We start from the raw sequence: 1,008,722 nt of genomic DNA on the forward strand, positions 1-1,008,722 counted from the left end.
CTAAGCACCACTTCTCCTTCATTTCCTGAATGTATTGTGTGGGGTCTCATCTATTTTCCGCCTCATAATTTCACTCATGTCTGATGTACATCACTCTTAATGCCTCCCACATATTCGCCCTACGGTTATTAAACAGCAATCCGTCATGATGGTTACCATTTGCTGTTACTCCTGCATATCCTGCTCTCCTCCAAAGATCATCTGCCTGCTCTCCCAAGATTGAAGCAAATAAACCTTTCATGTCACTTACAGCTTAAGTAATCCCTGCAGTTATTTTTTGTAATGCATGAATCCTCTCACCTGCATCTGCTGTGAGGGACAGTAATTTATTTGTTAAATGATCCTTATCCATCTGGGGCCAGGGACATAATGAGCTACTCCCATACCTTTTTGTAACAAGGGAAACTGCGTACACTTCTTTCTCCATGCAGATATGTTCTATGATAAATCTACCAAGGTTGTCACTACTTGACTGGGGGAAAATCTTCCCTCATGTGGCCAGGGAAAAGCAGAGGTTACCTGACTCTGACCCTGGTGTTGGCGGAGTAGACTCGCTAGGTCAAAACAGATATTTTATCTCTGGAAAACATTCACCTGCCCGCACCCCATTCCTGTATGGCATAGTTTAGTTTAGGGGAAGAACCTCCAGTCATGACTAATTACAAACCATAGTTACATTCTCCTTTACCTGATAACACTGTTAACCCTTATTAAAGTAGAAAGTGGGTTGGAGGAAATCCTACCGATCCCTAACTCTAGAAGGGGTTTCCTGCCTTCCTGCCTCCACAAAACGAAGGAACGTCGGTATCAAAACAAAATTAGTACTCTGTCCTGTGTCCAAAAGCCTAAGGTGACCATCACACACTAAACTTAAAATAACGTGAAGTGGGGGATATCTTTTAGCTGAACACCTGCAGCTTCTTTCCAAAGTTCCAAATATAAAGTGTAAAAAAAAACTAATAACGTTGCATCAGAAAAGGGGGCCTTCCCTTCCCCCGGACTTCTCTTTGATTTTTCAATGTCACATTAATATACTACTCAAGTTCAAGGGAGGCGACTCTTCCCTTGAGTTTCCTCCAGTGTACACAATTGATCAAAATCTGAATGGCTATGATGCTTCCCTTCAAGGTTTCCACAATTCACAGGCTCAAGGGGTGTTTCTCTGAGCTTATTTCCCAAAATCCACAATGACAGGGGAGAGGGGGGAGACTCTCTTCCCCTAGTGTCCACACATTTGGGGTATTGTTTTTCTTTTCTGAAGATCATAAATCTTGCAACAGTTTTGATTGGTTGCAGGTCCGAGACTTGCCTGTTTGCCTGGTGTACTCTCCTGCCAGGTCTTTCTTATTCTGTTACTCAGGTGTGGGTCCCAGACAAGCTGTATGCCTGGTTTACTCTCCTGGCAGGGCTTTCTCATCTCATTACTTGGGTGCAGGTCTCAAGACTCGTTGTGTGCCTGGTTTAGCCTCCTGCAAGGGCTTTCATATCTCATTGTTTGGGTGTTGGTCACAGACTCACTGTATGCTTGGTTTACTCTCCCGCCGGGGCTTCCTTATTTGTGTGCAAGTCCTGGACTCACATTTCTCATCAACAATCACCTTCTTCTTTATACAGTTCTAAGATCCTTTAACTGTACTTTTCAGGTATTGGGTCAGCAACACTTTTTCAGTAATCTCAATCTCTTTGCTCACTTTTCCCGCCATCTCAGCTCCCTTGTTTGGGTTTACCAGGTCTTTAAACGGTATGTGGCATTTGCGTCCCTCGTGTCTCACCGTTCTCACTGCTGCTTGCTTGTCAGCTGGGAGAGCGTCCCATTGGCACTATGATTCCCGCATTGCCTCCTTCCTTGCTTGATAGCTCATTCTGTACATAGCACAAGCGCGTCGAACCTGGCACTGCCCGACTTCCCTGGATGACACTTCCAGCAGCTTCTCCGCTCCACACTGCAGCCTGCTCTCCTCCAGTGTCCCAACCGACATCAGGAGAAGTGAGCCTCCCCTTCTCTCCAGGTGTGGTCCATTTAAACATCCCAGAACCTGTTAACCTTTTCAAACAACTAGATTGTAGCGTCTGTTTTCCGCTTCTAGTGATCTTCATTACTCCAGTCCTCTTCCTCATCTCAGTGTTATTAGGTAAAGGGGAATGTAAGTATGGTTGGTAATTAGTCATGAATGGAGGTTCTGCTCCTACACTACAATATGCCATATAGGAATGGGGTGGGAGGAGCAGGTGAGTGTCTACAAATGGTAAAATATCTGTTTGGACCTAGCAAGTCTAGTCCGGCTCCCAAAGGGTTGTCTTCCCTCATGTGGTCCTCCCACAGCTAGCCACCCCTAGTGCCAGGGTCAGGTAGCTTCTGCCTTTCACTGCCCACATGAGGGAAGATTTCCCCCGGTGACAACCTTGCTAGATTCTTCCCAGCTCCCTACTCTTTTTCCATTTACCAGGGCCATGCGGCCTGATAACCGACAAAGTCTGTCTCTATATAATGATTCTCTCCTCGCATTTACTGTGGGTGGTGGGAACGGGGGTCTCCTCGTCCATTTCACCTTCCTCAGGATCATCACATTTTTCTTCCCATTCATTTTCTTCATCCCCATGTACTGAACCATAGGCAAAGCTGATAGGCCGTCCCACACTCTGGATATCCTCCATCCGCTCTGTTTGTTGGCCTACTCAGTCTGGTATACATGGGGAATCCCCCAACCCCTCTGTGCGTTTGTTGCTTCCGATAATCTAGCTTGGGGATCATCGACAGCTATGCTGTCTATTTTAGACCTAATTTCTCCTACTTTCCATTTATCTGGCGCTAACTCTGTTGCTTGTCCATCACTCCTTCTTATTCTATCTCTATCTAGCTTTTCTTGCGGCTCGCGCAATTGCGCTTCTAGTCTTTGCCGTGCCTCGCTCTGTTACTGTCTTCCTTAATCTGTCCTGTCACTCTGTCCTTGTCTCCGTCAGGGGGTTGTAATAAATCAGAAGTAAGAGTCGGACACAGGGGCATTATGATGATTGCTATAGACTTTAATTAAAAGAAAAGAAGGGTTGGAAGAAGACCAATCACGCCCTATCGCTACAAGGAGTTTCCCTGCCTCAAAGAAACTAAAGGATGTCAGTGTCAAAATGTCCAAAAATAAAGTGTGCTACATCCTGTGTCCAAAATCCTAACCTGCCCTTGCACGCTAAAAATCAAAATAAGGTGCAAAGGGATTTAGGGCCCGATTCATCGAATTAAATTGCGCGGAAAAAGGGGTGCTTGCATGCAAAACGCGCACAATCGCCCGTTCGCCGATTCATGGAACACAATGCGCAGGGCTTACCCGAGACTTGCGGTGAATCCCTGCGGGTGTCATGATGCCTACCCCCGGAGCATCAGGCCAGGCCCAGCACCCCCGGAAGCAGGCATCATGCCCTTGGGTAAAAGCCCAGCGGCCCCTTATAGGGACTCTTTGGACTCAGTCCTGGCGCCTTTGGCGCCAGGCTCATGTTGGACATCAGTCCTGGCGCCATAGGCGCCAGGCTCATAAAGGGAGGTGTTTTGTGCACTTACCTGATGCAGACCATGCTGCACGCTTCAGGCCTCCCTGAGACCTGAAAGGGACTATTTTTTCATAGGGACTATTTTTTCACTCGGGCGTGGCCAGGGAAGGATACATACCTAGTTGGGGAAGGATACATACCTGGGACTTCTTTGGAGGCTATTTAAGCCACGCCCAGACAGCAGCTCATGCTTCGCGTTGTTCTGCTTCCTGCAGCTTAACGCTCACCGTGTCTGCTCCTGCTCCTGGACTACAGCCAAGCCCGTCTTGAACCTGGAAGACCTGCAAGGAAGGAAGAGAAGAGAAAGGTGAAAACCAAGGATTATTTCAAGCTTCTTACCTGCATCCGGAATCTTCTCGCCAGCATCCCTGAAGGAAGACTTCAATTTAAAAGCGTTGCGTTGCTCGCTGCAGCGCCACGCTTCACTCACCTGTCCTGTCCTCGAGACATCTCCCGGTTCCATCGCGGCTGTCAGCATCGGACGCCACATCTCTGCACCTAGAGGAGAGAGGAAGAAACAAAAGGTGAGCAGAAGGACACACAGAAGGAAAGCCTGATTAACAGCCATAATACTTACCGGCTTTTCTTCCACATTTCGGGTCGGCGCCGCCCCGTTGGCAGGTACCGTACCCCGGCCCCTATGGGGAAAGGACTAGAGACATTTCAGAGGAATGATAAGGACATCTAGAGGGATCGCCCTCATTACTACTCACCTCGGCAGGTTAACCCCTCAACGCATCGCCTTCATTCTGCACCTGAAATAAAGGACAGATCACAGGTGAGAAAGACAGCATAAAGGGGGCCTCACTTGAACTTTGAACTTTCATACTTACGGCGCATCGCTCAGGAAAGTCAAGTGGATTTTGCCAGCGCCATTCTGAAAACCAGTGAAGTAACTGGACGAATGCGCGCCCCTGCACCAGAAGCAGGATGGAGAGTTCAACCTTCCAAACCATAAGGTGAGCTTAAACCGGGTTTGGAGGAATAGAGAGGAACGGAGGGGGGAAGGGGGGAGCTAGCACACCATTCTGCAGACTGTTAATCCCCTTTCTCATCTGCAGAAGGATATTCCTACGGGCCAAGGAAGCACGATTTGGAGGTCCTGTCCAATCAGTGTTCCGGGTCCTGCGCATCACGCTAGAAGAGGCCGCAGTAATCTAGACTAGATCAGCGCCCCCGTGGGAACCAGGTGGGCGTTACAGAACGCAAAGCCTCCCTACAAATTCCCACCCAGGCGCTATGGAAACTTCTGAGACTGACCAACTGGCCCAACTACTGGGGGAATTACGGGCCGAGGTACAAGCCGCTCGTCAAGAGACTAATGCCCTCAGAAGAGAAGTGATTGTAACAAGGGAAAGGACTGATGACCTGGCTAAACAGCTTTTGCAAGGTCAAGCTGGACAAACTCCTTTACCCGGTTCCGGGGGGAACCCCACTCCTGTGGTTTCCAGTAACCCTGTGCTGATTAATCTACCTGCAAACATGCCGCTGGCCCCACCCGAATGCTTTGCTGGGGACCCCAAACGATTCGCCGTATTCATGAATCAGTGTCGTTTTCACTTCCTATGCAGACCCGGGGCCTTCCCTAATGATCAGACAAAGGTAGCCTTTGTGTTGTCATATCTCAGCGGCTGAGCTGCCGATTGGTCAGTCCCACTGGTAACTCAAGATGACCCGATTCTTCGTGATTTTCAAGGATTTCAAACAAGCATGGAAAGGTTATTTGCTCGACATTCCCAGGGACAGGCTCTGGATGACGAACCTCTATCTCTGCGACAGGGCAATCAAGACCTTCTATCCTACATTGCAACCTTCAATAGACTAATTGTGGAAACTGGTTGGCCAGAGTATAAAAGAATCACGTTATTCTATCGAGGTCTACGCGGAGAACTTAAAGATGTCCTGGCACAAGTTGTAAATCCGCCCCAAGAATGCACTGAATATATAGACTTAGTGGTCCAGTTGGATCACAGGCTGCAAAACAGAAAAGCAGATCGGTCCAAGTTTGAAACCCGGGTGAGGGCCAAAACCCACGCTAACCCCAAGGGGGCTGATGCCTCGGAGCCTATACAAATCGGAGGAGTTAAAGGACCCCTAACTCAAATAGAACGGGAAAGAAGACGACAGATGCAATTATGCCTTTATTGTGGGTCCTCAGGACACTTTCTACGAGATTGCCCGGTTAAGCCGCCCAAGAAGGTGGTAGGAGCCGCTGATAAAATCCATGGAAACTCTGTATCGGGAAACGACCACGCCCGGCAAGCGTAGGGGTCCACTTGCCGAGCTTGAAAACTAACTCTCAGACCTCGCATTTCATTGTGCCAATGGTCCTCATAGATCCAGAACAGCCAAAACGGTTGCATGCTATAAAGGCATACATCGATAGCGGGGCTATAGGAAACTATGTGGATCGAGAATTGGTCTCTAGGATAAACCTCCCTCTGCGTCCTAAAACCAGCAAAGATGTCATCACCACTGTAGATGGAACTGAAATTGCCTCTGGACCGGTAACACATTCCACAGCTGAGGTGACACTTGTAGGTCCGGATGGCCATCGGGAGGCAGTTGTGTTTGATGTGATCAAGGCTCCACAGTTTCAGCTTATTCTCGGAGTCCCTTGGTTAGAGACACATAATCCTCGAATTGATTGGCGAGCGAAGAGAATAACCTTCCAGGATTGTGCACAAACCTGCTACCCAGAAAATCCAAAGATTAATCTAGCATCAGTAACCTCTGTCCCTGTGCAACTACCTCCAGAGTACCAAGACTTTCAGGACGTCTTCCAAAAGGAACAGGCCAACACGTTACCTCCCCACAGATCGTACGATTGCCAAATCGATCTGGTGCCCGGTGCACAACCCACTTGTAGCAGGATTTATGCCCTTACTGAACCTGAGAATCTGCATTTGAGACAATATTTAGATCAATACCTCGCCAATGGTTTCATTCGCCCGTCAAAGTCCCCGGCATCTTCAGCTTTGTTCTTCGTGCCTAAAAAAGAGGGAGACCTTAGGACTTGTATCGATTAACGTGCATTGAACCAGATAACTGTTAAAAATTGTTACCCTCTGCCTCGGATCGCTGAACTCCTTGACCAGGTGAAGGACGCTTGCGTATACACCAAGTTAGATCTCCGGGGGGCTTATCATCTGGTACGAGTAAAAGAAGGCGACGAATGGAAAACGGCCTTCCGTACAAAATATGGACTATTCGAATACCAGGTGATGCCTTTCGGGTTGTGCAACGCACCTGCTGCCTTCCAATTCTTCATGAATGATGTCCTTCGGGAACTCATCAATGTCTGTGTTATCGTGTATATCGATGACATTCTTGTGTACTCCTCTTCGGAATCTGATCACAGAAAACATGTCAGGGCCGTCCTAGAGAAACTGCGCCAGCACAAACTGTTTGCCAAGCTGGAAAAATGTGTTTTCCATACCACCGAGGTTGAGTTTCTCGGATTCATCCTGACACCTAAAGGGGTCCGAATGGATTCACGGAAAGTGGATGCCATCCTCAAATGGCCATCACCTAGTTCAGTGAAAGGTGTCCAAAGCATTCTTGGTTTTGCCAACTTTTATAGCAGGTTTATCCCGGAGTTTTCAGAAGCAGGATGGAGAGTTCAACCTTCCAAACCATAAGGTGAGCTTAAACCGGGTTTGGAGGAATAGAGAGGAACAGAGGGGGTAAGGGGGGAGCTAGCACACCATTCTGCAGACTGTTAATCCCCTCTCTCATCTGCAGAAGGATATTCCTACGAGCCAAGGAAGCACGATTTGGAGGTCCTGTCCAATCGGTGTTCCGGGTCCTGCGCATCACGCTAGAAGAGGCCGCAGTAATCCAGACTAGATCAGCGCCCAAGTGGGAACCAGGTGGGCGTTACAGCGGGTCCAACACGTCACTGCGACACCACAAATTCCTTGTGCGAGACCCCCAGTGAAGGTGCATACCATCTTGCGCAGTCACCTACAAAGGGGACGGAACACGTGTAATGGGGAACAACAAGCGTAAATGTGGGTGTTACGTGGGAAGTACTACAGCAAAATACTTGCAACGCCCACACGCGCCCTAACAACGCGTATTCATGGAATCGAACAGGGCTCAATGGCGCATAAAAAAAGATGCCCAAATCTGGAAATACGTCCGCCACGCGAAACCAGGCGTAAGCATCACCACGCACTAAAAACAATGCATAAAAAGGCACGCGAAAAACCAGCGCGCGTATACAGCTACGATGAATGTACCATTTTTCGCAGCCGTGATCTAGAGACACCGCAGGAGGAGGAGGATAGCCAGTGCATTCATTTTTTTTTACCCAGGACCAGCCTTTTTGGGATTCCCAATGACCAGGTCTATGGCAAGCATAGGTTTCCACCTCATATCATATTAGACCCGGTCACCGAGTGTGAAGATGACCTCACATCACCCACCCTGTGCTCCCAAGCACTGAGCCCCTTGGAAAAGGTGCTCAATGTACTGCATTTTTTGGCCACTGGGTCGTTTCAGAGGACAACGCCATAGTCGCGGCATTTCTCAGCCCACGCAGTCACGCTGCCTACACCAGGTGTTGGTAATCATGAATGCACGCCCCTCAGTCCGCAGGCACATATACATGCCCAAAACGCCCGCAGAAAGGCAGGCCATGGTCCAGGACTTTTACGGGGTGGCGCACTTCCCTAAAGTGCTTGGGGCCATCGATTGCACCCATGTGGTCCTACGTCCACCTAGGGCTACAGAGCACATCTATCGCAATCACAAGCACTAGCATTCCATCAACGTGCAGGTTGTAGGTGAGGCCAAGGGAATCATTACCTCTGTATATGCAAACTATCCAGGGTCCATCATGATAGTTTCATATTCAGAATGTCACCCCTACACCAAACCCTGGAAGCTGGGAGGCATGGCAACACATGGCTCATTGGTGAGTACAAATGGCCCTGCAAATGCATGCATGTCTCACACAGACAGAACCACACCAATGACAACCCATGACACCTCCACAGGGGACAGTACCTACCCTCTGAGCGCTTACATGATGACGCCGATACGGAACCCCACCACACCACCCCAGGTAAGATACAACGCAGCCCATATTGCAACTAGGGCCATAGTGGAGTGCACATTCGGAGTGCTAAAGTCACGCTTCCACTCCTTTGAGCACTCTGGTGGTGAGCTACTATATGCACCACCAGTAGTGTGGAGGATCATTGTGGCAGCATGTGTCCTGCACAACGTTGAAACATGGCGTGGCATACCGGTGGACATGGTGGTGCCCCCACATCCCCAACCACATGCACAGTGGCTGCGCATGGGATGGGAAAGGGTATATTGCGAGGCTGCCCGTACCCAGCTTGTGGCACAATATTTCACCTAAAATCCAACCCCTGCGGAGTGCACTCAACACTAGCACATTCCAGGTGACAATCGATGATGACAAAGGGACAGTCATCTGTCCTAACCTTACCACCCTGAGAATGTGTCCTTGGAAGTGCCACATTGTGTACATCCCTTAGAACTTTAAATAACTCAATCTGGTGTGCACAAAAGGAACACATGGAAGATGGAGTATGCCACTAACACCATGCCAAAGTACACATCTAAATGCCAGTATGACACCTAAACCCTCCCACACTGCATGTCACCTGGTTGACACACCATGCCATGGCATGCAATGTCAAAACTGAGAAATAAATGGCCAACACATAACACTACTGTCACATAACGATCAACGTAACAAGTTCAGAAATAACTCACTCTCACACATCAAAACAACGATGTACACATGAACATCAATTGGCCAGTACAACATACCAGAAAGACATGACCCAAGAGTGATCCTTTCTGACAGTGACCAATCGTAATAGCACAAGTGCCACAATGTGTCCTAACCTGCATATGGCATCCTTCTATTTTTTGTGTGGCTCTGCTAACTAAAGGGGGCAGGGAAGTGCATACAGCCGGAAGGCAAACAATAATGGAGATAGTCAAGCTAATACATGAAGATGGAACATGAACAAACGATTGATCTCAATGTCCAAACAAAAAGGGATTCTAACCATGCACTGGACAAACAATCATGATTCCCACTAGGGGTGTATAAACAGGATTGACTTGAGACTGCCCACAGATATAATGGAAGCCCAATGCCTCTGTGTAAGTTACTTTTACACGCTGCACTCCTTGCATGCCCATGGAAAAAGGAAGCAGGAGTGGCATATGTGTCTGGACCCTAAGGCACAAACAAGGAGGGTACCAACACGAGACAAGCCTGCATGAGTCCAGCTGCAATCTACAGTTGCCCTTGGCTGCATAGACAAAAAACAAGTAAACAAAAATCAAGAATGCTCATGGTGGACGGGGGGTGGGGCACCCAGGAGGGCGGAGGTGCATGGTGCACGTCAACACCCACATGTGTGGCTGTTGAGAAGAAAATAAAAACTCCATGGTTTAATGGGCCACACAGCTAGCATGGATCTGGAGACCTGTCGCTGCGGTCACCACCCTCTGGTGTACCATCAGAATGTGGTAGTGGTAAGGGAGGATCATCACACATAGCCCTGGCCTGGTCCTCAATGGCAGTGGCCATGCAGGACTGAGATGATTGCATCTGCAACATGATGGCTCGGAGGTCCCGATGCAACACCTCACGGGATGCACGGAGTTCCTCTGTGATGGCATGAGTCAACTGTTGCATCTGCTGTTCAGACAGTCTACTGCTGGCTGCCTCGAGTGCAGACAGTGTAATTCTGAGTGACCCATACTCTAACCTCAGGGCTTCCCTGTTGGTCTGACCCTCTGCAGCCATGGTTGCACGCAGAGCCCTTAGTTCTGCCCTTCGGCTCCTGTTTCTGGCCACCATGTTCAGCATTTGAATGTGTGCTTGACTCTTGCTGGCAAATTGACATTGAGTGGACTCTGATGTGATGGCTCCATGCCCTGCCTCAGGACTGTCAGGTGATGTGTGTGAATGGCATGTGTATGTCCCACCATGCATGTGAGGGGCATGCACAATTTGTAGGTGCTGACAGTGCCTTTTCCAAGGATGTGGTTGACTGTTGTGAAGGACAGTTATGTATGTGCTTGTGTGTTCATTGCACGATCCAGTGTGTTGTGGAGGGTGATGATGTTTGTGGCCTTTGTCAGTGTAATTCATGTGCATATGTTTTGTGCCATACACACAAATGTACAGTACCCTGATGTATCTTTTTTCTATGTCTCCCTATACACAGCGATGTCGGAAGAAGCGGGTGGCAAAGGTGCTGTGGAGCAAGGCAGCAGGGATGCCTCCACCAGGCACAGACGCAAGGCCCAGTCGCGCTCTCAGGCAATTTCATCTTCGGGGAGCAAGGAGACTGGTGCCGTGTCAGAGACAACGGCCGCAGCTGCTGAGGGGAGGTTCAAGAGGGCGAAGGCGGTCGTGGACTCCTCGGCAGTGGAAGGGACAGGTGAGGTCGCACAGGGGAAATCCAATATGGAAGACAGTGGGGATGCATCCAGGTTGGCGGGGGAGGCCGCATCAGCCCAGTCCATGGGGGTGGAGGGGGTGATGAGGTGGGTGTGACTGGTGCAGTCCAGTCTCCGGGGCAGGAGGCAGTGCAGGTCACTGTGGAGGTGCCTGTGCCTAATCCTGCCCCTGGGACTGCAACTGCGCCAGTATGTACCTGCGAGCATGCCCCAGGCCAGACCTATCCACATGTGGCGGATGTTTGCACACAAACAGAAACACCAATACCTGCGAATCTCGCCATTCGGGACAGGATGGAACCATTGCTAGCCGGTATCATGATGCGTACAGGCACTATTTCTGATGATGTGCAGGCTTCCAATCGGGGGCTTGCAGATCATCACAATGAGGTCTTGCGTCTCGTGAACTGGCTAGCACATTTCCTGGTCTCGAATTGGGTGTGTGGGCTGGCCACTTCTGCAACACCCCCCTCGTCTTCCTCCTCTGTGTGCCAGTCCTCCTCCCTGCTGCCTTCCAGCCCAGATACCACCAGGGCCCCCTGCGTACCTGTCCTAACCCCGGAGGCCAGTCTAATGTAGATCACATCCCCGCAGAGTCAGGAGTCGAGGTTGGATCATCCGAGGTGGTCACCACGCAGATCCAGCCGGCGACAGGAGCTGTGGTCAATGGAGGGAGAGCAGGCACCAAGGAACAGGGCATGTACACGACAGCCCCTGGGGTTGTCATCATCCTGGAGCCTGTCCTTAAGGAGCAGACACCGGGCTATTTGGCAGCAGCAGGCTCGGAGTAGGAGGCAACAGTACTCGGGGCATGGCATCTCAGGGAGGCAGGTATCGGTCCATAAGGTAGGAGGCAAACTTGGACCTTACCCAAAGGATGTCTTAAAGGATGTCTTCTGTGTTGGAGCGTTTTGGGCAGCAGATCGGGGCAGAGTGGCAGCGGGCACGGGAGGCAAGACTCACCATAGCCAGGGTGTAGATTTCACTGCATTGGGCGAGAGGCGGGCTGAGGTCCCAGAGGAGACTTGCAGTCTTGCAGAGGAGACTTGCAGGGAGTGGGAGACAAGCATGTTGGAGTCCCTGCAAGCCCTCGAGGTGAGAGCTGAGGCCCACCTAGGGGTATTGGACGCAGTGTTCGATGCTGCCCTGGCCGAGACATTGATGGAGCATGGTGAGTGGAAGGACTAGCCCGCTGCCATTGTATATAGTTCTTTAGGTATAACTTTCCTTTTCATTGTATACTTTTTTTGGAGTGTTTGGACTGTGCTCCGCTTTTTGTACATTTTGTGGAGTTTTATTTCCTGGTTTTGTGTGCATTTGGGCCATTGGACCTCTTTCATTTGTACATAGTTCTCATTTTTTTCCCTACTTTTGTGTTCTCCATGGTGGAATGTTTTTTTTCATTTGGATTTGCTTTCTGGAAATCATTTATGGACATGGACTTTATTTTTGACTTTTCAATCTTTTGTTTACGTACACTGGATTTTCATTTGGACATTCTTACATTTGATTTCTTTGTTTATGCACCTTTTTATTCTTTTTTAGAATATGTATGACGTGAATACTAATTTTAAATATATTTCATTTATTTTTGCTCCAAGTGATGTTTGATGTTTTTTTTCTCCAAGTTTGACGCTTCCTTACTCAGTTATGTGTCCCTGCTAAGGACCATTGTTGGTGATGTGTGGGCACACTTGCATGCATGTGTCATGTTTGACATCCATTTGCATGGGGAATATTCTGGTTTACATTACCAGTGGATGGGTATCGAGGTGGAGTTGGAGTGTGCACGGTGTAGTGTCATTTGATTTCACATATGCAGAATCAATGTGTATTATTCCTCACTGTGTTTGGGAGGGTGGTGGGTGGCGTGAGTGATGGGAGTGTAAAATGTTAGCAATTTGGGCCCAGGATTTGCTTGATGCAATGTAACCCACATGTCCTGCCCTTCACCAGCATGTTTTTGTGCTTATTTCATTGACTCTCGTGTAGTTGGCTATCTTGCTTTACAATACCTTTTTTAGATTGGTATCGTTTTGCACATGGACAGGACTATGCTGCAGTATTGGACAGGGCAGGGTATGATTGGCATGTACTCAATCATGACTTAAGTCTTCCTCTGTGTTTGTGCTTTTGGTACTCCTCTGCCCTGATGAAGTCCTGCGTGAATATGCTGTGGTCAGCTGGCTACCCCCTGAACTTGGCAATATGTCCCCTCGCACGCCACTTGCACACCTGCACTGGCTCCCAGTGATGCCCAATCTTTAGGCTGTTTTTATGTATGCCAACAGACGCCTACCAACAATTTGCACCTCCTGACTGCACTTAGGCTTGGAATTGACACTTGCTCGGCAGGTTTTCTTTGTTGTCTTTTTGGGTGTATTTCTTATGATGTTCTTCACATGTGCTGAACTGGCACCTCCGCAACCACATTTTATAAATCACCACTTCCCATGGACTGGCACTGTCACAATGTCACCTGCCCTAACATGTTTCTTGCATCTGTCTTCACTCTCTCCCCCCTCTCGGGACTCTTTGGCCCTTTGGACACTTGTGTACATGTACATTCCGAATTACATGTCATTTGATTGTATGTCATGTCCTTCACCCATGGGAGGGTCCCTCGTGTGTTTATGATGTTTTCTGTTCAGGTTATGTGTGCTCATTGAGGCTCATGCCGTGACACGCCAGGACAATGTCTCTTCATGTGACACAAATCGAGGGTGCTTTGCATTCTGTCACTGTGTGATTATTTGTACGTATGGATTGTTGACATTACTTTGTAATGTGTATGTTGAGATATGGTGGCAGTCAGCAATTGCTTATGATCAGCTGGGACACTGAAGCTTGTAGGCCAGGTGTATGTTCTTTTTGGGTGTTTGCAGAATATTTAATGGACAGGAGGCTACGGGTGGTGTCACAACACAGCAAGCAAGTTCCTGAACACGCCATCGTTGGAGTGAACGTGTCTCACTATGTCAGCATCCAGCATGCAGGTGATGTCCAGTCTGGAGGTGTCTGCCTGCAGGTTGCTGTCACAGGTGATGGGGGCTGGGGTGTCATAGGTGTTGTGGGCAGCCTGCAGGCTGGGGTGATGGGGGCTCCCATATAGTGAGGACTGCCTGCGGGCTCGGGTGATGGGGGCCCCATGTAGTGGAGGCTGCCTGCAGGCTGATGGGTCCCATGTAGTGGGGGCTGCCTGTAGGCTGGGGTGATGAGGGTTTGGGGGTCCCATGTAGTGGGCTGCCTGCAGGCCTTGGTGATGGGGCTGGGGGTCCCATGTAGTGCGGGCTGCCTGCAGGCTGGGGTTATGGGGGCGTCCTATGTAGTGGGGGCTACCTGCGGGCTCGGGTGATAGGGGCTGCGGTGCCACAGGTGTTGTGGGCTGCCTGCAGGTTGGGGTGATGGGGGCTGGGGTGTCAGTTGTGGGCTGCCTGCAGGCTGGGTGATGGGAGCTTGGGGGATCCCATGTAGTGGGGTATGCCTGCAGGTTGGGGTGATGGGGGCTAGGGGTCCCATGTAGTGGGGACTGCCTGCAGGCTCGGGTGATGGGGGGGTCCCATATAGTGGGGACTGCCTGCGGGCTTGAGTGATGGGGGCTGGGGTGTCACAAGTGTTGTAGGCTGCCTGCAGACCGGGGTGATCCCATGTAGTGGGGGATGCCTGGGGGCTCGGGTGATGGGCGCTGGGGGTCCCATGTAGTGGGGGCTGCCTGCAGGCTGAGGTGATGGGGGCTGGGGTGTGGGTGTTCCATCAGGAGGGGTCCGCTTCCTGTGGATTTGGGCAGGTATCGCGTGTTGTTTTAGAGCGAATAGGGTGCAGATGTAGTTTCCATGCGATTTGTCTGGGGTGCGGATGGAAACTCAGCGCGTAGCCCGTCCGCATCCCAGCCAAACCGCATGGAAACTCAGCGCGTAGCCCGTCTGCACCCCTGCCAAATTGCATGGAAACTCAGCATGTAGCCCTTCTGCACCCCAGGCAAATGGCGTGGAAACTCAGCACGTAGCCCGTCGGCAGCCCGGCCAAATCACGTGGAAACTCAGCGCGTACCCCGTCCGCACCGAGTTTTTACACGATTTAGCAAGGGGGGGGGGGCTGTATGCTGGTCATGGGATGGTGCGGGGGCTAACGCCGTGTTTGGCATTTTACTTGCTTTTTTTCCGCGTGGGGACATGTTGGAGGCGTTACTGGCGCTGCTTGATGTTCCTTGCGCCACAGCTAGTGATGCCTTGGATAATCCATGAATATGTGTGCCGCGCAATTGTTTCTTTGCGCCACAGCTTGCACACGCTCATACTCGGCGCTTGCACCTTTTCTGCACTGGATTCTATTAATCGGGCCCATAGTATTTCGACTGGTCATCTGTGGCTTTTTCCAATGTTCCAACACAAAGTTCCAAAAGGTGCAAAAATAAAAAATGTTTTTGATTAATGACGGACCCCCCCAATCTCAGGTTGGAGGGGCAGTCCCCTTCTGCCGAGTTCCTAAGCTTCCTTTAAGTTAACACTCACAATTCAAGGGAGCTATTTCTCTCCCCCTGCGAAGTTCCACAAACACAGTTCTCTTTCTCAGAATATGCAATTTTCCAGTCAAGGTGGTATGGCTCCCTTCCTCTGGATTTCACACACTCAAGGGGTTCTCTATCTCTCCTTGATTCTTACAAACTCATCAACTTTCCACTCCAGGGGGTATTCCTCCCTTCTCTGGGACTTCACCAATTCCAGAGGTTATCATTCATGCTTCTTGTACTTAATTCGTATTTGGGTGGGGGTCTCAGACTTGCATTCACATTGCCTGGTAAACTCTCCTGCCAAGGTTTTCACAATGCTGGCTTTATATTCAGGTTGCCTGCTATGCTCTCCTGCCAAGGCTTTCACCATGTTCACTTTATTATTTGGTGCAGGTCTCAGATTTGCAACATGTTGCCTGGCATACTCTCCTGCCAGGGCTTCCTCCATACGGGACCGTTTGACTAATTCAGCCAATGGATCTTTGACCCCTTTCATCTGTTTCACTCCGTAACAGGACTGAATGCCTCTCAGAGGTGTCAAGGTGTACGAGTAGCATATGCCTGCATCCAGGTTAAGATGGATGGGGCTTGGAGAACTTACCTGAAATTCGCAGTAGGGAAGAAAGTATTGACTTTGTGGAGAAGCGTGAGTTGGCACTAGCCTGTTGGGCCACCTTGGCAATGCATACCTCTCAGTTCACACGCTTTTGATGGGTGGCATCCGCTATTGGAATTAGTACTCTCACTCGCCAAGGTCCTTACATGTCTGCTCACTTCAATGGCTTATCACCCATCCAAAAATGAAATTGCCTGTTTTCTCCTGCCGAGGGGACTAAAAAGGGTGAGAGGTATGGCAACGTGTGCTTTGAATAAGTGGCAGGTATAAGCAGTGACCGCTACACGTCACTACCAATAAAGAGCTGTACCAGTGCAGTAATAAGAGACTCACAATTAAGGCGATATCAAACAAAATAATAACATCTTTTGCCCAGTTATTTAGTGAACTGAGCTATGACCACAGAAGAGCAGCAGAACTCGTCTATTGTAACGACTAAGGCTGGCAGAAGGTGAGCAGGGGCCCATTTCAAAGGTCTGTGCGGGGCCCCTCTTGCCAAGACATGGTATCAATCATGCCCGAATGGTTTGCATGCAGGGCCGGCTGAAGATCTGTTAGGGCTGTTGAGGGCCATTTCAACAAGATGTTTGGGCTCACCTTGCCTTAAAAGGTGCTAAAAACAGTCAGTAAAAAAGAAAGTAGTTAGGCAGCTAATTGGCAGGGAGCTGAAACACCAAATGTCCACTGAACAAATCTGTTTATCAGCATGGTGCTAATGACAGGGAGTCTCGAGTAAAAGGGCATGGAGGTGATATAAATGTTGCTATATTCTTTGAGAGGTAAGCGACTGCATAATGACGTCAGTAAAAGCAGCCCATAACGTGCACACCCTGCACGATTAATGACAAAATTACATTACTATGTTTCAGTGTCATGGGACTGTCAACATGGGGCAGCTCCTCTCGGCCCCCAGAACATTTCAATTGAAAAGTTGGAAATTCCCCCAAGGTGTCCCTGGCAACGAAAGCGCTAAAGAGCATACCTCTAACGTTTTCCCATTAAATTGATATCTAGTTATGTTGTTGGTTTGGATTATCAGACTTGTGGGCCTGCACTTAACACTTGACGAGGAAAACTACACTTTCCAGAATGCAAAGAATAAAACCAGGGAAGAAGAAGCCTTCACGCCAACCAACTCACCTAAACTCTGGAATGACCTCCCCAACTCACTCAGAGCAGAACCATCTGTACTCCTTTCGCAAATCCCTCAAAACCACTCTATTCAACTAACATCCTCCCTCCTTCACCTACACTTGCTGCATATGTCTGATACGAAATGTGTCTTGTAATGAAAATTGCTTTGTAACCATCTTCTTTCCACTGTAACCAGATTATGGGGGTAATTCATGGATTATTTGGGCCGAAAAAAACGGGATTTGTGCGCCATTCAGCCCGCAAATCCCCATTTGTTAAACAGGGATTTGCGGGTAGAATGGCACACAAATCCCGTTTTTGTTCGGCGCAAATAATCCATGAATTACCCCCTATGTCTTTATGTAACGGCGCCATGATGCCCCTGGGTTGACGTTCGCTTTAAATAACTTCGAATAAATAAATAAATAAAAGGTGTGGACAAATAACACACGGAAAGGGTAAACGTGACCGCTCTCTTCAAGTCCATTTTCCTCCCTCAGCATCTCGCTTGTACTTTCCTACGTGTTAGCGCTTGTGTCATTCCTATTTTGTTGGTATAACGGCCCTTCGCTACGCTGCATAACCCGCCTACCTACCCGGCTGCGTGCGGGGAAGAGGCGGTGGCCGTAGCAGCAGCAGCCGGCAGGGGGGAAACGAAACTGAAAGCGGCGGCCAAGAGTGGGAGGAGGAGACGGGGAGGGGCGCTAGGCTGGGCCGTGGACTTTGCCTCCCCTCCTTCCCTCTGACCTGACAAATCCTTCCTGGGCCTAGCGCGCGGACTGCATCCACGGGCGCGCGTAACCCCCGTGTCCGGCGACGTTGCGACGTTGCGGCCTCACTGAGTGGCGGCTTCGCCCATCCATCCGCACAGCCATGCTTCGAGTCGGGGAGGACGAAGTGCAGGTACACAGCCCGAACACAGCAGCGAGGGAGGGAGGGAGGCAGGGAGGGCGAGGGATGCCTGGCAATAGAACAGCTGCTGCTGTCATCACATAAGCTCTGCATTCAAGAAAATCGTGGGGGCCCTGGCCTTTATTTTTTGGGTACGACTTCAGACAGTTATGCCTGGAGGGGTGACAGGCAGAGGTTGGGAATCCTGTAAACAAACAACTTGCCCTGGAGGCTTGAGACAGTTTTATTCCCCATTTAAAAGTACGTTTGAAAACGTAACTTTTTTTTAACTTATAATGATAAAATATGTAGTGCAAGTAAAAAGAATCCAGTAGCTAGAGACATGATTTTTGTTATTTTATTTTACATTTCTTGTTTTATCAAGTATGTTTTATGACGACAAGAGAATGGCGAGTTATTAAGAAAAAGTATATGTTCATACCTGCCAACATTCTGTGACCAAAAAGATGTAAGATTTTTTAAGTAAGTTTCAAAAATAATAATTCCCATAACGATGACCTCACAGGGAAATACAAAACCTACATTGTTGGCACCATTCGAAAGTACACGACCCATCAAACAGCACAAAATGGAAAGATGGTGAAATTTAAAAAATGTATAATTCTGAATGGTAACTTACAACCACATTCAATTACCTAACTTCACAGAAGGTAATCGCACAGAGTTGGTAGGAAACATTTGCCACTGCTCTGTAGCGGCAGCCCAGGCAGAACATATTTATTGCAAGTTGAACACTAAATGACATGGTGACTGATACTCCCTTCAGTGTGATACGCAGATGCTGTGTGACGGTGTTACACTCTGCCACATGCCTTCACCGGTGGTTCATCTAAGGGTTGTCTCGGCAGACTAATTAATGTGATACATGCTTTGTCCTGGAGTCTGCCTTAAATGACTTGCCACTATAAAAGCAGTAAGATCTGTCACTGAAATCTGTAGGTGGTAGGACTGCTTAAAACGCAGTAGCTAACTGCCTAAATCTGTAGGGTTGGCAAGTATGTATGTTCTTCTGCCTTAATTCCCTTCTCCCTCCTGGAATATTCCTCTCTCGAAAGCATCCACACTGTCAAATATGTTTTTTCTGCTACAAGTTTTCCCATATGATTGTTCGAAGACTTTAACATTGATATCTCGGGACAGAATAGTCTCGGCACATTTTTGATGAATTTGTTTACAGTGACTAGGGGTAATGCAACATTTGAGCTGCTATTTTGAAATGTTTAATAAATGTGGAAGTTAATTGGCTCCTTAGGGTTTTATTTATTTATTGAACATTTGTATGGCGCATGTACAGCATAAAGTGTTTGCAGGCGCCAGTGATTCCCTTTGAATATTTGATTGGACAGTCTGCAATTGGTTGTTTTGATATAAATCCTTCATTGAGATTTTTCATCATGAACGCAATTAGTTCATTAAATGTACTGCGCATTACCTAGTTTCAACAAGTAGGTAAATATGCAATAACAAATATCTGGAATAGTGGCAACGTATCTTCATACCTTTTTTTTAGACAGCACTTTCCAACTAAGTATTATGGTATTTATTGAGCGTGGACCTTGCTTCGAGAAGCAACGCAGTGCTTTACAGAGGTATACAACAATAAAGATGCATAACGGAGCACTTTTCAGAGTTAACAACAGAACAGATTAGATGGGTAGGATACAGCGAAGCACAGAGCAGTGATACAGCTGTACAGGGTGAAGGGGAGCAAAGGAGCTGTCGGTGTCTATTGAGGTGCAGTGGTGTCCTGATGGCTTCGGGTGAGACTCTTCGAAGAGGTGGGGCTTGTGTTTTTCTGAATTGTAGGAGCGTGGGGGTATGATATATTTATAGCGCGCCTATACACATTTGTTTCAAGGCAAAACATGTGAGTCTGATGCTGACGGGGAGGAGGTTCCATAGTCTTGGGGTGTAGGCAGAGAAGGCTTGGTTTCTGTTCCTTTCCTTTTTGCAGTGATGGATTTCAAGTCTATGTGTGTTCTGGCTTCTGGTGGTGCGCTGCCAGCTGGAGATTCTTTTTTTTTTCTGCGAGATAGCTGCGTGACTTGAAGGCGTTTGCCTTATAGGTAATGCAGCAATCCTTGAGTGTGATATGTGCGAGCCAACGAAGGTTGAAAAGGGCCGGGGTGATGCAGTCAGATCTTTGTAGACCATGGATTAGGCGTGCAGCCGCATGTAGGGCACTTCTCAGGGGCACAAGGGAGGACGACTGCAGGCCTTTGGGGAGGGCATTGCCCCCATCCAGGTGGGATAGGACCAGTGCTTTAACAGTGGATCTAAAGTGTCCGGAGAGAGTAAGGGCTTTACTTTCCGCAGTAGGGAGAGCTGATACCGTAAAAGAATTTCATTTAGATACGTTTTTGCATGACATTGATGTTATCTGCTATAATCACTTGTGGCACAGGTTACTTCGTGGTTTCGAGTTCACACTAACAATTGCTGTGATCCGAACCATCAATAAAATCTTCGCACATACCATACAGGTTTAGAAGGTCAACAAGCAACACATATTAGTATGGAGGTAATTTTTAATTATTCATTGTACATGCTTTTCATATCTACAGTATGGAGTTTTTCATTGAATGCTGTTTTTATGTGTTTTATATATTTGTAATAGGTAAACGCTTTATTATAAAATAACAAATCTGGACATTTGAAATACAAAATATTACTAGGTCTAGAGTTGTGCGAGGAGCTATGTAAGAGTATATTGGAGAGAAAGGGAGACTGTTGGAGAGGAATTGGTAACGAGGGGGGTCCTAGATAGAGTTCTGTTGGGAAAGTTGTGGTTATACTCAGCTAAGATGCCTTGTGGTGTATTGAGATGCTGATGGGGCTTGGGTAACCGCATGTTATGGATTTTGTAGGGGCCGTTTTTTCTAAAAGACATGGTACACATGCTTTTGGAGGAATCATAGGCATTCATGATCCTTTGAAAACTTAATTGAATCGATGCACTTCCGCGATCTCAATGTCACTTGTCGTAGTAAGATCGTTGTCTCTGTTCCCCCTTCCTTGCCTTGTCGCGCCTTGAAACACTTGTGGATAGGCGCATTACAAATGCCATATCATATCATGAGTGAATGCCACAAACTTCACATTGCCTCTTCCTCGGCCCAGTACTTACTTATGAGATAGAAACCTTCCCATTTTCGGTTTCTCCTTTTCAATATTCTGTCACTTATTCACGTGGGCCTTCTGCCAGGTCCCAGCTTTACATCCTGCAGCAGATGATGCGTCTTCCAAACCCTTTAGTTCCATCCTCCCAACAATCTTTAAGTCACAATTGCTGAGGTGACCAGCCCGGGGGGGGGGGGGGGGAAGGGGAAGTGGATAAAATAAAAAAGGACAGGTCCCTGCTGCTTGCCGTCTGACTGCTGAACCTCACGCCTTCTAGAAACCAGCAAATGAACACATCTTGTGGTTACAATATATTAACTAGCCACTCTAAAATAGTCTGTATCTCCTTCCCTTAATTACCTGCAATTCCCTCCACCAAAGCTTGGAGTTAATTTTAGAGCTGTGTTGAATTTTCTGACTCCAATATATTTTGTCTAGCACTCTGCATTTAGTTGATTCTGATGAATAAAGTTTCCCAGCTGGAGCTGTCTGTCTTGACTTCAAACTGAACCTTCTCTCTGCTCTGATTGTTGTTTTTCTTTTCTTTGGTACCTTTTGCCCTGATTTTGGCTTCTGACACTATTGATGTTGCAGAAATGCAGATGCTTTTTCATCTTACTTTAAAAGTTGTCCTTTTTATTTCTCCTTAGATTCAACTAATATTTCTGAATAAATGAGTGCACTTGTCTCCATGCTGTATGCTGCCATGAACGTTTTTAAACATTTACATAGAATGTGCGGCTTATTGACTCAGTTCGGATTGCTGTCTTTACTATTTTAGAAGCTATTTATACAACTTATGGCTGAGCGCAAGATCTCGGGAACCGCTACTACGCTATCGCCGTGATGTACGGCTTGGATCGCCTCATCAATGACTGCACACTTTACTGGAATACTGTTCCGCCTCCTTCGTTCTTCACACAGCTGCCATGAAAAGATGCATTCTTCCAGCCCACAGCTGGGTCAAAGGAGCCGCGCAGTACCCTGCAAGATCTTGGCCTTCTGTTACGCTCAAGTAACGTGCGCGTGCTATTCGAGGTCCCTTACTGAAGCCGCGCTGCGTTAACTTTCTACAATTATGAGTGAAGATGAGTGAAGATGTTTATTTTTGATTAACACACGTACCGCTACTGCAGCACTAACTATACAGTATTGGCAGCCTTCTTCCATAAACCTATTAAAGTTATATAGAAACCAAATACATCTTTAAATTATTTTCACATGAGTTTCTTAAAATGTTAGTGCTCTACTTGTTTTGGAACTTATCTGAGTTTGGTACTTCTTGGCTGTAACTGGCTGTCGCACTCCAAATTTTCCTTGAACATCTTATTACTGATTTTAATTTAATAAAATTCTGGAGCTCTGGATGCTGTGACCTTCCTTGAGTTGGACAGGAACGAAAGGCAGTTTAGAATCTTCTCAAATATTCCAAACTACCTCACAATGTTCTCTGAACCAATCATTGCTGCTCAACAATTTCACCATCTTTAATTGGGACAATTCCTGAATCCTGACAAGGTACTGTTAAAGAAAGTACTCTAGTCCCTAGATACCCACACTAGCCAAAAGCCTTAGAATCAAGCCCTTTCTTGGGCAACACGCACCTCTTCCATACCCTGAGCTTCCTTATAGCAGGGGTACTTATTGGGAACCTGTCACAGAATCCCCTTTTCTGTTTCTCCTTTTCAATATTCTCGCCTTGAGAATATAATACTCCCCTTCTGCCATCAATCACTGTTATTCAAATTTAATTTCTTACTTCAAGGCAATGACTCTGGTGTGCTACTCTCCCCCACAGCCCTAAAAGATCATCTCACTGCTGGGCTTGGAGGGGCAACGATGAGGGTCTTCCAACTCGTACTCTCTGCAGCTGGGCTAGCAGTAGGAATATGGGATGAGGAGATCTCCCGGGGCTCCTGCTGTCCAAGGGCTTTGGTTGAGTAGAAAAATAAACCTGCTGCCAGTCACACCATGTGCTGGTACTGCAGTTTGGAGAGGTCAGCAGGCCCGAGATAGTAGTTGAGGAAGGCTCCCACTTGGTGAGGAGCCTTGGTGGAAAGATAATGAGAACATGGTGCCATTCCCTTGTACCAGCGATACAGCCAGGTGAGTGGCATTATCTTGTACCAGCGCTGCAGCCAGGTGAGATCACCTTGCCCAGGTTGGAGAACTATCTGGTTGGAATGAAAATGACTGGAATTGAGAGGGTGGAGCAGAGCACCGGGAGGCCTTCTGTGATGTGGATGAAACATGAGCATGTGACATTGATCGTTATGGAAGATGCACAGGTTTTATGCACAATCATAAGCATTCTTGGCAGTGTCCGTTTCAGAAGCTGTCAAGAGCAGTGAGAATAGCGTGTCCATCCCTACAAATAAGGGGTGTATTGCCAACTTTTTCTCCCTAAAAATGCGCAAATACTTCCCAAAAATTAAAATAGGGTTTACAAATACTGACACGTAGAAAGAACCTTGTGCCCCTGCCTTCACCCACACAGCTCCATAGATATGTTTTGACATGTAGTGACCTTACCACCACTGGAAGAATCTACTATTCTTACTGACTGGTCGGAAGAAGTAAACCTATATCTTTTTATTTTTTATTTATTTATATATTTTTTTCATTTAACGTGCATGAATATAACTAAATGCAAAGAAATAATTATGAACAAACATTTTTCCTTTTTCCAATTAAAACATTTTTACTCTCTCATAAAACACTCCCTTTGGGAATTGGACTTACATTTTTACTCACTGAAAAATAGGAAGTAAAATACTCCCACTTCAAAATCTTATCTGGAGCACTGAGCGTGTCTATGATCTCTAAGGAGAAGAGGAGGCTCCTTGAAGTTGATAGGACCTCCTTCAGCTCCACCTGGGGAAGGCAGCACAAGATGAAAACAAGGGACAAGATAAGACAAAGGTAGAGATATTTAGGAAATCCTGAAGGGAGGAGGAAAGGAAAAGAAGTCTAGAAGTTATCATACTCCTCATTCTTCTTCCACTTCCTCGTCCTTAACATCATCGAGGGATACAGATGGGGAAGAAGAAAATCCAAAGGAAAAATATTTGAATAAAGAGGCAGAGGCCCGTCGTGTATGGTTGTAGGTTTATGAATATATGGGTTTTCAGGAAGTAGAGCCAGCGATGGAGGATTGCTTTAAGAGGAGACCGAGAAAGCAACCTCCTAGACAGTCTAAACATAGTCTGAAGTCGGGTCTACTCCTACAGCCGGAGACCAAAGAGAAGGTGCTGAAGGAATGGAAGGACTCAGAAATGATCAGCAGTTCCAAGATGTATGTGTAAATTGTACCTGAAAGGGAAGCAAATAATCTGCCCAGTCTGTTTACATTGCCACTATCCTGCAAGCCCTGTCAGAAGATTGATGGCCCTAGAGGAGTATGGGATAGCGTGGACAACAAGATCGACGCTAGCCTGAAGAGGGTCACTACACAGGCTCACATTTGGCGTTAAGCGCATCCATATATGCCTCCTATATGGAAGAAACTGCAATGTGGTAGTAAATATGCCGGCCAAGGCCATTGGACCAAGGTGCAGATTATGCCCCTTTTATTCATGACATAAGTGGTCAGATTGAATTCATGACTGATCTGGCATATGATGGGGTTAAATCGGCAGCCATGGCGATGGGGGCAGCCCTTGCTAGATGATGAATGGTTCATATGAGAGACTAGCATACTGAATCACATCGGATGGCCACTGCCATGAAGATCCCATTAGAGAGGCAAATGCTCTTTGGAAGGTCCTTAGACAACAAGTTCATAAGGCTGACAAACATGCAGGGAAAATGTTCTTCAATCCAGGCAGAAGTCGCAGGCAAAAGGCCCAAAGAAATTATCGTAGAGCTCTGCCGCTGAGCCAACGATTTTGGAAGACCTGTGGCAAAAGGAAGCGATATAGACCCAAAGGAAATCATGGAAAACTCTTTCCCCGTATGGGGCGCAGATGTCCTCACACTAGACCATGTGGGCAAGACTCAAAGCTTTTGTAAAATGCCAGAAAGTCCTGTCATTCGGTGCCTGGTTGAAAAAGTTGGTGAAATGGGGGTAAATAATAGCACTTTCCTCCACACCAACCCCATCAGATTCAATCTTTACCCAAGGGTGTGGCCAAGAGAGAGCAGCAATGAAGAAGACCATTCAGAAGATACTGAGAATAAAAGTGATCTGGAGGATTCACAGGTGGAGGGAGGGAACTAGATTCTACTCTATTGTGTTTCTCGTTCCGATGCCATCCGGGAAGTTCACATTAGTCATGGACCTGAAACATTTGAGCCTACATGTGACTAATTAAAGATTCCAAATGGAGAGCTAACAGAAGGTGATCCCGATGAGGACTTTTTGGCATTGCTGAACTTGAAAGATGCTTATTATCATGTGTTTTGAGAGCTCAACAAAAATTCTCAGAGGTTCGTAGTGGGCAGCAAACAATATCAATTCATGTCTGTGTTGGGCTCAAGACTGCACCAGGGGTGTTCACAAAGGTCTTGATGTCTTGGGTCCAGTGATGGCATTGCTACATACAGGGGCAAGCAATTCAGAAATCCCATATCTGAACAATTGGCTCTGGGAGGAACTTGTATAAGTGAGTTCCACATGCAGGATGCTGGAGGGGCTGGGATTCATCTTGAACAGGGAGAAGTCACACATGTGCTCATCACAAGAAACAACGTTTAAAGAGTATTGTTTCTGGACAGCCAACTAAAATGTGCTATTTCCAGTGGAAAGGGTGTGTAGGCTGAGGAACTTTATGAAGCCATTGATGGGGAGGTGGTTGGCAATGTTCTTTTCTTGCAGATTCAGGGACACGTGTGTTTCTAGTGTCATGAGCCCAGTTACACATGAGGCTCCTGCTGTTTCACCTGCACATGCACTGGGTTGAAGAATCTCGGGACTTTGAGTAGTGAATCTCGATTCCAAAAGAGGTAAAGCTTCAGTTACAATGGTGCTGTAGATCAAGAATTTGCTGAAGGGTTTCCTTTAAGACTGAATTGGCAGATTATAACTACTGACACCAGCAAACCAGGTTGGATTCTTCTCACATATCGAGAGAAATAGGAAGTGACGGAGATTGAAAGTTCTTCCAATTGGAGACAGCTGGTGGCATTACGATGTACAATACCTTGGAATATATCATGAGTGTACTCTGTACAGGGAACTGGAGAAGTTAGCAAAAACATTTCTTTGCTTGTCTGAATAGGTAGGTGAAAGTATGTTTATTAATTTTTTGTTATTTTTTTTTTCATATAAAACCTACGGTAATTACGATAAATCCTATAAAAAATGTCTATGCTGCTGATGAATATTGTCCTTGCCCTGATTCTGTGTGCATGCAAGCTAGATAGAATGCCTGGTGGAATGCTGAAGTGTAGAATGTGATTGTGTGAGGGCCCTGAATGTTCTATGGATGTCGGCTGGTAGCTGAGAGTCTGTGAGCGTGGAAGCCGGTGGATGTTTCCTATTTCTTCCTTATAACTGAGCTGCCTTGTAATCTTGTTAACTTGGACTTCATGAAATAAGTACACCTTGCACATATGGTGTCTGTGTCTTCCTCACCAAGGATGTATCTTTTTGGCAGGTCACAGACCAGAGTTCATATCCATGCTCAATTCTTTTTCTAACAAGATCTGCTAGGCAAGTTGGTAAAGCATAAACTTGATCTGTATCCCCCAATGCGTGTAATGGGTCTGCGTACAACGGGTGGTAGGGATGTATGCAGCGAGGTAGTGACTGGCAACCTCGAAGCAATTGGGACAGCATGGGTCTTGTGAGAACCGAGACTACCTTCTGGTGGAGGGTTTCGGTTTATAGTGAATATGTCGAATTAAAAAATGTTTAAATAAAAAAATCTCAAAAACATTTTTTTTTCAAATGTCTTTTTTTTTGTCATTTATTTTTTTAATGGGGGGTTCCCCCCCAGCACCCAAAAATAACATACAAATTAAAAAAACACATGCTATTATTTTATCGACATTTTTTTTTCGACATTATAACGGGCTACTGAGGGTTTCCATTGGAACCAGGACGTTTTTGAATGTCTTGGCAATGGCAGCACTCTCCATTTTGATGACTGCGTCCTAGGGTCTCATGGGTGTCAATGTAACGCATCCGTGCAAAAGTCTTATGCCAAAAACATATATTTCCACAAACCAAGGATCTTTGTGAAATATTTTTTTTGTTCCTTTGAGATGTATGTGTGACCTTGCAGCATGCGAATAAAACCATTAAAACAATATACTTTATTGGCATTTCCATGAGCATAACCGAGACAAAGCTACACAGGCGCATTGTAAATCTCCTATGTCAGTCCCTTCCAATGCTTAACAATTAACTGGCCTAATACATATGTTTCAAATGAAACCCAACACCACCCATTCCATGCCCAATTTGAACCATACTCCACTTTTGATCACATATGGTTCACTATCAATTTTCTTTATGCAAACAATTATCCAATTCTAGTAGAGGTATGATTCCTCCTGTTATCATCACTTGGCGTCTTCCTCCCCCTCTAATCCTTGTTCCCCTTATATGCTTCCGTAACCTTATTGTATATATGCCAACAAAAGTCTGCCTTAATTGACCTGTGGCCCCCATGGAGTGCCAACGTTATTCGTTCCATCACATATATATATTCCGGGCTACATTAGCCCACTCCCTCTTTCCTGACAGCTGAACTCCCTTCCAGTGTGTTGCCAGGCACGCCCTTCCTGCCAGGAGAAGGCTATGTGTCAACCCTGCAGCACCCGAATATATTCCCCCCCCCCCTCTGTGAACCCCATCAAGGACTCTGATCCAGCTCAAGACTTCATCCTAGTAGGACTGGACCTCAGAGCATCCCGACCACATATGCCAATAGTCGGCTCTCGATCCACATTCATGGCAGCACATCGGACTCACATCCTGATACATCCTTGATAACTTAACTGGATCATATTTCCATTTATGTAATAGCTTTACTGCATGTAGTTTATATTGGCAGGAAACCGAGGTTTTAAAGGCCCCCCTGCAAATCCTTAGCCACGTTTGCGGGTGAAATTCCAACCCCATGTCCGTTTCCCATTTCATCCTCAACGCATCCACCATCCCCTTGCCTGTGTCCACCAACGCCTTATACATCACCCGATCAATCCCTTAGACTACGTAAGTGTGTCCAGTAGTTTCTTGAAGGGGGTGAGCTCTCTGTATCTTGCTTTTCCATGCCTCCTTTGTACCTATCCCCAGGGCCGCCTCAAGTTCCAATACCGTAATGAATCCCCCTCCCTTCCTCATCTGTCCAATGCTTTCCAGGTCTGCCTCATACCATGCCTGGAATCTGGAGGGATCCGGGAATGCGTCCCGAACACCTGGCACCCGCAGATGCCCCAATGGTGAGGGCCACTATGTCACACCGGACATCTCTCTGCCCTGTCTCCATATAGTGCCCAAGAGTGGGTGCTCACGTATCCATCCTACTCAGTAACTTTGCCCTGTGCACCCATATCCACTCTCCCTCCATTGCAGGTCGTAGATAATGATTGTCAAGTCCCACCCATTGTAGGTCCTCACAGATGTGGGATCAATACTCTCAACTGAGTGGCCTTGTAATATAGATGTGTATCCACATCCTTGTCCTTACCTCTGTCCAGGGGAAACAGTACTGATTTGCCCCTATTAATTTGAAAGCCTGCCAATTACCCATACTCCTCAATCAACTCCACCACTGTGGGGACTGATGTCAATGGATATACCAGATGGAGCAGCATGTAATTCGCATACAGCCCTACCTTATACCAATTCTCACCAACCCTCATCCATTCAATTCTACTGTCATCCATTAACCTGTTGGCCAGTGGCTCTAACAAGAGTGCAAATAGTCTAGGAGAGCGGGAACCCTTGTCTTGTCCCTATTTCCAGATGAAACTAACGTGAGTATCCCCTGTTTACTGCCACACATGCCCTGGGGGAAGAGTAGAGTGCCATGATCCCCCTTATGAGGCCCTTACTTGCACAAAACTTAATTAGCTCTGCCTCAAAGAAGTCCCATTCCAACCTGTCAAAGGCCTTCTCAGCATCTACAGAGAGCAGCGTGGGGTCAACCTCCATGTCCTGTACCTCATTAATCAGGTGCAGTGTCTTCCTCATGGTAACGGCCCCCTGCTGCCCTCTCACAAATCTCACTTGATCCGAATAGGCAAGTCTCTACAAATATCCCTCCAGCCTAGCGGCTATTACTCTGGCGTAAATTTTAGCATCAATATTTAATAGATAAATCGGACGGTGAGAAGCACACCCTTGGGGGTCTCTGCCTTCCTTTTTGGTATCACCATGATTAAAGCCAGTGTAAAACAGTCTGATGCTTTCCCTGTTGTCAAAATGTCTTTTAACACTATAGGAAGGGGAGAAAGGACTTGTAGAATCCTGTTGGGAAGTCGTCCTCTGTCCTCCCCCGGGTCCTTACCTAGCTTCAACTGCACAATAGCCAACCTGATTTCATCCCCAGTGATTGGAGCTCCCAGGCTTTCCGATTCAATTTTCGTAAGCAGGGGGAGGTTGGAATCTGCTAGATATTCCCCGATTTACTCCATGCCCGCTGTCCCTTCACTCCTATACCGGTCCTCAGAACAGTGCAAATGCCTCCTGGATCCCGTCAGCCGAACCCATCGAGGTCCCTCCACCTCCGCCACCGACCTCTCCGCTCGCTGACCACATAGCCCAGCCGCCAATAACCTTGTTCCCTTTCTCATAAAACCTATGCTTCAAAAATTGTAGGCTGCGGACTATCTTCCCTTCCTCAAGGATTCTCAGTTCTTCCCTCACACCGCTCGCCTCTTGGATGAGGTCCTCTACCGTTCGTGAACAGCAGTACCCGCTTTTCCAAGACCCCTATTTTGTCTCTCAGTCCTCTTTTGATAAGGATGCGTTCACTCTTCCTGCGAGCCCCCTCTCTGATCAATATCCCATATGTGACCTTTGCGGCATCCCACAAAATGTCCCTACGCACCTCCCCCATAAAGATTCTGTGATGCTCTTCCCTGAAACATGGGTCCTCCCACAGAAACTCCTTGCACCTCCACAACAACTCCATTCAACAGAACCATTTGTCCGGACAGTTGGGACCTTCATGCAGACACAAATAGGCGCCTTCACCGGTAAGAACGCATTAACATCCTTAACAATGCATATTAATATCACCATTTTTTAGACTAAAATCTCATTTTTCAGATTCTCCGGTGTGGATTGTTTCAACTCAACCTCGCGGCCGTCAACTGTCCATATACTTAATTACTTTGTCAGCCATTTTGCCTTTTTCATAAATGTCCTAACTCCTCCCTTCCTTCTTTGAGCTCAAACTAATCTTTGGTGTTCTATAGACAGCCCACCACCGTCTTGATTTAGGACCTTAATACAGCTTCCAATCTGAAAACGGACACAATGTCAGAATCCAAGGTAGAACTCGGCTTGTACCCGTAGTATAGCCGTCGAGTTCTTTCTACCAACGTAACCCTCACAAGGTAAAATTACAGAGGGATCAATTAGTCAAAAGATTAGGAACACCACACGCAGACCAAGCACTGCAGAGGGAAAAAAGGGATGATTACTTGAAAAAGCCAGGCAATAATTCAAGGTAACAAATGGTAGCGCAAGACCGTAATACTAACCAGAGATCTGACTCTTAACAGATCGGAGTCTTCTCAAACTTGATGGTTAGACCGAGGTGTGATCTACAATACATAGGAAACCAAATGAGCCAAGAAAGACTGAGGAGCCAAAGAATGGAATCAAAAGGAACAATACTCTTCAGGGTTGGGAAATCTCTTGCATTCATATGACGCCCAGTGTATCCTATCCCTAACCCGACGGCACGAGGATGCCTGGACGAATGAAGGCAGTCTCTAGTCCAGAAACTATCCCGCCGGCACGAGGACGCCCAACGGCCTCAGGGTGGATTATGGACAGTCTCAAGTTCAACGCTCTCCGGTAATACACTGGGTGTAGCAGACTTTCCAACAGACAGGAGTGATGGTATGATGATCCCGGTGGTACACAAGTAATATTCCAAATCCATACGCCGAAGAGCTAAGGCAAGTTGACACAGCTTTTCTAGTACGATGATAGACAAATCCACAAGTAGATGAGGAGTCCGGAGGAAAGCTGGTTCGGTACACTGGTAAGCAAGCCGAGTTGAATTAGCAGGCAAGAGAGGAGTCCGGAAGCAAGCTGGTTTGGTACATGGGTAAGCGAGCAGAGTTGAATTGGCAGGCAAATGGACAATCCGAGTCACAAGGGATAGACACAAGGTGAGGAAACGGGAGCAAGAAGGTATCAAAAGAAGCAAAATGAGACAACGTAAAGGGTGATTCATTCAGAATCAGAAACTGCCAGGTGAGCAACCCGGAAGTCTAAATAGGTTGCCATGGAACCCACATCCCCTCCTTCATGATTACTCTGCGTATGGAAAGCATAATGGCTGCCACAGCCGCCATGGCAACGTGTGTCCACTGGTCCTAGGTAACTGTTTACAGCAGAAACATAATGAGACATCAGGCAAGCGCCGATTTAACAGATTTTTATTCATTTTGCCGTGTCTAATGCCGTGTATTCCTGGTTTGACTGATAAGGAGCCAGTTAGCATAGGAGGAATCCTGACCCACTACGCCATAGCTACAGTACCTGGAAAAGAACATTTTGAAGGTCAGCATTTACCGTTTTTTGACACTAATAGACCCGTTTAGAAGGGTTAATCAAACCATAACAAGTTCTATACAAATTCTCCTAAATATTGGCCACATAGGCCAAGCAACCAATTCTAATTCTGATTAGTAGTACTCCTAGCATATATGGTAGTGTGTTCCTCAGACAGGTAAGAAACATTACACAATTAGCATAAGGTCCACCAGCTAGACCACAACAGAGACACCAGGAATGCTAATTATTAATAGACCATTGGTCTACAGATGAATTTTCCCAGTTCAGACAGACAATTAGTTTAGAGTTGATTCTTTGCTAACATCCTGTATAGAAGGGTTTTGTTCATGTTTTTGTTTAACTTTTTCATGTTTCAGGCAAAATATGGCATCTGATGTAAATTGCAAATATTATTTACTTTGTTTAAATATTGTTTTAAATTTTGTTCAAACTTAACTTGCATGATGTTCATGAGATTAATCAAATTTATTTTCTGACTTTCTTTGTAGAATTATATTGAAAATACTTGTCCCTGATGAAGAGTTAAACTCGAAACACGTTGGGCTATCTGCACAATAAATTATGATACTTTATATACTACTTAATGGTTATTGGAATTACTACTGTTTTCAATTTTATCTTTTCTAACACACTTGAAGTGTATAAAATTGCATTGGGATGTTAACAAGCCAAGAAGTGGATCTGACCTCGTGCTTTGTGTTCTCCAAAGTGTTTGGCTATCATTCCAAGCAATGGAAAGTGTGCAGGGGATGGGAGTTACATAGTTGGGAACTTCATTTGTTTGGTACTCCCCCCTTGAGTCAGCCATACCCTAGTCTTGTTTCCCACCTCTTTAACCACCAGGGAGTTGACCCTCACCATTGCACCTGACCAGAACGGAAGTGTGTGTTTATCATTGTCAGATCAAGATTTACCAAAACCCCCATGACTCTCGAGAAACCCTCACCCCTGCTCCCTCCCCCTACTCGTTTTAGGCCCCAGCCCCCTCAGTTACCTCTAGTAGAAGAATGCCGAACCACCAGACAGGCCTGACACCCAGGCCCCAGCTCATGACCCCTCAATCCAGAATGCCCGCACTCAACTAGCAATCCAAAAGAACAGCTGCTTACAAACCCAGTAATCCCCCAAAAATGTAGCTGTAATGTAAAATCCTTGAACCTGGTCCCCCAGATTCTGCCTCCCCCCTCCAACACCAGCCCTTTGACCCATCAAACCCTTCAAACAACTGTGGCCTGTATCTTTCCACACAGCCCATACGGCGTTCAGGGCATACCAGTCGGGGGGAGGGGGGGGGTCGGGGGTATTCAGCTTCGGAAATGTCCTTGATCCGGCAACCCACTTATCTGAGGCCCTTGATACACTATTGTCCGTCCGCACTACCTCCACCTTGTGAGCCAGAGGCCCATGTGTCTCCCTCCAGCAGCTCCCCAATCGTTTTGTTTATCTTATCCTCCATAACAAGTCTATACTTCAGGCCATCCAGTTCAAAGGAAATCGAGAACGGGAATCCCCACCTGTACTGAACTCCTTTCCCATGCAGCCATTTCGTCAGGGGAAGACGAATTCTTCTTTTCATGAGGGTCAGGGAAGACTGGTCCTGAAAAACGGTGATACTAGCGGCACCCATCCTCACTGGCCCTTTTAGCTGTTGCCCTTTATAGGATTTTAAGTTTATCCGGATAATTGTGAAAACGGACCAGGACTGACCTCTGACCCCTCCCCGAACCCCCGGCTCCGTGAACTCACACAATTTTCATCCCGTCAATAGGGTCATCGTCAAAGAGGAGCTTAGTAATGTTGTGTATAATCCTTCTATCCTATTCACCTTCCTCCTCCGGTATCCCGAAGAAGCGTAGGTTATTTCTCTGTTCACAATCCTCGAAATCGTGCATCTTCAAGACCATTTCCGCTTCTCTACACTCTATTTCGCCCAGCCTTACATCCATTTGGGTCTCCAGAGTATCCAAGGAGGATTGGTTACGCTCAACTGCCTGGAGTCTCTCCTCCATCTTATCCATTCCCACATTAATCTTATCCACCTTGCCTCCAATGTCTGCCCTCATACTTCTGATTTTGTCAAGAAGGGATGCCACATCTGCCTTGGTTGCCATCGATTCTTCTCCCCTGGTCTCCATCTTCTGCGATTCGGGTCGTGCCATAGCATCCAGTCTGCGTGGGTACGCAAATTGGATCATCTTTGATTTTGCCTCCATTAACCCTTGGTCCTGGTTGGGGTCTCTGATGCGTACAACCCCTTCCTCCTACCTTCCACCAGCGAGTGCAGTATGTGCGGGCCCTCTTCTGTCCGCAGTATTCCCCCTCACTGGGAGATTGTCAGCCTATGTATCATCCAAGGTGAGTGTTTCTCACTGTCACTTGATAAGTGTCGCAGTTGTTACGGTCCATGTCCCGGGGACAAGGCAGGCCCAACCCTCATTCAGGGGTCCACACCCCTCCCACCGACCCCTCAGTTGCTAAGACGCAGCTTGGGACACCTCCGTCCCACTATGGCTCTGCAACCTACCCACGTGGTGCTCTGTTGACCAATCACACTGTCTTCACACCCTGATCACTGCAGTAGCAAGATCCTTCCGGGCCCCACCTCCAGGGACCCGGGCCCACACCTCCTCAGGTATGCCTCTTATGGGCCCACTTGGAGATCACCTACCGGCCCCCTAGTGCAGCCTTAACACAGCACACTGGGAGGCGGGCACACGCCCCTTTATTGGGGGCCCACACCTTTGGGATGCTTATCCTGTGCGGTTGTTCTTTGGCGTCCTTCCCAGGCCCCAGTGAGCATCCAAGCCTTGCCACCCACACCATGGGCAGCCTGAAATGCCCAATTTAAATCCTGTGCTCCTGTACCAAGCCGAAGGAATGTCAGTTGTGCCGTGGGTCTCCGGGGCCCTGATGAGCCTTGTGCTTCCTCTCCCACCCCCGATCCAGTTGTTCTCTGAACAGACACTGCAAGAGTGCAAGGTCCTATTTATGAACAAAAGGGGTGCCTGGTCAATCTCTGGTCCTCCAGGTTAAATACTATAGGAATAAGCAACCATGGACCAGTAGAATAGGGAATGGCACATCTCTATACATTTATCTTTTTAAATATATCAATAAATGTTACTCATTGAATTCAAATTACTTTTATTTTTCATACTCAGATAAAAAACATCAAATCTTAAAATATGTATCAAAACAATGTATTCAAAGTTCAACTCGCACACATTCAATCCTACCATTCAATATCACTTTCTTAAAAGACATAAAAATCAAGCCTATCTCTTTAGACCACTTGGTCAACAATATATATTTTTGCGCTGTGAACTGTCCTCCACCAGATTTTCCGATGGTTCTATCTGTGTATAATCAATTACACAGATATATCTGTCTACACGTGTTTCGGTTGTCTATTAGGACTTCAACACATTCGTCCACTTGTTAACGCAACCTTCGTCAGGACCACAATGGGGAATTTCATCATTCCCATTTAAACGAATAGACCGCCTAAAAGATACAACAAGCATAAATACTCTAAAAGTTTATTTGGCGCCATTCCCACTTATTTATCCATTACTACAAATGTAAATGAGCATGATTCTAACAAGTAATCATTGAATCAGCATTTCTAAATGTTATCTCCTTACATTCCAGAAATGTTGACATTTGGATCAATCCTATTGACACCCTGGTGTGGGAGTCGGACCCTCTAACCCCACCCCCAAGGATGCGAAAAAACACAGTCGGCCTTTTTGATTAGCTTGAAAAATTATGAGTTAACTAAATACTTACTCAAAAACGTAAAAAATTTCTGTTGTCAATTTCCAATACTTGGGACGTGTTGTTAAATCGTTGAGGGGGGGGGGGATCTTCAATCCCCAGTTACTTTTCTGTAATAACTTAATAGATCTTCTGGTGCGTCAGATTCTAGTTGGTATACTATAGTGAAGGGAATCTATAATTATGGTACCATAAAATGGACATTAAGAACTCATACAATCTGTCGGACTAAGAATGTGATCTACATAATTAAGTGTCCATGTGATTTATTGTATGTGGGTAAGACAACGAGAGAGGTAGGGGGAACATCACACTTGTACTCGTAATAAAGTGGTAGACAAACCTCAGTAAACTACTTTACACAATATCAACATAAGGATATTGATTTAAAGTGGTTCGTTCTGCAAAGCGTAAAGCCGCATAAAAGAGGTAATGACATGGTGGTGGCTCTACATAAAATTGAACAAAGTTGGGTCTATCGCTTAGATACAGTGTAACACAGACTCAACATTTCTGAGGAGTGGAATGCCCTCATAACCCACTGAATAATCTGGATAATTCCCGGGATACTATATGCTTCACTGTCGATAGCACATAGATGTGGCAAAACCCTGTAGCGGGGTGCCGGTTGAAAGACAAATAATTTTAAGGATTGAGGTTATTGGACCCTGGAAGGCCAAGAACTGACCAAATGATAAATGAATAAAATGTAATTGAGAGGGCGATGATGTAAAATCATCTTTTGATGAAGTAGCACTATTGTGCTGGTTTTAATGGTAATATTACAAGAGATGCCTGTGAGAGTACAACAAGATCCTAGATGAGAATCCAATTTGAGAGAGTATGGAACTACATTCTGGGCTAGTTAGCCTTGTAGTAGGCTCAGGTTACATGATAAGTCTTTTCTGAGATACCAGTTTTTCACATTTTCATATGAAGAAAGGCGATGAACTGTAATTTTTGCACCGAAATGGTTAAGTGCAGCGATAGTTTAATGCGAGAAAGAGGACTCATTCGCCTACATTTTATAGAAAGTAACCGTTCAGCTCTGTAGTGCAATTTATACATTTATATATTCATAATGCATTGAAAGGATATCGAATTGCCGTTTTATAAATGTCAAGGGAGTGAATGAGAAAGGAACAAACACCAGTCCACTTTCTAGCTCTATGCATTTTTTTGTATAAATTAGGCGCGCTAGGATAGGTTGTGACCAATCCCTATGCGACGGCGGCAGAGTGAATTGTTACCAAGAAGAGGCAGAAGTTAAGAATACGGTCTCGATGGTATTTGAGGTAAGTACATTATATACAAACTGCACGTTAGACGGACGAAAATGGTAGAATACTCCATAATGATAGCATCTGATGCAAAGAGTGATGCAATAGTTGTAGAGAGGTTCGATTAACCATGACGGATGGTGAGGGAGATAGGGGGGTGAGGGGTCCCTAACGTAGCACTGTAGATAATGATCACCTAACCAAGCTACGTAATGCGTAAGGGATACCTGCTAAAAGATTTAGTTTGCTGTAGTGCTAATGTAATGTGGAGAACGTGAGATTATATGAACATTGAGAATGTATAGATAACACGAATGATAACACTAGAAAAGGGCAGTACAAGGCGAGGTTTTTCTGAAAGTCGAGTGTCGATGTGAGTGTTCGAGCTGATGACATCCTATGGTATGTTACTACAGGGAGACCATAGACGCCCAGCTACATTGGAGAAACGTTTGGGAAACTATATCTAAAACTTAGAATACGTGCCAATGAGGATTGATACGGATGTAAGTATTCGGTTGTTCGTATCTTTACTATTACCATCTGGTTTGCTGGGATATTATAATAATATAGATTTCCTTCACTATAGGATACTAACTAGAATCTGATGCACCAGAAGATCTATTCAGTTTTACTTTTTTGAGGAAGTAATTTGTTAACTCATAATTGTTCAAGCTAATTAAAAAGGCTGACTTTGTTTTTTCGCATCATTGGGGGTGGGGTTAGAGCAGGCTTGTCCAACCTTTTTGAATGTGGGGCCGAAGCATTAACTTTTTGTCACCCGGTGGGCCGGCGAGCCAAAAGTCAACACCCTTAACCAAAGCAGTATATTCAAAATCGATGGTGTGTGACCTTTGACACAATAGCATCACAGGCAGTGATAGCCATGCAGTCCCAAAGATAGCTTTGGGTGTCAGGGGCAGTGGTCAAAGGTTAGTTTCGTGTGATTTCTTCCACCAGTGTGTGTTGATATTTTTCTGAAACAGTAGGGGCAACCGAGCATAGCGAGGGAGCTATAATGATCTAGGGAGGGTTTGGGGGGCTCCCCCCAAGATTTTATTTCCAAATATGGGGCTGAAATGGTGCATTTTACAGCAGGAAAACTGGCCAAAAAGCAATAAGTTTACAATCCGTTCTAAAGGGGAACATGTACATTCCAGGTCACCAACAGCAGACAAGAACATTGTAGAACACAAAACATTTTAATGATCAATGTGTCCACAGTGTTGTAAAACAGCACTGTCACTGATGTAACACATTGGCATGCTGGTTGTGCCCAAAATATGCCCCTGTAGCAACATGTCTATGCTGGTTGTTCCCAATTTATGCAGCATTGTCCTGTACAAAGCATGATTGATGCTGCCTGAGCATACCATGGCACTGGTGATTAGGTACTTCACTATGCAGATAATAGTTTTCACCAGTGTTGCCAAGTAAATCTTCTGTATCTATGTTGACCATGTCCCCTACTTTTGCCTTTGGCCCCCTCTGTGCCCCTCCTAAATGTGATTCCTGATGACACCACTAGATTGACCAACTATGGGGGTTCATGAGGAGCAGGGGGCACAATTAGTGAGCTGCAACTAGATCCATTGCAGCCTGTATGTCTGCTACCATAGGTGATTGGTCCAGGGGGCACCAGAAGCAGCAACAGTCCTCCGCCATGGCCCAGAAATAAAATTACTCAGGTCCACGGACCCGACAAACATTGAACACATTTCATACAAGAATGGATCACCATATGTTTCATTAATATCTGTGTGTATAGATCCCTATTGTCAAATTACTATGAGTGGCAGCAGACGTCCAAGGCCAAATGATAATATGTTATATTATAGCACTTTCACTAAAGCTCTTTTTTATAGAACAAATATGCATACAATATCACCCAACCTGTGTTGGTACTCATTTATCAACCTAAGAAGGATGAAAGGCTGAGATGGCCTTGCGGGGATTCGAACATGCAGATCACACACACATCGCAGCAGTGAGTGCTCAACCCACTGAGCTATCACTGAGCTATAGTAAAATGAGCAATTATTCTGTAGTGTAGTGGATATCATTAAAGTGGTAACTGAGATTTAACAGCAGACCAGTTTAGTTCATCTGCAGGTCTGGTGCAAAGTTGGCAAAGTCTAAAAATGCACCGGGCCTGTAACTGCAGAGGCTGTAACTCTGACATGGCCTGTTTTTTTTATTTATTTGTTCATTGTTTGTCAGGTCCGTGGACCCGATTAATTTATTTATTTCCACAATGTTGGTCGAGCCTAACATTGCAGAAATAAATAAATTAATCAGGTGCACGGACCCGACAAACATCAAACAAATGAATAAATAAACCAGGCAAGGGGGCACCAGATGCAGTAACAGACCCCCCCCCCCCCCGCCATGGCCCAGAATTCGGGTTTACAGACCCGACAAACATTCATAAAAAAAAAAAATGCACCGGGCCTGTAACTGCCTCTGGTGCCCCCTTGCAGGGGGCACCAGAGGCAGTAACAGTGCTCCGCCACGCACGGCCCATTTATTTGTTCAATCTTTGTCGGGTCCGTGGACCCGATTAATTTATTTATATCCGCAATGTTGGTCTTGCCCAACATTGCATAAATAAATAAATTAATCAGGTCCACGGACCCGACAAACATCGAACAAATAAATAAATAAATCAGGCCGTGGCCTGTTACTGCCTCAGATGCCCCCTGCAAGGGGGCACCAGAGGCAGTAACAGTCCCCTGCCAAGGCCCAGAATTCGGGTCTACGGACCCGACAAACATGCATTAAAAAAAAATGCACCGGGCCTGTAACTGCCTCTGGTGTCCCCTTTCAGGGGGCACCAGAGGCAGTAACAGTGCTCTGCCATGCACGGTCCTGTTTATTTATTTATTTGTTCGATGTTTGTCTGGTCCACGGACCCGACGAACATCGAACAAATAAATAAATAAACCAGGCCGTGGCCTGCAAATAAATTTAAAAAAAGAAAAACTTACCAGGCCTCGGTCACAGGCGTGATGCTGGGGGGCTGGGCTGGTGATTCACACGAAGCTGACTGGAACAGGAGTGTGAAGGTGGTGCGCTCGCCGTATCTTGCATGGCAACAGTATTTCCATTGGCTGTTTCTCAGCCAATGGAAATCACAACCCATGCAGCTTGTTCTTTTGGATTTCCTTTGTCTGTCTGTTCGGCCTCGCGGGCCACATGAAATGGCTCGGAGGGCCGCATTGTGGCCCGCGGGCCGTATGTTGGACAACCTTGGGTTAGAGGGTCCAACTCTCACACCAGGGTGTGACTAGGATTGATCCAAATATCAACATTTCTGGAATGTAAGTAGATAACATTTAGAAATGGTGATTCAATGATTACTTGTTAGAATCAAGCTCATTTACATTTATAGTAATGGATAAATAAGTGGGAATGGCGCCAAACAAACTTTTATGGTATTTATGCTTGTTGTTGTATCTTTTAGGTGGTGTAACTCACCCTACTCGTTTAAATGGGAATGATGGAATTCCCCATTGTGGTCCTGACGAAGGTTCTGTTAACAAGTGGACGAATGTGTTGAAGTCCTAATGGACAACCGAAACACGTGTAGACAGATATATCTGTGTGATTGATTATACACAGATGGAACTATCGGAAAATCTGGTGGAGGACAGTTCACAGTGCAAAAATATATATTGTTGACCAAGTGGTATAAAGAGATAGGTGTGATCTGTATGTCTTTTAAGAAAGTGATATTGAATGGTAGGATTGAATGTGTGTGAGTTGAATTTTGAATAAATTGTTTTGATATATGTTTTAAGATTTGATGTTTTTTATCTGAGTATGAAAAATAAAAGTAATTTGAATTCAATGAGTGAAATTTATTGATATATTTAAAAAGATAAATGTATAGAGATGTGCCATTCCCTATTCTACTGATCCATGGTTGCTTGTTCCTAGAGTGAAAGGTCCTACAGCTGCTGCTGTGCCTGTCTACAGCAGCCCTCTCGCCGGACGTGGCAGTGTGGACGTGGCTGGGGAGTGTGGGTCCGGAGCCTAGGGCTCCCTGGCACTGTGCGCAGGGCGAGCCTGCAGGGAGATCTCCCCTGGATGTGGTTTGCTCAAGTCCCGCCCGGGATGTGCGGTGCCTGAGTTTCCGTGAGGTGGAGCCGGATTCTGTAGCCCGCATAATGCCTGGGCAGAGTTATGAGACCTATAATGACGAAGCCTTGAGAAAAAAGCTTTTAAACAATTCGCCTGCAGGCGATACAGAAACTCCAGACCGGGAAAATCCAACCAATTGCCAACAGACTCTGGTGACGACGACCATCGAAATCCACTCTGCGACGGCTGGGGTGGACTTGAAAACCTCTCAAAGTTGCAGCCCGATAGCCCCTGTTCAATCACCATCCTTGGAAGAATGTTCGTACACTACAATTGAGGATTCAGATAGTGACATTGTGGACATTATGCCGAGAGGCAAAGTACCAGACGCCGCCCTACTAAAGGTGGTAAACAACTGTAAAACGTCTCACAAAGTTGGCACAAAGCACAGACACCTCCAAACGGGTCCGGATCCTCGACAGCCTCCAGCCAGAAAACACCCGGAACCCTCGCCTGATGCTCAAAAACAAAAGACCATATAGAAGGACAGTAAAGGACTCTCGACCAATCCTCTTAAATTGGGTGGGCATACAAATAAATGGAGTTGCGATCTCTCACGAGAAAACATGTAAAGATCTGAAGTCATCCCGAAAAGCCACGTTGCAGTCAACCTCAGGCGAGATTACTCATTTCTTCCCCACAAAAAAAGGACAGTTTTGGCAAACGTAAAAGATGAAATATCAGATACCAACCTTTTGGAAGGAACCCTGGAAGAGACAGAGCTTCTAAAGGGTGCTCTGAGCCAGCCCCAACAAGCACTTAATAGCTCCCTAAACACACCCAATGCCTTAACGGACAACTTTTTCCAGAAGAGATGGCATGTGGGGACTACCCACCCCCCTCCAAAAAATCAATCATACTGAACCCAACCAAGGGTTGGGCTTCGACACCAAACGCCTTGCCAAGTCTTAAGATACTTACAAGACCAGTCTCTTTAAAAGAACAAATGAGTTGCCTTCAACCTCCATTGTGGAATAAAGTAATCTAAAGTCGAACGCAGGGTTGAGCCACTTGGAGGATACAGCAAATCCTATTGAATCCCCAGCAAACATAAACAATGCTCCCGAACAGGACTTTTTGAACGAAGCTCATCCTGACCTTCCCTTGTCTGGCGGACCACCAGCAAATCACAAGCCTGTTACCATAACGACGAATCGAGAATCCCAAACTACCTATTCTGTCTCTGAAGGCCCAAGAGGTAAATCAAGAACAAGTGAGATCCCGGGAGAGGCAGGAACAGAAACACCAATTCGAAAAAAGGACCTTTTATTTTCTATCATGTCTACCTTAACAGTAGCTTTGGCCCCATTTACAAAGCTATATGAAGCCTCAAACGATACCCTGAAGGACCACCTTACCATTGTTGCATACACCCAAACCAGACTTAACAATGGGAAGGATACATAACAGCAAAGGAAGCACCTAAGCCAACACTAATGGTGTCCAATACTCAAACGCAAACTAACAATACCCCACAAATGGAAACGGTGGAAACGCAAACATATCAACCAACCCTGGAAGTCTTTTCCTTCACAGCATCGGATCCTGGGTGGGTCCTGGCCAAAACGTCAACTACGCCACTGCATCCTCTTCCACCCATTGCTTCTGTGAAAACGAAACTGAAAATACAAGAAAACACCCAACTGGCCAAAAAACAGATAAAGAGTACAACCAAAGATCCCCCTCCGATGAAACGCCAACAGAACTTAGTTCTGAAACGAAATCTTCAACCGAAACCTCTGTTGACCAAACAAGTAATAAATGGCTGTACCATACAAGAGTCCGACCTTCGTATTGATAAAGATCCTGAGGCCCCAAACAATACGAAAACCAAAGAGCCCAATCAAATCTTACGTTTGAAAAGGCTGAAAGGAGAACGACCAAACTCAAGATGGAAATCAAAAGTACAGACAAACGCACAGCAAAGAGATTCAACCTCGCCTCAAAGATCTTGCAGTTACAACAGGCTGGATGACCGAGACTCCGCTCGAATACAGAAAAGAAAGAGATTGTTGAGTTCAGCAAGAAGTACGAAAACTCGTTCTTTTGCACTAGAACGAGTTCTGAAGGATGGAGACTACATAATTTTAAACCGCAAAACCACCTTAAACCTCCTTCACCATGTCCGGTCTCTGCTGAAACTCTCCTCGATGGACACTGCCATCGTAGAATTTATGGACGCTAAAGCCATAGATCGAGATATAGAATCTTCAAAGATAAAGAAACTACTCAGAGAAGCAAGTAAAAACGTACGTAAGCTAGGATACGACCTGACAGAACTTAATCCCTCTTGCACGAACACTTACAGATCACCATTGAGATCGGCAAGAAGTGATGCTCAAGGGACACAGAGGTTCTCTGAACGTGCGGAAAGCACCCGCGTGCAACATATCGATCCTCAAAGGAGGCGTACCTACATGAACAGATATCGTTCCACATCTGGATCCCGGGCGCCGAGAATCTTGCCCCACTCTAGTACCAATACTCCATCGAACAGGAAAGATCGCAGCTGCATCAGGAAGTGTTCCGGTAAAAGGGAACCCAAACCCCTAATTAGGATAGACAAGCGAACACTGACTAACAACCTCAAAAAGGCGGCTAACCCACAGGCCTCTACTAAAACAGACTGGGAGAAATAATTTGAGAAAAAGCGTGTACCACCAGGTCCTCAGAAAAACTGGCTGATTGCCATCTACCAAGACCAACCAAAAAAAAATAAAAGATCCTTGAAATACATCATTCAAGGCATAAAAGTACCAAAGAGGAGGACTTGAAATGCTGGTCCTGGCTCCCGGCAGCACTGACGGCTAGCAGTATAACCTATCTATAAACCAATATTTCTGGCTCACTCAAACCAACGACCTAAGTGGAAAAAAACATCTTAACCTTGGGTCTTGGAATACAAGAGGATTGTCTCACCTGACAAACATCTCGGGCATAAACCCAGGTGTATTTCATATTCTGTGTCTACAAGAGACATGGATGTTGAAGAAACCATCCAGGGATGGCTGTGAACTTGCATTCTCGCCAGCAATAAAAGGTCCACTCGGTAGACCAAGAGCAGGCCGCAACATCGCTATTAGGACTGGGGGTACTCTCAACTTAGGAAAAACATTAATGAGAGGTCCACACATTCTTGCTAGCCTCATCTCCTGGAAACCGAGAGATCCATCCAAAACCAAGCCTAACGGAAAAATCTATTTGGTGATAAACATTTACTGTAATCCCAAAGCCTTTCCAGTGGATTACTTCATCAAAAAGATCGAAACCCTACTTGATGCCTCTAATTATGACTGTCTAATAGATCACATCATCATATGTGGGGACTTAAATGCGACGATAGATCCTCTAGGTCTTGGCCCAGAACAAACGGCAGACCAAAGGGATAAACCTAAGAGGTCACACACCTACTCTGACCCAGAACCGGTAGCTAGAGGGAAACAATGGACTTTAAGCATGGATGCCTGGGATATCCACAACCTCCTTTGGTTAAAAAACCTGAACAAATAAGCCATACCAACATGGGAACTTGCTGGAAGACAAGCTACCCTTGATCACATTTATACCTCCAGAAACCTACTGGCAAGATTAACTTCTTTTTAAGTTATCCGTACGTCGAACAGTAATCACAACCTTGTGAAGGCCCAATGGGAAACAGACCAATTAGAACCGCCCATTCCACGCTTACAAATGGAATCGAAACTGGAGACCAACAAAAGTGGAACTAGGCTTAAACTAAAAGACTCTGCAGTCGTAAACATCACAAGGCGATATTTGGTGGCCACAGAAAAGACAAATTAAACAGGGAATTGTCACCAACGGATTATTGTCCTTTGCTGTTTCCATATTAGTGTCCGGTTACAAGAAACAAAATAACTATGACTCACCATCACACGAACAACCCAACTCCGAAGTTGAACGCCAGGAAATGAGGCAAACTATTCGAAACCCCAGAAAGTATCCCTCCAAAGCCACAAAGGAAGAAGCTAAGAAAGCTTTAGAAAATTACAAACATTGGCTCAAAGAGCACAAAAGGGCTTTATACCAACACAACTCTGAAGCAATGCTCAGAATATGGAGTGGGAAGCAGGCCAAAGCATTTGGTCTTTAATTTCATTGGATGGAAGAACGACCGAAGAAAACCTATTAAATAATGTTAGCAAGCAAGATTGGATCTCGCATTTCACAAAACATTTTGACAGACCGCAGTCAGATCAGTTTGAGCTAGATATCAACCATGGAAAATGGGACACAGAGCTTGATAAAACAACCATCATGGGCAAAATTAACACGCTAAAAACATCTGGAGCCCCTGGACCAGACGGGCTCTCGAACGTAGACCTGAAGGCCAACTCCGATGCCTGGTCAACCTTGATTGTTAAAATCTTCAAAACCTGTGTCGAGTCAAATTCATTACCTAGAGCGTGGAAAACTGCCAACATTGTCCCGATCTACAAAAAAAGCCGACAAAGGCAATCCAAGCAACTATCGTCTGATCGCCTTGTTGGACTGCATTGGCAAACATTTTGGAGCCTATAAAATGCAAAACATGGATACTATCTCCGGATGGACACCATCATTTCCAGGCTTCACAGAAAACCTTGGAACATCAGTTAACATAATGATGCTCAGCATTTTAAAATCTAAAGCGCTAGAAGGCTCTCCATGTCTAATACTGGCATTCATCGACCTCTCTCAAGCTTTTGATAAAGTGAATAGAGGAAAACTTTGGGCTAAACTCCAACTGGGGCTGTCCAACATCAATGCTAGCTCCAATCAAAGAGCTCCACACAAATACTTCTATGAGGGTATGGCTTAACAAAGCGGGTCACCTCTCTCACAACATACATACACATAGAGGAGTCACACAAGGTTGTCCCCTGGCGCCCGCGCTTTACAATTCCTACAGAGGAGATGTTCAATCTGCTGAGAGAAAAATCAGAACTTTTTCCGCCATCTGTGGGCAACGAAAAGATACCTAGATTGTTATACACGGATGATATCCTCTTAATCGACCAGACTGCAATGGGCCTCAAACGAAAACTTGATAACCTGTTGGTCTACCACTCATCAAACGACCTAGAGATTAACACAAGCGATACCAAGGTGATGATTCTTGAGAAGGTGTCTTTAAAAAAAAAAAAGAAGAAAATTCCACAAGAGAAACCAATGCAGGAAACTATCCGCCACAAAACCAAAAACCTAATTATCCAAACGCAGTTGATGGACAAAAAGTTCACCCGCTTTTCCCTCCAGGCTTCCCTGATTTTCTACAAAACAAAAGTAGTTCCAGCAATAGTTTATGGAGCCGAAGACATGCCGGCCATACCCTCAGAACTTTGGAACAAACTAGAGGGAATGTTTTTTGGAGGAAAATACTTTGTTTGCCGACCTCAACTCCTATGGCATCTATTAGGAGAGAACTAGGTTTAACATCATTGACAGCAACTGTAGACTTAAATGGTCTAATGCTGTTCAGGAAAATCTGCTCATCCAATCAGAACATTTACGAGATAATACAGAAGGAAATGAACAAAGGAGACAACAAAATGTTGACTTCATGGGCTCATAAAAACCTACTCCTCGAGGAAATTGGAAGCTCAAAGGAAGAGAGAGGTACCCAGCGAAAACAACAAACAAAACTCACACAGAGTGGTGCAAAACAATAGAGTTGGCTGGAAGAAATAAGCTAACCACACATCTTCCCACAACTGCTCAGAAACTGAATCAGCCTGTGAACTACTTAGTAAAATTCCCGAGCAAGAGAATACGCTCAATCTTCATGAGAGCCCGTTTGAATGTCTTGAAGACTAAAGAATTTCAAGCAATTGGAGACAAATCAAAATCCAACAAATGCGGATATTGTGAGGAATCTAATTCAGTCGAAACACTAAAACACCTACTCCTTAGCTGCAAGGGTCTGTCGGTTAATAGAAGAACATTCCTCGCCCACCTCTTCACACACTATTGCAGCCTGGACGAGGAATATTGGTGGACGTACCTGATGAACAGCGAAAACATTAAACCGGTGATCGCTGTGGGAAACTTCTTAGAGAGCCTTGACCAGGACAACAAAATGGCTGTAGATAGTGTTCGGGGGTATTCAACAGTCAAGAAACAAGGAACTTGTATCAGGAAAGACTTAGTACATTATGAAACGCAAGACTTTGTAAACGATCGAAGAAGATCAAAGATGAAATTAATAGATGAATCAATCAAAACACTATTCAAGGCTTGCATAACTTGTAAAAACTAGTAGAATAGTTGAACCAAGTATTAAAACATTTTTTTTTTAAATATTATCTTCCCTTTCACGTCAGTGCTTAAACATGTTTTGAGAGAGTGAACAAAGAAAGTTAAAAAGAAGCACTCTGTTCGTTTTCATTGCAATATATTAAAGCCTGAAACGTCTGCATTAGTTAAGAAAGATTTAGGATTTCGATGAAGGAAAAAACAGCGTATGCACGTTCGCCCTCCCGCAGTGTGAATCCGGAAATAATTTTCTGCATTTATTTTGGCCCATGCATATTAGTTTAGTGATTTCTCTTTCTGTGCTGTTTTCTATTTATTGTATAGGTAAGACTATTCATATGGATATGCACACATGCCCAAGGTATTTCACAGCCTTGTACATGTATCTCTGTCTTTAGAGAGGACTGGTCAAAGTTTATGATGAAAAACACACGCGTTACCCGCTTCTAAACTGACTATTCCTCGCCCTGCTGCAGCACAGTGCACTCTGACTTATTTTAACATCATTACATTGTGTAAATGTCCATGAACCATGCCAGTACACCTCAGAAAAGCGCCGCACAGGAGTGAGTACTAAAACTCTTTGTACGGCATTTTATGTTCTATTTCTGTTTCTTAGTGGGGTGTTCCTTAATTGTGCTCTTTCATGCAGAGAAACGTTTCACTCATTTGCCTCAATGATTCTTCTACTCTCAAACACTTGTTTAGAAGAACTTAAAAGTGCTGTTTTTGTTTATTTTATGTGTATGGATACCAGGAGGCTCCTGTAACACAGATCATTATAACATAGTTAGCCATTATTGGGGTAGAATTCAATTTTTGGGGTTCTTGCTACCTGCTTCTGCGTCCTCTAACATTTTATTTTATGACGAGTGGAGCTTCAGTCTTGCAACCGTTTTCTAAAGTGCTGTTTTTATTAGGCCACATGGTTACTAGGACAGGGTTGATGTTTTTTTTTTAATAAAAAAAAAACTGTTTTTATTTAATTTTACAAGTAATACAGAAAAATAACCCTCTCCCACACACCAAGGAACCCCCCCCTGCCCCCCACCCCTCTTCCTCACAGCGGGATCACAAGTTTCACTTTAATCTAAGTTCCCAAGTCTGGATTGCCAATACAATAAACTATTTACAAAATGTGAAATTCTCTACTTGTGAGGGCACTATTGTTATAATAGTTTTTTTTATAATGCGCTTAATACCAGCGTGTGGTTTCTAAGCACGGGATCTGGGTTCCAACCTGTATTGTGCAGCGTTCTTTCGTTCAAAGCAAACGTGTTGCCCCTGAGCTATCCTTCCTCCCCAATTGTATCAGGTCAATTAGGAAAGTTTAACTCTTTCCCCCCCCCCCCGGCCCTTTTTGAATGTCTTTATAATCTCCCTGTATGTTATCAGTTACCCATTTCATGGTTCCTTTTGTTTCCACTTGTGGTCTGTATCTAACCAGGTGGCTATAAGAAGCATGTCTGTGGTTCCTTTTGTTTCCACTTGTGGTCTGTATCTAACCAGGTGGCTATAAGAAGCATCATAAATGCTTTCCTATGTAGTTTCGAAGATAACGTGTTGGTGCTGGGCAGTCCCATCATACATGCACCCAATTCCCTCTCTTCGCACAGCCCCTCCAACAAAGTGATGATGGGTTAGGATAAATGTTATGTAATGCTTCTGGGGTATAATGCCATTACATCATGATTTTTGTACCATGCTGCCCTTAATTGTATCGAGCGGATTGGTTTTGACACATTACACCATACGTATTCCATCAGTATCTTTTCCTCTAGTGACTGTTCCCATTTCTTCATGTGCGGCCACTGTGGTGTAAGGGTGAAAACCCTGAGGATCTGGTGGGTAAGGCCCTGACCTCGACGTGTTGAAAATTGAAGGACGCGCAAAACTAATCACAGCGATGAGTTCAAAGAAAGGGAGACCCCGGTTTTTGATAGGTGTGATTGTGGAAAGCTACAGTGTTGCACGCAAAGCTGCAGGTTGAAGGATCAAGAGATTGAATTTAAAGCTTGAATGTATTTAGTTAGCGAGAGATCCGAGGAGAAACAAGTAACGGAGCGGTGCTGTGTGCCTAGGTATATTGTTAAATGCTTTTTGGAAGATAACAGAACAGCTCATGATGAAAGCGAAATGTGTTGAAAACCATTGAAGGAAAGGGCACGAGGGAAAGGGAGCGTGCAGAGCGACCAAAAGGCTAAAGTGAAAGTGAACAGATATTTTTGTGAAACTAGGAACAGTGTGACAGTGGGCCCATTCTAATGGACTATAAGCTTTTGTGAAATACGGAACTGAGTGACCAAGGGCTCATTCAGCAAAATGAAGTGCAAGAGGCACGGACATTAAAAAGTAAACACTATTGTCATAGTGGTCTTGCATGGGGGTGATAATTATGTGTGGCTGCAAATGTCTCTGACAGATGAACATTATGAAAGTGAAGTACAAAGGTTGGGGAAGGGAGTTATGTGAAGCGGAGCTGTTTAGCTGGAAAGTGTTTCAGCCACGTATATGAAGACCGGCAAGGGCAGCCTGGGAAAGTAATCCAGAAGGAACTTTGTGAGGGAAGCCCAGAAGAATCCACTGAAGAGAACTGTGATGCATGTTGAACTGACATTGAAATAGGCGAGGGAAGCCTAACCAATTAATGGGAAATCTTTGAACTGTGCATACTATCCACCTTGAAGGAACTTTGTCAGATCCCCAGTGAACTGAACTTGTGGAAAGTAGTGGTGAGCTACTTTCATTGCCATTATGACATTGTTTTAACACACTTTTTATTTTCATCCATTTTCCCACACTTAGTTATGGTGAAGCGTGAAGGTAAGTATAGGTTTCTGATACAAGACTGTTTTCTTTGTTTGACTGACTTGGACAATTTTATTTTACTTTGATGGTCGAGATTACTCGGACGGAGTCCGCTCTCTAGTGGCCCGCCTCTTTTACCATAGGGTTCAAAAGCCAGTGTATAAGTTGTTAGCAACACAGTCTTTCTCCCTCCTGTATCCCAAAGGTAAGTTTACATTCCTCAAACATTTTAATTTCTGGACCCATCATCGTATCCTTTAACTTTAGGCATCCCACCCTTCTCCACAGACAAAATGCTCCTTGTTCCATTCCTGGAGGAAAGTGGGGGTTCCTAAATAAGGGGATACAAGGAAAAGGGTTTGTCACGAGTAACCCATGTGTCCCAAACCTCTATGCATTGGGAAAGTACACCACTGAGTTTGGCATTCAGGGGACACTCTGCCCTACCTGACAAAGTATACCCGGTAGAGACGTCTTCCCCACCACCCTCCCCATCTTCACCCATAATGTGGTTTTATCCCCTGACGGCCATTCCATAATCACCCGCAACTGTGCTGCTTTATAGGGTTTCCTAAAGTTTGGGAAGCCCATGCCTACTTTGTTACTGGTAGCCATTAATGTTTTGATTGCTATACGAGGCGTCTTATTTTGGAGATGAACGTTGTTCTTATCTTTATGTAGTGACGTAAAAAAGGACTGTGGAAGTGGAATGGAGAGAGCCTAAAAATCTTATAACACTCTAGGAAAAACTATCATCTTTATTGCAGCTATTTGTTCCAACCAGGAAACAGTGACAGGGTTCCATTTCAGATGGTCATCTTTGACTGTTTTAATAGATGCAGGAAGTTGGCCTCGAACAGCTGACTGAGGGTGCTAGTAATATCTAACCCCTCAAAGCACTTTTGAACTGGGAACTCTGTTGGATCGTGGTGATTGTATTTTGTCCAATGAGAGACCAATAATTTAAATTTGTGCAGACTTACTTTCAACTCTGCTAATTCGCCAAATATTCCCAATTGCTTTGTTGGTGCATCCAGGGAAGTCTCTGTGACGGTTAAGACAACCAAAATATTGTCTGCTAAAGCAATAATTTTATGCATCTCGACTCCAAAAGGAATCCATTTTAATGGCACTAGAGATCTGTATTCTAGGTAATAGAGGTTCCAAGAAAATGACAAAGTGTAAGGGGGCAGTGGACGTCTGTTTGGTGCCATGCGTTAGAGGTATTTGCCTCTATTGGTGACCATTAATCGACAGTCTTATTAAGGGAGAGCTATAATGGCGAAAGGTGATACGGCCACCCAATGCACAATGTAGAAAGGGTCAATTCTAACGCCAACTCTGAACTTGATAAGCAAGAGTGGAGGTGGCAAGCCCTGTCTTTGCGCGAGTCGATTGACTCGCTCAAACAGCTAGGAAAACCACTCTAGCTCTGAGCGTGCTCTAAATTTTGTAAGTTGGAACTCGAGGAGTAGTTTTAACCTCCTACATAATGAGGATTTTATGTGTTTTTTGGTACAGTTTGATTTTATTTTATTACAAGAAACATGCTCTAGAACAGAATTGTGTTGGGATGGCTATTTGATGATTTCTAACTGTGCATATGGTGGCAATAAAGGTCGCCCCAAAGGGGGCCTTACTATAGCCGCCAAAATAACAAATGATCTGGTAAAAACGGGGGAATGGCGATGTCTTCATCACTTTCTCGTGGTTTCCTTCCAGCTCGGGGCTCATCAAGATTGTATAGCCCTTCTTATTGTCAATGTGTATTGGAACCCAAATGAACTCTCGGATCAGGAACTCGCCAATGAGTTAACTAAATTGGGATCTATCATTGAATTGTGGTTGGATAACAACAAAGGTGGCCAGATTGTGATTGCAGGAGACCTCAATGCCGATTGCTATACTGAACGTCTGATGGGTGACATCACCTTAGCCAATGGTAGTGATTTGGGTAAAACAGGGGGTAACCCCAAGACGAGGGGTAGAATGTGGACTCATTTTGCGCAACTATGGGCTCTTGATCTATTGCACAATGACCATTTTACATGGAAAGCCCGAGGTCTCACCTCTATCATTGATTATATTTTTCTGTCTACTGATTGATCTATTTGTATGCGCAAATTTGAGATCAAAGAAACTAGCTGTAGCGACCATTGCTTCTTGATGTTCAAAACAAATGTCAATGTACGAAGTACAAAGGTTTATATGTACAAATATGATCTGACCTCCAGTGTACAAGGAAACAGAATAAAATGGACACATGGTTAGAATGTCAAGTTCACCTCTACTATGGTGACCGACTACAATACCATGACCCCTTGTCAACGAGCAGATTGTTATTTTGCTATGAAATTTACTGCATACATCCATTCCACTACTAACAAAATAGAAAAACAAATGGGCAAAAAACTGGAATTAAAACAACGTTATAATCATAGTACTGATGGCACTGTCCATGAACGTAGATGTGCCTATAGTAAAGAATTAAGACATCTTTATTAATCAAGTCTTTCCCAACTAGATATTACGTTTAAAAAAAAAGGAAATCAAACAAAGCTACAAAAACTGGCTGATCCACCACAAAGGTCAACACTCACAAATGGATGGTGAAGCTATTCTACGTGCTTTGAAAGGTTCCAACTGCTCCAACTTTTGGTCTTTAATCAATGAAGTGGAGAGACCTCAATAGATGTCCAATATGAATACCATTGATGAAGATATATGGCTAGGTCATTTTGCTAATCTGTTCACTCTTAACACGAGTGCTGCTCCTTTGGAGATAGAATGGAGTTTGAATTGGGATCTAGAATACTCTAAAGAGGACATTGTGAACCTTATTGTTAAATCCAAGAATTCGGGTGCACCTGGTCCCAACAACCTTTCTAACAAATTGCTTAAGCTTGATCCATCCAATTGGGCCGACATTTTGTTCTTGCTGTTTGAAAATGTTCTTTTATGTAAATACATTCCTTTATCTTGGAGGGTGTCTATTGTAATTCCTGTATTTAAAAAGGGCTCTCGGTTAGATCCGTCAAGTTATAGACCTATTGCAATTGCGGATCCAGAATCCAAAATCTTTGCCTCTCTGGTTTTACGTGATTTGGAAAAATGGATTACTGACAAGCACATTCTTGACGTAAAACAGATAGGCTTCAAAAAAACTGTCGGTACCGACTGCGGAGGCCTAATACTAAAATCTCTAACTTCCAGATCTATAAAGGGGGGCAACCCATCCACTTTTGTGGCATCTATGGATCTTAGCTCTGCCTTTTGATCTTGTTGACAGGAAAATACTATGGCTATTACTTAAAGATCTTAATATACCTATTAATTTGCTTCAAATTATCATGGCTCTTTATTCAGATACTAGGATAAGAGTGCTACTAAATTCAGAAGGTCTTCTCTCCAAAGAACTTGTCATTCCCAATGGCCTTAGACAAGGTTGCATGTTTTTTAAACTTTGCTTATTTTAAATCAAGGCAGGATGACAATTACAAACATTATAAGCAGTGATTATTTAGGCATGTTGATCCCCAGTCCTTTATCCCCCCCTGAGTTTCCTCCCTCCCTCCTTCCTTTGGTCCCTCTGTCCCTTAGGCATTGTAGGCGGAATCTTCCCTCCTGGGCTGTCCAGTTTGCGCCTCAGCGTCTATGTATCTTCCTCAGAGATCTCTTGATTTTTCAAGATCCAGCGGGCCCTGGTAGGTTTATAGGTCAGGGCGGGGAAGCGCTGGTCGAATTCCAGCACTGGGGCCCAGATATTCTGGAAACAAAGGAGAGTTCCCGCTTGTGCTGCCGTCACTTTCTCCGCTACTAGAATGTCCCAGAGTTTGGTCCACCATTGGGCTATGTGTGGGCCTTCCGGGGTTTTCCAAGCTCGGGCCACCACCGTTTTCCCTGCTAGTAGGCAGTGGGTTAGTAGTTTAGCTCTGGTCCCAGAGCACGGGTAGGTCCCGGGGATTGGAGCTCCCAGCAAAACCGGTTCTGGTTCCAGGGGAATCGTTGTTCCGGTAATTTGTGTGATGGACCCCAGGCATGCTTTCCAGAATTGTTGGACCTTTGGGCAAGCCCACCACATGTGGAAGAAGGAGCCTGGGTGGCCGCATCTTCTCCAGCAAGAATGATCCACCTGGGGGTTCATATGGTGAAGTCTGAGGGGCGGGTAGTACCACCGCAGCGTGATCTTGTACGCACATTCCCTATTGGTAATGCAGGTGGACGAGGTGTGTGTTCTGGTCCATATGTCCACCCAGGTTTGATCCTCTATCGGGTGACCCAGGTCGTCCGCCTCCCATTGGGCCATGCAGCAGGTTTTTGTGGTCAGGAAGTCACTTAGGAAGCGCCTGTATAGGGTGGATACTCTGCCGCGGGTTGGAAGGTCTCCCAGAGTGAGTTCTAGGGCAGTAGGAGGGCGTGTCGCTGCTTGCAGAGTTTGGGGATGTGAGCACCAGTGGCGTAATTGTCATGATGCCTACCTCTAAGGAGCCAGGCCGGGCCCAGCAACCCCAGAGGCAGACATCATTTTCCCCAGGGAAGTCTCAGCGGGCCCAAGTCGGGGCCCTTTGGACTCATTCCTGGCGCCTTAGGCGCCAGGCTCATAGAAGAGGATATGTGTTTAAGTGCTTGGGTGCACACTTACCTGATGCAGACCTTGCTGCTTCATCCAGGCCCTCTTGAGGCCTGAATGGGACTACTTAACCTGTAGGACTACTTCACCACCCGGGTGTGGTCGGGGAAGGATACATACCTGATTGGTGGAAGGATACATACCAGGAACTTCTTCCAAGGCTATTTAAACCCCACCCGAACAGCCACACATGCTTCGTGTTGTTCTGCACCTAGCAGCTGGACGCTCACCGTGTCAGCTCCTGCATCCTGACTTCAGCCACGCCTGCCAGCACCCTGGAACACCTGCAAGGGGAGAAAGGAAGATAATAGGAGAAGAAAAACCCTTACCTGCTAAATCTGCATCCCGGAGTCATTTCTCCAACGGCCCTGAAAAGGAAGACATCATTTTAAAGGCGTCTCGTTTCGATCGCTGCAGCGCTGCATTTTACTCACCTTTGCAAGGCGCTTCCATCTTCAGCACCGATCTTCCGGATTCAGCTACGCCCCGGCGCCTAGAGGAAAAAAGGCAAGAACAAAGGTGAGAGGGAGAAAAGGAATAAGGAAAGCTCAGTTTCCTTTTAAGTCTTACCTGTTGGATTATTCCCACTGCATTTCGGGTCCTGCCGCTTCCTGGCATCTCCGGACCCCGGCCCCTATGGGGAAAAAAGACAAAGACATTGAATGAGCGAATGCAAAGACATTACCTGAGCGCTCATCCAGAACTGTTTCACTTCGGGTCGGCGCCATATCTCCGGCACTCCGAACCCCGGCCCCTAAGGGGAAAAAGACATAAGCATTAGCGCTTGCTGCAATTAGACAACGAACATTATTATTAAGCTTGAACTTTTGAACAGAACTTTTACAGCGCCTTACCTGAACAGTCAAGCTTACCTGAACTCCCATCAATCCTCAATCCAGTGAAGTAACTGGGTTTCAACGCGCCCCTGCATCAGAAGCAGGATGGAGAGCTCATCCTTCCAAACCCTAAGGTGAGGCTTCACGGGGAATCGTGGAGGAGGTATCGTGGAGGGTTGGAAGGGAGTGGGAGGCTTGAGCATTGTTCCACAGTTGGTAATCCTCCCTTTTCACACACAGGAGGGTATCCAACGAGCCAGGGAAGCCAGAACAGAGGGGCCCTTCCTGTCCATCTTCAGAGTTCTGCGCCTTCGACGCCGCGCCTCCGTGGGAACCAGGTGAGCGTTACAGTAATTGAATGTAGGTGAATCTATCCCTTTCCTGGAGTTGGAATTTCTCCTTGCATTGGGCGAATGTGAGAGGCCTCCCCCCCCCATATACAGCTGGTCTATGGTCTCCAGCCCGCCTTTAATCCAGTTACGAAAGTTGTGAAGATTCGTTCCCGGTGCGAACGTTGGATTATGGAAGACCGGGGAGCGTGGGCTCAGTCCTCTTGGCACTCCCTTTCGTTTTAGTGCCCAGTCCCAGGAGCCAAGGGTGTGTTTGGTTGATAGCAGGAGATCTCCCCATTGGGTCCTGAGGGGTGGCGGGATGTGTGGTAGAAATCGTAAGGGTAGGGGCACTCGTGATTGTTCCAGCTCTACCCAGCTAGGGCGGTTTGACGTATTTTGCCATGCCTGGACCTGAGCCAATTGGGCTGCCACTCTGTAGGCCTGCAGGTCTGGGACCCCCAATCCTCCCAATTTGGAACTCCCCAGCATAGTTCTGAGAGGGATTCTCGCTTTCTTACCTTTCCAGATAAAGTTCAACATTTTTCTCTGGATCCCTCGAAGAGTTGGTGTGGGGATCGCTACTGGCAGGGAAGCACAGGCGTATAGGAATCTCAGGAGGAGGTTAATCTTGCATGCAGTGATGCGCCCGAGCAGTGAGATCTCTTGGGTCTCCCAGCGCTTCAAGTCGCCTTCCAGTTCTTTAAAGAGTCGGGGGAAATTGGCTTTGTATGTGTCTCTTGGGTCAGCCGGGATGTGGACCCCTAGATAGGGGATGGCTCTCTTTTCCCATGTTATCGGGCATATCTTAGTCCGTGGTTCTCGTTCCGTTGGGGTGAGGCCGATACCCTGGGTGGATGATTTATTGAAGTTTATGGTGAGGCCCGAGACTTCGCCATAGCTGGCAATTTCTCGTATCGCGTGTTTTAGAGATGAGTGGGCCTCCGAGATCGTGAGCAGAATGTCATCTGCGTATAGGGCGATTTTGTGATGCGTGGGGCCACTTTGTATGCCCTTGATTTGGTCATTTCGCCTGATCTTTTGTGCAAAGGGTTCCATGGTCAGTGCAAAGAGCAAGGGTGACAGTGGACAGCCTTGCCGGGTTCCGCATGATAAGGGGATTGGAGCCGAGCTGTGTCCGTTGATTCTCAGGCTAGTTTTAGGGCTATTATAGTTGGCTAGAACCATTGTTTGGAAAGCTGACCCGAAGCCGTGTGTCTCATGAATGTCCAATCCACCCTATCAAATGCCTTAGCTGCGTCGAGAGCCACTAGGACTAGTTTTTGGGAGTTCCGGGAGGCAAGATCCACCAGGTTCAGGGTTCTCCGGATGTTGTCACCTGCTGTCCGGTGTAGGATGAAACCTGCCTGGTCTGGGTGAATGATCTTCGGCAAGATGCGATTTAAGCGGGTTGCTAGAATTTTTGAGTATATGTTCGCATCGATGTTTAAAAGTGCGATCGGTCTGTAGGACGTTATGCTTCTTGGATCTTTTCCAGGTTTGGGCAGGAGGATGGTGGTTGAATCTTGCATCGATGGGGTCACCGCTCCCGTTTCCCTGAAGGAGTTGAATAGGGTAACCAGGTGGGGGGTCAGTTGTGCTCTGAATAATTTGTAAAACCTGGTTGAAAAGCCATCTGGGCCGGGTCCTGTGTTTTAAGTGATTTGATGGCTTCCTCAACTTCCTCCCCTGTAATGAGTTCCTCCAGTTCATCTCTCGTTGTGTCGGAGAGACGGGGCACTGCTGCCTGCTGCAGGTATTCCTTCTGTTGTGGTAAGTTTCGTGGGGTTGCCTTCATGTTTTGGGTCAGATAATCTATTGCGAGGCGTTGCTTTTCGGGCTCTGAGTATAGTATGACCCCGTTGGAATCACGCAGGCCCGTGATCGCATTGACGCGTCTCTGCTTGGCTAGCTTGGCCACCAGGAACTTGTTCGCCTTGTTACCCTTCGCGTAGTATGACTGTTTGGCCTTCGCCATTAGTTGGGCGGTTTGTTCCGCATAGTGGGCTTCCAGTTTTTTCCTTGCCGTACGAATGATCCATTGCGTTTTGGGGGACCAGCCTTTCTCCTTGTGGAGTGCCTCGGCCTCTCTTAGTTCGTTCTCTAGAGCCGTCCGGGTCTGACGCCTGTCCCGGTGGTAGGCCGCACCTTGGGCTATCGGGGAGCCCATGATTACTGCCTTCATGGCGTCCCAGCTGTTCGCTAACGAGGTGTCCGAGGCTGGATTTTCGTTAAAGAAATTTCTTATTCCTGTTGCAATCTTGTCTCTGGTGGCCATGTCGTTAAGGATCGGGTCATACAACATCCATTTACGTGGGTTATTGAGGTTAGGGTTCTGAACCCGGAGTTCCAAGAGCACTGGGGCGTGGTCGGATATCGCTCTTGTGCCGATGGAGACTTCTTTGACTGAGGGGAACGTTTGCGGGGAGATCAGGAACAGGTTGATCCTTGAAAAGGTGCGATGGACGAAGGAGTAAAAAGAAAAATCTTTTTCGTCAGGGTGGAACACCCGCCATGAGTCTATTATCTCCAGGGTCCTGAAGAGTCGGAGGAGGCTAAGTGCTTGGGCGAAGTCGCTTGGAGTCGGGGGTGTGACCGGTTTTGGTGGGGTCGGGAACCCCATTGAAGTCCCCACCGACTAGTGTTTGGCCCTCCACAAAGCTAGCGAGAGATGTGCCCAAGGAGTCATAGAAGTGTGATTGTCCAGTGTTAGGGGCGTACACCGAGATGAGAGTATATAGGTCTCCCATTAGGAGGCATTTGACCGCTGTAAATCGGCCTTCTGGGCAGATTTTCGTTTCCAGAATCTGTGGGTTCAAGTTTTTCCTGAAGAGGATCGCCGTACCTCCTTTTTTGTTTGTGCCAGAGGCGAAGAATTGGAGCGGGAATAACCGGGAACGAAGCCGGGTCACATCTGCCGGCAGCAAGTGAGTCTCTTGGAGCATGGCTATCGCTGCGTCTTCGTCCCGGAGTTTCAGTAGAATTTGCCTTTCGCTTGTTAGGGGAGTTCAGGCCATTAACATTCAGGGAGAGGACCCGAAGCGTCTGGAGGTCCGCTGAAGAATCACTCTCCTTTCCTTGGGTTAGGGGGGGTCGTGGGGCGGTGATTCAACTGCCATGTCTGTTAGGGAATCTCTTGATATTATCCTGCACTTGAGGTTTTAACGCGGAACCCCAACGGGGGGCCGCAACTTTAACTGGAGGGTAGACCGACATTGTAAGTACGGGCGTACCCTCGGCCAACAGGGCCAACTGTCCCATCACGTATTGTGTACTGTGGGTTTCCAAGGAACAAAGGTTGGAAAGTATCCTTGGAGTGGGTATGAACCATGGGTATGGCCCGCCGCCACCGCCTTCAAGGTTCCTTAGTTCGAAACAAAGGTGGCGGGTTCTACTTTAGGTAGGGGCATCTGCGTCCAGGCTAAATTGCTGACAGAACCTGGGACCGTGGAAGCGTCCTCGTTCATCTCTTTCTGTTGCTCCGCTGGGTTGACGACCATGACGTGCGTTTGGGCTTTGGGGAGGGAGGCGGTCCAGAGTCTTTGGTCCTCAACGGGTTTGGCGTGGAAGGATCTCGGGGCGAGGCTGGATGTAAGATTTTCTCCGCGTCTTCCAAGTGGCTGATTCGGCGTAGGGTGCCATTATATGTAAACTGGAGCGCTGTCGGAAACAGCCACCTGTAACGGATCTGTTGCTCCTGAAGGAACACTGCCAGAGGCCGGAGTGCCCTTCTTTTCTGGAGAGTAAGTGGTGAGAGGTCCTGGTATATTTGAAGTGGGGTGCTCTGAAAAGTGATCTCTTCACCTTGGCGACTGATCGCTGATATTGCCTCTTTGGTTGTGAAGAAGTGGACCCTGGTGATAACATCTGGGGGGGGGTCCGAATCTGTCCCACGGCGCGGGCGGAGTCTGTGGGTCCGGTCCAGCAGGAGCTGGGATTTGTCCAGATCCGGGAGTAGGGCCTCGAAGAAGCTTCCCACGTAATCCGCTAACTTGTTGTCGGGGATAGAGGATGGGACGCGCCGAATGCGGAGGTTATTGCGACGTGCCCTATTTTCAAGGTCTTCATGTTTGAACTCCAGGATCTCACATTTGTGGTGCAGGGAATCGATGGATCTTTGCATCTCCCCCAGCGTGGTAGTGTGGTCCTGAGAATGGTCCTCGATTTCTCCGAGCCTCTGTTCGATTTCTGTGACCCTTTGGTCCGTCTTATCAACTTTAGCGGTGAGTTCCGAGAGGCAGGCGCGAAACTCCGATTTAATATCCGCCATGAAGGCTATCGGGTCTCCTTTGGTAGCGAGGGCGCCCCTGTCTTCTTGTGGCTTCTGTGGGGTCAGTTTAGGAGGATCTTGTTTCTTGGGTTTTTCCGGTGCAGTAAACATGGCGGCGATATCTGTGCCCTTGCTCACCTTCGTTTGCACGTATCGGGCGGTCTTGACTGAAAGAGTAGTAGCGGGGCCTAGGGCGGTGGGAGACTGCACTCTGGGTGTGTATATCGCTCTCGACCCCCTCTCTGGTCCAGATCTGGGCGAGTGGGCAGGGGCGCCCCAGGAAGCGTTGGTGTGGGGGGGGTCTCCGTCGGGAACGGTGCAGGATGGCCGATTGTTACATGGGGGGGGTATGTCGCTGCGATGAGGCCCACAGGCTCGAGGCCTCTCTGGATGAAAGCAGTTTGTCCGCTGCTTCCCCGCCCCTCCTCAGGTCTCCACCGGTGGTCCCTCGCTGGTGGAGGTTCCAGGTCCCTCTATGAACCTCCCGTGTGCGGTTCTGTGGTGATGTCGGCTGTCGCTGAGCGGAGGTCCCGACTCGTTCCGCGTAGCGGGGGGAGGGGTGGAAGCCCGCTCTCCCAGTCCCTCGGAGTGTGCGCCGGGTACTCAGGCCCCAGCCGCCGAGGATGCACACAGGTGTGTTCCGGGCCGCCTTGGTATGAATCGGATGGTTCTGTGCTAGAGTCCGCTCCCCCTCTCCAACTCCCCGGCGCTCTGGTGCCCCGCTACCACCAGGTGCGGAGTGTGCTGCTGGGTTCCGGCTTGGCGGCCATCTTGGTTTCTTCGGTCGGAGACGGGGGAGAAGTTCGGCCGCTGAATTCTGGTAGAACGCCTCCTCGGTCGAAGGCTATGTTTGGCCAGGTTGTGCCATGTCGGTTCCGGTCGCCGTAGATGGCATTGGCGACACGGAAACCTGCTTAGAACCGCCGGGAATTGGCGGCGGGCATCCCACGGGCGGCCTCAGAGGAGCGACCACATCGATGGCGCTCCAAGCCACGCCTCCGCCCCTACAATTTTTAATCTTTATGTGAGTGGTGCCAATAAGGCTTTGAATAATAAGGGTTTGATCAGTCCCAAACTGAATGGCATCTGTTTATCTTGGTTGGCGTATGCAGATGACTTCATCCTTATGGACAACACTAAGGTCGGCTTTCAGCGATTGCTCAAGGCTTTGAGAAGTTCATTTGTGACCTACGATTAAAAATCAATCCTTCCAAGACGGTCATTGTATGCTTTGGTAGACATAATAAGAAGGAAAACTCTTTCTACTGGCTTTGTGGCAATAAAACCAGCAAGGCCCAATCTGCTTTCAGGTATTTGAGCTTCCACTTCTCTGGGACAGGGTCTAATACTCTAATTAAAAATCAACTGAAACTAAAAGCTGAGATTGTGATTAGACAAATGCGTGCGATTGATACAAAATTTGGGAAGTTTTCAGCGACTCCAATGAGGGAGTTCTACATCAGTAAAGCCATACCCCGTTTTACCTATGGCCTGGAACTGTTTTCTGACGATCTACACACATACTTGACTTATATAGAAGGTAATATTTGGAGGTCCGTACTCCTTTTTTTTTTTCTGCCTAAATGTTTGCCATTTGAACTAATTAAATATGAATTTGGACTTACTTTTGCCACTATTGTTGCATGGAAACGTATGTACCTGTGGCGTAAATGCAACAAGGCGGCAGAGGACTCTTTGTATGTAAGTGCGGCTAGGGACCTTGTCGACCCTTTTTTCAACTTGCTACATGAAGAGACATTGCAAAATCTAGTTAGGATTGGTATGTCCGTAGTTTCACTTTGCAATAAACCCAAGAAAGTCAAAACCAGTCTCCTTGGCTTTGACTGGCAAGAAACCAAAAGAAACATTTCTGAAACAAAATTATACAAACACGCAAGCTCCGTTTGGAAATGGCTTCCGGCTATGGAAAGCTACCTTTAAGAAATACCCTAGCAAACAAATGCGGAACGATTACATGCGTTTTCGTTTTAATGTAATTCAAACCAATAGAATTAAATGCATCAGAAACTGCACTACAGGGGATTGGAAATGGTGTTGTTTCTGTAAAAAGGAAGGAGGCGTAGAAACTCTACAACATATTCTGTTGGTGTGTCCTGGGCTTTTACCTTATAGGATAAGTTATTTTGCTCAATTTGTTCCTTCCACCTATGAGGTAAACGGAGAATTTATATGGCACAGAATGTTACATGATAATTCAACAATAATGAACATTCGTGTCACTTCATTTCTAAGAAATGTTTGCGACTTATGTTAGTGTGGCGAAAGAGCACTCCTCTATTTCGAAATTGGTTTGAAATTGTTCTAGGGCTGTTTCTAAGTAAATGAAAGAGGTTTTATGTTAGGTTCTAAAAGTTACTGTGATTTTTTTTTTTTTTTCTTGTTTGAACTGTGCCAAGATCTCTGTTGTTACACTTTTGTCTATTCAGCTATCTTATTGATTCTTTACCTATTATGCCCACTATGTATATGTATTTTATGCAAAACAATTAATCCGTTTGACTATCTGATTTTTATTTTGTAAACTTATCTTACTCTGAAACCGATTCAATTGTGTTTTAAATTCACTTGAGATTGTTTTTTTTCGCTATCATATTGTTTTGTGCTTTTCATTTCATTTATTCATGTATATTTGCTGTTGAATTTTTTTCTTGTATCTTTTTGTAAAGGTTTGTTATAAACCAAAAAAAATAAAATAAAAAAAATAAAATAATTCACCAGAACCATGTTAAAGAATCTGGTACCAAATACCATAAATTGTAATGTACGGGATAAGAATACCCATTCAATTTATTCAAACGCTTTTTCGGCATTGAGGCATAGTAAGACAGTCTGTGTGATAGAGGTTTTTTCTATGAGGTGACACACCCTATGTATATTGTCAAAGTGCCGGTCTTGAATTAATAAGTACTGGTCCGGGGCAATCAGTTTCAAAAGGAGGGGGTCATTGTTTCGAGTTTTGCATCTAATGCCGAGTCTGCAAGACCCACAATTTGTCAAATCCTTCCTGGGTTTTGAGAAGATCACTACTTTAGCCGCCTCTTATTGATGGTGTGACTCTCCCCGCGCTTTTGAATGAGTTGAATCATTTAGTCAGCCAAGGGAATAGTCTAGTTTTATATTTCTCATAAAACAGAGCACGCAAGCCATCCAGTCTGGGGGATTTATTGAGCAGAAAAGAATTTATTGCTGCTTTACTTCCTCCACAGATCTTTCTGCTTCTTATTCTTCCTGTTCTGATAATGTTAACTTTGGCAGGGATATACTATTAAGGTAATCAATCTGTGCATGAGTCAGTCGAACCGTTGAATTGTATAAGGATGTGTAATAATTAGAAAAAGTGTTCACGATGGCTTCAGTGCCCATTACTGTATCTCCACACTCGGTAGTGATTTTAAGTATTATTTGGGTCACAGTTATCTCAGCTGCCTAGGGAGGAGATGATCTGCCTTATTGGTACTAATATATCTTTGTTTAGCATAAAATATTATTATGGTATTTGTTGAGCGCGTACTTGGCTTCTAGAAGCAACAGAGCTGACATAAATCATTGAAGTTTCTGCTGTATGTTTGCGAATCATATCTAATTGCCCTTGAACTTGCTTAACCATGTTCCCCTTCAACTGTACTTCCAGATCCTTTTCTTTTGCACCATATTGTTTATCCCATTGGTATTTGGCTTCAATTTAACTCTCCTCTGATGACCACCTTAAAGGCATTCCATAAAGTATCCTAACAAACCTCTGGAGGGTCATTCTCCGTCCAATATGCATCAACCTTTTCTCCAATATCTTTCCCAATCACCAGGTCTTTCATAATCTCCCCAGGAAATCTCAATTTCCAAAGGCTATTCCCCCTGCTAAGTAACGCTATGGTAACCGTAAGTGGTGCATGATTTGATAAAGAAATGGACCCAAAGTCTATTGTTCTTACCCTCTCCTTCACAGTGGCAGGAACCTAGATGTAGTTGTGACAGGTCATAAATGAGAGACGGACCCAATGTAGTTGTGTTTCCAACATCAGACATCTTTAATAAAAGAAAAGGGTTGGATAAGGGCCTCTCTGTCCCTATCATAAAGAAAGTTTCCCTGCACTGGAAACTAAAACTAAAGAAGAGTCTGTGTCTTGTCAGAAAAATTATATAAACTGTCCTTGTATCCAAAACATATCTGACCCTCCCATTAAAATGAATAACTACGGGGGGCGCTGTTGCGCACAAGATGAGATGCACCTTGACGAGTGAGCTCCTGCGACATCCCAGGCCATTGTCATTATAACTTGGTAATTAAGCCCCGGTTTTGCTCAAGCTTGCGTAGACATGTGTATGAAACACCAGGGGATACGCAGAGAAAGTTTGGTGCAATTTTGTGAAGGTACAGCGGAGAAACGTCGAGGGGTCTGAGTGTCCCATCGTGGCACACTGAAGAGACCAAGGCGGCGCCAGCGAGGAACATTGCCGACGAAGGAGCAGGAGACATCCGGCAGGGAGGAGCCCACGGCTGTGACCGCAGGCGGACTACATTGCAGGTACACTCGGCTGTCTGGGGCCGGTGAGTAGTACCTACATACATAGACCCTCATTGCCTGCCTGTACTGCCATGGGCCCCACCGCGCGTTCACTGCCTGTTATACGGCAGTTAACGGTTTTGAACAGTGCATCCACTCCAACACGACCGGGGCCAGGAAAGAGATGTAAATTACACGCCCAGCTCGCCCTCCAGACGGACAATCTCCGATTGGGGACACTGATTGAGGTGCAGGGGTGCACGCTGGGGGACAATGTGAATGGACCGTGAAGGAGACTGAGACCTCTTTTCGCAGGCCCGGCATACCCCTGCTGCAGGACAAGGCACAGGAATCATTATGCTAGGACCACACATTTGCAGCCTGAATACTACACTCGGGAAGAACAATTTAGAAGCAGAGCAGAGAAACAAAACGCTAGCGGAGCAACGCATGCAGCCTCCCTCCAGCCGAGGCAATCTACAGTGCCCTGATAGGTAACGTACGAGTGAGGCACAAGCACATGGGCCGCTGACCCCTGTCCCTTGGTGGTGAACACTGCAACAAGCGAGGGGTTTGACTATAGCCCGCGTTTTCTCTCTGGCCACAGCAAAGAGAACTTCGATACATATGTGCAGAGCGGGGACAGAGGGAACTTGCACTGTGCCAACATGGGTGTTTTTTAGTTACATCCATAGGGCAGATTACATACACGTTCACTTTGTGTGATCACCCGTGGAGAGGGAACGTGCTCGCAGAGTAATTTGAACAGGAGGACGGCACATATTGTGTACTCGACACTCAGAGGCATACACCAGACACACGTAATGGCTTCCCAGCGTATAGTTCAATAAGCAGGCTACAGAAAGGTGCACCCGCATCGTCGGAGGAGGCGCAGCAGGATACAGTTTACATGCACCGATCAGATCAAACTAAGGCGTAGACTGGCCATCACATCGGCAAATGCCCTTGTTGCGGTGTTCTCCAGACGCACTGAGCGGATCGCCCCTTTGCACCTCAATAACTTGTCAAGCGTTAGGTGTCTCGTGAACTACTCGCAGCCCACAACAGCCTCCATACTAGTCTACGCAACCCACATCGAATACCTGAAGGTTACTGGACGATGCCAAAAGTACTATGCCCTAAGAAAGGCAAGGGGACCATAGACAAGTTGACCACGCAGGCGAGGAAAGTACCTACTGAGGTCATGGCCACCGACAGGCACTGCAAGAGGAACCGGCCACGTCAGCAACGACCATGGACCCGCAGGCGGTCTTCACGGCAATGCAACAGGGGTTCTCAGCCCTCAACTACAAGCTCGATGGGATCACGGCGAATGTGGCAACCATTAAAATCCAGCTGGAGAAGGCTACTGGTTGTATAACGGAGGCTGAAACCTGTATAAGCACTACAGAAGATGCACTGGAATCCCTACGGAACACGGTTACAGACATGACAAAGGATCTTGGGACGGTCAAACTGAAATGTGAAGACTTGGAAGCTAGATCACAGCGTAATAATATATGCATCATCTGAGTCCCGGAGGAGGCCCTCAAGGGCCCCATGGAGATTGCCGTTGAAACACTCTTAAGAGATCTGCTGGGAGATCCAGGTTGGTCACCTATGTTTATCATGGAGCAGCACGTAGAACAATGGCGCCCCGCCCTAAACCTGGGGCATATCCCAGACCCATCATACTTTGCATAATGAACTACAGGGACAAGGATCTGGTGCTGAGGGCGGCCCGAGACAAACAAGAACTATGCTGGGAGGCCAACACTATTCGTATATTCCCAGACTATACACTGGCGGTGCAACAGGAAAGACGCTCCTTCACTGGTGTCAAGAAATTACTACGAGAACGACATGTCCCCTACGTGATGCTTTACCCTGCAAGGCTAAGATTGCAACATAACAACAAAGCTTATTTTTTTCACGTTCCCAGAGGAGGCAATGAGTTTCATCGAAACCAACAACCCTCTCCAGGCACAGCAGCCGAAACTAGACGTCGACACTGAGACGGGAACTATTAAGAGATATGAGAGCACCACGACAAGTGATACCGAAAAGTTATGGACATGTTTAAATTCTGATTGCATTTATGTTTGTAGTTTCTTAAACTAAGTGAGTTTTGATTCAATGATGTGGAAATAGTGGTGTTTCAACATTTCAGAATGTGTTATAGAAATGGGAAGCTATGAGATAATCAGTGGCGCATAGGCTACCTGGGCCGGGAAGTCGCAGCAGACACCTCCAGTTGCGAACGCATGGTAGAAGAAATAGAAGGGGAGGGGGAGGTGAAGGGAACATAGGTGAAGTTCGGGGAACTATGAGTTGGGAGGGAGAAGGGGAGGGAAGAGGGGGGATTAAAAGCTCAAAAACCACAGGTATCAACACGACAGGGGGAGAAGAATGCTCTTTTATGCAGATACGTTGCACACAGCATGAAACATTTACATGAATATAGCTAGAGGGGACAAGGATATTATCTCGTTATTAAGCTGGAATGTCTGAGGCCTAGGGTTGCCCATTAAGAGAAGGAAAATTATGGGCTATATAAACAGACTGGGCCCCAAGATTGTACTCCTCCAAGAAACGCATTTAGTGGACCACCAGGCTGAGAAGTTGGCTCCCAACTGGGGATCAAAACAATATTAGGTCATATTCTAGCCGGTCCAGAGGCGTGATGATATTGATACATAGATCCGTCCCATTTACTCACTTGGACTCGGAGACCGATCAGGAGGGACGGTATGTCCTAGTACACGGCAACCTTAAGGAGGGGGAAGTTCTACTCTTGAATATATATGGCCCTAACATAGATGACCCCGGCTTCTACAATGCATTATTTAATATACTGGCCAAACACCCCACAGCACACTTGGTATGCAGCAGGGACATCAACACCGTCCTCGACATGCATTTAGAACACGCATCAGATCAGCCCAGAGCTATGACGAATGCTGCCCAAATGATACTTACCCATATGTCGGAGCTTCACCTCCGAGATATCTGGCGCACAATGCGCGGCACAGAAAGGGCATATACCTGTTACTCTTCAGTACACAATATGCACTCTAGGATAGATGTATGGTTACTATCTCATGATGTCATCAAATGCGTCACTGATACACAGATACACCCGAGGACGTACTCGGACCATTCTCCAATACAGATATAGATACAGGTTCCAGAGCTGAAAATCCACAGACCACCGTGGGGGTTTAAAGCGGCAGCACTGGCGGATCACGTCTACAAGTCCACTTTAGCCCACCACATATGGAGTATTTTGTGCATAATGAGGGCTCGGTGTAAAGTGAAGCCATACTCGGGCAAGCCTTCAAAGTTTGCATAAGAGGCACTGCGATGTCCACGGAATTTGGGGTACTGAAGGATATTCGCAGAGAACTCCAGTGATGTGAAAGGGGCATTGCTGGCATGCACGAAAGGTATACACATGACCCCTCCCCCCAATTGGAATTGGAAATTAAGACACAGAAGAGTTTAAGAAGGCAGTAGATCGAGAGATCCAGTATTTTGATAGACCCGCAAACGCGAGACGGTATGGGGAGCAGGAACGTCCTGGTAAACTCTTGGTGCGAATAGTGAGGGGCAAGCGCGGGAACACTACCATACCGTGCATAGCACGCGCAGATGGAGTGGTGACAACTGATCAGGCAGAGATGGAGAATACATTTTATGATTTTTACAGGCACCTGTACCCCCAGATCTAGCCAAAATACCGACTACGCTCTTGTCGGCAACCACTAGGGAAGCCCTTGAGGCCCCGATCACTGTGGCCGAGATAGCGGTGGCTATAAAAACACTACCGGCAAAGCTCCAGGCTCGGATGGCTTGGGCGCTGAGTTCTACAAGGAGTTTACCAATCTCCTTGCGCCCAGGCTACACACAGTCTGGTCGGAGGCCCTGGTCGAAGGGGAACTGCCAAACACCACAAGGGAGGCCATAATCACTTTACTGCATAAACAAGGGAAACCACCTGAAGAATGCGGTTCCTATAGATTACTCTCACCTATAAACACTGATGCAAAGATCTGCGCCAAAATACTTGCATCCCGGTTGACCCCACTCATGCCATTTATGGTGCACGAAGACCAAGCAGCCTTTGTTAGGCAGATCCACAGCGATGAATATACGATGCTGCCATAATGTGCTGGCAGCTGTACCGAAGGAACTGCAAGGGGTAGCTCTTTCATTGGACATGTAAAAGGCTTTCAATATGGTTTACTGGCCCTTTTTATTTAGAGTCCTGCAAATTTATGGGTTTGGCGGAAACTTTATGAAATGGATCAGGATACTGTACATGCGTCCCCATGCGAGTATGTATTAACGGCTCACTTTCGGAAATGCTGGTGCTGTTGGGCGGCACACGCCATGGTTGCCCCTTGGTCACCCCTTCTCTTTGCACTTGTAATAGAACCCTTAGCGGATCTACTTGGGGCCAAATATGGGAGATTGTGACTACTAATAGAGGGGTGGGCGGAGATCATCACACTTTATGCTGATCACCTATTGCTATATGTGAGGAACCCGGAGCACAATCTTGGTAGAATACTTGCGGCTGTCATAACCTTTGGGCCTGAAACTGAATGCAGCAAAATCTGAGATGTTTCCCCTTACAGAAGCAACAACCCAACTGTGATGCTGGAAATGCATCGGAGTGACAGGGCCTCTGTATCCTTGTCCTTTACTGCTTTTTATCGTGTGTTCTGTCGCGTTTCCCGCGCAGGAGTTCATGTGGGACTCCTGGCGATGCAGCTCTTTCTTTTGGTTCGGTGAACGGACCCGTGGGATACCCTTATGGCACCCATGGGTGGGGGTGCAACCCTGTGCCCCTAGTGTATGTTTTTGGGCACCTGTGGGTGGCCCACAGAGCAGGGTATGGGCTGGTGGCAGCTCCATGCTGAATTTGACAGGTGCGCGGAGTATCCTCCATTTTAGGATACCCCGGCCCTGCCATTGGGATCAGTTGATCCCTGATGGAAAACAAGATGGCCCCAGTGGCCTCTTGCTTTCTATTAACCATTACCTTGTTTTCCCAAAGTCCTGGGAAGCCCTGACTCTGTCCCTTCCCCCTGACTGGCTGTTGGATGGAAGTGCCATATATGGTGTTGTTGTGAAGGCCCAGTCAGACTAGCTGGAGCCTTCCCGGTGATGTATGTTGTGGGTACCTCCTGTGGGTGGGACCTGGGTGAATAGAGTGCGTGACGAATATGCATTCTGTGTTGTGGGTGTCTAGTATCTGGTGTTTGACACAATGACTGAGACGTCCCTGCCCGAAACCGGTATGAATGCAGCTTGGAGTGTTGAATGGCTCGGTACTTGTCCCAATACACATAACTTGTTGTGAGTGTCTGGAGCGAATGGCCTGAATATCTCGTGTGCCTGATTGTCTGCCTGCCTGCATGAATGCCCGTAGTCGTGATTGGATGCTTGAGTGTGACCCAGCGGAATGAATGGGAGATCAACTGTATATCTGGGGACCTCTCACTGCTAGGAATCGTGTTCAGAAGCTGAAGTCCACTACGACGAGTAACTGGATTAACTGACTCTTGACCTTGAAGCCCTGCTGGACGAGAAGAATTGCTGTTGCTCTCCTTCGCAATCTGTAAGCTGCTGTGCCTCTAAGGACTGACCCAGAGAGGACCTGGTAAGGCGCCCTCTTCCCGAGCTACGAGGGACCATCGTGCACAGCTGATCTTTGCCAACGCTCCCTGATAGACAGACCTACGACAGGCTGCCGACCCGATACGGGGGCTGCTGCGGAACTCCAAGGAGAAGCACTCGGACTGTTGTCCGCCACTGTCGACGACCGCCGCCGCCGACCGGAGCCGCCGTGCTCCCGTTTGCCTAAGAACTTCCATTGATCATCGGATGCTCTTGTCTGCATCGTCACCTGCTTGTCTCCCGCTGGAGAAAGCCCGACCGTCGACGCGCCGAGGAGCATCCACTGGTGGGTTTCCCGCCACCTACAGACCACAGAGACGCCGACGACTCGACGCCCTTGCTGGGCCCCAGTTCTTCATCATCTCTTTGCGGTCCAGAACTATTGTCACTGAGGTGCCCCGCAGGCCTCTTCCTTGCTGGACGCCCACGCTCTGTCGTCGACGAGCACCGCTAGGAACGAAGCTGTCACCTCCCTGCCATAGTTCACGCTGTTCACCGCCGGACGTTCGACGACCCGTGACTCCCGCCTTAAAAGGAGGGCACTCAAGAAGGGCCGTCGATTCCCTGACGCCGAACGCCAAGTACCCCGCCACCTCTCGACGATCGGTGGCTCCCGCCTGAAAGGGAGGCACTCAAGAAGGATCGGTCGGTGCATCGTCGGAGTACTCTACTCCACCAGGTACATTGGGGGGGGTAAAACCTTAATAGGAAGAAGTAAGACTATCGGACAATATATGGACTGGGCTTGTGCTATATATCTTTATTTACAGGTTGCCCAGGCGGTGGGGATCTCCACACAGAACTGTGCCTAGCGGTAGGGGTCAGCATTCTGCCTATTGTTTCAACCATCTTACGTTCCTTCCTATCTTTATTGCTTATTGCTGGTTTACTCGTTATTGATCTGTGTGACATTTTAACCGTACAGTTGATGCACTTTAATGAGATTTGATAACATTAGTGGTACCACTGTAGACGTGTATATATTTATCATTAATGATTTCCAAGTACAAAGTGCGTTATTGTGATTGTGTACATACCTTTGAATATTATATAAAGACTGTGTTTTCAGTAATGCAGTGTGTGGACATTCCTTTGTGGGGGTTCGGGGACTACACTGTTCTTAAGAACCAGCCCGCATCACTTCCTGAGAAGCTAGGCCTTGATTGCTCGTCTATTGCTACCTTATAGAGAATCTTGGCTGGGGTCCGCTGTGCCTCCCCTCTACCATATAGAGAGCGGAAGTACAGACACCCCCTACCGGTCTTTACACAACACGACGAACTTCCACGGGCTCCAATGGAGCTCCATACACATCAAAATACCTGATAAAAAATATATCATGTGGGAAGACATCAACAAAAATAATAGGTGATACACTGTGACCAAAGATGTATTCCAATGGGAAGCTAATCTATGGAAGACATTTCCCTCGGAACCGGCAATGCACCCCGGATTGGGATATATGTTCACAGCTAGCAGGGGTAAGGTCACAGCTTCGACACTTTACAAATGCATGCTGGCAACTACAACACCGGTGAGTCATAGAGCCAAGGAGAAGTGGGAAATCGACCTGGGGCATTACTGAAAACCAGTGGGTTCAAATATGCAATCTTACAAAACAGATCTCATGTAACGTGCGCTGCGATACATTACAACATTCTTCACAGGATACATTACACACCGGCCAAACTGAAACGTATCTTCCCGACAGCAGATGGCCTGTGCCCTCGATGTGGGAGCGAGGAGGCTGATACCCTCCATACGTTTTGGTCATGTGTGCACTTGAGGGGGTATTGCGCAGATATATGTGGAGTGATGGGCGCGATGGTAGACCATTCTATTGATTGGACCCCTACTCTCAGCCTATTGGGGGCCATGGGTAGGATGAATCCAATGTGGCGCAAGTTACTTAACATTGGATTGCTAGTGGCCAAGAGGGCCATATTGCTAAAATGGAAAAGCAAGGCCCCACCCAACAGGAATGACTGGTATAAGGACATGATCTGGGCAAATGATAATGAAGAATTATATGTAAGCATAATGCTTCCTACAATGCGCCTCAAGAACATCTGGGACAGTAGGGAAAAAGTGTCTCGGGCGTATGTTCAACCAAAATGTTGATAGGTAAAACAAATAAAGAAATCCAACAAAAATGTTTTCTCCAAAAGAGAAGCCTTGGGATACCAGAGGGTAGTTCTCTTCCCCTGGATTATTTCAGGAAGGATGGCGAAAATGTCTTTTCCCAAATAATATTTCCTGAAGGAGGGCAAGATAGTCTCTTCCAAGTAACAGTCACTCAAGGCTAGGAAAAGTGTTTCTTTTACACAACTGTTATTTCAACAATGTTAAAATGTCTCTTTTACACAACTGCCTCAAAGATGACTTCCTGGCATACTCCCCTACCTTCATGTATGCTTCAGTAATTTCCTCAGATCCCTTGGTGTACTCCCTTCCCAGGTATATTTTTTTTCCCCAAAGGCTCACTGCCCGGTCTATCCCATTTATCAGGTCTTCTTTAAATGTTCTCTTTCCTTGTATAGCACAGTTGTACTCTTGTACTGCCTATACTTTATTGACTCTGGATCCTTTCTGGAATCTTGTCTTTCAGCTTCTTCATTAACAAATCACATTTGCTCCATCTTTCACCATATTGACATTTCAGGCATGAGGAATTGTGCAAATTCAATCTTTCATGAGGCATGAGGAATTGTGCAAATTCAATCTTTCTCATTTACTTTTATCGATCTTCTAAATGCTCTTCAATTGTCCTTGTGTTTGTCGGTACGCCCCGTGGGTCCCACTATCTCTGGGCCAACTCACTGGTATCTCATAGTGTTTTGGACCTCCTGCATGACGCCGTGGCAAAGTCTCATTGCGGAAATGGTATCCCTCGCTTGGCAGTCCCCCTTTCAGCTCTTCCCACTGTTCTAGTATTCACTCGCTGGTAAAGGGGCTGCTTTTCAGTTCGACCATGTCCTGCACAGTTTCTGCTTTGCTGCCTTTCCCCTCACAGATTTTCCTTGGAGCCTGCCACGCTCCTCTGGGACACTCGCCACTCTTGTGCGAATTGCTGTTAAGCAGCAGCTTGGGAGCACCTGCCTGCTTCAGCACCTTCAAGTCTAGCTACATCATCTGTAAGGGAGTCGACCTCAAGTCACCCAGCTACCTTGCAGAGAAACTCGGCATCTTCCTGCGGCCATGGCACCACCAGAAGCCAGGACATGTGCAGACTTGAAATCCGCTGCTGCAAAAAGGAAAGGACCAGAAAACAAGCTTTCTCTGCCTACGCCTGATGATTATGGAACCTTTTCCCTATCAGAATTGCGCCCACGCTCCTCTAGACCCACCTCTTCAAGGATTCTCTCTGCCTCAACACCTAGGCCATTGCATCGCCCTACCTGACACCTGCCTTGCTTCTCCCCGCCAACCCGTACAGCTGTACCCCTCCACTGAGCCCCTCTGTTTCCCACCGCCCGCTGTATGTGTTCTGTCGTTACCTCTGAAAATTGCTCCGTTCTGCATCTCTACTGTTGTATACTACTGTAAAGCGCTCCCTTGCTTCTCGAAGCTAGGTCAGCACTCCATAAACACCATAATAACACTATAAGCTCCCTTGCATCTGCCTTCACCTGCGCTTCTGCCTCTTGATTCGCCCAAGCTACTTATCTGCTCTCCACCTTCTGACTGCCAACGAAAACCATCTTAAAATGTTGCAAGGTGAATCAGCTCGCGGGACAACTAGTCCATACGTTTTGCTTTAGGTTTCTTTCATCCCACATTAACTTCTACGCCCTTTTGCTCATCTCAGTACCTGGGGCACCATGGATTTGGAGTCCACAGGATTAACAGGACTTCTAATGAGATTTTGAGATTTTTACTTGGTACAAAATCATCTGGGATCGCAGATGTGTTTTGTGTGTTATGCACATATTAGATATGAATGGCATTTAGTCTAGAATGGTTGTCAAAGGTTTGAATTGTGTAACTGGAGGGATTTGTAAAGTGACCACATACCATCAGGAATTTAGGAATTATAAGGTCCTCCTAAATTATAAAGAAAGAATACCACGTTTCCCCTGATGAGTCACCACATCCCCCCAACAGCCATCTCCTCCCTTGTGATCCTGCCTCATAAAACCACCCCCGGGGTCAGGATCAGGTTGACCCTGCCATCCCCTTGACACATTGGAGGAGAGCTTAGGCTGGGGATCAGTGATGATGCCACAAGATTCATCACATAGTCTATTCGAGACATAGACCTATGAACATTTGAATTAAATCCACTTTCTCACCCTTTGATCCCTCTCCAGGTGTTCTTACTGTGCAGAGCCATGAAATCAAATTTCTGTTGCAAGCTGGCCGAGGTGCCAAGCATACAACACTGTTCTCCGCCTGTGTTATCTACTTGTGGAACCCACACCATATTAAAGTCTCCTGCTAACACAATTTCTCACTTAGCAAAGATCTCTAATTGCGACAGGACACCCCACCTCGTTAAGAAATCTTCCTGGCCCGTATTCGGCGCATATACTGAGACCAAGGTGAATGGAGGATGTTCTGTTTGAATATTAACCATTAAATAGCAGTCTTCCGTATCAGTTAATGTTTTTAGGAGCTGAGTATTAGGAACAGAGCATTTCATGTATTTTTAATGGCTGTGAGGATGCCTACTTTTGTGTCTGACACATTGGCTAGGATTTTCTGAGACTAGGATCCCCTCCTTATCAGATGTGTGTGTGTGTGTGTGTGTGTGTATATATATATATATATATATATATATATATATATATATATATATATATATATGACGCGGTATCGTCCATGTAGTTATGGTTAAGTTGGTGTTTCCATAGGAAGAACTTCTTTTGGGTGGCTTATAACTTCGCTCCCTCTGGACGAATCCTCACCAAACTTTGCAAAAAAAGTATATGGCCCACTCTGAATTATTTTGCAAAGTTTGGAGAGGTTTGGTCCAGGGGGGGGCAAAGTTATAGGTGGGGTCCCAAAACGTTTGTTTTTTCCCATAGACATAATGGGGAAAAAACTTTGCGCACGCCTACAGCCCAAACCGCTGGACGGATTTACACCAAATTTGCGGCAGGAGCGGGGCTTGGTCCCGAAAGCGTGCTTTTGCAAATTTGGTGTAAATCCGTCCAGTAGTTTTTTTTAAAATGACCAAAATGTAAGGCAAAAAATTAGTGATATCTCCGTTCACTCCGCGGACAGACTTCCCGGTTCGCTCCGCGGATAGTGCCCTGATTGGCCGAGCGGCTTGCGTGATGTCCGCGGACATGCGCTGTGTTCGCTGATTGGACGGCGTGGTGCATGAAGCGCGTCAGATTTTCTATGGCGCCCGCCATCTTGCATTCGCCGCGGACAGCACGGTGAAACTTGGATTAAAAATTGTATTTAGTGGAGTGTGTTGGTGTGTAAGTGTGTTTGGGGAGGGTGGGGGAGTATGAGAGAGGTTCAATTTTCTGTTTTTTTTTTATGTGCTAGACACTTTTGTTGTGTTCGATTTGTCTGCGGACAACACGGCTGTTCTGAAATTTTCTATATAAACTAAATGGTGGGGTGTTCTGAGTACGGAGTATGTGTCCGTTTTGTTCGCAAGCAAGCTAAAATTGAGCTAAGAACACTCGCGGTGTCCTTAAATGTTCGTACATAAACAAAATGGGGGTGTCCTGAGGACGTTGTCCGTATTGTACTCTGGCAAGTTGAATGTGTTATAAGAACACTCGCGGTGTCCTGAAATGCTCTGATTACTTACGATAATCTTCATTACTCCTAGTCCTACTCTTCCTCGTCACAGTACTGACGACCCTCTTCATCCTCCCTGCGGGGAAGGTCCCATGCTCCGGCTTGGTAATATGAAACTGAGTGATGTGGATGTGGGGGAGGAGTTATAGGAATTTAAAGAAATAGAAGAAGGTCCTGTGTGGGAGGCAGGGGCCTCATGAAGTAAGTACTGGGACGAGGAAGAGTGGACGTGGAGGTAATGTTTGCAATTAAACAAAATGGGGGTGGTCTGAGAACGCTGTTCGTATTGTCCGTTGTCAGGTTGAAAGTGTTCTAAGAACCCTCCTTATGTCCGTTGACATTACAATTTCCTATGGGCCTTAACCGACTTTTTGTCCACTAAACAAACGATAAATCAGGCTGCTGTGCGCTGACATTATGTGATAATCCTATCACTTGCCCCATCGACCAGGCTGACCTGCTTTTGCGACACTAAATCATATCTCCCGCCCTTAAGCCTGACATTATCAAAGCATTCATATTCCCCGTCTCTCTCCGTGACGTTACAAGGTGTTTAGCCAAACGCGCCCAGTCATCTTCAGTCCTACGCGACTTTACACAGAACCCGGAAAACAACACAGATCATCTCGCAACACAGCGCGCCACAATTCGGAATATGAAACTGTGATATAAAAGCAAACGGCAAGATTGTACATTTCGTAAAGTACTTTTATTTGACATCAATGTACATTTCGTAAAGTACTTTTATTTGACATCAAATGTTTAGCGAATATTCAGCGATTTTCATTTGTCTTTGCTGTCGATCCGCAAAAGTTCATCTTGAGTCACGCGCTGTTCCTTTGCGGTACACAGGGTGTTGGTTTATGATAAAAGAAGCACTATGGTCGCACTGGTAATCGGAAGGCTGTTCCAACAACGAGGCATTAGACCACCATAACGGTTGGTATGTTGCTTCTAGCCGCTAGTACCGCTTAAGGGCATATTGGTCCTTGGCGATTGTCCCATAAAATGGTGAGGGTCATGAAGTTGTTTAGAAGTAGCTTCACCTGGCAGTTATAAAATCCGTCGGCCGGGGTCTACTAATCGTGGCATTGACAGTAGGGAAGGATGTACCTGTTTTAAAAACATAAATTAGTCTCACGAGCTGATCTTCTTTAAAAATATTCGTTTTATTTATTAGGGAGTGAAACTATTTACTAGCAAGGATAGTGCAACGGAGTATGTTAACTTATTCCCACTAACCCACCCTCTCGCCTCTGCCTTTTTCAGAGCCGTCTGAGCGCCAGGGGACCACTTCCGCGGTGATAGTGCGCGGTACAAAACAATATGTCACATTGAACGAACAAGTACAATTTAACCGGGCTTTAACGCCACGCTATTGTTATTATATTCCGGTATAAAATAATCTAAAGGGTTACTTACATTATATTGGCATTTTCCATTGTCTACGCGTAATGCAGTCCCCAAATACGACTCCGTCTGTGCCAACGATCTTTCTCATAGTACTATAATATCATCTCTTACGTTTTTGCAGCCCTCCTTCAAAAGAAGTCTTTTGGCACGATCCCTGTCTGTCAAGGTCAAAAAACAATAGAACCTTATAGTGCGAGTCGTGGGCCACTCCGGCCCACGAGCAAAAAATGGAAGCAGCTGACCTTCACTGTAACAAGCATAAATTCTTACTTTGCAACATTCTGTGTAAAGCCATCCCTGAGAAATTGCTTTTTACACTCCATCTTTGTATATTTTCTGCATGCTAATGAAAAAAGTTTGTTAAAGGGAGTTTATGGTTAACTTGCGCTACTAAAAACCTATGAAATTCAGTAAAAAAACTTTGTTAAAGGGACGTTATGGTTCCAAGTAAAACCGAAAAACCCCTGAAATTCGCCAGTTATGGTAAGCTAAGCCACCATAACTCGCGCCACCACCGTGCACTGCTAAGCCTAACACCCAGGACATCAAAGATGACATCACAAATGTCATTGATGACATCACTGATGACCTCACATGTCTGACTCCCCCTTTTTTCCTTTCCTGACATATCTAGGTCACATGATTTTCTTCAGTAACAGTCAGGAACTAAAAATTGTAAATTACTATATTCGTAGTGAATTTCTACATGGGTTTCATTTAAGTGCAATATATCCACATTTTCACGTTTCGAAATTACTTCCAATTTCTTCGTCGTGATAGGGGAGTTTAACCCCAGACATAATATGTGATACACTTGAACTACCCACCCCCTCCCCAACTAAAACAAACCTTAACTCTGCACCCCCGCCCGCACTGACAAAACCTCCCTAACCTCTCGGATCGGGTCAGTTATTAGCGATTCTGGAGACATCCAGTCCCCAGCAATGGCCCTTTTCCTTCTCGGAGAAAGTGAAGCTCATGGGTGATCTATTACCCTCCAATATAATCCCAGATGGCAAGTGACAGAATATATCGGTCCATGATGACCTTCGTAGGGTCTTGTTCTTTCTAAACGTCCTTCAACATGATCCAAAACCTCCATCAGTTTGCAGGGCCACTGAAATACAGCTTCTCCCCCAAAAAGAGGGCAACTCCGGTGTCGACCTCCGTTAGTTTACCTCTGCGTGAGACATGGCTCCATTCCTATCCTCTTCTGTTCTTCGCTAAAGGTCGACGATCAGGGTTTGGAGCATCCTCCCTCCCCCTCGATCTGTAAAAGGGATGGTCCTTCGTCCACAGTCGTGATATGTGTCTGCCTGTTTCCCCACGTGAATAGTATCCCAAAACGGAAATGTCCATTTGTACCTAATGTTCTTCTGAGATAAAAAATGTTGTTACAGGGCCCATTTCCTCTGTTTTATTAGAGTTGATTGTGCAAGATCTTGAAACGGGAGGACCTCCGTTCCATTGATGGTAATATGGCCTACCTTTCTGGCAACACGTAGAATAGTTTCCTTTGTCCATAAGATGTGAGAGCCGCTAAAATGTCTCTAGGTCTTGCTCCCGACTCCTTTCTCAACGGAATCCGATCAATTCCAATTTCTATGCCAGGCAGCTCTGTAAACAGTTCACCAAAATGTTGGATTGTTTTAAGGTCTTTGTCTAGAACCGATTAAGGGAGCCCTCGAAGACGGAAATTCGATCTGCGAGAACTATTCTCTATGGCTTTGCAATGTCCAAATTGTGAGCCATACGTGACACTTGCTCCAACACTATTTCTGTCTTTCTAGAGTCCTCTACGACCTCCTGTAGCGCCCTTCCGGTGGTATGAATGCGTATGAATGCACTTCTTGAGTTTTCCTAATACGCCTTTCAACTCTGTTGTTGATTGTTTAATCTCCTCCTTTAACTCCTCGAACTGGTTATGGAAATAGGCAGTGATTTTTCTCCTGAAACTCTTGTAGACCTAGAATCAGATCATCCTTCGTCATCGTCCAAGCAACAAGTTGGTGGTAGATCTTTCTTCGGCTCAGGCCTCCCTCTGGAACAGCCTCCCGGCCTCCTTGAAACTTGAGGAGAACCATCTCCGGTTCCGGAAGCACCTCAAGACCTTCCTCTTTGCTTCTGCCTTCTCTTCCTCTTCACTGCTGATTTTCTGTATGATACTGCACTGGTCACCTGGCTACCCTCTAATTTTGGACCCAGGTCCCTGCCCGCCCAGTTGCACACCCGCACTGCCTCCTGGCAACCCTTGCACTTGGGTCTGTATCTGTAACCCTACAGTTCCCCTATCTGCACATTTGGACACCCGCTGTCTGCACTTACCCTTGCACTTGCCACCTGTTGGCCACACGTCTTGTTATTCTTTTGATCCCATGTACAGCACTGGCCCCCTCCCTTTCCCCAGGCACTTTTCCTCTTCCCCCTTCTCCTGCATTTGCGCAATCTCAATGTCACTTGGCCTAGTAAGAACATTGTGTCGGTCCTCCCTCTGTTCCCACTTCCTTGCCTCGTCACGCCTTGAAACAGTTGTGTATAGGCGCGTTACAAATGCCATATTATATTGTCATGATGGTGTTTGGGGAGAATCCACAGCTCTTGTGTGCCGCTGGTCTTCCTCTTGATCTTGACTCCTTTCTCAAACAACGTGGCAATTCCCCTTCACCTATTGATCTTGTCAGTTTTGGTCATTCGCCTATTGGCCTCTTTTGATTTAGGCCGCAACATCAGCCAGGATTCAAGGGGGTGTTTAATCTCAGCAAAGTTGCAGGAGCACGCCAGTAAACCAAAATGTCCTGCTTTTAAAAAGAGATGGCTTCCCTCAATTCCCAGGGTTAGGTGAGAAGAAGTACCCCTGATCCTTCATCATAGTGGAGCCACTGGAGGAATCGATTTAAGCTACTGTCTGAGAAATCCTCACTTGCTAGTAAGGCTAGGATATCATCAGATGTGTACAAGGGGGCTATCCTGGTCCACCAGCGGCGCTCCTCACTATTGTAGGCCCCCTTTGGCATTGCATTCTATGTCTCAGGGACATGACTCATATACTGTGTACAGATGGGCCACTAGCACACCCATTCACCCTCTGCGGGTAATCACTGACCTTGTGGAGGGTTCCGCCACGATTTGAGATGTCCTGAGGGTGGCCGGGAGGGCACCTCCATTCTACTTTTATTGGCGCTGACAGCTTCCAGGAGCCACGATCGGCCAGCACTTGATTGCCAGGGTCCTCCTCAGCCCGCCAGCCGCACACCCATCAGAGCTCCCAGCCCATGCAAGTGCTGCCAGCACAGTCTTTTCAGGGCGGAGATGGGGACGTAAAGAAAGAACACACGCTCTCGCCTCTCCGCTTCAGCTCGGTGGAGCCGCTGCTCATCACCCACTCCCCTGGCCACTGTCGACAAAGAAATCCATCTCAATCTCACCGTCCTACTCCCCCTCGTATACGGCGTCCACATCGCTGCCTCACCTGGGATGGAACAGGCACCACAGCAGATGCAGATTAGCTCCCTGCGGAGGCTCTGGTAAACCGACCCACTACATTGTATGCAGCACTGCTTGTAACTATCTTATGGGCTTAGTAAACAAGGCCTCGCCGGAGGAGTGCAGACCTTGCGTCTGCTCACACCTGGCCGCTATCTTGGAATCCCGGGTTGCTTTTTAAGCACCCCATTTTAGTTTCTCAAAGATGGGTTTCCGCTCTATCAATGTGTTTGCTCCTACAGGCCAGTTGGCACCAGTTAGGGCCTTGATGGAGGACTGCATGTCTTTACTACAGTGAGCTACTGGCCAGCAGATGTTTCAAAAATGCCGACCAGTCTTTAGATCCTGAGCCTCTCTTTGGGATCTGATGTTGGCTCTATAGCGATGGTATTCAAACTGTAGGGTGCATGGGCTCATTCCTGGGGGTCGGTGAGACACAGGACCCAGCCTGAAATGAAGAAAAAAAATTAGAAAAAGAGATTTTTTTAAAAATAAAACGGAGGAAAGAAAAGGCTGACGTGGGATGGGACATGCATGTTTGTACATATCCCATTTTACCATGGGCCCCGTCACACATGCTCAAGTGAAACGGCCAGGCTTAGGGTCAGTGGGAGTGGCTGACCCAGGTAACCTGGAAGCACGCTCTCTATTTGAATTCAGTTGCATGAATGAAACGGGACCGGGATTATATGAAGTAAGGAGGGGGGCCCTGGGGTTGTTTGTGGAAATGGTGAGGGGCCCTAGGGTTATTTATGGAGTGTTGGGGGAGCCCTGGGGTTGTTTACTGAGTAGGTGGGGGCACCTGGGGTTATTTTTGGGGCAGGTGGTTGCAGCCCTGGGATTGTTTTTGGAGCGGGTGGGGAAGCCCTATGGTTGTTTTTGGAGAGGGTCGGGGCCCTGGCATTATGCAGAGGGTGGGTTGGGGGAGCCCAGGGACTATGCAGGGAGTGGGTAGGGGGAGCCTGGGCAGGGGTGGCTTGTCAATAATGGGCAAGGGGGCATTGACCCAGTGGACCCCTCACCCATTATGGAGTTCTGAGGAGCCAGCCAAGTGAAATACTGAGTGCTCCCACAGCTGCTTTTTACAGCTGAGGGAGCACCCCTGGGCTGGCTGAACTGTTTCCCTTTGACAGTTTAGTTCGCCAGCCCCACATGGCTAATGAGCCATGCAAGTCTGGGGGCTTTTTGCTTTTCCAGCCTTACATAGCTTATTGTAAATGCTGGCCCCAGGAACTGCATGTCTGTATGTGCGAGGGGGAGCTCCTGCGCCTCCTCGCACATACAGACAGAGCAGGGTGGAGCGGGGCATTTCAGCTCCCATGCTCAGGCTCTTGCTTCCTGTTTATGATGCAGAAGCTGGTGCACCTGGGGAGGAAACTTCAGGACCGAGACAGAAGGTAAGGTCATTTATTTTGTATTTAAATATGTGTATAGATGTGTGCATGCTTTTCTTATGAGGGAGTGTATGATGATGGGTGCTTGTGTGACTGATGGAGTGCTTGCTGTGTCAATGCTGTGTGTATGTGTGTTGGTCTGTGGAGCTGATTTTGGCGAGTGGTGGGTGGTAGTGGGGAGGAGGGTTGAACATCAAGGCATTTTAAAAATGCCTTTGTTGCACAATCCCCCTACCAAACCTGTGAAAATCGGCTCTACTTCTGAGGCACTGTGGACCCCAGGGGACAGGGATGGTAGTTTTTTTTACTGGACATCTATCATAATTGTCCAGTAAAAAATACCATGCCTGCTTCCTGGGCCCCCTCGCACCAATTGAAAACTATTTGGCTTTTTACCCATTTTTCTTTTTTTAAAGTATGCTCTAAATACAACATCCTTGATTGGTTCTGGCTCCCTCGCTACGCTCGGTCCCTATGGCATATTTTATCTGGGGGAAATATTTATATCCCTCCGCTTAAAAAAATTCACCAACTCAGATTGGCCCCAGGACTGTGCTCGGAGCGGGGTGGTGAGAAGCCCAGGAACTGTGTGAGCGCAGGATGGGAAGAGCCCAGGGACTATACTGGGTGTATGGTGCGGTCACGGCACACAATAGTTCATAACCATTTGAACTTGGTGTCCATTTGCCATTTTTTTTCAGGGGCCTGCCCTGTCCACATTTTGCTCCGGGTGGGGGCCATGCTAAATAAGTTTGACGACCACTGCTCTATATTGTATGCTGTGGCCCAAGTTTGAGTACCTGCAAGAAATAACTTTGAAATGACTGTCTGGAAAGGTATACTTCCTAGTGACCATATCTCCAGGAAGAGTGCTTTAAGAAATAGTAAACGGTACGCCTGGATACGGTTGGTGTTTCAACCCTGAAACTTAGTTTCCGATGTCTTTCATTTGAAGCAGGAAGTGGTTTTGCCTTGTTTGTGCACTGAAACTGCAGGTAAGCTTGGTTTCCGTAAATCCCCCTGCTTTTTGTTTGTGACTTTTTGTCCCTTCGACCAGGGAGCTAAGGCCTTGGTGTATGACCTGAGTTGATGGTCCTGTGTGGCCATGTAGGGCTTATCTGGTAGCAATGTTAGACCTCTCGGGTATTGTTCAGGTTTGGTCTACTAGAGGTGTAGGAGCCCTTTAAATGTCCTTTATAAAAAATGCTTTGAGTGACATTTATAAGTCGTCATCTGGGAATCTCAATGTGCCTCCTGTGGTTTATTTATATTTTCGGCGATGGTGGATTGCGTGAACATTCATTTTACGAACCATAAAGCAGGTTATTCATAATTGCTGTCAATGGGCACTGTTGTTGGGTGCACTGCATACACATGTCCAAACTCATTATATTGTCCACGAATATATAGTAAGTAGTTGTTTAAAAAAAAATGAATTCTTTTTCTAGAAGTGTGATACCATTTTAATAAACTTTAAGCACTAATTACACTATCACAATTATGTAATCTATAATAGATAACGAAATTCTTGTAATACTAAAATAATTCCATTAGTATAAGTTCCACAATTACATTATATAAGTGTAATTCCATGAAAACTATCATCTGCACCACATATTGTTGTGTTAATGAATTTCTTCTATGGAAATCCAAAATGTTAGCACTTCTACAGTAAATGGAAAAACTATGCCCACTGAAACGGCATAACCAAAACTCGTGTTCATTGGAGCTCATGTTCTATAATAGCGTGACCTGAGTAGAAGGCGTAAAAAGCATCGAGTAAGGCTTTAACGCCTTCCATTCACGCAATGCCACATAGTCACTCATTTGTATGGCGGCGAGGAGGGGTGGACTAGCGTTTCTGCCATCTTCCTTCCTCTTCGCCATATAAATACTCCAGTATTTGCGCTGGCATGGGTTTTTTCACGGCAGCGCAAATGCTGGAGATCCCTATGGAGTCTACCTGCTTTATGGACTTGCATAAAGCAGGCAGACCCTATAGAGATCCAATGTATATGCAGTCTGCTAGACTGGAATGATATGCAGTCTGCTAGACTGGAATGTCGGGCAATGCGTCAGATTTATAGTTGAACAGAGCCTGACGTGTTTGCACGTCAGGCAGCATTTATTTGTAATTGTGAACAATGTTTATCATATGTGCATGGTAGGCAGTGTTCACAATGAAAATTAAACGCTGTCCGAGGTGGGCATGTTGAGAAACGCCTAATTGTAATTGTGAGCGCTGCTTGCCATGCGGCACTGCCTGCATGTCAGGCAGCTTTTCCTCACTGTGCACAGCAGAGTACAAAAGTGCATGGCAAAAAGATGGAAAAAGAGGCATACAGGTGTGCACGCTGCTTTTTTCCCTGAACGCTTGCACTCTGCTGTGGAGCCGCCTACGTGTATGGCAACACTCGACTCCCCCACTGGCAAATAACACTTTTAAGCAACATGTGCTCCAATGTGTTTTTGATATGCACACCTTTTGCCCAAAACAATTCTATACTGTCGGTGATAAGAAGCCTCGCTGTTTCGGTTTTTCATGCTATACTTTACAATATCGACAATTTCGTTCAAGAGGACCAATTCCGTGCCTCGGAACCAGGATGGTAATAAATTAATATGGAATAAGTATTTTCAACGCAAAATTGTTGGACATTTGGTAATATAAATTTGGGGTTTTAAAAATGTACGTGTAGCAGAAATCTACTCTTAATGACTCTTCATTTTCTCAACCTACTTTAGGTTGTTTTCATAATCCCATTTCCTAGTCTTTGCGCCTACTTGTTGTTTGATAAATTAAAAACTAAGATACATTAAGTATAGTGTATATCTAACACTTAGATTTCTTATTTGTGTTTTTGAGTTATACCAATTGCTGGTGATGGAATTACCATATATTTTACAGATAGCGACCCTTAATGTGAATGAAATGGCACGAGATATTTCATTAACTGTTAATTATATTTGCATACAGACAGTTTCCTTACAGTCCTATAGATGTAATTCTCTTGGGATGTCCATGCATTGGCAACTGAGCATGTTGTTCGCAGTGTGACAGATCCAGAGAATTTGTTTGTTCTCCCCAAGGGGTAGCCACCCAGTTTGGGACTAGGTATTTGAGCCGGCTACGCAAAACATTCTTAAGGGGACATGACAAGCAGGATCTTACTGGGGGTGACCCCCCACGTAGGGAACAAGGTACTCCCAATCCGAGATACTTCCAGACCTCCCTGTTATGCTGACTCTCAAATGTTTGTAAGATATATGGCAGCTGCACCGTGTCCTATTGTGCAGGGCCCTTTTTGGGGGATTGGTTTGGTTTCTGACTCTAGGTCTGTCGACACCCCCTGCCTGAAATTCAGGTCCAATAGTGTTTGCTCTCTTGTTCCAGGAAGGAACGGAAAAGGCTTGTGGCCCATGTTGAAGGGGAAGCACTGACCAGTCGCTGTAGTCCAGCTGTCAGCGTCTGAGCGCAGAGGAGGGTGCATTGGAAGCATGGTGGGTGAAGAGCCTGTGCAACGTTGCCGAAGGCAGAGAGCCTAGAGTCGCTTGACCACAGCTGCAACCAAACTCTGCCAGAGCGGCCTGCTGGCATCGAGCAAACCAAACGCAGAAGTCCTGATGGCATTCAAGAAGAGTCGGAGGAGGGGGACCAAACGCACATCACTACCTCAGCAATATATGTATGTGGCTAGAGAGAGGATGCAGGAGGAGGTCAGAGAGGCATGAGGAAAACCTGCAAGGGGCTAGGAGTAAGAATGGACCACAAGGGTCTAAGAGGGAGAACGGCCCATGAGGAGCCGGAAGTGAGAATCTCCGGCGAGGGGCTGAGATTGAGAATCAAACACAAAGCATATCGAACCAAGGGATAAAGTACAGAGAAGAAGCCTAGTAGGGGCTTATATTGAAAATAGCGCACAAGGGGCTGAAAGAACGTACCTCCCAATGGAAGAAAACATAACAACCAGTGGCTTGGAAGGCCAAATAGCTCTGCTATGGGCTAAGAAAAATAAGGACTTTATGACAGTGGACCAGACTGAACTAAAGCTCTAATGGGGGTATCGGATGTGGGTACCCCTCGAGTTCAAACCAATGTTGATTGGAAAGGAACTTTTTGACCTGTTGAGACAAATTGCATGGGGGTTCCTAGTAACCGTCTGAAGGAGGAAGAAAATACTGAAAGGATCCTCCTTTGGACATTTCCATCACGCTAGGGCCCAAATGAGAGAGTGGTGATCAAAACACAGAAGTGGGTGGGGGTCGGAAACCAGCCACCCAAAGCCAGACTATAGTGAAGACAACTTACTCAGAGGCAGTTATATTGTTTAGTTTTAGTGGTAGTGCTAGCATAGGATAAATTAGGTATTGGACGAGGACAGCATTTATGTGAGACATCCTGACGAGCACCCATTTGTTATTTTGTTTAAAGCTCAGAAACTTTCATTGTAGAAATAGGGTTTAGTTGAGGTTTTCTTTTCTATAATAAACATCCTTGAAACACGCCTTCTTGACTGTCTCCTATGTCGGACTTACCACAACAGTCATACTTGCACCAAAACCCAGCTCCAATTCTGATTGGAGAACACAACTTTGCCTCTGGGTGACCCTTGGACTTCCAATGGAGTGGCTGATGTCACAGGTCTCACCTCCACATTTTGAGGCTGTCTGAGCCCATATGTATGGTTCAATGTTGCAAACGTTTTAATGTTTAGTTTAGTGGTGTGAATAAAAGAAATATAGTGATTCAAGCATAGATCTTTCTTGTCACAGACCTATTTATTTGTCAAATATGAAGCTCTGCAGTCATTTATTATTTTTCCAAAATTCTTTCTTTTATGCAAAGTATCCAGGAACACTCATTACTCCTGTTTGCTTTCCCTCTTCCCGTTTCTGAGAGAGGGTATTTTGAAAGAGTCCTATAGGAGTGTGTACTAGACTTCCCATCTTCGAATAATAATAACCTATCGAAGAATAATGTATATGGGGTGGTGCTCTGACTTCCTTTGGATGGTCCATATAGGACTAATATGTACCTAGGCCTGTGTTCCAGAGTACTCGTAACTGGGCTGCCTTATAATGGAGTCAGAAGTCTGGGAATCCAAAACCCCCACAGTCTCTAGGTAGCTTCAAGGTGGTCATTCTTACTCATGATTTCTTCTTATGCCAGACAAATTGAGACACCATGGAATTAAGGACATTAAAAAATGCCTTCAGCAACTTTCCGCGGATTGCCGCAAAGAGGTACAGTAGTTGCGGGAGCACATTCATTTTTACGGAGGTTGTTGTACCGTACCTGGAAAGTGTTAGGGGGGCCCACCAAGCCAGATCTGTTTTGATCACTGCCAGCATTGGTGTCAAATTAACACGTATTAGCGCCTGCTACTAGGCACACAGATTCCCAAGTAAGTAATTGCCTCAGTCTCTACACTAATGTCTCTGACTGATTTCCGCCAATGGTAATTTTAAAAAGCATTGCTCTAGATTGTGTCACGTTTACCTTTAGCCCGGAGAACGAGCCAAAATCGTCTATTTGGGTCAACAGTGCTGGGAGCGACGGTGGATCTTCACTAGATAAGCAAGGATGTCGTCTGCAAATGTGGACAGTTTAATGGTCACCTACCCACATTGGATTCCTGGGATCTCCGGATTTTCCTTTATTGCGACTGCCAATGGTTTCCTTGTCGGCGCATATAGGAGGGGGAGAAGGGGCAATATTGTCTCCTACACCTAAAGAGGCGAAACTAGGTGGAGAGCAACTTGTTGACCTGTACTCTGGCCATGGTGGCTCTGTTCATCGATGAGACACACCAGCAAAACTTGTGGCCAAACACGATCTTCTGAAGTACCTTACCTATACAGACCCATTTGATTCTATCAAAGGCCTTCTCCGAGTCGATCGACACCAAGCATGCATCTAGTTTCTGCTTTTGTGGGTGGTGAATTAGATTCTTTCACACATTGTCTGACCCCTGCCTGCCCTTGCTAAACCCAACCTTATCGCCAGGTATCAGTGACGGCATTGCCCGATCCAACCTATTACACAGAAGTTTAGCAAAAATGTTTTCATCACTGTTAAGCAAGGAAATCGGGCGGTATGACTACCATTGGGCCAGTTTCTTTCCTGCTTTGGGAATCTAAACGATAATGGCTCCGAACAAGGAGTCCGGTAAAATCCCTCCTTCGAGGATTGATTTGAACATTTTTACCATGAATAGCTCTAGTGTCGATCGGAAAAGCTTATAGTCGAGCAAAGTGCGGAACCCTTCGGTGCTCCTGTACCTGGTGATTCTCTTCCCGTTGACCCTGGCTCTTCACTCGACATTGGGACCGGTGGTGGCCAATCATGAGAAGAGAACCACTTGGCATGGTTAGCCAGGTTGGCGGCACTAAAGGGGCTACGGAACCTTTAGCTCAGTTGGAACACCCGTGGTCACTCCATTTGTTTGAGGAGGGAGGTCTCATGGATCTAATCGACCAATATTCTATGGCTGCCCTACAGGATACTTGGCTGACGGAACCTCTTGGCTGGCATTTTATTCACAAATTGGCCACTCAAGGACCGCTTGGCCGTCCCAGGGGAGGTTTGCTCCTGGGTGCCAAAAACCTTTTGGGGCTTACAGAAATTCAGATGGGTTCCCCGAACATTCTGATGGCTGTGATCGATGCTCCACTCGGAAGTATTAGCGGCCAAGTGGCTATCATCAATATTTATGATCCTCCATATAGACTGCCTCAGTCCTTGGTGCTGTCTGGGATTAAGACCTTGAACGATCATTAATCCTCCTCCCCGGGTATCATTTGTGGGGACTTTAACTCACGGATTCCGTCCTCCCAGTTTTTGGTCGATGCTGGGGGAGACCCCATGACCTCACTTTTGAATGACAATCTTTTGGCCCTCCATTGCAAACAGAGCATGGAATGGACATCTTTATTATATTTTCAGGATTTCTCCATGATTAATGGAGCTTTTCCATCAGGCTATCCTCCGAGGTTCACACGCTTTGGTCGAAAATCTACTAGCATCTTGGACTATGGGTTTTTGCTATCCGACTGTTGGACATGGGCATTTATCCTCGCTTAGAGAGTGACATTTGCCTCTCGCGCTGACTACTATCCTGACTGTGCACCATGCTTCCCCAGTCAATTTTGGAGCCCTCGTTATTAACTCTACCCTAAATCGTATCCCCTGGACTGAGTATCGGATGGACACGGCCTCTGAATATCTGCAACTTGGATTACTTCATTTTGTTGAGCGCTGGGGAAGTGGTGCTAGTCCCAGACGAATATCCGTGTATGGTATTGATATCGGATCCCTCTGCGTGTTCACTATCCTTGAATAAATCAAAGCGCACGTATTGTTTGTGGATCAAATTCCACTGGTAAACTTCCGAAATGCACCCGTTGGGGGAATTTGGTCCATTTGGCCTCTTCCAATATCCCACGTGAATTTTGGAAAGCTATCGATGAGAATCATTCTGCGCGCAGCCTCCTTGGGGTTCCTGCCAATGCATGGGTTGAGCACATCAAGAACACCTTGGCAGGAGGAGTGGCAAGTGCTGCCGCCTCTTGTGTCCCTTTGGGTAGATGGCATTATTGCTTCACCCACAATATTTATAATATCATTCTGGGCAGCAAGTCTTCTAGGGCCGCGGGCCTGACGGCATCTGTAGTACGACCATTAAGAAAAATGCCGATAACGGGGCGGTTGCTTTAGACTGTCTCTTTCGATGGATTGGTGAAGCACAAGTTATTCCATCTTCCTGGTCTGATGGCATCATTGTGCCTGTTTGGAAGAAGGTGGCATGTGATAATCTGGGTAACTACCACCTCCTTGCAATTCTTGATGCATCCTCCAAAATCTTCACCCGTATGGTTCTTGATGAAGTTTGGGCTTGGGCGGTGACGGCTAATCTTATCAAGCCCAAACAAACCAGATTTCAAAAAGGACTTTGCACTATGACTAATTCCCTTGCCCTCCAAACCGTTAACTAACAGACCTGGCTAACCAGAAAGTGTACAGTTTGTGCAGCGTTTATTGATTATAGTGCAGCGTTCGGCTTGGTCAGTTGCGCCAAACTGTGGCGCAAACTCTCAGCTTGGAACATCCCAGCAGGTTTATTGGCTATATTTATACACCTCCATAGTGATACTCGGGTCAAAGTTCGGTTGGACCGACTGGGCAATACCGCTCCCTGGATCCCTACGCTACGTGGACTCATGCAGGGATGTAGATTGGCTCCTCTTTTGTTCAACATATATCTCGCTGATATGGGAGCACCTCTGGTGAATCCCGTCTCGATACCCCCCCATTCTAGGTGACCTTCCCCTTTAAATGGATGGGGTTTCCGATGATATTATTTTGTTGGATTTAACCCCTTTTGGCCTCCAGACTGCCTTGGAGGCTTCGAAGTGTTACTCTGATGCCTTGGAATTGATGATCAACATCTCCAAAACAAAGATTATGGTATTCCATCCTCTTGGTGAGAAGAAGATCACCATACCTTGGCACTTGGAGGAGGAAAAACTTGATTGTCCAAAAGTACACGTATCTGGGTGTCCTCTTTGATGGAGGCCGACATGGTAGTCGTCGCCTAGATAACGCCAGCCTACGATGTGGCCAAGCTTTTGGGGCCCTGTTAAAAATGGCCCGGTTGGGTGGAGGTTACTCCTTAGGGAAATTGGTCAAATTATGTTTGAAAAAGATTAGCCCTAGGCTAAAGTACGGTGCTGTAGACTGGCAGCCTGGCAACATGGCGGTGTGTCCATACTGGAATCCTTTTTAGTTAAAAGGTTGCTCCGGCCGGCTTCCTACTCTGTCTCCCGTCCAGACCATCTTTTTTGAATTTGGGATTTTCTCTTGCATGGCAAGACTGCAGTTGTCCTCCCTGAATTTTCTTTGGCAGCTTGCCAATGCTGAGGCTGATACTTTAAACTTCGCTATTTATTGAGCCGGCTGCTACAATATCCACTAAATGAAGCGTAGTGCCATACAAAGTTTGGTCACGGTTGGGAATTAATGGTTGGCTCAAGTCCTGGGCGTTAGGTTCAGTTGCCCATTTCCCCAGTTCAAATCCGCCATTTTCGTGTGCAATATTTGGTGCAACTGGCTTCCTTGTCAAATGGTGGTCTAGTCTTCGAATAGATTTCCGCCAATCCTGGGTCCCTAATTGCATCAACCAATTTGTTGGTAACCCCTCGGTCTGGGACTACCTTAAACTCAAAACAAATTCTTTTAAGAGTTTTGAAATCACGGGCACTGGTTAAACATCCCCAGACCTGCCAGGATGTGCCGCCCTAGCGTTGGTTCAGCATTTGCAAATCTTTCTGTGGGATTAGGAGAGCGGCATGTGTGGCCGCGTGTATACTTTTTGACCCTATTGCTGAGGATATTTGGGCTTTATTCATGGGGGTGGGAGGGCCATGAGCCTTGTATTTTTTTCTTCACCCTCCTTTGGAGGAAGATAGCTGGTATGTTGGATAGCTAGCAGTAATCTGTGGGGAAGGTGCTCTGTTTCTCTTTGCCCATGGTTGGGGTTGGGCTGGGGTATTAGTACCGCAATGCATTATTGGGACAGGTGCTGTGAATTTCAACCAATGTATTTTGTCTAATTGTGTTTGCGGTTGTCCAACCATTGTTTCTTTTAATTGTTGTCAGTGCCTAAAGCTGTTGCAATACATGGCTATATGACACAGTAATATTTTTTAAAAAAAGAATAGCTTATAAAAGTGCACAGTGAAGCTGGGAGGGGGGATTACTCGCCTGCAATTGTTCTATTGTATGAATCACTTTGGGGTCGGTTATCGGGGGCCTCCAGAGCGATGGACTGTTCTTGAATAATACCTGGGATGGGCAGAGAATCCAAAAATAAATCCACATGAGATCCATCGCCAGGATATTTTGTTGCATATAGTCGGTCGTAGAAGTTACAGAACTCTTCCACTATCCGTTCGTCATTATAAACCGCTTGCCGGTGCTCAGGCCGTATGGACTCAACCCTTCTAGCTCGCTCCTGTTCCCTCAGTTTCCAGGCTAGGAACCTATCGGCTTTCTCCCCCTTTTTCGTAGTATTTCTGTTTTAAGGAACATCAGTTTTCTCTCCGACTGGTGGAGAAACAGTTCCCTCAGTTGGGCTGTATGCCCTCTAAGGCGCACAGACTCATCTGGTGTTAGGGTCCTCCCTGCCCTCCCCCCTGGCTGCAGGAACTTAATATTACCCCTCAGATCTGCCTCCCGCTTATTCAGATCCCTCTTATTCTGTGCCCCTATTCTCATTAGTTCACCTCTGATAGTTGACTTAGAAGTGTACCACACACTCAGGATCCCCACCTCCCCATTGTCATTAATCTGGAAAAATTCCTTAATGCTTATTAGAATCCCCTGAGTCACCACCTTATCCTTTAGGAGGAGGTCCGTACATATCCACTTTTCGAATGGATTGTATCCTCCCATGTATTCCTTATCTTTGATATTTCCTAATATCCAGCTTGCTGCTTCGGAAATGTTTTTTTTTTTTTAAGTAGAGGGCGCTGTTGCATCAATGCCTGGTCGAGTCGCTGTCCCTCGGAGGCCTTCGTCTTACGTCATCACGGGTATAAGTAGCTTGCGCAGCGCTCGTTGCTCAGTTCTGTTTTTCTGCGCTTCACAGCTATGGTAACCTAACGCTTGGTTCCGTGTGATACTTCGATTTTTCGATTGTTTTTTTTTTGTTTTTTTTGGAGAAATTTGGCTTCCTCCTCTGCTCAGTCTACTCCTCGGTCCGGATTTAAAAAGTGCCGGGACAATGGTGCTAAAATGGCTGTGACGGACCCGCACAAGATCTGCCTGTGGTGTCTAGGGTCAGAACATCCGTGTTCTCAGTGTGATGAATGCATGTCGATGATGGCCAAGGCCTTAAGAGAGCGCAAAGGGAAGTTGGAGAGAAGTCAGCCTGCAAAAATCTATTACCCCCTCCAAACGTAATCTCTTTACGAGTCGAGGCCTTAATCTCCTCATCATAAAAAACATAAACGCTCCCGTTCACAAATTGGGTCGCATCATTCCTCGTCTTCGAGGCATGGCAAAAAGAGGCGCCCTAGAACGCCGCCCACTTACTCATCCAGTTCATCCGTTTGTCCCTCAAAACATAGTCATCGACACCGAAAGAAACCCATACGGCAAGCCCGAAAAAGTGTGTAATCGACGCCAGAATCAAAGGAAAAGCCATCAACGCCACGAGTGTCGACCTAAACGCTGTATATTCCAATTCCTTTGTCGAAGACCTCAACGTTTTATGTCAAAGACAACTTCGTGCAAACCTTCCAACATCAACTATTTCGACACTTTCCATCTTCAAGCGCACTGCAGAGAAACCCTCCTATTTTAAGATTCCTCTAGTTATTCAATTCTTAAAAGGATTAACTAATGTTTATCCTCCGACTCCCTTTCATGTCCCATTATGGGATCTCCATTTGGTTTTAAACTTTCTAATGGGTGCTCCTTTTGAGCCTCTTCATTCTTGTACGTTAAGACTTCTTAGCTTGAAACAGTTTTCCTAGTGGCTATAACATCTGCCCGAAGGGTGAGTAAGCTACTGGCTTTATCCTGCAATCCTCCTCATACTGTTTTTCATAAAGAAAGAGTGGTATTAAAGGTGAAGCCTAACTTTCTCCCCAAGGGTGTTTCTGAATTTCACATCACTTAGAAAATAACTTTGCCATTCTTTTATCCTTCCCGCCACCCAGGGAAATAGGAAGAAGGCTTTCACAGACTCGACCCTAGGCGTGCACTGAGTTTTTACATTACCAGATTGGCAAAATTGAGACGGGATGATCAGTTGTTTGTTGGATATACAGGTCATACATTGGGTCTAGCCATCACCAAACAAACCATCTCTGGATGGATTATTTTAACAATTTCAGAATGTTACAGACTGCACAGTAAAGACCCCCCAGAACATCTAAGGACTCACTCGGCCAGGGGTGTCGCAACTTCGTCTGCTTTGCAGAGGGGAGTTCCAATAAAAGATATTTGTGCAGGTGCCACATGGTCGTATGCACACACTTTTACAAAATACTACAGTCTGGATTCCTCCACTAGCCAAGATTCTGTTTTTGGAAAAGGAGTACTGCACTCTGTGCATACTTGATCACTTGAATTTTACTCCCTCCTCCAAATTATGTAACTGCTTTGGGAGTTTATCAAAGATAAGGAATACATGGGAGGACACAATCCTTACTTCTACATGATGATGTTTTTTTCAACTGGATGTTCCTCCCACATATTCCTTATCACCCTTCCCATCCTACCCCGCAGTAAAGCTTAGCTTGTGGTTACAGTCTGCGCTCTCTCAAGGGGAGTTACCGTCTAACTCAAAGTGCTTCGCTCTTCAAAACGGAACTGAGCAACGGGCGCTGCATGATCTACTTATAACTGTGATGACATTGATGTCGAGACGGAGGCCTCCAAGGGACATTGACTCGACCAGGCATCGACGCACAGGGCCCTCTACTGAAGAAAAAATTCCAAGGCAGGAATATTAGGAAATATCGAAGATAAAGAAAACCTGGGAGGAACATCCAGTCGAAAGAACGTTACCATGGGTAAGTAACTTGTTGTGTGTCTTCCCTTGTCAGTTCCCATTCACTACTATGACTAGATTGTAATCTGACTATGGTATGGGCTCCGTCTTAGAAACAGTAACCTGCCCTTTGAGCCCCCTTTCCAGTAGTATATAAAAGATTCTTGAATAAGGGTCATGGACTTTGGAATAGTATGTATATATGGCGGAACTGCCCCCAGTGCACAAGTCAACTACCCCCAGTTCTTCTTTGATTTGTAGGAAGCACTGAGATTGGGTCACCCAAAAACGGGAGGGGATTGAGTGATTCCTTCTCCTGCGGTCTGTTTCCGGGGCCAGGACCATGTTAAAATTTCTCCCCAGTATCAGGTGGCCCTCTACAAAAAGCTGAAGCTTACCCTTCCATAGATCCCAAAACGTGGTCTGGCCTTCGTTTGTCAGTAGATGGACCCACAGTCAACCTGCAGACCCTTACCTTCTCCTTCAAAAAGAGAAAGCGCCTCTCTGGTTCCCTGAGCTCCCCTTCCACCTTCATACCAATTTTGCTAGCAGTTATAATCGCTACCCCCCCTCCCTTTTCTTGGTTGTGTCCGATGCCCTGTATACCATACCTATAGACCTCGCTTTCAATGCCGGTTCTGTCCCTTTAATGAAGTGGGTTACCTGAATAAACAACATATCAAACTTACAGTAAGGGACCTTTTGAAAGGGGAGATGAAGCGTTGCACATTAAGGGATCCCACCCCACGGGCAAATGGTATCTCAATCATTTGGTCCCTTCCAGAGCATCTTACGCTTCCCACCTATATTCCCTTCCATTATTCGCTTACCACCGGTTATTTGGGTCACCCATGTTTCCTGGCACATGGGTGAACATAATGTCACAAGACCGGACTGCCAGACTTCGTCTGCCCTCTCTCTGCATTCCACTCCGAGCTCCCTCCTGAACCCCCCCTCCGCCGCAACAGTACTGAAATTCTTCCACCTCCCCCTACCCTGCACCTACTCCACCTTTCCCGAATCCTCCAATTAGAAATTCCAACCAAAAACCGAAAGTCTGTCCCCTGAATACCCCATGTTACCCCCCCAACCTCACCTCCCCCCAACATTCCCTCCCTTATTCGTCCTACTATCTAATAACTTTTAACAGCTCGAAAAACGGGAGCCTCCCCAACTTCGTCAAGACCACGAAGAAGTCCCCCCTCCCCCTAGTTGTCAACCAAGAAACAGTAATGCAAAACCCTCTGCTTTCCGATCCACTCCTTCAGGAACCCGTAGAGGAAGGGGTGTTCAGTTTTTTATATTTTTGGGCTCCGGAAACCCTTTGCCTGTCTCGACGAAGGACTCTCCCCTCTTCTTCCCGTCTCCCTTTTCTGCCTCATCCATGGGTCCAGTCAGTGGTCTAAATTCCTCCTCGGTCAGTAACCCCTGTGACTCTACAGATGTCTTTTTCTGTAACCAACTTGTATTTAGATACTTCCAGTTTGAAGGATATTGAAAATGGGAACCCCCATCTGTATCTCACGCCCCCCCTAGGAGTTGAGCCAGCTGGTCAGTGGGCCACACTGACATCTCCTGGAGTAAATGTAGAGAGGTCCTGAAACACTTCTCCTGACCTTGTCCAGCACCTTAGATTTTTCAGCATAATAATGAAATCTGGCCAGGACAGAGCAGGGGCCGCGGGTTCCTCCTCCCGCAAGGCGGGCCCGGTCAATGGTGGGAACTGTGGTATTGTCCTCGTTGAAGATCCTTGATTCACCTCGTTAATCGCTCTGATGATATCCCCTTCTGTTTCCCCATCTATCTCCGGGAAGCCAAAAAACCTCAGGTTGTTGCGCCTCTCTCGATTTTTCAAAGTCATCAATTTTTAGAGTGATTTCCTCTTCTCCCCTCTCAAGTTGCGACACTTGCATGGCCATCTGGGTTCCAAGATATCCACTGGGGATTGGTTGGCCTACAGCCTTTCAAGTCTACTGTCCATCGCTTCCACATTTTTGTCAAGGCCATCTATCCCCCTACCAATGTCATTTCGGATGCCCCTAATCTCCTCCATTAAAGCTGCAATGTCACATTTTGTCACCATACCGGGTTGTGTTGGTGTCACTGCCTTGGACATGTATTTCTGAAGTGCGGCCTTCCAACTCATGTGTTTGGGTGGGACCCCCTTCATAGCCTCTAAAATTACTGTACTTGTTTTGGACTAGCTGTGATCACAGGGACAGCGCTCCCCTCCTCCTGCTGAACTCTTCCAACTGCCCCGACCTCGAGCTGTTAGTAAGACGCTCACACGGCAGAGGGGGGGGGCACCGGGCCTTTGGGAGCCCACCCCACAAGGATCCAGGTGTCCTGAGAGATGGATTGCTTTGTCCTTTACAGATTCAGTTCCTCCAGGGCCTGCAACCCCTGATCGCCTTAGCCTGCTCACTCCCCAGGTAGTTAGAGGGTGCTGGTAGTGGCACAGAGCGCGGTGAAGGCTCCAGCTCTACTTGATCCAGGTGGTGTTTGTAAAGGCCCTGGAATCTAAGGGAGATATACTGGTCCCACTGTCTTCTCTGCTCTGGACGCGGCACGGTATTGTGTCCCAAACCCGTGTCTCACTGCTTTCAAATGACTCTGGCTACTCTTGTGTTATGAGGGGGTGTTGAGGGTAGCCTTGGTGCTCCTAGCCCGTTTCCATGGCTCAACGCACCTTTTTATGAGGCCCACTGCAGGGCCTTGCTTCCGGATCACCTGCTTGTCAGGTGCTGCCTCCTTCCCCTCTCTGGTGTGCTGCCTCTTGTCTCCTGTGAACCTCTCTGCAGGGCTCCGATGTGCGGGAGGCGGACCGCTATGAGGCCCAGCACCTCATCTCCTCTTGCTAGCTCGGCAGCTGCATCAGAGTTGCAGCTCTCTGTTCCCTCCCTCTCAGGAGTATCCCGGTCTCCTTCTCACGGGCCTCGGTTTCCAGTTGGGGCCCTCCCTCCGCAGGCGTCACCCCCGGACTCAGATCAGAACCTCTGGGCTTCTCCTCTCCCTGCATTGGGGTTCCGGGTCTGGGGGAAGCAGTGTTTTCGTTTCTTCCTGCTCTCTTCCACTTCTGACTTGGAGCCCAGGCCGGGTCTGAAACTCTGGTGCTGTCCGAGCAGAGAGGCTCCTCTCTGATCTTCGGCACTGGCAGGTCGATTGTCCCCGTTTTTTCTCTTGTTGCCCCCTGGGGCCTTAGGGGTCGAGGGTGGGTCTCCTCCTACTTTGTGATGGCGATTTTAGAGCTGTTCAGGACCCTAAAACTCGCTGTGTGAAGGGAGCTGCATAGAAAAAGCTAGTGCATCCCTGCGCCCCCTGGGGACTGACCTACATCCCTATTTTAAAGTCTAAAGAGCCCTCTCGCTAGTGACACCCTTTCAGGGGCCAACAACCCTCTACATCAGAGAGTATCTCTACCCCTGTTCCCACAGGTTTTCCAAGCTCCACCCAATGGACCCCTGCAAAAATTTGCCAAAATAATGCGAAGAATGTCATGCTATGTTGACTTCTTTGATTGTCACCCTGATAAACTGTCCAACCTCCAAGAGCCCTCACAATGGGAGGTAGCTGATGACCAACCGTCTGACAAAAGACCACTACTAGACACTGCCCAGCGAAGTATTTCTCAGGACATGTCCCAAGTCCTCTAATACATCGAGACTTAAGGCTGTCAAGATTGTGGTTCAATAGCAGACCAAGAGGACCTATATGCCACAGACGAGTATTATGATGACAATGACCTCTACATCATACAATCTCCGGACCATCATGACCAACCTGCGGCTGACTCTCTTGTGGATAATCAGCTGCAGTATAATGAGCTCTTCCTAAATGCTTAACATTTCAAGATCGATACCCAATAAGCACAAGTGGACAAATATTTTTAGAGGACTTCCTTGGGGATAACAGGTCAGCAGCACAGTTGATACCACTCCTGCAGTCCATCCAGAGGCGCATTCAGCCTTCTCTACTTACCCCATCCTTATGAGAGCAGCTAACCCCCAAATTGAAAAGATGTTCAGGCCAACCCCTTCCGACCCATTATACATCATGGGTCAATTAAAGCCTGACTCTCTCGTCGTAACTACCACAAGAAAAAATGCGGGTTTGCCCTTAGCCCCTGCAGAAGCCTCTCCTGACAAGTAGAGCAAAAAGATGCATACATTGGGCAGGAAAGTAGATTCCTCGGCTGCATACCAAGTAAGAATAGCTAATAACACCACGCTCTCAGCATGTTAAAACTGCTATAAATGGGACAAGATCATACAACAAATTTGCTTACGCTTTCCCACCAACACCACTCACCATGCACCAGGAACAAGCTACTCTAATCCTAGTTGCTCTTATGTGGGCAACATGCTATCCCAGCACAGTGGGTCAACATTCCACCCACACCCTCAATCTATGAAGTTGGCGGGCTGACTCCTAAGGTCATAGAGTTTGGACACTTAAAATGACCTCAAAGTTCACCTAGCAGCTCTGTCCACGTACACCACCTCACAAAACAAGGTGTCCTGGTGAAAGGTCCATGTTGCTAAGGCTTATATGGAAGGAGTAAAAAGCCTTTACCCCCCACCTCCTCCATTTCCAACACTCCTCCAGGTTGAGATCTTAATGTTGTAATCTCAAAGCTCATGGGTCCGCCCTTCGAGCTTATGCACAAATCCATCAAATACCTTGTAGGTATTTGATACTAGTAGTCATCACTTCAATAAGACGGGTTAGTCAGAAAAACACAAAACAAAACTGCTAAGAAAAACAGATCAACTGTTTGTCTTCATAACCTGGCAAGGAAGGTAATAACGTTTCAAAGAACGCCATCTCCAGATGGATAATGAAATGCGTACAGCTCTGCTATTACCCATCAAAGAAAACCCTGCCTTTCACACCAAGAGCTCACTCTATCAGAGCTACTTTGACATTTATTGCAAATGTCCCTCTAGACGCCATTTGCAAAGCAGCTACATGGAGTTCCATGCATACCTTTTACTCAGCATTACTGAATTGACACTATGAGAAACCAGATGTTGTCTCACCCACTAGTCCCCGGGGATTTGTCATCCAGGTGGACAGGACACGGCCATTGCTTTTGGATCCTGTTCTCAGGGGTGGACCAGTGCGAAAGGATCATCTGGCTGAGGGGGTCTTATGGGATGTCAGTGGGACACCGGATGGTGAGAAGCGGCATCCCCTTCCTTGTAACACCTTTATCCCATGCTACCAGGTAGGATATTTAGGAACCCCCCCGCCCTTCACAACACAAACACTTTCTCACGGACGACCCGCTATGAGAGAAAACACCCAAGCAGTATACCTGACGTGTCCCGATACAATGGTCCGGCCATTACTGACCATCACACACACCTTGGGGTCAGTCACTTCTCCAAGCAACGAGTTAGGGGTAGATCCTCCCCTCTGGTACAGCCTCCTTGCCTCTCTGAAACCATCTTCTGTTCCGGAAGCACCTCAAGACCTTCCTTTTTGCTTCTGCCTTCGTTCTTCCTCGACCCTGCTAATCTGTCTGCTTTGGCACCGGGTACCTGGGTGTACCCTCTTTTGGGCCTAGATCCCTGCCCTCCCAGCCACACACCCGCACTGCCTCCTGGCAACCCCTGCACGTGGGTCTGTATCTGCAATCCTATAGTTGTAACGCTCACCTGATTCCCACGGAGGCGCGGGTCTTGGCAGGAAGGTGTCTGTAACACGAAACGTGATGTGCAGGATTCGGTTGGCTTCTGGGGTCGACCCTCTCCGCACTGAGTGTCGAACTCGAAGGGTGAGGTTTCTGCAGGTGAAATAATATGGGGATTAAAAGTCTGGGTTGCTGAATGTCCCTATCTCTCTCCTCCCAGCTTGACCGTTGAACCCCCCTCCCAGGTCAACGTGCTCACCTTAGATAGGTGAATGCTGGGCTCTCCATCTGCGTCTAGTGCAGGGTGCCGTTGCCAGTTCCTTCACTGGTGAAACGTGGGCCTCTTGACTTCAGAGGATGGGTACCGTCGTTGACTGCACGACCGGTAAGTTTATGGACACCTTTAGTCTTTATAGTCTTTTATGCATGGCACTGAAGCGCCTGGAGTTGCGTAAGTATGGCAGCGCTCTTACTGTCTCTTTCTTTGTCTTTGCAGGAGACGATGCAGAATGAAGAAATCCGGAATTCGCCACGTGCCGGTAAGTGTGACACTGCTGTTGTCTTTGCAGGTGAAGATGCGGCGTGAAGAATCCGGAATGCACTGCGTGCCAGTAAGTAGAATAATGCTGTTTATCTTTGCAGGTGCAGATGCAGCGTGAAGAATCCGGAGTGCACAGCGTGCCAGCAAGTATAATAATACTGTTTATCTTTGCCGGCGGAGGTGCAGCGTTAGACACGGCCGCTGCCGATGGATCAGGTAAGCAAGCACTGCATGTGAAAGTTCGTTCTGCTAACCTGTTGTTTCTGGTCTTTTGCAGGTGCTGGTGTTGCTCAGGTACAGGAATGGTAAGTATAATTCTTGCAGGTTCAGGATCCCAAGAAGAAATGCTGGAACAGACTCGGTGAGCGTTCTGCTGCAGATGCAGAATAACGCGAAGCACGTTTCATCAATCGGGTGTGGTTTAAATAGCCTTGGAGTGATGAGGCGTCTCCTTCCACGGCCCCGCCTAAGTAAGAAAAGAGTTCCTGCTTCCAGAAGAGTTCCAGTGCTGTATCCAGGGAGTGGGGCTGCCCCACCCAGGTAAGAAAGTAGTCCCAGTTCACAGAGGACTTCTAAGAGTCTGGCAAGTAAGCAGCATGGTCTGCCGCAGGTAAGTCCACCCAAGCACCTTCACACCAATGATGAGCCCGGCGCTTCCAGTGCCGGGACCGATGCTTCTGATGAGCCTGGTGCCACCGGCGCCAGGACAAGGTCCAAAAGGTCCCTGTGGGGACCGGCTGGTGCCTAGGATCAGGGTTAGGGGCCTGCTTCCAAGGACGTTGGGCTGGTCCTGGCTCCTTGGAAGCAGTGATCATGACATAGTCCCCGTCCAGCACTTACCAGACACCTGTTGTCTACACCTTATTCTCGCACTTACCACCTGCTGGCCGCACTACCTGTTGGTCTATCGCATGTTCAGCACTTTTCACCCCCGCCCCTCTGCTCCTCGCACTTACCCCCTTCCCTCTCCCCTGTACTTGCATGTTCTCAATGTCACTGTGTCTAGTAAGATCGTTGTTTTGTCCTCCCTTGTTTCCCCTCCCTTTCCTAGTCGTGCTCTGAAACACTTTTATATGGGAATGATACAAATAAAATATCATATCATACCCGACTTCCTTTACACTTCTCCATACAGCTAAAAGGCAGATCACGAGAGCACACTCCGAGTGAGGCAGAGTACATTGGGAAACAACAGTTTTGAGAAAGCCGCTGAGCAAGGGAAATTCCATTGACATTTTCGACACAGAACTGTAACTTTCCAGCGCCATCTAGAATGGAAAGCGTAAGACCAGGAAACCAGGCTGAAGAATCCTGCATTGTGTGTCGGAGATACCCAGAGCCCTCCTGCATCAATAATTAAGATGGGGAGAAACACCAGCTGCTGTGGTACCGCCCTTGGCTCCAAGAACAAAGCAGTTTCAGTGAAGTCAACACAGTCGGGGAGTTTGGGAGACCAATACAAGACTGGTCTGTGTTGAAGCCAAGGTTGCAAGCAGCAACATTGTATGGCTAGCATTAGAACGAACATTGATGAAACACGTGTGATAAGAGGCGCAAGTGAAGTTGAACTGCTCATGAGTGATTGAACTTTAAAGCAAGCTACAATACCTCAGACAGAGTGGGCTGGCACCGTGTGGGCGCTTAACCGAAGGTCTCTATAAGTTATCCAGCTGGGAAGTGACAAAAGTAGATACATTTGGTCCGAACCCAACGGAGGACAACCGATTTGAAAGAGAACGAATAAATGTGAATCGAAGTGGTCCTGCAACGGGTCAAACAAAATCCTGCGCACAGTCGAAAGTCTTTGAACAGTACTTGAATTTCGTTCACGTTCGGCAGAGACAGACCAATCGAATGTTTTGTGTTAGGGAGTCTGAGGCCTGCGGAGGGAGTCTCGGGGTGAATAATAAAAAAAAAAGGAACTTTAATGTTTTGTCGTGTTGCATCATGCCCTCTGAAATAAGAGCCTTTGAATGGCAAAGAGACTTTGGCACAGAAGGCCGCAATGTTGAAGTTTTGAACTGCATCCTCGTGCTAGAGAAGCCAGAGAGTATTTGTATTAGTATTTAGAACTAAGGATTGGCAGTAGGTTAATTAATATCGGCCCTTTTATTTTGACAGACTCTACCCGGATTGCATTAATATTATTTGATGGCCGTAACCTTGCTCCCATCTTTAGATATAGGATTAGATGGGAATTTTTCAAACCCAATCAAAGTTCAATAAACACCCTTAAACTGTGATCACTTGTCTCTGTCTTACTGTTTGATGCCATGAATTTGAAGGACACAGAGTGTGTAACCACTGCCTTCCCTGAGATCATCAAGAGACCTGTTGGGCATCCTGAACATTGTTTAGGCCGAAGACCCTAAAGGAACGTCGCACTAAGCAATGGGTGGCACACGCTATGATGGCCGAGTCGTATCCGGAGAGCCAGGGCAGCGACGGCTCCAGTTCGGAGCCCAAAGACATTACAAGGGAACCGTACGGCTACCTCGCTTCAGTCACTAGCCCCAAAAGGCAGTTGTGACGTGCTGCTATGGGGAAAGCCTCTGGCGGTAAGGAAGCATACGCACGCACAACCCCAGGTCGCTCTTTCACAGAGTCATTAAAAGAAGGCTGCACACCGCGTAAGCTGCTAGACTGCCGTTTATCCACAACTGCGCTTAGCGCAAGGCAATAAAGATTGACGGGCGTCAATAGGCATGCGTAAAAGTCCCATTGATGGACATTTCAAAGGCGTTGAAACATATGTTGATACAGAAAAACACCATAAGACACATATTCACTAGTCTCACACTGTTTGAGCCCCTGACAAGATGCCACAGTATGAAGAGGCTCATTCCCCTTTGTCTGTGCCTTTCTCGAAAAAGATGCATGAGGCGACCCTGAGACTATTGTGTTCCCTTTACCCGAAACACCTAGAACATGGACTTGGACAAAACACTTTGAGACTATGGACAAAGTTTCTTCTTTTGTAGATTTTAGCAATAAATTCCCCAATCGACAATGACTTTAGATTTAGAGATGGCTCAACCCTTTTAAACAGGCCAGCCCTTGGCTAAATCGTCAAGACGTCTTCCATTACTCACTCATACAGTCCTGGATGTATCCCATGACTCCTTTCAAGGAGATGAACAGGCAGATCAGGATGTGTGTTATGTGGACCAGGATGATCCTAGTCGGGACCCAGACAAGTTTTATCAAGATGACCCAAAGGTGACCATTGACACTTCAGATGACCTTACACCTGAAAGTGGTCACACCTCTCCTATTGACAACCAATTGTTGTACATTGATTTACTCAAAAGGACAGCCAACCATTTCAATATCCCCACCGAAGAGTCTGTATTAAACAGCAATGACTTTGTAGAACAACCAACATGAAAAAGCCATTGGCCAGGCCATTCCTTACTTGCAATCCAAACAGAAAATAATTGCTCCTACGCCCCCAGAGTGGAAAAAATCAGACAATCTCCATCTGACCCTCTATACATTAAAGGACATGTAAAATCTGACTCCCTGGTAGTCGCCACCACCAGAATGAGAGCTAGTGTCCACTCTCAACTTCAGAAGACCCACTAATAAGGCATGCAAGCACATAAATAGCTTGGGCAAACCTATAACTATCTCTGGGGTCTACAACACTAGAATTGCAAACAATACAACACTACTTAAGTTACAATAATACACAATGGGACAAGGTACTTAAAAGTCTTGAATCGATGCACAAACCTGCAAGGTCACACCTTATCAAACTGTTATCAGAGGGAAGGAAGATGGCCCAAAACATACTTTAAAAAAGGTTTAGACTCTGCTGACACTTCTGGGAGAGTTATTGCTGAAGGGGAAGCTACTTAAACCATATTCATAGCGCCGCCGGATGGGTTTAAACCCGAAACGTAAAAATCACTTATCACCATGCTGATTGAAGATTCAGTCCGGTTTGGAAAGGCGATTGACGATCAACTGGAGACAACAAAAAAGGAGCACAAAATGTAAAGACTTTAGGACGACTCACAAATAAACCTTATGGCCAAAGGGACACCTTCAACACACTGCACACTTTTCACAGTCAAGGCTTTCAAAGATCCAATCAGGATTTGGAACAGTTGCCTCTTCTTTCCACAATTTCAAATGCAATCATCCTCCTATTAGTCTAACCAACAGAGAGGGTTTTGCAGAGGCAAAGGCTGCGGCAGAGTCAGTCTCTAGAGGCTCAGCTGCCCCCGCCAACAAATGATGCATGCATCCCCAGTAGGGGGTTGCATATCAATCGCCCAGGAATGGGAGGGTATAACGTTAGATCGCTGGGTGCTCACGACCATGGCAAAAGGATATTCAATGTAATTCCTCGACAACACCACACTACCATCCTCCTCGTAAAAGGAGGTCTACAGAACATTTCCTTATTCTAGAGGAGGACATTTTAACTTTACTGGAAAATGGACCAATAGAGCTAGTTTCACTTCTAGAGGAAAATCGAGGTATTTATTCAGTGTACTTCCTTGTTTGAAAGAAAGATCTGACAATGCACCCAGTTCTAGACCTGCACCCTGCAAACACTTATGGAACGTGTTGAAACAAGGGGTTTAGATGGCAACATTGGACATGAAAGATGCATACTTCTATCAACGAGAAAAAAATCAAGACTAGTTCCCAGCCAAGTAAAACAGTTTCTAGGGGCACTTATTCGAACAAACGTCGGGTTGGTCTTCCCCCTCCAACAGGGTACAAAACATGCGGTTGCAAAGCCCCTTAATACATAGCCGGTCGTTGGGTAACTGCGAAAGGGAACACGCCTTCTAGGAATGATAGCTCCTTGCATTTACCTAGTGCATTAAGCCCGATTGCGCATACGCCATATGCAACAGTGGCTAGCGAAACAATGGTTACAAACAAGCGGTCTGATGGATGATCTAGTGGTCGTTTCACAACCTCTCGTTCTATCGGTGGTTCAAAGAGAACCTTTTAAAGGGGAAACCTTTCAGAACACCAGCTATTGAAGCCACTCTGACTACAGACTCCTTGTTAACAGTGTGGGGAGCACACTTTCTCCCTGATACTGCGCATGCAGTGTGTACACAGGCTTTAACAAAAACAACTAACCTTCTCAAACTGCTAGCAGTCTTGAAACACTTCAAGCCTTCACACCACAGCTAGTACAGCCATGTTCTACATAAACAAACAAGAGTGGGGCACATTCTCCAGGGCTGTCCAGACTTGCCCAGAACATGACTGTGGGCACTAACCACAACCTCTTTCTCCTAGCGCAACATGTTCCAGGGACACTCCATTCTCTGGCAGATGTACAAAGCAGAAGTGCGATGCTGCCCGCAAACATGAGTGTGCTACTCCACGTCTTTGCAAGATCCAAAGGGAACGCTCTGTTAAGGAATTGTTTCAGATATATTTGCATACGCTCACCCCCTCGCCCATAAAAGAACCATGATCGCTACAGAATGCTCCACAAGCTCACAAGCTACACCAGGCACAAGTGACACTGATTCTAATAGTTCCAATGTGGGCACATGATACGTGGTTGTCCTCCCTCAACACTACTGTGCCCATTCAACTGGTCACAGAACCAAAAGACAACACTTCACTCATGCCCTCAGACACTGAATTGAGTAGCCTGCCTCCTGAAGCCATAGAATGTGGTCATTTAAATCGAGACCAAAGTTGCATGAACATTCTAAAAGAAGCATGTAAGCCAAACACAAGACATTATTATTTCAACAAATGGAAACATTGTGTTTGTGTTATATTGCAAAGCTCATACAATCGATCCAATTGAATGTTCACCTTCACATATAGTACACAATCTACTATATCTTTTAGACACTGGCTTAGTATTCAATTCATTGCGAGTACACCTGGCTGCTCTCTCAGAACACACCCCATCACATAGTAAAGTTTCATGATGGAAAGTGCCTGTGGTTAAAGCATTCATGGAGGGTGTTAAAAAATGATACCCTCCAATTTCTAATCCAACTCCTGGCTAGGACTTACATATTGTACTTAAAAAATTCATTGGGGCCCCCTTCGAGCCAATGCACAAAGCCAGTCTTAACATCTCACTTATAAGACGGCTTTCCTTGTTGCTATCATATCTATAAGAAGAGTTGGTGAGCTACAAGCACTGTCATTTCAAGATCCCTTTATTATTATTCACAAAGACAACGTGGTGGTTTGCGCACACCCTTGTTTGTCTCCAAAATGCATCTCAAACTTCCATGTGAATCAGTCAATAGAACCTCCAGCTTGAACTTCCTGCTTTCATTCCACACCCCACAAACGCTCCAGGAAAAAGCCATTATACCCTAGATGTAAGACGAGCTGTCATGTATTACCTATAAAAGACTAAAAGTATCTGCGATTTCTGAATGGATCGTCAACTGAATACAACTTTGTTATTATCTTGCTAAGAGAATATTGTCATTCAAGCCGAGGGCACACTCCACTCGAGACACAGGGGCATCTCTAGCTTTCATAGAAAATGTGCCTTTAGATGCCATTTGCAAAGCTGCTACTTGGCGTTCAGTTCACACTTTAACTCAACATTACTGTTTAGACACACATTCTAAAGGTGATGCACAGGTGGGCCAAGCGGTGTTAAAACAACTGTTTAGCTGCGCTACCTTCAAATAACCCACATCCTTCTCCAAATACTGATCACTAATCTGTGCAAAGCATGTGATTCTAAGCAGATCCACAAGCCTCAGAAGGCATACATCACTTACCGTAATCATATTTCTGATGCTTGTATCTGCTTGGGTTAACATGCACCCTCCCTTCCTCCCCTCTTGGAGTTAAAGGTTCTTGAGTAAATCAGAGATGGTTTTCACACCAGGCCAACGCTTTTGGATCCTGACCCTGGGGGTGGAGAAGCGATGGAGGATCACCTGGCTGGAGAGTTCTTGTGGATAGGGAAGAGGGTACCCACAGGCGAGACATAGTATTCCCCCTTTCCCTTATGAGAACCAACCAAACTCTCACCTGGGTTTTATGGGCTATAATACAACAACTCTCCTTAGTTTCCCCTCATTCAACCGACTACAGTACTGGGACGAGGAAGAGGAGACTAGGAGTAGTGAACACCAGTAAGTCAGTTTACCACTCTAGTGCTGAGATGGAGAAGATGCCTGCAGAGTACCGTAAAGGACAGGCATGTCCGAGGTTCTGCTATAATTGCAGTCAGGCAATGCCAATTGGGAACTCGCACCTGCAACAAGTCAAGTGGTTGCAGGTGTATAAGAAGGGAAGAAACCAGTAGCAAAGAGAGCAGCAGGGAGTCCTGTCTGAGAGGAGGCAGCCGTGGTGAGTCCTGCAGGGAAGCTAGTACGCAGTCAGACGATCCTAAGGAACTGTGGAGCCCAGGAGCAGGCGGGCCGAAAGAAAGCCTCATGTTTGGGAGCCTGTGTGATTGGAGATGGGCAGCCAGAGCTGTGTGAGAAGAAAAGGAGAGCGAGCAGCCGCCAGCATCCACGGAAGTGAAGTAGAGCTGCCGGCAAGGACAGAAGAGCATCAGAAATCCGAGAGGGGTTTGTGGTTAAAGGAAAGCCAGCGGGCAGAGCCGAAGCCGAATAGCACCGCTGCCCAGAGGGGACAGCAAAAACCAGTGAGTGAAGGGAGCAAGTCACTCTAACTGGGGCACATTGGGGCTGTGGTGAGAGCAAGGTGGATGCCGAACTAACAAACCAGCATGTTATTATGGAAATGAACCCAAAGCTGTGGGTTGGGTAAAAATTGAGCGGCAAAGCAAAAGAGTACAAATATTAAATGCCGAACTGAATGAAACCTTAATGGGCAAAGTTACGACCAAGATGACAAATGATTGTAAAGTGCAAGTATTGCCTATTTGAAACCAAAGTAAGAGACAAAGCGAGCAAGAGTAGAAGATTACGAGATAGCATGGCTGCAAGGTGGTAAGAGTAAAAATCACCACAAAGTGAACTTTGTGTGAATATAGTGTGGAAGGCCAAGGACTGGCCCGAGATATGTGACGCATTGTGGCAAAGCCAAGAGGCTGACAAGGAGAAGCCAAGTGAGTGTGAACATTCACACAGGCAGATACAGATGTTCCTGTGTGGGCCAAGAGCTTAGGGTTCCCGGTTGCGTGACCTGTAATGGGTGGACCATGTGGTCTGACAACTGCGCCAAGACCAGGGAATACTCAAGTGTGAAAGCCAGATTTTGTTGAAGCAAACCAAGAAGAAGTAAATTAATTGAATTGTTAAGACTATCGAGAAATGTTTCGCTCACCTGGTCTCTGCGGAGGCATTGGGGCACGGTTGCAGCCCTCCCGGGGGTGAGGTCGCTCGGGTCCGACTTTGCCCTCTGCGTTTATGTGCTGACTGGTGGTAATAGGAGATGCTGCTCGGGACTGTGCCTGCGTGGAGAATAGGGGGTGTGAGTATGCCAGCTTGTGCGCCTGAGCCCTTTCCAGACCCCTTCTCCCAAACCGTGGTATGCGCTGTCCCTGGAACGCTCACCTGTTAATTAGTTTTGGCGAGCACTCCATCCTGCTGCTTCTGGCAGGGGCACTTGTATGATCTGGACCGAGTTCTTTCACTGGTCCCTTGCACGTGGTAGTCCAGTCCTGCTGCGACTAAGCCACTACACTTCAGGTAATGTTCCTGTTTGCCTTTGTCTTTCCCCGTCTGTTTTTGTTGTATTGTAAAGTTAGTTGTGGTGATGGCCCGGCAGAAGCTGTGGAACTCGAGGCAGCAGCCGGAGGGAACGAGGAACGAAGCAGCATCGGTACAGTAGCTGGTAAGTTTTTAAATAGGGGGCGCGCAGGGTTCAAATGCGGCGCGGCCCTAGGACGGATGTTCTAACCTTTCCTTTCTTCTTCTTCACAGGGTCCGAGTTCGTGGATGCGGAGTGCGGTGCTGCGGTGTCAGGATCAAGATCACTGAATGTCAGGAGATGAGTCTGCAGATGAAGCGATGAAGCACTGGTTTCCTGTGGGTGAGTATGCAGGAGAACGCCTGGTTTCAAAGGTAAGTAAACTGGTTCAAGCGGTGGTGAGCGTCACATTGCATGTGAGTGCACAGTAACGCGAAGCACCAGCCTTAAGGATGGAGCGGCTTATATAGCTGAGCTTCTGAAGCCAAGCCCACCAGGTTCAGCCTGCCTGCCAAACCTGATGAGTACAGTACTGCAAACTGTAATTTCACTGCAGTCATTTTGCTTATTTCTTTTTTTCCCCCTTAAAGTGGCAGATTTACCTTCAGCATGACACTGGAGAAAAATCCTTCACTTTAAGGTCAAACCTATAGTTCGGCGGTGCAGGAAAAACAATGGCAATTCCATTACCTCTCAAAAAATGGTGATAGCGGAATTTCCACATGATTTCTCCTACCCTACCAAACTTGCAGGAAGGCCTGTATTACTCAAATATGCTACCCGAACTGTACAACCTACCCAGATCTCCCACACTTGTACCTACCGACAACAGGCTGATTGGCTGTCCATGCAGAAACACTCTTTTCAAATTGCTTCTTTTAGTCTACAGCTATCGGTCGCCTTGCTCTTCAGTATCGGTCTGCGTGTAACTCGGTGTACTCGCCCTCTCGTTCCCTCTGCTCCTCCTCTGCACTCAACCTCACTGTTCCATACCCTCCCTGTGATTCCTCTCACTTCTGATCTTTCTCCCTACTTGCCCTGTTCCACTGGAGCCCAGTGCCCATAACAATGAAAGTCAGGTCAACTGTGTATCTCTTCAAAGCTCAGCTTAAACTTCACTTACTTGCTAAAGAGGGAGAACCCCCTCCCCCCTACCTGACCACCTCACTGCCTCCAGTAATTTTGTATATTTACATTTTAAATGGTACTCCTCTTAAGTTTGAAGTGCTTGCCCTCTGAGATTAATGTTACCTTTTGTAAAACTCCTGTTTTATATATTTCTGAGGCTTGTGGATCTGCTTAGAGCAGATGCTAGGCATAGGCCTAAATCTATGGTAGTGGTATTACATTATTTGTTTTCAAAACTGAAAAAGGGACATTGACAGGGCGTGCCAGTAATAATATCGCTAGTGTGACGTCCACTGTACTCGTGGTCCTTCAGATTTAGTTTTTCGCTGGAAGGTTTCACACTGAGTGTGTAACCTGAGCCTCCCTAGGGATCACTGTGAGAAACAAACTGTTTCGGCCAAAAACTCTAAAGGACCGGCAAACTAAATGCTGGGCCCACCACGCCATGCATGCCGAGGCTGCCATGGTTGTTGAGGGAGCCTCCAGCGATGTCGGCGTCCAAGTGATGCAGAGGGCGATTGGAACCCGATGGAGCCACTGACTCCAACAGGCTGGACGGCAGTCCTGCTATGGAAACGACACCCCGCGTTCGGGCTCTTCCACTGTGCGCCACAGAAAACCATACGCGGTGTCGAAGGGAAGGTGTGAAAAATCCCTGTATTCTGGGCCATCGCGTTCGCGATTACTACACAATAGGCCCCCAAAACAGACCGCAATGTCAGTTTCCCTCCCCACAAGTAAATGAGGAAAAGCCCTCGGGTGCCCGCGAACATACGTCGAAAGACGCGCTGACGGTTACCGCAAAAAATTCAAAAATTAGGAACTCATTAAAAACAAGTCTCTGACACCCTCCTCAAGGCAGAGCTGTCAAAAAACACCAAATCCTCGACACCTCTAGCCTCAAAATCACAGGCTTCAAAGCATAGGGAATACTGTGCTCCTAAGGACACCCTTTCAAAGGCAATACAACACAAGCAGTCCCCTGCTCCAGAGCCTTTGCCTGCACCTGCTCCCATAGTGTTACCAACCTCCTAATGGACCCCAGAACAGTTTGATAGGGTTATGAAAAGAATGTCTAATTTTGTTGATTTTCTGGATCAACCCCCAGAACAACTTACCAACCTCCAGGGGCCCTCTGAAGGCATAGCAGCTAGCAAGCAACCCGACGGCAAAAAAGCCTGCCTGGACCCAACTCAACCTAGTACATCTACCTATCAAACCATTTCTGATGGCCTATACTACGACGACCCGCAAGGTTCCCAAGAACCTGACTCATTAGCGGACCAAGAAGACCAAGGGGACATGGAGGATGCAGATCAATACTTTTGATGATGATGTATACATCATCCTATCGCCATACCAACCAAACCAGTGGCTGATTTGCCTGTAGACAACCAACTGCAGTATAACAATCTTCTTCTAAAAGCTGCAGAACATTTTAAAATCGATACCCAGGAGGCTCAAGTCGATAGACTTTGTAGAGGACATCCTTGGAGATAAGACATATGTAGCACAGTTCATCCCACTGCTCCTGTCCAAAGGCAGATTCAGTCTTCTCGGCTTACCCCCAATCTGACAAGGGCAGTCCATCTATGCATTGAGAAAATGTTTAGGCCAGCCCCATCAGAAACATTGTAAATTAGGGGGCAACTAAAGCCCGCCTCTCTAGTAGTTACCACCAAAAGGAAGAGAGTAGGCAAGGCACACCTTTTAGCCTCTGCACAAAACCCCTTCTGAGAAGGAGAGCAACAAGATTTACACCTTAGGCAGGAAATTGGCTTCCTCAGCCGCCTACCAGGTGAGGATAGCCAACAACACTACACTAATGTCCAGTTATAAGTGCCACAAGTGGGACGAAAACATAAAGCAAATAGACTCGGCCCCAGAACCCCTAAAGACACAGTTTTTGTAAACAATTGCTGAAGGGATACAAGTGCAAGCTGCATCCTTAAGAATAATTTAGATGCAGCAGACAATGCGGGAATGGGTCACATGGCTAGGTCAATCGGGTTTCAAGTTGGAGACCCAAGCCACCCTTTTGAACATGCCCATCGAGAACAACGCATTATTAGTTGGTAAAACGGTTGAGGACTCACTGAAAAGTGCTAAGGAGGAATATGACACCCTAAGATCCCTGGGTCAATTCCCAAACAAACCATGTGTGCAGTGAGGAGGTTCTAATACATGCCGGTTTAGAGGACAGAACAGCCACCGTCCCTCCAACTACAACCAGGGACATAGTTTATCCTGGGGTTCCTCACAGAGGCAGTCCTCCCAACAACATTTTCAAAGGGGCCGCAGAAGGTCCAGAAGTAGAGGCAGATCCTCCTCCTCAAGAGGGGGCTCCACCCTTCCTGAGCAATGACTACCCGCTACTGTTCCCCTCTCATGCCTCCACAGTAGGCGGTTGTATTTCTCATTTTACCAACAAATGGGAGGGGATCACGTCAGACAAGTGGCAGGGGGCTATTGCATAGAGCTAATACAAACACCAGCAAACTACCCGCCAAGACAGACCAACTGTGTAGAAAGAACAGCACATTCTGCTAGAAGTCAAAGCACTGTTGCTAAAGGATTCCATAGAAATCGTCCCGGCAAACCAGAAAAACAAGGATATCTATTTAATGTACTTGCCTGTGCTAAAGAAAGACCTAAAAATGCGCTCTGTCCCGTACCTGCGCCCTGCGAACACCTATGTCAAGCCACAAAATTCTGCATGACAACGCTACAAGAAGTAATGCCACTGCTAAAACAGGGGGACTACATGGCAACCTTAGACATGAAAGATGCGTACTTTCATATTTTAATGTTTCCAGCACACACAAGATTCTTGCGCTTCAAAATGGCGAATCAACACTGCCAATTCAAGGTGCTACCCTTCGGCATAGCCTCAGCTCCAAAGGCATTCACCAAGGTACTAGCGGTGGTGGTAGCGCACCTACGCAGTGAATCAATCCCCATGTACCCTTATCTGGAAGACTGGCTGATAAAGGGGGAATCGCCTCAAATTTGCAACCAAAATACCCAAAGAACAATCAATCTGCTGTTCCAATTTGGATTCTCAATCAACGAGAAAAAAGTCTTGTTGCAAGCAAAACCAAAAAGTTCTTATGAGCCATCATAAAGATGGAAGAGGGCCTAGTTTTCCCATCAAATGAAATGGTGTAAAACATACGCTTTGCTCATCTGCCTCCACATCCCTCTGTGTCAGTCGCTTCTCCAAGCAACAAGTTGATGGTAGATCTCTTTCTTCGGCTGGGGCCTCCCTCTGGAACCGCCTCCCTGTCTCTCTGAAAATTGAGAACCATCTACGGTTCCAGAAGCACCAAGTCCTTCCTCTTTGCTTCTGCTTTCTCTCCTCTTCTCCCCAGCTGAACTCCTGGTTGAAACTGCACTGGTCACCTGGCTACCCTCTGTTCTCGGGCCGAGGTCCCCTCCCCGCCAGTTGCACACCTGCACTGCCCCCCCTGGCAAACCTTTCCACTCTGGGGCTGTTTCTGTATCTCTACAGCCCCCTACCAGCACTCGACACCTGATGTCTGCACGTAGCTTTGCACCTGCTACCAGCTGGCCACGCTTCTTATTTGTTTTGTTTTTATTTATTTACTGTTTATCCTATGTAGTACCCCTCCCTCTTCACCCTCGCACTTTTCCCCTCCGTCCCCTGCACTTGCACCATCTCAATGTCACCTGGCCTAGTAAGATAGTTTTCTCTGTCTTCCCTCTGTTCCCCTCCCTTGCCTCGTCGCCCCTTGAAACACTTGTGTATAGGCGCGTTATAAATGCCATATCATATCATATATCCTACTGCTGCAAATACCTCAGTATCTAGCCAGTCACCAAATAACCGTACGCAAAGCAATGCGCTTGCTCTGGGTGATGGCTTCATGCATTTACCGGGTTCTGCATGCACGGTTGTGCAAATGCCGAATGCAAGACTGGTTAGTGAAAAATTGGTCTCAGGCAAGCTGTCAGTGGGACTATTGTTACAACAGACGCATCACCCACCGGGTAGGGAGCCCATTACCTTCACCACACCGTGCATGGCTTGTGGCCGCAGATTACGGCCCAAAATTGCATAAACCTTTTTGGAACTGCTAGCAGTGTGCAAAGACCTACAAGCTTTTCAAGTGCATCTAGTAGGTCAAACAGTACAATCCTGACAGACTGCATCACTGCTATGTTTTATATAAACAAGCAGGGAGGCACACACTCTCCAAGTCTGTCCAGGCTAGCCCCAAAACTGTGGAAGTGGGCCCTCGAGCGGAACATGTTCCTAGTGTCACCACACGTTCCAGGGGAACTCGATTCTCTAGCAGACTCACTAATGTAAGGAACACATGATGGCAACAGTAAAGACAGACACAAGTAATCACAGTTCAAGGGTGTTTATTAAACTGTATAAATGGGTGAGAATAACGCCTAAATCTAAGATGGGAGCAAGCTACGACCAGCAAATAAGTCAGTCCTAGTGGCGTCTTGTCAAACAAAAAGGGCCTATACTAAAAAAAAGATTGCCATTCCTTACTGCTAAGTTACAAAATAGTGTGGGATAATGTTCACCAGAAAAGAAAGAAGTATTAACCAAATTATAAGCCAGGATGGTATACCTGGGACTCCCTTCCCCATGGGACAAGGCGGGACTCCTGAGCACAGCACACACCTGGGCTTCTCCAGTACGAGGTTACAGTTCTTTCCAGCGATATCAGGAATTTCAGTGGCCAAGTATCTTTCATACAAAGTTTCTTGCCTCTGGGGGTCTGATTAGTCAACAATAACAAAACAAAAGTTCTGTGATATTTTACTTTGGTGATGACTCTTCACACCTGGATCCCGGTCACACGGGCTCCGATCCTGTTTTAATGTTAGCCTTCCTTCGTCGGGTTTGCCAGAAGCCTAAACACACAATGCCCAGACTTCGCATCCAAGTTCTCCCAACCCAGATCCAAGGGGAACGCCCTGTGGATGAGCTGTTAAGAAAAATTGCTTACTCTCTAAAACCTGCCCTCCCCCTCCTCCCCCCCCTCCCAACACCGCTCCTGAGCAGGATAGTGACCAAAATGAACCAGGAACAAGTGACGCTAATCCTGGTTGCTCCTTTGTGGGCAAGACTACCTTGTTTTCCGCATCTGCGCAAATTGGAGATGTGCAATCCAATCCAACTCCTGAGCCTCTACAACATGCTCACCCAACACAGGGGGACAACGTTACACCCACATCCTCAATCTATGAACTTGGCAGCTTGGCTCCTGAAGCCATAGAATGTGTTCATTTAAAACTACCTCAAAGCTGTATGGAAATGCTCGAGGAAGCACGTAAACCAAACACCAGGCACTAATACTTTAACAAATGGAAAAGATTTGTAATATGGTGCCAGTCAAAAGATGTACCCTATCGAATGTACTCCATCACATGTTCTTCATGACATGCTCCACTTACCAGACTCTGGCCTAGTATTCAACTCCATCAAAGTTCACCTAGGGTCTCTCTCCGCGTACACTGCTTCTCTAAGCAAAGTTTCCTGGTGGAAAGTCCATGTCATTAAGGCATTCATGGAAGGAGTAAAAAAGCATTACCCCCCCATTTCAAACCTACCTCCAGGTTGGGATCTAAATGTGGTACTCACAAAGCTCATAGTTCCGTTGAGCCTATGCACAAATCCAGCCTTAAACACCTAACATATAAAACTGCTTTTCCGGTGGCCATCACCTCCATAAGAAGAGTCGGTGAACTACAAGCTTTGTCAGTGCAAGACCCTTTCTTTGTTATCCACAAAGTTGGTACTGAGAACACTCCCCAAATTGTCACGTAAGTTCATATCCAAGTTTCATGTCAACCAGTAATTTGAGCTACCCCCTTCTTTCAAAACTCTTCAAACTCAGCTGAGAAAAACCTCCGTACACTAGATGTAAGGAGGGCGTTCCTTACTATGTAAATAAGACAAAACTGCTACAAAAAACAGGCCAACTGTTAGTCTCCATAGCACCTGGCAGCAAAGGTTATCACGTTTAAAAAAAAAAACGCCATCACCAGATGGATAGTGAAATGCATACAGCTCTGCTAATCATTATCAAACAAAACTCTGCCTTTCACACCAGGAGCGCACTCTACTAGGGGTACAAGAGATACTTTGGCCGTTATTGCAAAAGTCCTGCTGGGCGCCGTTTGCAAAGCAGCTACATGGAGTTCTATGCAGACTTTTACTCAGCACTACTGCATTGACGCACATTCTAAAGCAGATTCACTGGTGGGCCAAGCTGTGCTAAAACATCTATTTGCCGCTGTACCTTCTCACTATCCACCACCTTCTCCAGACACTGCTTGTTAATCTATGCATAGCATGTGATCTAAGCAGATCCACGAGCCTCAGAAGGGATACATTACTCACTGTGATCATATTTCTGATGCTTATATCTTCTTAGATTCACATGCACCCATTCTTCTCCCCTTTGGAGTAGAAGGTGCATAGATGTTTTCTGGCTCTATCTACTTGTATCTGCTTTTTCTGATGCTTGTTAAACTGCTTAGAATCACATGCTGTGCATATAATCCAACATCCAGTGGTAACCGCGTAGTGTTGCATCTTCTTTCGGGGGCCAAAAGGGGACATCGGCATAGGTGTGTCTGTAACACTATCTCTATCCTGATGTGTAGTGTACCCAAAATCCCTCAGGCGCCGAGGTCCCTCAGATTGTTTTTTCCTCCCAGATAACAGGTCGCCTCAATGAAGAGCGCTTCATCAGAAACATTGATTCGCCGAAGACTGCAGGAATTTTCGACGGTGGTGGACCTCGACGCCTAAGATCCGGCAGCAGAGTCATCCACGTGGCCGGGCCCTCTGGCCGGCCTACACAGTAGGGAGAGTGGGGTTGGGATGGTCATATCTTTCGCTATGTCTCTCCTCTGTTCCCCTCTTTACCCTCTAGGTCTGGTCATCATTTTCATTACCTTTTGCTATGGAAAGGACACCATTTAGGCTTTGCCCCTCTTGCAGGGTCAGATACCCGTGGTAGGACGAGCACGATAAGTGCTATAATTGTCTACCCCTTGACCACGCCGAAGCGCGGTGCGTGGCCTGTAGACTCATTCGACCTAAAACACTTAAGAAGTGCTGTGTTAAACGGTCGGCCGCCTGCGGCATGTTGCGGGCTGGATCTTCTTCCCCCCCCACCGCCACACCTGCTGAAAGTGACGGGGGCACTAGTGATGACCAAGTATCCGTATCGGATGCCATAGACCTTACGACGGACACTTCTAGGTCTATCACGCCCGTGCCCAACCCCTCCAGGCCTGACGCGAGTCACGCTACAGGGACAACACCCAGCGACGGGGGCGTACAAAAAACCCACACCAAGCACACAACCCCATCCCCAGTTTTGATGGTTCCGCCGAAATGGGTGAAAGCACCAACAGGTCCGCCGAAGATTTCGACGGAATCCTTTGATCTTGAAGATCAACAGCCTTCCCTGCATCCGCAGCAGCGTCATGCGACAGGGCCTTCGAAAAATAAGTGCGCTACCTCAAAATGACATCTGGCCGGCGAAACGCGCTCAGCTGCCGTTCAGACGCCCCATAAGGCCCCGGTAGGACAAAAGTCTACCGCTAGGCCTTCAAGCCTCTCGGTAGGTGAAAAACCTACCGCTAGGCCTCCTATTAAATCGGTAGGCGAAAAATCTACCGCTAGGCCTCCTAGTCATACGGCACGCCCCGATTCACTGGTCATCGCCGAAAGCATCGCGAGGATTACTTTGGCAGTGGGGCTGATGCCTAGAGAGTCGACGAAACCCAAGGAGCGTGCCGCGGACACGTCTAAAGATGCGCCACAGCACCCCGATGCTCACGAAGACAGTCATGAGCCTTTCTCTAGCGCTATTAGCAACAAACTTTGGCACCAAAGGTAAGAAAATTAAGATTTTCCACCTTTTGCCTATTCTGGTTCGTCTAATTGGACCAGGGAAAAATGTGAAGGGTGCATGGACTGCTTGGAAAGGATTGTCTCGCTTTCAGAGCACCCTGCCCCCAAGAGACCTCGGAAGGACACTCTCTCTGTGTCAACTTTAAGATTTCCTGGAAATTTAGAATCTTCTCAGGAACTGTTCACTTCTATCCACCCTGAAGATAAAATTCAGATGGACACATATATCAAGACATCTATGATGAGGTAGAAGATAGTACCTTCCTACAGGACTACATTGCAGATGACCAGGCATATGCCACAGACAACTGGGAGGACACTCATCAGGTTGAGTCGGAGCCATGGGCGCTCCCTACTCACGATCAGGACACAGATGTCCTATGTTTGGACTCCCCTCCTTTCACCCCCTCCCGCCAGGCTTCACCAGTAGACGATCAGATGGCTTTTAATGCCATCTTAAGGAAGGCTGCCGATCATTTTCAGATCGCCACCCAAGAGTCCATACCTGAACAAGATTTCATGGAGGACATTCTTAAAGAAGAAAACCCCTCAGTGAAGCCATTCCTCTCCTAAATTCCATTAAAAGGAAATTGGCTCCTTCTCTGATCAAACCAGCCCAAACCAGGGCAGTAAATCCCAGGATGGAGAAATTATTTTGGATATCGCCTACTGACCGTCAATATATTAAAAGCCACGCCACCCCGATTCCCTTCTTACCACCACCCGAAAACGGGCAGGAGTACCCCTTGCTACGGGAGAGGCACCTCCCGATAAGGAGTTGAAAAGAGTGTATCCCTTGGGTAAACGTATTACCACGGCAGCTGCTTTTACTACACGCATAGCAAACACTATGTTGCTTGCCAGTTATGCCGATGCACAATGGAACGTATACAAGAAGGTCTCCAGGAGGTACCTGAACCTGCAAAAACCAAATTACTCGCCATCGTGGCTGAGGGCAGGCATGTCAACCAAAATGTGTTAAACACTTTGGATAACGCAGAGGCTGCAGGAAGATCCCTAGCTCAGGGCACACCACTTAAGCTCGAGACCCAAGCAGCTCTTATTAAAAAACCTATCAAGAAGTCAAATCCCTTTGGTAAAGCAGTTGACGATGCTCTGGAGACTGCCAAAGTCCCTGCAGCAGATCACACTAAACCCACCCCCCAGAGGGGGAGCGGTTCCTGCCGGTCCTTTCGAGGCCAATCCCGTACAGCCCAGAACATGTACAACACGGGTAACAACTGGAACTCAGGACAAGCATCCAGCACCCCCGCCAACTATCCACCTAGGGGTTAGAGGCACGGGAAAGGCAGAGGCCCCAACTCCAGGGGAGCCACAGCCTTTGGTCAGAAATGACCTACGGATCCAGGTCCCCTCACATGTCACCCTGGTCGGGAGGCGCTTAACATCTTTCCTTTCGGCATGGGAGGGGATTACATCAGATCAGTGGGTTATAAAAACGGTCGCCCATGGGTACTGCGTGGAATTCGCCCGACCAACACAGTTCAGACCGCCCAAGACAAGACGCCTGACTCCAGACCATTTGCGAATCCTGAAAAAAGAGGTGGAAGCACTGCTGGAAAAGGACGCCATATAAGCTGTCCCTATTCTTCAAATAAACAAGGTTATCTATTCAGTGTACTTCCTTGTACCCTAGAAGGACCTCACCATGCGCCCTGTACTAGACTTGCGCCCAGCAAACAAGTTTGTCAAACCTTAAGTTTCGTATGGTAACTCTGCAGGAAGTAATCCCACTGTTGAAACAGTTGGATTACATGGCAACATTGGACATGAAAGATGCATACTTTCATATTTCAATGTTGCCAGCGCACAGAAAATATCTACACTATCAATTCAAAGTACTCCCCTTTGGCATTGCCTCAGCGCCAAGGGTGTTTACGAAAGTCCTGGCAGTGGTAGCAGTACACCTGCGCAGACTATCCGTCCCTGTCTACCCTTACCTCGACGACTGGCTCATAACAGGGGACTCTTACGAGACATATTTACGAAATACTCAGAAGACTATAGACCTCCTATTCAGCCTAGGATTCTCCATCATCGAGAAGAAATCCAGCTTACACCCCAGTCAAGCCAAGCAGTTCCTAGGGGCTCTGATTCAGACGAAGGAGGGTCTCGTCTTACCCTCTCTTTTGCTATAGGAGAGGACCAGAAGAGTATTCGAGAGTAGACTTTCACAGAGCGAGCAGGGAGGATACTCTGGTGATGGCTACTAGGGTTGCTGGCGTACAGCACTGTTATCTTCAAGAAATACGGAGGAGCTACCTGAGACTTTTTTGATGCAGATTTTAACAATGCACCTAAAAAAGAAATGGAAAGGAGAGTGAGACAGAGCTTCAGGACTACCATGTTAGAGACTCATGGGACTTTTGTTTCCTCTTTCTCTTTGTTTATACATGTTTTATTTTCACTGTTTATAGCTATGTAAAAATAAAAATTTAAAAGGGGAAGTTCGAGACTTGAAATGCTGTTGGAAGCAGTAATAAGTAAAAGCATAATGCTCACCTCCATGTCTTTAATAGAATCGAGACTACCTGCGATCTGCGCTTGGGCAATCTTCATTGTCTTTTTTTATTAATTGAACTTTACACCAAACCCATATGTTCTCTTAAGTCTTAGACGTAATGCCCAGCCTCGTTTCCAGGTTAGTTTAGTTAGACCTTTGTATGAAAAACTCCTGCTGGTCCACCAGTTTAGTGTTCTAGAATTATCGGTGTCATTGGCTGCAGCCGATAACGATCCTCCACTTGTAGGACCGTGGCTCCCTAGAAGAAGGTAATTCTGTTCAGCAGTCGGCCCATCATAGCATGCTGGTTGCTACTGTCAGAGTTCATTTGTTAAACCTTAGTTGTAGTGCCTCAATAATAATTTCCTCTTAGGGTGTGAATCCAGCACAGAACAGTGTATTAGTACTACTTTTACTCCATAAATACTCGATTGGATAAACATGTGGTATAGATATGTGTGCAACAACAAATTGGAAAAAATAGACAAACAGGAACCTATCCCCTGCGTTCATCCACTAAGCTCCAAGGATGTTTTGGAATCATTGAGAGCAGCAGAGCATTGCTACAGCCAGGAACTCTAAATGTTCTAACTGCTTGATCTGCAAAGTAACCTTGTTACAAAATCCTTCTTTCCATGATTTGCATGAATTACTAGTTGCAAAGAAGTATTTTTTTTTAAATAATTTTTATTTTATATACCACAACAACTTGCACACATTACATAGCAAAATACATCATGTCACGTTACAATTCACGTATTCCCTTTTTCCTGCCCCAAAACCCCCCAGCCCTGCCCTGGCCTACCTGAAATCACATAATTCACCCTTCTACTGTTCACCTATCACTCTGACGACTGTTCCCTCCTGTACCGGGCTGGGTTCCGATACTCTGGCCTCCACCGTGGAATTGGTCAAATACTTAATTATTTTTTTTTCTTTTTTACTTTTATTTATTGGCAGAGGTTTACAGCAAACCCTTACATCAGAGCAATGACAAAATGAATAACAGAGCTCAGTCATCTCATTTGCATGGCGTGCAATATACAAGATAAGGCATTACACTCACAAAGGGGAGGACCATTAGCTATATCACACTGCAGTCCTTCAGGCTACATACATTAGGCCCTGGGTGAAGACATCTCTAACGCTTTTTCAGCTTGGTTGATCAAGTAACTGTTAAACGCAGACCATATATTTTTGGGGCGTGAATGGTTCGGGAGCATATTAATATATTCCTTGTCACATGTCTGAGTCCAGGTAAGTGCATTCAACCATTTCTGTAGGGTTGGAGGAGATGAGCTCTTCGAGCTTTGAAGTATGCACTTCTTGGCCACCATGCAACTAATATTTAAAAACCTAGCCATCCTCCTGGTGTCATCAGTGTTCCACAATCCAAATAGAATCCCCAGCGGCCTAGGCTCAAACCACGGTCCCAACGATATCTGTAAGACCCCCCAGAATCCCGCCCCAGAAGCCACCCAGTGCACGACAAGACCAAAACATGTGTAGGTGGTCAGCTCACTCCATTCGACAGCGGGCACAGGTATGTACACTGTTTCGGGTACATTTTCAAGTCTACGGGGGGTGTAATACAGCCTGTTCAGCAATTTATATTGTATACATCTAAAGCAAAAGTTAAGTGATACCCTGTTCGTGTGTGTGCATATTTTCTTCCACATCTCTTCGGTGATCTCAAAGCCTAGTTCTTCTGCCCACCCACCCTGAGCCTTGGGGGACTAGTCTGGGGCTTTCGCCAGAAGCATTTTATATAAGGAAGTGACCACCCTGCGAGCACTGCTCAAATTGGCTATATAAGCAACCTCCGGAGTGGCAGGAGGTTCCCTTGGAAAGGAGGGCCATCTGGCACGAAAGGCAGCCCGGAGCCTGTAGTACTGCAGCATCTCCGATGCAGACCCGGAATGGCTCTGTTTTCCACGTTTCCGGGATAATGAACTCTCTGTCTGGGAAGAAATCGGTGAGGGCTTGGTACCCTAGAGCCTCCCAGTGATGAGCTAGGAGCCTATCATGCATGGGTTCGAGTCCGGGGGAACCTCCACATAGGGAGCCACTTGTAATAGGGGCTGGAATATGACAATGAGCTCAGCAGTCTGCTCAACGTCCACAGTGTAGTCGCTATGCGATTGGATGGAGAGCCTGGTTTATAATCGGGACAGAACACCTAAGGTCATTGTATTGACCGCGGCCGCCGCAAGGGTTTCCAGCTTTACATGGGGTTGGCTGAGTGGACTCGAATACCAGTATGTGGTATATTGGGCCTGTGCCGCTGCCCAGTATAGCATAAAATTAGGAGCAGTGAACCCTCCTCTCTCATATGAGAGCGCCATGTCTGGCCATTTCTTCTGACCCGTACCGGCATGCCACAAGAATTGTACACACAGCCCATGTAACCTATCAAAATACTTCATTCCTGGCCATATAGGCACATACCCAAAGACGTATAGCAATTTATGAACCAGGATCATCTTAACTAGAGAGAGCTTTCCAGCCAGTGATGGTGGAAGAGAGCGCCACCTTGTCAACTTAGCCTCAACCTGTTCGCTCTTGCCATGTAAATTCCGGCCAGTAGGGTCGACCCTGATAGGGTCACTTAGACCCCTAGATATCTGATTCCCCCCGGCGACCAACGCAGTGGAAATTCCGATATGGGTTGTTGGGTAGAGGCAGTGAGCGGGAATATCTCTGATTTGGAGTAATTGATTGTGAAGCCCGAGAAGGTGCCTATGCGCGTGGCATTTTGCAAGATGGGGTCTAGGTGGGTGGTAGTGTTTCTGATGTACAATAACACATCGTCAGCATATAAGGATATTATTTCGGGGGTGTCTTTTAAGCGTATTCCTCTTTGAACATGACGTGCTCTAATGTAATCTGCCATCGGCTCGATAACCAACTCAAAAATAATTGGGGAGAATGGGCAACCTTGCCGGGTACCCCGAGAGAGTGTAAACGCTGTGGATACTAGAGAGTTGTCCAGGACCCTTGCTATGGGAGCTGCATATAACAATTTGATATATCCAGTCATGTTTGGACCAATCCCCATCACCTCCAAAACCAGCCACATGTACTGCCACGAGACCATATCAAAAGCCTTTTGGGCATCTAACGTTACTGCCACAGCGTCCGCTTCCCGGTCAATTCTAGCCATAATGTTAAAAAGCCGCCGGATATTGTGGGAGGTAGATCTTCCTGGCACAAAGCCTCCCTGGTCCTCGTGGACCAGATGTGTCATGATCGGGAGAAAGCGGTTTGCGATTACTTTTGCAAAAATGTTTGTGTCGATGTTCATAAGAGAGAGGGTCCTGTACGAGCCACATTCATCACCTGGTTTGTCGGGTTTAAGTAAAACCGTTATGACAGTCTCACGCAGGGTAGGGGGGAAGGACCGAGTTCCGGAGCGATTCCGTCCAGACCTCCAACAGCTTAGCGGCAAGTATTGCCACATGTTCCTGATAGAATTCGGGAGTGAGCCCGTCCAGCCCTGGAGCCTTACCCTTTGGAAGGTCTGTGATGGCCTGAACAATCTCTTCCAACAGGATTGGGGCATCCAGTTGGTCCCTGGTTGCGTGGGAAATATATGTCATAGGTATCTGGCCCAGGAGGTCTCGTATGTGTGGTTCACCGTGTTCCTGAGGTGACGCATATAGTTAGCGTAGAACTTGACAAAGACCTCAAGTATCCGCTGTTCCGACCATTGTGGAACACCCTGCGTAAACTTGACGCACTCAACTTGGCTCTGCCCCCATTCTCCTCTGACCAGTCTAGCTAACGTCCTCCCCAGCCTCTCACCCTCTCCGTACTTCCGCGCCGCCTGTTGGTGACTGAAATAAAGGATCTCCCGCATGGCATGAGACTGAAAGATCCCTAGTTCTTCCCTAACCTGTGCAAGTTAGGCCGGGTCGGCTGCTGTTGCACAATCCAGCTCCAGCACACGTAACTTGGATTCTGAGCAGGCCAGGTCGTTTCTGATTACCTTCAACACTCCCGCCTCCCTAGAAATGGACATTCCCCTGATATATACTTTAAAGACTTCCCATCTGACCCCCACTGTCGTGGCAGATAGTGTTACATTCAAAGAAGGTTTCAATATCAGCTAGGATGTCAGCCTTAAACACTATATCAAGGAGGGTAGCAGAGTTAAAGCGCCATGAGCTGCAAATAGGCTGAGGCGGGTTCAATTCCAAGGATAGGGTGATCAGGACATGGTCGGAGAATGTACGAGTGAGTATATGAGCCCCCTTGACCATGCCTAACAGTTCACCTGCTACTAAAAAGAGATCGATCTTGGAGGAGCTGTCATGCACCGATGAATAGTATGTATATTCTCGTAGCTGAGAATTTAGGACCCTCCAATCATCACGAATACCAAGAGTAGTACAGTGTACCTGTAACCTACGTGCCACACAGATAGAACCCTAGGAGCAGTGCCCGTTCTATCCATTCCAGTGTGAAGAATTATATTCATGTTTCCCCCCTCCCCCCCCCAGATGATGTGGACCCCAACATAGCCCAATAATATAGTTGCGACTGTATCATAGAATTCTGGCGCGTCTATATTGGGACCAGATGTATTTAATATAAGATACTCCCTGCGTGCCATAATGCAATGCAAGATGACATATCTTCCCTACGGGTCAATGTAGCTTTTCTTGAGTATGAAAGTAATTGAACCAGTGTTGGCACGCCTCGGGCCTGAGTGGAGTATAAGGTGTAGAATCTATTTGGCCCCCAGGAGGGTGCGATCCCCATAGTTAGACTGGTCTGGGCATGTGTTTCCTGAAGCATGAGTACTTAAGTCCCGAGTCTCTGGGCATACGCTGTGAACTTGCTTGCTTTGGTGAAATTACTCAGTCCTCGAACATTCCGTGACATTATGTTTATAGCCCTTCTACCACACTAGGGTACATCCTATCAAATTTAGCCCTGCGTAAGCTTGTCAACGTCAATATTGCCACTCTGGTGCCCCTTTGCAATGTGTAACACTGTTCCACCCCTTTTAACATTAACACCCCCAACTAATCCTCCCGCCTCCCTCACCACCCTCTCCCAGTTGGCAGTGTCCCCCCCCTCCAAACCCCCCTCGTACCGGCATCAGTGGTCCTAACCCAACTCGGTCCAACTGTACCGGAGGCCCAACCGGGGCTTGCACACAATAAACCCTCAAACTCAACCATTGCAGCTGCATTGGGGTGCGCTGCTGCTGTGAAACCAACTTAATAGGAGTTATAATGTGCCGCAACCGGTACATGTATTGGGGGGTTTGTGCCTCACCACTAGTGTTTGCTTTCCAGAAAACAATTGAACAGAGAGGTATGGTGGCGTCCAAACTGGCACCCAGTCCAACACAACAGTAGGGGAGCCATATCAGCCAGCAGTACAATGTGACATGACCTGATGAACTTAAGGGGCCCTTCTACTGTACTCTGCTCTCCGAGGACACGTCGACCCACCACATGAAAGTAAATCGTACTATCTAGCTAAAGGATACCAATTACCAAAAGTCAGGTAGACCAGCAGCAGTTCAGCCATGGTTCAGTCATCGTCCACGAGGTCCTTCGGCCGGATTGTTGAGCGTTATCTGTGCCTCTATAAACTTCACTGCCTCATCAGGGACTGTAAAAAAGTATAGTTTCGCCCTGAAGGTGAACTTTAGTCGTGCCGGGAACAGCATTGCATAGGCGATGTTCTGTTCCCTTAACATCTTTTTTACTTCAAGGAACTGGTGCCTCTCCTGCTGTACTCCTACAGAGAAGTTGGGGAAGATCCTGATGATTTGGGAGCCAGGGCGCAGTTCCCCTTTTCACGGGACAGACGAAGAATGAGATCCCTATCTCTATAGCTCAGGATTGCAGCAATCACAGGCCTGGGGAAAGTCACCGGGCCTGCGACGCGGAGATAGGGCGCAGTGAGCCTGCTCAACAGTAAAGAAGGGGGACGGTTCAGGATTGTCCAATAGTGTTTTAATCAGGTTTTGAACTGCCAGCTCCACAAGGCCCTTAAGAGCATTTTCGGGGACACCTATAATTCGTATATTGTTCCTGCGGGACCTGGACTCTAAATCGTCGCAGTTCGCTTTAACGGACTTCATGTCACGGGTGAGTGTGCTGACTCTGTCCTGGAGGGTATGTAATCCATCCTTGTTGGCCCCAATTCTGGACTCCGCTTCGGTGATCCTATCGCCAGTTTGATCTAGTCAATATTTAAGTGATGCGACATTAGCGTTGAAATCGTCTAGTTTCTCGTGAAAGGAAGCGAAGTTCCTGGCCATGGATTCCATCATCGCTGTGAGGTCAGCAGCTGGATCATCTGAGGGTGGGACAGGTTCTTCCTGGTCGGCTGATGAGTGGCCTGGCCTAGGCGCTAACTTGGCGAATGTATCCATCCTCAACTCTCGTGCTACGGACATAAGTGGAAGAGGATCTCTGTCTGGTGCCGTGCACAGAAGATTAACCCTCTGCGGATTACGGCCCCTCAAGTACTGCCGTACCTACTGTCGCTGGCCAAAGCTGGACTGGCTCACGCCTCCATCAAAATACATCTGGCTGCCATCTCCCGATATACCAGGACTATGGGACGGGCATCCTTGTGGTCTCATCGCCTGGTGAAGGAATTTATGATGGGACTATTCCGATCGTTCCCGCCGGTGAAGGCTGCTGCCCCGGCGTGGGAGCTTAATGTGGTGCTGACCAGGCTCATGGGGTCCCCATTTGAGCCTATGCATTCGGCACCTTTGAAGTTCTTGTCATGGAAGACAGCGTTCCTCGTGGCCATCACCTCCGCACGACGAGTGGGAGAGATCCAGGCCCTATCTTGCTAGCCTCCATACTTGACTTTTCATGACACGAGGGTGGTGCTGAGGCCGCACCCCTCCTTCATGCCCAAGGTGCCGTCGGACTTCCACCTCAATGAGCCCTTGGTGTTACCAGTTTTCTTCCCGCCGCCTTCGACGCTGGCCGAGAGGACTTTGCACTTGCTGGATGTAGCTAGAGCGCTGAAGTTCTACGTGGAGCGCACAAAGAGTTTTTGGAAGATGTCACAGCTGTTGGTGAACTTTGGGTCTGTGAATCAAGGGAAGGCTCTCTCGAAGACTTCCATTTCCAGATGACTCTCCGGCTGCATCATGCACTGTCACCCGTTGGCAAACCGACCGCTGCCCGGCCGTCCGAGAGCCCATTCGACCAGAGCGATTGCTGCTACCACGGCGTTCCTGTCTGGTGTGCCCCTGCTAGACACCTCAGGGCTGCTACGTGGAGGTCGACGCACACCTTCACAAGATTCTACTGCGTCGATCGGGACTCCAGGGAGGAGTCCAGGGTCGGCTAAGCAGAGCTCCGCAACCTGTTTGCCTAAGGTGAGCCTGGTGAGGAGGTAAGAATTGCTTAATGTTGAGGTTTGGATGTAATGCTTAATGTTGAGCCTTTGCCACCTCCCGTGGTTGTGCATGTGTGTACTGCTATGTATTCTTTTATTCATGAGCATGTGAATCCATGCCAGACCCCATGCTGGAGAAGGAACAAGTTACTTACCTGTAACTGTTGTTCTCCAGCCTGGGTCTGGCATGGATTCACATGCAAACCCACCCGCCTGCCCCTCTGCGGCTCTTCACTTGGTCATACTGCCACTTTGCGTGCTACCAAATCTGAGGATGGCTGCCAGAGGCGGGGCTTAGGGAGAGGGCAGTCATTGGCTGGGGGCAGTATGACCCAAAGATCAGTGATTGGTTACTACTAAGAAAGACAGATCAGAAACGAAACTGATACTGATTTTTTTCTTTACTGAGGATTCCCAGCCTGACGACAGGGAATATTCATGAGCATGTGAATCCATGCCAGACCCATGCTGGACAACAACAGTTACAGGTAAGTAACTTGTCCTTACGCAGACTAGCGGTGTGCAAACCCATCAAACTGCCGTGCTGGTACAATTTACTGTCCCAGCACCAAGGCCAGACAGTGCATCCTCATCCCAACCAAATTAACCTGGCAGCATGGCTCCTGAGGTCATAGTGTTTGGACATCTCAATTTACCTCAGAGATGTATGGACATCGTTAGAGATTCTAGGAAGCCAAACACTAGGCACTGCTACTTTGACAAATGGAAAAGATTTGTTATCTGGTGCCAGAATAAGCAAATCAACCCAGTTGATTGCACTCCTTCCTCTATAGTCACCTACATGCTCCACCTGCTGGACGCAGGGTTGGTATTTAATTCACTGAAGGTACACCTGGCAGCTCTGTCAGCATACACCACCTTGCATAACAAAGTATTGTGGTGGAAAGTACCAGTGGTTAAAGCCTTCATGGAAGGAGTAAAGAGACTTCACCCTCCCAATTTCTAACCCACCACCAGGATGGGACCTTAAAGTGGTGCTTGCTAAACTCATGGGCCCTCCCTTCGAGCCCATGCATAAGAGCAGTCTCAAACACCTGACATATAAAACTGCCTTCTTGGTAGCCATTACGTCTATAAGAAGGGTAAGTGAAATTCAAGCTCTGTCAGTGCAGGATCCTTTCTTTACACTATTAAGAAGTAAAAATTAGCAAGGTCATGGGTTACCTGGCTGAACAACGAAGGGTAAACACATTCCTATGGGGGTTACACCTTTGGCAAGTGTGTACACGTGGCTGTCAATGAATTCTGACAATAATGTGTCAGGACAATTTTGAGTACTGCAGTCAGATATTTAATAAAGCCGCAGTTTACGTGTTTGTATATACACTTAACTAGGAGTCACACAAGATACGACAAAATTTACACATTTTACACCGCTTACGTTTTGAAGGTGTTCAACACTTCCTGAAGCCATCACCCGCCTTTTGATCACCGTGAGCACTGTGTATTCGGACACATGTCCATTTTATTAAGTCATGCACAGACCTACCCCCAATACATGGGACACACAGGTGATGCTTCCTTACTTCACGTTATATCCGCAACCCATTATCCGTGGCCTTGGGTGACCTGCATGCATTACCAGTCCTCACGTGCACCATGGCGCGCACTCATACTCCCAGGCCCGCCTTCCTGAGCCCCTTGTGTCTATTTTTCCGCAGCCCTCCATGCTTGTGGTTGACCTAGCATATTCTCTACGCCATCCTGTTCCACCCAATTACGTGCGGAAACGGGCCTTTTTAAGGTAAGCCTTGCATTTACCTTCTCTAACACTCAGTTGCTCCCTAACTCCGCATGGCTTAATACAGTCCCCTTGTCCCTCCTACTTCCACAGGAATGGCCAATTATAGGACCTCGAAAATCCTCCAGTGTATTCTTGACACTGCCACTCCCTGAGCCACTGCGCTCCCAAGTTCCGGTAAGCTCCGGTGCATTATGTACTCAAACCTCTACCTGTGCTAGATATTTACGAATGTGCCCACTCCTAAAACACTCTCGTCTGTTTACTCCAACAGACCTCAGAAGATACTTCCCCCTATGGAATATCTCGTCCTGATGAAGGCCACACCATCAGAGCTTATCCTAGCTCACCTTCTGGCCGAAACACTGTTGTGTTGACTGTTATATTACTTGTGTTGTCATTGTTCAACCCTACATTGTTTTGATGCAAATGTGCCAACTATTACATGCTATCACCTCACTAAGTCCACTGGTCTCCTTCCCAAGGACCCCTCAGTGGACGTGTAAGCACCGGAAAGACGCTACAAATATTTGACATTTGTTACTTACAATATGGTCACTATACCTGAAAAATGTGTACATTTTGTCGTATCTTGTGTGACTCCTAGTTAAGTGTATATACAAACACGTAAACCGCAGCTTTATTAACCCTTTAAGTGCCATGGGTATTTCTCCCCAGTGCCGGGGCCTTTTTTGGTGATTTCGGTATGTGGCCATTCAATGGTTTGTAACTTTTTTGTTGCATGAGATATCTCGGCCAAATTTGGCTCCTTTTTTTTCCCCACGTGTAGGCAGTCATAACGCCACTCAGGAATCCTAGGCTGCTGTAGGGGGGTGAGAGAAAATAACCAAAAATAGGGAACATTTGGGGTTTTTTCAAAAAATGCCAATAAAATGATGTACAAAGAAGCCTGTTGTTTTGCCCTTGTAAGAGCTAGGAACAAATGGTTTGCTGTGCTGAGATCCCCAATTTCCTGGCTTTCAAGAACAGTTTGAGTGGAAACGGAAACAAAATATTTTGATGTGGTTATCAACTGTTTTGTGAGAGGTAGGCGATTTTGGCCATTTTTGCCAATTGGATATGCATGGACGGAATGAGAGAAAAGGGTAGGAAAGCCGAATTAGAGGACAGAAAGGCATATATTTCTGAAAAGTAGACAAAATTCCAAGTTTAGCAAGGGGTGATTTTTTTAAAAAACCTTTTAAAAATGTTTTTGGTTTGTCTTTCAAACCTTTCATTTCATTTACTTATTTTGAATCGCTTTATTTCGCCTTCTTTTCCACGTGGTTTACATAGACCTTTCTGATTTGAAGGTTCTTTTCTTCTTTTGTCGTTTCTTAGCCCATCTGCGACTGTTCCATGATGTTGTTCCAGAATGAGACCACAGCATAAATCAGTTTTTTTCCGTTTCGCACTAGGATTGAAGCCCATCTGTCTTCGGGTCTCCGTTTTGCTTGGTTCTGCATAAACCATCCTACAGAAAGATTTCTTTTCTCACTTAGAGCTGGGCAGATCATTATTATGTGGTGTAGAGTCTCTATTGTAGCGTCCTCTCCGCAGAATCTGCAGAATTTCTCTTGTTCTGTTATTATATTCCATGCCGCCAAAATTTCTCGTGTGTGTAAGGTGTTCATTCTCATCCTCATAAAGGTGTGTCTTTTCCTTGATGGGAAGTATTTTAAATATTCCGGTAATTTATTGATTGGTCTGATATCTGTTGTGCTCAAGATATCCATAGCGAATTTGGACCTAGCCTCATTTGTCTTTATCCAGTCATTTTCTATCAATCTTCTTTTTGCTCTCTGTGGTCTGTTTATGAGCTGGTCTCTGGATATTCCTTCGTCTTCGCATTTAGCTTTGATGCATTTTTTCCACATTTCCAAAGGTTGAGTTGTCATCTCACTTTCTTTGTCTTGTAGAATTTCTATTGGTGGTGGAAAGTTCTCGCTTGTTATCTTTCTGTATAGAGCTAATTGCTTCCAGAGAACAAGAGATTGCAGTGATTGTAGAGCTAGTTCTGCTCTAATACGTGGCATGGGAAATGATGAGGGTTTATTTAAAACTTTCCGCCAGAACAAGCCTTAGATTTGTTGCCATACATTTTTGTCTATGTTCAGCAATGATTCTGCGCCATATGAGAGTATGGCCATCACTTTCTGTTTGTAAAACATTGTAATTGGTGTCATTGAGAATTTTCCATATTTCGCATGCATTACCTTTGCTTGGCGTGCTAAGGCTCACGTTTTGTCCTTGAGGAGTGCTATTGTTTCTGCTTCTGATGTCGATTGATTTAGCCATATGCCAAGGTATTTTACTTTATTCACTTCCTTGATTTTTTTCTTTTCCAATATAGTAGGCATATTTTGATCCTTTCTTGTTGTGGTGTTTCTTCAGCTTCATAATTTTAGTTTTCTTCACATTTATTATCAATTGTTTTTTGTCCATATATGACTGTATGTTGTCTAGAGCAATTTGCAGGCCCCAAGGTGTTTTAGCAAGTACAACGATGTCATCCGCATACATGATGCAAGTTGTTATTGTACCATTCAATTTTGGTGGATTGATCCGGGGCGTGTAGATGCATCCTTCTAAGTCCGCTGTGTAGAGGTGAAAGAGGGTAGCGGCCAAAGGGCATCCTTGCTTTAATCCTTTGTTTGTTTTTATCTCGCTGGAGAGTGTACCTTCTTTACTCGGTCTTATCTTAATAGATGTATTCTGATATAGTAGCTTAATTGGTTCCAAGATGTTATTCGGACATTCCCAATCGCTGAGCTTTTTCCAGAGGAGGTTTCTGTGACTGTGTCGAATTTGAGTTTTAGGTCTATGAATCCCGCATATATTTGTGTCTTTGATTGTATGGCTTGATGTTTTAGCAGGTTCAGGATGAACAGGTTGATGTTGGTTCCTATGTTCTTAACAAATCTAGTCTGCCTCTTAGCATATTTTTTTCTTTCGTTGCGCAGTTGTTCAAATTCCTCAGTAGAATTTTTGCAAATACTTTCCCCAGATGGTCTAGTAATGCCAGTGGGCGATAATTGCAAGGTTCTTCCACAGGGCCACTTTTGTATATTGGTATGATCATGACCTGCTGCCATGTTTCAGGTATGTTTTTGGTTGTCTGTATGAGACTGAATATGCTGTTGCATATAGAGCTCCAGGCTTCCGGATTTTTTTTGATGATCATATTGGTCAATCCGTAGGGTCCCGGGGCTCTTGACGTATTTAAAGCTTTTATTGCTTCATGGATATCATTCATATCCCACTCGAGCTGCCATGTAGCATTCTTTGCCCGTTTGTCGGTGCGTTTGTCCATTGTCTTGTCTCCATATAGTTCCCTGAAGTATTTTATCCAGCTTGATTCTGGTACGTTTGCTGTCATGGCATCTTGGATCCGAGGCTGCGCGTTGAGTAGAGTCCATAGCTGTTTCGTGTTCCGGTTACTCACAGCTTGCAGCATTTCCTCAGCGTCGACTTGGAGCATCATTGCCTTGTTGTTTTTCATCCAATTTTTATGTTGTTGTTTTGCCCATTTGATTTCTGATGCCGTATCTTTCGTATTCTCTTTCTTTATTTGCTTTAATGTGTGTCTCAGATCTTTCTTTTTTTTTTTAGCAATTTTTGAGTTATATGCATGTTGGTGGATCTGTACAGTTGTTTGGGTTCTTTTTGTGTCTTTCATAAATGGGAGGAGTAGCCAACCATAGTTCATTTTTTCCTTGTCTTTCAAGTTTGATTTTGTCATAACGTCTGGAAGCTTGTTCACATTCTGTTGACTGATCCTTAATCTGCTCATTCCTTCGTTTATTTCCATTATCGGTAGACAACAGATTGCTTTCTTAGTGGGCACAATATTCAACCATCTTTTCAGCATGTAATGATCACTGTTTGGGTTTTTGAGATTGGTGGAATATGTTATCTCTTTGTGTGTCTCTTGTGACATATAGATGTAATCTATTATTGCAGTTTTTTCGCCCATTGCCCAGGTTTCCATCGTGCATCTTCCAGAGTTCTCCATGCAATCTGATCTCAACGGATATCTGTTTGCAGTTTCTTTGCTCCATTGTCTTGCTCTATTTTCCAGAGTGGTGTCCTTTATTAGATCGTCTTCTCTGTTGAACAGATGTATATTTAGATCGCCGCAAATGATAAATTCTGTTCTTGGGTCTTCAGTGTTTGCTTGGTCGATTGTTGAAAATACACTATCTATAAAGAGTTCTTTTTTTATTGCATTGGGATTCCAATATACGTTTATTATACACCAGATAAAGTTTTTATCCGCGCTTCTGTTGGTATTAGGTACGTATTGGGTATTGTTAAAGTTTATTGTGGAGGCCTGAATCCAGGGAAGAATGTTTTCTGACTTGATTATTTCGATGTTTGCCGTGCATTTTAGCATGGTCCGTAGTCCTGCTGATGGACGGCCCTTTTCCCTATGTATCGCAGGGTGCATCAATGTTGTAAATCCGTCACATATAGGTTGTTCTTTTATCCAGGATTCTTGTATGTAAACTATGTCAGTCGTTTAATGTTTCTCCTGTATCTCTAAACAAATGCTTGTGTCCACGTGTGTTCCATGAGCATATCGAGATCGTGTCCTTCCTTTGGTTCTTTCATTGTTATCTTGGTCATAGGGGCATTCATAGTTGCTCACATCTGTATCGTTGTATTGTCTCCTTGATTCCTTTTTCTCTCCTTGATTCCTGTCACTTTCGCTGCATTTCTTCGCTTATGCTGTTATCTTGGATCTTACACCTTGTCTGAGTCTCTTTGTGTGTGTTAAAGATTTCATTTCCGTTATTCCATTTGTCACTTTTCTGCGGCATTCTTGATTGGTTGTCAACTTTCATCTGCTGTTTTCCAGCTTTGGGCTCTTTGGATTCTGGTTGTGCTATATCAAAGCCTAGTTGTTTTAGAGTCTTCTCATTTTGGATCATCTTTGTTAATGTTTTTTCATTTGCAAATTAAATCCATACTTGATCCGTTGTTGACTCGTCAATGAAATCAATGATATGGATGTCGCTGGTTGATACTTCCTTCATATCGGGTATCACATGCATCAGCCTTAGTATGTTAGTACGATTCAGAATCAAATTGTCGTTGTTTCGTTGTTCTTTGCAGTGTTATCTTGTGCTGTGGGCTTTTTGCTTTTTTGTATGGGTCGATGAATGTGGGCTGTTGTATTTTTGTTTCTACTTTTCTCTCTAGAAGGCCTCGCCCTTCGCTTCTCTTTCTCCTCTGCTCAACGGGGGTTTCATATTCGGTTGAACTGCTTATTTCATCATATATAGCATCCTCCTCTGTTCCTCTGGATTCTTTATCAAGATCTTCTTGCGTTATATCATTCATTTCGTCATTTGATATGTCGTCCAATGTGAAATCGTATTATTTTGAATCATTCATGTCTTTTTCATCGTAGTTATCTAGAGTGATCAAGGACTCTTGGGTCATTTGGATTTGTGCTTCTTCTGAGTGGTCTACAATTTCATCATGCACTGACATCTCCATCAGTTCTTCCATTAGTTTTTCTTCGCTATTGGCTTCAATGTTTAGTTGTTATTTTCCCTTCCTCATGATCTCATTCTTCATTGTTTGTGGCAGCTTTGGGGTAGGTACTTTCTTTGTGTTTTTTCCCTCGTCATCTGTACCAGGAAGTTTTAGGTTTCTCAGGAATGCGCGCGAACCTACTTGTCTTTTGTTTTTACCATGTATCTTTTTTTTTTTATTATTATCTTCTCCAGTGTTCTTTTTGCTTCCTTTGCAGAAGATATCATAGGTTTCTGGTCTCTGCACGTTTTTTGCAGAGGATTCCGCTGCCGAGCTCGAGGGCTCAGTCAAGTTGATCAGATTTCCTTCATGATTATTCTGCTGGGTATTTTTTGCAGCCTTTTCTTAATCTTCTTCGGGGGTTGTATTTTCAGTTTGTTCTTGCTCATTGTTATGTGACTTGTATTTTTGTTCTTTTGTGCCTTCATTCCTGGGTTGCTTTTTCGAAGAGTTTCTTTCGGTCATCATCCTGATCAGTGCATGTGTTAGCTCATGTTTTTCAGCGCGTTCATTCCTTGCAATGTCGATTAACCGTGCTTGCCATATCTGACTGGCATTTGCTTCTGTGTCTAACCGTTCTTGCAATTTCTTCATATATGTATCTTGGTGTGTTTGTTTCGAATGTATTAATGCTAGTAAGGTTGCTTGATCTTTTATTGTCTCTGTGAGTGCTTCTTGTAGTTTCATGTATGGGATTAATGATTGTGTTGTCGTAATAAGCATATTTTGAAGGTCCAGCATTTATGTTGGTATTGAGGCCATATCATGATTATGTCCCTTCTCACATCCGCAAATATTAGGCCTGGATGATTCTTCTGGGTAGAAAGTTATTTTTAATGGATTCCTCTGTAAACGGGCTGCCTCTGATCTGATGTTCTTTGTATTCTCTTTCTCTTCTTTTCCTTCCTTCTTGTGTTTCTTGGGCACTGTGGATCCTCGCAGTTGTTGGAATGTGCTGCTGCTCATAGCCAAAGATCTCTTTCCTTTTTTCATGGCTCCTCATGAGGTTTTCAATTTCTGCTATGTCCAGCGATAGACGTGCTGCTTTCGGATTTGTTAGTTGATTTTCTTTATTCAACATCATTTACGATTGTCTTCTACTCTCGTACAATGATTACCATTTTCTTCTTGCTTTTTTCGCTTTCTGTTGTGTTAATTCCTCTTCTTCCTTATTTTGTTCTATCTGATGTTTGGATTTTTCTTTTCCATCTTTCTGCCCATCAATTACAGCTTTTGTTTTCCTTTCTTGTCTGTCGCTTTCTATGCCTATTTGGACTTCATTATTTGTTGTTATGCAGTTGTTTTGTTCCTCTGTTGTTGAGGACATGTCTTTGTCCAGTTTTTTACTTTTGATCTCTATTTCTTGTCTTTGCTCAATTTGCTCCAGGTTCCACTCTGTATTGTTTGGATCTTGTGCTTTGTGTTGGATAGTTCCTGGGGTTGAGGTGGTATTTTCCTTTATGGCCATGATGATTCTCTTCCATGGGCATTATTCTTGTTGCTACGTTTCCTGTTGGTGAATTTTCACTAGAATTCCTACAATTAGCGTAGGGTGGCGTTCTTTGTTTCAAGTCTTTGTTTTCGGCTTCCTTGTCTGTGTTGCAAATGTCCACTGTTAGATTTTCACTTGTTTCTCCAAGGAATTTGCCCTATTTTTTGTTGCCTTTATTCTTCATGTTGGGGGTGGCTGAGCTCTTTGTTTGCAATCTGGTTTGTGGGGGGGTCATTTCCTAGGCTTTTGGCTGCCAGGTACAGTGCCGCGTTCAGCGTTGTATAGATTGCCACTTATGAGGTGGTGGATCAGAGGCCGAGGGGCCCTCAAACTCCTCCTGTTTTCAGTCCTAAATAACAGTTTTCTAATGATATGTTAATGAGCGCTTTTGTTGATACCGTGGATCAAAGGATATATCAGCCCGCAGTCTCCACCTGTAAACAATCTTGAGTGGTGAGTTCCAACAGATGCTTTAGCGTGCACTTTCTTGATACCGTGGAGTATAGGCCTGTTGTACTACTTTGCGCTCGATATATCCAAGGTTTGTACAAACTCCGGTTTGTAAAGTTTGTACTATTTAATGGGCTTCTTGACGTCCCATTATCTGTTCTCACAACAAGCAAAAAGCGGATACAGCGAGCTCGCCCTTCACTTGCGATGGGCTGTGTAATGCAGGCACCCACTCAATGTGCTTGTCAGTCTTCACTGGTACACAATATAACTGGGGGATCAAAGAGGGAACACCTCCACAGTCTCCCTCCCAGCAAATGCGCCACCAGCGCCTAACAGCTGCACAACAGCCAGTGGCCTTGCCTCTGGAGGGCTTAACACCGCAAGGGTGGCTCTAGCGGCAATTTATTCACGGCCAAAGTCACGTGAGCGGTCACGTGATACAGAAGATCCCGCCTCCTCTAGGAAACAGGGGACTCAGCAGCAAGAGCCTCGCCAAGCTCGCAGTGCTGTTAATGCAGGGTGCATTCAGGTAAGCGTTGAAATTAAATATTGAGTCCTTCTCCTCGGAACAATGTATGAGTGGGATATCATTCAGAATATTGAACCTGTAGTTGTAGTTTTTAGCAAGAAGCTGATTCTATACATTTAGCGGCGAATCACGTTGATGGCCTGAATGCTGGAAACACCGTGATTTGCGTAGGTCGGGCAAACACTAGGTAGGGGGAAAATGCCATAGATTGGGGGAAAAGCGGGAAAATGACCGGAAAAAAAAGTTGTGTTGGACATGGTTGGCTTGGTACGGCAATGGCTTCGATGAATTTTGAGAAAAGCAATGCTTCGCTATATTCCCCCGACTCTTGCAGTTAGGAAATCACACATTTTTTGTAGTGTTTTACAAAACAAGCAATACCACAAGCCAAACACTGAGCCATGGTACACAGGAGTTTTACGCTCACAGCCTGAACAGATGCGCTTTTCATGTGTAAATCGGGAAAACCAATGTGTCGAGGAATGGCAAGCACACATTTTTTGAAAGCGCACAGGCAGACCTTTTTAAGGGTAGTGGATTTGTGCAAGTTACAAAAGTGTATGGTGCCTAAAGCAGCGACTAAATGTAGGTCACATTTGGGAAATGAAAGGGTTGTGTGACAAAGGCCACCAGCAAATGGATCAAAACGTTCTGAAAACCACACAAACACAACAAATGTTATACCTTCCCGCATTCCCACAGGTGTGCCGATGAAAACAGTACCTCACATATGTGTGGGTGCACCTACCTGGGCGCCAAGGGGAAAGCCTAAAACACAGGTAACCCCAAGTCTGTTTCGACACCTGTATTTGACACTTTCTCCAGACAAGCGCAACATACAGATATGGGCCTCGCGTGTCCAAGCCACCAAGGAAAACGGAGAACCCCATGCATTTCCGAAAAGAGGACACCCGTGGGAATCCGCAGAGGTATGAGTTGTGCACATCGGCCCAGAATTTATTACCCAGACACCCCCGCAAAGTCCGAAATGTGGGAAAAAATTGCATTTTCCGCACATTTCGCTCGGCTCCCACATCGAAACACGCCCCCAACAACACATGGCCTACCGTCCCACGTTCCCACAGGTGTCCCGATGAAAACGGTACCTCACATGTGTGGGTGCACCTACCTGGGCGCAAAGGAATATGGCTAAACCACTGCTATCCCCCCAAAGGGTTTGGGGAGCCAACCTACAGAATTGGGCCTGGGGTGTTGCAGCCACCAAGAAAAACAGGGACCCCCATGCATTTCTGGAAAGAAGACATCCGTGGGAATCCAGAGGTATGACTAGCGCCTATCGGGCCAGAGTTTATTACCCACAATCCCCAGCAAAGGCTGAAATTTGGCAAAAAAACCACAATTTTCAGACATTTCCCTTTGGTCACCCACTGAAACACGTCACCAGCACCACATGGCCTACCGTCCCGCTTTCCCACAGGTGTCCCAATGAAAGGCAGACCTAGTATGTGTGGGTGTCGTACCTGAGTGAGAATGGGTAGATCATTTGCACAGCAAGTGTTCTTTAGTGCTCCCAGTACAGAGGAAAGTGCTATCAGTAAGCCCCTTCACATGCACCTTTGCTCACACTTCTCATACATTCACGTCACAATGCAGTCGGACAAGCAAAGTGGGATTTAGCACAAGGATGAGCCTCCTTGCTTAGCACAAGGAGGAACGTCCTTGTGAGCAGTGATGCCACGGCAAGGCACCCACCGTATCACTGGCCATTCATACACCTTTCGTGTCTGCAGTCAGTGGGCATCCATGTCAGCAGGCGCACCTCTACCAAATCACTTGCGCCAGAGCAAGCGTATCTGCACACTTGTACCATGTGTCCGTGTGCACACAATGCAACCGTGTCTCCAGGCATCATCTTTCACATCATTTTCCAGCAATTGCACATCAACTGTCCGCATTCAAATGGCATGTGCCAACAATCGTATCTGCACACTGATAGCAAGTGCACATTGGCTCCCTTGGCTACCTGGCCTACAGGCGCTGTCTCTCACACCAACTTCAAGTATGTCCATAGCAAGATTTTTACAGCACTCATATGTGCAACCTTACCCACACTAAGCTAACACCCTCTAACATGCTACCCATTTCTGCAGTGCTGGGAAAGTGCATTCACAGAAATGGCATCTGCATGTTCTATGTTGCTATACCTCACTCACCCACCAATCGTATCCAAGTTATTCCTACAGAGGACATTTCAGATACACCACACATACCACAAGTTACGGTAAAACAATAAAGAGGGCAGGGTGGTACGAGGTACGCAAGACACCGCCGCCATGTAGGTGTCCAAGTACCACTTTCATGACACTTCGACCTCAAGGGAGGGAGCCAAAGTGGCGTGTACTATTTCCAAAATACACCCCTTGAGTAGAGGGAACTGGAATGGTGTTCCCATCTTCACCAACGCACCCCTCGAGTGGAGGGAGTGGGAATGGCGTTTGTTTGCATGGCAAGCCTTAGGTGTAAGGTGCAGAAATTGCCTTCCTTTCCACTGTACGCCTGAAGCGGAGGGAGCTTCACTGACGTTTTTTTCTAAGGCAGGCCTCAAGTGGAGCGAGCTGCACTAGCATGCCTTGCAAAGACACCCCAAAGGAGACAGAACCAGAGTGGTGTTCCCTACTTCCCCCAAGCCACGCCTCAAGTGAGGGAGCTGGAGTGGCATGCCTTTCCAAGATACGCCTCCAGTGAAAGGAGCCTTATTTGCATTCCTTTGCAAGTCACACCTCGCACAGAGGGCGCTAGAGTGAGCCTTTCCATCTACGGCAGGCTTCAAGTGAAAGGTACCGGAGTGGTGTGTCTTCCTCTAGGCAGCCCTTAAGTGGAAGGAGCAGGACTAGCATTGCTTGCCAAAGCACGCCAAAGGGGATTTAACCACAATGGGGTTCCATTCTTGTGCATGGCACGCCTCGAGTGCAGGGATCCATACTGAATTGTCTTTCGCAGGCACGCCTCTAATTGGACAGAGCCTGAATCACGTTCCTTTGCAAGTCATGCCTTGAGCTGAGGGAGCTGGACTGAAGTTTATTTCTAAGGTCCTCAAGGGAAAGGTACAGGAGTGGTGTGCCTTTCCAAGGCAGGCCTCCAGTGGAGGGAGCAGCACTAGCAATGCTCGTGAAGGCACGCTAAAGGAAGTGACGTGAGGTGAAATGCTGTTGCATTTTCATGGATTGTACACCTCCAGTGCAGGGAGCAGGAGTGCCATTCCTTTGTAAGAGGTGCACGAATTCAGAGCCCAAGGGTCCCTTTCAAGGGATGATAGCCATTTCCGGAAATCAGTCCATCGCCCAATACTTTTCCTTTGTATGATACAAAAGGAAAAAAGGCTGTAGGCAGAGGCCTGTATTGGAAGGGCATTGGGGACAGTACACCCGAGTATCCTTCCTCACTCCTTGTTTACTACACACCTGACATCTTCTGTAAGGGTGTGTCTTCATTGCTGTGGCAGGAACAAAATCAGCAAAGTGTCGATCTTGCAATCTGGCCACCTCTTCTACCTCTGGAACAGAGGGAATTTCTACATGGGCCATAGTCGGCGATTGAACAATTTCTGTTTCAAAGTTCAAGAAGGACAGTTTGTTTTGTGGAGTAGCTGCACGGTACACCACATAAGCATTGTACGTTGCTATATGCATAATGCGTGTGGCCATCTTCTTGCACCAGAAGCGCGCCTTGCGTTCAGCCTTGCATGACTCAAGCACTTGGTCGGCTTTATCTACTCCACCCATGTACTTGTTGTAGTCCAGAAAGCAGTTGGGCTTCCACACTTGCTAAGTCTGCCCGCGCTCATTGACTGCTGAAGTACTTTCATCATGAATAGTACTCAGCATGTACACATCCCTTTTGTGGCAGAATTTTACTGCCAACAGTTCATCCCGCCGCAATGCCATACATTCTCCCTTGGCCAACCTCTTGCACACAAGTTTCTGGGGAAGCCTTTGCGGTTACAGCGCATTGTACCGCATGCCAGTGTGCCCACATTGAACAATTCCCTGAACAGTGGAATGCCTGTGAAGAAATTGTCCACATACAAATGGTGACCCTTGTGGAGCCATGGTGTGAGATGATCCCAAACAATCTTCCCATTTGTCCCTAAATGGGCTGGGCAGCCCAGAGGGTTTAGGGTAGAGTCTTTCCTAGTGTAGACTCTCATGTTGCAGATATACCCAGTAGTACTTTGACACAACATGTAAAACTTGATCACATATCGTGCTCTCTTGCTAGGAATGAACACTAGCCGGAATGGAGTCAAGTGCTTCAGAAATGGCTGAAGTTTGAACAGCCTATCAAAGTTTGGGTCAGTTCTGGGTAATGCTGCCGAGTTGTCATTGAATGCAACATACGTAGCAGTGCTTGAAAGCGATTCCTACTCATTGTAGCTGGAAAAAACGGGGTTGAATGAACCGCTACAGTAGACCAGTACATTGAGACAGACGGCTTCGCCGATATTCCCATGAGCAGAATGAGACCCCAAAATGTTCTCATCTCAAGATCGGTTGTTGGAACCCATGCTTGTGCTCTGGAATGGGATTTCAGAGTGGGACCCCTTGCCCTCAAGAACTGTGCAGCGGACAAATTAGTTTGCTGAACCATATCTGCAATTAACCCATCATCAACAAAAAAGTTGAAAAGTCAATAGGCTGAAACCCATCTGTATTTACTGTGCACCGTGATATTCCAGTGAAAGGGTGCACAACAGGCTGAGCCATTGCTGGAGGCACCCACTGCGACTCATCATCCATGACAGGAACTGGCACATGCCTTGCACGTCCTGCATGTCCCCTCCCCCTTACAGGTCTCCTGCGTGTGGGAAGGGTGGGAATAGGTGCATGTACTCTTTCCACCTCTTCATCCTCAGATGATGAGCAGGAAGAACTACCATCCACGGAGAAATCGCTTCCCCCAATGACTTTCGTGCTGACCCTGAGAAGCAGTATCTGTTTCAGATTCCATAGCCACCTCTGTGCCATGCTCTGAGCCAGATTCCATCAGTGCAGCTAACACCTCTGCACCAGACAGTGATCGTTGCCGAGAAGCCATGACTACTGTCGCTATGGAACCCTTCACTGCCCAAAGAACAGGGAAAGACTGAAACAATAACTATGTGTGCTTCTCAAAGTGTGGAACCTAGTAGAGTAAGTGATATGCAATGCCACAAACCTACACCACACAAGGACGCCAAAATGTCCAAACTCTGCTCACAAACTGTAGCGGCCCTCTGCAATATGACGTACTCTGAGCACGCTACAAAAAACGGAGTACAATTTTGCAAACACTCACGTGAAATGCTAAGGACCAGCTCACTGCTTACTTACAAGTGGGTAGACAGCTACAACACACCTGCACCTAAAACAAAGACAACAAAAAGTCTAAGGAAGATGTCCTCTTCAACTATACATTACAGAAATACAAGTGTGGAGACGAGGATTGCGCCCACAGTACCAATTCAGAGACAGCCAATGTGCGTTGCACCCTCCCCCTCCTCCATGAAATGCTGATGGATGGGAAATGGCGTTGAGAAGCACCCATGTAACGTATTAGTGATTGGGTGAATTGAAAAGGCAGAGGCGATCAAGACGCAGACGGGGAACAAAAGGAAAGTACATGCCGGACCCTTCATGACAAGTTCTGGCACACTTTTCACAAAAAACCCTGCTCATTCACGTAGGGTTCATTGTTGGTAGGGGAAAGGTCACAAGGACGGAACTACTGCAAGGGCAAGCAAGTGCAATTAGGCTGTTAAAAGTGGTGATGGTTAGCAAACAAATGGGCAGCACCGACATACTGAATACATTCACATGCCATGAACACAAAGCAATTGCTAGGAAGTTGGAGTCTCACTGTCAACAAATGTACTTAAATGTTTATTACACTTACACAATCGAGTAAGTCGATCAGTTATTGGCCTCCCCCCGCAACATATCGTCTGGGCAAAGGTGAGGATTTCTGCAATAAACTGCTCCAAGCCTCTTTTAGAAAGGTGCAACCCGTTTTGGTGAAGCATCACTTCATCTTTTATGAATCCATGATGGATTGTTTTAATTCTGTCATTCCCCTTTGTTAGTCTTGCAAGCTCCCCATTCAGTTTCCTCACCGAGGAGTTGATGGCCCTTGCATTCCCTGGAGTTCTCCAATTCCTCCTGAGAATCATCTGGGACCAGGCCACCACAGTGTTTGGAAAACACTGTGCAATCCATTCGAGTTCCACCATGAGCAACTCCCATACCCCTTTCCGTCCCACAGACGCCAAATCATTTCCTCCAAGGTGCACCACTATAAGGTCGGGGGGGGGGACATCTCCTTTTGCCTGGGCATCGCTGATGGCTCCTCTGAGTTGGTGACGGCCCATCCCTCCAACCCCAAACCAATGGACATTGAGGCCATCCCTTCCAGCCCCAGATGCGGTTGGCCCTCGGAAAAGTCGGGCAGCTCTTTTGATGAGAGTGGCCGATAATCCACACAACCCTCATCCTCACTAGGAAATGGAAACAGGAAAACCCCCATAAATATGGCCATACATACAGTTCACCAATAAGCACAACTATTGCTTGAACACATGGCTCTTGCAACAATCCCAGACACTCACTTCCCCCAATCTGACATGCACTTCTCATGTGAGATTACAGTAGGTGCTTACAGAATTGGCACATTCTTCTCTGGGAAAGAGGTGAAGAACACTCTGTCACTGTGTGCCAATGACACAGTGATGCTGGCACAATTGCTATCGGTGAAAGTTTCTGCTCCTGTGGGCCACCGATTGGAATGCATGGTGGTAAGGTGACTTGCACATGCTGCAACGTTTGCTTTGCCAGGGTTACTGTTCTGACAGAGGAAATGAACTCCACAGCTCGTGTGCTTTGTATGCTCTCTAAATATAGGCACGCTGACAGAATGTGCACCATCCATCACAAATGGATGGCATTTTGGACAGTTTCATTGTGAGAGCTTTGGCCACAGCTCCAGCACCACTGGTGAAATTGGGGGCAGTCGACCAACAAGGCAGAGAGGCGGCCAGAGTCACAAACATCAACCACAACCATCCTACATCTTCGCCTGGCCAACGCTACAGCTTTCCCCTCCAGGAAGGGATGGGGACGCTGCCGGGGCTCCCTGCAACCACTGCTGAACTTGGGGGGACAAAAGACCCACATGGGAGATGGGCCGCCAAGGCCAGTGACATCACCCCCTGACTGTCCTGCCCCTCTGGCTACCCTGCGCTACAGCTTTGCCCCCTGTGAAAGGATGGGGACTCTGGTGGGGCACACTGGGACCACTCCTGGACTTGGACAACAGAAGTGGTGACCATTGCAATAAAAGGAATAAGCTCCGTACCACGTGGGCATTAAATGCTCAGAAGAAATGACCATCTGCATTACTACTGCAAACATTTTTGTGACACTGCTGCTAGTTATCGTTACCACATTTGTATTTCTGCAAAGCAACCACCTTCCTCTATGCAACCCACACCCAACATTGCCCCAGTACCTCCCCACTACCCATTCCCACCCATACCACTGACACTGCAGCCACAGTTCCTCCCACCACAGTAACCATCCACCTCCACATTACAATGGATATCTACAAAAGTAATATATGCAGTACTTGCATCAGTCAGCGAAAGCTTTCCAGGAGCCACAACTGTAAAGGAAACAAAAAATAATTACATTCAGTACTTAGCCTACCAATAACACATCTAAACTGTCTTGGGGGTTTCTGCTAACTTTTCGATTTCTACCACCCGATACATGGCACATCCCAGTCATCTACCACCACGGAAGGCTACACTGCACACTGATAGGAAATGGAATTAAGACCAATAGACGTATGGCTACCCCCAGCACAAAAAAAAACTTGTATAGCTAGCTACGTGGCAAACTGCCCTCCCAGGGGAACAGCACTGTTCGACTGCTCTGGGGGGAAGTTTGTGACCTACCACTGCAACTGTGTCCCTGCCCACCCCAATACCTCCCCAGAGCACCCAATCCCGTTCACACAACCAACACTACAGGCCCAGTTCCCACCCACCCGAGTAGCAATCCGCCCCCCGCGTAATATACAATGTTCCCATAACCAAAAGTCAATACTTGCATAACAAGGGAGAAGCTTGAACTGCACAAGACCTGTAAAGGGAACAAAGGAACACATAAATTATCCGTGGCAGCCCAGCCAAATACCAAACCACCCAGACAGGCCCCCCCATTGCATGGGGCAGTAGTGTTTACCAACCTTGGGGGAGGATAGGCACACTAATGTGCCCATCTGCGCCAAGCGAAGTTGGGTAAACAAAATAATACAAAATCCTAGGCTGCTTTTTAGGACGGCTGATGGGCACCCTACATTGCCGGCAAATGTTCTACTGTAACGGGGGGTGGCCCTCTTCCCCCCCCCCCCAAATGGAGGGCCCCACCTATGCATCCCTCCCTGGGGTCAGATGCCCCTTCCTAGGAGCAGATATCTGCCCCCAGGGAGGGTTGCATGAGGTGGGGCCCTCCATTTGGGGTGGGGGGGGTGAGTGCCACCCCCGTTGCAGTACAACATTTGCCGGCAATGTAGGGTGCCCCTCAGCCCCCCTAAAATGCAGCCTACAATTTTGTATTATTTTTTTTGTTTACCCAACTTCGCTTGGCGCATATGGCCACATTAGTGTGCCAATCTGCCCAAACCCTACTGCCCCATCTATTGAGGGGCCTGTCCCACCATTTGTGATGGCCCTCTCCTCACCCACCCGCAAAGGAGGGGGGGCACTCATGCAGCCCTTCCTAGGAGGCTCAGGGAGGGCTGCATGAGGTGTCCCCCCGCCCCAGCCATTTGGGGTGGGAGGAGAGGGCCACCACAAAATGTGGGGCAGGACCCCCAATGCATGGGGCAGTAGGGTTTTGGGCACCCTGGGGGCAGATTGGCACACTAATGTGCCCATCTGCGCCAAGCGAAGTTGGGTAAACAAAATAATACAAAATCGTAGGCGGCTTTTTAGGGGGGGCTGAGGGGCACCCTACATTGCCGGCAAATGTTCTACTGTAACGAGGGTGGCCCTCTCCCCCCCACCCCAAATGGAGGGCCCCACCTCATGCATCCCTCCCTGGGGTCAGATGCCCCTTCCTAGGAGCAGATATCCGTGACCAGCAGTGCCTCATAGATCTGGTGTCCTTGGAAAGGGGAGAACCTCCCCTTTACAAGGACACCACTGTTTCCTCTATCCCTGGTGGCCTAGTGGGGCCCAGGGCCCCAAACCACCTCCCACCTTCCCTCGAATTTTATTTATTTATTTATTTATTTCATTTTCACCCCTGGGGGCAGTGATCATCTGCCCCCAGGGGTCTCAGACGCTGTGGCCCCATGCTTTGGTGCCACGGGGGAAGGGGGCCGCTTACCTAGTAAGCAGCCCCTCCTCCCCCACGTCACAAACGGATCTGTATTGATCCGGTGACATTGCTGCCCATGGGCCGCGCGCCCTGCGTCCGATCCGCAGGCAGCATTGCCACACAATGGGTATCGTTGGAAAGGGGAGGATCTCCCCTTTCCAACGATACCCGCCTCGATCTCCGGCTTGAAATACAGCCGAAGATCGACGCAGAGCAAGAAGGGCACTCCCCTTCTTTCTTCACCGAAGCAGCCGAAAATGGCTGCTGCGGTGAATTTACTTTCAGTTTCAGGCCGACATGCTTTACGCACGCCGACATGAAACTGAAGGTAATCCAGCCCCCTGGCAGTAGCCCGGGGGTTGGATTACAGTTTTGAGCGATCCCTGCTTTGCAACCTGGAGCGGTTTCCACTGACGAGCCGGCTCGGCGGTGGCACTAAAGGGGTTAAATATCTGACTGCAGCACTCAAAATTGTCCTGACATATTATTGTCAGAATTCATTGACATCCACGTGTACGCACTTGCCAAAGGTGTAACCCCCATAGGAATGTGTTCACCCTTCGTTCTTCAGTCAGGTAACCCATGACCTTGCTAGTTTTTGCTCCTTAATACGTTACTACCCACCTGGGTAGAGCAGCAAGGCATCAGCCAGGTGCCCTTTTTGATAAACATACTTTCTTTACTGTCCATAAAGATAAACTGGTTTTACAAACACACCCTAGGTTCTCACCTACGTTTATTTCTAAATTCCACGTGAACCAATCCATCGAGCTTCCGGCTTTCGTCCAAGACCCACAAAGCTCGACTGAGGTGAAACTACACCCCCTGGATGTGTGTAGGGCGGTCCTATACTATGTAAACAAAACCAGACCGCTAAGGAAAACAGACCAACTGTTTGTCTCCGTAGCTACAGGCAGAGAGGGAGATTGCGTCTCTAAAGGTGCCATCTCTAAGTGGATTATAAACTGTATCCAGCTGTGTTACTCCTGTTCTGAAAAAACTCTGCCTTTCACGCCAAGAGCCCACTCTACAAGAGGCATTGGGGCCACTCTGGCTTTCATTGCAAATGTACCCCTTGACACCATTTGCAAAGCAGCTACATGGAGCTCTATTCAGACTTTTACTCAGCATTACTGCATTGACACCCATTCCAAGACAGATACTCAAGTGGGACAAGCGGTTCCAAGACATTTATTTGCTCATGACCCTTCTCACATCCCACCTCCTTCTTCTAACACTGCTCGATTATCTATGCAGAGCATGTGATCTAAGCAGATTCCACAAGCCTCAGAAGGGATACATTACTCACTGTAATCGTATTTCTGATGCTTGTATCTGCTTAGATTCACATGCGCCCCACCCTTCCTCCCCTCTGAGAGAAGGCGCATGGATGCTTGTAGTCTTATCTTTCTATCTATCTGCTTGGATAATCTGTACTCGCGCTACTCCTCATGCTACCTCATGTCAGAAAAAATACAATCTGAGGGTCCTAGACGCGTGAGGGATCATGGGTACAGTGGACGTCGCACTAGGGATAGTATTACTGGCACGCCCTGTGTCGACGCCCATTTTCGAGTTTCGAAAAACAAACTGTAATACTCTGCAGCTTCCACTAGATGTCGGCCTATGCACAGCATGTGAATCTAAGCAGATACAAGCATCAGAAATACGATTACGGTGAGTAATGTATCATATATAATATATTTATTTCTGAGGCTTGTGGAATCTGCTTAGATCACATGCTGTGCATAGGCCGACATCTAGTGGAAGCTGTGGAGTATTACAGTTTGTTTTTCGAAAATGGGCGTCGAGACAGGGCGTACCAGTAATACTATGTCATGATCTCTGCTTCCAAAAGATCAGGACTTGCCCTTGGAAGCAGACCCATAACCCCGGTTCCGAGTGCCAGCCAGTCCCAATTGGGACCTTTTGGACCCTGTCCTGGCGCCAGTGGCACCAGGCTCATAAAGATGCCCAGTCCCAGCGCTGGAAGCGCCGGGCTCATAATGCTTGGGTGGACTTACCTGCAACAGACCATGCTGCTTACTTTCCTGCCAGTTGAACCCCTGATCCTCTTCTGTTTGGGACTACTTTTCCTGTTGGGTGGGGCAGGAGCCACTCCCTAGGTTCAGAACACTGGAACTCTTCTGGAAAGCAGTAACTCTTTTCTTAGGCGTGGCTGTGGAAGGAGACACCTAAGCACTACAGGAGGCTATTTCAACCACACCCGATGGATGAATCTTGCTTTGCGTTATTCTGCATTCTCTGCAGCAGAACGCTCATTGTGTCTTCTGCTTCTGATCCTGGGCCTAAGGGAACAAAGGCTTACCATCCTGGAATCCAGTCTTCAGCAGCACCTGTAAAGACAAAGAAAGAACAGGTTAGCACTACGGTCTTCAGTGGCAGCGCATCTCTTACCTGGTCCATCGGCTGTTACCAACGCCTTGCGCTGCATTCCGGCATCTGAAAGACAAAGGCTTACCTACTCTTCGCATGCTCCGGAGGTCTTCTCACTTCATTCCGGCATCTGAAAGACAAAAGCTTAGCAGCTCTTCGCACGCTCCGGAGGCCTTCGGCGCTGCATCCCGCATCTGAAAGACAAAAAAAGGCGCGTTTAAAGACATTGGGCAACTTTATTACTCACGTGCCATTACTCCTTCCCACGCCGAATCCAGTGGGTATTCCAGCACCCTTCAGCTTCTCTAAAGCTCTGAACTTGTACCTGCAAGATAAAAGGGACAGTTAGTGCGCATCGTGAAGCAGGCTACAAGCGCTTACTTACGTGCTTCCAGGCGCTTCTATTCCTCACGCAGGTTCGATCCTCAACTCTCATCAGCCCGCCATCCGCCATCGCCGGAACCCTGCAAAACAAGAGATATCATTACAAAAGACATTTGAAGTGCCCAGAACTTACCGTTCGTGCAGTTAACGACGGACAGCAGTCCTGAGGTCAAGAGGCCTGCACCCTTATCCAGTGAAGAAACTGGTTACGGCACCCTGCCCCGAGGCAGATGGAGAGCTCCGCGTTCACTTACCTAAGGTGAGGGTGTTAACCTTTGGGGTTCTACAGGAGAAGAGAAAGGGAAGAGGAGAGAGGCACCCAATAACCCCAGTTCATTAATCCCATATTTTCTATCTACAGACATCTTACTCTTCGAGTCAGACATACAGTGCACAGAGGTCCAGCCCAAAGAGCCAACCGTGTGTTACACATCACCTTTGAAGATGCGGCATTCACCCAGTCAAGACCGGCGCCTCTGCGGGAATCAGGTGAGCGTTACATACTATTCCTAGTGTGACGTCCACTGTACCCAAGATCCCTCACGCGTCTAGGATCCTCAGATTGTTTTTTTCCGCCATACTGGTCGGAAGCATTTTGCGGAGTCCCCTGGCCTTAGCCATACTTTTGCTAAAATATTAAATTATTTACATCCTTCCCCATCCCAACGTCGAACTTCGACACTCGACGCCGGCTGGAGAAGAAATCGACCGTCGGCTGCTGCATGACGGATTTGGGCCTCGGAAGGTCTCTGGCCTCGGCCCGGGCCTTGGAAGGCCTCTGGCCTCGGCCCTGCAAGTAGGGAGAGTGGGGGGTTGGACATACTCTACACTCTTGGTATATAGGTACACCTAATACATTTACTACACTTAACAGCCCGCTACCTCAAGGTGCGTATGGAGGGTACCCCTTTTGAATTCTGCCCCAAGTGCAATCGCAAATACCCTTGGGTCGACAGGCACGCCACGTGCAATCTCTGCTTGCCGAGGGACCACCCCAAAGCGAACTGCAGAGTGTGTAGAAGGTTTAAACCACGCCAGCCAGGCGGCCATGGCAGCGGAGGGCGACGGCAGCGACGCTGTACCTTCAGACGGCGAGGGCATTACGGCGTCGAAAGACAGCCGAGCGCAGGTCCCCGACCTCGGAAGGTCGTCCGGCAGGGTGGCTATGGGGAAGACCCCCGGCGACACAAGCGCTTCACACACCACACACACTAAACACACAAAGTCCAACCGAGACTCGACGACGTCGAGTTCTCGGAAAGAGGCACAAACAGAACGGTCCAATTCGGTGTCCTCTGGGCATTCTCGATCGAGATTGCCGCATGACTCCAGACAATCATCCACTCTTGCCAATAGTGCCTGGCTCCCTAGGCTAACAGAAGTTCGATCGTCGGAGGACGAAGACGACTTCCACCCCCAGGCCGCGCTCCAGGAGTCGGAGCCCGCAGACAAGATCAGCGCGGCCCCTTGCTCGAAGGACAGGGCCTCTACCCCCGATCCTCGACGCCAGGCGTCAAACCTCCGGAGCCACACAAGGACAGGGAAAACACTTTTCCACTCACGGGCAGGGGGGAAAACAGCAGAAGAAGCAGCCTTTGCACTCTTCCACACCTGTGAAACACGCCACTCCCCCTAAACAGACAGACAAGACCAGGTCTGCTGATATGTCTAAAACCAGCAAATCTACTCAAGATAAATCTCTGAGACTTGCTGAGAGAGTCATTCCCAGTTCCAAAAAATGGTCGAGTGAAGACATATAGGGTCATGTCCAGGATGTCTTCTTTGGCTGACTTTTACGATAAAAATCCAGACCATTTCCTTTCGTATGATCCACAAGGGGCGACACCCTCAGGCTCTAACGATCCTATCCCCCCGAGTAAGAAGCCCCGGTTTGAGACACCGATGAGGTCTACAGACCCCTTCGAGGTACAACCATACTCACGACCATACTCACTGTACCAAGGAGAGGCTTCCTTTGGTGAGGACCAAGAATTTGGCATGGTAGAAGAGCAAACCGGGACGGGCTACTATGGGGATGATGAGACCAAGAAGAGGAAGAGGAAGACCCTGAAACCTACAGAGTAGATTCCCCGGTAGAAAATGAAGCCCCGGTTACCGACTCCCCTGTCGATAACCAACCCCTCCTAAACGAGGTTCTCGCACGTGCAGCAGAACATTTCCATATTGACACCCACGGTGTCCAGGAGGAGAGGGACTTCGCCGAGGAGTTAGTGGGAGAAAGGAGGCCTGTTGCCCAGACCATCCCTATCCTTAAGTCCATTCAGCGAAGAATAGACCCGTCCCTGGTGAACCCGAACCTCACCAGAGCAGTCAATCCCAGGGTTGAAAAACTTTCCAGGGCAGCCCAGTCTGACCCTCTCTATATAAGAGGACATCTGAAGCCAGACTCCCTAGTTGTCACTAACACTCGTAAGAGGGCTGGAACACCCTTGTCATCGTCCGAAGCTCCTCCAGACAAGGAGAGCAAAAAACTATATGGTTTCAGCAGGAAAGTAGCCTCAACGTCCGCCTATCGGGCAAGGATTGCAAACTCCACCACCCTGTTGGCCAGCTACAACTGCCATCAGTGGGAAGAAGTCGCGGCACTCATAGCCTCTGCTCCGGAACCTTTAAAGGGCCAGTTAGCTCGGATTTCCGCAGAGGGTAGAGCCGTGTCTGGTTGCATTTTGAAACCAACCTTTGACGCCGCGGAAAATGCACGCAGATTGATAGCAGAAGGCACTGTTATCAAGAGACATGCGTGGTTACGGCAGTCTGTTTTTAAGGCAGAAACCCAGGCTTCATTGTTGGACAAACCGGTGGAAGCCGATCTGTTGTTTGGTAAGGCGGTCGAGGACGCACTGAAGAATGCCAAGGACGAATACGAGACACTCCAGTCCCTTGGCCAGTTAACCAATAAACCCACTAACCAGAGAGGGAATAGTAATTTTCGTCGCCCACACGGCCAAAATTCCCAGAGAGGATCTAACTATTCCCAGGGGCAGGGTACACAGTGGAACAACAGCCAACAGTCTACCCAGGGTTACGGCAGGGGTAATAGGAGAGGTCGTGGTAAAGGCAGAGGCAGCCCCAGCAAAGGAGGCGGCACGCCTCCACCAAAGCAGTGACGCTCAGTTTAGGGTCCCTTCTCACGCAACCCCAGTAGGGGGACGCATTTCCAACTTCACCTAGGCTTGGGAAGGGATCACATCAGACAGATGGTTGCTGTCAACAGTATCCACAGGGTACTGTATAGAACTACTGCAGCATCCCCGGAACCATCCTCCACGACAAAGAGTACACTCTTTAGAACATCAGAAGATTCTCCTTGAGGAGATCGCCATTCTGCTAGAAAAGGACGCGATAGAACTCGTCCCGGGACACCAGGTAAACAAGGGTATTTATTCAATTTACTTCCTTGTGCCAAAAAAAGATTTGACAATGCGCTCAGTATTGGACTTACGGCCTGCCAACAAGTATGTCAAGCCCCAAAAGTTTTGTATGATTACGCTACAAGAGGTAATCCACCTCCTAAAAAAGGGGGATTACATGGCAACCTTGGATATGAAAGATGCCTATTTTCATATTTCCATGTTCCCAGCGCACAGAAGGTACTTGCGCTTCAAGGTGGACAGTCGGCACTACCAATTCAAGGTACTGCCCTTCGGGATAGCTTCGGCACCCAGGGTATTCACCAAGGTACTGGCGGTGGCGGCTGCACACCTACGCAGGGAGGCAATCCCGGTGTACCCTTATCTGGACGACTGGCTCATAACAGGGGAAACCCCAGTAATTTGCAGGACAAACATTCAAAGGACTATCGACCTCCTCCACGAATTAGGCTTCTCAATCAACGAGAAAAAGTCAAGCCTGGCGCCAAGCACCTCCAAACAGTTCCTAGGAGCAATCCTAGATACTCAAGAGGGGTTGACATTTCCTTCAGAGGAAAGAATTGGGTATTTACTACTGCAAATTCTGCAATATCAGTCCGGTCACCAAATAACGGTACGCAAAGCAATGTATTTACTGGGCATGATGGCGTCATGTATTTACCTGGTCCCCCACGCGCGCCTGCGCATGCGTCCCATGCAGGAATGGTTGGCGAAACAGTGGTCTCAGGCAAGTAGTCAGTGGGACGATCTAGTGGTCGTTTCGCCAACACTAGTACAAAGCCTTCACTGGTGGACAAGAGAGAATCTTGCACAGGGAAAACCCTTTTACGATCCCAAAGTACAGGCAGTAGTCACTACGGATGCATGTCTGACGGGGTGGGGAGCTCACCATCTCCACCACACAGCTCAGGGTCTCTGGTCTCCCTCCGTGGCCAAGAACCACATCAACCTGCTAGAGCTTCTGGTGGTATTCAGAGCGCTTCAAGCGTTCGAGCCCCACCTACTAAACCTGTCAGTGTAAATCCGGACGGACAGCACAAACGCCATGTTCTACCTGAACAAGCCAGGAGGGACTCGTTCGCCAAATCTGTCCAAGCTTGCCCAGAAAATCTGGATATGGGCACTCAGACGGAACATCTTCCTGTCATCACAACATGTTCCAGGGGAGCTCAATTCCCTAGCGGATGCTCTGAGCAGAGACTCCCTCCCAGAGGAACACGAATGGGTTCTACACAGAGAGGTCGTAGAAAATATCTTCTCTCAGTGGGGTTTCCCAACTATAGACTTATTCACCACAAGCGAAAACAGACAATGCCCAGGATATGCATCCAGGTTCCCCCAACCAGACTCCCAAGGGAACGCCCTGTGGATGAACTGGTCATGGATGTTTGCGTATGCTTTTCCACCAACTCCTCATCAGGAAGGTGGTGAACAAGATGAACAGAGAGTCGATGACGCTCGTCCTAGTTGCTCCCATGTGGGCAAGACAACCGTGGTTCCCACACCTACGCTGGATGGCGGTGTGCGAGCCCATCAAACTTCCACCCTGGTACAACCTACTGTCCCAGCACCAAGGTCAAACAGTGCATCAGCAACCCAACTCAATGAACCTGGCAGCATGGCTCCTGAGGTCATAGAGTTTGGACATCTCAATTTACCACAGAGGTGTATGGACATCCTAAAGGAATCTAGGAAACCAAACACAATGCACTGTTACTTTGACAAGTGGAAGAGATTCGTTATCTGGTGCCACAGTAGACAGATCAACCCAGTTGATTGCACTCCTTCCACTATTGTTACATACATGCTCCACCTGCTATACGCAGGATTGGTTTTTAACTCACTGAAAGTACACCTGGCAGCCCTGTCGGCATACACCACTTCCCATAACAAGGTCTCGTGGTGGAAAGTACCAGTAGTTAAAGCCTTCTTGGAAGGAGTAAAGAGACTTCACCCTCCTATTTCAAACCCACCATCAGGGTGGGACCTTAATGTGGTGCTATCTAAGATCATGGGACCCCCTTTCGAGCCCATGCATAAAAGCAGTCTCAAACACCTGACTTATAAAACGGCCTTCTTAGTAGCTATTACTTCTATAAGAAGGGTCAGTGAAATTCAGGCTCTGTCAGTGCAGCATCCCTTCTTTACTGTCCATAAAGACAAACTGGTTTTACGCACACACCCTAGGTTCTCACCCAAGTTTATATCTAAATTCCACGTAAACCAGTCCATCGAGCTTCCGGCTTTCTTCCAGGACCCTCAAAGCTCGGCTGAGGTGAAACTACACACCCTAGATGTGCGTAGGGCGGTCCTCTACTATGTAAATAAGACCAGACCGCTAAGAAAAACAGATCAACTGTTTGTCTCCGTAGCTACAGGCAGAGAGGGGGATTGCGTCTCTAAAGGTGCCATCTCTAAGTGGATTATTAACTGTATCCAGTTGTGTTACTCACTCTCTGAAAGAACTCTGCCTTTCACGCCAAGAGCCCACTCTACAAGAGGCATTGGGGCCACTCTGGCTTTCATTGCAAATGTACCCCTTGACACCATTTGCAAAGCAGCTACTTGGAGCTCTATTCACACTTTTACTCAGCATTACTGCATTGACACCCATTCCAAGGCAGATACACAAGTGGGACAAGTGGTTCTAAGACACTTATTTGCTCATGACCCTTCTCACATCCCACCTCCTTCTTCAGGTACTGCTCGCTAATCTATGCACAGCATGTGATCTAAGCAGATTCCGCAAGCCTCAGAAGGGATACATTACTCACCATAATCGTATTTCTGATGCTTGTATCTGCTTAGATTCACATGCGACCCACCCTTCCTCCCCTCTGAGAGAAGGCGCATGGTTGCTTGTAGTCTTACCTTTCTATCTATCTGCTTGGATTATCTGTACTCGCGCTACTCCTCATGCTACATCATGTCAGAAAAAATACAATCTGAGGATCCTAGACGCGTGAGAGATCTTGGGTACAGTGGACGTCACACTAGGGATAGTATTACTGGCATGCCCTGTGTCGACGCCCATTTTCGAGTTTCGAAAAACAAACTGTAATACTCCGCAGCTTCCACTAGATGTCGGCCTATGCACAGCATGTGAATCTAAGCAGATACAAGCATCAGAAATATGAAAGCAGGATACAGCTTTCTGGACGCCACTCTCCGCAGTGGTAAAGAATCACCCAGATACGTTTAAAAAAGGATCTCCATCAAACGTCCTTTATTCAACAGATATAGTGGACAAGTTGCTCAGGAGAGAACAAAACAACTACCCGTTTCACCCTTACGGGCTTCGTCTGGTTGTAAACATAAATGACAGGCTCCTCTTTTTAAACACTTTTACAAACAGGAAAAAGTACTCCTCATTCCCAATGCATGTTTCTATGAGTGACATCTAGGAATGGTTAAAGCATATATTCAGGAATGTTGATGGAGCCAATTGTTTTTGTGTTTTACACATATATTTTTTTATGGTTTTATTATGGTTTTAGTAATGTAGCAGCATATATTCTTGTTTACATTTCTACATCAAACATTGCATTTCCCAGATAGTTGACAGTAACCCATGTTTTTTAAAAGAAGCAGTTTCTCACATCATGCCAGTATTGCACTTTCCATATGGCTAACGTTCCAATGCTTTCAATAAAGTGCATTATGCATTATTATAGCAGATATTTCCACATTTCCAAAGTATGTAATGCTTTGAATAAGGTGCATAGTGCACAGTGGGAATAGTCCTGCTTGTATAGCAATAAATCTGTCTAATCTTGCTAATATAGCAATAATCATGCTGTGCATTTTCCAAGTTTCAAACTGTAACTTATATCTTGGGGAATGTACATCCTATATCATGACCATGTTGCATCTTCCAAATTACTGAAGTGCCAAGTGTTTATCAAGGTGCATTGTGCATTACAGCTTCCGATATTCCTACATTTCCAAAGTGTCTAGTGCTTTGAATGGAGTGCAAAGTGCACAATGGCAATAATCATGCTATTATAGCAGCAAACATACCTAATCATTTCAAGGATAGCAACAGTCATTTCTAACCCTTTGAATAAATTGCAATGTGCATTATGACAACAGGTATTCTACAACATCCAAAATATCTAGTACCCTGGATAAAGTGCATTATGCATTATAGCAGCAGATGTTCTACATTTCCAAAGTGACTAGTACTCCAAATAAAGTGCATGGTGCATCGCAATGGTCATTTAACAGTCTTCATTATTTAAAAAACCTCTTTGCCAGAAAAAAGTGCTTGATGCTCACAATATACAAAACCATTTGATTGACTCCAAAACCTCTCAATCTTCGAATATATGAGATGTTAAAAGAGGGAGAAGAGAAGGAAAAAAGTATAGCATATTTTTCAAGTGTTTAAAGGGGGCCTGTAACAGATTGACAAAATGTACCCATGTTCAAAAATGTGTCTGAATATTAAAAAGCTTCCTACATGTTAAGAAATGTAAAAACTGTTATATAAGAGATATATATTTCTGAGGCTTATGGAATCTGCTTAGATGGCACTAGTGGCGACAGAGAAGCCGGTCCACATTGGGGGGAAGTGGAGCCCCAATCAGTTGTAGGCCACTTGATGGTCTAGGGATCCGGATGAGGCCACTACATATGGCAGTTGCAGCAGTGTTTGTGGGCCCAGCACACCGGCGGGACGGGGGGGGCCTTCGCTCCAGGGACCCCACACAGAACGATGGTGAGGAGCGCCTCCAGGCAGAACAGGCGGGGGCTGCTGGCGGCTACAGAGTTAAGAGGGGCTTGGCCGCGGCGCAGCACGTCTCCACGCTCCTCACCTGGAAGAAGGCACCAGTCTCACTGTCCAAGATTATCCCCCGGTGCACTCCGGGCCGACGGCAGAGGCACCCCGTGGCACGCGTGTCCGCCGCTACCAGCAGGCACCAGCTCCGCATGGAACCCAATGGCGTGGGGGCCGGTGGCACACAAGCGCGGCTGCTCTTTATGTCCTAGGGCAGCGGCGCAGGCAGGCCATAGGTCTTTCACGCTGATTTCAATGCAGGCCAAGCGCCCGCTGCACAGCCGGGGCCGGGCGGGAGCTGCAGGCTACACCCACCGAGGCGGTGCCAGTGGATGGGGTACTTCAGCTCCGGGTGCCGACAGGCTCGGATGTCGCAACCAGCTGCAGGCAAGGGCTCTGATCATGCCACAGCTCTGCGGCAGCCCCGCAGACCACAGGAAGCCTCAGCCGGCAGCACGGCCTCACGCCACACCAAGTTCAGTCGGCCACCATTCAGGAACAGGACGCCGATTTTCCACGGGCTTCAAAGCAGATGAGTCTCAGGTTATTCACTGTGTGTGGTGAACGTTCTGGCTTATGAAGATTAAGAAACACGCCGATTTAGTTGGATTGGCGTTGTTGGTGCACAGAGATAACTAGCTAAGCGGCCATTTTCCAGACAACTCAACAGCAACCCCCCGGTCAAATCCATAATTAACTGTCTCCAAGCTTCTATTCCTCCCTCCTCCTGGTCTGATTTCCTACTTATAGCTTCCTGCCACACCACAGTTTCTGCGTTTGTCCATTTTTAGCAGGTCACTCCATCATACTTGCCGGAGTGGTCTTGTCTGCGTTTTCCATCCCATCGCTATTCTGTGTTTTGCCGATATATATATGCTAAATCCCTCAGTTTACTCACATGTTTAGCTCGGTTATAGGTCAAGGGTTCGAATGAAAAGGATCTAATGACAAAAGGGTCGAATCAAAAGGACCGAAAACAAAGGGTCGATTTTGTAATTTTTTTTTTTTTCGGGGGGGGGATCCCGCCCCCTTCCCCCCCCCGAAACCCTGTTTTTTTTGTGGTAAAAAACACTTTTTATTCCTATACAGAAACCCAAAAAAATATATATATTTAAAAAAAAATTCAACCCTTTTGTTTTAGGTCCTATTGACTCGAACCTATGTAATTTGATCCTTTTGGATTCAAACCTTTGACCTGACACAGTTTAGCTCTCTTAGGCCTTGGGCTTGGGAAACGTCCCAGAAGACAGGCCAGGGGGGTTCCAACTTCCAATGAAATATCCGCTTTTGCTAAAGCCTGGCCACCTCCCCCCAGAATCTACCCATCTCTATGCAGGCACAGAACATATGAATCAGATCTGCATTCACCTCCCCATACTTCGGGCATGATTGCATCACTGTTTGGCTAAATCTTGCTATTCCATCTGTATGCTCTGTGGGTGATATATAGTTTAATCTGTTGGAGCCTTGTGTTTCTGGACACTTTCTTGTGGTACACTATATATGCTAAATCCCTCAGTTTACTCACATGTTTAGCTCGGTTATAGGTCAAGGGTTCGAATGAAAAGGATCTAATGACAAAAGGGTCGAATCAAAAGGACCGAAAACAAAGGGTCGATTTTGTAATTTTTTTTTTTTTTCGGGGGGGGCAGCGCCGCCCGTCCCATCATGGATAATGGCAATCGAGCCCAGAAAGAAATGGAATTTTCTATGCCGTTCGTTTCTCTCGCTGTGTTTCGTGTGTGTTCTGTGTGGGGATCACGATAGATGTCCACCCATAGGTAACGAAACGTATCTAATTCTCATTTAATCGGCAGCACCGGTAGTGCAGGCACAGGCTTCCCAATATAGCCTCCCAATGGAAACAGACTCGACTTTTGTGGACTGTTCTACCCGAGAAAATGGCATAGCGCTCCATCACATCTAGTATATATTGCAAAGTTGTCCATGGGTGCTGTAAGTAAAGAAGCATATCGTCTGCGTACAATGAGATCAAATGCCTACCTCCCAGTGTATCTATCCCGGCTTTCCCATATTCATCCCGCAAATAAATGGCCAGCGGCTCCAATGCCAGAACAAAGAGCATCAGAGACCACAGGCACCCCCTATCTAGCACCCTTACTTAACTGCGTTGTTCTGAAATAATTGTTCCCGTTTTGACGCTGGCTACTGGTTCGTTATATAACGGGTGTACCCATTTAATTTTTGTTGGTCCCATACCAAACCTTTCCAGCACCGATAGCAGCCATGGCCATCTGACCGAATTGAACTGACGCCTTGACTGCATCCAGTGACACCACCACATTGTCGTGTATCGTCTTGAGTACAATCTATCACGTGGTGCAATCTGCGTAAAGTTGTTTTGTTTGTTTGTTTGTTTGTTTGTTTATTTATTTATTGTGCGCACCAGACCCTAGGGTAGCAGGGCGCAAGAGAACAAGGAGGTTTACAGCTTAGTTAACGTTTACAGGTTACAGATTAGTTAACGTTACAGGTTACAGGCATAGTGGACATTTCGAATCTGCAGGGTAGGGCAAGTGCAAGTGCAGATAAGGCGTAGCTAAACAGTCAAATCTATGGCGATCAAACAGTAAAAGCAGGTAAGTACAAACATTATAAGAAGACGTTACGTATAAAGTGACATACGCTATGTCGCATTCTCGATAAGCCATTTTATGGTGTTCTTTCTGAAGTTATTGAAGGTTTGGTCAGATCTGAGTGCAAGGGGTAGGGAGTTCCATAACTGTGCTGCCTTAACTGGGAAGCTGGAACCTCCAATGGTGGCTAGTTTGAATCTGGGCACTAGGAGGCAGTTGGGGCTGGCTGTCCTTGTGAGTCTCGTTGGATTTTTCCTGTTGAAGCGTTCTGAGAGGTATCGGGGAGCTTTGTTGTTTAGGCATTTGTGGATAAGGGACGCAGATTTAAGGTTGATTTTTTCTTGGGTGGAAAGCCATTTGTGTTTTCGTCTTATTTCTGAAATGTGTGCACTTCTGGGGATACTTAGGGCCGCTCTAAGTGCATTGTTTTGGAGCACTTGGATTCTGTGGATGATTTGTTTGGTAGTCCCTATGTAGAGGGCGTTGCAATAATCTAATTTCGATAAAATGAGGGCTCTAGCTAGAATAAGACAGCTGTCCTCTGAAAGGAATGGTTTCCCAGCTCGTATTAACTTGCATGTATAGGCAGTGGAAGATGACAGTGAGTTCACCTGTTTGGTGAAAGATAGTGTCGCATCAAGGTAAAAACCTAGGGTTTTTACTTCTCTGGCGACCTTGATAGTGTTGCCATCGATGATGAAGGCGGAGTAGTTTTGGTTAAGTTTGGAGATACGGGCTGCCGTGCCCAGGATGATGAGCTCTGTTTTGTCATCGTTCAAGCATAGGCCATGGTTGGCCATCCATGCCTGAACGATGCTATAGACTCTATTCACCAGAGCCAGATCTTCGACGTAATCCCCAGTAAGTGGTAAGAGAATCTGAGTATCATCTGCATAGTTAGTGTAGGTGATACCCAGATTATCAAGATCGTCAAAGAGTGGCTTGGTGAAGATGTTATAGAGTGTCGGCGAGACGCAGGATCCCTGGGGCAATAGTAATAGTAATATTTATATTCGGGACATATCCCGTCTGGTCTGAGTGTATAAGCTTAGCTATAATCGGTTTGAGTCTGAGCGCCATCACTGATGTGAGAATCTTCCCATCCTGATTCACCAACAACAGGGGTCTATACGAGCCACAATCTATATCTGGTTTATTTGGTTTCAGGAGGGGTACTATTAACGACGCTCTTAAGGATTCAGGCAATCTGCCCGTTTCCATTGATTCATTCATTTCCAGCAGTGGTGTTAGAATATCTGCCTTGTATTCTTTATAAAATTCACTTGGGAGCCCATCTGCCCTAGGGACTTTGCCTGTCGGCAGTTCTTTGATCACATATTCCAATTTCTCTATAGTAATGGGGACTTCCAATTTGTCTCGTTCTTCCGTACTTATCTTGTGTAGGCTAATCTCAGACAGTGCTTCCCGTATCTCTGCCACGTCACACTCTGAATTATATTCATACAACCGCTTATAATATTCAAAGAAACATTTGTTTACCCCTTCTTGAGTTTCGTGCAACCCTCCTTCCATTCCTGACACTGCTCTGACCGGTTCCCGTTTGTGCTTGCTCTTGTAGAGCCAGACTAGAAATTGCCCTGGCTTGTCTCCTTCTGCGTTTTGTCTCTCAACGTATTTCCTATAGCTTAAATTACTCAATCTATCCCAGTGCCTCCGACATTCCTGGTGTAAGTGGGTCACCTCCTGTGCTCCTTCTAGGGATCTGTCTCCTTTTTGCACTATAGCTTCTAACTTGCCCTCTGTCACCTGTAAATCTCTTAAAATAACATCTTTCATTCCTTTCGATTTTGACATGGCCGCCCCTCTCACCACTCCCTTAAAGCCCCTCACAGTGTACCTGCTGACCTCGCCCTGCCCTAATTATGCTTGAAGTATTCCTTAATTTCCTCAGATGTTCCCGAAACCCGGTATCTGAGTGCTTCCTCCCTGAGTCTCCATGTCAGAATCCTGGCTCGGTGGGAGGGGGGCGGGAGAGAGCCTGCTATGTAACCACCAAAGGAGCATGGTCCGAGAGGAACCTAGCTTTGTAGTCTGCTTGTACAAACTCTCCTCCCACAAACACGTAATCCAACCTTGTGTAAAGATTCATGGGAGCATTATAGTTAGAATATCCCCACTCCTGCTGAAGTAGTATTCGCCACACGTCTTCCTCCTTAAGTGCGTGCAGCAACGTGTTCAATGCTTCCGCTGCCGGGGCTGAATGAACCAATTGGCCATCTGGCCTGTCCATTACCGGGTCCGGCGTGCAATTAAAATCTACTCCCCATCCCTGTACTGGCCTATCTTAGTATACAAGGATCGGAAATATACAGGTGTATCGTGATTGGTGGCATATGTATTAACAATGCATATATCTCTGTTTTCCACTTTCCCCCGCAGTATGGTCATTCTGCCATCAGTATCTAGGTAGGTCTGGAGGACCTTGAACAGGATTGCTGATGCTACCTAGATGAGCACTCCGTTGCCATATGCCGAATATGTAGAAAACAGGGTCACTCCTCTCCACTTTCGCACCAAGGTGTCCTTTCTATCATTGGTCAGGTGCGTTTCTTGCAGTAGGGCTATATCAATTTTTTTGCATCTTAAATATGCTTGATATAGTAATTCAAACCCCAAACATTCCTGATTGCTATCTTAAATTCACCCATCCTCTTCAAGCATCAGCACCCTCACCCTCCAGTTTTTCTGTCCACCCTCCTCCTGAGTGAGTGACTGTAGGCCAACTTCCCTCCTACTATCCCAACTTCCCCACCCTCCCTCTCCCCAACGGTTCTCAACTTTTGCCCAGCTTCGAATCCAAGGCTCAGGCATCCCAGAATCTCTCCCCAAACCTGGCTAACTGCCGCTGTGCGGAGTGCAGCGGGAGGATACTGAACTAAAAGTGAGCTCCAGTGTTTCCTGCATCTAGCTAACCATACTTTAGTATTTAGTTTTCTAATTCAAATTCCTATGTTTAATCATTACATAACAGCTACTGAGCTGTTTTAGTGTACAGTATTGAAGCAATGCAGGTTCACTTATCACTTCCGCCTCTCGTCTGATCATCCGTCTCCGACGGAAAGGTCAGTGTGTCCATCCATTTATGCACAGCATCGTGAGTCTAAAAAAAAGGACCTTCATCTTTACTGGGTATAGTAGCATGTATTTAAGATTGGCTGCTTGCATCCTCTTCTTGACCGACACGTAGTTCATTCTCTGCTTCTGCACCAAGAAAGTATAATCTGTGTACGCCGTGATTGGATTGTTGCCGATGCTCTGCTTATCATTCCACGTTTCTGAAAATGTTCAAGTCTTCAAATCGGTATCTACCACCTTTTCACCCACCTTACACGAGCTTCAACCGGAGTCCTTAGTAGCTCCCCAGTGTGTCTGCTCCTGGTTACCTTCGTGGTCACCACCACACACTGGTTGGTGTCATGTGTGGGTTTTTTTTCTGATCTCGCCGATCTGCCTGCACATTTGAACTGGGCCGTACTGTTCCAGGGGGGCTATTATTCTCCCCACCTCGGCCGATACAGATGACCACTTCCACCTTTATCCTCTGCAATGGCTGTAGTATTAGTATATTTTGAGGTGCCCAGGCCTTCAGCGTATTTGAAATTTCGTACTCCTGTCCCTTTATCTTACTCGTTAGGCCGCACCTCTGTGTCTCACTGTGACCACGTGGCAGCTCTTACTGTTGTGGTGCTTGTTCTTCCACACGCGTATGGGTTGGCACACTCACCCGAGTGATTCCATATACCCGCATGTTCTGTGTCTCTTCTTCAGCACATCTTTTATTTTATTTTTTTAGGGAACTCGCCTGTGTTATGATATTACTTGCTTGCGCTGCATTTAGGGTTCCTCTGCGCTCTGATAATCATGTTGGTTACAGTCATCCAGACTCTGTACCCCGCAGCTGTTGCACCTTCAAACGTGTCCTTTATATCTTGCAAGTTTTTCTTGCAGAGTCCCGCTCTGTGTCTTTTCTGCAATGTCCAATTTTACCTTTCACAATGAGGTCTGCGACTACTCCGGTGTGTGTCGTTGCAAATGCCACCGGCAGAGTTAGCGTGCTGGCAGCCGGGTATGCGCCGGCCCTCCCCTTTCTCATTCCATGTGACATGATGAGACTGCCGGTCCCTTTCTGCTACTCCCTTGTCGTGCGAACTCCGGTGGCAGGGTATGTCACCCTGGATATGTTCCGCCCTTAGGTGTGGACCATCTCTTCGTACCTTCCCTGAAGCGGCTCCAGTGTCATTCAGTACGATGAGATCGGCCTGCCTGCCACAGTGTTCCAATGTGGCATTGACTGCAGACTTGAGTTGTATGCAGCTACTTTGTATCACAGTGATTTCATTTATCACCCTGGCCCTCCAGCGAAATCCTTTGTTCTGAGCCAGTCGCCATTTTGTTGCCAATATTTATTTTCTCGAAATTCACTGTCAGCACTACAGTTCACTGTGCTGGTCTGTGCATTCTGTCCAGTGCACATTCATACATCAGCTGCTCCGACTTCAGACAAAATAGCTTAGTTTAATTGTATCTTCACACCAGGATCATTCAGGACCAGCAGGAGCACAGTGGAAACACCTCTTATCTCTATAGCCGCGCCCCCCAAGTTGCAAGTAATGCTTGAAGTGCTTTTTACTCCTTATTTGGAGCCCTGGTGAAGCATTTTGTATTAAACCCCCCCCCCCCCACACCTGTGTTCCCGTTGGATCCTCTTTGCAGGTGGCCAGGGAAAGGCCATTGCTTTTGGATCTTACCACTGGGGAAGGACAAACTAGGGCTGTGGGGGTAATCACCGAGATAGAGGGTCCTGAGGAATTGGAGGTGGGATACCCATGGGTGAGCCACAGTATTTCATATCTGCCTTTCCAAAAAGAATCTCTATACCAGACAATGTTGTGGGATATTGTTCATCTAGTCCCATGATCTCTGAGAAGGGCAGGAACCAGTATTACACCAGACAGGTTAAACGAAGGAAGGGTAGAGATAAGATATGTAAGAATAGATCTCAGTATCCCTAATATCCCCAGGATAGTCTCCCTGATCCTACCCTGACCTTTATGGGTAATTATAAATGTGTTCCACTACTTTCCTCATTTAAACTGTACGACAAAACTGAGACAAAGAAGAAACAACTAGGAGCAATGAAGATTGCCTCCATTACCCATTAAAGTAATGGGACGAAGAATAGGCATGTCCCACTAATTCATTTAATTATGGTCAGGCAAGACAAACCCATGACAACCACCGGTATCCTGTTAGCCCAACACAGGTGTATAAAAGCTGTGGGAACAGACCAAGAGTCGGAATCCGAGCGCGAGAACCAGAGTGAAAGCCGAAGGAGAGGGTAAGCTGAAACTCCAGAGGAAACCCTTTGGATCCCACTGGACTGGGAATGAGGGTTGAAGATCCCATTCATGGCGAGCAGCAGGTGCTGTATGCAGGCGGAGGTGAAGCTCTGTTAATTAGCCGACGAGTGCGAAGACAAGAGCCCGGTTATTTGGCAGACCTTCGAGAGAAAGAAGCAAAGCAAAGGAGCGGCCGAGACTGGGTAAGCGTCGGGGACACTTTTATAATATCCGTGGCGCTCAAAGGTGTCTGTGCAGATAAAGTTCCATGTATTATGACTGATGCACACAAAGTAAGTGACAGTAACGTCCTGAATGAAACGAATTATGCTGCTTCTATTGAATACCGAACTGAATGAAATATATTGAGTCAAGTGAAATAAGTAAATGCAAGATTTTGCAATGCACAAAAAGGACCAAGTAGCTCATATTGAAGATTGAATTGACTGAAATAAGTGAAAAGAACTGTTTTTGAATACCATGGTGATTGAAGGAACAAAAGCACATTTACTGCACTTTGTTTGGAAGACAGCAAGTAAGCTGACCTTTATTTTGAATACAGAAATGAAAGGGCAGAAGCCAAAAGATATTTGTCATATGAATGCTATGGTGTAAGATGAACCAACCTTAATGAACATTGAAGTGAAAATCAAAAGGAAGCTAAGGAAGCTAAATGGAAGGAAATATACTGTCTGTCAAAATTGAAGCTGCACTTTAAGAAACAAACCATTAAGTCTAATGTTGAACTTTGAAGGAAACCCGATTCTGTTTGTGTGGTCTGAACCTGTGCGAAGACCAGAGAATTCCTGTATGTCAACAAGGAAGCTTGCTGTGGTGAAAACAGAAAAATAACTCTTGATAATCTTCAGACTTGGGGAAGGGAACCCGGAGTTGTGCAAGTCCAGTTCAAAGACTCAAAGCTTCAACATATTCCTTTTGATATTGACTTTAAGGTTGGGGAAGGGAACCCTGAGTTTTCGTGTCTTGAAACAGCGTTACCTTTGTTAGGCAGAAACCTGTGCAGTTCCCTTAGGGACCACTGCAAAAGATTTAGGACTACAGGTGTTTGGCAGTAAACCCACTTGGTAGCAGTCTGTACCACACAGATTCACTTGGTAGCTGTGGCTGAGCAGTCAGACTTCCCTCAAGAAGAGTTAGGCAGTATGCAGAGTATACACAATAGGTACAGAGAACACAGTAGCACAAACAAACACTGACCAGAGCTTTGGTGTTAAAGTATATAATTATGTATTTAAAGACACACTTGGGATTTACACTAGCAAAAAAACAAGGTAAGTAAATTCAGCACACAGTCACTATCATATATATACATCCCAGTCTTAGTGAGAAAAGCCACATATTTTCAGACAGATGTGAGCGCTTAACATAAGATGACACTCTAATAAGTTATAAAGAAAGGGAGGGAAAAAGGCAGAGTTAAGGAAGCACACAAGTTTCAATACTTTGAAAAAGAACCACAGTAAGGCAGGATAGGCAGAGTTCTACTGGAGAGCCAGGAAGTCAATTGGAAGGCCCACTCTTGGAGAGAGCAAGCAGGGGTTATGCCCAAAGAGTCTTGTAGATAGTTCGCACAAAAAGGGTGACAGTAAAGTCAGGCAAAGTTAGCTAGGTTGTCCCAGGCTAGCCCAGGTTAGAAAATCGAGGCTTTACTGTCACCCCAAACGATCTGTCGCAAGGGAAGCCAGGCGGGACACAGTACCTTAAGTGTGAAGGAAGCTCCAGCGGGGGCAGTTGTTCCTGGCAGCAGGTGCAAGTCGGCGTTTCGTCCAGAGGAAGAAGAGGTCTCGCCGTGGAGGGAAGATGAAGGTCGTTGCACTGCCGGGGAAGAAACCAGACACAGATTTCTTCGGTTAAAAGGTACTACACTTTTCTTTGCGGTATTTGTAAACCGTGGTATTCCGGTTGCCGGGGGTGCTTGGCACGGGCAAGGTGGCCACGAGATGCTCCAGGAAGGTGAAAAGAAGGCAAAACTGGTTATCCCCACCAGTCAAAGGAAGAATACGCTCCGGACTGGAGATCTCCTCTGTCGTCGGGAAAAGTGGTGAGACGGTTCAGCAGGGCTCCACCGGTGGTGTTGTCGTTGCAGGTCAGCTCAGCTTCTCCCTCCTCGGATTCTTAGGTCCTGTGGCGACTTCTGAAGTTCCAGTCCCCAAAGCCCTGCTTTTATGCAGCACACCCCCATTCACTCAGCCTAGCTGTCAATCAAACATGCTAAGTGGTGAGCCGGCCGGCTCACCACTTGGGCCAATCACACAAGAGTGCGACTTGAGTTACCAAGGTAACTCAGTCCAGGGTGCCTAAACCCCCTCCCACACCCCCTGTGGTACCCAGACAGAGTGGCACCACTTTTGGAGGCTTCTGTGGAGAAGCCCGCCAAAAAGTGGAACAAAGGGCTCGACTTGGGTTGGAGTCACAGAAGAAAACACAAACGCCATTTTAGAATCGAGTTCTGGCAAAAAATACCAACCGGTGAATTAATATTAATTAAATAAACCGGCGCTATGTTCGAGGCTATAAGAATTAAATAATTAAAGTTGGTAGCCTCGAACAATGGGAAAATCCCAAAGAGATCTATTCGCGGTCGAATATAAAAAGTAGTATCCACTGCCACCAGCCAAAACTCAATCAGGGGGGATGGAGACGTGCCCCCTCGAACAACAGACCCTGGGGCAATCGAATTGCCCCGACCAGTACGTCCACAATATGATGGTTTGCACTGGTTTCTGTTCATAATTTGGGACTAGTAAAGCCAATGGTGACTTTACATGCCCTGGGAGACAGTAGTCAGTCCCAGGGTATGGAGTCTATGCTGGGGGTCGCTACGACACCCCTGGGTTACGGTGGGTGCTGTGTAATCCACGTCAAAAACACATGAGACCCTATGGAGTAAAATACCCCATAGCCCATAAAACACATGGAAAGATAAAGGAACGCCTCAAATCATGTCTAAGAGTGGGAGTAAAAAAGTCTCACTCTTAGCAGGAGAGAAAAAAATAAACCCCAAAAATCCAGCAAAGCTGCTGGGGGACTCACTAGGTTTGAGAAATTAGCCTTTACGGAGAATTCTCCCTAACAACCTTGTAACTGTGTTGAACTTGGGAAAGGGCACACTAGCCTTTATTAAACGGCATTTCCTCTAATATTCAAAGGAGGAGAAATTGAACTTCGTGGTGAACTTAGTGACATTTGGGAGAGAAGGCTGACGAGTAAGCCAGAGCTTGAAGTAGCTCCGAACTTTGTTTGCAACTCTATTTGAGTTGATGTCCCTACAAATGTTTGTATTAGTTGTGAGGGCAAGTGTAGGTTTTTAACACTGACAGATTTTTATGTTGAACTTACTGACTTTCCTTAGTTTCTTTAGGTAGGGAAATCCCACCTTAGTATATGGCAAGTTAGGCCTTAATCCATCCTGACTTGTATTTAATAAAACATTGTTCATTTGTGTATTCAAAATAAAGGTCAGCTTACTTGCTGTCTTCCAAGCAAAGTGCAGTAAATGTGCTTTTGTTCACTTCAATCGCCATGGTATTCAAAAACAGTTCTTTTCACTTATTTCAGTCAATTCAATCTTCAATATGAGCTACTTGCTATAATTTACAAGTCGGCTATGACTATTTCACACTTGGAGAAACTAGACTGGGATGAAAACACCCAGTCGGGGTTTTCTCAATTTCGGTGTCACATACCCAAACTATGAAAGTACTGCTGGGCTACAGAACTTTCTAGAATTATTAGATGCCCACCTCACATTATGGGGGAGCAAATATAAAGACATACTATGTCTAGGAGATTGGAATATTTGGCTAGAAAATGATAACTTGCATCCACATCATGCTGCGCTGATGCAACTCTTAGACAATCATGATCTGGAGCTTATTACTAGGGAACCCTCCCACAAGAAGGGATACTGCCTAGATCTTTTTGCAGCAAGAGGGGGTGTCGTTCAATTTGGAGAGACTATTCCACTCCTATGGTCCGATCACTACTTACAATTAGAGACTATTAGAGAAATAGGACATCGGAGGGGAAAAGGACGGGAGACTGCACCAATTTGGTGCCGGAAGATGTCCGACTTAGAAAAAATTCCAGGGAAGGAAATTGAAGACCAATTGGCATGCCTGGATACCAATATGACATGTGAAGAATTTTTTAGTAAGGGGGAAATCTGTTAAGGGTAATTTGTGATAAATACGCCCCACTTAGACTTAAGACAGTTAAAAAATCCAAATCTTGGTATTCCCCAACACTGGGCCTTATGCGGAAACAAGTTCACCAGGCGAATAAACTCTGGAGATCCTCTAAAGTAGTTGAAGACGCAGTGAAGGCGAGAGCCTGAATAAAAGATTATAAAAATCCCCTTTTTGTGGCCAAAAAAAACTTCCTTCAAGAAGAAATTAAGCTATCGGGTAATCAGGCAAAAGCCCTGTTCAATGTAGTGGCAAGGTTCAGGAACCCAGAATGGATGGCAGTACCGACTGCCGACTCTAAGGAACAGGCAAATAAGTTCAATGATTTTTTTGAAAAAAAAAATCATTGACATTCAGAAAAGCATCACTGAATTGATAACTGCGGAAGAATGGGGAGAATCTGGAGAAGAGGGAGAAGTAGTAGAAAGCCATGAAACCGAGGAGAACTTTCGCTTCAAACCTATTGAGAAGGAAAATATAGAAGCTTTAATACTCAAGTTAAAACCCACTAAGGACTTGGCTTTTCCTATACCAGCATGTACCGCTATTCGTTTAGCAGCCAACCTCGCCCCTTTTTTAACAATTTTTATAAATAAATCCCCATCAGATAGCTATGTTCCTTGCTCACTTAAGCGAGCGGGGGTAAAACCGCTATTAAAAAAGCCCAGGTTGGACCCCATGATACTAAAAAATTACCATCCTGTGGCTAATCTATGCTGGCCTACTAAAATTCTTGAAAAAATTGTTTGTAACCAATTCCAGCAGTTCGTCGACAATAGAGACATCTTGGACGAACACCAATCTAGATTTCGCCCTAATCATGGGACAGAGACTGCCTTACAGGCAGTCCAGGATGACCTACTAGAAGCTGCGGACAGAGGAAGCAACACAATACTGTTGATGGTAGATCTGTCGGCAGCATTCGACACAATCAACCACAAAATTATACTCCAACGAATTGGAAGTATAGGCAGAGCAGCTAAAGTTGTAGTGGATTGGTTTGATTCCTTCCTACAAGACAGAACTCAACAGGTGGCCCTGGGAGCCTTCCTCTCAGAGTTAATACAACTGAGATGTGGAGTCCCCCAAGGCTCAGCGCTTTCACCTCTGATTTTCAACCTATATATTCGACCACTGTTTGACATCCTGAGGAAACACGGTCTACGTTTCCACTCTTATGCCGACGATACGCAAATCTATGTGGCGACAGATAATCTACCGGAGGCATTTGAAAGGATAGACCGGTGTATGCAAGATGTCAAAAAATGGATGGCTTGCAACCAGTTACAGCTCAATGCAGCCAAAACGGAGGTAATCCTGTTCAGATCAGAGAACAAAAACGGAGAGGAAGGAACCCACATAACTCCACAGATCTTAGGTGAAAACATCCCGTTCTCTAGGAAAGTAAAAAATCTTGGTTGCATCTGGCAAGAAAACCTGGCCAGTGAAGCACAAGTTGGGCCAAACATAAAAGCAGTATATTACGCCCTGCGCTTGCTTAGGAACGTACTTCCTTTTTTAACACCCCAAGTTCCGCCAGTGGTGGGAGCGTTGGTAAATGCCCATCTTGACTATTGTAACAGTCTCGTGACTGTTTCCTATGAAACAAATGTCAAGACTACAAAAGGCCCAGAATGCGGCAGTGAGGTTAACTGCCAACCTGGGCAAAAGAGATCACGTTTCTACATCTCGGAAAGCATTCCACTGGCTGATGGTGGAGGACCGTATTAAATTCAAGGTGGCGTGTCAGGTTTATAAATGTTACCACAAACTCGCACCCAGATACCTGAACACGAGAATCGACCAGTATTTTTTTTTAAAACAATTTTATTAATTTTAATCAAACAAAACAACAATACAACCAAACACACAGTGCATTTCACATCCAAATAATTATATCAGTTCTTTAATCTTGGTCACTGCTTTCCCCCCCACCCCCCATTCATGAGCCAGTCTGTTCATCGTTCTGTGTCCGCCGCACGCGGCGGGGTCTCGCTTCCTATAGATTCTGACCACTCTTGTATTGTTCCAAACAATTCTGCTATTAATGATTTCCATGCCATCAGGGTCCCTGTCTCCTCCCCCCCCTACAGTGTTCGATTCTTGCCATACCATTGTTTCCGCCTCTGCCCATTTCTGCAACTCGCTCCACCCGCGGCCTGTGACAAGTCTTCCATCCCATGGCAATCCTTCGTTTAGCCAGCACATATGCCAGATCTTTCAGTTTACCGACATGCTTAAGTTTTGATGATCTGGGGAACCCTCCCAGCAAGCAGGCCCAGGCCGTATCTATAATTAACGTAACCCCCTTCTCGGCTAGCTTTTGTGCCACTTCTCCCCAGAAACGCTCAATTACTGGGCAAGACCAAAACCTATGTGTCATATCAGCATTCTCCTCGCCACATTTGGGACATGCTTGTCGTCCAGCGTTATCAAACTTGGATATCCTCATAGGCGTCATATATGCTCTGTGCGTTATATATAGTTGTATTTGTTTTAGTCTGGCATTCCTTAACACCTTCTTATGGTATCCCAGTGCCCGTTCCCACATCCCATCCTCTATCCGGGTTCCCTTTTCCGCCTCCCAATCTAGTCTCAATTGCATCAAGTCCTTCCCAACCTTAGACATCACCATCTCATACAACCTAGAAATCTCATGTCCCCCATCCGATATATCATATATTGCCTCTAGGCTGGCATCTGGTTCTTCTTCCAATACTGTTTCAGGCCACGTTTCCCAGATTTTCTGCACAATTCTGTGGTATGTGATGAACTGGCCCGCATGCAATCCTGTTTCCCCCTCCAGGGCCTCAAAGTCCAAAATGGCCCCCACCTGCCAGACGTCTCCTAAAGTTATTAGCCCCACCGATTCCCAATGGGTCCTGATTATCGCCCTTGACTACTTATCTTCCCCTGTCAACGCGACTAGCGGTACCTGCTGGGAGCATGGAAATGGGTTCTCCATCATCCGGCATGCCCGACACAACATCAGCCACCTGAGCAGCATCATCATCCGGGGGCGCTCACTCATTTCGGACTTGGGCAGCCAGATCATCTCTCTCAAGTGAAATGGGGTACAGTCATGTCCAAATAGCCAAGATTCAGGGGTCGCCTCATCTGAAAGCCACTGAGCCACATATTGCAGCTGACTTGCTACGTAATACACCTCAAAATTTGGCAGTTTTATCCCCCCTTTTTCATAAAAGTTCTGCAGCTTCCATAGCGCCACTCTGTATCGGGTACCATGCCACAAGAAATCCCTATACATACTGTTGAGTTTGGCAAAGAACTTCTTAGGTATCATGTATGGAATATTGCTAAAATAATGCAAAAGCCTAGGCAGGACCACCATTTTTAGCATTGCACCCCGTCCCATCATTGCTAAGGGCAACTTAACCCAAAATAGCATACACTTCTCGATTTTCTTGAGTGCCACCTCAGTGTTATGCTTGTGCTCCTCCTCCACCGCATGGTACACGTCTACCCCAAGATACCGGAAAGAACTAACCTCCCATGGTATTTGTAACACTGGTAACTGTCTCTCAGGGGTTCCCTTATAGTCGCCTAGCGAAAACATACTAGATTTTCGGGGATTTACCGCTATCCCAGACAGCCATGCATACCTCGCCATCACCTCCAGTATGTACTGGAGATTTTCCTCTGGATACTTTAAGTATAGCAACAGGTCATCTGCTTATAAGGAGATCAGATGTCGTTCTCCCCCTACTTCAATACCTATCATATCATATTGCTGTCTGAGATATATTGCAAGGGGTTCCAGGGCTAATATATAGAGCATCGGGGACCAAGGGCACCCCTGCCTAGTGCTTCTTATACCCACCTCATATAACCGGGCCCCATACCATACTTCTCCAAGGTCGCCAGCAACCACGGCCACTTGACCGAGTCGAAAGCTTTGACCGCATCTAAGGACACGATCGCCATTTCGCCCTCAGCCGTACTTCCCCATTCAACAACCCATCGGAGTCGCCTATGATTATGAGTTATATTCCTATTCGGGACATAGCCCATCTGGTCAGGGTGTATTAGCTTGCTAATCACTCTCTGCAATCTGTTTGCCAGGACAGCCGTCAATATCTTGCTGTCCTGATTCAACATTGAGAGAGGTCTGTAAGAGCCGCAACTGTGTGCAGGTTTATTAGGCTTGGGAAGCGATTATGACCGCCTCTCTAAGTGATTCCGGCAACCGTACCACCTCAAGCGCTTCATTGAGCATTTCTAACATCAGGGGGAGCACTTCCTCCCTGTATGTCTTATAAAATTCACTCAGAGTCCATCCGCCCCTGGGGTCTTGCAGGTAGGTAACTTCCTCACCACTTCTTCTAACTCCTCCAGGGTGATTGGTGCATCTAGCTCCTCCCTTTCCTCCTCACTTATCATGGGTAGTCCTATGTCTTCTAACGTTCCCATAATTTCCTCTCGGCTACCCCCCATTTTGTCTGCATACAACACTTTATAATATTCTGCGAACTCCTCGTTGACACCCTCTTGAGTGTCCACTACGCTACCATCTTCCCTCATTATCGTTCTAATCGGGGATCTGGGAACCTCGCTCTTGTAAAGCCACGCTAACAACCGTCCTGTTTTATCCCCTCCCGCATGCTGTCTCTCAATGTACTTTTTATAGTTAAGGTTGCAGAGCCTCTCCCAGTGTTCTGCACATTGCTGCTGCAGCCCAAGTACCCGCTCCATATTTTCAAATCCGCCATTTAATACTCCCTCTGGTTCCTCTTCCGTCCGTCGTAGGTCAGCTAGAACCCCGCCCTGCAGGCCCTTTGCTTTTGATATGGCAGCCCCTTGCATCACTACCTTAAAGGCTTCCCATAATGTACTTGCCGAGTCAACGCTACCCGTGTTCTCCTCAAAGTAATTGCCAATCTCCTCCCTTATATCTTCTCTAAAGACTGGATCCTTGAGCGCCTCAGCACAAAGGCGCCACGTCAGGATCCGTGCCCTCGGGGGGCGATACTGCCAACCCAGGACCAATGGCGAGTGATCTGAGAGGACCCTCGCCTTATATTCTACCTGAGTAACCTCTGCTATTACATCCGACGTGGCAAAGACGTAGTCCAGCCTCGTATGTAGCTGTTGAGGGGCAGAGTAATGCGAGTATTGTCTATCTTGGAGGTATCTAGTTCTCCACACATCTACCAGACGAAAGTCGTTTAGCAGTGTCTGTAGTGCTTTCGCCGCTGGGGAAGGTCTATCAATCTTACCATCCAATCTGTCTATGTTAGGATTTAATCACAGTTAAAATCACCACCCCAAATCACTGTACTACCCATACATATGCCGAGGTTGGCATTCAGAGTCCTGAAATATGCTGCTGTATCCCGATTGGGGGCATATGTATGTACAATGCTTATTTCCTTATTCTCCACCAACCCTCTCAGCATGACCATCCTCCCATCCGTCTCCGCCACCTCCTGCAATGGGTGAAACGGAACATGCAGCGCCACCCAGATTAGTACTCCCCAGGCATACGCAGAGTATGTTGAGCCCACCACCACCCCTTTAGAATCGACCAGTATTACCCTACCAGAGACCTCCGTTCAGGAGACAAACTCCTGCTATGTGTCCCTCGGACAAAATACACCTCTAAAGGAGACGGGAGGTTCTCCTTATTCGGCCCCAAGCTGTGGAATCGGCTGCCTTTTGGCATTCGTTCATGCACTACACTGGCAGCATTCAGAAAGGAATGAAAAACATTCCTATTCAAATGAACTTAAGTAACCATGGTGACCCTAAGCCGCCACAGCTAAACATATAACATATAGTTAACATCTGCGCCCGAATGCAATTGCTTGCTTGGTGCGCGTAAGAAATGAATCAAAATCAAAAATTGTTCAACTTTGAATCTGTTGTCTGTGTCTCCTTCCATGATGCCAACCACACAGTTCCCTTCTTGACCTTCCTATTCCCCCTCCTCCTCATTTTCTCTTCCACTCTCTCCTCCAGGGAACTCCTCATCCCACCACTGTTTCAAACTCTCCTTCTGCTGATCTCCACCTATCCCACACTCTTACAGGGTTTTAATTCACAAGTGAGGCAAAAACTCTACCCTCAACACACATTGTACTCCTCCTTTCCTAGTCGGAGGGCTAATTTATACTCTTGGAATGTCTCAAAAATGTTCACTAGCCATCATGGTGAGTGCAAATGGTGTGCTGTGTTTAAGGGGAGAATTGGGGAGAGTGGCTTTTTATTCATGGCTAGTAGTTTGCAACTTGGCATTTTTACCTGTGACATGGTAATGAGAGATCCCCTGTATCCTCTCACTGCAGTTGGAGAAGAGTGTCCGGCGACTGAGGGAAAAGTTTCATGGCAAGGTGATCTCCATAGAGAAGGCGGTGGCCCTGATGAGAAAGTTCACCAACAATCATGACATGGTCTGCAGGTACATCATCTTGTTGAAGGAATGTATTGAAGGTGAGTGCAGTTTAGTCCCAACAGAATCATTGTAGTCCTGACTGTGATTTGGCGAATGGGGTGTTGTAATAGCCTCTTCCCTGTGCCACCTGAGTGAATGATGTCACTGTGAGAATGTTCCTGTGTGTAGAAATGTATGCATGTGAATGTGAGTTCTGCTGAGGCAGTTGGTGCCAGCTAGCCTGGGTGATGGGAGCCAGTGGAGCCCTCCCTGGGACTCTGGTCCTCTTTTGGGGCCCAGATCCTCTACTTTGTCATCTAGCTATGTCAACCTGAATAAATGGAACCTTTATGAACTTGCCTGCCGCCTCTAGACAGCCTTCATTACAACAGTGGTGACGAGATGGTCAGAAACTGGACCCATGGAGAACAGGACTTGAGGAATGACGTAGAGGCATGTGTTACCTGTTGTGGGGATGAAGGATTAAGGATGCCCCTGAGAATGAAAGACTTACCGCCCATTGATTTTATTTGGAACTGCCTAGGGCAGGGAAGGTGTCACCTGGCCAGAGAGGCTCATTCCTGGGTTAGGAGGTGCCACCTATGCCCAATAGGTGGCTGCCCAGGACTAAGTTGGGGTGTCCAGGGCAGGGATGGCATATCCAGGGCAATGGAGCCCTGCCCAATCCCAAGCCACTGCTGCCCCAAGATTAAATAGGACCACCCATGGCAGAGAGACTTCAGTGGGCTTTGTAATGCCTCCAAGGGAAAACGGAATTCAGTTCTAATCTACTTAAAATTCACTGTGATGGCAGCCCCTCCAGCCCAGATGCTGACAAAGTTGCTTGTGCCCTTAGCTTTAAATCTACGCTGCCTTGAATTGCTCCCAGGGTGCCATTTATGACTTTTCCCCTCACCTCTCGGTGAAGTGTCATTCAGGTCCGCGTAGTTGGCTTTCGACAGTGTGGTTTCGGTGCCTTGTCCAAGGAGCCGTTTTTGGGTCATTGATGGCCCAGAGCTCTTCTCGGCTCCACATACAGGACTGCAATGACGTCAGTCCTGACACGCAAGAGCTTGGTGGAGCATCGAACACCTTTCAGTGTTCAAAGCTTTGGTTCTGAGGTCAAGATGGCCACCGACACGAGATAGACGTGTCGACGGTGCTCCGGAGCCCCGCAGCAAAAAGTAACAGATCCACAACTCTGTTGGAGGCAGCAGCTGCTTGACTATAAAGGGGAACTCCCCTAGAACAGTTCCGTCAAGCTTGGGAGAGAGGAGAGAGGGGAAAGTGCCAACAAGCCAAGAAATAAGGGTAAGGGAAGCAGGACCGAGACACAGCCCGACGGGGTGCAGGAAAGCAACCAGCAGAGCCGGAAGAAGAGGGAGGAGGAGCCAGGAGCCATGAAGGAAAGCTAGTGGCTGCCCCGAGGCTGAGACAGCAGCTTCGCGGCATACCAACACAAGCGCTGAGCCGGAGAGACCCGGAGAATAGGGGAGGCGGATCAGCCGGAGAAAGCGGACCGAAGGAGGCAGGACTAGTGAGCGGAAGCAGGGACAGAAAGCTCAGAGAGCCGGCGGAAGGGAGGTGAGGAAGACGCTCAGAACCTCTTCGAGAGGCCCTCACAAACAAGCAGCCAAGGAGTGTGCAGGCGACCGAGCTAGTGAAGGAGAACCAACAGCACAAAGGGCGAGAACAAGGGGTCCAACCGAAAAGAGAGGCAACGAAAGCCAGCCGGGCTGGAGAGAAAAGCACAAGAAAGCAGTGAAGTCGTTGATGCAGGGAACCGCCCGGCAAGAGGTGAGAGGCTCGCCCAAGCGGGGATAACCGGATCGGGAGAGCGGGCGGGGGAGCAGGAGCGCCCAGACATCAAAGGAGGGGCGGCAGGGTGGAGAAAAGCGGGGGAGCAGTCTCCTGAGGCACCGGCAGCCGCGAGGGTACCTCCATGAGAGGGGAGCCCAGAGACGGAGGTGGCAGGCATCCATCCATCCGGCGCAACACCCAAGAAGCGGCACCCCCGCAAGGGACTTGGACCAAGGCAAAGGGATAATCCCCTGACACCAACAGGATCCCCTCCCCCCCGAGACTGGGGAAGGCCCGTCTCCCCCACCCGCCCGGAAGCAAGATCAGGAAGAAAACCCATTAGAGAAATCATTGGAGGACGAAGATGATATTGAGGCAAGTCCACGTGAAAACTGATGCCTCTATTGTGCAGATTTATGGGGGAAAACAAGCACTGATTTAACCACTAGAACTGACCAAGGCAAATGGGGACACAGCAGAGATAATACGATGCTCTTCACGGAGGGAGCAAGTCACCCAGGAGATCACACAGACAGAGGAGCAAGACAGGGGCTGGAAGAGACGAGACCCCCATAGGAAGGAAAAGGCATTGGTTAAGGTAGGCACAACAACTTCAGGGGGCCAGAGTCCTATGATCTGAGCCACAACCGAGCCAAGGAGTGCCGCCAACAACAGAAGTCTAGAGAAAGGAGCTACCCACAGCTGGGACGGGAAACACAGAACATAGTGTCGCCGCAAGCCCAGCCAAGAGAAAGAGAGAGGGGGAGGCCCCCCCACCCGAGTCCTTGCAAGGGCTCCCCCACCAGATAAAGGTGACGAAGGACCAGAGGCGCAAAGCGGGGCCGCAAAATACCCAGCATAGAGCAACCACAGTCATGGCGAACAAGAACAGGCAGAACAAAGGAGCTCATGCACAGGGGGATAACCCGGGAACGCTACCAACAATTTGGCAGTCCAGAGAAATAAATGAGATGCAAGTGGGCTCCCAGGAAGTGACGGCAGGTCGAAGCTCCCCAGGAGAAGGGAACCCAACCGCCCTAATGTCGCGCCAAGACCTCCACGGTGAAATGCTAGTACTACAGTCCAATTTGGCCAAGACGTTCCAGGAGAAGATACAGTTGATCAGAACAGACATCAACCAGGCCATGGCAGAGATGAACCAGGAGGTGGGGCAGTTAGGTGAGGGAACAGACCTCCTGGAAAAGGACCTGCAAGAAGTGGACAGTGCAACTATGGTGAATAGTGAAGCGATTGAAAGATTAGATACAGCAACAAGAAACCTGGAACTCAGGATGGAGGACATGGAGAACAGGTCCAACATCCGACTGAAAGCACTGTCGGAAACAATGGCAGATCGAGATCTAAAGCGGGCCCTACAGGTTATTTTCGCGGACCTACTAGGGGAAACAGCCCCGGACGCAGTGGAGATGAACAGAGTCCACAGAGTGGAGCGACTCAACAAAGGACCAAACGCTAGACCAAGGGATGTGTTGGCTGCCTTTACGAGACATGGACAGAAAGAGGCAGTATTAAGAGCGGCCAGACAGCGAGAGCCAGTGTAATACAATGGGCAAACAATTGCGCTTTAGCAGGATCTGGCCAACAATACTCTAGTTAAGCGACTCCAAATGTTCCCAATTCTGTCATTTCTCAGGAACCGAGGAATTAGATACAAGTGGACCTTTCCCTCGGTCTCCTCTTTGAAAAGGCAGGATCACAGAAAAGAATAACTACCTTGCAAGAAGGGGCCGATCTAATGCAATTGAACATGGAAACCGAAGGAGGAGGCCAGCACTATGAGGCCCTCCAGGAGAGGGTGGTGGCGTGGAGGTGGATGCGGAAAGGAGGGAAGCAGCTGATGAAGGAAAACCCTGAAAAGGTGACAAGGACACTAAGCTGCATACAGGGGCAGGGGGCAGAGGAGAGCAAACATCATGAAGTTAGTAAGGGCGAAAGAGACCCATGGGGGTAGGGACGGTGGTGAGGGGAGAGGCCCCCGGCTAAGAGAGGGAGGGGGGATAAGGAGGAAGGGGGGGGGGGCAGGGCAGGGGTGGGGAGAAAATGGAAACAGAGGGGGCAGCAAGACCAATCGGAGAAGATTTGGGCGAGAGGGCCAGGAGCATTCAAAGCACAAAGGGAACAAGGGAAGGGGTGAAAACCAAGGGGGGAGAACCAAGGGAGGGGGGGCCCAAAACAAGGCGCAGGGCTGAGATACATCCTTCAAGTGGGTGACCCATAATGTTAGGGGGCTCAACTCCCCCTTTAGGAGAAAAAAGTTGGAAAGATTCACGTGGAAGGAGAGGCCAGATATTCTGGGGTTGCAAGATACCCACCTCTTACTCAAAGACCAAGCTTGGTTAAGGTTGCTGGGATTCGATCAAATCTACCAATCATCTGGGAAAACCAAGACGGGGGGGTGGCACTGGCATTAAAGAATAGGGTGAACTTCAGGGGAGCCGGCATTATACAGGGCAAGGAAGGCAGATACGTTATAGTACGCGGAACCTGTGGAAAACTCTCATATACAATAGCGGTGGTGTACGCCCCTAATACGGGACAGGACACATTCCTGAAGTGATTTCTAGACCTACTGAAAGAGAGCGCAAGCGGCCACGTGGTGTTGATGGGAGACTTCAGTCTAGCATGGGACAGGGAGCAGGACAGATCGGGAAAAAGAGAGGCAGGGGGATGTGGGGCAGCCTCAGGAAGACTACGGAATGGCGTCCAAAGCAAAGAGGGATAAGCAGATGGGAGAACTGGAGACACAGCTAGAAGGAGGAGGCGGTCCCACCAGGACCTCCATGAGGGATTATAGAAGAGCATTGGGACAACTACTGGTCTTGCGAACTAAGAGGGCAGAAGAGGCGTTGCTCTTTGTCTGGCAAAAATTATATGTGAATGCAAATGAGGCGGATGCCCTCCTGGCACTCCTCCTGCAGGGAGCGGCAGCTAAAAAACATGATTACTGCACTGAGACGTTGTATACATCACAGAATCCCCAGACCTATTTGTAGGAGGAATACCTGAAGAGAGTTGGCCTGCAAATAATTTCCAGGGAGTCCCAGGTCACGGAGGAAGAGGCAAAGAGGGTTATTGCGTGGCACCAGGCCCAGACAGTGATACAGCGGCCTTTTATAAAAACGTTTGCAACAACCCTGGCACCATACTTAACCCACCTCTACAACTCCTTTAAAGACACGGGTCGCATAGCCCCCTCCATGGAAGAGGCCAAAATGACTCTAGTCCTAAAACCCCACAAGGACCCCGCAGAAAACATGTCTTACAGACCAATCGCGTTAATGTAGATGCAAAAATCTACACGTAAATACTAGCAAACGGGTTAGAGGGGCTACTCCCAGGTCTAATTCACCAAAACCAGGCAGGTTTTATAGGGGGCAGGCGAATGGTGGATAACATAAGTGTCGCCCATCTCTTAGAAAAAGCACAAAGAACAAACACTCTTGCGGTCCTACTCTCACTAGACGCTGAAAAAGCATTTGACCGCGTGGAGTGGACCTTCTTATTTAGGATTATGGAGAAGATGGGGCTGGGAGGTAACTTCCTAAAAATGGTGCAGCTAACTACCAGGGACCACTGACACGGGTACCAGTGAATGGAACCTTGTCGCGACCATTTAAACTGGGTAGGGGAACAGAACAGGTTTGCCCCCTCTCCCTGTTACTCTATGCCATTTACTTAGAGCCTCTCCTACAGACAGTATGAGAGGCAGATGGCATCCATGGCATTCCCTTTGGAGGGAAACCGCATAAAGTTGCTGCATTTGCGGACGACATGCTGCTTACCTTAACTAACCCACTAGAATCCATTAGGACAAGCAGATGCATATTGGAGGCATTCGGGGAGGCATCAGGCCTACGCATAAACATTGGGAAGTCAAAGCTAATGAGGGAGAATGCAACAGACTAAAAAGAAATTAGACCCCATTTGTGTGGAGACCAGGGGGAATAAGATACTTCGTAATTCAGATTACCACGACACTTAGGGGTGTTGCATAGCAGATTACATTTCCCCTACTAGAAGGAATTCCGTAAATGGCATGCTTTTAGAATTTCTTAGCTAGGGAGGTTAGCCGCAGTCAAGATGGTCACGCTTCCACGTATGCTATATACCTATTTCAATCCCGCAGGCAGTACCAATGAGATTCTTCAGGGAATTACACTCCCTGTCGAACGAATTCATATGGGAGGGGAAGCGGGCAAGGATTAACAGGTGCTTGCTGGAGGCCCCCGGGAGAGAGGTAGGGCTGGCCCTCGCCAACTTTAGGCAGTACTATGAGGCAACCCAACTGCGAATTATCAGGGAATGGTTACACGAGGGCGAGGAGAAACTGTGGGTCGGGATAGACAGGGTAGTGACTAAACACAGCCTGGAGGAGGTACTATGGCTGAGGAAACAGCACAGGCCAAAACATATGTATGAAAGCGCCATAACGAGCCTAAAGGCGGAGAACTGGGACAGATTAGTGAAAACGTGGGGAATCGCATCCTTCCCATCCCACTTCACACCCATCTTTGATAATGGGGATTTCGCACCCGGAATGGAGAGGGAGAGTTTAGGAAATGGAAGGAAGGAGGGAGGGTGCAGGAGGATGCAGGATCTCTTGCAGGACTGGGAGATCCTGCCCTTCACGGAAGGCAAAAAAGTATTTGCAGTGTGAGAGGGGGAAAGGCTTAGATATGCTCAGCTGTGCCACTGGTTGCTACACCTGACTAACAAGATAGCAGCCACAAGAGAAGAAACCCCCTTTGAGAAGTTTTGACATCAAATGACGGGTCCAAGAGGCAGATCTCCAATCTATATAGGATTCTGGACGATGCGATCCATAAACAGCAATAGCAGTACATGAATAGGTGGGAGCAGATACTGTGGAGGGCCATTGAAAAGGAGGAGTGGAGGACACTATGTTGGAAGATTCCCAAGCTGGCCATGGCCTCCCAGCTACAAGAGGCCTTGTACAAAATACTTTATGGATGGCACTATGCACCAGCCCGCCTCCACAGAATTTACCCAGGGGCAATAGGGGAATGCTGGAGAGGATGCAGGAATGAGGGTACAGCGGAACATATATGGTGGAGGTGCGCCAAAATCGCCCCCTTCTGGGACGTAGTGCAGCAGGCACAAGAGCAGGCATACAGGAAAGGGGGGGGGTCTCGGGAGCAGATAATACTGGGCTTAAAAGGGGGTGGGGGTGGTGGGGGGACCCAGCAATGGAGAAAAGGCGAGAGTAATCCTAACCCTAGCGGCAATGACATTAATTGCACAGAGATAGAAAAGTGGGAACATACCTACAACCGAAGATTGGCTACGCAAAGTCTGGGACATAATAGCTTTAGAATGGACCACATACGCTATGAATGGAAATGTACAGAGCTTTGCAAAAGACTTAGGAGAGACGCTAGCCTTCCTCAAAGATGGCTATAGAGGGGTGTGGTGTCCTCAGCGTCTGAAACTCCTGGACATGCAATGAACGCAAAGAACTGACACTAGTGGAAACAACTTAAGGGCATATGAAAGGACGCCTCGGGGGGGGGGTGGAGTTGGGGAAATGTTTTTTCATGTTGTGAACTCAATAAAACTTTTTTTTTTTTGTTTAAAAAAAAAAGCTCTGCTTCGGGTACGGAGGGAAGCACAGGGGGGGTTGGGAGTACCCAAAGTGGGCAGTTATGCCCATGCGGTGCAGCTGTCATATGCATACACCTGGGCTCAAATGGAAGATCACCCGATGTGGAACCAGCTGGAGGAGGCCTGGTGCCCGGATGCCCCATCGGACCTCCTACACCTGCCAAACATAAAACCCCAAATGAATGGCGGCCCTTTGTCTGCAACAAACACAACCGTCTGCATTTGGGGCATCCGGTGTACACTGGGCCCTCTCACCCCCATTTGGAACAACCCCAAATTCTCACCAGGCAATCCACCGCTTGGCTTCGAACCTTGGAGAGAGGGGGGACTATTAAAAATGAGGGACTTCCTGGAGGAGGGACTCCCCATATTGTTCGAGAGATGCAATGCAAAATTTGGTGTGGGTGAACGGGAAAGATTCCATTATGCCCAAATTCGGCACTGGTTGTCCCACAGAGGAGTTAGGGAGAAAAGCGCTAGAGAGCTAACGGTGTTGGAACTTTCTCTAACAACCCCAGCTGCGAGAGGTAGGATCTCAGCACTCTATCAGCTCTTGGACAGATCAGACCCCTCTAAAAAAGAAAGATATATGCTCGAATGGGAGGAAGACCTGGGCCGGGAAATAGATGTGGAGGATTCGGAGAAAATTTGGACGAGACTACATAAAAGCACACAGTGGATTACGCACAGGGAAGGGGGCTACAAACTCTGCTACAGGTATTATGTTACTCCTCAACTAAACAAGGCTAACCCTGAAATCCCTGCGAACTGCTGCCACCGATGCGCCACCCGAGGCACTCTATTCCACATGGTCTGGGCCTGCCCAAAAGCAGAGGCCTACTGGAAAGAGGTAACTAACCATATCAAGGAAATTACCGGGTTATCCATCCCCTGGGACCCCGGCATAATCCTCTTGGGTGAAACAGGGGGAGGGACTCAGGCCCTATCCCTTGCCTGAGCACGCACCTCCTGCTGGCAGCAAAAATTGTGATGGCTCGGCTGTGGAAAAACGCAGACGGAACCCCAGCCGCACTATGGTGGTCCAAATGCTGGGACATAGCCGTCGCTGAAAAGGTCACAGCAATCCGTTCGGGCCTCCTGAACAAAGCTCTAAATATATGGGCCCCATTTATGGACTACGCAGAAAAGTTTCCAGCTCTTACTAGAAGACCTCCACTCACCAGATGGCTCCAAGGCAGCGCAAACTATTAAGCCACAGAAGCAGGAGGTGAGAATCCATGGCACATGGGGCCTCCCTTGGCAATGTGAAAAGGCATGGACACGGATAAATCGGAACAGCGCCCCAGCCACTGAAACGGGCCTAGCTGACGGCGCAAACTGTATTGGCTCTATCACTGAATATTGCAATGTTGTTGATGTTGTGTATACTTGTAAAATCCAATAAAATGTTTTTATTAAAAAAAAAGCTCTGCTTCTGATGAACGGACCCTTCACCGTTCCTGGACGTCAGGACCTTTCACGTCCTACTTTGAACTCTGTACGTTCATGCTGGAGACTGTCACTGAGGCAGTCATGATAAACCGTGGACAGCCATTTGTTCAAGGGACCGTGTGTACAACCTTGTCCTTGCCGCATCACTGCATCATAAGTGTTGTTCCTCTGTTGTGAGCTGTATTTTCTCATTGTGGTGATCGATTGGAATGGGTATGAAAACTGTGTTACTTGATGTCCCTGCAAGTCACTGAAAAGGCAAAGTGAGACATCCTTATGACCCGCAGTGTTGCTTTCTATGGCTAGGGCAGCAGTGAGAAAGTAGATGACAGTTGAAATGTTTTAAACATTTTTTTCTTTTGTGGAAACAGATAACATTTGAAATTGTTGTTTTCATGTGCAAAGATTCTCATCTGTAGTGTTCAGCTCTAAAATGTGGCTCACTGCTTGCGCTAGCTTATGCCATTATCTTGTGTGGGAATGAGCATTGGATTGAGAGTGAATGGGGGTTGTTAGTTCGGCACGAACTGCATTTTGGGAAATGCATGAAGGTAAAAAGAAGTTCAATGTTGGAAATGTATTTAACATGAAATTCCGCTGAATTTCACAATATTGAGGCTTTACAGAACTATGTAGTGCAATGCTACAAGGACTTTTAGGGATTTAAAATGTTAGTGAGTGTTGTGCATCCGAAGCACCTTCTATGTTATGTATCATACTAACCTAATAGCTAGGCATGCTTTATGTTGCATTGCATAGAACCTTTGGTTAGTGTCATGACTGATGAGTTTGAAAGAAATGTTTTGGAGTATGCACTATTTAGCTATTTATTTATCGCTCACTTGTTAGGCACTTATACAATCAGCAAAACTGTTTCAAAGCGCCCACAGGGCAAACAGGATGGGAATAGGGGAAGGTAGACCATGAATTACATTAAGGATAAATAACTGAATTAATAGTACAAACAAATAGTGAGAGTAAAGGGAAGGGGAGACAAACCTACTATGCCTTGTGAGTGTTCAGAACATGCAAGTGCAGAGGGGATGGGGGGGGGATAGGTGCTGATGGTCATGAAGAAGTACTCGGGGTAAGTGCTAAGAGGAGAAGAACTTAAGTGCCACCACCCGTGGGTAGGGTGAGCCCAAGTAAGTGCAGCAGAAAGACAGCGGCTAGGATGAGGGATATGCAGGGAGGGGGGGGTCAAGGCCCTGAGGACACATAAGGGCCCTGCACATCAGTCACGCTGCTGTAAGATTAGCAGGGAATAGTGGAGCAGAAGGAAGAGGAAAAGAGAAAGGTTTTGAGGCTTTTCCGGAACTTAAGGAGGTCCTGCTGAAGACGCAGAGGGAGATGGAAGCTGTTCCACAGGAGGGAGCTTGCTGAGGAAAGTGATCGTCCACTTGCTCTCTGTTTAGCAAAGTGCTTAACATGCAGGGAGTTGGTGCCAGGGGAACGGTGGAGTCAAGAAGTGGAATATTTGGTCAGGAAGCGTTGAAGATAGAAGGGTCCCCGGCCCTAGATAGCCTTGTGGATGATAGAGGGGGATTTGAATGTAATCCGTGCTGAGACCGGGAGCCAATGAAGGCTTTGTAGGGCAGGAGAGATGCCCTCCTTGGGGTTGAGGCTAAGGATAAGTCTTGCTGCCCTATTCTGGGTTAGCTGGAGGGGGTCGCAGGGTGGAGGAGGGAAGATTAAGGAGGAGGCTGTTGCAGTAGTCTAGCCTGGAGAGAACCAGAGCACGGGTAACATTGAGTCCTTGGGGAAAGGTGAGGAAAGGTACAGTTTTAGGATGTTATGTATTTTATCATTAGTATTTAACACTTTGAGGATTTCTAGGTGTGTGACTAAGACTACACAAGGACTTGACATGCTAATTTAAGCAAAACATACTGCTTTAATCTTTACGCGGTTGGATCATTTGTTGTTAGGGAGAATTCACCAGAATGGCCCATTTCCTTTACCTACTGAGTCCCTCAGCAGCTCTGCTGGATTTCTAGGATTTCTTTTTTTCACCTGGTAAGATTGTGAGCATTTTTCCCTCTCTTACATGTGTTTTGCTGTGTGTTTTTTACATTTTTCTGTTCATAGACTGTGGAGCCTCACCTACTCCATAGGCATCATCTTTTTACTGTGTTACACGTCACTTTTATTTCAGTAACGCAGGGTTGTCTTTTTCAGGCTTCCCACTTTAAACTCCATATTCTGGGACTGACTACTGTCTCCCAGAACATGTAAAGTTGCCATCGACTTTTAGTCTTTTTAAAACCACAGACCCAGTACAAACTATCGTACATAGAGTACTGGAAAGGGTTAATAGTTATCCCTTTTTGTCTCTCTCTCATGGAACATTGTTTCGTTCACTTTTCATTAGGATTTGGCTGGTGGCAGTGGTATCTACCCTATTTTTCCTACTGCAGTTATTTTAAATGGCCTTGGTATTGTTTTAGGCTACCTTAGTAGCCTCAAACTTAAATCAGCTGGACCCCATTTACTTTTATTTGGTTACGGCTGGGTTTATTCGCCATTTCTTTTTGTAAAGGTCTTTCTCGTGTTTTACTCTGCGCGCCAAATCAGGTTTGGTTCCTTTGTTCGCTGTCCTTTGCGGGCTTCTGCACAGAAGCCCTCATTAGGCGCCTGAAAGTCTGGATAGGCAGGATGTGAAGGAGGGGTTTTAGGACCCCTGCCATGGGTTCTCTTGGTAACCCAAGTTGCACTCCTGTTTGATTGGCTAGGTGACTGTCCCACCGGGACAGCCACCCTGATATGTGATTGACAGCCAGGCTGGGTGAATGGAGGAAAACTGCATAAAAAGCAGGTCTCTGGGACTGAGAAGGCAGAGTCGCCACTGGATCGAGAGAACCGAAGAGAAGCTGACAGAAGAGGACCTCTACCACGCCTGACCCTCCTGGTGAAGCCCTGCTGCGGGTCTGAATTTGTATTTGTATTTTATTTATAGTACGCACCTAACCCAAGGGTAACAAGGCGCAGAGGCATCAAGAGGATTGCGAAGCTAAATTACATACAGTAAAGGATTAGGTCCAGCTGCGGTTACAGTACTGGAAACATCAAACAACAATAAAGCCAATGAGGCAAATGGTTGCAAGAAATATACAATATATACAATACTCTATACAAAATATGCAGGTTATATCATGAGTTATATCTACGAAGATCAATTGAAAACATGTGTATGCATATTTACAGTCATTGTGATGTGGTGCAGCAGGGGGGGGCTTTATATATCGTGATCCTTGAGCCAATGGATAGTCTTAGATCTGAATCGACAGTAAGGGACGTCATCCCTACAGGGAGGTGGTAGGGAGTTCCAGAATTGTGCTGCTTTTACAGGAAAGCTATTCCCTCCAGGCATCATGCATTTAAATCTGGGCACAAGGAGGAGATTGGAGTTAGCCATTCTAGAAGGGCGAGATGAAACTGGTCTGGTGAATCTAGTTCTAAGGTATTGAGGGGCTGCTTGGTGGAGGCTTTGTGAGTCAAAGAGAAAGATTTGAGGAAGATTTTGTCTTTCGTAGATAGCCAATTGACAGATCTTCTAGTCTCAGAAATGTGGGCTTTCTTCGCGATACTAAGGGCCACTCTTAAGGCGTTATTTTGTAGAATTTTGATTTTATTCTTGATATATTTGTTGCAGCCTACATATAGCGCATTGCAATAGTCCAGCTTGGACAGGATCGGAGCCCTAGCTAAAGTGATGCAGTTAGATGGTGAGAGGAATGGTTTGGCTGCTCTGATAAGTTTGGATGTGTAGGATGTGGTGGATGCCATAGCGCATTAACTTGTTTTTTGAAGGTGAGTGTGGAATCTAGATAGAAGCCGAGGGTTTTGACCTCCTTGGCTACAGTGATCTTATTATTGTCAATTACGAGGGAGGGGTAGTTTTGGTCTAGTTTGTTAAGGTTGGATGAAAAGCCTAGAATGAGGAGTTCTGTTTTGTCATCATTCAGGCATAGACCGTGTGAGGCCATCCATGCCTGGATGATGAGGTACACTTTGTTGACAAAGGCCAAATCCTTGTCATAATCCCCCGTCAACTGGATGAGGAGCTGGGTATCATCGGCATAGTTGGTGTAGGTGATACCCAGACCATCTAGATCATCGAAAAGGGGCTTCGTAAAAATGTTGTACAGGGTCGGGGAGAGGCAGGATCCCTGAGGCACACCACAGGTAATAGCGTTGGGTCGGGCTCTGCTAATGGGGAGAAGACTCTCATCGTGCAGTGTTTAAGGAAGGATTGGATCCAATCGGTTGCCTCTTGAGAAAAATGGGCTGCCGTTTGTAGGTGATTGCATAGGATCTCATGGTCGACCAGGTCGATAGCAGCTGAGAGATCAAGAAGTAGCAATAATGCAGTCTTACCCTCATCTCTCAGCTCATTTATCTGTGCCTTGAGATCTATGAGTGCAGTTTCAGTTCCATGTTGAGGCCTGAAGCCAGATTGACGGACTTCTAGGAGGTGGAAGTGTTCGAGGTAATGTTGGATTTGTTGGTATGCTATTTTATCGAGGATTTTAAGTAGGAACGGTACTGTGGTGATGGGGCGGTAATTAGTAGGAGTAGAGCGGTCTAGATTTGGTTTTTTGAGAAGGGGGAGGACCCAGGATTGTTTCAAGTTATTAGGTATGGTAACTGATGTGAATGACGCATTTATTAGTTTGGTAATAAATGGTGCGAGATCACGAGCTGCATCTTTTATTAATTATGCAGGGCTTAAGTCCCCATGGCAATTCGAGGGTTTGAGGGTGAGAATGACATTTTCAACCTCTTTGGTGGATACTTTGTGGAAGTTGAAGTGGGGATTGGGCGCAGTCCGAGTGGGGTGCGTCGTTGTGGGGCTGAAGATACTAGGTTTAGTGGAAGAGAGAAGGGAGTCTTTTTTTTTTTTTTTTTAATGCTTATCTTTGTCTTGAGAGAGGAGATTTTGTTAGCTAAGGCGTTTTGTTTCTGATGTTTGTTAATCTGCTTAGAATCACATGCTGTGCATAGGTCCGACATCCAGTGGTCACTGTGGAGTATTGCATTTTGTTTTTCGTAGTCGAAAAGGGGACGTCGACAAGGCGTGTCTGTAACACTATCCCTATAGTGACGTGCGTTGTACCCACAATCCCTCACGCGTCGAGGTCCCTCAGATTGTTTTTTTCCGCCCAGCTACTGGTCGCCTTTATGCGGAGCTCCTAGAGAGACATTGCAAAATAGTTTCTTCGACCTTTGGTCGTTTGTCATTAATATCAATAACGTAGATTCCCCCCCCCCCCCCTCGATGCAGAGCTGTTTCTCCGCCGAGCAAGATCTTCGACGGAAGGACGAGCAGAGGGGATCCCTCGGCGCTGCCGAACACGTGGCCAGGCCTCGCCGGCCATACACAGTAGGGAGAGTGGGGTTTTGTGGTCTTTCTTTCTTCTCTTTAAGAATGCCTTTCTCTTTCCCCTCCCTCTCTTTCGAGGTCGTAGTCGCACTTATTGCCCTCAGCTATGGAGAGGACGCCATTTAGGTTTTGCCCGCTTTGCAAGGGTAAATATACCGGGAAGGATAAGCACAAACGGTGCAACCGTTGCTTACCCCTCGATCACCAGGAGGACGGCTGTGCGGCCTGTAAATTGCTAAAGCCCAAAACTCTAAAAGACCGCAGAGTCAAAAGGTGGGCGGCCTACGCCATGTCTAGGCTTGACTCCTCGCCCGCTGCCGCCGCGTGTGACGAGGACAGTGACTACACGGCCCCCGTAACGGAGGCTGTAGACCTCTCAAAGGAGCGTTCACGCTCCTCGTCGTCCGACCCCGGCCCCGACAAGCCCGGCTCACGCCCAGCTTATGGGGATGAACACCCCGGCAACAAGGACGCACACGGTAAAACACCAAAGCACATACCCCCGGCACGCATTCGTCGAAGACTAAGGCAGCCATAGCGCCAACGGGGACGCCGGGCCCATCAGCGTCTTCCGCCGACCGTAAGGGTCGTCAGCCCTCCCCGCCAGGCGACTGGGCATTCTAAGAATAAGGGCGCTAACACCAAAACCTCCGGCGACGCACATCGCAAGAGCGCTCACGTTGCCAACAAGGACTCGACGAGCAAGGACTCGACGGGCAAAGACTCGACGAGCAAGGACTCGACGAGCAAAGGCTCGACGTTACATAGCGTGACGGCGACCGATCCCTCGGAAGAGAGAATGCTCGCCGAAAGCCTCGCGCGCATAGCATCTAAGGACGGCCAGAGACGTACGGCGAGTGAGACGCCGAAAACCGCGCACAAGGCCAAAGATACGCGAAAGCGCCGGAAAACAGATCAGGCCAGTTACCGATGCCGACAGAAGGCCCTAGCCAGCGAGAAGGCTACTCAGAAGGCGAAGGCTCTCTTTCTTCGACGTTATGGGACAGAACCAGACAATTACAGGAGGAAGAAACTCCTTTTTCATTCCCAGACCGTCCTGGCCGACCTCAGTGGACCTTTGAAAGGTTCCAGACCTGTATGGATAAACTAGACAGGTTCATGTCCATCCCAGAAGACAAGACACCCAAGAGACCAAGGGAGGCACCCCTGGAGAGTCCAAGGGCTAAATACCAGAAGTTTTATAACCCCATACAGGAGGACCCCATACAGGAGGACATATACTCTCACAATCCCACTGAGGAAGATACCTTCTTCCAGGAGGAAGATGAGTTCACCTATGTTGAAGACCAACAAGAAGAGGAAGGTTTTCACGAGGAAACTAACCTATGTGAGGAGGGATTCCAGGAGGACACAGGCGAGGGCGACCCAAATCCCTGGCAGTCACCGGCTAGGTCGACAGACACAGGCAGTAGCAGTATAGTCATCCGGTCTACTGAAACTACACCAGTCAGGAACCCTTCGCCTGTCGATGATCAACCCACCTTCAATGCACTGCTGAAGAAGGCAGCAGCACATTTCGAAATTGAAACTGGGGAAGTCACCCCAGACACCGATTTCGTGGAGAGGATTATCAAGGAAAAACCACCCACTAGCCAAATTATACCCATCCTCGACTCAGTTAAGAGACGTATTACACCTTCTCTTTCCACTCCTGCATTGGTGAGAGGGGTCAATCCGAGGATTGAGAAACTGTTCTCTCCCTCTCAATCAGACCCATTATATATTAAGGGTCACTCAATCCCGGACTCCCTGGTCGTGACCAACACCAGGAAAAGGGCAGGAGTCCCACTATCTACCAGCGAGGCACCCCCAGATAAAGAGGGGAAGAAGCTGTATGCCCTAGCCAAGAGAATCACCACCTCTGCAGCATTCTCTACCAGAATCGCCAATAATAATATCCTATTGGCAAGCTACGCCGATGCTCAATGGGCTAATCTCAAACAGGACATCGAAGATGTTCCCGAACCCCTAAGGACTCGTTTGCTGGCTACAGTTAACGAGGGCTCTCTGGTCAATCAAAGCATCGTCAAGAATACCCTCGATGCAGCAGAGACGGCTGGCCGCACTTTGGTACAAGTTTGGTACAAGGAATTTTACTGAAGCGTCACGTCTGGCTTCGCAATTCCGGATTTAAGGCGGAAACACAAGCGTCCCTTATTAATAAACCCATAGAGGAGTCCAACCTCTTTGGGAGAGCAGTGGATGACGCGCTGGAGAACGCGAAGAAAGAATTTGACACAATAAAGACCTTAGACCAAATTTCAAAACCCCCTAACAGGCGGGGATTTGGTAATAAGCGCTTTTTTCGTGGACAACGCCAGCAACAAAACCAACAACAACAGTATTCTGCCAGCAACTACCAGAGTTATAGCGGCCAGTACAATCGGAGGGGTCAACGCCGTGGCAAAGGAAGAGGCCGGGGTTCCACCCCCAGAGGCTCCCAAGCGACCAACACCACCAAGTGACGTGAAGATTCGCGTCCCCTCCCATTCAACGCCGGTCGGGGGTCGGTTAACATCCTTTCTTCCAGCATGGGAGGGAATAACATCAGACCAATGGGTACTTTCCACTGTAGCCCGCGGCTACTGTATAGAGTTCAACAGTTCCCCAACATACAGACCCCCGAGGGGACGCCGCATGACACCAGAACACCTCGCCATCCTTCTCCAAGAAGTGGACCAACTGCTGGAAAAAGGAGCCATAGAGGTCGTGCCTCTATCTCAGGTAATGGAAGGTATTTATTCAGTGTACTTCCTTGTACCCAAAAAGGATCTAACCATCCGTCCTGTATTAGATCTGCGCCCAGCGAACAAGTTTGTCAAACCCTAAAAGTTTCGTATGGTGACCTTACAGGAAGTGCTCCCACTGCTATCACAGGGAGATTACATGACAACACTGGACATGAAAGATGCATACTTTCATATTTTAATGTTGCCAGCGCACAGAAAATACCTCAGGTTCATGATAGAGGGCAAACACTACCAGTTCAGAGTGCTACCCTTCGGCATAGCATCTGCACCAAGGGTATTCACGAAAGTACTGGCAGTGGCAGCGGCCCACCTGCGCAGGTTATCCATCCCAGTATACCCTTACCTCGACGACTGGCTCATAACAGGGGATTCTTACGAGACATGCTTCTCAAACACCCAAAAGACTGTAGACCTTTTGTTCCAACTGGGCTTCTCCATCAACGAGAAGAAGTCCAGCTTAGACCCCAGCCACGTCAAACAATTCCTAGGGGCTCTAATTCGAACAAAGGACGGCCTCGTCTTCCCCTCCGAGAGGGTCCAAAACATGTTGTTTCAGATCCCCCAATATGTGGCAGGTCGAGAGGTGACGGTGCGCAAAGCGATGCGCTTGCTAGGAATGATGGCGTCGTGTATTTACTTGGTAACTCACGCGCGCCTGCGCATGCGCCCAATGCAAGAGTGGCTCAACAGCCAGTGGTGTCAGGCCTGCGGACAATGAGACGACCTAGTGGTGGTCTCGCAGGCCTTGGTTCTCTCGCTACGGTGGTAGACAAAACCCTTTGGTAATAGGAAAACCCTTTGCCACACCCGCGGCGGAGGCCACTCTAACCACGGACACATCCCTCAAAGGATGGGGGGGCTCACCTATCCCATCAGACTGCTCACGGAGTGTGGACTACGAGCGTTGCATCCAAGCACATAAACCTACTGGAGCTGCTGGCAGTGTTCAAAGCACTAAAAGCCTTCCAGGAACACCTACAAGGGAAGACAGTGATGGTCCTTACAGACAGCACCACAGCCATGTACTACATCAACAAGCAGGGGGGCACCCACTCTCCGGGACTGTCCAAGTTGTCCCAGAATATATGGAAGTGGGCTCTCAGACACAACATGTTCCTACTGTCACAACACGAACCAGGGGAACTCAATCTGCTAGCAGACAAACTCAGCAGAGACTTCCCCCTGCCCGAAGAGTACGAATGGCAATTGCACGAAGACATCGTCTTAGACGTCTTCACGCAATGGGGATTCCCGGAAATAGACCTGTTCGCAACTCTGGAGAACTCACAATGCCAAAGTTACGCCTCCAGGTACCCCCAGAACTAGTCCAAGGGGAACGGTCTGTCGATTCAATGGTCAGGGAAATTTGTTTACGCCTTTCCCCCGACTCCCCTTCTCAACAAAGTTGTGCACAAGATGCACCAGGAACAAGTTACCATGCTACTAGTGGCCCTGATGTGGGCCCGACAGCCATGGCTCGCTCACTTGATGGAGATGTCCCTATGTCCCCCAGTGAAACGTCCCTGCCCGTACAACATGCTGTCACAGCACAAGGGCAGGACACTGCATCCATGCCCTCTGACCATGAATTTAGCAGCCTGGCTCCTGCGATCATAGAATTTGGACATCTACAACTTCCGCAGAGATGTATGGACATCCTCAGGGAAGCCAGAAAACCTAATACTCGCCACTGCTATTCCAGCAAGTGGAGAAGATTTGTCATCTGGTGTAGAGGTAAGAGCATCAACCCGGTTGACTGCTCTCCCACACATATTGTTCTGTACTTGACCCATTTACTGGATTCAGGTCTAGTGTTCAATTCCATTAAAGGCCACCTGGCGGCACTTTCTGCATACACCACTTCCCAACTTAAAGTGTTGTGGTGGAAGATACCACTTATCAAGTCCTTCATGGAGGGGGTAAAGAGAATACACCCTCCGATAGCTAACCCAGCTCCCTGATGGGACTTAAATGTGGTACGTTCCAGAATCACGGGCTCGCCATTTGAACCCATGCACAAGGCAACTCTTAAAGACCTCACTCTTAAGACTGCTTTCCTAATAGCTAACACCTCCATTAGGAGAATAAGTGAACTACAGGCTCTTTCTGTTCTAGACCCCTTCATAACAGTTCACAAAGATAACGTGGTTCTACGCACACACCCAAGGTTTGCACCGAAATTCATCTCGAAATTCCATGTAAACCAGTCAATAGAACTACCAACGTTCTTTCAAAACCCTTCTAACTTGGTAGAAAAAAGTCTGCATACACTGGATGTACGCAGAGCTGTCATGTTCTACATTGAAAGAACCAGGCCACTGAGAAAGACTAATCAGTTCTTTGTCTCGGTGGCAGCAGGAAGAGAAGGAGATGCAGTCTCAAAGTCCACTATATCTAGATGGATTGTTCAATGCATCACTCTCTGTTACACTCTTGCTAAGAGAGAACTACCCTTCAAGCCAAGAGCACATTCTACTCGAGGCACTGGGGCTTGCATAGCTTTCATTGCAAATGTTCCCCTTGAGTCCATCTGCAAAGCGACTACCTGGAGTTCTGTGCACACCTTTACAAAACACTACTGTCTAGATGCACACTCTAGATCTGACTCCCAGGTGGGACAGGCAGTATTAAGACATCTTTTCTCTACTGTTCCTTCTCATAACCCACCGCCAACTCCGGGTACTGCTCGCTAGTCTATGCACAGCATGTGATTCTAAGCAGATTAACAAACATCAGAAGACAATGCACTACTTACCATAAAAGCATTTCTGATGGTTGTATCTGCTTAGATTCACATGCGCTCACCCTTCCTCACCGCTCGGATGGAAGGAACATAGACATCTTTTACATCTCTCTCTCTCTTTTCTGTACTCACTCACGTATAGAAGGCTCCCTTAGGGCAGATAAAATACAAACAGAGGGACCTCGACGCGTGAGGGATTGTGGGTACAACGCACGTCACTATAGGGATAGTGTTACAGACACGCCTTGTCGACGTCCCCTTTTCGACTACGAAAAACAAAATGCAATACTTCGCAGTGACCACTGGATGTCGGATGTGAATCTAAGCATGTAAATCTAAGCAGATACAACCATCAGAAATGCTTTTACGGTAAGTAATGCATTGTCATACCTGTGCACCAGTTTATATCCTTGAGGCAGGAGTCGGGTGCTTGGATAGGGGATTCTACTTCTTTCAGTATTGTAAAGAGCTCTCTGGTGTTAGATTTAGCTTGCAAGATTCGAGAGCTATACGACGTTTGTTTGGCCAGGATAATTTCTTTTTTATATTGGGAGGCTAGTATACTCAAATTTTTCTTATTGATTTCTGAGGGATGTGATCTCCAAATCTTTTCGCAGTGTTGCTTTTCCTGTCTGAGGACTTTAAGATGAGGAGTGAACCAAGTGTTGATATGTTTTCGAAGTTTGCTCTTTCTCAACTTCAGGGGAGCTATGTCATCAAGAGATGAAAGCATGACTTTGTTATAGAGGTCTACCATAGTGAAGGGATCTGTGTGATCTGGAATGGCATTCAGGGTCAGTAAGATCAAGGGGACAAGGTTTTCAGGAGTGATGTTCTTTTTATTTCTGGTCTGGACAGCAGGAGCTATACTATTGATTTGCGCTGGTGTCGCCTCTAGGGTGAACGAGATTAAGTAGTGGTCTGTCCAGGGCTGTGGTAATATGGATGAGACCAGGACTGGGCAATTATCCACAGCTAGCCAGTCCAGAGTTCTACCATTAGTGTGAGTGGGATCTGTGATCTTCTGGGTAAAGCCCAGTTCCTCTAAAGTGTTGTTAATTAGTGTGCCATTGGCATCTTAAGGGTCACTAAGACCAAGGTTAAAGTCTCCTAATATGATGCTTTGGGAGGAGTTCTTGAGATTATTTGATAGGATGTTTGTGAGGTCTTCTTCAAATGATCCTAGAGGGCCGTGGGGTCGGTAAATGAGGTGAATGGAAATGGACTGTGTATTAGATAAGGTTAACTTCGCAGTTAGGGATTCACATGATCCTACATTAAATGGTGGAGAAATTTTCAGTGAGAGTTTAGTTTTAGCTATAATGGCAAGACCACCGCCTCGAGAGGTAATACGATCGAGTCTTAGTAGAGTGTAGTCATCTGGTATGGCTAACATAATTGCAGGGTCTGCTGTTGGGTGGATCCAGGATTCAGTAACAGTTAGGAAGTCTAAATCTTCATTATGCAGTAAGTCGGCTATGTCTGTTGCGTGGGCTACCATAGAGCGGGCATTTATAAGTGCCCCGTTGCTCCCAGGTTGTGCAAGTTTCAGAGGTGGTAGAATAGTTTTAAGAGTACCTTTCTGGGCGAGGATAGGCACACAGGAAAGTCTACTGTTCAGTTGAAGAGGATGCTGGGAAAGGCTAGTGTTGTGGGAGCTAGTGCTAACCTTGCTATGCGGCGATTTGTTTAAAGGGTCATATAGCCTTGGGAGTCTGGCACGTAGTTTGAGGTTCCTCTGAAGAAGAGTGCAGGGTGTGGTGATCTTATCAGTTAGTTTTGTGGAAATTAGGTGTAGACTCGTGTGGAAGTGAGTTTAGTGACATGGTAAGATATTGGGTGCTCATAATATAAAGTAGTGATAGAGACGTGTAAAGCATCGGGAGATGCATTATATGCGTGGGTAGGATGGGACGTATGCGATGAGGCTTCTGTCAATTACATGCAGTGGTGTAACACCTAGGTTCAGTTGTTTTAGTGGGGCCTGAGAAGCAGCAGTTCAAATGCATAGGCAGTGGCACAACTAGGTTCAATTTGTGGCAATAGGCCTGAGAGGCAACCATTCAGATGCAAAGACAATAACACACCTAGGTTCAATTTGTGGCAATAGGCCTGAGAGGCAACAATTCAGATGCATAGACAATAACGCACCTAAGTTCAATTTGTAGCAATAGGCCTGAGAGGCAGCAATTCAAATGCATAGACAGTAACACACCTAGATTCAATTTGTAGCAATATGCCTGAGAGGCATAGACAGTAGCAAAACTAGGTTCAATTTTAGCACTAGGGCCTGAGAAGCAGCAATTCAAATGCATAGACAATAGCGCACCTAGATTCAGTTTTGGCAGTGGGGCTTGAAGCAGCAAATCAAATGCATAGAGAGTAACGTACCTAGATTCAATTTGTAGCAATATGCCCGAGAGGCATAGACAGTAGCAAAACTAGGTTCAATTTTAGCACTAGGGCCTGAGAAGCAGCAATTCAAATGCATAGACAATAGCACACCTAGATTCAGATTTGGCAGTGGGGCCTGAGAAGCAGCAATTCACATAGACCGTAACCCAACTGGGTTCAATTTGTATCAGTAGGCCTGAGAGGCAGCAGTTCAAATGCGTATACAATAATTCGCCCAGATGCAGTTATAGCACAAGTGCCTAAGATGCGGTAATTCAGATGCATATAATGACTTAGAAGCGCAATAAGTCGATGAATATCAGGCAATTGAACTAAGTCTCGTACATGTAGTAAACACGGAGAGTACACATGGCTACCTATCAATGACTATAGTGGTCAGGCAAATAATGACCTAGATAAAACAATTAGTCAGCGAGTACTAGGCAATGACCAGAGAGACATGGGGTACACCGAAAGTGCAAGTGTTTGCCTTGCAGTGACCATAGTTATCCCGCGGGTAAAGAAACTCACGTGGCACGGCGACTAAAGTGACTGGGAGTGGCCATATGTACCAAACAAATAGTGGCATGAGCCATTCAAAGCAAAGCTTTTGCCAGCACACAAGGCTGGCATAGGACAGAGTCGAGTGGCAGCCTTGGACCGTGGGCAGAGCAGGCCTTAGATTAGACTAGGGTGGATGTGCAGGAGCAGGCGCAAGATAGGGCTGCAATACAGAATCTCCAAACTTCGACGACAGGGGAGATCTGCAAGGAATCTCCCTTCACCCTGACCCCCCTCACCCCCCTGAGCTGGTGGGACCAACCAGTTCGCCAAACTGCAAGCCAGGCATCCCTCCTCTTATCGAATTTGCTATGCACAGTACAGTGAAGTGGATAGCCAGGAGGACCGGACCCTGCTTGGGATTTAAGGAGCGCACCTTCTATTTGTTGCTTTGCTCTGCTGCTGGTTTCTTCCCTGGGCAGTGCACACTCCAGTCTTCTCACAGTCGCTTCAGGAACTGTGAGCCTGCAGGAGCTGCCAGGAACGTCTGCCTCAGCTACAGCCTTCTTCTCCATTTAAGGTACTGTTCAAACCCGGTTGTTCGTTCTGTCTGACCACAGTGAAAGTGTTTGAAATCTTTCGCCAATCCGAAGGCTTGTCCTTCTCTATTCTTTAAAGTAACTTTTCTTCCGACCAACTTGGTTCCGAACTCTTGGCAAATACTTAACCGCAAACACTCTGAGCTGTGTGATCCTCTGCTAAGACTCTGTACCACTAATATTGGCCAAGGCCTATTGAATTGAATCATCATTGTAGAAAGCCTTTTCTAGATTGCCCTGCTTACTTACTCGTTGGTGCTGCTTGATTCTGAATAACCTTGTCTTTCCCTCCCTTTTAAATGGCTGGAGTGCTATTTTGCTCACACTTAATTTTTTAGCCTAACTTGTACAGAATCTATTGGGTGGTGTGTAGTATATTAAGAGTGTGATTGTTCTACTGCTTTACTTTAGTGAATTGTTTTACAACTGATGTGTAAATAAATGCATATTCTTTTACTCAGAAACCTTGAGTCAGTGTTTTTTTGAACCATAGCAATTGCTGTCCTTTGTGTAACTATTGATACTGCTCACTTTACTCTTGAGATAAGTCTGGCTGCTCAGCCATCGCTACCACTTTACTGTGTAGTACAGGCTTGTACAAAAGGTGAATTCGTACTGTCACTTGTAGTCTTAATTGTGTATGGTGTTTCCAAAGGGTACTGTATACGATTGTGCCTAAAATTTGTCTTAAATGTACATTGGCAAAAATTGTTTTTGTTTAAAAATGCTGGCTGTGTGTGTTCATTGTCTGAGTGTTCAAATACTGAAATGGTATTTGGAGAAAGCCTATTGCACAACTCACAACGCATTCCATGCATGTTCTTTGGCTACCTATATATTATTTCACTAGTAAATGGGGTGGGTGAGTGTGAGTATGCTGGCGTGGGTGTAAAAACCTTCAGAAATGTAGGTATCTTTGGATCCATTTAGTTAATTAGAGTGTTGGTAAGGTTAGGGACGCCTGCCTTACTTAGGGTCATTTTGATTAAGATTACAGCATCGTACAGTAGTTTGGCAAGAAGCGGCGGGAGGAGGGGGATAGGCAGAGGCGGACACATTGGTCGCCTGTAGACAACTGGTATTGACATTATCCGTGTCAGACCGAGATAGCTCGGAGGGAGACAGTTCTACAGGGGAAGCCTAGCTGAGGACACGTGGGCAGGTGGAGGTAGAGCGAGGTGCTGTAGGTTGGGGGCAGGGGGAGGTTGGGTTTGGGAGGCTAGTAGATAAAGAAATGTGACATGAAACTGTATGTGTGAATTAATCAGTGCAACGGTTCATAGTGATGTAAAGTTGACATGTTGGAAAACTAAAAAAAACGGTTAAAAAAAAAAGATTACGCATCACTCTATTTAGCATTTGCAAAGGTCTTCAACCCCGCTAGTTGCATAGAAAAGACAATAGACAGGATGCATTGCACGTCAGGTTGGTAACTGGCTACAGAGAGGCGCTGTCAAGATCTGTGGTGTTGTCACTTGTACGAGTAAGCAGGGGGAGCAAAGAGGTCACCTAGTCTTTAGGAGTCTTGTGTATAGAGCTAGGTTTTGAGGTTTTTGCGACAGGTCCAGAAGTAGGTTTCCGATCTTAGAGTGAGCGGGAACATGTTCCAGTGTTTGGCTGCCACCACTGGGGAAACTCTATCCGCCTGCCTTAGTCTGCTTAAATCTTGGGATAGTGAGGAGGTGTGCGTATACCGCTCGGGTTGTTTCTTGGATTGATGGTTGGTGCATTTGCTAGAGAGACGGGGCGGTAGAAAGGGTGGAAGAAAGACCTTTGTGTCCTTGAGAGAGTGTTAAATATGATGTGATTGCTTACCGGGAGCCAGTGGGCATTGCTTTTGCCATGAGATGTGTTCTTTTTTTGGGATATTCAGGGCTGCTCTAATCGCATTGTTTTGTATGACTTGAGTTTTTGGATGTGGCAAGTGGTGGAACCGGCAAACCGGGCATTTCAGTAATCGATTCTGGAGAGAATCAGTGCTCTAGCTAGTGTACTGCAGCTATCGGATGTCAGGAAAGGTCTGCATGCATTGCCGAGTTTAATCGTGTATGTGGCTGCAGACGCAATGGTATTTACCTGCCAAGTGAGTGAGAGTGAAGAGTGCAGGTACACTCCCAATGTTTCTTCTACTTTGGATACAGTAATGGGGTTCCTGTGTATGACAAAGGATTTGTAGTTCTCATTTAGTTTGAGCGTGATTACTTTCCTACCAAGAGTAGCTTTGTTTTTTCATCATTTAGGCATAGTTCGTGGTGAGCCATCCAGACTTGAATGATTTGGTAGATCTTGCTCAGGGCAGTGGTGTCGATTTTGTAGGTACCTGTAATGGGTAGGAGAATCTGGGTGTTGTCCATGTAGTTAGTGTAGGAGATGCTTTGCTCGTATAGTAAATCAGACAGTGGTTTTATAAAGATATTGTATAGGGTCTGGGAGACGCAAGAGCCTTGTGGGACCCCACAGGTGACTATTGCCAGGTGGGCCGCGGCAGTATTAGAGAAGACCCTCATTGTTCAATTGTATATGAACGATTCTATCCAGGTTGTGGCTTTGGGGGAGAAGTTGGCTGCTGAAACAAGGTGTTGACATAGTATGTTGTGATCTACTAGATAGAAGGGTGCAGAGAGGTCTAAGAGTAGTAGGATGGCTAATTGCCGTTGTCAATGATTTTGTCCATTTGGATTTTTAAATCCAAAAGTGCTGTCTCAGTTCCATGACCGGGGCGGAAGCCAGATTGATGCAGGCCAAGGAGGTTGTTGCTTTCCAGGTATTTCTGTATTTGTAAGTAGGCAGCTCTGTCTATTATTTTGAGTAGGAAGAGTACAGTTGTTATGGGGCGGTAGTTGGTTGTGTTAAGAAAGGAAGAAGGCAATGAATATGGCAAGGGAAATGTGCACAGAATCACACAGTGAACAACTTTGACTCTAACAACGTGCATACAATACCCAAGACTCGTGTATACTAAAACCCAGGAGTGCCAATAGAGTGAAACAATAATACCAATATATGAAAAGGGATGTGGGGTAAGCACTTAGTACCTCCTTATGACTGAAAGGAAAGTCGGCAAACTCCTTACCCACTATGCTATTACAGATACTGACAGCGCTAAGCCCACGTAGAGGGAAAGCAAGGACAGGATCTGTGAGCTGACACTCTGGATGATACTGAATAAGGAACTTAGAAACAGTACTCACGAGGACCGGGAAGACCACTTGAATGTCAGTAAACCCACGAACCCAGTTGATCAAACAGGGACCCTGAAGGCTATAACAGCAATGGGTGGAGGAAACTAAATACATAAGACCCTAGTCAAGGGGCAAGTAGGAATAGTGATTAAAGAATAGTGAGGAAAACAAAGGGCATTCACACTGGGACTTGTTACAACAGCACCCCACACCTAATAATCAATGGGAAATAAATGCAGAAGTGCAATGGAAAACATGGAATGGATCCCAATAGAAAGTAAGGATCAGGAGCAGGGAAAATATCAGAAAAGGAAACCTTTCCCACCCATCCAAGGAGAAAAGGCAGGAAGCTAAATCTATAAAGGGAAAGACTAATGCATCAAGTTTTTCAGTAACAAAGGACAGCTTCAAAGAAACCGAGAACACAGGCAAATTGGGCAGCATCAAAGGGTAAAGCACAGAGAAAGGCTGCCTGCAGACAGAGGAAGACAGAAAGGGAAATCCAGAAAGCAGAAATCAATTAAGCACAAAAATTCGAAATCCAGGGCAGAGTAACAAGAAACAGGAACTAGGAACCAGGCACAAAAACTAGGAACCAAGAACAAGGGACCAGTCACAACAGGAACACTGCAACAATGACCAGCGCTGGACTGAAGTAAACTGAGGCTTTTAAAGCTCCTTAACGAGCACAGCCCTCAGGTGTGCCGCCTGCTGCTCCTGCAGCCACAGGTGTTGCCTATCCTCCACCCAACCTTGTCCTGCAAGGGAGGAGGTGAGGCAGTGAGCCAGGCATTCTGGGAAGCATAGTCATTAGATTAATGTAGCATGCTGGCTGCCAAAAACCTGGAATGGATCCGGAAGGGAAGTAACTTGGAAAATAAGGTTTTAGCGCTCCCAATTCATCACAGCACTGTAGCATAAGGTTCAGAGGAAATGTCCAGTAGGGAAAAAACCCCAAAAAATGCCCCCAAGTGACGGGAACGGGAGCGAGCCGTGACAGGTTGGGATTTTGGGGTCAAATGTAGGCTTCTTTAGTAGTGGGCGTACCCACGCGTCTTTTAGGTTGGCAGGGATATTTCCGGAAGAGAAGGAATTATTTATAAGTTATACTATGAAAGCGGCGAGTTCCATTTCACGGTCTTTGATGAGAGAGGCTGGAGAGATGTCACCTTGGCGTTTTGAAGACTTGGGCCTTGGATGATTTTAGTGACTTCTAGCATGGTGACTGTGTTGAATTTGAATGGAGCTAAGGGTTGAAGGGATGGTGGACGGGTGGTGGGTAGTACTTCAGTGAGTGGTAGTTTATTTTTATTTGTTGCAATTTTGGTCTGTATAGTGGCAGTTTTGTCTGTGAGGGCCTTTTAGATATTGGAGCACCATGTGAAGTCTTTAATGCAGCTATCTGGGGGTGTGACTGGTGATTCCAGTTCATGTAAGATAGCAAAGAGCTCTCTGGGGCCGCAATTGGCTTTAAGTATGTGTTTGTTGTAGGTAGAGCTTTTGGCTAGTAGGATGGCCAGATTGTAGATTTTAACCGAAGAGGCGAAAAGTTATTTGTGTCTGATGAGGACTTTTTCCATAGTGCTTCTTGGGCTCACTTGGCGGCAGGTAGCGCTTTGAGATTTGTGGTGTACCAGGCATTTAAGTGGGCAGAAGGTTTCGGTTTAAGTGTACTCAAGGATGCTTCTTTGTCAGTGGCTACTAGGAGTGTTTTATTGTAGAGCCCAACCATCAATTTAGGATCGCTAACTGAGTGTTGGTAGTTCAGTATGGGTTGCAACAAAGGGAGCATGTTTGTTGGTGTGATTCTGCGTACGTTTCTTGAGAAGGCAGCTGTTGCAGTTTGGAGAGTGACGTTAGGGTGGTTGTTTTTGGGAATGGAGAACGAGGTGACATTACGGTCAAGGAGTGTTTGATGTGATATTGGTGTTGGAGTTCTTGTTGGCCAGCCAGTCTAGTGTTCAACCTTTGTCGTGGGTAGGACTTGAGATGCAGTGCGTGAATCCAAGTGTTTACTATGGCCTGAGCATTAGTGTCGGTTGGGTTGTTGAGGCCTAGTTAATCTCTCCCATGAGGATGATTTTGGTGGAAGTGCCAGGGATGGCGAGTAAGAGAGACAGTTCTTCAGCTGCGTGCAGCCAAGTTTGTGTGATGATTATTATGTCTAGATTGTTTACTGTAATAAGGTCAGATATGTCAAGGACATGGGCTAGGAGGGATCTGGTATTGATGAACGCTCCTTTGAGGTATGTTGTGGGTGAGGCAGTGCAAGTTTCGCTAGTGGTAGGGGTGGGCAGCTGAGTGCATCTGGTAGTAGGCATGGAGGGGGTGCTGAGCTTTCTTTATACAGATATTATCGACATTGTAGGAGCAGTGAGCTCTGGAATACGGCTATCAGAACACATATTAGGGGCAGTATCAACGGGCATAGTAGGAGCAATAGGTTCCCTCCAGCATACAGCTATCAGCAGGCATAGTAGGGGCAATGGGCACCGGCATAGAGCTATCGGCAGGCCTAGTAGAGGCAGTAGTAATGGGCATAGTTGGACCAATAGGCTCCGGCATACAGATAACAGCAGGCATATTAGAGATAATGGGCACTGGCATACAGCTATCAGCAGAAATAGTTGGGGAAGTATCAACAGGCAAAGTGGGAGCAATAGGCTCCGGCATACAGTTATCAAAAGATATAGTAGGGGCAGTAGCAACGGGCTTAGTAGGAGCAATAGGCTCCATCATACAGCTGTCAGCAGTCATAGTAGGGGCAATAGCAACAGGCATAGTAGGAGCGATAGGCTCCGGCATTCAGCTATTAGTAGGCAGAGTATTGTGCTCAAGAGTGAGATATAGGTTAGCCTTGAAAGAGAAAGGTGCTTGAAAGAACGTATAGTTTTAGCAGGCCAAGAGCATGTGTACTTGCCTTGTTTGCTACAGTGTGTGCAGCACTCTCCGCAGTACGTGAAGGCTTGAGGATCTCTCCTTCCGAGAGAGCTGGAGGGCACGCGGTTCTGGCTATAGTTGGTCGCCTTATGATGTAGGGGCCCGAGGGTATCATCCTTCAGAGTTCTGTGTTTGAGTCGCTTGATTAAAGGCATTGGCGCTTCTGACCACGCAAGGTATGCAGCAGTTCCTGACAACACTGTGGGGGGCGGGGTAAGTTATGGGCTGGCTCTGCCAGCGATGTGGTGGTGAGTGGCAGGCAATGCTGGAGGCTTTAGCAGCAAGAGTGCAGTGGCAATTCTCTGCCGGGGTTTATGTACAACAGAAGAGCTTAGGCTTGTGTTCCTTCTGTAGAGTGAGCATGGGTTACCAGGCAGGCAGATGTGATGAGACAAACTGATTTCCGGGGTGGTAGCTTTTTAGTGGTAAGGAAATGTGTTTGGTAGGAAAAGTGAGGGCGGTATCATTGTGTGTTAGACCGGTGATGCTTATGAAGATGTCTGTTAACAGGTCTATGTAGCATGTAGGCTGGGCCACCTGAGGGTGTTCCTTTCCTTTTGGTAGCCTTCCATAGGAGTTTTGGTTGTTGGGCGACGTGGCGTTGAAAAGTGGAGGGGCGACATGGCGTTGAAAAGTGGAGAGCTGCTGAGAGTGCTGTTAGCCTTAAGCTACGGCTTTTAGCATCGGCCGGCTCCACTGGCCAGTTGTAGAGAGCGCTGGCTCTTTGCTTGTGTTCCAGCCAATCGGGCTGCTTGACAGGGGCTTGTGCCTCGTATTTGTGTTTGGCAACGCCTGGGTGAGGAGGTCCACTGCACAGTGGGCCGATTCAACATGCTCCTGCATGTTTGATAGTGATCCTGGAAATGCTCTGGATCACAGGTGATGTGCCAATAATTAATTGTGCATCCTTGCTTTGTTTGTCATTGCCTTGTAATAATTTGTGGCACCTGCATTTATCTAGAATTTAGTGTGCGACTTGTGTGACACCTGCATTTCTGTTGGGTTCATTTTGTGTTTACTTGCAGGTACGTTTTTACCTGTTTTCTAGTTCTCCTCTACTATGTGATATTGCTAGTAACCAAGGTGATCATCAGGTGTTACAGGGCCCAAGGAGTACTTGTTCAACTATTTTGGTTTTGCCATTCTATGTTTAGGGTAATGGTTTATTTGGTTGGGGCCTTGTCTGTTTTTGTTCCCATCTCTGTATATGCACTTCACTGTCCGTGGTGTACCACAGAGTCTAATGTTTAGATGGTGATGTTAATGGTGGGCTTTCAGTGGCATATTGAAAGTTAGAATAGGCTCTTTTGTGGAGTCAACACCAGAGAGTTTCACACTCTGGTGACCAAGTAGAGGATGGATAAGAACATGGTGTATACATCCAGGATTGTGGTTTAGAGATATGGTCACTATTTAAACTTTTTAGTGTGAGCTGAGCTTCATGGCTACTGGCTCAGCATGGAGTGTAGGTTGTATTCTGGTTGGGTCTTGATGTGTAGTTATTGGCGATCTCACCTGTACTTGTTGGTGCTCTTTATGTTCTCCCCATGCACCCCTTTTGGTATTCAGGGGAGATGTGTGTGCGGTGTGAATGGTATGAATGATGAGGGCCAGTGAATATTTGGTCTTTGCTGTGAAGGAGCCATCAGTTCCTGGTACCATCCAGGGTAGATCTGTATTCATCCTTTGCACCAGTCTCTACTTTCTGTTATTGACATTTTCTCCTGCATAGTAGGACTTGTAGTTAGAGCATGAGTGTGTTTTTTCCACACTCCTGACATTAGGGTCCACACTTGACATTAGGGTATGCGCTTGAGAGCGGCATCGCGAGACCTGGGTGTGGTGGGCTCATGTGGGAGGTGTCTAGTTTTTTCTTAGAGGGTTGTGATTAAGTGTGCTTGTAGCCATGTGGGGGTGGTGGGGTTGTACCCGTTTGTGTCAGGATCAAGGTCCACGGGTGGCAGCCCTGGACAGGAGGTGCATTGTTCTTTTGGAGTGTTTAAGAATGTTGAAATGTTTCAGGCATGCATGCTATGTTAGAGTTCTTTGGTTGGAAGTGCGTGTGTGCATGATCAGATGTGTAGCTTTGTTCATTTAGGAAGGGTGATGTTATCCTCGTCCCTGTGCCACCTGAGTGAATGATGTCACTGTGAGAAAGATCCTGTGTGTACGGAATGTTTGCTTGTGAATGTGAATTTCAGCTGAGGCAGTAGGCGCTAGCTAGCCTGGATGGTGGTATCCAGGGAGTCCTCCCAAGGGGCGCTGGTCCCCTTTGGGGCTCAGCCCCTCTACTGTCATCTACCTATGTCAACCTGAATAATTGGAACCTCTATGAACTTACGTGCCGCCTCCAGAAATCCTTTGTTGCAACAGGTGTGTAGTGAAAGATGAAAAGATGTAATACATTCTTAGATGTTGCCTCCTGACCACTGTCGATTTGAGTTGCTCATCAATGTATGCTTTACAATACTGTGCAATTTCGTGGGTTGCATCTGTACTTGCCCATGGTCCAGACTGTTGTTATAATGCTGCAAGCAGCACAAAATGGCAAAGTTGAATGGGCTGCTTCAGTACCTGACATCTCATGATGCATACTGCCATTCTGATACTGGAATGGAACGTGCACTTTGTAGTTTGTAAAACATGATTTCTCACTTGCTTTTCATACCTATCATTAGTAGGAGTTATCCCAGTCCTATGTTTAGGGTGAAGTGGAACCTTTTTTGAACCCTGACAAACGGGCATTCCCTAAGCTATAATTGGTTCACTTCATGATAATTGTTACACAATCAAGACCAACACCTTGGAGGGAGCGCAGTAGACCAGAATAGTAGATCACAGTATTGCTTTGAATAAAGGTTTTTCCACACATGATTTATAATTAACATATATATGTGATCTCTCCAAAAAGTAAGTTGATGCTGCAAGTTACGGGTATGTAATTTAGGTTCAGAAAATCTCTAAGATGTTCTTGGGCCTTTGCCCGCTTCTAAAGGTCAGCCATAAAGTCAAAGATCAACTGTGACCTAAGCTTTCAAAGTTTGATAGGTTGTAGCTTTGTGGTGCTTCAGGGCTTATATTAGCTTAACTGGAAGTCACTCTGTCGTGACAAATAGCTATAGTGAAGGTCAGGCTTCATATCCACTTAGAGGAATGCTGACCCTTATACTGCCTAGTTGCTGGTGGACATTATTGCTCCCATTGTTGATTGGATTTGATTAAGAATATTCAGTGACTTTTCCTAATGCAAGCTAAGCATTTGGACCATTGCGGTCAGGTGTCTTTCGCAATTTCAAACAAGTGGCCATCAACGCTCTGGTTCTCGAAAGGTGAGAGGACAATGGCAGTGGCTCATGTGATACTGTTTTGCAGTGGCGGCTCTGGTGCTGAAGAGGAGGCACTTAAAGCAAGAGGGACTGAAAAGTACTGCCACAGCTCGGGTGCAGTGTTGTTGTAGCAGGAGATGAAGATGCAGTTCAATTGGAAGATGGAGGCCTCCAAGTCCAAATATTACTTTTGAGTTTCTTTGGGTTTGTAATTCAGTTTTTGTAGACCTGCGAGCTTGGTGCCATGTGCTTCTGCCACTTATGCACTGGCACAGGTCCTGAGAGACGGTTATCAGCAACAGCTTGTTCCCAGGAAGACCCCTTGGAAACCTTGATCCCAGGAACAGTTTCACAGTCCACCAACCAGTTTTCCTCCTGTTTCCTGTACAGGTAGATGCATTCTCTTGTGCTCCAAAACGTCCCTAAGGTTTAACCATGCAAAGAGATAGACTGTCAGCTTATTTGCAAGATGGAGTGGTAGGTGTGATTAGGTGATCTTCTGGTCATAGTCATATGGACCTGAAGATGCATTTGTGAGGTCCTCAAGACCAGTGGTTGCCCGACGCTCAGTTACCTAGCCTAGAAAGCTCAGAATTCGAAAATCATGACTTCCAGAATCTACTTCTTGGCAGGTGGAAAACCTAGACCAGATTTGTCCTCTACGGATCTAGGTGAAAGAGAACTGTAGGAAGTCCCTATGCAATCTTTATTTTGTATTGGCTATACATGGTTATGCAAAGAAAAACCTATTTAATACATCATCTAAGAAATACTTTCGTAAAAGTCCAATACCATCTACAATCAGTCTGGTGCAATGTTCATAAATTTAAAACATCAATCTTCTTAAAAATCACGAGCCATTTGACAAGTGCCAATGTCATCGAAACTCTGACGCCTCCGTCATGAATTTCAGCCTTAATTCCTTTGTTGCTGAAAAGGTCATTACAAGATGTTTCAATGACTCAATGAACAAGTCCACTTGGCATAGTCTACATAATAATGCTCCATCTTCTAGTTTCCTTGGTCTCAGAATTTCCCTAGTAGGAAATAAATTAAGGCGGACTCTCAAGAATTGTGCTCTGAAAAACCAATCTGGGAACAGTTGTAAATATTTCGGCAGACTCTTCAAACATCTCGATTCTTGCAGTGGTTTTCCATATAATTTGTATGTATCCAATCTTGCATGTATAGTTGTTTTTTCATCTTGTCAGGTTTTTGTAGGTGAGTTTGTGTTGTTTCTCCAAGCTCACATATTTCAGCCTTGAGACAGTTTCCCATTCTAAGAGTGAGATACCTTTGATTTTTGGCCAGTTCTCAACCCCTAAAATTCAGGGAGGTCTCTGCTCCGTAGGTTAAGATGGGCGTCACCTTAATCCGATAAAAGGAGATCAATGGAGTCATTGAGAATCCGCAGAATGTTTTAAGAAGTATTCTGCCTTGACAAGCCAAACTCCTTGCCTTCCTTCTCAAGGGCTCAGTTCTTGGAGCATCACATCTACTACCCACAAAAGCTTGTTATATATCCGATATAAAGTTTGAATAGCTCGGGTGCCAACGCACACCCTTGTTTTAATCCTTTGTTTGCAAATATTGGATTGGATCAGGAACCCTAAGTGTTGATCCTTATTTTTAACATTGTATCGGAATTGAGATCTTTAATTGGTGCTAAAAGGATTTTAGGGTAGCCCCACTGATCCATCTTATTCCATAGTGCTGGTCGCTTAACGGTCTCAAAGGCTTGCGTTAGATCAATAAACGCCAGATAGGTGGTCTTAGCTATGTTCCTCTCTGTTCGGGATTTCAAAATGTTTGACAGATGTGTCTATCCCCTTCACGAACCCAGGTTGCCACTCGTCCCTATGGCCATATTTTTCTTTTTTTTTTTTTAAACAATTTTTATTCATTTCAACAAACAAAAGCAACCATAAAGAACCGGACAGTGAACAATACTTATACATTTCGAGTCTCATGTGAACTTTCTTGATGTGTCCACTGTCTCTCCGTTACCCCCTCCCCTATCCCGAGCCCAACCCGCATCACTCTTTCCATCTCCTTATGTGAGGACATCCCTTCTTCTGTTCCTTCTGAAGAGCCATCGTCTTCTAGGCAAGCCTGGGCAGACCCAGACAGTGTGGCTACTAAGTGCCTCCAAGCTACTAATGTCTCTGCTCCCTCATTTCCCTTTATTGACTGCCTCACTCCACACCACCGTTTCCGCATCTGCCCATTTCTGTAGCTCATGCCACCACACTTCTAACTTGGGTCGATTACTTGCTTTTCAGCTCATAGCAATTCTGCGCTTAGCGATTATATACGCCAGGAATTTGAATTTACTGACATGTTTCAACTTACTGTCATGATCTCTGCTTCCAAAAGGTCAGGGTTTTCCCAACTCCCTTGGAAGCAGATCCATAACCCAGGTTCCGAGTGCCAACCAGTCCCAATTGGGACCTTTTGGACCCAGTCCTGGCGCCAGTGGCACCAGGCTCATAAATATGCCCAGTCCCAGCGCTGGAAGCGCCGGGCTCATAATACTTGGGTGGACTTACCTTCAGCAGACCATGCTGCTTACTTGCCTGCCAGTTGAGCCTCTGATCCTCTTCTGTTTGGAACTATTTTTCCTGTTGGGTGGGGCTGGAGCCACTCCCTAGATTCAGAACACTGGAACTCTTCTGGAAGGCAGGAACTCTTTTCTTACCAGGAACTCTTTTCTTACTTAGGCGTGGCTGTGGAAGGAGACACCTAAGCACTACAGGAGGCTATTTAAACCACACCCGGTGGATGAATCTTGCTTTGCGTTATTCTGCAACCTCTGCAGCAGAACGCTCATCGTGTCTTCTGCATCCGGTCCTGGGCCTAAGGAAAAAGGCTTACCATCCTGAATCCAGTCTTCAGCAACACCTATAAAGACAAGAAAGAACAGGTTAGCATTCCGGCATCTGAAAGGCAAAGGCTTACCTACTCTTCGGCGCTGCATCCCGCATCTGAAAGACAAAACAAGGTGCGTTTAAAGACATTGGGGAACTTTAATACTCACGTGCCATGACTCCTTTCCACATCTAATCCAGTGGGTATTCCGGCACCCTGCAGCCGCTCCGAACTCGTACCTGCAAAATAAAAAGACAGTTAGAGCGCATAGTGAAGCAGGCAACAAGCGCTTACTTACGTGCTTCCAGGCGCTTCTATTCATCACACGGGCTCCATCTTCAACTCACTTCAGCCCGTCATCCGCCATCGCCGGAACCCTGCAAAACAAGAGACATCATTACTAAAGACTTTAAAGACATTTGAATGACTCGAAACTTACCGTTCGTGCAGTAAACGACGGACAGCAGTCCTCTGAAGTCAAGAGGCCTGCGCTACCTATCCAGTGAAGAAACTGGTTACAGCACCCTGCCCCGAGGCAGATGGAGAGCTCGGCATTCACTTACCTAAGGTGAGAGCGTTAACCTTTGGGGGTCTACAGGAGAGGAGAAGAGGAAAGAGATAGGGACACCCCAATAACCCCAGTTCATTAACCCCATATTTTCTATCTGCAGACATCTTACTCTACACGTCAGGCATACAGTGCACAGAGGTCCAGCCCAAAGAGCCAACCGGGTGCTACACATCACCTTTGAAGATACGGTAGTCACCCAGTCAAGACCGGCGCCTCTGCGAGAATCAGGTGAGCGTTACACTTACGTGGCCTAGGGAACCCCCCCACCATGCATGCCCACAGAGATTCCACCTCCAGATTAATCCCGTTCTCAGCCAAAAGATGAGCCACCTCCCCCCAGAATCTCCTTATTTCCGGGCATGCCCAGAACATGTGCACCTGTCCTGCATTCTCCTCTCTACATTTAGGACATATTTGCGTTCCTGCGTCCTTAAACTTTGCAATCTTCTGTGGGGTCAAATACGCTCTGTGGGTAACATATAATTGGATTTGTTGCAAGCTCACATTCCTGGACACTTTCATGTGGTATGTATGTACCCTCTCCGACAGCCCATCACTCATGGGTTCCCCAGCCTCCTCTTCCCAGCCCCGTCTCAACTGACTCGCCTCCTTCCTCGCCCTGGACATCAGTAGCACATAAGCTCGGGAGACCTCATGGCCTCCATCTGACACATCATAAATTGTTTCTATGGCCGTGTCAAGCTGACTTTCTAGCACTGTTTCTGACCACATGTTTTTTATCTGCCGCACCAACCTGGTATAAGTGATATACTGTCCCTGGTGTAAGCTAATGTCTTACACCAGTGTATCAAACACCACTGCTTTCCCATCCTACCACACATCTCCCAGTGTTGATATACCCATCGGTTCCCAATGCTTCCAGACTATCCTCCTTAATTGCTCATCCGCACCCTTCAATGCCACTAGCGGTATCTGTGGGGAACACGGGGAGGGTTCTCCATAATCCCACAGGCTCGTCGCCATATCCTCCATCACAGGTCTAACATTCTCATCCCCCATCTTGCAGTGTTTTCGGCAACCAAATCCATTCTTTCAGGAAGAATGGGTCGCATTCAGCCCTCCAGAATCTAGATTCTGGTGTGGAGTCCTCCGATAACCACCTCGCCACGTACTGTAGTTGACTGGCCAGATAGTAAATCTCGAAGTTGGGTAATTTGATGCCCCCTTGGTCATACGTGTTTTGCAATTTCCATAACGCTATTCTGTTCCTGGTATTATGCCATATGAACCCCCTCCATATGCTCTGGATTTTAACAAAGAATTGCTTGGGTCTCATGTATGGTACATTCGCAAAGTAGTGCAACAGCCTAAGTAGTACCACCATCTTTAACAGTGCCACCCTCCCCATCATGGTAAAGGGAGCTTGGCCCAGAACCTCATACTGTTTTCAATGTTTCCCACCACTTTCTCTGTGTTTTGTTTGTGTTCGACCTCACCCCTGTGAAACACATCAATCCCCAGGTATCTAAAGGTCCCGGTCTCCCATTGTATTTGTAATACCGGCACTTTTTCTCGCAGTATCCCTTTATATCTACCCAGGGGAAATATACATGATTTCTTGGGTTTCACTGTTATGCCCGACAGCACTGCATATCGCCCCATTACTTCCAAAATATACTGTAGGGTCTCTTCAGGATATCTCAAATACAACAGCATGTCATCAGCATTCATTGATATCAATTGCTGCCCTCCCTTAGGGCTGATCCCCACCTTCCCATATTGTTGCCTCAAATATTTCGCCTGGTGTTCCAACGCTAAAATGAACAGCATCGGGGACCATGGGCATCCCTGCCTAGTACCTCTACTAAATTGCCATCGTTCTGAGATGGTCGCTCCCGTCCTAACTCTAGCCAATGGTTTACTGTACAGCAATTGGACCCACCTCAAGTACGTGGGCCCCACCCCATATTCCTTCAAGGCCGCCATTACCCAGGGCCACTTGACAGAGTCGAAGGCATTTACTGCATCTAGCGAAATTATTACCACCTCTCTGGGGTCCTTTTCCATTTGTTCTATGACATGATGGAGCCTCCTGAGATTATTGGTTATGTTTCTACGCGGGACATACCTGGTCTGGTGAGGGAGTATGAGTTTATTAATGACTAGTCTTAGCCTATTCGCCAACACCGCCGGAAGTATCTTGCTATCCCGACTAAGCATGGATAGCGGCCTATATGACCCGTGCTCCATGCATGGTTTATTGGGCTTGAGCAGCGGGATGATAATCGCCTCCCTTAGGGACTCTTGCAGCGTTAGCAATGTTAAATGAGGCGTTAGATATGGTAACAGTGGGGTGAGCAGCTCCACCCTGTATGTTTTATAGAACTCGCTAGGGAGTCCATCTGCTCCTGGAGCTTTACTAGTGGGTAAGAGCTTGATCACTGCTTCTAATTCCTTCGCGTAATTGGGGCCTCTAAATTCTCCCTCTCCGCTGCCTCTAGTTTGGGAAGGGCGGTGTCCTTCAGTGTTTTCATCACATCAATCTCTTCTCCCTCATCAACGTCCATGTACAGCCGCTGATAGAACTCTAAAAAGCCATTGTTCTCTTCCTCCTGGGTGTCTAGTATTTGTCCATCCATCCCCCGTACCGCTTTAATCATTTGTCAGGGTGTCTCACTCTTATACAACCAGGCTAACAATCTGTCCGGCTTATCTCCCTCCGCGTGTTGCTTTTCAGTGTATTTTTTATAGTTTAGGTTGCATAATCTCTCCCAGTAAGCCCTACAATCCTGTTGTAATTGTCGTATGGTTCCAACCTCCTCTGGGGAATGCCCGCCCTTGCGCATTATTGTCTCTAGCTTCTTTTCTGCTTCCTGTAACTCATGCGTTACCCCCCCCGCCCCTTGTAGGCCTTTGGATTTAGATATTGCTGCCCCCTTACCACCACCTTGAATGCCTCCCATAATGTGCCATTCGATTCTATGCTCCCGGTATTATGTTCAAAGTATTCCACAAGTGTTCAGGGAGGAACTGGTCCTTCCTGAACACAGCGACTTTCAGAGCTTCGGCCCCAAGTCTCTGTGTTGGGATCCGTGCTCTGGGCGGCAAGTACTGCCATGCTACAATCAACGGTGAGTGGTCTGAGAGGACTCTCGCTTTGTATTCCGACTGAGTTAGTTACCCCATCAACTCCGATGCAGCAAATATATAGTCTAACCGCCTGTGCAAGTTTCGTGGGGTTGAGTAGTGAGGATATTGCCTATCCTGTGGGTGGTGCGTCCACCATACAGCTACTAGTCGAAAATCACTCAATAGGGTCCTCGGGGATTTGCCACCAGGGGGCGCGCTGATGAGCTCTCATTCAGCGTGAACTCCAACCTCGAGGTCCGTAAAGTGGTTCTGAGCCCACACTTTTTGACGCTGAGTGAACTGCCCCAAGATTACTCCAGCTTTGGTCGCGGAAGACCAGGCTGAACCTGTGAGCTGACGGTTGTCTGTTGCGGGCCCGTGTCCCCTAACGAACTTGTCGCTGCCAGAGAGACCTTGGAGAACATGCAACGTGAACACGCGGAGACACCAAAGAATGGGAACTGCACCACGTTATCTGATCTCGCCAGATTGATACAGTTACACCCGACGTCAGTTCACGGATCCCTCCGGCCCATCGGAGCACTCACCCCGGACCAGTAAACCTACAAACAACATTATACTGCATGGTACGCAGTGCAGTGGAGCAGAGCTGCCGCTGGGGACTCCTGGGAAGGGGACATGCATCTCTACCTGTGCTTCCCCTCACAGTGGCCCCTCTCCTTATCGCTCGTAAGGATCAAACACCCGGAGGTCGCACTATATTTATCCAGACAACCTGGCACACCCCCGATGTTCACCCGCCCGGATTAGTTAAAGTGCACACAAAGATCCGCCCCTCCGAATCGAGGAAGAACAGCGAGACATCAGAGGACCAAAACAACGTAACACGCCTGCAGCAGCCTGCGCCAAGGAGTTGTTGGCACCGCTCCATACACCGGAAAAACAGGAAGAAACGACCGTAACATACCATGGATCCTTACCTTGACCTCCGGTCACAGCTAGAGGTAGGTGGACTCTCCCTAAACTGTCTGGTGCCCTCTGTCTACAACCCACAAAAACCATCACGACATTCTAGCCCCTGAGGCTACTAACCTTGTGTGATCCTGGAATCAGTTTGGGGACATCGGATTTACTACCCCGGAACCGTGATAATGAGGACTGATAGCACCTCCATTTACGAGATATCATAATTGACAATAAGAAAGCACACGGGAATGTAGGCGGTTCGCCTGGAAGCCCAGAGTCACTGTTTCGACATCACGCTCCCAGAACCTTTTCAAAGTGTTTTCAAATTGGAGGCTTCGCGGGGGCGACCCGGAGTGGCTAACACCTTTCCCAAAACTGAACCACCCTCACAGGTGTCCCTGCTCAGCCGGCCTTGAAAGGGCAACATTCTGGACCCACAACAGTCCCTCTCACGCGAACCTATTAGGACCACGGCTTCTGAATCTCATGCCTGCCCTAGTACCCCAACCCCAGAGTTAAGAACCACTCATAGTCTATAACTGAACTGTCTGCAATAAGGGGTAGAGCCCTCTCAGATACCGGAGAGGCGTGTGCATCCCTTAGGCTGCCACATCAACAGTAAAAAACAGAAGAAGGCAACCTCTGGACTCAAAAGAAAAGTAGTGGTACTCAACAGACAGATCATGGAGGACAAGCCCGGATAATTCTACACCAACCCAGCGAGAAGAAACACTGCAGCTCTATAGCTGAGGCCGACAGAACAAAAAGCACATGAACTCACTACAAAAACTTGCAAAATTTCGATATTCCCCACTCCACTCTGAAACGGACCCCAAATCGAAACCTATCATGGCAGCATCGGGAACAGAAGCCGCTGCAATGAAGGCTGATGTGAAGGCTCTTCTCACTGAGATGAAAGCGGCCATCAGAGGTAAGATCGACAGGATTACGAACATAATTGATACTCGAAGGGAGGCTCGGGGTATGGAGACCAATCAAACCTCTCTAGACACCCTTGAATCCCAAATAGACCAGAGGCTTGCGGACATCGAGACAAGGGAAGAAGAAAATTGCTTGAAAATCGTCGATTTGGAAAATCGCGAAAGGTGTAACAACCTGAGAATCTTTGGAATACCAGCACAAGAAGGGGCAACAGAACAAGACTTGAAAAAAATCCCTCCATGCGATCCTCAAAGTATTATTCGATGACGACACGGTAGACAAACCCAAGATTGACCGCATACATAGGGCGGGAGGAACCTCCCCCCCAGTGGCCCTAAAATGGTACTTGTGAGATTCCACAATTACTCAGACAGAGCGAGAATTCTGGAGAAGGCCAAAAACACCCCTCCAAGTAGTGCATGATACAGCTAATGAGATGATTTTCCAGGACTTATCCGCACTCACTCTGGCCATGCGGAGGAAATGCATACCCCTGAACAAATGGCTTAAAGAAAAAGGGATCTGATATCGGTGGGGATACCCCTTCTCCCTCACGTTTGAACACGAAGGAAGCACCGCTAGACTACAGACAGAAAAGGACATACGGAACTGCATAGCAGACCTGGTAGGCAGTCCAACTAATGAGCAGAATCCAGAAGAAAGACCCTGTGAGGAGCAACAATGGAGATTACAGAGGTCCAGATGTAGAAAAATCCCGGGATCCAGGAAATACAGAACGATGAATGCCTCACCAGGAATGGAGGACTGATGGTGGTGACTGTCGATAAGGTTGGGTCGAGAGACTCATCACCCCAGAGGACATTGAATTTCGAGAAGGAAGTACCCCCGAGGATGCTGGGATCCAGAACATGACTCCAGCTCAAGGACGCCTCAGATGAACCATGTAATTGATGGCAGCATTAAACCGCAGGTAAAAACTGGGGCAGAGACTGTCGTGGTGAATTAAGCAATATGAACCCAGTCCCGATACTAGCGATCAGATGTTCACTAAGGGGGGGGGGACATCATGAAAATAAACAGAGGGGTATTAGAAGATTCACAGATATGGAACCACATAGGGGGAGGGGAGGGGAAGTTAGGGGGGCTCATAGTTGTTTGTGATGTTTAAGAATTGGACCGTGCGTTGCACGTTCCACACTGGAGGTCCGAGGCTGGCTGGGTGAGATGCTCCAGCTAGATCGGATACCAAAGGGTAGCGAGGGGAAGAGAGAGGGAGACTGGGGAAAAAGGATCAAGCAGAATCAGGGAGCACCAAGGGCACAGAACAATTTAAATGATAATAGCTCCAAGAGACGTCCGCATAGCAATAAAAACAAACAAGAGTACAAAGATTGCGCCACCCCCAATTAGCGCCCAAGGGCTGCTCAGGATTGGTACGCTCAATGTGAAGGGCATAAACTCACCAAAGATCCCTGGTGTGCAGGGAATTCAGGAGAGCACACTTAGATGTACTCTTTCTCCAGGAAACTAAATTTCTGATGTTTGTTAATCTGCTTAGAATCACATGCTGTGCATAGGTCCGACATCCAGTGGTCACTGCAGAGTATTGCATTTTGTTTTTCGTAGTCGAAAAGGGGACGTCGACAAGGCGTGTCTGTAACACTATCCCTATAGTGACATGTGTTGTACCCACAATCCCTCACGCATCGAGGTCCCTCAGATTGTTTTTTTCCGCCCAGCTACTGGTCGCCTTTACGCGGAGCTCCTCGAGAGACATTGCAGATTCCATCTCCTCAACCTTTGGTCGTTTTCCTATATTAATATAGAACATATCGATCCCCCCCTCGACGCTGTTGTGAAGCTGTCTCCGCCGAGCAAGATCTTCGACGGAGGGGACGAGCGGAGAAGATCCTTCGGCGTTGCCGAACACGTTGCCTGGCCTCGCAGGCCATATACAGTAGGGAGAGTGGGGGTCGTGGGACATCTCTAATTCTTTTCTGAGAATGCCTTTCCTTTTCCCCTTCCTTTCCCTTGGGGTGGTTATCACATTTTATTGCCTCGGCTATGGAGAGAACACCCTTTAGGTTTTGCCCGCTTTGCAAGGGCAAGTTTACTTGGAAGGACAAGCATTCACGGTGTAACCGCTGCTTGCCCCTCGATCACAAGGAGGAGGGTTGCACGGCTTGTCGGCTTCTTAAGCCGAAGACTCTAAAAGACCGTAGGGTCAAAAGGTGGGCGGCCTACGCTATGTCGAAGGCCGACGCTCCACCCACCGTCGCTACCTCCGACAGTGACGAGGAACGTGATACCACGACCTCCGCTACGGAAGTCGTAAACCCCCCTAGAGCGCACACGCGCTTCGTCTGTCCCCGGCCCCGACGGGCTCGGCTCACGCCCTGCTTATGGGGATGAACACCCCGGCGACACTGACGCACACAAGACCACACATAAGCACACAACCCATGGCTCTTCTTTGCCGAAGGCAAAGAGAGCATCAGCGCCCAAGGAGTCGCAGGTTTCACTGGCGGCCTCCTCGGACCGTTCGGGTTCGAAGCCCCTCTCGCAACCGCAGCCGCGACCAGCGACTGGGCTTTCGGCAAATAAGGGCGCCGCCCCCAAATCATCGGCCGGAGCGCATCAGCAGAAAGCGCATACCGCTGTAGAGCGTTCGACACCCGTAACGTCGAAACCACAGCTGTCCGCTGACAAACGAGTTACTGAGAGCTTGGCGAGGATCGTGGTAGCCGACGCCCACAAGCGTACGCCGAAAGACACGTCGAGCGCTACGCAAAGGTCGAAAGACACGCCGAAAATACAGGGACGATCTCCTTCAGTCGAAGGGATTCCTAGCACACCTGAAGGCTTTTCGGAGGGCGACGGGACACTTTCCTCGACGTTATGGGAGAGGTCGAGTCGTTTTCAGCTACAAGACACCAATTTTTCCCCACTAGACCGCTCAGGGGTACCCCATGAAACCATGGAAAGGCTCCATCTCTGCATGGAAAGAATGGAGAGGTTTATGAATGCCCAAAACCCTCCCACTCCAAAGAGAATAAGAGAAGGGCCCCAGGAGGACCCCAGGGCCAAAATTCCAAGATTAGTCAATCCTCACCAGGACACAGCCTCAGACTTCCACAGTGTGTATGACCTCACTGGGGAAGAACATTATTTTGAGGAAGAGGATGATTTTATGGACGAGGAAGACGGACGGAACCAGGAGGAAGGTCTGGAAGACAGCCCAGACTTGGTAGGAAAAGGCTTCGGAGAAAATCCAGAAGAAGGACCTTCTCACCCCTGGCAATCACCATCAATATATTCCGACACTGATGTCCTAAACCTAAATCCTCCTGACATTTCACCTGTTAGAAATACGTCTCCCATTGACGATCAACCCACATTTAATGCCCTGTTGCGCAGAGCAGCAGCACACTTCGAACTGGACACTGGGGAGCTCTCGCCTGAATTAGACTTTGTAGAAAGGGTAATTAAGGAGAAACCCCCGGTCAGTCGGACAATTCCCCTCCTCGCTTCGGTGAAGAGAAGAATCATCCCTTCGCTGTCCACACCCGCACTAATCAGAGGGGTCAATCCTAGAATTGAAAAACTTTTCACTCCTTCACCCTCAGACCCGCTGTACATCAGGGGACATTCCATTCCGGATTCCCTGGTAGTAACCAACACAAGAAAGAGGGCAGGGGTACCACTTTCCACCAGTGAGGCGCCGCGCCACCTGACAAGGAGGGCAAGCGGCTATATGCCCTTGCAAAAAGAATTACATCCTCGGCCGCCTTTTCGGCAAGAATTGCCAACAACAATTCTTTGCTCGCTAGCTATGCGGACGCGCAGTGGGCCAAACTGCGCAAAGACGCCGAAGAAGCGCCGGAACCATTACGTACACGCCTGCTTTCAACTATTGGCGAAGGAACCCAGGTCAACCAGAGTATTGTAAAGAGCTCTCTTGATGCGGCAGAAACTGCGGGACGTTCCGTAGTTCAGGGAATAGTCCTAAAACGACACGTATGGCTGCGCAACTCAGGGTTCAAACCGGAGACACAGGCGTCTTTAATAAATAAACCTGTTGAAGACTCAAACCTCTTCGGGAAAGCGGTGGATGAGGCTCTGGAGATGGCTAAAAAAGAGTTTGATACGATCAAAACTCTTGACCAAATCTCTAAGCCCACTACCAGGCGCGGCTATGGCAATAAACGCTTTTTCCGTGGCCAACGCCAACAACAAAACCAGCAGCAACAGTACCCTGCCACCAATTTCCAGACCAATAGTGGCCAGTACAGCCAAAGAGGACAGCGACGGGGCAAAGGAAGAGGGCGAGGGTCCACCCCCAGAGGTTCCCAAGCCCCTAACAACACCAAGTGACGCGAAGATTCGCGTCCCCTCCCATGCAACACCGGTCGGGGGCCGGATAACATCCTTTCTTCCAGCATGGGAGGGTATAACCTCAGACCGCTGGGTACTTTCCACCGTAGCCCACGGATACTGCATCGAATTCAACAGTTCCCCAACATACAAACCCCCGAGGGGACGACGCATGTCACCGGAACATCTTGCCATACTTCTACAAGAAGTACAACTACTGCTGGAAAAAGGAGCCATAGAGGTCGTGCCTCTATCTCGGGTAACGGAAGGTATTTATTCAGTGTACTTCCTTGTACCCAAAAAGGATCTAACCATGCGCCCTGTATTAGATCTGCGCCCAGCGAACAAGTTCATCAAACCCCAAAAGTTTCGTATGGTGACCCTACAGGAAGTAATCCCACTGCTATCACAGGGAAATTACATAACAACATTGGACATGAAAGATGCATACTTTCATATTTTAATGTTGCCAGCGCACAGAAAATACCTCTGGTTCATGATAGAGGGCAAACACTACCAGTTCAGAGTGCTACCCTTCGGGATAGCATCAGCACCGAGGGTATTCACGAAGGTACTGGCAGTGGCAGCGGCCCACCTGCGCAGGTTGTCCATCCCAGTTTACCCTTACCTCGACGACTGGCTCATAACAGGGGATTCTTACGAAACATGCTTCTCCAATACCCAGAAGACTGTAGACCTTTTGTTCCAGTTGGGCTTCTCCATCAACAAAAAGAAATCCAGCCTAGACCCCAGCCAAATCAAACAATTCCTAGGGGCTCTAATTCAAACAAAGGACAGCCTCGTCTTCCCCTCCAAAGAGAGGGTCCAAAACATGTTGTTTCAGATCCCTCAATATGTGACCGGTCGAGAGGTGACGGTACGCAAAGCAATGCGCTTGCTAGGCATGATGGCGTTGTGTATTTATTTGGTACCTCACGCGCGCCTGCGCATGCGCCCAATGCAGGAGTGGCTCAACAGCCAGTGGTGTCAGGCCAGCGGACTATGGGACGACCTAGTAGTGGTCTCGCAGGCCTTAGTTCTCTCGCTACGGTGGTGGACAAAAGAAAACCTAGAAAAAGGGAAACCCTTTGCCACACCCGCGGCTAAAGCCGCTCTAACCACAGACGCATCCCTCACAGGATGGGGGGCTCACCTATCCCATCAAACTGCTCACGGGGAGTGGACTCCGAACGTAGCATCCAAACACATCAATCTTCTGGAGCTACTAGCGGTGTTCAAGGCGCTAAAAGCCTTCAAGGAACACCTACAGGGCAGGACAGTGATGGTCCTTACAGACAGCACCACAGCCATGTATTACATCAACAAACAGGGGGGAACCCACTCTCCAGGACTGTCCAAACTGGCCCAAAACATATGGAAGTGGGCTCTCAAACAGAATATGTTCCTTCTATCACAACATGTACCAGGGGAACTCAATCTGCTGGCAGACAAACTCAGCAGAGATTTCCCCCTGCCCGAAGAGTACGAATGGCGACTGCACGAAGACATCGTCTTCGACGTCTTCACGCAATGGGGGTTCCCAGAAATAGACCTTTTCGCCACCCTGGAGAACTCATAATGCCAAAGTTACGCCTCCAGGTACCCCCAGAACCAATCCAAGGGGAACGGTCTGTCGATTCAATGGTCAGGGAGATTTGTTTACGCTTTTCCCCCGACTCCCCTTCTCAACAAGGTAGTGCACAAGATCCACCAGGAACAAGTAACCATGATACTGGTGGCTCCAATGTGGGCCCGGCAGCCATGGTTCGCTCACTTGATGGACATGTCTCTATCTCCCCCAGTGAAACTCCCCTGCCCGTACAACATGCTGTCACAAGACAGGGGCAGGACTCTGCATCCATGCCCCCAGAACATGAACTTAGCAGCCTGGCTCCTGAGATCATAGAATTTGGACATCTACAGCTCCCGCAGAGATGCATGGACATCCTCAGGGAGGCCAGAAAACCTAACACTCGCCACTGCTATTCTAGCAAATGGAAGAGATTTGTCATTTGGTGCAGAGGAAAGAGCATCAACCCAATTGACTGCTCTCCCACACATATTATTCTATACCTGACCCACTTATTGGATTCAGGTCTAGTGTTCAATTCCATTAAAGTCCACCTAGCGGCACTTTCTGCATACACCACTTCCCAACTCAGTGTCGTGGTGGAACATCCCTGTTATAAAGGCCTTCATGGAGGGAATAAAGAGAATACACCCCCCGATAGCTGACCCAGCTCCCGGATGGGACCTTAACGTGGTACTTACCAAACTCATGGGCTCACCATTTGAACCCATGCACAAAGCATCTCTTAAAGACCTCACTCTTAAGACTGCTTTTCTAATAGCTATCACCTCCATCAGGAGAGTAAGTGAACTACAGGCTCTTTCTGTTCTAGACCCCTTTGTTACAGTTCACAAAGATAAAGTGGTTCTACGCACTCACCCAAGGTTTGCTCCAAAATTCATCTCAAAATTCCACCTAAACCAGTCTATAGAACTACCAGCGTTCTTTCAAAATCCTTCCAACTTGGGAGAGAGGACTCTGCACACACTAGATGTTCGCAGGGCGGTCATGTTCTACATGGAAAGAACCAGACCACTGAGGAAGACTAATCAGTTCTTCGTCTCGGTGGCAGCAGGAAGAGAAGGGGATGCAGTTTCAAAGTCCACTATTTCTAGATGGATTGTTCAATGCATCACTCTCTGCTATACTCTTGCTAAGAGAGAACTGCCCTTTAGGCCAAGAGCATATTCTACTCGAGGCACGGGGGCGTCCATAGCATTCATTGCAAATGTTCCCCTTGAGTCCATCTGCAAAGCGGCTACCTGGAGTTCTGTGCACACCTTTACAAAACACTACTGTCTAGATGCACACTCTAGATCTGACTCCCAGGTGGGACAGGCAGTGTTAAGACAGCTTTTCTCTACTGTTCCTTCTCATAAGCCACCGCCAACTCCGGGTACTGCTCGCTAGTCTATGCACAGCATGTGATTCTAAGCAGATTAACAAACATCAGAAGACAATGCATTACTTACCGTAAAAGCATTTCTGATGGTTGTATCTGCTTAGATTCACATGCGCCCACCCTTCCTCCCCGCTTGGATGGAAGGAACATAGACATCTTTCTATATTTCTCTCTTTTCTGTACTCACTCACGTCTAGAAGGCTCCCTCAGGGCAGAAAAATACAAACAGAGGGACCTCGACGCGTGAGGGATTGTGGGTACAACACACGTCACTATAGGGATAGTGTTACAGACACGCCTTGTCGACGTCCCCTTTTCGACTACGAAAAACAAAATGCAATACTCCGCAGTGACCACTGGATGTCGGACCTATGCACAGCATGTGAATCTAAGCAGATACAACCATCAGAAATGCTTTTACGGTAAGTAATGCATTGTCATCTGCGGGGAGAAGAACGGAAAATATTGGAAGCTAGAATAGAGTCTGAATACTGGAGCTCCGGACCTTTGAGAAAGGCGGGAGTAGGCATACTGGTTAAGAAGGGACTTAATTTTGAGGTCTCCAAGACTTGGACCGATCAGGAGAGAAGAGCCATCATACTGGTGGGCAGAATCCACAATATCACCCTTACCTTAGCAACACTATACTCACCCAACACGGGACCGACCAGCTTTGTGAAATGCACGATCCCAAAGAAAATGCTAGAGGCAGCCGGACATATCATTGTAGGGGGAGACTTTAATCTATGGGCTGACCCCACCATGGACAGACAGGCAGGCAACCCATATGCCGCCCCCCTACCAGACGGAGGCCGGGCAGAAGTGGTTGAGAGGATGCACATCTATAGTTTGCATGATGCATGGCAGAATCTACACCCCAATGACAAAGGGTTCACCTTTTACTCAGCCCCACAATTAACACACACTATGATTGATTACCTGTTCTTAACAAAAGACATCCTCCAAGTCAGCAACACGGCTAATATAGTCCCAGTCTCATGGTCTGACCATGACTTAGTGTTGGTTGGCATTGGTCTGGACACCCTACCATGCAAAAACACGAAATAGCGATGTAATGAGTCCCTTTGGAAAGACCAACATTTTCGCACTGAAATGGCCCGTGAAATTGAAGATTATTTCAAAATAAACGACACTGGAGACGTTTCAAAGAGAATGGTATGGGAGGCAGGCAAGGCAACATGGAGAGGTGTCCTAATTAGAGAGGGAGCAGCGAAAAAAAAGGGAGAAAGGACCATAATAGAGCAAAAACTGAGGAACGAAATCACACAGCTGGGAACAGCATGGAATAATGAGACCGGCAAGGCTGCAAAAGTCGCTGAGGCAAAGCAGAAGCATTATGAAGCATTATGAAAAGGGCGACAAAGCTGACGTCTTATTAGCGGCCAGACTACAGGGGCAGTGGGCGGAAAGGTGGGTCAAGATCATTGACACAGAGGGATATTAGACCCGGGAGGAATCTTGGAGGCGTTAGTAAAATTGTACACCTTGCGCCTCTATACATCTGAAATAGGACAAGCCCAAGAGGAGGTTGACCAATACTTGCAGGGTATAGACATGAAACAGACTCCACCCAGTGTCCCCCCCCCCCCTCCGAGAAACGGTAGAAGGGATATTCTCTTACGGCAGAGGAGGTTGAAAGAGCAATAAAAATGCTCCCACTGGGGAAGGCACCGGGAATGATGGCTATACAGCGGGATTCTATAAAACCTTCATAAAACCTCTCCTCCCCTTCATGGTAGAAATATTTAATGATATCCTACAAACGGGACTGGACCCTGAATCCTTCTCCCAGGCATTAATCTCTGTAATTCAAAAAGAAGGAAAGGATCCCAAATATTGCGTTTCCTATCGTCCTATCTCCTTCTTAACATAGATGCAAAAATATACACCAGAGTGCTGGCCGCCAGGTTGGAAACCCATATGCCCTCTGTGATTCTCTCAGACAAAGTTGGATTCATATTAGGATGGCAGGGAGCGGATACAATGCGAAAAACACTTCACCTCATTCATGAATCACAGAGAATGGTGGATAGTCAGGCGCTCTTATCTGTGTATGCTGAAAAAACATTCGCCAATAGATGGGGCTTTCTGGAAGCAGTCCTAGTCAAGATTGGAATAGGCCCAACCCGTTCGTAGACGGATCACGGCAGTATATACATCCCTCAAGCCCTCTGTAATGGTAAATTCTGAATACTCGATGTAGTTTGACTCGAGCAGAGGAATGAGGCAGGGCTGCCCACTCTCTGCAATTCTGTTCGCCCTTTCAGTAGAACCTCTTGCCCAAATTTTAAGGGCAGATCCCCAAGTTGAAGGTCTCCAGATGGCCGGTAGAGAATACAAAATAGCTCTCTATGCAGATGATATTTTACTTCACATCCAAAACCCTCTTACGACCATACCTAGAGCTAACCCAGTGATTGACAGATATGGTGCCCTCTCGGGCTTTAAAATTAATAAGTCAAAATCAATACTATTTCCACTGAAGGACCTCACCCCCGAAGACACTTCCACCCTCACTGCACTCGGTCTGGTAATGGAGAGCAATGCCCTCTGGTATTTGGGTATAAATCTAACCCAAAAATTAGAGAATTTATATAAGACACATTTTCCCCAACTCCTGGCAGGCTTCCATCGTGACCTAGTGAAATTGCAAAAACTCACAATCTCCTGGATGGACAGACTTAATGTGATCAAGATGATCTGCCTTCCAAGGTTCCTATACTCATTCCAAATGCGGGCATAAAACTCCCAAATAATTTTTCAAGGAAGTGAAAAGAGCAATCATTACATTCTTGTGGCTGTAGGAAAAAACCAAGGATATCCTATTGGGGGGGGGGGGGTATGCTACATCCTCGAGTCTCAAAAAATAGGGCCTTGTTCTTGCGAAACACCTTCAGTTTCGCTGGGTACAGCAGCATGTATTTGTAGCCCGCTTCACGTAGCCCCTTTTGATCGCCCCATAATTTAACCTCTGTCTCTGTACTAAGAACCGTGATGGTTGCAGACGCTGTGTTTGTTTATTGTGCCTCCTTTTCGAAAGTGCTCCAAGATCATCTCTCTGTCCTTGTAGTTCAATATCTTGGCAATGAACGGCCGTGGGGGAGCTCCTGGTGGTGGCCTCCTGGTCTGGGCTCTATGTGCTCTCTCCACTGCGAACCCCTGGATGAGTACTCATCCTTTGATTTGCTGTAGCAACATGGTCTCGACATAGTCGGATCCAACCCTTCTTCTCCCTACAGGAGTGCCACGATTCGTACAACGTTCCTGTGTGCGCGCCCTTCCGCTTCTTCCACTCTGCTTTCCAGATTGCGCACTTGCTGTTGTGGTATATGGACCTCTTTGGCATTCGACGTGCAGGTCGCAGTGTTAGTCTTCACCTCCGTTTCCAGTCCGCTTCTGCGTTCCGCCAGCGCCCTCACATCTTGCCGCAGTAAATTAACATCTACGCTCACTGCATCTATCTTAAATTCCAGCGAGGTCTTTAGTTCAGCCATGTTAACTTCAAGTCTGCGATCGCTTCCAGGATCTGTTGGTCGTTACGTGCCGGGAGCGCTTCACCCTGCGTGTTCTGAACCTTGTTTTTAATCACCTCTGTTGTCTGTGGTGATTTGACATACTCCTCTATTGTTGGCTGCTTCCCTTTAGCTTTGGTCACTCTAGAAGCAATGCCGTTGTGTTGCTCTGTAGCTTCAGTGTGACGCTTTCATCCCAAACTTGTCAGCCTGCATTTTGGTCGCCCAATTTCCTGGCAATATACTTGTCCCGTCTCCACCTCTGCCATGAACCTCCAAGTTTGAGGTGTGTCACTGCGCTGTTGTATCGATGGCCTTGATCAATTGCAGCCAGTTTGGTAACTACAGGTAGGCCAGTGTTAGGCAAAGGATCCTAGTTGTCTCCTTTCGCTCCCAGCACATCCAAACTCTGCAGCGCATTCCCTGATACTCAACTTTGCTCCACATCTCTGTTCTTCTTGGTGGACCACCATCTTGATTCCTTTGTCTGAGAGTCGCGGTTATCTCCCCATGCTTGCAGCGCGCGAATCACAGCCCTGTCTCAATTAAAGTCCACTCAGGCCATGCAGTGCATTATCATGGGTCTGCGCACCAGGGGCCCCACTGGAACCCGTCCTGTCACAGTTCAGTGTTGCAGCTCCTACTGTATGCTGCCGTTATTCCGGATCTCTGCATCCCTGTTGTAGGGCTAGTCGCCATTCATGAAGCTGCACGCTATGATGGGCTGCCCTTCTGCCCATCCATCTGTTTTCCGCTCCTTTTTGTTCACGCTGCACCCAGTTTGCCTACATGCAGGCAGTATTTAAAGACCTCCTTGTTCCGTGTGCACCGTGGGTGTCATTGTGCTACTGTATCTCTGAATCTCCACTCTATAGGATGTCCTGGCTAGCGTGTAGCAAATAATTAAGTTAAAACAGGAAAAGAGGACAGCAGAGCGCAGCTGGATCAAAAATAAGACTGAGGAAAATAAAGCTAACTGGAAGAACATAGAAAAACCAGTATAGAGAAGGTATAATTGAAGCAAGGGAAACTTTCTTTAATGAGGAAATCAAGAATTCCACGAATAATACAAGAAAGCTCTTTGAAATTTTAAAACACTTGGAAAAACCTCACTTAGTCTGATTCTTTATCCTTTCTGAAAGAAGATTGCTTAAATATACAACAAGCCTTTGACGATAAGATCACCGGAGCACGAGCAAGGATTGCTTCAGAATCCGTCAGTCTTAACTTTGCTCTCTTTAGCTTTTTGCCAATTTCAGTATCCTATATGGAAGGAATGTTAAAAAGGTGTGCCCTACATCCTGCAAGAATGATGCCATTACTGCTAAGATTGTTCTGACGAATATTGGTTCCTTTGCACCCTTCCTGACACAGTTCACAAATACCACCTTCCGTCATGGAACCATTCCTGACCGTGTCAAGAAGGTGGTGGTCACCCCCTTGCTGAAAAGGCAGGACTGGATCCAAAAAAATGAGTAATTTTAGACCCATTACAAATGTCACATTTCTTCTTAAGGTGATGGTTGTTTCAAAAATATCTGGATGGGGCTAATATCTTGCATCTTCGGCTGTCCGGATTTAGATCACACCATGGGACGGAAAGCGCTCTGTTGGATCTGCAGACCCAGATGCTGGATACCATGGACAGGAGTAAGACAGGGCTGCTGATGCTGCTTGATCTATCAGCAGCCTTTAATCTCCTGGACCATGGGGGAAATCCTAGCTATTCTGGCTTCTGTGGGGCAGTGCTCATCATCTGCTAGTGAATGTATTGGGTCCTTTGTCTCAAATAGGATGTCTAGAGTGTTTTGGGGACAGGCCTTCTCCCCTTTAAAATATCTCATTGTGGAGTGCGCTCTTTAATGTGTATTTACGTCCCCTATGTAATATTTTGGATGGAGTGGGAGCAAGATTCACTAACTACACCAATGATACTCATCTACTGATTGAGTTTAGTGGGGCCTATACGAATGGTGCATGGCATATACCAATTAGTCAAAAATTAGATGGCAGCCAACTGGCTCTCCCTGAACATTGCAAAGACCGAGAGCCTGATTTTCGGATCTTCTCAAGCAAGAGCAAAGTTGGACCCTAACTATTCTAACTTAAAAAACCTTGGTTGTGGTGTTTTTTCCCTGGGTGCTGAGGCTCCAGTAGAGATTGTCATCAAAACGTCACAATACCATCTCAGGTTATTACGGTTGGTGAAACCCTAGGTCGCTGACAAGAATTGTGAAACATTAGTTCGGGCCATTATTATTCCCCAAATAGATTACTGTAATGTGCTCCTCAGGGGAGCAAGCAAAACCAGTATAAAATTAATGCAAATGCTTCAGAATGATGCTGTATGGATTATTAAAAATATACCTAAGAAGAACCATATAGCACCTGCCAGTAGAGAACTTCACTGGCTGCCTGTTGCAGCCAGGATCACCTTCAAGATTCTCACCATGACACATAAATGTTTGTATGGGTCTGCACCTGTGTATCTCAAATGGCGCCTAACGTTGCAGCCGCAGGGAGGAACAAGAAGATCCAATAATACTTCTCTGCAACTTTGCCCTAAGGTCAGGAGAGTAAGAGGAAGGGGACATTCCTTCCCGGTATCGGCTACTCTGGCCTGGAATGGATTTCAGCCTAGATCTGTGGAGAGAAGAGCTACTTTACATTCCGCAAATGGCTAAAAACTATGTTATTGAACTAGGATCCCCAGCTACCCATGCTTTAAAATAAATAAAAGTTCTAGTGGCCTGCTGACGTTATTCAGAACCCTTTAATTGTACTTGAAACCTACTTCTGTTAAACATCTTAAACAGAGTCCATTCTTCATATGTGCATAACCTCTGTAAAACTCATTTGACATTTGATGTTCATGAAGATTGTTATGTAGACCAAAGTGTTCAACAAAAGAACGTACTATGAAAATACTTTGGTCTTCAATTCCTAGAAATCTTTTAGTACTGGGATGAAGAAGTGTAAAGATTCAATGAGGATCAACAGCAATGCCAAGAGTAACGTGCGGTCTAGTTTTTATTCATTCATTCAACTACGCGTGACATTTAAATCCAAAAATCACCTGCAAGAGAAAGGTTGTGACAGAGAGCGAAGCGGGCTGCAGCGTACATGGAGCGTACATGGAGCAGCAAGCCGAGCCGCTGAGAGAGGCAGAAGGGCGGGAGTGTACTCTCCTGGAGGAGAGAGGTGCTCTCGGACAGCCACTGGTCCACCGGACGTACCAGAATGGCGAGAAGCCAAATGGAGACTGATGAGCTTCAGGGAAGTGCAGCAAAGGAGCTGGCAACCGCAGACAGGTTGTACGCAACGCTGTCAAATCAGAAAGCCGCAACCGTATCTGCAAGGAACCACGAAGCTGGCAGAGGGCTTGAAAGGGGATTTGACAAGCTGTGGATTTCAGACCAAAGGAAGGGCTCTGCCATTAGGGAGAACCACAAGTCTGAGATTCTAGGGAGTTGACCTTTTGATACTGGTGACCCCGCCGTGTTCCGACATAGATAATTAAGTGAAAGCTTTGAATATCGACCAAATAGATTTATAGAGGGAACACAAGGGCAAACATAGTGCAGTTCTCCGGACATGAGATGTCAGTTGGGGAAAACAATGAACAAGCATTGCCAAGAACCATGAGACCTTGTAAGAAAGGTGTTTTCTTTGTTTTTTTGTTTTGGTTTTTGAGTTTTTAGAGGCACATCGTACACAGGTAATTTAATGTTTTATTAATAGGTTATTTATAATGCGCCTATACCCAATGTGTTTCGAGGTGCAACAAGGTGGGGAGTGACTGGGAGGACAAAACCTTCACTTTATAAATATCTTTTATTCGGTTTTCAAACCATAAAAGAACATCCTCACATTTTATTGTTGCATACAGATCCTTTTGGCACAAGTTCATACATCAGGCATTAAGGCAGAGATTATTAGCAGTGCTTCATGCCTTAATAGCCGACAGGCAGTCAGGAATGAGAGAGGCAGAGGAGAAGGCAGAAGAGGGAAGCTTTAAGGAATGCTGCGTGTCATCCACATAACACTGGAAGTTAGACGAGAAGGTAGAGATCAAATTGGATAGAGGGGCCAGGTAGGTGTTGAAAAGCCAAGATGAGAGAATGGAGCCCTGAGGGACACCGCATGTGGAGAGTGAGATGGTGGAGCGAAAAAAAAGGCCAAATTGAACCTGGGATGGTCCGTCCAAAAGGAACGAGGTCAACCAGTCCAGAGCCAGGTCTGTGATGCCAAGGCTGTCGTGGAGCCAATCTATCAGTGAGGCATGATTTACTGTATCAAATGTAGAGAAAAAGTCAAGAAGGATGAGAACGGAAGGAGAGTAGGAATCAAGATTAGAGAGCACGTCTTCACGGGTGTTCAGGAGAACAGTGTCCATGCCTCTGGCAGCTCTGAAGCCAGACTGGCTACAACCAACAGATTCAGTGAGGTGGATAAGCTGGGAGATGGCCAGCTTCTCCAAGTGTTTACCCAGGAATGGGTAAATGGAGATAGGGTGGTACTTGGCCGGATAGGTAGGGTCGGCAGAAGGCTTTTTAAGGAGAGAGTGCACAAGGGAGTGTTTGAGGAGAGCGGGGAAGGATCCAGTAGCAAAGAAGTGATTGCAGAAATCAGCCAAGACTGGAGCAAGGGAGACAATATTGTCCTTGATAGTTCTCGAGGAGCAGGGAAGCAACTGTTTGGATGAGACTTTCATAGAGCGGACTTGTCTAGAAACCTCATCAGGTGTTATGGAAGAGAAAGAGGAGAGAAAGGAGAGCAAAAGGAGAGAAGGAGCGGAAAGGTATAAGGAGAGGGGGGCCAAGGGAGGCTTGAGTGTGGGTGAGGGAGAAGGGTGTGGAGTAGAGGAGAGTGCGGACAAGATGTCCTGAGTTTTAGAAATTCAGGGATTGGCCAGGGAATTCCAGAGGGCCAGGGAAGGCAGAGGATAAGTGGAGTATGGTTGGCGAGTTCCTTGCAGATTTTGAAAAGTTCAGCCGTGTTGTTAGTGGCCGCAGAGATGCAGGCTTGGATATAGGCCCTCTTTGAGCAGATGGGAGAGTCTGTATTGGCTTTGCAGCAGGCAGATGGCCTGTTGGTCAGAGGATGTGCTTGAAGCCTGCCACTTCTGCACAGCTGCTCTGCACTTGCATTTCAGAGCGGCCACGACAAAGTCATACCAGGAGTTGCACTTAGAGGTAGGTTTCATGTGGATCCTTATGACGGGGGCAAGGATGCCCTGAGTGTGGGAAATGGCAAGTTGAAGGTTAGTCAGGGCTGTGTCTGTGTGAAAGTCAGTGACAGGATTAGGAGGGTGAGTGAAGGTGGCAACAAAAGCTGCAACTGACTTGCTTCATAGGTCGAAGGAGAGGAGCGCATGATCAGACCAGGAGAGGTTTATGGAAACAGATACCTGGCAGTAGAGTATACCAGTGGATCTCTGAGAGTCAAAAGGGTGATATTCCTGGTAGGGGAGTACACCAGGAAATCCAATGTTTGTGCTGAAAGAAAACTTTCTTGTATTTGACATCTTAAAGACTGCCTTTCAGTATATTTCATTCTGTATTGTAGAAAGAACATTGGCATTGTCATCTTAAAGAGAATACAGAGGAAAGAGACATTTTTCAACATCTTTAATAGAACTTTGGTGAAACAGAGTATTTCATAGACCTTTTCCTGAAACCATTCAGGGGAAAGGAAGCTAAACCCTGGTGTCAAGGATTGTTCTGCTGAAATTGTATATATGATTTGCTTTGCACAACTTGGTGAATTGACAACTGAAATTCTACCTTTTGATTTTGTATGTTGGTGTGAGGGTCAGATGTATTTTGGACACAAGGTCAACTTACTTAAGTTTTAGTTTCATAGGTAGAAATATTTTCTTTTGGTTAGGGCAAGATGGGCCTTTTTCCACACCCGTTTTATTGAATAAATATGGCTACTTTTGAGAACATTGCAACTTTGTCTGCCTCTCATTGCTGACCCCTAACACTTAAACTCTAAAACAGGCAATCAGAAGCCACTATACACTTGAAGTACAGTATTTTTAGCTACTTTTCAGCTACATGTTTCACTACTTTTTGCTTCGTGACTTTTTCACTGCAGAGGTATTTTCACCAAGATTATTTCAAAGACAACCTTTTTGTTGCCAACATTTTCACTGGATAGCGAGAAGGACAACATCCCCCACAATCACCATTTGCTACTGAAGGAAAATCTGAACCAGACTAGAGGGACGCATTTGCTGGCTTTGGCCAAAAAGGAATGAAGTACCCCCACAAGAATACCAAACAACCCGCAAGGAGGATATTTCATGTAGAACCCACAATCCTCCCTCAGTTAATAATCAGAGGCAGCGATAAGGAAGGGCGCGCCATCCTTGCAGTTCAACCAATGGGGGAATCCTCCTAATCGAGCCACAGGCATGGGAAGGGGTTCTATATTGCCCCACTCCTTAGGCTAAGGCTAGGGAACTCGGTTGGGGTTTAGCTACATTGAAGTCGTAAGCATAGGAAGTTTCCAGAAGCAGGCCTGGAGAGAGAGAACAACGGCTGTCCTCCTTCCAGTGGAGGGAACATTCTGATCTGCAATTCAAGGTGATGTCTGCCATTTTTTAAAGACTTTCTTCAGGGGAATACATCTGTACAGTCCTTCTGCCACTGAGCATGTTAAGATGTCAGGTACTGCTCTTTGGGTTTGGGGGAGTTGGAGAGTGCAAATAGGTTTTTATATTATGTAGTTGGTTTGGCTTTCCCCTTCAGTGTATGGCGTGTGTCCCTAGCCAAGATGGAGGTTCTCTGGTGGCACCCAGATTGGCTGGGTATCTCTGAAGGGGAGACAATGGGCATTCGAAACTGCATTTTTATTGTCTAATGCCCAGCTGAGAGGACATGTTTTGAAGCTGCTCCAGTTTATTTTTGGGCCTTAAGGATTTTGGGCATCAAGCAGCTGTGTTAGAAGTTCGGTGGGACTTTCAGGAGTCCTTCTGGAAGCAGTTTATGGTGACCGAGGATCTTCCATGAACTCAAAAGATAAGTGACTGGCCGCCATCTGGCTTTTAAAACTCTTTTCTGTTTTAAGTTACTGGATCAAATTGTAAATATAAAAAGGTAGACTTTGAGTTGCCCCACGGTGTACCCTATCCTTGAAAATCTACAAATGTTTTAATTTTTAAGTGTCATGCTGTTATGAGTGAGTGCTTGGTTGCTTGGATATTTAAATAGCAAGCTCGCGCTCGTACTTAGCCATAAACTTTATCTCTGTTAAGCTGAAGAGTGTGCATATATCAAAAAAGTGTGCGCTGTGTTGTTTAAGTGGCGCTTTTGAGTTCACTGCAATTCCTTTGAAGTTGCGAGCATGTGAGGATCAGCCAATAGCAGAGTTCCTGTCGCGCAAATGTACGGATCTACAATACGCGTGTCACCGTTCCGCGCATGCGCGGTTTAACTGACTCTAGCTCATCTCAGAGTATTCATTACGTGTATGCGCGGGTCTAAATGCGCATGTGTCCGTTTTGTGTGTACGTAGTTTAACTAATATCGCTGGAATTTTGAGTGCTTGCGTGGATCTACAAATACGCGTGTTGTCGTTTCGCATGTACGTGAATATTGCGCTCATGCGCGGATCAACTTTGCTGCATGAGACTTTATTTGCGCACATGTGAATACTTTGCTCTTGTCTTTTCCCGCTCGCCTGTATATAATCCCAGAAAATAAGAGACACTATCAAAAGGTGCGTGCAGGTTTCTTAGTCGTTCAGCTGCATTGTGTGTGGATGGGAAAGGTTCTCCTAAGACCTTTAGCATACATACAAAAATCTGTTTTCAAGACTTTGTAAACCTCCCAGGAAGAGACTGTGAACCAGGGTATGAGAAGAACATAGGAGCAGTTGTAATCTCTACCAAGAAGCTTCAAGGGTAGCAAGAGAGTACCTGGGAGAGTAAAGCAGCAAAACAATTAAAAGCTTATAATCTTCAGCAAGTATACTAAACTTCTCTGGGTATTCAATAGAGAATTACCAGGTATGGATTTTTGGGGCTATTTTGTAAAGGATATATTAGGAAAGCAGGTAAATTGACAGTGTAACTAAAAGGTGGTTTGTGTTTGTTCTCCAGCATGGGGTCTGGCATGGATTCACATGCTCATGAATATTCCCCGTCGTCAGGCTGGGAATCCTCGGTAAAGAAAAAACCAGTATCGGTTTCGTTTCTGATCTGTCTTTCGTAGTAATAACCAATCACTGGTCTCTGTGTCATACTGACCACAGCCAATGACTGCCCTCCACCTAAGCACCGCCTCTGGCAGCCATCTTCAGATTTTTACCGCACGTTCATGTGTTGGGATCCTCGTGCTATTGCTCTCGAGCGTTAGTGCTATTTTTTTCACGTTTTTTCTCAAAAACTTTGTTTTTCGGTCAAAAGAGCCTCAAGCTCCACCGACTCTCCATCCGATCAACGGGGACCCGTGTCGGATTCGTCTGCGCCCCTCAAGGGTGAAGATTCGTCGAGCTACGCTTTTGGAGGACTCCAGAAGTTTCTTAGGCCCGGTCATGGCCCAAGAGAAGGGAAGCTCGACGCCCGGAAAGCTGTTCAGGGTCTGCCCTGGATGCCAGCTGCAGAACGTCTTCAAGGAGGACGAACACTCTTTTTTCTTTACTGCCTGCATGAGGACAAGACGCACGTGGAGAAGGACTGTGCGTTTTGCGGCAACATGTCGGAGCGGACCATGAAGGACCGGCATCAACGTCTCGCCAACTGGCTGGAAGGGAAGAGCCCGTCCGGCGAGAAGAAGAGGAAGAAATCCGAGCGGTCTTCTAAGACCTTTGAGGACGCCCTGGCGACGGGGGTCCAACATAAGGCCAAGTACCGCGAGTTCGCTGGCACCGGGAGCGCCGAACGGTCGGGCTCTACGGGCGCCAGGCTGGGCGCACCCTCCCCTGCACCATCAACCACGAGCCAAGAGGAAGGCCGAGCACCCGGCGAGGCTCCTGGAGAGGCCCCGGTCGAGCTCGAAGGCGGAGGGGGAGCGAGGCAGTGTCCCCCCCCTCAAGGATAAGGCGGTGAGCGCACCTAAGGTGGTGAAGGCCTTAATCCATCCGGCCAAGCCCTCTATCGAAGCTGTCGCAGCGGCCCTGGCTCAGCCTGTGGAGGCTACACCAGTGGTGGCGACCTCGGGGCTCAGAGTCTCCCTGCCACCTCGGAGGGAGTCCTCTTTTGTGCCCATCGATAGGACCCCTGTGAAATCCCCCGTGAGGAAGAAAAAGGGGGGGCAGGGCGTCGTCGTAGATTCGGCCTCAACCTCGGAGGAGGAGCTGGTCGAGGTCTTAAGCCACGGCCTCGGCGTGGAAGAAGACCGGCCCGTCGGGATGGATCCCGACGCAGGTGACGACGACATCGTCGAGGGTACCGACGGGGCCCCTGTTCGCCCGTCGGATTCCCCTCTGCCAGCGCCGCGAGACAACTCGGCGGCCATTTTGTTGGCTATACAGTCCTTATGCTCAGAGATAAGGACGAGGCTACCGTTGCCGACGGAACCACTCCCGTCGGGGGACCCAGAACCGGGACCTTCTGGGGTTCCCCCTACCAAGAAAAGAAGGATCCACCCTCCGCCTCCTTTTCAGCCGTCGCGCCCCTTCCAGCCCTCCTCCCCGTCCACCTCCCCGTCCACCCGAGGGGATGATACGGGGACTGACACGGCAGCGACGGGTACGGACGACGAGGTATACGACGAGGATGTACCGTCGTTGCCTCCCACCAGGGCTTCTCCACCCGACAAGATTGGATCGTTCCACTCCATGATCACCAGGTCATCCGAGCTTTTCCAACTCTGCCCTGAGGAGAAGAAGAAGGAAGGTTTCCTTTATCAGCGGCGCGAGGCCAAGAGGAAGACGGTCCTCGCAGTGCCTCTGTTGGACGACATTTGGGATGAGGGCCTCACCCTCCTCAAGAACCCTTCCACGACGCCAGCTAGAAGAGACCGGTACGAGAAAAAGTACCGGGTCCCGGACACGGCCCCCCTGTGCCTCCGGGCGCAGCCTACCCCGGACTCCGTCGTCTCCGCGGCGGCCAGGAAAAAAGCGGGGGGGGGGTGCGGCCTCCACATCGACTTCCCCACCGGACGGCGAGGGAAAGAAATTGGACGCTATGGGACGCAGAGTCATCTCGTCTGCAGCGACGACGATTAAAGCTGCCAACGCCTTGGCTATCGTGGCCCGATACGACAGGGAGCTCTGGTACAAACTGGCTCCCCTGCTGGACTTCTTGCCGGACGACAAGAGGGCAGAGGCCCTGGAGATACTGCAGGAAGGTGAGGTGGCCTCGGACCACGCCATTACCGTTGCGACGGACATCGCCGACACTGGGTTCCGCCAGTTGGGCAACGGCGTTTGCCTTAGGCGGCGTGGATGGCTCAAGGCCACGGACTTCCGTCAAGACGTTCAGACCAGAGTCCTGGATATGCCCTTCGATGGGAGCAACCTGTTTGGGAAAACAGTGGACGATTCCCTTCAGGCCATTAAAGCGGACACCGAGACGGCCCGGGCCCTTGGAGTTCTGCAACAACGACGGACGCCCTTTCGGAGCAGCGGAGGCAAGGGTGCCTCCAAAGGTTCCGGCGGCGGTTTCTCCTCCTATCGTCAAGCGGCCCGCTCGTCGTCTCAGGAGGCCTACAGAGGATGAGGCAAGTCTGGCGGACCCCGCTGTCGTCGCCAAGGAGGTCAAGGCGGCAAAGCCTCGTCGAAGCAGGATTGAACCGGCCGTGGGTCAGCGTGTGGGAGTCCATCTCCACCGACCGTTGGGTGCTGGACGCCTTGGCCCGGGGCCACGCGCTCGAGTTTCAAAGAAAGTGTCCGCGCGTCCCCCCCCGTGGCCAGGAAGGAACTTCACGTCCCTCAACTTCTCCTGGAGGTAAAGGCGATGCTCAGGAAGGGCGCCATCGAATTCGTCCCAAAGAGGCTTCGGGGCTCCGGAGTTTACTCGAGATACTTCCTCGTGAAGAAGAAGACGGGAGGATGGCGCCCCATCCTGGACCTGCGACGTCTGAACAAGTTCATCAAGGCGCAAAAGTTCCGGATGGTCACCCTCCAGCACGTCCTGGGTCAGCTGGAGGAAGGAGACTTCCTGTCGTCGTTGGATTTGGAGGATGCCTACTTCCATATTCCCATCCTAAAGGGGCACAGAAAATTCCTCAGGTTTGTGGTCCAAGGGCGTCATTACCAGTTCAAAGCCCTCCCCTTCGGACTACGGTCGGCACCCAGGGTGTTCACCAAGTGCCTCGCACCGGTGGCGGCGCAGCTGCGCCGCGAAGGGATCCACGTCTACCCCTACCTGGACGACTGGCTCATCCGAGCCAAGACAAGGGAGCTCGCCGTGGTTCACACGGCAAGGACCGTCCAACTTCTCACGGACTTGGGATTCTCCGTGAACTACGCCAAATCCCACCTGGTGCCCGCGCAAGACGCTCTGTTTCTGGGAGCGAGGCTCAACACAGTGTCCCTTCTGGCCTCCCCGTCGGAGGAGAGGACCATCCTGGGCAAGGTGCAGCGGATGTTGGTGGCCAACGCGGCCAAGGTGAGGTCCATCAAGTCCCTCCTCGGAATGATGTCTTCCTGCATCTACCTCATTCCCATGTGCAGGCTCCGGATGCGCCCGTTGCAGGAGTTCCTGGACGCGCGCTGGATCCAAACGACGGGCAGCTTCGAGGAAGGGATCACACTCGACGAGAGTTTCCGACGAGCGATCCGGTGGTGGGGCACCCGCGCGCATCTGACGGCGGGCATGGACTTCCAGACCCCAGCCCACCAGGAGACAGTGACCACGGATGCCTCCCTGGAAGGGTGGGGAGCGCACACCGAAAATCTGCACGCAAGAGGCCTTTGGCTCCCGACGGAGAAATCCCTACATATCAACGTCCTGGAGCTCCGTGCAGTGTTTTGGGCCCTCAGGTCCTTCCTTCCGTCCCTCAAGGGCAAGGTGGTGAGGATCTTCACCGACAACACCACCACCATGTTTTACATCAGGAAACAGGGCAGAACCAGGTCCCCAGCACTGTCCAAGGAGGCGCAGGACCTGTGGCATTGGGCAGTCGCCCAAGGGATGTTTCTGGTGCCGTTTCATCTGGCAGGGATAAAAAACACCATCGCCGACTCACTCAGCAGGGAGCTGCGCTCCTGCCACGAGTGGGAACTACGGCAGGATCTAGTGGATCGCCTCTTCCGACGGTGGGGCACACCCCTGATCGACCTGTTCGCGACGGCGACGAACTCCAAGTGCCGGAGGTTCGCTAGCAGGTTTCCCCAGGCGAGGAGCATGGGCGATGCTTTCTCGTTCCCCTGGGAGGGCCTGTTCCTCTACGCGTTCCCTCCTTTGCCACTGCTAATCCGGCTCGTCAACCAGCTCAAGAGGTCACGGTGCAGGATGATCCTCGTCGCACCTGCGTGGCCGAGGCAGATATGGTTCCCGGACCTTCTGGACTTGTCAGCGTCCCCGCCAATCAAGCTGCCGGTGGACGCAGATCTGCTCTCCAGGGAAGGAGGCGCCATCCTCCACCACGACCCGAAATCGCTGAACTTGCAGACCTGGCTCCTGCAGCGCTAGAGTTTGGAGGATACGACATACCGGCCGACTGCAGAGAGGTTCTTGCAAAGGCCAGGGCGTCCTCGACTCTTAAATGCTACGGACACAAATGGAAGAGGTTCTCTGTCTGGTGCCACGCACAGAAGATTAACCCTCTACGGATTACGGCTCCCCAAGTACTGCCGTACCTGCTGACGCTGGCCAAAGCTGGACTGGCACACGCGTCCATCAAGATTCATCTTGCTGCGATCTCCCGATACACCAGAACCACGGGGCGGACGTCCTTGTGGTCTCATCGTCTGGTGAAAGAGTTCATGAAGGGACTGTTCAGATCGTTCCCGCCGGTGAAGGCTCCGTCCCCGGCGTGGGAGCTCAACGTGGTGCTGACCAAGCTCATGGGACCTCCGTTCGAGCCTCTGCACTCGGCCCCGTTGAAGTTTCTGTCGTGGAAAACAGCGTTTCTTGTGGCCATCACCTCCGCACGACGGGTGGGAGAGATCCAGGCCCTTTCCTGCAAGGCCCCGTACTTGACTTTTCACGACACGAGGGTAGTGCTCAGGACGCACCCCTCCTTCATGCCCAAGGTACCGTCGGACTTCCATCTCAACAAACCCTTGGTGTTGCCTGTATTCTTCCCGTCGCCTTCGTTGCCGGCTGAGAGGACTTTGCACTCGCTGGATGTGGCTAGAGCGCTGAAGTTCTACGTGGATCGCACGAAGTGTTTTCGGAAGACGTCACAACTCTTTGTGAACTTTGGACCTGTCAATCAGGGGAAGGCTCTCTCGAAGGCTTCCATTTCCAGATGGCTCTCCGGCTGTATCATGTACTGTCATCGGATGGCAAACCGACCGCTGCCTGGCCGTCCGAGAGCCCATTCCACCAGAGCGATCGCAGCTACCGCGGCGTTCCTTTCTGGTGTGCCCCTGCTGGACATATGCAGGGCTGCTACGTGGAGGTCGACGCACACCTTCACGAAGTTCTACTGCGTCGATCGGGATTCCAGGGAGGAGTCCAGGGTCGGCCAAGCAGTGCTGCGCAACCTGTTCGCCTGAGGTGAGCCTGGTGAGGAGGTAAGATGCTTAATGTTGAGTTTGATGCAATGCTTAATGTTGAGCCTTTGCCACCTCCCGTGGTTGTGCATGTGTGTACTGCTATGTATTCTTTATTCATGAGCATGTGAATCCATGCCAGACCCCATGCTGGAGAAGGAACAAGTTACTTACCTGTAACTGTTGTTTTCCAGCATGGGTCTGGCATGGATTCACATGCGAACCCTCTCGCCTACCCCTCTGCGGCTCTTCACTTGGTCATACTGCCACTTCACGTGCTTCCAAATCTGAAGATGGCTGCCAGAGGCGGTGCTTAGGTGGAGGGCAGTCATTGGCTGTGGTCAGTATGACGCAGAGACCAGTGATTGGTTATTACTACGAAAGACAGATCAGAAACGAAACTGATACTGGTTTTTTCTTTACCGAGGATTCCCAGCCTGACGACGGGGAATATTCATGAGCATGTGAATCCATGCCAGACCCATGCTGGAGAACAACAGTTACAGGTAAGTAACTTGTTCCTTCTTCTTGTTCCATCTGTAGGGTCAGAGTTAGCACAGGTGCAACCAACCAACCTGGTGTTTATTATTTTATCCACTTCACCCATTCGTTTAGGAGTGTAGAGTGCAGAACTGCAGATTCCTTGGTTCTGGGTGTTACACTTCAGAGGGATTGCCAGGGGTTCAGCAGCTTCCGCGAACACTGGACTTGGATCCTCAGCCTGACAGTACGAAAGGCCAAAGGTTTTAGTCCGCCCGAGCTGTTATGAACCCCGAAGAGACTGCCATGGAGGCGTTGGGTTCCATGATTAGGGAGTTGCGGGAGAAGTAGAATAGCTCATAAGGATAACATGAATCTTAGTTAAAAGGTGGATGAGTTGAGTTTAAGGGTAATTCATATGCAGAAGGCTGGAGTTAGGAGAGAAGAGGAGGTTTCTGGGGGCACTGGGTCTCCTCCGGAGTTGGAGAGAGAGGGTGAGGAGCATATGTCCTTCAGGAATGCAGGAGCCGCGGGCGCATTGGAGCATTGGTTACGCCAGTTCCTTTGGCCGCACCAGAGCGCTTTCAAGGGGATTCCAAGAAATTTCTGGTTTTTCTAACACAGTGTGAGTTGCACTTTCTGAGCCGTCCCAAAGTTTTCCCTATTGATGCTTCGAAAGTAACTTTTATGTTGTCATATCTTTCAGGAGAAGCATCTGATTGGGCAAGCTTACTGGTTAGTAAGAAAAGTGTGACATTGAATAATTATTCTATTTTCTTGGCAGAGTTCAGGAAGATGTTTGATAGAAGGCATGTTTCTCTGTAGGTAGACTGGGAATTACTAGAACTACGTCAGGGAAATAAGGAACTGGTGACATATATTACTCAGTTTAGGTCTCTGGCTCTGGAAAGTAAATGGCCAGAGGAAAAGAGGGCTTCTTTGTTTTACAGAGGTTTGAGGGAGAAGTTAAAATATGCTTTGTCAGGAATTTTGGAATTCCCCTCGTCCTGCGATGCTTTTGTTCAACTAGATTTTCGTCTAAGTGAAAGGAGATTAGAGCGAAGACGATCCCAAGAGAAGTGAGATACCAAGTTAGGATGGAGCGACCTAAGGTGGGGGTGGCAAACGGGGAAGTTAAAGCTAAGGGAAATGACCAAAAGCCTAGAGTTAGGGGTCCTCTGACTAAAGAAGGGAAGGCGAGAAGCAGGGACAATAATCAGTTTTTATTACAAACATCCAACAACGAAACTTGCAGTACAAATTACAATATTACATATTATGTGCAACTCAAAAAATGTTTGCTGCGTCTCCCATTCCCTCCCACCAAACCAAGCCTACACTACTTTGCGATCTGCTTCTTCAACCTGCAGCGGGGTTCCCTCTACTGTGTTCTCTTCTTGGTCCTGGTCGCTCGAACCAGTTCTGAGTGGGCTCAAACGGTGTGGCTATTAAATGTTTCCAGGCTGTCAGGGTTTCTGCTTCTTCTTCACCTCCAGGGTTACTATCTTCCTGCCATACTGCAGTTTCAGCTTCTGCCCATTTCAGAAGTTCTTTCCACCATATTTCTATCCTTGGTCTGTGGCATGCCTTCCATCCCATAGCAATTCGACGCTTCACAAGTATATATGCCAAATCCTTTAGTTTACTTACATGCTTAAGTTTACGTGATCTGGGAAACCCCCCTCCCAGACATGCCCATGCTATTTCAACAGTTATCTTAATCCCTTTTTCTTCTAATCTGTGGGCTACTTCTTCCCAAAATGTCTCAATTTCTGGGCATGCCCAGAACATATGTCATCCCAGTGTTTTCCTCGCCGCATTTGGGGCATGTTTGTCATTCTGCGTTTTTAAATTTAGCTATCCTCTGGGGTGTCATATAAGCCCTGTGGGTTATGTACAGTTGTATTTGCTGTAGTCTTGCATTCCTTGACACTTTCTTATGGTACCCTTGGGCCTGCTCACACATCCCATCACTCATAGGGGCACCCACTTCTTCCTCCCAGTCCTGTCTCAGTTGTACCACCTCCTTCCCCACTTTGGACATCACCAGCTCATATATCCTGGATATCTCGTGCACTCCTTCTGCTATATCATATATCATTTCTATGGCGGCGTCCGGTTGCTCCTCTAATACTATTTTGGACCATGTCTCTTTGATTTGCCGCACCATCCTATGATATGTAATATATTGTCCCTTATGCAACCCCGTTTCCTCCACCAACATCCCACATTCTTTTATCCTCCCCTCTTGCCATATGTCTCCCACTGTTGCTATCCCTATCGGTTCCCAGTGCTTCCTGATCGTCTTCGTTAATTGGCCTTCATTACCCGTCAATACGACAAGTGGCACTTGCGGTGAGCACGGGCTGGATTCACCATTATCTGACCTGCCCTATGCCATATATTTCATCCCAGTGTCATCATCTCTGAGCGCTCTTTCATATCTGATTTTGGCAGCCATATCATTTCTTTCAGGAAGAATGGGCCACATTGCCTGTCTAAACAACGTAGATTCTGAGGTTGGATCTTCTGATAGCCTCTTTGCCACATATTGTAGTTGGCTCGCTAGATAGTAGATCTCATAGTTTGGCAGTTTTATTCCCCCCTTATCGTACGATTTTTGTAACTTCCAAAGGACAATTCTGTTCCTCATCCCATGCCAGAGAAATTCCCTACATATGCTATGTACCCTAGCAAAAAATCGCCTTGCTATCAGATATGGTATGTTCCCTAAATAATGCAACAATCTCGGCAGAACTACCATTTGCAGCATTGTCCCTCTTCCCATCATCGCCAAGGGGAGCTTTACCCAGAACTTCATACTATTTATGTTGGTGCTCTGACTCCCCCGTATGGTAAATGTCCATCCCGAGATATCTGAACGCGTTGACCTCCCATGGTATTTGTAGAACTGGTCATTGATCCCGCGGGATCCCTACATACCTACCGAGCGGAAATATACATGATTTTTTGGGGTTCACCGCTATACCAGATAGCGACGCAAATCGCTCCAACACTTCCAAAACATATTGGAGGTTTTCTTCTGGGTATCGAAAGTATAACAGCATATCGTCAGCGTACAAGGAGATTAAGTGCGGCTTCCCTTTTATGTTAATCGCTATTATGTCGTACTGTTGCCTTAGATATATCGCCAGGGGCTTTTTTGCTAAGATATACAGCATAGGGAACCATGGGCATCCCTGTCTAGTACCCCTACTAAGATGTCACCTCTCCTATATTATTGCTCCCATTTTAATCCTGGCCAGCGGTGCGCTATATAGCAGTTTGACCCATTTAAGATATCCAGGCCCTATCCCATACCCATAACTGGACAGGGCGGCAGTCAGCCAAGGCCATTTGACTGAATCAAAGGCTTTTTTTGCGTCCAACGATACAATTGCAATTTCGCCCGCGTCCCCTTTCGTATGTTCTATAACTCGGTGAAGTCACATAAGGTTATTGGATATTCCTATGTGGCACATATCCGGTCTGATCGGGGTGTATTAGTTTATTAATAATCCGTCTCATTCTGTTTGCCAGAACCACCGTGAGCATTTTGCTGTCTTGATTAAGCGGTCTGAATGATCCGCAATCCTTGCCAGGCTTATTAGGTTTAGGGAGCGGTATGATAATCGCCTCTCTCATGGACCCTGGCAACCTTCCTGTTTCGTATGCCTCATTTACCATTTCTAAAAGCGGGGGAAGCACCTCATTTCTATACATTTTATAGAATTCACTAGGGAGTCCATCGGTTCCCAGAGTCTTACTGGTGGGTAGCTGCACTGCCACCTCTTCTAATTCCTCCAAGGTAATCGGGGCATCTAACTCCTCTCGCTCCTCCGCGCTAATTCGTGGCATGTCTATGTCTTCCAGTGTTTCCCTTATTTCCCTGCAGTCGCTTCCCCCTTCATCCCCATAGTAGTACTTTAGAAATTCCTGATTCACGCTCTCTTGGGTGTCCATTATATGCCCATCCTCCTTCATTATTACTCTGATTGTTGGTCTGGGGGGTCTCGCTTTTATATAACCATGCCAGCACCCTCCCTGATTTATCTGCTTCTGCATGTTGTCTCTCTATGTACTTTTTATAGTTCAGATTTCACAGTCTCTCCCAGTGTTCTGCATATTTCTGTTGCAGCCTGGTTATGGTTTCAGTATATTCCTTGGTATTGCCCTCTTTTCTCAATGCTGTTTCTGGCTCTTTTTCCGCTTCCTGTAGTTCTATTAATATCCCTCCTTGTAGTCCCTTGGCCTTAGCATTGGCTATCCCTCTCACTACCACTTTAAAGGCTTCCTACAGCGTGCCAACTGACTCTACACTACCAGTATTGGTCTCAAAGTAACTTGTTATTTCTTCTCTCAAATCCTCCCTGAACATTTTATCTTTTAGTGCCTCAGCTCTGAGGCGCCACTTTGGTATCCTCGCTCTTGGGGGTCGGCATTGCCATATTGGGACCAGTGGCGAGTGGTCTGATAGGACCCTTGCTTTGTATTCTGTCTGTACTATTTCTGCCATTAGCTCTTGTGTGACAAACATAATTTAGCCTAGTGTGCAAGTTTTGTGGGGCCGCGTGATGTGAATACTGTCTGTCCTGCGGGTGGCCCACCCTCCATGCATCCTCAAATGCACAGTCTGGGTGGGTCTGTCTATTTTGTTATCCGATCTGTCTACTTTCGGGTTTAGTGTGTAGGTAGTCACCTCCCCAGATCACTGCCCCCCATGAATACATGATCATTTGGGCGTACAGAGTCATGAAATATGTCACTGTGTCTTGGTTTGGGGCATATGTATTTATGATGCATATTTCTTTATTTTCCACCAGCCCCCTTATTGCAACCATCCTCCCATCTGCTTCCACTGTGGACTGTAGCAACTGGAATGGGAAATGCAGTGCCACACAAGTGAGCACCCCTCTAGCATAAACGGAATATGTTGCACCGACAACCGTCCCCTTCCACTTCTTCCGGATCACCTCTAATCTTTCTTTTGTGAGGTGGGTCTCATCTATCTTCTGTCTGAACAGATACATCATAACCTTATTCCTTTTCATGTAGCTATTGAGCCCCCTAACATTCCAGGTGATTACTTTAAGGTCACCCATGATCTAATAACCTCCTGCTTCTCCCTTTGCAGGTCTCCAGGTCACTCCTTGAAGGCCATCGCTCGTGTCTGAAAGCTCATTCCCCAACTTTAAACTGTTCCTCCCCTTTAAACTAGCTACTTTCCTTCCTCCCCCCACCCTTCCCAACCACAACTGACTCTTCCCAACCCCCAACACCACAGTTATCTCAACTTTTGTCCATCCCCCCATCCTTCCCAGCCCCAAATCAACCCCCAGCTTCTCATATTCCTGCCCCCCTCCCAACTGTTGCCCAGCTCCAACCCTGGATCTCAGGCACCCCTGCATCTAGCCCTTTCCTGGCCGTTGCCAGTACCTAGGACCCAGCAGGGAGATATCGCCCTATTGGCGCACCTACTGCTACAACTATTGGGGATTGGCCATGCATTTCATGTGTCTCCTATGCTGAACTATTGTTCACAGCGCTCTCGCCTCATGTCTAAGTTACTCACTACTATATTCCAGTCCAATAAGTCCACCTGGCGAGTGCGTTCGTTAATCCGTTCCATATTTCCCCCCCTCTTGTCCCTTCCACTCTCTTCACATTTCGCTACAGTGATATTGCTCGCCCCCACCATCAACATGCATGACGTCTGGTCACTTATCCTGTCCCATGCGCTCCTGGTCATCTTCCGACTCTGGACAGCCCTGTGTATCCAACCAGCATGCCGCCTCCTCTGGGGGTTCAAAAAAGTGTGCTTTGCCTTTGTGCAGGACCTTTAATTTCATCGGGTACAAAAGCATATATTTGGTGACCGGTTTTTCGTAGTCTCCTTTTCACTGCCACGTAGCTGTAGCGCTGTCTCTGTACGGCACCATGTAATCTGGGTAAGCAGTGATTGTCGCTGACGCTCGACTTATTGTTCTGCCTTTCCGAAAGAATTCCAGGATGTTCTCCCTGTCCCTGTAGTTCAGTATCTTTCCTATGATTGCGCGGGGAGGGGCTCCAGGTTGAGGCCTCCTTGTTAGGGCTCTATGCGCTTGTTCGATCGCAAACCCTTGGGAGAGTTTGCTGAAGTATCATGTTCTCCACGTAATCTGTGGGATCTGAGCCTTCTTCTACTTCCGGCAGGCCCACTACGCGTATGTTATTGTTCCTTGCGCGCCCTTCCGCCTCCTCCGCTCGGTTCTCCAGGTTAGCCACTTGTTGCTTCAGTATGTGGACCTTTTTGGCATGGGTGGCACTGACGTCTGTGTTCGTTTTAACTGTGCTCTCCAGGCCACTTGTTCGCTCTGCCAGCGTCCTCACATCTTGTCTTAGTAAGTTGACATCTTTCCCCACTGCATCTATTTTAAGTTCCAGCACAGCCTTCAACTCCGCCATCGCTGTCACCCATGAGGATTTTAATTCCATAATGGCTGCGAGAATCCGATGGCCGTCTCTTGGCAAGGTCGTCTCTTCCTGTGCAGTGGGCGTAGCGTGTGCTGTCGTGGCCGGGGATTGCTGTGATTTGGTAAATATGTCCATTGTTGGTTGTTTGCCTTTGCCTCCTTTGAGAGCCATTGCGCTAGGTGTCACTGGCGCACTTACCTTCTGCTCACTGTTGCATCCAGACCACAACATGCAGGTTTGTGTATCGATCCGCAGTTTATCTTCCCAGGTGTGGGGCCCCCGATGCAGATGCCTTCCTTTTAACTTCTCTATTTAATGTGCAGGTCCATTCCGCCTATGGTCCGCTTTTCATATCATCTATTCATCCAGAACTGCATGTTCTCACTTCATTGGTGAGGGCCCCAGTACTCCAACAATCCAGTGCTCAGCCTCCGTTTTTGTGCTCTTGAGGGGCCCTGCTTGTGTGCTTCGCATGGGCAATCTCCCTCCTGGCAATTGCCCTTACCGGCAGTTCACCGCGTGTGTTAGGGAGAATTCTCTGTTTAGGCTGAATTTCCCTACCTAGTGAGTCCCCCAGCAGCTTTGCTGGATTTCTGGGGTTTAATTTTTTTCTCCTGCCAAGAGTGAGACTCTTTTACCCTCACTCTTGGACATGTTGAAGTGTGTTTTCTTGGTTAAACCTTGTGTTGAATGGGCTATGGGGTCTTTTACTCCATAGGGCCTCATGTATTTTTGTGATGTGGGTCACACAGCACCCTCTGTGCCGTGACCCAGGGGTGTCCTAGGGACTCCCCAACATAGACTCCATACCCTGGGACTGACTACTGTCTCCCAGGGCATGTAAAGTCACCAAAGACTTTGCTAGTCTTGAATCCTGAACAGAACCAGTACAAACCATCATATTGTGGACGTACTGGCTGGGGCAATTCGATTGCCCCAGGGTCTGTTAGTCGAGGGGGCACGTCTCCGTCCCCCCTGATCGAGTTTTGGCTGGTGGCAGTGGAAACTACTTTTTATATTCGACCGCGAATATTTCCCTATGGGATTTCCCATTGTTTTAGGCTAACACATTTAATTATTTATTTACGGTAGCCTTAAACATACCACCGGTTTATATATTTATTTTTATAACTCCGGTTGGGACTTTTTGCCAAAACTTGATTCTAAAATGGCGTTGGTGTTCGCCTCTGTAACTCTGACCCAAAGTGGAGCCCTTTGTTCCACTTTTGGCGGGCTTCTCCACAGAAGCCCTCCAAAGTGGTGCCACTCTGTCTGGGGTACTTAGGAGGGGTGGAGGGGGATTTAGGCACCCTGGACTGAGTTACCTTGGTAACTCAAGTCGCACTCCGTCCTGATTGGCCCAAGTGGTGAGCCGCCCGGCTCACCACTTAGCATGGTTGAGTGACAGCTAGGCTGGGTGAATGGGGGTTTGCTGCATAAAAGCAGGGCTTTGGGGACTGGGACTTCAGAAGTCGCCACAGGACCAAGAATCCGACGAGGGAAGAGCTGAGCCGACCTGCTTCGACGACACCACCCGGTGGAGCCCTGCTGAACCGTCTCACCACTTTTTCCCGACGACCGAGGAGAACTCTTAACGGAGTGGCTCCTTCCCTTGACTGGTGGGGACAACCAGTTTTCGCCTTCTTTCCGTTCTTTGAGGTATCTCGTGGCCGCCTTGCCTGTGCCAAGCACCCCGGCAACCGGAATACCACACTTTACCCCCATACCGCGAAAGTCGGCACCAACCCTTTAACCGGAGGACTCCGCGGCTGGTTTCTTCCCGGGCAGTGCAACGACCCTCTTCTTCTGCTCTTCAGCGAGAACTTCTTCTCCCCTGACCGACGTCGAGCCCTGCTGCCACTGCCTGGAACAACTGCCACCGCTGGAGGATCCTTTCCGCTTAAGGTACTGTGTTCTGCCTGGCTTCCCTTGCTACCGACTGTACGGGGTAGATTTAGTCCCCGGCTTTCGAACCTGGGAGTGCCTGGGACACTTTGGCTAAACTTTCTGAGCCACTCTAACCTCTTTTTGACTCTTTGCAAGACTTTGAATCTCTAACTAACAGTGTGATCTTGGGCACATTTTCGCTCCGGCTACTCTAAGAGTGGGCCCTGCCTAGTGACTTTTGCTCACCTGTGACTTTATTCTTCTGTAAGCCTATTGCAAGTGCTCTGGACCTTAGAGTGGTGTGTCTAACCCATTTCTGCTTTTTCTCTCCCTTTCTTGGAAACTACTAGAGTGTCATCTAACGTTAAGCACTCACCTCTGTTTTAATTAAGTGGTGTTTTACCTAGAGTTGTCTAGATAGGAGAAAGGATTGAATCTACTTTCATTATAACTGTGTTGAAGTACTTTTACTATATTTTTGCTAGAGTGTTTTTAACTTATGTGTATTTTAAATAAATAACTATATACTTTTGAAACCAAGCTCTGGTCAGTGTTTGCTTGTGCTATTGTGTTTTGGTACATATTGTGTATACTTTACATACTGCCTAACTCTTCTTGAGAGAAGTCTGACTGCTCAGCCACAGCTACCAGGTAAATCTGGGTGGTACAGACTGCTACCAAAGGGGTTTACTGCTCTACCTGTAGTCTTAAATCTTTTGCAGTGTTCCCCAAGGGAACTGCACAGGTTTCTGCCTAACACTGGTGTACAGCGGTGGGATTTGTATTGAGTATACATTTTATTGTGCTTTAGATACCTTAGTGCAACTAACCACAAAGCTTAGCACTGAAAAAGTAAAACCTCTAACATGTCAGTTATAGAAAGCTATAGTCAAGAGTCCCTTGCAGCCAAAACTGCTGATTGTTTAAGAGTGCTCTGTAAACATAAGGATCTCCTGACTAAGGGCAAGAAAATGGAGCTGATTGAAAGATTGTTAGCTAACCAAAGTCTGGGTGATGGTTCAGAGGAACCTACCACTCCAGCGACTGTAGATGACAGTGTTGAAGTTAACATGGAGCAAAATGTTGATGTTTCTGAGGAAGAGTCAGAAGAGGAGGGTGAGGCTGTTGTAACTGTCCCCCCTAGGCCTCTGCCTGCTCTACCTGCTGTACCTACTGGACCTTTACCAGGTCCCACATTTAGTCCTCAGTACTTTGAACTGGAGAAAATGAAGCTAGAATTGGAGTATAAGAAACTTAATGCTCAAACTGACAAAGAACTAAGGCTAAGGGAAATGGAGCTCAAGTATGACTTAGAAATGAAGAAATTATCTGTTGAGAATGTTTCTCTCTCTGGCTCCTCTAGAAGTTCCAGTCCTAAAAGACCCCGGATGCCTAAAGAATTGGTTGGTATGTATGAGCCTAAGTTGGATGTGTTGGATTGGTTGTCTCTGTTTGAATATAATCATGGGCTCCAGAACATCACAGGAAATGACTTACTCACCTGGTTGTTCTCTAGGCTTCCCCCTGTTGCAACTGATGTGGTAATGGAGATGGGGGAGGAGGATAGGAAGGACTATGAATGTGTGAAACTAGCTTTGATAGCTAGGTTTGGGAAGACCCCTTCCCAGTATCTTAAGAGGTTTAGGAGCCTCAAAAAGCATGATGGTACCCCTTGGGCTACCTGGGTGAGTGAATGTTTGAAAAACTTAGAGGGATGGATTAAGGGTTACAAGGTGAACACTTATGAAGGTATGAAGAATTTGTTTATGTTGGAGACTATTTATGATGCCTGCTCTCCTGAGCTCAGACAACACTTGGCTGATTCCAAGGAATTAGATTCCCGGAAACTAGCTAAGGCTGCTGACTTGTGGGTTGCCAACAGGGCCACTCACAAGGATTCTGGGGTAACTCAGAAGAAGGATGGGGAGAAACAGCCTAAAAAAGACTCCAAAGAGAATTCTAATAATTCCTATCCCAAAGAGGGCCCCAAACCACAAAATAACCAGGGTAAGCCACATGGGAAACCTAGTCAGGCTACTGTACCTTCTGGCCACAAGCCAGAAGGAGGTCAGAACAAGCCACCCTTCCATAGAGCATTTGGACAATGCTATGTCTGTCAGGGTACTGACCATATCAAAGGAGATCCCAAGTGCAAGGGTAAACCTGCAGGGATCAGCACAGTCTCCTTAGCCTTCACTCCTGAGGATGAAGTACAGATGGCTAGTGCCCACTTTGAACTCTTTGCTGAAGAACCCTTGGGTCTTCAAGCAACTGTAAACTTAGAGCCTATGGGTCTGGTTAGTCCCCAGAATAGGGTTGTGTATAACTCCCTACCTGTTAACTCTAAGGTGTATTATGTGGACAGTGTTCTTGTCAATGGCCAGGATACTCCTGCCAGGAGAGACACTGGGGCCAGCAGAACAGTAGTGGATGAAAGCTTCTTTCAACCTGAAGATGTGGCCAAAGCACCCAAAGGTCCCACTAGGATGTCTGGAGGCCCTGTCCAAATGGTTCCTATTCTACCAGCCCTCATTCAATGTAACAACATGACAGTAAGGATCCCTGTCAGTGTTCAGGCTGAGGTACCTGGGAAGGTCCTGTTGGGGAATGACCTAAGAACTCTAGGAGTAGTGTCACATACCCCCAGGCCTCCCAGTATGGAGAAGCAGAACTTAACCAAATTGGCTAGAAAGGCTACCTTGAAGGACCCTTCTAAGCCTGTGGGACCCTCTACTGAGAACCCCACTACAAGCCCTGGGTTTAGTAAGTTGACCTCTGACCCAGGCACCTTTCCGGATAGTATGCTAGGAACATGGGAGCCCCAACCAAGCTCCATCATTGTTCCCCTAGTCTCAGAGTCTCTGACTCCCCCTGCTTCTGAGGAAGAGGTGGATAGACCAACTAGGCCCCTATCTGGACCTGAGAGAACTGGTAATTCTCAGTGCTGGTGGAAAACCAGAAAAGAAAAGTCTAAGGCCAAAAACCTTCAGACTGTTGGACCTTCTACTGAAGACCCCAACTCAAATCCTAATATTAGGGGGAAAACTCCTAAAATAGGTAAGGGTAGATCTAAGAGGAAGGGGAAGCAGGTACATTGCCTAACCCCAACCCCTCCAACCAAGAGGCCTAAGACCCAACCTGCTCCCACAAGAGAGGTGGTGAGGAACCTTGGAGGCCCCTCTAGATCTAAGGGAATCCTTTATAAGGACCCCTTCAAAAAGCCTAACATAGGTTCAGAAGTTGTACCAACTTCTGAGGGACTGGTCAACCAGATCCCCTATAACAAAAAGACTGATGTTCCTCAAAGGGTGTGTAGGTCCTTTAGCTTGCAAAAGAAAACCTTTGAGTTCTCCCTTAAGCATAGGTCAAGGTGTCACCATCAAAATGCTGATGGACTCTCTAGGATGTATATCATCGACTAGAGGTATGAGGTTCATCCAGGAGTGGATTAAATCCTCCTGTCCCTTAGTCTGGGGGGGGCGAGTGTTAGGGAGAATTCTCTGTTTAGGCTGAATTTCCCTACCTAGTGAGTCCCCCAGCAGCTTTGCTGGATTTCTGGGGTTTAATTTTTTTCTCCTGCCAAGAGTGAGACTCTTTTACCCTCACTCTTGGACATGTTGAAGTGTGTTTTCTTGGTTAAACCTTGTGTTGAATGGGCTATGGGGTCTTTTACTCCATAGGGCCTCATGTATTTTTGTGATGTGGGTCACACAGCACCCTCTGTGCCGTGACCCAGGGGTGTCCTAGGGACTCCCCAACATAGACTCCATACCCTGGGACTGACTACTGTCTCCCAGGGCATGTAAAGTCACCAAAGACTTTGCTAGTCTTGAATCCTGAACAGAACCAGTACAAACCATCATATTGTGGACGTACTGGCTGGGGCAATTCGATTGCCCCAGGGTCTGTTAGTCGAGGGGGCACGTCTCCGTCCCCCCTGATCGAGTTTTGGCTGGTGGCAGTGGAAACTACTTTTTATATTCGACCGCGAATATTTCCCTATGGGATTTCCCATTGTTTTAGGCTAACACATTTAATTATTTATTTACGGTAGCCTTAAACATACCACCGGTTTATATATTTATTTTTATAACTCCGGTTGGGACTTTTTGCCAAAACTTGATTCTAAAATGGCGTTGGTGTTCGCCTCTGTAACTCTGACCCAAAGTGGAGCCCTTTGTTCCACTTTTGGCGGGCTTCTCCACAGAAGCCCTCCAAAGTGGTGCCACTCTGTCTGGGGTACTTAGGAGGGGTGGAGGGGGATTTAGGCACCCTGGACTGAGTTACCTTGGTAACTCAAGTCGCACTCCGTCCTGATTGGCCCAAGTGGTGAGCCGCCCGGCTCACCACTTAGCATGGTTGAGTGACAGCTAGGCTGGGTGAATGGGGGTTTGCTGCATAAAAGCAGGGCTTTGGGGACTGGGACTTCAGAAGTCGCCACAGGACCAAGAATCCGACGAGGGAAGAGCTGAGCCGACCTGCTTCGACGACACCACCCGGTGGAGCCCTGCTGAACCGTCTCACCACTTTTTCCCGACGACCGAGGAGAACTCTTAACGGAGTGGCTCCTTCCCTTGACTGGTGGGGACAACCAGTTTTCGCCTTCTTTCCGTTCTTTGAGGTATCTCGTGGCCGCCTTGCCTGTGCCAAGCACCCCGGCAACCGGAATACCACACTTTACCCCCATACCGCGAAAGTCGGCACCAACCCTTTAACCGGAGGACTCCGCGGCTGGTTTCTTCCCGGGCAGTGCAACGACCCTCTTCTTCTGCTCTTCAGCGAGAACTTCTTCTCCCCTGACCGACGTCGAGCCCTGCTGCCACTGCCTGGAACAACTGCCACCGCTGGAGGATCCTTTCCGCTTAAGGTACTGTGTTCTGCCTGGCTTCCCTTGCTACCGACTGTACGGGGTAGATTTAGTCCCCGGCTTTCGAACCTGGGAGTGCCTGGGACACTTTGGCTAAACTTTCTGAGCCACTCTAACCTCTTTTTGACTCTTTGCAAGACTTTGAATCTCTAACTAACAGTGTGATCTTGGGCACATTTTCGCTCCGGCTACTCTAAGAGTGGGCCCTGCCTAGTGACTTTTGCTCACCTGTGACTTTATTCTTCTGTAAGCCTATTGCAAGTGCTCTGGACCTTAGAGTGGTGTGTCTAACCCATTTCTGCTTTTTCTCTCCCTTTCTTGGAAACTACTAGAGTGTCATCTAACGTTAAGCACTCACCTCTGTTTTAATTAAGTGGTGTTTTACCTAGAGTTGTCTAGATAGGAGAAAGGATTGAATCTACTTTCATTATAACTGTGTTGAAGTACTTTTACTATATTTTTGCTAGAGTGTTTTTAACTTATGTGTATTTTAAATAAATAACTATATACTTTTGAAACCAAGCTCTGGTCAGTGTTTGCTTGTGCTATTGTGTTTTGGTACATATTGTGTATACTTTACATACTGCCTAACTCTTCTTGAGAGAAGTCTGACTGCTCAGCCACAGCTACCAGGTAAATCTGGGTGGTACAGACTGCTACCAAAGGGGTTTACTGCTCTACCTGTAGTCTTAAATCTTTTGCAGTGTTCCCCAAGGGAACTGCACAGGTTTCTGCCTAACAGCGTGCACGGTTGTTCCATCCCTGCTACCATTATTGCACTTTGTGGTGCTGCCTTCGCTGCGCCGGCGTTTAGCACACTTTGGGTTTCCCAGTGTTATTTGTTCATTTCGCTCTTGTAATCCACCGTGCCTCTCTCAAGCCCTACTATTTACCTCGCCATGCAGTATTGATCTTTCAGTATGTCTGGGCATGCCCTTTAACCATCTCTTTTAAGGGCTGAGTTCAGTGGTTCCCTCTGCTTTTGCAGTTGCACATGCTTGCCTTAGTTCTTGTTCCAGGGGGCACTGCGACCAGCGCCCCACCTCTAGTGTGCTAGCAGCCGCCCAAGCCCTCTTCTATCTGATCAGGCTCCCTGGTCTGTGCAATCCTCATGAGCCCGCTTCGGTCACTGGGGGGGCTCTTACACATAGACCACGGCTGTGTGTGATACAAACTCCTCCAGCAGCACTGATCTCCTCTGTGTACACTTTTATATAGGCAGCTGGTGAAGTCAGTGCCTGTACATACAAGTACCAGGTGTAATTAGGAGGCTGTACGCCGTCGGATCCCCGTTAACTTAATCCGACTGCCCACATTCAACAGAGTTTGCCTGCATGTCATGTGCTCTGCTTGTTAGCAAACGTGGGCGCTCGCAACTGCCCGTCTCTTCAGCGTTGCTGAGGGTGCACACAACATGTTCGTTATACTGTGATGTCAATTACTGTATCTAGCCTCACCCAAGGAGCGGCACTGGATACTTGTATCTTTTCCGCGTATTGTTCCTGGTCTTTGCAGCATAGAACAACCGTGGTCAGCCCCGCGTACAGTCGTCACCGGTGCTCATGCCGCCCGGCACCAGTGCTCTATCTGCTTCACAGCGGCTGCCTAGTCGTTCTTCTTACTCGCATAGGTCGCATCAGCGATCAGCACCACGCATCTATTTTAGTACACGGTGCCCCACAGCGAGCCGTGCTGGTGCCGAGCTCCGATCAGGGAAATCAGCATGTGTCTCTGGTTCTGCTTCTAAACACCATCTCAAATGCTTACTTCGCAGCACTCCATGAATCAGTCACAGTTCTTCAGAGTTCTTTGTTTCCTTTGTCCGACGGACCGCGGCCATCTTCCTTTCCTTATTGGGTACGCCTCGGGCTATTCTCGGACTTCAAGCTTTGTAATTCCTGCAGCAGGCAACGTGATAATGAGTCCTGGCTTGCCTCAGAGTGTCCCACACTCGCACTTTAAATTATTAGTCTTGCATGTCCTTATTCACGCGGTGATATCAGGATGTTGAACGGATCATCAGGAGCAACAGTGAAAACACGTCCTTTCACATGGCTGTTTAGCCACGCCCCCCCCCGCGCCCTCACACAATAATCTGTCCTTATTGCAGGAGTAGTGGTCATTTTCTATGGAACTGCCCTTTCACTCCCAAGAAGTTCTCCAATTCATCGGGCAGGTTGCAGGAGGTGGCCAACACGTTGCAGACTGCAGTTCCCATATAACAATGAATGTATCCTTGAGTTTGGAGAAGGTAATTAAGGGAAAGGGTCCAGTTATGGTTGACTCAGGAGCAACTGGCAATTTTATGGACTGGGGGTTGGCTAAAACTTTAGGGATTCCCATAGTCCTAAAGGAGGCGGTGGAGCAGGTCAGGGCGGTGGATAGGACATCTCTTTCATCTGGGCCGACCACTCATGAGACTGGGTTATTAGTCATGGAATTGTCTGGGGGGGACTTAGGGAAACCATTTCTTTAATTGATGCCCCACTTTTGAAGATTATTTTAGGTGTGCCCTGGCTTACACTTCATAACCCAAGAATAGACTGGAGTGCTAGAACAGTGGAATTGGAATCTAAATGTTGTCTGGAGCACTGTTTCTCTGGTTTGGTGCCAGAGAGTGAGCGGAGGCATGTCAGTTATGTATCGTTTTCCTTAGCTGAAAGAGGGTCTACTGGTTATGATATTGGCACAGTGTTGGCAGAACTTTCTAGTTGTTACCAGGATTTTTGGGATTTTTTGACAAAAAGGTGGCTGGGGATTTACCCCCACACAGGCCCTTTCATTTTAAGATCGAGTTGAAGCCAGGAGACATTTTGCCTATCAGTAGCGTTTTATGCCTTAACTGAAAAAAAAAATGATTACTTAAGAGTATTTTACTGAAAATCTGGCCAAGGGGTTTATCCATCATTCCCAATCTCCAGCGGCTTCTCCTTTGTTCTTTGTGCCTAAGCCGGATGGTACTCTTAGGACTTGCATAGACTATAGGGCAGTAAATAGGGTTACAGTCAAAAACCGGTATCCTTTCCCTCTTATCTCTGAAATGCTGAACCAGATCCAAGGTGCTACGGTCTTCTCCAAACTGGATATGCGTGGAGCATACCATCTGGTGCGAGTGCAAGAAAGAGATGAATGGAAGACAGCGTTCAAGACCAGGTTTGGGGTATATGAATATCAAGTAATGCCATTTGGTCTCTGCAATGCTTCAGCCGCATTTCAGTTCTTTATCGGCGAGGTTCTTAGAGAATTTTTGGACATATGTGTCATTGTTTATATCAATATCATCTTGATTTTTTTTTTCCCCCAAGATTTAGTGAATCGGGTTCATGTTCGGCAGGTATTGCAGAAACTTTGTGAGAATCATCTTTTTGCAGAGTTGGAGAAGAGTCAATTCCATACTGACTCAGTTGAGTTTTTGGGATTCATTATTTCTCCAAGGGGCTTGGAAATGAACCCAAAGAAGGCACAAGCAGTTTGAGATTGGCCGGCTCCTACTAAGGTGAAGGAGATGCAGAGCTTCTTGGGGTTTGCGATCTTCTACAGAAGATTAATTGAAGGTTTTTTCCTGTTTGGTAGCACCTATCACTCGTCTTTTAAATAAGAGACTATCTTTTGTTTGGGATGAAAAAACGTAGGAAGCTTGTCAGACTTTAAAAGAAAGGTTTATTTTTAGTCTGATCTTTGTGCATCCTGATCCTGCTAAACGTTTTTTCGCGCAGGCGGATGCCTCAAATTTCGCTATGGGTGCAGTATTATCACAAAGGCACAAAGTTACAGGACAACTACATCCAGTGGCCTATTTTTCAAAGAGATTTTCATCGGCAGAGGAGAATTATACTATCTCAGACCATGAACTTTTGGCTATTAAATCAGCTTTTGAGGAATGGCAACATTTTCTTAAAGGGGCACGGCATACGGTGAAGGTGTTGACCGATAATCGAAATTTGCTTTTTTTGAAGACGGCAAATACTTTTGACACCACAGCAATTTAGGAGGTCTTTATTTTTTGCCAATTATGATTTTGTGGTGACTTACAAGCCAGGAAATTTGAACGGGAAGGCGGATACATTGTCCCGACAATTCCCAGGGTGTGAGGCCAAGTCTTTTTATGGATCTTCTCATTTAATTGCGCCTGAACTCTTCATTCTGGTGGGAACTAGAAGAGAGGATGAGGTTTTGAATAAGGTTCGGGAATGCATGACTGAATTGCAAATTGAAGAATGGGTTCGTTTGGATCCTGCACGTAAGGTTAAAGATGGGTTGCCTTTTTGGGATGATAGACTTTATTTGCCTTCGGTGGAACTGCAAGAGAAAGTATTAAAGGTAGTGCCATGAGTCCAGGTTATCGGAAGACTCTGGAGCTGGTAAGAAGACATTTTTGGTGGGAGAAAATTCGGCAAGACACTCTAAATTTTGTTAAGACTTGCGTGGTCTGTGCGCAAGCGAAGAGTCTCGTAGGAAAACCATCTGGATTGTTGGAGCCTTTACCAGTCCCACCGTAACCTTGGCACACAATGTCCTTGGATTTTATCACTGACCTCCCAAAGGATAAAGGATGTACATCGGTTTTGGTGGTGGTATATTTATTTTCCAGAGAGGCACACTTCATAACGATGGAGGGAGAGGTTACTGCAGACTGTCTGGCTCTCAGTTCTTTGCAAGAAGTTGTCAGATTGCATGGTCTTCCTAGTCAGGTTATCTCGGGCAGGGATCGCAATTCATTTCCAAGTTTTGGGGGGCTTTCTGCACGAGATTTGGGGTTGTGTGTTTGTCTTCTGGTTATCATCCCGAAACTAATGGCCAAGTAGAAAGGGTTAATCAGGAACTGGAGAAGTACCTTAGGTGTTATCTACAGGCAGGAGAAGAGTGGGTGAATCTGATTTGGTTAGCAGAATTTGCGTATTACAACTGTACAACCGTAGTTAAGATGGAATGTCCATGTCACATTTTCATTTGGGGCAGGGTTTTCATCCTCGTTTTTTAGGTTTTGAAGCAAACCGGGATTCGAGGAATCCTGTGGTAGAGGAAAGGTTAGAGGTGATGAAAGAAAATATGGAGAGAGCTAAAAGAGTGTTGGTTGAGTGTAAACTGAAGTACAAGAAATGTGCTGATCTTAAAAGAAAATCTGGCCTAGGATATAGTGAGGGGGACCTGGTTTGGTTGTCTACCAGTTATTTGAGAATCAAGGGGAGAAATAAGTTCAGGACTCGCTGGGCTTTTTGTAGTGGAAATGGTTATTAATGCCAGAGCTGTTTGTTTGAAGTTACCAGGACAAATGAAGATTCACCAAACTTTCCATATTAGTCTTTTAAAACCAGTGACTATGGGAACCAGGGTTTTAGCATCATCTCCTCCAGTGGTGGTAGAGGGTGGATCTGAGGAATTCCTTGTAAAAATAATTTTGGACTCTAGAGGGGTAAGAGGAAGGCTGGTACTGACCTTACTGATTGGGAAGGATTTGGACCGGAAGAACGCACTTGGGAGGATGCTAGTGATGTACATGCTCCTGGTTGATAGAGAGGTTTCACAGGAAATTTCCTTTGAAGTGTCACCCAGAGACTGGGCGTTAGGAGGGGGGTAAGGTCAGGTACTGCTCTTTGGGCTTGGGGAGTTGGAGAGTGCAAATAGGTTGTTTTATATTATGTAGTTGGTTTGGCCTTAACTTTCCCTTGCAGTGTATGGAGAGTGTCCCTAGCCAAGATGGAGGTTTTCTGCTGGCACCCTGATTAGGTGGAAATCTCTGAAGAGGAGACAATGGACATTCTAAACTGCCTTTTAATTGTCTAATACCCAGCTGAGAGGACATGTTTTGAAGCTGTGCCAGTTTATTTTTTGGGCATCAAGCAGCTGTGTTAGAAGTTCGGTGGGACTTTCAGGAGTCGTTCAGGAACCAGGTTATGGTGACAGAGGATCTTCCATGAACTCAAAAGATAAGTGACTGGCCTCCATCTGCCTTTTAAAACTCTTTTCTGTTTTAAGTTACTGGAGCAAATTGTAAATATAAGCAAAAGTAGACTTTGAGTTGCCCCAAGGTTTACCCTATCCGTGAAAATCTACAAATGTTTTGTTTTTAAGCGTCATGCTGTTATGAGAGAGTTCTTGGTTGCTTGGATATTTAAATAGCAAGCTCGCGCTCGTATTTAGCCCTAAACTTTATCTCTGTTGTTAAGCTGAAGAGTGTGCATATATCAAAACTGTCTCTGTTGTTTAAGTGAGCGCTTTTGAACTAACTGCAATTCCTTTGAAGTTGCGCGCGTGCGCGGATCAGCCAATAGCAGAGTTTGCGTTGTGCGAATCTACGGATCTACAATATGTCTATCACCGTTTCATGCGTGCACGGTTTAACTAATTTCAGCTCATCTCCGAGTATTCATCGCGTGTATGCGCGAGTCTTCAAATGCGCGTGTCTCCGTTTCGCGTGTACGTAGTTTAACTAATATCGTGGGAATTTCGAGTGCTTGCGCGGAGCTCCAAATACGCATGTCATCGTTTCGCGTGTACGTAAATATTGCGCGCATCAACCTTGCTGCGTGAGACTTTGTTTCTTGCCCACGTCTTTTCACGCCTGAATGTATATAATCCCAGAAAGTAAGATGCAATCAAAAGGTGCGAGCGGGTTTCTCAGTCGTTCAGCTGCATTGTGTGTGGACAGAAAAGGTTCACCTAAGACCTTTAGCATACATGCAAAAATCTGTTTGCAAGACTTTTTAAACCTCCCAGGAAGAGACTGTGAACCAGGGTATGAGAAGAAGATAGGAGCAGTTCTAATCTCTACCAAGAAGCTTCAAGGGCAGCAAGAGAGAGCCTGGGAGAGTAAAGCAGCAACACAATTAAAAGCGTATAATCTTCAGCAAGTATACTAAACTTCTCTGGGCATTCAATAGAGAAGTACCAGGCATGGATTTTTTGGGCTATTTTGTAAAGGATATATTTGGAAAGCCGGTAAATTTGACATTGTAACTAAATGGTGGTTTGTGTTTGTTCTTCTTGTTCCATCTGCAAGTTCAGAGTTAGCACAGGTGCAACCAACCAACCTAGTGTTTATAATTTTATCCACTTCCCCCTTTCCCTAATGAGTGTAGCGTGCAGAACTGTAGATTCCTTGGTTCTGGGTGTTACACTTCTGGGGGATTGTTGGGGGTTCAGCAGCTTCCGCGGACACTGGACTTGGATCCTCAGCCTGACAGTAGACGGTCATGTGACCACTCCAGCCAATCAAGCAATGCCATTCTAGCAAAGCCTGATTATAAAAGCCAGCTTCTAGCACTGCAGTGTAAGGTTGTTTTCGAGCTGCATAGTGGTAGTTTGGAGACAGAGCATTGGAGAAGGCTGGTGATGTCAGCAGAAGGAGCTGAAGGTGGAGCTGGGTAGAGGAAGCCAGACAGCAGTAGAGATGTCTGGAAGCCATAGAACAGAGGTGGAGAAAGTGGGAATGAAGAGTAAGACGGGGGTGTGGAGGGACCCAGGAGGAGTGATGTGGTTTGAAGATGAGCTAAAGGAGAGGAGGAACTGAGGTTGATGTATGCATGAAGGAGGTGGAAGTCTAGTATGGAAGAGGGTATTCATGACAATAGAGGAGAAAAGAAGGGGATTCTGGATTAAGGACTATATACGGGAGAGGGTTGGAAGGAGATTTGAGTGTATTTTGGAGGTGGTTGCAGGAAAGAGAGGGGAGTGTGTCGAGGTTGATATAAGAGCCGATTAGGGGGAGACTGGAAGAGTGAATGGCAGAGGTGGGGGAAGAACCAGGAGAAATGAAAGAAAATGCTGTTTGCAGCCAAGGGGCTGTGGCACAAGGTTGGTTTGAAGTCCTAGAGCTGGAAGAGCTTAGAGTTGCTGAAGAGAATGAGATGAGCACAACATCAAGGAGGGGGAAGAAGTCCCATATGCATACGTGAGACTGATGCAATTTATCGAGGATGCGATCAGGTGTTGGACTAGAATCAAGACCTTAAGATATGGAGGTGGCTCAGACAAAATATACCAAACTTTTAGTGCAGCTCTGGGCCCTGTCTCCTGTTGTAAGAAGCTGTCGTATGGTAGGTCTTGGCAATAGCACAAGTCAGTAGGGTAAGCGCATGCTGGTCTGGAGACCCAGACAACGGGGTCTCCCAAACCAATAGATCAGAACAAGTAGGCTAACATTTGAGAGTAAACCACAAAGAAGGGAGAATATTCAGTGAATGGATTCCCAAACTAAGGATTATTAATCCTAGAGATGTTTGTTGAACCCAAGAGACTTGTGTTTGAGCCCCAGAAACCTAGAGACTTTTAATCTAAAAGAAACTAGTCTTTACATTGTTGAGCAGGACACTGAAATCTCCTGCCATCCTGTTACCTTGAATATAGCATTTACAAATTACTTGGTGGTGTTCCAAATGTAACATATGATACAGATCTGACTGATATCCTAATCCCAGACTTTCATTTTTGCAAATTCATGGCAGCCACCAAACCACTGAGGGACTGTCACATGCACATTTCTCAGGTTTCTCACAGGTAGGGACTAAAAACAGATCACATGGTTCTGGCAAGTGTAGCCCACAGGCAGCTATGTTGAGATTTATACCATGCACCTTTGCCATTTCCATGGTTATCAGGCACTCGGGCGGATCTGAAAAGAATAACGCAAGGGAGCTTTTGCTGTGCTGTTGGTAGCTTCAGTTTGGAACAAACGGTCACTATGTGTTTTCTTCTAGATGTAGTTGGTTTTGGTGTTTTTGAGTGTGAATGTATATAGGTGGGTTGTGTGTGTTTGTGGTGGAGTTCTGGAGGTTTAGTTTGTTGGGATTGAGTGGATATCGCAGGGGGTGTGCAGTTTGGCAAGTGATATCAATTTGGTGGTCTGGTAGAGGTATGCGTGTGTAATAATTGGTGTCAGGTAATAATATCGCCATATATATGGTCGCCGTAAATAATATCGCCGCGAAAATAGGTGACCATATATATGGGGACAAGGGTAAAAAAAAAATATTTAAAGAAAAAAAAGGTATGGGGGTTGCTGGGGTGTCACCCGCATGTTCCATGCAATAATGTCGCCACAAAAAACTGCCATTTTTTGGCGATATTTTTGCATGGCGAGATTTTTGTGGTGACATTATTACATGGAACCTAATAATTGGTGGGTGAGCGGTCTGCTTGTAGAACATGTAAGGTTTTAGTAGGGTTAACAGTGAGAAGGTGTGTCACCTTGTAGGCTATGTATGTGTGGCAGTTTTAAAAAAAAAAAAAGGCAAGATTCAGGTTTTGCGGTTGGCAAGTGTATGCTTTTTTTGTGAGGCTTGCCCAATTCAGTGGAATCTCTTTTGTGGCACCATGGTTTGAGGTGCCTCTCCATGTATTGTGGATTCGTGTTTCTTTCCGATAGCGCTTCATGCTTAGGTTGTTGTGCTTTTAAGAGCCATATTTTTAGTAGTATTCTAAATTGTATATGCCCTTCTGTTGTTCGTAGTTCCTTGGTGAGTGAATTAGAGTTTAGATGCACATGAATGCACATGAATGCTGATGCATTTCAGTATAGATTATTGCTTTGGTTCAAGGTGTATTTCATTGCTGGATCTCAGGGTTTGTTTCAGTTTGTAGATTTTTCCTCCATGAATAATGGTTGTCTGTGACTTGCTCTGTGGGTTATGCAAAATGTTCTGAAGTGGATCCTTTTTTTTATTGGTAGCCAGTGTAGGGTTCTAAGTGCTGGTGTGATGTGCTGTCTCTTAGTGAGTCTGAGGAGAAGTCTTGCTGTCACGTTCTGTATTTGTTTGTTTTTTGGTGAAGTAGTACAGCATTCCGTTGTAGATGCTGTTGCCGTAGTCTATTCTTGACGAGGGAGATGACAGAGACTGTTCTGTGTGGGAAGTTGAGGAAGTGCTGTATCAGTTTCATTTTGTTTAGTGGGAAGAAGAATCTCTTTACTACTGCCTTGATGTGTGATTCCACAGTTTAATATTCAAAGATTTTTTTAACCATTTTGGAAGATTCCAGTCGATTATTCATTTCTTTGGGCTAAGAAATGTGAAGTTGATTTGGCGGGTTGTTGAGCGTTTTCCTTATCTCTGTTTTGTCCGGGTTGGGTTTGAGGCCTTTGGTGCCCATCCATCCATTTGTGTGAGGCGGTTTGCAAGGCTTTGGCCCCCTTCTTCGGTGTCATTGATTTTATAGGTGATTTGGTGAGAGTGCTAGCCTTATGGTACCCAACATGTCAGTGTGTGTTTTTAGTGCTGAGCTGAAGGTGGTTAGCAATGTAGTTTCTGTTCTACCTATTAAAAAGGACTTTATCTATAGCAAGGCTGTTTTCTTTTAACCCAATTTTCTGTAGCCTTATAATGATAACTAACGAATGCTGCCGAGAGTTCTAGTAGAATTTAGTGCTAAGGTGATGTTAGAGTCAGCGTTAGTTTTTAGGTAGTCACAGATGCATGGTAGTGCTGTTTACATTCCTCTCGTGGGTCTGAAACCAACTTGTACTTATTCCAGCATCTGGTTGCTTTTTACATGCTCCAAGGTTTGTTGGTATTAGCAGGTTTTAGGAGCTTTGCTTGCTAAGGGATGTTTGCCATGGATTGTAATTGCTGAAGTCCTCTGTTTCCTGAGGTCTTTTTGAGGTATTCTTTAATGCACACCGCTTTGTAGAGACCTAGTGTGAATTTTAGTCTTGTAGATATTGCTGGTGTTGTCTGGTTGTTGTTCGTGGTCTTGTGCATACTGTTGATGAGTTGGATGTTTTAAGATTTTGTTTTTGAAGTGGTTTTCAAGGTAATCAGTTTCTGGGAGGTAGTGAGTGTGTAGTTGCAGGCTGTTTGGATTCTTAACTCATTGACGATGCAGAACATCTCTTTCTGTGGGTTTGCTTTTTGGATGTGTTAAGCGTAGTAACTGGGAGTAACGTCTCCCTTTGGGGATTTCGGTTTTATATAGCCCTATCTGTTTCTGCTATGCGAGTTCGTCTCGCTGGCCGTAGTTTTTCCTCCACGCTTGCCCCAGTTTTCGGTTTGTTTTCTTCCGCTTTTTGAGGTGGGACGTGAACCATTTATCTGTAATTTTCTTTAAATAATTAGTGAAAGGCTTTTTCAGTTTGACTGTATCTAGGGCATCCATGATACATTTTTGAATTGTTTCGTCTCTTCCATCTGTGTGAAGTGTGTCCAATGCAGAGTTCTCTGGTTTTGTGGATTCTAGTCTAGTGGAGAAACCTACAGTGTTTATGGGTTTCGAGTTAGTTTTCTGAATTGCAGCTGTGTTTAGGTGGTTGGTTTGTATTTGTGTTGGAGGGTGGATCATCAACGGTATAATAGTCACCTTAGAGGATGTGATTTTGGGGGTGCAGTTGTGACCAGGTTTCTTTAGCAGAAATGTGCCTTGAGGTAGGTTGCTCCCTTAACTCATTGTTGTAGATGCATCGTTGATAGTTGTGGGATTGGAAATTTAGTTGAGTTGGGGTTTTCAATTGTTTGGAGCCTTGTTGAAAATGTTCCTCCAGTACGACCAGAAGATAGGATATGGAGGATCTAGGTCCTTGCAAACTAAACATTTGTACCATACATTCATTAACCTCTTACCAGTATTTCTCCAACCTCGGACAACACCACCATATGTTTCCAATCACCAATCCCACCGTATTCTCTCCAACACTTATCTGAAATGGATGGTTTCATTCTCTTTAAGCAGGCCGGGTATAGTGCCATTGCATCGTTAACTTATATCAACATTCCCTTAATTGAATTGCCATTGTAAGTCTGGGTATAGCTTTCCATAGTGTTTCCATAATTGTCTTCTGGTATTTCCTCCTCCAAGGTCGAGTGGCATTTGTATTTTATAGTTCAATGAGAGTCTCGGGGGTGCTTTGAACAACAGTCTGTGTATGCTAGAGTGTATGTTAGAGATGAGGGCGTTATACCCTGGATTAGATGTCGCATATTTTTCAAAGAGCGTAAGATCTCTCACCTGACTTGGAAGTATTGAAACCGACTGTCTTCCTGAATAACAAAATCTTATTTACATGGCAAGAAAGATTTAGGGTCATTCTCCTGAAACATATCTTTAAGCCTCTCACAACTCACATGTTTCCATTCTGTGAATGCATTGGGTTGAAGACCTGGGGTGAATTTAGGATTAAAAAATACGGAGATAAAGGAGGAGGGAAATGTTGGCACTTCTTAACTTCTGTATCCCAGACATCTTCTACCAGACACGTAATCCTGCTCGCATACATATTAGGAGGTCGATCATGTTTAGGCAGCTGCAATTTATCCCCTAGCCGTGGGCTCCCCACTGCATTCTCCCTCTGTATCTCCATCTTTTCGCCATATCTCGAGCGCACCAAGGACTCTAATTTGAGCTGCCTGGTAATATTAAAAATTAAATTGAGCTTCCTGGTGATATTTGAATTGAAAACTATTGCTTTAATATAATATTTCGGTCTAAGATAAAGCAGGGATTTCTCTGCTTTCTTAGTCTGATAAAGGTGAAGTCTACCCGCGGTGGCCCTGAATGCTTTCTGTATAATCGGGCCTGTTTGTTTCCATATTGTTCAGTACTGTCGAAGTTCCTCCTACATTTCTTTTTCAAGTGCTTGTTTATTTTTTCGTCCAATTGCCTCCTCCACTATCAATACCCCCCTAGTGGCCTTAAAGGCATCCCATAGCACATTGAGTGCAGTCTCCCCTACTTGGTACAGCTAAAAAAACTCCCTTCTCTGTATTGCTACTTTCTCCCTGATGTCTGGATCTTGCAATATGGCCCAAGGAAATATCTGCGCCCACAAAGACTTATTTGCTATTGGCGAACTTAAAATCCAGTGTTATGGGCGCAGGATCTGATGGTGATATCGTATGGGTACTAATCTGTGTAATATATCCCAGCAGCGGGGCAGAAATCGAGGCATAATCTATTCGTGAAAATGTCCGGTGGACATGGGAATAGGAAGTGTACCCTTTGTCTGTTCCTTTGAGAGGCAACCAAGCATCTGCTAGGGACAGTTGTGCACATGTTTGTTGTAGAGTGATAGAGGGGGTTGGTGGGGGGCCCCTGAGCATATTGTGTCTGTGTACTACGATCCTTTGTTGGATCCCACGCCATGTTACAATCACCTAGAAGCAATAGTTCCCCTCCCTGAAAGGTTCTAATTGTGCCAGGGTGTTTTTCAAAAAGCATTCCTGACCCATGTTGGGACATATATATTGTAGCCACCGTCAATTTAAGGGAGTTTAATTGTAAAATCGTAAATAAATATCTGCCCTCTTTATGCGCCTCTGTACGCTGTACTGTTAGTTAGGCTCTGGCCCTAATAGCTATGAGCACCCCTGATAGTTTCCCCCCCGCATTTACCTGTAAGATAATCGGGTGTTGGGGTAAACGGAATCTGCATCTGTCCTCACCCCGATTTATATCTCTTGGAGCAACACCAAATCCGGTTGGTGTCACCTTAATAGACCCATGAGTTTCCGTCACTTAAGCGGGGTATTTAACCCCCTGATGTTGTTCAATGTTAACAACCTGAATTAAGTGCATTCGGTTTGCCTCATCCTGGGGCCGATAGGTATGCTACCAGTCTGATTAAGAAACTTCAAATTGTACCCTGCACAGCGGATCCCCTTTTCCACCAGCCCTTTCCTCGCCCAAAAATGGTCATTCCCTCGCCCTGTCCCCAACCAATCCCTCCTAAGGACCTCTAGTGTGAAACACAGAACCTACTGTTACCTGGGGTAAAGACCACAGGCTTTGAATCACCTTCTATCCCAGGGGAAAATGCGGGTTGTCCTAACACCCCATCTGCTTCCCAAGCCGATTCCAAAATGTCACGCTTCATCTCTATCATAAGTGTACCTTTTGGCGTTTCGTTAGCTATTCCCCAAAAAGTTTTGAATATTTAGGGGTGGGTCCTATAAGGCGAGTCAGCCAGTCCTCCTTTTGCGCACCTTTTGGATTTTCTTCTCTGCTGGTCAGTTAAAAACTGTTCGGCAGATGCGGTCTGCTTGATATGTCCCCCCCATTGTGTCCTCAGCTCCTTCCATTGTTCCTGAGGCTACCTCTTCCTCTGTTTGGAGCAATGCTGTACCTTCCTCTCTGGGTGTAATTCTGTGCGGTTTTCCATCCAGTGAAAAAAGCAAGCCAAGGGGGAAGGATCATATATACTTGATGTTCCGTGCCTGGAGAGTTTTCACCACCTCCTGCGTTTCTCTGCGCCTTTGTAGAGTTATCAGTGAAAGGTCCTGATATAGTTGGATCTCCACCACGTTTATATGTGATCACTGAGGCATTTCTTGCCTCTCTCAATATTTGTTAATTTTGCAGATACTGTGCGCATGCTACCAATACATCCTGTGGGCGTGCCCCTTTTTCTGTCTCGTCCTGGGAAACCGATCTCAAAGGAATGGTCCAAGGCTCATCACCTGCTATAAGGTCTGCAAAAATCTGTGTAACTGCTTCTTTTAGTTCTGGATTCGACACTGATTTGGAAAGATTTTTAACTCGGATATTGGAACGTCTGGACTGATTTTCAAGGTCTTCATATGAAATTTCCAAATTATGCGTGATCCCAGAGAGTTCTTCTAGAGCAATATCAGATCATTTTCTGTCTTCCGTTAGTTCTTGAATTGCCTGTTCATTAGTGTTTACGCGCTCCCCAAGAAATGACATATATTTGCAGAAGTCAGCAAGTGACTGTCTACTTTCTTAAGTGAATGATGGAAACTGTACAAGGCAGTGAACTATTCTTGAAAGTCCTTAAAACATTTGTGGAAATCTTCCCTTGATGGAGCCATGTCTGAATCTTCAGTGGAGGGGATTGGTGGGAGCTGAGATGCAGACTGTCCAGCTGGCAATGTAGTTTCTGCTGGCAATGTAGTTTCAGAGCACCTTGTCAAGAACCTTTCCAGTGGATAAATCTGTTTGGAATTGGGCTGTATGTTCCCGGACAGAGTCCGCTTTCGCCTACCACCAGGCAGGTGCTGAAAGCCTTAGTTTAGAGATCTGTCTCTGAAAGTCCCAGCATAACACCTGGTCTACCAATTGCGAGTTACACCAAAAGGATCAGGCACCTTGTCCTATGTGCCTGCTTGAGTGTAGCCCAAGACGTTCCCTACAGCAAGTTGCTCCAGGTACCTATGGGTAACTACCCTCCGCCCCCTTCAACCACCAAGGGTGGGGAATCTGCTTGCTGGGGACGCTACCCCAAAACAAGAGGAATGGCTTCAGGTTGTAGGCTGAAAGTAGTTACATGTCACTGGCAGCACTGCTGTCATCAATGTTCTATTGCAGCCAGCCGTCAGGATTGTAATTTGCTAGTTGTTGCTCAGATTCATGGGCAATTCCACCTAGATGCCCATTTAGCCAGGTCTGCTGTTGATCTTGCCCTTCAGTAGGCCAAGATATATTCGCCCGATGACCCCCGGCTTCTTCTTCGCCTAGTGCCAATTACTGTTTTTGAAAGTTTTGCAGAGTACACAGTGACCCCCACTCACCATGTGAAGGGACCTGTGCGCTTCCTCTATCCGGCTAGCAGCTAACAAGCAGTTGCAGATGAGCCACACACCAGCTTGCCTATCTTGCTTTCTTTTCACCGAGCCTTCCCCACTGCATCCAGGTCCATCTGTCTGTTCATGGGGCCCACGATGAGCGCCCCACCTTATGCTTTCCAGCAATCCGAACCATGGTACACGCTGCTGCCTTCCGGACGGGAGCCACTACCTCTGCCTAATTTCGGCCCAGTCATGAAATTACGGGATAACAACCCCGGTCACACAAGCTGGGGGCTCACCAAGCCACACAATTGTTGTATTGCAGCTGCGGCCCACCTCTTCTCATTTTCTGAAGTGGCAATGAATTAATTGTAGATGGAGCGCTCGCCGTGCGGTGGCCATCTTGGAATAAATGTTTTCTTCTAACCATATATTGAAGTCCACTAATATGATCAAGTGGTCTTATTTTATGGCACTGTTGGTTCTCCAAATGCCTCAGTGAAAGTTGCATTGAATCTGGCTGGTCTGTAGATAATTAGAAATGAAATATCAGTTTAGTGGTCCAGTGCTAGGTGAAGGAGCAGTATTAGGTCAATAGACTTTTTTAAAAAAAACTAAAATAAATAAATAAAGTTAATAATTAGAAGGAGAACTCTGTGACCACACAGAGTGATCCTTCTAAATCGGTCTGTCAGCCCCTGCGACGCACACGAGTGCGCGTAGGGGCTGAAAGGCACGCCAGAACCCGGATGCAACCTTGACAGAGAAGTGTGTGTGTTGCTTGTGTGTGTGTGTTCCCTGTTTGTGTGCTTGTTTATTTTTGGGGAGTGTGGAGGGTTGAGAGCTGCTGAGGGTTGGCTTGATATTCCCTGTTTTTTTTTTTTTAACATATCCTGTCGGGGTTAGGGGCGAGGCAATGTGGGTTTTTGCTTTTTGTAGGCTGCCCAAAATCGGCAGGAAAAAAATCGGTCTTTGTGTTGGACAACCTACAAAAAGCTAAATTATCACATAGAACCGGAGGAGCAGTGATTTACATCTTGGGGATATTTTGTGGCGTTGCTTTTGTGATCTTTAGGTAGTCTTTAACCCCTCTCCGTTTTCCTTCTCTTTTGGCTTGCTTCGGTTTGATGTTGTGTGTGGATGAGGAGGAATAGGTTGTCTGTTTTGTCTTTGCAGAGGAGATTGTATATGTCTGTGCTGTAATTTGTCATCTGATCTGCTGTGAACTAGGTTGCAAAGAATCTTTTTGTTTTTTGTTTTCTGAGGTGTGTTTGTCCATTGAGAGCGGTGTCGTCAGGCAGAAACTTTTATTCATTTTGATTCTGCAGTGTGTTTTGTTATGCTAGTTGTGTGGCAGAATTTTGTTGTTTCCATTTTTTAGTTGAGTTGATGAAGAAGGTTAGGTTTGAGTTGTTCCTCAGATTTTACAGTCGAGACTTGTTCTCTCGCCAGTTTTTAGTAAAGAATGGTGTGTTCTTGTCATTTATTACTATTTTCTTTCTTCCATCCACAAAGGTCTCTTAAGTGTTTTTCCCTATGTGTCTCTCTGTGTGGGATGATTTAAGGGTGTCTGGTTGTTTGGGTGAGTCGTAAGAAGATGGGTAGCGTGGCAAATGCAGTGATTTTTGGTCGTGTTCTTGCAAAATGGCTGTCTTCTATTATGCAATTTAAAGTAGGGTTATTTGGTGTTAGTCGGACCCTTTAGGGGGTTGTAAGTGATGGTCAGTTCTATTCGCTGTGGTTAGGGCTTTTCTGATGCTTGTGAATCTGCTTATAATCACATGCTGTGCATATAGCCTGCCATCTAGTGGTAATCGCAGAGTATTGCATCTCGTCTTTCGAGGAATTAAAAGGGACATCGACATGGGCGTGCTTGTAACACTATCCCTAAGGTGACGTGTAGTGTACCCACAATCCCTCACACGTCTAGGTCCATCAGATTGTTTTTTTACTGCCCAGCTAGCTGGTCGCCCTATGCGGAGCTCGTACATTGCAAAATATAACTTCTTTGTCCACGACCATCGGTCGTTTAGTCTTCAACCTCCCTTCATCAACAACTACTCCGCCCGAAGAGGACTACAGATTTCGGCGGCTGGTGCTTCGGTTGATGCTGTCGACCGCGTGGCTTCGGCCCTCTGGCCAGGCCTATACAGTAGGGAGGGTGGGACCAGAGGTTCTGATTCTTTGTAGAATGCATTTCCTTTCCCACCTCTTTTCCCTTCTGGTCTCGCTGTCACTTCTCACCTCAGCTATAGAGAGGACGCCCTTTAAGTTTGGCCTGTCCTGCAACGGCAAATACCTGTGAAAGGACACTTACCGAAGGTGTAATAAGTGTCTGCCTCGTGATCACAACAGGCAGTCCTGCAAGTCGTCTTGCTGTCTTTTACGTCCAAAGGTGTTAAAAGATCGACGAAGTGGTGGGTGGCCTACACCATGCAGGCAGAGTGTAGCACTCCCGTCAGCGCAGGTGCCTTGAGTGACGAGGATACAAGCGACAGTCATGGCTCCGATGTGGAAGCCATTGACTCCTCCACTTCCCCTGTGGAACCTACAGGTTCCGTAGTACCCGTCCCCAACCCTGACAGGCGAGCTACAGGCGCTGCTATGGGTAGCCACCCCAGCGACAGTGGAACATCCGCACCACAAGCAGGAAAGCCCACAATCCACCTCGACAGACTCGTCCAGGAAGCAGAAGACACCAACGGGCCTTTTGAAAGTTTCAACAACGCCCACCGATCCACATGATCGGCTGCCCTCCTCTTAACCGTCCACACAGCATGTGTCCGGGCACTCTACCCATAAGGGCGTCTCCAACAAACACCATAAGAAGGCTGATGCGCCTTCTAAGAGCACGTCCACTCCAAAGGTTTCGGCAACTATAGGCACGTTGACAACACTCCCCGACCCGCCAGAACTACGCAAGAGTCTCACAGCCATCATTTTGGTGGCAAATTAACCTCAAGACGCTTCCAAACGTCGTGAGGCGTGCTCAGAAGGCTCACAGCCACTATCTAAAACTATAAGACAGTGTTCCCGTGTAAAAAAGTTTTTAAATTGCTAATACAATACTAAACTAAAAAAAGTTGTATTAGCAATTTAAAAACTTTTACACAGGAACACGTCTTGTTGTTTTTGCTATATTGCTCCACTTAGTTGTATGTGGAGTTCCTCTCTGTTCTCATCGCTACCTAAAACTATGGCTGAAAAATCTCAACCTCATAAGGACTCTTATCCACCAGAAGAGCCCTCTCCAGATCCCTTTGGTTCATCCCTATGGACCAGAGTTAGATTTGAAGGATATATGGACACACTTTCCAAGTTTGTGGATTTCTTAGAGAAATGTATTATACCGCAAAGACCTAGGGTGGAGGATTCCTGCCCTACTCTTTCTAACGTCCCTAAGATTTCAAGAAATATTCCACAGGAGGAGGTTTTTGACCTTCCTGAGCCTGAAGAAGTCTATGAAGACCCCTTAAATCGTGGAGAAAATCCTTCTGAGGAGACTCCAGACCAGTGCACAGACTGGGGTGATGAACAGCCAGTAGAGGAAGCACCATGGCTTTCTCCCATCACTACTCCAGATCCAGACACCCTTTGTCTAGACCCTCCCTCCTCTCCTCCTCAGAGACGAGCCTCATCCATTGATGACCAAATGGACATCAATGCTATTCTAAAGAAGGCTGCAGAACACTTTCAAATTGTCACCCAAGAGGCATTACAAGACATTACAAGACATCTTAAAAGAGAAAACCCCACAAGTCGGGTGATACCACTGCTTAATTATATCAAGAGGTGCAGTGCACCCTCTTTGTTAACCCCATCTCAAACAAGAGCTGTCAATTCTAGCTTTTTCGCCCCTCCCTAACAGACCCGCTGTATATCCGTGGCCAAGCCACTCCCGGCTCCCTAGTAGTCACAGCTACAAATAAGAGAGCCGTATTGCCCTTGTCTACGACAGAGGCACCGCCAGATAAGGACTGTAAAAAGTTATACGCCCTCAGAAAGCGCATCACTACGTCAGCGGCATATTCATAGAACTGCCAGTAACACTACATTGCTGGCAAGTTATAGCGAAGTTCAATGGAACTTACTTCAGGAGGGCCTACAAGAAGTCCCAGAACCGGCACGATCACTCCTGCTGGTGGTTGTTCCGTAAGGGAGGCAGGTCAACCAAAATAGCCTTCTGAATACCTTGGATACAGCAGAAACGGCGGACTGACCCTGGCCTAAGGGACCCTTCTTAATAGGCACGCATGGCTCAAGAATTCGGGCTTTAAGCCTGAAATACAAGCATCCCTTATAAAAAAACAGTGGACACTAATTTGTTTGCGAAGGCAGTAGACAATGCCTTAGAAACAGCAAAGGAGCATGAGACCCTAAAGTCTCTAAACCAAATAACACAACCCTATCAAAGCTTTGTATTGTATCGAATTCCACCAGCCACCTTGATACCGTCCACCAACATCAAAAAGCCTTTCACCAGAACACCTGAAAATTCAGCTACAATAGGTGGCGATCCTTCAAGGAAAGGGTGCAATAGAGATCATCCCGTTTCTACAGGTAAACAAGGGTATTTATTCAGTGTACTTCCTTGTACCCAAAAAGGATCTCACCATGCGTCCTGCGTTAGACTTGCGCCCAGCGAACAAGTTTGTCAAGCCACAAAAGTTCAGAATGACAACATTACAGGAAGTAATCCCTCTGCTAACACTGGATGCAGTGCATACTTTCATATTTCAGTGTTGCCAGTGCACAGAAATAACCTAAGGTTCATGATGGAGGATGAGCACCATCAGTTCACGGTCCTTCCCTTCAGCATTGCCTCAGCCCCAAGGTTATTTACAAAAGTACTGGTGGTAGTAGTGGCTCACCTGTGCATGCAGTTCATTCCAATCTATCCTTACGTCGACGACTGGCTAATAAGAGGGGATTCATACAGAATATGCTTATCAAATACCCAGAAGACAGTAGATCTCCTCTTCGGTCTGGGATTCTCAATCAATGAAAAGAAGAAGTCCAGTTTGGACCCCAGCCAAGTCAAGCAATTTCTGGGGGCTCTAATTCGGACTGAAGATGGGCTTGTCTTCCCCCTCCAACGAGCGGGTTAAAAAAATACTGTTCCAAATCCCTCACTGTGTAGCCAATCGCGAGGTTACCGTACGCAAAGCCACGCAACTGTTAAGGATGATGGCCTTCTGCATTTATCTAGTCCCACAAGCACGTTTGCGCATGTGCCCCATTCAAGAGTGGCTCTCAAGTCAATGGTGTCAGGCCAGCGGACAATCGGACGAACTAGTGGTTGTTTCAGCATCCCTCGTTCACTTTCTGCAGTCATGGTCAAGGGAAAACCTCTTGCAGGGGAAGACCTCCACCACCCCCGCAGTAGGAGCCACTCTCACCACGGACGCATCTGACGGGATGGGGAGCTCACCTCCTTCATCAGACAGCACACAACGTTTGGTCCCCAGCAGTAGCATCCAACCACGAGGGCAAGAGCCTCCAACTTTCATCAGTCCAAACCCTAGGTTATGGTGCCCAGATGCCTCATCCCAAGACCCCAGCATTCCAGGGTACCAACCAGTCCCAGACCACTGACCATAAAACTGTTAGCTCACCAATTTATCAGAAAGGTCATAGCAGAATATCCTAGACTCCTGTGATTTATGCTGCAAATAGCCCAGGAGGGAAAGTAAAACATTTAAGCCTGAGGTGGGAAGAACTGGACTGGCGACTGGGTTTAGAGTTATCGTGACCTCCAGTAGCCTCTGCGCTCAGATCTGCAGTACCAGGTGCACATTAGGCCACAGATGGGAGATGCACTGAATTGTGTTAATAATTGGCAATTAGGAGCTTCGAGCTGAACGACGTGCAACGATGAACCCCGCGTGGAAGACGACGGACAGGAGACGCTGGGACCAATGACCTGGCATCTCATATGGAGCAGACCGCCTATGTATAGGGTTGCACCAACCAGCAATGTGGATTTGTAACCTGTGTGATGCACGTCGGTTGTGACACTTTTTAACTTTTATAAACTAATGCCCATGCAGATTTTGTCAGAGCGCTCCGTGGCAGCAGAGTTCTTTGCTGGCGCGTACTTGTCTTTTTGTGATAATAAATCTTGTTCGAATGGATTGTGTCCTCCAACGTATTCCTCATCTTTGATAATCCCGTCCAGCTTCAGTTTCCAAAGCAGCCAAAGCTGAACGTGATTATCAAAGATGAGAAATACGTTGGAGGAACATCCAGTCCAAAGAACGTTACCAGTTGGGAAGTAACCTGTTCTTCTCCTTGCAGGAGGTGTGCCGGGCCCTTTTTCCCTATTGTGTTGTAAGCATGCCAGTGCAAGGAGAATGATTCTCCCATGTTCCACTTTTCTGTGCAAGGACGCTTTGGTATGATTTTTCATTTTGTCTGGCACATTTTCTTCATGTATTTTGTGATATGCTTGATGTGATGACAGGCTGGGGGCATTTATTCCGGTGCACTACCCCGCAAAATCCTTGTATTTTAAAACTAAATTGATGAGCACTGTGTACTCATAATGGCTTATTCACGTGATTTAAGACCTGTCATTTTGCCATCTTGTATTTTGGCCATTGTTCTATCTTGGCAGACTAAAAAACTCCAAATAAGGGCACGCACTTTTCTTGTGTCCTGCTCAGGATGCCTGTCAGTACTTTGTGTGACCTGGAACTGGCTGAATCTATGCTGGACTGTGTGGTGCCAATCCATACTACTTCCAATGAATGCCTGTTGCTGGGCACATGCAGGCTAGCTCACCATCCATAATTTGACAGCACTTGCATGTTTGAATGGAGCAGGCCCTTTGAATGGAGAAGATCATTCCGATTGAAGGATTGAGGCATAATCCAGCATACCCCAACCTGGATTTGGCATAAGAGGTGATGTTCTGGAGCCATTCTAGATGTCACACCTACTGGGACAAAGAATTGGAGGATTGAAAGATTGAAAAGATCATGGAGAAGGACTGGAAGCAGGTTATGGGAACAAGTATTACCACAGCCAACCGCTGAAGTCTCTCGAAGCCTCTGCAACCAGGTAAGGCCCTGATGGTGCCTTCATCCCTTGGACCTGTGGGATCAACTATATCTGCATCTTTCGTAGTCGTCCTGTTGGTGGAATTCAGAAGTGTCCCTTGACCTCCTGTTGACTGACGATACACCAACCAGGTTCCACCGGTGCAGAGGACACAATTCAAAGTGAAGTTTGTGGCCTAGGGATCTCGTTGCCTGCCTCTGCCCTCGCCTATTTGAAAGAGGTTATCTGGCGTGCATCGAGCTTAGCTTCCTGACAATTGACTTGGGCATCTGACTAGGGTTTCTTAACTGCTTCTTTTCACCCACTGTTTCACTGGGTTCATGCTTGTTGTGGGAGTAACAGTGGCTGTTGTCTCTGTTATAAAGATTTATCAGTTTTATGCTTAATCCACTCTTTTATTGAGACATCCAGCACTTGCTGGACTTCTGGACCATTTTCTTGTTCTCCTGAATGAGGGGAGCCTTTCTGTCAGGTCTATGGTCTAATTTGTCCAACTCTTCTTGTTCGTCACTGAATATATCTTCCCCCTCCTCCTCACCTCTGTCTTCCGAAGATTAATAGCGCAGATGTCGTTGGCTCCTTCGTTCCTTTCGTCGTTTTTTGAAGAGATACGGCCTTCCCCGGATAGAAGCCACTCTGCCACCTTGAAATAACAAGGCAGGTAGACGATTCCTTCCCGAGAGCACTAATCAGAGGAAAAAGACAAAGCTATAAAAAACCTCTGTGGAGATTCCTTCTCAAGTCCTTCTGAAGAGCGGAAAATGGTTTGTTTATTTCCGAGATATGAGGTAGATGGATACTCGGGAACGGAAAATCCCAAACGGTGCAAGGAAGAGGAGTCTGGCGTCCAGCTGATGATAGGTACGTGTGGACGGTGGAGAAGTCCGTTATAGGAGGAGAGGATGTGACACAGAGGTAGGGGACAGCCAAGAGAATAGCACACGGCTAGGGTGGAGCCTCCAGACAAATGGAGAAAGGACGGAAGCGGAGCAGCGTGAGATGCTGAGGTAAAGCGCCGGGGCTGGACCTTGGAAGGGAGAGGTAGCCGCGAAAGCGGAGTAGAAAGAAGTAAGGAAAAGAAAAGGCTGAAAGAAAATAGAACCGGAGCAAATGCGGAAGTAAGCAGTACACAGAAAGCGGATTGACTCCAAGAGTCGAGGAGGAAAGAACTAGCGTGTAAACCCGAAAGCACCAAAGCAGAAATGGTTACAACGCAACAACGCTAAGGCTGGATGCGTTGTTAAAGGAAACACTAAAGATAGAAGACGGACCAAAAACATAAAGACTAGACCGTAATCCACGTAGACAATAGGATGGTAAACAAAGAAGGACGACAATGGATAGTAAGACCCGTAAACGAGGGAGAGGATAGGATAGGGAACATAGAAAAGGGACAAAAGTAAATAAGCCCTTAGACCAAGGAGAAGACAGTACAGAATAAGCAACGGAACCAGTTGACCATCCTAATGACGGCGGATACGCCAAGTACTCCACAATCTCCATGCAGGCAGGTGCATGACACTTTCTGACCTCATTCTTACATGCTCTAACAATGGGAACTCTGTTCCTTGTTATATCTATTCTCATGGAGTCTTGCTTTCCTCCATATCTCATAAAGGCATCTGTGTTACACTTTTGCAGCGCTCAGCCCCCTCTGTGAAGTGTTTCTGGGGACCCATTGGGTTCTCCTTTTGATAGTCTTTCATTTTCCCTAAGAACTACTGCTCTTAAGGAAAAAGGGGTACTTTGTAACCTTTCTAAAAACTTGCTGATGAGAGATTAGCACACTGTATGTGGGGTGCTAAGGGGATACCTATAATCCTCCTCCTCTCTGCTCCTGTGACAGTTTGCCCACATTGACAACTCTATAGATATGGCTGGTGGCAGTGGACGTGTTCTACCAACTTTTGTGCATTTTTCTTCCGCAGGCTGTATTGACAGCTGCAGGTATGCACAAAAGGTCCTGTGTTCTAACATGGTGGCTGCTTACCATTTTTGCAATTTCTAGAGCGCAAGTTTTGTTATCGCTTCTTCTACCATTCTGGGAGGGGTGAGGTCTGAAGGTGTGTTTTCCCTTTGGCTGGGATCCTTTGTGTAGCCCGCCTAGGCTCCAGTGTGGCTGAAAGGACAGGAAGCAAGAGAGGGGTTTGATACTCCCTGTCCTTTGTCTGCTGATATGCCTGAATTGAATCAGTTCCCACTAGTGGGGCTGGCTATCCTTTCTGTAAACTGCAGGGAGAGTTTGCAGAGGAGTGAATGGGAAATCAAAATGAAAGGTGAGGTTCCTGAGGCAGAAGGCAAATCGACCACTGGAACAGAATATCTGAAGCTGAAGACTACCAGAAACGCATGCAGAACCTTCCAGTAACCGTGAATCGACTACTGCTGCCCTGAGCCCATTTTCTTATTGACGGAGGAGTTCGGAAGAGGAAGACTCTTTCCCTTTGGCTGGTAGGGACCAACCAGCCCTGAGACGAAGTGCAGACCGAGCCATCCCCCAAGGTGCTGTGACCTTCCAGGGCTGCAAATCGCAAATATCACAGCGCCTCCGACCCACTTGCAGTGTGACTTCTTTGCGTGAACGTATCTTCGCAGAACTTTGGTGAGCTTCAGTTGTACCTCCAGAGGCAAAATCCCACTCATCCAAGTCCCTTCACCAGAGTGCAGGACTTCAGAATTGAGTCAGATCGAAAGGGAGGTAACATTTCACTGTTGGAGCTGATAAAAAGGTGCCAAAATCGCAGACCGACGTGGGAGACCGAAGAAAGCATTCTCCAGCATGGGGTCTGGCATGGATTCACATGCTCATGACTATTCCCCATAGTCAGGCTGGGAATCCTCGGTAAAGAGAAAATCAGTTTCAGTTTTGTTTCTGAACTGTCTTTTTCCTAATAACCAATCACTGGTCTCTGGGTCATACTGCCCCCAGCCAATAACTGCCCTCTACCTAAGCACCTCCCCTGGCAGCCATCTTCAGATTTTTACCACACGTTCAAGTGTTGGGAGTCCTCGTGCTATAGCTCTCGAGCTTTTACTGTTTTTTGCAATTTTTCAAAGAGTTAAACCTCATTTTTTCAGTCAATCGAGCCTCAAGCTCCACCGTTTCTACTTCTGATCAACGGGGACCCGTTTCAGAATTTTCTACGCCCCTCAAGGGTGAAGTTTTTGTTGAGTCCTGCTTCTTGGAGGATTCCAGAAGATTCTTTGAGGCCTACACCGCGTGGACATGGCCCAGGAAAAAGGGAGCACGACAACCGGATCCAAGCTGTTCAGGCGCTGCCCTGGATGCGAATTGCAGAATGTCTTCAAGGAGGACGAGCATTCTAGATGCCTCTACTGCCTTCACAAAGACAAAATGCAGGTGGAGAAGGACTATGCGTTTTGCCAAAACATGTTGGAACTGACCATGAGGGATCGGCGGATCCGTCTCACCAACTGGCTGGAGGGGAAGAGCCCAGCGGCAGGAGAGAAGAAGAAGAGGTCAGAGCGGTCTTCTAAGACCTTTGAGGGTGCTCCAGCGACAGGGGCCCAACAAAACGCAAAGCACCTAGAGTCCGCGGGCACCAGGAGCGCCGAACGGTCGGGCTCCTCGGCTGCCAGGCAGGGCGCACATTCACTGACGCCATCAACCACGAGCCAACACTCTGGCTCCGGGAAAATGAAGTCGGAGAACCCGGGCAAGGTTTGGGAGAAGCACTAGGCAATCCCAACAGAGAAAGCCGAGGGGGAGCGAGGTGGCGACCCTCCCCCCAATGTGAAGGCGAGCAAGGTCATCAAGGCCTTGATTCACCAGGCTAAGGCCTCTATCGAGGGAGTCGTGGCGGCCCTGGCGAAGCCTGTGGAGGCTACCCCAGTGGAGGCGACCTCGGATCCCAACGTTTCCCTGCCACCGCGGATGGAATCCTCTTTTCAGCCCATCGATAAGACCCCTGTGAAAACACCGGTGGAAAAAAAGGGGGGGGCGGTGGCCATCACGGACACAGACACAGCCTCTGAAGAGGAGCTGGCGGAAGTCGTGAAGATCCTGGACAAGAGGTCTGAGGAAGTCCAGTCTCGTGGGATGGATCCCGACGAGGCTGATGAAATAGTGACACCGACTAGGTTCCCGTGGAGGCGGAGGATTCTACTCCCCAACCGTCGTAACCGGTACCTGGGCCAGAGGACAACTCAGGAGCTATCCTGATGGCGATTCAGGCCTTGTGTACAGAGATAAGGACAAGGTTGCCCTTACCCCCAACAGACGACCCAGCGGAGCCTGGACCGTCGGGAAGCCCTCCAAGCAAGCGGAGGAGACCTCATCCCCCACCGCCCTTCCAGCCGGCGCAGCCCTCAAGGCCTTCATCTCCTTCCCCTGATCCGAGGGATGACACAGGAACAGAGACGGCTACGACGGGGACGGATGACGACGGTGGTGACGACGGGATGGGCCTTCCATCACCACCCCCCCCAAACCCCCTCTCCCCCGGGGCTTCTCCGCCCCGATGAAATTGGCTACTTCCATGCCATGATCGCCGGGGAATCCGAGCTCTTTCAGCTCTGCCCTGTGGAACAGAAGAAGTAAGGTTTCCTCTACCAGCGGTGTGAGGCCAAGAGGAAGACGACGGTCCTCTCGGTCCCTTTGCTTGACGACATCTGGGACAAGGGGCTGGAGCTCCTGAAGAACCCTTCCACGACTCCTGCCAAGAGACCGGTACGAGAAGAAGTACCGGGTCCTGGATTCTGCCCCATGTGCCTTAGGGCGCAGCTGAACCCGGATTCGGTCGTCTCGGCGGCGGCCAAGAAGAAAGCGGCGGGGGGACGGCATCAACTTCCACCTCCCCGCCGGGCTGCGAAGGGAAGAAATGGATGCCATGGGACGACGGGTCATCTCGTCGGCGGCAACGACGATTAAAGCAGCCAACGGCCTCACGATTGTGGCTCGCTATGACAGGGAGCTGTGGTTTAAGATCGCTCCTCTGCTGGACTTCCTCCAGGATGACAAGAGGGCTGAGGCCCTGGAGATACTGCAGGAGGGCAAGGTGGTGTCGGACCACGCCATAACGGTGGCCACGGACATTGCGGACACCTGCTTCCACCAGATGGGCAACAATGTTTGCCTTCGCCGGCGTGGTTGGCTCAAGGCAACCGATTTCCACCAGGACGTGCAAACCAGAGTTCTGGACATGCCTTTCGACGGAACAACCTGTTTGGCAAGACAGTGGACGAGTCACTTGAGGCCATCAAGGCCAACACGGAAACGGCTTGGGCCCTGGGAGTTTGCAACATCGACAGCTGCCCTTTCTGAATTCTGGAGGCAAGCAAAGTGCCTCCAAAGGATTCGGCGGCGGCTCCTCGACGTACCGCCAGGCGGCCCGCTCCTCATCGCAGGAGGCCTACAGAGGACGCGGCAAGTCAGGAGGATCCCGTCATCGTTGTGAAGGTGGCATGGCCACCACGAAGCAGGATTGAACCGGCCGCAGCGTCAGGCCCCCACCTGAGCACCCCGGTGGGAGGCCGTCTGGCGAAGTTCGTCAGCGTGTGCGAGTCCATCTCCAACGACAGATGGGTGCTGGATACCCTGGCCCGCGGTCTCACTCTCGAGTTTCTAAAAAAGTGCCCCTGCATTCCTCCCGTGGCCAGGAAGGAAAACCACGTCCCTCTACTGCTGCTGGAAGTAAGGACGATGCTGAAGAAAGGAGCCATCAAACTTGTACCAAAGAAGCTCTGGGGCTGCAGAGTGTACTCACGATACTTCCTCGTAAGGAAGAAGACTGGTGGCTGCCGACCCATCCTGGACCTTCGTCGCTTAAACAAGTACGTCAAGTCCCAAAAGTTTTGGATGGTCACTCTCCAGCACGTGCTGGGACAGCTGGAGGAGGGCGACTTCCTATCGTCACTGGACTTGGAAGATGCCTACTGCCACATCCCCATTCTAAAAGGACATCGAACGTTCCTCCGATTCGTAGTCCGAAGATGGCACTACCAGTTCAAGGCCTTCCCCTTTGGATTGAAGTCGGCGCCCAGGGTATTCACCAAGTGCCTAGCACCAGTCGCGGCGCGGCTGCGCCTGCAGGTGATCCACGTCTACCCCTCCCTGGACGATTGGCTCATCCGAGCAAGGACAAGAGAACTCGCCGTCGTACACACTGCGAAGACTGTCCAGCTGCTCACAGATCTGGGATTTTCCATCAACTATGTGAATTCCCACTTGGTCCCAGCACAACTCGCACTGTTTCTGGGAGCCAAGCTCGACACAGTAGCACGATTGGCCTCTCCGTCAGAGGAAAGGACGAAGGCCATCCTGGGCAAGGTGCAGCGACTGTCGGCCATGGACATGGCCATGGTGAGGTCCTTCAAGTCCCTGCTCGGCATGATGTGCGGATGCGTCCACTGCAAGAGTTTCTCGACGCCCGTTGAATGCAAGCGGCGGGTAACTTCGAAGACAGGATCCCGCTCAACGAGACCTTCTGCCAAGCGATCCGGTGGTGGGGTACCCGTGCACATCTTGTGGCGGGGATGGATTTCCAGACCCCCACACACCAGGAGACGGTGACGACGGATGCCTCCCTGGAGGGATTGGGAGCGCACACCGGAGATCTCCACACACAAGGCCTTTGGCTCCTGGAGGTGTAGTCGCTGCACATCAACATCCTGGAGCTCTGAGCCATGTTCTGGGCTCTCAGGTCGTTCCTTCCATCCCTCAAGGGCAAGGTGGTGAGGATCTTGACCGACAACACCACCACGATGTTCCTCCACGATGTTCTACATACGGAAGCAGGGAGGCACCAGATCACCAGCCCTATCCAAGGAGGCCCAGGATCTGGTGCCCTTCCACCTGGCAGGAATAAGAACACCATCGCCAACTCACTCAGCAGGGAGCTACGCTCGTGTCACGTGGGAACTGCGGCAGGATCAAGTGGATCTGCTATTCCAACGATGGGGCAATCCCCAGATCGACTTATTCGTGACGGCGAGGAACGGCAAGTGCCGGAGGTTCGCCAGCAGGTTTCCCCAGCCGGAGAGCATGGGCGATGCCTTCTCATTCCCCTGGGACGGTCTGTTCGTCTATGCGTTCCCGCCGTTGCTGCTGCGACTCATCAACCAACTCAGACGGTCTCAGTGCAAGATGATCCTCGTCGCACTGGCGTGGCCGAGACAGATCTGGTTCCCAGACCTTCTGGACATGTCAGCGTCCCCCCCCAGTCAAACTGCTGACGGACGCGGATCTCCTCTCCAGAGAAGGTGGCACCATCCTCCACCACAACCCGGGGGTCGCTGAACTTGCAGGCCTGGCACCTGCAGCGCTAGAGTTTGGAGGGTACGATATCCCGGCGGACTGCAAGGAGGTGCTTGCAAAGGCCAGGGCGTCCTCAACTCTCAAGTGCTACGGACACAAATGGAAGAGGTTCTCTGTCTGGTGCCATGCACAAAAGATTAACCCTCTGCGGATTACGGCCTCTCGTGCTGCCGTACTTGCTATCGCTGGCCAAGGCGAGGCTGGCCCATGCCTCCATCAAGATATATCTGGTGACTATCTCCCGCTACACCAGAACTGCGGGGCCCTCATCCCTATGGTCCCATCGCCTGGTGAAGGAGTTCATGAAGGGACCGTTCCAATCCTTCCCGTCGGTGAAGGCTCCTGCCCCGGTGTGGGAACTCAACGTGGTGCTGACCAAGCTCATGGGGCCGCCATTCGAGCCTCTGTATTCGGCACCGTTGAAGTTCCTGTCGTGGAAGACAGCGTATCTTGTGGCCATCACCTCCGCACGACGAGTGGGAGAGATCCAAGCCCTCTCTTCTAAGCTCCCATACCTGACTTTCCACGAGACGAGGGTGGTGCTAGGACGCACCCCTCTTTCATGCCCAAGGTGCTGTCGGACTTCCACCTCAACGAGCCCTTGGTATTGCCTGTTTTCTTCCCGTTGCTTTCGTTGCCGGCCGAGAGGACTTTGCGTTCGCTGGATGTGGCAGAGCGCTGAATTTCTATGTGGAACGCACAAAGAGTTTTCGGAAGACATCACAGCTGTTTGTGAACTTTTGACCTGTGTACCAAGGGAAGACCCTCTCGAAGGCTTCCATTTCCAGATGGCTCTCCGGCTGCATCATGCACTGTCACCGGTTGGCAAACCGACTGCTGCCCGGCTGTCCGAGAGCCCATGCGACCAGAGCGATCGCTGCTACCACGGCGTTCCTATCTGGTGTGCCCCTGCTGGACATCTGCAAGGCTGCTACGTGAAGGTCGACCAGGATTCCAGGGAGGAGTCCAGAGTCGGCCAGGCAGTGCTGCGCAACCTGTTTGCCTGAAGGTGGGCCTGGTGAGGAGGTAAGAAATGCTTAATGTTGAGTCATGAAATGCTTAATTTTGAGCCTTGCCACCTCTTGTGGTTGTGCATGTGTATACTGCTATGTATTCTTTATTCATGAGTATGTGAATCCATGCCAGACCCCATGCTGGAGAAGGAACAAGTTACTTACCTGTAACTGTTGTTCTCCAGCATGGGCCTGGCATGTATTCACATGCAAACCCTCCCTCCTACCCCTCTGTGGCTCTTCACTTGGTCATACTGCCACTTTACGTGCTACCAAATCTAAAAATGGCTGCCAGTGGAGGGGCTTAGGTAGAGGGCAGTCATTGGCTGGGGGCAGTATGACCAAGAGACCAGTGATTGGTTATTAGGAAAAAGACAGTTCAGAAACTAAACTGAATTTGATTTTTTCTTTACCGAGGATTCCCAGCCTGACGACGGGGAATATTCATGAGCATGTGAATCCATGCCAGACCCATGCTGGAGAACAGCAGTTACAGGTAAGTAGCTTGTTCCTTGCTGAGGGTTCTTTCTTGTGACTGCTACTCTGACATCCTATTCAGAGTCCTTTCTTTAGTCACCAGATCGAGGAATCGGGAGACTGGGTCCATCGCTGCTGCACAGGAAAGTATCCAGCTGCAGTTTCTTCAACCACCCTAAGGTACTGTGGGGCTCAGCTTTGAACATACCTCCGGCCAAATTGTCGCTCCAGTGTGACTGGAGTGCAATCCCAGGTGTTTGGGTGTCCACCCATACCTCTTGCCCATTCCCAACAGCTTGTGCTCTTTTAGCGAGTCCTTTGCAGGGCCCTTATTAATTGTTCTCCTACTAAAGTATTTTATTTAAAGTAACTAAGGTATCCTGACTAACCTTGCCTTTTCTGCTGCTGCATAAGACTTTTGCTCCCACCCTACAGTGACTTTGATGAAATCTTGACTAATTAGGGATTGGACAGGTAAAGCAGTAGAATCCTTGAAATGTGTTAAGAAGTAAATCACTGCTTCTAGTACTGAATTACATCTTTTTCCAATTTGTCTAAGTGGCTTTGTAAATGAATGAAACTGTCAATTTAGTGTAACAAATGTGGGTGCACGCCACTATTATTTTAACAGTGGATCTGCCATTACTGTCATTTTCTGTAACAATTAGAAGCACAAGCAACTACTAGTGAAGCAGTCACCTATGAAAAATATTGTTGATATATCCTATATGTGTTGGTTAGTCTAAAGAGTAGTTACCTACCTTGTCCTGTGTATATTGTTAGGCAGAGTTTGCATGCAGTATCCCCTGGGACCACTACACACAACTGTGACTACAGGTGTAAGCAAAACCAACCTTTGGTATAGGTCTGTACCACACAGTTTTTGGTAGCGAGCTGAGCAGCCAGGCTTATCTCAAGAAGGAATGGGAGCTTCTTGTAAGTGTGTTGCACAAAGGTCTACAATGACAAATATTCAGATAGACACTTGGACTCAAGGTTTCTTGGTAAAAACACTTCTTAATTTATTACACAATCATTTATAAAGCATTTACTAAATGAGGAACCAATATCACACAAAAGTTATACTACAATACGGAATACTAAGCAGTTGAGCTCCCTTGAAGTAGAAGCAAAATAGCAGTGAAGTAGGAGCAAAAAGGCATGTTAATAAAACGAATATTACAGTTAAAACATTGCAAATAGTCTGAGTTCACCAGAGGAGTTGATTCAATGCAATAGCTAGGCCAAAGTCACTGGACTATTGTCTTGTATAGGTAAAAGCGGTTTTGGTATTTAAAACGTAAAAGTCTTTGCCACGGTTCTTAGAAGTAGTTCACGAAAGAAAGGTTCTTATGTCTGGTCACAAGCTGACTAGGCCTGCAAGTTGCCAAAGTTGTATGCACTTTCGCAGTGAGAGGTAAGTTCTCTCGGTCGGATTTTCACAGTACCTTATTTTGAAGAAAAAGATGCAGCTGAAGACTTGGCAGTTCCTGCAAATCTCGCTGTTCCTGAGCCTCCGTCGTGGGGACAAGAGGACTCCTACACTGCACACGGACTGGTCACAAAGCAGCAAATTGGGAATTCCTAGATTCCGGTTGGTGTTCCTTCAAGCACACAAACTGGTGTCCTTCCCACTTGTTACTCCTAACCAGCTCCGAGAATGGTATCCAGGTGGCTTACGAGTTGATTGGTCCCACCAACTCAAAGGAAGAAGTCGTCCTTGAAGGGGCTTCTCTATCGAGATGAACTTGGCGATTCGAACCTGCAGCAGGGCTCCACCGGGCAAACCAACGGTCCAGTAGTTGCAGCAGCCGTCCTCTTCCTGCTCGTCTTCGGTTCTTTCGTTCCAGTGGTCGACTCTGCCTTCCAAGCTAAGAGACTTGCCTTTTCAAACAGTTCTCTCCCATTCATCCCAGCCTAGCTGCCACTCACCCAGCAGGGTGGCTGTACTTGCCGGACAGTCAGCCAGCCAATCGCACCAGAGTGCATTTGGGTCTCCTAGGAGACTAAGCACAGGGAGTTTCGGGCACCTTCCTTACTTCCTGCCCACTCAGACGCCAAAGACGGTCTTCAGTCCTGAAGCCCGCCAAAGGCGTAGGAACAAAGGGACCAAACCTGGTTTGGCGCACAGAGACAAACTCGAGAAGGACCTTTCCAAAAAGAAACAGCGAAAAAAGAAGACCGTGACCTGTTTAAACAAAGGGGCATTATGCGCCATCTTGAAAAACATGGCTCCCGTGATTTTTAGCTACCGGTGTTGGCAGTTTGGAAAAATCATTGTAGTTCATTGTAAAACCACTGCCACCAGCCATTTCGATAGGCAAGGGTAGCATTTCACTGCTACATGAGTTTTTAGACACAAAGGTTACTAGGTAACCCCTCCAACACTCTATAGGAAGATAGTGTGTCCTGGGTCTAGGAATTTAAAAAGACTAGAAAAGTCAATTTAACTTTACTTTCTCTGTGAAACAGTAGTTTATCTCAGAGAAGGTATTTAAATCTTGGGACAGCCTAAAAAAGCTTCCCTGTGTCACTGCACTGAGGGTGCTGTGTAACACCCATGAAAAGATGATACCTATGGAGTTATCTAAAACTCTATATTCAAAGAAATAAACACAGAAAACGAACAGAATTAAGTCCCATAGTTTAGCAAAAGAGCTGGAGGGCTCTAAGGAGGGAGGAATTGGCACATTTATGAAAATTCTCCCTAACATATATAAAATAAATGTATATTTTATTATAACTTCCAGTGTGTAATAATTTCTTTGGACAATTGTATTGACTGGGTTCATTTTAGTTACCTACAGTTCAAATCCTCCGCATAAAATGAGCCTGGCTGCTCTGTCATTCTATAAATCCTTTGGGTAGTACAGACTTATACTAAGAGTTGGGGACCTGTATACCAAGAGGTAGTTTTATAGAGTCTTACCCCCAGGTGGACTTAAGGAAAACTCCCCTAACACTGGTGTTACAGCTGGTTGGATTACATTGACTCTTGGTTGTACCTTTGCCCAAAGAATCCACCCACAAGTCTGGTTACCTATAATCTGAATATTAATTCACTGTAGCATGGAAAACATTAAAGCAGAGGCTATAATCAATCTTCCAGTAGATAAACTAAAGGATATTTGTAAAACTAGAGGACTCAGTTATAAAGGAAAGAAAAGGGAATTGATCCAAATCTTGTTGGATCACCAAATTGTTGTGAGTAGGTATGTAAGCTATACTCCAGGAATTGATGTGTGAAGATGATTTAGGACAAAGTGCAACTCTTATTCCCCATCTTCCAGGAAGTGAGGAAGAAGAGAGGCCGATGCAGGAATGCCTGTTGGTCCACTTCCAGCTCTCCCAGCCTCAATAATGCCTACACCTAACATGATGTTATCCTCACCTGATATCCCTGGGGGCGTCTGGAAGGCTCTGAGATCTGGAACCCTGGATGCGTAGTTGCCCAGTGCTAAATAATGAATCTGCAATTACAGAAGGGAGGATTTGTGATAACTGTCTCTAATGGGTGAATATCCCACCTCCCTCTGACCGATTCCCTTCCCACTGGGTTCTTTTCTCATCTTAGTTATTTGTAGGGTGAGCTATCCGTCCTGCGTTTCTTGTGCAGGGGCGCTTGACGCTTGTTGGCGAGCTGCCCGAGTTGCTTCACTGGTGCAGTACGCCTTCCTTGGGCCCAGGCCTGCTGTGACCCCGAATCTGCTGGTAGGCAGGTAGGTTTGTTAATTGTAAGTCTTTGTTCTGTTTATGGTGGGAATTCGTTAATGTCTTTATCTCCTTCTTTTCAGGTGCGAAGGTCTTGATGCTGGCCTGCCGGATGGAGAGGCACGTGTTCTAGGTAAGAGAAAGCGCAAAGGGCAGCGCCTTTATTGTCTTTTAAAGCTAAACTTTGTTTCCTCCTTCTCCTCACAGGCCGCTGTGGTGCTGCGAGTGGATGAGAGCGCGATGAAAAACAGGCTCCCGGAATCTGTTAAGGAAAGTACAGCGTTGTGCGGTTGTTTAATATTGAAAGCGAACCTGAATATGTCTCTTTTTCTTTGCAGATGTTGCTGTGGTGCTCCGGATGGAAGCGTGGCGTAGCGCGATGGAATTCAGGTAAGACTGATGGAATTCGATGTTTTGGCAGCACGCGTTCTAATAATGTTTTTCCCTTACTCATTATTGCAGGTCGCAATGTTCGAACAGCAGCTGTGGTAGCGGTTCACCGGAAGTCCTTAAACTAGTACTCGCAGGTGAGTGATGTTTCTTCTTCTCTCGGTTTCCACAGATTGCAGCCCAGTTGAGATGCTGAGTGCTGGATGGTGTTTTCTCAGGTAAGACAGAATAATCTTGTTCTTGTTCTTGCAGGATTACAGTAAGATGCCGAAGACCAGGAGCTGGACACGGTGAGCATCACGCTGCGGGTTGCAGAATAACTCCAAGCGTGTTCTGCAGTCAGGGTGTGGTTTATATAGCCCAGGTAAAGTAGTACCAGGGACAGTAGTTCCAGGCCTGCCACATTCAAAACACTAGACCGCGTGGCTTGGTTCTTAGAACTAGACTGTGGGTGCTTCCATTTTGGATTTAACGGCCCATGTACATAAGTAGGACCTAGTTTGAACAGCCCTTCCATCATATGAGCCTGGTGCCAAAGGTGCTAGGAGCCTGGTGCCAAAGGCGCCAGGAGCCCTTTTGCAGTGGTTTGAAGGCCCTCCGGGTTCTGGGGGGAGCGTGCTTGTGGCACAACGTGTGCCCCCCTCACAGTGGTCATGACACATGAACCCAGAACTTGTGTCTGGAAATTGAAAAGATAACTAGAATATAGAAAACTGGAGTTAACTATCAGAAATGCAGGAAAAGGAACATAAAGAAGGAGCAGCAGCTCAGAGATGGAGATTCAGCATGAGTATGAATTGAAACAGTTGTCTCTGGACTCCCCTTCTGTTTCAGAGTCCTCTTTGCCCGATGCCTCCACGTTCAGAAAGCCACGTCTCCCCAAGGATTTGATGAGTATGTATGATGTGAAAACTGATGTTCCGGTTTGGTTGGGAAGTTTTGAATTTGTATGTAAAGTGCAACGTATATGTGAGAGTTACCTTGTTCTATGGGTTATCTCCAGGCTCTCCCAGAATGACTGTGATGCTGTAATGGTGTTGAATGGTGCTGATAGAGGAAATTACCAATTGGTTAAGACTGCTCTCGTAGCCAGGTTTGAGACAACCCCTTTCCATATATATATATTTTTTTTAATTTAACTTTATTTGTGCTTGCTTGGCAGACTCTGTAAAACAGTTTACATATAGTAGAATATATATGCATTGGAGCACAAATGAGAACTCAACATAATGCATATTACATAACACATAGAGCAAAACAAATACATACCCATTGAGCAAAATTTCCCGGCCCGTTGCACAACTCCACTCATTGGTCGTGCCCTCACCCCTTCCCCTGGCGTAGATTAGTCTTGTTGCAATCCAGAGAGATCAGTTCGGAAGTAACACCAGATATCCATCGGTCTGGACATACCTTGCAGAGTACATGAGTCCTTGCAATTCTCTGTCCCAGTTAGGTCCGACAACCAGTCTTGCCTCTTTCCAATGTTTCAATATACGGCGCTTAGCAATAATGCACCCAATGTTCAGGAAAGAGCCAACGCCTTGCTCCTGGATATCCGTTCACAGACCAAACAAAACTTCCATGGGAGAGTAAGATGGTGTACGCTCCAGCTATCACCACCAATATTTACACTTGCCAACAGCGCCCACACCTCAATTGCCCAGAGTTATGCCACGGGCTCCTCCAGCCCAGTATGTATATTCCTAAGAGCAGAAGAGCAGTGTTTTGGCACGTATTCCATCTCCAGTGCTTCCTGGTAGTTGTCAGCATATGTTAGTCCCCAAGGAGGTCAGTAGCCAGTTGATAAATAGTCTTGTGCTTTTATTCCTGTGCTCTGCCTGTTTCCAGATTGCACACAGGACCAGGCCGTATCCTCCCCCGCTCTGCTCATCTGCTAAGCCTCCATAGTTGCCTTAACCCGGCATGGACCTGTTCATCCATCAGGAGAGCTCAATGCACAGCTCCAGGATCAGCGCTCCACCCAGCCGCTCAGATTGTATGGTATGGTGCGTCTCATTCCAGCAAAGTTTTTTCCGAGCTGTGTTTGTCTCTGCACCGTTGTCGGATGGGAAAAAGGGAGGTCCGCACCACAGCGTGCTCCTCCTAAGGCTACACCCAATGTCAGTGCGGCTCACAGGCTGGGTTTCTTCACAGGTCCCCACAGCCAGGAATTGTGGGGGCCGTCTTCCATGTGTTACCAGGCTCCCTAAGCTTGTTACAAGCCTGGTGCTGGTGAACCACGGCCCACCAGTCTCAGCCAGGCAGGAGTCACACATGGCCCAATACTGTTTTATGGAGCTACAGGGGGTCTCTAGGTCCCCAATGTGTGTTGGGCATGCCACACCATGTCCGGCACCTCTCGGTGTATTTCTGCTGATGGATGGCCAGGATAACGTGCCTACAGCAGCATTGATGGATCGGAGTGCAGCGGAGCACAGGGAGATGCAGCCAGTTTGCAGGCTGCTCGATAGCACCCAAATCTCTTAAAAGGTTTAGTGACCATAAGGAGAAAGATGGAGTGTTATGGGCTACTTGGGTGTGTGAGAGCCTGAAAAACTTTAGGTGGATTAAGGGCTACAAAGTGAGAAATTATGATCAGACGTTTTATCATGCTAGAAAGTATTTTTGATGCCTGTTCCCCAGAGCTGAGATAGCGCCTTGCAGACTATAAAGAACTTCACCCTAAGAAGCTAGCACTAGCTGCTGTCTTGTGGGTAGCCAACAGGGCCACTCACAAGGATTCTGGGACTCCTCACAAGAAAGAGGATAGGTAAAGCATAGGAAGAATGGGAAAGATAATTCCATAAACCCCCCCCCCCAACAAAAGAGGCCCACAAAAATCACAAGGGTAAATTCCCCCATAAACCTCATAGGGCTAGTGGAACCTCTGAACCCAAACTAGAGGGTGGTTACCTGTCATGATGCCTACCTCTAAGGAGCCAGGCCGGGCCCAGCAACCCCAGAGGCAGACATCATTTTCCCCAGGGAAGTCTCAGCGGGCCCAAGTCGGGGCCCTTTGGACTCAGTCCTGGCGCCTTAGGCGCCAGGCTCATAGCGGACCCCAGTCCTGGCGCCTTAGGCGCCAGGCTCATAGAAGAGGATATGTGTTTAAGTGCTTGGCTGCACACTTACCTGATGCAGACCTTGCTGCTTCATCCAGGCCCTCTTGAGACCTGAATGGGACTACTTAACCTGTAGGACTACTTCACCACCCGGGTGTGGTCGGGGAAGGATACATACCTGATTGGTGGAAGGATACATACCAGGAACTTCTTCCAAGGCTATTTAAACCCCACCCGAACAGCCACACATGCTTCGCGTTGTTCTGCACCTAGCAGCTGGACGCTCACCGTGTCAGCTCCTGCATCCTGACTTCAGCCACGCCTGCCAGCACCCTGGAACACCTGCAAGGGAAGAAAGGAAGAGAATAGGAGAAGAAAAGCCCTTACCTGCTAAATCTGCATCCCGGAGTCATTTCTCCAACGGCCCTGAAAAGGAAGACATCATTTTAAAGGCATTTCGTTTCGATCGCTGCAGCGCTGCATTTTACTCACCTTTGCAAGGCGCTTCCATCTTCAGCAGCGATCTTCCGGATTCAGCTACGCCCCGGCGCCTAGAGGAAAAAAGACAAGAACAAAGGTGAGAGGGAGAAAAGGAATAAGGAAAGCTCAGTTTCCTTTTAAGTCTTACCTGTTGGATTATTCCCACTGCATTTCGGGTCCTGCCGCTTCCTGGCATCTCCGGACCCCGGCCCCTATGGGGAAAAAAGACAAAGACATTGAATGAGCGAATGCAAAGACATTACCTGAGCGCTCATCCAGAACTGTTTCACTTCGGGTCGGCGCCATATCTCCGGCACTCCGAACCCCGGCCCCTAAGGGGAAAAAGACATAAGCATTGGCGCTTGCTGCAATTAGACAACGAACATTATTATTAAGCTTGAACTTTTGAACAGAACTTTTACAGCGCCTTACCTGAACAGTCAAGCTTACCTGAACTCCCATCAATCCTCAATCCAGTGAAGTAACTGGGTTTCAACGCGCCCCTGCATCAGAAGCAGGATGGAGAGCTCATCCTTCCAAACCCTAAGGTGAGGCTTCACGGGGAATCGTGGAGGAGGTATCGTGGAGGGTTGGAAGGGAGTGGGAGGCTTGAGCTTTGTTCCACAGTTGGTAATACTCCCTTTTCACGCACAGGAGGGTATCCAACGAGCCAGGGAAGCCAGAATAGAGGGGCCATTCCTGTCCATCTTCAGAGTTCTGCGCCTTCGACGCCGCGCCTCCGTGGGAACCAGGTGAGCGTTACAGAACGCGAAGCCTTACCACAATTTCCCACCTGGGCGCTATGGAGACTTCCGAGACAGATCAGCTGGCCCATCTTTTAGGGGAATTACGGGCAGAAGTGCACTCAGCCCGCCAGGAGACTAATGCTCTCAGAAGGGAACTAATCCTATCCAAGGAAAGAACTGATGATCTGGCCAAAAGGTTATTGCAGGGCCAGGCAGAGCACACTCCTTTACCTGTTTCCGGAGATATTTCTACAACAATGGGTTCGAATAACCCGGTACAAATCAATCTACCTGGACACATGCCTTTGGCCCCGCCGGAACGTTTTGCGGGGGATCCCAAGAAATATGCTGTTTTTATGAACCAATGCAGTTTACACTTTTTATGCAGGCCCGGGGCCTTCCCCAACGACCAGACCAAAGTAACCTTTGTACTATCTTACCTCAGTGGCTGTGCTGCCGATTGGTCTATTCCATTGGTAAATCAGGATGATCCCATTCTCTGGGATTTCCAGGGCTTCCAGGCCAGCATGGAAAGATTGTTCGCTCGACACTCGCAGGGACAGGCCCTTGACAACGAACTGCTATCCTTACGACAAGGTAATCAGGATCTTTTGTCCTATATCGCCACCTTTAATAGACTAGTTGTGGAAACCGGATGGCCTGAAAATAAAAGGATCACATTGTTTCATCGAGGCCTGCGCGGAGAGCTTAAAGATGTTATAGCTCAGATAGTAGATCCACCCCAGGCCTGCGCAGACTACATAGACTTAGTGGTTCAACTTGATCACAGACTTCAAAATAGAAAAGCAGATCGGCTCAAGTATGAAACCAGAGTACCTATCAAGACCCACGTTAACTCCAAGAGTACTGACGTTTCCGAACCTATGCAAATTGGCAGTGTTAAAGGACCATTAACGCAGAAGGAACGAGAGAGAAGGCGACAAATGCAACTTTGTCTGTATTGCGGAACTTACGGTCACTTTCTTCAAAGTTGTCCAGTTAAACCACCCAAGAAGGTGGTTGGAGCCACTGATAACGAGTTATTGACACCTGTTTCGGGAAACGACCTAGCCCGACAAGCGTAGGGGTCCGCTTGCCGAGCTTGAAAACAAACTCTTTGACCTCGCATTTTGTCATGCCAATGGGTGCTTGTGAACCCAAAACAGCCTCAGCAGTTGCATGCTATAAAAGCATACATAGACAGTGGAGCTATTGGAAATTACATAGACCGTGAATTGGCTTCCAGGATTAAGCTTCCTCTCCGCACGAAAGTAGCCCAAGATATAATTACTACAGTTGATGGAACCGAAATAGCCTCAGGGCCTGTAACGCATTCCACAGTTGAAATCACTCTGGTGGGTCAGGACGGACATCGGGAAGCAATCGTGTTTGATGTGATCAAGGCCCCACAATTTCAAGTACTGCTTGGAATCCCTTGGTTAGAAACACATAATCCGAGAATAGACTGGCGAGCAAAGAAGATAACTTTTCCTGATTGTGAACCAACCTGTTACCCAAGGAATCCAGCTATGGGTCTAGCCTCTGTAACTTCCACCCCTGTACAGCTACCATCTGAATACCAAGAATTCCAAGACGTTTTTCAGAAAGAGCAGGCTAACACCTTACCTCCCCATCGATCTTACGATTGCCAAATCGACTTGGTACCCAATGCACAGCTACCTTGTAGTAGGATTTATGCTCTTACTGAACCTGAGAACCTGCATTTGCGCCAGTATTTGGATCAATACCTGGCCAATGGTTTCATTCGCCCATCAAAGTCACCAGTCTCTTCCGCTTTGTTCTTCGTACCTAAAAAGGAAGGAGACCTTAGGGCCTGTATTGACTACCGCGCCCTAAATCAGATAACAATTAAGAATCGTTACCCTTTGCCCCTGATACCTGAGCTTATCGACCAAGTAAAAGATGCTCGTGTGTACACCAAGCTAGATCTCCGAGGAGCTTACCACCTGGTACGTATAAAAGAGGGCGACGAGTGGAAGACTGCATTCCGCACCAAATTTGGGCTCTTCGAATATCAAGTAATGCCCTTCGGTTTGTGCAACGCACCTGCCGCCTTTCAGTACTTCATGAATGATGTTCTTCGGGAACTTATCGATGTTTGTGTCATCGTTTATATTGACGACATCCTGGTGTATTCCTCCTCAGAATCTGATCACAGAAACCATGTTAGGGCAGTTCTTGAGAAATTGCGCCAGCACAAATTATTTGCCAAGCTCGAAAAATGCGTTTTTCATACCACAGAAGTGGAGTTTCTCGGATTCATCCTGACACCTCAAGGAATCCGAATGGACTCGCGGAAAGTGGACGCCATTCTCAAATGGCCATCTCCTAGCTCTGTGAAGGGAGTGCAAAGCATGCTTGGCTTTGCCAATTTCTATCGAAGGTTCATCCCGGAATTTTCTCGAACTGTTCAACCCATCACAGCTCTCCTAAAGAAAAACAAACGCTTTGAATGGACTCTTGAGGCTGAACAAGCCTTTCAGGACCTGAAAACCAAATTCACCTCTGCACCTGTATTGAAGCACCCACGCCCAGATCTCCCTTACATCGTGGAAACCGATGCATCCAGTTCGGCCATGGGAGCTGTCCTGTCGCAAAGAGACCCAGAAATTAACCAACTACACCCTGTAGCCTTTTGGTTCAGAAAATTCTCTCCACCTGAACTCAATTACGCAATTACCGACAAAGAACTACTGGCTATTAAATCAGCTTTCAAGGCTTGGCGTCACTATCTTCTCGGTGCAAGACACACCATCACCGTAATTACGGACCACAGAAATTTGCAGTATTTAAAGACGGCCAAAGCTCAATCTTCGCGACAACTCCGATGGGCTTTATTCTTTGCAGAATTTGATTTTGTAATTACCTATCGCCCTGGCTGCAAGAATGGTAAGGCAGATGCCTTATCCCGGATAGGCATGGAAGAACCCAATTCGAGTTTAGAACCTGTGCCAATCATACCGGAACAAAGAATTCTGGTCTGGGCTTGACTTCATTGCAAACCATTGAGGACATCCAAGCTCAAGTAAAACAGCTTTTTGACTCTTCTGCCTTATTGGAATGGAGTCAAAGGGGTCCTCACTACACCGTTAAGGATGATTTACCCTACTTCCAAGAGCGGTTATTTCTGCCAAGTAAAGAATTGCAGGAACTTGTCATTACCCGTCATCATGAATCATTAATGGAAGGACACCCCGGCAGGGGCGTTGCTAGGGGGGGGCTAAGGAGGCTATAGCCCCTGATCTTTTGGCTGTAGCCCCGGATAGAATCTCAGGAGCTACAGCCAAAAGACTAGCTAGCCCCCAGTCCCAACAGTTCTGACATCAGCTTAGCCCCGGGTCTTTTCCAGACCTAGCAACTCCCCTGCACCCCGGTATCGCGAAAACAGAAGAAAAGATCAAACGCCACTTCTGGTGGCCTTCTTGGAGAAAAGACATAAAGTCATTTGTGTTGTCTTGCGGAATCTGTGCCCAAAATAAGAGTCAAAAGAAAAGACCAGCCGGCCTACTGACATTCCACCAGCACCTTGGCACACCTTGTCAATGGACTTTATAACTGACCTGCCTCCTTGTGGTGGTTACAACACGATTCTCGTAATAGTGGATCTATTCTCCAAAATGGCCCATTTTATCCCTTTAAAAGGATTGCCGTCAGCTTTCACCTTGGCCAAGGAATTTATGGAAAATATAGTGCGGTTACATGGTTTCCCTTCCATATTAGTCTCAGACCGTGGAAGTCAATTTATCTCCCACTTTTGGAAGAAATGTTGCCAACTAGCACAAATAGAAGTGCGGTTATCCACCAGCCACCACCCCCAGACCGACGGACAAACCGAGAGAACCAATCAGACTCTCGAGCAATATCTGCGGTGCATGTTACACCAATCCGAGTTGAATTGGAAGGACATCCTTTGGATTGCAGAATATGCATACAACAATTCAGTGCATTCTGGAACCGGACAGACTCCTTTTTATACCCTGTATGGTCACCATCCTCGGACCTCTGACCTAGATCCACCTCTGACCCTGGAGATGCCTGCAGTAAATCACCTACATTCCACAATAACCCAAGCCTTCAAAGAAGCTACAACCCACTTACAGCAAGCCAAGAAAAAGTATAAAGAAAACGCTGATTTGCACCGAAGTAAAACTCCTCCTTACCAAGTAGGAGATCAGGTATGGCTAGCAACTAAACATCTACCCCTCAAGGGTCAGCGAACTTTTAATCCCAGATTCATTGGGCCTTACCCCATCAAAGCTATTATCAACCCAGGGGCCTTAAAACTCGATTTACCATCCAACATGCGGATTCATCCCGTTTTTCACGCATCTCTTCTAAAACCAGTACAACCTGGAACCAGACTGTCTGAGCCCCCAGGCCCTGTCCAAATTGATGGAGAATTAGAATTCGAAGTGAAAGACATTTTAGATTCCAAGATAGTTAAGTCGAAACTCTTCTATCTTGTTGATTGGAAAGGATATGGACCTCAGGAAAGATCTTGGGAACCCAGTAACTATGTTCACGCACCACGATTAATTCAAAGATTCCATCGAAGATTCCCGCACAAACCAAAACCCCCGGAGGAAAAGACCTTGGGAGGGGCCTTGAGGGGGGTACTGTCATGATGCCTACCTCTAAGGAGCCAGGCCGGGCCCAGCAACCCCAGAGGCAGACATCATTTTCCCCAGGGAAGTCTCAGCGGGCCCAAGTCGGGGCCCTTTGGACTCAGTCCTGGCGCCTTAGGCGCCAGGCTCATAGAAGAGGATATGTGTTTAAGTGCTTGGGTGCACACTTACCTGATGCAGACCTTGCTGCTTCATCCAGGCCCTCTTGAGGCCTGAATGGGACTACTTAACCTGTAGGACTACTTCACCACCGGGGTGTGGTCGGGGAAGGATACATACCTGATTGGTGGAAGGATACATACCAGGAACTTCTTCCAAGGCTATTTAAACCCCACCCGAACAGCCACACATGCTTCGCGTTGTTCTGCACCTAGCAGCTGGACGCTCACCGTGTCAGCTCCTGCATCCTGACTTCAGCCACGCCTGCCAGCACCCTGGAACACCTGCAAGGGGAGAAAGGAAGAGAATAGGAGAAGAAAAGCCCTTACCTGCTAAATCTGCACCCCGGAGTCATTTCTCCAACGGCCCTGAAAAGGAAGACATCATTTTAAAGGCATTTCGTTTCGATCGCTGCAGCGCTGCATTTTACTCACCTTTGCAAGGCGCTTCCATCTTCAGCAGCAATCTTCCGGATTCAGCTACGCCCCGGCGCCTAGAGGAAAAAAGACAAGAACAAAGGTGAGAGGGAGAAAAGGAATAAGGAAAGCTCAGTTTCCTTTTAAGTCTTACCTGTTGGATTATTCCCACTGCATTTCGGGTCCTGCCGCTTCCTGGCATCTCCGGACCCCGGCCCCTATGGGGAAAAAAGACAAAGACATTGAATGAGCGAATGCAAAGACATTACCTGAGCGCTCATCCAGAACTGTTTCACTTCGGGTCGGCGCCATATCTCCGGCACTCCGAACCCCGGCCCCTAAGGGGAAAAAGACATAAGCATTAGCGCTTGCTGCAATTAGACGACGAACATTATTATTAAGCTTGAACTTTTGAACAGAACTTTTACAGCGCCTTACCTGAACAGTCAAGCTTACCTGAACTCCCATCAATCCTCAATCCAGTGAAGTAACTGGGTTTCAACGCGCCCCTGCATCAGAAGCAGGATGGAGAGCTCATCCTTCCAAACCCTAAGGTGAGGCTTCACGGGGAATCGTGGAGGAGGTATCGTGGAGGGTTGGAAGGGAGTGGGAGGCTTGAGCTTTGTTCCACAGTTGGTAATACTCCCTTTTCACGCACAGGAGGGTATCCAACGAGCCAGGGAAGCCAGAATAGAGGGGCCCTTCCTGTCCATCTTCAGAGTTCTGCGCCTTCGACACCGCGCCTCCGTGGGAACCAGGTGAGCGTTACATTACCAGAAACCCCAACCCGAAAAGGCTTTTGGGAAATGTGTGGTTTGTGGGTCTGGTGACCATGTGAAAGGAGATCCTAGATGCAAGGATAAACCTTCCGAGATCCCATCTGTCTCCTTAGCCTTCACCCATGATGGGGAAATTCCTATGGCAGGTGCCAACTTTTACACTCCGGCATGGAGTTCAAGCCAGAGTTACTTTTGTATCCCTGGGACTGTGGGAACAACAGAACATATAAGTCTATAATTCCATTACAGATAGCCAGTGTGCTCATCAATGGTCAGGACACACCTGCTATTAGAGACACTGGGGCCAGCATAACTAAGTTTCTCTGAGCCTGAGGAGGTTGCGAAGGCCCCCAAAAGGCTTGCCAAGTTAGCAGGAGTTCTAGGCCGAATGTGTCCCATTTTTTTATTTTATTTTTTTATTATTGAATATAGTTGAAATTACATCAACTTTTTCAATTTATACATAAACATTTCATAGGCATAAAAGATAAAAAAAAACAAACAATGTTTACATTCCAGATAGAAAAATAGACATTCATATAAATTCACAAGTTAAGATGTCAGTATTCAATACATTATTTCGAAAAGATAAAAGGATTGCAAACAAATTTATCATAGCTGAGTTAAGAGCAGGGGCACAATTTTCATTCCATGTTCAAAGCCTTTAAAAAATTAATTGTAGCAAGTCTAATGCTCATACTTTCAGTAGCTGCCAAAGCGACCCATCTATTTATTTGAGCAAAATACGCAAAATGATTTACAAAGTGAGATCTTCTCAAATTCGTGAGGGCTGAACCACTCCATTATTATATGTTGCAAAGTTTCGACAATCGCTGCATTTTTACAAAACCTGCACCAATTAAGGTCAGAGGGAATTTGCTTTCTTCTTGTTTTAACCTCACGAGTGGGCCAAATATTGAACAGCAACCGTAGAATTGCAGTTCTGGTGGCAGCAGATGGAGCCAAACGTAAATAGGATGCAGTGTCTCTATAACGTTTTTGGTCCAAATATTGCAGAGTCAAAATCTTTGTATGTTAAACATTGAGCTCTAGAGTCAATCCAGTCCATCAAGTATACTTTCTTCTTTGCGCGCTCAGGGTGATACACAAGAATATCAAGTGGTATATCAGCATGCACCATAATTTTTTATTTTTTTTATTTACTTGTGTATAATCAAAATACTTGATTTTTACAAGGCTGAGATCTTCCTAGAAAATCTTGAATGCCGATCTTATTTAAGAAAGTTCCCGTCTACTGTTACATAGACATCATGTGTCACGTACGTGAAGAAATTCTATACCACGCCCCATGGCACCCTGAGGCAATTTAGGGCGAAGAGATAGGCAGGGTTAAGCCAAGCCCAAGGGCGTTGATTTTACTGAACGCCGCTTTCATCAGTTTAGATGTCGCTATTGTCCAGCGGGTTTTTTCCCCTGAGATGAGACGACACCACCAAGTGTCTTCTTCGATCAAACGGGAATCGATCCAACAGGGAGACAGAAAAGCAGAGCGTTTTTGCGTTAAAGAAGGGCAGTTCAAAAGAAGATGGCTGTCTCGCATGCACCATAATTGTTAAAATGGTTGTGGACCAGTGTTTTGGGAATGCTTCGGGTGAGTTACGTAGATAACTAGAGATGGAAAATGATGTGGAGTTATCGTATGAAGATAGCAAACATTTACGAAATAAGGCACATAAGCGCCAATTATGTAAAGCAGTTAATGAAATTAGACCTAATTCATAACGCATCAACACTCCAGTAATACACTGTGGGAGATGTAAAATGGCAGGCCAGAACTTAGCTTCTAATAAGTTGAAGAATTCTGGTGGAATGATTTGGGTTTCTAGACCATAGAGGATGGTTGCTACAACATTCTGATTCCAATATGTAATGGCAGCTTTGATCGAAAATTTGCCATATTTGGAAACAATCAATCGTGTTTGACAGATCGCCATAATTAGCTTCTGTTTGATTTTATTCAGATGCGAATGTGATGTGGGACAACCATCAAAAATAAGGCCCAGATAAACATAATTTGGAACCATCTTTATAGGGATCACCTCAATTTGCCATTCGAGCAGATGCTTACGTTGACCTTTAGGGACATAGGTAACAATCTGTGTTTTACCACTATTTACCACCAATTCGTTTTCTTTAAAATAACAGCAGAGTGCGGACAAAAGATTGCGTAAGCCACTTGGAGTTTTCGAGACTAAGACAAGATCATCAGCATACCACAGAGCACTAATTTTCACTCCATTCAGTTTAGGCGCATCAGCCAGTATTTTGCTGAAAATCCAGCGTACGTCATTAATAAAAAAATTAAACAGAGCTGATGCTAGAATACACCCCTGTTTCAGCCCTCTAAACGTGAAAACTGGGGAAGATAAGAGACCCTCTGCGTTTAATCTTATAATCTTATAAAGACCTTAGTGTTCGAATGAAGAGCAAAAATAATGTCAATAAGGGTGGAGGGACACTACGCCTTGATTAACTTATCAATAAGTTTCGGTCTTGATACCGATTCAAAGGCGGAGTGAAGGTCCACAAACGCAAAATATCTTGGTTGTCTCGTATTCTGAGCTTGTTGTTTTATGGCATTTAAAGCAATTAAATTGACGCCAGTTCCCAAACCAGCCATGAAACCAGTTTGTGCTGGATCACGTTGTCTTGCGGTGGCCGACCAGACTTTAAAGTCTCTTAACACTATCCTAGAGAACATTTTTCCAGGAGCGTCCAACAATGCTATCGGTCGATAGCTTTTGGTATCCATACGGTCACCTTTTTTTATAGATTGGAATAATCACGGATGAGCGCCATGAGTCTGGAATATTTTTGGTTTGCAAAATGTGATGAAAGGCATTGTTCAAAATACACGCCCATTCTTTTATATTTTGTTTAAACATGAAATTTGTAAGACCATCAAGACCTGCCGCTCTTGACGAGGATGATGTTTTGATAGTCTTGAATGATTGATTTTGTACAATGCAAGTACCAACATTTCGCTGAATTGCTGTGATAATTGTGAAAGGTCATCTTAGAATCGTCATATAGTGTGGTAAAGTGTGTAACCCACGCGGATTCAGATACTCCATTAAGTTGCAAGTGAACTTGGGATGCTGTGTTACATTTGTTCAGTAGCTCCCAAGCCAAAGCAGAGTTTTTATTGCGACAGGCTCCCATCATTTTGCAAGCTTACCATTGAGTGCAATGATGTGACTGTAAGAATCACTGTCAGTGTTCTGTCTGAAGTGCTTGGTAGGGTACTGTTAGGAAATTACTTTAATGGATTTGGGTGTAGTCTCCAGCGCAGCTGCTGCCTAAGAAAAGAAGGGAGTTGACCAGAAAAGCAAGGGAGGCAACCTAAAGAGACCTCCCCACTGAGACCAAGGAGAAATCCAGAGTGTCCAAAGGAAAGAAGGGCTTCAAGCCCAACACTTCCTCCAAGAAGTTACTGTAAAAGAAACACTCCACATCACCCCTGTGACCCTACCTCCAGCTAAGGTAGTGTTGGTGGGAAAAAAAATCCCCTGAAAAACCACCTACTGAGAAATCAGTTGTGGAGGAGATTCAACCTCGTCTAGAATATCTGAATCCTAGAGACCATGCAGAGCTGCAGACTTTGATTGCAAAAGGTGGGCTCTCTAGGACAGACTTAAGGGACAAAGAGAGGATCCCTCTCTTGAAGGTCTGTGCGTGCAGGCAGCCACCCAGATTGAAGGGGAAGAACATGGGAAGCATAGGCTGTACTGGGAGGATAGCCTCATCTACAGTGAACCTATGGAATCTACTCCAGAAGATCGCAGGAGACTGGTGGTCCCCCAGGAGTTCAGATCCAAATTCCTGAAGTTAGCCCATGAGGTCCCTCTGGCTGGGTATTTGAGTTAAAAAAGGACCAAAGAGAGACTCTCACTGTGTTTCTACTGACACAAGAGGGATGCAGAAGTAGAAATGCATTGCAGAAGCCGCCACACTTGCCTATTGTTTGGAACTAAGAATGTGGCACTGGTCATTCTCATCCCACTTGTGGGAGTCCCTTTTGAGAGGGTGGGGATTGACATTGTTGGTCCCATAGACCCTCCAATTTCCTCGGGCAACTGAATTATCCTGGTTGTAGTGGTCCATGCTACTAGCTACCCTGAGACCATACCAATGAGAACTGTTACTGCTCGGGCAGTTGCTAAAGCCCTGCTTGGTATTTTTACCAGAGTAGGATTTCCTAAGGAGGTTGGATACGACAGGAGGTCACATTCTATGTCCCACTATATGCAGGCCATGTGGAAAACCTGTGGGGTCACCTAAAATTCTGAACATCCTACCACCCTTACATCAATGGGTTGGTAGAGCGGTTTAACGGAACCATGAAGAGCATGATTGGTGCTATAGAGGAACTCCATAGAAGAAAGTGGGACCTTCTACTGCCATGCTTTCTATTTGCCTACAGCGAGGTACCTGGAGTGGCCCTTTGAGCTCCTCTATTGTCATCCAGTCAGAGGCCCTGATTAAAGGAGGACTGGAGAGTGCTCCACCCTTAAAGCCAGCACAAATTACTGACTATGTACTTGGCCTTACTATAGTGGTGTTTCCTATAAGTAGTCTGTATTACTCCTCGTCCCTTCTTCCTCATCTCAGTACCAGGTAGGATTGAATGGGGAATTATGGGTTGTGATTCTATATAACCTATTAAGGATGAGGAAGGGTTAGATAGATCAGTGTTAAAGGGGGATACCATGTCTCACCTTAGGTCCTCTCTCCCCAATGCCCAACTACTCTCCACCCAGGTGATCCTAAAATGGCACCCACATTGTGACCTGACAGAACTAGAATGATAATTTATGTAACCTTTTACCCTGCGTGGCCGCTCAGCAACAACGCAATGCAACACAGCAGTCTGGACCCAGCACCGCTTGAGCCTTATGGAGTCTTTGAATCTGTATGATCTTACAGGTATGCACTATTAGTTACTTTATCCATTGGATGTAGTATCAGTAGCTACTAATATGGAGAAAATCACTTACATTTTTAGGAACATCACGCCACACGAACCGCAAGGCGGGTCGATTGTTAGAACACCATTACATCTAACCCAGGAGACGCTCACAATTTCCGTGACAACCAAGCTAAACCATCAAATGCCACATCTATTTCGTGGTTGAAAGTAGGCAATTACTTTTACCTACTATATCGGTGGCCTAATCGTAGTCACTACATTTCTTATCCGACAGTCGGCAAAGAATTAATAGGGATTTGCCATCTTAATTCTTGTAGAGAGTAAACAGATGGTTCCTGACCTGATCCATTGAATGAGATAAACAACACTTACACAACATTTCACCAATAGTTGAGTGCTTGTATGTGACATTTCAAGCCACATTGTACATATTGATTCTGTGGGGTCCCTCAGAGAGACCCCGTGCCTTAACCAGCGCCTTGTCTCTCTGGGGACCCCCAACTTAGAACTAACAAAATTGGGTTAATGTTATGTTATCATTTTCCCAACAGTTTGCGGACACGGTTGGTCTTTTAGAAAATCATGAGCCTATGGCCTGATACCATTTGACAGGTTAGTACCTGAGAGCACCTCGGAATAAGAAACATGAGCTGCTATTGATTTGTCCCACATTAATATTTTTTCCACTAATGTAAAAATATCCTTATTCTTTCTAGAAACACAAACACAAATATTCTGAAATCCAAACCTGACAAAGGGTGAGAAACACCCGAACGCGTAGTTTACAATAGGGGACATGACTCTGGGCCGTCCCTGAGCCAGTAGGCATCTACCCCTATCAAGATATCTGGATAGAGCAACAGAATTAGGAATTAATTTGTCACATGAGGCCACATATGAATGGAATATGTACAATATAGCGACAATATGATTTAAAATATTTTGAAAAACAGTTGTGAAAAACAAGAATTTTATGTATCATTACCACTTGGAGATTTGAATACGCACAGAAGTATATGTGGAGATTTGAATATGTACAGTGTAAGAGGATTCAATTCAACACTACAGCTAAGTCAACGCCTAGTCTGGAATACTGAATGAAAACCCTTATTGATATATCTTTAGGTCCAGTTCATGCGTTCTGGATGACTACCCTTATATAACACCCCTCTCTTGGAATCCCCCTGACCCCACTGAGCCAAGAAGTAGTTCTGTTTTGCAAGTTAAAAGGGTTTATTTGATGATTTAAACAATAGATATATATATGACACTTTATAATAAATTAATAATTGAATAGCACACTTAATCTGATATGATAAAGATTGACAACAGAGAATCTGGCACTAGCACACTTCTTTATAATTACTAAGGAGTTGAGATGAAATGGATAAGGTAGCACACTGGTAATTAGGAACAAAAGTATAATGTGGTAGAGGATGCTTTATGTAAGCTCAGGTGGATGCAATATTCAATGAATGCAGTACAGAAAATACGCAATATGATTTCAACCAAACAATGTAATCACTTTTCTCTGGCAATCCCCTCCCCCCCTTTGATGCAAGGCAAGGAAATGGAAGGAAAACACACAGTTCTCAGAAATGCAATCAATGTAATCAGTTCAATCCCCCCCCAAGCTTAGACAACAGAAGTTTAAAACACAGATAGGAGTTTTGAAAACACAGGCCCAAATGCTTTGATATGTGCTAGCAATGAATGAGAAATATGCTGGAAACGCTTTTAATTCCCTTTCAGAGGTTCAGGGTGAGTGGTATCTAGTTAATATTAGTCCAGGCTCACACTAGCAATGATGCAGGGATAGTTAGCAGGTTAAACGAATTTCTGGCAAATGGAAAGCAAGCAGCAGCAGTTTTTACATGTGAAGAAATTTGCAAATCGCGGTAAAATTCGCGAATGCGTGTTCCGCGATTGCGGTAAAACTATAAGGGGTAGGAATGCGGTTCTAGGTTCGTAGGAAAGCCACGATTCTAACCTTTCAGATGAAAGTTATTGCAAGTCTCTAACAAACGGTTGCGGAGATATGAGCGATTTTGTGAAGGTCGTTTTTCAGATTTGAAATTTTAAAGTTCAAAAAGACAAGTGCAGCTTGCGACTAGAAAATGACAAGTGACAGTTATGAGGCAGTTCTACTTAGGTTAAATAGATTGAATTAGATGAATTTAAACTAAGAGATTGGTTCTACACAGTTCTGCTGGGTACTCACACTATATTCTTGAATTAAATGGGCCTCATCACGGATCTGGTCAGGGTTTTGGACTGGGCTCGGGTCTCTCTCTGGGCACAGCACTGCTTTCTCTCTGGGTACAGCACTGCTTTCTCCCTCTGGTCTGGTCTCTAGTTCTGGATAGATTGAAGTCTCTAGTTTGGCTTTCTGGAGGTTGATGGAGGTAAGTATGGATTTTTCCGGCAGAGCGTCCCGCTGCAGATGGATTTGGAAGGTCTCTATCTGTCCTGTCTGTCTGCTTTTATGTGTTTAGAATGTGGGTGTGTTCTAGCATCACTGACCCTACCTCTCTCTCAGCTTCTAATTGGTCAAACTTCCATTTCTTATTTGATTGGGGAATGAACTGTGAGTCAGAGGGATGTCATTTTATGGCTTGCAGATAGGACACTCCTCTGTCAGATTGCACATATTCTATATTTGATAATAAAAGACATATTTCAGAGTTACACAGTTGTTTGAAATTACATATACATGGTGTGGCTGAATTTAGCCATGTCTCTGTCCAAATCTGCTGTTTCTAAGAGCTTGCATTCAGAAATGGCAGATATTTCACTTTTTAACTGATTTTTCAATTTCTGACATTGACCCAACTTTACATACATGTGTGCAGGGAGTATGGACATTAACTGATGAAGTTTCAGATTTTTAACATGCATACAGTTAGAGTAATATCCATTTTTCCGCTAAAACCCCCCTGAACATGCCACCGGGTCGAAAAACCTCTTAAAATGTGGGCAGAAAAATCACAAGAATTATGGTATCATTTATAAAATTTTCACATGTCCGCTCTATGAGTTATTCATCTTTTTAAAGTTATGTTCTGGCTCCAAAGGGGTGTGGTTTCCCAGGTCACATGGTATAGAAACCAGTCTTTCCAGTTTCTGCCAAGCCAGCTTGCTCTCACAGGCAGTGCTCCTCCCAGCTCCTGCCAAGAGGAAGCTACATTTTACGACTGCGGTAATAAAAACCTTTGCCTGAGTGAAGAGGGCTTTGTTCACTCTCTTGCAGAGCACAGGTAATTCAATTATCAGATAGATGGCATATCCTTAGTGTGGGCAGCAAAAGGAAGGTTGGCCTGGGAACACAGTGGTGACTCAAGTTTCACTGCTGATGGGGGTAGTTGCCAGGCAGAATTCAGTTCCTTAAGCCAGGTTTCAGATAAAATGTCACTTTTTGTTCCCCAGTCTAAGTCAAGACATTTTTTTTACATATGCAGCTATGATGCTGATTCTAAGTTTAAACTATGACATTTAAACAATTGCAACCTATGTGACACTCAAAAGTAGGTCACTCAGTCAATTTGAACATTTAGATTTGTAGTGTCTTTCAGTCCAATGCAACTTAAACTGCTGAAATCCACAGCGCAGCCAGTCTTGTTATAAGCATTTTTCTGGGCTCTTCATTTCCCAGATTTTGTAGGCACACAACACTCCATTCTACCAAATGTCTGCTGGTGTCCAGTGAGTTTTTAGATGTGTTGCAATGTTTAAAATAGACAGTTTGAGCCTGCCTTCAGAGAAACACAGGGTGGTTTTAAACTGCCGGCTTTTGGATAGTGGTGAGTACTGGTACTGCACCCATTTTTGGGATTTAAGAAAATGAATTCCCAACAGTTATGGGTTTGCTTTTGGCAATCAGCATTGCCATTCCCAATGGTTTCAGACTACTGTGTGGGTAGTCCAATGGTGGTTTTAGGCAGTTTCCTTCTGTGCCCATAACATCGGCAAAAATGAGTGGCAGCCTATTCTTCATGCATTTCCCTGTGCATTTTCTGGGAAGCTCTGGCCATCATGATGTTTTCCATGTCAGTACTGCACAGTTTTGAGGTAGGGCTAGGATGCATGGGTAAATACATCCCACAAGCCCCCCCTCTTGCGATGGCCATTCTATTTCACGAATGGGACTCGCAAGATCTGGGATGTTTCCTCATCTTCTTCCAATAGATGGCACAGTTCAGCATCTTTTCCTCCATCCGGTACTGATCGATCAGTTCTCCTCGCCGGTCCTGATGGGAATATTGGGCGGTCCACTGGGCCCATTGGATCTTCGTTCCCGGTCTCCGGATCACCCTCCTTGGCCCGTCTTCAGGTTTTCTTTCTCCTAGGACGACAAAGGAAGAGCGGCAATACCTACTCATAGACGTTTTTCCACCACCGTTGAGATAGTGGGGCAGCATATGCATTTCATCATAACGAAACATTACATTCTTATTTTGATAAAAACAGTATAACTAAGAGACAGTTTCATACAAATCACAATATTTAGAGACTAGATGTGGTATGTTTTATGATTGGAACTGAATTAGTCTGAGACAGTACCCGCTAGGATTCCAGAGGATTCCTCCAGTTGTTGCAGAGTGTGCCTGGGATGGCAACAATTCAACTGGTTTATGTGGACCCACTTGTCTTCCCCCTCTGCGAACCGCCTTTGGGGATGTGGATTTTGTAGGCTACAGGTGAGATCTTGTCGATGATCTCAAAGGGTCCTTTCCATGTAGGCAAAAATTTGCGCTGCTTGGCCTGGTTCCTTCGGAAGTTGTATAGATAGACCCGGTCCCCCACCTGATATTCCTTCCTGGAAGTTTTCAGGTCATAGTGGGTCTTCATGCTATCAGCTGATCTTTCTAGATTCCGCTGAGCATAAGCAAAAGCATGTTGGAGGTGTTTCCTTAAATTCTCTACATACTCATGAGTAGTGGAGGCATTTATCAGTGTCTGCTCTTGGGTCCTATAGAGCAAATGCTGAGGAAGCACCATCTTGCGCCCAGTCATCAACTCAAATGGTGACATTTTGGTTGCAGATGAAGGGGTAGATCTGATAGCCATTAGGACCAGAGGTAATCGGATATCCCAACTTGGCCCAGAATCTGCCACAAACTTCTTTAATATGCTCACAATGGTTCGGTTATATCTCTCTACTGCCCCAGAAGAAGCTGGCCGATAAGCAATATGCAACTTCCTTTTGACCCCCAGTATCTCCCACATCTTTGTCATTACTTCACTGGTGAAGTGGCTACCTCTGTCTGACTCAATCCTTTGAGGTAGACCAAAACGGGAAAAGATGTGGTTAATCATCAAGGCAGCTGCAGTTTCTGCCTTGCAGTTTGGGGCTGGGAGACATTCCACCCACTTGGTAAACAAGCATGTCACAGTCAACATGTACTTATTCCCCCTAGCCGAGCGAATCACAGGGCCTACAAAGTCGATTTGTAAATCTGACCATGGCAGTGTCATCCCCCGCTTTTGGAGAGGCGCGCGGTGCGTGAGGGATGATGGCTGAAATTGTGCACACACAAGACAACCCTTCAGGTACTGGTCGAGGTCCTGCCCCATGTGTGGCCAGTATGCAACCTCTCTTAAGATTTCCAATGTTGTGTGAAACCCCCTATGACCGGCAGTGGCCGCATCATGGGCGTGACTTAACATCAGGCTTCGGAATGAGGTAGGAACCACCCACTGATCGTGGCCAGCTTTGGATTTCCTTACCAGCAAACCGTCTTGGATTCTGAACATTTTTGGACATTTCATCAACACTCTTAGGTCCTCTTTCCCAGTGTAATCGGTATCCGTCAGGGGAAAGTTCTCAGGGTCCTCAAGGTGCTGGTAAAATTTACCAATTATTGGATCCCCCTTCTGAGCGGTAATCAAATCAGCATCAGGGGTCTCCTTGCTCCATTGTGCAATTGAAAGGTCGTTGTGAGCATTTGTCTGGGACCTAGTGATAGCAGTGACCTGGATTTCCCCCAATAGGGACTCAATTTCAATTAGATCCCCTTGGATGGCCCCGGTTTTGGCCAGCTGATCAGCTAAGTCATTTCCAGTTTTGTCTGGTCCCTCTACTTTGGAATGACCCTTGATCTTTTTCCAATAGATGGTCATCTCATTCGAGGTGACCAAATCATCAATGTTTTGGATCAACTTCCCATGTTTCAAGGGTTTGTGGTTAGCACATAACATGCCTCTGGTTTTCCAATTAACCAGGTGCTCCACGAACCCGTTCCGTACATAATCCGAATCTGTGATTATGACCAGTTCGTGGAGTTGATGCTGGACAGCAGTGAGGATGGCCTGATGCACAGCCATCAATTCTGCCACCTGACTACTTCGGGGACCAATTTTGTATCCGGCGGAGGGTTCTGGGGACTCATTCACCCATGCATTCCCTACGCCGGCCACTAGTTCTTTCTCCCCGTTGTTGTCAACATGGTAAGAGCATCCATCCACATACACAGTGGGCATTCCCTCACACTTGTCCTCTTCAAAGACTTTGTGTGGGGAATTAAGGTATGCCTCCATGTTGTCCTTTATTTTTAGACTTTCGTCCTCGAGACAGTTTTCTCTGGCACAATCATGCAAGTCAGCCAGACCTTGCGCGAGGGGACTCTTCTTGTTTTGGCCATATCGGACCTCCACAGGAAAACCTTGCATTGACAGAATCCAGGAAGTAATTCGGGAATTACTCACATTTCCGGCCCGGATTCTGTCACTTTGGAGATATTGCAGAGGCTGGTGTGGAGTCTCCACTATGATGTGTTCCCCCTGGATAAACGGGCGGTAATTCTTCAATGCCCACACCGTTGCCAGGAGTGCCTTCTCACAATCGTTGAATTTTTCCTCCACAGAGGATAAAGTTTTGCTCGCATAGGAGATTACTTTATTGACCTTGTCATGCTTTTGGTATAATACTGCCGTCAAGCACGTATCAGAGAACCCCGTCTCCAGGAAGAACTCCTTGTTTCTGACAGGGTAAGCTAGGCAAGGCGCTTGTGAGAGGCTTCTTTTGAGTTGTTTTACCGCCTCGGCTTGTTCTGGACCCCATTCCCACTTGACCCCCCCCTTCAGGAGATGAATCAGGGGTCTGGTGATCTCTGCGTAGCCCTCAATGAACTTTCTGCTGTAATTAGTCAGTCCAAGGAGGCTCCTTAGTTCCCGCAGAGTTGTGGGGTCTTTCAGTTTCTGAAGTGCTTCCACTTTCTTTTCCTGGTGACAGAGGCCCTGAGGAGTAATCTCATGCCCCAAGAAATTAACACGGGTTCTACACCACTGTGCTTTCTGAAAGGAAAGTTTTGCTCCGGCGGCCCTCAACTGTGTCAGAACATAACGGATCTCCGCTATGTGTTCCTCAACAGTTGAGCTTTTGATGAGGACATCATCTACATAAGCCAGGTTACCCCTTGCACCCAAGTCGGGCATGGCCTTGTGTAGAAAAATGTTGAATTCATTGCCGGAGTTGAGGTATCCGAAGGGAGTCCGGGTCCATGTGTACTGCTGGCCCCCAAAGGTAAAAGCCAGCTTGTATTGGTCCTTCCTACTGACAGGCACAGTCCAGTATCCATTGGTCAGGTCTATTGCAGTGAATACCTGTGACCCCTGGATCTGGGCCAGCCCTTGGTCGATGTAGGGCAGAGGCCATCGGGAAGTATGGACCCGTTTGTTGAGCTCCCTAAGGTCGGCGCAGAGTCTCCACTGGCCGTTTGGCTTTAATATTCCCAGCACCGGATTATTGAAGGTGCTGTGGACTGGACGGATTATTCCCCTGGACTCAAGGTTCTTAATTATTTCAGTAAGGGACTCCATTGATGCGAGAGGCAAGCGATATTGCTTCACAAACACAGGAGTCATGCCAGGGTCCGTGGGGATTGTTGTTGTGTGGATGTCAGTGCGACCACAGTCATATGAGTCTACCGCAAAGAGATCTTGGAAATCCAAGAAAACTTGTTTCAACTTTTGCTTTTGTTCCAGAGTCACACAGGCATCAGCTAGGTTGACTCTCTCTTCCACCATCTGCCTGAAGCCTGGAAAGACTTCTGGTTTGGCTATTTCAGCGGCCTCCTCCAGCTGGGTGGAGAAGTCCCTGGTCAGAGTGCTGATTTGGACCGGAGGCTTCAGGTGGGAAAGGCAGCCCTCATGTACCTGGAAAATCACCTCATCCCTCCTGAAGTCACACGTCACATCTTCCTTACCATAGGGGCAGGAAGTGTACACCAGGAAGTTCCCCCCATGCCGGGTGAAAATCCTGTCTGGTGTTGTATTGTCCTCACTGTCACTGTCAAAACAGTCCTTGGGGATTGGTCCTAACAGTTCATTTACTAAGTCGATGGAAAAATGTCGGTCATCAACCGCCATTCCAATAATGGTGCCTGCGGCTAGAGTAATACTCTTTAAGTCGCTGTTATCCACCTCTATTAGAATGGTGTCATGTTCTATGTTGACTAATGGAGTTGGGTTTACCCCCAACCCTTGCTGTTGGAGAGAAGCATTTAGATGTATGTAAGCATCAGGGTTTTTCAACTCTTGTCCCCTTTTGACTTTCACTTCCAGGGAGAATTGTCGGGTCCTTTCTGGGATGGTGACTTCCTCTTTAACCTGAATTTCAACTGCATAAGGTAGCAATTGAGCTGACCTAAATGCTTTTTCTGGATCATCAAAGCCCCTGGGATTATCCGCTAATCGGGACCAAGCTTTGAAGTTTATTAGGTCCAAACTAATGGCAAAGCGATTGAGAATGTCACTGCCTAAGTAAAAGGCGGCAGGGACGTCTCGCACGACCCAACAATTGTGGACTATGCTCTTGTTGCCAATGGAGATTTTGAGCATACACCTGCTTGGCAGGAGATGTTTGGAATTAGGTGCTTCCAGGTCCATTTCCCATTTGTCTATCAGTTTGAAGGTGGGAATGGCTGGATCTTTTGGGAGTTGGCGAAACATGGCTTCGCTGATGAAGCTCTTACCGTTGTTCACACACACTCGAGCGAGAACAGAGTCCTTCCCATCATTTAACTGAACAGGGATGAACAACTGCTCTCCAATTTGCTGAATATCAGCCAGGCTCTGAGCTGATTTCACATCTTTCTGGACTATAGGAGTGGGAGTTTCAGATTGTGGATTGGTATAGAATTTCAAAGTGTTTCCTTCCAGCGTGGAATACCACTTTAGACTGGAAGGAAGGTTGATTTTCAGAAATAGAGAGGACCCCCCATCACCAGTCTGTTGTCCTACTGCTATTACTGTCACGTCTGGAATTTGGTTATTCTGGAAGTGAAATTCTACTTGGTCAGATTTTTGTTCAACCATGTGGCATGTGCCGTTTAAACTAACATGGTTGACACTCTGTTTTAATTTTATTGGTCGGCTAGTCTGGGTCCAGAGGACCTTGTTTACACAATCTATTAGGGGTGACAACCTTCTCAGGAGGTCATTCCCTAGTAAACAAGGGGTGCCCTCTGGGGTCACAACTATGACCGGGTGTTTCAACTTATGTCGCCCAATTTTAATGTCCAAATCTGCAGTCCCCTCAACGGGAATTTCCTTCCCGTCAAAGTTCTGGAGTTGTCCAGGAAGTGAGGTGAGAGGAATTTGGTAATTCTCTCCCCTTCCTGCATTCAGTTCATCAAAGGCCCTTCTGGACAGAAGGGTAGCTTGAGATCCAGTGTCCACCAGTGCCGAGATTGTACCCTGCCCCTGTACTTGTACCGGGGCATAATATCTTCCCTCCTTCTCCTCAAGGGGGCACAGATAATGCACATTTTTGGACAACTGGTGGGCTAATTTTCTGGTTTTGGACATCGCGAGAAAAGAATTTTGGGCAGAATTCTGTGGAGAGCCTTGGGAATCTGAAAGAAAAAGTTGGCAACTGGAGATCAGAGCCATTGTGGGTTCCCCTGGTTCCGGTTCTGGGCCGCCCCCCCCTTTTTGGAGGCAGTCCCCAGGATGGGTTTGAACCAGGGGATTTTCTTGCGGTTGGTTCTGGGATGAGATGGTGGGCGGCGGTAGCTCAGTCTCCACATCTCCCCAGTCTGGATTTGCATTCCTAGGGACCCATTTTTCTTTGGGAGGAGTTCCCCCCTCTCTGAAGGAGAAGATCCTTTTCTCAGGATCCTCTGAGGATCCCTCTCCCTCAAATTGGAAGATCTGTACCTCCTCCTCAAACTGAGTCTGTTTGGGTCTTTTGTTTCTCCTACCCCCCCTCTGCTCCTTAGGAGGCAGACTTTCAGGGGCAAGAGATTTTGTTTCCGGTTCCTGGGTTTCCAGGGGCTGTTTACAAGTGAGGAAGGAAGCTTCCTCCAAGGCTTTACACCCCCCTTCCCTTTGTGCCTCCTCCCTGGGAACCGGTGAGTTATCGGGGTGCTGCCCCCGTCATTGTTCTGGAGCACCAGGTCCAGAGTTGGGTGCGTTCTGCGCCGGCACGCCCATCTGAGGGTTCTGCTGAGCCCTCAGTATGTGACCCAGATCCCGCGCCATGTTTTGAACCTGGCGCTCTAACTGGGAAACCCGCTCAGGCTGATACGGGGCCCTGTTTTCTCCCCTGGGCTGATCCCGGGAAGGGTAGCTGTCCCTCCTCTGGTAATACCCCGGGTTGGGAAGATTTGGGTACCCCTCCACCCTTGGCCTCCCCTCTCCCGGATTCAGTGGTCTGGGCTCAGGGAATTGGGGAAAGAAGGATGGATGGTTTTGGGGCTGGAAGTCGGGTGGATATCGGGGGAAAAAGTTCTGCCCAGGGTTTGGTAAATTTCTGCCCTCCGGTGGGAAGTTAGGAGGGAAGTTCCCTGGGTTAGGTGCTTGGCTGGATCCCCCCCCCTGGGCTGGAGGAGTCCACACATAACCCAGGATGGGTCGATTTCCCTTGTAACGTGGACTTACATAATCAGGAGAGCGAGGGACCCCATTTGTGGGGCTGCCTCCCTGGCTCCCTGTCTGTGACTGGCCCGAGGACCTTCTGGGCCTAGCATTATTAGGTGCAGGTAGGTTTTTAGGCCCCCCTATCTCCAAATCCAAAACGGGGGTGACCTTTACCTCTGCCACCTTGGCAGCAGCAGGGGTGCTGTTGGCTTTGGGGTTTTTCTGGGCATTGCTTTTATTTTCTATGGGCTTCTGCACCTCATAGATCCGGGTAGCCTGTTCAATGACCCAGTCTAAAGATCTTTTCTCATGAAAATCCCTCACAAGCTGGGTCATGATATATTTGGGCAAGGCATGGAAAAACGTATTTATAAACTCTCTACTATCTGTGCGCACCCTTCTTGTGGTCTGTGCAAAAGCACGCTTTAACTCCTGCACAAATTCTTGTGGGGCCTGATCCTCCCCACATTGCAAATTGTAGGCTGCCTTGCGAGCCTCTTGAGGATTTCTGTGAACAGAAAAATGTTTCAGGATGGCCGCCTTATAGGTGGACCATCTTAAATGATTTTGGTCCTCCAGCCCCGCAAAGAAACTGGAGTATTCCGGGGAGAAGGTCCACTTTACATATTGAATGCAGCTTTGGCTGTCCTTCAAATGGAAAGTCTCCATCATTTGTTCAAACAACTCTAAGTGCTCCCAAACAGAATACTTAGCGTTCTTATGGTAAGGCGTGATGACGCTCCTGATCGCCTTAATCTGCTTTAAGGGGTCCTTAAGCAAGGCCCTTTTTGCCTTATTGGCCTTTTTGGTTCGGGTAACCCTTGTCCATTCTTCCTCGGACTCAGAGGCACTGCTCCCAGAGGTTCCCGTCTGTTCTTCCAGGTTTTCCCGGATTCTGCGAGCCTGGGAATGGCTGGCAGAATGTGGGGACCTGGTCTCCTGTGTCCTGCGCAGTTCAGAGGAGTCTTCAGATTCCTCCTTGCTGCCAGGATTTGATGGGTACCCCCTCCACTGACCTAACTGGGCAGAGGTTTTCAGGATGCCCTTAATGGGCCTACTCTCCTGGGGTTCCCCATTGAACTGTACTGTACTTGGGTGCCCATACCCGGATGCCCACCCCTCCATTCCTGAGTGGTACTGGCCTATGAGCCCCATACTCTTAGCTGGATAGTAATCTGCCATCCCTGCGGCCCTGTGCTCATGTGCGCCAGGGGACATGGGGGTGGTAGAGTCCAGGGACTGGGGGAGATGAAGGCCCCTGGTGTTAGGGCTCCTGCGGTTATGGTCAGGAGTCTCTCTTTCCCAGCGGACCTCATCTCTATCCGCCCCTGCTCCCTGTTGCAATGCAAGAGCCTGCAGTTGTGCTTTCAGTTCCTCTGTTAAGGCCTTACTCGACTCTATCAGTTTCTCCTGCATCGCTACCTGTTGCTGGAGCCTCTCATTGTGCTGGCAGAGAGCCTCATTTTCCCTCTGTGTTTCCTGATTGGTCCTGGAGAACTGGGCCAGTCTTTGCTGCAGGAGGGTTACCTCCTGGGCAATGTCCCTATTGGCCTGCTCCTTTCTTGCTAGAGCATCCTCCACCCTTCTGGTGTGCTCTACCAAGTTCTGGTTTTCTTTTTGGAGGTCACCCAGTCCCTGGTGGGCCAGGTGATTTTCTTCCATTTTCCTTTTTAAATGGCAGACTTCCTGGCCTAAAGTGTCTCTTTCCTGACTGAGAGCCTGCATCTGTACCGTCAGGTCGTCCCTTTGCCTTTGGAAGGCACCAGCTTTCTGGCGCTCCTGGTCAAACTCTGTCTGGGTATCCAGGTCTTTCAAAATCAGTTTATTGCTCTCTGCCTTCTCTCTATCTAGGTGGCTTTGCAGGGTGACTACCTGCTCAGCACATGCCCTATTGAAGTCTAGCTGTTGCTCCAGCTTTTTCTGGCTTTGCAGTAGGGAGTCCAAACCTTCTTGGTGTTCCTTCTGCAAGGCGAGAAATCTGGTATCCTGTGCTGACTTTTCCTTTTGCAGCACATCCATATCCTCCTTCATTTTAGTGATGTACAGTCTGCTGTCATTTTCTGACTCCTGGCTCCTCTGCAGCCTCTGCTCAGAAGAGACCAGGTCAGATTGGACCTTCTCTAACACCATCTGTTGCCTATTTGCCAGATTTTGGCTTTCAGCACATCTATCCTGCATGTCTCCCATATATAGGTACAGGTATGCCGCTATCCTAACAATCTTGTCGTGCTCATCTTTGGCCTTAGGAGCCATATATAGTTCACTCAGGGCCACGTGTAATGGACCCTGATCTCTATATATATCTGACCCTGTTTCAGTGACCTGTTGCGTGATGGCCTGCAACCAGACTGTTTGGTCCTGGTGAGTCCATTCACCTCTCACAAATAGTTTGTGTAAGAAGTGCTCTCTGGCTATTTTCATATCTACCAAGGTCGTCATTCTAGAGATTGGTCTCTGTCCTGACTTACAGAAGTTAGTATTTTAGTTTTGCAGAACAGAACTTTTCTTGGAGTGTCCCTTTTGAGGAATGCTTCACAGCGTAATGCAGCGTGGTGATCCGACTGGATGTATGTATCCCGTCAGTTAGCACACTGTATTAAGCTGCACAAGTGGTATTCTAACCCAGAATCCCGGATACGAGCCCCCAATTTGTAAGAGGATTCAATTCAACACTACAGCTAAGTCAACGCCTAGTCTGGAATACTGAATGAAAACCCTTATTGATATATCTTTAGGTCCAGTTCATGCGTTCTGGATGACTACCCTTATATAACACCCCTCTCTTGGAATCCCCCTGACCCCACTGAGCCAAGAAGTAGTTCTGTTTTGCAAGTTAAAAGGGTTTATTTGATGATTTAAACAATAGATATATATATGACACTTTATAATAAATTAATAATTGAATAGCACACTTAATCTGATATGATATAAAGATTGACAACAGAGAATCTGGCACTAGCACACTTCTTTATAATTACTAAGGAGTTGAGATGAAATGGATAAGGTAGCACACTGGTAATTAGGAACAAAAGTATAATGTGGTAGAGGATGCTTTATGTAAGCTCAGGTGGATGCAATATTCAATGAATGCAGTACAGAAAATACGCAATATGATTTCAACCAAACAATGTAATCACTTTTCTCTGGCAATCCCCTCCCCCCCTTTGATGCAAGGCAAGGAAATGGAAGGAAAACACACAGTTCTCAGAAATGCAATCAATGTAATCAGTTCAATCCCCCCCCAAGCTTAGACAACAGAAGTTTAAAACACAGATAGGAGTTTTGAAAACACAGGCCCAAATGCTTTGATATGTGCTAGCAATGAATGAGAAATATGCTGGAAACGCTTTTAATTCCCTTTCAGAGGTTCAGGGTGAGTGGTATCTAGTTAATATTAGTCCAGGCTCACACTAGCAATGATGCAGGGATAGTTAGCAGGTTAAACGAATTTCTGGCAAATGGAAAGCAAGCAGCAGCAGTTTTTACATGTGAAGAAATTTGCAAATCGCGGTAAAATTCGCGAATGCGTGTTCCGCGATTGCGGTAAAACTATAAGGGGTAGGAATGCGGTTCTAGGTTCGTAGGAAAGCCACGATTCTAACCTTTCAGATGAAAGTTATTGCAAGTCTCTAACAAACGGTTGCGGAGATATGAGCGATTTTGTGAAGGTCGTTTTTCAGATTTGAAATTTTAAAGTTCAAAAAGACAAGTGCAGCTTGCGACTAGAAAATGACAAGTGACAGTTATGAGGCAGTTCTACTTAGGTTCAATAGATTGAATTAGATGAATTTAAACTAAGAGATTGGTTCTACACAGTTCTGCTGGGTACTCACACTATATTATTGAATTAAATGGGCCTCATCACGGATCTGGTCAGGGTTTTGGACTGGGCTCGGGTCTCTCTCTGGGCACAGCACTGCTTTCTCTCTGGGTACAGCACTGCTTTCTCCCTCTGGTCTGGTCTCTAGTTCTGGATAGATTGAAGTCTCTAGTTTGGCTTTCTGGAGGTTGATGGAGGTAAGTATGGATTTTTCCGGCAGAGCGTCCCGCTGCAGATGGATTTGGAAGGTCTCTATCTGTCCTGTCTGTCTGCTTTTATGTGTTTAGAATGTGGGTGTGTTCTAGCATCACTGACCCTACCTCTCTCTCAGCTTCTAATTGGTCAAACTTCCATTTCTTATTTGATTGGGGAATGAACTGTGAGTCAGAGGGATGTCATTTTATGGCTTGCAGATAGGACACTCCTCTGTCAGATTGCACATATTCTATATTTGATAATAAAAGACATATTTCAGAGTTACACAGTTGTTTGAAATTACATATACATGGTGTGGCTGAATTTAGCCATGTCTCTGTCCAAATCTGCTGTTTCTAAGAGCTTGCATTCAGAAATGGCAGATATTTCACTTTTTAACTGATTTTTCAATTTCTGACATTGACCCAACTTTACATACATGTGTGCAGGGAGTATGGACATTAACTGAAGAAGTTTCAGATTTTTAACATGCATACAGTTAGAGTAATATCCATTTTTCCGCTAAAACCCCCCTGAACATGCCACCGGGTCGAAAAACCTCTTAAAATGTGGGCAGAAAAATCACAAGAATTATGGTATCATTTATAAAATTTTCACATGTCCGCTCTATGAGTTATTCATCTTTTTAAAGTTATGTTCTGGCTCCAAAGGGGTGTGGTTTCCCAGGTCACATGGTATAGAAACCAGTCTTTCCAGTTTCTGCCAAGCCAGCTTGCTCTCACAGGCAGTGCTCCTCCCAGCTCCTGCCAAGAGGAAGCTACATTTTACGACTGCGGTAATAAAAACCTTTGCCTGAGTGAAGAGGGCTTTGTTCACTCTCTTGCAGAGCACAGGTAATTCAATTATCAGATAGATGGCATATCCTTAGTGTGGGCAGCAAAAGGAAGGTTGGCCTGGGAACACAGTGGTGACTCAAGTTTCACTGCTGATGGGGGTAGTTGCCAGGCAGAATTCAGTTCCTTAAGCCAGGTTTCAGATAAAATGTCACTTTTTGTTCCCCAGTCTAAGTCAAGACATTTTTTTTACATATGCAGCTATGATGCTGATTCTAAGTTTAAACTATGACATTTAAACAATTGCAACCTATGTGACACTCAAAAGTAGGTCACTCAGTCAATTTGAACATTTAGATTTGTAGTGTCTTTCAGTCCAATGCAACTTAAACTGCTGAAATCCACAGCGCAGCCAGTCTTGTTATAAGCATTTTTCTGGGCTCTTCATTTCCCAGATTTTGTAGGCACACAACACTCCATTCTACCAAATGTCTGCTGGTGTCCAGTGAGTTTTTAGATGTGTTGCAATGTTTAAAATAGACAGTTTGAGCCTGCCTTCAGAGAAACACAGGGTGGTTTTAAACTGCCGGCTTTTGGATAGTGGTGAGTACTGGTACTGCACCCATTTTTGGGATTTAAGAAAATGAATTCCCAACAGTTATGGGTTTGCTTTTGGCAATCAGCATTGCCATTCCCAATGGTTTCAGACTACTGTGTGGGTAGTCCAATGGTGGTTTTAGGCAGTTTCCTTCTGTGCCCATAACATCGGCAAAAATGAGTGGCAGCCTATTCTTCATGCATTTCCCTGTGCATTTTCTGGGAAGCTCTGGCCATCATGATGTTTTCCATGTCAGTACTGCACAGTTTTGAGGTAGGGCTAGGATGCATGGGTAAATACATCCCACAACAGAAATATGTTGATTGGTTCAATTAACTTTGTTTTACTGTGATAAACAATCCTATTATTTTGAAACAAGAAATTTGGATGGATTAATTTAAATATGTTGATTATTTGCAATTCTTTTGTCTATTGAGTGGCCCAGTTTGTCCCTTGTTGCTTTTCAAGGGATCACCTATTATGGCATCTCTCTAGAATGTATGACCGACTGGAACCAAAGATCCATCCAGGAGTGGATTTGATCCTCCTGTCCCTGAGTCTCGGGGTGAGGGGAGAAAGGGGGGGGGATTTGGAGGGAGGGAACGGGTGTTAGGGAGATAAATCCCTCTCCTAGTGAGTCCCTTTTTCTTGTTCGCCTGAATGAGTGAATGAGGGAAGCCTGTTTCCCTTCATTCATTCTTGCATCCTTTAACCATGGGAACTCTGTTCTTTGTTTTACCTAGTTTCATGGAGTCTTGCATTCCTCCATATCTCTTAAAGGCATCTGTGTTAGAAGCTTGCAACACACAGCACCCTATGTGCAGTGTTGCTGGGGATCCTTTGGTTCGCCTTTTTATATTTTTTCATTTTCCCTAAAAACTACTGTTCTTATGGAGACGGGGTTACTTGGTATCCTTCATAAAACATTCACTGTTGACAGATAAGCACACCCCCACCTTATGTGGAATTCTGAGAGGGTACCTTGTATCCCCTCCTCTCTGCTCCTCTGACTTTTTGCTCACATTGACAACCATATAGTTATGTCTGCGGGCAGTGGTGGCATTGGACGTGTTATACCAGTTTTTGTGCATTTGTCTACTGCAGGCTGTATTCACAGCTGCAGGTATGCACAAGAGTCACCTATGTTCTAACATTGTGGCTGCTTACTTTTTATTTGCCATTTCTAGTGCGGTTATCCTTTGTTAGCCCTTCTTCTACCATTCTGGGAGGGGGGAGTCTGAATGTGTTTTTTGCTTTTGACAGGGACCCCCCTGTTTGCCCATCTAGGCTCCAAGTGTGGCTGCAAGGACAGGAAGCAGGGGAGGAGTTTGACACTCCCCTGACCTTTGTCTGGTGATGTGCCTGAATGGAACAGAGGATAGAACAGGGGCAACATGCTGATCTTGGAAGCAAGACCATGCAGATCAACAGAGGTTTGAAACCCGGATCCGTGCTTAGAAACCGAATGAAGTGTGTTCTAAAAAAATAATTAAAATAAATAAAACCACTTCCCATTTGGGGACGAGCTGTCCTGATTGTACAGCCACCCACCCTTTTCTGTAAACTGCGGGGAGAGTTTGCAGAGGGGTGAATGGGAAATCAGAATAAAAGGTGAGGTTCCTGAGGCAGAAGGCAAGTTGACTACTGGAACAGAAGATCCGAAGCTGAAGACGACCAGACACTCCTGCAGACCCTTCAGTAACCGTGAAGCAACCAGTGCTGTCCTGACCCCATTTTCATATCGATAGAGGAGCTCCGAAGAGGACTCCTTCCCTTTTGGCTGGTGGGACCAACCAGCCCTGATATGAACTGCCGATCAAGCCATCCCCCAAGGTGCTGTGACCATTGTGAGAAACTTGAGGGTATTCTCCCAGTAAGACCTCGCAAATCTCTTATTCAGGTGGGCAGGACATGGCCATCGCAGTTGGATCCATTTTCTGGGGGTGGACCAGTGAGGGAGGATCCCCTGGGTAGGGGAACCCGGGTTATGCTCGAGGGAATACCCCAGGTGAGACGTGGTACTATCACAGGGAGGATGGTGCGGGGAACAACGTCTCTGAAGCTTTTATAAGCTATTCCCATTCATCTGTTGCACCCATTGAATCTTCCTTACCCAAAGGTAAAGCCAACAACCCATTCACATCTGGTAAACCTGTTAATAGCCACAATTCCCAGACTCCTGCTTTCCCTGGATCTTGTAATCTTTTCCACATTCCTCTAACTATGTTGTTCCTAACACTAGTTCAGAACACTCCTATTCCCACAATTCCCTCTGTTATGTTCTTCATCATGGTCATTCTGGTCCATTTAATAAACCCTAAACCTACCCTTCTGACATCACCTACCCCCCCCCCCCCCAGGGCAAAGACCATAATTTGCGATAAACCCTTATCCCCATCCTACTACGCAGAAAATGTAGAAACTCTACCTCTCCCTTTTTCCGACGCCAACACTTTTGTACACCACAGACAACAGACTAACATGCAAACTGTTCACCTGACATGTCCCAACCCCACTGTCAGGCAAAGTCGGGCAATTAACCTGAATTTCACACACCTGACAGCCCTTCCTTTTCTCCACAGCGTCTAAAGGAGGAGCAAGAGAGCTCAGTTCAAGCAAGGCGAGCACGGCAGACAGCACAACGAGATGGCTAAGCAGGCATGGCAGTTCAAGAGAAGGAGAAAGGCAGCCGGAATGGAGAGGGTGGCGAGGAGAGAAGTGACCTTGCCCTTTTCATCCCAGGCCCGGGGAACCTTTGTGGAAGAGAGCCTAAGACCGTGAACAATAGCACAAGTGTCTTGCAGCAGATGTCAATGGAGATAACAAGGGGGGGTCCTGGGAGACTCTCTGCCAGACATGAGTCCTGGTTACAAGAGCCTTACCCAGAGTCTTTAGCTCACTATCTTTCACAGAGAAGAAATATCCCAAACATATCAGTCTTTGTCCTGCCCTGGGGCAGTCCAGCACCGAAATGCTAGGCAATTCTCCTCTGAACAAGAGTACCAACAGCAACCCCAGACACGTGTTTCGGTCTGGTTGAACCTTATCAGTAGGGTGTAGCTGTGCCTCTCTAAGAATAGTGAGCAAGGGGTCCACGTCTGGATTCCCCTAGTAACTAGACCCCCCCTTGTCAATTTAGCAGATGTCAATGGTACATGGGGAAAGATTATGCCGCTAAGCAGGACCAAGAGAATCTCCCGCACCTGTGGTACCGGCCTTGACTCCAGGAAAGCCAAGCGGTACATCACAACCGGTGAGTCAAGGGGAGAATTGTTAAGAACTGGGCTGTGTTAAATGAACAAACGCAAAGTGCCAAGTTTAAACCAAGTTTAATGAACTGTGTAATGAACTGTAAAAAGAGTTAAGGGGAGACCAGCTGCAGAAGGAAAACCAGCAACACGTGGGTGCTAATTCAAGAGACTGGTCGATCCCCATCAGAGCGAAACTATGGGTACAAGAAGGCCGTAGGAGAGTTGCTAAAAGAGGTCAAAGTGGTCCTACAGGAGGTCTAGTAAAATCCCAGTACAATCAAAAGGCTTTGAGCTACACCAGGTTGAAAGCAAGGGAAGTGCATCCTGCAAATGCAAGTGAATGGGAAGTTGGCAAGAGTGAGACCGACCGAGGGAGATCTAGGGTGAAGCCATCGCCCAAAAGTTAATTGAGAAAAGAACTGTCATATAATTTGGGAAAAGCAAGGGACGTGAATACTGTAAAACATGAAAGTAAAGTGAAAGTGAAGTCAAGAGGGGTCCGAGCCCAACTGAGGGAGATGCAGGGGTGACGGTATCCAAAGTTCGTTAAGAAAAGAACAGTTAGATAATTGTGGTAAACCATTGAACGGTCTGCGCCCATAAGAGGGGGACTCGGGTGAAGCCATCACCCTATGTGAAACAGTGGCTAAAGTTAATAAGGGCCCGAGCCCAGAAGAGGTGGACACAGGGGTAAAGCCATCACCCTATGTAAACTGTAGTAAACAATTGAGAAGGGTCGGCGCCCAGAAGAGCGGGACCCAGGGGTGAACCCATCCTCCAGTGAACATTGGAAACAAACTTTCATTTGTTAAAGGAACTTTATTTGGGAACCCTCGAAAGCGAGAAAACATAGCTATCTGGGGTCTTGATATCGTTAACAAACTTTCTAGGGATTTGCGCCCAGAAGAGGGGAATCCTGGATTGAAAGTAGTCACCCAAGCCTATCGAAAAGAGACTATGGGCCTCATTACGAGGCTGGCGGTAACCGAGGCGGTAAAACCGCCTGGTTACCGCCGGACTCGTATTACCATTCCGCCTCCGTGATTCCCGGAATTACCAGGGCATTACAACCCCGGTTTTCCGGGAATCACGGAGGCGGAATGGTGTTAATCCCCATTCCCATTGAGTCCTATGGGACTCAATGGGAATGGGGATCATGGAAACACCGGCAGCATCTCGTAATGCTGTCGGTGTTTCCTCGTCCGCCTGCAGGCGGGCGGTGTTAAACCCGCCAGGTCAGACCTGGCGGGAACATCACCTCCTGCCTGCAGGATTTGTGATCGCCCGGCATGGAAACAACGGTGGCAGCGGGTTTACCGCCACCGTTGTTTCCATACCGGGCGATTTGTAATGAGGCCCTATGTATTTTTTTTGTTAGTTGAATACCTCCGGTCCTTGAAGGCAAGAAACTTTCAAGAAAATGAGACCTAGCCATCTATGGTCCTGAGAGCTGCCATTAGAGCTATCGTCTCTTGCTGGAGAAACCCGAGACTGTACTGTGCTCCAAGATCCCATCTTACCCCATGATCAAAATGTGGGGAAGGAAGACCCAGGCTACCACATCCTGACCTATTATTTGAGAACACTTTGACACAACGCCACTAGGACTGCCTTATTTTCATTTGATGGTTTTCACGTGTTCCCATCTTAGATTTAGGTTTAGATTTGGCGTTTTTCCAACCTGTATACAGAATTAATTGTTGAATAAACACCCTTGAACTGTGATCACTTGTGTCTGTCTCACTTGTTGCCACCATGAGTTCCTCACAATCCAGGGCTGCAAACCGTGAATACCAGGGACTTCCGACCCATTTGCAGTGCAGTATCTTTGCAAGAACAAATCTTCCCAGAACTTTGGCGAGCTCCATTTGGACCTCCAGAGGAACGACCCCACTTGTCGAAGTCCCCTCGCCTGAGGGCTGGACTGCAGAATCGAGGAGGCTCGACCCGATGGTAACCGTTCACTGTTGGAGCTGATAAAAAAGGTGCTCAAACAGTAGACCGATGTGGGAGACCGAAGAAAGTTTTGCTGAGGGTCTTTTCTCGCGACTGCTGCTGTGACATCTGATTTTAGTGTCCTTCTTTTCGTCACTAGACCAAGGAATCGGGAGACTGGGTCCGTCGCTGCTGCACAGAAAAGAATCCAGGTGCAGTTTCTTCAACCACCCAATGGTACTGTGGGGCTCAATGTAGAACTTACCTAAAACTGAATAGTCACTCCAGTGTGACAGGATTGCGTATACCAGGTGTTTGGGTGTCCACCCATACCTCTTGCCCAGTCTTAACAGCTTGTGCTCTTTTAGCGAGTCTTTTGCAGGGTGCTTATTAATTGTGTTATCCTACTAAAACATTTTATTTAAAGTAACTAGGGTATCCTGCGTAACCTTGCTTTTTCTGCTGCTGCATAAGACTTTTACTCCCACCCTACCCTGACTTTGAAATCTTGACTAGCTAGGGATTGGACTGCTAAAGCATTAGAAGTCTTGAAAGGTGTTGCTAACACGTACATCGCTGCTACTAGTACTGAATAACCACCTTTTATTCTTCCTACAGACTTTGAGTGACTGTAAATTAATTAAACTGTTAATTCACTAACAAATGCAGGTGTGCGCCACGACTTTTTTGACAGTGCAACTGTCATTACTGTCATTTTCTGTAAAAATTGTAAGCGCGAGCAACCACTATTGAAGCAGTCACCTATGAAAAGCATTGTTGATATTTCCTATGTGTGTTGGTTAGTCAAAATATTAATTACCAACCTTGCCTTGTGTATATACAATAAATGTATTTTGTATTATAAATTCCAGCGTGTAAGAGTTTCTTTGCACTATATTGCCTGGGTTTTATAGTTTTCCAGAAACTTCTGAATGGAATCAAGCTGACTCTGCAAGCCTATTGGAGTCTGGTCAATTACCACTATATCATCGGCCGTACAGAAGTCTTCCAATTTCATTCTTGCCGATTTTTAGGGAAAATGATCATATGTCACAGAAGGCTGTGTCAATATCTGAAAGGAATAGGTTGAAGAGTTCAGACACTAACGGGCACCCTTGTTTCAGGCCTACCCTTATTGGAATTGCATCTGTGAGAGTTACCAATCTATCCAATCTGACCTTGATGGATGTTTCATGATGGAGATCGCTGATGTTTTTCAGAATTAGCTTCAGGTATTTCCATCGATTAAGCTTTTCCCATAGCAAGTTTCTCTTAAGGGAGTCAAAAGCCTTTGAGAGGTCGATAAATGCCATAAATATTTGGCTGCCTTTCTTTTGCATCATTCTCGCTTGTAACAAATTAATCAAAAAGACATTAAGTAAGGAGCCAATTCACCTCACAAACCCTGCTTGCCATGGGTCTTGATGGCCCGAAGTAATTCGCCATTTTCACAATGCTTTTAGCAATATCAATCCAAAGATTTTGCCCACCACATCCAATAAGGCAATCGGCCGGTAGTTATCTGGATTTGATCTTAACCCCTTTTTAAAAATGGGGACCACCACCAATTTCTAAGATAATGAGACTTTGATGTTCTCAATATACCATCATGTAGGTGATGCATAAGCATGGCCCACAGTTTAGGATTTTTTTTCACTTCGATTTTGGACAAACCGTCAGGGCCTAACGCTCTTGAATTCTTCAAACCTTTGATGATCCCTTTGATGGATTCATCATCTACATCTAGATTTGAATCTTTATTATCTGATTTCATGATTGCTGATGCGATGTACTTTGTTTCCAAGGATGACTTCTCTTCCTGAGATTGCATTTCAGTGAAGTGAGTTTGCCATTGGGAAGACGAAATTGGTGTTACCAATAAGGCATCTTGTGGTGCGTCGAGTTGATTAATTATGGCCCATGTGGCCGCAGTATTCTTTGTTAGGATGGTGGCTAACATTGCTTGAGCATCTTGATTTTTCATCGGTTTTTTATGAAGCTGCAGCCAGTTATGGTATCTTTGTTTTAACTTGTGGATTTTGTTAGAAGCCTCTGCGGTATTGACTTTTTTCCATCGTTGGATGCTATTTTTATGCTGTTTTTTTCTTGTTCCCTTTATCATAAATATGTCGATGACCCATCTGCGGTTTTCCCTGATTACTTTATACTCAAATTTTCTGAAACAACGGGAGGTAGTTGATTCTAAGATGGTCTTATGTCTCCTGCATTTTATTAATTGCCTTAAATAGATGTTGAAATAATTCCGGCAATTTGTTGGCACTGATAAGTAGTCTATTTCTCCCTGGATTTACTTTTATCTTATGCACATACTTATGTAGTTCTGCTGAATCAAATGGATGGCATGTTAATGTAAGTTGATTATGATCGTTGCTTCGAGTTGTATCAACGACCAATGTTTTTAGTAGCGACAACATATTTGAAGAGACACAAATATAGTCCAACAGTTGATCACTGGACATACTTCTCCATGATGGCTTGGCTGGAATGTCTCCTTTCAGAATACCATTTAAAATTAAACAGTCTCTTGACTGGAGCATTTTCCTCCAAGCTATTCCTCTTCTTTCTTTGAGTTTTGTAGAATCCCCTTCTTCCAAAATATGCTCATTGTTCTGGTCTATACAAATACAGTTGAAATCACCCGCTATTATTATTAGGGGAATCATTCCACTTTAACCTCTCTTCATCTATTAAGAGTGCTATATTGTCGACCATGTTGCTGTTTCTTTTATCCGCTGGATTCTAGTACATATCTATCACTACGAGTATTCGGATTTTATTCTGACCATAATTTGAGGTTTTCATTGTTACCACCTGAATGAATGGGGTTGGGGAATAAGTATACAACAAGGATCAACCTAGACTGTTCTTCACCGCCATTAACAGCCCACTTTTTGGACGGCCCACCTGGTTTTTAATCGCCGGGTTTAGCGTCAACCAATAGTCCTCTATCAAAGGGGCCTCTAAAAAACCATGTCTCTTGGAAGCAAATGACGTCTGCTTTCCCAAGATCATTTCCATCATCAGAAAATAGGTGTGATGACCCTCTGGTGTTCCAACTTACGAGGGTCCATTCTAACGGTTTTGTTTGATGGTATTGCTTATGTCATTTGTTGGCTAGAATGCCCACCAGCCATTTCCAGTTCGCTTCATCTCCCTCAAGAGGTGATTTCTGTGCAGCCAGTCTGCTGTTTTTGTCATCTTTTATCACACCTTGTTGAGCTTTGGCCTTGCCTTGATTCTCTAGTGATTCATATTGCTGCTCCTCCTTTGGTAGGTGATTCTTTTCCTGTGCTTTTTTCTGTTTTTCCTCTTGTAGCTCAAACCCCTTGAGTCGCAGGTGATGTGCCTCTTCCAAAATATGTTTTTTATCTAATTCAGACACAAGATGTATTGTCACTTTGTCCATGCGTTGATTATCAGAGAATTCTATCAATGAGAACTCCTGCAACGAAACCGAACAAAGTGATGGGACATGGTGAAACAGCCTAAATACATTTGCCCTGTTAAGCACCAGTCCATCTTCATTTGGTGAGATTCGTTCCAAAGAAAGCTGTAGGCCATCATTTGCCTCCATAGTGTTTTCTTTTTGGTATTTTAATTGCGGTTTGGTTGGGAGTAATAAATTCAGTTTTATCTTCGAGGCAGCTTTGCCAGCCTTGCTCTTTTCTGTAACCCTACCCTCCTCTTTTGTTGGGGTACGCCTTGTGCTGCTTTCTTTGGATATTCTTGAAGCATCACCGATGCATAGAGACGCCCTCACCTTCTCTACCGCTTCCACCTTATTATCAATTTCCTTGGAATCCGGGCAGGCGTTGCATTTCTTGGCCTGGGGTTATCTTTCTTTTTATCCGGGGCTCCCAAGTGTATTTCCGGGGACACTTGGTCTTTCTCCGATGTTTCGTCCCCTGAATTCTCTATTGAAGAGGTTCCAGTCATTAAACTATCATCCAGTGAAGAGCTTACATCTCAGATCAATCTCACTTGCGAAGTGCCTTGGCTCGTCCGCCGATTTTAAAGTCTCCTCTTTTTTTCAGAGGTTTATTAATTGCTACCAAATTTCCCAATTTTGGTTGAATAAACTGGATAGATCTTAGTGCTGGCACTGAGATATTTCTGATGAAGGATCTGCTGCTGTTTGAGTTGGCATTTTTTTACTAGTGGCTCATTTTTAGATTTCTTTAATTTTTTTCTTTAATTTTTTAAATTTTTTTATTTCTTTTTTTTGCAGAGCTGCTTTGTTTGTTTCAATACCTCAGCCAACTCAATTGGGCGTGATAAGTGCTTATTTTCTTGAGGGTTATCAGGTGGTGTTTTCTATGCTAAGATTTTACATATTTTTCATTTGGCAAGGCCATCTTCTGTCGTTCTCGTTACCTCAACTGCGTTTTTGACACTTTCCGGCTGTAAAAGAGAAGACTGAATCTCTTTCTTCCACAACGGGCACCTTTTATTTATGGCAGGCTCTGTTATCATTTAGGGCCTGAATTTCTGGTACCATAGCCAGGGTATGTCCACTGCCAGTGCCCCCTGGAAGACTTTCTGACTCCCTTAGGGCTGATGTTACAGTAGTGGACTCCTGCCTGCTCAGGAGAGCCTCCGTCACCGGGGGGACACTATCTGAAGTTAATTGGTTACTTTCTTTTGTCAAGTCCAAACACCCTCCTTCACCGTTATTTGATTTTACTTCGAAGGGGTCCATTAGGCTAGCCTTGTTCTCTAGACCACTCCCGAATCCCGTTGAGGCATCGTTCTGCTTTCTTTTAAATTAGAGGGTCAAAAATATCATGTAGGAGTTGTCACTCCCGCTGCGCTATTCTCCACGTATTTCTGTCGCAGTGACAAAGCCTTCTAGAAATTACATCTTGCTATGTAGCATGGCAAGCACCGTGGTATGGTCCTTTAAGGCGCTCTACATAGCCTCATACAGCTTCATAGAATCGCTGTGAGCGTTGCCACTGTGTGAAGGCTTTCTCATTAATGTCTGTAGGAGCCTTTACCACTAATACTGGAGTCGTTGGTGTTTTTTGTGATTTTTCTTTTACTATTTTAACATCAACTGTCTGTGAAACGTTATCCTCTCCGTACCCAGGTTTCTCTATTGCTTGTAATGTTTGGGTACTTTGTTCGTTATAGCTTGTTTTGGAACACTTAATTGGGCCATTATCTTGTAGTGAGGTTTTCTCTGAAAAGTCCCAATTTAGTCGACTCTCTGACTCAATATTTAACAAGGTTTCCAATAACATTTGATCCGATATTTTGATCAGAGCTTACGGCAGCTATGCTGGGAGCTTGTTTTCCATGGGTTATAGGTGTCCGAGGCTTGTTAAAGAAGAAACAATGCCCCCTAAAACTATCACCGAAGGAGAGGCTCGGAGGGACCCATTTTTCATTCCCACTAGAAGTGCCATTTTGCATTTATTCGTATACTTTTCAGACCAGGTATTACCCATTTTTTGCCCCTTCGGGGGTCCCCCTGCCAAACCCGGCGAACTGGTGAATGTTCAATGGACCATCGGGGGCCTTTTTGTAGATAATTACCTCGGTCATCGAAGATCGCCAATGCTTCTGGCTGCAATGTTAGACTCGAGTTATGATTAATCCCGGAGCCACTATTGGCGTTATATCCCGGGCTGGTCTTCCTTTTTGAAGGTGCTCTCATGTCTGTCTTGGGGTCAATGTTTACTGCTTTCAAGACTTCCGCTACACACGTTCAGTCAGTAGGGGTTCCATGAGGAGAGGCTAGGATAGAACCTGAGCCTACTGTCTTATCTTCTGTGTCTTCTATCAAATATGACATTTTCCTTATATTTAGCTCTTGAGCGTTTCCTACCGTTGGTGGCGTCATATGGCCCCTCTCAACAGGCACAATGCCTGATCGTGGGCTGCCATTGCGGTTCAGTTAGTTTCTCAGAAGTAATATTTTGAGGTAAATTGTCTGACTCCCCCCCAACCCCCCACCCCCCCTCCATCAACTGTACATAAGTCAATGTCTACAATGATGTTAAACAGGCAAAGCTTGCTGGTATTTCAAACTGACTCAGCAGGGGTTGATCTTCGGAACTGTTGCACCTAGGTATAATTGGGATTTCCTGTTCTCCAATTCACAGGTCTTTCAACGTGTCATTCTCTGACATACTATCAATGAGACTGTCGATATATCTTGGGCAATAGTGTCTTCACTTATAAAAGCCCCTTCATGCAGGGCAGCAACGACCTGACCCGGGGCTACCCCTTGCTCACCTTCAGTCATGGTTGTAGACGCTCCTTGCCTCCATCTTTCGGACACCTGACACACTGCCTAACACAGTCCGCTACACTTCGCTGGGCAGGCAGGTTTTGAAGCCCAAGCACATGTTAGCGGGGGTGCGTCTGGAGGTGACACTGAGGCTCTGCAGTGATGCTGGGAAATGTAGTCCTTTTTCCCTCCCAAATTTGTAGTTCTTAACAAGCAGACTTGCTTGTTGTTGCATGATACACCGTGTTGAATACAGCAGGAGTAGAATTCAGCAGCAAAGAAGCCAGCCCGCACCTCAGCACCAGACACTGTGCCTAGGTAAGTATATCTTTCAGATGGTACTACCAGCCCTACAGATAAAGGGTGTATCGGACACTTTTACTCCCTAAAAATTGGCAAATACTTCCAAAAAATAAAAACAGGGAGTAAAAATAGAATCTTGTGCTCCTGCTTTCCCTTTCGCAGCTCCATGGATATGTTTGGACCAGTAGTGCACGTAGTACCACAGGAAGAACTACATGATTGGAAGAAGTAAAATAACTATCTGCAAAGTAATAAATATTAGAAAATATTTCTATTTTCCAGTTAAAACAGTTTTACTCGCTTATTAAATACTCTTGTTGGGATTGGACTTACATTTTTACTCCCAACTTTAAAAAATGCGTAAAATACTCCCACCTCCAAATCTTACCTGGAGCACTGGGTACTACCCAGGTTCAAAGACCAGAAGGCAGTGGAATGAAAGCATACAAAGATACTTGTTCTCAATGTTATCCTATGGAGGACGGGGAGGCAAATGCCTTCTGTTCACTTACACACAAACACCCTGACTACGATTTTTCCAGGTAATTTGACAGGTCATATGGGGGTCGCTGGAGGTTGGATTTCCCGCCGTTGGTTCCACTGAGAGGTGCCCAGGAGCTGCGGGTGCAAGGATTCTTCCGGTCGGTCCAGGAGCGGAGTGTCGAACCCTTCCAATGAAGAAATGGAAGATTCACCGGTGTAGCCCTCTTCAGGACATTTCACAGGACGGGGAAGGAGAGTTCCTGCGACGACCACTGCACATAGACAACAGCAGGCATCCATCTAGTCACAGTTGTAGAAGTCCTTCTGGGAGAGGATCCTGTGAGACCGGGAGACTGAAATTCGACCAGAAGGCGGCTTACACCACAACCTGGCGACCACTAAAGTTCGGGATGCAAACGTGGATCGGCAGCGTTTCTGCTGAGGTAGCACACTGGAGAGCTGGACAGTCCACCGGGGTCACTTCCAAGGGCTGACGAAGGCTAGATCATTGAACGCGTTGAGACTGGTTGGTCCTAAAAGTCCATGGGCTGAAGCACTGCACAGGGCCTTTGCAGATCGGGTAGCTACAGCGCTTCACCGGGCCAGACGCAGGCAGGTATGCCAGGCCTCTTCGGAAGTCTGTTCTTCTACAAGGGATACTCGACTCCAACTCTGATGAAGTGACTGCAGGAGTTCTCTTCTTATCCAAAATCTAGCCTGGAAGCAAGTCCAAGCCCAACGAATGGTAAGGATTTGCACTTTTCAAACAGGGACAACTATTGGTGTCATTCATGCCCCACACCCAGACTCTTTGGCTCCAGGAATGTGACCAGACAGTCCCACCCCCTGCCTGAGCCTCACACACTCAAAGGCCTCACTAGCCTGTGCAAGCTCCAGCTTTCCCAGGCGAGTGCATGAATATATGGTGGATTTCCTGACATGGCAAGGCAGGAAGAAGGCCAGACAACAATATTGCTAAAGAACAAGTGAAAATCTCATGACATGGCCATTTTTGGGCACCAGCCACGTTTAGTAGCCATAAGCGGTAAACACAAATGTGCACACTAGGAATAAAAGAAAAATGGTAAAAAACATAATTACTGCCACTAGCTTATCTTTGGACACATATAACTGTAACCAAACATCACAAGCATAAAAGATTAAGGTTATACAAAGGTATCGTGATGCATTGCTTTGTAAGATGCTGTGTGCAAGGTTAAAAAGTTATAAAAATGTAGAGAGTCAAAAGTAAACATGAAAACTAGTATCCCAGTACTGATAGTATGAAGGACGGATCAGTTTCCCCATAACATAACAAATGAGCAAAAGGCAGGGGAAATGAAGCTGAAGGCTTTACTTCCCCTCAAAACCGGTTAAAAAAAAAGCACAGGAATTGGTGCTCCACATAAACTATGGAGGTAAATTTGCTAAAGGATTTTGGAAATCCCTCCTAACATATACAGATTCTGCATAGCTGCCTGAAGAGCTTGATACAGGTTTACTGGAGCCTGCAACTGAACCCCCAGCTGCACTCTGCAGATTTAGCGATAGGCCTGTAACTAGGCACCGCTGAGATCCGCCTGAGGTACTGAATGAGATGCAGTGAATGCCATTCACACACCACTATCTGGTACACCGACTCTTCTAGGAATCCTAGTGTACTGGTGAAGTGTAGAAGAAGAAACACATTTCAACCGTTTATCATTGGGGGGTGAAGATATTCACCAGAAATGATGTGCAACCATCAGCAAAATCCTTGAATAAACATAGCTAAACCTCACAATCCCACTTTCACATCGATTTTCTCCCACAGCACTTTGAGTTGAATTCTCTGCACCTCGAGTTGAGGAGTGCAACCTTTCTTGAACACCTTTGAAAACATTCTGTACTCTGTGTCCACTCCGATAACAAATGTACTGATAATCAACCTTCATACCAGTGTGCAGGTGCACTTAGATGTGTACAATTTTCAATGGGGAACGTCTCAAATGGGGTTTGGGTTAAAACTAATTGCAGGGCAAACCATGAATTGCAACGTTTGATACTGATGTTGGGTCATTAGGGAAACACCTCCATTTCGTGCTATTGCAGGCTTTCCATAAGGATGGCCTTCGAAGCAACTGGAAATATAGGCAAGCAATACAAGTGTGCAACAAAATGTATACATTTCTGTATTCCCATAAATGTATGGTCACCTATTTTTTAGAAGTTATTTTAATATTTGATGAGCTCACAAGTGGGGAAATCTTTCGATCCCCACGGCACCAGGTGGAGGACCCATCTGCATATTTATAATCTATAGTTTTGTAGAAGAGCAAATGTTCACTGTAGTACTTTTTTTCTTTTTAGACTTAGAACCGGACGAAGTGGAAACCCTACAGATGGACCAAGCAGCTAAGGTGAGATTTAGTCAGGTAATTAGTGAAATCTGTAAGCAATAAGCATTTTCAGTTTTATAAATGTGATCTTTTATACATTGGACTTGATGAATAAAAAATAAATGTCAGGATGTCGGATTTGGCTGAAGAGCTCCGGCATCCTTAGTATGTGAATCCAGTAAACATTACAACCAATCATGCGTCCATTCATGTTTTAGCGTGACCCCCATCTTCTTCATTGCACGTTAATTCTGCATTTCTCTTGCCTCTTCCTATTTCTGCAAGCGAATAACTTTGCACTGTGCAACTTTTAACGAGAAGCTGCACTTGGCTTACATATTTCTTGCTTCATTTTAGTTCTATCATCTACCACACCACACTGTACCACCATAGTTCCATCATACCTCTGTGTTGGCTGCAATTGCTCTTGTTTGCCTATACTCTGCTTCTCTGCACATAACCATATTTCTATATGAAATATTGGTAATCATGAAACTGGCCTGCCTTTAACTTTAATGCTGGCCACAGGACGTTCCTTCCTAAGGAGAACTATCCCATATCTAAGCTTAGTTCTACATGTTTGACATGTTTGCCATACAAAAGTAGGTGTGAGTCCTACATAATATACTCCCAAAATATGAAAAAGGGCAACCTCGTTCAAAACAGGGGTAGAATGCATTTGAGCTCCCTTTAGAATATATCGACAGTACAGTAGGGGATCCGTTTTTAGCCATACACTCTTTCAAATATATATTTCCGATACATAACATGCAAGATAAACGCAAAATTGCTTTTCAGTCACAAACCTATGGCTGAAAGAGGGTATCCGGACTTTGCCTCGACAACCAAAGCATCAACAGCCATACCATCTATAAAAAAAAGCATCTAATGCATTTTTTAGATGGTAAAGGGTTTAGTTTAATAAAAATGGGTTTTAAAGGTTAAAAAAAGGGGTGTTGGCACCCCCATTTGACCCCCCCCATTAAAAAAAAAAGTAATGAAAAAAATGCCTTAGATGCTTTTTTTAGATGGTATGGCATTAGATGCTTTGGCTGTCGATGAAATGACTATAAACCTTGAAAGAGATGGACCTGTCTGTACGTTGAGAAACTGTGTGTTATGTATTTTTTTAAGCCAACACAATGAAAATGCAGCATTAAGTATGTTTTTCTTAAGTTAGTTATCTTTGCTTTGGGGCCGATTTCGACCTCTGTAGATTAACAGCCTCTCAGTTGAGAATACCAAGAAAAGGTTTGACGCTTTTAACAATAAAGCATTGTCGTCTAGGCAAACATCCTTGCGAATGGCAGCCACTGCAGGGATCCAGAAGTGGCTCGTTGGGTAACCCCCACTCCTTGCGAGTGCCCGCCTCCCCCACCCCCCTACACATTTTGCTGCACACCTAGCTTTTTTAACTAATTCTCCTGGGTGAGTGGGAACCTTTTTGCACACTACTCTCCTTTTACTCTGGTGTATGGAACCTTTTTGGCTCCGTTTGGGGATTTCCTTTTGGGGTCATGCTTTCCTCTGATTTTTAGATATCTACTTTTAAGTGAAGCAACACACAGCATATTTTGTGCAGTGCTTTTAGAAGCTCCTAGAGCTTGTCAATGGTTGCTTCTTTTCATTCCCTAACTAATGCTGTTACCAGGGCAGAGGGATACATTTGAGCCTTTCTGTGTTTTCTCTTGCGAGATCAGCACACACTACCCTATGTGAAGTGCTGAGGGGATACAGTATATCCTTTTTCTCGAAGCCTATATGCTCATGCTGCTGGCAATGTGCCTTTTGCATAACTTATGTGTTTGCTTTTATTGCAGGCTGCATTCTCAGCTCTGATCAGGTACATAAGGCACAAACATAGTGGCCTTACATTTTTAAGCCCTGAACAAGATGGATTGTCCTTTCTGGACTTTTCTTGTGCCATTCTGGGTGTGGAAAGGTTCCTTTTGTCCTCAGTGGGCTACTCACAGAAAACCCACTAAGGTTCACAGAGTGACTGGCAGGACTCCCCTGCCTTTTGCCCTGCAGTGTGCTTGGCTGAAACCAGTTGAAACTGGGAGGCTGGTTGTCCTCATGAATCATGAGGTCCTGCTCTCACCTGGATAAATCTCGAGGTCGTGGAGCAGAAACTCGACCACTGGAACAAGAAAATTCTGAAGAGGAGAACAAAGAAGGAAGTTGCCAGCACTTCCAACGACCGCCAGAGCCTGTTGAGTCGCAGCTGCTGTCTGGACCTCGTTACTCTAATTAACAGGGAAGGTCTGAAGAAGATGACTTCCTCCCATAGACTGGTGGGCCTTAATCAGTGTTGAGACAACCTACAATTTGCACCATCCCCAGAAGAGATTTGAACCCCCCCCCCCCCCACCCCCAAGTGCCTGCAAATCTCCTTTACTGTGCTGCAGGTCAGTGCAACATCTCCAGAAGAGCGGTTGTGCCTGCAACTTTGAGGCCATCCAAGGCTGCAACATTTCAAATTGGCTCCAGAGTCCCCTCACCAGAGGACCAAGAAAATGAGTAGAGTTGACCGCCACAACATCCATCTGCCAACCGATCCTGCAGAAGGCAGCCACCACCTTGAAGATCTCACTGGACATCCCCCTGGGCCAGTGCTGTCGCAGGAACCACCACACTAAACTCCCCGTTCTCCCTTGCACCCGGGCCGAAGAACGGGCGACCGGATCTGCTGGCACCTCACCGCTGGAGCCGTCCTGCAGCAACAATTTTTTTTATGTCAAGGTGCTGTTCACCCCCGGTATAATCTACTGGGGTCTGCTTGTGGTGTTCGGTGACTCTGGGGGATGCAGGTAGCTTGTATCTTGCTACCCCCAAGACCTCCATAGAGTATCATTGGGGGGACAACCCTTGGTGCTCTTGGCGGTAAAACCACCTGCCCTCGAAAACTGGACGTTCCTTCAGGGGGTTGTCCTAACCTCCCTGAGCCTAATTGTAACCACTGATTAACTAACCTGCAACTCTAGGGGAATCCCTCGTGGACCCTAGTGCTTTGAACACTACTTTATGCCTGTACCCAACAGTTTTCTGGCCAACCCCCAACCACTAATGGCCCAGTGACTCATCTGAACTTTGGGAGACTCAAAGATAGTGTTGGACCATTAAGGCGGGGTTGGGCTAAAATAATGAAACGTTATTCAGAGTTTGGAAAGTTTGTATATATGTTTCCGGTTGGTTTGCTATCCTAAAAGCTACTATAATATTGCAAATGATCCTATACTGTATATGTTTTGGTTTCACTTGTAATTGTAACAGTGTGCCTTAGTTTATATAATGTCTATTTTTATATATATAACTCGGTGTGTAATTGTTTTCTTGAACCAAGGTATACTCTGAGGTCTTTGTACCTAATGGGACGAATCTGAAGATGTTCTTCCTACGGGGGAGACCGTTCCCATGGGGCTGGGGCGGTGTGTCTGCAGTACAGTGGTCCCCCTGGGAGTTGTGCACCGAGGAAGGTTCACAATGAAAAGGAATCCTCCCTATGGGATTGGGGGATTCCGCTGGGAGAGATGTATCACCCCGCTTTACTATATCTAACCCCTTTTCAATCTCCAAATCCTTCTACCCCCGCCCTGGATAGAGCAAATGTATATTGCTGGCAAATTAGCCAAACTAACCTACGTGACAACACTGAAAAAACAGATATTCTCCAGCATGAGTTCTGGCATGCTCATGAATATTCCCCGTCGTCAGGCTGGGAATCCTCGGTAAAGAAAAAATCAGTTTCAGTTTCGTTTCTGAACTGGCTTTCTACTAGTAACCAATCACTGGTCTCTGGGTCATACTGCCCCCAGCCAATGACTGCCCTCTACCTAAGCCGCTCCTCTGGCAGCCATCTTCAGATTTTTACCCCACGTTCAAGTGTTGGGAGTCCTCGAGCTATAGCTCTAGATCTTTTACTGCGTTTTGCAATTTTTTCAAAGAGTTTAATCTAATTTTTTCGGTCAATCGAGCCTCAAGCTACACCGTTTCTACTTTCGATCAACGGGGACCCGTTTTGGAATTTTCTACTCCCCTGTAAGGCGAAGGTTTGTCGAGTCCCGCTTCTTGGAGGATTCCAGAAGATTCTTTGAGGCCTACCTCGCGTGGACATGGCCCAGGAAAAAGGGAGCACGACACCCGGATCCAAGCTGTTCAGGAGCTGCCCTGGATGCAGATTACAGAATGTCTTCAAGGAGGACGAGTATTCTAGATGCCTCTACTGCCTTCACAAAGACAAAACGCATGTGGAGAAGGACTGTGCGTTTTGCAAGAACATGTCGAAACGGACCATGAAGGATCGGCGGATCCGCCTCACCAACTGGCTGGAGGGGAAGAGCCCAGCAGCAGGTGAGAAGACCTTTGAGGGTGCTTTGGCGACGGGGGCCCAACAAAAGGCAAAGCACTGCGAGTCCACGGGCAGCGGGAGCGCCGAACGGTCGGGCTCCTCGGCTGCCAGGCAGGGCGCACTTTCACCGACGCCATCAACCACAAGCCAACGATCTGGCTCGGCAAAAAGGAAGTCGGAGAACCCGGGTAAGCTTCGGGCGAAGCCCCGGTAGATTTCGACAGAGAAAGCCGAGGAGGAGTGAGGCGGCGACCCTCCCCCCAAGGTGAAGGCCTCAAGCGCGTCCAAAGCCGTCAAGGCTTTGATTCACCCGGCTAAGGCCTCTATCGTGGGAGTTGTGGCGGCCCTGGCGAAGCTTTCGGAGGCTACCCCAGTCCAGTAGAGGTGATCTCCGGGCCCAGAGTTTCCCTGCCACCGCAGAGGGAATCCCCTTTTCAGCCCATCGATAAGACCCCTGTGAAAACCCCAGTGGGAAAAGGGGGGGGGGCGGTGGCCATCACGGACACGGATACGAAGTCGTAAAGATCCTGGACAAGAGGTCTGAGGAAGTCCGGTCCCACGGGAGGGATCCCGACGAGGCGGACGAAGAAAACGACGGTGACGCTGACGAGGTTCCCGTGGAGGCGGAGGATTCCACTCCCCAACCGTTGCGCTTTTCGCAGCCGATGCCTGGGCCACAGGACAGCTCAGAGCCTGGACCGTCGGGAAGCCCTCCAAGCAAGCGGAGGAGAACTCATCCCCCATCGCCCTTCCAGCCTACGCGGCCCTCAAGGCCACGGGAACAGAGACGGCTACGACAGGGACGGATGACGACGGTGGTGACGACGGGATGGGCCTTCCATCACCACCCCCCGCCCCCTCCCGGGCTTCCCAGCCCGACGAAATTGGCTCCTTCCACGCCATGATCGCCAGGGCATCAGAGCTCTTTCAGCTCTGCCCGGTGGAACAGATGAAGGAAGATTTCCTCTATCAACGGCATGAGGCCAAGAGGAAGACGGTCCTCTCGGTCCCGTTGCTTGACGACATCTGGGACCAGGGGCTGGAGCTCCTAAAGAACCCGTCCACGACCCCTGCCAAGAGAGACCAGTACGAGAAGTACTGGGTCCCGGATTCTGCCCCCATGTGCCTTCGGGTGCAGCTGAACCTGGATTCGGTCATCTCGGTGGCGGCCAAGAAGAAAGCGGCGGGGGCGACGGCTAAAACTTCGACCTCCCCGCCGGACGGCGAAGGGAAGAAATTGGATGCCATGGGACGACGGGTCCTCTCGTCGGCGGTGACGACGATTAAAGCAGCCAACACCCTCGCGATTGTGGCCCGCTACGACAGTGAGCTGTGGTTTAAGATCGCTCCTCTGCTGGACTTCCTCCCGGACGACAAGAGGGCTGAGGCCCTGGAGATACTGCAGGAAGGCGAGGTGGCGTCAGACCACGCCATAACGGTGGCCACGGACATTGCTGACACCGGTTTCCGCCAGATGGCAAACAGTGTTTGCCTTCGTCCCAAAACCTGTACTTCCCATTTATTTAAAATATGTCCATTATTGCTGGACGTATTTGAATCCAACATTTTCAAGGACCTAGTGTCTTGTCGGACGCATGCTTTCTATATGGTCTGGTGCAAATATGTCCAGCAGTTTCACTTTACATCTGCCCAAGCCACGTGCAAAATGGAAACAGTCCAGGCCTTTGGTCACAGCCAATGTCAACTCTAAATGGCCAAAGGTCAAGACCTGAAGTGGCCAGCTTGCCATCGTCAAAGGCTACTCTGGATGACTTGGGAGTGTCCTGAGCAAACTGGCCAGTGGAGATGGCATAGGTCAAACTCGCAAGCACATCATGGGGCCTTTGGGCGCCGGGACATGGGCACAGACCATGTCCAGTCAGCATGGTTGGCAGCAACTCGGTTTGGAAACCATGACTGGTCAATTTATGGGGTTTTGCTGGTGTACACTGCAATCCTAACATCCCTTAAAGTATGTTTTTGACTGAACATATTAATACCACCATAATTTGCAGGACATATTCCTGAATTAAAGATTTAGATTGTGTAGCTAGATATTTTTTTTAACATTTACATTACAAATATTTTAAAAGATTGTGTATTATGGTCTAATAGGTAAGGTTGGGGTTCAAGTGAAAATTACGAAACAAGTGCAGAGAGAAAAGGCTTAATATCATTAATGTAATGATCATGGCATACTAGGAAAACCTTAACAATGCATGAGAAGGACGAGGTACAAACAAACGGCATCCATCAGTGTCAGTGAATTGGCCATGAAGGGTAAGAGAATTGTGCTGGAAGTTGTCCAAGTGGAAGGAGAGGCTATATAACCGTTCAGTGCTATCAATATCCACAGATTCAAGTCAAGCAAGTGGGTCCAGGGAATTAATGTCAAAGGCTAAGGAGAAGCCCAATATAAAGCCACTGACCTAGTTGTTAGTCTGGGCAGGTCTTGTAGCAAAGAGTCGACAAAGAATTCAGTGTCTCTAGTCACAAAGACGTCAGTCCAATTATCATAAAGCATACCTTGGGTTTCTGAGAAACTCATACAAACGGGGAGAAAATAAACATTCCACAAGCTGCGCAAGAAAGACAAGGTGTGAGTTGAGAGAATAGTTTTGGGGATATCCAGAATTGATGGAAAATCCCTTATGTAGAGGAGTGATAACAAGACACTGGAGAAAGGAAAGGGCCAGAATGATGGGAGCTGGTAATAAAGTGAATGACACTAATATAGAAATTGCATAATATATAGGAGTACATAATACATAAACCTGTGTAAATACTTTTCTATTTAATGGCATATTGGTACGTCACTATTTACAGGTTATAACGTATTAGAAGGAAGCACTGACATCACAATCGTACCATCCTCTCTGCAATCCAAATCTCATTCACTAGGCACAAGCCTCCAGACAAGTGTCTTCTTTCTGTGAATACCATTACACACCAGTTGAGAGCAGAGTTCAATGCAAAGGGCAGGTGACTTGACGGAACCAAGAGGACGTCTTTGGATTGTTATCTGCAAAAAGTCCTCCTCCTACTATCAGGACCCTCTGACAACTATTCCCTCATGCTAAACAAAGTTTTCGCAACCGTCCAGGCTTGGTGGCTACCAATCACTTATGTCTCAATGATGACAAGACAGAGATCTTGATGGTAGATCCATCGTCCGTGCTAAAGAACCTTAATCCACACTTCTCAGCCTTCACGATAGACCTTATCTTGATTCCAATCTCAGGAGGATCGCTCATGGGCAACGCACTCGCCTTGGAAGCAAGACGACTCAGAGCACCACAGGTTCAATCCCCGGGTCCGCGCTTAGAAACCTCTGGGTATTAAGCGTGTTATAAATACCCTATTATATCATATCATATATAAATTGTTCAAAACCTGGGGCATAAATCTGGACACCTCGCCCTCCCTTAACAGGCAATTAAGCGCCATTGCAACATCATCAGCATATACTGCCAAGCTAATCAATGCAGCAAGACAATTCCTCACGACAGAGAGCTGCCTAACCATTGCCAGAGCAATAACGGGCGCTAGACTAGACTATTGCAATGCCCTCTTTGCAGGAACCTCTACACAGAACTTAAATAAGCTTCAAATAATACAGAACAATGCCTAGAGAGCAGCCCTCAACCTCCCCAAGAGGAAACGTATCACAGCTGCAAGAAAACAAGCCCACTGGCTTCCAAGCAGACAAAGGATTATATTTAAAACCCTTACAATTGCTCATAAATGCTTGAGCAAAACAGCCCACAGTACTTTACACAAAGAAATCACGAAAGCACAATCAAACAGGCCAGCAAGATCCCTCCTTGCTGGTAAATGAATTACTCCAACAGTGAAAAGAGCAAAAGGTGGTGAAGTTACCGTACCCTAAGTTTCTGCACACCAATGGAACGCCATGCCAACGCATCTCCGAACACAGGAATCGTACTGGACATTCCGCAAAACCCTGAAAACCTGGCTCTTTGCCTAACCAAGACATTGTCTCGCCCTACTCCCCTGCTGAAAATTCATTTGTGTGCATCTTGTTTTTGTCCCTAAACTCTGTACAAATGTAACTGGTATGCAACAGCGCCCTGATGCGTGAGGGCTCAGGCACTTTACAAATAAATACATAAATAAATGAAATTACAGGCCATGAAAGAGTTCGTCAGTATCAGCACACCGAGAGACAAGGAGTGGTTTCTTTCTATTCTGTGCGCAAGTGCTCGTGGAGACCAGCATAATGCATACATGCATGTTTATTTTTCTTGCATTTTAGGACCACAACAGTAATAAAATGGAAACTTTAATTACGATTGGGAAGTATCCTTTTAACAAACCAATTAGCTTCTAAGTGAATGCATGCTTTCATTGCACTATGGTATTTTTCCAAATTCATGTGTTGTGTGCATTTATCATTAAGATGCATCTATGTGGGATGTTCATACACATCAATATGGATGAGAAGATTTTTGACAAATGTAATAACTTGTGTAGAAATGTAGTCTGGCTTCAAACCACTGTTTTGATTAAGTGTCCTATTCATTTTCAAGTTTAGTAATGTTCTGGTTGCATGTCCCATACTTAACACTCTTGCGGAGGCAAATTATTTTTAATATTACAATTTGATTTACACTCTATAAAAACAGTGTGTAAAATACTCCCACCTCTAAACTTTATCTGGGGCACAAATGGATGAGTATGTAATGTCTAGTTTAAACGTCCATTAAACATGAACGTGTAGTCCATGTGGTAAATGTACTATAAATGGTCAGCGGCATCAAGGCCATTGCTCAAAGATGTGCGTTTGTCATTACTCCTATCACAGGGGTCACACCCTTCTTCAAATCTTCAAAACTAGACTTAAAAACATTCAAAACCGGACTCTCCAGTCAGTGCAAGCGCTCTTACAAAATAACAATGAATTAGTTGAACTTGCAAATTAAATAGAAACTCAGCAAACTGTGTCCCTGTAGTGGCAATTGTGAGGGCGTCCTCACTTCTTTTTCCCCAAAATCCTTCTCTCAGGTGGCCAGGGAAATGCCATCACTTTTGGGTACTGACCCTGAGGGTGGATATGCGAAGGAGGATCACCTGAGTGGAGAGAGGACTTGGAGAGTGGGGAAGAGGACGTCCCTAGGAGAGAAACGATACTCCCCCATTTGCTTTCCAAAACAAACCTTCAATCCCCCAAGCCTTCATAGGCTACTGTCAGTCATTTCCTTTTTCTTCCATCCCCCAAAATTATCATCTCGACATTACGAGAAAGAGACCAACTAAGAGGACATATCATATAGGAAAGAGAAACCCATATTCACCTTATGTTATTAATACAGAGACGCCGGACAAGTACCAAGACGAGTAGGTGACAGCACAGAGTAATGGGCACTTTCTTTTCAAACCTCCCCAAACACCACTTTGGTCCTGAGATAAAGAAGAGGGCTATGGAAGCATACCGTTGGAATAGCCAGGCATGTCTCAAGGTCAGGCAATTAAACTAATTTGGATCATCCCTTTAGGTACAAGAAGCCTGATTGCACAGCAAAAGAAAGGGCATGGGCAGGAACCCAGAAGTGGGTTGCCAACATGAGCAGGAGAGAAGCTGGTTGGAGAGCTAGAGGAGCAGGAGCCAAAAGCAGTGTCGGCCAGGAGAGAGGAACGCTGTGGTAGAGGCCTGCCACAAGAGGGTCTGGAAGGCCTGCCAACCCTCCTCTTTGGGTGCACGCAGCAGGATCTGTGGGCGCTGGGATCTCCTGTAGCCGCAGAATGCTCAGAGAGCAAGCAGTGCTCTCCCCGATCTCAGCAGAAGAAGAGTGGAGACCTGAGAAGCCAGACAGCAGTTGGAGGTGCAGGGAGCAGCTGTACGGAGCCGGTGAGTGATACAATGGAAACACTCAAACCAGAGCGCTCCGAAAGTGGGACCTACACACTGTGAGAAAGCAAACAAAAAAGGCGGGCACCACCCGTGTAGAATAATTTACTTTTTCAGTTTAGTATTGATTCATATATTGGAGCTGCCGGACCTTAGTAGGGTCCTGTGGCACCTGGTCCCTTTATCGATACACCTTGCACAAAGAAGTTGTATGAGCTCATCCAACTAATCCCGGCGCTCTCTGTGGGAGCTCTTGTGGAGCTCATTCATTAAATTACCTGTATCTTGATCGAGTATGATCGAAGTTTACTTCTAAATGTCAAAAATGATGTTAGAAACAGCTCAATCTGCACACTGTGAACCATTTTGAATGCTGCATAAAGAAAAACAAGTTATGAATATTTAGGAGTGGAATGGAAACCAAGTGGTGCAAGTGAGAGACCATGAAGTAAATTGTTGGAAACACAAGCGTTGGCAAAAGCCTAGAAAAACCCAAGAAGGGTGTGAGAAAAATACACAAGGTGTAACAAAGTGCATGGTGGAAAACCAGGCCACGGCGAAGTGTTGGAAGTTTAACACTGACGCAAGGAACACGTTTAGCTGTTCAAAGAGAGCAATGGACAATTGTCAATGGAAAGCAGAGAAGAAAGGTTATCGGTTGCGTGACCTGTAATGGGTGGACCGCGTGGTCCAACAACTGTGCCTAGTCTTGAGGGCCCTTTGTGAAGAAAGCCGATGGAAGTATTCCTGCAGAAGCTTGCGTTGTGCAACAACTGCTTATATGATTTTGAAGTGAAGAAACGGACTCCTTTTGTGAACCAGTGAAGAGTGCCAATGACCAGAGAATTGGGAAGTGTTCCAAGGAATTATAATGTTTTGGAAAGTTGGAGAACATGAACTATGAACTCTTGATGAAGGGAACCCCAGTCTTTTGTGAAAGGGTTTGATCTTGGGGAAGTGGGAGCCGAGCAGAAACCAAGAGCCAGAAGAGGTTCTACATTTTCTTTTGAACTTTTGACCACTATTCATTTTGAAGCTGACAACCCTACACATTGTATACAGCTAGTTGTGAGGGCAAGTATAGGTTTTGGACACAGTTACTGATTTGGACATCCTGATGCATACTATCATACTTTTCGGTAGAGAAATCCCACATTAGCATAGGGCATGTTAGGCCTTACTGCACCATGACTTTTAAGTTAAATAAAACGTTTGAATATAACATTTAATCTGTTGTCTGTGACATGCTTCATGATGCCTTCACACAATCCAGAAAGGTATTTCATATTTGTATGCATCACATTTATATGCATGATTTCATGCAGGATTCCTCCAACTTCTAATCACTGTGATTATTAGCTCAGCCGATAGTCTGTTTTCTGGCCTCTGAAGAATATATGGGTAACTCGGGGCCAGTCAATATTTGACCATGAGATTAGATATACAGTCATTATGATGTTGGTGGTTATTCAGCAGTAAATCCACCAAATTACCACCAAACCTGCTTACTGGTAACACCACTTGGTCCTGTGGGTTCACCACAGGATTACAAGTGGGGGTAGTGCAGTGTTAATCCCCATTTCTCTGGCCATAGGAGTCCATGTACACTTTGGCGGGATTATCGCTACCAGTAATTGTCATAATTTGTCCTTAAAGTCGCAGTTACCTTCAGCATTCTGCTGGAGGAAAATCCTCCACTTCAAGGTCAAAGTTCTAGTTCAGCAGTGCAGTAAAAATGGTGGAAATTCTGTTACCAGCAAAAATAGTGGAGGTAATGAAATTACCACCTTTTTTTTCCTGCACCTCTTACTTGTAATAAGGCCCACAGATTGTAGCATTGAGCACTTGCCTCTCTGCATCATACAACAACACTGGCATACCATTAAGAAGTACGATTTCCAGTAAATGCAGCCTTTCATTTATCATCAACAGACAATTCTGTTATCAAACCTTAAAACTCATGATACAAATTGTTTGCTTTACTGTGTAATTGGCCAGGTCTGTTTGGGTCTTAAAATTAAAACATATACAGAAGAGATAACATGTGCAGACATATGTAGAGGAAATATGAAAGGCGTATTGAGTAACTTATCCTTCTTTAATAACAACATTGCCTTCTGTAACATGCTTTAGGAATTGAACCAGCTTTAGAGTGGCTGGGAGCAATTACACAAATAATTTGTTCGAAAGTGGAAGCTTGTACTCTAGAGGCAATTAACTGTTCCTGTTCTATATGGGGGGTGCTTCCCCTGTTGCGATTATGCTATTCCTATTTTAAAATAGGGAAGCTTGGATTGCCTGCTGGGCAAGTTCTTTGTGCTGGGAATTTGGACTGCTGAGGCCTAATCTGTTCCCGCTCTGTGTGAGTCTAGCTTGCATTACGGAGGTCCTTAATTTACCTGTTTAATGCAAGGGTGCTTGTACTGCCCCCTGCAGACACTTCACGATGCAAGTAGAACTTCTACTGCTGCAACCCATGTCTTACCTAAGATAATCTTGTACTGTTAGGCCCACAACATTACTGTTCCATGTGAGGAAAGAATGATATGATATTATAGTTTATTTATATAGCGCCTATACACAATGTGTTTCAAAGCGCTTCAAGGCAAGGGAGGGAACAAGGGAAAATACAATGATATTCTTACAGGCCATGAACAGTAAGGATGTGAAATTAACTATCGTACTTGGCCTAACGACATTTCAGATAGTCAAAGAGCTAAGACATAAATAAGGAAGGGAGGAGGAGAGTGGGAAGGAAATGGATACAGACAGGCTACTACCGTACTAGGCCTGATGACATTTCTGGTAGAGCTCGCGATAACAAAAGGTGAGGGAGAGGGGTGCGGAAAGGGAGAGGAGGAACAAAAGAAACGACTATCGTACTAGGTCTGACGATAGTGCTCGAGAGGGGGGGAAACAGACGAGGTTGCTATCGTACTAGGTTCAGGGACAATTCTGATAGAGTAAGTGCATAGAAGAAAGTAAGGGGAGGAGATAGGAAAAGGGAAAGGAGAAGAGAACAGAGAGTAAGCAGTCAAAAAGAGTGGAGAAAAAAGAGGGGAGAGCGAATACTATTGCAGAAGTCAGTAGTAACACATAATGTTGCAAGCCTGGATACAAGATGAAGATGGGAAGTCAAATCCAGCATTGGCCACAAGACGGTGATGGTGAAACCAGAATGTATCAGGACAGACTCCTGTAGAAGTAGACTGGAGCCAGGGAGGGGGGAGCAGGGTAGAAGAATCAAGCAAAACGGGCAACACCTGTGTGCGAATAGGGGAGGCACAAGGGAACATCACAGGGGGGGCCATAGGGGTGGGGATGGCCTGTGGGGGACAGAGGGAGTAAATACATGTTGGTGCATGCTTACCTGCTGTCTGAGCAGGGGTTCGGGCTCTGGATCCTCCTGGTCCGAACAACTCTAATCAGAAATTTCCCTTTTCTTCGACTGCCCTTTGCTTTGGACGCCCAGGCGAAAGACGCCCTTGATCTAAGAGTTGAGAGCAGGAAGGAAGAGGCAGGGCTAATAAGGTGGGCGGGGCTTGGGCCAGGTGACCAAGATCCACTTGCACTTGCTCCCCATCTGCAGGGATATGCTCCCCTTACCTATACAATGAGCAGGCCTTTGTTACACAAGCAATTTTTATACTCTAATGAATGATTTTAGTTTATTTCCATAGAACGCAAGATTTCATTATGTTTATTGAATTTTATTGTATTTTTTTTATGATGTGCTCTTCGATGGGAATTTGTATTTACGAATAAATATTGTTTAACTACTACTACTGCAATACCTGAACATATATTTCCATTTACAAATGCACCAAACTATGTACATGGATCCAAAATACAAGTCATTTTTAAAAGGACATATTGGTATACGAACAGTACAGGGGCAAAGGGCTCTCCCATCTAGCCCAGCTAATAATAACATTATTTCTGAAAAGCACAACACTCTGCTACTAACATGATCGCAAGACTTGCACTGACACCCCACATCTCTTAGCAACCACCGCTCCGAGCCTTTCTGACCATAGTGAGGGCCCTATTACAGAACTTCCCCATATTCCACAGGTTTGTACATGTAGTGTAAATCCAGTCTACGGTTAACAACTATGTGACATACCTTCACTGCCGGGATCTATCAAACCATCATTTAACTGATCTACTGCGATCAATGGCATAACTTTTCTATATTAGGCTTCATGAGTGCACACTCCCTTCCAATCCGAGTCAATCCCAGATGTTACACGGAGACCGCAACCATACAGGGAATCGACGATGCCCTCAAAATCCTTGATGACGGCCTCCCGTGCATCCTGGTACTACATGACCTCTCGGCTGCTTTTAACACAGTAGACCACCAGGTGCTTATGTACACCCTACATCGGCTCATTTTGGATCGCAACCTTGTCCCATGCAGGTTCAAGACCTACCTCGCCAACCGCCAGCAGTTTGTTCAGATGGACTCCTAGATCGCTGTTAGGAAATATTTCACTTTACTGCACCTATCTTTCCATGTTTATGGACCCCAAACTTTTTTATTTTGATTTGTGATCCTGACCTGTACTTTTTACAGTGCAGTGAAGCCTAAGCTTCACTACACTGTCTTTTGCTCATCTATTATGGGGAAACTGACATGTCGTTCAGGCTGTAAGTACTGAGAAACATTCTTTCCCTTAGTCTAGTTACTTAGTTACTACTTTTAGTGTTATCACGTGTGGTAACTTTTATCATTGTACAATGCATTTTACAATGCAGTACAATGTGGTGCACTTGTTTTGCCCTAGACTATCACTCAAAGGATCTGTGGTTACTCTAGGTTTGCTAAATAGACAAGCTGGTGTCAGCAGTGATTTTTTTACCATTTGTTGATCGTGCCACATGGTTTTTCGCTCGTCCTTTGGCCATCCTGTTCTTTAGCCTTCTTCCTGGCTTATGAGGCATGGAAAATCCTTATATGGACTTCCAGTGCCGGTTGAAAGCAGAAGCTTTTGGCGGGCTACTGGAGGGCTATGTGTGTTTGCTGGCAGGATGTGGGCTGAGGCGGTCTGGTCCCAATCCACAAACTGGTTTCAGTATGTCTATTATGCATGAGTGTTCCCGCCAGTGGTCCTGATTTGACCACTGCTGGGGTATGTGGGCTAGTTCTGCTATTGGGAGTTTCGGCCCTTACCTAGATTTTTGGATAAGAAGAGGACCCTTGAACCCATTCCTTAGAGATCCTGGAGTAACCTGTGAGACCCGTGAAGAGACTGGAGACCTGTCTGAAGGAGGGCTGCCAACCAAATTCTGCTGCTGTCCTGGTGGAGCCCTGTCTTGCTCTTGATAGTCAGCCTTGGAGTGGAAGGAACTTCCATTCCTGACGTCTACTCAGTACCCTGCGAAGAAGAGCCGTCGGAAGTGTCCCGGGAGTATCCTGTGGCTGACCAGCTCGGAGTTTGGGCAAACGTGCTGTCGACGTCACTGTTCCGAGTTGAGGCCTGGAGCTTGGGGGATCCTCTGCTTGTCCTACAAGCCTTACCTCAGCGGCATTTCAGAGTCTTAGTGTCAAAGGCACCAGTGATAAGGGAAAGTCTGACTGCAACATGTGAGTCATTTTGCGTCGCCGTGCTTCGGTGACCACCATACAAAACAGCTTACCTTCGTCGAGTCCAGTCCTGAGAGAGGTCCCGCATTGTGTTTTTCTGCATTCTTCATCCGAGATTCTTTGCACCAGCGAAAGACACCAAACGGACATCATCTCGAACCTGCAACCGCTGCGAATCAAGGACTGAGGCTGATGGCGGGAAAAGCAACCTCGGACCTTCTTGCATTGACCTGCCAAGTCCTGGGAAGAATCGGAGTATGGGGGTAAGTTACAGAGGTTCCAGTGATTTGACCACTGCTGGGGTGTGTGGGCTAGTTCTGCTATTGGGAGTTTCGGCCCTTAGCTGGATTTTTGGATAAGAAGAGGACCCTTGAACCCATTCCTTAGAGATCCTGGAGTAACCTGTGAGACCCGTGAAGAGACTGGAGACCTGTCTGAAGGAGGGCTGCCGACCAAATTCTGCTGCTGTCCTGGTGGAGCCCTGTCTTGCTCTTGATCGTCAGCCTTGGAGTGGAAGGAACTTCCATTCCTGACGTCTACTCAGTACCCTGCGAAGAAGAGCCGTCGGAAGTGTCCCGGGAGTCGACGTCACTGTTCCGAGTTGTGGCCTGGAGCTTGGGGGATCCTCTGCTTGTCCTACAAGACTTACCTCAGCGGCATTTCAGAGTCTTAGTGTCAAAGGGCCCAGTGATAGGGGAAAGTCTGACTGCAACATGTGAGTCCTTTTGCGTCGCCGTACAAAACAGCTTACCTGCGTCGAGTCCAGTCCTGAGAGAGGTCCTGCGTTGTGTTTTTCTGCATTCTTCATCCGAGATTCTTTGCACCAGCGAAAGGCACCAAACAGACATCAGCTCGAACCTGCAACCGCTGCGAATCAAGGACTGAGGCTGATGGCGGGAAAAGCAACCTCGGACCTTCTTGCATTGACCTGCCAAGTCCTGGGAAGAATCGGAGTATGGGGGTAAGTTACAGAGGTTCTTACCTGCCCCAAACTCCCTTTAAAAGTGCTCCTAACTTTTATAAAAAACCTTTGCTACCCTTTGGCTTTACCAGTGCTTGCTCACGCAAGCCTTCCGAAAGTTGGGGACACTTCTATTAGTTAGAATACAGTGTCTTATAACCCTTCGAACTGTTCACTGGACCCCAGAGACACCTACCTTCATTTTATCCTGCATCACATTCACAAACCGTGTCAGAACTTTCCTGAACCTTTGGGCATAAGGCTCCAGACAACTTAGGGAAGACTTTTGAAGTCAGGGTTAATTCTCTGTGGACCTGTAGTGCATATCACTAATCTGCACTTTCTGTTACAGGGGTTTGATTTGTATTGATTTGTATTATGCCCTACTCTAGTGGCTATTATTAGTGTTCTGTGATATTTCTACCTGTTTGTAGTCATATTTGGCCATAAATAACTGTATTTTTATACATACTGTCAGAGTGTAATTTTGGATTCCCATTGTGGACCCTTTACAGGCTATCCACCTCTTGAGACTTAGCCTAGACCTCTCTTCACTGCTACCTTGAACTGGTTTGGCTACAGCTCCCCAGAGTTGTCCGTCACAATATAGGTTGGCCTTCTATACATCTGTCCATCAGGCCAGAGGATAGAAAATCATTCCTAACAATCCCCAATGCTACCTGTTACCTGTTGAGTCCTGCAGGGTTGCATCCTCTCCCCAGTAATCTTCAATCTATACATGGAGCCGCTGGGAGCCCTGCTAGCCACACGCAACATCTACATTCACCAATACGCTGACGACACACAGCGATACCCTAAGGTTGACTCCATCAAGGACATCCATAGGTTCACAAAATGCCTCTCGCAGGTCCAGTCTTCGGATGTCCAGTACATACTTGAAGCTCAACCCCTCCAACACCAAATTCCTACTTCTCACCAACAATACCGAACACCTAGACATACAGACCTGGCTATCAACCATGAACTTTGGTGGATTCACTCCTGAGCTCACCTCCTGTGCCAAGTCCCTCGGGTTCCACATCGACAAACACCTGTCCTTCAAGACGGTCATAGCTTAGAAAACTCAGAAAGCTTGGTATCCGCTCTCCCTCCTGCAAAAGGTCAAGCCCTCCCTCCGGACAGCTTTAGATCCACCGTTGAAGCACTGGTGCTGTCCCACCAGGATAGGGGCAATGCAATTCTCGAAGGCCTCCCATTGTCCTCCCTTGTGCCCCTGAGAAGTGTCCTACATGCGAGCGCACACCTCATCACGTCTCTACGCAGATACGACCACATCACCACGGCCCTCATCGACCTTCACTGGCTCTCAATGCATGCACAAATCACCTTCAAGTCTTGCTGCATCATCTATAATGCAGTCGCCCAGCTACCTTGCAGAGAAACTCGGCATCTCCGGCAGACAGCGCACCATCAGAAGCCAGGACACATGCGGAATGGAAATCCGCAGCTGCAAAAGACCAGAAAACAAGAATTCTCTGCCTGCGCCCCCAGACTATGGAACATCCTCCCCATCAGCATCTAACTCACCTCCACACTCATACAATTCAGAAAAGAACTTTAGACCCACCTCTTCAGGGAATCTCTCTGCCTCAATATCTAGGCCATCACATTACACCTTGCGCGATCTGACTTGCTAGAGGCTAACCGGTACAGCTAGACCTCCCTCCACAGTGTCCCTCTGTATCCCACCCCTGCTGTATATCTGTTCTGTTACCTCTGAAACAAGCTCCGTTAAGCATCTGTACTGTTGCATACCGCTGTAAAGTGTTGTGTTATGTATCTGTATAGTTGTATACCACTGTAAAACGCTCTGTTGCTTCTCAAAGCTATGTTCACAATCAATAAATACCATAATAATAATAATGTTGCAACTGCTCTTTTTGAGGGGAGCGTCTTCTGTGGAGACCCATTCCCCTTAAGTGACAAGGGCGAGGTATCTCGTCCTTGGGATTAACTCCCTGTTGCCAAGGAAGAGATACCTCGTCCTTGGTACTTAAGGGGTTAATGAAACAGAAAACATTAAAAGGCATTGAATGGCGACATACCAAAATCACAAAAAAGGCCTTGGCACTGGGGGGGGGGGGGGAAAATCAGTTTGCACTGATACACTTCATTGCGCACCGAGCAGAAGTACCTGGAAGTACCTCTTTACCTCAGGACGCTTTTCTACCTTTGTGGACTTTCTTTGCAACGTTGTGAACTCCTAATGGTATTATTGACTTTATTCCACAAACCAACTAAAGTATTACTCATTGAAGGAACAATACTAATTGCATCTAACTTCTCTCTTATTTAGAGCCTTTTGGAGCCTTTTTGAACGTTAATTTGGTTTTTCAGTGTTAACCGCTATAAACCACGTGCTCTTCCCAGGCAAAACTTTAAACTTGCCTGCTCGCTCGTGTGAACTGTGCAGAAGTACCTGGAAGTACCTCTTTGCCTCTTCGCCGTGTTCGTCGTGGAGTCGAGGCAACAAGAACTTAGAGTTTCCAGTGCTCATATCAATTTCTGGTAGTGGCGACGAAATGTTGACTTGAACATTGAAAACGGCATGCCCTGTATGAAACTCCCTGCTCAACCGGTATGTGAAAAATCTGTAGCACGTTCGAGAGCTGCTAGCTACTCATGTTCTACACCTCTGAGATGCAGAACTGAAAAAGCATTTAGAGCGTCCCGGAGTGGTATCATGAACTCGGACATCAGAGCTTTTTTGTAGCGGCACGCTTTTAACCCACATGGCTAAATCTGTAGGCGGTACGGGGGGGGGGGGGAGGCAATCCAGAAATAAAGATCCCATGGGACACAAGCAGGAGGTCCTACGAATAGATAATGTGTCTCATGTAGAACTAATCCCCACTCAAACAACCCCCACCGTAGAAGCATTAAATCCAAATGCCCAAACAGCAACCAACAAAAATAACGCGTCTTTGTCTGACACTGCGATCCTAAACGTGGTACCACCAACAGGGAAAACAACTAACCCTGTTTCGCTAGCAAAGGCAATTGCAGCGGATGAGGTAGTGATTGATGTGGATCCTAATGATTCTGTTTTCTCAGCTAAAACGCTGCCCGAACATCCATCTGGTTCACCTGCCATGTTCCCTGGTGTTAGTAATAGCATTACAGATTCAGTCATTTCACTTCTCCAGCCCACCCCACGGAGGCCTGAAGCTACAAGGCATAGTGCAAACACATCTACGGAAACAACACATACCGATAAATTAGTAAGGGTCACAATAGAGGCAATGAACCTTGCAATACAATCATTGGGTACATTATTTGAATCCTTAGATCGAAAATTATCCAATCGGGTAGATCTGGAAAAAATGCATGCGTGGAAAAACTCTGTAGGGTCATGCCTGAGTTCAAAAGTGGGCCAGTGGCAGCAACTGTCATGCCCAAATGGTTCTGCAATTCCCATAGCTTGCCAAACTGATATGGAGCAACGGCCCAAACTCTCAATAGCACCAGTTGAACACCATAAGAGAAAAATCGATGTAAATATGCCTATACCATTCATAGAAAAGTTAATGGATGAGGACCTAGTAGATGATACCAATTTACCTAACCCGAGTCTTCCAGCATCAATGCCCTTTGAAGCAGATGGCTTGGTGGGAGGGAAAAAGAAAATGTATACGATATTTACCCCAGGAATGCCCACCAAAAATAAGATTGTCTTAACAAAACTGTCAAAAAATCAGAAAGCAGTCAAAAGTGCAGGGAGTGCCATATCGAAACAATTTTTTAAGGCTTGCCCGAAAAGAACGTTTCAATAGCCTCTCAGGCTGTTAAGAAAAAATACCTAAAGCAGTTGCACGTAAAAAAAAGAGGTGACACTTTGTTCAATCCTGTCCATGCGCTTCATTACCCACCTCTAGATGAGTTGGTAAAAGAAGTCACAAATTATAAGACCATAAATGCTGAATCCAAAAAGAAATGTTTATCAACTTCCCCTAAAGACCCATTAAGCAATAAACCAACTAATGTTGATAATGAAAAGGTGATGTACTTAGAGCTGAAATCCGCAAGACAGTGGATGCCTATATTGGGGGCCACATAGTACCAGTTCTTGCAGTTTCAGGACCCAAAAATGTGCTCCAACAAGTGGGAGACCTATCCAGTGGAGCAGGACCACTCCACACGGAGTAGGATTATGGTGAAAAGCAGCGGCTCCAAATATCAGGAGCATCCACATCAGAACACTCCAGGCCGAGCCCATTAGTTAGTTCAAATAAGAGCCCGGGTACAAATCTTCCAATAGCGACACCCAAACTCAGTGCACCTCTACCATCTTCTGCCGTACCTTTGATTTCGGACGCTAACATAGTTAGATCAGACATTCCAGGGGCCCTCATGTGTCTTATCGAGAGTGCATTAGACAATTTCAAGGAGCAAAGCGCACTCAACAGACAAAGTGACAAGACCACTTTTCAGAAAAGTAAAATGCAAAAAGTTGGAACCCTTAGCCAAACAACCTGCTTCCCATTCTCTAGTGCTGGCTTGTAAACCTTCTCCTGCCATCCAATATGACCTTAATCGAAGGTCAGTGATGGTGATTTTTTCAGATGTACACCAGCTTGAGGATATAATTTCTACTGCTATTGCATTGGTTGAATTTACACACACTACACGCCTGAATTATGTTAGATTGTGGATGAATTTGCCAAAATCCCAAATCTGATTTGGCAAGCAAAGGGAGCTCTACACAAATTGGGCTTTATCCTGTCGGTAGATCCGACCCCATGTGGGGAATTTCCCTCTGATATGAAACTATCTCAATCTGAACAAATCACATCTGTAGTGAGTACCAAAGTGAATAGTTCTCAACAAAATGATAAGCAACGTCACTGTAAATGCAATATCACTCAACGCTAACTAGTCTCTGTGCCTGGCAATTGTGACATCTCTCTCATAAGTTGGAATACAAGAGGCTTTAAACATTTGCTAAATAATGACAAGAGCAATTTAGGCAAATTCGATATAGTTTTACTGCAGGAAACGTGGTTGACTCAACATCAATTTGGGACAACCATGAAGTACATCTAAACCCTGCATCCAAATCTCTTCAAGGGAGACCAGCCTCAGGCTTACTCGCGGCTATAAAAATAGGTAAGGGTTTTTCATCTGAGTTTTGGGCTGCCCCAAATAAGTACATGCTGTTGGTAAAACTAAAGACCCAGAACACTGACTACGCCATACTAAATATATATTGGAATCCAGTGGTGTTGTCGTATGACTGCTTCTTTAGAGATCTAAATGCTTTGTTGGACTTAGTGGCTGAAGACCAAAAGTCATACCTCGTATTAGCTTAGCTGGCGATCTGAACCTCAGTTACTTTGCCTTGATTAACTTGCACAATAAGGAGAGATTGCATCGGTGGAATTTATTGGTTGAATCCCAAAGTTTACATATGCTAAATGGTGCTTTTGACTCTGATATACCCCCAGCGTTGACTTGAAGTAGAGGTTCCATTGTGACAACTATCGACTATATCTATGTCAATGATGTTCTTTGGCCTTTTATGAAGAAATCTTGTGTGATCAGTTCCTCTGAGTGACCACACTATGTTAATAGCAGAATGGGAAACCAAAGTTGGAAATGTTGTGAAGGAGGCTAGACAATCAAAAGGATGTTTAGTGGTTAGCTCTGGAAAGAATTGCCTCTGATGGTCGGAGGATGCTCTTTCATTTTAATCAGTATTTAACTCACTCCTTGAGTAGTGGAGTCGCGCAATTGGAAAGTGTGGGCATAGTATATAGCGATGTGATGCATCTGTTTCAGCAGAAGAAAACAAGCGTCACTAGGCAACATCATCACTTACATATATATGACAATGTTGTAAGAACAAATAAAAAGCCATACCGAGCTGAATTGAGAAAGCTCACCATTTGTCCGCCGTCCATCAGAGACAAGCTCTTGAAAAATTCACAGCTAACTATAAAAATTGAATCAAAGGTCAAAGAGTGCAGCTATATCAGAGGGATGGCGCCGACATTCTAAACATCTTGGCAAATAAAAATACATCTAAAATGTCGGCCATTATAAATCAATCTACCATAGGCCCTCACACAGCCATACAATCCACTGCTGTGAGTACACATCAATGGGTAACACATTTTAAGGCACTATACTCTGTCCCAAATGGTTGTGAAACTTTGGAATCGTTAAAAATCCCCATTAAATTCGATATCTCCTTCCACCAAGATGATATCCTCTAGCTCATCAAAACAACTAGCAACTCCAAAGCAATGGGCCTGGATGGCCTGTCGAACCATACATTGAAATGTCATCCAGAGAGCTGGGCATTTATGTTGCACAACATTTTTTCAGCTATAAATCATACCCAGAGCTTATCTAAAACTTGGATACAAGCAATCACAGTGTCCATCTATAAAAAGGGAGATCAGCACTCTTCAAATAGTTACCGACCCATCTGGCTCCTAGATGTGCCAGGTAAGATTTATTGTAGAATAATCCTCAGAGAACTCAACATGTGGACGGCGAAAGAGAATCTTAAAGATCCATTTCAATCGGGTTTTGTCACGGGCTTGGGGACAATCCTGAATATACTCACCTTTAAACATGATGAAGTCCCAATATGCTGCCCGCGGTCAGTCTCTCCATTTGGGATTCATTGAGTTCTGGGCAGCCTTTGATTCCATAGATCGAGTACTCCTATACGCAAAACTAAGAAAACATGATTGCCCGACCACCTTAATATTCTTGATAATGTTATTTCATATCGAAACACTAATGCAAGTGCCAGTAACCTTTGATGGTAAATCATCTCCCAGAATTCCAACGCAAAGAGGTTTGAAACAGGGTTGCACGCTCACCTCTTTTCTGTTCAATATTTTCAATCTAGACATAGGGTAATCTTTTACAAATTGCTCTGGTGATCCCCCTAGACTAGGCACCCAAAAAGTTCTGTACTTATTGTATGCGGATGATTTGGTGATCTTGTCGCAAATAACAGTGGGGCTTCAAAAAATGTTGTACCAACTAGGTATGTATGCCAAAGACGACAACCTGGTGTTAAACACAAGTAAGACCCAAATAGTAGTTTGCAATAATAATTTGAAGTCTAAAAAGTACAAGCACAAATGGCATCTACAGGGAAGCGAACTGCTCAATGTTGAGCAATATAAATACATAGGTGTGATTGTACAAGACACAATATTGATCTGTACACCCTAGAACTCGGAAGCAACATACAAACACTATTCCCGCAAGCTAAAATTCTTGTCAAGAGGTTTGGAAAATATTCCCTTAAGCACATAATGACATTCTATCAGATGAAAGTGTTTCCTATCTTACGCTATGGGGTGGAAGCTACCTTACCCACAAAACGAAAATTCTGGGAGGCGTTGGGAGTCCAAATTTTGGAAGCAAATTCCGCAGTTAACTAGTCTTGAAGCCATGTTTTTATATTCTCATGTGATAGGGCAGAGATGTGCACTATTTTGAAAATGTCTCTTAGGCCTAGAAACATTCAATATTCTAAGAGTAGTGGCATATTATTTGCTAACATCTCAAAAGCAATTCCCATTAGCCTGGCAAAATTGTACAATGAATGCACAAGCTGATGCATCCGTCACCCTGGACTTACTCACTACAAATCCAGGACGCGCCAAAATAAAAATGTACCAACACGATTGGACAGATAATGTAGCAAAGTGCACCTCACATAAAGATTTCAATACGCTTCTGTTTGGGAGCAAGAGATACGGAGTGATGGCTGAATACCTGAGTAAATGTCCATCTCCATACATCTGCACACAATATATGCGTTTCAGATTGAATTTATGGCACACTCGAGAAGTCTTATGCAAGAGAAAATTGGTACCCCTAAAACAGAATTATTGTCGCTACTGTCTGAATGTAAATGAAAAAGAGACTTTACTACATCTCATTGTGGAATGTCCTGAATTAAGTGTAATACGTGAAATGTTTTTTAAGAATGTATTTGATCTGCATAGCAACTTACATCATATTCAGATATGGCAATTGATTTTCTGAAGCACGAGACTAACAGTGAAAATAGCCATAGCACACTATCTTGATGTGGTCTTACTGACACTTGAACACTGATGTAAAAGCAGGCGTTAATCTTCCCTCTTTTAATAAAGAATGTGTAGCGACTGGGTATGTTTTTCAAGTCCTAAATGACCAATAGATTAACTATTTGTTTTCTTTTTAATCTTGTATAATAATCACAATATTAATGATTGTAATAATTACCCTTTTGCTGGTTGGAAAATATCTTTTTGTGTGAAAATATATGTATAATGAGTTTCTAATTAAAAGTATTTGGAAAGTTGACTTGTCGGTTAAACAAATTAAAAAGAAAATACACTTCATCTCTTCTACAACATGAATGATTGTATCACTGTTGCTCCGATTCATATGGTCCGTTTGTGTGCGGGAAGCCTGAACAGCTCCTATTCAACAATCTGAGACGCCGGATGCTTCTCACAACATATCCCATATAGCTCTGTCCCTCTGATTAGCGCCTGGACGCCCTAGGGCTTTGGAGCTCTACAAATAAAATAACATAACGTAACATAACTTCTGATGTTTGTTCTGCTTAGAATCACATGCTGTGCATATAGTCCGACATCCAGTGGTAACCGCAGAATATTGCATCTTGTCTTTCGAGTATCGAAAGGGGACGTCGACATGGGCGTGCCTGTAACACTATCCCTAACGTGAAGTGTACTGTACCCAAAATCCCTCATGCGTCTAGGTCCCTCAGATTGTTTTTTTCCTCCCAGCTATCTGGTCGCCCTAATACGGAGCTCTTCATAAAACATTGCGTTATTGTTCTATTCCTCGACCTTTGGTCGTTTATTCTCATTGTCACTCCCTTTGATGGCTGATTCCTGTGCAACACCGCCGAAGACTGCAGACGACAGAATTTCTTCTGGCCGGCCTGTACAGTAGGGAGAGTGGGGTCGGGGTTGTCATATTCTTTTCAAGAATGCCTTGCCTTTTCCCCCTCTCTTTGTTCCCTTGGGTTTGTCGTCGCTATCTCGGTCCTGCACTATGGACAGGGCTCCATTTAGGTTTTGTCCTTCCTGCAAGGCAAAATATCTGTGGAAAGACCAGCACCGTTGGTGCAACAATTGTCTTCCCATTGACCACAACGAGGCGTCCTGTGTGGCCTGTAAACTCCTAAGGCCGAAGACCATTTGAAGCAGTGGGTGGCCTACGGTATGTCGCAGGCTGAAAGTAATTTCCCTGCCGCCATGGCCGCTGAGTGTGACGAAGGAATTAGCAATGACCAAGGCTCCACTTTGGAGGCATTGACCTTACCGCGGAGAGTTCTCGATCCGCAGCGTCTGTCCATGGCCCCGATAGGCACGACGTGAGTCCTGTTATGGGGACAATACATCCCGGTGACAGGGACGCACCTGATACCCACACTAAACACACAACCCATGGTTCTGCTTCGGCTGTCCAGTCGAAGTGCTCCAAAGCGCCAACGGGCACGTCTGCTACTTCGGCGGTGCCCGCTGATCTTTATGATCGGCAGCCCTCCCACAACCGCGTCAGCGGCATGCGTTAGGACAGTCCAGAAGTAAGGGCGCTAGCACCAGCTCAACCAGCACACCTCCCTGTAACCCCGAGCATCAGCGATAGTGTCGCGAAGATCGCTTTAGCGGTTAAATAAAAGGAACAGTCGAAACACACGTCAAAACAGAAAGAACAGCCTAAAGACGCGCCTAGAGACACGTCACAACACCTTTACCCTCAATGAGTAGTACTCGGAGAGCCCTTTGACTTTATCCAAGACTTTAGAAGGAAAATCTCAACGTTCTGAAGAGGAAAGTCATCAAGAAGATCCCTCTCCTCCTCTGTACTCCTCTGGTTCATCATCATCATGGACCAGGGAGAAGTTTGAGAGGTGCATGAACAGACTGGAGAAGTTTGAGTTCTCAGAGAGGTTTGCTCCCAAGAGGCCTCGTGAGGAGCTTCCTTTTACGCCTATGGCTGAGTTTCAGAGGACCTTTGAGGATCCACATGATCCACACGAAGAGAATGTTTTTGACCTTACTGATAACGAGGTGCCTATCAATACCCACATGCAGGATGACTTTGGGGACCCTATTGATGATCCTGCTGATCCCATGGATGATTGGGAAGATAGCCATTCGGTTGATAATCAACCTTGGGCATCCCCTACTCCTACCCCGGACCCTGATGCTCTGTGTATGGATTCCCCTCCTACCGCTCCAGTCTGTCAGGCTTCACCGGTGGACGATCAGATGGCGTTTAACGCCATCTTAAAGAAGGCAGCTGAGCATTTTCAAATCGCCACGCCAGGATTCACAGGAGACTTGGATTTTATAGAGGACATACTGAAGGAAACGCCACCTGCTAGTCAGGTCATTCCTTTACTGAACTCTATCAAGAGACGTTTGGCCCCTTTATTCTCCAGCATGGGGTCTGGCATGGATTCACATGCTCATGAATATTTCCCATCGTCAGGCTGGGAATCCTCGGTAAGGAAAAATCAGTATCAGTTTCGTTTCTGATCTGTCTTTCGTAGTAGTAACCAATCACTGATCTCTGCGTCATACTGACCACAGCCAATGACTGCCCTCTCCCTAAGCCCCGCCTCTGGCAGCCATCTTCAGATTTTTACCGCACGTTCAAGTGTTGGGATCCTCGTGCTATTGCTCTCGAGCGTTAGTGCTTTTTTCGCGCTTTTTCTTAGGAAAATTTTCTCTTTTTCGGTCAAAAGAGCCTCAAGCTCCACCGTTTCTTTATCCGATCAACGGGGACCCGTGTCGGATTCTTCTACGCCCCTCAAGGGTGAAGATTTCGTCGAGCCACGCTTTTGGAGGACTCCAGAAGTTTCTCAGGCCCATCTCGGACATGGCCCAGGAGAAGGGAAGCTCGACGCCCAGAAAGCTGTTCAGGGTCTGCCTTGGATGCCAGCTTCAGAATGTCTTCAAGGAGGACGAACACTCCCTTTGCCTTTACTGCCTGCATGAAGACAAGACACACGTGGAGAAGGACTGTGCGTTTTGTGGCAGTATGTTGGAGCGGACCATGATGGACCGCCATCAGCGTCTCGCCAACTGGCTGGAAGGAAAGAGCCCGTCAGGCGAGAAGAAGAAGAAGAAGTCCGAGCGGTCTTCTAAGACCTTTGAGGGCGCCCCGGCGACAGGGGTCCAACAGAAGGCCAAGCACCGCGGGTCCGCTGGCACCGGGAGCGCCGAACGGTCGGGCTCTACGGGCGCCAGGCAGGGCGCATCCTCCCCGGCGCCATCAACCACGAGCCAGCGCTCGGGTAAGAGGAAGGCCGAGCACCCGGCGAAGCTCCTGGAGAGACCCCGGTCGTGCTCGAAGGCCCCATCGGAGGGGGAGCGAGGTGGTGACCCTCCCCCCAAGGAGAAGGCGGTGAGCGCACCTAAGGTGGTGAAAGCCTTGATCCATCCGGCCAAGGCCTCTATCGAGACAGTCGCAGCGGCCCTGGCTCAGCCTGTGGAGGCTACACCAGTGGTGGCGACCTCGGTTCCCAGAATCTCCCTGCCACCGCGGAGGGAGTCCTCTTTCATGCCCATCGACAGGACCCCCGTGAAACCTCCGACGGAGAAGAAAAATGGGGGGCAGGAGGTCGTCGTGGATTCTGAGGAGGAGCTGATCGAAGTCTTAGGCCACGGCTCTGGCGTGGAAGAAGACCATCCTGTCGGCAGGGACCCCGACGTGGGAGACGACGAGAACGTCGAGGGTGCCGACGGGGCTCCTGATTGCCCGTCGGAACCCCCTCAACCAGTGCCGCAAGACAACTCGGCAGCCATTTTGTTGGCTATACAGTCCTTCTGCTCGGAGATGAGGACGAGACTGCCGTTACCACCAACGGAGGAACCGCTCCCGACGGGGGACCCGGAGCCAGGCCCTTCTGGGAGCCCTCCGCTTAAGAGAAGGATGATTCATCCTCCACCTCCTTTTCAACCTTCGCGCCCTGTTCAGCCCTCCTCCCCGTCCACGACACGTGGGGATGATACGGGGACTGACGCGGCCGTGACGGGTACTGACGACGAGGTTTACGACGAGGATCTCCCGTCGTCTCCTCCCAACCGGGCTTCCCTGCCCGACGAGGTTCGATCGTTTCACGCCATGATCGCCAGGGCATCCGAGCATTTCCAGCTCTGCCCGGAAGAGAAGAAGGAAGGTTTCCTTTATCAACGGCGCGAGACCAAGAGGAAGACGGTCCTCGCTGTACCTCTACTGGACGATATCTGGGATGAGGGTCTCGCCCTCCTCAAGAACCCATCCACCGAACCCATCCACAACGCCGGCTAGAAGGGATCGGTACGAGAAGAAGTACCGGGTCCCGGACGCGGCCCCCTTGTGCCTTCGGGCACAGCCGACCCCGTCTCCGCGGCGGCCAGGAAGAAAGCGGGGGTGGGGTGCGGCCTCTACATCAACCTCCCTGCCGGACGGCGAGGGAAAGAAATTGAACACGATGGGACGCAGAGTCATCTCATCGACAGCGACGACGATTAAGGCTGCCAACGCCTTGGCTATCGTAGCCCGCTACGACGGGGAGTTGTGGTACAAACTCGCCCCCCTGCTGGACTTCCTACCAGACGACAAGAGGGCGGAGGCCCTAGAGATCTTGCAGGAAGGAGAAGTGGCGTCGGACCACGCCATTACGATAGCGACGGACATCGCGGACACTGGATTTCGCCAGTTGGGCAATGGCGTGTGCCTTAGGCGGCGTGGATGGCTCAAGGCTACTGAGTTCCGTCAGGACGTGCAGACCAGACTCTTGGACAAGCCCTTCGACAGGAGCAACCAGTTTGGGAAAACAGTGGACGATTCTCTACAGGCCATCAAGGCGGACACAGAGACGGCCCGGGCTCTTGGTGTTCTCCAGCAACGACGGCCGCCCTTTCGGAGCGGTGGAGGCAAACAGGGTGCCTCCAAAGGTTCCATTGGCGGATTTTCCACCTGTCGTCAAGCGGCCCGTTCGTCGTCACAGGAAGCCTACGGGGGACGAGGCAAGTCGGGCGGACCTTGCCGTCGTCGCCAAGGAGGACAAGGCGGCAAAGCCTCGTCGAAGCAGGACTGAACCGGCCGTGGGGTCGGGCCCCCACCGAAGCACCCCGGTGGCAGGCCGGCTGGCGAGCTTCGTCAGCGTGTGGGAGTCCATCTCCACCGACCGTTGGGTGCTGGACGCCCTGGCTCAGGGTCACGCGCTCGAGTTTCTAAAGAGGTGCCCGCGCGTCCCCCCTGTGGCCAGGAAGGAACATCACGTCCCTCAACTTCTCTTGGAGGTAAGGGCGATGCTCAGGAAGGGCGCCATCGAGCTCGTTCCAAAGAGGCTTCGTGGCTCCGGAGTTTACTCAAGATACTTCCTCGTGAAGAAGAAGACGGGAGGATGGCGTCCCATCCTGGACCTACGACGACTGAACAAATTCATCAAGGCACAGAAGTTCAGGATGGTCACCCTCCAACACGTCCTGGGTCAACTGGAGGAGGGCGATTTCCTGTCGTCGTTGGATTTGGAGGATGCCTACTTCCATATCCCCATCCTAAAGGGACACCGAAAGTTTCTCAGATTCGTGGTCCAAGGGCGTCACTACCATTTCAGAGCCCTTCCCTTCGGATTGAGGTCGGCACCCAGGGTGTTCACCAAGTGCCTCGCACCTGTGGCGGCGCGGCTGCGCTTAGAGGGGATCCACGTCTACCCCTACCTGGACGACTGGCTCATCCGGGCGAAGACGAAGGAGCTCGCCGTGGAGCACACGGCAAGGACCGTCCAACTACTCACGGACCTGGGATTCTCCATAAACTACGCCAAGTGCCACCTGGTGCCCGCGCAAGACGCGCTGTTTCTGGGAGCGAAGCTCGACACAGTGTCGCTTCTGGCCTCTCCTTCGGAGGAAAGGACGAGGGCCATCTTGGGCAAGGTGCAGCGGATGCTGGTTGCGGACGCGGCCAGGGTGAGGTCCATCAAGTCCCTCCTCGGAATGATGTCTTCTTGCATTTATCTCATCCGCCTGTGCAGGCTCCGGATGCGCCCGTTGCAGGAGTTCCTGGACGCGCGCTGGATCCAGACGACGGGCAGCTTCGAGGAGAGGATCACACTCGACGAGAGTTTCCGAAGAGCGATCCGGTGGTGGGGCACCCGCGCGCATCTGACAGCGGGCATGGACTTCCAGACCCCCGGCCACCAGGAGACAGTGACCACGGATGCCTCCCTGGAAGGGTGGGGAGCGCACACCGAAAATCTGCACGCGAGAGGCCTTTGGCTTCCGACGGAGAAGTCCCTCCATATCAACGTCCTGGAGCTCCGTGCAGTGTTTTGGGCCCTCAGGTCCTTCCTTCCGTCCCTCAAGGGCAAGGTGGTGAGGATCTTCACCGACAACACCACCACCATGTTCTACATCAGGAAGCAGGGCGGTACCAGATCCCCAGCCCTGTCCAAGGAGGCGCAGGATCTGTGGCATTGGGCCGTCGCCCAAGGGATGTTTCTGGTGCCGTTTCACCTGGCAGGGATAAATAACACCATCGCCGACTCGCTCAGCAGAGAGCTGCGCTCGTGCCACGAGTGGGAACTACGGTAGGATCTAGTGGACCGCCTCTTCCGACGGTGGGGCACACCCCAGATCGATCTGTTCGCGACGGCGATGAACTCCAAGTGCCGGAGGTTCGCCAGCAGGTTTCCCCAGCCGAGGAGCATGGGCGATGCTTTCTCGTTCCCCTGGGAGGGCCTGGTTCTATACGCGTTCCCTCCATTGCCGCTGCTGATCCGGCTCATCAACCAGCTCAACAGGTCACGGTGCAGGATGATCCTCGTCGCACCTGCGTGGCCGAGGCAGATATGGTTTCCGGACCTTCTGGACTTGTCAGCGTCCCCGTCAATCAAGCTGCCAGTGGACGCGGATCTTCTCTCCAGGGAAGGAGGCGCCATCCTCCATCACGACCCGAAGTCGCTGAACTTGCAGGCCTGGCCCCTGCAGCGTTAGAGTTTGGAGGATACGACATACCGGCCGACTGCAGAGAGGTTCTTGCAAAGGCCAGGGCGTCCTCAACTCTTAAATGCTACGGACACAAATGGAAGAGGTTCTCTGTCTGGTACCACGCACAGAAGATTAACCCTCTACGGATTACGGCTCCCCAGGTACTGCCGTACCTACTGACGCTGGCCAAGGCTGGACTGGCGCATGCGGCCATCAAGATTCATCTTGCTGCGATCTCCCAATACACCAGAACCACGGGGCGGACGTCTTTGTGGTCTCATCGTCTGGTGAAAGAATTCATGAAGGGACTGTTCAGATCGTTCCCGCCGGTGAAGGCTCTGGCCCCGGCGTGGGAGCTCAACGTGGTGCTGACCAAGCTCATGGGACCTCCGTTCGAGCCTCTGCACTCGGCTCCGTTGAAGTTCTTGTAGTGGAAAACAGCGTTTCTTGTGGCCATCACCTCCGCACGACGGGTGGGAGAGATCCAGGCCCTTTCCTGCAAACCCCCGTACTTGACTTTTCACGACACGAGGGGTAGTGCTCAGGACGCACCCCTCCTTCATGCCCAAGGTGCCGTTGGACTTCCACCTCAACGAACCCTTGGTGTTGCCTGTTTTCTTCCCGTCGCCTTCGTCGCCGGCTGAAAGGACTTTGCACTCGCTGGATGTGGCTAGAGCGCTGAAGTTCTACGTGGACCGCACAAAGTGTTTTCGGAAGATGTCACAACTCTTTGTGAACTTTGGACCTGTCAATCAGGGGAAGGCTCTCTCGAAGGCTTTCATTTCCAGATGGCTCTCCGGCTGTATCATGTACTGTCATCGGTTGGCAAACCGACCGCTGCCTGGCCGTCCGAGAGCCCATTCCACCAGAGCGATCGCAGCTACCATGGCGTTCCTAACTGGTGTGCCCTTGCTGGACATCTGCAGGGCTGCTACGTGGAGGTCGACGCACACCTTCACGAAATTCTACTGCGTCGATCGGGATTCCAGGGAGGAGTCCAGGGTCAGCCAAGCAGTGCTGCGCAACCTGTTCGCCTAAGGTGAGCCTGGTGAGGAGGTAAGAATTGCTTAATGTTGAGTTTTGGAAATAATGCTAAATGTTGGGCCTTTGCCACCTCCCATGGTTGTGCATGTGTGTACTGCTATGTATTCTTTTATTCATGAGCATGTGAATCCATGCCAGACCCCATGCTGGAGAAGGAACAAGTTACTTACCTGTAACTGTTGTTCTCCAGCATGGGGCTGGCATGGATTCACATGCGAACCCTCCCGCCTACCCCTCTGCGGCTCTTCACTTGGTCATACTACCACTTCACGTGCTACCAAATCTGAAGATGGCTGCCAGAGGCGGGGCTTATGGAGAGGGCAGTCATTGGCTGTGGTCAGTATGACGCAGAGATCAGTGATTGGTTACTACCACGAAAGACAGATCAGAAACGAAACTGATACTGATTTTTCCTTACCGAGGATTCCCAGCCTGACGACGGGAAATATTCATGAGCATGTGAATCCATGCCAGACCCATGCTGGAGAACAACAGTTACAGGTAAGTAACTTGTTCCTTGCTAACACCAGCCCAGACCAGGGCGGTTAATCCCAGGGTAGAGAAGTTGTTTTGCCCTTCTCCTACCGACCCCCTTTACATTAAAGGGCATGCCACTCCAGATTCCCTGGTAGTTACGACTACTAGAAAGAGGGCAGGTGTCCCTCTGTCTATGGGTGAGGCACCACCTGATAAAGAAGGGAAAAAGTTGTATTTACTGGGGACAAGGGTTACGACTGCTGATGCTTTCTCCACCCAAATAGCCAACACCACCACTCTGTTGGCTAGCTACTCAGATCTCCTCTCCCTCTCTCATCTCTGATTGCCTAACTGCCATTTAAGATTGGTGTGCCGCCAGTGATCTTTGTCTGAATGCCAGCAAGACTGAGATAATTCTCGTCGGCACACCTTCACCATCCTCCCCACTCTCTGGCCGGCTTGCCTTGGCCCTCCTCCTACCCCCACCTGCGAGGCGAAGAACCTCGGGTCATCTTTGACTCCACCCTTTCCTTCTCCGCCCACATCTCTGAAGCCTCTAAAAAGTCAAACTTCCTACTGCACCTCCTCAGAGGTACTCTGCCTTTCCTCTCCTTCCCCCAGAAGCTCATGGTATCCCAAGCTCTGGTTCTCTCTAGTTTGGACTATTGTAACAGCCTCTTTCTAAATCTACCTGCCTCTACTCTCCACCCTCTGCAACTATTCCAGAACAGGACTGCAAGACTTTTCCTTGGCCTCAAGCCCTGGGATTGTATCTCTCCAGCTCTGAAATCTCTCCATTTGCTCCCAGTGGATGCAAGGATTAAATTCAAAACCCTCTGCATTGTCCACAAGGCTTTCTGGGGCCTGGGTCCAAAATACCTTCAGCTATCCCTCCGCAAATACCTACCCTCTCGAGCTGTTCGCTCCTCTACCTCTAACTCCCTCAGGGTCAGTCGTTTTTTAAAGAAACGAGCTGGGGGTAGATCTCTGTCTTCAGCTGGAGCCTCCCTCTGGAACAGCCTTCCTGCCGCTCTAAAACTTGAGGAGAACCATCTCCGGAACCACCTCAAGACCTTCCACTTTTCTTCTGCCTTCGCTCCCTCTCTCCCTTGCTGATCTGTTCTCTTATGGCACCGTGCACCTGGCCACCCTCTGTCCTCCGGGCCGGGGTGCCTGCTCACCCTGCCACCCTTCTGCACTGCCTCCGGGCCACCCCTTGCACTGGGGTTTGTATCTGTACCCATGCAGCCCCCCCTTTTTTCTTCCTGCACTTATTAGACCTACCCTGTCTGCTGCCTTGAACCTAGCACTTGCAAATTGCTGGCTGCACTACCACTGTTTGTTGACTTTATCATTTATTTATTTATTTATTATTATTTATCTCTCGGGATAGCTCAGTAGCAACATGCTCCCTTTGGAAGCAAGACGACACAGAGCAACTCGGGTTCGATTCCCCAGGTCTGCCCTTAGAAACCTCTGGGTATTAAGCGGGTTATAAATAACCTATCATATCTGTTTCTCCTCTGCTTCACACTTTCCACTTCTCCCCCCTTCCATGCATTTTTCCACTCCCACTCTCCCATGCACTTGCGCGTTCTCAATGTCACTGGGCCTAGTAAGATCGCTGTTTTGTTCTCTCCTGTTCCCCTCCCTTGCCTAGTCGCGCTCTGAAACACTGGTGTATGAACGCAATAGAAATAAAATATCAATATTAAAGTACAGCGGAACCTGCTGCAAGAGGGCCTTCAAAGTGTCCCTGAGCCAATGCGGGCTAAAATGCTCGCAGTGGTATTGGAAGGAAAGCAAGTTAACCACAACATTCTTAAGAACACTTTGGATTCTGCTGAGACAGCAGGAAGGGCCTTGGCCCAGGGTACACTACTAAAACGGCACGCCTGGTTGAGAAACTCTGGTTTTAAGCCTGATACCCAAGCCGACTTAATAAACAAGCCAGTGGAAGAAACCATCTTGTTCGGCAAAGCCGTGGACGAAGCGATTGAGACAGCTAAGAAGGAACATGAGACTCCTAGGACCTTAAACCAAATTACACAAAGGCCTTCACAATAGAGAGGGGGCGGCTCTGGTTGTTCCTTTCAGGGGCAATCCTGCTCCCCTCAAAACCAGTATGGTTCAGGAACCAACTGGTCTTCAGGGCAAGGATCCAACACCACCACCACATATCCGCCTAGAAGACAACGCTGTGAAAAGGATAGAGGCTGGAATTCCACCCCCTGAGGCTCCCCGGCCTCAGGTCAGAAATTACCTTTCAGATCTGGGTCCCCACCCATGCCTTCCCGGTCGTGGGACATCTAAAATCATTCCTTATTGCATGGGAGGGGATAACAGACCAGTGGGTCTCAAGACCGTCGCCTACAGGTTCTGCATAGAATTTTGCTGACCACCTCAATTCAGACCACCATAATCAAGACGCCTGACGCCGGAACACCTACGCATCCTGCTGTAAGAGGTCGAGATCCTGCAGAAAAAGGGCGCCATAGAAGTCATCCCTTTTCTACAGGTAAACAAGGATATTTATTCAGTGTACTTCCTTGTACCCAAAAAGGATCGCACCATGCGCCCTGTGCTAGACTTGTGCCCCGCGAGCAGGTTTGTCAAACCTCAAAAGGTTAGTATGGTCATGCTGCAGGAGGTAATCCCTCTGCTGAAAAAGGTGGATTACATGGCAACATGGGATATGAAAGATGCATACTTTCATATTTCAATGTTGCCGGCACACAGAAAATCCCTAAGGTTCATGATAGAGGACAAGCACTATCAGTTCAAAGTAATCACCTTTGGCGTTGCCTCGGCGCCAAGGGTGTTTACGAAGGTGCTGGAGTGGCAGCAGCTCACCTGCGCCGATAATCCATTCCGGTTTACCCTTACCTCGACGACTGGCTCATAACAGGGGATTCCCACGGAACATGCCTGTTGAACACTCAAAAGACAATAGACCTTTTATGCAGCCTGGGATTCTCCATCAACAAGAAGAAATTAGCCTAGACCCCAGTCAAATCAAACAGTTCCTGGGGGCTCTAATTCAAACAGAAGACTACCTTGTCTTCCCATCCATCGATAGGGTTCAAAATATGCTGTTTCAGATCCCTCAATATGTAGCCGGTCGAGAGGTGATGGTGCGCAAAGCCGTGCGACTGTTAGGAATGATGGCGTCCTGCATTTACTTTGTTCCTCACGCACGTCTGCGCATGCATCCTATGCAAGAGTGGCACAACAGCCAGTGGTGTCAGGTCAGCAGACAATGGGAAGATCTGGTGATTGTCTCACCAACCATCGTTCTCTCTCTACAGTGGTGGTCAAGGGAAAACCTCTTGAATGGAAAAGCCTCAAACACCACCCGCAGCAGAAAATGCACGGCGTGTGGTCCCCAGAAGTAGCATCCAACCACATAAATCTGTTGGAGTTGTTGTCTATCTTCAAAGCACTGAAAACCTTTCAGAAACAGTTACAGGGGAAGACGGTCCGGATTCTCACAGACAGCACCACGGCCATGTACTACTTGAACAAGCAAGGGGGTAGACATTCTCCAGGGCTATCCAAGCTGTCCCTGAACATTTGGAAATGGGTCTCAAACACAGGATGTTCCTGTTGTCTCAACACGTTCGAGGGGAACTCGATCTTCTAGCAGACATGCTCAGCAGAGACTTCCCACTGCCCGTACACTACGAATGGCGACTACACAAAGACATTGTCTCCAATGTTTTCGCAAAATGGGGTTTCCCAGAGATTGACTTGTTTGCAACTCTGGAGAACGCTCAATGCCAAGATTACGCCTCCAGGTACCCCCAGAACCGATCCAGTGGGAACGGTCTCCTGGTAACAAGGTCAGGGAAATTTGTTTATGCTTAAGCCACCCCCCCACCCCGACGCCCCTACTCAACAAGATTGTGAACAAGATGCACCAGGAACGAGTCACCATGAAGGTTCACTTAGCTTCTCTCTCAGCCTACACTACGTCACAACAGAAGTTATTGTGGTGGAAAATACCACTTATTGAGGCCTTCATGGAAGGGTTTAAAGGGATTCATCCCCCCATTTCTAACCCGGCTCCCAGATGGGACCTAAAAGTGGTATTGACTAGACTTATGGGATCTCCTTTTGAGCCTATGCATAAGGCAAGTCTCAAAGATCGTACCTGTAAGACAGCCTTCCTAGTGGCTATCACTTTTATAAGAAGAGTTGGTGAACTACAGGCCCTTTCAGTTCTAGACCCTTTTGTTACAGTTCAGAGATGAGGTGGTTCAGCGTATTCGCCCTCGATTTGCATGTATTTCCAAGTTCCATGTGAACCAATCAATAGAACAGCTTATTTTCTTCCAGAATCCCACTAATGTGGCCAAAAGAAGCCTATACACATTAGATGTGCGCAGGGCAGTCATGGTTTACCTGGAAAGAACTAGCCCACTGAGATAAACAAACCCAATTTTTCGCTTCAGTGGCAGCTGGTAGAGAAGGGGATCCTGTCTCTAAATCAGCCATCTCAAGGTGGATTGTCAAATGCATCACACTCGGTTACACTCTTGCTAAGAGAGAACTGCCCACATTCTACTCGTTGCACTGGCGCTTCCATAGCTTTAATTGCAAATGTTCCCCTAGAGCTCATTTGTAAGGTGGCAATCTGGAGTTATGAGGAAGAAAAGAGAAGAGTCATAGGCTTCCCCTAATCTAACCATATGAAAAGGTAGGCTGAGAGGGAGCAGGCAGCCAGTGTGTAAATGCTGGCGAAGACAGAGGAACAAGCTGAAGAGATTACAGCAAAAGTAACAATTTATTCAAAACGTTATTACACACTTATTAAAACAATAGGTCTAAAGAAAAAACCTATTTAAGAGTTTTCTTGAGCCAAACCTCAACACAACATTAGAAATGTTTTTAAACATCACAATTTAGAGTATGTGGAGGTTAGTAACATATTGAGTGAAAGAAGATTTACATTACTACTTTGAACATATAGTAGTATTGGTTGCCGACACATAAATATGTTTCCAGTCCGGGGTGGAAATAAGCCTTCACTTGAGCGTAGTGGTGTAGTTTAGTGAAGGGTCCGGACTTTCATCAGGACGAGGTTCAAGGGGTTGAGTATCTAGAAGAGGATAGGAAGATTTAAAATAGTGTATTGAAAAGCGGGGGACCTCAAAACCTGCGGGGTCGGAGCCTACCTTGTAAAACATGAGTGGTCAGATTGGACAATATTTGAAGAAAGCCTGCGCAGTCAGCTAGGCGAAACTCTGTAGCCGGAGTCTACAGGGAAAAATGGATAACAGCAGGTTATCTATGTGCAAAGAATTCCACAGAATGGTGACAATTTATTTTGAAGGGGTACCTTAGTCAAACAACGTTCCCAGGTATGAGGCTGGAGGACGGAGGCAGTGATATGCTGTGTCCGAAAAGTTGATGGCACTGAAAAAATGGTGACAAACCTAATTAAGGCAAAAGAACCACGTCCAATAGTGCTCAGCCAAGGCATATTGGTGAAGTGGATAGTGCGCGGTTAGGTGTCACAGTGGGATGTTACAGTGACTAGCGCATTGGTCGATGGTGTTATAAAAGGCCGTCTGTGAAGGATGAATATAGCGCTTGTTAGCTAATCATGCAACAGGAAGGCTGGGGGGATATATCCCGTGTCCTAGTAGAAGGCGGAACGTAAGTGGGTCGAAAAAACACAAACAGTGTCGCCTAGGGTTATAAAGACTTACCAACAAAGGCTGGGCTACGGAGAATTGTAGCACTTCTGTTCGTGAGCCGGGAGCGGTGCACGAAAAGTGAGCTGTAGTAATGGCTGTCTCTGGCTGGGATAGCTAGGAATTGCTATTTTGTACGCATGCGCGCAGTAGGGCCGCGGAAGAGCTGTTAGAGCGCATGTGCGGTGGGTGATACTGTCCAACGGAGCATGCGCGATGGAATGGGTCACAAAGGAAGAGTAAATGTTACTGATTGGGCAAGGCATACGGAACTGAAGGATTACCAAGTATTATGGTGAATTCTAAACCATGGATGTCAGTGAACTGGTGCGAAACATCGCAAGATGGGCAGCTGCAACATTAAATAATGCAGGTGTAATTCGAAGCATTTAAAGAAAAGAAATTAATCCAAATAAAAGACAATAATATCGAAAAAGATTATACGAGAGACTCTTAATGTTTGGTAAGGAATTTGTTGCATGAAGGCATAAGTTATGTCATTGTACAAAAGAGCAAGTGCAAGGTCAAAAGTCCATTATTGAGAGCAGAGGCAACAGAGGCAATTCATAGGAAAAAATGAAATTGTTTACAGTTGTAGTGTTGACACGTTTTTTAGTAACACATGATTAAATAGATTCTAATGTTGGTGACTGCTACTATGACCTTGGTCAATGGGACAGAAGAGTAAGCTGACTTGGTGTCAGAAAGATTACACATGGAGGGGAGTTGAGGAACAGGTGATTATTTGAAAAATAGGTTCCATTCAATGGCAACGTTAAGGCCTTGCTTGACTGAATTCAGGCGATATATCCATTGTTGCTCCAATTTTCGTAGGGCCAAGTCTCTGTCTCCTCCTCTGAAAGGGTTCTTGGCTGTTTGTAGAATGAACCAAAAAATGTCATTGTGTGTGTGTTTCTTTTCTTGGAAATGTGATACCATCGGTTTGTCTTGAATGCCGTTCCTGATACATGAGCGATGCTCACAGATGCGTTGTCGTATCTCTCGTTTACTTTTGCCAATATAGAAAAGTTTGCATGGGCACTGTATGGCGTACACGGTCCATTTACTTTTACAATTTGTGAAAGTGTTGAACAGCCAAGGTTTACCGTTAAGTTCAATGGATTTCATGTCTTTTGTTAAGCAACATATGGAGCAAGATCCGCATCTGAAGTGACCTTTTACTGGGGGTAGGTTCCATAAGGTGTTTTGTCTTTCAACAGTTGTTTCAGTATAGGTGTGGACCAATCTGTCCTTTAAATTCTTGCTTCTCTTGAAAGCAAAGCGAGGTTTGGGAGGTTTGAAGGTCTCAGTGTGCAAAATGTTCCAATGGCGTAAGATGCTTTTCTTGATTTGGTTACTTAGCGGAGTGAAGGTTGTGACACAGGTTATTTTTTCCGTATTGGTTTCGCGGGGAGTTGGTGTAAGACAGGATTCTCTACTCCTATTTTTCGCTTTTTTCTTTGCCTGGCGAATAATATGGCTCGGGTATCCTCTTTCTTTTAGACGCAGTGAGAGATCTTTGCTGGTTGTGTCGTAGTCTTCTCGGGTTGTGCAGTTGCGCCTAAGGCGTAAGAATTGGCCTAAGGGTAAATTGTCTTTGAGTGCTGCTGGGTGAAAACATTTGAATTCCAAAAGTGTGTTTTTTGCAGAAGGTTTGCGGTAAAGAGTGGTGGCTAGGGTGTTGGTAGATGTTTTATACACTCTAAGGTCTAAGAAGGGAATTGAGGTTATATCTGACTGTATTGTGAATTGGATACATGAGTCTTTTCTGTTCAGCCAGATGAAGAATTCTTGCAGATCTATTTCGTTACCTTTCCACGTCATAAATACGCCGTCAATGTAGCGAACCCAAAAGCCTATCTGGTCTTTGAAAGGGTTGTTGATGTTGTATATAGATTTGTTTTGAAAAAAATCCATAAAAAGGTTCGCTACATCAGGTGCAAAAGTTGCTCCCATTGAAGTGCCGTGGCACTGTTGGTAAAAAGTTTTCTCGTAGACAAAATAGTTTTCTGTAAGGGCAAGCCGAATGCATTCAAGTAGGAAGGTGGTTGGAGGCTCCATATTGATTCTGCGATTGAGGTAAGTAGCTAGGACATCTATACAATCGCGCTGAGGGATACTGGTATACAAAGATTCAACATCCAAAGTGACCAAAAGGTCATTGTGTCCTACAGAGAGGGTATCTAATTTCTTTATAGTTGACGTTGTGTCTTGTACATAGGAGCGCATTTGTCCAATGAAAGGTCTTAGGAAGTGATCGATGTAAATGGAAAGTGGTTCTAGGATAGATCCTATTCCAGCTACTATCGGTCGGCCTGGTGGGTTGGTGGCGTCCTTATGGATTTTAGGTAACAAATAGAAAGCTGGTAAGATCGGATTACGATTTATCAAAAAAAGTTTTTCGTCATCGTCGATCCAGCCTTCTTGCCAAGCATGGCACACCAGGCTCTCTATTTTGGCGAGGAGTCTGGTAGTGGGGTCGGTGGTAATCTGTCTGTAAAATTTGGTGTTGCTAAGGTGTTTCTGGACTTCTGTATTGTACAGTGTTTTGGCCCAGAGAACTATGCCTCCGCCTTTGTCAGCAGGTTTGATGAGGAATTCCAGGTTATTCTCGAGGTTGTTAAGTGCCAAACATTCTTTTTTATCTAAATTATCAGGGTATCTGATTTTTTTGTCAAAAAGTTGGTTTACTTCCAAAAGAATACGGTTTTCATAAGCCAAGATTTCAGGACACACCATGTGGGATAGTGGCGTGAAGGTGGAAGGTGGTCTTAAACCTGTGGAGTTGGAAGGGATTTGCTCGGGTTTATTCATGAAAAAGTATTTAAGCCTGATTGTCCGGAAGAATTTTCGTAATTCGACTTCGGTTTGAAATCTGTTTGCTGGTGTTGTAGGGATAAAACTGAGACCTTTGCTGAGGACACTGATCTCTTCATGGGAGGGTGTATATCGGCTCAAGTTGAAGATGGGTATTACCAGGTGTGGTTCCCTGGTGGCATCCATTGACGTGTTCTCATTGGGTGTTGGGGGTACTGTCTCGGTCGTCCTCTTTGTCCACGTCCTTGAAAACCCTGTTGTTGGTTGGGGGTCGATGTTCCTGAGGCGGCTGAGCCTGTGTCGCTACCAGATCCACTGCTATTAGAGCTATTTGAAAAACTAACAAATTTCTTTTGTGGTCTGCGTGGATTACGTTTGTTACATCCATGGTTTAGAATTCACCATAATACTTGGTAATCCTTCAGTTCCGTATGCCTTGCCCAATCAGTAACATTTACTCTTCCTTTGTGACCCATTCGATCGCGCATGCTCCGTTGGACAGTATCACCCACCGCACATGCGCTCTAACAGCTCTTCCGCGGCCCTACTGCGCGCATGCGTACTAAATAGCAATTCCTAGCTATCCCAGCCAGAGACAGCCATTACTACAGCTCACTTTTCGTGCACCGCTCCCGGCTCACGAACAGAAGTGCTACAATTCTCCGTAGCCCAGCCTTTGTTGGTAAGTCTTTACAACCCTAGGCGACACTGTTTGTGTTTTTTCGACCCACTTACGTTCCGCCTTCTACTAGGACACGGGATATATCCCCCCAGCCTTCCTGTTGCTTGATTAGCTAACAAGCGCTATATTCATCCTTCACAGACGGCCTTTTATAACACCATCTACCTATGCGCTAGTCACTGTAACATCCCACTATGACACCTAACCGCGCACTATCCACTTCACCAATATGCCTTGGCTGAGCACTATTGGACGTGGTTCTTTTGCCTTAATTAGGTTTGTCACCATTTTTTCAGTGCCATCAACTTTTTGGACACAGCATATCACTGCCTCCGTCCTCCAGCCTCATACCTGGGATCGTTGTTTGACTAAGGTACCCCTTCAAATTAAATTGTCACCATTCTGTGGAATTCTTTGCACATAGATAACCTGCTGTTATCCATTTTTCCCTGAAGACTCCGGCAACAGAGTTTCGCCTAGCTGACTGCGCAGGCTTTCTTCAAATATTGTCCAATCTGACCACTCATGTTTTACAAGGTAGGCTCCGACCCCGCAGGTTTTGAGGTCCCCCGCTTTTCAATACACTATTTTAAATCTTCCTATCCTCTTCTAGATACTCAACCCCTTGAACCTCGTCCTGATGAAAGTCCGGACCCTTCACTAAACTACACCACTACGCTCAAGTGAAGGCTTATTTCCACCCCGGACTGGAAACATATTCATGTGTCGGCAACCAATACTACTATATGTTCAAAGTAGTAATGTAAATCTTCTTTCACTCAATATGTTACTAACCTCCACATACTCTAAATTGTGATGTTTAAAAACATTTCTAATGTTGTGTTGAGGTTTGGCTCAAGAAAACTCTTAAATAGGTTTTTTCTTTAGACCTATTGTTTTAATAAGTGTGTAATAACGTTTTGAATAAATTGTTACTTTTGCTGTAATCTCTTCAGCTTGTTCCTCTGTCTTTGCCAGCATTTACACACTGGCTGCCTGCTCCCTCTCAGCCTACCTTTTCATATGGTTATATTAGGGGAAGCCTATGACTCTTCTCTTTTCTTCCTAGTATATTAGCCTTTCTGAGTCAGGCCCCCCTCTAACAAAAAAGAAGGCACATAGCCCCCCCCCTGTTTCTACTTAATCTGGAGTTATGTACACACCTTTACAAAACATTATTGCCTTAACACTCATTCTAGGTCCGATTCTCAGGTGGGGCAAGCAGTATTAAGGCATCTTTTCACTATTGTTCCTTGTCACAACCCCCCTCCAACTCCGAGTACTGCTTGCTAGTCTATGCACAGCATGTGATTCTAAGCAGATTAACAAGCATCAGAAGACATGCATTACTCACCATAATAGCATTTCTGATGATTGTATCTGCTTAGATTCACACGCGCCCCTCTTTCCTCCCCGCTCGGGTGGAAGGAACATAGACGTCTTACTACTTTCTCTCTTTTATGTACTCACTCACGATAGTCATTGGGCTCCCTCATGGCAGAAAAAATACAATTGGGGGGGGAACCTCGACGCGTGAGGGATTTTGGATACACTACACATCACGTTAGGGATAGTGTTACAGACATGCCCATGTCGACGTCCCCTTTCGATTCTCGAAAGACAAGATGCAATACTCCGCGGTTACCACTGGATGTCGGACTATATGCACAGCATGTGAATCTAAGCAGATACAATCATCAGAAATGCTATTACGGTGAGTAATGCATGTCATTCAAGTTGACCTGTTCTGTGTGAGTGAAGCATTAAATGGCTTACACTGCTGTTGTACTTATTCTTTTCATGCAGGGGAAGCTCACCGTGTTAGTGCTTATCTGTTTCATTGGTGAGAAAGTGTTTGTTATAATGCACAGTGTGCTTTATCTTTTAATTGTGAGGGAAAACTTATTTTCTCTCATTATGTGGACTGCTGCTGCATGATGATTTCCATAAAGTTTTAACTTTTAGCATGCGTCGGCTGGATGGTAAATACTTTTTACTCTCTAGTAAAGAAAAAAACTAATATCGATTCCCTAGAAATCCTATTTTGGGAGTAAATGTAGAGTAAAATGCTCCCAATGCAAAATCTTGTCCAGAGCACAGGCTAGACGTGTAAAAGACCAGGAAAAAGGCTTTGTGTTTTTCTGCAAATACGCCCCTCAAGGTCAGTTTTGGTTGTGGTGTAACTGAATATAGATAGATTTATTGTCAGTATGTAGATACAATGAAACCGGATATTCAAATTGCACATACCTAACGATCCTGCAGTCAGAAGAATGGCTAAGGCATCCACAACAAGTTTGGGCTTTCCATACACCAGGCACAGATTGTTAATATTTTGGGAGAGGCTGAAATTCTGCAAGTAATTGGGTTCTGTGACAAAGCAAAGGGAAGTCGATAGTCTGGCAAGAATACTGCTACACTTTTCTTGCTGTTTAAGCATGAAAAGGAAATGGAAGACAGCATCGAAAGCATATCTTTAACACAAACACACCTAGGATTATCTGTGTACATGCAGTAACTGGCGTCCCCATTACAGTAGGGAATTGCATATGTATATCTGTTGGGTTTTCATCACAAAGGGAATCCAACGTCAATAACTTGAGCCTCAGCTGGAGGAGTGGCAATGCTACTCCTGCAGGATTCTTCTCGATAGGTAGGATAAGTGTGGAAGTCGGACGTCACCTTTCTTCAGATGTTATGAAGAAAAGTGTTGTTGTTCTGGTCAGAGACGTATTTACAGCAAGGCCGACTAGGCACAGGTCTAGGGTGGCAGATTGCCAAAGGAGCAGCATTTTATTGCAGTTTTTTTTCAATTAACTGGTTTTCATGTTTTAAAAATATAAAGCCAATTTCGTTCTTCCTTGTCTGGCTGATCCCCAACACTGCTCGAATACTTTTGAGCTGTTAGCAGTCATTCCACTCTGACAATCTTTCCTGGTCAAACATGCATATGCTTGATATTTACAAAAGCTTTATTATTAGGGTGACCTTTGTATTAAAAGAAAAAAATGTAAGAAAGGAAATGTGTACCAAACCCAGTGTGCTTTAGGTATTTAGTGATTCAGTCATACAACTCTCACAGACATACGACAGATATAAGGCTCTTTGGCCATTCTTAACTTCCCACATTGCTCTTTAACATGCTAAACCTCATTGGTTTTATTGGTGCTACTTTGATATTATGTTCGCAGTTCTTTCTAATCAATACACACATGATGTGTTAAGCAATCACTTTCATTTTCAAATACACAACATGCATTTTTGAAACCGTTGCAATAATTAGGGTGCTTCCTCCAGAAAAACAAAGGTTCAAAATGATGCATTATTTTACAATATTAAAGCATGCCTATGCTTAGGTCAAGCATAGAGTTCCCACAGGTGGTACTTAAATGATGTCCAGGAGCAATTACTAATTTCCCTACCCGGACCCGCATTTCAGAGGTGAAAGCAGGAAATGGATCAAATTATGACCTATGACCCCGGAAATACCACCACTATAAACCGCCACTGCGGAGTCAAGGCGCCCGTAAACTTCGCCTGCACGGAAACCCCCCGTTATCGGCAATACGTAACACCGCGAGCATTATGAGTATCACGGGCATGGAAACACTGCCACAAAAATAGCGCAAAAACCGTGAACACGGTGGCGCTATTGCAGCCACCGCGAGCATGACGTTAAATAGTCCCTGGTGAGCTGAATCAGGCCACAGGTGCACCAAATGAGCCCAGCTGGACTCAGCAGGCCACTGGGAGCCTACAAAAGGGCCACACCCAGGCCAACTCCAAACAGAACTATGCAGGCAGCAGCTCTAGCAGCATTGGGACTGGGGCTATTGAACCAACAGGCAGCACTGCACATGATGGCAGTAATGGTGCAGAGGAGAATGAGGCGCAGGCGGCACTTAGCAAACCCAGTACCCTGCCAAACCCTATTGTTCAGCCGGCACGATCCTGCAGGCAGCCTGCAATACCACGCATCAGGGCCTCACCCTGGAACCTGACCCCAGGACAGATCCACACATTATACCGGCTGGACCGTCCAACAATCATGTACATCACCACCATGATAGAGGACGACATCAGCAGCCACATTGACATCACCACCGCCATCCCCCCTCTCCTGAAGGTGGTGTCGGTACTGTATTTTCTTGCCACCGGAACTTATCAGCACACAGTTGGTGAGTTGCACAAGCTCTCACAACCTTGTTTCTCAAAAATATTGGTACAGGTACTGGATGCCCTGTTGCGCCATGTATCGGAACACATCGCCCTACCCAGTACCCTTGCCCAGGTCGTGCTATCGAGATGGTGTACCGCAATAGGAAACAGTACCACTCACTGAATGTACAGATGGTATGTGATGCCGGACAAGTGATAACACAGTGCTGCGCATGTTTCCCGGGCTCAAGACATGACTCAATGGTTCTGCGGAAGTCGACATTGCCACGGTACATGGAACGCTACGCTGGACAAAGCACATGGCTATTGGGTGAGTACAACTGCCAATGCACAGGCCCTGTGGAAGGGGTTTGTGTGTCCAGGGCAATGACCTATGTGAGTGGGCTGCTACGACTGCACATGCATCACCCCCCCGCACATGTAGTGAACAGTCAGCACAACCCACACATCACAAAGCTACACATGACAGGTTGCCACAGTGTGCCCGTACACACCCTGCCACATGAGACACACAACTGATACTACCACAGGCCCATGCAACTGGATTCACTCAATACATCCACCCACACTATGCACCACTTCCCCTGCAATGCACATGATGCCTGCACATGAGACATCCTGCATCGACAACATCATCACAGTCAATTGATTGACTCCGCCATGTGTGTACATCACCGCACAATGCCATACTTACCAACCACTATTGCACGCAGGGGCAACTACATATGCACATCAATTTGTTGGTCAATGTCCAGATGCCAACGTCGACAACAATGACCCAGGAATGGTAATCACCCACCGGTCCAACCACTGCTTGGCACATATGGATGAATGATCAATGACATAAGATTGCACTGTATCTGATGCAGACATGATACAACAAACACTGACATGTCCCCCACACCTACATCCCGTGTAGGTGCTGCTGGATATGCACTCATGCCTGTACGGAGGGCAAGGAACAGGCATGAGGAGGCGTACAACAGGGCACATGTCCGCACACGTGGCATGATTGAGAGGACATATGGACTACTGAAGGCCCGGTTACGCTGCTTGAGCAGATCTGGCGGATCCCTGCTCTACAGCCCAGTGAAGACGGGTAAAATTACACTAGTTTGTGCCATGCTGCACAATCTGTGCTTGCGCAGGAACATTCCGCTGCCCCCAGACAGAGGATGATAATGGTGATGAAGATGCGGATGGGGATGGGATGGCTCCACCTCCTCCTGGGGGTGCACAAGATGGCCAATGAGCACGGGATACACTAATTCGCATTTACTTTTGAGAGACTGCACATTGACAGCATTGCATGGATATGACGATGCCAGTTAATAAATTGATGGACTGCAAATTAAATGATGGCTGTCCACTCATAAATGATTTTCTCAATGATAATATATTTTTAACATAACACGGAAGAAGGTGCATTGGGTAGGGAAGCTGTACACCCGTGCCCACCCACCACCCAAACGTACCCACACACAACCAGGCCCCAAATTACTAACCCCCTAATGGACCTCCCCACCACACAAACGTACCCACCCCCTTACACCCTTCTTGTACATGTATGTGTCCTGCACTGCCAAACACACATGGCATCATTTGCGTGTGCGCTTCTGCGCATGGGCATCCTTGCCTGAGGGTCCTGTTGGGCGACTTGAGCGCCTCCGTGGGCTGGCAGAGCTGGAGGTGGATGGGGTGGTGCTTGTGTATGGCACTGTTGCTGGCATATTTGGCAAACGTCCCAGATATGCCTGTTGGGCAAGCAACATGGACTTCGCTATGCCGGACGTGTTGTTGCCCTCCCGGACATGGCGTGCCAGGGTCACAATGGTTGTGGCAAAGCGTCCAATGGACCTGGAGAGCCGACGCACAGATGCACTATAACTCTCCCTCTGCAGCCTGGACTCCTCCAGCTGCCTTTCTACTAGCTGGGTAAGGGTGGTCTGCCGATCCTCCATCTGCTGCTTGCGGGTATTCAGCTCAGCCATGAAGGGGCTTGGTGACCTCATTGGACTATGTAGTGATGGTGGGAAGACCTGGTGGTCTTGGAGGGATGACAGGTCATCCAGGTTGGGCACCTCCCCTGTGGCCCTACATCAGCCTGCAGTGCTGGGGCACTGTTGTCACTGCCTGCAGCCTCCTCCGCAGTGCAGATGTTTTCAGGGGTGGGTTCTGTGGGCATGGCGGGTGTTTGTGGCACCTGTGTGGCAGCAGGCAGCGTGGAGATGGTGGTGTTGGCTGGTACATCCGTACCAGATGCAGCTGGTGGCTGAGTTGCTGAGCAGATTGCGTCTTCCTGCTGGGCAGGGGTGCTGGGTCGCCCACGTGCAGGTGCACGCCTGTTGGGCGTTGTCACTGTCACTTGAAATGGCTGTGGGGACACTGCGGGCATGCTATTAGTTGTGTGGTGGTACCTGATGGGTCTATCACATGCATCTGACAGGTTGATCAGTGACCATTTGCATTTACACGCATATGACTGTTGATGGCCATATATTCTGGGGGTGTTGCTTATCGTCTGGGTCATGAATGGGTCCTTTGGGGCACTCCTGCACTGACTAGGGGGTGGGTCATGAATGGGTCCTTTGGGGCACTCCTGCACTGACTGGGGGGGGGTTGTCAATGGGTCCTTTGGGGCACTCCTGCACTGACTACGCGGGGGTTGTCAATGGGTCCTTTGGGGCACTCCTGCACTGACTAGGGGGAGGGTTGTCAATGGGTCCTTTGGGGCACTCCTGCACTGACTAGGGGGAGGGTTGTCAATGGGTCCTTTGGGGCACTCCTGCACTGACTGGGGGGTGGGGGGGCAGGGGGGTTGTCAATGGGTCCTTTGGGGCACTCCTGGCCTCAACAAGTACTCATGGCATTGAAATGTGTGCACTTACCAGCATCTGCAGGTGGGCTCACTCCTGCCTCAGCATCGCCAATTTCATGGATTGCCTCAAGGTGGAGGACACTGCTGCAGCGCTCCTCCCATATCTGCAGTCTCAGTGGTGAAGCAGGCCCTCCACCTGTGCCACTGCTGCGCTGCCGGTGTGCAGCAATTAGGTTTTCGCACCCTCAGTTTGAGGTCGTCCCACCTCTTGTGGCAGTCCTTCACGCTCCATGTTGTGACGCCCACAGCTGTGCACTTGCGTGCAGCTTCTGCCCACACCTCCTTTCTACGCTGCTGGGTTGCACGGCTTTGGTCAGCGCTGAACAGCATTTCAGCATGCTGGACAATGTAGTCCACTAGTACAGTGAGCTCCGCCTCGCTGAAGCGCTGTTTGCGCTGTCTTTGTGCAGGGATCCTGGCTGCCATGGTGGTGGTCCTTTTCAGCTTTTCAGTGTGGAGATTTAGGCTGTGCTGACTCTGGATGGCAGTGGATTGTGGTTTATATAATGGCTGCCTCTCTCTTTCCGGTTTTCCCAGTCATGGTATTTCCGCTTCCGTGTCTGTGAGGATGGCGGTGGACACGGTTTTTACACTGCTTGTGGGGCCGGTATGTCCATTTCCGTGGGTGTTTACGTGGCAACGGTGACAGCGTTTCCGCATCCGTGTGGTGCGCGCGACCGACAGGATGTAAACGGCTGCTCTTTCCGCAACCTTGCAGACGCGGAAACTATCACCGTCGTCACGTAATGACTGCATTCCGGACCGGCGAACTCGTAATGAGGCCCAATGTCTTCGTACTCTAAGGGCAGTGGGAAGTCTCGGATTGTGTTCCCCTGGGACGTGTTGAGACGATAGAAACATCTTGTGTGTGAGAGCCCACTTCCAAATGTTCTGAGATTTGGACAGCACTAGAGAATGAGTGCCCCCTGCTTGTTCAGGTAGTACATGGCTGTGGTGCTGTCCGTGAGGGCCAGTATTGTCTTTCCCTGCAGCTGCGTCTGAAAGGCTTTCAGTGCTTTGAACACCGCTAGTAGCTCCTACAGGTTTATGTGGTTGGGAGCTAACGCTGGGGGCCAAACCCTGTGCGCCGTCTGTTGAAGGTGAGTTCCCCCCACCCCGTGAGGGATGAGAGTGGCTTCTAGTGTGGGGGGGTGAAGGCTTTCCCCTTCCAGAGGTTTTCCCTCGACCACCACCTCAGAGAGAGAACGAGGGCTACCGAGACAACCACTCGATCGTCTCATAGTCCGCTGGACTGACACCATTGGCTGTTTAGCCACTCTTGCATGGGGCGCAAATGCGCAAACGCACGTGAGGAATCGAGTAAATGCAGGACACCATCATACCCAACAGTAGCATGGCCGTGCATACCATCATCTCTCATCTGGCTACATACTGAGGGATCTGAAACCGCATGTTTTGAACCCTCTCGTTGGAAGGGAAGACGAGACCGTCTTCTGTCCGAATAAGAGCCCCTAGAAACTGCTTCACTTGGCTGGGGTCGAGGCTGGATTTCTTCTCCATGGAGAAGCCCAGACTGAATAAAAGGTCGACTATCCTTTGAGTATTTGCTAGGCATGTTTTGTAGGAGTTCCCTGTTATGAGCCAGTCGTCGAGGTAAGGATGAACTGTGATGGATTGCCTGCGCAGGTGAGCCACTGCCACTACCTTTGTAAATACCCTTGGGGCTTAGGCAATGCCGAAGGGGAGTACTTTGAACTGATAGTGCTTGCCCTCTATCATGAGAAGAAGAATTCTTGCAGCGTCACCATACAAAACTTTTGGGGTTTGACAAACTTGTACGCTGGGCGCAAGTGTAGAGCAGGGTGCATAGTTAGATCCTTTTTGGGTACAAGGAAGTACACTGAATAAATACCCTTGTTTACCTGTAGAACGGGGACGACTTCTATAGTGCCCTTTTCCTGCAGGATCATGACCTCTTATAACAGGATCTTGAGGGGTTCCGGTGCCAGGCGCCTGGATCTTGGTCTGTACCGAGGTGGTTGGCTGAACTTGATACAGTGCCCGTGGGTGACGGTCTTGAGCACCTTCTGGTCCGATGTGATCGCCTCCCATGCAGGCAGGAATGATGTTAAGCGTACCCCGACCGGGCAGGCATAGGAGGAGACCCGGACTCGAGAGTCATTTTTGACCAGAGGCTGGGGAGCCTCTAGGGGTGGCATTACGACCCCATCCCTTTCACTTACGTTGTCCTCCTGGAGGGTAAGTACTTGGTGTGTTAGAACCCTGTCTCGAAGACCAATTGTTCCCTTAGCCATTCTGATTGTGTGGGGAACGTTGATAGGATTGCCTGCGAAAGGAGCAGCGAGAACTTCCCCCCTCTTTGTTGAAAAGGTCTTTGAGTAATCTGGTTCAAAGATTTGAGGGTCTCATGTTCCTTCTTGGCAGTCTCTAGCGCCTCATCCACCGCCTTTCCAAAGAGATTGGAATCTTCCACAGGTGTGTTAATCAATGACGCTTGAGTCTCGGGTTTGAACCTGAGTTCCTCAACCATGCATGGCGCTTTAAAAGGGTGCCTTGTGCCAGGATACGACCAGCAGTTTCAGCAGCATCCAAGGTTTTCTTGAGGATGTTGTGATTGACTTGTTTTCCCTCTGGCAAGATTGCTAGTAGGCGGGAGCACACTAGTTCTGCGACTTACTGCAGACCCTGCTGTAATAGGTTCCATTGGACACCTGAATAACTAGCCAAGAGCGTGGTATTATTTGCTATGCTCGTGGAGCAGTGGTGATTCTTTTTCCCAAAGCATATACCTTTTTACACTCTGGCAACTCGCCTATAGGAAATGGGACCCCACCCTCTTCCTCGTAGTTGTGACCACCAGAGAATCTGGTGTGGCATGACCCCTAATACATAGGGGAACGGTTGGGGAGGGTTGAAAAAGTTTCTCCACCATGGGATTAACAGCTCTCGTTTGTGAGGTTGTCAATAAAGAGGGGGCAATACGCCTCTTGATGGAATTGAGAAGGGGAATATCTTGGCTAGCTATAGGCTTCTCTTTTATAATGTCCTGCACAAAATCTGAGTCTACCACTGCCTCCTGTGTGGCTATTTGGAAGTGCTCAGCTGCCTTCCTAAGAATGGTGTTAAACGCCATTTGGTCATCCACAGGAGAGGCCTGACGCAGGGGACGATGAGAGTCAAGGCAAATGGCATCCGGGTCCTGGGTAAGGGATAGCCAAGGTGGGTTCTCACCAATAAGTTGGTCCTCTCTCCAATCCGGGGTGTGATCATGAGGATCATCGAAAAGATCATCCCACCTGTGCATAAGGGTCAAGAGGAACCTCTTCAGGGTCTGAAAGATCGAAGACCTCATGGAGAGGGTCTGAGGTCCTCTGGTGTTTAGTTATTGTGTGTACATCATAAGGGATCTCCTCACAAGGCCTTTTTGGGGTGAACCTCTCTGAAAAATCTACACATTTTTCTAGCCTGTTCATACAACCCTCACATTTCTCCCTAGTCCATTTAGATGACCCAGAGGTATCTAAAGAGTAAAGGACTCCTCTAGAGGATCCTGTATCCTAGAACTTCGAGATTTTTCACTGAGAGTCTGGGGACGGACTCTCTGTAAAGTCCTGTCGCTCTTTCAGCCATTCTGGAGTCTCGTTCCACGTATTCTTGGGCCTATCCCGTCCTTCCAGGGCGTCCTGAAATGTCTTTCGATGTATCTTTGTGTTTACCAGCTGCCGAGACAATCTTCAAGGCTTTTGCTGATGCTCGGCGTTACGGGAAGGTGTTTAGTCTGGGAGGGTGGCTGCGTCAAAACTTTTGGCGCGACCAGAGCTTTCTTAAGCGTCGGGGTGCTCTTGGGAGGCCAATCAATGGCCTTGAGGTATTTGTTGCTGGCGCCCTTAGTTACAGAGCTGACGCGGATGCAGGGAGAGGAACTGACGCAGCCGTTGGTGCCTTGGACCGCTTTGACTGATAGGTTTCGTGGTACCGGGGGTTGTGTATTTTGTCCCATGTGATGTGGGTGCATCCTCATCGCCGGGGTGTAACCTCCCCATAAGATTTGCGTCATGCCTATCAGGGCCGTGGACGGAAGTCTTGGAGTGAGTCTGCTCCATTGTAAGGTCAATGTCGTCTGTATCGGAGCCATAGTCGTTGCTATGGGCCTCATCACTTTCGGGGACTGTGGCGGCAGGGGAGCTCTCCCTACTGTATAGGCCGGCAAGAAGGCGTTGACTGGAACAGCAGCCGGCGAAGTCTGTTGTTCTGTCTTCGTGGCAGTTCAGTAATTGTGGAAGAGGGGACGAATGTTGTATAAAAGTTTGGGATTATAACAAATTAGCAATTTAGGTAGAACTCCGCATAAGGTGACCATCTAGCTGGGCGGAAAAAAACAATCTGAGGGACCTAGACGCATGAGGATTTCTGGGTACACTACAGGTCCATTTTAGGGATATTGTTACAGATACGCCTACTGTTACAGATACGCCTATCTGCCGACGTCCCCTTTTGATCCTCGAAAGACCAGATGCAATACTGGACTACGGATTTCCTGACCCCTGGCACTCTGTTCTTGCAGTAGCGAAGAAGTACAGCTAGTCAGGAAAGATGCTCTAGTGGAGTTTTGTCTCAGGGTTAGTTGGTCCCACTAACCCAATGGAAGAAGTTGTACCTTCCGGAGCTTCTCTTCTCGATCAGAAAAAGTACTTTCAGCACAGCAGCATGGCTTCACCAGGCAATTCAAAGGTTCTGGAGGATGCAGCAAGCTTCGTTTACGGTTTCTTCGTCGGGTGTTTCTCCCAGTGGTCGACTCTGCCTCTAGTCCCAAAACCCTCACATTTTAAGCAGGTTTCTCCCATTCATGCACAGCTTAGGCTGTCAATCGCACAGCAGGGTGGCTGTGCTGAAAGGACAGCCAGCCAGCCAATCGGGACTGGTTGCATTCAGGCATTCCTAGAGACAAAGGACAGGTGAGTTCCGGGAACCTCACTCACATCCTGCCTTCCCAGACACACTGTTGGCAGAGGCAGGTTTCAGAACTGAAGCCCGCAAAGGCAAAATGAACAAAGGGCTGAACTCTGTCTCGACGCACAGAGTAAAACCCAAAAAAGACCTCACAAACAGAAAATGGTGAAAAAAGACGACTGGGACCGGTCACCCATGGGTGTAATACTGCAGCTGAGGATTCAGCCTGCAGTAGAGAAGCACAATGGTAGGAAAATTAAGCCACTGCCACCAGCCATTTTAAGTAGTGAGGGTAACATAAAAATTGTTACATGAGAATGTAGGATAGGGGGGTATTAGGGTGGGTTACCTAGTACCCCCTTATCCTACATTCTCATGTAAAATTGTAACGGATGAGTCCCGGACAGGGTGGAGAGCTCATGCCGGCGATCTGTACATCAGCGGACACTGGTCTGCATCGGAGTCTAGACTTCACATCAGCCTTTTGGAGCTGAGAGCCATCAGATTGGCACTGAATGTCTTGATAATGATGGACAACACAGTGGCTATGCATTACCTCAACAAAAGAGGTGTAGGGTCACTGACTCTGTGCAGGGAGGCAATGCAGCTCTGGTTCTGGGCAATCAACGAGGGATTGTCCCTATCGGCGGTTCATCTAGCTGGCAAGGAGAACATGGGACGGATGCTCTGAGCAGGCAGAGCGTAGTCTCCCACGAGTGGGAGCTAGCTCAGGAAGTCATTCAGGAGATCTTCACCCTTTGGTGAGCCCCACAGGTGGACCTGTTCGCAACCGGTGCCAACCGGAAGTGCGAAAATTTCTGCTCGAGGAAATTTCCTCCGAGAGGAGCTCTAGGAGACGCGTTCATAGTGGAGTGGCTCTTTCCGCTACTGTACACTTTTCCTCCAATACCCGTCATCCCTCAAGTTCTCAGGAGGTTGAGAAGATTTGAGACCTGCATGATCCTCATTGCCTCAGATTGTGCCCGGATAGTGTGGTACCCGGACCATCTGGACATGTCCATCTGTCCTCCAATATGTCTGCCCTTCAGAGAGGATCTTCTTTTGCTGGAGGAAGGTCGGGTTCTCCATCCGGAGGTCAAGACTCTCAACCTTCACGCATGGTTCCTGAGAGTTTGAGATATATAAATTGGGACCTTCCGGGTGACGTAATGGAGGTGTTGCTTTCGGCTAGACAGCCGGCAACAAAGTCCCTGTACCGTTGTCATTGGCGTAAGTTTTGCGACTGGCTCAGAGGAAGTAATGTGGATCCTTACCAGTGCTCGATTCCGGAGATTCGCTCTTTCCTGCTTTCCTTGGCCCACAGGGGTCTTCAGGTGGACACCATTAAAGGTTACTTGGCAGTGCTGTCTATATTTAAGTGCTCTACAGAGGAATGCTCTTATTTTAAAATTCCACTGATCACTCAGTTTTTGAAAGGGCTCCTGAATGTGTTCCGGCCGTCGCCATTTCAGGTGCCGGTCTAGGACCTTAAGGTGGTTTTGAAATTTCTGATGGGTGCTCCATTTGAGCCTTTGCACTCTTACCCATTGAGGCTTTTGACATTTAAAACGGTTTTCTTGGTTGCAGTTATGCTAGAAGAGTGAGTGAGTTGTGGGCACTTTCTTCTAAGCCACCCTTTACTTTGTTCCACAATGACAGGGTCATACTGAGAGTTTGTCTGTCCTTTTTGCCTGAGGTTGTGTCAGAATTTCATTTGAGTCAGAAGGTGGTACACCCTGATTTCTATCCTCACCCTCTAAAATGCCCGACCAGTACCTGAACCTTCATAGGTACATGGACTATGGAGAAGAGTGTGTTTCAGAGGTTAGTTGCAGTTGCACAGCGTTCAAGGAGCAGGAAGCCATTGAAGAACCCTTACCTATACCAGAATGTCCACTACAGAGAGCCAGATATCTTCAGGGTGTAGGAAATGGCTTCAGCTTTGGCACATATAAGCAAGGCACTACATCTGCCCACCCCAGCTCTGTTGGTGCCTAAAGATGATTCATTTGGTGACAACCCCTCATTGGATCAAGAGGGTCTCCCGATTCATAATGCCATAAGAGCATTGCGTGTCAAGGAATGGACCGATATTGATGACCACGTCTCGCCTAGGTTTGTGGCAAAAAGATACTTTCTAGTGGACTTTGATACAGAATTCCCCCTGTTGCCAAAGTAGATTATCTGGCATGTCACTTCCTGGCCCAAACATCTGTTACATCTGAGGACACAACTTCTTCAGAGGGCAAAACACTTGAAGTAACCCTGAATCTGGTATTTTCTGGGGCCAATTTTGCAGTCTGGACAGGCGCATATGTGTCCTATGTTGCACAATCTTTGGTCTGGGATCAGTCAGGGCTGTGTTTTGGCTCCCTGCCTTTTCAATCTCTATCAAGCTGATATGGGTGATTTTTTTTTTTTTGGTCTCGTTCTGTGTTGGCTCCCCGTTGTATTGCTGTAAAGATGGTGCTGTACCCAACATATGCAGATGACAACGTTCTGTTAGATGGAACACCATTGGGGCTACAGAAACAGCCGAATACCATAGCTGGATATGCAATGCTAAATGAGTTAATTATTAACAGCAAACATTGAATATCAGATTTACAAGCAATAGTAGGTCACTGATGGGCTATACTTGGAGGGTTGACGAACATGAATTAGAGCCATCTCACATCTCACTCTTAAATATCTGGGCTTCCAACTGCACAAACAGACTAGTGATGGTACTCTTAATTGAGAGACTGTTTTAAAAAACACTACAGGGAGGTATTGAGATAAAATCATTTATAGTAAGGTGTTTCAGGTTTACTATTTCTCCTATGATAGTGTATATATGATGACGTTAGTTTCTTGTCTGCTTCATGGTATTGGTCATGCCTCTAGAAATCTCGCATATGACAGTGGAATCACGCATCTGGAAGAGGGTGCTAGGATTACCAGAATGTGCACGATAGCCACACTCAGATTTGGGTTAGGGCTGCCATCATTGATGTGTATGGTAGACCTCAAAATATTGCTACTCTACAGAAAAGTATTGTTTCCACTAAGGATTCTCTTTAGGACCTAGCGGAAGTACTGTCGAGAGCAACATTACCTGAAATGACCAACCTGAGGAAAAGGGCTGACTGTATATTGGCCTTAGCAGAATTGTCTACACAAGATCTAGTCAAACAGCCCAACCGGACTAAAAAGATCGGGTGGGACTGGATTAATACCCTTGGGAAAATTAGCTTTTACAGACAATATAATAGCCTGTCTTCCAAGGATAAACCCCTGGGTGTAATACACAGATATCTCATGAAATTTCTAATGGGTATTGGGCAGGAGATTTTCTTTGGTACAGACTCAACCTTCTTCTAACAGGGGAAATTCGCAATCTAAGCACAAGCGAACATTTTATGAGAGGGTGTCCCCTCTGTGAAAACGTTAGTGACTCAGAACAGAGAGCATATTCTCCTAGATTGTCCTGCCCTGATAGGTGAGAGAACTAATTGGCTGGGCAGATTTGTTCACATCTATGCATTACTTAATCCTGCACTCATCTTTTAAAGTATATCAAGAGGCGATGAAACATCTGTGACTATTGCTGTTATTAAGCTACACAAGGTAGCAGGGTTGATCAAGTTGCGATCCTAAAATGGAGTTCTATTTTATTTTATTTGAATTATTATGATATAGTAATATATAGTAATATTTTATTTGTATTTTACTGTTTTTATCCTGTGCTTTTCTCTTAGCTTTTCTCTTAGTTAAATTGTTTTATTTTTTCATTTGTTACCGTGTGAAAAATGTATTTTGTTACTTTTCTGTTATTGTGTAAGGTTGGGTATATACAACAGAAATCACAAATAGAAATACTAGACATTCAAAATGGTGGCAGTCCAGTTGATTTTCCCCCTCCTGCAGCTACGGACAATTCTGATGTCTGTTGACCTCAGGGATGCTTACTTGCATGTGCCAGCAGTAAAGAAGAGAAATTGGTGCTTCTTGCGCATTGCATTTCAAGGGAACCATTACCAATTCAGGGTGCTACCTTTCAGATTGGCATCAGCGCCGAAAGTATTTACAAAGATCATGGCGCCCCTGGTAGGTGTATCACATGTTAGGGACATTTCCATACTCTCTTATTTGGATGATTTATTCATTGCTGCTACTTCTCTTTTTAAGGTGAGAAAGGATGTCCCGAAGGTGTGTTCTGTGGTACAAATACTGTTTTTCATCATTTGGGACAAGTGCTTTGCAAACAACAATTCGATACAGTGCTGGGTCAGGAATTTTTAGCAGAGGACCAGAAGAGAAAGTTGCAGACCAGATTAGGAACCTTAATCTCACAAGAATCCCTGACAGCCAGACAATGGCTAAGAGTTGCGGGGGGACCTGATAGAAACAACCCAGGTGGTTACTTGGCCTGGGGCCATCTCCAACCGTTGTTGCCCCATCTATTGTCTCAGTTGGTAGCTTTACCCTGTTCATTTATTGGCAGGGATTGCTATGGTGCAGTCCCACCAAAGGTCCCCACTACGGATGAAAGCAATATGGGGCAGTGCGTTTCCTTGGAGCAGGCTACAGTGCAAACAAAACGGTCTACATCAAAGGCTCTCCAATCCTCCAACTGGCACGAGCCAGCAGCCGTTTAAGGAGCCCACCTGCATTTCATCTTCTCTCTCCTTGGACAGGCAGACCTGTTATGCGCCGACAACCATGGGGCAAAATGTTATGTGAATCGCCAAGGGGGCACCTGGTCCAAGTCTTTGGAAGATGCCGTGTTACAATGGATTTCCAGAATCTGGTCTGGTGGACAGATTTTAGGAGGCCACCCTAGTTATAATGAACAGGAGAACTCTGAGAGGTTAGCCAAAACCCAATCAGGGAAGATATGGAGAGCAGTCCAGGCTATTCTCAGGAGTGTGTCATTGGGTCAGGGGTCCACAGTGAGTTCACACAGGGTAGCCCACAATAATTAAATTTAGACAGGAATATATAACAATAAAACTATTTATTCTGGGCCGTAAACGCACAATAGAAAATGCAGGTGAAAATATCGCACAGCACTCAATAATAAATATGCATAAAGATGTCTGGGGAACCCTCTACCGTCATGAACACAGCCCATGGACCTGTTCTTGGGCGGATGGCCCCCAGGAGAGTCTCAACTACGCTTTAGCTCACTCTTCTTTTCACAGAGAAGTGTCAATTCACATCAGTTTTTATTCTACCTGTTGGTAGTCCTGCACCGAAATGGTAGGCAATTCGCCTCTGAACAAGAGTACCAACGGCAACCCCAGACTCGTACTCCGGCCTAGTCGGGCATCATCAGTGAGGTGGAGCTGTGACTCTCTAAGCAAAGTGAACAAGGAGTCCATGTTGTTTCTCCTAGTTTTGTTTCCAACACAAAGTTCCTTCACTTTAGGAGGGCTTCACTTGTGATTGCATTATAATCCAACAAAGTTCATCATTCCTCCAATGACTATTTCAATAGGATTTATATACAACAATGTTTTTGCCACTTTTTTCTACCACAACCTTTCACCACAATGTATTACTTCAATGTCTTTGTCGTATTTGGCTAACTTGCCAGGGCTACCACTAACAATCCCTTTCCTGGTGTACTCTCCTGCCAAGATAAATCTCCTAACACTACAAGTATTCTGTGGTGTGGTTTACTTCAAAACATCAGTTGTCTTTGACTTTCAATAATAGTAAAATTCACAACTTCTTCCATAAGGATAAAACACCCATTGATGCTGTATGTTCCAATGATTGACTGGCCACATACAATGCAGGTTATGTTTTTCTAACCCTGGACGCTCTCCGCAAGGAGGGTAACTTTCCTGCCAACGGTTTCACATCAGATTACTGTTGATTCAAGTTTCTCTTTTCCAAGAAAACTGTTTCCCCTTTTTTTTCTAATGACCTTTCCTTGGCTTAGGCAAAACTGGTTATTTGATTCACTTATTGCCTCCTCTTTGCTTGGGCAATACTTGCTACAGTTATGTTCTAATACTGCATCCTATGCCAATGATGGTCACTCTCTGCCCCCTTCTATCTTGGGTAATGGTAATTACATTCTTTAAATATCACTCTTTCTTTACTTGGATAGTGATGATTATAAACCTTGTTTTTCGTTTTCGCTAAGCATGTGCATTAAGCCAAAAATGATTTCTATCATTAATTTGGTATTCAAAAAGTCTATTTACAGCTAGTGGTTTAGGAGCGCCCCAGGGTGCAAGGCCAACTCACCGGTCTCTCACTCGCGTCCTTGATTCATGCTGCTGCTTTCACTCCTCCTTTCCTCGCCAGACTCTTGAGCGTCTGACTTCTCTGGTTGCAGCTCTGTGCATTGCATCTTCCCTGACAGAAGCTCATGTTGCTCCTTACGTGGCTCAGTGCTCTCCAGCTGCCGGAGACAGACTCCTCTCTCCCACGGGGAAACCTGCCACCACATCTCTTCCTGCTGCGCGACCTCTGCAGCTTGGGCTTCTTTTGCTCACGACTCACTCAGCACCATTTACCTCCAAAGGCACAGCAGTGGCCCCAGCATCTTCATTCTGCACCAGCTGCTTACACGGCCACAAATAACTACCTCTGCTGCTACTACTGCTACTCTCTCCCATCTGCACCTGAGGGAGATTTAAATAGTCGAAATTCCTGCTCTGGTGTAGATTTCTAGAAACACTAGACTGCGCATAGCAGTTCTGTGTCTCTGAGCTACTCTTCGTCCCAGTACCCATAATATTATGGGACTTCCAACATTTGCATTCTCTATTTCACCATGTTTCAGTTTTGCAATATGCCATTAAGAATGTAGGGTCACTAGGGAAGTTGTTTAGAGAATTCTCCTGACCTGAAACCCCTCCCATCCTCCTTTAGAACACCACCCTTAGGGTCGGGATCAGGGAGCGTCTGCCTTTCCATGGCTACATAAGAAGGGTCCCAGGACAAGGTCAGTAGGATGACCTGTGATTCATCAGCATATGTAGTCACCATAGGTTCCAAAATACATTAAATGACTTAAATCAGCAAAAGAGGCAAGTCATTTGATGAAGTAAAGATGGAACCAAGTCACAATGATTTCCCAAGCTTAGGCAGTCCAATCCTTAAGGAGAATGGAGCCATGTGCCCAAAAGTCACAGGAAGCCTCTTTGTAGGTTATTTCTGTAGTGATTGTTCAAAAAAAGAGATGAACCAAAGTTACTGGTAAGTAAAAATTTGTATTTATCTTTCAGGTTTTACTACTGGGGTTCTACGACTAAAAAGCAGTGGAATGGAAGGATACAAAGAGACTTGTTCTCTGTGTTATCCTATGGAGGACCGGGGGAGACATGCTTTGCGTTTACGTACCACTCTGAATCTTATTTTCCAAGATGACTGGATAGGCCAGCTGGTGGTCGCCGGAGGTTGGATTTCTGCCGTTGATTCTGATGAGAGGTGTCCAGGACCTGTGGGTACAAGGATTCTTCAGGATATGAGGGCAACCGTTTGCAATGGAGAAATGCAAGTCACCAGTGCGGTCCTCTTCAGGACCCTTCACAGGACAGGGGAAGGCAAGTTACAGCGACCTCTCGCAGACCACGGCTGGCGTCCTTTCAGTCGTGGTTGTAGAAGTGCTTCCAGGACATGATCCCTTGAGGCTGGGAGGCAAGGTATACCACAAGATGGCGACCACTATACCGCAAGCTGGTGACCACCAGAGTACCGGCTGCAAACATGGAACGGCAACTGTTCTACCAAGGTAGCCTGCTGGAGAGCTGTACAGTCTACCAGGGTCACTTCTAAATGCTGAGAACGTCTGGATCCTCAAACACTTTGAGACTGGTTGGTCCCAGCACTGCACAGGGCCTTCCCATGTCAGGTATTCAAACAAGGCTTCGCCCGGACAGATGCAGAAGGGATGCAAAGCCTCTTTGGGAGTCTTCTTCTGAACCTTTTATGAAAAATCCAGCCTGCAAGCAAATCCAAGCCAACCAATGGTAAGGATCTGCACCATCCAAACAGCTAGTCATTATCCAATCGGGGACAACTACTGGTTTCACTTATTCACTACTCATTGTCTCTCTGTGGCACAACAGATGTGGAGTGGGACCAGACAGTCCCGCACACTTCCTGACACACACACACATGTAAATTGGGTGTCATCCACCCAGTTTTAAGGCATCCTGCTCTGGGAGTTCTTCAACCGCGACTGGAAGGAGGGCGCCTGCCGTTCATCTGTGTGTGGAGAGTGTCGCTGGAACTTGTCTTCCCCCAACTTGTGAAGTGTCTGGAATAGGTCTACACCAGTGCATCTTGTATTCCTCCATTGCAAAGGGTTGCACTTTGCTCTGGGACCCGACAAGAAGAATACTTTCACATGCAGCTTCTGGGTGCCTCTCACCGGAACAAACAGCCGGAAAACCTACCTCAAGTGACACTGGCTTCCCCCACTCCTCTACTCACCTTAGAAAAGGAGTCCGGGGGTAAGTAAATGCAAAGCATTTGTCTCCCCCTGTTCTTCACAGGCTAACATTGAGAACAAGTGTTCGTATCCTTCAATTGCATTGCTTTTTGGTTGTCACACCTGAGCAGGATTACTTGAAAGATAAGCAGACATATTTACTTATCAGCAGCTGTCTTGCATCTCTTGTCTTGAGCAATCACCAACACAAGTACTTTACCTGCATCAGAAACTTTCAGGGGAGAAGCATTGTGACTTGTGGGAACAAGGCCCCGCTCTTATTAGGGATTGAACTTCTGAAGCTAGTGAACATTTCTTGTGACTTGGTTCCATCTCACCGCATCCCTTTCCTGTGAGGAGGCAGGAATGAGACGTAGACACAGAGTCTTCATAGTTTTGGCTTTAGACTTTTATTTAAAATGAAAAGGGAGTTGGACAATGCATCGCTGTCCCTATTCTGAGGTATTTCCCTGCCTAAAGCAAAAAACTAAGGGTCTGTCCAGTGTCAAGATGTTCAAAGCAACATGTCCTGTGTCCAAACTACCATTCTGGCCTCCACATTCTAAAATTAACTTTAAGGTGAAAAGGTAAATGTCTTTGGCCTTGAAAGTGTAAAATGTTTCAAAAAGGAAAGGCGTAACTCCAACTCAAAAGTTCCCAATGGATAAAGTTCACAGTTCGAGAGGATAACTCCCTTCCCCTGGATTTCTCTTCTGTGCACTTTAAACTCTTAAGGATATGAGTTTTCCTTGTGCTTCTCTGGTCAACGAAACAACTTATATGCAAACCAACTTGACTGTTAGTCTTGTAAGGCCTAACTTGCCCTATACTAAGGATAGTCTGAGTCTGTAAGTTCCACTTGGACGTGCCTCTGTGTCCAAAACCTATACTTGCCCTCACAACTAAAGCTAAACAATGTGTAGGGATTTCAGCAACCAAAGTAAGTGTTCAAAGTTTTGATCTTTTTCCAGCACCAGACTTACTCTTTGCTCCCTTCCCCAAGTTCAAGAACACTCCAACAAGTGGGTATCTAGGTTCCCTTCTCCATGTTCAACACAGTTCCACAAAAGGGTCTTGGGGGTTCCTTTCCCCAAGTTCAACACAGTTCCTCATAATGGTCTTGGGGTTCCCTTCCCTAAGTTCAACAGTTTCTTTAGGCTTCAAATTCACAATCTCAACAAATTGTTTGTGTCTTTTCTTCCCATAACTTGAACAACTTTAGAGAGACCAGCCTCAGCCTCTTGACGTCTGGTTTGCTCAAGGATGGGCTGCTCGGTCTAGGCGCAGTTGTCGGACCACAACACAGTCCATCCATCACAGGTCACGCAACCGATAACCCTTGGCACTTTGCAACTGTTCATTTGAATCGATTGTGTCCTCCTATGTGTTCCTCACGTTTTGATATCTCCAGTATGCAGCTTCAGTTGCTTCGGAAAAGATTTTCGGCAGAGGGTGCTGTGCGTCAATGCGGTCGCCTCAATGTCCCTCGAGGACTTTCGTCTCAAGGATGATGTCATTGATGGTATATATACCATGCGCACCGTTCGTTGGCTTCAGTTCTGTTTCACTTTGTGAACTACGGCGCTCTTCATAATTTCCGTCAAAAATTGTCTATAATGTCTTATTCTTCGGCTCCGACAACACCCATGACCGGGTTTAAGAAGTGTCAAGACTGCAACACCAAGATGTCGCTGCTAGACCCACACGTGTGTGCTTGTGGTGTCTCGGTGTGGTACAAGACCTCGGCCTGTCAGAAGTGTCAGTCGATGACCGAAAAAGTCCTAAAGTAGCGTAAAGGGAAATTGTCGGTAGGAAGACTCGCCAAAAAATCCCCTTAGACTACCCCATTGGAAAAACATTCTTCCGACGAAGCGAGGGAAGATTCTCCTCGACGGAAGAAGTCTCGCCACTCCTCATCTTCGTCTAGGAAGTCGAAGAAAAGGCATAATAAATCGCCTACTTGGTCCTCCTCGTTCGACTCTAATCCTAAGAGGAGTATATCTTGCCCTACTAAGGCCGCTACTCCGGCTGAATGGGTATCATTCAGACAGGAAATGCTAAAAATATTTGAGAGCCAGGAACCGTCGAAGCAAGTAGGCAATGCTACTACCGCACCTCCTGAAGCCGGTAAGGAAAAGGCTCGAGCCAAATCCTGCAAGCCCCCAACCCTGGGACGAAGGCCTGATTTGCATCGAGAGCTCTCAAGGCCTCGACACAGTGAAAAGTAATGGAAGAATCCTTCGAGCCATCGAAGTTCGTCACAGACTTAAGTCCACGGACAAGTCGATGTCAGTCATAGACGCCATTGACTCCATCAGTGCCATCGAAACCCAAGGCGTCTTCATCGACGACTCTTATCAGCATCTGCCTCGAAACCATCGAAGCCTTTGCCTAGAAAGGATTTCTTTGTCACTCACTCCCATTTATGAGGACAATGAGTCTTCTGAGGACAATGAACCACCTTTTGGATTGCAATATGGCACTCGGCTTTATATCAGAAAAACCTAGGTTCACCGAGTTGGATTTTGGTAAACCAGAAACAGATGATCATGCAGATGCATTTTACAGACAGTTAATGACCAGGGTCACTGATTGTATAGGATGGAGAAGGCCTGCTCTTCCTTTCGAACAGGATGACCTCATGGATATTATGGACTAAGCTGCTCCAAGGGATCCAATTCTACCTTTTCATGTCGCCCTACAAAAGAGGGTAAGTGCTAATTGGGAGACATGCCACCGGATTGGGATAAGCATATAGACGCCTGGTCAAGGAAAGTATTCTCTGACAGAAGCATGGCTCTCATTCAGCCAACTCTCCATGTGCCCTTACGAAAATCATCTACACCCCATGGGACTGTGCATCGATGGCGGCGGAACATATTCCCGAAGGAGAAGAAAGAGACGGCTTCTTGGCCATTGTAAAAGATGGCAAAGAGGCCATGGGTGAGTCTCTTCAGTCGGGTTTGGACTCTTCTGATAGTATCAGCAAAGCCATGGCGGCAAGCAGTGTGATATGCAGGTTTGAGTGGTTGAGGAAGTCTGGATTTACACCAGACATACAGTCTAGACTCCACAATATGCCTTTTAACAGGTCTCATCTTTTTGGCAGCAAGGCTGACGAAAAGCCTTGAGGAGCTGCAGACCTCCAAGGTGGCAGTCAAATCTCTAGGTGCCTCTCTCTAGGTGCCGCTATTAGGTAGCCTCAGCCCTTTCACCCCAGTGGACCGTCCTGGAGAGTTAGATCCTTTCACTACTAATCGGTTGGAAGAGCAAGAGGAATGGCTGGTCAAAGAGGCCCAAGAAGATTCACTCGTGGTGGACGAGGGAGAGGTGCAATGCCTGCCCAAGCAGTGGCATCTTTACCATTAGCCACTGCTTCAGCTGCCTCAAAACCTCTCTGAGGTCTTGATTCTTGACACCCCGGTGGGAGGCAGACTGTCTAGGCATCTGAAAGATTGGCGGGTTTTACTTCAGATGCTTGGGCACTAGAAACAATAGCCTAAGGTTACTGCCTCCCCATCATGCAGTGACCTCATAATCGTCCACCAGGGAGCCATTCGTTAAAGGTTCCAGATCCATTATGTGTGCAGGAAATTTTGACCCCGATAGAGAAATGTGTTATAGAACCAGTACCTGTAACGGAATGGAACAAAACATGGTATTCTCCATATTTCCTAATCACCGAGAAGGGTGGAGGACTGAGACCCACCTTGGACTTGAGATACTTGAACAAGTGCCTAAGGAAGGACAAGTTCAAGATGGTCACACTTTCTCAGATTCTTCAGGCCCTCCAACTCCAGGATTGGATGGTGTCATTGGACCTTTAGGGTGCTTATTTTCATGTGCCAATCCATCACAAGCACAGAAAAAACATGAGGTTTGCCGTAATCATTATCAGTTTTGAGTTTTGCCGTTCGGGCTGACCTCAGCTGCGCCGGTTTTCACCAGACTGATGGCGGTTGTGGCAGCGAGTCTCAGGCGGGGGGGGATATTCCTGTCTAACCCTACCTGGACGATTGGCTGATCAGGGTGCGTTCTGCTGAACAAGTCCTGGATCGTCTCAGCGTAACCTGTCACTCTCTCCACAGACTGGGCATTTCCCTCATTTAAAAGAAGTCCGATATGATACAATCTCAAAAGCTCCAATTTATCAGAGTTGCACTAGATACGTCCTTGGGAAAGACCTTGCCACCCGAGGTGAGGGCTCAAGAAATTTTGCAGATAGTCACAGAATTTCAGTGCCCAGCGTCTCCCGGCCTTCGACATTTTGAGGTTGCTCGGCCTCGTGGCATCCTGCATTTTCCTAGTGCCAGAGGCTTGTCTGACAAAGAGATCCCTTCACTGGGCTCTCGAGACACAATGCTCTCAATTCACGGGCAACATGTCGGACCTACTTTAGGTTCCAAATGAGTTTACACAGGATCTCCTGTGGTGGGCCTGCGAGAACAACATTCTGAAGGGAGAACCCTTTTGGCAACCATGGGCAGAGATGACGGTAGTGACGGACTCCTCACAACATTGGTCTCTATGGGAGTTCAAACTACACATCAATCTTTTGGAACTGATCGCATTCAGACTTGCTGAAGGCTTTTATGCCCTCTGTACGTGGAAATAATGTCCTGATAATGCTGGCCAACACAGTGGCCATGTACTACCTTAATAAGAGAGGGGGTATACGGTCACTACCTCTGTGCAGAGAAGTAATGCACCTCTGGTTCTGGGCAATAAAAGAAGGTATCTCTCTATTGGCAGTTCACCCACCCGGACAGGATAAAATAGCGGTGGATGCTCTGAGCAGGCAGAGCAGTCTCCCACGAGCTAGCTCAGGAAGTCCTTCAAGAGATCTTCTCCCTTTGAGCAACACCTCAAGTGGATCTGTTTGCAACCGTTGTCAACCGGAAGTGTGAACTGCTCCAGGGAATTTTCCCCCAAGAGCAGCTCTAGGGGAAGCATTTGTGGTGGACTGGGAGTTTCCACTCCTGTACGCATTTCCTCCTATCCTTGTCCTTCCTCAAGTGATCAGGAGGTTGAGAAAGCTTGGGAAATCCTAGATCCTAATTGCCCCGGATCGGGCCAGGAGTACGTGGTACCCGGAACTTCTGGACATGTCCATCTGCCCTCCAATACGTCTTCCACAAAGAGAGGGTCTTCTCTTATGAGAGGAGGGTCGGGTTCTCCATCCAGAGGTCAAGACTCTCAGCCTTCACGCATGGTTTGAGAGGCTGAGGTACAAAGATTGGGACCTCCCAGATGACGTAATGGAGATTTTGCCAGCAACTAAGTCTTTGTACCGCTGCTGTTGGAATAAATTCTGCAGTTGATGTAGGGATAAGAATGTGGATCCTTTTTCTATGCAAAACACTGGAGGTGTTATCTTTTCTGAAATGTTACCGTGGGTAAGATACTATATAACTGTGCGCTCTTTACCACACTTGTTAATGAATAGAATGCCAACTGCGGTAGTCTTAATGTCTAAGAACCACCCACTGGGTTTCTCTAAATTATTAAGTATCCCTAAAAAATGTCTTTAAACTGAACCGCGCTCAGCTTAATTATAATTCCAATGTGAAGAGTCATATAAAATAGTGAGTATTTCTGATCCTGTTTATTATGAACAGCCGACACGTGTTTCGACCCTTCTGGTCGTCTTCAAGGCTGCATAAATTAAGTTGTATAATAATCAAGCAATTACACATACATGGTGCAAAAATAATCATAATGAAATCATATTATAATTTGTGAAAAATAAACAGAAAATTAAGCAAAAACTATACCACACAGGATGTTGTCATCAGGAAGATAGAAAAATCAGCAATCCGGTAAAATAATAAAAGAGATTGAAATCAGTTATAGAATATTACATGATGGTCTAGATATTGTCAATCAACACTTAATGACTTCGAATTACTCAGTCCGGTGAAACCGGGAAATTGATACATCAGATGTGTGCCCTTATAAAGTGAAAAAAAGAGGACGAGCAAACCAATGTCCACATGCATTAAACTAATCTCACCATACGTGATGATGTACTCAATCCCAAAGAGTAGCTGTATTAGGTTTACGTTATATTATAAAGAAAAGTTATTGAAAACAAACGGACAATGAAGGTCTATCTTACCCCGCATCGATTATGATATCCTTATATCTCTACAGGGAAATTAGTTATGTATTAATCTACTAATTGGTTACATTTTCAGAGAAAATAATTTATCCTAAATCGAAAACAACAAAAATAGGAGGATAATTACCTCAGGGATAGTTAAATCCCAGTTCCGGTCCTGTTAAGTGTTGTCTACAGATGTTTAGAAGTGCTGTTATTAATGTGCATTTAATCGGATATTCCGTTCTGGTTTTCCAAAGCTCTAAAGTTAAGAAAATGAAATATATGTTGTCCAATTGGTACTTATTGAATCTACTCCATGGTATCCTTGTATCCTTACAATGTATTTGACTTATTTTAAATAATTTCAGAACTAAGGTGATAGGTTATCTTGCATGATCATTATTCTATTGTATAATGTTGTTGAAAATATTTGTTGCTAATAGCATCTTATTTATATTCCGAATTGGATTGTAACTTATCATCTTTGTAGCTCAAGTTCGTGGAGAGGGATCCTATTTTGCTAATATTCAAAACGAATAAAGTATTAAGTTTAAAATATATTCATGTTCTGGGTGGCTTACCTAATGCCTGGATTCCAATCCTAGAAGAACATAAATGTCGGGATAAATCCCCTACAGAGATGCCGCCATGTTATCTTTTCTGCTGCATTTGGCTAATCTGGGGCTCCAGGTTGGAACCATTAAAGGTTATTTAGCAGCACTTTCCATCTTCAAGCGCTCGTCTGAGAAACATCATATTTTAAAATTCCTTTGGTGACAATTTCTAAACGGGCTTATTAATGTGTTCCCTCCATCTCCTTTTCAGGTTCCGATTTGGGACCTTAATCTTGTTTTAAAGTTTCTCATGTGTGCACCATTTGAACCGCTTCATTTATGTCCCTTAAGACTACTTGCATTCAAAACCATCTTGTCAGTGGCGCCAACATGAGTTGCAGGCACTATCTTCTAAACCACCTTGTACAGTCTTTCAAGGTCGTCCTTCGGGTCAAACCTTTGTTCCTGCTAAGTCATATCAGATTTTCATTTGGGACAAAAGATAGTATTCTCCAGCATGGGGTCTGGCATGGATTCACATGCTCATGAATATTCCCCGTCGTCAGGCTGGGAATCCTCGGTAAAGAAAAATCAGTATCCGTTTCGTTTCTGATCTGTCTTTCGTAGTAGTAACCAATCACTGATCTCTGCGTCATACTGACCACAGCCAATGACTGCCATCTCCCTAAGCCCCGCCTCTGGCAGCCATCTTCAGATTTTTACCGCACGTTCAAGTGTTGGGATCCTCGTGCTATTGCTCTCGAGCTTTAGTGCGTTTTCGCACTTTTTCATAGGAAAATTCTCTCTTTTTTTCGGTCAAAAGAGCCTCAAGCTCCACCGTTTCTTTATCCGATCAACGGGGACCTGTGTCGGATTCTTCTACGCCCCTCAAGGGTGAAGATTTCGTCGAGCCACGCTTTTGGAGGACTCCAGAAGTTTCTCAGGCCCATCTCGGACATGGCCCAGGAGAAGGGAAGTTCGACGCCTGGAAAGCTGTTCAGGGTCTGCCCTGGATGCCAGCTTCAGAATGTCTTCAAGGAGGACGAACGCTCCCTTTGCCTCTACTGCCTGCATGAGGACAAGACGCACGTGGAGAAGGACTGTGCGTTTTGCGGCAATATGTCGGAGCGGACCATGAAGGACCGCCATCTGCGTCTCGCCAACTGGCTGGAAGGGAAGAGCCCGTCAGGCGAGGAAAAAGAAGAAGTCCGAGCGGTCTTCTAAGAACTTTGAGGGCGCCCCGGCGACGGGGGCCCAACAGAAGGCCAAGCACCGCGAGTCCCATGGCACCGGGAGCACCGAACGGTCGGGCTCTACGGTTACCAGGCAGGGCGCATCCTCCCCGGCGCCAGCGACCACGAGCCAACGCTCTGGCTCGGGTAAGAGGAAGGCCGAGCACCCGGCGAAGCTCCTGGAGAGACCCCGGTCGAGCTCGAAGGCCCCATCGGAGTGGGAGCGAGGCGGTGACCCTCCCCCCAAGGAGAAGGCGGTGAGCGCACCTAAGGTGGTGAAAGCCTTGATCCACTCTGCCAAGGCCTCTATCGAGACAGTCGCAGCGGCCCTGGCTCAGCCTGTGGAGGCTACACCAGTGGAGGCGACCTCGGGGCCCAGAGTCTCCCTGCCACCACGGAGGGAGTCCTCTTTCAAGCCCATCGACAGGACCCCCGTGAAACCTCTGACGGAGAAGAAAAAGGGGGGGCAGGAGGTCATCGTGGATTCGGCCTCAACCTCTGAAGAGGAGCTGATCAAAGTCTTAAGCCACGGCATTGGCGTGGAAGAAGACCAGCCCGTCGGGAGGGACCCCGACTTAGGAGACGACGAGAACGTCGAGTGCGCCTACGAGGCTCCTGACCGCCCGTCGGAATCCCCTCAACCAGTGCCGCAAGACAACTCGGCGGCCATTTTGTTGGCTATACAGTTCTTATGCTCGGAGATAAGGACGAGATTGCCGTTACCACCAACGGAGGAACCGCTCCCGACGGGGGACCCGGAGCCAGGCCCTTCTGGGAGCCCTCCTCCTAAGAGAAGAAGGATTCATCCTCCACCTCCTTTACAACCATCGCGCCCTGCTCAGCCCTCCTCCCTGTCCACGACCCGTGGGGATGATACGGGGACGGACACGGCCGCGACGGGTACAGACGACGAGGATCTTCCGTCGTCACCTCCTCCCCGGGCTTCCACGCCCAACGAGATTGGATCGTTTCATGCCATGATCGCCAGGGCATCCGAGCTTTTCCAGCTCTGCCCGGAAGAAAAGAAGAAGGAAGGTTTCCTTTATCAACAGCACGAGACCAAGAGGAAGACGGTCCTCGCTGTACCTCTACTGGACGATATCTGGGATGAGGGTCTCGCCCTCCTCAAGAACCCATCCACAACGCCTGCGAGAAGGGATCGGTACGAGACGAAGTACCGGGTCCCGGACGCGGCCCCCTTGTGCCTTCGGGCACAGCCGACCCCGGACTCGGTCGTCTCCGCGGCGGCCAGGAAGAAAGCGGGTGGGGCTTCGGCCTCTACGTCAACCTCCCGCCCCGGACGGCGAGGGAAAGAAATTGGACACGATGGGACGCAGAGTCATCTCATCGGCAGCGACGACGATTACGGCTGCCAACGCCTTGGCTATCGTAGCCCGCTACGACAGGGAGTTGTGGTACAAGATCGCCCCCCCTGCTGGACTTCCTACCAGACGGCAAGAGGGCGGAGGCCCTAGAGATCTTGCAGGAAGGAGAAGTGGCATCGGACCACGCCATTACGATAGCGACGGACATCGCTGACACTGGATTTCGCCAGTTGGGCAACGGCGTATGCCTTAGACGGCGTGGATGGCTCAAGGCAACGGGCTTTCGGCAGGACGTGCAGACCAGAGTTTTGGACATGCCGTTCGACGGGAGCAACCTATTTGGGAAAACAGTGGACGATTCCCTACAAGCCATCAAGACGGACACGGAGACAGCCCGGGCTCTTGGTGTTCTCCAGCAACGACGGCGGCCCTTTCGGAGCACCGGAGGCAAGCAGGGTGCCTCCAAAGGTTCCGGCGGCGGATATTCCACCTACCGTCAAGTGGCCCGTTTGTCGTCACAGGAAGCCTACAGGGGACGAGGCAAGTCGGGCGGACCCCGCCGTCGTCGCCAGGGAGGACAAGGCGGCAAAGCCTCTTTGAAGCAGGACTGAACCGGCCGTGGGGTCGGGCCCCCACCGAAGCATCCTGGTGGGAGGCCGGCTGGCGAACTTCGTCAGCGTGTGGGAGTCCATCTTCACCGACCATTGGGTGCTGAACGCCCTGGCCCAGGGTCACGCGCTCGAGTTTCTAAAGAAGTGCCCGCGCATCCCCCCAGTGGCCAGGAAGGAACATCAAATCCCTTCACTTCTCCTGGAGGTAAAGGCGATGCTCAAGAAAGGCTCCATCGAGCTCGTCCCAAAGAGGCTTCGGGGCTCTGGAGTTTACTCAAGATACTTCCTCGTGAAGAAGAAGACAGGAGGATGGCGTCCCATCCTGGACCTACGACGATTGAACAAATTCATCAAGGCACAGAAGTTCCGGATGGTCACCCTCCAGCACGTCCTGGGTCAGCTGGAGGAGGGCGATTTCCTGTCGTCGTTGGATTTGGAGGATGCTTACTTCCATATCCCCATCCTAAAGGGACACCGAAAGTTTCTCAGATTCGTGGTCCAAGGGCGTCACTACCAGTTCAGAGCCCTCCCCTTCGGATTGAGGTCGGCACCCAGGGTGTTCACCAAGTGCCTCGCACCGGTGGCGGCGCGGCTGCGCCTGGAGGGGATCCACGTCTACCCCTACCTGGACGACTGGCTCATCCGAGCAAAGACAAGGGAGCTCGCCGCGGAGCACACGGCGAGGACCGTCCAACTACTCACGGACGTGGGATTCTCCATAAACTACGCCAAGTCCCACCTGGTGCCCGCGCAAGACGCACTGTTTCTGGGAGCAAAACTCGATACAGTGGCACTTCTGGCCTCTCCGTCAGAGGAAAGGATGAGGGCCATCTTGGGCAAGGTGCAGCGGATGCTGGTTGCGGACGCGGCCAGGGTGAGGTCCATCAAATCCCTCCTCGGAATGATGTCTTCTTGCATTTATCTCATCCGCCTGTGCAGGCTTCGGATGCGCCCGTTGCAGGAGTTCCTGGACGCTCGCTGGATCCAGACGACAGGCAGCTTCAAGGACAGGATCACACTCTATGAGAGCTTCCGACGAGCGATCCGGTGGTGGGGCACCCGCGCGCATCTGATGGCGGGCATGGACTTCCAGAACCCGGGCCACCAGAAGACAGTGACCACGGATGCCTCCCTGGAAGGGTGGGGAGCGCACACCGAAAATCTGCACACGAGAGGCCTTTGGCTTCCGACGGAGAAGTCCCTCCATATCAACGTCCTGGAGCTCCGTGCAGTGTTTTGGGCCCTCAGGTCCTTTCTTCCGTCCCTCAAGGGCAAGGTGGTGAGGATCTTCACAGACAACACCACCACCATGTTCTACATCAGGAAGCAGGGCGGTACCAGATCCCCAGCCCTGTCCAAGGAGGCGCAGGATCTGTGGCATTGGGCCGTCGCCCAAGGGATGTTTCTGGTGCCGTTTCATCTGGCAGGAATAAAAAACACCATCACCGACTCGCTCAGCAGAGAGCTGCGCTCGTGCCACGAGTGGGAACTACGACAGGATCTAGTGGACCGACGGTGGGGCACACCCCAGATCGATCTGTTCGCGACGGCGACAAACTCCAAGTGCCGGAGGTTCGCCAGCAGATTTCACCAGCCGAGGAGCATGGGCGATGCTTTCTCGTTCCCCTGGGAGGGCCTGTTTCTATACGCGTTCTCTCCATTGCCGTTGCTGATCCGGCTCATCAACCAGCTCAAGGGGTCACGGTGCAGGATGATCCTCGTCGCACCTGTGTGGCCGAGGCAGATATGGTTCCCGGACCTTCTGGACTTGTCAGCGTCCCTGTCAATCAAGCTGCCAGTGGACGCGGATCTTCTCTCCAGGGAAGGAGGCGCCATCCTCCATCACGACCCGAAGTCGCTGAACTTGCAGTCCTGGCTCCTGCAGCGTTAGAGTTTGGAGGTTACGACATACCGGCCGACTGCAGAGAGGTTCTTGCAAAGGCCAGGGCGTCCTCAACTCTTAAATGCTATGGACACAAATGGAAGAGGTTCTCTGTCTGGTGCCACGCACAGAAGATTAACCCTCTACGGATTATGGCTCCTCAAGTACTGCCGTACCTACTGTCGCTGGCCAAGGCTGGACTGGCGCACGCTTCCATCAAGATTCATCTTGCTGCGATCTCCCGATACACCAGAACCACGGGACGGACGTCTTTGTGGTCTCATCGTCTGGTGAAAGAATTCATGAAGGGACTGTTCAGATCGTTCCCGCCGGTGAAGGCTCCGTCCCCGGCGTGGGAGCTCAACGTGGTGCTGACCAAGCTCATGGGACCTCAGTTTGAGCCTCTGCACTCAGCTCCGTTGAAGTTCTTGTCATGGAAAACTGCGTTTCTTGTCGCCATCACCTCCGCACGACGGGTAGGAGAGATCCAGGCCCTTTCCTTCAAGCCCCCGTACTTGACTTTTCACGACACGAGGGTAGTGCTCAGGCCGCACCCCTCCTTCATGCCCAAGTTGCCGTCTGACTTCCACCTCAACGAACCCTTGGTGTTGGCTGTTTTCTTCCCGTCGCCTTCGTTGCCGGGTGAAAGGACTTTGCACTCCCTGGATGTGGCTAGAGCGCTGAAGTTCTACGTGGACCGCACGAAGAGTTTTCGGAAGACGTCACAACTTTTTGTGAACTTTGGACCTGTCAATCAGGGGAAGGCTCTCTCAAAGGCTTCCATTTCCAGATGGCTCTCCGGCTGTATCATGTACTGTCATCGGTTGGCAAACCGACCTCTGCCCGGCCGTCCGAGAGCCCATTCCACCAGAGCGATCGCAGCTACCACGGCGTTCCTATCTGGTGTGCCCCTGCTGGACATCTGCAGGGCTGCTACGTGGAGGTCGACGCACACCTTCACGAAATTCTACTGCGTCGACCGGGATTCCAGGGAGGAGTCCAGGGTCGGCCAAGCAGTGCTGCGCAACCTGTTCGCCTAAGGTGAGCCTGGTGAGAAGGTAAGAGATGCTTAATGTTGAGTTGTTATATTGCTTAATGTTGAGCCTGTTGCCACCTCCCGTAGTTGTGCATGTGTGTACTGCTATGTATTCTTTTATTCATGAGCATGTTAATCCATGCCAGACTCCATGCTGGAGAAGGAACAAGTTACTTTCCTGTAACTGTTGTTCTCCAGCATGGGTCTGGCATGGATTCACATGCGAACCCTCCCGCCTACCCCTCTGCGGCTCTTCACTTGGTCATACTGCCACTTCACGTGCTACCAAATCTGAAGATGGCTGCCAGAGGCGATGCTTAGGGAGATGGCAGTCATTGGCTGTGGTCAGTATGACGCAGAGGTCTGTGATTGGTTACTACTACGAAAGACAGATCAGAAACGAAACTGATACTGATTTTTCTTTACCAAGGATTCCCAGCCTGACGGGGAATATTCATGAGCATGTGAATCCACGCCAGACCCATGCTGGAGAACAACAGTTACAGGTAAGTAACTTGTTCCTTACCTACTTTTTACCCCCCATCTAATCCTGGCAAGGAAGAGGAGAGACTACACAGACTTGAAACTCAGAGCCCTCCGTGGGTCTACATTTCAAGGATGTAAAATTTTCGTCTGGGTGACCAACTGTTTATAGGATACATTGGTCATAGGCTGGGACAGGCTACAACCAAACAGACCTTGTCCAAATGGATTATTTTAGCTATTACTGAATGCTATTGGCTACCCGGGAAATATTCTCCAGAAGGTTTAATAGCCCATTCCACTAGGGGCATGGCTACTTCTTCTGCTCTGCAAATAGGTGTTCCAATAAAAAATAATTGTGAGTCAGACACTTGGTCTACCATTCACCTTTACAAAGCCTTATTGCCTTGATTCCACCTTAAATCAAGATAGAAGCTTTGGGAAAGCAGTCCTTCATTCAGTTCACAACAACCCTTCCTGGCAAAATTCTTACTCCCACCTCCAAAACCAACACTGCTTTGGGAGCCTATCAAAAGATGAGGAATACGTGGGAGGACAAAATCCATTCGAAGAAAAAGTTACTTTTCCCTGGTAATGTTCTTTCGACTGGATGTTCCTGCCACATATTCCTCCTCACCCCTCCCAGCCTACCCCGCAGTAGAATTTTCATGTTATTGCAGATTACGCTCCTTCAGAGTCTAGTATGGTCTAATCCGCTTTAATGGGTAGTTGTACTGTAAGAATGCCATGAAAAAACAGAACTGAAGCCAATGGTTGTTGCGCATACTATATATATACCTTCAATTACCTCATCTTTGAGACAGAGGTCCTCGAGGGAAAAGAGTCAACTGCATCGACGCACAGTGCCCTCTGACGAAAAGAATTTCTGAAGCAGCTGAAGCTGGATATTGGAGATATCAAGATTAGGAATACCTGGGAGGAACATCCAGTAAAAAGAAAACGTTACCACGGGTAAGTAACTGGTTTTTCTTTCTCATAGGACTTCCTTGATAGCACAGGTTTCCTTTTCTGCATCTGTGCTGTAAGTCCACTTATACTTCTGGGTAATTTTTACTGACTTCTTGCCTCTCACACAGTTCCCTCCTTGTTACCATCTTGCTTTCACACTATACAGTAGTGTTATACTGTTGATCTTTCCACTTTGCTTGCAAATGCGGTTTAATTTGTGCAATATTCTCATATCCTTCTCTTTAGTTCAGCATTCAAAACTTATTCAGTGCTTTTCAACTTTTTCGGTATTCAATAGTTCATATTTGGTCATCCGACCCATTTAGCAGTACTCAAAACTCATTACTTGTTTGGCAATTTGTTCGGTATCCAATAATTCACTTTTTGGTCTCCAGACCCCTTTTCCTTGTAGTCTTGCTTGTTCTGCATACACCGCAAACCACACCATGCCCCTGAAGCGCCCTGGCCTGAGTGAACCTTCCCTGTCGCTCACCGTTGAGTGGCTGCTCCCCCGTGAGCTCTGGTGAGCAGCGCTCGCCCTCTACAGCTCTTCCGGCAACAGTTGCTTGACGTCTGTGTTCCGCACTCCCAACGGGGAACACAAGGCAATGGACGTTGCACAGCTCCAGACTGCCTTGCGTCCCGCATTGGCATCAGCGTCTTCATGGCTTCTTTGTGGCCGGCATCCTTATCACTGGACTGAATTTCGCCTGACATTCTCGGATGGTTGCGCTCTCCGGCCAAACTGGTCCTTTTTTTCTGCTGCTTCTGACTCCTTTTACACACCTGGAACCATTTAACAGATTGCAGGTGTGAACACAGTTTCCCTTGCATGACAATAGTTATTGGGACATGCCTGAACCTCACAGCAGTCCCCAGGCCTCCACCTAGTCTCAGTACCAGAGTGGTGAAATCCTCTGTTAGTGTCTACTACTTAGTCTCCTCTTCCTCGCCCCAGTACTGTAATGGGTTAAATGAGAAGAAATGAGGGCAGATGGTTTAGAACAGCCTATAAAGGCAGGGGTAGAGTGAGGTTGATTCTCGTTAGGGAAGGGGGTATACCATGTCTAACCATTGAACCTCCTCCTTGTCACCCTATTCCATGCTGTTTCTAGACTGATCATTTCTTAGGGTGTTATCCTGGCCAGACGGAAAGAGTTAAAAATATCCCGTAAATGCGTCTGGAATCGAGGGTTCCTCATGGAATAGAAAGGTAGGAAACCACGTCTCACTCAAGGACATCCTATCGCCAATCCCCAAGGACCCTCCACCCAAGTGATTTCCCACCCCTCCACCCCCTCGCTTCTCCACCCCCAGGGTCAGGATCCAAAAGCAATGGCCTTTCCCTAGGCACCTTAGAAGAGGGCAAAAGGGGAGTAGATGTGAGGATGCCCTCATGTTTTTCCCATGACTGTATATATGTTTATTATTGAGTATTGTGCAATTTATCACCTGCTGTTTTCCTATTATTTGTGTGTGGTTGGCCCTATAATAATAAATACTGTATTTTTATACATCCCCATCTAAATGGAATCATTGTGTGCTTCACTGTGCAAACTCATTGAGGACGCCTGACCCCACTCATTCCCTCCAGAGAATAGCCCTGACTGCTCTCCATTGCTACCTTGATTGGGTTTTGGCTTGCCTCCAAGAGTTCACCTGTTCGCTAGAATTGGGGTGGCCTCCCACAGTCGGACCACCAGGCCACATTCTAGAAATACAGCTTAACAGAAACTACTTACACCAAGTCATCGTTTACGCTGGTAGTGCTCAGAAATGTTTAGAAATCTTCAGAAATTCACAGGAAGTAACTCGTCTTTGTAAAAATCACAAGTTTTATACACAATAAAAAGAATTTAAAAAATACAGCGTAACATTCATCACCTAAAGCGTTTGGGATAATTTGAAGGCACTTTCTATTCTTCTTTCAATATTTCCAGCTATCCAGCCTTCTTTGAAAGTTAGATACTACAGAAAATGTTTCTACAAAAAGCAGTTCTGGCCAATACAAACTTTAAAGGTGATGTCTTCAATGCATAAAATAGGCTTCGGACAATGTCACAGGTAAGAAAGTCTACCACTCTAACTTAATGATCTAACTCACTATCTAGAGAACCTTTGAAACGTAACTTGCACAGCCTGCCCACTCGGCACCTAGCACTCTAAATAGATGTTCATCCCGAATAGTGAACGAGACCCTAGCTGAACTGCCATACTACCACCCGGAAATGCGTTGTCTAACTCTGCTTTGTGCTAATCTACATCTGGTATGTATAATGTCACTTTGACTTGGCTTATATTATTGTTTAATACATAATGATTTACCCTGCACAGGAGGTGCATTCATCACGCAGGAAAAAGGTCTTTTAGAATTGCTTGCCGCCGCCCTCAGCCCATCCCCTGCCCCTCCCCATTCCTACATATTACCGTACCATTCCCATCCTTCCAGGAACAGGAAACCAACCACAATTTTACTGCAAGTACTTAGGCAGAGCCAATCCTCACTACTCATTTGATGCCCCCATATATATATTCCGACCAAATTGGATTCCATTGTCAGAAACCCCCATTCAGGGTAACATCAGACTGAGTAGACTAAGATCACATACCAAACATATCCATCTATGTACCAATTCACTGGCAACCACTGCAAAGCTACTTAATCTTCTGCCTATGACCCACCAGCACAAGCCCTCCTTCAAAGATACAGCAAAACAAATCTATGGTACTGATGTCCCACGAGCACCGATCACAGTTCTTACACCTCCATCAGAACCCCTACCCAATCTTAAAGGCGCTTTCATTAAAGCACAATCACTTGGAGCCCATGCCATCGAGATCCATGATCTCATTACTGACCAACAACTAGACCTCTTAGTTACAGAAACCTGCCTACACTAAGCTTCAGGCCCTCTGTTAGCTCTCACCATACCACCTGGGTTTAACATTCTTAGGACTGATAGATCTAATGCACAGGGAGGCGCAAATACTTATCCTGATCTAGACATCCCTCTCCTACTCACCCCTCATATCAAACCGAATACTATATGTATCATCCTCAGAGACATCAACTTAGACTATAATGATAAACCGGATCATAAAGCTAATGCCCTCCTTGCGGCTCTCAAAGCCATGAATTTCACACAATTAGTTAATGTCCCTAGCCACAATAAAGGCAAAATACTTCATTGGATCCTTAACCTTAACTCGCAATTATCCATTGACTCCATCATTCCACTTGACTGGACTGTCGACCACATAGTTAACTTTACAGTAATCCGTAATGACAAAGGTCCTCCAATGGCTGTAAGAATCGATACCTATGAAACGAGGAACATCAGGAAACTAACAGCTGACAACCTCCCTCCTATCCTAAAAGAAGCCTTGGCAACGACCACCTTAAAATGCAATAATCCTAACTACCTTGCAGACTCTTACCAGAGATGCCTCACAGCTACTATTGACTCAGTTGCACCCATCACAACCAAAACTCGACACGCTGACAAACGCACACGCTTTTGGTTCAATGATGAACAAGTAGCACTCAGACGCAAAAGAAGATATCTCTAGCACATTCACAAAACACCAAATACACTAGACTCAGCTAATGCCGTCAGAGAAGCTAACAAAATCTATAAAGCAGCAATCATAACTCATAAGGCCAGTGCATTTAATATGCGTTTCAGCAATGCCACCACCAACTCTAAGGAGCTCTTTACCATCCTTAGAGAGTTGGAAAACCCAAGCCAAGCCGGTAAGATAGCTCAGAGGGTTGCTCGCTCGCTGCTGCGATCAATCTGTGATCTGCAGGTCGCAGGTTTGAGTCCCGGCAAGGCCAACTCGGCCTTTCATCCTTCCGAGGTCGATAAATGAGTACCAACTTTGGTTGGGATGGTAAATGTATGTAAATATATTCTCTGTAAGGCGTTTTGGCTTAAGGCATGATATAAATAACACATCATTATCATTAACTCGAGCAAAGTATGGTGCACCACGATCCAGAACGCAATAGCCTCTAAAATCCTACCATTACAAAAGAAAATTATCACAAAAAGAAAACTCTTACATATTTTTGTCAGCTAAGACTCTTAGCTGACAAAAATATGCCCTCTACCACCACCGATATATCGAATGACAACACTAGCAAACTATTCCATTTTACCCCGGTGACACAAGATGCAGTGTTTGACACTATATCCAAACTAAAAGCATCAAATTGCAAAGGAGATCACTTTCCTGCCCTCTTAGTCAAACTATGTGCCCCTACTCTGACTCCCATCATCACCAACTTTGTTAATGCCTTGTTTGACTCCAACATGGTCCCAGCTAGTATAAAAAAAGCATGGGTAACCCCGCTCCCGAAAAGGCCAACACTGGACCCATCAATCCCCACGAACTACCGACCAATAACTAAGGTCCCGTTCTTGCTGAAAATAGACAAAATAGCAAAACCAGCTACTGGGTGCTAGACAATCTATGATTCACATGCTCATGAATATCCCCCGTCGTCAGGCTGGGAATCCTCGGTAAAAGAAAAAAATCAGTTTTAGTTTTTGAACTGTCTTTCTCCTAATAAGCAATCACTGGTCTCTGTGTCATACTGCCCCCAGCCAATGACTGCCCTCTACCTAAGCCCCTCCTCAGTCAGCCATCTTCAGATTTTTACCAAACGTTCACGTGTTGGGAGTCCTCGTGCTTAGCTCTGGAGCTTTTACTGCGTATTGCGTTTTCTAAAGAGTTTACTCTTATTTTTTCGGTCACTTTGAGCCTCAAGCTCCAACGATTCATCTTCCGATCAATGGAGACCCGTTTCGGAAATCTCTATGCCCCTCAAGGGGGATATGTTTTGTTGAATTTTACTTCTTGAAGGATTCCAGAAGATCTTGGAGGCCTACCCCTCGTGGTCATGGCCGAAGACAAAGACAAAGACTCGACGCCTCTGTTTAGGATCTGCCCAGGATGTGAACTACAGAACGTCTTCAAGGAGGATGGGCACTCCCGCTGCCTCTGCTACCTTCACACGGATGCATCGCACGTCGAGGAGGCCTGTGCGTTCTGCAAGGACATGTCCTCCTAGACCATGAAGGACAGTCACAAGTGACTCGCTGACTGGCTGGAGTCTAAGAGCCCGGCGGCAGGTGAGCCCCGGCAACGTACCTCTCCCAAGAGGAAATCTGAGCAGTCTTCTAAGGCCTTTGAGGGTGCTCCGGCGACAGGGGCCTAACATAACGCTAAGCGCTGTGAGTCCGCAGGCACCTGGAGCGCCATTGGTATGGTCTCCTCGGCTGCCAGGCCAGGCGCAGCTTCACCGACGCAGTCAACCACGAGCCAACGCTCTGGCCCGATGAAGAGGAAGTCGGACAACCCAGGGAAGCTTCTGAAGAAGGCCCAGCGGTTCCGACAGAAAAAGCCATGGAGGAGCGAGGCGGTGGCCCTCCCCCCATGATGAAGGCCTCAGATGCGCCTACGGTCGTGAATGCCCAGATTCACCAGGCAAAGGCCTCGATTGAGGGGGTGGCAGCGTCCCTGGCAAAGACCGCGGGGACGAACCCAGTGGAGACGGCCCCCAAGCAAGAGTTTCCCTGCCCGGCCCGAGCAAATCGTCTTTCATGCCCATCGATAAGACCTCGGTGAAGCCCCTGGGTGAGAAAAAGGGGGGGGGGGGGGCACGATAGTCCTACCAGACTCAGATATCTCCTCCAAGGACGAGCTTTCAGGACTCGTCGGTTCTTGACAAGCAATTTGCAGAGGTCAGAGCCTACGGGAAGGACCCTGACGAGGCGGACGTGGACAGCGACGGGGGAGACGGTGAGGTGCGGCAGATCAACGAAGAGCCGGAGGACTCTGCATCGCTGCCAATGCTTCCATTGCAACCGCTGCCTCCACTGGCAGACAGGTTGGAGGACATCTTGCTAACCTTGCACACGCTGCGCACAGAAAGGAGGACAAGGATGCCCTTGCCTCTGGCGGACGATTCAGCGGCGCCTGGAACGTCAGAGCCCACCATCCAAGTGAAGGGGGGTCAATACTCCCACCCCCCCACCCTTCCATCCTTCACCTCCATCCCCTCCACCGAGGGACGAGACGGAAGACCGAGACGGCGACGACGGGGACAGCGACGACAGAACTGATCTCCTGTTGCCCCCCACCCTGGGCTTCTCCTCCCAACGAAATTGGCTCCTTTCACGCCATGATCGCTAGGGTCTCAGATTGTTTTCAGATATGCCCCGAAGAGCAGAAGGAGGGATTCCCTTACCAACGACGAGAGGCTTAGAGGAAGACCGTGCTCTCGGTCCCGTTGTTGGACGACATCTGGGACATCCTCGGCCTGGCGAAGAGAAGAAGTACCAGGATCCAGACTCTGCACCGATGTGCCTCAGAGCGCAGCCGTCCCCGGACTCAGTGGTCTCTGCGGCAGCCAAGAAAAAATCTGTGTCGACTTCCATTTCCCTGCCGGATGGCGAGGGAAAGAAGCTGGACACCATGGGGACGTCGGGGCATCTCGTCGTCGGCGACGACCATTAAGGCGGCCAATGCCCTCGTTATCGTGGCCTGCTAAAATAGAGTTGTGGTTAAAATCGCCCCCCTCCTGGACTTCCTCCCAGATGACAATAGGGCGGAAGCCCTTGAAATATTGCAAGAAGGCAAGGTGGCTTCGGAACATGCGATCACAGTGGCCACGGACATCGCCGACACCTGCTTCCGCCAGATGGGCAATGGCCTTTGTCTTCGCCGGCGGGGTTGGCTCAGGGCCACCTACTTCCGTCAGGATGCTCAGACGAGGGTACTGGACATACCCTTCGAAGAGAACAACTTGTTCGGCAAGGCAGTAGACGAGTCGCTTCAGGCCATCAAGGCAGACATCGAGATGGCCCGTGCATTGGGCACGCTCCATCAACGACGGCTGTCCTTTCAGCCCTCCAGAGGCAAGTCGCAAGGTGCCTCCAAAGGATTCGGCGGCAGCTCTTCCTCGTACCGTTAGGCGGCATGTTCTTCGTTGCAGGAAGACTACAGAGGCCGCAACAAGGAAGGCGGACATAGTCATCGCCAAGGGGCCCAAGGTGGCAATGGGTCGGCGAAGCAGGAATGAACCGGCCATGACGTCGGGCCCCTACCCGAGCACCCCGGTGGGAGGCCGGCTGGCAAACTTTGTTGGTGTGTGGAAATCCATCTCCACCGACAGTTGGTGCTGGATGCCCTGACCCACGGGCACACTCTGGAATTCCAAAGGAAGTGTGCCTGTTTTCCACCCGTGGCCAGGAAGGAAAACCACATTCCTCAACTACTTCTAGAGGTACGAGCAGTGCTAAAGAAGGGCGCGATAGAGCTCGTCCCGAAGAGGCTCCGAGGCTCCGAAGTACACTCACTGTACTTCCTCGTTCAAAAGAACACCGGCGGCTGGCGGCCCATCCTAGATCTCCGCCGCCTCAACAAATACATAAAATCCCGGAAATTCCAGACGGGCACCCTGCAGCACGTGCTGGGACAACTGGAAGAAGGGGACTTCCTGTAGTCGCTGGACTTGGAGAATGCCTACTTCCACATCCCCATTCAAAAGGGGCACCAAAAGTTTCTGCGCTTTGTGGTCCTAGGACGGCACTACCAGTTCAGGGCCCTGCCTTTCGGTCTGAAGTCGTCCCCAAGGGTCTTCACCAAGTGCCTTGCACTGGTGGTGTCGCGGCTGCGCCTGGACGATTGGCATATCCGAGCAAAATCAAAGGAACTCACCGGCGAACACACAGCGAGGACGGTCCGCCTGCTCACGGAACTGGGGTTCTCGATAAATTATGCAAAGTCCTGCTTGGAGCCATGGCAGGACTCCCAGTTCCTGGGAGCCAGACTCAATACGGTGGCGCGCCTAGCCGCACCTTTGGAGGATAGGATAAAGGCTATCCTGGGCAAGGTACAACGGCTGTTGGCCATGAAGGTTGCCAGGGTGAGATCCATCAAGTCCCTGCTCGGCATGATGTCTTCATGCATCTACCTCGTTCGGCTGTGCAGACTGCGGTTGCGGCTGCTGCAGGAGTTCCTCGACGCCCGTTGGATGCAGGCGAAGGGAAGCTTCGAGGACAAGATCGCCCTCAACGAGACATTCCGTTGGGCGATTGTATGGTGGGGGGTCCGCGTGCATCTAGCGGCGGACACGGACTTCCAGACCCCGGCGCATTAGGAGACAGTGACAACAGACGCCTCCCTGAGGGATGGAGCGCACACACCGAGATCTCCACGTAAGAGGTCTTTGGCTCCCGGAGGAGTCGTCATTGCACATCAACATCCGGAGCTCCATGCTGTGTTTTGGGCCCTCAAGTCATTCCTCCCGTCCCTCAAGGGCAAGGTGTTGTGGGTCTTCACCATGACGATGTTCTACATTTGGAAGCAGGGAAGGAAGCACAGGACCTATGGCACTGGGCCGTCGCTCAAAGGATGTTCCTGGTACCCTTTCATCTGGCAGGAGTGAAGCACACTGTCACCGACTCACTCAGCAGGGAGCTGTGCTCTTGCCATGAGTGGCAGGATCAGGTGGACCTACTGTTACGATGATGGGGCAATCCCCTGAACGATCTGTTTGCGACAAACACCAAGTGCCAGAGGTTTGCCAGCAGGTTTCCCAGGCCGGTGAGCATGGGGGATGCGTTCCCATTCCCCTGGGACGGCCTGTTCCTCTGTGCATTCCCACCGTTCCTCCTATGACTCATCAGTCAACTCAGACGGTCCCGGTGCAGGATGATACTCGCCGCACCGGCGTGGCCGAGGCAAATATGGTACCCGGCACTTCTGGACTTGTAAGCGTCCCCTCCAGTCAAGCTTCCGGCGGACACAGATCTTCTCGCTAGGGAAGGAGGCGCGATCTTGCACCACGACCCGTCGCCGCAGAACCTGCAGGCCTGGCTCCAGCAGCCCTAGAGCTTGGTGGATACGAGATCCCGGTGGATTGCAAGTAGGTACTTGCCAAGGCCAGGGCTTCTTCGACTCTTAAGTGCTATGGACATAAATGGAAGAGGTACACCATCTGGTGCCGTGCACAGAAGATAAACCCTCGACGGATTACGGCCCCTCAAGTGCTTCCGTACTTGCTGTCGCTGGCCAAGGCGGGGCTGGCGCATGCCTCGATCAAGATCCATCTGGCGGCTATCTCCCGGTACACCAGAACTCCGGGGGATTGTCACTGTGGTCACATCACCTGGTTAAGGAGTTTATAAAAGGACTTTTCTGCTTGTTCCTCTGAAATTCCTGTTGTGGAAGACGGCATTCCTGGTGGCCATCATCTCCGCACGAGGAGTGGGAGAGATCCAGACCCTCTTCTGTAAGCCTCCGCACTTGACTTTCCATGCACTGAGGGTCGTACTGAGGATGCACCCCCTCCTTCATGCCCAAGGTGCCCTCTGATTTCCATCTCCACGATCCCTTGGTGCTACCTGTTTTCTTCCCATCGTCTTCGTCGCCGGCTGAGAGGACTATGCACTTGCTAGATGTGGCGAGTGTGCTGAAGTTCTACGTGACCGCACAAAGAGTTTTCGGAAGACGTCACAGCTGTTTTTGAACTTTGTCCCTGTGAACCAGGGGAAAGCCCTCTCCAATGCCTCAATTTCCAGGTGGCTCTCCGGCTGCATCATACACTGTCACCGGTTAGCAAACCGACCGTTGTCTGGCCGTCCGAGAGCCTATTCGACCAGAGGGATCGCTGCAACTACGGCGTTCCTGTCTGGTGTGTCCCTGCTGGACATCTGCAGGGCTGCTACGTGGAGTTTGACGCACACTTTCACATGATTCTACTGCGTCGACCAGGATTCCAGGGAAGAGTCCAGAGTCGGCCGAGCAGTGCTGCGCAACCTGTTCGCTTGAAGGTGAGCCTGGTGAGGAGGTAAGAGATGCTTAATGTTGAGTTGTTGAAATGCTTAATGTTGAGCCTTGCCACCTCCCGTGGTTGTGCATGTTTGTACTGCTATGTATTCCTGTATTCATGAGCATGTGAATCCATGCCAGACCCCATGCTGGAGAGGGAACAAGTTACTTACCTGTAACTGTTGTTCTCCAGCTTGGGTCTGGCATGGATTCACATGCAAACCCTCCTGCCTCCCCTCTGCGGCTCTTCTCTTGGTCCTACTGCCATTTTGCGTGCTACCAAATCTGAAGATGGCTGCCAGAGGAGGGGCTTAGGTAGAGGGCAGTCATTGGCTGGGGCCAATATGACCCACAGACCAGTGATTGGTTATTAGGAGAAAAACTGAAACTGATTTTTTCTTTTACAGAGGATTCCGAGCCTGATGGGAATATTCATGAGCATGTGAATCCATGCCAGACCCATGCTGGAGAACAACAGTTACAGGTAAGTAACTTGTTCCATACTGCTAGATCTATCTGCCACATTCGATTTAGTGGATCACGACAAACTATGTGCCATTCTTACGAATGACTTCAGATTTTCAAGGGAGGCAACCCTCTGAATGAAATCCCTCCTAGCGGATCGTACTTCACGAGTACCTATTGGGAAAGAGTCGGCTGACTCCATCCCAGTTCCCATGGGTGTACCTCAAGGATCTTGCCTATCGCCTACCCTCTACAATGCCTATACTAAGCTATTATTTGGAGCGCTGGATGCTATGGGTGCCATCTACACCAACCTCGCAGATGACACCCAGATCCTCACCCCCATTACAGGTAATTACCATCAGGACACCCTACTCATTAAAAAAAAAAAAAGAAACGCAATAATACTAAATTGGATGGCTCACAATAGCCTCTGCCTCGATGAAAAAACAGCTCCTCAGTGTGGGTTCCACAACTAGAATTATGCCCTCCATCCTGAATACTCAACAATTAATATTGATGGCACTCTGATACCAGTACTGAAACAGGTCAAGACTCTAGGTGTCCATCTAGACGCTAACTTGACTATGACAAAACAGGTTAATGCCCTCTCCTCAGCTACCTCCTACACCTCCAAACTTATTGCCCTAAGCCGACAATTACTTACTCACAGAAAACTGTATCACCCTATCCAGGGCCTTAATACTATCGAAGTTGGACTACTGCAACGTACTACTGTTAGGCACCTCTAACACCAATCTGGCCAAATTACAATGAATGCAGAATAAAGCATTACGAGCTGCCGTAGGAATTAAAAAGTTTGATCACATCTCGAACATTAGGAGAGAAGCCCATTAGCTACCCATCAAGGCGAGAATCATTTTCAAAATTCTATGTATTGCGCATAAATGTTTTGCTAAAAAATCTCCTAAATATATCAATAACACAATAGCCAAACAAGCCTCGTACAGAACTCTTAGATCAAATAGAAATTCACTCCTTGAGATCCCGCGCTACAAAAGCTCTAGAGCAGGGGGTGGTAGCTTTATAGTCTTGGCCCCTAAACACTGGAACGCACTCCCCTTTAAGTATCAAAACCGAAGAGTCCTTCCAGTGCTTTGGAAAATCACTAAAAACCTGGTTAGTCAACCAATTTTAGCCAAATGAGACCTAGCCCAATGAATCCTAGACCTTTGCCTTCAGCTGTAAATAATGTCACTTGATCTAAGCAGTGTTAACTAATGATTCCATACTATGTAATGTTTGTGCAATTCTTTTTCATTCATGTATTAATTATGTATGATTGTATTCATAACTAAGATGACTGTGACTACGCCATGATACCTCAGGCTCTGGGCGTATAACATATGCAATAAATAAAAAATAAAAATGATTTGCTTGGTTGTGTTTTAAGAATTGAAACAATGCAGATCAATGTAAAAAGTGTGATTGGTGTTGCTCTTTGCATTTTCATCACTTGTTTCCTTTTTCCCCACAGCTTCCAGTATGCTTCTCCTCTTGACTCTTTACTGTTGTGATCTCTTTAGTAGGATGTGGTGCATTATAATCACCTCTCTTCATCTTCCCTTACAGCGTGTCGTGGAAAAACTAAAACTTGAAGAGGAGCAGAAGAAGGTATGATAACAGAAAGCACCACATGCATTATTGGTTGCTGTAATTACTGGAGCATTGTAATGCTAAAACCGTTCATCCTAGTCAAAATAAGATCAACATGTGATCACGAGCCAGTTACGCAAACTGAAATGATGAAAACCAAACAGGTGCCTCCTATTGTAGAGACTACAAAGCAGCCTATTAAGTTTTTAAAAGGAGGGATTTTGTATATTTTTTTATTGAATAAGGTTTCTTCAGTGAAAAGGTGCATACACATACGTCCAGGCTCTGAGCAGAGATCCCTTGGTAAATTGTTTCAAGGGCTTACGTAATGTGTAGTTAATCGTGGAGAACATTTATTTTCTGCTTTCTGTTTTAGTGGATGGTTTTGATAGTTTTTTTGTGATAGCTTCACACCAAAGCTGTGCATTTAAAAATGCTTAATTTGGTAGATCCAATTACATTAAATGGATTGGGCAATGTGTATCCCAATGATGATTGCAATAGAATACTTTCATACATCACTTATTGTTAGGGAGATTTTTAATTTGTATGCCAAATCCCAGCTACCTGTGAAACCACCAGCCCTTTTTGCTGAACACCTGGATCTTTTGTCTGTTCACTTGAATGAGTGAGAGCCTTTTCCCCGTCATTCATTTTTTTGCTCTGACTATGGGAACCCTTGTTCATTATTTGTATACTTTATTTTATGGAGTCATGTTTTCCTCCATATGTTTTAAGGCATCTGTAATTTACTTTTGCTTTGGGGCTTCCCTTTTTATATACTTTTGCTTCCCTTGTGAAAATTGATGTTCAAATGCGTGTTAATCTGCTTAGAATCACATGCTGTGCATGTGGTCCGACATCCAGTGGTAACCGCGGAGCACTGCATTTTGTCTTTCGGGGACCGAAAGGGAACATCGGCCATAGGCGTGGCGGTAACACTATGCCTATCGTGACGTGTAGTGTAACCAAAATAACTCACGCGCCCGAGGTCCCTCAGATTGTTTTTTTCCGCCCAGATAACTGCTCGCCCTATAGCGGAGACATTGTTTATCTTTATACCGACTTTGTCGGTTATTCCCTTATAAGTCACTTTGACAGCGATTAAGAACTTCGACGAAGACTGCAGGAAGTTTCTACGGCGGTGGATTCCGGTGCCCAAGATCTGGCAGCTGAGGCATCCACGTGGCCAGGCCCTCTGGCCGGTAGGGAGAGTGGGGTCGGGGTGGCCATATCTTTCGTTATGTCTTTACTCTTTCCCCCTCTTTGCCCTCTAGGTCTGGTCATCTTTGTTTATACCTTTTGGTATGGAAAGGACTCCATTTAGGTTCTGCCCTAAGTGTAGGGTCAGATACCTGTGGAAAGACGAGCACAGAATGTGTAATTCTTGTCTCCCCTTAGATCACGACGAGAAGCGGTGTGCGGCTTGTAAGCTCCTTCCGCCTAAGACCTTTAAGGAGCGCTGTGTAAAGCGGTGGGCCACGTACGGTATGTCGCCGGCTGAACCCTCCTCCCCCACCACCACACCGAAAGTGACGGGGGCACCTACGATGACCAGACATCCGTATCGGATGTTATAGACCTTGAGGCAGACACTTCTAGGTCCACCATGCCCGTCCCCGACCCTTCAAGGCCTGACACAAGCAATGCTTCAGGGACAATACCCTCCGACAGGGGCGTACAAAAACCGCAACACAAAAGCACACAAACCCACCACCAATTTCGACAGTTCTGTCAAAAAAGGTAAAAGCGCCAACAGGGCCATCGAAAATTTCGTCGGATTCCTCTGATCGGGTAGATCAGCAGCCTTCCCAGCATCTGCAGCAGCATCTTGCGACTGGGCACTCTAAAAACAAGGGCCTCTACCCTTAAATCAGGTTAACATGTCGAAGCACGGTCATGTTGCGCTCACCTGGCTCCCACAGAGGCGTCGATCTGAACTGGACAGCTGCGGTCTCCACCAATGTGATGCGTAGGGCCGAGATGACGGACTGGACTGGTCCACCTAGCTTCGTTTGCTTGGCCCGTAGGAATATTCTTCTGCAAATGGAGAAAGGGAATTAACCACCCGTGGAGTTGAGCGTAAATCCCCCCACCCCTGCTGTTCTTCTCACAGATCACCTTTGATGTCCCCTCTTATAGTCTCACCTGATGGTTTGAAAAGATGAGCTCTCCATCCTGCATTGAGCGCAGGGGCGCGTTGATAACCAGTTGCTTCACTGGCTCGAAGGAATTGGTAAGTTCCAGAACAATATTGACTCCGAAAAGTAGGTAGTCCGTAAGAGTTCAAATGCCTGACTTTCACTCTTGTCCGATTCCTTGCAGGTTGCAGCTTGACCCTAGTGAAGAGTTCCTCGTGGCAACCGGTAATATTCTGGTAAGGATTTGTATTTCCAACACAGTTCGATAAAATAATGTCAATATGTAACCTGTTGCTTTCTCCCTTATTCAGGCGCTGAGAGAAAGTATGAAGTCTCGGGGAATAATACCTCTGGTGGTAAAATCAGGTAAGTCTATTGTGGTGAGGAGGGTTCCCCTTGATAGTCCCTTTGTTTCATCTTGCTGTCCTTTTGTTTCTCCTTAGGGGCCGTGGTTCGGCGAAGATGCAGTGGAAGCTGCGCCGACCCGTGAAGAGGAATAGTACCCCCGGTGGTAAAATCGGGTAAGTCTACAGGGGGGGGGAATCTAATATTCCTCTGTGTATTCCCTTGGCTCACCTTGCTGCTGTTGTCTTCTCTTTAGGTGCCGGACTGCGGCGGGAACATGCAGGAGAATGCGGTGGAATGTGAAGATGCTGCGAAGGCCGGTGAGTTCAGTGCTGCGCTGCAGCAGGCGATGCGACGTGCATAAAATAACTTCTTTCTTCCAGCTTGAAGGCGCGATGGATCGGGAATTCAGGAAAGGATCAAGGTATTGCTCTTGTTCTAACCTTTTCTCCTTCTTTCTCCCTTTTTCTAGGAGCTCCAAACTCGAGGCGGGCGTGGCAGAAGACTGGATGCAGACTTGCAGGCACAGTGAGCGTTACGCTGCTGGATGCAGAATAACGCAAAGCGTGTGCTGCTCTTTGGGCGTGGTTTAAATAGCCTCCAAAGTAGTCCCAGGTAAGTATTCCGCCCCAGCCCCACCCGAGTAAAAAAATAGTCCCTAGGTAAAATAGTCCCTTCCAAGCCTCATTTGGCTTGGAGCTTCTTGCAGCATGGTGTGCATCAGGTAAGCTTGCAGCATGGTCTGCATCAGGTTAAGTTCTACTCTGAGCCTGGCGCCTATGGTGCCAGACCGCACCCAAACAGTCCCTAGCAGGTGGCTGGACCTGGTCTGGGTCCCGGGGGGTAGGCATCATGACAGGTCATTCAACGCTCCGATGGTCCTTAAAGGCCTGGTAGGCCCAAAACCTACTACTAGGCCTCCAGGCGAAAAGTCTACCGCTAGGCCCTCTAACGTCGCGGTAGGCGGTAAATCTTCTGATAAGCCTTCGAAAACGTTAACTCGTCCGATTTGAAGACAGTATCGCGAGAATTACTTCGGCAGTTGGGCTAGCACTTTCACCGTCGAAACGCATGGGGCAGGCCGTGGACAAGTCTAAAGACACGCCATGATGCCCCAATACTCAGGAAACCTGCGAGGACAGTCAGGATCCTCTGTCCAACACCCTTGGAGATGAATTCTGACGCCAAAGAGCGTAAAACTATGTTTTTTCACCTTTAGGCCCTACTAGGGAGAATTTTGAAGGGTGCATGGATCGTCTTGAAAAAATTCTCATTTTCTGAGCATTCTTCCCATAAGAGATCTTGTGGGGGACCTATTTTAAAATCGGCTTCACGTTTCCAAGACAATCTTGACTCTCAGCCCTCGGGTTCTGTCCACTATGATATGTGGCCCAGATGGACACTTACCAGGACATCTACAGTGAAGGAGAAGTGATCGGGTGAGAACCGTTCTTCTTTGATGTCTGTGAAAAAGTGCCAAAACCACAGATCCGCATTGAAGCATGAATGCTTTGCTGAGGGTCGCCTCTCTCGACTGCTGCTCTGACATCCCTTCAAGAGCCCTTCCTTTCGTCACCATGACAAAGGAACATGTGACCGGGTCTGCAGCTGCTGCATTGTGACGGCATCCGGCTTCATCCTCTTCATTGCTCCATAGGTACTGTGGGACTTGTAAGCCTTACGTGAGTCATTCTGTCGCTCCTTTGTTGCTGGAGGGCTGCTTGCAGTGTTTGGGTGTTTGCCCATGTTTGCCGAGGTCTAATGCTTGTGGGCATGCAGGGAGCCTTTCCCGAGGTCCCTGAACCCTTTTTTACCAACCAAAGCTTTATACTTACTTACTTAAAACTGAAGAATCCTTTGTAACTTTACCTTTTCTACAGCTGTGCCTTATCTGCTTTCCCTCCAATCTGACTTTGAAGAACTCATACCTAGATAAGGATGGACTGCTGAAGCATTCTGAAAAGTATTGTAAGTCTTGAAAAGTACAAAAAGTATTAAAAGTACTAACCTGCTGTTGTTGGTGTTCATCATTTTATTCCTACAACAGAACATTTTGAGTTGCTATAACAGTGGTTTTATTTGTATTTGAATTGTGTTAATTAACCTGATAAGTCTTAACCTATGGTTTATTCACATGAAGTATGGCATTGGTTTTCTATTGTGTATATTAGATTTGAAATAGTACTTACCTATATGAATATTTAACTTTGTCTTGTGTATATATAAAATAAACAGCAATTTTGATATAACTCTGTAAGCATTGGGCATAAGTATATTCTAAGTTCTCTGTACTAACCTACAACTCACATCTCCCTCCTAAAATAAGCCTGGTGGCTGCTCTGCCAGACTACCAATACCTTGACCAATACCTTCAGTGGTACCGGCCTATACTAGAAGTTGGAGCACTGTATATCAAGAGGACAGTTTTATAAAGTCCTATCACAGGTGGACCTTAGAAAAAGTATGTAACACTTATGTACAAATCCAACCTAACAGGTTTCCTCGTGTATGTAATAAATATTTTTTATTTCTTTCCAGATTGCTAAAGATATTGTAAAGGACAAGGATATACAGGTATGCCAAAAATGTTCTTGTGCCACATAGGACAAAAATAAAAATGAAAAATGTTTACTTATCACTTAATAAGGTTGATATTTGTTCTCTGAAAGAAGAGGATTTTTGTGTGATTTGGGAAGATTAATTACGGTCTTGAAGGAAATCATACATATTATGTTACTTTTTTTTCTGAAATCACCAAATGTACTGATTGTTTAGTTCTTTATGTTGATCCCAAAAACAACTCCTTTCTGCAATGTAGATGCACCCATAATTGTTTCTACTTCAACGAAAATAGCACAGGCTGATTAAGTGACAACGCAATGATATTTGATGGAAGATGATTGAGGATTTCCCGAACACTTAGAAATACATTTTATTTCGGATTGCAGCTTTAAACACTAAAGTATACCGAAGTGCTACTTTGTAAATTGTAACACAGTAAAATGAGTAAACAGAGTGGCTAGGGTACAAGGATCAGTGCTAACCTTTTGAAAATATAGATTTAGATACTAGTGATGCCTACATCCTATCCCCCTTTCTATGCACTCTTGGGAGTAATCTTCTCTGAGGACGGAACCGGCGCCATGTTTTTGCAGCAGAAATTAATCAAAACTGTTTACATCTGATGTTACACTTTTGCACTTTTGATGTTGCCCACAGCCTAATCACGGTTGTCCTTTTATCTGCAACGGACAGAAGTGCCCCAAGTCCTGTCCCCTCCATGTGCCAGCTTTGTGCAGTACCAAATTAATCACCCCGTGCCTCTGAACCCTAAAGCTAGACAGGTTCTTCCTTTTCTTTTAAGAAATGCTACAGAAACAAGAGAAGAACACCCGCACCCAAAAGAGAATCCTCAGCGGCCCACTCAAGCATTTCCTAACCTCAACATAGAGGGCACAGGAGGCTTTATCTGGCAAACACTGTCCAAGGAAAACAGTTAACGGAGTAAGGAACCAAACCCCCTATGTGGTGACTGACGATGGAACGCACCACCGCTCAGTACGAAGACCTGTGCAGCTCACTGTTAGGAAAGATTTCTCTTTACAGATGGCACCATTCCCTCCATTTATATGGACCCTGGACCCCCCCGACTTGAGTAAAGTACGTAACTTGTCTGGACACGATCTTACTTCACCCAGCTCACCACATAAGGAAGCAGAAATAGTTGCAGTTTTGATGAATAATTAGGGGGATGATCGCCCAGAAGTTCAAGAAGTGGAAGCTTTGCGAACTGGTGTGTCCAAAATGATGAAGAGCGGCAGCTAAGATCATGAAAAGATTCCAGGGACATAGTTAATCACTGCATTAATTTACACGCTCAATAGAAGGGCAAACCATCACAGTTTTTTTTTTTTAAAGTATAATACTTAAAGCTAATACTTAAAGCTAATACATCGGACAAGTCGGCCTGTGTCCAATCAAATGCTACTATTGATCGTACTTGCATGAATGAATTGAATGATCTTAGTTTAATTGAGCATGTTCATTCCATAATTTTGGAAAATGTTAGACGTCATGGAAATAGTTGTGCAGCATACTTTTGACACATCCTTTCAATGCTCCCCGATGGAATTTACAAATCTTATAGAAAATATTGCCGAGGTCGATTTACCTATTAATTCCATGAAGGATGATGGTTCCACTGGGGCAAACAAAATTCACCATACCTTTTAAAGAGGTAGATGATCGCATACGCCTTACCTCACCATCCCTTACAGCACTTAATATGGTTTTAAGTTCCTTTGTTACGATAACATTTGAGATGATGTAAGAGCGCATATGATCATGTTCTCATCGTCAAGATTGAAGAATTAATTGTAAGGTACATGTAGAAGACATGTCCACGAGGACTAATATGCAAACTCCTAATCATGTGCCCATTTTAATCTCACTGGCCTTTGATGGATAAGTCGAAGTGTCGCAAACTCTAAAATTGAGAGTAAATATTCCTATCCACCTGGCAATGATGAGGATTCTTCCATAATTATGAATAGTTCAGAAATGTATAATATAGAACCTAAGAAGGGGAGAAAGAAGTTGGGGAAAACATTCGGTAGGCTTGACTTCTTATGTAAAGAAAACTAAAAATCAAAGAACGATGAAAAGGGAAAATGCCTTCTAGATGTACATTTTTAAAAATATTTACCATAATGCAATCATTGAAGGGCAGGAGGAGCGATCCTCACGATAAACCAGGGGTTGGAATCCTATCACCATTGATTGAGAGGAATGTGAGCGAGGCCGCTGGGTGAGCTGGGCACCTCCAGCAGCGCAAGTCAGATTCCACTTAGTATTGGTATTTGTGTTTCAGTATTGGTATTTGTGTTTCATGTGCAGTTTACAATGATGTGATGCATAATTCTGGGAAATCAAACAATGGCACCTGTAGAATTGACACTGTTTTCATCCAGGATGAAAAAAATGGGAGAAGATATCAATCCTCTGAGAGTTGCTGCCCAGACCGGTTTAGAGATGCTTGGCTTCCAAAGTTTATATAAGTAGACCTCTATCTCTGCATCCAAGCAATCTAAATGCATACAGACGGTATATATTAGTGAACCTGATAACAAATTTGGTGGGGGTTCTTCAATGTAATATGAGCTCTCAAACGAATGGTTGCTATGACAACCTAAGGAAGGAAGAAATAAGGCAAAGAGATTAATCTATACAGAATCCGATTCTGGTATCCATCCCACTTGGTAGGAGTGTGGGCCAGGTACAATTTCAACACAGTGTGACTTGGTTCTAAACTAATTTCAGAATCTGATTTTTCTAAAAAGGACCCTTGCACCCTCAGAATGGTCCAAATTATGTGCAAGGTGCTATTTTAAGTGTAAATTCTTATGATCTCCTAAAATGTCTGTATAAACCGCTTGATGTGGAGCTCAATAACCCAGTTGGACAACTTAATGAGCAATACCCTACTGTCTGATGTTTGTGAATCTGCTTAGAATCACATGCTATGCATATATTCCGACATCTAGTGGTAATCGCAGATTATTGCATCTGTTTTTCAAAGATCGAAAAGGGATGTGGACATGGGCGTGACTGTAACATTATCCCTAATGTGACGTTTAGATCCCTCATACTTTGAAGTCCCACCAGATTGATTTTTTTCTGCCAACCTTGTTGGTAGCACAAAATGCTCATAGAGTTTTATATTGCTATCAAAATTGATTTTAATTCCACGGTTATTCAGTGGTTCGCTCATTCACAAGTACTATTGACACCTGATCCTGCTGACCTTTCATCCTGGGGCGTTTGGCGACTGTTCCCACATGGCTTCAGCTCTCGGCCTGACCTTCACAGTAGGGAGAGGAGGGTCCTAATCACACTTGCTTTTTTGAAAAAATGCCTGCCCCTTACCCCGTCTCTTCTTTTCTTCCCTCTACTATGGAGAGGACACCCTTTAAATGTTCCCGTCTTGCAACGGGAAGTTCCTTTGGGTGGCCACCCATCGCCTATGGAATCGTCATCTTCCTTGTGATCACGACGAGCGCTCGTGCAAAGCCTGTCTACTCTTTAAAGAGAAAACTTTGAAAGACTGGTGCACGTAATGGTGGGTGGCCTACGAACTGCAGGCCGAGAATTTATCCCCTGCCGCCTCAGACGAGAAATCTGTCAGCAACCACGGATCCAATTCGAAGGCCTTTGACTTTATGGTGGAGCCCTTGCACTCCCGTTTCTCCGTCCCCGGCAGGCATGCTGCTGGCAGTGCTCTGGGGAGATCACACCCCAGCGACAAGGACACACACCCCGGCGGGACACACCCCACGTTTCTAAACGCACAACCCCTACACTTTCATCGACTGTACCGTCGAAGAAGGTATGCATGCCCACAGGGCCGTTAAAACTTTTGATTAAAACTCCAGAACCTAATTTGGCAACCAGGGGGCGCGTGGATGAGCTTCTCTACTGTGTGAGCTCCATACCCTCTGGCCCCTCGGGCGACCTGACCCCCCATCTCTGGATCCCCCCCCTGATTGATCTGGAAATATTGCCTGCTAAAGGTGCCCCCCTCGTAGGGGGAGAAAGTCTGACCGAAATCAGTAAAGATTTCCCTGTAAAATTCGATGGTGAAGTCTGCCCCCTCCCCCAGGCGGGCAGGTCGCATCGCAGCGAAAGCGAATGTTGGCATTTTCGTGCACACCTCTGCGCTGGCGCACAACGTGGATGGCATAGCTCTCAACTCACACGCTTTTGGCGGGTGTCACCCGCCTTGTAAAGGGGTGACTCACCCGCCAAGCCTCCTGCATGCCCATTCATTCCAATGGGCGTCTCACCCGCCAAAAACAAAATCGGGTGATTTCACCCGCCTTTGCAACACAAATGGTTGAGAGCTATGGGATGGAATGGAGATTGCTGAGACCGCAGAGGAGGTGCACCGGGTGAACCCGTCACCCAGTCCGGATCGTTGCCCTGGGACATTCAAGCGGAGTCCTCAACCCGGCACCAGACTGTTAACCAGAACCGTGCCGTGACGGCACTCGGAGAAGGAGGAGACATCCCATGAGGCGCCGGCGGCTGCCAGAGAACCCAGTGAAGTGCTGTGCTTCCCTCTGGTGCGGCCCCGGATACTGCACTCTGCCGCCCTGGAGACGCGGAATAAAAGGAAAAAAATGAAGACGCGATCACATTGGATCCACTTCCCCAGAGACTGCTGCTCACGACGGCGTGCGAGTCACGCATCAAACGAATGGTCCGCCTGATAAGCGGGACGAATTTTGTTCAGGAAACCCACTCCTAGTGGGAGCGCAACGAGGCCACTGAAGGTACAGGGGGAACGCAGCCCAGTAAAATAAACGTGGACATGGTAGCATCAACGTACTTCACCCCTCCATCCCACGCTCACTAGCATAGCTGACAGCAGGCCCCCCCTGGACCTGTTCCCTTCCCTGGACAACGTGAACATATCACTAAATTGGCATGAAAACGGGGCGTAAATCACCCACCAAAAGTACCTCTCGTACACAACACGGTGTACCACGAAGGAGAACCTAGCTGGCAGACCCTACGTTTGAGACAGAGTGGAATCCAAGTGATCACATTGATAGAGGGTTGAGCCCCCGACATTGGGGCGTGTGCCTCCTCTGTGGGACCTTGCATGGCATAGTACTGGGCCAACTGAATGAAGAATGAAAAATGAAGAAAAAGAAAGGTGATCATTCAGCGGCTAATCATTGAACACACTCCTCCCCTTGCCAGTGAATCCCACAAGTGACCCCTAAAGAGAGTATCCTTATAGACCCTCTTCCAGCCACTGCACCCTGATGGTCTATGCCCGGATCCTGATTTCCTGAGTGGAATCTGAACCCGGGAGGGTTGGGCCCCCACTCCTGGGGTGTGTGCCCTCCTCCACAGAGGACTTGTCAGGAAGAACTAGGAGAAATAGCTCATGTTAACGTTTAGCACAATTTTTTATACAAGGGTTTGTTCCCACGCTGGCGGAGGGGCTATATCATAGGAAATAGAGCGACTCTGGTGAGCGGCGGCTGCAGCAGCCAGGGTCCATGAGGTCAGTGCTGCGTTCTGAGAGGAGAGTGCACTCCCTAGGAAGAAATCCCGCCGACCTCAGCACTCGAGAGCCCCCAAGACATAACTTTGGCCACCTTAGGAAATGAGGCAGCCGCTACTAAAGGCGATGTAGCAGCCCTATTTAACGAGATCAAGAACATGAGAGCCAGTATAGGAGGGAAAATCGACAAGATTACACAAATAATGGACAAGTTGGAGGAAAGACTCGAAGAGGTTGAGAATAATAAGACCTCTCTAAGTACTCTAGAAACGCAACTGGATCACAGAATTGCTGAAGTATAATACAGAGAGGATGAATTTCAACTGAAATTGGATGATTTGGAGAATCATGAGAGGCGGAATAATCTGTGCTTTTTTGTCATCACGGAGAAAGAAGGGTAGACTGAAGGCGACCTCAAGAAAGCACTCCACGACATAATGAAACTGTTATTTAAAGATGAGGTGATGGGCGAGCCCAAAACAGAAAGGATACACAGAGCGGGTGGATCACCAGATGGACCCAGATTGGTCCCGTCCCGCTTTCATAACTACCAAGACACGGCTAGAATCCTCCAGAAAGCCAAACGTAGTGGCCCAGTCACCAGTGGGGAAGCGCGGATCACATTTTTTCAAGAATTATCCTCCCTGACCCTCGCCCTGAGACGGATGTGCCTCCCTATCACAAAATGGTTGAAGGAACGCGGAATCCGTTATAGATGCGGCTATCCTTTCTCCCTCTCATTCGAGAACGAAGGCAAGAGAGAACGGTTGAGATCCGAGAAGGACATCAAGAACAGTATATCTGAATTATTGGGTAACCATACCGAGGAATGCAAACGGAGAGAGGAGGGGCACAGTGGAAGGGAGTGGCACATCCAAGGCCCATGGAGAAGGCGAGTTAAAGGTTCGAGGAAGTTCCGAAGAGTAAACACCTCAGCGGAGGCAGAGGGCTGACCACAGATGATAAGACAGTGTGTTTCCCTAATGATAGCATCCACATGGCCTTACAATGACCCATTCGCTCAAAAAGATCCATTCTCATTGAAGGGGTGGCTATAAATGGCCCTCTACTGTCAGACCCCCAGGACTGCAACTCCCAAGATCCTGACCTCCCCTCAACTTCCTCCTCACCTGACAACCAATGATCGCATGTAGCCTCTACATGTGGTTTCCTGGAAAGGTAATCCTTCTTTCGTTCTTTTTTTTGGAGACGGTGTCACGCTCCCGGAGAGAAGCCACAGTGGTAGGTTGTAATACAACGTTCCCAGTGGCCCCTTCCCTGAAAAGGGACTAATGGGGGGAAAAAGCTGTTCGACACAAAAAAAAACCAGGATGAGATCCAAAGCAGTGAAGACCCAAGCACCAGCTGGGGAATGGAAGATGGGCTCCGCAGGCTCAAGTGTAAACAGGCACGGAGAAGTGCAAGGCTTCTGGATAACAACAATGTTTGGGTGGTACCTTCAGGAGGAGCACGGGAGGTAAAAAACCCAATTCTCAAAGAGAGAACAGTAGAGGACAGCGAGGCGAGACTGTGCGAGAGCAGAGATCCATAAATATGTACACGTAGAAACCAGGTAAGGAAAGACAGCAGAGAGACAGAGAGCGACCGCGATACAAAGACGATCGGTAAAGTAAACGCACTCCAAAGAGGCGGCGGAGGACTGAGGAAAAGCTGAAGAGAAAGCAGAGCGGAAAATGGAGGAAAGGGACCCAGTGCGGGTAGAAAAAGAGAGAGAAAACTAGCGCAGCAAACCAAAGACACTACAGGCAGAGGGCTGAGACCCATAACCGAAGCGGTTGCAACGCATAGCGCGCAGGGAGGGCGTGACAGATAAGCCTCCCTGAGCGATACAAGAAAAAAAAAAGCTAGACCGCTGAGTCTGTGAGGAAGAAACGTGGCTGCTCCGTTAATGGCCACCACGCAACCTGAATCGGGGCAACAAGCGCCACAAAGTTGGGCGCCTGACATCTACTTGGAGACCTCGCCCTGCCCCATAGCTGGAGCTCCCTTTGGGAGTACCTATCGCAAAACTCTCGAAATCTGAAGGTCGAGACTCCTGAGTTGACAAAAGATGTACTCCTGGTTGGTGACAATTGAGCCTATTCCTTCCTCGCCCGGCATCCGACAAACTTGGGTACAGGTATGAACTTACCACAGCCGGCGGCCCGTTCTGGGGAAATGGAGCGGGTCAAAGTGAGTGAACCTGCAGGAGAAACGTATGGTTAAAGTGTAATGTTATCATTGGTACTTTGCATTGGGGGGGTGGGAACATGGGGCTCATATGGTATTGTGATTTTTTATGTGCAGGGGGTCGTGAGGTAACGGCTTCCGCCAGTGGTCCGACACTATCCCAGTGAACTCAACTGGGTTCGATCGGACCCCAGCAGGGGAAGGTGGGGGGGAGAGAAAGTGAGGGGGAGGGGTGGGTAGAGGGACACAAACAGAATTCCTGTCAAACGATACAATTGTGGGAATGCTGATGTTGCATAGTATGCTGGGTTGTCGACCACCAATGAGGTGGTCACTGGAAATATCTCATGAAGAATGGCGGGTAAGTTAGATGCACAAAGGAGAGGTCTCCTAAAGGTGGGGCCACTAAACACAAAAGGCTTGAACTCCCCTACCAAAAGATCCCTGGTGTGTAGGGAATTCTGCAGACCAGGGCTTGATGTCCTGTTCCTGCAGGAAACCAAATTTGCTAACGGGGAGGAGTGAAGGATCGTCAGCAAGAGCTTGGGATTGGAGTAATGGGGGTCTGGCCCCCTGAGGAAAGGGGGAGTTGGGATACTTGTGAAGAAAAACGTGGGCTTCACACTTGCAAAGAAATGGGCTGATGTAGAGGGGAGAGCTCTACTTGTTGTGGATTCCATACGGAAAACAACCATCACGTTTGCCACAGTATACTCCCCAAACACAGGCCAGACCCGATTCCTTACAAGGACGATCCACAAGATCATGTTGGAGGCAAAGGGACTTGTCCTCCTTGGAGGAGACTTCAGTCTATGGGCTGACCCCAGATTGGATCGGAAAGCGGGGAACCCCAACCCAAGGGAACCAGTAGAGGGAGGCTGCACAGGGGTGATGATGATGAAAACATATTGGTTGTGGGACACATGTAGGGCCCTCCACCCGGAGGACACAGAGTATACTTTCTATTCTGCACCACACCACACAACACGTTCACCAGGATTGACTACATGTTTTTGTCAGAGGAAGTGATGGACGCGGTCTCAAGCTCTGAGATTGAGCTGGTGACCTGGTCTGACTACGATATGTTGACGGTCAACATACAATTTAGTGACCTACCCAAACAGGGGGGATGGTGGAGATGCAATGAGTCTCTGTGGAAGGACCCAGTCTTTAAGACTGAGTTGGAGCACGAGATCAACAAATATTTCAAGACCAATAACACGGGGGATCTTTCCAAATTAACAGTGTGGGAGGCAGGCAAATCAATGTTGCGGGTTATCCTCATCAGAGAGGGCGCAGGTAAAAAGAGGGAAAGGGCCCTCGTAGAAACGAAATTTAGGAAGGAGATATGTCACCTAGACGAGGAAGCAAGAGGAACAGGAGAGGGGAGGTCCAATAAGATTCAAGAGGCAAGGCAGAAAAGGGACAAGCTTAGACTCCTTGAGGAAGGGCAAATAGTTCGTAAGCTACAACTATTGCGGCAAAAGTTCCATGAGAAGGGGGACAAGCCAGATGCCCTGTTAGCAGCCAGACTAAGAGAACAACGTGTAGAAAGGAGGGTAGTGGAGATAGAGGGAAAGGGAACTTCTCAAGGCTCAGCGAGGGAAAATATTCCTGAGGCGTTCGCAACTTTCTACGAATCATTGTATAAATCGCAGGTAGACCCACGACACCCTGGTATTGAAGATTATCCCACATCAGTTGAGATGCCGAAACTCTTGGGTGACGAAGCCCTCACCTTGGACACTCTCATTACAGAAAAAAAAATCAAACTAGCCATTAAGAGGCTACCTCGTGGGAAGGCCCCGGGGAGGACGGATATACTGCTGGGTTTTATAAGTCCTTCATATCCCCTCTTCTCCCTTTTATGGTCGAACTCTTTAACGAAAACCTTGATATTGGGAAGGCCCCTGACTCATTTGCCTGTGCCCTTGTCTTGGTCATTCCCAAAGGAGGACGGGATCCTAAACAATGTGGGTCGTACCGCCCCATATTTCTATTAAACATAGATGCGAAGATCTATACCAGAGTCCTTACCGCGAGACTGGAAAGATATATGCTCCGTCTGATAAATGCAGATCAAGTGGGATTTGGATTGAGTTGACAAGGTGCCGACATGATAAGATAGACACTACACCTGATCAATGACTCTCGAAATATGGCCAATGACACTGCCATGTTACTCAGAGAAGGCCTTCGACAGGGTCGAGTGGTGCTTTCTTATGGCGGTCCTTCGAAAAAGTAGGGATTGGGCCGAAATTCAGCAGGGGGTTACGGGTGGTTTATATGTCCCCTAAAGCCTCGGTATCCATGAACGGGGAATACTCCTGATGGTTTGGACTGAGCAGGGAAACTCGACAGGGATGCCCTCTCTCTGCGATAATCTTTGCACTTTCCTTGGAGCCCCTCGCCCAGAGATTGCGTGATGACTGTCCGGTGGAAGGTCTGCAAATTGTGGGGAGAGAGTGTAAAGTGGCCCTATACTCTGATGACCTACTCTTGCACATAAGGAACCCCATGTCATTCATACCCAAAGCAGTCAAGTTAATCAAAGAATATGGGTTACTCTCAGGATTCAAGATCAACAAAGCCAAGTCCACTCTGTTCCCCCTGCAAGATCTCTCGGAGGAGGATATGGATGGGTTTTCCCCGTTGGGCCTCACCGTTGAAAAGATTAGGCTGAAATACTTGGGAATATACATCACGAAGGACATTGGCGGAATGTACGAGGCAACTTCCCTCCCCTCATAGTAAGGTTTCATGCAGATCACGCAAGATTGGAGAAACTTAAAATGTCATCGCTGGGTAGGCTCAATGCGATTAAAATGGTATGTCTCCCTCGGTTCCTTTACCCGTTTCAGATGCTCCCAATACGGATGCTGAGGCACTTCTTTGATAAGGTTAAAAAGACAATGATGCGATTCCTTTGGCTGGGAAAGAAGGCAAGGGTGTCCAATGAGACCCTGACATTGCCAAAAGATAAGGGTGGAGTGAGCCTCCCAGACCTGAAAAAATATTACAAGGCTGCCCAATTAAAAATCTTGATTTTCCCCATTTGAGAAATCATAAAGAACCTCAGTGGATCTCTTTAGATAACCACTATTTAATACCAGCAACAATTTGAGTGGCTATGGGTGCCAAGGAACAAGCTGATACAGAGACTAAGAGATCACCCAACACTGGGGACAATATGGGAAATATGGAGGGAAAGGGATGGAATGGAAGCGATCACTTTGTGGTTGTCTCCTCTTAGCCACATATGGTGCCTGGGAATTAGAGAAGATATCCCCAACCTAAACAGGTTTCAGTCCTGGTACGAGGCCGGGTTGGAGAGAGTAGGCCAGCTGTGGAAAGACGGCGCCTTCATTGCAATCGGGGACCTGGAGGAAGCACTGGGATTAGGCGCACACTTTCATTTTCTGCAGTTTAAAGGCATTCTGTCAAGGGACAAGTGGAAAGAAAGAGTCAGTAGAGAGCTCACTCCATTAGAGAAACTATTGAACTCTAGCACTGAGACAAAGGGCTGATATCTGCCATATACCGAGAACTAGTACTAGCAGGGAAGTGATCTACCATGCATCTGAAGAGTAAGTGGGAGAAGGACCTCGGGCATGAGATTGACCTGGAGATGTGGAGGAGAATGTGTGGGGTGGCTTTGTGGGCCTCGATTGCAAGTCAGTATAAACTGCATGCCTTAAAACTGCTATAGAGATGGCAGTATGGCCCCTGCAGACTCTCCCGAATGTTCCAGTCAATCAGCCCCGTATCTTGGCGTAAGTGTGGAGAAAATGACTAATGGCATATGTGGAATAACTGTCCCCGAATTAGTTTTCTGGGAGGAGGTGCTGGGATGGATCAGAGACCTTGAGGGAATCCATTAAGAGTCCAAACCCTTATTGATCCTTTTCAGGTTTGAAAGGTATGAGGACGAATGGAGGAGAATCACTGGTTTGGCAGCCCCCTTTCTGCCTTGGTAATAAAGTGGAAATCTAGGAATGTACCGACTAAGAGGGAGTGGGTTACTGTTGCGAGGAACATTTGTGTAATGGAAAATATCACTGCTGCCCTACATGCCAAATCAATGCCATGTGACCTGATGTGGGGGACCTTTGTGAACAAGTATATGCCAGAGCCTGTGTGAGGCTTTTAGGAGGGGAAATGGCCGGGCTCCACTGCTCTACATATGGGAATCGTGCAATGTCCTCCCTCAGGGGAGACCCGTATGTTTGTGCCAAGACAACATAGGATGACAACCATATCTATCGTTTCCTATACAGCATAATCACTATGCATTTACCACAACCCAAAGTAGTGTGCTAATGTACATGACAGGAATATTTACTGTTCCAGGGAGATGGCGCGGAGGGGGCGGGGGGGAAGAGAAACTTAATTGAAATATTTGACGGATAGGACAAGGGGAAAGAGGGGTGGGACAAATGTATGCTGTTTTGTAATGTTCCAAATATGCTGTTTTATGCACTGTTGTGAACATTTCAATAAAACATAAATAAAAAATAAACTCCTGAACCTCGCGATGCGACGCCCTCTGTGTTACCGCAGTCGCGGCCTTCGCATGCTGAGAAATCTACTGTTATAATGGGCGCCTCTTCTAAAATTATGAAAGGCGCTGCTGCACCGTGAGACACAGTGGTGCTGAATGACGCTGCAGCGCCACATGATGCAGTAGCCCGAAAGACGTGTATAGGCCAAAATAGACGGCATTGCTGAAAGACACATGTCAAAAACGGGCCACTTGACGATAAAGCTTCCAAAACTACGGGAGATGCTTTTCGAGGCTAATTCACACGTTTCTGACCCTGAAAGGGACCCCTCTTTAACCGAAGGCTATTCTGCTGCCCCCCTTCCTCTGTCTAAGGCCCTGCCTAGGGGCTCAGCTTCCTTTCTACGTCCAGACCCTTCTGCCTCCTCTGAATGGTCTAGACAGTTTGAGGCCTGTATGAACAGAATGGCAGATATTATCCAGTTATCACAGCTTCTTGATACTTCTGCTAAAAGACATAGTGAGGTGGACTCATTCACCATGTCTTCTCAGTCCCAAAGGGTCCTTTCTCCAGGTGACTAGTTTACCGACTTGGGGCTCTACATTGGATTCCTCCAAGTCGGGAAACTGGTTGTTTTTGGTGATGATCAGGATGTTGTTTACACATCAAGCTATAACCAAGACGGTCATGATCCCAGCTACCAGGACCCAGACTCGAATCCTGTACATGATCAGGGCAGGCGGCAAACCCCATTACATGACCCGGATACAGACAATATTTTCTTGGATACCCAGACCATCCCCCAGCCTAGAGACTCGTCACCTATAGATGACCAAATGACATTCAACGCCCTCTTGAAGAAGGCTGCTGATCACTTGAAAATCATTACACAAGTAGCTGTCCTGATTCAGATTTTGTAGAGGATATTCTTAAGGATAAGGGCCCAGTCAGGCAGGCCATTCCTCTATTGAACTCGATCAAAAAACGCATGGCTTCCTCGTTGCTTACACCTTAACTTGCGATGGCAGTTAACCCCTGCGTAGAAATGTTTTTCCACCAGGCGCATTCTCACCCACTGTATATTCGAGGCCACGCCATTCTGGATTCCTTTGTGGTTACCATGACCCGTAAAAGGGTGGGAATACCACTATCCTCTGCAGAATCTCCTCCGGACAAATATTGTAAAAAGCTGTACTCCCTTGGCAAGAGCAACTACCTGTGCGGAGTACACTACCATGGTTGCTAACAACACTACGCACCTTACAAGCTATAGTGATGTCCAGTGAGGCCTTAACAAGGACGGCCTCCAAGAAGCCCTGGAACCAAATCACACCTGCCACCTGGTGGTAGTTGTAGAGGGAAGGCAAGTCACTTAAAACATTCTCAAGAACACCCTGGAGTCTGCTGAGAATGCAGGACATGTCCTTGCCCTGGGAACCCTGCTTAAATGCCACTCTTGGTTAAAAGAAACTCTGGTTTTAATCAACAAGCCGGTAGAAGAAACCAACCTCTTCAGGAAAGCAGTCATTGAGGCTTTAGAGACCGCTAAAAAAGAGCACAAGACCCTAGAATAACTTAACCAGATCTCGGCTAAACCCTACGTTGAGTGCGTCAGATTCAACACACGCTGGTCCTTTTGAGGGTAGTCTTTATCTCGCTCTCCCCATGCACAGTACGGCCCGGGGGGATCCAACTGGACATCAGGCCAAGGTTCCTCCAGTGACTTCCAGCCCCACCATAGAGGTTCACATAGTGGAAAGGGCAGAGGCAGAAACTCTGCTTCCAGAGGCTCCCCGGCCTCCGCCTTCAAGTGACTAAATGGTATAGGTCCCCTCCCATCAGGGGTAATTTAATATCTTTATCCCGCACATGGAAGGGGATCACTTCAGATGAGTGGGTGCTCAAGACAGTCACCCATGGGTACTGCACCGATTTCCTCGTACCACTCCTCTACCATCCACCTAGAGCCAGACGATTATCATCAGACAATCTTGGCATCCTGTTAGAAAAGGTCCAGGTCCTGCTAGAAAAGGGCGCCATGTCAAGCCTCAAAAGTTCAGAATGACAAACTCTCCTGGAAGTAATCCCTCAGCTGCAGCAAGGGGATTACATTGCCACACTGGACATGAAAGATGCATACTTTCATAATTCATTGTTGCCAGTGCACAGGAAGTACCTCAGGTTCACGATAGAGAAGGCTCACTATCAGTTTAAAGTTCTGCCCTTCGACATTACCTCAGCCCCAAGGGTGTCCATTCCCGTGTATCCCTACCTCGACGTCTGGCTCATAACAGAGGACTCATTCAGAACATGCCTAGTAAATACCCAGGTGACTATGGATCTGCTATTCAGCCTAGGATTCTCGATCAACGAAAAGAAATCAATCCTTGTCCCCAGCCAATTTAAACAATTTCTGGGGGCTCTGATTCGGACAAGAGACAGGCTCATTTTCCCCTCCAACAGTTCAAAACATGCTGTTCCAGATGATCACTATGTAGCCAGTCATTGGGGATGATGGCTTCCTGCGTCTTCCTAGTTACACACGCTTGTTTGCGCATATGCCCCATGCAAGAGTGGCTGTTGAGTCAATGGTTTCAGGCCAGCCGCCAGTGGGATGATATAGTGGTTGTCTCAGCAGCCCTTGTTCAGTCTCTGCAGTGGTGGTCAAGGAAAAACCTTCTGCAGGGGAAAACCTTCACCACCCCCGCAGTAGAGGCCACTCTAACCATGGACTCCTCTCTGTCTGGGTGCGGGGCTCACCGCCTTCAATAGACAGCCCATAGTGTATGGTCCCCTTCAGTAGCAACCAATCACATAAATATATGGGAACTACTTGCGCTATTCAAAGCCTTCAAAGTTTTCCAAAATCATCTAGAGGGTGTTAGGCAGAAACCTGTGCAGTTCCCTTAGGGACCACTGCAAAAAGTTTAAGACTACAGGTGTTGGCAGTAAACCCAATTGGTAGCAGTCTGCACCACCCAGATTTACCTGGTAGCTGTGGCTGAGCAGTCAGACTTCTCTCAAGAAGAGTTGGGCAATATATAGAGTATACACATTGGGTACAAAAATACAGTAGCACAAGCAAGCACTGACCAGAGCTTTGGTATACAAGTATATAATTATTTATTTAAAAACACACTTTTAAAATACACTGGCACTCTTAGTCTTAGGAAAAGAACACCACTTATTATCAATACAGGGGTGAGCGGTTAACCAAGATGGCACTCCAATAATTATTTAAAAAGGGAGGGAAAAGGCAGAATTAGGAAAGCACACAATTCCAACACTTTTAAAAGAACCACAGCAAGTCAGGAAAGGCACAGTCTACTGTAGAGCAAGAAAGTTCATAGGCCAGGCCCACTCTTGGAGAGAGCAAGGCGGAATGTGCCCAAGATCACACAGTTGAAGTACACTTTAAAAGTCTTTGCAGATAGCTCAAAAGGAGTTAGATCAGTTCAGAAAAGTTAGTTAACAGGTCCCAGGTCACCCCAGGATAGAGAGTCAAGGATTTACGGGACAACTTGAACAGTCTGTTGCAAGGGAGACCAGGCGGGACACAGTACCTGAAATGGTGAGAAAGCTCCAGCGGGGGGCAGTTGTTCCTGGCAGCGGGTGCAAGTCGGTGCTTCGTCCAGGGGAAGAGAAGATCTCGACGTGGAGGAAAGCTGGAGGTCGTTGCACTGCCAGGGAAGAAACCAGCCGCGGAGTTTCCCGTTTAAAAGGTACTACCCTTTTATTCGCGGTAGTGGTGAAGCGTGGCTATACGGCCGCCGGGGTGCTTGGCACGGGCGATTCGACCACAAGACGATCCAGGAAGGCGAACAGAGGGTGAACTGGTTAACCCCACCAGTTCAAAGGAAGAAGACTCTCCAGGATGAAGATCTTCTCTGTCATCGGGAAGTGGTGAGTCGGTTCAGCAGGGCTCCACCGGTGGTGTCGTCGTTGCAGGTCGGCTCAGCTTCTCCCTCTGTGGATTCTTTAGGTCCTGTGGCGACTTCTGAAGTCGCCACAGGGCCTTTTATGCAGAAAACCCCCATTCATCAGTCCTAGCTGTCACTCAAACCTGCTAAGTTGTGAGCCGGGCGGCTCACCACTGGGCCAATCACACAAGAGTGCGACTTGAGTTGCCGAGGTAACTCAGTCCCGGGTGCCTATTCCCCCCTCCTACACATCCTGTAGACCCAGACAGAGTGGCACCACTTTTGGATGCTTCTGTGCAGAAGCCCGGCAAAAGTGGAACAAAGGGCTCGACTTGGGTTGGAGTTACAGAGGCGAACACAAACGCCATTTTAAAACCGAGTCCTGGCAAAAAGACCCAACCGGGGAATAAATATTAAATAAATAACCCGGCTGTATCTTTAACATTGCACCAAAAAAGTGGTGCGTTTAAAATGAATGGGAAAATCCCATAGGAAATATTCTGGTGGAATATTTTGTGTGGTAACCACTGCCACCAGCCAGAAACTCGACAAGGGGGGACTGCACAGTGCCCCCTCGAAAAACAGACCCAGGGGCAATCTAATTACCCCTACCAGTACTTCCACAATGTGATGGTTTGTACTGGTTCTGTTCACAATTTAAGACTAGTAAAGTCAATGGTGACTTAACATGCCCTGGGAGACAGTAGTCAGTCCCAGGGTATGGAGTTTGTTTGGGGGTCACTATGACACCCCTGTGTTACTGCACTGAGGGTGCTGTGTAACACACTTACCAAAAACACATGACGCCCTATGGAGTAAAAGACCCCATACCCATCAAATACATTACAAAGTCAAACGACATTCTCAAATCATGCCTAAGAGTGGGAGAAAGAGTCTCACTCTTAGCAGGAGAAAAAAATAAACCCCAAAAATCCAGCAAAGCTGCTGGGGGACTCACTAGGTTTGGGAAATTAGTCTTAACAGAGAATTCTCCCTAACAGAGGGGACGACAGTCCTGATCCTCATGGGCAGCACTACAGCTATGTACCACCTGAACAAACGGGGGGGGGGGGACTCAATATTTAGGGCTAGCCAGACTATCCCTGTACATTTGGAAGTAGGCACTGCAACACAATGTTTCTCCTCTCACAACATGTTCCAGGGGAACTCAGTCTTCTGGAAGACTGGTTCATCAGGGATTTCCCCTTACCTGTAGAGCACATTGTACTCGACGTCTTTACAGAATGGGGCTTCCGAGAGATTGACCTGTTCACAACTCTGGAGAATGCCCAATGCCCAGACTACGCCTCCAGGTGCCCTCATACACGCTTCAAGGGGAACGTTCTCGGGGGTAACATCGTCCCACAAATGTATCTACACTCCGACCCCTCACCCCGCTCCCTCCCCCCGGATTCCCCTACTCGGCTAGTGCACAAGATGCGCCAGGAACCAGCTACAATGATTCTTGTGGCAGCAATATGGGCCCGACAACCTTGGTTCTCACATCTCATGGAGATGTCAGTCTTCCCTCCACTGAAACTGCCATGCCCTTACAACATGCTGTCTCAAGACCAGGGCCAGACATTGCACCTGTGCCCCCAAACACTCAACTTAGCAACATGCCTCCTGAAGTCTAAGAGTATGGGCACCTTCAACTCCCACAGAGATGCGTGGACATACTCAGGGAAGCACGTAAACCCATCACTAGACTTTGCTACTCCAACAACTGCTCCCCTAAAGATATTGGGGGTCATTACAAGTTGGGCGGTAAGGGATACCGGGCACCGGCAAGGAGACCGGTGCCGGTAATCCCTTACCGCCCAATTCTGAGGTCCCTTAGCGGGAAACGCAAGTGACGTGTGGTTGGACCACACGTCCCTTACGGGTCCCGTTAGGGGACCAGGGCGCTAATTACGGGCCTGCCATTAGCAGGCCCATAATTAGCGCCTTCCCCATTCCCCATTTGATCTCCCATAGGGCTCAATGGAATGGGGAATGGTTGGTTCAATGGGGATTTACGGTCCCTCCAGGGTCGGAATGCACAGGTAAGTCCCCATTGAACCAGACCGGTGCCGGACCCGGTATTGGAGGCATCCATGGCTCAAATAGCGCCATGGCTACCTCCAATCTCGGAATGAAGCCCATTGTCCTTTATCTAACACACCTTTTGGACTCAGGACTTGTGTTCAACTCCCTAAAAACACATTTAGCCGCTCTTTGTTTATCACATCACAGAGCAAGGTTTCATAGTGGAAGGTTCCTGTCATTAAAGCTTTCAAGAAGGAGGTGAAAAGACTTCATCCCCCAATTTCCAACCCAACTCCCGGATGGGACTTGAATGTTGTTCTTTTGAGGTTAATGGGACCTCCCTTTGAGCCCATACACAAGACTAGCCTTAAGGCCCTCACCTATGAGACTGCCTTCCGAGTGGCCATCACCTCTATAAGAAGTGTCTGCGAACTACATGCCCTTTCTGTTCAAGAACCCTTTGTGACTATTCACAAGGACAAGGTTGTTTTGCATGGACACCCACGCTGTGTACCTACCTTTATCTCAAAGGTTCTATGTGAATCAATCGAATGAACTTCCCACTTTCTTCCAAAATGCCACTAATTTGGCAGAACGAAGCCTCCACACTCTAGATGTGAGGAGGGAAGGAATTTACTACCTTCAAAAAAACTAGACCACTAAGGAAGACAAGTCAGTTCTTTGTCTCTCTGGCAGCTGGTAGAGAAGGAGACCCTGTCTCTAAATCGGCTATTTTTTATATTCTAAATTGCATCACACTGTTTTACACTCTTGGCAAGAGAGATCTCCCCTTTATGCCTAGAGCTCATTCTACTCTGGGCACAAGCGCTACCATAGCATTTATTGCAAATGTTCCTCTAGATTCCATTTGCAAAGCAGCCATCTGGAGTTTTGTTTACACTTTCACCCAACATTACTGCTTAGACACACACAAAGTCTGATTCTCAGGTGGGACAAGCAGTGCTAAGACATCTCTTTGCAACTGTTCCTTCACATATCCCACCACCTACACCGGGTACTGCTCACTAGTATATTCATAGCATGTGTTACTAAGCCGAGTCACAAACATCAGAAGATGTACATTACTCACCGTAATCATATTTTGGATGGTTGTAACTGCTTATATTCACATGCAACAACCCTCTTGGAGAAGGAACATAGGCATTTTACACATTGTCTATTTTCTGTACTCACTCACGCATTCTGTAAGGTTCGCTCATGGCAGAAGAATAAGAAAACAGGTGGGACCTTGACTTTTGAGGGATCTTGTGTACACTACATGTCGCATTAGGGATAGTGTTGCTGTCCCGCCCATGTTGATGTCCCTTTTCGATGCACTGCAAATGACATGCCCTGTAGCATATTAAGAAATGCAAAAAGTTCTGACAGCATGATAAGGTAAAAATTTGACGTAATATCCCAGGATATCAATTGGGCATGAAGCAGGTGTGTTAGGTAAGAATTAGTGCAGTCCAACTGGTGAGGACTACACAAGACGTATCTGCCAGATAACTGGTTGCCCTATTGCGGAGCACTTTCATAAGAGACATTGTTATATCCTTTTTATCGACTCTTTCAATTATCCCCTGATAGTAACTTCGATGGTGCTTCCTGTGCTACGCTGAAGACAACAGGGGACTTTCAACGCCTAAGACTGAGGTGGACTTCAACGCCTAAGATCTGGCAGCAGACTCGTCCACGTGGCCGGGCCCTCTGGCCGGCCTACACAGTAGGGAGAGTGGGATTGGGGTGGCCATATCCTTTCAGCTATGTCTCTCCTCTTTCCTCCTCTTTGCCCTCTTGGTCTGGTCATCGCTTTTATGGACTTTCACTCTGGAAAGGACACCATTTAGCTTTTGCCCCTCTTGCAGGGTCAGATATCCTTGGAAAGACGAGCACGATAAGTGCAATAACTGTCTACCCCTTGACCATGACGAAGCGCGGTGCGCGGCCTGTGGTCTCCTACCTAAAATGCTTAAGGAGCGCTGCGTTAAGCGGTGGGCTGCCTATGGCATGTCGTGGGCTGGATCTTCGTCCCCCACTGCCGCACCCGCGGAAAGTGACGGGGGAACTAATGATGACCAGGCATCCGTGTCGGATGCCATAGACCTCACGAAGTCCACCTCTAGGTCCGCCACACCCGTCCCCGACCCCGCTATGCCTGACGTGAGTCACGCTATGGGAAAACACTCGGCGACAAGGGCGTACAAGATCACCACACTAAACACACAACCCCACCCCGGTTTCGACGGTACCGCCGAAACGGGCGTAATCGCCAACAGGACTGCTGAGAATTTCGACGGAATCCTCTGATCTTAAAGATTAACAGATTTCCCTGCATCCGCAGCAGCGTCTTGCGACTGGGCCTTCAAAAACAAGGGCTCTATCTACAAAACATATTCGGCCGTCGAAGCGCACTCAGCTGACGCTCCGACAACCTCTAAGATGCTGGTAGGGGAAAAGTCTACCGCTAGGCCACCTAGTCACCCGGTAGGAGAAAAATCTACTGATAGGCCTCCTAGTCAGACAGCATGCCCCACCTTGCCGAACATCACCGAAAGCATCGCTAGGATTGCTTCGGCAGTGGGGCTGAACGAGGAGTCTAAAGACACAACGAAGCGCAAAGAGCAAGCCGCGGACATGTCGAAAGACGCGACGCAACACCCTGATGCTCGGGAGAACTATGAGGAGAGTCAGGAGTCTTTGGCAAGCGCTATTGGAGACCAATTTCGGCGCCATAGGGAGGAAAATGAACATTTTCCACCCTTCTGGTTCGTGTAAATGGACCAAAGAAGAATTTGAAGGGTGTATGGACCGTTTGGAAAAGTCTGTCTCACTTTCAGAGCAACGTACCCCCAAGAGATATCAAGAGGACCCTCCCTTTGTGCCTACTTCTAAAATTCCTAGAAATTTTGGATCTTCTCAAGAACATTACACTTCTATCCACCCAGAAGATGAGATCCAGATGGACACTTATCAGGACATTTATGATGAGTTAGAGGATACTACCTTCCTACAAGACTACACTGGGGATGAGCCGGCGGATCCTACAGAAGGCTATGAAGACACTCACCAGGCTGAGACAGAACAATGGATGCTCCCTTCTCACGACCAGGACACGGATGTCCTATGTTTGGATTCCCCTCCCTCCACCTCGGCCCACTAGGCTTCCCCAGTGGACGATCAGATGGCATTCAATGCCATCTTAAGAAAGGCGACAAATTATTTTAAAATCGCCACCCAGGAGGCCCTACCTGAACAAGATTTCGTGGAGGATATTCTTAAAGAAAAACGCCCCTCCAGCCAAGCCATACCTCCTGAATCCCATTAAAAGGAGATTGGCTCCTTCTCTGGTCCCACCAGCCCAGACTAGGGCAGTAAATCCAAGGGTGGAGAAATTATTTCGATCATCGCCTACTGACCCGACATATATTAAAGGCCAGGCCACTCCCGACTCCCTAGTGGTTACCACCACCTGCAAACTGGCAGGAGTACCCCTTGCTGCAGGAGAGGCACTTCCCGATAAGGAGTCACAAAGACAGTATACCTTGGGTAAGCGAATTACCACGGTTTCTGCTTTTACCACACGCATAGCAAACACTATGTTGCTTGCCAGTTATGCCGATGCACAGTGGAACCTAATAAAAGATGATCTTCAGGAGGTGCCTGAACCTGCAAGAACCAAATTACTCACCATCGTGGCCGAGGGCAGGCAGGTCAAACAAAATGTACTAAAAACACTCTGGATACTGCAGAGACGACAGGAAGATCCTTAGCTCAGGGGACCCTGCTCAAACAGCACGCTTGGCTCAGAAACTCGGGCTTCAAGCCGGAGACCCAAGCAGCTCTTATTAATAAACCGATCGAGGAGTCGAATCTCTTTGTTAAAGCAGTCGACGATGCTCTAGAAACTTCCAAAAAAGAGCATGAGACTCTTAAGTTCCTTCAGCAAATTAACCAAAAACCCTCCCCGCAGAGGGGAAGTGGTTCCCGCTGGTACTTTCGAGGCCAATCCAATTCCGCATAAAACATGTACGATATGGGAAATACCTGGAACTCAGGACAAGCATCCAGCCCCCCCGCCAACTATCCACCTAGGGGTCAGTGGCGCGGGAGAGGCAGAGGCCCCAACGCCAGGGGAGCCACAGCCTCTGGTCAGAAATGACCTACGGATTCAGGTCCCCTCCCAGTCACCCCGGTCAGGGGGCGCTTAACATCTTTCCTTTCGGCATCGGAGGGGATTACGTCAGACAGGTGGGTTCTCAAGATGGTCGCCCACAATTCAGACCACCCATAACACGACGCCTAACACCAGACCATCTGCGAATCCTAATACAAGAGGTGAAGGCACTTCTGGAAAAGAACGCCATAGAAGCCGTCCCTATTCTTCAGATAAACAAGGGTATTTATTCAGTGTACTTCCTCTTACCCAAAAAGGACCTCACCATGCGCCCTGTGTTAGACTTGCACCCAGCGAACAAATTTGTCAAACCTCAAAAAGTTTGTATGGTAACCCTGCAGGAAGTAATCCCACTGTTGAAACCGGGTGATACATGGCAACACTGAACATGAAAGATGCATACTTTCATATTTCAATGTTGCCAGCCCAAAATATCTTAGGTTCATGATAGAGGACAGGCACTATCAATTCAAATTACTCCCCTTCAGCTTTGACTCGGGATCAAGGGTCTTTACAAAGGTCCTGGCAGTGGTGGCAGCACACCTGCGCAGACTATCCGTCCCGGTTTACCCTTACCTCGATGACTGGCTCATAACAGGGGATTCTTACATAACGTGCCTATAGACCTCCTGTTCAGTCTGGGATTCTCTAGCAACGAGAAGCAATCCAGCTTAGACCCCAGGCAAGTCAAGCAATTTCTAGGGACTCTAATTTGGACAAAAGACAGCTTAGTCTTCCCCTCCAACGAGAGGGTTCAGAACATGCTTTCTCAGATCCTTCAATATGTAGCCAGTCGGGAAGTGACGGTACGCAAGGCCATGCGTTTGCTAGGTATGATGGCCTCATGCATTTATTTAGTTACCCACGCGCAGATTCACATTCGTCCCATGCAAGAGTGCCTCTGCAGCCAGTGGTGCCAGGCCAGCTGACAATGGGAAGATCTGGGAGTTGTCTCGCCAGCCCTTGTTCTCTCTATGCAGTGGTGGTCGAGGGAAAACCTCTTGAAGGGGAAGACCCTCACCACCCCCGCAGTACAAGCCACTCTCACGACAGACGCATCTCTCACAGGGTGGGGGGGCTCATCTACTCCACCGGTAGCATGCAGCCATATAAATCTGTTACAGCTATTAATGGTATTCAAAGCACTGAAGGCCTTTCAGACACAGCTACAGGGGAAAATAGTTCCAGTCCTGACAGACAGCACCACAGCCATGTATTACCTAGACAAACAGGGGGCACACACTCACCAGAGCTATCCAAGGTTTCCCAAAACATTTGTATGTGGGCTCTCAAACACAAGATGTTCCTGTTGTCCCAAAAAGTTCCAGGGGAACTCAATCTTCTAGCGGACGTGCTCAGCAGAGATTTCCCACTGCCCTTAGAGTATGAATGGCGTCTGCACGAAGACATCATCTCCAACGTCTTGGCAGAATGGGGCTTCCCAGAGATCAACCTGTTCGCAACTCAAAACGCCCAATGCCAAGACTACCCCTCTGGTATCCCCAGAACCGCTCCAAGAGGAACTGACTCTGTATAGCATGGTCAGGGAAATTTGTCTACGCTTTTCCACCCCGACTCCCCTACTCAAAAAGATAGTGCACAAGATGCACCAGGAACCAGTTAACATGATATTGGTGGCCCCCATGTGGGCCCACCAACCCTGGTTCGCTCATCTAGTGGAATGTAACTTAGCGGCCTGGCTCCTAAGGTCATAGAGTTTGGACACCTTCAACGCCCTCACAGATGCATGGACATACTCGGGGAAGCTAGAAATCCTAACACTGGTTATTGTTATTCCAGTAAATGGAAACGCTTTGTCATCTGGTGTAATACCAAGGGTGTCAATCCCTTTGACTGCTTGCCTACTCACATTGTTTTGTACTTAACTTGTTTGTTAGACTCAGGACTGGTTTTTTATTCCCTAAAGGTTCATCTAGCTGCTCTCTCAGCCTACACTACGTCGCAACAGAAAGTGTTGTGGTGGAAAATACCGGTTACTAAAGCGCTTATGGAAGGGGTAAGAGACTTCATCCCCCCATTTCTAACCAAGCTTCCGGATGGGATCTCAATGTGGTTTTAACCAGACTCATGGGATCTCCCTTTAGCCAATGCATAAAGCAAGTCTCAAAGACCTTACTTATAAGACGGCCTTCCTAGTGGCTATCACTTCTATTAGAAGGGTTAGCGAATTACAGGCCATTTCAGTTCTAGACCTTTTTGTTACTGTCCACATGGATAAGGTGGTTCTGCGCACTCATCCCAGATTTGCACCTAAATACATTTCAACGTTCCATGTGAACCAATCAATTGAACTACCCACTTTCTTTCAGAATCCCACTAGCATGGCTGAAAGAAGGCTGCACACACTAGATGTGCACAGGGCAGTCATGTTTTGCCTGGAAAAGACGAAACCACTGAGGAAAACAAACCAGTTTTTCACTTCAGTGGCTGCTGGTAGAGAAGGGGATCCTGTCTCTAAATCAGCTATCTCAAGGTGGATTGTAAAATTCATCACACAATGCTACACTCTTGCTAAGAGAGAACTGCCCTTCAAGCCTAGAGCACACACTACTCTGGGCACTGGGGCTTCCATAGCTTTCATTGCAAATGTTCCCCTTAAATCCATTTGCAAAGCAGCAACCTGGAGTTCTGTACAGACCTTTACAAAACACTATTGCCTAGACACGCATTCTAGATCTGATTCTCAGGTGGGACATGCAGTATTAAGACATCTTTTCACTACTGTTACTTCTCGCAACCCACCTCCAACTCCCAGTACTGCTCGCTAGTCTATGCGCAGCATGTGATTCTAAGCAGATTAACAAGCTTTAGAAGACATGCATTACTCACCGTAATAGCATTTCGGATGATTGTATCTGCTTAGGTTCACAGGCGCCTTCCCTTCCTCCACGCTCAGGGTGGAAGGAACATAGACATCTTACTACTTTCTCTCTTCATGTACTCACTCGCAATAGCCTTGGGCTCCCTCGTGGCAGGAAAATACAATCTGAGGGACCTGGGCGCGTGAGGGATTTTGGGTACACTACACGCCACGATAGGGATAGTGTTATAGACACGCCTTTGCCAACGTTCCCTTTCGGACCCCGAAAGACGAGATGCAATACTCCGTGGCTACCACTGAATGTCGGACCATATGCACAGCATGTGAATCTAATCAGAAACAATCATCAGAAATGCTATCACGGTGAGTAATGCATGTCTTATAAGGTAATCCACCTTTTAATATAGGCCTGTACTACAGAAGTTGGTAGTGTGACTGAGCAGCAAGGCTTATCTTAAGATATTAAGCGAGGTAATCTGCACTGCAGAGCTGTACAGTTGAAAACAATAAGTACAACTAGCCAAGTAACACTTACACACTTAAAGTTATATATAAATATGTATTTATAATATACACACGGTTTAAATAAGCATTCTTTAAGCAATAATAGTTTCCACAATTATAACTTATGAGGGAAAAGTGCTGCTGTAGCCAGTAGGCTTAGAAGGGTGCCTTTATGGAGCCAGGACGTGCATCAGAGCAAGTCAATAGTTATGATGCATTTCTTCTTAGGTAAAGTGTTGACAAAATTAAGTTCAGCAGAAATCGCAGTAACTCAAGTGAGCTACTTTGTAGAGAGCACAAAGCTGTTCTGGCCAGTGCAGGAGAGTTGGTATCAACTCTAAAGTGGTTAAAGTGGAGCAAAAGCACTTTGCAAAATAGGAAGCACAACTTATGGCTAAAAGGTGAACACCCCAAGCCCCACAGTACCTGTGATTCAATGAAAAATATTCCAGCTGGATTCCTCCTTGCTACAGCTTGGCATACCCTTGTTCCTGAACCTTGATCGTGGTGACAAATGGAAGAACGTCTGGCTAGCTCCTGCGGCAGTACTCGGGAGAGGGACTCCTCAGCTACGGATCTCCTTTGTTTCAGTGGCACTTCAGTGTTTTGGCGCCTTTTCCTCGGCATCAATGAAGAACGAATATCTCTGGTTGGAAGAAGCTTGCTCCCTCAGTCCTGGACGCTGGTGACGGGACTCTGGATCAAGATTTCCTGTCTCTGTAGGGTTCTCGGTATGCACACAAAGATTTGGCCAGATTCAGACTTTGCAAGACGATGCACTTGGCAGTGGTCACAGGACTCCTGGAATTGGGCTTCTGTAGCTCTGGTGAGATACAGCAAGTCGAGGGATGCGCCAATTGGAAGCTTGTCTTGTGGCTAGTTGGTCCCACCAGCCCAAGGGAGGAAGTCGTCCCGTCTGGATCTTCCCAATCAATAAGAAAACGGGGTCAGCAGAGCTGCAGGGATTCACCGGGCACTTTGCGGTCCAGGACCTCATAATATTGGACTATTTAATGCTGGCCTTGGTCATACAATGAATACCACCAGTTTAGATTAGAAAATGGAACAATATGATATAGTCCAGTATGATTCTACAGTTAATGATTTAATCTATAAAATAGTTGGTAATGGCTTTAAATGCAATATAAAAATTCGGAAAGCACGTAGACACATTTATGATGAGCCCTTGGCATCTGGGAAAAAAGAGAATGACGAAACAAATCGGAGCTAAAGCTTATAAATGAAGATCCTGAGACTCAGATAAACTGTAAAATGGTTCAGCAAGATTATAGACATTTCTGTAAATCTCGCAATGCTGCTCTGATGCAGCAGTATGCAGAAAATATGTTGCAACATCTCTTTTAAGAAGTGTATACATCTTTCTGGCTGCTAGTTAATAGCTTAAATGTCCCTGTGCTACGGTCCAGTTAAATCCACTGCCGGACAACCTATGTTAATGTTAAAGGAAATTTGTACCACGCACTATCCGGAGTGGTCCCTGGCGCTCTGGCGGCTCTGAAAGAGGGGAAAAAAGGGAGGGTGAGTTAGTGGGAGTAAGCTGGGAAAGTGCAAGAGAGCAGTGATGTGTTGTTGGCGGCCTCACCCCGGTGGGTCCGTTGTCTGGGCCTGGGGTGTTTGCGGCCGGTAGTCATCATGTATTGTTGTGTGTGTGTGTTTTATGTTTTATTGTTGCAATTTAGTGAAGTTTGTGCGGTTTGTTGTGCTGTAGGTTTGTGATTGTGTTTGGTTTGGAGTTTGAGAGGTGTATGCAGAGGGGGAAATTGTTAGTGGATTGGTTTGTTGGCATTTCTGTATCGAAGTGAAGCGCTGGGTTTGCGTAATCTCCCTAGTTGCGGTCTGGAGCTTTTCTGCGCCTCTGTCCTGATCTGGGCTTGTCCGATACTCACTAGTTAGTATCCCAGATGTGTCCCTTTCACATCTGGCCACCACTTCCATTTACTTCCTTCATAACCTTACCTGCCTTCCTTTTCCACTCATACGGCCAGTGTACCTGCTAATGTCCACAACTCAGTTCAAGTGTGGTGATTGCTAACATTTAGATTACTCTATAACAGTGTGGTACCTGGTAGCAATTATGGGGCGAGTGAGGATATTGGCTGGGGTTGTTGATTCTGTCTTAATGGGTGTCACTTGTGTTCTATTTGACTTGGCGTTACCTGTCTAGTTGTAGTGGGAGTTTGTTAGTCGGTTCTGGGTGTTGTCAGTGTCCTCTTAAGTTTAGTCATCCTTTTTCCTTTCTGTTTCGGTTTTGATTTTGAGTCTGTGGTGTTGAAGAGCCAAGCTTTTAGTAATTTCCTGAATTTTAGATGATCTTTGGATTTCTTTTGGGATGTTGTTCCAAGTTTTTTCTTAAGGTAAGGTTTTTGTTCCAGGCGGATTTTGTTGCTTGACCTGAGGAGTCTCATTGGCTTGTAGATTATTTTCTTTTGTAGGAATTCTGCTCTTTGTCCACTGATTGCCCTGTGTGTTATGCAGATGATGCAATGTTTTACTGGGATCCAGTGCAGTGTTTTTAGGGCAGGAGTGATGTGGTCTCTTCTGGATAGTTTTGAAGAGTAGTCTGGCTGCTGTATTTTGGATCCGTTGTAGTTTCTTCAGGAGGTATTCTGGTATTCCGAAGTAGAGGCTGTTTGCATATTCGATTCTTGACATGATGAGGGTGACGATTGTGAGTGTTTTGTGTGTGAAGGAGAGGAAAGGTAGGATTCTTCTTGCCGTGTGGAGGAGGAAGAAGCATTTCCTGACAGTTGCAGTTATTTGTGGTTCTAAGGTTAGGGTGTTGTCCATCAGGACTCCCAGATGTTTTACTACCTTAGATGATGATGGTGCGGTTCCCATTTCTGTTGGCCACAGGATGGCGGTTTCGTTCTCTTGGTCTTTGGATATGATCATGATTTCTGTCTTTCCTGGGTTGATTTTCAGATTGTTGGCATTCATCCAGTTGAATACGACTTTTAGACACTCTATTAGGGTTGAGTGAACGGCTTGCGTGTCTTTTTTGCAGATTCTGATAACTGGAGTCTGGTAGATGTTGAAGTACACTGGTGATAGCGAGGATCCTTGTGGCACTTCACAGTCGTTAAATCATGGGGTGGATTTGAAGGGTTTAATCCATACAGTTTCTGGTCTGTCTGCTAAGAATGATTTAGTCCAGAGTAGAGATGTGCCTGTTATGCCTGTGTCTTCTAGTCTTTGATTAGGGTGTCCTGGCTAACTGTGTCGAAGGCTGCAGAGAGGTCGAACAGAATAAGGTTGTGTTTGAGTCTGTGTTAGTTTTTTAGGTCATCCGAGATGGATAGTAGTGCTGTTTCTGTTCCTCTTGCGTGTCTGAAACCGACTTGAGCTTGGTCTAGCAGGTGGTATTTTTCTACGTGTTCTTGGGTTAGTTTGTATACGTAGGTTTCAAGGAGTTTTGCTGGCTAGGGAATGTTTGAAATCGGCCTGTAGTTGGAGAGGTCTCCTACGTCACCACTTGTGTTTTTTTTAAAGTTTGATATATGATATGCTGATTTGAAGGTCCTTGGTACAGTTCCTGTTGCTAGTGATAGAAGAAGGTTTCTTTAATATCCTGCTGGCGTTCCTTGTGCGAGGATTGATTTGTAGATGTCCGGGGGACAGGGATCCATGGGTGATCCTGCTTTCTTGCTGTGTTTTACCAACATGGTGAATGCCTCTGCTGATATTTCAGGAATGTTTTGGAGTTTGTGCTGTGGTTCTGTGTTGGGTTGGTTTGGTTGTGTGTTGTGGTTGGTTGGTCTGTTTTGTATGGTTTGTTGGATGTCATTGATTTTTTTTTTTTGTCTTGAAGTGATCTGCCAGGTCATTGCATAGTTTTTCTGAGGGGGTTGGGGTGATGTCGCAGCCTGGTGGGTTCCTTATCTCTTTGATGATTTTGAACATTTCTTTTTGTGTGTTGGTGGCATTGGTGATTCTGTCATCATAATGCTTTCTCTTCGCCTTTTGAATTTCCTTCTTGTATGCGTGGGTTTGTTTCTGGAAGAGTGTTTTTTTTGTCTGGGTTGTATTCTTTCCTCCATTCCAGTTCCATCTTTTTGTTTTCTTATTTCATGGAGTTTAGTAGTGGGGTGAACCATTTTGCCATTGCTCTTTTGTTTGATGGGGTGAATGGTTTTTCTAGGGCGATCTTGTCAATTGTATCTTCAATCCATTTGTTTAGTAGCTCCGCTTTCCTGTCTATGTCAGCTAGCCCTAGTTCTGTAGTTGAGGGTTTGGTCATCTCCAGTTGTTTGAATAGGTTGCTCTCTTGGACGTGTTTCCAGTTTCTTTTTGTGATGGTTGTGAGTTTAGCGGGTTGGGTGTAGACTTGAGTTGGCGGGGTGATCACGAATGGGATGATGAGATGGTCACTCCACAGTATTTGTATCAGCGGTGCCATGGTGATGAGTTTTTCCTTGGCGTAAAATTGCGTCGAGGGTGTGTCCTGTCGAGTGTGTTGCCGCTTTGACTAGCTGTCATAGTGTCATGGTGAGTTTAGGGAGTTGGCGTAACTTTCTTCAGACTAGATGTTGAAGTCCCCCAGGATGATTAGATAGCTTGATGGCTATGTTGGTGATGGCTTCTATGAAGTTGTCGACGAAGGTTGCATCGTATGTCGGTGGTCTGTACACCAGGATGTATGTGATGTTGGTTTTTTGGCTCGTTGTTAGGTGTAAAACCATGGTTTCAGAGTTAATGATGATGAGCGGTTCGTCTGTTTTTATTTTCAGGTGTTATTTGAATGCTATTGCGATGCCTCCTTTTTTATTTTTCCTGTTTATTTGTAGGCATTTGAAGTTGGTTGGAAGGCAGCTTTGGAGTGTGATTTTGTAGTTGTCGCCCAGCCATGTTTCTGTGATGAATAGGATGTCAATGCCGTTTTCATCGAGTAGGTCGAAGATCTGAGTGTTTTGACATGGATCTTGCGTTTATTAGATTACAATGGAGTTCGGAGGTGTATTTGGTTTGGACTTTCTTGTTGGGGTCGTCTTCTGGTAGGTTTTGAGGTTTCCTTTCTGGTCGATTTCTTGTTGAGGTCTTGGTGCCAGAGTGTCAGTGTCATCGAAGAGTTCTTCTAGGTTCTGTCTTGGATTTTTGTTTTCATCGGGTTTGTCTTCCAGGAGTTGTGGATGTCGATTGGCAGTTCCTCTTGCTTTGGTGATGTAGGGTGTTATTGCATCGATCGTGTTTTTGTTGTTTTAGTGTTTTTCCTCCTTCTGCGTGGTTGTGTTTAGTTGTTTGATGTTGCTGCTTCTAGCGTTGGGTTGGTTTGTTCTGGTGACCAGTTGTCAGTGAGGTATGGAGTTAAGTAGAGGGATTTGTCCCTTCTCACAGTGTTGGTTCGTTTTTTTGTTCCTGTCTGTGGGGGTGCGTTCTGTAGTTGTGGTTCTTTGTTGCACTTCCGGAGTGGTTTTTTTCTTTATTCTCTTTTCCTTTCCATCGGTATGGGTCGTCTGCACAGCATTTTAAGATTGATAGTTGTTTTATTCTTTATTTGTTTGCTGATGCCGAGTTGGTTTTACTTTGGTCTGGTTGTCTTGTGGGGTAGTAGTGGGTCTGGGGGGTTGTCCTCTATAGTTTGGGCTCTATCTGTAGTTGGTCTTTCGACCGGTGTTGCCGACTCGTTCAGTCGCTGTCTTGAGAGGGGTAGTAGAGTTGGTTAGGGGTTATAAAGTTTGGTGTTATTGGTGGCTTTCCTTACTGACCGTCTTCCTGGACGCGGTTCACTGTGGTGATCTAGCTATGTGGGTTTAAGGATATCTACTAGCTAAAAAAGTGACTTTGAGGGGTTCAGCTAGGACTCACTGTGTTAGCTTATGAGGCGTGAGCCCCTAATCGTAGTGTCACTCCACAGTAATCCATGCAATTTGAAAACAGAACCCCTGCTAAATTTGAGAGACCTGTATAGTGGGAGAGAGGCCTATCAATGCAATCTAAAATTCATACAATGCAATTTGAAAACGGACCCCTGCTATATTTTAGAGACCTGTATAGTGGGAGAGAGGCCTATCAATTCATACAATGCAATTTGAAAACAGAATTTCAAGAAATGATAATCTCTGAAAATGTTCAGCTGGTAACTAAATTGTGGATGAAAATTGGAGGTAGAATATTGATGAAGAAGAGGTACACAAGATTATCATGAAATGTAACACCTCAAGAGCTGCGGGACCAAATGGCCTCACTAATAACACTCTAAAAGGGGATCCCAAAAATTGGGCAACTATTTTATCAATTTTGTTTGAAAGTATTGCCAGTAATTTCCAATGTCCATCTTCTTGACATTTGGCTTATGTTGTCCCAATTCATAAAACGGGTAACAGGAATGAGCCAATTAGCCATCACCCTATATCTTTAATTGACGCTGATAGTAAAGTGTTTGCAATTTTGTTGTTGATGCATTTGGAGAATTGGGTACAATCTGCAGGAAGAATCACTGAACTTCAAACAGGATTCAGACATGGACATTCCTGGAATCTGAATGTATTATCAGGATGATTCAGGAGTATGCTTGGGCTAACTTCACTAGATGTACATACATGGTGTCAATCGATTTGACCACTGCTTTTGATCTGGTGGATCATAAGAGATTATGGTCCAAACTAGAAGCCTGGCGTGTATCCAAAGGTTTGCTTCGACTATTAAGGGGTCTTTATGAAGACACTGGTGTAAGAATTAGATTAAATAAGGAAGGAGATTTGTCAAAATGTATTAAAACAACCTCTGGCCTGAAATGTGGGTGTGTGATTGCCCCTGCTCATTTTATCTTGTATGTTTCAGACATCTTTGAATATCCATCTCCTAGGTTTTGTTTCACGAAATCTAGGTCAGTTTGCTATGCTGGTGTTCTCATACACTGATGATATCTTAATGTTGGATAATACCAAGATTGGGCTGCAGAGGCTTTTAACATCGTCATGTTATGAGGAGGAGAATGGTCTAAAAATAAATTCATCAAAGGCTAAAAACTTGATGTTCTTCAAATATAGAAAATCAGTAACTCACTCATGGCTATTTGAGAAGACTGGTAAAATACAGCTCTAATGTGGGGTACCTAGGATTCTATAGTTCAGCTCATCCTTCTTTCACTGACTTAAGCACAGTTTTGTGGCAGAAGGCTGATAGCCTTACTTACCAACTTCTAAAAGTGAATTGTACATTTTGAAGGTTTTCACTTAAGCCTGCTGTAGCTTTCTATGAAGGGAAGGTTGTGCCGAAGATCCTATATGACATGGAATTATGGTTTGATAATGTCCTACTTTGTTTTGATTGTATGGGAGCCATGCTTTGGAGACAGACCCTAAAGGTCCAAAATGCAGTTCTGTTGGCCGCCATACGGTTCAAATTCTATCATTACGTGTGTGCATACTTTGGAGATTGCTTTCCCTGCTTTCCCTGTTTAGAAGTATTGTTTCCCCAACCAAGGACACATTATATTCAGAATTGTGCAATCATTTGGACAGCCTTCTCCTTATGAGGCCCAACATATTTGTGAATCTATTAAAGGAGAATTGTACAACAATTTTTTAAATGAACTAAATTATGACATTGAAGATTTGGTAAAAAGAATGACTAAATTTAAGGCAGCTCTGTATAACGCTGACTGGATCATTACAGTGGAACGCTTCCATAGCTACTCCTCTCTTCGACATCTGGTCCACGAAAACAAGAAAAGAGGAATTCCGTCTCTCTATTTAATCCTGTTTCCTAATTGATATTTTCATTCTATGTATTTACGTTTTGGATGGGATGTCGTACCAACAAGAAGCCTCCTATTGAGAATGGGAATGATTGAGAGAGGCTGCACTATGTAGATTATACAATATTGAAGAGTGTATCGAAACAACAAAACATCTACTCCTATATTTTAGTGCATTAGAAAGTACAAGGTTTGGCCCCAATGTTTACTAATATAAAATTGTCAAATGTTGAAAACTTTTGGAGATTCTGTCTTGATTGAGCAAATAACTCTGATAGGTTAGCAGTTGCGGCTTACTTGAATTCTCTTAAACTGTTTGGTTGATTAATTGTAACGCGTCTAATAATATGGGCAATATTATAAGAGTTTTTTTTTGTATTTTTATATATGATCAAATGTATTTTTTAACAGGAAATATATGTAATTCTGTATAATGTGTAGATATCAACTAGCATTTACTTTTTTTGAATTGTATGTAAACTTTTTGGGGAAATCATAAACATTAATTTAAAAAAAATTCAACTCCAGGGTTTTTGAGTGAGGACTCCCCACTTTGGAATTCTCTTCCTGAAAAACTTAGATTAATCCCTGCTCTTGGCTCTTCGGCATTGGCCTACAAAAGTTCTTAATTGCACCATGAAAGACAAAGGTTAATTACTTTTTTACTATCCAAGTTATGTTCATTTTTGTTTTAAGTGTCTTATTGATCAATAAGTTGTACGTTGCATACATTGCACCATGCGCATATTATTATTTAATTTTTTAAATGTATTTATTACATTTGTTACACGCCCAGACCCTTGGGTATCACGGCGAGGTTACAGACAGCTTGTTAAACATTGGTCAAAAAAACGATTTCAGCCACGTTATACTGAACAACATATTTATAACAGGACAATAATACAAACAACATATTCAGCATTATATACAGCATCTAGGGTTACTGCTTATTATTATTGGTTGAATACCAGGTTTTTAACAATTATTTGAAGACGGGGAAGGATTCCTCTTTTTTGATGCTGAGTGGAAGGGAGTTCCAATGTTTGGGGGCTAGATATTGGAAGCTGCTCCCCCCAGCTCTAGTGTTCCTATAACGGGGCGTAGCTAAAAGAAAGTGGTGGTTAGATTTTAGGGTTCTGGTGGATTCTTTTTTGGCTATAGCATTGTTCAAGAAGATGGGGGCCTTTTCTGGTGGCATTTGAAGGTGATGCATAGTGTTTTGTAGATGATTCTAGCTTTAATGGGTAGCCAATGAGAATCTCTTCTAGTCTTGGAGATATGGTCATATTTTTTTATTCCTAAAGCAGCATAGTTCTCTGCATGCCTTCAGGCCAAGGTTCACTTTTTTTTAAAATGCCCCAGAATAAACACAAAAATAGTGTGATTAATACCACAGTGCACTGCAACCTAGTGTGAATGACATCAGTTCCCCACTGAGTCCATAAGCCTGAGTTTCGCTTGTCAGTGGTCCATTGTTGCATCAGCCAAATTGTATACCATTCCATTGCCCTGTGATACTGTGGCTTTAGGGTACCTACGTCCGTATTCTCATGTCAAATTGGCCCAAGGGTACATCATGGCAGTGACCTAGTGTGACTGTAGTTCTAGGGTACATCAGGCCAATGACCCTTTGCGACTGTAGTCTCTTGTATCAGTGCAATCATGTGGCACAGCATGCCAGTGCTGTTGAGTGATTGTAGTCTTCGGGTGCATCATCCTTGTGGGGTAGCAATCTAAAGGTGCATCATTCTAAGGGTGCCTTCTGTCAGTACCCTTTCATGACCGTGCAGCTAGTGGCACATTAATATAAACTGAAGCAAATTAAGAAAGCACAGAGGATGCATTTTTTCTATTTACATTAGTTTTAGAAATGTGCTGACAACCTTATTCTCAAAAGTGACCTGCATATGTCAGTGGGGTTGGCTAGCAGTGCGAATGATGGGATGGCCAGCCCCCTTGCATACACTAGTGTCAAGAATGCACTGAGTCAGGGTGTCCTTTGGATACAAGATTTCAAACGCATGGCTTCCTGACACAGGTTGTATCAGATAACAAACAAAATTAGAGAAGTATTGTCCCTCGGCTGAGGACCCAAAAGGACATACTGGAATCTAAAATAGCATAGAGGATAGTTATAGGCTTGGCCCACCCCTCTAAGCATCCCTAGGGGCTCTCAGAAAAGTTAGCCTCGAAATCCCTTACTCCATTACCACTCATGGTTCAGACACTCAGTGAAAAACCCAAGCGGGTGGAGAAGGGAGCGTACTGTAAATACAACCAGCACCAGTTGCTGAGTGTGATATGCTGAATCAGGAGGCTCACGTTTGAAGAATTCCAGAGACTGGATTACATTGGAGAGTAAAGGGCTGGAATGTCAGAGGAGATTGTACAAGTGGCTGCAGTATGAATTGTCATCAAGAGGAGGTGATGATGCTTTGATCGAAAGAGTTATAAGAGAGAGATGATGGTGGTAATAAGGTTCAAGGAGGAGATGTAAGATCAGTGGGTGGAATTGAACAGAATGAGGTGTAAGGGGTTAAGGAGATGGAGTAAGTGGTAAAAGCAGAGAAGACGGTCATGGGAGAGGTGGTGATAGTCAAAGGGATGATGGAGGAGATAACATCGGAAGATAACTGCTTAAGGAGAAGGAGGAGAGAATATCGATGCCCAGATGTGGAGAGCAGGTAATAAGATATGAGGTGCAGTAGAAACTGATAACATCCAAGGGGCAGGTGGCAGTTTCAACCTCTGATGCTGGAAGTGACACTGAATAAGTAGTGTCAGGGAGAGAGAGTGGTATGATGGAGGTGTGAGGAATACCACAGTTTGAAGCCAGTAGAAAGGATAGTAGTGAAAATTGCACTAAGAACGAGGTGGATAAATATCTGGAGGAGAGGACACGGCTCTGAGAAGACCTTCCTGAAAAGGCCAAGAGACCTTTAGACCCATCTTCCTTAAGGGTATGTTTGCACGCCATATACTAATGGAGGAAAAGAGACTCAGGTAGGTGAGCCCAGGAAGAGGAAGATGATTAACCGTTTGACTACAGAGAATACTACACGAGTTGGCGGGATGAGCTGGAAGCGACTAAGAGATGTAAGAACATAAGTAGGGGAGAATGTTTGGATGGAGCTTTCATTCTAGGGGCAAGATACAGATTGATCCTTTCCCCAGTGGCAGAGGGTAGCTGGAGCATTCCTTCAAAGGGCAAGAGTCACCACAAGCATTCCTTCATGGGTCAAGCTACTGATGGATCAGTCCCCTCCTGGCAGAGTATGGTTGGAGTAATCCACCCAGTGGCAGGATACAGATTAGGCATTGCGTACATGGTCGGGCTGCGAAGAAGGTATTATGTAGTAGGTGGAGGAAGATTTGTGTGTGACAGGTCAGCCCTAACTGGGACCAGTGCTGGGAAGATGAATGAGATGTAGGCAGACAGGTTATGTCAGGTCAGAGATTTGAAAGGAGAGGAAGTAAGAGAATGCTTTGGCTTAGAAGGAATGAGACTGAGGTACAGGGGAGGGAGAATGCAAGGAATAGAGAAGGTGGGCAGATTCTAGGGGAAGAGAGTAGCAAGAGAGGAACATAAGAGCTAGCGGAGTGCATGGGCGTGATGGGAAGGAGATTGAATTGGACACAATCTAATATCCCGGTTGGATAACTAAACACTGCATAGTGTAGGTTCAGTCTAGGTGTAATGCCTGAGGTAGGTTAGATGGGTAAGGAATTTTGCTTTTAGGTCTTCCAGTGTATAATCTAAATCTAGTCAGTAGGGGCCCAATATTCCATATATATTAACCTGAGTAGGGACGCTAATTTTGCTTTCTAGATGAGAGAAAGCATGGCGTTATGAAGTAAATTGTAAAAGTGCATGTGGGATTATCAAAAAACATAGTAGAAAAATATCCACTGCCACTAGCCCATCCTGGAATCATCCAAAAATGTAACAATATATCATGGTGCAAAGTGCCAGTGGTCAAGGCATGTATGGAAGGAGTAAAACCCATTTACCCACCAATTGCACACACCCGTGTGTTTTGGGGTTAAATAATGTCTTTCATAGGCTAAATGGATCCACCATTTGAACCTATGCTCAAGACTTACTACAAATGCGAGGCAGTGTTCCTCATTGCTCAAAATTCACTCGGAGGGTTAGTGAGCTCTAGGCACTTTTAGTGGATGAAACTTTTGTCACAATTCACAAACACAAAGTATTTTTTCAGAAGTCCCCAAATCTCACCCAAGTAGATTTTAAAGTTTCATGTCAACCAATCAATTGAATGATGAGTGTTCTTTCAGAGTCTACAAAACGGGGGAAAGCGCACCACGCACTCTTGATGACATGGTTCACGGCCAGCTCTGCCACAAGCTTTGACACTCTCCTCCCTGATGGCTACAAGATCCTCTCTGCGCCCAGGTCTAACCGTTCCGGAGGGAGTGTAGGCCTGATATTCCCTGAGTGGATTCCTGCCGCTGTCATTCCTATGCTGGCCTACTCCTCTTTCAAATGTCTCCTCTGCAGGCTCTCTCTCTCTCTCATGGCCATTCCCTTACTGTGGCTACTATCTATCGGCCACCTGGTCAGATCCGCCCCCTTTCTTTCTGAGTGGGCAGGCCTCTCCTCCTCCCTCCTGGTCTCAACCACTGAACTCCTTCTTGGAGACTTTAACATCCACCTGGATTCTTCCTGTCCCTCTGCTGGACTCTTTTGTCACCTTTGCGACTCTTTCACTCTCTATTCTCCCCTCCGGCCCGACTCACTCTGCAGGGCACACTCTGGATGTTCTGATCTCTTCAGACCTTCCCCTTTAGTCCCCTCTCACCACTCATCTCTCCTTGAGTGACCACTTTCTCCTTTCCTCCCATCTTGCCCTCTCTACTCCTCAGGCCAAGCCAACCCCAGCACTGCCACCTACCTTTTTGTTTATCTGACCCATGAAGCGTGTGTCAGTTGAGGCTTTCGCTGCCACTTTCGCACCCCCACCACTCCCCCCTTGGCTGAGTCAGACCCTGACACAGCCCTTTCCATGCTCCACTCTGCTATATCTGACACTCTTGATGTTCTTGCCCCTGTCACGAGGATACGCTTGAAGCCCAAAGCCAAGTGCAACTCTTGGTACGACTCAGACCTCGTCACCCTTAAACGCCAGTGCAGGGGGGCTGAGAAGAAATTGTGTACTTCTGCTCTGACAAACTGGCCTGCCACCTGCTCCAAAGGCAATACCGGCTCTGGGTCCTCACCAAGAAGGGAGCCCACATCCAAGCCTGCGTCTCCACGGCATCTAACAACTCGGCCGAACTCTTACAAATCTGCAAGGAGCTGGCCAAACCGGCTGCAGTCTCTACCTCTCCTGTCCCCTCCCATGATGGCCCTGGCTTCTCATTTCATCTCTAAAACCCAGGACATCCTCTCTCTCTTCCTCTCCTCCTACTCCCTGCCCTTCCTTTGGCCCTTCTTCGGCCACCTCTCCTCCCTACTTCTCTGCCTTCTGTTCCTCCAAATCCACACTGACACCCTGGCTCCTGCTCCGGCTGATTTCTGCAACCACTTCTTCACCACTAGAGTCTTCTCCTCCCCCCTGAAGCACTCCCTTGTGCACCCTCTTCTTAAGAAACCCTATCATCCACTCTCCATCACTCCCTTTCTGGGCAAACTCCTGGAAGAGCTGGCCATCTCCCAGCTTAATCTTCACTCTGAATCTGTTGGCTGTCTCCATGAACATCAGTCTGGCATCAGAGCTGCCAGAAGCACGGAAACTGCTCTCCTGAAAATCCATGAAGACCTGCTCTCCAACCTCGATTCCAACACCCCCTGTGTCCTCATGTTACTTGATCTCTCTTCTGCCTTTGACACGGTCAACCATGCCATCCTGCTCAACCGTCTCCGTGATAACCTTGGTATCATGGATCAGGTCCTGGCTTGGCTGACCTCTTCCTCTCTAATCGACCCTCCCAGGTCCAACTTGGGTCCTTACTCTCCTCTATCTCTATTTCTACCTGTGGTGTTCCCTGGGTGTCTATCTCTCCATTGTTGTTCAACCAATACCTGGCACTTCTTGCCCACTGCATTGCCGCTCTCTGCCCCAACTTTCAGTGCTATGCGGATGACACTCAGCTCATTTTCAGGCTCCCTTCAGCCACCTCTTCTCCTTCTCTCTGACTGTCCGCCATCCAGGAGTGGTGCGCCACCAATATTCTCTGCCTTAATGCCAGTAAGACGGAGAACCTCCTCATCGGCTCACCTGCACCTTCCTTTCCTGTCACTCTCTGGCGGCCCGCTCTGGGCCCCCTTCCTGCTCCTACCTGTGAGTCTAAGAACCTCTTGGTCATCTTCGACTCCACACTTTCCTTCTCTCCTCACATCTCTGACGTCTCTAAGAAGTCACACTATCAACTGCACCTCCCCAGAGGTATTCTTCCTTTCCTCTCCTTCCCCCAGAAGCTCACCGTCTCCAGAGCTCTGGTTCTCTCTAGGCTGGACTACTGCAATAGCCTCTTTCTAAATCTGCCTGCCTCTACTCTCCGACCTCTGCAACTCATCCAAATCAGGACTGCGAGACTTGTCTTTGGCCTCAAGCCCAGTGTTAGGGAGAATTCTCTGTTTAGGCTGAATTTCCCTACCTAGTGAGTCCCCCAGCAGCTTTGCTGGATTTCTGGGGTTTCTTTTTTTCTCCTGCCAAGGGTGAGACTCTTTTACCCTCACTCTTGGACATGTTGAAGTGTGTTTTCTTGGTTAAAACCTTGTGTTGAATGGGCTATGGGGTCTTTTACTCCATAGGGCCTCATGTATTTTTGTGATGTGGGTTACACAGCACCCTCTGTGCCGTGACCCAGGGGTGTCCTAGGGACTCCCCAACATAGACTCCATACCCTGGGACTGACTACTGTCTCCCAGGGCATGTAAAGTCACCAAAGACTTTACTAGTCTTAAATCCTGAACAGAACCAGTACAAACCATCATATTGTGGACGTACTGGCTGGGGCAATTCGATTGCCCCAGGGTCTGTTAGTCAAGGGGGCACGTCTCCGTCCCCCCTGATCGAGTTTTGGCTGGTGGCAGTGGAAACTACTTTTTATATTCGACCGCGAATATTTTCCTATGGGATTTCCCATTGTTTTAGGCTAACACATTTAATTATTTATTTACGGTAGCCTTAAACATACCGCCGGTTTATATATTTATTATTATAACTCCGGTTGGGACTTTTTGCCAAAACTTGATTCTAAAATGGCGTTGGTGTTCGCCTCTGTAACTCTGACCCAAAGTGGAGCCCTTTGTTCCACTTTTGGCGGGCTTCTCCACAGAAGCCCTCCAAAGTGGTGCCACTCTGTCTGGGGTACTTAGGAGGGGGGGAGGGGGATTTAGGCACCCTGGACTGAGTTACCTTGGTAACTCAAGTCGCACTCCGTCCTGATTGGCCCAAGTGGTGAGCCGGCCGGCTCACCACTTAGCATGTTTGAGTGACAGCTAGGCTGGGTGAATGGGGGTTTGCTGCATAAAAGCAGGGCTTTGGGGACTGGAACTTGAGAAGTCGCCACAGGACCAAGAATCCGACGAGGGAAAGAGCTGAGCCGACCTGCTTCGACGACACCACCCGGTGGAGCCCTGCTGAACCGTCTCACCACCTTTCCCGACGACCGAGGAGAACTCTTAACGGAGTGGCTCCTTCCCTTGACTGGTGGGGACAACCAGTTTTCACCTTCTTTCCGCTTCTCGAGGTATCTCGTGGCCGCCTTGCCCGTGCCAAGCACCCCGGCAACCGGAATACCACACTTTTACCCCTAACCGCGAAAGTCGGTACAACCCTTTAACTGGAGGACTCCGCGGCTGGTTTCTTCCCGGGCAGTGCAACGACCTTCTTCTTCTGCTCTTCAGCGAGAACTTCTTCTCCCCTGACCGACGTCGAGCCTGGCTGCCACTGCCTGGAACAACTGCCACCGCTGGAGGATCCTTTCCGCTTAAGGTACCGTGTTCCGCCTGGCTTCCCTTGCCACCGACTGTACGGGGTAGTTTTAGCCCCCGGCTTTCGAACCTGGGAGTGCCTGGGACACCCTGGCTAAACTTTCTAAGCCACTCTAAACTCTTTCTAACTCTTTGCAAGACTTTGAATCCCTACTAACAGTGTGATCTTGGGCACATTTTCGCTCCGGCTACTCTAAGAGTGGGCCCTGCCTAGTGACTTTTGCTCACCTGTGACTTTGTACTTCTTTGAGCCTATTGCAAGTGTTCTGGACCTTAGAGTGGTGTGTTTAACCTATTTCTGTTCCTTTTATCCCTTTCTTGAACCTACTAGAGTGTCATCTAACGTTAAGCACTCACCTCTGTTCGAATTATGTGGTGTTAACCTAGAGTTGTCTAGATAGGAGTAAGGGTTGAAACTGCTTCCATTATAACTGTGTTTGAAGAGTTTTTACTATATTTTTGCTAGAGTGATTTCAATTTATGTGTGTTTAATAAATAAATAACTATATACTTTTGAAACCAAGCTCTGGTCAGTGTTTGCTTATGCTATTGTATTTGAGTACCTATGGTGTATACTTTACATACTGCCTAACTCTTCTTGAGGGAGGTCTGACTGCTCAGCCACAGCTACCAGGTAAATCTGGGTGGTGCAGACTGCTACCAAGTGGGTCTACTGCTATACCTGTAGTCTTAAATCTTTTGCAGTGTTCCCCAAGGGAACTGCACAGGTTTCTGCCTAACACCCAGGGATCGTATCTCTCCAGGACTGAAATCTATGCACTGGCTCCCAGTGGCAGCAAAGGTGAAGTTCAAAACCCTCTGCATTGTCCACAGGGCCTTCTTGGGCCTGGGACCTCCATACCTTCAACTCTCTCTTCCTAAATATCTCCATTCTCGAGCTCATCCGCCTCCATCTCCCTCAGGGTTACTCGCTTTTCCAAACAGCGAGTTGGTGGTAGATCTTTCTTCTGCCTCCCTCTGGAACAGCCTCCTTGCTGATCTCCTGGCTGAATCTGAAACTGCACTGGCTACCTGGCTACCCTCTGATCTCATGCAGAGGCCCCCACCCTACCCGCCAGTTGCACACCTGTTCTGCCCCCCCCTAGCAACCTAGCTGTATCCCTACAGCCCCTACTAGCACTTGACACTAGCACTTGACACCCGATGTCTGGATTTACCCATGCACTTGCCAATAGCTGGCTGCGCTTTTATTTATTGTCTTTATTTATTTTACTGTTATCCTATGTACTGCACTGCCTCCTCCCCTCTGCACTTTTCCCCTCCCTTCCCTTCATAGGCTTTTCTCTGACTTACAATGACATCCATGCAGATAAAAATCAAAAGAAGCGTTCTGGTTTGTCAAGTAACCTGACCTTTGCACTGCCCTCTGGTCTAAACCTGTGTGTAAATGTATGCAGGAAAATAATAAAGCAGTTGTATTTAGAAGATTTTCATGCGTAAAAAGACCTGGTACGACCCTTATCTGGAGGCCTGGGCACATCTTAGATCAACTGCTGCAGATAACGCTATCCGATGGACTGAACCCAACATTGCAATTCTGAATTTAGGCTAGATCGCATTATTCGATCTATCTCATTACAGTGGAAGATGTAAGTTTTTAATGTAAACCGCTTTGATGATTTTATTCTGGGAATAGTCAATCGAGTAAGATCAAACCCCAATTTTAGACCAACTAAAATCTTAAAAAACCCACATTGTTATAATGAGGACGCAGCTTCGGCTAAACAGAATATGAGGAAAGAGAGTCGGAATATTAAAGCTTTGCTTATCATCTTGGAGTCGAGATTAGCACTTACTAAGAAAATAAAACAAAAATATAGGAACTTTTGTAAGTCCAGAAGAGTCGTCATGATGCAGGGAGATGCTGAAGGCATGCTCTGAATTTTGGTGAACTCCAATGTGGGGGCCTTTTGGACCCTTATTAATAACCAAGATTTCGAAGGGATTGTGTCCTCCGACATATTCCTTATCTTGATAGATAGATTACTTCCCAGCTTGCTGGCCTCAGAATTCTTTTCAGTAGAGGATGCTGCGCGTCGACGTCCCTCAAGCTGGTGTCCCTCGACAGCCGACGTCATCGTCTGTATAAATGGACTTGCGCAGCGACCGTTGCTCAGTTCCGTTTTTCTGCGCTTCGTGGGCCTCCAAATCGTGTTGCTCAGTTCTTTCTTCAAGTAGATTCTACTTATTCCTCGAAGATATCATCTTTATTCGATGGCTTCCTCATCCGAACCGTCAACCCCACGGTCCGGCTTCTGGGATTGTGGGAAGAAAATGTAGTTGACGGATCCTCACAGGATCTGTTTGTGGTGCCTGGGATCGGAGCATCACTGTTCGGAATGCGAGGACTGTATGTCCATGACGGTGAAAGCCTTGAAGGAGCATAAGGGGAAGCTAGCAAGAGGTAAGACGCTTAAAACTTCTACTCCTTCGAAAGTTTCCTTGGCAGAATCAAGACATTTGTCTCCTTGCCGTCACAGGAAACATTCCCGTTCAAGCTCTTGAAGCGGTACCCATCAGTCTTCTATTTCCCCGGAAAGGGTCACATGCCCCACGAAACACAGCTCTTCAGCTAAGTGGGAGGAATTCCGTAAGAAAATGCTTAGCGTCTTCGAGAAAGCGGCCTCGACCCCCTCGGAGACGGCTAAAGGTGATACCCTGGGTGAAAGACCCGAATAATCAAAAAGCCGCGAGTCATTGCACCCGGCGAAAGAAACTGCCAGAGAGCGTCATGAACCCTCGAGTAAAGGCAGTAAGACTGCGTCATCGACGCCGTCATCGAAAGTTTCTTCGATTCCTAAATCATCGACGCCTTTATCGAAGGGTCCGTCGACGCATAAATCGTTTGCATCGACACCACTGTCGACTCCGATAGAAGACAGACCTACTACTGTCACTACATCTCGGTCAGTAGAGGTGCTGAGGACTTCCATCACGACCTCGAGGATGCCGTCAACAACTTCGATGACTCCTAGTAGGATTATGATCCTCTCGAGTACTTCGAGATCTCTTCAAACTTTTTCGATGCCCTTTTCGGGTTTGTCGAAGCCTTTGACTTCCACGTCGACAACTTCGACGTTTTCTCAACCGGTGACAACAAATCTGGCCTCTTCTGCTCTAGAAATGGGTTTTAAACCATACCCTAGGTCTGATGATTTTAGAGCTTAGTCCTCTATATATGAGGAAGGGGAGGATTATGACCATGAGAGACCCTTTGGGTTGCAAAGGAACACAACACCCATACCAGAGGAATTTATCTCTGAACAGGAACAGGTTAAAGGATCTTCAAGACTCTTTACATGAGGCAAGTGGTTTAGATACTTCTCCAGAAGTAGAATTTGCTAAACCAGACCCTCGGGAGCAAGCTGAGACCTCTTATAGGGTTCTGATGGCCAGAATAATAGAGTTCATGGGGTGGTCTACACCTTCACCTTCTTTTCAGCAGGATGACCTTACTGACATTTTAGTTAAAGGTCCACAGGAAGAGCCTGTTGTTCCTTTTCATACTGCACCGGAAAGAAAAATCTCTGCTAATTGGGAAACCCCTGAAGTTATCCCGGCAGTTAACAAGAAACTATCTGCCAAATACAGGGTATCTGCTTCAGACCCTGAATATTTGAGCAAACATCCAACTCCAGAGAGTTTGGTTGTACAAGCAGCAACTTCATTGAACAGTAGATCTGCATACCCTACAATTCCACAAGACAGGGATGATAAAAGGATTGACGCTATGTCAAAATAAGTCTTTTCAGCATGTAGCATGGCGCTTAAATCTATTAACGCCACTTGCACGCTTGCAAGATTCAGCCATACACTTTGGGAGTGTGCTTCATCTGCGGCTGACTGTCTCCCGGAAGGAGAGGAAAGGGAAGCATTTTTAAACATCATTAAAGATGGGAAAGATGCAATGTGCGAGTCCCTTCAAACTGGCATTGATTCTGCTGACAGTATCAGCAGGGCCATGGCAGCAAGTACTACAATCCGCAGATTTGCGTGGATGCGAAAGTCTGGTTTTGCTCCAGATGTACAGGCCAGACTTTTGAATATGCCCTTTGACGGCACTTCTTTATTTGGTAAGAAGGCTGATGACGGCCTGGAGAAATTAAAAACATCTAAGGCAGCAGCGAAATCTCTTGGAGCTGTAATCCGTCAGACTCCGAATCGCCCCTCAGGAACCTCGTGGAGGGGTAGGTCCTTTCGCTTTTACTGCGCATTCGGAAAAGGCAGAGGACAGCCAGCTCAAAGGGGCCAAAAATGATTTACCCGTGGTGGACGGGTTAAACGTACAAAAGCCGCAGCAGCAGGGGCCTCTTTAACCTCGGCATCTGTGTCAGCCGCTTCTAAACCCCTCTGAGGTCTCTCTTCACAAGACACCAGTAGAGGGCAGGTTAACTCAACATCTTGCGGAATGGCAGGCTATTATGTCAGATGCTTGGGCATTGGAGACAGTTGCCCAAGGTTGCTGCCTGCCTTTTCTACACACCCCTCGGAGTCATCCACCGGGGAACAACTCTTTGAAGTTTCCAGATCCCCTCCTTCTGCAGGAGATTCTAGACCTGCTAGAGAAAGGTGCCATAGAACCGGTAGCTGCAGCGGAGGGGAACAAGGGTTGGTATTCCCCCTACTTCCTAGTAACGAAGAAGGACGGAGGACTGAGACCCATCTTGGACTTACGAGAATTGAACAAGTTCAAGATGGTAACTCTCTCTCAGATCCTTCAGGCCCTCCAGCTTCAGGACTGGCTGGTATCGCTAGACCTTCAGGATGCTTATTTCCATGTTCCAATCCATCTCAAACACAGGAAATACCTGAGGTTCGCAATTGGCAACTCTCACTATCAATTTCGAGTTCTGCCATTTATGCTGACCTCCGCCCGAGGGTCTTCACCAAGCTAATGGCGGTAGTGGCTGCAAGTCTAAGGAGGGAAGGGATCCACCTCTACCCCTCCCTGGACTATTGGTTGATCAGAGCAGTATCTTCAGAACAAGCTCAGATCCAGCTAGATTATGTCTGCCACTTCCTTCACAAACTGGGCTTCTCCCTTAACTTAAAGAAGTCACAGATTATACCATCACAGAGACTCCAGTTCATTGGAGCGGTCCTGGACACTTCCCTGGGGATAGCCTCGCCACCAGAGGTGAGGGCTCAAGATATTCTGCAGATGGTCACCAAGTTTCAAAATGCCCAACGTCTTCCAGCCTTCGACTTTTTGAGGTTGCTAGGCCTCATGGCATCCTGCATCTTCCTAGTGCCAGTGGCTCGCCTGAGAATGAGACCTCTCCAGTGGGCACTAAGAACCCAATGCTCGCAATTCTCAGGAAGAATGACAGATCTCCTTCAGGTCCCGGACAGAGTGGCTCAAGACCTTCGGTGGTGGGCCTGTTGGGAGAACATTATGAAAGGAGAACAGTTTTGGCAACCATGGCCGGAGATAACAGTAGTCACGGATGCCTCACTCACGGGGTGGGGAGCCCATGCCAACGACTTGACCATCAGCAGTCGTTGGTCTCCATCGGAGTCCAGACTACATATCAACCTGTTGGAGCTGAGAGCTATCAGACTAGCGCTGAAGGCTTTTCTGCCATCTGTACAAGGGAAAAATGTCCTAATAATGACGGACAACACAGTGGCCATGCACTACCTCAACAAAAGAGGAGGCGTAGGATCACTGCCACTGTGCAGAGAGGCGATGCAGCTCTGGTTTTGGGCAATTCAAGAAGGAATCTCTCTATCGGCAGTTCACTTAGAGAAGAACTTGACAGCGGACGCTCTGAGCAGGCTCCCACGAGTCGGAGCTAGCTCAGGAAGTACTTCAAGAGATCTTCGCCCTTTGGAGAATCCCTCAAGTGGATCTGTTTGCCACCAGTATCAACAGGAAGTGTGATCAGTTTTGCTCAAGGGAATTTCCCCTGAGAGGAGCTCTAGGGGGCGTGTTTGTAGTGGACTGGGAGTTTCCACTTCTGTAGGCGTTTCCTCCAGTCCCTGTCTTTCCTCAGATGATCAGGAGGTTGAGAAGATTCCAGAAGACTATGATCCTAATCTCCCCAGACTGGGCCAGGAGAACGTGGTACCCGGACCTTCTGCACATGTCCATCTGCCCTCCGATTCGTCTTCCCCAAAGAGAGGATCTTCTCTCGCAGAAGGGAGGTCAGGTTCTCCATCCAGACTTCAGAACCCTCAACCTTCACGCTTGGTTTCTGAAAGTTTGAGATATAAGGATTGGGACCTCCCGGATGACGTCATGGAGGTGTTGCTTTCGACTAGAAGGCCAGCAACGAAGACTTTATATCGCTGCCATTGGAACAGGTTTTGCAGCTGGTGTAGAGAAAAGAATATCGAACCCTTTTCATGTGGTACATCAATGGTCTTATCTTTTTTGCTCTATTTGGCGAATTCAGGTCTTCAAGTTGGTACGATCAAGGGCTACATCTCAGCGCTGTCAATCTTCAAGCACACTGCGGAGGAGCCATCATATTTCAAATTACCCCTAGTAATCCAATTTCTGAAGGGGTTAACTAATGTCTATCCCCCAAAGCCGTTCCAAGTTCCATTGTGGGACTTAAATCTAGTCTTAAATTTCCTGATGGGTATTCCCTTTGAACCACTTCATTCTTGTTCATTAAGATTTCTCACCCTTAAAACAGTCTTACTAGTGGCTCTAACATCTGCCAGAAGAGTGAGCGAATTACAAGCTCTATCTTGCAAACCTTTCACAAAGACAAAGTTGTCTTACAAGTGAAGCCTAATTTCGTCCCAAAGGTAGTCTATGAATTCCACATCACTCAGAAGATAACCTTACCTTCATTCTATCCTCCTCCCCATCGAGGGAAAGAGGAAGAGATGCTACATAGGCTGGATCCAAGGCGTGGCTTGAGTTTTTATATCAGCAGACTTGCTAGGATAAGGCAAGCAGACCAACTGTTTATAGGTTATGCAGGACACAAATTAGGATTGCCAATCACAAAACAGACCATTTCAAGATGGATTATTTTAGCCATTCTAGAATGCTACAAATTGGCAGGGAAAGAGCCCCCTCAACACCTTAGGGCTCATTCAATCAGGGGTATCGCAGCCTCTTCGGCTCTCCAAAGATGGGTACCGATTCGGGACATATGTGCGGCTGCCACATGGTCGTCCGCACATACCTTTGCAAAATTCTGGATCCCTCCTCTAGCCAGGAGACAAGATTTGGCAAAGCTGTGTTACACTCTGTTCATTCTTAAAGGGAAATATTCCAATTTTACTCCCACCGCCGTTTGCACACCACTGCTATGGGGCGTCTATCAAGATAAGGAATACGTCGGAGGACACAAACCCTTCGAAGAACAAGTTACTTCTTACCTTGTAACGTTCTTTCGATGGGATGTTCCTCCGACGTATTCCTCATCGCCCCTCCCACCCATCCCCGTAGTAAAACTTCCCTTGTAGTTGCAGTTTACGCTCCTTCAAGGTCAATAACCAATTCATGCACAGCTAAATTTCAAGCTTCAAAACGGAACTGAGCAACGGTCGCTGCACGCGTCCCGTGTATACACACAATGACGTTGGCGCCGAGACGGTGGCTGTCGAGGGACACCAGCTCGAGGGACGTCGGCGCGCAGCGCCCTCTACTGAAAAAAAATTCCGAGGCCAGCAAGCTGGGAAGTAATCTATTAAGATAAGGAATATGTCGGGGGAACATCCCATCGAAAGAACGTTACAAGGTAAGAAGTAACTTGTTCTTCTCTCTTTCAACTAACCTACTGAATGCGGTTTCTGAACAGCAATGGATCAAGTTTTTTGTGGACCTATACAGAACTGCATCTAAGCATAAAGATAATGATGTGCTTAGGACTATTGAATTTGATAACTCCTGGTAGCTAGAATTTGATTTTGAAGACATCAAATATTTATTAAAAAAATGCAAAAACTGTTGTGCACCAGGCCCGACTAGCCTTGCTAATAACACCTTTCAGGCCGATGTGTTTAATTGGGCTAATGTGCTATTTTTTCTTTGAGAGCATATTCAGCCTTGGAGTTTTACCAGATTCATGCATGACTGCTCATATAGTACCAATACACAAGAAAGGCAGCAGGTCGGAACCTAAAATGTATCCACCTATTGCCCTAATAAATGCTTACTGCAAGATTTCTGCCTCACTACTTTTAATCCATTTGGAGAAATGGGCTGAAATTACTCATAGGCTAAACAAACTACAGACCGGTTTCCATAAAGGACACTCCACAAATATTAACAGTCTTATTGTGAGATCCCTCCAAGAGACGGCCTAGTCAGATCCTGACTGCTGTACCTACCTGGCCTCAATAGACCTCACGGCAGCCTTTGACTGTGTAGACTCTAACAGACTGTGGGTGAAGTTGGATGGTTGGGGTCTGCCGGACGGGCTATTGCGGCTTGTTATAGGCCTATACGAAAATGCAGATATTCGATTCGACTGAACCAAGAAGGAGACCTGTCCAGTAGGATACACTCCTACGTCGGCCTGAGACAGGGTTGTGTTTTAGCCCGTTGGTGGTTTAATCAAAATATGTCCGATGTGGCCAAATAGCTCCTGAAGGCGGGTATGATTAGCCTTAGAGTCGGCCCTTGTAAAGTTTCTTGGATGGCTTACGCCAATAATTTTCTATTGTTAGATAGTACAAAGGTCGGATTGCAGAGACTCCTCATTTCCTTTTCAAAATATGCCAAAGATAATGGATTACTTATTAACCCCACTAAAACCAGGATATTGGCAATTTTCAAAAGGAAAGAAGGGAGGTAGCCCATACTTGGAAAAAAACTATGATCAAGGCAAGCTCTCATTTTATCTATTTAGGGTTCCACTTCAGTGCCCAACCTAGCCTGAAGAACTTTCGTGATACCCTGTTGTAGAAAACACTGCTCCAAAATCTAGCAGTGAAGATAGATAGAAAATTCAGTGGATTTTCCCTCAAACCTGTTTTAATATTCTATGAGGGGAAAATTGTCCCAAAACTCATTTATGGTCTTTAATATTGTACTCTAAAATTATTTCTCATATGACTGACTCTTTTTATATGAGGATTTGAATCAGTGTTTGAACAGAATTGGCCTAGGAATTTGCAGTTCTTATATTACGGTTTGTCTTGAAATGTGAAGCATTGCTGTCTGCAGTTTCTATTGATAAGAATTCACTAATTGAAAACCTGACTTAAGTCAAAAGGACTTTGTTTAATCAAGATTGAGTCATCACGACAGATCTAATTTACTCATATTCCTCTATCAGTCACTTGGCAAACGAACATAAAGGACAGGGGTTGCTCACCTTTTTGTTAACGCAGTACCCCCAACCATTTCTGTGGAACAATTCTACTAAAGGTCCGCTGGAACTTGCTCCTAACAAAGGAAATCCTACTTAAGAGAAACATTCTCACTCAAAATAATAGTGTCTTTAGATTTTGCAGTATATATTCAGTTCCTGAAACAATAAAGCACTTGATGTTGCACTGTAATTCGCTGAACGACCATAGGAAGATGTTTTTAGGTACATTTGTAACCAAGCACATGATATTGGAAGATTAATTCCTATGGAACATATGCTTAAACATTCGGAATGTCTGTCTCAGAAGGTTTAGCACTGGCAGGTTTTATTAAGAGTATGAACTTGCTGTAGTGAAACTATGATCACTGCTTTCAAGGCATGCCATACTCCAGCCTGGTCTTGAATGTTTTAAAAGGTCTAGCGATGATGGATTTTATTAAGAGTTTGAGAGTATGAGTTTGTTGTAATGATAATATGATCTCAGCGTGCAGATTGTCATATTCTATTATTTTCTTTCTCTAGTGTTTCTTCTTATAAATAATGATGTTTTGTTTGCTATATGATATTGTATTGCTTTGGTGATTTTCTGATTTTTGTGAAGGTTTTCTCTTAAAGCAAATACAAAAAAGACCAGTGTTCCTGTAAGTCAACCAGAACTTCCCCCAACACCAAGAACATCAACATTGAAGCTCAAAACAATAGCTTCAATACACACTCTAGGAGTGAACAAGGCCCATGTGAGGGTGTCGCTGGACAGGGTCATACGGTCCCAGTCCTACCCCTGCATGCCAGTGCCTCCGGGAGGGAAACTCCAGCAATGGTTCTCAAGCATTGTATTATAGTTGTATGCTTGAAGAGATGATGTTGTATTCCGGTCGACTAGCATTATGTTGCAGCTATCCCTGTGAGCATATTTGAGAGCCTGCATCCATCCATCCACGGAGGAGCCGACAGATCCAGGTAAGTTAGGATATAGCTAATTAATGTGATTGTTGTTGGGCACCATGGCAGCACTCTACCTCTGAGTCGCCTAGTAGTCCTGAAGGGCATCCCTGTGCCGCAGATGGTGCCACCAATCATGGGCAGGAATCATGGGCAGCAGAGCACAGGACGCACAGTGGAGAGTTAGCAGTCCTCAGGTCGCTGTCCAATTCTGTTGTTGCTTGGGCCACGGAGCCCCTTTCTGGCCTTATACCACCCACCTCGGGCCCTGGGCGGGCACTGCAGATCCAAACTTGGTCTTTCGGAGTGGGCATCATTGTCTGAGACCAGGGCAAAGTCAGTGACTACAATCTCATGTTTGAGGAATCTCCATGCTTCTTCCAGGTCCTCAAAGGGGTGCCACTGTTCATTGAAGTGTATGCACCACACTGCAGGGAATTTAAGGTAGTGTTGGTGTGCCATGCCTTTCAGTGCTTCAAATATAGGGCCAAAGGGCCTTCTGGAGTCATTGAAAATGCGGACGGTATGCCTTCAATATCGCTAGCTTGTGCTGGAGGTTTAGCAGCTGCATTGTTAAAACTCGTGGGCAGTCTCCAGGTTTGGGTACAGGGGCCCTGTGTAGCCTCCCGATGGTGTAGGAGCAGGGGTTATCCAGGTGTAGCTTGTCCTGTAAGAGACTGTAGATGTACCCCTCAAGGTCAGCCCCCTCTGTGTTCTCAGGCAGGCCAACCAGGCAGCGATTGTTGCATCTGGACCTATTCTCCTGGGTCCTCCAGATTGGTGCCCAGGTGCTGCACCTCACTGATTACTCTGTAGAGATCAGTAGTAGCTGTTACATAGTTGTCCTTTTCTGCTCAGTTAGTGGTTTTCGGCCTGTGCGTTGAGGCGGGCATTCACATCCTGTATTTCTTTCTTCATGTCCTGCACAGAAGCGTTAGTCTTTTGTGTCCATTGACCTATGAGTTTCATTTAGTTTTGGATCGCTTTCAGCTGTGTCTGAATATCCATCTTTGGGTTTCTTCTGGCTGATCAGGGGGGCCATTATCCTTCCCGCTATCTGATGCAGTGACCAGCTATGCCCGTCTCATGCCCCCACGTCGCTTAGACTAGCGGATGAGTGAGGCCAGGAAGAGTCAGTGTTCGCCCCGGTAGAACTTGGCTCAGGGTTCGATTGTCTAGCCCTCTGTGAGTTGGGTAATTTTCAGAGATCAGTGCTCCCAGGCTAGGCTGTACCGCCTGTACAGCATTGATATGGCAGGTGATGTAGCCTGATATGGCAGTGTTTAGCCAGGTGTGTATTTGGCCTCGGAGAGGGCAGAGGACGTTAACAGGAGCGCGCCAAGTATCGAAGTCACGCCTCAGAGTAGAGCCGGATCATTGGAGCGGCAGCCACGTTCGCAATCTCTCAGCGCCCATTGGTCCTGTATTTGTATGTTGCTGTGGGATTTTGTTTACCTGTGTTCCTGTTCAATCAACTGCCAGCCCTGGGGTCAATGCATGCCCTCATTGTCTGGTAGCGTAGTGCCTTCTTAGTGACCTTATAGAAAACCACTCCGCTGTGAAGGCAGAGGCTCAGAGCGCTCTTTGGTAGGGTTGTAGTTGTAGGAGAGATATTGTACTTCCAGTCAAAGGTACAGCGAAACTAAGCTCCGGCTGATTATTGTTGTTGCATCCCGCATTGGGATGAGCACTGACAGGCATCATTTGCTGAATGATTAGAGTCCTCTCCCCCCATTGTGCGCCAATGCTCCTCTCAATACGGTGGTGGCCCGTTAATTAAAGCTGGCTGGGGAGAAAGCTACAGGTTTGGTGGTGGCTGGATTGCGGACGCGACGGCCGAGCGATTTTCTCCAATCTCGATGATCGTAGGTGCAGCTCGCTCCACTCCTCCTCACCTGACCAGCGAACCTCATGGACAACGGACCTCGGCACCTTCGAGACATGCCAACCGATCCACATAGTGGGCCCAAGCCGGCATTAGGCAGCCCTAAGGCATGTAGAAGGTCTCCTCCGCACTGCGGTATGGGTGCTCCAGCGGCAGGGAATTCTAGAGTATGGAGCTGCTCTGTAATTCGACCCACGTGGGCCCAGGGCGAGATGCAGGTCTCAGATCTTCGGCATCCGACGTAAGGCAGATATCAGGATCAATGTATAGCTTCTCTGGGTCCTATGCTGCTGATGCGCAACATCAGCAATGCGATCGGACAGCGGGTTCCGTGATATTATTTAATTCCAGAATTTGTCATTGGTGGAGCTCACTCTTCTGGCAGCCATTTTGCTCAGGCTCTGTGTGTGTGTGTGTTGTATGTGTGTATATATATATATATATATGCCAAGAAAGTTATGGTGGGTTTCAAAAAATCCCTTTCACCTGAAATGTGAAAATGGACTTTCCTAATAGTATTACTGGCACGCCCTAGTTCTACGCCCCTTTTCGAGTTTCGAAAAACAAACTGTAATACTCCGCAGCTTCCACTAGATGTCGGCCTATGCACAGCATGTGAATCTAAGCAGATACAAGCATCAGAAATACGATTACGGTGAGTAATGTATCCCATTTCTGAGGCTTGTGGAATCTGCTTCTGCTGTGCATAGGCCGACATCTAGTGGAAGATGGGGCCTTTTCCAGTTGTTGTTTTAGAAACTCGAAAAGGGACGTCGACAGGGCGTGCCAGTAATACTATCCCTAGTGTGACATCCACTGTACCCGTGATCCCTCACGCGTCAAGGTCCCTCAGATTGTCTTTTTCCGCCATTCTAAACGGACGCTTAAAATGGAGTTCCTCTTTCGGGTTATAGGCATTGACTTTTATGAAATTTTCGATAGTTAAATCTTACTGTCCTTTATATTACCGACTTCGATATATCAGACGCTGGTGATGTACAAGAAGAACAACAGTAGAAAGAATCCTGAAACGGATTTGTTTCGGCCTTGGAAGGCCGCTACGGGCTTTGGCCCACGCAGTAGGGAGAGAGGGGTGCGGGCATTCTAGAATGTATATGCCCTTTTCTTACACTTAGACTACATTCGTCTAGCTGCCGTATTGTTCCGTGATGGACAAGACCCCCTTTAAATTCTGCCCCATATGCAATAGGAAATTTCCGTGGCTAGATAAACACCTTGTGTAACCTGTGTCCCGCGAGACCACGTTGAGTCGTCTTGTCGAGTGTGTAAGCTCTTAAAGCCCAAGTCTTTGAAGGGTTGATCTACTAAATGCTGGGCCCACTACGCCAGGCAGCTCAAGGCCATGTACGCAGAGGGTTCCTTCAGCGACGGCAGCAACGCCACGATTTCCGATGGCGAAGGCGATGGGGTGACTTCGGTAACCCAAGCGCAGGCCCCCTGACCCCAGAAGACAGGCCGGCGGCCCTGTTATGGGGAAAACACCCGGCGGCAGAAGCGCTATCGCGTCATCCACCACTAAAAACACACCCCATGGCCGAGACTCGACACACGTGTCGAGCCTACGGCAACACACAACGTCTAGGGTAAAGTCAGTGGAATCTCTGTCCTCTGGGCACTCTCATTCGAGATTGCCCCATGACCGATCCCAGCCGTCGAAAGACGGTACAGACGTCGCACAGAAAACCATCGTCCGCGGGCGAGGCTCCGGATCAACCTGAAATTCGACGTTCTGTGTATAGTCAGGTACAAGATCCCAAATAATCGGGGACACACGGTTCAGGGGGCCAGGGTAAAAAGAGGGAGTCCAAGAAAAGGTCCTCAAAGGCCCCACTTCGGGATAAAACCCCTCATAAGGAAAAATGTCATGATGATAGGCCCACTCAAAAGAGTAAGGACCCTGTATCTTGTGATTCTCTGTCTTCCACTCTAAAAAAGAAGGATCCTTCTTCTACCATACTTCCTCCCACAGATGACGATTTAGGGCTCACTCCTCCACCATTGGTCATCCCTAGTTCCGCCCAATGGTCATCTGATGACATAGACCGGGTCATGAGAAGGATGACTTGTTCAAGAGCTTCCACTCCACCCAGCCCACTACAGCACCCTCTGGGTCTCAGATCCCTGCTGAACCGCCCAGTAAGAGGCCTCGCCCCGATAATCCAGTGCAAGACACAGTGGTTGATCTCTATGATCCGGATTGCGATCATGAAGACCTCTATACACAAGAGGCAGCAGACCCTTGCTACGGGGATGATTCAGCAGATTACGGGGATGATGAGGACCCTGATTTAGACCCAGAGACAAATATGTACGTCATAGACTCGCCGGTTGATCAGGACCCACCCGGTCATGGACTCCCCCATTGACAATCAAACCCTGCTTAATGAGGTGCTCGTCAAGGCGGCAGAGCATTTTCAGATAACTATTCATGAAGAACTAGAGGATAAATATTTTGTAGAGAAAATCATAGGAGATAAAACAAAGCTGTGACTCAGTCTATCCCTCTCCTTAAGTCTGTTCAACGTAAAATACAGCCATCTCTGGAGACCCCTAATCTTACGTGGGCAGTGAACCCCTGCATAGAGAAACTGTTTAAACCTGCCCCTTCAGACCCACAGTACATCACAAGGCAACTGATTCATTAGTTGTAAGTACAACAAGAAAAAGGGCTGGTACTCCTCTTGCTTCCTCTGAGGCCCCGCCAGACAAGGAAAGCAAGAGATTTTACACCATGGGCAGAAAGGTAGCCTCCTCCGCAGCATACCAGACCAGAATTGCTAACAATTCTACCCTACTAGCTAGCTATAATTGCCACCAATGGGATGAGGTCTCTGCCTTATTATCATCGGCACCAGAACCTTTTAACGTCTAAGCTTGCCCAGGTGGCCGCAGAGGGCAGGGCAGTGTCAAGCTGCTTATTAAAGACCAATCTTGATGCCGCAGATAACGCTGGCAGATTAATAGCAAATGAGACAATTATCAAGCGTCACACTTGGTTGCGTCAGTCTGGTTTTAAACCAGAGACGCAAGCAACCCTTATCAACATGCCCATTGAACCCAATGTGCTCTTTGGCAAGGCTGTTGAGGATGCCCTAAAAACATGGGCCAACTAATAAAACTGCTGGCCAGAGGGGAAACCGCAATTTTCGTCGTTCACGTGGCCAAAATTCGCAGAGGGGTTCCTTTTAGAACCAAAGCCAGGGTACTCCTACAATCAGTGTCAATCCTCCCAAAATTACTCTAGCGGACCGTGCAGATCTCGCGGTCGCAGTAGGGGCAACACCTCCCGAGGTGGTACTCCACCTCAAAAGCAGTGAGTGTCCGCTCCAGGTGCCCTCCCATGCCTCTCCAGTAGGAGGGCGCATATTCATCTTCACCCACGCATGGGAGGGAATCACTACACTCAGATGGGTGCTGTCCACCGTGTCAGGCGGATACTGTATAGAACTCCTCCAACAACCCCGAAACCACCCCCCACGACCAAAGACCCATTCCAAAGAACACCAGTGCATCCTTCTGGAGGAAATCGCCACGCTTATCCTAAAGGACACCATTGAGGTTTTCCCGGCCAACCAGTTAAACAAGGGTATATATTCAACTTACTTCCTTGTGCCAAAGAAAGATCTAACAATGCGCCCAGTATTAGATTTGCGCCCTGCAAACAAATATTTCAAGCCACAAAAGTTTTGCATCACTACGCTACAAGAGGTAATCCGTCTATTTAAAAAGGGGGATTACCTGGCAACACTGGATATGAAAGATACCTATTTTCATATTTCAATGTTCCCAGCGCACAGAAGATTCTTGCGTTTCAGAATAGTGTCCCAGCACTACCAATTCAGTGTTGCTCTTTGGAATAGCATCTGCTCCAAGGGTATTGACTAAGTTTCAAGTTTCCGGGGGGTGGTGGCGGCACACCTGCGCAGGGAATCAATTCCAGTGTACCCTTACCTGGACGACTGGCTGATTACAGGGGAGTCTCCCCTAATTTTCACGCAAGACATTTAAAGAACTATCAACCTTCTCTTTCATTTGGGCTTCTCCATCAACGAGAAAAAATCAAGGCTTGTGCCAAGCACAACCAAACAATTCCCAGGGGCTGTAATAAACACAGAAGAGGGGTTGGTCTTTACGTCAGAGGAAAGAGTACAGAACATGTTACTGCAAATGCCACATTATCAGGCCGGCCGCCAGATATGGGTGCGCAAAGCTATGCATTTGCCTGATGGCATCTTGCATTTACCTAGTTCCTCACGTGCACCTGCACATGCAACCTATGCAGTAGTGGTTGACGAAACAGTGGTCTCAGGCAAGTGGTCAGTGGGACGCTTTAGTGGTTGTTTCACCAACACTGGTAAAGCATCTTCGCTGGTGGACAAGGCAGAATCTATTGAAGGGGAAACCCTTCTACGATGCGGAAGTACAAGCGGTGTCACAACAGACGCTTCTCTGGCTGGGTGGGGGGGGGCTCATTACCTTCACCACACAGCTCAGAGTCTGTGGTCTCAGGCAGCAACACAGAACCACATCAACGTGCTGGAACTCCTGGCAGTATTCAAAGCCCTTCAGGCCTTCGAGTTTCACATAGCAAACCAATCTGTGCAAGTCCTGACAGACAGCACTACGGCAATGTTTTACATCAATAAACAGGGGGACTCAGGTTTTCCAAATCTGTCCAGGCTTGCGCAACAAATTTAGAAATGGGCACTGTTAGGGAGAATTCTCTGTTTAGGCTGAATTTCTTAGCCTAGTGAGTCCCCCAGCAGCTTTGCTGGATTTCTGGAGTTTGTTTTTTTCATCCTGCCAAGAGTGAGACTCTTTTTCTCCCACTCTTGGACATGATTTGTGGTATTTCTTTGAATGTTACTGTGTTCTATGAGCTATGGGGTCTTTTACTCCATAGGGTCTCATGTGTTTTGCTATGTGTGTTACACAGCACCCTCCGTGCCGTAACACTGGGGTGTCCTAGGTGACCCCCACCATAGACTCCAGACCTTGGGACTGACTACTGTCTCCCAGGGAATGTAAAGTCACCATTGGCTTTACTAGACCTAAATTTACTAACAGAACCAGTACAAACCATCCTATTGTGGACGTACTGGTAGGGGTAATTCGATTACCCCTGGGTCTGTAGTTCGAGGGGGCACTATCCCGTCCCCGCCACGTCGATTTTTGGCTGGTGGCAGTGGATACTACTTTTTATATTCGACCGCAAATATATTCCTATGGGATTTTCCCATTGCTCGAGGCTAATACTTTTTCTATGTAGCTTCGGTCATACCGCCGGTTTATTAAATTAAAATAAATTCACCGGTTGGTACTTTTTGCCAGAACTCGGTTATTAAATGGCGGATGTGTTCGCCTCTGTAACTCCAAACCAAAGGTTGAGCCCTTTGTTCCACTTTTGACGGGCTTCTGCACATAAGCCCTCTAGAGTGGTGCCATTCTGTCTGGGTACCACGGGGTGTGGGAGGGGGTTTAGGCACCCTGGACTGCACCACTTAGCATGTTTGATTGACAGCTAGGCTGAATGAATGGGGGTTTTCTGCATAAAAGCAGGGCTTTGGGGACTGAGACTTCAGAAGTCGCCCCAGGGCCTAAGAATCCGACGAGGGAGAAGCTGAGCCGACCTGCAACGACAACACCTCCGGTGGAGCCCTGCTGAACCGACTCACCACTTCCCAACGACAGAGAAGATCTCCCTGCTGGAGAGTCTTCTTCCCTTTGACTGGTGGGAACAACAAGTCCCTTGCTTTTCCTTCGCTTCCAGGACGTCTAGTGGTCGAATTGCCCGTGCTGAGCACCCCGGCAACCGGATAGCCACTAACCACTGTACCGCGACCAAAAGGTGGTGCCTTGTGACTGGGCACTCCGCGGCTGGTCTCTTACCTGGTGGTGCAACAATCTTCACCTTTCCTCTACGACGAGATCATCTCTTCTTCTGGCAAAGCCCCGACTTGCATCATCCACCAGGAACAACTGCCCCAGCCGGAGCTGTCTCTCCACTTTCAAGGTACTGTGTCCGCCTGGCTTCCCTTGTGACGGTTAGCGTGAGGCGTCTTAAATCCTTACCTTTCCACTGGGTCGCCTCCAGACCTTAACTTTTGTTCTAAAACTGGTCCAACCTTTCTGTGACATTTTGCTACAAAGACTTGAAGTGCATTTCCACTGTGATATTTTTGGGACATACCGCCTTGCCTCTCTCCGAGTGGGCCTGGCCTCTGAACTTTGTGATCTACAGTAGACCCTGCCTTGCTTGCCTTGCATTTGCTTCGTAAAAGTGTTGGTACTGAGTTGGTTTCATACCCTGCCTTTTTCTCTCCCTTTCTAATGAATACTAGAGTGCCATCTAGGTTAAGCACTCACCTCTGTCTGCAAATAAGTGGTGTCTTTGAACCTAGACTTGTCGAAATATTGTTATGGGATTGATATATACTTATAGTAACTGTGATTGAAGTTGTTTGCCATATTAGTGCCGTGTGTTTTTCATAGATGTTTTTTTAAATAAATAATTATATATCTTTACACCCAAGCTCTGATCCCTGTCTGCTTGTTCTACTGTGAAAATTGCCCTATCTTGTATACTCCATATACTGCCTAACTTGTCTTCCGAGAGGTCTGACTGCTCAGCCACAGCTACCAGCGAAATCTGGGTGGTGCAGACTGCTACCAATTGGGTTTACTGCTAACTCCTGTATCCTTAAACTTTTTGCAGTGGTCCCAGAGGGAACTGCACAGGTTTCTTCCTAACACTGGTGTACAGTTTAGAGTGCTTTTCAACACTTTAAGATAACTAACCACAAAGCTTAGCACTAAAAAGCAACTTTCTAAAAAACATGTCTACCATGGAAGTTTACAGTCAAAAGTCCTTGTCAGGTGAAAATACTGAGTGTTTGAGAGCTCTCTGTAGACAAGAGAATCTTTCTGTACAAGGCAAGATAATAGAACTGATAGCAAGATTGCTGGAAAACCAAAGTCTGGGTACTGGTTCAGAGGAACCAACTTCTCCAGCAAATGTAGATGACAGTAATGGTGTTGATCTAAATCAAAGTTCTGATGATAGTGATGAAGAGGCTGAAGAGGAAGGTGAGGCTAATGAAACTGTCTCCCCTACCCCTCTGTCTGCCTTACCAGCTGTACCTACTGGGCCTATAGCAGGTCCCACACTAAGTCCCCAAGTCCTTGAACTAGAAAAAATGAAAATAGACTTGGAATTCAGAAAGATTACTGCTCAAACTGAACAGAAACACCAAGAAATGCAACAAATTCTTAGGCTCAGAGAAATGGAGCTCAAGCATGAGTTAGAAATGAAAACGTTGTCTGTTGAAACAGCTTCTGTCTCTGGCTCCTCTAGACGTTCCAGTCCCAAAAGACCCCGGATGCCCGGATGCCTAAGGAATTAATTGGTATGTATGAACCAAAGTTGGATGTGTTGGATTGGCTGAGTGTGTTTGAGTATAATCATGGGCTCCAGAACATCACAGGTAATGAGCTACTTACCTGGTTGTTCTCTAGGCTCCCCCCTGTTGCAACTGATGTGGTAATGGAGTTGGGGGAGGAGGATAGGAAAGAGTATGAAAGTGTGAAACTAGCTCTGATAGCTAGATTTGGGAAGACCCCTTCCCAGTATCTTGGTTTAGATCCCTCAAAAAGCATGATGGTACCCCTTGGGCTACCTGGGTGAGTGAAGGGTGGTTGAAAAACTTAGAGGGATGGATTAAGGGTTACAAGGTGAATACCTATGAGGGTATGAAGAATCTTTTTATGTTGGAGTCAATTTATGATGCCTGTTCTCCTGAGCTCAGACAGCACTTGGCTGATTCAAAGGAATTGGATTCCAGGAAGCTAGCTAAGGCTGCTGACTTATGGGTTGCCAACAGGGCTACTCATAAGGATTCTGGGGCAACTCAGAAAAAGGATGACGGAAAACAGCCTAAAAAAGACACAAAAGAGAATTCTAATAACTCAAATTCCAAAGAGGGCCCCAAACAAAACCATAAGGGTAAGCCACAAGGAAAACCACAGCAGAATAGCGTACCTTCTGGTGCCAAACCAGAGGGAGGCCAGAACAAGCCGCCATTCCAGAAAGCATTTGGTAAATGCTTTTTTGTGGCTCTACTAACCATGTGAAAGGAGATCCCAGATGCAAGGGTAAACCTTCAGGGGTCCAGCTTGTCTCCTTAGCCTTCGCTCCAGAGGAGGAAGTCCAAATGGCAAGTGGAAACTTTCTACTGCTGGCTGATGAACCCATTGGAGTCTCAGCCAGTGTTTCTTTAGTGTCTCTGGGTTTGTGGGAACAACAGAATTTAGATGTCTATAATTCTATCCCAGATAATACTAAAGAGTATTATAAAGACAGTGTCCAGGTGAATGGTCAGGAGACTCCTGCCATTAGGGACACTGGGGCCAGCATAACTGTGGTGGATAAATCTTTTTTTCAGGCTGAGGATGTTGCTAAGGCACCCAAACACCTCACCAAGTTAGCTGGAGGGCTTGTGCAGATGCTTCCCCAATTACCAGTTCTCATCCAGTGTAATGACATGACTGTGAAGATACCCGTCAGCATACAAAGTGATGTACCAGGACGAGTTCTGTTGGGTAACGATTTAAAAACTCTTGGAGTTGTGTCTCATACCCCCAGACCTCCTAGTAAACGGTTACAGGAGCTAACCAGACCTGCAAGGGAGAGAACCATGAGAGGTACGCCCAAGGAGATGATGGAGAAGGATATCACTCCTGCTCCACTGGATTTGTCAGCTGCTGTCTAAAGGAAATCAGAAGTGAAAGGGAAACCTAAAACTTCTAAACAGAAACCAGCAGCCAGCACTTCAGTGCAGCCAACAAGGACTTCCCCTTGGTTGTCCAAAGTTGCACCAGTAACTCCCCCTCCAGCTGAGGCTGAGAGGGTGGTACAAACCTGTGTGGTAGAATTAGACTCTGAGGAAGAGCTAATGGAAGGCCAGGAACTCATTGGAGATCTGGATCCTGTTGACCATCATGAGCTGCAGTCTTTACTGGCAGAAGGTGGACCCAACAGGGCAGACTTCAGTAAGGGACAGAGAGAATGTCCAACTCTGGAAGGTCTTCGCCACCAGGCAGAAGCTCAGGCTGAAGGGCAAGAGCCTGGGAAATACAGGTTGCACTGGGAAGAAGGCCTCTTCTACAGTGAACCGACAGAGTCTGAACCTGGAGACTACAAACGACTTGTAGTACCCCAAGAGAACAGACAACAGTTCTTGCAGTTATCCCACGAGATGCCTATGGCTGGTCACTTGAGTTTCAAGAAGACTAAGGAAAGGCTCTCTCTCTACTTTTATTGGCCAAAGATGGGGGCCGAAGTAGAAAAACACTGCAGGAGCTGCCACACCTGCCAGACCTCTGGTAAGGTTGGCTCCAAGAATGTGGCACCTTTAGTGCCTTTCCCCGTTGTGGGAGTCCCATTTGAGAGAGTAGGGATTGACATTGTTGGTCCCCTTGATCCTCCAACCTCCTCAGGCAACAGGTTTATCCTTGTTGTAGTAGACCATGCTACTAGGTATCCTGAGGCCATTCCTATGAGGACTGTTACAGCTCTGGCTGTGGCTAAGACCCTCCTTGGTATTTTTACCCGGGTTGGGTTTCCTAAGGAAGTAATCTCTGACAGGGGTTCAAACTTTATGTCCCACTACATGAAAGCCATGTGGAAAACCTGTGGAGTTACTTACAAGATCTCAACAGCTTACCACCCACAAACCAATGGGTTGGTTGAAAGGTTCAACCGAACCATGAAGAGCATGATAGGTGCTTTAGAGGACCCCCTTAAACGAAAGTGGGATCTTCTACTGCCATGCCTTCTCTTTGCTTATAGAGAAGTCCCTCAAGAGGGAGTAGGTTATTCTCCCTTTGAGCTTCTCTATGGTCATCCCGTCAGAGGTCCATTGGCCCTGATTAAGGAGGGGTTGGAGAGTGCTCCTTCCCCCAAGCCAGTCAGAGTGACTGACTACGTGATAGGTCTCCGGAGGAGAATGTCACACATGATGGCAGAAGCAAGTGATAACTTGAAAGCTGCACAAGCATTGGTCAAGCACTGGCATGATCAAAAGGCTAACATGGTTGAGTTCACTCAAGACCAGCTAGTTCTCGTTATGATCCCAACAAGGCAGAGTGCCTTGCAAGACAAATGGATGGGACCCTTCAGAGTTGTGGGTAAACTTGGAGAGGTCAACTATCTGGTGGACTTGGGCAATTCCAAAGAGGCTCCAACAGTCTTCCACACCAACAGACTCAAAGCGTATGTCTCGAGACCTGATGTAGGAGCGTTGCTTCTAGCATCATCAGAGGAAGAAGAAGAGAGTGATGCTCTTCCTGATCTCCTCAGAGGCTTACTTTTAGACGAAAAGATTGAAGGAGTAAATCTCTCTTCAAATCTGACACCTGAGCAACAAGAAGAGTGCAAATCTATGTTGAATCAGTTTGCCTCTCTCTTCTCACTTTCACCAGGCTTGACCCCTTGGGGCCAGCATGACATACTCACTGGTGACTGTCTGCCAGTCAAAAGCAGAGGATACAGAATGTCAGAAAATGTAAGAACCCACATCAAAGGTGAGGTCAGCAAGATGCTTGATCTCGGGGTAATAGAGCCCTCTACTAGTCCATGGTCTAGCCCAGTTGTGTTAGTACCAAAGGCAGGATCTAAAGAACCTAGATTCTGTGTGGACTATAGAGCTCTTAATGCAGTCACCAAGACTGATGCCCACCCTTTGCCAAGAACAGATGAGTTGGTGGATAGACTCGGTTCAGCCAAGTTCCTCAGCACATTTGACTTGACGTCAGGCTATTGGCAAATAGCCCTGACAGACCATGCCAAGGAGAAAACTGCATTTTCTACCCCAGCTGGCTTATAGCAGTTTAAGGTAATGCCTTTTGGATTGAAAAATGCACCTGCTACATTTCAACGGATGGTAAACCAGGTTGTGAATGGGATGGAGGACATCTGCATGGCATACTTGTAGACCACCTAAGATATGTTTTGCAGACTCTTGGACGAGCCAATCTGACCCTAAAGGCGAGTAAATGCCAAATTGAACACAGTAAGGTAGTCTATCTTGGACATGAGGTAGGAGGTGGAGAAATAAGGCCTTTGTTCAGTAAGATTGAAGCTGTGCAAAATTGGACAACACCTACAACTCAGACCCAGGTGAGAGCCTTCTTAGGTCTCACCGGGTATTACAGGAATTTCATTGAGAACTATGGGACCATAGCTTCTCCTCTGAATGTCATCTCCTCTCCAAAATTCCCTAAGAAGGTTAGATGGAATGAGGAGTGCAATCAGGCCTTTGAAAACCTGAAAAAGGCTATTTGCCAAGCCCCAGTACTCAGAGCTCCTGATTACCACCAAACTTTCGTTGTGAAGACAGATGCTTCAAATGTAGGAATAGGTGCAGTCCTCAGTCAACTGGATGGGAAAGTTAGGGAGCACCCAGTTTGCTTCATCAGCCGCAAGCTGAAGGATCCTGAAACAAGGTGGGCAACAATCGAAAGAGAGTGCTTTGCTATTGTGTGGGCTCTGAAGAAGTTTAGGCCATACTTATATGGTTCTTTTGTCATTCAGACTGACCACCAACCCTTGAGATGGTTAATGCAAATGAAAGGGGAAAACCCAAAACTACTGAGATGGTCAATCTGCCTGCAAGGGTTTGATTTCACCATTGAGCACAGGTCAGGGTGTCACCACCAAAATGCTGATGGTCTCTCTAGGATGTATGTCATCGACTAGAGGTATGAGATTCATCCAGGAGTGGATTAAATCCTCCTGTCCCTTAGTCTGGGGGGGGGGGGGCGAGTGTTAGGGAGAATTCTCTGTTTAGGCTGAATTTCCTAGTGAGTCCCCCAGCAGCTTTGCTGGATTTCTGGAGTTTGTTTTTTTCATCCTGCCAAGAGTGAGACTCTTTTTCTCCCACTCTTGGACATGATTTGTGGTATTTCTTTGAATGTTAATGTGTTCTATGGGCTATGGGGTCTTTTACTCCATTGGGTCTCATGTGTTTTGCTATGTGTGTTACACAGCACCCTCCGTGCCATAACACTGGGGTGTCCTAGATGACCCCCATCATAGACTCCATACCCTGGGACTGACTACTGTCTCCCAGGGCATGTAAAGTCACCATTGGCTTTACTAGACCTAAATTTACTAACAGAACCAGTACAAACCATCCTATTGTGGACGTACTGGTAGGGGTAATTCGATTACCCCTGGGTCTGTTGTTTGAGGGGGCACTGTCCCGTCCCCCCTCGTCGAGTTTTGGCTGGTGGCAGTGGATACTACTTTTTATATTCGACCGCGAATATATTCCTATGGGATTTTCCCATTGTTCGAGGCTAATACTTTTTCTATGTAGCCTCGGTCATACCGCCAGTTTATTAAATTAAAATAAATTCACCGATTGGTATTTTCTGCCAGAACTCGGTTTTTAAATGGCGTATGTGTTCGCCTGTAACTCCAAACCAAAGGTTGAGCCCTTTGTTCCACTTTTGGCGGGCTTCTGCAGAGAAGCCTTCCAGAGTGGTGCCATTCTGTCTGGGTACCACAGGGGGTATGGGAGGGGGTTTAGGCACCCTGGACTGAGTTGCCTTGCCAACTCAAGTCGCACTCTGGTGTGATTGGCCCAAGTGGTGAGCCGCCCCGCTCACCACTTAGCATGTTTGATTGACAGCTAGGCTGAATGAATGGGGGTTTTCTGCATAAAAGCAGGGCTTTGGGGACTGGGACTTCAGAAGTCGCCACAGGACCTAAGAATCCGACGAGGGAGAAGCTGAGCCGACCTGCAACGACGACACCTCCGTGGAGCCCTGCTGAACCGACTCACCACTTCCCAACGACAGAGGAGATCTCCCTGCTGGAGAGTCTTCTTCCCTTTGACTTGTGGGAACAACCAGTCCCTTGCTTTTTCTTCGCTTCCAGGACGTCTAGTGGTCGAATTGCCCGTGCTGAGCACGCCGGCAACCGGATAGCCACTAACCACTGTACCGCGACCAAAAGGTGGTGCCTTGTGACTGAGCACTCCGCGGCTGGTCTCTTCCCTGGTTGTGCAACGATCTTCAACTTTCCTCTACGACGAGATCATGTCTTCTTATGGCAAAGCCCCGACTTGCATCCACCACCAGGAACAACTGCCCCCGCCGGAGCTGTCTCTCCACTTTCAAGGTACTGTGTCCGCCTGGCTTCCCTTGTGACGGTTAGCGTGAGGCGTCTTAAATCCTTACCTTTCCACTGGATCGCCTCCAGACCTTCTTAACTTTTGTTCTAAAACTGGTCCAACCTTTCTGTGACATTTTGCTACAAAGACTTGAAGTGCATTTCCACTGTGATATTTTTGGGACCTACCCCCTTGCCTCTCTCCGAGTGGGCCTGGCCTCTGAACTTTGTGATCTACAGTAGACCCTGCCTTGCTGGCCTTGCATTTGCTTCGTAAAAGTGTTGGTACTGAGTTGGTTTCATACCCTGTCTTTTTCTCTCCCTTTCTAACGAATACTAGAGTGCCATCTAATTTAAGCACTCACCTCTGTCTGCAAATAAGTGGTGTCTTTGAACCTAGACTTGTCAAAATATTGTTATGGGATTGATATATACTTATAGTAACTGTGATTGAAGTTGTTTGCCATATTAGTGCCAGTGTGTTTTTCATAGATGTGTTTTTAAATAAATAATTATATATCTTTACACCCAAGCTCTGATCCGTGTCTGCTTGTTCTACTGTGTAAATTGCCCCATCTTGTATATTCCATATACTGCCTAACTCGTCTTGAGAGAAGTCTGACTGCTCAGCCACAACTACCAGGTAAATCTGGGTGGTGCAGACTGCTACCAATTGGGTTTACTGCTAACTCTGGTAGTCTTAAACTTTTTGCAGTGGTCCCAGAGGGAACTGCACAGGTTTCTGCCTAACAGGCACTCAAACGGAAAATATTCCTATCGTCACAGCATGTTCCAGTGGAACTGAACTCTGTAGCAGACTCATTGAGCAGAGATCCCCTACCAGAGGAACACGAGCGGCACCTACACAAAGGTGTCGTAGAATACCTCTTCTCTCAATGGGGATTCCCCACAATAGGCTTGTTCGCTGCAAGCGAAAACAGTCAATGCCCAGACTTTGCGTCCAGGTTGCTCCAGCCAGGCTCCAAGGGGAATGCCCTATGGTTGAACTGGTCGGGAAATTTGCTTACGCTTCCCCCCCCCCAAATACCTCTCATGAGGAAGGAGGTGAACAAGATCCACAAGGAACCGATGGCTCGTATGCTAGTTGCTCCTATGTGGGCAAGACAACCATGGTATCCACATCTGCGCAAACTGGCGATGTGTGACCCCATCAAACTCCCGTGCCCGTACAATCTACTCATTCAGCACGAGGGACTAACAGTACAACCTCAGCCTCACACAATTAACTTTGCAGCATGGCTCCTGAAGTCATAGAGTTCGGACATCTTAATCTGCCACAGAGATGTATGGATATCTTGAAGGAATCAAAAAAGCCGAACACTAGGCAATGTTACTTTGACAAGTGGAGGAGATTTGTAATTTGGTGACAGTATAAACAAATTAACCCATAGAATGTACTCCTTCCCACATTCTAATTTATATGCTCCACTTTCTAGATACGGGGTTAGTATTCAACTCCTTAAAGGTGCACCTGGCGGATTTGTCAGCCTATACCACTTCCCATAATAAGGTCTCATGATGGAAGGTACCTGTCATCAAAGCATTCATGGAAGCAGTAAAGAGACTCCACCCTCCAATTTCAAACCCGCTGCCAGGAAGGGATCTCAATGTTGTACTTGCTAAGCTCATGGGACCCCCTTTCAAGCCAATGCATAAGTCTAGTCTCAAACACCTGACTTGCAAAACTGCATTCTTAGTGGCTATCACTTCCATAAGAAGAGTTAATGAAATACAAGCATTGTCAGTGCAGGACCCTTTCTTTGTTGTACACAAAGACAAATTGGTTTTACGTACCCATCCTAGGTTCTCCCCGAAGTTCAGCTCTAAGTTTCACATTAACCAGTCTTTTGAGCTACCAGCTTTCTTTCAGGAACCCACCAGCTCAGCTGAGGTTAAATTCCACACACTAGATGTGAGGAGAGCGGTCCTCTACTATGTAGAAAAGACCAGACTGCTAAGGAAAACAGATCAACTGTTTGTATCCATAGAACCAGGCAGAGAAGGTGACCGCATTTCAAAGAATGCCATCTCCAGGTAGATAGTCAGATGTATACAATTGTGCCATTCCCTGTCAATCAAACAAGACTGCTTTTCACACCCAGAGCCCACTCCACAAGGAGCACAGGGGCCACTCTGGCTTTCATTGCAAATGTCCCTCTAGACAGTATTTTCAAGGCAGCTACATGGAGCTCGATGCACACTTTCGCTCAGTATTACTGTATTGACACTCATTCATTCCAAGACAGATAGACAGGTGGGACAAGCAGTTCTAAGACATCCATTTGCCCATGAACCTTCTCACATCCAACCACCTTCTTCTAACACTGTTCGCTAATCTATGCACAGAATGTGATCTAAGCAGATTCCACAAGCCTCAGAAGGGATACTTTACTCACCGTAATTGTATTTCTGATATTTGTATCTGTTTAGATTCACATGAACCCTCTCTTCCTCCCCTCGGAGAGAAGACGCATGGATACTTATGAGCTTGTCGGTTTCGTATCTGCTTGGATAAAACTGTACTCACACTACACTTCATGCTACCTCATGTCAGAAAAATAACAATCTGAGGGACCTTGACGCGTGATGAATCATGGGTACAGTGGACGTCACACTAGGGATACTATTACCGGCATGCCCTGTCGACGTTCCTTTTTTGAGTTTTGAAACAACAATTTTAATACTCTGCAGCTTCCACTATATGCCGGCCTATGCACAACATGTGAATCCAAGCAGATACAAGCATCAGAAATAGGATTACAGTGAGTAATTCCACACTGCTAGACCTGGTTTTATATATAATTCAAATACACGTAAAAAAAAAAATGACTGACCTAGAAGCGGGGGTGGGGGGTGGAATTGGGGAACACTCAAGAACACAAAGATTGAGGCTGCCCAAAGTTGGAATTCAATTAGCTGATAGTACCAACAGTACACACTAAGGTAAAATAGCTACAGTTATGCTTTACCAGTTATGCATTGTAGCCAATCATTTCACGTTGACTGGAATAGAACATAAACCTTTAACAAGGCATATCGAATCAGTGACGCAATCTAAATTTCCGATTTGGCCTGAAATTGATTTGAAACATGGGGGACAGCAGCAAAACGAACAGCGGCAGTTAATTACCTCCAAAGTCAGATTAGGATGGATCCAGGCAGGTGAAAGGTTCTTCAGTGGGGAAAAAAGGAGGCAAAGGCAGTAGGCACAGCTGCAGGTATGTGTGGAAATGGAAGGGAATTGCCAGTTCTACTCCACATGTGCAGAGATGTAAGTCACCATCCCCGGGGGAGGGCATGCAGGTCCCTCTTGAAGAGCTTCAGTGCCAGGTTCGAGACCCAGCAGCCCCAGGAATGTATGCTGCCCTGCAGATTTGGGCAATAGAAGTCTATGCCAAAAGGCAGTTGGAGGGGACCTGCAGAACATGATGATCATGGGCCACGGGTATCTGAGAAAGTAAGTGCCTCGAATAACCCACCAGGACCCAGAGGTGCAAGTCCTCACAGTGGTCCCGAAGTTTCATTTCAGGAAATCCAAAACAACCTGATGAGTATAGCTCTTCTTTTACAGATGCGGTTTACAGGATTCCGTCACCCAGGGTCTTGAATCCCAGACCAGCGCCAAGATGGTGGAAAAGAATAGGAGTGTGGCCCACCAGCCAGAGGTGAAAACAATGACAAGGATGCCTCCTACAAGACCATGGAACCCAGCAAAGCCTATTTTGACAGTTCTGTGGACAGACATTGGCACCGCACCAGTAAGAAACGGTCCAACACAGAAAAAGGTGGCAACCCAAACCAGTAGGGGGCTGGGTGTTGGGGTCCCAGCACCCTACTTGGTGACAGCAGTTTCCTTCATCAAGGCGGTAAAAAGAATCGGAGCTGGACCCGGCACGCCAGTCCTAGCCCACGTGGAGGAAGAGGACAGCCCAAGAAGGACTCTAACAGCCAAAAATAGAAACTGGACCTGGAGTGCAGAGGCGCAAGCCCACAAACCTAGGAAAGATCTTCTATTTGCTGCTTTCCATCCATAAACATCTATGGAACCCTGGCTCCCAACTCTTTACTGCTGTTTTCAACCTGTCCTGACTTTGGAAATAAAGTAAAGCTATTTTGCTTTACTTGATTTGCTTCTCTCACATGTTTGAGGGTGCCCTGATCAGTTCCTATGGCTAACGGGGCACAGGCTTTCACAGGCATGAGCCCCCTCCTTTTCCCCCCCTCCAGACCCTCAGGATCCCCCCCCCCCGCTCCACCAAGCAACTTCACCTTAACAGCAAACACTGGGAGATAGTTGAATGTTGTAATGTTAATTTGTTAAATGTTTTATTCTGAAATGCTCATTATCCTAGAAATGCGGACACGTCTGGTGTCCTGTAAATGCAGTAAATAACAAATGCCAATAAAGAAACTTGAAAATAAATGGCTATCTTGGCAGGGGGACTATGTAGCCCTTTCCAAATTGCCTTCTTTGTTTTACTCTACACACATAACCCTGCAGTGAAGTTCGGTAGCAGTACTTTGTGTCTTTCTCTTTTGTTTTTAGTAACTTTATGGTTACCTACTATGATGTTTTACTGGCTATGTTGCTGGCATCATACATTTTTCAACCCTGTTTTTTAACCTTTCTCACATGCACTATTGGATTTTATTGTGGAACTCCTTTTAGAGTTCAATCTACTCAATATATGCAAAGCAGCCATATGTATTTATGGCCTGATCCATGGGCGTTGTCGAAGTCCACATCCTGGGTAAAGTGTGTTCATTGTTGAGCAGAAGTGGTGGCCAGAGACTGACTGTCATTGTAGCGCCCTTTCCATTTGAATAATGTAGATTCTTACTCTTGGTTGGCTCAGGAGTGACTCCAGCTTGAATTTAGGATAAAAAGAGACTCATGAAGCCATTCTTCAGATCGTCATTTGAGACAAGACACCTTCAAAGGGGAGCATCCCACTGAAGACTGGTGGATCATTGTTGCAGTGAAACTGCATTTTGTTCAACAAAACAAGCTTTTGGGAACTCGTAAATCTGGATTTAGGCCTCAACATGGCACTGAAACGGCACTGATCGATCTCAAAACACACATCGATGAACTTGGGGACAAGGTGAACACACCACTGTTATTCCTCCTCGATCTCTCAGCGGCTTTTGACTAAGTGGACCACTTAGTTCTATGCAACCACTTCGACTCACTGCCCATTTCACCCAGGATGACATCATTTGGATCCATTCCTTTCTTAGTAATATGACTGAGAGTCTTCTCACCTTCTGCGGCAGCAGACCCCATTCCCATCACATGTGGTGTGCCACAGGGATCTTGTGTTTCACCCACTTTGTACAATATATTTCTGATGTTTGTTAATCTGCTTAGAATCACATGCTGTGCATATGGTCCGACATCCAGTGGTAACCGCAGAGTATTACATCTTGTCTTTCGAGAATCGAAAGGGGACATTGACATGGGCGTGCCTGCAACACTATCCCTACGTGACGTGTAGTGTACCCAAGATCCCTCACGCGTCGAGGTCCATCAAATTGTTTTTTTCCGCCCAGCATACTGGTCGCCTTATGTGGAGCTCGTCAAAGACATTGCTTTTTGTCCCCTCGGCCTTTGGTCGAATAGTTATATAAAATAATTCAGATCACCCTATCTGTCCCTTATTTCGACGGCTGTTCCAGATCTCCACGGAAGACGTTCAGAACTTCGACAGACGTGATCCAGTCGGCGCTGCCGACCACATGGCCGGGCCTTCCGCCGCCCTACACAATAAGAGTGGGGTCGGGGCAGACATTTCCATACTATCTGAGAATGCCTTGCTGATTTTTGCAACCACTCCTTTGCCTCTGGATCCTTCCCCTCCCCTCTGAAGCACTCCTTTGTGCATCCTCTTCTCAAGAAACCCACAGCTGATCCTTCTTGTCCAGCTAACTATCGCCCAATTTCTATTACTCCCTTTCTTGGCAAACTCCTGGAAAAGTTGGCCATTTCTCAGCTTAACCGTCATTCCAATTCTGTTGGCTGTCTCCATGACCACCAGTCTGGCTTCAAAGCTGTCAGAAGCACGGACGCTGCTCTCCTAAACATCCGTGAAGATCTGCTCACCAACCTTGACTCTAACATTCCCTCTGTCCTCATCCTCCTCGATCTCTCTTCTGCCTTCGACACGGTCAACCATACCATCCTGCTCAACCCTCTCCGTGAAAACCTGGGTATCACTGATCAGGCTCTGGCCTGGCTGACCTCTTTCCTCTCAGATCGACCCTCCCAGGTCCAACTTGGGTCCTTCCTTTCATCTATCTTCCTCTCTACCTGTGATGTTCCCCAGGGGTCTAACCTCTCGCCCTGGATTTTCAACCAATACCTGGCAACTCTCGCCCACTGCATTGCCATTTCCTGCTCAAATTTCCAGTGCTACGCTGACGACATTCAACTCATTTTCAGGCTGCCCTCTGCCACCTCCTCTCCCATCTCTGATTGCCTAACTGCCATTCAAGATTGGTGTGCCACCAATGATCTTTGTCTGAATGCCAGCAAGACGGAGATCCTCCTCATCGGCACACCTTCACCATCCTTTCCCCTCACTCTCTGGCCGACCTCCCTTGGCCCCCCACCTACCCCCACCTGCGAGGCTAAGAACCTCGGGGTCATCGTTGACTCCACCCATTCCTTCTCCGCCCACATCTCTGAGGTCTCTAAAAAGTCAAATTTCCGACTGCACCTCGTCAGAGGTACTCTGCCTTTCCTCTCCTTCCCCCAGAAGCTCATGGTATCTCAAGCTCTGGTTCTCTCTAGCTTGGACTATTGTAACAGCCTCTTTCTAAATCTACCTGCCTCTACTCTCCGCCCTCTGCAACTAATCCAGAACAGGACTACGAGACTTGTCCTTGGCCTCAAGCCCTGGGATCGTATCTCTCCAGCTCTGAAATCTCTTCACTGGCTCCCAGTGGATGCAAGGATTAAATTCAAAACCCTCTGCATTGTCCACAAGGCTTTCTGGGGCCTGGGTCGAAAATACCTTCAGATATCCCTCCGCAAATACCTCCCCTCTCGAGCTCTTCGCTCCTCTACCTCCAACTCACTCGGGGTCAGTCGTTTTTCTAAGAAACAAGCTGGAGGTAGATCTCTGTCTTCGGCTGGGGCCTCCCTCTGGAACAGCCTCCCTGCCACTCTAAAACTTGAGGAGAACCATCTCCGGTTCCGGAAGCACCTCAAGACCTTCCTCTTTTCTTCTGCCTTCGCTCCCCTTCTACCCTGCTGATCTGTTCTCTCTTGGCACCGTGCACCTGGCCACCATCTGTCTTATCTCCTCATCCTGTCACCCTCCCGCACTGCCTCCGGGCCACCCCTTGCACTGGGGTCTGTATCTGTACCCATACAGCCCCCCTCTTCCTGCACTTATCGGACCTACCCTGTCTGCTGCCTTGAACCTAGCACTTGCAAATTGCTGGCTGCCTTACCACTGTTTGTTGCCTTTATTATTTATTTATTGTTATTTATCTGTTTCTCCTCTGCTTCGCACTTTCCACCTCTTCCCCCTTCCATGCACTTTTCCCCTCCCCCTCTCCCATGCATTTGCGCGTTCTCAATGTCACTGGGCCTAGTAAGATCGCTGTTTTGTTCTCGCCTGTTCCCCTCCATTGCCTTGTCGGGCTCTGAAACACTTGTGTACGAGCGCGATAGCAATAAAATATCAATCAATCCTCAGCTATGAAGAGGATTCCATTTAGGATTTGTCCCATTTGTAAGAGCAAATTTCCTTGGAAAGATAAGCACAGAATGTGCAACCGGTGCTTGCTCCTCGATCACAAGAAGGAAGGATGTGTGGCTTGTAAGCTCCTAAGACATTAAAGGAGCGTAAAGTCAAGTGGTGGGTGGCCATATGGTATGTCGAAGGCCGAGTTTTCTTCTGCTGCCACAGCCATCGAATGCGACGACGGCGAGAGTGACGATCAGATCTCCGAACTGGAGGTTGTTGACCTTTCGACGGAACACTCGCGTTACGCATAGTCTGTCCCAGCCCCGCTAGGCACGGCTTAGGCACTGCTATGGAGAAGTCACACCCCGGCGACAAAGACGAACATGTACACAGCACTAAACACACAACCCCAAGTCAATCTTCGGCCAAGTTGAAGAAGACTTCAGCGCCAACGGGTACACTGGAAGTTCCGGCGGCACCCGCCGACCGGCAGGATCGGCAGCCCTCCCTGCAGCCGCGTATGCGCCTAGCGACCGGGCCATCAAAGACAAAGGGTGCTACCCCTAATATACCATGTTCCGTTGAGACGCATCACAAGAAGGCATCTGACGACGATTGTCATGATCTCTGCTTCCAAAAGGTCAGGGTTTTCCCAACTCCCTTGGAAGCAGATTCATAACCCAGGTTCCGAGTGCCAACCAGTCCCAATTGGGACCTTTTGGACCCAGTCCTGGCGCCAGTGGCACCAGGCTCATAAATATGCCCAGTCCCAGCGCTGGAAGCGCCGGGCTCATAATGCTTGGGTGGATTTACCTGCAGCAGACCATGCTGCTTACTTGCCTGCCAGTTGAGCCTCTGATCCTCTTCTGTTTGGAACTACTTTTCCTGTTGGGTGGGGCAGGAGCCACTCCCTAGGTTCAGAACACTGGAACTCTTCTGGAAAGCAGGAACTCTTTTCTTAGGCGTGGCTGTGGAAGGAGACACCTAAGCACTACAGGAGGCTATTTAAACCACACCCGATGGATGAATCTTGCTTTGCGTTATTCTGCATCCTCTGCAGCAGAACGCTCATCGTGTCTTCTGCATCTGATCCTGGGCCTAAGGAAAAAGGCTTACCATCCTGAATCCAGTCTTCAGCAACACCTATAAAGACAAGAAAGAACAGGTTAGCATTACGGTCTTCAGTGACAGCTCTTCACTTACCTGGGCCATCGGCTGTCACCAACGCCTCGCGCTGCATTCTGAAAGACAAAGGCTTACCTACTCTTCGTGCGCTCCGGAGGTCTTCACTCTGCATTCCGGCATCTGAAAGACAAAAGCTTACCAACTCTTCGCACGCTCCGGAGGCCTTCGGCGCTGCATCCCGCATCTGAAAGACAAAACAAGGTGCGTTTAAAGACATTGGGGAACTTTAATACTCACATGCCATTACTCCTTTCCACATCTAACCCAGTGGGTATTCCGGCACCCTGCAGCCGCTCCGAACTTGTACCTGCAAAATAAAAAGACAGTTAGAGCGCATCGTGAAGCAGGCAACAAGCGCTTACTTACGTGCTTCCAGGCGCTTCTATTCATCACACGGGCTCCATCTTCAACTCACTTCAGCCCGTCATCCACCATCGCCGGAACCCTGCAAAACAAGAGACATCATTACTAAAGACTTTAAAGACATTAGAATTACTTGAAACTTACTGTTCGTGCAGTAAACGACGGACAGCAGTCCTCTGAAGTCAAGAGGCCTGCTCCCCTTATCCAGTGAAGAAACTGGTTACAGCACCCTGCCCCGAGGCAGATGGAGAGCACGGCGTTCACTTACCTAAGGTGAGAGCGTTAACCTTCGGGGTTCTACAGGAGAAGAGAAAGGGAAGAAGAGAGAGACATTCAATAACCCAGTTCATTAATCCCATATTTCCTATCTGCAGACATCTTACCCTTCGAGTCAAACATACAGTGCACAGAGGTCCAGCCCAAAGAGCCAGCCGTGTGTTACACATCACCTTTGAAGATACGGTATACGCCCAGTCAAGACCGGCACCTCTACGGGAATCAGGTGAGCGTTACAACGATAGGGTTACGGTTTTGCCGAAAGCCGGCACCGCCGAAAAAGGCTGCTGCCGAAGACAATGCCCCAGCTCTGCCGAAAAAGACTCCCTTGCAATCGCAGGCTGAAGCTACATGCCTCCCGTCTGCGGAGGACGTCGCTGACAGCTTAGCAAGGATCATTTCCACTGATTCCCAGAAGCGGCAGTCCAGGGAAGCTTTGAGGCCTACGGAAAAGGGCCAAGGATCCGCCCAGGTGCAAGGATGGCCTAAGGGGCTACCGGAACCCACCCATAAGTGGAAAGAGAGGCACAGGGACGTCCCACCTCTGTCAGTCCCTCAGGAGGAGTTCTCTGAGGGCAAAGAAGGGGTAACTTTGGTGTTGAGACAAAAATCTTGAGATTTTATGACAGATGAGCATGTTCAGGACCCTTTTCCACCTCTAGACCGTTATAGGTCTTCGGTTTGGACTAGAGAGAAATTTGAAAACTGCATGGAAAGGCTGGACAGGTTTGTTTCCCGTTCAGAACAACCCACACCAAGGAGGCCACGGGGTGAGAGCACTGTGGACCCCAAAGCAAAATTCCCAAGGCTTTTTGACCTATCTTTGGAAGAGGATATATACAACTTTGAACTAACTGAAGAAGACATTCCTGCAGACACTCGGAATGAGGAATTCATCAACCCTGAGGACATGCATGATCACATAGAGGGCGGGGAGGAGAACCCAAGGGTGACCCTCAACCATGGCAGTCTCCAGATCCACAAGATCCTGATGCCATGTCTCTGAATTCTCCACAGTCCACCCCCACTAGACAACAACCCTTGCCAGTGGATGATCAATTGACGTTCAACATCATGTTGCGTAAAGCAGTTGATCTCTTTAAGATTGCCCCAGATGAAGCTGTCACTGAAGCTGACTTTGTGGAGGACATCCTCAAGGAGAAGCCGCCCGCCAGCCAGGCTATTCCTCTCCTCAATTCAATTAAGAAACATCTGGCTCCCTCCTTATGAACACCTGCTCTCACAAGAGGTGTTAACCCAAGAATAGAAAAACTATTTCGTTCTTCTCCCTCAGACACTCTGGTGGTGACTACTACAAGAAAGAGGGCAGGGGTCCCTTTGTCAATCGGCGAGGCACCCCCCGATAAGGAAGGTAAACGACTCTTCGCCCTTGGGAAAAGGGTCATGGTCGCAGCAGCGTTTTCAACACGTATTGCCAACAACACAACCTTGTTGGCCAGCTACGCCGATGCTCAGTGGGCCTTACTACAAGAAGTCATACAGGAGGTTCACAAACCATTGCATACTCATCTCGTCACCACTGTCACTTTGGATTCTGCCGAGACGGCTGGTCGATCCCTGGCTCAGGGCACACTCCTGAAGAGACATGCGTGGCTACGGAACTCTGGATTCAAGCCAGAGACGCAAGCGTCACTTATAAATAAACCCGTGGAAGAATCCAACCTGTTTGGGAAGGCGGTCGATGAGGCCCTCAAGACCGCAAAAAAGGAGCATGACACCCTGAAAACACTGGACCAAATTACACAAAGACCCTCTACAAGATGACGATCTGGGTCGAAACGGCTTTTTCGTTGTTAACGCTTCCCTCAACGATACTCCTCGGGAAACAATTGGAACCATCCACAGGGAAATAGCAGATACACCACCCCGTATCCCAAAGGGGTCAGCGTTGTGGGAAAGGAAGGGGCCGGGTCTCTACCCATAGAGGCTCCCCGGCCTCAGGTTCAAAATGACCCGAAGATTCGGGTCCCATCCCATGCCTCCCCGGTCGGGGGCCAGCTAACCTCGTTCCTTCAGGCATGGGAGGGGATAACTACAGACCATTGGGTGCTAAAGACCGTGGCCCACGGGTACTGTATAGAGTTTAACAGGTCCCCAACATTCAGACCTCCACGAGCAAGACGGTTGACACCAGACCATCTTTGCATACTTATTCAGGAAGTCGAGCCAATACAAGAGAAAGGAGCCATAGAAATCGTACCTCTGTCACAGGTAAAAGCAAGTATTTATTCAGTGTACTTTTTTGTACCCAAAAAGTATCTAACCATGCGCCCCGTTTCCGATTTGTGCCCAGCGAACAAATTTGTAAAGCCACAAAAGTTTGCATGGTCACTCTGCAGGAAGTAATTCCACTGCTATCACAGGGGGATTACATGGCAACACTGGACATGAAAGTTCTCCAGCATGGGGTCTGGCATGGATTCACATGCTCATGAATATTCCCCGTCGTCAGGCTGGGAATCCTCAGTAAAGAAAAAATTAGTATCAGTTTTGTTTCTGATCTGTCTTTCTTAGTAGTAACCAATCACTGATCTCTGGGTCATACTGCCCCCAGCCAATGACTGTCCTCTCCCTAAGCCCCTCCTCTGGCAGCCATCCTCAGATTTTTACCACACGTTCAAGTGTTGGGAGTCCTCGTGCTTTAGCTCTCGAGTTTTTGCTGCATTTTTGTGCTTTTTCAGGAGATTTTCTCATATTTTCGGTTTAATCGAGCCTCAAGTTCCACCGTTTCTACTTCCGATAACGGGGACCCGTTTCGGAATTCTTCTACGCCCCTCAAGGGTGAAGTTTTCATTGAGTTTACGCTTCTTGGAGGATTCCGGAAGATCTGCGGCCTACCCCAACGGACATGGCCCAGGACAAGGGAAGCTCGACGCCCGGATCCAAGCTTTTCAGGTGCTGCCCTGGTTTCGGATTACAAAATGTTTTCAAGGAGGACGAGCATTCGCAATGTCTCTACTGCCTTCATGAGGACAAGACGCATGTGGAGAAGGACTGTGCTTTCTGCAAGAACCTTTCGGAACGGACCAAACAAGATTGTCGTTCCCGCCTTGCCGCCTGGCTGGAGAAGGGCACAGCAGGTGAGAAGGCGAAGAAAAAGTCTGAGCGGGCTTCTAAATCCTGTGAGGGCACCCCGGCGACGGGGGCCCAACAGAAGGCCAAGCACCGCGAGTCCGCAGGCACCGGGAGCACCGAAAGGTCGGGCTCTTCGGCTGCCAGGCAGGGCGCGACTTCCCCGGCACGTTCAACCACGAGCCAGCGCTCTGGTTTGGGGAAGAGGAAGTCCGAGAACCCGGGTAAGCTGCTGGAGCAGGCCCGGTCGATATCGAAGGGACCCGAGGGGGAGCGAGGCGCTGACCCTCCCCCCAAGGCGAAGGCCCAGGATGCACCTAAGGTGGTGAGGGCTTTGATCCAGCCGGCACAGGCCTCTATCGACGTGGTCGCTGCGACCCTGGCAAAGCCGGATGAGACTACGCCAGTGGAAACGGCCTCTGGGCCCAGAGTATCCCTGCCACCGCAGAGGGAATCCTCTTTCCAGCCCATCGTTAAGACCCCCGTGAAGACCCCGGTGGAAAAAGAGGGGGGGGGGCCGGTGGCCATTACAGACTCGGAATCAGCCTCTGAGGAGGATCTGGTGGAAACCGGGAAGGGCCTCAACAAGAGGTTCATAGGCCTCAACGAGAAGTTCGAGAAGGTTCGATCCCAGGGGACGGTTCCCGCTGATGTGATCGAAGATGGCGACGAAGAGGGCCCAGTGTAGCGGCCATCCTGTCCGTCGCAGCCATTACCCGAGCCCCAAGATAGCTCGGCAGCAATTTTGTTGGTGACCCAATCCTTATGTACTGAGATAAGGACGAGGTTACCACGGACCCCGACGGAGGATCCAGAACCAGGCCCGTCGGGAAGCCCTCCGAACAAGCAGAGGAGAGTCCACCCCGCTCCTCCCTTCGTGCCCGCGAGGCCTGTGGACCCCTCATCCCCCTCGCCGGACCCTATAGAGGATACGGCGACGGATACAGCGATGGGGACGGACGACGGCGGCGATGACGCAACAGACATCCCGTCATCACCCCTCCCCCCCTTCCTCGGGCTTCTCTACCCGACGAAATTGGCTCCTTTCACGCCATGATAACCAGGGCATCTGAGCTCTTCCAGATCTGCCCTGAAGAACAGAAAACGGAAGGGTTTTCTTTACCAACGACAAGAGGCCAAGAGGAAGACGGTCCTCGCGGTGCCGTTGCTCGACAACATCTGGGACGAGGGGCTGGCTATCCTCAAGAACCCTTCCACGACACCCGCAAGAGGGACAGGTACGAGAAGAAGTACCGGGTCCCCGATGCCGCCCCCTTGTGCCTCAGGGCCCAGCCCACGCTGTCGTCTCGGCAGCGGCCAAGAAGAAAGCAGCGGGTTCGGCGGCTTCAACTTCCACTTCCCCGCCGGACAGCGAGGGCAAGAAGTTGGACGACGAGTCATGTCGGCGGCGACGACGATTAAGGCAGCCTATGCCTTAGCGATCGTGGCCCGCTACGACAGGGAGCTTTGGTTCAAGATAGCTCCCCTGCTAGACTTCCTACCGGATGACGAGAGGGCGGAGGCCTTACAAATTCTGTAGGAAGGAGAGGTGGCGTTGGATCACGCCATAACGGTGGCAACAGACATTGCCGATACCGGATTTCGATAACTGGGCAACGGGGTGTGCCTCCGACGACGAGGATGGCTCAAGGCGACGGACTTTCGCCAGGACGTCCAGACCAGAGTGTTGGATATGCCGTTCGACTGCAACAACCTTTTTGGGAAGACGGTGGATGAGTCGCTCCAGGCCATCAAGACCGACTCGGAGACGGCCCAGGCCCTAGGGGTACTTCAACAACGATGGCCCTTTCCGAGCTCTGGAGGCAGACAGGGTGCCTCCAAGAGATCCAGCGGTGGCTCTTCTATATACCGCCCGGCGGCCCGCTCCTCGTCCCAGGAGGCCTACAGAGGTCGCGGCAAGCAAGGGGGATCCCGCTGTCGTCGTCAAGGAGGCCAAGGCGGCAAGGCCTCCTCCAAGCAAGACTGAACCGGCCGTGGCATCGGGCCCCCACCGAAGCACCCCGGTGGGAGGCCGGCTGACGAAGTTCGTCAGCGTGTGGGAGTCCATCTCCACCGACCGTTGGGTGCTGGACGCCCTGGCCAACGGGCACTCGCTGGAATTCCAAAAGAAGTGTCCTTGCATTCCTCCCGTGGCCAGGAAGGAGAATCACGTCCCTCAACTGCTGTTGGAGGTAAGGGCGATGCTCAAGAAAGGTGCCATCGAGCTCGTCCCCAGGAGGCTCCGGGACTCAGGAGTGTACTCAAAGTACTTCCTCGTCAGAAAGAAGACAGGCGGTTGGCGCCCCATCCTGGACCTTCGTCGGTTAAACCAGTACATCAAGGCGCAGAAATTCAGGATGGTCACGCTCCAGCACGTGCTGGGACAGCTGGAGGAGGGCGACTTCCTATCGTCGTTGGACCTGGAGGATGCCTACTTCCACATCCCCCTTCTAAAAGGACACAGAGTTTCTCAGGTTCGTGGTTCAGGGACACCACTACCAATTCAGAGCCCTGCCGTTCGGATTAAAGTTGGCACCCAGGGTTTTCAGCAAGTGCCTGGCACCAGTGGTGGCGCGGCTGCGCCTGCAGCGGATCCACGTCTACCCCTACCTGGACGACTGGCTAATCCGGGCAAGGACAAGAGAACTCGCCGTCGAACACACAGCGAGGACCGTCCGGCTGCTCACGGAACTGGGTTTCGCCATCAACTAGCCCAAATCCCACCTGTTCTGTTGCAAGTAGCACTGTTTCTGGGAGCGAAGCTCGATACAGTGGGGCAATTGGCCTCCCCGTCGGAGGAGAGGACGAAGGCCATTCTGGGCAAGGTGCGGTGCCTGCTAGCCACAGACGTGGCCAGGGTGAGGTTCATCAAGTCCCTCCTCGGGATGATGTCCTCATGCATCTCGTACCCCTTTGCAGACTTCGGATGCCTCCACTACAGGAGTTCTTCGACGCCCGCTGGTTTCAGGCGACGGGCTGCTTCGAAGACAGGATCCCTCTCAACGAGGAGTTCTGTCAGGCGATCCTATGGTGGGGTACCCGTGGTACCTCACTACAGGCACAGACTTTCAGACCCCGGCGTTTCAGGAGACGGTGACGACAGACGCCTCTCTGGAGGGTTGTTGGGCCCACACCGGAGATCTCCACGCAAGAGGCCTCCCGGAGGAGAGCTCTCTCCACATCAACATTCTGGAGCTTCAAGCAGTGTTCTGGGCACTCCAGTCGTTCCTTCCGTCCCTCAAGGACAAAGTGGTGAGGATCTTCACCGACAACACCACCACGATGTTCTACATACGGAAGCAGGGAGGCACCAGATCCCCAGCCCTATCCAAGGAGGCCCAGGATCTGTGGCACTGGGCCGTCGCCCAGGGGATGTTTCTGGTTCCCTTCCACTTGGCAGGAATAAAAAACACCATCGCCGACTCACTCAGCAGGGAGCTGCGCTCGTGCCATGAGTGGGAACTACGTCAGGACCAGGTGGATCGGCTCTTTCGACGATGGGGCAAACCCCGGATCGACCTTTTCGCGACGGCGACGAACTCCAAGGGCCAGAGGTTCGCCAGCAGGTTCCCGCAGCCGAGGAGCATGGGCGATGCTTTCTCGTTCCCTTGGGACTGCCTGTTTCAATACGCGTTCCCTCCGTTGCCGTTGCTGCTCTGCCTCATCAACCAGCTCAAGAAGTCCAGGTGCAGAATGATCCTCGTCGCACCGGCGTGGCCGAGGCAGATCTGGTTCCCGGATCTTCTGGACTTCTCAACGTCCCCACCAGCCAATCTGCCGGCGGACGCGGATCTTCTCTCCAGAGAAGAAGGCGCCATTCTTCAACACGACCCGGAGTCCCTGAACTTGCAGGCCTGGCTCCTGCAGCACTAGAGTTTGGAGGGTATGATATCCCGGCTGACTGAAGAGAGATTCTTGCAAAAGCCAGGGCGTCCTCAACTCTCAAGTGTTACGGTCATAAGTGGAAGGGGTTCTCTGCCTGATGCCGTGCACAGAAGATTAACCCTCTGCGGATTACGGCCCCTCAAGTACTGCCGTACGTACTGTCGCTGGCCAAAGCTGGACTGGCTCATGCCTCCATCAAAATACATCTGGCCGCCATCTCCCGATATACCAGGACTACGGGACGGGCGTCCTTGTGGTCTCATCGCCTGGTGAAGGAATTTATGAAGGGACTATTCCGATCGTTCCTGCCGGTGAAGGCTCCTGCCCCGGCGTGGGAGCTTAATGTGGTGCTGACCAGGCTCATGGGGGCCCCATTCGGGCCTTTGCATTCGGCGCCTTTGAAGTTCCTGTCATGGAAGACCGCGTTCCTCGTGGCCATCACCTCCGCACGACGAGTGGGAGAGATCCAGGCCCTATCTTGCAAGCCTCCATACTTGACTTTTCATGACACAAGGGTGGTGCTGAGGACGCACCCCTCATTCATGCCCAAGGTGCCGTCGGACTTCCACCTCAACGAGCCCTTGGTGTTACCAGTTTTCTTCCAGCCTTCGACGCCGGCCGAGAGGACTTTGCACTCGCTGGATGTAGCTAGAGCGCTGAAGTTCTACGTGGACCGCACGAAGAGTTTTCGGAAGACGTCACAGCTGTTTGTGAACTTTGGGTCTGTGAATCAAGGGAAGGCTCTCTCGAAGTCTTCCCTTTCCAGATGGCTCTCCGGCTGCATCATGCACTGTCACCGGTTGGCAAACCGACCGCTGCCCGGCTGTCCAAGAGCCCATTCGACCAGAGCGAACGCTGCTACCACGGCGTTCCTGTCTGGTGTGCCCCTGCTGGACATCTGCAGGGCTGCTACGTGGAGGTCGACGCACACCTTCACAAGATTCTACTGCGTCGATCGGGACTCCAGGGAGGAGTCCAGGGACGGCCAAGCAGTGCTGCGCAACCTGTTCGCCTAAGGTGAGCCTGGTGAGGAGGCAAGAATTGCTTAATGTTGAGTTTTGAATGTAATGCTTAATGTTGAGCCTTCGCCACCCCCCGTGGTTGCGCCTGTGTGTACTGCTATGTATTATTTTATTCATGAGCATGTGAATCCATCCAGACCCCATGCTGGAGAAGGAACAAGTTACTTACCTGTAACTTTTTTTCTCCAGCATGGGTCTGGCATGTATTCAAATGCAAACCCTCCCGCCTACCCCTACTCCGAAACTGATACTGATTTTTTCTTTACCGCGGATTCCCAGCCTGACGGGGAATATTCATGAGCATGTGAATCCATGCCAGACCCATGCTGGAGAACAACAGTTACAGGTAAGTAACTTGTTCCATACATACTTTCATATTTCAATGTTGCCAGCGCCCAGAAAATACCTCAGATTTATGATACAAGACAAACATCATCAGTTCAAGGTACTACCCTTCGGCATAGCATCTGCACCAAGGGCATTTACAAAGATACTAGCGGTGGCAGCAGCCCATCTGCGCAGGCAATCCATCCCGGTCTATCCTTACCTCGACGACTGGCTCATAACTGGAGACTCTTACGAAACATGTCTGTCAAATACCCAAAAGACGATAAATCTTTTATTCAGTCTGGGATTCTCGATCGACGGGAAAAAAATCCAGCCTAGACCCCAGTCAGGTCAAACAACTGTTACTGATTTTTTCTTTACCTAGGGGCTCCAATTAGGACAAAGGACGGCCTAAACATGTTTCAAATCCCTCCTTATGTAGCCCGTCGAGAGGTGACGTACGCAAGGCTATGCGACTGCTAGGAATGATGGCATCATGTATGTTCTTGGTTCCTCACACACACTTGCACATGCGCCCAATGCAAGAGTGGCTCAACAGCCAGTGGTGTCAGGCCAGCGGACAGTGGGATGATCTAGTGTTTGTGTCGCCGGCCCTCGTTCTCTTGCTGCAGTGTTGTTGTCGGGGGCAAACCTCTTGAAGGGGAAATCCTTCACCACCCCCGAAGTGGAAGCCACTCTAACTACAGACGCGCTGTCATGATGCCTACCCCCGGGCATCCGGATCAAACCCATCAGCCCCGGGAGCAGGTGTCCAGATATTTAATAAAACCCCAGCAGCCCCGGCTGTGGGCTGTCTGGGTTCCGCCAGACTCATGATAGAAATCAGTCCTGGCGCCATAGGTTTACTTTACTTACCTCATGCAGACCATGCTGCAAATGAATCCAAGCCAATGTGAGGCCTGGATTGGACTATTTTACTACAGGGACTATTTTTTACTCGGGTGTGGTTCTAGGGACTTCTTACCTGGAACTACTTTGGAGGCTATTTAAACCACGCCCGAACAGCAGCACATGCTTCGCGTTACTCTGCATCCAGCAGCGTAACGCTCACTGTGCCTGCAGTCAGCATCCAGTCTTCAGCCACGCCTGTCTCGAATCCAGAGCTCCTAGCAAAAGAAGAAAGAAGAAGGAAGGTTAGAACACCAGATATTATTTCAATCCTTACCTGAATTCCGAATCCATCACGTCTTCGAACTTGAAAAGGACATTATTCTACATGCGTCGCATCGCCAGCTGCAGCGCCATGCTCACCAGTCCTCAGAGCATTTTTTTGATCCGGCGCAGCCTCCATCATTTTCTTCGCCGAATTCCACCATCTAGGGGACAAAGGAAATATAAGGTGAGCCAAGAGAGACAACAAATACAACCTCTCCACCATAGACTTACCTGATTAACAACCGGAGACATTATTCTGTAATAAACAGCAACTTCTTACGCCGCACCTGTAAGGAGAGAGAAACCAGCAATTTAAATACACGCATCTTTTACCGGACAGTGTTGGGTAATACAGACTCTTACCTGAACACCATCAGCTGCCACAAGACAATCTTCCCTTGGACCCAGCTGCAACACAAGAAAGGAATGTACAAGAGTGAACATCGGAGATATCGAACTCTTTGAACTTTAGGGTTCTCGCCTGGAACCTCGGAGTCAATATTCATCCGGAACTCTTCCAACGCCTTCGAACCAGTGAAGTAACTGGTATTGACGCGCCCCTGCATTCCACGCAGGATGGAGAGCTCATCATTTAAAAACATAAGGTGAGCTTACTGAAAGTGAATATCGGTGGTGATTAGTGGGGAGAACAGTGGGGTGTCATTACTAGAATCCACGGATGGCTAAATCCCTTTCTCCACTTGCAGGAGAATACTTCTACGGATCAAGCAGATGAGATGAGGTGGTCCAGTCCAGTCTGTCATCTCTGCACTACGCTTCACGTTGGTGGAGGTCGCAGCTGTCCGGGTACGATCGACGCCCCTGTGGGAGCCAGGTGAGCGTAACACGCGTCTCCTACAGGGTGGGGAACTCACCTGCTTCAACAAACAGCGCACAGAGTTTGGTCGTCGGACATAGCATGAAACCACATAAATCTCTTGGAACTGTTGGCAGTGTTCAAAGCACTAAAAGCTTTCCAGGCACAACTGCAGGGGAAGACGTTCCTGATCCTCACAGACGGCACCATGGCCATGTACTATCTGAACAAACAAGGGGGCACTCACTCTCGAGGGCTGTCCAAACTGTCTCAGAACATTTGGAAGTGGGCTCTCAAACGCAACATGTTCCTGCTATCACAACATCTTCCAGGGGAACTCAATCTTCTGGCAGACGTACTCAGCAGAGACTTCCCGTTGCCCATGGAGTATGAATGGCGATTACATGGATGCATCGTCTCCAACGTTTTTGCAGAATGGGGCTTCCCAGAGATCGATTGGTTCGCAACTCTGGAGAACGCCCACGGACTCTAGATAACATGGTCAGGAAAATTTGTCTACACTTTCCCCCCAGACTCCCCTTCTCAAAAAGATTGCGCACAAGATGCACCAGGAACCAGTCACGATGATACTGGTGGCCCCCATGTAGGCCCGCCAACCATGGTTCGCTCATCTGATGCAGATGTCCCTATCTCCTCCAGTCAAACTGCCTTGCCCATACAACATGTTGCAAGACAGAGGGGAGACGCTTCACCCATGCCCGCAGACATTGAACTTGGCGTCCTGGCTCCTGAGGTCAGAGAGTTTGGGCACCTGCAACTCCCTCAGGGAAGCAAGAAAACCGAACACTAGGTATTGCTATTCCAGTAAATGGAAACGGTTTGTCATATGGTGCAACTTAAAGAGCATTAACCCGATTAACTGCTCTCCCACACACATTGTTTTGTACCGAACTCATTTACTGACTCAGGCCTGGTCTTTAACTCCATAAAGGTGCACTTAGCTGTGCTTTCAGCCTACACTACATCACAACAGAAAGTTTCATGGTGGAAGATACCAGTTATTAAAGCTTTCATGGAGGGAGTGAAGAGAATTCACCCTCCCATTTCTAACCCGGCTCGCAGATGGGACCTAAACGTGGTGTTGACTAGGCTTATGGGGGTTTCTTTTGAGCCCATGCACAAAGCAAGTCTTAAAGTCCTAAATGAACACAGACAGTTATCAGTCTCACTGCGCTGAACAGTGCAATAGTGATAGGTGTTCCAAGTAATTCAAAGAAGGAGGGATTTCTCATGAGTCCAATGAGTTTAATAAGTTCCGCAATTGCGAAGCAGTGAGAGAGTGCATCTGGCACTGGCCATGATATACGTAATTGGTTAGGCTAGCTCTTGAAACTTTCAGCCTCAGATGAAGGGTCGGTGATTACTCGAAACATGTGTCAGGCTACTTCGTTATTAAACTCATTGGACTCATGAGAAATCCCTCCTTCTTTGAATTACTTAGAACACCTATCACTATTGCACTGTTCAGCGCAGTGAGACTGAGGACTGTCCGTGTTCATTTAGGTTCTTAACTGTGGGTAGCATCTGGCAGTGCTCCCACACCCCTCAGCCACCTGCAGCTTTAGTGCTTCACTAATTTCTTCAGTGTACAAGCGCTGTGGACTTTGACTTGTTCTGCCAAACCTGTGTGTTCCAAGTCTTAAAGTCCTTACCTATAAGACTGCTTTTTTAATAGCTATTACCTCCATTAGGAGAGTAAATGAACTACAACCGCTCTCAATCCTAGATCCCTTTGTAACAGTTCACAAAGATAAGGTGGTTCTGCGCACTCACCCTAGTTTTGCGCCTAAATTAATTTCCAAGTTCCATGTGAACCAGTCTGTAGAACTACCAACGTTCTTTCAAAATCCTTCAAGCCTGGGAGAAAGAACCTTGCACACACTGGATTTACCCAGAGCTGTCATATTCTACATGGAAAGAACTCAACCACTGATAAAGACTTATCCGTTTTCCGTTTGTGGCGGCAGGAAGAGGAGGAGACGCAGGGCCTCATTCCGAGTTGGGTGCAAAGGGATTACCGGCACCGGTAAGGACACCGGTGCCGGTAAACTCTTTGCGCCCTATTCCGAGGTCCCTTAGCAGGGTCCCTCCTTTGACGCCTGGTCTGACCAGGCGTTATGGACGGGACCCGTTAAGGGACTGCAGAGCTAATAACGGAACCGCAAATTGCGGTACCGTTATTAGCTACTTCCCCATTCCCATTGAGACCTATGGGGGCTCAAATGGGAATGGGGAATGGATTTTTCATTGGGGATTTACTGGTCCCGCAAAGGTCGGACTACACCGGTAAGTCCCCATTGAACCAATTCGGTGTCGGTACCGGTATGGGAGGTAGTCATGGCGCAAATGGCGCCATGACTACCTCCATACTCGGAATGAGGGCCGAAGTCTCTAAATCCACTATCTCTAGATGGACTGTCAAATGCATCACACTCTGCTACAGTCTTGCTGAGAGAGAGCTGCCCTTCAAGCCTAGAGCACATTCTACTCGAGGCACTGGGGCGTCCATAGCATTCATTGCAAATGTTCCCCTTGAGTCCATTTGCAAAGCGGCAACCTGGAGTTCTGTACACACATTTACAAAACAGTATTGCCTAGACACTCATTCTAGGTCTGATTCTCGGGTGGGACAGGCAGTACTAATACATCTATTCACTACTGTTCCTTCTCACAACCCACCTCCAACTCCGGGTACTGCTCGCTAGTCTATGTACAGTATGGAATTCTAAGCAGATTAACAAACATCAGAAGATATGCATTACTTACTGTAAAAGCATTTCTGATGGTTATATCGGCTTAGATTCACATGCGCCCATCCTTCCTCCCCGCTCGGATGGAAGGAACATAGACGTTTTACCACTTTCTCTCTTTTCCGTACTCACTCACGATAGTCATAAGGCTCCCTCTCGGCAGAAAAAATACAATCAGAGGGACCTCGACGCCTGAGGGATCTTGGGTACACTACACGTCACGTAGGGATAGTGTTACAGGCACGCCAATGTCGACGTCCCCTTTCGATTCTCAAAAGACAAGATACAATACTCTGTGGTTATCACTTGATGACGAACCATATGCACAGTATATGTGAATCGAAGCAGATACAACCATCAGAAATGCTTTTACGGTAAGTAATGCATATCTTACTAAGCCTCAATGATCTGGACCACCTGGGCATCCACCAACTATGCAGATAACACCCAGATCCTCATACCACTTTCCGGGGATTATAACAAGGATATGGCCTTAGTAATTAAAATCTCTCATCAGTCAGGCATAGATGGCCGCCCACTGACTATGCCTGAATGATGACGAAACTGAGCTCCTTATCCTAGGAACCACATCTAACCTCAAGAAACTTGGACCCAACTATTCATCCTTCAACATCGATGGTAACATCATAAATGTTGCTAAAGAGGTGAAAAACCTTAGGTTTCTACCTCAACTCTACCCTTACTTTGGCCAAACAGGTCAGTGCCATGGCCTTGGCCACAGCATATGCCGGCAAGCTAATCGGAGCCGGTAAACCTTTTTTATCTAAAGATAGCTGTATTACATTTGCCAGAGCACTCATTTTATCCAAGCCGAACTATTGTAACGCCCTCTATTTGGATGCCAGCAAACACATTATAAATAAGATTCAAATTTAACAGAACAATGCCCTGAGAACGGCTCTGGGCCATTGCCAGAAGAGGACGTATCTTGGTAGCAAGGCCACAAACTAAATGGCTAACTATTAACAACAAAATCTGACTAAAAACTGTGTCGCTAATCTACAAAGGTCTCAACGATGCTGCCCCTCGCTACCTTGTGGAGAGAATAATTAGAAAAACCTCTAATCGTCCCACCAGAACTGCCAATGCTAACTGTCTAATCAAACCTAGATTCAAATTAACAAAAGCAGGTGAGGGCAGCTTCCCTGTCAAAGCAGCGCAGCTATGGAACTCCCTCCCTCCTACTTTGAGGGTGGACCAAACATTTCTCAAACTCAGATACAGCACCATTAAATGGTTCAGGGAAAACGACCACTAACCACCTCAGTGATTATCTTGCACCTATTAAAATTCAGTATCACTTATAGATCTGACTGTATTTTATGACTTAATTGCAAATTATTGAACTTATCATACCTTCTATTGTAAATATGTAATTACTGACATATTCACTCTGTATATGTGTATGCTTACTGTAATTAATGCAGAAGTCTGTATGTCAAGTATTTTTACCAATCCCTAATCTGTTCTGTACTAGGGAGCAGTGCACTCCCCTCTGTTCTTTTAACCTACTTACCTCTAAGCTGAAAGCATTCTTGTAACCATTCTTGTACCTTGCGCCCTGATGCCCTCGGGTCTGGCGCGCATTACAAATAAACAAACTGTCCCGGCAAAGCCATGCTTCTTTATGTCTGATCTCCTAAAAGCCCTTGTTGGTGCCTCAACCTCTGGTGACACCCATTCACAACCCCTGCTTCAGTATCCAGCCCTTGGAAGTTTTTCCGAATTGTCCTGGGACAACCCTGTGGCTACTACCTGGGCTACCTCACATTGGAAACCATTCAAAGTTCATACTTGGGTCTCTGGAGACCCACGTCTAGAGATAAAATACCCCTCCAGCAAGACCAGTAGTTTCATTACCTTGATAGTTTGTCTAGGTGCCTAAACATTGTCTTTTCCTTTTCACCAGGATATCATGCCTCTCAGAATCTGTCCACAGGGCTGATTTTGAAATCCAGCTGAACAGTCTGTTCTTAGCAGTCAGATAAGGTGATTGGAACTCTGGCTCTGGAGTGATCAAATAGTCTGTGTTATGCAGAACACTTTGATTTAACCGTCTTGGGCCTGCAAAGTTGCAATCGCTCTCATTAACATGGAAAATTACACGGATGAAACCCTGTCCATGCGCTAAGTGGATTCTCGAAAAAATATATAGTGTTCAGAAAAGGGTTTAGCTACCTCTACTACAAAAACAGAATTGTTACAGGGAATCCTGGATCCCCAGGTGTCTAGAAAAAAAGGTTTTTACCTATCCCTGTAGAACACCTGTGGCTCTCCAAATGTTTTGGACTAAAACTCACATGATTTCTCACCATGACTATGCTGGCTAGGGCTGATGAGTTGTGTAGTCTGGAACATTTGGAAAGCCAAAGGTTGCAGAGCCCTGCTGTATAAACTAATGCTGGTGCGGGCCCTAGTGGTAATGGATCTGCGCATGTTTCTAGTGTTGATAATGAAGATTGCCAAAGCACATAGCGCAGGAAGTCTTGATTCTGTTAAAGACACGGAGGCGATCATTATGCTTATTCTTCTTTATTACTGCTTAAAACACAGCTCTTCAAATCATGTTCATTTATCTTTTTTTTCTTTTTTTTTTTTTTTACAAATCTAAACAAAATTCGAAAACTCTATCCAACATGGATCTTCTAAACAGCTTAAGCTATGTCTCTACTACATGTCCCATGATGCTCCAGGTATCCAGTAGTCCTAGCCTCGGTGGGAGCCACCAATAAGACTCCCCTTCACAGTATAAGTCCTCCTCTGCCTAGGTGCCTTCCTCTTCTTTTCTGTTGCTCAGCCTGATCTCGTCCTACAAAACTGCTCCTCAACAAAAAGGTAACATTCCTTCTGCCTTTCCTCAACGAGGGTCTCCTCTCTCGGGAAACCATTGCATCATTCTCTTGAATTCTTCATCTCTTCCCCTTAAATGAAAAACCAAAATACATATGTTAGGGTGGGGAATTCACTCCCTATACTCAAAGGAAAATACTTCATAGTAATGAATAGACTTTACATTCTTATCAAGCGAGATTCCCTTCGGGAGGGAAAATGATCGCCTCCGTGTCTTTAATAGAATCAAGACTTCCTGCGCTATGCGCTTTGGCAATCTTCATTCTATGACGAGACCGGAGGCGATCATTATGCTTGTTCAAAGCTTTCAAATCACCGCAGATGCAATGTTCGCTAGCGGCTTAAAATAGAATGCTCTGAAAACTGAGTCACTAGACCAGTCTGCAGCCTTCAGGATCTCTTGCAGCGGAACTCCAGCTGCGAAAGCTCTCGAAGCCATGGATCCCCTGGCCGAATGAGCCCTGAATACAGAAATGTCAATGCCAGCTAGTTCCATAATTTCTTTTACCCATCTAGCAATGGTAGCTACGGCTCTAAAAGGCTTTATTCACGCGACGAGAAGCTGAGAGACCCCGTGGGGCCTAACTGTTGCTGTCGCTGCTTCATAGCATTTAATGCATCGCGCTACGCATAGCTTGCTGTTGTCCGGAAAATAAGGGTAATTAATCACTTTAGAATTAGTCTTGGTACGCTGCGCCAGGGTAAACGCTATGCCCTCCGGATAAAAGATCTTTCTGTCTATCTCTAGAGCTTTAACGTCTGAGACTCTCCTGCAGGAAATCAAACATAGTAATGTGGCCAGCTTGCCTGACAGCTGCTTATTCGATAACAGGTCGTTCCAAGGCCATTGCTCGAATAATTGCAAAACCCTGTTAACGTCCCATAGCATTGAATATCTAGGTAAAGGTGGTTTGGTAAGCTTTATTCCCTTAAGGAGTCTAGTTATTGCTGGATGTTCCCCCACTGGTTTTCCGTCTATGTGATCGTGACCTGCCAAAATGGCTGACCTGTAAACTCCTACTGTCCTGAAAGCTTTCCCGCTGGCTGTGAATGCTGCAGGAAGTTTAGAATATGTTCTATAGGAACTGAAACGGGAGAAATACCCCTCCCCCTGCACCATCTGACCCAGGCCTGCCAAGCGGAATCATAGCTCCTGATCGTGGATGGTGCCCACGATACCTTGATGAGCTCTGTAGCTTGTTCTGAAAGGTCTGACAGGCACCATCTATGCTTGAAATTCTGCACGCCAAGAGGTGCAACGTCTTGTTCTGAATCAGCGGTTGTGCTTCGCCCCTCGGATTGATCAGGAGATCCGACCTGTGGACAATCCTATGCGGGAAATCCATAGAAAGTTCCATCAGAACTGGAAACCATGCTTGCGACTTCCATTCTGGTGTCACTATCACTAGCTCCGCTCCTTCTCTGCGCGTCTTTGCTAGGACCCTCGCCAGCATCACAAAGGGGGGAAAGGCATAGTGAATGGATCCCTTCCAGCTGTGCGTGAACGCATCTGTCCCGGATGCCTCCGGGTCCAGCCTCCAGATGAAATATTTTGGCAAGTGGGCGTTCAGTCTCGATGCAAACAGATCTATACCGAAAGGGCCCCATTTCTGCTGCAATCTCTCAAAGACTGACTTGTGCAGTTTCCAGTCGCTGGAGTCTGTTAGATATCTTGAGTTCCCGTCTGCGACTGAATTCTTTGCTCCCGGAAGATACTCTGCCTTCACGGCTATCTTCCTTTCCAAGCAAGCATGCCAAAAATCCTTCGCTAATTCGGCTAGCATCTTGGATTTCGTGCCCCCCCCAATTTGTTGATGTACCTCACTGCGGAGATATTGTCCATGCGCAGAAGGATGCTGCATTTCGCTTGCTCCTTGGTGAACGCCTTGACCGCGAACGATCCTACCAATAGTTCTAGGCAATTTATGTGCATACCTAACTCTTCTTTTGACCATTTTCTGCCGGTCTCGATAAGACCGCATCTCACCCCCCAGTCTGCTCTGCTGGCATCTGATTATATGACCATCTCTGGAGTGTCTCCGAAAATGGCCCTGCCATTCCAGGCTTCCATGTTGCTGAGCCACCATTGTATTTCCGACTTGCTGTCTATGTCTAAAGGCACTAGGGGATGGTACCTCCATCCTTCTTGAAGGAATCGGATCTTGAGCCTCTGAAGGGCTCGTTAGTGCAAAGGTCCCGGAAATATTGCTTGTATCGAGGCTGCTAGGAGACCCACTATCCTGGCTAGATTGCGAAGCGATATAACCGACCTCCTCAGAGCCGTCCTCAGATCCTTCTTTATCGCTCTGATCTTGACGGCGGGGAGCTCTAGAGAAGCCTTCCTTGTGTCTATCACAAAACCTAGAAACTCTATTCTCCTGCTGGGTACTAATTCCGATTTCTCTGTATTGATGAGAAACCCCAGCTTCGCAATCAAATTGCTTGCCCATTGGATATGACTTACGAGTCTCTCCCTGTCCTCTGACATGAAAAGAATGTCGTCCAAATAGATGATCATCCGTATACCTTCGTCCCTGAGGGCCGCTGCTAGAGGCCTCAATAGTTTCGTCAAGGCCCATGGAGCCGATGCTAGCCCGAAATGTAGTGTCTTGAACTGCCACCTCTGGCTCCTCTATATAAATTGGAGCAACTTGCGATCCTGGGGGGGCCACCGGGACTGTCGGGTATGCGTCCTTCAGATCTAACCGCGCTAACCAGTCCCCTTTCCTGAGCAGATCTGCCAGTAGATGACCTCTTCCATCTTGAAGTGCTTGTAGACTAGCCAGCTGTTGAGCTCTTTCAGATTTATGACAGGCCGAACCTTGCTCTTCCTGTGCACTAAAAACATGTTGCTCAAGAAGCCTGAGGAATGCTGCTGCGCTCTTTCTATGGCTTGTTTCTGCGCTAACTCTCGCAATTCCCTGTCTAGCAAGGACGCTTCTGCCGCTGAACACTGTAAGCGCGGAGGGGGTCTTCTCTGCCTGGGGTAACTCCGAAAGTCTAACTTGTATCCCTGCGCAGCTTGAAGCACCCAGGCGTCTGTGGAAAGCTTTCACCAGTTGTGTATAAAAAGCGCGGTTCTGCCCCCTACAGGAGGGTAATTTGCTGTGCTCGCTCCCACCTGAGTTGTTAGACTGGTATCTGGGGTAGCCTCTTCCTCTTCTTCCTCTAAAGCCCCGACCTCTATTAGGGAAGAAGGCGTCTTGTTGCTGCGATTCCCAGTACTGGGCTCTCGGCCCTTGTGGCCTTCTGCTGGAGTTAAACCGGCCGGTCGAGTGGCCCCTGAATCGACCGGCCCCGGCAAAAACCCGTCCGGGGAAGACTTTCTTGATAGACGTCTGTGCTTTCTCGAGGGCCGTATATGTTCCTACGAACCTGCTCATTTCTTTCACGAAGGTCTCTCCAAAGAGCAGGCCTTGAGCACCCTCACCCGCTACGTACGAGGCTAAGTCGCCCAATTTGTTGTCTATCTTGAGTAATGTAGATCGTCTTCTTTCTGCTAAGATTGCTGAATTTGCATTACCGAAAAGGCATACGGCACGTTGCGCCCAATTAGCCAGGACATGGGGATCTACCGGTTCCCCAGTGTCTTTGGCCCTCTCAGTGAGGTCCATAATCTTTGCTAAGGGCCCTGTCAGGTCTAGCACTTTATCCTGGCATGAACGCCAATCTCGGTCCATGCCTTTCCTTACATCTTTATTCGCTTTAGAAACGAATGAGAGCATTTTCGGGTCTAATTCTGGAGTTTCAGCGACCTTCCCGTTCAACTCCGGTCTGGGGCACTCTGCCCTGAGTCGAAACCTTGTTTCTTTTTCTAGCGGTTTCTGTATTTTCTGAGCCATATAAACTGCCACCCTTGGTGAGGGGGTCCATTCTGTGGAGCGCGGGTGCCTTATTGCTTCCGGCTCGAACATATCAGATATGTCTTTGTCAGGAGTAGCCTCCACTCCGCTGGGTTTACTTTTTTCTGTTTTGGGCTGTCCCAGAGGTCTCTCTGTGCCCAAAAGGCCCTCGTCTTCTTCCACTTCCTCTGCACACTCCTCCTCTGACGAGCCTTCGTTCCCCACATTATCTGCCCCTGGGGCCAGGGGTACGAGGCATGGCACTGCTGATTTAGCCAAGAAAGCTTCTTTAAGTCAGCTGCCTCCTGGGGCTGTTCATCTAGTCCCCTGATAGAGCCCGGGGGGGAGGGGGTAGAAGAGTGTTTCCTCTTCCAGGGCCCCCTTACACCCCCTATTAATATCTTCCAGAGGTCTTGTGGAGGTACCTTCCCCTGGATCCTCATGCCTGCCAGCTTTAGTGCCTAGTAAACTCTCCAGGATCTGGAGTCTGTCCTGTATAGGTTGTACACCTTGAGCTACAGCTCTGACTAGAGTCTCCCAACACTCTCTTGAAACTAAGCGAGAGATCTCTCTCCTCTTCCTGCAATTCCTCTTCCTGGTCATAATATTCCTCCCAATAGTCTTCCCCCTTATCACTTGCCATAGTTGAAGTCTTGCAAGGCAGGTTCTCAAAGAAGGGTCAAGGGGGAGTAGGGTCTCCTGAGTCTCCTAGTTATCTGGGAGCTTCTAGGAGGTTCTCTCCTTCATATAAATAATGCCACAGGTATATCACTTTTCTTTTATGCTAAGATTGCCTCTGGAATGTGGTCTAAGACTTAGCAGCGCAGGAATTCCGCGGACGCAGAGACTCTGAGGGGGAGGAATGCTGCCGGCGTTCCTTCGCTACGAGTTCGACCGTTAATTCGATTGAAAACTTGCAGCGCGCATGCGTGCCACCTGCACACCGACAGAATCACGGCACCACAGCCGTATTCAGGGCCCGGCTCTCGCGGCTTCCCAGGAAGGGAACGAAAACACTATAACGATAAAGAGGCGGGCGGGCCCCTAGTGCGGGCATTTTGTTAATTTGTTATGTTAACCTAGCTAGAGAATATAGCATGAGGATGGACATAATTGGCAAACAGAGTTTGGGTACCTGGATGTGCAACAATTCATGATTGTGCACATGTTTTCATATGCAAGTGACACGTGGGTGCAAAGATTTGCACTGAAAAACTTGGAAACATGCAAACATAGTGATGTGGAGTTTTAAAACAATGGGTTATAAAAATAGTGTGGTGTAAATCTTTTTCCACCCATTTGTACCAGCATTTGTATGCAATGTGGCATTCAATTGCAGCCAATTCCGAACCTATTTGATATAATAATTCACGCAGTCGTAGCATAGGAAAACCTGCTGTACATTTAGCCAACTCGGGCAGTTCTTGCCAAACATGTGTGGGTGGTTCAAACTGAATGTGTAGTAGTCATCAATCATCTCCAGTCAGTTTGTGGTAGGGCTTGCTCTCCTTACAACTGGCAATGCACTCTTCATTTGCTCTGCAGCCTACCTGGCTGTAGCATCTGTTCAGTGATGATGAAAGCATGCTGGGCTCTGTTTTCACTGAACAGAGTGCACTTTTCCACAAGTGATAACTTATCTCTTCTGGTACAGCTATATGATGCAGTTCCCACAAAAAGCAGCACATGCTGTTTTTAATTAGTTATACTGAATGATATAAGAACCAGAGAACAGTCAGCACTAGTAGGAAACGCCATCCTACTGTACCAAAAAGGAACATAGTGAGTAGGGTAATCTATAAATTCAATTGCTGTTCAGTAAGGAGTGTTTTCTCTGGAGCTCATGGTGTGTATTCTAGACTGGACATGGTTTTTGACTGGTGGGGCGGTGACGGAAACCTTTGTTTCTTGTGATATAGGTCATATTTTAGGGAGCGATGCGTTTGAGGTTTAAATTTCAATGTTGTAGGTCCTTTTCGTGGAAGCTAAATACTTCTATTTTGTTGGATGAGGATATATTTGACCGCACTGTGTCGCAAGCTAACTTTTTGTTGATGAGAACCGCTCTTCTGAGATCAGCTTACAGAACATGTGGGAGGCCTTTAAATGTTGTATGCATGGGATTTATCTGGGACTATCAAGCAGCAAAAAGATTGATGAGGTTAAGAGTGCAATTTCAGAACTGTCGGTAAATCCCCTGGTCTGGATGCACTTCCCTGTGAATTTTATAGAATTCTTCCAAATTCGGCCCTGGAACTTTTGAAAGGTATGTTTATTGCTAGTAAATTGGGTGGGGCATTACCTAGAAGTACATGCCATGCTTCTATCTCAGTTTTTTTGAAAAAAGGAAAGGACAGCAATCATCTGGCAAATTACCGTCCCATCAGTCTTATCAATACTGATAATAAAATTTTAGCTAAGGTTTTGGCCTTAAGGTTGGAGAGGTTTCTTCCTAAATTAATTGATGAGGAACAATTTGGCTTTATGAAAAATAAACCAAATTGTTACTTACTACGGAAAAAGCTAATGAGGTTGATTGTGATGCCGCTGTCCTTTCCCTTGAAGCTGAAAAAGCGTTTGACAGGGTTAGCTGGGACTATCTATATTCAACTCTAAGGGAGTAGAATCTTGGTGATGAATTCATTTCCTGGATTGCGCTTTTGTATACCAATCCTACGGCAGATGTTAAGATAAATGGGGTCAAGTCGGAACCCTTCGGTTTGGAACGCGGCACTCGTCAGGGATGTCTGCTTTCGCCACTTCTTTTTATTTTAGCAATTGATTTTTATGATTCCTTGGGTTACAAGATTAATTGGTTAAAGTCAGAGGTATTGCCTCTTTCCCATCGATGTAATAAAAATAAGATCACAGGATTGGGATTTAAATGGTGTGATACGCGTTTGCGCTATCTGGGTGTTTGGCTGACGTCTCCTGTCTCAAATATGGTTGATGAGAACATGTGTAAGATCATTAAAGATTGTAAAATGGATCTAGATAGATGGTCTCTTCTTAATTTTTCACTGTGGGGAAAAGTAAACGCCTTTAAAATGAATTTGGCTCCAAAAATTAATTTCATAGCTAGTATGCTTCCTTTGGGAATTAACAATAGTTACTGTAAAGATTTAGACCGCCTCGTTCAAGTTTTTCTATGGGATAAGAAACCGCAGAGACTTAGTATTTGGAAATTGCAACTTCCAGTTCATCAGGGTGGATTGGGGGTTCCGAATTTTAAGGCTTATCACTTAGCTTTTACATCTCATTTATTCATTCCTTTTTTGAATGGGGGTCGGACCGTTGGGCTGTGGCGGAACCGAATGCATTTGGTCCGCTTGGTCCGGAAGCTTTATTAACAACTAATACGAAAGTTCCTGGTAGTAGATCATTGGTGACGAAATTTTTACGCACTGCTTGGAGTGAGCTGTTGGTGTTTTTGAACATAGATGCTTTTAAATGCCAGCGGGCCTCAATTTAGCTGAATCCTAGGATTCGAGATAATACCAAAACCATTTTTTGCCCTGATTTGTATCTTGCTGGCATTAAACAGATTTCTGATCTTGGTACGGATGGACGATGGATGACTGCGAATGAGATGAGTGAAGTGGGACTTTAATAACTTGCTTATTGACGCCTGAAGACGTTAGTAGGTGATGTTGATTGGTCAAACACACTGGATCTGAGCATCTTTCTTGCTAATTCTAACGGAACGGAGGGTGGTATGGCTAGTAGAATTTATAATTGATTGTATCGAATTATCAGGGTAATGACAAACCACGGGAGGTTTGGAGTGAGAGGATTGGCTTTGAGATTGGTCCTGAATGCTGGCAAAATATGTGCAGAAATGTTTCCTTGTGTTCACTGAACTTAGGTGAAAGGTCCCAGCAAATTAAGGTTCTCAATCGAGTATTTTGGTGGCCAGAAACCTTACACAAAAGAGGGCTAACTGACAGTGATGAGTGCTGGGGATGTGTACAAGAGGTTGGATCTTTAGGACACATGCTGTTGAGGGTTGATAGTGACATTTTTGAACATCACATTTTCGAAATGCCATTTTTTCGACACAAAAAGCGGGGGGCACTTTTTTCTACTAACGAAACAAACATGAAAAATATAAAATAATAAAAACTTTGAAAACATTTTTTTAGGCATTTTTGTTCAGAGATTTTGCCATGTCGAAAATGTGTTTTCGAAAATTTAACTGGATACCGCTGTGGAGCTATATACGGGTGAGAGGTTTTTGGAATGAGGTATGTGATGTTTGTGACACAATTACCGGTGGGGGGTCCACATTGGATTTCAAGACAATGATCCTAAGTGATGATTCTGGATTGTCTGATCTCTGTTCTGCCCATAAAAAAATGGCTTATTAGGAGCACCATTGTGGGCAAACGATTGGTACTTTGAGGTTGGAAAACTCGGATTCCTCCTTCATATGAGGATTGGGTCCAAAAATGCAGTCTTTCTAGAATTGAAAACATTATTTATAAATTGAAATGCAAATTGACCTTGTATGATAAGATCTGGAATAAATGTAATTACTTCTTTTAATGTATTTTCTTTTCTCTCACTTTCTCTGCCTTGATGTTTAACTGTATATGTAAGATTTTCGATTTGATGTATGTGATTGCTATGATTAGTTTGTTTAACTTTTGCTTATGTATATAATTGTAAATAAATACATTTAAAAAGAATGAATTTGTGGGAGAAAATTCAAAATGTTGGCTGTAGCGCAAGGTGCAACGCATCAGATTTACCTGAGTAATAAGGTGAGCGTATTAGTTATAAACTGCTGTGCATTTTCTTTGTTTTCCGAACTATATTCTTTTATTGTTTGTTTATTTATTTATAATGCGCACCAGCCCCAAGAGTATTAGGGCGCAGAAGAAAGGAGAAGAGGATTGTTCAGCTTGGGTTACATTGCTGTGAATTGCACTACAAAAAGTTGATAAACAGTACTGCCCTATATCATACAAATTATCAAATAGTAGCAGAGAACAGGCAACAGTTATATACAATATATACAATAATACTAAATTGGAATTTAGTTATACATACATAGATAACACAACAGTCTGTGATACAACCATACACGTATGGAAAGCCGAAATAAAAGCTAGTGGTGAATTAACACATTTTTCTCCAAGTTTAGATTGACCATACCCCAAAGGATTTCATTCACTCCCCACTAGCCTGCATTTGTTAATGGTACATGGCAATTCGTGACAGTCTCACTTTGACTTACCCGAGACAAGAGCACAACGAACCGCTTGCTTGTCTCCTCCTCGAGATTAAGTAGGCGCTTCCTCGCTCAGCCGCTCCCTCGTTGTGCTCGCCTCACCTCCTGCAGCAGCTTAGTTAGCCTCCAGGGAGTGGCCCAGGTAATGGGTTGAGAGGATAACTCAGGGGTAATGTGTCAGTCTAGGAAGAGAAACAATGCATCCACCCGTGGTTTGAATCCCACTGTCCCACACTCTGTAAATGTGTTATTAAGAAAATGTATTAATGTCCTGTGTTTACTCTAATCATGTAGTGATAATGTATCTTTTGGGCTAGGCCCAGGAACCGTCGAGAGAGCAGAACAGCCCAACCCCCACCAGGCCACAAACCACCAGATAAAAACAAGTTCAAATTTAAACAAACACATTGGATTTAAAAGTATGTTTAAAAATTGGCCCATCTTTATAGGTCCTAATACTGGCCCACCTCAAAGTGAATTGCACCCAATGCCGAGTAGACCGCTAGCTACCAAGACGGGTAGAAGCTCCTCCGGAGGATCTGGGAATGGCTCTGGGTCTTCCTCTCCACCTAGATTTCCTAAGGATATGTTGATCGTATATAATGGAAAAATGATCTAGAATAGTTGACAGCATTTGAATTTGCTTGTGGGGGTACATGTTGTTGTTGTGGCTGACAAGATTGCTTGCCATGTCAGAAGGCTTCCTCAGAGTGGGGCAAGTGCAATTATGAGATTGGCTAAAGCATATACAAAAGATTTCAACAAGCTTAAACAGGCTCTGCTCTTAAGGTTTGGGAAGGCTCCTGGCCAGTAATTAGAGATTTAGAGACCACAAAAAGATTGATAATGTCACCTGGGGCACCAATGTAATTGACTCTCTCAAACACCTACAAGGGTGGGTTGGTGGAAGACCATAAAGTAACCACTTTTGTTGGTATGTTGGTTCTGGTCATGCTAGAGGACGTTTGTGCTTCCTGTTCACCTAAGCTAGAGCAACGCAGATTTGAAGTAGTTGGATCTCAAGAAACTATCTATTGCTGCTGACTTGTGGGTTTACCTAAGGGTGTCCCATAAAGACCTTGCGGCTCCATATAAACCTGAGTCGGGGAAAATGGTGAAGCTGATGAAGCTGGACCCCATAAAACCCATAATAAGTATAAGGGGAATAAGCCACATGGGGATTATGGAAAGAGTAGGGAGGATCATCATCGGACGCAGGAGAAGACCAGGCACCCTAAGACTCTGTACTTTCATAGAGGCACAACATTTGGTCATCTGTGTAGTAAGTGATCATGTAAAGTGGGACCGCAGATTTAAGGATAAGACTGTGGAGGTTAAGATGGATTTCTAGAATCTGGCCTGACACAGGAGTCCATCCTAGTTTTAGTTCAGCCAAACCCAAACAAGGTAAGTGTGGGGATTATGTCAAGGCTACTGTCAAGAGTGTGAGGGGGGGTCAGGAATCCACAATGAGTCCCCACAGTAAAGCATACAAAAATTCAATTTAGGCAGGTAAGTACAAAATACAATGTTTATTATAGGGCCAAAAAGGCACACTAATAAATGAAGCACGTAGATGATATCACCCACCACTCAGTTATAAAGCATATATACAGTCACCTTTAGAAATTCAATCAAAATAACTTGGGCAACAAAATGAAGTTAAGTAGTGATGTAGTAGTATGAAACCAGTTCGCACGAATTCTACCCTAACTTTATAAGTCCAATCTCAATGATGTATGGGGAATTGTGCCCAAAAGTTACAAAGCGTCATCTTGGGAGAAAGGGATGGTGTAGGAAGAGTTCTTGTGGGGGTGAAAACTTTTAGAAGATATTCAACAACGTTACATGTCAGTAACATTATATTCTTATCTTTCAGTTGCAAGCTTTTAGATCCAATATTCAAAAAGCGATGAAATGGAATAACCACACTTTATTCTAAGGTTTATTCTAACGCAAACAGGGAGGAGATGAATGTGTTGAAATTGCTACCTCCCTGGCTCCGATTTTTCCAGATGACTAGAATGGTCGACTGGGGATCACTGGAGGTAGGTGTTCCACCGTTTGTTTCCGGTTCAGGATGTCTGTGGGTTGGGAGACCAAGGTTTTCTCCGTTCTGGTGCAAGATGCAACCCCTGCAAAGAAGACAAGCCCACCAATGGTAAGCATCTGTGCCCTTCAAAAAGCCTGCAGTGGATTCAAGATGGCCGCTGGACCGTGAGGACGTGCACCTCGGGTCCTCCATGCAGGCAAACAAAAAAGCGGCGCTTATAAACTCTCAGCCATGCGAAAATATGCAGCTGGAAAGCACAACATGATCCGGATTAAACATCCGTGACGTTTGGGTCTGAGGACGTGGGCAGGTGTGTGGCAGAGCCCAAGGCCCTCACAGCAATCAAGCGCACATTTAACGGAGGGGATGGACATACCCCACGGGAGGCCGCAGAAAGAAGCGCGGGGCTCCGGAGTAGCAATAGCCAGCAATCGGCAACACACGATCACAGGCATCACCCCAGCCCCCAGGACACAGCAACAGCGGGAGGCCAGGTACTCGGGTGCCGACGGTGGACCCTCCCGGTGACAGCGAGACAGTCAGTGACCGAGGATCTCCCGCCCAACGGAGCAGCACGGCAGGTCAGGGAGAACTTGCGGAGCACCAGTTACAGCTGTGATCAAGGTACCAGCAGCGGTTGCTAACGAGGTGAAGTGCCCAGGGGAGGGGGATTCCTCGGCGCTGACCGGCAGCGGTGAAGACAGGCGCCAAGGGAGAGCCCCGTGGGCGGACGGGCCGAGTAGTTGAGGAGGAGGGAAGGGATAACGGTGCAGATGCCCGGACCCCCCCCAGACGAGCAGGGAACAGACGCCGGGCACGTCCGGTGGTCTGTGGACGCACCGGGCTCTGGATTGTGGTTGCCTGGGGTCTCCTGGATAGCGAGGACCTGCGACTCGCAGCGGAGCCCAGGGCCCATCCGGGGGATCCGGGCGTGCAGCGAGGCAGAGGAGGGGTGGCTCCGGGCGGCATCTGACAGCAGCATGGGTGCCACTCCTGCATGATCCCGGGAGCCAGGTGGGAGCCGTGCTCTGGGGGAGGGGAGGCAGGATGGCCCAGGAGCGGGGCCCTCACGCACACCGGAGAAGTAGTGGGGCAGATCTGGGGAGCATACTTGAAGTGGGGCACGGAGGAGAGACGGCCCATGGCCTCCGTCGGAGATAAGGACTGGGCCGGGCTCCGTCGGGACCCGGTGAAGCAAGGAGCCTGAGACACAGCGGCGGGAGCCCCCCCCCCGCTCACGAAACAGCACGGTGCGAGACCAGAAGAGGCACTATGCCGGTTGGGAGGAGATAGGGGAGGCGGGAGGGAACGCTGACACGAGAGCACCGGCAGAGACACAGGGATAAACCCTCCCGTCCCCCACAGCATCCTGAAAACTGAGGGGCCACACAGCGAGGTACATATGGTTCATTTAAGGGGTCTCCTAATACTGAGAAACGTTATCAACCCTGCTGCTGGACACACCACTTCCAACCCAAAGAAGCACATGAGACCCTGTCTCTCATACTGGCTCGAAGTGAAGAGCCCACCGCAAACAGTGGACCAAACCCGAGAACTGAGACAGACATATAATAGCTAGATTACTCAAGTGAAACCAAAAGGACATCGGCAACATACACTCTACACGAGGAATAACGCTAGCCAACAGTGGCCAGAGCGACTCAGATGCCAGGCACCAAATCCAAAACGGGCCCAATAAGAGCAAGATCCCCAGCGAGACCCCAGGAAGGGCAGATAGAGAAGTGTTGGCGGTAGAGGTGCCAAACACACGCAGAATCGCCATCCCTTCCACCGGTGCCGACTACTGAAACAAAGGACCTCCCAACTAGCATAATGGCAACCGACAAAGATGAACTCTTGAACTGCTTAAAAGGAATGGAGGCCAGAATGACTAAAGCCTTCCATAGTCAAATGGAACAATTAAGGGAGGACCTGAAATCATCCCTCCAGGAGGTCAATAAAGAAATGGCAGAGATAGGAGAAAGAGTGGACATAGTTGAAAGTGGCCTCTCGAATGTTACGGAAGAAACTAATCAAAACAGCCTGTTACTAGACCAGTTGGCGACCGCAACAAACAATCGAACTCCAGGCGGAGGATCTGGAAAACCGCTCGAGAAGATCCAATATTTGGGTCAAAGGCCTGGTAGAATCGGTGCAGGACAAGGATCTAAAAGACACCTTGCAACTCTGCTTTAGCAGCCTGCTAGCTGATACCCAACCAGAGACGATCGGCTTCGACAGGATACACCGAGTGGGCCCAATACGTAATGGACCACGGTCAAGACCCAGAGATGTCCTGATAGCGATGACATCGTATGGTCTGAAAGAGGAGGTGCTACGTGCGACAAGGACAAACTGAGACCTTATGATTAATGGGTCCCGCATACAGCTATACCAGGACCTTGCCCTGATCACTCTCCACAAAAGAAGGCTAATGCAACCTGTTACGAAGGCCCTTCAAGCACAACAAATCCGATATAGATGGACACACCCGTTTGGCCTGTCATTTACATGGGAAGGAAAACCGAGGAGAATTGGGAACTGCGCAGAGGGTTTGCCTCTGCTACACCTGGAGGATGAGCAACCAGAGGCGCCCGTGCGCCCGCGGCGTAATATGACCGCCCCGCCCGGAAAACCATGGGAATGGTCAACGGAGAGAAAGACAAGGGAGGACAGGAAAAACCGAAAGCTCGCAACCGGCTCATGACCGTGAGCGAAGAGGCCCAACGGATCCAAACTCGGCCCATCACACAGACAATGCGTGAAGCGCTACCTAAATGTGAGAAGACCGCACAACTGAATAGGAGCGCCTGCACGGAGGTAGGAGGTCACAAATCTTGGAAGCAGGGTCAGGTAATACAACTCCTGACTATTGTGAACTGGGGGAAATTTAGAGGCCCCAAGCCCGTTTTGACCAGCGGGTGGCCCCTTAGGAGCCCAGGCCTCATGCACTCCCAGGATTGGGGAAAGGGAAGGGGGTGGGTAAGGGAGGGAAAGGGAAGGGGGTGGGTAAGGGAGGGAAAGGGAACAAGGGACAGAAAAGCAAAGAACCCAAAAACCGTGAAGAAAGGTGAGCCAACTCCACAAATGTGTAAAAACAGAAGCAAAAACAGGCAGAGAAAGTTACAGCAAACAGAACATGGGGTCCAATATGCAGATAACCCTCACCTAGGGAGTAATGGAGGAAGTGAACATTGTCTCGATTAATGTCCAGAGGCTAAACTCCCCCGCTAAAAGACAATCGATCTTAGGCAGACTGGAAGCTATGCAATCGAAGATAGCGATCCTACAGGAGACACACCTGCTCCAGCAAGATGAATAAAGGATGCGAAGCAGAACATACCCTCTTCAGTGTTTTGCCTCAAGCCAGACAAAAACAAAAGGGGTGGCATTTCTATGCAGCAGAGACTTAGGCTTCCACAAACATCAAATAATGAAGGATCAGGAAGGTAGATACTTGGGTGTGAAGGGTACTGTCAATGGCCAAATGTATACAATTCTAGCAGTCTATGTCCCCAACGAAAACCAGGACCAGTATATCCCCAAACTACTCCAGAAGGTGGGAGGGTGGTGTGGGGGCCGGGTGATAATAGGAGGGGACTTTAACTGTGTGATGGACCCACAATTGGATAAAACACTCCCCCCACCCCCCTCCCGACTGCAGCAGATCAGCGTAACAGACAGGCCCTCGGAAAACTCTTTAGAGACTTGAAGGTGATAGAAATGCGGTGGTTTTTCCACCCGGAAATCCGGGAATACACACACTACTCAGCAGTGCACAGGGGTTACTCTAGAATTTACATGATTCTGGTTTCCTCTGCATTAATCACCTACGTCAAAAAAATTGAAATTGGTGTTCAATATCTCTCCTGATCATGCCTCAGTTGTGACCTGCATAGAACTGCAGGGACAATAAATAGACCCCGACCACAATGGAGGCTAAATGAAACAATCCTGAGGGATATTGCACTTAAGGCACACATGGAAGAAGTCATAAGTAACTATTTCCTGGAAGTTGACAATGGGGAGGTAATCTGGAGGGTGGTGTGGGACGCGGGGAAGGCAGTAATCGGAGGGGAATTCATAGCACAAGCAACGCAATATTACAGGGGAAAAGCCCTTATAACGCGTGAATTAGAGGAAGAGGTAGGAAATACTGAAAAGCTTCATAAGTCCCGTCAGACGCCCAGAACCTGGCAGGATCTTACAAAGGCCAGAGCCAAACTAGAAAACCACACTGCAGATAGAACAGCGCAAATATTGCTCAACATTAAACAATCATATTACATACACAGGGGGTAAAGCAAGCACATTTTCTAGCAGCCAAACTACGCAAACAGAAGGCGCGCAATCATATTACCCGGTTAAGAATTAGTAGTGGGGAACTGCGAACGGGAGACGAGGAGAAACTAGAAACGATGGTCCACTTTCACAAAAATCTGCTGACTAACGAGAACCTGAACACAGCAGAACAAGTGTCTTATTTGTCGGCTATAAAATTGCCACAGATTTCGGAACAACACAAAGCAAAATTAGGAGACCTAATCACAATGCAGGAAGTGTGTGATGCGATAGCAGAGCTACCCAGGGTAAAGGCACCAGGCCCAGATGGCTTAGGAAATTGGTTCTACAAAATGTTCCAGACACAGTTGGGTACCCCCCTCACTCGCCTTTTCAATTTAATCAGGGACAAGGGAGCAGTCTCAAAGGACATGGGACACTCGACCACGATATTACTCCTAAAGCCAGGGAAAGACCCAGTCGAATGCACCAGTTACCGCCCCATAGCTCTCCTCAATACAGACGCAAAATTGTATGCAAAAATATTGGCGAATCGGTTGGCGACAGTACTGCCCGAGATAATGCATGAAGACCAGGCAGGCTTCGTAAGGGGGAGACACACAGGATAATGTCAGGCGAGTAATTGACATCATAGATTCGGGGGTTAGAGGAGACCAAAAATTCTCGATTGCCGCACTAGACGCCACACGGGCATTCGATAGCATAGACTGGGAGTATTTAAGATTGGTACTGGAGGGCTTCGGTTGTGGGACGACATTCACTAAGATGGTTTTAGCAAACTACCAGCATCCATCTATGCAACTCATGGTGAATGGCTACAGCTCAGAAAGAATCAACATCTGGAGAGGTACTCGGCAGGGGTGCCCTCTCTCCCCGCTCATATCTGCCATGGCAATGGAGCCATTTGCATGCAGAATAAGGGAAGCCCGGGGAATTAAAGGGGTGCGCACCGGGGAGCTCCGAAACAAGATCGCCCTCTATGCAGATGATATCATGCTCTACATGGCAGACTCCATACACACATTGCCCAGAATAATTAAAGAATTGCAAAAGTTTGAAAAGACATCAGGGTTTACACTAAATTATTCAAAATCCAAAGCGCTGAATATAACCGAAGGGAGTGGGGACATAGCACTCTTGAAGGAACACTACCCCCTAAAGTGGGAAAAGCAGTCCCTGGAATATCTAGGAATCCATATCACTAGAACCGTAAAGAACTTGCTCAAGGCAAATATCACACCTCTATGGAAGCGCCTGCAGGAAGACTTGCAGAGATGGGACGTCCAATAATTATCATGGTTTGCTAGAATAGCGGCGATAAAAATTACCTTGCTTCCCAGATTACTGTATGTAGTAAGCTCAACCCTGGTGGTGATCCCCCAAAAACGAATTCCGGAACTCCAGAAGGCAGTGTTTAAGTTCATCTGGGGAAACAAGAAATCGAGGATCCAAAAAAGGACCCTGATGCTGCCCACGCTTCTTGGAGGGCTGGGAGTTCCAGATATGGGAAGATATGTTTTGGCTGCTCAGCTGACACCAGCATTGAAATGGGCGGGTAGAGACCCTCGTCCAGGTTGGGGGACAATAGAACAGACCGCGACAGATATCCCATTCCTAAAATCCAAAAGCTCGAGATAAGGGGGGGTATCCTATTAGAGGCCACTAAGACGACACTACACAACTGGGATAAGGCTATCCGGGGCAGTGGGGTCAAACAAGGTCTGGGCCCACTATCCCCTATCGTGCATAATTCACAGACTTCTCGCCTGGGCTTCATAAAATGTTCAGGTTGGAGGGGAGCAGACACACTGTCCATACAAGATATGCATCAGGATGATGCCCCACTCACCTTCGAAGCATGCAAACAAAGATTTGGCATTACCGATAATCATAGATTTAAATATATACAACTGCGTCACTGAACCTCACATCCAGAGGTAAAAAGGGCTGGGTTACGACCCTAAGTAGGCCTAGAACTAACAATACAGGAGGGGACACCCGCAAAAGGGATCACTAGACTATACAAGCTACTGGACAAGGCGCAAAGAGTAGACACCCTCCAATACATGAAGGACTGGGAGCGGGACATAGGGGAGGCGATTACACAGGAAGAATGGAGTCAAATCTGGAGGGCGGCTCATAAACTATCCAAATCAACAGCAATTAAAAAATCGGCATACAAACTCTGTTATCGCTGGTATATGCCCCCAAGCAAAATACACAAAATGATCCCTACGTATCCTCCGGAATGTTGGCGTCAGTGTGGGGAAACAGGAGATATGTTCCATATGTGGTGGACATGCCCAAGGATAAAAGTGTACTGGAAAGAAATACTGAGCCTTATTAGAGACATAACAGGTGCAGACCTGCCATGGTCCCCAAAAGTAATTCTGCTGGGGGCAGTAGCAGAAGGGACATATGCAGCTTCAGAGAACAGAGCCGCCCTCATAACCCATCTTCTCGCTGCAGCAAGGATGACAGTGGCCCAACGATGGAAGACAGTGGAAAGCCCTACAGCTCCATGGTGGTGGGTGAAAGTGTGGGGAATTATGGCAATGGAGAACATCTGCGCCACAAAATCAGGGACATATCTGAAATTCTTGGCCATATGGGAACCCCTTCAGGACTATGTGGTGGAGAGGGAGACTCAATACTTTAAACCCCAGATTCTCAAACATCCACATCAGATAAAGACAGCAGAAGCTAAGGCCGAGGGGTTGGCTCATGGAACTGTTCTGGTTACAAACCATGGTTTTGTTTGGTTCGAACAATAATGGGGAGGGGCCTGGGTGAGGGTGGGAGGGGATGGGAAAAGTATGAAGACTACTAGATACAACGCTAAGGTTCAAGAGTGATGAATAGGGGGTTCATGAGGGTAACAATGTTCATAACACATGTTGTAATTAAAGACCAATTATTGACTTCGTAAAAATGGAAATAACGTTGGTTTAAAAAAAAAAAAGCCTGCAGTGGTCCACATCAAGGACCACTGTGGTTGTCACTCATGCCCCATTCCTAGACTTTCAGACGCCCCAGATGTGGAGTGGGATCACACAGTCCCGCCCACATCCTGGGTCTACACGCACCAGGCCAGCATTACCTAGCGAAAGCAGTAGGAAGAAGGCTAAACAAAAATATGGCCAAAGAATAAGCAAAATTCTTGTGGGTCATTTTAGAGCACTAGCCACATTTAGTAGCCAGACGTGATAAACGTGAATGTGCACAAATGGTAAATAAATTTGTCTTTAGACATATATAAAAGTAACCGAAAATCTGTGTAAAATACTAGGGTGATACAAAAGTATCTCCCACTGCACTGCATTGTTAGATGTTGCGTGCACTGTCAAAAAGTTACCAAAAAGGTAAAGGGCAAAAAGACAAAAGGGAAACATATTTTCCCACTACTGATAGTCTGAAGGTCTGATCAATTTCCCCATAACAAAATGAGCAAAATGTCAAGGGGAGTGAAGCTGAAGGCTTCACTTCCCTGTAAAAAGTCGACCGGTTCAAGAACAAAAGCTGAAAGTTTGAGGTCTATAGAATATGGAGGCAAAGTTGCCAAAAAATAAATCTTTCCTAACATAGATTCACTGTGAATCTGGCTTTTCCTTATGAGGAGGAAAGTATTCCTACAGGGGCATCCTTCTCTGCAGACTCTTTGGCGGGAGGTGTAAGAGCTGAGGTCGCATTAGTCCTGGGAGCAACAAGTTGCTGAGGGTATGCTGCTATTCCTGAGAACACTTAAGTGCTGCTTGTAGAAATGGAAACACCAGTAGGTCGACACTTCACACAGGATGGGCATTCATTGCAGGATCTATCAGTGATGGCTTCAAAAGGTGGCCCCTAAAATACCACGCACAGGACCTGGGAGCTGTGTTGAACCTAAAGGCATCACCACCAGTAATTCTGGGACAAACATTTCACGGGGTAAGAAGGAACACCACCTGAAAATCTGAAAATGTCCTTTCAGTTTCCTTATAGAAACCTGATGGAAGACTTCCAGCCACCACGTCCAGTAAAAATACACCATCTATAAGTACTGTAAGTACTGCGAGGAGGAAGCCCTGTAAGAAGGTGCTGAGAAAGGAGCAGCTACACTCTAGTCCTGTTTCTAGGTCTCCCAACAATGCCGCCATCCATAAAAAGAAGGAAGGACTAAAGTTAAGTGTGAGTAGTGGTTGCAGAGGCTGTTGTAGTAGCAGCAGAAGTGGCAGTAGTAGTAGGCTGGGAAGAAGTGAAGAGAAATGGAAGCGAAGAAGGAATGGAAGACGCCATCCAAGTAGTAGCAGTTGTTGCAGGGAGGTAGCTGGAAGAAAAGAACTTGCAGTGATGGGAGAAAAAGCAGATCAACAGAGGCTTGGGTGGCGTTTTTGCTTATAGGTGCAGAACTGAAGCATGGACCCAGTTGAAGTTGCGAATTGATTATCAAACTTGGAGACTGGCGGCAATCCACTTGGTGAGCCCAAGTGACAGCAGAAACCAGGGTTTCACAAAGTGGCACCCCTTCGGTCTTCCTTACATAACATCGAAGAAGCAATATGAGTTCTGACAAAGGCTGACCGATAGCCTCAAGAACCAGTGAACTTCACCAACTGGTTTTGCCGCCGACAAGGAACGTCAATAACCGGGAAGGTGTGTGCCCTGTCTCCTCAGCACAGACCGGGAGAGTGTAGACAGAGGGGTGCAGCGTCCTGTGGAGCCGGGAGGCTTATCGCATCTCCGGCACGGGCTGGAATAACTAGTGCCAGCATGGCAACAGAGGCGGCACACCCAGACAGGGCTTCTGCTGGCTCACCAAGCTCCAGAGAAACTAGCCGATTGGTCTGTGTCCCCGGAATCGAGCAGTAGAAAGAGACAGGAGCCAGGAAGCCGTCCACCTTATGGAGGGGCACCATCACAGGCTTGCAGAGGCACAAGGAAATGCCGGGAGCCTTAGAGACATAATTCCAGGCGGCGTCCGGAAGGAGCAGTGGCAACCTGAACACAGGTACAGCTCTGAGTAGAAAGGGGAATCTCAAATGGGGTAACAGCGCTGCAGGGCCTAAATAATTAAATATAGTGATAAAGAGTACCCCAGTAGAGTGGGGACCCAAAAACCCAGGCTGCTTAAAGACCGAAAAGGAGTGCGACACAAACCAAGTGACCATGGAAATAAAAGTTAACCATTAATACATGGTATTGTGAAACAACGGAGAGTACTGGGTGAAGCAGCAACCCCAGTGGGTCTGAGGCTAAACATTGTCAATGCTTGAGAGGACCTAAAGTGAGGATTTATCAGAAATAAGTGAATGTAACATACACCATTGTTTATGTATAAAAAGGCTGTGGGTCAACAACATACTGTGAAGGCCGTCACAGATAACAGGTCCATACTAGTCAGCATAAAGTAGCTACTAGAAACCTTTGCAGTGAAAAAAAAACATACAGAAGCTAAACCCAGGGAAGGCATTGTTCCCCTGGCTTTGGAAGTTCAGGGAAGGCATTGTTCCCCTGGCAAAGAAACACTAAGGAAGAAGATCACATATCTGTCAAACAGTACACTTGCATCACTGGGCCAAATGGGCAGTGAGAGACCAAAAATGAAGAACAGCTCCAGGATAGCAGCCAACATATTATTTTACTTCATAGTAGTTTGGTAACATTGTAGTGTGAGGGCTAGAGTAGGTTTGGACACAGGACTGTGGCTACTTATGTTGGTCATCATAACGACGACTGGTCCATTATTTCGTTTTGTTGAGGCACGGAACTCCCTCATAGAGTTAGGGCCAGTAAGGCGTTTTTCCGTCCCTCCTAATTATTTGAAAAAAAGCATTTGAATCCAAACAGTCAGTGTCAGTCTGCTTACTCCAGTGCCACACAGAGCTGAATTCCTGAGATGCTTAACCTAATAGATTGTAGTCTTAACTTCAATATTGGATTTATGACACACTATGGCCAACTTTGAGCTCAGGTTCAGCAGTGCAATCACATACATAGTCAGAAGACTCAACTGCAGCACCATTTCTCACCAACAGCTGCCTGACACTGCAGTTCAGGATCCCTAATGCGTGAGCGACACAGGACACCCACAATGGAAATACTGTGCGTCTAAACTCAAATGTTTGGCACCCATTAGAGAATGAGACCAGCTAAGATAACGGTGGCACTGCACCTTCCAAAAATGGGTACAATTGCGTTTTCCTTTGCCACACTATACACAAGCCACGAAACCATTAAGAAGTTTCAGGCATAGTGAGGTAACATTGGAGACTGCATCAGTTAAACCTTGGAGCACATTTCTGTAGTGTCAAATTGTATACCAACCAGGCTGCTACATTGAAATCACTAAATCGACCTGATGTTGCTTAGAGGCTGCAAAACACTTTTTTAGACTGATTAAAATACAAACTGACCCTGTTTCCCAATTGTTTTCAAACCTCTCACTTAAATAGACCTTTTAAAATAACCTCAGTAACATTAGGAAACTAGTATGGCCCACTTTAACCCCTTAACTGCCAATGGTCCGCCACCCCTCCTTACTCCCTCCAGTGCCAAGTCCTTTTTTTGGTGATTTCGGTATGTCGCCATTCAATCCCTGGTAACATTTTTGTTAGATGTGATATTTCTGCCAAATCTGGCCCCTTTTCTTCCCACATGTAGGCGGTCATAATGCCACCAAGGAATTTTAGTTTCTGATGCTTGTTGATCTGCTTAGAATTACATACTGTGCATATAGTTGACATCTAGTGGTAACCGCAGAGTATTGCATCTTGTCTTTCGAGGATCGAAAGTGGACGTAGACATGGGCGTGCCTGTAACACTATCCCTAACGTGACGTCTAGTGTACCCAAAATCCCTCAGGCGTCGAGGTCCCTCTAATTGTTTTTTTACGCCCAGCTAACTTCTCGCCTTAATGTGCAGCTCTTCATAAAACATTGCGTTATTGTTATATTTCTCGAGATTCGGACGTTTGTTCTTATTGTCACTCCTCTCGACAGTTGATTCTGGTGCCACCGCCGAATACTGCTGACTACGGAACTTCAACGCCGGTTGACCCGGTCGGCGCTGCTGACCACATGGCCGGGATCTCCTGGCTGGCCTGTACAGTAGGGAGAGTGGGGTTCGGGTGGTCATATTCTTTACAAGAATGCCTTTACTTTTCCCCTCTCTTTGTTCCCTTGGTTTTGTCGTCGCTATCACAATCCTGCGCTATGGACAGGACTCCATTTAGATTTTGTCCTTCCTGTAAGGCAAAACTTCTGTGGAAAGACTAGCACCGTCAGTGCAATAGGTGTCTTCCCCTCGTTCACAACAGGGCGTCCTGTGCGGACTGTAAGCTCCTCCGTCCCAAAACTAAGGAGCGCTGCTTGAAGCGGTGGCCGGCCTACTGTATGCCTCAGACCGAGAGTAATTCCCCCACAGCCGCCGAGTGTGACAAAGAGGTTAACTGCGGAGAGTTCTCGTTTCGCTGCGTCCATCCCCGGCCCCGATAGGCACGACGTGAGTCCTGCTATGGGTGACTGTACATTCCGGGAACAGGGATGCACCCGATCCCCACACAAAGCACACAACCCACAGTTCTGCTTCGGTGGTCCAGTCAAAGCGCTCCAATGTGCCAACGGGCACGTCGATATTTCACTGGTGTCCGCTGATTTTCATGATCGGCAGCCCTGCCGCAACCACAACAGCGGCATGCGTCTGGGCAGTCCAAGAGTAAGGGCGCTAGCACCAAAACACACGCGGCCGTCGAGACGCCTTAGAAGAAAGCACTGACACTGCTTAAGGGCCCAGTTGCGCTGAAATACACTGCGCAGCCACCGGCTCAACCTAAACACCTCTCTGTAACCGCAAGCATCAGCGATAGTATCGCGAGGATCGCTTCAGCAGTGAAACTTGAACAGTCAAAAGATACGTCGAAACAGAAGGAATGGCCAAAAGACGTGTCTAAAGACACGTCGCAATGTCCTGAGCCTCGAAAGGAGTACTCTGAGAGCCCTGTGCCCTTATCTAAGACTTTAGGAGAAATATTTCGACGTTCTAGAAAGAGGAAAATCGTCGGGAAGACCCCTTTCCTCCCCCGAACTCCCCTGGTTCATCATCATGGACCAAAGAGAAGTTTGAGGGGTGTATGAACAGACTGGAGAAGTTTGTTGAATTCTCAGAGAAGTTTGCTCCCAAGAGGCCTCGTGAGCAGTTTTAAAGCCTCAGTACCCAGGAACCTGACCCCTACCTCCCTGCGTTCCCACAGGTGTCCCGACGTAAACAGTATCTCACATGTGTGGGTGCACCTACCTGGGCGCAAAGGGACAAGGCTAAATCACTGCTAACCCCGAAAAGGGTTTGGGTAGACAACCTACAAATTTGGGCCTTGGGGTGTCGCAGCCACCAAGGAAAATGGGGAACCCCTTGCATTTCTGAAAAGTAGACACCATTGGGAATCCACAGAGGTCTGACTTGCGCGGATCGTCCTAGAATTTATTACACATAAGCCCCGGCAAAGTCAGAAATGTATGGAAAAAAAACAAAATTTTCAGACATTTCCCACCTCCAACCACTGAAGCACGCTGCCAACAACACATGTCCTTCCTTCCCGCATTCCAACAGGTGTCCGGATGAAAACAGTATCTCACATATGTGGGTGCACCTACCTGGGCTTAAAAGAAAGTGTTGACTGTCCACAAGTCCAACGGCAGTCCCAGGGAGCCCCGGCAGGGTTCCCATCTGTTCCCTGAGGGAAATTCTGTAACGCAGCCCAGCCAGAGATCCAGGATGGTTGGGGCTGATGTCCCTGGCCTTGAGCACCCGTCTCCCCTGTGGGTCTCCCATCCCCAAGCACAGTGGCACTCCAAGGGAGACCCGGGCAGGGTCCCTGACCTTTCCCAGAGGGAGAAGCTGTAATGTAGGCCAGCCAGATCTCCAGGATAGTCCGGGGTAATGTCCCTGGCATTGTGCGACTACCTCCTATATGGGGCAACCATCCCCAAGTGCAGCAGCTGTCAAGTCTATACCTTCCCTGAGGGAAATTCTGTAACGCAGTCCAGCAAGCGCTCCAGGATTTGTCGTGGCTGATGTCCCTGGCATTGGGCGGCTGTCTCCCATGTGGGTTGACCATCCGGAAGCCCAGGCTGCACCTCTGGCTGGCCTGCGTTACAGATTTTCCCTCCGAGGAGGAATGGGGACCCTGCCGGGGCTCCCTGTAACTGCTGCTGGACTTGTGGACGGTAGACCCACGTGGAAAACGAATGCTCAAGGCCGGAGACATGATTCCTAACCGTCCTGTAGTTCTGGCTGGGCTGTGTTACAGCTTTTTCCTCTGGCAAGGGTTTGGCACACTGCCGGGCCTACCTGGTGGTGAAACGCTGTAACGCAGCACAGCCAGAACTCCAGGACGGTTAGGGGTGATGTCCCTGGCCTTGGGCATCCGTCTCCCATGTGGGTTGACTGTCCCCAAGCCCAGCAGCATTTCCAGGGAGCCCGAGCAGGGTTCCCATTCCTCCCCGGAGGGAGAATCTTTAACACAGCCCAGCCAGAGGTGCCAAGCCCAGCGGCGGTTCCAGGAAGCTCTGGCAGGGTCCCAGTCTTTTCCCAGAGGGAAAATCTGTAGCACAGGCCATCCAGAACTCCACGATGTTCGGAGGCGATGCCTTTGGCTCCTATCTCCAATGTGGGTCGACTGTCCACAAGTACAGTGGCAGGTCCGGGGAGCACTGGCAGGATCCCCATTTTGCACCGGATGGAAAATCTGTAACTCAGCCCAGCCAGAGGTGCAGCCTGGGCTTGCGGACGGTCAACCCACATGGGAGACAGGTGCCCAAGGCCGGAGACATCTCCTCCGACCATCCTGGAATTCTGTTTGGCCTTCGTTACAGCTTTTCCCTCTGGCAAAGGACGGGGTCCCTGCCAGGGCTCCCTGGAACCGCTGCTGGGCTTGAGAGCGGCCATCCCACATAAGATAGCTGCCCAGGGCCAGGGACATCACCCTGAGCATCCTGCAGTGGTGGCTGGGCTGCGTTACAGAATTCCCGTCGGCGAAGGGATGGTGACCCAGGGGGGTTGGTGGGGGCAAAACCTACTGCCCCATGCTTTGGGGCATGGGGGCAAGGGGACGCTTGCATAGTAAGTGGCCCCTCACCCCCCACTTAAAAAACGGATCCCTGGTGGTCTAGTGGCATTGCTGGGTACGGTTAGCGCGATCCGCACCCATCAATGTTTCAAGGAAGGTGTCGTTGGAAAGGGGAGAGTCTCCCATTTCCAACGACACCTTCCTCGATCAAAGCGGCATAGAAATGCCGGAGATCGAGGGAGGAGCTCAGCTTCCATTTCACTGCCGCATCCAGAAATGGCTGCAGCGAACGGTGAAATTTACATTGCGTCATGTCAGCGCGCAATACACACGCTGACGTGACACAGAAGAAAATCCTCACATAGCCCGGGAGTTGAATTTCGGTTTTGTTCGATCGCTGCTTTGCAGCGATCTCATAAACAGCAGTGTCAAAAAGGATTAGATATCTCGTCCTTGGCACTGCAAACAAAGTGCTAAGGACGAGATACCTTGTCCTTGGCACTTAAGTGGTTAAGACTGCTTGCTCCTAACTTGAGGGATACGTGAAAATAATCATTTTTTTCTCCTTTTTTTCTCTAAAACTCTTAGAATGTGTATTGTTTTCAATCCCATGTCTCCTACTTCTAGGGGGATATATGGACTCTTAGATAAGAAAGCAATTCCAGGCCCATATTCTATTCCTCCAGCCAATGAAATGTCCCTTTTTTTGTTTTTGTTTTGAGAATGATCTGTACTGTAGCTTTCATTTCACTCTGCAACATCGGATGAAGAAGAGGTCTGTGGGTCTTCATAAGCTAATGTTTTGTTCCATCTCTGCATCAATTTTTCAGAAAGACCAGAGAGAGTGTTTATCATTGGAAAGCCCAAGGAGGCGGGCTGCTTCCTATTTGAAGGGTGAGCCCCCTCAGAACCATTGTTTTTTGGGGAAATTGTGTTACTTTACATGGAACTGAGACCTCTGCTGGAGACCGTTAGAGGTTGGTGGTCCCCCAGCCAGTCTGAACCTGCCTCCTAAAGCTGCCATATACTCCCGTTACAGGTAATCGAGGAGACGTTGAACATGTTGCTCTACTGGCCGAAGATTTGGGTACAGAAAACCACTATAAGAGGTGCCCCACTTGTCAGTAGTCTGCAGCTGTAGAAGCAGACCTCCAAGAGTCTTTGGAACCACTACCTTTATTGAGTATACCATTTGTAATAAGGATGGATAGACATTGTTGGTCCCCTTTATCTTCCTACATCCTCTGACTCTAGGTGGATGCTGGTATTGATGGTTATGCTACCAGATATCCTGAAGCCATCTCACTGAGGACAGTAACTGGCAAGTCAGTTGCTAGGGCCTTGCTTGGTATCTTTACCAGAGTTGGCTTTCCCAAAGTGGTAGTGTCAGACGGAGGCGCAGCGTTATGTCCAACTATATACAGGACATGTGGAAGGAATGTGGGGTTTCTTGAAGGTTGTCCTCTGCATTCCATCCACAAACCAGTGGGCTCCGGAGAGCTTTAACATGGCATTGAAAGCATGATTGGAGGTCTTAATTGGCCCCAGAGAAGAAAGGAGGAGATTCCACTTACCATGCCTTTTGTTAGCCTACGGTGACCGGCCACAAGAAGGTGTTGGCTTTAGCTCTTTGAACTTCTTTTCAGACACCCAGCAGAGGCCTCTTGGCTTTGGTGAAGGAACAGTGGGACACACCCTTTATTTAACCCACCTGAAATGTGGTGGACTGTGTGGTGGGTCATAGAAAGTGGATGGCTCTCCTGATGTCTGTTGATAACCATGTCAGCCATGCTTAATGAAGCATATGTATGAGCCATAGATCTACCCTCGATGCAAATGCTTTCATAGTTAGTGAATGTGAGATATGCCTTAGCAAATGCAAAAATGATGTTAAAGCACTGTTCTGTCCGAAACTGGGACGAGTGCCAGTGACATTGAAGCCGGAAAACAATAGTATTTTCTATAAACAAAGCTGTCCTCTGCTCTCTCTGACTTTCTGGCAATGGCACAAGGTGTCCTTAATGAAGAACACTGCGGCTGATTAAATGTTAAACCCGGCAAGTCCGAGAACAAAAGAAGGGAGGGCTAGAGAACCTGAAGCAACCTGGGAGGCCCCTACTTTTGAAGTGGCTAGAATGCCCCTGAGATGATTGTTTGATCTTGAGTAGATATTGAGGCAGTGACAATGATAGCTGCCTGCTCATTAATTACTATTTTCATCATAAGTGTATTATGTTTAGTGACTAGAACGGTAGCAATGTTTCTTTATTATTTCTCATCATTAAAAAAAAATACTTTATACTTGAGTCAAAGAAGCATTCATTGAGTGTTCGTGGTTGAGAGGTTTGTCAGAATAATTTGAACAAGAATATTTAAGTGTTGGGGCATCTATTTAAATGTATTGTGTATTTATGCATTATATATATTACATGTCTTCTAAAACTCACTTGAAGGGTTACTGGGTGGTGTGAGCAGTGAATTGTCAGAATATATGTGACATTGCTAAATCTCTCCTGGGCAGAGTTTGTTGCCTGCTCGTTTTTCTGATGCACAGGGATAGGTATATGCGTTCCACTATCCCTACTACCGCCCCTGCTGAGGGACAGGGTGTCTTGGAAACTCCCCTGGGGTGGAGGGAATGGCTATACGTCACTTATATGGCTATAAAGCCTCACATGTTCATTTGTCCCAGTACCTACTGTCCATAGACTCTATAAAGCCTAGTCTTACAGGATTAATGGTCAGGACCTTACAGAGTGGTAGACTGACTAGGTGAGGTAAGCTATTTAGTTTTTCCAGTATGCTCCAGAAAGGCTCCTACAGTGTTCCACATAAATAGACCGAATGCTTACACCCTTCGTGAAGCCCTGCTTTTGGCATCAGATAGAAAAGAAGGCTGAGCCTCGCCTTAAACTGTTTCAAAGCAGTCCTTCAGATGAGTTCATTGAATGTGTCAAAATGTCCCCTTAACAGACCCTGCAACAGCAAGAAAAGCTCCAAACATTACTTGGGCAGTTTTCCTCCTTTTCTTCACTAACACCAGCATGAAACCTGTTTATCAGTATGTCATTGACACTGGCAATAGTGTTCCTACATCAAGACTGTGGTCAACAAGATGTTTGATATTGGAATGAAAGAGTCCTCCAGTTATCTATGCTCCTGCCAAGTTGTTTTAATACTAAAGGCAGGTACCATTGATTTGAGGCTCTTTGTGGAATACAAATATCTAAATGTTGTCACCACCCCTTACCACAAACTGATGTTCTTGGTCAAGCTTGGTGCTTAATTCGGGGCTTTGGAAAATAACCCTGGCTGAAAGTGGCAAAGCGACCACTGCATTCACCACCTCTGAGGGTCCTTTCCAGTTCGGGGAAATCCCCTTTGAATTGAAGAATGTACCTGCTACAGCCTAAATGATGCTGAACAATGTTCTCTGTGGGCCTGGTCAATTCTACATGGCATATCTAGATGATATCAGAGTTTTCAGCCCTACGTGGGAAAAGCATGTAAGATACTTCCATGTAGAAAAAGAGGAGTAGAACAACAGAGCAACTGAACTTTAGGAGATGGGATTCATCCCTGTTAATACTTGGACATTCTTGGGATTTCATTTAACCCAGTTATTTTTTTGCATCAGGTATATTTTGACTGGGAACTGGAGTGCGCGCCTCGCCTTCCTCACTTTTTCACATAATGTTATAGGAGTCCCAGGCTCCATAGGCAGCAGCACCAGGGTTATTATGCCCCACTTTGGGGAGCCATTTTTTTTATTTTTTTATTTATTTTGGTTTTTAGCAAACATAAACAATAACAGTCTGCCTTCATCAAGCAGGAAACACACTTTGGAGAGCCATAATGATGGCTTCCTCCCCCGCCCCCCATTTTGGGAAAGATTTGTGCTCCAGGAGGGGTGTCGGTTCCTGGTCACCTGAATTGAAAAAATAAATCTCACTACAGCTACCAGAAGCCTTAGAGACTGAAAGAGCAACTAAATTGGTAACATCTGTAAATAAACTGTTACGCTCACCTGGTATCCACAGGGACGCCACCCAGCCGGGTTACTCGCTGGTATGCTTCTCAGCTTTGCCCTGATGTGGTCTGCGGGGAAGGTTCTGCCTGAAAATACAGGAGGATTGTGTTCAAGACTGACCGACTGGGGTAAGTATCCTCCCTCCACCCCCGTATGATTTGAGTCCCTCTGGCGCCGTCTCCTCACCTTGTGGTAGAATTAGGCGTGCTCTCCGTCCTGCCTTCTTTGCAGGGGCGCATTGTCTTTCAGGGGCGAGTGTAGTCCAGTTACTTCACTGACCCCGGCCCGTTTGATATTGTTCAGGTAGGTCTTATTGCTGTTCTTTAGTTTTGTTGTTATCCTGCATGCCTTTCTTTGTTTAAAATGTCTCTTTTTTTCTCCCTTAGGTATGCGGAGCTTCAGCGCAGTGAACTGGCTTGGTTGAGCCCCGCTGGTAAATGATGACGCATTAAGAGCGCTATGATGCGTTAAGTAAGCGCTATGTGCAGCGCTGCGAAGTCTTGCCTTTGCTAACCTGTGTTTTCCTTCCTTGTAGGTCGCGGTGTTCTTCAGTGCAAGTGGAATGTCCGGAGTGGTGCCAGCCGAGAGGCGACCAGCCAGTAAGCCTTTTGAGCAGTTTGTAATTTGTAAATGTCTCTACTGCTTTCTTTAATGTTGCCTCTATCTTCCTCTTTCAGGTCGTTCTGTCCAGGAGGCGTGCAGATTCGAGGAAGCTGTTCTCAGTAGCTGCAAGTGTTTAAAGATGAAGACTGCAGGTAAGATGCTGCTGCTAATGATGTTCTTTTGTCTCCTTGCAGGTTGTGCTTCTCCGAGGTTTGAGGGAATACCTGGACACGGTGAGCATCACGTTGCAAAGTAACGCGAAGCGTGTTGTCTTGCTCGGGTGTGGTTTAAATAGCCCCAGCAAAATAGTCTAGGTAAAGTAGTCCCTAGGCTACCACACCCAAAACACTAGACCGCATAGCTTGGTTCTTAGGAACCAAGCTATGTGGATGCCTCCATGTTGGCGGACAATACAATAAAGTAGTTCCCCAAGCACATTGTTTTTCATGGTGTATGAGCCCGCGCTATAGGCGCCAGGACTGGCCCCATGAGGGCTTTTGAAGAGGATGCCAGGCTCTAGAGGCCCGAGTCCTGACTCCACCTGGCCTGTGGTTTTGCGAGAGGGGGTTTTGGGCGAGGGTTGTGACGGAAACACAGCCTCCCTAATGATTGTGCGTGACAAGAAAGTGCTTGGAGGAGGAGTAGAACAACAGAGCAACTGAACTGTAGCAGATGGGTTTCAACCGTGTTAATACTTGGACATTCTTGGGATTCAACCCAGTTACTTTTGGCATCAGGTATATTTTGACTGGGAACCGGAGTGCGCGCCTAGCCTTCCTCACCTTTTCATACTTCCAGGTAGTATCATATGCTCTTCAACAGGCCCACTTAATCACAAAGGCGGCCACATTCCAGATTTGTCAAGGTTCACCGACCTACCTTGGACACATGTTCAGTGCTAGACCAGGAGCGCCATCAAGGGGTGTTTTAGATCCCACTAAGCCTAGATCTGGGATGAGTGCTTGGCAAATATTTTCTTTTTTCTTCTTTCCCCCCATAGACCTCTATGGAACCCACCAACTTTTTGCTTTTGTTTTGTCCTGACGTTTCAAGGTGCGTTAAACCTTTTTGTATTATATACCTTGCTATAACTCCCTTTTTGGGAGCTCTTGTAGAGCTAGGCGCTCCAAACTCGGGTCCAGAAAACCAAGGAAAAAAGCAATCCACAAAAACTCAAGAATCAGACTGGGAATGCTTAGACAGCCGAGAAGTTAGACTGCCATCCCTGGAAGCCCCAGTGACGTACCAAAGCCCAAAAGCAGGTAATTGGTGGTACGGGAGTCCCAGAGCGGGCGCAGGGCCATAGGCAGGAGGCCCACATGCAATCCTTACCTGACTCTGTCCGAGGCATACCGCTAACAGACTCCCATACGGTTGAGAGTGTATCCAACATCATCCTCCTTCTACCCGTAGGGGAGAGAAGCCTACTGGCCACCAAGGAAGGGTCAGGGACCCTGTCCATCAGAACAGTGGGGAGGAAAAGCCCACTGGTCACCAGTGAAGGACCCCAACCGAAGTAAACCAAAACATGGAGGAAGTCTTCCTCACTATAGTGGTGGAGATAATGTCCACTAGTTACAAGAGAAGGGTCAGGGACCCCAACGTGACTGAAAAAAACTCTTGAGGGAGTCCTTGTCACAGTGGTCAAGAGGACACCACTAGAGCCCAGAGAAGGGTCTGGCATCCTAACATGATTTGGGATATTGTTGAAAACAAGTTGGTGGCAAAGTGAGTATCAAGTTGGAAGCAGTGAGAAAGGACTGTATCAAGCAATTCCAGGAGAAGGGAGTCATTCTCCTGGTACCACATCGTACATTTTGACAGAAATGCCAGGGGAAGGGAGTTCTTGCCCCTGGCCTTGTGTTGAACTGTGCCAAAGCAGACCAATGGAAGGGAGACATGCTCGTGTTCCCAAACTGAGAGTTGAGCATGAGACGCCATGCGAAGGGAGTCATTCGCCCTGGCCTTGTTGTGAATTGTACTAAGCCATACCAGGGGAAGGGAGAGTCCTTTCCCCCTGGTTTTATCAGAAACTGTACAGCGCCACACCAGGAGTAGGGAGCCATTTTCCTGGAGGGAACATGATGTAAAGACTGACTTAAGCCCGCAAGCCAGGGAAAGGGAGCCATTCCCCGTGGTATTTTTGTTTTTAGATGTTTTGTTGAACCCCCATCCAAGAAACATGAGAGGGAGCCATTCTCCTAAAAGACTAAACGTTCTGTTAGTTTGTCAGCATCCTTCAACGCCTTTACAGCATTACATTAAATTTGTAATGTGCTCTATTGGCCCTCAGGCATTAAGGCGCAGACAAAAGACAGAGATGATGGAAACGAGCAACAAGGAAAGAGACACGTGAACAGCCTGTAAAGAAGGAGAGGTAGTGACCCGAGAGAATATTGGGATGCGTCTACCACAGGTATCAGATCTGGGGTTACTTTAAAGATGATTGTACTAGATAAAGACAGAGAGATGTTATTCCTGAATCCAGTTAACACTCGAAGTTTCAAGGTATCAGGCAAAAAGGAGGGTTTTAAGTTCTTTCTTAAAGGGTTGGAGAGTGTTCAAACTCCTTAGTCTGGCTGGGAGTTTGTTCCACAGAGAGGCAGCCTTTATATTGAACTTTCCCTTTTCAGCCTTTGCATTCTTACTACGCGGCTGTACATTCAAGTTTTGGGTTCCTTATCTAAGGGTTCGTTGGTTGCATTTCTCTTTTATATAGTTTTCCTTGGGCTTCTCAATTTTGTCAGGCACAGGCCAGACATTCCACAATTAAACTGCAATGGTACTCTGAACTTGTTTTAGTATTTCTATGACCCTATTTTGATATTTGTTCTACATTCTGAAAAATAACTTTACTTACCTGTTGCCTTTTGTAGTTATTACTTTGTGCATATTTATTTTAAATAATACATTTGTACAAATATAGTGTGTGGTCCTTCCTATGATGAATATGATGATGTCATCACTCCTTTCCTGGATGTAACCTCTCCTCCTGTGGCCAGGGGACGGCAGCTATTACCTGATCATGGGGGTGGCTATGCGAAGGAAGATCACAATGGGGAGGAGAACCTTAGGATGGAGGTGAGACATTTTCAGATGAAATATGGTATCCCCATTTTTTTTTATTGTTTTGATCAAGATTTTAATCTGACCTTTCAACATACATATACAAAAGAAAATTAAAAACTTGACACAAGTATCATTACAAATCATGAACCAACATAGATTAATTACATAATAAATATTTTAGATATTTTTCCTTTCCATTTAAAATGTAATGATTCATTTTTGACATTTTCTAGATATTTTCTTTACATTCATCCTAGAGTGATCATGTATTAATTCATATTTAATACTACCTTAGCATTGAATCCATGAATCTCAGACTTACTCGTGGGTTTAGGCATCAATTGATTAAGATATTTTACAATGGCATATTTTATGCATTTATAATTTCCCACAAATCTTGTCCATAGTTCATCCGAATATAATACATAATTGGTATCAAACAAATTTTTTAAAAGATTTGTAAGGACAATAAACCTTCACACTCTATTAATAAATGTTTCAGAGTTTCATTGACTTTTGAACAAAAGCGACATTGAAGATTTTCCTTTGAAGTTCTACTCTATTTAACCATTATTTCGTGTGTGGGCCATACATTTAATCTAAATCTCAAAAAATCAGAGCGTTGAGATGAATTCGGAGATTGAGTCAAATATTTCTCGGTTTGCCCAAGAACTTTATGAGCAAATGGATTTCGATTGAATTTTTGCTTTACCAAACATGCCGTTCTTGTTTTAATCCAATCGTACTTCCACAGTTTAGTTTTTGCTTTATTTGGATTTGCTATTAATAGCTCTTGAGTTATGTTGGCATTATTCAAAATTTTATAAGCAAACGTACGCCAATTCTTTGCTAATGTATCATTGGAATTTAACAAGTAGTTGGAAAATATGCGCAGTACACCATTGTTGTTCTCCTTCATTATACATTTTCTGAATAGTTGCCAAATTTTCCACTCGTATATTACGTACATTGAGAGAAGCCCCAATTCATGTCTGACACACATGAATTCAGACATAGGTAACACCAAAGATATCTTCCAAAACAAGCTTTCAAATGTCAACCAATAGAGGTAAGTTTGACATTTTTTGGTCTCCGAACCATAAAGTATGGTGGGTATATATCTCTGTTTGAAATATACAATCAATGGATTGATAGAAAACTTGCAATACTTTTTACGAATCAAACTCATTTGAGACAGGGCTGTTTTCTGTTTTAACAGGAGATGTTCCTCATATAGTTTAAGTAATATCATCGTTGACACAGATTCCCAAGTAAATGTAGGAATGTACTACTTTTAGAGCAACATTTTGTAAGCCCCATTGCTTAGTTTTTTGCCTTTTTCTTTCCCCAAATTGAATGATTTGAGTTTTTGTATGATTAATGCTGATTCAATTTTTGCTGGTATAGTTGTCTAAAACATTCAGCATATTACGCAGACCTATCGGTGTTTGAGAAATGAGAACCTTATCAGCGTAAAGAAGCCATTTCATACTCGACCCTTGGAGCTTAACAGGATCGGTGATTACACAAGAGAAGCCAACACCAACATCCCAAATGAAGAAATTAAATAGGGCAGATGCCAAGAGGCAGCCCTGTTTCAAGCCTCGAGCAGTTCTTATCGGGGCAGATAGATGACCAAGATTATTTAACCAAATTTGCATGGATGTATTTGAATGAAACTCAACAATCCATTTTAGTATGAACCAAGGGCACTTTAGAGCAAGGAACTTCTTGAAGAGTAATTCCCTTGGAACAAGGTCAAACGCTGACCTGAAGTCAGCAAAAGCAGCATATGTTGTTTTTTTACGGTCTTTCTCTTGCATAATAATGGCATTCCGCCTTCAACATGGCAAAAACTGGAAGGCCATATATGGAGAGCCGTCTTGGGTCTCCCAAATTCAACACTGATAGCTCCAATCAGGCGAGAGCTGGGTTTACTCTCTTTGAAGGCCGTAGTGGATCACAGTTCTTTGCAATTATATAGGAAAATCATTCACCCAGAGAGTCTCACAATCTACCAAATAATGGCAGTAGAACTGGAAAAAGGCTCAAATCAGTTTATGAATCAATGGGCCGCGGAGCAAAAACAAAAACTACGGCAAATAGCATGTACTGAGACAGAACTTAAAGAAAATCCAACGAGGATAAAAAAGAAATTTGAATGTTGGGACTGGATCAATACGGCTGATTCAGTTTCAGCGTGCAAACTCCTAGCTCACCTTCCCTCGAACCCCAACAAACTAAAAGAACCGATGGTGTACTGTAAAAAATATCCAGACAAGCGACTGATGAGAACCCTTTTAAGAGCCCGTCTAAATGTCTTACCGACTGGAGAAATGTTAGCGATAAGAGCGGGTTTGGAGAAACCACCCTGCAGATTATGTGCAGATCCAGATGACTATGAATCTATAAAACATCTATTGATGAGATGTCCAGCTCTTCACCAGGCCAGGTGCACCTACTTCACCCCCCTGACGGCTACATCATTTGTAGGAAATGAAGATATTTGGTGGAACCGACTAATCACAGGCGAAAAGCCTCGATGGCATACGGCGACTGCTAAACTCCTAAACCTGGCTTTGGAAAGAATAAATCGCACTCCGGAAGCTAGGTGTTAGATGCATGGACAAGGAACTAAACCGTAAGGTTCGATCCATTCACTAGGTAACATTAGAAAGGTTTGCATCCATTCTAGAAAGCGCTCTTGTAAAAATCTTTTAAAGATTAAATACAAGTAATAAAAAAAAAAAATAATGGCATTCAAAGTCATTAGGTTGATGGATGTGCCTAGCCCAGGAGAGAAGCCCGTTAGACAGGGATCTCAGTAATTTAGTCTATCTAGCCAATTATTAAATTCTTTCAGTATTAACCGAGCAAAAAAATTTCCCAGGCAATCCAACAGAGCAATTGGACGATATGATGATGGATTTGAACAATCTCCTTTTTTAAATATGGGAAGGATCACAGATGTTTGCCAGGATGGAGGCAATTTCCCCGTTCTCATGATCTCTTTGAAGACCAGATATAGTATGTCAGCCCATATTTCCTTATCCTGTTTGATTTGAAAATTGTGGAGACCATCTGGCCCTGCAGCGCTAGAGGTGCTCAATTTAGCTATGCAGTATAATATATCATCTTGATCAAATTGTATTTCATGATCACCAATAACTTTATCCCACCACAAATCAATTTCAGGCAACAGGGAGCAATAGATGTTGGTAAAATACAATTCCCAGTCGCTTTCAGAAATGGAATTGACCTGTACTGTTACTTGATGTTGGTGACAAGCAGTATTCAAAAGTGCCCAGATGCCCCCTGAGGATTTCAAAATAATTTGTTTCAACATGGCTTCGCCATCGCGTTGATATTGAAACACGCGACAACTGACCATCCATCTTTTATAAGAGTTTTTTAGCCGTTTTATTTCTTCTCGGTTAATTGCTAAAAACTTTTGGGACTCTTAATAACGTTTTCACATGATTTCTCAGTTCAGCCTTTCTATGCTTTACCTCAATATCAACGGTATGCGGATGACTTGGACGAGAACCTGGAACACTTAATGTTTTAGATGAAAATAGTTGCATAGCGTGAATGTAACAAGGGCTGTCCTCCACCGTGGAGTTACTATAATCATTACTCAAGTTCTGCTTGAGGCAAAGCAATTTAGCTTTTGAACATTTTATGCGATTCCCCGAGTTATTAATTTGGAGATTCGCAAGGTTCGTATTATGAATTCTAGATGTCATTGTGGGCCATTTACAAGTTACAACTAGTTGACTATGATCACTCATTTTTGTCTGTTTTATCTTTAAAGACATGATGTTAGAGAAAAGATGATCATTCACGTATATGTAATCCTAGGTGGAGTGACTGCCCTCGTTATGCCAGGTAGCTTTGTGAGGAACATCTCCTGGTACGGCACCATTCAACATCACAAAATTCCTATTCTGCATTAAAATTAGCCAATGATGCTCATCAATTGTGCGAGATGATATGAGTGCCTTTGACCTATTGTTATGTTGAAAAGGAGACCGCAAACACAACTGATTATTCCTGGCATGTTCACGATTCACGCTACACTACTACTGTGAAGAGGAAGAGAGATTGAGGAAAGAAGATCTGCAAAGCCCAAAAACCAACAACACGCTCTAGTTATGATATGGTATTTATGACGCGCCTGTTCACAAGTGTTTCTAGGCGCGACAAGACAAGGCGGGGGAAATAAGGGAGGACAAAATAATGATCTTACTAGGCCTTGTGTCATTCAGATCGCTAAGTGCGGGGAAGTGGGAAGGGGAGAATTGCAGTTAACTCACAGGTTCAGCTAGCAGGTGACTCTTAAGCGCAGAGAGAAGGAACTGTAGGGTTGCAGATGCAAACCCTTAACTGTTGGAGAGGCCGGAGGCAGTGCAAGGGCAACTGGACTTGCAGGAGTCTGGGCCTGACGTCAGAGGGGGACCAGTGCGCGGAACAGTCGGGTGCATCAGCAGGAGAGAGAAAGCAGAAGCGAAAAGGAAGCTCTCGAGTTGCTTTCAGAACCGGAGGTGGTTGAGCTCAAGTTTAAGAGAGGCAGGGAGGCTGTTCCAGAGGGAGGCCCCAGCCGAGGAGATGGATGTGTCTGCCAACACTCTGCTTGGAGAAGCGTCCTGACCATCGGAGAGGGATGAGCAGAGATGTTTTAGAAGAGAAAGATGAAGATGGAGCCGTCCCAGGCCCCAGAAAGCGTTGTGGACAATTCAGAAGGTGTTGAAGTTGATCCTTGCAGCCACGGGGAGCCAGTGAAGAGATTTCAGAGCTGGAGAGATACGATCCTTTGGCTTGAGGCCAAGGACATGTCTTGCAGTGCTGTTCTGGATAAGTTGTAAATGTCGAAGAGTAGAGGCAGAAAGATTTAGAAAGAGGTTGTTGCAACAGTCCAGCCTAGAAAGGACCAGACCTCTGGAGACAGTGAGCTTGGAGTGATCAAGTGAAGAATACCTCTGAGGAGGTGTTGCTGATAGTTTGACTTCTTAGAGACGTCAGAGATGTGAGGAGAGGAGGAGAGGTTGGAGTCGAAGATGACACCAAGGTTCTTAGCCTCACAGGAAGGAGCAGGAAGAGGGCCCAGAGTGGGTGAGGGAGGAAGGAGGGAGCGGGTGTCACAATGAGGAGGCTCTCTGTCTTACTGGCATTAAGACCAAGATCATTGGTGGCACACCACTATTCGAATTGCAGCCAGACAGTCTGGTATGAGAGAAGAAGCAGAGGTGGCTGAGGGGAACCTGAAAGAGAGATGAGTGTCATCTGCATAACATTGAACATTGGAGCAGAAAGTAGTGATGCAGTGGGCAAGAGGTGCCAGGTAGTGGTTGAAGAGCCAGGGAGAGAGGTTAGACCCCTGGGGAACTCCACGGGTAGAGAGATAGAGGAGAGGAAAGACCCCAGTTGAATCTGAGGGTGTTAGTCGGGGAGAAAGGAGGTCAACCAGGCCACGACCTGATCAGAAATACCAAGGTTGTCCTGGAGATGATTGAGCAGGATGGCATGGTTGACTGTGTCAACAGCAGAGGATAGATCAAGGACAATGTGGACAGAAGGGAGATTAGAGTCAAGATTGGAGAGAGTCTTCACAGGTGTTCGGGAGAGCAGTTTCTGTGATTCTGGCAGCTCTGAAGGCAGACTGGTGGTCATGGAGGCAACCAACATTTTCAGTATGTAGATTAAGCTGGGAGATGGCCAGCTTTTTCAAGTGTTTTCCCAGCATAGGAGCGATGAGATCGGGCGATATTTAGCTGGAGAGGAAGGAACGGCCAAGGGCTTTTTAGAAGGGGGTGCACAAGAGAGTGCTTGAAGGGGGTGGGAAAAGTTCCATTGGCAAAGGAGTGATTGCAGGAATCGGCCAAGGTTGGAGTAAGGTTGTCAATGTGGTCCTTGATTGTTCTGGGTGAGCAGGAGTACCTGTTTTCATGAGACTTTGATAAGATCAGACTTGTCTAGAAACATTGTCGGGGGTCTACAGAGGAAAGGAGGAGAAAGGAGGAAGAGAGACAGCCTTAGATGGGTCAGGAGCGGTAGAGGAGGAGGAGGAAGAGGAGGTAGAGGAATAGAGGGTGAACAGGATGTCCTGAGCTTTAGTTGTGAAATGAGAGGCCAAGGCCGTGCAGATGGCCTGGGAGGGAACAGGAGAGGTAGAGATTGCAGCAGGATTGGCCAGCTCTTGGCAGATTCTGAAAATGCCATCCGAGTTGTTAGATGCCGCAGAGATGCAGGCTTGGATGTAGGCTCTCTTTTTAGAGAGGACAGAGAGTCTGTACTGCCTTTGGAGCAGGCTGCAGGCCAGTTTGTCAGGGGGTGTGCTCAAGGCCTTCCACGTCCTCTGGCCCGGCCTACACTTGCTTTTAAGGGTGGCGAGGTCGAAATCGTACCAAGAGTTGCACTTGAATTTGGGCTTCAAATGGATCCTCATGACCGGGGCAAGGACATCCAGAGTGTTCGAGATAGAGAGATGGTTAGATAGGGTAGTGTTGGGGTGTGAGCCAGCCAAAGGTGCAGGAGGAGGAGAGAAAGTAGCTGCAAAAGCCTCAACTGACACACTCGTCATGGGTCGGATGACCGAGAATGTAGATGGCAGTACTGGAGTTGGCTTGACTTGCGGGGAAGAGAGAGAGAGAGAGAGAGAGAGGTAGGAAGAAAGGAGAAATTGATCACTCCAAAAGAGAGGAGTGGTGAGAGGGTTAGAGAAGGGGAGGTCTGATGACATCAGAACATCCAGGGTGTGCCCTGCAGAGTGAGTCAGGCCAGAGGGAGGGATGTTTGGAGGGAAGCGGAAAAAAAGATTATTGCAGAGGCAGTGAAAATGTCCTGAAGAAGGGCTGGTAGCATCCAGGTGGATGTTCGAGGTTCTGAAGAGGAGACGTGGGGAGGTAGAGGCAAGGAGCGAGGAAGAGCGGTCAGTCCACTCAGAGAGGAGAGTAAGGCCAGGAGAGATGGGGAGAGTGCAGACCAGGCATTCAGAGGAGGAGCAATGGTGCATTGGAATGATAAAAGCAGGGATCCACTCTGGGGAAAATGAAGGCTACACCCCCACCGGGAAGGTTGGTTCTGGGTTTGGAGAGGATCTTGTAGCCATCGGGAAGGAGGGTGTCGAAACTCGTGACAGAGCTGGCCGTGAAGCAAGTTCTGGGTGAGACCGAGTACATCCAAATCAAGATGGTAGATGTCAGAGGAGTGTTTTGACAGCTGAACGACAGGAGAGTAGCGATGTGGAGCAGGTTGCCACATTTGAACCACTTCCGGGGAGGGGTACAGGCCAAAGGTACACCCTGCGAAAGTGTTGGAGGTGCCCGAGGATGGGCAGAGGAGGAAGGATGAGAAGGCAGGGTAGTCAGAGAGGGAGAAGAGTGCCAGAGGAGGGAGGTAACAGGGTGGCCAGAGAAGCATCAGGTGGTGCCGAAGAGATGGCAGAGGAGCCAGAGAGGGATAGGAGAGGAAAGGAAGTTGATAAGGTGCGGGAAGCATCTATCAAAGAGGAGATTGACCTGAGGGCCCTGGACCAAGACAGTGCCATTTAAGTAGACATTTATGATGGTCTTAGAGGAGTGGAAGGTGGCCAGGAGGGCCTCCCACCGGGTGCCACCATTAATGAGAGAAGAGGAAAAAGGAGAGAGAACAGAGACCACATGGGGTGTCAATAGGCCTGAAAAGGGAACTACAAAGAGTATGTCGGTAAGGGTCTGTCTGGAGAAGCATTGGTATAGGTATCAGTGATGGGGAGGCCTGCGTTGGAGACCAGGATGTCCCTTTTGAGCTTTTTCTTGCCAGACTTAGTGATAGGATAGTTCATAGAAAAGCAGTTAGAAAAGATAGGTGAGACAGAGAGCACCATAGAGACTGCGGGGAGGAAAGAGAGGGGTAGGGAGAGGGGAGCCCAGGCATGGAAGGGGGGAGAGGTCACGCAGGGGGACAGGAGGGAGGCACGAAACAGAGGGGGTCTAACAAAAAACAGACCTGCAAATCAAATGCAGTACAGAGCCACCAGAAAGAAAAGAGCACAAGAGGGAACCTAGAAGTTGAGAATGCAGATGTAGTACAGAAGCAAGGCAAAGCACAAATCACAACAGGGAACCTGGAAGTAAAGAAAGCAGATGCAATACAGGACCAAAAGCAAAACGGAGAGGTCAGCAGGGAACCTAGAAGTGAAGAATGCAGGCAATTGCAATGTGATGACATAAACCGTGGATAGCAACACAATAACAAGAACCGTAGAGAGCAAACACCAAGTCAATACAGTGAACAATGCACAACACAACAGGAACCTAGAGGAAGAATGCATGCAATGCAAAGTATTTCCAGAAAAGCAGTGGAGCACAAGACCGTGTCAGGATAGTACACAATAGAGCCGAGAGGGAAAGGCTGAGATGTGAGAGGAAGGAAGGGAAACTCAGGAGGGGGGAACCAAACAGGATGTAGGGAGCTACGATGAGAGGGGGTGCACATGTCCAAGTTGTTGGCTGAGTATTTGAGCACAGCACAATACAACACACCCAGATTCGACTTATCTGATCAGTCACAGCAGGTCGATGGCTGCAGGCTACGTGCTACCACGGAAGACACTGGCAGACCTCTAGAGCGGTCCTTAGCCTCTGGTCCTTGGCCGAGGGAGCTGTCACGGCAGGCAGTGACTTGGGTGGCTGATTTAAAGGGCCTGCAAACCAAAGGGAGTGTGGTGGGAAGGAGGGACGGTAGAGGGCTAACAAACAAGGAAGCAACTGGGACAAACGGAGGGGGGAGCGGTCACACGCGCTGCGGCATGAGAATAAAACATCTACAAATGCCCAACTTACTGTGCCACAGAGCACCAGTCCTCACTCCAGCACCGGAGAATTTGGCGTTGCCTGTTGATAGTGAGGATGGCCTGTGGGGATAGAGGGAGAAAACACATGTTGGTGAATGCTTACCTGCAGGGGTCGTGTCCTGGGTCGTCCTGGTCCGAACAGGAATTGCCTTTTTCTTCGTCTGCCCTTCGCTTCGGATGCCCGGGTGAAAGACACCCTTGATCTGTATATTGAGAGCAGAAAGGCAGCAATGTGGGTGGTGCTTAGGCCAGGTGACCTCGATCCACCTGCACCTGCTCCCCATCTGCAAAGGAAAAGAGGCTAGATGTATGCTTAAGTAGGTAAAAAGAGTGGCAAACCAGGAAGGCACATGGTGGGTTGGGCTTAGGCCAGGTGTCCTAGATCCACTTGCACCTGCTCCCCATCTGCATAGGAAAAGTGGAAACGTTGTTGGACAGAGTAGCGCAGTGGCAGGATCTTTAAATCTCCAACAGCTACTACGAAAGAAAGAGAGGTATCTGACAAGAGCAAACGGCTCGTATTGGAAGGAGGTTGGTGGCAGTAGAAGTCTGATGAAGGGGGAGGAGCTAGCGAACCGCTGCCCGACACTCAAGGTTTGTCAGTGTCTCAGAGGAAAAGACACACAGGAGCAGAGATCTGCCGTAGCAAGGCTGACAGCAGGAAGCTGTCGTAACCATCGTGACCAGGCAGAGAGCGGAGAAGAAGCAGTTTTCTCCCGATCCACCAGCGAACTGTAGCATCCGCGACGCGAGGAAGAACGACGCAGCCAAACATAGCCGGTGAGCCAAGCTGGGGAAGGTGGGACGCTGGGGCGCTTCCAGGCAATTTCCCTGCACTGGGGAAAAGGCTGAAAAGCTACTTGGGAAGGGCGAGAAGCCCTGAGAGGGAGAAACTGTTGCAAGAATAGGGTCCAATTATATAAGAAGGGTCACTGACCTATTGGATGCTAAATGCGTAGAAAAGGTGGAGGACTAAAACTGCAAGTCTGGGACCCGCACCCAAACTGAGTGACCTGTAAGAAGCCTTGGCAGGATAGTAAACCAGGCATTTGTGGAACTTGTAATTTAAAGTCCTGGCAGGAGAGTATACTAGGTGAAGAGCAAATCTGGGAACCGCATCCATAAAGATTTGTGTTGTACAAAAGTCCTGGCAGGGGAGAATAACAGGCCTTTGCGAGTCTTAGACCCACACCCAAGTAGTGGAACTTAGAATCCAAAGGAAGATTGATGCACTTAGGAATTTGAACTGCATTGCATGTGGAAAAGACCCGGGAAAGCGGAGTCATTTCTACGGGAGTGAATTGCAATACCAAGAGGAGGGGTCTATCCTCCTGGGTGTCAAGGAACTTGGTTGTTCATTTGGAACTTTTGTTTTGGGGTAGAGAAACTTGGGGAAGGGAGCCATTCCCTGGAACTGTGAACACATCCATTTGCAACCTCTCTTGGATTTATACCTTTTTGCTGAACATTTGTGCACTTTTAGAGCCAAATAAATTACCCTTATCACCTTTATAATTACTTTAAGAATCAGAGGGCTAGGATAGGATTTCAGACACAGGACAATTTTGCTTTGGACATCTTGACACAGGACAGACCCTTAGTTTTTGGTTGAGGTAGTGAAATACCCCCTAGAGTAGAGACAGTGAGGAATTTCACAACCCCCTTTATTATTTGAATTAAAGTTTGTAACCACAAACATGACTCCTCTGTGTCCACCTCTCTTTCCTGGTTCCTCTCAATCACTTATGTTTTTATCAGACTATTTGCTGTACTTTTAAACCATCCTTCACGTTCTGAAGAGTTGCCTTAACTACTTAGGGATGCTACCTCTTGGAGAGTCGGCATAACTCGTACGAAACACTTTGCAAACAAAGTAATTTAATATAGCTGGACTCAGAAAACTGTGCCTAAAAAAAGCTCCATAACAAATACCCATCTTTAAAAACATACTGCTGACGGTGATAAACAATCCTTTTGCCAACCTGTCAGTCCTCTGCACCACTAATCCAAAATGCATGTTCTGCTACCTTGAGGAAGACTATCTATCTGAACCCCTTCAATTTGTATTTTTTAGTAAAACCTCTCCCACTCATGTCTCCACGATCTCTCTGCAGTCTTTGACACTGTGGATTATCCCTCCAACTACCAAATTCTTACCTTCCTTTTTTTTTAAAGATACAGCACTCAAGTGGGTGGCCTCCATCTCCTGGAACTCTTAACATCTCCTCTGCCACCCTGCCCGTCTAATGAGCTCCTCCTACCAGGGTTAACACATGTAAATATATGTCATTGATTTTATATAGTGCAAACCTAGCTAGAAGACAGCAGAATGCTGTACATTTAAGGAATTCATCTTTTGGCTTCCAAAACCACCTCCTCGATGATTCCACCCATATCTTTGCCTCTTTTGCCTCCTTTGCCCTGGGCCGTGACATCACAGAACGCATCACTGATTAATTTCACTTAACTATTCAAGTCCATACTCCGGATCCATCTGCTAACCTGCAAAGGTTAGATATCAATGACTAAGCACAAAACGGACAAACCTGTTTTAAAAGCATAAATTGATAAGTCGGTGCTGTAAACTGGCCATAAAAGCATGTTGACTCTTAACAAAGTGCCCAAAAAAATAATTTGTTTTGAGGGGCAATGGTGTCCTAATAATATTAATAATTATTATAGTAATAGTGGTGTATATTCTAGTGTGTTGGAACCAATGAGAGTGATGATTTCTCGTTTCCTGATGTTGATAAAGGGTAATACATGTTTTGTACTCACTGGAGGCATTTCAAAGTTGATGGATGTTAGAACTATGGTCATTTCAAGGCATTTTTAGAGCAGGTTATCCCTAGTCATGTTTCAAAATGGGCAATAATCAGAAGATCCCAGGCTCCATAATTATTGCTTTGAATGCTGCCTCGATCCCTAGTATTGCTGTCTGCCGGCCTGCAATACACAGATCAGCAAATTAAGCGCTCAGATATGGGTCAGCCAACAGTTTGCGAGTTCAAATCCTACATGGCACATTCAACCTTTCAGCCTCCTGAAAAAATTATATTGAGTAACAGTCCATTGGATGATAGCCTATTGTAATGCTGGAAAGTCGTCTGTTCCATGTTCCTGAATCTCTGGCAAGTGTGCTGAATCTTTCAGATCTGTCACTAAACCCCTGCCTAAAATCTCCTCCCAGGTTGCCAGAGAAAGGCAGACCCTTTCTGATCCTGACCTTGGGTTTGGTGCTCTGCGTGAGGATCACCTGGGAGGAGACAAGGTTTAGGGTGGTTAGGAGATCCTGTGGGATGAGACAAGGTATTTCTCTTCAAAGGGGAAGACCCTTTCACAAGTACCAAGGCAGATTATGGTTTATTGATGTTAGGATTTGCCTAATACACCAATTGAACATCCTAAAGTGGGTAAAGCTAAGATAACATCCTCCAACCTCCTACGTAAGGAAAGCACGTCTGAGACGTACACAATTAGAAACCCCTATAACTTACTGAAGTATAGAAGAAGCACATCTATTAATGACGGCTTAAAAGAACTTCAAGTAAATGCTTGCAATGATTCCGTAAATATACTTTGAAGAAATAAACAGGAGTTTAAAAGTGGAAAACGAATTCCCTAAGTACTGGGCCGAGGAAGATGGCTCAAGAGAAATGTTGCAGAGGTGTTGAACTAGTTAGGTCTAACGACTCACACCTGAGGGAGGCACAGAGGCTTAAACGGCCCCCTCACGTGCAGTCCATTAGATGGAGCAGTAGGAGCACAGTAGTAGTAGCATAAGGAAAGCATGTTGTTGGCAGTCCACACAGAAGTTGGAGGAAAGAGTGGGCACCGGGACTACAGTCGAGCAGATACCAGTTGCCTGCCCTGAGGGTCCTTTTCCCCCTAAATCTGAAGTGCAGAGGTTGCGCAGCAGGAAGCGTGAAGGAAGACGGCTATCCCCGATGCAAACCATATTGCAGAGACTGCGCAGCAGGAAGCGTGCAGGAGACCGTGGTTGAGAGCTGATATGCAGAGGGTCTCGAGATCTGTGACTGCGTGGCGGGAACAAAGACAACTTTAACAAGGAAGTGTCTGCTCCAGAGAGGCCCACGCACTGGAAGTTCTGCAGCATGCAAAGGGATCGAAGACAGAAGCTGGTGAGTGTTATCGAGCATTCCAATCCCTTGCGCGATCAAAAGCGCAGGAGAATCACTTGTGTGTGAGTGAAAACGCAGTTAACCCGACCGTTGAATGTCAGACAATGAATTCCACAAATGTAGCACTTGTGTATGAGTGAGATGAGCTGAAAGGCACTAATTCAATATTAGACTGCCAAAAACAGATGAAATACTTATGCGTGTGCCTAAAAAGACGAACTGAAGAGTCATTGATACAGCCATAGAAAACATTGTAACACATAATCTAAGTGACTGAAGTTTAATAATTCTGAGTTCCAGGGAAGAAGCATTCCCACAGGCAAGAGTGGTACAGGTTTTGCCAAAGCCAAGAGTTTTGAGTCAAAGAGACTAACAAGGCATGTCACTAAGCTAATGGGGGCCAACAGGCAGAGATGGGGAGAATGCAGTATCTTAAATGTGTGAAGCTTGTTAATTGTTCCATAACATTGAAGCTGGTATAAAATCGCACGTTGCCAAAGCCAAAGGGAGGAGAGGTAGAATTACATCTTTTAGGGCATTTTTGTTATTGATAATGCAGAAAGACAAAAGTGGCTGCTTTCTGGAAGGTGAATGTTCAGAAGAAGCGTGCTTTGCCTACATGAAGGTGTTTAGGAACGCTAATGTGAATCTTGTCTTTTCTGAAAAGTTGTTGAAAGCCACAAAATTGCAATCTGCTGGAGCTGTGGTAAACGTTAGGTTGTCAGTAGATTCATCATTTCAAAAGCACTGTTGAATGTGGAAAGCTTTCCTGCAGACAAATAGACCTGCACGGTGAATTCTTGTACAGGTGGGCCTGGTCTGAGAGTAAATCGGAAGGAAGCAGAAGTGCTGTAAAGTTATCCTGACAAAGATACCAATTGTGATTTATGATGTTGAAAGGAGAGGTGCGAAGTGCTGAAGGTATGGTATGGTATGGTAATGTTTATTTGTAAATTGCCTAGACACAAGGACTGGGATTTCAAAGCACTCAAGGAGGTGGGGAAACCAGCAGAAAAACAGTTGTTCAGAGCCCTTGAAATTCTGAAACGATAATAGTCTGCACAGGCAGAGTAAGTGCATATAATAAAATTAACAGTGGAGACAACAGCAAAAGGGTCTGACGACGATTCTGCATTTTCTTTTAAGTGCAATTAAGGCGTCACCATGCAGGGAGTGAAGACAGGGGTAAACAGATAGACTATCTTTAAGCGAGGTATATTCAGGTCGCCAAATGCACAGACGGTTAAAGAGCAGGAGAGGTGGAGGAGGGGGACAAGTCCTGGGGGGTCCAAGTACACCCAATCGGTGGAGACTGGGGTAAGTGCAGAGAGAGCCATTCTCTTGGGTCATTGATAAAGTGAAGTGGTGGTGAGGCGAGTGCAGGGCCCGGAGGCGAGTGGACTGGCGGGGGTGCCAGGGACCTGTGAGACTCGGAGGTACACCAACTGGCCAGTCAGCAAACTGTACGGAAAAGGAGTGAGAGAGGGAGAGATGGCGAGAGTAGGCGAGGGGGAGAGAGAGAGAAGGAACTTAAGGAAATCGGGTTCAAGATGGAGGTCGGTAGGGAGGCAATTCCAGAGGGAGACCCCCTGCTGAGGATAAAGATCTCCCTCCAAATCTCTACTTGGAGAACCGGCTCACTCGCAGAAGGTTGGAGGTAGATGACCGGTTGGCTCGGGAGGGACAGTATTTAGGTAGGCATCGTTGCAGATGGGTAGGTCCCAGGCCCCACAAAGCCTGATGGACAATGCAGAGGGTCTTGATATTAAGAAGCTGTGAGTCTTACAAATTGTAACAAATCATCCTGACCAAGAGTATCGTTGATGCTATTTGATTGACTGAAATATCTGTTCAAAGAAGTAGAGGAATCTTTATTTTTGTCGGACATTGGATTATTGGAAACTTTCTTTTGACAAGTTGAAGGTGCAACTAAAGTGGAACTTTCTTACAAATCTGTATTTCCTTGTTTCTTTTTGTTGAACAATGAGACTGAATCCAACTTAAAACCTGGGTAAGGGAATGTATTACAGGTTACAAAGAGAGACTGTGAATTTAGTACAAAATATAATTATTGTTGTGAATTGTCATACATATATTTTCTTGTGTATTTCATGTATAAGTCTGCGGTTCAGATATTCATGTTAGAATATTTTCTTTCGTTTATGCTAGACAGGGTAATCCCCATCAGAGTAGGAATAGTGAGGCATTTCTTGAAATGTATTACTTAATAAAATGGCAAACTTAGACAAAGTTACATCTTCCCTCCCGTGACGTTACTCTTGGTGCTGCGTACACACATTCTTTTTTTTAAACTTCATATGCCAGGATTTGCAACCTGCTGCCTACTTTTAAATCCCTCCACTCGGCCATCTACTCTCTCTCCTCACTCCTTTCCTCCTCCTTGTGATTTTGCCCTCTTTCAGCCAATGTGATGTTCCGTAATCTCCATCCGCTCTGTTGGCTCCCTCTGCCGTGGCTGATCCTCCTTCACATTTTACTATCCTGCGTCTTGGTTCATTGCCTTCACGGCCCACTTTACATTCCCAGATTGATCTATCCCTCTTGCTGCTTGCTCGTCCTCTGCATGTTTGCTTACTCCCCCTTTGGCTACTGTGACAAATCCAATGAATTCATCCCTTCTTCCGAAAGGAAAGCTACTCCATATGGTACTAAGTGATGAGCCCGCTATGCTTAACACCCGTTCGGGGATGGAGCAAGCAGGATCCTACTGGGGGTGACTCCCTCTTAGATGACAAGGAATCAACAAGTAGTGTTTTTACTCCTCCCTTGCTTAGAGAATCCCATTTGTTTGATGGGTTCATGGACATTAAGCCGGGTATTAATGTACAAGGCCCTTTAAACATGGCTGGTGTCGTTTCTGATCATTCATTATTGCCATCCTTGCATGAAGTGCAGAACCAATGGGTTGCCCCATCTTGTTGCACAGAGACACATAAAGATCCCTTGAAACTGACACAAAGGGGGGGGGCCAAGAGACAGAGAGGCATACCAGCGGAAGGAACGTCCCCCTTTGAGGTGGAGCCAGTAAGTAGTGCCACGCAGATGGCATGGTGAGCGAACGAGTGAGAAAGCCAGCGGATCACTGCTGTCTTCTCCAAGGCCAGGAGCCAGAGCCGAACAGAGAAGAGATGTGACCAACCCAGAAGCGGTCGACCGGCATCTGTCGTGTACCGATGGGAGGAACGGACGCGTGCGAACTAATTAGCAAGTTTGCAGGGAGTTGCGATTCTTCAGCATCCAAGAAGACCGCCTCTGGTCAGCAAGGTTCGAGACAAGATAACCCTAGGAGGGGGTGAGATACAAGATAATCCCAGAATGGTTGAGATGCAAGATAACGATGCAAAGTAACCCAGGAAGGGTTGAGATGCAAAGTAACCCAGGGAAGGGTTGAGATGCAAAGTAACCCAAGAAGGGTTGATAAACCCGATGGCTCAAGGCTGGGCGCGGTACAATCCAATCCAAGGAGGAGTGAGAAACCTGCCAACCCAAGAAGGGAGAGACGCCAGATAGCCCAAGATGGGGTGAGGTACAAGACATCCAAAGAAGGTTTAAGAAACCAGTCATCCCAAGAAGGGGCGAGATGTCAGATACCCCAAGAAGGAGTGAGAAACCAATCAATGAGAGGAAGCATGAGAAGCCTGAGTGCCCAATAAGGGGCAAGTTATAAGATACCTCAAGACTTGGTGAAAGGCAAGAGAGCCTAAGGCAAGTCAAAAGAGTAAATCCTCAGCGGTGCTAAGAAACAGGAGACCCCAAGACAGGGTGTCATAGATCCAACACTGAGGTGAGGTATGCGAAGCAGCCAGCAGGACCCCAAGGCACGTTATGGACAACAATCCTCCCAGTTAGGGAGAAGGAAAAGAAACCCCAAGACTGGTTGAGAGACTCCATGGTTCAGGACTGTGTAATTGCAGGTGGACCCAGCGGAATAGAGACTACTATCCAAGACAGAAAGAAAGGATACAGAGACACTGAACAGATATGAAACTTGAGGTTTACCACCAGGCAGGCGACGTGGGAGAAGGTATAGAGACATTTGAAGGGGGGGGGGCAGGTGGTCAGGAACTAGCCACCATTTAGAAGGTTGAGAGGAAATAATTTATTGACCTTCCTGGTTGAGTTTATTCCTTTTGTGTTAGTGGTAGGAACAGATCTTAAGTAAGATTATATTTTGGATGGTGGTCTGGATTCTAGATTTAGAGCTACATTTTGGATGGAGGACTGGATTCTAGATTTAGAGCACTCTTTATTATTGTCCTTCGATAGGGCAAAGAACCACCTTAGAAGTAGGGACAGGAGGGCCTTATTTTTTTGGGCGCAATAAAACCCATGTTCCAAAACATAACCTCATGTCAGTCTCCTGAGTCGGACTTAACACACTCCCGACCAGTCCTTCTTTTGTCTCAAGGCCTCCTTTTCCCCACAGCATGAGTGAAACCTCCTACGCATCACAAAAAAAGTAGTTTACACAGTTCAAGGGAAAAGTACCTTTGATGAATCGGTAGTGATTTTCCCCAAAACCTCGGCCTGGCACATTACTCATGTGGCCATGGGAAGGCGGGCACTTCCTGATCCCAACCTTGAGGGTGGTGTTCTACGAGGGGATCACATGTGGGAGAAAACAGGTCAGGAGGAAGAGGAAATTCCCCTGTTTAACTTTCCCTGGGACCTTAGTCTCTTGATGGTCGCATTGTGAAGTAGGTTTTTTGTTCTATTTTGTTGTAGAATTGAATTGCCATATAATTCCTTTTTGCTTTGATTGTTTGGGGGGTTAGATATCCCCTGGTAAGAGTGTTTTCTTTAGTATATTTTAGGCAGGGCGAACATTGTCATGGTAGGAATAGTGAGGCGTTTATTCAACCTGCTTTATTTAATAAAATGATAAAAGTTGCAAACCAGTTACTCCCGCCTCACATTTCTGATCCCTCACATACCTTCCCTGTTTTTTTTATCTTTCTGCTGCCCACTTTCCCCATTTTATTTTGGGCATCAAGCCAACATCATAATAACATTACAGCCTTGGGCTTGAACACGTGTGATTTTTCTCTCTTCCTCATTGAGCATTTATTTTATTTATGGAGCTGGCTAAAAGCATATGTTCAGGCTAGAATGCCAGATTTATTACATTGCAAAGAAGCAGAACAAACCTGTCCAGCACTAAATTAAAAACAAAAGTGTGTCATGGCCATCTAATCCCATCAAGACTGATTTATGCCTGGATCTAGCTCACTTGTGGTACTTCTGGAACAGTTATTTGCAGAATTGAACCATCGCTTTTAACCGACTCTTCCAATATCAACCCACCACACGGTTGTAGTAAGAAATCCTTAGAATGCAAAATTAGATGGGCCACTGCTTGAACTGAGTGTTGTCTTTTTTGTTTATCTTGAACTGCAGGAAATCGTTAAAAAGGCACTGACGGAGAAGAATCTTCGTATATTTAACAAAGCAAACAAGAACTGCATCCCTTACATCGACAAACAGTTTGCCTGCCGCCTCTGCGACAACATGTGGTGGCGAAGAGTGCCAGAAAGAAAGCAGGTATATCTGAAAGCCATGAAAATGGGGCTCAGGCCTTTGATAAGATATTTGGAAATGTGGGGGGTTGGAGAGCAAGTCACAGATGCTAAAATGCTCAATTCAGAGGTTCCTCTAAAATGTGGCACAAGAGTAATTTTTGAAAATCTTGTACTACTTTTTGAAACTTAAATCTTTTAATTTTTTTTAGAAACGTACATGCATCTTATTATTGTTAATGTCCCCCGCATATAAGAACATAAAATAAAAACAATCTCCTTTTCCGCATGCAATCTCGTGACCTGTGCTGCAAGATCCAGTGAAACATAAGTCTCAATGTACCAAAAGAATAGCAAAACATTATAACCAAAAGTAACAAGACTGTATCTACTGTTTGACTAGTTATAAACTTGAAAAATCATTTATTAAAATACACAACTAATTTTAAAAAGTATGATTGCAAATTAAGTTCAAAAGATGAGAATATCATTTCTACAAATATCCGAAATTCGCAAATGCTTCCTTGCCATGCGGTACATTTTCAAGCAACTCTTTCCTGTCCCTGATAATTGTTGTGCACCAGGCTGTAGGCTGAAGTTGCTTGCGGATTTTGCAAATTTGCCTTTGCAGTTTTCAGACTAGTATATGTGGCTATTTTGCTTTGGATCTTTCCGGTGTTTTTTCATGATCATGAATGTCTTAGCCTTGGCACAGATCAATCAAGGAAAAGAAAAGCCTGAGGGGTTTAGGGTGAAGTTGTGGAGGATAAAGTTGGAGGAGCTCAACCAGTTTCATACTTGCAGAATGTGTGCTCACTAATGACCCAGAAAACTCGCTTCTACTGCTAGAGGATAATCGTAAGGCTGGGGAGAATGTTTATATTGTCTATAGATAGCTTGTCTTGAAATATGTTCCTTTTAATAGCTACAAATGTTAATTTTGAAATGTATACAGTCAATGTTTTATTGTTGTTTGCAATTTTAGTGTGTTTGACTTGAAAATTAGTCATGTGCGCACTTTGGTGCCTGTTTGCGAAGTATTGTTTGCACAAGTGGAGAGGGTGCTCCAGGCTTAGCTCCTACCACGTGGCCAAAAAAAGTACCCTCTCAGAAGTAGGTGCCCAAATGTGTGCCACATTCAAAGGGTCATTATAAGTTGACAGATTTCCGGGTAGGAACGTACCACCTCTGTCAGCCGTACTTCTATAGATCAGTACAAGAGTTCTCACCAGGGCCAGTGATAATGGAATACCATTCGCTTCATTTATTTTTTTTTAAAAGTTTTTATTGATTTTATTTCAACAACCAACAGAAACCAAACTTAGTGTTCATGACAATATTAGTACACATCATTTTATCCACTGTGTTTCCCCCCTTCCCACCCTCCCCTCAAGCCTGCTTTCCTTCCTGTTCCGTTTCTTCATCATGTGATAGGATTTCTGTATCGATTACTCCCGGTGGGTCCTGGTCACTAACCCCGTCATTTGTGGGCCCAAATAATTCTGCAATTAGTTGTTTCCAGGCCATAAATGTTCCTGCTTCCGCCTCCCACCCAACATTACTCGACTCTTGCCATTCTGCTGTTTCCGCCTCCGTCCATTTTTGTAGATCTTTCCACCACATTTCTATTCTTGGTCTGTGACATGCTTGTTGTCTTTATGGCAGTCCAAAGTAATGATCTGTACTCCGTCCAAAGCTATCCTGTTCTAACCCTACCGCTAGTTAAATACCAAAGGAATAGAAAGGGGCCAGGGTATTATGACTCCCTTACCCTGGATAGGCTTCTTCCAGCCTTAATAATCTATTTTCAAGTAGTTTTCCGTAACCATGTGAGTAAAATCCTTTAATTTGTCCAGGTGATTGTTCCACCTTTTCTGATTCCCCTGTAATGCTTTCAATAGAGTTCCTTGGTTTTTCAGAATAGGGTTTTGACCCATATCCCTTTCGGAGTTTTACAGTCTCTTTAGATGACTTTCTATCTTTTGATTATACTTCAACCACTCTGTGGACTTAATTAACTGTCCTTCACCCTCTTTATAGTATTCACAACCACTGAGATGAGTCAGATGAGTCGCTTTTGTATTCACTTTCTTCTATGTATTCACAGCCACTGGGATGAGTATGATTAGGCCCCTGAGGATCTATCTGCTGTGTTCCCCTCCCGGGTCTTCCACTGCTCCTGTTGCCTATACTCTGATGGATTGGCGTCACTGGTTCTTCCTATGGGGCCGGTCTACCTCTTGTTTCTTGTGTGCGCTTAGCGTGTCTTCCCTCTTCCAGCTTTAGCTCCAGTGCACAGCTCCGCAGAGCCTTTCCAGTTGCGGTCTCTGCCTTGTTTGCGGACTTGTCGGCACACTTCTTCAGGGTCAGTCCGCCACCTTGATTCTCATTCTTTACTCTGATTTTATATTACTTGATTTTAAGTGTTTGATATAAAATGTGTTACATTGATATCATATGATATGATTGTTTATTTATATAGCGCCTATACACAATGTGTTTCAAAGCGCTTCAAGGCAAGGGAGGGAACAAGGGAAAATACAACCACATTCTTACAGGCTATGAACAGTAAGGATGTGAAATTAACTATCGTACTCGGCCTGGCGACATTTCAGATAGTGCAAGAGCTGAGACATAGATAAGGAAGGGAGGGGGAGAGTGGGAAGGAAATGGAAACAGACAGGCGACTACCGTACTAGGCCTGACGACATTTCTGGTAGAGCCGGAGAAAAACAAAAGGTGAGGGAGAGGGGTGCAGAAAGGGAGGGGAGGAACAAAACAAGCGACTATCATACTAGGCCTGACGACATTTCAGATAGTGCTGGAGCGGTGGTGGGGAGGAAAAAAACAGTAATGGGAGGATGGAGGAAACAGACGAGGTTTCTATCATATTAGGTCCAGGGACAATTCTGATAGAGTAAGTGCATAGAAGAAAGTAAGGGGAGGAGATAGGAAAAGGGAGAAGGGAAAGGAGGAGAGAAAATAGTAAGCAGTCAAAAAGAGTGGAAAAGCAAGAGTGGAGAGCGAATACAATTGCAGAAGTCAGTAGTAACACATAATGTTGCAAGCCAGGATACAAGATGAAGATGGGAACAGCATGATTCATGGCCACCATGAGTACAAGATGCAAAGGAAGTCCAGCATGAGAGTTGAGAAAGAGTGACGTACCGTGAATGAATGAAGTCCATAAAAGTCAAATCCAGCATTGGCCACAAGACAGTGATGGTGAAGGAAGGCACCAGGTGGGTGGGGCTTGCTAAGTGGTGAAAAAGAGCAGCAGGCAGGAAGGTACCAGGTGACCTAGATCCACTTGCACCTGCTCCCCATCTGCAAAGGAAACGAAGCTGGAGGGCTCCTTAAGTAGGGAAACAGAGCGGCAAGCAGGAAGGCACCAGGTGGGCGTGGCTTGCTAAGTGGTGAAAAAGAGCTGGAAGCAGAAAGGCACCAGGTGGGCGGGGCTTGCTAAGTGGTGAAAGAGCGGGAAGCAGGAAGGCACCAGGTGGGCGGGGCTTGCTAAGTGGTGAAAAAGAGTGGCAAGCAGGAAGGCACCGGGTGGGCGGGGCTTGCTAAGTGGTGAAAAAGAGCAGCAGGCAGGAGGGCACCAGGTGGGTGGGGCTTGCTAAGTGGTGAAAAAGAGAGGCAGGAAGGAAGGCACCAGGTGGGCGGGGCTTAGGCCAGGTGACCTAGATCCACTTGCACCTGCTCCCCATCTGCAAAGGAAAAGAAGCTGGAGGGCTCCTTAGGTAGGGAAACAGAGCGGCAAGCAGGAAGGCACCAGGTGGGCGTGGCTTGCAGAGTGTGAAAAAGAGCGGCAAGCAGGAAGGCACCAGGTGGGCGTGGCTTGCTGAGTGGTGAAAGAGCGGCAGGCAGGAAGGCACGAGGTGGGCGGGGCTTAGGCCAGGTGACCTAGATCCACTTGCACCTGCTCCCCATCTGCAAAGAAAAAGAAGCTGGAGGGCTCCTTAAGTAGAGAAACGGAGCGGCAGGCAGGAAGGCACCAGGTGGGCGGGGCTTGCTAAGTGGTGAAAAAGAGCGGCAGGCAGGAAGGCACCAGGTGGGCGGGTTCTTAGGCCAGGTGACCTAGATCCACTTGCACCTGCTCCCCATCTGTATATTAATGTAATGATCCATGCCCCTGACCCCTTCAGGTATAACAGCCCCGTGGCAGCAGTGGGGCTAAGGCCCTTCACACTGACCCCAAGGGCCTTAAAACTCCATCAGAAACATACATGGAGTCCGTCCTGGCACCTTTGGCGCCATGCTCATTATCAGGAATAAAGCAATACCAGTTTTGGACCTTAATCCAACATGGAGGATGTTACACAGCTCAGTTCTTTAGAACCAAGCCATGCTGTCTAGTGTTTTGGGAGTGGCTGGGCCTGGAACTACTTGGCCTGGAACTAATTTACCTGTGCTATTTAAACCACACCCAAACAGCAGAACACGCTTCACGTTATTCTGCACTCCTGCAGCGTAACGCTCACCACGTCCCTCTCCTGCTCATCTGCTTCTCCAGCGGCCCGATCCTGAAGCCCTAGATCTGGATTCCATTAATAACCTGGAAGAAAAAGAACAGCATTAGCAAGCAAGAACACTTACCTGTGAAGTAACCGGTCTTGAATCCATCCTGCGCTTCGCTTACCTCGCCCATCTCCGGAGTTCACTGCAACCTGCAAAGGTAAAGAAACGAGGACAGCATTAATAACAATTCTTACCTGGGCAAGCAGCGAGTCCTAGCAGCCCCCTGCGCTTCTCTTATCTCAGGGTTTCACCGCAACCTGCAAGGGAGAAGGAACAAGGTCAGCATTAACAAAGCACTTACCTGGGCAAGCAGCGCTTCGATCGCTCATCACTCCGGAACATCACTGCAACCTGTACAAAGAAGGGAAGAGAACACAGGTTAGCAATTAACACCAATAAAGAGCGCAGCGCTCTGCTCATCAATAACTCGCCATGGTCTTCGCCATCGGCGCGGCAACTCCGAGATCGCAACCATCCCTGTGAAAACAAAAAGAGACTTTGTTAGGGAACAGCGTAGTGGAGCAAGACGCAGAGAAGACAGAGAAAACGGAGAGAAAGAGAGAGACCGAATAAAGGCGGAAAAGACTTAATAACTCATCTGGAAGACAGCAAGCAGAGTCAGAGTCACAGCCGGACTGGACCCGACATAAGGGCACACGGACTAGTGAAGCAACTAGGTCCACGGAACGCCCGTATCAACCACGAGCCCCTGCACAGAGACGCAGGACGGAGAGTTCAACGCACAAAAACCTAAGGTGAGCAATAACCCCAAGGGAGGAGATTTGGACCAGAGGGAGGGGGGAGTCCACCGATCACAGAACCAGTATCTTAACGCTCCATTCTCGTGTTATAGGCACTACCCAATGTCTGGCACATAACCAAGCAGAGAGGGGTCCGGGATAGCGCTTAGACCTCCATCCAGTATCGTGCGGCGGCCCGTGGATACCAGGTGAGGGTAAGAATTAACTAATGACAAAATAGAAAAATAAAGATTCTTGTTCTTGGGCACACACTGTTTGGCTCTCCGCCCTCTCCGTACTTCCGCCTTGTGGTTGCCAGCTTCCTCTTGGCCGAAGACCTCCAGTAGTGCTCTGGTCTCTCGCCAGCTTTTGAACCTTCCGTCTGCCACCAACAACATACTTTGGGCCTTCCTCTGTTTTTAAGAGGAGGTACTGGTCCCTCCCCAGTGTAGATCCATAGTCATGTGTGTCTCGCTCATAAGCGCTCTTCCTCACTCGCTCAGTCTTCTTCATCCCAGTAGGGTTTGCTGCCAACCACTGGGTTATCTTTATTTACAATATCCTCCTTTTCTTCTCAGTGTGTTTTGTTTGTCTGATGGTGAGTTGGTGTGACATTACAATAACAAAAATCGACTTTTGGAGGATGTTTCTGCTGAAGCCTTGATGGTTTCAATGATTTTTTATAGACAAATATAGTGAGTTCTGTGACGGAACGGGAGTCCTTAACCCCAAGAGAGAAGTCTCTCCCTGTGAGGTTTTGCTTACCGTCACCCCCTGGGGGAATGTTGTGTGGTGGTCTCACCTCCATAGCCTCACAGGGAAGTCTCCCCTTGTGGGGAAAAGTGACAAGATCTTGTGAATTGTCATACCTTCATCATGCACCTTGACTTTGCTACATTTCTCCTTCTATTCACTCTTCTTCCCTTCTCTCATCATAGTCTTCAGGTTCAACTTTAACTAATGCAGCACTCTCATCCTCCCCCATCTCTCTCCTACCCCCCTGCACCCACCCACCTCAAATTAGACACTCCGGTTCTACCAGGATCTCTCATCTCATCTATCTCCCTTTTCTACCGCACATCACCTACTCCAGTCGCCCATCTCTCATCACGCTTTCACTTGCTCTCTGGGATTCACAATCCATTTGCAACAAGCCTATTTGCTTCACTGATCACTTCAACTCTTAACACCCTCACCTTTCACTTCATACTATCACAGGAACCTTGATCTCCCCTCATGATTCTGCTACACTAGCAGCTCTCCATATTAACTCTGCTACCTTTTCGCATTCACCCCGACCTGTTGGGAAGGACGGCAGTGTAGTGTTCCTCATCAGTAAGGCTCTCAAAGCTGCCCTTCCACCCTTGTCTTACATTACCCCTTCCTCTTTTGAATATGCCACTCCTACTCCACTCACAATTCTGGCTTTGGTATCTAATAATAATGTTGCCAGCAAAAATGTAGTAGCTGAAAAAGTCATGAGAAAAATACCTGTGAACTGAAGAAATGCCTGATTTAGGGTTAGGATAGGGGTAAGGGTATGGATAGGAGTTAAGGTTAGAGTAAATATTTTGGTTAGAATTAGGGTAAGAGTTATGGTCCGGTGGGTATGAAGGCATCATGAAGTTAGACACAGACAACAGATTCAACTTTATCATCGAAAGTTTTATTTCTTGTTCTATGTCAGAATGAAGTAAGGTCTAACTTGCCCTATACTAAGGTGGGATTTCCCTACCCAAAGAAAAGTAAGGCTAGCCTGCTTCAGTAAGTTCAAAACTGTATACAATGTGCAGGGATGTCTGCAAGTAAAAGAATACTGTTTAAAAAAGTTCTGATCTTCTTCAAACTCTTGGCTTAGATTCAACTTCTCCTTCCTGAAGTTCAGTTCCAAAAAGGCCTTAGGGTTCCCTTCCCCAAGAGTTCAACTCTTCCAGTTTTCAAAACAATACTGTTCAGATCTTTAGTCATCCAGGTATTTCAATTATTGACATTGATGGCTCTTCTTCATTTTTGATTCACTTCAACTGTGACTGAACATAAACCTCTTGACATTTTCTTTCCTTAGTTTTTCCGAAGTTGGGGTCGCTCGGTCTAGGCGTAGTTGACGGATCACACGGTCCACCCATTACAGGTCACTTAACCGATATACCTGTGTACTTCAAAATGCTTTCTGTATTCCTCTGGTTTCTGCCAATTCAGCTTTCTTGCTTGCTTTTAACCTGTAGTTTCTTGCATTCTTTTATACTTGGCTAGTGCTCAGTTTCACATCTCATATCTTTCATAGCAACCTTTTAACTTGGCCACCACTTGTGGCTTCCACTTTAATGTGCAGCTTTCTGGCTCTGCCCCCACTTGTCTCACACCTCTCATTCCCTGGTGATTCCCTTCAGTACCACCTTGCTTCTATTTACTTCATAAGTGCTCATTACGTGGTTTTGTTTTTTACGGTATCCAAATATACTCTTACTGTCTTTCAGTCATTTTGTTATTCAATGATACATTTGTGAGCTTTCAGAAACACTTGTAATAGCTTGCAGCTTGTTCGGTATTCAAATGTACTGCCTTTGGCCTTCCACAGTACTTATAGCAATTCTTAGCTTGTTCATCATTCATACATGTTTGTTTCCAATCCCCAGAGCGCCCTGGTATGAGTATTCCCTTCTTGTCACTAAGTGGTGTTTTGCGGTGGCTCCTTCGGGTTTCTCTGCTTAGATTTCCAGCTTCGATTCGCTCCGCCTTCCTTTCGCGGGAGCTACGAGCACCACCCAGAAATGTTGCAGCGCGTAGCTCCGCTCTTCCACAGCCGAAGCAACTGAGAGCACCACTCACTTCCTCAGAGACTTGCAACGATTGGGAGGCTTAAGTACTCCACTGCTTTTGCTGTGAGCACTAGGCAGGGAGGAAAGCAGGGTCTCAGACCATCTTATTGCCAGCCTTGGCTCCAGTGTCTTTTCCGCACTCTTGCTTGGCAGGCCTTCTCTCAAGCCTGTTGCTCTCCAGCGCGCTTCATTTCGCCATACTGCGTCCTTCTCTCCAGGCTGTTTCTCTCCTTGTGCTGGACGGTTACCCTTTTTATACACCTGGGACTTGGCAAATGACTGCAGGTGTGATTGCTTAACTTTGATTGCCTGACCATGATGAAACCTATGAACTGGACATGCCTGGCAACAACTGAACTCCTCCAAGGCCCTCTTCCTGGTCTAAGTACAAAAGTGGTGTTTAAGAAAGTTCGAACGAATGGAAGTGTGCATAGCATCCTCCTAATCCCAGTATTCAGGTGAAATGTCAGTGGGACATTCTGAGTGGAAGAAAGGGACAAAGACTGACAGCCCATAAAGGCATGGAGAATAGAGGGTTTTTACATGGGAGAAGGGGATAACATGTCTCGCCCAAAGACGTTGTCTTCACACTCAAGTGCCCTCCACCCAGGTGATCCTCACTTGCATATCCACCCCAGGGTCGGGATCCAAAAGCGATGGCCTTTCCCTTGCCCCCTGAGAAAAGAGGACCAATGGGGAGAAGTATGTGTATTTTGTATTTTGTTTATTTGTATAGCGCGCCTGGCCAAAAGGCATCTGGGCGCATATCTTCAGTTACTGTGACAATTTATTCAGCAAGATAGTAGGACAAGATACAGAATATATGTACAATACAAGAATATAGAAAATACATACAAACAGAATTACATACAGGCTATATACACAGTATTTACGGTCAAAGTGAATGCCGAACAATGGCATCAACAAATGTGCAAGGTCATTCTAGTGGAAGATTAATGTCCGAAGTGACAGGAGGGGATTAACGGGTATCTTGAGCAGAGAGCCACAGTTTGGCTTTGCTCTTGAAGGAATGGAAGGAAGGTTCCGATCTGAGCGGGTTGGGTAGTGTATTCCACAGTTTGGTGGCTAGGACCGGGAAACTAACCCACCAGTATTCTGAAGCTTGAACCTGGGAAGGGAGAGACAGTTAGCTTTGGCAATTCTCTGAGGACGGGTAGAGTTGTGAGGTTTGAATCGGCTAGCCAAGTAGATGGGAGCCTGGTTGGCCAGACATTTGTGTGTGAGGGCGAGCGTTTTAAGGGAGATTCTTTGAGCTACTGAGAGCCAACGTAAATTGCGTCTGGTGTCAGAGATGTGCTGATTCCTGGGAATATTTAGAGCTGCCCTGGTGGAATTGTTCTGGGTGACTTGAAGCTTATTTAGGTTTTGTTGGCTTGTCCCTAAATGGAGGGCATTACAGTATCCAGACGTCATGGAGAGGGCAGGACCCTCCCCAACCCCGGACAACATGCCGTGAAAAGGGCAGGAGCCCCATCCATGCCGAGTGCCCAGGCGAGTACCCGCTGCCTTGTGAGCCCAATATACAAGGCCAATTTGCTATTCGCTGCCAGGACCACACTAGTGCCCAGCACTTACCTGTTTCCTGGACATCTTGTCCATAATCTGCATCTTCCCACAGCACATCCGCAAGCTCCAACATTCTATTAAAAATGTCGGGCGCATTGCGGGATGAGAGCGAGGCTGTGTTGCCTCTCCGTTGCTAAGCAATGTTGTTTGATTCCTATTTGAATGGAAACATCTGCCGGCAGGCGGAAGAGCCGGCGGCTACAATCAAGGCCATTATAAGGCCACATACCCTGTTTGACCCTGTTCGCCTTAGGGCACCGTTACTGCCTACACACTTTTGCTGAAATCCTGGACCCATATCTATGCGCACCTAAGCAGCAATCATGGAACTATGAACTTACTGTAAGTAAACAGCATTGTTTGACCTCTTCCGTTAACCTCTACGCTCTCGCTATCCCACCCCTGTCCCCCACCTTATTACCTGGTGCTATACTTGTTGCCCCAAACCTGTTCGCCATACATTTGTATGGCTCCACGGTAGAAGCACATAACTCACCGAGTAAATTACGCCTAAATATGCCCGACTACACTATTCCACTTAACCTGCATTAGTTTAGCCCACTGTGCCTAACAGTGTTCGGAGCATTTTAGTAGCATATTGGCCCTCATTCCGAGTTTGGAGGTAGCCATGGCCCTATTAGCGCCATGGCTTCCTCCAAAATCGGTCCGACTCCTGTCTGGTGAAGGGAGTAATTACCGGTCCAGTCCGAGGTCGGCGGGACCGGTAATTCCCCATTCACCAGAGCCATTCCCCATTCCCATTTGAGCCCCTATAGGGCTCAATGGGAAGGGGGAAGGCAGCAGTAACGGTACCGCAAATTGCAGTACCGTTATTGACCCCGGTATACCTTTGCGTGTCCCGTCCATAACGCCTGGTAAAACCAGGCGTTAAGGGAGGGACCCGCAAAGGGACCTCGGGAACTGGGCGTAAAGGGATTACTGGCACCGGTGTCATTACCGGTGCCCGGTATCCCTTTGAGCCCAGGTCGCAATGAACCCCATTGTGTCTATTTTAAACTTTGCTAACTTAGCCCACTGTGCATAACTGTGTTTGGAGCATTTTAGTAGTATATCCATTTTAAATTATGCTAGCTCGGCCCACTGTGCCTAGCTGCGTTTGGAGCATTTTAGAAGTATATTGTCCCTATTTTGAATTATGCTAGCTCAGCCCACTGTGCCTAATTTGCATCTGAAAATAGCATAGCCTATTGTGCCTATCTGCATCTGTGCTATTGCAGTCCACTTTGTCTACACTTGAACTAGCCTACTATTAGCCCACTGTGCCCAACCTAGACTGCCTGCATCCCACTGCCATTATGCACCTTCCATGTCCCAATAGACTCCTACTATGTGCTATACTTAAGGTTGTGTGGCTAACACTACACATTGCCTCTCCTATCATCATAGAAATACAGGCTACCATCCCGACTACTATACTGTCCTTTACGACGACTTTAAATAGTACTCCTACTCCCCCCACCATGACAGCTACAACATCTCTTAAGTTTAGCCCACTACAAGAACCCTCCATCATACAGGCACCATGTAGTACTGCGGATAGAAATACCAGACTGTGAGCACGCTTATCCAAACTGTATGGAATACCTGCAAAAAAAGTTGATAGATTAAACAACCTCAAAAGGAGTCTACCTCACAAAGTATTTCCAGAGCCTTTTACAGGCCTGACTAATTCTGAATGACCTAAACCTAACTTTGCCAGCTGAGCGTGGAGAGCGGTCGCCGGTGGCCTGAGGGGATCAGCAGGCCTGGGAAGCCCTGCCTGGGCCTCCGTGAGTGTGTTTTGTTTCTTTTAAAAAAAAAAAAGTTGAATTGTACCTCGCGCTCCTAGCGCGGTGTTTGTGCCTGCTCCTGCTCCCCCCTCCCACTTCCTGGTCTTCCCCTCCCTCCCCGCCTCCCTGCCCGCCCACCCCCCCTCTGATTGGCTGTGTGCCTGCCTCCCCTCTGGCCTACTCGACGGCCGTTCCCCGCGCTCGCTTCTTTTCCCCAGCTGTGCGTGGAGATCGGTCGCCGGTGGCCTGAGGGGATCAGCAGGCCAGGGAAGCCCTGCCTGGGCCTCCGTGAGTGTGTTTTGTTTCTTTTAAAAAAAAAAAAAGTTGAATTGTACCTCGCGCTCCTAGCGCGGTGTTTGTGCCTGCTCCTGCTCCCCCCTCCCACTTCCTGGTCTTCCTCTCCCTCCCCGCCTGCCCAACCCCCCCCCCTCCTCTCCCTCTGCCTATAACCTCCCCCCTCCTGGGCAGCCCTCTGCCCGGCAGCCCCCGCGGCTAAGGGCCCCAGGCCAAGGGCGACTCCTACAGTGCGGCTCCCTGTGTGTCTGCAGGTGTCCGCAGGGGACGCCAGGCGCCAGTTCCACCTGTTCTCCGTTCCCCGGCCCACCCCTCCTACTCCTGGTTACATCCGCATGGGGCCTTGCCTCACTGTATTCACAGTTGTGGTTTACTAGGGTGCTTTTTCTCCCCTCGCAGGATTCTCAAACTTAGGTGGCCCGGTACCTAATACGCATTACTGTTTTGCTTGCTCTAATTGTGGTAACTTGTGCTTGCCGCTCACTTCCTGTCTGCAAGCTCTCGTTTCGTCTGTCTCCCCCCCTCCCTCCCTCCTACTCCATGGTGCTCTCCGTCTCGCCTATCTTCTCTAACTGCTTCTCCATTGACTATCCTGCTCTCCTCACTAAATCTGGTAGGAAAAAGTTTAAAAAGGACATCCTGGTCTCCAACCCAGGCCTCCCTATCGCTGACACCTACACTAATGCCTGCTCTAAGGAAACTCTCACTGACATCCTCTTTTTCGTGCCTTCGCCTGACCTATGGACCCTTCATATGGTCTCTGTGCTCTCTCCTTTCTCCGTCTTGGTCCAAGGCCCTCAGGCCAACCTTCACCTCTTCGATAGATGCTTCCCACACCTCATCAACTTCCTCTCCTCTCCTGCTGTCCCCCCTCCTCTATCCTTGGCTACCTTGCCTCTACCCTCCCTCCCTGCCCCCTCTCATGCTCCTTCTTCACCTCCTTCTTCAATACCTCCGCAGGGCGTACCTCTGATCTGTACTCCTCCCCGGAAGTTCTTCAAGGATGGCAGCCTTCTCCACATTGCCACACTAAACACTTGCTCTGCCATCAAGCACTCCTCCAATATCTGTCACCTTCTTGAGGAACTGGACCTCGACGTCCTTTGTCTCACTGAGACATGGTTCACAGCCAGCTCTGCCACCAGCTTTGACACACTCCTACCTGATGGTTACAAGATCCTCTCCGTGCCCAGGCCCAACCGTGCAGGGGGTGGTGTTGCCCTTATCTTCCCTGAGTGGATTCCTGCCACTGTCACTCCTACGCAGACCTACTCCTCTTTTGAATGCCTTGTCTGCCGACTCTCTCTCTCTCTCTCCTAGCCATTCCCTTACCGTGGCTACTATCTATCGGCCACCTGGTCAAATTTCCTCCTTCCTCTCTGAGTGGGCTGACCTCTCCTCCGCACTCCTGTCCTCAACCACCCAACTCCTCTTTCTTGGCGACTTTAACATCCACCTTGATGCCTCCAGTCCCCCCACTGGTCTCTTCCGTGACCTCTGCGACTCTCTCTCACTCTCTATTCTCCCATCTGGGCCTACTCACTCTGCTGGGCACACTCTTGATGCTCTGATCTCTTCTGACCTTCCCCTCTCCGTCCCTCTCTCCACTCCTCTCTCCTGGAGTGATCACTTTCTCCTATCCTCCCACCTCACCCTGCCTACCCCACAGGCAAAGCCACCCTCTTCACTGCCACCCACCTTCTCGGTCATCCGACCCATGAAGCGTGTGTCAGTTGAGGCTTTTGCTGCTACCTTCTCGCCCCCCCTGCCCCTTCAGCTGACTCCCACCCTGACACAGCCCTCTCCATGCTCCACTCTGCTATATCTGTTACTCTTGATATCCTTGCCCCCGTCATGAGAATCCGCCTGAAGCCCAAAGCCAAATGTAACTCCTGGTATGACTTGGATCTCGCCACCCTAAAACGCAAGTGCAGGGTTGCAGAGAGGAAATGGCGTGCTTCATGTTCATCCTCTGACAAACTGGCCTGCCGCCTGCTCCAAAGGCAGTACCGGCTCTCCGTTCTCACCAAGAAGAGAGCCCTTATCCAAGCCCGCATCTCTGCGGCATCAAACAACTCCGCCAAACTCTTTAAAATCTGCAAGGAGCTGGCCAACCCTGTTGCAGTCTATACCTCTCCTGTCCCCTCCCATGCCCTCTGCACTGCACTGGCCTCTCACTTCATCTCTAAAACTCAGGACATCCTGTCCTCGCTCTCCTCCTTTCACCTCCCTCCCTCCCTCCCCGACCCTTCCTCTGGCCCTTCTGCGGTCACCCCTCCTCCCTCTTTCTCTGCCCTTCCACCTTTCTCTGCTGACGAGGTTTCCAGACAAGTCCGATCTATGAAAGTCTTGTCTAAACAGGTTCACCCCTGTTCCTCCAAAACTATCAAGGACCACATCGACTCCCTGGCTCCTGCCCTGGCTGACTTTTGCAACCACTCCTTCGCCTCTGGAGTCTTCCCTTCCCCCCTCAAGCACTCCCTTGTGCACCCTCTTCTCAAGAAACCCTCTTCCGACCCCTCCTGTCTGGCTAACTATCGCCCTATCTCCTTCACTCCCTTCCTGGGCAAGCTCCTGGAGAAACTGGCCATTTCCCAGCTTAACCTCCATGCTGAATCTGTTGGTAGTCTTCATGACCATCAATCTGGCTTCAGAGCTGCCAGAAGCACGGAAACTGCTCTCCTGAACATCCGTGAAGACCTGCTCTTGAACCTCGATTCCAACACTCCGTGTGCTCTCATTCTGCTCGATCTCTCCTCTGCCTTTGACACTGTCAACCATGCCATCCTGCTCAACCGTCTCTGGGAAAACCTGGGTATCACTGGTCAGGCTCTGGCGTGGTTGACCTCTTTCCTTTCAAATCGACCCTCCCAGGTCCAACTGGGGTCCTTCCTCTCCGACATCTTTTTCTCCACCTGTGGTGTCCCCCAGGGATCTAATCACTCTCCCTGGCTGTTCAACCAGTATCTGCCACTCCTTGCCCACCGCATCGCCGCTCTCTGCCCTAATTTCCAGTGCTATGCGGACGATACCCAACTCATCTTCAGGCTACCCTCAGCCTCCCCCTCTCCTTCCCTCATCTCTGACTGTCTGTCTGCTATCCAAGAATGGTGTGCCGCCAATGACCTCTGCCTTAATGCCAGTAAGACTGAGATCCTACTCATCGGTACTCCCACTCCCTCCTTCCCTGTAGCTCTCTGGCCTGCCTCCCTTGGCCCCCTCCCTGCTCCTACCTGCAAGGCAAAAAACCTTGGGGTCATCTTCGACTCCACACTCTCCTTCTCTCCTCATATTTCTGATGTCGCCAAGAGGTCACACTACCAGCTGCACCTCCTCAGAGGTATTCTTCCCTTCCTCTCCTTCCCCCAGAAGCTCACTGTCTCCCGAGCCCTGGTTCTCTCGAAGCTGGACTACTGTAACAGCCTCTATCTTAATCTGCCTGCCTCCACTCTCCGCCCTCTGCAACTCATCCAGAACAGAACTGCGAGACTTGTCCTTGGCCTCAAGCCCAGAGACCGTATCTCTCCAGGACTGAAATCTCTACACTGGCTCCCAGTGGCTGCGAGGATAAAGTTCAAAACCCTCTGCATTGTCCACAAGGCCTTCTGGGGCCTGGGTCCTAAATACCTTCAACTCTCTCTTCCCAAATATCTTCCTTCCCGAGCCCTTCGCTCATCCGCCTCCATTTCCCTCAGGGTTAGCCGCTTCTCGAAGCAACGAGCTGGGGGTAGATCTCTCTCTGCGGCAGGGGCCTCCCTCTGGCACAGCCTTCCTGCCTCCCTGAAACTTGAGGAGAACCATCTCCGGTTCCGGAAGCACCTCAAAACCTTCCTCTTTGCTTCTGCTTTCTCTCTCCCTCTCCCCTGCTGAACAGCTAATTTAATTCCTCACTGAAACTGCACTGATCCTGCAACTGGACCACTCTAAACGGCCTCGGCCCTGGGCCCTGCCACTCTCCACTTGCACTGATGCCCTGGAACCCCTTTGCACTGCGGGACTGTCTCTGTATCCCTACAGCCCCCCCCCCCAGCACTTGTTCTGCACTTACCTCACACTTGCCACCAGCTGGCCCTATTTATTTATTTATTACGTTACGCCACTTACCTTGTACTGCACTTCCCCCCCTCCCCTTCCCCTTGCACTTTTCCCCCTCCCCTACCCCTGCACTTGCGCGATCTGAATGACACCTGGCCTAGTAAGATCGTTGTCTGTCTCCCCTTGTCCCCCCCTCCCTGCCTCGTCGCGCCTTGAAACACATGTGTATAGGCGCGTTACAAATACCATATCATATCATATCATATATTAGTATAGACAATTCTAGATCCAATTCACCATAGGCCTCAGAAACCCCTTGACCTAATCTTAAAGGGGCCTTAATAAATGCAAGATTCTCAGTTGCATACGCAACTGAGATATCCGACATTATCTTAACGGATAACCTTGACTTGTTGGCCATCACAGAATCTTGGTTGCATGATGCCGCAGGCCCTGCCCTCTCTCCGGCAGTCCCTGATAATTACACGTTCATGAGAGCGGACAGGCATGACTCTCGAGGAGGTGGAATAGCAATTATTGCCAAAACTAACCTCTTCATGAGATTAGCCGCTTCACCTACTTTGAAATCTTGCAAATGCCTAACAGTCAAAATAACCACTGCTAACTCCCAAACATTGAATATTCATCTCATCTATATACCACCAAACCCGTTATTTTTAAATAACTTACAGAATAATTCTCAAACCCTAGTGCTAGGCGACTTCAACTTGGGTTATAATGCTACTAAGGATCCCCAATCCACTGCCATTGCTAATATTCTAAAAGAACTAGGCTTTACCCAGAAAGTTAACCTCCCACACATGACAAAGGATGAACCTTTGATCGGATTGCAGATTACCACTGTAATGTCTCCATCACTACCATAGCTCCTCAAATCTGGACTGACCATTATCTTCTGTAAATTCACATTGGTAACTAAGTCGGCTATAGCTCAGACCACCCCGCTTGCCCCACCTACTTTAACAAGAAACAAAAAAAAATTAATACCTAACCTCAACTCCTTACCTGATAATATGGACCTCAACTTTCTAATTGAAGAATACAATAAAGCTATGACTATTGCCCTTGACGATATTGCCCTTCTCAAACTAAGGAAGAGTAAACCTAAAAAACATCTCAACACATGGTTCACTCCACATTTAAAAAATCTAAGACTAGTCAAAAGAAAATGCGAAACTGCTTGGAGACTCTCACCCTCAGTAGAAAATAAAATAAACCTGATCAATATCTTAACCCAATACAAGACCTAGAAACACCCATCTTACCACAAGGAAATGGTACCAAAGACAAAACTTGGTGTACCGACATTCATCATGCACTAACTAACAAATTCTCTAGTCTACAAACTAAAATCGCCCAAAAGAATGCTTCACTAGCATCTCTGTCCACTACTAATAAAGCAACGCTGCCACATTACAAACAAGAAACACGCTTCAGCTGCTCCAAAATCTCTGTTATTGAGGTGGAGAAGATCATACTTGGACTCAAACCATCCAATTGTAAGGGAGACCAATGCCCAGCACAACTTATCGAGGATGCCGCTAGAGAACTTGCACCCTTCATCTCTAATCTTATTAATGCCTCATTCACATCAAGTACTGTTCCTAATAATCTGAAAGAATTGTGGGTTCTACCCCTCCTTAAAAAGCAAACCCTTGACCCAACCATGCCCAAAAACCTGTAACGACTGTGCCGTTTCTCTTAAAAATCTTAGATGTAGTGGCATATATTCAAATCCAGAATTTCCTAGAATATAACCTTTTACTAGGATCTCGCCAATCTGGTTTCCGTCCTCAACATGGTACGGAAACAGCTCTAATTGATCTTAAGACCCAAATAGACGAATTCAGAGAGATGGGTCAATTAGCCCTACTCCTCCTCCTAGACCTCTCGGCTGCATTTGACTTGGTAGACCATAAAGTCCTAGGTATCCACCTGGACTCTGCAGCCCATTTCTCCAAGGAAGCTATAATATGGATAGTCATTCCTGAGCCCTAGGACTATGAGAGTCTTCTCACCCTCTGCATCAACAGATCCTATCCACATTACTTGTGGTGTACCTCAGGGGTCCTGCGTCTCGCAGACTCTCTATAATGTGTTCACCAAGCCCCTCTTTGACGAAATGGACCATTTGGGTATCGCCTACACGAATTATGCAGACGATACCCAAATCCTCCTACCTCTTACTGGAGATTACGCCATGGACCTGGCTTTGGTGAATAGAATGTATGGCATTGTTCAGGCATGGATGGCCACCCATGGACTCTGCCTGAACGATGATAAAACAGAGTTTATCATCCTAGGTACTACGGCCCATTTGTTCAAATTAAGTCCGAACTACGCATACTTTACCATTGACGGCAATGACATCAAAGTAGCTAATGAGGTGAAGACCCTAGGCTTTTATCTAGATGCCACCCTTAACTTTACAAAACAAGTTAATTCCCTGGCATCTTCTTCCGCATATACGTGCAAACTAATTAGAACAGGTAGACAATTTCTATCCACAAACAGCGTTCTAATTCTCTCTAGAGCTCTCATACTTTACAAATTGGTTTATTGTAATGCCCTGTACATTGGTGCGAGCAAACGCATCATCCAAAAAATACAGGCACTCCAAAACAAAGCTCTGAGAGCAGCACTAAATATAACAAGAAAAGAACATATCTCCTCTACCAGGAGAAAATACAAATGGCTATCTACTTTTGACAGAATTCGACTCAAAATTGCCACCCTCACCCACAAATATCTAAATAATAAAGCACCACCATAATTAACGGACAGGATTATCAGATAAACATCCCTTAGACCGACCAGATCAACCAATTCCAACTGTCTCCTTGTACCACAAACAAACAATAGTCAAGCTTTGACATAATGAGTGTTCTGGCAAGGATGGTGCAGTTAGCAGTAGTAAGGAAAGGTCGGCAGGCTGTAATGAGTTTGCACATGTAGGTGGAAGCTGAGATTACAGCATTAGTTTGTCTGGAGAGCGATAAGGTAGAGTTAAGATGGATGACTAGGGTTTTAGTATCATTGAATACCTTGATGGTATTGCCATTGATGGTGAACAATTTGAATGAGGAATCTAATCTATTAAGTCGAAGATGGGAGCCCAAGATGAAGAGCTCCGTCTTATCATTGAGACAGAGCTCATGTTGTGCCATCCACGCTTGAATGACCTGGTAGACATCATTTAAGGATTTTTTATCCACTGTATGGTCTCTGGTGATCGGGATGAGTATCTGGGTGTCATCGGCGTAGTTGGTGTAGGTGACACCCACATAGTCAAGAATATCGAAGAGCGGTTTTGTGAACACGTTGTAAAGTGTCGGTGAGATCCTTGAGGGACACTGCAGTGGACAGGTGAAGGATCAGCGGAGGCGTAGGGGACGCCCTCGGGTTCCTCCCAGTGGTTGCTGCAGAGCTGGTGATGTTGGTGATTGGTTAGTATTTAGAGTAGATTAAGTGTCAGAATAAGGGTTACGGTAGAGGTTATGGGTAAGGCTAGGGCTAATAAAGTAACGGTTTGGGTCACTTTTAAAGAAAGCAATATGGAAATTGGGGTGGGCAAGTGATGTTGGTGTATGATAGGAGGTAGGATAAGCATAGGGGTTAGGGTAGAATAAGTATTACAGTAAGTGTTAGAGTTACAGTTAGGACAAGGATAGGATTAGAGCAAGGGTTTGGCTAAAAACAAGGGTTATGTCATTTGTGGCGTGCTGGTTATGGGGTTGGAGTTAGTTTCACTGTTAATTTTCCATTGATTTTGTAGTGAGTAACATGATCATGAAATACTTTATCGTGCTGAATGGTAAGTATTCTGTAAGTGTTCATGTTATTGATTAAGTTAGGAGAAGGTTTAAGAGCGGAGTTGGGGTGATTGTGGTTTTTGTTGAAAGGTTTGGGTCAATATTGGGTTTACAGACTTCTACTTTTTTTTTTTTTTAAATAGCTTTTTTTACCAACCTTATTACTGGCAACATTTTCACACTTTGTATTGATTGTGTTGAATGACTACATTTCTGAAAATGGCTTTTTGCTGGCTACATTTTCACATGCCTTAATTTTCCTGGGGACATTTTCTCATAGAACTCTGGTTTCTATGGACGTCCTGGTCCTCTCAACTACTTTTTCCCTGATCTGACCATTCTCCTTTTTTTGTTTTTAATTATTTTTAATTATTTTTTGTTACCATTAACAACACTGACACATACAACTGCTGGAAAAAATGAAACGCAATGCCCCATTTTCAGTAGAAAGCATAACTATTGAACAACCTCTAGATTCGCTGACCGTGAAACAACTGATTACCATTACATAGGAAGGAAAATCAACCAGCTTAGACACCCCTATGCCTTCAATTCTAGCCCTCCACCTCTCATTTCCCTATTTTCTGCATTTTATTTGGACAGCCCTCTCCATTATATATTTGTTTCCATGGATATGCACATGTCAACCTGGGTAAGCCACCTGCCGAGGCAGGGGCGTTCCACAGCTCCCCAATTTATAGTCATGGTCCGCTTTATCAGGCCAACTGTAGTAGCTATAAACAATTTTTCATGGCGGTTGTACATTGTTTACCCTCAGATTCCCAATAGTAGTAACTTTGGGTCTTCCGGAGCTGTGATACCAAGAACATTGTTATTTTGCATTTGTATAACACTCTATATATCCTTGGTATGACCTCAAAGCGCTGGTAGGTTGAACCCCCTTCGTGACCGTAGCCCAGGTCAGTTGAAAGAATAGGGTGTCAAAGGGTGCTTGCGTGCACCAGTTAAGTGTGCAGCCGATGTAATGCTTGATGGTGGCTGAAATCTAGCATTAGGTGTGGTGGTATTGGTTCAATGTGTGTAGTCTGGTGGGTGGAAACCTAGACTGGGTTCTGGCTGCATTAAGCCTGTGGAATGCTTGTGTGCAGCCAGGCCAGTTTTTCCATGGGATATAGCTGCGTTTTATTAGAATGATGAGGTGTTGATGGGATAGTCTTCGTATGTGAGCAGCTAGGTCGAATTGATCGAGGGGTATAACTGCACTCTGTATGAAATGATATGAGGGTTCATCCACACAGTGCCCACACACAGCGCGCTTCAAAAGTGCTCGACGATAAGGAAGGGAACAAGGGAAAATGCAAAGACACTCCCACAGGCCATGAACAGTAAAAATGTGAAGACAAGCCACTGCACTCAGCCTAGCGACACCCAGACAGTGCACGAGCCAAGACACAGACAGAAGGGAACGGTATACGAGGACCGGAGGACCGGAGGGGCTGGGGCACACAGCGACATTGCGGGGGCGAGTCCAGAACTAGACGGTCTGTGCACACAGTGAAACATGGGGACCTGAGGGGTTATGGGTACATAGTGACATCAAGGGGAAACGAGGGGCTGTGTGCAAACGGCGACATCACGGGGGACCAGAGGGGGATGGGGATACGCAGTGACTACACAGGTACTGGAGGGGGTAGGGGCACACAGGGACATCACAGGAACTAGAGGAGGCTGGGCATACAGCGACAGCATGGGGAACCAAAGGGGCACACAGCGACATCACGAGGACTAGAGGTGGCTGGCATACAGTGACAGCTCGGGGCCCCACAGGTGTACATAGCGACAACACGGGGAGCCAGATGGCAGGAGGGGTACACAGCAAAAACACGGGAGACCAAAGGGGCTGGGGCTCACAGCAACTTCATGGAGGACTAGAGGGGGCTTGGGTGCACACAGTGATACCACAGTGGACCGGAGGGGCTAGGCATATAGCAACATCACAGGGAACTTGAGGTGGATGGGGGCACCAAGCGACAGTACTGGGAACCAGAGGGGTTGGGTGGTATGCAGCAACATCTTGGGGGGCGGGAAGCCTACCAGAGGCTGACAGGGAGTTGACAGAGGCTTTGTTGTGGGTCTAGTATGGTGAAGAGGCAGCAAGGATATGAGAACATTAGTAAGGAGAGGGAATTGCGTGGAGTTGTGATCTAAGTTGATCATTATTCTGCATTTCAGGCATGCGGTTGCTTCATAGCCAAATGAATGAGCATATTAATTAATTACACTGTTTCATTGAGCATTAGTCATCAGGTTGCTAGGGTTTCAATCATTCAGAAGGTCGTGGTTGGTATTACGGAAAGAGACACATTTTTAGAGCTTTGCGGAATGTCATATCGTCTTGGGTGTGTCGAATATGTGGGTAAAGCGAGTTCCACAGAGTTGGGCCAAGGTTGCGAAGGCGGATCCTCCAATCATGACAGTTAGAGGTTGGAATCACTAAAAGGAGGGCAGTGCTTGATCTTAGGGTGCAGGATGGGAGGTATGGTTTTATCTTTTCTTGCAGGTTCAATGGGCCGGTCCTGTGTACTGCAAAAAGTGAAAGTGGCCCTTCGTTCGGCTGGAAGCCAGTGGAGGGTTCGGAGAGCTGGAGAGATGTGGTCTCTCTGACCCAGGGCGAGGAGCAGTGTAGCAGCCATGTTTTGCGCTCTTTGGAGTTTAAGATGGTGTGCTGGGGCTGTGGCAAGTCTATTTGGGAAGGAGAGGTAGGGAAAGATGCGTCTGAGAAGTTTGAGATGGTAGTGACAACATTTTGACACATTGTTGATCTGATGGGACAGTGTTAGGCTAGAGTCCATAGTGCAGCCTAGGTTTTTTACTGTGTTGGGGGTGCGTGGCAGGGATGGGGGCCATGGGAGTGGATGAGGTAGAAGGGCAGTTTTGCCGCACACCATGATTTCGGTTTTAGTGGGGTTTAAGAGGAGGTGGTTTATTGTCATCTGTTGGTCAGTATCTCGAAGACAGGCTTCAAGGTCTGGCTGGAGGTTGGTGCCCAAATTGGGTATTCTTAGGATGATCTAGAGATCGTCAGCGTAGTAGTAGCACAAGATGTTGTGCATGCAGAAGTTTCCAGGAAGGGTGGTCATATGGAGGTTGAATAGGAGAGCAGAGAGGTATGTGCCTTGCAGTACGCAAGTGTTAACCAAGCGAGTAGCTGAGACAAATGTGGAGAGGAGGGTTTATTTGTTTTCTATTGCCGAGGAAGGAGGCGATCCACTTGAGAGCAGTGCCACAGATTCCAAGGGAGTGGAGGCAGTCAAGGAGGATTGAGTGGTTAACCATGTAAAAGGCAGCAGAGAGATCGAGGAAAATTAGTGCAGCGCATCATTCAGTCTGCAGTGACCTTACGATCATCCTAGATTGAGGTCAGAGTGGTTTCAGTTCCATGTCATGGTCTGAAGCCTGATTGTGCGGGGTCGAGGAGGTTGTTGGATTCTACAAAGACGTTGAGCTAGGAGCATGCTATTCTGTCAATGAGTTTTGCAAGGAATCTGGTGTTTGAGATGGGACTGTCATTTCTGGCGTCAAGGGGGGTTGAGGGATGGCTTTTTAGGAAGAGGCTTCACATGTTCAATTTTGAAGGCATCAGGGAAGATGCCAGAGCTGAGGGAGTTATTTAATATAGCTCTTCCATGTTCTCCTACGCAGGTAGATGAGAATATTTCTTTTAGGGCAGAAGCGTGGCAGGGGTCGAGGGGGGACCCAGACGGTTTGCTGGCAGATAGTAGGTCAAGAAACTAATCTCTGGAGATAGGTTTGAAGGAGTCGAAGGTGGGGGAATTGGGGGTTGGGGGGTTGGGGCGATGGGGTGAGGCGGGGTTGTTGGATTGGTTGTTTGAGTGACAGGAGATGGGGTTACATCTGTGGAGGCTGGGAGGTGTAGGCAGCGAACGGGAATATGTGAGGGGTGTGGGTAGAGTCGAGGGTGGCCGGGCGAGTGGAGAGATGGTCAGTGGTTGTGAGGGGGTTTAGGGGGCTAGAAAATGGAGTGAGTCTGGAAGGAGTCGGGGGTTCTGGTGTGCAGGGTGAAAAGTCAAGAGAGAGGAGGTGGAATCAGGGCAAGGGCAGGGGTGAGTGTGAGGGGACAGAGGAGGGAGAGATTGGGAGGACGGGTTGAGGTAGAAGTGGTGAGGAGTAGAGAGTTGAGGAAGAGGACCAGTCTCATTTTCTGCATTTCGTGGGTTTTGGTGCTATAGGGGTGTAAGAGAGGGTAAGGAGATAAAGTTAGCATTCCGGATGGGAAACGAAACAGAAATGGAGGCGCTAAGGGGCAGGGGCACACATCTTTTAAACACAAAATGCACAAATGGCCTAAATGGGGCTGTACTCAATGGTGGGCACTCACCTTGCTCAAGGAGGCAAAAGGAGCATTGTTAAATTTCTGATGACATTTCCCCCAAAAATATCAAACCTAGGCACAGTCCAGTTTGTTCTGCATTCCTGCACATTAAGCAGTTAGAATGTTCAATGTGCCCCCATTTGAATAACGCAGTTTGTAGGTAATACACCATGTGAAGCACCTTTTAGCTGACTGAGCTGTAACCTAGCTGAGATTCCCATTTCCCGGGGTAACATCAGTGCCTCAACCCACTCCTCAGGTGCAATGGAGCCAGCATTAGATTCCCATCTAGCTTTGAGGTCTGTGATTTCCTTGGAGGTTAAGCTGTTATGACCTGATATAAAGTGGATGTGACCTTTAGTCACGATTCGTTCTGGGAGGATATAAGCCTTCAGCAGCAAACGAGCTGGAATGTATTGAAAATTCTGAAATTGTGAGTTCAGAGCATGTATGACCTGTATATAATGATAGCGTTCTGAGTTGGGTAACCCGAAACAGGACTGGAGGTGCCCAAACGATACCAGCCCACCCTCTCCCCACAACCCACATCAGCCAGAACCAAGATATTATGCCGCCTCCACACCTTGAGGTTCCCAATCTTATTAACTACAGGCAAGTGTGCCTTTTTCCCCCTAGGGGTTGGGCTAGCGTCCACATGCCCTCCACCCCGATACATTGATAAACCTCCTTCCACACCCCCACAATGTGCAGTGTCATATTCGGTAGCATTGACCCCCCCTTTGTTCAGTGTCGAGGGTTTGAGTTGGTGAGTGCCAGCTTGGCCTGAATGTGTGGCATTTTACGATCCCAATGTAGCCAGTCATTCATGGTCCCCAGCTGGCTCATCCAGTAGTATTGACGCACACAAGGTAAACCTATGCCCCCTTCCCAAACGGAGCTTTGCAGTGTAGTCTGGGCTATACAAAGCTGTTTCCTGCCATAAAGCAGGTCTCTCAGGACCAAATAAATCTTATCAAATTTCCCATTTGGTATCAGGAGCTGGGCATTTTGAAGTATGTAAAGATATCTGGGAAGAGTTAACATTTTATACAAGGCAGACTTCCCGAGTAGGTTTAGCGGAAGAGATTTCCAGTGAGTTACATCTTGAAGAAATTGCCCAGTGATTGGGTAAAGGTTTAAGGAAAGGTAACCAGGGTGACTGAGCCCTACCTGATTACCAAGATATTTAAAGCCGGCCCTTGAAATCTGTTATGGACTTCCTTGTGGAATTGCCTCTTGGGGACTTTTGACAATGAGACCACTAATCATCTTGTATTCACTAAGTGTGCTGGTCACAAAGCGACACAAGTGTTCTGGGTCCCCCAAATATATCAAAAGATCATCTGCATACAGCAAGACTTTGTCCTCTCTACCTGATGGCCAACAGAACCCCAACCATTTGTCATCTTATCTGTTTTATCGCTAAAGGCTTTATTGTTAGTATAAACAGCAGGTGTGAAAGGGAAAACCCCTGCCTGGTGTGAGAGACCTGAAGGTATCCTCACTTCTACTCTCCCTGGATCCTCTTCTCAGGTAGCCAGGGAAAGGCCATCCCTTTTCGATCCCAACCCTGGGGGTAGAGAAGCGAGGGAGGATCACCTTGGGTGGAGGGTCCTTGGGGATTGGGAAGATGGTGCCCACAGCTGAGACATGGTATCACCCTTTCCCTATTGAGAATCAACCTAACCCTCCCCTAGCCTATATGGGCTTTTATAAAACATCTCCCCTAATTTTCCCACATTCAACCTATGACAGTACTTGGACGAGGAAGAGGCGACTAACAGTACTGAACACCAGTCACTCATTTCACCACTCTAGTACTGGGATGAGGAAGATGCCTCTAGAGTACTGTGAAGGTCAGGCATGTCCCTCTAATAAGGCAGGCAAGACCAATTGAGGACTCAAACCTGCAACCGGTCAAGTGCTTGCAGGTGTATTAGAAGAAAGGTAAAGAGCAGCAGAAATGTCGACGTCCAGCAGCAAGGAAGGTTTTTTTGGGAGAAACCAGCAGTAGATCTGCTCGAGAGGAGGCAGCCGTGGTGGGTCCTGCAGGGATGCCAATATGCCGGCAGATGACCCCAGAGACACGTGGAGTCCAGGAGAAGTTGGGCTGTCGAAATTCCTCAGGTGTGGGAGTCTGTGGTCTGGGAAACGCAGCAGGGGCTGCGAACAAGGAAACAGAAAGCAAACAGCCATCAGCGTCCGCGGAAGCAGAGTTGAGCTGCGGCCGAACCCAGAGAGGCATCAAAGGTGCGAGTGGGGCTTGCAGTCAAAGTCAAGCCAGCAGTTGGCGCAGGAGTCCAGCGCAGTTACCTGACAGGACCACCGGAGATCGGCGAGTGAAAGGGAGCATTACTCGAGACCGTGGTTCTCCGAGGGGGCTGGATGTAAGCAGAATGAATGCCGAAAGAGCCAAAAAGCATGCACGTAGTGGGATCGAACCGAATGTTAAGGGCGGCATGGAATTTAAGTGGCAAAGTAAATATTGATGAACATTGAATAGTGAACTGAATTAAAATGTTATGGGCTAAGCTCTGATAACAGGTAGATGGGAAATTACCTAATCAAAAGCAACGTACAAATTAAGCAAGCAAGTGTGAAAGGTTGCAAAGAGTATGACGGAAAGGTGGAGAGAAATACAACCACCAAGAAGTGAATCTTTTACAAGAATGTAGTACGACAAAGTCAAAGACTGGCAAAAGAAGATGTGACACAACGCAGCAAAGCCAAGAGGCTAATCGGGATAGGCCAAGTAAGTGTGAACCTTTATAAAAAGCCAAGAGGCCGACAAGGAACTGAGTGTGAATATGTACCCAGGGGCAGATACAAAAAGACCTATGTGGGCTGAAGAGCCTAGGGTTCCTGGTTGGGTGACCTGTGATGGATGGACTGTGTAGCCTGAGATCTGCGCCTAGACCAGGGAACCCTCAATTGTGAGAACCAAGGACATTGTTTTAGTAAACCAAATAGGAGTAACGTAAGTGAACTGTTAAGTCAATACAGAAGGAGTACCAATATGATTTGAAGTTCTGTTGAACATTGAAGGGCAAGGGTTAAGAATACGTTGGCAATTGGAAGTCTTGTGGAAGTGAACCCTGAGACTTGATGAACTTCAATGCTGCCTTGAGGACGAAGCCTCAAGACCTTTTTCTTTTGAACTGTGTTGCCTTGAAATGGGGAAGGGCATCTCAAGGCTTGTATGAAAGTGTATTGCCTTGAAATTGGGGAAGGGAACCTCAAGGATTTGAGCAACTGTTTTGAACTTGAGAAAGGTCATCTCAAGACTTTTGTGTAACTTTCCTGAACTTGGGGATGGGAAGCTGAAAAGGATTCTTGGATCTAGAAGAAGCTCAGACTTTTGTTTTGATCATCATTTCTTTTATTTGATGACATCCCTACACTTTGCTTAGCTTTAGAAGTGAGGGCAATGATAGGTTTTGCACACGGACAGATTTTTAAGTTGAACTCTTGGACTCACTTTCCTTCGTTTCATTCAGGTAGGGAAATCCCACCTTAACATAGGGTAAGTTAGGCCTTTAACCATCCTGACATTTGAGTTAATAAACCATTTTACTTTGAATCTGTTGTCTATGTCTTGCTTCATGATGCCTTCACACTGGTCCCACGGCTCAGTGGAAAAACCCTTGAGGAAATCCTGTTAACCCTAACTTCTACTGATGATGAATTATAAAGCAGTTGGATCCACCTGAGAAAATTATTTCCAAACCCTGTGTTTTCCATAACTTCCCATAAACGGTCCCGCAAAACAGAATCAAAAGTTCTTTTCAAATTCTGTAGAAAGAATGTTGAGTGAGTCTTGCAACATTGAAGCTTGACCGATAGCCGGGTGCAGTCTGCGACTATTCATGCAAGTGAATTTGTTTGGCATGAATCCAAACTGATCCAGTTGGACCAGAGTGGATATCGCCCCCGCTAGTCGGTTGGCAAGCACTCTAGCAAATCTTTACTTCCTGTTTATAAGGGAGATAGACCTGTAGGGGGAACAGAGATCTGGCGGCTTATCCTTTTTTAGTGATTACTACTATACAAGCACTTGGGTAAGATCCATCTTCCCTACTATGACCGAATAGTTTGTGTAGGTGAGTAATCGTAAGGTTATGTTTTTTCCAGGTTTCTACTGGGACGCCATTCGGTCCCAGGCTTTTCCCTGATTGAAGTGGGAGATCATGGTGCCCATCTCCTCTTCTGTTATGTCAGTCTCCAAATCGTAATATCCTGCAGGACACCCAATCTCGCAAGCACGTCCTGATCTCCCTTGGCTCGATAGAGCATTTCATAATTGGCTGCAAACATTTCAGCAATGCCCACATCGTCCGTAATCTGATCTGCATTATTGTCCACTAAATTCCTCAAATCCCTGTTCCTGTCTTCCCGCCTCTCCAGCCAAGCCAGCATTTGTTGCCCGAATTCATAAATCTGGCTGCACTTAGCCCTTTCATTGCTTATCTAAGGAGGTGTTCTTGAATGTCTCCTGGGCCCTAAGGAGTGCTTCACGTTATTCTGGGGATCCTGCCTCATGAATGACCTCCTCAGCTGCGATTGCAGCGTGTTCCGCCTGCATTTTGTCTTCTTTGCTGTCACTAGTGAATTCATCTCACCTCTCAGGTGTGTCTTATAACCCTGCCAGAGCGTCACTGGGCTATCCGCCGGGCCATTCTTCAGGGTGAAATACTCAGATGTTTACAAAATCAGGGAAACCCAGGTAGTAACTATTGAGATGCCATGGTGGTTGGGGTCTATACCTGCCACTTCTAAGCTCCATGAGAAGGGGAGAGTGATCTGAGATCCCTCTGGCCAGGAATGTTATTGATGCTAGCTTGTGTGCATCTCTGGGGGGGATAAAAAAAGAATGATTACGAGACATGGATCCGTGGACCCCTGACAACAATGAGAAACCCAGCTCTAAGGTGTGTTCCATCCTCCACTCATCAAAGAACCCAAGAGCAGTTGAGAAGGAATTTAACTTTGTGGGATTGTTAGCGCTAGGGTTCCAAAGATGTGTCTGGTCAGTGACCGGGTCCATAATGTCATTGAAATACCTGCCTAGAATCCAAGTGTCAGCCTGGTTATTTGTGACAACTGTCTAAAATGCATCCAATAAAGTCAAAGACAAGGGTGGGGGTGCATTGATGGCCATAGCCCCAGATTTCTCCCCATAACATAAACCAACCCAGTGAGTCTTGGTGTATTTGACGAAACCATAGGGGAAGCAGTTTGTGAAGTAGAATTAGGGTACCACAGGCCCCTTTAGAAAAACCTGCATGTGCTGCTGGTTTATAATTTGTTCTTTTGAACAAATGACACACTGACCCAGCCAAGTGTGTCTCCGTGAGGAGGACTATATCCATGGAATATATGTTCGGTAATTGCAGCACTAATCAGCTTTTTTATGCTAGAGCCCAACCCGTTCATATTCCAGGTAAAAAAAGAAATGTCTCTTCAGGCGTTACAGACCCCATGCGAAGGCATGTGACACAGTACACCCCCTTGTCTCGATTACAACTGCCTTGTAGTGTCGGTGATTCCCTTGTAAATTTGAGGGAATGTTGCAACAGCTACCACCCATTGTTTCGGTTGGCCCCTCAAGGGATGTCATTGTTAATTTTTTGTGTCTCAGCGCGTGAAGTGTACCAATCCATACAAATAAATATCACACGCTCCCAAACTCCTCCCTCCTTATACTCCATCCCAACTCAAAGTATCTGTAGCCCGAACATTAAACCAAAAAACAAATGTAACTGGTCCAACCAAAAGGTATGTTTGATAGGTTAACTTGGGGGTATTTGACACCATTCCGCCAAAGCCAGCGTTTCATGCCTGGACAGAAGGACAAAGACATATCTGCAATGTCTGCCCAATCATTGTTTCGAGAGTTATGTCTCTAGGGCATCCATCAACCCACATTCCAAGAGGCTTGTGCTTCGTTTGCATGGGGAGCCTCATCAGCCCCCTGAGGTCGGAGTGGTGGGGTTGGAATCTGCTAGTCTTGTGATGGCAGATTGTTGTTTCTCTTCTCTGAGTCGATTCAGTCCCTACATTCAGTTCAAACCAAGTCCGTGCCTCTCTGTGATCACTGAAGAGCTGGGTAGTGCCATTAAACTATATTTTCAGCTGTGCCGGGAAGAAGAGAGCATAACTGATGCCTTGAATGAAGAGTTTTTTCTTTAAAGAGTTGAACGATTGTCAAGCTTTCTGCACTTCTCCGGTGTAGTCTGGAAAGAATGCGATTTTAGAGCCGTGATATGTGATTGGCCTCATCGGGCATGCCATCTGAAGTAGTGCATCTTGGTCTCGAAAATTCAGAAATTTGGCAATCGCTGTTCTAGGTGATGCACCCAGTCTTGGCTGCCCCATAGACATCTGATGTGCGCGTTCTATGGAGGGTGAACTCTTTGGCCAATATGAGGTCGGTCAGCCATTGTTCCAGAAAATGTTCCATGCTCGTGCCTTCCTTTTTTTCAGGCATTCCAAAAGTTCCATGCTCGTGCCTTCCTTTTTTTTCAGGCATTCCAAGGATACAGATATTGTTCCTCCTGGAACGCCCTTCGCTTTCTTCAACTCAGTTTTCCAGCATCTTCATGTTTTGCTGTACCGTCGAGACTTGGTACTCCACTATTCGAATGGCCTCTTCCGGATCAGAGATGTCTCTCCGACGCTCATGGCCTCTTTATGCATATCATGACGTGTTAGCGAGATATCTAAGTAGAGTTTGAGTCCATCAAGTTTGTCTTCCACAGATGTGGTGTCTGTGATGGCCCTCATTACATCTATCAGAGAGGGAACAAGGTTTTCAGATGTTTTATCCTGCGCTGTGTCGGTGGAAGTAGGCATTTTAGAGAGGGGTGGGGCGCTTCTTGTATATTGTTCCATCCTGTTTTGCATTCCTTGTTTTTCTGGGCTGGTTTTTCACCATGATGATGTTCCAGCAGTCCAGGAGACGGTGGAGGCCTCATTGATGAATAGCCTAGTGTGTGGGCTATGAGGCAAAGTTATAAATCCACTCCACTCTTAATAAAAGGAGGGTGGGTGTTCCTCCACGTCGTCTCTAACAGCCTGCCCTGGACTCGGGCGTAAAGGTGACTGAGCAAACAAGAGATTGTCACCTCCTTATACTGCCCCTGGTCTGTTTCTTCTGATTCCCTCATGCACTCCTTCATGTGGCTCATGCAGCACTCTCCTGGGCCTTGTATTGTGCTTCGAAGTGGAGCAGCTAACATGGATGCAGACCAATCACAGGCCGTAAGAAACCCACTTATGATCAGGGCTGTGTTGGGAGAGGGGTTATTCACACAGCTCGGGAAGCTGGCAAAACAAAATGCCCGGACTTCGGCACTTGCCGGGAATGTCCCGATGCCACACGTCTCTCTGCTCCCCCTCCTCACCTCTCAACCTCACTCTGCGTATCTCGCTTTGGGCTCCTCCGCTCCAAACAGCAGAATCAGGTGTGCCCTTGTGGCCATAGCGCCGGAGTTGCCGGCACCGTTTTTTCATTAGAATTGGAGCAGTCACCGCAGGATCGTTCCTGGCAGCCACCAGGCCAATATTAGGCGTTAGAGCCAGAAAATCAGGATACTAATGTCAGGATATGAAAGGCATCTGTGGAGCTCTAACAGCTCACGTCTTCACCTGTCATTGTCCTTGATTCACTTCCTACTGACATCCCCATTGTCATACCGAGACCTGACAGGTCCCCAAGACCTGCCTTGAATGTAATGCCCTCCTGTCGGACCTGACTGCTCCCTCCATGTCCAGCTTACCCACTCTTGTGGGAACTCTTTTGATCTTATCCTTCTCTACTTGGCTCTTCTCCTCTGACCTCTCCATTGACCTCTATCCCTCTAATCAATGCTTTGTTCACTTTAACATCTGCCATTCCACCTTCTACTCCTCATTGCACCTCTTCATCGATTAAGAGGAAATTCAAGCAGGATTCTTTTTCTGCTTACTTCGATGATGTGGGAACCTCACTCCAGGTTCTATCCCCTATATATTGCTCTGACATTCACTATATATTTGACTCCATTACACTAAAGTGCCCACACATTCATACCTCCCCGTCCTCAGCCTTGCATCTCCTCTAAAATTCAGACCCCAAAAACAAAATATGCGCAGTGACCCACAACACTGGTGCAAATTACTGCCACCTACCTGTTAGGGAGATTTATCCATTTTATGCTTAATCCCCTCACCTAGTGAGACCCAAAGCACTGTTTGCTGGACTTCTGGCCCTTTGTCTTGCTCTGCTGAATGAGGGGAGACTTTTTCCCCTCATTCATTCTTACATGCTCTAACCATGTGATCTCTTTCTTTAGGTTTTACCTATTTTCATGGAGTCTTCCTTTCCTCTAATCGCTTAAAGGCATCTGTGTTACTTTTGCAGTACACATCACCCTATGTGCAGTGTTGTTGGGGAACCTTTAGGTTCTCCTTTTGATATTCTTTTATTTTCCCTAAGAACTGCTGTCATTAAGGAAAGAGGGATACTTTGTATCCTTCCAAAAACGAACTCATGAGAGATTAGCACACCCCTCCTTATGTGGAGTGCTAAGGAGATACCTAATTTCCCCCTTCTCTCCTCTGTGAGGTTTTGGTAACAGTGATGACCCTAAAGCTATGGCTGGTGGCTGTGGACGTGTTCTACCAGCCTTTGTGCTATTTTCTACTGTAAGCTGTATCCCCAGCCCCGGATATGCACACTATGGTGGCTCCAATCTTTTTTGCCATTTCTTGGGTGGTTGTCCTTTGTTAGCTCTTCTTCTGCCATTCTGGGAGGTCTAAATGTGTGTTTTGCCTTCGACGGGGCCTGTTTGTGTAGTTCGCCTAGGCTCCAGTGTGTCTGTGAGGATAGGAAGTATGGGTGGAGCCCGAAACTCCCCTGCTCTTTGCCTGTTGATGTGCCTGAATGGAACCACTTTCCACTGGGGGGCTGACTGTCCTGATTGGACAGCCACCCGCTCCTTTCTGTAAACTAGGAAGAATTTGCAGAGGAGTGAATGGGAAAAGATAATAAAAGGTGAGTTTCTTGAGGCAGAAGGCATGTCAACCACTGGAAAAGATGATATGAAGCTGAAGATGATCAGAGACACCAGCAAACACTTTCAGTAACCGTGAAATGACCACTGCTGTCCTGATCCTGTTTTCTGATCAACAGAGGAGCTCCGAAGAGGGATGACTCTTTCCCTTGGTGTGACCATCCAGCCCTGAGACGAATTGCTGATCGAGCCATCCCCTGAGGTGCTGCAAACCGCGAATACCAGGGTACCTCTGACCCATTGACAGTGCAACGTCTTTGCATGAGCAAATCCTCCCAGAACTTTGGTGAGTTCCAGTTGGACTTCCAGAGGCACGATTCCACTCATGCAAGTCCCCTCACAAGAGTGCAGGACTGCAGAATTGAGTAAGATCAACCAGTTGGTAACCATTCACTGTTGGAGCTGATAAAAATGTGCCAAGTCTACAGACTGGTGTGGGAGACCGAAAAAATCCTTGCTGAGGGTCCTTTCTCACGACTGCTGCTGTGACATCCCATTCAGAGACCTTCCTTTCGTCACTAAACTGCAGACTCGGGAGACTGCGCCCGTTGCTGCTGCACAGGAAAGAATCCAGCTGCATTTTCTTCAACCAATCTAAGGTGCTGTGGGGCTCACGGTAGAACTTACCTCAAGCCAAATAGACGCTCCAGTGTCACTCGAGTGCGATACCAGGTGTTTGTAGTGTCCATCCATACCTCTTGCCCAGGCTTCACAGCTTGTGCTCTTATTGGGAGTCCTTTGCATTTGTAGTGTTAGCCTACTACAGCATTTTATTTAAAGTAACTGAAGTACACTTTGCCTTTTCTGCTGCTGCATAAGACCTACCCTACACTGACTTTGATGAACTCTTGACTAGTTAGGGATTGGACTGCCTAAACATTAGAAGCCTTGAAAGGTGTTGCTAAGAAGAAAATCTCCGCTACTAGGACCGCATACCCTTTTTTATCCTTCCAACATACTTTGTCTGAGTGACTTAGTAAATTAATGAAACTGACATTTCACTGTAACAAATGCGAGTGCGTGCCACCACTTTTAAACAGTGGAACTGTCATTTTCAAATACTTTGACATTTTAATTAGATTTCTTCTTTTTTTTTTTATTTGGCAGGTTCCCCCACCTTCCCTTCACTTCTACACCAAACCTCTCCCCACCCCTTTTTACACTGTAAACCACAACTATCTATTTACATTGAAGTACATTCAAAGTAATTACTTCAAATTAATTGCCGGCATTAAAACCATCTGGTACCCCTCCTACTTCACAAACTTGATCTGCTCCCTTTGCAATCACTGTGGCAAACTTTCATCTACCTCCCAAGCAGTACCAACCCTTCTTGCGCTTCTATCAACCATTTTGCCCCCCAAATGGTCAAAGACTTGGTCTGAATCATGTGCCCGTATCGCTCTAACCTCTCTCTCCACAGGACTCTTCCCAGCCTCTGTCAAGTCTACAACCCCCTTACCCCCTATTAAAGAAAGCCAAACGTTCCAGCAAACTACCACCCGGTTTCTCTCCATTCCCATCATTCAAAAGTGCTTGAGCAGGTGGTCTTGGACCTGATCACAAAATACCTTGAGGATAATGGTCTTGGAGATCTACTTCAATTTGGCTTCTGTAGTAAACACTCCACAGAGACTGCACTCATGCATTCCTTCAACTTACTAATGCTCACCACTCCGAACTCTCCTTTTTGACCTTTCTGTCCATTACGACACTGTCAACCACTCTTCTCCTCTCTCAGCAGGTCCTTGAGTTTCACAAATTTGCTCTTGTTTGGATCACCTTACATGGAAGGTGGATCCTTTTAAAATCTCTTTAGTGGACCAGTGGACCACCAGGGGGCACGTGTATGATGGCAGTCTGACTCACTCGCTCATCACCCACCAGCGTTAAATAGGGTCCTGAGCCCCGTTATTTCCCCCATATAGTGCTGAGTGTGCCCCAAATTACGGAGAGTCGGAGGACCAAGTTTGCTGTCTGTCTGGCTGTGCCTCCATTCGTGAGAGCCAAACATTGTGGCGAGAAGGGTGAGAGCGAAGCTCCGCAAGAGGGAGTGCCCAGGCCAAGTCTGACCGTATTGAGAGGGCAGTCCCAAATCACACTGTGACAGAGATAGGAAACTCTGATTCCTGAATAGATCCTGGTTGAGCACAACATCCTAAGAGCCCAGGCAAAAGTGGGGCAAAGGTGGGGATATCCGCCCTCCACCCACTCCCCCGTCAAATATAACAACCAACTATAAATTCGACCCTCTCGTATGTTAAGTTCCACCCTGGACAAGAATTGACAGTAAGCAGGGTTGAGGGAAGGAGAAAGGCTCCTAAACAGGCCCTGGGAAAAACATAACGCCCAACACCCTGGGCCCCGCACTATGAAGGGGTGATATTCTCTTTATGTGCCTTCACTCACAGTGACAGAAGTCTGGCATGGCCGCGCACAAGTGGGGGAAGCTCAGATTAGTTGAGGAGAAGCTCAAGGGAGGTAACACACAGAGACTAGGTAAAGTGCCTGGCTACCTTAAGAAACAACGGACCTGACTTCTGGGACTGCTACAGAGGACACTCCTCCAGAAGAGAGCTTAGGTCAAGAAACCAGGAGCAGTGGAGGATTTAACTGTCGACAGGCAGATAAATGGTGAGCGGGCCCCTGTGTCCTGCCCCACCCGCCCCTTCCCAGTTTCTCTCTGAGACACGAGACAGCCTGTTGTTTTCAGCTTGCATGATTTAACTTAAGTGACTCTTGCTGCTTTTCGCTCTACTGTGGTGTGAGGTGGTGTCAGGTGGGCGTACAGATTCCGCCCCCTGCATGCTCAGGGACACCTCACCCTGGCAGACAATGCGGGGCATCCCAGGCTCCAGCCTCGGGAATGAAAAGGGAAGAGGATTGAAAAAAGCCTCAGGTGGCAGGGTGCACAAAGGGGCTTCCATTCCCAAGCACACAAACCCCCACCGGCCCAGCGCGTTATCCACTCACAAAAGACCTCCAATATTCAGAGATGAGCGGGTTCTATTCACAAGCGTTTACACGCATAGCCGGGATGGGGCGTCCCATTAATGTCCTGCACAGCAGATGTTGATTTTTAAAATGAGGGGTGGAGGTAAAAAATCACTTTGTTTTCCCTGCCATCGGCACAATATGTCTATGATTTTTCAGTACAGTTGGAAAACGATACCATTACTATATACTTTCTTTTCTGGATCTAAAACCAACATTGGGTTCCAGAGCAGTTTTGGCTCGGAATTCAGCGTACTTTGAAAGGGAGCTTCCCTGAGCTCAGGATTTGTCCGACTTTGCCACAACAAGTGAATGCCATTTTTTCTTCCAAGAAGTCACAGAGGCAACACCTAGGTTTGTAGCATTTTCTTCAAGAATGAGGAAACTTGTTTTGTGTATTGTCTTCTGCCTACGCCATGAAGAGCAGAGCATGCACATTTCACTATCATTGTGCACTCTAGGCTCCATGACCCGCCCACTTGGGGCTCTCTGTCATTTTTGCCCACTGGCCTTTTTGCCTTAAATTTTCCACTGGTCAGGAGACGCACAGAGCTTGGAAGAGCAAAAGGAAACATAAACCTTATGTGAGAAACCCAGTGGGTAGAGATGGTCTCAGGCGAACCCCTGGCGTGCACCCTGAATAACTAAGATGCCTAGAGGCCTATAACAGACCCATCTCAGAGGCGCAGAAGGCACAAGACACACAATTACAATATGGAGAACAGAAACAGAGAGCCAGAGACACCGTAGGTGATTAGAAGTTGTGAGAAACCAAAACCTGCTAGTCCTCGGGGATCTCTCTCTCTCTCTCTCTCTCTCTCTCTCTCTCTCTCTCTCTCTCTCAGGTGAACAGGGCATGGCCATCTCCTTTGGATCTAGACCCTGGGGGTGGACCAGTGCGGGAGGATCACCTGGGTGAGGGGTCTTCGGCGAGTGGGGGTGAGCAGTCAGTGGCGAGATCCCTGATAGGATTCTCTGGTGTCCCAACTCCCCTCACCCTTTCCACACAGACGCTGGGCCGAGGAAGAGGGTGTATTTGGGGTGGGAGTTTCTTACCCCTGGAACCCTCTCTCCCGGCGCAGATCCTTCTCAACTGTTTGACTCCCTCGGTCGTGTTCACTATGGCTTTCCTGAGACATTGCACAATTGAAGGCTGCATGCGTGTGGATGAGACGTGAAGAAAGGCAGACCTGCGAATGAATCTTGAAGTAACGATAGCTGTGAAGTCTGTGATACTGAGTAGTGGAGTGGTCTGGCGAAAGGAAGTAGCCCACTCGAAAGTCTCAGTAAAAGGTGAAAAGTTTGTAACGATAAAGTGAATGAGCTGTAAAAGCAAATTGATTGAAATTGACCCTGAGAAAAGGGGAAAGTAAACCGTAAACCGTGAACGTTGAACTTTGGTGCACAATACAGTGAACTACCCAAACCAGAAAGCACTGCGGCGAATAACAAAAGTGTACGTTGAACGCTCGAAAGTCGAAGTGGACCTGCTGAGGTCTATAGAAAAAATCTGCGAACATTCAAAAGTCTTTGACATCAGGAAACAGTCTGAGCCCGAGCCCTAAAGGATGTGCATTAAGCTTGGGAAGGGATCCCCTGCGAATTTTTTCTTTGTGAACTGTCTGCTTTAAAAAGGTCCGAGCTCGACTGAGGGAGAGTGACGTGAACTTTTTGGTGAACTTTGTTTTGAAAATTGGAAAGCAAGACTTTAACGGCCCCGATCCACGTCTTGAAGTGCCTTTGTGTTAAGAGCCTTAGCCAGAGTGTGTCATCTCACCTACAGGGGTCCAGCATAGGGAGGAAAGCTCACTCAGCCATCTTTATTCTTTATATTGAACACTACCCTTCCTTTGCATACATATTCTCCTTTTCACACTTTAGTACAAGAGATAAAGCAGGCATAAGGTTTTGGTTAGTATAGGCCATTTTGATTTAGCAGACTCCACTCAGACTGTTTTATTCATTATTCGATGGTCGAGACTACTCTGATGTTAGCTATTGGGCAAAGTAGGAGTTTTTCCAACCCCATTGAAACTTTAATAAAGGTTTTTACAAATTGTACCTTTTGCATCAGTGTCATACTTGGGATACCGTGTCTCCCTTACAGAGTCCTGTGGGTGAAACCTAAACAACACATTCTATTCAGTTGGAACCCACTCACGGGGGTCTGTGCTATTGAGATTTCCAGCCAATACAAGGAGTGGCTTTACCACCGTGGGTAGGGCAAGGACTTATTGGATATCACCTGGAAGGAGATCTTCTCAGAGTGACAGTTCTCCAGCATGGGGTCTGGCATGGATTCACATGCTCATGAATATTCCCCGTCGTCAGGCTGGGAATCCTCGGTAAAGAAAAAACCAGTATCAGTTTCGTTTCTGATCTGTCTTTCGTAGTAATAACCAATCACTGGTCTCTGCGTCATACTGACCACAGCCAATGACTGCCCTCTACCTAAGCACCGCCTCTGGCAGCCATCTTCAGATTTTTACCGCACGTTCATGTGTTGGGATCCTCGTGCTATTGCTCTCGAGCGTTAGTGCTATTTTTTCACGTTTTTTCTCAAAAACTTCGGTTTTTTCGGTCAAAAGAGCCTCAAGCTCCACCCACTCTCCATCCGATCAACGGGGACCCGTGTCGGATTCGCCTGCGCCCCTCAAGGGTGAAGATTTCGTCGAGCTATGTTTTTGGAGGACTCCAGAAGCTTCTCAGGCCCGGACATGGCCCAGGAGAAGGGAAGCTCGACGCCCGGAAAGCTGTTCGGGGTCTGCCCTGGATGCCAGCTGCAGAACGTCTTTAAGGAGGACGAACACTCCTTTTGTCTCTACTGCTTACATGAGGACAAGACGCACGTGGAGAAGGACTGTGCGTTTTGCGGCAATATGTCGGAGCGGACCATGAAGGACCGCCATCAATGCCTCGCCAACTGGCTGGAAGGGAAGAGCCCGTCAGGCGAGAAGAAGAAATCCGAGCGGTCTTCTAAGACCTTTGAGGACGCCCCGGCGACGGGGGTCCAACACAAGGCCAAGCACCGCGAGTCCGCTGGCACCGGGAGCGCCGAACGGTCGGGCTCTACGGGCGCCAGGCAGGGCGCACCCTCCCCGGCACCTTCAGCCACGAGCCAATGCTCTGGGTCGGGTAAGAGGAAGGGCGAGCACCCGGCAAAGCTCCTGGAGAGGCCCCGGTCGAGCTCGAAGGCCCCATCGGAGGGGGAGCGAGGCAGTGTCCCCCCCTCAAGGATAAGGCGGTGAGCGCACCTAAGGTGGTGAAGGCCTTAATCCATCCGGCCAAGCCCTCTATCGATACTGTCGCGGCGGCCCTGGCTCAGCCTGTGGAGGCTACACCAGTGGTGGCGATCTCGGGGCTCAGAGTCTCCCTGTCACCTCGGAGGGAGTCCTCTTTTGTGCCCATCGATAGGACCCCCGTGAAATCCCCGGTGGGGAAGAAAAAGGGGGGGGAGGGCGTCGTCGTAGATTAGGCTTCAACCTCGGAGGAAGAGCTGATCGAGGTCTTAAGCCACGGCCTTGGCGTGGATGAAGACCGGCCCGTCGGGATGGATCCCGACGCAGGTGACAACGACATCGTCGAGGGTGCCGACGGGGCCCCTGATCGCCCGTCGGATTCCCCTCTGCCAGCGCCGCAAGACAACTCGGCGGCCATTTTGTTGGCTATACAGTCCTTATGCTCAGAGATAAGGACGAGACTACCGTTGCCGACGGAGGAACCTCTCCTGTCGGGGGATCCTGAACCGGGACCTTCTGGTGTTCCCCCGCCCAAGAAAAGAAGGATTCACCCTCCACCTCCTTTTCAGCCGTCGCGCCCCGTCCAGCCCTCCTCCCCGTCCACCCGTGGGGATGATACGGGGACTGACACGGCAGCGACGGGTACGGACGACGAGGTATACGACGAGGATCTACCGTCGTCACCTCCCACCAGGGCTTCTCCGCCCGACGAGATTGGATCGTTCCACTCCATGATCGCCAGGGCATCCAAGCTTTTCCAACTCTGCCCTGAGGAGAAGAAAAAGGAAGGATTCCTTTATCAACGGCGCGAGGCCAAGAGGAAGACGGTCCTCGCGGTGCCTCTACTGGACGACATTTGGGATGAGGGCCTCGCCCTCCTCAAGAACCCTTCCACGACGCCAGCTAGAAGAGACCGGTACGAGAAGAAGTACCGGGTCCCGGACGCGGCCCCCCTGTGCCTCCGGGCGCAGCCTACCCCGGACTCCGTCGTCTCCGCGGCGGCCAGGAAGAAAGCGGGGGGGGGGTGCGGCCTCCACATCGACTTCCCCACCGGACGGCGAGGGGAAGAAATTGGACGCTATGGGACGCAGGGTCATCTCGTCTGCAGCGACGACGATTAAAGCGGCCAACGCCTTGGCTATCGTGGCCCGCTACGACAGGGAGCTATGGTACAAACTGGCTCCCCTGCTGGACTTCCTACCGGACGACAAGAGGGCGGATGCCCTGGAGATCCTACAGGAAGGTGAGGTGGCGTCGGACCACGCCATCACTATTGCGACGGACATCGCCGACACTGGGTTTCGCCAGTTGGGCAACGGCGTGTGCCTTAGGCGGCGTGGATGGCTCAAGGCTACGGACTTCCGTCAAGACGTACAGACCAGAGTCCTGGACATGCCGTTCGATGGGAACAACCTGTTTGGGTAAACAGTGGACGATTCCCTCCAGGCCATTAAAGCGGACACTGAGACGGCCCGAGCCCTTGCGGTTCTGCAGCAACGACGGACGCCCTTTCGGAGCAGCGGAGGCAAGGGCGCCTCCAAAGGTTCTGGCGGCGGTTTCTCCACCTACCGTCAAGCGGCCCGCTCGTCGTCTCAGGAGGCCTACAGAGGACGAGGCAAGTCTGGCGGACCCCGCCGTCGTCGCCAAGGAGGTCAAGGCGGCAAAGCCTCGTAGAAACAGGATTGAACCGGCCGTGGGGTCGGGCCCCCACCGAAGCACCCCGGTGGGAGGCCGGCTGGCGAGCTTCGTCAGCGTGTGGGAGTCCATCTCCACCGACCGTTGGGTGCTGGACGCCTTAGCCCGGGGCCACGCGCTCGAGTTTCAAAGAAGGTGCCCGCGCGTCCCCCCCGTGGCCAGGAAAGAGCTTCACGTCCCTCAGCTTCTCCTGGAGGTAAAGGCGATGCTCAGGAAGGGCGCCATCAAACTCGTCCCAAAGAGGCTACGGGGCTCCGGAGTTTACTCGAGATACTTCCTCGTGAAGAAGAAGACTGGAGGATGGCGCCCCATCCTAGACCTGCGACGTCTGAACAAGTTCATCAAGGCGCAGAAGTTCCGGATGGTCACCCTCCAGCACGTCCTGGGTCAGCTGGAGGAAGGAGACTTCCTGTCGTCGTTGGATTTGGAGGATGCCTACTTCCATATTCCCATCCTAAAGGGGCACCGAAAATTCCTCAGGTTTGTGGTCCAAGGGCGTCACTACCAGTTCAAAGCCCTCCCCTTCGGACTACGGTCGGCACCCAGGGTATTCACCAAGTGCCTTGCACCGGTGGCGGCGCAGATGCGCCGCGAGGGGATCCACGTCTACCCCTACCTGGACGACTGGCTCATCCGAGCCAAGACGAGGGAGCTCGCCGTGGAGCACACGGCAAGGACCGTCCAACTTCTCACGGACCTGGGATTCTCCGTGAACTACGCCAAGTCCCACCTGGTACCCGCGCACAACGCACTGTTTCTGGGAGTGAAGCTCGACACAGTGTCCCTTCTGGCCTCCCCGTCGGAGGAAAGGACCAGGTCCATCCTGGGCAAGGTACAGCGGATGTTGGTTTCCGACGCGGCCAAGGTGAGGTCCATCAAGTCCCTCCTCGGAATGATGTCTTCTTGCATCTACCTCATTCCCATGTGCAGGCTCCGGATGCGCCCGTTGCAGGAGTTCCTGGACGCGCGCTGGATCCAAACGACGGGCGGCTTCGAGGAGAGGATCACACTCGACGAGAGTTTCCGCCGAGCGGTCCGGTGGTGGGGCACCCCCGCGCATCTGACGGCGGGCATGGACTTCCAGACCCCAGGCCACCAGGAGACAGTGACCACGGATGCCTCCCTGGAAGGGTGGGGAGCGCACACCGAAAATCTGCACGCGAGAGGCCTTTGGCTCCCGACGGAGAAGTCCCTCCATATCAACGTCCTGGAGCTCCGTGCAGTGTTCTGGGCCCTCAGGTCCTTCCTTCCGTCCCTCAAGGGCAAGGTGGTGAGGATCTTCACCGACAACACCACCACCATGTTTTACATCAGGAAACAGGGCGCAACCAGGTCCCCAGCACTGTCCAAGGAGGCGCAGGACCTGTGGCATTGGGCCGTCGCCCAAAGGATGTTTCTGGTGCCGTTTCATCTGGCAGGGATAAAAAAACACCATCGCCGACTCACTCAGCAGGGAGCTGCGCTCGTGCCACGAGTGGGAACTACGGCAGGATCTAGTGGATCGCCTCTTCCGACGGTGGGGCACACCCCAGATCGACCTGTTCGCGACGGCGACGAACTCCAAGTGCCGGAGGTTCGCCAGCAGGTTTCCCCAGGCGAGGAGCATGGCCGATGCTTTCTCGTTCCCCTGGGAGGGCCTGTTCCTCTACGCGTTCCCTCCTTTGCCACTGCTAATCCGGCTCGTCAACCAGCTCAAGAGGTCATGGTGCAGGATGATCCTCGTCGCACCTGCGTGGCCGAGGCAGATATGGTTCCCGGACCTTCGGGACTTGTCAGCGTCCCCGCCAATCAAGCTGCCGGTGGACGCGGATCTTCTCTCCAGGGAAGGAGGCGCCATCCTCCACCACGACCCGAAATCGCTGAACTTGCAGGCCTGGCTCCTGCAGCGCTAGAGTTTGGAGGATACGACATACCGGCCGACTGCAGAGAGGTTCTTGCAAAGGCCAGGGCGTCCTCGACTCTTAAATGCTACGGACACAAATGGAAGAGGTTCTCTGTCTGGTGCCACGCACAGAAGATTAACCCTCTACGGATTACGGCTCCCCAGGTACTGCCGTACCTGCTGACGCTGGCCAAAGCTGGACTGGCACACGCGTCCATCAAGATTCATCTTGCTGCAATCTCCCGATACACCAGAACCACGGGCCGGACGTCCTTGTGGTCTCATCGTCTGGTGAAAGAGTTCATGAAGGGACTGTTCAGATCGTTCCCGCCGGTGAAGGCTCCGGCCCCGGCGTGGGAGCTCAACGTGGTGCTGACCAAGCTCATGGGACCTCCGTTCGAGCCTCTGCACTCGGCCCCGTTGAAGTTTCTGTAGTGGAAAACAGCATTTCTTGTGGCCATCACCTCCGCACGACGGGTGGGAGAGATCCAGGCCCTTTCCTGCAAGGCCCCGTACTGGACTTTTCACGACACGAGGGTAGTGCTCAGGACGCACCCATCCTTCATGCCCAAGGTACCGTCGGACTTCCATCTCAACGAACCCTTGGTGTTGCCTGTGTTCTTCCCGTCGCCTTCGTCGCCGGCTGAGAGGACTTTGCACTCGCTGGATGTGGCTAGAGCGCTGAAGTTCTACGTGGACCGCACAAAGTGTTTTCGGAAGACGTCACAACTCTTTGTGAACTTTGGACCTGTCAATCAGGGGAAGGCTCTCTCGAAGGCTTCCATTTCCAGATGGCTCTCCGGCTGTATCATGTACTGTCATCGGTTGGCAAACCGACCGCTGCCTGGCCGTCCGAGAGCCCATTCCACCAGAGCGATCGCAGCTACCACGGCGTTCCTTTCTGGTGTGCCCCTGCTGGACATATGCAGGGCTGCTACGTGGAGGTCGACGCACACCTTCACGAAATTCTACTGCGTCGATCGTGATTCCAGGGAGGAGTCCAGGGTCGGCCAAGCAGTGCTGCGCAACCTGTTCGCCTGAGGTGAGCCTGGTGAGGAGGTAAGATGCTTAATGTTGAGTTTGATGTATGCTTAATGTTGAGCCTTTGCCACCTCCCGTGGTTGTGCATGTGTGTACTGCTATGTATTCTTTATTCATGAGCATGTGAATCCATGCCAGACCCCATGCTGGAGAAGGAACAAGTTACTTACCTGTAACTGTTGTTCTCCAGCATGGGTCTGGCATGGATTCACATGCGAACCCTCCCGCCTACCCCTCTGCGGCTCTTCACTTGGTCATACTGCCACTTCACGTGCTTCCAAATCTGAAGATGGCTGCCAGAGGCGGTGCTTAGGTAGAGGGCAGTCATTGGCTGTGGTCAGTATGACGCAGAGACCAGTGATTGGTTATTACTACGAAAGACAGATCAGAAACAAAACTGATACTGGTTTTTTCTTTACCGAGGATTCCCAGCCTGACGACGGGGAATATTCATGAGCATGTGAATCCATGCCAGACCCATGCTGGAGAACAACAGTTACAGGTAAGTAACTTGTTCCTTTTCTTACAGCCCCCCTTTACTGAGCCCCGTTAGAGCGTGTCGGCTCCCAGGACACGAATAGCACCTCATAGATAGCAAGGTCTGGAATGCAACTCTTCCCCCGTATGTAGCTCGCTTCCAAGAACAGAAGCGCTGTGTTCTGTTCAACAACTGAAAGATGCCTCCGCACTCACAAATTGCAAATTGTTACTAGAATAGATGTTTGAAGGCGTCATAGTTGTCAGAGTTGTCCATCATCACACCAAGTTCAAAGAAACCCAATAAAGGGGGGTGTTAAACATGTCACAGCTGATTGTTTGATATGCATTTTGTATATATGTAACTGATGTACGTAATTCAATCTCTTGCGTCCCTCGAGGTCTAGAGATACACGTTGCGGGGCGTGAGACCGAGTTAGCCAACTGAGACTTTTGCTTTGCAATAAACCCTAGCTTTGGGAATACAACCTCGTGTCTGGCGTATCTATCGTGTGTGGTGACTCGCCTTGTTTCCATAGACGTTAGGGGCCCCTTTCAAGATGGCACCCGAATAGGGACCCTCCCCCACTTGTTCCATCGAATAACGTTGTAATTGAATAAGGCGGAGAACGGCGAGGACGGGACGATCGAGCCGGGATCAAAAGGTGTTAGGGGCGCCCTGTAGAAGTGATGAGACTCCTTTGCAGATCTGCACACATCTGATCCCTGATCGACATGCCTGGCTAGAGAACAAGGAGGCGAGGGTCCCGAAACGAGGCGGAAGCCAAGAAACACAGACACAAAGTCATTTGGTGCGTCAGTATACAGACGACTTGATCCATCAGGTGAGTCATTCCCCGATTCAAAGTAATCCTGATATTGGTTGAGAGTTGACTTCGCAAAATCAAACGCCCTAGGTAAGGTTGATTAACCAGGGGGAAGGTTGAAACATGCCTGGGGTATTGTCCACCCAAGCAGGTTTTTTCCGCTGTGTTAGACAATCTTTGGAAGATGGCCAAATTGTACCACCTGGGGGAACGCCGGCGTATGAGATGTATGTGAAGTATGGAGTGGGTGCGATAATATTCTGTGAGACTTGGCATAGGCAAACCAGAAAGCAACAAGACCATCAGTGGCCGATTAATGGTAGTTTTGAGATAGCGAGAATAGATAACTTGGAAAGAGTGTTGATAAGAAAGAAAGCGCGTCCTGCAGCATGTGAGACTATTAAAGACTGGAGAAGGGAAGCAATGCTCCGATTTAAAAGCAGAGCGAAGCATGCGCGCAGGCATAAATCGAAAGGTGAAGTAGCGGAAGAGAAAGAGGAGGAGGAGTGGACTGAGAGTCTAAGAAGGGCAGGTAGGCGTGACCAGTTGAATATAGAAAAAATATATCCACAACGAGAATTACACACAGCAGATGAATTGATAGAAAACATATTGACCCATACAAAATAAGGCACAAGATCAGAAGAGAGGCCAGACACATCAGTAGCTATTGCCCAAACCCCGCCCGTAGCCCAAGCTCTCCCTCCGGTAGCTCAAGCCCTCCCACAGCCACAGACCGCGCAAGTAGCACTTCCTATTAGCCAACCAGGCCCACAACAGACACTCCCTGTTCCCATTGTCCCATCCGCACCTCCCGCCTCAGACACAGACTCGGTACCGTCCGTTCCTCCCGGGGTTGAAGTTGAAACCGCGTGGGCAAGAGGATGCACGAGGGTAACTCGCAGCGCGATCAGCAAAGAAAGGAAGGTGGAATTGCAGCAACATGCAGAGATGTATATAGACGGGAATGATGGGACGACAACATTGGCTTCGATATATGACTTCCGAAGAAGCAACGAAAGACAGGTAGTGTTGGAATGCATGGGTGAATATTTGGTGGAGAAATGGAAACAGTTAATTGGGAAATTACCACCGCAGCGATTGTTAGATTTGAATGCATTTACACGCTGTAAGGAGAGGGATGAAGAAGTGAGAGAACATGTATATGGACTTTTTGAACTTAAAGATGAATTAGATAATGATTATGCCGAAATGTTTACTACACCTGGGTACAGGAGTAGGGATATCGGGAGACATCGGAAGGGAAAAAAGGGGTCACATAATAAACAGCAGCAGTTACCATCACCGGGGCAGAAGGAGATGGTGGACCAATTATCGTTGCTAAAACAGATGGGGGCAGACTTGAAAGAATGCCTATTTGAAAACACGGGTACTACTGCAGCAAGTAGTGGGACACAATAGAGGGAGAGGGAATGCACAAAGAAGGAGTAATTTGAATATGCATCGGGGTACAGTGGGACTAAATCAGTGTGCGTATTGTAAGGAGGAAGGACATTGGCGAGCGCAATGTCCGCATCTACAGAATAGAAATGGGTCTGGTCAGAGGAGACAGCATAGAGGACACCAAGGAGCGAATGGACCAAATAGGAATAGTATGCAGCAGCATCACAATAACGGAGGTAATCAAAACCAAGGCCAAAACCAAAATGCCCCAAGTCGGGGACAGCAAAACCAACAGTATGGAAACCAGAGTGGGGGAAATAGAGGAAAGAGTGGGAACGTTTTCAGTACACAGCCAAACACGTATTACAGTAACAGCAATGATTACACATCGGACGATGTGTTATTTCCCCAATAGGACAGCCCAGGACAGGGGTCGGAACCAGTGTCTATTCCCGTGAATCGGAGAGGACCCTACGTAGAAATGAGAGTCGGGGAATGAGGAGCACCGCTTTCTTGTAGATACAGGAGCGCAGAAGTGTTCAATAGACCACCACTTGGTTCCGGATATACCGCTGTCAGGGCAAAAGAATGTTTCCGTAGGGTTCGCAGGTACACCAGTCATAAACCCAGTGTCCACACCAGTCTCAGTTACAATAGGACCATTTACTGAACATTGCCCTTTCCTTTTAACAGAAAATTGTAGGGAGAACTTGTTGGGATTAAATTTGTTGAAAAAATTAGGTTCCGTTATACATTGCATGGCAGACGGGGTGTTCCTAACGATTTGGCCACACGATGCCCCTGTGTCAGAATTCATGTCCGAAACTTTACCAGGAGAACTAAGTAAAGTGCCAAGTGCAATGCATGACAATGATGTAGGATGCTTAAAGATAAAGCCAGTAAAAATCATTTTGAAAGAAGGTGTTATCCTACAACGAATTCCCCAATACAGAATTTCGGCTGAAGGTGAGAAAGGGTTGAAGAGTATTGTTACAGATTTGGTGAAATTAGGGGTAATCGAGGAAATTACAGGCAGTACATACAACAGCCCTATTCTTCCAGTTTATAAAAAAGGATGCAATGAAGTACCATACCGTTTTATAATTGATTTGCACGCATTAAACAAGGTAGTAGATCCACAATTTCCTTTAGTGCCAAATTTCACAACAATATTGACAATGATACCTGTTTCAGCGGAATATTTTAGTGTAGTGGAGTTGAAAAACGCGTTCTTCAGCATTCCAGTGGACAAGGACAGCAGATATTTGTTCACATTAGGAGGACGATCATTTACATTCACGCGGATTCCGCAAGGTTACACGGAAAGTCCAAGTATTTACAGTAGAGCATTAAAAGAGCAGCTAGACATGCTAGAATTACCAGTGGGTTGTGTACTCTTGCAATACATAGACAATCTATTGTTAGCTGCAGACACAGAGATTTATAAAGAAAGCACTGTATTACTAATGTCACACCTAGCGGCACATGGCCATAAAGCTAGTTTGAAGAAATTTCAATATAATCGAAAGGAGGTGGCCTATTTAGGCTAACTACTTTCGAAAGAAGGGAGAAGGCTAACGCCAGAACGCATAGAAAGTATTTCTTGTATGCCTATTCCAAAGACACAAAAAGGAGTCAGAGCCATAATAGGCATGGCTTCATATTGCTGACAATGGATTGGTAATTTTGCGTTAATTGTGAAACCAATGGTGAATTTGACTAAAAAAGATGCGGTTATGCCGTTACAGTTGGATGAGGAATGTCAGAAAGCATTTGATGAATTAAAAACTGCATTATGCTCGGCTCCAGTTTTGGGTACGCCGAATTATGAGAAGGTTTTTAGACTGTTTGTGTGTGAAAGTGAAGGATGTGCATTGGCATGGGCGTATTTTTAGGGGGGGACAAGGGTGTTTGTCCCCCCCAACTTTCATGGCACACCATTTTGTCCCCATTCATTTGGCTGGGGCACCTTTTCTTCAGATATCATGTCCCCCCCAACAGTTTCAGAAAAGTTACTCCACTGTCATTGGCGGTTTTGACACAGGAACAAGGTGGAAGAAATAGGCCATGCAGCTATTTCTCTTCTGCGCTGGACCCTGTAGCGCGCGCACTACCACGATGTTTGCGATCTGTTGCGGCGGCTACTGCGTCAGTGAAACAAACGGAAGGGATGGTATTGGGGCACACTTTAATTCTGATGGTGCCACATGCCGTAGACGTTCTATTAAATAGGACACAGACGCAACACCTCACCTCGGCTAGATTGACAAGATATGAGATTATCTTGTTCGCGCCCCATATCCAAATTATGAGGTGTATGTCATGATCTCTGCTTCCAAAAGGTCAGGGTTTTCCCAACTCCCTTGGAAGCAGATCCATAACCCAGGTTCCGAGTGCCAACCAGTCCCAATTGGGACATTTTGGACCCAGTCCTGGCACCAGTGGCACCAGGCTCATAAATATGCCCAGTCCCAGCGCTGGAAGCGCCGGGCTCATAATGCTTGGGTGGACTTACCTGCAGCAGACCATGCTGCTTACTTGCCTGCCAGTTGAGCCTCTGATCCTCTTCTGTTTGGAACTACTTTTCCTGTTGGGTGGGGCAGGAGCCACTCCCTAGGTTCAGAACACTGGAACTCTTCTGGAAAGCAGGAACTCTTTTCTTACCTAGGCGTGGCTGTGGAAGGAGACACCTAAGCACTACAGGAGGCTATTTAAACCACACCCGATGGATTAATCTTGCTTTGCGTTATTCTGCATCCTCTGCAGCAGAACGCTCATCATGTCTTCTGCATCTGATCCTGGGCCTAAGGAAAAAGGCTTACCATCCTGAATCCAGTCTTCAGCAACACCTATAAAGACAAGAAAGAACAGGTTAGCATTACGGTCTTCAGTGACAGCGCTTCACTTACCTGGTCCATCGGCTGTCACCAACGCCTCGCGCTGCATTCCGGCATCTGAAAGACAAAGGCTTACCTACTCTTCGTGCGCTCCGGAGGTCTTCGCACTGCATTCCAGCATCTGAAAGACAAAAGCTTACCAACTCTTTGCACGCTCCGGAGGCCTTCGGCGCTGCATCCCGCATCTGAAAGACAAAACAAGGTGCGTTTAAAGACATTGGGGAACTTTAATACTCACGTGCCATTACTCCTTTCCACATCTAACCCAGTGGGTATTCCGGCACCCTGCAGCCGCTCCGAACTTGTACCTGCAAAATAAAAAGACAGTTAGAGTGCATCGTGAAGCAGGCAACAAGCGCTTACTTACGTGCTTCCAGGCGCTTCTATTCATCACACGGGCTCCATCTTCAACTCACTTCAGCCCGTCATCCGCCATCGCCGGAACCCTGCAAAACAAGAGACATCATTACTAAAGACTTTTAAAGACATTAGAATTACTCGAAACTTACCGTTCGTGCAGTAAACGACGGACAGCAGTCCTCTGAAGTCAAGAGGCCTGCTCCCCTTATCCAGTGAAGAAACTGGTTACAGCACCCTGCCCCGAGGCAGATGGAGAGCACGGCGTTCACTTACCTAAGGTGAGAGCGTTAACCTTTGGGGTTCTACAGGAGAAGAGAAAGGGAAGAAGAGAGAGACATTCAATAACCCAGTTCATTAATCCCATATTTTCTATCTGCAGACATCTTACCCTTCGAGTCAGACATACAGTGCACAGAGGTCCAGCCCAAAGAGCCAGCCGTGTGTTACACATCACCTTTGAAGATACGGTATACGCCCAGTCAAGACCGGCGCCTCTACGGGAATCAGGTGAGCGTTACAGTGTAGCGCTTTGGATCCTGCAGAATGAATGCCACTACCCATAAAAGAAATTGGGGAGGATGAATCACCCCCCCACGATTGCTTAGTGGTCACTGACGAAGAAACCAAGGGGAGAGTTGATTTAAGTGATACCCCACAGAAAGAGCCAGATGGAGAGATATTTTGTGACGGCTCATGTTTTAAATTACCAGATGGCACGACAACTGCCGCATATGCTATCACTACCCTAGAGAGCGTTGTAGAAAGCAAAAGAATTCCCTACAATTCGGCACAAGCTGCAGAGATGGTAGCATTAACCAGAGCCTGCGAGATTTCTGAAAATTTTACTGTGAATATATATTTCTGATGTTTGTTAATCTGCTTAGAATCACATGCTGTGCATAGGTCCGACATCCAGTGGTTACTGCAGAGTATTGCATTTTTTTTTTCGTAGTCGAAAAGGGACGTCGACAAGGCGTGTCTGAAACACTATCCCTATAGTGACGTGCGTTGTACCCACAATCCCTCACGCGTCGAGGTCCCTCAGATTGTTTTTTTCCGCCCAGCTACTGGTCGCCTTTACGCGGAGCTCCTCGAGAGACATTGCAGATTTCATCTCCTCGACCTTTGGTCGTTTTCCTATATTAATATAAAACTTATCGATTCCCCCCCCTCGACGCTGTTGTGAAGCTGTCTCCGCCGAGCAAGATCTTCGATGGAGGGGACGAGAGGAGGAGATCCTTCGGCGTTGCCGAACACGTGGCCTGGCCTCGCAGGCCATATACAGTAGGGAGAGTGGGGGTCGTGGGACATCTCTGGTTCTTTTCTGAGAATGCCTTTCCTTTTCCCCTTCCTTTCCCTTGGGGTGGTTATCACGATTTATTGCCTCGGCTATGGAGAGGACACCCTTTAGGTTTTGCCCGCTTTGCAAGGGCAAGTTTACTTGGAAGGACAAGCATTCACGGTGTAACCGCTGCTTGCCCCTCGATCACAAAGAGGAGAGGGTTGCACGGCTTGTCGGCTTCTTAAGCCTAAGACTCTAAAAGACCGTAGGGTCAAGAGGTGGGCGGCCTACGCTATGTCGAAGGCCGACGCTGCACCCACCGTTGCTACCTCCGACAGTGACGAGGAACGTGATACCACGACCTCCGCTACGGAAGTCGAAAACCCCCCTAGAGAGCGCACACGCGCTTCGTCGTCTGTCCCCGGCCCCGACGGGCTCGGCTCACGCCCTGCTTATGGGGATGAACACCCCGGCGACATTGACGCACATAAGACCACACATAAGCACACAACCCATGGCTCTTCTTCGTCGAAGGCGAAGAGAGCATCAGCGCCCAAGGAGACGCAGGTTCCACCGGCGGCCTCCTCGGACCGTTCGGGTTCGAAGCCCCTCTCGCAGCCGCGACCAGCGACTGGGCTTTCGGCAAATAAGGGCGCCGCCCCCAAATCATCGGCCGGCGCGCATCAGCAGGAAGCGCATGTCGCCGTAGAGCGATCGACACCCATAACGTCGAAACCACAGCCCTCCGCTGACAAACGAGTCGCTGAGAGCTTGGCGAGGATCGTGGTAGCCGACGCCCACAAGCGTACGCCGAAAGACACGTCGAGCGCTACGCAGAGGTCGAAAGACACGCCGAAAAAGCCTGAAGAAAGGCAGGGACTATCTCCTTCAGTCGAGGGGATTCCCAACACACCTGAAGGCTTTTCGGAGGGCGACGGGACACTTTCCTCGACGTTGTGGGAGAGGTCGAGCCGTTTTCAGCTACAAGACACTATTTTTCCCCCGCTAGACCGCTCAGGGGTACCCCATGAAACCATGGAAAGGCTCCATCTCTGCATGGAAAAAATGGAGAGGTTTATGAATACCCAGAACCCTCCCACTCCGAAGAGAATAAGAGAAGGGCCTCAGGAGGACCCCAGGGCGAAAATTCCGAGACTAGTCAATCCCCAACAGGACACAGCCTCAGACTTCCATAGTGTGTATGACCTCACTGGGGAAGAACATTATTGTGAGGAAGAGGATGATTTTATGGATGAGGAAGAGGGACGGAACCAGGAGGAAGTTCTGGAAGACAGCCCAGACTTGGTAGGAGAAGGCTTCGGAGAAAATCCAGAAGAAGGACCTTCTCACCCCTGGCAATCCCCTTCTATATATTCCGACACTGATGTCCTGAACCTAAATCCTCCAGACAATTCACCTATTAGAAACACGTCTCCCATTGACGATCAGCCCACATTTAATGCCCTGTTGCGCAGAGCAGCAGCACATTTTGAACTGGACACTGGGGAGCTCTCTCCTGAATTAGACTTTGTGGAAAGAGTAATTAAGGAGAAACCCCCGGTCAGTCAGACCATTCCCCTCCTCGCTTCGGTGAAGAGAAGAATCATCCCTTCGCTGTCCACACCCGCTTTAATCAGAGGGGTCAATCCTAGAATTGAAAAACTTTTCACTCCTTCACCCTCAGACCCGCTGTACATCAGGGGACATTCCATTCCGGATTCCCTGGTAGTAACCAATACAAGAAAGAGGGCAGGGGTACCACTTTCCACCAGTGAGGCACCACCTGACAAGGAGGGCAAGCGGTTATATGCCCTTGCAAAGAGAGTTACATCCTCGGCTGCCTTTTCGGCAAGAATTGCAAACAACAATTCTTTGCTCGCTAGCTATGCGGACGCGCAGTGGGCCAAACTGCACAAAGACGCCGAAGAAGCGCCGGAACCTTTACGTACACGCCTGCTTACAACTATTGGCGAAGGAACCCAGGTCAACCAGAGTATTGTAAAAAAAACTCTCTGGATGCTGCAGAAACAGCGGGACGTTCCCTGGTTCAAAGAATACTCCTAAAACGCCACATATGGCTGCGCAACTCAGGGTTCAAACCGGAGACACAGGCGTCTTTAATAAATAAACCTGTTGAAGACTCAAACCTCTTCGGGAAAGCGGTGGATGAGGCTCTGGAGATGGCTAAAAAAGAGTTTGATACTATCAAAACTCTTGACCAAATCTCTAAGCCCTCTACCAGGTGTGGCTATGGCAACAAACGCTTTTTTCGTGGCCAACGCCAACAACAAAACCAGCAGCAACAGTACCCTGCCACCAATTTCCAGACCAATAGTGGGCAGTACAGCCAAAGAGGCCAGCTTCGGGGCAAAGGAAGAGTCCACCCCCAGAGGCTCCCAAGCCCCCAACAACACCAAGTGACGCGAAGATTCGCGTCCCCTCCCATGCAACACCGGTCAGGGGCCGGATAACATCCTTTCTTCCAGCATGGGAGGGTATAACGTCAGACCGCTGGGTACTTTCCACCATAGCCCACGGATACTGCATCGAATTCAACAGTTCCCCAACATACAAACCCCCGAGGGGACGTCGCATGACACCGGAACATCTTGCCATCCTTCTCCAAGAAGTACAACAACTGCTGGAAAAAGGAGCCATAGAGGTCGTACCTCTATCTCAGGTAACGGAAGGTATTTATTCAGTGTACTTCCTTGTACCCAAAAAGGATCTAACCATGCGCCCTGTATTAGATCTGCGCCCAGCGAACAAGTTTATCAAACCCCAAAAGTTTCGTATGGTGACCTTACAAGAAGTGATCCCACTGCTATCACAGGGAGATTACATGACAACATTGGACATGAAAGATGCATACTTTCATATTTTAATGTTGCCAGCGCACAGAAAATACCTCCGGTTCATGATAGAGGGCAAACACTACCAGTTCAGAGTGCTACCCTTCGGCATAGCATCAGCACCAAGGGTATTCACAAAGGTGCTGGCAGTGGCAGCGGCCCACCTGCGCAGGTTGTCCATCCCAGTTTACCCTTACCTCGATGACTGGCTCATAACAGGGGATTCTTACGAAACATGCTTCTCCAATACCCAAAAGACTGTAGACCTTTTGTTCCAGTTGGGCTTCTCCATCAACGAAAAGAAGTCCAGCCTAGACCCCAGCCAAATCAAACAATTCCTAGGGGCTCTAATTCAAACAAAGGACGGCCTCGTCTTCCCCTCCAAAGAGAGGGTCCAAAACATGCTGTTTCAGATCCCTCAATATGTGACCGATCGAGAGGTGACGGTACGCAAAGCAATGCGCTTGCTAGGCATGATGGCGTCGTGTATTTATTTGGTACCTCACAGGCGCCTGCGCATGCGCCCAATGCAAGAGTGGCTCAACAGCCAGTGGTGTCAGGCCAGCGGACTATGGGACGATCTAGTGGTGGTCTCGCAGGCCTTAGTTCTCTCGCTACGGTGGTGGACAAAAGAAAACCTGGGAAAAGGGAAACCTTTTGCCACACCCGCGGCAGAAGCCACTCTAACCACAGACGCATCCCTCACAGGATGGGGGGCTCACCTATCCCATCAGACTGCTCACGGAGTGTGGACTCCGAACGTAGCATCCAAACACATCAATCTTCTGGAGCTACTAGCGGTGTTCAAGGCGCTAAAAGCCTTCCAGGAACACCTACAAGGCAGGACAGTGATGGTCCTTACAGACAGCACCACAGCCATGTATTACATCAACAAGCAGGGGGGAACCCACTCTCCAGGACTATCCAAACTGGCCCAAAATATATGGAAGTGGGCTCTCAAACAAAATATGTTCCTACTGTCACAACATGTACCAGGGGAACTCAATCTGCTGGCAGACAAACTCAGCAGAGATTTCCCCCTGCCCAAAGAGTACGAATGGCGACTGCACGAAGACATCGTCTTCGACGTCTTCACGCAATGGGGATTCCCAGAAATAGACCTGTTCGCAACCCTGGAGAACTCAAAATGCCAAAGTTACGCCTCCAGGTACCCCCAAAACCAATCCAAGGGAAACGGTCTGTCGATTCAATGGTCAGGGAAATTTGTTTACGCTTTTCCCCCGACACCCCTTCTCAACAAGGTGGTGCACAAGATGCACCAGGAACAAGTAACCATGATACTGGTGGCCCCAATGTGGGCCCGACAGCCATGGTTCGCTCACTTGATGGAGATGTCTCTATCCCCCCCAGTGAAACTCCCCTGCCCGTACAACATGCTGTCACAAGACAAGGGCAGGACTCTGCATCCATGCCCCCAGAACATGAATTTAGCAGCCTGGCTCCTGAGATCATAGAATTTGGGCATCTACAGCTCCCGCAGAGATGCATGGACATCCTCAGGGAAGCCAGAAAACCTAACACTCGCCACTGCTATTCTAGCAAGTGGAAGAGATTTGTCATCTGGTGCAGAGGAAAGAGCATCAACCAGATTGACTGCTCTCCCACACATATTGTTCTATACCTGACCCATTTATTGGATTCAGGTCTAGTGTTCAATTCCATTAAAGTCCACCTAGCGGCACTTTCTGCATACACCACTTCCCAACTCAAAGTGTCGTGGTGGAAGATCCCTGTTATAAAAGCCTTCATGGAGGGAGTAAAGAGAATACACCCCCCGATAGCTGACCCAGCCCCCGGATGGGACCTTAACGTGGTACTTACCAGACTCATGGGCTCACCATTTGAACCCATGCACAAAGCATCTCTTAAAGACCTCACTCTTAAGACTGCTTTTCTAATAGCTATCACCTCCATCAGGAGAGTAAGTGAACTACAGGCTCTTTCTGTTCTAGACCCCTTTGTTACAGTTCACAGAGATAAGGTGGTTCTACGCACTCACCCAAGGTTTGCTCCGAAATTTATCTCAGAATTCCACGTAAACCAGTCTATAGAACTACCAGCGTTCTTTCAAAATCCTTCCAACTTGGGGGAAAGGACTCTGCACACACTAGATGTCCGCAGAGCGGTCATGTTCTACATGGAAAGAACCAGACCACTGAGGAAGATTAATCAGTTCTTCGTCTCGGTGGCAGCAGGAAGAGAAGGGGATGCAGTTTCAAAGTCCACTATTTCTAGATGGATTGTTCAATGCATCACTCTCTGCTATACTCTTGCTAAGAGAGAACTGCCCTTTAAGCCAAGAGCACATTCTACTCGAGGCACGGGGGCGTCCATAGCATTCATTGCAAATGTTCCCCTTGAGTCCATCTGCAAAGCGGCTACCTGGAGTTCTGTGCACACCTTTACAAAACACTACTGTCTAGATGCACACTCTAGATCTGACTCCCAGGTGGGACAGGCAGTATTAAGACATCTTTTCTCTACTGTTCCTTCTCATAACCCACCGCCAACTCCGGGTACTGCTCGCTAGTCTATGCACAGCATGTGATTCTAAGCAGATTAACAAACATCAGAAGAGAATGCATTACTTACCGTAAAAGCATTTCTGATGGTTGTATCTGCTTAGATTCACATGCGCCCACCCTTCCTCCCCGCTCGGATGGAAGGAACAAAGACTTCCTTTATATCTCTCTCTTTTCTGTACTCACTCACGTCTAGAAGGCTCCCTCAGGGCAGAAAAATACAAACAGAGGGACCTCGACGCGTGAGGGATTGTGGGTACAACGCACGTCACTATAGGGATAGTGTTTCAGACACGCCTTGTCGATGTCCCTTTTCGACTACGAAAAACAAAATGCAATACTCCGCAGTGACCACTGGATGTCGGACCTATGCACAGCATGTGAATCTAAGCAGATACAACCATCAGAAATGCTTTTACGGTAAGTAATAGATTCTCATACTGATAGCCAGTATGCTTTTGAGGTGGTTCATAACTTTGGTCGACTCTGGGCTGAGAGAGGGTTTTTGACATCACATGGCGCTAGAATTCAACATGGCCCTTTGATTGTACAATTGCTGTCTGCACTCGCGCTTCCAAAGCGCCTAGCAATAGTGAAATGTGAGGCACACAAAAAGATAACATGCAAAGTAGGAGAGGGAAACGCGTTTGCAGACAGAATTGCCAAACAAACTGCTACTGATTTAAATACCAAAATGATGACTGTTCAGACAGAAAAAGTACCCTGTATGATAGAAAATGGAGTTGCCACTGTCAAAGAAATGCAGGCCGAAGCTACGGCCAATGAAATACAAGGGTGGGCAGAGGGCTCTGCTGAGTTAGATCTGGAAGGTTGTTGGGTCGACAAGGGAACTAGAAACTGGATGTTGCCAAATTCGTATGCGACTGCAATGGTCACAATGGCCCACAGCCCTACTCGCATCTGTGCGTAAAAGATAATACAGCACCTTTCTACAGTATGGCAGAATGTAAACATAAAAAGAATGCAGAGAGGTTGGTGCAGAACTGTATCACGTGTTTGCAACACAATGTAGGAAAGGGAACAGTGACTCCAATAGGCAGTTTTGGCCCGCCCTCTATGCCATTTGAGGTGATCCATTTTGATTTCATAGAGATGGAGAGATGCCAAGACTTAAAATATGTCTTAGTGGTGATCTGTGCATTCAGTAAGTGGGTGGAGGCATATCCCTTGAAGGACTGCACAGCAATGAGCACGGCAAAAATAATGCTTAAGGAATACTTTTCCAGATTTGGCTTGCCCCGTGTCCTATGGTCCGATAATGGACCACATTTTGTGGGCGCAGTGGTGTTACAGATATATGCGGGTCTTCAGATTGATAAGAGATTCCATAGTTCAAGGCATCAGAGTTCAGCCGGTCTTGTGGAAAGGCATAACGGGATTCTCAAATCAAAGATTAGTAAGATTTGTGCGGGAAGCAAGTAAGTTGGGTGGATGCATTACCAATAGCACTATTATGCATGCGTACGTCTGTACAGGCTAAAACTGGGCTCTCCCCATACGAGATCGTAATGGGGAGGCTGGCAAATGTATGGTACGCACCACAGCCAAAACGACTTAGTGAGGTAGAACATCCTGTGCTTAGTACTTATTGTGGCCTTTTAATGCAGAAATTGCGTTTGATTCATCAGCAGGTGCAGGAGGCATTACCAGTGAGATACACCGATCCGGGGCACGCGCTGGAGCCAGGAGACTGGGTGCTGCTAAAGAATTTGGAAAGAAAGTCATCGTTAGCACCCAGGTGGCGCGGGCCCTATCAAGTACTCTTGGCAAAGCAGACGGCAATACGGGTGGATGGAAGGAAGTCGTGGATCCATGCCACCCATGCCAAAAAGATTCCAACTTTACTGAAAGACTTGCCTGACCCAGATGACCGGAAAGAGACAGCGGTCCCAGAAACGGAACAAACTATTGCCAGTAAGCAGCCACCAAATCTGCCAAAACGAGAAGTGAAACTCGAAACAAAAAATGAGACGATTGCCAAAGAGGGGGAAGGGCAAAGAGTGCCCCAGCATTGCCCAGCAGAATCGGCATCACAGCTGGCCGACACGAAATCTGCCTTGCAAATACCAGCAGAAACAAATCGTGTACCCCTTTGGCACCCACCAGCACTTGCCAACACGCCAAAGAACGGATCTGCATCATGGGCGCGGCGAACACCAGCACCTGCAGTAGCGCCACAGGCTGACTTTGAGCCTGAATCTGGAAGTGCACCGGCACTGTTCACGGATTACACGATACCAGGAGTGAGCCGATACAACTTGCGGCCTCGAAAGACAAAGTGATCCACAGTTCTTTTTTGGTGTTTGTCAACCTCTGGTTCAGCTCATGGACGGAGAAGGAACTAGAGGTGTAGAGGAGAGAAGCGTGAGAATTGTGCAAGTCGGACAATTCAAGACTCGCGACTCCTCGGTGCGATCATAAAAAGTACATGTGTCAGGAACCAGAGCGGACAAGCTGGGCGCACATGGTACTAAGGCAATAAGATAACTGATCAAACGTCCTCTGAGCAGTATGAGAAAGGACAAGTGATCTCGCCTAAAAACGAATAAACAAATCCAGGCTATTAAGGACTGGCAGAACTGGACTGTGACAATTCCGTTGAACTTATTGACATCAGAGCAAGCGCGACGAAGAGAGAGATCCACGACGAACTGTGATAAGGAAGAAGGACGAAGAGAAACATGCCGGGACCGGCTCCAGCCTCCTCCTGCACAACCACTGCTGAGAATGAGTCAATTATAAAGACTGTAAGCTTAAGAAAAACACATGGTAAAACGAATTGTATGCTGGCACTGACAATAATAATGTGCTTTATGAGCGTGGTAGCACCAATATCGACAGCCCTAACATTATGGTATGTGGAAGCGATACACCCATTAGAAATGTTTTTACCAATAGTTAATATATCCACTACTGAAAGCCCGGTTCAGGTGATTACTTATACCCTGCCCCCAATAGAAGAAAGACACAGGGAAGGGTTTGGGAATAATACGTTATTAATCGTGAACATGACACATGCAATTCTGAAGAAAACAAATTGCTGGGTATGTGCCCATTTACCACAGCATGCTGGGAAAGGAATAGGGTGGTACGTACAGCCATTACCATTAAGTTCTGCATGTAGTGCATCTTTAGGTGCAATGTTTTATGGGAAATGGAATGAGAGTAGTACGGGTCAATTAGACAGAACCAATATGAATGAGTTTGAGGAGATGATAATGAAGCCTGTGGGTTGTTCCATTTTCCATAAAGCACAAGTAATGGCCCCAGAGCCCACGAGGAAAAGTACACGAAAGATAACACGACAAAATAGACTAGATAGATTGTCCCCACCAGAAAAGACATCTGTAATGACGTTTCGTGTAAGAACAGAAGGGGACAAAGATGCAATCCCCCCATCTTACACAGTAAATTATAGCCCAAGAACTGTCCCTTTTTGTCTAAAAAAGAAAGGCTCTTTTTCAGTCGGAACATATACTGGATGCATGAATACAGTGGTATTAAAATGGGAAATACAACCAGTATATGTAGGTGATCCAGTTTATTTTATATGTGGAGAGACAGCATATACTTGGTATCCCAGAAACTGGGGAGGTACATGTTACCTAGGTCTACTGTTCCCAGGAGTATTCCTCTTAGAAACAGCATACATGGGCAGACAATCCAGAACTAGAGTCAAAAGGACTGACAAGGGTGTTTTGATAGCAACTGATGTAGCAAAATCATTCATTCAATTCTTAGGGCAAATAGTGAACTCCTATAATATAAGGCAGCTGTCCAGAATACTAAAAAATACCATAAACACAACAACAGATATACTATTTAACATGACGTTGGAAGAAAGAGGAATCGGGTTAATGACGCTGCAAAATAGAATGGCTCTCGATGTAATCCTGGTTGATCGTGGGGGAATTTGCAAAATATTGGGATCAGCGTGTTGCGTTTATGTCGATGACTATTCCCCTACGATCTTTGAAGCGATAAAGAAAATGCATGTCCTAAGCTCTGGACTGCCTACTGAAGGAGGAGGGTGGGGAATAGGATCTTGGTTTTGGGGAATACTACGTTCTTGGGGATGGAAGTTGATTTCAATATTAGTAGTGGTGTTTGGAATATTCCTAACGTGCTGTCGTTGCATACATTGCCTACCAATAGTTTGCGTTGAGGTAACTGAGGGATGTATGGAAGGATGTATGCATATGATGACAAAGAAAAAACAACCTCATGGTCGAGCTGACCAAGACTCAAATTAGATGAAAACAGTAAAAGAGTTGATGGCTATAGATATTGATGAAGACGATGATGTTTACTATAGCATGCAAAATTCAGACATAAGTACTTCACTCATCATCACTAGAGGAGGTTTCAATAAATAGATGAGACGTTTGGCATACAGCCAAAAGAGGGTTTGTCAGTCTAGAAAAATGGATACCTCTACTTTGTGACCGCAAACGTATTTTGGTGGCCGTGGGCCAACCGTCTCATGCACGATATGACAGAATATAGGTTTTCGAGTTTGCCAATGAACGGCCATTTTGATGTAACAAGAATCGCCATTTTGTTTTCTAACCATTGCTCATTGCTTTCTGTTCCTATTTCTTCGCAGTATATTTTCTGCTTACACTGCTAGACTGTAAAACATTGTTGTCTGCACGTAAAAAGGACAGGGCCGCAGGGCCGTGAGGATAACAAGAGTTCGTTGAAACACAACGTAGGCAGCGCCAGGAAGAATGCCCGGCTCCCTCCCGAATGTAGCCTTGAAGCAGAGCTGCAGGGCATTTAATCATTTCGCAGCTGCCAGCCAGTCTCGTTATATGGTAGAATATGTTAGAATAATACAGCTAAAGGCTTGAATTATGCTTTTCTTACGGCCCCCCTTTACTGAGCCCCGTTACAGCGTGTCGGCTCCCAGGACACGAATAGCACCTCATAGATAGCAAGGTCTGGAATGGAACTCTCCCCCCGTATGTAGCTCGCTTCCAAGAACAGAAGCGCTGTGTTCTGTTCAACAACTGAAAGATGCCTCCGCACTCACAAATTGCAAATTGTTACTAGAATAGATGTTTGAAGGTGTCATAGTTGTTGGAGATGTCCATCATCACACCAAGTTCAAAGAAACCCAATAAAGGGGGGTGTTAAACATGTCACAGCTGATTGTTTGATATGCATTTTGTATATATGTAACTCATTATGTAATTCACTCTCTTGCGTCCCTCGAGGTCTAGAGATACACGTTGCGGGGCGTGAGACCGAGTTGGCCAACTGAGACTTTTGCTTTGCAATAAACCCTAGCTTTGGGAATACAACCTTGTGTCTGGCGTATCTATCGTGTGTGGTGACTCGCCTTGTTTCCATAGATGTTAGGGACCCCTAGGGGCCCCTTTCAACATGGTGAACAAGGACGTTGAAGAGGACGACAGCGCTGGGCCTAGATATCCTGTGTTTGCCTGCTCAGCCGAGGGACATTTCCTTGGATATTCTGTCGACTCTAGACTCCTTGGTGTCAGAGATCCAGATGAGGATGCCTCCGGTACCTGTGGTCCCCCAGGCCCCCTACCAGCCTCTTACAAAGAGGAAGCATCATCCGATGCCCTAGTTTCATCCTCCTCCTCTACGTCCGGTCCCGTCTCCCCCAGCAAATCCAGACACGGGTACAGGGACTGATATGGGGTATCGGCAGCCGCGAGGAAACGGTTGGTCAACCCTTCCTTGTAGGCTTCAGTACCACCAGACAACAAGGGGAAAAGGATGGTAAAGAAGGTGCTTTATACCACTGCATCCACTATCAAGGCGGCCAATGCGCTCACTGTCTTCCAGGAAGGCGAAGTGGCGTCGGATCACGCCATCACAGTGGCATTGGACGTGGCCGAAACAGGGTTCCTGCAGATGGGGAATGGTGTCTGCCTTTCTTACCAAAGTTGGATTAAAGCCACTAACTTCCGTTAGGAGGTCCAAGCAAAGGTGCTGGACATGCCGTTCGACAGAGTGAATTTGTTTGGAAAGGTCGTTCGACAAGTCCCTCCTGGCCATCAAAACAGACACAGAGCACTCTCCAGCAGCACCGCTCTTTTTGCTCCTCCAGGTGAAAGTCTAGTAGGTTTGCAAAAGGTTTCTCCATTTCGTACCATTAACCTTCCAGATCCACAACTCAGGAAGCCTACAGAGGCCATTCCCAGGCCTTTGGTTGTGGAGGACAGTATTGCTGTCACCTGCAAGGCAGAACACCGGCGCCAAAGCAACCCTGGTTAGTCAGCGAGTGGAGAAAGATCACCACCGACAGATGGGTGCTGGACGCTCTCTCGCCCAAGGAGACACTGTGGAGTTTCAACGCAGGTGTCTGCGGAATCCATCGGTTCCCCAGCAGGAGCAGCACATCCCTCTGCTCCTGGAAGAGGTACGGGCCATGCTGTGAAAAGAGGCGAAAGAGCTAGTCTCCCAGCAGCTCTGGGGCTCCAGAGTCTATTCCAGATACTTTCTGGTCAGAAATAAGACTTGGGTGCTGGAGGCCCATCATAGACCTACAACGTCTCACCAAATACCTAGAGTCCCAAAGGTGCAGGATGGTCACATTGCAGCACGGGCTCAGCGCACTGGAAAAAGACTTCTTGACGTCGTTGGACCTGAAGGACGCCTATTTCCACGTCCCCATTCGCATGAAACATCGAATGTTTCTGTTTCGTAGTGCAGGGAAGGCACTACCAGTTCAAAATTCTACCTTTCAGCTTGAAGTCGGCATCCAGGGTGTTTATGAAATGCCTGGCACAGGTGGCGGTCCATCTGCGTCTACAGGGCATACACGTATACCTGTACCTGGACAACTGGTTGATTCATGCCTGCTCGAGGGAGCTGGCCGACGGACACACAGAGAAGACTGTCCGGTTACTGGCTGATCTGGGATTCTCTGTCAACTTTCCAAAGGCCTGCTTAACGCCATCACAGAACATGTTGTTCCTAGGCACAAGACTCAATACAGTATCTTGCCTGCGTCGCCCTCGGAGGAGAGGATAGCAGCCATTCAAGGGAAGGTGCAACGGCTGTCGTCGACGAAGGCAGCCACGGTGCGGCCCATCAAGTCATGACTGGGCATGGTGCCGTCCTGCATTTATCTCATCCGGCTCTGCAGGTTGCAAATGCAAACCCTACAGGAATTCCTGGACTCGTGCTGGATAGGTGTCTGGAAGCTTTACGGACAAGATCCCTCTCGACAACGAGTTCCGTCGGGCGATAGGATGGTGGGGCGCTCGCTCCAATCTCGCCCAGGGAATCGGATTTGAAAACCCCCCCCATACCAGGAGATGGTCACCACAGACGCTTCCCTGGAAGGCTGGGGAGCCCACACCGGACGTCTACAAGCCAGGGGCCTGTGGCTGCAGAGGAGAAGGATCTCCATATCAACATCCTAGATCTATGGACAGTGTTAAGGGCCCTCAAGTCATTCCTTCCATCTCTGAAGGGCAAGGTGGTGAGGATCTTCACAGACAATACAATGTTCTACATCAGGAGACGGGGGGGTGGAGGGCACTCGAACCCCGGTGCTCTACGAGAAAGTGCACTGTGCCGTTCCTCTTCACCTAGCGGGAGTGAAGAACACCACTGCAGACTCCCTCAGCAGGGAACTGCGCTCCTGCCATGAGTGGGAACTTCGGTATGATCAGGTGGACCGCCTGTTCATCAAGTGGGGCAGGCCCGAGATCGGTCTATTTGCAACAGCGGCAAACTCCAAATGCCAGATGTTTGCCAACAGATTCCAGCAACCGGGGAGCCTGGGTGACGTGGGAAGGGCTGTTTTTGTATGCTTTTCCTCCAATTCCCCTCCTGCTATGAGTCAAAACACTTGTACATTGTCAATGCAGGACTATACTCGCCACCCTGGTATGGCTGAGGCAGATTTGGTATCCGGACCTACTGAGCCTATCCGATTCGCCTCCGGTCAAGCTGCCAGTGGTTTCCGGATCTTCTCACCAGAGAAGGAGGTGCAGTCCTGCATCATGACCAGGATTGCTGAACCTGAGGGCTTGGCTCCTACAGCCCTAGAGTTTGGAGGATATAAATTGCCAGAGGACTGCAGAGAGGTCCTCGCCCAAGCCAGGGCGTCGTTGACCTTGAAGTGCTACGTCACAAGTGTAAGCGTTTTGCTACTTTTTGTCGGTCACAGAATATTACCCCTTTGCGGGTCACGGCCCCACAGATCCTGCCATACTTGCTATCCTTGACCATGTCCGAACTGGCACACTCCTCCATCACGGTACATCTGGCGGCTATCTCCCGCTACACCAGGTCACCAGGAAGATCTTCGCTTTGGTCCCGCCGACTCAGCAATGAGTTTCTCAAAGGGCTTTTCAGATCTTTTCCGTCGGTGAAGGTTCCTGCCCCGACTTGGGAACTCATTGTGGATCTGACAGGTATCATGGGGGCCCCCCTTTGAGCCTCTGCATCAGGTCCGCTTATGTTTCTCTCGTGGAAAACGGCTTTCCTTGTGGCCATCACCTCTGCCAAAAGGGTAGGTGAGGAGCTGGCCCTATCATGCAGGCAACCATACCTGGATATCCACGAATCGAGGGTGGTGCTGCATACACACCACTCCTTCATGCCGAAGGTTCTGTTTGAATTCCACCTCAGCAAGCCTTTGGTCTTACTGTTTTTTTACAGAAACCAAGGTCGGAAAGGGCCTTGCACTAGCTTGACCGTGCTTGTGCCTTGAAGTTCTAGGTGACGCACACGAAGAGTGTTAGGAAGGCTTCACAGCTGTTTGCGAACCTTGGTCCTGTGAACCATGGGAAGGCCTTGCCCAAGGCTTGCATTTCAAGATGGCTCTCCGGCTGCATCATGCACTGTCATCAGTTGGTCGCCCAAGAGCCCACTCCAACAGAGCGATCACTGCGACGATGGTGTTCCAGTTTGGTGTGCCACTGCTCGACATCTGCAGAGCTGCTACGTGGAGTTACGCACACTTTCACAAAATTCTACTGCGTCGTGGAATCATGGAGGAGTCCAGAGTCGGCCGAGCAGTGCTACGCAACCTGTTTGCTTGAGGTGAGTCTATTCCAGGGTTTAGTGCAGTTGCTTCTGTTGCGCCTTGCCACCTCCCGTGGTTGTGTAATGTTGTATTTCTATGTATTCGTTATTCATGAGCATTTGAGTCCATTCCAGACCCCATGCTTGAGAAGGTTTGTTACGCACCTTTAACTATTGTTCTCCAGCATGGGTCTGGCATGGATTCACATGCGAACCCTCTGCGGCTCTTCGTGGCCATACTTCCACTGTACGTGCTTACCAAATCTGAAGATGGCTGCCAGAGAGGACTGTCGTTGGATGGGTGCAGTATGACCCCGGGGGCAGTGATTGGTTTAAAGGAGAAACACAGTTTTTAAGTGAAAGTGAAACTGTTTTTTCTTTTACAGAGGATTCCCAGCCTGACAACGGTGAATATTCATGAGCATGTGAATCCAAGCCAGACCCATGCTGGAGAACAATAATTACAGGTAAGTAACTTAAACCTTCTGCTTCTCTGAAAAGGACAGGGAAAATGAGAAGGATATTGTGAAGGCCATTCAAAAAGTCCTCAGTCTTGTTCGGGAGCAAAGTAATAAGTGAGCTAACCATAGATGTAGGAGAGGGCTTTACCCTTACCAGGAGATGTCTGTGACCCCTCACCCGATCGCTAATGGAGAAGGGGATGAGATATTGATCGGGGTACCCCTTCTCAATTCATATGAGTACGTATGTTTGATGTATAGCCTGATTACGGAGGATGATATCCAGAGAGTCACAGCTGAACTCATGGAGGAAAGGATCTCACCATCACATCAATAAAATGGAGGTCGGCAGGCTAACCCTGCCACCGGTCCGCTTCCGCTGCAATGATTGTGCAGCTCCTCGGCGCCACAGACACCTGTCTCCCTTCCTTCACCTCCGGCTTTTCCTTCTGCAAGCGTTCCACAGGTGATTTCTCTAGCCTCACCTGAGCGGGCCATTTATACTGCATCTTTGGCCTCAGGTGCAGGCAATATTCTTCAATTGCAAAACCGTCTTGGTACTCTGCATCCCTCTTCTCAGTGCCAGAGTGGTTTTTGTGTATGTCTAAGGATGAATGCATGTTTCTATGGCTTCTCTTCCTCATCTCAGTACCATAGTGGTATGTATTAGGAGATGGTTTTCTGAAAATAGGGAAGGGGTTGGTAATTTGATTCCTTATGAAAGGAAATGGGGGATACCATGTCTCACCCAAGGGTGCCCCATCCCCACTCACCAAGTCTCATCCCCCCAGGTGATCATCCCTCACATATCCATCCCCAGGGTCTGGCAACGTGAGCGGAGGATATATTTGGGAAAGAATTGAGGGCGCCCTCAGATTCCTCACAGCTGACACAAGATTTGGTTATCCAACAAGTCGAATGCCGCAGATAAATCGAGAAGTAAAAGGTGGGCTGTCTTGCCCCCATCTTTGATATCATCTATTCGAATTTTTAGGTCCGGAAGGGTTGATTCTGTATCATGGTCTGGTCGGAAACCAGATTGACAAAGGCCCAAGAGGTTGTGTATTTCTAGGAAGCTCTGGATCTGAAGATAAGCCAACCTATCCAGGATTTTTTTCCAAGAAGCGTATTGTGGTGATGGGCTGGTAGTTGGTGGGTAAGTTAGGATCCAGGGTAGGTTTTTTATGAGAGGGAGGACCCAGGCATTATTGAGACTGATAGGCAATGAGTGTTACGAAAGATTTCTCTTAACTGCATCTTTCCTTGCATTTTTATGGACCCCCAAACTTTTTGCTTTCATTTTTGTATCTGACCTACTCTTTTTACAGTGCAGTGAAGCCAAAGCTTCACTATACTGTATTTTGCTCATCTTTTATGGGAAAACTGACATGTCCTTCAGGCTGTCAGTACTGGGAAATATTGTTTCTCTTAGCCATGATACTGATGTTACTACTTTGGTAACTTTTGTATCACTTTTTTTAACTTTGATCATTGTACAATGCATGTTACCATGCAGTACAATGGGGTACACTTTTGTTTTTGTCCGAGACTAACACTCGGAGGATTTTTGGTTACTCTAGGTGTGCTGGTTGGAGCAGTGAGTTTTTCAAAATGTTTTGGTGCTTTTCATTTTAGCCTTATCGCATAACTGTGGCCAGTGACAAGACATGACCATGTCACAAGGTTTTTTCGCTTTGGCCATCTCGTCTTTTAGCATTCTTCCTGGCTTATGAGGCCAGGTAAATGCTTATATGGACTTCCAGTGTCCGGTAAAGCAGAGGCTTTTGGCGGGCTACTGGAGGCTGCCTGGTCCCAATCCACAAACTGGATTCAGTGTGTCTGATTTCCACCTCTTCACAGGAAGGTAAGCCCGAACGGGCGATTTTAGAAGCTGCTTTCTGTCAAAATTTAAAAAATATTAAAAGCGTGAGGCGAGCGCTCCCACACACTCAATTTGGGGCAAGTTTAATTTGTGCAGCACTGACAACTACTGCACAGACTTTGGGAGGATTAACTGTAAGGATATTACCTTACATCACTTAATTTGGCCATTGAACTTCATCTTTTTTGAAAATATCTAAAAATGTCCGCCGCGTGGGATGGGATGGGAGCATTTCCTTTATGAGGAGGTTGTAGGCAGGGCCTGATTGAGCAGGCCCTGCCTACATCCTCCAATTGCAGGGTCCAAAAGGCAGAAGCCGGCCCACACTATCAAGGCCCACACAGTAAGGTGCCTTACTCTTGCGTCCTGTCCCCTTTCCTCCATACTGCATGGGTGTACCTTTTTCCCCTTTAAATCTAGAGGCGCGCAGGGGTGCGACCCTGGGAGCATGCGCTGTCCTGACTCTGCCCTCCGGTACCACTCCCCAGCCCCCTTTTCCGCGCTGATGGTAACGGGCTGAATTCACCAGCGCTCCTGGGTTTGGCTTCAGCCATGTAATTCTACGTGCGGATACGTCTTCTTCTGTCTTTTTGTCTTTTTTCATTCAGGTGCTCGGTCCTCAGGCCTCACACTCGTCCCCTGTGAATGCCGACTTCAACAGGTGTCCAACCTTCAAAGGACTCTTTCCGACTTCAGACCCCCACGCCCTCTGCCTCCCGTTGCCTTGGCCCCGACCATGCTGGCAAACATGTACCACGTGCGACGCGCTCTCTTCAAGGTCTCTGAAGAACAGACTAGCCAGGTGGAGGGAGCTCTTCCAGAGGTCGCCTCCAGAGGACCTGAAGGACTTTGTCAAACATCGATGCAGGCCCAAGGTAGGGCCACTCTTTTCCATCTCACCCCACAAGGGAGACTTCTTTTCGAAGGACTCGCCCGTGCTCGAGGAACCTCTCAGGTTCTCATACCAGCACAAGTATGGAGGTTAATACAGATACCGGCCGGCAGGCCGAGGGGTCAGTTGATAATCCCGGTGACAGTGCTTAGGGACCGGAAGGTTCTTTTACCGGGTCTCCATACGAGGGGCCACGCCCTAGTACCTGCAACATATCTGAGGGGGCGCCTATACTACCGAAAACTCTGCCGAGGCGATACACCTACAACACGAAAGAGAGGTGGAGGGAAAGAGCTGCCCACTACTAACCTACCCTCTAGAAAGGTCAAAGACCTTTAATACAACTCAAAAGGGTTAGGTGGGTATCAATCTCCAATTTATATAGGTAACCAAAGTGTTTTAAGACAGGACTGCCTCCTGTTACATTAAATCACCAGGCAGTACAACAACTTATTGAAAAATATAAATCTGCAATTTTTATTAAAGTACCTAAAACATATTAATCCAAAAGACCGTAGACAACAGTGTTAAGACTACAAAGAGACAGTAATCTAGTTGATGTAGAGGGCTTATCCTACGTGTCGCCCTCTAATGTCAATGAAGTCAAAAAGAAAGTGTCATATGCTGTGCAAATATGCAATTACTTAAAAACAGAGTTTTCCATACAACATTTCACGCATTCTCACCATGGCCATGTCATACACATCTCTCAACATAACTCATCCAACATGTTTCTTTCCAACAAACAAAAAAGGGTGAACAATAAGTAAGAGGAAATTCGTCAGGGAACTGTCCAGGGTATTGAGGTAGTCGGTACACACTGTAAAGTGCAGTAAGTATCAGTAGAACTGCATCACAACACAACTTCAGCTCATCTATACACCTACCAGGTCTCGATCTAAGGTGCATGGTACACTTAATGATCCACACTCAAGAATACTGGATGAGGCTAGGCCCAGTGAGCCAAGGAACACGAAGCAGGCACGTGGAGGGCAGCTCAACAAGATGGGTGCCGTGCCAGATATTATGGGCACCCATCCATTTCCTCACCAAGGAAGGGAGCAGGTGGAGGAACGAGTGTCAAGGTAGGACTGGTGTCAACCAGGTATGTGGCCTATAGCCTATCTTTCATTTGCGCAGGGTAGGTTCTGTGGGGTACATTTTTCCACCCAGCCAAACTCCCCTACATCACCAAACAGCATTTTTCAGCAGTACCAACAGAATGGCTGCACTGGCTCTGTTGAGCACCATTGCATTGCACCAAACTTTTGCAGTCACCAAAATAATGGCTGCGCTGTCTTTGCTAAGCACATATGGGGCAAGATGGAACATGGAACACCCTGAGAAAGGCTGCCAGTGTTTTCCTTATTTGCACCAAAGAAAAGAATTGAAAAGCAGCGCTGCTATGCTGCTAGCTCAAACTTTTTCACTGAGAATGAAAATATTCTGCCTTTTAAAATGACTGTGCCCTGATGCTCTTTTTCATCCGTTCAACAGTACACAGGTCTGATCCAGTTAGACCCAGCTAGGTCCCTCCATATTCAGGTTGTGTTCCAGGAAAGACTGTGTCAGGCAAGATCTGTGAAATAACTAAGAACTTAATTCCAAGCCTTACGCAAAAATGCTTGACTTTTTGCAACAAAATATCACAGCTAAACTTCACAAGAAGCCCCATCTCTCTGTGCTTATCAGTTTCAGTGGACCCTTGCCTTGAACAGATTTCTGTGTATGAGAAATTGACTAGGGCTACAAATAATGTTTAGAATCTAGATGTAAGAGAAAACCACATTGTAAGTAATGTAAAAAGTAAAATTAACCACATGTGAAATGGTCCTTTTTACAAATAAGGAAATGTCTCTTTAAAAGTATATTGTTAAATTAAGGCCCTGTCCTTGCATAGTAAGGTGATGGGTGTTTGTTTTAAAACATATGTAGGATATTTAATTCCAACAGTTTTGCTTTCTGATTCAGGAAAGAAAAAACTAAATAAATACATTTGCTGAAACCACAGAACAGGTTTTTTCCTGGCCTGGCTTCTAAGGACTTTGCTTCCTGGGAACAGGATCTGCCTCCCTTCAAGTGGACCAGCCCCTGCAGCATATGAATAGGTAAGGGTGGTGGATCTTGCACCCTCGTCACACTCTGTGGCAGTGCTCCAGCCTGGTACAATGGATTTCTGGGACACTTAGGTGTGCCTTTTTAGCAGCATCTCCCCCCCACTCAAACTGGGGAGCATCAAAGGCAACTCCATTGCAGCATTGGACTCAGGCTGGCTAAAGCCTGACAATTGACTGGCGGTTGGGAAGTATGCACTTATTTGGAAGACAATGCAGGCCCATTTGGGGAAAAGGACTGTTCATTAATACACTATAAGGCTTTTAGTTCTGCAACCGGAAAATGCAGTAATACGACAGTTTAACAGTTTAAATGTAATCTTGGTGGCATTAAAACAAGACATTATAGCTTTCCCTAGCATGTGGGGGACGCAAACGGCAGAAACATTTAAATCAAGGGATAATTATACATGGTGCAACTTTGAAATTTAATGCAAACATAGTTTGTGATAATAGGTACAGATATCCAAAATTGTGTAATTTTACGTGAATCGGTTCCCACTAGAAATGGCGAAAGATTTAGAATGGCGAAACAATATCGTACAAATGTGGGAATTGGAATAACATGTTCAGCGTAAAATCTGGAATCTGCCTATATGATTTTCAAAAGTACCATAACTGTGTAAAATGTGCAATTTATGTCAAACTAATTTTTGCTAAAAGAACTTTGGTAGGGCCCTGGGCATTGTAAACCCACACCATAAAACGGATGTCATATCCCTGAAGTCCAACCTGCTGTCAGGAAGGGGGTAACAGTAAACCCTGACCAATCCATTTGTTAGAGGCATGTCAAGCCAAAGGTCTGCCCCCATAATAAATCCTGTGATGTCATCCGCCTTATAAAAGGTGGAAGCTCAGAGACAAAGACTCTCTTCTGATTTGTCCAGCTCCTGCGAATCCAGATATTCCATATTCACTCTACAAGATTCCAAATTCCAATGCTAGGCCAGTGCATAGCTGACCCTATCCTGGCAGGACCATTGACTCACAAAAAAAATCCCAATAACTCGGGGAGAAAGGGGAAAGGTGGCTGAATCTTCATTGGGATTATCCAGTACTAGCTGCTTGCCCTGCTACCCACTTTATCCAACTGAGGTGCCGCTGTGCCGTGACCAGACCATAGCCCAGTTGTTTTCTTCTAGGAGAGCCCGTCGCTATGACCAGTGACCAGATATTGCCTCGCTGTCCAGAAACTCGGTCCGCTGTCCAAAATACCCCATTCAAGTGCTTGTTGTGAGTATTTCCCTTTCCCAACAACCACAAACTGCATCCCTTGCTCCGTTACATTGTTTTAGGTCAAATCCTATAGAAATTCCATAACTGCCTTAGCAGGAATCATTAAAACTATCAGACCCTCTGTGTATCCTGTTCATTGACCTCCAAGTGTTAGTGCCGTTCTTTCAACTAATTTCTGTCCTTGTGTAAGTCCTTAGTAATGTTTTGATTAAATAAATTAATTCTCCCTAAAAGAGGCACACAGCGTGAAGGGGTTACAACTGCAGATTAACCTTCTTATTCACGGGTGGCGTTTCTGTTTTCTAGCCACTAAAATCTAGTTTAAGTGAAACTTGTCCTTTCCTTTTTAAACCGATTTTTCCCTGTCCACTGCTTTAATTTTTAAAACCAAATTTCCTTTCCTGTTAAGAATCTCATCCAGTCATTCATTTAGAGGGCCATTTTCCCTTTCATCTAATCCCTGTGATGTTCATTTGGCCTTGAGCATAAAAACCGCATTCCGATTTTGTCTATTCAACCCGTTTTGACATTTAAACCCATGTAAATTAGCAAATGCAATTTCTATGCGTGTGATTTAGCTGCACTGTGTTTTTCATTTCAAAGCTGATTTTCTGAACATTTCAATGCCCGTTGTTGGCACCTTGCCTTGTAGTTTGCTAGTGTTCTTACATCCCTGATACTGTTATAACTCATATTTACCTCATTCATTCAACTGCGCATGTAAATTAAATATTTAGTAATTCCGAGTGCTATTTTGTGCAATTGCAAGGGTCTTTAAATCTGCCAATTAGTGGGGGGAGGTCAGATTTCACTTCTGTTTGCTGCCTAGTATACCTGGCTCATTGCTACTCCTTGCTACCCACTGAGAGTTTGGTTAATAGATGTTTGAGGGAGTATTGCAGGGGGAAATCTTAACTGGGGTGCTATCTACCCAAAAATTAATATTGCTCTCATTCTTTTGTGCTTTGTGTATGTTATATTAGAAGGTCAAACTAAGTGTATTTCATCAATTGACCTTGTATTTATCACCCCATTGGTGATTACAGCCCAATATTAAATTTGTGTGATTTTATTTGAATTTAAAATAAATATTGTATAACCACACACCGGCTTGGTGCAAGGTCCATTGTGACTCGGGGTATTTATAAAAGGGCGTGTGAGATGGGTTGGGTGCCATCTCAATCTGAATTCTTAGGAAATAAAGTAAAAGTGTTCTAATTGTGCGCTGCAACCTAGGCTAGTGGCAAGAGTCCTGGGCTGGTGTGTGACGCCCGATTAGAATCCTTAACAGAACCCGCTGCGTCCGTATGCTACCCCATCAATATTACCTACCATCCCTCTGGCCTGCGAGGACAGGTTCTTTGAGAGGTTCCTCGGGCTCCTGAAATCTCCTCAGATGGGGTCATCCTCAGGGATGCCATTAGGGATGTGCTCCCACCAATGGCTCCGGCGTTGCAGGCCCCAGTACAGGCCTCGCTGCCCACTCCAGCCCCCCAACCGATAGTGCAGGCGGTTCCATCTCCAAACCCCAGCCTTTGGCTCCCAGCACCCCTCCACCGGGGCTGGAACCCTTCGGTACCCCAGAGGGACACGGACGAGGAAGGCCTTCTACAAACGTCTTTCAGGGCTGGCAGAGTACTTGGGCCGCCTTCAATCTGAAGTTGAGCAACCAGCAAAGTGGGTGCTTGCCGAGGTCCTCGCGCTATGCCCCGCGGCTAGACTGGGGATTCCGATGCAGAAGGACGTTGTCGCCTTGGCCATGTGGCTCAAGCCCCACTCTGTTCAGCCTGTCATTCGACGCCTGGATGCCAAATACAGGCAAATGGAGGAGGATACACTCTTGCTATCGGCCCATCCTCAGCCACACTCTTTGGTGATTTCTGCAGCATCACTCTACTCCAAGCCTCGGTCATCCTCGTCCTCCTCTTCAGCGGCACTGCTAGGCAAGAAGATGATCTTGGGGGCGTACAAGGGGGCTTTATTCCAATGCTTCACTGTATCTTCGTCAAGCCAACGCGGATGCTTTTCTGGCGGCCGTTAACCAGAGGCTTTGGCAGGAAATTGCAGACTTCCTCCCAGAGCTTCCGGTGTAGAGCCAATCACGATTCAAGGCGGGACTGGCAGAGGCCAAAATGGTGGCACAAGACATCATGGAGTCCACCGTGGCCCACATTGACACCTCTGGATGGGCCATTTACATTGCCACAGACATGAGAAGAACGGCCAGGCTCCGGGCTACTAAGTTCAACCCAGATGTCCAGGAGCGCATTTTGGAACTGCCGTTTGAAGGGTGTGACCTCTTCCACTCCACCACGGACGAGGTGCTTGATAAAAATAAAAACAGCTTGCAAACAGTGAAGTCTTTATCTTTACTTACAAAGACCATGCCCAAAGCGTACACCCAGTCACAGCATTGCTCGTACAAGGGGCGCACATACAGAGGGTTCCGCGGCTTACAAGAGCGGAGGTCCAGGCAACAGGACCGTTCGCCGAACCCAGTATCGGCGCAAGCAACAAAAGGGGGAGGGGTGTTAAGGGCTTTTTCCAGTCCCCCTTCTCTGCAACAGCCTCAGGGGGAAAGAAGGCATGACACGCCCCTCCGGGTCCACGTGTCTCCAGTGGGGGGCAGGCTTCTATCCATGCACACTTCTGGCAGCAGAATTTCGCGGACCCCTGGATCCTCTCCGTGATTTCCACAGGGTACCGCCTACCTATCCCTACCCCTCCTCCCTCCTCCCTCTTCCCTTCTACTCCCACATGTTAGGACAGCAACTCTTTTGGCAGAGATCCGGTCCCTCGTGGAGAGCCAGGCAATGGAGGAAGTCCCAGCCTCCCAGTGATGCTTGGGCTTCTACTCAGGCTTTTCACCAATCAGAAAAAGAACCAGGCAGGCCTGAGAGTTGTGCTGGACCTTTCCACCCTCAACCTCTCCGTACCTCTCCAAAATTTCATAACGGAGACACTGTGAAGGAGAGACTGGATGTCCTCCTTGGATCTGAAGGAAGCGTACCTACACGTCCCGATTTGGCTGCCTCATTGTTCTTTTCTACGATTCAGAATTATGGGCTAACATTTCCAGTACAAGGTGCTTCCCTTCGGCCTCAACTTGGCTCCCAGGGTCTTTAACAGATTGATGAACTCGGTGCCAGCCCTCCTCAGGGCCCAGGGCCACCACATCAATCCATACCTCGACAACTGGCTTGTCAGGGCGACATCTCCCGAAACGGTGCACCTCACTTCCTACACTCTTACACACTACACAATCTGGGCTTTTCGCTCAATCTCAAGAAGTCGCAGCTGCAGCCTACACAGAGACTGACTTTCTTGGGGCTGATCTGGGACACGTGTTCAGAGAGTTTTTCCTTTGTAGTACAAGATCACGGCCATCAGGAGGGCTACTGCGCACTTCCACAGCAGAGAGGTGACATCGGCCTGGTGGTACCAACACTTACTTGGCATCAGTACAGAAGTTCTATTGGCTGTCCCCCACACGAGACTCACGATGAGGAGGATAAAGCTGCACTTCGAGCAACATGGAACCAGGAGCGGGACTCTCAGGCGGAGATGATAACCGTTTCTCCTTCTCTCCACCCAGACCTCACATGGTGGTCCATGGACTGCAACCTGCGGAGGGCAAACCCTTCCGTGCCCTTCCCCACAGGTCACCATCACTACGGACTCCTCTCTCATTCAGACGGACAACTCGACCAGCATGTTCTATGTCAACAAGCAGGGAGGTACCAGATCCCCACCACTGTGCAGACTGGCTGTCAGCATGTGGGAATGGGCCCTGGAGAACAACATCTACCTCGCGGCCGTCCACCATCCAGGGGAATCCAATCTGGAGGCGGACAGGCTCAGCAGACTGGGACGGACAACTACGAGTGGCAACTGAACAACCTCGTTCAGCAGGAGAACCTCTGCAGGTGGGGACACCCATAGGTGGACCGCTTTGTCTGCTGGGACAACAGGAAGTGCCAACAGTTTGCATCCTGGAAGGGAAAGGGCCTCGGCTCCCTGGGCTACGCATTTCAGATGCAGTGGAACGGCATGACAGCATACGCCTTCCCGCCCACACCGCTGATCCACAGGGTGATATGCAAGATCACAGAGTCTCACCACTTCAGCCTCATTCTGATGACTCCATGGTGGCCAGCCAGGCCATGGTTCTCAGAGCTGCTCAGCCTCTTGGAGAGACCACCCATTCGCCTTACGACAGCCCAGCACATCTTCTGGCACAACGGGGGGGCAGGGTCATCCACCCTGCGCCACAGAAAGTAGCTCCGTGTGGTTCCTGAGCTGGTCACACTAGGGCCTCTCATCCTCTCCCAGGCTAATCTAAAGATCATACAGGATGCTAGGAGCAAGGGTACCAGGACCCAGTATAAGAGCAAGTGGACCAGGTTGTGTCACGGGGCAGGCTCTAGGGATATCAACCCCCTTGCATGTACGATGGTCGACGTGCTCTCCTTCTCGACGCACTTCACCCACCTGGGCATGTAGGTGGACACCTGCCACACATATTTGGCTTCAATGGAGGCCTACAGAAACTCTGAGGAAGAGGTATTCTCCTCATCCAACCCAGTAGTCAAGAAGCATTTGATGGGCCTCGCCAGACTCTACCCGCCCATCAAGAGGCCACATCTTGTATGGGACCTCAACATAGTCTTGGGTGCCCTGGCGCACAAACCATTTGAGCCGATGGTGTCCGCGGACATCAGGCTGGTCACCATTAAGAAGGCCTTGCTAGTCGGGCTCACTTCGGCTCGCAGAGACAGCGAAATCCAGGCGCTAATCCCCTCAGAGCCATGTACTAATTTTGCAAGGATAAGGTAGTCCTGCGGACTCGCCCAGCATTCCTACCTAAGGTGCCTTCTGCTTTGCATCTCATCAAAAAGATAGTGCTGCCTATGTTTTTTGCTGAACCTAAGGATGAGGCTCTGAGAGTTCTGCACTGCCTCGATGTCAGGCGTGCCCTAAAATTCTACTTGGACAGGACCAAGAGCTTCCGCAAGTCCGACGCACTGTTTTTCACCTTCGGCGGATCAAGACCTGGGTATCAGGAATCCAAGGCCTCTGTAGACCGGTGGACGGTCTCCGCCATCAAGGAAGCATACGAGGCACAGCATAAGCCACTACCGGCCAACATGCACACCCATGCGGTCAGAGCCAAGGCAACGGCCATCGCATTGCAGCTGCATGCCCCCTAGCAGGTCATAAGCAGGGCGGCCAGATGGGCCACCCCTTTGGCTTTCTGCTAGCATTACTGTTTGGACACCGGCTCTAGATCAGATGCAGCTTTCAGACAGGCGGTTCTTAGAGACCTGTTTGCTTAAGGTGTGTCTCCTCTCCACCCTGCGGCTGCACTCATTTGTAATCGCCCATGAAGTATGGAGGAAAGGGGACGGGACATAAGAGTAATTAGAAGTTACTCACCGTAGTGACTAACATACTCTTAGTCCTTAGTCCGCTTTCCTCCTTACGTCCCACCACCCCCCCCTAATAAAATTGGTGCCATTAGGCAAGGTTAATCCATTGTCGACGCGTCTATGGGGAGGTGTGGCGCCGGATGGCGGAGTCAGGGCAGCACATGCTCCCAGGGCCGCACTCCCACCGCCTCTAAATTTAAAGGGGAAGAAGATTTTTTCTGGTGAAAAAGGTTCCGTCTCCCATCCCTAGGAAGGGACGCCCATGCAGTAAGGAGGAAAGGGGACTAAGCGGTGAATAACGTATGTGTGTGCCTCTCCGGGCACGTTAGGGCCATGGAGTGCCCCTGCCCCTCAACAAACTATAATTCTGACTACCATGAACACTGTCTACTACTCATCGCACTATTTACCACTCACGTGAGTGATGGCTGGGCTTTCATTGTCTGCTTTTCCCTTTCAGCTGTTATTGTGCCTCCATTTTTAAAAATCGTATCTAGGTGCGTTTTATTCCCACTGTTTTCTTCCCAGTCCTGTTGTGTCTCCTTGTGCACCTGCTCCCTTCTTGCTTACTTCCTTCCACATACCTAAGCTGCTCTGCCTGGTTTAAGTATACCTCATTCTGTGCCCCTCACTATTGGGCTTTCTACCTCTCCTATCTTCTCTAACAGCTTCTCTATTTCCTATCCTTCTCCTCTCACTAAGTCTTACTAAGTCTGGCAGGAAAAAACTCAGGCCTGCCTATCAGTGACACCTACGTCAGTGCTTACCGCCAGAGAGGCTCTCACCGACATCCACTTTATCGTTCCTTCTCCCGACCTATGGACTCTTCATATGGTTGCTCTGCTCTCTCCTTACTCTTCCTCACACATTAATGGCAGCATCCGCTGGGAGGTCCTTCTTGCCTCATTCTCCACCTCCAGGGTCATCATAAATGGCTATCGAAAAGGTACCCTCCTGGTACAAGGGCCTCAGTTCAACCTCTTACTTTTTTATAGGCTTTTTCCTCGCCTTATCAACTTTCCACTTTCCTCCTCATGGCCTCCCTTGCCAACTGTTTCTATGGCCGCCCTGGCTCGCTTGCCAGCTATGTCCACCTTAGCTATCCTGCCTCTTACTAACCTCATCACCTCTCTCACAACTGCTCCCTTGTCACTTTCAACTATACAGGGCTCTCTTGCCTACACGCACTGCTCTGACCACCTCGTCCGCCTCTGCCTCTCTGGTGCCCTTGCCACCCACTACCGCTGCATCTGGGGCGCCCTTGCCCCCTGTGACCCTTTCTACACTGGCTCCCTTGCCTCCTACTACTGTCCTGGCTCCCTTGCCTATATTCTTCTCACCAACATCCTTGTCAGCATGGGCTCCTCTGCCTACCCCTATCTCTCTGGCTCTCTTGCTGCTCACTGAGGGACCACTATCCCCTGTACACCCTCCTCCCCCCACAATTCTTTCAAAAACAGCGATCTGCTCCACGTTGCCATGCTAAACTATTGAAATGGGACACTTCATTCAATGAGCCTTTCAATCTCTGACTGGACATCTAACCAATGGTCTGGCAGTTTATGCACCAACCTTATCCCTACTTACCACTAAACATTGCCACTTATGGCAACAGAGTAACTCTCCTAACCTCACTCCCCACAGATAAAGGCAGCATGCAAAGCTCCCTGAACGTTATCTCTCTGGATAGCACTCACAGTTTCCAAAAGGTTAAAGAAACATTGAGTCACACATTCTTGAAAATGTTTAAGGTCAGATGAGTGTGGCACAGCTGTTACTGACTGCATGTTGAAAAATACTCTGCTCTCCGGCACCAATAAGCAAAAGTTCCCAGTAGGGGGCTTTGGCTTGATTGTTTCCACAATAACACAGCATTAACTCACACACATGAAACTGGTTCTGCTTACAAAATGGCCTTAGAAAGCAGGGCTTGAAGAGTAATTTTAACAATTATTTTCCACATGAACTTAATATATATTTTTTTGAAATAATGGCAATATATCTTTTTTATTATGGCCAACATTTGTAAAGCATACCATTTTTGAGTGCACCTTCCCAATAAAAGTTTCTAAAAGTGGTAGGGTAAGATTGGGTTTAGGTGTCAGACTGGGGACAATTTAGATTTGGACAATAGACCAAGACCCTTAGTTTAGTTTTTAGGCAGGGAAAAGACCTCCTAGCAATATGGAAAGATGGGAATTTTCTTTTTATTTAAAATAAACACCCATGAAATGTTTACTTTGGTTCGCCACAGTAGATAATGTTCAAATAAATAATTCTCTTAGTAGGCCTTTGTTAACTGCGTTCTTTTAATGCTGCCCACAGGTATCCAAGTGCCGAAAATGTAGACAAAAGTATGACCCCGTTCCATTGGACAAGATGTGGGGATTTGCCGAATTCAGCTGTCCCTCCTGCCTCAGAATGTTCAGGTAATTGATCTGCCAGGGCACATTTCTTTATAGGCTATTGCCATCAAAGATGTGAAACGCTTATAATATTCGTACAATATGTACACAGTTATTTTTGCAGTCACAAAAAACACTTGTCATTAAATGCATTTACCAGTTCAGTACCATGAGAATAGACACATTTAAATGTATATCAGATATCCTAAAATCCAAATTTTAGTTTTCTGCTTAAAAGTATTGCTTTGTGTTGAGATGGTTTTTCAGCATTAACCTGGGGTTGGATTCTGAGAAGCCATGCTATTATGATAACGGGAAAGACACTGAGAACGCACCAACCCCAGTCAAGGTAGGATAGCAGAGTGGTAAGGCTTGGACTCAGGAGAGCTGTGAGAATGGTCTAGGGGTGCAATCAGACACACACACAGAGCACTCAACGCGTGAAGGACCATGGGTACAGTGGAGGTCACACTAGGGATAGTATTACTGGCACGGCCAGTCAACGTCCCTTTTCGAGTTTCGTAAACAACAACTGTAATACTCCGCAGCTTCCACTAGATGTCGGCCTATGCATAGCATGTGAATCTAAAGATACAAGCATCAGAAATACGAGTACGGTGAGTAATGTATACCTAATTTGGCCTTTGAACACTCTAAACATTTGACTCTAGGTAAGTATTGTTACTAAATTATCAAAATACATGTATACATTCAATATTGTGGGGGGTTCTGAGTAGAACCCATACGCTTACTTTGAAACAGTTAAGGAACAGTTAGCATAATCCAAAGCAATACTTTAAATAACTGTGAATGGTAAAACAAGTGAAGAGTTAGAAAAACAGTTGACACAAAACCAGTAGACACAGGTAAGTGGCAACCTTTAATTAGATGCCTATCCTTAGTAAATCCAGCCTGCATATGAAATAGAGCCTAGTGCCCAAACATCACCATCTCCGCAAGTTATACTGGTCAGGTATTTTTAGTATTGGATTTGAGCAATGATAGAGTTGAGGTTAAGAGTTCCGTAACTTTTCCAGAAATCTGGAAGTGTCTCTCCCAGACCCACTATGCAAGGGAAGGCCTAGGGAGGATCCTTGACCAGGTCACCACTGATCTTAGTCAAGTAAGGGAGAGTTAGGGCCAGGACTTTACATCCATGTTAGCCCTCTGGATGGATGGGGGCGGCAGGTAGCATAACTCACCCCTCTTACTCGAGGGATGTCCAGGGGCCACATGTGTACAGGTCAGTTTCGTGTCATGATCGCGTCCGGCTAGTATGCAGTTAAGTTATGTTGATATGGTTCTGCAGAGTGGTCAGATGGACACGGTTGACAAAAAGAGATGCATGCTTTCATAGGACATGTGACCTCAGGAGACCTCCAGGACATGAAAAAAGCAGCATTTGGTTGGAGTCACCACGATCAAGCGGTAACGTTATCTTCTGGTCCCCTACGACCGCACTAACCTGGCTAGGCCTGCAACCTTGAGCACCTCCAGACCCTTACCTCGCACATAGCTCGTGGACCTTCCCCCGCTCTGCATTCCCCTGGCTTTAGTGCAGCTTTACAAATACAAGAAATCCTCTAAACGGGACATAGTGTTAGGGACTGATCAGTTTCCCCATAAGAATAAGCATAACGTAAGGGAATTAAAGCTGAGGGTTTTACTTGCCTCCAAAAAGTAAGGTCAGCAAGCAAACATTTTCAAAAAGTGTACCATAGAAGTCGATTGGAGGAAAGCAGTCTAGGTGAGCTGAAGCACTTCTTGCCGGTAGGGAAAAAGTATTGCACAATGTTTTAGAAATGTTTGTAGAAAATTAAATAACTATAGTGCCACATGCTGGGAGGCTTGTGAGAGGCAAAGCTGCAAGCAACTCTGCAAAGGCAATCAAATCAAGTCTCAACTGAGAACAATCAAGGCTACACTACAAGAACTAAGTCCTCCTTAGTTTTACAGTACCATCGGTTAGAAGTAAAACTGCTTCCAGCTGGTTTCTGCTCCTGTATATGTCTGCAGATCTTGTGTTCCTGTGCCTCAGTCGTGGGGATATGAGGGAGGACGTCTGGGGACCTCTGCACTACGAATGGAACGTCAGTGGCAGCAATGGGCAAACATCAGATCAGCGGCACTTCATAGTTTCAGCTCCTCGTGGCTCACGCAAACAGCACCACCACGGTTCTCGGATACCTTAATGGACATTCCTCGCATCTGGGGACCAGCACTCTGTTGAGGTGGCTCAGGCTTGGTCAGTCCTGCTTCATGGGCATCAGGAGGATCTTCCTTGAGCTCGGGTCCGACTTAAAAGTGATGCACTTGAACTGGTGTTCCTCTCCCTGGCACTTCGGTTGCTGCAGCAGCAATGGAAGTACAGCCAGCTCTGAGAGGATGTTCAGGCGAGTTTACTTTGGGGTTGATGGGTCCCACCAACCGAAGGGCAGGAGTCATCTATTGCAGGGCTTCTCTAGTCAAGGCGAATTCGGAGCTTCAGCAATGCAGCAGGGCTTCACCGGGCAAACCAACGGTCCAGGAGTTGCAGCAAGCATCTCTTCCAAGTTTTTCTTCGGATTCCTTCGTCCAGTTGTCGACTCTGCCTTCCAAGCAAAAAGCCTTGCCTTTTATGCAGGTTTCTCCCATTTATTTGCGATTTAGGGTGAAAGGGTTGAATGCAATTGTTTCGAATGCAATAGTTTCTAACCAAAAGGACTGGAAAAAAAAAATCACGTTTTTTTGTTTTTTGGAGGGGGTCCCCTCTCAAACCCATGTTTTTAGGGTAAAAACCAGTTTTTATTCCTATACAAAAGCCCCAAAAAAATATACATTTAAAAAAAGGCATTCAACTTTTTTTTCCGATCCTTTTGCTTCAAAACTATTGATTTTCGAAACAATGTATTCGTCCATTTGACCGGACACCTTAATTTGCAGCCTAGTTTTCACTCACACAGCAGGGTGTTTGTCCTCCGGGGACAGCCAGCCGGCCAGTTACCTTTGGGTGCATTCCTGTAACCAAGGGGATTAAGCACACAGAGTTTCAGGCACCTCTCTCACTTCCTGCCCCTGCCAGACATGCTGGAGCCAGAGGCGGGTTTCAGCACTGAAGCCCTCAAAAGACCAAATGAACAAAGGGACCAAACCTGGTTCGGCACGCAGAGTAAATCTCAAGAAAGACCTTGCTAACAAGAAAGGTGAAAAAAGAAGACGGGGGCCATTTTGACGAAATGGGCACCCATGGGTGTCTTACTGCAGCTGCAATTGCAGTCCGCGGTAAAAACACACAATGGTAGTAAAAAGTAAACCACTGCCTCCAGCCACTAATTGTAGAAAGGGTAACGTAAAAATGTTACATGAGAAACTAGACAAAGGGGATACTAAGTAACCGCTCCAGCACCCTATGGTAAGGTAGTGTGTGCTGGGTCTGGAAACCTACAAAATGTAAGTAAAGTCAATTCCACTTGGCTCATGGAAACAGTAGTTTGAACAAGAAAAGGTATTTAAACCTTTGGGAAATCTAAGCGACTTCTCTGTGTCTCTGCACTGAGGGTATTGTGTGTCACAATGTAAAGATGATGCCTATGGAGTCTGTCAGACTCCAAAGTCAAAAGAAACGGAGTTAAAATCACAGAAAAATACATGAGAGAGTGGGGAAAAAGGTCTCTTTCTCTCCCGTTTAGAAAATAAAAGTCCTAAAGTCCAGCAAAAAGAGCAGGGGGGTCTCTAAGGTAGAATGAAATTGGCACATTTCTGAGAATTCTCCCTAACAGCGCGTTATAGGCCATTTATTCACGAATTCCTTGACCCCTTTTCCCAACAGTGTGTGCTTACTTGTTACTGAAGACTACCTCTCATACTTTCTGGATTTTCTACAGCTTGTGCCTTCCTGTTTTGTCATCCAATCTAACTCTGAGACACTTATAACTAGATAGGGATGGACTTCTGAAGTGTTAGGCCACTGTGAGCATAATTACAAATATTTACTTAACTTATGTTGGCTTTGTTTGTTTCATCCACTTTTACCAGAAACAGATATCATGAAAAGTTATTAGAAAGGTTTTACTCTCCTTTGAATTGCATACTACCATTCTAAAAGTAGTACAAACGTGCTTATTTACTGTGAATAATGCATTGGCATTTCTAACGTTATTTCTCCAGCATGGGGTCTGGCATGGATTCACATGCTCATGAATATTCCCCGTCATCAGGCTGAATGAATCCATGCCAGACCCATGCTGGAGAACAACAGTTACAGGTAAGTAACTTGTTCCTTATTGTGTGTGATGGTACTTACTTTCGAAGGGATTGTGTCCTCCGACTTATTCCTTATCTATGATCTTTGTATCTCCAGCTTGCTGGCCTCGGAAAAAAATGTTCCCAGTAGAGGGCGCTGTGCGTCGACGTCCGTCGAGTAGGTGTTCCTCGACGGCCACCGTATCGACGCCGACGTCATCATGCCTATAAATGGCCACGCGCAGCGTCCGTTGCTCAGTTCCGTTTTTCCGTGCTTCGTGTGCCTCGGAATACCGTTGCTCAGTTCATCAGTCGATATATATTCATATTTCCTCGAGAAAACCGACTCGTACTCGATGGCTTCCTCCTCCGACCCGACGACTCCTCGGTCCGGTTTCAAAAAATGCTGAGACTGTGGGAAGAAAATGTCGTTGACGGATCCTCACAGGATCTGTTTGTGGTGTCTGGGAATCGAACACCAGTGTTCGGAGTGTGAGGAATGCCTATCGATGACGGCGAAAGCCTTGAAGGAGCGTAAGGGGAAGCTCGAGAGAGGTAACTCAATTTTAACTTCCTCGAAAGTTTCCACGGTAGAGTCGAGACATTCGTCTCCTCACCGTCAAAATCATTCTCGGTCTAGGTCTCGAAGTGGCTCCCACCACTCGTCGAGGTCTAGACACTCGAAAAAAGACGAAGAAGATCCCCTTTATCGTCGTCTTCTAGTTCCCCTGAAAGAGTAAATTGCCCCACTAAGCACAGCTCTCAAGCTTAGTGGGAGGAATTCAGAAAAAAGATGCTAAGCATCTTCGAGAAAGCGGCCTCGTCCCTCTCGAAGTCAGCTGAGGGTGATACCCCGGGTGAAAAGCCCAAAAAATCTAAACGCCGCGAGTCGAAGCACCCAGCGAAAGAGTCGACCCGAAAGCGCCATGAGCCATCGGGAAGTAAAGCATCTTCGACGCCATCGTCGAAAGCCCCTTCGAAGCATAGATCGGCGCCATCGACGCCGTTATCGAAGGGTTCTTCGCATCCGTCGATCGAGTCGACGCCGACATCGACGCCGATAAAAGAAAGACCCACGGCTACTCCACAGCCAACGGTTACTTCGAGAACGTCGTCGACATCCTCGAGCAGGATTCCAATCCTCTCGAGTTCGTCGAGGCCTCTTCCAGTTTTCTCGACGCCTTTGTCGGCGCCTTCGATGATTTTTACATCGGCGTCGACGACATCGACCTTTTCAAGGCCACGGATGATGGCTCCCTCTGCCTTAGAGATGGGTTTTATACCATTTCACAGACCAGAGCATCCCCCCTTAACTTCAATTTTTGAAGAAAGGGAAGATTCTAATCAAGAAAGGCCTTTTGGGCTGCAGAGGACCACATTACCTGAACCAGAGACTTTTGCCTCTGAGGAAAGAAGGTTGAAAGACCTTCAGGATGCATTACAGGAAGCAAGTGGCCTAGACACTTCCCCAGAAGAGGAATTTGTCAAACCAGACCCAGGGGAACATGCCGATACCCCTTATAGAACCCTAATGTCAAGGATTATGGAGTTCATGGGTTGGTCTGCGCCTTCACCTGTTTTTCAACAGGATGAACTCACAGATATTCTGGATAAAGGTCCACAGGAGGATCCTGTGGTTCCCTTTCATTCTGCTTTACAAAGAAAGATTTTGACTAACTGGGAAACTCCTGAAGTTGTCCCTGCGGTTAACAAGAAGTTGTCAGCGAAATATAGGGTATCTGCTGCTGACCCTGAATACCTATCTAAGCACCCTACTCCAGAGAGTCTTGTGGTCCAGGCTGCAACTTCATCAGGCAGTACTTCTGCTTACCCTACTGCTCCTCAGGATAGGGATGATAAAAAATATGATGCCATGGCTAAGAGTCTTCTCAGCCTGTAGCATGGCTTTAAAATCTATTAATGCAACTTGTACGCTCGCTAGGTTCAGCCACACCCTTTGGGAGTGTGCTTCATCTGCGGCTGACTGCATTCCGGAAGGAGAAGAAAGGGACGCATTTTTAAATATCATCAGAGATGGTAAAGATGCAATGTGTGAGTCCCTTCAAAGTGGCATTGATTCTGCTGACAGTATCAGCAGGGCCATGGCGGCAAGCACCACAATCCGCAGGCATGCGTGGTTGAGAAAGTCCGGCTTTGCTTCTGACGTACAGGCCAGACTTTTAAATATGCCCTTTGACGGTTCTTCCCTATTTGGTAAAAAGGCGGATGACAGTTTGGAAAAACTACAAACATCTAAAGCAGCAGCTAAGTCACTAGGAGCTGCTATCCGACAAACTCATTTTCGTCCCTCAGGATCCTCTTGGAGAGGAAGGTCCTTTCGCTATTATTCCTCATATGGAAGAGGCAGAGGACGGCCGACTCAAAAAGGCCAAGGAAAATGTACCCGTGGTGGACGGGGTAAAGGAATGAAAGCCGCTTCAGCAGGAGCAGGAGCTGCTTTACCTTCGGCAACTGCATCAGCCGCTCCCAAACCACTCTGAGGTCTCCCATCACAAGACACCTGTAGGGGGCAGGTTAACTCACCATCTGACGGAATGGCAGGCTATTACGTCAGATGCTTGGGCATTGGAGACAGTTGCCCAAGGTTACTGCCTGCCTTTTCTACGCATCCCTCAGAGACATCCACCGGGGAACAGCCCTCTGAAAGTGCCGGATCCGCTCCTCTTGCAGGAAGTTGTAGACCTGCTAGAGAAGGGTGCCATAGAACGGTACCTGTAGCGGACAGGAACAAGGGCTGGTACTCCCCCCTACTTTCTCATACCAAAGAAAGACGGAAGACTGAGACCCATCCTGGACTTACGAGAATTGAACAAGTTCCTCAGGAAGGACAAGTTAAAGATGGTAACCCTCTCTCAGATCCTTCAGGCCCTCCAGCTTCAGGACTGGTTGGTATCTATGGACCTTCAGGATGCTTATTTCCATGTGCCTATCCATCCCAAGCACAGGAAGTACCTGAGGTTCGCAATTGGCAACTCTCATTATCAATTTCGAGTTCTGCCATTTGGGCTGACCTCCGCCCCGAGGGTCTTCACCAAGCTAATGTCGGTTGTGGCTGCAAGTCTAAGGAGGGAAGGGATTCACGTCTACCCCTACCTGGACGATTGGTTGATCAGAGCAGTTTCTTCGGAACAAGCTCGGATCCAACTAGATTATGTCTGCCACTCCCTTCACAGGCTGGGCTTCTCCCTCAATTTAAAGAAGTCACAGATGATACCATCACAGAGACTCCAGTTCATTGGAGCAGTCCTGGACACGTCCCTGGGAAAAGCCTCGCCACCAGAGGTGAGGGCTCAAGATATTCTGCAGATGGTCACCAGGTTTCAAAATGCCCAACGTCTCCCAGCCTACGACTTTTTGAGGTTGCTAGGCCTCATGGCATCCTGCATATTCCTTGTGCCAGAGGCTCGCCTGAGAATGAGATCCCTTCAGTGGGCACTGAGGACTCAGTGGTCACAATTCTCAGGGAGGATGACAGATCTCCTCCGGATTCCGGACAAGGTAGCCCACGACCTTCAATGGTGGGCCTCTCTAGAGAACATCTTGAAAGGAAAACTGTTTTGGCAACCATGGCCGGAGATCACAGTAGTCGCAGACGCCTCACTCACGGGGTGGGGAGCCCATGCCAACGACTTGACCATCAGCGGTCGTTGGTCTCCATCGGAGTCCAGACTACATATCAACCTGTTGGAGCTGAGAGCCATCAGACTGGCACTGAAGGCTTTTCTGCCGTCTGTACGGGGGAGAAACGTCCTGATAATGACAGACAATACAGTGGCCATGCACTACCTCAACAAAAGAGGAGGCGTAGGGTCACTGCCACTGTGCAGAGAGGCGATGCAGCTCTGGTTTTGGGCAATTCAGGAAGGTATCTCTCTATCGGCAATTCACCTAGCCGGAGAGAAGAACTTGACAGCGGACGCTCTGAGCAGGCAGAACACAGTCTCCCACGAATGGGAGATAGCTCAGGAAGTCCTTCAAGAGATCTTCGCCCTTTGGGGAACCCCTCAAGTGGATCTGTTCGCCACCAGTATCAACAGGAAGTGCGACAGATTTTGCTCAAGGGAATTTCCCCCGAGAGGAGCTCTAGGAGACGCGTTCGTAGTGGACTGGGAGTTCCCATTTCTGTACGCGTTTCCTCCGGTCCCTGTCATTCCTCAAATGATCAGGAGGTTGAGAAGGTTTCGGAAGATTATGATCCTAATTGCCCCGGATTGGGCCAGGAGAACGTGGTACCCGGACCTTCTGGACATGGACCTTCTGGACATGTCCATCTGTCCTCCAATTCGTCTACCGTACAGAGAGGATCTTCTCTCGCAGAAGGGAGGTCAGGTTCTCCATCCAGCCATCAAGACCCTCAACCTTTACGCTTGGTATCTGAAAGGTTGAGGTACAAGGATTGGGACCTTCCAGATGACGTCATGGAGGTGTTGCTTTCGGCCAGAAGACCAGCAACTAAAACTACCACTGCCGTTGGAATACATTTTGCAGCTGGTGCAGAGAGAAGAATATCACAAGGATCCTCACTATCTCCATTGTACTTCAACATCTACCAAACCCCTGTAATCAGAATCTTCAAGAAACGCAACATCAAATGCTACAACTATGCAGACGACACTCAAATCATCTACAAGATCGAAGACACCCAAGCCGATCATTCAAACCTAACCGACTGTCTAAAAGAAGTCTTCAACTGGATGAATGCCAACAACCTGAAAATCAACCCAGGAAAAACAGAAATCATGATCATATCCAAAGACCAAGAGAAGGAAACCGCCATCCCGTGGCCAACAGAAATGGGATCTATACCATCACCATCTAAGGTAGTAAAAAAATCTGGGAGTCCTGATGGACAACACCCTAACCTTAGAACCGCAAATAAACGCAACAGTCAAGAAATGCTTCTTCCTCCTCCACACGGCAAGAAAAATACTACCTTTCCTCTCCTTCACACACAAAACACTCACCATCCTCGGCCTCATCATGTCAAGTATCGACTATGCAAACAGCCTCTACCTCGGTATACCGGAATACCTACTGAAGAAGCTACAACGGATCCAAAACACTGCAGCCAGACTACTCCTCAAACTATCCAGAAGAGACCACATCACCCCGGCCCTAAAAACACTACACTGGCTCCCAGTAAAACAGCGTATCATCTTCAAAACAATGTGCATAACGCACAGGGCAATCAGCGGACAAGGAGCCGAATTCCTACAAAAAAAAATAACAATCTACAAGCCAACGAGACCACTCAGGTCAACCAACGAAATCCGACTGGAACAAAAACCTTACATCAAGAAGAAACTCGGAGGCACCGCTTTCTACCACTTAGCCGCGAAAACCTGGAACAACATCCCAAAATTGATAAGGAACACCAAAGACCACCTTAAATTCAGAAAATTACTAAAAACCTACCTCTTCAACACCGGAGACTAAAACCGAAACAACAATAAGACAAACGAATCATCAAAAAAGGACAGTGACAAACCGCTAGAACCGACAGAAGTACCCTGGGCACCAGCAGGGCTGACGCTGGACACAGGGGTCCACCCGCGAGACCCGGAGAAACGGATACAACTACTCCAGCCAACCCTTACCATCCCCCACCGCCCTCACAGCCCCAACTAGGTCCCACGAGGCTGTGGAACAGACAAGATACCACCAATCACCACACAACCGGGTGTATGGACAATAGCAGCGGCGCTAGTCATGTGGAGGGGGGGAGGAGCATGCAAGGTTATTAAGGGAGCGGGCGGAGGGGACAGCTAGATCCTCAAACGGCCTCGAATGGAAAATCAGGCACGTACCTCCTGAGGCTCAGGGTGTACAAGCATCCCGTCGGGTAAGATTACACGAGCCCAACCGGTTTCAGTCCAGGATAGAGATGACTAACGAATACCATTAACAATTTCCTTCTCTGCATACACCTCTCAAACTCCAAACCAAACACAACCACAAACCTCTAGCGCAGCAAACCGCACGAACTTCACTACACTGCAACAACAAAACAAAAAAACACATAGACTCGCACATCAGCACACGACGACTACCGGCCGCATACACCCCAGGCCCAGCCGACGGAACCACCGGGCTGAGGCTGCCAACAGCACATCACTGCAATCTTGCACTTTTCCAGCCTCCACCCACTAACCCACCATCCCCCCCCTCTTTCAGAGCCGCCAGAGCGCCAGGGGACCACTCCGGTGGTGATAGTGCGCGGTACAAATGACCTTTAACATTAACATTAACATGTGGTACACCTACGGTGTTATCCTTCTTACTTTATTTGGCAAATTCGGGCCTTCAAATTGGCACTATTAAGGGCTATCTCGCAGCGCTATCGATCTTTAAGCGCACTGCAGAGGAGCCATTGTATTTCAAAATTCCATTGGTAATACAATACCTGAAAGGTCTAACTAATGTTTACCCTCCAAGACCATTCCAAGTTCCCTTATGGGACTTAAATCTAGGTTTAAACTTCCTAAAAGGTGCTCCTTTTGAACCACTCCACTCTTGTTCATTGAAGTTTCTCACCCTCAAAACTGTTTTATTGGTAGCATTAACATCTGCTAGAAGGGTTAGCGAGATACAAGCCTTGATACAAGCCCTCTCTTGTAAACCTCCTCATACAACTTTTCACAAGGACAAAGTAGTGCTACAGGTGAAGCCTAACTTCCTCCCAAAGGTAGTTTCGGAATTCACATTACTCAGAAGGTTACTCTACCTTCATTCTATCCTCCTCACCATCCGGGGAAAGAGGAAGAGAGACTACACAGGCTGGACCCTAAGCGAGCCTTGAGTTTTTACATCAGTAGACTTGCTAAAATCAGACAAGCAGACCAACTCTTTGTAGGTTACGCAGGACATAAATTGGGATTACCTATAACCAAACAAACCATCTCCAGATGGATTATTTTAGCCATTCTGGAATGCTACAAACTGGCAGGGAAAGAGCCCCCTCAAAATCTAAGGGCTCATTCCACCAGGGGTATTGCAGCATCCTCAGCTCTTCAAAGAGGGGTACCAATTAGAGACATATGTGCGGCTGCCACATGGTCGTCCGCACATACCTTTACCAAATTTTATAGCCTGGATTCCTCCTCTAGTCAAGAGACTAGATTTGGCAAAGCTGTGTTACACGCTGGTCATTCTTAAAGGGTAATATGGCATCTCTCCAATCACATACCACTGCTATGGGAGTCTATCATAGATAAGGAATATGTCAGAGGACACAATCCCTTCGAAGAACAAGTTACTTCTTACCTTGTAACGTTCTTTCGATGGGATGTTCCTCCGACGTATTCCTTATCGCCCCTCCCATCCATCCCCGCAGTAACATTTCCCTTGTGGTTGCAGCTTACGCTCCTTCAAGGGTAGTAACCATTCATACAATAACTACTTTACTCTACAAAACGGAACTGAGCAACGGACGCTGCACGTGGCCTTTTATAGGCATGATGACGTCGGCGTCGATACGGTGGCCGTCGAGGAGCACCTACTCGACGGACGTCGACGCACAGCACCCTCTACTGGGAAAAATGTTTTCCGAGGCCAGCAAGCTGGAGATACAAAGATCATAGATAAGGAATACATCGGAGGAACATCCCATCGAAAGAACGTTACAAGGTAAGAAGTAACTTGTTCTTTTACCTTACCTTAGTGTATATATAAAATAAACCAATATTTTTATATAACTTTAGTGTCCATGTTCCTTTGGGCCTATGTGTATATAAGTTCTTTGTAACACCTACATCCCCTTCTCTCTCCTAAGATAAGCCTGCCTGCTCAGCCATTGCTACCAACAAAACATGTGTGGTTCATGCCTATACTAAGAGTTGGATCCCTGTTTCCCAAATGTGAGTCTTCTTAAGTCCTACCAAAGGTAGACTTTTTGTAAAACTGCCTAGCAGATAGGCTTGGCAGTAAGGATTAGACGTGGGATATCCAGGGTTTGTTGGAAGGTACAGTCAACAGATAGTTGATCAGCAGTAGACTGTCTAGACAGATTGATAGCGATGTACTATTTAATTAAGTACACACAATCATTACAAGTCAACACTACTACACATCAAAACAGAATCCATTTAGATGCATATGCAGCTATTTTGCCCAAACAAAAGGATACTTGCAGCTTCAGTAGTCACTGTGTGTAAATGCAAAGCGTAAGATATTATGTTCAGCCTAAAGTGGAAGGGTGAAAACAAAATGGTTATGCAGCCAGGCTCATAGATCTCATTACCAGGCTGATGGCAATTCCATAAAAATGACAGCCTAACTCATTTACCATTATCACCACTCTGTGTGGCGGCATTACTGTCTGGTTATAAGTGCAGTAACTTCATGGGCATTTTCGAATATTTATTGCATGTGTTAATTACGCCACCGTTCTTTCAAGTAAAGTAGAAGATTTACTTCTATCTACAGAGCATACAGCATGAGTGACTGGCATTTGAGAGTGGCAGGCCAGAGGCCAAATAGCACTGCATAAAGGAGCAAGTGGAATTAGGGCTCTGCCCTGCCACTGTTTCTCTCTCTTGTTGCCTTTTTTCTGGAAATTGGAGGTGGCAGGTCTACCAACCTTTCTCTTTCTTTCTACAGTTCCTAAGGATCCCTTGGCAAAACTTGTTGTGTGCAGTGGCTTGGTCTTAACCTGCTTTGGGTGTTTTGCCTCTGAAGGTCTAGTCCAGGCTTCCTGAAGACCCCTGCTGTTTCCCTGCATCTCCTGGGTTGAGCAGTCCTTCCTGGAACTATTTTCTGAACCGCTTACTGCCGCATTCCACCATTTTTTGACAGGATCTTCTGCTAGCCTGTGGGTCGCCGCTAGAGTTCAGAGGTTTAGTGAGACTTTACCACTGTGCCAGATCCTCGGCCTAGCATTCCAAGGGTGCCTCCTGTTTTTATCCTTGTCCTGGGATCTTTGCTGCTGTGCTGCCTTCATCTGTTGTGCACCTCGCCGCCAGGAGTTTTCTTCAGTTGTTACAATGCCTTTCCTCATAGAAATCTTTGGTGCAGTCCTAAAGGTCAATGCCGTGGAAGATCCTTTGTTTCTGAGCACTGCATCCTATAACCCGCACCTGGAAGGGAAGCCCTGAACTTACCGCGTCCTGGTGTGAGTGATTATTCGTGATACTCCTCCTCAGGGGTCCGTCTGGTCCGGCAACCACATTCTTTGTAGGTGAATCTTTACAGTGTTTGCCATAAACTTTAGTGGGTGTCTTGCAGCTTTGCTGTATCTTCCTCTGGAGCTTTTGGTTCATCCATCGACCTCTGGAATTGTTCTTTGGGGTCTCTACAGACCTTCCTTGGTGGTGTTTGCCACAGAATTCGGAACTAACTCTGGAACTAACATCTCTACTAAAGATGGAGGCCCATAAATAGTTTCCATTGTAGCATATGAACATTTCAGCCTGCTCTGTAACTCTCTATAACTGACTCAAGGGTACTTACCTGGCACTGGACATGTGTTCAGCATCCACAAGGTATTAAAAATGCTCTGGACCAATAATTAAAATTCTGATACTTGCCTGTGATTTGTAATCAATTTATAAAGACATGATTTGCATTTCTCCAATGATGGATGTATTTTTAACATTGCAGCTAATATTGGTGACACAAAATATTTTCCCCTGAAACGTCTTGCAAAGGTAATGGTTGTTGACATGTCTTATTCATTCTTGGAAGTCTTTGGGTGTGTTTTGAAACTGTTTCCTACCCTCTATGGCTTTAATCCTCAGGGATTATTAGAGTATGTGTCCTCACTGGTAAAAAAATATCTGCATCCCTTTCTCTCCCAACCTCTACATATATGCATTAGGTGCTTACCCACAGATCTCAGACCTTCCACATATAGCAGTGGGGGGGGTTGTGTCATTAGAACACTGTACAAAATTGTGCACGTCGATAGGGAGCTTTACCCGATTGTTAGGATTTGCTGTTCTCTTGTTCTCCCCACCCCCTGTTAATTTCTGTTGTCTACCTATGGTAGTCGACATCTAGAGGAGTGTTTTATTTTTTATTTTTAGAATATACTGGGTATCTTTTTAATACTGAGTATTACACATGAAATACTTACTTTCACCAGATGAATTACTTTGGGTGACATAATGTATTTTCTTTTTCAGTATGAGTGTATTGTCTTTTCTTAAGGAATGTGCGTGGTCTAATTGTACTTTTGTTCCAACCTGTTACTCTTACCTGAGAGTTGAGAGTTGACAGCCAGTCCACGTTACCTACCGTATAAGGATTCTGTTAGGGAGTTTTACAAAAGCCCACTTATGGTAGGACTAGAGAAGATGCCTGAACTACCCAAATATTTGGTAGCAATGGCTGAGCTGCCTGGTTTAATCTAGGAGGGAAGAGGGCTGCAGATAGGCACACAGTACTCTGAGCATACAAGGTAGTTCAAAGACACTCAGACCCACTAGTAGTTTATAGAAAAAAATCATATTTATTATATATACACTAGTGTTAAGGCTATTAAGCTAGGTTAGTACTATTCACAGTACAATCTGTCAAATAACAGTAGAATTAAAGGTTGTATCCTTTAAATTAAAATGGAATACAAGAGGAACACTGTAAATCAAAGTAGGATAAAAGTCATGTTAAACTTGTGTAACCAGGCTTCGATGTCCAACCCTATACTAGGTGCTATACACAGTCAAGGGGGCACTGCTGGTCCAGTGATCAAGGTTGAGGGGGAAGGAAGCAGGTGAGTAGTAAGTAGAGCAGAGCTCTATGAGGAAGTCTTCTTGTTTGTAGGTAAGTACAATAGTTTTAGTAGGCTAGGCCCAAAACCTAGGGTGCCCTTGAGGGGTGCAAATAACAGCTCACCTGTAGCACTCAGGGTGCACTAAATCACTCAGCAAGACCAAGGTAAGTATCGAGGCTTGGGACAGTACCTTTTCAGTGGTGAATTCACTGCAGCTGGTCGGGCCACCAGGTGAGGCCATAGACAGCCCTACAGATAAGGGGTGTATCAGTCACTTTTACTTCCTAAAAATTGGAAAATACTCCTAAAAAAGAAAAATATGATGTAAAAAATACTCCCAACAAAAAATAACAGACATGCAGAATCCTGCACCCCTACTTACACCCTCGCAGCCCCTAGATATGTAGTGCATTAAGTACCACAGGAGGAAACTACTATTTTAACTGCCTGATTGTAAGAAGTAATCCTGTATCTTTTAATGTGCATGAATACTAGGTGCAAAGAAATAAATATTACAAAAACATTTCTGTTTTTCAGTTAAAACATATTTTACTCGTTTATAAAAGTCTCTTATTGGGAATTGGATTTACATTTTTACTCCCTAAAAAATCATTTAACTCCCAACTTTAAAAAATAGGGATTAAAATACTCCTACTTTCAAATCTTATCTGGAGCACTGGCGACAGATGTCCCCGGTTTGGGTTTCTTGGCCTGGAAGGCTGAAGGTCCTTTGGAGGGAGCAGCCGGATACACTCGAACAGTGTGGCATCCAGCAGTCGATCACTGCGGCCCTTGTGTGTTGGAGCCTTTAACAGGCTCTGGAAGCCTGGTTCTCCAGCATGGAGTCTGGCACGGATTCACATGCTCATGAATATTCCCCGTCGTCAGGCTGGGAATCCTCGGTAAAGAAAAAAATCAGTATCAGTTTTGTTTCTGATCTGTCTTTCTTAGTAGTAACCAATCACTGATCTCTGGGTCACACTGCCCCCAGCCAATGACTGCCCTCTCCCTAAGCCCCGCCTCTGGCAGCCATCCTCAGATTTTTGCCGCACGCTCAAGTGTTGGGAGTCCTCGTGCTTTGGCTCTCAAGTTTTTGCTGCGTTTTCGAGCATTTTCAGGCGATGTTCTCATTTTTCGGTTTAATCGAGCCTCAATCTCCACCGTTTCTACTTCTGATAATGGGGACCCGTTTCGTAATTCTTTGTCGAGTTTACGCTTCTTGGAGGATTCCGGAAGATCTGCGGCCTACCTCAACGGACATGGCCCAGAACAAGGGAAGCTCGACGCCCGGATCCAAGCTGTTCAGGTGTGCTGCCCTGGATGCGGATTACAAAACGTTTTCAAGGAGGACGAGCATTCGCAATGTCTCTACTGCCTTCATGAGGACAAGACGCACGTGGAGAAGGATTGTGCGTTCTGCAAGAACCTTTCGGAACGGACCAAACAAGATCGTCATTCCCGCCTCGCTGCCTGGCTGGAGACGGGCACAGCAGGTGAGAAGGCAAAGAAAAAGTCTGAGCGGGCTTATAAGTCCTGTGAGGGCGCCCCAGCGACGGGGGCCCAACAGAAGGCCAAGCACTGCGAGTCCGCGGGCACCGAGAGCGCCGAAAGGTCGGGCTCTTCGGCTGCCAGGCAGGGCGCGACTTCCCCGGCACGTTCAACCATGAGCCAGCGCTCTGGTTCGGGGAAGAGGAAGTCCGAGAATCCGGGTAAGCTGCTGGAGCGGCCCCAGTCGATCTCGAAACGACCCAAAGGGGAGCGAGGCGCTGACCCTCCCCAAGGCGAAGGCCCAGGACGCACCTTAAGGTGGTGAGGGCTTTGATCAAGCCGGCAAAGGCCTCTATCGACGTGGTCGCTGCGACCCTGGCGAAGCCGGCTGAGACTACGCCAGTGGAAACGGCCTCTGGGCCCAGAGTATCCCTGCCACCGCGGAGGGAATCCTCTTTCCTGCCCATCGTTAAGACCCCCGTGAAGTCCCTGGCTGAAAAAGTGGGGGGGGGCGGTGGCCATTACAGACTCTGAATCAGCCTCTGAGGAGGATCTGGTGGAAACCGGGAAGGGCCTCAACGAGAGGTTCATAGGCCTCAACGAGAAGTTCGAGAAGGTTCGATCCCAGGGGACGGTTCCCGCTGATGTGATCGAAGATAGCAACGATGGCGACGAAGAGGGCCCAGTGGAGCGGCCATCCTGTCCGTCGCAGCCATTACCCGAGCCCCAGGATAGCTCGGCGGCCATTTTGTTGGCAATCAAATCCTTATCTACTGAGAGAAGGACGAGATTACCACGGGCCCCGACGGAGGATCCAGAACAAGGCCTGTCGGGAAGCCCTCCGAACAAGCGGAGGAGAGTCCACCCCGCTCTTCCCTTCGTGCCCACAAGGCCTGTGGACCCCTCATCCCCCTCGCCTGGGGATGATACGGCGACGGGGACGGACTACGACGGTGGCGATAAGATGGTCATTCCTTCATCGCCCCCCCCCCTCGGGCCTCACCGCCCGACGAAATTGGCTCCTTTCACGCCATGATAGCCAGGGCTGCCCGGAGGAACAGAAGAAAGAAGACTTTCTTTTCAACAACGGGAGGCCAAGAGAAAGACGGTCCTGGCAGTGCCGTTGCTCGACGACATCTGGGACGAAGGGCTGGCTGTCCTCAAGAACCCTTTTATGACGCCCACCAATAGGGACAGGTACGAGAAGAAGTACCGGATCCCCGACGCCGCCCCCTTGTGCCTCAGGACCCAGCCTACGTCTGGACTCGGTCGTCTCTGCAGCGGCCAAGAAGGAGGCAGTGGGTGCGGCAGCATCAACTTCCACTTCCCTGCTGGACAGCGAGGGCAAGAAGTTGGACTCCATGGGACGCCGGGTCATTTCGTCGGCGGCGACGACGACGATTAAGGCAGCCAATGCCTTCGCGATCGTGGCCCGTTACAACAGGGAGCTTTGGTTCAAGTTAGCTCCCCTCCTGGACTTCCTGCCGGACGACAAGAGAGCGGAGGTCCTACAGATTCTTCAGGAAGGCGAGGTGGCGTCGGATCACCCCATAACGATGGCAACGGACATTGTCGTTACCGGATTTCGCCAGATGGGCATCGGGGTTTGCCTACGACGACGAGGGTGGCTCAAGGCGACGGACTTCCGCCAGGACGTTCAGACCAGAGTGTTGATTATGCCGTTCAGCGGCAGCAACCTTTTTGGGAAGACAGTGGATGAGTCGCTCCAGGCCATCAAGACCGACTCGGAGACGGCCCGGGCCCTAGGGGTACTACAACAACGACGACCCTTTCGGAGCTCCAGAGGCAGACAGGGTGCCTCCAAGGGATCCAGCGGTGGCTCTTCTACAAACTGCCAGGCGGCCTGCTCCTCGTCCCAGGAGGCCTACAGAGGTCGCGGCAAGCAAGGAGGATCCCGCCGTCATCGTCAAGGAGGCCAAGGCGGGAAGGCCTCCTCCAAGCCGGACTGAACCGGCCGTAGCGTCGGGCCCCCACCAAAGCACCCCGGTGGGAGGCCAGCTGACGAAGTTCGTCAGCGTGTGGGAGTCCATCTCCACCGACCGTTGGGTGCAGGACACCCTGGCCAACGGGCACTTGCTGGAATTCCAAAAGAAGTGTCCTCGCATTCCTCCCGTGGCCAGGAAGGAGAATCACGTCCCTCAACTGCTGTTGGAGGTAAGGGCGATGCTCAAGAAAGGTGCCATCAAGCTCGTCCCCAGGAGGCTCCGGGGCTCCGGAGTGTACTCAAGGTACTTCCTCGTCAAAAAGCAGACAGGCGGTTGGCGCCCCATCCTGGACCTGCGTCGGTTAAACAAGTCCATCAAGGCACAGAAATTCAGGATGGTCACCCTCCAGCACGTGCTGGGACAGCTGGAGGAGGGCGACTTCCTATCGTCGTTGGACCTGGAGGACGCTTACTTCCACATCCCCATTCTAAAAGGACAGGTTCGTGGTTCAGGGACGCCACTACCAATTCAGAGCCTGCCATTTGAATTAAAGTCAGCACCCAGGGTATTCACCAAGTGCCTGGCACCAGTGGCGGCGCGGCTGCGCCTGCAGGGGATCCACGTCTACCTCTACCTGGACGACTGGCTAATCTGTGCAAGGACAAGAGAACTCGCCGTCGAACACACAGCGAAGACCGTCCGGCTGCTCACGGAACTGGGATTTGTCATCAACTTTCCCAAATCCCACCTGGTTCCGTCGCAAGTAGCACTGGTTCTGGGAGCGAAGCTCGATACAGTGGGGCAATTGGCCTCCCCGTCGGAGGAGAGGACGAAGGCCATTTTGGGCAAGGTGCAACGCCTGCTAGCCACGGACGCGGCCAGGGTGAGGTCCATCAAGTCCCTCCTCGGGATGATGTCCTCATGCATCTACCTTGTACCCCTTCGGATGCGTCCGCTACAGGAGTTCCTCGACGCCCGCTGGTTTCAGGCGACGGGCTGCTTCGAAGACAGGATCCCTCTCGACGAGGAGTTCCGTCGGGCGATCCTATGGTGGGGTACCCGTGCGCACCTCACTGCAGGCACAGACTTTCAGTCCCCGGCGTTTCAGGAGACGGTGACGACGGACGCCTCCCTGGAGGGTTGGGGGGCCCACACCGGAGATCTCCACGCAAGAGGCCTTTGGCTCCCGGAGGAGAGGTCTCTCCACATCAACATTCTGGAGCTTCGAGCAGTGTTCTGGGCACTCCAGTCGTTCCTTCCGTCCCTCAAGGACAAAGTGGTGAGGATCTTCGACAACACCACCACGATGTTCTACATACGGAAGCAGGGAGGCACCAGATCCCCAGCCCTATCCAAGGAGGCCCAGGATCTGTGGCACTGGGCTGTCGCCCAGGGGATGTTTCTGGTTCCCTTCCACTTGGCAGGAATAAAAAACACCATTGCCGACTCACTCAGCAGGGAGCTGCGCTCGTGCCACGAGTGGGAACTACGTCAGGACCAGGTGGATCGGCTCTTTCGACGATGGGGCAAACCCCGGATCGACCTTTTCGCGACGGCGACGAACTCCAAGTGCCAGAGGTTCGCCAGCAGGGTCCCGCAGCCGAGGAGCATGGGCGATGCTTTCTCGTTCCCTTGGGACGGCCTGTTTCTATACGCGTTCCCTCTGTTGCCGTTGCTGCTCCGTCACATCAACCGGCTCAAGAAGTCCAGGTGCAGAATGATCCTCGTCGCACCGGCGTGGCCGAGGGAGATCTGGTTCCCGGATCCTGGACCTTCTGGACTTGTCAACGTCCCCACCAGTCAAGCGGCCGGCTGACGCGGATCTTCTCTCCAGAGAAGGAGGTGCCATTCTTCATCACGACCCGTAGTCGCTGAACTTGCAGGCCTGGCTCCTGCAGCACTAGAGTTTGGAGGGTACGATATCCCGGCTGACTGCAGAGAGGTTCTTGCATAAGCCAGGGCGTCCTCAACTCTCGTGCTACGGACATAAGTGGAAGAGGTTCTCTGTCTGGTGCCGTGCACAGAAGATTAACCCTCTGCAGATTGCGGACCCTCAAGTACTGCCGTACCTACTGTCGCTGGCCAAAGCTGGACTGGCTCACGCCTCCATCAAAATACATCTGGCTGCCATCTCCCGATATACCAGGACTACGGGACGGGCGTCCTTGTGGTCTCATCGCCTGGTGAAGGAATTTATGAAGGGACTATTCCGATCGTTCCCGCCGGTGAAGGCTCCAGCCCCGGTGTGGGATCTTAATGTGGTGCTGACCAGGCTCATGAGGGCCCCATTCGAGCTATGCATTCTGCGCCTTTGAAGTTCCTGTTGTGGAAGACAGCGTTCCTCGTGGCCATCACCTCCACACGACGAGTGGGACAGATTGAGGCCCTATCTTGCAAGCCTCCATGCTTGACTTTTCACGACACAAGGGTGGTGTTGAGGACGCACCCCTCCTTCATGCCCAAGGTGCCGTCGGACTTCCACTCAACGAGCCCTTGGTGTTACCAGTTTTCTTCCCTTCGACGCCGGCCGAGAGGACTTTGCACTCGCTGGATGTAGCTAGAGCGCTGAAGTTCTACGTGGACCGCACAAAGAGTTTTCGGAAAACGTCACAGCTTTTTGTGAACTTTGGGACTGTGAATCTAGGGAAGGCTCTCTCGAAGACTTCCATTTCCAGATGGCTCTCCGGCTGCATCATGCACTGTCACCGGTTGGCAAACCGACCTCTGCCCGGCCGTCCGAGAGCCCATTCGACCAGAGCGATCGCTGCTATCACGGCGTTCCTGTCTGGTGTGCCCCTGCTGGACATCTGCAGGGCTGCTACGTGGAGGTCGACGCACACCTTCACAAGATTCTACTGCGTCGATCGGGACTCCAGGGAGGAGGCCAGGGTCGGCCAAGCAGTGCTGCGCAACCTGTTCGCTTAAGGTGAGCCTGGTGAGTAGGTAAGAGATGCTTAATGTTGAGTTGTTGTATTGCTTAATGTTGAGCCTGTTGCCACCTCCGTGGTTGTGCATGTGTGTACTGCTATGTATTCTTTTATTCATGAGCATGTGAATCCATGCCAGACCTCATGCTGGAGGAGCAACAAGTTACTTACCTGTAACTGTTGTTCTCCAACATGGGTCTGGCATGGATTCACATGCGAATCCTCCCGCCTACCCCTCTGCGGCTCTTCACTTGGTCATACTGCCACTTTACGTGCTACCAAATCTGAGGATGGCTGCCAGAGGCGGGGTTTAGGGAGAGGGCAGTCATTGGCTGGGGGCAGTATGACCCAGAGATCAGTGATTGGTTACTACTAAGAAAGACAGATCAGAAACGAAACTGATACTGATTTTTTCTTTACCGATGATTCCCAGCCTGACGACGGGGAATATTCATGAGCATGTGAATCCATGCCAGACCCATGCTGGAGAACAACAGTTACAGGTAAGTAACTTGTTCTTTATCCTGCAGTGGAGTTTGCTCTCTTTCTTGGTTCTCGTCTTGGTTGAGGGGACTTTAAGGAGCCGGATCCAGTCACTGGAGGGCCAGAAGGATGCCCACCAAGTTAGAAAAACAGACCTTCAACAGATGTTGCACCGCAAATTGGCACAGTACCCCAGGTATTCATGTTTTGCAGGCCGTGGAGGTTGCGACTCTTCCAGGGGTGGCTCAAATTGAAGTTCGTCTTGGGACTGGTTGATGCCACCGGTTCATGTGAGGAAGTATTTATGTTGGGTCTTCCTTGTCATTCAGTAGTAGTCGGGATACAGTGGTTACTCAGCTGGCACTGGCGGTCGCTGGAAGTGGTTACAGGCCTTCTTCTTCTGCTTTGGATGTTCAGTCCAGTGGTCGACTGGGATTTAGTTTCAAGACCCTCACCTTTTATGTTGAAGAACTGGCTAAGATGTAAGATGGAATCCTCTGACCTGTAAGAAAGTTATTGCTATGATCAGAGAAGAAACAGTCTTCAGAAGATACTCCCACTTCCATATTGGAGCTGACATAGAGATGGAAAAAGAATTGCATACCTGCATTACTAACCACGTCCAAACTATCTCTGTGCGTGCATGTTCGGAATATACTCCGATACAGCACAAGCATGCATTTAACTTGCACATTCACCAGCTTAAGATAATGAAAAACTTAAAACTATGACATTTGCCAAAAACTGAGCTTAATGTGGAAATGTACAAATATGAAAAAAAAGTATTATTCTAAAACATAAAAATCTTATGAAGGATTTAAAATACGCAACAGCACTAAAAGATAATCAGTGCATGATGCATAATATCCTAAAAAATGGCACACGCAATATTTGGACATTAAAAACTATCACTAGTCCCAAACAGATTATGAAGGATCCACCCATTTTGGCTGCCACCTGGGAAAAGTTCTTTATAGCCAAATTTGAGTTACCTTTGGCTCACAAAAAAGATGGTCTGAAAGACTATTCTGAATTTATCCTTGAGTGTTGTCCTTGGTCGATTGACATAATTTTGGCTATTTCGAGACTAAAGGACTCAAAAGCAGCAGGGCCGGATGGGATCCCTCCATGTTTGATTGATTAAGTTGGATCCTTACTTATGGTCTATAATTTTGAAAATTAAATTTGACAACATCTTTATAACCAGACAGATTCCCATCACTTGGGGATCAGCAATTATTGTGCCCATTTATTAAAAGGGTAGCACTCTGGAACCTAACATCTATAGGCCTATTGCGCTTACTGATGCCTCATATAAGGTATTTCCACAGCTAGTCCTCTTTGACTTGCAGAAAATTCTAGCTGAAAATAACATTCTGCCCAAATCCCAAATTGGTTTTAGAAAATGTATGGGGTGCTCACTCAACGCCATGATTGTGTCTATTTTACAGCGTCAGACTAAGGAGGAACGCACAGGAGCAATCTATATGGCGGCGTTAGATCTGTGTGCAGCATTTGATACTGTTATCAGAGAAACACTTTGGAGTAAAATGACTCTTCTGGGCATTCCAATCCACCTCACTGCACTTATAGCACTCCTTCATAGTCAGACGATCTATAGGGTCTGAGTCAACAGCAGGGGTACCCTCTCTGATCCGATCACTACTGCAATTGGGCTCAAGCAGGGTTGCTCGCTTGCAGCCGTTTTGTTTAATTTATATCTTATTGATCTAGAGTGGAATTGGAGAGATATAATTAAATATCCAGCAAGAATTAATCATCTAAAAATTAATGCGATCAGTTTCGCTGATGACATACTCCTGATTGATAGAACCCCATTTGGCCTCCAGAACAAACTTCTCAGTACCTATGAATATGCCCAAACGAATAACTTGAAGATAAATGAAACTAAATCACAGATCATTATCTTCACAGATGGGAAATTAAGGACCAAAACATTTAACTGGTCGATTGGCTCAGTCAACTTACAAGAGGTAATGGAAATAACGTACTTAGGTTATTGCCTCACAGACCAATATTCTATTAAATGGTGGAAGGATATGCTAGAAGTAAAATGCAGACCACTCATGTCTCAGATGGGTCTTATCCATAAAAAATACTGCAACTTTTCTCTGATTCCGTTGGTTCAGTTTTATTTATTAAAAATCGAACCAATTATTCTTTACAGTCTTGATATCTGTACATTTGAGATCGATGATTTTCTTGACACTATGCAATGTAAACTTTGGAAAAAAACATTGGGGCTAGCTTGGTCTATCCCCAATGATATTATTCGGCACGAATTTGGCCTTTTACCATTATCAGTAAAGAGAAATTGGAGACTGCTTAACAATTATACCAAAATGTTATCTCTGCCGAAAAATTCTTTATATGAGGATTTATCCATTATGATATCTGCTAGATCCTCCAAGGCCCTTAACGAATATGTCAAGAAAATGGAAACGATTCTAGATCTTATTAATGTTAACAAGTCTGAGTTTATAGTATGTCTTCCTTCCAACAAAAGAAAATGTCACCGTTTTGTCTGGTGCATACAGTCTGACAGGATTGGAAATTACAAATCGTATTATGAATATGCTTTATTCAGAAGGAAACTGGGTGATTTACCGAGTTATATCCTAAATTTTCCGGGTCTAAAAGAAAGAAATTTATATATACGATTTAGGCTCAACCAATTCACCACATTCGAACGTACTAAATATTGGCCAATACATAAATCAAAACTTTTGGCAAAAGCGGTTCAGTGTCGGTTTTGTAGTATTACTAACACTGAAGAGTCTTTAAAACATCTAGTAATCTTATGCTTAAAATTTGAAGTACTTAGAATGCATGAATTTGCAAAGTATTGTTATTCTGGAACATATAATGCCAGAATGTTGTTATGGAATAGATGCATGTGGGGTAAGAGCATTGGTTTGATTTTAAGGTTAACCAAATTCCTAGAGGTAATCAATAAACATTTATTAGAATTCTGACCATAATGGATGCACGCCAAGATTGTAAATTTATAGCTAATACACACCTACAGCTGGGATGTGCTCTGGCTTGGTAATTATGTTAGCAGATGTCCCCAAATGTCTATTTTCTACTCTATGTATCAGTTCAAAGATGACTAAATGAGTATTGTTTTATATATCTTATATGTTTTCTATCTGCAAGAAATGTTAGCGAGATGAATAGAACATTTTGATAGTAATGTTTAGATGATTGTAAAAATATTTTATTTAAGAAATTAGTGAAAATGTGTATTGTTTAAATTGTAAAGGTTATCAAATTCGGAAGGTGGGCAGTCCAAGAGGACAGCCGGCCTCCAAGTTGGAACTGGTTCCAAGCAGGCACACTGTAGAACAAAGACCAAAGGAGTTTCAGACTCGTCCCCCACTTCCTGTCCTTTCAGGCACTCACATAGCCTTGATGGGCTTTCCAAGGGAAACACGCCTCCACGACAAAAGACTCATGGAGACCACCCACAACCAGCTTGGTAGAAGGCCTCTCAAGGGACAAGTCGTCAAGAGATTGCGAGAAAAAAGTACAGCCCCCATCAATTTAAGGGCATGATGTACCCTGTTGCGGCTCACAAAAGGTGGTAGAAAAATATCCACTGCCACCAGTCACTCGGATACCTTGCCCCGGTAACTAGAAAGGTACAGGATATGTGGAAAAAGTGATACAATGTGTCCCCTCAGCACTCCACATAGGGTAGGGTGTGCTGATTCCACAAAATAGAAGTCTGAGTGGATGAAAAGGACCCCGCGGCCTTGATAAGACTTAATACAGAAAAGTGAAAAAGGAAAACTCAAGGAGCTTCTCAGCAAAGCTGCACAGAAAGTGATGTATGCTGCAGTAAGAAGTTAGAGATGCCATAAAGTTGGAGGAAAGCATAACTCCAAAGGAGAGTACCCAAAAGAGATACAAAAAGTTCCCAAATACAGAGTAAAAACCTGAGTGAGTGTGGGTCCCACTCGCTCAGTAGAGTCGATAAAAAACCAAGAATCCAGCAAAAAGTGCTGGGGGACTCACAGGTGTAGAGAATTTCACATAAAAAGGAATTGTACTCTAATAGATTTCCTTTCTTGTCATGGGTGTTGGGCGACATTAAGGTCGGGTCGTGCTACCCTCAACAGAGGGTCATGCAAAAACTGCACTAACAGGCTACATCATGAGAAACCATTTATTCTTCCTTTTGGTTGTCTGAGACATTGTTGGCTCATGGATCAAGCAGATGGCGCCAGAACCTTCTTATACTCACCATACTCACCTAGGAAGGCAACCTGTACTTATTGGGTTGTTTCGTGCTATTGGGAACGTTTTCACAAAACCCCCACTGAGAGTACTTGTGGGTCCTGAGGTGGGCACTCGTTCCTGATGTTCTCCGCCGGGTTCCTTTGGATTCAGGGTTAATGTTTTTGGAAGCCAGCCTTTGCCGCATTTCCTATTGGAGAACATTAGCAGAGTTCTTCCTTTGCTGCATCCTCTTGTGGGAATTCTGATTCTTGGACTAATCTCTGTGCATCTTACTTAGGGGTCCGCTGGTCATCTCTTGCCACAGAAACTGGAGCAATGGGTAAAGACAAATGCTTTCCTTCATTATCTCCATACATGTCCTGCTGACTTTGTCCCTTTTAACTCTGTTGTGGAGATTTTTGCACAACCCTCTGGTGAGGACAGTGAAATGCTCTAACCTAATGGTGGAGCAGTGTGTCACCCAAAAGACTCTCCAATGGAAATTTTAGCAGAACAGTCCAGCTTAACTTTAGGAGGGAAGAAGGCTGACAAGGACATACAATTAGAAGTCACACATCACATATTTATGATAGGAACAGTACTCGTGTTACAGAGAACACATTGCAGAGCATAGTGCAGGTTAAAAAAAAGTAAATAGCCAGTAAAGGCCTAACCCAATCCTTACCTAAAATGTAGGCCCCATACCTGGTGGTAGGCCCCATACATCTAAGCTTTCTGAAGTAAGTTAAGAGAAAGGCCTCTAGACAATATTACACACAGTAATGATGATAGGGCTCAGGATCCGAAGGTACCAAACACGAGTTAGTACAGACCTCCTATTGCCTTCTGCATGAAGTATTATAACACAGTACAGCACTTAGAGGTTAGGCACAGAGGAACACTATGTCCAACACAGCCAGGAGGTCTACCAAAGTCAAGGATATCTTTTAGGTAGACTGTCCATAGGCCCAGAAGGACAAATTGCACATCAAGGAGGGAAATCGTCTCAACACAAAGGGATACAATGTATAACCTATGAATGAGTGTAATGTACAGATTTAAAAGTCCCTAGTATATCAGGGGGAGTCTCTAAAGATCCAGGGCTTGGCAGGGAACTCCAGGGACCTTAGGAAGACCCTAGGAAAATGTCACAGTACAGGTGAGTATCTTGCGGTGTCACAAGTTCTATTGTTGAGAGGAGTGGCCAATAGCAAACTGGAAATAGCCAGATGTTTCTTTCCACAGTTACCAATAAGGCCACAATTGGCCCCAGGGGACACCAGTGGAGATCCAGAAGAAGTGATCCAGTGGAGGGTTCAAGACTCAGCAGCCCCAAGAGCAAAAGGAGACGAGGATTCAGGCCCCATGTTATCCAATGTGGAAATGCAGTAGAAGGAGACCTGTAGAACCAGATGACCACAGACCACAAGGACCCCTGAGAGGGAGTACCTTGAGTGACCCACCAACCCAGAGCCCAGAGTGGTTGCCTCCAGAAATATGGTTTCCAGAAGGCAAAACAACGTAAATAGCAGCTTCTTTCTAAAGGGCAAAATTGAAGTTTCCTGTCATCCAGGGATTGGCACCCTGAGCCAACGATGTCCCCACCAGCCCACTAAAAGAACAATAATCCTTCAGTGGAGAGGGACCCACCATCCAGAAGTGGAATTCATGACGGAGATGGCTTCAGGAGGACCAAGGAACCTGCACACGGTAGACCCCAGTGGCTCAGTAGGCAAACGTGGTCAGCACATGCACAGAAATGTTCCCTGCAGCAGGACAATGGTGGTAGTGACAAGAGATGACACAGGGAAGCAAATTCTGCGGGTTTGGGGAGTATCAACACCTTTCCAGGCGGCGGCAGCAGCTTCCAAAATCAAGGCTTAGTGCCTTGGCGGAAAACAGTAAAATGCAGTAGAACGGCCCAGAAACCAACCCTAGGATGGGGAGCCTGTCCCCAGCAGATGAGTAGGACCAAGAGCAGGATGAGGCAGTGCCGGGAAGGGCACCCAGTAGCCAGGGATCCAAACCGTAGATATGCCCTGCCCACTGCATCCAGCCAGTATGGCCAGAATAGGGCCTGAAAATGCAGCAACGGTGGGAAACAGCCAAAATCCTTGAGCAGGTAAGCAGACCTGCTTTTACTCTACATCTCCAGCTGCTCTGAGCTCTGTTACAGGTTTTCGCTATATATTCCAGCCAGGGGTCGAAATTCAGATTACATAAGCAGGTGCGAAAAGCAGATCCTGGGTATCCGGCATTAACCAGTGAGCAGGAGCCTGTGCTCAGCAGCAGGAGTTTGTGAGAGCACAAAGTAAAGTGGACACCGGCTGTGTTGGGGAAACAGTATTCTGGTCGCTGCTGTGGGAAAGAGAGACACACGGCTGGTGAGCGGAGCAGAAAAGGCAGAGTTTCCTGATCTCCACAGTGCAGTTGAACGAAAAAAAGGGAATCACTAAAGGGAGAAGCCATAAACCGGTGATTGTCGGTGAAGACGAGTGTACACTTTTTTTTATTTTACATTTTTAAAGTGCTCACACAGCCCGCGGGCATCGAGGTGCTGTTACAGGAATTGTTTTTTTACTTTTTAGTTGCGTAATTGATTTTTTGTTTGTCTTAGTTGCGTATTCATAACGTGCTTAAATAACCAGAGTTTTCTAAGCGCAGACTCGGGGATCGAACCTGTGTTGCTTCGTGTCGTCTTGCTTCCAAGGCGCGCACGTTGCCGCTGAGCTATCCTCCTGGGACTCTGGGGCGCTCCGACAAGCATTTAATTAATAGAATACGTATGGAATTTTAAAATTACCTCAATATAATGCTTATGGCAATCCAAATTAAAAGAAACCATGCTTTTTGAATGCTGAATTGAAGGAAGCTGTAAAAATAAAAAATACATGTTTATTGAATATCTAAAATGGAACTTTAAAAATCAAGCAAAACCAATACTTGTTGAATATTGAAGTGAATTACCTGAAACCCTGAAATTAAGCATTTTAAGTATTACATGGAATAAAACCAAGTGAATCAAATAAACATTCCAAATAACTGGGGGAAAACTAATTACGAAAAAGGGTACCATAGTGACAGTCACAAGAAGGTGGGTGTGAGTAAAACACCTGCAACAGAACGTTTGTGAATAAATTCAGTGACACAAGGCCAAAGACTGGAAAGGGTGTGTGGCAACTGATGGGAGAGCCAAGAGGCTGATGAGGAAAGGCCAGAAGATTGTAAGGATACACATGGAAGCCAAGCGTCAGGGATCCTAGTTGCGCGACCTGCGATGAGTGGACGGTTTGGTCTGACAACTGCACCAAGACCAGTGAGCCCTACATTTGGAAACTTCACGAACTTGTGTTAGGGGAGTTTTCCGATACGCCCACCGTGAAGCAAGATTTTATAAAACTATCTCAATGGTTTTTAGATCCCCAACTTTTAGTATCCGTCTTTACTACTCATGGAGCCTTGGTAGAGTGGCAGAGCAGTTACGCTTATAAGAGAAAGATGTCAACTGTAGGTAAGTACACTGAATCTAGTTAGTAATGCAATTCAAAGAAACACACATACATGTATATTAAAATATATATTTACTAGGGGGCTCTGTCCCCCTGGCGCCTTCAGCACCCAACCCCCAGAGGGATTCGTTCCCCAAAACCCCCGGCGACTGCTGCATGTTGAACTCTTCTGCTTGGTCGCTTGTAGGGATACTCCACCAAGGGATTGCTACGTTCGCTCCTTCCCCCCTCCTTTATGGAATTGAATAGTTGAACAGTATACCAGCAAAGTTGGATGCATGTGGAACGGAATGTCATCCCACAACTTGATCAGTTAATATCAGTTCCTAAACTTAGGGATTGCATATTTGGACAATGTGCCATTACAGTTGGATGTATGTGAGTGGACAGCGTAAGGAAGGCATGGTATCAAAGTGATCACAGTTCAAGGGTGTTTATTGAACTTCAAAGGGTTTTATATTCGCCTATCCAACCCTAAATCTAAGGATGGTAGCAAGCTATAACCATCAAAGTAAAAATAACGCAATCCTAGTGGAGTCTTGTCAAAATAAAAAGGGCATATACTAATAAACCTATTGTCAATCATTACTTCTAAATACAAATAATGTATGCAAAAGAAAGAGTGATCAGAAAATAATAGGTCAGAATGTAAATGTGTTCCCTTCCCCATGTTTTCAGCACGGGGCAAGGTAGCATACTTAAGCTTGGAACACACTCTGGCTTCTGTGGCTCGATGATGCAGTTTAGGGTTTAAGTCAGTGCTTTCAGCGACAGTCTTTTTCCCCAAAATAGTCTCTTGTTCGCGGGATGCCTGGCCACATACAAAACAAAACAAAGTTCCTTCTCCTCTTCAGGTTTCTTCAAAGTTCACAAGTTTAAGGGTTCACGGATTCGAATGGGTCTCCCTCAGCTGGGCTCGGACCCTTTCAAACACAAATTCCCAATAGCTCTCCCTCAGCCAGTCTCGGACCTGTCATTCACACTCCTTCTTTATACTTAGTTCACTGTTCACTATAGGCCTTCCTCGATCAGGCCTTTTATTCACACGTTTACAGATCTCCCTCAGCCGGGCTTGGACATGTTGTTCACAATTCCTTTTTCTTTAGTTAATCAAAGACTTTCGACTGTGCAAGGCCTTTGCTTAACCTGCGCATGACCACTTCGATGTATTTCACATTCAGTCCTTTGCCACATACACGCACAGGTTTTCTTTCGTTCTGGGAAATTCACAGGTTGCTGTGTTCACAGTTCTCCTGTATTTCACCTTCATTCAGGGCATCGCCAGCTGCTTGCAGCATGCCTTCCCCCGGTGTCCTGGCGATATGTCTCCCTAGTCACGCCACAGCCTCTCTCCAGCACTGAGTCCGCATCTCGGCTCCATGTTCCCCTCCGGTCTCTCAAAGCTTCTGCACTCTGGCTTTATGGTTCCTCTCCCTGCTCTTGACTTCTCCCCGAAAGCTTTTTGACTTCTCAGACCCCTCCTTAATGTTCTCACACAAGGTCTGTCTCACTCGGGCTCGGACCCCTCTGTTTTCAAAAAGAAATAGTTTTGGACTTCCAGTCCCAGAATGCACTTCTTGTATTTTGCTCCCACTTCACCACCCCCCCTGAAAATGGCATTCTTGCCGTTTAGGAGCAACAGGAGCAAAAGGGGTGTTTGACGGAGGTCCGGGTCCTACCACCTTCCCCTGAAAGGCCTAGGTTCTCCAGTTTCGCCCGGGGAGAAGCTCTAATGTGGGTTCTGCCAGGCAACCCCAACTGCCCCTGGTTTTGCTCCCTGGAGGCACAGCTCACAAGTCACACTGCAGCCATCCATGCACTCAAAGGTTCAGTGTCTGGTCCGTTCTTCCTCCTGCAGGCCTTCTGGGTTCTCTCCAGCTCGATTGGTCTCCAGTATCCCCAACTCGCTCAGTGTGTTCCTGTGCTCTGCTTTTTATACTGGTAGGGAGGTTTAACCAGTTTCACATGTGGGTGGTTCGAAAGGGAGGCCTGACTCTGCCTGTCCTTGTTAATGGGACATGATGGTGACTGCCAGTAGAGATCCATGGTACATTGGTTCCTATGGGCAATCTAAATAGCTCTGTTACTCTTCTTCTTCGTCCAAGTGGTTTTCCAAAGTGTGGGGGAGACTGGGTAAGATTCACAATATCCTGCTATGGTTTTTAAAGAATATGATGTTTGGTAATTAGGGAAACGTGAACACTGCGTCTCACCCCTGGGCCTCCCACTGCCAATACCCAAGGTACCTCCACCCAGGTTATCTTCCGGCACTGGTCCATCCCCAGGGTCTGGATCCAAAGGCTATGGCTGTGCACTGGCCACCTGCACAGAGGATCATGGGAAAAAAAATAGAGTACCCTCTGGTTTGTCACAACAGTATACCATTAAGGTGGGTGAAATGTGGGATGGAATTACGCCAGACCCATGTCTGTAGGATATATAATGACCCCAATTTAAAGTGTTACAAAAAAGTTACGTGAAATGTGTCACTTATGATTTTTATTATGGGGTAGATTATATATACACAAGATATGCTTTTTAATAAGATTACTTTAAGATACTTTTCAAAAGCCACTGCTTAGTTTGTAGTTGCTCGCGGTTACAATTGTAACAGCTTTTGACACTAATGACAGTTCTACTGTATTATCGGTAATAATGCACACTTGTGAAACATAGAAGAAATATAGTAGTTACATTTAGTTAGTAAAACCACATAAAATGGTGTCTTTTTGGTAGGAAATCAATTGGTTTCTCCTACTCTAGCGGCACTTAAGATTCTAGAGGCAGTTTCTATGCAAGTGAGCACTTTTAAAGACCAAAAAACAACCCTAGCTAAAAGACAGTTAGGAGAGGGCTCCAAGTCAAGCAGCAAAACAGCAAAGGTTCCTGTGGATACAGTGGGGACAGTGCTACAGGACTCACAAAAGGGACACAAGAAACAGCTTGAGTCAGAGGTAAGAGGGGGCGGATACCCTGGACACCTCTAGGTGCACTCCAATGCTCTAGAGCGACTTCACGGATCAAGTTAAGCAATATCTTTCTCCCCCCAGTACCTTTTGGTTTAAAGCAATGTTCATGGCTTGATTCTCCTCGATGCGGCTGGACCCGGTCTCCGGATTTCTCGGTCTAGTGACGAAAGGCAGGACAATGTAATGGATCTCTCAGCAGCAGTCTCGATAGAGGAACTCTGGCACGGATTTCCTCAGCTCTTCTGGTCAGTCTGCGGTTTTGGCACGTTTTCTGTAGCACCAAGAAAGGATGCGATTTGCCAGGTCAATCTTCTTCGGTTCCTTGAAGTCCTGCACTATGGTGAGGGGACTTGGACGGGTCGGATTGTGTCGGATTGTGTCTCTGGAGTTTCGCCTGGCTTTCAGGATAGATTTGGGTCAGAGGTCTCCTTGTATTCGCAGTCTGCAGCTCTGGAAAGTCACAGGACCTCAGGATATGGCTTTGACTGTAGTTTGTCTTGGGACTGGTTGTTCTCACCAGTCAAAGGGAAGGAGTCCTCTTCGGAGTTCCTCTGGCGCACACAAAAGGGGTCAGGACTGCTGTGGTGCTTCACGGTGTTGCAAAGGGTCTGCAGACAGGTTGTCTTCTTCGGTTGCTTCAGTTTCTAGTAGGTGACTTGCCTTTCACCTCCGGATCGTCACCTTTATTCAGTTTCAGCACACTCTCCTTTGCCATCGCTCTCAACAGTTTACAAAAATGGGTGGGTGGCTGTCCAATCAGGACAGTCAGATCCCCAGTGGGAGCAGGTTCCATTCAGGCACTCAGGCTGCCAAGAGCAGGGGGGTGAAAAACTCTGCCCCCACTTCTTGCCTGCCTAGACACACTGGAGTCTAGGCGGGAGCACCCAAGGGGTCCCGCCAAAGGCAAAAAAAACACATGCACCTCCCCCTCCCAGAATGGTAGAATAAGGGCAAACAAAGAACAACACTAGAAATGGCAAAAAAAAGAAAGAAGCCCCCAAGTTAGTTCTCGGGTGCTCCTATTGTGCACAACCGGGATTGTAAATACAGTCTGTGGTAAAACAAATAGCAAAATAGTTGGTAGAACACATCCACTGCCACCAGCCATAACTAGAAGGTTGTCTAGGTGACTAAAAAGTCACAGGAGCAGAAAGAGTATTCCCTTGGCACTCCACATAAGGTGGTGTGTGCCAATCTCTCCGAATATAACGTTTTAGGATCTCTCTCTCCTTAAGAACAGTAGAAAATAAGGATAAGATAAGGATCTCAAAGGAGAACCCAAATGGTTACCTGAAAGCCAGCCCATAAGGAGCTGTGTGCTGCAAAAGTAAAATATAGATGCTTTAAAAGAGATGTGGAGGAAAGCAGACGCCAGAGGGCAGGTAAAACATAGAACAGAGTTCCAAAAAACAGAGCCCATAAAATTGAATGAGTGGATTTAAAGAAAAAGTTCCAGAAGTCCAGCAAACAATGCAGGGGTCTCACTAGGAGAGGGGATGAAGCATAAAAAGGATAAATCTCCCTAACACATTGTGATTATGAAGATAAAGTCTTGGGGAAGGGAATCCTCAGACTTGAGGAGCTGCATTGTGTGGTCTTGAGAACGAAGCCTCAAGGCGCTTTTGTTTTCTATGAACTGTGCTGCTTGGAACTTGGCGAAGGGAACCCCCGAGAGTCTTTTACAACTATATAACCTTAAAATGAAGAAAGGTAATCATGAGACTTTTTCATGAACTTTCTTATCCTTGGTGAAGAGTAGCCAAAAGAAATGTGCGAGCTGGACGAAGATGCACATTATTTCTTTTGATTTTGATATCCCGGCACATTGGTTAGCTTTAGTAGTGAGGGCAAGTATAGGTGGTGGACACCGACAGGCTTTTGTTGAACTCTTCGACCCAGACTTTTCCTTAGTTTCATTCAGGTAGGGAAATCCCACCTTAATATGGGGCAAGTTAGGCCTTCTACCACCCTGACAATTTAAGAAGTATCTTGTTTTGAGCTTTAAGTCTGTTAACTGTGTCTTGCTTCATGATACCTTCATACCTTGCATTAGGAGTCTTAAAGACTATTAATGCACAGGGCACAAATTACAGAGCTACTCCCTCATAGAGACTTCGGATTAAGCTTTGCTGTGAGAACAAAGAGAATCCCAAGAAAAAAAAAGAGAAAACCAACAATCCAGCAGAATAAATCCCAAAAATGGGATCCTGCGTTTTCACCTTACACTATTATTCTGTGGTAATTTACTTCACCAAAAATCACTTTGTTGGGAAAATAAATGTATTTCGGAGGCTTGTGGATCTGCTTAGAGCACATGCTATGCATAGGTGTAGTCGCAGAGTATTACATTATTTGTTTTCGAAACTCGAAAAGGGACGTCGACAGGGCGTGCCAGTAATACTATCCCTAGTGTGACGTCCACTGTACCCATGGTCCTTCACGCGTCAAGGTCCCTCCGATTGTTTTTTTCTGCTATCGTAGTCAGACTCAAGTGGCAGAGTTCCTTTCTTTCTCGCTAAATGCATTGATTATGCACGGTTTGAAAAAAATAAATTGTATACTTTCCACGGCCGTACCACTGTAAGATGATCTTCAGCAATGGCTTAAAAGGACAGATTCTTTGACTACTTCGACCGCCTAGACGAACCTTGATTGCAGCCTACGTAGGCCTCAACGGGCATCAGCCATTCATATTAAGGAGTGGGGGGGTGTTCATAATCGTCTTTCCTTTTAAGAATGCCTATTTTCCTATTCTTCCTTTTTCATCACCAAGCTGCCACCTTTCCATACTATGGAAAACACACAGGTTAAATGTTGCCCCTCCTGTAACAGGAATGGTCCAGGGAAGGATTCACAAAGAGTGTGTAACCACTGCCTCCCCAGGGACCATCTGAAAAGCATTGCAAGTTCTGCAAACTTTTTCGGCCCAAAACACTAGAGGGCCAGAAGATTAAGCGCTGGGCCCATCACGCCATGCAGGCTGAAGCCGCTATGGATGTGAAGGGAGCCTGAAGCGATGGCAGCATTGGTGTCCTAAGTGACTCTGAAGGCGATCGGGACGTTACAGGCTGGTCGGCAGTTATGCTATGAAGACGATACCCGGCGGCGCAAGCACCCACACTGCACGCCACACAAAACACACACCCCATGGCCGACAGTCGAATAAAAAGTCGAAGGAAAGGTCTGAATAATCACTGCCCTCTGGGCCATTGCTATCTCCACATGACACGCTCCCAAAACAGACACCAAAGTCTGTTTCCGATACCGCAAACAAAACCGACAAATCCTCAGTTACTGGCGAACGTGCGTCGAAAGACGATTGAACAGGCCCTTTCCAAATGAGGGAACTTGTTAAAAACATGTCCCAGACACTCTCCACAAGTCCAAAATGTAGAAAAATGCAAAATCTTTGACTCCCCTACTCCCTAAATCCTCTATTTCAAAGGCTAAAGAACTCTCTGTCCCTAGTAATATCCTTTAAGGGTCAATGCACCACAAACAACCATCTGCATCAGAGAGTATCTCTACCCATGTTTCCACAGGGTTTCCAAGCTACCCCAAAGCACCCCTGAACAATTCGACAGAGTAATGAGGAGAATGTCGTGCTTTGTTGACTTTTTTGATTAACACCCTGATCAACTATCCAACTTCCAAGGGCCCTCACAAGGGGAGGCAGCTAAAAACCAGCCTGCCTCCAAAAGATGACTTGACACTGCCCAGCCTAGTACTTCTCAGAACATGCCTGAAGACCTATACTACATTCACACTTCAGCCTCTCAAGACCCTAGTTCTATAGCGGACCAAGGGGACCTAGATGACACAGACAGTATTAAGGTGACGATGACATCTACATCATAGAATCCCCGGATCATCATAACCAACCCATGGCTGACCCCTCTGAAGGGATAGAACAGGGGAATAAAGGACGTTGCAGCAGGAAAGGCCCCCGAGACCGCATGGCCTTCCAGTTGACTTCTACAAATGTTACTTAGCAGAATCTGCCCCCGAATTGTTAGCATCATGGGAAGAGGCCACCGTTGCTGGAACACTCCCCTCCCACCCCCATCACTAAGGGAGGCAGTCATCTCAGTCTTGCTCAAACCTAACAAACCCCCGCAAGAGGCTTCATCCCATCGCCCGCTCTCCCTAATTAAATCAGACACAAACATTTTTGCCAAGGTCGTAGCAAACAGGTTAATGCCCCATATGAATCAGCTGGTACATCCTGACCAATCAGAATTCATCCCGGCTAGATCCACCTTCCTGAATTTGCGCAGGCTATTAGCAATAATCTCCCAACTGGATCCCAAGGCCAAAGTGATTGCATCCTCACTTGACGCTGAGAAAGTGTTTGATTCGGTGGTCCTGGAAGTACATGTTTGCTGTCGTGGGTCAGTTTGGGTTGGCACCCCAATTCCTGAGCCATATTCTATTGCTGTACAAGGACCCTTGCTGAATGGTCAGAACAAATCATACCCTTTCACCCAGGTTCCCCCTTTGCAGTGGCACACAACAGGGAAGCCCCCGATCCGCTCTCATTGTTGCCATCACCTTTGAATTCATGGCGGCAATGATCTCTCAAAAACAGTCCAACCGTGGTGTACGGATATATGGCCCTCCCCAACTCATATCATACTCCTACGTCCCGTCCCCTTTGGTACATATGTGTGGGACATTCCGTCCTACAGCACGTGGCCGTAACCCTGCCCTCCTGGTCTCTGCCACTCATATCGCCCTTCAGTCCTTTTTTCTGTGCGGTCGGGGCTGGACGCACTATAATCCCTGTGGATTGTTCTTTTTATTCCCTTTGTCCTTCCTTCCTCCTCTGGTTCTACAGTCATCTTGTCCTCCGTCTATGCCGGAGCGTTTGGGATTCGTGTCCTGCTCATCCTGCGAACGCTGTTTCACGAGGGCAGATCCCCACTCTTTGCCTGCAGTGTCTAGGCCGGGAAAACCGTTGGGACTCGTTCTTTTATTACGACTGCCTCTCCGTCCAAGCACTCCAGCGTCGTCTTGTCAGGTGGGATGAGGTGTTTCAACACGTTCCTCCACCACATTTGCAGCTCTTCATCGGCGAGAAAAAGAAACGCCCGGTGAGTTTTCTTTTTTAGGGCACCCCTGCCAGGGGACTCCTTTCCGGGGTCTTCCAGGACCGGGAGGGGCTCAAGTAGCTCTTCTACCAGGGGTATCCCTGAATTGTCCCATAAGGCTCCTAATAGGCACACCGGAGCTTCCTCCAAGGGTCCCCGCAGTGGGCCTACCAAAACCGGACATTCTTCCGAGGTTCCCCGTTTGGGGGCTAAAGTTGAGCCCATCTGTGGCTCTGGGTAACGGGGTTCGCCCTGAGGTCTTTGTTTTGGGAGCTTTCCACACCGAGTTTCAGCTGAAGGCCCCTCTTGAGGGAGCTAAGCGTACCGGGTCCCATCTCGAGGTTCCCCTCCTTGGGGCTAAATCCAATACCAGTAAAATTGAGGGATCCTCTTTGAGGGTCCTGGTGGTGAGGTATATCCCTCACCCTTCCCACGCTCAGGGGCGTGGTGGTCCTAGCTCTGTCGAGGGGCAAAAAAAGCAGTCCTGCACCACAGGCCTTTGAATACCGGCTCTGGCGAGGTTCCTCCCTGGAGGCTAATTCTGGGGCAGTCCCTAAGGTGTCCAGTAAACACCCTTGATCTGCCAGTAACTCTGCCGAGGGTCCTTGCTTCAAGTCTAAAATGTCACATAAGGCCCCTGACTCCCCTGAGGAGACAATTGCCTCACTTTCTCCTGTGACACAGTTCACCTCAGGTGTCGACAAAATGGCGGCCCATCCACCGCAAACCATGGCGGCCATTTTTACTAACTCTTACGCCAGCCTCCTTACTGCTGGTGTTTGGGGGACTTCTTTTGGGGCAGAGCAGCCTTTTCCACGCCATGTGGACAACAAGAACCCATTCCACCCTTCAATCGATTGGCATGCTCGGGCACCGCTGCCTCATACAGTTTCCCTCCCGTCTGGTTACCCACCCCTGATCTATGTGGACCCAATCAGTGGAGGTCCTTTCTGGCAACCATCTTTATTGCGGTCATGGTGGTATGCCCTTTCCGAGCGGCCTCTGCCCACTCCAGCTCCTAGACCTTCGTCCGAGGATGCGTTTTTGGGGATTTTTCAGACGCTCATGCATTCTTATCCCATGAAGGCGTACTTTAAGGATCTGTTTAGGGAAATGTATCCTAGACCTCCTATACCGCCTCCTACATCGGCAGATCCTACGCCACTCCCTCCTCTGCCTCTGCTTTCCCTGATAGAAAAGATGTCAGGTGCTCTGCCAGATAACACTTTAGAGCCTGATGTGCCACGTGCAGCAGATCAGTCTTCTGCTCCTGCTTCCCTGGATGAGGATCAGGCATACCAGGACAGCGATGAGGCGCCCGCTCTATTAGAGCATTTTATGACCTGTTGTTGGACATGATGGTGCTGCTTGACACTCCAGTACCCGAGGCCCCCGCTCTGCAGGAGGGGGTGCTTTCTGGAGCCTTTACTCTATCGCCTCAGGAGCACACCGGCCTGTTCCTCCTGAAGGACGTCTTGGCTGAGGCCTGCAAGGTCTGGGAAAAACCTCATTCTGGGCTGCATCTCAACAAAAGGATTGACGCTCAATAGAAGCTTCATACCTCGGAAGACATCTTTGTCGGCTTGTCTGCTCCCATCGTCGACTGTAGTGTCAGCAGCCACCCTCCATTCCAAGCCGGCCTCTACATCCTCCACTACTGCAGCGGCCCAAATCCTCTGCAAGGCGGACAAACCTCTTGACGCCATTGGCAAGAAAGTATTTTCCAATTCGGCGCTCCAACTTTGTGAGGCTAACAGAGTTTATCCTGGCGCCGTACAATGTCAAGCTGTGGAGGGAGCTAGCCGATTTCCTGCAGTGTATTCCTGTGGATAGGCTAGAGGACTTCAAGGCCGGTTTTTCGGGCGCCAGAGTGGTGGCACAGGATCTACAATAGGCTGCTGCCCACCACTTAGATACCTCCCCTCAAGACCTTATGGTGGGGGTTGACATCTCCCGCCATGTGTGACTCCATGCTATGAAGGAAGTGCAGGACAAGGTGCTGGATCTTCCTTTTGATGGTAAGGAATTGTTCCATTCCTCCGCATATGAGGAACTCACGAAGGCTAGCCAAGTCTTTATCAGTCCTGGTGAAAGCTCCAGGTAAGGCCCCTTATACACAGATGTCAGGGTCCCAAACTCAATCCTTTTCCGGATTATGGGGTTTTCAGGATCGCTGTGCACAGCGATCTGAGGCTCCAGTTGGCGGCCCGCCGTAAGCAGCAGCGCCAAGGTGGATAGTTTTTCTCTCGGCCATCAGCCTCCTCTCCAGGGACCGGAAGTCTCCCTGCCGACAAATCATCCAAATTATATTTTTTGTCTGGTCGCACGAGACTTCGGCTGAATTTCGTCTCATCTGGAGGTGTGGCAGACCATCACCAAAGACAAATGGGCTTTGTCAATCGCTTGGGTGGGCTTCCGATTGCCACTCCCCCACCCTCCAACCCTTTCTTCCAGCAGACTGGGTCGCCCTCCCTCAGAGCCGAGGTACAGAAACATTTAGACCTCAGAGCAGTGGAGCCTGTTGCCCTCAGGGAGCAAGGCTACTACTCCCGTCTGTTCACAGTGCCCAAACCCATCCAAGCTGGCCTGTGCACTATCCTTGTTCTATCCCAGTTCAATCTTTCTCGTCCCCAAGAGAAATTCAAGATGATCACACCTTGCCACACCTTGTCCTCTCTTCGGAAGGACGATTGGCTCAGCATGGTAGACCTGGATGCATAAATGCACATTCTGATTTGGAGCCCGCATCGGAAATATCTGCAGTTCTCTGTGGGAGCGGAACACTTCCAGTTTTGTGTGCTCCCTTTTCATCTCAGCTCAGCGATGTATGTCTTTACAAAGATGTCGGACATCGTCGTTTTCCTCAGACTGCAGGGGGTTCATGTATATCCATACATAGAAAATTGGCTCCTGCGCTGTCCTTGTTCAGACGGCCTTGACCAATCTTCAGTCTCTCCTTCAGCTCCTGTTACATCTTGGGCTGTCTGTGAATTGCCGGAAATCGTCCATGACGGTCTTTCAAGACCTGTTCTTCCTGGGTTAGCTTTGGAATACAGTCAGTACCAAGGTTTTCCTAACAGTGGACACGGTTGCAGACCTATCGACCACATGTCAGCTCTTCCTCCAGTCCTTGCACATGACGGCTTGGTGGTTCCAAAGACTTCTGGGTCCCATGGCCTCGTGCATGCTAGCTTTACCTCTTGCATGTCTGAAGATGAGGCGCACTCAGCTAGCTCTCTAGAGTTTCTGGTCTCAGGCATTGGATCCGGATTCCAAGATGATTCCAGATCCATCCTGCATGCAGCGGATCTAAAATGGTGGTCCTTTACCAACAACCTGCCATGGCCACAGGCCCCAGAACACAAAAACCACACCATCTAGTGTTGGGGGCAATGGGTCACTTGATTCACTTAAGTTTCTTTGGGACCCATAAACACAGGGGCCCTGGCAGGACTCAGTCCTGGCACCTTTGGCGCCAGGCTCATATAGAGATGTGAGCAGGAACACTTTAGTTCAGTGCTGGAGTGCTTTTACTTTATTTGAGTGAAGGAGTGCCTTTATTTCTACAAGAACTTTCCAGGAGCTGAAAGCCTTTATTCCAGAGAACATCCTCATGGCCTGGTCTTCATGTGCTGACTCATCGGGTGTGGCAGGCAGGCTGAACCTGGTGGGCGTGGCTTCAGAAGCTCAGCTATATTAGCTGCTGCATCCTTAAGGCCGGTGCTTTGTGTTACTGAGCACTCGGGTGCAACGTGACGCTCACCGCCGCTTGGACTAGTTTACTTAACTTTGAAACCAGGCGTTCTCCTGCATAGATCCCTCCAGGAAACCTGTGCTTCATCGCTTCATCTGCAGACTCATCTCCTGACATCCAGTGATCTTGATCCCAACGTCGCAGCACTGCGCTCCGCATCCACGAACTCAGACCCTGTGAAGAAGAAGAAAGACAAGGTTAGAACATCTGTTCTAGGGCCGCGCCGCATTTGAACCTTGCGCGCCCTGTAGCTAATAATTTACCAGCTACTGTACCGCTGCTGCTTCGTTCCTCGTTCCCTCCGGCTGCCGCCTCGAGCTCTGCAGCTTCTGCCGGGCCGGCAACATCACCTGCAAGGGAAGAAAGCAAAAGAGCAAACATCAAAAGTGGAACGGACAGCAATACAAGACAGCGAACTTTACAATACAATAAAAACAGACGAGGAAAGACAAAGGCAAACAGGAGCACTTACCTGAAGTATAGTGGCTTAGTCGCAGCAGGACTGGACTACCACATGCAAGGGACCAGTGAAGGAATCATACAAGCGCCCTTTCCAGAAGCAGCAGGATGGAGTGCTCGCCAAAACTAATCAACAGGGGAGCTTTCCAGGGATAGCGCATCCCACGGGTACCACGGTTTGGGAGAAGGGGTCTGGAAGAGGATCAGGCGCACAAGCTGGCATACTCACTCCCCTATTCTCCACGCAGGAGTAGTCCCGAGCAGCATCACCTATTACCACCAGTCACCAGATAAGCGTAGAGGGCGAAGTCAGACCCGAGCGACCTCACCCCTGGGAGGGCTGCAACTGTGCCTCAACGCCCCCGCAGAAAACAGGTGAGCGTAACACAACCTTTCAGTGGGGGCGGTTTTCGACCTGTGGACTCCTCAGGACAGGCAGTTTCATATCAATTACCTGGAACTCCTATCTATGTTTCTGGCACTCAAAGCTTTTCAACCGTCTATCACCAACAGACAATTCTGTGGCGATGGTTTACATCAACAAGTAGGCCAGCACCAAGCCACCTTTCCTTGTGGAACTTCCCATACAAATTTGGGACTGGGCTATTCAGCACAAAGTCTGGCTTCAGGTTGTACACATCCCGGGTCACATCGATGTAACTGCAGAATCACTCAGTCATCAGTCGGTTATGAGTGGGAAATGAACAGCATTGTCCTCTCCAACATTTTCTATCAGTGGGGCACTCCAGAGGTGGACCTCTTTGAAACTTAAACAAACGGGAAACTTCCTCTTTATGCATCCAGGGACGGGGCATGCAGCGTCCCCCTTGGAAGATGCCCTTGAGATTCCATGGAACAACATGAAGGCTTACGCCTTCCCTCCATTGCCACTGATTCATCGGTCACTCTGCATCGAACTGCACTCTCCTGTTCATAGATCCTTGGTGGCCAGCCAGTTCTAGTTTTCGGAACTGCAGCATCTGTCGATTCTTCCCCCGATCAGATTGCCACTGATACCCGACCTTCTTTACCAGAGCGATCACCAGCTGTGGCACCCCTCCCCTCAATCGTATCAACTTGGTGGCCTGGTGCCCGAGTTCAGATCTTTAGCGCAGCTCAATCTGTCTGAAGACGATATGTGCATTATCCAGGCGGCCTGGGAGCCTTCTATGATGGTCCAATACAGGAATAAATGGCTCTGTTTTTTCTACTGATGCTTAGCTAAACAGCTCAACCCCAGGCATGCTACGGCCGACACCGTTCTATCCTTTGTGTCTCACCTGGCAGCTTCTGTCATTCATGTTCTGTCTTGCAGGACTTATTTATCTGCCATTGCGGCCTACCTGTCCACGGACAGCTGTTCCTTTTCATTGACTAATCCAGTCATCAAAAGGCATTTTGCGGGACTCCATCTCTTCCGCTGGTATGCGCTCCTCATACCAAGTGCGATTTCAATGTGGTCCTCACCGCTTTATGCCATAAGCCGTTTGAACCCATGGCCACTACTGATCTTAACGAACTTTCTAGGAAGGTTTCCTTTCTGTTTGCAGTAACATCCTCAAGCGTGTAAGCGAACTCCAAACTGTTTCTGTGGAACATCTGTTCCTCACTTTCCACAAAGATGAAGTTGTGCTTCACACTCATCCTTCCTTCCTCCCTAAGGTGGTTACTGACTTTCATTTGAACCAGTCTATCTCCTTACCAGTCTTCTTCCCAAACCCGGCATCTGATGCTGAGAGTTCTACACAATTTGGACGTCAGGAGAACAGTCAAGTTTTACCTCGCTAGAACTCCAAAGCTCCTCACAACTCTTTGTTACGTTCGGTGACCCTTAAGGGAAACCAGCTTCCAAAGCATCCATTTCCAGCTGGATTGCCTCGTGCATTTCAGAGGCCTATAACATCCAAGGCCTTCACCACCTAAGTGCATCCATGCACATCTAGTCCACGACAAACAGGCTGCTGTTGCCTTCCAAAAGTATGTTCCTTGGGAGTCCATCGCTTAGGCGGCTATGTGGGCCTCCCCATCAGCTTTCTGCAAGCATTACTGCTTAGACCGGAGGTTTTTTTTATTTTATTTTGAATTTATTTTATTTATTTTTCACACTCAAACACAACAATATACACTTTTAAGCATCATAAGCAAGCACCAATAAACAATTAAACAACTCCCCCCTCTCCCTCCCCAACCCTAGGCCTACACTACACATCAGGCTTCGGTCACTCCTCCATCGTTATCACTTCATCAGTGACTGCAGATTCATTTACAAGTGCCTCCGTTACTTCTTGAGTATCGTGCACAGAGCTCGTCAAATCAGCTATAAGCTGTTTCCAAAAGGGTTGATGCTCAATTTGGCCAGGCTGTCCTCAAAAACTTGTTTCAGTGAAGGGATTTTCCATCCACCCTTACTACCTCTGGTTGTGCTTGGGAATCACCCACAAGTGTGGAGGAAAGGGGACAGGACATAGGAGTATAATAAAGTTACTCACCATAGTGACTATCTTACTCCTAGTCCATAGTCCCCTTTCCTCCATATACCCGCCCGTCGTCCCCTCTAAAAAGAAACTTCTATTATTGCCTAAATGGTCTCAGACCTGGCAATAGAAAAGGACTGAAGGACGATGCGTGGGGCGGAGCTCAGGAGGGCGGGGTTACGGCCAAGTGCTGTGGGCCCACGTCAAAATAAAAGGACACAAATTCAATTTTTTATGCTTTTTGACAAAAGTGCTCTGGTCCTGTCCCGAAGGATGGAATGTCCCACAAGTATGGTGGAAAAACTGTGGACTAGGAGTAAGGTAGTCACTACGGTGAGTAACTTTGTTATTATAAGATGTCGATACCCTATTAAACCTTGGGGACCCCGAGATTAACTTGGCCCTTAACATGAAGGGCATAACCGAATTCTCCAGGTACTCGAGATACAAGATTAATCCCACTAGGTCTGTGAATATACCACTTGCACAGGGATCAGCTAACATGGGATCAATAATGATGTTAGGCAGGATTGTGTGCAGTAACCTATGGGAGACTACACCAACCTTGTCCTCCTGGCAACAGGTAACCCAACCTTTGGTATAAGTCTGTACTACACAGGTTGATAGTGTGGATGAGCAGCCAGGCTTATCTCAAGAAGGGTCAATGTAAGCAGTAGGGTTTTTACAAAGAGATTCAAAGTGACAAGTATTCAAATAAACTTCATACTTTCAAAATGGCATCCCTCACCTTCAAATGTCACAATAATGCCGCCCCCCCTTATCGCTCTGCCAGACTGACCAGAAAAATCCCAACTCTCCACACCAGAGCCTCCAACCACCTCTGCCTAGAAATTCCTAGATTCAGACTTTCCAAAGCAGGTGGAACCAGCTTCCCTGTCAAAGCCGCTCTTTCTTGGAATGCTTTGCCCACTTACATCAGAGTGCAACAACCATACTCTAGTTTCAGATGGAATATGCAGACCTGGCTGTGAACCAATGACAGTTTATAACGGCTTACCAGCTGCACCTCCGATCATTGTATAAACCTGCGCTTGTATATATGTATGTGTGTGTATATATATTTCTGAGGCTTGTGGAATCTGCTTAGATTCACATGCTGTGCATAGGCGGACATCTAGTGGAAGCTGTGGAGTATAGTTTGTTTTTCGAAACTCGAAAATAGGCGTTGACACAGGGCGTGCCAGTAATACTATCCCTAGTGTGACGTCCACTGTACCCATGATCCCTCACGCGTCTAGGACCCTCAGATTGTTTTTTTCCACCATACTGGTCGGAAGCATTCCGCAGAGTTCCCTGGCCTTAGCCATAATTTTGCAAAAATACATCATATTTCCCCGTTTTCTACATCTCAATGTCGAGTCACCGAAGTTCGACACTTTACACCGACCGGAAAAGAAAACAACCGTCGAGAGCTGCATGACGGCCCAGGCCTTGGAAGGCCTCTGGCCTCGGCCCCTACAAGTAGGGAGAGTGGGGGGTGGTACATACTCAACACTCTCTATATATATATATATATATGTATATATATATATATATATATATATCTGAGGCTTGTGGAATCTGCTTAGATCACATGCTGTGCATATGCCGACATCTAGTTGAAGCTGCAGAGTATTAGTTTGTTTTTCGAAACTCGAAAATGGGCGTCGACACAGGGCGTGTCAGTAATACTATTCCTAGTGTGACGTCCACTGTACCCAAGATCCCTCACGCGTATAGGATCCTCAGATTGTTTTTTTCTGCCATACTGGTCGGAAGCATTTTGCGGAGTCCCCTGGTCTTAGCCATACTTTTGCTAAAATATTAAATTATTTACATCCTTCCCCATCCCAACGTCGAACTCGACGCCGGCTGGAGAAGAAATCGACCGTCGGCTGCTGCACGCCAGATTTGGGCCTTGGAAGGCCTCTGGCCTCGGCCCGGGCCTTGGAAGGCCTCTGGCCTCGGCCCGGGCCTTGGAAGGCCTCTGGCCTCGGCCCTGCAAGTAGGGAGAGTGGGGGGTTGGACATACTCTACACACTTGGTATATAGGTACACCTTATACATTTCCTACACTTAATAGCCCGCTGCCTCAAGGTGCGTATGGAGGGTACCCCTTTTCAATTCTGCCCCAAGTGCAATCGCAAATACCCTTAGGTCGACAGGCACGCCACGTGCAATCTCTGCTTGCCGAGGGACCACCCCGAAGCGAACTGCAGAGCGTGTAGTAGGTTTAAATCTAAGACACTTAAGGACCGTTCGACGAAGCATTGGGCCCACCACGCCAGGCAGGCGGCCATGGCAGCGGAGGGCGCCTTCAGCGACGGCAGCAACGCCGTACTTTCGGACAGCGAGGGAATTACGGCGTCGAAAGACAGCCGAGCGCAGGTCCCCGACCTCGGAAGGTCGTCCGGCAGGGCGGCTATGGGGAAGACCCCCAGCGACACAAGCGCTTCACACACCACACACACTAAACACACGAAGTCCAACTGAGACTCGACGACGTCGAGTTCTCGGAAAGAGGCACAAACAGAACGGTCCGATTCAGTGTCCCCTGGGCGTTCTCGATCGAGATCGCCGCATGACTCCAGGCAATCATCCACTCTTGCCAAGAGTGCCTCGCTCCCTAGGCTAACAGAAGTTCGATCGTCGGAGGACGAAGACGACTTCCACCCCCAGGCCACTCTCCAGGAGTCGGAGCCCGCAGACAAGATCAGCGCGGCCCCAGGCTCGAAGGACAGGGACTCTACCCCCGATCCTCGATGCCAGGCGTCGAAAACCTCTGGAGCCATAAAAGGACAGGGAAAACACTTTTCCACTCACGGGGAGGGGGGAAAACAGCAGAAGCAGCAGCCTTTGCACTCGTCCACACCTGTAAAACAAGCCACTCCCCCTAAACAGACAGACAAGACCAGGTCTGCTGATATGTCTAAAACCAGCAAATCTACTCAAGATAAATCTCTGAGACTTGTTGAGAGAGTCATTCCCAGTTCCAAAAAGTGGTCGAGTGAAGACATAGATAGGGTCATGTCAAGGATGTCTTCTTTGGCATTTCCTCTCGTATGATCCACAAGGGGCGACACCCTCAGGCTCTAACGATCCTATCCCCCCGAGTAAGAAGCCCCGGTTTGAGACACCGATGAGGTCTACAGGCCCCTTCGAGGTACAACCATACTCAAGACCATACTCACTATATCAAGGAGAGGCTTCCTTTGGTGAGGACCAAGAATTTGGCATGGTAGAAGAGCAAACCGGGACGGGCTACTATGGGGATGATGAGGACCAAGAAGAGGAAGACCCTGAAACCTACAGAGTAGATTCCCCGGTAGAAAACGAAGCCCCGGTTACCGACTCCCCTGTCGATAACCAACCCCTCCTAAACGAGGTTCTCGCACATGCAGCAGAACATTTCCATATTGACACCCAAGGTGTCCAGGAGGAGAGGGACTTCACCGAGGAGTTAGTGGGAGAAAGGAGGCCTGTTGCCCAGACCATCCCTATCCTTAAGTCCATTCAGCGAAGAATAGACCCATCCCTGGGAACCCGAACCTCACCAGAGCAGTCAATCCCAGGGTTGAAAAACTTTTCAGGGCAGCCCAGTCTGACCCTCTCTATATAAGAGGACATCTGAAGCCAGACTCCCTAGTTGTCACTAACACTCGTAAGAGGGCTGGAACACCCTTGTCATCGTCCGAAACTCCTCCAGACAAGGAGAGCAAAAAACTATATGGTTTCGGCAGGAAAGTAGCCTCAACGTCCGCCTATCGGGCAAGGATTGCAAACTCCACCACCCTGTTGGCCAGCTACAACTGCCATCAGTGGGAAGAAGTCGCGGCACTCATGGCCTCTGCTCCGGAACCTTTAAAGGGCCAGTTAGCTCGGATTTCCGCTGAGGGTAGAGCCGTGTCTGGTTGCATTTTGAAAGCAACCTTTGACGCCGCGGACAATGCAGGCAGATTGATAGCAGAAGGCACTGTTATCAAGAGACATGCGTGGTTACAGCAGTCTGGTTTTAAGGCAGAAACCCAGGCATCATTGTTGGACAAACCGGTGGAAGCCGATCTGTTGTTTGGTAAGGCGGTCGAGAACGCACTGTAGAATGCCAAGGACGAATACGAGACACTCAAGTCCCTTGGCCAGTTAACCAATAAACCCCCTAACCAGAGAGGGAATAGTAATTTTCGTTGCCCACGCGGCCAAAATTCCCAGAGAGGATCGAACTATTCCCAGGGGCAGGGTACACAGTGGAACAACAGCCAACAGTCTAGCCAGGGTTACGGCAGGGGTAATAGAAGAGGTCGTGGTAAAGGCAAAGGCAGCCCCAGCAAAGGAGACGGCACGCCTCCACCAAAGCAGTGACGCTCAGTTCAGGGTTCCTTCTCACGCAACCACAGTAGGGGGAAGCATTTCCAACTTCACCCAGGCTTGGGAAGGGATCACATCAGACAGATGGGTGCTGTCAACAGTATCCACAGGGTACTGTATAGAACTACTGCAGCGTCCCCGGAACCATCCTCCACGACAGAGAGTACACTCTTTAGAACATCAGAAGATTCTCCTCGAGGAGATCGCCATTCTGTTAGAAAAGGACGCGATAGAACTCGCCCCGAGACACCAGGTAAACAAGGGTATTTATTCAACTTACTTCCTTGTGCCAAAGAAAGATTTGACAATGCGCCCAGTATTGGATTTACGGTCTGCCAACAAGTATGTCAAACCCCAAAAGTTTCGTATGACTACGCTACAAGAGGTAACCCCCCTCCTAAAAAAGGGGGGATTAGATGGCAACCTTGGATATGAAAGATGCCTATTTTCATATTTCCATGTTCCCAGCGCACAGAAGGTACTTGCGCTTCAAGGTGGACAGTCGGCACTACCAATTCAAGGTACTGCCCTTCGGGATAGCTTCGGCACCAAGGGTATTCACCAAGGTACTGACGGTGGCGGCTGCACACCTACGCAGTGAGGCAATCCCGGTGTACCCTTATCTGGACAACTGGCTCATAACGGGGGAAACCCCAGTAATTTGCCCTGCTTGCCAAGGGACCACCCCGAGGCAAATTGCAGAGCGTGTAGTCAGTTTAAACCGAAGACTCTAAAGGACCGTTCAATTAAACGTTGGGCCCACCACGCCAGGCAAAGAGAGGCCATGGAAGCTGATGGTGCCTTCAGTGATGGCAGCAACGCCATCCTATCGGACGGCGAGGGCAACGTGGCGTCGAGAGACAGCCAAGCGCAAGTCCCAGACTTCATAAGGTTGTCTGGCAAGGCAGCTATGGGGAACACCCCCGGCGACACAAGCGCTACCCACAACACATCCACTAAGCACTCGAGGTCCAACCGAGATTCGGTGCGCGCGTCGAGTTCTCGGAAAGAGGCACGCAGAGAACGGTCCACCGAATCGGTGTCCTCTAGGCGTTCTCGAACAAGATCGCCGCATGACACCAGGCAACCATCCACTGTTGCCAAGAGTGCCTCGCTCCCTAAAGTAACAGAGGTTCAATCGTCAGGAGACGAAGACCACCTCCATCCCCAGGCCGCACTCCAGGAGTCGGCGTCAGCAGACCGCGGAACGGCTGCTCCCGTGTCGCGACCTCCCCTCGCTAAGGAAAAGGACACCACCCCCGAATCTCGACGCCAGACGTCGAAGAGCTCCGCAAAGGTGAAGACACCGGGGAAGCACTCTTCCAGTCACGGGGAGGATGGAGGGGGGAAAAAAGCAGAAAAAGCATTCTCAGCCTTCATCTGCACCTCAGACACATAAGGACAAGTCACAACCTTCTGAAAAGATAGCCAAGACCCCTGCACAAGGGCATAGGTCCAGTCAGGAAGGGAAACACTCCCAGGAGAGGGTAATCCCCAGTTCAAAAGAATGGTCAAGTGAGGATATAGACAGTCATGTCTAGAATGTCATCCCTAGCAGACTTCTATGCCAAGAATCCTCAACAGTTCCTCGCCTATACCTCTGACGGGTCAACCCCCTCAGGGTCTAAGGACCCGCAACCCCCTGGTAAAAAACCTCGATTTGAGGGGCCAACACAAAGTACGTCTTTCGACCCTTACCACGTTCAGCCATACTCTCTATAAGATGAGGATCCATCTTTTAACGAGGATCCAGAATTGGCCACGTTGGACGTCCATACTGGAATGAATTACTATGGGGATGACGAGGCCCAAGAGGAGGACGAAGATGACTCACAAGTCTACAGAGTAGACTCCCCAGTATACAAGGAACCTCCGGTTACCGACTCTCCTGTCGACAACCAACATCTCTTAAATAGATATGCAGGGAGCACAGGAGGAGAGGGACTTTGCGAAGAACTAGTCGGAGAGAAGAGACCTGTTGCCCAGGGCATCCCTATTCTCAAGTCAATACAAAGGAGAATAGACCCTTCCCTTCTCAATCCCAATCTCACCAGGGCAATAAACCCCAGGATTAAAAAACTGTTCAGGGCAGCCCCATCACACCCCCACTCTACGTAAGGGGGCAACTGAAGCTGGACTCCCTGGTAGTGACTAATACCCGGAAGAGGACGAGAACACCCATATCTTCTGAAGCTCCCCCCGACAAGGAGAGCAAGAAGATCTATGGTTTGGGAAGAAAGGTAGCCTCCACTTCCGCCTACCAGGCAAGGATTGCCAACTCCACCACCCTACTGGCGAGTTACAACTGCCATCAGTGGGAAGAAGTTGCGGCACTCATTGACTCCGCCCCGGAACCTTTAAAGAGCCAGTTGGCGCAGGTTGCGTCGAAGGGAAGAGCAGTGTCCGGTTGCATCCTTAAAGCAACCTTTGATGCCTCGGATAACGCCGGCAGACTGATAACAGAGTACTGTTATCTAAAGACATGCTTGGTTATGACAATCTGGGTTTAAACCCGAGACACAAGCATCTCTAATACACAAACCGGTGGAGCACAATCTATTGTTTGGTAAGGCGGTAGAAGATGCCTTAAAAAATGCGAAAGATGAATACGAGAATCTCAAATCCCTGGGCCAGTTAACTAACAAACCCCCCAATCAAAGAGGGAATGGCAATTTTTGTCGCCGATGCGGCCAAAACTCACAAAGTGGCTCCAACTATTCCCAGGGGCAGGGTACACCATGGAATAACAACAACCAGCAGTCTACCCAAGGTTATGGCAGGGATAACGAGAGGGGACGTGATAAGGGTAGAGGCAGCCTCAATAGAGGCGGCGGCATGCCTCCAGCAAAACAGGGACGTTCCGTTCAGGGTCCCTTCTCACGCATCCCCAGTAGGGGGACGCATTACCAACTTCACCCAAGCTTGGGAAGGGATCACATCAGACAGATGGGTGCTGTCCACAGTGTCCGCTGTTAGAACTGTTAGAGTGTCCCCGAAACCACCCTCCACGTCAAAAAGTACATTCATTAGACCACCAGAAGATCCTCCTCGAAGAGATCGCCAATCTTCTAGCAAAGAACGCGATAGAACTCGTCCCGGGACACCAGGTAAACGAGGGTATTCATTCAACTTACTTCCTTGTGCCAAAAACAATTTGACAATGCGCCCAGTATTGGATTTACGGCCTGCAAACAAGTATGTCAAGCCCCAAAAGTTTTGCATGACTACTCTCCAAGAGGTAATCCCCCTCCTAAAAAAAAAAAGGGGGTTTACATGGCAACATTGGACATGAAAGATGCCTATTTTCATATTTCCATGTTCCCAGCGCACAGAAGATTCTTGCGCTTCAAGGTGGACAGTCAGCACTACCAGTTCAAAGTACTGCCCTTCGGTATAGCCTCGGCTCCAGGGGTTTTCACCAAGGTACTGGCGGTGGCGGCGGCACACATATGCAGGGTGGCAATCCCAGTGTACCCTTACCTGGAAGACTGGCTCATCATGGGGGGGACCCCAGTAATTTGCAGATCAAATATTCAAGGAACTATCGACCTACTCTTCGAATTGGGATTCTCCATAAACGAGAAAAAGTCATGCTGGAAATTCCGCTATATCAGGCCGGTCACCACATAACAGTGCGCAAAGCGATGCGTTTACTCGGCATGATGGCGTCATGTATTTACCTGGTCCCCCACGTGCACCTGCGCATGCGTCGCATGCAAGAATGGTTGGCGAAACAGTGGTCTCAGGCAAGTGGTCTGTGGGACGATCTAGTGGTCGTTTCGCCAACACTTGTATGAAGTCTTCAATGGTGGACAAGAGAAAACCTGTCAAAGGGGAAACCCTTTTACGATCCCGAGATACAGGCTGTAGTCACAACAGACGCATCCCTGTCCGGGTGGGGAGCACACCTTCTCCACCACACAGCTCAGGGTCTCTGGTCTCACTCAGTGGCCAAGAATCACATCAACCTGCTAGAACTTCTGCCAGTATTCAGAGCTCTTCAAGCGTTCGAGCCCTACCTGTTAAACCTGTCAGTGCAGATCCTGACAGACAGCACAACAGCAATGTTTTACCTGAACAAGCAAGGAGGGATTTGTTCGCCAAATCTGACCAAGCTTGCCCAGAAAATGTGGATATGGGCACTAGGACGGAACATCTACCTGTCATCTCAACATGTTCCAGGGGATCTCAATTCTCAATTCTCTGGCGGACGCTTTGAGTAGGGATCCCCTCCAACAAGAACATGAATAGTGTCTACACAGAGCAATCGTAGAAGATCTCTTCTCTCAGTGGGGTTTCCCCACTATATACCTATTCGCCACAAGCGAAAACACAGTGCCCAGGATTCGCATCCAGGTTCCCCCAACCAGACTCCCAGGGGAACGCCCTGTGGATGAACTGGTCAGGGATGTTTGCGTACGCCTTTCCACCAACCCCCCTCATCAGGAAGGTGGTCAACAAGATGCACAGGGAATCAATGACGCTCGTCCTAGTTGCTCCCATGTGGGCGAGGCAACCGTGGTTCCTACACTTACGCAGACTAGCGGACTAGCGGACTAGCAGACTAGCGGTGTGGGAACCCATCAAGCTCCCGTGCTGGTACAACCTACTGTCCCAGCACCACAGTCGGACAGTACATCTTCAACCCAACTCAATGAACCTGGCAGCTCCTGAGGTCATAGAGTTTGGACATCTCAATTTAACTCAGAGATGTATGGACATCCTAAAAGAATCTAGGAAGCCAAACACAAGGTAGTGCTACTTTGACAAATGGAAGAGATTCGTTATCTGTTGCCAGAATAAGCAAGTCAACCCAGTTGATTGCACTCCTTCCACTATAGTCACCTACATGCTCCACCTGCTGGACGCAGGGTTGGTATTTAATTCACTGAAGGTACACCTGGCACCTGTGTCTGCGTACACCACCTCACATAACAAAGTATCGTGGTGGAAAGTACCAGTGGCTAACGCCTTCATGGAAGGAGTAAAGAGACTTCACCCTCCAATTTCTAACCCACCACCAGGGTGGGACCTTATTGTGGTGCTTGCTAAACTCATGGGCCCTCCTTTCGAGCCCATGCATAAGAGCAGTCTCAAACACCTGACATATAAAACTGCCTTCTTGGTAGCCATTACGTCTATAAGAAGGGTCAGTGAAATTCAGGCTCTGTCAGTGGAGGACCCTTTCTTTACTGTCCATAAAGATAAACTGGTTTTACAAACACTCCCTAGGTTCTCACCTAAGTTTATTTCCAAATTCCACGTGAACCAGTCCATCAAGCTTCCGGCTTTCTTCCCAGACCCACAAAGCTTGGCTGAGGTGAAACTACACACCTTAGATGTGCATAGGGCGGTCCTATGCTATGTGAACAAAACCAGACCGCTGAGGAAAACAGACCAACTGTTTGTCTCCATAGTTACAGGCAAAGAGGAAGATCGCGTCTCTAAAGGTGCCATCTGTAAGTGGATTATAAACTGTATCCAGCTGTGTTACTCCCTTTCTTAAAAACTCTGCCTTTCACGCCAAGAGCCCACTCTACAAGAGGCATTGGGGCCACTCTGGCTTTTATTGCAAATGTACCCCTTGACACCATTTGCAAAGCAGCTACCTGGAGCTCTATTCACACTTTTAATCAGCACTACTGCATTGACACCCATTCCAAAACAGATACTCAAGTGGGACAAGCGGTTCTAAGACATTTATTTGCTCATGACCCTTCTCACATCCCACCTCCTTCTTCTAACACTGCTCGATAATCTATGCACAGCATGTGATCTAAGCAGATTCCACATGCCTCAGAAGGTATACATTACTCACCGTATTCGTATTTCTGATGCTTGTATCTGCTTAGATTCACATGCGACCCGCCCTTCCTCCCCTCTGAGAGAAGGTGCATGGATGCTTGTAGTCTTATCTTTCTATCTGCTTGGATAATATGTACTCTCGCTACTCCTCATGTCAGAAAAAATACAATCTGAGGGTCCTAGACGCGTGAGGGATCATGGGTACAGAGGACGTCACACTAGGGATAGTATTACTGGCACGCCCTGTGTCGAAGCCCATTTTCGAGTTTCGAAAAACAAACTGTAATACTCCGCAGCTTCCACTAGATGTCGGCCTATGCACAGCATGTGAATCTAAGCAGATACAAGCATCAGAAGTACGATTACGGTGAGTAATGGATTATATCCCTTTTTGGGCGGCTTATAACTTCGCTCCACTTGGACAAATCCTCACCAAACTTTGCAAAGTTTGGTGAGGTTTGGTCCAGGGGGGGCAAAGTTATAGAGGGGTGTCCCAAAACTTCTTTTTTTCCCATAGACATAGACATAATGGGAAAAAACTTTGCTCACGCCTACAGCCCAAACCACTGGATGGATTTACACCACATTTTCAGCAGGAGCGGCGGCTTGGTCCTGAAGGCGTGCTTTTTTTATTTGGTGTAAATCCGTCCAGTAGTTTTTTTAAAAATGACAAAAATGTAAGTGAACAAAATTAGTGATACTATGTCCGCTCCGCGGACACACTTCCCTGTTCGCTCCGTGGACAGGACAGGGATTGGGCAAGCGGCTTGCATCATGTCCGCGGACATGTGACGCACTTTCCCCTTGGCTGTGGTGAAGCGTGCAGTGCGTCGTATTTTCAAAGACTGCCGCCATCTTTGTTCTTCTTTCGCATCGAGAGGCTTTGCCAACAGAGACCCTGCATACAACCCATCCCCGGGCTGCTGCAGACTGCCAGGAGACACGCCATCGCCACATGGTGGCCTGCGGAGGGCCGAGGAGCGTGATCTGCCGCCTGCACAGTAAGATACCAGCAGCTCATGCCCCGTGTCTTCCTTTCGTTCCCCCCACCCCCTGCTCATGCCTGTATCTCTCTCCTGTTCCCCCCACCTCCCCGCTCATGCCCCGTGTCTACCTTTCGTTCCCCCCAGCCCCCGCTCATGCCCCATGTCTACCTCCTGTTCCCCTCCACCCCGCTCATGCCTCGTGTCTCCCTCCTGTTCCCCCACCCCCCGCTCATGCCCCGTGTCTCTCTCCTGTTCCCCCCCACCCCCGCTCATGCCCCCTGTCTCCCTCCTGTTCCTGCACCCCCGCTCATGCCCCGTGTCTCTCTCCTGTTCTCCCCACCCCCCGTTCATGCCCCGTGTCTCCCTCCTGTCCCCCCCGCTCATGCCCCTTCAGAATCCATCAAGTTCAGCTGAGAAAAATCTCCATACACTGTGGACGCAAGGAGGGCAGTTGTGTACTATGAAAAGAAAACAAAACAGTTAGGAAAAACAGATCAACTGTTTGTCTCCATAGCACCTACCAGGGAAGGTGATCACGTTTCAAAGAATGCCATCTCCAGATGGATAGCGAAATGCATACAGCTCTGCTCTTCCCTATCAAAGAACACTCTGGCTTTCACACTAGGAGCTCACTCTACCAGAGGTACAGGGGCTACTTTGGCTATTATTGTAAGTATCCCACTAGGCGCCATTTGCAAAGCAGCTACATGGAGTTGGTTACATACGTTTTTACTCGGCATTACTGCATTGACACACATTCTAAAGCAGATTCACAGGTGGGACAAGCATTGCTAAAACATCTATTTGCTGCCATACCTTCTCACAACCCACCTCCTTTTTCTGATACTGCTCGCTAGTCTATGCATAGCATGTGATCCAAGCAGATCCACAAGCCTTGGAAGGGATACATTACTCCTGTAATCATATTTCTGATGCTTGTATCTGCTTAGATTCACATGCGCCCACCTTTCCTTCCCTCCTTGGAATAGAAGATGCATAGATGATTTGCTGGCTTTATCGCTTCTTATCTGCTTTATTAAATCTGCACTCACGCTACACTTCATGCTACCTTATGTCAGAAACAAAACAATCTGAGGGACCTTGATCCGTGAAGGACCATGGGTACAGTGGACGTCATACTAGGGATATTATTACTGGCATGCCCTGTCGACGTCCCTTTTCGAGTTTCTAAAACAAATAATGGAATACTCTGCAACTACCACTAGATGACGGCCTATGTATAGCATATAGCATGTGAATCTAAGCTGATAAAAGCATCAGAAATACGATTATGGTGTGTAATGTAACCCATGTGTTTTTAAGGATTATGTGGTGTTGTGTTAGGGATGGTAGTGGTGTGCTGTGGGGGGCCTATTGAAAGATAAACAAAGACGTAAACAATTGTGTAATGATTTTTGTTGAAGTAAATTACCATGGAGTAAGTTATTTCAGCCAAACAACATAGAACTATTCGGAGGCTTAAAGTAAAATGTAAAGGTGTTTGCACTAAGCAGAAAAATGTGCAAGTTACTACTGCAGGAAGTGCTTTAAACAGAGGGCGGGCACACTACAACATTTCTAATTTCTCCAGCATGAATTCTTGCATAGGTTCACATGCTCTTGAATATTCCCCGTTGTCAGGCTGGGAATCCTCCGTAAAAAGAATGCAATTTTGCTTTAAACTAAAATTGCTCATCTCCACTATAGCCTATCAATGTCCTTTGGGTCATACTGCCCCCAGCCAATGACACTCGCCCTCCTAAGCTCTACCCCTCATGGCCATCTTCAGATTTTAATGCATGATTTAGTGTTGGGAGTCTTCGTGCTTCGCTCCTCGAAAATCGTTTGTTTTTTGCTGTTTTTTGTAGAGTTTCTTTATCTCTGCATAGTCGACCATCACGCAGCTATTACCGGCAGTGGGGACCTGTTTTCCGCAAAGCACTCCAAACCACTGCCGGATCTTCAGCCTGTGGCGCTATAGGCCCAGGCTTCGGCCTACACCTCGACCATGGCGGACGCACGAAGAAAAGCTGCTTCAGATCCTGTGAAATCTGCGCCAGAAGAATATCTTCATCGACAATGCCTTTACTGTCATCATCCAGACCACAACGTGAACGGATGCTCAATCTATCAGTTGTTTTTGTTGAAGACCCGAAAGGATCGCCACCGGAGGTTGGTAGCATGGATTGAGGAAGGGAATGCCTCTGACACGGGCTCCGGGCATAGTCATGCCTCTTCCAGGGCTGGCAGGTCTACTGAGTGTACTTCCTCTGGTAAGAAGAGATCGAGGTCCTTTGAGGATGCTTCCCAGGCTAATATCCAAAAGAAGGCGAAATCCCACACTGCATTACCTTCCTAGTCAATGGTCACCACGACTATGGGATCGAGTTCTGATAAGGGTCAGTCACATTCGCCGGCTCAGTCGACTGTTAGCCTGGCAGCTGGTGTGTTACCTTAGTCTGTGAGGAAACTGCTAACCTCATCATCCAAGAAATGGTCATCGTCGAAGAGGAGTAAGTCATCTAAGGACCCGTCATCGGTTCCACTGTCATCAACCCGAACCTGGTCACCGTCGACAGCTTCATCCAGACCATCGTCCCATCTACGAGCACCTCATTGATAACTATCGACAAAGTCAAGTCTTCCCTCCAGGACAGCTGCCCCTAGGGGTTGGTCGACCACTGTCACCTTTACTTCTTGCCAACAGTCACCATGTCCAGGGTGTATCTGCCTCCTAGACCTTCGTCAGCAGTTCAACGATGATCCCGTCGCCGACGGCACCCTTTCCTGCTCTGGGGGTCTCTTCTTTTCCAAAAGGCTCTGATCTGGTGAAAGACATGTGTTAGAAAGCATGTTTCTGATGCTTGATAATTTGCTTAGAATCACATGCTGTGCATATAGTCTTAAATCTAGTGGTAATCTCAGAGTATTGCATCTTTCTTTCGAGGATCAAAAGGGGGACGTCTACATGGGCGTGACTGTAATGCTATCCCTAACGCGACGTGTAGTGTACACAAAATCCCTACGCGTTGAGGTCTCTCAGATTGTTTTTTTCCGCCCAACTAGTTTGTCGCCTTATGCATAGCCTGCAAGAGTTTTATATTGCTCAATAGTTACTTCATTGTCCCATGACCGATGGTCGTCTAGTCTTTGACTTCTTCTCTTCTACGACTGCTTCGTGGACCACTACGCTGAAGACTTCCACTGCTGTATGGCGACTGGTGCTTCAATCCACGTCTGTCGACTGCGTTGCATCGGCCCTCTGCCCAGGCCCCCGTACAGTAGGGAGAGTGGGGCCCTGGGTTGATTCTTCCTGCGAATGCATTTCCTTTTCCTCTCTCTTCCCTTTTCTGGTCTGGCTGCCCTTCACCTCGGCTATGGAGAGGACTCCATTTAAATTTTGTCCGTCGTGCAACGGAAAATACCCCTGGAAAGACACCCATCACAAATGGAATAGGTGCTTATCTTGTGACCATGATGAGCAATTCTGTAAGTCCTTTAAACTCTTTCGTCCTAAGAAGTTAATAGATAGGGGGACAAAGCGGTGGGCAGCCTACGCAATGAAGGCCGAAAGTTGTTCCCCCGTTGGTGCTGTTGCCTCGAGTGACGAGGAATCTAGCGGCAGCCATGGCTCGGACCTAGAGGCCATAGACCGTTCGGAACCTTTGGGTTCCCAGATGCCCGTCCCCGACAAGACTGTTATGGAGAGATCACACCCCAGCGACAGGGGCACACACGCATCACCCAAGGAAAAGCACACAACCCTAAGGCCTCCTCGACGGTCACGTCAAGGAAGCACGAAACGCCAACAGGCCCGTCAAAATCTTCGGTGTCTGCCGAACTTCGTGGTTCAGTGCCCTCCCTGCAAACATCAACTTAGCATATGACTGGGCATTCTACCCATAAGGGCATTCCCACAGAAAAGCACATAAGTGCTGACACGCCGTCCAAGGGCGCGTCCGCTACTAAGGCTTCGGCGGAGTTGTCAACCGCGACAACGCCTACAGGCATGTCAAAATCCAACATACAGCTGCCGTAATTACGCAAGGGTCTTGCGGTTGTTTCGCCAGCGGAACAGCCTAGGTGCACCCCCTCTCGTCGAGAGGAGTACTCTGAAGGCCCTCAAACCCCTCTCTAAGGCTTTATCTGGTAAATTTCCCCCTTCTGAAGAGCCCTTCCCTCCTCCAGACCACTCTGTTTCATCCCTGTGGACTAGGCAGAGGTTTGAAAATTATATGGATAAGATGTCCCAGTTCATAGACTTCTCAGAAAGGTAAATTACTCCCAAGAGATTTAGGGAGGAGGACTCATGCCCCATTCCACCAAAGCAGCAGAAGCTTCCAATTCAGACACAAACTCATCAGGAGGAGGTCTTTGGGCATTCTGAACCAGAGGTGACATATGAAGTCAATCCCTTTAGTCATGAGGACGATCCTTTTGGTCAGGACACAACGGACCAGTGCCCAGTCTGGGAACAAGATCAATCAACAGATCAAGGGCCTTGGCTGGACCCACCTTCCTCACCTCAGCAGAGGCAGTCATCACCAATAGTTGACCAAATGGTATTTAATTCCATCCTTAAGAGAGCCGCAGGCCATTTTTAAATTGCCACACAGGAGCCTGTTTAGGACTCTGATTTTGTTGAGGATTTTCTTACAGAAAAACCTCCCACAGGTCAAGCTATAACTCTGCTGAACTCCATAAAGAAGCGCCTTGCTCCTTTCTTATTGTCTGCCTCCTTCACAAGGGCTGTTAACTCTCAGGTTGAGAAACTGTTTTGCCCCTCTCCGTCTGACCCCATGTACATTCAAGGTCATGCCACACCTGATTCTCTGGTTATTACAACCACCAGAAAGAAGGCAGTGGTACCACTGTCTACAGCAGAGGTTCCCCCAGATAAGGACTGCAAAAAGCTCTATGGCCCTTGGCAAGCGTATTGCCGTATCTGCAGCCTATTCAACCAGAATTGCGAATAATACCACTCTTCTCGCTAGTTACAGCGTCGTGCAGTGGGGCCTGCTCGACGCGAGCCCACGTGTTCACGCATGCTGACAGTCGCCTCAGAGGGTAGACAGGTGACCCATAATAGTCGCAAAAATACACTAGACACTGCTGTAACTGCAGGTCGTACTCTGGCACAGAACTCTCCTCAAGCCAACGACTCAGGCCTCCCTAATAAATAAGCCCGTAGAAGACTCAAACTTGTTTGGTAAGGCTGTAGATGATGCCTTGGAAACAGTGGAAAAAAGAACATGAGATGCTGAAATCGCTCAATCAGATTACAGCCATGCCTTTCCAACAGCAGAGACTTCAAACTCTCGTTGTTCCTTTCGAGGTCAGTCCTTCTCCCGATCTCCCCACGGGCAATATGGTACTGGAGGTACCCCATGGTCCTCAGGGCAAGGGTCAACTAGCAACAGCCAATATCAACAAAGAGGACAGTGCAGAGGCTAGAGTAGAGGCATAAACTCCACCACAAGAGGCTCCCCGGCCTCCACATCAAAATGACTCACCAGTCCGGGTCCCCTCCCATGCCTCCTTGGTCGGGGACGGTGATCATATTTCATTCACGCATGGTAGGAGATAACATGAGACCGGTGGGCGCTCAAGACCGTCACCCACGGTTACTGCATCGAGTTCCACCGGCCACCTCAATACCATCCACTAAAGAGCAGATGCCTATCACCAGCACACCTGCAAATACTGCTGGAAGAGGTGCAGATCCTTCAGGAAAAGGGCACCATAGGAGTCATCCCCATTCACCATAAAAACAAGGGTATTTATTCAGTGTATTTCCTTGTTCCCAACAAGGGTCTCACCATGAACCCTGTGTTAGACTTGTGCCAAGTGAACAAATATGTCGAACCGCAAAAGTTCAGAATGACAACATTGCAGGAAGCAATTCCATTGCTGGTGCAGGGGGATTACTTGTCAACATTGGGTATGAAAGATGCATAATTTCATATTTCAATGTTGCCAGCGCACAGAGTACCTAAGGTTCATGATAGAGGATGCTCACCATCAGTTCAAGGTTCTTCCCTTTGGCATTGCCTCTGCTCCACGAGTGTTCACGAAGGTACTGGCAGAAGTAGCTGCTCACCTGCGCAGGCAGTCTACCCTTACCTCGACGACTGGCTAATAACAGGGGATTCGTACGGAACATGCCTAACAAATACCCAAAAGACAGTAGATTTCCCTTTCTGTCTAGGGTTCTCGATCAATGAGAAAAAGTCCAGCCTAGACCCCAGCCAAGTCAATCAGTTTTTGGGGGCTCTGATTCGGACAAAAGACCCCATCTTTCCCTCCATCGAGAGGGTTCAAAACATGCTGTTCCAGATCCCTCACTTTGTAGCCAGTCAAAAGGTGGCTGTACGCAAAGCTATGTGACTACTTGGGATGATGGCCTCCTGCATTTACCTAGTTCCACATGCACGTCTGTGCATGCGCCCCATGCAAGAGTGGCTCTCAAGCTTATGGTGTCAGGCCAGCGGACAATGGGAAGATCTAGTGGTTGTCTCGGCAGCCCTCGTTCAGTCTTTGCAATCGTGATCAAGTCCGCTGAATTTGGTCGAGATCCCTGATCCACCCCAGGACTTCATCCCAATAAACCTTGATCCGTAGACAACTCCACCACATGTGCCAGTAGTCAGCTATTCCACCACATTTGCGCCAGCACAGCAGGCTCAGCGACTGAAACATTCTGGAGAGCCTAATGGGTCCTACTGCTACCTGTGTAAGAGTTTCATCGCATGAAGTTTGTATTGGCTGGATATAGATACCTGAGGGGCAGCCCTGCACATCCTTCCCCACATGTCTAGATCAACTGCTTCACCCAGATCTTTCTCCCTTCTATCCTTCAGGGGCAATGTGGAGCCCTTCCCAGCTTCGATCAATCCCCTGTACATGGCTGATATTCCATTCATTTCTGTTCTAGAATTCCATAGTTTCTCGAATGGGTTAAGTTCTCTACTTACAATATCTTTCCATACATCCTTTGTTAGACCACCCTTGATCTGCAAATACTGAAAGACATACAGAGGGCCCAAACCCAAGCTCTCGCCCAGCTCCGAGATTGTTATGAAGGAGCTATGTTTCCACAACTAACTCACCCTCTCCAAGCCGGCCTCAAACCAGGGTTGGAATCTTTCCAGATTGTTGATGCTCTCTCTGATGCCGGGGGGGCCCATAGATGACTCAGGGGGGGTGGCCATGAAGTAATTTTAAGCATGTCCCTTCTCTCCCTCCCTCCATATTTTCCAAATGGTTCCCAATATCGGGTGGTTCCTTAGTCTTCTCTGTTACAATTTGTCTCTCGGTACCCATAGTCATTCAGAGACAGTTGCTGGGGCTAGATAGCAATTATCCATCGCAACCCATCTCGGAAGTTGGGAATTAAGATTCGCAGTTGGGTGGCTTGGTAATACTTCTTGAGGCCTGGGAGCCCTGCCCCGCCCATATCTTTAGGTATTGTCAGGGTGTCATAGGCTACCCTTGCTCTCTTTCCCTGCCAAAGGAACCTTGTAGCATTCGAATAGAAAGCATCTGAAAGGGGTACAGAAAGCGGGGGAGGCATACTATTTTTATCGCATTAAGCCTACCCAACCAAGATATCGTCAATTTTTCCCACTTAGCGAGATTGGCACGAAACCCTAGGAGGAGGGGGGGGGGAATTGGCTTCATAGTTTGTTGATGTCCCTCGTGACCTGTATGCACAAATATTTAACCGTAGCTTTTTCTACTATGAGGCCTAGGGGGGAAAGCCTATCCACATCTGCCTGTGTAGTTTCGTGTAGGGGATATAAAATCGACTTGGCCGCATTGATTTTGAAACCTGAAAGATCCCCATATTCTTTGATTAGTTGAATTGCTCTAGTTATAGACGATGTGGGATTTGAGATGTGCAGAAGTAGGTCATCTGCGTACAGTGCTACTTTATATTCTGTTGCTCCTACTCGGAGTCCCTCCACCCGATGTTCATCCCTTAATTTCTGGGCTAGGGGTTCCAATGAGAGTGCGAAGAGTATGGCCAATAAAGGGCATCCCTTTATTGGCCTTGTTGTGTTTCCCTGCTTACTTCAAACCAGCAGGAGTGTTCCCCATTTACGAAGACAGGCTTTTGGGCATGTATAGACTGCATGTATCCCTCCCCTGAATTTCAGACCTATTCCCACTTTACGAAGGACCGCCACCAGAAAGCCCCATTCTACCTTGTCGAAGGCCTTCTCTGCGTCGACTGACAGGAGGACAGGGTCATTGTTCATATTATGGGATGAGTTGATCAGGTGTAGGGTCTTCCTCATTGCGTCGGCTCCTTGTCTACCTAAAATGAAACCGTTTTGATCGGGATGGACCAGGCGTGGCATGAATGTCTCCAATCGGGCCACAAGGATTCTGGTATATATTTTGGCATCCACATTTAACAATGATATGGGGTGGTATGAGTCACATTGTTTTGGGTCGCTTTCCTCTTTGGGAATTACTGAGACCAGGGCCCGGACAAAGGAGTCCGGGGCTTTTCCAGTATCAAGGATCTCATTGAAGAGTTCCACCATAAAGGGGAGGAGGGAGGAGAGGAAGGATTTATAAAATCCGGTGGTGTATCCGTCTTCTCAGGGAGCCTTGACAAGGGACAGCCTCTTAATCGCACTCTTGACTTCTTCCTCAGTTATCGGGTCCTCCCAGCCAAGGGATTCATCATATGAAAGTTTCAGCATTTTGACAGAGGACAAGTAGTCATCAGTCTCCGTCAAACCAGGCAGAGCCTCTGATCTGTATTGCGCCTCATAGAATGTGGCGAAAGCTTAAGGGATTTCCCCATTGGTTTGCGGTTTGAGCATTCTCTCGGTTCTCTATCTCCAAAACCCTCCGCTCAGCACGTTGGCCGCGTAGTCTGGCTGCCAACAGAGCGTCAGCCTTATCCCCCTTCTCATAAAACTTCTGTCTCAGAAGCTGTAATTTACGGGCTATCAGTCTGTGTTCCAGGAGCCGAAGCTATTCCGTTTTCTTGTTTGCCTCCCGTTTTCCTCTCTCCTCCCCGCCTCCTCTAAGAGACGAATCTCATTCCTGAGCTTGTTTTCAATCAAATTCCTCTTTTCTTACTCGAGCCCTCTCCAATCAGAATTCCCATCCACGTTGCCTTCACCCCTTCCCACACTATTAATTTGGAAGTCTCCCCAGTGTTATTTGTCTTGAAGTATTCAATAATTTCGTTTTCCGTCTCCGTATTAAATATAGGGTCTCTCCAGAGAGTCTCATTACATTGCCACCGGCCTCCCTTCGTGGGTACATTTTCCCAGTCTGTCGGTCGTGACCATGTCATGATCCAACCAGGTGACCAGAACGATCTCTGATCTTATTGCAGTGTTATATAGTTCTTCTGATATATACGTAATCGATTCTGGTGAACGTATTATGAGGGGTGGAGTAGAAGGTGTACCCCTGCTCATCGGGATGAAGCTCCCGCCATATATCCCGTAGTCTATATATGCTGAACATGTTTGCGACTTCAGTGTGGCCTCTCTCCTCTGGTTCCCTCGCATCAGGATTAATTTTAGGGACGGTCCTAGCCAAGAACCTAGATTGTCCTGAGTTGGGGGAGTATACTGTGGCAAGCGTAATATCCACCTTTCCTATAGAGCCTGCTACCAGCAAAGCACGCCCCTCTGTCTGCCCATGTCTTGGTGGCAGTGAAGCCCAGCCCTTTTCTAATGAGTATCCCCACTCCCCCTTTTCTTAGAGGCACCGAACCCCAGAATTCAGATCCCGTCCGTACCCCTAGAATCCTCCTTTATTCCCCTCTGGTGTATTTCATTTCTTGTAAGAGGACTACATCTAGTTTCGCCCTACGGAATTCTCGGTATACTAAGGATCTTTTGGTTGGGGAATTAAGACTTTAACATTCAATGGTCCAACCCTAAGGAGGCCACCCGTCCGTTGGTTCATATTAACCGCCATTTGGGAGTGCGTGCAACAAGTGATCCCTTTAATAGAGATTGCCAACCTATCGTATTTGTAGTCAACCCAGCATGTACCAATGCACGTCTTACTGAGGATTCTGTTCCAGACCCACCACCTTCCATTTCCCCCTTCCCTTTTCCCCCTTCCCACCACCCCCCTCGCGCCTCCATCCCCATACCCAGTTGATGGCATCCGACAGGGATCCGTTTAAAAAACAAAAAACTAATCCAGTATCGGACCACCAGTGAAGACCATTCCCTCACGGTCCCTTCTCTCAGAACATTCTCAATAACATTTGAGCCCCCATTCCATCTCCCCCATCTCAGATCAAAACATAAAATCTTTGAAAAATGTTAATTACTCGTCTCTCACATAGGTTCACCCACAATGATGCACCGGCCTTTCCTCAGCAGGGAGCGTTTGGGCAAGTACATTCCTCCTCATGCCCGGGTCAGGTGGAGTCCGGACCGCAGGTGAACACACAAACCTCCCATGATCGCCCCTCACACCTCTGGTACCTCCATCGCATGAATGCTTCCACTTTGCAGCAGTACCTACGGAGGGGAAGGTCTCATCTTTGCAGGACCCCCCACCTGGTTATATCTCCAGAATGACACCTTCGCAAGCATCATGGGTAACCTAAGGACTGGTGGTGACAAACTTTGGACAATCTATCTAGACATCCGACAGAGTCAATTATCCTGTTCCGGTGTGACATTGCCTCGTCTGAATTTCCTCGATCCCTTGACCTTTCTCCTCTTTGGTCCCATCAGTTGCAATTGTCTTCCACTTTGTCCTGCCTCCGCTTGGTCTCCACAGTCTTCACGCATATCCAGAAGTTCCGAGATACACCCGCAGATCTCTTTTTCGGATTCCAGCCGCACTTTCCTGCCCTCATGTTCACCAATTAACATTTTCCTACCCAATTCGGTGGCATTTTCTCATATGCTTTAAATCCACATGCCCAGTAGTGGTCCATAAGCACTGCAGTTCCTGCTCCCATTGTTGGAATGATCTCAACCGTCTTGCATTCTACATTTTCACCAACTTCATCACCGCTGTGCTGGTAACATAAGGCCGCTGTCTTCAGGGGAATTATTGGCATAGGTCCACCTTCATTCTCCACTCAAATCACTAACTTCGCACTCCTGTCCCACTCCGTTAGGCACTTAACATTTTGTTCTTGCAGCTTGCTCACTGGTACACTTGCTAAGGTCAGTGCTTTTCTTCCTGCCACTCCATCTTCCCAGCCATCATTAGTGTATACACGTCCATAGATCAATATCTCTGTTGTCTTTCCCAGCAACCATGTTCTCCTCCTCCTCCTCTTTCCTTTACTCTTGTCCATGGGCATGTCAGTTCTTTCAGTGTGATAGTCTTTGTTTCTTCTGTCTCTGACCTCTTTGTTACATACTGTAGTCTTTCATTGAGCTGCCAGTAATTGCTTATCATGGGTAGCGTCTTGATGTAATTGTCTTTCATAGAGGAATGTCCCTTCTGACATCCATTAATTTCAATGTTGCTGTCTTCCCTTGGAATCTTCCTCGCGTTTGGAACACTGCGAGATACATCTGCATCATGCTTTTGCTGCTGGTATTTCAGTTACAATGAATTTTCTTGAGGCACTCAAGTCATAGGGGATTAAAGAGCAGACAATACAGCTCTCCCCAGTGGTGTCCCTACCAACCATGTATACGTGTGTATACCACATGTTGTTGGTTACTCATGCTGCGTGTGTGAGGTGTATGTTTACTCCATTCATGTCAGCATCAACACTGCGCTTACCTCTCCTTACCTTGGCAGTAGTGTCTCCCTTTCCCTATGAGACGGTAGGCCTTTCTGCTTGGGTCGGGCAATGTTAGTAGTTGGTACAGCGGTAATGCTCTGTTACATCATTTTCAAAGGACCGCCCCCATTTGTTAGGCAGAAACCTGTGCAGTTCCCTTAGGGACCACTGCAAAAGATTTAGGACTACAGGTGTTTGGCAGTAAACCCACTTGGTAGCAGTCTGTACCACACAGATTCACTTGGTAGCTGTGGTTGAGCAGTCAGACTTCCCTCAAAAAGAGTTAGGCAGTATGTAGAGTATACACAATAGGTACAGAGTTACAGTAGCACAAGCAAACACTGACCAGAGCTTTGGTGTAAAAGTATATCATTATTTATTTAAAGACACACTTGTAGATTACACTAGCAAAAAGAGGTAAGTAAATTCAGCACACAGTCACTATCATATATATTTATACAACCCTATTCACTTATTAGACAAGTCTTAGTGAGAAACACCACTTATTTTCAGACAGAGGTGAGCGCTTAACATAAGATGGCACTCTAATAGGTTATAAAGAAAGGGAGGGAAAAAGGCAGAGTTAAGGAAGCACGCAAGTTTCAATACTTTTAAAAGAACCACAGTAAGGCAGGATAGGCAGAGTTCTACTGGAGAGCAAGGAAGTCAATTGCAAGGCCCACTCTTGGAGAGAGAAAGCAGAAGGGGTCCAGGTTCACACAGTGGGGTTATGCCCAAAGAGTCTTGTAGGTAGTTCGCACAAAAAGGATGAAATTAAAGTCAGGCAACGTTAGCTAGGTTGTCCCAGGTTAGAAAGTCGAGGCTTTACTGTCACCCCGAACAATCTGTCGCAAGGGAAGCCAGGCGGGACACAGTACCTTAAGTGTGAAGGAAGCTCCAGCGGGGGCAGTTGTTCCTGGCAGCAGGTGCAAGTCGGTATTTCGTTCAGAGGAAAACTCGGGTAACTCAGTCCAGGGTGCCTAAACCCCCTCCCACAACCCCTGTGGTACCCAGACAGAGTGGCACCACTTTTGGAGGCTTCTGTGGAGAAGCCCGCCAAAAAGTGGAACAAAGGGCTCGACTTGGGTTGGAGTCACAGAAGAGAACACAAACGCCATTTTAGAATCGAGTTCTGGCAAAAAATACCAACCGGTGAATTAATATTAAATAAATAAACCGGCGGTATGTTCGAGGCTATAAGAATTAAATAATTAAAGTTGGTAGCCTCGAACAATGGGAAAATCCCATAGAGATATATTCGCGGTCGAATATAAAAAGTAGTATCCACTGCCACCAGCCAAAACTCGATCAGGGGGGACGGAGATGCTCCCCCTCGAACAACAGACCCCGGGGCAATCGAATTGCCCCGACCAGTACGTCCACAATATGATGATTTGTACTGGTTTCTGTTCATAATTTGGGACTACTAAAGCCAATGGTGACTTTACATGCCCTGGGAGACAGTAGTCAGTCCCAGGGTATGGAGTCTATGTTGGGGGGGTCGCTACGACACCCCTGGGTTATGGCACGGAGGGTGCTGTGTAACCCACATCAAAAACACATGAGACCCTATGGAGTAAAAGACCCCATAGCCCATAACACACATGGAAAGATAAAGGAACACCTCAAATTATGTCTAATAGTGGGAGTAAAAGAGTCTCACTCTTAGCAGGAGAAAAAAATAAACCCCAAAAATCCAGCAAAGCTGCTGGGGGACTCACTAGGTTTGGGAAAATAGCCTTTACAGAGAATTCTCCCTAACACCATTATTCCACTGAGGATTAATAATTTCCCCAGAAAGGATTACAGTTCTTTTATTACCCCACCCATAACCACTTAGGCTGCTGGATCCTTGCAGCTGTTGAGATGATAAAGTTGCCAGCCTGAAAATCGCAAGAAAGGTATTAATCGGGCACCCACAACCTCCTCACTTGTCCCGCCTTCCATTAGTGTCACTACAGCAGTTCATGTTCTCCTGACCTCATTAGTCTGATCAATGGTTGGTGAACCATCAATATAGGGTATGCCTCCCCCCTCAAGTGCACCTTCCTCCACCTTGCGTGTCTCATTGAATTGCTCTGTTTGCGTACTCAAGAGCCCAGTCTCCTTGCTGAAGAATGTGTGCTAAGAATATAGCTAAGTGTACTGTCTTGCAATCTGTAGGCACCCCCCTCTGTACTGTGCTTTCCCAATATGCCTAAATAATCTTCCTTACCTTCAGCATGTGTAAGCCTGGTGTTGAGCAAGTTATGGCTTTGTCTTTGAATGGAATGGTCAGGTTCAGTCGGCTCATGATGTCACAAATGTCCCTTCCCTAATGCATGACCTAGTCGCCCCTTTGTCAACTGGAAAGGAAAATGTTTTGTCACCTATCCACCACCCCTATGCAATGTTCCTCACTGACAGGATGGGACACATCAAGTTTGTCTGTGGGCTGTCCTATTAAGAGTATAATGTCAATACATTTTCTGTGAAAGGGTTGTTTCCAACCATGGTAACCCCTCCCAGTCGTCTAACCAGTACCATTGCCATTGTGTCCATGGGCTCCGCGTTGTCAGTCTCTGTAGGTGTGCTAACAGCTGTGCAGTCCCTCTGGGTTGTGATGCTTGTAAGCACTGGGGTAGTGGTGCTGTCATTTCTGGTGTCTGTCTGCCCCTGTAGTGGCAATGGTGCCTTTGTTTGTGCTTGTGGTGTCTGCTGATATGAGGCCTGTATCTCCCTGGTGACTGCTGGCCCTGGGCATGTGACCCTGCATGCTGCTGTTGCACCTTATCCCCACAATTTTGATGTGCTCCACCAAAATAACAGGTTCTTGAAACATGTCCTAACTGCCCGCAGGTCCAGCACTGTGGTAGCTCCCTCCCCTCCCCTGTCCTGGAACACCCACTGGAAGGTTTCCCGCATTCTGTGGTCCCTGCTGTCCATAGCCCAGAAGTCCTCCCTTATTGTGGTGCATCTGTGGTTCAAAGCCACGCCTTCTTTGGAATCCTCCCCTTCCTTTGAACCGCTGCTGGACCCCACCCTTCCCCATGTATCCTCCCACACGGGCGGTGCGTATTGTGGTGGTGGTTGTTGATACTGCTGTTGTGGTGCTAGTGCGCGTGAGTTGGGGCTGGTTTTGACTGCCCCTTCCATTGCATACTTTGATTCTTTCTTTTGTACCACCTTTGCGTCATCTGCCTTTCTCTCCTCTGCCTTTTTGTTTAACCTTCTCCTGCTACAATCTACAATACACATGGTCGATATCTACCAGGCTATACTTGCTGCCTCCCTTCCATAACCTCATACATGCTGCACGACTCCCTATTGAGCCTCTTTCATGTCTGTCAGTTCTGTCTAGTTCTGTCCTTCTTTCCTCCTCCCATATCTTCCTTTCCCATTCCAGTGCAACCCGCTCGCTCATCGCTTTTATAAACCGCTCACCCTCCTGCTTTTGTGCCTGTTCCCTTACCAGTCTATTTAGTTGCAACTTTCTCTGTTCTCTTTCTGCTAACTTGCGTTTTTCTTGCTCTGCTATCTCTCTCCTCCTCTTCCCCCTCTAGTTCACTTTCACTCTTCTCTCTCCACTCCCTCTCTACTCTCCCTTTCCTTCAGTTTCCTTTTCACCCCTTCTCCACGCTGCTTTTCCATTAGCTCTCTTCCTTCCTCCTCCGTTCTCTGTCCTGCCTTTCTAGTTCCTCCACTCTTTCTGTCCCTCACTTTACTCTTCACCTTAATTTCCCAGCCTCTCTCCCTTCTCTCTTCTTCCTCCATTTGTTCTGCCCAGTCAAGCTTTTTGTGCTCCTTCTCCCAGCTCTCTATTGCTGGGGTCACTCCTTCCACCTCCCCCGTTGTCTTCCTCTTAATTTTCAAAAGAATTTACGCTGCTATACATTCCTCTGTACACATGCCTTCAAACTCTGCTTTCATGCTCTGCAGCCCTTCCTTGCTGGCTCCGGTGCTGCTAGTGGTCTTCAGGTACATGCGAGGGTCCCACAGTTTCCTTGGGTCAGCGGCGAGTGGCCAGTTTAATGCAGAGCTTGCGCAGGCAGTGCCCATACTCCACTAAGGGCCTGAAAGTGAGCAAGGGGGCCTCACAGAGGGTACCAACTTGGTGGGTGGAAGTGGAGCCCCAGGAAGGTTTGGGGCTTCAGGGGCCTCTGGGATCAGAACTCATGGGAGGCCCAACACCTCCGTTCTTTGACAAAATGAATGCAGCAGAAGCGCAGGCAAGCAGCAATTTTCAAACTATGGTTTATTAGCCAAAAACACACATGGATTTGCGCGGGGAGAGACATCCAAGCACCTCTCAGAGGGACTGGCTTGCAAGCCAGTTTTGTAACGCAACAGCATCATACCGACATCACAAATTGGGCTGGCTCCCAGGAACCTATCTCATCCTGAGATTGGTTGCTGAGTGATTGGCCACAGATAGTTCCCTTATAGAAACCCTGTTAATTGGTCCTACGTTGTCAGGGGGCCATTCTCCCAATGGCCTAATTCTAAAAATGTTGCATTGTGAAAGTCTTCCCATCGGTTTAGTTGAGCAAGGCTCTCTCTGCCCCTGGGGCCTCGAGTGGTGATTGGCTAGAGCTGAGGTCTCCAAGCCTGAGACAAACTCTGCTCCCAGCTTGAAATGTGTGTTTCCCCCATAAAAGTAACTGTCTCCTGTGCGTTATAAATATGTGTGAATCACCACTGCTTTTTGAATGCACTCGATTTTGAATGCAACATGCAGGCATTCTTGTTACAATTATGTTTCAAATGATGTCTGGATTTTGCAAAAATGTCCTTCTTTCCCAGAGAAAATGTGATGACACCCTGATTTGGACTTTCTGTGCTCTGAATTACTCGTATTTATGAAGAATTAAAAATGCTTGTCTGCCAGAGTTCACTGTGGTTCATCATGGGGAATGATATCTCAGTACAAGACCTTGGCTGAGCGCCTGGACTTGCAAGGTGCCTTCCTATGGTTCGCGACATTCCAGCGCCACTGGACTTCAGTGAGACAAGTGTATTTGGCTGTAATGTCCTGAGGCCGGGCATGGCTTACACTGTGCTTTTGAAAATGCATTAATTAATTAGTTATAGCGCTGTTAGGTGGCTCAATTCTTTTGCTTTTCACTGGGGTTAATTCATGGGAGCATCTGCAAGCCTTTAAATAGGAACTCTTGTGTTTTGTAGATTCTGCATGGCGGCATTGCTCCATTGAGAATAGTGTAGCATGTGTTCTTAGCGCTTGTAGTCAGTAATGTCAATTGAAGTGTTTCTGCTAGCATCCAGAAGCTCTTAATTCACTCATTCCAAAGGAGTGTGTTACTTTTAGGTTGCAGTGTTGGTGAAGTGGTTATCTTTCAGCATAGTGCGCCGTTTTGGCGCACTAGGGACTGGTGCAAAATGGTGAGTGTGCTCATTATTCTTTCTGCTCTCCTTCCCAGTTCATGCATCTAAGGTGAGGGGGCAAGAGTAGATTTCGGCACTTCCTCTTCAACTTCCTACACCGTGAAGAAACTTAAATAACTAGTCACTGTGGACATTGAGATAGCACTGGTACATTTAGAGCAATACTGAAGTTTAGTGTAAAATAAAAGAGCAGGGAATGAGACCACGGTTAACAAATATTCTTAAACAAATAAGTACTTTTTGAACCCTCCAATGTAAAGTAAGTTAACCCTTTCCTGGGAATAGTTAAAGCACAAAGTCAGAGGTGAGAAGAGTCTTTCAGGGAGCCAGGCCAGCCAATGTTAATTGAGCAAAAGTCTAGGTGAACTGAAGCACTTCTGGTAGGTAATTAAAAGTCTTGCACAAAGTTTTAGAAATCTTTGAAGAAAATTAAATCACTGTAGGGGCCACAAGCTGGGAGGCTTGTGAGGGGCAAAGCTGCATGCAACTCTGCAAAGCAACCAAGACAAGTCTCAAATGAGAGCTAGCAAGGCTACACAACAAAGAGGTAAGCAACCACTTAGTTTTACAGTACCTTTGGTTTGAAGAAAATTGCTTCCAGCTGGCTTCTGTTCCTGTGTAGGTCTGCAGAGAAGTCATCTGTTGCAGGGCTTCTCTAATCAAGGCAAATTCGGAGCTTCAGCAATGTAGCATGGCTTCACCGGGCAAACCAACAGACCAGGAGTTGCAGCAAGCATCTCTTCCAAGTTCTTCTTCGGATACCTTCGTTCAGTGGTCGACTCTGCCTGCCAAGCAAAAAGCCTTGCCTTTTAGGCAGGTTTCTCCCATTCATTCACAGCCTAGCTGTCACTCGGACAGCAGGGTGGCTGTCCTCCAAGGACAGCCAGCCAGCCAATCACCATTGGGTGCATTCCTGTAGCCAATGGGACTAAGCAAAGGGAATCCCACCAAAGACAAAACGAGCAAAGGGACCAAACCTGGTTTGGCGCGCAGAGTAAGTCTCAAGAACGACTTTTCCAACAAGAAATTATGAAAAAAGAAGACCGGGGCCATTTTGACAAAAGGGACACCCATGGGTGCTTTACTGTAGCTGCAATTGCAGGCCGCAGTAGACACACACAATGGTAGGAAAAAGTAAACCACTGCCACCAGCCATTAACTGTAGAAAGGGTAACATAAAATTGTCACATGAGAAACTAGACAAAGGGGATACTAAGTAACCCCTCCAGCACCCTATTGTAAGATAGTATGTTCTGGGTCTAGAAAGTTACAAAATATAAGTAAAGTAAATTTCACTTCACTGCTCTATGAAACAGTAGTTTCACCAAGAGAAGGTATTTAAACATTTGGGAAATCTGAAATACTTCCCTGTGTCACTGCACTGAAGGTGTTGTGTGACACAATGTAAAGATGATGCCTATGGAGTTTGTCAGACTCCAAAGTCAAAAAGAAACAGAGTCCAAATCACAGAAAAAGGCATGAGAGAGTGGGGAAAATGGTCTCACTCTCTCCAGGTTAGAAATGAAAAGTCCTAAAGTCCAGCAAAAAGAGCTGGGGGTCTCTAAGGTAGAAGAGAATTGGCACATTTCTGAGAATTCTCCCTAACACGGACATACTCAGCAGAGACTTCCCACTACCTGTAGAGTACGAGTGGCGGTTACACGAAGACATAGTTATCAACGTGTTCGCAGACTGAGGCTTCCCATAGATCGACTAGAATGCAGAATGGCCAGATTACGCCTCCGAGGATATCTCTGGATAACATCGTCAGGCAAATGTGTCTACGCTTCTCCCCCCAGACTCCCCTGCTCAACAGGATAGTGCACAAGATGCACCAGGAACCAGTCAGGAAGATTCTGGTGTCCCCGCCAACCTTGGTTCTCCCATCTCATGGCAATGTCAGTCTCCCCTCCCAGGAAGCGGCCATGCCCTTACAACATGCTGTCACAAGACAATGGAGAAACACTACATCCATGCCCACCAACTCTCAACTTAGCAGCCTGACTCCTGAGGTCATGGAGGTCGGGCACCTCCAACTCCCTCAAAGATGTATGGACATACTTAGGGAAGCTGGGAAACGTTGCTACTCAAACAAATGGAAAGGCTTTATCATCTGGTGCAATGGCAAAAGCATCAATCCTATTGAATGCACACCAACACATATTGTCCTGTGCCTAACTCGCCTGCTAGATTCAGGCCTTGTTTTCAATTCCCTGAAAGTCCACTTAGCTGCACTTTCAGGGGTAAAAAGACTTCATCCCCCTATTTCGAACCCAGCTCCCGGATGCGACCTGAACGTTGTACTTGCTAGACTAATGGTGCCTCCCTTTGAACCTATGCATAAGGCTAGCCTTAAAGCACTCGCCTACAAAACTGCCATCTTGGTGGCGATCACATCAATAAGGAGAGTTAGTGAACTGCAAGCCCTTTCAGTTCAAGACCCATTTGTCACGATTCACAAGGATAAGGTGGTCCTGTGCACTCACCTGTGATTTGCACCTATAAAGTTCTATGGGAACCAGTCCATTGAACTACCTACCTTTTTCCAGAACTCCACTAACTTGGCGGAAAGAAGCCTCCACACACTAAATGTGAGGAGAGCGGTGATCTATTATCTGGAAAAGACAAGACCACTTAGAAAGATAAACTAGTTTTTCATTTCAGTGGCAACCGGTAGAGAAGGGGACCCTGTCTTTAAATCGGCTATTTCTAAGTGGATCGTAATCGGCATCATACTGTGCTCCACTCTTGCCAAGAGAGATCTGCCCTTCACGCCTAGAGCACACTCTATTCAGGACAGGGGCTACCATAGCATTAATTACAAATGTTCCTCTTGAGTCCATTTGTAAAGCAGCAACCTGGATTTCTGTACATACCTTTACACAACACTACTGCCTAGAAACACACTCTAGGTCTGATTCTCAGGTGGGACAAGCAATGCCAAGACATCGCTTTACTACTGTTCCTTCACACATCCCACCACCATCTCTGAGTACTGCTCGCTAGTCTGTGCACAGCATGTGATTCTAAGCAGATTAACAAGCATCAGAAGACATGCATTACTTACCGTAATAGCATTTCTGGTGCCATGAAGCTCTAATTCCTTCACATGCCTCCCAAAAAGTGCTTGCAATAAATGTGGTGCTCACTGTTATAAATACTCCAAGTGTGAAAAACTACAGAGAGCAAAGTGTCTGTCTGGAATAGAAATTCGGCATCACTACAGCATGATTAACAAAGCCAACAAAGTACCTTGTTGATGCCAGCCTGACATTACAGCATTTGCTCATGTAGCTCTGCACCTGCAAAGGACAGTTGATCAAGCATGTTTTTTTAATCTTTGACATCCGTGGGCATCGTCAAACAGCTACCCACTTATGTCCGTGTGAAAGATGAAGCAGACAAACGGCATGTAATGCTCCAAGTCCTTTATGAGCCGCACTTTCTCATTGCAAATAGTGAAGACACTCATCACGGGGACTGGCATACGGTAGAGCTTTACTCAGAAGGCCTCCTTCAGTTCGATACGAACTGTACAGCTACCAGCATTCTTGCCTTCCCCATCTCCCCAGGCAAGCACAATGACGTCACTAAAGACTCTCACAGTACTATGCTGAATGGAGCACCAGGCAGGCAACCATCCCAATGGACGCAATCATCCGGTGAGTCATCCACACCAATCGAGGCACTGGTCCATTTCAGGCTAGCGCACAAGCCACACACAACCATTTATCCCGGTTACCTCTATAGTGAAGGGTGCGAGGGCCTTCACAGGAGCGCTTTTCCCACTGCTGTGGGCTGCGCTGGGTTCTCTTCTGGTAACAGATTAAAAAGTTAGACATTGCTGCCAGGACACATACAATTTACACTGCCCCTTGTTGCTCCGTCACCAGGAAGCTGCTACCATGGGCCCTCGTATCCAGCAGGGTCCTGTGAACTGGCGCCCTGACCACAGTCTGCCTCTTAGGCTCCAACTGGCACACACGCTCTCATTTCCTCCTTTTCTCCTTGGGTGGGCTGTTCCCTCAACCACTTTTGTCTCCCCTGGGTGATGGGATGACTTGTTGTGGGAGCAGTGGGACCCCTCCTTCTTTTCTCCATAACAGCGCTCCTCCTTGCTGCATCCCCGCAGCATCTTACATGTCCCTCCTGTCCTCTCCAGGAACCTGGCATCTTTCTTCTTCTCCTGGGTTCTGATGAAAAGCCATCTCATCGGCAGTGTTAAAAAGCATGTTTCGAGGGGATTGGGTCCTCGGACGTATTCCATATCTATGACAGTAATCACCACAGCTGTGCTGCTTCGGAAAATCTTTCTGCGTCCTGCGTTGATGACGTCGATACGTCGCCCTCGAGGACCTCCTCCGACGGCCGACGTCACTGGATGTTATAAGTACGACGCCCGTAGCCTCAGTTCCATTTTTTCCGCGAACGTGTTCGCTTCGGAGATCTCGGCGCGCCTTGACTCTTTGGAGTTTCTGTTCTTTATCGGTTCTTCGAACCTGTTCGTTTATGAAGTTATCCTTCGTGATGTCTACCTCGTCTCACACCCCGCGTCCGGGCTTTAAGAGGAGCGGGGACTGTGGGTCCAAGATGTCGGTGACAGACTCGCATGACGCCTGCCTCTGGTGCCTCGGGGAGGCCCATGACACGGATGATTGTGTCGACTGCCAGTCGCTTACGTCCAAAGCCTTGCGGGAGCGCAAGAAGAAACTGTCGGTAGGTAAGGTGTCCAAGCCACGGAAGTCGAGGTCTGCGGGGCTTTCGACGGACGATTCGAGGGGCGACTCTCTGCATCGTCATCGGAAGTCCAGTGGGTCTCGGTCCCGGAGTAGGTCCCGCCACTCCTCTGCCTCTTCAAGGCCCTCCCGGAAGCGCCTTCATTGGTCACCTTCCTCGTCCTCATCCGAGGACTCCGCCCATTGGCGGGTCGCTTATCACACCAAGCATGCGACGCCGGATGATTGGGCTTCCTTCGGTAAGAAAATGCTAGCGATTCTCGAATCACAGGGTACTGGTCCGTCCGCGCCGCTGAGTGGGGTCGGTCGTGATTGGTCGAGAGACACCGCTCGTACGCCTTCGGGCTTGGGTGGTTGGCACAATTCGCGAACAAGGGGAATCGTTCTCGTCATGCCCGTTCCAGGTCCCGGTCCTCGATGCGCTCGAGACCGTGTGCACCTGTGGTGTCTTCGAGGAAGACGTTGACGCCTGTGGCGCCGAGGTCGTCGAAGGACTGTTTTGATGCTCCGCCTCCGAAGAAGTCGTCGATGCCATCGGCGCCCAGGCTGTCGAGGGACACACTCGGGGCTCTGCCCCCGAGGCCTGTGTCGACGCCGTCTATGCTGTTGGCGCCGCGTTCGGCATCAACGCTGATTCACTCGACGCCCTCGATTCCTTTCAAGGCTGTTTCGACAGGGGTACCCCGAGGCATGGTGGAACCCCCTAGAAAGGCTCTGGCCAAGGTCAAGCATGGCTTTGTTCCCCATTCTGTGCCCTCTTACCGCCATCTTGAGTACATTTCAGAGGTGGATGAGGGCTCTGATGATGGCATGGTTCGTGATACGGTGCCAGATGAGATTCTCTCGGGCCATAGCCAAATTAAGGACCTGCGGCAGTCCCTGCACGATGCCAGTGGTCTGGACACCTCTCCGGAGGTGGAGTTGTGTAGGCCTGAGCCTGGCACTCATGCCGACTCCTCGTACCGGCGCCTTATGTCTAGGGTCACCGAGTACTTGGGGTTGGTCTGCTCCCCCAGGGAATTTTCTTCAGGATGACCTTACAGATATCCTCGACCAAGGTCCACCAACTGACCCGGTACTGCCGTTCCATATGGCTCTACAGAGTAGGGTGGCGGTGGCTTGGACTGCTCCGGAGAGTCTCCCGGCAGTGGGCAAGTTTTGCCGCGAAAATACCGCCCAGCCAGTAGCGACCCCTGCTACTTGACCAAGCACCCCACTCCGGAGAGTTTGGTGGTGGAGGCGGCTACGGCCCCAGCAAAGCAGGCGTCGTATCCTACCATCCCTCCTGATAGGGACGACAAGCGTTTTGATGGTTGGGCGAAGAAAGTGTTTTCTTCAGGGGGTATGGCGCTTCAGGCGGCCAACTCTGTGTGTGCCTTGTCTCGTTTCACGCAGACCCTGTGGAACTGTGTTTCCTTAGCGGCTAAACATATTCCCGAAGGGGACGAACAGAATGGTTTCCTTGCTATGGTCCAGGATGGCGAGGATGCCATGTGTGAGGCCGTTCAGTCGAGTTTGGACATGGCAGATTGCGTCAGCCGGTCCATGGCGGCGAGCACCGGGATACGCAGGTTTGCATGGTTGCAGAAGTCGGGGTTTTCTGATGATGTGCAGGCCCGGCTCAACATGCCCTTTGACAGGGAACATCTTTTTGGCAGCAAGGCTGACAAGAGCCTTGAGAGGTTGCAGCCCTCCAAAGCTGCAGCAAAGTCGTTGGGCGCTGCAGTTCGACAACCTCTGCCTTTTCGTCCTAGGGGACAGTAATGGAGGGGAGGTTCCTTTCGTTATTACTCCTCCTTGGTAAAGCGAGAGGAGCTGCCAGTCAAAGGGGCCACCGTAGGAGTGCCAGAGGTGGAAAACAAGGTAACCGAGGTACCAAGGCCGCTCGGGCAGTTGCCTCTTTGCCCTCAGGCAACTCCATAGCCGCTTCAGCTCAGTCATGAGGCCATGTCCCATGGTTCGCCGGTTGGGGGAAGGCTGGCGCAGCATCTTGTAGAGTGGCGTGCCATTACTTCAGATGTGTGGGTTCTGGAGATCATAGCCCGCGGCTACTGTCTTCCTTTCTGGCAGAGGCCTCACGACAATCCACCGGGGAATCTCTTTGAAGAGTCCGGATCCACTCCTTGCGCAGGAAATTCAATCCCTACTGGAGAATGGCGCCATAGAACTGGTGCCTGTAGCGGAGAGGAACAAGGGATGGTATTCCCCTTATTTTTTGATTTCCAAGAAAGACGGGGGATTGAGACCCATCATGGACTTGCGCGGTTTGAACAAACTCCTCAGTAAGGATAAGTTCAAGATGGTTACTCTCGAGTCCTCCAGGCCCTTCAACGTCAGGACTGTTTGGTGTTTCTCGACCTCAAGGATGCTTATTTGTCGATCCATCTGAAGCACAAGAAGTACCTGAGGTTTTCGGTTGGCGACTCACACTTTCAGTTTCAGGTCCTGCCGTTCGGATTGACCTCCGCCCGAGGGTCTTCACCAAGCTCATGGTAGTGGTGGCAGCGCATCTCAGGAAAGGGGGATTCATGTCTACCCCTACCTGGACGATTGGTTGATCAGGGCGCGCTCTCCCGAGCAAGTCATGGATCATCTGTCAGTCACCTGCCACTCCCTCCACAAGCTGGGCTTCTCCCTCAACTTAAAGAAGTTCCATTTGACACCAACTCAGAGGCTTCAGTACATCGGAGCAGTGCTCGACACGTCCCTGGGGCAGTGTTTTCCTCCTCAGGTGAGGGCTCATCACATTCAGCGGATGGTGCACAAGTTTCAGCTTGCCCAGAGTCTCCCAGCGTTCGAGTTCTTGGGATTGCTCGGCCTCATGGCCTCCTGCATTCTTCTGGTGCCAGAGGCCAGGTTGCGGATGAGATCTTTGCAATGGGCAGTCTCGTGTCTGGCGACTCCCTCTGAATAGAGGGTGAAGGCCATCCTGGGAACGGTCTGTTAGGGTGAATTCTCATTTCTGTGCTAATTCCCTTCAGCCTTAGAGACCCCCAGCTCTTTTGCTGTACTTTAGGACTTTTAGTTTTTATCCTGGAGTGAGTGAGACCTTTTTCATGTATTTTTGATTTGATTTGGACTCTGGGTTTCTATGATTTTGGAGTCTGACAAACTCCATAGGCATCCCCTTTTGCATTGTGACACAGCACATTCAGTGCAGCGTCACAGGAGAGTCCTTTAGATTTCTCTTAAGGCTTTAAGGTTTAAATACCTTCTCTTGGCTAAACTAGTGTTTCCAAGAGTAGTAAAGTGAAAATGACTTTACTTACCTTTTTCTCTTTGTAGACCCAGCACACGCCATCTTATGTGCAGTGCTGGGTGGTTACTTAGTAGCTCCTTTGTCTACTTGATATGATATGATATGGTATTTGTAACGCGCCTATACTATATACGCCTACGCCTATATAATGTTACTCATGTAACATTATTATGTTACCCTCCCTATAATTAATGGCTGGTGGCAGAGGTTTAATTTTCCTACCATTGTGCGTTTTTACCGCCGGCAGAATCCTCAGCTGCGGGTTTGCACCCATGAGTGCCCATTTTGTCCAAATGGCCCTAGTCATCCTTTTTTGCCATTTCTTGCTTGCAAGGTCATTCTTGGGTTTTATTCTGCACTCCAAACCAGGTTTGGTCCCTTTGTTCGTATGGTCTTTGGCGGGCTTCAGTGCTGAAAGCGCCTCTGGCTCCAGCGTGTCTGGAAGGGCAGGGCACGAGGCAGGTGCCCGAAACTCCCTGTGCTTAGTGTCCTTGGTTACAGGAATGCACCCAAAGGTGATTGGCTGGCTGGCTGTCCTTGCAGGACAACCATCCTGCTGTGTGAGTGACAGCTAGGCTATGAATGAATGGGAGAAACCTGCATAAAACATGAGGTCTCTTGGACAGAAGGCAGAGTCGACCACTTGACGAAGAATCTGAAGAAAGAAACTGGAAGAGAAGCTTTCCAGACCCCCCCGGACCGTTGGTTTGCCGGTGAAGCACTGCCGCTGTTCTGAAGCTCCAAATTTCTTATCGACTAGAGAAGCCTGTAATGGATGACCTCTTCCCTTGGGTTGATGGGACCAACCAACCCCAAGAAGAACTTGACTGGAGCCCCTCTCCCTGCTGGCTGTACTTCCTTGTTGCTGCCGGAACCGAGTGCCAGGAGTCAGAAACAAGTGCATCGACTTTAAGCCGGACCAGAGCTCCAGAAAGATCCTCAGGACCCTCTCGAAGCAGGACGACCCAAGCCTGAGCAACCTCAACAGAGTGCTGGGCCCCAGAAGCCAGGGGAGCCCATAAGGTGTCCAAGAACCGCAGTGGTGCTATTGACTGGTAGCTGAAACCGCAAAGTGCTGCTGATTCAGAAAGAGCCCATTGCTGACGCGGACCTTCAAACCGCAGTGCAGTAGTCCCCAGACGTCCTCCCTCTTGTCCCCACGACTAAGGCCCAGGAACACAGGATCTGCAGGACTGCAACAGCAACAGAAGCTACCTGGAACCTCTTCTTCCAACCTAAGGTACTGCCCTAACTAAAGGGGTACTTAACTTTTTGGTTTGTAGCTTGTCTGTCTCACTGGAGACTTACAGTAGCTGCTTTGTCTGCAAGCGTGTGGCAACAGGGATTCTTTTCTACAAACTCTCTATATAACATTGTGCAAGACCTTTGTGCTATCTACTAGAAGTGCCTCAACTCTCCTACACTTTGTTCAATTGACATTGGCTGGCCTGGCTCCCTGCAGACTCTTCTAATCCATTGACTTGGTGTTGAACTATCCATCCCAGGTGGTACATAAATTACTTGTATTGCTGGGAAAGGGTTAACCTATACTTCATTGGGGGTTGTAAATACTTACCTATTCAGAGAACTTGTTAACCTTTGTTTCCTTGCCTAACCTTTTCCTTTTCCACAAACTCAGTATTGCATTTAAGTGTCAAAAGTGATCTATCAGTGTCCAGTGCCCTAACAATTGAAGTCACCTCAGGGTGTAGGAAGTGTATGTGTGCCATCCCAAAAGGGTATCTAATTACTTAACTTAAATCTGAGGAAGTGTATTTTAAGTGTATTTTATTGTTGCATCGTGCCCTTTCTAAAGAAAGCTTATTTTAAAACTGACTGTTCAATAAATAATTATTTTACTAGACAACCTTGAGTATGTGTTATTTGGATACTTGTAGTGAATCTTTGTGTTGCATCTCTATAGCTAACAATTACCCCTCTTGAGATAAGTATGGCTGCTCAGTCACTCTACCAACTTGTGTAGTACAGACCTATACCAATAGTTGGGTATCTATTGCCAAGAGGATAAGGCTGGTGTAGTCTCCTACAGGGTGACTACATACAATCTGCCTAACACGGTCTAACAGCTGTCGACATGGATTATGTCTTCCTGCATCCATCCATCTGATCCCTTTTTGCAGGCTTCAAAAGAAACCCCTTCAGGAATTTCTGGATACCAGGTAGCAGCAAGTCACCGGCAAATGGACAAACACATTGCCCTCAATCAGCTTTTCTGTCAAACCCTGCAATGGTGGCCAGTTTGCCCATAGCTCACTCTGGGAGCTCCTTTTCAGATCCCTCTGTACGAGGCTACTGTCACGACTGATGGCCCTCTGGAGGGGTGGGGAGCCCACACAGGACATTATCACGCCAGCAGCTTCTGTCCCCCAGAGGAAAAGGAGTTGCCCATAAACGTCCTGGAACTTCAGGTGGTATTCTTAACCCCCAAGTCTTTCCAGTCTCAGCTCTAGCGAAAGGTGGTGCCGGTATTCACGGATAACACCACCACCACCATGTTTTACATCTGGAAACCGGGTGGGACGTGCTCCCCTGCTCTCTCCCTGGAAGCCCAGTCTGTATGGCGCTGGGCCATTCTTCAACGCATGTTTCTTGTCCCTTTTCACCTGCAGGTGTCACAAACACATCCCAGATTCTCTGAGCAAGGAGCTGCGGTCCTGCCATGGCTGGGAGCTTCAGCAACCACAAGTGTTGCACCTCTTCAGCCAATCGGTTCTTCTTCAGATCGACCTCTTCACAATAGCAGCTAATTCCAAGTGCCAAAGTTTTGCCAGCATGTATCCTCAGCCGAAAAGTCTGGGGGATGCCTTCTCTTTCCCTTGGGAGGGCCTCTTCCTGTATGCATTTCCACCAATTCCGCTGTTGCTACGAGTGAACAACACGCTCGGACGGTGCCACTGAAAAAAAATCCTCATTGCACCAGCATGGCCAAGGCAGATCTCATACTCAGACCATCACCATCTATCAGTGGTTCCGGCGATCCATCAGAGGAGGAGTGTTGATCCTGCACAATGACCCAGCATCGCTGAACCTCTTGGCCTGGCTCCTGTAGCCTTAGAATCATTTCTACCTAAGGAATGCAAGAAGGTCATGGACAGGGCTCCCTGTATGCTCACTTGTTACAGGCTCAAGTTTACAATGTAGTGCCGGCCACAGTGGCTCTCACTCCTGCGTGTGTCTGCCCCGGAACTCCTCCCGGACCTACTCTCTATGGCTAAGGCTGGCCTTTCCCAAGCGTCCGTCAAGGTCCACCTTGCTGCCATATTCTGGTACTCACAGGCTCCAGGCAAGCTTTCGCTGTGGTCCCACAGGCTCATTAAGGAGCTCCTCAAGGGTCTCTTCAGCACATTCCCTCCCGTGCAGGCTCCTGAGCCGGCATGGGAACTCAACGGTGTACTGTCCAAACTGATGGGGCCTCCGTTTGAACCAATGTATTGTTTTAAAGTCCAACTAACCATATCTGAGGCAGTACACTACTTCACTCTTAGTATAAAGCTGTACCACCCGCGAACATTTGGTAGCGTAGGCCAAGCAGTCTGGTTTATCTTAGGAGGGAGAGAGGGCTGTAGCTTGGTACAAAGGAATTGTAGCATACATGTGTTAGGGAGATTTATAATTGTTATGCTTCATCCCCTCTCTTAGTGAGACCCCCAGCACTATGTGCTGGACCTCTGGAACATTTTGAATGAGTGGAGCCCTTTTTTTACTCATTCATTCTAGTGGGCTCTGCCTTTTTGAACTCTGTTCTTTGTATTCTACCTGTACTATAGAGCATGTCTGCTCCATAGCTCTTAAAAGCATCTGTATTTTACTATTGTAGCACACAGCTCCTTATGGGCAGTATTCTTGGGGATCCTTGGATGTCCTCCTTTGAGATTCTTTTTCTTGTCCTCAAGTAACTATAGTTCTTAAGGATAGAGAGAGACTTAGTATCTCCCCAAAAACTTTATAATTTGAGAGATTGGCACACACCACCTTATGTGGAGTGCCAAGAGGATACTTAGTATCCCCCTTCTCTCTGCTCGTGTGACATTTTAGTGACATAAACAATCTCCTGGTTATGGCTGGTGGCAGTGGACGTGTTCTACCAACTATTGTCATTTTTATACTGCAGGCTGTGCCATAGCCTCTGCAGTGCACTGCGACCACTACTTTCTATGTTCTTAATTTAACGTTCTCCTGGGCATGATCAGCTGTTCTGTCACAATTTACGAACTTTTGTCTCTGAGCTTCAAAAGACATTTTCCAATCTGCTGCTTGTTGGTGATTTTAATCTCCCCATGACTAAACCCAGAGCATTTGGTTTCTTTTTTTTTTTTGCATCTATACTGGACCTAGTCCTATCTCAATTGGTCACACACTCGACTCATAACCTGGGTAACACTCTTGATCTTATTTTTACCCTGTTGTGGCCCTCTTCTGTTTTTCCATCATTCCCTGTCATTTGGTGTCACCATTATGCAGTCCCATTTTTTCGCTCTTTCTTGAGGCCTCCTCCTTATCTGCACTGTAAGGAACTAATGGTGGCAACAGTAAAGACAGACAAATGATCACAGTCCAAGGGTGTTTTTTAAACTGTATGTGCAGGTTGGAAAAACGCCTAATCTAAACCTAAATCTAAGATGGGAGCAAGCTATAACCATCCAATAATAATAAGGCAGTCTTAATGACGTCTTATCAAATAAAAGGGCCTATACTAATAAAAACCTATTGCCAATCCTTACGCTAAATACAAAGGAAAGACTGGGATAGGATTCACAGGAAAGGAAGAAGTGTTCAAAGTCAGGATACAGTAGTCGGGGTTTCCCTTCCCCACGTTTTGAGCACGGTACAAAGCGGGCCTCTGGAGCACAGCACACACTCAAGCATTCCCAGCATGAGACTACAGTTCTGCAATTAGGTATCAGGACCTTGGTTGGTTAAGTCTCTTTTCTATAAAAAGTCTCTTGCCTCTGTGGACCTGATATGTTCCAAACAATAAACAAAAGTTCCTTTCAGCTTGTACGTTGAGTGATGCCTTTTCACCCCTGGATCACTCTGTTCCGGTTTCAGACCCTTCTCGAATATTAGCCTCCCCCCATCGGGTTCACTACAGCTTTCAATACAATCTCGTCTGTGACATTCAAGAATCTTAATATCTTTTTAAACGGTGGACAACCCTCTGCTGGATTCACTTTTGTCAACACACTACCGGGACTTTTGACTTTGCTCCCTCTTTATCGGCATCCCTCCGTCGAGATCACTCTTGCCAAATTTGTCGATCACTCAATTAGTTGAACAGTTCTTATGATGCAGGATTCACTTCCTTTAGTTTCACGATCATCTGCCGGTCAAAGACTTTCGATTGTACAGAGGATTTTACTAGACCCCCGTATGACCACTTTGACCCTCTTTTCTCGCCTTTTCCAAGGCATTCTGGTAACAGTAGTTTCAACAATAGGGTAATCGCCTAGAGTTTCCTGAGTGAGCAACCACGTGGTGCCTGACTCGTCTGGAGTTGGTTTTCCCCCTTTCACATTAACAGTTCTTTGTACTTTCTGCAATCAGCTGTTTGCTACTTTAATTCAACACAGTACGGTTTCTTATCGGCTCTCCCCTCGACACACCGCCTGTGATGAACTGGTTGGCTTTTCTTGTCTCCTGGAGTCAAGGCCGGTACCACGGTGGCAAGCGTCTCTCCCCGGTTTGGGTAGTGGAGGAGGGCCCATGTGCCGTTGAGATCTGCTGCAACACACTCTGGCTATTGTCTGCGGTCTTACGTTTCCTTCCGTGGAGGTTTCACAAGCCTTGGTCAGAAAGGGAAAGGTCGCTTCTCTTCTTGTCAACCTCTCGGTTTGCGCCGTCTCTCTCCTCTTCTTGAACTGCTGTGCTTTCGTCATACGGCCTGCCTTGCTCGTATTGTGCTCTGATGCTCCACCTTTCATCCCTGTGGGGAAAGGAAAGGGCAGTCAGTTGTGTGTGGTTCTGGTCAATTGCCTGACTTTGCCTGACCCTTATGTTCGGACATGTCTGGTAAACGGCTAGGGTGTTTGACCGTCATTTGTGGTGTGCGAAAGTGTTTGTGTAAGAAAAGGGGAGGTAGTGTGTTTGAGTATCCTACGGGGTAGGATGGGGAACTAGTGTTATAAGAAGGGAGCTACCGCGTCTCACCCATCAGCGTCGCACCTCCACTCCCTGAGGATTCCCCCATCCAGGTGATTCTCCCTCACTGGTCCACCCCCAGGTACTGGATCCAATAGCAATGGCCGTGTCCTAGCCACCATGATGGCAGATCCCCAGGGACTAGCAAGTGAGACGCCTTCAGGTTTCTCACCGCACCTAGACACAGCACTTGGCTATTAGGTTGGTATTCTGTACACTTTCAGGCCCTAAAGAGTCATATTGCCACTGGCTGTGCTAAGTCAGATCTCTGTACTTAATGCTGCCGATGCCTTCGCCCCTCTTAAACGCCGTATTTTTAAAAATTGTCCTTCAGAGCCCTGTTTTAATGACGATCTAAAATCCCTTAGGCTTCTACATAGGCAGGCTGAAAGGAAATGGAGAATTGGCTATGAGCTGGCTGACAGGGCTATTTCGTCTTGCTAGAGTTACCTTTGTTAGGTAGGTATAGACCTGTACTACACAAGTTGGTAGTGTGACTGAACAGCCAGGTTTATCTCAAGAGGGGTAAATGTGAGCTGTAGCAATGAATTCCACAAATACAAGTAGCCAAGTACCACGTACACTCAAGGTTTGTAGTTATAAATAATTATTTATTTATTTCACACCAGTATTTAAATAGGTGTTCCTTAAAAAGGGCAATGTATGTAACAATCAAATATACTTTAAAATATTTTTCCAGAATCAAAACAAAACTAGTAGATAGTCTTTAGAGATGCTTTTTCACACTTCCTACAACCCTAAAATGACTTAACTAACTAGGACAGTAATGCCATTTATATATCACTAGTACACTTTGTAGATTCTGAGGTTGGTAGAAAGGAAAGGTTAAGCGAAGGAAAAAGGTTAAACAGGTTCTCAGAGCATGTGAGTACTTACATCTTCCATTGAAGTCTAGACAAAAGCCTTTCTCAGCAAGAATAGTTTAAAACCAAGTTATCATCTCTGATGGACAGTAAATATGAAAGTCAAATGGACTAGCAGAGTCTGCAGGGAGCCTGGACAGCCAAAGTCAATTGGAGCACAATTGAGACACTTCTTAGATAGCAGTCTTGCAAAAAGTTAGAACATTTTTGTTGAACAAAAATCACTGTAGGGGAACAAGCTGTTACCCTTGTGAAGGGTAGAGCTAAAATCAACTCTTAGGAAAGTAGCTACCGCAAGTCTGAACTGAGAAGAGCAAAGCTAAAGACACTGAGGGTAAGTACCACAAGTCGGAACAGTACCTTTCGTTAGAAGAAGAGTGGGCCAGCTGGCTTCTGTCTGGTTGCAGTGATGCAGTTCCTGGGCCTCAGTCGTGGGGACAAGAGAGGGGATGTCTGGAGGAGTCCTGTGGCAGCAATTTGGAGGTCGGCGCCACTTTGCGGTTTGAGCGCTTGATAAACAGCACCTCCGTGGATCTTGGACACCAGTTGGGCGTCCTTCACTCCTTGAGTCCGGCAGTCTGGTGAGTGTACTCGAGCTCTCTCTAGTCATCCTGCTTCTGGAGGCTCCTGGGGAGACTCCTAGAGCTTCTGGCCGGCTTACAGACGTTGCACTTGACTACAGATTTCTCGACCCCTGACACTTGGTTTGCGCAGCAGCAAAGAAGTACAGCCAGTCGGAGAAGATGGTCCACTGGAGTTTGTCTCAGGGTTAGTTGGTCCCACTAATCCAGGAGAATGTCGTCCCTTCCGGAGCTTCTCTTGTCAATCAGAAAAAGGGGGTTCAGCACAGCAGCAGGGCTTCACTGGGCAATTCAAAGGTCCAGGAGGATGCAGCAAGCTTTGTTCGCAGTTTCTTCATCAGGTTGTTCTTCCCAATGGTCGACTGTCTTCCGCCCCAAAACCCTTGCCTTTTAAGCCGGTTTCTCCCATTCATGCACAGCCTAGCTGCCACTCAAACATTAGTGTGGCTGTCCTGAAAAGATCTCCAGTGGCACAATTCCAGACTAAAAAGTCCCCTCACCAGAGTGCTGGACCTTGAAAATGATGAGAATCCGACCAGCGATGTTCTGTCTGCTGTGCTATTGAAAATGCACCAATTCCACAGAGGAAAACCTTGCCTAGAGCCTTCCCCGTGATCCTTGCTGCAAAAGTCCTTCCAGCATCCTGTCTTCTCTCTTCTTAATGAAGGAATTCTACATCCAGGTTTTTGGCTGTAGATCCTCAAGTCCTCCTGCTGCAAAATATTCTTCTGTGCTGAGTACTGTGCTGGCTTGCGTATTTACTTACCTTAAGTCTCTTGTGATTCCTTTGTAGTTTTGGGGTGTTTTCTGTGATTGGGAGTCCTCTCGTCCAGTGCACCCAGGCTCTTGCTGGAATCCTACTAGGGTGCCTTCTGTGAAGCCCATGGACCGTCAACTAACTCTAAAGTAAAATACCTGTTTGAACAGTCTTCCTTAGGATCTCGGCCTTTTGCTACTTCAGAACCTATCCTGACCTATCTGTTGGACACTAGACCCTAGTGACCCACCTTCTGCCACTGAGAACACTCAGGCTCCAAGAACAAGGGAAAGACTTCTAAGGATTGGGCCTTTTGCCTAGAAAAGAGAATACGTGTTTAAAAGTTACTTACTTGCAAAAGAAGTTGGTTGGTAACTGCAACTCTGAGAATGAACAGTTACAAATGTTGTTACTTACCTTAGAAAGGTTCTGCCATTCTGAAAAGTATATATAAGGTTATTTTACTCACCTGTGATTTGGTTGTGCCTCTTCGCCAAAACAAAAGGTGTTGGCTTCACTTAACTATTTCTTGCAGAAAATGAGTGTGTACGTTTCTGAACTGGGTCTTGCCCCCCCTGGCTTGCTGTTAGCCTGTTCAGAATAAGTGTGCATTAGGTTTTACCTACCTAGAATAACTTTGAGTCATTCATAAAGTGTAACACTGAGTTTAGCTTTCTGTGGTCCATTTTAGACAAACACAAAGAGTCTTAGGTTTACAACTGCCTTTAAGTTGCTTGCAGCTCCTGTAAAAAGTGTATAGTTTTTACTTACCGTCAGTATAAATGTGTTATCCTAAAATAAGTTAGTTATTGCTTTCCTTAGACTGCGAACTGGAAAGCAACTGTAATAGAATATTACACCCTAAGGTCCAACTCCCCTAGAATAACTGTTATCCTGAATCAGAGTAATAGGTTTATACTGTTCCTAGAATCTGTGTTTCACTAGATCAGAAACGTATATTGTACTGTTGATAATTACTATGTGATTTCTTGCTGAGGCTCGTGATCCAACTGATGGGGTCTACTACCCTGGTATTACTGAAATTAATCTAAAAGTAACTATTGGTTTTTACTTCCCTAGCACTACTGTTAGGTGTTCCAAATAATGTTATCTGCTTTGGTCTGTGCACCTTCAAGCATAATGTTGTGTTTTTATAATTGTGGTTATATAATGTGATAGTACTTACTTCCCCCACGATTTATGTGGGCCTACTTGTATTTAAATAAACCATTTATTTCTACAATAAATAGTTTTTCAGTGTTTCTTTGGACCATTTGTATTACAATTTAATTTGTTCTGATTCTGCAGCCCTCTCTCCCTCGTAAGATAAGCCTGACTGCTCTGACTACGCTACCATGAACTCAGGTGGTACAGCCGTGTGCTAAGAATGGAGTCTTGTACTGCCTCAGTTGAATGGTTTTACTAAGCCCTTAGTAAGACTTCAGAAAAGCTGTCCTAACAGTGGAGTCTGCTGGCTTATAAAAATAAATGTAAAGGGGATGTGAATCCCAGTTTACCTCTTTGGAACAGTAGTTCACCAAAGAAATAATAAGAGAAATTAAAAGGAAGCCACTGCATTTAAAATGCTGTGTGCTGCTATAGTACTTTACAGTCTGTCCAAAGTAATAGGAAACTATAACTCCAATCACTCACTATGGGGAGAAATAAAAATGTCACCCATAAAAAGAGTCAAAGACTAGGTGAGAGGGGAAAAAAATAATCAAAAAGTGCTGGGGTTGATACAGGTCAGTAAGATTGATCACTAAAATTAAAATCTTACCTAACCTGCATTGTGCCCCTTTGAAGTTTCTGTCGTGGCAGGCGGCTTTCCTAGTGGCAATCACCTCAGCCATGCGGGGCATGTTGAGGATATTGAGGCCCTGCTGTAAGCCTCCATATTTGTCCTTCCGCACCACTAAAGTGGTTTTGTGAACTCATCCTTCCTTCATGCCAAAGGTTCCGTCACACTTTCATCTCAACGAGCCTTTGGATCTACCAGTTTTCTTTGTGGATCCTTCTTTGCCTGCTGAAAGGACATTGCTTTTGCTGGACTTTGCGCGTGCACTGAAGAACTATGTTGCATTCGCAAAGTACTTTCGGAAGACATCCCAGCTTTTCATTAATTTTGGACCTGTGGTGCTCAGGAAGTCGCTGTCTAAGGCTTCCATCTCCAGGTGGCTCTCCGGCTTTGTCATGCATTGCCAGGTCAGCCAAAAGGCCACTCCACCAGAGCCATTGCAGCGCAGGCAGTGTCTCTCTGGTTTTCCCCTGCTCGTTATCAGCTGTGCTGCTATGTGAAGGTCTACCCATACCTTCACAAGATTCTACTCTGTGGACAGAGAATCCAGGGAGGAGTCCCGGGGTCGGCCAGGCAGTGCTACGCAACCTATTGGTTTGAGGGGTGTCTGTTCCAGGGTTAAGTGTATTGCTTCTGTGAGCCTTGTCGCCTCCCGTGGTTTTGTATATGTACTGCTATGTAATGGTATTCATGAGCATGTGACTCCATGCAAGACCCCATGCTGGAGAAGCAATGTCACTTAGCTGTAGCTCTTGTTCTCCAGCATGGATATTGCATGGATTCAGATGCAAACCCTCCCTCCTTCCCCTCTCTGGCTCTTCTTGGTTCATACTGCCACTTTTTCGTGCGCTACCAAATCTGAAGATGGGCACAAGGAGTGGAGCTTAGGATGAGTGTCATTGGCTGGGGCACTATGACCCAAATGAAACTGATGGCCATAGGAGAGACGAGGAGTTTTAGTTTAAAGCTAAACTTTTCTTTTTACCAAGGATTCCCAGCCTGATGACAGGGAATATTCATGAGCATGTGAATACATTTAAGATACCAATGCTGGAGAACAAGAGTTACAGGCAAGTGACTTGTTGCTCAGTTTACAAGCATCTTTCGGTGATGCACACACAACACACTATAAACATTCTTTATGCATTGTTGGCTTTTTGGTACCTGTGCAATGTCAGTCATTCTCTTGACAGTTTTGCTTTTTATGGATTCTTTTTTTTAATCATGACCATGTTATACATATTGCTCTAGGTAGGTGTGTGTGTGTGTGTGTGTGTGTGTGTGTGAGTGTTTCGGTGCTTATCTCTATTGTGTTTGTTATTGTGTTTCTCTGTGTACATTTGTGATTAGTGTCATGTATTTATTGGTACATTATTACACATATTTATTCACTTTTATATTCGTTTTTGTTGTGTGAGACAGATCAAGAAGGGAAACTGTCAGCGTAGCAAAGAGACTAACCTTCCCAGTATGGTATTGGCATCTGTATCACACTCCTCTTCAGTGACGTGGCACAAATGTCTACTGTTCATTCACTATTAACGTGGGGCGCTCTATTTTCCGATGGGCACATGATTTTCTGCAGTGCAATGCTTCTGTATACTCTTGGAGATCTGGAATGAAGTAGTGGACTAGTGTGTTCCACTGAACTACTTGGAAATCCTACATAATTTTTATCCAAGTTCCTCTGAAATCCGTCCTGTGTAATGTACTATTTTGACCCCACTATGTGGTTTCAGGCTCGTTGGCACTAATTTTGGGAAAATAATTGGTCCAAACACTTTAAAAATCCACCAGGCGCCACTGTGCATTGTAGGGCATATAGCCCAAAATAAAGCTTAATTTGACTTGGCTGTGTGTTTTTCTTCTTTTTTTTTTTTAATATGTTCTGGGAAAGATGTGTTCTTTTTGCTGCTTTCCTCCCATATACTACTTTTGCTATTGTCTGCTTTCTCGCCTGACTTTTTGCAGCTAAGGAAAGGTCTCGGCTTTACTTCACTTGCTTTGTGATCACACTTATGGGGAAACTGAGCAGTCCCTAAGAATAGCAGTACTGTGGGATTATCTCTCCTTTAGCGGATTTCATATCATTTGCAAACTGCACACATCACCTTAAAGTGAATTGCGGTTAGGATACTTTATTTATATCCTTGTAACTTTGTGGTTACAAATCCAATGTGTCCAGATGGACTAGTGTCAGCGAATATTTTTCTACCGTGTCTTTGACTTTTTACTTGTGCACTTTTGCGTTTTAATGCATGCCATAAAGAGTACCATATACTCTAAACTGGCCGTGGTGCAGGATTTTCTCCTGTCTTTTAACCATTTAGTACTGTGACCTTCTTCCTGCCCTCTCGAGTCTGGAATTGCCATATATGGAAAGCCCTTGCCTCCACAAAGCCTCTGCTTTGGAGAGGTAAATTGTGCTGCCTGAGTATGCGGCCAGATGTGGGGGCTGAACCTTTCTGGACCCAGTCCACATCTGGACCGCAGTGTGTCTGTTGCTGGGCAGAATGTTTGGCCAGTGGCTGTCCGTGATTGGACTGCCCCTACCAGTTTCAATGGTGCAGATACTTACAATTGATGGATTTGGCGGCGACTCCACTCTAAATCCTGGATAGGAGGACTCCTGCAGCCATTCGACAGATCATCGTTGGAGCCAAGACCCATATGAGGAAGTGCAGGATACTGTAGACCCGTAGACGACCGTTGCAGCTGACGAGCATTGCCTCCTGCCTAGTTCTGGTGTAGCCCTGCTCCTCTTCTGCGTCCTGATCTTAAGAAGGCACCCGTCGGTGCTTCAACCCCCTGGACAGGTGGGAACAACCTGTCCTGTCTTCTACTCGCTAATCTGTGCCTGCTGAGCCTTTTGGTGTGTACCTGGAGCACCCAGTGGTCACCTGGGCCACCACATTACAGCCGTCGCCATTCTGAGTGCATCCTGGGAACTTGGTGGGTCTTCATGTTGTACAACAAGACATCTGCTTCAGCCTGTCACCGCCTGATTGTGGCAACTCCTGCTGAATCCAGTCTTCTTTGTGCCCTGGAGGTTTCTTGATCCCTGGACCTCTCTTGACTGGGCACAATGCGGATGTAAGTGGGCCCAGTGGATTCAGGAACCCCTGAGGGGTTTGTTATACTAACTATTACTGAGCCCCCTCCTGCCCTAGTGATGAATGGGTTTCAAGTCCTTACCTAATCTCTCCTTTGCCTGACAAAGATCAGTGGTGGTCTGGTTAAGGGTCCTGTGAGGGGTCAGAAATGCACTACTGACTCAAAGGTATAATTTTCTCAAAAGTTGCCATTTTATTAAATAAAAAACAGTTAGATAAATGCCCATCTTTCCCTAACCTAACCAGGATGGCCCTGCCTAACAAACTAAGACTAAAGAAAAATGACCAAGAGTCAAAAGGTCTCTGACCCCAAGCTAATATATACAACAAAATCATACAAGGAATGTGTGACTGTTTTCAGTTCAACAAAACAAAATACCAATTCAAAGGTTTTAGAAAGCACTCCTTGTAACCACGGTTGGACTCCTTTTCCATAAATTCTGTTCGTAGCACAATGTCTTTTCCATTCACGGTATCCTTCCACTTGGTAAAGTAAATGTCGCTTTCACAGATGCTTAGTCATAAATAAAAACGGTTATTTTACACAGTCTCCTACTTCGCAATGTAAATGTTTTCCCCTGAAACAGAAGTTCATAAACCAAGGTAATTGTTCTCTTCAAAAATGGCTAACTAATTATTAGCACATATTCTCCAGCATGGGGTCTGGCATGGATTCACATGCTCATGAATATTCCCCGTCGTCAGGCTGGGAATCCTCGGTAAAGAAAAAACCAGTATCAGTTTCGTTTCTGATCTCTTTCGTAGTAGCAACCAATCACTGATCTCTGCGTCATACTGACCACAGCCAATGACTGCCCTCTACCTAAGCCCCGCCTCTGGCAGCCATCTTCAGATTTTTACTGCACGTTCAAGTGTTGGGATCCTCGTGCTATATTGCTCTCGAGCATTATTCCTTTTTTTTCACGTTTCTTTCTCAAAAACTTCGATTTTTCGGTCAAAAAGAGCCTCAAGCTCCACCGATTCTTCATCCGATCAACGCTTGTGGGGATGATACGGGGACTGACACGGCCGCGACGGGTACGGACGACGAGGTTTACGACGAGGATCTGCCGTCGTCACCTCCCACCCGGGCTTCCCCGCCTGACGAGATTGGATCGTTTCATTCCATGATCGCCAGGGCATCCGAGCTCTTCCAGCTCTGCCCGGAGGAGAAGAAGGAGGAAGGTTTCCTTTATCAAAACAGCGCGAGGCCAAGAGGAAGACGGTCCTCTCCGTGCCTCTACTGGACGATATTTGGGATGAGGGCCTCGCCCTCCTCAAGAACCCATCCACGACGCCGGCTAGAAGGGATCGGTACGAGAAGAAGTACCTGGTCCCGGACGCGGCCCCCTTGTGCCTCCGGGCACAGCCGACCCCGGACTCCGTCGTCTCCGCGGCGGCCAGGAAGAAAGCGGGGGGGGGGGTGCGGCCTCTACGTCGACTTCCCCGCCGGACGGCGAGGGAAAGAAATTGGATACGATGGGACGCAGGGTCATCTCGTCTGCAGCGACGACGATTAAGGCGCCCAACGCCTTGGCTATCGTAGCCCGCTACGACAGGGAGCTGTGGTACAAACTGGCCCCCCTACTGGACTTCCTACCGGACGACAAGAGGGCGGATGCCCTAGAGATCTTGCAGGAAGGAGAGGTGGAGTCGGACCACGCCATTACGATTGCGACGGACATCGCTGACACTGGATTTCGCCAGTTGGGCAACGGCGTGTGCCTTAGGCGGTGTGGATGGCTCAAGGCTACTGACTTCCGCCAAGACGTGCAGACCAGAGTCTTGGACATGCCGTTCGATGGAAACAACCTGTTTGGGAAAACAGTGGACGATTCCCTTCAAGCCATCAAAGCAGACACGGAGACGGCCCGGGCTCTTGGGGTTCTCCAGCAACGGCGGCCGTCCTTTCGGAGCGGCGGAGGCAAGGGTGCCTCCAAAGGTTCTGGCGGCGGATTTTCCACCTACCGTCAAGCGGCCCGTTCGTCGTCGCAGGAAGCTTACAGGGGACGAGGCAAGTGCTGAGAGCACTTTGCACTTGCTGGATGTGGCTAGAGCGCTGAAGTTCTACGTGGACCGCACAAAGGGTTTTCGGAAGACGTCACAACTCTTTGTGAACTTTGGACCTGTCAATCAGGGGAAGGCTCTCTCGAAGGCTTCCATTTCCAGATGGCTCTCCGGCTGTATCATGTACTGTCATCGGTTGGCAAACCGACCCCTGCCTGGCCGTCCGAGAGCCCATTCCACCAGAGCGATCGCAGCTACCACGGTGTTCCTTTCTGGTGTGCCCTTGCTGGACATCTGCAGGGCTGCTACGTGGAGGTCAACGCACACCTTCACAAAATTCTACTGCGTCGATCGGGATTCCAGGGAGGAGTCCAGGGTCGGCCAAGCAGTGCTGCGCAACCTGTTCGCCTAAGGTGAGCCTGGTGAGGAGGTAAGATTTGCTTAATGTTGAGTTTGATGTGATGCTTAATGTTGAGCCTTTGCCACCTCCCGTGGTTGTGCATGTGTGTACTGCTATGTATTCTTTATTCATTAGCATGTGAATCCATGCCAGACCCCATGCTGGAGAAGGAACAAGTTACTTACCTGTAACTGTTGTTCTCCAGCATGGGTCTGGCATGGATTCACATGCGAACCCTCCCGCCTACCCCTCTGCGGCTCTTCACTTGGTCATACTGCCACTTCACGTGCTACCAAATCTGAAGATGGCTGCCAGAGGCGGGGCTTAGGTAGAGGGCAGTCATTGGCTGTGGTCAGTATGACGCAGAGATCAGTGATTGGTTGCTACTACGAAAGACAGATCAGAAACGAAACTGATACTGGTTTTTTCTTTACCGAGGATTCCCAGCCTGACGACGGGGAATATTCATGAGCATGTGAATCCATGCCAGACCCATGCTGGAGAACAACAGTTACAGGTAAGTAACTTGTTCCTTACTTCTTCAAAGGAAACACTTTTGACCTGATAGCACAGCAAGTACTTTCGCTAATGCAACAGTTCATCAAAAAGGTGATAAAATTAACAATTTCTTACCAACACACCTTTTTACCACAAACACATGGCTTTAAATCATCATCTTTCCTGGTACACCCGCCTGGTAGAATTAACTACTATTGGTCCCTTTCCTGGTACACTTGGCTGCCAGCATAAAAACTTTTACAACTACAATTGTGTTCAGTGGGGGGCGCTGTTGAGCGCCAAACAAGATGGCCGCGTGAAGTTCGAGCTCTGTGGCAGGCAGATCACACAATCCTGATTTGGCAACTTTGACCAAACACTCGACCCAAGCTGTCACGATTTACGAGCCGCTGGTCGAGGGACCCCACGGTCCAAATCCTGACAAAAAACGTTGCCGGGAACGCTTGTAATCGGGCACCGCTGTGACCATCCCCCATCGGCGGCGCACCTACGCGCCAAATCCAGCGCCGGCGGAGAGACGGACTGATCCGACCAGCGTGCCCGAGACACCCCGTTACTTTTGCGAAGCCCGCCGGGCGATGGCCCGCCTCTGTGGCTCTGGATAGAGGTGGGGACCGGGGCAGTCTGTGCGTGCACTGAGGCCGAGCATCACCGGCGTGGGTGGACGCGGATTTTGGAGCTGTGCGGCCCGGGGCTTGCCCCCGACCGTTGGGTGCTGGTCCGGCATTGCTTCGGGGAGGCGGCTGCCCCTGCATCGGCCCTGCCTGCTCCCCCCCCCCCTCGTTTGCTGCGCCTCGTCGGAGAGGCTGTTCAGTGGAGGGCCTCCCCCGCCCACCGTCAGCGGGACTTCAACGCTCGGGGTGGAGCTGCGGTACACCAGTGGACACCAGATACTGCGCTCCCCTGACGGCGCGCGCTAAGCTGCCAGATCCTGGGGGCCATAAGGTACGTGGAGGAGGAGGGCCCCTTGAACACCCCCGTGGAGTGGCACTGCTTCACTCCTTCCCTGCAGTGCTCCTTGGATTGTCTACCGCCAGTGCCCGGCCTCGAGGCACAATAATAACACTGGTCTGCGCCGCCCTGGGGGGACACCCCCAGTGAACACTTGATACAGAACGCACTGGGGCCCGGTGGCTCGCATCTGAGGACATACTGTGGCCTGGACTCTATCTTGGCTCCGCTTCACCTTTCCCCGAGGTGTCCCTGTGGCGCAGATTTGCCTGAATCCTCTCGCTCCAACTACGCGCGGTCTGGACCGCATTAGACTCTTGCATTGTGCCGGGAAGGGCCTTAGCCTCGGGTTACATCCCATTTACTTTGATTGTATGCCCCATATATTAACTGGAGCCTTCTGTGAACCACATCACCTATTCCGGAGTTCACGTCCTGTCCTTCCTACAGGCAAACACTACAAGGCTGAGTGACAGTCACCCTCGTCCCCCCAGCAAATATAACTGGATACTTGCACCTGAGCTCTTGTCCTCCGTGGAGATGGAATGGTGTTATCGCGTCTAACCCTTAGGTGACCTGCGACGGGTGCCTTTGATAACAGGCAGGTGGATTTGGGTCTCCATCCTTGTCTCAACTATTACAGGCCGAGTTCCTATAGGCTACATTGGTAGTCGCATCCATTGTGTAGGCGAGAGCACGGTCACCGGAACCCCTGATCGCCTACCTGATCCTCTAAGTCACCCCTCCTGTGGTACAGTAGGCAGGTAGGGCTGCCTGCCGCTGCACACCCATTCAACCGTCTGCACAATCTGGCGGACCCCCGTCTCCTGATAGGGTCGAATACAATATCCTAATGTCACCCTGGGCGGCTGCCCACGGCGTGGGTGAGTGACTTGATCCCCCAGGGGGCTGTATCCTGCCTGTCCCCCTCACACACTGACCAAGGCGCCACCAGCTCTCCCTCACTCCGCTCGACCCGTGTCATCGCCACAATGACCAAGGGGGCCGGGAAAAAGCAGAGCTCCATCAATATGTTTGCAAAGACTCCGGTGAGATCGTCTTAAGAGGTCCCTGAGCAGGCCCCTACTAACTCATCATCCCTTGTCACCCCGGAATCCCAGAACATGATGGAATTCATCCGCGAGGGCTTCACCACGACATGAAAGGCACCATATCCTCCATCAAGGCCCATATTGAAAGGACTGACAGACGAGTGTCGGAGGTCGAGACCAGGGTGAGCTCCGACGAGGATGGGCTGGGTGCCTTGCGTGCGGAGGTCACCGCTCTTTCGAACCGAGTTCTTGAGGTGGGGAAGAAAAATGAGGACTTGGAATCCCGATCGAGGCGTAACAACCTCCGCATTATCGGTGTTGCCGAGAATGGCATCAATGAACCAATGGAGGACTTTGTTGAACATACATTGCTGTCGCTCCTTGACTCACCGAACCTCTCCCCACAGTTTGCTATAGAGCAGACGCACCGGGCCCTGACAGCTAAACCTAAGCCGGGCGCTCCTCCACGACCCATTATAGCTCGGGTGCTGAACTTCCGAGACCGTGATGCCCTGCTCAAGGCCGCAAGACTTAAGGGAGAGCTTCTGCTGGGTGGCGCAAGGATACACCTCTACCCTGACTTCTCTGTGGCTGTCCAACGGGAGCGCAAGACTTTCCTGGCAGTGAAGAGAAGGCTCAGAGACCATGGAATTAAATACTCCATGCTATATCCCGCCAAACTGCGCATAGAGCACGCCAAGCAGGTTTTTTTTTCACGATCCCGGAGGAGGCCTCCAGATTCATCGATGAACATTTCCCAGGATGACCCTCCCCTCCAACCATGTTTCTACAACTGCGCAGCTGTCCCGATGGGGGTTCACCGACACCGGCCACCCCCCTGCACCAGGAATATATTAGTCTCTTACTCCTTACTTAGCTCAGCTTGGTTCACCTCTACAAGTTTGTGCCACACTAATATGTGCAAAAGCCTTTTCCAAGTTACGTACGAAGCTTCGTTGTAGTGACTATGTTTTATTCGGATCTGCTATTGGCCCCGAGCAGCGCCACCAGTCTGGCCTACAGGCCCCCAGGCATTGATGCCACTGGTTTGGATTTGGTTAAAGGGGTTTGGGATTGTCATTTCTCTAGTTGGGGGAGGGATGTGGGTAGGGGTGGGATACATTGGGTGTTATGTTATAAAAAGCTTGGCGTTGGCAGCGGAGGCGAATCACAGGGTAACGTGGAATGACTGGGGCTACAGTGCTGCTAAATCGGTCCATTGGACATTAACACTCTCTTGATACGAACACCGCTGCATTATTGACTGAAGATAACCTGACTTTCATGAGCTGGAATGTGTGGGGATTGGGCAATTTTAAGAAAATGAGACAACTCCAGCTGCAGGCCGAACGTCATGGGACCAAGATCCTTTTCTTGCAAGAGATACATGCCTGTGCCGAACAATGTATGAGATTTTCTAAAACGTGGCGTCCCCAAAGATACTTTACCAACTTCTCTACCCAAAGCCGTGGGGTCATGACTCTTATTCATAAGTCTTAAATTTGCTCTTATATCCTCACAAAAAGACCCTCAGGGCAGCTATGTACTACTCAATGCCACACTTCAGAACAGGGAGGTGGTCTTACTGAACATCTATGGCCCTAACATAGATGACCCAGAATTTTATGCACATCTCACATCCCTTCTCGATGGCCTCCCTCTAGTTCCCACTCTTTGGGGGGGCGACTTCAACACAATTTTTGACGTGGACCTTGATAGATCCGGGTCAAGACCCCGCCAACTCACCAAGGCAACCTATACTGCGCTGTCATCCCTGCCATCCCTGCCCCGCCTCGCTATGGTTGATACATGGAGACTCCACCCTGATTTTCACGCCTACTCCTTCTACTCCTCAGTGCATGACTCCTATTCCCGAATTGATAGATGGGTGATCTCAGATGTATCGATAAAAATGTTATACAACTGATGATCCTTCCTAGAACCCTATCTGACCACTCGCCAGTGACCATTACCATGGGTTGGGGTCCGCACTGCGACCGACCTAGACCCTGGAGGATGAAACCCCATTCTCTCCTTGACCCCTTGTTCAGCTCCGAGCTTGAGGTAGCTATTGAAGAGTTCTTTGAAATAAACACAGGTTCAGTGTCTTCGCAGGCCATTCTATGGGAGTCATTTAAGGCTTACATTAGGGGTATAGCGCTGTCCAAGGAAAATGGCATTCTCAGAACAATCCGGAGGGGCATCGCCGAAAGTGAATCCAAACTATCGATCCTGGAGGCCCAATGCTCTCTGCTCTCAACCCCTGAGACCCTGGCATCTATAGGGGTGGAATTAGACACTTTCCGGTCCCTGGCGGATCGTGAACAAAAATTCTTAGATAACCCTGGCCTGGCGAGGAAATACGGAGAGTGAGAGCATCCTGGCGGCTTCCCTGCTAGACTCATCCGCCGTGAGCTGGGGGCTCCGCATATGCCCGGGATTGAAAGGGCCGACGGCTCTATGGCTATCGCATCACAAGACATCAACTCGAAATCTTTTACATTTTATGAAGCCCTGTATTCCAACTCGGATGAGGCCTCCATGGCGGAAGTCAGTTCCTATCTCGATGCCCTCCCCCTATCGGCCCTTTCCCCTGAGACCACTGGGTCCCTCGACTCCCCCCGCTCACCCCGGAGGAGTTCTCGGATGCCATTGACTCCCTCTCCTGCGCTCTGATGGCATCCTGATTGAATTTTACAAACGCTATAAAGCTCTCCTACTCCCTCACTTAATAGCTCTCTGGGAGGAGTCAGTAGAGGCGGGCATGAATCCCCCATCACTTAGAGAAGCCACAGTAATGGTATTACCCAAACCTGGTAAATCGCCCACACAGTGCGGTTCGTATCGCCCGCTCTCGCTCATAAATTGTGATGTCAAAATATACGCCAAATTGTTAGCGACAAGACTTGCCCCCTGTATGCCATCTATTATCCACTCAAATCAAGCGGGCTTCATCCCAGGCACTCTACGTCTTTGAACCTGAGGCGTCTTTTTAATATAATTAGTAGAATAAGTCCCAATGTACACGCGGTAGCCGCCACTCTCGACATGCAAAAAGCATTTGATTCGGTTTCTTGGAAATACCTTTGGCGGGTCCTCGAACAATGAAAATTTGGACCCACCTTCCTCTCCTGGGTCAGGTGCTTTATTCAAATCCGGTGGCTAGGGTCCGCACTGAAGACCGATGTTCCCCTCTCTTTAAGATCGCTAGGGGGACGAGACAGGGTTTCCCATTCTCTCCCCTGATCTTCGCTATAGCAATAGAACCGTTTTCTGACATGCTACGCCAATCCCACGCACATAGAGGTCTCTGCACTGCGGGTAAGGCTACCTTACGCATCTGGCGACTAAGACGCTAGCCTGGAGTAAGCTACCGATCTCCCTTGCAGACAGAATAGGGATATTGAAAATGATAGTGTTACCCCAACTACTCTACAGGTTCACCAACATCCCCTTATGGCCAGACGAGGTTTTCTTCCGAGTAATGACTCACACTATTAACTCCTCCTTATGGCATTTGGGTGCGGTTCTACTTAAACTTGGTACCTTGTCTACCCCTATGGCTAACGGTGGCTTTGGAGCCCCTGATTTTCTTAAATACTGGCTGGTTTCCCAAATTCAATACACATCGTACTGGTTTAACACGACGGACCCTCACCAACTGTCAGACTTGAAAAACTAGGTTTAGCGACCGGGACATCCGTTCCCTCGTAATACAACCCGTCCCCTCGGCGCTGGACTCACTAGACCCGGTCGCCTGTACATCCTTGCCATTAACGAAAACATGGAAACTGCTTGATACTGCTTACCCGTTCCATGGCAACCTCCCGCTTTGGAACTTTCCCCGGGCGTTCCACGAGTACCGCCACCAATGGTGTGACGCTGGGCTGAGGCGGGATACGAGCTGCTTTGAGACGTCTTCGAGCAGGGCAGCTTTGTTGAGTGGCCGGACCTCCCATTGCCCTTGAGGCGTGGCCAGTGTGCATGGCTCCAGTATTCGTCCCTTCGTAAAACCCTTAAACAAAACTACCATATGTTCCCAGCCTTACCGCCAGATGACCCCGCCATTGAAGAACTGACCTCCCCTACACCCACCAGAGGTAAAATATCTAGGCTGTACACCATGGTGCAATCCAGATCCACTCTGAAATTCACTAAACTGAGGTGAGCATGGGAAGACGACCTTGGGGTGGAGGTGACGGATGAACGCTGGGCCCATATGTGCGCTCGTATACACCGGGTATCCTTTAACTCCCGCTTCAAATTCATTCACCTTAAGGTACTGCATAGGTTTCATTATACCCCGAACAGATTACATCGCATGTTTAGTGACCACTCCCCAAGATGTCCCAGATGTGGCCAGGATACCGCCGATTTATATTCACATGATTTGGTCCTGCCCCTGCCTATCCCATTTCTGGGGTATGGTGTGCTCAACCGTATCTGCTATTCTCAACCACCCTATCGACCCCTCCCTGATAAAGTGCCTCTTTCACGACTTCTCCGGACTCCCCCGGGACGCCAGAAAACTGGCTGGCCTTTGCATGCTCCTTGCAGTACGATCCATCCTACTCTGTTGGCTACGCCCCGCACCCCCCACTCATGCTCAATGGCTCAGGGCAGTCACATGGGCCTCAGACACTGAGGAAACCTGGTCTTACCTACAACCCACTCACTCAAGACCCAGAGATATCTGGCTTAAATTCCGGTCCTATATGTCTGATCTGAATGCGACGCCGGATGCATCTTCTCCAGCTATTTACCCCTACCCAGTAGGTTCCCCATCCTGAATCACAGTCCTCTTATGACTCGCTTATTCTGCATATGTACTTGATGAACATGTCCACATTGGAAGCAGTTACTGTATGCCTGTATTTTTCAACTGTAACTACATTGTACCTGCCCTGTGTGTTGCTCGCCTGTGTTATGCTGCCAAGCTGAATAAATAAAAGTTTAAAATACAATTGTGTTCATTGGTAATGCTTGTTCCAAGATTCTCAATACCACTATTCTATGTGAGGAGGTTTGAACAATAACTGCTTCCCTTTATAGTCTCTTGACTCTTGACAAGGTGGGTTACAGATCTTCCCAGATTGGTATCCTATAAAAGGGAAATTGTCTCTTTATTACTCTTCTATAGCCTTTTGGCAATGCAGGTTACAATTATCCCCCAATTGGTAAAAGATTGTTAGGGAGAATTTTCATGTCTGTGCCAATTCCCTTTATCACGGGAGAGAATAGCTCACAGGCAACATGCTCGCCTTGGAAGCAATACGACATAGTGCATCGCAGGTTCAATCCCCGGGTCCGCGCTTAGTAACCTCTGGGTATTAAGCGCATTATAAATAACCTATCAGATCATATCATAACCTTAGAGACCCCCAGCTCATTTGCTGGACTCTGGGCTTTTGAATTTTTACTCCTGAGTGAGTGGGACCTTTTTTTCACTCATGTTTTCCTTACTAAGATTTTCTTTGTTTCTTACTGTTTTATGGAGTCTGGTAAACTCCATAGGCATCTGCTTTTTGCATTGTCACACACAGCACATTTTGTGCAGTGCCCCTGAGAAGTCCTGAGAAGTCCCTTGGACTTCTCTTAATTTTCAACTAAACTACTGTTCTCAAGAATAGTAAGATGACCCCTGTCTTACCTTTACTTAATGGGTCCAACACACACCACCATATGTGCAGTGTTGAGGGATTACGTAGTAACTTCTTTAACCCTTTCCTCATGTAACATTTTGTTAAACTAACTCACTTGAATGGCTGGTGGCAGTGGTTTCTTTTTTTACTACCTGGTGATATGTATCTGCAGGCTGATACTTCAGCTGCAGTACTGCTCCCAAGGATGACCCTTTTTCTCAAAATGGCCTGTCTTCTTGTTTCGCCATTTCTTGTTAGTTTCTTCTGGGCTTTTACTCTGTTGTTTGCATCAGGTTTGAGTTCTTTGTGTGTTTTGCCTTTGGCTGGTTTCAGCCCTGAAGCCTGCCAAGGCTGGAGCCTTTGTATGTCTGGAAAGGCTGGAAGTGAGGGAGGGTCCCGAAACGTCCCTGTCCTTTGTCTCTAGGTGTGCCCGAGTGAACCCAGTTCCTATTGGCCGACTGGCTATCCTGAAGGACAGTCACCATGCCATGTGATTGACAGCCTAGAGCTGTGAATGAAAGGGAACTTGGATAAAAAGTAACATTTTTTGGGACTAGAAGCAGAGTCAACCACTGGAGGACAGCATCTGAAGCAGAAGATGAGATGCCAGCATCACCCTCCTGGGCCGCAAAGTGCCCAGGGAAGCCCTGCATCTGTGCTGACCCTGTTTTCGCATCAACAGGGAAGACCCATACGGGATGACTTCCTCCCTTAGGCTGTTGAGACTAACTCTATTTTGGCACAACCCCTGACTTGCGACTTTACAAGGCTGCAGAAGCCCAATACCAGCTGTACCTCGGCCACATGTGAGTGCATTGTCTTCCGAAATGTGAATCCGGACAAATCTTCGTGGGCATCCAGAGGACCTTTCAAAAGCAGGAAATCCACATCTAGAGTCCCCTCACCAGAGTCTAGGACCGAGCGATCAAGGAACGTCTAACCAGAGCTGTTTGTTCTTCGGCGATGAGAAAAAGGTTCCAAAACCACAAAGAGCCGCTGAATCGATGGAAATCCATTGCTGCCGAGTCCCTCTCTCGAGTGTTGCGGCAGGAACCCGCCAGACCTTCTCCCTTTCGTCACCACGACCAAGTACCAGGAACAAGGGTCTGCTGCATTGCATACAGAAGCCTCCAGCTGGAACAACTTCTACAGTTCAAAGGTACTGTGGGGCTTGGGGTATAATATCCATTTGCCATTTGGGGCGCTTCCCACCTTTGGGAGTGCTATTTACCCCTATTCTGAGTTTACCTCAACTCACTTGCACTGGATGCTTCTTGAAGGTAACTCCTCTTGAGTTGCTGTGATTTCTTTTTGAACACTGGCTATTTAAGAACATTTTTCTAAGAAGAAGAGCATCAGAACTTTGACTTTGCCCATTGACTTTGGCTGTCCTGGCTTCCTAAAGGCCTACATCTGAACCTATTGGCTTTGGCAGTGCGTGTTCCCTTACAGGTTTTAAATTCTTGAAGACTTTAATGCTGGGATAATAGACTGCTTGCATCCCTTTGGTAGAATCTATTGTTTTTATAGAATATCAGTCTGACCTGATTTAACCCTAACCTTTCCTTCCTTAATAACTCAATGTTGCAAAGATGATACAAAATAAGTGTTATACTGACCTCAAATGAAGTCACCTCCAGGTGCTTGAACATGTATACCATATGAATGAATTACTCACCTGCTTTATTTTTCACTTTTTTAATTGAATCCTAACTTGGGATTAATGTTACAACTAATTACTGCTTTTTAAAGAATGCCTTAAATATCTTTGTGTATAAATAATGTATTCTATAATTTTGTATGTGTAAGTGTTTACTTGGATACCTGTATTTACTGATTTCATTGTACAGCTCTACAGCTCACATTACCCCTCTTAAGATAAGCCTGGCTGCTCTGTCACGCTACCAACCTATGTAGTACAGGCCTATATTAAAAGATGGTTTACCTAATAACAAGAGATACGTCTTGTGTAGTCCCACACCAGTTGGACTGCACTAATCCTTACCAGAGAGTTGCACCCCTGCTGCTTCTGTGCCGCTCTTCTGCGGCCTCTTGGTGCCTGGCAGTGCGGGTTACAAATATCCACTAATTGGTTTTCCATATAAGAGAAATTGCGCCCTGGCAGTTTTATTTTATTTGTTCGGTATTCAAAATAATGAGTTCCATTTAACAGTCTGAGAGCTCCGGGATCATCTGGTGTTAGGAAGAATTCTCATAAATGTGCTAATTACCTTCTCCTTAGAGACCCCCAGCAACTTTGCTGGATTTTGAGGACTTGATTTTTTTACCTGGAGAGTGTGTGAGCTTTTTTTTCCCCACTCTCTCATGTATTTTGAATATGTTTTACTCTTGCCTTCCTTTTGGTTATGGAGTTTTTAGACAAACTCCATTGGCATCATCTTTTCATGTGTTTCACACAGCACCCTCAATGCAGTGACACAGGGAAGCCTTTTAGGCTGTCCCAAGGTTTAAATACCTTCTCTGGGATCAACTACTGTTTCCCAGAGAAAGTCAAGTGAAATTGACTTTACTAGTCTTTTCAAATTCCTAGACCCAGCACACCCTAGCTTACAATAGAGTGCTGGAGAGGTTACCTAGTATCCCCTATGTCTAGAAAGTTGTCAAATGCTACCCTTTCCTTTCGAAATGGCTGGTGGCAGTGGTTTTACAACAAACTTCCATGATTTTACCGACCACGAACACCAGTAGCGTTAAATCGCGGGAGCCATGTTTTTCAAGATGGCGTCTGAGCCCCCTTTGTTTAAACAGGTTCCGGTCTTCTTTTTTCACCATTTATTTTTGGAAAGGTCCTTCTAGAGTTTGTCTCTGCGCGCCAAACCAAGTTTAGTCCCTTTGTTCCTATGTCTTTGGCGGGCTTCAGGACTGAAGATCGCCGCTGGCGCCCGAGTGTCTGGGGTGGGCAGGAAGTGAGGGAGGTGCCCGAAAATCCCTGTGCTTAGTCTCCTAGGAGACCCAAATGCACTCTGGCGTGATTGGCTGGCTGACTGTCTAGCAAGGACAGCCACCCTGCTGGGTGAGTGACAGCTAGGCTGGAATGAATGGGAGAGAATTGTATACAAAACAAGTCTCTTGTCTTGGAAGGCAGTGTCGACCATTGGAACGAAAAGACCGAAGATGAGTTTGAAGAGGGCGGCTGATGCAACTCCTGGACCGTTGGTTTGCCCTCTGATGCCCTGCTGCAGGTTCAAATCGCCAAGTTCATCTCGACAGAGAAGCCCTGCAAGGACGACTTCTCCCTTTGAGTTGGTGGGACCAATCAACTCGACCCGTAAGCCACCTGGATACCATTCTCCGAGCTGGTTGTATTTTCCTCAGAGTGCTGCAGGAAACTGAATAACCAGGGAGAGGGACACCAGTTTTGGTGCTTTATTACAGCTACCGGAATCGAAGATTAACAAGTTGCCAGCTTTGCGACGAGTCCCAGTGCAGTGCAGGAGTCCCCGGACGTCCTCCCTCTTGTCCTCACGACTGAGGCTCATGAACAGCGAGATCTGCAGGAACTGCCAGGAACAAAAGTCTTCAGCTGCCTCTTTTTCTTCATTGTAAGGTACTGTAAAAACCGACCGAGAGAACTTGCCTCTAACTGCGAAAGTGCTTGAAACTTTGTCAACTTGCAGGCCTAGTCGCTTGTGACCCAACATATGAATCTTTCTTTTACAAACTACTTCTGAGAACTTTGGCAAAGACTTTTCCGTTTAACTGCCAGAACTGCTTTATCCTATACAAGACTTTAGCCCATTGATTATGGCCTACCCTATTGCATTGAAATGGCTCCTCTGGTGAACTCAAACTATTTGCACTGTCTAAGAGTAACTGTAATATTCTTTTTATTTACCTATGCCTTTTTGCTCCTACTTCAAAGTACTCTGAATGCTATTTTGCTCCTCCTTCAAAGTAGTTTAAATGCCTCAGACCCGTACCGTAAAGTACTGAAGTATATTTGTGTGTGATATAGATTACCCCCTTCTAGTGAATGTTTTATAACTGACTGTGAAATAAATTAATAAGTGTTTTACCAAGAAACCTTGAGTATAAAGGTCTATTTGAATACTTGTGATTGTAGACCTCTGTAACATCATTACAGCTCGCATTCCCCTCTTGAGATAATCCTGGCTGCTCAGCAACGCTACCAAAACTGTGTAGGACAAACTTATACCAAAGGTTGGTTTTGCTTAGTCTTAGTCATGTGTAGTGGTTCCAAAGGACACTGCATACAAACTTTGCCTAACACCTGGCATCTCGGGCCAACTCACCAGTCTTTCCTTGCGTCTTCCTGTTCACTCGCAGGTACTGCTGCAGAGTTCCTCGGGTCTGGTCTGTCTGCACGGCTCCCAGCTCCGGTATAACTGTCGCGGAGAGCTCAGTCCTACGGTGGAGCTCTGACAGCTCTGTGAGGTCTTTGGGCCTGCTTCCTAACCAAAGCGATTCACGGCGGGTTGGATTGTCGTATCCCACACAGTTTAGCGTTCTCCTTTACTGCTTCCAGCCATGCTTTCTCTGCACAACCCCACTTTCTCTCCTGCTTCTACAGCATATCCCGAATTCGGTAATGCTGTAACCTTGGTTATTCTATCAGCGTCTCCTTTTCCCACCTGAAACTCATTACAGAATTTAAATGTCCTGCTCAGGTGCTTCACATTACTACAACAAGACTGTTCATTATGTTTCATGGTCTTCATGAACTCTGAGTTCCTCTTCCTCGTCCCAGTACCCTAAGCATTATGGGTTCTAGGGTTCATATTGGTTTTTAGTGCAAAAATATTCGTTTTTTTACTAAAAGTCATCAAAGCTTTAGGAACATTAGGGGCATTATGAATTTGAGGTCATCACTTTTCCCGGAGTCCCCACCCATGTGATCCTCACAACCCCAGGGTCAGGCTCTGGTAACGCTGCCTTTCTCTGACCACATTAGAGGAGGCCCATACTGGAGACTTGGTGCTGACCTCACTGGACTCCTCCCCATCCCCCCTGGTCCTTCCCTAGAGTGGTAGGACTGGGAGAGAACCCTTTCTGAACTTTTCGTACCTTTTTAAACATTGACCTGCAGCCTGTAGTCTTCGGGGTTGCTATTTTCAAACCTGAAATATTGTTCTTTGTTGAACTAGTGGCTTTGGGCATTAGGCCAAGATTTTCTTTTTGCATCTATCACTAAATAGATTATATGGGACATATTTCTTTTTAATTTGTTGTTGGACCTGTCCTGACTTTAAGGGAAGTAAAGCCCGCCGCTTTACTTCACTTGCCTTTTGATCATTTTATGGGGAAACTGGCTAATCCCTGAGACTGTCAGTACTCAGAAACCTTGTTTCTCTCTAAGGAATTCTTTACAATTGCACACAGCACTTTAGAGTGGAATGCAATTAGCGTACTTAGTATCCTTATAATCCTTGGGTTTAGGGTTACTTTTTTTATGTTCCTAAGACAAGCTGGTGGCATCGGTGATATTTTTACCGTTTTTGTAACATATTGTACTTTTGCACTTTCGTGTTTACCACAAAAGTCTACTATAGGTGATTAGCACACAAATATGAAATGCTGCAAGCTGTTTAGCTTGTTCTTTGGCCATAATGTATTTTGGCCTTCTTACTGCCCTTTCTGATCAGCAAATGCTATATATGATATTGTACTTGTCTGTGAAAGCTGTAGCGTTCGTGGGCTAGTGACACTTGGTGTGTGAGATCCAGGGCACAGAGCTGGGCCAAAACACATCCCATGGTGCCAGAAAGTCTGGTGCTGGGCAGATCTAGAAACATGTGGTTGTCTGGTATTGTACAAACACTGGGTATTTGAATGGGGAAGATCCTTACTATTGGTAGGCTTGGACTTTCTTCCAGCTTCAAATCTGAACAAAGAACTCCTCCACCCATTCTTCAGGAATGGAGCCAAGGTTCCCCCGAAAAAGAGAAGCCATCTGACGACTCGATGACGACTCATGCAGCTGACAAGGGATTGGCCCGATGAAGCCCTGCTCCTCTGTCTGATCTCAGAAGACCCTAGTCGGTGCTTTGACCCTTGGCTTAGTGGGAACTAGCCTCCACCCCTGCTGGAGGATCTGTGGCCGCAGAGCCTTCGGAAATGTCTCTGGACTGTCCAGTGGACTGACCAGTTCTCTCCTGGGCTACCTTTCTGTGCAATGCAACCATTACAAGTTGAGCCTAGGAACCTGGTCATCTGTGTGCGCAAGTCGTCTGCGCCCATAATTTCAGCTTTCTATTTTCAAGGGAGGCTGCGCTGGAGCCGCTTTTGTGTTTGTTGCTGAAGGATCGCCTGTCGCCGTCTGATTGCGGTGACCATCGCTGGAACCTGTCTGCATTCATTCTGTGAGGTGTCCTACGGGGATCTGTCCTGCAAATGTCTCCATTAGAAACACTTGTGTACAGGCATGTTATAAATGACTTATCATATCATTTTCCATCGTTTCGGACCTCTACCTGGGAGCTGTCCTGATGCCAGAAGTAATCCTTGCACCCGCAACCCATGGGTCTGTCTCTAGCAGATCGTGTCCACACTGAATGCCGAATGACCCACATTATCACCTGGGAGAAAATTGAGTCCGCGTGGTAAGTTAACCTAGATGTTACTGGTCTGTCACACCCTCCTGTAGGGCAACTTTGGGTGCAAAGCCCTTTGTCCCAAAACTCCCTTTGGCCTGCCCTTTGAATCCTACAGTTGAGCTGACCTTGGGACTAGGATAGAGAGGAGTACTTGCCTGATATTTGATAAAATACTTACTCTTACGTCCCGTCCCCTTTCCGCCATACGGTATGGGCGTCCCTTCCAAGGGACGAGAGACAGAACCTTTTTCACCAGAAAAAACCTTCTTCTCCTGACTCGGCCCTCAGGTGCCACACCTCAGTCCCATTTTCCACGGGAACGGGCAGAATTCACCAGCGCTCCTGGGTTTGGCTTCGGCCATGTAATTCCAGGCATGAATACTTCCTCTCTGTCTTTTTTGTCATTCAGGTACTCGGTCCTCAGGCGTCACTCTCCTCCCCGGCGCATGCCGACTTCTACAGGGTTCAGCAGGTGTCCATCCTGCAACGGGCTCTTCCCAACTTCAGACCCCATGCCCTCTGCCTACGTTGCCTTGGCCCGGACCATGGTTGGCAGACATGTTCGGCATGTGACTCGCTGTCCTCGAAGGCGCTGAAGAACAGACTCGCCAGGTGGAGGGAGCTCTTCCACAGGTCGCCTCCAGAGGATCTCAAGAAGTTTGTGAAACATCGAACCAGACCCAAGGTAGGGCCAATATTTTCCAGCGCACCCCGCAAGGGAGACTCCTTCCCAGGGAATCCCCTGCATGGGAGGGACTGGCCAGGTCCTTCTACCGGCACGCGCCCGAGGCTGCCGCAGCTACCGGCCTTCATGTCGAGGGGTCCTCGGATCCGGATCCTTCTGGGTGCAGTATCAAGGAACCAGAAGGTTCTTGTACCGGTTCTACACCCGAGGGGCTACGCCCTTTTACCGGCACCATGGCTGAGGGGCTACACCCTAATACCGGTAATGCGTCCGAGGGGCTACGCCCTAATACTGGCAATACGTCTGAGGGGGGCGCCTAAACCTAGCTCTACCAACCTCCAGTTGGGGGTATTACACCTACCGGGGCAAGGCCCGAGGAGCAGGGTAGGCCTTGTGACCCACACGCAAGATTCTTGGACGAGGCCGAGCCCAGAAGGCGAGCAACACGTCGCAGGCACGTGGCAGGCAGCTCGGCAAAATGGCCGCTGCGCCAGAAAGGGGCACCCGTTCGACGCCATTCCACGAATTCGGCAAAGAACGAGTGTCAAGGTGGGACTGGCCTCAACCAGGTACGTAGCCTACAGTCTATCCTTCATTTGCGCAGGACAACTTTCCTTTGCGTCGATATCATACAAGACACCAGGGCCCAGTACAAGAGCAAATGGACCAGGTTCTGCCACTGGGCAGACTCCAAGGGAATTGACCCCTTAGCCTGCAATTTGGACGATCTGCTCTCCTTTTCGGCGCACCTCGCTCATTCGGGTGTACAGGTCGACACATACCCTACATATATTGCAGCCATTGGGGCTTATAGGAACTCAGGGGGGCGGGGAGATTGCGGGGGGAAGGCATTTTTTCCTTCTCCAACCCTATCGTCAAAAAACATCTGACTGGTCTCTCACTAGGCTCTGCCCGCCTGTCAAGAGAACGCACCCGGTGTAGGACCTTAATATAGTCTTGGGTGCCCTGGCACACAAACCATTCGAGCCAATGGCGTCCGTGGACATTAGGCTGGTCACCATCAAGATGGCCTTACTAGTTGGTCTTACCTTGGCTCGCAGAGTCAGTGAGATTCAGGCACTGATCGCCTCAGAACCATATACCACCTTTCACAAGGACACGGTAGTCATGTGGACACACCCGGCATTTCTGCCCAAAGTTCCATCTGCATTTCACTTGAACGAGGAAATAGCCCTTCCTATGTTCTTTCCCGATCCCAAGGACGAAGCACAGAGAGTGCTGCACTGCCTGGATGTCAGGCGTGCCCTAAAATTCTATGTGGACAGGACCAAGGGCTTCCGCAAATCAGACGCCCTGTTTGTCACTTTCGTCGGCTCGATACCAGGCTGTCAGGCCTCCAAGGCTTCCATATCCCACTAGATGGTCTCTGCCATCAAAGAAGCGGATGAGTGCCAGCACAATCTGCTCCCGGGCAACATGCATGCCCACGCAGTCAGGGCCAAGGCAATGGCCATCGCATTCCAACGCCATGTCCCTTTTCAAGTCATAAGCAGGGCGGCCACTTGGGCCTCTCCCTCTGCTTTCTGCAAGCATTACTGTTTGGATGCCAGCTCTAGATCTGATGCGGCCTTCGGACAGGCGGTTCTCAGGAACCCATTTGCTTAAGGAGTGTCTCCTCTCCACCATGCGGCTACAATCGGTTGTAATCACGCATACAGTATGGAGGAAAGGGGATGGGACGTAAGAGAAATTATAAGTTACTTACTGTAGTGACTAACATACTCTAACGTAGTCCATAGTCCCCTTTCCTCCATACGTCCCACCAACCTCCCCCCTAATAATACTGGTGTCATTAGGCAATTTTCACTCTATTGTCGACGCGTCAATAGGGACCGAGGTGTGGCGCCGGAGGGTGGAGTCAGGGCAGGGCATGCTCCCTGTGTCGCGCCCTCGTGCACCTCTAAATTTAAAGGGGAAGGTTTTTTCGGGTGAAAAAGGTTGTCTCCCGTCCCTACGGTGAGTAATTTCTAGTTAATTCACTTTGAAATAGTTGGGAACGTTTTAAATCACCACTACAAGGCCATTGCATCCGTTGTGAGAATACCTTCCCTGGACAAACCTGCACTGTAACCTGTGACATTTGACCACTAGGCCCCATAGATCTTAAGGCAGTACTTCTTAAGTGAAAAGGAATTGGGATTGTGTTGGTTCCATTTATTTTATTCGCACCTGATTACTTACCGACTTACTTGGTTAATTATTGATTGATGCATTGTAAGTGATCCTACTGGTAAATTAAATGTATATATGTGTGATATATTGTTTTGTGTGATACTACCTGCTAGTTTCATTTTAGGTTGTTCTTAAAAACCTAATAAAAGGATTTTTATACATTTCCTGTCTAAGCTGAATTATGTGTTAGCTGCTCTGCCACGTACATTGATTGGGTTTTGGCTAAACTCTGACACCCTGTTCACCATACTGAGGGTGACCTCTCCTTAAATTGTCCCCCAAGGGTGAATTTAGAAATCCATCTGGGATCCCCGCAATGGTCTATCCTATATGTTGGTGAAAGCCTCAAATGTGCTGCCTGTGAGTCTTCAGCAACCCTGTGAATGGTGATAGTCATTGTCCTGTTGTGTGATGAGTTATGTATGTTAGTCCTGGGGCGAGATAACCTCTCTCTTCAGGCAGCCCTTTTCCTGTTGACTTGAATTGGCCATAGTCCTAACTTAAGTATCTACCTTCCCTTCCCGGGCCATATAAGGTAGAGCTTAATTCAATAGTCTTAACTAAGCTCGCAACAAAGGCCCCCCCTAATATAATACCTAAACCTTCAAACAGTTCCTTAGGAAAAGCTCTCATAAACCTAACTTCACCACTGTTGAAGTCAAAACAAAATATAGCTGCTGCCAACCTAGTCCCTAAAACCAAATGTAGGGTGATCTAATCACTCTAGGGCAAACATGGGAGGCAAAAAAGGGCATCCTGGGAGTGTGCCAATACCACATAGCTTAAGGTAAGAAGGTTTGCAGTGGCAGTGGATCTTCAGAAGTCACTCTGTCCGCCATAAATATTAGGGGCCTTAAAATTAGTCAGAGAATCCCTAAAAAGAGGAATTCAGTTGTAGCAGTACTTTCATCCATGCCATGTTATGCTCAATTCCCAAGCTTTTCTCTGCTCTCCTTACCCCTATGTTGTCCTCCCTGTTCCCCGGTATAGTCGCACTGTCTTGTACCACCTCTCTTCTACAATCTTCCCTGGTCCAACTTGGTTCTTTGGACACCCTCTTAAACCTTTTCTTTCGACTAGTTTGGCTCTATCCCCCTCTTGCCAATCACTTTCACTGTCTCCATTCTGATAGTATCCCCTCTCCTTAACCCTTCCATTGAAGTCCTCTAGTCCAACCTCTGTCGCCTTTCCTGTGACACATTGTGCTTCCTGGCTTCCTTTTCCTCCTGGATATCTTTCACTCTGCCTCAATACTTCCCTACTGTTTACTATCGCCATCCTCCTCGATATCGGTCTCTCCATATCCATCAAATGGCTTTGTGGATTCTAGAGGTACACTGTACATGAGTGATGCCCCCTACTCCAAGCGCTGCTGCCATTGCCTACCGCAAGCAGGTCTCTGTGAGTTACCTGTGTGTAAATATACAGTTAGAAAACCTACTGGTAATCCTGTGAAGCTCTAATTTTAATTGTTACTTATTTGTTTTGTATTTGAAACATTGGAACAATAATAGAAACGGAAGAATTGTATTGGTTTTCTTTTTTTTTGGGTGGGTATCGGGCCAGCCAGTTCTATATTGTTTATGTGCAATTTTGTATCCTTATGGCTTACGCAATCTGCGCAAGTATGACTGGTAACGTAGTGATCAACCCCGTTATGTGGGGAAAACATGACTGATAAGGTACCACTAGCCTGAGCAAGTGCACTGGATCGTTAATGGCCCCGCCTGTCCAACATAGGGGTGCTGGTAGGATTATTTCTTTAAGGGCAATTGGGGCTACAACACTTGTGCCCCTTTCCCTTAACCCTTTAAATGCCATGGGTATTTCCCCACAGTGCCAGGGCCTTTTTTGGTGATTTTGGTATGTGGCCATTCAAAGCACTGTAACTTTTTTTTTACATGAGATCTCGGCCAAATTTGGCTCCTTTTTTTCCCCACATGTAGGCGGTCGTAACGCCACCCAGGGATCCTAGGTTGCTGTAGGGGGGTGAGAGAAAATAAGCAAAAAGGGCAGAATATTTGGGGTTTTTCCAAAAATGCCAATAAAATGATGTACAAAGGAGCCTGTGGTTTTTTCCTTGTAAGAGCTAGGAACAAATGGTTTGCTGTGCTGAATTCCCTAATTTCCCGGCTTTCAAGAACAGGTTGAGTGGAAACGAAAAAAAAATATTTTGATGTGGTTATCAACTGTTTTGTGAGAGGTAGGCGATTTTGGCCATTTTTGCCAATTGGACATGCATGGACGGAATGGGAAAAAAGGGTAGAAAAAGCCGCGTTGGAGGACAGAAAGGCATATATTTCTGAAAAGTAGACAAAATTCCAAGTTTAGGAAGGGGTGATTTGCTTAGGTCAGGCAACAACTAGGTTGGGGAAAATGCCATAAATGAGGGGAAAAGCAGGAAAATGACCGAAAAAAAGGTATGTGTTGGACATGTTTGGCTTGGTACGGCAATGGCTTCTATGAATTTTGAGAAAAGCAATGCTACACTACATTCCCCGACTCTTGCAGTTAGGAAAGCACACATTTTTTGTAGTGTTTTACAAAACAAGCAATACCACAAGCCAAACTCTGAGCCATGGTACACAGGAGTTTTACGCTCACGGCCTGAACAGATGCACTTTGCATGTGTAAATCGGGAAAACCAATGTGGTGAGGAACGGCAAGCACACATTTCTTGAAAGCGCACAGGCAGACCTTTTCAAGGGTAGGTGACTTGTGCAGATTACAAAAGTGTATTGTGCCTAAAGCAGCGACTAAATGTAGGTCACATTTGGGAAATGAAAGGGTTGTGTGACAAACGGCACCAGCAAATGGGTCAAAACGTTATGAAAACCAAACAAACACAACAAATGTTATACCTTCCTGCATTCCCACAGGTGTCCCGATGAAAACGGTACCTCACATGTGTGGGTGCACCTACCTGGGCGCCAAGGGGAAAGCCCAAAACACAAGTAACCCCAAGTCTGTTTTCACACCTGAATTTCACACTTTCTCCAGACAAGTGCAACATACAGATATGGGCCTTGGTTTTCCAAGCCACCAAGGAAAACGGAGAACCCCATGCATTTCCAAAAAGAGGACACCCGTGGGAATCCGCAGAGGTATGAGTTGCGCACGTCGGCCCAGAATTTATTACTCAGACACCCCAATGCCATAAATTGGGGAAAAAGTGTGAAATTGACCAAAAAAAAGGTGTGTTGGACATGGTTGGCTTGGTACGGCAATGGCTTCTATGAATCTTGAGAAAAGCAATGCTACACTACATTCCCCGACTCTTGCAGTTAGGAAAGCACACGTTTTTTGTAGTGTTTTACAAAACAAGCAATACCACAAGCCAAACACTGAGCCATGGTACACAGGAGTTTTACGCTCACGGCCTGAACAGATGCATTTTGCATGTGTAAATCGGGAAAACCAATGTGGTGAGGAACGGCAAGCACACATTTTTTGAAAGAGCACAGGCAGACCTTTCAAGGGTAGGTGACTTGTGCAGGTTACAAAAGTGTATGGTGCCTAAAGCAGCGACAAAATGTAGGTCACATTTGGGAAATTAAAGGGTTGTGTGACAAAGGGCACCAGCAAATGGGTCAAAACCTTATGAAAACCAAACAAACACAACAAATGTTATACCTTCTCGCATTCCCACAGGTGTGCCGATGAAACCGGTACCTCACATGTGTGGGTGCATCTACCTGGGCGCCAAGGGGAAAGCCTAAAACAAAGGTAACCCCACGTCTGTTTCGACACCTGAATTTGACACTTTCTCCAGACAAGCGCAACATACAGATATGGGCTTAGGGTGTCGAAGCCAGCAAGGAAAACTGGGAACCCCATACATTTCCCAAAAGAGGACACCCGTGGGAATACACAGAGGTCTTGCCTTGCGCAAATTGCCCCAGTTTTTATTAGCCACAATCCCTGACAAAGTGTGATATTTGGTGGGGAAAAAACACAATGTTCACTTTGTCTGGGGTTCTGGGTAATAAATCCTGGGCCGCTTCACGCAAGTTTAGACCTCTGTGCATTCCCACGGGTGTCCTCTTTTGGGAAATGCATGGGGTTCCCTATTTTCCTTGCTGGCTTCGACACCCTAGGCCCAAATCTGTAGGTTGCCCACATGAACAAAATGGGATGTGCCGAAAGGCTTGGGTTTACCAGTGGGTTACCCCTTTCCTTTTGCACCCCCGGTAGGTGCACCCACACATGTGAGGTACCGTTTTCATCGGGACACGTGTGGGAACGCTGGAAGGTAGGCCATGTGTTGTTGGCGGTGTGTTTCGGTGGGTGGCCAGAACGAAATGTCTGAGATTTCCAGACAATTTCAGAGACATTTCCCTGTGTCCACTCACAGAACAGGTCGCCAACAACCGATATCATACCTGCTCGCGTTCCCACAGGTGTCCTGACGAAAAAAAGGCACCTCACATGTGTGGGTGCACCTACCGGGGGTGCAAAAAGAAAAGGGTAACCCACTGGCAACCCGCTGGTGTGCCAATCTGGGGGGCCCTGTCCCACCATTTTTGGGCCCCCTCTGTCCGCCCGCGTCACAAACGGATCTGTATTGATCCGGTGACATTGCTGCCAACGGATCGCGCGCCCTGCGCCCTTTCCGTGGGCAGCAATGCCACACAATGGGTATCGTTGTAAAGGGGAGAATATCCCCTTTCCAACGATACCCGCCTCGATCTCCGGCTTCCAATACAGCCGGAGATCGAGGCAGAGAAAGGTGAACACTCACCTTCTGTTTTCACCGCAGCAGCCCGAAATGGCTGCTGCAGTGAAAATTACTTTCACGCCGACGTGCTTTACGCACTTCGACGTGAAACTGAAGGTAATCAGAGGGGGGACCTCCCCCTCACATAGCCCGGGGGTTGAACGTGCGCATGCACATCTAAAGACGAGATGGCACTTAAAGGGTTAAAATGATATGCAAATTAAGATGGCCACCATGGACAACTGTGAAAGGGCTTAGTTCCTTTTCTATTTCTGTAGCAACCATGAAGCAGAAGTGCATGTGGAGGACATGCGGTAAAGGTGAGCATGGGAGGGGGCTGGGGTGGGTTACCAGGGGGAGCTAAGGGAGTGGGAAGGGTTGCCAACTGTTGGTGGAGGGCAGGGAGACTGAGGGGCAAAGAGTTCTGGCCACCGGTCAAAATCGGAGGACGTTGGCAGATATCCACTGTTGGCGCAAAGGTGGCTTAAAGAGCGCAGGTGGGCACTGATGGATTCCACCTGTGTTCTAGGCCACCTGATTGGCTAGACGTGCACTCCCAGTTTCGAATACGAATTTTATCTTGGCATCAGCAGCAGAGCAAGAAATTGATTTCTCTGGGTACTTTAAAGAGTTGCAACTTTGTTTCTGTAAAGGGGAAGGCTTTATTTTAATTATCTGTCTACTTGGGTCTGCTGGAAGGAGCTTCACCCTCCCCCCATGTTATAGAGTCCTCTGCCCTTGATTCCCTCTGGTCCTGAAGGACTTAGGGTACCAGTAGATGGTCTGGGAAGTCTTCCTGTGCCTGTCCCTTGCATACAGACAGGGGACTTAGTCATACAATCGTTCATAAGTTAGCATAAAGTATCATCCATTTCAACACCTTATGAAACCAGGTTGTGCAGGGGTGGTACACTGGGAGATTGTAAAGTCAAGCATAGTTTTACTTCCTCAGTAGTGCCATGTCTCCATTCTTTGATTATAGCTATACCTGAATGTTTGTGCATTCTGTACTCTAATCTGCAAGTTCCGAAGAAAATGCAAGCAGTTTTTACTATAGTTTCAATTGTATCATGTTTCTATCAGAGGTTTCACACAGATGGGTGCGCCCTGTCCATGCTACATATGCAATACATCCGTCCTTCCCAGCCACATCCTTCCACCTCGAAGAACACCTGGGCCTCGAGGCAGGAACCCACACAGCTGTTTTGCAGAAGACTGCTACAATCGGAGAGGTAAGTTGGATCATCTTACAAAATGGCACTAATTTGCCTCTTAAAGGTAAATACGTTGATTAGCTTGAAAAAATATTAATATCCTTACACCACCACTGCAACCCCATATCCCTCATTGCAGGCTCTACACAAAGAGCTAGTACCCAACCATTCTCTGCATCAAAATCTCACCTACCAACTCTTAAGCCACATCCCACTTCTTCAATGGATCTTCAAATGAGAACAGTTCCCGCCATCTCCAGCATTACCTGCCTCCTTGCCCAGACTTAAAGTACACCTCTTTCTACCCAAACCATAAACTTATCCCAAACTCTACTGTCAGCAGTCAGTCAAACATTGTCAACTTCCTTGTTTCAGATACCATCACATGCAGCATATTATTGTCTGTTAAACGCAATCAAGAGCTGGGGGTGTCCAATGTAGTCGTAACTCTTGTGAGCTCCTGCGGCTGCCCGACACTGATCCTGCTTCAAATCGTGTTATCTTGGTGCAGCCCGAATCTAACATACATCCGCTTGTAGCAGAACATTGTAGCCTTTGATTCAGGGCTTTTCCGCCGTGAAATGAGGTGCCTCACAACCTTTACTCTGGCAAGAGAGAGCGCAAGCAGCTGATAAGATGGCCACCACCCACACAATTTAACTAAAGCTGCTGCCAGAGAGACACCCCCAACCTCCTGGGGTGCACAGAGAGGGGAGATGGAGGAAGTCTGGGTGGAGCGGACTTCGACACCGGGGCCGACTTGGTCTGTGCGCACCCCAGCAATGCCTTCCTCAGGCAGCAGGCCACCTGTGAAGGAGGCAAGATCACTGCAGCACTGTGCAATGACAGCTTTCACCCCGTAAGAGACAAGCAGAGCTCAACGGAATAAGTGAGGTGAGGCCTAAACTCCCTGGTGATGATGCACTGAGGGTGCATTTGGAGTTACAAGACCATCAAGCCCTCTGAGACTCTTCTTGGCACGTTAGCCCGAATAGAACTGGTGGTTTGTGTGGCATTGCGGTGTGTGGTGCACATATTAATTCTGCTGGGGCAGCTTTGTGGGCAGGCGCCTGGCAAGCAGCATGAGAGACGGGAGCATGTGGGAGGCTTTAGATAAGACAGGGAGCAGAGGAGTAGCCTGGCCAGGAGTGTGACAGGGCCCCTCGTCTGTCAGTACATGGGAATCCAGGCGCTGCTCCCCCCGTAAAGTTAAGTGGCACCCTGGTAAAAGGGGGTGGTTATGCACGAGCGCGAACTAGCCCTGGGGAAAGATGGAGACTGATCACTTGTGGGGCTATGTGTGGGGGGGAGCACTGGGGCCAACTAAGGTCACGCACCTACCATGCTAGGTACCAGGGGACGTGACTGCACTTAAGAGTGGGCAGCAGAAAGGACTGAGCAACTCAGGGTGAGACAGAGGATCCAGTCTGTTGTCCTAGGCCCCTGCCAATAAACTACTGAGGTGGCCCTAAGGTTAGCTGCAATATTGCCAGAGGGGAGGGCCTGGTGGTGACGAGAGAGGCGGATACACCCACACACCGGATGCAATAGTGGTGTGTAGGGACCACAGGGTGTTGGCAGCAGGAGGGCTGTGCCAGGGGGACCTGGCTCAGATAAACGACATTGCTAAAGTTAAACCCAAGAAAGGTGGTGAACAACACAAAATAGACCAATACACGGTGAGTGGTTCAATCATGGCCCAATCATGGCCTCATCCCTCACCCAGCTGGATGGGGCTACAGGAACGGACGATCATGAAGCACAGATCTCCCTCGAAGACATCATGGCAGCCATAGTCGGTCAAGAACCTTGCTGGAAGTTAAAATATACTGGCTCACTTCTGAGGTGTCCTTACTGCGACAGGACCTGCAACAGCTTTCCACGACAGGCGGGGAAGCAGAGCAACGCATCTGACTCAGAGAATGCCCTGAGGTGCCTTGAAAAACAAATGACATGGTATCCCAGAAATGTATCCAGCTGGAAGGAAGGGCTCCAGACAGCGAGGGACGCTCCAGGCAAAGCAACCTCCAGATCCTGGGGATCCCCGAAAGGAGGAAGGCCCCAGTATGGAGCTCTTTCTGGAAAAATGTTTGGCAGAACTATTCGCGCCCAAGAAACTGTCCAAGTTATTCATCGAGAGGGTGCATCAGATCCCCGTGGGCGGCCATGTCCCGGGGCCACACAGCACACCATCATAGCACGACTTTTGAACTACAGGGACTGGGGCGCGGTGCTGCAAAGGACAAGAGCATTTGGTCTGATAACACACAATGGCAGCATTGTAGGATTCTTCCTAGACTACACTAGGGAAGTACAGAAGGCCTGTCGATCCTTCAACTCTGTCAAGTGGAAGCTGGCATCCTTTGGAATCAAGTATGCCCTCTTCTTCCTGGTGCAACTTAAGATCTACCATGAGGGGACGGTTCACCTGCTCAATAGCCGCTCAGAGGTGTGGAACTGGATTGAAACCCGGATCCTTTTTATTCTGGGCCCCAGTGAGGGGGAGACCCAGAGCGGACGCGATGGGGGTGTGGAAGGGGGGAATCGCAGCCCAGTGCACTTCCGAATGCCACAACAGGGGAGACAGATATTGGAGGCCCGGCTGAGAATAAAGGTCAGAATAACCATGTCCAATCTTGTCCTACTTTGGGGCTGCATCTCAATGGGTGCAATGGGCGGGAGGCATGCAGTGACTGGCTGGATGCACAACCCGCACAAGATTGACTGTTTGCTTGTGTCCAGTTGTCACTGAACTGGGGCAAAAGGTGCTTCTGGTTGGGGGTGGCAGAGGGGAGTACGGAAAGGGTGTAGTTGTGCTGGTTGTGGGGGTATAGGGTTTAATGTGTTCGGCGGTGGTGGTTGTGTTAGGTTTATTGCCTTGGTTGGGTCGCCCTAAGGGGGTAATATGGGAGATGGATCACAGGACAGTTTGGGAGCCAGGAAGGCAGGGAGGAGGGAGTCTGGTAGTGGCACTCAAGACACAATTCTGAGTACTGATGGCATATGATAGGGTGAAATCTCTGTTGATGTGGAATGTCAATGGGTTAGGCTCCAGCATTAAACAGAGACTGTTACTTCAGTTCCTTAATAGATACTCACCGGACATGGCTCTCCCGACAAATGTGCTTGGATGGCACAGAATGCATGTTTTTTCAAACGGTCCAATTATGCACTGGCCTACCACGCGGGGTTCTCGAGGGGGGTGAGGAGACATTGGTTCTCATACATAAAAGGGTACCATTTCAATTGTGCGAGTTATGGGCTGACACGAGAAGGCGATTTGTTGTAGTAACAGAGTAACAGTGGGGCAGCAGATGGGGTATTGTGGCGGTATATGCACTGCCCCTTTTCAAGCTTGAGCTGCTGTACGACCTCCAAGCAACAATAATCCTAGCCCAAGCTGACATGTGGGTGTGGGACTTTAATGAGGTCATGGACGTGGGCATATATAGAACACATATGGGCAACAGAAACCTGACCCTTCCGACCAAGCTGCATTCCTTCATGGGTGCGTTGGGGGGGGGATAGACTTATGGAGGGCATTGCACGGAGCAGAATCTGCGTTCATTCTTTTTGCCAATGCGCACAAGTCCCTATCACGGATAGATTATTTCTTTGTCCCACAGGGCATGGCAGAGAGGTTGCTGTCTGCACCATTTCTGACTAGACACATCTCGAACCATTCCCCTCTTCTCATGGAGATTAAAAGTGGCCGAACAAAGCCTATCCCGGTATGGAACCTTAATGCATACTACTTGTTCATCCCTGAGGTACTAGAAGGGTTATCCTGTAAGTAGACTGATTACTTCACCTTAAACGAGGGGTCAGTTGACAACCCGGTCACACTATGGGAGGGCCATAAGGCGGTGCTTCGGAGGGAGGCTCTCTCGTGGTGGTTCAACGCCGGCAGTATCTCCAGGAAACAGAGGAGGCTGAGGTGCTTGTGGTGAGTGGGAGGATGAGTTTGTGGAATTGGGGTCCCGGGCTTCACAGGAATCTCTGGTCACAGCGCAAGAAGCCCTGAAGAATGCGGCCCTGGATAATGCGCGAACCACCCATTGGACGGTGCACAGCCAAATTGACAAATCTGGGGACAAGGCAGTGAAAATCTTGGCCTGGCTGGAGAAGCGAGACAGGGGTAAGGGCTATTTACGGGGTTTTCAAGACACAGGCGGGAGGATGTTAATGGAAGACTTTGACATTTCTGGGGCATTCAAGTCCTTTTATGAGGAGTTGTACTGCGCCCTGTCGGTGATGCCCCTGCCAGACGGGACAAATATCCTTGACTCGGTAGTGATCCCCCGTCTCTCGGAACAGCAGACACTGGGACTCGACTCAGAGATCACATAGGAGGAGGTGGCAACAGCATTTACCCAGCTTCAATCCAGCAAGACCCCGGGACCTAACGGTTTCCCGGTGGAAACTTGGAAGCGACTGGGAGAGTTGGTGATTGGGCCCATGCACTGCATGTTTATGCAATGCAAACGGGATGGATATCTCCCCCGGACCTTAGGAAGGCATGCATCGTGGTGCTCCCGAAGCCAGGCAAACCACCGGAACTCTGTGCCTCCTACAGGCATATATCACTAATTAATGGAGAGACCAATCTGACATTTCTGGGGTTCTACTCTTGCTTTTTGGAATTCCGAAAATAAATGGGGGTTTGATTACAATAGTTGAAATATTGAGTTCAACAAGCAATACAAAATGGTGACACTGATCCTACCGCTGCTTGAGGGAGGGCGAGTGGAAGTGCACACTGGATTTCTAGACACATTTTGCACTACCACTGTTTGTTGCCTTTATTATTTATTTATTGTTATTTATCTGTTTCTCCTCTGCTTCGCACTTTCCACTTCTCCCCCCTTCCATGCACTTTTCCCCTCCCCCTCTCCCAGGCACGTGCGCATTTTCAATGTCACTGGGCCTAGTAGGATCGCTGTTTTGTTCTCCCCTGTTCCCCCTCCCCTCCCTTGCCTTGTAGCGCTCTGAGACACTTGTGTACGAGCGCGATAGAATAAAATATCAATACATGTGCATGCCAATTTGGGCTCCCGATTGCAAATTCTTGTGGTTTTCTATGGTCAACCAGCCCCTTCAGTTCAGAGTACTCCCTTTTGGTCTGGATTTCACTCCTCAGATGATCATGAAGGGGAGGAAGGATAGCTCAGGGTCAACTTGTTCATATTGGAAGCAAGGCAACGCAGCGTAACACAGGTTTGAATCCTGATCTCGCACTTAGAAAACACTTGCTGGTATTAAGCGCGTTATGAATGAACAATAAAATAAAATTAATTTAAAATGAAGGTGATGTCGGCTGTCATGACCTTGCTCAGGAGCAGGTGAGTCCATAACTATTCTTATGTGAATGACGGGGTATTCTGAAGTGTCTCTTTGGGGGATTCTTTACTCTCTCCAGATCACTCTTCAGTGATTTCACTGTGCCTATCAGTAAATGTGAGAAAGTCTTTGTTGACCCCCAACACACAGGCTTTTTATGCATCGGGTTTGTGTGGGTACACTCATCTAGGCAGAGTTTTCAACATAACCCAATGAATGCAGGACCGTTGCAGGGTTTGTATGCTGATGCTGTCCTCCACTCGGACAGAAGCAGTAATATTTCAGAGGGTCGTAGGCTAATTGGCTTCATGCATTCCGGTAGTGCCTCTAGCCAGGCTTACATGGAACAGACTCTGTTAAAACTCTACTTTGGTCTCAGTCAGTTATGGGTTGAATTTTGGACAACGTCATGAAAGAATTCGGGTGGTGGATAGACCCTCTGAATATTTTGGGAGGGGTTCCCCCTTTGGTTTCAAGAACAACGACTAAATATTCCTCCCTTTCGGGCTGGGAAGTGACTTTGGAGTATACTCAATCATGAATAGCATATTAATGTGCTGGACCTAACAGACATATTTCTGGCACTTAGTGCTTGTCGGCTCTCCAAAGAGAACACCCATTTCTATTTCTGATCCTTATGGACCTTACGACTGCCATGTGGTAGCTAACCAAGAAGTTATATCAGATTACTGGTCCTTTGTCGATTAGTGGTGTATCCCTGTTAGGGAGAATTCTCATTTATGGCTAATTTCCCTCACCTAGTGAGTCCCTCAGCAGCTTTGCTGGATTTCTGGGGTTTATTTTTTCCACCTGGTAAGAGTGTGGGCCTTTTTCCCCACTCTTACATGTGTTTTGCCATGTGTATTTCTACTTTTTGTGTGATCTTGGGCTCTGGAGCCACACCACTCCATAAGCCCCACTTTTGTGTGTTACACAGCACCTTCAGTGCAGTGACACAGGGTTGTCTTTGAAGATTTTCCACCGACTCCATTTCTCTGGGGCCGACTACCGTCCCCCAGAGACTTGTAAAGTTGCCATTGACTTTATATAGTCACTTTAAACTACAGACCCAGTACACCCCATCTTACATGGAGTATTGGAAAGGGTTAATTCCTACCCCTTTTTGTCTGTTCCTCACTGAGCTTTGTTTTGCTCTTTTAACATTTAGACTTGGCTGGTGGCAGTGGTTTCTACCCTAACTTTTCTACCGCGATTATACTATATAAACGTGGTTCTGTTCCTGGCTATGGTATTAGCCTCGAACATAAACCTGCTTGCCCAAATACTTTTTATTTTGGCTCCGGTTGGCTTTAGTTGCCATTTCTTTTTGTTAAAGTCCTTCTTGTGTTTTACTTTGCGCAGCAAACCTGGTTTGCCTTCTCTGTTCACTGTCTTTTGCGCCTGGGTGTCTAGGTGGCCTGAATCTGAGGGAGGGATGTAGTCACCCCCTGCACAGGGTCTCCTTGGAGACCCAAGTCGCACTTTGTGTTGATTGGCTGACGTGGTTGTCTGGGCTGGCCAACCCCCTACCCTGCTGATTGATTGACAGCCAGGCTGTGTGAATGGGGGATTTTGGCACAAAAGGCAGGACTCTTGGACTGGAAGTCAGAGTCGCCACTGGAACTGCAAGGAATTGAAGAGAAGCGGAGAAGAAGATGGCTGCTGCACCCCTGAGTCCCGGTGAAGCCTTGCTGCAGTCATGAGCTATCTACCCTTCAACGACCAGAGAAGATCCAGTCCGGAGTCGTCTTCCCTTGAGCCTGGTGGGGTCAACCAGCTCACCTTCCACAGCCAGAGGATCCTCTTCGTGGTCAAAATCGCTGCACCCTACTGTAGTGTTCCGGATAGCCATCTGAAGAGTCTCCTGTTTTAAAGGAGCGCACCTTTTATTCACCGTCGCTGCTGCTGGCCTCATCCCTGGGTAGTACAGATCACTCTAGACATCCTCCTCCTTGTCTCCACGACTGAAGCTCCAGGAAACGTGAGTCTGCAGGAAACAACCAGGAACAACTGCCGTGGCACCAGTGTCCTTCAACGAATAAGGTACTCTGTCCGACTTCGAGTAATTGGGGTGGCCCCTTCTTCCTCAACAAAGGCTTGTCCTTTTCTTCCTTCCCTCTTATAACTTTTGCCTCCTCTTCTGACAATATCTAAGTACTCCTGGCAATCTGAATCGTGAACTGTTCTAACCGTGTGATCCTCAGCAACTGGAACTCTGTTCCACTTGACACTGGCGCAGACCTATTGACTTTTATCTTCTTATTAGAAAGTGCCCTCTGATTCTCTCTGCCTTGACAAAAGTATTGCCTATGATTTTTATCCCCAACTCTCTTGTGTTAATTCATCTGCTAAGTGTGTTTGACTGCGGTTACATTTGTTCTCGCAGGTATGCGGAACTTTCGTAAGACCGAACTGTCATTACTGACAAAAAGTGATCGCATATGTACTCCCGGTAACGTCTTTTTTTTCATAACACTGGTCAGTCAAATCCTAAGGTACTTACCTTGAATTGTTCTGCACAAGGGGAATTGGTGGTGTGTAGTTTATTTGAAGTGTGATTTGATTTTTACTAGAAGTGAAGTGTTTTGTGCACAGATGGTTTAAAAATAAATGTACTTATATTTTTTAATCAGAAACCTTGAGTCAGTGTTTGCTTGAGTCACAGTAATTGCTGTCCTTTGTGTAATCTCTTGTACTGCTCATTTGCTCTTGAGAGAAGTCGGGCTGCTCAGCCATTGCTACCACTCTTTCTGTGTAGTACAGGCTTGTACCAAAAGTGAACTTGTATTGCCACTTGTAGTCTTAATTGTGTGCAGTGGTCCCTAAGGGCACTGCATATGATTCTGTCCAACAATCCCTGCATGATTTGTCCTGTTACAACTCTTTTTCATGGAGAGTTGAACGAGAAAAAGTAGACCTGATCAGGCGAACCTAGGCACGACATGAATGGGAGCTGACAAATTGTGTACTAGACAGCATATACTTTGCCACCTCGTTCAAGAAGGGAAATGTCCTCCGTTTGTTTGAAGGAAGATTGTTGGGTTCCTTGGGGACGCCTCTTTGCTTCAATGCTCAGATCAGTTTCTGTATGCCTTTACTCCTCTTATGAACAAGTTCATTCACAGGCTAAGGAGGTATTCCAGTTGCCATTTGATTGAGTGCTCCTCAACTGGCTGAACATAATATGGTTTTCGGGGTTCCTGTTATTCTGCCTGATGCCATGAAGCATTCTCCAAATTGCTGATGTTCCACTGTCTCAGGAGGGGAGGGTCTTTAATCGATCTCCTTAATCGCTGTTGCTGGCAGCTTGGCATCTGAGGAACTAGCTTTTTCTCGTTTAGTCTCTCATAAGAGAATGTCTATTAACTAAGTGGCCAGGAAAATCTCCACTGTTTCAATATTGAAGCAAATGAGCGTAGTTCTGCTAGTGGTGTGTATTCAGGGACAATCCGCCAGAAAGCGCTTCACTAGATAATGTAACTTTGATTTCGAAGGGATTGTGTCCTCCGACGTATTCCTCATCTTAGATATCTCCTTCCAGCTCTGCTGGCCTCGGAAACATTTTTCTCTAGAGAGCGCTGCGCGTCGACGTCCTTCGAGTCGATGTCCCTCGACAGCCGCCGTATCGACGTTTGACGTCATCCTGCCTATAAAGGCCGCGCGCAGCGTCCGTTGCTCAGTTCCGTTTTTCCGCGCTTACTCGGTGCCTCGGAATACTGTTGCTCAGTTCTTAGTCAGATTAATCCTATTTACCTCGAGTTATTCGATCCGTACTCGATGGCTTCCTCGTCGGAACCGACAACTCCTCGATCCGGCTTCAAAAAATGTCGAGATTGTGGGAAAAAGATGTCGTTGACCGATCCTCACAGAATTTGTCTGTGGTGCTTGGGAGCTGAACACCATTGTTCGGAATGCGAGGACTGTATGTCCATGACAGCTAAAGCCCTGAAGGAGCGTAGGGGGAAGCTGGAGAAAGGTAAGACTTTTAAAGCTTCTTCTTCGTCGACGAAGTCGAGACATTCGTCTCCTCGTCACCATTCGCGCTCCAGGTCTCGGAGTGGGTCTCATCACTCCTCGAGATCGAAGCACTCGAAGAGGAGACGTCAAGATCCCCTTCTCCGTCCTCTTCCTCTGTTTCGCCAAAAAGAATCTCTTGCCCCACGAAACATAGTTCCCGGGCTGAATGGGAGGAATTCCGAAAGAATATGATGAGCGTCTTCGAGAAAGCGGCCTCGACCCCCTCGAAGACTGCCGAGAGCGATGCTCTGGTCGAAAGACCCGAAGGTCAAAAACGCCGCGAGTCGCAGTACCCGGCGAAAGAAACCTCTCGAGCGCGTTTCGAACCCTTGAGCAGGACTATGACCTCCAAACCTTCCTCGAAGGTTCCGTCGACGTCGAGGTCGATGTCTTCGACGCCGTTGTCGAGGGGACCTTCGACACACGGGTCTGTCGACTCGACGCCGGCCTCGACACCGGCGTCGACGCCAAGAAAAGTCACGGTTACCACACATCCAGTGACTATCCCCAGGCCCTCGACGTCGATGGCTTCGATATTGTCGAGTAGAATTCCAATTCTGTCGAGGTCCTCGAGGCCTCCACCTCTGTTTTCGACGCCACGCTCGAAGCCTTCGACGTCGGCGTCAACGACATTGACGCTTTCGAGGCCAATAATGACAAGTTCGGCACCCTCTGCCTTGGAAATGGGATTTACTCCCTTTATGAGTTCAGAACAATTGAGAACTATATCCTCAATTTTAGAAGAGGGTGATTTGTCTGAACAAGACACATTTGAGTTACAGGGACCTGTAACCCCAGTTAGAGAGGAATTTTCCTCTGAAGAGCGCAGATTAAAGGATCTTCATGATTCTTTACATGAGGCAAGTGGGTTAGACACTTCCCCTGAGGTGGAGTTTGCTAAGCCAGACCCGGGGGAGCATGCTGAAACCCCCTACAGAGCCTTAATGGCCAGGATTACAGAGTTCATGGGGTGGTCTGCACCTTCACAATCTTTCCAACAAGATGACCTCACGGATATTCTTGACAAAGGCCCACAAGAGGATCCTGTGGTGCCCTTTCATAAAGCTCTTCAGAGAAAGATCATGACAAACTGGGAAACCCCAGATGTAATACCAGCAGTAAATAAAAAACTGTCTACAAAGTACAGGGTATCTTCCACAGACCCAGAGTTTTTGTCTAAACACCCATCCCCAGAAAGTCTGGTGGTACAAGCAGCATCCTCTACCGATGTCAAGACGGCTTATCCTACAGTCCCACAGGACAGGGACGATAAAAAATATGATGCTATGCCAAAGAAAGTCTTTTCAGCATGTAGCATGGCGTTAAAGTCTGTTAATGCTACTTGCACCCTTGCTAGGTTCAGCCATACACTTTGGGAGTGTGCTTCTACAGCGGCTGACTGCATCCCGGAGGGAGAAGAAAGGGATGCGTTCCTGAATATTATACAGGACGGTAAAGACGCTATGTGGGAATCCCTCCAGACGGGCATTGATTCGGCTGACAGTATCAGCAGAGCAATGGCGGCAAGTACATCAACCAGGAGATTCGCTTGGTTGAGAAAGTCGGGTTCTGCCCCAGATGTGCAAGCCAGGCTCTTGAACATGCCATTCGATGGCTCTTCTTTGTTCGGGAAAAAGGCGGATGACAGTTTAGAGAAACTGCAAACTTCAAAAGCTGCAGCAAAATCCCTAGGAGCTGCAATCCATCAGACTCCTTTTCGTCCCACAGGAACCTCTGCGAGGGGCAAGTCCTTTCGCTTCTACTCCGCATTCGGAAGAGGTAGAGGACGACCGGCTCAAAGGGGTCAAAGAAGAACTACCCGAGGTGGACGGGGTAGATATTCTAAAGCCGCAGCAACAGCAGGTGCCTCTTTACCATCGGCATCTGCATCAGCCGCCCCAAAACCACTCTGAGGACTCCCCTCACAGGACACCTGTAGGAGGCAGGTTGACTCAACATCTGACGGTATGGCAGGCTATCACGTCAGATGCTTGGGCATTGGAAACAGTCGCCCAAGGTTACTGCCTGCCTTTCCTACGTATACCTCAGAGTCATCCACCGGGGATCAGCTCTCAGAAAGCTCTAGATCCGCTCCTCTTGCAGGAAATTTTGGACCTGCTAGAGAAAGGTGCCATAGAACCGGTACCTGTAGCGGAGAGGAACAAGGGCTGGTACTCCCCTTACTTTCTCATTCCGAAGAAAGACGGAGGACTGAGACCCATCTTGGACTTGCGGGAATTGAACAAATTCCTCAGAAAAGACAAATTCAAGATGGTCACTCTTTCTCAGATCCTCCAGGCCCTTCAGTTCCAGGACTGGTTGGTATCTCTGGATCTTCAGGACGCTTATTTCCATGTGCCTATCCATCTCAAACACAGGAAATACCTGAGGTTCGCAATTGGCAACTCTCACTATCAATTTCGAGTGCTGCCATTTGGGCTGACCTCCGCCCCGAGGGTCTTCACCAAGTTAATGTCGGTAGTGGCTGCAAGTCTAAGGAGGGAAGGGATTCACGTCTACCCCTACCTGGACGATTGGCTGATCAGGGCTGTTTCTCCGGAGCAAGCTCAGATCCAGCTAAATCACGTGTGCCACTTCCTTCACAGACTGGGCTTCTCCCTCAATTTAAAGAAGTCACAAATGATACCATCGCAGAGACTCCAGTTCATAGGAGCGATCCTGGATACTTCCCTGGGAAAAGCCTCGCCACCAGAGGTGAGGGCTCAAGATATTCTACAGATGGTTACCAAGTTCCAGCATGCCCAACGTCTCCCAGCCTTTGACTTTTTGAGGTTGCTAGGCCTCATGGCATCCTGCATTTTCCTTGTGCCAGAGGCTCGCCTGAGAATGAGATCCCTCCAGTGGGCACTGAGGACTCAGTGGTCACAATTCTCAGGGAGAATGACAGATCTTCTTCAGGTTCCCTGCAGGGTGGCTCGAGACCTTCAGTGGTGGGCCTGTCAGGAGAACATTCTGAAAAGAGAACAGTTTTGGCAACCCTGGCCAGAGATAACAGTAGTCACGGATGCCTCACTCACGGGGTGGGGAGCCCACGCCAACGACTTGACCATCAGCGGTCGTTGGTCTCCATCGGAGTCCAGACTACACATCAACCTGTTAGAGCTGAGAGCCATCAGACTTGCGTTGAAGGCTTTCCTGCCAGCTGTACAAGGGAAGAACGTCCTGATAATGACGGACAACACGGTGGCCATGCATTACCTCAACAAAAGAGGAGGCGTAGGATCACTACCCCTGTGCAGAGAGGCGATGCAGCTCTGGTTTTGGGCAATCCAAGAAGGAATCTCTCTATCGGCAGTTCACCTAGCCGGAGAGAAGAACTTGACAGCGGACGCTCTGAGCAGGCAGAACACAGTCTTTGGGGAACCCCTCAGGTAGATCTGTTCGCCACCGGCCTAAACAGGAAATGCGACCTGTTCTGCTCAAGGGAATTTCCTCCGAGAGGAGCTCTGGGAGACGCGTTCATAGTGGACTGGGAGTTTCCGCTTCTGTACGCGTTCCCACCGGTCCCTGTCATTCCTCAAATGATCAGGAGGTTGAGAAGATTCCGGCGAACCATGATCCTAATTGCCCCGGATTGGGCCAGGAGAACGTGGTACCCGGACCTTCTAGACTTGTCCATCTGCCCTCCAATTCGACTTCCACTCATGGAGAACCTACTCTCACAGAAGGGGAGGTCAGGTTCTCCATCCAGACATCAAAACCCTCAACCTTCACGCTTGGCTTCTGAACGGCTGAGGTACAAGGATTGGGACCTCCCTGATGATGTTATGGAGGTGTTGCTTTCGGCAAGGAGGCCAGCAACAAAGTCTTTATACCGCTGCCGTTGGAACAGATTTTGCAGCTGGTGTAGAGAACAGAATACCGACCCATTTTCATGTGGTACACCAATGGTTTTGTCCTTCCTACTATATTTGGCAAATTCAGGCCTTCAAGTTGGCACCATTAAGGGCTATCTTGCAGCGCTATCCATCTTTAAGCGTACTGCGGAAGAACCATCCTATTTCAAATTACCCTTGGTAATACAGTTTCTAAAGGGGTTAACCAATGTTTATCCCCCAAGACCATATGGGATTTAAACTTAGTACTAACTTTCCTGATGGGTACACCTTTCGAACCTCTCCATTCTTGTTCGTTAAGATTCCTTACCCTTAAAACTGTTTTATTAATAGCACTTACATCTGCTAAAAGGGTGAGCGAATTACAAGCTCTTTCTTGTAAACCCCCTCATACAATCTTTCACAAAGACAAAGTTGTCCTGCAAGTGAAGCCTAATTTCCTCCCAAAGGTGGTTTCTGAATTCCATATCACTCAGAAGATTACCCTACCATCTTTCTATCCTCCTCCTCACCCGGGGAAAGAGGAAGAGAGGTTACACAGACTAGACCCTAGGAGGGTTTTAAGTTTTTACATTAGTAGACTAGCCAGGATAAGACAGGCAGACCAGCTGTTTGTAGGTTACGCAGGTCACAAGCTGGGGTTACCAATAACTAAGCAGACCATTTCCAGATGGATCATTCTAGCCATTCTGGAATGTTATAAACTGGCAGGGAAAGAGCCCCCTCAAAACCTTAGGGCTCATTCGACCAGAGGTATTGCAGCTTCATCGGCCCTCAAAAGAGGCGTGCCGGTTAAAGACATATGTGCGGCCGCTACATGGTCGTCTGTCCATACCTTTACACGTTTTTACAATCTGGATTCCTCCTCCAGTCAAGAGACTAGGTTTGGAAGGGCTGTACTGCATTCTATTCATCAATAGAAGACAGCGTGAAGTCAGTACTCCCGCCTCCGAATATAGAATACTGCTATGGGAGCCTATCTAAGATGAGGAATACGTCGGAGGACACAATCCCTTCGAAGAACAAGTTACTTCTTACCTTGTAACGTTCTTTCGACGGGATGTTCCTCCGACGTATTCCTCATCGACCCTCCCATCCATCCCCGCAGTTCTACTTCCCTTGTTGTTGCAGCTTACGCTCCTTCAGGGTGATTAGTCTAGTCCAGACAGTAATACTGTGGGCTACAAAACGGAACTGAGCAACGGACGCTGCGCGCGGCCTTTTATAGGCAGGATGACGTCGAACGTCGATACGGCGGCTGTCGAGGGACATCGACTCGAAGGACGTCGACGCGCAGCGCCCTCTAGAGAAAAAATTTTCCGAGGCCAGCAGAGCTGGAAGGAGATATCTAAGATGAGGAATACGTCGGAGGAACATCCCGTCGAAAGAACGTTACAAGGTAAGAAGTAACTTGTTCTTCTCCAGCATGGGGTCTGGCATGGATTCACATGCTCATGAATATTCCCCGTCGTCAGGCTGGGAATCCTCGGTAAAGAAAAAACCAGTATCAGTTTCGTTTCTGATCTGTCTTTCGTAGTAATAACCAATCACTGGTCTCTGCGTCATACTGACCACAGCCAATGACTGCCCTCTACCTAAGCACCGCCTCTGGCAGCCATCTTCAGATTTTTACCGCACGTTCATGTGTTGGGATCCTCGTGCTATTGCTCTCGAGCGTTAGTGCTATTTTTTCGCGCTTTTTCACAAAAACTTCGATTCTTTCGGTCAAAAGAGCCTCAAGCTCCACCGATCCTACATCCGATCAACGGGGACCCGTGTCGGATTCATCTGTGCCCCTCAAGGGTGAAGATTTCGTCGAGCTACACTTCGGAGGACTCCAGAAGCTTCTCAGGCCCGGTCTCGGAGATGGCCCAGGAGAAGGGAAGCTCGACGCCCGGAAAGCTGTTCAGGGCCTGCCCTGGATGCCAGCTGCAGAACGTCTTCAAGGAGGACGAACACTCTTTCTGCCTTTACTGCCTTCATGGGGACAAGACGCACGTGGAGAAGGACTGTGCGTTTTGCGGCAACATGTCGGAACGGACCATGAAGGACCGCCATCAACGTCTCGCCAGCTGGCTGGAGGGTAAGAGCCCGTCTGGCGAGAAGAAGAAGAAATCTGAGCGGTCTTCTAAGACCTTTGAGGGCGCCCCGGCGACGGGGGCCCAACATAAGGCCAAGCACCGCGAGTCCGCTGGCACCGGGAGCGCCGAACGGTCGGGCTCTACGGGCGCCAGGCAGGGCGCACCCTCCCCGGCACCATCAACCACGAGCCAACGCTCTGGGTCGGGTAAGAGGAAGGCCGAGCACCCGGCGAAGCTCCTGGAGAGACCCCGGTCGAGCTCTAAGGCAGAGGAGGAGCGTGGCAGTGCCCCCTCCCTCAAGGATAAGGCGGTGAGCGCACCTAAGGTGGTGAAGGCCTTGATCCATTCGACCAAGCCCTCTATCGAAACGGTCGCGGCGGCCCTGGCCCAGCCTGTGGAGGCTGCACCAGTGGTGGCGGCCTCGGGGCCCAGAATCTCCCTGCCTCCTCGGAGGGAGTCTTCTCTCGTGCCCATCGATAGGACCCCCGTGAAACCCTCCGTGGGGAAGAAGGGGGGGCAGGGCGTCGTCGTAGATTCGGCCTCAACCTCAGAAGAGGAACTGATCGAGGTCTTAAGCCACGGCCTAGGCGTGGAACAAGACCAGCCCGTCGGAATGGGCCCCGACGCAGGTGACGACGACGACATCGTCGAGGATACCGACGGGGCCCCTGCTCGCCCGTCGGATTCCCCTCTGCCAGCGCCGCAAGACAACTCAGCGGCCATTTTGTTGGCTATACAGTCCTTATGCTCCGAGATAAGGACGAGACTACCGTTACCGACGGAGGAACCTCTCCCGTCGGGGGATCCAGAACCGGGACCTTCTGGTGTTCCCCCTACCAAGAAAAGAAGGATCCACCGCCTCCTTTTCAACCATCGCGCCCCGTCCAGCCCTCCTCCCCGTCCACCCGAGGGGATGATACGGGGACTGACACGGCAGCGACGGGTACGGACGACGAGGCATACGACGAGGATTTTCCGTCGTCGCCTCCCCCCAGGGCTTCTCCGCCCGACGAGATTGGATCGTTCCACTCAATGATCGCCAGGGCATCCGAGCTTTTCCAACTCTGCCCTGAGGAGAAGAAAAAGGAAGGCTTCCTTTACCAACGGCGCGAGACCAAGAGGAAGACGGTCCTCGCAGTGCCTCTGTTGGACGACATTTGGGATGAGGGCCTTTCCCTCCTCAAGAACCCTTCCACGACGCCAGCGAAAAGAGACCGGTACGAGAAAAAGTACCGGGTCCCGGACTCGGCCCCCCTATGCCTCCGGGCGCAGCCTACCCCGGACTCCGTCGTCTCCGCGGCAGCCAGGAAGAAAGCGGGGGGGGGGGTGCGGCCTCCACGTCGACTTCCCCGCCGGACGGCGAGGGAAAGAAATTGGATGCCATGGGACGCAGAGTCATCTCGTCGGCGGCGACGACGATTAAAGCGGCCAACGCCTTGGCTATCGTGGCCCGCTACGACAGGGAACTCTGGTACAAGATAGCTCCCCTGCTGGATTTTCTGCCGGACGACAAGAGGGCGGAGGCCCTTGAGATCCTGCAGGAAGGTGAGGTGGCCTCGGACCACGCCATCACCGTGGCGACGGACATCGCCGACACTGGGTTCCGCCAGATGGGCAACGGCGTTTGCCTTCGACGTCGCGGATGGCTCAAGGCTACGGACTTTCGGCAGGACGTCCAGAACAGGGTCCTGGACATGCCCTTCGACGGGAACAACCTGTTTGGGAAGACAGTGGACGATTCCCTTCAGGCCATCAAGGCGGATACTGAGACGGCCCGGGCCCTTGGAGTGCTGCAGCAACGGCGGACGCCCTTTCGGAGCGGCGGAGGCAAGGGCGCCTCCAAAGGTTCCGGCGGCGGTTTCGCTTCCTACCGTCAAGCGGCCCGCTCGTCGTCGCAAGAGGCCTACAGAGGACGAGGCAAGTCTGGCGGCCCCCGCCGTCGTCGCCAAGGAGGCCAAGGCGGCAAGGCCGCGTCCAAGCAGGATTGAACCGGCCGTGGGGTCGGGCCCCCACCGAAGCACCCCGGTGGGAGGCCGGCTGGCGGGCTTCGTCAGCGTGTGGGAGTCCATCTCCACCGACCGTTGGGTGCTGGACGCCCTGGCCCGGGGCCACGCGCTCGAGTTTCAAAGAAGGTGCCCGCGCGTCCCCCCCGTGGCCAGGAAAGAACTTCACGTCCCTCAACTTCTCCTGGAGGTAAAGGCGATGCTCAGAAAGGGCGCCATCGAACTCGTCCCAAAGAGGCTTCGGGGCTCCGGAGTCTACTCGCGTTACTTCCTCATGAAGAAGAAGACGGGAGGATGGCGCCCCATCCTGGACCTGCGACGCCTGAACAAGTTCATCAAGGCGCAGAAGTTCCGGATGGTCACCCTCCAGCACGTCCTGGGTCAGCTGGAGGAAGGAGACTTCCTATCGTCGTTGGATTTGGAGGATGCCTACTTCCACATTCCCATCCTAAAGGGGCACCGAAAATTCCTCAGATTCGTGGTCCAAGGGCGTCATTACCAGTTCAAAGCCCTTCCCTTCGGACTGCGGTCGGCACCCAGGGTTTTCACCAAGTGCCTCGCACCGGTGGCGGCGCAGCTGCGCCGCGAGGGGATTCACGTCTACCCCTACCTGGACGACTGGCTCATCCGCGCCAAGACGAGGGAGCTCGCCGTGGTCCACACGGCAAGGACCGTCCAACTCCTCACGGACCTGGGATTCTCCGTGAACTACGCCAAATCCCACCTGGTGCCCGCGCAAGTCGCACTGTTTCTGGGAGCGAGGCTCGACACAGTGTCCCTTCTGGCCTCCCCGTCGGAGGAGAGGACCAGGACCATCTTGGGCAAGGTGCAACGGATGTTGGTGGCCGACGCGGCCAAGGTGAGGTCCATCAAGTCCCTCCTCGGGATGATGTCTTCCTGCATCTACCTCATTCCCATGTGCAGGCTCCGGATGCGCCCGTTGCAAGAGTTCCTGGATGCGCGCTGGATCCAGACGACGGGCAGCTTCGAGGAAAGGATCAAGCTCGACGAGAGTTTCCGACGAGCGATACGGTGGTGGGGCACCCGCGCGCATCTGACGGCGGGCATGGACTTCCAGACCCCGGCCCACCAGGTGACTGTGACCACGGATGCCTCCCTAGAAGGGTGGGGAGCGCACACCGAAAATCTGCACGCAAGGGGACTCTGGCTCCCGACGGAGAAGTCCCTGCATATCAACGTCCTGGAGCTCCGTGCAGTGTTTTGGGCCCTCAGGTCCTTCCTTCCGTCCCTCAAGGGCAAGGTGGTGAGGATCTTCACCGACAACACCACCACCATGTTTTACATCAGGAAACAGGGCGGAACCAGGTCCCCAGCGCTGTCCAAGGAGGCGCAGGACCTGTGGCATTGGGCCGTCGCCCAAGGGATTCTTCTGGTGCCGTTTCATCTGGCAGGGATAAAAAACACCATCGCCGACTCACTCAGCAGGGAGCTGCGCTCGTGCCACGAGTGGGAACTACGGCAGGATCTGGTGGATCGCCTCTTCCGACGGTGGGGCACACCCCAGATCGACCTGTTCGCGACGGCGACGAACACCAAGTGCCGGAGGTTCGCCAGCAGGTTTCCCCAGACGAGGAGCATGGGCGATGCTTTCTCGTTCCCCTGGGAGGGCCTGTTCCTCTACGCGTTCCCTCCCTTGCCTCTGCTAATCCGGCTCGTCAACCAGCTCAAGAGGTCACGGTGCAGGATGATCCTCGTCGCACCTGCGTGGCCGAGGCAGATATGGTTCCCGGACCTTCTGGACTTGTCGGCGTCCCCGCCAATCAAGCTGCCGGCGGACGCGGATCTACTCTCCAGGGAAGGAGGCGCCATCCTCCACCACGACCCGAAGTCGCTGAACTTGCAGGCCTGGCTCCTGCAGCGCTAGAGTTTGGAGGATACGACATACCGGCCGACTGCAGAGAGGTTCTTGCAAAGGCCAGGGCGTCCTCGACTCTTAAATGCTACGGACACAAATGGAAGAGGTTCTCTGTCTGGTGCCACGCACAGAAGATTAACCCTCTACGGATTACGGCTCCCCAAGTGCTGCCGTACCTGCTGACGCTGGCCAAAGCTGGTCTGGCACACGCGTCCATCAAGATTCATCTTGCTGCGATCTCCCGATACACCAGAACCACGGGCCGGACGTCCTTGTGGTCTCATCGTCTGGTGAAAGAGTTCATGAAGGGACTGTTCAGATCGTTCCCGCCGGTGAAGGCTCCGGCCCCGGCGTGGGAGCTCAACGTGGTACTGACCAAACTCATGGGACCTCCGTTCGAGCCTCTGCACTCGGCCCCGTTGAAGTTTCTATCGTGGAAAACAGCTTTTCTCGTGGCCATCACCTCCGCACGACGAGTGGGAGAGATCCAGGCCCTTTCCTGCAAGGCACCGTACTTGACTTTCCACGACACGAGGGTAGTGCTCAGGACGCACCCCTCCTTCATGCCCAAGGTACCGTCGGACTTTCATCTCAACGAACCCTTGGTGTTACCTGTGTTCTTCCCGTCGCCTTCGTCGCCGGCTGAGAGGACTTTGCACTCGCTGGATGTAGCTAGAGCGCTGAAGTTCTACGTGGACCGCACGAAAGGTTTTCGGAAGACGTCACAACTCTTTGTGAACTTTGGACCTGTCAATCAGGGGAAGGCTCTCTCGAAGGCTTCCATCTCCAGATGGCTCTCCGGCTGTATCATGTACTGTCACCGGTTGGCAAACCGACCGCTGCCTGGCCGTCCGAGAGCCCATTCCACCAGAGCGATCGCAGCTACCACGGCGTTCCTATCTGGTGTGCCCCTGCTGGACATATGCAGGGCTGCTACGTGGAGGTCGACGCACACCTTCACGAAATTCTACTGCGTCGACCGGGATTCCAGGGAGGAGTCCAGGGTCGGCCAAGCAGTGCTGCGCAACCTGTTCGCCTGAGGTGAGCCTGGTGAGGAGGTAAGATGCTTAATGTTGAGTTGATGTGATGCTTAATGTTGAGCCTTTGCCACCTCCCGTGGTTGTGCATGTGTGTACTGCTATGTATTCTTTATTCATGAGCATGTGAATCCATGCCAGACCCCATGCTGGAGAAGGAACAAGTTACTTACCTGTAACTGTTGTTCTCCAGCATGGGTCTGGCATGGATTCACATGCGAACCCTCCCGCCTACCCCTCTGCGGCTCTTCACTTGGTCATACTGCCACTTCACGTGCTTCCAAATCTGAAGATGGCTGCCAGAGGCGGTGCTTAGGTAGAGGGCAGTCATTGGCTGTGGTCAGTATGACGCAGAGACCAGTGATTGGTTATTACTACGAAAGACAGATCAGAAACGAAACTGATACTGGTTTTTTCTTTACCGAGGATTCCCAGCCTGACGACGGGGAATATTCATGAGCATGTGAATCCATGCCAGACCCATGCTGGAGAACAACAGTTACAGGTAAGTAACTTGTTCCTTCTCACCCGTCTGGTTCTAGGACTGAGATTCACTCTTGCTGCACATCATGGCCATTGTTGGGTAGAATTTCATTTTTGTGCAATATTCTGTAGACTTATGAATCCTCTAGCACTTTTTGCTGGACTCTTGGATTTTTTATCAGTTTTCCTGAGTGAGTGGGACCCTTTTTCTACACTCACTTAGTCGTTTAATCTATCTCTGTGAACCTTTTTCAGCCATTTTGGTTGTATTTTACTGGCGTCATGCTTTCCTCCGACCTTTAAGGCATCTGCAATTATTGCAGCACAAAGCACTTTATGTGCAGTGTTGCTGGGAGCTCTTTGATAACTACAGTTTCCAAGGACAAGGGGATACTTTTTATCCTACTTATCTTTATTTTATGGAATCAGCACTCCCCACCTTATGTGGGGTGCTGAGAGGACACAATGTATCCCGTTTTCTACTTCTCCTATAACTTTCGAGTTACAGTGACAAGTGCATCTGAGTAGCTGGTGGCACGGGATCTTTTCTTTCGACCTTTCATTATTTTTACATGCAGGCTGCTCTTGCAGTCGCGGTAACGGACACATGGGTGCACCATTGACCTAGAAGGGTGCCTGTCGTCTTTTCCCATCTTCTTTCTTTGTCGACTCTCCATTGCTTGTCCTTTCGGGACCCTTCTTCAGCCGTGCGGGTGGGTGAAATCCTGCTGACTCATTTGTTTTTGCCGTGCTTCCATTGAGAAGCCCGCCCGAGGGCACAAGCGTGTCTGGGATGACAGGAAGCTGCGAATGGGAAAATTTGAATGTGGCATGGCTGCTGATTGGTTAGGTTCCTGCACAAACGTGAGGGTCCTGGAGGAGAATGAGTCGATACATGGAACAAAGAATCTAAGAAAGAAGCACTATGTCACCAGCTACCACCTGTGACTACTGAGTAACCGCTGCAGCTCCAACCTTCTCTTCTGATCGATGGGGAAGATCCAGACCGGACGACTTCCTCCCCTGGACTGGTGGGCCTAACCAGTATCAAGACATGCTGCATTTTGAACCATCCCTTGAAGAGCTGCAACCATCCTGGGCTGCAATTCCCCAATATCCCCGGACCTGGACTAATTTATTATTTTTTTTATTAAAATGATATGGTTCAAATTTAAAACCTTTCATCTTTTATACATTCCAAAACAGAAGGAAGGTCTCTTTCTTAGACCATGTCCTTTCCTCTATTAGATTCAAATAGTACATTAAAAAAACTGACAGTTGTGAAAATGTCTTTCTTTGAGCCACCGTGTAGAAATTTCGCCCATCGATCTTCTGGCAAGAGTTTGATTGTAGATGGGAGATACATGTCTCTAATTCGGGATTTGGTTTCATCAAGTGCTGGACATAAGGTAACTATGTGCTGTAGAGTTTCTAGTTCAGTTTGTTGTTTACAGAAGAGACAGAAGGAATTTTCCTTGGTTAGAAGTTGCCTGGATTGTAGCAGTTCTCGTGTTGGTAGTAAATTAAAACGGAACCGTAGGAACGTGACTCTGACAGAGGCAGATGGAAAACATTGTAAATATAACGTGAGACCGTTTAATGGATGCATGTCCAACTTGCATTCCTGGTTAAGTTTTAATTGTCTTTTGGCTTCGATAGTTGCTATCCAATCGTCGCGCGCAAGTTTTTGTTTTGCTTTTACTGGACGTTGAGTTAGCTGCTCCATGTATATGTCTGCCGTTATTCTAGTATTTTCCATGTGATTCTTCCAGGTTTGTAAGACAATTGCGTGCGTTGAGTTCTTTTTGATGGAAAATATGTAGCGCTGGAATATGCAAGTCAGAGACGATTTTCCTGTAAAGATCTAGTTTTCGCCATGTTCGAAGTGAGGTAAGAGACTGAAGTGCCAGTTTGTATCGGAGTCGGGCCATCGGAAACGATTGAGGTAAAGAGAGCACTTTCCGCCAGAACATGCCTTCCAGACGCAGCCATATAGATCTGTCGATGTTAATCATGGATTCGCTTCCATAAAGTAAAACCGCCGTGACTTTTTGTCTGTACAATGATATAATTGGTTTAAATGTGAATCTTCCATACTTCAAGTGTAGAACTCGACCCTGACGGGCTAGAGATTAAGCTTTTGCCAGTAGATAGCTGGACCAATTTGATTCAGTGGGTGATTGATTCATCCAAATCCCCAAGTATTTAACTGTTGTTACTTGTTCAAGGGGTTGATTATTAAGAAGAAATGGTTTCAGCTGTTGTTGTGTTCTGTGGGATGGTGCCAGGAGCATTATTTTGGATTTTTGTGTATTTATTTTAAGTTGATTTATCTTCACATAGTTTTCTAGGTTTAATAGGGCTGTTTGAAGGCCTCTTGGTGTTTGTGAACATAACACAATATCGTCTGCATATATCAGGCACGCAATGGTTGTGGCATTTAATTTCGGTGGATTTGATAATGGCGAGTTTGTCTCGGTTTCGTAGTCTGATGTAAATAAATTGAAAAGCGTTGCCGCTAGGGGACAGCCTTGTTTGAGTCCATTGTTAGTTGGGATGGAATCAGTTACTGTACCGTCTTGTGACAGTCGGACTCTAATCGAGGTTTCCCCATAAAGTAACTTTATTGGTTCCAAGATATCATCAGGGCAGCCCCTTTTTTGCAATTTCAACCATAGTAGTAATCTATTTACTAGGTCAAAAGCGAGCTTCAAATCTATGAATGCTGCATATATTTGTCTTTGATTGCTGATGGCCTCTTGCTTCAGCAAGTTAAGTAGGAGTAGGTTGATGTTTGTTCCCACATATTTAACAAAACCTGTTTGTTTTAGTGCGTGTATGTTGTTTGCTTTGGCCCAGTTGTTCAATTTGTCCAGATGAGAAATAGCAAACATTTTTCCTAGGCGGTTCAACAAGGCAATAGGCCTATAATTGGCCGGATCTTTTTTATCTCCCTTTTTGTAAATGGGTATCAAAATTGCCGTCTTCCAAGAAGGTGGAATGCTCTTGGTTTTGTTAATGGTTTCATAGATGTTGGAGGAAAAGTGTGCCCATAAGGTTTTATTGGCTTTGATAAGTTGGTTTGAGAGTCCATCCGGTCCCGGGGCACGTGAGGGATTCAAGTTGGTAATGGCTCGTTCTAGATCCTCTAGTTGCCATGTGAGAGTCCAGGTGTGATGTTTTGTAGAGTCTTTAGTGTGTAAATCAGAGTTTATGTTGTAAAGCTTCTGAAAATATGAAGTCCATCCTTGCTCGTCAACATCAGTTGTCATTTTTGGTAGATTATCTGTTGGTGCGGCCAATAGTTTCCACAGATCTCTGGTGTTGCGATTTTTATAAGCATGCAGCATTTGTTCTGCATCGTTTTGCCCTTGTAGTGCTCTGTTGGATTTCATCCTGTTTTTGTATTGTTGTTTTAATACTCGATTTTGGTCATAATCCTTGGGTGTAGTTTGTTGTATTTTCTTAATATCTTTCCTCAGTTTGCTTTTCCTTTCTGCTATAATTGTTGAATAGGCATGTATATGACAGTGTTTGTTCAGGGTATTTGTTGTTCTGGATAACTTAAATGGCAGCAAGAGTTGTGGATAATGTAGGCATTTTTCGTCTGTCATTGTTGACGAGGTAATTTGGTTTGCTAATATCACGAGGGCATTTTGAGAGATCCTCAGTCTAGTCTGGTTCGAATTAACAACTAGATCTGGTAAATTCTTTTTTGGTTTCTGGCGGTTGTACATTTCCCACGTAATTATCATTAATGCATGATCACTATGATTTGTTTGTATGTTTCTTTTCTGTGTTATCTTCAATGCAACTTGATTTGATGTATAGATGTAACCTATTATGGCATTTGATGTGCCACAGGTCCATGTATTGAGCGGCTTATTGGTTTGGGTATCAAGGAAGGGCACTCTAATGAGTCCCCTAGTAGATGTTTCTTTCTGCCATCGTCGAGCTCTTGGGGACATGTTGTTCTGGTTTAGTTCAGTCCTTCCGCTATCATAAAGATGTATGTTAAGGTCTCCACATACTATTGTTTGAATAACAGGGTATTGTAAAGTAATGTCGACGATACATGTAAAAAATGTATCAATATATAACTCATCAGTAATGGCCATTAGATTCCAATAGGTATTGATAATGCCAAAAATGTCATAAATTAATGGTATTTTGGTTTGGACTGACTGGAGTATAGTGATTTGAATCCAGTCATTTATTTTGAATGAGTCAATGACTATAATATTGTTTGACATTTTAATAAGGGTCAAGAGACCTGTAGATGGACGTCCTGTTTTGTTTTTTATTGCAGGGACCATCGGAGTTGTATATCCGTCACAGATTGGCTGTGTTGTGATCCATGATTCCAGTATGCAGATGATGTCTTACTGTGACAGGTCGTATGACTGTTCGGGAAAGAGATGACTATGTCCTCGAGTGTTCCAGGAACATAATGAAATTTCAGATCTAATAGGTTGCAATGATGGTTAAAAAGAAGAGTCAGCACTTTCTGAAGTTGTTAATTGTGACCATTCCATTACTCTCCGTATGTGATGCATGGTGTGATCTGGGTATTTATTGCTGATCTTAGGATCAATTTGTTGGCTGTTTTGCATCTGCCATTCCTGTGTATTGTAGTTGACATCTTCTGTGCTCCTGCGTTTGCTATCTCTGTGCTGTCCTCGTTTCTGCCGTTCCTGAGTATATTTTACATCTTCTAAGGTCCTTTGTTTGTAGTCTATCTGATGTTCTTGTTTCTTTGAAGAACCTTTCCTCCGTAAAGTTTGTTCCATCTGCGCTTCTTTTTTGGAGTCAACAGAATGTATGTCAAATCCCAGTGTGTTTAGATTATTTTTTCTTTCATGATCTGATCTTTTTCGCCAGCGGAGTTGAGGAGTAGATAGGTTTGATCCAGATGCTGTTCATCTACAAATTCCACAGTGAGGATCTCTTGCGTTCTTATCTTCTGTAGTTGCGGTATGGCGCTGAATAAACGTAGAACATTTGATCTGTTCATTATCAGCTCTTGGGTATCTGCTTCTACACGTCTCAGTAATACCGCTCGTGAGAGATTGTCTCCTTGTGTTAGCAAAAATTGGCTGAGTTAGTCTGATGGTTAATGGATTTTTATTTTGAGGACTACTTTGCGTCTGTGGTAGAACCGAGTCAGTGCGTGGGTTGGTTACTTCGTCGATCCATAATGATGTGTTTGAGATATCTTCAAATGTTAGACTCATTTGAGAGTCTTGGTGGGATTTAGTTTGTTCATATTCATCCATAATGATGAGTGATGCTTCGCTTGGTTGTATCTGGGCTTCTTCTGAAATGTCTAGGTCAGCGTCTAGATGTTGTGATAAGTTTAATAGGGCGTTCATTTGGGCATCATCTGTGGTTTCTTCCAGCGTGTTTTCTCCCTGAGATAGTAAGGTTCGAGGGGATTGGGTCCTCCGACGTATTCCATATCTATGACAGGTAATGTCCACAGCTGTGCTGCTTCGGAAAATCTTTGGCGTCTGCCTCCTGCGTCGATGACGTCGATGCGCCGTCCCCGAGGACCTCCTCCGACGGCCAACGTCACCCGATGTGATAAGTAGGACGCACAACGCCCATAGCCTCAGTTCCGTTTTTTCCGCGAACGTGTTCGCTACGTGAATCTCGGTACGCCTCGACTCGTTGATGTTTTCAATTCTCGGTTTGTTGAACCTGTTTGGTTTTTTGTGAAGACCTGTTCGTGGCGATGTCTACTTCGTCTTCAACCCCGCGTCCGGGTTTCAAGAAATGTGGGGACTGTGGGTCCAAGATGTCGGTCACGGACTCGCACGACGCCTGCCTCTGGTGCCTCGGGGAGGCCCACGATACGGACGACTGTGTCGACTGCCAGTCGCTCACGGCAAAGGCCTTGCGGGAATGTAAGAAGAAGCTGTCGGTAGGCCGGGTGTCTAAGCCCCGGAAGTCGAGGTCTGCGGGGCTTTCGACGGATGACTCGAGGGGTGACTCTCCGCGTCATCGTCAGAAGTCCAGTGGGTCTCCTTCCAGGAGTCGGTCTTGCCACTCCTCCGCCTCTTCGAGGCATTCCCGGAAGCGCCGGCATCGGTCGCCTTCCCCGTCCTCTTCCGAGGATTCCGCCCGTCGGCGGATCGCTTATCCCTCCATGCAAGCGACACCAGAGGAATGGGCTTCCTTCGGGAAGCAGATGCTAGCGATTCTTGAATCGCAGAGCACCGGTCCGTCCGCGCCTCCGAGTAGGGTCGGTCGGCACCGGTCGAGAGACACCGCTCATACGCCTTCGGGCTCGGGTGGTCGGCACGGCTCGCGGGAGAGGTTCCGCTCGGACAAGGGTAGCCATTCTCGCCATGCCCGTTCCAGGTCCCGGTCCTCGATGCGCTCGAGACCACGTGATCCTGTGCCGTCTTCGAAGAAGACGTCGACGCCTGTGGCGCCGAGGACGTTGACGATTTCTCTTAAGGCTCCGCCTCCGAGGGGGTCGTCGATGCCGTCGGCGCCTAGGTCGTCGAGAGACACGCTCGGAGCTCCGGCTTCAAGGCCTGTGTCGACGCCGCCGATGCTGGCGGCGCTGCAGCTGACGTCGACGCCTTTTCTGTCGACGCCGGCGCTGACTCGTTCGGCGCCCTCGACGCCTTTCTAGGCGGTGGTGTCGGAGGGGCCCCGTGGCACGAGGTTTGCCCCTAGAAAGGCTCTGGCTAAGGTCAGGCACTGCTTTGGTCCCCAGAGGTCTTCCTCTCTCCACCTGGAGTACATTTCAGAGGGTGATGAAGGCTCTGATGGCGGCTTGGTTACGGTTCCCGATGAACTCATCTCGGGCCATAGCCAGTTTGATGACCTGCGGCAGTCGCTGCATGATGCCAGTGGACTGGACACCTCTCCGGAGGTGGAGTTTTGTAGGCCGGAGCCTGGCACTCATGCCGATTCTTCATATCGGCGCCTTATGTCTCGGGTCACCGAGTACTTGGGTTGGTCAGCTCCCCCAGGGGAGTTCGTTCAGGATGATCTCAGGGACATCCTTGATCTCGGTCCCCCCACTGACCCGGTTTTGCCTTTTCATATGGCTCTGCAGAGAAGGGTGGCGGCGGCTTGGACTGCTCCGGAGAGTCTCCCGGCAGTGGGCAAGTCTTTGTCGCGAAAATACCGTCCAGCCAGTAGAGACCCCTGCTACTTGTCTAGGCACCCCACTCCAGAGAGTTTGGTGGTGCAGGCGGCTACGGCCCCGGCAAAGCAGGCGTCGTATCCTACCATCCCTCCGGATAGGGACGACAAACGTTTTGACGGCTGGGCGAAGAAAGTGTTTTCTTCGGGGGGTATGGCGCTTCAGGCGGCCAACTCCATATGTGCCTTGTCTCGTTTCACACACACTCTGTGGAACTGTGTTGCATTAGCGGCTGAAAATATTCCTGAATTGGACGAACGGGATGGTTTCCTTGCGATGGTTCAGGATGGCAAGGATGCCATGTGTGAGGCCGTTCAGTCGGGTATGGACTTGGCAGATTGCGTCAGCCGGTCCATGGCGGCGAGCACCGTAATGCGCAGGTTTGCGTGGTTGCGGAAGTCTGGGTTCGCTCCTGATGTGCATTCCCGGCTCCTCAACATGCCCTTTGACAGTGAACACCTTTTTGGCAGCAAGGCTGACGAGAGCCTTTAGAGGTTGCAGACCTCCAAAGCTGCAGCGAAGTCGTTGGGCGCTGCAGTTCGCCAACCTCCGCCTTTTTGTCCTAGGGGACAGCAATGGAGGGGTGGTTCCTTTCGCTATTACTCGTCCTTCAGTAAAGCGAGGGGTGCTAGCAGTCAAAGAGGCCATCGTAAGCGTGCCAGAGGTGGAAACAAAGGTACTCCAGGTGCCAAGGCCGCTCGGGCAGTTGCCTCTTTGCCCTCAGGCAACGCCGCACCCGCTACCACTCAGTCATGAGGCCAGGTGCCATGGTTTGCCGGTTGGGGGAAGGCTGGCGCAGCATCTTGTAGAGTGGCAAGCCATTACTTCGGATGTGTGGGTTCTAGAGATCATAACCCATGGCTACTGTCTTCCTTTTCGGCAGAGGCCTCACGACAATCCACCAGGGAACCTCTCTTTGAAGAGTCCGGATCCACTCCTTGCGCAGGAAATTCAAGCCCTGCTGGAGAAAGGCACCATAGAACTGGTGCCTGTAGCGGAGAGGAACAAGGGATGGTATTCCCCTTATTTTTTGATTTCGAAGAAAGACGGGGGGATTGAGACCCATCATGGACTTGCGCGGTTTGAACAAACTCCTCAGGAAGGACAAGTTCAAGATGGTAACTCTATCTCAAGTCCTCCAGGCCCTTCAACTTCAGGACTGGTTGGTGTCTCTCGACCTCAAGGATGCTTACTTCCATGTGCCGATCCATCCCAAGCACAAGAAGTACCTGAGGTTTGCGGTTGGCGACTCACACTTTCAGTTTCGGGTCCTGCCGTTCGGATTGACCTCTGCCCCAAGGTTTTTCACCAAGCTCATGGTGGTGGTGGCAGCGCATCTCATGAAAGGGGGGATTCACGTCTACCCCTACCTGGACAATTGGTTGATCAGGGAGAGCTCTCCTGAGCAAGTCCTGGATCATCTGTCCGTCACCTGCCACTCTCTTCACAGGCTGGGCTTCTCCCTCAATTTAAAGAAGTCCCATATGACACCAACGCAGCGGCTCCAGCACATTGGAGCAGTGCTCGACACGTCCCTGGGGCAGTGTTTTCTCCTCAGGTGAGGATGGTCCACAAGTTTCAGCTTGCCCAGAATCTCCCAGCGTCCTAATTCTTGAGACTGCTCGGCCTCATGGCATCCTGCATTCTTCTGGTGCCAGAGGCTCGTCTGCGGATGAGATCTTTGCAGTGGGCACTCGAGCTCCAGTGGTCTCAGTCCTCCGGCAGGCTGTCGGACCCTGTTCAGGGGCTTCCCTCGGTAGCCCGGGACCTTCTGTGGTGGGCCGTTGAAGGCAATCTGATGAAGGGGGCCCCGTTTTGGCTGCCCTGGCCGGAGGTGACGATCGTGACGGACGCGTCCCTCACGGGATGGGGAGCTCATGCCAACGAGTTGACAGTCGGCGGTCGTTGGTCTCTGTCGGAGTCCAGACTCCATATCAATCTGTTTGAGCTGAGGGCCGTCAGGCTAGCCCTGAAGGCTTTTCTGCCGACTGTGCGCGGAAAGAGTGTCCTGATTCTAACAGACAACACGGTGGTCATGCACTACCTCAACAAAAAGGGGGGGGCAGGGTCACTTCCCCTGTGCAAGGAGGCTATGCAGCTCGAGTTCTGGGCCATCCAGCAGGAAGTTTCGATCTTGGCTGTTCATCTGGCCGGAGACGACAACGAAACGGCGGACGCTCTAAGCAGGCAGAGCACGATCTCTCACGAGTGGGAGCTGGCTCAGGAGATTCTCCTGGAGATCTTCGCCCTTTGGGGGGCCCCCTCAAGTGGATCTCTTCGCCTCCAGTGTCAACCGGAAGTGCGAAAGGTTTTGCTTGCGGGAATTTCCTCCAAAAGGAGCCTTAGGAGACGCGTTAGTGGTGGAGTGGTCATTCCCACTGCTGTACGCGTTACCTCCAGTCCCCGTCATCCTTGCTGCGGAGGTTACGGAGGTTTGTTTCCCGGATGATCCTCATTGCTCCGGCGTGGGCCCGGAGGACGTGGTACCCGGACCTTCTCGACTTGTCCATCTGCCCTCCACGTCGTCTTCCCTACTGAGACGATCTGCTCTCACGGGAGGGGGGGCAGGTTCTCCATCCAGAGGTCAGATCCCTCAACATTCACGCTTGGCTTCTGAAAGGTTGAGGTATAAGGATTGGGACCTCCCTGAAGACGTGATGGAGGTCTTGCTCTTGGCCAGGCGGCCGGCAACAAAGTCTCTGTACCGTTGCCGTTGGAGAAAGTTCTGCGACTGGTGCAGAGTTAAGAATGTGGATCCTTTTGTTTGTGACATTCCCATGGTTCTGTCTTTTTTGCTTTCTTTGGCCCACAGGGGCTTGCAAGTGGGGACCATTTAAGGTTACCTGGCGGCGCTGTCCATATTTAAGCGCTCGTCTGACAAGTGTTCCTATTTTAAGATTCCTTTAATTTCGCAGTTTTTGAAAGGGCTCACTAATGTGTTCCCTACGTCACCTTTTCTGGTGCCAGGTTGGGATTAGAACCTTGTTCTTAAGTTTCTTATAGGTGCTCCGTTTGAGCCTTTACATTCTTGCCCTTTAAGGCTGTTGACTCTGAAAACTGTGTTTTTGGTTGCGGTTACTTCGGCTCGCAGAGTGAGTGAGTTACAGGCACTTTCAGTTAAGCCACCCTTCACTGTGTTTCATAAGGACAGGGTTGTCCTTAGATTTCGTCCTTCTTTTCTTCCGAAGGTGGTTTCGGAATTTCATTTGAGCCAGAAGGTTGTTCTTTCGGCGTTCTATCCTCCTCCACATCCTGGTAAGGAAGAGGAGAGGCTCCATAGGCTTGATCCTCGGAGAGCGTTGAGCTTTTATATTTCGCGCATGTCCCGGGTCAGAGTGGACGATCAACTTTTCATTGGTTACGCTGGAAAGCGTTTGGGACAAGCTGTGACGAAACAGACTTTGTCTCGTTGGATTATTTTAGCTATCTCCGAGTGTTACCGCTTGGCGGGTAAGGACCCTCCGGCTGGCTTGCGGGCCCATTCTACCAGGGGAGTGGCCGCGTCTACTGCCCTGTAGAGGGGAGTTCCTATTCGTCACATCTGTGATGCAGCCACCTGGGCTTCAGTACATACTTTTGTACGTCACTACTCCCTCGATTCCATCAGAGGGCAAGATCTGGCCTTTGGCAAGGCAGTTCTCTATTCAGCAATTTGATTGGGCATGCTAAATTTGTATTCTAAATTCTTTCCCACCTCCTTGCTTGGTTCTGCTTTGGGAGTCTGTCATAGATATGGAATACGTCGGAGGACCCAATCCCCTCGAAGAACAAGTTACTTTCTTACCTGGTAACGTTCTTTCGATGGGATGGTCCGACGACGTATTCCACATCGCTCCCTCCCTGCCTTCCCTGCTGCAGAATTTCTTTTGCGATTGCAGCTTGCGTTCCGCAAGGCCTTGTGTGTCTGACTGGCAGAAAACTGGTGGCACACTGTAACGCTCACCTGATTCCCACGGAGGCGCTGGTCTTGCCAGGAAGGTGTCTGTGACTCGAAAAGTGATGTGCAGGACTCGATTGGCTTCTGGGGTCGAACCTCTTCGCACTGTGTGTCGAACTCGTAGGGTGAGGTTTCTGCAGGTGAAAGAATATGGGGGTTAATGGTCTGGGTTGTTGAATTCCCTCTCTCTCTCTCTCTTCCTAACTTCTCCGTAGAGCCCCCCAGGTCAACGTGCTCACCTTAGATAGGTGAATGCTGGACTCTCCATCTGCGTCTGGTGCAGGGTGCCGTTGCCAGTTCCTTCACTGGTGAAACATAGGCCTCTTGAGCTCAGAGGATCGTTACCGTCGTTAACTGCACGAGCGGTGAGTTTCCAGACACCTTTTTAGTCTTTATAGTCTTTAGGTGCGTGGCACGTTAATATTAAACAGAACTCTGTATAATGCTTTCCCCTTTTTGTCTTGCAGGGCTCTTGAGATGGAAGATGGAGTGAAGCGCCTGGAAATACGTAAGTAAATGCAGGCGCTTTAACTGTCTTTTTCCCTTGCAGCTTAGTTCGTGCTGAAGAGACGCCGGAGTATTTGCAAGCGTTCTATTGCGACAAGCGCGATGTGCGTAAGTAAATACCTGTCTAATGTCTCTTATTTTGTCTTTCAGAAGTTGGGTTGCAGCGCCGGAGTCCGTGGAATGCCCGTAAGTAATAACAATGCTTTTGTCTTCACAGGCGGCGATGCAGCGTGAAGAAATCCGGAATTCGCGGAGTGCCGGTAAGTAATAACAATGCTTTTGTCTTCACAGGCGGAGGTGCAGCGTGAAGAAATCCGGAATTCGCGGAGTGCCGGTAAGTAATAACAATGCTTTTGTCTTCACAGGCGGAGGTGCAGCGTGAAGAAGTGGCCGCAGCCGATGGATCAGGTGAGTAAACACTGCGAGTAATGTTGCCTTGCTAACGTGCTGTTTCTTGTCTTTGCAGGTGCTGCTGTTGACTGGATACAGGACTGGTAAGTATAATTCTTGCAGGTTCAGGATCGAGAGGAGAAAGGCTGGAACAGACTCGGTGAGCGTTCTGCTGCAGATGCAGAATAACGCGAAGCACGTTTCATCTATCGGGTGTGGTTTAAATAGCCTTGGAGTGATGAGGCGTCTCCCTCCACGGCCCCGCCTAGGTAAGAAAAGAGTTCCAGTTCCAGAAGAGTTCCAGTGCTGTATCCAGGGAGTGGAGCTTGCCCCACCCAGGTAAGAAAGTAGTTCCTGTTCACAGAGGACTTCTAAGTGGCTGGTAAGTAAGCAGCATGGTCTGCTGCAGGTAAGTCCACCCAAGCACCTTCACACCTATTATGAGCCCGGCGCTTCCAGTGCCGGGACCGATGGTTTTGATGAGCCTGGTGCCACCGGCGCCAGGACAAGGTCCAAAAGTTCCCAGTGGGGACCTGCTGGTGCCTAGGATTAGGGTTAGGGGCCTGCTTCCAAGGACGTTGGGCTGGTACTGGCTCCTTGGAAGCAGTGATCATGACACACACGTTCTGGGAAAAAACTATAACTGAGGCTATGGGCGTTGTGCGTCCTACTTATCACATCGGGTGACGTCGGCCGTCGGAGGAGGTCCTCGGGGACGGCGCATCGACGTCATCGACGCAAGACGCAGACGCCAAAGTTTTTCCGAAGCAGCACAGCTGTGGACATTACCTGTCATAGATATGGAATACGTCGTCGGACCAACCCATCGAAAGAACGTTACCAGGTAAGAAAGTAACTTGTTCTTCTGGTTTCTACCAAAATATTAGTTGGTATAGGGACGACGGCTGGCCCAATTATGTTTTTTGTTATTTATTTTTGCGGCACTGGTTTAGGTGTTGTCAGATTGCGGAGGAAGGCTCTCGATCCAGTCTGTCTTTTTTTTGGTTTAGGTTTATTTTGTGGTTTGGTATGAGGGGCAGTTTGCAAAAAAATAGGGTAGGTAGTAGCTCCTAAAATGGGATTAGGTTCCATAATTTGAGGTTGAATATTTGCTGATACACTTGCGATTGGTGGATTATGATCTGCTAGGATTTGAGGTCGATCCATCCCAAATCCGGCAGTTTGGCCTTTTATCGCCTTGTCATTCGTGGTTTGTAGGGGCCGTTGAGCCAAGTCATTTGACGGAGGGTTGCTTGGTCGATTCATGGATGACATCATGGTGATTAAAGCCGAAGTGAGCTGTGTGTTGTCTGCACAATCTTTTCTGGCAATATCTGACAACCGGGATTGCCATATTTGAGTAATTTTGGCTTCATGGTCCAAGCGATCCTGGATCTTTTAAACAAAGGCTTCTATAAAGATTTGTTTTGCGTGGATAAGGGCTAGTAAAGTTGCCTGACCTTTACTCGCATCTACGCATGATTCTTGCATTTTTAAGAATGGTATCATTGTCTGAGATGTCACTGCTATTATCATATTTTGAAGATCTTGCATAGTGGTTAGAATAGAGGGCATATTGTCTGTTTCTTGGATGGATGCTTTGTACTGACAAGGCTGAGGTTTAATCTCTTTGGTTTCAGTAGAGAGATTGAATTGGGTCAGTGGTAAAATTTGAGACGTACTGTTCTGCTTTGGTGGCTCCGTGTTAGATGGAACAAATTTCCCCATGCTATCCAGGTTACATATTGTTGGCAACGGTGATGAGGTATAATTTGAATGGCCAAAAACTGCTTTACGCTTTTCCTGCTTTGCCAAGAGTGCTTCAGTCTCGATCATGTCCAAAGAGAGACGGGCTATCTTTGGATTTCGTTGAGCTATGGGGGAATTTGCTAAATCACGTGAAAGACGTTTACTTTCGTAAAGCGATTGCCATCGTCTTTTAGCTAAGGCTGCTGTATCCCGCTGTGTTATCACCGGCGTGAATTGTGAGTCAACATCCGTATTCCAGGGTGGGAGAGTGGAATGAAGAGCTTGTAAAGTGTCATTGCTCAGCAATTGGTGGAAAAATAAAAGCAGGCAACTCACTCTTATGGATTGTGATGTTCTGTTCATAAGAGGAGGTTTTATTTAGGTGCTGCATTTCCATGCTATCTTTTGTTTGCACCAGGATGGTTCTTGTAGGTGAAGTTGAGCTAGTGAGTTGGATGTGACCTTGTAGTGATTGATCTTTAGTTGCCAGAGTAGTTATAGGCGTTGCAGTGGGAAGTGTTAGCAAATCCTTTGAGCTACTAACGATCAAGTGTGGCATCACCGGCGGTAAATTCTCTTGTGCTTGCAAGGTCAGGCTAGCCAAGGGGAGTGAGAAATGTCAATAATCTTCTGATTAGGCTTTATTTGTGAAAGCTTTCCTTGTTCCATTTTAGCACGTTGCCTGGTGTGCGGACCGTTGTTAGTCATTAAGCATACTGACTGTGTTAAGGTCTTCCATGCTGAAAGCGACAAGGCGCTGAATAGGCGCACCACAACTCTAGGATGTGGCACTGTACTGATATAATGGGCTTTGTAAAGATCCAAGTACTAAATTTCTTGAGGGGGTTTTAATCAGCTGTGCAACCCGCTTGTTTGTAAAATCAGATGTACTGATCACAAGTCGTTGTACAGAAGTTGTTTGTAGACTGTATTTTGACACACACAGAGTCAAAGGCAACAGCCCGCAGTCCTCAGTGTGTGATGATGAACAGACTTGTGTTTTTTTTTTCCCCCCTTATTAATGAATTCCACTTAAGGCAGATCAAAAGAGGTCAAATATTCGCAGCAGAGGTAGGAGAATGAGTATAGATTGAAATACCTTAATCCTGTAGCACAGAAAGTTCTCGCCTTTGACGCTTCTCGGGCTTAACGCCGCAAGGCCGAATGGGAAGTCTTTTTGAGCCTACTTCCTGAAGTGGGCATGGTCAAAAAGGGGCGTGTCCTTCGCACGCATTGCCTGCAGTCAGCTGTCTTTGGAATTGTGCACGGGTTGAAAGCGCGGCGCTTTGAGTCAGTAGATAGACAAATGCAGGCAGCAGGGGTTCCAAAGGGCTGCCCTCAGTGGAGACACAGCCAAGCAGGCAGCACAGAAAGTTCTCGCCCTTGACGCTTCTCGGGCTTAACCTGGACTAATTTGCTGTGCATCATCTCCTGAAGCACAGAGTCGGCTGGACCTACAGTGACTCTTTGCCGCTCTGAGACGCCTCCCCTTCCAAGTTGGTGTTGGGGAGATTTATCATGTTTATGCTTCATCCCCTCTACTAGTGAGACCCCCAGCACTTTGCTGGACTTTTTGACCTTTTTCTTCAATCCTGAATGAGTGGAGCCTTTTTTCACTCATTCGTTCTTATGGGCTCTGTCTTTTTGAACTCTATTCTTTGTATTCCATCTGCACTATGGAGCCTGTCTGCTCTATAGCTCTTAAAGGCATCTGTATTTTACTACTGCAGCACACAGCTCCTTATGGGCTGGGTTGCTGGGGATCCTTCGGGTCCTCCTCTGAGGTGTTTTTTCTTATCCTCAAGTAACTACAGTTCTCCTAGTTATGGCTCTGGCAGTGGATGTGTTCTACCAAGTGTGTAATCATTGTACCACAGGCTATGTCCATGCACAATAGAGGCACTCGAGTACCAACTTGAGGTCTCCCTTCTTTTTTCGCCCTTACTAGTGTGGTTGTTTTTTGTTAGCCCTTCTTCTACCATTCTGGGAGGGGGAGGTCAGTGTGTGTGTTTTGCCTTTGGCGGTAACCTTTGGGTGTCCCCGCCTAGGCTCCAGTGTCTGGGCAGGCACGAAGTGGGGGAGGAGTTTTCCACCCCCATGTTTGTTTGTTTATTTTATTTGTATAGCGTGCCTAACCCGTGGGTATCTGGGCTCTAGTAAATAAGGAGATGGTTACATAATGAAGATCTTAGGAAAAGTACATATGTCACATAAATACATGTTAGAGAAATTCAGAATTACAGATGTCTGTAGAGGTAAATCATGCAAGATAACTACATGTACAATGCATTAAATTCAAACAGTGCATTAGAAAAGGCAAAGGTAACGCTAAGTAATAGTCATATATAAGCAAGTGGGGATATATATATGACAGGCTAGGTGTTGGGATGAGGATAAGGTTAGTTCTTATTGAGTAACCAGGTGATGGCACAGTTTCTGAATTTATCGAATACTTGAATAGTTTTTATGTCCTGTGGGAGTGTGTTCCATAGTTGGGCAGCCAGGACTGGGAAGCTAGAGCCGCCTGCTCATTTGAGGTTATATCTCGGTACCAAAAGGCAATTAGTATTAGATGATCTAGTGGTACGGGGTGACAATCGCACTGTGAATTTGTCAGTCTGGTAGGGTGGGACTCTGTGGTTTAATGCTTTATGGGTGAGGCAGAGAGTTTTCAGGTTGATTTTGTCGCGCGCTCCAAGAAGTAGCTCGGAAGTAGCTGTTCTGCGTTCTGCCAGGAGACTCCGGGCTATATGCTACAAGCGATGTGAGGAGAGGATCTCCTACGACGCCTATCCCGCCCCTAATCACTCAACAATTGAACTGAAGCCACGCCCCCTTTACTCAGCGTCAATAAAACAGGCCGGCCGCGCGCTCCTGCGCGCATGCTCCGAGAAGTAGCTCGGAAGTAGCTGTTCTGCGTTCTGCCCGGAGACTCCGGGCTACATGCTACAAGCTACGTGAGAAGAGGATCTCCTATGACGCCTATCCCGCCCGTAATCACTCTCAACAATGTAAAGGCACATTTGTGGACACTCTATATTATTTATTCTTGGTTAATGAGAATTATAGTCTTTAATTTTATACTTTACTTCTTTTTAGTGAACTGAAGCCACGCCCCCTTTACTCCGCGTCAATACAACAGCCGGCTGCGCGCACGCTCCGAGAAGTAGCTCGGAAGTAGCTGTTCTGCTGTTCAGCTGCGTCAGCTGTGGCACAGTGGCTTGAGAGGCTTTCTTTTTGTTTTGCCCTTTCTCTGCCCGTATGCGCGGAGTCCAAGATTCTTAGGTTTGTTGACGCATCTCCACACTTAGAAGTCTGAGGTAAGATTAAGTCTAAGGCATAGAGTTGTGAAGTTTGCTTATCGATACATGCGTTAAGTTACGCTCACAGGTTGTGTTGTGTACTGCATACTTGCTGTGTCTAGCTATCGGCACATATATGCACTCGTCAAGCTGGGTGGTTAATTACAGCTTGGGCAGAAACTGAGTCAAGCTGTATAAGACTCCTCTGGTGTTAGTGTTAAATACATCTGCATAAAGGCACAAACCAAGAACGTAGTGAAAATTCTGTTGGGCTCACATCCCTTTCGTTAGCCTTAATGTCTGTTTACAGAGGGAAAATAATTCAGAAAGCTACGTTTGTTCCTAAAATCCTGAAACGTCGTGCAAGTATGGCATTGGCCGTAGCGACAGCATTGCCTGGCGCGTCTGACACAGATGACGATTTAATTGAAAGTGCACAGCCGTGTACAAATGTCTGTGGTAGCGCTTCAGATATGTGTAATACTGTTTTTCCTGTTTCCTCTCAAAGCCTGTACGAAGTGGATAGTACCTTGGTTCCTGATATGTTACCATGTGACCTAAACTCAAGCTTGTTGTTTGACAATACGCCCCCTATTTTTAGTACAGCGGATCAATCCTTAATGGGAACCACTCAACATCTAGAAACCATCACAGAGGGTGAGGTCAATCAATGTTCTAATAATGTTAAAGTAAATATAGAAAATGAACATACTAGTGTGAATGGGCTCATGTTTATCGAGCTCAAGAAGCAGTCTAGACTGCTGCATGAAATTGTACTGGCATTAAGAGCCTTACCAGAACTGTGCTCTAGCATAATGAATGAGTGGGAGGAAAAATGCAATAAAAAAACACTAAATTCGGATTTGGTGCATCAAAACATTTGTGGTGGTGTCCTAACAGCAAGTACTCAAGAGGCTAGAAGTGTACCTATACTTATTTCTGACAACACAATCCTGGGCCAGGATGTTAGAAGCGCACCTATACTTATTTCTGATAACACAATTCTGGGCCAGGAAGAAGTATATGTACAACAGTCCAATGTAATTACACTATCAGATGGTAAGGAAGATAGTGAGAAGGGACGAAATACGTTGAATGAGCCTGTGTTAACAAAACTATCTAAAAAACAAGCGAAAAAAAGAAAAATAATGTTTCTCAGCCCAAGGGTTTAAACAACAGTTTGCGTAAGTTTATGAGAAATATAGACCTACAAACTGCTTGTGATGACCTTTGTAACGATAAAGAAGTTCCCTATGAGTCACGTGCGAATACAATGCCTAGTGCTGCAAGAAAGAATTATATATCACGTGAAGGAACAGCTGAAATAGGAAAAAAATCTGAGAAAGATTATACTGAGGGAGCCAATAGACTATCAAATGCTCTAAAACATAAACAGGCGACAGACAGGATTGATGAAAATGTAGGCGTATGGAAAGAGGCGTGGCCGACATCTTTGATATCTTTAAAAATCCAGAAATGCAGTCACGCCCCAATACACCGTCCTCAACTGGTCTCATGTCACCTTGTGTACCCCCTCACCTGATGAATGATAATGTGGTTTGTGTTGACGATTTGCAGTCATACAATGACTCTGGTCCTGTAGTTAGTGAAATCCTGAATATACAAGCCAGAACTGGTACTCATATTCCTAGGGTTGAGCATGTCATGGTGAATGAATCTAAGGTGGTTGGATGTGTGACCCCTCTGAATGGTATTACAGATCAAGATGTTTGCAGTATGGTTGAAAACATGGTTGTTTTGTCGAAAGTTACTACAAATATCGTGCATGAAGATAAATTGAGTGAAACCATGGTTCAACCAGCAGGCGGGTCTTTGAATGTAGATTCTCGACCCATAAATGAAGTACGTGTGCAGACCCAGTAGGGCCTTACAGAGCAAGATGTTTGTTGCTTGGTCGAAAACATCTTAAAAAAACAGAAGCTGAGTGAAAACATGGCTACCTTGCCGAATGTTAGTAAGAAAATCCTGCATGATGATAATCCTTGGATCAATCATCATGCGGGTCCCGAAATGTAGACTCTCGACCTATAAATGAAGAACGTGGGCAGACCTGTAAACCAGAAACAGAAGCAGTTACAAATGGTGCAGGTCATGGCCTTGAGGGGGTCTCAGAACATACTCTGGGAACTATGGTTGATATCTTAAAGAAATTTGCCACAAGTTGTAATGGTTATGCTCTGACTGAACCCAACGAAAACACGTCAAGGGACTTTGTAGACACTACTTATATGACGGATGGTCTATTTGAACCTCCATGCAGAATGCCCATCGTTAACAATGCTCCTGTGCCAACAGGACATAGTCTGCAGAATGATACGCCACTTGGGCACTTAAGGCCACCAGCTTTTCCAGATGAGCACAGTTTAATTATGCACTACGTACTTGAGGAAGGCGGTCCTAGTTCCTTGAATAGACCATATGTATTGAATTTATTTAATGAAATCCCTGAACTTTGCCTGATAACATCGGCGGATATACAACTTGTGGACTTCATCCATAATCTGAGATATGATTATGTACGGCTGATCATCAATCTCCCATGATTAGAGCACTTCTCTTGAAGGAGGTGGGCTCGCTACAGAGAAGGGGCTTTGATATTATACCCTACAATAATACATTCAATCATAAGCCGCCACAGACAAAAAAATATGCAATGGAACCTCTGAGACTAGAACATCTGAAATCCCACCTGTACGAAATGAAGGGATTGAGGTTATCAATGAAGCAAAGTCTTGTCTAAAGGATACGCAAGAGTGGCGCTGGCTTGCACTTTCCCTACGAGAATCTATTGCAGAATTGAAATCTGTTCCCAAACCACTTTAGTGCAAGGTCTTACTTTCAACTCGTGTCATGGAATACAAGAGGTTATAAACATCATTTGCTAGATATCGAAGTAAGGGTGAAACTTAGTAAATATGGCTTTGTGCTGCTGCAAGAAACTTGGGTCACCTCTGGCTTGTACATCGATGGCTTTAATACCCTAGGTCTAGCTGCAAAAAAAAAGATAAAGGTAGACCTAGCGGTGGTTTTTGGTTGCCATATAGAATTGATGTGTGCATCAAACTATTGGACAGCTCTTTTGTGCTGGTTTGTGCCATAAGAGCAAGTTTTCAACTGACAACAGATGTTGGAATAGTTCATATTTTGATGTTCAATGTATATTGGAATACATGCAATGAGAATAGATGCGATTTACAGGAGTTCTTTGTTTATTTAAATGAAGAGATATGCAATTGGCTTGACTCATACCCACAAGTTTTCATTTTACTTGCGGGTGATCTGAATGCGGATTGTTCACTTACAAAAGCTGCACAGTATCAGATATGTGCTTTTTCGCCCAATTTGGATAGTAAAAAAACTAGTGGTTGTCAATGGCTGGACGTTGGAAAGAGTTGGGGCTTGGAGCCGGTCTATAACATTTTGCCAACTTGGGCTGCTCGTGGATCATGTTCCATACTAGATTATATATTTGTGACCACCCATGAAAAATTGTATTGTAAAAAGTTTGAAGTCATAGAAAATTGTAATAGCGATCATGCAATGTTAAGTTTGGAACTCCCATGGAGTAAGGATAATAATGAAATTTTGTCCTTTCCTATTCAAATTGAAGCATTCAATGATGGGAAACACGTAAAATGGAATCGTGGTAAAATGGAAAAGGCTAACCAAAAAAAAAAAGTTGGTTTGCTATTCTGTCGATAATTTTGGTGATTACATTGAAGATATGTTATATCGTAGCAAGGTGCTCAAAAGTGGTAGCACAGAATCTAATCAAGTGCACATACACACTTCTGCTGAGACTGTAAAAAAAGCAAAGATCTTTATGAGAAAGTCCATTAGAAATATAAAGACAAAAGACATGGGGGAAACTGAGAGGAGTTTAAAAATTAGGCAATGTAAACAAAAATATAAGAACTGAATCAAAGGCAAGCTAGCCCAAAGAGATGGGGAGGCAATGTTAGACGCCATGCGTGGGAACAATAATACCAGCTTTTGGTCTCTAATAAATAAAGACCAATGTAATCAACAGCGTTTACAACTGAATCCTATAGATGCTGGGGTATGGTCCAAGTATTTTGGATCTTTATACAAATCTCCTGAAAACTATTTGTGTCCTGAGGATCTCATTGATGTTGTATGGCATTTGGACACATCAATCCTGAACATTAAAAGCTTAATTAAAAAAGCGAAGCCTATCTCCACTCCGGGTCCCAATCTTTTGTCATTTGCTAATTTAAAAAATAACATTGATTTGTGGTCTAAGATTTTGCATTTTTTATTTGTGGATATTTGCCTCAAAAAGAGGATACCAAATAACTGTAAAGTGTCATATGTATTGTTACTGTTCAAGAAAGGTGATCGTCTATGCCCCAAGAATTATCGCCCAATCACACTTATGAATGTGGAGTCAAAAATGTTTGCTGGTATAGTACTTGATAAACTGAACATGTGGATTGATGACAACAATATATTAGACTGTAGGCAGATTAGTTTTCGTAAAGCTATAGGTACTGATGCTGGAGGATTGTTGATGGTTGAGTTAATGAGTGCGGTCAAACAAAAAGCTATGAAGCACTTATATATTGCTAAAGACAAACTGTGGGTTCGCAAAAACAGTCTGTGCGCTAGTTATCACTGATTAGAATAAGAGTTCCATCAAGGAATTGTTTCTAGAATATCAGCAGCATTACCACCCACGCAGCCAGACCACCCTGGCTGGAAACGAAAATTGGTAGAAGATGGGGTGAGGTGGAGATGCGCTAGATATTGCAACAGTAATACACTCAAATAATAGAATTGATGTTTTAATAGAACAGAAACAGCCGACACGTGTTTCGACACGCTGGTCGTTCTCAAGGCTGAGTAGTTTGTAGAACATAATATAACAACAACAAAAAAGAAAAAAGAAGGAATTACAAATCAGAATTGATACACACATTAACAATATCATCGCATACACAGAAAAATTAGCAATTGAATTTAGAACGAGACAGATATATCACAACATTTTGTATAATACAAAAAGAAAAAATATTTTTGTTGGCATACCGTGAACCAGGGTTGAAGAGTGGAGTACACGAGGTGGAAGCAGTTGCAAGAATTAAAAACAGATCAGAAATTATATGATGAGTATAGTCATTTTTGAAAATGTTAAGCCTGTGAGTACAATACTGAAATGGTGATCCTATTTAAGGTATATAGCAGTCAGAGTATAAAAAATATGCATATAAAACGGGACAGCTCCCTTGAATAGTGCGCAGAGACACCGGAGCCACCAACCATGCACTGAAAACACCAATCACTCAATAATTGTATAGAGAAAATGCCTTGAGGTAACAAAAAGGTCATCAATGGCCCTTGAAAGATCAAAAGAAAATTCTGATAGAATAAGACTAGAGTCCAAACTGAACACATTAGTAAACAATCTAGGCTTACCGTACGAAGAATGAATATGTTGATAAATCAAGATGGGGTGATCCCTAAACCAAAATAACCATGGGTAAGTATGAAGGGAACACTCAGTAAGCGAAACCAATAATTGTGCAAAGAACCAACACTGCAGGTGAAAAATAACAGATTGCCATACCTCGAAAGAAGGAGGCGATGTGAAACTCAATGGAACATCGCATACAGAAGACAATCCCTGCCGTAATGGCCGCACATGTATATTACCTTCGAAACAAAAATTAACAGAACCGTAAGGATACTGGTTGTAAAGCAAAAATGCAATAATGCTGGTGCGTGGCTAACAAAGTACTTACTCGTAAATCGAGCAAACAGATAACACGGAAATCCCCGAAAGCAGCTGTCCGGGGGAAAGAAGGGCAAGAAATACAAGAACGCAGCCGACGTCACGGCGGTGACGTCGGCTGCGTCGCAAGGATCGGGCGTCGCGTGAATGACGTCAGATGTAAACACATAATGTGTGCTAGCGTACTCGGTGTTTACTGACTGGTAGAGCTGTTGTTGTACAAAAGTAAGACATATTAGTCAATATGGAAGAAAAGCACAAGCTAGAGATATATGGTGCTGGTGCCGTCATGCAATGTTTAGTGGCTCCGGCGTAGTGCAACCCCATTCACCAGTTTGGGACATAGAGCTCAATATGAAATAAACAATAAAATGTTATAAAAAGACAGACATCTCATTATCAGTATTGAGACCCCTCGTGGTGCACCGTAATAGACAAATAAGTTTGGCCTCCATTTGGCGTAGTTTCAATTGAAGATTGCCACCCCTTTTCCCCCTATGTGCCTTCATCAAGCCAGATAAAACGTAAATCTTCAATATTATCCAGCTGGTGCTCCAATTGCCAATGAGCAGCCAAAGGTGATTTAGGTTCAGACATTTTTAAACTGGACAGGTGTTCCCTAATTCGGATACGTAGTTGGCGAATAGTGCTGCCCACATACAGTTTCTCACAAATACAAACGATAGCATAAACTACATGAGTAGTTTTACAGTTGATGAAATCACGTATGTCAATTTGAGTTCCAAATTTGTCACAGAAAATTTTACATTTAGTGAAAGCCCAAGGACATTGATTACAATGGCCACATTTGTGAAAACCAACCGGCTGTTGTAGCCAAGTAGAAGTAGTTAGTTGTTTACTGAAAAAGGAAGGACTCACTAGATTTTTAATCGTGGGAGCTTTAGTGAAAGTAAACTTTGGTTTGGGTGTCAAGTAAGGCTGTAAATCTTTATCGAGTCTTAGAATGTGCCAATGTTTTGCAACCATTTTATACAAAAGAGAAGAATCATCCGTGAAAGGTGTAATTAGAGAAATAAAAGGGGGATGTTCTTTTGACCTGGTCACATTGGTCAGGAGGTCATGTTGGTCAATTAAGGTAAATTTCGTATATGCTTTATGAATAACAGTACTTTTATACCCTCGATTGAGGAATCGCTGATTGAGGATGTTACATTCTCTGTCAAAATCTCTTGGTAAAGAACAGTTGCGTCTGGCCCTATGAAATTCGCCCATTGGAATATTATTAATAGTGGCGCGTTGATGGTTGCTTTGAGCAGCCAAAATTGAGTTCACTTCAGTAGGTTTTCTGAAAGTACTAGTGCGTATATTATTATCTTCTAGAAAAATATGTAAATCAAGAAAGTCAATTTGGCATGAGTTACAGAGGCCAGTGAGGCTGATTCCAAATCCATTGGCGTTAGCATGGCATAGAAAAGCAGTAAAAGAGTCTACAGAACCCTTCCAAATCAGAAAAATGTCATCAATATAACAGCGCCACATCACAATATTTGGCACAAATTGCAATTGATTGAGTATATGCGTCTCTTCATAGAAGGCCATAAATAGGTTAGCCAAAGAGGGTGCAAACTTGGCACCCATGGCCACACCCCTCACCTGCAAATAGAATTGATCATTGAAAGTGAACATATTGTTCGCAAGCACAAATTGCAAAAATTGTTTAAGCATAAGAACATGATCAGAATAGGAAGCTGAGGTGTTCCTGAAAACATAATCAATGGTCTGCAGAGCTAAATCATGACTGATATTAGTATATAGCGCCACAACATCAATTGTTGCCAACAAATACTCTGGTTCCCAAGTAATAGTTTACAAGGATTGTAAAATGTGAGTACTATCACGAATATACGATGACATTTGTACAACAAAAGGTTTAAGAGCCTCATCCAAATATTTTGAAAGACCTTCAGTAGCCCAATCGATACCACTCATGATCGGACGTACCTCTGGTAAGGTACGAAAAGTTTTATGTATCTTAGGAAGGAAGTACATAGTCAGTGTAGTAGGGTCAGTATTGGATAAAAAATGTTTCTCATCATCAGTTAGAAAGCCTCTGCGATACCACATTTCAATTAATTCAAGAAGCTCTAAAACCACACGTTTGGTCGGGTTAGATTTGAGAACTTCATAGCAGCCAGGGGTATGTAAATGTTTACAACCCATAGAGATATAATCAGAGGTATTAAGAATAACAATATTACCCCCTTTATCTGCCTCTTTGATAACAATGGTGGGATCTTCTGCTAAGTGTTTTAAGGCTTTCCTTTGATTGGTAGTAAGGTTACTTTTCTTGTGTGGATTAGTCTGTTTGTCCAAATACGCATGAATATCTTGTGTAAGTGCCTGATTAAAGGTTTCAATGACATTGTCTGCAGAAAGTTGAGGGGTGAATTTAGACTTGGATTTAAGTTCTTTAAGATTCAAATGAAGTGTATTGATACTTAAATCTTGGGCGACATTGGGAGATTGCGAACAGACCTCATGGTCCAAGTTGACCAAAGTCTCAATAACATTTAGATCCCCAATGGTGAAGGAACTAGGGGGATCAGGTTTAGGCTTAGGATTGTACATTGTGACTTGAGTAGCAAAATATTTTTTAAGCTTTAGTTTTCTCAAGAATTTAAATAAGTAAATTTGAAAATTCACGAAATTAGTACCAATGCTGGGAGAAAAAGACAAACCTTTATTAAGTGCCGCGTTCTCATCATACGATAACGGGCGGTCAGACAAATTAATCACTAAGTCTGGATCATCTATAGAGCCAAACGTTTCTTTGAGCGCGTCAAGATCCCTGGACGAGTCATGTCCTCGTCCGAGCTTCCGCTTCCGCCGCCGTTTACCCCCCCTCCTGCCCCTGGTATGCTTGGCATGGTTGGAGTAAACACAGTTGGATTTTTGGTAAATCTGACCTGTTTGGTGTTGGCGAATCTGACATTGCCCTTTTTGTAGCGTCTGATTTCGCCCAAAAAAAGTTTCCCCTTTAAATTTAGGATTTGACCTGATTGGGCCTCATTAGCATCTGAGTCACTCGGTTCAAATTCTGAATCAGGATCAGAACTAACAGGGGGAGTGTTGGTCAAAGGTGATTTGGAGCTAGTATTGATGTTATCATACTTGGGTTGGAAAGTGTAAACTCTATCCTGACGGTAGTCTTTGTCGTCACGGAAATACTTTCTGAATTTACGTAATTTGATTTCATCTTGGTATTCAACCAAAATGTCGTGCATTTTCTCAAAGTTCTTTTGCTTGGTTTCTTCTGCATTGGGCATTTTGCTAATTTCCTCCTTAATTTCTTGAATTTGAGAAAGAACTCGTTTATGCTCCCTAGTAGCATGTGAAATTAATAGTTCTAACATGCGTTTGGAACTTTGATTAAGATTTTCTACCCATTGCTCTGCTAGGTCCGCATCCTCTTCATGATCAAAGTTAGGGAATGTAAGAATCCGCAAACCTCTAGGAATAAGATTATTCTCAAAGTAATTAGTAAGGGACGCCTGTTCCCAATACTTATTAATTTCTTTTCTTGATAAGCGTTCAAGTTTAATAAATTTTTGTTTAAGAGTTTCTGGTGTTGAGAAGTTACTCTTGAAAGCATTATCAGTACTGCCCCTCGGGGCAAATAATGCTGCCCTATCCTTGTCTCTGTTAGACATGTAATCAACCATCGTAACACAGTGAAAGTCAGCAAGCACGGACAGGCGATAAAATATAGTTAAAGACAAGCTGTGGGTTCGCAAAAACAGTCTGTGCGCTAGTTATCACTGATTAGAATAAGAGTTCCATCAAGGAATTGTTTCTAGAATATCAGCAGCATTACCACCCACGCAGCCAGACCACCCTGGCTGGAAACGAAAATTGGTAGAAGATGGGGTGAGGTGGAGATGCGCTAGATATTGCAACAGTAATACACTCAAATAATAGAATTGATGTTTTAATAGAACAGAAACAGCCGACACGTGTTTCGACACGCTGGTCGTTCTCAAGGCTGAGTAGTTTGTAGAACATAATATAACAACAACAAAAAAGAAAAAAGAAGGAATTACAAATCAGAATTGATACACACATTAACAATATCATCGCATACACAGAAAAATTAGCAATTGAATTTAGAACGAGACAGATATATCACAACATTTTGTATAATACAAAAAGAAAAAATATTTTTGTTGGCATACCGTGAACCAGGGTTGAAGAGTGGAGTACACGAGGTGGAAGCAGTTGCAAGAATTAAAAACAGATCAGAAATTATATGATGAGTATAGTCATTTTTGAAAATGTTAAGCCTGTGAGTACAATACTGAAATGGTGATCCTATTTAAGGTATATAGCAGTCAGAGTATAAAAAATATGCATATAAAACGGGACAGTTTCTCTATACAATTATTGAGTGATTGGTGTTTTCAGTGCATGGTTGGTGGCTCCGGTGTCTCTGCGCACTATTCAAGGGAACTGTCCCGTTTTATATGCATATTTTTTATACTCTGACTGCTATATACCTTAAATAGGATCACCATTTCAGTATTGTACTCACAGGCTTAACATTTTCAAAAATGACTATACTCATCATATAATTTCTGATCTGTTTTTAATTCTTGCAACTGCTTCCACCTCGTGTACTCCACTCTTCAACCCTGGTTCACGGTATGCCAACAAAAATATTTTTTCTTTTTGTATTATACAAAATGTTGTGATATATCTGTCTCGTTCTAAATTCAATTGCTAATTTTTCTGTGTATGCGATGATATTGTTAATGTGTGTATCAATTCTGATTTGTAATTCCTTCTTTTTTCTTTTTTGTTGTTGTTATATTATGTTCTACAAACTACTCAGCCTTGAGAACGACCAGCGTGTCGAAACACGTGTCGGCTGTTTCTGTTCTATTAAAACATCAATTCTATTATTTGAGTGTATTACTGTTGCAATATCTAGCGCATCTCCACCTCACCCCATCTTCTACCACTTATATATTGCATCCATGGATCTAAGTTCCGCCTTTGATCTTGTTGATAGGCCTACATTATGGAAAACCTTGTTGAATGTTAGGCATAGATAAAGCCTTGCTAGATGTCATTATTCATCTTTACACAGAAACAACAATTAGAGTCAGGCTAAATAATAAAGGAAGTCTGACTGATATTATTCCTACTGTGAACGGGCTTAAACAAGGATGCAGATTAGCTGCAACACTCTTTAATCTGTATGTGTCTAATGCAGGCAGGTCCTTGGATGCTAGCGGTCTAATTGGACCTAAAATCGGAGGCTCAACTGTTAGGTGGGTGTCATATGCTGATGATTTCTTATTAATGGACTGCACAAAAATCGGCCTGCAAAAGCTGATAAATGATTTTGGTATGTTTATTGATGAAAGAAAACTGAAAATTAACCCAATCAAAACTAATCTTTTAAGTGGGTTGTAGAAGTCCTACCCCGTTTTTTTCATATTGGACCTGTAATGGTGCAAAAATTAAAAGCCAAACAGTCCTAACCTGGTTGGGGTATGTTTTTTCCAGTAAAGTGATAAAAACTTATTTTTTTTTTTTTAAATAAATAGCACTTACCGAGATTCAGCTGCAGCTTTCCTGCTCTGGTCTCCGGTCCCCGTCCCCCGTGTACAGCACTAAAGAAGGGAAAGCCACCCAGCGGTAGCTTTTGTTTACTACAGCTGGCTGGCTTTTCCTTCATTAGTGCCACAAAAGCAAAAGCCAGCACAGGAGGGCATCCATTTCACAAAATGGATGCGCCCATGTGCTTGCTTTTGCGAATTTTGAGCTTGAATAGCTCAAAATTTTACATAGGAAGTTTTAAAAAAGTGAATGCTAGCATTTTTTTTTAAGGTTGCCTATCTATTTTTTAAATAAAATTTTTTACTAGACCATGCCTTTAAAAGAGGACTGTGAGAAAAAACTATTTGATTTAGGTTTATCAGTAAATACACTTATTAAGTTTCTAGATAAAGTGAAGGAGGTTGTTAATGCCTTTCACTAGTTGGAGAACAATGCAGTTTTGTTAAATTCGAAGTTATATTCTGATAGTGTGTCATATTGGAAATTCCGTCTTTATCCGGAAGTATATCTGAAAAAATATCCGTCAAGAGAATTTCGAAACTCTTATATGCGCTTCAGGTTTAACGTCCTAAGTACAAATGAGATCCTGTTCATTCGGGGGTTGAGCTCTTGTGGGACCGAAGAATGTCGGTTCTGTAAATTAAAAGGCGTAGGTGAATCCCTAAAACATTTATTACTGGAATGTCCAAATCTTTGAGAGAAGAGATTGGAAAGTTTTGCACAATTTGTATCTAATACAGCCTGGGTGGATAGAAACAAACTCTGGTGTGAAATGCTTCATGGCTCTGTTAATGCCTTGAAAATAAAAGTTAACGAATTCTTGAAAAACACTTGTGCGTTGACATAAAAAAAAAATTGTTGAGGGTACTAAATGGATAATATAGAATGAGTCATTGCTTAAAAGGGTCTTAAAATGTTTGTTTAGCATTTAAGGTGGTTATATTTTGGAAGGTGGTATGTGCTTTTTTTTTTCATTCGTTCATGTGTGTTTTCTTTTTGTATTTTGGACCTTAATGAAATTGTAAATGTATAAGCAATTAATTGTGAAAATACTGTTTTAATGAAATCAGTTTATCGCTTTTTACTGTTTATATTTATTTGTAAAGGTTTGAATAAACCGAAACAAATAAAGAAAAAAAAGTGATTTTTCAGGTTGATTTTGTCTTGTATGAAAGCTATTTGCAAAGTTTTCTGGTCGCTGTCATGTGCTCTCTTCTAGGTATGTTTAGGGCCGCTCTAAGAGCATTATTTTTCAGGATCTGGCCTTTGTTCAAGATAAACTTATTGCCATCTAGGTATAGACCATTGCAGTAATCTATCTTAGATTGTATGAGTGCTCTGGCAAGTATGAGGCAGCTATTGGATGATAGTAGGGGTCTGCATGCCCTGATCAGCTTGCCTGCGTAGGCGGTAGCTGAGGTAGTCATGTTTACATGTTTAGTAAATTTGGAATTTGCATCGAAGTAAAAACCTAGAGTTTTTACATCTTTAGCAATGGGTATATTATTCCAGTCTATGCAGATATTGGTATAGTTTGGGCTAAGTTTCTGTAGATTAGTATGTGGTTCAACACAGAGAATTCCAGTCTTATCATTCAGGCATAGACCATGCATGGCCATCCATGCCTAAATGATGGTGTACATTTCATTAATCCTGGCTACATCTGTGTCATACATGCCCGATAGTGGTAGGAGTATCTGGGTTTCGTCTGCGTAGTTTGTGTAGGTGACACCCAGAAGGTCCAGTTTATCAAATAGAGGCTTTGTAAAGATGTTATACAAAGTAGGTGAAATACAAGAGCCTCGTGGCACACCGCAGGTGATGGGAATGGGGTCAGCCGCTGCCACGGGTGAGAAGACCTGCATGGTACTGTTATCGAGGAATGATTGAATCCACTTGATAGCTGAGCTCGAGAAGTGAGCGGCCGATGCAAGGTGGTCACAGAGTACCTTATGGTCGACCAAGTCGAAGGCCGCCGACAAGTCAAGGAGGAGTAGGATAGCCACTTTACCTTTTATCTTTTCGATCGTCACCCAAGATTCCTTTAAGTTACATGGTACGGAATTGCTGGCGAATGAAGAGGAAATTAGTTTAGTGATAAAAGGGGCTAAATCTGTAGCCGCATCTTTTATAATCTGTGCAGGGCAACTGTCACCTTTGCAATTTGAAGGTTTCAATGAAACTGACTTTTTGTATTTCTGGTACTGATACATTGCTGAATTTGAATCCTGAGTCAGGGTTTATGGGGGCGGTCGTGATCGGTCTGAGTAGATTATCAGTGGTGATGATTGGGTGCCGTTTGTGGGCTATTTTAGTCTGGAGACCAGTGATTTTATTAGTAAGTGCATTTTGGATGCTGGTGCACCAAGGTTTATCCTTAAGGCACGGGTCCGCAGGTGGGTTAGGATTTTCCAGCTCTCTTAAGATGTTGAACAGTTCTTTGGAACTGGAGCTTTGCTTGGTTTATCCTATCATTGAAGGTTTCTTTTTTCGTGCGGATAATCTCGCTTTTGTATGTAGCTGTGATTTTTGCTAAATTAATTTTATTCTCAGTGGAAGGAGTATTCTTCCAGAGCATTTCAGATTTCCTCTTTTGAGTGCATAGTAGTTTAAGTTCAGGAGTGAACCAGGAGTTCAGATGTGCCCTTAGTTTCCCACTGCGCATTTTTAATGAGGCGATAGTATCTAAGGCTTTGATCATTGATTCCTTATATAGTTCTATCATTGAAATTGGGTCATTCGTGGGAGGTAGAGCAATTGAGCATTGGGATTACTAGAGGTGTGATGGCCACTGCTGTGATATAACATGTCCTTTGTCTGCCAGAATGCCTGTATAGGACCAGCGACCACTGGTGGGTGGGGGGGTCTGGCTGTCCTGATTGGACAGCCAAACACTTCTTTCTATAAATTAGTGAGAGAAATTGCACAGGAGTGTGTGCTGGAACTTTATAAAAGGTGAGGCAAGATGACCAGAGACGCCTGCAAACCTTTTGCTACACCATGAAGCGAGCACTGCTGTCCTGACTCAGTTTTCTGTGCGACAGAGGAGCTCCGAAGAGGGATTGCTCCTTCACTTTGGCTGGTTGGAACAACCGGTCCCAAGACTAACTTTGTTTTGAGCCATCTTCCGAGGTCCTGTGAGTTTCCACAGCTGCCGAACCCCAATACCCAGAGACCTGCTGCCAATTTCGAGTGAATTGTTGTGCAAAGGCTGAATCCATCCAAATCTTTGCTGAGCCCTCAAGGACACTCCAGATATCCAATCCCCTCATCACAGTGCAGGACTTAAGGAGCAAATTGACCAGACAAATCACGTCCTTTGTTGGTGCTGCATAAAAGGTGCCAAAACCACAGAGTGAACCAAGAACTTGCTGAAAGTCATGCCCGGGTGCTCCCTCGAACTGCTGCTGAGAAAACCCATCCATTATCCTGCCTTCAGTCATCAGACCATGGAATCCAGAGGTTGTGTCCAGAGCAGCAACATCGCAGAGCGTCCGGCACAAAGATGTTCTTCTAACCAAAGGTACTGTGAGGGAAAAGGTATTGCTTACCTGATTCCAGAAAGTGGCTCCAGTGCATTGGCGTGCAGAAAGAGGTGTTCAGGGCAACCTCCTCTTTAACCTCCGACTCAAGCCGCTGCTTGTGTCCCTTCAGCAAGTCCTTTAACAGGGTCTCCAATGTTAGTTAAGCCTTCTTGTATCTTCCTCCCTAGAGACTAGGAAGCATCTACAGGAACTTTTGATTTCTTCTGCTTTGCAAGACTTTAAGCCGCTACAAACTTGCTTTTAGCTAGGGTTCGGTTTGCAACTTTGAATGACTGTGCTTGATTTCGTCTTTTTTCAGACCATCTTTGAAGTTTTTCAAAAATTGATTAGCCCTTGATGTTTTACGGTTCTTTTTACTATTTCCTTGAGTAGTTGCCGGTGGTGGGACTTCAAGTAAAGCTCTTGCTTGCCTTTTTCTTTTCTGTTTCGTTCTTCCATTTACTTTCTTTTTCCTAGAAGCAGCACAATCAGAGTCAGCTGAGGATATATTAATCGGCTGCTCATGGTCAGCTTGCAGGAGATCATTATCCAATACTAATGCCAGCCTCAAGAACTCTTCCATAACCGATGCTGATAATGGGGTATCTTGAGAAACGGATTCTGTACTCGTTTTAGAGAAGGCACCTTTCTCTTGATTCTCAGAGCTGCTATCACTAGGATCAGATTTTCTCTGACTTGATCATTGATATCCTAAGTAAATCTGCACAAACTGCTGTTACCTGATCCATTTTTAGTGATTGCTCCCTGACTTCTTTTTGGATCTCCTTCACAGCTACCCCCATTGACTCGTTAATTGCTGATTTCAGGGCAGTCATAGTTGAATCGTTTATCTCCAATTCTTTAGTGACCTCCAATAAGATGCCCGTATGCTGCTGAACTTCCATCTTAAGATCTTCAAAAACTTTTACTAGTGATGTTAGGACAAAATATAAAGCCATTCTCGTCGGCTGAGCCAGCTCCTGGGATTTATTGCCTTGGTCCATGTTAGAAATTACTTGTGGACTTTTTATAGGATTACATAAATCAGGATTCTTGGTGGACGGTTGCCCTTGACCATCGCCAACTGCATTTAACTCTACGAGCCCTTTCGGTGATTCCACCACTTCTAACTCCAAGAGATCTTCATCTCTTAGTTCACTGAGATCGTCGATTAACGGCAGTTGAGAATCCCCATACTGCGCTCGAAGTACTTCTTCAGTTGATGGTACATTCATCAAATTATTCGTAGAATGTTCTGTTGTTTTTGTCAGCTGGTTCGAGATCACCTTTCTCATAGTCATTGCTCTTCGAGTATAATCCAGGGCGCCTTGGAAAAGTGCCCGAATAGGATGACTTAACGGAGTTGACTCGGTTCCCTTAAAACTTGATTCAGCTGAGGCTTTTTGGAGCCCTGATCCTGAAGGTGATTGGTTATCAGCTGGATAGATGCCAGGAGGGGGGAAAAATGCCTCTTCCTGTCTTATAGGGTTTCAAGAAACTTGAACCCCTCTTGTCAGGACACTGAGAGTTTTGAGACTACCGTAGTCTTGGAGTGGCAGTCCCGATTAGATTGGGGACCTTGAGTTGAGCTGCGCAGATCATACACTGTGACCCCTATTTCCACCGTCCCCTAAAGGTGGTGGTTCTGAGGTCTGAGTTTTGGAACCTAGAACTGGTGGTAGAATATTTATCCAGTAAATGCCAAAATCCAAACCTGTGATACATAAATAGATGGCAACACACTTCTCCAATGGCAAGTATCAGCGATAGTTATAAACCTCAAAAGAGAGGCTCAAAGGACTAGATCCCGCAGTCACCACTTCCTTAAGTTCGCCAAAGCTCCTTTCAGTTAAGGGGTAGTTTGTTTAGTAATACGGACAACCACAAAATCAATAATTCACTGCGTTCTCAGACACTAAAACACAGCCTGTGGAGCAGACCGCTTCCACACGTGCAGCTTCTAAGCTTCTAGGCACTTCCCACACGTTAGACTCTATTGAGTAAAGTGCCCCAGGTATGTGCCGTGTGTGCCACTTGAAATTAGGAGCAATCAACACACGGCAATCACACACTTAGTATGGCGTCCTCACCTCGCCTGTGGCTCTACCTCCTCCTCCTCCTCCTCGCTTGCACGCTGCCACTGGCCTTCCTCCAGGCATGCAGGCAGCCAGGCAGCTGCGGGAGGACTTCACCGCTGGATTTCTACGGCCGGATTACTCAGCACAGTAAAAAGAGGAGAGGAGAGGAAGAAGGGGGGTGGGGGGGTTCCGGGGGGTTGCTCTCAGTCCAGACCGCTGCTCAGGCGCCCCAGAGGGGAGTACCCCGAGCATAGCACAACGCAGAACAGCGGGTGCTGAGTCGGGTGCCGAGTCGAGTTCCAGGAAAGGTCCTCACAGAGGATCTCACAAGGATTGTATCTGCTTAGATTCTCACGATAGTCATAAGGCTCCCTCACGGCAGACAAAATACAATCAGAGGGACCTATGTGGTAACGTAAACAGAGCAGCCAGGCCTATCTTAGGTGGGAGAGAGGGCTGTAGGAAAGTATATAGAACCATTAGTATACCAAGGATTCAATAGAAACACTGGCAACCAGAATTATTATTTAAAAAACAATGTTTATTATAAATACAGTTAGGCCAAGTTAAGTCTTGGGATAAGTACTTAGTCATAGAGTCATAAACACATTATAAAAGCACACCACAATGCTTGTAGGTACACCCACCGAAGCATAAACCTTGTTTAGACATCTGACGGTATTTCTAGGCAAGTCAGACCTTAATCAACACATTGAGTATAGGACACACCTATTTATGGGAAATAAAACCATCAGTTACTTTTAGTAACACAAGGGAAGTAGACCCTGTCAGTTATACTGTGACACTCAGTTAAGGAATTAATAAACCAACCCTGTTACCAGGATACATTACTGAATAGTGGAACACAGATTCAAGGAACAGTGTAAACTTATAACTACATTCAGGATAACACAGTTATACCAGGTAAGTAAGACCTTTTGGTGTAATCTACAATTACAGTTGCTTTTCAGTTCAGTGGAACACAGATTGAGGTAAGCAATATCTCTATATGCTTATTTTAGGATTGCACCAGGCAGACCAAGGTCAGGTACCACTTTTTAGGAATGGCACCCTGCTATTCTAGGCAGGTAAAACCTAATGTTGTAATATACTATTACAGTTGCTTTTCAGATGAGTGGAACACAGATTGAGGTAAGCAATAACTCTCTAACTTATGTTCTCCAGCATGGGGTCTGGCATGGATTCACATGCTCATGAATATTCCCCGTCGTCAGGCTGGGAATCCTCGGTAAAGAAAAAACCAGTATCAGTTTCGTTTCTGATCTGTCTTTCGTAGTAATAACCAATCACTGGTCTCTGCGTCATACTGACCACAGCCAATGACTGCCCTCTACCTAAGCACCGCCTCTGGCAGCCATCTTCAGATTTTTACCGCACGTTCATGTGTTGGGATCCTCGTGCTATTGCTCTCGAGCGTTAGTGCTATTTTTTCGCGCTTTTTCACAAAAACTTCGATTCTTTCGGTCAAAAGAGCCTCAAGCTCCACCGATCCTACATCCGATCAACGGGGACCCGTGTCGGATTCATCTGTGCCCCTCAAGGGTGAAGATTTCGTCGAGCTACACTTCGGAGGACTCCAGAAGCTTCTCAGGCCCGGTCTCGGAGATGGCCCAGGAGAAGGGAAGCTCGACGCCCGGAAAGCTGTTCAGGGCCTGCCCTGGATGCCAGCTGCAGAACGTCTTCAAGGAGGACGAACACTCTTTCTGCCTTTACTGCCTTCATGGGGACAAGACGCACGTGGAGAAGGACTGTGCGTTTTGCGGCAACATGTCGGAACGGACCATGAAGGACCGCCATCAACGTCTCGCCAGCTGGCTGGAGGGTAAGAGCCCGTCTGGCGAGAAGAAGAAGAAATCTGAGCGGTCTTCTAAGACCTTTGAGGGCGCCCCGGCGACGGGGGCCCAACATAAGGCCAAGCACCGCGAGTCCGCTGGCACCGGGAGCGCCGAACGGTCGGGCTCTACGGGCGCCAGGCAGGGCGCACCCTCCCCGGCACCAGCAACCACGAGCCAACGCTCTGGGTCGGGTAAGAGGAAGGCCGAGCACCCGGCGAAGCTCCTGGAGAGACCCCGGTCGAGCTCTAAGGCAGAGGAGGAGCGTGGCAGTGCCCCCTCCCTCAAGGATAAGGCGGTGAGCGCACCTAAGGTGGTGAAGGCCTTGATCCATTCGACCAAGCCCTCTATCGAAACGGTCGCGGCGGCCCTGGCCCAGCCTGTGGAGGCTGCACCAGTGGTGGCGGCCTCGGGGCCCAGAATCTCCCTGCCTCCTCGGAGGGAGTCTTCTTTCGTGCCCATCGATAGGACCCCCGTGAAACCCTCCGTGGGGAAGAAGGGGGGGCAGGGCGTCGTCGTAGATTCGGCCTCAACCTCAGAAGAGGAACTGATCGAGGTCTTAAGCCACGGCCTAGGCGTGGAACAAGACCAGCCCGTCGGAATGGGCCCCGACGCAGGTGACGACGACGACATCGTCGAGGATACCGACGGGGCCCCTGCTCGCCCGTCGGATTCCCCTCTGCCAGCGCCGCAAGACAACTCAGCGGCCATTTTGTTGGCTATACAGTCCTTATGCTCCGAGATAAGGACGAGACTACCGTTACCGACGGAGGAACCTCTCCCGTCGGGGGATCCAGAACCGGGACCTTCTGGTGTTCCCCCTACCAAGAAAAGAAGGATCCATCCACCGCCTCCTTTTCAACCATCGCGCCCCGTCCAGCCCTCCTCCCCGTCCACCCGAGGGGATGATACGGGGACTGACACGGCAGCGACGGGTACGGACGACGAGGCATACGACGAGGATTTTCCGTCGTCGCCTCCCCCCAGGGCTTCTCCGCCCGACGAGATTGGATCGTTCCACTCAATGATCGCCAGGGCATCCGAGCTTTTCCAACTCTGCCCTGAGGAGAAGAAAAAGGAAGGCTTCCTTTACCAACGGCGCGAGACCAAGAGGAAGACGGTCCTCGCAGTGCCTCTGTTGGACGACATTTGGGATGAGGGCCTTTCCCTCCTCAAGAACCCTTCCACGACGCCAGCGAAAAGAGACCGGTACGAGAAAAAGTACCGGGTCCCGGACTCGGCCCCCCTATGCCTCCGGGCGCAGCCTACCCCGGACTCCGTCGTCTCCGCGGCAGCCAGGAAGAAAGCGGGGGGGGGTGCGGCCTCCACGTCGACTTCCCCGCCGGACGGCGAGGGAAAGAAATTGGATGCCATGGGACGCAGAGTCATCTCGTCGGCGGCGACGACGATTAAAGCGGCCAACGCCTTGGCTATCGTGGCCCGCTACGACAGGGAACTCTGGTACAAGATAGCTCCCCTGCTGGATTTTCTGCCGGACGACAAGAGGGCGGAGGCCCTTGAGATCCTGCAGGAAGGTGAGGTGGCCTCGGACCACGCCATCACCGTGGCGACGGACATCGCCGACACTGGGTTCCGCCAGATGGGCAACGGCGTTTGCCTTCGACGTCGCGGATGGCTCAAGGCTACGGACTTTCGGCAGGACGTCCAGAACAGGGTCCTGGACATGCCCTTCGACGGGAACAACCTGTTTGGGAAGACAGTGGACGATTCCCTTCAGGCCATCAAGGCGGATACTGAGACGGCCCGGGCCCTTGGAGTGCTGCAGCAACGGCGGACGCCCTTTCGGAGCGGCGGAGGCAAGGGCGCCTCCAAAGGTTCCGGCGGCGGTTTCGCTTCCTACCGTCAAGCGGCCCGCTCGTCGTCGCAAGAGGCCTACAGAGGACGAGGCAAGTCTGGCGGCCCCCGCCGTCGTCGCCAAGGAGGCCAAGGCGGCAAGGCCGCGTCCAAGCAGGATTGAACCGGCCGTGGGGTCGGGCCCCCACCGAAGCACCCCGGTGGGAGGCCGGCTGGCGGGCTTCGTCAGCGTGTGGGAGTCCATCTCCACCGACCGTTGGGTGCTGGACGCCCTGGCCCGGGGCCACGCGCTCGAGTTTCAAAGAAGGTGCCCGCGCGTCCCCCCCGTGGCCAGGAAAGAACTTCACGTCCCTCAACTTCTCCTGGAGGTAAAGGCGATGCTCAGAAAGGGCGCCATCGAACTCGTCCCAAAGAGGCTTCGGGGCTCCGGAGTCTACTCGCGTACTTCCTCGTGAAGAAGAAGACGGGAGGATGGCGCCCCATCCTGGACCTGCGACGCCTGAACAAGTTCATCAAGGCGCAGAAGTTCCGGATGGTCACCCTCCAGCACGTCCTGGGTCAGCTGGAGGAAGGAGACTTCCTATCGTCGTTGGATTTGGAGGATGCCTACTTCCACATTCCCATCCTAAAGGGGCACCGAAAATTCCTCAGATTCGTGGTCCAAGGGCGTCATTACCAGTTCAAAGCCCTTCCCTTCGGACTGCGGTCGGCACCCAGGGTTTTCACCAAGTGCCTCGCACCGGTGGCGGCGCAGCTGCGCCGCGAGGGGATTCACGTCTACCCCTACCTGGACGACTGGCTCATCCGCGCCAAGACGAGGGAGCTCGCCGTGGTCCACACGGCAAGGACCGTCCAACTCCTCACGGACCTGGGATTCTCCGTGAACTACGCCAAATCCCACCTGGTGCCCGCGCAAGTCGCACTGTTTCTGGGAGCGAGGCTCGACACAGTGTCCCTTCTGGCCTCCCCGTCGGAGGAGAGGACCAGGACCATCTTGGGCAAGGTGCAACGGATGTTGGTGGCCGACGCGGCCAAGGTGAGGTCCATCAAGTCCCTCCTCGGGATGATGTCTTCCTGCATCTACCTCATTCCCATGTGCAGGCTCCGGATGCGCCCGTTGCAAGAGTTCCTGGATGCGCGCTGGATCCAGACGACGGGCAGCTTCGAGGAAAGGATCAAGCTCGACGAGAGTTTCCGACGAGCGATACGGTGGTGGGGCACCCGCGCGCATCTGACGGCGGGCATGGACTTCCAGACCCCAGCCCACCAGGTGACTGTGACCACGGATGCCTCCCTAGAAGGGTGGGGAGCGCACACCGAAAATCTGCACGCAAGGGGACTCTGGCTCCCGACGGAGAAGTCCCTGCATATCAACGTCCTGGAGCTCCGTGCAGTGTTTTGGGCCCTCAGGTCCTTCCTTCCGTCCCTCAAGGGCAAGGTGGTGAGGATCTTCACCGACAACACCACCACCATGTTTTACATCAGGAAACAGGGCGGAACCAGGTCCCCAGCGCTGTCCAAGGAGGCGCAGGACCTGTGGCATTGGGCCGTCGCCCAAGGGATTCTTCTGGTGCCGTTTCATCTGGCAGGGATAAAAAACACCATCGCCGACTCACTCAGCAGGGAGCTGCGCTCGTGCCACGAGTGGGAACTACGGCAGGATCTGGTGGATCGCCTCTTCCGACGGTGGGGCACACCCCAGATCGACCTGTTCGCGACGGCGACGAACACCAAGTGCCGGAGGTTCGCCAGCAGGTTTCCCCAGACGAGGAGCATGGGCGATGCTTTCTCGTTCCCCTGGGAGGGCCTGTTCCTCTACGCGTTCCCTCCCTTGCCTCTGCTAATCCGGCTCGTCAACCAGCTCAAGAGGTCACGGTGCAGGATGATCCTCGTCGCACCTGCGTGGCCGAGGCAGATATGGTTCCCGGACCTTCTGGACTTGTCGGCGTCCCCGCCAATCAAGCTGCCGGCGGACGCGGATCTACTCTCCAGGGAAGGAGGCGCCATCCTCCACCACGACCCGAAGTCGCTGAACTTGCAGGCCTGGCTCCTGCAGCGCTAGAGTTTGGAGGATACGACATACCGGCCGACTGCAGAGAGGTTCTTGCAGAGGCCAGGGCGTCCTCGACTCTTAAATGCTACGGACACAAATGGAAGAGGTTCTCTGTCTGGTGCCACGCACAGAAGATTAACCCTCTACGGATTACGGCTCCCCAAGTGCTGCCGTACCTGCTGACGCTGGCCAAAGCTGGTCTGGCACACGCGTCCATCAAGATTCATCTTGCTGCGATCTCCCGATACACCAGAACCACGGGCCGGACGTCCTTGTGGTCTCATCGTCTGGTGAAAGAGTTCATGAAGGGACTGTTCAGATCGTTCCCGCCGGTGAAGGCTCCGGCCCCGGCGTGGGAGCTCAACGTGGTACTGACCAAACTCATGGGACCTCCGTTCGAGCCTCTGCACTCGGCCCCGTTGAAGTTTCTATCGTGGAAAACAGCTTTTCTCGTGGCCATCACCTCCGCACGACGAGTGGGAGAGATCCAGGCCCTTTCCTGCAAGGCACCGTACTTGACTTTCCACGACACGAGGGTAGTGCTCAGGACGCACCCCTCCTTCATGCCCAAGGTACCGTCGGACTTTCATCTCAACGAACCCTTGGTGTTACCTGTGTTCTTCCCGTCGCCTTCGTCGCCGGCTGAGAGGACTTTGCACTCGCTGGATGTAGCTAGAGCGCTGAAGTTCTACGTGGACCGCACGAAAGGTTTTCGGAAGACGTCACAACTCTTTGTGAACTTTGGACCTGTCAATCAGGGGAAGGCTCTCTCGAAGGCTTCCATCTCCAGATGGCTCTCCGGCTGTATCATGTACTGTCACCGGTTGGCAAACCGACCGCTGCCTGGCCGTCCGAGAGCCCATTCCACCAGAGCGATCGCAGCTACCACGGCGTTCCTATCTGGTGTGCCCCTGCTGGACATATGCAGGGCTGCTACGTGGAGGTCGACGCACACCTTCACGAAATTCTACTGCGTCGACCGGGATTCCAGGGAGGAGTCCAGGGTCGGCCAAGCAGTGCTGCGCAACCTGTTCGCCTGAGGTGAGCCTGGTGAGGAGGTAAGATGCTTAATGTTGAGTTGATGTGATGCTTAATGTTGAGCCTTTGCCACCTCCCGTGGTTGTGCATGTGTGTACTGCTATGTATTCTTTATTCATGAGCATGTGAATCCATGCCAGACCCCATGCTGGAGAAGGAACAAGTTACTTACCTGTAACTGTTGTTCTCCAGCATGGGTCTGGCATGGATTCACATGCGAACCCTCCCGCCTACCCCTCTGCGGCTCTTCACTTGGTCATACTGCCACTTCACGTGCTTCCAAATCTGAAGATGGCTGCCAGAGGCGGTGCTTAGGTAGAGGGCAGTCATTGGCTGTGGTCAGTATGACGCAGAGACCAGTGATTGGTTATTACTACGAAAGACAGATCAGAAACGAAACTGATACTGGTTTTTTCTTTACCGAGGATTCCCAGCCTGACGACGGGGAATATTCATGAGCATGTGAATCCATGCCAGACCCATGCTGGAGAACAACAGTTACAGGTAAGTAACTTGTTCCTTAGGATGACACACAGCTATTCAAGGTAAGTAAAACCCATATACACTTTAAAGGAACTACCAGCAACTTAAGGTAAGTACAACCTAAGGCAGACTTTTCCTAGACTGGCGAACAGCAAGTCAGGGGAAGCAAGACGCAATTGGGGCACTTACACATTTGTATTCTAACAGGAATAGTAAAGTGAAGCCTACAGCATTATTTTTGGGGAAGTGGCACAGCCAATTTACAGGTGAGTAAAATAACCTTAGATATACTTTCCAAAATGGCACAACACACATTGAAGGGAAGTAAGAACTTTTGTAACAGTTCACTCTCAGAGTTACAGTTACCAACCAACTCTTTCACAAGTAAATAACTTTTAAACACGTATACTTTTCAAGGCAGAATCCTTTTCTTATCCAGTCCTTCCCTAATCTATTGCACGAGTTCCCTCAGAGGCAGAAGGAGGCCCCTAGTGGTCTAGGTGCCAGCTTTAGGCAGGGAGAGATAGGGTTCAGTTGCAGGCAAAGTGAGGAAGACAGTTCAAACAAGTTCATATTTCACTTTAAAGTGAGTTAGGGTCCAGGGACTACAGAGAAGACACCCTATAAGGATTCCAGAAGGTGGCCTGGGTTAACTGGGTAAGTGGCCTCCCAATAGTAGAAAACTCCCCAAAGCTACACAGGAATCACAAAGGCTTAAGGTAAGTAAATACCCCAGCCAACACAGTACCTTAGCACGGAAGAAGTGTTTTCAGCAAGAACACTTCAGGCTCTGCAGCCAAAAACCCGGTTGATGGATTCCTTTGTCATGACGACAGAAGACAGGACTTTGTATGGGATTGTGCAGCAGGGTTCAATGAAGAAGGCTCCAGGCAAGAGTTTATTCTCGGCTAGATGCCTCTCTATGGTTTTGGCACCCTTTTCAGGAGCCAGAAGAAAACTGAATATCATTGATTTGATTGCGTTGCTAATATGGTCCATCACTCTGGTGAGGGGACTTCAAGGACTTATATCATGCCTCTGGAGATCCAGCAGGATGCCCCTAAATTTTCTGCTCGTTTCGGAATTCGGAAGACCGTGCGCTGCACACTGGCTCGAGGTGCCAGGTTATTGCTGCCCGCAAGGTCGCAGCACGACATGGGATGGCTCAAAATGCAGGTCGTCTTGAGTCCAAGCTATGGGTCTAGGTCGTTGTTTTCTGAGTCCCCATGTCACTTGGAAGGAAGGGTTGCAGCAGGCTCTGTTACACAGCAGGCTCTCTGTTCGCGGGAAATCGTTGTTCATCTTCCTGTTAGGTTTCAGCTGCAGTGGTCGTCGTTCTCTTCAGTTTCCAGGATCAGACTTTTATGCAGGAACCCAGCCAATCACACACTTGCAACATTCAAACTTGAGAAGAGGGTTGGCAGTCCTTTCATGACAGCCAGCTGCCCAGTTTGAACTGGATTCTCGCAAACAAGATGGGAGACAAATGGCTGCAGAGATTTGGCTCCTCCCTCACTGCCTTCAGAGACACTCTGAAGCCTGTGCAGGTTTGACTGAGTTCTCCCGTGGAAGATAAAAATCAAACAAAGGACTTTCCCACCCGGGAGGGTAGGGGAAAATCCAAGAAAGGACAAGAAACACTAAAATGGCAAAACAGAAGACAGGGCCATGGGAATGGGTGGCTTTACTGCAGCTGGGAAAACAGACCGCGGTAAAGGTGCACCGAATTAGGAAAGAGGTTCACTGCCACCAGCCATTAAAAAGAAGCTTGTTCCTGTAACAGAACTGTTACAGTGCTAGTGAGAAAGGGGAAACATTGCATCTCCCCAGCACTCCACATAAGGTGGGATGTGCTGGTTTCATCAACCAAGATGTAAAACGGATAGAAATATCCTTTTTACTCTTGAACTGTAGTTCGCACAAGGTTAGCCAGAGTAAGTAAACGATGAGCCCCTTGGGCAAACCTGTACCAATTAAAGGTATTTACCAAAAGTTGTCGGAGGATAAAATTTAGAACGCTATGGAGAGTCTTAAAAATGACACCCATAAAAAGAGTAAAAGGATCTGTGAGTGTGGAAAAAGGTTCCCACTCACTGCGGTATATGGAACAATAATCTACCATTCCAGCAAAAAGTTCTGGGATTTTCACAAGGGAGGTAAATTTAGCTCTAAAGTTAAAATCTTACTGAACACTGTACAACCCTAATCTTAAATTGGGGCCCAGCCCAAAAAGGAAATCGTACCGCACTTAAATTTGTAAACTGATAGAGCAGTCGGGCATAATTTTAAAAAGATGTGATTAGTCTACTACACATTTATCAATAAAAGATGTACCACACTGGTTTACTGAAAAATATATATATTTCTGAAGCTTGTGGAATCAGCTTAAATCACATGCTATGCATAGGCTGACATCTAGTGGAAGCTGCAGAGTATTACAGTTGTTGTTTTCAAAACTCAAAAAGGGACGTTGACAGGGCGTGCCAGTAATACTATCGCTAGTGTGACCTCTACTGTACCCATGGTCCTTCACGCGTTGTGCTCCCTCAGATTGTTTTTTTTTCCACCTTCGTTGTCGGATGCTGAAAGCAGAGTTCCTTCTGGCTGATGACATTTATTATGAAAAATTTGAACTAGTTACTCTTTCTGTCCTGTCTTAGCCGTTCCCCTACAAAAACTTCAGCAACGGCTTCGAGGACTACTTTCGTCGGCTGCAGAACTTGCTTCAATGAATTTACACACAGTCTTGGACGGCCGCTCCGGGCCTCGACCCTCACAGTAGAGAGGGTGAGGTATGGTATATATCTTAGCTAAACTAAGAGAATGCATATTTCTCTTCCTTCCCACTTTATTCGCCAAGCTGCCCTTTCCATTTGAAATGGAAAATGCACCTTTTAAATGTTGTCCTTCATGTATTAGAAAATGTCCCTGGAAGGACTTGCACCGGGTGTGCAACTTCTGTCTTCCAAGGGACCATGACGAGGGCCACTGCAAAGCTTGCAAGTTCTTTAAGTCCAAAACTTTAAAAGATCGCAAAACAAAAAGCGCTGGGCCCACCACCCCATGCAGGCCGAGGCCGCCATGGACATGCAGGGTGCTTCCAGTGACGGCAGCATCGGCGTCTTCAGTGATGACGGCGAAAGGGATCTATTGGATTGACAAGTACAAGCCCCTGACCCCACCAGGCAGGCCTGTGGCTCTGTTATAGGGACGATACGCCTGCTCCAGCACAGACAAGCCCTCCCACGCTAAGCACACAGCCCAGGGCCATATGTCGACGTCAACATTGACTACAAGGCCACACACTGCATCAAGGCAGAGGTCCACCAGTTCCCTGTCCTCTGGGCAATCGCGATTGCCTCACGACAGGTCCCCAAAGTCGAGAGAGAAGTCTGATTCGGGCGCTGTGCCAAAAACTTCAGCCAAAGGAAGCAGCGCTGGCCCGTTCACACACCGATAAGCGAAAGTCGACGGACATATCAAAATTGGCAAAATCCCCTCAGACCTCCAAATTGTCACATCTCGTTTAAAATGTCCCAAAGACACTTCTGAAAGGGCGGACTTCGAAACACCACACATCGAAGACCCACAAATCCCACAGGGAGAAGCAGACTGTTTCCCAAGGGGAGGGAACAATATCAGAAGCTATGAGGCACAAGAGGCAGCCTACACCTGAACTACCTCCCACACCTTCCACTGTCCCAAGTTAAACGCAATGGTCTGCTGAAGAAATAGACAGGGACATAAGACGCATGTCCTCTCTGGCCAACTTTTTCGACACCCACCTTCAGGTTCTAGAAAACCTCCAGCAGAACGCGCCACCAGCTAGTGGGGCAGCACTGTCACAACCACCACGCCAAAAGAGCCCAGGCAGACACCCTAAAAGCAGCCACCCCTCAGCAGGACCCATGCCAGCTTGAACACCATGACCCCCAACCAAATGTTCCAGGAGACTGGAGCATATACGGATTCGGAGGCTCAGGGGGACATCAGGGAGGTGGACCATTATTATTATGACGTCAACGAGGAAGACATTTACATCATACCGTCTCAAGACCATGCAGACCCGCCGATGGCAGACACACCAGTAGATAACCAGATGCAGTTCAATGACATGCTCCTAAAGATAGCTGAACACTTCCAAATAGAGACAAAAACACAAGTAGATAATGATTTTGTCGAAAACATATTGGGTGACAAGAAAGCAACAACCCAATTCATCCCCTTACTACAATCTGTGCAAAGGCCAATAAAACCCTCTTGGGTAACCCCTAACCTAACGCGGGCCTTAAACCCCTGCATTGAAAAAATGTTCCGACCTTCCCCTTCAGACCTCATCTACCTCAGGGGTCAGTTAAAACCAGACTCCTAGGTCGTTACCACTGCGAGGAAAATGGCGGGAACACCTCTCGCATCATCAGAGGCACCCCCGACAAGGAAAGCAAAAAAATATACACTTTAGGTTGGAATGTCGCCACCTCATCAGCATATCAGGCGAGGATTGCAAACACCACCTTGCTGGCAAGCTACAACTGCCACATGTGGGACGAAACAACCGCAATAATGGCCTCAGCCCCAGAACAATTGAAATCCCAACTCTTCCCTCAGTGATTCAGAAGGGAAATCTGTTTCCAACTGCCTTCTGAAGAATAATTTAGATGCAACTGATAAGGCGGGGAGAATTATTGCTGAGGACCAGTCAGGCCTTAAGCTAGAAACACAAGCAACTCTTCTCAACATGCCGATAGAGCCAAATGTTCTGTTCGGCAAGGCAGTAGAGGATGCACTCAAAAGTGCTAAAGAAGAGTATGACACTCTAAAGTCACTGGGCCAGTTTACAAACAAACCCTCAGGTCAAAGGGGAGGCTGTACGTTTTGTCGCTTTAGGGGACACAAATCTCAAAGGGGAGTCTGGATACAACCAGGGTCAGAGTTCATCCTGGGTTCAACACAAGGCCAATCCACACACGGCTTTCAGAGAGGCCAGAGAAGATCTCGCAGCAGAGGCAGATAACCCCAAAACGACGACCACCCGCTTCAGGTCCCCTCCCATGTCACTCCAGTAGGAGGGCGCATAACACACTTCACCCACGCATGGGAGGGAATCGCCTCAGACTAGTGGGTGCTTTCAACCATGGTGGGTGGTTATTGTATAGAGCTGCTATAACGACCCTCCTGCCATCCTCCGATACAAAGAACCACCACAAAGAAAGAACAGCGCACACTTCTGTAAGAGGTGCAGGTGCTCGCTATTAAAGGATGCTGTCAAAATCGTCTCGGCGAACCAGGTAAACAAGGGTATCTATTCAACATACTTCCTTGTGCCCAAAAAACATATAACAATGCGCCCCGTATTAGATCTGCGCCCTGCAAAATCCTACGTCAAACCCACAAAAATTCTGCATGACAGCGCTACAGGAAGTAATCCCACTGCTAAAGCGAGGAGACTATATGGCAACCATGGATATGAAAGATGCCTATTTTCATATTTCAATGTTCCCAGCGCACAGAATGTTCGTGTTTCAAAATAGCAAACCAGCACTACCAATTCAAGGTGCTACCCTTACCTGGACGACCAGTTGATCACGGGGGAGACATACCCAAAGAACGATCAACCTTCTTTTCCAATTGGGTTTCTCGATCAACGAGAAAAAGTCAAGCCTTGTACCAAACAAGACCATACAGGTCTTGGGAGCTATCATAAAAACAGAGGGTCTAGTCTTTCCATCAAAGGAAAGAATACAAAATATACTGCTGCAAATACCTCCGTATCAAGCCAGTCACCAGATAACCATACGCAAAGCTATGCGTTTGCTCGGCATGATGGCATTTACCTGGTCCGCCGCGCACGATTGTGCATGCGCTCGATGCAGTAGCGGTTGGAGAAACAGTGGTCTGAAGCAAGCGGTCAGTGGGACGATCTAGTGGTCGTTTCTCCTAGTACAAGCGCTGCGCTGATGGACAAAAGAGAATCTGTTGAAAGGAAAACCCTTCCATGACCCGGCGGTGCAAGTGGTAGTTAAAACAGACGCATCACTCTACGTGTGGGGGGCTCTTCACCTTCATCTCACAGCACATGGACTGTGGCCTCACATCACAGAACAGAACCACATCCACTTGCTGGAATTTATAGCAATATTCAATGCGCTCCAAGCCTTCGAAGCGCACCTGACAAATCAATCAGTACAAATTCTCAGACAACACCACTGCAATGTTCTATATCAACAAGCAGGGGGCACACATTCTCCAAATGTGTCCAGGCTAGCACAGAAAATATGGAAATGGGTACTCAAATGTGGGATTTTCCTGACTTCCCAACATGTTTCAGGGGAACTAAACCAATAGGGTCCATGCTGCTATGGATTCAATTGGAGAATTGCTTGAATGATAAACTATTTAATGAGTGTACCAAGGGGGTATCACTGAACCAGTAGATTTAGGCTACTACAGACTCAGAAAGCACTGGTTCAGTGATACCTCCTTGGTACGCTCATTAGTTTATCATTCAAGCAATTCTCCAATTGAATTCATAGCAGTATGGACCCTATTAGTTTAGCTTAGTTCACAGTCCCTCTCCATCACTGCTTTTGGGACACTTCCCCCTCCCTTTGTGTTGAATATGCCAGGGGAACTCAACACCTAAGCAGAGATCCTCTACCAGAGGACCACCAGTGGCAACTCGACAGAAATGTCGTAGATCACATTTTCTCACAGTGGGGCTACCCCACGCTAGACTTGTTCGCTACAAGAGAAAACAAGCAATGCCCAGACTTCGCATCTATGTTTCCCTAACCAAACTCCAAGGGGAACGCCGTATGGATGAGTTGGTCAGAGAATTTTGCCTATGCTTTTCCACCAACTCCAGTAATGAGCAGAGTGGCGGACAACATTTCACAGGGAACAGATGACGTTAATCCTAGTTGCTCCCATGTGGGCAAGACAACCTTGGTATCCACATCTGTGCAAACTGGCTATGTGCGATCCGATCAAGCTCCCGTGCCCGCCCAACTTGCTTTCCCAGCACAGGGGGCAACACTATACCCTCAACCTCACTCACTGAACTTGGCATCATGGCTCCTGAGATCATAGAGTTTGGACATCTTAATGTACCTCAAAGGTGTATGGATATCCTCCAGGAGGCACATAAACCAGACACTGTTATTTTGACAAGTGGAGAAGATTTGTTATTTTGGCTCTAGTCAAAACAAAAAATGTACTCCAACTCACATTCTTCATTACATGCTCCATTTATTAAACTCAAGGTTAGTTTTTAACTCAATAAAGGTTCACCTGGCACCTCTATCTGCATACACCACCTCTCACAGTAAAGTATCATGGTGGGAGATCCTGTCATTAAGGCATTCATGGAGGAAGTAAAAAGACTTCACCCTCCTATATCAGACCCACCACCAGGCGGGGACCTCAATGTAGTACTTGCAAAACACATGCGGCCCCCTTTGAGCCTATGCATAAGACAAGCCTTAAACACCTCACGTATAAAATGGCTTTCTTGGTGGCCATCGCCTCCATATGGAGAGTCAATGAACTTCAAGCATTGTCAAGACCCTTTCTTTGTTATCCACAAAGACAAATTGGTATTAAAGAGGCACCCTAGGTTTTCACCTAAATTCATTTCAAAAGTCCACGTACACCAATCCATTGAGCTACCAGCCTTCTTTCAGAACCCAACAAGCTCAGCTGAGAAGAAACTCCATACACTAGATGTCAGGAGGGTGGTCCTTTATTATGCAAACAAGACCAGACTGCTCAGAAAAACAGACCACCTGTTTGTCTGCGTAACACCAGGCAGAGAAGGAGAATGCATTTCCGAAAATGCCATCTGCAGATGGATAGTCGGATGCATACAGCTCTGCTACTCTTTATCAAGCAAAACACTGCCTATCACACCAAGAGTTCACTCCACAAGGGGCATAGGAGCTACTCTGTCTTTTATCGCAAACACCCGGCTGGACCCCATTAGCAAAGCAGCTAGATGGAGCTCTGTGCACATTTTCACTCGGCACTACTGCATTGACACACACTCTAAAGCAGATTGCCAGGTGGGACACGCGGTTCTAAAACATGTATTTGCTGCTGTACTTTTTCACAACCCACCCCATTCTCCAAACACAACTCGCTAATCTATGCATAGCGCATGTGATCTAAGCAGAAGGGGTACATTACTCACCGTAATCGTATTTCTGATGCTTGTATCTACATAGATTCACATGCGCCCATCCTTCCTCCCGTTGGAGTAGAAGGTGCATAGATGTTTTTCTGGGCTTTATCTGATACATATCTGCTTTACTAAACATGTACTCACGCAATACTTCATGCAACCTCATGTCAGAAACAAAACAATCTGATGGACCTCGATGCGTGAAGGATCATGGTACAGGGGACATCAGACTAGGAATAGTATTACAGGCACGCCGTGTTGATGTCCTTTTTCGAGTTCAAGTTTCTCTAGTTTTGAAAACTGCAACTCTGCAGCTTCCACTAGACATCAGCCTATGCATAGCATGTGAATCTAAGCAGATACAAGCATAAGAAATACGATTACGGTGGGTAATGTATCCCATAAATTCAGTTAAAAACGGTTGCTAAAGGGACGTTATGGTTTAGTTTCACTAATAAAAACCTATGAAATTCGGTGAAAAAAAAGTTGTTGAAGGGATGTTATGGTTACAAGTAAAACTTGAAAACCCCAGAAATTCGCCAGTTATAGTAAGGTAAGCAACCATAACCCGCGCCACCATCATGCATTGCTAAGACTAACACCCAGGACATCAAAGATTACATCACAAATGTCATTAATGACATCACATATGTGGGCTACTTCTTGTTTTTGTTCAATGACAGTAGGAATTTTATAATTGAAAAGGTGCATTATATCTAGACGTTAACCTTGTCATATGTTGTTAAGGTACTTTCTTTAGGATATGGCCAGAGCTCATGGTACACATACATGGGGAAATATGCACTCCTCAAACACACAATTTATTTGTATACATGACAATAAACTCTAATCTTATTTTCATTTTCTAGTGATTTTCTTCCTTTCCTCCTTACTGGAATTTCCCTGTATGTGCCTCAGATTCCGTTTACAATATCTGTGGGGTATAAGGACCCTCTTTTTTGATCTGGGGGGCCTGTGTCATGAGGGTGTGGGACACTGATAAATAACAAGGGACTCAGGCTACCCCGCCTTTTTGGCACTTGCCGGTATTTTGTCACAACACAAAATGACAAATATGATTTTATCTGTGCATTAGTTAAGGATCACCAATGTTGCATTTATACAAATGACATCTTTATTTTAAAGTATTTCATAAAAACCTACTCGTGCTGTTGTACATGTATTACCATGTTAGACCAAACGCATGTTTGGTAACTTGCACATTTGTTTGTCATATTAAACATTCATATCACAAAACCATGCAGTACAATTTTTGCACAGTGAAAGGTTAGTACTGGTGGTGACTTGGAGTATGGTTCAATAAGCAAACATCTAGTCTAGTTTGGTTATTGAACCATACTCTAAGTCACCACCAGTACTAACCTTTCACTGTGAAAAAATTGTACTGCATTGTTTTGTGATATAAATGAGTACATTTTTAAATACATTAAGTACGTCACAACAGCACTCCCAATCATCCCTAATATGTTGCTACCAGTATTGTAAACACAACCCCTTCTATAGACTTCATCAGAATTGTTTTTTGGTATGTGAGGTCATCAATGATATTTGTGAGGTCATATTTGATGTCCTGGGTGTCTTAGCAGTGCACGGCGGAGGCACCAGTTATGGTTGCTTAGCTTACTGTAACTAGTGAATTTCTGGGGTTTTTTGGTAACCATAACACCCCTTTAACCAAGTTTTTTCACTGAAATTCATAGGTTTTTTACCAGTGCACCCTAATTTGCTAAAACATTCTAATATCATACTCGACCCCACTATAGCAGCATGTTCAGCCATTCTGGGACGTTTCAAGTGAAAACATCACGTGACCATACAGGCACGTGCAGTGTAATAACATGTTCGTAATAGGGTATGTGCTCCGTAAACCTTTCCCAACTGCATTTTCAGCCAATCTAGGAAGTTTCAAGCTGAAAGTTTACCCTTCCACAGCTCCAAGACCCATTCTTACTCATTTTCCATCTGCAATCCATGAGAGAGAGCACCTGCTTGGAAGACTATTAGCACACATGCTATTTAGCTTAAAAAATAGCATCCACCATAGCCAACCCTCCTCCTCAGAAGCCACCACTAGCTGGATGTGCTGGACAAGGGAAAAGGCGCGCAATGATGCAGAGGAAGATCAAGAGGACCAGGAAGCTGATAGAGGAAATGCCTACCCTAGCACACAGAGACAATTATGGGTGTGGCGGTTCTTTAAGACCGTACGAGGGTACCAAAGGCTTGGGCTACCAATGTTGATAGTCGCAGACAACGCGGGGTAGTACTATTTTTTTTTTGTACCACATCCATGCGCCACCACACCCACTCACACCACCCAGGTGCTCTAAGAAAGGCTGTTCCTTTCTAAGGCAGTTGTAGGCTGTGTTCCTCATCTTCCTCAACCGCTACTGCCACCACTGAGGCTATTCCTGTTGGGCAGAAGCTCCCACCTGTTGATCCATATCTTTCCAAGACAACAGTACTATGTATATACTGCAACACACCACTGTGCAGGGCGGAGCAGTTTCAAAGTGCTTTCGCGACTCTAATCAAATAGCATGAGAAACATTGCCCCCTAGCTTAGATTCAAAGCACGCCAGCATCTTCCCCTGCCCAACTACCCCTCTGTATCGGGGTGGTGCCCCATCCCTCATTTCCTTCCCCACCTTACTTTCTGTCATCTGCTGCAATAAAAAAATACAAAATCAAAAAACACCAGAAAAAGGTTCCTTTTGGAGCCACCTTTCACAGTTAAAATAAAATAGAACTAAAAAAATGTATCTTATAGATTCCATCTGCTTTACATTTTTCAATAAAGTAGTTGGACTCAATAAGATTCTCCAACAGTTCCATTAGCATTTTGTGCTATGCTAATAGAAATAATAGACAATTGTATACTAGAGAAAAGGACAAACAATTTTCTCTAGGATACAATAAGAAACATAATCCATGGACCTTCATAACTATACGTGGTCTCTGAAATCCCCTTTACAAGCCAGGCATCATTTAAAGACCCGGATGGCATGTGCATGCCATCGTACAGAACAGCCTTCTACCCTTTTCTACTTTTATGTTTGTAACAACCACTCATTGCCTTCTTTCAAACAGTCACACATCCATCCACCAATCACTTCCAAGTACTCTACATGTAACCTTATCAACATATTAAACTTTCACACACCCAACTGCCACTTAATGTTCTAGAAATCTTTCTATCTGTATTTCTCCAGCATGGGGTCTGGCATGGATTCACATGCTCATGAATATTCCCCGTCGTCAGGCCGGGAATCAGCTGTAAAGAAAAAATCAGTATCAGTTTCGTTTCTGATCTGTCTTTCTTAGTAGTAACCAATCACTGATCTCTGGGTCATACTGCCCACAGCCAATGACTGCCCTCTCCCTAAGCCCCTCCCCTGGCAGCCATCCTCAGATTTTTACTGCACGCTCAAGTGTTGGGAGTCCTTGTGTTTAGCTCTCGAGCTTTTGCTGCGTTTTTGCGCTTTTTCAAAGAGAATTTCTCATTATTCGGTCAAATAGAGCTCCACCGTCTCTACATCTGATTAACCGGGATCCGTGTCGGATTTTTCTACGCCCCTCAAGGGTGAAGATTTTGTCGAGTTACGCTTCTTGGAGGAGTCCAGGAGTTTCTGCGGCCTACCCGAGCATGGCCCAGTAGAAAGGAAGCTCGACGCCCGGAAAGCTGTTCAGGGTTTGCCCTGGATGCCAGCTGCAGAATGTGTCCAAGGAGGACGAGCACTCGAAATGTCTCTACTGCCTTCATGAGGACAAAACGCATGTGGAGAAGGACTGTGCGTTTTGCAGGAACATGTCGGAACAGACCATCGGGGACTGACACCTTCGTCTCTCCAACTGGCTGGAAGGAAAGAGCCAATCAGATGAGAAGAAGTCGTCCAAGCGGTCTTCTAAGTCCTGTGAGGGCGCCCCGGTGACGGGGGCCCAACAGAAGGCGGGCACCGGGAGCGCCGAACGGTCGGGCTCCTCGCTGCCAGGCAGGGCGCATCCTCTCCAGCTCCATCAACCACGAGCCAACGCTCTGGCTCAGGGAAGAGGAAGGCCGAGAACCCGGTGAAGCTTCTGGAGAGGCCCTGGTCGAGCTTGAAGGATCCGGCCGAGGGGGAGCGAGCCGGTGACCCTCCCCCCAAGGTGAAGGCCACAGGCCCACATAAGGTGGTAAAGGCCTTGATTCACCCGGCCAAGGCCTCTATCGAGGAAGCCGCGGCGGCCCTGGCACAGCCTTTGGAGGCTACACCAGTGGAGGCGACCTCGGGGCCCAGAGTCTCCCTGCCTCCACGGAGGGAAGCCTCTTTCAGACCCATCGAAAAGGCCCCTGTGAAGACCCCGACGGAAGAAGAGGGGGGGGCGGTGGCCATTGTGGACACGGACACAGCATCCGAGGAGGAGCTGGTAGAAGTCTTAGAGGGCCTCGACGAGGGCGTCATGCCCGTCCCCACGGGAGGGATCCCGACGAAGGTGACGATGAGAGTGACGGCGGCACCGCCGAGGGTCCTAGTCACCCGTCGCTTCCGGAGCCGCAGGACAACTCGGCGGCCATTTTGTTGGCAATACAATCCTTATGTTCGGAGATAAGGGCGAGATTGCCCTTACCACCGACGGAGGAACCGGAACCAATCTCGACGGAGGAGCCAGAGCCAGGCCCGGCGGGAAGCCCCCCCCGAACAAGAGAAGACGGATCAATCCAGCCCCGCCTTTTCAGCCCTCACGGCCTACTCAACCTTTGCCCATGTCCCCCATCCCTGGGAATGACACGGTAACGGACACGGCCACGACAGATACCGACGACGACGATGGCAGTGACGACGGGATGGAGCTCCCATCGCCCCCAGCCCGGGCCTCCCCGCCTGACGAGATCGGATCCATGCAATGATCGTCAGGGCATCCTCCAAGCTTTTTCAGCTCTGCCCTGAAGAGAAGAAGGAAGGTTTCCTTTACCAATGGCGCGAGGCCAAGAGGAAAACAGTCCTTGACGTGCCTCTGCTGGATGACATCTGGGACGAGGGTCTCATCCTTCAAGAACCCGTCTACGACGCCTGCCAAGAGGGATCGGTACGAGAAGTAGTACCGGGTCCCCGACGCGGCCCCTTTGTGCCTTAGAGCAGAACAGACCCCTGACTCGGTCGTCTCAGCGGCGCCCAAGAAGAAAGCGGGGGGGGGGCCATCGGCCTCAACGTCAACTTCCCCGCCGGACGGCAAAGGAAAGAAGCTGGATGCAATGGGACAACGAGTTATCTCGTCGGTGGCAACAACGATTAAGGCGGTCAATGCCTTCACGATCGTGGCCCGCTACGACAGAGAGTTATGGTACAAGATCGCCCACATGTTGGACTTCCTACCGGACGACAAGAGGGCCGAGGCCCTGGAGATCTTGCAAGAAGGCGAAGTGGCGTCGGACCACGCCATTACGGTGGCAACGGACATTGCCGACACCGGTTTCCGCCAGCTAGGCAGCAGCGTTTGCCTTAGACGACGAGGGTGGCTCAAGGCGACAGATTTCTGCCAGGACATACAAGCCAAGGTTTTGGACATGCCGTTCGACGGGAACAATCTGTGTGGGAAAACAGTGGATGAGTCCCTCCAAGCCATCAAGGCGGACATGGAGACAGCTAAGGCTCTAGGCGTTCTCCGGCAACGAAGGCCGTCCTTTCGGAGCACCGGAGGCAAGCAGGGTGCCTTCAAGGGATTCAGCGGTGGCTTCTCTACGTACCGCCAAGCGGTCCGCTGTTCGTCGCAGGAAGCCTATAGAGGACGAGGCAAGTCGGGTGGACCCTGCCGTAGTCGACAGGGAGGCCAAGGCGGCAAGGCGTCCTCAAAGCATGATTGAACCGACCGTGGTGTCGGCCCCCACCGAAGCACCCCGGTGGGAGGCCGACTGGCGAAGTTCGTCAGCCTGAGGGAGTCCACCTCCACTGACCATTGGGTGCCGGATGCCTGGCCCAGGGGCACGCCCTCGAATTTAAAAAAGAATGCCCCCGCATTCCACCCGTGGCCAGGAAGGAAAATCACGTCCCTCAACTGCTATTGGAGGTAAGGGCGATGCTCAAAAAAGGTGCCATCGAGCTCGTCCCGAAGAGGCTCCGTGGCTCCGGAGTATACTCAAGGTACTTCCTTGTGAAAAAGAAGACAGGAGGATGGCGCCTCATCCTGGACCTGCGACTACTGATCAAGTACATCAAGGCACAGAAGTTCTGGATGGTCACCCTCCAGCACGTGCTGGGACAGCTGGAGGAGGGCGATTTCCTGTCGTCGTTGGATTTGGAGGATGCGTACTTCCACATCCCCATTCTGAAAGATCACCGAAAGTTCCTCAGGTTTGTGGTCCAAGGACGGCACTACCAGTTCAAGGCCCTCCCGTTCGGATTGAAGTCGGCTACCAGGGTGTTCACCAAGTGCCTCGCATCGGTGGCGGTGCAGCTGCACCTGCAGGGGATCCATGTCTACCCCTACCTGGACGACTGGCTCATCCGAGCAGGGACAAGGGAGCTCGCCGTATAACACACAAAGAAGACCGTCCAGCTGCTCACGGACCTGGGATTCTCCATCAATTTTCCCAAATCCCACCTGGTCCTGTCGCAAGTTGCACTATTTCTGGGAGCCAAGCTCGATACAGTGGCGCGTCTGGCCTCGCCGTCGGAGGAAAGGACGAAGGACATCTTGGGCAAGGTGCAGCGCCTACTGGCCACGACGTGGCCAGGGTAAGGTCCCTCCTCGGGATGATGTCCTCCTGCATATATCTCGTGCGCCTGTGCAGTCTTCGGGTGCACCCTCTGCAAGAGTTCCTCGACGCCCGCTGGATCCAATCGACGGGCAGCTTTGAGGACAGGATCCCGCTCAACGAGACCTTCCGACGAGCGATCCGGTGGTGGGGCACCCGCGCTCATCTGACGGCGGGCACAGACTTTCAAACCCCATCTCACCAGATAACGGGATGCCTCCCTGGAAGGGTGGGGAGCGCACACCGGAGAACTTCACGCGAGAGTCCTTTGGCTCCCGGAGGAGAAGCCGCTCCACATCAACATCCTGGAGCTCTGTGCAGTGTTCTGGGCCTTCAGGTCCTTTCTCCCGTCCCTCAAGGGCAAGGTGGTGAGAATCTTCACCAACAACACCACCACGATGTTCTACATCCGGAAGCAGGGTGGAACCAGATCCTCAGCCCTATCCAAGGAAGCCCAGGATCTGTGGCATTGGGCTGTCGCCCAAGGGATGTTTCTGGTGCCTTTTCATCTGGCAGGGATAAAAAACACCATTGCTGACTCACTGAGCAGGGAGCTGCGCTCGTGCCACGAGTGGGAACTACGTCAGGATCAAGTGGATCGACTCTTCTGACAATGGGGAAAACCCCAGATCAACCTGTTCACGACGGCGACGAACTCCAAGTGCCAGAGGTTCGCCAGCAGGTTTCCCCAGCCGAGGAGCATGGGCGATGCTTTCTCGTTCCCCTGGGACGGCCTGTTCCTATATGCGTTCCCTCCGTTGCCGCTCCGACTCGTCAACCAGCTCAAGAGGTCCTGGTGCGGGATGATCCTCGTTGCACAGGCGTGGCCGAGGCAGATCTGGTTCCTGGACCTTCTGGACTTGTCAGCGTCACCACCAGTCAAGCTGCCGAAGGACGCGGATCTTCTCTCCAGAGAAGGAGGCGCCATACTTCATCACGACCCGGAGTCGCTGAACTTGCAGGCCTGGCTCCTGCAGCACTAGAGTTTGGAGGGTACTATATCCCAGCTGACTGCAGAGAGGTTCTTGTAAAGGCCAGGGCGTCCTCAACTCTCAAGTGCTACGGACATAAGTGGAAGATTAACCCTCTGCGGATTACAGCCCCTCAAGTGCTGCCGTACCTACTGTCGCTGGTCAAGGCTGGACTGGCTCACGCCTCCATCAAGATACATATGGCTGCGATCTCCCGATACACCAGATCCACAGGACGGGCGTCCTTATGGTCCCATTGCCTGGTGAAGGAATTTATGAAGGGACTGTTCCGATCGTTCCCGTCGGTGAAGGCCCCTGCCCCGGCGTGGGAGCTCAACGTGGTGCTGACCAGGCTCATGGGGGCGCCATTCGAGCCCCTGCATTCGGCACTGTTGAAGTTCCTGTCGTGGAAGACTGCGTTTCTTGTGGCCATCACCTCCGCACGACGAGTGGGAGAGATCCAGGCCCTATCCTGCAAGCCTCCATACTTGACTTTTCACCACACGAGGTTGGTGCTGAAGACGCACCCCTCCTTTATGCCCAAGGTGCCGTCAGACTTCCACCTCAACGAGCCCTTGGTGTTACCTGTTTTCTTTCTGTCGCCTCCTTCGCCGGCCGAGAGGACTTTGCACTCGCTGGATGTGGCTAGAGCGCTGAAGTTCTACGTGGACCGCACGAAGAGTTTTCGAAAGACATCACAGCTATTTGTGAACTTTGGACCTGTGAACCAAGGGAAGGCTCTCTCGAAGGCTTCCATTTCCAGATGGCTCTCCGGCTGCATCATACGCGGTCATCGGTTGGCAAACTGACTGTTGCCCGGCCGTCCGAGCCCATTCGACCAGAGCGATCGCTGCTACTACGGCGTTCCTGTCTGGTGTGCCCCTGCTGGACATCTGCAGGGCTGCTATGTGGAGGTCGACGCACACCTTCACTAGATTCTACTGCGTCGATCGGGACTCCAGGTAGGAGTCCAGGGTCGGCCAAGCAGTGCTGCGCAACCTGTTCGCCTGAAGGTGGGCCTGGTGAGGAGGTAAGAGTTGCTTAATGTTGAGTTTATGTAATGCTTAATGTTGAGCCTTTTGCCACCTCCCGTGGTTGTGCATGTGTGTACTGCTAGGTATTCTGGTATTCATGAGCATGTGAATCCATGCCACACCCCATGCTGGAGAAGGAACAAGTTACTTACCTGTAACTGTTGTTCTCCAGCATGGGTCTGGCATGGATTCACATGCGAACCCTCCCTCCTTCCCCTCTACGGCTCTTCACTTGGTCATACTGCCTCTTTACGTGCTACCAAATCTGAGGATGGCTGCCAGGGGAGGGGCTTAGGGAGAGGGCATTCATTGGCTGTGGGCAGTATGATCCAGAGATCAGTGATTGGTTACTACTAAGAAAGACAGATCAGAAATGAAACTGATATTGATTTTTTCTTTACCGAGGATTCCCGGCCTGACGACGGGGAACATTCATGAGCATGTGAATCCATGCCAGACCCATGCTGGAGAACAACAGTTAGAGGTAAGTAACTTATTCCTTACCTTATACAAAAAAGATTGTACACCATGCTGCTATAAATGCGCATATGCATGGTGCAGTGACAGAAGTGCATGAATGGCAGGGGGGAGTACGGATGGGCAAGTGCTGATGGGAGCCCTGAGGGAAGTGCCAAAGTGTCAGGCCAATGGCTAAGTGCTGGGGCAGAGGACTCCCAAGGGTGGGGTGCACAGCGGCCAGACAGTAAGTTCCGAATGGGGCTGGGGGGTTGTATTGTTGTCAACTAGGTACACAACGTGGAACCTGTGAAGTTCATGAGGGACGAGGCCGCCAGTCTCAGTGGCAGTGGTATACGTTAGCAGGGAAGAGACAGAGGGGAAAAAGGAAAAGAGCAGAGTTTTGAGAAATTTCCAGAACTTACCGAAGTCCAGCTCAAGTCTGAGAGGAGCAGGGAGGCTGTTCCAAAGAGAGGCACCAGCTGAAGAAAGATACCTGCCTCCCACTCAGTTTGGAAAAGCAGTTCACTAGCAGAGAATTGGAGTTAGAGGAGCGGACGGCTCTAGCAGGGGAGTATTTAGGGAGAGAAAGGACATAGTGTAATCCCAGACCCCAGAAAGCCTGGTCTTTGATAGAGGTCGTCAGTTTCATCCTTGCAGCTACCAGTAGCCAGTGTAGAGATGTTAGGGTTCCAGAGATACGATCCCTGGGCTTGAGGCCAAAAATAAGTCTTGCAGTCCTATTCCGGATTAGCTAGAGGCGATGTAGGGAACAAAGGGGGAGGTTGATAAAGACACTGTTGCAGTAGTCCAGCCTACACAGGACCCAGGGCTCTACAGACGTTGAGTTTCTGAGGGAAGGTCAAGAAAGGTAAAATGCTTGTTAGAAGGTTAAGCTAAAAGTGGGCCTTCTTGATAAGGTCCAAGATGTATGGCGTGAAGGAGAGAGATTAGTCAAAGATAATCCCAAGGTTTTTAGCATCGCTGGATGATGAGGGTAGAGGACACAAGGAGGGCGGCCTGAGGGTAGGAGGGACACAGGGTACAGGAGTCCCAATAAGAAATATCTCCATTTTACTGGCATTGAGACAAAGATCGTTAGCTGCACAGAATCCCTGGATGGCAGTCAAGCAATCGTACATAAAACACAGGTAGCACAAAGTAGTACAGGGACGTTTCCAGGAAAGATGTGCATCATCGGCATAACACTGGAAATGAGGAGAGAAAGAGATCATCAAATGAGCCAGAGGAACGAGATAGATATTGAAGAACCACAGCAATAGAATAAAAACCTGGGAGACGCTGCAGGCAGAGAGTGAGCTGATGGAGAAGAAACGGCCTAGTTCCAGCTGGAAAGAGTGGTTAGAGAGGAAACACGAAAGCCAGTCCAGTGCCCGGTCTGTGATGCCGAAGGTATCATGTAGCCTTTTAATAAGGATAGAATGGTTGACCTTGTCAAAATTGGAGGAGAGATCGATGAGCACTATCCTCAATTGTATTATGATCATAAATATCATATACACTTCAATTATATCATTCCACCATATTACAAATACGATATAGTACCTATACGATGCAGACTATACTCATATTACTATAGTGTATATGGCCATTTGCCAGATTCTTGGGGGCTCTGGCCTCAACCACCACAATAGAATTAAACCATATAAGACGTATATACAATACACAATGAAATAACTAAGACTTAGCCAGACTCTCCCCTACCCCCAATCCCAAAAACGTCCACGGACTGAAGAATTTACGGCAGACACAGCAGCACCTGCAAAGCTTTTTTCACCTCGAGAAATTGCTATATATCAACTTTTTCCGACTCCCCCACTGTCTCCAATCCCTCTTTCGTCGACAAAATAACCACAATTATATTTTCCAGACTTGATTTCCTCACCGCACTGTCCACGAACAGTGGCTGTGATCCGCCCATCCAATATAGCAACCATTACTAAAATATCCCACATACCTCACGTTTACAAACATCCAATCAGTATGCACCTCTCTGCAATATTTGGTGACCATTCGTCAAACGGCAGCAAAGTTATAAACTGCCCAAAAAGTACTCTTTCTATGATATGATATGATACTTTATTTATATAGCGCGTATACACAATGTGTTTGAAAGCGATTCATGGCAAGGGAGGCAACAAGGGAAAATACAATGACATTCATACAGGCCATGAACAACATGAATGTGACATTAACTAACATACTCGTCCTGGCGACATTTCAGATGGTGCAGGAGCTAAAACACAGATAGGAAGGAAATCGGAAACAGACAGGCGACTACCGTACTAGGCCTGACGACATTTCTGGTAGAGCTGGCGATTAACAAGAGGTGAGGGGGGGTGTGTGGGAACAAAACAAGCGACTATCGTACTAGGCCTGATGACATTTCAGATAGTGCTGGGGAGGGGAAGGCGGGGGGGACAAGTAAAAGGTGGGGGGGTGACAATCATTTGTTGCTATCATACTAGGTCCAGGGACAATTCTGATAGAGTAAGTGCATAGAAAAAAGTAAAGCAGGGCAGAAGAAGTGTGGAATAAGTTCAACCCTTTTTATCCCTTGAATGGCCCTCAAGGCACCAAATCATTACGTAGCTCCTCCCACATCCCCCCTCCCCTCTTTTCTGAGCTTGTCCAATGAAGATTTTAAAAGCAAAGAGAGGTTTTCTGTCATTGGTTAGGTTAAGAAGCCTAACTAATGATATTATTACCATTCATTATTTATACATTTCTCATAAATATCACCATTGCTTTTTTTTTCAAAGTTTATTTTCAACAGAACAGGCAGGCAACAAGGCACTGACAAGTCAGAGTACATACAAGTAGCAACATAAGACAAGTGAGACGCAGTACATTGAACCATATCAACATCAAGTTACATATTATAACGCCCCATCGGATGAATCTGTGACCTCGTAATCAACCCATATCCCCCCTTACTGCCCGATATCCTGACTCTACAATGTCACTCAGGATTTCAGTCACCTTCTGCCAGTACAACTGACAGGTGAACAGTACCAGAACATGCGGTATGAATTAGCCAGAGAGAATCCATACTTCGCGCACACCCCCCTTGCACATCAGAGTAGAACTTACCTATTTTAGCAGATGAGTAGTGCAGTTGATTAAGTATTTTGAACTGAATTGGCCAGTAGCCAGCATTCATGGATAATTCTTTAGCCAATAGACTACACTGTCTCCACTGCATATCTGTGAACTTGGTACCAAAGTCCCTCTCCCATTTCTGGCGTGCCCTGTTGCTACATCTTTGCCTGTTCTCTCCCCAGCAGCGATTGCCGTAATACGTAATACAGTCGTGCATTTCGGGCTCTATCGAGAAAGATGGCCACAACTGCCAGGCTGCTGCCTTGATCCGGTAATAATGCAATCATTTTAAAAAGCCATCGCCCAATTTGGACCGAAAGTCATTTATTGACACAAATCTACCATCAGGAAACAGGTCCACAATTGTAAATTGTTCTTCCACACCCCATGCCTTCCGTATTTCTACATCATATGTTGTAGGAAGACCTGGGTAGTTCCATAGCAGAACCTGCCTGCTATAAGGACTGCTGAGTGACAGTCTGCGAATTGTTCTAGCCCATGCGTTCACCGTAGTGCGCACCGGTTCAAATGAACAGGAATAAATATATTGATCGCAAGAATTCATATTGGGTGTTAGTAGGCACCACCCCATATTCCTCCAGCGATAGATGGACCTCTCCACCCCCTTAGAGGTGTACAAATAGCCTTCAAAGTGTGCCTGCGCCACTAAATAATAAAGTTCCAAATCTGGCAGCCCCAGACCTCCTTGCGCATATGGCTCAACCAGTTGCCTCCAGCTATTCCTAGCTGCCTCGCCCCCTCCAAATGAACTCTAGTGCAAGTGATTGCAGACTTGCGAAAAACTCCTTCCCTGGCCATATGAGAACATTTCAAAAATAATAAAGTGCTTTGGGAAGCACAATCGTCTTGAGTAGGGAAAGCCTACTGTACAATGAAAGAGGAAGTGTGAACCATACCTTTAATTTAGCCCCGACTACCTGCAGATATCCACTATGATTATCGGAGTACGGGATTTGTGCAACCTGGAGACCACTATACCCAATATTGAAAGTGTGAAGGGAGCCCATTAAGATTGGTGGGGCAGTCGTTGCATCTGTGAGTGGTAAGAGCTCCGACTTGGAGCTGTTGATACCCAGAACACATGGTGTACTTGTGGACTGGGTCTATCATGGGCATCAAGTTCACCTATGGGTCACGGACATAAAGGAGAGTATCATCCGCCTACAATGAGATGACTTGCTGAGGGTCTGATATGCAGATATTCCTATGCCTGTGAAGTGCTCCAGGGGCTTAATGGTGAGAGCAAGGGGGACAACGGACATCCCTGCTGCATACCCCTGCCTAACTACAACCCCACAGGCCCTGAATAGAGCAACAGCACAAAATTTGTGAAATAATTCCCAAATTGAACCTGGAATAAATACCTCAACGACACTGAATCAAAATCTTTCTCAGCATCCAGGGAAGCCGCTATCGCTTTGGCGGAATGATTAATTTGGTATCCGGTCATTCTAACAAATCTAAAAGTTTTGAATGACAAACTTTCAAATTTATTTTGTCGAAATGCCATTCTTTTGAATGACAATTTAGTTGAAAAAAATCAAAGGTGCCATCGACATGTGATGGTAAGTATTAGTGCAGGGTTGGGGCTAGGGTTTTGATTGGGGTTTGGGTTAGTTTATGGGTTAAATTAGGTTTAGGGTTAGGTTTTAGGGTTTAGGGTTGGGGTTGGGGTTAGGGCTGGGGCTAGGGTTAGTTTAAGGGTTATATTAGCGCTAGGGTTCGGGTCGGGGTTAGGGTTGGGGCTTGGGTTAGGGTTGTGGGGTGGGAGGGTGGCGTGGGGGTTGAGGGGGCTGGAGGGGAGAACCTCCCCCCCCCCCCCAATATACACAAAAACTTTGAAATGTTACATGGAGCTGTCCAGCGCTGAAATTACAGCACTGGACAGCTCCATGTAACATTTCAAAGTTACAAAAAAAAGCATTGAAATGCTACTTTTAACATGTGAAAGTGCATTTCATTTGAAACCAGTTTATGACTATTGTCGACAGATTAGTTTAGAAAGAAATACACTTTGCATGTTAAATATAGCTTGTCGCAGCTTTTTTTCCGTAACTTTGTTTTCAACATTTTTGTTTTTCGAAAAACATTTTTTCGAAATAATCGCTATAAACCATTAATTTGAGATATAATGCAAAACAGCCACATGAGGATCAGCACCGTGGACCTACTGGGAATTAACCCGTACTGATCAGGGTGCACCAACTGGGTCATGTATAGGAGCAGCCGAGAGGAAAGTATCTTATCAAAAGTCTTCACGTCCACATTAATTAAGGACAATGATCTATATGAAGCAGGATCAGCGGGAGACTTATTGGGCTTTAACAGAACAGTAAGGAGGCTGGCAACTCCCCCACCTCCAGCGACTCCTCCCACACCCAAAGCAATCTAGGCACCAATGTCAGTTTAAATTCCTGTATAACTCAAACCCAAGTCCGTCCAAGCGAGGGCCTCACACACCTCCTCAGCCGTCACCGGATTATCTAGGGCTAGCCTGGCCTTCTGGGGAGCTCCAGGACAGCGATGTTGGATAACTATTTCTCCAAGATCTGACAGAGCATGCATCTGCATTGGCGTACAAAGCAGCATAATAGTCTTTTAACACCTTATTTATACCATTATACCACCTCCTCGGATGGACCACAAATGGCAATAATAGACTGTAGACTGTTGTAAGGAAGTCATGGTGACAACAGTAAAGGCAGACACATGTGATCACAGTTCAAGGGTGTTTATTAAACAGTATGCAGGTTGGAAAAAGGCCTAATCTAAACCTAAATCTAAGATGGGTGCAAGCATCGACCATCAAATAGAAATAAGGCAGTCCTAGTGGCGTTGTGTCAAATAAAGGGCCTGTACTAAGAAACCTATTGCTAAACCTTACAAATAGACAAAAACGGTGTGGGATGGTTTTCAAGAAAAGAAAGAAGTGTTCTTAAATAATAGGTCCGGATGCGGTAGCCTGGTTCTTCCTTCCCCACGTTTTGAGCACAGGGTAAGGTGAAATCTTAAAGCATGGCACATATTCGAGCTTTCCCAGCACGAGTCATCAGTACCACTCACAGCTATCAGGATGTCGATGGCCAAGTCTCAGTTCTTTCAAAGTCTTTTGCCTTCCAGGCCCTGATGTATTCAAATAACGAAGAAAAGTTCCTTCAACAAAATGAAAGTGTGTTTCCTGCTTTTGTGTTGGGTGAGGATTCTTTACCCCTGCGTCCTCCTCTTCTGTGGCTGACCCTTGGTCCTTGGTGTCTCAGGTGATCGGTTTTCACCCCTTGGATTTACCTCTTCCAGGTTTATTTACTATAACAGTTGATATCAAGGCCTTTGGGGTTTTGGTTTCTTGCTCCCAGGGCCCTCATAGGATTATCAAGGAAAACAACAAACGCAAGATCTGCTTTGCGTATTTCTCGGGTGATAGATTCACCCTTGGCTCCCTTTCTTCTTGGCGCTGACCCTTCACCAATTGAATTCCATAAATAATATAACAGTTCTTTTCTCAATGAACTATGGGTGGTCATTTTCCACCCTTGTCTCCCTCGGTCGGGCTCGGACCCCCCCCCAAAATGACAAGCGGGTTGGTACTTCTCTTTGCCTTATTCTGTCTGTTGGTTTCTCCTTTGGTTGTGCTCGGACCCCAAATGACAAGCGGAACAGTGTACTTCTCCTTGTCTTCTTAATGTCTTTTGAAACAGTTCATAGTGGACATCCCTCGACCGGGTTCACGTTTGTCAACACACTGTTTCTTGGAACTTTAGACTTTTCCCCCTTCTCGTCAGCTTCCCTCGGTCGGGTTCATACTTGCTAACTTCACTTTCACTTTAGTTTTCAGGGATTCACTTACCTTGCTTTCTTAAGTTTGTAGATCAAAGACTTTTGACTGTATGGGGATTTTGCTTGACCTCCTGTATGACCACTTTTACCTAACTTGGCGAGTCTCCTCCGGCCTTCTGGTTTCTGTAGTTGACACAGGGATTGGCCAGAGTCTCTCGAGTTAGCACCCACGTGGTGCCGGGTCCCTCTGCAGCTGGTCTCCCCTCAACACTTTTACAGTTCTTTTGAACTTAGTTCATTTTGCCACTTTGCGTTCTTCATTCACCACAGCCCGGTTCTTATCGGCTCTCCCCTTGACTCGCCGGCTGTGATGAACCGCTTGGCTTTCTTCTTTGCTGGAGTCAAGGCCGGTATCACGGTAGCAGGAGTTTCCCTCGCTTCCGCTTATCAGTGTACTGTTGACATCCGTTGCAGCACTCTTGGGCTATTGTCCTCGGTCTTACGATTCCCTCTGTGGAGGATTGCGGGTCTGCTTCGGAAAGGGTAAGGTCGGGTCTCTCCTTGCCAGCCTCTCGATATTCGCTACCTTTCTTCTCCTCTTGAACTGCTGGACCTGGATAGCTGGCTCCTCGTGCGGTCTGCCTTGCTCTTACTGTACTCTCTTGCTCCACCTTATATCCCTGTGGGGAAGGGAAAGGGCTGTCAGGTGTGTGTGATTCTGATCAATTGCCTGACCCTTGTTTTGGGACACGTCAGGTAATCGGCTCTGGTGTTAGTCTGTTCTCTGGTGTATCGTGAGAAAGTGTTCATATCGGAAAAGGGGGGGGGGGGTTACGGGGCAGCGGTTTTGAATGTCCTGCATGGTCGGATGGGGGAAAAGGTGTTCAAAGAAGGGGGATACTGCCATCTCCCGATCAGTGTTCTACTCCCTGAGGACCCCCATCCACGTGATCCTCCCTCACTTGTCCACCCGCAGGAACTGGATCCAATAGCGATGGCCATGTCCTGGCCACCTGGATGACAGATCCCTGGGATTTAGCCAGGGACACACCTTCAGGTTTCTCACATAGTGCATCAGCCTCTTAGCTGACAGCAGGGGCCAATAATCTTCGAGGTCTCGTTGCCTCTGTTTATGCTCGTGCCCTCATAGGTTTGGCCACGTACCTAACTTTGTTCTCTGCCATTTCTTGAAACTTCAACATGTTCCCCTTAATCACACACAGAAACGCCCTATCCTTTGTCAACCCATATTCTGTTCTCCAGCTGTCGTTCAATCTTACTCATCTCAGCCTTAACAGATAGTCCCCGCTGTAGCTGACAACAATTCACCCTGTGTCCATACTTTAAATGCTTCTCACACAGTGGAATACAAGGACACAGAACCAGTGTTTATTCTAAACAAATTCATTCATTTTATCCTGAAGGGTGGCTGCCAGCCCAGGAACCAGCAACATGGACAGTGACATCCTCCTCATTGGACAGGGCTGTGTCTGGCATCGCTGAATCATAGGCAGACGTCTGCAAGAGTGTTCTTCGTGTTCCTCATGGGTTGGGGGGGCTACGGCTCTTCCGTCCTCACCTCCTGGCACCCGCCCATGTCTCCTGCTTCGGCCACTGCTGCACTTTAAGCTTCTTAACGACTGCCTCACCTAACTTTGTCAACGGCCCCCCTCCCCCTGAACCAATTGCTACTGAAGCTTAAGGTAGTAACACTCTTTTTTCAAATACTTATGACTGTTCTTTTTTTGTTTTCTCTCGCACTCTTGTATACCCCTTCTGAACTCTTTTTGCCCCCTTTAGCCCTCTGCTGTACCGCTTTGTGTCTCTCTGCTCCCAGGTGGTTTGTTTCGCTCCCTGATTTAAAGGGATTTACTTTACCTCTCATGTGGCTAACAGGATGCCATCGCACCCTTGGATGGTGGTGGAGGGGGGGTCGAACAGAGTGCACAACAAAGCTCATAAAGTCAACAAATATCTAATGAAGGGTAGAGTGTGACGTACAAGTACATATTAATGCAAACATCAATGAAGCTGCAGTACTAGACATCAATGAGAGGGGTCTTGCTGCCACCCTGATCACCCACCAACTCTTGGCCACTGGATTGGAATACACGCTACAGCAACAAATACCAAAAAGATTTGTGATTTCTTTCCTAAAAGGAAATGCCGAAGCATTGGAGATATAGATCCCTCAATGATATTCGGGGGAATAGTTCTTCCCTTTCTGTCCACTCGGATGAGGGTAGTCTGAGTCCTTTTAGGGATGGTGGACACCAGGAGGGGAGACCACCTCTACTAATATTGTTTCACTCCTGGTCCACTACCCTGCTGATCGTGTGCTGCATGTGTGCCCATTCAATCCAAGTCAGCTGGCTTTTTCCCCTTTTCTTTTTCTCTGCTCATGCCTTGCACTCGTAGCACGCTTTCATTTGTGAATCAGCTGTTCCTAAGCATTCTCCAGGGCCTGTGTTTACTGCCTTCAGCACCCAAAGGATACTTGATCCCCTGGATACAGCTCATACAAACAGTCAATCAGCTTTGCAAAAGACTTTCTGAATGCCGCAGTCGCAGAGGGAGTTGATTTCACCTGTGTTGCAGCTGACTGCGAAGGCCCAGTTGGAAAGGCTTTCCCGATGCCGCGCTCGTAGAGCATGATTTTTCTCAACTTTGCTATGCTGACTCAGATCTTCCTTTTCACCTCGATCCTGCAGCGGTCCCACTGCATCTGAGGTAAGCCTTTTTTCCCATAATACAATCTGTATGTTGGCCAGAAAGGAATGAATCTATTTTGAAGGGGGCATTTACTCTTTAAATACAGCCACTTCTTGGAAAATGAAAAATGCACGTGTGTTGAAGTACACGTTTCCTGGGGTGCTTTAACTTTTTGTGCTCCTTATTGAGATGGACTTTTCATTCCATTGCTGCAACACTGCAACTGCCATCAACCTTCTCCAAGATGGCGTTTTTAACCTTGATGCTTTTTCTGATGCCTATCCCTGCCCCCTAACCATTGGTTAATCACCTTTTCATCTTCCCATTGGTTGGGCTGGGAGGCGTGAGCCGGCCCTTGTTTCAAAGGCCCATTTCTAAGACCCCTGTCTGCTCCCTGTCCGCTACCGGGACTACTTGATTCTACAACTTCAACCTGGCTCTCCCTGGGGATGCCAGCTCACTCAGCAAAGAAACTGGACTACCAATACTCTATTACTTCCCTCCTCAAGGGTTAGTGCCCTCCTCCTGTGTACCGCTTCTTCTCCCTTCATTGGTCCTAAATTGTAACCTGCTAGCCCAGTGACAGTTCCTTACCGTTGTACCTGCATATTCTCCAGCATTGGATCTTTCATGGATTAACATGCTTAGAATATTCCCCGTCATCAGTGTTAGGGAGAATTCCCTGTAAAGGCTAATTTCCCAAACCTAGTAAGTTCCCCAGCAGCTTTGCTGGATTTTTTGGGGTTTATTTTTTCTCCTGCTAAGAGTGAGACTCTTTTTCTCCCACTCTTAGACATGATTTGAGGTGTTCCTTTGACTTTGTATGTGTTCTATGGGCTATGGGGTCCTTTACCCCATAGGGCTTCATGTGTTTTTGATATGTGGGTTACACAGCACCCTCCGTGCAGTAACCCAGGGGTGTCGTCGCGACCCCCAAACATAGACTCCATACCCTAGGACTGACTGTCTCCCAGGGCATGTAAAGTCAACATTGGCTTTACTAGTCTCAAATTGTGAACAGAACCAGTACAAGCCATCATATTGTGGACGTACTGGTCGGGCAATTCGATTGCGCCCGGGGTCTGTTGTTCGAGGGGGCACTGTCCAGTCCCCTCCGACCGAGTTTTGGCTGGTGGCAGTGGATACTACTTTTTATATTCGACCGCAAATATATTCCTATGGGATTTTCCTATTGTTCGAGGCTACCACTTTTTTAAAATAGCCTCGAACATACCGCTGGTTTATTAAATTAATATAAATTCCCCGGTTGGTATTTTTTGCCGAAACTTGGTTCCAAAATAGCATTTGTGTTCGCTTCTGTGACTCCAACCCAAGTCGAGCCCTTTGTTCCACTTTTTGGCGGGCTTCTCCACAGAAGCCTCCAAAAGTGTTGCCACTCTGTCTGGGTACCAAAGGGGGTGTGGGAGGAGGTTTAGGCACCCTGGACTGAGTTGCCTAGGCAACTCAAGTCGCACTCTTGTGTGATTGGCCCAAGTGGTGAGCCGCCCGCATGTTTGAGTGACAGCTAGGCTGAATGAATGGGAGTTTTCTGCATAAAAGCAGGGCTTTGGGGACTGGAACTTCAGATGTCGCCACAGAACCTAAAGAATCCGAGAAGGGAAAAGCCGAGCCGACCTGCAACGACGACACCACCGGTGGAGCCCTGCTGAACCGGCTCATCACTTTTCCCGACGACAGAGGAGATCTCCAGTCCGGAGAGTCTTCTTCCTTTGACTGGTGGGGATAACCAGTTTGCCTGTCTTTTCGCCTTCCTGGATCATCTCGTGGCCGCCTTGCCCGTGCCAAGCACCCCGGCAACCGGAATACCACGGTTTACCACCACCGTGAAGAAGAGGGTAGTGCCTTGTAATCGGGAAACTCCGCGACTGGTTTCTTCCCTGGCAGTGCAACAACCTTCATCTTTCCTCCACATCGAGACCTCCTCTTCCTCTGGACGAAACTCCGACTTACACCCGCTGCCAGGAACAACTGCCCCCGCTGGAGCGTTCTTCCCATTTCAGGTACTGTGTCCCGCCTGGCTTCCCTTGCGACAGATCGTTCGGGGTGACAGTAAATCCTCAACTTTCTAACCTGGGCTAGCCTGGGGCATGTTAACTAACTTTTCCTGACTTGATCTCAATCTTTTGTGAACTATCTACAAAGACACTCTGGGCATAACCCCACTCTGTGATCCTGGACACATTTCGCTTGCTCTCTCTAAGAGTGGGCCTGGCATTTGAACTTCCTTGCTCTCCAGTAGACTTTGCCTAACTTGCCTCACTGTGGTTCTTTGAAAGGTATTGAAATTGTGTGCCTCCATAACTTTGCCTTTTCCCTCCATTTTTCTATAACTTATTAGAGTGCCATCTTATGTTAAGCGCTCACCTCTGTCTGAAAATAAGTGGTGTTTCTCACTAAGACTTGTCTAATAAGTAATTAGTGTTGTATATATATAATAGTGACTGTGTGTTGAATTTACTTACCTCTTTTTGTGCTAGTGTAATTTACAAGTGTGTCTTTAAATAAATAATGATATACTTTTACACCAAAGCTCTGGTCAGTGTTTGCTTGTGCTACTGTATCTCTGTACCTATTGTGTATACTCTATATACTGCCTAACTCATCGTGAGAGAAGTCTGACTGCTCAGCAACAGCTACCAGGTAAATCTGGGTGGTACAGACTGCTACCAATTGGGTTTACTGCCAACCACCTGTGGTCCTAAATCTTTTGCAGTGGTCCCTAAAGGGAACTGCACAGGTTTCTGCCTAACAATCAGGCCGGGAACCCTCAGTATATTTATTAAGACGATTTCCCATGGAAAAAAATGTGACACTTTTGTGTCCCATCTATGTCATTTTGGGCTGCATACACATGACCCGATAGGACATACGGTATAAATAGCCCCGCCCCCATGGCTCCCTTCAGATTTCAACCGTCTCCACAGTAGCGGGAGCACCTCGTGTTTTCTATTCTTTACAAGGTTGAACTTTCTTTCCCAATGTCTGGCAAGGCGTTGTTCCGCACGTGTGCCACGTGTGGACTGAAGAAAGTCTATGAAGGAGATGGGCACATGGATTGCCTTTGTCTTCACCCGCATCATTCTGCGGACAGCTGTGAGATTTGTAAGGGATTCTCACAGAAGACCCTGAGAGACCGTAAAAGGCGTCTGGTGACGTGGCTGAATGAAGGGGCCTACCCTCCATCGGAGGTAGGGTCTCCGCACAGTCTTACATCGACGCCTAAATCTCTGATGGTTCATCTCTGCTCTGTGTCTGCAGAGCCTTCGGCGAAGAAGCCACGTTCTGCAGAGAAATGCCCTTCGCTAGAAAAACATCCAGCAAAAGAATCTTCTTCGTCATCGAAACATGGTCGCATGGACTCCGCAAGGGAAAATCCTCCTCTTCATCTTCGTCAAAGAAAGACAGAAGAGACCCTTTAAGGATCTCCTCCTCAGGGGACCATCACAGGTCTTCCTCGAGTAGAGACTCGACGAAGCATAGGTCTAGCTGAAAAAAGGCAGGATCGTCTAAAAAGCCTGCGTCACAGCCACCGCTGTCGTCAACGGGAGTTCCGTGGTCGACGGGTTCATTACCACTGGCGAAGGCAATACCCGCGGTGGCTTCCTCGACCCCGGCAGCGACAGTTGAAAAGGCTCTGAGATCATTGTCGACGGTGGAACCATCGGAGGTTTGGCAGCCGGCAGTGTACGATGCAGTTCTGCCAGATACCCTGTTACAGCAAGAATCGGCGTTCTCAATATCGTCGATGGAGGAAGACCGCGAACAAGTGGCTTGTCCAACTGATTGGGGCTTGCAAGGTGTTGGCTCGTCGACGGTCTCGGGAGTGCAGAGTGTCCCCGTTACATTGTCTTTGCTAAATACTCAGTCGGTGTTATCCTTACAGGTGTTGACCACGCTGCAGTCCCTATTGAACCAATTGTACGCAAGGTTGCCCTCCAGTGGTCTGCCTCCAGTGATACGTGCGATGCCTGCCGACGACGAACCAAGTCGCACTCCGCGGTCAATGTCAACGATCGGGTTGCCGGCCTCCTGTCCAGTTAGCGAGGAGCCTCCCCGCTCACACCCAGAAGAAGGAGAGTTCCAGGATTCAGAGTCAGACCAAGGGCCTAGAGACTCTTTCTCGGACATTTCGTCGTCTCCTTCGAGAGATCCTACATGGGAATCGGAGGCAGAAATGGAACCTCCTAGAAGCCCGGCTCAGCCGTCACCGCCAGATGACATTGGCTCCTTTCACGCGATGATGGGCAAAGCCTGTATTGAATTTGGTCTGACCCCAGAGGAAGAAAAGCAGGAATGCTTCTTATTCGACCATATGGGGAAGAGCAGAAAGTCAGTTCTCTCGGTTCCCATTCGGGACCACGTCTGGCAGGAAGGCTTGCGAACAATCCGCCATCCATTTTCGGAGCCTGCCATCAAGGGTAGGTTGGAAAAGAAGTTCAAAGCCCCGGATTCTACTCCTAAATGTTTGACCGCAATCCCCGGAATCGGTAGTGTCGCCAGAAAAGCCAGACATAAGCATAATATCTCAGCATAAGTGTACAACGCCTCCAGACAGTGAGGCTAGAAGGCAGGATTCTTCTGGTAAAAAGGTATTGTCAGTAGGTGCAACAACGGTCAAGGCGCTAACTTGCTGGCTATCATGGTGAAATACGACCGGAAGATGTGGCATTGTTTGGCCCCCCATCCTGGAACACCTGCCGGAGGTGCACAGAAAAACAGCCATGTTACTGCTCCGTGAGGGGGAATAGGCATCAAACCACTCCATTAACATCGCCGTGGACTTGGCTGAATCTGGTTTCAAGCAAATAAATAACGGAGTGGTATTGAGAACGCAAGCCTGGCTGAAATGTACAAACTTTAGACCGGAGGTCCAATATAAGGTGCTTGATATGCCATGTGAGGGTGAGCAGTTGTTCGGGGAGAAAGTGGACGAAGCCCTTAAAGGCATGAAGGAAGATTCAGACACGGAAAGGTTGCTCGGAGCCTTACAAAGTGGTAGAGCCTTTCAGTGCTTTTGCCCCTTCTGCGGAGCGACGGGGAATTCCCGATTTGTGGCATCCAGGGACCGGAGTTTCAACAGGTCATCATACTCCTCCCAAGGTTACAGACGACCTGTTCAAGCGACACAAAGAAGCCGAGACTTCCAGGCCTCTAGGAGAAGAGGAGGACAGTCTTTGTTCACCAAAGGCAAGCAGTCAAAGTCCCAACAATGACGAGTTTCAGGACGTCCTGGGAGGCAGAGTGTCCCGTCGCGTCGACGATTGGGAAAGGATAACATCAGACCGTTGTGTTTTGGAGTGGTAAAACTAGGCCACTGTTTACAGTTCAAGGAGGTAGCATCTCACATTCCACCTGTGTATTCGGCGCAACCCCATCTTCTCATATTACAACAGGAAGTGGTGCTTATGCTGCAAAAAGGGGCTATAGAATTTGTTCCGGTGACCGAGAGAGGTCTGGGAGTTTACTCCCTTTACTTCGTGGTCAAAAAACACAACGGCAAGTGGCGACCCATTCTGGACCTTCGAGCTCTCAACAAGACTCTACAACGCCTGAAGTTCGAAATGCTTACACTTCAGGAGGTTATCCGGTCTATACAGCCGGGGGATTTTCTGGTGTCGTTAGACCTGCAAGACTCATATTTTCACATCCCATGCGTCAGCGACACAGAAAGTTTCTAAGGTTCGTAGTCGGTCAGAGTCATTACCAATTCAAAGTGCTTCCATTCAGACTAAAATCGTCTCCCAGGACGTTCACAAAATGCTTGGCTCCAATGGCAGCATGGCTGCGAAGAAAAGGTCATCATGTTTACCCTTACCTGGACTATTGGCTGGTAAGGGGCTCGTCGCCGGGAGTGGCGCAAGCAAGCCTAAAGGCCACCATGCAGCTTCTGCAGCGGTTAGGCTTTGCAGTCAACTTCGCAAAATCCTGCTTAGCTCCCACAAGGACCTTGGTGTGTTTGGGCGCGGAGTTCCAAACTCATTTGGGACTAGTGAAGCCTTCCATGGAGAGAGTTCAAAAACTAAAACAAAAAGCGAAGGAGTGGAAAGCTGGAACCATAGTGTTTGTCAGGAAATACATGTCACTGTTGGGGGCCATGGCGTCGTGTATCCCGTTAGTGCACAACTGTCATCTCTTCATGAGACCAATACAGGAATTTCTCAAAGTCGCGGTTTGTGGTCTGACAAGTTGAGCATCAGCAGCAAGCTTCTACAAGCGCTTCAGTCGTGGCAACTATCAGACAATCTGACGAGAGGGATGCCCCTGCAGGAACCGGATTTCCAGTTGACGATGGTAACGGATGCATCGCAGACATGATGGGTCGCCCATCTGGGATCTCTGCAAGTTCAAGGCCAATGGTCCCCAGGAGAGTCGACCCTTCACAACAACGTGCTGGAGTTAAGAGCAGTACATTGGGCTCTGAAATCATTTTTACCACGTATATGGGGATCAGTCATAAGAATATTGACAGACACTCCAGACTCAGGACTCCGGGGCAACCACTATTACGCCCCCAACATGGCCGCAAAAAAAACCAGGGCCGCCACCATGGACTCCTTTGTCTCAGCCAGGGCAAAGACTCCCACCCAAGCCAGGGCCAGCTCTACCGAAACCATTCGCTCGCAAGAGACTGACCCCAAAGATAACCACTCCCAGATAATGGATGCAATTGCCTCATTAAAGACCCACATCGACTCCAAGATAGACGAGTTTAAAATTGACATACAACTCATCCGCCAAGATGCCCGCAACTTAACGGAAAGGGTGACGGCCATGGAGAAAACCACAGGGGTGGGGTCCGCGGCCGCGGCGACCCTACAATCTGAAGTTTCGGACCTAAAAAGGAAAGTCACATTCCTAGAAGAGAGGGCGGAGGAGGCCGAGGGTCGGGCCAGACGAGGGAACATCAGAATCTTAGGTATCCCGGAGGGGAATGAAGGCCTAAATACCACGTCCTATGTTGAAACCCTGCTGCTACAGGAGGTTGGGGCCGGCAAGCTGACCCAGGGGTTTTCGGTGGAGAGAGCCCACAGGTCCCTACAGAAACGACCCCCCCCTGGATCACATCCACGGCCAATTATAGCCAAGATACTAAACTTCCAGGACAGGGAAACTATACTAAGATATTCCAGGGAAACTGGCCCTATTGTACAGGGCGAAGCTAAGATTTCCATATACCCGGACTACACCCAGAAAGTACAAAGAGAGAGGAACTCGTTTGTACCGATCAAAGCAAGGCTTCGCCAACTGAACCTTAAATACAGACTGCTGTACCCGTCCCGCCTGAAAGTTATCCACAAAGGGCGGGCAATCTTCCTCGAGAATCCGGAAGCGGCCAACATGTGGCTAGAGGACAATAACCTTGCAGACGGTGCAGACAACCCAGGTGGGGAAGACTGAACCTCGGGGGAGCAGAACCGGACCTCAGGGACCCTCCACACCGTCCACGTACGAAGCATAAATAGCCGGACCCAAGCAGGTAACCCAATTAACAGTATATCGTATGGAAACGACCCTCGTTTGGCCTCGCCGCCTCGCAGCAACCCCGCCCCCAGCGAAAGAACCACCGGGCGAGTTTCTGCCCGACCCAACTCGCGCCCGACTCCCGGATGGGCACAGACGGCGCGAGAGCGCCTGAGCACCGCGACACAGTTGTAGTCGCTGGGCGCACCAGTTCGAGTTATGTTATTAGTTTAGTTAGCACCATAGTCTTTGTTCCACTGATGCTTGAAAATACCGAGATGGCCACAGGAAACGCTTCAAGAACCGACGAATCAGAGGCCTATCACTTACGACTTACCAACCACGCTCTGATGCCACACTGGGCAGCCGTGCCTGCCCCTCACGCCAAACTCAGAACACCACACCAATGGCATCACAACTCAATGTCATGACGTGGAATGTAAGGGGAATGGGCTCGTACCTCAGGAGGAACCGCATACAGTCCTACCTCAGGAGGAAGAAAGTCTCGATAGCGATGTTACAGGAGACACACCTCACCGAGGACGCTCTATCTAAACTGGCAGACCGATGGGAGGGAACTGTGAGGGGATCCCCATATTCCAAATACGCAAGGGGTGTGTTAATATGGATAAACCCAAATGTGCCCTTCCAACTACATGGATGTGAATCTGACAAGGACGGCAGATACGTAATAATGTGGGGAACTATGGAACAGACCCCGATCTGCTTGGCTAACACATATTTCCCGCAACACGGAATCCCGTCGTACCTCAACACATTGTGCTCCAAGCTGGCACACCACCGAGGCCAAACCTTCCTGTGGGGAGGAGACTTTAACTGTGTTATGGACACAACCATGGACAGATCGCTTCCTCCCCCCAACCAAGCAACCCTGCAACCCGTGCCATGGAGGAAACACTAGACCAACTCAACCTAGTGGACATCTGGAGGATACAACACCCATCCGATAGGAGTTATTCCCATTACTCAGCCCCACACAATGTCCACACAAGGATAGATTACTTGTTTGTTGACCGTGACGAAGCCCCGCTGGCGGTAACCACAGAGTATCTGGGGAGAACTATTTCCGATCACTCCCCGTTAATCATGCAATGGAGGCAGAGAGGACCCAGACCCCCGATCCCCATGTGGAGAATGCCTTCCGCGACACTAGAGGACCCACAGTTCAGAGAGGACCTTGCCGAGAAACTAGAGGAGTACGTCGATATCAATAAGGGATCCGTCTCCACTTGGAGCACACTGTGGGAGGCCATGAAGGTGGTCACCAGAGGAGAAATTATATCTAGAGCTGGTGGCACCCGCAGGCAACTAAAGACATCACTTGAGGCCCAGGAATCAGAGATCACCCGCCTGGAGTCCACTCTTGATACCTCCCCAGGAGTCGAAACGGAACTGAAAACGGCCCGAGAGAAATGTCAACTCTCCTGGGACAGACTTGAAAAATTTGACTTTGCCACGTACACCGCTCGATCCCACAGGGAATCAGACAAACCGGGTAAGCTGTTGGCCTGGCTATGCAGAAGGGAGCACCCCAAACACTTACCAACAGAGATAATAGATGCAGATGGTACATCCCACAGGACGCAGATGGGGATCAACAAAGCATTTGCCGAGTTCTACTCAAAACTATATGCTCATGAAGCCCGAATCCCCACCACTGAAATAATAGACACCCTGGGTGAGATTGACATACCCCAAATAACCAACGAACAGAGAACCGAACTAGACATGGACATTACTCCCGATGATGTAAGATGGGCCATCAGGTCGCTCGCCACCTCCAAGACCCCAGGTAGCGACGGATTTACGCCGGAATTCTATAAAGCATACGAACCCATTCTCACCCCCATCCTACACGAAGTCTATCAGGAAGCTTACACAAATGGGATCCTCCCCAACACCATGAGAGAAACCATAATCATCCCCATGCTTAAACCTCATAAACCACCCACTGACTGCGACTCATACCGACCCCTGGCCATGCTCAATTATGATAGCAAGATCCTCACCTCAATACTGGCCAGCAGACTTGCTAGAGTGCTATGGTCCATAATCCATGAGGATCAGAACGGATTTGTCCCAGGTCGCAACACTACAGCCAATTTGAGGAGGCTTCAACACATCATGGCCGAAACTCACGACTCGGAGGAAGATCTAGCGATACTGTCACTTGACGCCATTAAGGCTTTTGACTCCATCTACTGGGAGTGGCTGGTGGAGGCCCTGCGGGCTTTTGGCTTCGGAAATGGTTTCATCAGATGGGTCCAGGTTCTCTACAACTCCCCAGTGGCCAGGGTCAAGACAGGCGGCACAGTCTCAGAACCCTGGAAAATACAGAGGGGCACGAGACAAGGATGCCCACTCTCGCCCATGCTGTACATACTGGGACTGGAACCGATTGCCTTATACTTTCGACAGCAACTCTTTGACGCCGGCATTAAGGTGGGCAACGCCTATAACATAATATCACTGTATGCTGATGACGTTCTCTTGTACCTAAAAGACCCTGAGTTCAATGCATTAACAGCACTGGAGGTACTCGACAACTACGCGAGATACTCCGGAATCCAATTTAGCAGACACAAATCCTCAGCATTCCCCCTGGCCGGATTGAGAGACATCTCAGCGGAGGACCTTCCGATCATAGGGATAAAATGGCAACTCGAGAAGTTCAGATACCTGGGGATTAATCTCAGCCACACCCCACAGCTCACACATGAGCACAACACAGAAGCAGCCGTCACCAACCTCCGACGGTCCATAAAATTCTGGTCTAAACTCCCACTGGCAATGGTGGGGAGAGCGGCGATAGTCAAAATGATAATCCTCCCTCGCTTCTTATACTTCTTTGTGAACATTTGCCATTACATACGGCCCCCCTTCTTCAGGAAATTGGAAGCTATTATCAAGGACTTTTTATGGGGACCCCACAGGCATAAGCTGTCACTGGCCACATTAACCCTCCCACATAAAGAGGGTGGAATCAAACTTCCAGATCTCCAGCTCTACTACTTGGCCGCCCAGCTCAGTCACATCACAAGATGGCTGTCAGACGAACCTTCAGCCGAACTGGGGCTGCTGAAGCAACATCACACCAACTTAACACCCAAGGAAACCCTGTGGGATCCCCTCTGCCGCTCTCCGGAAACCCCCATGGTTGTCGGGCTTGGCAGACAGATATGGACCAGGACTTGCCACATCAGGAGGGTACAACACCCATACTCTTCGGACCATCCCATAATGGCAGATGCGTGCAAGAAGGAGGCAGACCTCCCCATAGCAAGGAAGTGGGAGGAAGCCGCGATATACACATGGGGGGACATGTTTGAAGATGGAGTGTTCAGGGACTTTGAATCGATCCAAGAAATCGAAGGGCTACCAAAAGGTCAGTTCCTTTGGTACCATAGGCTCAAACGTACCGCCAAGAATCAGTGGCCCACCTGGCCAGAGGAACCTACCTCGGACCCTCTACTACAAGAAATGTATGACCTCTCTGATGGATGGAGACCAGTCTCCAGGTTATACAACAGGCTCATTGACAAACCAAACCCTAAGGGAGCGACACTGAGGGCGAAATGGGAAGCAGACCTCGCAGCCCCGCTCACTGATAAAGAATGGGAAAGAGCACTAATATTCCCCAAGAAAGTCTCGAGAAACTCCAGATTTGGCCAGATACAATTGAACGTCCTTCATCGAACTTACATGACCCCCCACAGGGTTGCCTCGTTCAACGCGAAGGTTCCACCGGTGTGCCCATGGTGCGGGAACGACAAGGCAGACATGATCCACATGTTCTGGTCCTGCACCAAAGTGATGACACTCTGGTCGAAAGCCAAGCAATCCTGTAGAGACGCCGGCATGGAGCGATACGAATGGTCACCAGGAGAGTGCCTATTGGGTACATACCCTAGACCGAGTAAATTCAAACACCTCGTGAAATTAATGGACATTTCATGTATACTTGTCAAAAGAACTATAGCGATGGCTTGGAAGACACCAGCGGGCCCCAGACACGAGCGATGGTTAAACGAAATGGCGAGGTGGACGACGGCAGAGACCAGAGCCTGGCAGGAAGGAACTACATCTAGTGGAGAAGCCACAGGCGGCTCCTTGGTCGCTTGGAGGGCCCTTCTGACGGGCATGCTCTTCGACGCGGACCATAAGCCCCCTTGAACACCTGTTGCGGTTCCCAGTGACAGGCTCCCATCATTACAAAGTATATGCCTCTTGCAGCTGTTCCCCTCCACTTCCTGAGAAGCCATACTCTGGACTGAATCACCATCATGGACCTCACTTACTACATTACACGAAGACTATAGTTGTTTAGGATAAGTTTCCTTTTGTTCTTTTCTTTTCTTTTCCTTCTCCCCATCTTATTCTCTCTTTCTCTCTTTTTCACTTGTTTAATTCACGAGTTTGTAATGTTTTATCATATCACGAAACCAATAAAAATACTTTTAAAAAAAAAAAAAGAATATTGACAGACAATACAACAACAATGTTCTACCTCAGAAAGCAAGGAGGCACCCGTTCCAGAATGCTCTCGAGCGAAGCTCAGGAGATATGCCGTTGGGCCCTCGAACAAGAAATAAGCATAATGGCTTACCATCTGCCAGGGGTGAAAAATGTACAAGCAGATTCCCTCAGCAGGGAGATGAAGCAACTGCACGAGTGGGAGTTGAGTGATCAACAACTGGTAAACATCTTCAAGAAGTGGGGTCATCCATCTCTGGATCTTTTTGCAACCCGAGAGATCAAGAAGTGCAAACATTACGCGAGCAGATGGCCACAACCTGGCCCGCTGGGGGAGGCATTCTCATTCCCGTGGATGGGCAGGTTTGCGTATGCGTTCCCTCCGTTTCCGCTCATTCGACAGACCCTCCAGTGGGTTCACAAAAACCCATGTCACGTGATTCTAGTTGCTCCTTACTGGGCGAGACAGTCGTGATTTTCGGACCTGCTCCAGATGTCGATAACAGAGCCAGTGAGGTTCCAGAAGACTCCGGACCTTCGTTACCAAGATAAGGGTGCAATTTGGCATCACGACCCGGGCACCCTCTGCCTGATGGCTTGGCTCCTGACTTCTCCGAATTTGGGGCCTTGAACATTTCCTCGGATTGCCGCCGAATTTTAGAGGCAGCGCGAGCTCAGTCCATGAATACTTCATATGCATGTAAGTGGAAAAGATTCTGTGTGTGGTGCAGGGATCAACCGGGGGTGGACCCCCTAAACATCGCATCAGAGCAAGTTCTTCCATATTTGCTACACTTAGCGGAAGGAGGGTTGTCTTTCTCCATAAAGGTTCATTTGGCAGCCATTTTAAGATTTACTCGTAAAAGACATTCAACTCCATTGTTCATCGATCGACTGGTTAAGCATTTCCTGAGAGGCTTATTTCGGACATTTGCTCCAGCCAAAAAAGTTCCCTCCTAATTGGAGTCTCAATCTGGTGCTGTCGAGACTGATGAAGGCTCCTTTTGAACCTATGTCATCGTCATCTCTAAAAATGTTCTTGTGGAAAATGCCATTTTTAGGAACTATTACTTCAGCAAGAAGACTGTCGGAGCTGCAAGCATTGGTGATTGATCCCCCCCCCCATACTTGCGTTTTCTCAAGGACAAGGTGGTATTGGCAACCAACCCTCATTTCATACCAAAAGTTCCAACGACATTCCACAAGCATTCTTCAATTGTGCTGCCAACATTCTTCGCGCCGGCCTCTTCTTTCATGGAAAAAGCTCTCCATACGTTGGATGTGAAGAGAGCTTTGAAGTTTTATCTCAGTCGTACTCAAGATTTTAGGTGTTCGAGGCAACTGTTTTTGGCTTTTGGTCCGTCGGTAAAGGGAAAACCGATCTCCAAACAAAGACTAGCCCGCTGGGTGTCGTCGACTATTGCCTTTTGCCACTCTAAGGCAGGGAAGCCTCTGGAAAGACAGCCGAAGGCTCACTCAACAAGATCCACCTCGTAATCGGCGGCATTGTGGTCTGGAATCCCGCTGCTGGACATCTGTCAAGCGGCGTCCTGGTCGGTGCTGCATACATTTACTCGGCCTTATTGCCTAGAGCAACATCATGCAGCAGATGTGCAGATGGGAAGAGCAGTCCTGCGACACCTGTTTCAGTAAGGTAAGCCCCACATAGGGGAGTACCCTCCTATCAATGTGCCATGATTGGGGTTACTGATAATGTACCATGATTGGGGTTATGTATTGCTAACTGCATGTGCGGCTCTTGTAATATTGGTTTGCATTGCACACCTCCAGTTTGGGAGTACTGATATAGAGTCTATTCTAAGCATGTGAATCCATGAAAGATCAAATGCTGGAGAAGGGAATAGTTTCTTACCTGTAATTCCATTTCTCCAGCATTCGTATCTTTCATGGATTCACATGCGCTCGCCGGCCTCCCCTGAATGCAAACTTGATATGCCCCTACTACTTTGGGGGTTAAAATCTGAAGGGAGCCGCGGGAGCGGGGCTATTTATACCGTACGTCCTATTGGGTGATGCGTAAGCGGCCCAAAACAACATAGATGGGACACAGAAGTGTCAACTTTTTTCCAATGGAAAACATCTTAATAAATATACTGAGGGTTCCCGTCCTGACGACAGGGAATATTCTAAGCATGTGAATCCATGAAAGATACCAACGCTGGAGAAATGGAGTTACAGGTAAGAAACTACTCCCTTCATCCCTCTACCTGCCCATGGCGTTATCTGTTTCTGCTATATACTCCAACTGCTTCTCTATCAACTGTCCTTCCCTCACTAAGTCTGGCAAGAAGAAATTGAAAAAGGATATCCTGGCCTCCAACCCAGGTCTCCCCATTGCTGGCACCTATTCCAGCACCTCAGCCAGACAAACCCTCACCGACATCCTCTTTGTGGTTCCTTCGCCAGATCTCTGGACCCCTCATATGATCTCTGTCCTGTCTCTTCCTCTCCCATTAATTGTGGCACCCGCTGGGATGACCTCATGGATTCCTTTGACTCCTCCAAGGTCATCATTAATGTCTACCTAAACAACACTATCATGGTGCAAGGCCCTCAGGTCAATCTCCTCCTCTTCGATAGGTGGTTGCCTTGCCTCATTAACTTTCTCTCCTCTCCAGCTGTCCCCTACTCTCCTCCTTTGGCTACCCTGCCCTCTTTTCCTTCTTCCTCTGTCCTACCTCAAGTTCTCTCCACACCTCCGCAGGGTGTACCCCTGATTTGTACCCCTCCCGGAAGGTCTTTAAGGCTGGCAACTTTCTTCATTGTGCCACTCTCAACTCTAGCTCTGCTGTCAAACACTCCTCTGACATCTGCCACCTCCTTGAAGAACTTGATCTTGATGTCCTTGGTCTTACTGAAACATGGTTCACGGCCAGCTCTGTCATGAGCTTTGACACTCTCCTTCCTGACGGCTACAAGATCTTTTCTGCCCCCAGATCCACCCAGATTGGAGGTGGTGTAGCCCTGATCTTCGCTGAATGGATTCCTGCCTCTATCATCCCTACTCAGACTTACTCCTCTTTCGAATGCCTTGTTTGCAGGCTCTCTCTTTCTCCTAGCTACTCTCTTACTGTGGCTACTCTCGACCGTCCTCCTGGTCAAATCACCTCTTTCCTCTTTGAGTGGGCTGACCTCTCCTGCTCCCTCCTGGCCTCAACCACTCAACTCCTTCTCCTTGGTGACCTGAACATCCATCTCGATTCTCCCTGCTCCTCATCTGCGCTCTTTCGCGGTCTCTGTGACTCACTCTCCCTCTCTATCCTCTCCTCTGGCCAGACTCACTCTGCTGGTCACACACTTGATGTCTTGATCTCCCTCTCTCTATTCCCCTCACCACTCCTCTCGCCTGGAGTGATCACTGCCTCCTCTCCTCTCATCTTTCTATCTCCTCCTCTAAAGCCAACCCTACCCCAAGACTGCCACCCACCTTCTGGAACATCCGCCCCATGTAGCGTGTGTCAGTCGAGGCTTTTGCCGACACCCTCTCCCCCCACCCCCTCCACCCCGGGCCGACCTACACCCTGTCACAGCTCTGGCCCTGCTTTACTCCTCTATTTCTGCTACTCTTGATGCTCTTGCCCCTGTCATGAGGATCTGCTTGAAGTCCAAAGCCAAGTGCAATTCTTGGTATGACTCTGACCTTGCTACACTTAAACGTAAGTGTAGGGGGGCCGAGAGGAAATGGAGGGCTTCTTGTTCATCCTCTGTCAAACTGGCATGCCGCCTGCTCCAAAGGCAATACCGACTCTCTGTCCGAACCAAGAAGAGAGCCCACATTCAAGCCCGTGCCTCTGCAGCTTCAAACAATTAGGCCGAACTCTTTAAATCTGTAAGGAGCTGGCCAATCGTGCTGCAGTCTCCACCGCTCCTCTCACTTTATCTCTAAAACCCAGGATATCTTATCCACCCTCTCCTCCGCCCCCTCTCCTCTTCCCCCTCCTTCTCTGCCTACCGAACCTCCTTCACCTACCCCCACCCAATTTCTCATCCTTTCCTCTTTTCTCCCCCTGATGATGTGACTAGATAAGTCCGATCTATGAAAGCCTCATCAAAACAGATCCATCCCCGTTCCTCTAAAACCATTAAGGTCTGCAACCTCTCCTTTGCCACTGGATCTTTCCCCTCCCCTCTGAAGCACTCCCTTGTTCATCCTGTCCTTAAAAAACCTGCAGCTGATCTCCAATTTCCATTACTCCCTTTTTGGGTAAGCTCCTGGAAAAGCTTGCCATCTCTCAGCTTAACCTTCATTCCGACTCTGTTGGTTCTCTTCACGATCACCAATCTGGCTTCAGAGCGGCAAGAATCACGGAAACTGCTCTCCTGAACATCCGTGAAGATCTGCTCTCCAACCTTGACTCTAACATTCCCTCTGTCCTTATCCTACTTGATCTCTCCTCTGCTTTCAACATGGTCAACCATACCACCCTGCTCAACCGCCTCTGTGACAACCTGGGCATCACCGATCAGGCTCTGGCCTGGCTGACCTCTTTCCTCTCTGATCGACCCTCCCAGGTTCAACTTGGGTCTTTCCTATCTTCTATTTCCCTTTCGACCTGTGGTGGTCCCCAGGGGTCTAACCTCTCGCCTTGGCTTTTCAACCAATACCTGGCAACTCTCGCCTTCTGCATATCCTTGTTCTGCTCTAGCTTCCAGTGCTATGCTGATGACACCTAACTCATTTTCAGGCTTCCTTCAGCCACCCTCATCTCTAACTGCCTAATGGCCATTCAAAATTGGTGTGCCGCCAACAACCTTTGTCTAAATGCCAACAAGACCAAGATCCTCCTCATTGGTACACCTGCACCATCCCTTCCCCTCACTCGCTGGCTGGCCTCCCTTGTCCCTCCTCCTTGCGAGGCCAAGAACCTTGGTGTCATCTTTGATTCCACACTCTCCTCTGCACACATCTCTGACATCTCTAAAAAATCTAACTTCTTACTACACCTCCTCAGAGGTACTCTGCCTTTCCTCCCCTTCCCTCAGAAGCTTATTGTCTCCCACAAGCTCTGATTCTCTCTAGGTTGACCTACTGTAACAGCCTCTTTCTAAACCTTCCTGCCTCCACTCTCCGCCCTCTTCAACTAATCCAGAACAGGACTGCAAGACTTGTCCTTGGCCTCAAGCCCTGGGATCGTATCTCTCCAGCTCTGAATTCCCTTCATTGGCTCCCAGTGGACGCAAGGATTAAATTTAAAACCCTCTGCATTGTCCACAAGGCTTTCTGGGGCATGGGTCCAAAATACCTTCAACTATTCCTCTGTAAATACCTCCCCTCTTGAGCCCTTTGCTCCGCTACCTCTGACTCCCTCAGGGTCAGTTGTTTCTCAAAGAAACGCGCTGGGGTAGATCTGTCTTCGGCTGGGGCCCCCCTTTGGAACAGCCTCCCTGCCACCTTGAAACTTGAGGAGAACCACCTCCGGTTCCGGAAGCACCTGAAGACCTTCCTCTTTGCTTCTGCCTTTTCCCCTCCTCTCCCCTGCTGATCTGTTTTCTCTCTCTGCACCGTTCACCTTGCCACCCTCTGCACCGTTCACCTGGACACCCTTTGTCCTCCGGGCACAGGTGCCTGCTCACCCTGCCAACCCCCTGCACTGCCTCCTGGCCACCCCCTGCACTGCGGTCTGTATCTGTACCCATACAGTCCCCCACCCACTTCTCTTCTGCACTATCAGATAAACCCTATCTGCTTACCCTAGCACTTGCCACTTGCTGGCTGCACTACCACCTTTAATTATTTATTTTTATTTATTTTCTTCTGTTCTCTCCTCTGTTCCGCACTTTCCACTTTCCCTTCCATGCACTTACCCCTTTTCCCTTTCCCATGCACTTGCGCGTTCTCAATATCATTGGGCCTAGTAAGATCGTTGTTTTTGTACTCCCCTGCTCCCCTCCCTTTTGCCTGATCGCGCTCTGGCACACTTGTGTACAAGCGCGATATAAATAAAATATCCATATCAATAATATTAAGCTCACTAACGCAAGCTTCGTCCATGAGTCTTTTTTTGGTGTCGCCTTCTCCATAGTTGTTAAGCACAGTCTCACACCTTCCTGATTAAGGCACTTCAAACCCCCCCAAAAAACAAGGACAATTCGAATGGTTCCGTAGTAAATGAAGCAACTCTCCCAGCCTTGAACTTTGTACTAAACTCACTGGTGAATGTCTTTGAGTTGCCCCGAAGTTCGAGCTCATTCAGGGATTTTAATAGAACTAAGGAGATTGGCTTATGTGAATAATCAATCGTTGGCCTCAGGAACGCCTTAAATAACCCAGTAATGCCCACCGTATTAGATCTCAAGGCAGAGGCAAAAAAACAGGCAAGTGTGGTGAACTCCATACAATGTAAATTGGGTGAGGCGAATATGCAAAGGGAAAAGATTTGGGAAGGAGTCTCTCTGCTGGTAAACAATATTCAGATTGGCTGCGCTCAGGTGGGCGTGGTTGACATCTGGTACTACGTTTGTTGACGCCACCCTTTTGGACTCTGTACTCAATGAATTTATATGGTTGGCATGAGTGGCAGAGGTCATTTGTGCAGAATCCTGAATGGATAAAGATGAGGAGGGGGCCGTGGCTGGGCACATTGCCCAACCCCCCCACTCCCAAGAATATGACCTGATAGAGGTCTTTTGCTAAGGAAATCAAAGGAGGGGTAAAGCCGAGAGGAAAACAAATGAGACTTGAGTTGGTTTCCCCTGTAAGGACAAAAACAAAGAATCAAAAGCCCAAGAAAATTAAGAACACTGGGTCTGCAAGCTTCATTTGCTCTTTGCCGGAACCTTCTACAATGGAATCAAAATGGTGGAGAAAGCGGCGGGAGAGTCCAGGATCTCTCGAGCGGCATTCCCCTGTAATAAGTGCCTCCTGCAAGCTCGCCTCCCCCGTCTCGGGGGGGGGGAACAAATCTGACCAGGAGGGCCTCCATCTTCAAGGCGCCCAGGGTGTCTGCTGCCAAGTCCACTATTGGCGTCCAGACAGAGTTGTGCCCAGTTGTTTTTAATGGATCACTACCTGTGCCTCTACCGACTTCACAGGTCATGGATGTGAGTCCAAATGGTCAGGTGTCTTCTGAGTTGGACCCTAGTGCTTCCAGTGATCAAAGGCCCAATCCAATAAAATGGGCCCCCATTTTTTTACTAGGGAGTTGGGTGAATCCCTTTGCTGACCTGTCCATTACACTCTTGCCATCCTCCTCGACCTATACCAGCCGTGGGCTCTTCCATCTTGGGTGCTGCTGCCCCAGTGGTAATGGCCTTGGGGCCAGATGTTCCTCCAAGAGTGGCTCTCCCTGTCCCCCCAAGTCTCGTGTTAGGAAAGTTCTATAGAGGTAGAGGCCATTTAATGCGCTTGGGCAGGAGATTAAGGTGGTGGTAACAGCCCCCTTTGCCATTCCAAGATTATTTTTGAAATGCAATAGGTGGGCCTTGGTCCATAAACCACTTAAATGTAGCGCTGTTTTGGCTATTTTTAGGGAGATAGAGGATTTGTATGTGTTCTCCACCAGTTATATTGAATGTGTCTGTTTTTCATTCATCAAAACTGCTTCTATAGTGAAGTTGAGTTAAAAACTAAACTTGTTGCAAGTGTGATCTTGGCGGTTAGCCAGGAGCTGAGGCGACAGGGTTTATGAGGTGTTTACTGTTCTACCAGCTAGGGGAATGGGGGTCAGTTTGGAGAGGACGGAAAGTGGAGAGAAGCAGCAGTTTGAAAGGCTGACCGATATTCCAGGTACAATTCGAACAGTTAATGTGAATGATAAGCCTATCTTATCATGCAAGTCAAAGGTGAAGACCTGGTCTCTGTACCCCGAAATTCTAAACCAAGTTTTTCAGAAACTGGGGGTTGGAGGAGTGTGGGGGGGTGGATGAGTCCCTTTATTTGTAAGGGAGTGGCGGTTTGTTAGCTGGAATACGCAATTGTTATATAAACAGGGCCATGGAAGAGGCAATCTTCAATCACAATGATTTAATCCTCCTACTAGAATCGTGGCTTGTTAATTCCTTTCAGATGGAGGGCTTTACTATCCTGCATCAACCAGCCACTCATCAGGAAAGTGTTAGGCCCTCGGGAGGAGTGGGGGGCGGTGGACGGCTACTAATGTCCTTCCGTAATTCTGGAATAACAGAGATTGAGGTTATTCCCCTAAAGACAATGGGGCTTTTAGCAGTTAAATTGAGGTTGCCTGCTAAAGAGAAGACACAATCATTAGTAATGATCAGCTTATATTGGAACCCCACCTGTTCTGTGCTCACAACCTTTTTAGAGGCCTTGCCTATTTATTGGTGAGAATAAAATCACAATTTGTGGAAGCCCGCATCCTCTCGCGGAGGATTTCAATGTCTCGACATATTAACCATGAATGGTAGTTCTGCCTCCAAGAGAACAATGGCCATTGGGAGGAGATGGTTATCATTTCTCTCTGATTGGAATATGGTCATTATAAATGGCTCACTAAAGGGGGTGGGGGTGCCTTCGGCTGCAACCTGGAGGCACGGGACTTCCAGCCAGACCATTGACTATGTATTCCTCTCTCCCTCTTTGAGATCTGTAGTCATATGCAAGTTAGAGATGGGGGTAGCAGCGACCATTGTCGCCTCGAAGGCTCTCTGCTATGGGATTCTTCCACGCAATCGCCTGGTCAGTGTCAGACCGTGATGGTGAATAATGGGAAGAATAGACTTGTACGGTTCAAAAGAGATGGCATATATCTAAATGATAAGCTACAAAGATACTTATCTCTTCGGATGCCTGTTTGTTGGATATGTCCAGTCCGCTAAACTTCCAAGACTTCCTGTGGACTTCTGATTTTCCAACTAGGTCCAATCCTCATAAGCAATCTACACACCTGCACCTTTTGATGAGGAACCGTGGCTAAAGAAGAAACAACTGCGTAAAGCACTAAGGGATTTATGGTTGGAATCTCCAGGGGTGGAGGAATATAGGAAGGACTATAGAAACTTGTCCTAATGCCAGGGAGCCCTTCGCCTTCAGAAGGATGGTGAATTAATGTTGGGTGCCATAAGCAATAACAATTCGTATTATGTTTGGGACATGCATACAGGTCTCCCAAGTAATGTGATTGCGGAAACAACGCAGTGCGATCACTTTGATGCTCTCTATCAAAAAGTGTCCCAACATTTCTTTAGTGGGTTCTTTGATACATCTTGGCAGTTGGACCATTCATAGGATTCTATGGCAGTCTTAATTCGTAAATCATCCTCTTCTAGGGCTGCTGGCCCTAATGGACTGACCTGTCAGGTTTTGAAGGAAAATGTGGCTGTGTGGCCCAGTTTGCTGTCTTTACTATTTGGGGAGATTCTGCATGAAGGGCCTGGATGGATCTCTCCAAGGCTTTCGAATGTCAATAGGTATCGCCTCAGGCAAATGTTGGAGTCTTGGGGGTCCCCAGGCCACTCCTGGCCATATTATCAAGCTTTCACAAAAATATCGCCCTCAGGTTGAACGCCTTTGGTTATCTATCTGCCCCGGTTCAAGTTAAGAAGGGGTGAGGCAGGGCTGCCTAATAACCCCCCTCCTCTTCAACCTATGTTTGGGGGACTTGGAGGAGGCACTGTCTTCATCATAACTGGCCAGACTTAAGATTGGCTGTTGTCCATTCAGGTGGCTAGCATATGCTGACGACATTGTCCTCCTCGATCTCACTGTAGTCAGATTGCAACGCCTTTTGACCTCTTTGGGTAATTATGCCTGGGAGAAAGATTTAATAATCCAAATAAATGTAAAATACTGATCTTCTAAAGGCCGTGCAGGCACGTTCCACAGTTTAGGTGGTCTTTTTGAGAGCATTTGATCTCAGTGGATAGGGAGGTGGTGTACTTGGGTTTCAAAGTATACTCCTTCCCTACTGCGAGCTAATTAGACTAAGATGCAAATGGAAAAGGGTCCCAGCTGGAATGTCAAGTGAAAATCCTCTGGCCATATATTGCAAATTTTCACTTTTGCTGTTAATTAAAAAATTCTATACTGTGAAACTGGCAATTGTGTGGCCCTGAAAAAGTGGGTAAAAACGGGAAGAGACGAGCTGGCTAAGATTGAAGGTTCAGACAAAGACCTGAAAGAAAATTTGGATTGAATTAAAAGAAAAACTGACGATTTGGACTGGATTATCACAACAGAGAAAGCGGTGGGGAATAAATTGCTAAATCACCTGCCCCCTACATTCAATAAGGTAAAAAAAACATTGAAGTACTGTGCCAAGTTCCCAGAAAAGAAACTGAGAAATGTGATTATGAGAGCTAGACTCAATCTGTTACCAACCAGAGAGATTATATCTATCAGAGGAGTTGGTGCCGAGAAACGATGTCGACTGTGCACAAAGGAACTATCCATCGAAACTTTGAAACACCTGGTGATGGAATGTACAAGCACGAACGAAAACAGAAATCTTTACCTCCCCCCGCTGGCCGATAATCTATGGATATTCCAAACGGATGAGCTGTGGGATAGATTAATCTCCGGTGAGAACACAAAATGGTCCCAAGCGTTAGCCAAACTTATCGAACTTGTGTTTGACCAGATCAACCATCTGTGTATCGATGGCTGCTCGCCTCCGGACTCGGTCACAGCTTAAAGAAAAAGGAGAGATCCAGTGATCATCAAAGAGACTACTTTAAACTGCATGTGCCAGGTTGTGGGGGAGTTTTTTCCGTCGCCTCGTCTTTCTTGAGAATCGCATGACGACGTAAAAGCTTTTTTGACAAAACTTAGTTGTAACTGATGTGATGTTGACACTTTAATAAATAACACCATGAAAGTGAAGGGGGCTCTGCTGAACTGGATCCATATGATCAACAACATGCGCAGACTTAGTCTGGCAAAATCACTCTCACTTTTTGATAAATAGATTGCCTTTCTACCTAGATACCTGAGACACTTTCCCAGCTCGAAGGTGAGACAGGACTTTCTAAGAGTCCGTCTTAACCTAGTTCATACAGGTGAAGTTCAGTCTCTCATCACAAAAAGAGTATGCAAGTAGCAAACCTATGCCAGTTTTGGAAGGAAGCCAGAGTGCAATCACTCAGATGTATTTTATTGGAATGCAGAGGTACGTGGGATGTAAGTACCTCTTGCGCTTCGTAAAGTGGGAGGAAAGCCTATCGACAGAGTTGTTTTGGAACAGGCTGATTGCTGGTCACAAAACCTTGCTCACTGTGCATGTTTTACAAGTTCTCAACGCCTGTGGACTAATCCATATTTATTCAACCATATTAGACTCTCCTGAGGGTTCCTCACTTTCCGATGTTTAGAGAGAAACTCGACTTCTGGTCTTGATAACAATGCATGTATTATTTGTGATTGCATGTAAATGAATTGCTTTTTTAATGGTTGATTGTGTATGGTGAAAAGTCGAAGGATCGACTAAAATGAAATGGATAAAAAAAATGTATCGGTAGAACAACAGTGGAGTAATCAGACAGCATACATGGCAAGATTTCACAACTTGATCAGCATAGACAATAGAAACCAACTATCTATTCATGCACTGTGGAATAGTAGGTATACACTCTCACTTTAGGATGTAGGCAACACCAGAAATCAGAAAGCTGTAGCTGGTGCATAATTTGGAGAAGTGCCTGAGCTGTGATGGACCTTGCCCGGGGTCTGTGGGGGATCTATCAACAACATTACTTAATATTGTGTTAAAATCCCATCTCCCCCCAAATGAGGGGAGTGTCAGCAACTTGCATACTTATCTCAGAGTTGTAAAACCCAGGGTCCTTGATGTTAGGGTCATAGGTGTTAACCCCCACATCATTACCACAAAGCTATCCCCCACACTATCACATAACAGCCTGTGTGGTCAATGCTGCTGCTTGTAACTTCAAACGGAATCGAGCAGTGGATAAGGTTGAGGACCCCCCCCCTAGCCTGGGAGGAATCATTAGTATAATACCTTTGGGGACCCCATCTCGGGGCAAGCGCCTCACGAGTGTTCCGCAATGCATGCATCTCCTGCAACATAAGAATCTTAGGCGAATGTCTACCAGTGTAGTCCAGTAGCTTCCTCGCCTTAATCAGGTTATTTATCCCCCACTCATTCCATGTGAGAAAGGTGACAGGCTCCACCCCCAAAGTGTTGTCAGGACCTGCTATAGCCATGCACATCAGCCCACCTCCCACAGTACATCACGTTGCCACATTACAAAGCCCTTGCAGCTATCAAACTTTTAAATGGAATACCCCACACCCCGTCCCCACCCACAAGTCACCCCCAAACCAACATTGTGACACCATAAAACCATCACATTTCAACATTCAAGGAAAACAGTGCTGGTAGCAACTCTACAAAAAATACGAGGACTACCCGGTTTGAAAGTAGCATACATTCACAAGCCCTCAAACAATGCATGCTCCATGCCTGCATTCCCCAGTGCCCCAACACATGTAAAAACTCTAAAACAACATAGCAAGAAATGCTGCAACCACATCACTCCCTAATATTGATACCCCTCAATAGACATCCACTATGGAGATTCCATGGGCATTCACGTATTATTCAAAATTGGTTGCGTGGAAGGGGGAATAGATGCCTCAATATACTGCATAGCGTGTCCTGGAGTCTTAAAGAAATGCACCCTGCCGCCTTGTAGGATACGCAGCTTGGACCGAACAAGGATGGCATATTGAATTTGCTGTTCTCGTAGCAGCCGCTTAACCAGGTTATATGATCTGTTAGCAGCCTGGACTCCAGCAGAAAAGTCTGGATAGATGTGAATTGCGCTTGATAAAAATTGGAGCGAGACACTTTCTCTTGAGAGGTGTAATATGCTATTTCTATGAATATCCCCATTTCTAATATACAGTATCTCTAATGGCACCAGTCAATCTTATGAAAATCATTGACACGTGTTTCGGCCTTTAGGTTTACAGCGCTTACTGCTTTGTGATCGCATCATTTATTGGTCAGGCCTCATCAGGATGTGGACTTGGTGAAGGAGCGAAATAGAACCCCAAGGTTGAGTTAAAAAATGCTGGAAACGCAAAAATATCATAGAAAGGGAAAATATAAATCTTGATACTGCTCCATTCTCATGTGGGCATTTAAACTAGGACTTAAGAGAGGCGTGCTAACCTGGATATGTGATCCAATCGTATTAGGATCTAATAATTTGGACGTCTGGGTCGTAGTAGCCCCAGGGGAGTGCTGTCATCACTTCGATCTCTACAAGATATAGCAAGGAACAAACAGAATCAAGATTCCTGTCTCGGTTCGTTCATATTCATTATATCTCAGTGCATTCACCATGGCTTCATAGAACATACATTCACTGACCTACCCTTCTTGTGCAATGTCTTAATCTCTTTAAGAAGTGGTAGGTATAAACAGAACATCAATCTCGTTTATTTCTGTCTTAGCCTAAGAAATGGCAAAAAGGAGAAAAGGCACCAAATAGATCAGTGCTACGTAATGCACAGCAGAGGGGTAAAAAATGATTTTAATATATTTTGCACATTTTACCCTACAGTGTGTGCCTATGCGTGGCTGAGCCAAAAGGGCTTCCTATTTGCCTGCCTCGCGGCAGGAAGGCCATTCTCGCCCCAAGACCAGGGGCTGCACAGGCAAGACCATACCCCCTTCTTATTATCTTGCCTTAAGCTGTCAAGAGGTACAAGTACGCAGTTGCACTTACCACGCAAAGGTGGCTGAAGATTACCAACCCGCTGTTCGAAGGATGCAACTTTAATTGCAGCGTTGCTCCTGTCGCGCTGCTAACCGCCCTGGTACTCGCATATTGTTGTTTGTGTCCAAGCCTCATTATGACAATATGAGGCTCGGGGCACAGCAAGCACAAGGGAGTAAGCGCCGAGTACCTAAAGGCTGAAACACTTGTTGATGATTTTCATAAGATTGTTGTGCCATAAAAGATACTGGGCACAACTCTGTCTGGACGCCATAAAAGATACTTTATATTAATTATACAATATCACTCGCCTGAGTATCGGGGTATTGCAAACAACAATGTGATGCTATCACCTTTTTGTGCACAAGTCACCTTTTACTAACCATAAGTCGCTTTGAAGAACACAATGTAGAGTGTATAATTAAGTTATCCTGTCCCATGATTGTCTGTATGTTAAGGTTTCTATAATTGTTTGGAATAAAATCAGATATATTTGTATATATAGATTTTGCTGACCAAATAAGGTAATTCCGAGGATTATTGGGTGCGCACACACACAGGTGGTAAGTGCAAAGGAAGGGGTAACCAGTGTTCTATCTTGTTTCATGTTCAGTTCTCCTTCCCAGAGTGAAACTGGTCCCTCGTCAACAAAACTTTTGGGAAGTACCCATTGTTAGATATATACCTGGTCTGCTTTATACAGATCTAAAACAGCCTGAGTTAATACTTGTCTTTGAGTTGCTGGTAGCCCCTCTTAAAAGTATGTAGGCCTTACTAACCTTGAATAGCTGCTGCACTTCTAAACTTGTAACTCTGGCTTGTGCTTTCCTGAATTGTATTAGTGCTATTCTAAAATAGTTTAATAAAGTTCTTAGAAACTGTATTATATACTTCTTAAAAGTATACTGGGTTTAACTCGCTATTAGGTAGCGGATACTTATGTACCATGTTAGGTAATGCAGTAACCCTGTGGGAGACTACACCAGTCTCCTCCTCCTTGATATTAGGTAACCCGCCTATTACTACACAAGTTGGTAGTTTGACTGAGCAGCCAGACTTATCTCAAGAGGGGTAAATGTGAGCTTTACAGCTATAGCATCGAAATCCCCAACTACAAGTACCCAAATAACACTTACACTCAAGGTTTTCTAGTAAAATAATTTATTTAATGGTCAGTTTTAAATAAGCATTCTTTAAAAAGGGCAATGAGCAACAATAAGAATACCCTTCAAAATACGTTCTCAGAATCAAGTCAAAGCAAGTAGATACTCTTTAGAGATGCTTCATACACACTTCCTACACCCGGAGGTGACTTCACTAACTAGGACAGTATTGCCATTTATATATCACTTTTGTACTTGGTAAAATTTTGAGCTTGGTAAAAAGGCAAGGTTAATGGACGGAAAAAGGTTAACAGGTTTTCGGAGCATGTGAGCACTTTTAAATCTCCCAATGAGGTCCAGATAACATCTTTCCCAGCTATATTAGTTAAAAAAATAATGTATTACCTATGAGGGACAGTTAGAATCAAAGTCAATGGGTTAGAAGAGTCTGCAGGGAGCCAGGACAGCCAAAGTCAATTTGGAGCAAAGTCTTTGGAGCTGAGGCAGTTCTTAGATAGTAAAAGGTTTTGCACAAAGTTAGCCAGTTTGTTTTCGAAAATCATTGTTTCGCCACAGGCTGTTATACTTGTGAAAGTTAAGAGTTGATCCAACTCTAAAAAGCAACTACTGCAAGTCTCAACTTAGAAAAGCAGCTACTGACAAGAGGTAAGTACCCCTTAGTCAGAAGAGTAAGTTAGGTTAGAAGAGGATCCAGCTGGCTTCTGGCGGGGTTGCAGTGTTGCAGATCCTGTGTTCCTGGGTCTCAGTCGTGGGGACAAGAGGGAGGACGTCTAGAGGACTCCTGCACAGCAGTTCGGAGGTCGGCGGTAGCTACAGGCTCTTTTCAGTTCAACGGCACTCGCTCAACAGCACCAATGTTGTTCTTGGACACTGGTTAGTCTTCCTTCACTCGAGTCCAGCACTCTGGTGAGGTGACTCAAGCTTGGGTCGTCCTGCTTCGGGAGGGTCCATGGGATCTTCCTGGAGCTTTGTCCAGCTTACAGACATTGCACTCAACTATGGATTTCTTGACCTCTGGCACTCGGTTCCAGCAGCAGTAAGGTAGTACAGCCAGTTGGGGAAGTTCCTCCAGCAAAGTTCATCTCGGGGTTAGTTTGTCCCACTAACCCAAGGTAAGAATTCGTCCCTTCCGGAGCTTCTCTTGTTGATTAGGAAAAGGAGTTTCAGCACAGTAGCAGGGCTTCACCGGGCAGTTCAACAGTCTAGGAGGATGCAGCAAGCTTCTCGTCGCAATTCCTTCGTCGGATATTTCTTCCAGTGGTCGACTCTGTCTTCAGTTCAAGAAGCCTCTTCTTTTATGCAGGTTTCTCCCATTCATGCACAGCCTAGCTGTCACACACAGCAGGGTGGCTGTCCTGGAGGACAGCCCGACAGCCAATTAGGACTGGGTGCTTTCAAGTAACCAAGGAGACAAAGGACAAGGGAGTTTTGGGCACCTCCCTGACTTCCTGCCCTTCCAGACACACTGGAGCCAGAGGCAGATTTCAGCACTGAAGCCCGGTGAAGGCAAAACAAACCTAGGGTTTAAACATGGTTTGGTGCGCAGAGTAAAACCCAAGAAAGACCTCGTAAACAAGAAATGGCGAAAAAATGACCCGGGCCATTTTGACAAAACGGTCACCCATGTGTACTGCAGCTGAGGATTCAGCCTGTGGTAGAAAAGCGCAATGGTATGAAAATTAAACCACTGCCACCAGCCATTTAAAGTTGTGAGGGTAACATAAAACATGTTACATGAGTAAGTAGGAAAAGTGGCTAAGTAACCCCCCAGCACTCCACATAAAATGGGGTGTAATGGACCTACAAAGAGAAAAGGTAAGTAAAGTCAATTTCACTTTACTATTCTTGGGAACTGTAGTTCACCCAAGAAAAGGTATTTAAACCTGAGGAGAAATCTGAAGAATTTCTCTGTGACACTGCACTGAAGGTGCTGTGTGTCGCCATACAAAAAGTAGATGCCAATGGAGTTTGTCCGACTCCAAAAACAAGGAAAATATGAATCCGAATTAGATCAAAACACATGAGTGGGAAAAATGGCTCACTCACTCCAGGGTTAAAATTAAAAAGTCCTGCAAAAGAGGTAGGGGTCTCTAAGGTGGGAGGAATTGCGCACTAAAATGAAAATTCTCCCTAACATACCAATAGGTCAATTACTTACCTGGAAATACATTGTGTCTTAAAGTGTAATAGGGTTTTGCTTTTGCTAATTTGCTTAGTACATTCTAAAATAGCTATTGGGTGGTCATACTTATTACTGAGTGGCTTGAGGCCCCTCCGGAAAGTATACAAGTTTTTTTTCTATGTCTGAACTGAGTTCTAAAAAGTAATGCTGCAAGGAGTATGCTTGTAACAGGGTTGGTTTATTTTGTAATCTCATAACGGAGTGTCACTGCATGATTGACAGGGTCAACTACTCTTGAAATACTGATTGTATTCTAAAAGTATATTTAACATAGTCTTATTCCCCAAGAATAGTATATTACTATCCCGAATGTATAACCTTAGGTTTGACTCACCTTCACTTGCTTCGTGCTCCTCTAAATAAGGTCATACCTTGGTTTGCATGCCATAGGGATTGAGTTGTTTTTTATGATTATGGGTATATGATGTTATAGTAATTTACTTACCCAAGATCTGTCTTGGCCTACTTGTATTTAGACAAACCCTCTGATTTTACAATACATAGTGTTTCAGTGTTTTCTTTGGATCATATGTATGCTACAATTTCTTTGTACCACGCTACAACCCTCTCTTCCTCCTATGGTAAGTCTGGCTGCTTTGTCCATGTAACCCACATCCGCTGGTGGTACAGCCTTATACTAAGAGTGGAGCTTATGTACTGCCTCAGATATGGTTTTTATGAAGCCCTTAGTTGGACTTTAGAAAAACTGTCCTAACAATTCTGCCCAATGTGTGTTAAGAGTGCTCTGTGTGTACTTATATGAACATGATACCCTCTCACACACTCCTAAATCTAAGCATCACTGCTCAATAACACTACCTTTATAGAATTTGGCTAGACATACGTGTCTTTCCCTGTCCACCAGAATAGGGTGGTCTCCGAGTATCTGTCCACAGGGCCGGTACTGAAAATCTAGCCTAACCGAACATCTAGCCCATTTTTTATATTTAAACCTGGGCGCGGGGAGGGGCTACCAGTAAGCCTGCAGATGCTGATCTTGGGTGTTGATTTGGCTTGTAGCCTGCTGAACGACTCCAGATATAGGAGGATCCTTTCTCCAGCATGGGGTCTGGCATGGATTCACATGCTCATTCCCCGTCGTCAGGCCGGGAATCCTCGGTATAGAAAAAATCAGTATCAGTTTCGTTTCTGATCTGTCTTTCTCAGTAGTAACCAATCACTGGTCTCTGGGTCATACTGCCCCCAGCCAATGACTGCCCTCTCCCTAAGCCCCGCCCCTGGCAGCCATCCTCAGATTTTTACCGCACGTTCAAGTGTTGGGAGTCCTCGTGCTTAGCTCTCGAGCTTTTGATGCGTTTTCGTGCTTTTTTCAGGAGATTTTCTCATTTTTTCAGTTAAATAGAGCCTCAAGCTCCACCATTTCTACTTCCGATCAACGGAGATCCGTTTCGGAGTTTCTACGCCCCTCAAAGGTGAAGATTTCGTTGAGTTACGCTTTTGGAGGATTCCAGAAGTTCCGAGGCCTACCCCGGACATGGCCCAGGAGAAAGGGAGCTCGACGCCCGGGAAGCTGTTCAGGACCTGCCCTGGATGCCAGCTTCAGAACGTTTTCAAGGAGGACGAGCATTCGTTATGCCTCTACTGTCTCCATGAGGACAAGACGCACAAGGAAAAGGACTGCGCGTTTTGTGGGAACATGTCAGAGCGGACCATGAAGGATCGCCACCTCCGTCTCGCCAACTGGCTGGAAGGTAAGAGCCCGCCAGGCGAGAAGAAGAAAAAGAAGTCCGAGCGGTCTTCTAAGTCCTGTGAGGGTGCTCCGGCGACGGGGGCCCAACAAAAGGCTAAGCACTGCGAGTCCGCGGGCACCGGGAGCGCCGAACGGTCGGGCTCCTTGGCTGCCAGGCAGGGCGCATCCTCCCCGGCGCCATCGACCACGAGCCAACGCTCTGGCTCGGGTAAGAGGAAGTCCGAGAACCCGGCGAAGCTTCTGGAGAGGCCCCGGTCGATCTCGAAGATTCCGGCAGAGGGGGAGCGAGGCTCGGACCCTCCCCCCAAGGTGAAGTCCCCAGGCGTACAGAAGGTGACGTTGGCCTTAATTCACCCTGCTAAGACCTCGATTGAGGATGTCGCCGCGGCCCTGGATCAGCCTGTGGAGGCTACAACAGTGGAGGCGCTGTCAGATACCAGAGTCTCCCTGCCACCGCGGAGGGAGTCGTCTTTCAGGCCCATCGAGAAGACCCCCACGAAGTCCTCGTTGGAAAGGGTGGGGGAGGGGTTGGTGGCCGTCGTGGATACGGACACGACCTCTGAAGAGGAGCTCATCCAAGTCATGGAGGAGGCCCAGCCCATCGGGAGGGATCCTGACGAGGACGACGACGAGGGCGACGGTGACGCAGACGAGGCTCCTCAAGAGCCCTCGCTCCCGTCGTTTCCGGCGCCGCAGGACACCTCGGCGGCCATTTTGTCAGCCATCCAGTCCTTATGCTCAGAGATAAGGACTAGGTTGCCCCTTCCCCCGACGGAGGTACCTGAGCCAGACCCGAAGGGGGAACCAGAGCCAGGACCTTCGGAGAGCCCACCACTTAAGAGGAGGAGGACGCATCCTAGGCCTCCTCTCCCGCCTCTGCCGCCTTCTCTGCCTTCCCCCCGGTCCACTACCCACGGGGATGATACAGGCATGGACACGACTATGACGGGTACGGATGACGACGGAGGCGAAGACGGGACGTGTCCCCCGTCGCCCCCTGCCCGGGCGTCCCCGCCCGACGAGATTGGATCCTTCCATGCTATGATTTCCAGGGCATCTGAGCTCTTCCAGCTCTGCCCCGAAGAAAAGGAGGGGTTCCTTTACCAACGGCGCAAGGCTAAAAGGAAGACGGTCCTCGTCGTACCGCTTCTTGATGACATCTGGGATGAGGGGGCTCGCCCTCCTCAAGAACCCTGCCACGGCTCCTGCGAAGAGGGACCGGTACCAGAAGAAGTACCGGGTCCCCGACGCTGCCCCCTTGTGCCTTAGGGCGCCACCTACCCCAGACTCGGTCGTTTCGGCGGCGGCCAAGAAGAAAGCGGGGGGGCATCGGTCTCGACTTAAACCTCCCCTCCGGACGGCGAGGGTAGGAAGCTGGATGCAATGGGACGACGGGTCATCTCATCTGCAGCGACGACCGTCAAGGCGGCCAACGCCCTGGCCATCGTAGCCCGCTACGACAGGGAGTTGTGGTTCAAGATCGCCCCTCTGTTGGACTTCCTTCCGGACGCCAAGAGGGCTGAGGCCCTGGAAATCTTACAGGAAGGTGAGATTGCCTCGGACCACGCCATTACGGTGGCTACGGACATCGCCGACACCGGTTTCCATCAGTTGGGCAACAGCGTTTGCCTGAGACGACGAGGATGGCTCAAGGCGACGGATTTCCACCAGGACGTTCAGACCAAGGTTTTGGACATGCCTTTCGACGGGAACAACCTTTTTGGCAAGGCGGTTGATGAATCCCTTCAGGTGATCAAGACGGAGACGGCCCGTGCACTGGGTGTGCTCCAACAGCGACGGCCGTCCTTTCAGAGCTCCGGAGGCAGACAGTGTGCCTCCAAGGGAGCCGGCAGCAGCTCCTCTACGTACCGTCAAGCGGCAAGGTCTTCGTCGCAGGAGGCCTACAGGGGACGCGGTAAGTCAGGTGGATCCCGCCGTCGTCGCCAAGGTGGTCAAAGAGGCAAAGCGGCCTCCAAGCAAGATTGAACCGATGGTCGGTGGGAGGCCGGCTGACGAAGTTCGTCGGCGTGTGGGAGTCCATCTCCGCCGACCGTTGGGTGCTGGACGCCCTGGCCCTGGCGCACGTCCTCGAGTTCCAGAAGAGGTGCCCTCGCATTCCTCCCGTGGCCAGGAAGGAAAATCACGTCCCTCAACTGCTGTTGGAAGTAAGGGCGATGCTCAGGAAAGGTGCCATCGAACTCGTCCCGAAGAGGCTTCGGGGCTCCGGAGTTTACTCAAGATACTTCCTCGTGAAGAAGACAGGAGGATGGCGTCCCATCCTGGACCTGCGACGACTAAACAAATACATCAAGGCACAGAAGTTCCGGATGGTCACCCTCCAGCACGTGCTGGGACAGCTGGAGGAGGGCGATTTCCTGTCGTCGTTGGACTTGGAGGATGCTTACTTCCACATCCCTATTCTAAAGAGACACCGAAAGTTCCTCAGGTTCGTGGTCAAATGGCGGCACTACCAGTTCAAGGCCCTCCCGTTCGGATTAAAATCGGCGCCCAGGGTGTTCACCAAGTGCCTAGCACCGGTGGCGGCGCGGCTGCACCTGCAGGGGATCCATGTCTACCCCTACCTGGACGACTGGCTCATGCGGGCAAGGACAAGGGAGCTCGCCGTGGAACACATTGCGAAGACCGTCCAGCTTCTCACGGACCTAGGGTTCTCCATCAACTTTCCAAAATCCCACCTGGTCCCGTCGCAAGTCGCCCGGTTTCTGGGAGCACAGCTCAACACAGTGGCGCGGCGGGCCTCACCGTCGGAGGAAAGGATAAGGACCATCGTAGGAAAGGTGCAACGTCTGCTGGCCATGGACGTGGCCAGAGTGAGGTCTATCAAGTCCCTCCTCAGAATGATGTCCTCCTGCATTTATCTGGTGCGCCACTGCAGACTTCGGATGCGGCCCTTGCAAGAATTCCTTGGCGCCCACTGGATCCACACGACGGGCAGCTTCGAGGACAGAATCCCGCTCGACGAAGTGTTCCGTCAGGCGATACGATGGTGGGGTGTCTGCTCTCATCTGACAGCGGGAACAGGTTTCCTAGCCCCGGCCCACCAGGTGATGGTGACGACGGATGCCTCCCTGGAAGGTTGGGGAGCGCACACTGGGGGTCTCCACGCGAGAGTCCTTTGGCTCCCGGAGGAGAAGACTCTCCACATCAACATCTTGGAGCTCTGTGCAGTGTTCTGGGCCCTCAGGTCCTTCCTTCCGTCCCTCAAGGGCAAGGTGGTGAGGATCTTCACCGACAACACCACCATGATGTTTTACATTCGGAAGCAGGGCGTAACCAGATCCCCTGCCCTATCCAAGGAAGTCCAGGATCTGTGGCATTGGGCCGTCGCCCAAGGGATGTTTCTGGTACCCTTTCATCTGGCAGGGATAAAAAACACCATCACCGACTCACTCAGCAGAGAGCTGCGCTCGTGCCACGAGTGGGCACTGCGCCAGGATCAAGTGGACCGACTCTTCCGACGATGGGGCAAACCCCAGATCTATTATCGCGACGGCGGCAAACTCCAAGTGCCGGAGGTTCGCCAGCAGGTTTCCCCAACCGAGGAGCATGGGCGATGCTTTATCGTTCCGCTGGGACGGCCTGTTCCTTAATGCATTCCCGCCGTTGCCATTGCTACTCAGGCTCGTCAACCAGCTCAAGAGGTCCCGGTGCAGGATGATCCTTTTCGCACCGGCGTGGCCGAGGCAGATCTGGTTCCCGGACCTTCTGGACTTGTCAGCGTCCACAACAGTCAATCTGCCGACGGACACGGATCTTCTCTCCAGAGAAGGAGGCGCCATTCTTCATCACGAACCAGAGTCGCTGAACTTGCAGGCCTGGCTCCTGCAGTACTAGAGTTTGGAGGATATGACATCCCGGCCGACAGCAGAGAGGTTCTCGCGAAGGCCAGGGCATCCTCAACTCTCAAGTGCTACAGACACAAATGGAAGAGGTTCTCTGTCTGGTGCGGTGCACAGAAGATTAACCCTCTGCGGATTACGGCCCCTCAAGTATTGCTGTACCTATAGTCTTTGGCCAAGGCTGGCCTATCTCACGCTTCCATCAAGGTACATCTGGCTGCCGTCTCACGTTACACCAGAAATACAGGACGGGAGTCCTTGTAATCTCATCGACTGGTGAAGGAATTTATGAAAGGACTGTCCGATCATTCCCGCCGGTGAAGGCCCTTTCCCCGGCGTGGGAGCTCAACGTGGTGCTGACTAGGCTCATGGGGGCCCCATTCGAGCCTATGCATTCAGTGCCTTTGAAGTTTCTGTCGTGGAAGACAGCATTCCTCGTGGCCATCACCTCTGCACGACGAGTGGGAAAGATCCAGGCCCTGTCTTGCAAGCCTCCATACTTGACGTTTCACGACACGAGGGTGGTGCTGAGGACGCACCTCTCCTTCATGCCCAAGGTGCCGTCGGACTTCCACCTCAACGAGCCCTTGGTGTTGCCAGTTTTCTTCCCGTCGCCTTCGTCGCCGGCTGAGAGGACTCTGCACTCGCTGGATGTAGCTAGAGCGCTGAAGTTCTATGTGGACCGCACGAAGAGTTTTCGGAAGACATCACAGCTGTTTGTGAACTTTGGACCTGTGAATCAAGGGAAGGCTCTCTCGAAGACTTCCATTTCCAGATGGCTCTCCGGCTGCATCATGCACTGTCACCGGTTGGCAAACCGACTATTGCCAGGCCGTCCGAGGGCCCATTCGACCAGAGGGATCGCTGCTACCACGGCGTTCCTGTCTGGTGTGCCCCTGCTCGACATCTGCAGGGCTGCTACGTGGAGGTCGACGCACACCTTCACGAGATTCTACTGCGTCGACCGGGATTCCAGAGTCTGCCAGGCAGTGCTGCGCAACCTGTTCGCCTAAGGTGAGCCTGATGAGGAGGTAAGAGTTGCTTAATGTTGAGTTGTTGTATTGCTTGATATTGAGCCTTTTGCCACCTCCCGTGGTTGTGTATGTGTATACTGCTATGTATTCTTATATTCATGAGCATGTGAATCCATGCCAGACCCCATGCTGGAGAAGGAACAAGTTACTTAACTGTAACTGTTGTTCTCCAGCATGGGTCTGGCATGGATTCACATGCAAACCCTCCCGCCTACCCCTCTGCGGCTCTTCACTTGGTCATACTGCCACTTCACGTGCTACCAAATCTGAGGATGGCTGCCAAGGGCGGGGCTTAGGGAGAGGGCAGTCATTGGCTGGGGGCAGTATGACCCAGAGACCAGTGATTGGTTACTACTGAGAAAGACAGATCAGAAACGAAACTGATACTGATTTTTTCTATACCGAGGATTCCCGGCCTGATGACGGGGAATGAGCATGTGAATCCATGCCAGACCCATGCCGGACAACAACAGTTACAGGTAAGTAACTTGTTCCTTATGGAGGTAGGCTTTGTGAACAAGACATACGACTTTGATGTTCACTCGTTTGCCACTGGCAACCAGTGGAGATCACAAAGAGCCACATGTGTATGATCACAAGGGCTTAAGTATAGTAACATCCGTTCAGCCGTTCAATATACTGAAGCTTGGCTGAAGCCATTTGTCCAAGTTTTCAATGTGAGAAATGAATGCAAATGTGGGCATTCATATTGTTTTCTTTTTCTTTCAGAAGCACATCAGTAGCATTTATTAGCTTGATGTTTTCGATTTCTTGCAAGTTTTATGATGCCTGCCCCCCCCCAGCAGGCTGTTGTGTTTGGTTTCAATTAGGGGAAGCTTTGTATAATGCAAACAGGTCAACAGTGTGAACATTTCCCAGCCTTTACAGTGAAACAGTAGCAGCCCTTCCCAGCAGGGCACGCTGATAGTTTTTAAATGGTATTTGGTTTTATGCATGAGATCCAATGCTCATACTCTGGCAATGTGATACTTTTTGTAAAATGACTGTGAATTTCCACACTTGTTGAGTGTTAACAGTCCTTGCTGCTTTATTTGACAATCTGTGTTTCACACTTTCAGTGTCACTCTTGTGACAAACATGTCGCTATGTCAGGGTTTTTCCACGATTTTGACAAAAAGCAAATGCTAGTGTTTTTGCTGTTGACGACACGTGTTTCAACCTTAAGGTTTTTCTCAAGGCTGTTCAAAGTGGGAGTGGTGATTATGGTGACAGAAGTGCATTATGCAAATGCGTCCTCTTCTGAGCTCCTCTGTCGATAAGAAAACAGTGCCAGGACAGCAGCGGTTACTGGAAGGATCTGCTGGCTTCTCTGGTCGTCTTCAGCTTCGGATCTTCTGGTCCAATGGTCGACTTGCCTTCTGCCTCAGGGACCTCACCTGTTTTTCGGATTTCCTATTCATCCTCAGAAAACAACCCCTACAGTTTACAGAAAGAGGTGGGTGGCTGTCCACTCAGTGGCAACTGATTCCATGAATGCACATCAGCAGACAAAGGACAGGAGAGTTTCGGGCTCCTTCCACACTTCCTATCCACAGACAAGCTGGAGCCTTTGCGGGCTACTCAAAGGGTTCCCGCCAAAGGCAAAATGCACATTCAGACCTCCCCCTCCCAGAAAGGTAGAAGAAGAGCTAACAAAGGTCAACCACATTAGAAATGGCGGAAAAAGAAAGGAGCCACCATGTTGGAACATAGGTGACCCTTTTGTGCATACCTGCAGCTGTGAATACAGCATGTGGTAGAAAAATGCACAAACGTTGGTAGAACACGAACTGCCACCAGCCATAACTATAGATTTGTCGCTGTGACCAAAAAGTCACAAGAGCAGAGAGAAGGGGGATAGTAGGTATCCCCTCAGCACTCCACATAAGGTGGTGGGGTATGCTGATCTTTCATATGTTTTAGGAAGGATGCGAAGTACCCCTCTTTACTTAAGAACAGTATTTCTTGGGGGGAACGGAAAGAATATAAAAAGGAGAAACCAAAGGGTTCCCAGCAACACTGCACGTAGGGTGCTGTGCGCTGCAAACGTGTTAGCATAAATGCTTTTAAGAGATACGGAGGAAAGCAAGACTCAGTAGAATGAGGTAAAACCCAAAGAACAGAGTTCCCATGGTTAGAGCAAGTAAGAAAGAATGAGGGGAAAAAGGCTCCCCTCATTCAGGAGAACAAAAAAAAGGTCCAGAAGTCCAGCAAAAAGTGCTGGGGGGTCTCACTGGGAGAGGGGATTAAGCATAAAACCGATAAATCTCCCTAGCACTCGATCTTTGGACAGAAAGGCTCTGCCCAGGCAAGTGTCCAAAGCTGCCTCTAAAACCAAAGGGACTCGGATAGCAAGACCCAGAGACTTTTTGAAATTTAGGGAGAAGTCCAAGTTGTGCAAAAGGCTGCATGTACTACTGAATAAAACCCTTGGTCTGGGTACCAAGCTCGGACAAACAGTCATCCAAGTAGGGAAAGACACGGATGCCATCCCTCTCGAGGCAGGCCGTGACCACTGTCCGCATCGATAGGCCGAACGGTATGATTTGAAACTGGTAGTGGCCATGACACACAACGAATCGCTGGTACGTTCTTGATATGAATAGAAACATGGAAGTGGGCCCAGTGATCCCAACAAGTCCTATCAATCGAGGGCCGGGCCCAGGGATAGCGTCTTGAATTTGTACAACTTCAGAAACCTCATATACAGGATGGGACGCACGCCCCCATCCTTTGGAACCCAAAAGTAAACTGAACACCTGCCTCGTTCTCAGTGCTGTATGAGTTTGATCACGCCCTTTACCAGAAGATGACAAGCCTCTCCAAGAGGAAAGGGTCCAGAGATAAAGAGGGCTGGAAGGCAGATGGTCTGGAGGGCGTTGAGTGAAAGGGAGACCATATGCTTTGTGAACGACCTGCAATGCCCAAGTGTCTGACATGGTGCAACATCACTCCAAGCACAAACTGGAAATTAGCCCTCCTACTGGGGAATGATGAAATAAAGGCCCTTCACAGGGGCTTTGCTACTAAGGCAAAAGAGGGCACTGCTGTGATCCCACCCCTAGAAACTCCTCTGCCCTTACCTCTGGAGAAACAACATGGTTGCCGTTTGCCAGAGCGTTTTTGACTTTTTCCTTCTTTGGGCATAGGAGGTAGCGGGCCGAAACACTGCACCCCGGATAGCAGGAGCCGAGGGTTGTGACACAGCCGAAGCCAAGAACTTTGCAGTGGCCTTAGAGGACTGGAGCTGCCATAAGAAGTCATCCGCCTTAGCCCTAAAGAGGTTATTCTTGTCAAAAGGCATATCTAGAAACTTACCCTAAATGTCATGTGCCTCCTCTCTACTGTGCCCTTCGCCGGTCCCACCTAGTCTGCTGTGTTCAGCCCTGACTTCAATATCTGATGAGATGCCTCTCTGCTATAATGAAGCAGAGCTTCAAAGCCCCCTCTCACCTCACTGCCCGGTCGGTGTCCGGCCCCCCAGGCAATGCCAGCCAAAGACCAAAAAAGAAATCTAGCCAGGGCACAGGAGCCATTTATTGCTCAAAGGGCACAGCACCCTGAGGAGAAGAATGCCCACCCCCGACCCCCTGCAAAGCATCCAACTACTTGCTCAGTCTGTCATGATGGAGGGAAAGAGACATGTAAACTGTTGTAGCATCTACCACCATGCTGAGGCTTTCAGTACTAGAACCCCAACTCCATGGTAATGGGTAGTAAGGTCTCTTTCATTGAGGCTGTCCATAAGCTCAAACCGAATGTTCGGTCTGAAGGAGCTGGCAAGCCTAGTGTCTCCACCACTTTGCAATCAGTTGTTGGAATGAGACCTGAGGATCCCTGAAGTATACGCCAGTAAGCTGTCTAACTCTGATGATGTAGACAGACCAGTGGCCTCCTGCAAGTTGGGAGCCAGCTCTTGCAATCCTTCCTCCGCACCATAGAACTCCTTTGGAAAGTCCCTCAACTCTCAAGTGGATTGGGGTTCTGTCCCAAAGCCTAGGGTCATTGAAGGTCTCTCCCATCTTCGACATAAATTACCCCTATTCGCAGTGGGGCATACTCGAAAGGAGCTCCAGTGCCTTTAGTGCTAAACTGCACTGAGGTAGAGGGGGCCGGCATTGGTTGCTTGATGCTAGAGGATGGAGCATGTCTGTGCAGGGAGGGGACCTCGCCGAAAGGGGATGGAGCTGAGCCATTATGGATACAGCTGCAGTTGTTTGCAGGTTCCCTGCCGGCATGTCCAAATAAGCTGTGGCCTTTGACAAGATGTCAAGGATATTCATCCTGAAAGCCTTCCATTCCTACATGGTGGAAGAATGGGTGGGAAATAGTTTCTGCACAGCCGCTTCCTGGGAGTTTCTGAAGTGTTGACTCCTCTTGGTCAAAGAGCACGAAGACTGATGCATATAGTAACTGCCCGGTGAACATGACCTCTGGCAGTACTGCTTCTTCTCCTTTCATGTTGGGTACCACACCTCCGCTTTGTGCCCCGCAAACACGAATGAGCTCTTGTCATCTTCTCTAGCGTAGGGTCTGGCATGCTCATGAATATTCCTCCTCAGGCTGGGAATCCTCAGTAAAAGAAAAAACATTTGCACTTTCACTTTTAAATCCTTGTCCTCTGGGTCATATGGCCCCTATCCAATGACGGTCCTCTTGCTACGTTTTTTCATGGAAAAGTTCGATTTGTGTTTACACCAGAGCCTGTGCGCTCTTTCCTTATCGCCTGGCAACGGGGACCCGTTGTCAGTGAAGTTTTGCGCCCCACAAGGGTGAAGATTTGTGAAGTTTCTGCAAGGCTATCTTGCGCCTACTTCGCACCCTCCAACCATAATGGAGGGGAAAAAGAGAAGGACCCTCTTCAGGTCCTGTACCAAATGCGGGCTACGGAACGTCTTCATGGAGGACAAACATCTACAATGTCTTTACTTCCTGCATTCGGACCACAACGAGGAGGGTGCAAGATATGCCTGGGCATCTCAAAGAAGACCATGAAAGACAGGCATAGCAGGCTGGTGGCATGTCTCAATTTGAACAAGACCTCTGCCCTGTGATCCGAGCAGGGTCATGCCTTGCCCCGGACCGGCCGGTCCGAAGAACGGTCTCCCTCTGGGAAGAGATCAAGTCCTTTGAAGTCCCCTCATGCGTGGGTGTCCAAGATAAGGCCAAGAACCACAAGTTTGATTCCACCCACCGGGTTCACTGTTGATGCTGGTTCCAGGTTGGATAGGCTGTGATGACTATCGCCGTTCACCTCTGTAGCCAGACTGCCATCGAGCTCCTCCTCAAAGAGGAAGTCATCTATCCCTGCCAAGTTACGGGAGAAGTCATAAAAACCTAGGCCGGAAGATGAGAAGGCGGCCACACAGCCCAAGCAGGATCACCTGGCTCAGCCAAAAGTCTTTGTCAACCACTTCGTCGACACCTGCTGTGATGTCCACAGCGGCATTAGGTGCCGATCAAACAATGTTGGCTCCTACAGCCCAAAGTGTATCCCTCCCTCCAAGGAATGACAAAGGCGGCCGAGGCAGCAGCGAAAGCTGCAAGCACCACCACGGGGAGGGGGAACTGGCCCAGATCCCAGTTCAAACCCTCGGCGAGGAAAAAAAGGGGGTTGGGGGTCAAGAAAGCCCCAAGTCAACCCTCCATTGTCGGCGTTCAACCAATGGACATCTCATCCACGGACGACCACCACCAAGAATCAGTCCATGCCGTCTACAGCGATGGCGGCAAAGGGCCTAGTGAACCATTGTTCCCTAGGGAACACAGCCAAGGGACATATCCATGGACATCCTGTCGACTGTCCACACCCTGGTGTCGGAGATCAAGCCAAGGTTGCCCCCAGCACTGACACCTGTGGTGCCACAGGCCCCTGATCAGCCTCTGCGTGAGAAGAGAAAGCATCATCCGACACTTTCACATCAGCCTCCTCCACCACGTCGGGCCCCGACTCCACCAGCTGACCCGGATATGCACACTGACACTGGTACGGACACGGCCATGGGAACCAACTAAGATGAGGATTTCGGCTTGGCAGACGAGGAATCACTGCGCCTGGATGCCCCTCATAGAGTCTCTCCACCAGACGAGGTTGGATCATTCCACTCGATCTCCAGGGCCTCTGTGCAGTTCCAGCTGGATAACCCAGGAAACCAGGGGAGGGGGCTTCTTGTATCAGCGATGAGAGTCCAAGAGGAAGACCATCATGGCGGTACCCTTTCAGGTACGACACTTGGGAGGCAGGCCTAGCCCCCATGAAGAACCCATGCACGCTCCAACCAAGCGAGACTGGCTGGAGAAGAAATGTAGGATGCTGGACCCCGTGCCCAAGTGCTTGAGGTTTATATTCGTCGCCGGGCTTGGTAGTGTTGGCTGCCTCAAGGAAACTTTCGGCTTGGCTTCATCATCAGTTCTCCCAGACTGCGAGGGGAAGAAGTTGAATGCCATGGGGAAGAGTTACACAGCGAGTTACACAGCGGCATCCACGATCAAGGTGGCTAATGCTCTGGCTATCGTGGACCGATACGACCGGGAGCTTTGGTACAAGCTTGTCCTGATCCTGGAATTCCTCCCGACGACAAGAAGATGGAAGCTCACGCCCTCATTCAGGAAGGGAAGGTGGCGTCGGACCATGCCATTATGGTGGTAGATGCGAAGCAGTCTGCCTTCGTCGGCAGGGATGGTTGAAGGCCACGACCATTCGTCAGCGTCAGTGTGTGCATTGCGAAGGTGCTGGACATGCCTTTTCAGAGAAAATCTGTTTGGGAAGGTGGTCGACAAATCCCTTCAAACCATAAAGACAGATACGCCATGTTACCCGGCACTCTTCAACAGCGTCTCTCGTCTTTTCGCTCCTCCAGGTGTAAATCAAGCAGATCATCCAAGGGTTTCTTCACATCATACAGACAGCCTCCCTGATCCTCCACGCAGGAAGCCTACACAAGTTGTTCCCAGGCCCATGAGCAGAGGTCAGTATTGCTATCGCCTGCAGGGCACCATCGCCCAAGCCAGCCAGAACCAGCCACAAAGTCGGGCCCCCACTTGTGCACCCCGGTGGGAGGCCAGCTGACCAGGTTCGTCGGCGAGTGGAGGAAGGTCACCACCAACAGATGGGTGCTGGACGCTCTCGCCCAGTGACACTCCTTGGAGTACCAATGCATGTGCCCACGTATTCCACCGGTTCCCTGTCAGGAGATCCACATAACTCCGCTCCTGAAAGAAGTGCAAGCCATGCTACGAAAGGGAGCAATAGAGCTCGTTCCCCAATGACTGTGGGGCTCCGGAGTCTATTCCAGATACTTTCGGGTAAGAAAGAAGACCGGGATTCGAGACCCATCCTGGACCTGCGCCGTCGGAAAACAAGTAACTGACGTGCCAAAATGTCAGGATGGTCACTTTGCAGCACATGCTCGGCCAACTAGAGGAAGGGGATTTCTTGATGTCGTTGGACCTAGAGGACGCGTACTTCCATGTCCCCATCCACAGGAAACATCGAATGTTTCTACGGTTCGTGGTGCAAGGGTAGCATTACCAGTTCAAGGCCCTACCATTCAGCTTCAAATCTGCCCCAAGAGTGTTTACAAAATGTCTGGTCCCGGTGGTGGCCCATATGCGTCTGCAGGACATGCACGTAAACACTTGTGTATGAGCGCGATAGAAATAAAATATCAACATCAATATCAATACACGTATACCCATACCAGGCTGTTATGCGCCCGCTATCGAGATCTGGCCGACGAACACACAAAGGACCGTTTGACTTCTGACAGTGCGGCGATTCTCCGTAAACTATTTGAAATCCTGCTTGATGCCAGCCTGAACACAGGGACTTGCCTGGTGTCGCCCTCGAAGGTGAGGCTATCAGCCATTCCAGGAAAGGTGCAACGACCGTCGTCTGCGAAGACAGCCACGGTGCAGGTCATCATCTTGTTGCTGGGCATGATGTCCTGCATCTACCTCGTCCGTCTCTGCAGGTTGCAGATGTGACCTCAACAGGAGTTATTGGATGCACTTTGGATACAAGTGTCCAGGAGTTTTAAAGACAAGATCACTCTCAACGAGGAGTTCCAGCAGGCGATAGAGTGTGGGGGTGTTAGGCAGAAACCTGTGCAGTTCCCTTAGAGACCACTGCAAAAGATTTAAGACTCCAGGTGTTTGGCAGTAAACCCACTTGGTAGCAGTCTGTATCACACAGATTCACTTGGTAGCTGTGGCTGAGCAATCAGACTTCCCTCAAGAAGAGTTAGGCAGTATATAGAGTATACACAATAGGTACAGAGATACAGTAGCACAAGCAAACACTGACCAGAGCTTTGGTGTAAAAGTATATAGTTATTAAAGACACACTTGTAGATTACACTAGCACAAATAGAAAAGTAAATTCAGCACACAGTCACTATTATATACATACAACCCTAATTACTTATTAGACAAGTTTTAATGAGAAACACCACTTATTTTCAGACGGAGGTGAGTGCTTAACATAAGATGGCACTCTAATAAGTTTTTAAAAAGGGAGGGAAAACGGCAAATGGAAGCACACAAATTTCAATCTTTTAAAAGGACCACAGTAAGGCAGGATAGGCAGAGTTCTACTGGAGAGCAAGGAAGTCAATTGCCAGGCCCACTCTTGGAGAGAGCAAGCAGAAGGGGTCCAGGTTCACACAGTGGGGTTATGCCCAAAGAGTCTTGTAGATAGTTCGCACACAAAGAATGAAATTAAAGTCAGGAAAAGTTAGCTAGGTTATCCCAGGCCAGCCCAGGTTAGAAAGTCGAGGCTTTACTGTCACCCGGAACAATCTGTCGCAAGGGAAGCCAGGCGGGACACAGTACCTTAAGTGTGAAGGAAGCTCCAGCGGGGGCAGTTGTTCCTGGCAGCGGGTGCAAGACAGTGTTTCGTCCAGAGGAAGAGGAGGTCTCGCCGTGGAGGAAAGATGAAGGTCGTTTCACTGCCAGGGAAAAAACCAGCCGGGCTGTTCTTTGGTTAAAAGGTACTACCCTTCTCTACGCGGTAGTGGTAAGCCGTGGTATTCCGGTTGCCTGGGTGCTTGGCACGGGCAAGGCGGCCACGAGATGCTTCAGGAAGGTGAAAAGAAGGCAAAACTGGTTATCCCCACCAGTCAAAGGAAAAAGACTCTCCGGACTGGAGATCTCCTCTGTCGTGGGGAAAACTGGTGAGACGGTTCAGCAGGGCTCCACCGGTGGTGTCGTTGTTGCAGGTCGGCTCAGCTTCTCCCTCCTCGGATTCTTAGGTCCTGTGGCGACTTCTGAAGTTCCAGTCCCCAAAGCCCTGCTTTTATGCAGCACACCCCCATTCATTCAGCCTAGCTGTCAATCAAACATGCTAAGTGGTGAGCCGGCCGGCTCACCACTTGGGCCAATCACACAAGAGTGCGACTTCAGTTGCCAAGGCAACTCAGTCCAGGGTGCCTAAACCCCCTCCCACACTCCCTGTGGTACCCAGACAGAGTGGCAACACTTTTGGAGGCTTCTGTGGAACAAAGGGCTCGACGTGGGTTGGAGTCACAGAAGAGAACACAAACGCCATTTTAGAATCGAGTTCTGGCTAAAAATATCAACTGGTGAATTAATATTAAATAAATAAACTGGCGGTATGTTGAGGCTATAGGAATTAAATAATTAAAGTTGGTAGCCTCGAACAATGGGAAAATCCCATTGAGATATATTTGCGGTCGAATATAAATAGTAGTATCCACTCCCACCAGCCAAAGCTCGATCAGGGGGGACGGAGACGTGCCCCCTCGAACAACAGACCCCGGGGCAATCGAATTGCCCCGACCAGTACGTCCACAATATGATGGTTTGTACTGGTTTCTGTTCATAATTTGGGACTAGTAAAGCCAATGGTGACTTTACATGCCCTGGGAGACAGTAGTCAGTCCCAGGGTATGGAGTCTATGTTTGAGGGTCGCTACGACACCCCTGGGTTACGCACAGAGGGTGCTGTGTAACCCACATCAAAAACACATGAGACCCTATGGAGTAAAAGACCCCATAGCCCATAAAACACATGGAAAGACAAAGGAACACCTCAAATCATGTCTAAGAGTGGGCGTAAAAGAGTCTCACTCTTAGCAGGAGAAAAAATAAACCCCAAAAATCCAGCAAAGCTGCTGGGGGACTCACAAGGTTTGGGAAATTAGCCTTTTCAGAGAATTCTCCCTAACAGGGGTGTGGGGGGCTGCTCCCACATCGCCATGGGGACGGGATTTCAGACCCCGTTTTACCAGGAGGTGGTCCCCACGGAGGCCCCGCTGAAATGTTGGGGGTGTCACACCGGATGTCTTCACACCAGAGGTCTTTGACTTCGAGAGGAGACTGATCTGTACATCATCATCCTGGAGCTACAGGCAGGTGTTCTGGGCCCTCAAGTCTTTCCTTTTGTCTCTGAAGGGCAAGGTGATGAGGATATTCACGGAAAACACCATGTTCTAAATCCATAAGCAAGGGGGGTACTAGATCCCAGTGCTTTCCAAGAAAGCTCAGGAATTTTGGCACATGCCCATCGGACAGGGGATGTTCCTCGTCCCTCTCCACCTGGCAGGCGTCAAGAATACCATTGCAGACTCCTTAAGTAGGTAACTGCGCTCTGAGTGGGAACTTTGTCAGGATCAGGCAGACCACCTGTTCGTCAAATGGATGAAGACCCCAAATTGATCTTTCCCACGACAGCGAACTCCAAATGCCAGAAGTTTGCTAGCAGATTCCACCAACCGAGGAGCTTGGGGGACGTGTTCTCCCTGTGGGAAGGTTTGTTTCTGTATCCCCCCTCCCCATTTCCTCTCCTGCTTCGTGTCATCAACACACTCGGTTTGGAGGCAAGCTGATACTAGTCACCCCAGCGTGACTGAGGCAGATTTGGTTGCCAGTACTTACGGATCTGCTCACCAAAGAGGGAGATGCAATCCTTCATCGCGACGCAGGTTCACTGAGCATGAGGGCATGGTTCTTGCAGCCTAGAGTTTGGAGGTTGAGTTGCAAGTGGACTGCAGGGCAGTCCTCGCCATCGTCATGGCATTGTTGACTCTAAAGTGCTACGGCCACAAGTGGAAGAGTTTTGCTATCTGGTGGCAGTCGCAGACGATTTCGCCTCTAAGGGTTACAGCTCAACAGATTCTTCCATACTTGCTGTCCTTGGCAAAAGCTGGACTGGCTCACACATCCATCAAGGTACACCTTGCGGCCATCTCGCGCTACACCTGATCCCGCAGTAGATCCTTGCTTTGTTCCCACTGACTCATCAAGGAGTTCCTCATGGGGCTTTTCCAATCTTTCACGCTGGTGAAGGCTCCTTCCCCGGCATGGGAACTCAACGTGGGGGCACCTTTTGAACCTATGCACCAAGCCCCACTCAGGTTTCTCTCATGGAAAGCAGCTTTCCTTGTGGCCATCACCTCTGCCAGACGTGTGGGTGAGATCCAGACCATATCCATCAAACAACGATATCTGACTTTCCATGAATCGAGGGTTGTACGGCGTACACACCCCTCTTTCATGCCGAAGGTTCTGTCTGAATTCCACCTCAACAAGCTCTTTGTGTTGCCTGTTTTCTTCCCGAAACCTTTGTTGCTGTCTGAGAGGGTCTTACATTCGATGTACGTTGCTTGTGCCTTGAGGTTCTGTGTAACGCGCACAAAGAGGTTTTGGAAGACTTCTTAGTGTTTGTGAACTTCGGTCCTGTGGACCATCGGAAGGCCTTATCCAAGGCTTACATTTCAAGGTGGCTCTCCGGCTGCATCATTCACTGTCATCAGCTGGCGAACCGGCCTCTCCCGAGCCATCCGAGAGCCCATTCCACCAGGGAGATCGCTGCGACGATGGCGTTCCTTTCTGGTGTAACCCTGCTTGACATCTGCAGGGCTGTGATGTGGCGGTCCACGCATACCTTCACGAAGTTCTACTGCGTCGACAGGGATTCCAGGGAGGAGCCCTAAATTGGCCAGGCAGTGCTACGCAACCTGTTCGCTTGAGGTGAGTCTTTTCCATCGTTGAGTGTTAATTGTTTCTGTTGAGCCTTGCCACTTCCCGTTGTGTAATGTGTGTGTTTTCATTGTTCATGAGCATGTGAATCCATGCCAGACCCCATGCTGGAGAAGGTTTAAGTTATCTGTTACTACTGTTCTCCAGCCTGGGTCTGACATGGATTCACATGCGAACCCTCGACTCTTCTTGGTCATACTGCCACTTTACGTGCTTACCAAAGATGAAGATGGAAGCCATAGGCGGGGCTTAGGGAGAGGACATTCATTGGATGGGGGCAGTATGACGCAGAGGACAATGATTGGTTTAGAGGAGAAATACAGTTTTAAAGAGAAAGTGAAACTTTTTTCTTTTACTGAGGATTCCCAGCCAGACGACGGGGAATATTTATAAGCATGTGAATCCATGGGAGACCCTTGCTGGAGAACAATAGGTACAGGTAAGTAACTTAAACCTTTTTCTTTGTGGAAAAACGTGAAGAGCTTCACAAACCTGTTGCCCAGAGCTTCTTCGGATGCATCGACTGAAATGACCCCCAGTCTTAGGAGTCGTTCTCCTCCCCCAAACAATATAGACAGAGTCTCTGGGGGCCGGGAACTCACATTTGTCAATCACAGTCCCTTCATTGCTTGAAGCCCCAGGTCTTCGCAACAGTGGGCATTTTTGAAAAACTCAAGGTAAGTGTTTCTGAAGCGAACAAAGTGCTTGGAAAAAAGGAACTGAGGTCATGTGGTGCTGTGCCTTGATATATTTTGGCCTGGACATCAGCGCAGGGTGCATAGAGGCGTCGGGCGGAGTCACGATATACTCCAGGTTTGGGAAAGGTTTCTCATTATCAGCAGTGCTGGGGTTGGAATATCGTAAATGAGAAATGTGTGGGAGGATTTCATTCATTGGCACAGAAACTACTTATCTGCGTACATTCACTTTGGGGTGCTCTGTACCAACATTTTAACAACAATTTACTTTTAAACATTGCCAGATCAGCATAGGACACTACAGTGCTTGTATTTTATTAAATGTATAAAGTTCCTTTCGCTAAAGGTGCTGTACAATAAAAGAATCTGCAAATACAGTACAATCAAAAATGAAACATGAACAAAAATGTACATCACCAGAGAAAGGAAAAGCATTTTGTATTACTTTTGAAGAGCAAACTGTGCAAGAGGTGGAGTTTAGGTGAGGGTGATAAAGGTTTAGGACTTTGTGCCCAGTAAACCTGGTGGAGCTGGGAGGGCACCCCCTATAATCAGATTTTCTCACAGACCATGTCTAGAGAAGACCCAGAGGTCACTGGGTGCAGATGTCACTTTCGGGTTTGTGATTTAGCTTCAGCGGTTCCGCCCTCTAGAGGGACAGTTCCCTGACATGATGAAGAAAGGACCACCAAGTCGACTACATTGAAGGATCCCCAGATAACGATGCATGTGGGAGACAATGATGGCCAACGCATTCAAATGATGGACGACATCCCTTGTAGGGAAAATAATGAAGCTGGTCCTGCAATTCCACTTATTGCTGTAGAACTGTAACTGCAGGGGGAGGCTTCTGGTTCCACAAGTCAGGGGTTTGTTGAGTCCCAGTTCTGATCTCTGACAGCGCCTAATGCAGCGAGGTAGCAGAAACAGGAGCTGGTCAATCCCTGAAATGGTCCCATGAGACTTTCGAAAGCTTCCAAGGTAAGGATCACATTGGTTGTTCCCACCAGTTCTGGGGTCGAAGCACTGATAAAAGGCCTTCTGAAGATTAGCAAAGGAGCAGGGCTTTGCCAAGATGGTTTAAGTACACAATGCTGGTTGACTGCAACGGGTTCCAGGTCTTCAGCAGGATGCTTAATGGAGCCAAGACCCCTTTCTCCTCTTCGAACTGGTCTTTAACAACGATCTGATGAATGGCTGCATTTTTATCCCAGATTCCAGCTGGAGTCGCCCAGAGCCCAACAATGGAAATGATCTGCACCATTCAACTGGGAGAGGTTGTCCAGTCATGGAAGGCCTGCGGCCACCAACTTTTCTCAGCAACAGTCAAACTTTGGCCATGGTGTGGACTGGGACCAGATAGTGCCAGCCCCCACAAGCGATTGCCGTCGCTTTGCCGGGGAACGCTAAGGCTTTGGTACGATACGGTAAAAAGCATTATTCAGTAAAATACAAAAGTGCATGCTGAATGTAAAAAACATGGTAGAAAACTATGCGGAGCCACCAGCAGTTCCAGGTCGCATCCTGCAAGAAACCATAAAGTTACTAAAAAAAAAACTAACGGAAAGGGATACAAAGTAACCCTACCTCATTGTAAGGTGTATAGTGTAAAAATAAAACACAATTCAAAATAGAGGGAAGATCCCCCTGCAACGATAGCCATAGGGACTAATGTGTGCCCCCAGAATAGATGTACTATGCAAGTTAACTGAAGTAAAAAAATATTTATTTATCTCAAAGTTAATTCAAGTTAAAAACTAAAGCAAAATTATGGGGGTTCCCTAGATGTCTATGGAGGGAAACTGGTAAAATAAAAATCTTTCCTAAACAGCGCCACCACCATATATGACAAACGGAAGAAGTGTGGGACCCTCTGCTTATCTCGGCCGAAGCTTAGGCACTCTGAATCTGAGCCTCGAGTTAGGTGTTCTTCGCATGGCATCCCAAGAACAAGGGATGTTTTTAGATTTTTTTCTGAAAATTCTATTCGACCACTCAACAAACCGAAATATAGGCAATGACCTCATAGAATGTGCAGTGTGTTTTCCCATACAGCAAAAGATTTCCTGCTACTCGAGGGAATGACTTGATGAAGAGGTGGGGCTTTGGGGATGTTGCTGTATTCAGTAACCTGTCTAAACTGCAACATAAGACCCTTCTTTAAAAAAGTGCAGAAGAACAGCTCTGATGATTAGATTAAATGTGCTCCCCTTAAAGGCCAGAATCAGTTGGTTGGGTATAGACACATTGTGTACCTCCGTTATGGGCATAGAAGAGGATAATCGTGCATTTGAATTAATTTGTACATTTTATTATAGATTTTAGATAGAAATGGCTTGCGCTTCATTTCATTAAAAATAGTGTTAGGTCATGTAGGGAGGCCATGTCCCTGTTCATAAACCATAACAACGAAGATTTTATGTAGTATGTTGTGAGTTTTAAGGATATGTAGAGCATTCTGATGTTTTTTATCTAACAATTGGGATTGTTTTAGATGTGTGAGGTTTATGATTTATGTTGATGCATATTTTCCGAATAAAGTTTTTACCTACTTGAATCTGGCCAATCAGTCCCAGGCTATTTTCCCTTCCCTTCCACTCTGCCAGTCATTAAAACACTACAGCGGACATATTGAACATAGATATGTCACTGTGTCACAAGTGAAGCTAAAGCAGGATCCAGTTGATAAAATAATGTTTATTTGTGACAAGCCCTATGTGGATCTCTTCACCATTGCAAAGAATACCAAATGCAAGACATTTGCAATTAGATGTCATTGCCCAGACACCCTGGGGGAGGCTGTTTCGTACCCATGGACAAGCCTGTTCCTTCATGCTTTTCCCCTCTCTACCATTGGCCGTGAGTGTTCTCTGCCAGTTCTCTTTCACCCATGCTAATTGATTTGAATTGCCTGGGCCATACAGTAATGCTCGTTTATGCCTGTCCAAGCAACATGACTAAATGTTTATCACATCCAATCTTCCCTAATACCCAGTCTGGTTACTTTGGTGATCAGCCAGTGGTCTTTCCAACCTTCTTCAACAATCTCTCCATGTAGTTTACAGGAGGGTGGAGCGACCTCTGACGGGCCCATGGGATCAGAGCTCACCCTCAAGTACCTTAAGACAAGATAGCTGTACCTAGAGGTGGAAAGGGTGTAGGATATCTTTACTCCAGAACCAATCAATAAGGACCACTCAATGGTTCGGCAAAGAAACAGTAAAGTTCATCAAGTTTTATTACATGCCAAACTGTCACGGAGCACAAAAACAGCATCGTTGTCAAGTACACGTACTCAACCCACCTGCCCCCGAGCTCAAAAGGGAGCTCCCTCTTATAGCTAGTCTGAGGGAGCAACCAGCCCCCACTCTCTCTACTCATGTCTAGGCAAACTCTTCGTTAGCATTTGCTCACCGGGCAATTATTTGTAATTTATCTGCCCCTTCAACAATGAAATACACTCTGGTGCACATTCTAACTTTTTCCCTGGTGCTCTGCCCAAATATGGTTGATGCACCTGGACCCTTTTAGATATGTTTCCAGAGACGGGCCAATTAACTGTCTGGTAGCAGCACAATTGTAAGGAAAGACGGCCTTGAATGTTTCAACTTTAAAATTACCTCATCCTAAACGCCCTTCATTATTACTTCATTTCACTTATTTCAGCCGCATTGTCAGTTACAGGTATTTCCAGTAAAAAGGCATTTGTCGGAGTTCTTTTCTGTCTTTGTGTAGGAAAACCTTAATATGCATTCTGTACTTTGCCTACTTATTAAACCATGATAAATACAATTTTGACTTTATAAACATGACATCTGTTAGAATACTAATATCCCATACCATTAGGAACTGTTTTCACATAATTTACAATATTAAATCTGTCTCTCTGGATTTTTCTGCGTAGCTTTAAGTGGGGGGGGGGGGCTGTCCCCTACTGCATTCAGTTGTTGGTACCCTATCTTCATCTCAGGTCCCCCAATACACTACCCCGTCTTTAAAGTTCATTGTTTGTAAAACAATACCTTTGAACCACATCCATGTCTACTCTCCTTAATACCTATCTACAAACATCCTATCACACTCTTACAATTTGTCACATACTACTGTATTGTTATTCCTCAAACAAAACATGTCTCATCTTTTTCCATTTAAGCCCCACCTCCTGTACTCATTTGCTTTAACTAACTGTATGCCTTAGATAATTTCACAGCCATTGTGAGACTCGAGAGGTTGGTCAAGCGTTGATGTAACCCATCAGCCCATTGTCTCTTCATTTGTCATACCTTGTCTGCAACTCCCACCCCAACAAAATACAATCTCTCCTTGATCATCTTCTTCTGCCCATGCATATAAACATCATTCTCACTGTCTTTCCCTCTTTTCCACACTCTTTCTACTTCCGAATTTTCCACGTTATTCGTCTTTAGTTTGGCGTTGGTGGACCGTCTGTGTCCTGTCGCCTTTGTCTTTTCTTTTGAGCTGTTTTCACAGTCAGTCTCACAGGTTCCCTTTGATGCTTAGAGTCCATTGTCTCCTTTTTCCTTTTCACAAGTAGTTCATTTTTTACTAGAGTGTCTCTCTTTCAAAAAGGTTCATTGTTCAATGAGTCCAAAAGAGGGGACGTTTCAGCATGGGGACGCAGGGTTGGGGGAGTCTTTTGCAGACATAATTGTTACGCTCACCTGGTATCTACGGGAACGCCACCCAGCCAGTTGGTTGTTGGTGCCCTTCTCAATGATTCCCTGGTGTGGTTCTCGGTATCGATGGGATTCCGCCTGGAAATGCAGACTATATTAGGACTGGGCGACCAAGGTAAATTTTCCCCCACTTCCCTTGTGTTTCCAGCCCCTCCAGGTTCTCTTCTCACCTGGTTTTCAGAATCGGTGGGCTCTCCGTCCTGCTCTCTGGGCAGGGGCGCGTTGTCTTTTGTGGGCGTGGGCGGTCCAGTTGCTTGACTGACTGCAGACCTTGTAGTGTCTTTCAGGTAGGTCTTATTGCGATGGATGGCGTTGTTATTCTTGCATACGTTTTCTCTGTTCTAAATGTCTGTTTTTATCTCCCTAGGAGCGTGGAGTATCCGCTTGGAGAACTTGGTAGGCTGGTTCTCACCGGTAGATGATGGCGCGCTATAGCCCTATGATGTGGTAAGGAGGCGCTTTGCGCAGCGATGTCTTGTCCTCACTGACCTGTGCTTTTCTCTTTTTCGTAGGTTGCGGTGAGTTCCCAGCGCAGATGGAGTTCCTGAGCTATGCCGCCCGAAAAGCAACCAACCAGGTAAGTCTTTAAGCGCTTTGTGGTTGTAATGTCTCCACTACCTCCTTTAATGATGTCTTTTTCCTTTTCTCAGGTCCTTCGATCCTGGCGGTGAACTCCTCCAACAGAGCTGCCCAGAAGCTGCGAGCAGTGAAGGATGATGAATGCAGGTAAGATTCTGCTGCTATCGATGTTCTTGGTTTTTCTGCAGGTCCGGAATTCGCCAGGCTCGTGAGAAAGCTGGACACGGTGAGCGTCACGTTGCTAGAAGCAAAGTAACGCGAAGTGTGTTGTCCTGTTCGGGTGTGGTTTAAATAGCCACTGTAAAGTAGTCCAGGTAAAGTAGTCCCTAGGCCACCACACCCAAAACACTAGACCGCATAGCTTGGCTCTAGGAATCAAGCTGTGTGGATGCCTCCATGTTGGCTGAAAGCCTAAATAAAGTAGTTCCTCAAGCAGATGTCTTTCCTTACTTATGAGCCTGGCGCCAAGAGGGCCTGAGGAGTGGATGCCAGGCCTTATTAGCGATCTGAGCTCTGATTCCACCTGGCCAATGGGCTTGCCAGTTGGGATCAGGGCTGAGGGTTGTGACAACACCCCCCCCGGCCCCAAGGCCCCTCCCAAGGTGTCTCCTGCCTGGTCCAGGTTTAGTTGGGAGGTTCTGATGAAACTTCTTGATCAGACGTGGTGCATGGATGTTCTCACTGGGTTCTCAGGATCTATCTTGAGGCCCAAATCCCTTCCAGTTGACGAGATAGTACAACTTGGCTCTAGAGTACTTGGAGTCCATTAGAATTCTGGTTCTCCATCTATTAGTATAGGTTGAGGTGGTGTCTTGATTCGTGTACCGGGTTGCATTGGTTTTAAGAGGGACACATGGAATACCGGGTGGATTTGTAGATTAGGTGGTAAGTCCAATTTGACGGCTGCTGGGTTGATAATTGCCTTGATGTTATAGGGTCCCAAATATCGAGGACGGAAGGTCCGGGTCCCTTTGATGGGTACGTATTTGGCGGCTAACCAAACCTGGTCTCCTACTTGATAGTCTGGGGCCTTTTTTCGATGCTGGTCGGCGAAGTGCTTTTGTTTTTCTTTAGCATGAATAAGATGTTCCTTCGCCTTTCTGAACGCCTGAGTGATGGTTGTATGAAGAGTCTTTACTGCTGGCATTTCCAAGCTGGCAGGAAGGTCAAGTCCTGTTGTACGTGGATGTCTGCCATACAAGGTGTAAAAAGGTGTTTGGCCCATGCTAGAATGTACGGAGTTGTTATATGCGTACTCGGCTATCCACAGTAAATCCTTCCAATGTCTCAATTCATGGTGCAGCATGCACCGTAAATACTGCTCGAGGGTCTGGATAGTCCTCTCGGTTTGGCCGTCTGTCTGAGGGTGGTGACTAGTGGATAACCAGATGTCAATCTGTGCCATTGCGCAACATTTTCTCCAAAAGTTGGATACAAATTGGCTGCCTCGATCGGAGACCAGAACTGATGGAAAGCCATGCAGCTTGACAATGTTTTCCAGAAATACTTCTGCTAGGGTGGATGCGTCTGGGAGGCCCTTGAGAGGAATAAAATGTGCCATCTTTGAGAACAAATCCACGACTACAAGAATGTTGTTAAAGCCTTGACTCGGTGGCAGATCAGTGATAAAGTCGAGGGATAGAGTGTGCCATGGAGCAGGAGGGATGTCCAGTGGTTGTAGGAGACCCAATGGTTTCTGTTTCTGTGATTTATTTTGTGTACAGACGCCGCAGGACTGAACATACTGGACAATGTCCTTACGCCAGGTAGGCCACCAAAAGTTCTTTTTCACCTTGGCTAAAGTTTTAGCGATTCCAGGGTGTCCTTCGATCAGAGAGTCATGATAACCTGAAATGAAATGCTGTTGTAACTCCTTCTCGGGTACATAGAGCCGGTCCCTAAAATAAGGTAACTGATCCTTGATGCAATATTGTTCTCCTTGAGTTTGCCATGCGAGGAAAGCATCCCGGTTCATTGACTGTCGAATTTTGTTTCGTAATTCGGCTTGTGATAAAGTTGTTGTGATACCCTAGAGTTTGTCTTCAGGTATGATGGATACCAGGTCTGGCGTTGTATACACCGTTTCATCGATTCCCATTCGAGATAAGGCGTCAGCTTTCCCATTCTTGACCCCTGGTCGAAAGGTGATCATGTAGTCATATTCGGCGAAGAAGAGGGCCCACCGTAACTGGCGTGAAGACTGGGCTTTGGCTGTTTTGAGATATTGCAGGTTCCGGTGGTCTGTGATCACTGTAATGGTGTGTCTAGCTCCCAGAAGATAGTGTTGCCACGCCTTGAAAGCGGACTTGATGGCTAGGAGTTCTTTGTCCGTGATAGCGTAATTTCCGGGGGTGAGAATTTTTTTGACCAGAAGGCCACAGGGTGCAGCTGGCCAGTTTCTGGGTCTCTCTGTGAAAGGACCGCTCCCATTGCCATACTGGAAGCATCAGTTTCTACGACATAAGGGAGGTCTGGACGAGGGTGCCGCAGGATTGGAGCGGAGGTAAACCTTTGTTTCAGTTCCTGAAAGGCTCTTTCTGCTTTCTCAGTCCAAGCAAACTTTTTATTGCTTTTTCCAGTCAGTCAAACACCTTTATTCGGCCAAAAAAAGACCATCAAAGTACATCCTGCAAAAACAATTCTAGAGATAAAGATGCAAATCAGAAACAGAGTTACAGGGAAACAACATTAAGGAAAACAGGGCAGTACGAACATGCCACCCCCTCCAAAGGAGACCCTAAACAGTTCTTTGAGACAATGGTCTAAACCCACCATCCCCTTACTTCAACCAGTTCCCATGGCGCCTCTGGCCCAAGGTGGTCAGATTTGCCCCTGAGAGGGGGCTGTTGTTAGAAAAAAAACCAGTGTTTACTCTGGCGGATCTGGGAGGGGCAGCAGAGTTTGGAAAAGGGCGCATGCTGATTGAAATCCCGCTCATAGCTAGTTGGCCTGCCCGCCCCCAACCTTCCAAAACCCGGTTAGCTGTACTATGGTCCCAAAAAGAGAGTTTGATGCTATCCATGGTGTTCTTGCCCATACTTGGAATTCTGCAACAGCCCACCAAAGCTTCTCTGTGTACAAACGGGCAACCTCCAGAATTGTTCAGCCAAAATAAACATTTGTTAAGTAGGGTGTCCTTTGGTTCTGACTTGTTTACTGCTAGTTTGGGAACTCCCTGTAGGAAGACAATAGGGCGTTTGGGCTTTCCTTGTTCTGAGGGTTTGTGCTGACCCCCAGACTTCCACAAGCCCTGGTCTTTGGACTCAATAAACACAGAGCCCAAGATAGCAGAGGACTGAGCCGCCGAAGGCAAAGACATTAAACTAAAGTTGGAGACCCTGCTGCTCTCCCTGGTAATGGCATGGGGAACACAGGGCCCGTTGTTAGAGAGTGATTCCCCTAATGCCAGGTTAAGGGGGACGGCAGTCCCTTTGGAGGTGGTCAGGACTGGGGGGCCCTGAACAAGTAAGCTTTCCAAGGGACTTTCCAGGGATAAGATCTTATGCCCCACGGCAGCTGAAGCGGTCACCATGGGCTCCTCCTGGACAATTCCACCACCCTTCAATTGGGCCTTTAGTACAGATAGTAAGAGAACCTTGATGATGGCCAATTCCGCCAGAACTTGATTACACCCACACCCCCTATGTAACAGAGCCTCCTCTGGGAATCGGTCAATGGACATGTTACACTCATGATTACTGGCGGCAGTTGGTTGGTTGATGGTCTCGACCATCCGGGGTGGGGTGAAACGGGGGGAGGGACTAGCCCCAGAGCTTGTAGATGAGAGAACATCACTCCACGAACTGTTATGGGAGCTGGAGGAGGGTTTGCCCCTTTGGACAATTTGTTCCAGTCTGTCCCCTACAGCCAGGAGGGATGACGCAAGTGCTGAGGGGGTTCCATGGGAGAGGGGTTCGATGGTTGTGGCTGTGGTCAGGACCGGAGCCGTGCTTTGAGACAGGGGAAGACTTGGTTCCGGCTTTCCACCAGCATCTGCGCTGGCATCCGGAAACAGCTTGAACAGTCCACCCTGATTACTATACAGGGTGTCTTGGCTCCCCAGGTGCTGCTGGACCATTACTGGAGGTGGATTAAGTGTCACTGCTAGGGTGACAGACATAGACAGGGACTGATTTACAATGGGCTTAGTGGCAAACAAGCCGGCACATGTCCCAATGGCCCCCAAAGTAGTGCCCATGGTAGTTGCTGAGGGTACCCCCCCCTGTGGTCGCTGTCTCCTCAATACCACAGTCTTACGCTGGTATTTCTGCAGGGGGGTCATGGTCAGTGAGTTGGGGGCAGAAAAGGAGTGGGGGAAGCGGGGATGAGGGGTCAGTAGTCGGCTGCGCCATAGCCGATTCTTGTGAGGTTTCAGTGTCCAGATACTTATGGAAGGGCACGCCACACACCTCCATCGTGGTCCGCCTCCCAAGCTCACCTCTGTATTCAATGTCCAGTCCGGCTGGGCTCCAGCAGCGCCGAACACCAAGCGGCGCCAAACACCGCGCCCTTGCCCCGCCGCGGGCTTCACCGCTGCGGGGCTGGGAATGCGCAGATAAGCCCAGGGGGGCGGGGCCAAAGAACCAGGAAGTCCCGGAGTCCCTCCAAGCGGCGCCAAACACTGCGTCCTTGTCCCGCCGCGGGCTTCACTGCTGCGGGGCTGGGAAGGCGCAGATAAGCCCAGGTGGGGCGGGGCCAAAGAACCAGGAAGTCCCGGAGTCCATCCAAGCGGCGCCAAACACTGTGCCCTTGCCCCGCCGCTGCTTTTTCGTAGCAGTACTGTGATCGGGTGCACAACCTGAGAGAAGTCTGGGATAAACCGGCGGTAAAAGTTCGCAAAGCCTAGCATGCTCTGTATCCCCTTCAGAGATGTTGGTGATGGGCATTTTAGAATAGCGTCAACCTTATGTACGTCCATTCTGATGCCTTTCGGCGAAAGGATGAAACCAAGGAATTCTACTTCGGTGACGTAAAAAAACATTTCTCCAGCTTTGCATACAAACTATGTTGCCGGAGCTTGGTGAGGACTGAACGAACATGCCTGATATGATCTTGTTTTGAGGCTGAATAGACCAAGATGTCATCAATGTACACTAAGACGCAAACGTCAATCAGTTCTCTCAAGACATCATTCATGAAATATTGAAACGCTGCGGGAGCGTTACATAAGCCAAAAGGCATGACTTGGTATTCAAACAAGCCATATTTGGTACGGAAAGCGGTTTTCCACTCATCCATGCTTCTGACCCGGACCAGGTGGTATGCTCCCCGAAAGTCTAATTTGGTATAGATCTGGGCATCTTTGACTTGGTCTAGCATTTCCGGGATAAGAGGCAAGAGGTAGCGGTTCTTCACGGTTATCTGGTTTATTGCGCGGTAATCAATACAGGTCCTCAAGTCGCCTTCCTTTTTCGGTACGAAGAACAAAGACTGGCTGCTGGGGATTTAGATGGGCGGATAAATCCATTTGCAAGGTACTGGTCCAAATAGGTTCTCAGGTGAAGGTTTTCTGGTTCGGTGAGAGCGTAGATCCTGCCGCAAGGGATTTGTGCCCCAGGAATAAAGTAAATTTGACACTCATAAGGCCTATGCGGCGGCAATGTATTAGCCTGGTCTTTTTGGAATATGTCCTGAAAGTCATGATATTCATCTGGCAAAGTATTAGTTACCCCCAGGGTAGAGGCTCTAGTATTGGAAGTCTTGGAGACACAGGAGTCGGGTTCCGGGTCAGGAGAGTAGCAAACCAGGGAGCAGTTGCTGGAGAAGGTTAATTTCCGTGACCGCCAGTCTATCAAAGGGTTGTGAGCAACCAACCATGGCATCCCTAGTATCAACCGGAACTGAGGTGCCTGGTACAGCAAGGTTACTGCAGCTGTGCACTGGGTTACTGGTCCGGAGGCGATTTCTGTCCCATCCACGGTAGTCACCTTGTCCCTGGTAGACTTAGAACAAAAAGGGAGCCCCATCTCTGCTGCCAACTCTTCATCTATATAGTTCCCAACTGCTCCGCTGTCGATGTACGCTTCTACGGCATGCATCTTTGATGATTGTTGGTGATTTATTAAGATCACGGGTATCGCAAAGTGTGAGGTCAGTGGCTCTTTCTCATCATTCGACAAACTGACCTCTACGGTTGCCGAGCTTGGTAGTTTTCCGATTCCTTAACTTCATCCTTTTCTGTGGCCCTGACTGTCCTCCTTGGGGGTTTTATTGGGCAGTCTTTCAGAAAACGTCCTGGTTTTCCACAATACAAACAAAGTTGCTGTTGTCTTCTTTTATCCCGCTCTTGTTTTGTTAATGGAGGTCGTATCCCTCCGATCTGCATGGGTTCTACGGCGTTGTCTGGCACCCATGGTGCATTGTCTCTAGGCCGAACATAAACTACTCGAGAGTCTGCTTTGGACCGGTCTGCTTTTCAGTCCTGCAACCGATGATCTAGCTGCACGACCAGATTTATGAATTCGGTACAGTCTCTGGCGGGGGATCAACTACCTGGGCGAAGGCGTCCTTTAATTCGCCTCATAAGCCTCGATGGAATAAGGTGGTTCTTTTCTTTTCTGGCCACCTGGCTTCAGCAACCAGTCTATTGAAAGTTGCAATATATGTTAACAAGTCTTGGTTCCCCTGCCGGAGGGATAAGAGTTTGTTATCCACTTCTTGTTCCTGGGTATGGCGAGCAAACAGTTTTTCCATTTCTCTCTGGAACCCCCCATAGTCCTGTTACAACGGATCATTATGGGTCACCAACGGCACCGACCAATCGGCTGCACTTCCACTCAAGTATGATAGGATGAAAGCTAACCGAGCTTGGTCATTCGGAAATGCCCCAGGGCGACAAAGTAAATGAAGGCGACACTGATTTATGAATGCTGCATACTTCCGTGGGTCGCCCGAAAACCTTTCTGGTGGTGCCAGGGGAACTGTTCCAGGCAGCGTGATCTGTACCGGTGTGGGGGTATAAGATGGTGAGATAGGATTTTGCATCAGTGGATTTCCTCCAGGCAGAGGAGTCTGACCTGCCTGCGATTACAAGAATCGGCTGCCAATTTCGTCGGTGCGCACCTTGGTCACTATTAGGTCTCTCCGGAGTGCATTAGTCTCTTGTCGGGATGAATGAACCTCAGCGCGAAGGTTCCCCAACAATTGGGTAAATTGGTCGATTTCTGATGTTTCCATGGTGCCCAGATGGATTATTTATGTGAGGCTTTGCGTTCTGTTACGCTCACCTGGTATCCACAGGGATGCCACCCAGCCACTTGGTCGTTTGTGTCCTTCGCAATGATTCCCTGGTGTGGTGTTGGTGTCGATGGGATTCCGCCTGGAAATGGACTATATTAGGACTGGGCGACCAATGTAAGTTTTCACCCACCTCCCTTGTGTTTCCAGCCCCTCAAGGTTCTCGTCTCACCTGGTTGTCGGAATCGGTGGGGTCTCCGTCCTGCTCTCTGGGCAGGGGCACGTTGTCTTTTGTGGGCGCGGGCGGTCCAGTTACTTCACTGACTGCGGCCCTTGTAGTGTCTTTCAGGTAGGTCTTATTGCGATGGATGGCGTTGTTATTCTTGCATGCCTTTTCTCTGTTCTAAATGTCTCTTTTTTTATCTCCCTAGGAGCGTGGAGTATCCGCTTGGAGAACTTGGTAGGCTGGTTCTCACCAGTATATGATGGCGCGCTATAGCGCTATGATGCGGTAAGGAGGCGCTTTGCGTAGCGCAGAGATGTGTTGTCCTCACTGACCTGTGCTTTTCTCTTTTTCGTAGGTCGCGGTGAGTTCCCAGCGCAGATGGAGTTCCGCAGCTATGCCGGCCGAAAAGCAATAAGTCTTCAAGCGCTTTGTGGTTGTAATGTCTCCACTACCTCCTTTAATGATGTCTTTCTCCTTTTCTCAGGTCCTTCAATCCGGGCGGTGAACTCCTCCAACAGAGCTGCCCAGGAGCTGTGAGCAGTGAAGGATAATGAATGCAGGTAAGAGTCTGCTGCTAACGATGTTCTTGGTTTTTCTGCAGGTCCGGAATTCGTCAGGCTTGTGTGAAAGCTGGACACAGTGAGCGTCACATTGCTAGAAGCAAAGTAACGCGAAGCATGTTGTCTTGTTCGGGGGTGGTTTAAATAGCCACTGTGAAGTAGTCCAGGTAAAGTAGTCCCTAGGCCACCACACCCAAAACACTAGACCGCATAGCTTGGTTCTAGGAATCAAGCTATATGGATGCCTCCATGTTGGCTGAAAGCCTAAATAAAGTAGTTCCTCAAGCAGATGTCTTTCCTTACTTATGAGTCTGGCGCCAAAGGCGCCATGGCTGGCCCCAAGAGGGCCTGAGGAGTGGATGCCAGGCCTTATTAGCGATCTGAGCTCTGATTCCACCTGGCCAATGGGCTTGCCAGTGGGGATCAGGGCTGAGGGTCGTGACAATTCAGCGTCAGGCTTTCACTGGGTTTCTCTATGACCTCCCTCTTTCCTCACGCGGTTCAACGTTAATATCCCAAGGCATATAGGTCCCTCGATGCATACCTGTAATAGAAAACAGAATGATTTCCTTTGTAAAATAAACATGTCTCTTCTATTTAACACATTTCCTACCAACCCATTTCCTTAACCTTTCTTCTTCGCATTGGCTATTATACCCTAGTCCCCAAAATCGCGAGACATTACCTCCTATTTGACACCTCTGCCTCCTAGACAAAGCTACAAAACAATTTTGCTTACCCATTTCCTTTTTGTAGGTCATTAGCACATTACACAAAAATACCCCCTATCTCTAGCTCTGTGTCAGCTGGATAGAACAGGATTTTTGTTTTCAATAACATAAAATACATCTTGTCCTTCATGGGACACATTTTTCCCCTTACGGGTGCCACATGCAACCCTAAGGAGACAACAAAACCAATTAAGGAAAGACGTCTTCTTCTTTTCTGGTCTTCTAAGCACGTCCATAGTAGATGATGGAAACGTCCTTGGGAATCCCCGTCGTCTGTAGAAAGTCAAAATAGGGACAAAAGTCATTCGGGCACTGGCAAGGGGTCAGGTTTTCTTCCCAACTTCAACCCTTTCCTCCTTTTCTGTTATCAAAAAATACTTTCTTGATCATTCTCCCCTATTCGTTGCTGCACTTAACTATTTTCCAATCACCCTGCAAGGTACTTAGTTTAGGCTTGGTTCTTTGCTCAGCTTAGCACTAAATGCTTCCTGGTTAGCAGTAAATCCTTGCTGGTTAGCTGCACATGCTTCCTCAGCTCAGCAGCCATTCTTCCTTTTCTCTTCTTGTCGTTGGTTGGACCATGGTCTTTGCTTGTGCTTTGTGTTCATCCTATGGAGATAAAACAGAGTTGTTTCGCTGCACAACTTAATCTAGCCTACCCCTGTTTTACAAGACTATGGGACCAGTTCTTACTATGTGCCTCCATTTTTTATTGTACCCACCAATGTTTGCCTCTTCTAATGATTACATACCCCTATCACAACAATCTTTTTTGACATTATGAACACAAAAATAATTACTCACCTTCAATTTTACTTCTGTTGTCTGCGGTTTTCTGAAATGGCCATGTTGTCATTTATTTTCTACTCTTTCCATACTTGATTATACCTATCTTGGGGAAAAAACAGCTAATACTTGAAGACATTGTGTCTCTTACTACCTTTTTCATGTTACTCACCTGGATCCTCTTACCTTTAGTGCTGATCAATTGTAATTCCACACCCTTTTAGCGTGAACTAGTACTTACCTTTTTCTTTTTCTTCCTAATTGTAAGGCCATGCAGACGTTTCTCGTGCTTCCACACAAAAGGTCCATAACTTTGATCTGTAAAATAAATCAAAATCATTACAGGCACTCAAAAAGTTGTTTTTTACTTGCCTCACTATATTTTCTTAAAATGGCTTGTGTGATTTTCCTTTGTTTAATTGACCCAATTTGTTGTCAGTCATGCTCCTTTTCTTGGTCTTCATGGTCTTTGATGCCTTTTATTGTCCTACGCTTCTTTTTGCTGTTGGCCAGGAAACCTCGTAAGTGTTATTTGTTTTCCATTTCTTTCAATTTTTTTGTCCGTTTTATGCTTTTATGTTTATCCCCTATCCTTTTATTCATTTTTTTTTTTTTTAAATGTATTTTATTTTATAACGACCACACAGTGCAACAGAACATAAATAGAACACATCAAGCCACAACAAAGGCCAAACAACAGATATGAAAAAGAAAAGAAAGAAAAAACAGAACGAAATTAACTTAACAATCCCCTTCCCTCCCCCCTATGAGCCTGTAGGGTGTCCACCATCATTGTCCGTTCCGTGTGGTGGGGTTCCGTCGCTCTCAGATCCAGCCGAGGTCGACCCCGTACTAAACAGTTCAGCCAATAGCACCTTCCATGCCGTGAGGGAGCTCACCTCTTCCTCCCCTCCCGCCCTGCTGGCCTCCCACCATGCTGTCGTCTCGGCGGCAGCCCATTTCTGGAGGTCACGCCACCATACCTCCACCCGTGGCCTCTGACAATTCTTCCATCCCATGGCTATTCTGCGTTTGGCAAGTGTATAAGCCAAATCTTTAAGCTTCTCCACGTGGCGAAGCTTGCGCGCCCTGGGGTACCCTCCAAGCAAACAGGACCAGGCCGAATCTATCTTAAGTACAATGCCCCTCCCTGCCAGCTTCTGCGCCACTTCACCCCAATAGGTTGCAATCACAGGGCAGGCCCAGAACATGTGAATCATATCAGCGTTCTCTGTGTTACACTTAGGACACGCCTGGCGTCCAGCGTCTCGAAATCTGGAAATTCTCAGGGGGGTCATGTATGCCCTATGCGTGATATATAGTTGTATCTGTTTAAACCTGGCATTCCTCGATACTTTTTTGTGGTACCCCAGGGCGCGCTCCCACTGCCCATCCGCCATCGGGGCCCCCATCTCTGTTTCCCATTCCAATCTCAGGTACCCCAAATCCTTCCCAACCTTTGCCATCAGCATCTCGTACAGCCTGGAGACCTCATGCCCGCCCTCGGATGCGTCATACATGATCTCCAGCGTCGCATCCGGCTCGTCAGCCAATACGGTCTCGGGCCAAGTGCTCCGGACCTCTCTGACCACTCTGTGGAACGTCATGTATTGCCCCGCATGCAGCCCCGCCCCCGCCTCCAGATCTGCGAACTCCGCCAAGGCCCCCTCCTGCCAAATGTCCCCCAAAGTGACCAGCCCCACTGACTCCCAGTATGTTCGCAGGATGGCCCTAAGCTGTCCGTCTCCCCCTGCCAAGGCCACCAGCGGCAGCTGCGGCATGCACGGCAGGGGATCTCCCATCATCCGGCAGGCTCTTCGCCACATGTTCCTGCCCAACGCTAGCATCTTAGGACGCCCCCTCATCCATGTGCTGGATACCCAAATAATCTCTCGCAGGTAGAAGGGGGAGCAGTCCTTTCCCAACAGTCTATGTTCCTGGGTTTCGTCGTCCGAAAGCCACTTGGCCACGTACTGCAGCTGCGCTGCCACGTAGTAGGCCTCAAAGTTCGGCAGCCTCACGCCGCCTTTCTCATAAGCCTTCTGCAATTTCCACAATGCGACCCTGTTACGCGTGCCCTGCCATAAGAAATCTCTACATACCCCATGTAGTCTAGCAAAAAACCCCTTGGGTATCATGTATGGAATGTTATTGAAATAATGCAGCAGCCTAGATAGCACGACCATCTTAAGCATGGCACCCCGGCCCATCATCGCCAAGGGTAGTTTCTCCCAAAACCTCATGCACTTCTCAATCCTCCCCACTGCCAATTCAGTATTGTGCCTGTGTTCCTCCCCGGTCGTGTGATATACGTCTATGCCAAGGTACCGAAAGGTGCTTGTCGCCCATGGGATTCGCAATACTGGCAACCTCTCAGCCGGTATCCCCACATAGCCGCCCAGCGGGAACAGAGTGGATTTCCGAGGGTTGACCGCTATACCAGAAAGCCAAGCAAACCTCTCCATCACCTCCAAGACATATTGCAAGTTCTCTTCAGGGTATTGGAGGTACAACAGCATATCGTCGGCATACAGGGATATCAGATGGCTCTCCCCCCCCACCTCTATTGCCACCGGGTCATACTGTTGCCGAAGGTAAATTGCCAAGGGCTCAAGGGCCAGGATGTACAACATTGGGGACCAAGGACATCCCTGCCTGGTGCCTCTACCTAACTGCCACCTGTCCGACACTACTGCCCCCGTACGAACTCTGGCTAGAGGCGCGCTATATAATAATTCGGCCCACCTCCTGTACCCTGGCCCCATTCCGAAGTGATCCAGTGCCGCCAACAGCCACGGCCAACGAACAGAGTCGAACGCCTTGACCGCATCCAGCGCCACTATCGCCATTTCACCGTCTTTGCTACATCCCCATTCGACCACTCTGTGTAGGCGTCTATGGTTGTGGGTAATATTCCTGTCCGGGACATAGCCCGTCTGGTCAGGGTGAATCAGCTTGCCTATCACTCTCCTCATTCTAGCCGCCAAGACAGCTGTTAGGATCTTGCTGTCCTGGTTCAGCATTGACAAGGGTCGATAGGAGCCGCAACCGTGTCCCGGTGTATTGTGCTTGGGGAGTGGCACTATGACCGCTTCCCTGAGCGATTCTGGTAGCTGTCCCAGCTCAAACGCCTCATTAAACATGTCCAGCATGGGTGGGAGTACCTCCTCCCCATACGCCTTATAAAACTCGCTGGGGAACCCGTCCGCCCCCGGGGCCTTGCAAGTGGGCAGCTGTCGCACTATTTCTCTGAGCTCTTCCAGAGTGATCGGAGCATCCATCTCCTCTCGCTCTTCATCGCTGATTCTGGGCAGGCCTATATCCCCGAGTACTTCATCTATCTCCTCTCGGCTCCCCCCTTCCCGATCTTCATACAATGTTTGGTAGTATTCTGCGAATGCCCCATTTACCCCTTCTTGCGTATCGATCTCCGCACCCCCTTCAGTGATGACCGATCGGATCGGAGCCCTAGGGGTTTCGCTCTTGTATAGCCAAGCGAGGAGCCTGCCTGTCTTGTCCCCACCCGCATGCAACCTCTCAATGTACTTCGTATAATTCAGGTTACAAAGTCTGTCCCAATGCCCAGAGCACCGCTGCTGCAGCTCAGTAACTACTTCCACATCGGTCCCACCCTTCTCCAATTCTTTTTCCAGCTCGATCTCGGCCTCTCGCAGGTCGGTCAGGATTCCGCCCATTAATCCCTTGGACTTCGCGATAGCAACTCCCCTCATCACCACCTTAAAAGCCTCCCACAAAGTACCAGCCGATTTGACACTCCCTGTGTTCGATTCAAAGTACGCGACTATCTCCTCCCTCATGTCCTCCTTGAATACCGGATCCCGTAGCGCTTCCGCCCGAAGGCGCCATGTTGGAATCCGTGCACGTGGGGGGCGCAGCCGCCAATGCATGATTAGGGGCGAGTGGTCCGAGAGGACCCTCGCCCTGTAGTCAATCTGTTCACACTCCGTAAGAATGTCTGGAGTGGCAAAAAAGTAGTCGAGCCTCGTGTGCAGTTGGTGCGGAGCCGAATAGTGCGAATACTGCCTCCCACCCGGGTGTCTCGCTCTCCACACGTCCACCAGGCCTAGATCCGCTAGCAGCGACTGCAACACCTTGGCCGCTGGGCTGGGCCTAACCATTTTGTCATCCGACCTGTCCTCCCTGGGGTTAAGCACACAATTAAAGTCTCCACCCCAGATTACTGTGCTCCCCATCCCTTCACCGAGTCTCGCGCACAGTGTCTTGAAGTAAGTCGCTGTGTCCTGGTTGGGCGCATAAGTGTTTATGATACAGACAACTCTACCTTCCACAATCCCCCGAACCATGGCCAGCCGCCCGTCCGACTCCACAACCTCCCCCAAGAGCTTGAACGGGACATGTGGTGCAACCCAAACCAGCACACCCCTGGCATACGCAGAGAATGTGGATCCAACCACTGTCCCCCTCCATTTTCTCCGCACCATTTCAAGTTTATCCCGTGTCAAATGCGTCTCCTGTAACAAGGCCACGTCTATCCTCTGCCTCTTCAAATACAACATGACCTTATTACGCTTCAGGTAGCTATTCAACCCTCTAACATTCCATGTCAATACCTTAAGGTCTCCCATGATTTATCCGTAGCTCCCACTTCCCCCTCTGGTCTGATCGCCTCCCCCCAGTCCCGACTACATCCCTTCTCAGTTTCTTCCCCAGGCTCACATAACAACTAACACCCCCCACCCCCCTAACCCAACCAACCGCCCAGCTCCATCCCTGGATCTCAGGCATCCCCGTGTTCGGTTCTCTACGGAAGCCCCCGCAGAGAACCCGACAGGGTGTCACACCCCACACAGTGACTAACCTAACCACACACTGGGGTACGAATAAAACGGCCCTCGGTTGCCCCCTACACATTTATATCCGCGCTCGCGGACCATGTTCGAAACAGTTAAAAAATGCATCCCCATCACAAAGTGGCAAAGACTATATTCCAGTCCAAATGTTCAAAGTCCGCCAGGCCCACTGTTTCACTTAGCTCTCCCTGCTCCGTCCGCCATCTGCTCATCAGGCTCCTGAGGGCAGTTCTGCGCATCGAGCCATTCCATGGCCTCCTCCGGGGTGTCGAAAAACAGCGTCTTAGCCTTGAAGAAGACCTTAAGTTTGGCTGGGTAGAGTAACATATACTTAAAACCGGCCGTCCGCAGGCGCCTTTTGACCGCCCCAAAGTTCATCCGACTGCGCTGCACTTGTAGAGTGTAGTCGGGGTAAGCAGAGATGGTTGCCTCCCCTCGCCGTATGGTGCCCCCTTTACGAAAATGTTCCAGAATCTTCTCCCGGTCTTTGTAGTTGAGGATCTTGGCGATCACGGGCCTGGGCGGATTACCCGGCGGTGGCCTTCTGATCAGGGCCCTGTGTGCCCTCTCCACTGCAAATCCCTGCGTTAGGGCACCTCCGGTGATCTCCTGCAGCAGCAAAGTCTCAATAAAATCTGTGGGGTTCTGGCCCTCAGCTCCCTCCGGTAGGCCCACAATCCGGATGTTGTTTCTGCGGGCCCGACCTTCTGCCTCTTCAGCCCTGCTTTCCAGGTTGCCTACCCTCTGCACCAGGGCATGGATCTCTCGTTTGTGCGCGGTGCATTCCGCCACAGTCGGGCCCATCTCCTTCTCCAGGGTCTCTGTGCGCTCGGCCAGGGTTCGCACATCTTGCCTCAGGAGGTTCACGTCCTCCTGTACCGCCCCGACCTGAAGTTCCATCGCAGTTTTCAATTCGGCCACCGCAAGTTGGAGTTTGGTCTCCCATGTCGCCTTCAGATCTGCGATCGCTGCCAGGACCTCCTGGTTCGTTCCTCCTGCGGCCATCTCCTTGGGCTGGGCCTTTTCTTTGCTCCTGGTCCCCTCGGTGCCAGGCGATGTCTTGGCAAATTCGTCGAGCGTGGGCTGTTTATTCTTCGCCCTCAGGAGCTTGCTCGTCATATCTTCGATCAGGAGCGTCCCTTCGATCTCGCTTAGGCCCCAAGCCTGGGGGCACTATGTCCCCCCGTCGCCACACAGTTTCGGCTACCTCCAGTCAAGCTTGCTTTCGCTGGATCGCGCTGAACGTGAACTGAGGGAATCGCCTCCAGAATCCGGTCCCCGATCCTTTGTCCCAACATCAAGCGGCGGCAGCCATTTTGTCTGCCGGCGAAGCTCCGGCCCAAAAACTTCACGCGGCTCCTGGGGACACAAGCGCTGCACAATCCCGTATGAAAATGCATCCACATGTGCAGCCGAGCTTCGCATTTACAGTCATCACCGTCTATGCCACATCGTAGCGGCCGTTGCGCGGATTCAGCCGGATAATGTTCGGATCAGCGGGAGCTCCCGTTCAGGCACGTCCTTTCACATGGCGTCCAAGCCACGCCCCCCCTATCCTTTTATTCATTTGCCCAATTGTTCCCTTTCTCAATTTTCCTTTTATTCATTTTTTATTCAAGATAACCAACCATTTTCATCTTTTCCTGATTTATTTATTTATTTTTCTTCATTGTTCCTGTTGATTTCTAATTTGTCCAGCGATAGTTCCTTATTACCACTACTTCGGGTGATATCCTCAGTGTTGTAGTGCTGGGTGCTCACTGGACGCTCGTCTTCCCCCTTTGGGGTATTTGTTCCAGCCCCATTTCATCATGTATTCTATCAATTGTTTCCCTGATGCTTCTGGTGTCGAAGTCATCATCAACATTTTAGATGTTTAGATGTGCCTGGAACTGAATCGTACGCAGGGAAGAATTCTTCAATGTCTTCCAAGTCTGCAACTGGAGCAGGTTTTTTAACCTCTCTCTCCAACTATTCGAGATCGCGTGCCCTCTGTCTATGCTTACGCTCAATGTCAACATCAAATTCTTTGTGCTTCCTCGCCTCTTCTCTGACCTTATCTTCTTCGCTTCTCTTTTCATTTCTTCGTTGATCTGCCCTTCGAACTTCCTCATCCCTTCATCTCCTTATCCTTATTTCACGTACCCTTTGCTTTTCTTCTAACTTTTGCTGTTTCTATCTTTCTTGTTCCCAGGGTGCTCTCTGTTTTGCGATCGAGCTGCTTTTCTTGCTCTTCGCGATATAGCCGCTCTCGCCTCAGCCTATCTTTCCTTCTTATCCTTTTGTCCCTGTCTCCTTCTCTTTTTCCCTTCTCTGTGCCTCATCTAACCGCTCTGTAGGTTTCACTTCATCACTTCCTTTTCCATCGAGTTTCAATAATATTTGTCCTTCAATCCATTCGTCTTTTGCGAATGTTCTTATCAGTTCTGTCTTCACTTCCTTTCCATTTCTTTCCCTCTCTCTCTTTATCGAGAGATGCACTAATCTGTGCCTGATCCTTCCTCTCATCATTGTGTCTCACTTTGTCCCTCGGGTCTTCGGTGGCAAGATTCTTATCCTGATCCTTCCCTTTATTTTTGTCACTACTGTACGTAGGTGACTCATATGCGGGGTTGTTGTACCCTGTAGCTGCTTTAAGCTCCCTTAATGGGAAGAGTCCCTCAGGCTTATTTCCCTCAGTTTCTGTTTCAGGCGGGGCAGGTGGCGCTGTAGGCATCTCACCCCCCTCTGTGCATACATTTAATATCCAGTCTGTAGGTGGCTCTTCCTCCTTTGACTGTTCGAACATTTTCCAAAGTTCTAGAACAGCAAGTCGTCAAATGCTGCAAGACGGCTTTAGATAAGGGCCCATTTTGTGGCCGTGGCATAAACATCTTGTTGGCGGTACCCTTAACCCACTTGGTGCTATATTTCTTAAGCTTGGGTGCATGTTTGGGCAATTGATTACATAAGTGTGCTAATGGAGTAATGTCTACCATGCTTGAATCTGTATTTAACAATACTTCCATGCAACTTCAACACTCCCAATAATATGAGCGAGCACCAAATATTGCAAGCTCCAATCCAATCTGTTCCCGTCAAAACATTTTATCGCCAGTTTACTCAAGAATATCAATCCATGTGCGATTCCCTCCCAATTATAGAATCACGTAAAAACCCTTTTTGATTTCAACAACACAAGACAACATTTCTTACATGTGACACACAACATAACACGTATGACAGACACTTGACCGACTAGACAGACACCAGCTGGACAAAAATATCTCTGCCTCTAATTTGTACCCCGACATGGAGTTTAAACAAACTCCATTTACAACGTCTTTAAATGTGGTAGTAGCCTAGTCGTTACCCAGTATGTGGGACTCTTGAGTTCACGTTTCTTCTGACCGCTATATTAAAGTGCTGGAACAAGGCAAATCCTCTCTCTCTTCAGGTGTCCGCCCTGGAATCCTCTCTCTTCTCGGGTGTCTACCCCGGTATCCTCTCTCTTCCCGGGTGTCTACCCCGGTACCCTCTCTCTTCTCGGGTGTTTACCCTGGTAACCTTTGTTTTCTCGGGTGTCTGACCCGGTATCCTTTTATTTCTCGGGTGTCTGACCCGGTATCCTTTTATTTCTCGGGTGTCTCACCCGGTATCCTTTCACTTCTCGGGTGTCTGACCCGGTATCCTTTCATATGAACCACTACTGTCCTTCATGATTCTTATTTCATTCTGCTTGTTTCTTTATCATTTGCCATATTTCCCTACGTTATGGCTGCCTTTAATTTCCTAGAGGTCATCTGTCTCTACCTCTTGTTCGCAAGTGCTCATAAATATTCACGACCTGCGCCTGAATTTCTAAAATATTTTCATTATTTCTCCACCAGGTCATACAGCTGGCTATATTTTGCCATGCTGCCACAATAATAACATCTTTTAATTTTCACCCAAACAATCTCATTGGCCTTCTGCCACTTTCATGCCTTCAAAATTGTGCTTGTGTCTAATTGGGGCATGTCTTAAATAAAAACATGGTTTCCTTGGTAACCTAAACACTGTCATCATGCTTTCATGCTTTGTCATTCAAACCTTTCTTCATCTGTCTGAATCCTATAATACCAGAATCTCAACTGATCCTCTCAAATCAAAAAGGGTTTTTCCCTATTTAATAAAAAATGTTCTCCACTCTGGCCGTCAAGGCCTCAAAAATGGTAAAATACCACCCCTGGTATAACACCATTCAAACTGTCCTATCGCTCAAGGAGGAGCTCCTAAAAAGGACCTTTAGGAGCACCCCAAAAACCCCCTTCAATACATTTGTACTGTCCGTGAAATTCCCCAAAAGCAGGTCACAGAGGACCCAGTAACCCCCTTCAACCTCAGAGGGCATTCTAAGTTAAAATAATAGAAAACATGAATGGCATTGGACCATTAGGCTACAAGGCGATGCCTGTTCCTGCCCGCACGTTAGTATAAAAACCCCATGTAAATCACTTGCTCCTCATCTCATGACATTCATCAATACCTCCTACAGTCTGTTTTGTTGCACTTGTCATTTGAGTGCAATTGCTTCCTTTTCACTACCACATTTACTAATGTCACCGGCCCTTTCCTTTCCCCACAATACTTGCAAAACCTGCTCATTCATTTCCCGTGTCATTATCAGTGTTAAATTGGATTACGACACTGCCCTCCTTGCAGGCATCTTACAAAAATCTTCACAGGCTCTAAAAGTGCGGAGTGATGCTGTGTGCAACTCTCAGTATTCTTCAAAAGAATATACATTACTCATGCCATGCAAGCTGCTCACTGGCTACCCGTGAAGGAACCGTTAATTTAAAATCACACATCTATGTCTCACACAGCACCAGAATATCTGACTGATGCTGTTAGTAGAGTCATTTCATCCTGACCCAAAGGAAGCCAGCATGTCTCTCAACTACAAGTCCCATTAACCAAAAGAGCAAATGCCAGACGGCTAAGCTTCCCCGTCTTGTCCCCAAACCATGGAATGCTTTCTTTAGCGAACTTGGAGCAGAACCATCCCTCCTCATTTTTCACAAAAACCCTCAAACCTACTTTGGTTACCTACCCCTATCAGTTCCCCCAGCGGTGTCTATACTCATCCCCCTGTTGCTAAATTAACCTCTATGCTGTGTTTCACTCAATATCTCCAGTGTGAGCTAAATATGCAGCTCATTCATTGTAATTACAATATATATTTATCTGTCCTATAACTACAGGCGAAGCTTCGCCATGCAACCCCTTGTGTATGCCATTTTATTGTAATCTGCAAGCCCCTTGTAATAGCACCACGATGTCTAAGGGCTTCTGTGTGCTCCATAAATTCTAATACATAAATAATTAAAGGGTTTTTTCACGCATTCAACCCTTACCTTTCTACTAGGACTCGCTCATTCCTTGCCAAACTACAGTAGGCACCAGAAACGTTTTCATGGGAGGGCAAACTGGGCACTTGCCCAGGGCCTCCACAAGGCTGCCTCATCTAAAGTGAGATTCCATTGTTCACCAGGCTTAAATAGCACACACCAGGAGATTTTATTGTATGCTGCTGAGGCTCTAAACCTGTTTCCTGTCTGTTTTGACAAGTACATTCTGCCTTGATCAATTAATCATGTAATGCTTTCTGCTTTCACTGTGGAATACATAGTTTGTGAAGCACAATTTTCGCAGCATTATTTCCTTCCTGTGGGAATATTGCTGACCACGTGCATTAGCCAAAGTTGAAATCCATATTCACTCACGATGGTTCAGAAGTTAGCTCAGTGTGTTAAACACTCATTGCAGAGATATGTGTTCATATGAAAGATTAGAAGGGCACATTCCAGCAAGGCTCGCTGAACCGTCCCTATGCTGAAGTTTATAAACATACCTGCATATTTACTTGGTTTTGCAGTTCAAGAGGTGCTATTAACAGCACTGATCCTGCACCAGATAGGGGTTGCTATAAAACTAAAATGTCATTCTTCTGGTGATGGTCCAGAAATTAGTTTGTTCATATGGGGCGTTCTTAAAACCTAAGCAATCCCCAATGTGCATAAACTATTAGTCCAAGAGGTAAATAAGTATACAATTTCAAGACTGTGCAGCCAACGTGTTCATGCTTGTATCCTGGCTTTGCCAGCAGACGATACAGTGATCCTGGTAAAATCATATATGATCCCTTGCATTACTGTGCTGTCCTCTGTGAGGTTTGCCTACTTGCATACTGGTGGCATCGTTTTTAGCTCATTACTTGGTATTTCTTCTTATGTAGTCCATTTGAGTGGCAAAAGTCATTGTTTTGTAACTATTTAAAGCTTAAAAGTACGAAAGACTTACATAGATTAAATCTGTTACTTCACATCAAATTGGTATGCTGGTACTTCCCTTGATGATGGAGAGAATGAAGCTAGAATCATTCCCACTTTGTGTAACGCCTTTCTGTAATATTTTGGTTTTAAAAATTGTCAGGTTTGGAAATGCGATTTGCGTACTTTGCAAGTCAGTTTTATAAAATTAGATTGTTTTAGTACATGTTAAGCGCTGGAAAAGAAAGTGTTAAAATGCAGGAATTGCAAAGTTGGCACAAATCCCAGCATCACCCCTTAAGCACTGTGTGATCCTGGGCATCTCGTTTAATCTTTTATTGCCTACCATCTCAGAATTGCCTGTCCCTAAACCTTTCAAAACCGTAAGCCCATCAGGGTGATTTTCTTCTCAGGGTATGTTCTTCATAAAAGCATCACTCATAGATTCACTGGCGATAGGGTTGCTTCCACTATGATATTGAGCATTGATATACTGCACACCAAAGGCACGGTTATAGGTTAAAGGATCGAAAAAAAGGGTCAAATGGTGAAAGGATCGACTCAAAAGTACCGAAAACAAAAGGATCGACATTTATTTTAAACATTTTTCCAGTTTTTTTGGTAAAAATCATTTTTTTTACCTATACGAAAACCAAAAAAAATATATATAATTAAAGAAAAAATGTGATCCTTTTAGTTTTCGGCCCTATTGTGTCGATCCTTTTGCATTCGATGCTTTAACTGGACAGCCACAGGCACTTGTTCCCTTGATCTCTAATGGCAACACTATTTGAAAACCATGCCCCACTCCTACTCTGTCCGTCTGGATGAAGACACCTTCCTGGTAGCTTCTAATCTACATTCACTATCTATGCTATGCTATGTGCAGCTTTTTCCTTCCTTATGGTCTACTCTATCCATGCTTGAGCACCTTTGCATTCTCTGAGGCAGCTAATGTGAGTTCTCTGCCTATTCTGGGTTACATGTACCTTTTTACATACAGTCTCACATTAATACTACAGGCTGCATAACTTCCCGGATGCTATTGATAAAAGTATCTCGTTTCTATACTCGAAGAGAAGTAACCTCTTTGCAGATTGCTAATGTTGGCCTTCAAAAGCTGCTTGTTTATCATTTTGATTAGAGCAAGAAAGGAAAGGGTAACAGGACTTTAAAGGGCGTAAACATGCTTATTTTGAATGCTGCAAGGCAGCATATCAACCTATAGGTTATGATCATGGTGAGGGAAGGGTGCCACCAGATATTCTTGATCACTTTATTCCTTTGGTGTGGTGGAGGGGGCCCCAAAGACGTGCATGCCCAGGGCCCCAAAAATGCTTGTGATGGCCCTGGTAGGTACTACTGTTGGATCACTACAATACCCCTTCTCTGGGCACTCATGGACAACTCCTCTAAAATAAAAAATGTGTATCACACAGGAAAATGCCTCTAGGCGATACTGAATATTCCCATACAGAAAACTCTGTTATGCCAGGAGAAAAGCGCTCTGGCTATCAGTAAACAGATACATTCCTTTATTAAGCTCATGGGCAGCACACAAGATGTCTTTTGTCCATGCCCTTTTTTCCTTATCAGAATGAATCACTCTTGTTAGTCCTTCAGACCCTCCTGTTCAGACCAATTTATATATGCCCATCTTTAAAATTCCACAACTGTGGGCCCAGCTTTAGTCATTAGCTCCTAAAACTGGACTGCCCGCCCACCAGTACTAAAAAATGAAAGAATTTTGCATTGCTTTCCTTAACAGGCTGGAAGCATTAATATGCAATCAAGCCCATTCCTAATTTCCTCATGATAAAAATAGCTAGGCTGGCTCTAGAAATGCCATCCATGTGCTAATTCTTCTCTTGTTCAATGTATTCCTGTACTAGCACCATTGCATCCTCTGCACTTGCGCCAAAAATGCCACTGGGCTAATGTGCGCCTTGACTACCACTGAAAGGTGCCTATTAAAATCACACTGCAGCTGACATATTTTCCTCAAGAGACTGCTAAACTAATGCCACATCTATAGTCCAAAAAGCTGCCTTTGCTACATGGACATACAGTCTCACTGTCTTATCATTAGACCAAAATCGTTTTTTTTTCTTGTCATATTTCTCCTTGCATTCCAAAACCCTAGTGTCAGTTAACCTTTTAGGCACATCCGGACAACCTCTGGGGCTGTCCTACCGTGAAAACAAATTCATTTTCCTGTTTGCTAAATAGGCTTAATTTCTAGTTTGACGCCTTTTATTCCCAGGTGTCGGTGTTTTCCGTGTTTGCATATTGCTGATCCTATATGTACCCCCCCTTGCTTGCCCGCTGTTCAACAAATTAATTTGCCGGTAATGCGCTTTACTGCAACATACAAGCCACACTCACTTGAGCATTTTCCTGATCCCTGAAATAGCCTAACAATTACATCGGCTGTTTGTGTCTCTTCTTACCACATAGAAATATTGTATGTATTATTACCGCCCTGCTACACCATGACCACCACGAGTCATGATAAAAATGTAATGACCCAACCAGATCTGAGCCCTGCGTTTACCCGCCATCCCACTGAAATATTTAGCTGCTGTCCTCATTATCCCCTTACCGCTGTGTTGTTACATGTGTAAGCTGCAACTACACTTGTGAATTTTCCCCAATTCTCAAGTGTGGGCATCCTTTTCCATAATTTGCAACAATGCTCAGTATGATTCCTCACACCTGCGATCTTTAGTTCACACCTTGTTTCCTAATGAAATAAAGCCTGTCTTTCACAATACTCGTTTGGGTGCGATAAATACAGCCTTGAAAGACATGATCTCGCTGTGCTTGGCAGTGCTTATCTTCCAAGACTGCCATTGCACATTCCTTTCTTGATGAATCACTGTGTTCACTCTCGTGAGCTCTAATGGAAGCATGTTTCATTTCGCTTGTCATCCCGCTTAACCATTAGTTTTCAATTGCGTGTTTTTTCAAACAGCTGATCTGATGTTAAAATATAAAAACCCAACTATCTTTTAAACCACGACATGCAACCCCACACAAACATTCCAACAAAACCAGCTTATATATATATATTTCAGCACAACATTCTTATCAACATCTTTTTGAATTTAGGCGCACATACGCCCTCGATGACATTCCACTAGGCTCTGTTTTTGCTTTACAAATAATTCAATCATTCCTTGCCTAAAAAACCCATTATTTTACACACTTCACAGGCTCACAGTTCCTAGTTCTAACTAGACCTCCTACCCTCCACAGTTAAAAGCATTTCTACACAGTGCATTCCTTTCGCTCAGCGCGCTTAACGCACGAGAATAGTACTTCTATAAATCACTATAACTCAGCCATTTTAATGCGAAAATCTATCGTTCTTAGCACGATTCATCAGTTGTCTTGTCTACTACGAGGAAATCACAAATGTAACTCTATAGTTGCTGGTTTGAATTTTTTGTGATGGCTCACAAGTGCAATAGCTTTTTACACTTATCTCAGAGCTGTTTGATTCTTTTGAGATAAAATCACCACAAATTTGTGTGCCTTAAATCATAGCATCTGATAATCTATCTTATTGTCATTTTTTGGCATTTTCAAAACTCTGGCTGGACGCCAATTTCTTGAAATATCAATTGTATATTGGTTCCAATGTTTTTACAGTGCACACATATAGTTATGCCATAAAACGAAACAAATGAACAGCAATAACATATAACAATTAAACGCACAACATAACATGACATGTGACAAAGTCAAACAAGACTCTGGCCGGCTGCATGCATGTCTGCCCCTCATAAATGTTTTACTCTTGTGATTGATTTTGTAAATGCTGTTAATGTTTTGGTTTGTTCCCAAATCTGCACTGCCATTGTTCTTGTTCCCTGAAAAATTACCATATATATATATGTTCCCATTTCTGCCATATTGTTCTCCCTCCCCGTGTCCCTGTCTCTTATCGGCTTGGGCAGCTGCAGCCTGCCCCATCCCCATCTTATTTTCTATCCCCATATATATATATATATATGTGGATATACAGTATTTTTAAAGCGCTCACACAGCCCCGGGGCATCGAGGCGCTGTTACAGGAGTTGTTCATCTTAGTTGCGTATTTATAACGCGCTTAAATACGCAGAGGTTTCTAAGCGCAGACCCGTGGATCAAACCTGTGTTGCTTTGTGTCGTCTTGCTTCCAAGGCGAGCATGTTGCCGCTGAGCTATCCTCCCGGGTAGTCTTCTCTATTTCTGACTATTTTGTTTTTTCTTTTCCTACCTCTCTCCGTTACCTTTTCCCTTACTTGTTCTAATGCCTATGACATTTGCCAAAGCATTCACTTTTTTGTTTCACTCACCGCTGGCATAATTCCTCTCTGGATCCTCGGGATCACCGCCTCCGTTACTGCCTCTTTCTCCAGCATGGGGTCTGGCATGGATTCACATGCTCATGAATATTCCCCGTCGTCAGGCTGGGAATCCTCGGTAAAGAAAAAACCAGTATCAGTTTCGTTTCTGATCTGTCTTTCGTAGTAATAACCAATCACTGGTCTCTGCGTCATACTGACCACAGCCAATGACTGCCCTCTACCTAAGCACCGCCTCTGGCAGCCATCTTCAGATTTTTACCGCACGTTCATGTGTTGGGATCCTCGTGCTATTGCTCTCGAGCGTTAGTGCTATTTTTTCGCGCTTTTTCACAAAAACTTCGATTCTTTCGGTCAAAAGAGCCTCAAGCTCCACCGATCCTACATCCGATCAACGGGGACCCGTGTCGGATTCATCTGTGCCCCTCAAGGGTGAAGATTTCGTCGAGCTACACTTCGGAGGACTCCAGAAGCTTCTCAGGCCCGGTCTCGGAGATGGCCCAGGAGAAGGGAAGCTCGACGCCCGGAAAGCTGTTCAGGGCCTGCCCTGGATGCCAGTTGCAGAACGTCTTCAAGGAGGACGAACACTCTTTCTGCCTTTACTGCCTTCATGGGGACAAGACGCACGTGGAGAAGGACTGTGCGTTTTGCGGCAACATGTCGGAACGGACCATGAAGGACCGCCATCAACGTCTCGCCAGCTGGCTGGAGGGTAAGAGCCCGTCTGGCGAGAAGAAGAAGAAATCTGAGCGGTCTTCTAAGACCTTTGAGGGCGCCCCGGCGACGGGGGCCCAACATAAGGCCAAGCACCGCGAGTCCGCTGGCACCGGGAGCGCCGAACGGTCGGGCTCTACGGGCGCCAGGCAGGGCGCACCCTCCCCGGCACCATCAACCACGAGCCAACGCTCTGGGTCGGGTAAGAGGAAGGCCGAGCACCCGGCGAAGCTCCTGGAGAGACCCCGGTCGAGCTCTAAGGCAGAGGAGGAGCGTGGCAGTGCCCCCTCCCTCAAGGATAAGGCGGTGAGCGCACCTAAGGTGGTGAAGGCCTTGATCCATTCGACCAAGCCCTCTATCGAAACGGTCGCGGCGGCCCTGGCCCAGCCTGTGGAGGCTGCACCAGTGGTGGCGGCCTCGGGGCCCAGAATCTCCCTGCCTCCTCGGAGGGAGTCTTCTTTCGTGCCCATCGATAGGACCCCCGTGAAACCCTCCGTGGGGAAGAAGGGGGGGCAGGGCGTCGTCGTAGATTCGGCCTCAACCTCAGAAGAGGAACTGATCGAGGTCTTAAGCCACGGCCTAGGCGTGGAACAAGACCAGCCCGTCGGAATGGGCCCCGACGCAGGTGACGACGACGACATCGTCGAGGATACCGACGGGGCCCCTGCTCGCCCGTCGGATTCCCCTCTGCCAGCGCCGCAAGACAACTCAGCGGCCATTTTGTTGGCTATACAGTCCTTATGCTCCGAGATAAGGACGAGACTACCGTTACCGACGGAGGAACCTCTCCCGTCGGGGGATCCAGAACCGGGACCTTCTGGTGTTCCCCCTACCAAGAAAAGAAGGATCCATCCACCGCCTCCTTTTCAACCATCGCGCCCCGTCCAGCCCTCCTCCCCGTCCACCCGAGGGGATGATACGGGGACTGACACGGCAGCGACGGGTACGGACGACGAGGCATACGACGAGGATTTTCCGTCGTCGCCTCCCCCCAGGGCTTCTCCGCCCGACGAGATTGGATCGTTCCACTCAATGATCGCCAGGGCATCCGAGCTTTTCCAACTCTGCCCTGAGGAGAAGAAAAAGGAAGGCTTCCTTTACCAACGGCGCGAGACCAAGAGGAAGACGGTCCTCGCAGTGCCTCTGTTGGACGACATTTGGGATGAGGGCCTTTCCCTCCTCAAGAACCCTTCCACGACGCCAGCGAAAAGAGACCGGTACGAGAAAAAGTACCGGGTCCCGGACTCGGCCCCCCTATGCCTCCGGGCGCAGCCTACCCCGGACTCCGTCGTCTCCGCGGCAGCCAGGAAGAAAGCGGGGGGGGTGCGGCCTCCACGTCGACTTCCCCGCCGGACGGCGAGGGAAAGAAATTGGATGCCATGGGACGCAGAGTCATCTCGTCGGCGGCGACGACGATTAAAGCGGCCAACGCCTTGGCTATCGTGGCCCGCTACGACAGGGAACTCTGGTACAAGATAGCTCCCCTGCTGGATTTTCTGCCGGACGACAAGAGGGCGGAGGCCCTTGAGATCCTGCAGGAAGGTGAGGTGGCCTCGGACCACGCCATCACCGTGGCGACGGACATCGCCGACACTGGGTTCCGCCAGATGGGCAACGGCGTTTGCCTTCGACGTCGCGGATGGCTCAAGGCTACGGACTTTCGGCAGGACGTCCAGAACAGGGTCCTGGACATGCCCTTCGACGGGAACAACCTGTTTGGGAAGACAGTGGACGATTCCCTTCAGGCCATCAAGGCGGATACTGAGACGGCCCGGGCCCTTGGAGTGCTGCAGCAACGGCGGACGCCCTTTCGGAGCGGCGGAGGCAAGGGCGCCTCCAAAGGTTCCGGCGGCGGTTTCGCTTCCTACCGTCAAGCGGCCCGCTCGTCGTCGCAAGAGGCCTACAGAGGACGAGGCAAGTCTGGCGGCCCCCGCCGTCGTCGCCAAGGAGGCCAAGGCGGCAAGGCCGCGTCCAAGCAGGATTGAACCGGCCGTGGGGTCGGGCCCCCACCGAAGCACCCCGGTGGGAGGCCGGCTGGCGGGCTTCGTCAGCGTGTGGGAGTCCATCTCCACCGACCGTTGGGTGCTGGACGCCCTGGCCCGGGGCCACGCGCTCGAGTTTCAAAGAAGGTGCCCGCGCGTCCCCCCCGTGGCCAGGAAAGAACTTCACGTCCCTCAACTTCTCCTGGAGGTAAAGGCGATGCTCAGAAAGGGCGCCATCGAACTCGTCCCAAAGAGGCTTCGGGGCTCCGGAGTCTACTCGCGTTACTTCCTCGTGAAGAAGAAGACGGGAGGATGGCGCCCCATCCTGGACCTGCGACGCCTGAACAAGTTCATCAAGGCGCAGAAGTTCCGGATGGTCACCCTCCAGCACGTCCTGGGTCAGCTGGAGGAAGGAGACTTCCTATCGTCGTTGGATTTGGAGGATGCCTACTTCCACATTCCCATCCTAAAGGGGCACCGAAAATTCCTCAGATTCGTGGTCCAAGGGCGTCATTACCAGTTCAAAGCCCTTCCCTTCGGACTGCGGTCGGCACCCAGGGTTTTCACCAAGTGCCTCGCACCGGTGGCGGCGCAGCTGCGCCGCGAGGGGATTCACGTCTACCCCTACCTGGACGACTGGCTCATCCGCGCCAAGACGAGGGAGCTCGCCGTGGTCCACACGGCAAGGACCGTCCAACTCCTCACGGACCTGGGATTCTCCGTGAACTACGCCAAATCCCACCTGGTGCCCGCGCAAGTCGCACTGTTTCTGGGAGCGAGGCTCGACACAGTGTCCCTTCTGGCCTCCCCGTCGGAGGAGAGGACCAGGACCATCTTGGGCAAGGTGCAACGGATGTTGGTGGCCGACGCGGCCAAGGTGAGGTCCATCAAGTCCCTCCTCGGGATGATGTCTTCCTGCATCTACCTCATTCCCATGTGCAGGCTCCGGATGCGCCCGTTGCAAGAGTTCCTGGATGCGCGCTGGATCCAGACGACGGGCAGCTTCGAGGAAAGGATCAAGCTCGACGAGAGTTTCCGACGAGCGATACGGTGGTGGGGCACCCGCGCGCATCTGACGGCGGGCATGGACTTCCAGACCCCAGCCCACCAGGTGACTGTGACCACGGATGCCTCCCTAGAAGGGTGGGGAGCGCACACCGAAAATCTGCACGCAAGGGGACTCTGGCTCCCGACGGAGAAGTCCCTGCATATCAACGTCCTGGAGCTCCGTGCAGTGTTTTGGGCCCTCAGGTCCTTCCTTCCGTCCCTCAAGGGCAAGGTGGTGAGGATCTTCACCGACAACACCACCACCATGTTTTACATCAGGAAACAGGGCGGAACCAGGTCCCCAGCGCTGTCCAAGGAGGCGCAGGACCTGTGGCATTGGGCCGTCGCCCAAGGGATTCTTCTGGTGCCGTTTCATCTGGCAGGGATAAAAAACACCATCGCCGACTCACTCAGCAGGGAGCTGCGCTCGTGCCACGAGTGGGAACTACGGCAGGATCTGGTGGATCGCCTCTTCCGACGGTGGGGCACACCCCAGATCGACCTGTTCGCGACGGCGACGAACACCAAGTGCCGGAGGTTCGCCAGCAGGTTTCCCCAGACGAGGAGCATGGGCGATGCTTTCTCGTTCCCCTGGGAGGGCCTGTTCCTCTACGCGTTCCCTCCCTTGCCTCTGCTAATCCGGCTCGTCAACCAGCTCAAGAGGTCACGGTGCAGGATGATCCTCGTCGCACCTGCGTGGCCGAGGCAGATATGGTTCCCGGACCTTCTGGACTTGTCGGCGTCCCCGCCAATCAAGCTGCCGGCGGACGCGGATCTACTCTCCAGGGAAGGAGGCGCCATCCTCCACCACGACCCGAAGTCGCTGAACTTGCAGGCCTGGCTCCTGCAGCGCTAGAGTTTGGAGGATACGACATACCGGCCGACTGCAGAGAGGTTCTTGCAAAGGCCAGGGCGTCCTCGACTCTTAAATGCTACGGACACAAATGGAAGAGGTTCTCTGTCTGGTGCCACGCACAGAAGATTAACCCTCTACGGATTACGGCTCCCCAAGTGCTGCCGTACCTGCTGACGCTGGCCAAAGCTGGTCTGGCACACGCGTCCATCAAGATTCATCTTGCTGCGATCTCCCGATACACCAGAACCACGGGCCGGACGTCCTTGTGGTCTCATCGTCTGGTGAAAGAGTTCATGAAGGGACTGTTCAGATCGTTCCCGCCGGTGAAGGCTCCGGCCCCGGCGTGGGAGCTCAACGTGGTACTGACCAAACTCATGGGACCTCCGTTCGAGCCTCTGCACTCGGCCCCGTTGAAGTTTCTATCGTGGAAAACAGCTTTTCTCGTGGCCATCACCTCCGCACGACGAGTGGGAGAGATCCAGGCCCTTTCCTGCAAGGCACCGTACTTGACTTTCCACGACACGAGGGTAGTGCTCAGGACGCACCCCTCCTTCATGCCCAAGGTACCGTCGGACTTTCATCTCAACGAACCCTTGGTGTTACCTGTGTTCTTCCCGTCGCCTTCGTCGCCGGCTGAGAGGACTTTGCACTCGCTGGATGTAGCTAGAGCGCTGAAGTTCTACGTGGACCGCACGAAAGGTTTTCGGAAGACGTCACAACTCTTTGTGAACTTTGGACCTGTCAATCAGGGGAAGGCTCTCTCGAAGGCTTCCATCTCCAGATGGCTCTCCGGCTGTATCATGTACTGTCACCGGTTGGCAAACCGACCGCTGCCTGGCCGTCCGAGAGCCCATTCCACCAGAGCGATCGCAGCTACCACGGCGTTCCTATCTGGTGTGCCCCTGCTGGACATATGCAGGGCTGCTACGTGGAGGTCGACGCACACCTTCACGAAATTCTACTGCGTCGACCGGGATTCCAGGGAGGAGTCCAGGGTCGGCCAAGCAGTGCTGCGCAACCTGTTCGCCTGAGGTGAGCCTGGTGAGGAGGTAAGATGCTTAATGTTGAGTTGATGTGATGCTTAATGTTGAGCCTTTGCCACCTCCCGTGGTTGTGCATGTGTGTACTGCTATGTATTCTTTATTCATGAGCATGTGAATCCATGCCAGACCCCATGCTGGAGAAGGAACAAGTTACTTACCTGTAACTGTTGTTCTCCAGCATGGGTCTGGCATGGATTCACATGCGAACCCTCCCGCCTACCCCTCTGCGGCTCTTCACTTGGTCATACTGCCACTTCACGTGCTTCCAAATCTGAAGATGGCTGCCAGAGGCGGTGCTTAGGTAGAGGGCAGTCATTGGCTGTGGTCAGTATGACGCAGAGACCAGTGATTGGTTATTACTACGAAAGACAGATCAGAAACGAAACTGATACTGGTTTTTTCTTTACCGAGGATTCCCAGCCTGACGACGGGGAATATTCATGAGCATGTGAATCCATGCCAGACCCATGCTGGAGAACAACAGTTACAGGTAAGTAACTTGTTCCTTCAGTCTTTCGTCTGTTCTGCTGCCCGTAGGAATGGAAGGGGTTATGTTTAAAACGGGTCCCTTCAGGCCCACTGCAGGTTTTAATTCAATTTAAACTATCATTGTCCACGGGAAGCTTCACAGTCTACTCGGCCGAATGGCGAAGGACTCGTGATATTTCCGAAGACCTAGAGTTACTTTGTGTCGACGGCCAATATGTGTCTTATCAATAATCAATAGTTGATGGTCAAAACCATCCTCACTGCTGCCAAGTATACAGGAGGGCGGAGCGACCTCTGACGGGCCCATGGGATCAGAGCTCACCCTCAAGTACCTTAAAACAAGATAGCTGTACCTAGGGGTGGAAAGGGTGTAGGATATCTTACTGCAGCACCATTCAATAAGAACCACTCAATGGTTCGGGAAAGAGACAGTAAAGTTCATCAAGTTTTATTACATGCCAAACTGACACAGAGCACAAACACAGCATCGTTGTCAAGTACACATACTCAAGTCACCTGCCCCCGAGCTCAAAAAGGAGCTCCCTCTTATAGCTAGTCTGAGGGAGCAACCAGCCCCCACTCTCTCTACACATGTCTAGGCAAACTCTTCATTAGCATTCGCTCTCGCGGCAATTATTTTTAATTTATCTGCCCCTTCAACAATGAAATACACTCTGGCGCACATTCTAGCTTTTTCCACGGTGCTCCGCCCAAATATGGTTGATGCACCTGGACCCTTTTAGATAAGTTTCCAGACACGGCCCAATTAACTGTCTGGTATCAGCACAATTGTAAGGCAAGACGGCCTTGAATGTTTCAACTTTAGAATTACCTCATCCTAAACGCCCTGCACTATTACTTCATTTCACTTATTTCAGCCACATTGTCAGTTACTTGTATTTCCAGTAAAAAGGCATTTGTCGGAGGCTTTTCTGTCTGTGTGTAGGAAAACCTTAATATGCATTCTGTACTTTGCCTACTTACTAAACCATGATAAATAAAATTTCGACTTTATAAACATGACATCTGTTAGAATACTAATATCCCATACCATTAAGAACTGTTTTCACATAATTTACAATACTAAATCAGTCTATACAGATTTTTCTGCTTAGCTTTAAGTGGGGGAGGGGGGCTGTCCCCTACTGCATTCAGTTGTTCGTACCCTATCTTCATCTCCGCTCCCCCATTACAGGGGCTTAAGGGCTGTACTGCATTCTAGACGTAAAGGAAGCCTGAAGTATTCGGTGGAACGTACAAAGAGAATTCTAGGTTCTGCTCATTTCTTCGTGTCTTTTGGTCCCAACAGCAATGGAAAAAACTGTTCTAAGATGATTACCCTGCATCTGGCTCAGTCATTAAGATTCCAGCAGACCTCTACCAGAGAGACCGAGAGCCTATTCTACAAAAGCCATGGCTTCCATAACTGCCCCTACGTGCAGACATTTTGTTGGATGGCATTTGCAGTTTGAGGACATTGTAGGTAGATTACTCACACCTTTACCAGGTTCTACTGCATTGCCAAGAAGGCCAGAGAGAAGTCCAGGGTCAGGCAGGTGGACCTATTGCAGCGTGTTTGGGTAAGGTGAGCATCATTTGCACCTCTCGATGTGTAACTTGACTGTTTGGTTTTAGTTTACTGCTTTTAATCTGTTGAACAGTATGTGAATCCCTGAGAGAGCCAATGCTGGAGAAGAAAGTTACTAGCCTGTAACTACAGTTCTCCAGCTTTGCTCTTTCATCGATTCACATGCAACTCACACCTCATAACCCCATTGAAGTCCATCTTTTAGTGCTCTTTATGTAGTGCCATAATCTGAAGATGCAATCAGGGACGGAGATTAGGGGGCAACTGCCTCATTCACTGTGAGCCAAAAGACCTGAAATGTGGTTGATGGAACAGGAAAATGAATGCAGTCTCTTTTGTTTATGTTCATGAAAACTGCTTTGTTAATGCACTATGGATTCCCAGTCTGACGACGGAGAATATTCAAAAGCATGTGAATCCATGAAAGATGCCAATGCGTTAGAACTGTAGTTACAGGTAAATAACTTTTTCTTATACACTTATTATTGTCCTATGCATTGTAACTCACTAATCAGTTGTTGCATTTTTGTCTTTGCCAAAGAACCTCATTTACCCGGCACCCACTGCATGCATCCAAGAAGCCGAGCTAAGAATAACCTTCCCAAGGTCCTGCACCCTAGCCCGATCCATGAGAGCACTGATTCCACCGTGGCCACCTGTATCAGCCAAGGCAGCTTGGACATATGTGATATAGAAGATCTCATCCTGGAAGACCTGAAGGAGTCAGCTGAGGAGGAGGATGAAGAGGACAATGCAGAAGACAGCGATGACTAAGCAGGGGTTGTATGGATTCTGTCAGGAATGTGGTGTACCTTTTACTCTTGTCTCTTTTTTTATACAAAAAGTGAAAACAAAACTTCCATTGCTTTCTTGCTCATAGTGTCTGCTAATTATGCACTTTCCTTTATTTGTCATCACTTTATCATTTGATCACCTCTCCACTGCCTTCCCATTCCACCACAGTGGCCCGACGTACCCTGCTATGGCTTTCTAGCAGTTGAGGGGCTTAAAGCTTTACAGCAAACCTTTACAAATGTTTTGTTCTATTAATTCATTTCAAAAGTGCCTTTTTGCCCAAACAGGGTCACAGTGCGTTTTACAAGAGCACCTTGGTAGCAATAGTGTTCATGCAGCCTTCTTTAATACTGTTTAACAGTTAAAGAAGGCTGAAAGGTTCTTCTATGTAAATATGATAATTGTCTAATTGAATGATGAGACTAAAACACAAAGAGACTTTGATGACTTGCCCTAAATCTGCAGATTTAGGACTAGTGCTGTGGTGACACTGGGTCTGACATGTAATGTTTGATTTTGGCACAAAATGTCATATATTTTCAGTATGCATGTAATGCAAATCAGGACCAGATTCTTCATAATATCGTACAATCTTGATTGTCCAGGATTTGTGGGACCCCAATAACTCCAGATAATAAATATTCTGGCTAACCTAATCTTAGTTATCCAGGTGGCAGAGAGACAGAAAACAACACAAAAAGGAAAGATAACAAAGCCTCCTGATGACCAGCTCGCTTTACTGGCATGCTGTTTGTCATCTGTCATTTCCTTAACCAAAATATTATGGTTACCTTCAATGCCATATGCCAGTTAATAGAGAATTCTGGTTATTTCAGTGCTGGATAACAAAGGTTCTACTGTATATACCCTTTTGAGGTTTTCATCTGAGCTGCACAAATACACATTTGTTGCACTTGGCACATTCTCACATTGTTGAAATAAGTAAGGTCTGCCTCTCTCTCATTTACTTTTTTGTGGTCTCATTTGCCAACAGTCACTTGAAATTTATTGAAATTTATTGTATGCAGTCTCTCGCCTAAATTCAGACACTTTTTTCCATTAACTGAAGTTCTCTCATTTAATTTCAAATAAGGATGATTTTGTGACTTTTCATACAAAATGTACTCTTAATTTACTGCCTTGAGCCGACATTTTAAAGACTTTTTGTTGGGATTTTATGGGACTTTTTACTTGCAGTATTTTTGCATGTTCAATTGTTGTTTTTAGAGTATGTTTTGGGGGAGTGTTGTCAAACAAGATCTTAGCAAGTACACTGACAAACCCCCCACCCCCCTGACCTTTTTGGGGGAATCTTGAAAATCTTACCTGTGGAAAAAGAATATGAAACTTGTGTTTTTTAAATTGGGTGACTTGCAGAATTGGGTCAAAAGAAGGAACGCTAAACATGAGCAGCTTTTAACCAAAATGTACACTTCACAGTTTGCACCTCACAGCTCAAACCAAGTGCATATGCATACAAAGTTTCAGCGGCCGTAACAAAAGGGCTTGTTACACATATTTCTATCCTATGAAAAATCAAGATCTTTAGCACTTTATTTTTTTTTTGTCGACTATCACATTTTCGTTTTTTTAAAGAATTTGTTGCAGGGTATTGCGCTTAAAATTGTGTTAAGAGACTATTCACATATATTTTTAATTTGTCTGCTGTAAGAATTGAAAGATGGAAAACACCTCTAGCTGTAAAATGCATTTAATGTTCTGATTGAAATAATCTGCTTTTCTACTTAATATTTTCGTGTATTGGGGCACATCAGAACAGACAGTTGACCCTTTATTTTCTATAGCTGTGGATTTCATGTAGTTTATAGAACTGTTTACACAGTGATCCACAATTGCATGGTTATTTCCTAGTGACCCATGAATTTAGAAATAACCTACTATGAGCACAAATTATTTAGGATGTATTATGTTCTTGTTTATCTTGCATTCCTTTTTAAATTTTATATCGGTTTTCATTTCAGTATATGTGAAATCAAATGCTGTTGTACCATTCCACTGTCCAACGTTTTAAGTTTCTAAATCCTAGTAAGTTGCATTTAGTTTGTTAGTGAAGAATATTTGCTTCCCATCAAAGAAAAGACCAGAGTTGATTTCTTATTTGTGGTACCAGATATTTTTGTAGGTAACTTGTGAGAATCTTTGGCAGAAATGAATCCATCTTTGCAAACAACGTCCAAGATAGCATACGTCATATCTGATCCTAGGATACAGAAACTAATCACTATGCACTGGGCTTAGAGATACAATGCATAAGACAACAGCACCATTTGGGAGCAACACTTCCATTCTCATTGTCTTGGGGGGGGGGGGCTCTCATATGCCACTCTTAAGCAAACTCTTAGCCCAAAATAATCTGTCACTTTAGTTCCAAAAAGTATTATTACAAATATTAAAAGAAAAATATGCACTATATTTGATTCACAGTAGCAACATGACACTGTCCTAAAACATTACTGTGTATCTTAGTAATATAGTTACAAGAGATGGCATCTCTAATTGAGTGGCTAGACCAAGTCACAAAATGCTGCAGAATCCTGATCAATTCAGCTTTCTTCTGAAAGCTGTTTGTTTCCACCTCACTCTAAGGTTTGATTGTATGACAAGTACCCAGATTAGCCCCATCTAGAAGCAAATAAAAGAGAAACATTCCAAACTTTTAATGCCCACCAACTGCTCCAAGTAACTTCCTCAACTTCGTTTTTTTCTTTAAAAGGGGAAGAACAAAGTGAACATTTTGGTGCATATAAAACTGAAAAAAGCCTGATATTTTGTTTAAATGGTTTGTCTATTTTCTATTGGTAACAAACGTATTATTTATAATTTCTTTATTTTTGTCACTCGTTTTCCTTTACTGCACATCGCAATTAAGACGTACAGGTTATGTGCGTAGTCGTTTACTGGACCAATGATGATGATAAGCAGGAAGAGTCCTGCTTGATCATTGCTGATGACATTGAGCCCACAAGAAATATGTTTACTTCAGCACACCATCTAGTTCTTTATTAGAGTTAAGCTCTATGTAAAATAGATATATCTTTACAAAGTCAGTGCATACACGCATGACTGTTATATTAAGTAGAATGGGTAATTTAACAAGTCATGTGAAGTAGGGACATCATACTCTCATTTCAATTTTTAGATGTCAGTTCCGGCTTTGTTGCAAAAAGCTTTTTTGTATTACTGTTCCCACATGTACATTTTATATATAGGGTTATCCCATCCTTCTTAAGTCTAATTGTCTCTGCAATGCACATTTTCTGTGTGGTACGTTCAGACTATTTTTGTCATTTAAGAACATAAGATAGTTGATTTTAGGCTGATTGGGGGAATTCATTGTATAAAGCTTGCACATTTTTAGGGGAAAGCTCTTTCCTTGGTTGTGTAATTGACAAGTAAACAAATGCACATATTCCATTAAAGACTTCTGGATCTTAGAAGTGTTAGATTAACTTATAAGGCTATGAAGGTTGTTTACTGGGATATCCCTTTTTATGTGCTGGTAAACCTTTTGTTCTCGTCCACCTTAAAGTCTCTCTTGTTGATTAACCAAAGGGCTGTTCAGGATTAGTGCAGATGAGTGCATTAGTACAAGATTCCTAGACTCTGTAGGTTAGGTATACTGAAGAATCCAATCTTTCACCAGAAGATCAATCACAAAAGCCTTGTAGTGTAGGGTCAGTGCAAAATTACTTTCGAGAGTGTATTTTTCCGCTGTTCCCATATTTTGTACTCTAAAAATGGTGTGCTTGTAGCCCATTTGCCAATAAATTGGTATTCAACAGAATGTAGTGAAAAATCATGAATTCTCCCTTTATGGGAACAATTGGTTCAAACATTAAGGTCAGGCTTATTTCAGCCAAAGTACTACTCCTTATTCCGCTACAACCATCGATTGAGTACCCTTATGCGTGTATATTTTTTGCTGAATTTAGGCATATGGGCCTAAATTGCCGTTTATGAAACCAACTTGGGCTGTATTAGTGCAATTGTGGGCATGCCTGATTGTTTCTATGCCTCAGTTTACTTTACTTCCATATTGAACAATATGTTTATTAGCTTCATAGTGGAAATGATATTGCATTCCCAGACTGTTTTTGGTAAGAATATATTTGATAGCCTATTGTAATGATTGCACTTTGATTGTTAAATGTGTGTTTTCTGCCACTTCACCCACTGTAGAAGATAACCTGTTCTGGTCCCTTGTGAACCCTATTTTACTTTCCTTAATGGAAGTATACCAGAGAATGTGTCTTAACTGGTGAGGCTGGTATACTTTTTGGCCTGCCTTTTTATTCACCTTCACTTTAGTTTTTAATGCTATTTAAATGTTACTTTCTGTAAACTTGTTTTAAATTGCAACGTTGTGCATCCAACCTAAATGTGCTTCTCTGTGAAATGAACATCAGCAGCCCGAAGGATTTCAGAAGTTGTTTTCTCTAGTCATAGCTTGCAGATATTGCCGCCATCATGGGTTAAAGGGTGTTGCAGAGGTAAACAAATTCTCTCTGCTTGGGATGTACTCCAGAGTCTAATGGCTGAATGTAGAAACTCAACTATGTTTTTAAAGAAACAAATGTAAAAGAAATAGCAAAGCATATCATTATTCGCAACCCTGGGTATTAGTATTAGCGCCCTCAGCAAATAATGTATGCAATATGGTATGAATCGTTTCTATATGCTTGCTTACAATTTGAAAATTGTATAAAAGAACCATGATGATGATTTGTAGAACATGCAGGTAAAAGAAAATGAAGCTAACTTAATTTGTAGTCACATTTTGACACTGGGTATCTCTTTTGCCAGGAAAACCTATTCCCATACTGCCAACTCTTAGTACAAGCAATGATTTTATCTTAATTGCACAAACGCATGGGCAATTCCCGCATGACATGCATTCCATCATGTTACCAATGTGCAATCTCAAAGATGTGTAATTTCGTGATTCTGTTTGGAGGGAATGCCACAACATGATGACACTGCATTTATCCGTTTGTTTTTTGTCAATACTTCTGATTGACATTGCTGACCCACCAAATTACTTTATTGGTATCTTACTGTTTTCCTTTACTTTTGTCAAATTGTTTGAGCGGGAAAAACATTATTTCTGCTGAAAAGGTAATGAAATTAAAGACTGTTCTTTCCAGAATTGTATGAAGCACAGTTGTTCAATTTGGGTACACACTAGAACACCGTAAAATGATCCAAGAAACATGTGTTCCCTTGTGGGGTTGCAAAGAAAGCGCCTAGCAAGTGGATATTTGTGAAAACATTCTAATACTATTTTGTCTCTTGAAAAAAAGAATAATGAAACCTCCATTTTCCTTTTTGATACATACTACTCATGAATTGTTTACACTTTTTGTAACATTTATAACCAGGAAGTAATGTTCATTGTGGCTCTGTCATGGTCTGTTGCCTTAGGTTTGGGGGCCTTCAGGAAGTGCTGTGATATGGCCACATGAGCAGCTTGTGCTCTATGGTGTGGTTCCGATTTTGAACCTGTCAAAACTGTTCTTATTACTGTACACCATTCTGAATTCTTCACTTCATAAAAGAATGGTAAACATATTTTATAATGCTAAATTATGAAGTGTAGCATGTTCTAAATTGCAGTAGATAAAATTTTCTTGCAAAATGAAATAATTGTTCTTCGTGAAAAATGTGGATTTTAAATAATGCCAAAAATATGTGTTGTCCATTAGGTAAGGCAACTGGTACCTTTTATAGAGAACATGGTTCCCTGATTCAACTAAGGAGTTCCTTTAAGGGATTTCTGCAATCGATATGCAAATCAAATCAAAGTAGTCCTATTCTGAGGAATATGTTGCACAATTCCATGGTCCTTTACACCACCTTTACACCACTGCTTGAGCATACCTATTTTTATGTTGTAAACTTACTTTCGTTGCAATTCTGATGTAAGTAAAGGAGTAAAATAAGTCAGTTTGAGCAAATGCAGTTTATTCCACGCTGCTATTTAGTACAGGGCAGATATTATTGACCTTATTTGAGCACAGATGGGTAGAAAACCACAATACATATTTTGTGATCCTTAACTTAATTGTAGTCTTTGCATTTCGTATAAATGAGTTCTGCACTTATTTAATGTATTCGTCTTTACTCTAATTTGGTATCAGGTATTAATATCGCCACATATATGGTACCCGTAAATAATATCGCCGGGAAAATGTTGTGGCGATATTATTTGGGTGACCATATATGTGGCGATAGGGGCAAAAAACAATGTGGGGGTTGCGGGGGTGTCCACCGCCTCTTCCATGCAATAATGTCGCCACAAAAAACGACCATTTTCCGGCGAAATTTTTGTATGGCGATATTTTTGTGGCAACATTATTACATGGAACCCCTAATTTTTAGATAAGCATGCAACATATCAATAATATTAAAATTGTGTGTATTCCACAGACACTTGCATGGGGAGAACTTTCTTTCTGGTGCATGGTGTCCTCAAACAGGAGTGGTATCCCAAATATCCTTGTCACTGTCTTGGGAGAACAATCTATGACATCACTGTGGCATCCTGAAGTTTCTCAACCTCCAGAGCTTGCCTTTTAAGTCATATGACGTGTTCAACTTTTAAACAAAACTTTGTATTTTATAGAACCTTAAGAAAATAAAAACAGCATCTAAAAAAGCAGGGACGCTAGATTAAAGATAACAAAACCTAGGTTAACATTTTCAAATGGTCCAAATGTCCTTCCAATAGGTAAATCAGCATGTCTGCCTAACTGTATTTGTGGCATAATGCCTTGGGGAAAAATGCTTTTTCCAGTAGCATAGGGCGTGTAGGCAAATATTGCAGAGGTCCAAACATTTGCAGAATAACATATTAACGAGAATGAGATGGGTTTTTTGGAATGTCCTGAATCACTAACCTCTCCTATCTGTGATGATCAAGGTTATATTAAACTTCTTGTGCTTTTCATGACAGACAATCCTAGAGAGGAGGTACTGTTCTTATTTCCGACTCGTGGCCACAGACAAATCATGGGTTAGTCTGGGATATATTTTCATCAAAACGGTATGAGTATGTATACTTGCCAGTCTTCTTGCGCGGTCTACTTTTAAGTGCTATTCCCCAATTTTAAAGCTGTGTATTTGACAGATTGGCTTTATTTTTGTATCATGCAAAACATGGAACTCTGTTATTCCCTTTGTCGCTTTTTATCAATCAAGTACTTCACAGACTTGGCACTCAGTATCCATCTATCCGGTTTGCAGCATCTTTGATAGTCCTTTCAATGTACCTTTCCATAGCTCCTGGAGTCGAATGTAAGATATTCATTTGGATAGTTTTCTTCACTGCTCTTATCAAAATTATGCATTATGTTCTTTGCGTTTTACCAATGTTTTCTTTCAATTTCATGATTGTATGTCAACCACTGTATGCATTGTATTTCTTTGCCATTTTCGTCAGCTTCTCCCATGTTGGCATTATCTCATGATGTTGGCTTTGTTTACTGTGATTTTATAGCATTTAATTTCTTTGCCTCAGACCTGAAAGATGTTGACCAGGCTTTTTTCTTCCTGGTAATACTTTTTAATAGCCAAATGTGCTATTTTGTGTGTAATTTTATAAAGCGGCCTGTGATCCAATACTTCAAAATAAAAGTCATTTTGTTGACATAAAGGATACTGTTGCATGAATTTTGTGTACATTCAAACAATTCCGTGTTTGTAGTTGATATCTTGAAAAACACACTTTTTTACATATGTATTGCAACATTTCACTTTCTTTGTTATTTACACATTTGGCACAGTCTTTCTACTAACTGTATTTTGCAGAATATCTGCTTACTTTATGAAAATCACTTTGGCAGCGATAACTTGGACCCTCCATGCCTCTGAAAGAAGGGTGGTTGTTCTGTTATGGATAGAATACATGAAACTATCTTTTAGTCTGTTAGGTGGTTTGATCGTTGAAAATATTAACACTCAATTGCTGACTGTCATTCAACAGTTAGTTTCATAGATTGACAGTCATATACCTAATGTTGTACTTGTAAGAGACATTCAGACATAAGATTAATTTCCCACCCAAAACGGCCCTTTCATCGACACACGGCACCATTAATTAGCTCCATCATTTCCCTGAGACTCTACCTATACAACATTTCATGTTGCTTTAGCATTAAATGTCTCCTTTTCTTTCACTGGGGTACAAAGGCCTGTACGTGTAAACTCTGGACAAAATGCATATGGGGCAGCATCATCGGGTACATCAGCATTATGTGCACCATATAGCCTGTGTGGCCTAGAGATTCCAAAAGTAGTCCACGGAAGCCAGTAGCTAAGACTGTGAGTTCAAGCCTTAACATTCATGCTCACCTTTTCTTTTTTTATTTCCACCATTTATGAATGGCACTTACGGATTTATTTTCTTATTTTTATTGTGTGACCCTAGCTTCAGAAACAGATTAAGCATTATAGGGTGCAGGGGGGACATTTAATTGTTCCAAGCAGGGAATGGTCCTTACGCCATCATTTTCTTTTCCTTCATACTATTTATGGTAGCAGGCAATAGTTAACATTTGCAGTTAGTAGGATACATGTAGCAGTAGGTAACATGTATTTTCTGTTTTGCTAATGCTTAGGGCATGTTCTTTGAGTGACATTCCAAGCCGTGAACGCTTAAATGCGAGTACATGTATTATGAACTGCATTCTGAAATGTGTTGAAAATATAAAATAATTCACAATTAAAAACAGAGAATTCCGTTTAGTTATGATTTCTGGGTTGTGCACTGGAAACATGCGGTTAGTGTAAACAAAGCCTCTGTCTTCTGAAAGTTTGAGAAGTGTTCTAATTTCCTCGGCTAAAGTAACAAAACTGAAACAGCAAATATTTAAGGAACTACAATGAACTAGGCTTCCTGCAAGGCCAGATGCTGTTGCAGCACTGAGATAAGTAAGCAGTTTGTAGGCCTAGGTAAAAGGTTCAAGCAATTCGCTGTTGCCCTTGCTTGAAGTCATATATGGCTGATCTCAGCGGCATTCTGTTCCTGCTAATTGCTGACATTAAGGGATGACCTAAGCAGTGTAATGACCTTTACGCTGATAGGGTAAAAATGATCTAAGTAGAATCCAGCTCCTTACTTTGATAGGTAGAAAGTGAGCTAAGCAGTGGGCTGTGACTATAAAATGAGCTGGCTCTGGGAGAGAGAAGGTCTGTCATGGCGGGGCTGAAAGAAGATGAGAGACAGATGAACAAGGGCTGGAGGAAACTCAACATGCAAACCCTATGGAGAGGGGATGGGTGAAGCCCTCCTTTTTTCCGCCCGATTTTTTTTAAAGCATCTTAAATTTTACTTTTATGGCTTTTTGAATAGCAAGAGGACTTATTCTCTTTGCTTTTCAGATTAACTACTATTTTTGACTAGCAGGCTTCTGGGCTTCCGCCTTCACTCATCTCCATACTTTCTGAGGATCGTAGTGAATAATCTGTTTTACCCATCTTTCAATATTTTTTTTTTTTTATTTATTGTTTTGGTAGTAAATTTACTTTACACCTTTACAAAAAGTTTGATCATCATAAAAGTACATTTAAAACCTATTATATACATGGAAATCATACAATCATTTTGCTCACCTCACCAAATTTCATTGATCATCATAAAAGTACATTTAAAACCTATTATATACATGGAAATCATACAATCATTTTGCTCACCTCACCAAATTTCATTTCCTCTAAATAAACCTTAAGGCAAAGCTCTTCAAATAAGCACATACGCTGTAGGCGCAACCATAAGACACCTAGACTATGCTGTAGGCGCAACCATATGTCACTTACAGTACATTATAACAAAATCCCCTCCACCTAAATCCTCCCAAAAAAATAATAACACAAAAAAAAAGAAGAAAAGAAAAAAAAAACACAACAAGCAATCAATCAAAATGAACAGAAACTCAGCAAAACAGAGGAAAATGCAGTAATAAGCCGTGATACAATCTGGTTAATACACCCAAATCCCTTATTACTTATGCGGGTGGGACAAACCCCTCCTATTAAAGGTTGCACAATTCATTGGCATCAGCTGTTCTTCAATCAATGAGACAAGTCTAACAGTTGCTAAAATAATGGCATTCGAGGAGCCCTGCATACATCTTAGCCATACTAAGTTGGCTTCAAAACTTGAATAAGAAAAAAACACAGCATCCAGACAGCATAACCTTTGCTTCGCGAAAAATTCACAGTACATAAAAAGATGTTCCAGAGTTTCATTTTCAAACTTATTCAGGCAAAATCGACAATCATGCCCCCCAGCCAACTCCCTATACCCAGCCCAAGACCGAATGCGGGCTCCAGTGGGTATAAGATCCAAACGGAAACGCATATAAATCTGTTTGGCCCTTTTTGCAGGAAAACATAGGATATAGGGCAACCTTGGAGTGATTGCATGTCTAAACATAGCATAGGTCGAAAAGGAGGAATAACCCCCGATCTTATCAGAGTTTTGAGCCCAGGAGTTGCGAAAGAAGCGAGTTTTAACTTTACTTGGGGTATTGGTCAAGTCTATCGGAGTCATCTTAAGCGAAATTAGAGTCTCCATTATTACTTCTTTCACTTCTAACAACGAAGCCGGGCAATTTTTATCCAGCATTGTTTAAAACTCCTCATAAAGAGAATTTGGGGGAGGCAAAAGGAATTTACAAAAAGCATTTACCTTCCTCCAAAGATATTTGTCAGCTAGAGGATAAAGCCCCAACTCATGTAGTATGATGGGATTTGGTACATAGCCTGGTAACCCTAAAATTTTCTTCCAAAGTTGCCCTTGGATCTGATTTAACAAAGGCCCCAGTTTCAACAAACATATGTCGAGCGTATAAAGCAAAATAGGCTCTATTTTCATCGTGTAAAATTGGATGAGGGGCAAAAGAGAGAAGCTGCAGTATTTAGCGTATATTATTCGCATTTGGCCCATTAAAGGGCTAAGCTTCGCGTTCAGCAATGATCGCCATCCATCAATTGAGTTCCCATTCGATAAGTGATAACCCAGGTAAGTGATCGCGTCCTTCCGAAAAATAGGCTGCTGGTTGATAGTGAAAGTAAATCTAGGCAGTTTTTTTTTTGCCGTAAAGATCATAATATGGGATTTCGCCGGGTTAACGGTCATGTTGTTCTGCAGGCAATATTCATAGAATGTATTTAATTTGTTCTGAAGACCGAATGCCACTCTGTCAAATAGGATAATGTCATCAGCAAAAGCCAACCAATGTAGTCGCATACAACCCAATATTACAGGAAATGAATTAATATCTTTCCAGAGATTGTCAATATCTGCAAGATATAAATTGAATAAGACCGCAGCTAGATTGCAGCCCTGTTTGACCCCTATCCTCGTAGGAATCTTAGCAGAGAGAAGCCCTTTAGCATTTATCCGAATCTGACATGAGGTGTTCGTATGAAGGGCAGCAATTAGGGCCACCAAGGTGGATGGAATGCCATAAGCCAACATCTTCTGCCAAAGACGAGCTCGAAGGACATTGTCGAAGGCACATGTGAGGTCCACGGCAGCCATATAAATGGAGCCCTTTGATTCTCCATGCACAGATCTCCTTAAATGTGCTAAAATTGAGGCATTTAATTGAGAACCCATAGCCCTGCGAAAACCTACCTGAGCTTTGGACAAAATATTAAGGGTCCTTATATGAGTTTCTAGGTCAACCAAAATAAGTCGTGTGAAGATTTTCGCCGCTGTGTCAATCAGAGCAATGGGTCTGAAATTCGCAGGATTGCTTAACACCCCCTTTTTATGTATGGGAATGATAATGGCTATTAGCCATGATGCCGGAATAATTCCGGTATGATAAATCAACTGATAACATGGCAGTAAGTATCTGGCCCAAAAATGGGGATCAGACTTAAACACACAAGGGGGCAGCCCATCAGGGCCGGCTGCTTTAGATGGATTTAATTGCTCAATTGCCCATATAATATCCTTTACTTCCCATGGACAGATCACCGGAAGGGACAAATGCACGGGAATGCTTTCTGACTCAATAAACCTATCAGGAAGAGAGAATTTCAAACTAAAGAACCTCTCCCATTCAGTGCCTAAAATAACAGCCACCATGCGAAGATCGCCCTTTCCTGTTGGATTTCTTAAAATAGCCCATAGGTCCCGGACTTTTTTTTTACACAACAGACCAATCATATGTTGGTTAGCTAGAATATGGGCTGCCCGCCGCAACAGGATTAATTGGTCCTTATACCGCGCCTCAATCATGTTTTTTTGGCGAATGTATCCAAACTGACATATGATACGCTTCCTTAGTAGCCGAAGCTCGCAATTTCTTTGCTTTTTTAAGCATGCAACCTGGGAAGCATTGACCTGAGCAGCCCCAATTTTAACCTTCCCCAAGGATTCTTTCGCAACACCTACCAGATGCCTATAAATCATTTTAGCATTTATTTCATTAATTTTAGTCTCATTCTCTTTGGAAATCTTAGCATCCCAGCTCACCAAGAGATCCCTATTTACCAAAAATGTCACTTTCCTGCACACGGCGGGATGCCAGTTTACAGAAATATTATTTCTGTCACATGCCACTAGGGCTGCAGGGGCAGAAGCTGCATAACATTCACCCCCCATGTGCAGACGAGAAGACAACATATGATGATCGCTCAGACCCAGATCTAAAATCAGTATGGGTTCGAGCAGCCCAGAACTCGCTTTAGAGGCGAATAAATAGTCAATAAGAGAGGTTGCTGAACCACGCTGCCAAGAGAACTGAATGGAGTGTGAAGCCAATTGGATTGGATATAGCCCCCATGATTGGAAAAAAAATAATAATTTCTGCCCTCTGTCCTTGGCCTGTTGCGTATAGGCTGAACAGCTAGAAAAGGGGCATATTGCGCTCTTTAGATATAGATAGCAATTCAAATCGCCTCCGATCATGATTTCATAATCGGGGCAAACCCTAGCTGCATAGGATAGAATCCGTTCCAGATTCTCCAATAACAAATCCAGAGGAACAGCTTTAGGATTCCAATATATGGATAGTAAGAGTAGATTCAAATCCTTGCAGCCTTTAAGCGTCAATTTTACTAACACACAAGAGGCCGATAAATCCACTATAGAAGCTATGGCTTTCAGTCTGTTATTTATAAGCACTGCTATACCTCCTGAGGGGCGACCTGTGCTCAGCCTTTCAGCCACCATGGAGAAACAAGAATAGCCATCTAGGCTAAAATCGTATAGTGACATAGTTTCTTGAAGAAACAAAATGTCAGGCCTCTTGTCTGGCACGACTTGCTTATGCTATGCTGTGAGATTGCCTAACCCACAACAATTCCAAGAGGCCACATACAAGTATGGAAGTTATGAGCCTGGATTGGGCTCTATATTGGCAACAGCCACTTTTATCAAAGGTTCTAACCAGGCTAAACCATTTAAGGCTTGCGAAAGTGACGCCAATTGGATAGATAATTTGTTAACTTGTGAGTCAGGCAGGTCACCAACCAAAGCATTTGGACATACTGGGGGGGGGGGGGTTGGACCCATTCAAGGAAAGCCCATGCGGAGTCCATATCAGTGAACAATCTAGGGATAAGACCAATGGAATAAAAGTCTTCAGCAAATTCAAATAGCATTTTGGTAATAATTTGCGATTGGACTCTGCAGAGTACTCTATTGTTATTGTGGGTCGCTAATTTAACCCAGTCCAGATCTTTAGATGAAAGGTTTCTTAGTGCTGGAATTTGAAAAAATGAGTTCATTAAAAAGGATCTATTAATACGTGCAGACCCATTTATCTCTGAATTACTAGTCCAGCCTATTATTAGTTTCATCTCCTTTGGCGTTTGCAGAAAAGATGGCGCCTCCAGCTCAGACTCTCGCGGAGCTACTAAGGGTGGAGGCTCAACTTCAACACAGGGAGCAGCTGCCGGAGACACTGAAGCTGAAGTAACAAGTGTTGCCCTAACGGAACTGCTCGGCTCTACAGGAGGTCCCTCCTGTAAGGCAGCGGGGCCCAGGGTCCCCTGAACATCCGGATTAACCGTAATGGGTATCTCCTGGATAAAAGGGAGACTTTGTAGAGGCGCCGTTTCTGCCTCTAACTTGACAGCTGTCAACCCTATCGCCACTTTTTTAGAGACAGTATTAGGGAAAAAGCAGTGCATCTTAGGTTGTAGCTTATCAGTGCCTGCCCTTGCCGAGGGGCGGGGCACAATCTGCGTGTTTCCGCTCTTCAAGGCAGCGATCTGCAGATGCCGCCTACTTTCATCGTCTAGATCATACAAGGCCATTCCCAAATCATCATGGCAGATACCATTAATAAGACATGGCCTCATCTCCGTCACCAAAGTATTTTCAGGGCCGGAGGTAGCCATGTCAACTTTCTTTAGTCGCGCTTTGGTCTGTTTCAAACGCTTCTGAGCTCTTAGGAATGATTTCCTCGCTTTCCGCGAAACAAAGTTTCTACCCTCGTGTTCAACGGGGTCGTCTTCGAGTTCTAAGGGCGATATAGCGGCCATGTCGGGGGGCCCAGACTGAGCATTAACAAGATCCAACAGAATGGAGGGACTATCAGGCGGGGAGGTTATCCTATCACCATCCAAAATAGCCTCTCCTTCGCCACCTTGAAGGTCTGGCATACGCTGTACGTCAACAAGCTTATATACAAGCTGCTCCATCTGATCCAGACGTACATGTTGGAGTTTCAAAGCCTCTACCAAGTTGATATCATCTGCCCACACTTGTTCCACTCTATCACCCTTTCCTCCACTCACCACCTGGGAGTAAGATCTCTGTGGAGCTTCTATAGCAAAGACGTCCCTGTCTGTTTGAGTGCTTTGGGAGGCGGTCGTAACTCCAAGTGGGGGCTGGATGTGGGAAGCTACTATCCTTTCCAAAAGTGTTTCTACTTGGGCCAGATAGGACGATCTAGATCGTTCCTCCGCCATAATAAAGCCTTCTACTTTTGCCATTTTATCTTTCATTAGGGAAAGCAAACCCTGCATCTCCCTAATGGAATAATGCGTGAGCTCGTGACCTCTATCCAGTAAGTTAAGTAGACTTGAAATTACAGGAAAATTAAATGGATCAGTGGTTTGGGCTGGTAGCCGTAACTCCTCCGGGGTAGAAGCCAGACCACCCTCTCCCTTTGGAGCAGCAGGATCAGAACCCTCTGATCCCGAATCGAAAGGGCTAACACCAGCAGTCTGGGTAAAGCCCGCAGGCAAAACTTCCCCAGCGTGGTGGTCCTCATAAAGACAGGCGGCCCCCCCAACGGCATCTTTACATGGCGTCATCCCCAGATTACTCATGTTGCCTCCAGATTTTGCACGACTATATAAAGGAGGCTGATGTAGGTGTACTTGTTCACGAAAAGGGAAGGAGGATGCGGCTGGAGACGAAGGGCCCAACGAGAGCCGCATTCTTCGACCCAATTCGTTGACAATCGTGGGGGCCAAAATCGAAGTATCAGAGTTGCAGGGAAACCCTTGCGGTACTTGAGGATGAGAGCAATTTGCAAGCTGGTCAGAACAAACCCCAAGCCCCCCCTCCCCTGCAATGTCATTCGCCTCCTGTACGGAGAAGGAAGACCTCAGTGTAGCCGAGACCTTTCCAGCCAAAGTTGGAGGCTTGGGCGAGCAAAGAGTAACCTCATTTTCATATTCAAATTCGCCCTCACACATTGCCTCACACATTGCCCCCTCCTCCTTTTCCTCCTGTGATCCAATCATTAGCAATGGAGTAATATTGAAAGGGGGTGACAGGGGGAGCGGCGCATTATCTGCGATAGTAGACGATTGCAAGCCAGTTTCCTTAGAGGCAGCACCGGATTTCCCACTTCTTAGGATGGGACCCATTCCCCACCGTTACTCCCTCAGCCAACACAGCTACGAAGCCAACTCTCCCTTGGCAAGAAGCACTTCTAAAGACCAAAAGAGAGCACGTTGTTCCCACCAATTCCGAGGCTACACCCAGTGCCTTTTAACTGTAGAGCGCCTCACTACATACAGTAAGGCAACCAAGGCTGTGGCCCGTTCAGCAACAGAAAGAACACAAAACAATCAATACTCATCCAATGCTCTAAGGATAGCCGCAGCCATCCTTTTGAGACGGCAGCGTGACCTCTGCGGAATCCAAAAGTGGAAAGCTAGGAATTAAGACCGCGCACCCCGCAAACCGCGAACAGCCAACAGTACTTTGCATGTACTTGGCTAAGTGCGTGGCGCGGGTGCGCCGGGGGATGAGCCTTTATCCTGGCTTCCTGGGCGTCGCACAGTACAGGGGGGCGGGGCCACCAGTAGGGAGGAAACCTAAAGGAAGCAGAGTTACATATAATCAGGGTTACACCACATTCAGATAGGTGTAGGTTGACACACAAACCCTACCTAAAGTAGAGTAACACAAGCCCCTAAACACTGAGTGTAGTCTAATACACAACCCCTACATAGCGTGACACAAGCCCTTAAACACAGGGCAAGTAAGAACAAAATTTGGGCGGGGGAAAAGTCACCTCAGGCAGCAAATACGTAGGTCAGGCAGTCCGTGTGCTTCCCAGAAAGACTTCCTCCTCCAGACCGCATGATACGTTCCTAAGAGACCAACGCTCTCAAAAGCAGAAAGTCAATTTTCAGCGCAGAAGAAGAAATCCAGACGGCCGGTCATTCCCATCCGCAGCCAACAGTACTTTGCATGTACTTGGCTAAGTGCGCGGCGCGGGTGCGCCGGGGGATGAGCCTTTATCCTGGCTTCCTGGGCGTCGCACAGTACAGGGGGGCGGGGCCACCAGTAGGGAGGAAACCTCCGGCAGCAAATACGTAGGTCAGGCAGTCCGTGTGCTTCCCAGAAAGACTTCCTCCTCCAGACCGCGTGATACGTTCCTAAGAGAGCAATGCTCTCAAAAGCAGAAAGTCAATTTTCAGCGCAGAAGAAGAAATCCAGACGGCCGGTCATTCCTATCCGCAGCCAACAGTACTTTGCATGTACTTGGCTAAGTGCCATCTTTTAATATGACGTTGGGAAAGAAAAGGGGCATTGAGAGGGCAGATCATTCTATGAGGGTGCCTAGTTTGAAAAACTAAGGGTCTATCCCTGCCTCCTAGCCCCCCACCCCTGTGCTCTTCTACACAGGTGGCCATGTGAGAGCCATAGATTTTGGATCCCGGCTCTTGCGGTGGACAAGTGAGGGAGGATCACCTGGGTCAAGGGTCCTCAGGGATTGGGGAGGGAATACCCAAGGGTGAGACATGATGCCACTGGTTCTCTGACATTGACCTACCCAACCCCCCCTCAGCCTTCACGGGATATAATAAGTCCCACAACCTTCATTCAAGTACTGTGACGAAGGAGAAAGCCAGCAAGAATACAGACTACCTATGTGAAACACCATTATGGTGCTGCAACGAAGAAGATGCAAACGGAGGCACACCAGTATACTCAATGGAGAAGTCACAATAATGAGGTCAGGCAATACGTCCGGTATGCTCTACTGCAGTCTGTTACAAACTCGGCTGAGTATAAAATGGACACAGTCGGAAAGCAAGGTGAACGAGTTTGGTGGAGAGCTGAGACGCCAGAACTGCCAAGGTCCAGCTGGGGGAGGACAGGATGCCGAGACGCTAAGGGTCTGCAAGCTGAGACAGCTGGGAGAAGCGTGGCTGGGGAGATGTTTCTCCAAAGAGCCTGAGAAGTCTGTGGAAGGGACCCGGGAGGCATGCTAATCCCTTTTTAGTTGTATTCCAGAAAGTGCTTGTTCCCCTGGGTCAGGACAGGAGCCCAGGATTGCCTGAGGGACAGGCGGTGAAACCCTGACCTCAGACGGAAAGGACGTTATGAAGTTGAGAAAACACAACCAGTGAGTTGAAAACAGTATGTGAAAGCTGCGAGTGATGTACAGTGTAACAACTCCATTGCGTAGGAAGAGAGACATGTGGAATGAAACCGACTAATGTTGAAGACAACAAAGCATTGATACAATGTTAGAGTGGTTGCATGCATGAAAACACATTCTTGAAAGCCTTTTTTCATCAAGGAAGCCTTCTGCAAACTGGGGTGCTATACGCAGACACAAAGTGAGAGCTAAATAGAATTCACAAAAGGGAGAGGCACGCAAGAAGGTGAAGTGGGAACAAACCCTCTAAGGAAAGCAAAGAAAAGATATAATTAGAAGAAAGCATGATGGAAAAGCATTGGGGTGGCTACTAGTTGGGAGATTGATCCAGGACTCCGCAGAGACCCGACCATAAGGAAAAGAGGACACAGCTAAAACCTAAGACATTTGGTTGAGCAACCTGTAGTGGGTGGACTGTACGGTCTGACAACTGTGCCACGACCAAGGGAGTCCTATTGAACAAGTGAACTGCCTGACAAACTACAGGGAGGATTATTAACACCTGTGGGTCATTTTGACACGGTCTGCTCTCAAGTTGTAGAATATATAGCTTTGGGAGCTGTACTAGCAGCACCCAGACCAGTAATAGGGGAGGAAGGAAAACTTCCCTTCCAGACCCTAAAAGCGCACAATTAAGACTACAAGTGACAGTACAAATTCACCTTTGGTACAAGCCCATACTACACAGTTAAAGTGGTAGCGATGGCTGAGCAGCCAGACTTATCTCAAGAGTAAGTTAGCAGTATCAAATAGTTACGCAAACTCTTACTCTGCGGCCAGCCTACCACCATTGCTTGCATTATAAAGCAGCCAGACAAGAGAATGACATTTCTTGCCTTGTGCTATTTTACCGCTTTCTGTGCTATACCCCTCCACCACATAATCCTCAGCACGCATTATACCTGCAACCTATCCAGTGGAAGTCATCACATCACCATTCTCACCACTATGGCTAACCTCTTACTCTCCGACAACATAGCCCCAACTCGATTTTTACCAGAAAACATCCTTTCTAACCTAGGTCACCGGATCATTATAAGTACTAAATTCCCAAACCCCATACTCCCTGACAACATAGACCCAACCCCCTACCTTCCAAATCAGCGTAACTTCCATGAACACCCATCCCAACAACTACTCACACCACCCAAGCCACATGCGATCAGTCTGCCCACCACCCTACCTAGCACAACCACGAACAGAAACCGTAGACTGGGCTCTAGGACGCACCAAATTTACACTCCTAACAGTGCACAGCAGAAACCTAACCCCGCCACTCCCTCCACACACACCGCATTATCTCCAGACAACACGCATAACCCAACCCCACCACCACTCAAAAGCAAACCACAGCCCATCACCCAAACTATCAAAGGTGCTCTCATTAATGCAAGATCCTTAACCGCACATGCACTCAACATAGCTGACATTATCACATCCACTGACCATGACTTCATAGCTATCACAGAGACATGGCTCCATGGTGCATCAGGACCAGCCCTTGCTCTAGCCATCCCTAAGGAATACTCCATATTCTGCCAGGACAGACAAACAACTAAAGGCAGAGGTGTCGCCTTCATAGCTAAGACCTCTCTCAATATCAGACACATTGTCAACCAAACATTCCCTTCTGCTGAACTGACAACCATCAAACTAGCCTCAACCAACACAAACACCACCACCATCCATCTCCTCTACAGACCACCTGGTCCCATCTCCACCTTAAACAACGACATTGCCCTCCTGCTCCAACAACACCAAACCCAATTCACAGTTACTCATACTAGGCGACTTCAATCTTGGCTATAACGACACCAAAGACGACAAAGCCAACCTGATCGCCAACACCATCACAGAGTTAGGATTCTTCCATCACATCCTACAACCCACGCACAATAAAGGGAGAACCCTCGACTGGTTAGCAGACCTTAACTGCGACACCACCATCCTATCCATCACACCTTGTGCCTGGACCGACCACCCTCTAATCACATTTACTATCAACAAAAACAAACTTGCATCACCACCCACACCTAATGCCCCACCTGTATTTACTAGAAATAGCAAACATATCACAGCTGAGAAACTTATTCCACTACTCCAACCTATCATTGACTTCACACCAACCATTGCCAACCCCACAGATCTAGTTGATCTCCATCAACACCATTGCGCCACTCAAATTACGCAAAGCCAAACCACGCGCTCACCCCAACTCTTGGTTCACCCCTGAATTAAAAATGCTTCGAAAAATCAAGAGACATGCGGAATCAGTATGGAGACACTCCCACTCAATCGACAACAAGCTGTCATATACCTCAGCCTCCAACAACTATAAGCAAGCCATCATCCAAACTAAAAACAATATGTACAACGAAAGAATCAGTAAGGCCGAATCCAGCACAAAAGAGCTCTTCAATATTCTAAGAGAACTTGAATCACCATCTCCCATACCTGACACATGCACCAAAGATACCTTGTGGTGTACAAATATACAAGACGCCCTCCTCGGCAAAATTGCCATGCTCCAAGCTAAAATTGAAGTTAAGAAAGCGAGCCTCATGACTGCCAACAACATCACATCATCCCCTTCCAACAAACAGACCACAGCATCCCTTTCGAATTCTCTACCATCACCACCAAAGAGGTCAAAGACATCATATCTACCCTGAAACCATCCTAATGCCAAGGCGACACCTGCCCAGCCCCAGTAATCAAAGACGCAGCCAAACAGTTAGCCCCATTTATTACCTCACTCATAAACTCCTCATTCACTTCAAGCATAGTACCTAACAACCTTAAGGACTCTTGTGTCTTACCACTGATCAAGAAACCTACATTGGACCCAGCATTCCCACCAACTACAGACCCATCACAACAGTGCCTTTTCTCTTAAAAAAATTATATACAGAGCAGCCTAACTTGCAGATCCAGTGCCACCTAGAGAAAAAACAATCTACTTGGACTAAGACAATCTGGTTTCCACCCTAAACATGGAACAGAGACCGCCCTAATCGACCTCAAGACGCAAATGGACAAACTGAAAGACAACGGCAAACTGGCCCTCCTACTCCTTGACCTATCAGCTGCTTTCGACTTAGTAAATTATGACATTCTTTGCAAACACCTAGCCTCTGCAGCCAACTTTTCTGACAAAGTAAACGCCTGGATTAAATCCTTCTTGAACAATAGATCCATGCCCCGTTACATGCGGCGTCCCACAGGGATCCTGCGTCACACCCACACTATACAACGTGTTTACTAAACCTCTATTTGACATACTGGATCATTTGGGTGTCATCTACACAAATTACGCAGATGACACTGAAATACTCATCCCTCTAACAGGTAACTACTCCTTTGACAGTAAAGTCCTCAACAACATCTACTCTATGATCCAAGAATGGATGGCCAAGCATGGACTATGCCTCAATGACGACAAGACCGAGCTTCTTCTCCTAGGTACCCAACCCAGGCTTAACAACATTGACAAACTTTACCAATCATTCACCATTGACGGTAACATCTGTTTCCAACTATGTAAAAACCTTAGGCATTTACCTCGACTCTTCCCTCATCCTGACTAGACAAATCAACGCCATCTCATCCTCTACCGCTTACACTTGCAAGCTAATAAACTCTCGTAGACCCTACCTATCCACAGCCAACTGCACAACCCTTGCCAGAGCGTTGGTACTCTTGAAAGTAGACTATTGTAACGCACTCTATCTCGGCACCAGCCAAAAGAACATCGACAAGCTTCAAGTTGTTCAAAATAACACTCTCAGAGCAGCCCTGAAGATACCTAAATCAGAACAGATCTCTGATCTGAGACAAACTGCCCACTGGCTATCGATACCCCAGAGAATCAAATACAAAACATTGTCTCTCACCCATAAGTGCTTGACCAATCAAGCCCCCAAATACCTGGCTGACAACTTCACCCGCAACATCTCATCGAGGCCAACCAGATTAGCCCAATCCCACAGTCTAAATGTCCCTAGAAACAAGCTCCAAAGCCCAGTCCTTGCCTCGAAACTCTGGAACTCCTCACCACTTGCTCTTAGAACTGAACCCTCCTACCACCGATTCATACAAAATGCCAAAACCTGGCCCATCGCCTAAGAAGACTAACCCTCACCCTTACTCACCTGAGTCACTTGTACATCTATCTATTGACATACCTAGCCTACACACTTGTGAAACCATTTTGTGTAATCATATTATAAACTGACATACCTGCCTTTTTCTGTATTGTATTTCCATGTTCCACAATGGACTGCACCAACTATGAATAACATGCACTACCAGAAGTATGCATATGTAATTATTGTCCTGTACTAGAACAACTGTGTATATAACAACCGTGTACATAACAACCATGTATATTTTACCTGCTTGTAACCATGTCAAGTGCCCAGTTGCCCCAGGACCAGGCCGCGCTATACAAAACAATAAACTATACAAACTATACTATGATTCAGGCAAACACTGACTCAAGGTTTTCAAGTAAAAGAATATAAATTTATTTCACTGTTCAGTTGTATAACATTACACCATTATAAGCAACTTACAAATCACACTCTTAATACACCACACCACGTCCTTTAAATTCCAGACAAGTTAAGCTCACAAACATGAAGTGGGAGCAAATTGGCACTCCAACAATTTAAAAGGGAGGGAAAGACAAAGTTAATAAAAATGAACCACACCAACAGGTAAGTACTCAGGGCAATAGAGCAAGAGGAACTACAGTGATAGAATCAGGTAGAAAAGGCTTAGGGCCAAAGTCAATAGGATAAAAGTATTTTGCTCAAGATCACACGTTTCAGGGTAGTTTGCGGTAAAGTTTGTGCTACGGATTTCAGACGAGGTTGGGTGGTAGAAAAGTTAGTTAGAAGAGAAGGACAAGCCCTCAGATTGGAGAAAGATTTCAAACACTTTCCCCGCGGCTGCACAAAACGAGCAACCGGGTTTGCACAGTACCTTAAAACGGAGAGGAAGCTGTAGCTGAGGCAGACGTTCCTGGTAGTTCCTGAAGGCTCATGTTTCCTGAAGTGACTGTCGGACTGACACGAAGTAGTAAGACTGGAGGGTCCTGCACTACCCAGGGGACAAACCAGCAGCAGAGCAAAGCAACAAATAAAAGGTGCGCTCCTTAAAACCCAAGCAGGGTCTGACCTTCCTGGCTATCCGGCCCACTGTAGCTCTGTACAGCGATTTTGACCAGAGGAGGGGTCCTGGCTTGCAGTTTGGGTAAACTGGTTGATCCCACCAGCTCAAGGGAAGATGTTTCCAGGAGGATCTTCTCTGTCGTCGGATTCTGAAGAGTCGGACCTGCAGCAGAGCTTCACCGGGCGGTTCAGTCGTTGAAGGGGTCCTCTTCCATCAGCTCCTCATTGGTTCTTTCATTCCAGTGGCGACTCTGCCTTTCCAGTCCCAGAGACCTGCTTTTTATGCAGTTTCCCCCCATTCATACAGCCTTCTGTCAATCACACGGCAGGGTGGCTGTCCTGGCAAGGACAGTCCCCTTAGCCATTCAAACAGGAGTGCAACTTGGGTTACCAAGGGAACCCATGGCAGGGGTCCGAAGACCCCTCCCTCACATCCTGCCTACCCAGACTTTCAAGCGCCTTAAGGAGGGCTTCTGTGCAGAAGCCCGCGAAAAGACGGCGAACAAAGGAATCAACCCCGGTTTGGTGCGCAGAGAAAAACACAAGAAAGACTTTAACAAAAATAAATGGCGACTAAACCCAGCTGGAGCCAAAATAAAATGTATTTGGTCAAGCGGGTTTATGTTCGAGGCTAATATGATAGCCTAAAACAATACCATGGTTATATATGATAACCGCGGTAGAAAGGTTAGGGTGGTTACCACTGCCACCAGCCAAGTCTTGATGTAAAGGTAGCAAAACAGTGCTCCAAGAGACACAGACAAAAAGGATAGGAATTAACCCTTTCCAATACTCCATGTAAGATGGGGTGTAGTGGGCGTGCAGTTTAAAGAGACTACATAAAGTTAATGGCAACTTTACATGTTTCTGGGAGACAGTACTCCGTCCCAGAAAAATGGAGTCCGAGGGAAGTCTAAAAGACAACCCTGTGTCGCTGCACTGAAGGTGCTTTGTAACACACACAAAAAAATGGTGCTCATGGAGTAGGTGAGGCTCCAGAGCCCAAGATCACACAAATGGTCAAAACGCACAGCAAAACACATGCAAGAGTGGGAAAAAGGCTCACACTCTTTCCAGGTGAAAAAAAGAAATCCTAGAAATCCAGCAAAGCTGCTGAGGGACTCTTCAGGTAAGGGAAATTAGCCATTTATGAGAATTCTCCCTAACAAGGATAGTATCCTTGTGGTGGAGAGTTTCAGACGCAACCCTCCCCCCCGTTGCAGGTATCAAATGAAGTTGGAATTTGGTCCCGAGCCAGAGAACCAATTGCTTTCCATTCTAGCAGCAGGAGGTGATGATCACTATGTTATGTCTTGATGACTTGTAATTTCTTAACCAAGGGTAAGAAGTTATTCGAGACATAGTTGTATATATGACTGAGGTGCGACCCATGTTTTCTCTTGTAGGCTGAGAAGGTATGTCGCCTTTGCAATTGCCGTTAAGCAAATGCATATCTCTTGAATCCATAAGTCCACTCCACAGATTCCATCTCATGTGCTGAGGGTCTTTGAGATTCCAAGCACAAGCCTGTGTTATATCGATTGCTGGAGAATTTTGGTGTCGTCCATTAAGGTGGTAACCTGGTCAATAAACGCTTTGTTGGAGATCAGAGCAGGATTCTAGTAAACATTGATAATTATGAGTTTGGATGGAGATTTAACACCTGGTAGTGAAGTGTCAGTTTCCCATCCAATCACCAGTTCTTGAATGAGCAGATTGGAATACGTGGATTTTAGAAGGTTTAACAAGCTACCTGACTTGATCAAGAGGCCGGCAGATGGACGTCCAGCACATCCTTTGATGGTGGGATTTAAAGATATTTCAAAGCCGTCCATGACTGGGCTTTTCCTCAGCCAGGTCTCTTGCAAGCAGATCAAGGCATAGACCCCGAGGTTAATGTCACTAAGTTTTGTCAAGTGGAGAAACTCTCGAGTATTCCATGAAGCCAGTTTGAATTTGCTTGCTGGAGGGATTGAGATGGTGGTGGTCAATCCCTGTGATTGCCATTCAATATTCTGATTGGGTAGCTAGAGATTTTTTTGGGCCGATAGTACACGTGAAAGCCAAGACCAGTCTGTTGATGCCAGGCTGGACTTCTTAGGAGATGGTTTCAAGTTGACACAGTACACTTGTCAAGAGGTGGATTCTGGTTGAAAAGTAACATTTATCTTTAAACCTGAACCCGACGGAGCTCTACCCACTTCCAGTGGGTCCTCATAGTTAAATGTGTCAGGTGGGTTATTATGTCCTTTGTTTGATCGGCGTGCGTTACTGATGATTTTTCTCCCTGCCACGAATTTCAGGCAGTTTAAAAGATCGCCGTCCAAAGGATTTTCATGATTAGATGGTACGGTTGAGCATGCAGATGTGTCGTCTGTTCGGGGTTGACATACATTGCTGTTATCATTGTTATTTCTCCCTGTCACCAGATTTGTACAATTTCGAAGATAGTCATCCAGAAAGTTTCCAGCTGTCAAAGTCAAACCCCAAAATCAGCAGGCTCTGAGACGCATCCAGCAGCATATTTTTGATGATTGGCAAACTGTGTGCAGGTGTCTTTCGTCACAAAATCCGATCAGTTGCAGGTCAGAGGAGCATAGCTGTCTTAAATTAGGAATAGAAGGGAGGAGATCCAAAACTGTTCTTCAATTGAGGATAATGTCGTTACAGTCCAGCACTCTCTCCAATTTGATGGTACAAGATTGGGCGATTTTGTGCCCCAACCTTTCTAGAGGCTGGCTGTGATGGCTCCATCTGGGCTCATTGGGTCGGGAGACCGCTGGCTTTCTTGGACTTTCTCCATTATAATTTTGGCCTTTAGGCTGAAAGACTGGCACTACACCGGACTTGTGGTTCGCAGGAGTAGCGAACCGTACATTGTTTTTTACTCGCCGTCTTGTCTCAGCCATAGTCATGAATGGCAGCGAAACTGGGGAGGCCTTCAATATCTATGCTGCCTAGGCATTTACTTTGGATTCAATGGCCGAGGTCACTGCCACCCTGATTGGTGGCTGGCTTGTTGTAGAAGCATCCAGTGAATAAGTAGAGCGGTCTAGCAAAGTTGGCGAGATTGGACTTAAGGGCTCAGTCAAAGGCTGAGCCGTTGTGGTAGGGGTCCTGGCATGAATGGGCGGTTTGCCCGGACGTGTGTTGACATGACTACTCAGCTTAGAGGCGTTCCTTCTTGGGGCGGGTTTCGGGGGTCCCACCGAGATACTCAGGTTGGCTTTTTGACTTGGTTGTGGGACATAATTGCTGAGTTTACTGGTTGTTCTGTCCCTTGTAAAAAGCCCAGAAGGTTATAGTTGGTTGAAAATTGAAAATGCCTAGTTGCCGGAAGCTCCTTCCGCCTTTGAGATATTTTGTCATCTCTCATCACGGATAGATGAACCGTTCGCCAGACTTTTGATAGTCTTGTCTCCCTTCTGTGCGGGTTTGGAGGTACTTTGGCTTTCAGGCTATTCCCCTGTCGGGTCCACCGGAACAGAGACATTGGAAGTCTGGTCCACCTTCCAGCTAGTAGCACACTGCTTTCGATGTGTCGGGGTGTCCTTGTCGCGTTGAGAATTCTTCCCTGAATTCTATTCTTCGTTAGCAGTAACAAATCCTTCCAGAAAGATGAGCTTTGAATGAATCATGGGTAATAAAGTGGTATGATCTTTAAGCAAATCGTTGAGTTGTTCATATTGCTTAGTGAAAGGGACAAGGGCTATAGTGATCATTGACATGATGGAAAATAGATCAAGTTATTCTTTCTTGTTCGATGGAGTTGTTTTTTGTTGGCCACAGAATGAGTCAACCTTAGTACCAGGAGCAATTGGTTGATCAGGCTCTGGTGTGACAGGACTGAGTTCTGCAGCCACGATTTTGTCGGGGATTCGACTTTTTTCGCCATATGACAGCAGATCTTGGCTGACTTCTATATCCAACAGGGCTAGTCCAAGTCCTGTCCGGTTTGAAGCCAGGGATTGCCCTTGTCCTCCACAGATGTCCTCCTCAGCGACGTTGATCGGAGTACGCAAACACTCCGAATCCCTCAGCTTATGAAAGGTGTGGGCCTTGTATGTTGTTTTCAGGGTTGATTTCACTTGTTCTTTTTTGTCTGCCAGACGTCCTGATGGTGTATCGCTTGTGGGTGCCATAGTCGATTTTGGACCCGTCTTAAGGCCAGAGTTGTTAGGTGCAAGACTTCTACTAGTCTTTGCCGAAGCACTCATGGGATCTGTTTCATTGGAAACTTGTTCGGGGATGGCCGTCCTAAGGCCAAGCTCTCCCTCCTTGGCCAGGTGCAAGGGGCCAGATCTCTTGTTGTTGATGGTTAAGTCTGACATGAGGGCAGTGGGTACTAAATAAACATCTAGTTCATTATTTGCGAGCTCCCTCATAGAGTGCAAAGGGGATGGCAAAAGTTGTCATATAGGTGACAGGTTGTTGTACACTTGAGCCTCAATCAGAAAAGTGTGCCCAAGGCACAAACGGCCGAGTTAGCGGCTTTACAGGGTTTTCGTTCTTGCCAGTGACAGGCCCTAATCCCTTAACTGGGATAGACTTAGTGGAAAAACTGACCGATCACACCGGACCTGGAGAACCTACAAAACCAGTGCAGTTAGGGTCATCAAAGTCGGCGGGTGGTTGAAAAACCGGCCAAAGCTGACTATCTACACCCGACAAGTTCTCCTGAGAGGGCGTCTGCACTGGCAAGCGTGGCTGTGATTCTGTGGGTGTTTTACTCTTGATCTTCGGGGAGTACAGATCACAAGGTGTAAAAGAGGGCAGCTTCCATGTCTCTCGATGTATTCGTGGCTTTTGAACAGATGACACTTCCTCCATCTGCTTAGTGATGGGAGGAGCTAGGCTCTGTGAGTTCTGTGTGACAGGTGAAGGAAGCATTGTAACATTCAAGGTGGTAGTCTTAGATTTACTCACCGATTGGCGCTCGAATTCCTAATCGGGTTGATCCGTGGAAGATCTTGTAGGTCTGGCCAAAGCGGAATACCCAGGGTCCAACCTATTCCAGTGTTTACAACTCCCTAGCAGCATGGCCTCGGCCACCAGACACTCTGAAACGCTGCTCTACGCATCGCTAATCAAGGTGGATAAGAGAGTGAGCGTAAGCAGGAGGAGCAGCGTCGGTGTGTGGACAGTGATGAAAGACTCTACGAGCCTCTGCGAGTTTCACAACGAGCTCCTCAAAACAGCTAATCAGCAGCGAGGTCCGTGACACACCAGACATTCCGCAACAGTCCCATAATATAATGTATTCTTGGTTTGCATATTATCGCCTTCATTTATGTTTGGACAATTGATGTGTAATTTTCATGTTTTTCTTTTTTATTTGTATGAAGAAATGTGGATTGTTTTTAACATAATTTAATCCACACTTTTGTCCTCTCCTATTTAGTTGTTTATCTGTTTTGTTTAGGATTGTCCATGCTTGGGGCATGTTATTTGAGAGATGTACCAGGCCGTGAACGCTTTGATGCGAGTGCATGAATTTTGAGCTGCATTCTGAAATGTGTTCTGCGATTATGAAAGATTTCACAATTAAGAACAGAGAATTACATTTAGGTAGGAATTCTTGGCTGTGTGCCATTGTTTGGGAACACTTGCACAGTTAGTGTAAACAAAGCCTCTGACTCTCTTCTGAAAGTCTCAAAAGTGTCCCAGTTACCTGGGCTATAGTAAACAAAACCGAAAAGCAAATATTGAAGGTACTACAATGAAATACGCTTCCTACAAAACCAGATGCTGTAGCTGCACTGAGATAAGCAAGCAGCTTGTAAAACTAGGTGAAATGTTAAAGCAATTCGCTTTTGGCCTTGCTTGTAGACACAAGAAGTTATTTCTTCCTGCCAAACGCTGACAGTATGAGGGTGACCTCAGCAGCGTTCTGCTCCTGCTAAATGCTGACAATAAGGGATGACCTAATCAGCGTCTAGCCCCTTACGCTGATAAGGTCAAAATGATCTAAGGAGCCTCCTGCTCCTTACTTTGATAGCTGGAAAGTGAGCTAAGCAGTGGGTTGTGACTATAAAATTAGCTGGCTCTAGGAGAGCGAAGGGCTGCTCTGACCAGGGCAGGAATAAGATAGAAGGTAGACGAACGAGGGCTAGAGGACACTCCATGCAAGCCCTATGGAGAGGGGGGAGCCTTTTTTCTGCATTACTTTTTAAAGCCTCTAAGATTTGATTGTATTGCTTTTAGAGTAGGAAGAGGACTTTTTTTCTTTCCATTGTGAGATTAACTACTATCTCCCGCCTCCACTAATCTCCCTACGCCCTGAGGGTAGTAGTGATTGTGAGCACCAGTTTTACCCATCTTTTAATATCACACTGGGAAAAAAGAGAGGTATTGAGAAGGCAGATTGTTACATATGTAAATAATAAAGATTGCTATGTAAATAGTTATACACATCTACTTCTCAGATAACTGTACAGCCTACCTTCATATGTTAGTTTCAGATGACATAAAATGGCATAACAGAACCATGCAAAACGGAGGTGGAGTAGCCATTGTGATGAGGACCTCCATTGGAATTGATAATATTCAAACGCTCGACTGGGATGGTTCATCGCAAATAATGGGCTTTACGTATTATCCCTCACCAAATGAAGCCCATCACTTTATCCTTTTTATAGACCCCCTAGTTCAGCCACTGTGTTTCTGGATGCCCTAGATGTTTATCTAGGTTCTCAAGCGCTCCAACATGACAACCTAATTATTTTGGACGACCTTAATATTTGGTGCAATGTTATGGAAGATGGAGACTTTAAATACCTGTACGACATCCTTCAGACACATGGTCTTCAAATGTTATATAATTTGGCAACCCATATTGGTGGGCATTGTCTCGATCCAGTGATCTATCAAGGTGCAGCACAGGTTGACAGAACTATTACCTCGGTCAGTTGGTCTGATCACTCATTGGTAAGTTTTTCTTTTATGGACTTCATGCCATTCCAAATTACACAATAATGTCCCGAATGTGCAACTGCGTCGCCGGAAAAGCGATCTGGATCGCATATCTGACAGGGATCTTGTTCAGAGTCTCCCACCTATGCCATCCACTATGGATTGTGTTGACTATTCCTCTAGCCTGATGTTGGGGCTGCAAAAAAATGGTAATCGCAATGCCCATGAAAATCTCAAAATGCTTAAACAAAAATATAAGAAAAAAGAAAAGATTTGGTATTAAGCCAGAGATGAAACCTCCCATCAGGGAGCCAAGACAGCCTTGGCTATATACAAAAAAGAAATCCTGCTGGCTAAATCGCTTGTACTGCAAAACCAAACTGAACAAGCAGAGAACCAATCCAAGGCTTTATTTTTGGTTATTAGAAATGTTTCCATTCCTAAGAATCTGAACCCCTAATACCTGGCCTCCTGTCGCTCTGGCCAATTCATTTAATTGTTTTATCCAGGAAAAAGTTAATACCATTAGAAAACATATGTCTGTATGTTCACAGCCCATTGAAGCTGTCTTAAGTATCCCCCATTTCACATCTTTACCTAATTTCAGTTCTAACTTCTTCACCATTGTTGGGTTTGATGACATTCTTGGATACCTTGAAAAGCTAAAACCCACAAATTTTGCCTATGAGCCAATTCCGGCATACTTGGCAAAACAACACGTTTTGGCCCTTTGTAAATCTCTGGCGTCCTTTATAAATGCTTCCTTATCACAAGGCTGTGTTCTCTCACTCCTCACACCCCTGTTAAAGAATCCAATTTTGGATCACAAAGTTTTGGCTAATTATCGTCCAATAGCCGGCCTGTTATGGCCTGCAAAAATTCTAGAAAGTTAGTGACAAAACTACTCCAGACATTTATAGACAAACACAAGATTCTTGACTATTTTCAGTCCGGCTTTAGAACCAGCCCATGGAACTGAGACTGCTCTGGTGATCTGGAATGACTTGTTGGGGGCCGCCGACAAAGGTACTGTCAGCATACTTATTATGCTGGACCTGTTGGCGGCCTTAGACACGGTGGACTTTGACATCCTCATCACCAGAATGTCATCAGTGGCACAGGTCTCAGAGGAGGCTATGAGATGGTTTGTGTCCTTTTTATCAGATCATACCCAGCTGGTAAAAATGGGCGATTGCCTTGTGTGGAGTACCCCAAAGGTCCTCACTGTCGCCTTTATTATTTAACATCTATATTCGCATTTTGCTGAATATTCTATTGGAATTTGGGTTATCATACCATTCATGTGCGGATGACACCCAAATCTACGTGCGACTAAACCAGCCACCTGAGGCAATAGGTATTGTGATAGCCTGTGCTACTACGATCAAGGAATGGATGCTGGAAAACAAACTACAGCTCAAGCCAGCAAAAACCACGGTCAATGTATTGGGCGCAAGACGGAAGGTACTGGACATGGTTCATATCGTCCTGTGCCCATCCCTCTTTGACATACCCACCAAGTATGTGGATACTGTAACAAATCTTGGCTGTATTTGGCAGGCCACCATGGACTGCAACCAACAGGTTAATCAGATGGTGAAATCTGTATATTACCAATTTAGGCTGCTCAAACCAGTGTTGCCTCGATTTGCGGCAAACGATCGCCCAACTGTGGTTGTAACATTAACCAACGCTAGGTTCGATTACTTTCAGGCCCTTCCTATGGGCGTGCAAACATTTCAGATTAAGAGGCACCAGGTAGCTCAAAACTCAGCTATTAGGTTGATTTTCTCACTGACTAGAGGAACTTCTATCGCTCAGTTTAGAAGACAGATAACTGGCTCCGAGCATCTCAAAGGATTCGATTTAAGGTGGTATGCCTGGTATTTTGGTGCATCCATCGGACGGCTCCAGCTTATCTGAGTGCAAAGATTCAGTTGTACCAACCTCAGCGGATCCCAAGCGTTAGAACGGCCACATGGGGTGAGCAACGGTTCTCAGTCCTTGGCCCTCGAATGTGGAATGCCCTCCCAATGAACCTTCGACTTGAATCTCTAATGTCCTTCAGGAAGCAACTGAAATCGTACCTATTTGCGTAGTACAGAATTTATGAGTATTCAAACTCCCTACAACACTGTGACAAATGTATAGACTAACACCCTGCGCCTAAATGCACTTGGTGCTCGGTCTCCTCAAGGGTATGCACGGTATAAATTCTCAAATCAAGTTATGGAATGTTATCATTTGAGATTCCAGATTGCCCAGTCAGGTTCCAGGACCAACCTGGAACCTTGAGGTGTTTTGAATGTTATGTTTTAAGAAGGACAGTTCAAGGAGTTGGAGCCTAAGGGATAGATGCAAGAGCCTGGGGCTGCTCACGTTACTACTGATTGACTTGCTGTGATTCATGTAATAAAGTGGATCTTACTTTAAGCATCGTATTTGCGTTTATAATACTGGCGACGAGGATTGGAAACTTGCAACCCTTTCATTTCTCAACAGCCTTTAACCTTAGGTGCCAAGGACGAGTATGCTCATCCTTTTTGCATAGACTCGCATAATAGCCTGGCAATTAAGGGATTCATATTGGCCGCTAGCATATTCCAGAGTCAGCATCCAGTTCTTTGATGCAAGATTCGGTATGTTCCACCATTTTTTTGATCTCTACAGCCCATACTAAAGTCATATCTACACCAGACCCACCTTCACGCCATAGCGCCTCCCTCACTTTATGATCAGCGTACCCTGAGTTGATCCCTCGGTTGCTTATCCCTACAATGATCAAAGTCGCACTTGATTACCAGACCCTGCAAAACCGTCAAACTCTTCAATAGACTCTCCTTTCTTTTCATCTTGGATTGCGAAGAAACTTATTTTCCTTCTTAGTGAAAGGTTTGCCCAGTTTTCTTACTGAAATCACAAAACTGTTTAGTCCTTCTGCCTCGGCGCCAGTCAAATTCAGCAATTTTCTAAAGACAGCTTGACCCTACTGACCCAAACAATGATGTAAAAGGGAATCCTTCCTATCTGCAGCGAAGGTATCCCCATATGCTCCATGCAGGTATCCCAAAAAAGACCTCTCTCCAGTCAGACCACTTAGTCAGAGGCTCACCTGGGGTTGGCAGGAAGAATGCAGAGCCAGGAATATTCATTTGCAATCCCGTTGTGTGAATCTGTATGAAATGAGCTCTGAAGATGATTACTTGCGTAAGCCTTACCACCACACCAGGCCTGACTGGCCCACCGGGAGTTTCCCCGGTAGGCCTCGAGCACACAGGGCCTCTTTCCTTGGGGAAAGTATGCATACAATTTATGGGCCTGCCTGCGCAGCTGCCCATGACCTTTTTACTTTGCTAACTGATAATGGGAAAGGAGTAATCTGGGGTCACGGCCCTTCCCTGGGAGAGGGAGAAGTTACAAAATGAATAAATCATGCTCTCCTGAGAGGGGAGAGAGAGCCTGACGTTCTGGCGCCACTTCAGCAGTGTTGCCAGGTCCGCTTATTATAAGGGACTTTGGGCTTGTTTTTGCCCAAAGTCACTTATAATATTTGGAGGTCGCTGGTTGTTGGACAGTCTGTGTGCGCATGTAATTGGGCTTGTTTACATTACAGTTAAGCCCATTACACGTCGCACAGAACGTCCTGCACTGCGCTGCTGGCAGCACTTTACCATGTGCTCCTTTGCCTTGCTCCCGGGTGCTCCCTTTATTATGCACATGCTTAGGCGTTTGGCACTGATGGGATTGTTACCTGCCCGCTAGGTGGCCCATTAAATGCCAAATGCCTAAACATATGCAAAACGAAAGCTCGCTTTGAAAGTTGAGTCATGCTAGTAATCCCATAAGGGAATGGCGCAGGTGCGTTTCTTACCACTAACCGTATAAGACGTCCCCTGTAATCCATCACGCCAGTGAGTCGGAGAATGCCTTTCATTACTCTTGCCCATCCTTGCAGCCACCTGTGAAGTTTGACTGGCGGAAAATATCTTCTTAAGTATCTTCTTAAGAGGTAAAAATGTGTGCTGATAACATTGTTTTTATACCACTCTGATGGAACGCAAGTGTGGATCAGATGCCAACACATAGGGGCAGACATCCATTTATTTATTGATTTACAAAAGGGGCGGAGGGGGTATACAGTATTAGGGTATACAGTATTATACCTGTGAACCCTCCGGATCAAAGAGGTGGTTTTTATGGGGTGGTTTAACCTAAATATGCGGAGATTGAGAGAGTGCGTCCACGTTACAATTTGTGGAAACACATCTGGTACTGTGTTCGCACCACAGAAAAGTAGAATAAAACATACCACTTTTATTGGTTGGCAATAACACTTCCTGTGATTCTGATGGCTGCGGAACAAAGAACTGTACATAATAATGTAAGGTCTCAAATGGAGGGAAGAAAATGCGGGTGTTTTTCCCCAAACCCTATCCTAAATCAATCTGCTAATTGCTTATCTTCTGAATACAGCAGTACAGTAGCAGGCCTGTAATCTGCATATAGTGGGCCTGTAATCTGCATATCTTGAGTGAAGCAGTACAGTAGCGGGCCTGTAATCTGCATAGTTTATGAATGAAGCAGTATAGTAGTGGGCCTGTAATTTGCATGGTTGTATACGAATTGATCGTTTTACAACTGCTCGAATGACAATTGACCTTTTCACAATTGACCGAATTGTGAAGGTCAATTGTACCATATATGTGGGGGGAAACCCCCCACCCAACGCCAAACCCCCCAAAACCCATATATATATATATATATATATATATATTTCTGAGGCTTGTGGAATCTGCTTAGATCACATGCTGTGCATAGGCCGACATCTAGTGGAAGCTGCGGAGTATTACAGTTTGTTTTTCGAAACTCGAAAATGGGCGTCGACACAGGCGTGCCAGTAATACTATCCCTAGTGTGACGTCCACTGTACCCAAGATCCCTCACGCGTCTAGGATCCTCAGATTGTTTTTTTCCGCCATACTGGTCGGAAGCATCTTGCGGAGTCCCCTGGCTTTAGCCAGACTTTTGATAATTTAACTTTAAGTTATTTATTGACATCCTTCCCCACCACAACGTCGACCCTTCAACTCGACGACGGCTGGAGAAGACATCGACCGTCGCCTGCTGCACGACGGATCTGGGCCTCGGAAGGCCGCTGGTCTCGGCCCGGGCCTAGTAGGCCGCTGGCCTCGGCCCTGCAAGTAGGGAGAGTGGGGGGTGGTACATACTCTTCACTCTTGGTATATAGGTACACTATATATTTCCTACACTTACCAGCCCGCTGCCTCAAGGTGCGTATGGAGGGTACCCCTTTCCAATTCTGCCCCAAGTGCAATCGCAAATACCCTTGGGTCGACAGGCACGCCACGTGCAATCTCTGCTTGCCGAGGGACCACCCCGAAGCGTTCTGCAGAGCGTGTAATAGGTTTAAGCCTAAGACACTTAAGGACCGTTCGACAAAGCGTTGGGCCCACCACGCCAGGCAGGCAGCCATGGCAGCGAAGGGCGCCTTCAGCGATGGCAGCGACGCCGTACTTTCGGACGGCGAGGGCACTACGGCGTCTAAAGACGGCCGAGCGCAGGTCCCCGACCTCGGAAGGTTGTCCGGCAGGGCGGCTATGGGGAAGACCCCCGGCGACGCAAGCGCTACACACCCTACATACACTAAGCACACTAAGTCCAACCGAACCTCGACGACGTCGACTTCTCGGAAAGAGGCACAAATAGAACGGTCCAACTCGGTGTCCTCTGGGCGCTCTCGATCGAGATCGCCTCACGACACAAGGCAATCATCCACTCTTGCCAATAGTGCCTCGCTCTCTAGGTTAACGGAAGTTCGATCGTCGGGAGACGAAGACGACTTCCACCCCCAGGCCGCGCTCCAAGAAACCGAGGCCTCAGTTAACACCAGCGAGGCCCCACGCTCGAAACACACAGTTACCTCCCCCATCCCTCGACGCCAGGCGTCGAAAGTCTCTGGGGCCTCCAAGGGGCAGGGAAAAAATATTTCCACGCACGGGGAAGGGGAAAAAACAGCGGAAAGCACAGCATCCCACTCCTGTAAAGTCTAACAAGTTGCCTACTAAGGTCATACCCTGTTCCAAAGAATGGTCTAGTGAAGACATAGACAGGGTCATGTCAAGAATGTCTTCCTTGGCTGATTTTTATAACAAAAACCCAGATCATTTCCTTTCGTATGATCCTCTAGAGGCCACACCCTCAGGCTCCTCTGATCCTATACCCTTAAGCAAGAAGGCCCGCTTTGAAAGACCTGTACCCTTCGAGGTGCAGCCTTACTCTACTCCATACTCTACTCCACACCCCAGATACCAAGGGAAACCTTTCCCTGAAGGGGACCAGGAGTTTACAATTATGGAGGAACGAACCGGGTCGGAATACTATGCGGAGGATGAGGACCTGGAGGAGGTAGAAGATGAGCAGGAAATTTACAGAGTAGATTCCCCGGTAGAAAGCGAAGCCCCAGTTACCGACTCGCCAGTTGATAACCAACCCCTCCTTAATGAAGTTCTTGCTCGCGCAGCAGAACATTTTCACATCGACACACAGGGTGTACAGGAGGAAAGGGACTTTGCAGAAGAGTTGGTGGGAGAGAGAAGGCCGGTCGCTCAGACCATCCCGATCCTTAAATCCATCCAACGTAGAATAGCTCCATCCCTGGTGAATCCTAACCTCACCAGAGCCGTCAACCCCAGAGTCGAAAAACTTTTTCGGGCAGCCCAATCTGACCCTCTTTATATAAGAGGTCATCTTAAACCAGACTCCCTAGTGGTTACCAACACTCGGAAGAGGGCTGGGACACCCTTATCGTCGTCGGAAGCTCCTCCCGACAAGGAGAGCAAAAGACTGTACGGGTTTGGCAGGAAGGTAGCCTCAACGTCCGCCTACCAAGCAAGGATTGCAAACTCCACCACCCTGTTGGCAAGTTACAACTGCCATCAATGGGAAGAGGTCGCGGCGCTCATAGCCTCTGCTCCTGAACCGTTAAAGGGCCAGTTGGCTCGGATCTCGGCAGAGGGGAGAGCCGTGTCTGGTTGCATATTAAAAGCAACTTTCGACGCTGCAGACAACGCAGGGAGATTGATAGCAGAAGGTACTGTTATCAAAAGACATGCGTGGTTACGGCAGTCGGGGTTCAAAACAGAAACACAGGCTTCATTAATAGACAAGCCGGTGGAACCAGATCTATTGTTTGGGAAAGCGGTCGAAGACGCACTTAAGAATGCCTAGGACGAGTACGAGACTCTCAAATCCCTTGGCCAGCTTACCAACAAACCCCCGAACCAGAGGGGGAACAGTAATTTTCGTCGCCCACGCGGCCAAAATTCACAAAGAGGCAACTATGCCAAAAGACAGGGTACACAATGGAACAACAACCAGCAGTCTACCCAAAGTTACAGCAAGGGTAACAAGAAAGGTCGTGGAAGAGGCAGAGGCAGCCCCAACAAGGGAGGTGGCACGCCTCCGCCAAAGCAGTGACGCTCAGTTCAGGGTCCCTTCTCACGCAACCCCAGTAGGGGGACGCATTTCCAACTTCACCCAGGCTTGGGAAGGGATCACCTCAGACAGATGGGTGCTGTCAACAGTGTCCACAGGATATTGTATAGAATTACTGCAGCGTCCCCGAAACCACCCTCCACGACAAAGAATACACTCCTTAGAACATCAGAAGATCCTTCTCGAGGAGATCGCCATTCTGCTAGAAAAGGACGCGATAGAACTCGTCCCAGGACACCAGGTAAACAAGGGTATCTATTCAACTTACTTCCTTGTGCCAAAGAAAGATTTAACAATGCGCCCAGTATTGGACTTACGGCCTGCCAACAAGTATGTCAAGTCCCAAAAGTTTCGTATGACTACGCTACAAGAGGTAATCCCCCTCCTAAAAAAGGGGGATTACATGGCAACCCTGGATATGAAAGATGCTTATTTTCATATTTCCATGCTCCCAGCACACAGAAAATACTTGCGCTTCAAGGTAGACAGTCGCCACTACCAATTCAAGGTACTGCCCTTCGGGATAGCTTCAGCACCAAGGGTATTCACCAAGGTACTGGCGGTGGCAGCTGCACACCTACGCAGGGAGGCAATCCCAGTGTACCCTTATCTGGACGACTGGCTCATAACGGGGGAGACCCCAGGAATTTGCAGGTCAAACATTCAGAGGACTATCGACCTCCTCCACGAATTAGGCTTCTCCATCAACGAGAAGAAGTCAAGTCTGGTGCCAAGCACCTCAAAACAGTTCCTAGGAGCAATCCTAGATACTCAGAAAGGGTTGACCTTCCCTTCGGAAGAGAGAATCCGGAATATACAACTGCAAATTCCACATTATCAGTCAGGTCAACAAATAACGGTACGCAAAGCAATGCGGTTACTGGGCATGATGGCGTCATGCATTTACCTGGTCCCCCACGCGCGTCTGCGCATGCGTCCCATGCAGGAATGGTTGGCGAAACAGTGGTCTCAGGCAAGTGGTCAGTGGGACGATCTAGTGGTCGTTTCGCCAACACTCGTACAAAGCTTACACTGGTGGACAAGAGAAAATCTCGCAAGGGGAAAACCCTTTTACGATCCCGAAGTACAGGCAGTGGTGACTACAGATGCATGCCTGACTAGGTGGGGAGCTCACCATCTCCACCACACAGCTCGGGGTCTCTGGTCTCACTCAGTAGCCAAGAACCACATCAACCTGCTAGAGCTTCTGGCAGTATTCCGAGCGCTTCGGGCGTTCGAGCCCCATCTGCTAAACTTGTCGGTACAGATCCGGACGGACAGCACGACAGCCATGTTCTATCTGAACAAACAAGGAGGGACTCGTTCGCCAAATCTGTCCAAGCTTGCCCAGAAAATCTGGATATGGGCACTCAGACGGAACATCTTCCTGTCATCACAACACGTTCCAGGGGAGCTCAATTCCCTAGCGGATGCCCTAAGCAGAGACTCCCTCCCAGAAGAACACGAATGGGTCCTTCACAGAGATATCGTAGAAGATCTCTTCTCTCAGTGGGGTTTCCCCACTATAGACCTATTCGCCACAAGCGAAAACAAACAATGCCCAGGATTTGCATCCAGGTTCCCCCAGCCAGACTCCCAAGGGAACGCCCTGTGGATGAACTGGTCAGGGATGTTTGCGTACGCTTTTCCACCAACTCCTCTCATCAGGAAGGTGGTGTACAAGATGAACAAGGAATCGATGACGCTCATCCTAGTTGCTCCCATGTGGGCGAGACAACCATAGTTTCCACACCTACGCAGGATGGCGGTGTGCGAGCCCATCAAACTCCCAGCCTGGTACAACCTACTGTCCCAGCAACAAGGTCAAACAGTGCACCAGGAACCCAACTCAATGAACCTGGCAGCATGGCTCCTGAAGTCAGAGTTTGGGCATCTCAATTTACCACAGAGGTGTATGGACATCCTAAAAGAATCCAGGAAACCAAACACAAGGCACTGTTACTTTGACAAGTGGAAGAGATTCGTTATTTGGTGCCAGAATAAACAAATCAACCCAGTTGATTGCACTCCTTCCAACGTTGTAACGTACATGCTCCACCTGCTGGACGCAGGTTTGGTTTTTAACTCTCTGAAAGTACACCTGGCAGCCCTCTCGGCTTACACCACATCCCATAACAAAGTATCGTGGTGGAAAGTACCAGTAGTTAAAGCCTTCATGGAAGGAGTAAAGAGACTTCACCCTCCTATTTCGAACCCACCGCCAGGATGGGACCTCAACGTGGTGCTAGCTAAGCTCATGGGCCCCCCTTTCGAACCCATGCATAAAAGTAGTCTCAAACACCTGACTTATAAAACGGCCTTCTTAGTAGCCATTACCTCTATAAGAAGGGTCAGTGAAATTCAGGCTCTGTCAGTGCAGGATCCTTTCTTTACTATCCACAAAGACAAACTGGTTTTACGCACACACCCTAGGTTCTCACCTAAATTTATATCTAAGTTCCATGTAAACCAGTCCATCGAGCTTCCGGCTTTCTTCCAGAACCCGCAAAGCTCGGCTGAGGTGAAACTACACACCCTTGATGTGCGTAGGGCGGTCCTCTACTATGTAAATAAAACCAGACCGCTAACGAAAACAGATCAACTGTTTGTCTCCGTAGCTACAGGCAGAGAGGGGGATCGCGTCTCTAAAGGCGCTATCTCGAAGTGGATTATCAACTGTATACAGCTGTGTTACTCTCTTTCTGAAAAAACTCTGCCTTTTACGCCAAGAGCCCACTCTACTAGAGGCATTGGGGCCACTCTGGCTTTCATTGCAAATGTTCCCCTCGACACCATTTGCAAAGCAGCTACTTGGAGCTCTATTCACACTTTTACTCAGCATTACTGCATTGACACTCATTCCAAGACAGATACACAAGTGGGACAAGCGGTTCTAAGACACCTGTTTGCTCATGACCCTTCTCACATCCCACCTCCTTCTTCTGGTACTGCTCGCTAATCTATGCACAGCATGTGATCTAAGCAGATTCCACAAGCCTCAGAAGGGATACATTACTCACCGTAATCGTATTTCTGATGCTTGTATCTGCTTAGATTCACATGCGACCCACCCTTCCTCCCCTCCGAGAGAAGGCGCATGATTGCTTGTAGTCTTACCTTTCTGTCTATCTGCTTGGATTATCTGTACTCACGCTACTCCTCATGCTTCCTCATGTCAGAAAAAATACAATCTGAGGATCCTAGACGCGTGAGGGATCTTGGGTACAGTGGACGTCACACTAGGGATAGTATTACTGGCACGCCTGTGTCGACGCCCATTTTCGAGTTTCGAAAAACAAACTGTAATACTCCGCAGCTTCCACTAGATGTCGGCCTATGCACAGCATGTGAATCTAAGCAGATACAAGCATCAGAAATACGATTACGGTGAGTAATGTATCCCATATATATTCGGTCAATTGTGAAAAGGTCAATTGTGACCCTTTAAATTCGGTCAATTGTTCATTCGAACAATTGTAAACGACCAATTTGGGTAATACCATCTGCATAGAGTGGGCCTGTAATCTGCATATCTTCTGAATGCAGCAGTACAGTAGTGGGCCTGTAATCTGCATATCTTCTGAACATAGTCAACCAGATGTTTGATACCCATACTTTAGCCAAGTTATGTTGCTACACAACTTTTATTAACCAATCTCAAAGTGACGGGGATTCTCGGAGTGAGCCTGGCTGCAGCACCTCGCAGAGGGTCGGGCTTCTGGGCCAATGAAGGAGGTGAAACTCCTTTTTTCAAAATTCAAAGGAAAAGTAGCTATTGTTACTTTTTCTGTGGCTCAATCCCTCAAAGGAATAACCGGTGCACTGGACGGAGAGTTTGTTTGGATGTGAGCTGTGGCAGAGGCAAGCAATACATCCCCCTGCTAGTTCTCCAGCTGGAACAAGTCAAACTAAAGATGTGTTAGGGGCTGACAGCTACACCCCTGGATGTGTGAACTCTCCTCTGTGCAAGGTAGGAACTTCATTAGGTGTTTACATGTGCAATGTCAGTTCTGAGGTAGCACAGTATAAGAACTGCACCGTTGAAATCTATGCTGACTTTATTGCCAGTGTGATGGGAGTGGGAGCAGTAAAATGCCTTCCACCAGCCCTGTTGGTGCAAAGCGCAGAAATGTGCTATAATAGCACATTATTGATAAACAGAGGGCCTTGCTCAGTGTATAGACACCATGTACATCACGGCCAGGAGCCGAGTCCCAATGATCCAGCCCTGGGGGTTCTTCAGAGTGAAAAAGAAATATGCAAATAATGTCCACTGACGATTGCTATATGTATATGTGTGTCGACTTGTGCATGTTTAGTCTAGTGTGCCCAGACTGACCACCCTTAATCCCCACGAGTTCCCGGGCATTCTCTACGGTGTGGTGCCTGGTCCTTGATACTCGCTGTCCATTGCGCAAGAAGGGCTGCATGAGGTTACCGGGGGCACTGCCCCATGTGTGGTGGGGGTGTTCCTAAAAGCACTTGACTTTCTACTTTAAACATCAAAGGAACCACCGCTGGTGCAGGAATGTGAGACATAGCTGAAACTGTAATGTGAACTACCTATGGAGGAGCCGTGTGACAAACAATACATGTACACATATTACACATCCCCTGTCAGGCTGTCACCTTGCTCCAAGGATATATGAGCAGCACAGCAGCAAAAGGCAACATTTACATAACGTGGCCCCAAAATGCCGCAAATTACATGCGTATTTATCTCTAAGAGTGAGAGCTCGATGTTCTGACGCTGCTTCAGGCCCGTGCTCTGGAGAGACTGCTGCGTGTTAGAACTCTCAGGTTGTCTAATGAAGGCAGCACTGGGTGCCTGCAGCAGGTGTCTCCATTTCTCTTCGCCTCAGTTATTCGTGTAATGCATAGCATGCACTACCTGCTAGCTTATTAATAAAAACCATATAATGCTCTCTCTTCTGCTTCTGGATCTCCTGTCCGTCACTCTTCCCATTCCTTCTCCGTGCATCCCTCTATCTCTGTTTGCTCCTTCCTTTCCCTTAGTTTCTCTGTTATATGCCTCCATCTATTTGGCTGAATGTCTGCATCCTTCTAATCTATTTATTTCCCTAGTTATCTATCGACACCCGCGCCTCTATCCACTTTATTGCACCTATGTGTTAGGCCACTGTTACAGTCCGTGTTTTAGCAAAAAAGTGTTTCTCAATTTTTCCAGGGTTTAAAGTGTGTTTTCACTACTTGCTGTATTGTCCAGTTCAGTATGAGTGAACATTTAACAAACGCTAGACTGGACTGGTTGCTGCATGCATCTGAATGTCACCAAAATTATATTTTTATTTGTAAGGCATTTCGTCTTACTGTCTTTCAGCATGCAGTTTAAAAAAAAAACATTTGGTGATCAGCGACAGCATGGTTTACCATGTTTGTTCTCCCTAAATGCCATCATATCCCAGGTCTTGTAGGCCTATACTTGTAATGGGAATAAAGAAACTACAGGTTTCTGATAGCAAAGCGTTTTTTACTGTGGGTGAATGATCAGGACTTGCTCAAGACAGCATGTTGCGATTTAAGCTAACTCTTTACAATCTTCTATTGGGGTACAATGCATATGCTCTTGGAGTCCTATGGACTTCCTCAAACATTCAAGTGTTTGTATCTTAGTACTGGCACTACCATTCCGAATTAAGTATTCAAAAGCCTGTAGTTCCTCAAGACTCTTAAACAGGGTAGAATGTGCTCACAATGCATGCCAAATTTGGCATACTGAAATAGACTCAAGCCTTCAGCGTGAAGAGGCAGATGAAACTAATAATAGCAGCAATCATACCAGCACTTGGAAGCATGAAGAATCCGGCCTAAAGCACTAAATAAAGGTATAATAATATTGAGCTATAAATGTTATGACGTGTGTACAAATATTGATGAATGCTTAAGTATTTTACACATTTTGTAGGTACGATTGTTGGCATTTAAAAAAATTCAAAAGGATAAAATGGCTTTTTGTGTTTCGTAGCTTTGCCATGATGCTGATATTGTTTGAAATCGGTGTAATTGATTTTTTAATTTTAAATAAATGTAATATTTGGACTTGAACTTTAAACATGCATGATACTATACCAAGGACAGGTCATCCAAGCACTTTCATTATCCAGAAACCCAGTAGGTTTTTTTTCCAATAGGAAAAAGTGAGGCTGTAGCAGTGCAAAGGCAGTGTGCATGCAGGAATGTGAAGATCAGGATGAACACAGCCCACTGAGTCGAAGCCATGCAGGTTCTGGCAACTCATTCTGCTTTTAGAGCACAAACACTGGCCTATCGGCAGTCAGAGGGAGTAAAAACAATTGATAGCGAGAGAATGCTTGATCATGAATGACACATTTTAATCATTCCCTGAAACTTATGATGCAATTGGCTCTCGCTGACGTGTGTCAGGATCTGTTGGCACGAACACCTATTTCAGACATTTCTTCTGACTTGTATATATTGTTCTGCACTCAATGAGTAGTTTGCAATAAGAGCTCAGGATATGCCCTGCCCTGTATAGGTTTGAGCGTTTATACTTTGGGAGTCAGTGCCCACTACCAGTGGTGGACTGGCCTACAGGGAAATCAAGACTTCCCAGTGGTCCTCTTTTGAGTGGGTTAAATAAAGAACGTCTTACAAATCTTCCAGTATATGATAATATGGGGCCACTTTGAAAAACATTTCCAGGGCCACTTTTGGTTCCCAGTCCAGCCCTGCACCAGACTGAACTTATCCATCCTAGAAATCGGGTGTAAGATAACTGCAGGTAAGTAATCAATACAAAGTCACTTTTTGCCAGCCCGACGCAGACTTGCCTGGCCTTAAAATGGCCACTTGCCATTGTAGGGACACAATGTACTGAAGCCGCCTGATTCTAAAATGACACCCGCAGCAACCACTGTCCACCATGCCAAAACCTCCTGGAAAGGCCCCTTTCCCCAAAGGAGCACTTGACACACACCACTGTGGAGGTCAGAGAAGACTGGCTGGCGTGCAAAGCAGCAAATGGGTGCAACCATCGACCTAGGCGACCCTGGTTCTGGATTTTTAGCGATGCCGAGCATTCCGATCCAGGCTAGGATGGAGGGCAGCTGTGCAAACCAGACCAGAAGGCAGGCGACAGTCGGGACCCACAAAGGCGAGCTGCGGTGGGGCTGCTATCAGTTCATTCAGCAAAGCCCGTCTCCAGTATTTTCAAGACCAATTGAAGCGATGGAGGATTTTGGTAATGCCGTGAGGTTGATGAATGGTGAGAGTGGGGGAAGGAAAAGGTGGCCATTAGGAAATAATGTGCTATCGTCTGGGAAAGGCAAGGAGGTGTGTTACATATGTGAATAATAAAGATTGCCATGCAACTAGTTATACACATCCAGTTATGGAAGGTTATCAATTGAGATTCCGGATTGCCCAGTCAAGTTCCAGGACCAACCTGGAGTCCTCGAGGTGTGGAGAATGTTATATTTTGAGACGGACAGTTGAAGGAGGTGGAGACTAAGAGACAGATGCAAGAGCCTGGGGCTGCTCATGTTACTACTGATTGACTTGCTGTGATTCAGGTAATAAAGAGGACCTTGCATGAAGCATCGTATTTGTGTTTATAATACAGATCATTCTAGGAGGGTGCCTAGTGAGATCCGAGGAGCTATACATGTACTTTGGAAGTGGCTATTATGCTTCTGAAATGATTGATTGGTCTTGGGGCAGTGACAATAATAGCTGCTTACTCATTACTAAACTTTGCTTATTAAGTGTGCTATGTTTAGTGACTATATTGGTAGCAGTGTTTCTATATTTATTTTGCACAATTAAAAGATGTACACTGTACAAGAGAGAAAGGGCATTCATTGAGTGTTCATTACTGAGAATCTTGTCAGAAGCATTTGTACATATTCCTAATGTGTGGGGCATCTTAAATGTACTGTGTATTGATATGTTCTATACGGTGCATGTCTTTAATACACATGCAAAGGGTTACTGGAAGGCTTGAGCAGTGGCCATCAATAAAATATATGTGACATTAGTAAACCTCTCCTGTGCTGCTGAATGAGATTAGCCGCCCACTGCAGGGGGTTGGTGCCCACTCTCTTAACTGGTGCACAGGGATGGGTATATGCTTTTCCCCACCACTACTACTACCGACCCTGCTAGGGGGGGGGGTCTTGGACACTCCCCTGGGAATGGTGGGAAGGCTCTGGAGGTAGGGGTGATGAGAATCACTTCTGGGGCGTGTGGGTGGAACATAGGAGGAACATAGAGGTGGTTATCAGGACGGATACCTTGCTGGGTGGATTCAGAAGAGGGTTTATATGGCAAAGTGTTAAAATGTTCTTTGATGAGAAGGTTCTTGATTACTTTTATAAATTGCCCGTCCATGCCAGTCTGGGGGTGTTGACTGAAAAAAATAGTTTTCTGGTTCTTTCTTTTACATGCCTGCCCTTCATTCATTTCTAATAGGTGCTAGAACAGTGTTGGGCATCCTATGTGAAATGGGGAAAAAGGCCTGTATGGTGGATCGAAGTTCATATCTGGTAGAAAGGGAATGTTGGGTAATATCCTGCGGGGTGCGGTCCTATATGTTAATTGCAGACAACAATATGTGAATATGGGGTACTTTGATGGTGTTGGTGATGTTCCATCTTGGTAGGTTTCAGTTTGGGTTGATGCTGGACACCAATGAGTGGATCGAGTTGAGGCTGTCCTTAAGATTGTTGATGTCGCCGATGGATGACATTCTCAGGTAGAGTTGTGTATTGCCAGGGTGTTGGTGGGAGTGAATGTTCTGGTTGTCAAGGAGGGTAACCAGTTTCTTCCTGTAAATGTTGAAGTTCATGAGAGAGACTCTGCAGGTTAAAGTATACATCTATTCAGTTGGCTGTTTCTAGGTAAGGGGTGTATCACTGGAGGATATTGGTGTCACAGTGTGTTTGAGGGCTTGATGGTCGGCTGTGTCAAAGGATACAAAGAGATCAAGGGTCTCCTCAATTGCATGAGGGAAGGTAAGTGGTCCTATATAGCGACCTTCTATCAATAATGTTGGGCTTGATGTGCATGGCTCTGTAAGAAAGGCGGATGAAAGTTGTTGGGCAGAAAGGCAGAAGCAGGGAATATGTTGTGTTGGTGAGTGAAGGTTGAATGTACCTGTGTGCCGATATGAACAATCTGTGTGATGTGAATGCAGTAAAACGGGTTGGTTACAGCTATCTATAATGACCGACCTGTCCACCCAACCCGCAGACGGCCCCAGAGGGTGCGACGGTCAGCTCAGGAGGGCGTGCGGCTCCCCCCATTGCCACCCTCCAGCTGTTGTGGCTACCTAGTTGATCCTGCCAGTAGAATATGCTTGTCTCGAAGATTAAGCCATGCACGTGTAAGTACACATGGTCGATACAGTGAAACTGCAAATGGCTCATTAAATCAGTTATGGGTCCTGTGATTGCTCCAACTGTTACTTTTTTATCCAATCATTTAAGCAATACATGTTACACTTTCTGCTTATTTTCATGATACAATGCCCTGTCTATTCCCAACTGTCCCGCTCCACCCCCACGCTCCAGCTGTGAGAAGTCAAATCTCACTGGGGACCCAACACTTACATATTTGTGCATCCTTGCCCCTTGGTCTCCTTTTGCCCATACCCTGACCAGGATTTACTGGTTCTGGTTGTTGGCACCACACTTTAATACAATGCAATGACTGCATAAATAGTAGGGAGCCTTTCCTTCCAGTAGGCTCCCAAAATGGAGTCTGTAGTGTAGGGAAATCCTGTGCCCACTGACCTGTACTTTATTGCCCCTAAATGTGTTTGTATGAAGACTGGGAATGACCATGCTTGAGCATTTCACTGACGTATCAAACTGACAGTGAAATTCGGCCTCTGTCCTGACCAGAAGGAAACGTCTGGTGCTTCTTTCTCGTGATGGCAACTCTGAGGACTGCTTCTTGCTGCTTGATATCTGAAACGTAGCATTGCATTTTCTTGTGTCCTGTTGTAACTGTTGCCTCTGCTTGATCCTTTGATGATTCCTGTTTGACGCAGGTCCATGGTACCATTCTCATGTATTGTGAAGGCATCATGAAGCAAGACACAGACCACAGATTCAAAGTTCAAAATTAAATAGTTTATTAAATAAAATATCAGGATGGTGGAAGGCCTAACTTGCCCTATATTAAGGTGGGATTTCGCTACCTGAACGAAACTAAGGAAAGTCTGAGTCAAAGGGTTCAACTTCAAGTGAAGGTGGTTATCACCTTTGAAGGTTTTCAGAGGGGGTCTACAGGGCCATGGTACTCCCTTCACTTCTGCTTGGTGTTCTGACCTCTCGGGTCATCTCGTGGCTCCTCTCCATGCTGGTTCCCGCGGGAACAATTCTCATCCTTCCTTCCCACTTCTCTCTATCTGGCTGCAAGTGCATCTTAATCGCGTGGGGCACCTTCCACTCTTCATCGGTATATATGGGATTAGTGCCCAACATTAGTTTTGCGGGCGATTCCAATCTTGTCCGTCCTGACTGTACTTTTGATAGTAGCCAACGCAATGCTGTTCTCCGTATTCTCCCCCAGACTCCTTGCTGCAGTTCTCCCAAGACAACTAGCCTCCCACTGGGTAATGGTATCCTGCGGGCCGATGGTGACTTCACCTCTGTCTTCAGTGGTATTTCTGAAGTTACTATGGTACCGCATAGTAGGTTTTCAGAGGGGGTGTACATGGCCATCGTACTCCCTTCACTTCTGCTTGGTGTTCTGACCTCTGGGGTCATCTCGTGGCCCCTCTCCATGCTGGTTCTCGCGGGAACAGTTCTCATCCTTCATTCCCACTTCTCTCTATGTGGCTGCAAGTGCATCTTAATCGCGTGGGGCACCTTCCACTCTTCATCGGTATATATGGGATTAGTGCCCAAAATTAGTTTTGCGGGTGATTCCAATCTTGTCTGTCCTGACTGTCCTTTGATAGTAGGCAACGCAACGCTGTTCTCTGTATTCTCCCCAAGACTCCTCGCTGCAGTTCTCCCAAGACAACTAGCCCCCCCACTGGGTAATGGTATCCTGCGGGCCGATGGTGACTTTACCTCTGTCTTCAGTGGTATTTCTGAAGCTACTATGGTACCGCAGCAAGTCACAGATGATGGCCAATGGAGGGAACTGACAGAGTCCCTCTTATATAGAAAATACCAGAGTTTTCTAAAACTCTCAGGTCTGTCTCAATGATTATCCCAAAGTGCTTGATTAACCAAATATCATAGCAGCTATTACTGTGGTAGGAGTTCTTGTCTAGAGAACCTCACTGAAGTGACAGAGATTCTCGCAGTGAGCAGCTATTGTGTTACAATACTACATTTTACATACACGGAGACGCTGAAGACAGACCGCTGACCAAGACCCCTTCAAGATGTGGAACACCGTAAAGGGGGCTAAGTATGCATAAGTGAGTTCAACGGCAGTTCTGCTTGCGATACGCCTAGTTTTGAGGGATCATAAGCCACCAACCAATTTCCATGCAAGTGGGATAATCATTACCAGGTGAACCCCCCCCCCACACCCCCCTAGCGCCAGATCAGGCCCTAATTCTTAAAAGTACAGCCAGTTATTGGAAAAGGGTTTGGGCATTATGTGGTGTGGAATGAGAGGAAACACCAGGAGTGCATAGAGGAGCAGACATGGGAGGCGAAGGGAGAGTGAAAGAGCTGAATGAGGAGTATTTTGAGGTTGTGCGTGAGGTCAGAGAAGAATTCAAGGATGTGGTTCGGGAAGCAGTGAAGGAGGGGTTGGAGGAGCAGGAGTAATGTAGCGGCTGGTTGTAGTGCCTTTTATCAATATAAAGATTACATTTTTGTAATAATATAATATGTATACAAATATAGTGTGTGGACATTTGCTTGTTTGGTATTAATGTAAAGTGTATGCTGAACCTGTGAAGCACCCGACTCGACCTCCATTGAGTTAGATCTGGCCTGCTCTGCCACGCCTTCCAATTGGAGATCCTGGTGAGATTGAGGCAATCATTAATAGTACCTGAGTCCGGCAGATATACCAGAAGAGCCTGACCACAGGCGCATAAGGAAAATATCCCTAATAAGCGTGCTTAGCTCTTTTGCTATCTTGGGACATAAATGACATATGTTACCCAGTAATAGTATTTCTGGTGCTCATCTGGTTAGGGTCACATACTATGCATATTTTGCCATCTAGTTGTAGGTTTGAAGTATTGCAAGTTGTGTACATCAAAAGTAAAAGTAGAAATTGACTGGGATACTCTGCCTACCCTATACATGCAAGTACCCACAATTCCCCTCAGTGCATATGCCCATAGATGGTGCTTTTCCCATTGCGAATGGGAACGTAGCATAGGAACATAAATTCTCCCTATATGCGGCCATGAAAAGTGATCATGTTTGGTGTGGGCCTAATATTAGGGACGTAGGATGGAAGAAAACTGAATTGGTGGTGGTAGGTACGGAAATGAGTGTCGAAACTGGGACCTGACTACAAGGCCTTCACGTTAGCAGGCTGTGAAATTAAAATGAAGAACAACGTTAAAAACACTTGGGATCTTGCTAGATCAACATTTTTATATGCATGTCCAATTGAATAGCTTGGTCTCTTCCACAGCCTACTATATAAAGCTACTGGCACATCTCCGCCTGTTCGTTTATCGTGCCAACTGTGAGACAGTGGGTAGAGCTTCATCTGTTCTAAAATTGATTATTGTAGCAGCCTCTTGATAGGACGCTACACATCAGAATGTTCAAGGCTACAAATTATTCAGAATAGTGCCATCAGGGTAATTACGTGTCTCGGTAGGAGAGACGATGTCTCTAATACTAGACACAAACTACATTTGCCGCCGTTTGTACCTCAGAGTCTCACTGTTCCCCGGTACCCCCGCCAGTCCTCCCCTCCCCCCCGTACTTGCCTCAGCGCCATACCTCACTCAATGCACTTGAGAAATTAACCCAACAGAGTGGCTCTCTCTGCACTTACCCCAGTCTCAACCGACTGGGTGCACTTGATCCTCCCCCTCCCTGCGACGCTCCTTGCACTTGCTTTATCCGTATGCACTGCGCCGAAGATCTCATGTCTGTCTCCCCTGTCTTCACCAATAATTGCACTGTCTAAAACTGCAGAATCGACGTCAGGCCGATTTTCTGTCCCGAAATCTGTTAAATGTACTTTTTACGCACTTACTCTGCCTGTGCAGACTATTATCGTCTCAGAATTTCAAGGGCTCAGAGCGACTGTTTGATTTTTTTTTCCCATGTTTCCACCCTCCTTGACCGCTTTGAAACACTTGCCTGTGTATAGGTTCTACATAAATAAATAATACCATACATTGGCTCCCCATTGAGGACAGGATTGAATTTCGTCTCCTGATGATCACTCATAAATGTATGAATGGCCATAGTCCATTATATCTAAAAGAGGCCCTGATCAACAAACCTCGCATGAGGAACCTTTGATCTAATAAGACTAACCAATTTAAGATCCCTAAATGCACCCTGACTCAGACCTCCAAATGTGAATTTTCTATGGCAACTCCCAGGGCTTGGAATGCGATCCCTCCTAATCTCAGAGAACTGGGCTCTACAGCGTTGTTCAGGAAAAAACTAAAGACACTGCAGTTTAGATGATTGAAATGATGTTCCCTTCAGTATGGTTGCCTGGCTCTGTATATTTGTCTCATTGTCTAGGTATGTATGTTGCGCCCTTAAGCATCCAGGTATCCAGGTGCACACTATAAATATAATAAAGTAAAGTGTATGCGACTCTAAACAGATTCAAGCACCAGGAAGGCTGTTCTTGTGCAAGTAAGCTGTGTCTTCTGGGGCCCTTGAATCTGTTCAGATTCACATGCCATACATAAAATAGCAAACAGTACTTTATAGGAGTGGTGGGTTGATGTGTTCAGTGTATATAGAAAGCTCTCTTCCTGTGATTCGTGGGCCTGAAAGAATGCTGGTAGTCCAATGGACTGCTTTACATTAAACCTGGAAACACTTTTTGGGGAGGAGAATGGATGGGTTCTGAACACCGCCTTGTCCTTGAAAACAGAGAAAAATGGCTGGCTGAGCAACTGACAAAACCTGTTGTTTACTTACCTTTAGAATTGATGTGATTGCTACCAGGAAGTATTGAGGTGAGGCAGCACACAGTAGCTACCGTTAACTGATACTTTGTATGGTATTACCCAAATTGACCTTTTGCTCTAATTGACCTAATGATATTGGTCCTAATTGACCTTCTGAACAATTGACATTTATATTATTTTAGTTATTTTATATATGTATTGGGTTTATAAATAAGATAAGGGGATTGGGTGGGAGTAGTACTACTGGAATCCCATGCCACGTGTGTTAAGATGTAGCACGTGCCGGTGATCTGGGAACAGTTGATTTTCTTAATGAGCATGCTTAACCCTTTCACTGCCGTTGGGTTCTATGTATCTGATTATCCTTCCTAGTTTTCATAGGTAAGCATTAAAGTCCCTCCAGTGAAAGGCTTAAACAATGAAGTGTTGACGTGCCCCTTACTGGGGCAGCCTGAGAAGAGAACCCCTAAAACTGTGAATCGGACTCAACTCACACATTCTGCTATGTTCCGGCCTATCGCCGCCAGCTGAAAGGGTCTTACTTGCATTTTCCTTATTTCCAAGTGTTTTGGCCAGGAATCTAAACAACCTGGAGCTCTGCAGAAGCTCCTGTTCTACAAGTTCATTCAATACTGCCTGGAAAGTCAACCTGGGAATGAAACCCTGATGGATTCCTAAGCCTTTAAGGCAGAGGTCTTCAAACTGTGGGGCGCGCCCCCCTCCTAGGGGGGGTGCCAGAACCCAGCATGAAATGTAAAAAAAAAAAAAATAAACCTTTTTGGGGGGTGGGGGGGGAGTTTAGATTGGAGGGAATGGGAGGGGGCAGCTCACATGATCAGACTGGACCATAAAACGGTCTTGGGCACCAATGAAAAAATGGCCAGGAGTTGCAAATGGATATTCAGTCCTTTTAGTCACAGACTGTTTGAATAGTACCCAAGGGGTTGTTTTTTTATTCAAATGTAAACAAATTGTGATATTTAAAGAATATTTATTCAGCAACAATGGTCAAAACTACTAGCTGCATAGTGAAGTAACTCCTCAAACTGTCCCACATTGGCCAAACAAGTGGCCCATTTTGACTGGCCTACACTAGCATTTTGCATTTTCTTGTATTGCCCTATAGGCCAGTCCAAGCCTGCCGACTCATCCAGAATGGGTGAGGGGGCATCCACCCACTGGCCACCTCACCCATTATGGAGGAGCCGAGGAGCCAGCCCAGTGAAACACTGAGCACTCCCTCAGATGCTTTTTCCTCAGCCGCACATGATCACTGAGCCATGCAACGCTGGGGTTGTTTTGCTTCGCAAGCCTTGCATAGCTCATTGGAAATGCTGGCTGGGGCACTGCATGTATGTATGTGCGAGGGGGTGCTCCTGCGCCTCCTCGCACATATGGGAAGAGCAACCATGCGCAGGCCCCTGCAGAAGGTACGTTTATGGCGATTTATTTTTTATTTAAATGTGTATGGATGTGTGTATGCTTGTGTTATGGGACTGTGGTGGGAGCAGGATAGGCGGCAGCACTGGGAAAGTGGTGGGAGTAGGGTGGGGAGAGCCCGGGGTCTGTACTGGGAGTAGGGTGCGCTGACGGCCTGCAAAAGTTCATAGCGATTTCTACATACTGTCCATCTGGCACCTTTAGGGTGGCCCGGCCTGCCGAAATTTTGCTCTGGGTGGGCCCAGGCCAAAAAATGTTGAAGACCACTGCTTTAAGGGGTTAAGGAGCGAGAGCACTACTGGCCATGAAAATTATAACACCAATCAAGTGCCCTAAAACATTTATTGGGTTTGTTGATTCTGGCCAAGTGCAAAACCCTGCCCATGTAAGGCGGCTACTGAGAGTGCTGTCCGTTGCATGCAACTTATATTCCACTGTTATTGTTGAAAAGAGACGACATTATCAGTAACATTTTTAACAGGTTTTTTTTAATGAAAATGAACTCTTTGAAAATTAGGAAAATCTGGGTTGAAGGGCGACATGTTTTAATGTCATTGTGTATTAAAAATATCACACACATAGGTGTCTGATATGAAGAAATATTGTCATTCGAGCCACATTGTAGGAAAGAGAGTTCTGGAAACATTCATGGTGTGTGTGTTTTCTCATGCTCATTTTCGTGTGTGCTCGTTCATTTTCGTGTGTGCTCTCGTGTTCATTTGGTTTCGTGTGTGTTTGTTCGGTTTCGTGTGTGTTCTCGTTCGTTCGTTTTCATGTGTGTTCTCGTGCTCATTCGTTTTCATGTGTGTTCTCGTGTTCATTCATTTTCGTGTGTGTTCGTTCATTTTTGTGTGTGTTCGTTCATATTCGAGTGTGTTCTCATGTTCATTCGTTTTCGGGTGTGTTCTCGTGCTCATTTGTTTTCATGTGCATTTGTGTGTGTTCGTTTTTGTTCAGCTATGCTAGAAAGGGATGAAAAGAAATAGTCCATTTGCAGTAAGCAATGCCAATGTATGCCTTTTCTGGAATGTCTCATTTGCTCCTGTCTCATTTCCTCCTGTGTAAGCTGCAAATGCGGGCCATATGCCTCCCTCCCACTTCCACAAGTATGATTTTAAACTTCTCTTTGCAGTGGAAGATATGGGTTGTCCATATTCACAAGTCAAGCAGAGAATGTCCATAGAGAAGCACATACCATACTTCATTGACGTACAATGGATTAACCTTCAATCAATCCGTGACAGAGTTCATATATTATTCCATGTGCTTTTCAGAATAGTTTTCAGCCAATTCTAGACATTATAAGCCACATGCACAACATCAATCTATTTCCCACTAGGGCAGTGGGTCTGCGAGAGCCCCAACCACACCAGGTTATCAGAATAACCACCAACTAGATTGACTAAATGAAATTGTTGTTGTGTGGATATCCTGAAAACATGGAGTAGATTGGTTCTTAAGGATTTGGAATGTAAGACCTCCGCTCTAGTGGTAGTCGCAGGAATCCTTAAGTGATTGGTTAAAGGGGGTCATCTACCAAATTTCACCTGCAAGGGACCCTGTGGAGTTGCTCCATGCATTATGTTCACATTGTAAATAAAGTTTCAGTGAGTTCACTGGTTCTTTACACTGTAAGGAACGCTGCCAAATGAGTCCAACGGTTGGTTGCAAATTACAAGGAACCTTATTGAGCAAGTCCACTGGTTTACACGCTGAAAGGGATTATGTTCAGCATGATTTATGCACTATAAGGGATGCAGCTGAGCGTGCCCAATGGTTTGCTCTACTTTGTAAGAGGCCTTCAATGAGTTAATGTAGAGAAAAACTACAATTCCTTCACTAGCAGGCAAACGTTATGCATAAGTGCATACGCAGTATTGTTTAAAATGTTATTTTGAGATTGCTGTCTGATTAGGGCAAGGAAGACATTCATTTTAACCTAGGAACTACACAGTAAGTATTAATATGTAGGATAGAAAATCATTCAATAAGAGTGAAAAAGTAATAGTCAATATTTTAAGGTGTGGGGGAGAATAAACAGTCCTGGCACATGGACTGATAATGAGAAACAAAGAAAAGTTCCCAGAATGAGAGAACTCTTGTCCCCTGTACACTTTCACTGGCTGAATAATCAGCCAAGAATTAGATATAACGTTTTCAACAAAAACAATCTTAATGCTAGTTAAATTATTCAGTATCAGCAACAATTTGGTTACATTTTAATTTCAATAAAATTTCAAAAACATATGCTCGTAAAACGTAATGATTTGGAAACATAGATTTATTGGTGTGATACAACGCGTTTCGAGCTTTCAACTCTTCATTTCATCAGGGGTCTTGACTGATTGATATTTTTACAAATAATAAAAAAGATAGTCTTATGTAGGTATAAATTCACCCATATCCCTTACAACATTCTCTTAAATATCGGATATTTGGATACACATTTTAAGGTAAATGCTAACAGAATAAACTTTTTAATTTAGAATCTGAACCCAAGTATTCTAAATAATATAGCTCATCAATTCTGTGGTTCCAATATGTCCACTGTTCTCCAAAGAAGGTAAGTATTATAAAATACATACTAACAAAATCAACATTTCAATTTTGAATCGCAACATAAAGGTTTTCAATCATATACCTCATCAATTCCATTGTACAATGCTACCACTGTTTTACAAAGTAGATATTCTCAGGCTTGTGGATTTGAATATGGGGCGATTCATCCCTAATGATGAAACATTGCAGAGAAACCAGTTCTAATAAGCTCCAAATATTATTCCAGTAATTCACAAGAGCTATTCATGATGATCAATAAAAATATAGCCAGAGACAAATCTCTCCTCTCCTTCAATCCAAAGGCTTCCACAGGTACTTCACAAAAAGGCTTTATTAGGCTATGCATCTTCACTGTGTTGTGGTATAGACCACTGACCACCTCCTAACAATAAAATGTATCCAAAGAGTGATCGTGAGTGTCAGCTCACGTTTCCATTTACATGCTGTTACCTACACAAGAAGAGACCATCTTATGAGCATATATAGGAAACCAACTGATGTGAACAACACAGTACATTTCAACAGTTTCCATACCAAACATCTAAAGGAAAGTGTACCTTAAAGTCAATTTGTAAGATTGACACGGATAGTCTCGAATACAGACAACCTCCAAAAGGAATATGACTCGATGACAGACAGATTCAAGACTTGGAGCTACCCTAATGAGATTTTAGAGAAAGCAGAATCCAGATTTGATTCCCACAGGGGGGAAGATCTCCTGAAACAGGTTTCTAAGAAAGGCAGTACCAAGATGATCCATACGCTACCATTCTCTGCACAGAGTCAGCAAAGTAATCAAGAAAAATTGGGATGTGATCAAATTGGATCCTACCTTACACCGGTTATTTCCAGAACCTCATGATGGCACATAAGAGAGGAAGTAACTTTGCAGGACATTTTGGTTAGGGCAGATTAGCACATGCCTTAAAATATGTATCTGAAATCTGATATTTAAGAGATTGTTGCAAGGGATATGCAAGGGATATGGGTGAATATATACCTACATAAGACATCATCTTTTTTATTATTTGTAGAAATATCGACCAGTCAAGACCCCTGGAATTGAAAGCTCGAAACGCGTTGGGTCACACCAATAAATCTGTTTCCG

At 47.5% G+C, this 1,008,722-nt stretch overlaps 1 protein-coding gene across 1 annotated transcript; it reads left to right on the top strand.

The window, feature by feature from the left end:
* Positions 1–17,757: 17,757 nt before the first annotated feature.
* On the top strand, positions 17,758–959,715 carry SHFL (shiftless antiviral inhibitor of ribosomal frameshifting). Its single transcript, XM_069604047.1, has 9 exons — positions 17,758–18,167; positions 177,488–177,632; positions 338,314–338,363; positions 427,351–427,392; positions 432,399–432,434; positions 576,176–576,319; positions 656,189–656,292; positions 775,955–776,103; positions 951,790–959,715. Exons 1-9 carry the CDS (start codon positions 18,138–18,140, stop codon positions 952,020–952,022), a joined length of 933 nt encoding a protein of 310 aa, XP_069460148.1. The 5' UTR covers positions 17,758–18,137; the 3' UTR covers positions 952,023–959,715.
* The last annotated feature ends 49,007 nt before the right edge of the window (positions 959,716–1,008,722 follow it).

Source organism: Ambystoma mexicanum, chromosome 3q (genome assembly GCF_040938575.1).
Source record: "Ambystoma mexicanum isolate Mex_15411 chromosome 3q, UKY_AmexF1_1, whole genome shotgun sequence".
In the NCBI taxonomy this organism is placed as follows: Eukaryota; Metazoa; Chordata; class Amphibia; order Caudata; family Ambystomatidae; genus Ambystoma; species Ambystoma mexicanum.

Bases quoted from the DNA above. Each gene is read 5' to 3' on its own strand.
- SHFL (XM_069604047.1), top strand. From the start codon at position 18,138: ATGCTTCGAGTCGGGGAGGACGAAGTGCAG. The intron at 177,633-338,313 runs GTGAGTGCAGTT...TTTTCTTTTTAG, and splicing joins GTTGAAGGAATGTATTGAAG to ACTTAGAACCGGACGAAGTG. The intron at 576,320-656,188 runs GTATATCTGAAA...TGCTGCCCACAG, and splicing joins GAGTGCCAGAAAGAAAGCAG to GTATCCAAGTGCCGAAAATG.